The 1,119,905-nt window shown below is 46.7% G+C and overlaps 21 protein-coding genes and 5 long non-coding RNA genes across 47 annotated transcripts; 15 read left to right on the forward strand and 11 right to left on the reverse strand.

The window, feature by feature from the left end:
* Window positions 1-2,514: 2,514 nt before the first annotated feature.
* Window positions 2,515-61,853, forward strand: SLC44A5 (solute carrier family 44 member 5). Its single transcript, XM_052666098.1, has 22 exons — window positions 2,515-2,721; window positions 20,649-20,697; window positions 25,478-25,551; window positions 30,359-30,443; window positions 32,661-32,745; window positions 34,409-34,537; window positions 35,305-35,365; window positions 36,970-37,093; window positions 37,915-37,998; window positions 39,251-39,363; window positions 39,740-39,871; window positions 42,084-42,183; window positions 44,811-44,903; window positions 46,506-46,593; window positions 47,293-47,555; window positions 49,549-49,643; window positions 50,028-50,131; window positions 51,344-51,417; window positions 53,081-53,151; window positions 54,498-54,586; window positions 55,209-55,293; window positions 56,879-61,853. The coding sequence occupies exons 1-22, from the start codon at window positions 2,685-2,687 to the stop codon at window positions 56,989-56,991; spliced, it is 2,148 nt and encodes a 715-aa protein (XP_052522058.1). The 5' UTR covers window positions 2,515-2,684; the 3' UTR covers window positions 56,992-61,853.
* Window positions 61,854-71,847: 9,994 nt separating this feature from the next.
* Window positions 71,848-83,610, reverse strand: LHX8 (LIM homeobox 8). Of its 2 annotated transcripts, none has more exons than XM_052666910.1 (9): window positions 83,486-83,610; window positions 82,922-83,095; window positions 82,484-82,642; window positions 79,494-79,615; window positions 77,883-78,103; window positions 77,312-77,415; window positions 74,390-74,485; window positions 73,175-73,358; window positions 71,848-72,416 (listed from the first exon to the last, which is right to left on the reverse strand). In XM_052666910.1, the coding sequence occupies exons 2-9, from the start codon at window positions 83,000-83,002 to the stop codon at window positions 72,340-72,342; spliced, it is 1,044 nt and encodes a 347-aa protein (XP_052522870.1). In that variant the 5' UTR covers window positions 83,003-83,095; window positions 83,486-83,610; the 3' UTR covers window positions 71,848-72,339. The 2 variants fall into 2 exon arrangements, with proteins under 2 accessions (XP_052522870.1, XP_052522871.1); XM_052666911.1 differs by lacking the exon at window positions 83,486-83,610 and adding an exon at window positions 83,290-83,381.
* Window positions 83,611-86,234: 2,624 nt separating this feature from the next.
* On the reverse strand, window positions 86,235-87,481 carry LOC128072783 (uncharacterized). Of its 2 annotated transcripts, none has more exons than XR_008202436.1 (3): window positions 87,364-87,481; window positions 86,678-86,808; window positions 86,235-86,320 (listed from the first exon to the last, which is right to left on the reverse strand). It is a non-coding gene; the product is annotated as an uncharacterized LOC128072783 (long non-coding RNA). The 2 variants fall into 2 exon arrangements; XR_008202435.1 differs by having other exon boundaries at window positions 86,282-86,316.
* A 12-nt stretch (window positions 87,482-87,493) lies between these two features.
* Window positions 87,494-109,122, forward strand: LOC128072779 (uncharacterized). The gene is made up of 3 exons (XR_008202431.1): window positions 87,494-87,594; window positions 95,453-95,655; window positions 100,629-109,122. It is a non-coding gene; the product is annotated as an uncharacterized LOC128072779 (long non-coding RNA).
* Window positions 109,123-150,341: 41,219 nt separating this feature from the next.
* On the reverse strand, window positions 150,342-153,340 carry TYW3 (tRNA-yW synthesizing protein 3 homolog). Its single transcript, XM_052666918.1, has 5 exons — window positions 153,077-153,340; window positions 152,739-152,837; window positions 151,958-152,029; window positions 151,510-151,643; window positions 150,342-150,748 (listed from the first exon to the last, which is right to left on the reverse strand). The coding sequence occupies exons 1-5, from the start codon at window positions 153,323-153,325 to the stop codon at window positions 150,526-150,528; spliced, it is 777 nt and encodes a 258-aa protein (XP_052522878.1). The 5' UTR covers window positions 153,326-153,340; the 3' UTR covers window positions 150,342-150,525.
* A 189-nt stretch (window positions 153,341-153,529) lies between these two features.
* Window positions 153,530-159,372, forward strand: CRYZ (crystallin zeta). 4 transcript variants are annotated; one of them, XM_052666916.1, is made up of 9 exons: window positions 153,530-153,655; window positions 153,848-153,972; window positions 154,286-154,438; window positions 155,006-155,169; window positions 155,802-155,853; window positions 157,328-157,477; window positions 157,784-157,885; window positions 157,973-158,068; window positions 158,331-159,372. In XM_052666916.1, exons 2-9 carry the CDS (start codon window positions 153,856-153,858, stop codon window positions 158,490-158,492), a joined length of 996 nt encoding a protein of 331 aa, XP_052522876.1. In that variant the 5' UTR covers window positions 153,530-153,655; window positions 153,848-153,855; the 3' UTR covers window positions 158,493-159,372. The 4 variants fall into 4 exon arrangements, with proteins under 4 accessions (XP_052522876.1, XP_052522874.1, XP_052522877.1 ...); XM_052666914.1 differs by having other exon boundaries at window positions 153,544-153,679; XM_052666917.1 differs by having other exon boundaries at window positions 153,549-153,650.
* Window positions 159,373-159,494: 122 nt separating this feature from the next.
* Window positions 159,495-184,247, forward strand: ERICH3 (glutamate rich 3). Its single transcript, XM_052666827.1, is given in 20 exon segments — window positions 159,495-160,222; window positions 160,225-160,286; window positions 164,643-164,736; window positions 165,558-165,683; window positions 166,120-166,155; window positions 166,680-166,751; window positions 168,485-168,613; window positions 169,232-169,315; window positions 169,753-169,911; window positions 170,365-170,583; window positions 170,985-171,165; window positions 172,504-172,690; window positions 174,287-174,576; window positions 177,066-177,284; window positions 179,402-179,905; window positions 180,672-180,809; window positions 180,935-181,003; window positions 181,984-183,458; window positions 183,461-183,484; window positions 183,900-184,247. Coding segments are annotated over 20 exon segments (4,449 nt in total). The 5' UTR covers window positions 159,495-159,898; the 3' UTR covers window positions 183,957-184,247.
* Window positions 184,248-185,165: 918 nt separating this feature from the next.
* On the reverse strand, window positions 185,166-232,230 carry TNNI3K (TNNI3 interacting kinase). Of its 3 annotated transcripts, XM_052666857.1 has the most exons (25): window positions 232,066-232,229; window positions 231,357-231,465; window positions 229,920-230,005; window positions 228,353-228,450; window positions 227,750-227,860; window positions 226,352-226,450; window positions 224,758-224,896; window positions 222,256-222,400; window positions 222,073-222,177; window positions 220,955-221,049; window positions 220,160-220,309; window positions 218,549-218,635; window positions 217,288-217,344; window positions 216,207-216,299; window positions 216,064-216,121; window positions 215,752-215,946; window positions 215,307-215,411; window positions 199,754-199,806; window positions 199,053-199,105; window positions 198,563-198,695; window positions 196,905-197,014; window positions 192,419-192,478; window positions 190,699-190,868; window positions 187,851-187,930; window positions 185,166-185,744 (listed from the first exon to the last, which is right to left on the reverse strand). In XM_052666857.1, exons 1-25 carry the CDS (start codon window positions 232,103-232,105, stop codon window positions 185,674-185,676), a joined length of 2,502 nt encoding a protein of 833 aa, XP_052522817.1. In that variant the 5' UTR covers window positions 232,106-232,229; the 3' UTR covers window positions 185,166-185,673. The 3 variants fall into 3 exon arrangements, 2 of the variants coding, with proteins under 2 accessions (XP_052522817.1, XP_052522818.1); XR_008202426.1 differs by lacking the exons at window positions 185,166-185,744; window positions 187,851-187,930 and having other exon boundaries at window positions 190,811-190,868; window positions 196,905-197,066; window positions 232,066-232,230; XM_052666858.1 differs by lacking the exons at window positions 185,166-185,744; window positions 187,851-187,930; window positions 190,699-190,868 and having other exon boundaries at window positions 192,357-192,478; window positions 196,905-197,066; window positions 232,066-232,230.
* A 4,111-nt stretch (window positions 232,231-236,341) lies between these two features.
* On the reverse strand, window positions 236,342-240,946 carry FPGT (fucose-1-phosphate guanylyltransferase). The gene is made up of 4 exons (XM_052666636.1): window positions 240,865-240,946; window positions 240,570-240,737; window positions 239,158-239,250; window positions 236,342-238,297 (listed from the first exon to the last, which is right to left on the reverse strand). Exons 1-4 carry the CDS (start codon window positions 240,944-240,946, stop codon window positions 236,847-236,849), a joined length of 1,794 nt encoding a protein of 597 aa, XP_052522596.1. The 3' UTR covers window positions 236,342-236,846.
* A 4,672-nt stretch (window positions 240,947-245,618) lies between these two features.
* Window positions 245,619-655,404, forward strand: LOC128072782 (uncharacterized). The gene is made up of 2 exons (XR_008202434.1): window positions 245,619-245,841; window positions 650,047-655,404. It is a non-coding gene; the product is annotated as an uncharacterized LOC128072782 (long non-coding RNA).
* Window positions 282,240-285,891, reverse strand: LOC128072776 (uncharacterized). The gene is made up of 2 exons (XR_008202428.1): window positions 285,652-285,891; window positions 282,240-284,831 (listed from the first exon to the last, which is right to left on the reverse strand). It is a non-coding gene; the product is annotated as an uncharacterized LOC128072776 (long non-coding RNA).
* LOC128072785 (uncharacterized) lies at window positions 437,816-457,760 on the forward strand. The gene is made up of 2 exons (XR_008202438.1): window positions 437,816-437,884; window positions 456,314-457,760. It is a non-coding gene; the product is annotated as an uncharacterized LOC128072785 (long non-coding RNA).
* Window positions 467,068-655,404, forward strand: NEGR1 (neuronal growth regulator 1). Of its 2 annotated transcripts, XM_052666906.1 has the most exons (8): window positions 467,068-467,284; window positions 548,175-548,407; window positions 569,356-569,481; window positions 580,788-580,919; window positions 597,204-597,324; window positions 600,911-601,062; window positions 616,098-616,139; window positions 635,717-655,404. In XM_052666906.1, the coding sequence occupies exons 1-8, from the start codon at window positions 467,115-467,117 to the stop codon at window positions 635,839-635,841; spliced, it is 1,101 nt and encodes a 366-aa protein (XP_052522866.1). In that variant the 5' UTR covers window positions 467,068-467,114; the 3' UTR covers window positions 635,842-655,404. The 2 variants fall into 2 exon arrangements, with proteins under 2 accessions (XP_052522866.1, XP_052522867.1); XM_052666907.1 differs by lacking the exon at window positions 616,098-616,139 and having other exon boundaries at window positions 467,070-467,284.
* A 24,244-nt stretch (window positions 655,405-679,648) lies between these two features.
* On the forward strand, window positions 679,649-692,024 carry ZRANB2 (zinc finger RANBP2-type containing 2). 2 transcript variants are annotated; one of them, XM_052666912.1, is made up of 10 exons: window positions 679,649-679,788; window positions 680,009-680,061; window positions 680,160-680,268; window positions 682,695-682,777; window positions 683,892-683,968; window positions 684,526-684,663; window positions 685,072-685,244; window positions 687,604-687,690; window positions 689,535-689,699; window positions 690,242-692,024. In XM_052666912.1, the coding sequence occupies exons 1-10, from the start codon at window positions 679,733-679,735 to the stop codon at window positions 690,303-690,305; spliced, it is 1,005 nt and encodes a 334-aa protein (XP_052522872.1). In that variant the 5' UTR covers window positions 679,649-679,732; the 3' UTR covers window positions 690,306-692,024. The 2 variants fall into 2 exon arrangements, with proteins under 2 accessions (XP_052522872.1, XP_052522873.1); XM_052666913.1 differs by lacking the exon at window positions 680,009-680,061 and having other exon boundaries at window positions 679,674-679,788.
* Window positions 692,025-692,958: 934 nt separating this feature from the next.
* PTGER3 (prostaglandin E receptor 3) lies at window positions 692,959-703,503 on the forward strand. The gene is made up of 2 exons (XM_052666905.1): window positions 692,959-693,851; window positions 700,423-703,503. The coding sequence occupies exons 1-2, from the start codon at window positions 693,027-693,029 to the stop codon at window positions 700,708-700,710; spliced, it is 1,113 nt and encodes a 370-aa protein (XP_052522865.1). The 5' UTR covers window positions 692,959-693,026; the 3' UTR covers window positions 700,711-703,503.
* A 29,262-nt stretch (window positions 703,504-732,765) lies between these two features.
* CTH (cystathionine gamma-lyase) lies at window positions 732,766-748,575 on the reverse strand. Its single transcript, XM_052666904.1, has 12 exons — window positions 748,367-748,575; window positions 745,315-745,396; window positions 744,733-744,828; window positions 742,629-742,738; window positions 741,040-741,171; window positions 739,315-739,372; window positions 738,327-738,404; window positions 737,485-737,637; window positions 737,130-737,251; window positions 736,048-736,100; window positions 734,082-734,220; window positions 732,766-733,476 (listed from the first exon to the last, which is right to left on the reverse strand). The coding sequence occupies exons 1-12, from the start codon at window positions 748,514-748,516 to the stop codon at window positions 733,450-733,452; spliced, it is 1,200 nt and encodes a 399-aa protein (XP_052522864.1). The 5' UTR covers window positions 748,517-748,575; the 3' UTR covers window positions 732,766-733,449.
* Window positions 748,576-752,863: 4,288 nt separating this feature from the next.
* ANKRD13C (ankyrin repeat domain 13C) lies at window positions 752,864-776,767 on the forward strand. The gene is made up of 13 exons (XM_052666888.1): window positions 752,864-753,418; window positions 759,339-759,380; window positions 762,238-762,342; window positions 762,670-762,755; window positions 763,640-763,685; window positions 764,783-764,849; window positions 766,328-766,472; window positions 767,209-767,340; window positions 768,266-768,427; window positions 769,121-769,200; window positions 770,573-770,671; window positions 771,284-771,384; window positions 772,639-776,767. Exons 1-13 carry the CDS (start codon window positions 753,058-753,060, stop codon window positions 772,767-772,769), a joined length of 1,557 nt encoding a protein of 518 aa, XP_052522848.1. The 5' UTR covers window positions 752,864-753,057; the 3' UTR covers window positions 772,770-776,767.
* Window positions 776,768-778,763: 1,996 nt separating this feature from the next.
* SRSF11 (serine and arginine rich splicing factor 11) lies at window positions 778,764-796,748 on the reverse strand. 2 transcript variants are annotated; one of them, XM_052666903.1, is made up of 13 exons: window positions 796,397-796,748; window positions 796,116-796,253; window positions 791,535-791,668; window positions 787,504-787,613; window positions 786,567-786,659; window positions 785,317-785,366; window positions 784,597-784,724; window positions 783,834-783,915; window positions 782,712-782,843; window positions 782,127-782,216; window positions 781,709-781,804; window positions 780,988-781,126; window positions 778,764-780,881 (listed from the first exon to the last, which is right to left on the reverse strand). In XM_052666903.1, exons 2-13 carry the CDS (start codon window positions 796,241-796,243, stop codon window positions 780,684-780,686), a joined length of 1,380 nt encoding a protein of 459 aa, XP_052522863.1. In that variant the 5' UTR covers window positions 796,244-796,253; window positions 796,397-796,748; the 3' UTR covers window positions 778,764-780,683. The 2 variants fall into 2 exon arrangements, with proteins under 2 accessions (XP_052522863.1, XP_052522862.1); XM_052666902.1 differs by having other exon boundaries at window positions 778,764-780,878; window positions 796,397-796,488.
* A 1,626-nt stretch (window positions 796,749-798,374) lies between these two features.
* On the forward strand, window positions 798,375-814,395 carry LRRC40 (leucine rich repeat containing 40). The gene is made up of 15 exons (XM_052666884.1): window positions 798,375-798,540; window positions 798,924-799,105; window positions 799,666-799,739; window positions 800,604-800,733; window positions 801,118-801,241; window positions 802,061-802,203; window positions 802,943-803,115; window positions 803,389-803,479; window positions 804,994-805,039; window positions 807,558-807,666; window positions 808,522-808,629; window positions 810,212-810,322; window positions 811,226-811,303; window positions 811,913-812,098; window positions 813,703-814,395. Exons 1-15 carry the CDS (start codon window positions 798,390-798,392, stop codon window positions 813,806-813,808), a joined length of 1,812 nt encoding a protein of 603 aa, XP_052522844.1. The 5' UTR covers window positions 798,375-798,389; the 3' UTR covers window positions 813,809-814,395.
* A 6,852-nt stretch (window positions 814,396-821,247) lies between these two features.
* LRRC7 (leucine rich repeat containing 7) lies at window positions 821,248-1,006,525 on the reverse strand. 10 transcript variants are annotated; one of them, XM_052666838.1, is made up of 28 exons: window positions 945,397-945,494; window positions 913,926-913,997; window positions 905,788-905,983; window positions 893,702-893,904; window positions 890,039-890,156; window positions 889,140-889,218; window positions 888,355-888,444; window positions 885,705-885,761; window positions 866,402-866,465; window positions 865,714-865,788; window positions 864,538-864,682; window positions 862,694-862,766; window positions 859,926-860,055; window positions 859,429-859,544; window positions 851,212-851,281; window positions 849,530-849,629; window positions 848,712-848,836; window positions 844,381-844,581; window positions 839,533-839,631; window positions 837,574-837,685; window positions 837,167-837,347; window positions 834,509-836,189; window positions 832,880-833,029; window positions 829,259-829,378; window positions 825,307-825,525; window positions 824,071-824,163; window positions 822,155-822,229; window positions 821,248-821,793 (listed from the first exon to the last, which is right to left on the reverse strand). In XM_052666838.1, coding segments are annotated over exons 3-28 (4,485 nt in total). In that variant the 5' UTR covers window positions 905,789-905,983; window positions 913,926-913,997; window positions 945,397-945,494; the 3' UTR covers window positions 821,248-821,685. The 10 variants fall into 10 exon arrangements, with proteins under 10 accessions (XP_052522798.1, XP_052522789.1, XP_052522790.1 ...); XM_052666829.1 differs by lacking the exons at window positions 832,880-833,029; window positions 945,397-945,494 and adding an exon at window positions 1,006,444-1,006,525; XM_052666830.1 differs by lacking the exons at window positions 832,880-833,029; window positions 945,397-945,494 and adding an exon at window positions 955,245-955,266.
* A 3,210-nt stretch (window positions 1,006,526-1,009,735) lies between these two features.
* Window positions 1,009,736-1,020,958, forward strand: DEPDC1 (DEP domain containing 1). The gene is made up of 12 exons (XM_052666859.1): window positions 1,009,736-1,009,866; window positions 1,010,092-1,010,357; window positions 1,011,087-1,011,231; window positions 1,012,410-1,012,528; window positions 1,012,953-1,013,083; window positions 1,013,391-1,013,438; window positions 1,014,253-1,014,393; window positions 1,014,855-1,015,718; window positions 1,016,334-1,016,506; window positions 1,017,462-1,017,638; window positions 1,017,909-1,018,094; window positions 1,020,070-1,020,958. Exons 1-12 carry the CDS (start codon window positions 1,009,819-1,009,821, stop codon window positions 1,020,208-1,020,210), a joined length of 2,439 nt encoding a protein of 812 aa, XP_052522819.1. The 5' UTR covers window positions 1,009,736-1,009,818; the 3' UTR covers window positions 1,020,211-1,020,958.
* A 1,722-nt stretch (window positions 1,020,959-1,022,680) lies between these two features.
* RPE65 (retinoid isomerohydrolase RPE65) lies at window positions 1,022,681-1,028,782 on the forward strand. Its single transcript, XM_052666901.1, has 14 exons — window positions 1,022,681-1,022,718; window positions 1,023,211-1,023,293; window positions 1,023,993-1,024,143; window positions 1,024,664-1,024,771; window positions 1,024,847-1,024,988; window positions 1,025,094-1,025,241; window positions 1,025,700-1,025,781; window positions 1,026,064-1,026,196; window positions 1,026,289-1,026,428; window positions 1,026,739-1,026,868; window positions 1,027,400-1,027,514; window positions 1,027,605-1,027,699; window positions 1,027,800-1,027,911; window positions 1,028,507-1,028,782. The coding sequence occupies exons 1-14, from the start codon at window positions 1,022,708-1,022,710 to the stop codon at window positions 1,028,656-1,028,658; spliced, it is 1,602 nt and encodes a 533-aa protein (XP_052522861.1). The 5' UTR covers window positions 1,022,681-1,022,707; the 3' UTR covers window positions 1,028,659-1,028,782.
* A 761-nt stretch (window positions 1,028,783-1,029,543) lies between these two features.
* On the reverse strand, window positions 1,029,544-1,042,345 carry LOC128072747 (biotin-dependent 3-methylcrotonyl-coenzyme A carboxylase beta1 subunit-like). 2 transcript variants are annotated; one of them, XM_052666881.1, is made up of 13 exons: window positions 1,042,246-1,042,345; window positions 1,040,862-1,041,173; window positions 1,039,128-1,039,324; window positions 1,038,127-1,038,305; window positions 1,037,128-1,037,208; window positions 1,036,537-1,036,715; window positions 1,035,944-1,036,136; window positions 1,034,838-1,034,929; window positions 1,033,795-1,033,951; window positions 1,032,917-1,033,039; window positions 1,031,787-1,031,932; window positions 1,031,254-1,031,335; window positions 1,029,544-1,029,751 (listed from the first exon to the last, which is right to left on the reverse strand). In XM_052666881.1, exons 2-13 carry the CDS (start codon window positions 1,041,167-1,041,169, stop codon window positions 1,029,668-1,029,670), a joined length of 1,821 nt encoding a protein of 606 aa, XP_052522841.1. In that variant the 5' UTR covers window positions 1,041,170-1,041,173; window positions 1,042,246-1,042,345; the 3' UTR covers window positions 1,029,544-1,029,667. The 2 variants fall into 2 exon arrangements, with proteins under 2 accessions (XP_052522841.1, XP_052522842.1); XM_052666882.1 differs by having other exon boundaries at window positions 1,040,862-1,041,266; window positions 1,042,246-1,042,291.
* A 16,660-nt stretch (window positions 1,042,346-1,059,005) lies between these two features.
* WLS (Wnt ligand secretion mediator) lies at window positions 1,059,006-1,082,990 on the forward strand. Its single transcript, XM_052666887.1, has 12 exons — window positions 1,059,006-1,059,185; window positions 1,067,496-1,067,768; window positions 1,073,892-1,074,016; window positions 1,075,105-1,075,266; window positions 1,075,704-1,075,840; window positions 1,076,195-1,076,363; window positions 1,076,527-1,076,624; window positions 1,076,978-1,077,041; window positions 1,077,420-1,077,563; window positions 1,079,142-1,079,225; window positions 1,080,726-1,080,879; window positions 1,081,484-1,082,990. Exons 1-12 carry the CDS (start codon window positions 1,059,080-1,059,082, stop codon window positions 1,081,591-1,081,593), a joined length of 1,626 nt encoding a protein of 541 aa, XP_052522847.1. The 5' UTR covers window positions 1,059,006-1,059,079; the 3' UTR covers window positions 1,081,594-1,082,990.
* A 10,087-nt stretch (window positions 1,082,991-1,093,077) lies between these two features.
* On the forward strand, window positions 1,093,078-1,111,525 carry GNG12 (G protein subunit gamma 12). 2 transcript variants are annotated; one of them, XM_052666930.1, is made up of 5 exons: window positions 1,093,078-1,093,172; window positions 1,099,468-1,099,526; window positions 1,100,160-1,100,278; window positions 1,108,834-1,108,950; window positions 1,109,593-1,111,525. In XM_052666930.1, exons 4-5 carry the CDS (start codon window positions 1,108,855-1,108,857, stop codon window positions 1,109,716-1,109,718), a joined length of 222 nt encoding a protein of 73 aa, XP_052522890.1. In that variant the 5' UTR covers window positions 1,093,078-1,093,172; window positions 1,099,468-1,099,526; window positions 1,100,160-1,100,278; window positions 1,108,834-1,108,854; the 3' UTR covers window positions 1,109,719-1,111,525. The 2 variants fall into 2 exon arrangements, with proteins under 2 accessions (XP_052522890.1, XP_052522889.1); XM_052666929.1 differs by having other exon boundaries at window positions 1,100,160-1,100,259.
* A 1,929-nt stretch (window positions 1,111,526-1,113,454) lies between these two features.
* GADD45A (growth arrest and DNA damage inducible alpha) lies at window positions 1,113,455-1,115,054 on the reverse strand. The gene is made up of 4 exons (XM_052666923.1): window positions 1,114,890-1,115,054; window positions 1,114,695-1,114,796; window positions 1,114,390-1,114,603; window positions 1,113,455-1,114,235 (listed from the first exon to the last, which is right to left on the reverse strand). The coding sequence occupies exons 1-4, from the start codon at window positions 1,114,931-1,114,933 to the stop codon at window positions 1,114,122-1,114,124; spliced, it is 474 nt and encodes a 157-aa protein (XP_052522883.1). The 5' UTR covers window positions 1,114,934-1,115,054; the 3' UTR covers window positions 1,113,455-1,114,121.
* Between the last annotated feature and the right edge of the window lie 4,851 nt (window positions 1,115,055-1,119,905).

Raw genomic sequence — 1,119,905 nt, forward strand, 5'->3', positions numbered from 1 at the left:
CCACCTCCCTGGGCAGCTCATTCCAGAGGCCTGACCACTCTTTCAGAGAAATTTTTCTTAACATCCAACCTATATAAGATGATGTCACAGTTAGCATGCGCTGTCTTAGGTAACTCCAGCTGACTGACTGAGCTACCTGAACACCCATAAAGAAATTACACTAAATATGTTTACTAACTACAGGAAAGGATTTACATTCTACAGTGCTAAGAATTGAGACATTATTTGTAGGTGCTTTCTAGACTAGGATCCGTAATCCTTCATTAAGTAAATAAGCTCCTTATTAGCACTGGAGTTAAAAGACAACTTGGAGTGGTGTTGGAGATATACCTAAGTCTGAGAGACTGAATAAATCAGTGCTCCAAGGGAATGGTTTGGTTTGGAAGGAACCTTAAAGATCATCCAGATCCAGCCTTTGGTATGGTAGAGACGCCTCCCCTAGATCAGGCTGCCCAGGGCCCCATCCAGCACAGCCTTGAGCACTGCCAGGGATGGGGCACCCACAGCTTCTTGAACAACCTCTTCCAGTGCCTCACCATCCTCGTGGTGTTCTCATACCTAACTAAACCTCCCCTTTTTTAGTTACAAACAGTTGCCATTGTCCTGTCACTACACTCCCTGATAAAAGGTCCCTCCCCATCATTTTTATAGGCCTCCTTTAAATACTGGAAGGCCATTTATAAGGTCTCCTCAGAGACTTCTCTAGGCTTAAGAACTCAAACTTTCTCAGCCTTTCTTTGCAGGTGATTCTTTCATAAAGCCTTCTTCGGAAAATAGTGCAGACCAATGATGCTGAATTTGTAGGGTAAAACGGTTGGATCCAAGACCTACTAAGCATTTGGGTGGGTTTTTGCTTTGAGTTACACTGAATATCCCTAGTGAAGGGCTGGAGAACCTCAGGTGCATTCCTAGATCATGTCTTCCAGTTAGTTTAATCCAAAATTCAGTTAATGTGCCTTCAAATCTGTCTGTAAATCAAAGCATAGTTAGAGGAGGCAGGGGCATGCCTGGGAGATTCACCTCAAAACTGCCCTCATCAGAACCAAACCGTTCATGTTGACGCAGTCTGAGGCAGTAGCTGACTGAAATCAGCCAAGTGAGGAAACTGGGACAGGAATACGTGTTACAATTTGCTGCTGAGAGTTTAACTCAGGCTAGAAGCATCTCTGAAGTGAAATTCACTACTTGCCCCTCAAGACGTGTGTCCATGTACTTTCTGGAAGCAAGCTTCTGTACTGAACAGTTTCAACTATCTTTGACCTCCTGCAGTGTTGCACTGGTTAGAGCACTTGCTTAGTATGTAGAGATTAGGCCTTAATCTGACTGATGGTGATTCTTATTCATCAATAAACTCACAGATATAACTTTTTTTCTCATTCGAGAGATAAATGAACCATGACTCCAGCAAGTGGATTGATGAAGTCTCTGCTGGACCAAAGATTTAATCAGCTGGGCAAAACATGAAGTTAAAGTGTGAATATGAACAGATCAGAAGAAACGGAAGCAGGGACCAAGGCGGTTACTAATAGAAATAGGAGTAAGCGTTAGAGGAAGTAAATTGGATTGGGAGACAACAAGAATGGCTGGTAAGAACTTTTGTAGAGTAGAAAAGGGAAGGGAAGAGTGCATGGAGCCAACACTGAAAAAGAATCTGAGCAAACAGATTACTTGCTCTTGATCATTGCTCTGTTAAAACAACAAGAAGTGGGTGGAAACTAAAGGAAAGTTAATGGCCGGTAGTCTATATTTGTCAGGACCGAATGGAGTTTATGATCACAGCTCAGTTTTTGGACAGAATTACGAAAACAGCCTCGCTCAAAACCGAAGTGCGAAAATTCCTCTCGGTCAGGATGCTGAAAATCCAGATCTCTGCGCGTACATCCACGCGTCACAGCGCGTCGGTTCTCAGCAGTCGCTGCGAGCTCCCTGCCTTTCCTCGCAGGAGCCGGAGGCCGCTCAGCACGGACGCCCGGACAGCTCCGCCGAGGGCCGAGGGCGGCAAGCGCCCCCCGCAGCTGCTCGTGAGGCCGGGGGGGCCGAGGTCGGAGCAGAGAGCGGCTCCGGGACCGCGCAGTTCTGCCGTGACAAGACTCCAGCCTCAGGGCACGGGTTGGGCACAGGGGAGCCTCATCCCCCTTCACGGCGGCGCGATCGCTTACCGGCCCGCGAGAGTCGAGCCGAGCCGAGCCGAGCCTGCCGCCGCCCATCCCGTCCCGTCCCTTGCCGTGCCGTCCCGTGCCGCGGGGCGCAACGCTCCTCCCGGCAGCGTCGGCGTCGGGCGACAGCGCGGAGCCCCCGCGCCGCGGGTTTGGCCGGCACCGCGCTCGCTCAGTGGCTGCGGAGCGTCGCCGAGACCGGACGCGGGCGGAGTCAGAGCGGAGCGGCCGAGCCGGGGGTGGCGGGCGGCTGCGGGCCGTGCTGCCGGCCGTCCTGCGGCCCTGCGCCCGCCCTCGGCGCCCCCTCTGCCCGCCGCCCCCCCACGGCTCGGGCACCGCCCCCACGAGCTCGGCGCAGGCGTCGGCCGCGGAGCCGGCGGGACAGGAGGGTCGGCGCGGGGTGCGGGCGGCGTTCCCGGCGACGGAGCCGAGCGGGGCTGCGCGGCCGCCGCCTCCTCTCATGCCTTCACGGCAACAAAGAGCGCGCTGAGCGGCGGGCTGCCGGAGCACGGAGGGCGCCGGGGGACGATGGCGAGGAAAGGAGAAACCTCCGCGTCTCCCTACGGTAGGCACCGGGCCGGGAGCGAGGCGGAGCGGGCTGTGGCGTTAGCGCACGGACGCGGCCTGAGCCCCCCCGGCCTGGTTACGGCGCGGGTCCGGCGGCGCGAGGCGGCGGCTGGAGTTCGCTTCCCCGAGCGAATGCCATGAGCGGAGCGGGCGCCCCGATCCCGGGGCCGGCGGGAGCCCCGGGGCGCTGCCCGGCCGGAGGAAGGCGGGACGGAGCGGGGAAGGGGAACCGGCGGCCGCGGAGACGGGAGCGAGCGGGCGAGAACCTCCGCCCGCTTTCCTGGAGCGGGCGTTCCGCACGCGCTTTGTCTGCGCCCGGCGGGAAGGCGGGCGGCGGGCGGCGGGATGCGGTCCGCGCGCTCCGGTGGCGGCAGGTGCACCGCTGGGCAGGGCCGCGCCGCGCCGCTCCGGTTCCGTTGCAGGGTTCGGGCCGCCGGGCCTCGCGGGCGGTGGGAGCGCGAGGCTCGGCTGGGCCGGGCGGGCCTCGGCGTCTCCCAGGCGCGCGGGAGCGGTTTTGCGGGACTGGGGGCTGCGGCGCCGCGTGGGGCTGCGGGAGCCCGCCGTGCCGGTGGCAGCGCTGGGTTCTGGGCTCTGTTGTTTGGGGCGTACGGACCGGGAGCTCCGCGGCCAGGAGGGGTACGGGGACAGAACGAGCGCTGCTCTGCCTGAATCCTGCCAGCCGGAGGGTAGAAGGTCACCGGGGGCAGCACTTCATCCCCGTGCTTGAGCGCTGCTTCGGTTGTTCCTTGGAAACTTCTGCATTTATGATGAAGGAGAAAGGCTTTGCGAAGCTGCTTAGGCTATCTGAAGGCGTTGCTACAAAACAGATTTTAGTTTTCCAAATATATGTGAGATTTCCGTGGCCTAAAATAAAATAAAAAATCTGCAGAATGAGCAAACCCCTCAGAAACAAGGTTCCTTCTCCATGAGTCCAACAAGCTGCTGCTAACTGCTTAAGATGTACAAATGGGCAGCAATGGCTTGGTGAAACAGTCTTTGCCTTGACATCATAGGTGTTGCTGACACGTTTACAACTCAGGAAACCCAATTTCACGATTCACTTCTGTGGTCTGAACTGTGATCTGGCCAAAAGGAAAACTCTTGGTTTGGCTTTTCTCATGCTTACGACCTGGTGAAAAAGCTACTTTACCTTCGTTTGTGAAAACATGGAGTGTATGTAAGGAAAATGTGAATCCTTCCCTTACTGTAGTTATGTTTGTTTGTTTTATTAATCAGTGTCAATCTGAAGAGACAGTCTAGCCCACAGTTAACAGCTGGTGTTAGTCTTTGTGAATAGCTTCAGTACCTCAGACTTCTCTTTGAAGTAACAAGTTTGCTATTAGATGAGCTCACTGGAATCTCGTAATACAAGACAGCACGGTTGTCCTGTTAGTCTGGGTATGGCTTGGTAGAGGCTTTTGATAAGCATTCTGAAGCCTACTGCTGTTATTTCTCTAGATGCACGTGTGAGTTCAACTTTGAAAACAAACTTTGCAGTTGTTACTTAAGTTTAGCCTTCCTCACAACAGCTGTAAGCTGGTTCCAGGAGTTGCAGCAATATTTAACCATAATGTGAGTTAAATACAACAGATTTCTCATGAACAATGATGCTGACTTTATGAAGGGCTCTCTCCAGGAGAGGACTCCGATTAAGAAAAAAGAAAGTTCTTCCATGGCAGGAAGATTGCCATTGATGCAAAGAACAGAAATTATTCATTACTTTCTTTTCTCACTAGAGCAGATTTGTGAGATTATGGGTTATTTATTTTGTAATCTAGGTGGTATTTGCTTTTTTTTAACTGCAGTATTAATTGTTGTTGTGAGATTGTTGAAATCAGTGGTCATGTCACGTTTCTTTAACTAAAAATACTACGTTAAATTCCCAATTGAGGAAGGTTCTTCTGTTTCCATTGGAAAGCCTGTTGGTGAACTGAGAAGGTTTTTATCAGTACATGTTACATCTTGTGGTCTGGCCTGCATTTTTAGTTTCTTAATTTCATCCAGCTACACATACAAACCTTGCAGGTTGAAGGACGTCTTCAGTCTAAGGAGAATGACCTGTATTTAGCCACAGTGTCACATAGTGGAAGATTTGGGCTGTGACACCGCTACAGATAAAGTCTCTGTAGCCACTGCTGATAAATTGTTGTATATCGTCATATGTAACTAATTTTGCTGTCTGACATTCAAATTTCATATGAATGGATGACATTTGTATTAAAGCTGAAGCTTGATATTGAACACTTGATTCGGATTTCAGCCTGACCTAGTGGGGGGCATCGCTGCTCATGGCAGGGGGTTGATCTAAAGGATCTTTAAGGTCTCTTTCAACTCAAACCATTCTATGATTATATGACTCTGTGGCTCTACGACTTGAATATACTCAGAAGCGTTTATACTCAGAAACTTGATTTCAGATGAATCAAACCTTTCTTTCTCTGATGAAAACACGGTCTCACAGAATCACAGAATCACAGAATTGTAGGGGTTGGAAGGGACCTCCAGAGATCATCGAGTCCAACCCCCCTGCCAAAGCAGGTTCCCTTATAGCAGGTCGCACAGGTCGGCATCCTTTATCTAGACCTTGCAGCGCATGTTTTGGGTGAGGTAAATCACTTCTTGAAGCATGTGCGTTTGAGCTGATGGCGCGGAACTTCAGCACATTTGCTAATACAGTAGTTGTAGATAAAACAATTCACAGTGAGAGAAAAATTTAGAAGAATGGGGAGAAAAAGATACAGTTTCAGGAGGAGCGCGTTGCAGCATGTTTCTTGTTTTTCATAACAGAGAGGTCTCCTTCAGTTAGAACTTTCTCAGCATGCAACTTTATCTCTTTTTTTGGTCCTATGATAGCATGTTGATCTTGCAAATATTGAAGTTTTATTTCTTATGGCCATTGAAATGAATTTTGGCATTTAGACTTCACTGCAGAAGATACGCACGATTGGAGATACGCATGAATATGGAGGGGTCATCTTTTTTTTAAAGTGTTGCCTCCTTTCTGTTAAAAGAAAAATGGGTGAGAAACTACATACACACCTAAACACTAGCTGTAACTAAGGTGATGTGGTCGTTGTGCTTCATTTCCTGAGATAGTTACGTCACTGGAAAAATCTGAGAAGAAAACCCTCTAGCTCCAATGCAGTGCTGGAAAACTGGCATTTCTTTACTCTCACTGCTTGTACCAGGCATGGCAAATCAAACACGCCCTCTTGGAGTTCAAGTGTTACCTTTAAACAATAAAGACAATACATTTGCATATGAATTCATTCTTCTCCAAGAACTCATTAATATATGCTTATGTCCCTCTGGGCAAGCATAAAAGATAGCTTTGGGAGTCATCTCTCTCTTTACTTCATCTTCATCTTCATTTTTTCCCATCATCAGCTTCTTCCCAGTGTCCTTGGCTGACTTTTTAGCTATTTTCCCCCAGTTTAGGAAATTTCTTTTGCTTATTATGCCACAATGAACACCTTTCTATCTTGGTAACTATCACAGAATCGTAGAATGGAATCATAGAATGGCTTGGGCTGGAAGGGACCCAAGGATCATCAAGTTCCCATCCCCTTGCCACAAGAAGGGCCACCGATCTCCAGATCTGATACCAGCCAAGGTTGCCCAGGGCCCCATCCAACCTGGCCTTGAACACTTCCAAGAACAGAGCATCCACAGCCTCTGGGCAGACTGTTCCAGCACCTCACTACTCGTTCTGTAAAGAACCTCCCCCCGACATCCAATCTAAAGCTTCCCTTCTTGAACTTGAACCCGTTCCCCCTCGTCCTATCATTGTCTACCTTTTTAGATGTTGATTCCCCTCCTTTCTATGATCTCTTTTTAAATACTTCAGGGCTGCAATGCGGTCTCCTCACAGCCTTCTCTTCTCCAGGTTGAACAGCTCCCTCAGCCTGTCCTCGCAGGGGAGGTATTCCAGCGCTGTGAGCATCGTTGTGGCCCTCCTCTGGATCCTATTCAACAGCTCCACATCTTTCCTATACTGGGGGCCCCAGACCTGGGCTCAGTACGGCAGTTGGGGTCTCACAAGGGCAGAGTAGAGGGACAATCCCCGCCCTGTCTCTGCTGGCTGCTCCTGTTCTGATGGAGCCTAGGATACCATCGGCCTTCCACACTGCTGGCTCCTGGTCAGTTTTTCATCTACCAGGACCCCCAGGTCCTTCTCCACAGAGCTTTTCTCACGGAGTTCTTTCCCCAGTCTGTATCTGGGATTATTTCAACTCAAGTGCAAAACCTTGCACTTTGCTGTGTTGATCCTCGTTAGCTTCACATCGACCCACCTTTTGAGTTTGCTGAGGTCCCTCTGGATGGCATCGCCTCCTTCTAACACGTCAGCTGCACCACTCAGCTCGCTGCTGTCGGCAAACTTGCTGAGAGTGCAGTCGGGCTCGTAATTGATGAAGATGTTGAAGGCACCGTCCCAAGGCAGACCCCTGCGGGACATCACTCATCACCGTCCTCCACTGGACGCAGTGCCATTCGCCACAACCCCCTTTGTGCAGCCTCCCAACCAATTCCTTATCCACCGAATAGTCCGCCCCTCAAATCTGTATCTCTCCAATTTAGAGATAAGGATGTGACGAGTGACCCTGTCAAAGGCCTCCACAAATGCAGGTAGACGACACTGATGGCCTTCCCTTTGTCCACCAATGTTGTCATTCCATCATAGAAGGCTTGGTCAGGCACAACCTCCCTTGGTAAAGCCATGCTGGCTGTCTTGGATCACCTGCTCATCCCTCATGTGCCTTGTCTTCTGGGAGAATCTGTTCCATGACCTTCCAGGCACAGATGTGGGTCTCACTGGCCTGTAATTCCCTGGGTCCTCCTTCCTCCCCTTTTTGAAAACATGACATAACGTTTCCTTTTTCTCCAGACTAAACAATTCCAGTTCCCTTAATCTCTCCCCGTGAGATTTCTGCTGCAGACTCCTCTCTAGCTTTGTTGCCCTTCTCTGAACGCTCTCCAGAGCTTCAACCACTGTAACTCACAACAATTTATGTGAAACTCCATAAAAAGTCCTTGCACCTGGTGGATGCAAAGATATGAGTAGTCTATTGTGACTACAGTGCTTCAGTGAGCCAGGGATGGTTCAGAAAAACAAGACTGTTGACATACCAAGCAAAGCTAAACTGGAGAGTGTTAGAACTGGCACACATGAATTCCTTTTGCTAAACTAATATACTGGTCCTCAAGCTATTGACACCTATTGCTTAACCAACCTATACCACTTACAGGAGCTTTTAAAGTTAATTGCTGATCAAATCTGTTTGAAATATTATTCTTGCTCTCTGAATGCCTACAGTATAATCAGTGCTTTATTTTCAAAGCGTGATCTTCCTTGTCCAAAACAAATGAACTGTTCTTCGTAAGTCCCTAAAGAATGAAATACTGTTACAGCAGAAGATACTGGATTTTTTGGACTCTGATAAAACTTCTGACAAAACAGACCAGGTGTGCTTCTGTCTTGGGCCTTTGCTAACAGCACAAAGACCTGTTAGTAGCAATGCCAGTGCTGTAATCTGAGATTCACTATGCAAATAGAGCCTTCTGGTCATTCAGTTGAATCAGAAACATAGTGCGTCTACATGGAAGAGTAGAAGAGAAAAAGAAAGGCATTTGTGGAATAATGAATAGTAACCTTTATCACAAACCTCCTATGTGGATACACTTTTTCGAAGTAAGATGTTATTCCAACCAGTATAATACTCTGCAGAATAGGAGTGCATGCAGGCGGTCGGTCTGAAGCACTGTGTGTGGCCGCATGGAGCTGCTGAGTCACGGCCTGAACCCCTGGTTGAGCACCTGAGGCGAGCCAGGAGGCAGCCAGAGGAGCACAGGGAGGGCAGTGCAGCTGTGCTGCTGGAAGGGGTGCAGCCAGGCCCCAGCCCTCCTAGAGCTGTTTAAGAGCTGGCTGCCAGTGGGGAAGGATCTCTGCTGGAGGTCCCCTCTTCTGGTGTTTTTTGTAGGTGAGCCCAGCATAAGGGTAAGCCTTCCATTTATTCTCTCCTATTATCGTAGTCTACTTTGCCTAACTCTCTTGTTCTTTTTGTGATTATAACATCTTAATATCCGTTGATTATACATCTTAATATCCATTGATTTTACAATTATACATCTTAATATCCATTGATTATACAATGGTATTGCATTGCAATTCATATCTTACATTACTATGAACTAACTCTTTTGATTAGGCCAGGCTTTTGAGATACTGTTTCCAATGCTTCCTTTTTGTAGAATAGAGTGATGTGGCAGGGCCATGAATCCCACTGATTCACTGGTGGGTTGATCGTAGTACTGGTGTTACTGCAACAGGAAGTACTGCCAGTGTAACTGAAATAGCAAAACGTAATTTATAATCTATCTTCAGCATAATAAGAGCAGACCTCCAAGAGTAGAAGACTTAGGGAAAAGTGCTTGTTGTAAAAGTAAAATGGTAAAAATTTGACAGTCTGAAAGTAAGAAGTCTTCTGCAGTGAGCTTCCATTCTAGAAGGAAACTTCCGCCTACTTGTACAAGAGGGCCACTGTATGCCTGCTTCTCTGGGAATCTTTTCAAGACATAAATTTCAAGGACATTTAGAGACAATACTTATCACCATGTTGGAAAAAGGAAGATGAGCCCATTCTCAGGACGTGGCCAGGAGCTGCACTGACAGGCTGGCTTTTTTCTTTCTGAGATGGGAAAGCTCTCGAATTACTCAAAGTGTACCTTAGTGTAAGAGCAATTGGAAACAAAGCAATAAACAGTGTCACCGAAGTAACAGAATCCACTGACAACACTGAAAACCAAACAGATTCAATGTCTGTTACACGTAGACATCTGGGGCCCAGCAGTCAGCGCTTAGTGATAACTGGTGATAATTTATAGAACTGTGTTCTGTGAGCGTATCTGAGAGCACTCAGTTTGATAAAGGCTTATTCTACCTTCCGAAACACAAAACCATTTTTTTTCTGCTGGTCTGAGATTTCCTGTTACACCTCTGTCCAGCAGTGAAGCAGGCTGGACGGACGACTGGGTGTCTTCTGTGTCAGTGGAAGACTCAGCAGGCGGTGGGCGCCGGGCTGGCACAGGTAGATGTCACTGATTACTTGTTTGGTAATTGATTGTTACTTGAATGTGAACACATTTTTTCCCCACCTACTCCTGGTGTGCAAAAGCATGTAGCATTCATGATTGCTTAGCTGTATTTACTGTTTTTTGCTGTAGTACCTGTGTCAGAGGCAGTCATGTTTACAAAATCTGCCTGTGTAAATAATGGAATGGCTTTTTCTGCAGCATCTGCATATTGTGACAAGAAGGCAGTAGTGTGTTTGTATTAGCTATTGTATTAGCTTAATGCAGCAGTGCAGAGACATCTGGTGGGATAATGGAAATTGACTGAGAATTGTCAAAGAACGTAAGATCTTATCTGCAAGGTTAGGGAAGCAGCGTATGGTGGCGTATGAGACTCTGCTTTGTTCAGTCCTCTAAGGATGCCCATGTTTTCTGTTTCTTTTACAGTGAAAGCTGAGCAGAATATAGTGGCTGTGCTTTGTACAAGATATAATCAAGCTTGGACAGTAAGGTTTTTGCATTTGGCCTTTTCCTGCTAAATTGTAATGGTCCGTTTGGGACTTTGAAGATGTTTCAGTCAGAGGTTGAAGAAGCAGCAGTACCCAAAAAAAGAAGAAGACAAAGGATAGCCCTTCAAAGTTCGTATCAGCTCTGTTTTTTGTGGTCGCTTACTTGAGTGGTGGTCCAAGAGAGAGCCAGAACTCAGAAAGTGTTTCTGTGGGATGTTACCCTAGGGAGAGTTTGTAGCAGCTCCTGATAAAGTCACTGGAGGCTGCGTTCAGCCCTGAGGGGAAGCTGCTTAAAAATTCATTCCTTATTTTCTCTTGGATGGAGAAAGTTAGTAGTCAAGCCAGGAGGGGAAATAGTTGTCCTCAGTACTAGGTGGAATATGGTGACCTGAAGGTGCAAACGAGATCCCATTCAAGGCAGTGTCATGCAAATGGTATAAACTCCACGAGGCTGGGAAAGCACTGATGAGCCTCATAAGTACTTACTGAGAAGAAGCAGATTTATTATAGGTCAGTGTTTTACTTTTGTTAGTATTACAGGAAATAAATGCCTGGCGGCCGTTTGAATTAGGTGGAGTTCTGTCTTGGGTGTTCAGGTCATCTTTGGCAACAAGCCCCCAAAGTATCTCAGGGAGCGTGATGTAAAGGAGTTGTCCCCTAAAAAGAACCAATGACTGGAGCTTTCAAAAGCATTTTGGTGGGTTACCTCTCCAGCAGAAAGAGGTACATGCTTGTACCTGTTTCTTAAATTAGAAGCTAGACAATAATGTTAAAGTACACGACTGGTATGTGCTTCTGACGTGGAAAAGATGGGGACTTGTTCTGGCTGATGAACATGTCAGCAGAAAGAAGAGCCCTAACGCATGAGCTGGCCAGAATTCTCCTTACTTGTTTATTTGCACAGTGACCAATATCTGGAAGAAAGCAACTATCTTTTTCAGGTTAGCAGATTCCTGCTGGGTCAACTGCGTGCAGAGCATCTACACTTGTACAAGCTGATGTACTGTGAAATGTGATAGAATTGGTGTTTGTCATAATTGTTATCCTTTGAAATAAGTGGATATGCTGAATAGTAGCTCTGATTCTTGTTCTCCAATGTTACTTGTACTGGATGCTACAGTGAAGCTAATTGTTTCTTCATCACTTGTATTTTTCTATGCGAAAATTCCTCGGACGTGATAGGGTTGCTAAAAAGCAGCTGATTAACTGCATAGAAAAACACAGTTCCTCCTCTTCCCCCCCCCAGGAGAATGATAAATAGCTCCAGCGCGATGGCTTTGTAGCTGAAAAAAGGCACTGAGCTGTATCCATGAATACCCCTTTCTGTTGCTTCCAGTACAATACAATATCTGTGCTAGCATCCAGACAACTGCTACAAGCAGTAAAAATGGCAATGAGCACCATGTCCTTGTGACCAGTGCTCTTGAACCATCACATTATTTATCCCCTTAAGTAACTGAAATGTTTGAGGGAGATTTGTGTGGCAATAAAATGTTTATACATGTTAAATTGTTTAGGAAAATATGTAGATAATACATGTACATTTCCTCGTTCACACTTTTCTGGCATCTGTCTAGGTTCTGGGAAATTGAAAACTAAAATGAGACAAAACATCAGTAACAGAATTGGTGTAGGCATGAGCACAGTTTCCTTTGGAAAGCAAGTAGTGGAGCATTTGCATACGTTGTATTTCTGTACTGTAAGACCAGCCCAGATTTTGCCACAACTCAAGGCAGGCCCCAGTGTAAGAGCTGCGGGCTGAAGGAGAGCTTGCAGCTGAGCGCAGTCTTGAAGCAGAAGTCGTGAAGTTTAATGCATATGAGAAAAGTTTTCTTGAGAAAGCTTAAAAACAGAACAAAATGAACAAAAGCAAGCTGACAAACAAAAAAGCCCTGCTAAAACCACCAGAAGCCCCTACTTATAAAACAAGAACAAATCAAAAACAAGCTGAGCTACTAAAAAGTGCTGGATTTACTTTTTATCCGCTGTTAATGAAGGGTTTCCCATGCAGGGAAGGAATATTTTTTTTTAAAGTGTAGGTAGTGGAGCCATACCCTGGGGTAGTAAAGAAGCAGGAATCGATGAAACTTTCTTAAAAAACAAATATTAGTCCACAAAAAGTAAATCTTGTTTGCACTTTTCTTGTGTAGCAAACAAATGAAATCCCTAGAATGATCCAGGAAGTTACATGTTATACCTAGAAATGGGGCTTTGCAAGTGAAAGGAATGAAAGCATGCAGCTGCCAAGAGCTCTTTTCCTAGACTTCTTCCCAGCATGGCTATTGTAAGCAAGGCCAGGAGAAGGGTGATGAGAAAACCTGTCTTGCTTGAGTGATACCAAGGGCAAAGCTCTCAATTCGCTGCAGATTTAGCAACACTGTAAAAACTGTGCCAACATTGTAAAAACCACGTTCCAGTACAGATCAAAAAGAGGAGTAATTTCGCAAGTAAACAGCTGCTTCATGTTGTGATTCTGTTCTGGTAAAGATGGTAGTGAAATACCAGCTGCCTCTTAGTTACTTTATTCTCATACCTGTTTCTGTCTTCAGAAGACATTGCCAAGCTTTTCCTAGTCTGTACATTGCCTTCCTGACTCTGAATACTTTCCTGTGGTTTAGGAAAGCAATACTACAGACTACTCCGAGATTATCATCTTTCCTATGTAGATATATAACATTTTCAGATAGTTCCTACTGCATTAGAAACTTAATCAGAACTTAGAACTGAATCAACAGGTTGTTGCTAGCTTCCAGCAAATTGAGAAATTCAAAACACGGAGCTTCTGTGTGAAGAATTTTTTGTCCTAGCAGCTTACTGATCTCCCAGGGAGATGCTGATATAATAAAACAAAAAGTCAATGCAGTAACTTAATTGTGCAGTACTGCTGTCAAAAGAAGAGCACATCTCTGTGCTCAGAAGTGATGAACCCCAGAGCGTTAGTCCAGCTTCCTTTTTTTAAAATGTTCTGCAGAATCAGAGGTATCACAGCAGTTGTGTCAATATAGCAATCGATTCTTTGGGTGATGCGTCTATGAAGGGGGAATTGAGCTCAAGACGAATACTTTTTTTTCACCAATTTATGATTGAGCTGTTAGTAATGATCTGCAGCCTGCTTATAACCACTCTCTAAATCATATATTCACTACAACTGTGTTGCAAATAGCAGTGAAATTAAAGCTGCAGACCCAAACACTCAAAACGTGTTCACTTGTTTAGGTAGCGAATTATGTGCAATAGCTTGGCAGGGCTGAGGCCATTGCTCCTGCTGTACTAATACAATGCATATGATAATCCTAGGTTTTTCTAATAACAGCTGGTACGACGTCAGGTTTTCTTTACACTCTAACAGGATTTTAGTGATTTAGGTTTGTTTCGGGTTCATTGCAAAACAAAATTCCAGTACTGGAGCAGAAAACACATGAGCAGCTGAACACAGGCACTGTCTTATGGAAGTGGTCTTGTGCTTCCATCAATTCAAACTGAACAAAAAAATATCTTTCGTTAATACTGACCGCTCACTGCATTGAGACTGAAAGGTGGCATGGCACTGTAAATGTCTCATCTCACGTTACTTCAAAATGCACAGGGAAAATCAAGGGCAGTGGAAGTACAGTTATGTAAGACAGAGAAGTATAGAGTCACCAAAGTGCAATGAGAACTAAACTACGAGAAGGAATGGCTTTTGAAGCAGTGTTCTGATAACACCTCTTCAGTTTGCAACTATTAGAAAACAACATCTGCAACTTGAAGTTTCTGAATTCCAGCCAGTGTCTCAAACCCTCTTAAAGCTCTCCTTAAAAGCCCGCAAAACTGAAAATGGACTTCTTAGATTTGACACTTCTGAGAATGTTATTTCAGGCAAGATGAAGAAGCAGATTGCCTACAGTGTGCCACAGATAAATAACTTCTCTATGCTTGTCATTGTAGATTTAGCAAATATAGCTGATACTTCTATATTGTGTAATAAGTGAAACTATAGGAGAAAATTGTTTCTTATTCTGCAAGCTCTTCAGTCTGATTGGAACACTGGAGGAAAAGATAAGACTAATCTATGTAGCTGTACTTTTTTGTGCTGTTTTGAGCATGTTGGTATTGCTGTGTCTGCCCACCTGCTCGTATAAATCTGATAAGGACTTGCAGGCCCTTAGGACAGCTGGGCAGTATCTTCAGACACGTTTTCCTCATGTTAGTGCAGTTTAACTTGGATATCAGAGATTGTTAGTATAATAAAGGGCAAAGTCAAATACCTCTGTGCTTCCCCTCACTCACAGTACAGCTTTGCAGTATTGTATTTTACATGATTGCTCCATAGAGTGCATTGGTTTGTTTTCGTCTTTGTCCTGATCTTTCCTTTTTGTAACAGATGAAAGCTGAGTGCTTACATGATTAGGAGATGAAGTAACTCGCAGTTTTGTGCGCTGCTGTGCACTTGTGTGTGTTGTCTTTCTCAGCTTCGTTAGCTGCGTTGCACTGTGATTACCTACAGCTTCCTGCCCATCATTTGAGCTGAAAACTTTCAATCACGTGCTGGTTATGTTAGGAGTATACACGTTTTTAAGTAATCATGAGTTTGTGCTGCTGCATTCGATAAATGTTTATGTGAAATATTATTATAGACGGCAAGCTCCTGTACTGTAGCAGTTGTCATTTACAAATATCAATTTTTGCTTAATTTGCAGCCGCTATGCACCTTGAATCAGAAGTGTTTGCTCAGTCTTTTATTCTTTTCTGTCTCTCTATGTTCTATATCTTCTTGCTACAAAGAATTATTTTGCTTTGAAGATCAGCTGTAATTCATTGCCTGCTCTTTTACTGTTTCTTCCCTTGTAGAGGAATTTTGTACGTTTTCCTACCGACCCTTGCTGTAGTGGTTTCAACATCACAGATAAGGGTGAATGCAAGAATAAAGTATTTCTATCAGCATGACTTTGCCCTTGATTTCTAGCTGTTAATTCTCTACAATGCACATTTGTTTCCCCGTAGGGAAAGCCGCCATTTACTTTTGGCAGAACTGCTGACAGACATGGACGAGCGAGTCGTTAGAGGTGATTTTGTTCACTTGTGTGCGGAAGGCACATTCAGCTGTACAGAAAACCTGCTCCAGTGTTATTGCGAATCTCATCCGCAACTCGTGACGGATGCTGCGTGCGTGAAACCAAGCGCTCAGTGCGGAGGCGATCTTCCCGCGCCGCCGCTCAGTGGCGCGGTCCCCGGCTGCCGGCGCTCCCAGCTGCGCTGCTTCTCGTGGCGCTTGGCCCGGTCAGGCCGCCAGGTGCCCGCCTGCAGCTCTGCCGCCTCCCTCAGCTCATGCAGAGGCACCGGGAGCTGCTGCAGGCTGAGGCGAGCGGAGAAATCGCTGGTCGGTTACAGTCACGGACAGAACGAAGTCGGCTTTGGGGAAGATCGGTTTATTGGCAGTTAATAATGGTCAGGCAGTCAGAGCCAAAAGCAAACAAAACCCGCCTTCCTCTCCGTTATCCTTCGACCACCTACGTGAGTGGTGCGAGGTGATGGGAATGCCGTCAGTCCGCGATGCTTTGTTTCTGCTGCTCCTTCATCCTCATTCTTCCCCTGCTCCACACGAGTTCCTCCTGTTGATGCCATCTTTACCAAACTGATCCCACGTGGGCTCCTGCAGAGGCACCGGGCAGCTCCTCAGCCTCCTAATGCACGGCGCTCGGTGTCTGCAGGGTAGTTTGTCCCGCTGATACTGCTCGACGGCGTGCTTTTTGGTTTTTTTCCCTTTCTTTTAAATATCTTATCCTGGAGGCACAGCCAACAAAGTCTCTGCGGTTCCATCTGGAGCTGGCTCTTACCTAACACACCTACCTGCCTGGGCTCTTGCCAAATTCACCCCTGCAGCCCTCCTGCTGCCAAAACCTCACCACATAAAGCCAGTGCAGTTAAAGATCAGGAAACATTTAATAGATCAAGGACGTCTTTTGTTTTCTTTCAGTTAGTTTTTAGTGAGTTGTATGTTGCTAACACTGAAAAACTTACAGAAAGTATAAGAAGAAGATCACACTTCAGGAGATAAACGTGACCATTTTTCCAATAAGTCTGTTGAAAAAGTAATACAGCCAAAGTAACTGTAAATGCAGCTGTGTGTATGCAGCCATCTCCGACAAAATAGCAGAGGTATCCCACAGAGTCCCAGTACTTCGTGGTCAGAACTCTTTGTGGGAGGCACTTCATTGCTGGTGATGAGCTGTGGAAGACAATCAAAACGGCTCCAACAGTGGGAGTATAAGTAGGATGGAATGTGAACTCTGGACCAGATTTTTGCTTAAATTCTCTAGAGAGTGGGAAATACTTAAGGGAGAAAAATCTGGGCAAAGAAATAATGAAAAAGCTTTTCTTTCTGTCATTCTTTTGTTGTTTTTTTTGTTTTTTTTTTTAATTCCTTTCTCCTCCCCCTCTTAAATCTGAATGCTGTCTTTTATTCTAATTGTGAGAACACAGAATTACTTTGGTGTTCCATCACTAGCTGGATAGTGATTAAAACAGGGCTTAGCAGGGTAGAGATTCAAATCATAGTGAGGAAAACAGATTGTTTAAATAATTTTGTCTGTTACGTAACGGGAATAGAAATGACTGTGACTTTGGTAATGTATTTCTTTTCTTCAGGGAGGCTGGTTATTGCATTTCTTGAGGCATTCACGTACATAGGTTGCTGTGAAAGTAATGCCTCCTGGTTATTTTCATGGAAACTACAACAGGGGGTCTGTAGGGGTCTCCAGAGACAGAAACATCAGTAGTGACAGTTGCCCTCTTTTGTTTAAGGGCACGTTTTTTTAAACTCAAGCTTTTGATTGAAGAGGGATTTTTTTAAAGACAAAATAGAGAATGCAGTTGAAGTGTGTTCTGTATTAATAAGAAGAAAAAGCTCAGAGCAGAGGGTCACTTCTGACTGCTTTCGGTCAACTGCAAGTAATTTATTTGTTTAAATAAACTCTTAAATTAAATCTGCCTCTGTTATCATTTTGTGAATGCCTTCGTTGTTCCGGACGCAGAGCCGTTGCTGGCAGAGCACGTCTGACAGTAAATAGCAGCAGTGTCAGAGCTGAAGGTAGAAGCACTGAAAATACGAGTCTCCATTGAAGCACTGGGCCTAATTAGCATCATGTTACAAACTCCATTTGTAACCGTGCATCTAATGGTTCAAAAACAGCCATGGGAGCTGCTGCTCCTTTCATCGTGCTATAGACTAGCTACATTCAAATAAGCAGGCGTTCATCATCATCTTATGTATGGCGTTATACAAATCATATAGACAAATTTTAGTCTCTAGTAAAGCAACAATAGCCACAAGTCACCAGATCTCTATTTGAATGGCTTTCTTTATATAATTTTTTACGGTTTCTGGTTGTTCGGTGTTTTCTCTTTTGTTGTTGGTTTTTTTTTGCTTTAAGAATGCTGCTACAGGGTGTTTGTTTCCATACAGAGAATAGCACATGAATTAGCACAAGGCTTTTTAATTTCAATGTTGTTTTCTAGACAGATCTGTTTTTGCCTAACATTGTAATCAGTCTAAAGCATAACCAGATATTTTGGTATTAAAATATCATGCCAGATACTAGTAATCAAATACAAAAAATCCTATCTTACTTAATGAGTAAACATGTTTGAAAAAGATGTTTAACAAATCGTTGACATGGAAGATCCTTATATCATAGGGTCACCAAGGTTGTAAAAGACCTCCAAGACCATCCAGTCCAACCATCCACCTCCCACCAGCGTTTCCCCACGAAGCCGCGTCCCTTAGTATCACATCTGAATGTTCCTTGAGCACCTGCAGGGACACCACCTCCCTGGGCAGCCCTTTCCAGTGCCTAACTGCTCTTTTGGAGAAGAAACTTTTCCTCATGTCCAACCTGAATCTCCCCTGGTGCAGCTGGAGGCCATTCCTCCAGCCTCAGCACAGCACAGTGACAGGAAGCCTCATCCCAGGGGGTAGCTGGGTGTACAACTGATGGCTCATATTCTAGAGATGATCCGTATTTTGTATTACTGACACTGATTATGCTACGTATCTCAAAAAAGTAGACGTTGGAGGACACTGATTTTCTGTAATAGCAAAGTGAGTTGTATGTTTGTATGACATGCATTATTTGTGAGTTATAATATTCGATTGTAATATATGTATTTTTTGTCACTGTGTAGTGAAGGGTTTACTTAGAAATTTTCTTTGTTATTCCAGCATGTAGTTTAGTTTTTAAAATTTGCCATAGGAATGCCTATGTATGTCTCATTACAGAATTCTGTAATAGGTTTCGTAATCATACTGCTCAGGAAATGAAAGTTTCATGCTGGTGAAGATCAGCACATGGGCATTCTGTGTGTCTGTAGATGAAAGGAGAGATGTCTGGTTTATTAAGAAAAAAAGGCTTCAGCGTTTTGGTTTTGCACAGTAAATGCAATGCTTGTATTTCCTTTCAGTACTTAGGCATTATTCTGTCTGAAGCAGCAATGCAAAGACTTTTTGGCTCTGACGCATCTGCGCTCTGTGCTATGCAGAAAGCTGAAATGTACATTTTATTGAGAAAATAATTTAGTAAATGATGACATCTTCACAGGTAAATGTCCCATTAGACAAGAATGAAAAATCAGTATACAGCAGATAGTTTATATTTCAGACTGAGACTTGGCAGAGGAAATCTTATTTAACATCTTTGCATAACTTGTACTGTGGGAGAGCTATAGAGGAAGAAAGATTTGCCAGCTGTGAAATGTAAGGACAGCTAATGGTCAAACAGCACAGGCTGTGGAAGTGCTGGCAGTGTAACGGCTTACTGTGAGCAAACCATCCTGCATGGCACGGGAGGCGCTGGTGCGAGACATTTTATTCCACGTCGAGTTGGAAAAGCTGAATTCTGTCTGAGAGCTACCAATGTAATGCTTCACAAACACTAGACTGAAGCATGCACTGCTGCAGTGTTCAGCTGTCTAACTAGGCTGTTTGCTGCAATAACACGGACTCTTTACTTTGTAGGAGTTGCCACAGAAAAGGGGGTTCATTTTGCTCTATTTAGTTGGATGTAGTAGACACAAATGCTAGTTCATAAATCGTCAGAGCAGTGTCTGTGTTCAGTAAACAATGCCCACGACTTTTTGTGTTTTCTCTGTGTTTCTGTATCTTTTAAAAATGTACATAATAAAAGTTTTTTCCTCCCTAACGGGAAAGGCAGATCCTGTCTGTTACAGAAAGCAGTTCCACATCATTTCTTTTGAGACTGTGCTTTACGGGTGCCTCGGGAAGGTTGTGGTTGTTTTAATGGAAGCTCCTGGAATTGCAAGTATCGGGTGCTGGGTGGCACGCTTTTGTAAACAACACCAGAGAAGCTGAAAGTGACTTTGAATTTTCCCTGACTTTGTGTTTGTCACAATTAGTGTTTTTCTTCTATCTTCATTATGTTCAAAAAACAAACTGGAAATATTATTCTTTTGCAATTTAGCTTTTTACATATGAAGGCAGTTCGTCCTACCCGCTTTTCCATATCACACTTGTTGGAAGTGCTCCAGAAATGCCTGTTAGAAACACTCGCAGCACACTGCTGTGGGATGTTGAGGCAATTCAGTACTCTGCTTTTAAAGAAAAGCAGAAAAAAGGATTTAATTGCCCGAATCTAAACACTTTGAGAATACTTAAAACTACTACAGTATCGTGTTTGATATGATTAAAGTATCGCGTATATTTATCCAAAAATATGCATCAAAACTAGCTGACCTGTGCTCTCCATATCAGGAAAACGCAGAGTTTACACAGTATTGTCTGACTAGTAAACTCCACGCATTTTCAGGAGTGCATCTCTTAAAATATTGTTTTCATTCCACTGACAGTCTGTGGGAAAGCTTTGTACACCTGATTTTCACCAGTTATAAATGAAGGGGAAAATGGCGTCGTTGTTCTAGAATACAGAGCGATTCTTGATAGAAGAATCAGACCAGAAGGGTTTAGCTTGCAGCTCCACACAGGTACTTCACTCACGTGTTGCTGCCAAACAAGAAGTTTCTTAGCGTGTGTCTGTGAGATACAGTTGTTGGCTCTCGAGTATCAGCAACTTTGTGTTGTCAACACTGTGGATAGATGCAGTGTCAGGATGCATGTTACCTTCATCACATGGTAAAAGGGGCACCCTCCAATTTCTTAAGCTTGAGGGAAAACAACTTTGATCCTGACTACCGAAACCAGGTAGTTGTTTTGGTGAGTTACTGCTAATGCCTGCACAGAATTGAGTAAATGGGGGTGTATGGAAGATGTTCTTTAAAGATTGTTGTTAACAACCCTCATGTATAGATTTTATTTTTAATAAGGACATGATTTTATGTTGTTTCATTTTAAATGCAGGTGAACCAAGGAAATTTGACCCAAAGTTCAGAGGACCTATTCATAACAGGTAAATATCTTAAGTCATTCTGTTTTATTCTGTTAGTTTTGCAGTGAGCAAGGGAAAAAAAATTGATTGATAAAACATATGAATTTGATACTGAAGGTCTCTAATCCAAAAGGCTACCCTTCCCACACTTAAGTGCGTGCTTTTAAGTTCTTTCAATGTGAATGCCAGTTTTGTGAACTTTACATCGTTTGTATCGAATCATCCAACCATAGAATGGCTTAGATTGGGCTAGTCCTTAAAGATCATCTAGTTCCAAACCCCCTGACATGGACAGATTTGCCAGTCACCAGCTCAGGCTGCCCAGAGTCCCATCCATGGCTTTGAGCACGTGGGATGGAGCACCCACAGCTCTGGGCAGCCGTACCAGTGCCCCATCAGCGCTGGGTTAAGAGCTTCCTCCTCATAAATGGCGTAAGTCTCCCTTCTTTAAGTTTAGAGCCATTCCCCCTTGTCCTATTGCTATGAGACCAAGTAAAAGTCACTTCCCTCATGTTTATAAACTCCCTTGGAGTTTATAATGTATTGGAAGTTTATAAAGTTTGTAAAGTACTGGAAGGCTGCACTGAGGTCTCCCCAGATCCACCTCTTCTCCAGACTGAACACTTCCAACTCTCTGACTGTGTCCATGGGAGAGGTACCGCAGCCTCCGAGCATCCCATGGCCTCCTCAGGACCTGCTCCCATAGCCCCATCTTGTGCTGGGGGCCCCAGATCTGAACACAGTACTCCAGATGGAGCCTTGCAGGGGCAGAGTTGAGAGGGTGTATCTGTGGCACAGGGCTCAGAAGTGGTTGATCTTTAGAGGTCCCAAACCATTCTGTGCTGTGGCTTGCTGTTAGTAATGCACAGTTGCTGGGATGATGACTGCACTTTCAGGTATGTATGTGCTGTTTTAATTGTACATTCTACATTCTACACCAGCTTCTTAAGAGCAAAGTAAAGTAAAAACTGACCCGTAACTGGTATACAACATATGTTAAGTGCATTTTTAATGTCTGGTGAGACAGTGTTCTTGGAAACAGTTCACTAAACACTGAAGGTGTTGCTCCACTGTACAGTATGCCATCTGGCACCGATTCCTAAAATGTTGCTTAGAGAGCTTTCTTTGCAGTAAGGTGCACCTGGGTTCAGATTCAACTTATTGCTGCTGCAAGATCCCCACATGACTTGTCTAACCATGTGGAGTCATCAGTGCACTCAGTGCAGTACATGAACCCCTGAAGCAGTTTCAGACTTTTTTAAGACAATTAATGTTTCTTTTTTACTTTCCTTTTCCCAATTAAGTAAAACAAAGTAAATAAGGATGTATGGGAACTGCTGAGTCACGGCCTGAAGCTCTGATTGATCACCTGAGGCGAGCCATGAGCCAGCCAGAGGAGCACAGGTGAAGGCAATTCAGCTGTGCTGCTGGAAGGGGTGGAGCCTGGCTCCCCCCCCCTCCTAGACCTATTTAAGAGCTGGCTGCCAGTGGGGAAGGATCTTGTCTGGAGATCCCTCCTTCTGGTGTTTTGTGGTGAGCCCAGCATAAGGGTAAGCCTTCCATTTATTCTCTTTTGTTATCATAGTTCACTTTGCCAAACTCTCTTGTTTATTTTGTGATTGTAACATCTTGATATCCATCAATTATACATAAGGATTAGCTAGTTTTGATGAGTAAAATGCTTTCTCAGAATATATTCCCAAGAGTTGAAGAGGAGAAAAATCATCTTCTGCGCTGAATTTGCTTCTGACTTTGAGATTTCTGTAGGAGGAGAGGCATTACAGTGTTTAACCCCCAGACAGCTTGGCACCACACAACAGCTCGCTCACTTCCCACAGCAAGGCAGAAGAGAGAATCTGACAGCTAGAAGTTGAGAACTTGTGGTTTGAGATGAAAACAGTTTGTGAAGTACTGCAAAAGCTGCATGCGCACACAAAACAAAGGCATTGGTAACATCCTCTTCTGCTTCCTCCCCCTTTTTCACTGCATCAAACTGTGTAGGGTGTCCCTTTCATCAGTTGGGGTCAGTGGCCCCTGCTCATTTCTTGTGTGCCTCCAGCCTCATCTGTAGCAGACCATGAGAAGCTGAGATGTTTTTGATTCTTTAAGCACTACTCATCAGCAGCCAAAGCATCTATGTGCTCTCATTGCAATTTTTCACCAGAAATCTGAAACACAGCATCATACAGACCTCTATGGCTTAAATATCCCAGCCAAATCCAGGACAACTAGGTGTGTATGGTGTGGGTGTGGGTAAACCTATCTTTGCTTTCAGCTGATAAAATAAACTGAGCTGCTCTTAACCTCACTGTCAATTTTCTGTAATCAGGGACTAAGTTTCTCTTCAGTTTTGAAAATGAAGAGAGATATCAGGAGGGGTAGGCTGCAAGCTGTGTATGTCAGCGATGGGAGGTGCATAGAGAACAGTTACATCCTATCCTAGTGGCTGCTGAAGTTAATGCACTTTTCAAGGTACAGTGGAGTATAAATGTTCACAATTTGTTGAGCACCGAATGATCCTCCAAACCACTAAAGATCTGAAAGCCTGAGGAACTGAAAGCGAAGTCTTACTCTGCAAGGAGAAGCATTTATATGGACTTCACTGATTTTTCTTTCTGAAGAGAACAGAGCTGTTGCCAGTGGTTGAAGTACTGAGCAATGGGGTTAATAGGAGTGTTCAGTGAGGCAATAGGTATGGTACATTGCTAGTGCTGTAATTCTGAAGGGTTTGTGCGTGGAGTTTGGTTGTATTTCATGTAAACATCTTATTAAAATGGAATAAATGCAGTGGCTGTGAGGGAGGCAACTGTCTCCCTCTACTCTGCCCTCACGAGGCCCCATTTGGAGCACTATGTCAGATTCCAGATCTGGGGCCCCCAGCACATTTAAGACATGCTGGGAACTATACAAGAGTTTGTGTCCTATAAATGTTCTGTGAAGAACAGAACGTCCTGCATTCTGGTTGTTTATGGATACTTGTTCCTGATGGGTCTGCAAAACTTCAAAGTAAGATCCAGCACAAACAAATGTAACTGTTAATTGTGTTTAGTTATCGTAAAACGAGACCTCTGAGAGATACACTTGAAGAGATTTTTGAGACAATATAAGTTGTAATTAGAATATTTATGGTGGCTCATTTCTCCTGAGATTTCTTCTATTAAATCTTCGGTCTCTTAAAAATTTCTCTTATGGGGTGAGAGCCAAGCTTCAACAGAGTGTCTGAACAAGAAGTTCATGAAGTTGTCCTTCATTAGGTAACTGTTATACTGACCCAGAATCTGTGCCGGCTTTGCCTTACTGCACGTTTATTTCAGTGAGATGGTGAAACTATCTCCCTACAGATACAGGATTTTTCATTTATTTTCCGCACCTGAAAACACTTCCAAAGTTCTGCAGTTGTTTCAAATGTCAGCTCCTTTATACTACAGAATAATGGTTATTTATAAGAGGAGAAAGTAGATTGGAAAATGGAAAGAACGATAGACACTAAAAATTACTGTTTTTCATTGGAGACTGCATTATGAGATTTCTTTTCATGCTCAGGCTTCAGCTTGCATTCACTTGGCTCCTTGCATAGACTTGCAAGGAGAGCTGAACACTGCTGTGTTTATGAAGGCAATCCTTTACTTTCACTTTATAATGAAGCACGCGTTACACTTTCTGGAGTGACTGTTGCTCAGTCTTATATCATGGAAAACTGGAATACGCTTTGATCAGGTCAGTACAGAAGCCATTTATTATTACCAGGGGAGAACGGAGAGCAGCAGCCTCTGCAGACAGAACTTGCCCAGGCAGGGTAGCTGCCAAGTTTGCATACCTTTAGGCTATCCACAATGCTTGTCACCAAAACTGTGCCAAGCAGTAAGTTGTCAGTAACAGAGATCGAGGTATTTTAGATGAGGGAGATGAAGATAGTGTATCCTTCTGTGAATAATGTGCTTCTTTGCTAATGGAATAATGCAGACTCATGAGACAGAAATTGCGAATACTTCTTAATGAGTGAGACCTGCAGAGTCTTATGAGAAATGAACTGGAATGCTGCTGCATGTTTCAGAAGCAAGGGCTTGTGATGTTAGCTTCTGAAGGAGAAAATTGCTCACCAGAACCTGTTGTCTCCGTAAATGCATGCTTGCCTTTCTCCTACCCTCTTAGGAGTTTGTGTTTCCTATTAATTACATTGTTGGAATGCCTCTAATCAAGGTCCAACACTGGAGAAAAATGTGTGTTAGTCCACATCTCTGTTTCTCTGCCTGCACAAGCTGAATAGATAGGCAATAAAGAGAAGACATTGAGTTGGATACTCGCGTCTTAGTTTTCAGTTCACAGAATGCTGTTCTTTGCTTGTCTGCAAATGGAAATACGCCTCTCCACAAGTCTTTTTTTCTCCTTCTGTAGAGCTTACTTTGATTGCACTAGGTGAGGTCAAGCAGCTGGATAAGAATTTTCTGCACAGATTGGGTAGTTGCAGATGGGCTGTATTTCTTAGTTTCACTGTTGTTTTTCGGTTCATAACCTGCTTATAATACAGGTAAGCTGTATTGAGTCATCATCTGAAGGCATTGTTTCTATAACTTGATACCAGTTTTAAAGGACACACTGAGGATGTTTGTAAGCGTCTTGCAGTGAAAGCAGGACCTTAGCATCTCAAATGTGACTTAGTGGAAGACTTCAGAAAACAGTAAGTGCAGATGCAGCTATGTTTATGTGGTATATTCAGATGTGGGAAGAGCGTGACGTTCAATGTTTTCAAAGGATTGTATTAGACCCCTTATTTTTAAACAGTGTTCCTTTCTGTTCCTAGGCATTGTACAGATGTTATTTGCTGTGTAATCTTCATAGTTGTCATTCTGGGTTACATTGCATTAGGAATTGTAGGTAAGTACACACAGGTATAGTATACAGTAGTGCATTCTCATGCCAATGATGAGCAACTGAATACTTTTAACTGGCATGTCGTTCTGCTTATACCTACATAAAGCTTTCAGATCAATAAGCACTGCCTTGCCTAGAATCAAGTTGTGAATTAACATTCAGTGTCTGCTGTAATTAGAGAGAAGTTCAAAAAGATGTGTTTACTGATGAAATGTTTGAAATCTTGAAATGAAATGTGTCCAAAAACAAAGGTGATTTGATAATTTTACAATCATAGTAACTGTTGTGGAAAAAATCCTTTCATTTGTCATTAATCTGACAACAAAAGTTAGAACTGAATACTTTGATATTTAAGAAGGTTTTTGTTCTGAAGATTACCAAAGGAACGTATATGAGCAGTGAGTAGTGGTAACTTCATTTAGTTTGGGATCCAGAGTTACTTGCGCATCAGAACATTTATTAATCCATAATAATCCTTTTATTTTGTGTGAGAGAATTGCATAACTGCATGTGTGCCTAAACTTTTTCAGTTTACTTGTAAAACATCATTTTAGCTCTGCCTTAGATTTAAGAAAAGCTGTTAGTTTTCTTCACTATTCTGTATTATCATTTTCTGTTCAGTACAGAGAAGAGGTTGCACAGTCTTAATTCTTGGGGACATTGAAAGCTGTTTGGAAATGGTCCTAGGCAACCTGTTCTAGGTGTCTGTGCTGTTGTCCTCTTTCTGTCTGATTGGTTCTTCATTGATGTTCTGCTCTGCCCTTCTGTCAGGATTCAAACACAAAGCCAAAACTGAAGGGGCTGGACTCAGATCAGAGGAACATTTGTTGTTTTCTTGAAGGTACAAATGCTTTAGTGGCTGATGGCCTGCTTTTGTGCAGACAGGCGATGTTCTGGAGTGCTTGTATCTGGGCAAACAGAAAGGAGACGCTGGAGGTCTCTAGCTGAATCGTGTTCTTGTGCTTTGAAGTGTTGGCTTCCTTTCTGGTGCCATATGAACCTCTAATTCTTTGGCTAGAACCTTGTCAACTTCACGTGTGCTGATTCCAAGGAATCCCATATACTGTATGTTGAAGAACAGAACGGATGACTGGCCGATTTCCTGCATGTGAATTAGTCGTTTTCTCTGCGCTGCACATGTAGGAGTTTCCTACTAGACACAAAACATCTGAACAACCTTCTTCTGCAAACCTCATGAAATATTGGTTAGAAATAGAACCTATTCCCTGGACAGATACCAAATTTGTAGCTGGTGACTTTTTCTTCATTTCTTACAGAGAGGATTCAAATTCTCAATCTAGAAACGTGCATCTCTGCTCCAAATCCAGATCCACACAGTGCCTGCTTTTTAAATTTTGTAATACATTGCTTCAGCTATTCTTTTTACACTGATTTATTTTGAAGTAAAAGGTGTAATCAGCTTTGGCTCAGCTCCAGGTATCAGCCCTGTGCAGAATGCATGCATGTAAATAAATTTTACATTAAGAAAAAATTGATTATAGATCAGTCCTTAGTCATGAATTATGCCTTATGGCTTAACGTAGGGACGATAGAAAGTACTTTTCTGCAATTTCTTGAATGTACATCAGTAATGATCTGGATCCCTGCCCAATCTGTTTGAAGAAACGTGCTATAAAGGTAGATTTATCACTCTGCCACTGAGTTGAGAATCTGAATCAAACAGTGCCCGCAGTGTTGTACGTGTACTCGCATAGGCCTGAGCTCAGTATGAGCTTCATATGCTCAGGATGAAGACTACCCTTTTGAAAATACATGCTAGAGGGAATGAGGCAGATAATAAAAACAGATTTGCAGCTAATTTTTAAATACCAAAGGCTCTGCTGATTTTCTCCTTGGCATTCGCAACCAACAGCACAGTTCTAGAGCATAAAAAACCAGGATGTTTGTGATATATACAGGCAACAGCTCTTTCTCATACTGTCCACACATCTGAGCTCTTCAGTAGGAGGACTGCGAGAGCTGCAGCTCTACTGAAAATGAAGTTGTGGTGTCATAATTGCTGCTCTGAGGGTCAACTCAATTGTACAGTATGGTTCTGCTATTCTTTCATTTGCTGTTTTCATCTTTTTGTTTGTGCCGACACTCAAACTGCAGCCTTATGGGCATTAGAACATGCTTGAAAATAAAAGTCCTGTATGACCAACTCTGATTCGTTCAGTGTTTGTGGTGAGTTGTCAGCAGTGCAGCACAGCACACAAAGCGCGGTGCTGCTCTGTCAGGCTAGCTCTTGCCATAGCCTTCTTCCCCCTGTTGAATTAGATATTTACTTTTCACTACCTAGCCCAGGAAAAAACAACTGTGTTTATCACATGGATCCTTTTGCTGTCGTTGTTCTCAGTTTGCAAAGAAAGTGTCAGAGGAGTAAGTTTATTAATCTTGATGGCTAAGCCTTGAGACAGGCAATTAACGAAGCTGCATATTTTCTCTTCTGCTGTAATTTTCCCTCTCTTTCTACTGTAGAGTTAATCAAATGCTGAATGTTTATGTTCTATAGCAGTTGGTTTTTTTAGCTCTGCTCTGGAATTTAGCTTACAGGCAGCTACGTCCACCTGGCAGCTGATCGCAGTGGTGTAATTTCACATAGAAAAGTGTGCTAAATTACTGCTTTAAAATCAAATCATTTTAGATATTGTTTGATTAAAAACAAGACAGATGCCTCGTGCACACAGGACAGGTACTGCCAGGCAAGAGAAGTTTTAGGCAGTTTGGCAGTGGCCAAGCAGTCTAAATAGAAATTCTGTTGAGAAATAACTTTGGCTCTGATGTGGTGAGGTTTATCTCCACTGGTTTCTGCTTAGAGAGTGTTTTAAAAAAAAAAAAAAAGTGATCAAATGGAAAAATAATGTGCCAAGCAAAAATTGGCTAAAAATAAAAAGTTTGGGGCTAGAAAAACACTGGTGTAGAAGAATTGTTTAACAGCAGACAACTAAAACCCAAAAGGCTTTTTGGATCTGTGTAGGAGCTTGGTCCATTTGTCAGCAGACTTTTAAGTGTATGAAAAACAAAGTCGTATCATAGTAGAAGGAAAACTCCCTATTGCCCAAGTCACAACTGAAGAAAATCTACTCAAGGCAATAATCAGAGAGCTGACTGCTTTCTCATGTCATACACTTACGTGTAACTGAGTTATCCGATACCTCCTGAATGTTCCATTAGCCAGGGCGAATGAAATAAGTGAGATTTAATGAGAATTGCCATGGAGTTTAACATCAGTGAAGCACTTCAGCTTTCTGTGAGCATCAGAATGCCAGTTAATCTGAAATGCATTCAGTCTGGATGTTCAGAAATTAATTGATACCAAGCAGCAAATTAATTTACAAACTCCAAAACATGGGCAAACTAATATGTGTTAAAATGAACTGGAGTATTCATTCTGGTAACCTAAAACCATTCAAGGTGAAAGGTAGCATTACAGATTCTCTCTTGGTAGACAATCTTGTAACTATTTGCAAGTCACCCAAGATGTGTTGTGTATCCATCCCAAACATTCCAATGAATTTGCACTCTGCTCTCTGAGATCTTGTCCAGGTAGTCTCTACTGCACATACAATGAGTGATAGTGTAAGCACAGTTATTCTCACCAAAATGTCCTTGAGGAAAATTACAGCTTCCTAATGGGCTAAATTTAATACTGCGAAGTGGAGAAAAAATGGGATAACTACAGAGAAGCAAATTTAAGACGGTGTGCATAGGTCAAAGCCTGAAGTTCATGCTATGGGAGCTCCTCACTTTCAGTACGTTCTGCAAGAGCGGGAAGGTAGGGACCAAAATCTTTGTAATGCTTGCAATATTTTGCACATAATGCAGTCTCAAGAGAAAGGGTGGAAGATGATCAGTGGCTTCTTTTTACACTTCTTCAGCAATCTGATTTTAGAAGGTTAGCTCAGGGTGTTGATACGGAAGTATGTTCTACATATTTCACTTCCAGATGATACTTCAAAAATTGAAGTTTCTGTTACTTAAACTGCAGATCAGCAGTTAGTAGTCAGTAATTCAAAGACCAATCATTGGCCAGTCATAAAAGGAATTTAGTCAGATCTGCAGACTGTAGCTTAGAAATGATGACACTAGTGCATGGTGTGCACTTCATTCTCAGCAGAAAATAACAACGCGCGTGAAAATGGCTTGAAAAAGAAGGCTTGTTTTAAATTGGAGGAAGGAAGTTCAAGATAAATTTCGTTTCCCATTCAGGCCCATGGTGTATATTAGCTATGTATATGTGTAAGTTGCCAGATACGGACCTGATAACTGAAAAATGGGATAATTACCAAGTGAGAGAACAGGAAATGTTTTGATTTAAATAGTGTGTTTTTGTTTACATTCCTACTGTGAGTGGAGTCCGTTGGATTCAGTCACAGCCGGTGTGTTCCTGTCATACTTGGGTAATCCCATGGATTCCAGTACCACTGCAGTTGTTTGTGAACACTCTAATCTCTCTGCTTAGTCAACTCCCTGTTTCTCTGTGGCTGTAAGCCAACAGAACTTTTGCAGCATCTCCTCTTTCACCTTTTGAAAACTATTGTTTTTTAAAGTCTGTTACTTCAGATTTTGGATCCAACTCAGATATGTTTGCCCTGAAGATAAAAAGTGAACTGACTTCCTTTGTTACTGATTTATCTGTATTGTAGTTGTTTGTTTTGTGTCGTTGCTTTTCATTAGGAAATATACAAACCAGTGTCCTTCAGTAGCCATCAACAAAAATTGAAACTGTTTGTGAGAGGTGAATTTCAACTATTACCATTACTGCTGTTTCCTTGACTATAATGTTAAAATATATGTATATTTGCAGCTTGGGTACATGGCGATCCCAGGAAAGTGATTTATCCAACTGACAGCTATGGGCAGTTCTGTGGTCAGAAGGACACCTTCAATGAGTGAGTACTAAACCTGAACACCTGTCTCTATGACTCGTGCACTATGAATAAAAAATGAGGTTTCACATCCTCTGTCTGCAAGTGGTTCTTGAGCAAGGTTGAAGAGATGTCAACACTTGACGTCCTCTTACTGCATGCATTCCAAATAAAGTTCAGAACTAGATTAGTTGCTCAGAGGAAATCTAAACACAGATTATTACTGTAGAGCAGTTGTTGTCATCATTCAGAGAACATTTTTAGTTAAGTATAAATGTAATTAAGATTGCATCACTGATAGCACTGAAGTGACTGGCTGGCACATCTTCTAACAGCAAAGTCTAGAGAAGCTCTTCTATCCATCTTGGGGCAAGAGTAGTCTCTAGAGCATTGCAGTTTCTTGGTTTCCCTCTGTACGAAACAAATGCCATAAAAGAAAACGTAGTAAAGCTCCTATTTTCTTCTGCCACTGCGGATGCATTTTGGCATTCATTTGCCATTGAGGAGGTTTTTTTTACAAAAAAATTTAGTCAAAAGGTACATAATAAAATTCACTGTACAGGCAGAATTGTTCATGGCAACATTAGCATTAGGGCCTGCCAGAAGGCACCTCTAAACAAATCCCTCTGGTCGGAAAAAGTGGAGGTATGGAATGTGCTTGTATGTCCTAAATGGGTACCGTGTACAGTGAGAAAGGCTAACTCACAGTGATGATTTTCCAGAGTCCCTGGAGACTTAATGTGATTATGTTGTCATGAAAATCACTTGTAGTTCACTTTGTGCCTCCCTGTAAACCATCCATTAATCTCCATGTAATCTCTAAGCCTGTTTGCCTTCTACAGGACATACTTGTAATCATGGAATACGATACAGTTTCTCTATAAAGGACACAGATTTATTCTTGTGTTACCTACATGTGTGACCTTTATTTTCTACTCTAATATCAGCAAGTGAGTGTGCTAAGATATGAGAAAAAAAAATATTGGGAATCTACCTGTTGAAGAAAGATGACATTTAAGTCCAAAATTTTATTCTTTTTATTTGAAGAAATAGCAGTTAATGAATTGTATTTGCCAGTATGAGTTTTTTGTAAAGCAGCACGTAGTAGAACGTACCCCAGTGAAAAGAAATGTGCATTCTAAAATATCAGGCAGTTGAGCTTGAAAATGAATATATGAAAATGAGATGTAATTGTTATATATACAGGGGAGTGTAATGGTCTTGAAGATCTAGCCAGACTAAGCAGCTGGTGGAATCCCAGTGCTAATCAGAGAACATGTCCTACACTGGGATGCTCGAGAACTACAACAGTAGCAGCCTGGCTACTCCAAGAGTACTTTGGTTTTGGCTTAAGCATCCTCCTCCCAAGGCAGAACTCACTTGTGTTGCTGCAGTGTGTCAGTGGTGTGCCAGCTGCACCAGCTCAGGGCTGCTGTGCTGTGTTCTCTTGTGCAGCCCAGGCCGTGGGATACGTGCTCTGTTGTGTCCTGGGGGCACCGAGCAGTCCTGGCATGGCTGGCTGACTTTGAAGTTATATAGATAGGGCAGGACTTCTGGTGTGCCATCCTCCCTGGAGGTAGTTGATAACTATTTTGAGATAGAAGATTTTACCGGCACATTTTGATCATTTTGAACAGTAGGTGTTTAAATCCAAAGGGCCATTTGGAGTCATCAGTTTTCAAGAAATCCAAATAGAGGAGGCCCCCGGTCGGGACCTTAGGGCCCCGATTTCCAGGAGCTGTGGGATGTTGGCACAAAGCCCTTAGGCTGCTCTTTATCGATACCATGGGAGAGCTGGGGGCATCTTTGTAAGATGGCATGATCATGCTGCTTCCTGGCTCGCTGCTTTCAGTTTCCATCCATGAAAAGCTTATGATTTTGGTGCCACCTTCTGATCAGCAAAATAATCAGATTTTACAATGTACAGTTTGTTGACAGTAATTTTGTATGCAGTACTCAGCATGTTCAGTGCAAGCAAAGGGGCTGCAGTGTTTTGCTGATGTTTTACTGGATAGCTTTGCATTTCTTAGGGGCACAGTTGAGACACCATGTAACAGTGCCGAGGATTTAAACCCTTGCTGTGGAAGAACTGCTCAGAGTTAGTATTCTTTAGAACAAAAACTGGTTTAAAACTTTAAAATAATAGAATTAAAATACCAATGCACGCTGTGAATTTTGATGTGGTAGGATATGCAAGCACCTATACTTATAACATTAATTATCTTATGTCCACTCCCCTAGGAATAAGAGCATTTTGTTTTACTTTAACATTCTGAAATGTGCCAGTCCGGTAGTGTTAATTAACCTGCAGTGCCCTACAACACAGGTGAGTGAAATACAGAGATATTTTCCCTGCCTTGTAGATGTAGTGCTTAAGAACTGGACGTGCATTTGTTTGGATTTTAAAAGTACTGTTCATCTCCAGCTAAATACCATACAGTTGTTCTATAGATTACATACACAGCATAAAGTATCTGCGTTCCGTTATGATCAGAGAAAATAAATGGAAACGTATCAGATTGTGTATTTTAGATCAGAGTTGAAAAGAAAGTCTAGTTTAACACAGCAGTTTGTTACTCATTGATTTTTTGCAGGCAGGTGTCCAGTACTAATAAGTGTATACAAACAATCATTTTAATTGACAGCTAGGGTTTTCCAAACTGGGCATGTATGTGGCAATGTGTGTATCCCGTATATCCCCAGTGACTGCAGTTTCTGGGTGTGGTTGGATTTTATGGCACTTTCAAAATTGAAGAAAGCTTGTTTCAGACCAATGCCAAAATCTGTGATCTCCCTTATCTGTGCTGCAACTGATTGTGAAACTGTGCAGTAACTCCAGTTCTGAACTCATGTGGATTAAAGTTACCCTTCTGATCTTCTGTACGTGAGGCCGTTTTATTGTCTGGTTTGCTGAGCAGTTGTGCAAACAGTGATGTCAGTTCATCTTGGAAAGCAACAGATTATGGCCTGAGGTGGGTCAGAGGAGTTTGGGCAGGACTGCTCTGATCCACCCTTGCTACCAGAGTATTTGTTCTGTGTAAATAAACAGATGATAGTTTGGTCTCAGTCGTCTTGAGAATGTTTGGTGAAATATAGTCTTACTTTGGATGAGAGCTGCTTTTTGGTGACCAGATTACTGATTCCAGATGTCAACTGTCCATTTATTTCACTGTCTTTGAAAAGTGGTTCCCATTCCAACTTGTGCTTTCTCCCAATTCCTATTCTTGCCAGATCTGTCTCACCTATTTGCTGTGACTGCACAGATTATTTGACACAGCTGATGTGATGAAAATCTCTGGGAAGGGAGAGCAGGAGTCTTAACTCTATTCAGTTGCTGATAGAATGGAAACTTCATAATCAGCAGATTTGTTTCTGGAATTTCCACCCACTCACACTCAAGACGCAGAAACTGTTGCCCTGCAGTCCTTGGACTTTTTTATTGCAACAGTTCAGCCTGCTCACAAATACTGAGATCATTGTGAGGGATTTCACTGGTACTGTGTTCAAGCTGGCAGCGGTCGTGGATCGAGAAAGATGAAACACTTCGTTGAACCAGAGTTTGGGGGAGGGTGGGTAGTTATTTATTTCAGACATCTCCAAAACTGAGTACGTTCTTAAATCCTGTTTGCTGCTGCAGAGGTTTAATTCCCTGTTTTTTGTTTGTTTGTTTGTAAAAATGCTGAATAGACTTTAGTTTGACAGAGCCTCTTTTAAACTGCAAATAAGATCTTTAATTCCTGCTCCTTTCATGTCAAATTAGTTCAAGAGTGAAAAACAAGAACCACCATGTAAAGAGGCTCAGTTTTAAAGTAAGTCTGTGGATTTACAAACTTGCATTGCAGTTCACTGGGATCCACAGATAACACCGCTCTCAGACATGGTTTAGGTTTTGCGTGGTGCTGTTTGGAGCTAGGAATTGGACTCAGTGATCCCTGGGGATCCCTTCCAACTTGAGATATTCTATGTATGTATTTTTCTTTTTTTTGCAGCTTTGTGTCTCAAAGTGCCCAGACAGGTTTGCAACCTACATTGATGTTCAAGCTTCCTACAGATATAGGCCAGAGCAGTGGAATTACTTCAGGCAGTACTGCAAACCTGGTTTTAACAATCCTCGCAAGGTGTGTATGCATCGAAAGGTGATGGGATGCATTCATTCTTCAGGCAATGTGCCTGATTTTACTGAACTCTATTAGAGCTTTGGCTTATTCCAGTATCACTGTATTAGGAGCATTTCCACGTATAAGGTTGGGCACTGGTTTACTCATGGCTTAGATCTTTTGTGCACACCGAGTTCCCTCTTTCAGTGATTGCTGTTTGCTTACAAAGATACCTGCAGCTACCCGTGTGCATGCAGGACTGTGGCAGGCAGTGCTCTCCTGTATTTAGATGCACCACAGCAGTAAAGCAGAGTGTCTCAACCAAGTTCTTAATGCTGCTTAGTCTATTTTGTAGCTAGAAAAATTGATCTGTCTTTAACAAAATTTATTTTGCACTGAATGGTACTGTAGATGTTTCTCTCATCTTTAAAACACTTTGCAAATCAACTCAGTTAATTGTGTTAAATTCTTACTCCTCCTGAAGAGAAAAAAGCAAGAGGAGTTAAGGAACGATTTGTCAGTCACCCCTGACCCAGATGCAGACCCAACGTGAGAAGGTTTTTCATTTTTTAATTTTTTAATAGAAAAAGCAGTAAGAATGGTCTTTTCCAAAATCACATTGACAGTACGGATTCTCACAACATTAATAATTCTTGTAGCTCCACCAGTCAAATTCAGGGAGGAGGCTACAAATCCCATTTTGGGACATTTTTTCAGACTGGGTGAGAAATTGGAGGCATTTTGTTATTCTGCTGTGTATTCAGCATTCCTATTTTTCCCCTTTTTAGTCTGTTGCTCAAGTCCTACGTGATGAAGATTGTCCTTCGATGATCATTCCAAGCAGGCCTTGTGAGTGGTTCTACTTCTTACACGTATCTTAGATGATTTTTAGTATTCACAGTAAAGCACAGCTCCGATCTGAAGAATGTTTTGTGGCAAGGTCTCTAGGAGCTGTTACCTGTTAGTGACTGTCAATCATTTGTAAAGTCTAAAAGTATAAAGATGTTTTTTTCTAACTGCTGTCTGTGCTCCAGTCAAGCTGAGCATTTTCTTCCTCATGAATCACCACTAATACTGAAAAAACTTACAATTCAAGTTAAGCACATGGGCAAGCAGCCCCACTGGCTCCAAGAAAACGCCGTGAATGCACAAAGGATCATGTGGACAGCTGTTAAAGTTCAGAGGGTACTTGAGCCTGATTACAGTGCAGCTCAATTTTCACTTGTAATGCTGGCTCTGTAAGGAATAGAGATCAGTAATAGAGGCATGAAGACATTTTTGTCTCTATGGCTAGCAGGTATTTCTGATAGACCTCAGAGTTGGTCTCAGCTGCAGGAGTGGAGTACCAAGAGCATCTGCCACTGCATGAAAATGAGAAACTGCTGTTTGCTTTTTCATGTAGACGTTGTGCGAACCAGGGCCAGGTGTAAAAAAAAAAAAAAAAAAAAAAAAAAAAAAAAAAACCCACCACAGATTCACTTAGGAAAAGGTTAAGAATTCTTACAAAATTGAAATAGTGACCCAAAAGTCAGAAAAGTGATTTGCAGAGCTAGTGTCTATCAAACTACGTTATGCAGCAGAGATTCCAGAGAGAGGAAGAGGGACTTACTGATTATACTCTCAGAATATTTGGTAGGACAGATATTCTAGACTGAATGTTGAGCCCTGGTCTCATTCTGTGTTGGAACCAGATAAGGATAGCACAGAATTGTTATGTAAAAAACAGCTGTGTAGGAGGAGTGATCTGCTCTCCTTTTCCAAATGAAAATCTGAACATTTTGCAGGAAAAAGCCGGGCAACAAAGCAGAGCCTGTGCCTATCTCTCCTTTTTATTCTTATTTACAACTCACCCCTCCTTTCATCTAACCAATTGTTTCTGTATTTATTTTCCATTGCCTCTTCTCCCAGAATATCTAGTGACAGTAACTGCTGTTGCAGTTTCCATATGAGGCACTGATGCTTGCAGTTATGTTTTGGTTTGGGTCTCAATACCATTAGTGACCAGTTCTGTTGAATCTGTCCCCGCAGACTGGTTTGATTATTGCCACGTCAGTGACATATTTCAGACACTGCAGTTTTTGTAAGCTGCTGAGATACTGGCAGAGTAATTCTGCATTTTTTACAGAATTTGCAACTACTACAAATACTACTATTGTTTTTGATAGAAAAACACCTAAAATCTCCCGTTGAAAGCAATACTTCCGTTATGCCTGAACATGTGCAAACATAGGACAAGATGTCCCAGAGTAGAAAAAATATCATACTGTATATACTGACTCTTCCAGAATCTTTCAAAGCCAACATATCAATAGATCATCAAGTGAAAAACAACGGACATAATAAAATTGAAACAATTTAAATATGATAGAATTTGTTGCATCTGCTTTTAGAGGATGAAAGTGAAGCTTGTCATGAAATGTGATGTGTTTGCTTTGTTTTGGTATTTTGAACAGTTCTCAAGAGATGCTTCCCAGACTTCTCCACAAAGAATGGTGTCTTAACTGTGGCAAACCAGACTACATTCAAAGATGGAAGAGGGAAAACAAGAAATGTAACTGATCTCAGGGAAGCTGCAAAGTAGGTTCTACCATTCTTTACTGCTCATTTGTTGCATTCTGAGATTGTGAAATAATTTAGGCTGAAGATGACCGGGCAAGATTTGCTAACAGATGGTCTCTTTGTGCCTGAGCAACTGCACAGTTCCAGCAAGGGAAACTGACACCATGGAATACAGAAATGAGCAGGGAAGTAAAAGTTCTAGTTTGATTGTCTCGAAGTAATTGTCAGCTTTTAAATAGTTGTTATGTTTTGGTTTGTTTGTTTGTTTTTCCCTAGCAAAAGAAATAAAGAAAAGCAGTAAAGAAAGTTGAAGAAGGCTAAAAATGAAACCCTAATGTGCTGTGCTATTTCCTGTGCTTAGCCTTTCTGCTGACATGCACTGTCCTGGCACTGTAGGCATTTCATCTCACAAGAGTGCTCCTGTTTTTAATATGTGCCTAATCGTCAAAAAGTGATGTATGATAACACTGCAGGTAGACTCTCCTGGAGTCACAAGTGATGTCTTTTAGTACATGCTTAACAATACATGATTTTCTTGTGACATAATAAGCAATTATGACTAGTAATAATTAGCACTTACTGAGCTTTTAAAACAAAGCTGTATCACGAGATGTGTAGACTTTTTTCTGAATTTTTTGAAGGTTTTTTTTAAGCTTAGAATCTTCTTTGACGTACCTGAGATTGATGTTGGCTTGCTTACGGAACTGAAGCTGAGCAATAGTCATGTAGTCATATGATTAGCAATGGTATTTCAGATTCGTTTGCTGGAGACGATCCGCTGTTTGAATCAATTCTGCTTGTCTGCCTAAAGCAACCTTTTCTTGGTTTGTCTTTCTCAGCGGTATCAACAATGTCCTGGATGCAAGATCAGTTGGAATGAAAATTTTTGAAGACTATGCCATTTCTTGGTATTGGATATTAATGTAAGATTTTAATGAGTGATTGTAAATTTTCCAAAGCCACATCGGAGTGTGAAGAAAGGAAAGAATAGATCATGGATGTGTTTGTTGCCAATTCTACATTTAAACTCAAGGAGCAGCTGTAACTTCTTTCATCTCATTATAGCAATGTGATGATTTGGGACATGAGGGAAGGACAGCGCGCAGCACATGTGCACAGGATGTCAGTTGATTTGGAATCAGCTTTTGTTACCCTACCAGGAAAAACAGGGGGGACATCTTGTGTTGCAAGAACTATCTGTGTGGTAATTCCGAAACTGAAACTCTTAAAGATTTTCAAAACAATTATGCTTGCTAAGTGTCAATATGAGAGAGAGAGAAAGAACTATTTGTGAGTTCTTGCTCACAGTATATGGCCACGTCTATTATAAATCTGCTAGTGCCTATGCAACAGTGCAGCAAAACCAAGAACAAAAAGTATTGAACAGCATTAGCTTTATCTTGCAATTCATACTCACTAATCAATAAAAATAGCACCGAAACAAAAGTGGGTGTTTTGCCTGAAGCAAAAGTGTCAGTAAATGTGCATTCTTAGCCTGTTTATGCTATTTTTGAAGGACTTGGGTCCGTCAAAACAAGAGCTAAATTTTTTCCCTAAGTAAGAGCCTATAACATGCACATATTAAGCACATATTACTCAAACCTAAATGAAAATCCTTTCATAAAACAATAAATACATAAACTTTGGCTAATGAACTGCACGTGAAGAACAATTGAGAAACATAAATTATCAGCTTTTAAAGATTTTTTGCCACTGGTGGGAGGACAGCTTTTCATTGTCTTATTTTGTGCTCGCTCGCAATTATCAGTGGCAAGAAAATCACACGGATATTCAGCAAGCTCACTTCTACCTAAATCTGGTATTGAAATCAGATCTATGGTGCGTGTTCTTTCATAGGATATGTCATAGGTAGGCTGGAGAGGGAAATGACTGGTTTTGGACAGAAATTATACATTCTGAAAGCTAGTTTCCACATTTCAAATATGATGCTTATATAATGCAATTTTAAAGTAGTTGCATTCAGTTATCGAACGGTTTGGGTTGGGGGGGATCTTTTAAGATCATTGCCTCCCATTAGACCAGGTTGCTCCAAGTCCCATCCAGCCTGGGACTTTTGTTTGTCTGAAGTGACCTTTGTTTGGCATCACAGATGTGTGTGATAGAGAAGATTCTCACGCTTGTCTCACTTTTTGTTTCTGTCTCTTATCTCTGCAGCGGGCTGTTCATTGCAATGGTAGTGAGCCTGCTCTTCCTTGTGCTGTTGAGGTTCACAGCTGGGGTTCTCTTCTGGATTTTCATATTTGGTGTGATTGGAATTATAGGCTATGGTAAGTGTAATCTAGCTTGTGAGGCTGCTTTTCCTTACGCTTGGGCAAGGAAAGTCAGTAATTATATAAATTTTACAGCAGGGAGAAGTAATGTATGGTTTTGGACATGGTTCATAGCGAAGGGCTTAAATGGCAGCAAAACATAGTAAAAATTCAGCTCTGCTGTCACAACAGCAGACATATTTACATGAATTATCTACCCGTGGTGCACTTTCTATTCATTTGTACTGATATTTCTTTTTATGATGTTATTTCATAGTTTACTGGTCTCACAGTAATGCATTTACAACACTTGGCTTGTAGAAGGTTATTTAAAAAAAACCTTGTCTTTGCAGTCTTCAGAAATACACGTTTTATATCGATTGCTTTTTAAAAGGCATCTGGCACTGCTACTGGGAGTATGATCATCTCAAAGGCATACCTGGATCTGACCTCACTGTTTACGACATTGGATTCCAGACAGACTTCCGTGTGTACTTACAACTGAGGCAAACGTGGCTAGCATTTAGTAAGTGCCCTTTAAAACTGGTATCATTTAGTGGATATTCAGGAAAATGAATCAGTGTCTTGTTACAGTGTCTGCCTTCTAAACACGTCACTCAGAGAGGTAAGAATTCTTTTTCTTTGTATTGTATAAAATATCTGGTTTTTGCAAGGAAGATAGTATATTTGGAAAAAAAGATGATGCAATTACGCTGCTGATGGCAGTGAAAAACATACTTGTGTATTACGCTTCCCGTATGTTCTGTCTTCATAGTGAGCAAGAAGAAGTTAGTCCTGATGAAGTTGCAAACGGGCATTTTTCTCTCCCAATCCACTTATTCTCTCTGAGAGCCCCAGAGATAAGATTAATAACAGCACGTCTTTGTAGAACTCCTTATGATCGGGTCATTGAAGAACTGGGTAGAACTCATTATGATCAGGTTTTTTTGGAGTCTGCTTTAAGGCTGTGGAATGACCCTTCACAAATTAGATTGGCTTTGTTTTCAGGAGTGCTTTGTTGCCTTCTCTTACAGGGGCATGTGCACATATATTTAGAACAAAATTCTACTGGAATAAGAGCTTGCAGCATGCACATCCCCCCGGGGAAGAAGGGACAGAAGAAGAACAAATGCGTGGAAGATATAAATTCCACTGCTGTTACTGCTCTACTAACAGGCATGCAGATTCTTTAGCTGGAATGATGAATGGAATACAGTCTGGATAAAACTCTTCTTCTCCCTATGAGTGCTGAACTAATAGAATGGCAGTGTCGAGGTTAATCTCCTCTCTCTGTTTTGTGGATTGTCAAGATCGTGAGGCATCTTTTTATGCACTGTTGAGGCAAATACTTGTAGTATGCAATCTCTGGAGGATCTTATGTCATTATGTCTCCAACCTCTTGTAGTTCTCCTATCTCATCTCCTGCCTGACTCTTAGCAGCCAGTATGGAATCTATCTGGAGCTCAGTGTCACTTCCAGATGAGTGAACTGAGGTGGTCAGGAATTAAATTATTTCACCCAGCAAAGCAGTTTAAATATCCTTGAAGAAAATGTGGGCCCTCTCAGTCCTAGTCTAGAACTCATCATGTATTAACATTGCTTTCTTTTTTGTTTTACAATGGGACAAGTCTCGTTAACTTAAAAGAACTGAAATGAAATGAGAAGTGAAACCTGATAATCTTTTATTTCATGAGAACCTGTATTGAAATAGATACTGAAATACACGTAACAAAAACTTTGCTCAGAGCACAAATAATCACCACAGTGATTATTTGCCAACTGCAGTTCTGACAGCCACAGGGCTGGTTTAGATGTCCTCTAGCTGTTTAAAGCACCCAAACTTACGGATGTGTCTCAGAGTCAGAGGAGATGTTTCAGGACCCAGACTACCCAACATGCTGTCCAGATTTATTTTTTTTCTTTTTACTGTAAAAGTAGGTTTTGAACTGGCATAAATAGAAATCAGACTGAAGCAGACTCTTTGAATCAGGTCTGGTTAATGACTCAAACACTGCTAACAGAAGAAACGTTCTGGGACATGCCACTCTGCTTTCAGAACTCAGAGGCAGTTTGTAAGATTCCAGCAGCATGACTGGAAGCTGCAAATAATTTGCCCAAGTGTTCTATCCTAGCCTCTTTTTTTTATTTTATTTTATTTTTTTTTCTAGTGTGAAATTAAAGAAGCTCCTACCAAGTTAATGCACAAACAAAACGAATAATTTAAATGCATTTAAATGTTAGGACAATATGCGTCACAGAAACACACTCTTCAAGAAAAAATTAACTCCTCTTTTTATTTATTTTATTGCATCTAGATGCTGCAAACTAGTAGCAGTAAAGCATTAACTTGGAAAATGCTTGTTTATGGAAAATATAATTTGCTAAGGATAAACAGTTTTTAAGGTTAAATGTTGCAGTCATATTGAAGTGGATGATGATCTTTGCCTTGGGATGCTACCTTCCATTTTTCCTCTAAAACTAGAAATGCTAATGGGTGCTACGTTCTGACTGATTCCCTGCATGTTGAATTGCCCTGTGCTGCCACACAGAAAGCTGTGACATGAAATTGGCAATTAGCAGCAGTGACACGAAAGGAGATCTGCTTTAGCAGAGCAGCTCTTGGAATTCATGAACAGTAGTGTAAAATAGAAGACGAGATGAAAAAAGCAATTTACAAAGACATTGTGTTCGTTTGATTCTTGACAAATTTGATCTTTTTTTGTTGTTGTCACCTACAGTGATATTACTTTGTGTTGTTGAGATCATAATCATATTGATGCTGATCTTCCTAAGAAATAGGATCCGGATTGCTATTGCACTGTTAAAGGAAGGTAGTAGGTATGTTTGTCTGACTTTAAAATCTTTTAAAACTTATTAAAATGATCTCTAGGGTATAATCTTCTTAAGCTTCATCTTGTATTACAATGTTGGGAGTGAATGTGCAATACTGGGTTTGTTGAGAATAATGGATAGTATATGGAACGTTCATTCTCTGTTGATGAGATTTTGCTTTCTGTTTTGCAATAGGACGTTTCTTATATCTCAGTTCCTTGCCTTAGGAGTTCATACATGGTGGCACTATGTGTTCTCAGTGTAAAAGGTTGCATCGGTTGAAATGCTGAGTGTGGTACAGTATTAATAGGAGCCTGGGAACCTATATTTGCCAACCTTGCTCTGTCACTGATTGTCTCCAAAGTGCCATACTGGTGGTGGAGCGTTACAGTGGCTGTTATTCTGGAAAGACTGGATTCTTCTGGCTTCAGTGGAACTTCTGAGTGGACAAGAATGAATCTGAAGAGACTTCTGCCACCAGACATTGTAAAATGGCTCAGCCCAAGACACTTCTTTTCAACTCTGAGCAAAGGGGAAAGCAGAGCAGGATGTATTAGCTGAAGGGCTGGCAGATTTCATTTTGTGTTTCCTGAAATCTGCATAGACTTTGTTTGCAATGGTTCCTGTTTTATACAGTGCCTAGGCTTAGTTCTTTTAAAACTGGTTATATAACAAAGGGGAAAAGGGCTTGAAAAATCAGACCCTTGGATTTCATTGCAGGTAGGCCTACGCTCTGACTGACAACTGCTGAAAACATCTTCCTTGGCAGCAGAGCTCTGTTACTAGAGCTCATAAACTTAGCTCTGAGTGTATCTGTGTGCGTTTTCTGCCCCCCCATTGGCACTATGGTCCTCAGGAATCAGAATTTGGGGTTTTTGTGATTAAGAAATGCTGAAGCTTTGCATTCAGTCATGTGCTCATTTCTTTCTTATGTCACTGTACAAGTAGGGCATAGCAGTTAAAATGGGCAGAACTAAATTATACTCTTTAATTTCTCAGGAATGCTTTTAACTGTCTATAACAATTTCTTCATAGCCACGACAGTTACAAGGATTTCAGAAATGTTATAAACTTTCTGCTGAGAAGTAGCACCATTCTACACTTTTTCAGCAGCGTGGTCACTGGAGGGCAGTGGTTTTGCTCTCTTGCAGAACACAAGGTGCACTCTGTAATTACTGTAACTGACCATGCAGTTTATTCAGGAAGAAAAAGAATATATTTTTTAATGACTGGAAATCAAATTATGTTTTTCAATACCTTTTAACTATTCTCTTAAAAGTATAACGGTTATAATACTAATAATTGACTTGAAATCCAAAGTAGGAGACAGCAGTTTTTTTGCATAAGTCTGTGGTTTTAATAGTAACTAACAGAGCTGCCATTAACTACTGAACAATACAGCACTGAACTTCTGCTAATACCTAGTGATTATTTCTCAGACAGCATAAAGCAATGTCCTCCTTTGTGACTCTTAATGTACTTCTGTATTTAAAGACTCAGACCTTGGCATGTACCTCTTGAGTGCATGAGACAGCTCCATTGCATTCCCCCACAGCATTTTCTGATTTGGCAGCAAAAGCTGAGTAAATTTGTCACCTTTTATGTTCCAAAAACTGCTTCCTCTAGAGCAAATGGGTCTGAAGTACCACCTGTCATACAAGCAAAATGACCGGCTGTGGGGACTAATAGGCTTGTGATAAGCTTATGGAGTCAGTGAAAGAAAATTTGAAGGAGTGGAAATAGGTGTGTGAGTGTGAAGTTACCAGTGTGTAAAGTTACCAGTGTGTAAAGTTACCAGTGTGTAAAGTTACCAGTGTGTAAAGTTACCAGTGTGTAAAGTTACCAGTGTGTAAAGTTACCAGTGTGTAAGCTTAAGTGAACAAAAAATGTCTTCTGCAGTATCGCATCCAGTGTCTCATGCCCAGCTGAAGGCATTTGTCTGTGGAACACCACAGTACCCAGAGGGGCTGTATCCATTAACTGCCAGAAAAGCAATAGCATCTGCTGTGCTCATTCTAGCCTCAGGAAGTGTTGGTAGATTACTAGTCTCTAACAGGCCTGATGTAAAAAGGGGCTCAAGGGCTCAACAGTGCAAGGCTTACTATTCTTCAGCAAACTTCAGCTCTCCTATGGCACATGCACAGGAAGGTGTCAGAATGTCCTGGAATTCTGAAGACAAGCTGAATGCCTACCCAAACAAGCTAATACTTAAGCCAGGAAAGGGGCTGTGAACAAAGTCCTCAAATACAAAGTAGTAAGGAGTGATTTCAGTCTATGCTGGGTCTGAAGAGAAAGCATAGGATCTGAGCAGCGTGGGATGTGGCAGTAGAGGGCAATGTCTTCAGATGTCTGCAGCCCAGAAAGGGCAGGATCTGTGAAGCAGAAGTGGAGAAAGAGCAGGTAGAAGACAGGCTTGAACGTGGCAAATAGATGACTTCAGCTATACTGGTGCCAATGAAGTGAAGTGGTAGAAATACTGAAGTAAAGAACTGCGGAGTTCTGAGGTCCTAGCTCCAGATTATTCTACCACCATCAACAAGTAGCTCAAACTAAAAAGGGTTATATTAGGAGCTGATAAAAAGCGTGTTTCTTAAATTGTTGTAACTTACTGATGTATTTTCTTTCTTTTACAGGGCTATTGGCTATATAATGTCTACATTGTTCTACCCAATTGTCACCTTCATACTCATTGCAATTTGCATTTCCTACTGGGCTGTGACAGCTGTGTATCCTTCTGCCTGTATACCTCTGTGGATGTTTTTCTGCTCTAAAAGAGAAGATCATGCTCTGTGATATCACCGAACCAAGCCAGTATCAAGAAGCCTATTTAGTTACCTGTCAGTTGCTGCATTGATGCAAGATTGTTTCTCACTGCATAGTTGGATGCAATGTATAGTTTGGACAGTGGACTTAATTTCTGCCAAGGCAGTAAGGATCATGTAAGGCCTTGTGTACTACTTAAGGTTGACTTTAATAGTTGAAAAAAACTCCTCAGCAAAGAAGGAATATGGCATTTAATGTGCTGCTTGCTCTACAGGCCCGGGGTCTCTTAGCTGGGGAATTTCCAAGTGGTCTTTATTCAGAGAAGCGTAGGAGAGGAATGAGAACTTACAGTGCATGGAGTTCTCTCAGCCACCACTGTTTGTTCCTGGAAAAGCAGGGATTTGACAAGATATTGGAAACAGGAGCATTGCTTTTTGAAAACAAAGTTTTCTTCTTTCGCATTCCACAATGTTCAGATGTGGTTGTTCAGGACAATGTGAATTTATCATTGTGCTCTGTGTCTACTTTCATCAAAGCAGAGTAGTCAAAGAACCACTGCATAAACGGCCTTGCCATAGTAGGCATGCAGGAGAGACTGAGGCTACCTTCAAGGTCATTGCAGAATCGCACTCATAGAATTGCAGGGGTTGGAAGGAACCTCAAGAGATCATTGAGTCCAACCACTGAGTCCAACCCCCTGCTAAACAGATACTTTACAGTAGGTCGCACAGGTGGGCGTCCAGATGGGTACTGAACATCTCCTGAGAAGGGGACTCCACTGCCTCTCTGGGCAGCCTCTTCCAGTGCTCCCTCATCCTTACTGAAAAGAATTTCTTCTGCATGTTAGTATGGAACTCCCTGTGTTGAAGTTTTAGGCCATTACTCCTTGTCCTATCCCTATGCACCACCAAGAAGAGCCTGGCCTCGTCCATTTGCTTCCCACCTCTCTTTAGGTAGTTACAAACATGTCAGATCCCCCTCTTAGTCTTCTTTTCCCCAGGCTGAACAGACCCGCGTCACCCAGCCTTTCCTTGTGGGGGAGATGCTCCAGACCCTGTCTCATCTTTGTGGCCCTCTGCTGAATCCCTTTTAGGAGATCCTTGTCTTTTTTGAACTGGGGAGCCCAGATCTGTACTTAGTGTTCCAAATGTGGCCTCACCAGGGCAGAGTAGAGGGGGAGAATCACCTCCCTTGACTTGCTGGCCACGCTCTTTTTAATGCGCTCCAGGATACCGTTGGCTTTCTTGGCCAAAGCGGCTCTCTGCTGGCTCATGGCCAACCTGTTGCCCCCCAGGAGGCCAAGCTCCTCTCCAGCACGTCAGCCCCTACACTTCCTCTTGCCCATTCTGGTCAGGCTTTATAGTTCAGAGATAGAGGTTGACTTAGTTCTCTGAGTAATGAGAATGCTCTGTCATGTCTTTCAGACCCTTGTGTACATACCTGCATAGCAAAAATAATGTTCCTATTATCTACACAGGCTCTTTAATACCAGTTGTTCCCCACTGCAGAGTCTTAAGTTGTTCAAAGCCTAGTTCTGTGATTCCTCCTTAAAACATTTCATTAAGTTTTCTAGCTACATCAGGAGAACCTGTGTATAAAGTAATGGCTAATCAAACACTGTGCAAGTATGCAAACCTGACTTGTGACCCAGAGGTAAGTGTAACTAGTGTTTACCTTTAGTAAAAATTACACTAATTGCATTTCTTAATTGCTATTAAATGCAATGCTAGGAAACATGCATATTTTAAAATAATTATTCTTTATGTTAAATCTGCAACTAGTATACTTCAGATAACACTCCTTTGTTCAGAGCAGTTTACAAACAAACTAATTTTTCTTCTAAACTGTGCTATAAGGCAGGTGGATGTTAGTGGCTCTATTTTACAGGGTGAGAAAGAAAGAAAAATACAGATTTATTTGGAAAGTTGTTTTTGAATTTGTAAAGTTTCTATTTCATTGTCTTTGCTTCAGTTCAGTTCAAATGAGTGATTTACCCAAGGTGCTGATTTGGTCTACTGTTTTCAAACAAATAGTATATACCTGGGTGTGTTTTCCTTAATGAAACCATAGCAATGTATGTATCTTAAAAGGATACTCCTGAAATTCAAATTCCATTCATTTTTGTTTCAGGCAAGTGATCAACAGCCCTTTTTGCTAACTACATTAAAGTCAAGCTTTTGCATAAGACATTAGCATAAATCCTGAAGTGTGTAAAAAGCTCATGTACTATTGGAATGCAGTGCTGGATAAGTTAAGGAAACATCAAGCAGAATTATACGATGCTGTATTGCCACTGACCTAGAGATACTCTATACAGAATTCACTGTGTTGTTTCTTTTTCTTTCTATGCAGACATTTAATACAACCAATGTAACAAAATTATGCCCAGGTGCTCAATGTACATTTGCTTTTTATGGAGGAGAAAGCCTGTACCATAAGTACATCTTCATCTTTCAGTTAGCCAATGCCTTTGTCTTTCTGTGGCTGGTAAACTTTGCAATTGCACTGGGTCAGTGTACCCTTGCTGGTGCCTTTGCCTCTTACTACTGGGCTTCTCGAAAACCAGCTGACATTCCACTGTGGCCGCTCTTCTCTTCATTTGGACGGGCAATACGGTAAGACTGAGAAGCTTTGTGTGAGCCTTGTAACTTATTCAACAAGTGCTCTTTTTAAAGTTAAGGAAGCCAGATGGAGAATATAAACTGAAAATGATTAGCCCGGAAGTGTATTCTTTAGGGGGATCATGAATCCAGTAGCCCAGCAGGGCAAGGCAGCTGTATCTTGATGCTGCGAGGTCCAGCCTTGCAAAAGCTGAGCAGCTATTCCCAGTAGGCACACACACCCAAATGCATGTATGCAGCACACACATACACAGCTGCCATGCAGGTTGACCTGCACACGCACAGAGTACTTGCACGAACACCAGCAGCCCTAGTGGCATCAGCCTGTTCCCCTCTACAGAGTCCCTTACTGATCAGTTTGAAGGTCTGCTGGTGTATGTAGCTCCCATCATCCCCTACATTTTTATCCAATTTTATGAATATATAATCGTACATGCACACAGATGTTTAGGGCGCATGTCCCGCCAGTAGCCTTAGACTCTTGTTAGTGCAGTAGCTGGTGCTTGGATCCCCAAACGCCCCAGTTACTCGCAGCTGGATGTACGAATCCCTGAGGCTCACAGCCCTGCTCCAGTTGTTCCTACACAGTCCTTTCCTCACTGACAGGCAGACAGACGAACTCACGCGCTTGTACGCACACATACCTCTCAGTAACCCTTGACATCTGTCTCTGGCAGTTTTCAGAACCCCTGGTTCCTCCAGCAGCCTCTTTCTCCAGGTGCCTTGCTCCTGGAGGCAAATACACAAAAAGGTCTCAGCCGATCCGCAGCTCCTACAATCTCTCCAGCGACTGACCAGGACCCTCAGGTCCCCCTAGTAGCCAGCTCATCCTGTAGTTTCAGCTTTAGGGAAATATGCACATACTTGGCTCCCAAGCTGCCTACGCTACTCACCAGCTAATTAACCTTAATATCTGCTGGCAGTCACACTCACATACTCTCATTTGCTCCAATTACTGGCACCACAGTTGCTCAGGCACTCTAACCTGTGGTCTTAGTTGAGCTTCTGGCATGCAGGTCCCTCACTAAGAAAAATAGCTGGAGGTGGAATTTAATAAGATAGGTCAGACTGTACTGATCAAATGCAGTGCATGGCCGGGAACTTTGCTGACCTGTAGCTATTTATATGCAGCCTTTTTGTACCTACCCTTATCCCTCATTTTTAACCATGCTTGTTCCTCAAGCTTGATTCCTCCCTTCACTTGCCTTTCATTCCTCCTCTAAGCATCTCATAATTCTCTTCCCTTGCAACCCAGAATGTGTCCAGTACCCCAAGTCATTAACACTCTCCAGTCTGAAAGGTGCTCAAGAAGTCAATTCTTGTTGACTTACCTTGATGGGCTTTACATCTGAGCCAAGGGACTGATGGCTCTCTTGGGGTTGGCTGTCCTTTCCTCTGAGTGCCTCATTTGGGATCCCCCTGAAGTTGTGCCTCTGTGCTTGCAGAGGTGAGCTTTTGGTAGGACAATCCTTCTGCTGTTACGAGTGTGGGTGAAGCAAGACAGAGCATTGTTCAGGATGTGCACCCCACTATTTTTGCTCTGTGTTGTGTCCTGTGCCCTAACTGCTGTCATTATAGGCTTAGCTCTTCTCATTAAAAGCATGATGCTTCCTGTCAACTCAGAGGATGCACTGAGTCAATAAGCGCATAGCTGACTAATAGAAAGTAAGGAATAGGCGCATTTTAAAAACCTGGGTATAGGATTAGTGAGCTCATAATAATCTTTTGATACTCAAAGCCTCTCTTGACTTGATGAGATAACTGGCTGACAGTTCAGCTTACAGCTAGGTTGCAGTGATTACATCTCCCATGCATACTCTGCCCAGACTAGGGCTGACTTTATTGTGAAAGTTACGTCTTTTCCAGCACTGCTCAAAGGGTTGTGCTGACAGGGAATGCGTGTTCAGTGCCACTGTGATTAAGATAAAGTTTTGACTGAACTAACTAATGTGAATGCAACCATCAAATAGCATTTATTTTGTTTTAGATACCATACTGGTTCACTGGCATTTGGAGCCTTAATTCTTGCAATTGTCCAGCTGATCAGAGTAATACTGGAGTACTTGGATCACAAACTGAAAGGTGGGATTTACGAATCGGCACTGGGTTATTAAAAGCTCCTTTGGTAAATTATTTCCTTCCTTTCTCCAGATGATTTTTCAGAAATGAAAAGAGATGACTTCCACATTAGCACTAGCCGTTGCAGTTCTATTTGACAGCCATGGAATTTGTGATGATTTGCTGAAATTGAGTGAGTTGGATCTTCAATGTGGAGTTCACGTGGGGCATGAATCTCATCTAGCTGAAAGCTTTTGAGCTAAATTTGGTTAGGAAGCAGAGTCTGTACCCAGGAGAAAAGAACATTTCTGCTTTCGCCACAGTTTTAAGATTTTCTTCTCAACGTGTTTCTGTTTTCTGGAGACTGTTCCTAAGTTCTGTCTATGATGTGCTTTCTCCTTTTTTCAGGTACACAGAACTCCTTCACTAGATTTCTACTCTGCTGCCTCAAATGCTGTTTCTGGTGTTTGGAAAGATTCTTAAAATTTATAAACAGAAATGCCTACATCATGGTATGTGCTGTCTTTGCATGTGGTCTGCCCTGTCTGGGACACTAAAATACCCTAGCAGTTACTAGTTGGTAAACAGCCAGCAGTACTAGAATCTGCTGAATGAATAAAGTGATTTGTGGGAGTTTTCAGGAAGTGCATGTGGTGCTACAATGGAAAAGTAAGGGGTTTTTTTTCTTCGAAGTTCTTTCCTTTTCTTGCCTGTCCTTGTCCTTTCTCCCTTCCCTACAAAGGAAGTGGAAGGGAATGGCAGCACTGGTTAATTTCCTCCCTCTGATTCAGCAGCAGGAGTCCTACTTCAACAGGAACGCAGACTTGTTTTTTACTGCGTGTTGATGCGACACTTCTGCTTGGAGGCAGCGTTTGAATAAGGATGTCAGAAGGCGTGTGGTGTCTGTATTTGTCCAGGAAGGCAAAAGCACGAATTCTATTAGCAGCAGCAGTGATATTACTCTAAAATAAATCCTGTTATTTTGGCTTCTGAAAGAGAAATCCCAGGTTGTCATTAAATAAATAGATTACGTTTTTCACCTGAGGATGTTCTGACTTGAAATAATGTAAGTGATTGAATGCTAGTCGCAGGCATTATCTCAAAGTAAGTGGGACTAACGGGTCCATTTTGACCCATGCTGTTGTTTTTGAACATCCTGTTTACAGCTGGCAAACTGACTGCACTCCAGAAGAGCTTTCTAAACACTGCCCGCTTTGTAGACGTTATTCCAGAAAGATGAAATGGTTTTGTTCCTCTGTCACTTCAGTGGCCATACTTCGTGCTGACGTAAATCCACTGACTTTGATACTGATATTGCTGATTTCTTCTTGAGACAGTCAGGTCCAAGTCTTTATCTAAATGGCTCAACTCACTTCTGCTCTTCAAGCACCTGTTCCTCTTCCACTGGGTATGAATCTCACGTGGGTAGCTAGCAAGGAGAAGAATCCCTCAGTAAGAAGCATTTTTTGCTCTCTTTGGAAAGCTAAGTTGTGCCCTTTCAGACCTGTAGGGGTAGCACGCTCAGAGTCAGGTGATTGGAAGAGAGATGAACGGTGCTGTGCCGCAGAGTGGCGGGAAGCGCCGTGAGGGGCCTGGGAGAAGCGCTGTGTTCGCGGAGCGTTCCCGGGCCGTGCGCTAGGGGGAGCTGTGCGCTAGGGAGCGTGATCCTCAGTGCCGGGCGCGCCCTGATCTTTCGAGTCCTTACCAGCGCTGTTATTTTGCAGATTGCCATATATGGTAAAAACTTCTGCACCTCGGCAAAGGAGGCGTTCTTTCTGCTCATGAGAAACGTGGTGAGGTAAGGGGCCGCCTGCTGTCCTTGGAAACGTCGGTGTTTGCTGCTGTTGCTCTGCAAAGACACACTTCCTTCCTCTTCCACCTCTGCTCCAACCATTACTGGTTCTGTCTAGAGACATGGCCATCACTTCTAGTAGCCAGTTTGTAAAAGGGAGCTGTCTGGCATAGTAACCTATGCAAACTTGATCTAATGTAACTGTTCCGTTTAGGTTGCTCTTTTAGAATCCTAAGCACATACTAGATTGTAATTCTGCCTGTAAGTAACTGATGGAAGCCCTATGTGAGAAGATCTGTGCGTAAAAAGCAATGGGATGATCATGGAATCATAGAATGACTGGGGTTGGGAGGGACCTTAAAGCCCATCCAGTGCATATCAACCTGTTACTGTACTGGAAGGCCACAGTGAGATCTCCCCAGAGCCGCCTTGTCTCCAGGCTGAAGCATGCCTGTCTCCTCAGCTTGTCTCCGGGAGAGGTGCTCCAGCCTTCTGAGCACCCTCGTGTCCCCGCTTTGGACCTGCTCAAACAGCTCGGAAAGTAGTTTATGTTATTTAGTGAAGGGCTGGGAGGAAGAGAGGAATTGAAGGGGATGTTGAAAGAGACCAAAATGGAACCAGTGCTTAAAATAGAGGAGGAAAGGACTGGATGGGGGAAAATGGAATACATCCACTCTGTTACCCTGCATTAATATCAGAACAGAGGTGCTGTGTCTGTATCAGGTACTGCCTCTGCAGGAGGAAAAAGAAGGTGCCTTTGATTCCTCTCAGAACTACCACCTCACTGTCCTTTGTGTTTCTGCTCTTAATAGGAGTAATAGCTAAAATGCAGACATACAGTTTTATTGTTTTGTTTATTTTGTGTGTTTTCAGTTCTTGATCTCCCATGGGCTAATAATGATTTATTCTCTTTAATATTTGTTAATGCTCATCCATCATGGCAGTCAGTACGGTATATTACCCTATGCACAGCTGTCACTGCTGGCATGAGGCTGATGATGCGAAGCTCGTTTTCCATACCATTATTTACCTGCAATTTCTGATAAGACAGGCTGGCAGGATTTCAAGCAGAAGGCGGCAGCTGTTGCTTTCAGTGAAGTCTGCAGGCTTACTGTTTTTCTGTCTGGCTTCCTTCATTCGTTCATCAGTGGCTGTCCCCCTGCTTTGAGAGCTCCTACCTTCAGTGTAACCATGTATCTTAAAATAGCGATGTGGATTTGGCATGAAGTCACAAAATGTGGCCAGATGGGACCAAGAGAGAAGAGGACCTGCCAACAGTCTGCATAAACTTTGCTTTTTGTTGTGGTGTTTATTTTGCCTCTTTTGGGCTAGCTTGTCTGTGACCCTAGCGGGAAGTTTGAAACAAGGATATTTTGACACTTTTTAATTTTTTTTTAATTTTTGTTTTTTTTACCAAGGGCAATAGGCAGTCTGCAGGCCTAATTCACTGGGCCTGCCTTGTTAAGGCCTAATTCAGCAAGATGCTCGGGTTGTTTGGGTTGTTTTTTGCCTCGTTGGATTAGGCTGTAATGAAGTTCTTCTCAATGCTGCTTTTGTTACATTGTCAGTCTGTGAAACCAGCTTTTGTCAGTTATCCATAGATGTAATGAAGAAGAACACAAATTGAAGGTTTGTGGTAACTATGTATCCTTTGTCCTTTGCTGAACAGAGTTGCAGTTCTGGACAAAGTCACAGACTTTCTTTTATTCCTGGGGAAAATTCTGGTAGCTGGTGGTGTAGGTAAGATGACTGATTTTTTTCCAAATTCCTATTTACTGTTACCTACAAGTGTGCCTCCCGTGTTCATGTATGCTTACTTAGCAGTTAAGAGGTTCTCTTTGGTCTGACTATTGAATTATTATGTTTTTTCTTTTTCCTCCTCTTTATTCCCTGTGTGGTTGTACAGCATCTTTTCTGTAATTGCTTTTGTTAGGCTGGCAGGTGTTGCTAACATTCTGGACTTCTGCAGCCAAAGCACTGCAGCTGGATCAAACCAAATTCATACCCCACAGATCAGCCATGATCCGTTCTCTCTCCACGAGAGCGGAGCAGAGGAGCTCCTTGCGTTCACCTGGAGCAGGCAGCACACACGAGGGAGGTGGTGCAGGTCTGCAGGGGTGGGCATGAAGTCGTGCCATATTCAGTCCCATTCAGAAAAATCTCCAACCAAAAGTAAAGAAATAAGATGTTTATAATATCCACGCAGTTCTTCTTTGCTGTCAGTAAATATAAAAAAATATTTTTTGATATTTCATGGCTTGAATTGATCTTTTAAAAATGAAACACTTGGAGAAATTCAGGTTGGTAGTATTTCTTTACAGCTTATCTATGTTGTGACAGCAGTTTCAAAACGTTGTTTTACTAATAATGTAATTTGTATTTTGTATACTTTAAAAGATTACTGGTGAACAATATTGTGAGTAGAAATTGAAAATTATTATCAAGACCAGATCTAAATTTTTCTGTCATTACTGCAGAAGGCCTTGCAAGCTGGGGCACAAAATTGATTTGAAATATTTTTGAAATGTAAGCCATGAAGTACTGAAACTCATTCGTGCCTTCTTTCTCTTCAAAAATAAGTTCTTTTGACTACTTCCATTTTAAATGAGCTGTTCTGTTCTAAATCTACTGTTGTGTACTTCACTAGCACTGCTATTTCTTTTTATTTTATTATGAAATAGTTAAGAATTTCTTCAAGCAATGGAATCTAAAGCTGGATTTTGCTGACTGCTTTTATTTTAGGAAAAAAAATCCACCCACTCATCTTTGTTATTATCCCACATTATTGTCATCTTCATTATTATTCATCATCATTTTGAAATTAAATCCAGCAAAGTGGTGAAATAAAGCAACTGTTTGAAGTCTTCCTGGACCTATGAATACCATTATGGTAACTGATTCATGTACATCTCTCTTCTGTTCAGAATACAGATCCAGGAGATAATTAGGGTGGAGAAATGTATCGTTCACAGACTCTTGTATAAACCAACCTTGGGCCTACTGTATGTTGCTCTTGTCACATCCCTCCTTTAGGTGTTCAGAAATCAGGTACCCCAGGAATTGCTAATCTTTTGTGCTTCTTGCAGGTGTTCTCGCGTTCTTCTTCTTCACACAGAGAATACCAGTCTTTGCCCAGGAAGCACCAGCACTAAACTACTACTGGGTACCATTGTTGGTAAGGCAACTGTCTAACCCCCTGAACACAGAAGGCAGTTTGAGGTGTTCAGATTAGTCAGGGTGTGCTCTGCTAACAGCTGCTGTCGTGCTCTTCAGTGAGGAGCTCTGTTATATTCCGCTCCTCTGGGTTGCTCAGACAGAAGTCGCACTGCAGTAACTCTGCACCTTCTGGGAAAAAAGGTTTCAGGTTTTCTTTGCTCAGGCTTCCCAAACAGCAAAGGCTGATGGTGAAGCACCAGTGACACTGTGGCTTCTAATGGAAAAAGTCTGTGTTGTCCCTTTTCTTGCTACAGAGCAGCCCATGGGGACTGTGGAACAACTCTAGGATGAGTGATTCTTTAGATTACTGTCTTTTGAAGGAGCTCAGAATGTGCTTACAGATATTCTCCATGGAGGTTGAAATGGCTTCAGTTTGACAGCTGAAAAACTGGTGGCTACTGCATGCAGTGTCTTGAATGTCTAATCCCTTTCCACAGCATCAGTAGCATCTAACAAAATTAAGGAGATGCAATTAAATCTTCCAAAGTTTGCTTAGCAGAGTAGGCATCTGACTTGTGTTAACATCGCCACATTGGTGTCGAGCTAACATTTGGGGTTTTATTGTGGTTTGTCTTTTGTAGACTGTCATTATTGGCTCCTACCTAGTGGCACACGGGTTCTTCAGTGTCTATGCAATGTGTGTTGATACACTTTTCCTCTGCTTTTGTAAGTACTGAGTTTTCTTTCATTAATACCTGTGAGTCACAGGAGGAGTACAAAAGCACCTGTTCTGTTCCTTACAGAATTCTGTTTACGTGCTTGGAGATTGAGTGAGGAAAAGTATTACTTTGCTTTTTAGACTCACTCTTCGATGCATGCTTGTGTGCAGAAGTGTGTCTCAGTCTTAAAGTAAGAGAAGGGAGTTGCAGCTCACATGGATATCTGGCTTTTCTTCTTCAGATGTTCTTTAACTGTTACTAACTTCACTGAGTGAAGGCTGAAATAAAATGAGCAGCGCTCTGTGCAGCCCTGTCATTCTGAGGCCATACCACTGGTTCTTCTCAGCATGTATTGCAGAGTGTTTTATGCAAAAGACAAAATATACTAGGAATTTCCTTCTTTTCTCATGACTGATTATCCCTGTACATTTGAAAGATCTGTTTTATGTGTGAGATAATACCAGGCTAGTGTAAAACAATAGGGGGTTCTTAAAAGAGCTTATGGACACGCATTTGGTATGCCCTAAGACATTTTGTCAGCGCTAGAGGCACGAGCAGATATCCACCTAACACTACTAATAATCATCCAGTAAATAAGTTAAAATGAAAACAAATAAGCACATAAATGGTTACTCAAGTTAAGAATATTAACTTGAGTTATAGTTAAGAAGTTGAGAATAAAATGCAAATTAATCAAACTGATAAAGTTTAGGAAGTTGGTTGGCACACTCAAAACTATCAGATCTTCATTTTAGTTTACCCCAGAGGCCTACAGTTAATCTATACGTGCAGTACATGCTGTCATGTCACGACATGCTGTCGTGAAGATTGGCGTTCTCTGACATCTGTGGCCGTTCCATGCAACTAGTGCTTTCTGTTTGGCTTGTCAGAAGCAGCTGCCTGCCTTTGCAAGGCTGCAGTTGCAGTAACCCTTCTCCACTGCACGCTCTTTCCAGACTGCCCCTCAGTGTGAAGTTGTTCACCTGTCTGTGTGAGGCATTAACGCTGGGCTGAACCCAGACCAGTGATGTACACACAACCTTCTGTAGGAAAACAAGGAATACAACCATCTCGTTACTTTAAATCCATGTTCTGTTTTGCTTCCCGTGCTTCCATTTGCTGTCATACAATAGGAAATACTGTAGGATGTTGTGCACTGGCAGCACTAGGTTTTTTGGAGAGCTTCATCTCAAGCAGTGAAAAAGGTCCAGTTGAAAAAAATGCTTAAACCCAAAGCTACCTCTGGTCAAAATGTGGGCTGCTTTAGAAAAAACGTGGCCACCAGCATTGTGGAGGCATTGTGAGTTCCTGACAACCTCACTTACAGCTCCAGAGCAAAGGAATGGAGAACAAAAGGGATGCGTGGCTGTCACTTTAAAATAATTAGGTGTGTGCCTCTGCTTTATGTAAAACAATGTCTGACTTGTGAAAAAAAGTTTTGTGGTGTCCTTCAGCATTTTAACGATTCAGAACTTTCCCTGAGAGTTTTTAAAATATTGATTCTTTTGCTCTCTCCGTTCCTCAACTCTCTCTCTTTCTCTCATGCGTGTGTTTGGTGTGCTGCTGTTTGCTGCTTTGCTGTGTAAATTCAGGTGAAGACCTGGAAAGAAATGATGGATCTACAGCAAAACCCTACTTCATGTCAGCTAGCCTCCACCGAATTCTAGGGAAGAAGGAGCTAAGCCCTAAGAAGGCAATAGGATAACATGCAATAAACCTCAGCATCAAAACAGTGTCACTTTTAAGCAAAATGTGTGTAAATTAGGCACAAGTAAATACTGTAAATGATGCTTCTGGTTAATGGGTGATTCTTTTTTCCTCTTGCTTACATCTTTAAAAAATCAGCAGCATTGATAATGTTTTATTAGTTTAAAAGCTTAAGCTAACAGCTGTGAAACAAGGCCACATTTTAGTCTATAGAGTGCCTATGGAAAGAAAAAATGTAAATTTGAAGCTTTTGTAAGTCTATAATAATGTTTTAATAACTTTTTTAACACAAGTTGCTGCCTTAAATGACAGCAGTTTTGATAACATTTCTTTTTATAAGTGTATATTTGTAAAAGATATTCAGGCAATTTTTTGAAAGCACTAAATGTAACCTAATTAGCCATAAAAAAGATAGTTTGGGAGTCTCTAGTTAACCAGAGATGCTACTAAATCTGTAAATATGGTGCTATGATTGTATTTTTTGTACATGCTGGTTGTCAGCTATTTAAACTGTGATTATACATGCATTAATGGTTCCCTACACTGAAATGTAATAAGGTTTTAATCCCGTTGACAAGTGTGTGTTCTAAGAAATGATGGTACGTGTAGTCCTGAAGAAAGCAATCTGAGAAGACTGCTCTCTCTGTTGGTGCTGCTTAAAGTGAAGTTTTCTTTGAGCTGTGCTTGAAAGATGATATAATTGAGACAGGATCCCATGGTGCTTCAAAGAGAGATCTGTGGTTCACGCAGACGAAGTTCTGTCTGATCCACGTTGGCAAAGGTATCATTTCCTAGCTGATGTGTAAAAGACAGATGCTTGTGTTAATATCCCGTCTTCAGTGAGTCTTTGTATTCTACATTATGAGGAAGTTGAGCTGCGCTGAGAGGAAAATGGAACGCGATATTTTGTTTTCCTTGCAAGGAAGTTTTGGCTGTATGTGCACACAGGACCTCCGCTGCATCTGCCTAGTTCAGAAAGGCTTCTCAGTAGGTACTGCAATGGCAGCATGGGTTCTGAGATCCAAGGCGTGCACTTCCTGCAGTCTCTGGTCTCTCAGTGGCTTATACAGTAAGATACGAAAATAAGATATTGGACTGGAGTCTCCTCATGGTGCAGCATTAATTGGCTACTGGAAGAAACTCCAAAAGATTTGGTGTCCTCTTTGAGACTCGTTAAGATCGTTGGTTGTTAGAATTTTTTATTTTTTTTTTTAGGAAAAGCATATTAACATTCTGTTCAGGCCTATGAACCTCCCTTTAGTAGAACTGTCGCTGGGTCAAGTTACAGCTCTGCTCATAAAAAGTATCTTATACTCTGTCTACAGAGTCCATTACTGCCATGAGCTGAACTAAAAAGGTTCTGAGGCGTGCTACTAGTTTTCACGTATTCCACAGTACTAAATGAGGTATTCCATTGCCACTTTCAGGAGCTGGCATGTGACATACCTCTTCTAAATCCATGGCAGGAATTTGGCTGCTGGAAATACTTTGCTAGCCCAAAGAGTCTCTTGCTATCACAAAGAGAAAGGCAAATTCTTTTCCAAATGATCTGAATTCTTATTTCTGGGGAAAATTTACTGACAATACATATTCCAAAATGATTTTTGCTCTTTGACTTACGGCTTCAGTTTGTGATCACTTGAATCCCAACAAGGACAGACAGGCTATCCTTTATGCAGTAGGCCTGGGGTGATGCTAATGCACGAGTGTTGTCACCCACCTGCTTGGAGTCATGGGCATGATGGGGTCATGGAGTCCTGTGAGTGGAGGTACGAGTAGCAGGGTGCTGGTGTGAGTTCTGTGATCCAGCAGGCACCGTAGCTCTTCCCCCCGAAGCACAAATGAGTGGTTCTCGTTTGGACTTAGATAATGTAAAATAAAGGCATACCGTTTCCAACTGAACTGGTGACTGGGCACCTTCGGTTTTTGAGAACCTCACTTGAGATACTGTAAACTTGACTTACAGAAAGGGCTGAGAAATATAGCTTCTGAAAACTGACTTATGGTTTCTGTCCTCATCATCTTTCTATTCTCATCACACGTGTGGCAGTGAATATTGAAACCCCTATTACTCGGATGTTGTCCGAGAGAATTAAGCCAGTAACATCATGGGCACATGTCACTGTTAGTAGAAATCTCACTTGTCTGCGAGATTTGAGCTTACGGTCCGTGGTCTGCTTATTACCATCTTTTAACCACCATGCAATTAGTTTGCAGCTAAAGGAACTGCATTAGGTAATCTGTATGTCGCTACTGGACCCCAGGCTCTTTCTGGGACCTCAACTGAAAAAGCTCATTTCTGAATACGGTGTGCTTTTTTTATCATATGAATGTAACCGTAGGGATTATTAAGAATGAAGTGTAACAGAGTAGTATACAGTTATTTGATTAGAGGACTTTTGTAACAAACCTATGCATTTACTAAAGGAATTTCTAAAAGTGAAAATTTTAAATTGCATTATTATTTATATACAGTAAATATATATAAATGTTATAAATCACTCCACTCACTATTTTGTGAAAATAAATTATTTAGAATGTAAGCGATCATCATTTCTGAGAAGAAAATTTAAAAGCCATTTTCTTTATGATATAACTAAGAGAACTGTGAAAATAAAAGCAATACCATATTAATTTTGTCATCAATAAACTGAATAAATAAGTAATAATGATTTAATAGTAAAATTGGCTTAAAAAAATAAACTACTGTTAATGAAATAAGTAGAAATTATTGCAAGTATTTACTTGGAAAACACTCACTTAGAAGTTTTTAGGCTGGTAGGATGGCCCGGTTAGTCCTGGGGAGCCGTGTCCGGAGATTTGCCCCACAGCTTCCAGTGCCAGCGTCTGTGGATCTGGGCATCTGCCTTGTTGCTCGAGTTAGAACCAAATTTGAAGTTCCGTTCTTTGCTGTGGAGTGGAATGTGCGGCTGAGTGTAAGGCAGTGGAAGGTTACGTTTTCCTTGATCCTGAGCCAGCCAGAGTCGGTGATGAAATTTCCAGTATTTCATGAGGGCAGGGCAGCCCTGCGCGGCGCCGTGCGGTGGGGGGCTGTGCTGCAGGCAGTCAGGGACGGCTGGGGACCTGGAAGCCCAGGAGCCCTGGTGCTGCTGCTGTGTGCGAGGCACCCGGCGGTGCTGGGGGGATTTCTGCTGTCCTGCCCAGCCCCGGGCTGCGCGTTTTTCTGGCCAGTGGAAGAGCTGGAGAAGTGGGATGGCTGTGAAGAAAGGCCCTGTTAAGTGCATCAGACTTCTTTGGAGTTCTTGAACAAGCAGAATGTAGAAGCTATGAGATACTAGAAAATAGCCAGTATCATATCCATGCAATAAGCTTGCTTTAGTTCTGGTTTAATTCATTGTGTCTCCCTGTGATATATTAATGGATGGCTTTTATTTGCATGTCTTATACCAAAGTTTTAATGTCAAGCCTTCAAATTTTGTAAAGAAAAAAAAAACAAAAAAAGGAACCTCCTCCCTCCAAGTCCCCCTTCACTCCCCCCCACAAAAAAAAAAAAAAAAAAAAAAAAAGTGAAATGAGATTATTTTCCTGACTGAGGCTTTTTTCCAAGTAGTATCCAGCGGTTGGTTATGGTGGGTCGGGTGCTGTAAGGATGCTGAGTAGTCCTGCAAACGTCAGTATTTACACGTATGAAATGTTTCGCTGTTGCACATCCTGCAGTAGGCCGGTGCGGTGATCTGGCAGCCATAATGTCAGGCTTATCCTGTGGGAGGTCAGTAAGTGTTCTGAAATCGGTTGCCATGGCAGTCACTGTAGAAGACTGTCCTCTGTAACGGAACGTCCCTCCGACCGGTCGCTTGTTGCTCAGCCTGGACGCCTGTGCCCTCTGACGAAGTGCCTTACCTGGCTGTTGTTTTACCTGGCTTATATCCTGAAGTTGATTCGCGTCACATAAATGACTCAACAGAAAAGGCTAGCTAGGAGAAGCAGTACTCTATTTGAAATTAACTGGTACAGAGCTTAATTGTAGGAAAAAAGTCAGATGTATTTGAATTGCATAATGCAACATGCACAATTTTTCTGTTGCTGTTGTCAGAGCATGCCGTTTGGCCCAGGAGAAAACACGTGGCAATTGTGCTGTTGCAAACAGTTAAATAAAAATGATGTCAGAGCATTCAATTTTCAGCGGTAGACTTCTTTATACCTTCGATTTATGGATAGTGGACTTCCACGTGCGGCCAATTCTGCCTCCGGTGACAGCGTCCGCGAGCACCGCGCCCCATGGCTGCGGGGAGCATTGGGGCACAGCTGGAGTGAAAGCAGCTGGGAAATGCACGTGGTTCTGCCGCAGCGTGTTGGTCGCTCACGAGCGTAAAGTCATTTCCATTTTAAGACTGATGGTTTGCTATTCTGGAGGTGTTTTATAAACTATTCTAGATTTTTTATCTTTTGATACAGGTGATGATTTTTTGAGGTAATAAGTAATTTGTACTGCGCTGTAATCAAGTGGGAAATACAACTGTTTCTTCATGTTTAATTAATACTACTAGCACTAACACTGCAGCTGTCTGTTATGTGACGTTACAGAAAGCCCACAGGCATTTGTCCCCTAGAACAAGGTGTAAGATCACAGAAGGGCTTTGCAAGGACTGAGAAATGGAAATTGCTGTCTGTTTCAATAATTATGTGATTGGTAAAGGTGTGTTATTATCGTGCCAAAACCAAGTTAACAAGAGCGCACGGCAGCTTGAGCTCTAAAACCTGTTCGCTTCTGCTATGCAGAAATAGGAACGTATTGTTTAAACACCTTTGGTAACTGAAGCGTTTAATATTTAATTCTGTTGTTGCTCACTGTTTTACAGCTCTTGGGGATTGTTCTAATAAAGATTTAGATACAAAGCAGAGTGCGTGTGCTCGTGCAGCGCTGTGCGCGGCCCCGGGCCGGGATGGAGGGCGGGGGGGGCGGCCGCTGTGAGGGGAACGCGGGAGGGCGGGGCGCGGCTGCTCCTTAACGGCCGGGAGCTGCCGGTGCTGTGGTGGCGGCCCGGGCGCTGGCGGTGCCGTTGTGTTTCTTCGACCGCGTAGGGAACAAGCGCGGCTTTTTAGTCGGACCTGTTCAGAAACCTTTTTGCCGGACGACTTTGTACCAGCCGCAGTCCTGCCCTGTGATTTGGTTTCCGCAGACTCGGCCAAAGCCGTGCTTTCCTCCTGCCCCGTGTTGGCGGGTCGCCGGGCGCTCGGCGCGTGCAGGAGGTGCTGAGGGCTGCAGCTGCGCGGGCGCGTGCCGCGTTCCGTCTCGGCCTTTGGTGTAAGGGGAGGAAGAGGAACAGCACTGCTGCCTGCAGTGCAATGTTTCCAGGTTGACGGGAGAAATTAAGTTAAAATAATAATAATTTCTTTGAAAAAGTGCTAACGTGTTTCAGAGGTGAGGACGAATTTCAGCAGAGGCGGCTCAGCAGCGCTGGAGCTGCTGTGCGGACAAAGGCAGAATTCCAGCGGGGTGCCGACAGCCGCAGCGGGCTGCTGTGTGCCGCCGTGCAGCCGAGGGCGCTCTGGCCTCGAGCTCTCGCTGCGATGAAACCACGCAGCAGAGTTTCTGAGTTAACACAAAAACGAGGCGATGCTTGCAGGCATCTGGGCATTGCTGGCACCTTGCAGAGCGGGGCTGTGCTGGCAGGAGGCGTTCGTCTTTCTCTGCAAGTGAGCGAGAACATGGCGACTGGGCAGCAGATTCATGGGTACATAGGAGTTCCTCTCATAGTTGCAGCTTATGTCATTTAAAGCTACGCGTTCGGTGCATAAGGGTTCGCAGCAAGAGATACGGTTGCTTGGAGAGGTAACTGCTGTCAGTTCCAATGGGGCCGTCAGTGGGTCGGTGTTGCGCAGTCCTTGCCGGCCAGAGCCTGTGGTGGGTGAGCAGCGGTGCTGGTATGGCACAGCATGCAGCAGTTCCACCCTGCTCTGCTCTGCGACTCTCGGAGGGAAAGAGTGAAATGAAGGTGGTCACAAGGCAAATGCTTATGGAGAAGAGAGTGAGTCTGCCCCACGAGTTTGGATGTGCTCAAGTTCAGTTCCAGCTATACAGTAGAAGATGAACTCTAAAAGTCATCCCCTAAAGGACACTGGCTTTTCCTGACCCCAGTTTAGCAGCTGAGCCGACATGGGCAGAGAAGTGAGCCCTGCAGAAATGGATGACTTCCCTGCTGCTGAGAAGAGGAAAGGACACTGTTGCTTTGCAGTAAGTCTACAGTAAGGAAAATGTGCTTATTTTTGGTTAATATTATATCAGATGCAATTTAGTCTGTTAAAGCCACGCTACCATTATCTGAGTTCAGGTGATGATGTATAGCCCTGCAGAACCTGTCAGTGTACTCAGCTGCCAAAAGATGCACTTGTGATATACACATTATTTTAAGGGAATGTTGGAGAAGGGAGGACTTTTACTATGTGTCTCATATGTACATAGTTACTTTAATTAAATTTGCTTTAACTACATCAGTATCTCCTTTTAACACACATCATCTGTTGGAACACTATTTGTAGTTCTTCAGAAAATGTCAGGCTTACTAACAAAATTGTCTTTTGCCTCCTTGAAAGCGTGCTTTCAGACTGACATGTTTTACATCTCACAGACTTTCTTTTCATTCCTGTTACCTTTAAATCTACCAACGGCTGCAGGCCATAGAAACTTTAACCTCCATCCAGATGAGTTCAAAATGCAGCCTGGTTTTCTGAAGTGTACCAGGATTCCACTCTTTACAGGGATCCTATTTTGCAAAGCTCGTGGTTATTCTTTCCAGCTGCTGCCTCTCAAGGTTGGCCTCATACAATGTAGGCTTGGGGTGCCAGCCAGTAACCCAGGTTGCCACTGGGTGGGACACAGCGTGGCTTCTTGGTTTCAGGCAGTACTGTTCTGCTGGGGGAAGTGCAGAGCTCTGCTCAGGGCACTTCTGCAATGGCTGCTGCACTGGGAAATGGGAGGAGAAGGCTCCTGGCTGCCCTCCTTGCTGTGGGTGTGGTGCATCCTAACTGTGCTGCAATTGCACTGAGCAGAGTGGTGATGCAGCCAGGAGGAGTGGCTCAAACTGACTGAAATTTCTACTGAAGAAGGAAATGATGCCATAATTGACTTACTGTAGCGAAACAGACTCTGGCCATAAACATGGGATCGAAATTTTTCTGCCCTTTGTCTTGGCCAGTGTTTGATGTATACCATCTGTGATGCCTTTGCAATTTGACTTTGCAGATGAACACTGCTCTTAGAGTGTTTTCTTGTAAGACCTGGCATGCTGCTGCAAATCCACACAGCTGCAGATGGCTTGGAAAGGAAGGGACTGTTTTATACAGTGCTTCATAAAGTAGTTTCTGGTTGCCATCATTTTCAACGCATCTGACCAACTCAATTTCCTGTGTCGAATCAACTTTCATTTCATCGAGTCCCAAACTCTCATTTTTCTTGCTTTGGCTATGCTCTGTGGGTGATCTATTTTAATTCTGCAGTCTTAAGAGCCCAGGCTTGCTATCTGGAAAATAATCCAAGTAGTCTCAGGAGAAAGTTGTGCATTTGATGTGCTTCAAATGATAATTAAAAAAAAAACATATTGCAGTTTGTTTTTGTTTTACTTCTTTCTTTTTAAACCTCATGAGCTTCATAGTTCGCGCTGGTGTGTTTCACAAATCTTTTGTTTTGTGAGAATGCTAACAGTGGTCCAAAACAGTTAAACAGCTTGTGATGTAATTCCCAACTGTATAGGTTCTGGGTCATAGGAGCTTAGAAAAGTAGATGTTTGTATGTTTATTATTACTGGTTTGTGGCATCCAGAGGTGGCAGTGCTTCATGCACTAATGACAAGAAACCAATAACTGCGTGTCGCATGGAGTAAGTCTCACTATTGCAGTTCTCAGCCGAGAAGGCTATGCAGCTTCCTGCAGAAGACTTACAGAAGATCAAAGTGTATGCTGGAAAGTAAGGTTTCTACAGATTTGATTATACATATCATACATCCACTTCTTTTTTTCTTCCTTAAAATCACATTTTGGGAGAGATTAATGAACTTTTCATTAAAATATAAGGAAGATAAATTAGCCCCATGAAATAAAATGCTATTGGAAACCTCACGGTTTTGTTTCCATCACATGGAAACACATTGCAATGTGAGGAGCAGTTTTGTGCTGGAGTTGTGCGTATTCTTGACATGCAAAAAGCTGGGGTCTGACCCTCATGACTCCATTTAAATGTGTCTGAGTTTTTGCATTGCACATCTCTGCTTTCACAGACCTTTAAAGTAAAATGTGGACAGGGATCTGTCTCTGAGTTCCTCAGGTGGCCTTTGCAGAACCTACTCTGCAGGAGCTCTCTTGCAAGGTGATACAGTTTAATCCCAGTTTTAAGATAAAGGAAGTGTGTCTGCTTTTGTCCTACCCTGTTTTCCATACTATCTCTGCTGCAGTTTCGGTGTGTGAACATATGTGCTGGAGTCAGGGAGACTCACCAGTAAGAGTAGGGAGAGACTGAAATTCTCCAGAAAGGGGTGGTTTGCAGCTTTGTGGACTCGTGTTTGGAATCACACAGCATTTAACGTATGAGTTCAAAGTCTGTGTGGTCCACTGCCTGCGGATGTGTAGTCTCCAGTGTCTCTGAGTCCTTGTCTGGTGCTGCTTCAACATCACATAATGTGTATTTCCAAACAGAGTTTATTTAAATAAGAGGTTTCTTTTGTCTGTGATCACATGAAGTTAGAGCGAATTTGTTCTAATCTGTAAGTTCTTACTCAGAAACATTTAACTGGAGAAGCATGTGTCTGACTAAGTACTGCTGTGCCTTTTCTTACAGCTGCTTACCGCATCACATTCTGAGTGTGCTCATGTCATACAAATGCTAGCATTTCTCCTTCTTATTTCTGACAATAGTTCAAAAATTCACTGTTGTTTTTTCCTGTATTCAGCACATTATTTTATATCCTACTGAAATAGCATCTATCATTGGTGTTGAAGATAGATGCAAAGAAGTTATTAAATGCCCCTGTCTGTGTCCCTGTTTGTAAGAGAACCATTTTCATCAAGTAACGAACCAGTGTTCTCTCTGGTCCTCCTTTTGATGTCAGGATATTTTTGAAAAGCTCCTTATTGTCCCTCAAAATTGTATTATTTTGGCCACTCGTAAGTTGAGATGAAATTTACTAGGAAATGATAAATAAGAGCAGTGACAACATGCTCAGCCAGTACCTGAGCAGTGGCTACCCCCTCTGGTCATATCCTCACAGGTCTATAGTTTGTGCATGATGTCATGTGATGGCAATGCTAACTCATGGCTTGAAGCAATGATGGAGCACCTGGTGGGAAGACAGGGCCAGCCCAGGGGAGCTCAGGTGCGTGCAATGCAATGCAATGTACCTGAATGGTGGAAGGGGTGGAGCCAGGATCCATCCCTTCCCAGACCTCATTTAAGGGTTGGCAGTGGAGGTGAGGGTCTCTTGTTAGAGATCCCTGCCTACCTGAGGCCTTCCAAGAGTGAGTAGCTTTTTTCCTTTGCTTCTGTCTGCAACTTCTGCACTTGTACTTGTCCTCACTTTGCCACGCAGCTATTCCTGCTGTGCTTTCCATCACCCTGTTGTGTTACATGTCATATGGCTTGGAATGTGCCTTGAGCCATTTCAGTCCTTGCTCTTGGTTCCACCCAGTCCCCTCACTGGCAAGACAGTACGAGAAGCTGAAACATCATTGGCTCTGCACATCACTGCTAAGCAACAATTATAACGTTGGCGTGTTATCAGCAGTGTTTTTCTCCTAAAGCCAAAACGTTGCATTGTACCAGACACTGCGAGGAAAACCAACTGTCCCAGCTTCAACCAGGACAGGAATGCTTCCTTGCTTCTTCTTAAAGGTTTATTGGCAAAGGTAAAAGTGAAGGAGAACATGCTGTGGGAAAAGATGCACAGTTGAAACAGACAAATTTGGTGCATCCCAGGAAGATTTTATGCATCCAACAGGCTCCTCTGCTAAGACATTCTGTGGGGGTTCTTGTTGTTAGTTTGCTTCTTCCTGGCATTGCTTTCAGAAGAAATCACATTTAAAGCTATCCAATTCTGAGAGTTTAAGCTTGCCTGAATCAGGATAAAGAGTAGAAAACAAAATCACCATTCCTAAAGAGGGCGAGAAAGACTACATGTTGATGAGGGATCAGGGAGAGATGATGATGGATGCCAGAACACAGGTGAATGCAGATGAGAACTGAGAACTACATTTCTCTTAGAGGACATTTGTGGTGAGCTGTTTATTTAAAATAAAACATTTGAGAGGGGTCACTTTAGCATATGTGGAAGAACTAAGAATGACTCCTTAAGTCTTTAATTTCAGTTTGTACAGCATATCAGCCTATAAAGAATGCTTTTCCCCACGTGAGCTGAGAAATAGCTATCATACGTTTGTATTGCAGTTATTACTACCAGACTTACTAGAAAAAAGTCTGTGGACAGTCTTAAAGTAATGGGTGGTCTTATAACAAACGTGCACTTCCAGGGTTTGAAGTTATGCTGTTCTAAGTGAAATAATCCTAAGCATACCTGCTTTTTCAATTGTAAGAGGCTGAAGAAAACACAAGTATTCCTGTATTGTTCAGACCGTGGATAGAGAGGCTGCTGAATGTTACTGCCAGGTACCTTTGCTCAACCAGAGCGCGTTCTGGGCTCAGCATTTCCTAATGGGGAGAGAGCATTGGTTAAAACCTAGCTTGTAACTGAGAAGGCATCCTCTTTAACATGAAGGGAAAAGCTGCTCTGCTTGAAGTAAGGGTAGCTACAGAAAGCAACACGAGTTTGCCTGACGGATGAATGGGAACAATGGATGTTGCAGTCCTAGACTTCGGTGAGGCCTTCGATGCTGTCCTTAAGATCCTCCTGATGACACCATTGGAAGTATGGCCTGGATGAGCAGATATTGAGGTGCATCAGAAACTGAACGGCCAGACCCAGAGGATGTGGTCAGTGGTGCAGCAGGCAGTGTGTAGCTAGTGATGAGTGAAGTGCCATAATGGACGGCATCTTCGTTAGCATCCACGTGAGAGGCAGTTCACAGATCAGGATGTTGTGAGTAAATGTTAGTTGTATTTTGCCAACAAACGCAAGATCTCTGGAATCTTTCTATCTAAATGGTTTATGGGTAGCCTGGATCTGCTACAGTTTGTCCTGGAACCACTGAGCTAAACAGAGATCTTCATAAATTATGAGTTCTTATTTTTGAGAGACTCAGTGTCTACAGCTCGGGAATGAGCAGAAGAAAGCCGAAAATTCAACAATGCAATTTAATTCTGGTCTGATTATTTTATTTGAGAATTTTAGAATATTAATGAGATTGGTGATAACAAGAATAGAAACAAGACTGTCAAAGCAGCCCAACTTCCTTTCAGGGTAACAAGGGTGGCAGCTGCGTGGGTGGTCAAGATGCTGCGCGTGTCTCTTTCTGACAAAAGCAAGATAAGGAAATAACCTAGGATAGAAAATTTGGAAAGTAAGCACTGGCAAGCAGTTCAGATGATTCCTTCTCCTATTAAAAAAAATGGAATTACAGAAGAATAGGTTCTAGTCAGTATTTTAGTTCATTACCTGAATGTCGGCATAAAGAGAGGCTCCCTGCATTTCTGACAACAGAGAGCAGACGACAGTGGGGAGTTCAGAACTGCGATTCAGAATGAGTGACAGCTTTGAGAAGCAGTGAGAAAAAAGCAAGGTGAAATTCAGCGTGTTAAAATATAAGCTGCTCACCTAGGCTGCAGTCATCTCTGGGAGCAAGGCAGCAGTCAGAAATGAAACTTGGAGTGTGGTGCTGCTGGAAGAAAAGCAGTCATCAGCGCAGCGCACACAGCCACGAGCAGCTTACGTGCTCTCTGCTCTTCCAGGTCAGCATCATGGAGGGCTTTGCTGAGTTTTGTGCTTTGAGATGGTGGGCAAAGAAAAAAGCACAGAAAGAATCGGACACCTCACAAATACATGGTGTGAAAAAACCCGGAACCTCAGTGAATCAGTTTGGTTCGGCAGAGAGAAGAAATTCCTTGTTTTGGTGTTGGGGTTGTTTTGTGTGGAGGGGAAGGAGGAAGGGAAGAGAGCATCAGATTTCCTGAGGATTATGCAAAAATATCTACTGTTGGAGACATTTAAGACATTTCAGGACAGTTTAGTCAAGTATCTGTATCAGTAGTACCTTGGGATGAGAAGTAGACTAGAAAATGCCCATGTAATCACCTGATGCATCTACATATATAGATATAGATATATATACACATAAACCTGTACCTCCACTGAGCAGGTGGAGTTTCAAAATATCTCTATTGCAGTATTTAACTGCACTTTGAAATACTTCTGATGGATCTTGAATATTCTAGAGTAGATATTTCTGTACCCTGCAAACTGAACTACTACTACTTGCTTCTAATAACAGACTTCCCATGTTGTGAGATTCACACAGTGAAAGTTTTCTATCCAGATTTTTCCCCCTTTCTGTAAGAGACCATATAGTGCATTTTAAGTCATATTTTGCAGTGTAGTTATACTCACCTGTCCTACCATACAATAATACAGGAGCCAACCCCAGCTTGCTGGCTGGACCTGAGGGGGAGAAGACTGAAAGTCGATAGCCGGTCTTCTCACAGTACATTCAAGACAGATGTGTGTTTATTTTGTTAGTGGTATTTCTTCCCTTGAGAACTTCTTGATACAAAGTATGTTTTATATAATTACAGCTCAATTTTCAATTTCTTCACTAATAGTATCAATGCCACATGTACAAAGTGCCCTCAGAATAAAAAAAATTAAGGGTCAGAGGGACAAATGCAGTTCTCTGCAGAATTATCCAAAGAAGTAGAACACTAAGCATAGATCTGTACCATTTTCTGTTCAAGACAGACTACTTTTAAGTGACATGTTAAAACCAATCTGTTATCTACACAACATTGCTTTTCAGCTTTGAAAATCAAACCTACGTCATCTAGAAGGCTCAGCATGCTATTTTGTATTCCCACTGTAGCACCAGTGGCATTCTGTTCCTTGAATTTTCTGAGCACAATGCCTGTTAGTGCTTCCTGCTTTAAAGAAATACAACAGTGGAGCCAGGTCAGAAGAACTCAGCAGCGCGTTGTCAAAAATGCAAGTGCACAACAAGTAGAAAAAGATCAGCCTTCAAGTCTAAAGTCAAGCTACAGCAACAGCTTCAGTTGAGAGCATCGGAATAAAACTCCTGGCCTTCCATACATTTGGTCAGCTGCACACAGCCTGGCAACTGAGGGTAGGCCAGTAGAGCAACTTTTACATGCTGCAAGGCGATGCTCACAGCCCAGATCCACTACTGGGACTCCCTATTTTTAACTCCACATTTCCCTCCTCACTCTGCAAATAGCTGCTCAAGCATTCACAGTAGCCAAAGATAATTTCCTCCCGATTCCTTTTTTCATAAGGAAGCAGTAACGCCACTCATTTTCTTTAATCCTGCTCTGTTTGTGGAACTGGACAGAAGGTTTCATAAGTAGGTCTGCCTTGCTTTCTCTCGAGGAACCGGAAGCTGCTCAGTTCTTCAAATTAGAGTGAACAAGTAGTTTTGTTCTTTTTCAGAGGGACTCAATGCAAGTCAAGTTGCACTTTAGAACAGGACAGTTGAGTACTAGTTTACATTACCAAATTATGTCTAATTTACCAGCACTCATGGTGCTTAACTTTAAAACTTCAGCAGTAAGATTCTCCTACTTGCACATCAGGTCTTACAAAACAACAAGAATTGGTTTGTCTACTATTATGCATGCAGTTTTGTATCATGCAGCCACAGGGGGTATTTCAGGTACAGAAAAACGATGTGTTTAATTCAGCATTTCACCCAGCTATTTCAGCATGATGCACGTTAAAATAAAAATGTAAAGTTCCATTCAAGTTCCATAACAGCCTGTGTCCTCAGCATTATTTGTGGCAGGGTGTATCAGCCTAGACAAAGCAGTGTGCTTTTGCTACTCAGTTGCTTGGGCAACTGAGTTTAATTTATGGAACATGAATAATTCAGAAGTTGCCATTGAAGTGATGGCTTTGGAGACCATAATCTTTCTGTGGTGGCAAACCAAACTGAAATGATTTGACCAGAACAGATAAGAGCTTTCACACACTAGAGACACTGAATCCATTGGGAGATGAAAAAAAAGGACTCACACACACCTTCAGAGATTTCCTTCAGATGCAAGTAAAGCTTAGGTGTGCAGATAGGATCTACCAGTCTTAAATCCTTAAAGGAAACCAGTCCGTGAAGACAAAGACCAGTTCAGTTGATAGTATGCACTAGCCTACTGGAGCGCCCTGCTTTCTAATTCCAGCTTAACAGTTCTAATTCACTTTAACAATTAGATGCAGCCTGGTCTTGAGCATCTGAATGGACTGCAGTTTCTATTTGTATGCAGTGTGATACAGGTCAGTCAAAACATGGAACTGAAATGCAGACTATTTAGACATGCATTGCTCATCCTCCTGCTAAACAAAATCAAAGGTAAAAACATTGAAAAAAGCAGAAGCTGAAGCAGTATACAACAAAATATGAAAGCAGATCTCCACTCACTGACTTAAATCACAGTCAAGTCTATCTTGTGCATCCCAACCTCACTCTGAAGAAAACTGCTGTTTTGTGAATATTTACTTTAAAGCAGGCACCTATTTCTTGTGCTTCAAGACCAATCAAAACCCATTAGAAACATTTTCCAGATCAATTGAGACAGGTGAACACTCCTGAAAAAGTCCAGTGCAGCAAACCAGGTGTAACCTGGAGTTTTAAAGTTGAGGATTTCAGTTAAGCACTTCACAAATGCTCACAGTTCAACCATAGACACAGCAACGCTTTTGCTTAGCATGCTACAGCAGAAACTTTATTTAGTTCCTTTCGAAAATATTTGCAACCAAAATTTATTTTTGCAAATTCACAGAAATAAGCTTTAACATATAGGCTGTATACAACTCAAATACAAGTAATACTTTCAGCAATAACTTACTAATACAAACTAATGATAAGCTACAAACTCACAAAGAATTGTAAACATTTTGCACAACTGTCAGTCCTTTCTTTTAGGCAAAGTGCTCTTTTGATGACAAATAAATTAACAAATACATAACTAGAGTGATCTACTTCCAGACAATACAAAAAGATGTTTAATAAGGCTTGTAAACAATGTAATATGTAATTAAGCAGAATCCATAAAAGTGTCTTGCAGGCTAAATGTATACTTACATACCTGGGCAGCAAAAACGTTCTTGAAAATGTTTTAGTTGTTAACTAAAAAGTTAACATTAGTAGCTTTCCAACGGTAACTTTCATACACAGTAAGTGACTTCAGCTTACATCCTTAGTAGCTTACATCCCTGACAGAAAGAAATTAGGTATGACTTATTGGCAGTTGTGTCATTGAGTGGGGTAGCAAAGGCTGGAGTCCAAGAGCTGTAGGTGAATGAGCTACAAAAACAGAAAGATTTACTTGTCAGCTTCATCAGAAGTAGAAAAATATAAGCTAGTAAAATCTCACTGGTCCCAACCACTGAACCAAGCACTGTTCTCTAAACAAGTCTGACGCCAGGAGGCACGGGTGGCATCACAAGTGCTTCCACCAGCCCCATACTTCAGGCCCAGAGCTCACTTGCCTCCAACCACAGCCCACCTCACGCCACTCTGGAGAAGAACGAGCTCTGGCCACACATGCAGCTGAGAGTCCAGGCCTCCCAGATCTTTCAGACACTCCAAATCATGAGTTTGAGCCCAATTTGTTGACACATCAGGACAAATAACACACAATAACATTTTTTAAAGCAAAGCTGCCCCCATTATTTGTTAGTGCGAAGGAAGCTCAAGTTTTCAGTACACCTACAGTTTGTGTGGCAAGGGTCCAGGAGTCAACAGTTTTCACTAAAATTAGATACTGTAGAAAATACAGCATGAATGCTGCAAAAACAATGGTTTGAATTCTTTCTACTAATACTCATGGTTTGGAGGGAGCACAGGAAGTAGTCTTCACACCCAGACCTTCAGCTATGCTACTGCAGTGAGTGCTCCTGATACAAGTGCCTTCTTCACAAGGCACAGAGAGCCAATACTGTATTAAGATATTCTATAAGGCATAAAACAAGAACTCTGGTAAGCTTCTTTAATGGGAGCCTGGTAAACTGCTCTTGCCACAGTCAAAATGATTTTACTTGGATGTGCAAAGTTGTACCTACCATCCATGTAACTGTGCAGGGCAGTTAACATAGTCCCATCTGGGGGTACATATGCTGAATATGCCATTTCTTCTAGCATGGGTGGAGACAGCCTGGAGGGCTGAACTGCTGTGACTGGAGCAGCAGATGAATGGTTAGGACTAACGTGTTTCTTATGGCGCGCTCTGCAGTTCTGAAACCACACCTGAAAGAAAAAAAAAGGAAAAGATTTGCATCACGCAGATCAATCGCATTCTGTTTTGACATTAACTTGATATAAACCTCAGAGCTCAGGTAGTTAATTGGGCCTCAAATGTAGCACCGACAGTCCAAAAGAAGAAATACCTACTTTGAAGACGCATGGTGCCTTAAGCACACATATGAGCAAGTCAGGAAAGCTTCTGTAGCAACAGGTAGCCCACAGGCACTGCGAGGGAGCGCGTGGCTGCTGGGGCAGGCGCCTGGCTGGGCACCCACAGCTGCTGCATGCAGGGGCATGGCAGGGGTGCAGGCACCTCCTGCGCCTCGACGCTGCTGGCAGTAGCAGATCGTTCAGGGGACACCGATTTTTCTTCTCCATGTGAAGTGCGTGAGCTTCAACTTTTCAAAAGCTTGACCACAGTTTCCAGCTACCTAATTCCTGTGTATCTGTCAAATCTCCTGGGCTAGGAGGAGATGAGGGAACAGCAAGCTTCTTTCTAATTATATAAATTTATAAATCAATATAACAAATACATTTATATAGAAAAAGAGCATGAATGTGATGGCTGCCAAGAGGACTCTTCAGGCAAAGTAAGAACCATAAGAACCTAAGTTTGTGTTTCTCAGTTTTAAAAGGCTTGGGCATATATTTTACCTCTACTCTCTAAAACAGATCGCTAGGTAATCGGTCCTAATGTCTGCGTTGTCTATCACAAATCATCTTCAGAAAGCACAGCTCTTTAAGAATGTGCTACTGAATTCATGAATTTATGTTTATGAGAAGCTCAGTGCCAATTACCTGCTCTTCAGGCAGTAAAGTTTCTTCCTTGACAACTTCTAATCCTCCATACAGAGCGCAATACTGCAAATTGTTCACAGTGACATTTTGGTTCTAGACCTACTCCTAGCTAAGAACAGTTTTACTAAGCCACCACATTAGATCTTTCTCCACCGCACAATAACTACACTAATTGTTAAACTGCCCCTGAGCATTTCCAACAGATGAGTGGCAGATTTGTAACGTAGAGCAGTCACCTGTATAACGCGCCTGCTCAGGCCTGTTCTTTCTGCCAGTTTCTGAAGCGTTTGTGCATCTGGATTGTTGTCCTGAGCAAACTGTGCTTGCATAACCTGAAAAGATAAGAGTTGGATTTTTTTTGTGTGCAGTCCCAAGGGTGGCAGCAGAGACTTCTCTCAGACTGTGATCCTTTTCCTTCTCTGTTCTAAGGGAACTGTTGTAATCTCTAGTCCCCAGACAGTCCCCAATAAAAGGGAGAAAAACATATTTTAAATAACCCACTAAATTCACACCCAAAATAGAAGCCCCTTATACTGCTTAACTGAACCGAGACTTTTATGAAAAATGAATTACGCTTGGAAACAGTCAGAAATGGAAGCAGCATTCAGTTGTGATTGTACTAAAGGGGCTGTGTGAGAAAACACAATGTGAAGCAATTCAGGCACACTTGATGAAGAGAATGGTTACAGCAGCAGACCACGGCAAACAGCATCAGGAGGAATTGAGCTTTGGTTGGGTTCTTTGAGTTTGTCAATTGCTGCCTGCCTCTCGCACCGTACGGAGCAACTTGATGCTCTTTCCAGCTACGTGGAGAACGGAGGCAACTTGGAAGCTCCTCGTACCACATTTACTTCCCAGGGCTGCGAGGGGCACTCAGGCTGCACCCTGACAGACCTGCACTATGCAGCTCTTTGGTTGGACCCATCTTTTACAAACCATCACATTATCACCTGAATTACAATTCTTGAGGAAGTAGATGTTAACTTGACCTGCATCCTGAACAGCTCTGGAACATGTAAGATTTTACCTTAATTAAGAAGTAAGACTTCACAGATTTCTGCAGGACTTCTTCAGCAATTTAGTAAACTGCAGTTTCTCATTTCTGGATTTTGTTCCTTGATGGTCTGCAAATTTTGCCTTGCTTCATCTCTGAGGACATCAGACAACTACTCTTCAAATTCAGAATGTTTAAACTATTTATTTTTCCTACTGAGTTCCATAAAAGAACATTAAAAACACAGACATCCTTCTACATCCTTAGGCACACTACTGGAGGTCTTATGTCAAGAGCAGGTGCCAAGATGCACAGATGCACTGAGCAGACAGCAAGCGTCTGAAAAGATCTCGTATCTGCTGAGGTAGGTTACAATCCAGTAAAACGGAAAAAGCAAACACGGAAGTTTAACTGATGTCAAAACAGAAGAAGGCCTGAATCCATTTCCTACTCCGAGAGCTGGACCTGATGTTCATTCAGCTCGTGTTGGGAAAGTGTCCTTCCTGCAGAAATTCACACCTGATATCCAGAGCCTTTGCACCTTACACCCCTTCCAGGTTGTGCTCTTGTTTTAGATTAACAGCACCTTGACTTCAGTCATGGATCAAACAGCAAATCAAGCATCATACAACCACGTGCCACGTTAAACCAAGTGCATAATATACCAGTGCATAACTAGACGTGACCGCTTTTACCACAGACAAGGGCACGTGGCAGAGCAGAACAGTAGAAGATGAGCACTGCAGTAACAGTGTGCATCCAGGAACTCACAAGGGAATATAAACTGAACATGAAAGACACATAGCTAGGGAGAAAGCTGCTGCTTCCTTTCCACTGCAGATTCAGAAGTGTCAACCTGGTCTCGCTGTTGCCCTCCTCACAGTGAGCTGGCACTGATGGAGCTGTTTTTCCCTGACAGGCTCACTTGGTGAAGTGGTGATCCGGAGGCAGAAATTAGTCATATTTGAGGCAATCCAGAGTCAACTCTTGTCAAGACAGCAACAAGACAAGAAGCTCTGAGAGCAAAGCAGATGCAGGCAGCTCCCACCCCCACGGGGCAGGCATAGCCCTACCAGGAGTTTTGATTTCATACTTCCAGAATTCCAAGGCTCTCACTTCCCTTTTGTCCTGACACTGGAAAGGAACATAACTAGTGGTTGAGCTCATATAACAGGATATTGAGAAAACATGTTTTGATAATGCATGATCAAGAACAAATTGGACAGTAAAAAAACTGCTGCCAAGAACATCAAATGCACTTCTCCTCTATTTCACTCCACTCAGCTCCATGAAAGAGCTGCCAGCTCCCCTCACTCTCAAACATGCAGCATTGCATACTGAAGCTGGGCTCTTGAAACATGACACCAAGTCTACAGAATGCCGTATGTTTAAACAGGCAGCAGCAAAGCTCAGAGATACTTTGAGATGGAGCATGCTTGTGGAGCACTTTGGGAGGGATGAGAGAAAGGGAAGAAAAGAGGGAATGAGAGCAGACATGAGTTCCTACTAAGAGCCTGCCTTCCGGTGCATATCAGTATAGCCAAGACATGATCTAAAAGACAAGCATGTAGGAAAAATGACGACGAGATATAAACATGCGATTATTCCCCTTCCTCTCTATAAAACAGAGAAACAACACATTACTTGACAGGAGCTGAGCTGTATTCATGTGAACATGAACAGGAACCCACAACGCTTACCTGTTGTTCTGAGAACACAAACTTGTGCAGTCCTTCCCCGAGCACTGCAATAAAAATCGAAGCTTCCTGCCTGCTAAAGTCTTGAAGTCATATCCAGTACCCATCTCTAGTGCAACTCCTCATATTACGTAACTCTAAAAATATTCTTTATTATGTGCAGTGATGTAAATGTCTGCTGAAATAGATTTCATCGAGCAATCAAAGTAGATCAACCTTTTTTGTTTCCACTCTGCAGAATTACTGGCTGCCCCCAGGGAAATAAAAAGCTCGAAGGGTAACTATTTCATATGAAACCGCTGGAGCTAACAAACTATTCCAGAAACATGCCGTGTCTTGATAGTTTTTGAAAAAGTATAAAGCATACAAGCTTATTCTTCCCCCACATATGCATCTGATTTCCTATCAGTTCAGAAGTTACATCCTGCATAAACCTGAAGTACTCGAGTTCTTAGCATTGCCTCTACCTGGAGTTGATCTGCTGTGAAGCTGGTCCGAGCTCTTTTTGCTGGCTTTGGATGATTAACATCTTGTTCTGTTAGCAGTGCTCCTTCCACACTAACCCCATTACCTGAAGCATTAAAAAGAAGACACTCTGCTAAGCATTCAAAACGATGTTATTCATAAATCAGACGGTCGTCTAACAACTCACAGTGGCTGGCCAGCTGAATTTCACGTGCAGAAAAGCCATGTTTTGTTCAAAGTTAAATTGACCTGATGCCACCACCCATCCTCCCCAACTGACTCCCTTGCAGATTGGCGGAAGAAAGAGAAGCAGCATGACATTTTATCAACTAGATAAGCTTTGCTTTCCTTAGGATAGGAAACAAGTTACACAAACTCTCTCTCTCTCTCTCTCTCTCTCTCTATATATATATATATGAAAACATTAAGTAATTTGCACATTATTTTAATTCAAGAACCTGTGCTTCCAGCCTTAGTAAAGCTGGATAATTAGCTCTTTTAAGACAGAAGATGAAGCAAAACCCAGCAGTTTAATTAAAACTAACCACAAAGAGTTCTTAAAAGCAGCGTTACCGTTTTCAACTTCTCTTTTCAGGTTGTCCAACATGCAGTCATAATGTACTCTACAAAGGACTTTCTCTTCAACCAAAGCAAACTCCTCTCCGGTAGAAAGCTGTCTTTTGCAGGAGAAGCAGGCGAAACACGCCAAGTGGTACACATTTCCCTTAGCCCTTCGGACCCAGTCTGTGGAATGAATGTGCCTCCCACAGCGGGAGCAGCGCGTGCCGTACCGCCTGCAAACAACGAAGGCCAACAGAAGGCTGGAGTCAGATGCTAACCAACCCAGGCGCAATGGTTGCTCCAGCAAGGCTGGTAGAAAGTGGATGTGGAAGCACAGCTGAGATCCACAGCAAGAAGACTGACCACACAGAGCCAGAGGACCACGTAACCGTGCTTCTACAGCAATAAAATCAGCAAGGTCGCGTCTGATAACTCAAGGCAAGATCTCCACTGACCTATAAAAGTTAATAATTTACTTAAGGCAAAGAGCAACATTAAAGCATTTAAACTGCTACGTGAACTCACAAATCTCGCCTTTCCTTTTATGAAAGTCATCTCTGTAAAGTTGTGGGTGGGAGATCGGAACAGCTGGCTTCGTGCTCAAAATTCCCCCGGTTATTCAAACACGTTTCACTATACAGGCAGCCCAGGTTACTTAGCTACAGCAGCCTTCACTGTTCATTGTCCCCTTCTGCTGAAGGGGAGAGAGCCTGCACCTCCTTTTTTTCCTTAGTTATCATCACATTTATGATTTTATCATCTTCAATAGAAGTTCAAAGACAGGCAAATATTTACACTGTTACTGTATAACGTTCTTCTTTCGAGAGGAAACTGACAGCCAGGTTATGTTGGATTACATAAATGAGCATAACTTTGTTTTCCCTCCCCCGAAGTTCACCATCCTCAGCCTCAGCTGACAATAATCCACTCTCTGTACAGATGTGAATCCCATAAATATTTTGCCTGAGGAAAGTACTAGTGGTCACAGCAAATTTTCTTCCTGCTTTCTGCACTGAAGATTCTCTTATCTTGAGCACTGAGGCCATAAGTGTCTTTCTATGCCACTCAGAATTAATAATATTCTCCTTTATGCAATTAGATCCTAATATTAAGAATGCCTCATGTTCTAAATCAAAGTGATCCTAGAAAGGTGTAGCTGCTGAAATCCTTTTTAAAGGTTAAAAGACTGACTTGCAGTTAATAACAGCATGTGGTATCCTAAGTCTCATACCCAAGTGCAGTCTGAGCAGAAAATCATCTCAGCTTGGCCTGGTCAGCATTACACTAAGAATGATTCTTTGCACATAAGCTAAATTTACTGTTATTTTGATAGACTTTGACTAACACCCACCCCCCCTTCGTGTCCATAGAGGTGAGTGACTCTAGAAATTCAGTAGCTGGCACAGATTAAGTAAAAGGTTTGTTATGTAGTTGCATCAGACGGGTGCGGGGCTTCCAGGTCCCTCTGCCATAAAGATCCATTTAATTGCTTACAAAGTGATAAACTATATGCATGTAAATAAGCGAGCGGTGAGAACCTAAGCACCCATTTTATTTACAGACTAAGCAAAACAAGCAAGCGTGAAGTTCTGTTAAATGAAGTGCTACTGCTGCACGGCATACCTGAAATAATCAAGTTTGCAGAAGATATCCTTATCTTTGATGTAGCAGCTGGTGTGCCTGCCGAGGGACGTTCTGCAAACACTGCACGAGAGACAGCGAACGTGCCAGCAGAGGTCGTTCACCTGCAAGAACACCGAAAGAAAAGAGAAGTACTCCTCAGAGCTTGCGCTGCCTGCATGCATTCTTTGTACTTACAAAAACTATCTATTTTTTTTCATGCAACCAGAAAAAGGCAGAAATGACGTGTGCCACGATTCACGGAAAATAAATCCTGAAGGCAAATCTGCCTATAGAACCGCGTGTGTTAGGGGCTAATGAATGTGACAAAAGTCTTCAAAATAAGCTTTCCTGGCTTTGTAATTCAAAGCACAGGAAGAGGAAGCAGGAGATCCAAGTCCCACGTGGATATTTGGTGCCTGGCTCTGTCCTCACATTATTGGGTTAACAGAGCAAGTTCTGGCATCACCTTACTGCTAACTTGCACTCTGATTTCCCAACCTGCAAAATCTGTCTACAGTGAACAAAATCTGCAAAGTGGTTTGAAGTTTTACAGTGCAAACACTGAAGAAAAAAAGCAAAACAGTCAAGTAGAAACACAACAGGAGCTGCATCTTACCAGACGGCTGGTAAGCACAGCTGGTGAACGGAGTGGGAGCTCTGAAACATCAGCGGTTGTTTTACAGCTAATTCAAAAATTGTTTAATATCCATAGTGAAATTACAGCTTGGAAAGCAGCAGCAAATCAGGGGCTTTGAGAAGCCATGGGTAAATTTTGGGCAAATAAGTTACCCAGAATTTTCATTTCTCCATTCTTATAAAGATAATTCTTCATTGTGCAGACATTCTGCACCACCCATCAGACAAATCATTTCATTTGAAAATCCAGTACTCCCAATGACCAAAAAAATTAAGTGATAACCCTGTGGATAATTCTGTATCATACAGGAGAACTTCTGCGATCCAAACAATGTCAACGGGAAAACTTACGTGAACCAAACAATAAACAAGTTTGCATATGTACTATTTCCTTTAAAAACTTCCACAGCGATTTTCCATCCCATAGGGAACAGCAGGTTTGCCAGCCCTTACATGAGGAATGGCAAAGCAGGGATCTGCGTGAGCCGGGATGTGCCTCTGCGCTGCCAGACCAGGCACAGAGAAAGCGCCATGCTGGCTGCCGGGTCAGGCTGAGGCAGACCATTGCAGCCATCCTTCCTGTAATACTGCAGCTCGCTGCCCGGTGCTCTCCCAAGATCTGTCCTCGTTGGCAGCCATACTTTCACACACTGACAAATTTGCACCACAGTATAACGTGAAATCGTTGACAACAGCTGTCACCAAATCGATCCTCTCAACTATTTTGTTAGATGGGCACAGTGCAGGCGAAAAGGACGGCAGCACCAGGGCTGGTTGAGCACGTCCACAGCAGGGCTGCCATGGGATCAGCTCCCCCGGCCCAGCGGGCAGCCGCACACCGCTCTGCACGGAGCCCCACGCACGGGCCGCTCGGCACAGGCTCCTCCACAGAGCTTTGTCACACGGCTGGCGTGATGTCACCCACCTGCCTTTATCATTGCACGGGGCTGAATTTAGGAGACGTAACTGCTGCACGTCAGTAAGACGTCTCCCGGTTGTCTTTCCCTATCTATACAGGAAGGAATGATGTTTAAGTTGAAGTCAAAATAGTCATTTGGGGATCTTTTTTTCTGAGCTGCATTTACACAACTTCTCAAAGAGCAGACAGCAACATTCAGGAGATGAGCAAGCAGGATGCCGCTGGAGTTCACAGAACCAGAAGCAATTTTCTGTCATCCCTGCTCTGTTATCCTGCTCCGAGTGCAAACGCACATACAAAGGTGCCTGGGGTTTAACGGAACAAAAGGCATGCGGAAGCTCTCCACGACCTGCACATACCCTGCTTTAAATGAGTGCCGACCTGGCATACGCATTCCTTTGACCTCCTCGTTACAACTGGACTCTAAAGAAAATCACCTAAAAAAAAAGAACTTTCACATTTTCGGTGATGCTACAGACTTCCACTTTGCAGGATATATTATGAATTCAGTCTGCATCTGTTGGAATCGAGCGACCTAAAGCACAACTTTCTAATCTCACTTCTGAAAGGACAGAAGGCAGGACTCTGACCCAGCATAACTTCAGTGGCTACAATCCAGATGGAAAATTGCCACCTTCAAACTGCCTTGACGTCTTATATTCAAAGCCACACTTTTGTTAAATAATCATGCTTAGTCCTGAATGCTAAAACTAGCAAAAACATTTTTCAATCGTGCCAACTTCTCAGAAATTACTAGAGCCCCTTTTTGAAGGAATACATAGTTTCCACCTTCTGAATAGGCGCTGCTTTCCTTTCAGATTCACAGCATCGCACGGAGTTTTTTTTAGCTAACAGAGAACGGGTCAGTGCTACCAACTGCTTTGTCAGGAGCGTACAGCACAACCAACACGTTACCCACACCAGCGTTCCTTCTCACTCTCTTATGAAACACGAGAAGGATACACAGCCCTAAAGCAGGAGAGCGTCCTCACAACACAGGTATCGCTTCAGATCTCCTGTGAGGCCCGATCTCACAGATGCACGCTTCAGAGCTTTGAAAACGTTCGATTCTGCAGTAATTCTACTAATCTCTGCAAATCGAAGAACAGGCTCAGATGTTACGGATGCCGACTGCGCAGCAACGGCGATGAAGGAAAGCGGACGAGAAGCATGCGAGAGAAAGGGCAGGACTGCTCAGAGCTCGGCCGTCTGCCCGCAGCGCCATCGCGTTTTACCACCGCACTCAAATCGGCCGTCAGAAGCGCAGGACGCCGCACGGCTGCGAGACGCCGGAGCCCCGCGGCCCGGCTCTCCCCTCCCCGCACGTCGCGGTGCCCGCCGCGGCGCTCCGCCCTCCCCGCGCGGTTCTCGGGGTGCGGGACCGATACGGCCGCCTCGGCGGTGGAGAGGCGCGGGGCCGTCGGGACGCGCTTACCTTCAGCAGGTACTTGTCCACGATCTCCAGGCCGCAGCTGCTGCACACGCACTTGCTGGGGGCGCAGCCGGAGCCAGAGGCCATGGACCGCGGCGAGGAGGAGGGCGACAGGGCGGCGGAGGAAGAGCAGGAGTCCTCGTCGGCCGCCGCGGGGCTCTCCTGCGGGGAGCGCACGGAGAGCTCTATGAGCGCGATCCGCCGCCGGCCTCGCGCAGAAGCGGGGAACGCCGCGGGGAGCCCAGCCCGGCCCGACCCGTTCGACCGCGAGCACCTGCGGGGCCGCGCCGAAGCCCCGCGGGTGGGTCACGGCGGGAGCCGGAGCTCGTCCGCCGAGCGGAGGCCGAGGAACCCGAGCGGGGAGAGGCGGAACCGCCGGCGGCCGCGGAGCACACAGCCCGGGTCCCGTCCCGCACTGGGCAGCGGCGCGCGTCCGCTCACCTTCTCCGAGGGGCCGCCGAGCGCGGGCAGGTCCTTATCCTCCAGCCTGCACACGAACATCGGGTCGCTCTTCCAATACATGGCCCGGCCCTACCGCATACCAGCTCCGCGAAGGGCGGCGGAGCGCCACGAGGCTGCTCCGGGAACCTCGCTCTGAGCCTCTGCCCTCGGCGCCTGCCAGAAAAAAGTTTTGTGTGTGAGGGGGTGGGCCGTGCCGCGCGAGGACGGCCTTCCGCGCCTGCCTGCTCTGCCCTCCCGCGCAGAACCCGCCTCCGAGCGCTGCCGCGGCAGCGAACCCGCACCGGAGCTGTTAGACAGCAAAGAGCACCGTCAAGGAAAAAAGAAAAAACCCAAAGGACACCACATACTCCTCCTCTTTCCCCCCTCCTTCCCTCCCCGTTTATCTTCGTCGTTTGTCACAGCTTCTCCGCCTCCAGCCCCCCGAGACTAAACAAAAATTCGAGCTGCATCTCCCTCCACATCAGCGAAGGAACGCAGCGGTGCGGGTGCGCGGGAGGGGTTTTCCGAGCCCCGCAGCTGAGCACAGCTCTGCGGCTCACGCACTCCAAGCGCCGTCTGCGCCGTGTTCACGCGTGCCTACGCCGCCCGGATTCCATTATGAAACCTTTCTCGTTAAGCTAAAGAAGGAACACCTGAGGTGACCAAAGGCCGTAGTTCTGAACTCAGCCTGTTGCTAATTATCACCGGTGTGTTCGTCTGCGCTGCATTTGGAGGCTGCTCAGGGCCGCCCGCCCGCAGCACTCCCACAAACCCAGCCGCGTCCCCTAACGGAGGGACTCCCTGTGTTACTTGCGCGTTTTTACTACGATTACAAACGCTCCTCCCAGAGTTTCCCCGACTACTGCCGCGCTCGGGACGGTGCAGAACGAGCAGCCCACCCGCAGCAGGTGGCGGCGATAGACGCGGACTGCTGCTCCGCGCGTGCTGAGCAGGTGACGCTAATTAAACCTGCCGTTACATCCCCAACCTGTGCACCTCTCTTTGCGAGCCTACTCTGATGACAGATGGTGGATTTTCTACAAGGTGATCGGAGAGAGCTGCCGCTATGCGGTATTGCTCTGAGTTTGAGAAAAGGGAATTCAGTTTTTGAGGTGCTGTAAGAAAGGATGAACCCCATACTCCTCACTCCCCTTTCGCCTTTCTTTCGGGTTTGGGGTCCGAGACTGGGACGGAGCCCCACGTACCGCTACACCCCGCTCGCTTGCGCGGCGTTCTAACCACTCGGCCCGGAAAGAATCTCACTTAAATCACCCTTAGGACCCCAACAGCTGCCGCCCAGTAACGTAGCCGGGACGCTGGGGGACGTGGTGCTTCGCTCTAAGCGCAGCGAAGTTCGGGACGGTGCGGTGGAAGCCGTCCGGCCGCGGTGGGCAGCGGGAGCGCTGCGTCCCGCCGTGCCCCCCTTCCCCCCCCCCTCCGTGCTCCCCGCCCCAGGGGAACTCTGCGCCCCGACGGGCGGGGCGGTCCGGAGCGCCTCCGATCCCCGAGCGGTCCCGCGGCCCTCCGCGCACACCTAGGAGCGGCTTTCGGGCGTCTCCCCGCCCGGGTACCTGCACGCCCACGGCGCCGAGCGGATCGCGGAGGGGAGGGAACGGCTACGGCCCCCGTCGTCGAAACGCGGCCGGGAGTGCCGCTGCAGGAGGCGAGCGGCGGAGAATCTCTCTCCGTTCGTCCTGACCGCCTGACCTTCCCCGTCAGATAAATCCCGAGGCACGGCACGACAGCTATCGCCTGTTCCAGATGGCACCGCGGAAAAGCGGCACCTGCCCTGGGGGTCGCCAGAGAGATGCGACGTGGAGAAACCAGAGGCAGAGAGCCGTGGAGGAGGCCGGGGGCCCCTGCAGCGCCCTTCGTTGCGCCTTCGATGCTTTCCCCTCGGTACTAACGAGTTTACTGCACAGTGTTGGTGTGCGCTTCACGAAAGGCTGCGTTTTGGATTTCTGTGAAGCAGCGCCTTCCTGCACGCGCACCTTTAATCTCTGATAAACACAGCGTCAGGAGCCAACAAAATCCTTTCGCGCGTTGTTCCCCGCAGCGATAGCAAAACGCGCAGCAGTCATTCATAAGATGTGTGCTGGAGGAAGGAAAAAAAAACGCACGGCAGATTTATCGGTGTTTCTTCTCGTTCTCGGTGCACGCGGCCGCGACTGCACCGCGCCCCTCGGCCCGTCCCGCGCGGCTCCCCGCGGCCCCACCCGCGCTCTGCTCCGTTCCCGCGGCCGCGTCGGTCCCGCGCGGCGCTCTGGGTCCGGCCGGGGCCGATCCCGCGGCCAGGAGATCGGCGGCCCCGGGGACGCGAAGCCACCGAGGGACGCGAAGACGACGCGCCTCGGGACCTCAGGCGGAGACAGTGAAGCTCGGCTATTTCCTCAAAGTCCTGTCTAAACTTCTTCGCTTCGGTTACCCGCTCTCGGAATATTAGTAAGTATCGCTAGCGTAGCATCGTTTTTGAGGAGGTGAATGCAGGCGGCCGCACAGAACTTAGCGGCAGGGAGCAGCGGGCCGAGGGGAGCGGAGCTGCCGGGGGCGGTCTGGGGGGGGCCCGTGCTCGGCCTCGTCCCGTCGGGACTGAGAGCGCTGCGGAGAACCTGGGTGGGAGCGCGGAGTTCCGTGCGCGGAGGACCCTCCGATGGGGGACCTCATCTGTTCCTCTGAGAAGTAATGCAAGGACAGATGGAGGAAATGCTAATCATCTGCGCGCAGGTGAGATCTTTTAAATATGTGACGGCAGGGCACGGGGCTGAGCGCGGACAGCAAGAGTTGTAACGAGAGGGTGTTGGCATTGGGCTTCTCGAGCAAAAAAAGCACCGCGGAGCACTGCGCGCGGCGGGACGCCTGTCTCTGAAGGGAGCTCCGGCAAAACGTATTCACAGCGAAAACGAACGGGCTGCTGAGAAATTAAACGTGGCACCGCGGTCTGTTTGCAAAAAGCTGACACCGACACCAAACTGTGGACAATCTGAGCTGCCGCTTCCGATTGCCCTGCCGGGCTCGGCCCGCTGTCGTCGCCCACCGCTCTGGGTGTCCCCGGAACAACGGCCGAAGGCTCTGGCCCACCCGCGCCTCCACCACAGCCGGACCCGGGGAGGTGCGGCGGGTTTGGGCTGAGCGCGGGGCTGCGGAGGCGAGCGGCGCTCCGCTCGCGGTGTTTCACATCGCTGCCGAGGGGAACGCGGTCCGCCCTGCGGGATGGAAATGAGCTTCCTCTGCGCAGCCCCGTCTCGCACCCTCATCTCCCCTCTCGTTTATGTCCCGCGGGGGTCCCCGCGCCCCCCGAGGGCAAGGCGAGGACCGCCAGCAGACGCTGCCGTGACTCCGTGCGGTCCGCTCTTTGTGCAGCCCAGGTCCACGCGGTCCCTTTCTTGGCCAGCAAGCTGTCTGGAAAGGAGAGATGGGTTAAAATGCGGAGCTGATAACTGTGGGGACAACATTGACTTCCATGCACGTTGCCTTTCCTGTCTCAGGCATTCTCTTTCTCATGCTTTAACATTTGCCCACCTATGGGTATCTGGAGGCTTTTCATCTCTAGGTCTCAGCATCCTGATCTCGGGGGGATGGGGGTGTGGGGATGGATTGGCGGCGGCTCTGTGGCGGAAGTCAGGCAACGAAGTGAAGCCAGCACACTTGGGCTTTCTCTTTGTGAGTTCTCACTCCCCCTGGCTCCAGCCTCTGGTGAAAGCTGCAGAGAAGTAAACCAATCGAGTCAGTCTCTTACCCGTAACTTGTTTTCCATACCTGTGTAACGCACTTTCCTTGGGCAGGGCCGTTTGTCTCCAGCTCTTGGGTCCAGCATTTTCTCTATCTTTTGCTCATGACTATTCCAGCGTGGAGCTCTGTGTCTCTTGGTTGGGAATGGCCAGATGGGTCTGAGGGAAAAGTTTCTGTGTCCGACTTGGATGTGTGAGACAGCGGCTCCCTCACCAAAGTTCAGAACCTCACACAGTGTACGTTTTTATTCTTTACTTTGCAGGAGGTGTAAGGGCAGAGGAGGCAAAGGACAAGTAGAGTGTTAGTGGGGTACAGCCCTGCATTTTTTAAGGGCAGTGGCCCTTGCACTGCAGGAGGAAGTGCAGAGTCATTTCAGCGCCCTAGAGAATAAGGGCAGTAATTTTGCCCTTTTTACTCTTTGTTGCACTTCTTGGTCCCTGCACGGTGAACAAGTATGTGAAACTTGTGCATGTTCGAGTGGAGTGCTGTGTCTACGTGTTCCTGACGCTTTGGTGAAAACTTTACATAGAAGTTGACTTTTCGAGTTTGTAAACATCTGTGCTAGTTGTACCATACTGTCATGCAGACAGAGAAAGTGTTGTGGGCAGACGAAAATAAAGCAGCAGTCGAGTTATGAAAGAGCATTTCGCCCTTAGCAGAACCAAGACGGAAAGCATCGACGATGTTCAGAAATACACGGCTACAAAACTTACTGCCTGCTTTCCGTTGTAGGAACGTCCTCTTCTCTAAGAGTGCGGTAACTCCACGCTGAAGGGCCCGAAACGTTTCTCTGGGCTGTCGGATCTGCCCGCTTAATTCCTTTCACTTTTGTTTACGCACTGAATAAACACTGCTCTGTGGCAGCAGACCTGAGCCGTCAGATGGAATCGGGGGGCGGCGGGGGGCCGCCGCAGCGTCTCGCACAGCAGCTTCAGTCACCGCCGGTGAGGACAAAGCGCTTTTTTTTTTTTTCCGCTGGGCGCCTTTTGCCGGGCCGCGGAGGGGCGGCCGCGTCGTCCCTTCCCCGCCCCGGCCTCTGCGGAACGTCCGACGGAGGACGGGTTCGGTCCGCCGACCCGAGCCGCCGCTCAGCGCCGCAGGCGCGCGGTGACCGGCCGGAGGGGAGCGCGGGGCTCCGCGGCTGCGCTCCGTTCTTCGCCGTCGGGCTGCCCCGGCCCCGCGGGTCGCGCCGCGCTCTGCGTACGAGTTGGCAGCGGCCGCCGCGGGCGGAGGCTGGAGGGAAAGAGCGCTGAAACAATTGAGATGGCAAAGAAAAACATTTGGAGACGAGGCTGTTGAATTGAAACTTCCTGCTGGCTCCGAGATCGAGCCGTCGGGCGAGAGAGGGCGTGGGGAGGGCGGTGCGGGACGGTCCCGGGCTCCCCTGGCGCCTAGGACCGAGGTCGGTGCTTCCAGCCTCCGGGAGCTCCCAGGGCGGCGGGACCCGGACTGCGGCTTTCCGACAGGCGAACGCCCCCCCTGTAACAGCTCCCAGAAAGGAGAGGTCCTAGAGTGAGCACAGGGGCAAATACAAATTACGGGCAAGAGAATCGCGTCTGCGGGTCTCCTCGCGTGAGCTCGCTTGCAGAGCAGGCGCCTGCCTTTGTCTTTCACAGGACTTTCCTTCATCTGAGTCGTACCACCGAATGCCAAGCGCAACTCAGGGCAGGAATCGGAAGTTACTCGTTTCAACGAATGAAAGGTTCCCTCCCTTACACGCCAACAAATGCTTTTCAGAGAAAAGCTACATTTGCTGCCTCGGGATGACATCCCTTCCCTTTCCAACGTTGAAGGCCGTGCTTTGGCAAGCAGCATGCACGGTGTGATCCTTAGTCCCATCTTCTCACACGTACCATACTCTGAGCACAACAGAACTCTTGAAGTGTGCTTGCTTTTGCTTGACATTTAGTCAGGGATTTCTAAGTTGCTAATTATTCACAGATTTCATCTTTTATTTTTTTTTTTCCCTGGAGCTCAACTGCAGATGTTCGGGGGGCTTTGCCTCAAGTAGTGCTTGGCTTGGTAGAAAACAGGAATCAGGTAACAGTGTTACCTCTGAGGCTGAGAAAGGCTCTCAGACTTTGTGTTGGGACTTTCTGGTGAGGTGTCACTACAAGGAACTCTTCCTTGCCGTGTGAATTAAAGGACAGATTCACTTCTTTTCACAATGTAGGCTTTCATAATTTTCCCCGGCTAGTTTCTTACTTTGTAGACTGATAAAGTGCTCCCTGTATGCGAATTAAAATGAAAACGGCTGTCAAAAGAAGCACATTTGGGCATCCCTAGCTGGAGGTGTTCTGTTTTCTGAATTGTCAAGCTGGGAAGGAAGCTCATGGAAAAGGTGATTAATTTGTACCAGATCTGAAAACCACAGAGGATCTCCAGATCCCAGTTTCCTACCCACAGGTTACAGTTGCCAGAATATTTGCAAATATGTATGAACAAGAAATCAAGGCTCACACAAGATTTATAATTTTATGACCAGAACGTACAAAGTGCTACTGCAATGCTCTGAAATAAAGTTATTTTGAAAATGCAGCTGCAGGTGTTCAGTTGGTGTCATAAGCAGAAATAAGGGACCTCATTGCTCTTTTATCTAACCCTTGACTGACATGTGATAGGGGAAATGGGGGAAATTTTACTTAGTGCCAGTGTGATGTTGCTGTAGAGGAGAATTAAATGTGCAGATAGTGTTTCAGCCCAGACATTTACTTTTGTTGAATTCTGTGCTTGGTACTTCTGTGCAGAGGGCATGGTGTGGGAAATGTCAGCTAGGTTTAACACAGTCCTTTTGTCCACCTGCTTGTTTGTAGAAGTTTTCTGAGATCGAATATTCATTTACACAAAAGCACACTGCTCAGTGCCTTGTGCATCTGTGAGCACACTGCAGCTCTGACGTTGAGGGATCTGGATCCAGCCCTGTTCGTGATGTGACCAGCAGGACCTCTGGCTATTCTGCTACTGAAAGAAGAGTTTTACAGAGCATAAGTTATAGAAAAAGTTGCAGAACAGATTGATAACTTACAGTGCATTTTACTTTGCATGCATTACCTTAAGTTCATTGCTCACATACATGTTGTTGCAGGAGTTGTCCTCACTGCTCTGCACAGAACAGTCTGCTTTGCAGGGCCCAAGAGCCATCGCGCTCTCACGTTATGCTCTCATTATGCCTTGAGCCCCACAGGGAAAGTTTGACAAAAGATAGCGTTTTACTGATAACCTAATAGCCTTTTCATTACTTCCATTTGGGTTATGAGGAGAAGAGAGGGGAAGAGGGAATCACTGGAGATCTCAAAGGCAACTGTTTCAATCACTGCCAATAAACATTCAAAAATGAGTCAGCTCTGGCTGGTTACCTAGACAAGACTGTAACACAAAGCAGCACTTCACTGTCTCATGTTTTGCTGTTCTTTAATACCATCTGAATGTTGATGCTTGAGCAGAAGAACTATTTATCTAATTTTTGAGGAGAGAGGAAATTATGGGATGAAAGAAAACAGAACTGGTGGAGCGCTGACGTGCAGTTAGGGTTATACAGCTTGCAATATTGCTGCCATGCTGCTGCCGTGTTGCGCACACTCAGATACTTAGATTATCAGCAGATGGCCCCTGATAGCATTCAGTGGCAAGGTTACAAAATGGAAAACTCGGTGGGTCTGTGCTCAGCACACCATGCCAGAGGAACGTGGAACTGTGGACTTCGTATCGTCCTGCTCCTAACTGCTGGAGGGTCCCAGAATGTAGAGCCCAGCCAGGGCTGAAGTTCACGGTCAAGTGGAAAGATGAGTGCGTGAAAGCCGATCTGCCCTGCGCGGCTCACGCCAGCCGTGCTCTTGCCAAGGTCTATTTGCTTTTGCCTCCCACGTGGCTGTGAGCAGAGAGGGGAGATGTGGATCCTTTCTGTTCTATTTTACTGTTTATGCTCTGCAGTGGTTTTTGCTATGTATCCACTCCTGCTTTGCACTGTTATTTTGGGAGCCTGGGTTTCCTGGTAAGACAAGATCATGGTTCAGAAGTAGAAATTACATTTACCCCGTCTTTGCTGCATCCCATCTGGTGTATCTGCAGTTCACGCTGGGACTTGGGGGATTTTCATGAGGGTAACTGATCATACCCCAAATCATGTTTTCGTGTAGGAACAGGCCAGGGCATATGGTGCTCCTTTATGTCTCCGTGGCAATGTAAATTGTGGTATGCAGGATCCCATAGCAAGCATCTCAGCTCAATCTCTGCAGAGGCACAAAAGGAGAACATACGGATTCTATTCAGTGCTAGAAGTTACAGAGGTGTTGTTTGGCTATGGTAGCTATAAGTAGATGTTTTGTACAAGAAGAATGGTGTTTGGCCAGGCATCTCTTATACTGAGAGATGAACAAAGGTGAAATAATGAAGGACTCCTTCCCATGATAAATGAATAATGAAGTAGGTTTAGAATGACTGGTGCAGCAGATACATGAAATGATTGAACGTGTCGTGCCTCCTAACCACAAATACATCTCCTAGAACAGCTGGAGGCACCAGTTAGGACTCAACCTTCCAGCAAGATGCGACTGGTCCAGTCCATAGCAACACTTCTTGAGTGGCTACAGCTCACTGGTATGCTTGCCAAAATGACAAACAAGGTGCTGTGCTCTCTGCCTGCTGTCCTGCATATCGTTAGGAGCTCTCCCTGCAGTGCTTCTTGATTTATGCCATCATTGGCCATCTGAAGTGTGGAGGTTAATTTTGGCTGCTTCTCTGGTGCATCCCTGTGTAGCGGCCTTTGCTGTTTGGTGTTCAGCTATCAGACTGGCTGAAGATCAGTGGCTACGTGGCAGGTTGCCTTTCTCAGGTTTCCTCCCTTGCATGTGCACTGCATGCAGCTGCAGGCTCAGCTCTTGTTAGGCTGCAGGAGCAGCCATGCTGTGTGGGTTCACGTGTGCTTGCTCAGGGTGACAGGCTTATCATGCTGGCGAAGAAGCTGGGCACCACTCAGGAAAAGGCCAGGTGAGAGGAGAGACACATGAACCACACCTGGTGGTGCGAAGGCACCCGGACCATCCAGCAGACTCTCTGCTCCACGCTGCATTTCCCTTCTGCTCTGTAGCAGGGGCATGGCTTCCAGGCCAGGACTCGCACTGTGACTGGTGGCAGACATGTGGACGCGTGTAGGCAGTTACACCGCCCTGGATACGAGCGCAGGTGGGGCTAATCTCAAGTCTAACAAAGATTCGGAGCCTCCAACTTCTAGCTGTTGTGCACACATTTAATTGATCTCCGCTGGAGTTTGTGGGGACTCTGCTCTGCATCTTTCTCAGCTCATGGCAGAGAAAATGTCTTATCTGGATGTAGCAATTTTATCTGGATGTGGTTTTTTATCTGGATGTAGCAATTCGTGATTAGGATCTGAAGAGAGGACTTACAACAGCTTGGCTGAGTTTTACATACTTATTTTACACGGTCGGCAAAACAGATCAAAGTGGGATGAGCAGCTATAATTTTCTGTCACTAATTATCTGATTGAAACCTCAAACACAATAACATTTTTATTGGAGTTCAAAAACATGTACTTAGAAAGAGGTGTGTAGAAGAAACATAATTGATTCTCAGGATCATCCTTAAAAAGCAACATTCCATATATTCCTGGATCCTGCTTTTTCTGTACTTGGGGTCACTGGAGGTGTTCTGCTCAGTGAATCTAGCACTGCCTTTCTAGTGCTTCTTTCCTGCTGCCTTTCAGAGTTTGTAGAGATGTATTTTTTACTGAAAGTGACAACTAGAACAAAGGAAGTATGTTTTCAGTGATCTGACTTGGCAAACAGACTGTTTTTATCCCTTGTGTTTAAGTACCACCTGTGTTATGGTGATAAGAACAGTTAAGGAAGAACAGCTGCTCTGCAAGTGTACCTTCATGATTTTGCTGACCACAGAATCTCTCATTTTGCCACGGGGAATGTAGCAGGCAATTCCTTCCACATCACTTGCTGAGAACCACTATATATTGGCAACAGCAAATTAATCCTTTTAAAGATCAGTTGAGATAGATGCTCTCACAAAGTGCATTAGTCTTTAGGTAGGTTCAAGTAAGGATGTGCAAGAAGACTCCATTCGTCTTGGCCCAATAGAGGGGTGAGCTTTTATCATTTCCGTGATCATCTGAAGCACAGAATTCCTGCACTGAGAGACGGTGGGCCATACTGGTGCAAGATTTGTCTGTCTGCAAATCGCCTTCTGTTCTTTTAGAAGAGACGTGATATTCAGGCGGAAGCACAAGCTAATGGTTGTAAAGCAAAATGCTTCAAAGATGACCAAGAAGGAAGAAGAAAACAGAACTAGTCCAGCTTAGTGAACAGAAGTCATGCTTTACATATGTGCCGGCTTACATACGTGTGTGCTTCCTTCCATTTAAATTCCCACGTCAAAACAGATTCTTTAGGGAAGTGCTGGAAGAGCAGTGTATCCAGTTAAGGGGTGTAATATCTTCCTCTGCAAAAGGGCACTGGAGGAAGAGGTTATTTTAAGGTTATATGCATACAGTTTGCAGTGCTAACAAACATTCCTATGGATAGATTGTGTAAACACTCATGTATTTAAGGGCAGGCTTCATGTCAGCTTTTCATGGTGCATCCAGAGCTCTGCCTTGCAATCTGTAACCATGGATCCCATCAGCGGTGCCTTTGCTGCTCGTGTAGAAGTTCAACTATCCACAGTGTGCATCTGAAAGATGTAATTTAGGCCCAGGTTGGCCCTGTGTGAAGTTTATCCTGCTCTGGGTAAAGACAATGGATCTATTGACTTAAACGGGACGAGCCCGGGCCCGCTGCCTTTGGCATAGGACATTGTCTAGGCTAGCAGGTCCCTGTGTAAATAGCTTGCAGAACCTTTGATGGCTGCTTCTGATGCTCAGCCACTTGCCTCACATGTAGGCAAGTTATTCGGCGATGGGAGGTTTGGCGCAGTATCCAGTTCCAGAGTTCCGAATGGAAAACACGCTCTCATGCCCGAGGCGCCCTGCAGCCGGCTGTGCAGAGCTCCGCACCGCGCTGCCCTGCCTGCTGCTGGGGGTTCTGAGCAGGAGCTGCTGGGGGCTCTGTGCAGGAGCTGCTGGGGGCTCTGTGGGGCGGCAGCCCCTCCTGCAGCGCTGCCCGGCTGGGCGCCTGCAGAGCCCTGTGGCCATGGCGAGCCAAAGCCGGCTGCTGCCAGGGAACACTGCGCCACAGATCTTCACTTCTGCAGTTTTTACAGGGGGTGTAAAGCGCTGTTCTGCAGGAAAACGGTGCCTGTTTTACTTGGCGAGGCCAAGCTCGGGCTCGAGGACATTTTGAGGCTCTTTGACTCGCTCTGTACGGAGCAGACCGGTTTGGAGTTCAACTACACCTCCCGAATTGGAGTCACGGCCATTCAATTGACTGCGTTGTCAGATTGTTTATATTCCTCTTAGTATTAAATCTTTCATTCCTAAGAAAGGCCACCTTAGACAAATGGTTTATTTCACATAATGGGTTATTTACATTTTTGGATGCAAAAACTAGTTACGTATTTGGTGATGACAAGCGTGGATGTTCTGTGTTTAAAAACCAAAATTGCAGCGTTGTTCGTGTAACAAACCTCCTGTTCCACACTCTGTCAAAGTGCCCGCCGCCTTCAGCCTGAATAATGACTGCAAGATTTGGTCTTCTCTCTGAGGATTTTCAGTTTCTCATGGAAGTATGCTTGTACACAGATGAAATACATATGTTTGTTTGAAAATGAATGGCTACAATGATATTTTAGATATGCTGAGTGAAGCGGTATAATCCATAAATACGGGCGAACACTCCATGGTGCAGCAGTGCTTGCATTGTGTTTTTCATTCTGTAGTGAAGTTTATGACTTTGGCCTTTCATTCCAAAACAGACTTTTTTTTCTCCTACTTTTCCCATGAGCACAAATTCTTAAAAAAAGAAAGAAAAGGATGGAGCAGTCTGATTAACAGAACTAAAACTCTTTACTGAAAAGTTTCTCTTTTTTTGACAGCTTTATTTTGCAGTTTATTTTACAGTCTATTGAGCAACATTAGTTTCAAAAACTGAAAAAAGTATTTCCAAAGAGGCAGAAATAGAATGCTTTGTTTTAGCTGAAATGATTAATCACCATCTTTACTTTAAAACTAAAGTTTTTTCCAGGGTGTTGTGTGCTTGACAGGCTGTGTGCCGTGAGGCATGGTTGTCCATCAGAACATTTCCAGCTGACACCGGCATGAAGTCGCAACATTTTTTGTTTCGAGATAAAGCCCAGTTTGTCTTATCAATTGATTTCTGCTTGGGGTTCAAGCTCCATGCACGAGTCTCCCTGAACATGGGTGGGATCCAGCCGTGCTGTGGGGGATGGGGGGGGGGATGGCTTTGCTTAAGCAGGAGAGGAGCTGAGGCCAAGTGCTGTCCCTGTTGAGGGGGAGGTCAGGTCAGAGCTGTGGGCAGTTCTATCGGCTGTCCAAGTGGAGAAAACACACCAAATTGTATCTTAAATATTCAGGTTAACCTCTGCAGGAGGACTAGCAGGTTTAACACCAACCATACCAGATTTATGTGCATTCAGCTGTCGTACCGCTGACGTACAATAGAAGAGATCAGACTGCTTTTCTTCCGAAACCAAGGCCGTTTCTCTATGGAGGTGCATAGGCAAAGCTCTGCTGCTGTGCCAATGGCACAGCCCTGCTCACAGTGCCACCTCCTGCCCATGCCATGGGAGATGTGCTGCAGGCACAGGAAGGGTGGGAGAGCTGGGTGTTAAATCTGTGCACGCTTCAGGTGCCCTGCATGAAGAGCCGCTTATTTTTGGCAGACGATGCACCCTCTGGTGGGAGCCTGCTGGGGACTATTCCACCACTGCACACAGAGCACTTGGAAAGCCTCTGAATCAAAGCAGTACTGGTCTTGATGCAAAGCCAATGGAAATATCTACATTACATTTAATGGCCTCTGGAGCAAGCACTTACGGAAATGTGATGTCTTACTGGGCTGCTTGCTACAACCACACCGACGAAGGTGAGTTGTTCAAATGCCTCCAAAATACTGAAAGTATCAGCTTTAAACTTGATGTGCCAGCTTCTTTTCCTTTTTTTTTTTTTTTTTTTTTTTTTAATTTTTTTAATTTTCTCTTTGGAAGTACAGATCATTTTAGTCTGAAAAGTGAGAAGTTTGACTTTAGGAACTAAAATATGTAAAAAAAGGGAACCCCTGATAGCTTTCGGTCTGTGCCACAACAGATGCTCCCCCATTCAGACAGCTCAGGCTGTGGTCCTCCTTCCTGCAGAAAGAGAGCCCCTCATGATGTTCCCCTCAGACCTTAATGAGTTTAGTCTGCATTACTTCCTCTTCTGGTGACATTATCAGAAGAAATTACTGTGTACCATTACCTTTCGGCAATGAAGGCTGACAGGGCCTCCCTCCTCTCTCCTCTACCAAACTAAGTGCACTTCCCCAAGACAGGAAGGTATTGTCTAGCTTTGACCCTTTGAAGTTCCCCTCACCTCCACCTACAGCTTGCTGCAATTTCAGTCTGTGCTCCCCTGTCCTGTGTGCTCAGAGGTGGTGGATGCCCCTGTGACTGTTACAGCGGTGATGCCCAGGACAGAGGATGCTGCGCAGGGCTCCCCGTCACCCCTCCTGTCCAGTCCTGTTGGCTGGGCCTGCTGAGGAGGGGCATGAATCTGCAAGCTGAGAAGGCTGAGGGGGTGCAGTGTAATTATCTCTCAGGTGACTTCAAAACTGCTGGAAGAAAGAAAAACGCGCGCAGAAAAAAATGGCCTCTCCAGTGGTGAGAAGCGAACACCTCACCAAAGTTCAGCATTCATGGTTATTTCCACTGGTTTCTTGCTCAGCAGCAACCCCTTTGAATGGGCCTGGTGCTTGTCCTGGTGTTTGTCCTGTTACCAGGTTGCTCTTGATGGCCCTGGGCTGAGCCAATGGAGATGCACAGACTGTGGCAGGTTTGTGACACTGAACCCAGGGTTCTGGCCTATTTGAAGAGAAAAAAAATAAATCATAAAGCAGTCAAGTTTAATTATTCTTGGAATAACTGCATGTGATCTCCTTAAGTATTTTTTACAGCAGACAAAGCAGTGCTGTCTGGCTGCACAACACTCCGGGCTGTGGTGGGCATGCAGCACAAAGCCAGCCTTCCTGCTCCCCGTTGGTGCACTGCAGCAACAGAACTGGTGTGGAGATGTGGGAATGTGCTGCCTGCAGGGTGCAGCTTGGTGATCCCAGCACCGCTCACTCCCACTGCACCTCAGAGACAAGCATGACTGAATGTGTGCTAGCTTAGTTGGTGGTGACAAATTCTCATAACCATACCCTATGAATGCCAAATGAAGTCCTTGGTGAATGAGGGCTGCATTCGGAGGCAGCTAATTGTGTCTGTCCTGTGCTGTATATTCCATGTTTGTATACATGACTGTTCAATATCTTACAAATTTTCTCACGAAATCAAACAACACCCCTCTTAAGGGAGTGGTTTCCCAGCAGTTATGAAAAACAAGATGTTTTTCATCTGGAATACACAGAACTACAGCCAAACAACACTTTGTTACAGAGTCTTTTCCCCTTGATTTTACTTTTAAGCATTCATTGCGTGGCTGTATCATTCATCTTGAGCATTTCTGAGGAGTGTGTCTCAGGAGGGTTTTCTCTCCTTAGGACTCTGCTGGCCTCACTTTATGTCTTTTGGCTGTGTCTGCAGCCAGGCATTGTTTAGCCTGCATTATGTGAGTCAGAATGGTTTCAGTTTACATACACTTTATCATTCTGTATCTCCAATAAAATCACTATACCCAGATACTTAGACCTCTACACAGTTAGATAAAGAGCTGTAACTGTATGCATGAACTCCAAGGGCACTATAAATGCCTATAAATATCTATCTAGGAAAAACGAGGAGGCCTTGTTGCAAAAAGGAGTATCTCAATTCCTGTCTGGTAACTTTGAGTAACAAATGCACTGTTCTGTGGCATCAGCACTGGGAGGGTGAAAAAAGGCTCAGGAAAATGTTCCCATTTCAGAGCCTCTTGGCTTCAGTGCTGACTTCGTGGGTGCTCAGGAGAAGAATCTTCTCTCCTGACCGTGACTTCTTTGCTTCTTTCTTTCACCTCGTAGGGGAAATTCACTCTTCAGAGAAGGAGCCGATGCAGTTGTTAGCAGCAGTTAGTTCTGGTATTGCTTTCTTCCCTTTCTTCCGTCGCCCAAGATGCTGCATTGCAGGCAAATTCTGTGGCAGTGCTTGAAAGCAGCCCCCCCTCCGAGTGCCACGGACGGGAGCTAATGTGGCACGGTCCTGTGGCAGCACGGAGCAGCCAGGCTTCTCAGGGGGCGCTTGTGGCTGCGGCTGCTGTTTGCCAGGGGGAACAAAGGACTTCTCCTGTTCCCAGGTATGACTGCAAGTCTCAGACCCTGAGTGAGGTGTTGCTGAGGATCTGCATTCCCGTCACTCTTCCTAAAACTATAGCTTATATAAAATTTCATTAACCCAGTTTACTTGGTTCAGAACTTGGAGAATTAGTATACTTTCCTGTAACTGAAGATTTCATATAAAGCTTGATCTTGGTGTAATTCTCAGTCTCTTTTGTAATTTTATTGGGCCTCAAAGTTTTCTGTGGCCGGGGGAAATGCTCTGTGTAAAGCTCAGAGCTTCATCTGGTAGTGATTTGTCATTTACCATGTTTTGGGCTTGCTGCCAGGTCAGCTGTCACCAAATGAAAGGAAGACCAAGGAATAAAATGATTATCAGGAAAAGGCTTAGAAAGGTTGCAAATGAAATAAACGAAGAATAGCTTAAAACTGAGAGGAGGATATGTATAATCAATCACAGAAATCACAGGGCAGGCAGCAAGGGGGCTCGGGTTTCCCCTTGACTGGAGTCCTTTTCACACTCAAGGCCCTTTACTGTTATCCTTCAAAGATGTGTGATCGAGTGGACCACCAAGACAAAAATCCTAGTGAACCTGTAAAACCATGATTACCTCCACTTTGTGTCTCTTTATATGCAGTATCCGTTATTAGTGATATGGTGTCTGTTACGATTATGTGTTCTGCAGTGAGAGGGGAGGCTGAGACGCAGGCAAGGAGAGAACAAAGGGCTGCCCCCGCAGTGCTGCACAGGGCAGGGATCAGAGAGGGATGTCCTGAGGTGCACCTCTCACACCTGGAACCGCTGAGAGAAGGTCCTGGGAGTTAATGGGAGTTTTGGTTTGAAGGAGTAAGCAAGACAGAAGAAAAAAATTGTAATTCGTGCATCAACTTTCAGCGGTTTTATTTGGTTTACGTAAGGGGTTGTTTATTTATGTTTTGACTACTGGGTTTTGGATTAAATGCACACTTAGACAGGGACTGTGAGTTGGTGTTGTGGAAAAACAATAGGCCAAGAAGAAAAGGATGGTTCAACAGATACTTTATGCACACATTAGCCTCTCCTCAAGCCTGCGAACCTTTCTGGGGACAGTTCTGCAGCTCTGTCAGCAGCCAGCTGTGAAGGGAATTTCCCACAGCTTTTGATGTGTTCTTAGTTTAGTGGTTTTTGTTCTCAGCTATGTGAGGTCAGTCAGTAAAATTGAATAGCTGCAGAGGCAGACGGATGGCTGGCAGAGGTCTCACCGTGCCGCTGCGTGGCTGTGCTGTGCCCTGCTGCAGGGCTGCTGTGGCGTGGCGCAGTGCGCTGCCCTGCCTGCTCGGATCGCTGCACACTGTGTGAGCGCCCCTGTGCAGATGGCTGTGCTGAGCCCTGGGTCAGGAAGGCATGAATCCATCCTTCCATTTCTTGGTGGGGTTGCACTGAGAGAACGGGCATGCTGGTGCAGAAGCAGTTTCTTTTATTCACCCTTGTGCAGCGGTCAGAGGTGAGGGATGAAGTCTGGGCCCTCCGTAAGAGCAGGAGCACTGTAATCCTCCTGCACGTACCTGATGTGCAGGTGTAAGCTTCTCTACATGCGTGTCACCTCTTGGTACAACAGCGTTGCACAAAGAAGCAGTAATTCCACAGGATGAGAGACCACTTGCTGTCCAGTTAATGTATACTATCACTGCTATGGAAGAAGGGCTCAGCTGTCTCCTGGGCTTCTCCCAGTGTTGATGCTGTCCTTGGAAAAGCCAGTAGGGAAACGCCGTTCTGCCTTCTCCCAGCCCCAGAGGAGTTGCCTGAAGAAGATGATTGTTTGTGAGATTGGTATCCTGGGGCACCAGGGAGGAAAGGAGGGAAGGCTGAATGAATTTTTCAGCAACTTTCATTTAATCTCTCTGCGAAGGAGGATGAGCAGTGATGTTCCTATGCTGGTGGGACTGCAGCTCCTGCAGCCCTATTCACTCGAGCAGTAACAGCAAGCATGGGTATTTGTTGGGCCGGAGAGGAGCAACACTGGGGGCAGCATTCTATCACTGTAAGTCAGGTGCACCCCCTGGGCTGGCGAGTGAGCCTGGCTGGGCTCCTTCATAGTAGCACAGAGCCTGCAGAGCTGCATGGCCTTGGCACTGAGCTGGGGAGGAGCAGACTGAACTCTGATGCGATGTGTGAGGAGGCTGGGGTTCTGACCTGTGATCAGTGGGAAGAATAGAAATTTTCTTTTACTTGCATTGTTGAAAAAACTTCAGTCAGTGTATGCAGACAAGGTGACTTTCCCTTGCTACTTAGTTGATGTCCATCTAATAATGCAATCATGTCCTTAGCTTTTCTGTTATGGTGCTTTTTCTCCCCTTTTTTTTTTTTTTTTTAATTATTTTTTATTTTTTCTCCTCAAATCCACTTGCTTTTCCTTATTTGCAGTCCTTATTGTTGTTATCCTCCTCTGGTTACTAGTGCTACTTTCCTTTCCTACATTCCCTTCCAAATCCACTGGTGCTCTTCCTGCCTTTAATTTTCCCCCCGCTTTGAGATGCATATTGCCTTAGCTACCTTCCCCGCTGTGCCAAATTGGTCCTTGAGGAAGGCAGTGCCTTTCCTCATCACATAACATGCTGATTTTCCCTTGCAGAAAGCAGTGGCTGCTGTCAAGGGAGGACTGGCCTTGAAGACATGTGACTTGAAATCTGTGATGGTTGTAGTCTTCCAGTACACGAGCGAGTGAAATTTTCTTGTCTTGTCCTGTTCTGTGGTCTTTTTTTCCCCTCTTACTTTCTTTCTCAAAGGTGCACTGGTACACACAGAATAAGGAGCTTAAATTGAGCTGGTAGCAGTTTCCTTGTGATATCAGAACACTGCAATACAGCTCTGTTTTACTCAGGAGAGTAGAATGCTGCTGCTTTAGTGTCAGATGCACTCTATTGCGCCACTTGTTCTCTCCACCCAAAGACTTCATTGATGCTGAATACTTGAATATGCTGGTGAGCAAATGAGTCTGTACCTTTTGAAAATAGTTACAGAAACTTAAATAGTGAGCCAAATGGAGGACTATGATCAGGGAAACGTGTTTGGTTTTTTTCCAGACCTTTAGACTGACTTCCTTAGTAGTAATGAATACAGTGTTACATACAAACCTAACTTAGGAAATGTTAATTTGAACTGAATCTTGTGGGTACAGCATGCGCTAGAAGAAATATCAGTGTATTGTTCTTCAACTTTTAGTTAGTGAAGGTCAGGATCCACTTAGAAATAGAAGGAAAGGCTGCTGAGATAATTCAGAAATCCTGAGAAAGACTGCTGGAAAACACAGCAGTGATGACTTAGAAATGGATTTGTGTTCAGAATCACAGAATGGCCTGGGTTGGAAGGGACCTCAAAGATGATGAAGCTGCAACCCGCCCGCAGGCAGGGCCACCAACCTCCACATCTCACAGCAGCCCAGGCTGCCCAGGGCCCCATCCAACCTGGCCTTGAACACCTCCAGGGATGGACGGGGCATCACAGCCTCTCTGGGCAGCTGTTCCAGCACCTCACTGCTCTCACAGCAAAGAAATTCTGCATCTGTAGAGCAGTGACATATTTACTTTTTTATATTTGGGAAATGTGGAACTCTATGTCATGCTTTCCTAACTGTGAAAATATCTACGGCCATCACACTGACAACACAATAATTCAGCAGATCTGCAGAGGTCAGTCTTTGAAATGTGTTTTGGTGTGTCTCTGTGCATCATTTGAGTCTGTGTAAGAAGCAAATAAATTAGTGTGGTGCAATTCGGCCTGTTCCACACTGCAGTGTGTCATGTTGAAGAATCAGTGGGAAAAGTTGCCAGAAAAAGATGTGTAGCGTTCTGATCCCAAGCTGCCAGCTGCTCCTTGCTGAGAGCCTGCAGTGTTCTTGGATTCACACCCACAGCTTCACTCAAATACATCGGTTAGCAGCTAATACAGTTAATAACGAGAAGGTGCCTCTTTATTGCTGTTGTTACTGACATTCTGAATAAATGTAGGCTACAGGGGTTCATATGGCAGCTTTGTTGGAAACAAGCGAAGGTAAATGCTGTGGGGGTTGGCAGACTTCATCTGCTGCCATCCTTGGAGACACTGAAACCTGATCTATTGTCAGAGTTCCCTCACTTTGCGCAGGGGTTGCCAGATTGCCTTCCACGGTTTCTTCCAACCAAAATTATTTTATGATTCATGATAACAGCATTTTAGAAAAAAAAAAAGAAAAAGTTTGGCTTATTCATTTATCCTCTGCTACTGCTGCTTTTCTGTGAGAATGTCCCATTTTGAGAAACGGCTTCACAAGATTTCTGATTTTTTACTGATACATTTATGAGCAATTTGTGCTCCCTTTGTACAGGTGGTGAATTGGTCAAAATCCATGTGTTATACAAACAAACAAACAAACAAACAAATAAACATTTCCCTTGATTTTCTTAATCCAAGCTGCAGGATTTATCTAACACTTCTGTCTTCTTACAAACAATATGAATGCTGTTTCTAAGCTTTCCTTGGTAGAATAATAATAGTATCCTTTGAAAACAGGAAAAGTGAAAAGAAAATATTTACAATCCTAAATAAAACATCTATCCAGGCAGGCAACAGCTCTGACAAAGACAGGGGATGTCCTGAGGCCGACAGAAGTCAGTGTAGTCATGTGGGCAGTAAGAATGGCAGGGAAGGGTAAGAACTGTCACTTTGTCTCTGAATTGAAAGAATTTATCACAGCACTGTTAGTAGCTAACAGACTAAGTGCAAATTAAATATGCTTCCAGGAAGACTTTCTCAGCTCATTACAGTCTTTTTTTTTTTTTCCAAGCTTACAGATGACCTTACCACTATTTCCACAGAATCATAGCTAGGATTGCAGAATACCTGTGGCTGACTGGGACCTCTGCCAGATGTTGCCCAGCATAACCCTCCTGCTCAGGCAGGGGCAGAGAGAACAGGCTGCCCAGGACCACGTCCAGTTGAGTTGTATCTCCACAGATGGAGACTTCACAAGCTCTCTGGGTAACCTCTGTCAGTGTTCAACCACCCTCACAGCAAAAAATTGTTTCCTTATGTTCAGAAGGAGCCTCCCGTGTTTCAGTTTGTGCCTATTGCCTCTTGCGCTGTATTCATACACACAGTAAGCCTGTCCTGAACACTTTCTCCCCGAGACAGAAGAGCCCCATATCTCAAACTCTGCTTATTGCCCAGCCCAGGAAAGCAGCTCCCCAGGGCAGAAAGGTGCAACAAGCTTGTTCCTGCAAGATTTCCATCTTATCTCAGACTTGTCGCCTTGCTGAAACTCTGTGAAACACAGAGGAATTTCTCAGAGGGCTCAGTGTCCTCAGGAGCCACACTTGCTGCCTGCAGCCCTCCTGGCACGCTGTCCTTGGGACGCAGGAGGTGGAGGCTCTGGGCACAGCCCCGGCACGAGCCAGCAGCTCAGTGGGTCTCCTCTTGGAGGCTGCTTCTGGACAGTGCTCCCCTCAGAACTCCTGCCTGAACCAGCTTCTCCACTGCTGCCAGACAGGAGAAGCTCAGCTCAGCCCGGTTCAGCTGCTTTGGGCATATTTGGGACACGTCAGGTCAGAATGTTACGTTTTTGATAGGCACGGGTCAACTGTTCCAGACTGAAAGCAAGGGCGTGCTTCACTTGGTTTTTCAGTGCAGTGAGCAGTGAGAGCGGAGGGGTGAGATCGGTCAGAATACGGAGCATCCTGGACACATGGACAGTCTTATTATGTATAAAAACAGTTGAAACTTAAAACTGATTGGAAAAAAAGAAGTGACACAAAAATGAGATTCTTTTTGATGACAGGATTGACTTCCATTAAACCATCCACAGTTGAGAGCTTGCTGCCTTAAAGAGGCAAATGGCAATCTTGATTTAAAACAAACAAATAAATCTCCCCTTTTTCCTGTTTGCTTATGCCACTATTCCCACTATGTAATCTGAGCATAAAGGAAAGCATGCTGCTAAACTTTCTGAAGCCTTCATTTAGCATCTGCATGTAGAACTTTAAAAGAAAAAATACAAACAAGTTGAACGTACATATGGAGACTTGGAAGATTGTATCACAGATAAGGAAAACGCTTAGGATTTTCTTTTTGTATGTGTAATGCCTTTGCAACCTACTCGCAACGTTATTCCCTGCATGAGGGCCCCCTAATTATTTCATCATGCAGCAGGAAATTCTGGTAGGTCATATATAAACAGCCCGAGGCAGGGACCTCTTCATCAGATAGAGCGTGACATCTGACATCTGCGCAGCCTGCCGCTCGCATGCCACAATTAGCCAGGCAGCCCCAGCACTAATGCAAGAGCAACTGGGAGCGTGGGGCTAACCGGTGTGGCAAAGGTCTCCCCTAATCCCGACATAAACATAGGAAGTGTCCCTTCCTAGGTCCACGTCCACGCCGAGCTCAGCAGCGGCGCAGTGCCGCCTGCCCACACGCTGCGGGGCCCCAGCCCTCCTTCACAGCAAGCTCTGCCCACGCGTGGGGAGATGCACACAGCCCTCTGTAAGCTGCGTGCAGAGCCGGCTGTCTGCAGGAGCTGTGCTGCTGTGCCAAGGCAGCAGAGGAGCAGCGCAGTTACTGTGCCGTGCCTGGAGCATGCCCTGGCACTGGGGCACCGCTGGGGACGGCGTGGCTCCACCAGCTGAGAGGCAGAGATGTCACGGTGAGAAGCAGCTGGGAGCAGGAGACAGCTGACAAATCAGCTGACTGTGAGGAATCAGGGCTCTGTGTCACACACGATCCACAATTGCTAATTTTTCTTTTAACCGTACTTATATTTTTAGTTCCTCTGTAAAAAAAAAAAAAAAAAAAGCAAATTATTTTTCCTAAAATGAGTAATGGTCAGTGGTATTTCCTTGGCACAGAAAAATGGCTCCTGAGAGAAATTGTTGCAAGTAGCATTCCAGGGAGAACTTTGAAGTAAGTGCAAAAGTGCAGGAAAAGCGTGTGCCACCATGCTGCCCTCCAGCATTTTTACCTGCAATTCCCTGCTCTTCACCTCCCCTCCCTGTGCAGGCTTGCCCAGGTCCTGCCGTGAGCTCAGGAGGGCTGTTCAGCACTGCTGGCTCTGGCACTCGGTGAGCTCATGTGCCTTTCTTGGATGAAAGAGACCCCGGGAAAAACAAAGGAAAACTCCAATTGAAGGAATGCCTCAGGGAAAGAACAGTTCCATAAGGTGACGTGTTTCTTCCCTCTGGTGTGTATTTCCACAGCCTTCAAACATACCACTCTCCTTCATTCCTATTAATATTGCTGTTGTTGTTCAGACTATTGGTTTGTATTTTCATACACCATGGCTGCATTGAACTAAAACTTTTTTTTCCTGAATGCATTTTTTGTCTTCAGCCTTAAGTCCAGTCCTAGCAAAGCCTATGTTTAGCAGTTTTCTGCGGTCTTTCAAAATCTATTTACATAGGAAAATGTTCTTTTAATTAGTGTGCATTTAAAAACATGATGAATTCTACAAGATTGAAGAAATCGAAGGCAGCCTCTTAGGCTTGCTATAGGACTGCTGGGCACGAGCTCTGCTGAATCTCGCACTAAGGGTCTTCATACAAACAATTCATAATCGGTCTTTTGTCAACTTTCAGTCATTCAGTAATGCTTAGGATTTCCTGAAAAGTCAACTTTTTTCTCCCCCCAGGGTAGGTGACCGAATCAGGTTAAGTTTGTTTGCTGCAATCAGCCATTTTACAGTCAAAGTGTATTGCTACTGAAACACCTATTTTCCTCTGCTCTTCCCCAGCATACTGTCTGCATTAGCTGTATTTATAACAGCCAGTTCCTCGTTAACTTTTTTCCCAAGCTACCATTCCCTTATTAAATCACGACAAATTTGACTGTGAACTTTTACTTAGACAACTGTAGCACAGAGTATTTCTTTCTGCAATTTGTGGAAGTTTAAAATCTAATATCTGTGATGGATTTTCTGTAAGCTTTCTGCTTACAGCTTAAATAATTGTGTTCTTATCCTGTCTGCATTCCTGACCTTGGTGGTATTCCTCAACATCTCTTTTTCTGTACGTTTAATAAAGGGAAATATTCAACCTTAAAACTTTCAGATTTGCCTGTCAGTGAAAAAATAAAAAACCTACAACCTCTTTTACACAGCTCTTAAGGGGAAGTTCCCATTTACTTGTAGCTTTCTCTGCTGTATTTGCAGCCTAAGACCAGGACATTTAGCTGGAAGCGATGTCATTTTCATTTTTCTTTAATCCATAAGCAAGAACAGTGTCCTATGAATGTAAGGCTAATATTACCAACAGCAAATGATGGTGCACTGCCAAACTTCAAAGCATTCAGTTTATTGTCATCTTATTACAGAATAGATAACAGATCATTTCCCCCCTTCAATAAACATTGAAGCAGTAGTTGTCACAGGGGTGGGTTGGGAGGGAATCCTCTCAATCCATTTTTTAATTCACTTTTCTGTGCAGAAGGGAGCCAGCACGCTGGTCACAAACCGGTTTCCCCAGCAAGAATTATCTAATGGAAATTAATGGCGTTCAATTTGCTGTAAACGGAACAGTCCTGTAACTCTGGCAGTGAGCTTGTCACTTCGTGTGCTTTAAAAAACATTCACTTTTCCATTATATTTAGAAGATACACCAGAGTCATTGTTACGATTCTTTCTGTCTTGCACTGTTCTGCCTCTGACAGCTCCTGGCAGGTAACTGGGGAAGCTCTGCAAGAACTGCCCCTAGGCCTTGTGGCCATCGCTGTGGAGCCATGTCAGACGATTCCTTGACAGGAAGTGCAAAGTGGCTCCTTCACTGGAAGTGGGTCTTGATTTGCGGGTGTTACCCTTACAGCCCCTCTCACAAACCTGGCTATGATGCAGGTGGGGACACAATTCGAAATCTGCTTTAATAAGACTGAAACAAGTACAGTTTGCATAAATAAGAACCTCAGCTTAGGCTATGATCGCCGTTTTTGTTGCTTCTCCCTTTCACTGATTGATACACCTCAGACATGGTGCACCATGAACTATTATCATGACATGTGTGGGGTAAAATTAACTTCTTTCCAGAGTAATCCAGTGTGCAGTGTTTCTAGAAGAACTACAGTTATTCTGTTAATACTCCTCAAACAGTTTCTCTCTACTTTTCATCCATTTCCAAAATAATTTCCTTCTGTTGCTGGTTTCATTCTATGCTATGAAGCCTTCTGCTGAAGTCTCAGGAGTTCAAGCCATAGACTTTCCCCCAAGGAACTCATGTTCTCCTCAAGTAATTGCCTACTTGTATGTTGATCACTTCCAGAGAGCTCTCCTAAGTCTGCCCCAGAAACCTTAGTCTTGCTAGGAGAGGCTGAGCTGTTACTCTGATTCCAAGCCCTGATCCCCAAACCTTTGCACTGTAAAATCTCGGTGCCTTCCTCTGCAGGCACAAAGATTCCCAGGGGCCTTTTTCACAAGGTTCTTTTGTTGCTGGCCCTGGTCTTCCCTTAGTTTTTAGTGCAAAAGCAGAGGTCATGTTTGAGATCTGTAGCCTACCAGAACACAAAACTATGTAAATGACTTTTATCTGAGGCATGCAGGTAGAAACCTTGGGACTGTATAAGGGCTTTGGGGTTGATTTCTATGTAATGAGTTGGTTTCTTCTTCAGGCTTAATTTCACATTGAAAACAAAATGTAACTGCCCCATTATAGACATGAGCCAGGCACCCACTCCAAGGAGGCAGGGTACCAGGAGAGAGCTTTGCAGAAGGGGAGCAGGCTAGGGAAACACGGTCCTGACTCAGCAGAGCAGGATAGCAGCATTGCTAGATGCTGCTGCAGAGCCAGATACCCTTCCAGGTTGCTTGTTGTCTCCATGTGGTTGGGCAAGATGGCCTTTGGCAGTGCAGATAGCTGCATGCATTGTCCAGGTAGAAAACACGGGGAAGCAGCATTACTGTCAGCACAGGAGAGAGGCCAATACTCAGCCAAATGTGAGCTCTAACAGGCCATGATGGCCCTGACCTGCCTTGTTTAGGGCTCACAACCACCCTCCTGCCCATGGGACCAGGAGTCCCACTTAAACTCGGGCCCTGTTCTTCAGTCTTTGCCTGAATGATATTGCACTGGTGCTTTTCTGCTGGGTAGACCTTCAGGCCGTGCTGCAGGTAGCTTGTTACCTGATCAGATCTCAAATGTAAACTGAAGCTTATCTCCAATCCAGTCTTTGGCTCTGTCTCCTGGGCAGGCTTGAACTCACATGGTACGCTTGTTTCCAGTCCTGTCTCTGGGTCCGTCTCCTTTTGATCCTGATTGAATTCCCTTGCTGGATGTTGGACTTAATTAATCTCCATGCCTTGTCTGGGGCTGTCAGTAGATGCAGTTACCAGCCCCTGGCTCTCTTCGTGTGCCATGAGATTGCACCAGTATCACCCTCAGCTCATTCCTGGTATGTGATTGCTGCTCCCTGCAGCCCTGTCCCAGCACAGCTTTTCCTGATGCAGGGGCAGTGAGGGCTGCTGCGGCCAGATCTGAGGACAAAATACAAAGAGAACAAGTAACTATGGGAGACCTGGGCTTGGTGAGGCTGAACATGATGAGCTGTGTACTCTTCTGTACTCCTTGCTCTTATGTGCGGAGGAGAGGCTGAGCAGTGTGGAGTTCAAAGCTGCCATCTCAGGAAACAGCGCCAAGAATGACGCACCCTGTGGAAAATAACAAAGCCAAAGGCAACGTCTGTCATCTGCAAACAGCTGCAGGTTATGTCTAGGCAGGACTGTGTAGGTGCTGAGGAGAGAGCATGGCACAGGTGGAGGGGATGAGAGAAGGAGCAGACAAGAAGACCGCTGAGCCGGAGGCGGTTGGTCCTGGTGTGGGCTGCAGGCTGCCACAGGCCTGGCTGTTTTTCCAGGTGCAGGAGGGCAGCTGCAGTGCAGCGCTGAGATCTCCTGTTCTGGCTCACAAAAAATGACATTTGTAACAGGTACCCGCTGCTGATTATGAGCTCAGTCCTTTGCATGGGATACATCCAGTGAAAAGGCAGCAGTTTCAGAATGCATCTTTCTGGCATGGAGCAGGACAGAGTCATGCTCCTTAAAGTTGCCTCAACCAAAGGCAGAGCCCACAGCTGAAGCAACTTTGCCTGATTGGATGTGGGTCAGCTGGTGATCAGAACTACAGGTGCTGTCTTGTGCCTCAGTTGGGTGCGTGTTTTCACCAATGCTTCTGTAATTTCTACCTCATTTGAACCTTCAAATACTGCAGGTAAGCTTTTTCTTTTTCTTTTTTTCTAAGCTTCCTCCATCAGTAGGATGCTGTTTGATAAGCTGATTCTATTAAGAGTTTAGGAGGTGGATTTTTATTCCTCTGCCAAAACCAACTGAAATTGGTGAGGGGTTACAAGGTGGTGAAGTGTGAAGTGAGAGATTGTAAAGATATGGATGCATGTAGCTGTGCTTAATGCTTGGTCTGTTTGTTTGTTTTGTGTTTGTTTGTTTGTCTGTCCATTCTTCTGTGCAACTTTGCAGAGGGAATGTTTTCCATTTCCTGTGGGAGACGCTGGAGAGAGATGGGTGATGATACAAAAAACGTTTTTCTCTCTATCTGGCATTTCAGGTCCTGCCAGAAGCTGTTAGAAAAACTGGTCACACGTTTGTGTGTGCTCAGTGGTTCCACTGGGAGGCAATTTCTACACATGGCTGTTTGTGATTGGCACCTGAGACATTTCCCCATAAAACAGAGAAGATTTTTGATGATGTTGAGAAAGAACCAGAGCTCAGGCTAAAGCTGAACAAATAACAGGCAGTTCTGCGTGAGTGAAATTGCAGACCTGGGGTAGATATGAGCAGAGTCTGAAAGAGTGAGCTTGTTGCTGATGTATGGTGTCAGTGAAAGAGACACTGAGGGGCACAATGAAAACTACAGAATGCTGTTGTCTCTGGTCTAGCTGCTGTGAGAACCACTGTGTGAAGCACTCCTTACTCAGTGAAGTGCTTGAGAAGCTGCTGGAGTGTGCTACTGTGTCTGAATTAGTTGTAGTCTTAGTGCTAAGTGAAAGTGCCCAAGAGTGTTGCCACAGCCAGCACAGATGTCTTTGACTGTGCTGCAGTGAGAAGCGTACTTGTGCAGCAGTGGTTCTTGTAACTCTGCTCTTTGTTTTAATTTTTAGGTAGATCATATGTTCTTGAAATTCTGTCATGATGAATGGTTGTTAACTGTTTTAATTCTTAATTATCAATTAAGTTATCGATTTTTCTAGGAAATGCTGGCATAGAAAACTAGTGTGAATTAACTAATAACTTTTTTTTTTTTGCTCGTGGTAGGCTCTCTAAACTATTTAGAACTGAAACACTGAATGTAAGAGTCTTCTGGCTTATGAGTTGATTACTTGAGCAGCTGTATTAAACCTGTCAGTCTCTGCAGATGGTTACAGCTATTAGGTATGAAGCATGCTGTTTGGTGCAGAGAACTGGCAGGGGTGGGTGGTGACGGAGAGGCACGATCCTGGAAAACCTGTCCCTGTGCTCTGAAGCTCTGGTGACCTCCATACAAACTGGTCCCACCTGGAGAGGCAGAAGGACTTTGCATTCTGAGAAGGGATTTCTTATGCATGAGGAGCTGGTTGTGAACTGCCCAGGAGATCAGAATCCATGTGCTGTGGTGTGGGTCTGTTTGCATGGGCTACTAGAAGAAAGGAAAAAAAAAAAAGGGAAGAACTATTTTAAACTCAATCCTTTACCAGTTTTGAACCTGATCTATTTGTTCAAAAAAGAACGAAATCCTATGTATGCAGTGCTTGTTTCCCTCTTCTGGTGTCAGTTCTGGAAGTTCCAGTGCCGATGCATCTTTCAGTATGCTGGTCTGAACAAAGGTGACTGTTAGTTTAAAAAAACTGATTTGGCTGCGTTTGGAGCTGGTGTCCTTTTTAACAGTGCCAAATAGTTGTGGTGCTTAAGAAGACCTTGAACAATTTTCCAGCTGCTTTGCCAATTCCTCTCTGGAGCTGCGTTGCTCAGTGCCTGGGACCCAGCTGTGCAGGAGAGCTGGCTGATCAGTGGAAGGTCAGGCTGTGAACTTCCTTGATTCTCAGCTGCTTGAGTAATGGGCTTGTAAGCAAGTTGGTGTCACTGCACCTCCAGAAGCTGTTGCTTTGTTTGCCTAGATCGCTGATTTGGCTTGTATCAACAACAGTAACTGAGTTCTGAGATAATTATGTTTCAGAAAGCATGGATCTGTGAGAGTCACCAAACACCTTGTTCCAGATCAGCTGAGCAAACAGGTTGCAACCAATTCCTACCTTTATTGCTCCTTTACTCCATAGCTGCTCGGTGGGAATGGCACAGGTGCTGCCTGCTGTTATGCTATCTCATAGTTCCTTTCTAGAGACAGGATGCTGGAAATCTGATGAGACTGAGGCAGGTTTGTCTAGGTCAATAGACATGATGCTTTCTGATTCAAGTTCATAAAGGCTCTTGCATGCATCCAGCAGTTAAATGGAAACTGCTGGGATTTGAGCACCCATTACATCCTGGCCTGATTGCTACTTGAGCTCAGTGCATGCTTGGGGTATTTTAGAGCTGGCAATTGGACCATGTGTTTGACAGGTGATTATATTTGGCTTTCTTGATATGCTTTCTGCTTTGGGGCTTCTGCATATTACATGCTAGGTTCATAGAGACTTGCCTCCACGAAACTTTAATTAAGCTTCACTGGTTCTGTAAAGCTTATAGGTAATTAGCTATATCTGGGGGAAAAAGGGAACAAATCTGGCAAGTAGTGCTGAGCTTCTGTAGAAAACAAAGATGTTCCTGTCAGATATTTCACTAGGAGGTTCTACTGCAAACTTGTGACCTCAGCAACAAGCAGATCTGTGCTGTCCTTCTCAAAGAAGGACTTCTTCCCCCAACCTTTCTCCTGCCCTTTTTTTTTCCCCACATCCCCTGGTATGCAGATTGGCTTCTGAGATCAGCTGTGTAAGGCTCTTAAATTGATTTCCTGCAAGTTGTGGAAGTTCTAGGCAGGGGCAGCGTGATCTCCTTGATTCTCTGTAATGGCAGACGTGTTTGACTGTGTGAGTGAAACATTTGGCTTAAAATAAGTGTTTCTTCATGTCATTGCATCTATGGCTGATGAGGTTTTGAGTAGCGATACGACAACGGAAGAGTATGGGTAATCGTCCCCCTGTCTCTATGGCCCTGTTAAATGCAGCATCTTGTGAAATCCATGATCCCTGCAAGGAAACACTTCAGGCTTCAGCAGTGAGAATGGGAACAGGGTATTTTCCAGTATCTGTAGGAAACCTACTGTAAATGCAGAAAGCAAACTGTGGAATGGATGGAAGTGAAATTGGTGTCAAGGTGGCCCTGTTGAAGAGCTCAGTCTGGACTTGACTCTACTTACCTGTGTCTTTAAAAATCCTTCACTAACAAGTTGAAATTTAGTCGTTAGCAATTATGTCATCAGCACCATCTGTTGGAAATAGTTGAGACTCAAAATGCTGAAGCTTATTGAGTAATTCACTTGCACCAGCAACTGCATGCAATGAATACCCCCTGCAGTTGTCTTCCTGAGAGAAGATAAAGATCTGTATTTCTCTCTCTGCACGAGAGTCTTATAATAACTGTTGAAGAAGACTGAGAAATATCTAATCTTTATTAGGCATTACGTAAATGTATGTATAGTGTGAAATATTATTGGAGGTGGTAATGGTGGAGTACCGTATTCCTACTTAAAAAGACTAAAGATGCATGTGTTGAATGTAAAACCTCGAAAATAAAAATCCTCTGAAAATAAAAATCCTTGATGTGGATGGGAATTTCATGAATGACTTTCTCTTCCTTTTTACCTCTTTAATGAAGAATATAGGTAAAATTGCAGATTCAAAGACTTTTGAGTACTGGGGCAGGCAGGGGGTTGATTAGAGTTCTCTAATTATAACTAATGATAGAAATAACATAGGCTCCTGTTTTGCCTAGATGATGTATGAATCGAGCCACCTCACCTACATACGGTACGCTTCCCTTTTTCCTATGGCATATCGTACAAAACCAACTCAGAAAGCTGTGCTGCTGTTTTGGATTAAGAACTGGACACCTCAGTCTGTCTCAGCACTTGGAACTCTTTACACTCCCGATGATGAGAGGTGCTATCCTGCAGTGGTGTAACAGCAGGTACTGGAGATTAAAGCTGTTTTGAGTGTGCTTGCTCCCTGCAGCCCGTTACAGGGGAGGCTGGTGCCCTGCTCAGGGCTCTGTGTGACTCTGAGCTGGGTGTGCTGTGTGCGCTGTGTGAGCAGTTACCTGCAGGCAGGCTTCCTCTGACTAGAAATGGCTATGCTGCTTCTGGAGTGCTACCCTGAGACTCCTTGTCTGTACTTTAATGCTTACACAAACTTTGATCCGTGTACAGCCCCCTAGGCAGCACAGGGCAGGAAGAATGCTTTTGATTCAGGCATAGAACGGGATATTGACAGAAGTGTTTATTACCTTTCTCCTACCCTGACAAGTGCTCTCCTTGAGTCCTATTTGATGAAAGGAGGTCAGGGCTCCCTGCGCAGAAGGCAGAGGTGCCGGGGAGCAGGGATTCAGACTCTCCCTGTGCAGATGTCTTATTCCTTGCAGTTGACTTCTTACGCGTAGCTATCTGCACAGGGTGGAGGACTACTTTTAGGTAAGGACTGCTTAGAAACATCTTCTAATCCTGTTTGTTTTGTTCACTAATGAACACTTTCACTGAAACAGGCACCTTATTTCATGAATTGAAGTCCTAGTGCCTGTGGGAACAAAAATGACAAGTATCTTTATTATTTATTGCTCTCTGTCAATATCTGTGTAGCTGAGCTTCCTAGATAGCTGTGGGAGTATTAACAGGAGAGAGGAAGAATCCTTGAACCTATAGCTGACTCTAAATTAAACAATGCATTTGTATCAAACTAAATGCATGCATTTGTAGCAAACTAAAGAGCAGGATGAAATGGAGAGCAGTTAAACACAGCATCTTTCACAGGTGGACTGAGCACAGCTCCAGCTCTTTGTCTCAGTAGCTGTACCTGAATAGACTGCAGCATGGTTACCAACCCCCTTCCTGGTGGGAAGGGGCTGTCTGAGCACACGTCACTGCTTTTGCTCTGGGTCTCTGCCTGTCCTTTCCCTGCCCCGTGGCCATGAGGCCTAAGTGTGGAGCAGCCAGGGCACAGGGTGCCTGCCGTGGCTGACCGTGCTGCTGGCGCTGCAGCCAGTTTAATCAGCACAGGTACAGGGCAGGGCTGTGCCACCTCCCCCTGCTGTGCCCTCAGATCTCCTGAGCAGGGTGTGGGGAGTTGTCAGGAAACCCAGTAGGACGTGGCTGCCCCTGAGCAGACCTTGGTGTGTTTGCCTGGGTTACCCTGGTGGCTGCTGCCCTGAAGGGATTTGTTCAGGTCAGCTGGAGCCACGGCACTACAGATGCAGGGAGCTGCAAGAGGAGATGCACGTTCATCTTGGTGACCATTGCAAGAGCAGTGGGACGCAGGAGTGCTGAGAAAGAAAACCAACAATCTGGCATGCAGGCTGCAACAACCGATCTGGTATTTTTTCCTTTTTAATTTCCCCAAGGAGTTGCATGCATTTATTAAAATGTTAAAATCTATTGTCTCACGCTTCCCCCAGGCTAATCCCAGAATTTGCTAAATAAATAAATAAATAAATAAATCCCTTTTTGTAGAGAATACATAGTAAATCCTGTTCTGCTTTATTAGGATTCATTGCAGAACTCAGTGCAGTTCATCACTTAAGCTTTGCAGTTGCAGATCTATATGAACAGCATGGCTTTGCTCGCAGTGAGAGATTCCATGCAGACAAGGGGCAGAGTTCCTTAAATCTCAGGAGAAAATGAATATGTGCAATACATGTGGTGAAGTGTAACTATGGAAGTAGCCCAAAAAACTGTTCTTCATGAAACCTGAATTTCTTTTTTTTTTTTTTTTTTTACTCCAAGAAGCAGAGTCAGTGTTTCCATTTGAGGTGGCGTGCAAAATAGGAATCACTTTGCGATGCTGCAGAAGAACAATTAGAAACTTTTCACAAGAATTAAATATGTGCTGTGTAAGTGCCTTTCATGGTCTGGGCGCCTGAATGTTATCACCAGCCCAACCTTCCCCTGTTCTGGAGCCCTGGGCTGCTTGGCGTTGCTGGAGCACAGCAGGGCGCTGGCAGCAGTGCTCCTGGGGCTGGGCAGCCAGCTCTGGGGCAGGAACGCAGCTGGCTCACAGGCAGCGATGCTCCTGTGGGGCAGCAAATCTGTTGCCTGCAGGGCCAGGCTCTTGGCTCTATTAAAACCAGAATAGAAGGAAAATCGGGGGTGGGAAATCCCCGAAATACGATCTTTCAGAAGTTTCCACCTATTTCCTTACTTTCTTGTTGCTCACAGGCTGAGTTAGAGCTGGTTACTGTGCCGGAGTTGAGGGATAGCTCTTAAAATGGCTGTGTTGAAAGAAGCAGATGTGAACTACCGGTGCTGTATCAGATGTATGACATACAGACATACTTTTTTTTAAGATGAGGTCCCCTGCTTAGATTCTCAATATAGGATAAATGGCATTTTTGCTTCGGTGGTCAGAGGAATTTCAGAGTTGTACTTTCATTAAAGTTACACATTAGTTAAGTTTCTGTCATATACACACTGTGGTGCCTTTTGGCCTCACTGCAATAGAAGACTGCTGATGGTTATGCTAGACTTCCTGTGCCTTCTCCTAGAAACCCTGTGCCTGTTTAGCTGTTGACATGTTGCCAAAGGAGAAATGCTTTACGTTTAAGCATTTAACTTCCAGTTACACCAGCTAAACAGTCACAGAAGACTGCAGGTAATCTATCCCCTGAAAGACTCTATGATAGCCTGTAAGGGTTATCATAATACTTAATAGTTTGGAAATATTTTTTTATTCATCATATTTATGAGTAGTTCATGAAATAGAACTTTTGTATGAAATCTGGTTTAATTCCCTGGTAAATACTTGAATCTCATGTTTAATGGGAGCTGATATAGTGTAGAAATAATTGCAGGACAGTAAAAATAACAGCAGCGTAAATTAAAAGCATAAAATTCTGGAATAGAGCAATTGCCAGAGAACCACGGTATAGCTGGAGTGCAAAGCTGGGATTTGACAGACGTTGCAGTTCTTAGACTACTGTGTGCTACAGTGTAGAAAGTGGGATATAAAAATTGAGGTGCAGCTTAACTGAGTCTGTACTGCATATGTACAAAGGCCTTTGACTCTTTCAGGTGCTAATTGTAACAGACAACTCCTTTTGTGTTTGTTTCTGTTTTGAACCATATTAGACTTCTGGGAGGAGCAACCAGGTGTTTTCTCAAGGGTTTGCTGTTACTCTGTTCAACTAACAGGCAGTGAGTCCAAGCAGAGCAGTGGTCTAAAACTGGTTGAAGAGTAGTAAGAGTTCTGCTAACTGGAACGACTCACCTGTTTAAAGCTGCCCATTTGTAAGACCTTGCTCTCTTACTTGCTGCCAAGTAAATTTACTGGACTGATTTTTGAGTGTCTCATTTGTAAGGTAAGGGATTAATTCTGTCGAGCTGTGGGCCATCTCCTGCTTTCCTTCTGCATGGAGAACTCTCTTGCTTCTGTGCATGTCAGCCCGTGCTGTGCTGCTCTGCTATGCAGCTCCAGAGAGCGCAGCCTGACTTCTTGTGGGACCAGCTTCAAATCCACAGCTTGCTGTTAAGGAGCTGCAGAGCAAGGTGACACCAGTCCCTTCATTTTCAGCTGAATGCAGCAATGCAAGAGATTTCTGCACTGTCAGAGCAGAATTATTCCTGTGTTTCCAAATGCTCTATAGCAGAGGATGGCTCTTTTGACTCTATATCATTCTCAGAGTCACTCAAACATAGGATTATTATTTCTGAGACTTGTGGTTGGTGCCATTAAAGATTAAAAAAAAAAAAAAAGTCCTAAGGCTTATTGCACTATGCACTTCAATGACGATGTATTTTATATATATACATATATATATACATATATATATATACAATTCCTTGTTCCAAAGCCTTACTGTGCATAGCAAGAGAGACCGTGAGGGAGTTCTTGAAACTATCTTTTCCTCTTTTCCTAAAAGAGCTCAGTTTTCTATGTCTGACTTTCCTTTTGGCTTTATGATGCAGTGCCCTACAAATGCCCTCTGCACTTGTTAGTATTTTATGTTTCTGGTAGGGCTGAGAAGGGATTCCGAGTCGCTAATAATGAAGTGAATATCAGTTGCTAGTGCAATATGCTATTGCTTCAAGCTCTCTCTCTGACTTCCCTTTGTGTTGGAAGTGATCTTTATTTGTATGTGTTGTGGTTGCTGGAGGCCCTGGCAGGCAGTTCTGAGATGACTCACCAGAGGAGCAGAAGAAACAGAGAAAGCAGATGAGAGGTAGATGACTTTTTAATATTTTTTTAAAGGATTTCATGAGAAATGACTCTGTTCTGGGGCTGGGAAGGAAAGCAATGGTTGGAATTGTATCCAATGGCTGACATCAGTATCAGCCTGTAGGCGAGTTATAAGGACAGGATTTGGTTTGAAGCACAAAGAGCCTTCCCATCCAGATGAGCTTTGTTAGCTTCAGCAAGCACTGGGGGTGTGAGGGTTTCTTGAGAGCTCTTCCACACAATGTCACACCTTCAGTGTTTAAAGAAGGCATAAAGCTCAGTGTTTGTAAAATTCTGCGTGACTGTTTCCTTTAAGCAAAGGAGGTAGTGATCAAGATGTCCTGCCTGCAGTACCACTGGAGGTCTTCAGTACTTGTGAGGACCTGTCTACAACGTACCCTGGAATGGGCAGAGTATTGGCATCCAGCACCCCGTGCTTAGCTGTTGAGGACAGCTTTCTGGTTGTGATTTGCATACGGAAGCTTCTTTCCTTAGCCCTGTTTTCTGCCTTTCCCTAGGCATATAAAAAAAATTTTCAGTCACTGAAAACTCATACATCCTTTTGGGCAAAATTTTCTGTCATATGTCTGCTGTGAAAGCAAAGAATTACATATAATTACAAGTAAAATATACGTCAGTGGTGCTAGGAATGTGATCCGTTTCACTACTGGTGGAACCCCTGCTTAAATGAAAGTTGTAACAGTTGCATCTGGTCCAAAATACTTTTATTTGCAGACAAAGGAGCAATGCGTTGCTGTGGTGCTGTCACTGTCAGTATTTTCTTCCATTTGCATGTTATGACTTTGCATTTTGCGACTACTGAGTGTCTGCATGCATTTCAGTACAATGAAGTCTTTCCTTACTAGGAGAACTTTGTAAATAGAAACAGCCCAGCTGGGAAACAGCTTCGTGATATTGGCGAGATCTCAGTCCTACTTATGTGTCACATAAATGTTGGCCTTGAGTTTTACCAAGTCATGCTATTGCCAGAACTGCTGCTGCAGTGCAAGCTGTTGGGAAGCATCAACTGGACCAGAGAGACAGCTCCAGTATTGAAGTTACTGGATTTCTGTGGTCAGACAGAAATAAATGTATGAGGAATGACTCCAGACCTATAAATGCCTTGAAAGGTTGCTATGAACAATTAAAGAACATACAGTGAAAAGAAATCCAACACAAAATGTTGTGCCTTAAAGAGAAGTAATCTTCACTTTGCTTTGCTGTTCCAAAGGCAATGTGTGTGATGTTTTTATTTTGGAATTTCTCATATTTCAAACTAAATATGCATGGAGGCTGGGGGGAAAAAAAAAAAAAAAAGTATTTTAAAATGCAATGTATCCTGAAAATAAGCTAGTGCTTTGTCCAGCTTCCCATCAATGTGATTTCAGCACCATGAGTGATGCTAGATGGCTAATGAGTCAAGGGAGTAGAGAAAAGGACCTGAATTAGAGACAGTCTGTGCTGGATTAACCTAAGCTGACAACTGAGCATCCTGCAGCCTCTTGCTTGCTGCTTCCCACTCCCAGTGATCACCTTCTCTCCCAGAGAAGGTGATCAGGAGGGTGAGGGTGGGAAAAATGAATGGTTGGATATAAAGACAGTTTAGTAAGTGAAGGAAAACAGAACCAACTAATCAACCATCCAAGGGATGCAAAGGCAATTGCTCACCACCTCTCAGCTTACAGGTCTGCATGCAGACAGGCTCTGAGCAGTGGCAGCCTTGGAAGGATCTTTATTGATGTGATCAGTCACCTAATTGCTCTGTTATTGGTGCTGGCAAAAACCAGAAATGTGCTGGAAAATCTGGAGACGGTACCAAAACAGAGAAGGGTGGCGATGTCATGCAGGGAAAAAAGCAATTTTTCTGGAGTGGAGTGATGAGAATTTTTGCAACTTCTCATTGCACAGATTCCTGTATTTCTGGACTGTTGTTCTGTGGTACGTGGGGAGTTCAGCAATCGGAAGCAGTGAAAATGATGAGAAACGTGGCTGACCATAAGCCACTCGTGAGCTGCAGCGAGAAGCACGGTGTGTGGGGTGAGGTCATTTCTGGGACAGCAGATGCTAAGGCTGTTGTCACCAGTGCTGATCTGCTCAAGGAGTGGCCTGTTCTGACTAGCCTGATGTGCTGAAGCAGTGCTGGAATCAAACCGCCGGTACTAATAGGGTAACAGGGAGGCCAGAACCATCCGGTGCGTTCAGCTTGGCAACCAGGAAAATGCTGTGAGAAACACAGCTCAGGCTGACTGTGCTCTGTATGTGCCAGTGGAGAAAGAACCGTTCAGGCTGTAAGAAAGTACTGCTACCAGAACTGTCGCAGTGTGTGAGAGGGTCAGAACGGCCAAGGAAGGCTTAGGCCACAGAACTGTCTGCAAGGAGACTGAGAAGGAGTGCGCCCAGACTAAGGGAGCGAGATGGCCGCTAAGCTGCACGTGTTGACCTTGGTGGCCTCTTCCACAGGTGGTTGTTCTCCAGGAGACCTCCAGGAAATGCAGAGCTGCAGTGGTATTGTGTAACCAGGAAGGGGCAGCCAGCATCCTGCAGGCTGACTCCAGGTTATCACCTGTGTTGGTGATCTTCCAGCGCAGAGGTCGGTTCACACGAGTGCTTGCTGTCCCAGGGATTTTTGGTGACTGAGCTGATAGCCCTGGAGCAACTGAGTGAACACCAGGCTGCTGTGTTAGTTTGTCTTAGCTGTGCTTGTGGTGTGTGGCATCCATGGCCCTTTCTAGATTCCAAGTCGTGCTGGGCAACTCTGAGTTCGTATCTCATTGTGTACCTGAGCACTTTTATGAAAGCAGAGCAAAAAAGTTGTTATGCTGTTTGGAGTTATTTCTTTGAAGTTGTTGCTTCTGGGGGATGCCTAGGAACAACTTTCTTTAATTTCTCTATTTTTCCTCTGCTAAAGAATATGTTTTCAGAGGGAATAACCACTTATTGTTGAGTTCTGGGTGTCTGTGGGAGCGTTATTTGTAAGTGGAAAATAATTTCTAAATAGACAGAATGCCTTTTCTTTGAGTATTTTCTTTGAGTATTTCAGAGTAAACCCAGAAACCAAGGAAAAATATTGGAAGAAAACTCACTTGTCATTTGTTCCTGTTTTTCCCAGGAGCTGGAGGCAATCTTAGCTGGCCATAGGACTCAGCTGCTGCCTGCTCTGCCACAGCACTGCCACGCTCTTCCCAGAAGCACTGCCTTGAGTGGTAGTTACAGGAATGTCCAAAACCAGATGGTTGCATTGAAGCCTAAATGATTCAAAAACTGAAATGCTTTAGTCTTAAATTCCTCCCTGATGTTGCTCCATCAGAGCCAATTGATTTGGCCTCCTGTACCAGCATCCTCCTAAACTCTGCCAAACCTCTTTGAGCTTGCTGCAGTTGCTCGCCAATGGTTTTATAATCAGTCAGTGCCCTCCCAAGGAGCACTCAGAGCAGCAGGACAAAGACCTCCTATAAGGAAGAGAGCTACTCCTGCCTAGGAGGTAGTATGCAGCTAGAAGATGCTTTCTACTGTGTTTTAACTGTGGCTCTGAGAAAGCTGGGTGGCTTGTAGAGACAAATACCTGAATTTTGCCTGTTTTAATGTGCTGCTCTAACTGCGTCAGAATGTCAGCTGTTATGAATGCTCTCTTCCCCAGAGAAGGGAGAGTTACTATAGTGAGAAGATTAAACCAATGCTTTGAGAAAGCTGCACATTACTATTTTTTAAAGGGAAATTAGCTGCTAAAACATTTCCCTTTTCAGTGCTTTAAAAAAATTAAAGATTGCACTCATTGAAATCTGTAAGCATTTGGCAGCAAAACTGCTCATGTTAAGAAGCAATAGATGGCTCAGCAAGTGATAACCTGACAAGATCCATTTTTTCTGGGTCACCAGTTCAGATCCAGATGGATAACGACCAGCTGTTCTTTGGAGAAATGGAGTGTAGCTGCCCAACCTGAGCCCAGTGCTACAGGAGGGTATGTTGGCCTCCTGTTTGCAGCTCCTCTGCCGCTGAACTCATCTTCAGTCTCAAAGGCAGGTGTATGGGTGGGAAAATCGTGGTGGGATTAGAAGAGTGTCGGAGTGGGGGTGGCAGGCTCTCCCTGCCGGTATAACACCTTCAATTTATTATTTATATTGAAGATATTTTGGTTAGCATCAGTATCCCACTAAGAGTGTGCTGTTTAAATTTCCTTTACGGGAAGGGAGAGAAATGGAGAAGTTGATTTCCTTCCCATTTTGCAGCATCCCCAGACGTAACTCCGGTGAATTTTCTGGATTAACTCTGGTTTAAAAATCAGAGAAACTGAGAGAGATTCGGCATATGCAGTTCTTCAAAAAGGCATTTCTTGGAACTCGCCTCGTAGTGCCACGTAAATAATTACCTATTGCAGTCTAAACACGATATTTATCAGAAATGTCCCAGGAAGGAACACAGAACTACAGCACCAGTGCTGACAGAGCAGTGACCTGCAGTGCCTGGGCAGGGAGTTCTTCCACCCAAGGGCTCTCGGTGGGGGGTCGGGGCTCTGCTGCTCGTGGTGCCGCTGTGCCTATCTGTAATGCAATGCTGCATTTCCCTTCTAGAGGGGGTGAATTACATCTGGTAATGATGTTATTCTTATTGCATTCGTGTGTTGTACGGACCTTGAAAATACATATCCAGCCATCTGATACAGCTTTTTTTCACTATACGCGTTCACTTGCTCTTCAGCTCTGAGGCATATTGACTTAATTCTCTCTTTTCTAATGCTGTGTGTGGTTTAATCACATACTCAGGAAGAGGTGTAATTATTAAACCACAGGAAAGTTAATGATGGCTATTTGGTCTTCAGCATAGCTAACTTTGGTGTCCAGAATTTGGCATGCCATTCAATGGGGAAACCAGCTTGGGGATGTAATCCTCAAACCACATACGGTTTTCCAGTGACTTATGCATCTTTTTTTCCCCATATCAGGTGGAAGCTTGCTGATTGTTTTAGAAACGTGTTTTTACAATCCAACTGCATGGTGTTCACTGTGGGGCAGAACATGGTGCCCTCTGAAAACGATTCCCTGGAATTATCTCCTATGTGGGGGATGGGTGCTTTGCCATATGCAAAGTAGATGCTACATAAAATTTGCATATCTGTGTAAACGTTGCCTGCAGTACTTGTCATTACACAAATGCATAATTCAGGGTGTTCGGTTAATTCTAAAGCTCCTAGTATACTTTGCTTATTATGTATAAAATCCTTAGGAAATTGGCTAATAATTGCTCAATGTTTTCTTTACTGAAGGGATTTCCTGGTAGCCTTGCCAATGGCAAATGCTCGTTTGTAGCTCTCTTTTTTGAGTTCTACTTAATTACAGATATGCTAAACTACATAAAATTTTGTATCCGTTGAAATGAAAGGAACAGAATCCATTAAAATGCAATGTTTCTGCTTTTGGTTGGTGTTCTATTTAGCAAATGGTGTTCTGGAGTCAGCGCCCTGCTTCCTGTCTATGAGGTTGCTTAATAGTAATACAAGTTTAGAAGCAGGACCAGTATAATCACCTTTGCATGAAGTTTGGAAAACCAAAGAAATGTGGTTTTACAATGGGATTACCTGAGGAGCTCCTGCATTGGTCTCATCACTGCTTGCATTTGTCTTTGCTCCATTATCTGTTCAAACAAATGAATCGAATGCTGGAGAGAGAATTTATGTGCAGAAGATTAGGGAATAGTGAAGGAGATTTGTGCCAGGGGCTGTGCTTTGTTTATGGTGTATGAAGCCCTGAGGTGAAGGGAAGGCTTATCAGTAACGGATGGACGGTTAGATCAAGAGCAATTGTATGAAAGTGGGGAAAATATCCATGGATTAAGGTGCTATTTGGTGTGAGTAAAGGCACCAGGACTGCAATGAGCAAACTTGGACACCCCCCCCCCCATCTGTTTAAAGAAATTTAGAAATTGCTGTGAAAATAGAGGCCTTGCAATGTTCTCAGGGTGAGATGGGCATGGCGTGCTTTCTGTTGCTTCGAATGGAATAAACTAGAATTCAATTAACAAGTTCTTCAGTTGTGTTCTGACAGTTCTATGCTTCAATGTTTGTGGTGCTTCTACTATGACAGGGTGTACAATTAACTCCCTCTAATTAGGGCATTTAGGCTGAGCTTTCTGCGGGATGGGACTGCTATTAGAAATTACAGAAACACTGAAGGGCTGGATCTGGGCTCACATACCGACTTTACACCAGTGATGTTCTATTGCATTCGCTGGGAAGCTTTTCTGATTTCATATATTTCAGTTCAAGAATGCCAGGATTCCTGTTTTAAAACAGTCCTTACGGTGTTGCTTAGGATTTTCTGGCCCTTTGTGCATCAGAGGGGACAGAAAGCTTTCCCACAATAAGGCGGAGACTGGAGGAGTGGAAGTCTCACCTGCTCTGGGCACTGCTGAACCACGGTTCGGGTCAGGAATTCATCCTCCCTCAGTCTGGACACCTCATCTGCGTCCTCGCCCTGGCAGCAGCAGGACAGGTGTGGTGCCCTCAGCACTGACGATGCTTCTGCGCCCTTCGCATACAGGTGAGTTGCACCGCTGATCCTCAAGGGAAGCATTTGTTTCCCACCTCCTGTTTGAGAGTTTTCTGGGAGCCAGGAGGACCACGCTCCTGGGAAACTGGCTGCGTGCTGCCAGAGGTGCGTGTCTGTGCCACCACCTCGCTTCAAGGAAGTCAGGTGATCTGAAAAACGAACGTGTGTGTGGCACTGGAGTTGTTCTCATGTTTTATGTGAGGTGAAATCCAGGAATGTGCTTTTGTTTTCATACGTTTGGGGATCTCAAAATAACAGAATGTCATTGTGGAGCAGGGAAACCGTGGTTCGGTTGGAAAGTTTGGAAGTTGTTTTCGAAGCAAGAGAGTATTTTTTTTTTTCTTTTTTCTACCCCAGCCCCCCCCAACTCTATAAATAACTCTTGGCAGGCAGAAACAACCTTGATTGCATGAGATGAAGTAGAGCAACCAGCAGGCTCTACAGCAGAATAAATGGCACTGTGCCAAGAGCTTCATCAAATGAATAATAGCTTCCACTTGACAATCAGTAAAGTGCCTCTTCTCCTGTGGATTTAGTTTTAATGATGATTAGAGAGGATGGGCCCCTAAAATTTCTCTGGTAGAAATGACCTCCTATTAATTTCTGTTACTTGAAATGCTGAATTTCAAAGCTATTTTACAGCTGCAAAACCAAAGGCACTGACATAAAGGATCTATTATCTTTGTAATTGTAGCAACAAGTACTAAATTTGTTATTGATTAGCAGAGACTTCTTTAACTTTATGATCCTTCTGCTGGCTCTGTCCCTTATATAATGTTCTGTGATTTCCAGATTGCCGTATTTAAAGAGTAAAATGTTTGTTAGAGTGTGAAAGTCTATCCTGTGGACTAGAACCCCTTTCTGCACTACTGCCTTTTTCTAATTTAATTCCTCACGTTTGGTTCTGATCACTCTGGATAGCAAAGTACGTGTTTCAGTGTGTGTGGTACAGAAGAGCCTTCCCCAGCCGTGTGCATTGAGGGCAGGTCGGGGTGCGCTGTCAGTTGATGCCAGAACGGCCAGAACACAGAAATCCTTCTTGCTGTTGTTCTTCTGAGCAGAGGGTCTTCCCGGCTCAGCTGAGTAAAGAAACGTGGGGATTTTAATGACAAAGGGGTTTAATTACCGTGAAAACATGGGTGTGCAAACATATCCACTTATCCCATACCTCATTTCTTTGGTGTGGTGTTTTGTTAGCTTGATTTATAAAAGCAAGGCAGTAGAAAGAAAGTTTGGAGAATGCTCTTGGAGCCTCTTCGAGAGGGGGAGTTACGAGAGCGACTGATTACGTCTCGCCTCTTGATTAAAATAGAGGCAAATTGCGGTCTGTTTGGGCTTCTGTCCTTGGGCTGCCACTGCTGGTGCGCAGGGATAACACGCTTCGTGGCGTTTAATAACACAGTGTAACTTTACAAAGATGTCAAACACGTCGCACAGCCGCCCCAGTGTTCGAAACATCCCGAAGGAACCTGTTTCACTGTCAGCACGGGGCCAGAAGCGCCCGGTTCCATGCGAGTGTCTGCACTGGAGGGGAGAGCAGCCCTGCCCTGCCTGTACGGCAGGGGAGAGGAGCCGAGCCCTGAGGGCAGCGGGCTGCGGTCCTCCGATGGGGCTGGGCGTCGTGAGTGGGCTGAAGGGGGGGGTGATGGGGTCACCGGAGTCTGAACTGTGCAAAGCAGGAAGGCTTTGATGGCTGCTGATGGTACCTAGAAGAATGCTGGAAGGAGCAAATGTGATGAGTCACCTGGGCAGGAGGAGGCACTTTGGTCATGCTGGTCAGAATAGTTGAAGGAAACATGTGAAAAGCAACAGGGGCAGAGAGATGGAACAGAGTGAGGTGGTCAGTTGTAAGCATTTGCTAAAGATATCTTAAAATATTTTGTTCTGAATTTGTTTTGCTTTCTTTTTTTTTTTCTTTTTTTTTTTTTTTCCAGTATTCACATAGTGAAAACCAATAACAAAACAAAACAAAAAAATGTTTTGAACCACAAATAGGAATTTTTCATTTAGAATATTGAAAATGGATGGTTTCAGTTTGTCATAACTGACCTTTTCCCTCCACACAGAAAACCCAGTGTTGATGAATCAGCATATTTATTAAATAAACATTTCTCTAAATGTCTTGGCAGGCAGTGTAAGTAAACATAGCGGAGCAAGCAAGCAGAGATGGTCATTTGTTCCTGGAACTGGTCATTCTATACACGTATGGTGGGACTTGGGATTTTCTTCCATTTTGTCATGTTTGAAAATTGTTTTGCAAATCTCTTCTGTAGATATTTATTTTGGCTGCCTTTGTGTATTGCATGCTATTGTGGTTTTGCCAAGTCAACAGAAACTCAAACTGGAATTCTGGATTAAGAGCTTTGCATCTGCAAGTTCGGGTGTCGGGCGGCTTGTGAACCTTGCCTAGTGTTTGCATTGAACTGCTGTGGCTGTGGTGACTGCTGCTGTGAAGTCGCCTGGCATTTGTACAGGCAGTGAACTGCAGAGGTGCCACATGAGGCAGAGCAAGGAACTACAGGATGTGGGGGCTCAGGTCTCCCTGGGAGCTGTGGGCCACCTGAACCTGGTGGCAAAGGGCCGCGCTGGTGCTGTGGGAGCTGGGGGTAGGGCTGTGCCTAGCTCATCTTGCCGAGGTTGGTGTGGGACTTGCACAGAGCAGGGCATGATGCATGTGTTTGTTGTGAGGATGTTGTAGTATTTCATCTGCTAAAGATCGGTCTTGGATTTGGTTGCCTGTTACAGGCACTTCTGCGAGCAGATTTATGGCGTTTGCTGTCTGCAGCACCAGGATGTAACGCGGAGGTGCTCAGAATAGTAGTGGCTGTGTTTGCAGTGATGGGATGTGGTCTCAGGTGGTCAGTGCATCATCCAGGCAGCAACTCTGCTCACTGGTCTGTGGGTTACCTCCGCCCTGTCTTTGCAATGGCATCACAGTCTGTTTTTTCTTCTACAACTGCTGGGATCTGTATTGTACCCTAACACATTCATGTTTTTATGGTTACTGGCAGAAGTTTGCTTTCATTTAGCATGGAGTGCCCTATCACTTAATCTCAAGTTCTCTCATAGATGATATGTTATCAGTTAACAACATAAAAATTAGGTTTCTAACCCTTCAGACATGTACTCCAGGAAATTTTCACTGAAGCTATTGGAACTCTTATCAAAGTCTGGAGAATACAATGGAGTATCCAGTGCTGGCAACACTGAATGTCTTTCATGAGATATCCCACCACTTCAAAACTCATTTCCTGCTTGCAGTTTGTGGGAGTTTTCCACTACCTTGGACACTGCTGTGCAGTAACCATTAATAAATGCTTCTTTCACTGCAGCTGTGTGCAACTGACACAACGCTACGCGGTGCCAAGGCAGTCATGTAACCTCCGTCTGCTGTTGAAGAGCTGAGAAGGTGAGCAAATGCAAAGAAGTGCTGAGAAAATCACATGAATGTGGTGGCGAGGATTTGTTTCTTTTCTCAAGGTGCAGATGCTCTGTAACAGAAATTGTAGATCTGCAAAGCTCACACGTAGATGAGACAGCAGTAAAAAACCTGCTTTTGCAGAGTTCTCCTACATATAAATGTTCTTTGCATACCGCTGCATCTTCAAAAAAAAAAAATAAAAATAAAAAATAAAAAAATCCATCACTGTGCCTAGAAACGCATGGCCCTTCTCTCCTTTCTTTTTGCACCTTCCTTCATCACAGAATAACTTTCCATCATTTCAGCTGGAGCTTCAGTGTAAGTGCTGACCCTCTCAGGACATGCTTGATAAGGTTAGTGTTGGTCTTTCGTATGGAGTCAAGTATTTCTAGGCTATGCAAAGATGCTAGCACTGCTTGTGGAGCTGTGAAAGCCCACAAGGCTGTAGGGAATATCCTATCAGTGATGCTGCCAGCATTCTGAGTTAAATTTGACCCAAATGTATCGAAGTTTGAGTTTGTTTTCAGTTGCTGAGTATGGCTTTAACTCAAGACAAGAGAAGAAACCAGGTTATGTGGCTTTAAACCACACAAGTGTGATTTCCCTTGCAATTGTTTTCATTTTTCTTCCCGTTGATGTTCAGTTGAGTAAAGTCATCAAGGCACTCTGTAGGAATGAGAAACTTGTAAAGTATTTTATCCCAGCAGAGAGGTTCTGATAACTTGTGACAATCCAGAACACAGAAAGTTGTCAAAAGTACTAATTGTAAATATTAGGAATCAAAATTACCTTTAGAAACCAGTCCCTTGAAAAATGCTTGTGATTTCAACTTGCAGAAATCAACCAGGCTTATTTGGAAAGCTTTGTCACAAACGTAGGTGTGTTCTGTATTTTCTTAAATTTTGGAGATGGTTCATAATTTTCCACAAGAAGCCTACCTCTGTATTCTTAGTTTTTTTGTGGTGATAAAAATTACGATTATATTCATCGAAAGTCCTTCACCCTTCCAGTTTTCATTCTCTAGCTACCTTAAAGAAAAAGAAGCAGTCAATTGGTTCGACAGATTGTGAAGTTACAGAGATCAAGAATCTTCCTTCCATAACAACCTCCTAACAGTTTCTTCAGCTGGAGCTCAGAGGTTTTGTACTGCTGCGAGTTGTGAGCTGCTGCTCGTGTTGCAAAATAGAACTGCAGTCTTGAGGTTCCTTCTTTTCAGAACTGAAGTTAATTTTCCTTTTATGGGACAGGTTCTTCTCAAACAGGTGGTTGGAGTCCTGTTCTATCACTGGAGGTCAGGCTTTGGAAATGTCAGGAAATCTGAATGCAGCTGTAATCATATCATACCTTATTGTGTTGGATTTAGCCTATGAAATCACTGTGAATGGACATTCAGCTAAGTAGAATTCAAGGCAAAAATGAAGAACGGAAGGCCAGATCTTCAGATGCTGTTAATTAGCTTATTTTATTGATTCTGGTATGGATTTTGAGCCAAGGGAGGTGAACTTGATGATCCTTATGAGTGCCTTCCAACTGAGGATAGTTTGTGATTTAATGAACTCTAGGCTATCTGCAAGCCATGCTGCCTATGTCTGCCAGTGAATTAGGATTGTCTTCACTGAAATGAAAGCCAACTTTTGTTTTGGCATGACGTTCATGTATCACTGTTCCAGAAGCATTTAAGATGCGCACTGTATCTGTGGACTTAGTGCAGTGTCCTTCCTCTGCATGGCTGAAGCTGAACTGTCCTCCCTTATTGCTGAACAGGTGGCAAAGCTTTGGCTCCATTGAATAAATGGCAGTGAAGTCTGCAGCAAAGTTGTCTTCAGCAGGCTTATATTGCTAATGTAAAAGCTTTTTGTATTTTATTTTCGTATTATGCAAACCAGACTGCTTATGAATCCTGATTTTATTTTCCAACGTGGTGTTCCTCATAAAAGTACATTAAAAAAGCTTAGACCTCAGTGAGGATGAAGTTTAATCCTTGCTGTTCACATTGAATTACCTTCTGCCATGAGACAGTTGGCTAAAATAGCCTAATAGTTTTTTGAAGTCAGTATGCATTTGTCTTGAACTGGTAAGCTCTGAAGCTGAAAGTGGGATGTAGCCATGCTTATTGCAGTATTCCCAAGGAGCCCTGCATAACAAATGAACGTATTTGGAACTCTGCATTGTTAATGTGGGAGTAATAATATATTCATTCCAAAATATAACATGGAAACTTGCATCCCTTGCTCTTTTTGTGGTGATCAATATAACTGTATTTCTCCAGTATCGTGATAGTGATCTTCCAAAGTGTGAACGCCGTGCATGATGCAGCTCAGTGACTCACCCAAAAGAGAACAAAGCTCAATTATCTTTTTTTAATATGCATTTTTTTCAGGAAATTTAAGCCCCAGAACAGCGGTGTGGAGGCAATCCAGTGTTTATCAGTGAGCAAAGCCTTTTGTGGGAACGTATTTGCAACAATGTATGGGGAGGGGCTGGATGTTTCCTCACCATCAGTGTCTGTGGGGAGGGGTCCCTGGAGTGTGCTGAGGCCCTGGCCCGCTCCCGGTGTGAGGAATTAATTCAGGGACTCCATATCTTTGTCCATGACTTGGCTCAGCATCTTGCAGCAAAGAGAGCACTGACCAGTAAGAAAACCCTGCTCACAATAGAGGGCTGCCAACACATGAAAACCTGCCAAAATCCAGGCTAATTAGGTGCAAATTAATTAGGTGGTAGAGGTGCATGTGAGGAGAGAAGGCATGTCAAGGACCCCCACTGGCACCAGGGCTTAAGGAGCTCAGTGTGATGAGCCGGGTGCTCTGTGCAAGGCCACTGCAAGACTGACCTGTCGCTGTGGCCTTGGGTGGCCTGGGTGTCTGTGAAGTCCTCTGCCCTTCGCTCAGTCACGTACAAGTTTTGGTAGCAGCGTTAGCTTCTTTTTGCTGCAGATAAAGCTGATGTGTCTCACTCACCGAACACAGGTGTCTTCTCTTGCTCCTGGTGCTTCCCTTTGCCTCTCTCTGTGTGCTCCCATCCCCTCATTAGGCAAGTTTCTTGCTGAGTAAAAACTGCAGAAAAACATAGAAAAAACAGAGGTGTTTTTTTTGGTTTGTTTGTGGGTTTTTTTTTCAGTCCCAATGTTCAAGCAGTGTGCAGTCCTTGTCCCAGGGTATTTCTGAGCTCTCCTCCAGGCCTCCTGGGCCTCTGGAATCTGTGCCAAACAAAGCACTGGTGTTATGCCCACGATGCCAGGCAGCCAGCCGCTGTGTGCAGGCTGTGTGAGGGAGGGAGGGCTGGCAGCACCACGAGTCTCAGATCGCAGTCGGTCTCCTTGCTTTGGCAGTGATTCTCAAGCCAGAGCGTATGCTTCCCTCTTGCTTCAGTGAGACTTAAGCATATGGGTAAGGCTAGGCATGTGCCTGTGGCACTGAGAATAGATATAGCAACTTGTGTAAGGGTGAGCAAACTAAAAGGACGGCTGGCGTGGCAACAGCTAAAGAAAAAAACCCTCAGTGCAAAAAAGCTGGCGTGCCGGGAGGGGCAGAATGCTTCCTCCCAACTTCCTTGTCCACTGGGAGGCTTCAGGCACGCTCAGCCAGCTTGCTCCATGCTGGTTAGTGAGTTCCACAAGTGAGTTTATTGGAGTGCCTTTTTTTTTGTTTGTCGCTTTTGCTCATCCCAGTATTACATTTGTTATGTCCGTGTGTACAGAGTTTGGCTTTCACTCGGGAATATTTTTTTTTGGTGTTATTAGTCCTGAATTTTAAGTTAATCCTTAGTGTTCGATCACAACTTTGTCTCTAGTAGTAGAAAGATCCCATGCAACTCCAGCAGGTTCTTAAAAAGATCACTGTATGTCCTTCTAAATCCAAAGGTGTGCATTTTTAAAATAGTTTTAAGGGATAATTTCAACAAAATTGTATTACTGAAGGTGTTGATTTTGATGGAAGACTATAACCCGGAAAACTCAGAAGATCACTTCAGCAAGCCATTGCCTAAACACAACTTCATTAGAATCTTAAGAACCAGAGTCAGATAAAGAAACCTCTTTAATGTACTTTGCGTGCTCAAAATGAGCCATTTATCAGCTTCACTTACAGAGAAATTGTAAAGATGATGGGTGGGGAGCCAAGTTTTCTTTAAATACTGAGCCTCTGAGTTAGCATTATTGTCTTGGCTGTGTTCCTCTCCGAATGATATGATGCAGTCTCCAGATAATCTTAGAAAAGAAATTGCTCTCCTGTGAGTGAGTCTGAACAGAGCCAAGAAAAGGAGGAAATTCCCATGAAGACGCTGTGTTACTCTTGCTCAAGGGTACCTTGCTTTTTCAGGAGTACAGTCAAAAAAAGCCGTGTACTTGTGTACACATCAGTAGAATGTTTCTTGCATGGGTTGAGGTGTCATCTTCTAAGCACCATGTGCCAGATCTCTGGGATCTCTGTAGTCTCAGACAGAAAAGGCTGACAGGATAGTCCTCTGATTGCTGAGTCCTCATCTCTGCAGGGCTCAGGTGTGAATAGCTCCTTTTAAAGGCAGATTTTGTAATGTGTGAGTATTAAACATCGAACCACACAAAGTCAGTTTCTTTCCTACTGCTAATTCTGCTACTCTTCATAGAGTCCTATAGCAAAACCAAGCATTTATGTTTGCACTGAGAAATAGATACATGTATAAAAATCTGTTACAGATGTAATAACTAATAAAATACTCTATTTTGATGTTTAAAGTATCAAGTATGCAATGTTCTGTGTTGGTATGTAGGCAGCTATTCGATAGATAGGGTGGCAGTGCTCAGGAGTTTATAGCCCAATTCCTGGGTTTCAGATCCAGTAGAAATGATTTGTGGTGATTGCAGGTGACTACTTTTGTTGAGCTGTTCATGCTTTTAACAGTGAAATGCAAGCAGGGACCTGGCAGCCAAGAACTTTGAGTAAATTGAATTTTACGGAGAATGCCATGACTAACACTGCTATCGTGACCTTGCTGTTTATTGGGATGGCTTTGCAATACTACAGTGTTTAGAAAAAATCATTTCCATATGAGCACTGGTGTGAGATTTTACTTTCTGAACATATCCTCCTCAGTTTGCAGGACGTTCACCGCTGTGGAGCTAGGAGGAGTAGGAACCTATCTGTTTTCAATTGATTGTCAGAGGACTCACATGCTTAGGCTGTGTGGTTCACAATTGATTTATTTTGTGGATGTGAAGTTGCAGTTATAACATTTTATTGAACAGTCATCATTGGTAAAGAGAAAGTTCAGGCACGCTGCAAAGAGATTAAATACCTCTGAACCCAGGGGCTTTGGTCTGAGTGGTGAAACAGAGAGCTGTCTTCTGTTATCTGAGAGAGAGGGGCCTGGGATGCTCCACTGTCAACCTGCTATGAGAACTTGGTTTCATAGTGAGTACTGTGGTGTGGGTGATAATCAGTCTTCTGGACTATTCTGACTATGGGCAGAATTCCTCTTTGCTTTCCTCTCAGTCTTTCCTTAGAAGAAGCTCTGTTTTTTGGCTAGGACAAAGCCAAGCTGTGTGTCAGAGTAATCTGAGCTGATGCACTGATGGTTACAGCTAAGGGTCTTTTAATCACTTCTGCGCCTCTGCTTTCTGCTGTTTCTTGCTGGACTGTACATACCTTTGAACACACATTAGATGTGGAAAATGTGTTTGTAGAACAAGCCGAAGACTCTGCACATCAGTGTTCAACTTCCCACTGTGATGTGGCGTCCTTTGTGCCCCAGGTAAATCATTCAGACCCCCACTATGCCTCGATTAACATTCTGCAAAGTGGGGTGCAATGTTACCTCTTCAGGGTTTTAGCAGGAAAGATGTACGAAATACAGCGAGCTGCACAGCCTCGATGGCAGCGCGAAGTACTGCCTGAGCCTTGGGGTCACAAGTGCACCTCTAGCACCAGGTGCTGGGCACTTTGCTTTGGCTAATGATGATGGGAGCTCAGTCACAGAGGGTGGATGAAAGGTTCAGGTTAACGACTGTGTTTTGTTGCTTCTTTTTGATACAGCTAAAAGGTTACTGGAGGGTTGTTCACATCACTGTGACTGCTGGGACTCTGGGATTTTGGTGACAGCTCCTTTCACTGTTTATTTCTCTTCCATTTATTTGGAAGAGTGCGTATTTTTTAGTTTGTTCAAAGGAGTCCCCTTTGTGTTTTTTTTCTCTCTCAAAGAAACAAAACTGGAAAGAGCAGAGTCTTGACAGTATTTTGGCTCAGACCTTTGGCAGGTATTGAGTGAAAATATGGCGTGAAAAGTGTAAGCTCACACTATTTATGTCTACACTGAACAGCTAGTAATACTGGATTGCACTGTTAGGTTTGTTACCTTTGAGTATCAGTCACTCTTTGCAGCTCAAAGGATGCCATTTACCATTGTCTGACTGCCAGGTCTTTCCTGGTTAGATTTATCTGTGAAAGCACAGATAACTACAGTTACATTTTTTTCAGAAATGTCCTTAACTCCTGCTGGTATTTTCTGGGACAGGTAGCAGAAGCCTCAGGCCATTCCCTGCTTCCTATCAGTTTCAGCAGGTGCTTGGTGCTGCTGGTGCAAAGGTGGTGCCACATGTTGTAGAGACCAAACACCTATAGGGGGATGAAACCACCCCATCTTCTCCTGGGTGGCCATGGGCTGCCCCATCTGATGCCCACTCCAGCCACTAACACAGTGCCCCGTGGCTCAGGCTGGCACACAGCCTTTCATCTTCTCTTCCCTGTACTCCCTTGGGGCTGAGGAGGTGATTTTCCCCATCCATTCCCCACCAGGATCCCCTTTTGACACCCAGTTTTTCAGGGCAGGACCATGGCAACATTGCCTGCTCTTTCTGAGTCTGCTGGTGACCTTCTTTGAAGAAGCGTGCACCAGGAAAGCTGGTGTGGACCTGGATCTGGCTGCCCTGTAGGGTGACAGCAGGAGGGACCGTATGACCACTCGGTGCAGACACATGTGGAGCTTACTTATGGCAGCATCCCTTCTGCAATGCCCTCTGACACCAGCCACCCTTTCTTGTATGCTCTCCTTTGAGTTCACTTGTGTAACCCCTTTGGGGCAGGCTACGTCCCTGTCTGAGCCTGGCCTTCTCACATCAGCTTCCAAAAAGGAAACCTTCCCAAAGCCAGAGGTGAAATCATGCATTTCCACGCTTTACCACCTCCTGACTTTTCCTCTCCTTCCATCTTCAATAACTTCTCTTTTCTAAGCCTGTAACAAGCGTCTAAATTATTTGTTCCCTGTGAGGGGCTCAGTGAAATGTAAGCTCAGTCTCTCACTGTCACCCGTTTGAGACTTTTGTGACCCGTGCAGTCTGGATGGCAGTCACTGTGGGCGATGGTTACTTCTCACTTGCAAGCAGGATAGAACCAAGGCTGCAGCTAAGGCTTTGTAAGCAGTCCTTTCAGGGTATTGCATCTCCCTGGACATGTCTTACATTGCTCCCCAAGGCAGCATCGTTTCGATGAAGAAATAAATCTGCTTCTATTCTCTCTTTCTGAGAGGAAGCTCTGCTTGTGCTCTTCTGATCCTCTCTGTGCATTTCTCATTTAATTTCTGCTATCTCCTGTCATCCTCACTGACAATAGCAATGATAATGCCAAATAATAATTATGATAGTAAGACCCACCAGTGCCTTCTGGCAGTTGTAGGAAGAATGGGGCATATCTGATAGTCAAATTTCACTAAAAATTCTCTCTATATATAGAAAATTAACAATAATAAAATAAGTTGGCTTTAGATTCAGCTTTTTGAGCAAGAAACAATATTCAATTTTTTGTAATTCTGATTTTTTTTTTTAACACACTTATAGTTTTTTTAATGAACTTGTGGGGAAAAAAATATATAAAATGATTTTTTTCTCCCATCCTTACCACTTCAGTTCTGCTGTTTAATGCTGTGAGGGACTGGCTTTTCACCTGCATGTTGCAGACCCTGGCAGTGCTGCCAGTGGAGGGCCAGAGGAGGAGGTCTGAGTTGGCAGAGGACGGGCATTTTGTTATTCTTATTTCACTCCATCCCAGAGGAACTGTGAGGTTTCCTGTCGTTCTGTTTGCTCCCTTACCGGGCAGTGGAGGACTGAGGTGCATTCACTTCAAATGGGAGAAAGGTGAAAACTCATTACACCATTTCACCAATGAGGTCCTTGATTGGATCTTCCTTCATTCAGGACGCTGAAGTGGGAGTACATTGATCTTCAGGCTGTGATGAAAGCCCCATTCCATTTAAACAGCATTGAATAGCAGAACTTTTGGTAGTGTTTTGATCAGGTCACAGTTTCTGCTGGTTCCTGTGACGTGGCACAGACGGCTGGCACGAAGGCGGAGGCCCTGATGGAAGGGCATTGCTGCTGCTGCTGCTGCTCAGTGCAGAGGAGTTCTGCCTTCTGGAGGCGCAGCCCTGTGCTGCTGCCACGGCCGCTGGTACCCTTGACATCAGTTCTACACCAGACTGTTGATATCTCACTTCTTGTTTAAAGCTGGCAGCATTCTCAGTGTACTCTGGGGCTTGCATCTCAGAATTGCAGTGTCAGCAGCCTCAGCTGCTTTGCTTCTGTGGAAGGAATTATAGTTAACGGAACCCAAATTACGCTTTGCTTTTGTTCGGATTTCTCCTGTGATACCTTTCTTGACAATTAATCCAACTTGGTTGTTCCATGTTTCCTGTGAGCCCATTTCTGAAGTCACTGTGGACATAGATGTATGAACTTGGGATGCTCGCGCAGCTTCTTTGCCCTTTAATTAAAACCAAATAACACAGGCTGCAGGGCAAATAACAATATTCACCAATCTATTTTTCTTTCTTCCCAACAATTTATTTATGTTGGAACTAAGCAGTTGAGGTTTGAGCTGAGGTCCCTTTGCTTTGCTGTGGCAGAACTGACTGCTGTGTTTAAGTGGCACGCTGTTATCTTTTTTTACTCAGCTTTGGCCATGCATTTTATACCTCTGTGCTCTCCTTTGATTTATGTCTATCATTTGTCTTCTGATTTTCTTTATTTTAATGTTTCCACCTTTCTACTTACTGATCATAGCAAACATGCATGCTAGAGTGTTTGACAGCTCAGAACAAATATTCTCCATTAAAAAAAAAAAAATAGGTTTTACTATGTGCCCTGAAAATCAAGAAAGCAGGTTTCCCATCAGTCACTTATAGAAGATAGCTCCAGAGTTGAGGGCCTAAAAGCTCTATCTTCTTTTCTGGGATGGTTAGATTCAAAGGCAATGAACAATGAGATGATATGGATATCCCAAAACCTTTCAATGCCTGCACTGTACCAGACCTCAATTAAACTTAAAATTCAGCAAAGGAGAAGTGTTCAGGAGAAATAGTCCACCTATTCATCTACTTGCTTGTACTCTTTAAATTAAATTCAATGGATGATAACCTTAGCTGAGATATATATATATATGTAGATGGACAAGAACAGATTGCCTGAAATTTTTACCCTGAGGTTTTTTTAATTGGTTCCAGCTCTAAAACAGTGCAAGCCACTTATATACATGTCTGAATGCTCTTGATATGAAGTAGCTATACATCCTATTCCTAAACAACTCTGCGTGAAAAAGATTTTAGTCAACTCTGCAAAGAGCTGAAGAACTCAGCAATGATATGTTACAGACCCTTCAAAATTATCTAAAGTGGAAAAACAGGGTCAATGCAACAGTAAATCACATTCAAGATGAATGAGCTGGAAAAGAAAAATTGAAATTATTGAATGAGATTTTATTACTATCTGCTGTGAGTGCTGTGGGATTAAAGAAAAAGGCCAGATTTCCTGTGGTATGCTAGTATAATCACTGTGATTTTATCACAGCTATGTCAATTTAGTGCAAAGGAAAATGTGACCCTATAAATGTTTGTGATGAGAGGTTAGCAGCACAAAGAAAACAAGCAAATTGTGTAGCTTTCTATGGCACAGAGCTGATGAAGTCAGCAATTAAAACCTGTATGTTGCTCCACAGGCAGCTTCTGTGGATAGAGATGCCAGAGAGCAGCAGGCAATGGTGAGATGGCACTCAGCAATGTCTGCGCCCTTGCCAACCAGGAGCTGGGGAGCAAGGTGCAAGCCTGGGTTGAGATCAGGCTAGAGAAGCTCTGTGCAGGTATGTCCCCCTTCCCCAGCACGCCTGCAGGGATTGGACAGCCTGGCGCCCTGCTGGAGGACTGGCTGGTTCAGATTTGCACTGCAGAGTTGTGGGACCAGGGACAGGTCTGGCTGCCGTATGGCCCTTGCACCAGGCTCTCTGCACAACATCTCCCAGCAATGGCAAAAGCTGGCCTTAGCCAGCAAGCGCTGACCTCGTCAGCTGAGCTCCTGTGAGGGAGATGTGATGCACTGATGGGCCGTGGAGATGGTGAGAGTGGAAAGTGCAGCTGCAGCTTGTCGGCCTCACAGCTGCTCTGGGCCACCTGCAGCAGCGCCTTGCCCAGCTGACTTTGAGTATCTTGGAGGATGGGGGGCCCACAAGCCCTTTGACACCCAGGCTAGTGCTTGATAGCACTCGAGTGGGGAAAAAAATAAAGAAGGAAGTTAACTATTTGATTTAAATGGAATATCCAGTGCTTTAGTTTTTTTTTTCTTGTCCTGTCCCTAGGTGGCACTGAGTGCAGCCTGCCCTCCTTTTCTTTAGTTTCCCTACCAGGTATTCAAACACGCTCCTAAGGTTCCCCTGGTGCCTTCTCTCTTTGATACAAAACATCCCTGGTTCACTCGACCACTACTCCTGTGGAAGGTGCTCACCTTGTGGCCCTGCGCCTGTCTTGCTCTGATATGTTCACAGCTTTCCTGGATGGGGAGCCCAGAGCTGGAAATGGCTCTCCAAGTATATCCCCCAGTGCTGAGTAGAGAAGGGATAATTTCCTGTTGGCAGAGCCCTTCCTGTCGGCACTAAGGGTGCTTTTGGACTTCTTTCCTATGAGGGTGTGTTGTACAGAGAGAGGCCCAGGGTTGCTACACAGTGGGGAGAGGGAATGGGCTCTTAGTCCTTTGAAGGAGCAGTCGGCAGTGCAGGGGCAGCCCTGGTGTCTGTCCCTGAGCCCCGTACTGCTCCAGTCTGCTGCGCAGCACAGTGTGTAAGAGTCGCCTTACAGCCAGGCTGATGATGCAACGATGTTTTTGTTTATTTTTTCCTTTGGGCAGTGCCTAGAAGGTAGAGCTTGCAGTCCCTTGCTTGCAGTTATCTTGGGCTAGGTCCAGGAAATCGTGCTAGCAATATATTGTTTGTTAAAGAAGGCTTGCGCTCTGTTCCAATGACAAAATTATATGTGTGAGTCATTCTGCCAGAAATAGTGCAATGAGTCTTTGGTAGTTTGGGATCTATGTCAGAAATAAAGCTTGGACAGAAAACAGAGATTTTTTGGCTTCAGGTAAGCAAAGCGAACCCCTCGTGGGGGGAAAAAAAGTTGCAATTTCATGTGGAAAATGTCAGATGAGGGAAGAACGTACAAAGAGTGCCAAGAAACAGAGTTGCTCCTCTGGCATAGAACAGAGGGCAGCCTTTCCAGTTGGCGGTGGGGCACCCAGGAGCAGTGTGGTGGTCACAAGCTGGCAAAAACGTGCTGGTTTTTCCCTCTGGTCTGTTACTTTCAAGTAGGCTTTGTGAGGAGCAGTAAGGAAACGTATATTATGTTCCTTCAACTACAAATGCTGGTGCTTCTGTAAGTATGCTACCTAATGTAAGTGCAAACACCAGGCAAGAAAGGGAGCTGCTTTTCATAGCTTGGGAAATCATACACCGAGATAAATGCGATGAACTGTTTCATCCAGTTGTTAGTGTTGAGAACCAGTCTTGGATAAAGAAATGCCTTTGGTCTGGGATAACCAAAATGTCAGCATAGCAATAATAATGAAGACAGGCAGAGATTGGCTTCCTCCCGCAGTCCAGGTTCATTGATTTCATCACGGTGAAATAGAAATTCGTATTTCTTACAGTACTTTGTATCTCTCTCCGTTTTTATTTTATTTTTTAATTTAATCATTTCCAACTTCTAGTAGCCTCTAAAAGCTGGTGAAGAATTAAGGCTGTAAGTAGCCAACCTTTGTCGTAGTGTTAAGTGTCAGGGGCATTAAAGCAGTTTAATGTATTTATGGTGGGAATTAGATGTCAGACATTGTTCAGCACGGCTTCAGGCTGAGCTCTGCAATCCGCAGATGTTTATCCTGTGGAAGGGACAGAAAATCTCAACTTTTGAGCGCTTTGTTTTAGGGTTCTCTTCAGTTTCTCAGCTTCAACTATGGCAGACGTCCTCTCACAAACACTGTCTAAAATTCTTCCACTCACATTTTTATTGACAAATTTAGGTCTTGAAACGTATCGATCATCTCTCTGGAGTTCCTTTGTGAAGGACTAGAAATAAATTACCCTAGGTCAAGTTCTGTTTATGCAGTGGGTTGTTCCTGCAGCATTACCTTCTTGACTTAATAGCTTCCTTTTGGATGACATTTCTCCAAGAAAGAAGACAAATTGTCTGAGGTCAGCCTGCAGATCAGCTCAGAGCGTAGGAGGAAATTGCAGCTGATCAGCTAAATGCAGGGCTGTGCCCGCAGCGCAGGCAGCACGCCGCTGCTCCGCAGCACGCACCGTGGGAGCGCTGACCCTGCCCTGCCGTGCACTGCTTTCAGCTGTCTTTTTTCCTTTTCTTCTCCCCACGCTTGGTCCAGCTCAGACCTTTCTCAAGTCCGACAGACGTAAAGTGGCCTGGTGACAGTGAATGTTGTCAGCAGAGCTGTCCTTCCTGCACAATGCTGAAACGTTCAGTGCTCCACAGTCTCCTTCTATTAACCCAGCGATCACCTGGCCGTGTCCAAAGCTCTCAGCTCTCTCTGCAGGCGTTGCACAGTTGAATTTTCCCTCTCTTTGCCTCCTGCAGCCTTCTTTGTAAGTGAATACGAAGTGCTGGGTGCTGAAAGCTTGCAGCCCACTCTGCTCTTGCAGCTGCACAGCGGCTGTGCTCTGGGGGTTGTTTCCTGCTGGTGGCTCAGGACTGGGGGAAAAGATTCAAGGGCTGCTGCTGGTCCCACAGTTCTGCTTTTGGTGAACTTGATGCTGGTTCACAAATGTGTACATGGGTTTCTTGCTCTGAAAGTAATGCCTTCCATTTATTTCCACAAAAGGCACAGCAGATACAAAGAGCACAACAACACTATTGGATAGAGCAAATCCTCAGCTACAAAACACTCTTTTTCAACACAGTCTCCACTGTGAAATGTGCATTTTTTTCTAGTGCCAAACAAGAGCCTGCTTGCCATGCTCTTTAATGTCTACACCAAAGGACTTGATGTCCTGTTGCCACTGCCGCCTCTCTGTGCTCAACATCCACTCTTTGGTGTCCATCAACTTTCAGCACACATCGATGAATGTCAGTGGGTTCCAAATGTTTCTGCATGAAGGAATCCAGTGGCACACCTTTGCTTCAGATGCCATTTGGTCAGACTGCCCCTCTGCTGCTATCTGTCATGCAGCAAAAAAATGTAACAGGATGTTGGCACAAAGGTTCAACCTCTGCTACCATACTGCCAACATCCATCTCTGATGTTGAGGGCCATTGTAATAGGAGGCGTTACTTTCAGAGCAGCCCTGGCACGTAACAAGTAAATATGATTGATTGAGAGTACATTTGCTGAAGCTGATGGCTTTTAGTAGTATGAAATTCACTGTGAGGGAGCAGCCAGACCTGCAGGCACTGGCTGGAGCGGCACCAAACCTGTGCGTTTTGAAGCCATGCTTAAAGAGCCAAGCTGAAACTTGGCTCTGTGTCTTTCTCGCTGCACACTGTGCCTGTTGGGGCAGGACCCGGCCTGTTTCCCTCTGCACTGCTTCTTAGTTATGGCTATGGCTCTATTTTAACGTGCACCTCCCAAGCACAGCCAGCCTGTATTTGAGGTGCTGGAGTTACCTTTTCCCTTTGCGAATTCTTCTGTTTATTCTGTGCTCTACAGGAGAAGAAAAATAAAAGTCTCCCTTTAATTAAGCTCTTTACCCTTTGAAGTTGTTTTGGATTTTTTTTCCATTGATGATGTAATTTATGTAAATAATCATCTATCTATGAAAGGAGCGCGTCTGTCAAAAGCTCAAATAAAAAACATCCGTCATTTTGAAGTGATTAACATTCTCCAGATGTTTAAATCATCGGATTTCAGGAGTTTCCCTTTGTTGTGATAATGATATAGTATCCAGAACAAGAATGTTTACTTTTTTGCATGGGTCAAACGCAGATTTTTCACAATCCCATTAAAGCGTGCTGTCTGCTGTAACCGAGTGTGCAGGTGAAAGAATATGCAGTTATTATTATTCCCCTTAATTGTAAACTGCTGCTGGTAATTGTACTGTAAAACTGAGACAAAAGGAGCAGACTTGGAGGGACCACCCCTGCCCACTGATGTAATCGATGTGCGGAGGTCGGTTTGCACAGAGATGTTATCTGCTCTGCCACCCTGCAGTGCTGCCCTGCTGCTGGGGCTGGCTGTGGGCTTTGGGCGCAGCGCAGATGTAGCTGATAACACTCAGTGACAGCTCCGAGCTCTCGCCGTCGCATGCACTCAGCTTGGGACTTCAGGGAGGAAATAAGACGTGCATTCCTCTGTAACATGGGGGAGCTCGTGGCTGATCAAGGGAGCCTTGCCCAGGCTCTGCCTGTGGTGGTAACTGGAGCCAAAGGGCCCTGTGGAAGTCAGGGGGGTTCTACTCGAGGAAAATGGCTTCACGTGTATGAAATGGATCGTTTCCCTTCTACAACCCCTGCACGGCACGTCCTGCGATGGTTAGGATTATCTGACAACAAGGGAAATGTGTGGATCCCGATGTCCTGGTGTTGCTGGCCAGGCAGAGCTCTCTGGGCACTCCTGGGCAAAGCGCCGAGCGGCCGAGCCGCCTGTCAGTGCTGAAGCTCTCCTGAGATGCGCCTTCTTTTAGAAGTATCCAGAACAATTGTAGATGATGGTACCGGATAAGTAACCACAGCTTCTTCCAACATCTCACTTGAGCTGAAATGTCAACCACATGATTGCTCAAAATTTAACGTTTTCCACTTCTTCACTTTCCAATGTAATGTGCCACGTTTTGGGATGTGAAGCGAGCGGTGTGACTGTGCCCTGCTCTGCCCCGCCGCCTTCCCTGCACGGCTTCTGCAGCACTGCTCTCCTCTCGGCTGCTTCAAGCTGACTTTTTAAGAACAGCAACACAAACCTGGTTTTCCCTTCCACCCAGAACTCACATCTCTCTAAAACTGCACTCACATGAGGTCCGCAAGGGGGAAGCTCAGCCTTGTGCCAATTCCCAGTGCATGCTATAGAACTTGTGCCTCTTCCCAGCCATTATCTCATCCCCCCTCGGTGGCCTTTGCACCACTGGAAAAAAGAAGGTAAGTGAAAGTTACATTCTGAGGAAGAGGAAAACCCTTACGACACAACACACGATTGGGTCTTTTTTTTTTTTTTCTTTCCATTTTCTTTTTCTGTCTGGCTTTTTGGACCTGAACTTGCCCCTGGCAGTAAGAAAGAGAAACCTCACCTCAGCACATCTTTCAAAGGTCTAAGTTACCTGAAGTAAGGTTACTGCAACATGTGGCCTTTGCAGGGTCAGTTACTTGTCAGTGTACTTCCTTGACATGGCCAAAATAACTCATTAATGACTTTAAGAGTTACTTGCAAATGAAATAGATTTGCTCTGCAGCCAAAGAGAACAGCCAGCCAGGCAGCTGGGAGGTAAGTGAGCAGCCAAGGTCCCCAGTGCTCACACCACAGCCACCTGGGTCTGTGAGCTGGGGGCTTCTTCCCCTCCAGGCCTCTGCTTCTGGATCACAGTTGCTTTGTTCCTGTGATGCTAAACTTGCATCTTTAATTAGCTTAGATGGTACAGATGGACGAAGGGCAGTTTTTCTAGGTTGTGTTCTGCTTTATTTTTTATCTTTGTTTTTCTCTATTTGCATGGCCCCGATTGTAATGGATGCAATAGCACAGCTGATAACACTGCTAATAGTGGGTAGAGCTCTCTGTCGATTTCCCAAGCCTTTACCACAGTGAAGAATGGGCTCCAGCCTCCCTGGACGCTCTGCAGCAGCTCCTCACCCCGCTGTCTGTGTGGGATGAGGCTCTCCCCCCTGGGGCTGGCATGCAGCTCGGCTCTCTGCCACCTGGGGCTCAGGGCCCTCAGATGTGGGCATGCAGTAGAGTCGGTATCTCGGCATTAGCTGGGATGGATTTGATTTCTTGAGAGTGCCTGGTATGATGCAATGTTTTTGGTTCTAGGAGAAAAGCAGTGTTGATAACACATTGGTTTTTGTTGTTCCAACCCACATGACGAACCCAGTGGCTGCTCCAAGCCCTGCAATGGTCTTGCAGTTGCTCTAGCCTCTGGGACAGACCCTGTGGTTACTCTGAGCCTCCCAAAGAGCCTGGAAGGTGTCACAACCCTCACAACCAGCCCTGTGATCACTCCAGTCCCCATGACAAGCCCTGCAGCTCAACCAGAGAACCAACCAGTGCCAGTGTCATTTGCTTCCATAAGAAAAAATTTGTTCTGCTTCCCTTGTCCCCTCCCGGCATCCACCTCACCGTACATCTCTGGAGCAAAGCTGAGAGCAGCCAGGAAGCACAGTGAGCCACTGAAATGGATGCCTCCCGGGGGGGGGAAGGAAAAAAAAAAAGAAAAAAGGAGATATAAATGCAGTTCTTGGCCAGAGACTGGCTTTCAATTGAACAAAATTCTACAGCACCTGGGTGGGCAGCTGTTCCACCCATGTGTTTAGTTGACATCTGTCGTAGGAACCTGTCACACTTCTCCATTTCTCACAGAATCACAAAATGGCCAGGGTTGGAAGGGACCTCAAGGATCACGGATCTCCAACCCCCCACATAACTGCTGGTTTGTTATGTGTCTTGGAGTCCAGCTGATGCCCAGTTAGCTTCAGCTGTCTTCGTTCAACTTCATACTTTGAATTAAAATTCACACATTTTATATATATATATAAATAAATATATATATATTTAAGAAAGAATGACTTGGAAGAGAAAAGAAAGGCGTGGAAGGGGAAAAGGCAAACACAAACTGCTACTCGCTTAAAAATATCACTGCTTGATGGAGGCTAAAAGGTGGCAGCTGTGCCAAAGTAGTGGACCCTAAATAGCTGTGCAAAAAAGAGCATGGAAAGCTCTGATTGCTGCAAGTACAGTAGTGAATGTGTGCTCTCAGCCTCAAATCAAGCGAGCTTAAAAAAAAAAAAAAAAAAAAAAAAAGACCCAATCAAGGCAATAATGGCCTCCACTTCACAATCAGAGAAGTGCTTCTACTTCAGAAATCCTGCCATTTATGGCTGATTGCTAACCCTGGCCTCATTTCTAATCTAAAGGGTGAGCAATAATTTGGAAAAGGAATTATAACAACTTCCCAACCATTTGGTAAATCGTTATTATTTTGAAGGGGTGTTGGGAAGCTGTTGCTGTTTGTCAGGTTTTTTTCCCACTGCCGCTCTACCATTTCTACCACAGCGATTCTCACTGATGTCACACCAGAAGAAGAGTAATGTGCAGTGGAAATACATAAGAAAAGCTGGGAGCGGTGTCAGATCCCAGGGCTGCGGGAAGGGAACACGAAGGGAAGGGGAAGGCTCCCTCCCGTGGTCCCGCAGTGCTGCCCCGCATGGGGCCAGGGCTCTTAGGAGTGTTTTCTAGGAAAAATCCAGAGTCGGAGGGTTGAGCTCGTGCATCTCCCAGCCCTCAGCCCCAGGAGTGCCCCGATTGCCCCCTGGCCAGAGCACAGGATCGCGTCCGATGCCTTCTGTTCTAAGGGTCAAAGCGCTGAAAAACAGATGTCACAGAACAGAAAGACGGGGACGTGTGTGTGGTGTCACCTGCATCGGTTCGTGCTGATGAAATCATGGTAGTGTTTTGGTAATAACAGGCATTTGTGAGCAAAACACCTCTTATTTTAGTGAGTTGAGGGCAAAATGGAATGTCATCATCTCTCCGGATGAATGAGCTGCACGAAATGATGTGAGATGTTTTGTGACAAGGACAATTGCTATTTCCTGAAGGATGGCAAAATTTCATTCAGCGGCTCAGGAGATAAACACGGGCACGGTCTGACTGCGGCTCTGTGCCCCGGTCCCTGGCTGTGCAGTAGAGGCATCTGACGCCGTTGTTATCTGTCTGTATTTTACATGATTTGAGGAGAAACCGATTCGAAAATTTCCAATGACCCGGTGAAATCCGAGCTACTTATTGCAGGACAGAAATATACAGCTCCAATCAAAATAACAACTTGGAATGTGTTTTATTAAATAGAGTTCATTTAATATTACCCTGGAGTGCTGTGGATTTGAAAGCGCATTCTTGAATTTGAACATTCATATCTTAGGCAATAAGAATGAGAGGAGAACGGCCGTTTGTGAGATTGAGCCATCCGGAGCACATTCTGATCCCCTGCAGAACCAACCACGGCACTCCCCAGGCGACTCCCCAGCGTGGTGTGTCCTTGGGTCCTTTGTCATTCTGCGGTGAAGGAGGTGCGGGGAAAACACACAGATCCTGCACGGCACTCTGCCCGTTTTGCTGCCCCTGCTTTGCCTTCGCTGCTCTACGTCTGCAGTATTTGAAGCGAGTTTACCTGCAGCGAGAAAACAGAGCCTCGTTCAGCCTCAGTGGAGCTGAGGTCTGAAAGAATAGGAAAAAAAAAAAAAGAGAGAAAAGATTATAGATTGTGTGCTTAAACTCCACGAGCATTTCGCTTGTAAATATTCCTAGATTTTCCTCAGCGGTGTTATGCAAATATATTTAAGTCAGCAGATGATAGAGGAGCATTGCTGTCAGCGCGCACCGATGCAGAACTGCTCGGGGACAGCAGAGCTCGGCGCAGAGCTGCGCCGTTTGCCCCTCGCTGAGCCCCGCGTGGCAGCAGCGCGTTTCAGGGACTCGCAGTGCCGGCATGCGCAGCACAAAGCTCAGGAAACGGCTTTTCTGAGGTGGTGGTGAGGTAAAAAATACTCCGCAGTACGGCGTGGGGCGACAGGGCGGCCCCGCCACTGAAACGACGTGTGAAATATCGCATCCTTTGTTATTCATGGGAAACTCTAAATGAAAATGTAATAACGTTTATTTGCTTTGAGACCTTACAGCCCCCGTAAGTTGAGAGGCACTTCTTTCCCCGGCCGTTAGCGCGGCGCGCCGGACTGCGGTCGGGGCTGTCCGGGATGCGGTGGGAGCGCGGATCCCTCGTTCATAGCGAACGTTGGGAATAAAGAAAAAAAGAAATACGCCGAGTAGAAACATCGTCTGTTCTTTTAGATGTTAGCGAGCTACGGCTGCGGAGAGCCTCAGCTTAGAGTTCTCGTGTCATTTATAACACTAATGGCGAACCAGACCGCATACATTTCTAGTATCAAAATTACAGGCTCCATAAGCACGATGCGTTATCTTTCCTAGAGCTGTCTGTGCCTTAATGAAGGACGGAAAGTCGCGTGTTCAGCCTTAGCGAGAAAATAAACAGAAGCCCCGAACTCTGAGCGTCCTGGGAGGGGGCTCGGCCTCCGACAGCAAAGCGGCCGCGGGCTCCAGGCGGCGGCGGGCGGGGGGCTGCGCAGGGCCGGGAACCGCTGGGCGGCTCCCGAGCGCGGCTCCGTGCTGAGCGCGGCCCTGCGGCCCTACGGCTCCTGCTATCGGAAATCCGCCGCTGGGCGGCCGAGGAACGTCGGCATGCAGGGATCGTGTTCGGACTTCTCCGACACGCGCGGATGCTGCGCTGCAGCGCGCCGTGCAGAGCGACAGCTCGCGGGCCCGCAGCCCTCGGGGAGCCCCTCGCCCAGCGCAGCCCAGCGGTGCCCTGAAAAGCTCCCGGAGAACAAAGTAGCGAAACGGACACCTGTCAGATCCGCTGAATAGATGCTGAGTGACTCACACCGTGTTAAAATACTGCGAAATTATACGTGAAAGGTGCCGAATTAGAGAGAAGGAGAAGCCCGTCCTGTCACACGGACGGACGGCTCCGTCTGTGAATGGCGCGCGGCTCTCGTTCGGCGCCGCCCGGCGCCTTTCGGCTGCTCGGGACGAGGCGCTCCCCAGCCGGGATCGTCCGCGATGGGAGCGCTGCGGAGGTGTCGGTGCGGGGCACGGCGGTGTCACAGCGGAACCGCCACGGGGCGGGTTTGGAGGACCGGTCCCCGAAGTACCTCGTTTTGTAACTGCGGAATGCGCTGAAAGGAACCTTTTCTGTTCTATAAAGGTTCCGCTGTAATTGAGAGAGATGTGCTTTTATTTGTCATGGTGCTATGCAGAAAATGAAAACAAAGAAAGATTTTTTTTCGGTGTAAGACTGATAAAGTATTGTACTTGCTTGGTTACTCTAAATGCACTGCACCCAGAGAAAAGAACAAACGCTTATGTCTAATTTCTGTGTGGAATTCGGATATTACTCTGTTTTAAAACGGAGCCCAGGACGATTTGGTTCCGATGTCCCCAGGCTGTCCCTGCTCACACCGCTGCCGCAGTCGGGCAGCACTCCTAGAGGGCTTTGCTTGCGCTGGTGCGAACAAATTAAGCGGGCAGTTGAGAGGAATTGTGATTATTGCATTATTATCTGTTTTCTGAAAACTCAGAAATTCCCTTTCAGAGCTTTTAGTTGTTGCTGTTACTGTTAACGCACCGTACGCTGCAGCGTTACTGTGTGCATTGTGTTCAGCTGACGGCAGAGCGGAGTTAAACCTCCTCCTTAGTACCACGTTTTGTCAAATCCAATTGCCGGGATATCGTGAAGCCGTTGTGTATTTCCAGAAAATGAAAGCGCTGATGTCCTGCTCAGTTCCAGAGCACGGTGTACTTACTAGAACAAGTTATTATAATATTTTTCTAAGGGACTACCGCGTTTGTAGCCGCATGTCGTTAAGCTTACAGCACGGGGCAGCTCCAAGCAGAGCTCACGGGAGCAGCGCCCAAGAGCCAAACGGTGCGGTGCCGCAGCGCGGGGTTTCACCGCACATCGCCCCCCGCGGCACGGCGCCCGGGGCTGCGTGAGGAATGGGGCGAAGGAACGCCTCTGCTGGCCCAGAAACAGTGCAACGCGAGGCAAATGACATCGTCCTTAGGAACGTTCGGGTGTTTTGAGAAGTAAACGAGGAACTTGGGCGGAAGATGCCTTTTCGTTAGCAGAGAGGCCTCGCGCACTCTTACACGCGGCAAGGATTTGCCGACGGTTGGAACCTCTTTGCCTATCGGTGATTCCATCCCTACACGCGCGGGCGGTGCGGTTGGTGCCGCTCTTTGGGTGCCCGCTCCCCGGGCTGGCCGCGCGGTGCCGCTGAGCGCTGCGTTACACCGCAACGGGGCGGAGTGCGGGCGCGGGGAGCTCCGGGCCGGAGGGATCGCGGCGCTGCGAGGGGCGGGGATGCGGGCGGCACTGCGGGCCGGAGCGCGTCTGGGGCAGGCCGGCAGTCAGAAAAGCCTTGTGCACATCGGTCAAAGCTTCAGGCGTTTAAAACGATTCCCCGCTCTACTCAGATTCACGCGACTGTTCGGTTTCGTTGTTGTAGGGCCTTGGATTACCGATTTGCTTAGTTATTTCATGAAGTTCCTAACAGCGTCCAATAACCGGCGCTAATAATTAACAGCAGTAATTAAGGCGCACTTTCTCTGTTAAGAGACCCTACCGCCCTCTGGACTCGGGACGGCTTCAGGGGGAATGCGGGACGGCACCGAACACCGCTCCGGACTCCACCGCGTCTCCGAGCTCCGGCCCCGCGCCCGCAGCGGTGCCGCGCGACGAGCAGCGGCGGTGTCCCATCCGTGCGGTTCTGTGCCCCGCAGAGCGCCCAGAGCTCGCTCAGATTTTTCAACGCGCTTTTCGAGAACGCGGCACATCAGAACGCTGGGAACAGTTCGCGTTCGTTAACCGACGCTTAGCATCGGATCCGCTCCGGGGGCTCCGCGCGAACTCCCCCGCAGAGATGCCCGCCCTGCGCCGCTCTGCGCAAACGTGGCCCTGCGGGGCCGGGCCGAACTGCGCCGTGCCTCGCCTCGCCTCGCCGGGCCGTACCGCGGCGGCTGCTCAGACCTTCCAGCCTCGCCGAGCTCCGGTATCAGGCCGTCGCGTGCACGCTGTCTGACGGGAACGCGCAGCAGCCCCGGCCCCGGCGTGGAGGGGCTCCCGCGGTACGTCAACACCTCACAGGCTTGGCAGCTGACCGAGCCGACATCCACTCGTTTCTTCGGTTTCATCATCCCCGCAGGACAGCGGCGCTTCGTCCCCTCGGCACCGAACACAAGCCGTACCAAGGCCCCGGCTGCCATCGCTCATCTGCGTGCAGCCGACAGCCGCGGGCAGCACCTCCGCCTGTGCCGCTGCCCGAGGTGCAGCCCGCGGTCGGAGCCCCGCCGCTCCACGACCGCCAGCGCGGCCCCTGAGCGCGGAGCGGCACCGCGCGGCACACGGCCGTTGGTTCTGGCAAGCCGCTGCTGCACGCAGCGCTTTGAGGATCTGTTCAAAGCCCTCAATTACTTTTCCCTTCTGCTCCTACATATTACACCAACTTTTTACAGTGGAATTAAAATGTTCCCAACTTACAGGTTTATGTAATAGAAACAAGTACGTGACCCACCTTGTGAGCTACAAATCACTGCACCAAACGCTGCTTCCTCCCTCCCAGCGCTGCAAGCCATACAGCTCCTAACTCTGCTGCTGAGATTTACAAGTTCCTCATTTTTTTTCTGCACAATAAACTGCTGTATTATGCACTGACTTCTCCAGTGCTACAATACAGGACTATACAAACTACAGCACCTTCTGAAGCCCATTAGTGTCATCTGGGTGACCTTCTGCTCCCAGCTGGGACTGGAGCTGTGCCCAGCCCCCAGAAACACCTCTGTGACGTATGGCTTGTCTGCAGGCCTCACCCCAGCAATGAAAGGGGAACGCTTCACAGAGAATGTGGCCAAAGACTGCAGCAAAGCAGTGGCCTCTATGATAGCTGACCTACGCAGTAAGACTGCTAATGCAACAGCGCAGTTAGAAACAAAGAAAACAACCTGAAACATTGAGGTTCTCTTCTCTGTGCTTCTGTGGCCTTAAGCCTGTTCACAATTCTGTTCAATTACCTTGCATTCTTTTTTATTTTTTTTTTCCTCCTGGTAGCGACCAGCAGTGTTACTACTTAGAACAGAGCAATATTTGTATCTCTTATAAAGAGCACCATGCACATTGTCCAGTTTGCCATTTGCCTTTCAGCGGCAGAGCCTACAGCGTGATTTCAGCAAAAATATCAAGGCTGCCTTCTGGGTCAACCCCAGGCTCCAACTCCTCGTTATGACCCTCTGCAGAGGGGAGCACATCCTGCACTCTGGCAGTCCTCCTCTTCCTTCTGCGGACATAGACAGTGTGAGCCTGCCCTGTGCCTGTGGAGGGCGAGCTGCTCACACCGCCCGCTGCTTCCAGGGCTGCCTCCAAGCGCTTGTAGAACCTAGGAAAGAGCCGTGCAGTTATTTTTGTTCTTGCTCAGGATCTGAAAAACTACTCTGAGAAATGAATGCTTCTGTGATACAATCAAAACATATTAAGAAAACCATGACTAATGTTGCAACAGTCTAGTCAGTTCAGGAAGAAAACTAGAAATAGGTATAAACGTGTCCTTGTGTACATGCCACTTCTCTTGGTAATGCTTGTGGATTAGAAGTCAAACAGTTGATAGATATACTCGTATCCCATTGAGACTCAGCTAATCTCACATTTGCACAATGGCACTGGTGATCAGGGGCAAGTTGGTCTTGGAACCTTCTGTGCTCTTTGGCTTTTCTGCCTATTTTGTTCCTTGCCTGAAAAGAACCACAAAGACTCCTGGAATGTATAACCTTCCACATTATAGTACTTTTACAGTTTCCACACTAATATTTCACTTTGGGAAACTACACAAAGCATGCAGTGGATTGAAGCATGCACTGCCATCTGAATACTGAAACGGTTCCTGAATTAGATCAGCAAATGCTGCTGTTATCATCAGATAAATTCTACTCAGCAGCAAACACAGCCTGCAAACTCATGTTGGTTACAGGTTTCTGCTTCAATAGTTTATAGCCTTCTGAATTAAAAAAATTAATTGAAATCGTAATTTGGACTTCTGGGGTTTGTTCTTTTAATTTATTTTTCTTTTTACGTAACATTTACTATGCATTTTTCACTTTCAGATTTAGATGTCACGGATAGGATTGGTGTTAGCTAACAAACCTGTCAATCCTCCTTGCATTTTCTTCCATTTTCTCATTAGCCACATGCACCAGAAATTCAATATATTCTTCAGAGACCATCAGTTTCCCCATGTGGCTCAATGGAACTTCCAAGCAATGAGCGCTCCGGACAGCCTAAAATAACACAAAGATTTCCCTAAAATAAGTTAAAAAAAAAAAAATGATTATTGTTATTTTAAATCTTCTGAAGGTTATTTAGGTAATACGAGCAATTCACTGGAGGGAGAAAACAAACAAATAAAATGAAGTGACACCCACACAATTGCTTGGCTGGCTGACATCTGAAGCAGAACATTACTCCTCTGCATTGCATGCCTCATGACAGCTGTGTTTCACATTACAATTCAGACTGGTGCTCTTAAATATTTGAGGCTAACAGGAATGAAGCGTTCTTTTACATTCCTTACAGGTAAGTGACAAGTATTTACCATCATAATTTTTCCTCCTCTGCCAACTGTAATGCCAGAGTTCTTGAACCCAGACTCAATAGCCACGGAATGCTGCAAAACAAATAAATGTCATTAACAAGCTGCGTACACTTTCATAGCAAGAAGTAATTTCCCCTAATACATGCAGTAAAAGTTCAACCATTTAAATGGTTTTGAGGACAAACCCACATCGTATCACAAATTTTGGTTGGTTTTCAAAGAACCGCAGTTGACGGCCTGTCTGATCCCAACCCGTCAGTCCAGACAGGACACTCCTGTCTCTCCTGGCACTGCCTGACTGTGATGGGCTGGCAGTCACAGGGACAGTCACACAACACTTTAATAGGTAGAACTTCAGCAGTGCTGCAAGAGCAGCCAACCAACTCTCTTCTCCATGAATGCAGGGAGAAAACAATCATGCATTGCTCTCCAGCGTCATTCTGAAACAGCAGAAGGCAGAGACACTGCTCCATGAGTTGAAATGCTGGAGCCATACCAGCAGCAACGTCTGAAAACCCATCTCTGAGCCACCGGGAGCAAACCCAGACTCACCAGCTAAAAGCCTGCTTCAATGAGAAGGCTACACTGAAGGCTGTTCTCTAAAAAGTATATCAAAGAAGTACATAATGTAAATTTAACACCGTGTTTGCTCCATCAGCTCTTACTGCCTCAGCCATTAAACACATCTGGGGCAGCTTTCAAGTGCTGGAGCTGCTGCAGGAGCCAGAACTCCTACATGTCACAGAACAACCAGGTCAGGTGGTGCTTGCTGTGATTTTACCAGCAGCTGTGCGTCCTGCAGCTCCTGGCACAGCACATGGAGAACAAATGGCTCAAACTTGAACACGACATTGCCGGTGGCGTTTTCCAGTGCTGCCATCTGAAAAACATACAGTGTTTCAGTTAACATTGAAAATTAGTACTGTTAGTACCAAAGCTGTAAAAAGATCATTAGAAATGCAGCAAGCGTGATCCAAGTGAAATTGTTCTTCCAGCCGCTTTCAATTTTTCATTGCTCATAACACACAAACAGCTCCCTTCCGGCCCGTCGTGCCATTCGTTCCGCACGAGGCTCGGGAAGCGCAGCCCGACCCGCACGCCGCCCCGCGCCCTCCTCACCACATCTGCGCGGCCGCACGGCTCGTGCGCCACCAGCAGCCATCGGCAGCGCCGCTTCGGGATCCCGGCGCTCAGCGCGGCGCCGCCCTCCGCCAGCACGAGGCGCCCCGAGCAGGAGCTGGTGGTGCAGAACGGCGCGCACTCGTTCAGCAGCCGCACCACGCCCGCCGCGCGCTCGTCCAGCGCGCCCCGCCGGCTGCAGTCCTGGCGCGCTGAGCGCTGCGCCTTCCAGCGCCCGAACGCCGCCATCGGGTGGCGCCCAACCCCGCGCCTACGGCGGCCGCGGCGCCGCTCCGACGGGCGCCCGAGAGGGACAAACCTCTGCGCGCGAAGGGCTCGGCGTGCCGCCGAATCCCGCCCCGCGCTGATCCCGCCCCCGGCCGCGGGTCGCGAGGTGCGGGGTTGGCCGCGACGCGCTTCCGCTGGTTTTCTGACTGTTGCTTTAAGAGTGAGCGGAAGCGGGGCGTCACGGGATTTCGTTACCGCTCGGCGGTGCGTGGCCGCGCTCAGAGTCCGTTTGGTAGCGCCGCGCACGCCATTCTCGCAGCGCCTCTGCTCGTACCGCATCAACCTTGTGAGGTTCTCGGAGTCAGGGGAATCTTGGTTCGTTTTGGGGTGCGTGGTTTTTTTTTTTTTTTTTGTGTGTGTGTACGGGAGCGGGGCTGAGTTCAATCTTCTGCTTGAGAAGAGGTGGTTTAATTTCTTTCCTTTGACGGTGTGAAATAAAGTATGAAGTCGATGCATCCTTGTTACATTTTCGTTTATTTCCAGGTGTTCCGATGGCCGCGGCGGCCGCAAGGGGCGCGATGAGGGCGGTCCGGGTGTTTGAGTTCGGGGGTCCCGAGGTGCTGAGGCTGCAGGCTGATGTTCCCATCCCCGCCCCGAAGGACATGCAGGTCGGTGAGCTCTGAGCCCGGGCAGCCCTGCGGCCGCAGCCACGTGCGAGGCAGCTCTGCCCCTCCCGGCTCAGCAGCTGCCGTCCGCCCGCTTACCAGGACGTGGCCTTTAACACACGTGTGGGTTTTTGCGCTGTTGCGTTGGCTGCACGTTGCGCGTGAAGGATTCCGTGACGGCTGGAGTGCAGCACCGGTTGTTTATCTCAGCACTTGAGCGCTGCTTTGCTGCTCAGTTGAAACGCCGTGATGCCGTGCTGTTAATTCTAAATTTAAACCTTTTAAAATGCTACTTAACAAATGTAATTTTTTTCAGGTGTTAATTAAGGTCCACGCCTGTGGGGTAAACCCTGTGGAGACTTACATCCGCTCTGGGAACTACGCTAGACTACCGGCTTTGCCTTACACCCCCGGCTCCGATGTGGCTGGAGTGGTCGAGAGCGTTGGGGAAGGCGTGACTACGTTCAAGGTGCTTGACGGGGCTTTAACTCCTTGTAGTTTGCAGAGCCGTGCATTGAGCTGGGCGCTGCCGTTGTGTGAGCGGGGCTGGCTGTGTGCCTGGGCTCCCAGCAGGGCGAGGTGTGCTTGCTCAGCGCCGCTGCGTCCTCTGCCCTGTGATCGCCGTTGAAGAACAGATACGGTGCTTGGTTAGCTCAGGGTATAGTAAGAGCGTGGCTTTTTTCCACACTAAACAAAAATGATTTTTTGGTTTTGTTGTGTTTGGAATCTGGGTGGCGTTCTCTGATGTTGAGATTTGTTGAGGTTAATACTAATGGGGCAGTAGGGTTGTGTGTCACACTGTAAGGAGGAGGCTGTGTGCTCATAACTTGAATCTGAGTATGTGAAATCCTATGGTTTGTGTTGGTGGCATTGATCGCATAACACAAAAGACAGTGGCAAAGTGTCTGTGGCAAAGACAGTCTTTGGTTTTTAATAGGAAAGCTTCTGGGAAGAATCCAAACTTGTTCTTGATGTATATTAAGGAAGGAAGTAAGGGAAATTATTAATGTCTCTGTTTTATTTCCCTGCTTTCTAGAGAGGTGACAGGGTTTTTGCCTCTGCTACGCTCTCTGGAGGATATGCAGAGTATGCAGTTGCTGAAGCCAATACAGTCTTTCCTTTGTCGGATAAGTTGAATTTCAGTCAAGGAGCAGCGATTGCAATACCCTACTTCACTGCTTACCGTGCTCTTTTCCTGAAGTAAGCTGCCAAATTCAAGCTTGTGCATTTTGCTATTGAACTTTTAAAATACTAAAGCCAATGTTTTCATTGTCCTGTTAAATGAGGGAATGTGGAGGCATCACTGTGTGGAGAGAATTCAGCTACATGTACTGTGCTGCTAGAACCTGTAAGCTACTGACAGCATTTACCTGGAAAGGGAAATATTAAGAGAACAGACCTCAAAGGCTTCCTTAGTACACATCATGTAATAAATGCTGCAGCACTGTACAAGGAGTAAGAGCCAGTTGTGTATCAGCTGGAGGAGATGGAAGATGTGGAAGTCTGGTCTCGCTTGGTGGAGGAGATGGTTAAAACTAGTGTAGTTTATTATAAACAAGACCTGTTTTGTTACAGGAGGAGACCTTGCATTGAGGTGAATACCAGGATGTTGACTTGCTGCTTGTTGCGTGTTGATGTAACTGTGCGTTACCTAAGTTCATAAATGATGTGGTTTGTTTTGTGTTCCTGTTTTCCCAAAGAGAATGATTGTACTTACTTAGCCGTAACATGAATTGGGAATAATACTGCGTAAGATAAGATTTGGTGCAGTGCTACGTAGTGGCCATGTGTTGTAATCATCATGCCAATGTTGTATGTCTTTTTTTGTTCAGAGGGCATGCCAAAGCAGGGGAAAGTGTACTGATTCATGGTGCAAGTGGAGGTGTAAGTATTCTGAAAAGGCAAGTCATTAAAAATTGGGTTTTCTGTTCTTGTATCTGTCTTCCCCTCTGTTCTGTGATTTCTGCTTACATCCATACCAATAAATTGATTAACAAAAAAATAAGTCTTTCTTCGAACACCTTGTTTTCCTAAAGCAGAAATCTTGTTATCCCAAGTAACCCTGAAACTGCATGAGGGATCCAGTAAGGCCCCTCGTGCAGAGGGTTCTGTGATAAATACTTTGCTGCAGTTGGAAGATGAGCCAGAAGCTGTATGTTAAAGGTGATAGCAAAAAGCTGTGGTTTTTGATTATGTGCAAGATGTTCTCAGTTCTCTGAAAAGCAATCACTGGTAGGTAGGAACTTTGCGTTGCTGGGGTATTATTGCCTAACAGCTAGCTTTTCAAGGACAGATACTGGAGTATATCAGCTGATGGCTGAACGCTCCTTGAAGTTGCACACCTGGTTTGCTTTGGTGTTACGTGGCGAAACTTCAGATCTCTGTCAGATGAAGTTCAAATTTCTCATCTCTTGTCCTCTGCATCTTCAACTTCTACTGATGCACAAACAGCTGCCATCAACTGGCAAACTTTTATGAACTGTTTGTCAGACAGTTGATGATGACAGTCTCATGTGGGAAACCGTCCTCATTCTAAGATGCTATAATACTGAATATCAATTTAGTAACTTTTTTTTTTTTTCCCCATGGGATAAACATAGTGTTTCTGCAGTTGCTTAGTTTATGTGCCTCTTGAAAAGATGTACTGGCTTTGGTTTGCTGAAGAAAATACTGCAAATCTGTTTTTCGACGTGTTGTGACCTTTGTTGTGGGAATATTTACAGAAGCAGTGAGATAGGTGCGCAGGGATGAAGCACTTGCTGCAGCCAAAAGATCTTTGTTGTATCTTTTCTTCTAAGTCATGCTGTTTTCCAGAATTATTCTTAAAAACGTGTGTTCTTTTGAATATTTATCTGAAGATCAGTCTGGCTGTGAAGTATTTCTGTTACGTTTCATAGACTCCAAAGCCAGCTTTTTCTGAAGGCATCCTTTACCTCCAAACAGGGCAAAGCTGATATAAGATCCTGAGAATTCTGTGTCTAAAGACACCGATAGGTCTGTGAGAGGTGCAGAAGTAGTGCTGGTAAGATTGTGCCCGCAGGTTTTCTTTGCAGCTTACAGTGCTGGTATGAGGAGCTGGTCATTCTGTGGAGAGTTTTTTGTCTGTATGCCAAGTGTTATTTGGACTGGTTTTAACAGATGAGCCACTTTATATGTGGATTCAAAGCAAATGCTGAGGGCTGTTAAACGAGCATACAGACAACACAACAAGACACAGAGCTTCACTACGCCTGTGGAAACATCTTTTCCTTTTTTAAATACTATTGGGGTATCTTTAAGTTCCAACTGGTAAATGTGTCAAATTTAAAATGCAGAGAGTTGTTTTTGTTGTTTTGATTTCCTCCTCTTTCCCACCCAGGTGGGAATAGCAGCATGTCAGATTGCCAGAGCTTATGGCTTGAAGGTTTTGGGCACGGCAGGAACTGAGGAGGGTATGAACATTATTCTGAGAAACGGTGCTCACCAAGCATTTAATCACAGAGAAGCTAATTATCTTGACAAAATTAAGGTAAGTACGTGCTGGGTCTAGCTCATGCAGCATCTCTCTATTAACTTTAAAGAAAAAAAAAATAGTGAACACTTGTTTGTGGAAAATTTTAAGAACAAATTTATGCAGTGGCATTTCGGAAAATCCCAGTATGACAGTTTTCCTAATTCAGCACCTGTACATCTGCTATTGGCCATCAGCCTTGGCACAAAGTCTGTATATAAAAAGCAATCAGCTGCCAAAGGTGTGCTTTTGGTAGTATATGAAATGTACAGCAGCACCAAAACACTAAGTGTAGTAACTTTCTGTGTATTCTATTCTGGGTAGGAATATACCAAGATGCAAGGAGTTAATATAATAGTAGAAATGCTCTCCAACGTCAATCTGGCTGCTGACTTACATCTGCTGTCCCAGGCAGGAAGGGTGATGGTACGTATTTTCTGTTCCTTGGGTTTGCATGTTTAACTGTGCAATCTGACAGTGAGAACTTACTCTCTTTTAACGTGGCTCTAACAGGTTGTGGGCTGCAGAGGTTCCATTGAGATAAACCCCAGAGACACCATGAACAAAGAGTCCAGCATCATTGGCGTTGGTCGGTTTCTTGAAACTGAGGTATGAAAATAACTTTTTTTTAGAGATTTCTTCAGTGATCTTTTCCTGTGGAAACAGTTGTCTGTGTTAAAAACAGGAGTGAAAGCATAATTTGACTACGAGGACTCTGTGTGTGAGTTCCTTTATGTTTTGATTTAATCTTAAGAACACCATAACATGGTTTTGGGTTGAAGGCATCGATTTGACGCTGGCAGAAGCAGTTGGTACTTTTCTAAAATGCAGAGACCTCGTGGTGGTAAATGCTGCCTCTTATTTTCTGTAGGAGGAGAGGCTTGAATGTGCGAGGGCAGTCCTTGATGGCGTGGAGTCTGGCTGGCTGAAGCCAGTGGTGGGCCCCGAGTACCCCCTGCAGGAAGCAGCTAAGGCTCATGAGGACATTATTCACAGCAGTGGTGCTCGAGGAAAGATGGTACTCCTGCCATAAAGTATTTCTCCATCTACTTTATAGCTGTTCTAACTGCACCTTTGCTTACGTGATTCATTGAACATTTCTTTAAATAAAATGCATTTTTAATCAGGTTTCAGAAGAACAGGAACAAGTGCTAGCTTACATTAGTTATGCTGATTCATTAGCAGTGTTTCCTTTTTGAATAAGCGATGTTGGGCAAAATTTATGGTAATTTGTGTAGCTTTTTTTGGTTGATGTGGAAATAATAACTGCACTGGTTTGACACTGTGATGGGAAATTGGGAATCTCAGCTGGAGTCTGATACAAAGCACTACTTGAAATGAAGGCATTGGGAAGCTGTAAGCAGTGCAGAATGAAGCCTGCTTTGTGAGCAGATTGACAAAGGTATGAAACCAATGACACGCGTGTAACTAGGGCTGTAAATTCATTAGCCACAAAACTTGTTTCATTCATCTTTTGTCACAGAATTTGCTTGGAATCAAAGCTCTTTTTGTCAGGATAGTTCAGTTTCTAGCTCAAAAAATGGCCAAAGAATCTCTCAAATATGAATTACTTGAAAGCAGAAGCAGTTCTGTTTTGCTGTGCCTGACTTAGAGCCTAGCTGACAGCACCCCAGTTAATGCCAAGAGTAGCTGGAGCTGCGTGCGTGCAGCATACTTGCTGCTTTGCAACCAATCATGCTGGCAGAAGCAGTTGATTTCTTGATGGTACGTGGCTCTTGGAGCAATTGCAGGTCTTCCTGTGACCCATATTAATTTTAAAGTCACATGAAGCCCTGCCTGTAATGAGGAGAAACGGGTCTGTGCTGCTTTCATGGGTAACTGAAATCAGTGTTATTTCATGACTGGATCTGTATGTATTGTTGGCTTGTTCCAAATACAGCAATCCAAACCCAGTTTCTTTGAAGCGTTGCCAGTTCTTGCATTCAGAATGCAGCATGGTGTTACGGTTCGTTTTACCTTTCAGTGGAATGATTCTCTAATGAGAATAGCCCTCATCTTTAAGGATGGGCTCTTCTGCTTCTCTGAGGAGAAATGACCCTGTCCTGAGCAGAGCCTTGTTTGCCCATGAAGGTTACCTGCTTTGTGGCATTTGGCTTGGACTCTTTTGGTGTCATTGCAGCACACAGCGGTGCAGTTCTCTGTGCAGGGTGACACCATTTTCTGAGCTGTGATTTCTCTGAACGGGCACTCATTTCTACTGCTATTTGTTTAATCTAAACTGAGAAAGTAGTTGGCAAAATCTTTTGGAGTGTCTGGTCGCATCTGCGCTCTGTTACTGAAGAAGTGTTAAGGCAGGAGAGGACCCCACGTCTGTGTCTTTAAGACTCCTGCTCAGATCGTAACGCTTTGTTTTAGTCTCAGTGGGAAGCTGGTGGGAGGCCACGCAGATACGGAGGTGCCAATGAACGCAGGTATTGTATGAACTTCGGGTCAACGCCTACCAGCAACAACCCGAAAGGAGCGCTGGGCAGGGCGTATCTGCGGCGTGGGTTTGGAGGGGCTGAGCGCAGCCCCTGGGGAAGGCGCAGAGAAAAGGAGCGCCTTCCTCGGGCTGCCGAGGCGCGGACAGCCGCCCGCTGCGAGAAACGGCTGCCAGAAACGGGAGGCCGCGCCGTGCCGGCCGCACGGGGGCGCTGTGGGGGGCGGCGCTGCTCCGCCGTTTGCCCCGCCCCGCAATCCCGTGTCCTGGCAACGGCGTGGGACGCGAGCGGCGGCGTCGGGCAGCACCGGGCAGCACCGGGCAGCACCGAGCAGCACCGAGCGCTGCCCCCGGAGCCGGCGCGGCCATGAGCGGCCCTCAGCCGGGGTGAGTGGGGCGGCGCGGGGCTGGACGCGGCAGGCGGTGTCCCGTCTCCTAGTCCGGCACGGCGCGGACGGAGGCGGGCTCCGTTCCTCCGCTCTCGTCGCTGCGGAGCTCTGCGCGGCGCCGCCCGCACGGCGGGGTCCGGGGGCGTTCGGTACGGCAGAGAACGGAGTGAGGATGCGATAAGGGAGCAGCGCGGGCTGCACGTCGGCACGGCGTTTGCAGGTCTGGCTGTGTTCCAGGCGCAGCATCTCTTCCGTGAGGAAGCACACGGAGCTCCGAATTGAAACACCGAGCGCCTTATCCCGGAGGGTTTTTCTGCGCTGCTTGCCGCAAAGGGCAGTCGTGCATTGCGGGCAGCGTCTGCTGTCGGTTCGGTTGCTGGGAAATGAGCACATTGCGTGCTCATAGCGCTCCCAGGGTCGCTGTCTGCACCCGCGGGCACTCGGTGCGGCGCTGGGGCCGATAGCAGCTCTCCCTGGCATGTGAAGCGTCTCTTCCTGCTGTGCTGCACCCTTCCAGCAGCTCCGCATCACAGCTGCACGCTGTGGGCTGGGGACAGAACCAGAAGTGAGAGCTCTTAGGCCGAGGAGCAGCTCCTGCTGCCCCCAGCTCTGTGCAGCACTGCTGTGCACCAGCTGAGCCGTCGGTGCGCTGTCTGATTACTCCTATTTCAGCCCGTGTCGTCTCTCTCCCTGCCGCTATGCGTGGCTGCACAGAACCTGGCTCCTCTCCGCCATCTTCCGCTGGCTGTTGAGGTCCCCAAAATACGAGAAAGACATCGAGGTTCTGGAGTGCATTGGAGGACAGTGAAGCTGTGAAGGAGCTGGAGCACAGAACTTTGGGGAGCAGCTGAGGGAACTGGGGTCATTCAGCTTGAAGCAGAGGAGGCTCAGGGGGCGCCTCGTTGCTCCCCACAGCTCCTGCAGGAGGTCAGGGCGAGATGGAGGTCAGCCTCTGCTCCCAGAGAACAACGACAGGATGGGAGGTGATGGCCTCACACTGTGCCAGAGGTCCTCCCTCTTGCTGCACTGAGCTATCAGCTGAATAAAACTGCACGCTTGCGATTTTGTGGCCTTGAAATAAAGCAATTAATTATTGTTAGAATCCAAAGCACCATCAGAACATCAAGTTATCTGCTGACCTCAGTAAGTTCTGGTTCAGCAGTTGTACTCTTGAATGGTTTCTCATAATTGAATGAGTAGTAGCTGATGTAAATGAATGCAGCAGCCCCATCTGTGCCTGGCGCTGCAGTTAGAAGGCTTTGTGCCCATAAGGTCGGTTGGTGACTGCTTGGGTGTGCGGCTTCCCTCTTGAAGGAGGGCTCCCAAGCATATTAATAACTGTTTACATGCATTAATAGTGATAGGACAAGGGGAATGGTTTTAAAGTGTGACAAGGGAGGTTTAGGTTGAATATTAGGAGGAAGTTTTTCCCCCAGAGGGTGGTGAGGCACTGGAACAGGTTGCCCAAGCAGGCTGTGGATGCCCCATCCCTGCAGGCATTCAAGGCCAGGCTGGATGTGGCTCTGGGCAGCCTGGGCTGCTGGTTGGCGACTTGCACACAGCAGGGGTTGGAGTGAGATGATCATTGTGGTCTTTTGCAACCCAGGCCATTCTGTGACTATGGTGATTGCAGGTGGTATGACCTGCATCCTAGCAAGGCACAGACCTCCTTGTGTGGAGGCGGAGGATTTTATTGGCTTTTCATCACCTTTTTGAAAGAGAGGAATCCAAACACATCCCAGTTACCTTTGGCATTCCCTTCACTTAGCTTAAGCCTGGGGGCACCAAAGCAAGGCATTCATGTAGGAAGCAGCAGTTTGTGTTCTGGATGTCTGTATGGCTTGCAGCTGGCAGAACTGTTCCTTGAGATGAGCTTGTACTCTTTAGTGACAGTCAGACCAGTCCCAGTGAGGATTCACAAAGTCCTCCCAGGACTTAATGCTCTCTGCAAAGCTGACGGCCTGTTTTGGGACTAGGAGGGAAGGCAGGCAGGCTGGGTGCTGAGGCAATCATCTCCCATACAAACCCTCTCCCTGTGCTGTGGGACACTGAACTTGCTGCTTGTGGCTGGCAGCCTGTGCTTCTGCATTGTGGATTTGTCTGTCTGAAAGTTTTTCTGTCTATATCCTCAACAGAAACCGTGTGCAGTGCAGTAGTTTATTAAAGTTAGGAATGCATCTCCATCAGAGTGAGAACTGCTGGTTGGACTGGAGAGGCAGTGAGCTGCAGCTGTAACATACAGCACAGGAGCTGTCTATGACTCTACCAATCAATAACTAAAGCTTTGATGCCACTTTAGATTATTTCTTTGGTAAGCAGCCACTAACTTACTTGCACTGTAAATAATTAACCCTGAATTTTTGCTACCTAAGTCCAGTGCAGGAGGCCTACTGAGATTTTGTCCTGCTGTCCCTGAATGGCCATCAAAGTCACTGTGCCGCACAGCAGTGGCTCTGAACACGGTGCATGGGGCTATGTAAGCTGATAAAAAACAGGTGCTGTTAATCAAACAACGGTGGCAGTGACAAAGCAAATCCTGTAGGTATAGGATTCTGAGCAGACGGGGCCTTGATCTGGGGAGCTGCAATGATCCATTGCGTGTTCTGTTTTGTGCTCTGTGGGTCTGCACAGCTGTGTGCTGCAGTGAACCCTCTGGGCAGGTTCAACTGCTGTGTGTTGGACTTTGGCACCTCAGTACATTTTTTAAATGGCAAAATAAACCTTGGTTCTTCTGGTGTCTGTGGCTCTGTTCTGCCAGTTAATTGGGATATTTGTTCTTGCCTTAAGGACACGTTGCTTTCATTAATGGGGAAAAAAGAATTGGCTCCAGTGACAGCAATTTATATCTCTGACTGAGTTGTGGAGGTGCTGCCAAGGCAGTGTCAGTGACATGGGCCCACGAGGGGCGCAGCCGAGGTGCTGCCAGTCCCCACTGGCCAGCAGTAAAGCTGCCTTGTGGCACAGACCAGGAGGGGCTGTGCAATGCATGCTGCTTCCATCGCGGCTCCTCCAGGGCCTCTGGGCACCCGCGGATAGCGTGTCTCCGTGTCTCTTCTGGTGGGCTGTCAGCCCAGGAAGGGGATCAGGGCTGGCCTCTGCAGGGGGAGAGCAGGGCTGTGCTCACTGAGCGCCAGGCTTTGCTCTGGGTTGGTCCAGTGACCTCCGAAGGTGCCTGCCAACTCTTCCCCTCTCCTTGAGGAAGCAGGAAGTTTTTTGTGTGTTAAGTTTTTGCTTTAGAAAGTTTGTTGTGGTCAGAGGGGAAGTGCCTTTTCACTGTCATGCAGCCTGTGAAACGTTAGATGGAAGGAACCAGGTGGATTGGGAAGGAGCGGGACTGGGGTTTCTCCTCAGCCTCCATATGCTGTCTGCAGGCGATGCCACAGGCAAACACTTGGTGACACTGGTGTGATCTGCAGTTCTGAATGCAAATGCAAGCAGTGAATGAAGAGAGTGATGCAGGACCCCTGCTACAGCACCGGTGTTTAGTCAGCATGCATAGAGGGGCACAGCACTGTTGGTATGAAGTTCAGCGTATTGTTGGTAGGCTGTTGGTGAGGTGAATGCCCTGTAAATCCATCATCTCCCTCAGACTGTTCTCTTGTTGCTGTTTCCTTTCTTGTGAATATTTCTGTGCATGGTAACGCAGCCTGGTGGTGGACATTTATTTATATTATCCCATTGAAATATAAGTACTAGAGGTACGGGGGCATTTAAATTTAAAGCCAAAAAAAGCTTGTTGTGTAATTAAAACAGTATTTCATCTGTGTACACAGATAACAAGTCAGTATAAATGCATTATATACATCTGATGTATAAATTTTATCAACGTAAATGGAGTTAGAATATTAAAAAAATGAAGCCTGCTGCCACACTGTTATTTGTCTTGCTTTGCAGGGGCTGAAATGAGGGAAGGTTGCGCTAAGAGCTATTTAAAAGCAGGCTAATTATGGAGCCTTCCATTTTTGCGTTCAACTCTCCTACATCAGGTTCACTTCTTAGAAGCTCTGATCTTTGCATTTAGTGCCACGTACCAGAATAAGGGCGGGGAGCTGGCTGATGTGCTTGGAGGAGGCAGCTGATGTGGGATTGTTGCTGGGGAGGCCTTCAGACGTGGGCTGTCTGAAACCTGTGCCTCAGTGCTGGCGCCCTGCTGGGCACCCAGCTGCTGTGTCCTACAGAAGCCCATTCCTGGTGTGTTCTTGGGGCACGAGGCGTTGCTTCTACGTAACCTAATGGGCTGTCTGACAGCACAGTGGGCATGAATCATCAGGCAGCATTTTGTTGGGTAATTGTAACCAGCAAAAAGTGACTCTGTCAAGGGGATTTCATGGCATCCGTGTTGATTTCATTTCAGGTTCCTCGCAACCTACAACAGCCTGACAGACAAACACCTGGCTGGGTATTTCAGCAATGCCCGGATAAGGAGGCATCTTCAGAGATCAAGACTGGTGAGACTGAAAAGTTTCCTTTTCTGTGAAAGAAAATAATTACGTTGTTAATTTTAATGTTGCAGCAGTCAAAATACTGATGTTCTCTTATTTACTTCTTAGAAGGATGAGTTGTCCTTGGAAAGAATTTGACCTGTGCCAAGCAGCCACAATGATGCTGTGCCAGATTGAAGCCCTGTGATTGTGCTTTGTCTCGGGCAGGATTGTTTAACTCAGGCATTTCCCACTGCACTGTTACCCAGTGTTGGTCAGCAGGATCCACAGGGTCGTGACTGGGGCTGTGGCGTATAGGGCTGAAAACAGAACGGCAAGGATCTGGGCGTAGCTGAGCTATGTGCTGAGCCCCATGTGCCGAAAGGTTGAAAGGCACTGGAAATGCTTGGACTCTCCTTGTTTAAATAGTATCAGAACTGTTCTTCAAGCGTTCAGGGGAAAACTGTAAGGTTTGGTAACTTTTAAACAATGTTTAAAAATCCTTGAGTGGATTTTTGTGCAGAGGCAGATGCAACCCTTACACAGTAGGAAGGCAAGTATTTAATCCCTCACTGCTGAGTTATGGGGGATAGCCCATGAAGAGTAAGGCTGAGCCTCAGCTGTTAGGAACTGTGACTACTTCTCTCCTGCTCTCTTCATTTGGCTGATTGGGTCCATGGTGAAACTGCAGTCCTGTGCTGGGAAGGTGAGCCCCAGCACCATGGCAGAAACAAGAGGTGATGGCTAATGGGTGAGAAAGTTGTGCTCCTGGGAAGCTGCACTCTGTTTAGAAAAGTTCATTTTGTCCTCCTCTTCTTTTTAGTTATGTTTTACATTTTTTATGGCAGATCTCAAAAAGTGGACGAATAATACCAGAGAAAGAATACCGACTGAATGCTCTGAGGAGGGATCACCAGAGATACGTTCAGGAGTGCCTGAGGAGGGCCGTATTTCTGAAGGTCCTTGACATGGAGGTATGCATTCACTGCTGGTGGGCAAGCCTTCTCAGGCACTTTTTACTGGCACTGGTGGCTGTTAACTCGTACTGGATTGTTTTCTGTAGCTGTGCCCTCACACTCCCATGAAAGGCTCTCCTTTGCTTGGAAAAAGGGCAGTTATTGTGCTTGGCATACCTCACGTGAAACCTCCGTTGGCCTTTAGTTCTTATGCTGTGCACTGCCTCAGCCTTGCTGCATTGGCTCACTGCTTTAACACCCTGTGGTGTTAAATAGGTGCAGGGTGTCTGAGATGGCTCTGTTTAATGTGGGGGATGAGCAATCTGTAGGAGAAAGTACTGTGCTGCTGCTGTAATCCAGGAGCACTTCCCTCTGGGAGTAAAGGATGGTGAGAAAGCAGCTGGAGCTCTCAGAGTAACTCAGGCCCTTATCTACTCATCTCCTTTTCCTACAAAGACGTAGGCACACGGTGACCACACAACACACCCTGGTAAGTGACTTCTCCAAAGAGCTCCTGCCATTTTGAGTGGAGATGAACAGAGATGCCATGTAACAAACACAAAGGCTGGAGCTGGAGAAGCGTGGAAAAGATAGCTTTAGTGATACACCTGAATCCTCCTATTTCTTCCTGTATGCAATGACAAAACTAGTTAAAATTAATAGATTATAAGATAATATCTACAGGACGAGTTTGTCTGATTTTTTTTTTCCAAGTCATAATAATTTAAATATAGTTATTTGTCTTATCTGAGTATGAAATTTGAGCACATCCCTGCTCTGTATCATGGACACAACTGATCCCTGCAGCTTTAAAATGCTCATTTGTTCCCTTACCAGTGTTAAGATACAGAGGTGCAATGCAAATGTACTGAATCACCAGTGGTTTAATAATAGGGTTCAGCAAGGGTAATGATGAGGGAGAGGGCAAGTGATAAGCAGAACAGAAACAAGTGTTCTTGTGTTGACACCTCATTATGTCTCTTAATGAGATTCCTCTTTCTCTTACATTGATAGCGTCATCATCAGCTGGAAATAAGAAGGAAACTTGAAAGTTCTGTAAGGAAGGAGAGGGTGCAGAAAACCAAGGTAAGACTTGAGTGCTACTGAATGCTGGTGGAATGTGACAGTTTTGCTGCGTTAAATAACAGCCATAATGAGTCAGGCCAGAGATTTATTGAAACAGGTGTCCTGCCTCTGTTGCTTATGGAATAAGTAAACAGGCAAGCAGGGGGTGATCCGGGTTACATCTTCTGCTCTGCAATTCAGAAACTTCCATGCTTGTGTCTGATTTCTTCTGAGTGTACTTCTGCAAAATTCTTGGTTGAGCAATTTAACAAACTGTGTGAAATAGTACTTCTTCCTTTGCATTTCTGCACAGTAACTCATTTACCTATTGTCTGATTATTCTATCCAATGCTTCACTGTTTGCAGTATGACAAAGTTAACAACTGCTCCCCTTTTCCAAGACATGGCTTTGCATGCCTTTCTAATATTCCTTCTCAGCGTTCCAAGCTGAAGAGCCTCAGTCTATTGAGTCTTTCACACACGAGGCTTCTTATTACTGTTAACATTTTTTTTAACCTTTTCTAGTTCTTTGTTTCTGTTTTGAAATGGCAAACCAGAACTGGATGAATAATTTAGGATAAGTGATGCAGCTCTTCCCTCTTAGTAATCCTAGACTCTGTCTACATTTGATTGCTGCTGAGCACTGAGCTCATGTTATCAGCTGTTGGCCTCTCCACGTGATGTTTACCAGAACCAGCGTGTAAGTAATGAAGAAAGGTTTGAGGTCTTCCCTTTGGTGTCATGTAGGTAAAGCTTGATTCTGTGGTTGTGACTGCCAGGCAAGTCCCACAGAAGTCAATGGTTCTTCTTTGCATGAAGTCACCTGGGTGCATATGGGAATATTTTTTTTCTCATTTTGGCTGAAATATCCTCAACATCTTATTTCTTTATAAGGAGCCTGCATACATTGAGAGGAATATATTGGGAAGATAGCTGTTTCTTTGAGCAGTGGAAAAATGATGTCAAATCTCTTAGAATTAAAGTAGTGCATTTATGAGTAATTAAGAAAAAAAAAAGGAAATTTACTTGAAAAATACTCATTATTCTGGTAACTGCAAAAACATAATTTACTGCCTGAACTGCTGCTAGAGAAATGGAAGCTGCATAATTCTACTGGGGAAAGAGTGTGATGAAAACATCCTGTTAAGGGATTCTGGATTGGAGTAAATTTGGAACATAAATGAAAGCTACTTTCAGTGAGCAATGTAAGGGAAATGCCTGTGGGTAAATGCTCTGCCGTGGTGCTACACTGGTATGCAAGGACCTGGTAGGAGTTAGCAGTAATTCAATTCTTACCTCAACTGGAATTGCCTGAGTAACCAGTCTGAAAGGAAAGGAATGGCAGATGCCAGAGAAAGGGAGACTGAGAGACACAGCTCTCTATTTCCAGAAGGGTGGTCAACCCGATGTGGTGCTTTGGAGAAGTAAAGGCAGGGAGGGGCAGTGGGGCAAGGAAGTAGTGGAAGCACTCAAAAGAGATCTTCAACCAAGCCGAGGCTGGGAGAGAAACATAAGGCTGGTGAATTGAATTTGGTTGTAGAGCCAATACAGAGAAATGAAATAGAGATGGGAACAAATCTTTTCCCTTATTCTCTCGCTCTCCCCTTCTCTTTATTTTATTTCTTTCCTTAGCAGATCTTCCACTGGGCCTAGGCAAGCCGACTGCCATCACCGTCCAGTGAAAGACAGACAGAAGCGAGCTCAAACGTGGCTGTTGGTTAGTACCTCAGACACATGCACTGTTGTTCTTCTAGATGGAGCGGCCCAGAAGGCCAGTGGAAGATGCTAACCCTGTGCACTCCCCACACCCACCGCTTGGCTCCAGAAATCCTTACGGACGCCATCCTTTAATGGCTGGAGAACCAGCTGCTCGTTCACAATTGGTGAGTTCCACCAAATACTTCATATGCTGCAATGCGAGCACACACAAACCAGTGTGCACATATACCTGTAACTTCTTTGCTTAATCTATGCCATCGACTGCCCTGATGGTTGCACACAAGATCCTCATCCTTCATTTGTGGCCGACTTCATGTTACATTACAGAGAAGTCTAGAGAAGCTGATGTTGCAGGAATGGCACATTAAAACATGTAAAAATATGTTTGCTTTGTGATAAATCTGTTTTAATCTTTCCTTTTTATCTGCCATGTTGCCCAAAGTTAAATATGTAAATATGTACATTAAATATCATCATCACATGGCTGTAGGCAAAGTCTACGTATGTTGTAAAGCCCTGACATCAGTGGAGGCCCTTTAGAAAAAGAAGCTGAAGAGGTGGAATAAGAGAACGCTCTTCCAGAAGGCTGCGCTTTGGAGCTCCGCTCAGAATCTCCCTACTCTGTTAACAGGCAAAGAAGAAATGTTAGTGCACTAAGGAAGTGCAATGATCCCAGAATCTAAGATCAAAGGCCAGATATACACTCCAGTTCTTACTGCTTTCAATAATGATATTTGGTGATATGTAGAACTGAATGACCTTCTCCTCCCCATCCCATACAGAGAGCTCCTGAGCCTATAGTTGATTATAGAGGTGGACATCCTTCTAATCAGCACAGATCCAAGGAGTTGGCCTTTTTAAAGACGGTAAGTGAATTTTTAATATGTTTTCTTAGATGTCAACATTTTACTTGATATTCTGGATGAAAGAAAAAACGCAAGAGAAATGCTGAGAATTGAACAAGGATGAGCATGCTTTCATTGTGCGTTTTCTCAGCGTTCATGCGTTCAAGTCACCAAAGCAGAGCATATTGCTGCAGCTCCTGTGAGTTCACTGCCTTTGTTTCAAGGCTGTACTGTGAATGAACAGGAACGGTTTTTGGACTCTTACTTAGAGATTCCTAAAGGGTTCTGGCTCTATAAGACCGAGAGGTACTAGAAAATTAAATTTCCTGAAGGTATCTGAGCACCACTCTTTGATGCTGATTACCTTCATTGGCACTGTATCTTTCTCCTGTATGGTGCTGTTCTGTATGGAAGCTATGCCCTGAGATATTCTAGCTGTTTTCTTTTTCCTCTTCTAGGCTTCTTCCCATCGACCAAATACAGCTCCAGGAAATATGCAGTACCCACTTCGACTTCAGCCGCTCCACAGCTGCGCTGCAGCAGGGGCTGTTCCAAGGAGTTCAGGCTCTAAACAAAAGTGCCACACACTTGAAAATTACCAGCAGTTTGCTAGTGGGGTGAGACCCTATTTCATTTGGAAAACAATACCTGTTAGGCACGGCTTTGTAGTACTGCCCAGTACTGTAGTTCCCAGAGCTGTACACTTACTGCTGGTGACGTGCCTGCCAAACAGTTAACAACAGCCTTGACTCAAACTCTCCTTTTTCACCCCCCCTCCCCAATAGTCAGGTTGTGCAGAGTTCTTTCTACTTGTGCTCAGGACATTTATCTGTGTGTGATGTTTTCAAGCAACTCACCTTGGTTTCTCCATTTGTGCCTGTTGCTTTTCAAATGGAAAAAGAAGGCGTTTGGCACAGAAAGGTTCTCACAGAACTTCTTGATGCTTGAAATTCTAAAAGTATGTATGTTACTAAATGCAAAGAGCAGTCAAACCACGGTTGGTTCAATTATGCTCAGTAGCTATTTTTGCATGGCCTTTTTAGCAGTTACATTTTTTGTTGTTGTTGTAGAGAGAGAGAAGTGGGCTAAGATTTATGAACTCAATGGAATATGCATCTGGGAAATCCCCATACCGACTCCCTGTCATTAACAACTATCTGATACCAGTGCCACCTCCTGCCCTGCAAAAAGGAGACAGGAGTGTAAAGGCAGTGAGAAATGGGACTTCCAGAAGGAGACGATTTCGTCCCACCACTGCACCAAATGGCTTAGAGCAACTTGTAGCCAAGGTAGGTTATTTCAGTCTACTTTTGTGTTCATGGGCAAGTATATTACCTTCCTAGCTGACATACTCAGAGCTTAAGCAAAATTTAGGAGTGTATGAAAGTTTCATATTTTACATTGGATCTTCAGCCAGCTTTGGCTCCTGGAAGTAAAGCTGTGGGAATACAGGATTGGATCATTAAATTTGGTTCCTTCAATCTCACACAATTCAATACAAAGGATTTTCAGTCCAAAATCTTTTATTGCCTTTCTGCAATAGAACTGTAAAACACTTTTCATCTTGAGCAGCTCAAGGCCTGTCTTAAAAAGCTGAAAGTCTCAGATGCAGGTGGCATGCACGTGATCTTTGTGTTCACCTTTATTATAGTTGAAAACTGAGTACATTTTTGTGTATTTTCTGCTGCAGAATTCTGGAGAACTCCCTAAGCCCTCATTACACAGCAATGCATTTGTTACCATGATCTTTCTGGGAAAAAGTGTGCATTTGTCTCACGATGATTCTGATTATAGAGATGAAATCAAAGTCTATCAGCAGCATTGTGGAGGAGAAAACCTTTGTGTCTACAAAGGCAAGCTGTTGGAAGGAGGTAAGGATAAAGATGGGAGGAGTTCATTTTGATACTGGCAACATCTTCTTTTTGGCTAAAACAATGATGTGATATTGAAGTGATTTCAGCTGAGCTCAGTCTTGATATGTGTGCATCCAGGGACTGTGCTCTGTACGCCTCTGAACTAAAACTGGATCTTCTGCTTCTCAGTTGAAGATGAGGTTACAATTCCTTTTTCAAATTGTCTTAGAATTATGATGTAAAGAGTTTAAAGAGCTAATTTAGCAAAATGCTGTAGCTTAGATTAATTTTGTATGGAGATGTATAGTTAATAAAATAGTTGTAGCAGTAAACAGTCCTTAAATCCAGGTTATCTTTTTCTGACTTGCTGCAATACATCAGTACATGTTTATTCCAGAAGGAAAACTAACTAGAAAGAGCCCAGTTCCCATCTCTTCTATGTGAATGCAACTCCATCAGTTTCTTTACAGTTGCTCATACTGGTCAATCTCATCAATATTCTGTTCTGGGAAGTTAGGAAGAGGGAATGACTGGGAGACTTTCACTGGTGAAGTAGAGAGTTATGTGCCTCATTCTAGCTCATGGAACTGGCCATGTCTGGATTTGTCTTTTCACTGAATAGGGGAACATTGTGCAGAGATCCGTGCACTTCAGCCTGTTCACTGGGGTTGTGGATACACAGCAGTGTGTCCATAGATCTGGCCCAAAGATATTTGTTGCAGCTTTGTCCCAGCCATACAAAAGGTGTCTTTTGTATGTGCTTTCATGGCTCTGAGACACATTTGCACCTCTTGGGGAACCTGACAGAGCAGTGTGACTTCCTCCCTACTGAGGTGTGCTCAGTTTGCTTTGAAAGGATGCTATGAGCTGTGGTTAAAGGCAGTACAGCCCAATCTCTCCTGGCATGCAACTGAGCAGCAGCATCAGTGCCCCTACCATTTAGATGCCTAGCAGTACCCTTACTGAGTGGACTGAAAAGACTGCAGAAATGATATCTTTCAGCTGCTTAGTGTTGCTTATCAGTAAGACCATGTTACTATAGGCCTGGAGCCACTAACATTGCAGTGGTACTGACCTAGAACCTGGACTGCACTCTGCAAGGAGCTACACTGCGATGAAGTTTTAGCTTGTTATGTTTGTGTCCATCTTCATAGTTCTGAGTTGGAAAGAGATAAGACTGCTGTGTTCAGAGGAGGGTAGGGTTTTACCAATTAATTTATAAAGCTGGGAATGAAAGAACTTGACCTGGAACAGCTGGTTGCTCTGGCAACGATGCAGATGGAGCCCAACAAATGCAGTGGGCTGACAGTAAAGCACAAACTTATTCTTTGACCTCTCTCCTTTCCATGGTTTCAGAGACATTTCAGTTCGTCTCCAAGAGGCACCGTGGTTTCCCATTCAGTCTCACCTTTTTTCTCAATGGGATGCAAGTGGACAGGTTGAGCTCTTGCTGCGAGTACAGACATCAGAAGCGTTCCAGGCTTGGAGGCAGACATGGATACTTTGGATTTCTCAATGTGGAGGGAGCATCTCCTTGCTATAGGTGCGGAGACAAATGTCCTTTTTCATAAAGTGTTACAAGCTCAGTTTTTAGAGTGTTGTTTCCTTGTTATTAATCTTCCTGGTGTACCACAGCTCTGTAGAGCCTGGTTGGTTTCTGAACACCTCTAGGAAAGTGCATAACTGAGCTTTTACCCTTCAAAGGCCTATATTCAAGGATTTTGTAGTGGAAATGATAAGTCATGGCCTGAAATGATAATTGAGCACCTGGTGGGAAGGCAGGGCCAACCCAGGGGGGCTCAGGTGCACGTAGTGCAATGCAATGCACCTGAGTGACTGGAAGGGCTGGAGCCAGGATCCACCTCTTCCCAGACCTCATTTAAGGGTTGGCAGTGGAGGTGAGGGTATCTTGCTGGAGATCCCTGCCTACCTGAGGCCTTCCAATGGTAAGCAGCTTTTTTCTTTTGTTTCTGTATCCATGGCTGCTTTTGAGCTTGTTCTCATTTGCTGCAGCCTAGGATTGTGCTGCTCTGCTATTATTGCTGTATTTTCTATCACATTATAGTATTAGAGTTGTCATCCAAATCTGCTGATTTTCTGCTGCCTCTTCAAATACACTGTGAAGTATTCATGGCAGTGGGCGATGTTTGCATCGTAGCACTCATCTATCAGCTTGCCAGGGGGCCATCAGTGATTCACCAGGAGGAGCAGTGGCGGTGCAATATAAGTGTGCTACCTGTGTGTTTCTGATAGTATCTGTGGGGAATAATCTAGCACTGTTTAGTAAACTGTAGTTTTCGGGATTTTCTTTGTGATAGTGGAAAAAATGTATGTTTCATTTTTAAACAACGCTGCCTCTAAGGTGGGATTCTGCTGAAATACTACTGGCTGCTGAATATAAGAGTATTGAATATGAATTTTGATTATTTTCATGAGCCTCCTAACCATAAAATAGAGGGTCTGCCATTCATTTTCTTTATGCTAGAAGAGCAGTCTTAATGTGTTGCTCCAAGTGCTTTGTGTTCTAGCAGTTTGGGTTTCTGTTAGACAGGAAAAACAGAACAGATATTTAAAATAATCTAGATTGGGTCTCCTTCGCCTACAATTATTTTAATTTGTCTGCAGAGTGAAAAGTGTCATCACTGTAGAAGCCAGGTTATCATGTTATTTGGTGTTAAAGCAGAATCTGGATCCAACACACTTGGAGCTTCTCTCCGGTCTCAGTAATTATATCTGTGCAGATCATGCTTGGTGCAACTTGAATTAATCAAGAATGGCCAGGGTTGGAAAAGACCTTAAACATCACATAATTTCAACATCCCTGCAGCGGGCAGGGTTGCCAACTGCTAGACTGATGTTCACTTCTGATAATCTTGATTTGTTTATAATTCAATTGCGGGGATGGCCTTACTGTCCTTGAAGGCAGACCTGTGTCTGTGGAGCATGTGAGGATTTCAGAGTGTTCCTCAGAGCTGTCTGTATCCTTGTCTGAGAGGTGAAGTGGAGGCAGATATGTACCTGATTTCACATCTAGTAATGAGATGAATAGCCCACTGTCTGCTCTTTTTGCACTGTGCACTGACAGAATGTCACATTTCCCAATACTCCTTGTATTGATTTTTGTTGTTTGTTTTTGTAGATGCATTGTTGCAATGGGTCTGGACAAAAAGCCGTTCCCTCCCAAGAGGGAGATGGAGGAGGACTGTGAGGGAAAGCAAGTGGGTTCCTGGAAAGATGGAGTTCACAGTGAGCCAAGTGGTAGCAGCACTGATCAGAAATCAAGCAAAGAGTCGGTGCTAGTCATCTTACCAAGTCACGAAGCAGATGTGGAAACCGTTGAGGACAAAATGGAGACTGGACAGGATTACGAAAGAGAAGAAGGGACAAAACTACCCAATTGTGAGGCTGAAGATAGTCAGGAAGATACTGGTAAAAATGGTACAGTATTCCAAAACACAAGTGTGAGATGAAATCTAGAAGAGGCTGATTCTGGAGAAAGTATAGGATTGTGGGCTCCCAGCTTCACCTGAAGAGCATACCTCACATGTGAGGAATGTGCTGGGGGTGGGTCAGTGGGCAATAACTGTATGTGGGCAATAAACTAAGCAGGGGTCCTTTCATCCAAGTAATGGAATGAGAGGCTTTTGCAAGAGCCAAGGAAGCAAGTCAGGCAATTCAGCAAGGCTGAAACAAGAGCCTGAGGTAGATGGGAAAAGAGCAGGAGGGCGAGGGACAGTGAAGGGACAGCAGTGGAGACAGAATGGCAGCAGGTGGAGAAGAGCAGGAAGAAGAAATGAGGCTGTGTGGGAGTAGGGATCCAGTGGGTCTGAAACAGGACATCAGCGTGAGATGAATGCAGAGATGGTGACAGCTGGGGTGGGAGGTGGAGGACTGCCTGCCTCCTGATGCTACGTGGTGGGGAGGGAGGTGGGAGAGATGTGCAGCAGCAAAATGTCAGCAAGATTGAGAACCTGGTGAAATACTTTGGTCTGCTCTCTTACCTGTTGCCAGTGGCAGTGAGATGCTTTGTTCACCTCTTTGTTCACCTTTCCAGTCTCTTCTCCACTACGCTTCCCCAGGGCAGTGGGCATGTAGCCTAGATGTTGGAGCTCAGAGAGTGTTTGGGCACTGCTCCCAGGTGTAGGCTTTGGATTCTGTGTGGTGCTGTGTGGAGCCAGGAATTGGGCTTGATGATCTTTGTGGGTCCCTGCCAACTTGGGTTGCTCTGTGATTCTGTGCCTGCGCCAGCTCACTTTCTGGCTGTCTGTGATACTGGGACGGTTGTCCTTTCCCGAGTGCTCCCACCACCAGATGTGGCTGCCTGATTGTGCCCCTTTTGTTCGAGTCCCACTTGGTTTCTGTTGATTGGAATTTAAAAGAAAGGAGCAGAGAGCATCTGCTCTTGCTGTAATTCTCCCTAAGGGCCGTTTCATATGTCAGGCGAAGATGACATCTGCAATATGAAAATGACTTCATACTGAGAACAAACCAGTGCCACTACGCAGTCTGCTTTGTCTTTGGTTGGCATACACCAGCGGTGTACCCAGCTGCCTCGGAAGGAAGGGACAGATATCTCCACCTGTTCTTTCACTACACCTCAGTATAAAGCCTTTTTTTGGAGTATGTCTTACTTGGAGAGAGGCTTTCATTCCTACTTCCTATTCCTTTTTTGCTTTCATGATTTTTGCACAGCATCCTCATTATTCCCGGTGGATGTTTTTGTGGTTAATCAGGCTGTTTCCTTTTGTTAGGCACATTCCTGAGATACCAAAGGCCTTACTTCTAGCAATGCTGTTGGAATCTGTCAATTTTACAGTACAGAAAATAAATCTACCTATTCCCTTAATCCTCTTTGTCCGGATAATTGTTTATTTGCTTAATTGCTTTTGCATCAGATATTCTTCACCTCTGTCTTTGGTATCCAGTCACTTCAGGACTTTAAAAGTACTGGTGAAAAGAGAAAGTGGTGAGCAGTTATGGTGAAAGGTGAGAAATGATGGCCTGAGGGGCAGCTGGTGTGTCAGCAGTGGCTGCTGTTCTACACAATGCAGATGTGTTGCCTCTGCTGTGCCGTGAGCTGGTGCTGGCAGCAAACCTGCTGAGTTGTCAGTGGTAATCCTGGCTTTGCTGTGCATTCCAGTGCCTGGGATGTTAAATAGTGCAGCCTTGTCTGGAAAGGAAAGCGTGCTCTAATGTATATGCATAAAGAGAATTCTTGCCTATAGATCTGAACAGAGTTATCTGTCACATGTTACAAGTTGTTGGGCCAGCAGGCTGGGATGAAGGCCAGACCCTGTTGATATAAAAATGGCAATTCTGCTGTAAGCTTCATTTTTCACCAAGATTTTCACCTGGGAACTGAATGAACATATTGGAGAAGTGTGAAAATAGAATGTTCTTCTGCAGCACCCTTTAGCTGGGTTTGATTAATTCACTTTGTAAGTCACTTCTCTGTTAATTAGCCATGTCAATCCACGTTTATCTTATTTCCCAATTACTGTATATCACCTTTCTGTGCTTTTCTCTGCTACTTCTATATTTTTTTCATTGCAACAAGGTTTTCTCCTGTAATAAGAGACTGTCTTGCATTTTATTTCTGAGTTTGCCTAACTCTTCTAGTCTCCTCAGTGGCTAATGTTTTTTTAATTTGTTTTTAGTGTATTGATTATACTTGTTACATCATTCTGTAGCTTTATTGCATTTTTACTACTCTACCTATGAAGAACTTGATGCTTTTCTATGATATTGTACTCTTGCAATTCCTGTCTATGGTCTTAGATTATCTCATGTTTTCTAAAAGGAGTGAGTAAGCACAAAGGGAAAAGAAAATGAATGTAGTTAACCTCCATCTGCTGAAAAAGAACTTCAAGAGTTGTGAATTCCATCTGCAGTTTCATAGTGTGGCTCTTTTATTTTAGAGTGTGATGAAGATTTTGAAGCAGATGAAGTTAATGAAGAAGGACAGACTGGTGATCAAAGGAATGGAATGTCAAAGTCATCCGCAGATGATGAAAAACATGATTTAGACTATGAAGAGGAGAGTAAAGACGCGTCACAGAAGGCACTGCAGGCCTCTGACAGTGAGAAAGATGAGAGTGATGGGCGTTCTGACAGTACCTCAGAGAATGGCAAACCAGGTCAGCTTTTTATGTAATGAGGCTCACAGGCGTTGACCTGTGCTTGTTTTACATGTTGTGTACGTTCAGCAGTGTGTATTGAATCTGTGTGGAAAGATTATGTAACTGAGTTGGTGCTGAACTGGTAGAAGATGGCTGTCTTGTCTGTTCTTATTGATTCTACCATCTGTCACTGAACCGCAGCCAAATCTGTGGGGCGCTGTGAGTGTGTGCAGCTCACTGCAGACACTGCTGAAATGTTTAGTGAGGGAAGTGGAGGTGGTGCCAGTCAACAGATTAGCCCTAAATGCTGTGGGCAAACACGTAGTGATCGCAGGCATCCCTGAAGCCGTGACCATTACACCTTCTAAGATGAAAAGTGCACGTTTTCAAAAGTCACCTGGACGCCTGAAATAACGCCTTTTAGATTTGAGAACTGCTCTCTTCAATGACTGAATAATTGGAACCTCGGCTTTATACCCTGCTACATCATTGCCACTATCCTGCTTTGGAGAGGGAAACGCCATCACCTCTGCTTTCTGTGCTGCAGGCAGAGCTTAGGCTCTGTGTGTTTGAGGGTTATAGAATGGCAGCATGGTGGGGGTGGAAGGACTCTCACGGCCCCCCCGGCTCACCCCTGCCATGGGCTGGGTGCTGTCACCAGCTCAGGCTGCCCAGGGCCCATCCATGGCCTCAGGTACCTCCAGAGCACTCTAGTTCAAGTCTGGCAGTGGCTAAGAGCGAGTCGGTGTGATGTGCTGTGGTTCTTGATCCAGGTGTAGGCACAGAGGTGTGCAGTGAGGTGTTCTAGACATTATTATTACTAATTCAGAAAGACTAAGTTATCCCAGAATATATAGTTAGCGTATATATATCTACATTAGCAAATATTTTATATTTTATTTATATATCTTAGCATATATATATATTAGCATACATATGTAAATAGCATTTTCTATTATTCAGTTTTTTTAATCAGCCCCTGTGAAGTCTGATGTTTTACCTGTCTGCCTTCATCTTTCCTGGCCGCGCATCTTCACAGAGAAGCAAAACTCTCTGGCAGTTTCTCATTTGTTAGACAAACAGTACAAGAATTCCATTCACCACATGGTGAATAAGCAAAAGTGAACTTTCTCTTCCTTGTGGCATGGCAGTTTATTTCTCTCAATTTCTCCTCTATGGCTTCGTGTGATCCTGAGCTGATCTATGTGCCTCTAGCTTGTCATGGTGTGCTATGACTTCTCCATTTACTGCTTTTTTAAAACAGTAATTCATTTATATTCCTTTCATTTGCCAGTCCTAATGTGCGAGCTCTTTTCTCAAGTTAAATGTAAATATCACTTTTGTGTTTTTGAGATGAAATAAAAATGATGCAGATGCTCGTGGAAGATATTGCAGGTTGGAGACAAATCCAGTCTTTTTGTATGAAGTTTAATACCCGACGTAAACTCAGATGCTTAAAGGAGTAAGAAATGAACAAGAATTCGGTGCTGCTTCCCCAGTGGATTTTCCTACCACTGCAAATAACTGGTCTGTTTTGCTTAGTGAGCCTAAGAGGCTTTTTCTTCTTTGAGTTTGACTAATTGCTTCTTGAATCTGTGTGAACTTTGGACGCTGGCAATGCCCAACAGAGCAACAAGCTCTACTGTACAGCTAAATGTTAATGGGTAATTAGCAGTGTTTGTTTTCCTGAACAATTACATCTATGAATTTCACATGGTGTCCATGTGTATTAGGGGATGCAGTGATCCTCATTTCCAGTTCTACTTGAGTGCTGTATGTGACTGCACTGAAGGACCGTTGCAATTGTTGAAACCTTTTATCAAACTGCACTCAAGAAACTTTTCTAAAATCTTTTGAAATTGTACTTACAGGGGTTTTTGGAAGTGTATTTCCGTGTGGTTGATGTTGCTACCTATGTTCATTTCCATTATCAGAAAGAGAGCGATGTAGCATGGCTTTGATTTTAACACTAATACATTTGGACAGTGCTCTTCTATTACTGTTACTGGAATTTTGTCTGTATATCCTGAGATGGCTTAATTCAGAGGTTCACATCAGACACTCGTCAGTCTGTGCCCAGTGAATGCAAGTGGTCTTTAGTAACAAATACTAAATTTGTGTTTTGCTATTTCTAGACAGGAGCTCTGCACCCTCTCTGTCATCCACCAGCACTCAGTATAGCAGTGAAGATGAGTCTGATACTGAGAAGATGAAGGAAAATGTTACAGGCAAAGAGGAGCGTGATATCAAAGAAGCATCTGATGACACAGCATGTGCACAATATGGAAATGAGAGTGGGGAAAATAAACTGTTCAGAACAGAGGACAGTCAGAAAACTTTCTCTTTGGAAGAGGAAGGAATGGATGAAGCAGAAACGACAAAAACAGAAGCTCTGACATCACGGGAAAATACTGAAGCTTTTCATGAAAACATACTGGAGATACAGCATCAAAGTCCTGATGTTACTGGGGAAATGAAACAGGCTGGGTCAGTGGAAAGTAGCATAAGGGGAGAAGAGGAGAAGAAAGCAAACAACAGAAGGGACAGTGGGGAGAAAAATGTTTCAGTGCCTGTGGAAAAAAATGTGATGGAAGTGAAGGATGGAAATGAAGAGTGTCCTCAGAGTGATGAAGGAGGTGGTGAGTACAGTCCCTGTGCAGAACTGTGTTGTGATCAGTGCATGCGAGTGTTGCTGTATTTGCCTGTGTGTCATGCTCAAGCACTGTCATAGTCAGCATGGAGGATCAGTTGCTGGACTGTTTTCCAGCTGCTACAACACTGTATTTCTGTGTGATAAACAACCAGAAGGTACCCTTGTATCCCTTCACAGCTTCCTTGCCTCTCTTTGGGCACCATCCAGGGCCTTTACATCTCCCTTGCAGTGAAGGGCTGACTGTGAAGCATCACATCCACTGCAAGTATAGGGCAGAGGGTAACTTCCCAACCTACCTGTAGATAAGTAGAGGACTTGAGTCACATGTCTTAGTTTGAGGAAGTGAGGAATCATCAGAAATGTAGTTGGCAGCTTAAAATAGAGAAGCACATTTTTTAAAGAAAAGCAGTTATGGAACAACTACAATTTTGTGTCCCTTAGTCAGTGTTGTTGCTTGTTTTGAATCCCTCCACCCTCACAGAAGCATCCTGCAGGTCTGTGAATGTGCTGTGGAAGATGGCTGATTAACGTCTCAGTAGGTGCTCCTGCATGAATTTGTCCCCCTGCTCTCAACCCCTCCCTTTTTTCTAATGGTTGTTTCTGTTTGATGTTAATCTAAAAAGAAGATCCTGGTGCCAGTCACTCTGCAGTAACCCCGCATACCTCCAGTCAGGCTGCAAGAACTGAAGGACTTTGTCCTTCCTGCTTTCTGATGGTTTTTCTTCCTTGCTTCTTCTGTGATTTTGTGCTAGTTTCTGAAGATGATAGATCAGCACAGGAGGAGATAACAGAGGCAATGGGAAATGACCATCATGTGAATTTTGACCATGAATGTAGTGATTCTCGTGTGGATGAGGAAGTAGAGAATGCAGAGAGTGATCCCAGTGAAGGTGAGGCTGCAGGTCAGGGGCATGGATGGAATCTTATTAAGCTGAAGTCTTTCTATAGACGTGTTGGCCTTTTCACTTTGCTTTCTGGGCTTTCAAGTCCTCCTTTGTGCTCTTTTCTTTTTCAGCTTGCGTGACCGGCCGGCTCCAGCAGCCACGTGTAACTGATGTGCTCTCAGCAGTTACAGTGACCCAGGGTAAGGAATCCAGGCCATGTAAACACCACGTGAAAACAGCTGAGGGGGGACAGGGATCACTTAGTGAGTTTCCCTTCCTTCCTACTGGTATGGGTCCTTCTGGAGAAGGCAGGTGTCAAGGCAGGTGGCATAGGGCTGCTTACATGGGTTGTGAACAACAGAATAGGAATGAGACTGAACTCCAGACCTGACCTCATGAGACCAAGATGGGATTCTGTGGCATGTGCAATTGCCCGAGCAGAAAGCAATTGTGGAGTGCAGCAGTAGTGCAGGAAAGTGAAGTGAGTCTGACAGGGAGAAATGATGTGGGACAAGACAGCCTTTTCCTGGTTTGAGGAAGGGTGGCACAGGAGAGGCAGAGCTCCTGCTCCCTTCAGTGGCACAAAACATTCAGTTCTTTAAAGAACCAGAGCATGCTGTGTTTGTGCAAAGCATGGCTGTGACACAGCTGGGTGTATCACTCAGGGATGGGTCCTGGAACCACTGAAATGAGGGAGCACTGCTTTAGATTCCCAGAGATGAGTGAAGGCCCTTGGTTATCCCCAGTGTAATTAGGGAGTCTGTGGGAAGCAGTTACCCATTGCACACAAGCACCTGAGTATTTTCCTTCATATTTATGCACATTTTACATGAACAATTAACTGCCTGTTTGTGAATTTCTGAATGTTACTGTCATGCTTGTAGGTATGTTGTGTACATCCCTGCAGACAGCGACTGGGGAGAGAGGCAGGAAGGGCAGAACAGGCAGAGCAGGACATGATGCATCAGTGTTTCTGCTTACGTTGATTGTGCCCAATGCCTGCATGGCAGCACCAGCAGCCTGGTCACAGCGCAGGTGCAGGAGGAGAAACAGCATCTCAGCCTCCTTGGCACTGTGCTGCTGCCCCCTCACTGCTTGTTAGAAATCAGTCTCTGAGAGTAAACCTGTAAAACAGCCTCGCCATTGACAGCTCACAATGAAAAAACGCTCTGTCTTTCAGCAGCAGCTGGTGGAGCTGACCTGGCAGACAAAACAGGAGCACCCAGCACGCAGTCAGAAGCAGTGGAAGTGGCACATGTGGGGAAAGACCATGGGGAGGATGGAGGGCATGCTGGCACTGACTGTGGTGGGCACACAGCAGCACGGGCAGGAGAGCTGCAGCCTGAGGAAGAGGAAGCAGCCGTAGCCCCTGAGAGGCATTTGCTTGTGGATGAGTTGGCACCTGCCAGGGGTGCAATGACAGAAGGTGATGCTGAGGAGAGGGAACCAGGGAAGGGGACAGAGCCAGGTGCGGAGGTTGAGGATCAGGATGCTCCCACAGGTGCAGGGGAGAATATGGGGCCATGGAGGGACCTAGCAGGTGAGGAAGAGGAGCAGGTGGGCATGGGGGCAATGTTGGGTGTGGGAGGGTCCAGGGGGACCACTGGAGAAGAGAGGGCTGTGGATGAGGCCTCTGAGGAGCAGAGGGTGGGGGGAACAGCAGTGCCTGTTTTGGGGGGAATGATGCCTGAGGGACAGGGGGCTGCAGGGGATGCAGACCTGGCAGAAGGGATTCCTGAGGTGGGTGACCTTGCAGCAGTGTGGGCCACAGAAAAAGCTGCTTTTGAAGGGCAGAAGACTGTGGAAGAAGCTGGGGCTCTCCCAGGAACATCAGAGAATACAGAATTTTGCACTGGAAAGGAAGAGATCCTAAAGCCAAATGAGTTTTCTCAGCTGCAAGTCTCAGAGGAAGAGCAGGTGGAAATGGATGCCCTTGGGACAGCAACATTTGAGCCTGACAGACCTCCAGAGGAGGAAAGCAGCTCTCAATCAAGGGCAGAGGACATGGAGGAGCCCAAGGACTCAGGCAGAGACCCTGCATTACACACTGTACCTGGGCGAGAAGTTGGGGAGGATGCTGGAAGGGACTCTGCCAGTGGAGGGTCAACTCCATTGGAGCAGACAGCAACAGCAGGAGATGAGGAGGGCTCAGCAATAGTGCTTTTGAGTGGAAGCCTCCCTTTGGGCAGTGCTGCAAAGACAGACAGAGCAATGGAAAAAAAATCTGATGGGGTGGTGATGGGAGTGTCTGGAGAGAGAGCCAGAGCTGAGTCAGAAGATGAAGAGGTGAGAGGGGGAGCAGCAGGGCCACAAGAGCAAGTGGCCATGGGGCAGGGACTGCTGGAGTGTGGTACAGGTGGGGAGCAGGCAGTGCTGGGAGAGGGGAGGCCTCCAGGCCAGGGTGTGATGGGGTGCGAGGCCCTGGAGGCAGCACAGGGAACCCAGGGCAGAGGCTGCCTGGGACTGTGGGGGCAGCAGCCTGCAGTGCCTGCATCGGGGGCAGCACCGGAGGACACAGTGCCAGCAGGAGTGCAGATTGAAGGGAAGCTGCCAGAGCTGGGCCTTGGAGAAAGTACCCAGAGGAAAGAGATGGAGGCTGTGTTGGAAGGAACTGTGGGCTGCTCTGATGCACAGGAACAGAGGATTGGGAGTCCTGAACAAGGGAGCATGGCCACAGTGAGGTGAGTGCTGCCTGGGCCCTGCTGGTACCTTCCTTGTGGGGCTGGTGGGAGCAGAATGTCATGCTGTGCTGCTGCCCTGTTTGCTGTGCTCCCCTTAAGTACCTGCCCGTGGTAGCTGGGGCGTGGGGGTGAGAGATGCTTCTGCATAGCAGCTTCTGCATGCTGGTGCCCAGGGCACACTCTGCCTGGTGCTGCTGGGGCTCGTGTCTGCCTGTCCCCTCACACTCTGGCAGCTCTGTTCTGCCCCGTGCTGCTATAGAGCAGAGCCATCCCTGTGAGCCCCATGCTGTGGGTCAGCATGCAAACTGCTTCCCAGGTCACTCTGGCAGCTAATGGGAGGGAATGTGAGACAGCAGTGTACTCGTTCATCAGTGTAAGGCATTTTCAGTGAAGCCAAACATCATTTTGTTGCTAGGATGTAAATCTGGATGCTGTTGTCATACCCCAGGACAAGGAAGAAACTATCCTCTGAGCCTTTTCTTCAGTCCCTCAGTGCTCCTTCCCACAGCGTTCACACCGACCATTGATCTGTGCCCTGTGGATGTTCTATATTACTCACAGTACCTCGGCCATCGCTCACACACCACAGCAGCTCTGCAGTGTGTAAGTCCATAACTACCAGCACTGTGCCGCAGTTGCCACTCTTGGATTCTCTGAAGCATGGAGCAGTATTGCACTGAGTGTCCCCTCCTGCCTGCCCCCTGTGCTACTGCAGGCCTGTGGATGTGTGTTTGACAGTACACGTGCTTGGCTTTATCTCCTCTCTGTGCGTTTGTCTGTCTGTTATTTGGCTTTTTAAACTACAAGCGCCTCACTGTGAAGTGGGGCTGTGACCTCACTGGTGTGTGCACACATGCAGAAATGTTTCCAGTGCTCATGCAATGAGCTGGGTTTCACGGGTTGGGATTTTCAGTGATTTGTGTGCACAGTTGCACAAAGGGAGCATCGTGGCTGCTCTGCTGCCTGCAGCCCCCCTTGGCTCACACCCTTGGCCCCAGATCTGCCTGCTGTGCTGGGGCTCCAGCAGGACAGGCCAGGTGTGGGTACCAGGCTGAGTGCTGGTGGGAGGTATGGCTCACCTGCTGGGGTGATGGTTTGTTTTGCTGTAGATCATCTATTCCTGGTATGTATGTCTCAATGTAACAATCTGAAATATCACTGTGGTTGCAGGCACTGCTGTTCTTAAAAGTAGGAAAAGAAACCTCACTGTCATGTTCTGTATGAGAATTTCAACATGTTTCTTTGACTTCTCAGGGAATGGCACGAATGAATTCCATTCCTGCAAATGACTTTTAGGGTGTGTTATGACATGACAAGGGGCAATGGATGCAAACTGGACCATAGGAGGGTCCACGTAAATGTGAGAAAAAACTTCTTCACAGTGAGAATAACACAACTCTGGATTGGGCTGCGCACAAAGGTTGGGGGGGACATTCAAAACCTGCCTGGGTGCATTCGTGTGTGACCTGATCTAGCTGGTCCTGCTCTCCCAGAGGGCTGGGACTGGGTGATCATTTCAGGACCCTTCTATTCTTTGACAGTCTGTGATTCTGTGTGGTTTTGTTCAGTAATTTACATTTTGCAGAGTTCTCATTTGTATTGGTAAATGATCACTGCTCTACAACATGCTTTCCTCTGAAACCCTGTGCATCTTTCGGAGAGACCAATTAACAAAAACCACTTTCTTCAAGGAGCCAGCTATTTTAATTACCATTAAAGATGTTTACAAGCACTTGGCCAGGTAAAGACTTTTCTGCCCATAAAAGCTTTTCCTGTCATTTTCAAGTGTCTGCTGTTGATGTATTACCAGGAGATGGTACAAAGCAGCCATAAGTGGGTGCATGTTGGTATGGATGTAAGTACAGTCCGCTTCCCTGCTCTGTATTCTGTTTCTTAACCTGGCTTCATTTCAGGTTTTCCTTCTGGTTAAAGGTTTGTTTTGGAGTGCCTGTTTTAGTCTTTTTGTTACTGAAAGACTGAAGCATGTGATTTTAGTAAAAGCTTTGTTAAAATCAGATACACACCACCGAAAGAAGCTGCCTCCTCCATGTCAGCAGCAGCAGGTGATGGCACAAAGCTCATCATGGGGATGCTCACCACCAGCAGATGAAGTGGTTCAGTTCTGGGCTGCCCAGTCTGACTCTTGCTGCTCAGGTCCTGGCAGCCCTCTGCAGGAAGTCATTGTGCTGTCAGCTGCTCTCCTCGAAGCTGCTGCTGCAGGAGTGAAACCTCATGGTGCTCATGGGGTCTGACACATAACCTGCAAGGTGCAGAGCAAAGCTCAGTGCATGCTCACATGGGGGAGAAGTGCTACTTCTGCCTTCCTCTGCAGTGACAGTGACAACAAAATGATGTGCATGCTATTTTGGGATGTGGGCACAGACCTTCTAGCTGTCTGCAAATCTCCAACCTCATCTACAGAGGAAAAATCTAAATGGGAAGTAAGCAGACTGATCAGTCAGGGGAAGAGGTCGTGATAGGCACAAAGAAGCTTTGGTGAGTGGCACAAAACCATGAATCTCATTGTTCTAATAGCACAGGGGGAATCTGACATTGAAAATACCTAATTTTTTCCCTTTCAATTAGGGTTTCAGAGAGCTCAGAACCTGCATTCTGGCAGCTGCTTTTAAATTTGGTCCTGATGCTGCAACATGGACAGCAGCTGCTCTTAAGAGAGCTGTATTTCCAATGTGCTTTTCCACCTGACATGCCATGGAGAAATTGTCAGCCAGAGAGAACCTTGATTTATCTTCTAATCAGGGCATGCTGTACTTTGAGGGCTGGGCGATGAAGCATTGCTTAAAGGAGATTTCACTCACATCCTCAATATTCCTCACAGGTCTGTGCTATCCTTCACTGTCCAGCTCTGCTCCTCAGCACTGATGTTGCTGCCATACTCCACCATCAGCTCACGACTCCTACCATTTTTGTTTGTCTCCTTTGCCCACTACAGAGATGGCTGATGCAGGCAGTGCTGAAGCCTCAGTCTTTAACTGATCTGTGGCTCTTTGGTAAGAGTATATTGGAGTTTTGCTTCACATCAAGTGAGGCTGTGCATACTGGCACCACTGCCAACCATGAGCGATCATGTCAGAAAATACCTTCCTGCTATGCTAAGCAGGGTTTCCTGGCATGTCATGCCTGGCTGGGGGGCTGGGAAGAGCAAGACTGTCTGGGAAGTTCTGGGCAAACACAGGAAGCACCATCTGTGGTGCTGTCACGAGGTGAAGGTAACTGCACCGTGCTGTGCTCAGCTCTGCTCACTGAATGCTGCGTTCACAGGGGATGAGCTCTGGCTGTGTCATCACATAAACAGGGAAGTGACATCCTGTCACCGTGTCCCTGAAGCACCTTAGGACGTTCAGGCAAACAGATCAGCTCGTGCTGGTGGAATGAGCAGCACTGTGAGATGGCAGCTGGAGCCTTTCCAAAATCATGTTCTCAATAGATATGCCCACTTCTACAGTGCTGGGCAGGAAGTTACTGAGCAGGGATTTACTGTTGCTTCACAGCTAAGCACAAACCCTGCACTGCCTGACAGCTTGCACACAGCCAAAGCTGCTTTTAACCACAGGAGGTGTTTCTTGGATGCTCAGCTGAGCCTCAGGTGCATGAAGATCTCATGAAGGTGAAATTAACATTCAAATTCTAGATTCTACACCAAGAAACAAAGATTTACGCAGGGTCTGCATCCCTTCTGCCATCTGCATGTTCATATGCCCTTTAAAGGTTGCACACATTTTAACTGCAGAGAAGCAGCTGCTGACTTCACAAGGAGTCAAGAAGCAGACTTCCAAATTGCTGCTTGCAAACTGAGACCTGAACAATGGCTATCTAGCACAAGTTTTACAGGGACTAGGATGCACCAGAAAGCTGCATTGATGGTGCATAAAAATATGCTCAAGTGTGATGGAAAGCCAAGATGACAAAAGGAAGGAGCTGCCAGAACTTCTGCTCCCGTGGGAGCAGAACGATGGGATTTTTTCTGAGAGGAGTGAGAATGTTGAGAAGGAAAGGTTGTGCTGCTTCCTGCTGCTGTGATACTTTAGAAGTAGGATGGTCCAGGTGCTTTGGTTTCTTTTGTTTATGGCTTTTTTTTTTTTTTTTTTTAATAGAAGAGCAGCCTTGAGGATACAATGCCACATTCTTTCCTTATTCACAGACCCACATGCACAGGGAGACCATCTCCAAAAGCCTAGGGTGCAGGGGAAAGGGGGCCAGGATCTGCAGGAGAATGGGGTGAGACCTCTCTGTAACTAGCAGTGTGCACTGAAGATCAGCTTTCTTATCAGGCTGCCAGAAAACTGCAGCTCTGCATTGTTTAACCATACTGAGATACTAGGAGGAATATTCTGCAGTAACTCACCGTTTTTGTCTATTGGAGGGTACTGGAAGTTCCTCCTCATGTCATCCAAAGACAGACCCTGAGAAGGGTGCTGCCCCGTGCTGCAAATCAGATAGAAGCTGTCAGTTTACATAAGATTAAACGAGTCACAGAGTTTTTCCTGTAGATGCAGAAGGAATGGGCACCATGTGATATACCCCAGCTACTTAAAAAAGAGACCATTAATCATTGTCAGACACTGTTGTCAGGCTCTGTGGGAATACTGAAGATGGAAAGAAGTGAAACATCAACATTAAGCATCTAATAGTGAGATGAGTTGACATTAAGCTGCCCTGTCAGACAATTAAAACACATTGCTATTACATCCAACTCGTCACGAGGCTGCAGCAGCCCACCTCTCATTATTTTGCACATAGCAACAGTTACCATGCAGGAGGGAGGTTTGTGTTTGCTCAGCACAGCCAAAGTTACAAGGCAGGAAACAGGGCTGTTCCAACCCATGGTACACAGAGCTTCCATCAGAAGTGTTTCTGTGGTGAAGTGGAGCTACGAAAAAAACCCAGAACGTGGCCCAATCCTGCTGAAAACAATCATAATTCCAAAGCAAGGAAAGGAAGAAGCAACCCTAAGGAACAAATGCAATCAGAAAGCGAGGTTGTTAATCGATCACATCAGTGTAACACATAATTGAAAAACTGAAAAAACCATTCCTTTTGTGCTGAGTGCTGTGCCCCTGGGTAAGCCTTCCTTCCTGGGTGCTATTTGTTGTTAGTTGGTATGGCAGGACGTGCAACAAAAGCTCCCAACTTTAAGTAACTGCTGGCACCACAGAAAATCTCCTTTTGGTGTGCTAACAAACCTCAGCATGTTATGGAGAGCACTGAGTTACATACAAGGCTCCCCGTTTCCCTCTGATGCAGCTACACTCAAACCTAAATGCATCACTCTCTTATTCTTTCCCTGGACATCCGTGACTCCCAGCAGTGCCATCTGCCCCTTCACAGAAAATAAAAGGCTGCTCACATTTCCTCCATCCTGACTCAGCCCCCACTGCCACGTCCTGTCTGTACAGCAAAGCAATTCCAGGGACCTCATGTCACCAGATGAACTTTTTGTGTGTCATTTGTTTTTCTAAGTGGAAGATCTCAGTGACTGCCTGCACGTGTTTGCCTTCTGCCTCTCCCTCTGAGCCCCCAAACTGCAAAAGCCCGATCTGCCCCACTCCTCCAACACAGCTCCTCATTTCAGCTGCCCATATTTCTCATTTCCCATGTTAACTGCAATGAGGGCTCTGCTATTACAATTTGTGACTGCTAAGTGGTGCTAAAGGGTAAAGTTTAAACTAAGAGCACAGCTCTTCTGACAGAGATTGAGAGCACAGTTCCGTTTTCACATTACTCTCAGTCTGCATGGGACAGAGAAAGCAGATTGCTACATTTGCCCTCAGATCCAGGCAGTGGGGTACTTGCCTCAGACGTTAACTTCAGTGTTACAGTAACACATAGAACCCACATGTTGCTTTGCCATGAAAATATTGAGAGCTGTCACCGTTTGATGATGGCTTTTCATCAGTATATATCATAACATCATGTCCTGTGCTGGCAGTTAAAGAGTTAATGCTGCAGTCCCGTGGATTGCTGATAGTTCTGGCATCTTAGGCTCAGGAAGAATGAACTACAGCTCCCAGAAGACTTCATTTCTCTGCTTCTAATTTTCGTTTGGAGGGAAAGACAAAGCAGAGCTGGGGTCTCCAGGCTGCCTCTGTGCCCTCAGTGCTCCCTGCCTGCTTCACCTACAGCATTACAGTAAGAGAGTTTCTGAACCCCAACTCCTCTCATTTTATTTATTGGCTTTGTTTCCAATCATATTGTATTACGTTGTGGTATCTCACATTCTGCTATCATATTTAGTAAAAAGGTTTTTCTTTGATTCTCCTTAGCTCATTGCTGCCATTATCCTTCATCTAGCCCATCTCCCCTCCTTTCCCCCACTGTCCCAGGGCAGGGGTCCATGCACCCCTTTGCCTCCTTGTCACAGAACCTAGCCTGAACTCTTATCCTCCTGGGGGCATATATTGACCAAAACGTAACTTTTAGGATGTGTCCCAGGATCCCAGGGAACATCAGCAGCAATGCTTGGTGAGGCTGAGTTCCCTTTGCTCCCCTAAAGGAGAAGAAACTTTGCATTTGTGTTTACTGCCCTGTGTCTGCTGGGACAGCCCAGCTGCTGTCTGTCTTCTCCTCAGTCTGGACACTTTCACCTACAGCCCAGACTGTGGCCTTTTCCAACCTTAATCATGCAATCAGGGAACCACAGAGGTTAGAAAAGAATTTCAAGCTCATCAGTCCAACCTGCCCACCATCACTATTTCCCACTAACACACATCCCTCAGTACAACACCTAAATGGTTCATGAACACCTCCCTGGGCAGCCCCTTCCAGCACCTGGCCATCCTTCCAGGAAATAAATTGTTCCCAACATCTGACCTGAATTTCCACTTGCACAACTTGAAGCCATTCCTTCTCACCCTTGATTTTCTACTAATTTGGTGTGAAAAATGCAAACGCTTAGATGTTGTTTTGACAGCAGAACAGCTTCCTCGGCATTCAGATAACCCAGAGCACAGTGCTATAGCAGCTACAGGAGAAGACAACTGCAAAAACACTCTTCCAGTCAGACCTGGAAGGGGATCTGCTGTGTGATGCATAACCCAGGGTGTTTCTGCTTCCTGCACGGCCTTACCTGGCAGTGAGGGGCAATCCCTGCTATAGGGAACTCTCATTTAAGGCAGGCGAGCCACGCAGCCCTGGGAAGAGCTATGGCTGTTTAGGAGCAAGAGCCCTCTTTTCCTGCAATGGCAGGTATGTACCTCTGTGACCAGACAGCGTAAGCTCTTGCATTCAAAGCGTATTCCAACTCAAAGCGACTGCGCAGTGCTGCGACGTGACTGCGGCCAGGTCCTCCGCGTGCAACGAGACAGTCTGAGGATGAAGAGGGAGACAGAGAGCCACTGCTGTTGCTGGAAGCTGGAGAGATCAACTGCATTTAAACAAAAACATAACAGGCACTGTTAATGCACACAGCGTATTACTTTTTTCCTCCGCTCTTGCAAGTTGTGCGTCCCGTATTGCCTTTATATTTCGGCTGAAAAGAACAGTGCCTCTTGACTTTCAGCAGCTGAGGACATCGGATGCTGTCTGCCAAACCAAGCGGTTGGTTCATTACCACCTGGGGTTTTCAAGCTGGGGTTGTAGGATTTCAGGAAGACCCACTTTAGCCCAGCCGTGAGTGATGTGGCTCGTGAGTATTTCCTATGCAGCCAGGGGGCATTGCAGCATCCCCTATGGAGCCACTGCCTGGGACTCCGCCTTCTGTGCTGAATGGCGGCAGTGCTGCGCGGTGGGAGGACTCCGAGTGCCTGGGGGTCAGTGAAAGAGAGAGCTAGCATGTGAACATAAGGGTATTAAGTATAAATGCACACAGCAGCACGGACGCAGCCTCACTGGAGCAAGATGTCCTCACCACACCTGGATTCAGAGAGATTTAAAAGAGAAGAAGTGATTTGCTGAGCAAGGAGAAGAAAAAGAAGAGGAATTAGAAAGCAAGTTCTCATCCTTCATTGGCTGCAGCATTTAACTTACTATAGATATTGTTCCTTAGAACTCCCCTCAGAAAAGGCTTTACCCTGGACACAACAGAGCTGAAATCTCACTCTCCAGCTTAAAAACAAACAAACAAAAAACTTCCCCCCCCTTCTTTTTCTGCCTAAGCTCTTGGCCCCAGATTTCTTCCCGCATACACTGCTGCCTATGTGTCACAGAAGCCAGCTGCCCCATGAGATGGAACACTTTCTCATGATTCAGTGCTTATGTGGTTTTTTTTTGACACATAAAAGCTTCCACCTTCACATAGAGCAAACACCTTCCAGCTGCAGCCAGAGCATGGAGGAATGTAATGGTGTACAAGTGCCTTTTCTAACTGTTAAAATCAAGAGTAGTGCCATGTTTCAGGAGGAATGAATTTTTTTTCCTCATCTAGCTCTTTTAGATGTATACAAGCACACAGAAAATATGTTTTCAGAAACAGCAGCCCTGAATCAAGTTTGGTTTTTGCTTGGTCACTTCTATTTCACAAAGCTGAATGCTGACACATCTGCCTCTGCCACAGCTGCTGCGCAGAACAGGAATTTGCCTCTGTGTTCATCCTTATTATGTTTTCTCTTTCTACTTTTCTCCCAGAGGTCTCAGCCAGTTTTACTTTTCTACTTTTTTAAACGAAGCAGACCTGGGTTTGCTGGATGTGGAGCACAAGCCTGCTGAGGCCTGCAGTGCAGTGCCCTGCTGCTCGTGTGTTCTTCAGCATTCCTCCCTCTGAGCAGCTGCTGACGCAGCAATATGTGGTTCCCACAGCCTCCCTCTGGCACCCATGAACCCAGAATTGAAAACATGCCTTAAAAATGTGATGTTCTGGCTTGCAACAGGATGGAGCAGCTTGCAGACTCCAAAGCCACTGCTTACCTCATTACCTGCTCGTACCCCTGAGCACACATCATAGACATGGAGGCTCCACAGAAGAAATGAAGCTCTTACCTCAATGTTGCACAGACATTCTTCCAACTTTGTGACCACTTCCGAGAATTCTGGTCTACCCTGCGAACATAACAGACAAAACAGAGCTGCGTTAAGTAGAAGGAGCAACTTCTATACTTAAACAGACTCACAGACAGATGAGTAACAAATCCCCTCCGTGTCCCTCCTTTGAATTTCACCACACTGCTTTCAGTTTGCTTGAGAATCTGATGGGAACTGCATGTTCAGTGCTAAGCTCTGAAGTGAAGAGGTGTGTGTTTAATGTTGTCTACATTATTATTATTTTTCCGAAACAATCAGATTTGAACTAATAACAGGCCATAAGATTTCTGTAAAAGTAATAGTAGATGATTGACTATGCTTATATATATGCTTATATATGAGGAGGAAGCTTTTTGCCTGTAAATAAGGTTTTTAACAGCAACAGCTGTGAAGATCAGCGGATGAACTCCTGAGAAATACTTGCACTTACAGAAACCCTTATCTTCCCCTTTCTGTGTGCTTGCATGGTTCCTGCTGGAGAATTCTGACCAGTGAACACCCACTGAGCCCTGAAGTTCACCATTTAGTTCACCATTTTCCCTTACCAGGTGACTCCACTCACATAAAAGCAGAGACGGAAAATATCTTTGCACCTTCAGTGCAATGCTGGACAAAGAATGCTGTTGGACAAAGAATAGTAAGGCGATGCTTTTCACTGCTTAGTTACATTGTTTGTTCTGCTTGCTATGATGATTAATTAGCAGCACAGGGTCTCTCCCCTTGTGAGGAATGACATCCCTGCATCAGAGATTATAATGCATGCTAGATACATACATGGTGTAACTGAGACACTTTGAAACAAGTGCTTTTTATTCTGTGCAGTGAATCCACAGCAGCATTTGGGATTTGTACTGACAGTTTCAGGACAGGCACTGTCTGCATGGACTAAAGGCTCCTGTTGTTCAGTCCCTGGACCTCCTGGAACTTTCCTGAGGCCTTCAGACATAATTCAAAGTCTTTGTAACTGAGTGTAAAGCCATTTCATGTAGGAAAAGGCCTTTAAAAGAATCCATTTCACTAAGTTTTTTTTCCCCCCACATTTTGTGCAGAATTTGAGTCACCCACTGGCTGATTGAGCTATCAATTGCCTTCCAATTCTGCCGTGCAGCTCTCAAGCATTAGGAAGATTAAGCGATGTTGGAGTGATGCTGATGAGCAGCAAAGTGCATTAAAATTCCAAAAGGGTGTTTTATTTTTATTGGTGCTCAGTGAACTGCTAACAAGTTATAGTGACTCTATCTGTCACATACTGCTCACTTAAGTCAACAATTTAATATAACATCTTATTAATAACTGTAAGAAGAGTGGGAGCTACTTGCTGATGGTTATTAGCAGCTGCTTTATAGTTACATGGAATAAAACAAACAAACTGCCCCCTCATCTGTAATGGAACATTAGTTCATAAAATGGGAGACAAGTGTATTCAAGTATCCAGGAAACAGTAATAGCACCAAAATAAAACAGCTAACCATACCCTCCATAGCAAACACGTTCTATCTGCAGTTTTCAAGCTGAAACATAAGCTTACAGCATGGACTACAGTAAGGGGACAAAGCACTCCAGAGTTATTTGGGAGCCCAGAGTCACACTGACCTCCCTCTGCACTGTCCTGCTGCAGCACCTACACATGTGCTTTACTTAAGAGAGCTTTCAGGTATCCAGAGCAAGGACAGGTTCAGGCACATGATTACCTGCCTTTCTTAGATGGACTAACTGAAAGAGGGGCTCTAGGGCTCTGCTTCCAGGGTGAAAGTCCCTGGTTCAGTAATGTGAAGCAGCAGATGCTACAAGGCTTCTGTAACACCAGAAAATTACACAAGCTCCAAAATCTCTTCCCATTAACATGTGTTGGAACTCCCACTGTTAAGTGAGGTCCCTGTATGCCAACACAGCACCAGCAGAGCAAACATATAGAACAGTGATAACAAATCCTAAGCCCTCTCCTGCAGTGTGTTTCCTAGTGCAGCTAACCCGCTCTAGAGCAGGTTTGTTGCCTCTCCAGACAGCTGAGGGCCACGTGCCAAACTGTGCATGCAGCTGCAGCATGTGCAGAGATGGCCCTATGGAGCCCACAGGGTCACTTGCCTGGCAAAAAATCCTCTGTGAGAAGAACTACATGGAGATAACCTCAGCTGATGCACACCATCCTCCATTGCTGAGTGACACTGCCGGACTCAGATGCTGTGAACAAACCCATCATTCTGATGCTCAACAAATGCCAGAGCAGTACCATCAGTAAGGCAGCCCTGATGGGTCTGTGCCAGCAGGCACCCACGCTCCCACAGTTGCAATTTCATGTGCAAATACACAGAGCTGTGCATGAACCACCCAGTTAGGAAATACGGGTGGGATGCAGAACAGGAAGAGTTCTTGGTATCAATCTGCTTTGGAAGATTTGATGCTCACTATAAGGACGGCGATCTAAAGGCTGTTCAGTAAATGTATTTGGATGGTCTTAGCATCACGAAATCCTGCAGTGGCTCTGATGGCCCCGCCAGTCTGGGGATGGTATTTTTACAGCTTTGGTTTAGTTGGTTTTCCCTTTAGTGCAGAAATAGCAACAGTTTGCAAAAGCTAATATAAAACTGTCTTTCTTCAACCCTCATTTCTGAATCTCAGAGGGGAAGAACAGTCACATTCTATTTTCTTTATTGCTGGTGCTATTGAGTTAATTGGGATAATCAGCTGAATCTCCATTTAAAAAGCTGTTCTGACTGTGGCATGAGAAAGATGCAGCAATAACTTTCTTTCTTCAATACCACAAACTCTCCCTGTGTTCCTGAAAGTTGTTAGCATTATTGCAGTGAGAATTTTCAGCAACTCACAAGCCATAAAGAAGCGTTTGATTAAATCATCAGAAAAAAAAAAGAAAAGTAATTCAGCTGAGGACATTTTACTCAGTTAATTGAATAACACTATTGGTGATGGGAAGAATCAGACAGCAAACATCCTGTACTGCTAGAGACAAACAGAACAACTCAGCATATAATTGAAAGAAAGATAAGACAGGAAGGTTAACTGGCCAGAACAGAGAGTGGTGTTTATGACCTCTAACACACAGCATGAGATTAATTTAACGTGAGAAATCATACTTACAGTGCTCAAAACCACGTCTGCTCTCTTTAACATGCAAGTTGCTGTACTTGAAGCATTACTGTGCTTGACTTCCTGACGTTCACTTTGACACAAGCTTAAACTTTTAAAACTATTGCTATCTTAAATTTAGGCAGCACACTAAGATTTATGGCTCTCTTCCTTTATAGAGCATCCATACCCATTATGATGCTGAGGACTGCCCAGTCTCCAGGACATTGTCTCCCTGTCTCCCTTGCACTCCCTGCCCAGCGGGCTGCACTGAAGGCCTCTGGCTGCAGATCTTAGAACTCACTGCATGCTCTCATAGCAAGGACTGGTGTTGGACCCAAAGGTTTTACCTGTCAGTTCTGAACAGATCCAAAATGTTCCTAATTCAACTTCAAAATGTGCAAATCTGTCTTAGTTTCAGCTGGGACAGTTTTGCTTTTCTCCACAGCGTCTGATACAATGCAATGCTTTGGTGTTAAGAGAAAAGCACTGTTGGCAACACACTGATGTTTTAATTGTTGCTGAGCAGTGCTGCACAGACCAAGGAGGTAGAGATTCTCATAGTGCCCTGCCAGGAAGGGGCTATGGAGCAAAGGAGCTGGGAGGGACAGAACCAGGACAGGGACTGAGAGCATATCACTAAGCCATAACCTGCTGGGATCAGCATCTTGGACTAGGCAACGTATCCTCATTAATTTCATCTAACCTCCATTTGAGAGAAGGAAAGTAGAATCCAGAGTTATTCCTAATAGCAATTGAAGAAAAAGAACACAAAAGAATCAGAAGTTCTGCAGATTATGTGCTGAGAGCGACTGCCATGAAGAAAGCAGCCCTGGAAAGAGGAGAGATTGCAACCTGTGCTCGTGTCCTGCCCATAACTGCTCCAGGAGCCGGGATGGTGCTCAGGAGGGCCCTGCTGGCCCTCTTGTCTTATGCTCAGCTCTTGTGCTGATATCTTTTCAGTGCATCAGAGAACGGCTTTAGAACACGGTAGAAAAATAGGTTTACACTTTTTAGTGTAACTTTTAGGGCAACTATTTTGATGATACAGATTTCATTTTTCACGTGGAAAAATATCAACATTCACTGAAAACATCTACAGAAGTCTGAGAGCAAAAAGTACTTTTCTGTTCATCACAAGTCAAAACTGAACTTTTGCACCACAGTCGCTCGAGTTTCCAACGAACAGCTGCCGATCAGCTGCTTTCCCCTCAGCCTCCAACTGCTCTGCGCCTTCAGCCCGTGCCACCGCCTGTCCCACTGCATTCTGCATCAGAACTCATCTCAGTGAGCTTCTGGGGCGTGTGGACCTGCACCCAGACCTGAGCCCGCGGCTGGGGCTGCACGGGACAGCACTCACCTCCGGGCAGGCGTTCCAGCCCCGCATCAGCAGCGCGCAGATGGGTTTGGGGATGGAGTATCCGATGGGCGGGCGGATGTGGTGGTACGCCATGTCTGCCGCCGCCGCCGCTGCGGGAACAGCCCGGCACAAAGACGTGAGCATCCAGGAGGTGCGGAGCCCCTAGGAAAGCACAGCCTATCTGCTGGCACACAGCCGGGGCGCCAGGCGCGTAACCACCGGGCCCGTGGCCCCTCGTAGCTTAGAGAGGCTCCAAATCCAAACTGTTTCTACAGACAGCTAAGGCACCCTGCGACACTGAATGGAACGACACCGCGGTTGTGGCTGAGTGGGGATGTAGACAATCTAATTGTGGTTAAGCCCTAAGAAAATAACCTGTGGTCAGAGTATGTGGGATATGCACTCCAATTGTAAGATAGCAACAATACTGTAATTTTTTTAATTATATCCCACTATTGTCACAGCCTTTGCCATAAGAATAATTTCAGCCACGGTTCATTCTTACTGCAGTTCTTGGCTGCACACTTGCTTCAGAATGCCAATAGCATATAAATCCTGTGATACTGTGACTAAACACGGACAGAAGAGGCAAACGCAGCTTGCCTAATGTTGGCTGCACTCTGGTGAGTGTACTTTTGGAATCATGCTTTGCCGAGCAGGCACTATGCAAAAAGAGAAGGCAAATGCAAAGTACATTAAGATTGCAGTGAGGAACACTCCCTCTTTCCACCAAAGGTACTGCAATGTACCACCTGATGGCAAGTCTTCTTGTGCCAAATTAACAATTTCTGCCATCAGTTTCACAGGATTAGAAAAAGAGAAGGGGAAAACACAGGTGTGTTATCACTGTGTACACACCTATCATACTTGACAAAGTTAATTTGCCACTTTTTTTTGTCTCCTTTCTCTATTAGCAGGACTTTTCTTTCAGCTAATAAGCATATCAGTTAGGAGTACTTCAGAGAGACTGCACTAAAGAACACGTTGGATTTCATTTAGTATTCGGGTACTTTGTAAAGGAATTGACCAGATCAGGGAATAGCACAATGATAGGCTGCTGAGGAACAGAATTAGACATACAGATGCACATGGAAAAATAGATGAGTGAGCACCGATATATTTATGCAATATTAACACCATTTGTATTCTGCTTGGGCACAGCCATTTGTACAAGCTGAAAGAAAGCCACCTTCATCAAGATCAAAATGCTGTCTCCAAACATATAACGCTGTCTCCAAATAAAAGAAAAATTTATCTGACAGCCATCTGAGAAATCTTGCACATCTCTGCCCCCAGCAGCTCTATTCTGTACCTCAAACCCACTTAAGAACAAAACAAGAATCCCACAATTTTTCACAAGTTTTCACACTGGAGTGAAATGCATCTGTGCAGTTCCACCAAGCTGCCTCCTGAGCACAGAGTGCTGCACAAAGATGCAGACACAGGAGGACAAAGTGCAAAGGCTGCTCTCAGTGGCACGGGAGGTTGAAAACCTCTACTGTAACAAAAATAAATAGTAGATGGCATTACAGTGGGGTAGATCTGTGCCTTTCACCAAGTCTTGCCACCTAATAACGATGCTTAGTAAAATAGTAATTAATGCTTTTCTGTGCAACTGGTTCAGAGCCCCTTAAGCATTAATTCACTGCGTATCTTACCTGGCTTTAGGTGAGCAAATGGAATTTCGCCCGTTAGCAGCTCCCAGAGACACAGAGCGTAGCTGAACACATCAGCTTTGATGGTGTACCTCGTGCACTGGGTGAACACCTCGGGAGCCATCCAGCGCAGGTTCTGCATGCAAAGAACATCAAATATGTATTAACAGAGTTTATTTCCTCCTGTGTTTTTTCCTTTAGTTACACTGTTGTTCTTTCTTTGTTTCCTTACCTCCATTGCTCTGTAAGATGACAGATAAGTCTACAGAAGGAAGAGCTGTATAAAAGTTATTTTCTACTGCAGATTAATTTTTTTTTAATTCACAGATCTCTGCTAGTAAAAGAAGGCTAAAGGAAGGAAAAATACTGAAACAGCTCCCACACTATTCCAGTTCACCAACCCCATCAAACCTACTTTTAAGGTTATTTTCTCCTAACCTGGATTTGCCCTTAAGCTTTACATTAACTACATGGAACAAAAGAAAAAACAAACCCCAGGCTGTTTTGTCATGTTGTCTTCATCCAGGGATTGCAAAAATCTCGATTCTGAAACACACAGAACAGAGCTGGTTTTACTGTCGAGTCACTGCAGGCACCTGCCTTGTAAAAAAGTCCTTGTAAAAGGTATTTCTTAATAACACCAGGGTCTGGAAAATCCAGACAACCTGCAACGGCTGCTATTCAACAAGAGTGCACACAGGCAGCAAGACTTCTCAAGCCTGGGTGCCAAATGCTGCACCAGTATAAATCTACACACGTCTGCCAACATCAGCAGCAGCTCATAGAGCTGAGGATCTCAGCCGAGGAGTTTGACTGAGGCACCCTGTGACAGTGCACAAGCTGCACGTTTTAAGGAGTACAGCCTGGCCTACTGTTGAACAGAAAGAGTAAGAAAGGTCCATAAATGAAATAAAGAACTTCATTCTGCCCTTTAAGCTAAAAGGAAAGAAGCCTGTCCTGTCACCCCACAATTTGACTGTTCTCACTGTCATCTGGGCTTTCTCCTCATGCATATTACAGAGTGGCCGCAGCATGAGACAACTTAGAGACAGAAATAGAGGTATTCTCATCCTTAAGAGTCTTTTTCCACTCCTCTCATAATAAAGTGAAGAACTTTCTTAGTATTTCCTCAATAAACACGTTCAGTTTTAAACAGTTTTAGGTTAGTTTATAGATCTATCATAAAATCATTACCTCCAAAATCAGCAACAACTGCATGCCCATCCTCATACAGCAGAATATTGTGACTAGAAAAAAATTAAAGATGATTGTTTAATTTTGTCTTACAAGTGGTGACGATTTTACAATTCTTGCTTCGCAGAAGAAGACTCGACAACTTCAAAGCCCCTGCCTAAGAAAATGAACATCTTAAAATGTCTCCATCTGCTGATGAAGAGAAGGCACATCATGCATCCTGCAGCCTTCCTCAGCATCTAGGAAGGAACTCATTCCTGCTTACACTAATGGAGATTGGTAAGATTTCAGCCCTGCCCTCCATTCATGTTCCTTTTCTGTTTTGATTTGGAGATCTAACAGAGCACAGCTGGTAATGTACATTCAAGCCAACGTCCAGCAAAAATTGGACACTGTCTGCTCACTGTATGTGGTTCTGTGTTCAGCTATCATGATGGCTGCAGTTCAGACAGCAAAACAGGTGAGGGCAGCTGATCAATGACAATAATTTGAGATTCCAGATTAACAAAGATCACTACACAAACAAAAAAAGCTTTTTGTTTTTACCTGCTTCTTGGGGAAACCCTGGACATAACAATCAAGGTCTGTAGGTTCAAAGAAAAACATTCTCTTTGTAAGATGCCTGCTCTGACATCACCCTGCTGTTACCAACACGTTATCCTTGAACTTCATCTACTCCTATCACTCCCGGCAGCACTATGCTCAAAAGAGGTTTACCACCTGTCCACCAGCCTCAGAAAAGCAACCCAGACTTGTGAAGTATGAGAACATTTTGCAGTGCACAATGAAAATCGTTAACCTGGATGACTACAGAAGCACAGCCCTAAGCATGCTGGGAGCATTCCAGGGGTTAAATAAACTCAGGTAATTAGCTGTAATTTTTAACCTCAACTCATCATTCGAGACATTGGTTTGCAAACATCTGCTTGATGTGGAATCACATAAATAACTGGGACCCAGAAGCTGTTCTTCAGCAGATTAATGGTAACCACTTGTGCTCTGATGCAGAAGACAGAAACCCACAGGAGAGTCAAGGTCACACACCCGAATTTACGTGCTTATTTATCAGTAAAACTCACATTTTCATAACTGACAGTGCATTTCGACTGTGGAGGTGGGACCTTCGTTGGCATACCCTTCCAAAGCTCCCTGGAGAGCTGTTCCATATAAAAGTTAGGTTCCATGGAGGGTGCAGCTACAAATGGCAGCATGGGAGGATTTGAGGTAACATCTGGCATCTCATGGAAGGTGCTCACTGGTCAGAGCTGTGGTTTGGCCAAGCAGAATTCCGTAGACAAAAATACCATATAAAATTCATGCACTGAGCCCAATGCTTCCTGAAAACAAGTTACTGTGTATGGAATGCACAGTTAACCTCATTCTGCCCCTGCACCTCTTTGCTCTGTCTCCATGTGCCACAACCAGGGCTGCCTGCACACTGCAGGATTTCAGGTGTAGTCTGGGTGAAGCTGACATCCCTCAGTAAAGCAAACTGCAGACAGAGAGAAATTCCAGCAAAATATGACACTTGTGTTAGACGTATATGCTAAGTTTTTATTCTATGCAGGTTCTTAATCTTTGCCCCAGTTCTTGAAGTAGGAAGGAGGTAATAAACGCAGGAAGACTCATTCAGTCAGCAGTTGTATGGGGCAACCTGTCAGGACACCTGAGATCAAAGAAATCATTTACCCAAGAGAATTGCTTGCACTGACTCTGAGAGGTGCTTTAATTTTAGTGAAGTCTTCAAAACCATGGGAACTACAAGGCTCAGTGAATGTAAAGAGCTGGGTAACCAGCACTCTGCCTAGGACTGTTGGCAGGGATATATTTGGAGGCTTAAAGATAAATCCCTGGATTTGTCCTAAAACTAAACTAAGCCTAAACCAGGGCTGAAGATATAAATCAGGAGATGCATGGTGGCTTAAATCCATCTGTTGATGTTGAAGAAAATTCAGCTCTTATTTGCATGTTATTCGTTCAAATACAGTGATGATGTGGATAATATCTGGAAGGAACACATATTATATACAGCCTATCAATTAGAGGATTTCCAGAAAGAAGCTTACAACTATGAAAAAAACAGCTACAAAAAGATTTCTACAAAAGTCTATGAATATTTAACGGTTTTGCACAGATGTGATTTCGTGAGCAGCCAGGCAGGACAGCTGCAAACCAGATCCAAGTAAAAGAGCAACTCGAACACTGAAACTGTGAAAAGAGAGGTACTCCAATTATGTAGAACCAAATGGACATTTTCTATACCTTTACACCTTGCTAGCTTAAAATAAGAGGAAGAAAAGGAACATTACAATTGGAAATGAATGAATTCTCTTTTTTTCTATTCAATGCAAGTTCTTAGATAAAATGCCCCAAAAAAAGATTAGAAAACACAGATGGGAGAAGCAGATTTTTTTTCTTTTTTTTTTTAAAATGAGTGATATTGTCCATGTTAGCTATTTCATAGGGAATCTGCTAATTCTCATTTCCGTGCTACCTAAAGGCATTCATCTTCAGTTCGGTGAAGGAGGTCAGTATCAAAGGATGATGAAGGGCTGGTGGACTGCAAAGATGCAAATAACCAGGAGTGAGATCGTATTGTTTGGAGTATGTCTCCATTTTAGATTTATTAGATGTGCAGCCTGCACTTGTCATGTGGATCTTAATTGCCCATGGCAAACATGAATTCAAACAAAGATTGAGGCTACCTTTTGTTTCAGCTTCTCAGCTTTGTCTGGAAATACCAGATCTGGTACACAGCAGATGCTGCATGAAGCATCCTACTTGTTGAGTAATTTGTCGAAAGACAAAATCCAGTAGCAGTTTCAGCACATTACTAACCTTGCTCATGTGTTAGCTTATGGTTTGAAACCAAGGTCAGCACTAGAGCTGTTTGAGCTATTTCCTCTTCCCAGCTAATTGAACTAAGCAGGGAATGCTCAGTGAGTGAGTGGGATGGAAGGGAAGGCTGCTTGTAAGCGGCCTCATTGCAACTGAGGCATCATAGCACTTGCAAATTTTAGGGCAATTTCAGGGTTGAAAACTCTTGGGATGATAAAAAGCAGCTGAGAAGTGAGCTATGACTTATCTGGAACAAGTTTTTAGAGTGCATCAACACATCGCACTTCCACAGCTCTCTGCTCCTTGGATTCTCAAGGACACATGGCATGAATGGCTGTATGATCAATGGATATCAAGATGTTACAATCACAATATAATCAAGAGAGTTAGGCAAAGTGGACAGTGATAACAAAAGAGAATAAAACGGAAGGCTTACACTTCAGCTGGGCTCACCACAAAACACCAATAGAGGCGATCTCCAGAAGAGATCCTTCCCCCCTTGGCAGCCAGCTCTTAAATAGGTCTAGGAGGGGGGGGAGCCAGGCTCCATCCCTTCTGGCAGCACAGCTGAATTGCCTTCACCTGTGCTCCTCTGGCTGGCTCATGGCTCGCCTCAGGTGATCAATCAGGGGTTCAGGCCGTGACTCAGCAGTTCCCATACAATGGCAGAAGCATGGAAGGGCCACCCAGAGCCAAGGACAGCTGCTGCACAGCTCTGTAAAGAGCCCAGCGCCAGGCAGAAGTCACAGCCTTGTAAGCAGCACTTCTGCACTGAGAGCTGCTCTGCCTGCACTCATCAGCCTTCCCTAGAGGCAGGGGTACCTTGCCTCCATGCACTAACATGACAAATACCAGTGCTGCTTTCAGCTCAGGATTGGCATTTGCAAGGAGCACAAGTACGTCTATGTGGCTGCACCTGCCCACCTGCGTCAGGAATTCTTAACAAGGAGCTGCACTGATGAAGAAATTCTGACTCTGTAGGAACTTACAGTGGAAAAAAATTCACCCATATGTATCTGGCACTTCCACTGCAACTGTACTTGATTATACTGGGGAATTTGGAATCAGTCTGTTTTCTGTCTGTCATCACACATTGACAATTGGAGGACATCAGCAGACAGAGCTGTGACTCTAAGCCGTACAGTGGGAAATTGGATAAGCAAGCTGTGCTTCCAGGTGGCTGGCATTAAAACAAGTAACCAACCTGGTACAAGTACCTGTCCTCTCTATGAGGAGAGGAGAATTTCAACCTCAGAGAAACACATAGAGCTTGAAACAATGGCTCCTCTAATTATTACATCTTGATTGAAACTCCTGGCTTAAAAGCCCTACCTCTCCAGCATCCTCTGGCTGTTGGATGGCCTTTGCTGGTGGCAAATCCTCCACCAAAGCTGTTCTAATGCTCAGTTTAGTGGTTGGCATCCCTGCTCACAGCAAGGGTGATCTTTAAGGTCTCTTCCGATCCAAACCATTCTATGATTCTGCAAGAGGTGTTCTGGTTTCAAATCCTCTGTCAAGGGAAGGAGGCAGGAGGAAAAGTCTGGAAGAAGGACAAAGCAGGAGTAAGCATGCCAACAGGCAGTACAAACTGCAGCTCCATCAGAGGAGGAAAATCAAAGCCTGAATTCTATCCTCATTAAGAGGCTGAGCTGTGTTTAAGTTGCAGTGTTGTAAAGATGCCCATACATATGGTCCACACATACAATGGGGACACTACTTTATTTTCTGCCTGTCCAGCTCTCTGTTCTCCCAGAATTTCACCCCCTTTTCTTTTGATCATGATGGTGTCTAACCTTAAAAGAAGGACTGCATTTCTCCCTGCAGCTATCAACACTCATTTCCTTCAGTATCTGTATTTCCAGGCTCTCGGTTGTGTATTCCAGTGAATATTGTAAAGGAAAAGGTTTAGGACTACAGGGCAACTTGAGCTTACTTCCATCCAGAAAGCATAAGGTAAAATTCCTGCTGTGAGTTGTTTCATTCCTTAATTATTACCAAAAAAAAAAAAAAAAAAAAAAAAAAAAAAAGTAATAAAAAAGGAAAAAATATATATATAAAGAACTTGAATAGCTGTAACCTCCCATTTCTACCATACGCACAGTTTAAGAGCTAACAAATAGTTATTGAATAAAGCACATATTGATTTAAAATAAGTTAAACTTGCCATCTAACTCTGCCTCAGCTCTTAGCTATCATTTTGCTATTTCCTTTACAACAACAACTCCCTACACCCCCCCCAAAAAAAAAAACAGAAGCAGAAATGAGACTTTAACATAACGATTCTCTACAGCTGTGTAACAGAACAGATGGCACACTGCTCCTTGCTGCACCTTTTAAAATCACATGTATAGGAAAAGGGGACTCAGTTCTGCTCTCCAGGCACCAATGAGGTCTGGAAGCAAGGCCTTGCCTTTGAGCAAAGCAGTGCTGCACCCCAGCTGAGTGCCTGTCAGCTTAGGGAGCATTATCACCTCTGAGGGTCAGAATGGGGCAGGATAACTCCTGCCAACGTTCCTGCTTATTCTTGAGCTCAGAACTAACAGGGAAATTGCAGTCCATTAACTGCTCTCCCAAATGAGCCTTAAGGGTCTTTTCTGCTACAGCCTGGTTCTCTGGCAAAACAGTTTGATGTAGCACACAACAGCTAAAGCTTCACTTTATTTGGAAGCCTCAGATAACTCTTTTAGAACTGAAAGAAACTAAGAGACATTTACCTCATTGGTAACTATTTCAGTTGGTTGTAGCTCTGAAACAAATTCAGATCTGGGCTGAGCTGTGATTTGCTGACAACCATCCACAAACAACAGAAACTGGAAAAAAAACCCCTACAACTTCTGATTTCCCCACCTGCTGATCAGATCAATGGCACATCAGTGTTGCTAAATAACTTCAGAGCAACAGAAATGCAGATCTTTTCAATTAATCACATGCAACTAGCATATTATTTACTCAGATGCAAGATGTTTTGCAGAACAAACTCCTCAAGAGAAACAACAGAAGCTAATTTACAGTGTAACATTTAAAACAGGGCTGAAGGAGGATTTAGGAAAACAGAACAGCCCTGCAATAGCTACTAATATCTGGATTTACAACTTAAAGCCTTTAGGCACCGCTACAACCTGCCACAGAACGCTGAACATTCAGCTCCCCTGAACTGATAAGCTTAAGTAGTGTGGCTGAACATCCGCTTTGGATGCATCCTTGCTGGTGAGACAGGCTCTCTGACAGCCAAAAGGCAGCGAGCACAGCACAGCCTTCAGTGTGATTATAGCACAGACGACATTGCTGAAGCACAGACCTTGCTGGAAGGCTGTTAGCCTGCTCCGTTACACGTGCCTCACACATGCATTGAGTTTGTAACTCATAGTGAGCCACAGAACAATTCCTGCAGGAAACTGATAGTGGGCAGAGGCCAGGTTCACGTCCCAGGGAGAACTAAGGCTCGAGGTCTTGAAAAGAAATTCATTTACGTGGGCAGCTGGGAAAACAAAGACAGATAGGATGGGAATATTTCAAGATTTTGGCATTTGGTTTTGTTCTGAGTCAGGATGGAAAGAAATGCCTGCTTTATGTGTGTGCGTGAGAAATGCAATTTCCTGCCCCCCCCCCATAAACAGCTAAATAATCAGATTGAAGTATTCCAGTCCAAATTTGTTCTTTGCTGGTCCATGTAATAAATTACAGTAAGTCCTAGAAGCCTGCATTCTTTAGCTATCAAAAGGGAAAAAACTAGCCATTCCCAGGTGTAGTTTCAATAAACTTGGTGCATTAGTGAAAATAAAGAAGATATTTTCAACTTCTTGAAAGAAAGAAGCTCAGAGGGAGTTAGGACGGCCAGACCGAGGTTTGTGTGCAGAGCGGTCACTAGAGGGAGATGCAGGGCACCATTTGCAGGCACATCTCTGCCTCTGAATTTCCTTTCCTTGTGCATCTCCGTGTATGGACCAAGTACAGCCTTTGTTAATACCTATTTTAGCTTAGATGTACAGAGAATTCAAATTATGTTGTCTTTGTCTACAGTAAGAAGCACTGGGTAGAGAGAAAGTGCAGTACTGTTTCAGATATTCTACATAAGAAAACCACAATTATGGAATAATAAGAGACAACTGCATGCTCAAGACTGCACTACTTTCACATTGCCCTCCACCTGGACTACAGAACTTCCATTGGGAAAACCGGTTTGACTCATGCCAGCCATGTCTGATGGAGTTGCTTATGATTTGGAAAGTGAAACGCAAGATTCACACCCAGACTTTGAGGTGACTATGGAGTTTGGAACATCAGTTACAGTCACCACACCATTTAACTTCAAACAGAAATCAGAGTTCATAGTGGCTAAAAAGACACTAGGAGGAAAAAGGAAAAGCTCATCAAAAAGACACAGAACATTAAATAACCTTTTTGGAAAGCACCTTCTTCTAACATGAAGTATAAAAGCCCTGTGGTTATCCAGGGGAAGAGGTCAGCTGATAGACGTAGGGCACTTACAGATTTAAGCAAAGGTAAGCTATGAAAAGACTGATTACCTGTTCCTCAAAGTCTAGAATATACAGTGATATTCCAGGTGAAATACAGGCATTGCTCAACCAAACTTACAGCCTACATTATACATACTCGAACACTATAGCAGCCATGGATAAAGAGAGAAGGAAAAAGAAGCTCCTTACCCTCAGAAAGCCTCAGGTACACAAAGATCTCCAGTTGGATACCCTCACCTCCACTGCCAGTCCTTAAATGAGGTCTGGGCAGGGGTGGATCCTGGCTCCAGCCCTTCTGGTCACTCAGCTGCATTGCATTGCATTGCATTGCATTGCATTGCATTACACACACCTGAGCTTCCCTGGGCTGGCCCTGCCTTCCCACCAGGTGCTCCATCATTTCTTCAGGCCATGACTTAGCATCTCTGCTGGATAGGGTGTTTCACAATACCTCCCAGCTGAGAAAAACAATTCCTTTCACTCCCGTGTTTGAATCAGTTTTTTTTTTCCAGGCTTCAGGATTATTTCAGATTCATGTCTTGTTCAATATGACACTCTCAATTGAGGGTCTTTTAGAAAAGAAATTGGACTGTGAGATACAATAGTTTGGGAAGCCATAATCTGAGGTCAATACACTGTGAAAAATAAGGGATAACCACTGGTATCCAGGTTGACTAAAAGGTGATCTGATTCACTTCTCTGTATTTACAGCTTCTAAGATCTTTTACTCTTATCCTCAAAGTGGATCACTGTAATATGAGTGTGAAGTTATAAATGGGCATATCCTGCCATAGGCATTGATTTCAGAGGATATTGCTCTGTACAGTCATCTGATGTGAGCCATATACATATTGATTTCATCAGGGACCAAATTACTTTTCTTGTAATATTGACTTTTTCAGTGCAAAAGCACATACACAGGAGCAAAACTGCCTTCACAGTAGCGAGTCAAGGCTTTCAAAACAATTAAAGACATTTCTCTGCTGCCTTCCTATTTCCTGAACAATGTTTCTGAATTACATGCTGCCAGCCTGTATGCAGAAGAGAAAGCTGGCCAAATAAAACATAGGTGCCAGCAGCAGGAGTTCCAATGAGTTCCCTGCAAATTGAGGTTTCAGTGCCTCTCGGAGGTGTGATGTATGCTCAGGTGTAGAAATACAAACTGAAGAGTTCAAATCCTTGCCATGATACCCTGCTGCCTCTGCCATTTTTAGAAACTTTGTAGCCCCATAAGACTGGTGTGCCAATGGCAGAACGATGCCTTGAGATTTGGGATTTCCATCCAGCTTTGAAAAGAAGCCGTATGGATCCCAGCTTTCTGTGAGAGGCTTTGTGATGTGCACACAGAACAGAAAGCAGAAGGCAAACTTGTGAAGAACAAATGGAGGAATTGCTGAAACCAAAGCTCCGATTGTTGCTCTGTTTGTTTCTACTCCTGATCAAGACAAAGAGCTGCCAGCAGCCCAGTGAAGAAGGAACTCACTGCATGTCCCAAACAAAACACTACGCTCATCTCAATTTGGAAAGATCAACTCAAGAATGTCATGATGTTGCAGAACCAAAAACACCGAGGTAGTTGTTTCATATGTGGCATGAATTATGGCTATTGAGAAGGTGTTTGTGACATTCTCATCAGCAGGGAAGGGTTCTTAGGCCCAAGGGGAACTGAAATGTCATTACATGTGGGGGTTTAGGAGAGAGCCATAGATGCAACCAAGCCCTGCACACAGCCGTGAGCTGGGTCAGCCTGCACAGGGAGGACTCACACTCTGCAGAACTGCACCAGTCCCATCCTGATGGGTCTGCAGCTTTGGGAGCAGCTGCCCTTTTACAGGTAGCTCAGAAATAGGCTGAAATTTGGTCAAGATCACTTTTTTTATAGCAGAAAAACAAAATCCTAAACATTCACTTGTTTTTCAGACAACTTCAATACTGTCAGAGAACACAAATGCATGTTGCAGCAGGGACAAGCGCTGTCATAAATGTTAGCAATCTGAGAAGAGGTGGAATAACATTTTGCTTGTACCCCTGTGCTTTTTTTCCTTTTTTTTTTCTTTTTTTTTTCTTTCTAAATAAGAAAAGGAGATTGTGCTTTGTACAGACACGTGATGAGAGAGGAAGCCTTCGAGATCAACAGGGAAAGTGAATGATGGCCATGCTCACAAATCCATTTGATCTCAAGAGAATCTGAAGGGAATGAAGGAAAGGGGCAAAACACAATCCTTGCCAAATAAATGTTTGCTAATTAAGTATTTGCTAACAAAGGGCATACACTCTCATACTTAGAAGTGGTATGATAATGTGGATCATGACTGTGAAGGCAAAATATCCTTTGCCTTTGGTAGCATGTTACTTAGTGAGAAAAATGTATATAGAATCTATTGAAAATTGACTTACTGTGAGGGAAGCTGTTCCAATTGATTTAATTTTCAGCAAAGAACACATAAAGAAGCAGAACAACAATTGCTGTCAGTAAGGAGCGAGGCTTTAAGAACTAGCATTGCAAACACAGATCTTCAAAGAACTGAGAATGTGGGGAAAGATTCACAGAGTGCTTTAGCTCCCAGTAACTCTGAGGATCAAGATCTTCATACAGCAGCCACTGTATGGTGCTTTTTTATATTTATATATTTTTTATATTGCAAATTGCAATGTAAAAGCAAGTGAATGTAGACACAACAGTGTTGACATGATATTTATCAAAACATTGGCTGATTCAAGTAAATTCAAGAGAGTGAAAAGCCTATGAAAAAAAGAAATGAAAAGGTTGGCAAGAGCATACATGCTGAAGGGAAAATGAAAGTAGTATTGATGGTCCCAACAAAAAAGCACAAATTCCTCATGTTAGAGATGTAAATATGAGCAAGAACAATCAAGTGAAGAATACAAATTTCAGCATGTTACAGTTTTTAGGGCAGATAAAATTTAAGCTCTCCCAGGCAGGACTTCCACAAATTCCTGTCTACGAATCCAAGCTTCACCTGAACCCAAACTGCAGGAAAATAAGTGCAATCATAAAAATGTAATGGGTTCATATAACGTAGGCACAACTCTCTGTTTATCTTGATTTTAGGTCTCATATATATATATATATATATATATATTTTTTCCATTGAAATATTTAAGTGATTTGAGTACGACACGTTGCTTTAAGATCCCCCCAAGAGGGCATCAATCACACGTACGGCTGACCTGAGGCTGTCGAATGCAGACACGTGAATCACACACAACTGCTGACTTTTATGTGGCTGCAGTTCAAATTTGGCTTCTGTCAGTAGCAACAAAAATTATCACAGTTTCTCAGTGGGAAGAAGACGTGCTGAGCCCTGGCCTCGACTTCCATTTGCTCAAGGCTTGTATAGGCCTTGAATACATGCAGCCCTCATAAGCTTAGTCAGAACCTAGGAGTCAGTTTTTGTGGAGAAGCCCAATGAAGGAATAAACAGCCCTCCCCCCTTTCCAGACATGGCTCACGTAAGTGCTTCCAACAGAAAGTGCTGAACAGCCCACCTCAGTGCTGAGAGCATGAACGTACCTGGAAGCAGGAGGCACCTCAGGCTCAGTTTTGTCAATCTCTTACCTTCAATGTGCACTACACTTACTAATTTTTGTAATGTAAGCAAATATATATTCTATACCCTCAGTGTATAGAAGATACAACTCACAAATGCCGTTATTACCTCAATGGCACTTGGAAATTTGAAAACCACAGATGGTGAGAAAGAGACTAAACCTCTGTTGTGAGAAATAGGGGAAGATAAATCTGGTCTGAGCTGACAGAAGGTTAATAATGATCTCAGCAGAATCAGAAATTAATTGTCCTCTGTTGAGGCTGCACACAGTTAGAAATGGTGAGACCAAGCATCAATCTCTTCATGAAACAGTGGAAGGAAAGAAAGATGAAAGAATCAAAGTGTGTAATCGCCCCAACGCTGCAAAAGCGAGCAGTGCTGCAGCCTGGCAGACACAACGATTCCCTGCTTTCGAGGCAAAAGATAGAGAAAGCCTATTCAGTGCATGCTCCTTTCCCAAAGAACACAGCCATGAAAAGACCCTTCTACCTTTAATACACTGTTGGTATAATGAAAGGCAACTGCTATTTTAAGATTTTAAGGGGGCTTTATAACAAAGAGCAGCTGCAGACACCATCCCCATTACCGCCAGGCCTCCGTCCGCGCTTTCATCTCCCTCACTAAGCCATCTCAGAAACTTTCACAGAGTTGCAGCCATCAAATGAGGGTTAGTCGCTCAAAGGCTGGGCCCAACCGTGTTCTGTTCTGATGCCTTAAATTAAATTGATACTAAAATAGTCTCTTTCTTTGTTAAAGTGCTATAATCATTGTGACTACAATCCCTCACCACTGTAAGACTCGATATAAGGAGTAATAAGCTGATACGTGCCACCATTGCTGATAGCTGTCAGAACTTTTTCCAGGCTTGGAAAGCAAAATAGAGCTCCCAATTATTCTCAGAACGGCAGGATAACCCCTTTCCCAGGGTAGAGACATGAAAGATTCATTTTCTTCTCTGTTCCGTCAAGACATGCTGCAGATTCATTTAATGCATTATGTGCACTGCATTAGATTTCAGAACTCACAAAGAAGGTCATAACCTTAAATCTAAGGTTAAAAAAAAAATACAACTCCTGTGAAGCTACTGGCAGAACTTAACACAAGAGGGTCAGGATTTAATTCTCAGTCTTTCTCTGCCATTACGATGAAGATTTTCATACAGTAATTGTGTCTGTGGGCTGACTGGGACTCATGCTGAAAACACGGCTTTTGCTCTCATACTAAAAAGTTAAGCTACTATCAGCACTACACGTCAACCACGCTGATGTCCTTGCAGCAAATTTATTTTCTGACCCTCGCTAATGTGATCTGACATAAGTTCTGTGAGGCAGTGATACACTTTTTGGCTCTTTAGTGAGACTCCTTTTTGGGTGTGGAAAATGTTATTTAAAAATCCTTCGTTGAAGAACTATTTGGGCAACAGCAGTGACAAGGCACCAAGATGAGCCATATGGTTTGGATCTTCGCTGTCCTTGCACAGCTACCCAGACTGCAGCGTTTGGGTGTGGGGCTTTTGGCCTGAGCCCTGACAGAGAAAAGAGCTCCAGCTCCAAAATAAAAGCATTTGGGCCTGAAAGTAAGTGGTGGAGGGGTGTGGGTCTATGGAGGAGACACAGTGGGAAAGTTTGAGATGTGTGAAGTCGGAGATGGCGGGGGGAGGAAAGGGGGATCTTCAGTGTCAGGAGGAGGACAACATTAATGATGTGCAGTGCACAATCCAGGTTTATTGTGTTACATAGGTATATAAGAAAACTAAAATGGGGTAGCAAGTAGCCATTCTTGCTGGTCATTTTTGCAGGTTGATGGACAGGTTGTTCTGTGCACAGCAAATTCTAGTGAATCCATCTTTTGCTTTAAAAACTGGACACTCAGTGGTGCCTAAACCAGCTTTCCCCCAACATTTTCATGTATTTAGGATTAGTGATGTCATGCTGCTGTTAACAGCTATACATATGTATGTATTAAAAAAAATACGTATATATATACGTATCTTCTGAGAAGGAAAGGTTAAGGTAGAAAAATCTCTGTCCAGTGCCAAGTTCTTCCTCACTGAACAGGTTTTCAGTAACAGCAGTTTCTGTCTGCTCTTAATGCAGACCCAGTACTGCGAGATGGGCTAAGAGTCATTGCCAAAAGGATGCACGTTAGAAGCTGCCAGCATTCCTGACTTGGGCTGGAATTGAAGAACTGAATGCCCACCTTAAAGCTCACGACTTACACGGGAGGCCTTGTAAAAGCAAAATGATAATAATCAAAGGCAGAAAGTTCAAACAGTGTTCAAACAGCCTACAGCTGATCTGTGTAACAGCAAAGCCCTAAAATTCCCATGCAGAATTTCTGATTTAAAGACCTACAGAACTAGGAAGTATGTTTTATCTTCACCAAGAGGCTGTACTTGTATGTAAGACCCTCATGACTTGATACTGTCAGGTATTTCACTAATCTTCCCTGGAACATGCACAGCATGAGACTATTTTCAATAAGATGTAGAACAGATTTTTTCTGTATACACCAAGAACTCAGGTATCAGCCACTGTCTGGATCTTGGCTCTTAGAAATGCAAAAAACACAAAACCATTAAAGGAAGGGAAAATAGGTTATTAAAGGACAAAATGTTATTTTGAAATTACAGTGCTAAGCTGCAAATAAACCGAGAATCTCTCAACTAACAAATTAAAATGAAACACCAAAATAAACAAACTGATTTAAAGGAGTATTTGCATCCATCTTTCCAGAACAGCAGAATAAAACATATTTGTCTATGTGGGAAATCTAATGGACCAGAAAAGAAACCAATGAATTGCGTGCAGGACTCCACTATTAAGAACAAGTCTCCAAAATGACAAGCTGCAAATGGCAATGTTCTCCTCTGCATTGAGGAGAAGCAGTGAGATGGGGAGACAGGAACTGAAGGAGCAACAGTTGGTGTCATCAAAAGGCTGAACGCTGATAGATGGGCTTTGGCTTGCACTTCTGTGACTGTTCTTACACAGAATTTACCCATCTCACTGCTCACTACTCACTGTATATTAAGCTTCAAATCTCAAGAAAGCTTTCATTTGTACAGGACAGATGTTACATTTGAAACCCCTTAACTTACAGGTGTCCCTTGTAGTGCTGTCATTGTACTGGAAGCAAGAAAGGGAACTCTGCCACACTGTTCTCCTGAAGATGCCAATGTCCAGAAAATGGATTTCTTACTCTTTTTTTTTTTTCTACACAACTTGATACCAGAACCCTGAACTAGGCACAGCCTCACCATTAATTTACTTCTTCACTCAGCAAGGGGAAAAAATCATCTCCTTTTCCCAAAAGGATGAGTGTTTCACAGGTAATCCTTCAATGCAGCTGTCAGTATCACTAGGAAATGGAAACTTGGAGCAAAGATGTGGGGAAGTTCTTTATTTTATCATCACCACTCTGCAGGACTGGTCACTTGAGATATAAACAAGACAAACACTTGTGACATGTTGTTTAAAACAAGTAGTAAAACTAAAGGGCAATGAAGATGTTTGTCTGACACTGAAGAAAACACACTTTGTAACTCAGCCTGCTTTTAAAAGTTCTTTCAGTAGAGGCTTTCTTGTCACAGCGATCACATGCATATGTGAAGGAGCTGATTCCAAGCAATCCAGCATGGCTAAAATGTGCAACAGCAGATCAGCTCTAGCTCTCTTTGTCTGGTTGCTTTCCTCTGTATATACCTGTAGGTTAGTCTACTACCAAAGCAGAATTTAGCATAGAATGGCTCGCTGCAGTGATTTCTGATTTAGACCTGACACAAAAAATCCTCTGAGTAAAGACGTTTCCTGTTTCTAACGAGCATTAAACATCAGTGTGCCAAATGTAAGAAAACACCATTTTCTACCATTTTCGTCCTTCACTGAAAATTACTGTTCACCAAGTGTGACTGAGGAAGTTCCCACACAAGTTATTTTTCAATTCAGTTTCAGTTCCAGAGGGAAGTGTGGATAACTGGCTCCATAGAGATTCTCTCCTCCTTGTCAGTGACACTGTTAGCTGATTCTTGGGCTGAGATCTACCTGATGTGTGACTACGATAAGCGTTCAGCAGTTAATCAAACCAGCTGGTGCTCCCTCCTGGGACAAGTGCAGGCTCATCTGATGTCTCTCCTCTTTCAGGACAGGCAGGTAAGACAAATGGGAGGGGAGTCTGTTATTGACCTTACGGGGTCAAGTGGCTATTTTAAAGGTCCCTAATTTTCAGAGGAACAGAAGCTGGTGAAAATAATTAATTAATGCCTTGGATTTAAAAAACTCTACTGGGGGGATACAGTGCATTGCATATATTGTTTATCTTGTGGGATTAATATATGCAGGATCAATACATGCAAATAGGGTGTAAATATTTTGCAAGCTCCCGATAAGAAATCTGTCAGTGACACGAATAAACAAATAAATAAAGAGAAGTTGCACAGGATCACAGAAGTTGATAACTGTTTGTCATTCAATTTCAGTCTATTCAAGCCTCCAGCAAATGTGGAACTATCATGCCCAACTATCAAGTCCAACTGATGTGAGCAGACCTTCCTTCCTTCGAACTCCTCCATCTCAGTGAGGCACCACTCAGGTGAGGCTGCAGACCACTGCTGTTGTGTTGAGGTTTCACATTCCCTGACTTTTCAGAATAAAGAAAGACATTTACCTGTTCAAATCACGGTGTATGATAGGCTGTGTGAGGTTGTGGAGGTACTCCATTCCTTTGGCAACGTCTACAGCAATTATCAACTTAGATTGCAGATCGAGAGTTCTATATGTTAAGAAAAAATACGGTATTACTCAAAGTTAATGAACAGACAAAAGCTAAATGCAAATCATTCTTATCTCGAAATTATGAAACTCTGCCAACATTTTAAACACAAAATAATGGTACATAATGTATTGTAAATGCATATAATAGACTAAATCAAATTTCTTGATGACTTATTAATTTCCCTTGTTCACCCAATACTCTGAATCAGTGCCTTTTTTTTTTTCCAGTTGTGTTCCTTTTACTATTACTTTCATCCAAAATGAAAAGGATTAATGTCAGTTCACATGTATTTGTCTTCCAAACTCCGTACAAGTCCCTGTAAGAACAGGCAGAATACCTCTTTTGTTCATGCAGCAGGGAGAAGAGCGATCCTCCAGAAATGTACTGAGTGACAATGGCAAACTGACTCGGGTCATCCAAACACGCCCCAACAAACTGGATGACACATGGATGGTTCAGCCGACAGAGAATGGAAACTTCACGGCAAAACATGTCCACGTCAGACTTGGAGCAGTAGGTGTTGGCTCGGTAGCTTAGAATTGACATGAAGGAAGTCGGTAAGACAAGAATATCATAAAACCTTATTATTATTATTTAATATTTCAGGCAATATAATTAGCCAAACAGAAAGGAAGTCTGGTAAGCTTACCGTTTAATTGCTACGATTTTATTTCTGCATCGCCCCTTGTATACTTTTCCAAAAGACCCTGAAATGTTTTAAGATAAATGAGCGTAAAGATGCTCCTTCTGAACGTGAAACATTCAGAATGGAGGCTTTCTTATTCCTGGTACCTGAGCCAATGATCTCATGGAACTCTATTTCAGAGAGCTGAAGATGGAAGTGTGATGGCAAACCAGCACGGAGGAGGAGCACATCTGCCTTTTCTGCAAAAGAAAGCACTCGGCCTATTGGTAAAACGCAGAGTTACAGTGCAGAATATCAGCATTTAACTTCACAAAGCCGTTGCACAGTAAATGCTGCCCTTCCTCCTGCAAATTGGTTGGCAGGTAATCCTGTCCCCTTTTCTTCCAGTAACCACAGTAAACCCCAGTAACAAAGAAATGACTGCAACTTTACGGCTGCCTTGTTCCTTGTGTTTAAATCTTACCACCAATGAGCACTGTCCCATGAGCATATTCTGCCCATGTTGGATAAGGATTGCATAAAATCCTTTACATGGAGAGCAATTTCCTCTCCCTCTGTATTTAATGCTCATCACCAATGCAGTGTATGTTATTCCACATCTACTTCTTAGTGACGTTTGGAATCTGAATTTTGCAATGTTAACAAACATCTCTGTTAAGGCAATTTGCTTTATTGCTATATAATTCATCAGAATATTTCTCAGTGGAGCATGTAAAATGCTGCTATGTAAAGGATATAAGGTTTTGATTAGATACAGAGTGAATATTTGAAAAATTGGAAGGACCATAGGAAGTGATATATTTTGAAGTATGAATATTCATCTGAACATTTTAACTTGATTTGTTTCAGAATAACACAATATATTTTGGAAGTAACTTTTCTTGTAAAGATCAACCAGGCATTTTACAGGGGATTTCAGCAGCATCCTTTCCTCCAAAACAAAGTAAATGAACCAATTAAAAGGTAACATGTATTTATTAAGCTAAAACGAGATAAACACAGGAATTGTGCTGTGGAGAACCTCGTCAGACAATGAGAAGAAAACATCTGAACAAACTGTTTCCTAAAGCTGTCCCAGGGAAATGCAGCTGCTGCCACGCAGTGTCACATTTGTGAAGAAAAAGAAACCCAGGAATTGTGAGCCTGGCCTGGCATGTTTAGGCTGAGCAGCACCTTGGGTAAAAGAATACAAAGCTCTGAGTTTTGCCCATTGGTCATTGAGAATACCTTTGGTCATGCTTTTAATCTTTCCCAGGGGGGACGGAACTGACACATAGGAACCATCTGAAATAAAAGAACAGCATTAGTTGTGTGGAATTCAAAGCATACTGACAAATACACTGATAGATTCACAAGCAGGTGACTGCTTAGAGAAAAGCCACAGCAAAAACACCAGATGGGAACATATACAAACACACACGCGTAGGACTGTGACTTGTTACACTGCTGAACTCTTGAAAGCAATTTGTCTGTAGCTTTACTGAACATTGAACAATACCACCTTTTGCTAATGTAAAGAAGACCTAGCACAAAAATTGTGGTCTTTTGCATCAGCCAGGCTTTGTAAAGGCACTCAGATCAGATAAGGAATTCTGATAATTGGGCTGCCAGCAAATGGCTCTGCTCAGTTCCCTGACTTGATTTTTCAGAAGACCTCAGATCTGTCTGTGTACCAAACCCATCACTTCTTGTTCTTCTACTTACATGGAAGCTGAATTATTTCTATCAATCAGCATTAAAAATTCAGCTGTGCTAACACCCAAATGGATTTCCAATGCATGCATAAACTCAGTTTCCTGTAGACTTACATGCATTCCAGGTACCCTAAACCTAAACCTGGAAGAGGTGATACAGCTCTGCAGAGCTGGACATGTAGGAAGGAGACAGAGCCTGCTGTTGGCTGTAGGGCTTTTCCCATTTCCATGGTAGGAAGAAGCAATGACCTGGACAACACACAGTGTGTAACATATTTATCTTCTCTGCAGACAGCATTCTCAATTCACTGTAAAATGTTTTGTTTATCTACTTGTGTTATTGGCATTTAAAAGCCAATAAAAATGAGTAACTTTGTAGCAAGCAGGATAATAAATTCTTCCCAAGGGAGACTTAGATATTCAAATATATAAAAATATGAAGGGGACCAAGTATGGAGATACAGTAGTATTGGCAATGAAAAAACTATCAGAGGCTAAACTAAGTATTAGGGATGTAGAAAGGTGTAAGTAGTTGCTGGGGAATTACCACCTGTCAGCTTCTAGCTTCTCTTTCTACTGAGCAATACAAAGTGATAATTTTATTTAAGGGTAAAGGGAGAATTTGGGCAGAAATAGACAATGTGTAAGATGGGAAATGGTGATTTGCATGACACTGATCTGATTTGTGCCAGACAGAACCGATCCAAAGCTCCCTGACATCAGCGGAGCACCCCAGGGATTCATCTTTGGATGGGAGCACTCAGTTGGGATTAAAGCCACCTCTCAGACCATACCTCCTCCAGGCTGGGAGTATTCGTTACAGGGTGATTCATCCTGAGGCCTTTTGTAGTGCTTCAGAAGGGTCACAATGGCATCGTGACCTGGGAAAGGAGGTACGAGGACTTGCAGGTAAGCCTAATTGTCACTAAAATACTCAAACATTTATACAAAATCCATGGATTTTACATATAAAAACAGAACTATGTGTATCTATGTAAATGAAGATAAAACAGTGCTCATCTACAACCTAACGTAGTAATTAATTAAAGAAATACAGGAAAATATCAGCCAATAAAAGCAAAAAAGTTATTTTCATAAGTCTGCCTAACAGTGACATGACATGTGGCAATAGAAAAACCACCTGCTTCAGAAATCCTTAAACGGAGGTGGATCACAGCTTTCAATAAGCCATGCAAGGGAAACCAGTGCCTGAAAGCATTCCAGTGTTACATCCCAAACTGCACAGGATGTGCACTATGTACTGCTGCAGACAGTTGCTGTGCTTATGATGCCTGGGGAGGAGCAGAGCTGTGTGAGCACAGTGCTCCATCTTCTGAATGCCCGATGTGCCAGGTTCTGCTTGGTAATGCTCAAAAGTCTCTTCTAACCATTTCAAAGCTGAATTTTCCCTCAGTATGTTTTGAGCAGAATATTTCACCAATGTGATGTTTTTAAAAGGGCCCTGAAGTCTGTTTTACTAATTACAGTCATTCTTATGACAGAATCGCAGTGCCTTGGAAGGTAGAAATTGAACTTGCACTTTTCCCCACTGCTGCTATGCAAGTTTTTATTCTTCCCTCATTCTGCTCCCAAAGAGGTGCACCCAGCATTGCTCACAGCTGAGCTCCATAGCAATGGGTTCCCTCAGGAGCAGCAGGAACTGGCTCTGCTTCAACATGGGCAGGTCATAGAATCACAGCTTGGCCTGGGGTGCAAAGGAGCACAACGCTCATGAGTTCCAACCTCCTGCTGTGTGCAGGTCGCCAACCAGCAGCCCAGGCTGCCCAGAGCCACATCCAGCCTGGCCTTGAATGCCTCCAGGGGCACCTACAGCCTCCTTGGGCAACCTGTTCCAGTGCCTCACCACCCTCTGGCTGAAAAACTTCCTCCTAATATCCAACCTAAACCTCCCCTGCCTCAGTTTAAAACCATTCACCTTCAAGTCCTGGGCTCTTACACAGACTCCCCTCCTGCAGCTGGTCCTGCTGCCAGAACCCAATGTGCAGCTAACGTGTGGCACAGCTTAACAGCAAGGGGAGATTCCCTGCTCCGACCTTACAAGAAATGAAGATTGCTGGCCCTGATGCATTGTTCCTTGTAATGCCTCCTTCAGCAATAATATTAAAACTCCTCAAGCACATCCCACAGGCCTTTTCTGAACAGGCTCTATGATTGCTGTTTTAGCAGCACATAAATACCGCTGCCCTTGAGTTTGTGTTGAATTAAACTGATGTACAACTGATATATGAGAAGATAAACACAAGGGCTTGTTGTTACAACCCTTCATGCCAGGAAGCGGAAAACAGTTGCTGAGCGCTCAGCCAATGGGGCCTGAGGGGTAATTCTGTACTCCTATCCCCTGCCCATACTGTTCCTCTGTAGAGTTCCATAGAAAACAGAAATACCTTTCTCATAAGCCCACATCAAGCAGGTCTGCTCATCCTTTTCTCCACTGGACCTGCTGGGATCACAGGCGACCAGATTCATATCAGCTCCATTATCCAGCAAAAACTGCACCAGACGAATATGGCCATGGTAGCAAGCACAGTGCAGTCCTAGAACATCAGAGACGTGTGGGAAGCACAGCTGTCAGAACAGATCTTAGAACTTGTGTCAACACGGATGGAGCACAGACCGATTTACCTGATAAAGGAATATATTATCAAACAAACACCCGAGGCAACAGCTGAAAACAAGTTTGCACTGCAAGAATCGATCCATTGCCTGCTACACAACGTGACAGCGTTTACTCTCCCACCTGCAAATCACACTGAACAGCTCTGTATGCAAGGAGAGCTAGAAGAAACAAAGAAGCCACTCTTTTTGTCTTCATCTGCTGTCTGGATGTGAGGGGGGCAGCCCTTCAGACACAGCACCCCACATTCCCTAGCAGAATAACACTGAGGACCAATTCTTGAGGCTGCTTAGAAGCCCAGCTGCAGGGCAACACTTTACATCAGGTTTTACCATTCATATACAGGCTAATGAGCTCCACTCGTTCTCACTGAGCTGTTAGCATTTTTCTGTGCCTTTTAGCTGAATCAATTGGAAAAAAAAAAGAAATTGAGATCTCTTTCAGTGGTAACTGGATTCTGATCACTGACTTACTGTGTTAATTACCTTGAAAATCCTGACTGTGTATAGGTTCCAATTTTTGTGGTGCTGGTGTATGATTCACACAATAAGGGTGATGATGTTACCTGTATGTCCATCTCTTCCCTGGTGATTGATGCTTATGACATTCTGGTCGAGAAGGAATTTTACAAGTTCTATGTTCTTTCCATAGGTGCAAGCACTGCAAAAAATAGAAGGAAAAATGAACGTTGCAGCACAGGAATGTAAGTACTTTGTGTAGCCAAAGACTTCAGGAGAGTGACAGAGAGATTGCAGTAGAGGACTTTTAGAGATGTGTAAATGCATGATTAATCCACAAAAGCAAATATGTTCATTTCTCTTGCCTCATAAGCATTCCAATTATTCTTGTATAAATTAATTTTGCACAGTATACAAAATTAATACACTGCCTTACAGCATGTGCCTTAACCAGCACTTTGCAGCCTCACAGTGCTGTGATCAAACTGTTCCGTCTCCTCATTTCCAGGTCAGAATGTCTGGAATCCAGGAGGTTTCTGGGCAGAACTCCAACACCAGGTTCAATAGCAGGCAGCAGGAGAAGCCATTACCCAAAGAGGTGCTGATGAACCTGATGCCCCTTCCTACATTTCTTTCTCTCTCTCCTCACTCTCGTCCTCTCCCATATATTAAGGTGTGAACTTCCTATCCATGCTGAGCTCCTTGCTTTATCCCTCACTCATCTGGTTGTTGCAGAGACATTTGGTTCTTGAACATTTGGTTCTTTGAAGAAATGTTGATGGATCTGGACTTGTTTAGCTTGGAAAAGAGAAGGCTCCAGGAAGACTTCATTGTGGCCTTCCAGTGCTTGAAGGGAGCGGATAAACAGGAGGGGAATGGTTGTTTGTGAGGGTGGATGGTGATGGGACAAGGGGAATGGTTTTAAGCTGAGACAGGGGAGGTTTAGGTTGGATATGAGGAGGAAGTTTTTCAGACAAAGGTGGTGAGGCACTGGCACAGGTTGCCCAAGGAGGCTGTGGATGCCCCATCCCTGCAGGCATTCAAGGCCAGGCTGGATGTGGCTCTGGGCAGCCTGGGCTGCTGGTTGGCGACCTGCACACAGCAGGGGTTGGAACTGATGAGCGTTGTGCTCCTCTGCAACCCAGGCCATGCTGTGATTCTCAGTCATTGCATTGCACGCACCTTCACGTCATTCTGCTGCTAATGGCGGTTTTAAGCCCCTCACCTGTGGAAAGCCGTTTCACTGAAGATGTTCTCCTTAGTGAGACTTTCTGTTCCTGAGAGTTGAATCATTTCCTTGACCACGTCAAACTTCCCACTGTAACAAGCACTGGAGATAAAGGGTTGTTAACGGTGCCAACTTTTCAGTTAGGCCCTATCAGTGAGAACGGAGCTCCCCACAACTCACAGGTGTAACGGTGTGTCCCCATAGATGTTAACCACGTGGGGCTGAACTTCAAAGCTGCTATGCAGTAAGAACTTGACAATCTCGTGGTGCCCAAATCGACAGCAGAAGTGCAGAGGAACGTGGTCCTCGTTGTCCTGAGCATTCACTGTCATTGCACCCGGAAAGAGAGCAAAGAAGTATTTTATATTTAGCATAAGCTGTTTTGAGTATTTAATAAAGCTTTATGTATGTTGCAGCTATATTGTGAAACCTCTCAAAGTAATGGTTCTTTTTCTTTAAAACTGAAATTTCTGTGAGCTGCTACACATCAGAATAGCACTATTTAGGGTCCTCTGCAGTGCATCATCCAGACAATTTTCTGGGCTTAGTGTACATAACTGCTTTATTCCAGGATGGAATGTTTTCATGCAGACTTTCAGGAGTGGAACAAGACTTACTGTCCCCTTTAGAAAGCTGTCAGTGTGGTACAGTGCTAAGCAAACTCAGGATATGTGTACAAATGTAATTGTTTTTAAGCACTATATTATCTTCTTAGAATATCAACAGCTGAATAAAATCAGCTACGCAGTGAGAAAATGCATTTAAACAAAGGCAGGAGACACAGTAGGATATATTTTTCATGGATGCTATTAAAATATAAATGCATAAAACATAAAAAGTAAAAGAGGAAAGGGAGAATTTAATGAAATTTCTGGAATTCCAGAGTTTCCATTCTGTTCAACATTTATTTTCCCCTCTGAGGATGATTATACGCGTGCTTAACATTCCTCACGGCGTATTTCAGAGGATGGGAGTGTTCTTTTAAACAGCATGGAATTATATGTTAGAATGGGCAAAATTAGAGACACAGAATATTACAGTTAGCAGAGCTGTACTTATCCCTATTTGTTGAACGTACTTTCTGCGATTGTTAGTACTTTTTTCTCTATATTTAGGTAAAGAACAGCATAACTGATTGATGTCATAATTGAAAGAGCTAACAAATCCAGTCCACTTTGTCTGACATTTTGCTCTCAATTCAAAAACCTTTGATTTTAATAGACTACTGAGGAGTAATATGCCCATTAGGAGAGTCCAGACTTGCAATATGCAGGTTTTTAACAACTGCTAGGTACAAATATTTCCCATAGCTGACTTTCCCTGGACAAAGGGCACACTGCATGCGTTCTGAGGTTCTTTCTTGCCATGATTTTCTGTGACGAAAAGGAAAAATGAATCTTAGAATAAAAGGCTGTCATAAACTTTTCTGAAGTATCGCTGGATGCTCACAGAAACGGGCAGTCCTTTAAGCTGAACTGAACTTACGACTTCCCAATGTCTTCTGACAGAGAATTCCAAAGATGAATTATGCTCCAGACTAAAAAAAATTGACCACATAAACAAACAAAAAAGCCTACCAAGCTCATGGTCTGCAAATTTCATTAACTGCCTTCACCAACCTTTCTAGCAGCCTTATGTACAAGGGAGTGAAAAAAGGAAATTGTGTTATTTTGCTATCCTAAGATTATTTTTCACTTTATGGATTGATGTGACATGTTAGGCTTTCTTTTTTTATTGTGATGTGGTGCCAGACAGATTCATTCTGAAGTGCAATAAATAAGAAGGAAATAAATGTCAAAGCTTTGTAATAATAAATGTCAGTGCTTTACAGCGTGTACCCAGAGAATGGCCTGAAGGACACGAGGGGTGTCAGGGTCACGAGCTTCTACAGCACAACAAGGTGTAAGAGGGGCAGAGGAAGGAATTGTGCATCTTCTCCTTCACTTTGCAGTTAGAAATGGTGTCAGGTTCTTGTAATTATATATCCTACAAGAGGTGAAGAAAACACCTTCAACATCGGGTGATGGATTTTGTTTTAATTGCTACCTAACGTTCATAGAACACATAAATAAACAAGAGGACTTTTGTCACAGTTCAGCTCACTGTGCATCTCTCACATACTTTCTCTTATTGTAAGTAAGAATTCCACAATGAAGGATATGAAGCTTGTGTAGCACAATGAAAGGTGAGCTGAAAAGATTCAGTTTCTGTTCCTATTTTGTTTGTGAACCATTTGCAATGTCTTATCTGAATTATTTTAAGTCAACTGCTCTGAAGATTTGATTTAAAATCCTTCATCTGTATCCCATTCACTGGAAGTTTAGCTACATTTAAGTTACTTGATTGGAGATACATATTACACAGCCAAGTCTTTCCTGAGGTACTGTCTCAGCAATGTTGCCTTGTATGTAAATCTTAATTTTGTTTTCTGCTGTTGTTGGTCACCTATGAGTTATTCATGGAAACAGAATGCAATGAGATGGCAGCTCAAACCAAGCACACATAATAAGTGAAGAAAAGCTCCTCAATTGCTTTTTTTCCTTTCTTTTGTTTCAGTTGTCCAGAGACAACAGAAGAACAAATACACACAGACTGTTAGGAAGAGAAACTCAATATTGAAGACCTGACTCTGTCTATTAGAATACAGTGATAAAGTTGATTTTTTAAAATGATTTTTCTTACCATCAGCTTTGCTTCCTTCCTCCATCAGGAGCTTTGTGATATTGAGAAAGCCTTTGGCAGAAGCTAAATGAAGAGGCCTGTCTCCAACTTCCCCACTTGCATTCACATCAGCTCCAAACTTCAGCAGGAGATGAGTTACCTAAGCAGTTCATCACGCTGATTAGAATATCACATGAAAATCAGTCTTTTGGCACAATCAGAACAATGCACTGGGTAATACTTTATGTGCACACCTCTTTAAAGTTGGAATGGGGAGAGGAGGTCCAATAGAAAACTTACGTTTGAGTTACACGTCTACGGAAATGCTAAAATGCTCACAAAAATATTTCTTATCTAAGATGGGATGTGTGGTGAACAGCTGCACACCAGGCCTGCATTTGTTTAAACGACCACCCAGATATTAAAGTAAAAGCCCTCGAAGTCCACACCCGGGTCAGAAGCTTCTCAAGCTTCTTTTATGACCACAAAAGCACCAGATGCTCTCCTCACATCACCTCACAGGACAGCAATGGTTCGTTCTGAGTGCTTTATGGCAGATAAGGAAACTAATCTCTCGGTCCAACATACAAGGTGCTTCCTAATGTGCCTGGGTGGTGAGGTGCTTGTATATGAAAGAAGGATCTCAGGAACACTTCTTTGGTTCCCAGCCTTGCTGTCACTTGATCACAGGAGTGCAGTCCTTTCCATCATCTCTCTATCTGAACTCTGTTCTTTTGAAAGCTTTTCCTCCAAGTCCCAATGCACTCCAAGAAACATGACACTGAACTGAAAAATACATTCTATCCAGAGTTCATCCTTTGATACATGAAAACTGGCCAGAATACATTATTTTAGCTAAAGAGAGGTGTAGAGAATTACTTACGTAAGCCAGAACAGACTCATTATTATATTCTACAAAAAAGGACTGTTCAGGGCAACTGAAAGGATTGCTAATTAACTATATGCATAATTTTTCTATTAAAAAAAAAAAAAAAAAAAAAAAAAAGAATTAGAAGATTCAATGCCTGCTTGGGTCAGGGTTTGAGATTATGTTTCAGTGAATTTGTGACCTGTGTGAATGAAACAAATGCACCTGGACTTGTTGTATGCACAGCATTCTCAAGGAAAATCCTGCTCTCCAAATCATATTTTTTTCTGTGAACATAAAAGTGGCCACAACTTAATTTGTGAATCCCAATGAAAACGGCAGAAATTACATTTAATTATTACTGGCATGTGATGTGCACCTCCTTGCAGAGCCTTAAGGCAGTTTACTCCCAATGCAGTCTCTGGAATATGGGATAAAAAAAGCAACAAAAAAGTAAATCTCTTAGTCGTAGCCTGTTTGCAAATAATCAGTTCTGGCTAGAAAATTACTTGTTTCAAGAGGCCTAGAAGGGAAGACACCAATTCTAGGGTCCAGCATAGAGGATTGAGTGCAGATATTTCCTGTTAAAATTCAGAATCAAGGGCAACCAGAGACTGACTTAAGTGTATGAAAGCTTTTCACAGTGATCCCCCTGAATTGCAATGCAAATGTGTAAGAATAGACCTACAGTTGCCTGGACTGCTCCACCTTCTATCTTACTGAAATCTCCCCCCTGCCCCATGTTACCTGTTCATGGCCATAATAAGCAGCAATGTGCAATGGGGTGAAGAAAACCGCATCCTGAACGTTCACATAAGCTCCATGCTGCAAAAGAATATCGACAGCCTAGAAGAATACAAGGAGAAATTCCTATTAGAAGCAGCACACAAATGGAGTCAGGCAGTAAAACAGGATTTCGAGATATCGCCAGTTTAAAAGAAACAAAAAGCCCTAAGCCCACACAGGGGAAGAGCTGAGTGCAACATGTAAGAGTGACAAACTCAAATTAACTGAATACTGAATGTCAGTGATGCTTTACAAATCAGGCTGAAGACGTGTTTGCAAGTAAAAAGCCTGATTTACAAAATAGGAGGCGTAGAAATGAGTCCGTCCTTTTATTTTCTTTTAATCATCCTGAATGAGGAGCCATAAACTCATCAGAGTTTTCAGAAGTAAATAAAACAAAATACAAAATCCTTTTAAATTAGGCCAGTCCTCATTGTGTACAAATGTCTTCTAGGAGTTGATAGGCCTGTGGCATGGATAAATGAAGCTAAGTGTTTCTTTCCAATCAGCAGTTGGTTTTGGACTTCCAGGAGGCCATTGCTGTCATTAACAGCCAGTAACCACCAAACATGGGCTATCTGAATAACTTGCAGAATGCAAGCCCGAATGAAGCTGCTTTGGATTATTTTCTAAGCCTGCAGAACTGCTAATCTTTTTTTGTTTCTTTGAAGCACAAAGGAGCCCATGCACGCTCAGTGCTGGCAACTGGGTTACGTGGGCAGTTCTGCACTTCGTTCTGATGAAACTTCCTGAAGTTTTCTAATGATGATGAAAAGCTTTGGGCTGTGAGTCACCTGCAGGGAAGCAGTTCCTGGCAATCTGTAGAAGTCACAGAGAAGGGGAAACAGCCATCTTGGTGCTGTGCTCTGCACTCCGTACCTCCCACTGAGATTTCCCCCGGTGACGCCAATTAATCCCAGCTATGATGATGCACAGTTCTCTCAACTGCTGTCTAACTTAAGGCTATTGATTCATTTCGTACCTGCAGCAATTCAACCAGTCAGTTAAATCCATGTCATTCACCAGAACTCAGGCAGCTAGAGCCTGTTACTAAGCAACATTAGTGTTGAGGGATTATTTCTTTACACAGTTTAAATCGAAATACATTTCTTCCCTTGTGACTGCCAATACATACACGCTATTGTGTAAGGCATGAGGACAGATGTGAGACCACAATAAGCTTTTGTATCTTCCTTAGCTGGTCCATTCAGTTAAGCAGGCCACTGATGAAACACGTAAGGAAAGATTCAGGTAGCGACCTCTTGAAACATAATGATCTCCCCAGGGTTGCTTCTGCTACAGGTAGTCAGAGATGCTGCACTCACAGATCATTTCCCACAGAGAAAAGGGGGAACTCACCTGGTGATGCCCAGCTATGGTGGCAATGTGAAGGGCTGTCAGAGCTCCATATCCAACCTGCTGAACGTCAGCTCCGCCATGCAGCAGTGCTGTTATGAGTTCTGTGTTGTCCTATGGAGTGTGCACATAAAGCATCTTATTTCTGCAGTAGCAAACAAAGCTGGCCCTTCCATATATTGAAAATAAATACGAGACTGTCTTTCCTCCTACATTCAGACAGAATTCCAAATGCTGCTGCTCACATCTTTCTTTCCATTCCTAAAGCTCTTGGCAGTATGTAAGACATTGCTGCATTGGGAATTCAGAGCCTTCTTTGCACCAATAACAGCAATAGCAATAAGAAAGAATGCTCCTCTATCCTAAGATGCAGTGCAGAATTTAATCAACGTTTCTAAAGCAACACGATATCCTCATGATGACAATGCAAAAGCATATGTTGATTTCCCATGCATGTGCTCTCTGTAGGTAACTTTCCTGCACTCTGTAAATGTAAAATTGATATTTGCTCTAGAAGTAGCACCTAGAGAGTTCAGCTGAAGAGGGCAGACAACTAAAGCTAATCCCTCCTGATTCCCTGTCATCACTTCATGCAAAATAATTTACCTTATAGGCTGCCAAGTGCAGAGCAGTAAATCCATTTCTTGTTAATCTGGATGGGCGCAGTCCTTTTAGCATAAGAGTTCTTATATGTGATTTGTTACCTTTAAAAGGAAAGTTGGAAAGCAGAGTCATTTACTCACACACCACAACAAAAAGCCACGCGTAGGAATAAATGTCAGCGTGAGTTTGACAACAGAGAGAAACAGGTTCATGAAATATTGCACCCTCAGAATCAAATTAGGTGCCATTTCCTTGCCCACTGACAGCAGCAGACCTGGCCACACGCAGCCTTACTGTTCATAATTCAACAAGGGTTGGTTAAGGAAGGTCCAACTTCTAAAGAAGCAGAATTCTCTCTTAGCATCCAGACTACACTGCAAAGAACTGCATAAATTCACAGATGCTTCCTGGAGCACTGGCTTCTCAGCCACAGAGTTCTTCTGTCCTTTCAGAAACGCAGCCCTGCTCTCCCTCTGCCTACGAATTACATCAGGATAGCAGTTTTGAGGGATGCTGGTGGCCATCAGCATAGGCAACTAACTTCATTCCTATCTTTCTGATGTAGCGATGGTCTCAAAAACAAACCTCCTTCTGAATAATCATGGCAATGTTTGAGGGCAGTGCTGAGTCTAATAACTTCTCTTCAACCCTGAGGTGTTCACATATTGCACCTAATTAATCAATATTATGTATTTTCCTTAACTTCCTGTCACTAACTCCATCGATTGCTGTTATGTTACCAAATGCTGATGTTGTCTTTAAGATGAACCTGCACGCTCTGAAATCAAGTTTAAAGATCCTTTTTCTGTTCAGCAATGCAAGATCAGGTCCTCCTTGATCTAAGGCTGACCAAATCATATCTGTATATTGTTGTTGCGTACTTTGTGGGGCTGAAACCTTATGGCAAAATTCTCTTTGTCTCTCTTAGCAAGTGGAACAGATGCCACATGTGTGTATGAACTAATGACTGGCCAAGCAGCAGCGTGGATCAGAGTGGAAAACTGCACCACTTGTGTGTTTTTATGAACGTTCCAGAAGTCACCCTGCAGTCTTTTCTTGCATACTATGATTCGTTGTCTGCAAAAGTTCTATCAACCCGTATTTTCTGACTGACACTTGAATTACTCTTCTAACTACTGTGATATACAATGCAGGTGTTTCCACTGTACTAGAAAAATGCAGGCTTTGTGGATGGCAAATACACTCAAACCAGCTCCATATCCTGAAATCTATAGCAAGTACACAATACACAATTGTATAAAAGTACTACACAATGAGTAAAGAGTAATGAACCAATGCACATAACAATTAAGATGAATTAATTGAACATTTGTAATAAAGACACGACAAATTATCATCCACAACTTCTCTTGGACCAATGGATCAGTCGTAATGTGGTTCAGCGTAAGCTGCTTCGGTCTTGTTGGCAAACAGGGTTGAAGGTAATGCTTACAGGTAATTATCCAAGTGCCAGTGAGGACAAACCCAAGAAATTGAAAATATAATAATCCTCATGACAGTCATTAGAGACAAATACCAACCGTGTAAATAAGATGCTTAAAATACCTACCCTCACATATGCAGCATAAGTGAAGAAGAGAGAGCCCATTATCTGTGCGGTAATTTAAATTGACTTTGCAGAAGGCTTCATCAGAGCTGAAGAAAGATTTTTCAGAGGATTACTGTTTTCATCCTTTGGTAGAATTTATTGCATTTGGAAAACGTTTAAAAGAGAAATCTCAATTGAAGCTTTTGCAGACACAGGGCTAAATTTAGATTCCGTTTGCACTCTGTAAACCTAGAAATGCTTTACTGACAACAAGTGGGGATCCAGATTTATCTTTCAGCAAATTAAACCTGAGCCTAACTTGAATTGCTTCCTGAACACCCTGCTACCAGTACCGTCCTGCTAATCAGTGCATTCCCTCTAAACCCTGATAAAATAGAGGAAAAGAAAGAGCAGAAAGCTCTCCTTATAGATAAGACTCTTTTTATAATTAATGAAAAAAAAGAGGACAGTTTGTTCATTGATTTAAAAATAAAGATTAAAAAATACAAAGAAGTATTCACTCTACACTGATGAACAGGACATAAGCACAGAACTGGTGGCAATTAAGGTAAGTCAAAAGAACACCTGAGAGGCCTTCAGAAAGAACATCTGTGTTCCTGAAAACATGCAAAGAAACACAACAAAATCATCACGTTGGTGCACGGACGTGGGAACTCGACAGAAGCACAAACACTGCTGGTCGCTGCCTTTTTAAGCCTTACATGTGTAGCTGTAACTTCCTTAAGGACTGTATGTTGCCTTTGACAGTTTAGCATTGAATGTATTGTCATTTCAGGTTGTGAATTCATGGTTTATTTTGAGAAGCACTCTTTTCTTTTCTTTTCTTTCTTTTTTTTTAAGTGGCTTTGATGCCTGACATTATTTAACTGCTCGTTTCCCTAGAGTTAGGTCAGTACGCTTGGGCTGTGGTTGGACTTGATGATCTTTAAGGTCTTTTCCAACCTGAGCAATGCTATGATTCTATGAGCTTTTTGGATGGTGATGATGTGAGAGAGCCACTCTGCTGAGGAGCACTGCTGTCAGTGTGTCAGTGTTCCTGCTGTCCTAGAAGGTGGCTGCAGGCAGGGATTTGAGTTTCACTTTCAAAGATGACCGTTTGTGTGTTCCTTCAAACCGTATTACTTCAGAAAAAATCCTGTCTAAAGCAGCACACAGCAAAACTTAAGCATGTTATAAACTCAGATGTACCTTTAAAGATAATTTGCTTGCAAAAGAATATAGTCGTTTGCTCTAAAATATTGGCATTAGTAATTAATAGCCACTAATGTTGGCACTGTGTGACTCTTACCCACGTATCCCCAAAAATAGACATTACAGAACAGGCATCCCGTAGGTGTGAAATTCCTTCTGTAAGAAAACAATTGAAACTGAAAATGCTGCTCAATAGCAAATACTCCTTCAGTAGGAATTCACGAGCAGATTTCCTGAGTATTTTACCTAAAAACGTGCTTCAGTTCTGCCAGCTCCTTGTCTTTGATTTGCAGGTCATCTTCTAATCGCTCTATGATTATAGCATACGATTCACTGACTTTCTTCTTCCATTCATCTGTCAGCAACAAAACAGAAACACTTCAAAACATACAGAAGGCAGGGACTCAGACTGCGGTGTCCCACCAACAGAGCACTGCACTTCTAAACACAGTTACACGCCATTCCTGTGCTGCTCTACCGAAGCTTGAAAGCTTAATTAAAACGTTACAGCCATTAATCCCTTCTTGCTGCAGCCAACACAGACACATATGGACTGATTTCATAGATTGCTATTACATCCGAATCCTTGTCAGGAGTATTTTTAATCTGAACAAGACAAAACTTCAACCACAGGTTTCATTTGTTAGTTCTTATTTCCTAAATCTTTGCATACATCCACAGCACAGACAGATTAAAGTTTTAAGGCTTTTCTAATGAAGTATGAGCTAACACAATAATGTAAACTAATACGACCTTGCACGACAGTGCAGCAGATTTAGTTTACTTTGTTTTGTCTTTAACAGACAGATACGGACTAAGCTGCTATTCCTGTCAGCTAAGAACAATACAATACCTTACCCTTGAACTCAAGGGTAAATTTGCGATGATATTCCACCATTTGCAGATGGAGGTAAGGCACACTACAGCTTAACAAAATCACAGCAGTGTTAATTACCAGTGCAAGTTTGGGTTGGTCTAGATTTGTAATTTCCCATTTGTTCAGTGTATCTTCTTTGTTTCAGCAGAGTTCTTGCAGTGATACGATTCCTCGCTCAAGAGCAGCGACCGTCCTGCTGAAAAACACCCTGATGGTCTCTGGCTAAAAATAAACCCTGTGCCAATGGAATGTCATGCAACAATGGCACGGAGCACAGCAGCACGTGCTGCCAAGTGTGACAAAATAGCACAGGTACCTCATCAGCCTCTTTAAAAATCCACTGCCCGTTTCGGTAGAAATGTTTGCTCTCGTCTGTTGCATACAGAAAACTGGAGGAGAGGAGGCAATTTGGTGGCTGGTTACCAATTTGGTACAGAGAAAGGCGTTAATGAGGTTGAATCCCAAAGAGTCTTTTGGGATCCCCGAGGAGCGCTGAGGGTCCTTGGTTTGAAGACGACAGAGAAGATCTCAACTGGTAACGTTAACAGCAGCTGTGGCAGGCAGGATGGCTTTGGAGAACCTGAGTATTTTAATTGTAACGTATACGTTGTATCATACCAGGGAACACTGACTTCTTCCCCTTTGGTAACATTTGCACACGTTGCTACATTTTGAGGACATCCCTCCAAGTAAAACCGGAGCTGAGTTTGCTGTCAGGAATTCAGTACGCTGACTTTGCATTTTTCTGTCCTTAGGCAGAGAACCACCGCAAAGCTGCCCCTTCACAGCCACACAGCTGCAGCTCCACAGGCCAGCATGTCTGTCAGGCTGCAAACGAAGGACACGACCTGGAGAAAGCAGGCCTATCAGCCATGCAGACTGACTGCTAAGGAGGGAGGCTCTTTGCTGTGCTCTGGCCCTGCTCCCGCTGGAGTTTTCCCCAAAACAGAGGATGTTTGAGCTGCTTTGCTCGCATTCCAAGCAGACTGTGCACTAATCAGCAAAGGGCCAGGACCTGTATGGATATGTATCATGCTGACCTCCTTGTTAGCATTTTAGTCAGCACCCAGCATCATAGAAATGCATTAAAAAAATCCATGGTCCAGGTAGACTGGGCTTCGTGCTTACATATACAAGCAAAGAAACCATGTCATAATAAACTGATGCTGTGTGCACAGATGATTCCTCTAAGAGCTTCTGCTTAAGAGCCATGCAAGAAAGTTGGTCAACAGCAAAATAGTGCTGCTTTCCACTCACATAATCCAAACCTCCTTTAATCTGGTTAGCACAGATCTGCTCGTCTACTGACTGCACCTTTCACGTCCATTTCCCTTCAAACAGGAAGACTTCAAACTCATTTTCTCATCCCATTTTGCGATTTCTGCTCTTTTCTGTATCTCCTTCTTCTTTGACTGCTTTTTAAAATTTACTTTATATTTGTATCCTGATACATACACACACACAAATATATTTAAAGCCTGCTGATTGACCTTGACAGTTGTTCTGTTTAGTCTTCTCAGTTGAGGATTTCAGGCAAGAGGATATGTAAATATAGTACACACACATCAAATCTCTAGCAAGCTGCATCCCACCACAAACAAACTCGAACTCCCATGATAGCTCCTGGCACACCGTGAGCTCATCCTTGTATTTGCACTGATTTACACATAAAACCAAGGACGTATTTTGGAAGACAAGATGCCCTGTGATACGCGACCAAATATTTGCAAAGCGCACCAGCCTCTGAACTGATCTCCACATCCAGTTGCCAAGCAACGAGGAGGGCTGTAAAAACAGCACCCTATGGTTACCTGCTCTGCCACTGCTTCTGTTACCTCTCCTGAGGGCAGCCGTGGCTGTGCAGCCCAGGAACAAACTTCTGGCCACCCCCCAGCCCACGAGCCTGCAGGATGCTCGGCCAGGTGCCTCCCACCACTGCCTGGGCTAGGAACTTGGTGACACACGGAGCTTTCTGAGCATTCTGTGATCCGTCCCTTCAGGTTCTTCCCTTTGGCTGTTAAAAAAAGGCAGATCTGCCTGTTCTTTATCACCTGTGCTCTCAGAACAGCTCTGGAAGAGCTTGGAGGCTGGCCCGGGGCTGTGTGAGGATACCTGAATCCAGGGCAATAATTAATAACAGCTGAGCCTGTTTACAAACAAACACCAGAGGGAGAACTACACCGACATCAGGGTTAGCCTATTCCTAATTAACATACGTCCAAGCAGCAGTGAAATGTCGAGAGCAATGTTTTCTCAGTGAGTATTCAGATGTAATTGCAGATGTAATACCAAGCTGTGCAATTTTTGGTAACACTCAGGTACGTCACGTGAGCAGGGCGTTCAAATACATCGTTACAGAACTACAGCAGGAGGGAGCCGACAGCCCACGTAACAAAGCAGGCGCTCACACCTCCCGGGGGGCAGCGGACTGGAGGGGTGCAGAAGCACAGCGCTGCTATTTTGGTGACGGCAGCACTGCGGTGGCATTTGCACAGGGATTAACCTTGCACATGCGCAGAGGGGAAAAAAGGAATCTGTCGCATCAGATTTAGGAACATGAGATGGAAATGCTGAGCAGAACAAACCCCTTATCCAAGCCCAGGCGATGCAAAAGATGGAACTTTCTTACCTTGGTTCCCCAAATCCTTCTGGCACAGGTATCTCTTAGCTCCTCCTCCTTTTTTTTTCTTCTTTCCCTTAAACTAATTTCAGCTGCCTCACCCTGTGTTCTTTTCTAAGCGCCCAATTGCTCACATTTCAATTTCCTGCCCCAAACATTACTGAACTAATTCTCTTCTCCCAAATTCCATAATGCAATACGTACAGTATGGCTAAATCTCTGTCCATTATTACATGCTCTCAAGGCAGCCTGTGAAATCCTTAAGATCATGTTCATTATGAGCCCCAGTATTACACAACAGAGCAAAACTAATTAAATAATGAAAGCCAACATGAATAAAATCATTCAACACTCATTTTTCTCGAGACCACATCTGTCCCAGGATGTCACATCTGCACTTCAGGATGGATGGAGATAGGCAGGATCCAAAGGCCCACACAGATTCTGCATCCACCTGGGAACTCAGTGAGTCCAAATCAAAACCAAGCTCCAAGTTTCAACAGATGCCTCCTGCTCTTAGGAAGTCCTATCTGACACTTTCTGCACTGCACCTTCATTGCTCAGACCACAGGATGATCACAAGCAAAGTGCCACAGTCGTCTTGTTCTCAGAATCCGATAGTGGAAGCCACAAACACCAAAACTGCAATTACCTTACTGTTAAATGTTACTATGTGGCCTTGGATAAGCCTCTCAATTGCTTGGGACAATTCCAGCTGGTTGAATGAGAGCAATGCTTTAGATGCTAGAGAGTGAACACAGTTCACTTGCTTTAGCAGTTAAACTGTGAGAAAGAAGCTGAACTTTGTAAAATGCCATCTAAGTAAAATAGTCTGTACATCAAACTTTGACTATTAGTGCCTGAAACTGCCCAGTTTGAATTCCTTTAATAAGATGTCATTACATTATAAGACAGCCCTTCCTTAAGGACAAGAATTTGTTACAGCTAGAAACACGCACGCTCATTAAGCAGCTCTAACACATAAAGCAAACAATTATCTCCTGCCTAAAGAAATGCACTAGATAATTTTTCAGATGTGTCATGAAGGATTGACAGAGACACTGGCTTGTCTGTTATCTCCTCTCAACACAAATACTGATTAACTCAAAAATGACATCACATCCTTGGTAGGCTGAACACCCTTTTGTGCTCTGCAGCTCCCATGCTTTCTCTGCCTGCGGAGCTGCTCAGCCAGTGCCCAACAAAATCAACAAGCTGCAGAATTGGCCTGCAGAAGGTCTGACTGGTGAACGCAGAGCTCTGCCTCTTACTGTCAGGGTATGTCAGGAGAGCCCTATCCCGCACTGCCATTCTCATGGCATGGTCCACTTTCTCTATTTGTTAGAACATTTCCACTACTGTCTGCAAATTACCACTGTTTTATCGGTAGTAAGAAAAGGTTATGGGTACATCAGACAATTAATGGGAACACACGCAGTTTCTGTGGCTCACTGGAGACGAGTGGAAGCTTACACATAGAAGTGCTTATGAATAAGTGCAGAATCCAAGACTGAAATTACAGAACATGTATGTGAACATGGACACATATAAAAACATAAATTTATTGACAGGGCTCTGTATCAAAATGTTGATTTTAAGGTTTTCCACATATGTTGCATGAACCCTGATTTTAAAAATGACAGACAACACAAATCCAGATATTTTGATATCTGTGGAATAAATTCATTCAGACTGCTGACATTGCTGATGGCTAACATTGATCAAAACCCGATCTCTAGAACTCCAGACAAGAATATTTATTGTAGAAAGGAAACATGGAGTAGCATAAAAACTTAAAGCAGTTTAATGTTTCTTACCCAGTAAATCAAACTTACACCCCCTCTGTTATGAGAATAACGGTGAGCACATGTCAGAGGCACACCTGGTGCAGGAGTGTGAGCAGAAGCAGCCACCTCTTACCTGTCCAGCCTGCAGTTGGTCCAGCACACCTGAGCAGGACAGCATCGCTCCACAGAAGGAATTCTGAGAGAGAAATACACTAATACATTTTTACTTCCTTGCATGCTGGTTGGAGCACTGGCCTGCTGACCCACGTGCCAGACATGGCAGTCTAAGACTTTGACCAGGGCTCCACTCCTTTTTATGCTTTTGCTTAGAAGGAACACTGAGAAGATCCCTTGTACATTTTGCTTACAATCACTGCTTACAACTGGCAAGTAAATCATCCACAAATTGCAGACAAATTAAAGACAGGACATTTGTTCAAGCACCAGTCCTTCTACAAATCAGATTTATCTTTTTGCCTTTTTAGACAAATTTCATCACGAATTTCATTTCTAAATTTCAGCATGTCTTCTACATCTTTGTAGGCAAGCATTTCTTGAACAGACAGGAGCTTAAAGCCATTCAGTGTAAAAGCTGACACACGCTGCACAGAATTTAACATGTTCAGTGACATCCTAACCGACTCACTTAAACTAGAACAAACAGGAAAAATCCTGGCAGTCCACAACCCAAACTGTGAGTTCTCACCAGAGAAGAGCTGCTCTGAAACCTGCACACCCCAGAGCTCCAAGCATTCTCGTAGGCTGACTCCAAAAAACCGTAGTGAGTTTGTATCCGACAGCAACTCCACATTCTTTTTCAGGTCATCTTCTACACTAAACACCATACTTACATACTTCACCTGATCATCAATTTTTACGCTTAATGAACTCAGAAAACAGTTGGAAGGTATGTCTACTTCCAAATTGATGCAGGATCCACTAACGATGCAGTTCTTCCCTACCAACACTCCAGGTCCAATCCTGGAGTATTCAATAATGGATCCAGGTCCTACAAAACACCCAGGCTCAAGTATGCTTTGAATGATACTTGCTGATCCACCCAAGGTCTCAGCTTTGTCAGAAGAGATGCTAAAAGCCTCAGGCAGTAAGTTAAGCTCAAATTTCAGTTTGCTATCAGATGTAAAATGAAACAAATACTCTTGAGTAGTTCCAATGTGATAGAACTTAGAGTTGTTTAAGACTATGACATTAAGTGAAGTTCCTTTCAGAAGAGAACAGAGCTTCTGCCGTACTTCTGCTAACTGTGATTCCTCTTTTGTGGCTTTACTTGTATTTTTTGTGTGATCTTGAGTGGTTCCACGTCCCAGGGCCTGCAGGAAGTCACCATACGCATCTATTTCACAGCACAGAGTATCAATTTGCTTATAGAATGCCAGCAATTGTTTTGCAGTGCCGTGATCAATGTAAAATATACTGTCTGTATACACGCACTCCGAGTCCACTTCCGAGTCACTGCGGTCTGCAAAGGAATCCAGCTGAGAAGAATTCCTTCTTACACAGACTGCACCGCACCGGCGCATGGTCTGCACATCTGGTTTGTGCAGGAAACGATGGCAAGATGTGTACTCAAGTCCTCCTTCTCCTGAGAGACTGGATGGATCTAAAACAAACACTCCATGAGTGGTCCCAACTGCCAAATCTGAAGGGTGAGCTAAAGCAGTAAATCCAGGCTTATCAAACGCGATTGTTTCTGTAGGGCCGGTGCTGTAAAGCTCTATGTCATCTGAACAAGTAATGAGAATTCCTGGTTTCATGTGACGAGGGAAATCGATGTACATGGCAAGCTTCAGCTCCAGCATTTGGTAGACAGGATCGCCGAAAGGCAAGGCTGTGAAAATCTTGCCCAGTGCACTTGCATTCGGTAAACGCTGGCTGTAACCACCTGCAGAAAAAGACAGAGGACACTTCCTTGGAGACCACAGGCTGTGCAGTTGGTCCTATGCCAAGCACTCCTCAAAAAAGTCCGATTTTAAAAAGTTATCATACGCCTTCAAATATTTCCTGAGACAGATCTGACCTAACGTCCAAAATTCAGTGTGCCTCAAACAGCTTTTATTAAATCTGTGGTTGATTTCGTTACCTTTAGTTTTGATTCAGGGCTGGAGTACAAACCACTCGTCTATAAATACAGAAAGTAAATGACTCCAGCTGTTCGCTTGAAAACTAAAGGAGAAAGAAAAAGCATCCCAAAACAATTTTAAGTGAGAGAGGAGTCAAACAAGCAACAGTTTGGTAAGGAGGCCTCTTATTTAGTGGATGGCAACCCTGCCCACAGCAGAGTGGAACTGGATGATCTGTAAGGTCTCTTCCAACCCAAGACATTCTAGGATTCTTTGACCTGGTTTCTTTCTTCTCTGCTAAGTGGATACAGTTTTCCACCTAACACATCTTGAAAGGGTTTTGACAAATCGGGTTAGGCAGCAAACATTTGTTCTGTATTTACAAGACCTCTAGGTCCCTATGCAACCTGCAGGGAGGAAGAGACTGCTTAAGTGGGCATTTCAAGGCAGTAGCTTAATTCTGATATTCTGACTGACCAAAGAACCAAAGTGCTGAAATGCTGAAGTGACAGTAACAACTCCAGAAGTTCCAGTGGAAATTCAAATGACCACTTCAGCTACACTTGAGGTTACTTTTCTAAGAGAACTGTATTTCCAATTCTTTATCTATCAACATCAGCTTTTTGTTTGTTTGTTTTTCAAAGCTGACATTGTAAAGCGTGGAATGTAAAACAGAACTTACCAGAATGAATTAGTAGCACGATAAAAGAAGTCCATTTATCACCGTAGAGATTTTCCAGGCACTGAAGAACATGAAGTGTTGATCCACCATTTCCTAAAGAAAAAAGCATTTTATTATAAAGATCACCAATAATACATGCACTGAAACGTGAAGCATGCAAAGACCTGGTGATGTTTATTAAATGTGTTTTTTTTCTGTGTAAAAAATGAGCTTGTTTTTAACAGGTAAAAAACAAGTCACTTCTTTTTAACAGGTAAAAAATATTTATTTATTTATTTGAACAGACTGCCCACAGATGCACTGACGTCTATCTGACATTTCCTCAATCAGTTCTGACAGAACAGCCTTCCTAGAGCGCTGCAGCTGAGTCACGCAGTGAGGATGCACAATCAAAGCAAAGGACACCTTGGCTGGGCAAGGATATTCTTATGTGCTTCTAAAACAGCAAGATTTCTGAAAGTAATCTGTGCCTATTATTTTATACTGCAGATAGACTGCTGAGATTGGCTACCTTCTACATCCAAGTAAACAGCTATAATGAGCTTAGGATGGTATGGCAGACAACTTTCTTCCAGGTTATTGTTGCACATTGTTGAACGTATTGAAATACATCAGTGTAAACTACCAGCTCAAAGCGAGCAGAACGAATTTACGAAACAACCATGGGTCAGTTGTATTCCACACTGGGAATACAGAAGACAGCCACACTGTATGAGCAGTGTGCACCCACAGACCACCGGGATGGTGTCCTACAGAATCACAGAAAGGCTTGGGTTGGAAGGGACCTCAAGGATCATGAAGCTCCAACCTCCCACTGCAGGCAGGGCCACCAACCTCCACATTTCATAGCAGCCCAGCTGCCCAGGGCCCCATCCAACCTGGCCTTGAACACCTCCAGGGATGGACGGGGCATCACAGCCTCTCTGGACAGCTGTTCCAGCATCTCACCACTCTCTCTGTAAAGAACTTCCCCCTGACATCCAACCTAAGTCTTCCCTCCTGCAACAACATCGTCCCAGTTATCATAATGGAAATTTTCTCTGCAAAAATTACCTTACATGAAGTCTGAGAAGCACAAACCTGCCATGCTGTGGCAGGAACGACAGTAACATGCTACCAACAGCATTAGAGCCTACATCTGTGCTGCAAAGGACATTTTTTGAGCAGGATTTTGAAGCCTCTCCATTGCAAGAGAGCAGCTGCAGTGGTCACACAAAGCTGAGCTCGGCGTGACTCAACACGAGTACGATCATACGGGTGCACTACGTGAGCACAGATCCCCGAAGGACCAGACGAGGCCCCAGATGAGGGTAACATCACAGCGGCTGCAGAGCAGCCCTACAGCCCGCAGTCTGACGCCCTCCGTCGCGCACGGATCCGGCCGCTCCGCAGCCGCCAGGCGGGGCACGCACCGATTTTGTGTCCCGGGGGATCCACGAAGACGTGGTACCGCACGCCCAGCGGCAGCTCCCCGCCCCGCAGCTTGGCGGCCAGCTGCAGACGGAACGCCCGCTCCTGCTCCGCGTCGGCGGCGGTGATGGCGACCAGGTCCCAGAACTCGCCGTGCCTCGCGACTCTGCCTGTCCGGCGGGGCGGAACGCGGTCAGCGCCGGGCCCGGGCCGCGCTCCCCGCGGGGCCGCGGATCCACGGCAGCGCCCCGCGCCCGCCCCGCGCCCCGCCGGCCTGCCCCGCGCCCGCCGCCCCACCTCGGAGCGCGGCGAACCGCTCCAGCCGCCGCCTCGTGGCCGCCCGCCGCGCCGCGCTCCGCCCGCCCGCCGCCGCCGCCATCGCCCCGCGCTCCGCCGAGCGCCGACGGGCGCCGCCTACCCGGAAGCGCCGGGCCGGGCGGGGGCGGAACGCCGTGCGCAGCTGCTGGAGCGGAGCTGAACACGGGCTGCGCTGCCGGGCGCGATCCGCCGCGGTGCTCCGCCCCGAGTTGCTTTTTGTAGCCGTGGGCCTCGGCCTCTTGCGGAGTGTGCGGGCCTCAGAATCGGGGGGAGAGGCAGCATTTGTCTGCGCCTAAATCCTACGGCACAAGTGGCTGGAAAGCACTATAGGGAAAAAAAAAAAAAAAAAAGAAAAGTAAGAAGCAGCTACCGGAAATAATTTAGGAACTTTAAAAAAGTTACCAAAATTCCATCGTTTTCCATGTCTGTAAACAGAAGACGACAGGCAGGATGCTGTGTGCTCCTGCTGCTCTGTGGGGTGGGCTGTCACTGCGGCACGGCCCCCCAGGGCAGGGTGGCTGCAGTCCGTCTGAGCCCGGCTCACGCTCTCGGCTCTCTCTACATTGAGCACCACGCATCCTCGTGAAACCATATCTCCTATATTCAGTGCGGAGGTCGGTGGCCCTGCCTGCAGCAGGGGAGGGGAGGGGGGGGCGATTGGAGATTCGTGATCCTTAAGATCCCTCCCAACCCGGGCCATTCTGTGATTCTGTTCACTGACTTAATTAGCATCAGTGAATGACGTTTCCAGCTGCACCTCAGCCCTATGCAGCTGTTGCTGTTGTGCCAAGGCCAGTAGCTCCCCAGGGCAGCCCTGCGCTCATGCCGGGCAGTGCTGTGCAAGCTGTGCACTGCTGTAGCTGGGCACAGGGCAACAGCAGTTACCTGGTGATTCAATGGGCAATGAAAAGGGTTTGACTTAAGAGCTGTAGTTCAAAATAATTTTTTTTTCAGTATTTTGCGCATGTTTGAATTGTTGTCAATAGACAACAGGAAGGTCGGTGTGACAGCAGCTGTGCTGTGAGCTGGCCGTGGCTTCTTGCCTCTCCTGTGGAGGAGCCTCTCTGCAACCTGCTGCCCTGCCCTGCCCCCCCCGGCCTCATCCTGCAGATGTTTCTGAAGTACATGTTTTCAGTTCTCAGATTTAAGCAGTGATTAATCTACTATTTAATCTTTGGAACAAGAACTGAACTGAGCTGTAGGTGTGCTAAGGAGAGAATGCAGCAGAATGGACCAGGAGGAATGCTGCTGTGACTGCTTTCTGTGCTGCCCTGTTGCTCACATCCTGAATTGCATTATGGTTGCACCTGTCACTGAGTTGTTTGAGCTGTGTCCTCTAGGTTTGAAATTTACCTCTTAATTAATGAGAATGAGACCTGAAAGAGTTAGTTCTCACATATTCCCAGCTAATGCCCCCTCTGCACCGTTAGATCGTTCAGCTTTTGAAGAAGATGCATCTTCTTTATCTCAGCTCACTCCCCTTCAGCTCCTTATTCTTCAGGCTAAGCAGAATAAAACCCAGCAGTGGTGTTGCAGAAGATAGACAGGTGACACAGAGCCATGTGAACTGTCTGGGTGTAACTATTTGTCCCAGAGACAGGAGGACCTGTGTGACCCCTGTGAGGGATTCACCCTGTGTCTGCCAGCTGGTGTGACAGACATATGTGGAGAATAAATAAAGAGCAATTATTTAACAGCCAGTGTAATTGGCCGTTGGAACAGCCCACTTAGAGATCCGGTCGATCACTTGGAGTCACTAAATCAAATTGGATGTCTCTGCTCTATTCAGCCAGAAATTATGGGCTTCAGATAGGAATACTGAATGAAGATGAGCTGTCTTATCTGGAAGGGCAGACTAGATAATGACAATGTCTCTGTCTAGCTGTACATCAGTAAATACTTACTGCTGTGCTGAATGCCAATGGGTCTGATTCTGAGCATACTGCATTACAGCCCCAAAGGGCAATTCCTTTGGTCAGTTTCTCCCAGCCTTCCCTCTCAACACGCCTCACTTCACCAGCTCCTGCACTAAGGTGTAATGTTAAAACAAGCACATGCATCTCTGAGCACGGTTGTTTCACTTAATCATAATAAACCTAGATCCTATCAAAATATGTTTTCCTTCCAGGAACAGCACACTCACACGCTTCCAACAGAAGACGTGTAATCACACTGTTGCCTCAAATAAAACGTTCGAGCTGTGAGTATTTATGGCAATGCTGAAATTCGGTGTCATTTCATAATTTGAACTGAGCTCTCGTATAGACTTAATTGCCAAGATGTAATATTCCTTAAAAGCACTCATTCTTAGAATTTATAAAACACTGAGAGAATCAGCAGTGCAGATCTGAGCCACAAAGGGCAGAATTCTGCCTTGCTGGAGGAGCTCCCACCTGCAGCTCTCCTCGCACATCTTCTGCCTTGATTTCAGCCGCTCTCTGTTTCGGTTCATTCTGCTCCTGGTTTACTTTCAGTGCATTCTTTGTGCGTCTGTGCAGCTGTGGGAATACACTTGTGTGCAGAAATCCTCCTTCAGGCCCGGATCAGATCATAGAACAACTAACAGTGTGTGTGTTAGGATTAACACCACTGCGCTATTAGAAATACACAGCTGATGACATTTGTCTGCAAAGAGCCTTCCCCCCTCCCCGCCCCAATTAGTTTTTCTGCGCAGAATCAATTAATTTGTTAATCATACCTAATTTAGTGAGAAAAAGCTTCTGCAAAAATAGACATAAATTATTTTATTAAAGCCATATGCAAGGCAAACGTTAAATATTTTACAGGCGCATCAGCTGTACTTGAAACTTCTTTGCTGTTTTTAGTTACCATTTGAAGCTAATATCTGTAATCTATTGGACAAAAAGCAATTGAAACACTCAGCTTAAGATAAATGATCTTTTTAGCTGGAGTATAGAGTCCATAATTACAGCGTGAACAGATTAGGGAAAATAACATTCCGTCATGTCTCTTGTTCAGCATTTACAGAAATTCTGCCTGCTTATTTAATATCCAAATGGCCCATCTCCAGCAGTGCTCTCACTGTTTGATGTGATCCGGCCGTTCTCTGACGCCTCCCGCCCTTCATACAGACTGCTGGCCTCTAAAATTCTGTCTTTTTCATCCACGGAGTGTTTTTAGCCACGTGCTCTGTTAAACTGCTCACACTCCCATAGCTAAAATGCTGACATTAAACATACATTATCACCTATTGAAAAAAGAAGAAGAAGGTGTCTCGCTATACGTAAACACACGGCTGAACCACACTGCTAATTGGCTCGGGGCTGAAAGCAGGGCTGGCTCTGATGTTTCTGATGTTTCCCAGGACCACATCCAGGCAGGACCCTGACTGGGCCCTGCGCTTTGCCAGCTGGCAGCTTCTTGCTTGTGGCAGTTTTCTTGGTCTTATTTTTCCATGCATTGCTCAGGCAACAGTTTGTTTTCCTCCTGGTAAAACAAGCTGCGTGGTAACAACACTTTAAGGCTATGTCATGCCTAATTTGTTCTAGCAGTCCAGTGTTACAAAAATTAACTCTCTTCTGAAGGGGCATCAGGACAAGAGACTGCAAAGATCCTGCCTCTCTCAGTCCATGCTCTGCCTGTTGCTATTCCTCAGTACAAGTGGATTTGCTGGCCCTGAACTTCCCTTGCTGCTGGTCCTCATCTTTGTGCTGAGCTGAGCATGGCACAGCAGCAGCTCCTGTTTGCTGGGCACTGCAGGACATTGTTTGCTGAGTGTTACATGCTGGTGTTTCATGCTGGTGTCTCATGCTGGGTATTTCATGCTGGGTGTCTCATGCTGGGTGTTACGTGCTGGGTGTTTGTTACATGCTGAGTGCAGTTTGCTGGTCACTGTGTGCCCCTTCTGCCACCCCGTTGATCTCTGTGCCTAACGCTCCTAGATGCCTTCACAGCATGGATATTTCACTCTGTAAGCAATAAGCTGTGGTTACCCAGCAATTAACCCTTATGTGAAGGACTTCATTTACTTTGTACCATAGCACTTTATATCATAGTACTTCATCCTCCACCATCTCCTTCCCGAGTGTATTTAGCAGATATCATTATATTTCTTCCCTGGTTCTGTCCTTGAACAGATATTGAATGTAAAATGAATTTGTAGGAGGTTCTTGCTTCTATTGACTGCTTCTTACTAGCAAAATTCTTGCATTTTTAAAACGTGGTTATTGGCTTATTGCCATGTTTAACTGTCCTTCTCTAGGTCTAATAAAACCTATTCTCTCTGTGTTACTGTGGCCCCATGTTTTGATATGTGTGGCATTGCAGGCCAGCCCTCCCTCCCTGCCCTCCAGCACAGGGGCAGCCAGGCTGTCCCTGGGCCCTCAGGGACACCCTTGCTGTCCCCAGAGCAACAGAATCTGAGAGGCTCCCACCTGGCATGGGAGCACACTGGCAGCTGCAGCCTCTCCTAATCTGAAAGAAAGTACTGAGGAGCAGCGTAATTTGCTTACTGGCTTCTATGAAACAGTTACAAACTGGCAAAGGTGCAAGAGGAGCTACTACTCTGCCTTGTACCCCTGCTGCAAGAGCAAATCCTTAAGGAGTATTAGGATTTTTGTTTTCCTACCTTTTCTGCTTATTTCTTACTGCTTAGCACCTAGTCTTTCTATAGATGTTCAGTGCCAATCAACAAAATTAGTCCTTCACAATTAAGCAGAGCAACTGCAGGGAAGTGAAGCACATCCCGTCTTTTCTGTGGGAATACCATAGAATGGCCTGGGTTGCACAGGAGCACAACGCTCATCAGTTCCAACCCCTGCTGTGTGCAGGTCGCCAACCAGCAGCCCAGGCTGCCCAGAGCCACATCCAGCCTGGCCTTGAATGCCTGCAGGGATGGGGCATCCACAGCCTCCTTGGGCAACCTGTTCCAGTGCCTCACCACCCTCTGGCTGAAAAACTTCCTCCTCAAATCCAACCTAAACCTCCCCTGTCTCAGTTTAAAACCATCCCCCTTGTCCCATCACCATCCACCCTCACAAACAGCTGTTCCCCTCCTGTTTATCCGCTCCCTTCAAGTGCTGGAAGGCACAATGAGGTCTTCTTGCAGCCTTCTCTTTTCCAAGCTAAACAAGCCCAGATCCCTCAACCTTTCCTTATAAAAAAGCTTGTAAAATGTTTCCATTTTGCTGAAGCTCTCCTTCCAGCAGATGGCAGCATGAATTCAGGCTTTCTAAAGAGTTTAGATGTTTTTTTTTAAAGAAGGAAGGAAATGCTTAGGAGGCTCAAAATGCCCTCTTATAATGTTGTTTACAAGAATCACTTTTTGATAGAATCGGGAAGGATTTGATAACTATTGATCTTAATGCTAATAAATACCTTTAAGGTATTCCTGTGTGAGAGTCAGAGCTCAGCGGAGAAAGATCGGGGAGGAGCTGGAAGGAGCTCCGCTCTGACTGCAGGGCGAATGGGAAAAGCAGTGCTGGGCTGCCCCCCAACCCCATGCAATGAAGGTCGGTGCCTCGCATCCCTTGGGTATGCTCAGCAAAAAGCAGTGCTAATGGGACACACAAATGATTATTTTGTACCACTCTTGGCCGCATTTTCAATATTACTATTCTCTTTCCAGGCAGTGTCAGGACAGTGGAGCCAGTGAGTGCAGCAGGCCTCGTGGGAAAAGGGCTTTTACATCCAGCTGTGTGTGACTGTCTGCTGGGGAAACCACCTCCTCCCCTGCATTGGCCGGGCTGCAGGCAGGGAGGCTGCCAGCAAAGCACCCTTGGTTCTTCACTCACTGCTTTGAAATACCTCCCACATCTCGGCCTTGGGGATGCGGCTGTAGGACAGATGAGCTTTCTCAGATTTTGATGATGGAGAAACAAGGCAGGGACTAATGTCTGTGCTAGCAAGATGTAATGGTTAGGGCTGATATACCATGGCTGGCTCATACCTGGTCTGGGGAGCTAGAGGCAGCTTGTGTCCTTATTGTTTGCTTTTATTTTACAGCTGCTGGCAGATACCAAGAGAGCTAGATGAGTACATCTTTCTTATTCTGTTACCAAAAAAAAAAAAAAAAAGCAGAGTTTCAGAGTTTTATTTCTGTGGGATCACCATGTTCTTATGTGAACCAGGAAAGTAGGAAAGTAGGTAAGTGTAGGCAATTGTCAGCCTCACCCCAATGACATCCAGAGGCGGTGGTGTCTGTGGGCAGGTAACATCACGCAGGATGAAAAGGGCTGGCTGTGAGCTCTTCATGTCCCCTGTTCCTTCTGCTCCAGATTCCAGCACACACGTGGAGCAGAGTGCCAGTGGATGCTACCACAGACCAACCAATGGATTTAACATTTTTGCTCCTTGGCCACCCTCCTCTGCCAAAGGGCAGAGTACAGCTCTGGGCAGGATGGTTCATATGAATAAAGCAGGTATGTACACACACCAACACAAACGTGTAGTATGTATCTGTAACACATAGGTATGTATAGCTGTGTGGGTGTGTACATCCCCAATGCGCTGCCTTTCCCTCCAGCCTGAGGTCCTCCTGCTTGGGTCCTGGTGGCTCTGCACTTGGAAGGAGCCCAGAGTGCTGTGCTCTGACCCCGCACTGCTGCATGAGCGGCCCGTTACAGTGCTAAAGGAATGATGCACCGTGCCCACAGCCAGTGTGGATGCAGAGACGTGTGGCCTGGCTCCTGATAAGCAACGCTGCCTTTCATTACCCCTTACAATGGTGAGCAGCGTGGAGCCGTTCTCCTGGGGCAGATGGTGTGCAGCGTGATGCTCTTGCTCTTCTCAATCTCTGTTTTTCCCAAGGGCCTCCTGTAGATAAAGCTATGCAGTGTATCCCGCACACCTGTCTGCAGGGCTGCTGACCTCCTGCTGGCAGCTGGTGTTGGTCCCAGCCTGCTCAGCTGCTGCAGCCCGCGGAGCCGACGTGCAGCGCCCTGTGAGCGGCAGATAAGGCAGGATCTTGCTGAACTCTTCTTGGGCAATTTCTCTAATGTATTAGGCATAAACAATCTTTCTTTCAGAGTCAGGCATGTGTGTCTCATTCTAATTATTTTTTCCTCTTTAGCCCATTTCAGTTCAAGTTGTTGCCACAAGCGATGGTGATAATGTTCTCTTTCCATTGTTACTATAGAGAGGGGATCGACTATAATTATTTCTTAAATTGAGGTTTTCTTTCATTGAAAGTGTTAAAATATCTGGGTGAATGATAATGGATTCATACATCTCCCAGAGGATTCATTTTCAGGCTGGGCAGAACCACTCCTTCCATCTCGGTCAGGACAAGACCTGTGTGCAGGGCTGCGGGGGACAGGAGCACAGGAGAGTGCTGATGCACCATGGCAGCATGCAGTGCTGTGTCCCTGTGTGCACACAGAGCTGCAGAGCTTGCTGTCCCTGTGGCCTTATTCCCCAGGGCAGAAGTTGGCAAGCAGCACTGGCTGATCTCCCACATCTGTTCAGAAGCATCGTGCTCTAAAACATCTGAGGAAACACTGTTCCTGCAGCACCATCTGCTTGTGGTTGAACCATCACCTGGCTGAAGATGTGCTGATGTAGTGCTATGCAGTGCAATGTGATTTCAGCTCTGCTGGCTACTTACCATCAAACCAGCACCCCACAGTTCTGTCATGATGCCTCACAGAGCCATAACTGAGTTGATGTATGTGAGGTGTGGTCACCACAGACCTGATCTGAGCACTCCATTATGCTATCGAGTGCTATCAGCTCTCAGATGTGGTTTAATCTCCAATATAATGACCTTTACAACTTCCCTGCCATCTGAGCAGACTCCATGCCAGCTTGTAGCACAGTTATGAGTGTGAGCAGGAGATGGATGAAGATGAGTTGCAGTAGAGATGCTCGTGCTGGTAAGTCAATGGAACTGCAGCTTTGTTGAGGCTGCAGTCTTTTTCTCTTAGTACTGATGATGTTGAGATCTCTCCTTGGAAACTGAAGCATTGCCACCAAAATTGCTGTGGAGCAGTAGAAGAACCTCTCCTCCACTGCCATCACCCAGTTGGAGAGTGGCACTACTGCAGGCTTTCCATGGTCTCTATAGGATCCCCAAGGTGCTCTGTCACATCTGAAGCACGTGGCTGGAAGGTGCTGTGCTCTGCCCACACATCTTGGCAGACGATGAACCTGCTGATATGGGACTTGCTGGGGTGTGGTCTGAGTCCTGCTGAGCTCAGCAGCCTGCTTGGCACAGGAGTGCACTTCATTAAGTGCCTAGAATGTAGGAGATGAAGCCCCCCACCCTCCAAAAAAAAGTATTAATGGTGCTCTATTTCCCGAGCCCTGTCTTCAATAAAAGTCTAATGAAACTATGTCAAAAAGGGTAAGTAACTGTTAGATGTATAATTAAACCTTCCTATTTAATATGGGGCACTGCAAGATCAAATGAATCGAGATTTCCCCTCTGGATATATTACCTTACTGAAAGCTGTCAATACTTTTAACTGGAAAGTCAGTAAAGATGTTTTCTTCAAAGAATGGGAATGTAAGTCACCTTGCTATTGAATATTAGTTTTAGGAGAAAAAAGCAAAGACTATACAGAAACATTGTTGACTGCTCTGGGGAGAGCAGGCAGTGCCTCCAGCTCTGGGTACTCAGTGTTTGGTGGTGTTGTTCTCAGCCTTTTGTTTACAGGTTCGTCGCCAGCATTCCATCCTGCAACCATCTGTGGTTAATAAAAAGATGGAGAACGTTACTGATGGCTCTTCCTATGAAAACGGTGGATGCTCGATTTCATCCTTCTTATCACATTCTTAAGGAAAGAAGAAACAGGTACGGGGAGCCCTGCACAGCTGGGGAAGGAAGGAGCCCCCGGAATGCTTCTGAGTGCTGCTCCGAACAGATTCCAGACACTGCAAAAGAGCAAAGCAGCTTTTAAAGTGCTGGGAAAAATAAACATTTTTAAAGGATTTCAGCATAGTTAACATAAAACATCTTGAATTATAAGAGTCTAATTATTACAATCATTAAAAGGCCGTGATTATCATTAAAAGGCTATTATCAGAAATGAAATGCTAAAAACAAATGTTATATATAAAATAAGATCATACATATTTCATAGAACATATTATACTGCAAAATAAGTTGTCACGTCGCCATGGCAATGACTTTTAAGTTACCCTTTTTGATGCCTTAATGCACTGCTCTGCATGTTGCAGCGCCAAGACTGAATGTGCCCAATGCTCACAAGTTCCAACTGAGAACAAACGTAACAGGGCAATTATACACCTAGCTGGCCACTTGCATACATAAACACTGTTTACAGCACAGGACACATCCTGCAGCGCTGTTGGTGTTCAAACTGAAGCTGGCAGGTGGTGAAGGTCTGCCTCTGCCTCTCCATCCTGCAGGATGGGGCTGTCCCTGCTCATTCCACTCCCCACCACCCTGCAGGGCCTGGTGGAACAGGGCACTGCTGACATAGCAGCAATAACAGATCATCTCCTTGATGTCTGCTGGTTAGCATTCAGTGATTTGGTGCCTAAGTTTAACTTTCAATATTGGGTTTTCTGTACCGTTCCCAGTACAAAGCACTCAAGCTTCAAAGGTACGTGCCTGGATCTCACAAACCACAGGCGTGTTTATCTGAGACCTTGGTTGCTTGTACTTCTAGGTATCCCTTAATGAAGGAAACCTTCAGAATGTAATTAAGGCAATATTAGTCTTCTCATCGTAATTAGATTTGAAGCTAGGATAGGTAGAAATAGTTTTATTGTAGGCTATGGATCTCCTCCAGATTGCGTTTCTGAGAGCGATGTTTGGCTGCAACAGTTCTAGAAAAAGAAACGGGGACTTCTGAGTGATGTTTGTGCACTTAAATCTCATATCTTTATAGACATTCTCTTCCTTATTCGTGTCTGAGTATTGCCCAATATTTGTACCAAAGAGCTGATAAGTCTGATAAGATCCAAGTGGGATTAAAATAAATTCCGTTTTGTGTCGGAGAAGAGATTTTATGTATGCGACCTCAGGAAAGCAGAAGGCATCTGTGTGGTGGGTGCTGAAGTCTCATGCATTCTCTCATTGCCTGGAATGGAAGCAAACACTCAGCCCTCAGGTTGCAGAGGGCACATACCCTTCCCTGAAGTTCCAGCACCTCACTGCTCTCATAGCAAAGAACTTCCCCCCTAAAATCCAACCTCAATCTTCCCTTCCTCAACTTCAAACCATTTCCCCTTGTCCTGCTATTATCTACCCTTTCAAAGAGTTGACTCCTCTCCTGTTTGTAGGCTCTCTTTAGGTACTGGAAGGAGATGCAGTTATCCAGGTGAATTTCTTCCTGGTGACGTGGAAGTCCTGGTAAACATCCTCTCCTCTGTCACACTTTACTCTCTGGCCTTTCCTCCTTTCCCTCCCTGCTGTGCTCTGGCCCCTCCATCAGCCTGCACAGCCTGATAGGTCATTGCTGAGAGGTCCACACATAAACCAACATCATTCCCTGACACCTGGAGAAGAGGCCCTGGCAGAAATTGCTGCCTGGAACAACACACACTGCAAAATGCCCAGCATCCTGCCTCAGAAAACAGCCTTAGAAATGGAGACCTGTCTGCACCAAGCAGGAAATCGGTCTCTCCCTTTCTCTCCCACTATTTCTAGTGAAGCAACATAAGCTTTTCCTTTTGTGTCATTTTGTTTTTTCTTTTAATTTTTTATAGTTTTTTTTTTCCATGCTCTTTTTCTGTGCTTCCTTATTTTATTTTTTTTTTAAAGTTGGCTTTGTAGGGCAGCATGCCAGATCCATGAGTAGCTGAAAGGTGAAGGCACACTTAGCACACACAGGGCTTGTCCTACATCCTCACCCACTGATGGATCACAGAGCGGCCGTCCAAGGCACATTCCTGCAGACCCTTGATCCTGCAAGGCTAGAGAAAAGGGGCTGGAAAAAGACAGAAGATGTGAGGAGCAGGAAAAGATCTGTGGCTGCAAATAGCAGAAGGAAAGGAGCTGGGGAAGATTTTCAGGGGAGCTCTGAACGCTCCAGGAATACGAGCAACATTTTGCACTTCACAGGTACTTTTCTTTTGTGGATTGGTGCAAGTTTTACTGCTTCAAGACAAGAAATAGGAATCCTTTACATTTAATGGGATTATCCTATGTCTAACATGATTAATACCTGATTAGATATTGATTATTGAGCTGAGAAACTGGGGGAGAGGAGATAACTGCTAAGTGCAGCTCTTTATGTTAATCCATTAATACATTCAGCGAGAAAGGTAGCACTTATTTCCTGATGATCCTTGAGCATCTTCTTTCTTGCTGCCCTTACTGTACCAAATCCTCCAATTTCCCAATTAAAAAACAATTCATCAAATTACAGAAAATAAAAATAAAAACATCTGGATTCACAGTTTGTTATTTCATTCCTCTGTGGACTGCAGGCATCTGCCCAGGATTAGCACATCTAAAAGGCAGAGAACGGAGAAGAATATTTCTGTGTGAGTGCAGGTAAAGGATGAATTCAGGTGGGAGTTGAGCTGAGGGAGAAGGGAGTTATTTCAGTTCATTCTTGCCATGTTATCTTCTCCCTGGTTGCAGGCTTTTGTATAAGTAGTGTAATGTCCCTGGAAGCAGCTATAGCTGCAGTACACCCAAACAGCACACCTCATAGATGGGGCAACACTGCAAACATGTCATTTCCACAATTTGGGTGCCTTCAGCAAGCTTCAAGGTGACACTGCAGTCACTCAGAAATTACACAGCTGTGTTAGTGACATTCATGTCATCCTGACACAATGGTGACATTAGCATCTAATTATCTTGTAGTCAATTTAACATCAGTCACATCTTGTATATCATGTATTGTACAGCCTTGACTAACTGAACCTCCTGGGGCATTAGATAAGTTCAGATCACCAAGAACTCTGGTGACTGAGAAAATTTGCAATAAATTTAGTAGGTGTTGCAGGGCTGAACTCTGTTTTGAATGATGGGATGCAACGCCTGGATGACTGGGATGTTCATAATGGGGAGAATGAATGGAAAGAAAGAGACTGGATTCAAATTGGCACACCTGAATGACCATCTGACTTCCAGAAGCTTCCCATCATGCCCAGACATAGTGTCTGCATAACGCAGCAGCAGCCCAGACTGTGCAGCATGGAAAAGGGTGTGGGGATACAGAATGGAAACTGAAAGTAGGAGAGCCCTCATGATCAGCCCAGCACAATTACAGCTAACTGACTTCAAAGTCTTCAGCTTTCTCTTCTGCTTAGGGCATCACTAATTTCTCATCAGCAGCAGCTGAATACAGGGTAGTCACACCATTTGTAGCACCTGGGCAGCTCAGCACAATGGGGAAAGGTGCTTCACCAGAGCGCGGTGATGGAAGGACAAGCACAGTAGAGAGGTGCCATAAGGGAAGAAGTTCGCTTATCCCAATCAGAAGATTCCAGGTTTGCAGAGCAAAGCTCCACCAAGGAGGGATCCCCAAAAGAGATCCTTCCCTGGTGGCAGACAGCCCTTAAATGGGATCTAGGAGAGGAGCAGCCAGGTTCCACCCCTCCCACCCCCATCAGTGAGCTGCCTTCACCTGTGCTCCCAGGGCTGAGCGGATCCTTTCCACAGGTGATCAGTGCTTCAGGCTGTGACTCAGCAGTTCCCATACAGCGTATTGCACAGGATGGTGAAGCTTAGTTACATGAGCAGAGGATAAGGTGACCTTTCTAATGTTGCTGAAGGTGGATCTCTTTGTTGAGGCACCGGAGATCCCATCGAGGCTGGTCAGGCAGCAGGAGCAAATGGCCATTAATGAACGCCACAGAAAAAATCCAGCCCTGATGTGGGGTAGATAAATGATCTGCACTAAGTGGACAGTTATGCAGTCCTCAAGACTTTAAATTCTGCATCTCTGAGATGTTTTTTGTCTCTGGGTGAATTTTATTGAATGATGTTGAGTTCTCCGTAAAAGCATGCACGTTTAAAAGATACTGCTGTTATTAATAATAAATGCTCCTGAAGAACAACTGATTTTCAAGGTTCTTGAAGGCAAGCACCAGAATGCTTTCCTTTATTTAATTAGATAGCAGTTGATGTTTCTCTCAAGAACTGTTTGTTGTAAATGTCAAGTTTTCTGCTTCTCAATATACCCCTTTATTTTTTTCCACAAACCATTTCTGATTCTGATTGATCTTCACTTGCTATTAATGTCTTTGTTGTTTTACTCAAAACTATTATAAATTGATGTCTGAGTCTAATGATACTCGTGCAAGAGCTCATAACAGAAAACAAAGCACAAATACTGCTTTACATCTCACTACTGTTGAGATGAATATCTATTTTTATTTTTTTCTTCTAATGAGTGACCTGTTCTGGGAGCAGCTTTATGCTGGTGTAGGTAATCACACCGAAATGCCATCACCTTTCTTACTGCTTGCAGTCACTTATGGTAATTGCAGAACCTGGTTTTAATGGCATGGTTAGTAACAAATTGCACTGGCTACTCAGAGCAGTTGTCCTGATGTTATAAGTCAGCTGCCTCTATAGTCACAGGGGAAATCTTATCGTTATTCACAGAGACAGAGAAACAAACATTAAATTTAATTGCACCACCGAGCACCACTGTCATAATCTTTATATGACAGTTAATGCTTTCATTACTTATCAATTCACTGATTACGTTACTCTTTCAAACAGCTAAGCATCTAGGAAATTGGAGTAGATCTTTCTCTTCTACATATGTAAAGATGGATAAATGGCAGAATATGATTGAATAAGCATACTGAATAATTTTATTTTATATGAATAGTTTTACTAACTCCTGATGTCATCTTTATATACTTGATTAAATACACTTTCTTTTCAAATTTTAAAAGAAGTTTTCATCCATCTCACACAGGACTTATTTCAACAAAGCTTGCAGCGCCTCGTTAGAGTTTAGCAGATGCTAAAGCAGGTCTTTTTCAGAAGCATTCTTGGCACATGCCTGGTCTGTACAGCTGGGTTTCAGTGTATTAATTCCTACTGGAGCGATCAACGTGTACACGAGTGATCCCATATCTGTCAGCCGTGTCTACGAGTTGAAAATTAGTTGTGTCCTTCAGTACTTCCCTGATTTCCCACACTGTTCTCCTGGAGAAATTGGCTGCTCGTGGCTTGGGCAGGCGCACAGTTTGCTGGCTGAAGAGCTGCTGGGCTCTGAGTCACAGTGAGTGCAGTGGAAGTCCTGCTGCTGGCTGCTCACCAGAGGTGTCCCCCAGGGCTGAGCACTGGGGCCAGTTTTATTGGACCTTTCTATCAGTGAGCTGGATGAAGGGATCGAGTGCACCCTCAGTAAGTCTGCAGATGATACCAGCTTAGGTGGGGACTGTCAGACTGCTTGAGGATAGAAAGGCTTTGCAGAGGGATCTGATTAGACTGGATCAGTGAGCTGAGGCAACTGCATGAAGCTGAGCAAGTGTAAGTGCTGCTTTGCACTTGGGCCATAAGAACCTCATGCAACAGTACAGGCCTGGGGAAGAGTGGCTGAATATGTCTCATCCCTGCAGGCATTCAAGGCCAGGCTGGATGTGGCTCTGGGCAGCCTGGGCTGCTGGTTGGCGACCTGCACACAGCAGGGGTTGGGACTGATGAGCGTTGTGCTCCTTTGCAACCCAGGCCATGCTGTGGTTCTGTGATTCTTTGATATGTGCCTGGCAGGCAAAGACCTGAGGGTGCTGGACATGAGCCAGCAGTGTGCCCACGTGGCCCAGAAGACCAGTGGTATCCTGGCCTGCATGGGAACTGTGCAGCCAGGAGGAGGGGGCAATGACAGTGTATGCCTTTGTGTATGGCAGTGTGGGACTGCACCTCGAGTGCTGTGCTCTGAAGAATCAGATCAGTCAGGGAATCAAACAGCAAAAAAGTCACATAATTGTATTTAAATTTTGATTTTACTTTAATGAGTTTCATGAAGATCTTTTGCGAAGCTGTTTTATATAGAACCAAAATGTAGTGGTCATTCCAAACCTATCCTGATATATAATTTCTTTAATTATCAGACTATATCTGATAATAAAAACGTAAGCATGGGTTGTTCAGTCTGCACAGGCACCCAGCAGTGAAGCCTGCTATGTGGTATTGCCTACGGTTGTGCTTTGCTGCAGAGCAGTTGACTTTCACATAGTCTAGTTCTTGCTGAGTAAATAACTCAAAGAGTGTGTGAAAATTTCTGTCTGACATCTGGAGAGAACTTAGTTTTGGTCCTATTTTCTACTAGCCTTGCAGATATGCATGGTTGATAGTGGCAGAAGAAAAAAAAAAGATACTACTAATTTGTCTGCTCGGTGTAGGGAACGCAGGTAACTGCTGAACCTCTCTGTTTCATGCTGGCATCAGACAAGCTATATCCATAATTTTGCCTTTAATTAAAATGGGGGATTGTTTTCTTTGTTCCCAGCAATGATATCAGTAATGTATCCAACAGCAGGCACAGTATGTGCCAGCTTTCTTCTGACTCAGTAATATTTGCTATGCACCTAGAATTAAGCTCTAAAACCAAAACTCTTCAGCAATCTAAGGCTTCAGCGTATTTCTGAATGATTATACTGTTGGTAATAAAGCTTTCACACGGAGTGAGAAGGAGATGAACATTAAAATAGTCAGGTTAAGTGGCACAATAATTGAACCTGCTAACAAATTGGGGAAGAACCCTTTTTGTAATAATTTATTTGCTTTGCATAATACTCGAGACTAAAGCAAACTTTCTTCAGTGTGCTGTTGATGTGTGTATACTTGATATGCCACGTTAATAAAGCACATAAAAATTGAATAATCTGCAGGTTGTCTTCTTAATGCGCAGCCTTGCCGTTACCCAGGGTGTGCATAGAAAACGAAGAGCTCAATAATTCATGCACTGTGCTTTGTACTTGGCAGAATTCAGGAAGCCAGGGTAATCCTGCCTTGTAATGAAAGATCTCCCTGAAGTAAACCCTTCAGCAGGAACAAACCCTACTAAATGAGAGGAGCCTGGAGCACCAATCTTTGCTGTTTCGAACCGATGGCTCCCTGGTGTCACACTGCGGCTCCCTGGCCATCGCAGTCACCATCACCCCTCAGGGTCTGCAGACTGTTGGTGATTTTGCCCAGACTCCTGGCTCTGCTGCGCCTTGCAGGTGCTGAGCTGTCAGTTCCTGACCCTAAGTGAGCCCGCTGCAGATGGTGTTTCCCGAAGCAGATCTGATAGTTACACGTGTTGTCCCTTAGCCCAAGGCCAGCAGTAGCACTGCCTTGTCACAGCACAGAACTGCCTGCAGGGCAATAGCACTCGTGGGCTGCAGCTGCACAGCCAACCCCACACCACAGTTATGCTGTTATCTGGCAGTGATAGTAGTGATAATAATCTAGCAGCTCTCAGCACCTCCGTGTTGCCTCTTCTACCCTCTCCATCACTACCTTCAGCGCAAACGACCTGATGAAATCACCACACTTTGGGTCCAGGATCCAACGTGCTTTTGTCACTTTTAATGCAGCATCCAACTCGCCACCTTCAGCACAGTTATGAAGCAATAAACCAATAGCAGATTGCCACCTTCATTTATTTTGTCGCGTAGTTTGATCTGTGGCTATCCAGTGATGGTGGTTGCAAGGCTGGCTCCTCTGTCTCACTTTTTGTTTCAGAAGCAGCAGACACTGCCAGCTTGGAACTTCAGCACTTCCCAGGGAAATGCAGTGCAGTGGGGAGCGATGCTGGGATGGTTTGGGTGAACCACCCCTGGCTGAAGGCGCTGCCTGTGGGCTGTGGGGGTCCCACTGTGAGGGTTGGCCATGGGCACGACCTGGCTGGGATGGCAGCTGCTGGCGGCCCCGGGCCTGAGGGGCATCACTGAGATCTTTGCCAACCTTAATGATTCTGTATTTACATTATTCTTTAAACTGTTAGCACAACTGTGACAACTGCAGTGGCAGAGATGGCGTGTGTTTTTTCCTACCAAAACTGTGCTCAGTACAGCTACGACAGAATGACTTATCAGTGCTATACTTCGTGTATTGACTTCTAAACTACAGGGCTTAAATGTGCCTCTTAATTGTACATGAGATTTATGAACGTCGTATTAAATTGCTTGTCTGGGAGTTTTTCTTTTAAATAACAAAATGTAAATTGCAAAGCTTTTCTGAAGTTCACAAAGTATTTGTCTATAGGTCTATCAGTTCCCTATGAAGAGCCAGCCAGCGCTGTGTTACCAGTGGCTTGCCTGGGGGGATACTGACAAAACTTAGTCCAAATTAACACTAGCATAGATTACTCAGTGCACAAGCTTGCGGAGGCAGAATTAGTTTGGCTTTTCCCCCACTTTTTCTGTCCCTGTTTCAGGGAGCCCTGGGGTTCGCTTGCACACCAGGGCCTGGAGCAGAGCAGCAGGTTGGCAGCTCTGTGGAGGTCTGCAGTGCCCCAGAGAGTTCTGCACCTCCATGGGTCACAGGGAGGCTGAGAGCTGCTGTTTTAATAGAATGTGGAATGCATCAGAAAAAAGTCACCTGTCTTATTTTTAAGTCGTGGTTTTTTTTCTGTTTGTTTGCTTTTTTTTTAACAAGGGTTACGATTGGATTCTTCAGCAATGTGCCCTTCCAGGCTTAACCAGATTTGGAACCTGGCCATGATTTAAGTCTAGCTTATAAGTGACACGACAGGTTACGTGGTTAAATGGTTGCCACATCCTGTATGTGGCCAATGATAATTGAGACTGTAACAGAAAAATGCTAGCAGCACCTGCATGAATTAGCAAAAGGATTTGCTCTGCCTGTGCTAACATGGATTTTGATTTTTCCTTCCCCTTTTGCAATTTCTGGCTAATGAACTTCTTGGCAAGAGTACTTGCCAAAAAAAAGCAAATTTGGTCAAATGTTGTAAAATTTTGCTGGCATACAAAATGAGGGTTTAGATTCCAGAATATACTTGCTAGAACCCATTTCAAATGTTTATCTTGCCAAGGGAAATATGAAACATAATCTGACTTGCTTGCAAACAGGCAGTAGACAATAATTTCTGGGACATATTAGTGCTTGTCTAAAAAATAAATACTACTTAAAAGCAAATTGTGGTCTCTCAGGCAAAGGCTTTTGAATAGTTAATTTCTATCTTCTGTCTACGTGACTTGCAGTGCACACTGTGACTTCCTAGAACTTCACAGCTGAACACAACTCAGGAGCTCATTCAGTGTTGGTGTCAGCGCTCATGGCTGAGTGATCAGAAGGCACTGAGACCAGTGTGTGTGCAGCAGGGACGTGTGGGCTATCTGCTCACCCATACGTCTGCTCCCTCCCTGAAGGGTGCTGGCAATAGTCACTGCAACTCCCACTGCTCCAAGGCTGTGAGCAGCATTGTTCCTTTCTGCCCATTTGTCCAGCCCTTCCCAACAGTACCTCTCAAAGCACAGTACAAAGAAGGCCAGCAGTGTCACCCATCATTTCCAGATGGGAAAATCACAGCAGCAGAGCACTCATCTAGAGGCATGCATGTCCAGGGTCTGGATGAACCTCTGCTGCATTTGATGTCATCAGAGTTATTTTAATTCTAAGCTAATTTTTTATATTGTCAGACTCAATATCATCAGTGTCGCTACCACGCCTATCTGCAGCAAGGCCATCGCTGCTCTGACACCGTGGTCGTGGGTGTCACTGCTGATAATTTAAGCTTGACATTTGAAAGATTAATTTACCATGAAAATGACCCTCAGGAGACTAGTTCAGACACAGGATGACTCATACGTGAAAAATTGGATGTCTCATTGTTTCAGAAGTTCTAATTAACTTTGTTTAGTCGTCAGAAGTAGTGGCTACAGATACATCATGGCTTCCCATTTCATTTCACTGGGATGGCCACAGGGATCACATCCCTGGTTCCCATTCTGGGGTGGGTGGGTTGGTTTCTGTGTTGTGATGGAGCTGAGTTGGTCCATTTGCATCTCCTGCGTTTTCATTGAGAAGGCCAAAAAGTATCTGTTGGAAATTGGAGAAGTTGTTTCAAACACATATTTTTCTGGATAACTTAATCAAATATTATTGCAAACGTTTTTAAGCTCTTTGTGAGCTGTGCTGGAGGTGAGGTGGTACACATCCTTGCACATGAAAGAGGTAGGAAGAGGAGGGGGATTCAGCACAACCAACAGCATGAACCAGTCTAGCAGTGTGCTAGCAGTAGATGAAAAGAAAATAATTTCTTTGTTTTCATTTTCTTGGTTCCTCTTCGTTAAGTGAGGCCACGCAAAGGCTCCAACACTCCGTGCTTTACATATTTTGAGTCTGACAGTCTGTGCTCGGAGTTAGCAGTCATCCAGGGCTTGGTCTTCTTTTGGCTAATCACTATCTAAACGTTCATAATGAATCTTCAGTAAGCTATTCAGAGTGCTGATGTGTTGTTTTGTTTTCTTTTTTAAATAATTGAATTTTCTCTGCGTTCTCTCAGGAACCAAAAGTATGAGCTCAGCTTGCTGTAATTACAGTACCAGTCCAATGGTGGGTTTAGCACAGGTGCCTAGGGGCCTCTGAATTGCCTTGTTTGTTGGGGTAAGACAACATCTCTTCTGCAATGAAATGAAGCTCTGAGTTTGCTCTCACCAGAACTGCCCTCCTCTGCTTCACCGTGGCCCTGCTGCATGGCTGCTGTTTGTGCTTTAGGCTCCTGCCCTTCCTCACCTCTGTACTCATCAGGTACCCCTGATGGCAGAGCTGTTGGCTCTACCTACAGACTTGCCTCTCCCTATCGATCCTGGGGCATTGGTTTTTTTTCCCCCTTCATTCCATATGTAACAGCTCTGTCTGGAATTGGTTGAATGCTTCCCAATGGCTCTTGCTTGGAATCTTGGCACTGGTGGAGTTGGAGGACAGACAACTCATGCATTACATTTCATAGAACAGATTTCTTTTTTGAAGAAAAAAGCACCCAAAAAATCTGTATTCACAAAAAGCATTTTGTAGCACGTGTAAAATCCATCTGCACAAGTAAAACACGGAAGGGAGGTAAAAACTGTTATTAAAATGGAAATGCAAAAATTCTATAATAGATAGGGGGCTCAGATGACCCTGCTTTGGCTGCTGCCAACCCTACGATTCCCAGTGCATGGGTCTATGCACACAATAAATACATCTCCATCAGCACAGGGGAGCTCCGGCTGACATCTGTGAGCCACTTTGTGCACAGTGCTGGGGCTACTTGCAGCCACTGCTCCCAGGCCAGGCTGTGGGCTGGCAGCCAGGGCTCTACAGTCACCTCCCAAGTTTGTTTGCTTGTGTTCACTAAAGTAACTAAATTCTGAGTGCAACGCTTCCTTGAACCATCTCCTGTGGGATTTTATCTGAGCTGGTGTATGGGCGTGTTAAGTGAAGGCAGAGATTTCTAGTCACTGAAAGCCATTATTTAAAAGATTTGTGCCTGTAAAGAAGCAGCTAGATGCCTACTGGGATATTCTAAAGACTGAATTATTTTGGAAATATGCTTAATTCTTAGTAATGTCAGTATTTTTGTCAAACAAAATTTAAGCTCTCCTTTTTAGGCTCTCTCTTCCCTCTCCTATGAGGTCTCTATCCTGGAGCAGAAGAGGCTGAGGGGACCTTATGAATGCCTAAATCCCTTCACAGAAGTGCAAGGGGACAGAGACAAGCTGTGCTCAGCAGTGCTGGTGCCTCAGAGGCACTGGGTGCAAACTGAAGCCCAAGAGCCACCCCTGCTCACAGGCAGTGTGCTGTGCTATGGAGAGATGGAGCACCAGCACAGGGATCAGCAAGGTGCTGGAATCTCATTCATAGAGATCCTGTAAAGCCCCCTGATGTGGTGCTGGGCACCCTGCTCCGCTGGGGCAAAGGCTGGAGCAGAGGGACCCAGCATGGCCCTACCAACCTCAGCCATTCTGTGATCCTGCATCTCCAGATAGTTGGAAAATTGGAGCGGTTAAGAGCATGTTTTATATCTAAAGGCCATCAGGAGGTTGGCGTCTGAATGCCACCATGGCAAATCACAATGGCAAGCTCCCAAGTGGACATTTTATCTCACTGTGTCCTTTCCTCCTCGGCCGGCTACAGGTCTAACTGCACACTATGTTCAGAGCTGGGACGTGTGGTCAGGATGCAGTGGTGGAAATCTGAGAGCCCCAGGTGAAGGAGGAAGCTGCTGTGTGCCTGGTGAGACGTTCCTCCTGCGCTGGGAAATGCCATTAGTGCAGCTACATGCTGGAACCAGGAGCTGTTGCAGTGCCCTTTAAAATTTCTTACCGTCAGAACAGCGTCTGTCTGTGGGGAGTTCAGGAAATCAGTGCTGTGCGGTGAGAGTAATGTGAGCACTCGGAGCAAAGACATTAGTGGACAATGTAATAAGCAAGCGAGCAAATGAATACCTGGAGCCGTTTATCATGACTGGGAGATGCAGGCAGAGCACTCTGCAGTTCTGTTACGGGGAGAAGCAGCTCCATGACAGCTTGTCTATCAGTGTCAAGGAGACTCTCTAATTTACTGATATCTGGAGATGGCTGCCTCTGGGGGAAATGAAGACCATGGTTATTCACTCAGTCACCAGCCAATGCGTGGAATATGCTGTGTGCTGCGTGGAATGGTGCTGGTAGCACTGTGCCAGAGCAAGAGCCCTGCCTGGTACGTGCAGTGCTGAACTTACCTTTCTTGAGAACAACTCTGGAGATCTGCCCAGACGGTGCACTACATCCGTATCTCCAATGTACCAATTAGCATCTGAGCAGGCAGTGTGGATGGTTACCAGCACTTTCTCTGTGGACCTGGTATTGGGATTTTAGTACTTCCCATAAAAAAAAATAAAAAGAAGTCCTGGCTGCAGCCTGCTAGCTGGCAAGTGCAAAACCCTGCACCTGTGTGCTAGGTCCTGCCTGGGCAGTGAGCAGCACGCCTGCCGCCTCGGTGCCTGCCGGGCCATCTGCACCGTGTCACATGTGATTTGCACTGGAGTGGGAAGGATCACCTGGAAAAAGGAGCACAGCAGCAGTGCTTCTGCAGAGTCGTCTCCTGCCCTTGCATCTTTTATGCTCCACACCGCCATGTCCCTCTGGCTGCGATGAAGGATGATGTGCTCAGCACTGGCAAACACACCCCCACTGCAGAAGCAGGCAGGAAGGTGCAGCTCTGTTGGTCGTGGCACATGGTGCGGGTGGGCTCTGTGCCCGGTGAGTGGGAGAGTGAACCTGCACCACTGGGGAGGAGAGTACTTCGGTTTGCATCCTCCCTCTGTAAGAAGGTTATCGAGAAGATGCTGTAAGAGGATGGGAATTCACTCCAAAGCCATTTTGGATTGACAAGTTATAATGGCATCAGCCGCAATAGGAACTCCATTTTGTTTGCTGTTAATTTTGAGTCATTCCAGTAAATGTTAGCTGGGAACTGTTTTAACTTGTTTAACTTCTCTCTGTGTAACGGGAAGCAGATACACTCCTAAACTGCAGAGTGCACAGAAGGGTTTTGAGGAGTGCAGTGCTACCCACATACATGCACAGCAACATACGGACCGATGGAGAGAAAAGGAGGCCATGAATTCAGGCTGTGGTGGTGCCAGTGTATCATGTTTCCCTGTTTAAACTGTGTTTAAATACAGTGACAGTATGAAATTATTACTGGGATGAGGTGGGCCATTGACCGGTTTTCCATCCATCCACAATTCAGCTTCAGTTCCTCTACATGAGAAAGCAATGCATCATTGTTTCTTTTGTCTCCCATACAGGTGTGATTCATGGCTCTTGCTCAGGCTGGGATAAATCTGTTGGTAGGAAATGTGCATCATTTCTGGGAGGGAGGATGACACAATCCGTGTCCTAGAAGTCATTCAATCAAAAGCTGTGATATGGGAGCACCGTCATGCAAAGACATGCTGGTAAGCCTCAATTATCAGCCCAATTCCTGGGGAATTTTACTACCTGGTCCTTCTCAGTGCTTCTGTGTTCTTATTTTTGTGTTTCACTGAACAAGTTTTGGCAAGCACCATGAACGCTTTTGTCCTTTGCAGTGAAATAATGGAAGTTTTTTCCATTGCACTATTTTATGGCAGCATAAAATTTCATGACATTTATGAAACTTTGTGTCGTGGAGCAGGTGGCTTGTTAACTTTTATTTTATTTTACTGGTCTCATTTGTACACATATGATATTCAATCTGTGTCACAAATTGGTGAATTATGCTAAGATATTATCCGATACTGCTATCTGAGGAACGTGATGGTGACGAAGCAAGCAGGTGTATTTCTCTCGTCTGGGTCTTGGTGTTGCATTGAAGCGCTCCCTCCTACAATGGGTGTTGGGAAAGGAGAGCAGCCAGGAGGCTGGGGGAAGGTCAGCTGCTCATGGTTTGTGTGTAACTTCAGCTGCCCGCTGAGCTGCTCTGCCCCTGTTCTACCTAATTAAAGGCACTCTGCAAGCCTGAGCTAACTGGGCTTAATATTTCTGGGGGATCTCCAGAATACTGTGGCAGACTGGCGGCTGTTGTGGTAGAAACACGGAGAAATAGGGAAGAGAAATACAAGCAGCTGTAGTAGGCAAAGCCTGGATTGCCATCTGATGCAGAAGCTGCCCCAGTGTGCTGCTGAGTGCTGGCTCTGCAGCGGTACGGCTGGGCTGTGCTGCAGCATCCAGCATCCTCCATGTATCCACGTGGCTACAAAGGCACATGTAAAGATGCCCCACTTCCACCAGCTGCAGGGATCCCTACAGCGCTGGGATGAAGGCTCCTGGCTTTCTGCAGAGGCAGCTGTCAGGGTGGTGTTTTGTATGATGAGGGGGTTATTGAGTGTCCTGGTGGAAGCTGTGTTTAAGGCCCCCGTAGTTGTAGCTACCTGCTGCTGGTGGCCACCAGTGTCCCTATGCACAGGGGTACAGCAGCATCACATGTGTGGAAATTGCTTTCATGCTGACCTTTGGGCCCATTGCAGTGGTTACAGAGGTTTCTTTTTTTTCCCTTTACTTTTGGTGGGAGTGGTTCCCTACGGTGGTCATTATTGGCACTTTTTGCTGTAATCCCTTAATGGCATCCCTGGCTGTGCTCCCACCAGAGCCCTCCCTGCAGTGACAATCTGTCATTCCCAAGGCGTGGATCCAAGCCCTCCTGTAGGTGTTCCCTGCTCCACTGCAGGTCCAGCATATGTGCTGAACTTTTCTCTTGGCATCTTATCTAGCACAACTGATTCACTTTTACTTTCTGCCATCTATCCTCACCGTGCAGCTCGCAAGCTGAATATTATTTTCTGCCGTTGTTCATGAGCCCAGGCAGAAGAAGCTGTTTTGCCTGCATGTTATAAGACAAAAGCCTGGAGCTGTGCTGGGAAGGGCCCAGCAGGGCATTGAAGTGCACACTGAATGATCATGGAGGGCTAAGATCAAACATGGGACTGGAATCTGCTTTGTGCAGGTGACAAGCTGCTCCAGATGGAGCTGGGATCCTCAGGTGCAGGAGCCCAGCCTGTCCTGCAGCCTGTAGCATTTGTCACAGCATTTTCACCCCGTCTGCAGTGCTGGGTTAGGAGCTGTCACTCTGCTGCTGTCTGAGGGCAGGAGCTCTGCACACACTGAAACAGACCCCTGCTCAGGACTCCCCTCTGCCACCCATGGCACACCAGGCTGCAAATTAAACAGAGGTTTAACAGAGCTTGGGAGCACAGCCAGAGTGTTCTGCGAGGCTGCTAGGAAGCAAGAATCCCCTCCGTGCTGCCTGGATGTGTGAGATTGGCTTTAGCTGTCTTAATGAGACCTTGGGAAGCTCAGAGCGAGGACAACCAGGGTCAGCTTTCTGCTGAGCTGCTTTGGGGATGAGGGAAACATGGGCTTAGCTTTTTATTTCACACCAAGACTATAATTACATGTTCAAAGAGCTACAAAACTTCTATTTGTCTATAAAACATGCATTATTAATTGGGCCAAAGAGAAACTGACTCTGCAGCCCGCAGCACTACAACTCGGCCTGCTTGGGTCATGCATCTCAGGCCCCATCACCTCACCATGTCACCTTGCCCTGTCACCCTCCTCCACATCCCTTCCTCAGATGCTCCATGGCAGAGGGGGACATGGAACGGAGTCCTGCACCCAGGGTGGGTGCAGCACAGCTGCAGTGACCACCACTCATCACTGATGAGTGCTCAGCCAGGTGCCTGGCTTCCTCTGTGCTGTGACAGTGACAGCAGCTGCCAAGAATCTCACTCTTCGGGCACTTTCAAGGAAATGTATACTAAACTTGAAAAGGAAGACCCCACTGATGATAGATTTATTTACACCAGCAGGATTGCATTGCATTTTGTGGTCATTTTCACCAGTCACAGATTGGAGATCTTGACCAGAGAGATCAGCAGTGCTGCCACATTGCCTGATATGTCACTTTCCCCACTGCTGCTCATCCATGCTCTCCGGCCAGATGCTAACTGTGATGAGCTCGGTGGGCGCGAGTCAGGAACAAATCCTCAGCATGAAGTTAAGTGTGTGGATATCCTCAGGCCCGGGCAGCATGGCCGTGTAATTGGGAATGGTGGAGGCATGGTTGCTCAGCAATAGGTGTAGCATGGCCACAGCGGCAAGCCCATGCAGCAGGATCTGGGTCTGTCACCACCTACAATGCACCTCAGGCTTTGCAATAGGTTGGGTCTTGGTTCGCTGGTGGAACTTCAGGCAGCAAAACACCCAGTCTGGACATTAACTCAAATGCTTCAGCTGATTGCTGTTAAAGCACTTAGGCACCACTAACGCAACAGGAGGAAGGCTGAGATCGACGTGTAAGTCTTCCTTAGGGCCTCCATTTATCTCATAAATGCTCATAGTGAGCAATGTTTATGACTTTCGTTTCAGTTTTAAGATGTGGGCCCTCTCTCCAGCTATACCACAAGTCAGCTGTTTGTCACATTAAAATCTACGACTCCTCCCTGCAAACCTTGCCTCCCTTCAGCTCCTTTCACCAGGATGACTGCTGTGCAGCACAGCTGGGGCTGCTGGTGGTGCACGTGTGGTGTGCTGAGCTCTGCAGCTGTGACCTGGATGCAGAGCTCCTGACTGTCCTCACAACTTCACTGTGTCTGGGATTGCAGTTTGCTCCCCATGTATCTGGCTGTAACACTGCTGCTTGTGCTCGGCAGGAGCGCTGCTTTCACACAGAACATGGCCAAATGTTTTCAGAAGGAAACAAGCAAACAAACAGAGAACTCAGACCAATAACATTGTAAGCTGACCACACAGAGCTGTCAGTGATTCCTGGAAACCTTGACCAGCAACGTTTTGTTGTCTTAGAACATCTCAGTTCACTCAATATCGATAGTGCCTCCAGAATCCGATGAGTGCTGTGATCACAGAGAATTCAGTCAATAGGTGAAATGGGAGGAAAAAACAGCCCTTACAGCAACCACAAAGAAGTGCTGATTTATTTATTTGTATAGCCACTGAGAGGACACAATTATATTTGAAGTATTAAATAGACTGCAGCTGAGAATTACGTTTAAGGCAGATGAGAAGTTTTTCTGTTTAAAAAAGTAAAATAAAGCAAAGGAAAGAAGCTGTGGGAAAAGGAGCCACGGGAAAGCAGTAAATGTACAAAACAGAAGGGTGAAGCACACTGCCCCACACATCTCATTTGAGAATTACCATGAAAGATGGTTAAGTGCTAATGAAACAAGCACTCAGTCTTTAGCTGTCCTCACTTGAATTTAATGGTTCTCACCGGGCTGCAGGATGAGACCTTAATGAACTGAGCATGCCGTTAAAAATTCGTGTCAGTAATCTATTCTGAATCCTCTCTGGGATGTAGGCTTGGCAGGAACGTTGTGGCACGGCCTTGTGATGGGCCTGCTTCAGGCAGATCCAGCTGTGAGGCCAAGCACAGAATGCAGATTCTGTAATGAGGACGCTGGCAGAGCCGCAAACAAGGAGTTACAGTAATCCCATCTAGATGTTATTAAATCATGTGCAACTGCTTCCAGAACCACAAGGCAAGATTCAATCCAGGCAGTGCTTATAGGATAGCAAGAGGCCGTTTTGGCTGCATTTTAGTGTGCTAGGCTCTCACATCTCCTTTGACAAGCATAACTCCTCGACTTCTTGCAGATGTGCAACATGGGTATGAGAGACTCTCTGGAAATGTGTTTTGAGTAAATAATTATTTTAAAGGATAAGAGAATGGATTTTGATTTAGCCAGTTAAAGCTCTTTTCACCCCAAACATCATAAACAATCTTTTCTGATCCAGAAGGCCCTGCCAAGAGATAGACACAAGGACGCAGAGTTAAAGTGGAATGCTGCACACTGACTGTCCCTCAGGGTGGTCTCACAAAGAGCTGCTACTGACGCACTGAGCGCTTATTGAAAGGTTCCTTGGCAATTTTACATCAACACCTACGATCATAAGAGTGGAAAAGAGACCAACAAGGATCGATTTCTTCCGCAGATTTTGAGTCTCCTTGTGCTGAGTGCTCATTGCTGTGAGGGTTCTCTGTTTCTTTGCTTCTGTGTAAGACCACTGCTGTCCCTTACGTGTGTCGGATGTCCTCATCCAATGGGCCGGCATCTATCACAGGGCTAAGTGTGCAGATGAGAGCATTGGTGGTTTGGAGCCCGAGTTAGAATTCCCTCTTTTTAATTTTTTTGAGAGAAAATAGATCTGTGGGGAAGATGAAAATACCCTTTTTAGTAGAGAAATGGTGACATTTCTATTTCTCTAAATGACGACAAACGATGAGAAAAGGTGAAAAGACCTGGGACAATGTGCTTGCAAAGTTCCTTACCGAAAGGTACCAAAGTTGGTTGTTCTGCGAGGAGGCTGTGGGCCAAGAATGTACTGCAATAGTCAGCACTCCAGAGGAAGAGAAAGAGCTCACTGGACCTCATCCTGCCCGACCCTTCAGACCAAAGTATACATCTGCTTTGAGAACTCTTATGTAAGAATAGCACTGAAGAGGCAGCTCACTCCTGCTGCAGGTCTGGGAGTCGGCAGCACTCGGTCTCCTATCTCATGACATCCCCAGCCCTGGGCATGCGGATGAAGGCTGCTGGAAAGCTCTGCGGCAGTGCCTTTGCCTGCAGGAAGAGTCCTTGGGTCTGGAGGAGGATGCTGTGAAAGCTCTGCATGGCCATCCTATTTTTGCCAGTTTATCTTGTCAGCGCCAGCCTATTTTGTGGGCAGCTTGTGCTCGTCTCAAGGTATTTGGGTTTGATAATCTGATCAGTGCCAGTCCATTCTTGGCTTCTGTACCCACCTGCTGACTCCCTCGTGTTACTCTTCTGGTGCTCCATCCATCTGTTAAGAATTTACTTACAAAATGCATTAAAATAAGACAGTATGATTTTATGTATTTAGGAATGCTGTTTCCAAAACTTCAAAAATCTGAATAAATAACTGTGTCTCACAAAGTCTTGTATTTTATCGTTAGTGATTTACAGGGAGTGCCACGATGCTCAGAAAACAGCCCCTTAGCATCCAAATTTACTGGTATTCAGAATTCATTTCATACTTTCTTTCTGAGTAGGCTTTCAGAGCATGTGTGCATGTGCGTATGCTGAACACTATCATCAAAGAACAGTATTCAGATACAGAGTGCAACAACAGCTCTCATCACATTGTTTTTTGACTGGGAAGACCACAGCTGAGACTTAGGCAATGGGTACACTACAGATCGAGCAGATTTCAGGCTCAGGGCTATGGTTTTTTCCATGCACGTTGGTGATTCAGGATGGTCCTGGGGGGACAGAAGACAGCTTCCTTGCACTGCCGAAGCCGATGCGTGTGCTGTTAGCAGTGATGCTGCCATGCTGGGGTACCTGGAAGGGCTGATGCTCACAGCTCACACTGCAGGGCTCAGATTTCCACTCCCACCCTCAGCAGAGCTTCTTGAGCTGCAGGAGCAGCTCCAGATGGAATGGGCCCTGGAGATGCAGCTCCTCTGTGTTCAAAGCATTGAATGTACAGGCAAGGAGGCACACAGACACCTGTCAGCCACAGGCGGTGTCAAGGAGCTGCCGATGGGTGCAGGGAGGTTTTGCAGTGGCAGGCTCTGCTCTGCTCGTGCCCCTGGCAGCACTGGGCAGGGATGGCTCATGGGGCCCAGCAGAGATGTGCGGTGTCATCTCCCTCAGGCAGACGCCAAGGATCTCCCAGCTGCTCCCAGAGATGTAGCAGTGAGGGGGCTGCTGGATACAGCACAGCTGATACCTCTTTATCTTCTTGTCGAATGTCTGCAAGCTGCACTTTGTTTAAATGAAGCCTTCATCTGCAACATCTCAGTAAATGCCATAATGTTATAGGAAAAGAAGTCTGGCATGGCTGATGTGGGGATTAAAATCTTTTAGTGTTGTGTCTCATATAGTGAGTAACGTGATATTGAAGGATTCTAATGCATACAGCAGAGCCAGACTCAGCAAGACCTGAACAAACCCCGCAGGACACCGGAGAACCAGGCTATAATATAGGTCAATGTTTCCATGTGCGGTGTAAGTTCCTTTTGTCTAATTAATCCGTATCTACCAGTATGTTAATGAGAGGGAGACAGAGAAAGCTCATTGCCACCGAAAGGTCCCCAAGGCTGAAAGAAAACAATCCCAGCTTGTGGCTAATTATTTTTTGCTTAAAATTTATTACTCTGAAAGAGAAGCAAACACGGTGTTTATTTGACCTGTGCCCCTTGTACCAGACTCTCTTTCCAAATGCTGTTCTTTAAAACAGCAATTAAAGGGACAGAAAAGGAAAGGAAGAAGCTGCTGAAAGCAGCACAGCAAAGGGGAAGGGATGGTCACAGCCTGGGATTCCAGCAGTGCCCATCAGGTGCTCACCCGCACTCGGCCATTCCCGACCTGAGCTGTGTTCCTCTCCTTTGTGGCTCCCTTTGCAGGTCCCCTGATGCCTGTTTTCTCCCTGTGGCTCCAGGGGGGAGATGTTGGGCTGATCTCAGGCTTGCATGGGTGCCCACGGCCCAAGGAACATGGGGTGCTGGTGCACCCTGGGCGGGACGGTGCTGGCTGCTATCCTGGGAAGGGCCCGGAGCACTGCGGGTGCTGCCTGCTGCCTCCTCCACCTTGGGAGATCTGATTCATGCAGGAGTCTGTAATAAACATATGACAGCTATTTCTGTAGCTAATGGGAATGTAAAAATTCGGATAACGTGTGTTAATCCCGATAAGAAGTATCTCTGATTAGAGCAACCTCCTTACTGCTACGTAGGAAAGCTCACTGTGACCACAGCAAATCTGCTCCTCGCTGCCAGTGTGAAACTTTCCTGACAGCTGAAATTGTGACACAGAAGTGGACCATGAAGACCTAAAGAATCCATCACCTGTTGCACACCTTGAGCTCCCAAAACAAATAGGTTGGTTGTGCCTGAGTACGGTCACTTCAGTCAACCTCAGGTGATGCAAAATAGGGGGCCTTTCTGATTTGCATGGTACTGCACCTCCGTGAAAGGAATTCAGTGATGGGCAGCTCTCAGCAATAGCAGTGTTGGCTGCTGCACACAGCTGCTGCTCCAGCAAGCGACTGACGCGCGGCGGTTGCATGGAGGCTCTGTGCATTTGGTGGTGCTTCTGAAACGCAGTTTTTCTCCTTCTTTATGGCTTCGTATATCCTCTCCTCTGAGTGAGGTTAAGATACAGCTGAGTGTGCCACTAAGTAGCTTGTTTTGTTTTGTTCTGGTCGACTTGAAAGAAAGTATCACTAACCTGTATCAGAAGAGGTTTGTGTGGCATAGGATGGAGGATACACACTCCCGTGTGGGTGTTGTTAAGAGCAAACCTTCAGAATGTATCATAGCCATATCCAGACCTCTTAAACACACACTAAATTTAACTTTAAAGTAATGCTAGTTCAGGAGAGGAAAAGAAAAAAACAAAACAGCAAGCATCATCTGTCGTCAATTTGATAGTCTGTGATATGTGTAACCAATTGTTCTTATTTACATTAATTTGCATTGTGAAAAGCAATTTTACAGTTTCAGTCAGACTTAATAGGCAATTTGCAGCTCACTGCCTAATGGCATAGTTACTTACGCCTGCCCCCAGGGTGCTTTCTAGACCTGGTATGAGACTCAACCTTTCAAATGTTCAATTGAACATCTTTAAAAGTCAAAAAGCCATTAGTTATTAGACCCAGTTCATACTCACCTTGTCATATTCGATATTATTGCTAAGATGCCCTTTGATTCAGATATGTTTTGCCTTAGACTGTGTAAATGGTGATTTGACTCTACAAAGCATCACAGCATGAGTGATTTCCCCCACCCTGGGGGCACTTTTCTGAAGCAGGAAGGTGAAGGTACAGGGTGTCCTGGTGAGCCCTGCACCGTGCTCTTTGTGGTTCACTCGTATTTAAGGGCCAAGTTTTTACCAAGGTGTCTCAAACCTTAATGACATATTTCCTCATGTATGGATGCACGAGCATCTCCTGTAGGTGTGAAAAGAGGAACCTCTTTGGAAACAAAATTGAACAAAAGCCCCTAATTCACAATAATTCAACTTGAGGTATTGCAGATAAACAGAGAAATAATGTACATTTGGGTGATGCTGCAGAGGCTATTGTGATTTCTGTCAATCTTGAGGCACTAAGAAAGGTTCTTAGCTGTACTGAGTAAACATCAAGAGCTTGTTGTTCCTCAGACAGCATATTTGATCACTGAAGAGGCACTGAGAGCACCTATCAGCAGTCCTGCAGGGAAGGTCGCTGGTTCCGAGTGGTGCAAAGATCTCTGCAGCGGAGTCCCATTCCTTAATTCCTTAAATGTGCTCTGGTTACATGCCAAAAGTGAAGGGCAGAGTGTTTTAAGTTAAATCTCATGAGATGAATGCAACGGATGCTGGAGTGAAGCAGGTCAGGGATGGTGGATGGGTTGAGCAGTGGCCGTGGCTGGGCTTTGTATCAATGTGCCACATGGAGGCACCAAGTGGGAGTGTGCTCTGTGAGAATTGCACAAAATACATTTTGTTGTTCTGTTATCCTTATGCAATGATTAATGAAGACAATAGAGAGTTGGGATACTCATTTACATGAAGATACAGGCATGTCTGACATCAAGATGAATCAAGGTCTGTGTTACTGCTGTAGCTTGACAGCAATCTTTTTTCACATGCACAAGTGTTCATTTCCAACTCTCTTCCCAGTGCTGAAATATCTGTCTAACCCATGCTGATATCACATGTATATATATACATTTTGCAACAAATTATGAAAGTGTGTGAATGTTATTTGATTTCTGTGTTCTCTAATATGATAAAGCAAATACAAAGTTTGCAAAATGCCTTTTTCTAGAAAAGAGTAAGTACTGTGCCATGCTGAAGCAATGTAATACCACCATTCTTCTGCTATAGGAGCCTGCTTTGTTTCTGCATGAGGGTTGCACTTCAAAAGGTGTGGCAATTCACTTCACAGTAGTATAGAAGAGATTCCTTTGTGGCCTTGTGCTTCTTGGCTATGTTGCATTTGAAGCAGCGAGTGGAAAGACAGACTAGGAAAGTTACGTATCACCCCATATCACAATGCAAGAAGTCCCTTGCCTACAATGAGTATCTGAGGTTGTGAATATCCCTGCCACTTTAGCAATAATTTGCTAACAATAAATTAAGCTTTTACAGAGTTTTTCAGGCAGTTATGTGTCCAGTTTGAAGTCAGAGGAGCACTGTGATGCATGGAGGTGGTGTAAGTAGCCCAGGCAATCTGGTTCCCTCTATATTTATGCCTCAGAGCATCAGTGATCCAACCCATTTTTTTTTAAACTTTTTTTTTTTTTAAGATGGCCTTTGCTGTTTTCTCCCTGCTATGCAATTAAAAAGCACAAAAGCTCAGAAACCAAAGTACAAGAGGTAGAAGACAGCCTTTTAGTATGCAGACTATCGGACATTTTTATAGCACTAGCACGAATCTTTACTACTTTTCTGAGCTTCACTTGTAATGTGGTTTGTATTTTTAGCTTCATATGACAGAGAACCACAGCTATGGCTGCACACAACGTGCCTTCCGTGGAGGAGTGCAGTGTCAGCCCCAGAGCATGAGGAGGGCTGAGCTCTGCCCTGGGCTGTGCTGGTGGATATCTGGGCTCTCATGGAGGATGTTGCTGCTGCCCTCTCCCAGCAGCTCTTACAGCCTCCCTGCAGGGGTTGCCACAAAAACCAATGGGGAAATACCTTCTTCCTCTGAGCTGACCAAGAGATCCACACCACATGGTAAAGGCCAGGGGTCTGAAACAGCCAGCCCTGTCTGTGGCTTGGTTTGCTCCCCGTCCCAGGGCATTCACTCGAAATCCAAAGGGTGCTGAACACATTCACTGCTGTTGACCACATTTTGGGTCTGTCCTGCAATGTTTGTTCTACATCCATCCCTGGCTCCTCTGTAAGTCAGCTGGGTTTTGGTCCATGTTCTCTAGAATGGAGACCTAACGTTTAAGAAATGTATCATAGTAATGGAGAATTTTGGATGATTCAAGTTCTTTTTCCTTTAAATTAATGACTGTAAAGGACAACTTCTAGATCGCTGCAGTGCAGTTCAGATATGAAGTTGGTTTTTGTTTATTAAAAAACAGCAACCTGTAGATATGAAACTGGTTTATTAGCCAGTATTACTATGCTGCTCGGAAGACGATGCGCTGCATCTAACACTCCTGGTAATGGACATTGGTCCTTTCATTTTTCATTGATTTTTGCAAGATAGGTTTTCTAAGCTGAGCTGCATGCCCTCTAGGCTGATGCCGAACACCAAGCATATTCATTAAAGCGTAGAGAAGAACTCAGCGAAGATATTAATCCATTAATCAAAGGCACACATAATGACCTTCATGCCCTATCGCAGCCAGCCATTTCAGCAGCACCAAAGTGTGCTGATTCCCAGGTACCAAGCAAGACAACACACCCTGTGAGGCTGTCTGCAGAATGAGAGGAGCCCTGGGAGCAGCAGCAGCATGCAAACAGGTCCCCCCAGCTGGATGCACCGAGGCAGAGCCGTGGCATGGGGTCAGCACAGCACTCCTGGCTGCTGTGTGTCCATGGGGACAGGGCTGGGCTGCCATGCAGGGCTGAGCTGTTCAGCCCAGGAGAAACTGTCATAGGTAGCCACAGAGACAGAGGAATCAAGTGTTTTGAGAGACTGAAATTAACTCTTAGGCAGATTGCTCACAGCTCATCTGCATGGGCTGCTTTGTGCCTGGAGTCCTTTTCAGTGGCACGGAATGATCGTCAAGGCAAACTGCAACTCGAATGAACAGACGTGTTGTGCTTTAAATCGTTATGCCAGCATTTTAAACTGTGATTGCAGCATGGAATATGGCAGAACATATTTCTTTAAAAGGAATAATGCACAAAAGCATGAAACCTTTTCTGCAGCTATTCTGATAACAGAGTGCAAAGACTGTCTGAAAATACAAGACAACTCCAGATGACTCCAGTGTCTGATTTGCCTACACTTTGTTTTCTTCTACTGAAACTCTGCTAAGCTTTGAGAACAGAAAAAAAAAAAAAAAGTACAATAAGGAAAGAAGGGGAAAAGAAAATGACTATCAGCTTTATTTGCATGTTTCCAGTGACTGTCTTCAGAACAGCTGCATTCAGGCGACTTGCCTGTAGATTTTAGTTAACTGCTGGGGAAGCTGCTCCATGACAAACATATGATTAATGATCGCTTTTGCATGTCTCTTAAAAATTAGATGTTCTGTCACTAAATAAATGCGTAAATAAATAGGCTGGGTGTAAAAGAACATGTTTTTCACCAAAAATGACATCTTTAGTTGTAAATTTTAACAGATGTCATGAAACCGAAGATACTATAATCTATTACAAAAAGCTTTTGAAGTTCTATTTTAATTAGCTTACAAAGACACCAGGACTCTCGGAGAGCAAATGATACATAAAGTGCGTCTGAGGAATCACCTGATTGTGGTCACCAGGATGCAAAGAGTGTGGCTCAAGAGCAGCAGAACAGAAGAGAAACCAGGAGCAGTCAGTACTGCAGTAGCACGTGCAGCTCTGCTCTTGGAGGCTCTGCTCTTCTGGGAACCTCTGGCTGAATGGATGGAGATTGAGACCACAGGGGATTTGTCTCTGAACGTGTTCCACTGGCTATAGATGGAGCTCCTTGCTTTATAGAACCGCTCTCTTTATGACTGAAGGTAACCATATGCTGTGCTTCCATAGCATGTGTTCCAATGAGGTTCCCAAACCAGAGCAGATGGGCCTGCTCCAGCATGGCAGTGCTGTGTCTCTGTAGCGTCGCTAGGAGTCCTGGTGTGTAACCACAAAATAGGTGGCACTTTGCATTTGTGCGTGGTGAGCATGGGTTAAATAGGTCTGTGATTCCCCTAATTGATATCAATTGTAATTAATCCCTCTTCTGAAGTCACATTTGCGTGCTCACTGTTCTCTGGTTTTCCAGTTCCATGTTGTCACTCCTTGGCTTTCCAATGCCATCTTCTTCTCCTTTGTGCTGCTGCACCATGGAGCTGTGCTCCCCTGTGCTGTGTTGCAGACCTGTTGTGTGCTGGGTTGTTCCAGCGATGCAGGGAGGCCGTGCTGACCACCTCCTGCTCCAGGTGGCCCTGGGATGGCAGTGGCCAAGCAAATGGCTTGTTCTGCTCCTTTCTGAAGTGACTCAGGGGGTGTACGTGGCAGAAATAACTGAGCACACAAATTCGGGTTATGAATAAATGAATGACTGGCAGATTTGAGCTTTAAATGCAAAAAAAACCCCAATATCATCAAGTTATATCTGTCACTGATGTGTGATTCCAAAAGTCCTGTTCAGAGATTTGTGCAAAGAGCACAGGTTTGGTTATGTCTGCTGCATGCTGTCTGACCCCCATTGTGCAGTTTTGAGGAAAAACATTCTCCTTTTAGGATGCAAGGGAGAGCTGCTTGGGCCGTTGGTGTGAGGGAGGTGGGCAGCACTTCCTTTTGCCACTGCTTGGAGGTGGGCTGGCAGCAGATCACCCAGCTGCTCGGGGTCAGATGGGGGCATGGCTCCAGAGCAGTCGGTGCCTCTGAATTTATGTTGGTTCAGCCAAGATAAGAATCAGACTCCACATTTCCAGCCTCTGAAAGCAGCTGATAAATTTAGTAGGAATAATTTTTTGTTAAAAAGTCTTTTGATGGTGTAGCAGAAGCCAGAAGATTTAAGTGTGAGCAGGAAAACTCCAAGACCTGTTTTCTCAGTTGGTGTAAATCGGCCTCGTTACACTGAAGCAAATGGAAGTGCTCTTAATTTACACCACCGGCGCATTGGCAGACTCCCATTTGTTGGACACTAGAATGATGAGGTGCTTCATGAGCCTCAGACAGGTTCAGGTAGTACAAACCTTTCTTTCCAATTTCCTGCCTGCCTCCCTGGGATGTGGGACAGCAACCGGGGCATTATTTTACTGTAGTTGTTTTAAAAACTAACTCGTAATGCACTTCAGTCAGCCCTGCCTGCAATATGACAACCTTTCTTTCTTTTTAGATCACATTTTGATTTTCAGATGGACGTCCTCATCGTAATGCATCTTCGTTTTGGTTTCCACTCAATGTTAAACTGAGACTACTCAGGATTTTTAATGGTACATTTCTCAAGTTTCTGTTGCTATCCTTCAGGAACCCAGACAAGAATGCATTTATTTGAGCCCATAATTTCTTGGTGTGATGGCTGGGAGTCTAAGGAACTGAGTACAACTAGCACTAAGCCCTTTTGATCTCTCTTTAAAAAGTCTCCTGTTTTTAAGATAACTCACTATACACTACATCCGGCAGATATAATTCGGGTCTCAGTTCACCTACAGTTTAGGTCAAAAGGAGCAACAGCAAAATTAAAAGGGTTTGACCAGCAAGAAATAATTGTGGGTTTCTTACAAGGTGGATGAAAGAAAACAAGAGCTACAGCTGTGGAGTCAGACCGTGGAGCCTTTAAGGGACTTTGGAAACTGTGAACCTCACGTGTTCAAAGCCTGCTGGGCCAACCGGGGGAAGCCCCGCATCATTCCTGCAGGCTTGCCATGTGTGAGGAGCACTCATGCCCATCCCTTTGATTTCTAGGGCCGTCCAAGTTCTCCCTCCCACTCAATGCCTACTGGCAAACCCAATTCTCATTTTGAACTCTGCTGTCCTCACTGTTTGCACAGAGCAGTGGCAGTAAAACAATGTGGCAGGGCTGTGGGCATTGGATGGCACTGCTGAGGATGGAGCCCTGAGCCCAGTTTTCTGCAGACACCCCAGAGCTGCACTGGCATTTGTTACCAACACCACCAGCACCACCGGTGTGGGAGGAGAGGGAGTGAGAGGCACAGGACTGGAAGCTCAGAACCCTCACACCTCTGGGTCTCCCCACGGCTTTGTGTTTCAGCATTTGTGTTACTTGTGAAGTGCTCCCGTCTAACTGGAAATTTTATAAATGGGCTTGTGAATAAATTTTACTTTCAGTGTTTTCTTCATACTGCTGGGATGTCTGCTGTTTACTGATGATTACATTTTCTGTGTGAGTGCATTTGCTTCTCAGCCTTTAAGTGAAATGCTTGGAAAAATGTGTTCCTATAGCCTTCAAGAGAAATAACAGAGAAGTTCCTCCCCTCCAGCTCAAGGCAGCTCTCAAAAAACAGCAAGGCTTTAGCACTGGGTTTATCTTAACAATGCATGGTCATTCAAAGCTTCCTCATTGTACTTATGAGTAATGTTTCCAATGCAGCTGTAAAGCACATAAATATATCTAGCCTGGCAGATGGATTGAAGAAAACCTATTTAGTTCAATCATTAGGTCAAGCCAAATAAATTTCTACCTTCTTCAGAGAAAATTACTAATGAATGTCTAGGCTGAAGTGATTTTACCTTCCTTGACACGGAAGATTCAGTTACATCAAACTATAATGAACAGCTGAAAGATGTAATTTTGGTTATAAAAGCAGTGCAACACCTACGCATTCAAAGACAAAATCTTGCTATTGAATGCACCGCAATATCTAAATACTTCTGGCATTAAATATTAGTAAGACTTATTTTCAGAGGAGCTGATGGCTCTGAAGTGCAATCTGCACTTGGTCTGTACAGACCTTGGTCTGTAAGGACCTTCAGAGGAAGAGCAGCTTTGGTTGTGCTCTGCACTGCATTACAGATTAGGAAATGGCAGCAAATGGAGCTCTGGCAATGGGAAGGTTGCTGCCAGGACTTTGGGAGAGAAAGAGCTGTTCTATATCTTATTTGGAGACTTCTCTTTATTTATGGGTGCTTGCTATCCTGTGACCTGGGTAACTGGCATCAGAAGAAAGTACTGTTTAAGTAAAATAGCTGTGATTTGTGTTGGAAATAAGTAAAACAGCAGCTCTGTGAACCAAAGGCTGTGTTCTCGGGCATCTGAAACGCATCTACTAAACGCAAAGCGATTTCTTCTAATTCCCAATCTCAGTTTGTGAAGGCCCCGAGTCATCCTCCACAGCTTATCACAATAGTCTCTTGGCAGCTGCAAATGCTTATCTTGAAAGATTTATTTTTTGCAACAGATTGAATTCTCAGAAAAGATCATAAAGATGTTAGGAACCAAAGTGAGAATCCAAAAGGGCTTCCAGGTTTGACTTGGTTAAGCACCCAAATGTTTGGATATTGATTTGAAACTTAGTCAAGCTGCTTAAATCTGAAAATTGGTAATAGGCTTTATCTTCTCCCTCTGTGATGGAAAGTCTTGGCACATGCAGTCCCAAATCCCACTGACCTTTTTCGCTGCCAAATTCTATTGCATTTTCATTTCTAATTTACTGTCCAACCCAGCCCCAAGGTCTCAAGCTTTTACTACCTTTCTGGGTTTCCATTTCCTATTTAGAATGTGCTTTCCTCTCTTGCTTAATAGTTTTCATTTATTTCCAGTTGAGCCCCACCTTTTTCTAAAATCTCAGAGACCGATACATGAGATCAGATCAGTGATCCATCTGTGCTGATATTCTTTTTTCTGCACTTCACCATGTTCCGATGCTTCAGAAGGAATGGGAAAAACACCAGAATTGAAAATTAAGGAAGGCTTTGTCCATAGGAAACATAAATCGTGCCTTCCTGTGCTGAAGTAAAAGGGTTTACATCCTCTCCCTTAACATCCCATTGAAATGACAGCATTTTGTCTCAGCACCCACATGCATCTCATACTTCTCTGCATTCTGTTGTGTTTTCAGTCCCAGTAGTATCAGTTGGTAATGAGTGTCACAGGTTTATTATGAAGTTATTTTGGATATTTCTGCCTACGCTCACGTTTCCCCTGATGATACCACAAGGTATGCCACCTTTCTGCTGGTTTGCTAATTTTTCAAGATAATACGGCCTGTGATTGTCATTAATATGCTAAATATCTCCTCCCTTAGAGCAACAAGAAGGCATTGTATAAAATGAATTACAATAACCATCTTCCCTCCAGTTTTGAAGGTGCATTGCTGAAAAAGGCTGAAATCTGCGGTTGGAATTACTGACCTTTGTCTTAGTGGTAGTTCTTTTGTATTGCCACCTTCTGGCAAGCAGCTGCCTGGTAAAGGGAAGGCATCTCTGCACGCCTCTCTCTGATACTCCTCTGAATATTCCTGATGCCATTTCCTCAGTTGACGGTTCCTGGCGACTGCAGCACTTATCTGAAAGCAGCAGGTAAAATAAATGATGGTCCAAGTCTCACGCAAGGTCAGACCCATGTGTGCCCCTCACCCGGCACTGCCCCCTTCCCTGGGCTCACCGTTTCCCTTTGGAGCCCACAGCTCCCTGCTCCCTGTCTTCCTGGCAGTGCTTCCCATCTTCTACTCAGCATTCTTTCTCCATATTGGATGCTTTTGATCCGTACTTAGGATTTATTGCTTTAATCAATGTAATCTCCGCAGTGTCATTCCACTAACTGAAATAATTCCTAGCAATGTTTTGTTGATCCCTGGGATTGCTGAATGAGAGTGAAGCTCCGTGGCAGCCTATGGTGATATTTCTTATCTGTGATGCCTGAGTTGAGCATTTCGGAGCTTTTTTCCTCCGTTTTCTTTTAATCAGAGTTGTCTGCTTAGAGATCAGGCCATTTTGGTGTGTTTTCTCTTTGATAAAACTATGCTTCTAGATGTTCTGTAAAATCCTATTTTATTCCCATAGACTTCTGCAGAAACAAACTTGATTTACAAAATTACAAGGCATTGCTATTGTGTAGTGCCCAGAAACACTCTCTGTTTGTTGAAGAACAAAAATTGGTGTTAGTTTAAACTGGTTGCAGAGAGAACAATGCTTTTACAATAAGTATACGACTAGATTAAGGCCAGACTATTCCCAGTGGTGGCAATAGCGTGGTTCCAAGCCTCATGTGGTTATACCCACAGTAATGTCATATTGGAATGCTTCTTTATGGACGTCCTGTGATCACACTGAGAGTTGTTATAATAATCCTGTCTGCTAAGGACAAGCTGAAGCATTTTGGATTCCAGTGCCTAGTATTTATGGAAGGTTTTTATAGTACAGACTCAGCAGTTTACACACTTCGCTCAATTCATTTAGAGTAATTAGTGTAACACCAGGCTGGATTTGCAAATCTGTTTAAGCCTTTCTCCTTCAAGTGTATCAAACATAAACATCTAAAATATAAGCACTGGTGCTGGTTGTGTTATTTAAATCATTTTCCATCTTTATTGGGGTCACCTTGAGTAACTCACTGCATCGCTGCGGGGCAGGAGGCAGAGCCCTGCCTGCCCCACCGCCCGTCTGCATGGCACTGCTGCCAAGGGGCAGGGAGGGCAGGCAGCACCCAGCTCTGCAGGCTCCTTCCTTCCCATTTCACTTCTTGTTCACTGTAAAACAGAGAATTGGTATTTTTAATGCACTTTTTTCTTTTTTTCTCCAGGAACGGGCCAATTTTATTCTGCATATCTCCTTTGGGATGTGCAGAAGGCCCTACAATGCTATCTGGAGACATTGTGTGCCAGAAATTGCCTCGAGAGAGTTCTCTTTTATGCTGCATCCCAAACTGCTTACATGGCTCTTCAGCACTCTCCCAGCAATTACTAAAGGAAGCACACGCTCACGCGGTGTCCTGTGGATGTGACGTGATGAACAGACCTGTTGGAAAATGTGTTGGGGTAAAGCAGATTGCTGCTCTATCATCCAGGCAGTGTGGGAGTGCCATTCTGCTTTGTTTTCCATAGGAAAACTGTAGTTGCTCAGATGTAAATTAACCCTGCGATTCCGGCCTTCCCTTTTAATACTTTATTCATTTGAGATCATAAACATCCCAAGGCTTTGGTGTTTTTGGTTTGGTTTATTTTTTGCAGCTTGTGGTCTAGCAGTACCTGGTCCTGCTGGACAGTGCCTGTTTTGGGGCCAGCAGTGTTGGCTGTGGGCTGAGAGGTGCTGGAAATGGCACATGGTGGGTGGCTTGGTGGCTCCAATTTGCAGAGCTGGTGCTGGTACGTCATGCTAATGGGATGCTTAGTGCTGCTGAGGGGTTGCATGTTGCTGGAGACCATCACAGTGGTGTCATCTGCACTTATTAACTACCCTGGCTTTCACAGTGCCCAAAGGATGGCTATGAAGATGGTGAAGGGTCTGGACAGGAAGGTATGTGGTGAGAAACTGAGGTCTCTTGGTTTGTTCAGCCGGGAGAAGAGGCGACTGAGGGGAGATCTCATCACAGCCTATGGCTCCACACAGTGTGGAGTGCAGTGGAGGGGCAGTGCTGAGCTCTGACAGGAGATGTGAGGGGCCAGGATGCGTGGGGCTGGCAGGAGAGGCTGCGACCTGCAGGCACTGCGATGGAATGGGTCCTGCAGGCCCAGCCAGAGCTGGGAGAGCAGAGCAGAGCTGAGCCACAGGGCTTGTTAGCACATCAGAACAGCTGATGCGAGACTTGTCTGATGAGTAATTAGGAAATGTATTCTAATTAGTGTCAATCACCTTGTGGGTGTGGAAAATAGGACCACTAGATAACGTTGACATTTTGTAACGAGATGACAAACACAGCAGAGGAGGAAAGCAGTCTGCAAGGCACCCACTGATAGCAGTGGGACTTGGCTCTGAGCAAGGGAGTGCACAAGGCCTTGGGGAACAGAGGGCCAGCAGCCAGGCAGCAAGGCTGGAAGCAGACAATCTCAGCAGTGAGGGGTAGGATGTGCTCCAGTCTCAATATGAACACAGGGAGCAGAACTTTGGAAACAGAGAGGTTTTCAAAGTAGGCAGGGATAAAGGAGATCCAAAGCTGGAAAGTGAGATAAATAAGAGTTTTAAGCACAGAAGGAGTACTCCAGTGACGAGAACATCCTACCAAAGACTCCTCATTGCCAAAATGTCTTACTGGGCACTGGGCACTGGCTCTCTGTAGGGGCTGCTCTAGCTCAAAAGAAATCCATCCTGGAAAGTTTCTGTGTTCAAAGCACAACGGATGCTCACAACAGCCCTTTCTGGCACAGGTCCACAATTACTTGCTCCAATTAATTCCATGGGAGCAGGATGAGGACAGCAAACACTACTGTGCTCTGCGGCTGTAGTTCATCAGTTGAAGTGGCTTTAATTTTGAGAAGTCTTATGGACTCCTATAAGGATCAGTAATCATTAAAATTAACCACACACTGATTTAATCAACATATAGCTTTGTTAATTACTAGCTCTTTCTTCATGTCCATCTGTTTTAAAGGTTTTTGTGAACCTGCAGCAGATGTTCATGTAAATATAATAAGCTGGTTGCCGTGCAAATACAAAATTTTTGGGAGCGTTTTTTGTTGCAGACTTCTAATTCATTTGTGCTGTTGTCAGTATCATGTCTTCAGTGGCTTAAACAGAAAACTGATAACTTTGTTAAAATCCTGTTAGAGATGATTTTTCCTTCCCCTCTCCCCGTTTTGCTCTCAGCAGGCTGGACCCTGAAGAAGGGCCACAGTTTTTGTAGTGCCATCCTGGGAACTGCCACACAAAAATGGAATAGGGCCCTTCTATTTGTGCTCCTTTCACAAGTGTAAAAAAATAATTCCATGCTCACAGCAAATACAGTTCACTCACGTGAGCAGTGTGTGTGTAGGAAGCAGTTTGGCAGCGCAGCCACCTTCCTGCTAAGTACTGTGCTGCTGGCAGCTGGGGAACGGAGCAGAGCTGGGGCAGCCTGAGCTCAGAGCACACAGCCGTGTGGGTCTGGATGTGCAGGACAGAAAGCTGGAGGGCATTTCTGTGCTTTTTAGAAATGAATACACTGTGGTATAAATGGAGGTATATAGCATGCCCCCCTGCTTAGGGTGTCCAAACTCTGTCTTGAATTATTCCTGGAAACTTCAACAGAGCCTCACAGAACCCAGTGCAGCTCTGAGGTCTGCCCAGCTCCAGCACCTGCCCCCAGCAGACAGAATGAGATGGCCCCTTGCTGGCTGCCTAGCAGTCATTGCAGCATTCCTGGCCCACATGGGGCTGGCACCACACAAGTACCAGTGGGACATGCTCCCTGTGCTTTGCAAAGCCTCTTTGCAATGGATTTTGAAGTCAATTAGAAATGACTGCTTACTAATGTCACATGATGACATAATGGGAAAACCAACAAAATGCATATTCATAAGTGTTTTAAGTTTCCCATCTGCCTTCTTTAGCAAATAGTTCATCCAATAAATAACAGAACCCAGCTTCAGCTGATGCTGCTCCCCAGTCCTTTGCATGTGCTGTTGCTGACCAGAGCTGCAAGCCATGGAGCTGGGATGGAACCCAGTGAGGTTCCAGACGTGCAACCTGTCACTCATTTCTTCCATCCTGCACAAAATTACCTTTGCAGAGCTTTAGCTGGCAGCTGATGCTGAACTCTCATTGGGATGACGTGAAAAACAAAGCATATGTTTTGGTGCTGGTTGGTGTAGTAGAGGGATTGATGGATCATAACACAAAGATTCTTGCAGACAGCTGAAACCCGAGTTATCTTTCATTTCTGCCAGCACTTGAAAGAGCTCTGATTTCTTCTCAGATTTTGTCTTCTGGGGGCTTGAGCATTCATTTAGCTGTGTATTGACAATGGTTTCAGTTGTCCTTCAGTGAGGAAGGTGAACACGAAGGCAACCCAGTGAATTCCTCTCCTCTTCATCCCTATGCTCAGATGGCTGCTGCTGGCACCAAGTTCCAAGTGCTAAAGACTCCCTGTTTTACAAGGAAGGGAGCACAAAGAATCTGAAGCCAAGAGCACAGAGTCCCAATACAGAGGTCCAAAAGTTAATTTAGAATTGGTAGCAAATAGTCAGCAATAGTGAGTTCATTTAAGGCAAACCTCATAACATTATTAACATAAAGAAGAATTCTACAGTTTCTGGTAATATTTGTACAATACTTGCTAGGATTTATATTGATTTAAAAGTGTGCACTTCTTGACTGAACACAGCAAACAGCAGAGAAGCTTCCAATTCCCACCACAATTGAATTTTACTACACCAGATCCTTAGATTTCAGATGACAGTAGAAATTAATAGCAGGAATAAAATCTTGTAATTGAAACTGAAATGAAACAGTGTTACAGATGGAACATGAGCTTCAACTTTGCTCCAAGAGCGTGAGGAATCACTGAGCATTTTTTAGTTCTTTGACTCCTTTCCACAAATATTTTGATATGCTCAGAAATTTATCTTCATTATTAAGGCTGCTCAATTACCACATCCCAATGAGTCCTAAGTCAAGATGTATTTCTGAATAAATGGCAACTGAGTAAAGACTAGTATATTTCTCACTGAATACCCAGGATATAGGCTATAGAATTACTGTGGGACATGATGAAGCAGAAATCCCCCTGTTCTCCCCTCTTTTATAATACACATTTCTATAATATCCCTTAATTTCCTCTAAGCACTGTTATGCAATGGAAATTGCAACAAGACAGCAGAGATGTAAGACCTCAGGCTGCAGCAAGTAAGAATCCTCTCAGACACAAAAGCAGTGGGTGCAAAAATAAGGAAAAGAAACTGCTTACCTTCAGAATCCCTCCAAGATCTTCATGTTAGCAGGGACATCCTGATGAAATAGATTCTCATCCACTGCCAGCCCTTAAATGAGGTCTGGGCAGGGGTGGATCCTGGCTCCAGCCCTTCCATCACTCAGGTACATTGCATGCACCTGAGCTCCTCTGTGCTGGCCCTGCCTTCCACCAGGTGCTCCATCACTGCTTCAAGCCATGACTTAGCATTGCCACTACACTCCTTAAATGTCTGTGAAAAGGAAAAGTTTAGATCCTCTCTGTGCTGTTTACCCTTGAGCTGTGAAAGTCTGCTTCCAGCACAGACCCTGCAGCCTCTTCTCCAGCAGCTGCACCCATGGGGCTGGATCCTATTGTTTTTTCAATGCTCTGTGCTGTGCCGATGGTGGAAGGGCAAACAGCACTTTTACTTTATAATTTCCCTTCTGCATGACAGTGCAGCAGCTCCGTTCTCCTGAGGCCTTTCCTCTGTTTGATCCATTCCAGTTTTGTGCAATGTTGGTGCTGCCATGTTCACTGCAGATGTCATGGAGCACAGGCTTCGAGGTGAGCAGTGCAGAAGGACATCCCTTCAGGTCTGAGCAGAGAGTGGGGCCATCTGTCACCTCACCTCACCTGTGGCTGCGTGACTGACCACAGAATCAATGCCTTTTGATTTTTGCTTTTGAAAGCACCTTGAAGATCACCTAGCTTGAAGGTCCATAGACAGGGTTGCCAGCCATTAAACCCAGCCCCAGCTTGGGCTGCCAGGGGTCCATCCAGCCTGGCCTTGAGCACTTCCAGGAATCAGGCACCCACAGTTCTGTGGGTGAATATTGCCTCCCCTTGGTTGGACCTCTTGAATCACAGCAGATCTAAAATTAAACCTGTAAATCTTCCCCGAAGCCCTTTTCCTTGTGACTGAGTAAGGGCATATTGTCTAGAAAAAAAAATCCATTTTGGCTTATTCAGAATTGTATAATTTCTGTGCAGACTGTTTTGTGTGCCAGGTTGGAGCCCTCTGCCATCACCTTCAGTGTGTTTTGGGCCACTGCAAGCTGCTGAGCTCCCTGGTGCCATGCAGCAGGGAGCCTTCAAGATGCAGGTTCTTCTTGGAGATCTCTGTGCAGCTTTGAGAGTTTCGGTGTGATTCCAACCCCTTTCTAACAGCAGTGTTCAGTATCTCACTGCCTCTCTCACAATGGAGGTGGGTGAAGTTTTTCCACCTGCATTTCTTCTGCTTTAAAAGTTAAACTCAAATAACTGTGTGCTTTGTCAAACTGTCCATCAAGTGTGCCATTCACAAATCAAGACAACCTCACAACTTTTCTTCCAGCACTGTTGTTTTTCAGGCGTCGTCTCCAGAAGTTTCCCACAATTTAAATTGTAGGAACTGTACCTTCTATTGTTTTTACTTTAGTGGCAACACTGAGTTCTTTTGTTTCAAATCAACCTCACACATTTTAAAACATAGTTTCTGATCCAGCCAGATAATTTGATCTCCTGAAAATCAGTTTTTATGAACCTCATTTTTTATCTTCCTTTCTCTTGATTTGGGAGTCTATGATATGTCTCCATGTCTAAACCTTATATGTTTATATAGAATGGATGTCAGGAGGAGGGAAGTTAAAAAATGATTTTCCACGATATTGCAAATTATGTTTCTGAAGAATGTCAAGCCAATGAACGATGAAAAATGAGATAAAGGAGTTTCAAATTGTATTTGAGTGGCTATTCAGTATTTGTATCTATTAATGCTGCAATTCAGTACACATTTTCAGAAGAACCAAGTTTACCAGCTTTATTCCTTCATTTAAATAATTGCTGTCAGTAAGTGCCTCAACAAACCCTCATTTACAAGGCAATTCTCATAAAAGCCAACAGCCACGTCCTGTGCCATGACACCCACACACAGCACTGGGTGCAGCTGGTGCCCACACTGCCCTCCCTGCAGCTGTGGCCCTGTGAGCAGTGCGGCCCTGGAGTGCAGTGCTCTGTGTCCTGTGCACACCAGCAACTTGCTGCAGTGCTGAACGGGGCTCAGAGGGGCTTCACAGTGTGGTGCTGGCTGGAGGTACATGTGGAGCATGGATTTCATAGAACCACAGCATGGCTGTGTTGGAAAGGACTTCACTGCCCCCCATTTCCACCCCTGCCGTGGGCTGGGTGTCCCCACCCCCAGCTCCATCTGCCCAGGGCCCATCCATGGCCTCGAGCACCTCCAGGGATGGGGTACCCACAGCTCTGGACAGCATTGCTGGGGTCTCACCACCTCTGGGTGAATTTCTTCCTTGCCTCTGACCTAAATCTCCCTTCTTGCAGCTTTAAGCTGTTCCCTTTGTCCTACCATCATCTCCTGTGTAAAGTCACTCTCCCTCCTGTTTATCAGCTCCCCTCAAGAATCACAGTGAGGTCTCCTCACAGCCTTTCTCCTCTCCAACAGCTGTTTTACAGCAGCTGATGCTGTTGGTGCTTCTCAGCATCTCCCATTGGCACTGGGAAGTGTGGTCCTTCCACAGGCTGCCTGCATTGGAAGGGTCCCACACCGTGCTGGAGCAATGCCACCCCATGGGAACACTGCCCACCACCAACAGCTCTGTTTGCAGAACTGATCCTAGGGCATGGGGACACAGTTTGTGGCCATTAGAGCCCCAGTGAGCACACTGTGGAAACACAAACCCTAAGTGAGCGTCCTGCTGTGGAGAACGAACCTGGGGAAACAAAGCAGTCATCGCAACGATCTTTGGTTTGCTAAATAAATTTGGCTGGATTTGCTTTTTGAGAAGCTTACACTATGGAATGAACATAACCAGATTCTTCCTCATTAGTTAAAAAAAATAAATAGCAACAGAGTGTTTTCTTGCTTGCAGGCAAATTCATGACACATTTCTTTACAATGGGACCACAGAAACCCCATTCCTTTTTTTTTTCCCCGAGTTAAAGACATGAAAGATTTTTATCTCCAGATGCTTCCCATGAAGGAATTTTCATAACAAGAGTCTATTAAGAGATGTCTACAGACTTCCAGGCCACCCGAGAGGTTACAGGAAAAAAACAGCTGAAAATGGTGCCACATTGTAAAGACTGCAGGGAGAATGACCGTTGCTATAGCAAATGAAGGAGCATAACTAACCTCTAACACAGCCTGCTTTGAAATTTGTGTGGTTTGTTAAGGCTTTTTGTTCCCAGCAATTCATTCTCTCCATTTCTGCTGCTGTTTGGTAAACTGCTCCCATGTTATTGGAATTTATAGTACAGAAATGGTGATACGTGTAAAACCTTAATGATGAGTAAAAATGATGAATAAATCTTCCATGTCATCCTTGCCGGCACGTTAGCACATGAATGCAGTATTTGTAGAGAAAGTTGCAATGTTGTATTTTATTTATTTCATTATATTTTTGGAGTGGGTCAAATCTAAAGAAGAGAACATCTGGGTCATCCAGTCTGGATCACCCAGCCTGGACTCATTCAGCTTCTGGCTCACAGCAATTTGGTGAGGCTGCTGCCTGGTTCGAGCTCCTGTGGGCTGCAGTGCAGCACTGCCTCCTTCCTGGATGCTTCCTCCTTCCTTCTGCCCTGCAGCACACACTGCTTCTGCTCCTCCTGCACATGATGTCCCAAAGGCTGTAGCTCTGCCTTCCCCAAGCCCTGACCTCCTTGGCATGGTCAGGTGGTGGGCAGGGAGAGAAGAGCTGCAGGTTTCCCTACAAATACAAATACAAGCAAACACTCGGTTTTCAGAAGTGATTGCTGTTAACTTCACAGGGAGAAAATCTGTTCCAAACACTGAAGAATGCAGCCCGCTGTTGGCTCTGGGACCCTGCGGCTCACATGGACTGAGGGTCACTCAGCTGAGGCCAGCAGTGGGCACTGAGGTCATATTCCATCCTGGCATTTTCAGGGGGAAAAATAAACAACAAAATACTCAGCGTTTCACTGCAGCCCAAGCAGAATTTGCGCTGCTCCTAAAGATGAAGAACGGCAGTCACTCCAGCGCAGGGAAAGCTCTTAAGAGTTAATCATTTGGGAAATAAACCTACAAGTCAGGCTAACCAGCAATGAACCGGTCGGTGAGGTGCAGGCTGCAGCACTCCATTTCTCTGTAAGCAGGCTGATGATAGCTGGGATCACAGGGCATCCAGGCACAGCTGACTGAGCACACAGTTGCTGCTAGATGCTGCAGATCCAGCCCACACTGTGCTCCCTGTGCAATGGGCACGGGACAGGGAGGGGGCAGGGGGTGGGATGCCCACAGCACCGGAGCTGAGCCGCCTGCCCAGGCACCTGCGTGGGCACCTCCTGTCCTGTCCCATCACCTCACCGCAATGCTTCCGGCTTTTCAGAGAGTTGCTCACTTCTTTGGTGGTGTTTTGGCCCGCCGAAGGAATAAGATCTTCATGAATATGCAGCAGATTGTGTGCTGCTGAATCCCAGTGGAATTAGCGTGGAGGACAGGCTTTTCTTTTTCGTGTTTTCAGATTGTGACAGGTGCGTATAACAAAGAAAATGAAGAAATGTGTACACATCTCTCAGTGTGCAAATACTATAATGATATCTTGAATGCGAGTGAACCCCAAACCTCCAAATCCTGAGCTTCAGCAGTCTGCAATCAGATCCTTTGAAATTACAAATCTAAAAATCTATAAACCCAAAGAGTACATCTGGAGAACGAGCATTTGAAGTCTGAAAGTATTGTGCCCACAGGACTAATTATGCTTTTGCAAACTTTATCAAAACATTATTGTTTATTTAAAGTTAGAAGCCAAAGCAGACCATCATAATGGATGGTGACTACTGTGACTCTTTACACAAACATCTATTTTCGGGAGAAAGTGACAATTAAGAGACTGTAATGGATTTTGGTTATTTTTGTCTCTGCCAAGACAGTGCAGAATGGGAGAAGCTGTGACACACGGGATGCTGAGGACCTGTCCCCTGGCCAAACAGGGCAGCTCTCCACTTCCCACGAAGCACATGTGGAGGATTTTCTCACCATGAAGCTCGTTGCTAACGCTGGCACTGGGAAGCTAACAGTGCCCAAGTGGAATCCTTCTGGGCCCCTAGGCCCACAGGGGGATGTCCCCAGGGCAGAAGGGGGTTCTGGAGCCTCTCCCAGCAGCACATGCAGGTGTGGAGCTTGGGTTGCTCACAGCCGAAGCATCACAGTGTGGGATGAGCTCTGCAGTCAGCACAGCACTCTTCGTAAGGACAGCAAAGCCTGGAGCTCATTTTCTGCCTTACTGAGGATAAAGCCGTGACAACCTTTTGCTGTCTGCTTTCCTGCATCTAATCTCAACAAGTGAAATGCCTGTTCTTACGAGTCTAAATCCTAGTTAAATATGAATTATCTGGGTTAAATATTTCTCTTGTAATTTCAGGGGTTCGGAGGTAAGACTGGGATGCTTCTTCTTCCCTTCTTGCTCCCACCTCATTGTTGTTGCATACTGGGGGCTCTCCGCATGGCTGCACAAAGAGTCTCACTGAGAACAGCTGACCTGGGACCTGTGTGTCTCCTTCAGCATAGGCATAACTGCTGGCATTCAGACGGATGCCACAGATTCCAGCCTATGAAGCTGATTGCATTACATTGGTCTGCCAATACAGACAGATAGGAGCTCCGTTGCAGTTTATCTGCACAATTAATTTTGTGATGAATGCACTCAGTGTACTCAGCCAGAGCAGTGAGAGCTGTCGGTGCCTGGTGCAGGGATTTACACGCTGGAGCACAGCACTGCCTGCTGCTTTGGGCTGTGCGGCTGCAGTAATTTACAGTGCAAGTCAGAGATATCTGCAAGTTAAAAGAGGCTCTCCTGAGAGGAGGATGTGACAAAGTTTAAGTAAAAAGCTGATCCCCTCTGCAGGAATTCAGAGATGCATCTTGATGCTGTAAGGCCCTCCAGGATGTGGCTTTTGGCCTTATGCTTTCAAAATGGTATTCTGGCACTGAAACTAGGTTGGTGTCACTTAAAGTGCATTTCTTTTTTGCACTGTCTTGCTTGTTTAATTATTGAGCTCAGCTCTACAATGCTTTGACTTTTTTTGATGCGCACCAGCTGCTCTGTTGGCAGGGCTGTATTCAAAGATCGGGCAGAGGAAAATGCTTCTGGGAAATGGATGAAATATCCACTATTTCCCACAGACAAGAAGAGGGGTGCTGTGAGTGCTGTGCGGGCCATGGCACCATAGCTGCAGTGCACTGTCCCAGAGCCCTGGCTTGGGGCTGCCGAAAGGGAACCACAGCTCTTCTGCCTCCCGATCTGCACTGCATGGAGCACACCGAGATGTGGCTCCGGCAGCCACGGGGGCAATAAGCAGGGAGCAGGGAACACGAGGCTGTGTGAGCTGGTGCTGCCTCTGGCACTGTGGAAGGGATGGACACATGCCTGTGGTATAGGGAAGAAGGAGGACATGTTTCTCTTCATTGATGCTGAGGCTTATAGTTAAAACCACATACAAATAGTCTGCTGTGCATAGCACTTGGAGATCTCAGCCTGAGAAGAGTACTGAGCCAGTGCATAAAGATACAACACAGTTCCTATGCAGCAGTGACTCAGTCAGACACAGGGCCCCATCCAAATTCTGCTGCAGCTAATTGAAAAGCTCCTGTTTATTTCGATAGGCTTTGGATTGGGTCCTTAGAAAGCAATTTGGGAAGTGAGGTGAGAAATACAGGATGAGCGGCGTATCCGTAACACTGGGCACTGAGTTCTGCTCTTGTCGCTTCTGTTCACAAAATGAATTCCAGCCCAAATGCCAAGCAGCTATCTGCCCAGTGCTGCCAAGGCAGATGTAGATAGGAAAGGTACATTTGTAAATGGGTCTTTTTAATGCATCTCTTCAGTGTTTTACCCCAGCCAAAGGTCTGGCTCTCAGCTCATGCCCTGGGGCTGCACTCCAGCTGTCAGACCTGCACAGATGGGTGCTGCTGAGCATTCAGCCCTGCTGCCCCAGCCCTGTGTTTCTGGGAGAAGCCAGCGCAGAACCTCGGCTTTGTGGCGGTGGGTTCATGCGAGGCACCTGCACCCTCTGTTCCTTTCACTGTTGCTCTCCAAACTCAGTGCCCATGGGGACATCTTGCTTGGAATCGTGGTACCTCCTCAAGGAAGGCACTCGTGTTGCCCAGGACATGGGCAGCTGCATGCTCCACATCTGGGTGGCACATAATTCCTAGGAACTGCTGATCATGTAAAATGAGATTCTGGGCAAAATCACCAAAGTTGGTGTTCAGCACTGCCCTGAAGGAGAAAACAGAGGGGAGGATTCTCTGCATTCTTCTGCTCAGAGCACGTGGAGGTCTGCTTCTGCATCTGGGTACATATGCAGGAATTATGTGAGGATTCATATCACCAAACTGCTCAGAGTAATTGCCTCAGTCTCTGTGTCACGGGGAGGGATAGAAGGAGAAAAGGCTGCACTCTTTGTGCCCACGGGAAGCTGGGGTCAGCTCTGGGTCCCATCAGCCATTACTGCATGGCTTCATTGCCATCTGCCATCCTGAAATATGTCCATTGCTTTGCCTATGCTCAGTCCTGTAAGAAAACCTTGGTCTAGTCACTGCCTTGTGGCAGGTGGATGGGTGTGAGTGCTGGGAGAGGCCAAAGAAGATCATAAATATCAGCTATAGAAAGAGATGTTACTGGGCTCCTGTGGCAATTTCCTATGGCAATAAGCATGCAGGAGGATATTAGAAGTGTCATTTGGGCTATAAAAGTAATAATAATAATTGAAATATGTTCTGGCATTTTCCATAATTACAGAGCTAACAACAACGAGTATGGATATTTTAGAAGAAAACAAAGACAGTAAGAAATTAGCTAATTGGATCTGCAATATGCTGATGCTACTGGAATTAACCCGAAAAACACAAGTGTAGCAGCATTGGTGCATCCTTCCATCTGACTGGTGGTGATGGCACACAGCAGGGACAGCTCAGAGGGCTCAGTGAGTCCACGAACTGCATGGTGAACAGATCCCACCCGCACGTGATGACCCTAAATGCTCATGGGCAATGCTTTTGCAAAAAAAATTCACACCCAAAACACCAAAAATCATATTCAAGCCTCGAGTGTTGTCAATATTACTCCTGTGAGGGAGAAGAGGTATGTAAATATCCATTGCACTCTTCTGAACGCTCTGTCACGTCTGGCACACACACACACACACACACACACATGACTCATTGGTGTTTCTCTGACTTATTTCATGTAACCACTGGAGCTTCTGCCATGAGTCTTGGCTCAGGAAGGCCCTCCCTGTTCCTCCCTGCAAAACAATGTGAGCACAGAGCTGTGTTTGTGCTCAGCCTGGTGCTACAATTCCCGATGTGTTGAGGGCCCTCTTGGTGCAGTGGGGAGGAGGACTGGGGCCAAGGGGGCACTTCCTCCAGCCCTGCAGCCCTGGGCAGAACCACTGCTCTGTGCTGGACATGAAGGGGTGACAGGGCTGGGGGTTCCATGCTGCTGTTGCCCTCCTGCACCCAACCTCGGGGACAGGTGGCTCGGAGCTGCTGCTCAAAGAGCATTTTTTTCTGTTATCTTTGCCCTTGCAAATGTAAAACGCTGACCTCCCTCCTCTCACGAGCAGGAATTGTTTCTTCATTTAAGTGCTGGTGTGCAGGCTGCCTGCACTTGAAATACAGCACAAAGGCTACTATAGCAGCTTTCAGCCTCACAGGCCTTCTTGTCTGCTCTGTTCTTTGCTGCAGCTGGGATGTACAAGCCGTGAACCAAGGCTCAGCTGTGCTTTTCCCCACTGCATTTCCATTTTCTTCTGTACTTCATCCCATCGGTCAGATGTGAATTGCATACAGACACGTACGTCTGTTTCTCAGCACACATCTGTGTGTGGCTGTTACTCAGAGCACCCCATGTGCCAATGGTCAGGGTGCAGCCCCAGTGCAGGGACAGGCAGGGGCAGCACCAGGAATGCAGCACAGGGACCACAGAGACTGAACAGGTGTTTATTATCGCAGTGCACTTACAGGAAAATTTCCTTTTTTAAAGAAAAAAAGTGCAAGGTTTATTATTTCATGACTGAAGAAGATTCACGTGTGCTTTATTCCCACCCTGCAGACCGTAGCAGCAGGAGCAGGTAGGAGCCTGCCTTGCCATGAGCCTATCTCCTGCACCATCAGCAGGAGTGCAGAGCTCTGGGGGCAGGTTGGTCACATCCATTGTGTGTTGTCTTAACTTTAAAATGGATACAAATACTTTGACATTGACTGCTGTTTGTATTGTTTCTCCACTTTCCCCTTTAATGAAACAGAAATATTTCTGAGCGTTGGCCATGAAGGTTAACCTTGGTTCATGTTCCTGCAGAGGGACTCTGAAGCTGTTCTGCATTGCCAGGATGGGCCAACTGAGGCAGTCAAAGGGAAGGTCAGGTTTTTTGTGTCCCCACTTGCCTTTTTCCCTTATTACATAAAATACCACAGACTGTCAGCACCGAGCTCAACAGCAGAGCTTGCCATTGAGCACCGTGCCCCTCCTTGCCCCTTTTGTGATCATTCAGCACCAGCATGCCTGTCTCACAGGGCAGTTTTACCTTTTACCCCTTGTTCCAGTGTGCTTTCAGTCCTGCCCATTCTCACAAAATGTTCACTATAACACAAACACAGCCCCAGTCTGAATCGCTGCATTCCGGCTCCACTCCTCAGGCATTTGGCCTCGCTGTGTGCTGCTGTTCTTTCTCTTCACACAAATTATAAAATACATCAAAGACATTTTTTGGTTGTAAGTCTGAAGACATAACCATTACTTCTGACTGCTGCTCAAAGCAAACAAAATTTCTTTATTACAACTCATCGGGCCACTCTACTTGTCAATTTTATGAGATTTTAAAATAACATTCAATGTTAACTTGGCAATGAATCTATCTTAAGACACAGTACCCACTCACATTTTATTTCCTCTATTAAGAGAAATAATGTATAAACACAAAGAGAAAGCGTGGATCAAACTTTTTAGTATCACATGTAGAACAAAGAGCTCCAAGTACGAGGAGCTGAGGGGCAGGGGAGAAGCTGACAGCTATTTTGTCTTGATCCAGCTGCACAATGAATGCCAATATCCTGTTATGGCAGACTTTATTTTTGTCTTCCCTGTGCTCATAGACATAGAGTATTGCTTGCTATAAAAAGTACGTTGAGGTCAGATGGTGGCACTTTCGTGTTTATTTTGTTTCTGAAGCACTGCCAGAGCCTAATTCATGGATGACCTGTATGCACAAAATTCAACTTAGGGCATATAAATAATGCTATTGATTTGAATTTTAACACTGATAATAGGGGTAGGAGAAAGCAAATGTGAGTAAAAGTAATATACAGCATGTCTCCATCGTTCCCAGTAACACAGCAATGGAGCTGCAGTCATTTCTCTTTGGAAGAACAGCAGACTTTTTTTTTTATGAGTCACATTTTTTCTTGAATACACAGAAATTCATTGATTTCTGTTTTGTGTCAACTTACCAATCCTCTCAATATACACGTATATTTTTTGCATTTCTGGAGTTAAGAATGTTGTTAATTCTCTCCTAAAACAAAATCCAAGGAGTGGGTGAAACACCCACTTCCGATGACTTCACTGTCATTCACACAAACCATGTGCATTTGACTTCTTACTTCAGAACTGCATCTTTTGTAACACAAAGACTGATCAGTTGTGTCACAAACTGTGTTATCCACACAGTTCAGTGCTTTGTGAGTTAGTCCATGCTGGGAGGATGCTGTGAGCCCTTGGGGTGGGTACAGGGAGTGGTGAGCTCAGCGCTGGGCAGGCAATGCAGGCTGCTGTATGTGCCTGTCCCCATCCTGTGGTGATGGCACCAATGCACAGGAACTTGCTCTGCAGCCCTTGGGTGGCAATGCCACCAGCAGCCATCCCATGCTTCCACTCCTCTTTCCATGCAGGGATTTCTGCACCAAATGCTCCTATTTGTGAGCTGCAGGAACCGTAGCAGGCCTTTTTCTTCAGCCTCAGATTATATTTGCAAGGTTTCCATGCATGAATGTTGGGAGAAAGCGAACACAAAAGCAGTGTAAACACAGCTGAAGCAAATTCATCAAACATTAAAGCAAATATTTGCAGAGATTTTGGTTTGCAGCCCTTCCACATTTCCAGAATCACAGTGATGGAGCACAGGCATGCAGTCAGCTGGCAGCAGCGAGCTGAGAGAGGTGTGGGGCACCGGGTTTAACTGCAGCCACGTGGTTCTGCTCCTTTGGTTATGGAGAAAGGATCTGGGAGGAATATGGCCTTTCTGAAAAATACCATTATTCCAAAGTCTGGGCAGAGGGCCACAATCCATGTTGGTGGTAAGCAATGGAGAAAAACACAGAAGGGGATGGAGATGGCAATGGTAACGGGGAGGTGTGGGAGACACCCACCTGGCCCTGCCTGCAGTGGCTGGAGGAGGAGAGGAGAGGAGAGGAGAGGAGAGGAGAGGAGAGGAGAGGAGAGAGGGCTGCAGCAGTGGAAGGAGAATGCTGACCTGAGGGGTGTGCAGCCGAGTGGAGAGGCTGTGTGGGAAGCTCAGCACTGCTGCTCTGGTGGATGCAAGACTGGGGTGAGATGACACGGCAGAAGTGCCAGCGTGGATGTATTCAGGCTGCTTTGTGCTGATACCTCTGTGCTCTGTCGCTTCTTGCTCCCTTTGTGCTGGGGCACACGTGGTGTTTTGGCTCTGAGATGAGCACTGACCGTCTCCATCAGCTGTGGGTCTCTGGTTTTGTTTGCTGGCCTTTCTTATATGCAGAAGTGTAATCCTCTGATAACTCAGACTTCTAAATTTTAGACTGTTACCATAACAGAGGATCAGTCCTTTTCTATTCTAGTCAATCTTCTAAGAACAAAGAAGAATGAAATTACAGAGTAGCAGTAATCTTATTTCAGTTAATGATCTCATCTAATAGCTTGCTTGTGACAAAACTCATCTTTTTCTCCTGAACGCTGTTCTGCCACTAAACTGTGGGATCAGGATCAATTTCAGAAATAGGAAAGAACATGTTCTTGTTTGTTTCATTTGAATTTCTCTTTTAATGTGTGGGTAATATCTGCAGTGCCCACTGCTGATGTAATATAGATCTAATTCGCAGCTCATTTAGTTGCTGCCTTGATAGGAAAACAATGCCTGGTGGGAGTGATGATTAGAAAGCAACAGCACAGATACGAAGCATGGATAAATGAAATAAATTACAGAAAAAGTTAGTAATGACGTGATCTCTGTCCACATCAGTCAAGTGGTATTCTGATGCGCTAAATTGCTTTTTCTTGTTTCATTCTTTCTTTCTTTTTATTTATTTATATATGTATTTATTTGTTGAATGTTAGCCACGTTATGAAGCAATGATGGAAAAGAAAGCAAGAAAGAATGCACAACGCGCCCTCTTGTCCCGACCCCGCTGTCATGGGAGCATCGAGTGTGGAGGAGACAGCCATAAAAATGAATTGCATGGAGCATGCCTCTCAAGCTGTTATCTCCTATTTATGAAGAATTAAAATGAGTTAGTTATTTCATATGTGCCAGAAAAATGGGTTCATCGTTATTGTGCTGAAATGCATAATGACTTACCGATTCCTGATTTCATAGCTGTTGCACTTATTTGAAAACATATTTATATGCTTTGTATCAGCTGCTAACCATTGAATTTTTATTGTACATTACAGAGAAAAATCTTCTGTTTCAATTTGCATCTCACTAGATTCATTGACATATAACACATAATTCCAGTCTTGTGTGATTTACTTTGAGATGTCTGGCCGCAGGCTCTGAGGACATCCCTCCTTAGAGCAGGTCTGGCTGCCCCTAGAGCCAGACCCACAGTGCAGAAGGGGTGCGTCGCTGTCTGCCCCTAACAAAGCCAGCCGCTCAGAGATGACTCTGTACATGCAACTGGACAGGATCTCCATGTTAGCACCCAGGTGACAGACAATGCTCAGACCCCATAGCAGGCACTGAGGGCCTGCAGGGAGCTGTTTGGGGAGCAGCTGGGTGCTTGGTGTGGCGGCAGAGGCAGCAGGCAGCACCTGGTTGGGCATGCAGTGCGGGGCCGGTGCCCTGTCGTGGTGCTTCAAGGCTGCTGTCAGCACGGCTGGGTTTGGATGGGCTAAAATCATGGAACAGCAAAGTATCCCAAGTTGGTAGGGATGTCCAAACTCTGGCACAACTCCGCCACAAGGAGCTGTAGAGTCGCCGTGAGGAGCTGTAGGGCTGCCGTGAAGCCTCCCTTCAGACTCCTTTTCTCTCAGCTGGGCCAGGAGATCTATGACAGTGTCCTCACTAAGTTTTAAGTTGATTGAAAGCTGGGAAAGCTGTTTCCTTTCTATCCCACTGAAAGTTAAGATGTATTTTTTTAAAATACGTAATTCTTGATTTTTAATGACGTACAGGCAGGCAGCATTTTAGATGGCAGCTGTCAGGGCTTGATCTGGACTTCAGGCTGTTGTTACTGAGAGGAACACATGTGCTTTCCAAAGCCATGAGTCGAGGCTTTGAGGATTTGTGTTTCTTCTGATGATTGTCAATAATACTGCCTCGTGTTGGGTTTCCTACTGTTTGAAATCCCAATAAACTCTGGGGATGAGGTAAACAGGAGATCCGGTCAGTTTATATCTACATTACTTTAAAGATCAGGTATGCAAGACTCGAGAGGCCTCTTTGGTTCTGACTGAGGTGCCCGATCATGAGGATTTGATTTCACCTGACTGTACCCTTCAAGAATGATTTGATGATCCTTATGACTCACCTGGGAACTGCCACGTTAGAATTAATCAGAAGGACCAAATCCTCCTGCAGTGGTGAGGGAAATCAGCTGCGCTGGATACAGGCTGAGATGCAAATTTTAAGATCTAAAGCAGTTTCAAGTACAGCTGACTATACCAGCTATAATCAGTACAACTAGCTCAGCTCACTGCCAGCTAGGAATTCAGTGGCTAACTTTAGTTTCATATCTCACATCACACAGGGAAATAAGATGCAGAAAATCCTAATATGTATCACAATTGCAGGGACTTGAATAAGCCATGCTTTCATCAGTGTGCAGTGCTTCCATCAATTGTATGATATTGCTTTTCTCCTTAGGGAATGTGCAATGTTCTTGAAATAAATTTTTTTTGGAAAAACAGATGAGAAATGCTTTTATATTAACCATTTCCATAATAGAAGACAAAATACACTTAAAAGGAAGTTAACATTCAAGGTATTCTGCTATACTTGCTTCTTGTTGAAGTATTCAGCTTACTTTCTCCAACATCTTACCATTTTAACCCTTTGCTCTCTTCTGAAGCAGCTGCACTCCACATCAGTATATTGAAAGCTATGTAGTATTCAGATAGACCAATTCTCTGCTCTGTTAACCTGCTTTTACACCAGAGAAATGCCTCTGAAATCAACTGCCTGAAAAATCAAACATGATATCTACTGCCCCTGGACACATAAAGAAACTAATGGTCCAGATCCATCCATTGATTTACGCTGTGGTTGACTTTGGTTTCAGAGGTATAACGACTTGTACTGGCAAATGTAATGACCCCAAAAATCAGATGGAAGGGAAGTTTCCACCTCCACTTTAGTTAGGGTAGCAGCCACAAAGATTCAAGATGGGGTTGATCACCAGTTTAAATTTCATGACTGAGAAGGTAACCTACTTAAAACCATCCCTGCTTCACTTCAAGAATTAATAGTCATTGAGCTTAATGCTGAAAGCTGTCATTTGAGTCGTGGTCTGCAGCCAATATTACTAATAATTAGCATTGCTGTGGAAAATACAGAAAATATTTAATATTGAATTCTATAACCTAGAAGCTTCAGAGAAGAATAATTGCATGACAGCAGCTTTGTTGAGTGACTTGTATTTGTTAACTATCAGCTTAGAAGTTTTATCATTTTCCTTGGAAAACCTCTGATGTTGGCCTTCTGAGCTGTAGCATTGGACTTGCTCATACATTCTGATGGTCCTATAGAGATAAACTCACCAAAAACAGCATGATTAGGTTGCAAAAAAAAAAAAAAAGATTCTCCATTTGCTTCGCAGTGTGACGTAAATGCCTTTAAAATTCATTTCAGGGTGGGCTCAGAATGGGAAAATGCACTTTATAGATTCCCATTATTTTAATGTAATTCTCTAACTTCATATGTAGCATCTTCTGGGCCTAATATCTCACGTTAAATAACGTGAGGAGAAATCAACATAATAGCTAACAGGATTGGTGTATCAGGGCCTTGCCAATGGAAGTAATTGCATTTCTTCCACTTTCACTGGAGTCAGATGAGGCAAAGGTCACCTGGTATTGGCAGGATCCTCTGCAGACAGTAAGATCTGGGTGTTACTGCAAAGGTCACATATTATGAGGAATACAATTCAGCGCTGTGATCATTCTACATTATCCTCAGTACTACATTTAGTAAAAAATCTGGGAGAAATAATTTCGCTTAGAGACCCTGAACAGGTTGAATTAATGTAGCAATAGAAACCCATTTGTGATACAGGGCACTTTACAAGGATGCAGCTTTCAAGCGTCCTGTGAAATGCCTGTGCCTGCAGATGCTCAGCAAGGGCAGTGTGCTTTGTCAAGCCTTGCCATCTCTATCAGATTTCCTGCAAGCTATAAATGATACAGGGAAATCCAGTCCTTCTGAATCAAATCACAAGCAGGCAGCCAGTCTAGGTGAGCAACAGGTGCCAAATCCACGGTGTGCGATTCCACAAGGTTTTGTTGCACATTAAGGCAAGGACAGAGCAGAGCTGTGCTCTGATTCACCTGGACAGACCGCTGCTCCCATCAGTTCTGATTGCAGCCAAATTGGGGGACTGCGAGTTTGGCCGATAGGACAAAGTGTTGAGTCCCATCACCTCGTGTGACTGCAGATTAATACAAAATCACCAGCAGAGTGCTCTGCATTTTCCTCATGCCAGTCAACACTCAGCGCTTGGATTTCAGATCCAGCACTGAAGGAACGTGGCTGGGCCATGGCAGCAAGGAGGGCTGCTGGCTTCCCCTGTACTGCTGTGCTTCCCTTGTACTGCTGTGCTTCCCTTGTACTGCTGTGCTTCCCCTGTATTGCTGTGCTTCCCTTGTACTGCTGTGCTTCCCCTGTACTGCTGTGCTTCCCTTGTACTGCTGTGCTTCCCCTGTATTGCTGTGCTGTGCAGCTCTGCACGGAACGACACTGAACGGAATGTCCCCATCTGCAGGAGTGCTCACTTTGCCAAGGGAAACCACACACTGCACAGTGCTGAGTTAAATTAACACTGCAACTTTGCCATGAAGAACATGAGGCCATTACAGAACATGTGCCCAGAACTCACACAAAGCACTGAATCAATCCTAACATCGGCATTAGGTGATTGCTGTGAAAAAGTGCTATTATTTTCACAGCTATGGTAGACATGCATGGGATATGATTATGGCTCTGGTAGATTCCAGGGCTGTGTGAAGTGCTTTCCAAGGTGATGGAAGTGGTCAGGGTGTTAATCTGCCTTTTTTCCTCATGCTGTAGCTAAGTGTTAGCTCTGGTGGAACAAATACATGATGCTCTATGTTACCCCCAAATCTCAACTTTTGAACTGCAAAACCCCTCCGTTTTGTTTATTTGTAGACTTGTAGCTATGAAATCCTCAGCACAGTAGTATATCTTGATAAGCTTAAAGAGTGTACAGCTCGGAGCCTGTAAGTCTATGAATTCAATTTTTGTGTGAATTCAGCAGCGGTGTACGATAAATCTGACCTGAATGTGACAGAAAGTAAGAGAATTCTATATTAATGCTTTATAATGGGTTTATAGTTAAATAAATTTTATGAAAGCATTGGGGTCTCATTGTTACTGAGCCAGCATTCCCCATAGCAATATTTTCACATGATTAAGTTAGAGATCAGATAACCACCTTACGCAGTATATACCCAATAGCAATTTAAAAAATTCAATATCAGCTGTATTATTCTAAAGACTCATTCCATTTTCAATGCAAAATGAGTACAAAATAAAGAGATAAACTAAATATAAAATGTAAAACATGGAAAAATTTATCACTTGCAAACATAAAAGCAAGAAGGGTACAAAAAGAGAACAAAAGCAAATGGAGGCTATAAAAGAATGCAGGAAAAAAGATAAATCTACAATGTTACCCTTTCCATATGCAGTTTAGCTATGTTTTTTTTTTTTATTAAGGTGCACACACTTTAGTACAGGAATATAATCATCTCTGTAACACACTTTACTACTGCAGGCTAAATTAATTCATGCCGTGCTGAAAATTGTCAGCCCCACTTGATACAAAGAAAAGGGTGTGCTGGCTGAACCACCGAACGTCTGCAGAGCAGCTGATCTGGCGTACAAAGATAGAAGAAGAAAAATGTGTGAGAGCTGAGCACTGGTGAGCAAAGTGTGCTGGGGGAGAGGTGCAGCCAGGACGGGGCTGGTGCTGCATCCCAACCCTCGGCCCCTCGGGGTGTGCAGCAGCCACGGCCGTGCCTCGCTGGTGTCGCTGCTGCTGAGGTCGTGCCAGTGATTCCATTATGAACTTGTTTTCGGGAGTTATAATTACTATATATTATCTGTGAAAAGTTGCCCTGAGCTGACATTTTGCATGCGTGGTTTACACCCAGGCATAAATTGTATTCCTTTTGTTCCTTGGCTAAATTGCTACCCGTGTCACAAAATGTGGCCGGTTGTAGAGTTCGTAAACATAGCAGCAGATTGTTCAGTGGGAGCTCTGGGTTCACACAGCCTGTTTCTCAGGAAATAAAAAAAACCAAAACCTTTCAGAGAGAAGCTGGAATCATGGCCACATTGTATGCATTATCCAGTGACCCTCATCATAATTCCAGTCCCAGAGTTACCCATTTGCTACTCACTTTTGCTCTGGAGAATTAGCTATGTCAGAAACGAAGAGCTATGAAACTGAGGCAATAAGGAGAACTGTTTACCCTAAAAATAAATTCTGCAGCATTTAAAGTCCTGTGGTTGAGCAACAGATGGCATGCACTCTGCCTGTTGAGCCTTCCCCCTGCTGACGCAGAGCATGTCCAGGCAGTTGGCTGAGGTTGACATCAACCTGCAGCTGCGCTCTGCATGCAGGCATTGCAGGACTATGTTTCCCATCCCGTGCCTTCTCTGTGCCACCCCTTCCCATGCCATGCCATCCCATCTCATCTCATTCCATCCTGTCCTCTCCCATCCCATCCTATTCCGTCTCATCCCATTTTATCCCATCCCATTCAGCCCTGTCCTGTCCCATTCCATCCCATCTCATCTATCCTGGGCTGCTCCAGCACAGCCCAGTGTGGAGCACAGAGCACGGCTTTGCTGCATGGTGCTGGGGATGGCACTGCCACTGCTGGCACCATGTTGGGGTTCTGCTGTCACTGCCGCCCTCACTGTCTGCACACGTGAGGATTCTCCCTGCTGAAGTAAGGGAAGGAAATCAGAATTTGCTTTTTCTTAAGCAGTTATGTTTGATGTCAGCCTCACAGGACAGGGCATGAACACCATCCAGCGAGGCTGGATTTATACTGAATGTGACTCTTCTGAGACCATTGGACTTGTCGGCCCATCTTTCCTCGCAGGGCCCTGACACGCACATTGCACGCAGGCAGGCAGGTGTCTTCATGCTGCTCTGGAACTGGACAGGGCTGCAGCTGCCAGATGCCACCTCCACTTTCACAGCTGGCCACCACTTGGCTGTCAGCTGGCCTCCTCCTCTGCGACAAGCAAAGAAAACATCCACACTGTCGTGTGTTTTTAAAAGCCACTTTCTGATAGGAACAGCTTTACAGGAGGGCTGAGAAACTCCTGCAGAGTTTTTCTTGCAGCCGCTATGCCTCAAGAGCTCCCTAAGTACTTCAGCATGTGAGGAGCAAAAAAGTGTAGCCACAGTGGAAACCCAAGAAAGAAAATCTTTGGCCAAGGGTCGGTGTTTCTTGTTCTTTTTCTCTGGTCCTTGCCAATAGTTCTCTCTGTGAACCTCCAGGCCTGGGGGGATCTGGAGGTAGAACTGCTGAGGGATTGCTGTGACTGCGTTATCTCGGAGGTGACCTCCTGGTTTGTTTTTTGGTGGATGCTAATGGACCAGCACTGGGTTCTATGAGGAACCATCCAAAGAGAGACAGTGTTCAGCCTGGACTCCGCAGCCTTCTCCTGAATGTGCTGGGTCCCCAGGGGACAGGCAGGGGCTGGAGCTGGGTCTGGTTCCCTTGGGTGGCCGTGGGGCTTCCTGTGCTCTGCAAAGCACTCCATTCTGACGATGCCCCTGGAACTTGGCCACTGAGACAGCAGGTGGGGATGAGCAATGAAAGTAATACACAGGCATGTAAAGCTCTGCCTCCAACAGCATCAGTTGTTGTAAAATTTACGTAATGCTAAATGGTATCTTTCTCCCATACCCTGGCTTTGTTGTCTTGGATACCAGTACATACCTTGTTGTCTCAGTGAGGTCTATCAAATATGTGCATTTTGATGCTCGGTGTATTTGCTTGAATGTTACAAGCACATTTTTTGTGCTGGTAAATAATATTAAGCAACTGTGTCATTTATGCTGGAAGATCAAACATGCTTAACCTCTGTATTTCAACACCTTTTTCTCCTCCCTTGAAATTTCACGTGCAAAACACCCCACCCAAATTCTAATCGAATTGAGACTGAGCATGGCTTGCTAGAAGCAATGCTCTTCCTGTAGGATTTTACTGTGAAGTACCTTTGTATGTGCCAACGCTGTCCAACCCATGAATAAAAGCAGAAATCAGAAGCCTTGTTTTCAAGCAGGAGCTTACTCCTTTCAAGATAATGTTTCAAAAGATGCTCTGAGCCTAAAAAATTAGCAGATGTTCAGTTTCTGTGTGTCATAGCAGCTCCAGATTCTCAGCGGAGACATTGCAGACTATGAATACTGCAGGCAAAGGTAGGAATAGATTCCCCATCTCTGCCTTCTTGAAAACTTGATGTCCCAGGCGAAGGTAACGTGCAGCTGGAGCAGAAGGTTTATGTCCCAGCAATTGCACAAAATCCAAACTCATCACGTTCCTTCTGCTTCATACCTATTCATCAGTCTGCAGGAACCTTCATGGCACTTTAGTGCTTGACAACAGGAAACAAAACATCTCATTAACAGTGAATAATAAGATTTCTTTATTTGCTTACAGAGACAGGGCTCGATTTATTACACAGATAAAATTACAGTACTGACGACTTCATATCCTGCGGCTGGAGGTGGCTAAAAAATTATGGCTGAGACCTTAGTCTCAGTCTACTGAGTCAGCAGCTAAGTTCTAAACATCTTTGTTGTCTGGTTGGTTAATTTATACCAGTGAACACAGTTTAAGTAGCTCAGGCAAGCTAATGGGCTTGCTGTTACGGTTTACAACATTAGTTCAATTAAGTTTCATTTATCAGCATCAGAGAAAGAAGACATTGAAATAATGACAAGAGAATGATAATATTGCTAGAAAAGGAGCCAAATTTGTCATGATTAAAGAACAAAACTGCAATAGAACCAACTGCCTCATCTGCAATTTATGAAGTCAAGAGATTATCAAATAAACATGGGATAAATATTTGAGATATGCATGCACAAACCGTACCTCTGAGAGGAAAAACGTTTTCCTTAATATTAATGATTCACTGCATGCTTCAGAATTGCTTTTAAATCACACCTGAGGCCTAGACACTGAATGTGTTTACTTCTCTTACAAACAGCTAGGATAAAGGTATGGTACACAAAATGAAATTGGAAAGCCTTAAATGACATGGGATAACCAAAGAGGCTTGTTAAATAAGGGCTAGCTTTTGAGGAAGATGGTATGAAAGGCAGAATACACACAAATCTCTCAGTACAACGAGATTTTGTAGTTCTCTTTTATCTCACAGAGTGGCAGAAATGCCAACCATGCAGAAGAAGCAGGAATAATGGAAACCATGATATTTCCAAATGAAGAAATCTGCCAGGAGGTCCCCAGTCCCACACATGCTGCACCCCAGCATGTTTGTCCCCTATCCTGACCCATCCCATTCTAACCCATCCCATCCTATTCTGCCCTGTCATCTCTTGTCCCATCCCATCCCATCCCATCCCATCCCATCCCTGTAGCTGCCCCTGCTTGTGCTCCTGAAGCAGGGGATTTTTGCCCAGGTAGCAGCTGCATGGCACAGGTGCAAAAAGTTCACGCACTTGCAGTCTCACTGCCGCAGCCAGGCAGCTCTAGGATTAAGAGGCAGAAGTGGATAATTCTCAGTGCATTTTATTGGCTTTTTGAGAAATTGATTGGCTTGACTTTGCATCATAGCTTTGAAACTGAACAAAAAGCAATCTTAACAATCCTTGGCAGAAACAAGAGACACTAAATGCAAAAATACATGTGTAAGTCCAGACTGGCCACACACAGCAAAGGAAGACCAAAGCAAGCTAATAGTCAGTCTTTCCTGGCTGATACCTTGGAGAACTCTGAGCACAGCAGAGGCTTATCCTGAGAGCACTGCTGTGTGTGAGAGCATCTGATCAGCAAAGCCAGCACAGGCACTAACAGGGCATGCAGAGCCTGTGGTTATTCCAGAAAGCAGCGTGTGTCAGTGCTGCTTATTGGGCGAGAGGCTGGCTGGGTGCAGCGCAGTCAGTCATCCTAACAGCAAAGCGTTCCGAGTCAGTGAGCTCTCCTCCAGCATCTGCGCAGGGCAGAGCAAAGCCCTGCACACCCCTCACTGGTGCACGGGGGCGCTCAGGTGTGGCTGCAGGCGGTGAGATCGGCACGGCCAAGCAAGGCACTGCGCTGTGTGGGTGAGAGGGCCATAGAGCACTTCAGGCACATCTGCTCCTTTCACAAGGTTCTTAATTAGCACATTTCAAAGAGGGACCAAAACCGAAGTGAAACCCAAGCATTTCAGAGGTGTCACTTCTCTCCTTCACACAGAAACGGGCACCACCTCCACCTCTGCACAAACGAAGTAATGAAATGGGAAATGTAATTCTCTTCTCTCTCATGAGGAAATTAGTTTCAAAGGCAATTTTACAGTAATTATTACCATCTCCAATGGATTCGATTTTCAGAAATATTCCATCTGACGTCGTGATGAGGACTATCACATAATGATGTTTTATTTGATGTTCCGGCAATTTAAGGGTTCCAATAATTTGTGTGCATGACCAGATTAGAACAAAAACACATTTACAACTTATAAGCTTTGTGGCACCAAAAATTTTATGGTGAAGAGATTTTGACCTTTGGAGGATATGAAAAATTCAGAGGTCACATGATCCTTATCTTCCCAGCATGGCATGTTGATATAGTCTGTCATTTTGGCTCACATCCCCTAATAATGAGTGTGTTTGATCTTTTATTTCTCATAATTCTCTAAGTGTCTCATAGTTGTAAATTTATTTGGTAATCTCTCTACATTACTGATACAAGACCTCACTGAACAGTCACACATCTGCCACCGACTTCATCAAGAGTTAGACTGAAAAGCTTTCTTGTCCATAGAATTTCATGTAAATGAAGTTCAGGGAGATCTGGGGGAAGTTTGGGGAAATTCTGCATGGAAAATACCTACTGCTCTGTGCAGCCATCACTCGGTTACTCAGTGTTTGTTTTGGATGGCTTTTCTGGTCAGCTAACTGTGCCACTTCGCAAGCACACTGCCAGTGTGAGGATATTTCTGAAATATCATGTTAGAAATTCTATCTAGCTTTAACAGTTTATTGTTTCCATACCCACCTCCCGGCTTAATTTTGGTGTCCATTGAGAAGACAGAATTTTCAACTGGCCTTTCTGGTTGTGCTGTTCTGAAGCTGCTGCCTCCCTGCAGCTGCCTGAACACCTCTGGGTGGTGGGAAAAGGCACTTTGAGACACTGCTGTCCTTTCCCTGCCTCTGTCCGTGGCATTTGCTCTGAGCCACCTCTCTCCCAGCTGGTGAGTACCTGCAGAGTGGTTGTGTTGGTACTGCCAGCCATTGCTTTGGTTTTCCCTGGGACATTGTCTGCCACGACACGTTGCTGAGTGGTTCTGGCACATCAAATCCGTGTTTAATAAAGCCAGCACTTCAATAGCACTTAGGGTAGGGTCAGCAGTTGCCTGATGCAATTAGTCATTTATTTAGTGAGGAAATTAAGAAACTGGAGAGCAATAGAAAACAACAGAAGCAAGAGGACGGCTATTTACTCAGAATGGGAAGCAGCCATTATATAATGGATGGCTGCTTATGTCCGATGCCCCCCAAAGTCTTCCAGGATAATCTTGCAGGCAGAACCCAAACAGACCACAAAGATAAATCCTGAGGCACAGTGTGCCATCTCCTGTGTCACTGCCCATTCTCCTCCTGTTTGGAACAGAATTGCCAGGATCCAGTGACAGTTTTCTGGCCCTTGGTGGTGCCACAGGAGGTGAAGGCATTTTCTGCAAATTTGCCACCTAGCCTGGGCTACAAGCTGCCCTCAGCACAGCCACGGGTGGTGCAGGCAGCTCAGGGCCTGGGCCAGAACTGCAGCAGCTCTGCATGTGAGCAGTGGAATCCTTCCTCCTCGCCGATGCTCACTGCACGCCTGCAGTGTGACGCGGTGCCACTGCTGCCAGGGGGTGGCTGCATCAAAGGCTGTGCAGATGCTTGAGCTGCAGATGCTATCAGAACAGAAAGACTTCCTTCACTCATGAGTGGCTTCATTTAGAACATGGTGACAGCACGCATTACAAGTTTTGCTCTGAGATGCTCCACTCAGCACATACCAAAGAGAAGCAACAGCAGCCAGAGCTGCTCAGAGGGGCAGACGCTCCCACTGCGGTGGAGTGCTGTGGCCATCCCAGGAGTGCCTCCATTTACATGCATCTGGTAACTCTGTGAAGGGAAAATGGGAACGTGCTGGCAGGTGGCCTTTCGAATGAAAGGGCACACGGTAAACTCTCTGCTTGCTGCCTTCTCACACTGGAATACTAAAGATGTCGCACAGCATAGATATGCCTTTCCATTTCCCCTCTATTTTGTCTTTTTTTTTTCTGTTCACATTCCAAAAACTAAATAGAATGTTAAAACCCAGAGATGAGTAAGATGCTCTTGGGTTTGTTCATTGAGCTTGCAGTATGCAAGTTCTGCTGTTTATCCTAATGGTCCGTGTCAAACACAATGAGGATTACAGCATTAGGCTTCATGCCTTTGTAGAACACACAAATTAGAGTGAGCCTTTATTCTGTAAGCAAGACGTGAAAACAAAATTAGTGTTACTTTGTGAAGCAATTGCATCAAGGTAGCGTCTCTTCTAACAGCCAAATGTGGATGACAAACATCATTTCCTTTACATTTCAGCACAGCCGCTGATATTCAAGCAGAAATACCTTGACAGGAAAAACCACCAGGCACAACCAAGAATATTTCAAACAATTAATTAAGAAGTTCTTTATGTTGACAGAGTGATGCTATCACACTGACACTCAGTTCCTGCATTCCTAAGGCTTACCTCTGCGCTGTGGAAAACCCATGACACAAACCTAAACTCCTCACTGGGTTTGCACTGTATTAACCTCACAAACAAACAGCCCTCATGATGGCATTAAGTGCTGCTCCTCATTCCTATCCTCTGCCCAGACTTCTGAGGACCTTGTTGAAACCAGTCGGGTTGTTTGGTACTATAGTGACATCAGGAAGATGTGGATTGAGCACCAGAGCTTTTGCTGTCTGCAGTAATTCCTGAGCACTGTGGTCAGCCAGAGGCTCCAAGCTCCATCCAGCACTGCTCCACGCTGCACCAAGGCACTGAACACAGCTGTGCACAGTCCCTGATGTTTGTTGGCTGATGTGTTTGCCTGCAAAACCATGACACCTGATTTGATTTGCTGTGGTACTTTTTGCATTACTGGTGATGGGATTCAGCTCAGCAGCCGGGAGGACCTCTTACTGAATTGAGCTGATGCAATATTTATACGGTCTGCAGCCCAGCCTCCTCTGAAACTCTGAGTTCAGCTCTCTCCTGGGTACCACTTGTCTGGTCTGGTGAGAATGAGAAGAGCGGACAGGCAGAAAGTTTAAGAAAATGACCTAGAGGAAAAAACAAGAAAATAAAAACATTAGAAGGTATTTTCATTTCTGGAAGAATATTTATATAGTCCACAGCAGAGATTTCTCTCCCGATGCTGTCATTTTATCCAAAAGACATTCAGATTTCTGCACACAGAAGCTGCATGAGCTTAATTAAAGTCAATTCTATACAAGGACAAAAAGGAGGACATGAATGGAGAAATGCATCTCCTCTGTCAGAGCTCAGTGCCCAGCTGCCAGCCCTGCCCTCTTGTGCTGGATTTGTCCTGAGGCCCCCAGGTGCTGCCCACAGCCCTGCAGTGTGGGGTCTGCAGGGGGTCTCCCAGGCACGGCATCCCCATCCCGGCCACTGCCTGTGTGCCCACCTCCCCGAGGGGACAGCAGGGGCTGCTGGCTGCTACGTGCTGGGTTCTGGTTGCTGGGTGCTGGGCAGACTGGATCACGGTGCTCATGCTGTGCTTACAGGGAGCATCTCAGGTTTAACATCATCTCTATAGGAGTGTTGTGGTTGAGACGCTTCATTCATCCTCAGCTCTGATTTCCTCATCCTGAGCCACAGGCACCAAATGAGACAACAGCAGAGCTGCGTCTGCCTGCTCAGTACTGCCTACTAGTGCATTTTACCAGGGATTATTCTTGGGTTTGTGACTGCATGCATCCTGAGGTCCTCTCACCATGCAAACGCACTCCCACACGCGTTGTGTGTGGGTGAACTCTTCCAGCGATTGCTGCAGTGCAGCCAAGGCTGTGTTTCACAGGACTGCTTGGAATCCTGCTGCTGGCTTTGTGTACTTTGTGAGCATTTCTGCCAGTGTAATGCTGTGAGAGGTGACCGTTATTTGTCATAAACAGTTGAGAATTCTGGCATTTAGTCATGAATATATAACGGGTAATCAGAGGTGCTTTTAGGGTTGGTCATTTGCTGGTAACTTCTTTGTAAGGGTCTGACCCAGAGCCCATTAAAACTAATGGAAAAACCCTCAGTGACTGCAGTGGACCACATGAATAATTTGTCCAGCACACTCACAGTCCAGAGACGTGGAGCAAGATGATGATGCAGTGCTGCAGCCAGCGGAGGCCTGAGTGCTGTGCTCTGCCTGCAGCCCAGCGACTTCTCATGGTGATGCTGAGCACCACAGTCAGGACTGCTGCAGGCTGCCTGCCCTTGGAAGCCAATGCAAAGATAATTACAGGTGATTCCCAAACCACAGCTCAAAAACAGGGCAGCACTGTGGGACGTGGTTGGGATTTCCAGGTTGCTCACATTTCTCAGAGAACAAAGTATTCAGTAATAGTAGAATTACACAAGAAAAAAGAATATAAGAGAAGACTACTGTCTATTCTTGTGCAGTCATTATGAAGATGCTGAAAGCTCCCTGAGACCTGGAGACTGCATTGTAGGAGGAATCCTAGTGCGTGGCTGTTCACTTGTTAATATAGCCTGTAGATTAATATAAGATAGCCTGTAGATTAATATAGCCTTTTTGCTATTTTGTCTTCTTTAGCAGCATTAATATCATGAAAGAACACATATCTACCCAGCACATTTAAGATAAAGGAACAATCAAGAAGTGGACAAATGTTTTAGTATTTGGATATTTTGATTCCTGCCAATAGGGTACTATGCCCCTATACCTTGTGAGTGTAATTACACATTAACACACACGGGAGAACTGCAGATTTGTTTGACAGTCAGTCAGGGGGCAACACTTAAAATGAGCAGAGAATTCCTTCATTCCATGGAGGAAGACCCTGGTCCATTTTAAAATACACTTGCACATGGTTCCCTGCCCTCTGTCTCTGAAGACCTGTTTCCCAAGGCAATGATAAGGGCAGTATTCTGACTGCTTATCTCTAAGGACAGAGAAAGGGTAAAATGCCACTGAGCCCTAGCAAGACAAAGAGCAGTCATCCACCAGGTGGATGATGCCCCTCTGAGGCACAGGCACCCTGTGACACCTCTCACACCATCGCATGCTGTGTGCTGTCTAAATATATTCCCAGAGATGATAGGTTGCACACGGCATGGTTGTAGCTGGGAGTTTGCAAAGAGAGCCCAAAATAGCTTTTTGTTTGCAGTGGCCTTGACAGCACAAATTTTCAGGGTCTTTGACAACGCATTAAGGAAGAATAGCAATAGCCATGAACCCATGTTAACTAGCATGGTTTTTACAACCAGATCATTTAAACATATCCTGAGCAAAACGATGATGTGAGAATGTTGTTAGCAAGCTTATTAGTCCTCTGGAACTGCCAAGCTAAACCCATTAATGGTAAGAATCTGACACGATTAACGGTTGTGGAGACATTCTTTTGAGGACTTGGGAAATGTGAATCATAGAATTGCAGAACGGCTGAGGTTGGGAGGGACCACCTGTGATCATCCCATCCAACGCCAGCTTCACAGGGTCACCTGGATCCCATTGCCCACAGTCATATCAGCTGGGTTTGAGTATCTCCAGAGGAGACCCCTCTGCCTCTCTGGACAGCCTGTGCCAGGGCTCTGCCACCCTTACAGTGAAGAGCTCTTTTCTCATCGCATACGGAACTCCCTGGGTTCCAGTTTGTGCCCGATCCCTTTATAGTGTTTCCAGGCACCACAGAACAGAGCCTGGCCCCGTCCTCTTGGCGCTTTCCCTTAAGATATTTGAAGAGAGTGGCCAGATCTCCCTCAGCCTTCTCCTCTCCAGACTGAACAGCCCCAGTGCTCTCAGCCTGTTGTCGTAGGCTCTTCCCTGGACTCTCTCTGGGAGTGAACAATCTGATGGGTTCAGTTACATCAGCTGGCTTTAAAATGCCCATGGCCAGGTGTGCCCTGGCCATATCCCCATGTGGTTTTTGCTGGATGAGAGCCTCGCTGTTTTGGAACTTCTCTGTGTGTCTCTTTCAGGAGGTGTGCAGTAAAGGAGAAGCTCGAAAAATTATTAAAATTATTTTATGGGCAATATGATAATAAGATCATACCAGCATTGAAGTCCAAGATGCAGGAAAATAGTCACTCCTATTAATTTTGTAGCAAGGTCGACATTTCCTCTTTCAGTGGCACAGAATTCACATTCCTCAGCCCAAATTCTGCTTTTCATTCTTTTCTTTCCTTTTTTTTTTTTTTTTTTTTCTTATTTTTCAACCAGGAAAACTACACTCTGCTGCCTCTGCTACAGTAATGCAGAGAATTTCCATGAATAATGGCCCACATTTCACCACTGACTGACAAGCAATTTCATTTGCCAACGTCTATTTGTCAATGAGGAATGGGAACTGTAAGTATAGGCACAGAAAATCACTCCAGCTCCTTGCTGCTGCTGCAATCTGTGGTGTCGCTGCGCTGCAGTACACACCAGCTCAACTTTGCATAACAAGAAATCATCGCATTATGTTCTCTATAGTACCATGCATGGAGTCTGTGTTTGTTTTAAGGATGGAGAGGGTGTGTAATAGCAGCTCCAGGCCGATAGCACGCTGTCAGGTCACACCAGGCAAGTAGCATAAGTTAAGGCATAAAACTTTAAAACCACGAGTTTGTGACACGTCGTTCCATAGACCCCAAACTGGAGAGCAGTGGCAGATTCTACTGTAAGCCATTGTTTGTGTTTCTGTACACAGGCACAAACTCTTAGCACAGCTACTCACCAGCCAAAGGGTTTTGACATTGGCTTTTCAAACTTAGAAGCACTGAAATGCTGGAAGGAAAACAAATGCTGTGCTGAAAAATATGATAAAAATACGCCTGTATGCGTACTCCAGCTTTGGTAGATGTTAAATAAGTGCTGACTCAGAGAAACATTCGGGTCTGGTTTCCTATCAAGTGTCAGAGCAATAAAAGGTGGTGGGTGCTCTGCCTTGTGGAAGAGCTGCAGCGCTGCTTTATTATGCAGATTTGATACCTGGATTGATTAGGCCATAGCTGTCAGTTGTGCCTGGCACCAGCTGCTGTGCTTGCTGCACAGTGCTGCTACAAGGCAGCCCTTCAGGATGCTGCCAGGCTGGTGCAGAGGCACAGCACAGGCCCAGGTGTGAGCTGCATCCTGCTGCAGCCGCAGCTCCTGCTGGGCATTTGGCTGTCCCTCGTGCCATGCTGTGTGTGCATTCCACACCCTACTCGTAGGAGTACAACAAAACAGATGTAAAGTCGTTGCTGAGTGTTACAGAAATTATAGAGTACAGAAAGATAAGATGAAAAAAATAAAATCCAGAAAAAAAAAAAAAAGTTGGGTTGTAGTGTTAACGTTTTCAGAAGCAAGGAATGGCTCTGTATGTATCCATCCTGCAGTTGGTTCCTTTGCTCCGGAATGAAGGAGGCCAGCTTCCAGTGCCCTTTGCGTGGTGCATTCCTCCACTGCTGCTGTACTCAGACACCTCTCTGGAGCTCAGCTTTCACCCCAGGCCAAATGAGGAGACTGTGAGATTTGCTCTTGAAATTATCAGCACTCAGGCAGAGCTGTGAATTGTGCTAAGCTCCCCAGCCTCATAGCATTATCATAAAGTAATCTTCATGCAGAATCCAGCTGCCTCAGCAGTTCCTGTAAGATGCCATACTTGAAGTATCGGGCGGTTATTTTTATTTGTAATCACTTTTTCTTACAATCATGCAAATTTGGGTCATTTTTTGCCTGCTGGGTTCAGCCAGTGATGGGTGCTCCCCAAGCTGCACTGCTCTCAGACTTTCCCCACCACACCATGAGCTGACTCAGCAGCTGGGCACAGCCCAGACCCCACCAGGCACCCTGTGAGGAGGGCCAGGGCACCCTGACAGTAACGTGCAAGGCGCAGAGGGTAAAGCCAAGCATCCTAGCAAGTCATATTTGATTCAAACAAAAAGGCGTTCAGCTACGAGCAAGGTGAAAAGCTGCATCCCAAAGTGCCACTGTTTAATTCTCTGCCCTCTTGCAAAGAGGGATGTAGCACGTAACCACCAGATCCTGGTCACCAGCAGCACCAGGGTGGCAGAGCCTGCTGGGAGGGGTTGGCCCCTGCTGCCCCGTGCCAGGCTTGGTGCCACACTGCTGAGCTCACCAACAGCGATTTTATGCGTTTGGCTGTATGTATATCAATGTCTTTAGATGTCAGTGTGGTGCCTTTCTCTTTGCTTTCTGCGTAGCTGCAACTTAAAGGATCTTTAAGGAAGAGAAGCAAAGAGAATTTGACAGGAAGGCACAGATTTGATCATGGGGGTGTTTTGTTTTTGAAGAGAAGTTTTGGAGAAGCCAGCCAACTCTAGAACCACCAGCAGGAAGGAAGCAGGCCTCCCCCCATTACATGCTGGGTAGCTGGAAGATTTATTCCAGTGCCCTTTACAGCCATTCCTGCAGCGGGCATGGTTCTCTGCGCCCTCACCTTTACATTTTGCTTTGGTTAATATTTTATATATGGTTTTTACTGCCACAGAAGCAAACAGTGCATATGAGAGGCGCATACTGGATCTAAGACATCTGTTTTGGGAATATCTAGGCAATTAGCTGGGATTTACTCACCGACAGCCAGGTGCATATGTGTATGATTTATGGAATTTGCATACGCTTGATATGATTTGTATTTCTGATGAACACAACAGTATTATTTCCATTCAGCTGGCTGCCTACAGGCCCATCCCTGCAGCCCGTGCTCCAGGCGCCTCTCCGTGCTGCACAGCGGCTCCAGCACTGCGGCTCAGTGGGTGATGGGGTGAAAAGCTCAGGGGGTTCAGGCAGAGCTCTGGAGCAAACCTCTCACCCTAATTTCTTTAACACAACTGACTGCTCTGGTTAATTTGCTACTGCACAGTTTTATCTTTATTTTAGAAAAATTAGTGGCTACAGCCTTGCTGTGTGTCTCTGTTATTTTTTTTTTAATATATGTTTTAAATACAGAAATTTCAGCAATCTTCACTCCACCTCATCTGTGCTTTACTACTGTAGCTCTCTTATTATTTATTCATGTAGCACATGATAAAATAAACAAGACATCTGTTTATGAATACAGCATGGCTAACACTCCAGAAGGCTTCAGGCTTCATTTTTGCTTATCACTAAGCTGGGTGGTGAAGGGCATCCAGATTTTATTTTCCTGTTGCTACACTGTGAAGCTGCTAGCTGCTGACAGCGAGGCCCTGCTCTACAAGCTGGCTGTGCTGAGGCAGTGCTGCTGCACTCAGTACCAGCAGGACCAGCAGCAAGGCTCTGGTTTAGCATCAAAGGTTTTCCTTCTTTTCCTGAGGCAGGAGCATGAAGGACTCTTACCACCAATACTGAGACCATGAGGCTGCTCACTGGCACACAGCGAGGGATCAGGGGAAAGCTCCAGATGTCAGTGCTGAAGTCAGTGTGAGTGCAAAACCCAAAATCAGTGTGCTGTCAACTGGAGAGACTGAAACATCCAAAACTTCGGGAGCTGAAAGTTACTTTCAAAGGGAGTTCATCTGCAAAATCTGCTAGAAATATGAGCTATGTTCTGTTAGAACTTCGGACTGTTAGTCTGTGCTGTGATTTCACTTGGAATGAAGAACAGCATTGCGATGGGCATCCAGCTCAGAAGCACTGCAATCCATGCTGAAGGAGACTGGCAGCTCTTCAGCCTCGAGGCTGGGCTCCTTCCTGCTGCTGTTGTGAGCCATCTAAAACTAAGTGACGTAAATATTCCAGGGATGTTTTCAATACTTCTGTTAGCATCCTCTTCTTCTTTAAATTGCTCCTGTATGCTAATTACTTCACTTTGAAAAGAGTAAAGAGTTGTAAGGCTACCCCAAAATTTTTTTAGCTATCTCATGTACTGCTGGGACTCCTTGGCTTTGATAAAATACTCTATCTGATGGAAACTGTTTCATCAAAGATGTTCCAAGAAACAGTTCCATAAGAGGAACTTGTGCTTTTTTTCCCTGTAATCATTGCTCTACTTTTCTTAACTATTACCAGCAGCACTTTGAGAGCCTGCAGCCCAGAAATGGTGCTGCCAGTGGAAAGGGAGAGCCTGGATACAGGGAGGCCCATGATGGCCGGTCAGACCCAGTGGCTCTGCAGGTCTGTGGGTCGAGGCACTGTGGGCACAACACAGCACCATGTAACAGCAGTGTGTGGGGCCAGCCCAGCACACCTTCGTTTGGGCCACTCCACATCATTTAAGAGCTGAGAAATCATGAGTATAACGAATGTTGAATTTTCACAGTGCAAAGCTAGCAGGAATGCTTCTGTAACTGATAAAGTGGGAAACTCCACAGCACTGAATGACCCTCAGGTTCACACTTCCACATGTGTCACAGTCTGGCATTAATGCACTCTGAGCAATGTCATAAAACATGTACAAGTGCTGGTTGGTTGGGCAGGAAACCTGCTGGTTCTCTCGTGCTGTCTGTGCCTGTTGCTGCTTACTGTGGGTTCTCAGCTTGCTGACAGCACTCGCAGCAGGGCAGGAGCTGCCCAGCACCCATAGAGCAGTTGGATAATGCAGTTGGATAATGTTCCTCTGCAAGGAACACCCTTCATCAGGTGTGCGCTGTGACGTGTTCGTAGAGCTTGCAAAAACCCTGATGTTTCCCTTTGTTCAGTGCAGCATGAAAGAAACCCCCTTGATTTACAGGTTTGTGTGGATCGTGAGCTTTGCCCAGCTATCAGCCCAAGTAGGTCCTGTTCTCTTCCGCATTTTTTGCATAAATGCCATGTAGAAACTGTTGGAAATTTCTCCTGATTGGAGAAAGTATTTGACATCAGAGGAGCATAGGCAGCAGAAAAAGGCGACTGTGAAAATACACAATGTTCTATAATGAAATGCAACACTACGGTGCCCCTGAATGGAAAATGTGTCTTAAGTCTTTCCATGAAGAAAAAAATGCAGAGAAGGAAGCTGTGTGACAAGACTACAGAAGCTGCAGTACAACAGTAGTGAAAAATATTCTGGTAACTGTAGGGAAAATCTTCGTGTAAATAATGCTGTTTCACCGTAATTGCAATACGGTGAGGAAACTGTAAACATGGAAGCCCTAAAAAGTTTGAATGAAGGATGGCTTTTATCCAAAAATATCTATGCAAGCAGAGAAGAGAGAGATACAGTCATACAGGAAAGGGAGAACATGAGACATAAATAGAAATGGAAAGGAAAATAGAAACGTAAATCCACTCCAGTAACAGCTCGAGGTGGTCCCAGGTCACACTGCGTTCACACCAGAAGCCACCCTGCTGCTCTCGGGGCCAACCCTGCACTGTGGGGAGCTCCCTGCATGTGAGCCATGCCACTGCCATGTGGCTCCTGCCTGCTGACAGCCTGAGTTCAGCCTCACTGATTAAACCAGGTAAAACTCATTCTGAGGGGTGTGATAACACAGCATCCATGCAGTAAAGAATTCACCTCAGGAGAGGCCGTCCATGCACACAGAAGGTGTCCCTGTCTCTGTCCCGTCCCAGCAGCACCCGTACTCCAGCTGCAGATGGGTTTCTGCACTGCAGTGATGTGCAGAATTGATGGGTATTTGGAGTGGGGACCATCAAATATAAGTCGGGGTGAACAATCATCTTTTTCCATAGAAAAGCCAATGTTTTTTCAAACAGGCTGAAAAATGGCAGAATGCCTTTTAAAGGAAAATATTCCAGAGATGTGTTGTAGTGCTTTAAAAAACATGGACAAATATACCAGGACTGAGTAACTGGAAATAAGGCAGATCCAGTAGAAATGAAGAAAGATATGAACTACACTCACAGCTGACTCAAAAATCAGTGAGATATTGATGTCCTCTTTAGGATCTATCTTCAGCAAGAAAAGTGGATATGTGTGAAGAATTTTGAAAGTTACCCAAAAAGAGCAGCACTTTGTGACGGAAATATATGGAAAACATTATTTAGTTTTGCCTAATATTCATGCTAAGTTGCTATGGGAGGCAGTAAATTAAGTTTCGGGGCCTTATGATAGCAGATTTTGAAAACCTGTTTGAAGCAGTCTTGAAGCCAGCAATATAGCGAAAAACGGATGTAAAACTAATATTGAGGGAGTAAAGGAAGGCTGCGAGGCACAGGCTTCCCCAGCAGGGAGCAGGGAGAGTGGGAGAAGGTGGTCCTGGAGCCCTGCTCAGCTGTGGGGCCCATGGGGACATCCCTGCCATGTCCATTGCAAAGCCCATTGCAAAGCTGATCGCAGGCACAGGGCAGAGCCCAGCCACACCGGGGTGTCCCTGGAAAATAAATATTAATGAGGAGAAGCTGTGAATTGCCGAGTCTTCCTGCAAATTATAAGATGACTGCAACAGACTGTGGAGGGAAAAGATATTTTCTGAAAAGAACTTTTGAGCACAATGCTTCATTCTCTGCAATACTCATCTTCAAAAAGCAAAATGGGGAAGGATTAATGGTCTAGGAGCCCGAGCATTCACACTTTCTGGAACAAAGAACAAAGATGCTAAGCCTGTCTTCAAATGTCCCTGTTTTCTACAAAGGAATATAATTTTGCTTCCGTCATCATTTCAAGAAATACTTTCTCCACAATGATTTCTTCTTCGAAGTCAAAGAGCTGAAATCTTGCACAAAAAAAAAAAAGAGAAGAAAAAACGCTCATATTTTCTGAAAAGAAAAAAGGGCGACACAGACTCTTACTTTCCTGACAGAGGCAGAGCCCATTTGGAACAAGAAGAAAGAAGAAGCCGGATGCTGTTCAATTAGGAGCCGTGATGGGTTTGTCCAGGCCATGGCAGCAGGGCCGTGCCTGCAGGGAGGCACACGTGGAGGTCGCGTGGCTCACGCCGTGCCCGGCCCCCAAAGCCTTCACCTCAGCTGGGAGGGAAGCCATGCCTTAGGTCTGCGTTTGGACATCGTCTCCCAGTGCCTCTTGCCCAGCCACGGTGAGGACTGTAGAAGAGCCGTGGAGCTCCTCAGCTGCCCCAAAGCCTGTCTGCCCCGCTGCCACTGCTGTGCCAGAGCCCTGGAGGGGCAGAAGCTGGGCTCTCCCTGGTGCATCACCTTCATCCACACCGACATGTCAGCCTTAACTCCCTGAGTGAAGCATGGGCAAAGCAAGACCTCCCAGCCAGGCACAGCCCCTGCTGGTTGCTCAGCGTGCTTTCAGGTCACACAAACCATGCAGAGCATTGGGGCTGAAAGGAAATCTGGAAAGCCACCTGAATGCATGTGAGAAATGAATCAAAATCACACTCGCTTCTCCTGCTGAGAGTCAGCAAAATGTAAGGGAGATGCACCGGCTGCATCGTGCACTTGATGGTCACCAGAGACCTTGCTTTCAGGAGTTCCTCTTAATGGCCAGGCATGCATTGTGAGCATATAAATAATATCTCATCTGAATCAGCCTTTCTCAAGCTGTAATATTATTATGCAGAAAAAAACATTATCAAGGTAAGAACCTGACTAGTGGAATAGCTGGCGATGCTCAGAACAGTCCCGAGCAGCCTGATGAGCTCGTGTATTTATTGTGATTGAAGAAATGAGCCTGGCTGCTCTGAGATAGCAAGGTACTCCTGCCCACACCGAGCACCAGTGTCTTACAGGGGGTGACCTGCCTGACTTCCAAGTGCTGCTGCTGTGAGCATTGCCATGCAGGAGACGCCATGTTAATTTATCATCTTGGACAGTGATACTTTCAGGAATGACACCGTTACAGTATCATAAAACACTAATTAGCTGTCACTGTCACAGCATGCTTAAAGTTGTCATTTCGTGGAGGTGGCACCGGGAAGACGTGAGGTGTCAGCAGTCAGAGACCCTTGTTCTCAGGAAAGTGTGGGTCGATGCTGTTCAGAAACGCCTGAGAAGGCATCAGATCCAGAGAAACACCTCACTTCTGCCTTTTTACCATGGAAATATTTGGCTGCTCTGGAAGAGAGATGAAAAGCTCTGCGGCTTACTCCTGTATGACTGCCTTCCTCCCCACCATGCTTCCTCACTTACAGATAGTGTCATGTTAGCCTGGTTTGGATTACGAGCCCGGATGTCACATTTTCTTCATGAACCACAGTGTCTGTGTGATGAGCAAGTAGCAAGTGGCTGCAGTGACCGACAGCTGGAGAGTGACCTCCTGGTTTGCTCATGGAGGGCTGCTTTGGGAGGTGTGCCTGGCTGGAAGTTGCCTCTTGCATGTGTTTCAAGGCTCGTTCTTGCGGCTTTGAGATGATAGTGAGCTTATGGTCAACTTCCAGGTAAGGAAATCAAGGCATTTTTAGAGATTTTGGTTTGGATCTCTTGGTTCCTGAAATCTCTCCAACATTTAATGGAACTGTGACCTATTCAGACACATGGCAGCTTGCTCACAACAAGTGCCAGGATCAGAGGCAATAGGGGACACACAGGGTTACTCCCACGTGGCTGGGAACAGAGTGCTGCCAGCTCTGCATTACTAACGTTAGCTTTATGGATTTCTTTCAGTGCCAGGTTTTAACATGAGTGCACAGTTCCTCCTCTAATTTCCTATTTCTGTTTCCTAAAACACTGGAATTACTTCTTGATCTTTATGTATCCCTCTCTGTTTTGTACCATACAAATATTATCTCTTTGAATCCCAGTGGAAGGATTTTTAAAACATACTATCAGGCTCAAAGAAAGAAGAGGCTTTACATGTTCTCTGGCAACCTTGCCTAAGTGGGCCAGTACCTATCTCCTTCTTGTATCCTGCAGTAATTTCTTTTATACTTTTCTCAGCCACTTTGTGGTGCATTTATTGTCTTTTTGTGAGGATCCTTTTCTCTGTTTTCATCAAAATACCCGATGAAAGAGCAAAGAGACCCTCTTCCTCTTCTTCCTCAAGCTTCTCCTCCATGTGGTTTAATTTCAATAGTGGCAATTTCTCATCTCTTTCTTCTGCTCCTGTTCTGACGCAGTCAGTCAAGCCAGCAGACCCTGGGCTGGTGATGGTTCATCAGCCTGGTACTTCCTCACCACTGGCAGCCCCTGTTCCTGTGCATCCGAGGAGATGCTCCTTGCAGCAGCCAACCCTCCTGTCGCTGCTGGCATCTCTCATGGACTGCACATTTACCAGCGTGGAGTGCTGGCAGGACTGAAAACTCCAGGTGAGTCCCCATCGTTATTTACACTGGTCACAAACATTTACTTCATTACTGGAAAGGCTGATATTCATACATGGGGTCAAATCCAAAGCAGACACAGTGTTCTGTATTTTTCTCAGCTCACAGTCAGCAGATTGCTTTCTTGTTTGTGGCCTTTGTCCTGTTCTTGTCACCCAGGCCCTACACTGCCAGTTTGTTTATTGTACTGGCACAACTGGGCATGACCCTCTCTGGTTGCCACCATTCTTGTTCATGGCAATGGAAGACCATGGATGGCATGGAAGACCGATTTTCTTTTGCTCCATCCCTATCCTACTGCAGTTATATGAGCTTCTTCACACATGTTCTGAGGAAAAGCAGAGTGACCAGACATTTTGCCATCTTCTCAAGAACACTTTTCCCTATGGCAACTCACCGTGTTGGATTCAGCTCCCAGCTCTGTAGTAGAAGGACAGCTTCTTAATAACCTCTCTCCCTTTCTCTCTCTTGCTTATTGTATTTTGGTTGCTGATTTTTTTTACTATTATTATTTTTTTTAACGCCAACTCAAACTCCTTCTTTGTACACATATTTTCTCTATAATAAGTCTTGTGGAGGTAGCATCTTCAAGTGTTTAGTGTAATGATGGGAGCACCGAGGCAGCTATGTGGATAATTTATTTGATTTAAAAATGCTGCCACATTTACTCATGAAAAACTTTAAAGAAAATTAAACTCATTAAAAAAACCCACATAAATTGTTTTTGCAACAAAGCAATTAAGAAATCTCAGCTCTCCAGCACGGTGGGCAACATTCTAAATAAAATAAAGCCCAAATTACCTTTTGCTGGAAACAAAGCAAGAGCTATCTCTTGTGACTTAATAAGAAATTGAGGTTTTTAGAATTAATACAAAGATGTAGCAGCTCCCTTCTATGTGTGTTGCTAAGCATTTTGCTGAAATTGCCTCAGTAAGAAAAGCAAACAATTCAAAAGGATCACATCTATGAGAGAATTTCTTTTTTGTCAACTAAATTACTCCGCTTTACAGGATGCAGAAAGGAGTCAAGGATTTTATTTTCTTCCCCCACTGCACAGATACACGAAGGTTTGATGGGTTTCGCTTTGTTTCATTCCCTTCGTCTTTAGCTTTGCGCTTCTCCTCAAAACCCCCGCGTTTCTATGGGAACAAAGCGAAAACCGAGTCAACCGATGGCAAAGTGTGGGGCCTGCCCTAGAGATCCTACAGAGGAATGGGCTCCATTTACACCCACAGCCCTGCCAAACACGGACACAGTCCCAGCCAGCGAGCCACGGCGGCAGAAATCCACGCGGCAAGAGCCAGCGTGCCGTGAGCGCCGCGCGCACCGAAGCCGGGCTGGTGGGCAGCGCACAGCCCTCACCCTGCAGGGGCTGCTGAGCACAGCCGTGAGCAGCGAGCGGCAGGCAGGCCGTGCAGCCCGGCTCTGCGAGGCGCTGGAAGGCGGCCAGCTCCACAGGGCCCTCCCGAGTCTGCTTAATTGCGTGAAATAAGATGAAAAGACAGGCTAATGAGATACCCCATCTGCCAGCCAGCTAAAATTAAGTCTGCCTTCTTTAGCAAAATGTGCTCAGATATCTGTGTCCTTTTAATATCCCTTCGTATGGCCGAGCAGCTTTCAGGCGTGTGTTGGTGCCTCCCGGCTCCGCTTTTTCCTATAGTACCCCCGGTGTGTCCCTGAACAGCAGGGTAAGTGGAAGAATTTGGCTGAAGGATTCTCTTTCATCATGAACTTATACAAGAGAGCATCAGCTAATAAACACAGGAGCCCGACCTGCTCATTATTACATTATACTACATGATTCATTGACTCATGATAACAAATTGGTTACGAATGTGACATAGCAGGTGGTCTTGTGGTGCTTCTGAACTTCTGAAGAGAAACAAGGACACAAGTACAAGGAAAGAGAATTCACATCCCTAAGGGTATTTAAATAGGGGAAGTATATTTAAGGACAGGTTTTGTATTTTAGCCAGTCTACCCTCTCTTCCCACACAACTTTTGTGTCCTGAAATTGTTGATCTTAGTTTGCTTTAGCCATTGTTCTACTGATGTTCAGAGAAACGTACCTCATGTTGCCAGTTACCCAACCAAGCTCCCATGCTCTGAAGGCTTCACTATGAGGATGCAGTCAGGTAGCAGTAATCTGCATGCAAACTGTGCTCCTTACCTGCTGCAGTGCACTAATGAAAAGCAGCACCAAAATGCTGTGTATGGGCCTAGGAACTTTGGCATACAATTTCTAAGAAGGATTCAAAGCAGTATGGCAAAGCCTGGCACGTGCCAGGACTTGCTGCCTATGCGGCTGAATGCTGAACTAAGCTGCAGCCGTTATTACGTGTGCATCATTTCTACTTCTTTAGAGACAAACCCAGCTGATGAATTGAGTGGCATCTTAATTTTCCTTTCACCGTCCATTGCTGTGAATCAGGAATCACTTCAGTAAGTTGGCAAAAGTTACAGCAGTGTAAAGTCATGGACGTAAAAGAGGAATCTATGAAAGCTTAGAAACAATTACCAAACAACTCACACAATTTGAAGATTACATGAGTACAAATTCTTAAGGCAAACTGCACACATCTTTGCAAAGCACGTATCGATTTTTACCATGCCCATTGAGAAATAAGTGTTTAATAACTTTTCCATGGATTAAGTCTGATGGATAACGTATATTTTTTTCTCTCCGGAAACTATTGTTCAAAGAAAGTAATATATGTTAATCAATCTTGTGATAATAGCTTCCAGGATAACTGCTTTATTAGAATTCATCTTTGTTTTTCTTTTTTTTTTTCAAATAATTTTTCCACAGAGCAATGAAAAATGAGTCAGGTACAACAAGAATGATATTTTGCTGATTATTTTTAAACTTCATTTACTTTAGGACGGCATTTTTGGGGGGTTTTGGTGTTTCTTTTCAGTACAAACATTCTGAACACCGGAAAGGTTTCCTTTGCAACTGGTTAAGCTCAATTACTACCTGCACACCTTTGGTCAAAAGGTTTACAAGCTCTGGTGAGCAACTGAAACGAGGAACAAATGTGTGTGAGTACAGCCCACGACACATCCACCTGCCAGCAGCACCCATTTATTTCCCTTTCTGATGGCCCTGTAGCAGGCTCAGAATGCAGCAGCAATTTTAACCCGAGCTGGGACTGTTAAGTGGCTTGGAGCAGGGCTGCCCCTCGCCCAGGAGAGCTCCATGCTGTGACTCCATGAGGCTGCCATGTCAACAGAGGAGCAGCGCGTGCCCAGCACCAGGCTTGGCCTTGCCCTGCAAACAGAGGCAAATGCTGAACAAGATCCGCTTGAAAATTAACTCTGAGATTAATGTGAAGAATGCTGCTATAGCTGAAGAGGTCTGTACAGTATGATAAGAGTGGGTTTTAAACGAGTTCACATTCTTGTGAAAATTAGTTGGGGATCCTCATCAGTGCATTCAGGAGAAAAAGTATTACTCTAATGTCGACAGAATGGAGATAAAAAGGAGATCTGCTGAAGGAGAAATAATGAATTTACACTTTTAACATTCATTTGGAGGTGCAGAAGATACATTACTCTGCATTATGCCTATATTAGACTTAAATAAAATTCATTATGAAAACAAGATTAGGCGATGCAATTTGAAAACATGCAGGACTTCTGTGACAGCTTAAAACAAAGAGATCTCAGGGTGGTAATAAGCAGCAATACATTTGGATAAATGTATTTTAAAAATATATTAAAAGGATGTAAAGTGGCAGCACTAAAGATGCAACAGCATGAGGATGCAGGGCTGTCAAACTCCTGCTGTTCACAGTTCTGTTGTGCTCCATCAGAATCCCTGGGGTTTGGGCACTGCAGGAGCCCTGAGTTGGAGGACTGACTGCAAAAACAACTTCCAAGCTGATGTTGAACTTGTGTGGGATTTGCTGCTCCAGCTAGACGTGCACAGATAGCCTATGGAGCCTGGTGGAATTCATCCCAAGGTACAGAAAGAACTGGCTGATGTCACTGTGAAACTCCTCTCCATCATTTGTCAAAGGTCTTGGGAATCTGGAGAGGTCACAGTCAACTGGAAGCTGGAGAATATTGTCTTAGTTTTCAAGAAGGATAAGAAAGAAGACCTTGATAGCTACAGGCCTATCAACGCCTGGCAAAATTATTAGAGAAAATTACTCTGGGTGCTACTGAAAAATAGCTGAAAGACAATGCAGCCACTGGCTGGGCAATCATCAAGCAGATGAAGATTAATAAAAGCAAGTGCCGGATTCTGCACCTGGAATGGGACAGCTCTGGATCCATGTTCAGACTGGGGGATGAGAGGCTGCAGGGCAGCTCTGCATGAAGTGGGCTGGGGGCTCTGGTGACAGCAGAGGAATCCGAAGGAGGGCTGTGGAGATGGGACAGGGCCTGAACAAATTCCCCAGGGCTGTGGGAGCACAGCCTGATCTGCCAGAGTTCAAGGAGTGTCTGGAAAATATTTCTTAGAGCTACAAGATGGAGTTGATAATAGATAATACAGATAATTTCATAATATGGATACACCTGCCATTTTCTTCTCCCAGAATGTGTGGCTTTGCAAAGTTAATTTGGATTCTTACTATGTGAAACCACTTGGTATCAGTGTTGCAAAAAGCTGGTTCCTTGTTGGTTGAGATCCTTGCTTATTAAAAACATTTGGAACCATGGGGCAAAATGCCTCCTCTAGGAAGAGGTTTTTAGAAGTGTACTGATAACTTTGAAGCTAATTTTTAGTAGCAGCATTATGCAAATTTTGCACTTAAGTATAGTTGAAAGAATACCTCCCTAATTATTGAAAGTCTGCTTCTGGAGTGATACAGATCTTGGAGAAGTGTTGGAATGGGCTCTCAGCCATGAGCTCAACACCAGGAAAGGGGAAGAGAAGAAGCATAGAGGGAGCAAGAAGGACTCAGTGATCATTGGGCAGCTACATTCCATTTAATTAAATGCATATTCTTAGTTCCTCAAATTTGATTCCAGGAAGTCCTTATTTGCAGGCAAATTTAATACTTCAAAGAAACAGCAGGACAAAAATTAGGAAGAAGAATTGAAAAAAAACCAAACAGCTTCAGAGAAAGTAGGCAAGCTGCTCTTTCAGCAAGATACGAAGGGAGCTGAGACTATGCATCAGCACTGAGATGTCACGGGACCACAATGGAGACTAATCCTGCATCAAGCAGAAAGCAGGCACGCTTCAAAAGGACACATTCCTCTCTTCTTTTGTATCACTTCTGAATCTCAGCTGTTCATTAAAAGTTCATAAATGTAGATTTATTCATCACTCCAAATTTTTCAAGATGGAAAGATTCAAAATATGTTTCTGCTTTGTTAACACTTCTACTCATTCTTCCTTGGCTTCTCCTGTGCGGGGCTGATGAGTAGGAGGGGCACACCGCAGTGCTGGAGTAAAATGCTAGTGCAATATTGTCAGAGTTCATCTGGCTCACGAGTTTAAAGCTGATTAAAGCCTTTACTAATAAAGTTCTTGGGACAATATGCAGCAAAAACTGCAAGCTGAGACCTGGGCATTGGGCAAGTCCAGCGGCCCTCCAGCAGCACGTGGGGTTCTGTGGGTGGTGCTGCAGGAGGAGGGAGCACCTGGGGCTCTATGACCTACTTATGGCTCTGCTCGTGTGACGCCTGCTGAGCCAGCTGTGACACACCAGAGAGCAAGATTACATGACAGCCGTAGGTCTTCAGCTCTCACTGAATAACTTCACTACCAAAACACGAAATCAATCCTCTGCTCCTGGAATCGACAGCAAAGAGCGCGAGCGGAACTAGAGAGGGGTGAGGAATAACCCAGGTTTGAGAAAAGACAAATTGCTGCTTGAAAAGTTTGCAGTTCTGCAGCACGGTCCCTTTAATAGTTTATTTAGGCTTCCAGAATATTTCGGTCATCACTCGTTCACTGATATTCTCAAATCAAGAGAATTTCAAATATAACTTTTAAAACAATTTTGGCTACACCACATTAAGCATTTCATGTTGATTGCCAGCTTCAAAGATTGGCACGAGAGGCAACAAACACAGTGCTGGGTGCAGCGTTATCAGACGTGGGAGGTCAGGACGCAGTGAAGCATTGCTGTTAGAAGCAAGTAACAGAACTGAAAATGAATTTCTGTGTTTCAGGAGCCAAAAGCAGTCAGCTCCCTCCTTCCTTTCACACACCACAAGGAATGTGTGCACCTCTATACATGTGAAGGTATAACGACAAGAATTTGTCTTGAGGCAATACATCAAAGAAATTAACAGAATGTTTTTCTTGCCTTTCCACAGGTAGCTTTCTATAAGAGCAAACCACATTGAGTGTAAGACACTGTAGGGCCACTGCGATTTCTTAAGGCTGAATCGAGGTCTCACATTTTTGCTGGTGGGGTCCTTAGGCAGCCAGGAGAAGCATGGGCGAGCAGTCATGGAAATCTTACAAGAAATTCTGTTAACTTCATGCAAAATGCTTATGATCAGCTTATCATCCCAAAAGTACTCACAAATTATCTTCATGCCACAACTAACAAATGCAGAAGATTGTAAAAATTAACAGAACTTCTAAAACTTGTGCAATTCCCAAGCAAATGAAAGATTCGGCTGCAGTAACGACTTCAGTTGGCTCTGATAAGGGCACAGGCTGCAGCAAGTAGAAAATTATCATAAACATTGACAACTACTTATTTCTTTCTTTTTGCTATGGACAAAGCTTACCTATCATTCTTGGCTGACATCAGCAGTCAAGCCTCGAAGTCTTGCAGTGTGAAGCTGCAAATCACAGTGGCCAGCTCTATTTATTACTGCCAGCAGTTAATAAATCACCTGCTTGAGACTGTGCAGTGCTGTATTCGTGGGCACTGAATCTGGATTGACCAGGCTGTAATTCCCCTGATCCTTCTTCTTACAGATAAGCACTGTTCCTCCTTCCTCATCCTCTGGGACACCCAGGAGCTCTTGAACATAATCATCGATGTCAGTGATTGCTGCCGCCAGTTCCCACGTTCGCCTGGGTAAATGTCACCAGCCTTCCTGCCTTTGATTAACATCTCATTTAATTTAAATATTTATTGATCTTCACCTCCTGTTTTTGACAAGGGACCTTGCTGCCTTGTTGAAAAGAGTATTTTCTCAAGTGAGGGGCCATGATCTGCCCGTTTCTGCTGTGAATGCAGATTGCTGGGTTCAGTGCTGAGGCCCTTTGCAGGGCTCTGTGCCTTCAGTGCAGTTCTCAGCATCCAAAAACATTCTCTCATCATTTCTAGAATGTATTCTTTTGCATGACAAATGGATGCTGTGATTTTTCTGAGGAGAGATTAGGTCATTGATATCATATTGGTTAAGCTTAATTACATTTCTGATTCTATGAATGCAATAAATATCTTTTCTATCTATCTTATTTCAACAACTCTTTAATTAAAGATAAAATACATTTTAGGTAGTACTTTCCAAACATTCAGAGTTGACTATTATATCCTTCCACTGTTCCATCCGTGGGTGACACAGAATTCATGTCCTCCAACGTCTCCAGGATAAGTTTCTAAGCATTGTTCTCCCTCTCATTGCACATAAGCTGGGAAGTTACTGGCGTGCAGCTGTACATGGCTCCATTTTACCTCCTTTTAGAAAAGCAAGTGACTTTATAGACTTCAGTGTTTATGCAAAGATTATCTAACAAGCAAAAGGATTCATTTTTCTGTAGGCTTTCAGCTATGACTCTTAGACAGCTTAATGGGAAGTGTGCCATCAGGTAGAAAGCTGAGTGAATAATTGGATGTAGACCTTCTGCCTCGGTGACTTTGCCCTCTTTTAGTTGAAGAAACATCTTCCAACTACAGCTTTTGTACTCTGAGTGTGAGGGAGCAGATGCCATGCACACAGCTGGCACTGACTGCTGGAACAGGTGGGAGTCACCTAGCAGCCCAGATGTCACTGGTTTGCTCCTCCTGTAGTCTGCAGGTGCTCCTTCACCTTTAGGCAGTCCTAGAAAGGTGTCGTGGCCAAATCCCGATTATTGCTTGTACAGCTTTGAACAGTGGAATTTCTCAGCCAGCATTCACTGAAATGTACAGACATTTCAATCAGTGAGGACCGAGAAGTGATGCAAAGAGTCCCTTCAGAACTGGGAAATATCAAGGTACAACATTATTTCCTTGCCAATGGGCAACGCGTTGTGCAGGCAACGCTATTTTCCGTTGCTGCTAGGAAGAAACAGCTCTTTGCCAGATGTATTAAACATGGCAAATGGTGCAGCTCCACCAGGGTCTGGATATCATGGGGTTAAAATTACAGGTGAGGATTAAAGATTGAATTTATAACACGACCATTGTCAATATTTTTATTCAGTCTTTGTGCATGGAGCTTTGATAGGTATATGTTTGAGTGCAATCATCTGATTTTTTATTCTTTTATGTTTGTGAATTCTGAGAGATGCAAATTCTTCCCATTATTCAGTTCACATTGCTCTACAAATACAGCAAGTATTGGTGCTACACTGCTATCTCTTTACACATACAGGGGTTTTGAAACTCAGAATACATGATCTGTACATTATATACATCATATGAAGCATCCAGTGTTGTCTTACCCCACAGTGAGTGTACAATTAGGGCACAACACCACGTCCTTTTGCTGTCTGAAGGCATCATTCTGACCCATCAATGATGCCTTTCTCCCCCCCTGGAGCAGAGGGCCTAGCTCAGGCAGCCTTGCCCTGTATCTCAGTGCCCCATCCTGCTGAGCTCTGCCATGTTATAAAGTCCTCTTTCTTCTCAGCATGTAGGGTTTTGTCAAATGAAGCCTTGGCTTTTTCTTCCCCCCTCCTTCCCCAGTGAAATGTGAATTTATAAACAGTTTTCATTATGATGACAGGAAACATATGATGCTTTATTCAGGGTGCAGTGCAAGCATATTTGTAGTGTGATACTTGCCCTCCCTACATCATCCTAGGTCTGCACACAGGATTACCTGCTCAGCTGAAGCTCCTTGCTGCATTCCTAACTCAGAGCTGTGTGCCTCCTCCCCGTGCTCCCTCTCTTCAGCCCACTGCAATCATGAGTGCTGCTTTGTGATCTTCTGCCCCAGAACTGAGAGGCACAGCATCCAAACCAGCTGAGGGAAATGGGGCAGAGCTCTCCTGTTCACACAGACTGAGCAACTCATCCTCCACAGACGGATACTGGGGGTTCCAATGCTGGGAAGGAATGGGAGGACCCCCAGCACCCCGCTGCCCTGCTATGTGACCCCCCAGCTCCCATCTCTGGGTCCATGGCAGTGGGCACACTGCTAGGCAAGGACATTCCAGGGCTTCCTCAATTCTAAAGAGCATTTCCCAAGCCTAGGAAAGTATGGCAATATCAAGGGTGGAAAGAACAACCCATGAGTGCTAGTGGACATGACTGACCACTGACAGCATGGGGTGATGCACCTCGGCTTCCTGTTGTTCTTATTTTCACTCTTACAGCACTCTGACCACTACGCCTCCTTAGCAGCTACCGTTTCAAGAGATGCAACTCTGAAGTCCTGGAGGAATTATTACATGTACAACTTAATTAGTATTTAGATGGGTACCATATGTCTTATTGATTTGGTAGTGTAGTTGTTTCCAATAGATCGGGTAAAAAATAAGGCAATAAATGTCAATAGCTGCTAGTAGGAGTTCCGGCAGGAAGAAAAGAGCCTTAAAAGCGCCTGGTTCAAGAACCCGAGCAAATCTGAGCTGGAAATGGAGTGGGAGCACAGTGTAATTTTAGTGCTCCTTTTAACGCTGCAACGGCAACAGGCAGCGATTAGTTTTGGCATTTTCCTGCATAATGATGTGTTGATGGTGAAGCATTGAAGTAAATATCTTACGAGATATTTTTTTTAATTACTTTCTTGGCAGAGATTGCTAAAACACCAAGGAACTTTTACAGATTTTTCCCTTAATGGGACAAATAAGTGATAGAACACGTCTTTTAATCACAAAGTGTATTTTTTGCTTCTTTGATTAGTACAAAACCAAGATCCTGTGCAGAAATCTCAGTTTCAGTGGCACACAAAGAACAGTTTTGAAAATAGGCCACACATAATAACATGAATTTAAAAATCTGCCACTAAAAAAAATAAGAATCATTATCCACGCACTCTAACCAAGAAGGCAAGCAGGTACCTTAATGACTAGCATGCAGTATGGAGCTTTATGGCAGCTAGCAGTTACCATTTTGCCCTGTCAGATTTGCTATCCATTGCACAGCTATTCTTTACTTAATTCTGGTGTCCAAAACTCCCTTGACTTTGCCGAAGTTAATCACAGCATACATTCCTATATCTGAAGAGCAACTAAATTGTAGATACAGCTTATTATTGAAGACAGAACAGGATCTTTTGAGATGAAAGATGATGAATAGTCAACACATATAATATTTACTCTGTATTCAAACCAGAAGTCTGTCTGGGAGCTATTCCCATTCCAGTCAAACAGAGGGAGAACACAGTGCCATTCTTGCACCTCCCAGTTCCAAAAAGCAGCTGCCTGGGCAAAGCATCACTACTGACTTTTGTTTGAAAAGGGAACAAATGAGCCAAATAATTCAGAAAATAATTTCAAAATAATTCCAAGAGGAGTGACCCTGCACAACACAGTGAGCAAAAGGAGGTGAAAGTAATCGATTACAGCATTCTCCCCCAGTTGCCACATGATATATGATGGTAATAAATAACTTTTTAAGATGTAAAGAGGATGATAAACGTTTTCCAGTTGGCTTTTCCTTATGATATAGCCTGCAGTCCTGCAGCAGGGCAGGTTTCTGCGCTCAGCTTTGATGTATGATGCTTTACACATCATCTGACGCTGAGCACTGGAGATTTGATAGAGTGCTACAGATTTCTCCCGGTGTATAATCAACTGTTATTATTGCAGTTCTAGCCTTTATTGGATTAATTTGATGGCCTTGTGCTGATATTTTCTGTGGATTTCTCATACATACTTGATGTTGAATATACACACTTCTTCCAAACAGAATGTCGGAAAGGGAAAGCAGGAACATAGATCTCTGCTAGCAATTTTCCTAAGCTTTGCTTGAAACAGCCAAGTATAGCAACATAAATTTACTTAGGTGTTGTGCTCAGCAGTGAAATTCCAAGCGTGGCCGAAAGCGACTGGGGCATGACTTGCTTTTCTGCATCATTCCAGGAGAGGCAGAGGATGCAAAGTAAGCTGTGTTAGTTTGGTGTGCCTCAAACAGTTCATTCTTTCTGCTAGCCAGCAAGAAGATTAAATAACACCTCAGAAAACCATTTAAATGTGCACAGTGAGATATTTTAAAACATCCATCAAAACACGAGTCGTTTGCTGAGAACATCACCCGCTGTCTGTGGAACTGGCACAGCTCAGACCCCTCCACCCCATGGTAGAGCAGGATAGGCCCCAGCCCCTGCTGTGCTCCAGCCCAGCTCAGCGGTGCCCACGGAGCCCCCAGCTCTGCCCCTGCTCAGCTCAGCTCACAGTGCATCACACGGTGCAGGTGTGAGTGCTGACACTTCTCCACCTGGGCAGGAATGGTTTCTTGCTCAGGCCAATGGAATGAGTTCTATTCATTTGCAGCCTGTGATTGCAAAAGTCACTGGCACATAAAGCAGAGGTGGGGGAAAATGTTCTCACACCGAAAAAAAGCTATGTAAGTGAGCTTCTTGCAGCATGTCTGCTTCCTTTTATTAGAGTATTTACCATTAACTTTATCCCCCAGTGGCCAATTACTGTCCTTTTTATTTCTTTTTATTGTGAGACTCAGAGGATGCTGTGAACAAACCCTTTCTGATATTCCTCAGCAATTACTGCTGAGGAATCTCTCTCTTCTCTGCTCCGAGTACCAGCACAGACCCACAGAAGCTGTCTGCACCCCTCCATCCCAGCATTAACCCCACCTCACCCTGCCCTCCCTTCGGCTGTGTTTGAGCCAACAAAACTCTTGCTCCAGCTTCTGCTGCACCTACTCACACCAGCCTCAATACCATAAAAATGTGCTCCAGAGGGCACTGCTGGGGAGAAGCTTCACCCAGCATTGATGTCAATCCACAGGGATCACGATGCCTCATTCCCAGCAGATCACCCTGTGAACCTGTTCTGGCTGTAGCACAGTAACTCACTGCAGCTGGGGCAGCCTGGTCACCACCCCATAAATGGGTTTGTAGCAGCTCTCTGTCTTGATATGGCTTGGGGGGTGCAGCACTGCTCTGCAGCTGTGCAGGAATCTTCACTGTGTGTTGAATGGTGCTGTGGAGAAAGGAAAAATCTGTAAGGCTTTTACAAACACACCTGACATGTAGTAAACAGATGAAGGGAGCATACTAGTTCTTCAACCTCGTGCTGGCTTGACCTTTCTGCTTGGCTAGGTGGCTGTGTAGTGCATCTCCAATTTGTCATTCTTGTATATTCCTGGATGAGTCTGGAATAACCCAAGTACCTTCATCTGCCCTGAGCTTGCAGAGCCCTCAGGCAGAGGCTGGTCTGCAGGGAGTGCAGGATTTTGGGAGGGGAAGAAGAACTAAGTGCGATATCAGAGTAGATAGATACCAGGCATTTGTGTTTGGTAAAGAAGTGGTGTGTGATATTAGCAAATGTATTAAATCCCCACAAATATTTTCTTTATTGCTTTTCATTTTGCTGATTCACACTGACTATTGCTGTGGCCCTGAGCTCCTTCATCCCGCCCCTGAGGGTTGGTGACAGTGGGATGGGTGCCACTGCCCTCAGTATGTGTCAAAACCCTGATAGATGTGCTCAGTAATATGGCTCAGCCTGCTGAAATAGTTTCATTCCCTTGATCTATCTGATTGCACCCGTGTTCAGGAAACCATCTTCAAGAACCACAGAGATGTGGCGTGGAGTTGTGACGGAGCTGTGACACGGTCAGGTGGCATGGTGAGATGGGCTGGGGTTGGCCCCGGTGATCCTGGAGGTCTTTTTTGACCTTACTGATTCTATGATCTTGCAGGAACTTGTTGCAGTTTCACTTTTCCACAGAGGATGTGTGGAAGGGATGCGTTCTGGATGCTTTCTTAGGTGACGCTGCCAGTTGGGTGTTCATTGATCATCACTGCTGTCAGTGTTATTGTAGGGATGGCTCTTCAGCAATTCAGCCAGTCCAACACACGAGGACTGCATGAGAAAGGAATCGCGCAGGGCTGTGAGATGCATGTGACAGAACACTTATCTGAGCCTCGCGTTCCTGTGAAAAGCTAAACTGCATTACACAGGAGAGCAGCAGGAGGCCACCTCGCTTTAAGTGATACGGCTTAAATACAGAAATCAGAAATAAGTGCATTCAAAAGCTGGTCTGCCAAATCCACTCTAACCTCACTCCACTCTATATTCATGTATATATTCTTTTTAATTCAAATTTTGACCTTGGCTACAGTGTTTCCTGCATAAATACAATGTAAAGACATGCATATACATAAAGAAAAACAGAAAGCGCTGCAGCTAGCTGTTGCTCTGCTTTAGCTTCTGCTGTGGTGTTTATTAACTTTCCACTTTTTTTATTTATTTTCTTAGGAAAAAAAATAATTGTTATTAGTCAGGACTCCAAAACAGATAAAGAAGACTGTGCCCAACCTAAGGAAGCTTTGCATATCACCATAGTTACCAGACAAGAAGATCATGTGCTCAGTAAGTCTTCCTGTTGCTGATGAGGGAGTGACTCTGCGCAGTGAAGTGCCCTGAGTTCTCAACACGTACTACAAACTATTCATGTTCAAAACAAAACATGTGAAGAATGATAAAAAAAAAAAGAAAGAGAGACTTTGTAGACATGAAAGCTTTTTCTATTATGATGTATTCAGCTTTTAAGAAGTGTGTCTGTAATTTCGTGTGTTCACAGATGGCAGGAGGTCTATTATTTATATAGCAAATGGAATTTTAAAAATGTACGAGGAGAAAATATGTCCTTTGCAGTCTATTGTTTTAAATGATCAATCACTGAACCGCATCTCAAATTTGTTTATTTCATTGTTATCTTTAAATCTCTTGAAGATGGACCAGGGAAACAACATGTAAACTTGTGCTGTACTCTCCGGGAAGCTCTTCCAGAGTGCAGAACAAGTCCCTTAAGGCAGCTAAACCCCTCTAAGCTGTCATTACTTAGCACAGTTAATCTTCATTGCATTTCTTTGTAAATGGGGAAAGCCAGCAGCAAACTCGGTTGTGCCTTCAGAGGCTCCCACCTGAGCGGTGCGGGAGGCAGCCCCTGCCCTGGGGATGTGGGCAGTGCGTGATGCTGTGCTGGCTGCCATTGGTGCCTCGTGCCCCAGTGCTCCTGTGTGCTGGGATGCAGCTGCCCGTGCTGACACCTGCCTGAGGATTCTCCTCTGGTTAACCCACCTCCCCATTCTCGTCTCCGCCACAGTCAATTCAAAGAGACTTTCCGCAATAATGTTAAAACCCTGGCAGATAGGACAAGGGAAAATGGCTTCAAGCTAAAAGAAGGGAGATTTGGGTCAGATATGAATGTGGAGTTCTTTCCCCAGAGGCAGCGAGGCCCCGGCACAGCTCTGCAGAGCTGCAGGTGCCCCATCCCTGGAGGTGGCGAGGCTGTGGATGGGCTTTGAGCAGCTGGTGGGGTCACCCATCCCACAGAACACTGGAAGGAATGTATGGGCCCTTCTAACAAAACTGTTCTGTGGTTCTGAGATTCTACCATAATGGTGCTAAGTGCATGGTACAGCTGGTTGAGCGCTACATCCACATCTGAGCTTGCCTTCTTTGGACATTTCTGTATGAATTGGTTTGAAGCTCAGCTTTGAAGTGCTGCCGCATAACAGCACAGTGTTCTTATTTGTATTTCACAAGCCTTTTGCAAAACTGAGGCCTTATCATTGTTCCACGAAAACGTAAACAACAGCCAGCCAACAAATCTGGAACAAAGCTGAGCTCTCTTAAGCTGAATCCAAGATCTGAGCGCTGGGGTAGGCTGGGGTAGGTATATAACAAGTGGAGAAGGACTTCCAAAAATGGGCAGAACAAAAGTTCACTTTTGGGTAAATCATCCTGCGGGGTGTAACTCATCTTCCCCCGGGAGACAGTGCTTGCTGGGACTGCCACCCAGTTCATGGTGATGTGGGCCCTTCACTCCCACTTCCCAACACAGGGCTGTGGTGGAGGGCACACGTAGCAGACAGTTCTGGCAATAAAAAAATAACACTCTCATCAGAGCTCTTTAAACTGGGAAATCCTTAAAAGGATTTGGAAACCAGTGAAGCTTTTCCATGGTTTCCCTTCTCATGTTGATGCTGAAAATCTGGCAAACCTTTAAGAATAGTGGGATATTTTAGCAAAGCCGATATCTGTTGCTAGTTGGAACTACTGAAAAACAAGTGTCCATTAAAGAGTTTTAATTATATTCTGGGAAATGTATATATTTTTAACAGTGAAAGAGAAGCTTTCATGGCTCAAACACTGGCTTTAACCTTTTCCCTTGTTTTACTTGAGCAGAAGTACTGTAGCTGTTGGTGCCATAAACGCCCCATACATTGAAGGATGAGTTAGCAAATCTGCCACCGATCAATGCTCTTACTGGAACAGGAGCCTTCAAAGCATACAATTCAAAGAGCTAAAACCAGTCCTTTAAACTGATAGAAGAAACCTCTGTTCCCGATCTCACAGGTTCCAGTTCCTATGTTCTGATGATGATCCATCACCTCTGGGAAGCTCCTCTGGGGCAGAGCAAGATGTTCTTCCGACACACACCAACCTGCCCAGCAGAAGCACCAGGTTCCCTGTGCTTCCAGCCTCCTGGGACAGCAGCAACAACGTTCCTGGTGTTACCCAAACATTAATGGGATTTTTACAAATAAATTTACAGTGGGTGAAAAAGTCTGGAAGCTAAGCTTCGCTTCATGGTTTATTCACTATTTAAAACAAACATGCTGAGGACTGTTAGTAGGTTTCATTAAATATCTGCGCCTCATGTAGATGTGAGCTGTGGCACTGTGCATTCGCTGAAGGAATGGGAATGAGGTGCGGAGGCACACGGATAATTTTGCAATCAGCTCTCTGCCTGCCGTGTGCCACTGTGCCTAATGTTTTCCCCTGACTTCCTTCTATCACCGACATGGGCGATGCTGGATCACTTCCACCGCTCCACCTTCCCCCTTTTTATTCTCCACACTCTCTGCCCTCTCCAAAACCATACACAATTTCATGCTCAACAACTCCTGCTGTCAGAAGAGGTTTGTGACGGGATGTGCATGCATATGAGCTGCTCTCGGGGCGCTGCCTGAGGCCGCTTCCCATCTCCTCTCACCCTCCCACATGCAGGTGGCAGTGCTCTGTCTCCTGCAGGGCTGCTGGGCACAGCTGTCCTGGTGCCGGGCAGCAGGGGCACTGCCTTGTGCAGGAGCAGCGGGATCAGTGCTGCTTTTTAACACAGATTGGGGTTGCAGCAGCGCTGACCTGACCTCCAACAGCACCTGGCTCGGTGCGGCAGCTTCCAGGCTTGCTTGAGCACAGCCTGCAGTGGGCGCTGTCTTCTCTCTGGGGGGCCCTTTGGGGTGACCAAAGCTTGGCACCTCTCCTGCTGCCTTCCTGCCCACGTGTGCTGCTCCTACCGTCCCAGCAGCTGCTCAGACGAGTATGACTGTGGTGCACAGCTCCTCTCTGTTTTTCATCCCAATGTCAATGTTGAGGATTACACCTAAATCGGAATTTGAGCTGATTTCTATCTCAGATGGTTTGAACAGATTATTCCACCTCTGTTATGGAAACCATGTATGTACTTCAAGACTATTATTCCCCTTTTCTTTCTGTGATTAAACTGATCTGCTAAATATTTCTTAAAGGACATTCTTCTTCACCTACTGTCCTAGTTCCCAGCTCCTTCTGCCCCCCAGCACCTCACTGGCAGGGCGGCAGTGTTTCTCTTGCTCTCTGAGTGTTTCATGTTACAATTTGCTCACAATGAAATGCATTTCAACCATTTCTAAGTGTGTCATCTGATCACTGTTAGTAGCTTCTAGCACCCCAGCCTGACAATTCCTGCACATCAGTAGCCTCCAGCACACACATCTTAGACAAAAATAGCGAATTGCAATTGATGCAGGGTGCTCAGCTGCAAAGTTCTGCCCTTCTGCTCTTCTGTTTGGATAATGACCACAGTTTTTCACTGTTCTCCAAAACCCCTCTCATCTCTTGTATATGAGCTTCATCAGGGTGGTGTCTGCCTTGCTTGGTTTTGAAGATGCCCTGTGAAACAGCAGGAGAGCCCTGCCAAAGTCAAAGTGCTCCTCAGCATCAGGTCCAATGCTGCACCTCAGAAAACATGTTGAACTGACATGAGGTGCTCCTGGGAAATCAATGTTGACTTCTCCCTTTGTTTCCTGGTGAGGGCTTACAGTGTCCTCACTTGTTCATTTCATTATTTTTCTGGAAATAGTTCAGTGTCTACAGGCCACACGCTTTCCATTGGCCTTTTGCCTGTGCAGGACGTCCTTTCTGCAGAAGGTCAGAGATGGGAGGCAGATCTCAGCATGAACTGGGCTCCGTCATCTCCCTCACTTGCTGCTTTATTGACTGAAAAGCATAGAGTGTAAGAAGAAAAAATTTCCATTTCAAATTTCCTACTCATACTAAAAATTTGGTGAAGTCAAATGATTTTTGACATAAAACACTGGGTGAAGACGCATCAGAATTATTGACTTCAGGTAAATGGAGATGTGAAGGAAATCTAAAAATGATCTGTTCTCAATTTGGTTTGTGAACAGAGTTCAGCAGCGGTGTATTTCCACAAGACAAGCAACACCAAAGGGAGCTGAGAAATGTGCTGCTGTGCTGTTACAGTTCAGTGCTCTGAGCAGCCTAGGAAGCTGGGCTGGCAGGGGGAGGAGAGAGGCGTGGGTTTTAATGCAAATCCCTGCAACTCCAAGGTCAAGTTCAGTCTGTATTCAAACCTCCAATTTGCCTTCTATTTGAATACACCCAAACAGGAGAATTTAAAGATATTTTCTGCTACCACAACAAATCCTGGTGATGCTGTTCCTGCCCAGCTGGGTGTCAGCCAGTGGCCTCCCTGCGGTGCTGGGTGCCCACTGCATCCACTGTGAATGGATGCGGTGCCCACAGAGAGCAGCACAGCATTTAGCAGCTGGGGATGGGAAACGCAGAGGTCTGAGTGCACAGCTATCACCGCAATACGCAAAGAGGAGCTCAGCTCAGCAGTGCCCAGCATCACCCTGGGCTGTGGGACACCCCAAAAATGCATCCATTTCTGTCACTGCGTTTAATGAGACTTTGACAAAGCAAAGTGGGGAGATGCTCATTGCAAATCTGCTGGAGGCAAACCTGAAATGTGCAACTCTGTGGGGCAAAATGTGAGAGTGAGAGGCATGCAAGCTGTGGACTGTCTCAGCTGTAAGATACCCTGAAGTCAGCTGCTTGGGTGGCTTCAGCATATTCACATCTATTGCAGGGCCTTGTTTCTCAGGCTGGCTGGGCTGCGGGTTTCTATGGAGAGCTTCGGTCAGCTCCTCTCCCATTTGACTCCCACTGCCACCAGAATCCTCACTGCTCTGCTGCCTGCAGCAGTGTTACAAGAGAGAGATATGGCAGCCATACGCAAATGTTTGTAAAAGCATCACACATAAGCAAATTCATGTCATTAATCAATTGCATCAACATTCATGTCAGCAAATGAAGTGGAAGATATGCAAAACCCATGGTTGCGGATTGACTTCTCCACAATTAGAAGTGCAGAAAAATGTGTAATAAGTACCAAATCTGTTTCCAAACAATTAAGGAGAGAATGGAACTTCAGTATACTCTCAACAGTTTTATAAAAAATGTTTCAGTGTTATGAATGTTAAAAACTATGCATGCATCCATTTGCATAAATCCATACATGCAATTATCCGTATTAATATGGGCAATAAACAGACTGTGATCTTCTGCACAGCACAATCAGATAGCTGATGCTCGATCCCTAAAGCTTCTCTTGATGTTTACTTCTCTCTGTCCCTCGTTTGTGCACAGATGCAGTTTGCTGCTCCCTCTTGAAACTCAGATGTGCTGGGAACAAGGTTAGCTGGTGCATTTGTGCGTCTGCATCCAAGCTTTCCTGAGCAATTGAAATCCCACGTTGGCTGGGTGCCTTGTGAGAGGAAAAGCACCGCTGTCATGCACGAGATGGCTGTGACTAATTGTCCATAGCTGCTCTGCTCTGCAGTCCTTTCCTCTTCCTAACAACAGCAGCCCATTTGGGAGTCTCAAAGAGTCTTAACATCTTTTACGAGAAGCTATGCAGAAGAGTACTGCTATAACAGAACTGCAACCAACTATGCTGAATTTTGGGTTGTGGGAAATATCTCTTAGCTTTTGAGTTCAGGCTTTGTTAGTTGGACCCAAGGAAAAGATACATCTTTGATGGAAAGAAACTTTATCAAGAAGGTGTACGAATACATTCCATGGCTAAAGCCAGACACACATCAGCTACATCACCATTCACAAGTGGTTGGTGGCGAATGGTGCTTGGGATCCTGGGCACGGAACTTCCAAAGACACTTCTGATGCTTGTACTCCTTGCAGCTCAGTGTTTGCTGCCCAGATCTTTGGCAGTAGCTGCGATGCTCTGGGTACAGAGGAAGGTGACTTTCCTAGGAAAATGTAATGTCTTGGCCAGGAAAATACAGACCAATATTTAGGAAGAGATGAAGGTTTCATTCACACGGCTATTTACTGGAAGTTTATTGCCTTTGGGGCAGAGAGCAGCTTGCTCCACCTATTTATGGCTCAGAACCCAGAGGTGAGCCCTGTGTCCCCATGCTCAGCAAGACCCCACTATACAGCTTGTGGGCCCTCCAGGATAAACACGTCTGTCTGAGGGCTGAGACTGCATCTTCAGTGAATTCTTGGGTGTGTGGTTTGGAAATCTGCTCGCTGTTAATATTTTCACAGCAAGAGTTGACCTGTAGATCACAAGAAGAAGAAACAAAAGGAATGCAAATATGGCCTCGCCTATTTACAAATTTTAATTAATTATCTGCAAGCAAATTTTGTTGTCGCAGATCTTATTTTGGTTTCTCCCCAGACAGACTGAGCCTTTTTGTGTTCACACTGGCACAGGCAGGAACCCTCCAGTTGGATGACATGTGTCACTTAAGCCCACCCCAGATTTGGGTTTGATGCATGTCAACACATTTAAACTCACAAAATTTAAAAGGATTTTCTCTGCCTTCTCCACACAAGCCCTATGAGGAGCAGCTGAGGGAGCTGGGATTGTTTAGTATGAAGAGCGGGCTCAGGGGAGACTTTATTGCTATCTACATCTACCTGAAGTGTGGCTGTGGTCAGGTAGGGATCAGCCACCTCAAGTTGTGCCAGGGGAGATTCAAGTTGTACATTAAGAAATACATCTCCAAGAGAGTGGTCAGGCATTGTAACGGGCTGCCCAGGGAGGTGGTGGAGTCACCAGTCCTGGAGGTGTTCAAGAACCATTTAGATTCGTACTGAGGGACATGGTTGAGTGGGAAATATTGGTGGTAGGTGGATGATTGGGCTAGCTGATCTTGGAGATCTTTTCCGGCCTTGGTCGTTCTATGATTCTATGCCTGCTCCTGAGTTGCAGGGGGAATGCAAAGAGTGCAGTCCAACTTCTACCACCAAACCCAAACCCCACTGGTTGCTCCATACGGCGCAAACAAACCCATGTGTGTACCCACAGTTCAGCAGAGCCATGCTGGAGCCAAGCAGCTGCCTTGGGACATGATGAGAGCAGTGCTGTAGGCCCATCTTCCTGCTGCCTTTCAGTTCATGACATCACATTTAGACATCAAACCAAATCCTTGGCAATCTGTCACTAAGATCAGAAGAGGGATGGACTACTGGAAGAGGGCAAGCCTGAAGCTTTGCTCAGAGCAATATGGATATGAGACTTCTGGCTGAGGTACCCCATAGCATCTGGTGCTGCTCACCATGGATGGCACAGACTGGCCATGATACAGCTGCATTGACTACAGTACAGCATTTGGCCTCAATATAGCTGCATTTGGTTATGATACAACTGTGTTTGGCCACAACACAGATGTGCTTGGTCGAGATACAGCTGTGTTTGACCATGATACATCTGTGTCTGGCCACAGTACAGCTATGTTTGGTCATGACACAGCTGCATTTGCTATGATACAGCTGCATTTGGTTGTGATAAAGCTGCATTTGGCCATGATACAGCTGCATTTGGTAACTGCAGCCTCATCACTGTTTTATTTTCAGTTCAGTACAAGTAAACAGAGCATCTCGCACGTAACAAGCATCATAACCAAAAGCTATTTCGGGGAATTAATCTCTTAGGTTAGATTAAAGTAATAGGGATATTAAAACTTTGAGCCAGCCCTCACCTCTTCATCTGCTGCTGATGGCACAGGACAGAACTGTACCGACCGCACCGCCAGCTGTAACATTTGGACAGCACAGAATTTCACATTCATTACCACTGCGATGGCTAACCAGGAACTTCTCAGTTAAAATCCAGCTTCAGCTGCCTTTTGCCACGCAGATCTGATGTGTGGGTGCTGGATGACAAAGAGCACTGGGCTGTGGTGGAGCACGGTCCTGGGCAGGGCGGGTGGCACTGCGGCATGGTGTGTGCAGGTTCCCAGCTAACAGGAGGCTGTTGTCACTGTTTTCAGGTGTTCCTCGTAAAATATGAAATAGATTAAAATGAAAGTAGGAAAAAAAGGTTTTTCCATAACCGCAAACTGACTCTGCAGGTGTTCTTCAGAGCACGGCTGTTTGCTGAGCCCCAGGTTCCCTCAGCAGCTGCAGAGCTCTGCACCTCACTCCAGAGGAGGAGCTTCTGCACTCCAGGAGCTACCAGCAGGGCATGAAGGAATGCCATGTTACTGTGAGGTGACACCTGGCTCCTACCACACAGTTCACCTTGCGCATGCTTTTACTTTGATTTCAACACACATTTTATATGGAGAATCATGAAAACGAAACGAAGAAGAAAAAGACATCAGTGCTACATTACAGCTGCGATTTTACACACATAAAAACCCCTAAGTGGAGCTGTGCAAACCCATTGGTCTCACTTTGCAGGGGCTGTTGCAGAGATGTGCTCTGGCTTTTGATCCACCCCAGCCTGCTCTCTCCCTGTGGCCCCGCAGCTGAGCTCACTCCTTGACTCAGAGCAAATTTAATCAAAGTTCACTTTGGCACTGCCCCGTCAGCCCTGAAGCTGCCCCTCTCACGGATTTCCTGTGCAAAGTTGCTTTTCATAGAAGACTTTAAGGACCTGAATGAATAATGTAGGATTCTGAATTCATAGCAAAAGATAAAGGACATTTGCATTATGCTATTGCTAATGTTCCACTCTGCCGTGAGCACAGATCGGTCATGGAGAGGCTTGCAGTAAGTAGCAAATGCTTCCCTGCGTGTCAGCAGACATCTTGCAGTTGCTGGCTGGGGATGTACAGAGCCTGAGGCCGAGCCCACATTGGTGCATAGTGGCAGCTCCTGGAAACAGTGCTTTCTTCAGATCCTGCCTTCATCTTGCTGCTGACACTGCTGTGAGGCAGCTCTCTGTGAGCACGCAGGCAGTGCTCAGCTGGCCTTTGACCTTGTTTCGCTCCTTGTAAGTCTGCAGCTGAGTTAGGAGCTGTGTTTCCCCTAAGGAAAGAGAGAAAACCCCACTTTGTGGCCATGGTGAAGGCACCGAATCCACTGAACCCACCGTAGCACTGAGCACCATGGCCATGGTTACTGCCTACCCCCACAGCTTTGGTATTGTCTTTGGATTTGCTGTAATGTTTTGATTTTCATGGGTTGCTGCCTGTTGCAATGAAAAGTTATTTTTCCTCTGATGATTAAAAGTGCTCAACCCCAAGCCTATGGATTAATGATCATTAGTAATTTAAATGGTGAATATTACCTGAAGGTTGGATTTCATTTCATGTTATATAGACAATGGTTAGATAACACAGGCAGGGAAAATGCACTGAATTAGCAGCATGCTTTGCACGTAGTTGAAGGGATATATATATTTATAGATCGATAGTTAGATAGACAGATAGCTGTAGATATGACAGTGCTCATGCTTTTATCTGCAATTATTTGTTCAGCCTGAAATAAATTTGTGCTGGAATCACCAGAGAGCACCTCCTCTTCCACACAGAAAGAGCTGAAAGCTGAAGATCAGAAGAGCAAAAGGTTCACCCGAGGACATGCTTCCAGCCATGAAAAAACAGCACTCTCCTTTCTAGAGCAAGCACCAATGCACAGATCTCTGCCTTCACAACAAAAACATCCAGTAGAGCCCACACAGGGAATCTGGGCCAAAGTCTCTCTAAAAGGAGTCCAACAAGATCGATTTTGATGCCGTCCCCCAGTAACCACACAGGACAGCCCCAGGAAGCAGGCAGCCCTGCGGGGTCCGCAGTGCTCTGCAGCCCCTGGGGGCGGCGCTGGCTGCTGCCCCACGTACCACCACTGTGGTTGCATCCCATGTACTCTCAAACAAAGTGTCTTTTGTTTGTTTAAAGTTTTCACTCATTTAAATATTGAAAATATTATTCCGAATTTTTTTCCAAGCCAGATTTCTTTTGACAATTATATCAAGAGGATTTGGACGGTGCCAAGTTTTGGGTTTTTGTACGCTAATTCACAATTGTGCTCTGTAGGCACTGGTTTGCTGACAACCATCTGTTTCAACCTAACTTTTTTCTTTAAAGTCTGCCCAAGAGAAATTAAAATATCAAAAGAAAGAAGTTTAGAGGGTGCGAGAAGGAAGTGAAGGAGGAGGAAGTGAAGGAGATGTACACTGAGCACAGCTCTGGGATTCGGGAAGAGTGGGTGTATGCTGCTGCCCCCCGTGTGCAGATGAGCCCACCACCGTGGGCACAAGCAAGGCTTGCAGCAGTGCTGCTGGGGTCTCCCCAGGGTCACCCAATGGAGGTTTGCTGCTTTTCCCAAGTCTCAATTTGCCGTAGCCTCTTCCCTCACAGGGAGTCTCGTAGAGCAAAATGCCACAGGAAATGACAGCAGCAACGCCTGTAGGAAACGTGGAGCTCTGGCCAGCTCCTCGCTGTATGATCGGCTTACCCCACAAGCAAATTAACCATTTGTAATTAAAATGGTACTAAAAAGCAGATGGAACATGTTAATTAAATGTCACGGCTGGCTTCCCGTAGCCTTTTGGTGTGGGGTGCTGTGCCAAGCGCTCAGCAAGCACAAGGGCAGCAATGGGTGTGCAGGAGCCATCGGGGCTGCCTGTGTGGGCAGTGGGGACAGCCCCAGGCACAGCTCAGCACCTTCAGCACAGCCCAAGAGCCCCTGGCTGCCCCTGCTGCCTGTGGCCCCGGGGCATGAGCTGGTATGGCTGTGAGCTTTGCTAGGGGAAAGCCAGAGGTGGGAACAATGGGATTCATTCACAAAGTATAATTTTATCACAGCTGCTGTCTTTCTCTTTGAAATAATTTTGTGAAAGACAGAATTATTGTCATTTGTGTCAAAGCATAATTTCCTCTGTTAAAACAAGTCACATTATGCCCCATCTTTATGGAACAACACAACAGAATTAAAGGTTTTTTCTTATATATGCATACATGAATCTGCTGGTTGTTGCTGTCTCTGGAGTAGCAGCAGCCCAGCAGAAACAGAGAGCAGCCCAATGCCCCGGCCCTGACAGACCCATGAAGGAGATGCTGAGGGCCTCATACTTTAAAAGGGTGGATAGTTTTAATGAATGCTGAATGGTTTTAAACTGAGACAGGGGAGGTTTAGGTTGGATATGAGGAGGAAGTTTTTCAGCCAGAGGGTGGTGAGGCACTGGCACAGGTTGCCCAAGGAGGCTGTGGATGCCCCATCCCTGCAGGCATTCAAGGCCAGGCTGGATGTGGCTCTGGGCAGCCTGGGCTGTTGGTTGGTGACCTGCACACAGCAGGAGCTGGAACTGATGAGCGTTGTGCTCCTTTACAACCCAGGCCATGCTTTGATATGATTCTATGATATGCACACATCATGCACGGCCAAACACACTGATGTGTGTGGAGCTGGGTGCACCATACAGCAGGAGACCCCAGGTGTGCCCCTTGCACTCAGCTCTGCAAGTTGGTGCTCTTTGCATTCCCTAACGCAACCCTATTCCCACAGACCGAATTTTCCACACAAACAAAGTATCAGTATATAGCAGTAGTAGCAAATAGTAGCAAACAATAGCGAAAGAAAAGCAAAGTGAACCATAAGGCCCACGCTTCACACAGGGCAAAGCTCAGTGATGGTGGAACTCAGAGTCACAGAGATGAGCTATGCAGAGAAAGGCTGGGACACATCAGTGAGGGTGTGAATGGAGGTATCCCCACATATACTGAGAAACCCCCATCAGAGAGCTCAGCCCGACTGCAAAGAGCACAACGCTACAGGGAGAAACAAAACGTGGCTGGATGAATGGCTCTGCCACTAATCAGTGTGAAACTGTTAATTTTAATTAAATTATAGCAAACTTCAAGTAAAACAGATAAGTCCTAATCCCGTAATGCTTTAATTTTCTTTTCTAATATTTTTCTAATATTCTCAAATGCCACGTTACTTACACCGCTTAATCAATTTCATGTTGAATTTCCAAAACTCTGGTGGCATACTGTTGTTTTTACACAAAGGAGCAGGTTGCAATTTCCAAAGGTTACCAGGAGCACAGCAGCGAGGAAGCTGGGTGCAGGAGGCATGGTGATGAAAGCCCTTATGCCCAACTGCTCCTGCTAACAGCGGATGGAATCAGGCAGGTTCCTCATTTGGTGTGAGTTCTGCTTTTGGAATGGGGGATCTCAAATCTTCAGAGGTGCAAAGGAACGAGTGTGAGCTGCGGTGTCTGTATGGAGGTAACACAGAGCGTGTGGGAGAGGCGCCTCTGGCCCCTCTGACCTTTGTTCCTCATGGGATGTGTATACCAAACAGATGAATGAAAAGGGAAAAATCATGAGACAAAAGAAGACTCAATCAAATCCCTCCCTCCCAATTCATAATGCCGTGACAAAGATAAAAACAAGGGAGCGCAGTGCAACCAGAGCTGTGTGCAGAGCACTGCTGTGTGCCCCTCAGGGGGAGCAGCAATGTGCGGGAGCGGCAGAGCTCCTGCCCAGGGAGCCATCTCTGCGAGAGCTTTTCCAATAACTCAAACAAGATAAAACACAAATTCCTGCAACAGGCATTGGGATTTTTCTAATGAGTTTGCTCTATGAACCGTTCATAATCCATGTTTATTCCGTCTGCTAAAATTAGGTTTATCTGAACAAAGTTCAGACAAATACGTTCTTAAGACCTGTTTAGAGGCAGTTAGGCAAAGGGAAGGCTTTGTGTCAGATCGTAAGCTCATGCTCTGCAATCACAAGGAGAGATGTCTGTGGTTTGGAGGGAGCCCTTCTGTAGAGGGGGGCTCTGGCCTGTGGGCGCCTGGCTGGGCTGTGGGCAGCGGTCACTGCAGGTCCCCAGGCACACACATAGCTTGCACACACCGTCACACAGCACGTTGGCACACACACTGCCAGGCACAGAGACACGAGCACACACGTACAGGTGGGGGTTGGCCTCTGCTCTTGTGTCATCAGTGATAGGACCAGAGGGAATGGTTTCAAGCTACGTCAGGGGAGATTCAGGCTGGACATGAGGAAGTATTACTGCTCAGAAAGGGTGGTCAGGCACTGCAATGGATGCCCAGGGAGGTGGTGGAGTCACCGAGCCTGGGGGTGTTCAAGGAAAGGCTGGATGTCGTGTTGAGGGACGTGGTTTAGTGGGAGCTATTGGTAATGGGTGAATGGTTGGACTGGATGATCTTTTAGGTCTTTTCCAACCTTGGTGATTCTATGATTCTAGGTGCAGACATCGGCACACTCACAAGGCACACATTTGCACACCCACAGAGGTTTGGCCTTTGCTGCTTCCTGCATTCCTGAGCACTTCGCAGAACTGTGTCTCTGTGCTTTGTCACTTTCCCTGTTACAATTATTCCCTTAGAACTGGAATGAAGGAGACACTCTTACGTTCCTCGTTGCCTGGGTGAGGAAATAAATGCATGCATGCATGCAGGTACTGTTCTTCAACAGTGCATGCATAGATACAAATAAAGGAAGAGAAATGGAGAGGAGTAATTGCCAACTCCAGATCTCCTTGCCCAGCTCTCCAAAGGCAGCACAGCGGGCACCACTCCTTGCTAAGGCTGCAGAACTGTGGGCAGTTCCCAATACTTCTTTCTGAAGTGTTTGTATGAGGAGTGCCCTCATACCTCTTTCAGGGGGAAGTGAGCTCTGTCACTTAGCTGAGCAGTATTCATTTTGGCTGTTCACAACCAAGCCAACGACTGAATATTTTGAGAAGACTTTCTGAATACATTTGTGCACGGGATAAATATCAGGGAATGCACGTCTCCTTCCAAAAGGCCTCCACAGAACAAGATGCTAAATTTAGTGACTAAATTATTCATCATTTGATATTCTCTCGATCTCAATCTTGGACTCTCTGTGCCAGGCAGCAGGGCGTACTGTGAAGACAAACATTTCTCGTGGCTGTTATCCACCACACACCAACACCAGGAGAGCACAGTCTGTGGGATGAGACCCATCCGTGCAGACAGGGGGATGGAGTTCATTTCTCCCTCTGCATGCATTGGATTAACACTGCACTGTAATCCCAAAGCTGCTGCCTGCAGGGCACTTGACTTCAGGCTGGGCTCAGGTCTGCACCCAGCATGTGCAGCACCTCCCAGCTGCTCTCAGCTCTCATTGCCTCCTGCAGCTGTGTTGGTCTCTGTGCGGTGCTGCCAGCACCAGGCCCCCTCCAGCTGCAGGCAGCACAGTGCACAGAGCCTTGGGAACTGGGCCATGGCTTTTCCCATCCATTTCCAGGTAAATGCTCAGTGTCCCATCCCTCTTTTTGTGTCTTTTGTACTCATGACAAGAAGGGAGTGTTGCGTGGAATGAAATTTGCGGTACCAAGCTTTAAGATTTTAGGTGGCACGTTTCGTAATAAATGAACGATGGAAAAAGGAATTCCCCTCTATAGCACTTCTGAGCGGTGCTGAGAAAGCGCTGCTGGAGAGCCTTTTCTGCAGCCTGGCAGCAGCAGCAGCAGAGCTCCGTCCCCAGCACAGCCTCCCTCCCCTCGGACTCCCCCTCTTGGTGCAGGCGCTGACCTGGCATTGCAGGTTTGAAGCCGGCAGCCAGCCACCCCTGCGCGCAGCAGCACAAAGCCTGCAGCTAGCAGCTATGGGCATCTTAAAGAACACATTCAGGCATATCTCCTTAGAAATTAGCTTGTGCTGGGAAAGACCAGAACAGATCTGTTCAGGATCTGTCATGGGTTTTGCTTTTCTGACAGCTTGGAGAAGTTCATCACTGACAAGCTGGCTACCTGCACACGGGGAGGGTTCGTTTTATGCAACATGGTGAGAGAGAGGGGCATGCACTCGGAACATGAGCTTCCAAGCAGCAGACAATCCCGCCTCACCTGGCTCAGCTCACCTCCTGCCCAGATGCAGCCCCAGGATCTGTCTCCTCCTGCCTGTCTGTCCCTGCTGTTAACTCACAGCCTCCTCTGTCGGGTTTTGAGTGTTTGCTTATTTTTGTGCTAAAGGCTTTGGAAGAAGTTTGAGGAACATCCACACACTCCAGTTATACTATTGTCTAATGATTTAGGATGTGGCACAACTTATCTAGCAATATGGAAATCCTGTCGCGTTTGTGAAATTACAGCTTTAGTTGTGTGAGTCAACAGATATAATTTCTTGGGCAATGAATGGAATGATTTCTGACTCATCCCTTCTTGCCTTAGAAGGTGTGTGGGCACTGCAGGGGTGGGCAGGAGGGGCTGGAGGAATTTCCTGTGGCTCAGGAACACATCCACCCTTTGGGACAGCATGCTGTGCCATGGGCTTACGTGTGCTCTGCTTGTTCTTCGCAGCAGAAGGTGCTGCACGTGGTTCTGCACACAGAAGGGAGACAAATGTGGCAGACAAGTGGCATTTTTAAATCCTACCACCATATCTTGAGCTGTTCTTCCTTTTCCTGTCCTTTGGTCTGCTTTTCCCCCCCCCTCTATTTCCTACCTGCCTGAGTGCAGGGCTGGTTTGGGTGAAGCCAGCGGCAATGAGAGAGAGGGGCTGGCACCGACATTGCAGCCTAACCAGCACAAGGGCCAGTGCTCGATGCGTGCATGTTATCCCTCCAATATGCGACCGATGCAGCCAGAAGAAAAACACCTCCATGGACATGTGAACTGAGTTTGAACAGAAAACCCCGATCCTGAGGCATATCTGGCCTCCATCTGCACCCAGCAAAGAGCCGTCACCTTGCAGGGGCTGACCCCAGTCAGAAACTTCCCATCTCAAGGTTCATTCAGCTGATAAGACTGCAACGGCATTACAGGCACATTTATCATCCCGTGTTCTCTCCCACCTGCACAGATAAGGCAACGCAGCCGGGAGTTATTTACGGTCAGTGTGACCATTCTCTGCGTGTGTGCGCGCAACGTGGAGTTTCCGTAATAAGATATAAATCCTTTCAATTATTCATCTTTGCTATATTTTCAGCAGCAACATTTTTTTAGTTATTCAACTTATTCATCTCTGCTACGTTTTTGGCGGTGGCATTTTTTAATACTGTGACTCCTTCCCCTACAGAGGCAGCCATGGATCTCTGTCGGCAGAGATGGAATTCTGTGGGAAGCGATGAGAACAGCTCTCTGCAGCTACTCAACACAGAGATCTTTATGCAAGGAGCTCCCCAAAGCAGATAATGAAGAAATATGTGCCTGCTTATGTATGCGGCTACACCAGCACTGATGACTCACCCTTTGATCAAGAGTCATTTGAAGTAAGGAGCCGCCTTTAAATGAAGCAAAGTATCAATGTAAATTAAAACAGCAAAAGAAGCATGACATGTCGGTCCCAGACCTACCGTTGACTCCACTAAGAACAAGATAAGACTCATTATGTACCCAATTAACCAGGCCTAGCAGCAGACACCCAGCGGGCGTGGGATGGGCTCAGCCCAGGCTGGCTGCCACTGTCCCCAGGGCAGGATTGCTGGGACTGGAGGAGCACAGCCTTTGGGCACAGGATTAACTCAGCTGTAGCTCATGCCAACATGATGCCCTATGAAGAGAGCTGTGAGGGAGCTCTTCACAGCAATGGAAACAGAGCAAAGGAAAAGGTGAAGCTAAGGCAAGCTGGGGGTATGGAGAAGCTGAAGGTTATTCGGGCAAGAAGGATCAAAAGGAAGAAGTTGGGTGCGCAGACAGACCAACACTGTTTCAGGGTTTTGCTATTATTTTCTTGAATGCTTACTCTTTCTCCTATGAGAAGATCCTCTTTGCTTTACCTACCCTTGGCTCACGTTATTCTGTCTTGACTGAGACTTTGCTGATGAGACACATTTCCAAGAAACAATAATTACAGAGCTGTTCTGTATGGATCACATCCAGCATGACAACTCCCTGCATCAGAGGATTTCTGTGGCTGGCCCACCTACGGTGGATTTGCTTTTTTTGATTTCCAAATAGCACAGAAACATAACAGTGGTCTCAAATAATCACTTCCAAGGTTAACTTTAGCAGTAAAATGTTGATGGAGTTATTTCTTAGAGAAGAATTGCACCAAACTCTTCCACAGTCCAGCAGATGGATGGGAACTGGCTCCTCGACAGCAATGGTGCTCCAAACCTGGGCTGCAGCGCCACGAGCCGATGCCAGCACCAGGGCTGGAGAAGTGCCTGCAATCATCCTCACTTTTCTGCTCCATTTTATCATTCCTAATGAGCTCTGAAAGCTTGGGGAGAACAGAGTTATGTAACTGCAGAGGCAGTTTATAAGCAAATGCATTTGAAACTCCTGGGGGGAAAAGGGAGCACACTGTGTGCTGGCCCGATCTCCAGCTTTCCAAAGTAATTCTGTGTTTTTCCTCTGACTTTAATTAGCTATGAATCAAAAAAGGAACTCTCCAGAATAAGCCTCAGTATTAAGGGATTTAACTTATTTGTATAAATCTGAGCACTAAATGCCCTATCCGTGATGTGGGGTGCACTGAGGTGTGCAGCTGAGCGCAGCCACATGGCCGGCAGGGGAGGCAGCTGCGATGCTGATCCTAATGTATGATACACACTGAGGAAACACTACAAAAATACCTGCTGAGGAGACAGCGTTGTGGTACCTGGGAATGCTGAGGGCAACAGATGCTCAGGCAGGAAGGAGCTCTGCAAAGAGTGCAGTACGCAAATAGAAGAATTCACCTGATGAAAAAAGATGGAAAGTATTCCTTAGTATAGAAACTCACGGATCCATCAGTTCTAAATCAGAAGCACTGCAAGTATTCAGGAACGTCAAACAGAATGAAAGGTGAAAAAAGAAGAATTTAGGAACTCTGCTGTGCCACTGAGTACCAGCAGGTACCTGCATTCTGCTGAGGCACTCGAGAGCTTCAAGGACAAGTTCGGGTTGAGTTTGTGAGGTTTTGTTTTGAATTTAATCTCATTAATTATTTGAATAATTAAAAATGTTCTGCTAAAGCAGGTTGTAATTAACTAATTATTTGCTCTGTTTATGTTTCCTGCTTACTTGTGCATTTTTATTATTTTGCTAAATTTGAAGAGAAGCTTTTCAGAAGAGCCGGTGTTCCCACTTCTGGCTCTGCTCTTCCATGCAGCTTCTCTCCCTCCATCCCTCCCTCTCTCCCATCTGGAGAGCTGGGCACTGCTGTGCCGAAGGAGAGGAGCAGAGGAATGATGGTTACATGGCTCTTTTCTCAACTGCCTTCCTGCTGATGCTCTTCTGCAGCACCTGTCACTGCTGTGTCTGTGCACGGGAGGAGATGTGTCACACTGAGTAGGTGCATCACGTGGGGCAGCTCTCAGGTCTTTAATGTGAACAGGTATTGGACATGCAGCAGGTGTGTCATGTGGGACGCATGTCCCATCCCTGGAGGTGCTCAGGGACAGGCTGGACAGGTCCTGGGCCTGCTGGAGTGGTCAGCAACCTTGCCCATGGCACGGGGCTGGAATTAGATGGCCTTTGAGTCCCTTCCAACCCAGGCTTTTCTGTGAGGACTGCTCACAGGACCTTGCCCCGTGCTGGCTTTGGGCTCAGCTGTTCAGGTCCACAGAAAGCTCCATTCTATACACAGAGCCATCAGAAAGGAGCAGCTCACCAGGCCTCATCCTTCCATCCTGGTGTAGGGTTCACATAAAGGCTGAGGCATGGGGAAGTGGCACCTCACTGCCCATGCTCACTCCTAGGGAACCACTGGGTGAAGGTGAGGGTCCCAGCAGAGCTCACCCACTGCCTTTAGCAGAGTGCACAGAGGAGCTGAGAAGGGGACGTGGATGAATGTCAGGAGAAAACAACATGAAATAACGAGGAGAAATGTACCCACGTACAGAAAGGTTTAGGACATTCATTACTAATGTGTAACAAAGACAGTTAAACATAGATAGATGGAAGCTTTGATGAGCCTTTATTGCATAGCTCTTTGTGCCTCATTAACCGTGAGGAATAAAAGAAGAGTGCAGGACTCCAAAGACCAACCTACACAAACTGCTGATGAGTGATGGACCGGAGGAGAAAGGACACGGTGATGCCAGAGGCTGTGGGGCAGTGCAGCAGTGCAACACCTGGGGGAGCCCCTGCCCTGCCCTGCCCTGCCTTGCTGCCACCCCAACCTGCACCCGGCACAGGGGACCATCCCCATCACTGCCACAGCAGAACATTTCCCTGCACACACAGCTCCGTGGTTAGACCTGAAGGTTTTAATTTGAATGTGAGAGGTTTTTATTTTTTAATTTATTTTTTTTGCATCTGGAGTTCATTTGTTTATTTGCTTGAGAAGATTAGAAATGTCTCAGGAGAGCGCGTGTTCTTACTTATCCCCATTTCCTACCTGGAATTACATTACCGACACTTCCTGGAGCCTTCCTGGGGTTTAGAATTAGGCCATGAATATTGATACTGATCTCCTTGGTGAACCAGGGGCCGGGAGGAGGAGGGTGGGTGCAGGGGTGGCAGGGCAGGGCTGCTCAGGGCTGTGCTTCCAGCAGTGCTCTGGGTGGAACAGTGGAACAGGTCACTTGTAGGCTTAAAAGCACACCAGCAAACCGGAAAGTTGGCAGCAGGGACAGCTGATGCTGTGCTTGCGATGTGTATCTGAATAGCTGCAACAGTGTTTCTGGGAATCGCTTTGGCAGCGAATTGTATCAGGCCCTGTTCCTGAACTGAGGAAATAAGCCAGAAGTTCCAAACAGGTGCTTTCCCCTTTACCTCTATGTTTGCCTTCTTCCAGCTGCCTGGTGGGCTCCCACCTCTCCTTCCTCGCTCCTCCTCCTTGTTCTGCTATCCTGTTTGATTTGCTCATTCTTCTGATAACGCAGTGAAGTCCTCACTGTGAGGGAGGGAAGACAGGAGCTTCTGGTTTTCCATAGCCTACCTAGGGACTCTAAACCCACTGAGATTAGCTCTGCTTGCTGTGGCTCTGCTGTTACTCAGAGAGCAGCAGGACAAGGAGCAGCCTCACCCCCAGGCTGCCCAGAGGCTGAGGAGGACAGCTTGCTGTAAAGGCCAGACGTGGAAATACTCCGTTTTTTTAGCAGACAGACTAGCTGTCAACTTTCCACTTCACATGAGTCAAACATCCGTACTGGCTTTCTGTTTCAGCCATTTCCTCTTTCTTTGCCTCCACTTCATTTTCTCCTTTGTGTCTTTTCCATGTGTACAGTGCAGCACCTTTTTCCTGTCACCTCTGCAAGGCTGGTGCCTATGGTGCCACAGCAAGGCTCTGCCGTGCTGCCATCCCACTGCCTGCTGTGCTACTCAGTAGCCTCCTCCATCAGTGCATCACTCCCTGCCAAACCCCTCCTTGGAAGGAACCACCTGCACAGCAGAGCACTGTGTACTTCTTGGAGAGTTCAGCCATACCGGTGCCCACCCGAAGTTTCCGTGCATTTCCCATCTCACAAATGAGCAGCCAGCATGCCGGTATTAAAGCAGAATGGCCACATTTTATTTGTCCTGTCTGCTTTCTGGAAGGAGAATAAAAGGGAGAAGAAACGTGGGAAGTGAAATCTCTGCTGAGTTCGTAAAAGGAAATGTAGAGCATCTCTGGTCAGGGAGCTGTTCTCCATGTCCCAGCCATTGAGATGCTGTAAGCATATGCTACATCATGTGGAGCACACCCACCCTTTTGCTGCCTGAATTATGTATGGATGTAGAGACACAGTGAAAGCTCCCCATGAGCTGGGGAAGCTGGTAAAGGCTGGAAGAGCCCAAGCACTCATTAAAGAAAAGTGATGTGAGCAGTACCCTTCTCCTCTGAGGGATGCCACTCAGCACAGACTGGGCTCACTGCACACACACATAGCGCACACGTACCAGATTGCTGCTTTGTCTGCACTCAGGTTTGTGGTATAACCACATTTTGGTGCTCCTGCACATGAGCACCATCACTGCCCTCACCCTTCCTCCCACCTGGGGGGCAGAGAGCCCACAGGCAGCACAGCTTCATGATCAGTCACAGGCTCCTTCGTTTTGCTGACATTAAGGCTTAAGCAATAAACTCCAATTCTGTATTCTGTCAGTAACTAACAACTGCTGAATTATCTCCTTCCCGAGGCATACATCATTGGGACCCATTTAAAGTGCCTAATGATGTATTAATGGAGCACGATTTCCTAGTACAGCTTCTGAACTCCAGCCACTAGCATCAGGGCCAGCGCTGCCAATCAAACAAGTGTGTAAATAAAGGTTACTTGGAGATGTAGGATGACAGAGCCGGGACATCGGGTTTGTTCCCACCTGAAGGATGCCCCATCCCTGCAGGCATTCAAGGCCAGGCTGGATGTGGCTCTGGGCAGCCTGGTGGGGTGGTTGGAGACCCTGCACACAGCAGGGGGTTGGAACTGGATGAGCCATTCTGTGATTCTGTGACTCTGTGAAGCCCAGCTTCAGCCCCCGCTGCCCGACAGACACAGCACTGAGCACACCCTCACGTGGTCTTAGAGAAGTTCACAGAACCCCTGGAAAGCTCTGGCTGGTTGGGCCCTGAAGTGGTGGGGATCCCAGATTCTCAACTCCTGCCACATCTCCAGGAGCCCCCTGAGAACACGCAGTCTAACAGTGCAGCTCCGTGTCTGCATGAAGCGCTGTGCCGTTTTGCAGGAGCGAGGGCTGCATCTCAGTGCATGGGGGATGTTATTACAGAAAAAGTCCACCCTGTTTTTCTAAATTCATTAATGTACCTTAAGTGCCTCTTTTCCTTCAGAGACTCTCGTTCAGACTCCCGGCTTTTGTTTAGTCTTTCGCTGCTAATTAACCCTCCTGAGCCATTTGCTCCCCGTTCTGCTCCGAAGGCCTGACCTTTCATTGGAGACATCTGATATTTTCAAGCTCTGATTAAAATATTTCCATTAAGTGCTTTTTCAATGAACAAAGGGCTTTTGACATGACAAAAAATGCATTAGCTGAAATATTTGGGTTTGCTAAAAACGTATCAATTCCATACAAAATTGCATTAATTACGCAGGCAAAAAAATATCCTCAATTAAAAAAACTGTAACTCCACCAGGAAAGGGTTTTAGGCTTTTTTTCTTATTTATATGTTTTTCTAAAGTGACAGCATGGCTGAGGCTGGGACGCCCCAGGTTCCCGTGTGCCCAGAGTTGTGTCCAACCTCACACCCCCTCAGGTTGGAGAGCCCCATAGTGGAGTCCTCAGGTTTTATCTGCATGCTCTGGCACTGCCCAGCCCAGCAGTGCTGCTTCATGCTCACATCTAATGGCAATGACTGCAATTCAGAAAATGCAACTGAAATCAACCTCCCCATGGAATAAAACATTGGTTTTGTGTGTTGTTGTTTTGGCCCAACATCCAAAAGGAATCACCACAACAAGGCAGACCTGCAGGGAGAATGGGGACTTAGATATTAGGAGGAAGTTTTTCCCTCAGAGGGTGGTGAGACTCTGTTCACAGGCTGCCCAAGGAGGCTGTGGATGCCCCATCCCTGCAGGCATTCAAGGCCAGGCTGGATGTGGCTCTGGGCAGCCTGGGCTGCTGGTTGGTGACCTGCACACAGCAGGGGTTGGAGCTGATGAGCGTTGTGCTCCTTTGCAACCCAGGCTGTTCTGTCATTCTATGATATATTATATGAGTTAGGGAAACCACCTGGGTTCTTGCCCTTAGCTCTGGGTGTGGGTGTGTGAATGCAGAGCTGAGCCCATGGGTCTGTGCATGGTGATGCTCAGTGCTTAACAGTGCCTCCAGCAGCCCCTCTCTTTTCCTCTTTCAGGCATGCATGTGCAGGGCTGCTCTGCAAATCTAACAAGCTAATTTACAGGAAAAGGAAGCCCTTGAAAAATGATTGGTTGGCACTAAAACATCTCCAGCTTTATAGTATCATAGTGTGATATCATTAACCAAAATGAGCAAAAGTCTGGGAACAGAGCAAAAACAAAGGGACGACTCCAGTTACAAAGGGAAGAGAGACAATGAAGGCACTGCTGCTGGTTTGTAACACAATGCTGACACGGGCTGCTATTGTGTGCTAATGCCATACCATCAGTATGTCTCATTGTCAGTGCTTGTATTGCGACAAACACAGTGCTCATCAATCTGCAGGCCCATGGCCATTTGAGAGGAACTCAGGAGTCTCCCATCCATTTTTAATGGAAGGTGTAACTTATCCCACGTTTTCCATTCCGCATCTACATCTATGGCCTTGCTTCCTTTTACCCTTTTTGCCTCCTTTCTTCTGGGTTGGGCTGCACATTCGGGTGAATTCGTAGCCATTTAGAGACATGGACAAAATCTGAGTTTTGGGCACAGTAGAAAAGCATGCGTGGACTTAAGGCTTCTCCAAAACTTGAGGAGAAGGCGAGCTCCAGCTGGGCAACAGGGCAGTGTGTGGGGCTGCACCTCTGGCTGTCTGTAATGCTGCATTAAAATCAGCTGCATCCCTTTACATTGTGCTTACAGAAGCACTGCAGCTTTTAAAATACTTGTATTGATGGTAATAACAGCAGTTTCCTCGCAGGTGAGGATTGTGAGGTGTCCTGCTTATGGATGTAACTGCATTTTGATGCTTTCTCATGCTTTAAAATATGTATTGTTCGTTAAAGACATTGCTGAAAGCCCCCTCGGGCATGAACTTCTTCCCTTCTCCTTTTGCAATATTTCCCCATCCATGTCTGAGTAAGAGAAACCTGGCAGAACTCTGTCTTGTTTTCGGTTCTCTGTTTACCCACAGGAAAAGTCAGATCTTGTTTAGCTGTAAGAGATGCTGTGATATGAAAGCCCAGAAGAAGAGAGCACACAGCAGTCTGGTGTTGGGGCAGGGCTGGGATGGGTGCAGGGAGCTCCCTGCTCTCTGTGTGCATAATTAACAGGCTAATTGTCTTCTGCTGGAGCCACTTTCCCACCTCCCTCACTGACTTCAGGGCTCTTCTTGGGAGTGCATCTCAATATAATCGCAGTCTCTGGCGCTCCCTCCTTTAAATTTATTTACCTGGCACTCCCAAAGCAATAGGATTTCCCTTACATATTTCAAAATCTGTTCTAAATAAAAGCAGGTGGGTTTAATCTCTTTAGATACCTGTTTTTTCAGCACGTGGTAACATGAAGGACAGATAAAGAGGTCAAACTCTTCACGGATTTTCATATTATCCAAGTCATCCTATTCCAGTGAAAATAAATCACAGCCAACACAGTGTCATCTATTCCTCAACCATCATTTCATGATCATAATGATATCATTCTAAACATGCTTCAAGTGTATTTCTATCAGCTCAGGGATTGTCATCCACAGCAAATTCCTACCTGGGATGTGCTCAGATACAGCAATCTGCTCTTCCGGATCATATTAGAGCAGGGAATGCTCACAATTCCTTGGAGTTACATTTCTATAAGGAAAGATTAGCCTTGTATAACATATGTTGCACTTTGTTGTTCTCAGCTACACTAAATGTAAATCAGTCTCCCAACAATAATTCAAACAGAAAATGCAAAAGAAAAGACATAAATATATTATTAAAAAAAATAGGATATATAGGAACACAGTGCTTTTGAAATCTGGCTTGAAAGTTAAATACTGTTACACACAATGCTCTGAAACTATTCAGTTACCCAAAGAATTTCTTTGAAATACTTTCATATGCACACCTTAATGAACAGCACAGCTGTTACTCAGCTATAGTAACTCAGTGCCACTGCAGAAGCAACCCTTGACAGAGGTGCTTCCTTACAGCTACACTCTGATGGCAATAAGGGCATCAAGGAGCTCATGTAGGTCTGCTCAAGAGAAAGAGCCAAAGAAAGTACTTCTAAAATACAACTTACATCTCAAAGCAAGCGTGGCTACTCTGTGTTTAAAAAGGACTCATAATAAAACTGAATTACAATCGTTACGGTTGGAAAAGACCTCCAAGATCATCAAGTCCAACTACTGACCCATCACCATCATGCCCACTAAACAGAGTATCTAAATCAAAACTGAATTGAAACAGAACTAGAATGGCTGGATTGCTTTGCAGGCTTTTAATCTGAAGCACTGAGGCAAGTCCTTCCAAACAAAGGATGCTTTCTCCAGCCCAAGAGCACACCAGTACAGTGACAACCTGAGCCCTGTACCTGCCCTTACACATCCAGGGAGCAGCCAGCTGGCCCCACAGCCTGCAGACAGAACACAACCAGCACAGGAGGGCAGTGACAGGCAGCAGCCCCCCCCCCCCCCCCCCTCCTGGGGGCACTCCCAGCTGCTCCCAGTGAGCACAGTGCAGGGCACCTGGTGTGAGCAGCTGTGCAACATCAACTGCTGCTCTCCAGGAGGCCAAAAAAAGGCTGGGGGGTGGCTGTTGGAGCAGATAGTTGTCTTGTGTGGTGGTACAGGGAGATTTGGTATGGAGGGGTGGCAGGCTGGGGCCTGAAGGGCTCAGTGGAAGCTGGGAGGATGTGAAGATGCCCCATGGGAAGGCTTCTCTGGGGTTTATTGCCAGGTCCTTCTCAGCTATGCTGTGTCTCTTTTTAGATTTCTTCTTTGGGGTTAAACTCAAATCAAACGGGGAACAGCCTTAGATCAAGCTTGAGTTAAGGTGGATCTTGGAGATTTTTTTGGACCTATGTGTGTGCTTGAAATACTCTGAAGGTGTTATAAATTCAGCCTATGAGGTTCTTGCTGAGTTTCTTTTTGTACTTCTGCTACGCATCCCAAGTAGTTCTATTGTATGCTGTGTTTTGTGCTGTGACCTATGGAGCACTTGGCAAAATAACCTGCTGGAGCTTCAGCAGGTGTTAATTCTCAGAAGCTCGGTAACTGTGCTCCCAGTGGTGATGCTCCCAGCACAGCGTGGGAAGGAGGGGAAGAGCAGGTCCCAGCAGCTCTCCCAAACTGGAATTCTGACCCCATCCTGCACTGCAGTGGTGCAGAGGTGGCCCATCCAGGCTCTGCCCGTCCACTGGCAGCTGGGAGAGGGCTGCTGCAGCAGTGCTGCCCCCCCGGTCTGCGTCTGTCGCTTCCACCTTTTCTTAGCGCAGATCCTCTGCTACATAGAAGTAATACAAAATGAGAGCACAAAGGTCTGGAGAGGGTCAGTGGGGCTGCTGAGGGAGACTTACGGCGAGAGGAGAGACAGCTCCAGCTCTTACCCTGATGAAAGGCCAAATCCTGCTTTTTCCTTATAGCACAAATTAATCCCCAGTGAGACACAACCCGGGTTAGTAAGAGCACTAACCGAATCTCCTGTGTACCGAGCAAATCAGCCTTTCCTTCTGCAAACAGCACTTTGTACAGATGTGTAAATAGAAAATGTTGTTTTGCTTCTCGAGGGATCTATTGTTTGGTGGAACAATAATAATAGTTTCCAAATGTATTTCAGCATTAAAGCATGTGTATTTCTGCGGAGATTGGCTTTGCTTACAGGAACACAACCTCTCCGTAATTACCAGGAAAGCTGACTCACTCTTCAAGGCTCGTCTGTGAGAGCCAAGATGGAGTGCTGCAAATCTTGGGCTGAGGAAGCAGCTCTGATGCTGCAGCCTCACTGCTTGTGGGGCTTTCTAGATTCCTGAAATCATCTTTATTTTATCCCTCAACATTTCATGGCATTCATGTGAGTTTTGCTGACAGAAGTGTGTCCCTGGGACTTACAGTGAGAGGAATAGTGGGATAGGCCAGCAAAACAGAGTGATACACAGATGTTTCTGTGCACCCAGGAGAATAAATGAGAGGTGGAATTGCTTGATGAGAAGAACGTGATACTGGAGGAATGGGGTGTTTTTCATGTTGTCAAAACTAATCTTGTCTTTGCTTGAACAAAAGCTAATATCCTATAGTTTGCATGCAAACACGCTGATAGCATTCTTGCTTCCACTGTTGCAGCTGGCATGGCTTGGGACAGTCAGGACGGGTGTGCTGTGAGCATGCCTGCTGAGGCTGCAGGGAGGGAAGGGGAATGCAAAACCTGATGCAACTTCTGGTTGGGAAACTACGAAAAAAGAAAGGAAACTGTATCCGAGATGTTAAGCTGGTATCTTTTCCCTTCTTTTGAGGAGAAACAAAGTGCCTAATTCTAAACAACAAAGTATATCAAACCAGGAAATAGTTCAAGAGGCTTTTTTGGATGAGGTATGGCTGAGTGGATCACAGAATCATGCTGCAGCAATACCCACTGTCCTGTGCTCCCTGCTGCCCTTGCAGTGAGTGGGGCCCGGTGGTGCTGCTGTGGGATGGCCAAGGCTGGAACATCCATGCTGTGCTGCACAGCTGCTTCATGGCAGCCACCCCTCCCTCTGCTGCTGTCTTCTGCATTTCTATGAAACTGCTGCATGTACAGGCTCTCTACTGTGTCATTTTGCTCATGCTTGTCATAGGCAGTAATGCCCATCGCTACAGCATCAGTTCTTTCATGGACTGGTTTCTAATGGGGCTGAGAATGCTCTTCCCAAGGGATGATTGCCACACAGGGTCAGGCATGAGGAAGGAAGTGCTCAGTTTATCCTGTGTGCCTGACCCTGTTCACCCATCTGGTTCTGGAACAAAGAGCCAGGACTCGTCCCATCTCCACACGGTCAGGTGCCTGGTGTGAGAGTCTGCAATGCGGAGGGCAAACCTTCTTGCACCAGGTCAGTGTGGCTCCAGGCCTCTTCCATAAGAGTGGCTGATCTACTTGAGCAGGATTGGAAACATCCATTTCTTTGGCTTTGAAAGAATCTGGAACTGTAGTAGTTGGAAGAGACCTTGAGAGGTCATGGAGCCCAAGCCCCTGCTGAGGTGGGTTCCTACAGCAGGCTGACAGAATCACAGAAAGGAGACAGTTGTTGCCCTACAACTTGAAACAAGGGCATGGAGCAGTGCCCCACACCTGCAGACCTGACAGAGCAATGGGAAAGGCAGTACCACTCTCCTCTGAAGGGAACTGAAGGGATGAGCAGCAAGAGGCTGTCTGCAGAGCAGATCCTGCACAGGGCTCCAGGTGGGGGCAAGTCAAAGAGCCGCAGCAGGACCACAAGTGGGGATTTAATTCTACACTTCTCGTGCTTCCTGAGACTGGGTTATACTGGCAAGGAATTTTTTGGTTTTTTTGTTGTTGGTTTTTTTTTTTTTTTTCTGAAGGAAATGAAAAGCTGATAACTGGTGAGATATTACTGTAAAAATCTGCATATAATGAGTCCTGCATCGAACAAACTGCTCCATTAATAGAAATGATGTCTGAGCCAACATAATGAAATTTGTATGTCTTGAGTGTTTTCTCAGCAATAATTTATCCCTTAAGGAAGACAGCACAGAACAAGAGTGGTCAGACTGTGACCACCCTCTCCTTTTGCTTATTAACAGAAGATGAGCCTGGTGGGAGGTGATCAGGAGTTGCCAGGCCAAGTGTGCTGGAGGACATTAGGAGCCTTGTGCTCCACCTCCATGCAGTGACACGAGATGGAGGTGGTGACACATCCAGGCTGCTGAGTGCTTTGTGTGCCTGAGCTCCAGTCGCTCATAACCTGCCCAGTCCATGCTGTGGGGAGCTGTGCAGCTGTGAAAACTTGTGCCAAGAATGTAGTGAGAGGTGTTGGAGTTCTCAGAGTTTAGGAAGTGTTTGTCAGATGTGTGTTCTGGTGTTTGGCAGACGGAGTGGGACTGATGGAGGTGGCTTATTGGGGTTAAGGAGTTCTGGGTGCTCCTGAAAACAGCAGCAGGCAACTCCATTGGCTGCGGTGCTTTCACAGTGGTGGAGAGATGGGCACCCCCACGAGCAGAGCCTGGCCAAGTCAGCCTGATTCATTAGTAGGCAGTACAAAGAGAATAAATGATACTGGATACACCTTCATACCAGCTAGCTCGTGAGCTCATTGGGAAACTGAAGAGAAAGATCTGTGTTAATTCTTTCATGAGTATCAGAGAAAAACTTAGGAAAGCTTGCAAAAACTCAGAGCAATGCCTTTCAGTGAGCTTGGCCAAGCATGAAGACTTCTATCTCTAAATTCTCTTTTATTGTAAAGACCAAAGCAAGTCACAATTTATGCTCAGGATGCACAGGAAATTCAGCTTGCTGAGAAAATGTGCAAGGAGGCTTTTATAATGCACCCAATAAAAACATTCATATGAAAAGTGAGATAAACATAAACTTGGATCTAAGGTTACAGGAGTATTTTTACTTCCACTTTTGAAGGTGGTCCAAGTATACTCCAGCAGAAGATAATGCTTTCCTATCTGCACCATGTCTATCCACGCTTGGCTAATGTAAAAAGCAAGCCAGTTGCAGGAATCCAGTAACAGCTGTTGTCAGGGGAAAACAGGCAGGCACAGTTCTGAGCTGCTAATGTAACGTGAAACAGCAGTGGGTTGTGAACAGCGCTGTTGTGATAACAGCCACATGAAACCCTGCATCATCGTCTGCAGGGATGCAGAATGGAGTCCGTCTCTCAGCCCCAGGGGAGCGGGGATGCAAGGTGAGACAACCCAAACAGCCACGGCCATGGGAGACGAGCTCTGTGTCACGGGGCTTTCATAAGCACATGTCCCTCCTGGCCTGGAACCCTCAGTGCTGCATCAACCTGCAGGCAACAGCCTTGGTTTTGTTTGTCTGGTCGGCAGACAAATTTTCGGTAGCTGTGATTTCTGAGGCCAGGAGGTGGAATTCACCTTTATGACTGACAACAAACACTGATTTCTGGGGGGAAAAGGCTCAGGTGAAAGTGGATGGTAGTTAATGCCAGTCATGGAGATGGTTCTTAATGACGCTAACCACTAGTATTCAGGGAGGAGGAAATAATGCTTAAGAGTGCTTTAAAAGGGATGCCTTGGGTCAGCCTGTTTTAGAGCAGCCCTTTGCTCCTAAGAAAGCGCTGCTGGGGTTTGCAGCTGAGCAGGCTCTGAGCATCGTGCAGGGGAGCTGGTGGTGGAAGCTCAGAGCAGAGCTGTGCTTGCTGCAGGGCTCCTGCTCCCCCTGGCTCCCACCAGCGCTGGTTGCTGGTTGTTAATGGGGAGGCGTCAAACCCGGAGAGGTCAGCGGGCAGCCTGGGTAATAACCCCCCCACCTCTATCACAGCCGGGGCTGAAAGCTGGTTTATGGCTCTTATTTGCAAAGCTCCTCATGAAAAGCAATTTCATAATATTATAAAGTATACGCAGTTTCTTTTTTTATCCAGACAGAATATCAAATGTAATCAGGACTGTTTAACCTGCAAAGCAGTGCTGATCTGTATGAAGCATATTTTTGCCTTTGGAGCGCTTGGAATGTAATTGCGTGGCAGCTTTGCGTGCACCGTCCTGCCCTGCTGAGAAGTGATGCGGGTCACTTAGCTGGGCCCTTGGAAGTGCTGCTGGGGTCCTGGTGTTCTCGCATCATGGGAATCTGCCTGGCACACTAAATGTTGATATATGCAATATATATGTGTGCACACAAAACAAAGGTCTGTGCTCTGCCTTTAGAGGTGTGGAATTTGCAGTATCGGGACCTGATCCGCCTTCAAAGCCCTCCCAGGAATTTCTGCAGTGACATTGGATGCTTTTCTTGCTGTTTATTTTCCCATTTCTAGTTCAAGTTCAAGGTGACATTTTATTGCATTCCTTCCAGTTGAAAGTTTTCTTTCCTGATTGTGGATTTTTTTTTTCTGGGTCTTTAATGAAGTAATTTTAAAATAATTTGCTTCTTGTGTCTGTTCCCACCACTGTGATTCAACTTCTCCTCCCTTTAAGAAATAATGCCTTGATGGGTCTGTACAGGTATTTATTTGCTAATTAGAGCTGCTCTGTCTGCCTGCACGGAAAGCATGATGTCAGGCAAAGGTTCCTAGGCAACAACCAATAATCACAATAGTCATTACTTCACCTGTATCATCACTGCCACCAGGTCCAAACTTTTTCCTCCAGGTTTCCTCATTATATTTAAAGAATAATGATACTTCATCACTGAATGGAGCACAGCAGTACTTCCCTTCCCCCGGTGCAAGAGGCTCTCTGGGTGTGAAATGTGACCGTGTCCAGGGGGGATCCTCATGGCAGCTGCTTGTGTGGACTTTATTCCTTAACTGAGAATAGATATAAAAGCTCCATGCAGAATCACAGAGGCCAGAAGGGACCTCAGAAGATCATCTCCCCTGCTAAAGCAGGCACCCTTCAGCAGGTTGCATGGGAAACAGCCAGGTGGGTTTGAGTATCACCGACTCCATTTGGAGCTTCAATTTAGGGAGGGTGTTAGGAAGGCACTCCTGGACTACAAAGCTCATAACTCCTGGGGACTGATGAATGATTAAACAGCCTTATCAGAAACCAGAGGGGTTTCTAATAACGGGTACCCAGCGAGTGGTAAGTCAAGATATTACGAAAGAACCCACCTTTTTTCCTCTTATAGGCAGTAAGTGAATGTAACCTGGCATTTCAGGGGAGCAGAGCAGCAGTAACAGTACAGGTAATACAGATTTGCTGCTGTGCACTGCGTTGGTCTCACAGCCTATGGCTGTGATCAGAGCTCCTGCGTGCCCCCCCGTCCCTCCAGCCATGTGTGCTTCATTAGATTAAATCCACTGGGGAAGCTGAGAATTTCTGTTGTTGTTTACTCCCTGTTAACATTTATTCTCCAAATGTTTTGAAGTGAAGGTGAAAACCAGCAAGTCATCTTCTGAAGCACAATCTGTTCCTCGATGTTTTAGGTTACATCTGCTGAATCAGCAAAACCCCCACTTTCCCTATGGGGCTTACTGTTCTTTTCAGCCTGCAGAGCAGGGGGTGGATTCTCCTTTATGTGCAGAGCCCCCCTGGGCTCAGTCTCACTCCAATTCATACAGAAAACTCGCACTTATTTCCAAATGGCTGCAAGTTCCCATTACGGAGCTGGCTCTCATCCACACTCAATCATCGCCTCAAGCCCTGGCAGCACTTAAACCTTGAAGTTCAGCTCTTGGTTTGACCAGAGGGCAGAAAAACATCGCCCACGTTTTGAGCCCAGGTTCAATATTTATGTTTGCGATGAGCAAAAGAGCCTCGAAATGCTATTGGAAAATTGCTGACCTCCAACAGCCACTTCATGCCTTGCATCTGCATTTAGAATGGATTTCCCGAGTGTAATTGCAGGTTCAACCAAATGCTGGTTCCTGCTGGGGTGCTGGTCTTGAGAACAAGACCTTGGTCCTTTAAGGGGTGATAGGAAAAATAACTTCATATATAGTTTTTGAAAGAACTGTGTAACGTGCTCTTTAATCTGCCAATTTCCATTTTCATAAGTCTTTTCTCCACAGTTATTAAACATCTTTAAAATATAATTTAAAAAATGTAATAACCTTTGTCATCTGTTCTACAGCTTGCCTTCAGCCACTGCACTACTTGTGAGTACAGAATTTCAAATTAAATTTACTAATCTCTCGGAGAAAGGACACTTTAGAAAATATTGCATTCACAGTTTATACTGCTGGAGCAAGCTAAGAACAACTAATTCTATCGAGTAACAAAATAAATTATGCATTCTCTCTTCTGCTTGAGCTAGAATATTTCACAAAATCATTCAGAAAGCTCCTCATGTAAAACCAAAGGAAAATACCAATTAACCACAGGTTCCAGCTATGGGTGAAGAGGGGCTGGTTGTGCTTATTTCTAAATAGCAGGACAGAGGTTAATTATTTCTGAGAAGGGGCTGTTGAGAGGGACAGGAGCAGATCTTCCACTCCTCAATGCACGTTCCAGCTGGGTCTGCGTGGTCTGTGCACAGCCCCGTCCATGGATCTTGATGCAAACACATAAGAAATGGAGGCATCAGCATTTATATATGCCTTCACTCGTGTTAAGTTGAAAGAAGGGATACACCACAAGCAGGTGTAATTTTAAGACGTTGCAGTTGAAATGTACCGTGAGCAAAAGAACCGATTCCCCACATTCAAATTTTACTTAATTCAAATGGCTCTGAAAGCAAGGTGCCAATCCAGAGGAGCTGAGCTCCTCAAATCACAGTTCTTGTGATTTCTTTTCCTGTTGCACGGATTCACTGTGTGGAATGTGAAGAAATGTGTAAGCCTGCTGTGAAGCCCTGCTCTGCATGGGTCCCTCTGGCACTTTGCGGGGCTGGGGGCATGCTGGCTGTGGTAGCCACCCTGAGCCTGTGCCCCTCATTGTGGGGCCCTGGGGATGTGCCCTCCATCCCAAGTACTTGCTGTCAAGGTCAGGGTGCTTTCCTGGGGACATCCCCAGACCTCCCCTTAACCTCAGAAACGTTCCCAAATGTTACAGAAGGATGCTCGTGAGGCTATGGCTCCTGGTGCAGACAGGATAGGATTTGCTAGCAGTGAAATTCTGACGAGTGGTGGCCAAAACGTTTAAAACATCTGCAGCCATAGAGAAAAGTGCAGGAAATGGGTTTGAGACCATAAGTGACATCTCCCTTTGTCCTTGCTTTTGTCTCCACGCACCAGTGTCACTTTGCCTCTCAGAGTTAATGCTCGTAACCCATGGGGTCCTGCTGACCCAGGGCGCTCAGCTCCCAGTGCACCCTTTCCAAGTCAGGTTCTCAAGCTGGGATGGTGCTTTGAGATGACATCAAATCCACACAGGAATACACTGGAGGCATTTATTTTTGCCGTGATATCATTTAATAAAAATCAAAATCATACGTTTACATCTTTTCCATGTGACAGAAAGAAAAAAAATGAAGCCCCCACTGCTTTGAAGAGCTTTTTAGAAGAATGAAGTCAGAGAACACAACCCAGCACGGCAAGTCTTCCCTGATGTTGTTCTCACAACTCTGTTTTGATGTGGTTGTCTTTCTGTCCATGCTCTGAGTGGGGGGCTTGGAAACCAGGCAGAAATAAACGGGTAGGAATCAGCACGCTGCAAACAGCACTTTGCTTTGTCTTCCCATCCAGCCTCCACCTGTCTGGCCTCTGGAGGTGACCTTTACTTAATTGGGACAAGGCTGGAAGGATCATTAGAAAGCATTAGGCTCCCTTGTCTCTTCCCTGTGCCTATCTTGAAGAAAGCAGTGTCCATCTGCAGGGCACATCCCTATTTTGGCCCGGTGGCTGCTGCCTCCCGCCAAGGCTCTGACTGATGCTTCAGAAGAAGGGGAAATAAAATTCTCACACACCCAGAAAATTGAGCAGTGTTGCTCACCGAGGTGGCATTTGGAAGTGTAATCTTCAGGTACTCTATTTTGAAGGAAGAGATTTGTGAGAGGCAATTTCCTCACTCACAGCCCTGTCCTGCAAGCGCACCGCACTGAGCTGGGAGAGGCAGAGCTTATTAATGGAAGGAGGGGAGGCTGTACATCAAACGGGTGCTAAGTGCAAGTGAGCAGCTTTTGGGACAACAGTGCATTGCTGGGTATAAAGGTAGCTCTCATTTGTGTGCCAGTGATGATGCACAGTGAGCGTATGCACAGGTGTGTGTGCTTCACGCCGTCAGGGCACAGGAGGAGGGCAGCTTTTCACAATCAGCCTCCTTTATGTTCCCCTATGGCGGCCTCAGATCTCACAGAATAGGGTTTTTTGCAGAAAAGGTGCTTGAAAAAATACTCCTTAATGAAATGCTTTGGGGTACGTAATCAGAATTTTTTTAATGATTCATGTCATAAGTGCAAAGAATTTTGGCTAAAGTGAAAGGTAAGATTTTTTTAATCATCAACATGCTCATTATTCACTTCCCACTCTAAGCCAAGACAAGAAAAACAGCAGCTTTCTGATGAAAAGGAGAGAGATCCATCAGGTCCCACTCACTTTTCATGAACTAAGAACTGATGTCAGTGACTGTCAGATTCAAGTGATTTTCTCCATAAATCTCCTCTTTACTTGCAAAAAGGAATCATTGTTCCCTAACACTGCACAAGCTTTTTGTTCAGGTTTGCTGTGTATAAAATTTAATGAGAACAGGCACAGAACACATCAAGAGCCGAGCATGTGTCAGTTAGGAAATGTGTGTGTTTGAAAACCTTTTCCTATAATTATCTACATTTCCACTTACCTACTCAGGGCTGATGAGGGAAAGGGGGCTGGGCATCTCCTGGAAACAATGGAAATGACAGCACGAAGAGCCTGGCTGCAGGAACTGTCAGCGCATGGGGAAAATGAGAGGAACTGGAAGGAGCTGAGACAGCTCCTAAATCAATTGTCCCCACGGCAATGTTATTTTTTTGGTCTGCAGTTTTGGGGTACTGCTTCTCGACTGACTGCTGCTGCTGACTGCACTAATTGTGATCATCAATTTTGCTGCCTGTTTGCTGTGCCCATCTGTTGTACCTGCCTGCACTCTGACCCCATCCCAGGGACACTGCAGTCTGTCTTCCTGTCACTGTGTGTGATGCCAGTGTGGTGGGTGGACGTGTGGGTTGGGACAGTGGGCTGGGATGCCTGGCATAATGCTGGATTGGGATGCTGGGCTGGGATGTTAGGCTGGGACACTGGGCTGGGATGCTGCTGTCTAGAATGTTGGGCTGGGATATTGGGCTGGGTGTAAAAGAAAAGAGCTGTACCAGGCAAGGGGTGGCTGAGCAGCTGGGAGCACAGTGAAAGGTTAGCTGGCGAATGCTCACACGGGAGTTCTTGAAGGCCTGGTGTTCTTGCTGTATGGATTGTACAGGTGTAAAGTTCAGCTTTTGTTATGCTGTGATTCATCATCCTTACTTTTATTTGTGAATGTTCTTACAAAAACATCAAGATTCCTCTGCCTTCTTAAAAGACAGAAAGCAATCAGAAAGCAAAGGGTACGAGCAAAAGGAGGTGCTGTAATTTTAAAATGACGTTTGAAGCAATTGGAAGTTCTTGTAGCTTCTTGATTCTACATGAACCTTTTCCAAGGAAGTCATTGGGAACAAAACGTCACCTGTCGGCTGCTTTCTTGATCTCCACAGCTGCCCATTTGTTGTTCACCTTGAGCTGGCTTTTGAAATGTACACCAGTATTGTGTTTTAAGCACAGCAGTGAATTAATAAAACGAGAAAGAGGTCGTGCCCATAATCTGTGTTTGGCATTAGAGAACTTGCAGCTTGTCAATAGCACTTGAAATATTTCTTTCCAATCTATTAAGGTATTTAATTTAATGTTAACCTTAAACAGTTAGGGTTGGTAGTCGCCACCAACAGTAAATTAATACTGCTGTTTTGCGACTCATTAATTGCTGTGGCTGAATTGAAACAGTAGCTCGATAAAGTCAAATTCTGATTTTCACATTTCCCAGGCAGGTTACGAAGCCGCGTGAAATCCTTTGCAATTAGAACAGAGTGAACTTGATGAAGCGCCCCGCGCTATGCAGAGCACAACGGGCCTTGTTCTCAGGTCTCTGATTTACCAGACTTCATTTATCGAAGTGTGTACATCAGAGCAGAGGTAATTTCCCATAACACGAACAGGGTGTGAGTACCATGAAGCCTAGATGGTAAATAATTGCAACCTTTTTGAGCTGCTTTTGTGCAGTGACGTTTTATTGATGTTTCTTCATCATCACTCTCAGCCAAGTACAAGGAAAATAAAAGAGGTGACCAAACGCCTGGGAAACCGTTTCAGAAAGATTATCTGAGCATTTCTGCCTTCCATACATTTGACAGAGTGGCAAATGTGTGAGGGATTTCTGCTTCCAAAGGGAAGGCATCGTAGTAAATGATGCAAATTGGCAGGATTACAGAATATAATGAATCCAAAGAAGATTTTAAAATATAATTGGAAAGGGTGTCAAAGAAAAAAAAAACTTGTTAGTCTGTTTTATCTGTTAGTGGGACTTGAGCTTACATCCTATTAAGAATTTTAGCCGTGCCAGAGAAAAAGAAATGAAATGTAGCGCCGACACTTGTGAGCACTATTACTGAACAATAAACTGTGCAGGGGTGACTGCAGAAGATTTGTCACGGGTTTTTCATTGTTCTTTAACTCCTAAGGGAAGAGAAAATCTGTTTCTTAGAATTTTTTTCCTCTGCATTTTGACTTCTGCATTTCCTTATGCTAATCAGACTTGTGTGATGTGAAGTATGATTATGGAGAGTGAATTACTGCTTTAAGCTGCTCCGTCTCTCGCCTGCAAGAAGCAGTGCTAACTAGCAGCACCGCACGGCCTGGCAATGAAAGTGGCACAGCCTGCAGCCCCTGCCCCACTGCTCCATGCTCACCCACACAAAGTGCCCCTTCCCTCTGCAATCTTCCTTCTTGCGTCACCAGAAAAGTGCACCGTCATTCCCTCTCCTCTTCCCTTTTCCCAGCACCCACCCTAAACCTGTACAGAAAACCTGTCCAGAAAACAAGCGGCGCCTCCCAGGAATGTGAATAAAGACATGGGGAGCCCCAGGCTGAAGCTCTGTGTGCAGCAGAGGTGGACCCGTGCCCTGAGAGCACACCAACGGTGTCACCGTGTCACTGTGATCGGGGTGACAAGGCGTGATTTCTTCGTGCCAATGCGGCCATTTGGGGCAAAGAAACTGAGGGTGAGGGTGGGCTTCAAAAACATTGCTTGAAATGTTGCTGTGCTCTCAGCTTTGGACAAACAGGGGTGGTGTGCTGCAGGCAGGCTCTGCAGCGTCCTGCTACAGCCAGGGCTGTGCTGAGCGCCTGGAAGGCTGCGAGTCGCTCTGCTGAAATCAGGAGGCATCGTGGAAAAGGGCGACTTCAGTGGGAGTACTGAAGGTGCTTAAATAATAACATGAAAATGAAGGTGAAAAAACGTGTCTTGGAGAATCGTGTACTGAATCATTCACGCAGTGAGTGCTGCTTCTTGCAGCACAGAGCATTTTAACTGGTTAACATGCTCCAGAGATTCCTTTAAAGCAGTTATTCTTTAGCTCAGGCCAGGCCTGGGATCTTGTCAGAGAAGACAAACATTCAATTTTTTATGGTCAGTATTATTATAGAGTCTGTTATGACAGAGCAGCAAAGCTGGATGGTAACTCACACAGGGCTCAGTGTACACCTGTTGATGCTAGCAGGTGCTCTGAACACAAAGCTGGAAGCCCTTTTCCCAGCATCTTTGGAAATAGGGTTTGCAGTCTGTAAGAACAGGTTAGTTGGCTCCTGTCATGTCCACTGTTTCTCCCAGCACAGTCCCAATAACAAGGGAAAGGTCAGTATGGTTGCACTGTTCCCTCCTTGGCCTCGGAGGAGCTGCCTGAAGCTGCTTTCTGATGCTCATGGGAAAATACAACTCTGAAAAGGAAAAGTGAGACCTTTGTCATCAGACCAAACTATTTCATAAGACTTGAATCTATTGTCACTGTTTTTTGCCAGGGGCAGCAACATTGCCCACGGACCTGGGGCTGCTGCTATGTGACAGCTGTGCCAGGCACCTCATGGGCATCAGGAAAAGGCCAGGTGAGACCAGCATGTTTTTCATTGGGAATAAAAATGAAAATGAGATGAAACTTTGAAACAGTTCGAAGCGAGAGGAAACCATGGTCAGTGAGCTGGCAGAAGCTTTGACCTGTAGGGATCTTCACCCCAGTCATCTGCAATAGTTGAAATGGTGAGTGTGAATTAGTTTGTAGGCTTGCAAAAATTAACCGTCTCAGAAAATAAAAATGCCATGTACTTAATAGAGAAAACTCTGAACAGGGAGATGATGCTGCTGTGATGCTGCCTTAGCAGTAGCTGATGCCATTGCCATCCAGTGTTATTGGGCTGCTGCGCCTGTTTAATGAATGGATGTATTAGTTCCCCACCAGACTATTTTAGAAATATTCTAGAGATAATTCCTAACAGAATTCCCATCATTATTGCCTTTGTCGTGCGTTTGTTTGTTTGTAATTCTGCTCACTGAATGTAATTCCGGTTCCTTTCCTGCACAAATCATGGAAAGAGTGGAAAGAGAGAACACAGGACGTTGGGCACCTCTCTGCAGCATTTCTGTCATGTTATGTGGGGAGAAGCAAAAACGGGCACAGGAAGAAGGAAGATCTGGATGATGTTCATCAGCTCTGGGCAACATCAAACCATTCAATGAGCACAGGTCTCCAAATGGCGTAGAGTAAGAAACAAGCGTTTGGTCCATGTAAATAAATTGACGTCACAAAAATCCTAGTGAAGAAACGAGGGTGAGAGAAGTGTAGAAAGAGGTGGGACTGGCTGAGGGTGGTGATGGTGAATGTGAATGTAGCGGGAGGAAAGCAGCTCTCAAGGCAGTGGCAGCAGTGTTTGTGGGGCTGGGGATGGTGAATCACGGTGGGATGATGAAGAATCTCCCAATCGGCGCCGCAATGCAGTCTGCACCCTGGGGCAGGGGAGCACAGGGAAAACTTGGGCTTCATGGGGGCAAATTGTTCCCTTGCGTTGAACCCTTAATTCCAACAAGAAAACACATGTGCTGTAATACCAAAAGAAACTCGTATCAAATTATTTCACTTTTTCTTAAATGGTTGGGTTGCAAATAGGCCCAGGCCTATTATTCCTGCTGAAGAGGTTGGAAAAATTAATGCCTTAAAGCCAACTTTAACTTCAGTGCATAATACGCAAAAGCCATATGTAAATGAGTATGTAAATTGCTTAAGTGAAAAAGGTAACAATATGAAGTTAAATCCGACCTGGCTGTCATTTGTTACGAGTGACGGGTAACGTTATTAATACACCATCAAATTTGAACGGTAGTAATATTTATTCATTGTGTCTTTACTTCTGAACCACCTACTGCACCAGGTCTTTAGCTCTGAATTATCTAAGACTGTAATCATTTCTACAGAGCATGGTAAACCACTCGGACTGTAATTAGTGTTGTAACTGCTGCCTTGGAAAAGTGACAGCGATAAGCACTGTTGCTGTTTTTAAAACAGATCGGGAAAAATGATCTGATCTACTGCAATCAGTTCTGCTCTCAGTGATTTCTGAGTACCTTATGAATCAGAAGAGAATTCCGAGTGTGCTGTCACGTCTTCTGCTGTAGGGCTTGTTAGCCACAGTGAGCTCCTGGTGCTGTCCCACATGGGGCTCAGCCAGGGCAGCAGGTTGGCTTTGGGTTCAAACCGATCGCTCACTGCCGACTGCCTTCTCCCTCCCCTCCTGCACAGCAGCAAGGCTCGGCAAGCTAAAGTGGATGTAAGCATGCTGTTTATGCACAGGACAATGAGCAGCAGATGCCCATTGATAATGGTGGTGTTGATGCAGAGGCTGCGTTGGAAATGTTTCTCGAGTTGCTGAAGATGCAGAAAAACGTGTATTTCTTATTTGAATGAGTTTTACCTTTTTATCTAGAGACGGTGTAGAGCTGAGGAGTCTCTCAAAAATGCCAGGAGCCCGAGCAGCACCACAAATAGAATCCTGAATCAAATGTAAATTAAGCTTTCTGCTGCAGTTCTGCAATAATCCATCCAAAGAGGAGCAGAAGCTAAAAACTATAATAACAATGGGATAAATTATACAGTCCCACAATTTTCCTAGCGCTGCTGTTAGCATAACACTAGATTGATGTTGTACCTATTTTTATTTTTTTGCTGCTGGAACAGTCTTTGTCAAAGCAAGGAGGCATATGGTTTTTAGTATCTAATGTATTTTGTGCAGTATGTGGAATGCTGCATTCATCTGACCTTTTCAGAATTTTTCATTTCCTTGGGCTGGTCACCCTGGGCCTTTGCAACAGGTTGGACTCCTCTTTTAATAGGAAAAGGAGGAGAGCAATGGTCAACCACTCAAAATACTGAATATTAAAAAGGTCAACAGAGTGTGGCACAGCAATGCAAAAATGAGACAATGCAATGCCAGATACCTCACTGCAGTAACAAAAATTGTTGCAAGAAGGGAAAATGTCACAACATGAATCTGTTTCTGGGGAGGGATGGGGCCTGCTGTTGTGTGCATCTGTGCTCACGGCGCAGTTACGGCCACGTTTGTGCAGGCTGCACAAAATCTTGGGCAAAATGAGGTTGCATGTGTGCCAGTCAAAGGTACTTCCTTGTGATCAAGTTAGAGTTGTGCCAATTATGCTGGGAAACATGGGAAATATACAAATTCAGGATTGTTTTGCATTTCTTTTTCTCTGCGCACTGTCTTGGGGATGACTTTTTCCCGGTGCTCAGAGGCAAACCTGTTTAATGGCTGGTCCTGTTCCTGCTTTCAGGAATATGCCCACCACAAGCAGCTCCATGGAGTCCTAGTTCTGGTCCTGCCTTCTGAACAGGAGGCCATGGAGCCCATTGATGGAGGAGGTGACCACCTGCTCCGGAATGATCTGGGCAATGTACCTTCTTGACCACACCTGATGGACATGTGGTATTCTTTGGCAGGCTGCCTTCCTTGATTGGAACTGATTTTTTCTGCATTAATATTCACCAGGTTTTCATTTTCCATTCACAACATTTGAGAACCAAGATGGCGTTTATAAAAATCCACTTGTAAATTTTGTCAAGCTGATTGTAAATGCAGAAACAGAGTTTTTTGTGTTTCCAGAGAGAAGTGCTATGGTAACTATTTATTTTGCCTCAGAAGGATAAGTCAGTATGTGATAAACATAAATCTGAGGTGCCTGTCTGGCTGCACCCTCACTTGCAAATGGAAGCCCATGGCTACAAGGGATTGCTGTTTTGAAAATCCAAGCCCCAGAATTAACATAAATAAGTTACAATTGAAAATGGGATTTCTTCCCACCTGAGGCAGGAAGAATTAACTTGCAGGAATCCTATCTGGCAACAAAGGCACTTCTCCTTTGTGTTCTCAGAGAAAGAAACAGCATCACAAATAAGTTAGACGGAGACGTCCCAGCCATGTGGTTTTATTACAGCGTAATGGGATTGTGCTGTAGGGCTGTGACAGACCCAGCACTTCTTTCAGTCTACTTTAAGCTTGGCTGCTTATATTTTCATTCGGGCAGTTATAGCTTCCAGCCATCCTTGATGGAGGTCATATCTTGTCATCATTTGCATGCAGAACCCCTACCATCACCACTGAGGCCTGAGTAAAATGCAATGGCACGGGCAGCCCCAAATTTGGCCTAACAACTTGGCAAACTGGCGTAATCACAGCTCAGTTCATGCTTCTGAGCAAGTGCCATATGCAGCTGCCTCTTAAAAGCAAACAAAAAATCCCAGCAGCACGAGGTGCCTCCTGTTCCCACCTCTGGAGCAAACCTGCTGGCGTGAGCCCAGCCCGAGCAGTAAGTGGTGCTAACAGCATGCTTTGGTAATGCTGGGCACACGGAGTGACTTGGCAGGTGGTAAAATCAAAATCATCAGCAGAAGAGCTGCTAAAAGCATCCCAGCTGCCCAAGGCCACTCTTATTGGGAACCGTGACAGAGCTGCACTGGATGTTGTATGAAAGTCGGATGTGAAGCACTCTTCCTCGTGACTTCAAGAAGTAGAACTGGAACCAGGTGGTCAGGAAAAGACCTGATTAAGTTTGAAATGTGCCTGCCCTCACTTGTGTGGAAGACATCCTGCACCAGGCCCATATGCCCTGCCTCTGGGGCTGAAGGACCGCATGGCACTGGTGGAGACCAACCAGAGCTGGTGGAGCTCAGGGTCAGTGCTGTGGGATGTTTTGAGAACAGCACTCCCCAAACTGCTGAGTGCAGCAGCATTAATTCTCCTTCTTATTCTAGCCTGCATTAGTGGGTCTTTAGGTGCTTTTACATTGAGTGCACTTAGCAGTGGCTGTAGGTTCTCCAGCACAGCACTGATAAGAGCCGTACAATCCCCAAAGCGTTACAACAGCAATCAAAAAGGAGTGTGCAGCTTTCACAGAGCACAGCCAACACTTCAGGGCCCACGTGCAAACTGACGATCAGAGCATGCACGCCCTGAGCTCTTCCTGCACTGCACTGAGCCCTCTGCTGACCCAAACCTGGAGGGTAAAGGCACAGGTGCTTCTAAAACATAGCTGTAGGAATCCAAAACAGTGCAGTTTACACCACCTCAAAAAGTTTAACTATATAGATCCAAGCACAAAAGAGCACAAATGGCTTCTGATATGATCACTGGCTTACCGTTACTACAGCAGAGAGGGAAATGAGAAGATGGATGCGTGCTGGATGGCAGGACACAGGCACAGGGCTGCTCCTGGGGTCTCTGCACATCAGCCCGCAGACAGACCAGGACACGTGCAGCAGGAGCTGGCTGCTGTCCCCGAGGCACAGCCTGCTGCCTTGCACCATGAGGTGCTGCATCTCCAGGGTTCTCCTTTATTTCCTGTACATCTCCCACAGCCCCAGCTACTTGTTCATCCCCTTTTGATCCCATTTTCCAGACTCCAGGCTAATACTAAGCAAGTGCTCTTATTTTAAGAACATCGTTGCGCTGAATGACGCATCCTTCATTTCCTGTCCTAATAATTTCTAATAAGCTTTTTCCATTATAAAAGTTACGTGGGCTTTTCCCTTTTTGCTCAAGGTATTTCTGGTTGCTTATTATAGCCGGGAGATGGACCAGGCAGAGGTTCAGGGAGTGAGACTGTGCCCAGCACCATGGGTTGACTCCAGTGTTTGGCCCTTCCCCACTCCCACCTCTTGCCTTACGCTGTGCTCTGCTGGGCACAGTAGAGGTGCACCTCTCACCCAGCCCGGTGCCTCCTGGCAGAGCTGCTGACCATGTTGGCTTCCACAGCATTTTGCAGAGACCTTACTGCTCCTGCTTTTCAAATGCAGGAGGACAGTAAGGAGCTTTTCACAGGGTTTGATCTGCTCCAAAGCCAAAAGGCAAGCAGAAGCTTACTAGCCCCTTGGGAGGACTTTGGATTGAGCCTTTCTAAACTTTTCTCTTCCTTCCCTGCTGGATGTTAATTATGACAGCTTGCAAGTGAAGAATTTTGTTCTCAGTCACATCCCAGATTCATCCTCAGTATAGATGAATGGCAAATTATTCATTCCCTCTCATCACAGTGGGGTTAGGATCTTTGGTATGCAAGTGATAATATTAATTGCCTTGCGTGTGGTCTTCTGAAGAACAGAAGTTAGAAAGAGTGAACCCACACCCAAAGTCATTAGAACAGAGCAATTCATTATCCGCGTGTGATTATTCCTAACGGCACAGTAATAGACTCCATACTAACAACAAATACTTTTTACAAGCTGGGTGTTTTCCTCCATCACCCTTTTCCCTCGCAAGAGCTCCATGCCATCCCAGCATAGGCGCCTTGGTGCCCCTCGAGCTGCGTGGCCACGGCTCAGAGCTGCGGTGGCCAATCGCACCGCCCAGCTGCTTGCAGTTCTTGTAACTGCAAATGCTCGTTCTGCCTTAAAAATCCGGAGTGTCGCTGATTAATTATAGCGTGGCTGTGGCATTTGCAGCTCGCCCTGCTTCCAGCCGCCCCGTGGTGCTGATGCGTCCCGCGGGAGCGCTGCTGCCCGGCGGTGCGGTGGGAGCGTGGAGCGCTGCGGGGCGGCTGCACCTGAGCGGGGAGGTTCTGTTCTTTCTGGAGAGTGTGCGCACGGAGACTGGAGGGGGCAGCGCTCCCGTGGTGAATACAATGAGTTCTTCAAACAGCTCATAAATCAAGAGTCACTTGGAGAGGGAGGCACTGCATCTCCTCTTCCCCCTGGGCTGCCAGCTGAGGCTTACAGGAACGTGCTGCCAAGAGGAGGCTTTTTCTTTTCTTTTTCTTTTTTTTCTTTTCCTTTTATTTTTTTTTTCTTTTAATTTTTCTTTCTTCCTTTCTTCTTCTACTCTTTCTTTTCTTCTTCTACTTTTTCTTTTTTTTTTTTTTTTTTCTCCTTTTTTTTCCAAATGACCAACTTCTTGCTCTTAGAATAAACACGTTTCTATTGCTAAGGGGGACGAGGACATAGGGGAATGGCTTTGAACTAAAAGAGGAGAGATTTAGGTCAGATGTGAGGAGGAAACTCTTCACCCAGAGGCTGTGGGTGCCTCATCTTGGAGGTGCCTGAGGTCATAGGTGGGTGCTGGGCTGCCAGGGCTGGGGAGGGCACCAGTTCACTGTGAAACCCCAGAACTCACCCACAGCTTTGCATCCTTGTCTTTAACAGGAGAGGAAGAGGGCCAGAAATACTGCTAAAATCAGGGAAAGGGTTAGAGCTACCTTATTTCTGTTGGCCAACTGGCAATGAATTCATGTCTGTCCCTTCTGACCTCTCCAGAAGTGTTGAATGAGGAAAACCCTCAGCTGCTGTTCTGTCACCAGGCTCCTCGCTGCAGAGCAGTCCCCATCTCACCACCACACATGTTGGAGAGGAGCACACTACTGCACTCAGTGTCTCTGGTGGGGGAATCTGCTCTTGGAAAGAAACATCTGGGGGTATTTCAGCACAGTGGTCCTTTCTGTACTTTAGGGGCACTGAGACAATTACGGTGTCACAGTGGAATACAAAATGATTCATTAATGCCAGGAAAATCCGCACCCTTGAATATATCCCAAAGCTGGTTTGAAGGTATTGTGGCAGGGTCATTACTGTCTGCTCTATTAGCAGGACCTGGAAATAGATATTTTAACTTTAATTGAATTTCATATAAGTTGGAACCTGGCCTTTAAGAGAGGTTCCATTTTAATTTATCGCAGACCCAGACACTTGCTTTAGGCTCACTGATTTAGCCCTCAGTGCTGCTGAAGACTTTTTACCCCAATTGCATTCTAGCATTGAATACAGAAACCTTAACTAGAAAATCAGCATGTTTTTGCTTTGGTGCTTTCTAATTTAGATGCGTCTGTGCCCAGTGGGAACCAGGTGTCTGACTTCTATTGCCTGAAGTCGTTCAAACCATCTAGCAGCTGACTGGGTTAAATTGGCTGTTCAGTGTGGAACAGAAGTGTGTGTCCTTGTGAGTGCACAGTGCAGTGCCTCCACACGACTGGGAGCCACATTTCTGGGATGACCTCCAGTCCACCACCAGAGGCTCTGTGGATGCCTCCCATTCCCCATGTTCGTGTTTTGGGGAAGGCTGTTGTAGGAGCCCCTGGTACCACAGAGTTTCAGATGTGGAGAAGAGCAGGAGATTGACATTGGCAGGAACTGAATAAATGGTTTTATTGGAATATTTTAGCAGTTTAAAATTAGTTTTTTCTTTATGGAAAAGGGAAGCACGAGGTTTGGGTTTCTGGATGAAAACTAGCAAAGTTTGGCAGACCATCCCTTTCAGTCTGCAGGAACGGTGGGGAGGTGAGGGCTCAGAAGAGCCTTCCGAGCTGCAGGGGGCTCACAGCTCTGCCACCTGACTTCCCTGGGCTCGTGTGCCTCTGGCTGAGCAGGATGGGAACCCTCTCCTTCCTCCTGCCTGAGGCTGATTTAGGGCCTCTGTCTTTGGTCAGCGTAAATAATAGGATGATTGTTTTTGCATGACAGTGCTGACTTCCGGAGATTTCCCTTCCCTTTACAGAGGTCTTCCTGCTATGGACAGCCAAGGTCATGCCGGAGAACATCTGAGTCCTGTTCATTTCAGTGGCACGTTCTCCAGCACTGAGCGGTGATGTTAATTTTGGCTTATTCACACAGCAGTTCTTCAGCTGTAACACGACAGCATCCTGGATGCTCAGCGTTCTTCCAGCTTTCCTTACGTTTCTCAGCTGGTAAAGGGGGCTTCAGGTGAGATCAGGAAAGAAACAGGTGAGGTTCCAAGGAAACCTGTCAGTGCACCTGCAGCTTCACAGCGAGCTCGCAGGGCACTCTGTTTGTGGAAGGCTCACAGCAGCAAAGAGCAGCAAGGATGCATTGCTACTGTCTATGCACACACGTGCAGCGGCATCCAGCCCTCTCCCCACCAGCTAATGTGGCTGTGCAGAAGAGCAGAGCAGCCAGAGGGGGCTGTGCCATGGGGAGCAGCCCTACAGCACCCAGCTCACGGCGCATCACAGCACAGCAGGCTTAGGGATGCTGATGATGCCGTGCAGCCTCTGGGCATGTGAGATGTACGTGTTAAATTATGCCCCAGAAAAGCAAGTTAACGTATTAAACATACTGGAACTGTTTTTAACTTGTTTGTTTAGAAAACAAATATCTATTCCATATTACATTACATCGCTGAATTATTTATTTACAGCTCAAAATACCTGTGTTATTTGTGCCGGCTGCTATTACAAACACCAAATTAATGTTCATTTATTTCTCCACTTACGCCGTGGAGATTGCATTATGACTTTATCAATTGGCTTTTCTTTTTTCAAAGAAACTTATTTCAATCCAATTTCTAATGTCATGTTACAGACAAATGAAAGCAAAGGCCCCCCATATTGTACGTGAAATCTGTAATGCCGTGGCTCTGGAGTAATGCCTTAAACAATCGAGCTAAATATGTCAAGGGACTTTTTAATGCGCCGCGCTGATGAAGCAAGAGTATTAAATTTATTCAACCATGAAGAAGACTTTGATTATCATACACCTCAGCTCTGCTGTTATGTGTTGACCACGAGGAAAAAAATAATAGAAAATGGAATGTGATTAGTTCCTGATGGGCTGAAATGCCTTTAATACACCTAACATGGAGGGAATTCATATTAAGGGCTTCCATCAAGATTTTTTTTCCATATCTATCCCGCAACACAATGAATCAGTGTCTCCAAAGTGTGATAACGTTCTTATCAATATCTGAATGGAAACATATGGGATGCTGCAATCACTGTGATTTTACTGTTTGCTCTGTTAAGTGAGATGAGCTCCCAAGCCCTGTAAATACCCACACCGATATTTATTTTGGAAAACAAAAGTTTTCAGTGATTTCTTGGTTCTTTTTATTTATTTATTTATTTATTTATTGGTCAATAGATTTGATTGCACAGATTTGGAAAACTGATAAAGTCACAAGATATTAAAAATTATTTTTGAGCTGCAGCTTAACAAAAGCCTGTTTTTAAGAGCTTAGCAGAAAAATGTCTGTTGGGCATTTGAGTGAGACACGATTATGAAACTCACGAACCGTTGTCAGCAGAGGGAAAAACTACGAGAAAGTTTCAAAGGGTAACTATGAGCCACCTGGTTTAGCAGCACTGTTATTGGTTTCTGTTTCCCAGGCAGGTGCAGAGCCAGAGAGCTTTGGAATTACTGCTAATGAAGGCCCCAGTGCCTGTCTGCACTTGCATGGGGATGGCTGCAGCTGCCATCCTGGTTTGCTTCCTTACCACCTCAGTGACTCCTTCAAGTGCAGATGTGAGGGACGAAGCACAGAAATTCCACACAACTCATGAAGAAGTGTGAAATCGAGTTTAAAAAGTTGAACAGTGTTAATTTGTGTGCATTGTTTGTAGAGGCAGCAGAGGTCGGATTGCAAAAGCAATGGGAAACCAGAGGAGGAAACAAAATCCTGTGCTCAGGGCTCAGAGCCAGGCTCTGCCAGGGGTGGGGAGGCCCAGGGGGAAGATGGGGTCAGGATGGCTTCCCACAGGTGTGGGGCATAGGGTAGAGCTGCCGTGTCCTGCAGCCGTGGGGCTCCGGATGGGGGTGGTGGGTCTTTGGGAACTGGCTGGGTGCCCACTGAGTCTCACGTATGACCGATGGGAGAGCACCAGGATTTGTGTATTCTAATGGCATTTGTGCTGAAGATGATAAATGCAGTTTTCATCTCACAACTCCCAGGTTTGCTTTTTTTTTTTTTTTTTTTTTTTATGTGAGACATGCTTCTGGTTAAAAACACTTGCAACATTAATAACACCTTGCTGTAAGGAAGATTGATATACGCAGTATAGATACTCACGCGGTGTACATTGCCTCTGGTAGACATGCAATATTGCTTTTGCCTTCAATATTTGGGCTGAAGATTGGAGTTCAGGGCGTTCTTTCCCTTTCCCTTCTCAGAAGAGAAGTGGTTTCCTTGTGCTTTGCTGCTGCCTGCACAGATCCCGTGCGGCCCTTCTCCACAGCAAGATCCTGCAGCTTCACATACTTCAGGGGCAAAGTCATGGCCCAAAAACCTCTTTGCAGCCTTGAACTCATGGGAAAGCTGTGGGGCTGGGTTCTAGCCAGCAGTGATCCCACCTGCAAGTGCCCTCTGCAAATGAGCGGCACAGCATGGCATGGTTCAGCAGCACGCAGAGGAGAGAGGCAAGTTGTGCAAGATTGGTGTTGGTACTTTATTCTCTGATGACAAGAAAAGCTTCCTTCCCTGTCTGTGACAAAGTCCCTTTGAGATTAATGAGGCTGCTGCCCCAGCGTGCAGCCCTTACTTAGCAGGGGAAACCAGCAGTGCTGCTGCTCGCAGTGTCCCGTGCCACGTCTGTGTGGTGTTGGTGTGCTGCTGCGGTGCTTCGCTGTGAGGCTGAGCCCTGAGCAGCCCCTGTGCTGAAGAGCAGAGCCTGTGAGCCCCTATGGGATCAAGGCACAGAGAAACACCCCGTTCACCCACTCCTCTGAGAAAGGCACCAGGCTCTTTGAACAGTTTGATGGCTAGAATCATGGAACCGTTAAGGCTGGAAAAGACCTCTGAGGTCACCAAGTCCAACCCCAGCCCATCTGCACTGTGCCCACTGATCACGTCCCACAGATAGAAGTTAGGGCTATGCTGGGGCATCCGGGGCGTGCCTCGCACCGGGGCCAGTGCTGTGAGCCAGGAGCCTGCTGAATATTGCAACAGGGCTCAAGACAAAAGGAGAGATAAAAAAAGGACAAATCCACAGCTCACGGAATAATATTTGCTGATTGAGAGGCATGCGGCGTTTTTAAAAAAATATGGGGAGCATCATTTGCAACTTGTTCTTGTGAAGAGAGAAGTCCCATGACAGATTTCAAATATTTGGCACAGCTTTGTAACTTTATCAAAGAAATGCTTCAAAGTGAGAACTCAGTTCTGAACAAAAAAAAAAAGGAAAAATAGAAACCACAACAAAATCTGAGATCAGGATAATCATGTTGTACCATCAAAAAGGTACAGTTTTTGTGCTTTTTGTGATATTTTCTGTGTGACAGTTTGGTCTCAATGGCACAGTGAAAATAACTTTCTTGTGCTATGATTGACAGGAAATTTAAATGCCAGCAAGTAAATGCCAATAGGGAAAAACCTCGCGGCTCACATATTGCACACCTTCATGTTAATGCCATATTGGATCCAACAGGTTTCCTTGTGAGTTGATGGGTAATTGGACCCATATGGCACCCAAAAAGTGCAATTTTGGGTTTTCAGCATGAGAAGTTACCTGGGAAACTGTCTCAGTTTGGATAGTTACCAGTATTCAGTACTGCTGCCAAAAAGGAGAAAGGAGTAAGCCAGAACTTGAGAACCATGGGCAGCAGGGACCAGTAGTGCACGGAGAGATTCTGGTGCTGGCCTGGCGCTGTAATGGCAGATGTCAGCTGCTTTCTGCTGCAGCAGCACTGGGAGCACCGAACCCAGCTCGGACCACAGTTAATGCCACTGTCTTTTTCAGTCTATTCTTTCCATATTTGATTTAAGGATTTAGAAGTTGTTATTTCTCTGACCATCTCTCCATAACGTGCCCAGGTGCAGGCAGGCTGCACACACTGGGCACAACGGCTCGGAACAGCACAGAGGAGGGCTGGATGGCACAGGAGACACAGAGGAGCAGAAATATCTGCAAGGAAACCCAGGCCTCATTACAGGCTGCTGACTTCTGGGCTTCCACTGGGACATCTACAGTTTTGTCATAGAGGCCAGTGCTCCTTGCTATTGCAGCAGTGGGACGAGCCCCGTGCTGGGCGCTGTGCTGGAGTAATGATGTGCCAGCTCTGAGTGCCACATCTGGGGAGCAGACTTTGGAATGAGAGAAGAAAAATTGCTTTCCATGTGTGAGTTTCAGTGTGCTGGCACAGCGTGCTCATTAGTCTGCGAGCAGCGCGCAGGCAAACATCCCTGCTTTTGGTTTGTTTTGTCTATAAAACAATAAAACAACTTTAATCACAAGAAAGGAAGGGCCTACAGCCTACTTTTGTGATATGGACTTTTTTTTATTAGGTCTGAGGCTGAGAATTGCTCTTGTTAAGAAATATTGGTTTATTGCAGAGAGCCCGGAGATGAGATAAAGGTGAAATACCAAATGTGCACACATGGCTATGGAATATGTGAGAAACTGGAGTGATAAGGTCCTGGGAGCAGGTTCCTGTTAAGGTGATGGAGATGCCACAGTGTATCATATTCTCTGGTGATGTTGAAGGAAATTGTGGGATAATCAATTAAAATCGGTGCTGCTGTACCCAGACTCAGTTGTCTGAAAGCAAAGTGTAATAAATAACATTCCCCTTTGCTTTCTGCCAGCACGGTGCAACTGTGCACACAGCGTTTGGGGGAAGTGGTGCTGATGGGCTGCTCTGGCCCCACAGGGGCACCTGCGTGTCAGGAGGTGATGGTCCCACATAGCAGTAACTCCGAAATGTGCACATCCTCCTGATGAGCTGAAGTTTTGGCCTGGGCATGAGCTTCCCACCCTGTCCCAACCGCCTTCCCAGGGGCCATTCCGAGGACATGGACAGGCTTGGGCAGTGGGCCCAGGAGGAGCTCATGAGGATCAACAAGGCTAAGTGTGAGGGCTTGCATCCTGGTCATGGCATCCCCTGCTATCAATACATACTGGAGGACAAAAGCATAGAGCTGCCGAAAGAACCTGGCAGTACTTGTGGATGGCAGCTGGACAAGAGCCAGAAATGTGCCCAGAAAGGCAACCGGATCCTGAGCTGCACCAAGAACAGCACAGCCAGCGGGGTGAAAGAGGGGATCTGCCCCTCTGCTCTGCACTCTGAGACCTCATCTGGAGCACTGCATTCAGATGTCGGGTCCTCAGTATGGGAGAGACACGTGGAGCTGTTAGATTGTGTCCTGAGGAGGGCCATAAAAATGCTCCCAGGGATGGAACATCTCTGCTATGAGGACAGACTGAGAGCTGGGGCTGTGCAGCTGGAGAAAAGAAGGCTCCACGGAGAGCTGAGAGTGGACTGTCTGTATCTAAAGTGGCTGTAAAAAGGAAAGGGACAAGCTTTTGAGCAAGGTCTGTGGTGATGGGATGAAGAGATGGTTTCAAACTGAAAGAAGGGAGATTTAGATTGGATATGAGGAAGAAGCTTTTTGTGATCAGAGTAGTGAGGAACCGGCACAGTGTGCCCATTGATACAGTGGTGCCCCATCCCTTCAGACACCTGAGGTCAGGAATGGGGCTCTGAGCACCTGGTGGAGCTGCGGGTGTCCCTGTTCACTGTGGGGAGTGGGAGCAGATGGTCTTCAAGGGCTTTTTCCAACCCAAACCATTCTGTGACTTGCTGACCTACCCCACTGCTCCCACCTGATGGGGCTGCAGGCAGTGTGTGCCCAGAGCCCGCTGGTGCTATGGGTGTGCAGCTGGAGCAGGGCAGGATGCAGGCACGGAGCAGCGGCGTCGGACATGCTGTGGCTGCGCTCCGAGGACGTGTCCCCATGTGCTGAGGGAGAGCCGCTGTGTTTGTCCTCAGCCCCCACGAGCACCGTTGCTGCAGCGGGCAGCTTTTGTGGCGAGATGAATCGGGCACTTTAGTTAATGCTCCCATTATGCCCACACAAAATGCTGAACAAAGCCTCCCCCGTCCCTGGTGCTGCACTAATGTTATTTCTCAATTACTTTTTGTTAAGCAAATATGTAGTGTGCTTTAAGTGCTGCATCCAATAATTATGTTGAACTCTTCAGTTCTGCGTGATGGCTTTCTTACAAACCCCTTCATTATACCTGTCATATGAACTTTAAACACTTGGCAAGGCAGTAAGATTAGGTTTGAAAAACAGAGATTATTTTTACGCACACCACCTGCTTGGGAACATTTGGGAGCGCAAAACTCAATGGAATGGAGGCATCCCACGTGGAGAAGATAGTACTCAGAGTGTCTGCGGTAAACAGCTTTGTATTTCTTATAAAAAGAGACAGAAGTGGAAATGTTTAATACCTGTACACACGTAGGTTGTCTGGGAGGCTTTGCTGTTTGCACCCAGCTGCCATTTATGTGCCAGGAGCTACTGGTGTTACAAAAATCGTATCTCGGTTCTCCTTATGTCGAGGCACAATTTTAGACACAATTCCAACAAATAATGCCATTTCTCATTCTCATTAGTTTCAGCAAATAATTTTAGGGATGACTGAGTTCTTTCAATAGGATGGAGCCACTATACAGTGCGACTAATTAAGAAAGTTAGCATTTAAAAAGTATTAAGGTTCTTTATAAGACTAACTTTAAGAGTGTGACCAACTCCATGGAGAATTTCCTTCTGTTTTGCAGACACATCTCACTCAAGATCAGCTCTTCTTCAGGATGCTGATCTACCACAGCCAGGAAAAAGGACAAACACAGAATGGTGGGGACGCAGCACTTCCAAAGAGCACAGCTTGCATTGCTGCTGTAATGACAGGAGAGGAGCTCCATCAGCTCCATCTTTCTGCCCGGTTCCCTCTGCCCATTGGAACAGCCCAGCTCAAAAGGAGGACACTGCCTGGTTCCCTCTGTGCACCCAGAGGTCCCCTGAAGCACCGATAGGCGCACAGCTCTTTGTATGGCTCAGCTGTGGATTCAGACACTTCAAAGCTGCAATCTGATTATTTCCTGTATGTTAGTTACGTTTCAAAGCCAAATTATTTTTCAGTGAAAAATCCTATTGTCATTTTAATGGCGTTCATTTTAAAACATCAAATAAAGTTCAAAAAATTTTGTGGTTGAAACACTGGAATCAAGTATTTCACTGGAGTTGACACGTTTCATTTCAGCGTTTGTAATGGAACACTTTTGATCTTTAATTTCCAAAGAGCTTGTCCAAATAAAGTCATTAGTGCCTGTACTCAAAAAAAAAAAAAAAAAAAGCACAACTTTTAAAGATTAACATTCTGACAACATTTCCATTACATGAAAGCAAAATATTGTTGTTCACTCTAAAGGACCCTAAAATGCACTACAGATTTCAATTTTACTTTAATTCGGATTTGAAGGAGGAAGATAGTTTTGTTGAAATGGAAAGCACGGGTCCTGCATGGATGCTTGGGAACGACAGGCAGCCAGGCCAGGGGCAACAGCACCTCACTGCCCTTCCTGCTGTGCTGCCGGGTCCCATGGGTGCTGTTCTCCAGAGGGAGCCTGCAGGTCAGCTCCCAGGGCAGAGGGATGGAGCAGCTCAATTCCCTGTGGTCCGTGTGCAGCTGCCCCTTACCACGAGGACAGCGTTGCACACACAAGAGGAGGGAGCTGGAACTGCAGCTGGAATTGCAGCCGGAACTGCAGCACTTGCTGCTTGCAACAACAGCTCGCTGGTGGAATTAACAGAGGGTGAAGAAGTTCGGGGTGAATGAAGTCCTGCCCTCAATCTGCGGATGCTGATCCAAAAGCAGAGCCCTCCTCCCTGCAGGTCGCTGCCTGCACTGCGCTCTCCCTGCTCAGCGTCGACTGAGCGAGCGGCTCCCTGTGCAGAGCTCTGCATTGCAGTCTGCAAACTTAATTTAAACAAGTGTTTCCAAGAAATTTCATAGCAGAAAGGGACGTTCCTCTGACTAAAGTGATTACATTGGCAAAGTCTGAAATCAATTAAGTGTTGCTTTGGGTCTTTATTGACCCAATCCACCATAAATCCGGGCCATTATGCAGGCAAATGCTGCGCAGCGAAGAGGTGGGAATGGCCAGTAGTGCCCAATAGCACTGCTCAGATGGGGGCTAAACTGAACATTTGAAGAGGAGCCCCGTCAGCCTCAGGAGATGCATCTGGCAGCAGAGCAGAGCCAGCACAGCACACATGTCGTCCTAGCACAGAAGGTATTCGCAGCAATGAGTTAATTCAGGGATCTGACAAGCACAGCGTGCCTCCTCCTTGGTCTTCAAAATCTCACAGCTCCTTAAATCATAAAAATTTACCTTAAAACATTGTCTGATATCTCTAAATAGGGGTCGCTAGTATAAGCTCCTGCAGGGTTTGGTCTGTGGCCTTCGCTGCCGCAGTGATGTGTGAGGTTGGTTGATGAAGATTGGTGGCAACATTTCCATTGGGAGCTGTTTTATGAGGAACTGAGTCTTCTATAAGAAACAATACGCTGCTCATTCATCTGAAATCCTTCTAAAATGTACTTCTGTATGAAAAGAAAGCCAACGGGAGTTGTTTTCTGTTACATTTTCTAGGGGAAATGCTGATAATTGTACTTCCTTCTGTTTTTCAGCCACTCCTCCCCCACATGAGGAACATCCTCTTTTAAAATATATGCCGTGTTCCTGTTAAATACATTTTAGGAATGTGTGTGCATGGAAACATTCCTCTGCACTGATCTATGTGACTGTATGATGGAAAGGAAAGAGCCTCCTGAGCACCAGAGGTGGCTGTGCACCCAGCACACTGATGGAGCACTGCTTGCGTCGCTCCCGGCAGAATTACCCAGCGGAGTCAGGCTGGGGCTGGAAATTGATCCCCAGCTCTCCACTGCGGCATTCGTGCCATTATGTAGCTTCCTAACTTAATTAATGGCTTGAACTTTGAGTTCTCAGCACCTCATTGATTTGGAGCAAATGCGCTCTATCAGTTTACAGAATACAAATCACACCTGGCAACAGTTTTTATTAGATGTCTGCAGCCTGGAAGCCTACCTCGTGCCATGCCAGAAATGGGAGCAGTATGCACTCGTCTGGCTGGGGAGAAGGAAAAGAGAAATTTGGCCAGCGGAGCTGGAGGTTAACCTTTGTTATAGACCTGCTGGTTGGGCAGGTTGTGGTGCCCTGCAGTGAGCAGGTTTGGAGGGATGTCAGCAAAGTGGGCCTCCTTGCCAGCAGTGGTCCGTAGTGAGACTTCAGTCCCAGCTGCTTTGAAAATAATAATTGTTATACAAAACTCATGAAGGAAGATCATGTCCTGAAAAATACTTCAGAAAATGACATCTGTCTGACTGCCAGGAAGCCTGAAATAAAGATGTGCAGCCTACACCTACTCATCTCAGCATATGTATATGGCACCTGGCAGGTCTGGAGATATGGGAGTCCACCAATGCTGGCACAGACAGTGGAGCCAGTCACATTTCTGAGACAATGATAGAATCGTGGAGTCACTGAGATGAAAGGGACCTTTGAAGGCCGTCTGCTCCCACTCCCCGCAATGAACAGGGACACCCACAGCTCCACCAGGTGCTCAGAGCCCCACTCCTGACCTCAGGTGTCTGCAGGGATGGGGAATCACTGCCTCTCTGGGCACCTTGTGCCAATGCCTTGTCACCCTTGCCATAAACAACTCTTTCCTTGTATCCAATCTAAGTCCCTCTTCTTTTTGTTTGAAACCACTTCCCTTTGTCCTGTCATCACAGACCCTGCTCAAAAGCCTGTCCCTTTCCTTCTTTCAGCTCCTTTTGGTACAAACAGTCCAATCTCAGCTCTCCCTGGAACCTTCTCTTCTCCAGCTGCACAGCCCCAGCTCTCAACCTGTCCTCATAGGGAGGTGTTGAATCCCTGGGAGCATTTTTATGACCCTCCTCTGATGTGCTCTGTGTCTCCTGTGCCAAGGATTCCACATCTGGATAAAGTACATCAGGTGAGGCCTGAAAGACCTTGCACTTGGATTTAGTGGCTCTCATGAGGTTCTCCTGGGCCCATTGCTTGAACCCATAGAAGGCAGATCCTGATGACACAGCCCGGACATCTGGGTTTGCTGCAAGCAGCAGCCAGCAGCAGACCAGGTGGGAGTGCAGTGTGGGGCAGGGCTGTGTCCCTGTGCCCTTGGTGCTGGGCTGTGCAGCAGCCACCTGCCCTTGGGCCAACCCAGTCCTGAGCCCTACGTGCCAGAGCTGCCAGCTGCCAGGGAGGGAGAGAAAAGTCAATTATCCAAGCGAGCGTTGAAATAATCAAATTATTTTTCACTTAATTACAGCTATTCTGGAAAACTATCAAATGATTGCCCTACTTTAAAAATCTTTGACAGTACTCTTTTATGAGGAAATTCATGTATATTAATGCCATTAACGGGAATGATCAGTTAGATAAGGACACATTAATTATATCACCATGAGCGTCAGGCTGACCAAGAGGAGAGCACATTTTCGTCTCACAGGGATGGGAATGGGGCCACGTGGGACCTCGGGATCCAGGCAGGGTCACAGCTCTGCCTCTGCAGGGCTGGGACACTGGGGTACCTGAGAGCTGAGGCACTTCAGCTCAGTGAAGGAGAATGTTTAAAATACAAATCATATGCGCTTCACACATAAATGTTTTTTGGAAAGATGCCCTAATGGCAGTTAACCACAGGGCATCACCATTCTGGATCAGCTTGGAAGAACTAGCACTGAAGCAGAAAATCATCAATGGGTCTGGAGACTGGAATTAATGAACCAACATGCCTTGGGGAGCTTGTGATGGGAACAAAAAGTTCAACACTCAGACAAAATACAACCAGCAGCATTCATTTCAGATCCTGGGCACCTTGCCGTCCCCTAACCACCATCCAAGGAAGCTCCTTCCTGCCTTTTGCTGTTGATGGCAGCCTTGTGCTCTGCATGCTGCTTGTGTGTGCAGCAGAGCTAGGATCCCCAGGTGTGCAGCTAGAAGTGCAGCCAGGCTGGGCCTGGGGATGAGGCTGCACTGGGTTGGGTGCTTGATGCCAGGTGCTGGGCACTGTGTTCTAGGCAGTGGGGGCTGATCAGCGTATGCTAAGCACTGGGAGCTGGGTTGCTGGGCACTTGGTGCTGGGAGCTGGGTGAGTGCCCCACACTGTGGATGCTCAGCACAAGGCAGCACAGCAAGAACAGCGGCTTCCTTCAAATCATGCGTTAGTCACCATGACTTCGTTATCCACACATGCTCCTGCTCCCGAGTAATTCAATTTGATCCGGCGTTAAGGATAGGAAATAGGCTGATGTGCGAGCTTTAGTGCCTGCATGGTGCGGAGATTGGGCTCTGCAGTGTTTCCACAGGCTGCTTGCTTTCTTCTATGTGAGCGTGGGGAAAAATAATGGAATTTGCTGCTGCATTTACTGCCCTCTGTTTTTAAATATAATCTCTTAGACTCCATTTGTGATATTTGGCTGGAGCTCAATAGCCCAGGCAATTCTAGGAGCGAACCAGACCTCCAACCCCTTCCTGCAACATGCTGCCTGTGTGCCTGGGCCACAGCTCTGCCACTTCCCACCACCGACCTGCAGCCCCACAGCTCTCACCCTCGGCTGCCATCAGCTGCCTTCCTTTCCTCATGCTGGGGATGTTCTATGTCTGTAAGCCCATCACTGCCCCTATCCCCATGGATCCCACCACAGAGGATCTCCAGAGTAAGACAAGAGGTCGCATTGGAGGTGAAAATTCCTCAGGACCAGAGGTCAGCAACACGCAGATGTCCCTTGCAAGGCTCTGATGTCTGGGCTTCCCTGCGTCCCTCTGCTGCAGGCACCATGGGGGACAGCTGGCCTGAAAGCATCCTCTCCATTAACTTCACCCCATTACTCCTACTTATTTCTCTCTTCTACCACTGTAAACAAATCTTTCACATCCGTTCTGTTTATGCCCTCCCAATATATTAGTTGGCTGCTCTGCCCCTGGAGCATATTTTTCAAGTCAGTGCAATGTCCAAGTTTTCATGGTTAAGTAAAAAATGAACGATGAGTGAGAGCAAAGCCTTCTGTTAGGAAGTAGACCAAACCATGTGTTAATTGCTGCACATAGGCATTGGGCAGGAGGTGAGGTGAAGTGATGTGGACATGCTCTGCTGTGCCCTGGCAGCGTGAAGCCCATGCTCCCAGCAGGGATGGGCAGAGGAGTGTGCAATGGGTGCTGTGCAGGGCTAGAGCAGGGCTGCATGGCCCAAAGAGAGGATGAGTATCAATGGCAGGCAGCAGGATGTGTGCTTCAGGTGCCAGGGGCCAGCACAGTAAGCAGTGATAAAATCACGCCTTTGGGAAAACTGCACCGTGTGGGGAATTATATCACTGCTTCTCCAATAGAAAATCTGGGATGCAGAGTGTGCTCCTGGCTCTGGGCTGCTGACGTCTGCAGCATCTGCCCCAACTGCAGCTGCGGCGCTCAGTGGGTTCCCCTGCAGCATCTCTTGCCCCACTCCCAGCCCCACTGCATGCCAATGGAATCCCATCCTGATAAACTTGGATTATTTGGGAGAAGCTTTCCACGCAGCATAGGAGGGCCCCTCTCTGCCAGGACAACGCACGCATGTGGGGCTTCAGGACCAGCTCTGGGTGCTCACTGAGTGCTGATTGCTCCGTAGCGTTCTTGTTTCCCTCAAACACCTGAGGCTGTTGCCATGGGGTAATTCCTCCCTTATCCTTTAAATCCTTCTGCCTACAGCAAGTGGCAGCTGCTGATGAAGTGACAACAGAAGCCAACCGGTGGCAGCTGCAGGTTGTCAACTGGGGTGACGGAGGGGCTTAGAAACTTGAATTTCAATTTGAAATTATTTCATATGGAGAAAGCATGAGTGATGGGGTTATAACAGCAGTTGACAAATACGACCACATCACTTCACGTTTGTTTCCCGTTAACTAACTCTGTCTTTCTCCCTTCTAATGCCACATACGATTTTGGAGTCATGTTTCAGCTAAAATCTTTAAACTTCCTGGGGAAGAGGTACTTCCAGTGTTTTGTTTCTGCACGGCAACAAACACAGAGGGTCAGCAGCTGACACCGCTATCTGCAAACTGTAATTCACTGCTTTGATTTAATCTCAGGAAAAATGGGTAAGCGTGATTGCACATGACATGCAGCTTCCCTCTGTTGTCAGGAGCATCCAGAACACATCTGAGTTATCAGATGGATAGAAGTGCAGTGGGCTGCTCAGCATAGCCATCCACTCTGTGGTCTCCAGAGTTTTGCAAAGGGCCCTCTCGTGGGGTCCCATTCAGAGGCCCAATGTGAGACACCTTTCTGGGTTTGCTGCTAACATGGAAATTTGTATTTTTCATTTGAAAGTTCAGTACAGCCTAAACAAAACATTGCCAGATTTAAGTATTTCTTGTTTCTGCTCTGGTACGTCTCACTTCCGCTCCTCGTCTGCAGTTTTTGATTTCACTACCTAGAAATCTGAACTCTGGAGGCTTCAGAAATGAGCAGCATTTGGGCACTCACATTCCCCTGTTGCTGAGTGCCCACCCCTGTATGGGCAAACATTTAGTTAATATGACACTAACTATAATTAGAAAATGGTGGAGCCCACAAGCGGTGACACCGTTCTGTCTTCACAACGAAGCAAATATTTCTGATGAGATGGCTCTCATAGTTCATTACTGAGCAACTTTCAGAGCAGTATTTGTGTTGAGAGGCTCTTTTCCTTTGCTCCAGGTAGTCAATAGACAGCAGTTCACTGTCACAAGCTGTGTTTTTAAAAGGGGAGGCTCCTCCTCCAGATGAGTGTTGCAGACAGGGAGATTTGCTATTAAAAAGTAATTGGTGATAGTTGTGATAGATAACCACAATAATCTGCTCTCCAGAGGGTAAGAAATCAGCAGGCCTGTATTTTGCTGCAGGACTGCTGCCATTCCCCACAGGTGGCAAGGCAGCACGCTGTGTGCTTGTGAACCTGATCTTATTGGTGATGTGTCAGAGGGGGAGGACTCTCCAATGGAGTGCTGCAATATTGCCATGCTTTACAATCTGCAAGGTAAAGCGCACTTTGCTTGTAGTAAGATGCTTATTCATGCCTTGTCCTTATTTTGTTCAGAAGTCCCTGTAATCCTCTGGAGGTTACAATTCCTGACCTCCATCTGGTCCATGGCTGTTTATCTCCACAACGGTGGAATCGTAGCACCATAGAATTACTCAGGTTGGAAAAAACCTTAAAGATCATCATGTCCAACCACAACGCAACCACCCTACCCTAACTGTCAACAAAATCACGCCCCTGAGCAACAACAACCAAACAGTTTTTGAACACATCCAGGGGTGGTGACTCAACCACCTCCCTGGGGAGACTATTCCAGTGCTTAACAACCCTTTCTGTACAGAAATTTTTCCTGAAATCCAACCTGAGCCTCCCCTGATGCAACTCGAGTCTGAATGAGACTAGTCCTGCAATTAGAGCAGAAGTCTGTGCAGGTGAACCCATCTGAAGCCAACGCACTGTCACCTTCCATTGCTTTTCAGTGCAAACACTCCTCAAAATGGAAAAATCAGAAATTATTTTTTGTCAATGCAACAAGAGAAGCAGCTCATTAAGAATCAAATAATATCTGTTTAACATTCCAATTAGAAGACATTTTGACTTAAAACAACTCTCTAGTTTACCCCGGGATGACAAAACATGAATCCAGAATTAATTATGCTTCTCTGCCACATTTTGCGTCATCGCAAATCGTGGAAAATCTGATAAGAGCTGCATTTTTATTCATGCCCACCTTTGGCATTGCCTCCCATCTTTCCTGTGGAGGTGCCCAGCCAGCAGTTGCTGCTCATACGACTTCTCTCTGCTCATTCTGAGCGCGGAGCAGTGCCTGTGTTAGCTCACGCTCCCGGGCTGCTCTGTGACACCACGGCTGGGCAGTGCATGGCAAGCAAGGAGCTGCTGGGAAGCTCTTCCCTCTGTGAAATGAACGGCCCGCCTTGTAAGTCCTCCTTCTGGAGGCTGCGCAAATGCAATTGAAGTGATAATCTTCAAAATTCAAATACCACAGAGGAACAGTAACTAAATTATCAAATTATAAGTTAAGATCAGTTATTCCGCTTCAACCTTTATAGTGAAAATTATTTCTTGTTAAAAAAAACAACACAAAGAGCCATTACTATTTTCCTGGTTTTTTAAAGAAGTAATGAGCAGTAAACTCAGGCAATTATTCGCACGCAGTTATTAAATGTCACTGTTAAACAACGGCGTGCTATGAAGAAACATCAATTCATGGCGAAAACTCGGGGCTGCCTTCATACTCGGTGAGCTCTCATTCCTCTGTGTGATGCCTGAATAATTTTATGCACAGCATTTCAAATAAAGGCAGGATTTTTGTGCTATCTGTTTGACAATGAGTTTAATTGAACTTCTTCTTGCACCATCTCATGCTCTAATTCAACCAGCAAAGCCCCCCGTGCGCTCCTAAATGATACGAAATTAGATACTCTGTCACATGTTAAACTTGATATATAATGACACTAAAGAATTTATATTGCTTTTACCAATTCACTACCTCGGAGTTTTCAGTTTGCTTTCCCACAACAGCAATTACTCCAGCAAGAGCAGTTCTAATGAAATGTCACTCTTAAGCACCAAGGAAGAAGGTCAGGTGTCCAAGGAGAACCTGCCCAGATCCGCAGAGGGGGAGGAGGACGGATGACCAGAAAGTTTTCTGCAAATGCTTTTCCCTGATGGTACCTAACGGGTAATCAGAGTGATGACAAAAATCATTACTGCATTTATTTCCTGCTTAAGCTCTGATGGCAACTGCGCAGTGCACAAGAAGAAGATTGGTTTCGAAGAGCAGGTGATGACTACACAGAATTCATAAGAAAATGTCAGCTCAAAACAGGGAAATGCTTTTAAAAAGAAAGTGCTGAAATCTGCAGGTGTGTTTGGTTGTTTGGATGGGAGGACTGAGAGCCATGGGTGCATGGAGGGAGGCAGCAGAAGCAGGAGCCATCGGCCCTCCCTTGGTGCAAGAAGAGGGAAGAGAGCAAGAGCCTGGCATGGTTGCTTTTGGAAGTCACTAACTGAGCTTAAAAATGAGCTGAGACACCGCCGATACCAAACCACAACGAGAACTTGAGTGTCTTGTGCTGAGTACTCTGCGTTATTATGAAGAGCTCCAATCTGAGGGACTTCACTGGGAAATCTGATGCTGGTACAATTCTGGACATCTCCAATACCCCTAAGGTAGAAGAGAGTGTTTTCCAGTTCATCCACGGCAATCTGCATCAGTCCACATTACCACTAGGGTGGTCAAACAGTGCAAGAGGTTTGTAGCCAAGTGGGTGATGGCCCATAACTGCCAGTGTTGGACAGGCTTTGGATAATGCCTTCCATGACATGCATTAATTTTTGGTTAGCACTGACATAGTCAGGCAGTTGGACTCGAGGATCCTTGTTGGACGCTTCCAACTGGACTGTCCTGTCCTATCCTATTCTATTCCACTCTGTTCTATTTTGTTCTGTTCTATTTTGTATCAGTTAAAGAGTAATTTATAACCAAGCCAAATAAATGATGGTAGCTTGGATTCCAGTGATCACAGCCTGTTTACAATAACAAACATTATGGAAATGAAGTTCAGATTTCATAATGTAAACAAATCATTAACATTCTGAAGCCAGCTATGATCCTTTAAATAAACACATCCCAAAGTACTTCAAAAGGTCACTATGGTGACACAATTATCCGGGAGGAAGGCTACTCTACCTAAAAGATACCTGAACCAAAGCAGTCTCAACTGACCATAGGAAAACTGCAGATAGAAACAAATGGAATAAATGGAGTTGCCTATTTTCTGCTCAGAATAATTCCAGCTTTGGAATTATCATATTTTGAGATGGAAATGGAAACCTTTTCAAGTGGAAACGGAAGAGTAACTATGGCAGTCCACCAACCCAGCCAGCCAGCCATGCTGCAGGAGGATGCAGCACTTCTCATTCTGATATCAAGTCAAGATACAGATTAAAAGACATTTCCAAGGTTGCTCTTCAAGAAGCCTGACCATCCCAGTCCATCAAAATATCTCAAGGATCTGAGCTTCCTGGGAGGTGTGGGGCACCGGTGCTGGCCATGCTGAGCTGTGCTGCAGAATAACAGCACTGCTGATAAGGGCCTGTGCTCACGGACTGATGGAGGGTGGTATAAATAATGCCAATTAAGTAGTGTGCACATGTAACACATCCTGTCAGACCAGGCTGACGTCTTCTTTTAATAAGATTATGAACTTGGTTGATAAAGGCAGTGGCGTTGGATGTCTGCACGGCATTTGAATTGGTACCAGATAACATTTTAATTAAGAAACTAGAATAACATAAAGTGCACCTAATAAATATGCAGTTCATTAGCAACTCATCTACTGGTGGCTCTCAACCTGCAGTTGTGTGCTTTCCAACCAAGGTGTTCTCATTCAGGGCACTATGGCTGGCTCAGCCCAACCAGCCACGTTCCTGAACGCAGCCCCTCCCAGTCTTCTGATCTCTATGTCACACTATTAGGAAAAGATTTTAGGACTTCAATTATTTGGGGAAACTGTTTAGAGAGGGCTGTGATCTTTCTTTCTCAGATGTCGTTCTCGCACAGATACTTCATATGAGGAGGTTCACGGATGGTTGCTCAGGTAGCAGTGCCAGTGTGGGTTCAGCTGCCAGGGCTTTTGTACCTTTGGTAGCAGTGGCATCCCGTCCCACAGGAAGGGATTACTGCTGACCACCAGAATGTGTGCATGAAAGCAACAAGTCTGGGACTGCACTCATCATTCGTCCAGGGTGGTGGGGTAGAAATGAGTGCTGAAGAGAACAGGACTCTGCTGGCTGCTGAGGAGTACAGGCAAAGGGGTGTTGTGTTCCTTCCCTTGCTGGAGAAGCCCAGCATAGAACACAAAAGGAATGCAGAGGAGCAATGTGTGAGAGATGACGACGTGGCTAATTTTCCTCCATTTGTTTTGTTGTGTTTTAGGCAGTGACCCATATCATGCAAATATTACACTAACCATGAAAGATATTGAATGCAAACTGCTCTTACACAGTTATTTTGATATTGTACAATATGCTTAATAACAGATTCATTTAGAATTTGATTGATGCAAAATCGTTTCATCTTCTTGCTGGTTGTTTCCAGATGATGAGTGTGAGTCTGAATCTATTATTATGGCAATCCATTAGACACACCCCAGCCTTCATTTCTCCCTTTCTGAAGGTTTGTCTGTACATCCAGCTACATGCACACATACTGACATGGATGCTCCGCACCTCAGTAGCCCTGTGGACTTTTAAAGCAATACATAAGGAGTGGGGTTTGGTAGCTGCAGAGGTTTTGTCTCTTAGTTCAATACGACGATTAGAAGGATTTATGGGATGTCTCTTGAATATTTGAGGGTTTTTTTTTTTTTTTTCATTTTAAATACAGTATATGAGACTATGATTAAAAAAGACCGTGCTGTCACTTAATCTGGTACTACAAAGAGTGGCTATGAGCCTGGCAGCACGTTGCTTTAAAAGGCATTAAATCGCTTGCTCTTTTTGCACAGATGCGCAGTAGCTTGCTGCAGTAAAACAGCCCAGGATTGCTAAGGGATGAGTAACACTTGCCCCAGAACCCAGCACCCAGCACTCAGCCCCCAGCACCCAGCCCAGACCGCCCTGTGGTGCTGCTTGGCACGGACACTCAGGGAATCTGAGGTCATTCCAAAGGCTCTGTAGGCTTGGCTCTGTAGGAGCTGCCCTTCAGGATAGTGGCAACAATGAAGGTCTGATTTTCAGCGTGACAGCATAAATCATAACCGGAGGCAGTTGCTTAATTAAAGCCGTGCAAATAAATGTCCTTGGTATTCTGGCAGTTCCAAGACATCCAGGAGTCATCTCAAGCCAGATGAAGTGGTTCCTTTAACCCTTTGATACTTTTTGGTGTATTCTGTGACAGTTTTAGGCATCCCTTAAGCACTGAACCAGCATGAGTGTGGCTCTGCAGTATGGAACAGAGCAGGAACTGGGCAGATTGTCATGGAAGAAAGGAACAGATGGGGAAGCTATATTTAGAAAATAAACAAAAAGGGCTGGGCAACGAGGTGCTTATGTGTGAGAGATCTGTGCGATGTTGAGCCCAGCATATCTTCTCATTCCCAGGTAAATAGAATGGCCACCCCATATCAGTCACCTCCACCACAGAGATGGTCCAGGGCTGGGTGGTGAACCCTGTGTGTCCAGAGATGGTGCTGGCACTACTTAGAGAGACTGGGGTGGGCAGCAAGCATGTGACCCTCTGATGCTTTCTGATAAAAGTGCTGCTTTCCTGTGGTTACCCTGCCAGACTCAGCTGAACATTTTGCAGTCTCTTGACTTCCTAATGTGCAGGAGGTGGCTCGTGTGGTCACCTGTCATCGCCCTGTGTCACCACATATTGTCAGCCCATGCCACTGTGTGCCATCACTTGTCATTACGTGTCATTTTCACAGGTCATTGTCACATTATCATCATGTGTTGTTACCGTGTATCATCACGCTTTGTCGTATGTTGTGTTGTCACGTGCCATTGTTATGTGTCCCCATCAAAGATCATCACATGTCATTGCCGTGTGTTGTCACGTTATTGTCACGTGTCATATTTCATCCCATGTGTCATCACATGTTGTTAAGTTTCGTCATTTCGTGTCATCACGCGTTGTCGCATCGCCACATGCCAGAGTCACGAGTCATCACACGTTGTTGCATGTCATACTGTGTGATGTCACATGTCATCATGCGTGTCCCCATGTATGCTGTCATGTGTGGCCACTTCTCAGGGCACAGCAGAACATTTTACTGTCTGTTGACTCCCTGATGCGTGGAAGGAGCAGAGGAATTCCCCAGTAACACCATGCATTCCTCCCAGCGCTGTGTCCACGTGCTGCTGCAGGCAGGCTTCCCCACCCATGCTGAGGGCAGACCTGTGCCCTGTGCTTCCCATGAGATGGCTTGGAAGAAGCGGCACTGCTATATTTATCCCTCGCCGCCTCTCAGCATCGTCTTCACACATGAAAGCACAGTGCAATTTGAAGCAAAGTGTTTTCATTTTAAACAGTTTTGGAATCAGAGTTACCAAAATGTGCTGTCATTTGACGCTCGCATCGGCGACTCTGAGCCCACTGCTCCTGCTGGCCCTTGCTGAGCCAGTCCTTGTCTCCCAGTGTGACACGGCTGGGGCGAGGGGCTCATAGCAGGCTGTTGCACTGATGAGGGGCAGGGCAGGGAGAAAAGCAGCACTTAGGAAAACAAGGAGTGCTCCAGCTGCAGAGAAGCTGCCATCCAGTATTGGGGTTCTGCTGAGTACTGTGACTGCTTAATATTTTTCTGATTGGTGATGCTATGTGATGGAGCTTGCTCCTGGGCTCCTGTGCCCTGGGACTGCAAGAGATGAATGGCACAAGCATTTGTAGTATGAATTTAAAAGTGATTCTTCTCGCCCATACTCCATGCATGTGCTTGTTTGGATGGTGCTACATCTTGTCATGAATTCTTTTCCAAAGCACACATTCACTTCCATATAGTGGACTTCAGTTTAACCTGCTGCATCTTAAAAGGTTTAATTTGGGAAAATTAAGGAGCTGAAAGGAAGTCATGTGAAAGACAACCACAGAGCGTGTGAATTCTTGTGGGCCATCTCCCACATCCAACTCACAGCTTCCTTTATCTCCTCAATTCGTAACACGTGTTTGACCTCAATTAAACTCAATCAATCCTATTACACTTCACCTCTGCATTTGGCTCTTTGTTTTACAGTGCACACTGATATATTACAAAGAATAATTCCAATTATTCTTTGTGTGTGCTGATGGATTAGAGATGACACATGGCCCAGAGGAGGGTGTTTGGAGAAAAGGGGGCAGATATGGGAATGTGGCAAACTCTCTCCCATAGTTAAGAACCGCTATCTCTGCCAAGTTCCAGAGCCTGAGCGAGCTGCTCTGACTTTAAATTAGGGAAGCAACTGCTGTAAACTCAACTGTGCTCTTAAAGACAAAACTGAGACATTCATTCCAATGGCCCAGTGCTGCAGGAGCACGCTGTGTGTGCTCCCACCAGCACCAAACCCAGCAGAACACAACCGTGAGGGCACAGCTGGAAAAGTTTCTTCACAATAACATTTAAGTTTCAATAGTGAACTTTTGCAATGATTTCCTTATTAGTTCTTCAGAAATACAGTGGCTCCGATGCTGCCCTCTCTGGCTTAAGATAAAGAAAACACAAATAATAGTGCTTTCTTTTTTATGGTGCAGGCGAGTACAGATTCACCGGTGGAATCACCGTGATTTATGCCAGCTGTAGTTCTCACCCACAACATTTAGCAGCTTTTATTACATGTTTAATCATCCCTTTGAATATTTCCCCTGATCACTGCCGTTCTCTCCTGGGATGGATTCCCGGGCAGCCAGCACTGACACTTCTTGCACAAGAATATCAAATGTTTATAGCCATTTTTATATGAGTCGGTCTGGAGGCACTTAATGCATTGGAAAGGATTCGTCACCTGGCTGTTGCAACAGAGTGTGTCCTCTGTTCGGATCTGCAAGCATCATTTAGCACCAGTTTGCCACACACAGCTACAAACACAGCGGAAATTTAGGCAGAGCCCAAAGGACATCACTCCTGCTGGAGGCGGACCTGGAGAGCTGCATTCACTCAGCCCTCCCCCAGGGTGCCCCACTGTGTGCACACTGCGCCGTCAGAGCTGCTGGCTGTGTCTCAGTGTGAAGATGGGCTGTACTCACATTGTGGGATGGGCTCGGCCTAAGATCCCACCATTTTGGGATGGACTCAGCCTGAGCCTAAGTGGAGCAGCATGCTCATGCGTGATTATCCTCACCCTTCTTCTCCTGCAATTTGCTACTTTGGGTTAACTAAGTGAGAAGCTTTATTTTTCAAAGACATAAGCCAGTGTCATGCAATTAAGAAGAGAAATATTTCCCTGCATTGCAGCGTGTGTGTAAGCACAAACGGAGCTGGCTATTTCCAAGGCTTTAATAGACTTATTTCATGGTCTTTCTGGCTATTGAGGGAACGCAGCCTAATAACCCAAGGCAAACAGCAGAATGTGTTTCTGATAATGGCTTGGTTTGGAAGCTGTGATGCCAGCAAGCAGCCCTGCATATGCTGTTCATCCAATAGACATACATCGAGGGATTTCCTCATGTGAAAATAGTCATTAATTCCTGGCTTGTTTTAGCTAGCTCTACTTTGTCATAGTATCCTGACATCTCCGGGAGTTTCTAAGGAACTGAAATGCATTTTGCCACCTGGAAGTATGTCCTCATGTTTTCTTTCAACAATCAAAATAGTTGTTGATTTTCATATACACAATATGCGTTTATACACTGGGAGTACTGAGAAGAAATCGCTCTGTTTTTTTCAGCGGGGACTTCTGGGCAGAGCACTCTGTGTGGATCCTTCTGAATGAACATCTGGGATTCTGTCTGAATGTTCCACCTCTGAGGTGTGCTGGCTTGAGGCTGCGGGGGCCGCTGGGAGCCAGCAGTGCTGCAGGGCAGCTTCAGGAATGCAAAGCAAAATGTGGTGCCAAAGAGAACTGCAGCCATCGCGATGCTATTTTGTGACATGCCTTTGCCAGGTTTATAATAATAAATGATCTATACAGAGCTGTTCTGTTCTAAGAGAACATTCGCTGAATGACATAAAATTTGGAGCCTGCACTCCATCCTGTGCGCACACATCATGCAGCTCTCAGAGCAAATCAGGCAGCAAAAATGCAGTTCAGTCAAGGACCTGTTCTTGTGTTTTAACACCTCTCATTTCCCCGATTCCCATCCTCTCCTCATGTTCTCTCTAATCTTTTTCCCATCTCACACCTTTCACTTTCAGGAAGGGCCAATTTAGCTCAGCAACACTCCTGCAAAGTGAGTGGAAAGGAGAAATGAAAAAGCCAGTCATAAAGATGGAGTTACATACATTCAATATGTAATGACTGTACTTAAGATGTACTTAAAGACAATGGGCAGCACCTTCATTACTGGGTTATTGCTCTTTATGGCAAAGTTGCCCTATTGCCAGGAAATAAATCCCAGAATCTCATTGTAAAATGACTGTGATTTTTCTTTCACGAATATCACAAAAATACTCTCAAAAAAAAAAAAAAAAAAGATGAAAAATTTTAAGCAGAACTGAGAACAGTAAAGAATTTCTGCGTTCAAAATTGGCAGCTTTTCACTCTTGGAAATATCAAGAGATGTCATGGGATCTCACTCAGCACGAGAGCATTTGTGGCAGGGCAGGGAAGCGGAGCTGGAGCGGCACTTTACGGACCGGCTGCTTTCATCCTTTCCAACTCGCCCCCCATCTCCTATTTCAGCTTCTCGTTCATTTTTAATTTAAATGTGTGCTTGACAGAAGTGTTAAAAATGTCATGGAAATAAATTGTCACTGATACATTTTAAATTTATGTTTGCTTTAGGAGGGCTGTTGGCAGGCTCTGAGACACTGTGATGCTCGTCTCTCTTCCGAAGTGAATCAGTGCTGGCAGGGCAGTGCTGGGACTTTCGGTTCAGCCCCACTCTGTCCTGCTGGGGGAGCAGCCATGGCCTGTGGGGCAGGGGTCAGCACGGAAAGGAGACCATTTTCATTGTAAATGTTGGGACATATAGGAGATAACTGGAGAACTTTTAAGCGGAGATTTCAGCTGCATCTCACCATAGCGCTCAGTGTAGCCAAAATGCCGACAAATGAAAAATAGCACTGCTTCTCACAACTGCAAGGTCACCAGCAATTGACAGCATGAATATATTTACATGCCTGCCTCTTTCCCTGTGAAGAGAACGTCTCCATGTGGAGGTGATTTGTTGCGAAGATGTGATGGTTGCTGCCCCTAGAGGGAAATGAGGTGTGGGCAGTGACATGCCAGTGGCCGGGGGACCGGGGGGATGGTGTCATGAAAGCAGAGCACACCTCGGTCACAGGCACCTGCACGGCCTGCACAGTGCAGGCAGATGCAGGAAGGCTGGGATGAGCTGTGAGAAGGGCCTGGGACAGGCTGTGTGCCAGAGCTGTCCCTGCAGCCCTGCAGAACCCTACTCCAGTGTGCGCTGTGCGGTGCCAGCGGGGGCTCGCCATCCTGTGCCATGCAAAGCTGCTCCATCACTGCCTGCATGAGACTCATCTTTAAGGGTCACACGTAAGAATCTCCTGAAGGTGCAAAAAGGCACAAACGGATACTTAGAAAGGAAGCTGGAATAAGAATATTGAAAGCATCCCTATGTCTGAGCTCACAAAGTGCCATGGGAAATTGCTGCCACAGTCTCTGTCTGCTGTTCAGAGCAAATCATAATGAAATACAAAAAAAAAAGGAAATTAGAAAATGTGAGGGGTAGAATTTGCCTTTTGCTTTGTAGCTTATACCTATAAAAGTGGTTAGCACAATTTTGTGTGTTACCCGGAGAATGTGAGCGTGCATGTGCTTTACCTGGTTATTATTATTTCTAGCAGAAGGCAGCCGTGCCACACTGCAACCCACGACTCCCAAACGATCATTATTAGCAGATGAAATCCCAGCCCATGAGGAGCATATTAACACCACAATTTGCTGGTATGTCTCTAATAACACTGACAGACAGTGCAGTGCACAGAGCAATACAGTACTGCTGCTAATGCCCCAATAAACTGCTTCCCAAGTTGTCTTATGGAATATTCATTACTGTGCAAACGATACAGCTCTCAAAGTTTTGTACCCACCTTTTCCTTTTGACCTTCTCCAGACAAGGGGTTTTGTTCAGACTGGATCTCAGGGCCCCCCTGCTGACCACAGACTGGCTGACAAGATTTGGCAATGCACAGTCTGTCTCCAGGATATAATGCACCTCAGTTTTAACTGAACGCCTGAACGCCATGCTCTGGGCCACCTTCCCTGCCATCCTGCCCCTTCTACCATTTCCATCTCCATCCCCATCACCGTCTCCATCCCCATTCCTTCTCATTCCCATTCCATTCCATCCCCATCCCACTCAGCTGCAGCGTCCCACGGCAGTGGCACAAAGAGGGGTGGCTCCTTCTCCACGCTCTGTGTCTGCCAATCTCTCTCATTTCCAATTCCTTCTCTCTGCAGGGTACTGTGTGAATGCAGATTTCCTTTCCAGCTAGTAAAGCCCACACAGAGCCATGAGACATCCTCGAGCTGTCATACCTTTCTTGTCAGCGCAGATTGGTGTCCTCACAGCTTTCCTACACACATCACCAAACCGTGCACTGTGCCTGGCCACTAGGCTGAGTGTGGGACCTCAGACACAGGCAGCAATGCATTGTGCTGCTTATTTTCCCTGCCTTGAATTTCACCCCCTGCAAAAGTTCGATTTCCTGCCATCCCTCCCACTGCCGGAGCTTTATGCCTCAGGTGAACAAGCACTGGCAGCAGTGACCATCGGCTCTGCCTGAGCCCAGGCATGGCAGCAGGGCCTGGGGGTGCCCACTTCTCATCCTGCCTGCAGAGGGAGCGGTGCTGGCATTGCTGCGTGCTGCTGCCGGGCAAGTCTGTGATCTGTGCAAAGGAAGAACAGGATGAAACCACCAAATTCCTTCTCATTCACAGCCCAGATCAAGACCTGAGCCCCACTCCTTGCAGACAAAGGGCAACTGTCCGTAATCACTGTGTTGCCCAGCCTCTGCCACTTGGTAATTCATAGTCTTCCAATGGCTTCTTGGTATTTTACAGTAGATTATGTGTCAGCAGTTCAAATCTGGTTACTCACTATTGTGCCATTCCGCTCAACACACACCAACGAAGAGTTCACAGAGCCAGCAGGAAGGCTGACTGACTGCTGCCCATTGCAAGTGTCCATGAACTCCATAATTTATCCAATGCAGTCAATATCTCAACCCAGAGTTCTTGTCTAGTGTGTTCTGGAGTTCATGGATGAATTATATATGAAAGGTCTTTATTCTAAATATGCTACCTTTGTATGTCTATGAGAATAGCTCTCTAAAGGCATGAAAAGCAGAACTGAAATCGTCCTAATACTGAAGTTTATGAGAAGTTTGATTTTCTCTGAAGAACTGGCACGTCACTATTGCAGCTGAGGTTCTCTGGCCTACAACTCCTTGTTTTCATTAAACTGTAACTGAAAAACAATGCTTTGGTGGGAATCAAAGTCTTTTCTCCAGCTGAATGAATGTCTGAAGCACCCTCTTATTAAACAGGATCGAGTGGTTGTTCCCAGTGTTGTAAAATGGTTCGTAAAGCTTGAGCATTTTTATCAGGGTGTGCAGTACTTTGGGTATTGTTAACCATCACGGAATGCCCAACAGATGTTAGCCATCATTTTGGGTGCCAGATGCAGGATGGGTGCTCCCACAGCTGGGTTTTCACCTTCCCATTCTCACTGATTTGAAGCTGTATCTATGGGCATGCCAATGGGAGCGCTTCCCTTGACTTGCTGAACAAAAATCTACCTTGACAGGAAATCTTGTGTGAAAGGAAAGCATTCTGAAACCCAAGAAGTATTAAAACAGAAGAACTTTGAATTGTCTGTTTTGTTTCTTCTCCATGCAGTGAGAAACATTTGAATGGCAAATGTTTGAGTTCAGCACGGAATGCAAAATCTACATGTTAAAAGAAAGTTCCCTTTCTTCCCAAAACCCGTAGGTAGAATATTTCACTTGTTGTGCACATCATTAGATGACACATGTTGAAGTCAAGAGGCATTATACAATATATATTGTCATTTATTTATACATAGACAAGACAGTTTTAAATTTCATAGAAAGTTTCATGTAAATTCCTGGCCGTGACTTCAGTTAAACAGCCGAGGGGCAGCTCTGCAGGTGCTGCAGTGGGAACCACGTGGTGCAGTGCAGGGCTGCAGGGGATGATGCCTGCAAATGCTATCTGACCTTCGTGCCAGGGCAGAGCAGCACTCCCTGGTGATCGCTGGGCCAGTAACTCAGCTCCACACTGCTTGGGCCGCTCGTTATCCCACGGCGCAGATCGTAACACTGGCGATCTGAATGCTTGTCCAGTCCTTGCCATTATATAAATTATTTTCCAATATTATCCCAGGCAGAAATATAGCGGCATATAAGGAAACGCGGTAAGAGAGGGTCATGATAGATAAAAATGATAATGGGCACTGTAGTGCCATAATCAAAGTCTAATTGTCTCATTAATTAAGAGCAATATTCGGTTATGTATTGGGTCCTAGAGTGATTATGACTCAAATGCCTACTCAAATGTGTGAATTTATCTTCTGGCTCACGGTTTTCAGCCAGGCAAAGCATTTGGTAGAGGTCAAAAAGTTCAATTGCTGCTTTAAAATGAAGTTGAACTTTAGGCATGAATAATCACGGATCTGCTGTTCAGCTGCATGGGCTCGAATGCCTCTGCAGTGCGGGGGAGTCACCAGCACAGCTCTCAGCCCGCCCTGGGAAGGAGCTTTGCTCTCTTCCATGCATGGCTGTGGTGTGGTGTGGACCCCTTCCTCACACAGGGCTTTACCATGTATGCGCCCTGAGCCCTCCAGCAATAGCTGTCACCTCTCTCCTCCTGTGTCATTGCTTGGGGTTCTGCTCTGACACCTGGCTCTCACTTGGGTCCCATCTGACACCTGGCTCTCACTTACTGAAACACAAGGCTGCCAAAAACTGGGCTGCAGGCAAACTATGGATGGGACCCAGACCACTCGCCACCCCACTTCTCCATGTCTGCACCACAATTGCACAGACAAATTTCAGTGCAAACACCTGAAAGTTCTGCCTCCACCCCGATTTTCTGACACTGACCAAGCTAATTTTCAGAAGTTCCCTGCCAAATATGAAAAGCTTGTCGCATGAGATGTGCAGAGGTAATTAGATCAAGATTCAAGCAATTTGCTGTAGGGCCTGAACTCAGATCATCCTTCATGTGTCTCTTTGCTGGATCTGTCTTTAAATTAGATTGTAATGAGCTTGGAAGCACTATTAATAATACAGCAAGTCGTGGTAGATCAGCGTATTATTTCATTGGTATAATGTGCACCAGCATGCTGCTTTTGCTTATATGAAGTTGGCAACCGCCTCAAGTTTATACCTTTTTTTAATCATAAAAATCAAATAGACAAGTTTCTAAAAATTAAAAACACCTGAGCTCATTTAAAGTAATAAAATGGGCTTAATACACAAGGTTTGATGAATTATTCTGAAGCAGCATGACTTCTGCTTAGATATCAGCAGGGTGCTGTCCCGGGAGGTCAATTTATTTAAGGAGTGAAGCTCCTGGTTTTGATGAATGTGGTGGAAGAAAAGAAGTTCTGATGCTGCCCCTGTGCTTCCCAGAGCCACCCGGAGCGCTGTGGTGTGGCAGCAGGGCTGGGTTGTCCTGTGACTCAGTGACTACTGCAATGTTTTACTTTAATGCCAGTGAGGAGAGCGGAGGTTTTGCGTATGGACAGGTGGAGGCCGTGCTGTGGGGCTGTGCTATGGGGCTGAGGGGGGCCACAGTGAGGGGTCAGCAGTTTTGTGGTGTGAGCACAGGAATCGGGCAAGAGAGCTACCCATGTTCTGTAATGAGGCCGGTTTAAAGTTTGATTAATGACCAGGGCACAGAAGGAAGGAGTTTGCTGATGAAACTTGCTGATGACACAAAATTGAGAGGAATTGTCAATACAGGGGAGGGCTGAACTACTATACAGAACAAACAGGATGACCTTAAGCACTGTAGTAATTTAATTGGGATGAAACTTAATGGCATGCAATGAAGGAGTGTGCACCAGGGGTCTGGCCAGCAGTGGAGGGAACAGAGCCTGAGCACACCAACCAGCTGTGCAGTGCTCGGCGTCCTCCCCTCCCACAGGATGGCACTGCTCTCCCCCAGCCCATCTCCTACAGCTTCTGGAGTCTCAGGGGCACCTGCTGGGCCGAGAGGAAGGGCAGCAGACACCAAATCTGCAACTTGTGGTGCAGCCATCACTAGCAATGGTGACTTGACCAGCAGGACGAGGTAAAGCACTTGTGATCAGCTGCACACCTGTAACCAATTCTGATTTACATCGTATTTCTAGTTTTGCCTATTATTTTCTGTAAAAAGAGAACCATAATCGATGTTGATTCTTCTCTTTTCTTTTAATCAAAAAATTAAGCAGGGCTGAAGTTGCTTTAAATTGAAGCTTCCTGGAGCAGCGGAGAGCATGGTGTCCTTCCGCAGGGTGGTTCCCTCCCACTTCCCACTCCCTTTAGAAAATGACCATTTCTCATTGCTTTCCTCCTAATAAAAATGTCAAAAAGAGAAATAGACCATAAACAAAAATGCTCTTGGTTTTACCGCTCTGTAAAGAGGAAATAATTCAAAATCAAGTGTTTGCATGTCACGGAAGATGGAGATCACAACATGCTCTCTGTCTGTGCCAAGAGATAGGGCTGGGATGATGGTTTTCACTTGGTGTGTGTCTGCTGGAGAGATCAGGCAGAGCACGGCCAGAGCTGGGTCTGAACATGGCTCAGCAGCTGAAGAAGGGCTGATGATGGAGCCCTGGTAGCTTTGTGCTCGCAGTCATTGCCAGGGAGGGTCACAAGAAGGGCTCCATCAGCTGCCTGAGCAAATCCTTATGCTTTGCATACATCACCAGCACAAACTTACTCCCGAGGATTTCGAGTGACATAAACACCAGCATAAGTGATCTTGCTGTTTCCTTTTTCTCACATACGGGAATAAATATAGATTCAGGGAGGGTGAGAGACAGTAAATTAAAATTGGTAAAAGAAAATGTTTCTTCACAAATCGTGCCACTCATTGCTGAGAGAAAACATTAGGAGCATCCAACAGCAAAGAGAAAATGGTGGCCCTGGCAGATATGGGGCAGGTCAGGAGCCATGGCTATCAGCAAAGAAGAAAACCTCACACCTCAGACACGATTCCGGGCCAGCAGAGAGCCCTGCCTGTGGGACAAGCAGTGCAGAGGGCTGTGGGGCAGCCTGTGGGTGCAGCCTGCCTTGCTGAGCACTCAGATGAGGACTTGTCCCCATGCACACCCTGCAGCCTTCAGCTCTGTCCCCGCTCTGCTTTTATCTTAGCTTTCATCGTAGAGCCGGTAAAAGATAACTCAGGCTTTCACAGTTTGACCTGAATTTGCAAGACTGGCAGAAGCACGCATCTTCTGATCTCCACTCCAAACAATTTGATATGCAGCTCTCAGGGAGTCTAAAAAAAGAATCCTTTCATCTCAGTTTCCTGAGGTCGGGTTTTTTTTATCATATTCTAAATTCATAGATAAAACTCCAGACGATTTTATTGGATTAAGAGTGACCACAAACAACTCGGAGTGCCTCCCTATGACGTTAATATGCTCATAAATGATAAATTTGTTCGGTATTTCTCTCATTACACGGAGATCACTGCACTTAATCTTGTGCAGTCTATCTCTCTGCATTTCCCTACACACACGTGTGTGCAGGTATGTTTGTCCCCAGTAGCAAAATTGAGCAGAACAGTGAATTATTCTTTTGACCAGCAGATGAGTCCACCCACAGTGCTGTGCTCTTCCATTGCTCGTGGATGTGAGACATGGCCCAGTCCCCAGGCACTAATTCAACTTTGGTTCCTAATTTAACTTTGTCAGGCAAGGGGAGGTTCTTGTTTTCACTTTAAATAGATTATGGCTCCAGCTTTTATTCTGCTATTTAAGAGCAAGAATAATTACTGCAGTAACCTCGCAACCTGAGGGCACTCTGCCTGCAGGAGGAATCAACCCCGCAATTAGACGTGGGGCAGAATAAGGAACATCTTCTTCCAAGTAAGAGTGTCAGTATTTTGTTCGGTAGGAAGATTATGATCCCTACTTCAGGGAAGAAAAACTGGGAAGAAAGCTTTGGTTTTTAATCAGTGACATTATCTAGCAGGGTATAAAAAGGAGCTTTTAAAAACACATTATTTCTGAGTCGCTTTGACACGACCCAACCTAATGGCACGCACATCTCAGCCATAAAGTGTAACACTGTGAAATAAAACTTACCCTTCGTAGGGCTGGTCCCTCCTTCCTGAGCTCCTGCCAGCACAAAAAAGCATTGTACAGATGTCTGCAGACAGGAACATCACAACCTCCTGGGTTATCAGCATTATGCAAACACGTTACATGATACAGAGATCTGAGAAGAATGAAGGAGATCTTCCTCCAGAACACAGGCAGGTCTGATTCACACCCATACGCCTCATGAGCAGCTGCTCTGTCTCCAGGCTGACAGGATGGCCAACTCTCCTCCCATGGCAAACCTTGGTGAAAGTTTGGATGCAGTTTCTCAGGGTGGGTGGAAGCTGTTGTGTTGACTGGGGAGTTCTGGTTCACTTCTTTCTCTCTCTGAGGAGGGAACAGTGTATGATTTGCCCCCACGGGCTTCCGCTCCTTGTCATCTGTAGAAAGAAAGGCAAGGAGTTTCCTTCTGACACTGGTGGCAATTAATCACAACTGTGAAAATTTGTTCGCCAGCAACCCTGAGCAGTGATTGCAAACGATCACCTAGAGATAGGTCTGGGATTGCTTTATTTTTCTTTACTCCGCAGTGGTGTTCCTGGCTGACTCTGCCAGGTGCAATTACATTTGTCCTGAGCATCTTGCATCTTCACAGCACTGGAAGATGAAGAAAATTAAAGGACAGTGAGTTTTGCCTAATTTCACTCCACTAAGAGTTTCCAATTAGAAAAGCATAAATTGATCCTCTTTGCTTTAATACCTTGTTGGGCTTTATGCTATTTTTTTTCCCCCCGGATACAGATAACAGCTGCATTTTAATTCATTTTAATTCTATTATCAAACATAACCATCGTGCACTGTGGTAAGTATCTCTCCCGTACACAAATGCCTTTGAGAACCAACCATCAAGTACTTATTTAACCTCACTGCCAATTGAAATAATAGCATTTACTGTATGTGTTTATTTTGTCTCATTTCTGCAGCAAATTAACTTTTTCACACAAACACACCACTGTTTCTTTTCCCTTTGACGTGCTTCCCAGCAAGGCTCCACTCTCTGCTCTCATTCCCCCAAGGATTTTGACGTCTCCATTAGCGTCCCACTCCACTCCTGTTACCATATTTTTATTTTCAGTATTATTATTAAATATCATTAAAATGTGACGGAAAGTTTTACTGAGCTGAATGGGATCGGATGCCTACAAGAAGAACAATGTGTTTAAATGAAGATGTGGGAGAAAATTCTATCTTTTAGAAAATAAAAGCCAAGTTTTTACATAGAAACATGTGTGCTGCATTATAGATGCTATATAACGCTAAAAAGAATAAAAGATTGTTATTCTCATTTTCCAGCTCCAAGTGACAGATTCTTTTTGAGTTTGGCTGTAAAGCCCTCCAAGTTAAACCAAAGTATAATAAAGAATCTTCCAATACCAAAACTGCCTCTCCACCCCCATTGCCCTCAATGACTTTTCTTGGTGAAGCGGCTCCTGCAAGTCCCAGCCGGTTCCTCCCAGCCGGGCAGTGGAGCTTCCTGGCTCCCCGTGGAAAGGAGGAGCCCTTCAGAAGAGAGCCTTATTTCTGTAAATTCCTCTTACATCCAGCAAAGTTCACGTCTGCTTTCAGGAGATCATCACCGATCTTTGCGATTAATAACTTGCAATCACAGCAATAGCCTTTTCCAGCTGCCGAAGGAGCTGATGACAGCAAATTAGTTAATTACCGATCTAATTAAAGTATTAATATCTTCCATGTTGGGAGGGGATGCACTTGTGCTCTGCCTCCGCGCTTACTGCCCCCAGGCTGTGCACGGCCCACGTGCTCCCGCAGCAGCAGCAGCAGATGGCCCTGCTGGCACTGCAGGGGCTCACGTCCTGCTCCCAGGGCCAGCATGGGGCTGAGCACCAACGTCCTGGGTGTGCAGAACTCCTTTGTGCCTTCTGGGAAAGAGCACTTTCCCACAGAGCTGGAATTTGTGGCTTGGGTGGTGAAACAGAAAGTGCATCTCCATTCCCCTCTAGGAGGAGAAAAGTCATACCAATCAAAGTAGGTCCTACTTCTACCCAGAATAATAAATATCATTCCTGACACACAGCTGAGAAAGGTAGCATGAATGCAAATACTCAAAGCAGGTACTGACCCACCCAATGGGGAACAGAATGTGATTTCTGCATGTGAAGACACTGAGCTGCTCCCAGTTCACATTTTCTTGGCGATGTAACATATTCTCTGTTTTTTTTTTTTGTTTTTTGTTTTTTGTTTTTGCTGTATTATCACCAAGGGAAGATATTCCTTACAGTAAGGATGAGATACTTTATGGTTGGGTGATGGAGCACTGGAACAGGTTGCTCTGAGAGGTGGTGGAGTGGCCTTCTATGGAGATATTCAGTACCCACCTGGACACCAGCCTTTGTGACCTATTGTAAGGAACCTACTTTAGCAGGGGTTTGGACTCAATGATCTCCTGTAGCCCCTTCCATCCCCTGCAATTGTGTCATTCTGTGAAGTGTAACACAGATAAGAATGAAGCTCTGCATCCTCAGGGGGCTCAGGGCTGAGGGTGGGGATCCTGCAGGCACCGTCCCTGTGGTGGTGGCCAGGGGAATTGGCCATCCCCAGCCCAGCCCTGCACCCACTGACGCCCAGCAGAGGACACGGCTCTCATCACAGCAAAGTTCTCCTCTTCAGTTTCCCTATTGCCCTCCTTGTCTTCTGGAAGAGGTTTTTTTTTTTTCCTCTTTCCATTTAAAATGTAAAAGTTTGCAAAGTTTTCCTGCAAATTACTAAACATGTTCATGCATTCCTGGGTCTTCACCTCTTGTCACAGAAAATAACGAAATGGAAAATATAACCATATGGAGGAGGCAGTAATAACGGGATAAAACACAGCTGACCTCTTATCGCTTTCACTGGAAATTAGCATTTATTTTTTTCCTCGTTTGATGCACTGTCATTACAGAGTATGTGTGTGTTTTAGTATTTTTATTAATAAACATGGTAATTCAGCAGCCAGGTTAATGGCAGTTTTAATGAGAAAGAATATTAATTGGAGATGCTGGGGGATCTTTGGCGGTGTGGCTTTCTCCTTAGCATCTCCCTCACCCCGTCCTCGGAAATCCACAGCATATGTGCCAGGGGCTGGGGGTTTGTTTCAGTGTTGACAGTTAATGCACACAGCTTGTACTATTTTGTTTCATTTTACAGAGCCTTTTGCACAAATACGGATTGGTGCCACCCCAGCCATGGGATTTACAGACTGCTAAATCTTAAAAGGTTTGCATAAACAGGCGTCTTGCTATTGATAAGACAGACAATGTGACCATCTGTCTTTCTTCTGCAGCCAAATGGAAATGACACAGAGTATGGGTCTTGTCATTTAGAGACGAGTGATTTCCCAGCTCCCGTTAGCACTGACTTCAGCTCTGCTGCACAGCGCATCGCTCCCATTTCCCCGCTGCTGTGGGCTGCCCATCCTGCCTCATGTGCCCTACTCCTACCACAGGCCCTGGCAGCCCACACCACCCCACAGACATCCACCTTCCAAAGGCAAATAAAGCCAACAGAGCAGATCTGTGGAGCTGCTGGTGCTTAGGAGAGGCTGAGTGCACGGCAGCAGGTCAGATGTGCTGTGGAGATGCACTGTTGAGCAGCAGGTTTTCTCCAACTCAACAGGAAATCAGAAGTGCTTTAACCGGAATGCAACGCGAGCAGATTTATGGTGATTGTGTGATAACAATCTACACTGTACAGCCCTTCTGACAATATTGCCTTAATGCTGCCATCAGAACATTGCAGACAATAATGGTGCTTTCAGGCTCTCCGTAAATCTCACCTGGCTAATAAAATGAAGCTGAGAATGCAGCACACAGCAGCTCCCAGCTCGCCTCCTAATTGGTGACGCTGTTTTACGATCCCAGCATTGCTGTGCACACAGAATGCTGCATTCCACCTTCGGACCGCTGCTGGCATCGCACCCACAGCTCCACTGTGCTCCCAGCCTGGCAGCCCTCGGGCACACTGTCAGCTCCACCACTGCTATTTCTCTTGTCAGGTCCAAAGTCAATCTCATTTTCCTATTTATAATGGCGATTTAACTTGTTTGCATGCTCCATTCTGCCAATAGCTTCTAGGCCAGAGTTCCTTTACGCTGAAGATCTGCAGTATGACAGCTCTACAAAGGTGCAAGCAGTTCGTGGGCGGTTACATCTTTGGGTCAGTGGAGTGCATAGATTGCTACACATATAGCAAAATACATAAACAATCAGGAAGAGACCTCAATACGTACATATATAAAGAAGTAAGGAAATGGAGAAGCTTTGAGTAAGAAAGAAATTGTTCAGAAATGCAATAGATGCTCCCAGATGAGCAGGCTGAAGGCTCAGCCCTGTCCACGCTCTCCAGCAGTCCCTGCAGTGCGAAGCTCACCCGGGCAGAGCAGGGCTGCAGCACAGTCCCATTTACAGCCCAAGCACTTCCCAGAGCAGCAACACCACCTTCCTCTCCTTTGCAAGGCTGCAGACCTTCAGTGTGCTGATGGATAAAGGCTGGACTTTCTATCCAAGTCTTTCTGACACCCACCTCCAGGGATTAATCAAGCAGCATTACACGTTTCCTTTAGCAGATTTTTGAAGTAATAAATGACTTTAATTGCCTAACTGGTTCCAAATCAAGCTTACTAGAGCTTTTTTTTAAATCTCCCATTTCTAAACTGCTCTGTTCCCTCTTGTGAAGGTAAACTTCAGGAATAAGGGTGGGGGGGAACAATCCTGCTGCTCTGTTACCCAATGTCGTGCACAGCAACACCTCAGTGGGAGTTCCTCACCTCAAAGCTCTGCAGGTGCCAAAAGGCAGAACCGTGCTGACTTTCCAGCACCAACAAGCTCTGATGTGCAGAGAACTGGGGCACTGCCCAGCAGCTCAGGCAGGCTCTGCTTGGTTTAGGACAGGATGATGGGCTGTGCCTGCTTACTGCTGCACCTCCTCAGCCCCCACAGTGCACGGTGCACCCCAACCCTGCACAGCGCTGTGGGGAATGCCTGGCTGCAGCTGCTCACCTGGTTTTACATCGCAGGTCAGCGGGTTTTTTTTCATCTCACAAGGTTTTTGCTGACTTTTAGCTGTGAATTAAAGCAAGGCAAAATGATTAAATCAAGCAGAAAATGGCATGAAATCTTTTTCATTTCTCCAAAGTGAAGCGGATCTATTTCGCCTCAACCTAGAGCAAGTTTTTGTTCAGCTGCAGAGATGAAAAATTGTTATTTGCTCAAAACTATTTTAAATCTTTCTCTGTTTCCCACCTCTGCTGACGACTGCCTCCGTAGCACAGCTTATCTCCCAGGCAACCCAGCATCCCTGCAGGAACCACAGAATCACTGAGTTGGGAAAAGCCCTCTCAGCCTTATGCCCAGCCCGGCCCACCATGCCCACTGATCACCTCCCTCAGTGTCACACCTTCACCTTGAGGTGCCCAAACCAGGGACTGCACCACTGCCCTGGGCAGCGTTCCTGACCTGAACCAAACAACTTGAATTCTGGAGAGAAGATCTTCCTCCTCCCAGGTCTGTCCCTCGGAGGCTGTCCTGAGCTCAGCACGCTGCCCGCTCTCTGCAATTCAGGCTCAGAGAGAAGCTGGGCTTCATTTCTGTCTGTTCAAACAGGACTTTCACAGATATCTGCACTGTAATCCAACAGAGGACCCCCTTCAGAACCAGCTTTTTCTTGAGCCGTGATACCAAAGCAAGCTCACAATCCCAGCTGAACAGACGCCAAAAGAGAAGCTTCAAGTGAAATGCCCAGAAAATTAGATTAATCAGAGTTGATAAGAATCAAGCCAGACAATTCTGCAGCATGAATATGACTGAAAATTGTAAGATAACAGATAAAGCATTCCAACGACAGTATCTGATTAAAATAAACAAGTTATTATTCTCACAATAATTTGTTTAGCAGTGTCACACTGCGCTCTGAGCAAGAACCGACAAAAGCATCTTTGTGATTGAATCACTTTTTAAAATCCTATTAACATAATTTGATCTAACTGTTTTTGAGGTGTCCCTGTTCAGGGCATTCATCCCTATGACAACAGGACTGTTTTTAAATGTTTCAATTATTTTTGGATAGAGCATCCTTAGAGGGAAATGCTTTGTATGATATGCAAAAAATTTCAAGAACCATTTCAGAGAAAAAAAAAAACGTTCAGATAATCCTATCCATAATAAAAATGGCTTTGGGCTGACAAATGTGAAAACAGCCTTCAGGTCTCACTTGCAAAACATGAGAGCCAGAGGTTCCCCAGAAGCAGGGCTGAGTTGGAAGTGAGGTCTGGGCAGCACCCAAGACTCCTATGTGGGACAGCATTTTCTCCCATGTGTCTGCAATGGAAGATGCCCAACGTTTCCCATCCTTCGTACTTCCCACAGAAGGCTTCTGTAGAGATACTTCCTTGCAAACCTGAAATACGTTGGTTCAGCACTCGGTTTCTGAGGTAGGGATTTCTAAAGGGGACGTTCAATTTCTTGCCAAAGATCAATCATGTCAGTTCTTCTTTGCAGAAAGACAAAACAAAAGACAAAAGTGACAAAGTGAACTTTGCAGCCCTTCAAGTACAAATCTTAAGTTCCTCAGCTGAAAAAATGTACAACATACTATGGAATTAAAGTATAATTTACTATGGAATTCAATTAAGCTAAACTAGACGAAGACTACTAGCGTACTGAAGGCTCCGCAAATTGTTTAATGACAGCTCATTAGCATTAAGAGGTAATTTGAACTATATTTTTCCGTCTATTTCTGTATGGATCAAATTTGAAGAGCACATCAAGCTCATGTGGGTGTTTCCTGGAGAGCCGATCCCCTCCAGACGTTGCCACGTGCCTTTCTCCCATTGCTGTATGCGTCCCGCCTGTTTGGCAGCCGCGTTGGCTTTCTCTGAGCTGCACTGGGCCCCAAGGCAGCAGCACAGCAGCACTGGGGCTGCTTGGACATTGGTCTGGAAGCTCCGCACCTGGATGTGACCAGGCCTTTCCCAGCCTTCCAGCATTTATCCAATGTCTGAGAGTCTTGTTTAGCTTCACACATGGAGCCTGGAGCTGCATGTGGGCTGTGCCTTTCTTCTTGTGAGCTTTTCCACAGATCAGCTCTCATTAATTCCTCTGAGCTATGATGAGGTGCAGTCATTAACTGCCACATGTAGGATAGCACCGTGTATTCCTGATCTGCTGTTTTACACCTGACCACAGAGGGCAGATTTCCCATCTGCACAGGCAGAAATGTCAAGCTGTAAGTTATCCTTGGATTAGCATTTAGATCTGGGCACTGTGTCCATATGAGTTAAGCAAATTGCTTTGTTTGTTCTTCAAAGAAGAGAAAGACTGGTGACAAGCAGCATAAAGTGAACCAGGAAGGTGCCTATAAAATGATCAGTGAAGTACCAGAAAGCATTGAGTGAAATTCATGGACAAAAAGTTTATGTTCATAATAACCCAAGGTCCCAGGGCTGCACTGTGGGATGGCAGCTTCACAGCCCTGTGGGCTGAGGGACAGATGGGAAGCCAGCATCCCACCAGCGGCCATCCCACCCCTCTGCCATCACTGTGAGCATCCCAAGAGCTGCTGGCTCACAGTGGGGCTGGGGGAACATCGGATCGCATCCCTGTGAATGTTTAAGGACCAGCATTATGTATTCACTTCTGCTGGATTAAGCTGATTTACAGTGTGCTTTAATGAAGCGTGTTGCTATGGTGAGACTACTTTCAAGGGCATCTGTTAAAAAAAAACAGCAGAAGAGTAAAGTGTCCAAATCAGATCAATGGGAAACCAATTCCTGCAGCGTTGTGCTCGATTTTGGCCAGCTCTGGCTTATCTGGGCCCAGGCTGGGAGGGCAGACAGAGCCCTTCACTGCTGCCCAGGGTTTTGGTGACAAGGAGAGGTCAGACGGGGTGGGATGTGTGGCCGGCAGCCACTGAGCCATAAGGAACACATGGTCCTGGCCAGGTTCTGAGGCTGAGAGCAGCCCAGGGTGCTGCAGGTTCAGCCATTTCCTTTATCTTCCTCTCCAAGGCTTCTTAATTAACTTTTCCATTATGTACCTTGATTAGATTACTTCTCTGCCTCTAGGCTACTTTTCCCACTTTATCACCTCCTTAAAATGCAGTTGCGTAGCTTTCTAAATCATATAGCATAATAAACATTAGTTTTAACTATTTCTCTCAAGATTCTTAACACCTCTGTTGCTAAACACAATGCACACAGAGGAAAAACAGCTGCTTGTCCTCCCCACACCCACTGCTCTCACCCCACTCTGCTGCACAGCTCTCCTTCAGGGGCATTTATCTGTCAGCATCCAGAAAGGGGCTTAAGGAAGCAATGGGGATGCCTGCAGTTAAGCAGAGCATCAGCCCAGTGACACGGGAAGCTGTAGCACGGCTGCCAGTTCAGGACCAGAAGACCTTAATGGAAGAGGTGGAAGCTGCCTTGTCCCAGACCCAAACACACCCCTCCTCTCCAGATTTCTTGTTCAACTTTTTCAAGCCAGTAAAAAAAGTATCCCACTAAATGGGGCAAAAAAAAAAAAAGTACTCTTGAATACTATTTGTAGAAGAGAAGGAGGAAGCAGAGGTGGAGGAAGGCTGTAGCCCATGGCATCCTGCAGTGCCACGATCCATCCAAAGGACCCCACCTGAGCAAGGGCCATCCCAGCTGATGTCACAGCTGAAGGAAGCGTAGCAGTGAAACGCAGAGCGCAGAGGAGCCTGGCCGCCCCCTACTAAGGACCAGTTTAGTTCAGCCTTTCCTTTTTTTTAACCTTATCTGCTTTCAGTTATTTAGAAGCTCCTGAAAGGCTCTCAGGCTGAAAACTGCTGCTGTCGGTGTGGGCAGTGGAGCACCTGAGTAGAGCAGACAGACGACTCCCACAGGCCCTCCTCCTTGCTGCCCCAAAAGGTGCTGGTTGGCCCTTCTGGAGCAGTCAGTTCAGCATAAATCACCCAAACAAGGTCAGGTCCCGAGCTCTGCACCGTTGTTTGGAGGCTGAGAACATTCTTTGGGTGTTAGAAAGAACACAGGCACTTCAAAGAGGAGGAAAAATGTGAGTGTAATGCTGAAACAGAGCTGCAAAACAAAACAGCCATTTGGGCAACAGGGCTCTGCATCACCACCCGCTGGCTCAGTGGGTGCTGGGAAGTGCAGCTGTTGGGTTTCGGGTGCTGCTGTGCAGTCCTGCTCCCTTTCCAATACATGCCTGCTTTTTTTCAGCAGCTATTTACGTGACTTTCTGATTCATCTCTCAAATCACAGAATCACAGAATCACAGAATGGCCAGGGTTGGAAGGGACCTCAAGGATCATGAATCTCCAACCCCCCTGCCACATGCAGGGCCACCAATTTCCATGTTTAATGCTAAACCAGGCTGCCCAGGGCCCCATCCAACCTGGCCTTGAAAACCTCCAAGGACGGGGCATCCACAACCTCTCTGGGCAGCTGTTCCAGCACCTCACCGCTCTCTGGGTAAAGAATTTCCCCCTGATGTCCGACCTAAATCTCCCCTCCCTCAGCTTCAATGCATTTCCCCTTGTCCTGCTGTTATCAACCCTTTCAAAGAGTTGACTCCCCTCCTCTCTGTAGGCTCCCTTCAGGTATTGAAAGGCTGCAATGAGGTCACCCTGCAGCCTTCTTTTCTCCAGGCTGAACAAGCCCAGCTCCCTCAGCCTGTCCTCAATTTCCAGCAGAACTTTGTTACATGATCAAAGTAATTAGAAAGGTCGAGGTACCTACAACACAAAAGAGCAAATATGAAGGTTCTCTCCTTGCTGTCATGGGGGGGTCACAGCTGTGCCACGCAAGTGATGAGACCTCAGTGAAGGAGTGACGTGATGGCGGTGGGTACAGCTGCAAAAAGGCACCTTCCTCTGTGCTCACAGGAAAAAAAGAGAGAGAAACAAGTCCCCAACCCCCTTAATAGTATCCCTGATGGCCTTGGCTGTGCTGCAGACCTTACTCAGCACTTCATTACAACCCGCTGAACCTGTGCAGGGAGCGGTACCAGTCACCGCTTCGGGGTATTTCTGTTATTAACGCTCACTCCTCTTGCTGCCATTGAGACTTCAGTAATAGCCATATCCTTGACCAACTAATTTGGAAAGGTCAAGCCCAAACTCAGAAATGGTCATTAAGATTTTATTGGCTATAGGCTCAGAGCAAAGAGTGGGGCAGAGCCAAGTGTTCCTTCTCAATGTGGGCGCTGTGCGCTCCGGCTCAGCCCGCCCCACTCCTGCAGGTGTTCGTTCTCTCCTGGCAACGTGTGCTATTTCTCTAGGTAAAATTGAAAATCCCACTGATGCATTTGCTACCTTGACAATATAATTTCTCACTGTTTGACCACAAATTCCATTGAACTCATTCTGGTTTCAGGATGACATGTAGCACTCCATAATGAGGGCTATTTCCAAAGGTGCCCTGAACTCTTTTCCCCTTGCCTCACTGCAGAGCTCAGAAGAGCTGTTACATATTCCCTCTCATGCTCTCTCTTCCATAGCAAAACCGGCCCAGAGGATCCATCCCTACCACCTTCTCCTGTCGGTGTGGGGCCCAGAGCTCTGTGCAGAGAGGCCTGAGGGCTGGCACTGCTGTGTGCAGCACAGCGGGGCACCGAGGCACTGCGGGTATTGCACACACAGGTGATGAATACCTCGAGGTTAATTTTAAGAAATATTATGGATTGGTAGGGATAAATGGATATAAAGATCAGAGACATCCAATGAGAAATAACTCAGACTCCGAGGATAAATTAAACACATTATTTGAAATATATTACCCACTCTTAAATGATACATGATTTAGTTGGCTGGTGCCGGTACGCTGTCTTTCGCAGCCCTATTTTTCACTCAGCTCCTACTGGTTCCTCCGCCCCCCAAGCACCACAGCTTTGCTCCAGCAGCTCTGCCCCATCCCTAGCAGTGGCACAGCCACACAGAGCAGGTCCTAGAGGGGCTTGGGGCAAGAGGAGACTGGGCCTCATAGCAAAGCAGTTGGGAGAAGGTCAGGAAAGCAAGCACATAGGGCTCCTCTCACTTCTCCCTGTTTATCTCTGTCATTTCCAGGGCTGGAGGTCCCTGGTTTTTTTGCATCTCCTATGACTGCTGTCTAGCACAAACGGACACCTCTATGCCCTGAAGATGTGAAATACTGAGGGCACATGTTGGATGAGTGTAAAATGCAGTGTGCCACGAGCAATAAGGTGAACCCAACACGGGAATAACAATAAAGAAAAAAGAAAAAAAAAAAAAGGAAAAAAAAAAACAACCCTAAAACTGTTACTATTTATTAGGAATAAGCAAATAAAAGCTACTAAATGAAGGCATTCAGGGTCCGCAGTTAGAAGTGGTGCTGCTTTAGAAAACCGGTCTTGGATATCAAGCTGCTGCAATGAAAATCTGCTGCAGATCTTGGGAAGTACATCTCAAATTCAGCAGGAGATGTGGGTTTCCTATAAAGTGCTATAATTCCTCCACTTAGGGATAATAATCTGCATTGTTCTCTGAAAGGAAGATGTCAGCAGCATAAACCAAATAAGTAATAGGCACTTCTTAGGAGTCACAAGGATAATGGCCCACAAGACAAAATGAGGTGGGTTATTTTTCATCATGAAATACTCTTGAGAGTTAGACAGTCGCTTGGGTTTTCATCCAGACATTGCAGACCCAAAGGAATTTTGTTTGAGTGTGACAGGGAGTGAGAAAGGTTTCTATCTCATGAAAATTCATTGGAAATTACATTAGTGTTGCTGGGAAGGCAATAGCATCCAGCTAGAGTGGATGCACTGCCTAATTCATCTATTCCCCATTTTACTGCAGTCTATACTATACTAATCACCCTACCCAAAAGACCACGGTACACTGAAGGGTGATTACACCACCTGTGTACCTTTGGCTTTGTCATAAGTGAAGCAGCAGGTACTCATGTGTACATCCTCTTCTGACAGGAGAAATGAGGACTTGTTTTCTCCTAGGAAAACCCTTTAAGGGCTGCAAAGACTGAGACACTTCCCCCTAAGTAGGGTCTTGGAGTCAAATGGGTCAGGATGGGATGAGATGTGGTGTGATGGAATGGGGTGGGATAGGATGGGGTTGGATGGGATGGGATGTGATAGGATGGAGTGTGATGCAATGGGTTGGGATGCAATGGGATAGAGTTGGATAGGGTGGCATGGCATGGCATGGCATGGATGCAGTGTGATGGGGCTGGATGGGAAGTCAGCCAATACTGCACAGCCTGGGGCTCCCAGCATCTTCAGGCTGTCAGATTTCCACCCTATCTGCTTTGTCCTTCTGGTGTTAGCTTCAACAGAGAGCATTTTAATCCATACAGACTTGTAAATATTAGCATAGAGTGATAGCAAAAAGCCTTGGAAAGCATACAATATCAGTAAATTAATATTTGAAAAATAGCTTGCACATTCTCAACTCTTTTAGTAGAGCAAGAACACTCATTTTTAAAATGCATGTAGTTTCAGATTTTCTGTACATTTAGGAGAACATTGGGGAGGGTGGGAGCCTTCCAGAGCTCTGGAGCCTTCAGAATACAGCGTTCCTCAGCTGCTCTGCCCTAGCTGAATGGCTGTGTGCTCCCTGTGCTCTGCCTCCCTCTGTGCCCTCTTTGGCACAAGCTTCCAGCCCTCCCTTTGGCACACACACCCCAGGCACCCCAGCAGCCTCCCACAGTGTGCTTCTATCCATCACTTCAAACCCTCACAGCTCTCACGGGAGAGAAAAGAGAACCCTTCTCAGTGTGTGTGTCCTGGTGTGCCACTGTTCGGGTCAGCATCCTTTCAAGCCACTCACCCTTCTTTTATCCCATCCCTTCTGATCCCACTGGCATTGCAGAGGTGAAAAGCTCCCCTTCATTGCAAAGGGGAGCCGCAGCCCTAACCTACAGACATGACTCAAGCTGCAATTTCTGGACCATGATGGAGTTGATTCCGAACTGAGATGAAGAATTCAAATGACCCTTTTTTGTCTTTATTTCTTCACAAAAAAGCCTGTTCATACCAGACCTTGTGTAGCTGTGCCTGGCTGTCGCCTGCCCAGGCGCCAGGGCATCCCAGTGCTCCCTGCATGCTGACCACATGGGTGGTGACACCAACAAGCAGGAGGTTCGAGGGACTTCTTGCAGCTAATGGGCAGCTGTTCACTTGATAAAGACACCCCTTCATCCCCCAAGACCATCCATTTGACACCTGTTGTGCCTACACAGAGCGTCTTCCTTTGCTGCTGCTATAAAGAGCAGCTTTATAATTGACTTCAGCAGGAGACAGACCACCCCACATCTACACACACGAATAAAAGACTGAAAAGACAAGTGATGACCTCAATCTATTCTCCAAACTTTCATCATTGCTCTCTGCAGCTTGAGTCCTCCTCTTTCAAAGCTCACCCAGTATTTAAAATTCACAGCATGTGTACACACGCGCACGTACAAAAGCAAAGCCTCAAATGGCACAAATCAACAAATATGGTGATGCATTATCAAATTAAAGATTAGAAATAGAAATGTTTCTTGCAAAGTATAATCCTTGCCTTGATCCGTGCATTCAAAAAAATCAATAAAATAATGTGCAACAACCATGCAAGGCTTCTTTTAATGACTTGTGTCTTAATAAATACCATATTCATTACAAGCCTTCATCAAAATATATTATCTACACTTGCCCATGCTACTTTTCCTTGATTAGAAAGCTTCACCTTGCTAAAGCATGAAAAATGGATAAGAAAGGAATGGAATACAAAGGGGCTGCTTCTTATTTGTCAGCCGGCAGGTTTGCCCTTTTAAAGCAGATATCAAAATTTTAAATGTGATCTTAGAATAGTAGCAAGTTTCTGCTGGAGCCACCTGTGACAGATGCGGGGGAACTGCAGAGTGTTTGGACATTCTCCTATTAATATCAGGAACGTCACGTCTTCCTGCGCTCAGCAGTGACTGCATTTCTGCCTCAGGGAAGGCAGAAGAGCACCTTGCACTGGAGCTGAAGCCAAGAGGGAGTCTTTAATGCTTTGCTCCAGATCTGCAAAGCTGTGGGCAAAGTAGAAACTGCGGACTTGTGTTTGGAGCACCCTGGGCGTGAGGCGCTGCCACCGCTCTGCTGTGCCCACAGCACTTCTCACTGCAGCCAGAACCTGCAAGGATGTGTACCTGTGGGCTTGGGGCAGGTTTGTTTGCCTTCAGGTAGTGCTCTATCCACTGTGAGACTGAATGAACTCTGTGTTTGCTTACCTGAGAGACGCCTGACTCCGTCTTCCCTCTGTGATCCATGAGCACAAGCACCAGGAGACCTAATTTCTTCAAGATATTTACCAGAAGATTTAATAATGATTGAATTGGCTTTATTGAAGAGAGACAGCATTTTTTATCTTAAACAGTACCTGAGAACCTTCACCCCAGCTGCTTAAACCAATTGATCTGATAATAAATTCTACAAAATGAGCAAACAGCCAATATCAAGCTAAGCAAAAAAGCACATTGCCCTCCTGAAATGTTGTTATCTAATTAAGATCAAACATTATTGCCACCCACCAATCTTTTCTGCCTTTCTAAGTGGGACCTTTTGGATCTGTTTTGCTCGGAGAGCCGCTCTGTTCCTGCCTAGGGATGGAGACCCCAGGCTTTCTGCTATGGAAGGAGCCCCCCGTCCTTGGGATGGGGATGGGGCTGTCCTGGTGGTGTGTGGATGGGACTGTCCCTTCACCACGCCTCCTCATCAGAGCTCTGTTCACAGAGGTGAATAGAAATGAACAACCAAGCTGAATATTGCAGTGAAAGCTCGCAGCTTTCCTTTTGAAGGGAGATAGGTGATATTTCCATGCAAAACGCAGTTTTGCCTCCAGTTCACCGTGAGCAGATTTCCCCTTTGGCAGCCTGACCCAATGGAAGGGATGCAGCACTGTGAGGTCCAACCAGCTTCCTGCACATGTTCCAGCCTCCAGCTCACACTTTTGCTGGGGTGATTCTGATGAGCATGAGAGAGTTACCAAAAAAGAAAGTGAAAATCAAGTTTTGTTGTAAAATAAAGCCAGAGAATGGGATTAGTGCAAGTCACACCCCCTCTTCCCATATTTGTATTTGGAGTCCTGATGGCACTTGACTCTGAAATCATTCCAGTAAAGCGGAAAATTAATATTCTAATATGCCTACTTCTCCAGCAACAAGAAATAAATAAAGTGAAAGTAGTAGAGAAGAAAATGTTTCAGTATTACAATGTATATGAATATTTATTGTAACTTGCCTTCAGACATCTGCCTACCAGGGTGCCTGTTCACTCCTGTGTACTGACAGCTCCGTGGGATCCACAGCAACAATTATTTCCATATTATATAGAAAAGTGGAAGACAATTAATTTTCCAGTCCTCTGGCCGATGTTTCCCAGCAGGGTTTGCCTGAGTACTGGTGCACCCACACATCGCACTGTGGGGTCAGGAGCACGGCAGGGCAGGAGCTGGGAGCCCTGAGCCACAGCCCAACGGAGCAGTGGGCAGAGCTGGATGCAGGGGTGGCACCCATGGGCTGCAGTCCCCAAGGCACAGCCCTGGGGGTAGGTGCAGAGTAGGTGACAGCTGGAGGGGTAAGGATTGTCATGGGAAAAGCCACAGGGATGGAAAAGGAGGTAAGGCAGCAATGGAGACAGCTACTGGCACTGCCATGGGGCAGTCACAGGTCACACAGACAGCCTTGGGGACAGCAGTGGTCATCTTGCCCAGGGTATGAGCTGCCCAGCATGTTGTGCACCCAGAGATAGGCACAGTCCCATGGCATCCAGCAGCACCATGTTCTCTTGGTTCTTTCATAGAATCATAGAAATGTGGAATCATTCAGGTTGGAAAAGTCTTCAGAGACTCCCAAACTACCCCCTGGCCACCCCCCAGTGTTCACTGCCCACATCCCTCAGTGCCACATCCACACAGCTCTGGAACACCCTCATAGATGGCGAAGCCCAAACCTCTGGGCAGCCTTTGCCAGAGCCTGAACCCTTTGAAAAATAGTTTGTTAGGTGGAAACATACATTTCTTTGGGGTACACACGTAATCTCACTTTTCAGTGTAAAAGTCAGGTGTTTACAAATGTGTTTATTAATAGTAATGCCTACATTTAGATTTCCATTGGTATTGATAAAGACATTTGATTAGGGCCTACTGCTTTCTATACCCCCCTGGATTTGGCTGCACTCACAGGCATTGGGTGGAAGGAGTTCCACCAGGGCTGGTACCGGTGATGCTGTGTGCTGCCATTCTGCGCTGCCTGCGGTGCAGCACCTCTGGGGCCCACGTGCCTGCAGGGATGGAATGAGACACTTCCTCCTGCTCCTGCTTCTCACACCCCACTCTCTGTGGCTCCCAGCAGGAAGCATTTCATTGCACAGATTCCTCCCCAGCAGCAGGAAACCCTCACACACCCCTCCACGCTGTGCTTTTTTTGGGAGTACGCAGGCTCCCTTATAAACCCAAGGCACAGCACTCACTCTGTAAGGTACATTATAATTAAAATACAATCTAAAAATTCTAATCTTATCACGCCACTAAATAATTATGGCTTATTCACATTTTCTCCATATTTTAGTGTCTGCACTTTGTGATGACTGAATATACAGTAGGAGTGAATCACTCATTTCCAAGTATAAAACTTGCATATCGTAAGGCTGAATTATTCATATTATTCTTGTTCGTCCCTATTTCTATTTACATTCTCGATACTGAAAAATATTCTTCAAAGATGAATTTCAGCAATTAAAATTTAAAGACAGAATTGGACAATGTGCATTATTAAATCATCACAGAGCAGTAACAGTGCTGGCACTGCCCGGTGGCAGCTGGCAGTGATGCCAGGAGGTGGTTCCAGGGAGGTCACTGTTTTCCAAAGCAGACTTAACAAGAGTTTTGCTACTTTCTTTTATGACACACGAGAGCTGCACGCTGTGCCCTCCCCTGTGATGCTGGGGGCTGCTGCTTCTGCCCCAGTGCTCTCCTTGCGGGGCTGTTTGCTTGTTGCTTTCCTGCCCGTGCAGAGAGGGACCAGTGCAATAAATCCCAGTGCAAGTGCGAAACGATGCTAGCAAGCGGGGTGCAATCTCTATCTGCTGTGTTTGTAAACAGAAAGAAAATATCTGACATAACAAAGCCATTCCTGGTTACGTGTGCGTTACAGTGTAGGTGTAGATTGACTTAAAGGACATAAAGCATTGAAGTCAGGAAGCTGGGGGTGCAGCATGGCCGAGGGGGGGGCCATGAGCAGCCCTGCTGCACTGGTGGCTGTGTGAGAGCACACTGACACGTGGGGTGGTGCAGGGGGGTTTCCCAAGGAATGCCAGCCCCCATTGCATGCAGAACACCGCTACCAGCAAAGCCGAGCACTTCTCCATGAACAGCTTGTGGCAGAATGAAGCTTGCCATGATCCTTAGTCAGCAGCAGGTCCACGCTTGCAGAGCGGGGTTCTACATGTTTTATGCATGCTTTTGCCTTATGCACACCCCCAGTGAGCACATGAGCACCGTGATGTGCTGGACATTATTCATCAGCTGTTGCTGAGACCCTGCTTTTCTGGAGCTCTCCTCAGTGCTCGCTGCACCTCTGCCCTCTGCCCCCTGGGACACCTCCAGCTCCTGAACCAGCTGCAGCTCATGGATGTGAGCAGGGATACGGGTACATGGGCTCGTAACACACGTTGGGCTCATTTTGCTTCTCTTCCAAAATTAAGCCAACATCACAGCCAACTTTATTGAACTTCTTGGTGATATCTGTGTATTTCCACTGGAATGAATCCTAAGGGTGAGCGCAGCTGGGATTTTGGCAGCTGGGAGCCCAAAGCTCACAGTGTGCCCCAGTGGGATGTGACACTGCTGTCCCCGGGGCTTCTGGTCCCTCCTTTTCCCACCCAGAGAGGCTGTCCCACATCTCCACTGATCGTTAGCAGAGATATTTCCTTCTATTGCTTTACTATCTCCATAATAATGTTAAGAAATACCGAAATCTCTATATTTAAATTGTTCTGGTAAAATATAATACATTAATCATAAATAATTTATACCAATCTGTCCTTTCTTTTAACAAATGGAGACGCTGCACCTCTCAGCAGTGTCATAGTAACATTCTTTCCATGCAGTGTTTCTTTGTATTCCCTTGTAAAAGAAAAGGAGGAAAAAAAAAAAAAAGAAAGAGAAGAGAGAGAGAGAAGGAAGAGGAGCTGAGCATTTCTCTTCTCCTCGCTCTCCGGCAGGAACAATCCCCAGCAGATTTCCTCAAGCCCAGCTTTTAATTTTACGTCGCCCTGGCAGGTGAAGCACAGCCTGCTGCCGGCGGCTCCAGCTCCTGTCAAAAGCACTGCCATTAGTGGATCTTGTTTTATGCTGCTCAGCTTACAAGAGTAATGACAGCAAATGCACTCCTGCTTTCAAGAGCGGAGTTGTATCATACACAGCATTCTACTCCATTTCATGGAAGTGGCTGGGTGTAATTTTAATTCATTTTCTTCCATTATATCTTTTTCCTGGATTGTTTATAATTCGCTGCTCCTCTACCCCCATCTAACTCCTTGTGCAGAGGAGGCCCTGCTGCTGGCACACCAGCCCTCAGGACCACACTTGGTCAAGCAACAGAAGAATGCTATCGACATTAATGATGATTTTTTCACTATCCAAACAGCTGTTTTCATGACATGTGTTAAATCACTTGCATCAGTGTGATTCTGCTTTATCCTCCAGCCCTGCGAGGTGGAGGCACTGACTGACTGTAAGCAGCACATGCCAGCAGGCAGCAGGCTGAGGCAGCAGGCAGTGGGCAGCAGCACTCCTGAGCAAACTGCTTCCCTCTGTCTGGGGCTCAAGGTTGGGGTGCTCCGGGAGGAGGGGGCACAGCACATCCAGCTCTTGTTCAGCTGAACCACCCACTGGAACAGGAGGAAGCAATTGTACAAATTGCACAGAAACGCAGCTGAAGTCAAGCGAGCGGCTCCTCTTGCTCCCTGGGAGATGCTCCCTATCCTGCAAAAAAGGGCTTCTTTATAACCCACACATCCATGATGATAAAACAACACAAAAGAAGTTCCTTTTCCCTCAAACACCGTCAAAGGTTTTATTTTGGCATGGGACATTTTAATGGAGTGAGAATATTTCTGAGAGCCTGGCCTTCCTTCAGAGAAAAAGCATCCCGTTTTTGGCAAACTGTAATTGCAAAGCATCCGCTGCCTTTATTCCACAAAACCTTTGGTGACTGCGAGCCCCTGTGGGGAAGACAGGGATGGAAATTTCCAGCAGAGCTGGGGAAGAGCAGAGTTTTCTGTACTGTAACTTTCAGAGACACTTTGACAGACCCTAAGCTGGAAAGCTAAACTTTGTTTTCCTTTTCATGCTCCCCACATTAAAAAACAAACAAAAAAAAACCCCTGTCCTCAAATCCTGGGAGCTTGTTTTCACCAGCAGTGGTAGGAGTTGCACACTGATGTGAAGAATAAAGCATGATCTTACAGTACATTTAAATAGCTTCTGAAACATAAGCAACCCTAATTAACATTCTTATGGTACTGGAATTACGACAAGAAAAGCAATTTAATCTGTGAAACTCTATTTGCCACAATGACAATGACTAACAGAGGAAGAAAACGTTCAGAGGAGAAGAGAAGAGGGAAGGGTAGAGGAGAGACATGTCTAGCATTATACCGTTACGTGGGAGATAAAAATGTTTTGGAGAATGCTGGAGGCAAAGCGAGGCAATTGGGGAACTCCTTCCTCAAGTATTTCATTCCATGAGTTCTGTCATTTCGGCTCTCTGCTTTCTCTTAATCTTTACTAAAATTGGAACGGATAAGAAAAGAATAATGCTGCAATACAAATAAAGCCAATTCTTTAAATTTCTGCCTCACCTAAATTAATTATCGCCTTTATATGTGCTTACAAAGTGGCAGAGTTCAAGGCGAAGATTTTATTCATCATTTCTGAGCAGTTTCCAGGGCGCTAACGATACTCAAGAACTAGGAAATGTATCCAAGTGGTGATCATTTCTGCACACCTCCACCAAGTCTGGCTGCAGTCAGAAGGGCCGGGGAGGGAGGTGCCGAGCAGTGGGCTGCAGTGATCAAAGCAGCAATCTGAGGGAAGCACAAGTAATTGGAGATCAATTTTCCAACCCCAAGGGGCAGGGATTATGCTATTAAAAAGCAGTTCTCTTCTTTTTTTCCCCCCCGAGCATGATTTCAATTATTTTTTGCTTTCAAGCTTCTCTGCCCTGGACTTTTCTCACCCAGTGCTTGGTCCCCAAAAGAAAAGTCAGGGATTCTTATGCAGATTTTGGAACATTCCTTTTGAGCCCAGCTGTAAAAATGCACTGAAATAAACCAGAGCTTTGAAAGATAGATATGCTAGCAGCTGTAGGAAGGCTGGCAGCTATCACACATTTTTCCTTCAGGGGTTCCAAATGAAGTTGGCGTGTGTACCTGAAATTGGGGTGGCTCGTGTTACGGTTGGCTGATTGTACGGCTCCACAAGCTGGAAAACTATGCCCAAAAGTTACAGTTTCTACTGTGCCACTTCTGTCAGTGGCCAAAACTATTACTGAATTTGGGTACAGCCCCCCAAATCCTGGACAGAGGAGAGAAGCAGCAGACAAGGGCCCACAGCATCCCAACCTTCCTGCACTGCTCGCGGGTTCTGCGCTCGCTGCCGCCTGTCTTCATTTGTTGCCTGCGGTTGGCCCATCTGATGGAGACCCACAGATTGAAGTGTCCCAATGGTCATTTTTAAAGTTAATTCTCCACAGGATTTCTCATTAACGGGAACACCTGGCCATGGAGGCATTGCTCATTCTTCTGAAATACAGATTGATGATGGTCGCGCTGCTTCGCAGATGCCGCTGCGATATTTATTCAAGTCTCCATGCGCCTTGCGTCATCTCCAGCTAGAAAACTGCATTACTCTTTAATAAATACTTTGCCAAAGTATTTATCTCACACCAAAATGTGTTGGTGTGAGAAGATTTGTGCTCTGATCCCCTCTCTGGGTGATTTGTTTGAGAACCACTTGCATGCAGAGCCGTGCAGAGCTGCACGTGAGGAGCAGCGCAGGGTTGCTCCTGATGACCCCCAGTCGCCCCCCGCTGGATTTCTGTTACCTGTGTGCTCAGCCCATGGCTTCTGCACTTTCTGCTTGTTGATTTTACTGATTCAGAAGCTTGTTTACTCTCCAGAAACTTCACAAACCATGGAGGAGGGGTTTAGGCTGAATAATGAGAGGGGAATTTGTCCTGGAAAGCGAGCCCCACAGTGCAGGCAGACCATGCCTGTTCTTGCCTTGTGTGGTGACCTGTTGATTTTCTAAAGGCATGTGACATTCACTGATGAAATGGCAGCCTTTAAATGCTGAATTAAATTGAGTAAGCTGAATTATTTAACCATTAAAGAAAATTTCTAACATTCTGCTTGCTATATACTGGTTTCTGCATTGTTGTTTTTTTTGTTTTTTTCAGTAACAGAGGAGATATTGTATTTCCAATGTTGGATATAATTCAATAGCAAACACTACATTTTGTCAGGGAATATTAAGGCAGAAATAAAGTTACGACACCTATGAAATGTGAAAGAATTTATTACTGATACTTCTAAATGTACTGTCATATTTACACAATCTTTTCCATCCCAGCTAATGAACCCTCAGGGTGCTCAAGAAACATTTAGATTTTGTACTGAGAGACACGGTTTAGTGGGAAATACTGGCGGTAGGAGGGTGGTTGGACTGGATGATCTCTTTCCAGCCTTGGTGATTCTGTGACTGCCTGACAAATGCTGCATTTCAGCAAATAGAAGGAATCTCTGTATCAGCCCAGCAGTTATCTGCACTGATGGTCTTTGTGAGGCCCAGGAGCCTGGGACAGCGGGACCAGCACAGCATGCAGGATGCCCTGGGGAGACAGAACCTGCCGGAGCCTGAACAGGGGAATCCCAACAGCTGGCAGCCCGCACTCTTTGGGGTGCAATGGGCCTGTTCCCATCAGCAGGAGCCGGGGGGCAGCAAGGATTGGTGCTGCACGGTTGCAGCCAGGATGGCCGCGCTGCTGCAGGTGGGCCGCAGCTTGCAGCCCATGGTGCTGCTATGGATCAGCTGCACGAAGCTGGTTCTGTTCCCCTGCTGCTGTGTGCTTGTAGCCAAACGCAGCCATGGATGGCACACAGAAAGCCGTCGTCTATTGCTGTAAAAACACAGCAAAAATCGTAGTGTTCACTGCTAAAAGGAAACTTTTATTTCAAAGAGCTAGAAAGTGGTTTGATGTTTATGTCGTGAGATGTGTTGGGAGCTTTGTGAGTTAATTAGAGCTTCAGGTTTCGTTCAGTGGCCAGCGATTTTTCTTTTTAATCTACAGATACGGAATAGTATTTGTCAATGTAAAGTTGAAACAACAATGAAAAATCAGGAATATTTGTAGTTTGGCCAGCAACCAGGTACTCACTGCAGGGATGGTGAGGGCTTTAAACGTGCCAGCAATCCCCAGTTAATGATCTCATCCCACCTTTGGGTTCATGGCAGGACAGATAGCAGGGCACATCTGGCAGAGCTGTCGCGGCTGATGTAGCAGAGGAGTTACAGAGCTGGCACAAAATGAAATATCTCACAGGGACACTTGAAAGCAGAACTTCCCTCTTGGTTTGTTTTTCCATTCTATATGTTTTAATGTAGATTAGGCACCCTAGTAGATTTTTATATTATTTATTGTTTTGTAGGATGGAAATCAATTCACACAAATTACTGCAAGGAAGTCCCCATTGGTAAAGCTCTTGCTTGGAAAAGGTTATTTGTAATGACCAAATTCGTCACTGTTTGGAATCTCATAAAGGTCACAATAGAAGGTTTTCACTTGTTTTAAATAAAATTCTGTATTTTAAGAAGAAATGTGCTTAACTTTCATTTCATAGAAATATCAAACCTGTTTGCACTGTAATTTACTTTTTGAGCTCTTGACATTTACCCAGCTGCCTGTCTTTGGAGAACAATCTCTTGATTTGGCTGGGAAGCTCTCACAAGAGAACTGTCAATTACAAATTACAGCACGACGCTGTGCAAAGAGCCCATCTGCACCGAGGCACCCTCCAGCCTGGGCTGGCTTCATCCATGGGGAGCAGCTCAGCCCATGGGGAGCAGCTTGATCCGTGGTGTGCTGCCAGCTGAGGCTGCTGGGCACAGTTTGTGTCTGGTAAACACGAGGTCCTCCTGGTAGGCTACGCCTTGCTACTAATTAAATGTTGCTCAGAGTAACAGAGTGAATGGGGCGATCTGTTAATTTGCATGGTCATCCTATTTGCCATACGAGGAAGGCAGAAAATAGGAAAAATGCTTTGTAGATGGGTGAGCAGGCTGGAAAACCCTGCATTGCACTTCATCCAGAGAAGAGCAGCTCCTGAAGTCCTCTTTGTGAAGGAAAGACTTGGCAGGGATGCGAGTACTGCTGCCCAGAGAGCCATCAGCCCATTGCAGAGGTGTTTGTTTGCATGGCAGACGCACGGTGCAGGTATTTCACATCTTGCACAGACAAAATCCAGTCCTCTGAAAACCACAGGTGCAGCGATGGGGATCACAGAACTGCAGGATGGTGCCAGCATCCCTGGGGCAGGGGATCAGCAACCCCCACAAGGCCGGAGCCACAGCACCACGTTGCTGCTAGAGGAGGTGCCTTCAGCAGCTGAATTATTTTCCCAGCGACCTGAGCCCTTAAGTAATAGCCTTTCAAATTGCATATCAGAGTATTGGAGGTGTATGCATCAGGGCTTAAGTCACATTATCAATATAGGGATGTGCCCAGGGAGCAGAGTTACTCACACTGAAGTCATTGCTGCATTAGGAATAACAGTATTTAAAAGTCTAGTGCTGGATTAAGAAAATGACTGAGTTAATAGGAGGCTTATTTAAACCAGGCAAGCCAACTGAGAGAACAGGATCGTTCCAATTAGCTCCAGAAATACATCTGTGTAATGTTTCCATCAGCTCACAAAGGAGAAGATAAAACCATTCTGTCAATGCCATGCACGCTGAGTACCTAAATAACAGTTATTTTCTCAGGATAAGTATTAGAGGGTAACTATCAGCAGCTGCTAATTAACCCCCTCACGTGCCTACACACCCAACTTGCTCCCTTCCTATTTGTGCTGCTCCCCCAAGACGCAACCTGCACTGCTGGCCAGGCCCCTGCCCTTCCTCTTCTTCCTCCTCAAAGGACTGAGAGAAAGAGCTATCACTACACCATTGCACCACCTAAAAGAAGCTGGCCATCTCAGCCACTTGCCCTCCAACTTGCTCCTCAATCACAGCCTCCCTGCTCAGCTCCTTGCCCCTTTCTTGCAGCAGGTGCCTCTTGCAGCAGGGAACGCCCCTGGGCCAGGTGCAGCACATCAGCATTAGGGCCAGGCCTGCAGCTGGGGGGGAGCAGTGCTGGGCTGGATTTATCTGCGGGCTGTGCTGCTGGGGGAAGGTGTGTGTTTGTGCTGGAGAAAGCGTGGTGTGGAAAAGAAGGCTGTAACGAAACTTACTCCAAATATCCCAAGGGTAAGTGCTGTACATGTTTCTATTATTTCCTGTGCTGGCTGGACTGGTCTAAAGACTCAGTAAAATTGTAAGTAATGAGTAATGTTAAAGTTACCTTTTCCTTGCTTGAAGGAAGATTTTACCAGTGTTTTTGTGAATGGAAGATATAAGAGAAATGAAAACCATTGCTTCTTATTTAAAGGAAAAAGGCAAGATTGAGGTTGGTTTGGAACAAAACTGCATTTCATAAACAAGGAGGGTCTTACACGCTGGCTGAAGCACTTTTTATGTTTGTAGGAAGACTGGAGGAGCACTGGTGTGCTCTCCTGATTTAATGTAGTGGTGTTCTTGAGGATATATTGGTTTGAATTTAGGTGATGTATGGTACAAGAATCACGTAAGCGTATGCTATAACCTCAGTGTAGTCACTGCTATGTGCACATCATAAAGGATAAATAACTGATGTCAAGTGCTTATGTTCAGAATTGATTTGGAATTGGGCACAAGCAGATTCTTGGTCTTTTATTCACAGTTGCTGTTGGATTTTAGTACAAAACAGGACGGTGCTGGGTTGAAATGTTGTGCACTCTAATTTTTTCCTTCTGCTGCCTCGTGTGACGTTTTTCGTAGCTACAACAGAGCCGGGGGATTTGCTGGGCCGGTGTGTGGGGCTTCCCGGACCCCCAGCAGGCACTAATGAGGGGTCAAGGAAGGCGTGCCAGCGCTTTGCCCCTAACAAAAGCGTTTGTTATCTCTGATCACCACCGGGTAGGTCTTTCTGCCTTGGTGCTCGGTGCTTGCGGTCCTCTTCCTTTTTATAATGGAAACAAATGGCGAACAGCTTCTGCTTTGCCCTTCCCTGTGAGCGTGCTTCCTATTCAAACTGGTATTTGCAAGCTCTGTGCGGAGATATTTTTCTTAGCTGAGTCTAATCCTCCCCACTTGACTTTTTGAAATGCCAGGCATCTCGGTGATTGAAGACAAAGGAGCTGAAGGTGCCACAAGTGCCTCTAACGACTGCGCTTTGCCAGGCAGCGGCGGCTGCGGCGCGTGCTGGAGATGCGGGGCCCGCAGTCACCGTGCCGGGTCCCGCTTCCTTCGGTGCTTAAAGCTGCATTGCTGGGTTGGGTGGAGTGCCACGTATCTCTCTGCGATGCAAATTGCCCTACTTATCAACCACAAGACTTCATGAATATAGCTATAAAAATAATAACAAAAATGTCAGGAACTTGTTCCTCAGCGAGCTGGCTGAACAAACGAGCAATCTGTTTTCCACCTGGGAGATATCATCTACATCTAAAGAGAGCTCGCAAAAACGTTTTGTACGTATATCTAATTAGCTTATTCTTTCCTCCAGAATGCTCCCATTTGGGATGGGAGTGATAAGCTTTGACAACTCATTTGCTGTAAGTTAAGTCTGTGCGTTATCTACCTCTGGCAGATGGTGAAAGAGCGCTAAGGGCAAACGGTGCTGCCCAGGCTGGGGGGTCCCTGGGCAGAGGCCCGTGGTGTGGGAAGGTCTGTGTGGGCTCTCTGCCTGGAGGCTGTGATGGCATCGGGGCTCTGGAGGCCGGCAGCCCCACATCCCCGTGTATTCCTGTCAGCGCTGCTCGTGGCTGTGTGTCACGGGGTAGATAGAGGAGGAGGGGTGAGAATCCTTGGCTAAACTGGTTGCTTTCAGATGTTTCTCCTTAAGCTTTCACTTGCTGACAAATGCACGCTATTGTTTGTTACAAAGGCTGTGAGATGCTAGAATAGCGTGGAATCTGCTCTGAGTGGGAGAAAACGTTGCTTGTCCCAGGTGTAGGTGTGCAGCGAGCTGATTGTCCCGGTGTGTGCATGCTCCTTGGTTGCTGGCATCCAAAGATTTCTCTTCAGGGCCCATGGGATAGCTGCAGAGCGATGGTCAGTGCTGCTACTTCGTCTTTGTGAAGATTTGCCACAGCTCTGAAACAAAGCCCACGGGGATGAGAAGCAGCAGCTCTGCTCTCCCGGTGATGCTTTGCACACTGTGGTCCCTGCACCTCCGACGCTCGAGCTTGGTGTAAAGCACAGGCAGTTGGTGGGGGTCACTCCTGAAGTGGGCACAGTTCAGTGGGCACAGCTTATTCAGTTTACAGATAGAAAGGGCAGCCGTTCTTAGCCAAAGCTCTAATTGAATAATAAAAGGATGATGCTGTGCAAGGGGAACTTTGCTCTGGTGGAAGTTCAAGCCCACAACAGCCCGAAAGCATTTATCTGCAGCATGTGGTGGTTGCAGATAAACGTTTTACTTTAATTTTTTCCCTAGTTTCTCTCCTGTCTCTCTGGAGCATTGTTTTAATGGTAGCTGGGAAGGGGGGCAGGGCACAGCTGTGGCTTTGGTGTCAGCCCAGTGCACACCGGAGACCCCTTAATAATTGCTTCCAACCAAAGGAAAACTGTTTCAGAAAAGGTGAATCTGCTACTTTACAGCAAATGTATCCTGTGCTCAACTTGTTACTTACAGAAACAAAACCAAAGGCAAGTTAGCTGCTAGCAGAGGAGATGAGCCCTTGCTTTCTGTAGCCATTAGGCAGTGGGGTGTTCCAGGAGCACAGTGCGTCACGAACCCGTGGGTCAAATTCTCAGTTCCAATGTAGAGCTGTCAAATGCCACGTGCGTTTTTTCCTTTCTGAATGGATTCAAAAATCTGCTCTGTTTATCGCCACCGAATCGCATCTATGAGAGACCCTGGTAAACTACTTCTTAATGACCTGCTTAATCTAATAACTGTGGGAGCAAAGCCAACAAAAAGAACCCTTTGTTTTGAACAATGGGAATCTAATATAGTGGTCCGAGCTTAATGACAGAAGTAATTTAGGTGTAAATCGCCATTCTGAGGAGACCTCGGTGCATCACAAGGAGTGCTTCCAGGACCTCAGGCAGGGCCCCAGGGGACTCCTGCTCTGCAATGCTGATGCAGAACATGGCCTTCCTCAAACGTGGGGTGCCGCTGCTCTTTGGGCTTTCGCCTGATGCCGTTCATAGGCTACCTTGCTTAATTTTCCTAATTAGCATGAAATACATGGAGATTGATATATTTATGATAAAATGAATGCGACATGCCGCTGTATTCTTGGCTCACTCTTACTTTTAAGTGGCACAACAGAAAATTCCAGTGAGTATTAGTGCCCAAGAACTTTCTTGTCTCCTTTGCAGCAGAGCTTATTGGTGAGGCATGTGGAGAAAAGTCCATTTTTCTCCTACACAACTAAACAATGATGAGCTCAAGGTCAATGTTCTGCACATAACGACTACAGGCTGGCATGCAGCTTGCACAGGGATGTGGCCTGAAGGCTCTGTGGGCAGCAGTGCCACTTGGCTTCCTGCAGCTTCAAGTCATCAGCTTTCAAACAACATAGGATGCCTGTGTTTGGATATCAGCCTTATTTGAGCAGCCTAGAACTGAGGCTTGATGCTGGTCACTGGTGGGGAGCAGCTGTGAGCCTGTGAATTCCCACTCGTGTCCCCCCAATTCCATGGGAGACCTGCACCGTGGCTGGGAGCCCTGCTATCCCTTCTGCCTAGCCAGCAGCTTTTTCATCTCGTTATTTTGGAGTGGGAAGTTGAGAACAAATTACATGCTAATTATAGCACTGCTTAGCATCTACCTCTTCAGACTGTTGCGCTCAGGAATGAGGCTGTCAAAGTGATGTTAACAAATGAGGATGTCTCGCAGGAGAGGAGCTCTTCCTTGTACACATCTTGTATGAAATCTATATCTTCTAAAGTATTATTTTGGCTAAGAAAATTATTCCTTTAGTTTACCCTGAGGAAAAACATGTAAACGTTTATAGTAGAAGCCTACAACAAAGCATCTGGATGCCAGGGTGAGGTGCGTGGTTCTGTTAAGCACAACTTGCTGCTGTGTGAGCACTGTCATAACGTCCCTGTGCAGAGTGACTCTGGAAAGAGTGCTGTGAATACATTGTGTTAGCAGTTCAGCGGGTCAGGCTGAGTTCGTGGTCAGTACTGCATTGTTTTTCTGGGTAGTGTGGTCATAATTACAGGGTCAAGGAAGACTCATTTGTTTTTCTTCAGTGTAAGGCTTTTTTCCTTCCATTCAGTTAATTGGTTTTAAATTACACATGAGTCTAGCAAAAGAATTAGGTATGTGTGGAAAGGATGAGATATCTTCAGGTCGAGTTAAGCCTTTGTCCAAGCACTTGGAGGCTGCTGTGAAGTGCAGAACTGAGGAAGGGCTGCTGGGTGCTCACAGCTCCTCGGGGTTATGGCTGGTACTGCTGCGATGGGAGAACAGTGCAGCTGCAGGGCAGTGCTGTGAGTGCTGGCTGTGCCTCAAGGAGGTGTGCTGCAGCCTGGAGCAGCAGTGTGTACGTGTTGTGTGGGCATGGAGTTCTGGGCACAAGTGGGCATGATGTGTTTGCTCGTGCAGGATGAGAAGCCTTTGTTTCCTCACACGCAGTGAGGAAATCGCTGCATGAACTAGTTATGCCTTTGCAAATGTTTTTCAGTTCTGAATGATGGCACGCAAGGAAAAATGAGCGGTGTTACATAAAAGCTCTTGACTGGGAGGTTTGCTATCAGTTCACACAGAGGCATTTCCCGTTACAAAAACACAGCAAGGTGGAGCCTTGTACCTATTAAACATGGCAGTGGGAAAGCTGTTTGCTAGCAGACTTGAAGACAGATGTGAGAAGCGTGGCTGCTGCAGGCCAGCTGGGCCCGAATTGCTCTCTGAACTGCAATACAGGCTTTGGATAAAGGCTTCATTTCTATGGGCTCTGATCCTGGTTGAGGGGACTGCGATTAAAAAGTAATAAAAAACAGAAAGGTGAGATGTACTGAGTATGTCTGCTTCCAGGCTCTCAGAGCTAAGAACTAATATGAAGATGGGAGTTTGTCAATTGCCATGAACTATAACAGTTCACTTTTCCTCTTTTTTTTTAAGGAGAAGGTAGGGGGGGAAGGGGAAACCTCATTGTGGCCTTCCAGTGCTTGAAAGGAGCCTATAAACAGGAGGGGGGATGCTGTTAATGAGGGTGGATGGTGATAGGGCAAGGGGGAATGGTTTTAAACTGAGACAGGGGAGGTTTAGATGAGATATTAGAAGGAAGTTTTTCACCCAGAGGGTGGTGAGGCACTGGCACAGGCTGCCCAAGGAGGCTGTGGATGCTCCATCCCTGCAGGCATTCAAGGCCAGGCTGGATGTGGCTCTGGGCAGCCTGGGCTGCTGGTTGGCGACCTGCACACAGCAGGGGTTGGAACTGATGAGCCCAGGCCATTCTACCATATACAATTCTTCCATTTGCAAATTGAATATTTGACCAAGAATGAGCTGGGGCTTCTAAACTTCTGTTTGTTTTTTTTTCCCCGAGATAAAGTAAGTGCTGCAAAAGGCTTTCATGGCTCAAACCTTGGCTCAGTAAGTTCATAGTGGGCTTGCTCCATTAGCTTACAAGCTGCACGTAGTGAGTGAGCTCTGGAGACAGAAGTGACAGGTGCAGCGTTAGGATGGCTGGGAGTGAGCACGAGCTGAAACATTTTCTGGCAGGCTGCCCCAAAAGTGCAGAGCTCCAGAGGGAGGGCTGGGGGCACAGAGCTGAACACCTTGGGTCTGCAGGAGTCCTGCAAAGTGAAGGGAGGGAGGAGATTCTGAGCAAAGCTGCATTGCCTCTTTCTGTGCCAAGTTAAAAGCAGATTGCTATCGGTTCGAATGCATCTGATGAAAACAAACTTATTCAAGCGAGTTCCATGGAATTATTGCAGCAATCATTGCTCACTTTGTAAGGCAGTGCTTTGCCACACTCTGAACTTCAGGCGTTTAGAGACAGATGAAGCTGGCTCTCATGCAAACACCTTGCAGCTGTCAGAAGGGTGTTAGGAAGAAAACATGCCCTTAATTCAGTGAGTTCTTTGCTGCCAGCTGTTACCACAGAGTGGGGCTGGGCATGAGGCTGCTGCTCACCAGCATTGAGCTACCAGGAGAAATGTGCCTGTGTCAGGGCAGGGAGCAAAGGCTTTTTCCTTGCAAAGCAAGCCTCTGTGCTCCTGCATTTTCAGACCTGACGTGCACTCAGAGCATGCCATGGTCTGTTTCATTCGCTGAAATTTCACTGCCTGTTTGTTAGGCTGCAGTATTCTTCAAATGCAGGGCAGAGAAAGCTAATGTGCTGTTGGCTTTCTTCCCAAGAGGTGTTAAAGTGCCTTTTGGGTGCCCTAGAACTGCTCTGTGCTCTCACTTTTGCTCAGTACCGGTCCCAGCTTGACCCTGTGCTGCTCAGCTCCCAAGTTTGACACTTGTAAAGCATTTTTCCAACCAGGAATTTGTGCTTGTTGGTAATTGTGCTTGGTACACCTGTGTGCATGCAGGCTGAGCATCGCTCCCAATGCCTCTCTGCCTGATCCTTTTCTGTCTGCAGCTCTGCAGCTGCAACCCAGAGTTGCAGGAAAGCTAAAAACATAGCTGAGCATCCAGCAAATGACAAAGCACACAAATGAAACCTTAGGAAAACTATCGTGCTAAAGCTGTTCACCCAGTTCCACAGGCTTTGTTCGCAGATGGTTTTATTTAGATCTGTGAGCTGGTGTAAAGTGATGAAAGCAAAACACTTGTTGGATAAATCACAGCACCAGAGCTGGGATTGTGTGAACTCTCCAATTAAAGTTGACAACTCCTTAAAAAATTGAATCCCACAGACACAATATGACAATTCCCAAAGTGCAGAACAAACGTGGCATGCTGGATTCAGCTGTTTCCTTGCAGGACTGTTGAGTCAGCATCATGCTTAACTAGTAGAAGGTGGAGGAAAAGCAGTTAGCATGTTGACACCATATGTGCAAGTCTGTGTGTCACTAGGGTGCAGATTGGAGTAATTTGGAACTTAAATGTTTACCAGTGGGCTTTCTGCCTTGTAACTGATAAGGGCAGCCTCAGCAAGGTTAAGAAAGCTTACAGTAACTGACAGCTTCTCCATTTAATGGATAATTTCAAGGGAAAAACGAAGCCGGGAGGTCAGTTCTGACCTGCTACTGGACATCTGTCCTTGTGCTTCAAATACCTCTCCATTTAGATCAAGTGTTTAAATTAAACTTTCCAGAAGCTGTGGTTTGATTTCTCCCCAGGTATCTGAGGCGTTCCACGCTGTGGTGAGTTGGGCAGGCAGGTTTCTTATATTTGGAGAGCTTATGAAAAGGGAAGTGAGAAATGAATCGCACCAGAGGGGCTCAGTCTATTTTTATTAGCAGAGCAGGATGTGAATACGAAGATCTATAAGAACCATGGAGCCATTAAGGCTGGAAAAGCCCTCTGAGATTGCTGAGCTCAGCCCTGTGCCCACTGCCCACATCCCTGCAGCTCTGGAACACCCCAGGAGTGACACCTCTCCCCACCCCTGGGCAGCTGTGCTTTGGAGAGGTTTTCCCCCAGCAGCCAATCTGACCCTGCCCTGGCACAGCGTGAAGCCATCACCTCCTGTCCTATTTGCTGTTCTCTGGGAGCAGAACAGACCCCTTCTTGCCCCTCTTCTTGGGAGTGAGGGACCCAGAGCTGAATGCAGCCCTGAGCTGCAGCCCCGGCAGTGCGGAGGGATGCTCACCTGCTGCTCTGCTGGTTGGAGAGCAGGCTCTGTGCTGTGTCCCTGTGCCTCCTGTCCCCATGCTGCCCCCAGCCCCATCCTGCACATAGCCCTGGGCAGCTCTAGGGAGATGGAAGCAGAGAGGGAGCAAAACATGTTCAATGTAACTTCCTGTATCTAAGCATTATGAATTGGAGGGAATTAGTGTCCTTAGCAGGCTCTGCCAGGTGTCTGGAGCAGGACACGTTTATTTTATAGGAGTCAATGTGCTTCTGTGCTGAAACAGAGCAATATCGAGGGCTGGAGAATGGACCCTGGTTTGCTTTTCATTCATTTATTTCTAAATAGTCAAACCTCATAATCTGAAATGTGATGATGAATGACTCCAGAAACGTGCTCTGTGGGCAGAAACCCCTCGGTTTTCTTTGCTTGGGTTAACTTGTAAGGATACATTTGCTGCAGACTTGCAACTACGTGACAAAATAAGACACAGAGCAACTGTTACAGTTCCTTCCCTGTCCTTCCCTGTCCCTGTCCTGTTTTCTGAAGCAGCCGTTGCCCCATAAAGAGAATGTGTGCGATGGGGAGGATGAATTTGCTCATCTGCCTCTGTGCAGAGCGGGGATCGATGCAGCAATGCCTTCTGTAGCTGAGCTCAGTGGCTGGGGAGGGGATGTGATGGGGTGGGGGCCCAGCTGGGGCTGCCTATGGCTGGGGATGGGACCACAAAGTCGTAATGGCACTGCCAGTCTGAAAATGCTCTCAAATGTTATGTGCTTACTAGATTAAAAAAAAAAAGAAAAAAAAGAAAGCACTCTTGCAATTGAAAGTTCATTATTTATTGGCTTGCCAACTACTTCAAATAACAGCAACTAGAGCACTGTTTTCACTGGAGTTAGGCACAGATGCTGTTTTAGTTGGGGTTTGACGTTGTGATGAAGATGTCTGGAATTTCACTTTATTCCTTTCCTCACGTTGGTAGCAGTGCAGGGACAGGAGGCTGTCCCCTAGCTGGTGAAGTAATGTTTTTCTGTACCTGATGAATAGTTTGGTGCAAATCATAGTGAAAAAGAGGAGAAAATGCAGTGTATTAAAGCGGGAATCACTGCAGGTCTGACCTCCTCACATGGCTGTGCTTGCAGCCTCCAGGTGTGCAGCTGAGTGCTGTGTTGGGCACAGGGCTGGGGTGGGCAGCAGGGGGCACCTGCAGGGCATCCTTTGCTGCGAGTCCTCAGGCCCTGCAGGGAAGGACTGAGTCTGACACAGCTGGTGTGCTCAGGTGGCTGGCACCTACCCCAGCTGGTGGCAAGGATCCTGCTTGCACAGTTTATATCTTTCCCATGCTTACTGCACTTGCTGGGATGTGATGTTGATGTTGGAATGGGATCATAGAATTGTTAGTGCTGGAAAAGAGCTTTAGGATCCCTAAGGTCAACCTGAACCCATACCTCCATGCCCACTGATCATGTCCCTCAGTGCCACGTCTCCACAGCTCTGGACTTTGTCACACGCAGTTCAGTGCCTGCAGCACGCTGTAGGTCAGGCTGGCACTGCAGGAGTGGGACATCTGTGTCTCTGCTCCATGTGATTAATGGCTGTAACCCTGCACTTTCAAAATGCAAAAGCAATTAAATAAATCTTTTTATGTACGCTCCTTTTCATAGGAATCAATAGACTCTGAAGTGTCTCTAAAGCCGTGTTTATCTTGTATTAAATCAACCGTAATTGTGAAACCTTCCTGCAGTACTTGCTCTCAATTCGCTGCTGTCCTTTGGTGGCAGCTCAAAGTGGGTCCCCTGCCCTGCTGTCAACCCACCTCTGCTGGGCTGTGTATGTTGCTGGTGTCCTGGCTAATGGTGGAACCTGAAAATGCACATTCCCGGGGGATTTGTTTGGAGCACTGAGCTTCCAGCTTCTCCCTCACTGACCGTCCAGGCTGTGGACTCAGCTGGAATATCTGCATGCGATGCAGAGCAACCTGCTCTGATGGGAGGAGGGCTCCTGGGTCAGGAACAGTGCCCTGGGTGTGGTGGAAGATGGGAGTGTTGTCTCCTCCCTCCTGAGCTGCCTGGCCCTGCGCATCACAGTGCTCCATTACCAGCTCAGGGCTCACTGAGTGCCTGTTGGAGAGATGCCTGAAATAATGGAATACTTCTGAAATCGCCTCCTTTATAAAACAGCCAATGTGGATTTCTTTTTTCTTTTGAATGCTATTTCAGTGTGAACTGGCAATCGCGTTCAAATGAATGTTTAGTCTGTGAGCCATTGAGAAAATCAATACCGAAGCTAACAGGATCTCCTTTATTTTTCATCCAGCTCTCTCTTTGGAGAGAGGGCTGGAGCTCCAGAAACAAACACCATTGGAGCCCTTCTCTGAATTCTGCTGACAGCTCTGTGTTGCACATTGGAACTTGTGGTGCTCAGTTTCCACGTCGGTCAGTACAGCCAGGCTCTGGCTTCCATGAGTGCCATCCCCACCCCTTTCCCTGCAGACACTTTTGCCCTTTGTTCAGCCCTCTGGGACTTTCGAGCTCTCCTCAATTCATAGAATCATGGAATGGCCTGGGATCCAAAGGAGCACAACGCTCATCCAGCTCCAACCCCCTGCTGTGTGCAGGTTGCCAACCAGCAGCCCAGGCTGCCCAGAGCCACATCCTTGGCCTTGAATGCCTGCAGGGATGAAGTGTTCATGAACTACCTGGGCAAAACTACTTGCTTCCTTACAACATGCTTAGGGTTAATTTCATTAGGCTCCAAAAAGTGCTTCATATCTTTCAAACCTGTTTATTTCCCGAATTTGGCATTGGGACTGAACCTCTGCTGTTACAAGTAATTGTTATGCATCTGGTCCTGACCCACAGTTTTTCTATGGCAAGTTATGTTAAAACAAAGAAAAGAGCCCTCTGCTCTGACCCCCTCTGGGCCCCCATCCAGGGGGCAGCAGATCTGTGCTTCCCTTCATCCTTCTCATCCCCTTCCTCAGCAGTGGGGCTCTGGTGTTGGAAGCAGTGCATGCAGTGCTCATCCCACGTGCCTTTGTTGCTTAGGGTGAATGTGTTGCTATTTAGCAGAGTGTCTGCTTCAGGAAAAAGAGAATACACAGCACTGCCTTGCCTTAGCAAGTGATTGACTTCTTCATGGGATGCCTACAAATTGCAGTGAGCTCTTTGCAGCCCCGTGCTTGGTTTTGTGCTGGCTCTGGTCACAGCAGCAGGGCTCACTGGGGGCAGCTCACTGTTCTGTGGGTCTGTGCCATGGGGCAGAGGCTTTGAACTCATCTCCTGCTCTGCCCACAGGGAAAAATGACACGGGGCCTTGGTTGTTGTTGTTTTAAATGAGAAATGCTATGCTACAGAATGCTGTTGCTTGGCTTTGTTTTTTAAGAACTGCTTCTGTGTTTATTTCTCTTCACATGGTGACAGCTTTGTGCTGATCTGAGTTCTGGCACCCAAAACAACTCCAGGACATGGGAGCCTTCACATGATTTCCATTATGTGCTTTTGGCATTGTGTGTGACGTGCTTATTGGTTGTGTTGGTTGTTTTTTTTTTTTGTTTGTTTTAAAGCAATTCATCTTCAGCTCTGTTCAGAAACTGTTTTTATATAGAGATAATGTTGATAACACCAAATGCATTTCTGTACTCTCAGAATATGAATGCACATCTCGCTTCCATGCTTTTCCTGACACTCCTCTTTGAATGGCTGGAGGCTCATAGGAAGCTCATGGCATCCCCCCAACCTATATGAGCTGACTCTTCGGGTGTCTGGTTCACTGACTCCGTAACACACATGGTTTTCATGAAAGCGTGAAGCAGCAGCTCAGCCCAGAGCCTGGGGAGGTTGGAGCAGCCATCTCACACAGCTGGGGATGGGGCTGCCAGAGCCGTGCTGCATTGGGGAGCACACAGCAAACGCTGCCATTACGGTCCCATGGAACGCCCTCCTCTGAAGGAGAACTGCATGCAGGGTGCTTTGAAATAGCTCTTCTGTGCTGCTATTGCATTGCTTTGATAAATAATTCTTTGTTTTTAGGAAATGCTCTGATAGCTCTGTATGTCCAGCCTTTAAAGGTTGGATTTATACCCAGCGGAGTGGGCTGTGGATTCCAGGGTTTGTTAGTAGAGGGGTTAAAGCAACAAAGCCAGCTGAGAACTTATGTCTAAGAATGGGTGGGCTCACTCTGTGGTGGGAAAGCTGCGATACAGCTTCTTCAGGGCCACACAGAGCAACAGACTGAGGTGCAGCAGTCGGAGTGTCTCACTTTCTCCACGTCCAATTTGCATGAAGGTGTGACAGGACCCAAGTGCTTCAGACATGACTTCTCAACATGTACTTCATGTAATCTAGTTCATGAATTCAGCAGGACAACCTGGGAGGTGTTGGTTTCTTTGCGGTCTGAACTCTTAGAAACTTCTGCTTTGCATTACTGCATGCTTTTGTGTACTGGAGGCTGCTGAGTCTGTACTCCCAAAATACGGCTGAAATCCTACAAGTCTGAAATTGGAACAGATAGAAATATCAGTGGCTTAAAAAACCTGCTTGTACATCCGTACTTGTCTTCCTGGGTAATTAGCAGACCCCTGGTAGCAGGGGAGGAATACGTGAAGATTGTGTCCATATGTTGCTGTAATGAAGCAGCTCTGCAGCCCAAGAAGTCCTTGGGCTCCCTGCTTCTCATCTGCACCCACCAGGCCTGCACTGAGTTTAGGTTTCCCCACTCACCAGGGGCTCCCTGCAGCAGCTCAGCTCCCAGCCTGGGGGGATGAGGCTCTCCCCACAGTTGCAATGTTCAGTCTGCAGGTTCATCTGCACCAATGGTCTAATCATGTTGACTTGCTCTAACAGCTCATGCAAATGTGACAAGATTCAAGTTGTTGACTTAAAGTAAGCAGTGCAGTCTTACTGCTTTTCCCTGACTGCACATCACAAACTGCTCTTTTGGAGTGTTTATGTTGACAGTTATAATCCAAGAGATATCAGTCCTTCCTGTGTTGTTCAGAATTCCCATTTCTTCTTTGGATGTGTTGGAGAGAAAGGATCTTGCCTTACTTAACTGCTTAGAACATGTTCAGTTGCCTTCTGTAAACCAGTTAAAATCTTTTCTTTTCCAACCAGTTCTGAGAAATAAGTGATGCTTCTTCATTAATGGAAACTTACATTTTTATACCAAAGTGTGCTTTAGATGTTTGCCTCAGATGGGAGTTCTGCAGAATGCTCAGCTGACTTTACTGGAGTTGTCTGAAACACTCTGGTTGCTTTCTCACTTTTAATAACATTAAAGGCACTTACAAGTTAATGTTGCTGTGAAGGGAAAGCGTTCCGCATTTTGTTGGAATGATGTGCAAGTCCCAAAGCTGTGTCAGCAGACAACAGCACACACGTTTGTGGAACTGATTGTTTCTGGTTCCATTGGCTCTGAGTGTACAAGATCTTGGATGTCTTCTCTGGCCATACTCCTGATGTTCTGAGTTAATATGTTGCATGTGTTTGCACAGATGTGTACAGACAGCACATACATTCTTGCTGAAGAACAATTGCTTTTGGAGTGTGGACTGCAGAAAAGAACTGCTGGAATTCAGCCTCGGTGCAAGTTGCAGTCACACAGGCTGACTTCTCCTCACCCCAACCTCCTGTCAGGAGCCGTAGGGAGCCACGAGGTCTCTGCTGAGCCTCCTCTGCCCCACATGAATGCTGCAGCTCCCTCAGCTGCTCCCCACAGTTCTGTGCTCCAGACCCCGCACAGCATTGCTGCCCTTCCCTGGGCAAAGTCCCTCTGAGACTGCAGCAGATCCCACCCCCAAACCTTAGGCCCTCCCTGCTGCTGCTTTCTCCTCGGCTCTCACATTCCACAATCTGACTTTTCTGCTCCTTTACTGGATCCTCCAGCCCCAAGCTGGACTCCATGCCTGCTGCCTTCCCCCTGCTCTCTCCGTGCCCACCACTGCCCTGCAGGGCTGCCATCAGCAGCATGGCCATGGGAACATGGGAGCAGTGAGATTCCACTAAAGCAGGTAGCTGGCATTGAGCAGGCCCTCTTTTGGATTGCCAGAAAGCAGACATGGGACTGTGCTTCCTTACGTAAATACAGACCATTTGCCTTTATACTAATGCTGTTCTTAATGGACGTGGGAGGGACTCTGAGAAGAACTGGGAAAAGCAAACAAAAACAGAAAGCCATGGCAGTAAATCAGGAAGTAAATAATTCACTCTTCTCAGAAATAGATCTTAAAAATTGCATTTGTTTTTTTTTTCAATAAGAGAGATGGATGCTATTAGGCTTAGACACCTGTTACTCAAAATCTAGACTGGGAGAGAGCCAATCCTGGACTTGCATGTGGTCTATATGATACTCCTGCTGCTGCCAACAATGAAAACAAATTACAGTCTCAACCAGCTGCAGGAATTTACTGAGGAATACAAGTTTCCATGCTCTCTATGCGTTCTCTGAGATTTGTTTTAAACAGAAAGCAAAACAACAGTAAGCCAGCTCTATTTCCTCCTGCCAACCCTCGCTTAATGTGAGTCACACTTGCTTTCCTTCTCCTGGTCTGGTATAAAATCACAGTTACTTTTTTTACCTCTCAGGTTTCCGTGATGATTGCAGAGGGCAGCATCTAAACCTTGGAAATGAGTAGTAACTGAATGATGCCAACTACAGTTACTGTTCTATTTCAGTGGTGTAGAAAAGTGGGATGTCTCCACAGAAGACCATTCAAAACTTGTGTATTTTACTGTTTTTATTTTTCATATTGAACGTGTTAGCTTTGTGTGGCCAAGGACACAACAGAATGTGCTGTGGGCCTTCACTTGGTCCCCTTCTTGGTCGTTTTAGGGCAGCACCCACAGGCAGTATCTGTTGGAGCTAGCTGGCCTTTTGAAAGCTCATGTTGTAGAAGGGCATTCTCAGGCCTGTGGCTCAGCATGGCGCCGATTCCTGTCTTATAAAGAGGAGCTAACAGGGTACAGCTCATGTGAGACTGTCCCTGGGGGCTGTGGGTTGGTGGCAGCCCTGCAGCTGTGGCAGTGGGGCAGTAGGATGGCGCTGGTTGAGCTCAGCAGCTGCTCATCGTGTCTGCTTTGGCACACAGAGATGGTGAGAGATGCAGCATTTCTGTTCAAAGAGATTTGGGTTCTTTCCTACCCTAATTATAATAATTAAATGATATTCAATTACAAGACTTCAAGTGAATGTTTGTTCCATCTCATTAACTGATGAGATGAATTAATGGCCGAGGGTTGGAGCTAGGTGATCTTTAGGGCCTCTTCCAATCCCCATCGTTCTACGGTTTGTTCTAGGACTCTGTTCTGTTTGGAGCATCGTTCCCATTGTGCACACTGTCGTGGATGGAAGCATTCTGGGCTCCTGGATTTGGGTGTTGCTCTGTGCACCTCAAAACTGCTGAGCAAACAGCAGCTTGCTGCTACATGCAGCTGTGAATGGCGTTTCCCAGTGTTCGTTATGCAGCCTGTCATGTGCAACTTCTCATGTTTTGTACCTTTTGCATTTGTGCCTGAGCTATATTCAATAATTTTACAAGTGTCTGCAGTTCTAAACATTATTTTGAGTTTTATATTCAAATATATTTAAGCATATGAATGCCCTTGTCTTCTATTGCGTGCTGCAAAACAGCATCGATTTTTCTCTCCTTAGAGTCCTGGTGGCTCGCAGGCTCTAGTGCTGAAGGCAGGGTCCTTCCATAGAAGCCCACCTCTGGCCCAGTCCCTCTGCCTGCAGCATCCTGCAGTGTGTGGGGAGGGTGAGCCTCAGCCATCCCTTGCTGGAGATCAGCCTGCCTGCAGCCCCCACTTAGATGAACATCACCAGAGTCCATTGAAGGCGCCAGTGCACAGACAAAGCCGCACAGGAGCGAGGTCATCCTCCAGGACCCCAGTCTCCTCCTCTTAAGGCCATATTTGCTAATGAAATATGCTTGGTGCCTCTCCTCTGGGCTCTGTGTCCTATGGTCCTGACATTCCTCCTGCTTCCTTCTGCTGTGGCCATTAGGTTGATCCTCAGCATCCTTTGTGAGAGGTGTGTGCTGTGCGCCATCCCCTCTGCGTGTGGCTTCTTGAGGATGGAAGCAACACCTAAGAGGGCAAGAGCTGCTGTGCATGTGAGCGTGGGTTTGTTTTTCACCTCCCACTCGAAGGATGAGGGTTTTCTTTGGGGAGATAAGGCTGAAGTGCCTCTTAGAGGCTGGGGAGAAACTGAGGACTTGTGCTAATGCTTCTAGGATTAAGAATAGATTGAATGAGGGAATCGAGGGCATAGATGGGAACAGTTTTCCATCTAACCTTCTCAAAGCCATACGTGGGCAGTTTCAGTCTTTCGTCTCCCTTCTCCATTGACTGCCCTTAAGAATTTACAGCACAGTTAATATAACATGTTTGCTACTGAGGACCTGCAAGTTCAGAGAGCTGGATTCCTACTTTGAGTGCTGCCCCTCCAGTACTGTGCAGCTGCTCTTGGGGCACCTCTGTATCTGAGCTGCTGCGTGGTACAAGTGGTGAACTGTGCCTTCCTGTGTGCATATGTGTGCTATCAGTATCTGTACTCCCTCAGCTCTCCCACTATCAAATCTGAAGGCAGAGCCCAGCTAGCTGGTGTTGAGGCCAGTGCCACTGTGTGCCAGCCTGGGGATGGGGCTCTGTCCTGACTGCACACAGCTGTGGAGGGGGATGTGTGTGAGCTGTGTGCAGTCTCTCTTCTGTACAAGAAATGTCCAGGAATCTCCTTCTGTATCTTCAAGAGGAATGTTAAATCTCTCCCTGTATTCATATATATGTGTGTGTGAATATATATATATGAACAAGTGAAAACCAGGATATCAAAGTTCAGAAAACTGTTGCATATGGATAATGAATGAAAACAGCGGATCAGAACAGACGCTTCTGCAAAGTCTGGTTTTGAGTAGCATTCCTAAAAGTGGGAAGGAGCTAAAAGAGAAATGTAGTAGGAAAAGCATAACTGCCATCAGGGTTTCAGATGATCAAAGCCTTCCCTTGAAAAGTCTGTTGCTGATGCTGTGTCGCATCTCTTTGTGCTGTTCCTGAAGTAAAACCAAAATATCGTTGATTTTGGGGACGTGAACAAAATTTTGCTTTGCTTTGAGTGAATCTAGAAGGTAGAAATGTTGCTGCTTATTAGTTTTCCCCCTAAAATATGTATCTTAATTGTCGAGATGCAGTGTTCGTTACTGCGGGCGAAATGAAATCTGCACACACTGAATTGCCTCTGGCTAGCAGATACATTTCTAGGGTACACAATATTTTAAGCAGGTAGCACAGAACAAGTCTCCAGGCCAATCTGTTTGCAACTAATGAAGTATTCACAGAATGCTTCCAGCAATAGAATTGTAACAGAAGTCACCTGCCACTCACTGAGAAGCACGCAGGTAAATTATAAACCATCATTTCTATGGCAAGATATTTGGAATGCAAGCACAGAAACTCAAACTGAGCTATTGCAGGGATCTCTGGACTGAAAAGTCCATCAGTTGAGTATACTTTTTAATAAGGTGATAGATTTGATGTCTGAGAACCATGGTTTGTAAAGAACCTGAGTTTCAGATGGCCTCAACTCTGAGCTCGGTCAAGGTAAGACGTCAGTTTCATTTCTCTCTCTGTAGTGTGGGATTGGTGAGAAACGCTTCTTTTCTGTGAAGAGCTTGAAGATTTTTCACAGGAGTGTTAACAAATGCTCCTGAGTTGGAGGGCCCTGCCTTCAATAATGGCTTCTTTCACACCGCCCAAGGACTTCCTTTGAAATCTGTGGCACAATACCAAACAACAGAGACCAATCTTGCTCTAGTGTGTGGTCCCTATAAAGTGCAGGTCTTCCTCCATTGTTACAGGCCTATTTTTAGCTGTGTCTCAGTGTTGCTCTGCACCAGAAAGGTGGCTCAAAGTCCCGGTGGCTTCAGAAAAGCCTCTTCTGTTTTTCTTGCTTGTGATGCCAGCCTGACTAGATCACATCTAACTATTATTGGTAAGAGCGGCCCCAATAAATAGGAGAGAGATTTCTTAGCTCATAAAGGTTAGAAGATTAAGTTGGAGAAAAGAGAGTGAATGACCTCACTTGATTTGTTCTCCAGCTGCTGCTGATCAGATTCATTGCTGCAATTCGTGTTGTAATGGCCGCTGGGCACAACCTGGAGGAAGCCACTGATGACTTCAGACTGAGTGAGAGTGTGTGTGAATGTCCAGACTGAGCGCTCCAGTGGCAGAGGAGTTCTGTCCTCTGTCAGATCTCACTGATGGGGGCATTAAAATTCAGAATATGGAATCATGGATGCTGAAACTCAGCTCTTCTGATTCCTCCCTGCCCCTTTTGATCCCCTTTCTTTTACCTTCCCCTTTGTTCCAGACCCAAAGCGGAGGTTATTAGGGAACCCAGCTGCAGATGTACCTCTGTGATTTGCTCTCTTTGAAGAGGAGCTCAGTGCTCTCCTGCAATGCAATCCTGAGTGATCGCCTCGGCTGCACGAACGGCAGCCCAGCCCTGAGAGTGTGTGCTGAACACTCTGAGGCACTCAAAAAACCCAGGGAGAAGTTAGCAACAGAGATTTTCCTCCAGTGTTCATGATTATGACAACTAAGATTATGCAAAATACCTTTTGGGGTTTGAAATAAGGCACCATTATTACCATCAGTTATCCAGCTGTATGAAGACAGCTGAAAAAAGTACGCACTTCTGTTCATTTTAATAAAAATATTAAAACACTCAGAGGAGATGTGCCTCTAACCTGAAACGCTGCAGGAAGCCATGCAGATAGCTTGTTTTTAAATTTAAATTGATGTGGCTTCAGTATTAGGATGGCTTGGCATTAATGGCATCTATAATTATTAATGTTTCTATAAATACACAGGCTTTTTTGCTTTTATCCATGCAGACACCTAATGTGAAGGCAATCGGTTTCCTAATGCTCTCTTCACCTCATCTGCCAGTACTCTGTTAAGTACCGATAGCATCAGAGCAGGTAATGAACTCGGCTTTGGAGAGATAATGGTGTTTATCACACTGACAAATGCGAGGGCCTTAAGGATAGGTCCACGTGTTGCTGCACAGTGGCACAGGCATCTTGGGGCAGAGCTCCTGGATTCTCGGCCTGACACCCAGAGCAGATGAGTACTGGGGCAATGGGCTGACAGGGCTGCAGTGCTTTGGAAGAGATGGAAGTGCAGAATGGCAGCAGCATGGAAACAACGCATTCCAAATGACAGCAGAAGACAGAATGAGAGCTGAGAATACGGCTGCTCTGCGCCTCTTCAGAGCCTGTGAGCTCCTGAGAGGTCAGCCAAAACCTGTCCAAGTGTTACTGCAGTCCGGTGATCTGTGTGTGGCCCTGAGGCAAGTTGCAGTGCGTTGTGCTGGAGCTGTCAGCGCTCCTCAGTGCCCAAACACGGCTGTGGGATGCTATTGCCGAGCAGTCCTATGGCCCTTTGGTGGTGACCTTCCTATTCAGATGAACTCAGCTGCTGAAGTGTTGCTAATTGCGATTTAAAGACCTTATTGCCGGCATCAACCTGGCTGTTATGTAGGCGGCCTCTTGCCAGGAGATGATTATCTCCTTTCTCTCCCTGCGCCCCGAGCGTAGATAAGGAGATCTGCTTGTTGCCTGTCTGAAGGATGGCGCTGCTGACGGGAAGCCGATTGTGCAATGCTCCACCTAACACTGAGCTGCTGGTCAATAAAAGGCAACAAATCAGATTGGAGTTTTATGGGATTAATCTCTAGCAGCTACCACTAACGGCCCTACCAGATCGTGTTCCACTTTGATTGTTCCAGCAGCATCCGAGCTGCTGCTGTGGCCAGCAGTCTGTCACAGCGTTGTGCAGTCATCTTACCTCACCTACCTGCTTGCGATGGTGGGAGTTTCTCTGTCCTTGTCTGCATTGCTCTCCCCTGTCCTGCTGCAGAACTTGCTCCTGTTGCTCATATGGTTTCTGCAGTGATGCCCTTCGTGCTTCACAAAGTGCTGTGACGACTGCAGTGATTCTCAGAGGGGCTGCCTGGTAGTGAGGATCACACTACTGGTATTTTGAGTATTATTTTCATCAGCCTCGGTGCCGTGGTGGAAAGGGATGCTCAGGGTTCCCGATCCTGCCTGGCAGTGCAGCATGGGCAGAGCCATGGGAAGCACAAAAACCTGCTCTGTTCTCATTAGGGATCTTTATCAGGGCTCACCTCCCCGCAGCTGCACCCAACCTGCCCACACCTTGAGGACTCTGTGTGCCTGGTGCTGAGCTGAGGGTGTGAATGTGGGCAAGGGCTTGCAAACCTGTTCAGAAGTGACTCTCAAACTTCAAAAATAAATTAACAAAGAATAGAATCCTGTATTGATTGCTTTCGCTTTATCTATTGCATGTCCCTGCAAAGAAAATATCATCAATCAAAATGCTGAGACGAATGTAGTTTTGGGTTAAATTCCTGTGTTTTTGGTTTCACCTCATTGAGGTGTTTCCAGAGTGAGGCGATTCTTCTCATTGCTGAGAACTGCTGATTCTTTCTTAGCTCTTAAAGCAATAATCAAAGCCACTGGATCAGAATCTTTATTACAAACACTGTTTTGTAAAATGCTATTCCTGGGTAAGTCCTTCAGCACAAGAAAGGAATTGACTCGTCACAGAGCTTATTAAATGATGGATATTTTCAAAATGGATTTTGCCACTTATTCGTGTTTGAAATACATACTGATGCCAAAGATGAAAATCTTTCTGAAATCTGAGGAGGAAAAAATCAATTTGGAAATTCACCTGTCAGGCACTTGTGCTCTGTGGCATCCCAAAGACTAACAGAATGTCACTGGCTGTTAACCCAAAGGGGAGCAGGGGGAGTCTGGGGCCTTCAGGCACCTCCTCTTCTGGATGGGGACAGCTGGGGGTTTTGGCTGCAGTGCCCTGCATCTCAATCTTGACATCCAGTGGGTTATGCAAAATGATATTAGTATGCTTGTGTTTCGGGCAGAAACACAAATGACCTGTTCAGGAACAGTATAACATTTTTCTCAGTGTCAATTCCTAATTAATGAAAGTGAGAAGACAATTATAACAAGTTTTTTCCAGAGGAAGAAGTGGAGGGTTTTGTTGTTTGTAAACCTCTGGCTCAGATCTGCTACACAAAGAGTAGTAAGATGATGGTGTAAAACCAACAGCAGATACAGCTGACAGTGGGATAGAAGAGCCAATTCACAGGTTCATGATACAGCTTGCTTAATTAGATTACGTACAAAGTACTGTTTAGGATCTGAATAAACATAAATATATCCATATTGGAGCTGTGAATTCAGAGCATGTTAGATTGGACGATGCAAATCATATGGCATAGAGCACTGCCAGCCCATCGTGTGCCACCTCAGCTGTGCAGCGCTGGTGATGCGTGGTGCAATGTGTGCAGGCTGTGCTGTATAACCAACACAGTGTAACAACTCTCCACAACATTTTTACTTAAAATCATGGCATTTTTCCTACAGATGCCAATAAAGTTTTGATTTTTATTTATTTATTTATTTAAATCAAATGCCTCTTTTTGTTGAAAATCAATGTCTGTAAAATTGCGAGCCAGCTCTACTTGTGGGACCCGCCTCTTGTTTCAGTCAGGTCTTCCCACTGAATCACTCTGTGCAGCCTTTGGAAAAGGAGTTTTATATTTCTGTCTCTTTGCAGCACTGGCTGTTGATGGTTGTTGCTGACTTTAATATTTCATAAATACATTGCAGTGGCTATCTTGTGCTCAGGTCATCTACATGGTCACAAACAGTAGATTTAAATGTTTCCTATCAAATATGCTTTGGATTTATTCAACTGAAATGTTAACCAAACTCGAGCATTTAACTGGAGTGATGAGAAAGGTGAGAGGCCTGGGTTTTCTCTGCCTATGAAAACCTCGATTAGAACTCTTTCTTTTTTTTTCTCATTGCTTTGCTGCAGTATTTACATTTGCTTTTTTTAAGTAGTACAACACGCTAATTTAAGGGCTGACAACCTAATTGTATGTGATTGATAAGCTCATTTTGGGTGAGCTACCAGAATTCACACTGGAAAGCTGTTCTTTTTGGTGTGTGGAAGCAGCTCCTGCAGTAGAGCAGTGCAGGATGTGGTGCTCCTGCAGCAGAGCTGTCAGTAAGCAGCACTAAAGCCATATCCAGCAGCAGGAGGGATGCTGCCTCAGAGAAGGGCTGCAGCTGGAGGTTTTGAAAGGTCCCATGTAACAGATACAGAGCTTTCTCAGCTTTGCTGCTTTACGTGATAAATGGTGTCAAGGAGGTTCCTAATATCTGGTTGCTTAAGCCCCAATTATGTCTTCTTTTAAGCCCGTCTGTGATGCTGCTTGGTGGCAGCAGCACAGATGAGGCAGACTCGCACAGTTTGGGTGCCCAGCTCGCTGCAGATGTGTCACTGCTCATCCATCCCATCTCACACGTAGGACAAGATTTGTGACACGGCTTTGTCTTCTCAGAGAGCAGCCAGCACTGGCACGCTGGGCACGGCTCCTCCTGCTGAGGGAAGCAGCCCGTGAAAATGAAGGAACTGTCTCAAAAAATAGTCAAGGCTTGCTGCTCCAAGGCCTTGCAGAAGGCCTGGAAGGTGCTTTGTTACCCTGCATGACCTTCCTTCTGGCTGTCACAAACTAAGGAATGAAATACCAAACTTTTTTTTGTGAGAAGCTGGGGCAGCGTTGCTGTGTTCCTCACTATAGCTGTGCATTGGCACGCAGAGCCGGCCCAGCCCATCGCCTCCCCTGGCCTCCCTGCTCTTTGCTGTACTCACGTGAATTTCTCTTCTCCACTGGTGTGAATGCTATCTGGGTTTCCTAATGTTATACCACCTTCGATTTAAATTTCACAAATAAACACCCCTGTACTTCCGTGCTGATAATTTAGGGACCACGTGCTGATTATTGTATTTCTGCCATGCCTTAACTTCTGGAAATCGAGTGTAAATGACACAGCATTACTTTTGCAGCAGAGGTGTTATTTCAAGCCACTTGACTAATCATTAACAAATGATGGAAATTAGAATATCATTTCCCAGATTTTGCTCTGGGCAAACCTGCTTCCCCCAACCCTTCAGTGTTTGATTTCCTGGAGGTGTTCAGATGCTGCTGGCAGTCATGGCAGCTGCTCACTCTTCTATGTTTCCACACATAGGCAGGAGCCGTGACCAGGACTTCTAGGATTTCAGCTAAGCCTTGAAATTAAGTCTCAGATTTCTTACAGTTCTACATGCTACATTGTTTAGGTTGGTTCTTCTCTTGCTGATCTGTCAGTCTCTACCATCAGAATATGTCTATGTGCCAAGTAATCATGCTACTGCATGCAGTTTGCTTTGTCTCTGCTTTACTCTTGGCTAGGTTTAGCTCACCTATGCATTAGAGATAACTCTTTATGCTATAAATTCATTTGTGATGCTTTCCAAAAGCACCACTCATGAAGACCAGTAGTTCTTTCTTCAAGCCAACTGGGTTGACTGAATGCTGAGTTTGAATATACCTTCTAAATTGAGTTTGTGTGTCTATGGAGAAAAAGTTACTGCTGGTTTTGTATCTGAAGACATCTGTTCTTTGAATACACAGAGAGAAATCCAAAGTACAAGGAGGAGATGGAGCAGCATTGGGGCTGCTGCTATAGCACAGATTGCTGCACCATGTCGTGGGTCTCTGTACTTCAAAATAGATACAAGAAATTTGGAAAGGCTCCGGGAAAACTAAGGCTATAATGATCTGAGGTCTGAAAAACGTGTCTGTGAGAGCAAGAATGAAAAGTTGATCGTTGCTACCAAGCAGTTGTGTGGGAAAGGCTTCTGATGCCATTGAGGTTCCTTTGCTGAAGGCAGACCCAGAGCTAATACAAGAAGCCAAGCTTCTTCAGAAAAATGCTGGAAGTGTTTGATGTTTCCAGTAGGAGTGACCTACCCGGAAGCACCTTGGATTCTCAGACGTATACTTTTTGTTTATCTTTAATTAATATTTAATTTGGTTTTGAGCTAGCCTAGTTTCCTATTATTTTGCATTTCAGATTGAATTTTGGTGTCTGAGAAAGCATATGCTCATGTTGCAGGTTATTTCTCCAGAGGAGCACTAATAAGATTTGGGTTACTTAACGTTATGACATCACTGGAAACATTCTGCCACGTAGACCTTTGTCTTCACATCAAATGCAATTGAAGTCACAAACCATTTCTGAAGGTGTTTGTGGTAGAGGCACGTGAAGATATGAACGTATCTGGTGACATAAGCTTACAAACAAAATGAAACAACCACGATAAATAAAAAAGAAAAACAGAAATGTGTTGAGGCTGTAAAGGTTTACACTTGATACGAAGCACTTTGTGGTGCTGTGGTCAGGTAAAATGATTATGCTGATATTTCAGATTGAACACAGCACTTTTAAACCTCCTCGGTAGGTCAACAGAGATGTTCATTTTAGGGTAATAATGTCTGTCTCGATCTTCTAAAGTTCCTGTGCTTGTTACTTCAGATTTATTGTTCAAGAATCTGCACAGGAGTGCTTTGTTGGCAGGTGTTACAGCAGCGACCGGGTTATTTGGAACAATTCAAAACATTTAAATGATGTTGAAAAGCTTTTCCTCACACCGTAGCCTTGCAAACAGATTGATTTATCTACATCACCCTCAGTAGCAGACCCCAGTAAAATTTGCTAGAGTATTTCTTCCGACTGGCTCTGCACGAAGCGTATGTTTGTGTGCGTAAGCGCGCACAGGCAGATGAGTTATGCACCAGAAATAAAAAGTGTGTGCGTTGGCAAGATGCACTTTTTTGATGCGTGAAGCTTATTTTGTAAGCCAACCGTACACGAGCAGATTGTGGTTCATTTCTCGCGGTTATTTCAGTTTATTTGACAGATATTGTATCTTTTTAAAGTGCCACACTGAGGATGGACTGTGAGTATTGGGGATAGGAGCCGTGCAGTTGGCCTGAGATGGGTCAGATAAGCCATGCTTTGTGCTGGGCATTCTGCGGCATTGTTTGTTCTGCTGTTAAATCTCATACAAATTCCTTGTTGTTCAGAAGGATAATTGGTCTCTGATAAGATGCCCGTGAAATTCCATTTCCTCCCTTGGCCATAAGCATGGCCAGAGTTGGATTCATTTTCATTGTGTAATTTGTGTGCATTTCCTAGTGATGTCAGAACTCTGTTCTTATTATTGAGTACAAATGGAGCAGGTGAATTTTTGGTTAATGGCGCCATGAGGAGCAGACCTCGATTCCCCAGGGAAGTGACCAACATCCCTGATGGCTGATCTGCATCCACCACAGCCCCTCCTCAGTGGCTCCGAAACCCCCGTTGTTAGTCGAAAAAAAGTGACTGATATGCAAATATTGTTTCCTCCGGACTCCAGCAGTGCTGTGATTTGAGCATCAGTGATGGAAGTGCTATAAGGCACTTCTTTGTAACAGCACTTGGAGATTTACAAAGTCACTATCTGGAGGTTCCTTGGGCTTTTAATCCTAATACCTGGGGAGAAAACATGCAATCCACACAGACTTCCCATCTGATATTTTATTAATGAGATTAAATGGGTAAGCTAAATTATACATGTAAATCAAATAGAGAACAGAGAGGGCTGATACGAGGCAGCACGTTAATCAGGTTATCAAGTTGGGTTATGTGATACTCTGTGATCAGTGGCCTCAGTCTTATTGCTCAGAACAGGGGGTAGGAGCCCTTGCAGAGGGGATTACTGCGGTACTGGGGGAGGGTTGTGCCCTGCCACCAGCCCCACAGCAGGGGCTGTAGCATCAGGCAAAGTGTCCCAACACCCTGACCCCTCCCTCTCTGCATTGCAGCCTGTCTGCCCATCCCACGAGGTGCGGGAGCTGCTCTCCCAGGGCTGAAACGTCTGTGTGAGTGTCAGAGGTTATTTAGACAAAATGCTCCCTGGTGAGCAACGAGATCTGAACACAGAAGTGCGGTCAGGGCTGTTGAGCACAGATTCACAGGTTGTCCGCACTCGTTAAGCTGTGACGCTTAGCACATCCCGTCTGCTCCAAGTTGTAAACTCGGGCTGTGATGTGAGGGAGCTCAGTGCAAGCTGCTGCAAAGCGTGGATCTCTCGCTCAGGGAGCGTGGTTTAGATCTGATAGTTTCAGCAATGACTCTTGTGCACATCTCCTGTCTGAAAGATATCCAAGGAACAACTGTTGTCTGTTTGTAAGTTTGGAATATGTCACATATAAAACAGTATTCATTTTGTAAGCTGACCTTCTGTTAGTAGCAAGGATGCTTACCACGGTAACAACTTTGCACTTCCCTGATGCCCCCAGTGCATTTGTTGGTAAGCACTGCATCGTGCTGCTCGTGTACCTGCCTTGAGCTGGCAGAGCTGCACGCTCCTGCAGGGTGCACCACACGAGGTGCTGCCAGGGGGCTGTGTGCCAGCTGCTTAGCTTCAGTTTATGTCAAGCGACCTCTTTGCGTGGTGGTTCGCTGTGATCCAAAGGGTTCCGAGCAGTTAAACCATGTCCGTGCTTTTCTACTTTCTGCAGAGTTCTTCTCTATGAAGCTCCTTGTGGGTATTTTCAAACTGCACTTACTTGTATGTCTTAAAAATAGGAAAATGTAGGCTGATCACAAGTTGACAGTATTATCTATGTATTTGGCATCAATATTAGTGAGCTTCTGTCATCTGGCAATTATTTCTATAGTATACCATATGGCGAAGAAAATGTTTTCATTCACCCACATACGACTGCAGTTATTGATAACCCTGTGCTGCACACAGCCCTGTCCCACAGCACTGCCTCAGCCAGCTGGGCACCGGGAGCCCATGTCCTCTGCCAGGGGGGAGCACCCAAGGCTCAACATCCAAGGCTCAGCACCCAAGGCTCAGCGCAGCACCCCGAGTTCTGGGGGTCTCCTGGGATCTCCGTGCCTCCTTGAGCTGATCTGCAGGGCCCTGGGCCACTGCTGCTCTTCCTGCTGCCTCGCTAAATGCTGACAAAGAAATTGTTCCACCTCTTTCCTTTACCTTCCCCTGTGCTGCTGTGTGTCCCTGCTCGACTGATGGACACCCAATGAAGATGACTTGCACCTCGTGGCCTCAGCATGCAGCACCATGCACATAGAATCATAGGATGGCCTGGGTTGCAAAGGACCACAAAGATCATCTCATTCCAACCCCCTGCTGTGTGCAGACCAGGCTGCCCAGAGCCACGTCCAGCCTGGCCTTGAATGCCTGCAGGGATGCATTCTGAGTATTTTACTGAGCACTTGTGGACATGGTCACAGTCTGGACTACGCAGAAAATGGAAAATGCACTTTATGGAAATTTCAGCATTTGCTTTCAACCGTGTCAGCAAGAAACACCCACCTGAGTACCATGGCTTCTGAAATTATCTGTGGGAGAGATACTTATTTAAAAAGACATCTCTGTTATTTCAGTACTTGGCAAAACCATTAGTTCCATTTTTCACATGAGATTTAAATATAAAAGGTAGATGTTTGAAAATAGACATACAGATATCTTTTGTTTGAAGACGTGCAAGTGGCGTCTGCGTTTTCTCAGGCCGATCCCTTTCTCAGCTCTCACTTCTCCCACCCCTCAGATGGGATTCCCAGAGGCTGCATTCTGTGAAGCCTTCTCCCCATTGGGACTCGTGGCCCCAGAACCCAACGCAGGGAGAGCTCTCATGTAGCACTGCACAGAAACATCACAAAGGGCTCTTTGGAATCGAAAGCTGACAGATTATTTGTTGCCTTCTGTTGTTTGTTCCAATTTTAGGCAACTTGAGCCACGTGTGAAGGATGCTGAGCAGTCTCTGGGTGCTTCTTGGGAGGCTTTGCACTGTGGTTCTGATTTGTGTGCTGTGTTCGTGGCAGGAGAGAGAGGCAAAAAGCAGAAATATTGGGGAAGGTTACTGGAGAAGGTTCGTACAGCAGCCTCGAAGCTTTTCAATTAAAATTTGAGAACAAGGATTACCTTTGGGAAGGCTTTATTCATTACCTGTCAGTTTCTAAAGTTCTCTGGCCGTTGTAAACCTTCCAAGGAATTTGTGAATTTAGACACGGAATCTGACTGAGAATACAGAGCAGAGTGGGGAGGGGATGGCTTGTTTGTTTCATGCTGTTGGTTGGAATCGTTCGTTTTCTGAGGTGTTTCCCAAAGTTCCCAAGCTGTCTGCCATCTGCTCAGGAAGCAGAAGAGCAGGGCTTTGCTTAGCAGCGATGGTGCCAGGGCAGCCCTCAGCTGGGCAGTGAGCTCCTGAGGATGGTGCTGGACGAGACAGCCAGCAATGAGGTGGGAATATGGGAATAATTCCCAACAGGTATCTCAAAAGGAAATGTACACACGGCATTGGTCTGTCTGATTGTCCCAGAGCTCTGTGAAAACACCATGACGGGCTGTTAGCAAAGCTGCCCTGCTGCAGCACAGCTCCCAGGCCAGGCATGCCATGAGAGCACTGCTGCCACGGATGCTGCTGGGAACCTTCACCAGAGCAGAGCAGAGCAGTGCTGACTCCCCCAGAGCCCCCAGTGTGGCTGCAGTTGGCAGCCAGCTGTTGTGTGTGAGGAACTCCAAAGAATGAAAGCAACCCAGACTCATGCAGCACCGCTGCTGTACTGGGAGTGCTGTCCTCCCCCATGGAGCCACTTTTCAATCTATGCCCACATCTGCTGCCTGTTTTCTACTGCCCTCCTGGGCCTGGGGGCAGGTGGGGATGCTCAGGTGAGGGAATTCAGCTGCTGTTGCCTTCCTGGGCTGCTCTGATGGTTGTCGATCAACAACCAGTGAGAAAGCCAGGGCACAGGAATCCGAAAGAGAACAAAATAATACAAAAATTAATCTGGGCTATTGTTGATAGAGATTTATGTGGTCTTTTGTGAAGTTAACAGAATGTTATTCTAGACGTGGCTTTTGCCTTTATTCGAAGAGGAACAAATGATTTGTTTGTTCATTAAGGTCGAGCAAAGATGACATCCAATGACTCCCCAAAGATTACAGAGCTCTCCCTAAAATCAGCTCTGGACTATCATACCGAGCCTCGTGTGGGTGACCCAAGCAGGGTATGGCTGTGGCTGGCTGTATGTGAGCTCCGTGGCCCCGCAGCTCTGCCTCCTCCTGCCAGCAGCCCCACATACTTGCAAAGCTCATCGTACCTTGGGAAGATCTTTTCCCCAAAGCCTGAGAAATATCACTGAGGATCACAAACGCGTTTCAAAGTGCTCTGCCATAAATACTTGGAAGAAATCCTCAAAGACGAGCGAATGTTAGAGCGGCTGCAGGGAGATACTTTGCATGTCTGTCCCAGCAGGTGTTGCATTTTGGGCTGCGTTCGACGGATCCCAACTCCGGCCGTTCCGTCGTCGTTACAAAATGCCGGCTTTATTCGGGTGAGCCCCGGGGCGAGGCGGGCTCTGGGGGCAGCGCGGCGCCCGCAGCCGAGCCGTGCCGAGCCGAGCCGAACGGCTCCGAGCCGATGCGGGCCGGCGCGCGCTCCCGCCGCCGCCAGGACGGTTGCCAGGCAACGGCTGCGTGGCAACGGGCTGCCAGCCCGGGGGCCGCCCGCCGCCGCGGCGCGCAGAGCGCAGAGAGGGCGCGCTGCCCGCCCGGTAGATGGTGCGGCGGCCGCCCGGGAGCAGCCACGCGCCGCGCTCGGCCGCCGACCGCGGGCAGCCCACGGGCAGCGCTCGGCCGCCGCCGGGCCCAAGGGCAGCGCGGAGCGGCTCGGAGATGGTGCCGCTGGTGCGGGGCGCCGGGGGCTCCCACCAGTGGCTGGCGGCCGTGCTGCTCGGCCTCTGCTGCCTGCTGCCCGCCGGGCGGCTCGCCGCGCCGGGAGGGGACTTCCCCGGGGCTGCCGCGGACAGCCTGGTGGTGCGGAAGGGGGACACGGCCGTGCTCAGGTAGGAGCGGGCGGGGGGTCGGGGCTTCGGGCCGGGGGGTGCTGAGCGCGGGCCGTCCCGAGCCGCCCCGGAGCCGCCGCTGCGTTCCGTCCTCGCGTCGTTGTGCCGCCCGGCGCCGCTCAGCCCTGCTCCGCTCCGCGGCCGCTGCGGAGTTCCCGCTCTGCCCGAGTCCCCGTGCGAATGCCGGCTTCGCCCTGCCCTCGTTGCTTTCCCGTTCTAACTCTCTGCCTGTACTTTTGTCGCCGTTCCGTCGCCGCGCGCGGCTTCTCGTTAATCTCGGCGCGATCGCCGTGCCGCTGTGCGGAGCTGCCCGAGCCGCGCTCCGCCCGCGTGTCCCTCGGCCAGCCGGGCTGCGGAGCCTTTGAACGGCTCTAAACCCGCTGCACCGGGCCGCGGGGCATCTACGGAATTCGGGATCGCTGTCCTGTCTGCCGTTGCTGCAGCGGCTCCCGAAAATCCAGCCGCTGTCCGCGTAGGGCTGCGGGCAGCGCTCTGCACGCGTGCCCCGCTCGCGCTCCGTGCCCGAGCCGAGAGCTGGCCGTGTCTGCGCGCAGTGCGGGGAACGAAGGCAGCGCGGAGCTGCGGGCGCTGCGCGCTCAGCCGGCGCTCGATGCTGTTAGCGCGCATTGAATCGCCTTGAGAAGCACCTCGGTGCCGAATCGACCGGTGCTCTAAAGGTTCTCTGGCGGAGCTCGTCAGCCGGAATCGGTGCGGAATTCTAGGCCTGCGTTTGTTGGAAACTCAGTGTTTGTGCAGCTGGGTGGATTACATAAATGGGATCGGGCTCTGGGGATCGGAACATCGCTGCTGTCTCATGGGTGAACGTCTGCTCGGTAGCGAGCTGCTGCTGAACGGAGCGCAGTCACTGCTCGACTCCGGAACAAAGCAGATAGATGGGAAACAACGTGGCGTTGTGTCTGTGGGTTCTCATCCTCCTTGCACTAAGATTAATTTCTTTCATTTCCTGTGCTTTCCGTGGGCTTGCTCTCAAGTAGGAGTTTGGTTTGTTTTCAGCTGCTAATGCAGCTTGAAAGCCACTTGTTTTCAGGTGTATCACTAGAACAGATCACTACACTGTAAATTGCTGAGAGTACAGGGCAGCAAGCGTGAATCGCTCCAGGGAAGTGCTTTCCGAAGAGCATTCAGGAGATGTGTGGGGTTGGGCAGGGCTGTGTGCCTGGAATCTCTGGGTGCACGCCGTTGTGCTCCTCAGAACTGTTCCTCATTGCACATCTGTACCATGGATGTGTATGAGAAGCAGTGCTGCCGATTCCCGGAGCGCTGGACGCTGGCAGCTGATGAAGGTGCAGGCTTGGTGCAAGGCAAAGCAGTGCAGGGGCTGAAAGAAGAGCGTTTCTTTGCAGCTCCCAGCCCAGCTCCTCTTGGTTTCTCCAGCTGGGGGATGGCAGCGCCCCGTCCTACGGCACAGCTGGGTTCCCAGCACCGGGCTGCTTTGCTCCCTTCCTCCCCATGCTGTGGGAATGAGGGCTGCAGGGAGGCACCTCTGGCCCACACACAGGCAGCTCTGCACTGAGAGTGTCTGCCGATTGTTTTTTAATAATTAATGATGGAATATGGGAGTCCTTCACTTGGCTTGGAGTCAGCGCTTTCCTGGTTGAGGGAAGGTGGCAGTGGTTTATGGGATGCCTGTTTGGCCCCGATGGGCTGTGGATGAGCAGTGACAGCCTGTGGGATGGAGGGGCTGCTGCTCCTGTGGGTCAGAGCACAGAGGGAAGCACGCAGAGTGTGGCAGGAGTGCTGTGAGAGGCTGAGGGCAGCACCCCTGCTCCAGCCCTCGTCCCTGTGTTCACTTTCCATCATCTTTACCAGAAGTGAGGGATGAAACATCCTTCAAGTGCTGAGGCTTTCAGATAGAAGCCTCCAAGTGCTAACGTGAGGTAAAGCAAGTTGTGCGGATCCTTGATTGATCTGTGCTGTCCCACTGCTGTTTGTTTCACTGCTGATTGAGGTCTTAAGGAATTCTGGCTGTGATGCAGCTGTTTGGTACAACAAACTAATTTGAGGAAGCCACTTGTTTTCAGGTGTATCACCAGAAAAACAGATCGCTACACTGTAAATTGCTGAGAGTACAGGGCAGCAATCTGTGTTCTATGACCAGTGTTTCTCTGGTGTCTCTTTTAAACACCTCCCTGTGCAGGGAGGGATGCAGCCCTGGGTGTGCAGTGACCCTGTGGCACTGACAGCACTGTTGGTGCTTCAGGAAGAGGTGACCAGCCCAGAGGAGCTGGGTGAGGCCCCATCCCCTCCATAATTTGTAAACAAAAGTTGCTTGAAGTATCTGAAACGCAGAGCTGAAAATGATCAAAATGGTTTTCTCAAGCAAGCAGGTTTTTTTCCTGCATTTTGCTTTTTTTTACAGCTCACAAACGATTAAAGCAGGTTTACCTGAGAGCCCTTTCGTAGTGTGCAATCACAGAAAATTAAGCTTTAGAACTTGACATCTTTTAAAAACAAAAGATACGTTGCTGCTGTCTGAGCATAGAATAATTTATTAAGTATGTACTCTAGGATACTTGAAATGATGCAGCTTTTTCCCTGTAAGCGTTTAAGTCCCAACGCTCCTTAGTGGGATGGATGTTCCCAAAGCATTGGATGAGAAGCTGGGTGCTGGAGGCTGGCAGACCCTCCTGCAGCCCCACGAGGAGAGATGCAGAGCCCCATGCCCAGGAGGAGCAGCCCAGCACCTGGACGTGCTGGAGGCACCCAGCTGGGAAATGGCTTCCAGAAGAGCAACCAGGAGTCCAGGTGTACCAGCAGTGCCAGCAGGTCTGAGGTGATCCTGCCCTCTGCTCAGCACCTGGAGCACTGGGCCAAGTGCTGGGCCACCAGTGCAATAGAGACCTGGAGCTGCAGAGAGCCTCAGAGATGCTGCAGGGCCTGGAGGAGGAAGAGGGGCTGAGAACTGGAGCTGCTCAGCCTGGGGCAGAGGTGGTTCAGGAGGATCCCACCCACAGCCATCAGTTCCTGCAGGGAGGTGTAAGGAGATGGAGCCAGGCTCTGCTCAGCGGTGCCACTGACGGGCGAGAAGCACTGGGCACAACCTGGGCCCAGGAGGTTCCCCTGAATGCCAGCACTGAGCACAGGGTCAGATGTTGGCAAGGGATCTGGGGAGGTTTTGGGGTGTCCTCTGTGAGCCTGGGTGATGCTGGGCTCAAGATGCTGGAGGCTCTGCTGGAGCATGGGGAAAGGTGGGCACAGGGGTCCTTGCCGACCTCATCCTTGTTCTTTGAATGCTGTGTAGGAGCATGCTATGTAGGCAGTGTAATGAGTTGACAAACATGCACAGCGTTTCACTGTGTCTTACAGCAGCAAGCAGAGGCAGAAGTGTCCCCACTCTGATATTGATGAGTGTAGCTGTAATTCTGCAGAAGAGGCCCACTGAGCAAGATCCTCGGGGAGCCGCAAAGGTCGTCATGCAGCCAACAGACCTTGCAGGCAGCCTGTTTGGTGTGGGGAGGCAGGAGCAGTGCTTCTCACTCCCGGCTCCTCCATGTGTTGTGGTTTCTCCATTTTCTCTACAACTGGTCTCTTGTTGGCATTAAGAGCACAGATGTGTAGCAGGCAGCCCATCTGAAACACTGCCCATCTCTTTCAGTGGCTGCTTCCCAACATGTTCTAAAAGAGATCCCTTTGGTGCAAAAGAGAGCTCTTCACATTAGGTGGTGCCTAAGGTACCTGAAAGCTGATGTGACCAAATATTTGGAGTGAATCCTGTTTTCTCATGGTTCAGGTCAGAGATTCAGCTTTGTTTTCCTATATTTTGCTGATGTTTTTCTCTTGGATGTACAGTGCCTTTGGTGAAGAGTGAGTTCCCTGGGTGCAGGGTATTCTCTGACAAATCAGTGAGAAATTATACATGGGCAGAAGTGTGGAAATGCGTATGAAGAAGTCATCAAAGAAAATGAAATAAATTCTAGCAAAGAAAATGAATTCATGTAAGTCCCTCCCAAGCTTGCGTCCAGATGTGAAGTGTCACAGCATTTTACAGCATCGGCTTTACAAAACAAGGGGTTTGCAATTTTCTGTCCTGTAAAATACGCTTTGAGGCGTGTTAATGGCTGTCAGGCTCACTGATTTCTTTATCACCATTTGAGTGGTGCAGGCACTTGCTAGCAGAACACGTGCTCTGTGTTTTCTGCTCTCCTGCTTGCCCTCTGGATGCGCCTCATGGCAGTGTCTGACCCGCTCTGAAGTCACTCTGGCATAGGGATGGATTCTGCCCTGGCCAAGGAAAGTTGGCAGCAGCAGCGTCTCAGCCCATGCCTCCAGTTCCTCTGGCTTCCCACACATCCTGGTTTTTAGACCCCATATCTAAGTGGCTGGGCTGGGGCTGGTGACTTCTGGGCCTTGGGGCTTCATGGCACTTCTCTTCTGACAAGAGCTGCCCTTTATAGCAAACGGTCTTTGCAAAAGAGCCACAGTGGTCATGGAAAGCTAGCAACAAGTCTATAAAGTGTAATTCATCTGCCACCACTCAGACTCCTGAGAAATGGGCGTTTGGAATGCTGGGCCTGCAGTTGAGTAGCAGGAGCATATAAAGGGTATATGGTGTGTTTAAATATTAAGAGACTACATATTTTAACACTATAGTCCCTCAAATTCACATCCACGCACCAATGTTGAATACAGTTGTCTGCATGCATGTAGAAGTTCAGATTTAAAGGGGCAGGTAATGCAATAAATATGAAAGATTTCCTCTCTCCTTTATGATTTCAGATGGTCTGTTTCTGACTTCCGTGCTCTTTTGGTATTCTTGTGCATCTCAGGATCATGAATTATTTGGCCGTGTGAAGCTTTGTTCCATCTCTCTGAAATATAGCTGTGTTACGTGGAGATCCACAGGCACACACAAACATCCCTCTAAAAGGAGGCTGTTCTTTGGGGACGTTCTACAGCCCTACCCGTTATTAAACAAGCATGTGTTGGCACTTGCCTCTTGTCTGTGCAGTTAAAATAAATGCATTCAGAGTCAATTGAAATAATTATTTTAAACCATTGTGAATGTTTCAGATGTTATGCAGAGGAACTAACAAAAAAAAGGAACGAGTAAAGAGCGAAAAACAGCTTGTTCTGAAGAATTTTCTGAGAAACAAAACGCAGATGTGACCTGCTTCTTTTAGCCATAGACAGCTGATCTGGTCCCACACTGTGTGGTGCAGGCAGGTTGAGCTGGCTGCAGGCCTTCAGGTTGCAATGGGCACAGCAGGGCTGAGCCTTCAGGTTGCAATGGGCACAGTGGGGCTGAGCCTTCAGGTTGCAATGGGCACAGTGGGGCTGAGCCTTCAGGTTGCAATGGGCACAGTGGGGCTGAGCCTTCAGGTTGCAATGGGCACAGCAGGGCTGAGCCTTCAGGTTGCAATGGGCACAGCAGGGCTGAGCCTTCAGGTTGCAATGGGCACAGCAGGGCTGAGCCTTCAGGTTGCAATGGGCACGGCAGGGCTGAGCCTTCAGGTTGCAATGGGCACGGCAGGGCTGAGCCTTCAGGTTGCAATGGGCACGGCAGGGCTGAGCCTTCAGGTTGCAATGGGCACGGCAGGGCTGAGCCTTCAGGTTGCAATGGGCACGGCAGGGCTGAGCCTTCAGGTTGCAATGGGCACGGCAGGGCTGAGCCTTCAGGTTGCAATGGGCACGGCAGGGCTGAGCCTTCAGGTTGCAATGGGCACGGCAGGGCTGAGCCTTCAGGTTGCAATGGGCACAGCAGGGCTGAGCCTTCAGGTTGCAATGGGCACAGCAGGGCTGAGCCTTCAGGTTGCAATGGGCACGGCAGGGCAGCGCTGGCTGCAGACATTCAGCTTGAGGGAGGTTCAGCCAGCAGTGAGCAGGAGCAGGGCAGGTTGCTCTGGCTGGCTGCAGCTCTGGACAATGTGTGTGCTCTTGCAGGTGATGGTGGCAGCCCGGCCATGGTGACCTGCCATCTCACAGCTCAGGAAGGCAGCTGGTGTTCACGCAGGCTGTTCTTGGGGCTGCATCTCCCTGCCTCATCGCCTGCGAAGATAAGGCTGTGAAAGAGCAACCTTTGTCTCCCTGTGAGAGCGCTGTTCCTCATGAGGAATGGGGAATTTCTGTTAAATAACGCTCTGTTAAGGCTCTGCGTGTTGGCAGGGTGGGGGTGGGCTGCGGAGCCCTCTCAGTTCTGGCTGTCTTTCAGCCTTTGAGAAGAGACGATCAGTACGAAATCCACGTCCTTGTGGGAACAGAAAGGTCCCACTTAGAAGCACAGGAAGCGGCTCTACGAATCTGTAAATTTTCCATTTTCCCCAACTCAACCCAGACATCAATTCAAGGTTCGTTCTAACACAGTGTTGTGCTTGTTTAAGTTATTTCAGTTTGGAGGCAATCAGTCCCTTCTTTGCACTGATCACGCTCATGGTATTGCTGGGTGTGTGGGGTGGGTGTGCAGGGACATCCATCGCATTGCTGGGTGTGGGGTGTGTGTACGGGGGCAGCAGCGTGGCAGAGGCTGCACAAGCTCCTGTAGTTGCTGTGCTCTGGAGCCTGTTCTGCTCCCACCCCAGGATCTACCAGGCTACCCACCATTTTTCAACTCTGCAGAAAGAGCCTTTCCTCCTCCAACCGGATGCATGTTGTTGTTTTCCTGAGATCAGAGCCACCAGCACAGGCTGGGTTCATTAGCACACTGCACGCTCCTGTAGATGAAGATGGAAAATAGGCCCAGTGAAACATTCAGCCCTCCCAGCAGTGTCTCGTGGTGCTCCTTCAGTATATTTTCTTATACACAACTGTGGGGGCCTCAGTAGGTGTCTGCAGTAACTCTGGCTTTGCATGGTGCATTACTTGCAAAGCCAGTAGAGATTTGGTGGTGACTTCATCGTGAGTGTGGTCCAGCACAGAGTTCAGCCTGAAATGAGGCTGCCTCAGCTGCTAGCGGTGATTCTGCAGTTTTTGAGCATCTTCAGGCTCAGTGCTGTCTCTGTCTGTGGGTGGCTGTGGGCATACGTGCCAGGGTTGAAGTCTCATGTCATTGTGAACAGCCAAAGTTTGAGTTTTTATATCCACTGAACTCTCTCAAAAATATGAGTTGAACTAGAACTCGCTCTGTTTTATAACAGAAAACCCGTCAATCTGTTTTAAAAGATTTTCCCTTGGCAACAGCAGACAATCTGGTGGTCAGACAGCCAAACAGCTATCATTAGTCATGCATAATTAAAACAAAGAGAGTATCCAACTGTTAGCAGTATCAGTTTTGTCTCGAAAAAATCTAATTAGCATACAATGCATGCAGAAATCTCCTGCAATTTTTCTTATGCAAATATCAATGTAAATGAAGGAAATTCTATATATTCATGTACAATAGGCTGGGTTTTTTTCTCTGCTTATTTAAATATACAGGAATAAGATATCTGTCCAGCTTAGTACAGCATCTCTGGTACGCCTGCTACATTTACATAATGCGGTTCTGTCAGAAGGATGCAGGAACTTCATTCCCCCTACAAAACACAGGCGTACATAATTTACTGTACAGTTGTATGCCTTTGATACTTCACTGGGCTCACGTTAGAAATGTTTTTAAGCTGAATATAATTTATCCTTATCAATCAGTGCTTGAGGACGAAGCCCTCCTTCTCTGCCCCACCGATTCCCATTGGGCGCGGACGCGGCTGTGGGTTTGTTCCTGATGTGAAGAAGTGCTGCAAACCCCTGGCTGTTGGCTTTTGAGGAAGAGCTGCAGTCTCCATCCCAGCCTGGTGCCGCACTGCTGGCTGGGAGCCGCGTTTCCTGGGGGCACGGCCTGCCCAGGAGGTTGTGCAGAGCTGGGAGGTGCTGGGATGGCTGCAGGCGGGTTGGCGATGGGAGCTGGTGGGAGCAACCTCACCCACATGTTGTAACAGCAGCTGAGGAGCAAAGCAGCGCTCCGACACGGCGCTGCTATTTCTCGCTAATTGGAGATGGTACCGTCTATAAACCGCAGGTCTAGAGGCACGCTGAGGCTTTGCTGCTAGCTACAGGCTTGGTGTACTTAATTAAGCATGAGTGACATAAGGCAGTTCTCTCCAAGGAAAACACAACTGAAGAAGGGAGGGAGAAGCTTCAAACAAAGTTCTGGTTGATTTAATGTGTATAAGGTGTATGTGTGGCTGTGCAGAAGGCAGCAGCAGCATCCCTGCAGGAGGCTGGGCTGGCATTGGGCTGCAGGACATGCCCTGGTGGGCTGGGCTGAGAACAGGGTGCTCAGCCTGCTGGTGTCAGCTGTGCAGTTTCTGCTGTCACAGAATCACAGAATGGCCATGGTTGGAAGGGACCTCAAGGATCATGAATCTCCAACCCCCTGCCACATGCAGGGCCACCGATCTCCACATTTAACACCAGAGCAGCTGCGTTGTGGAATAGGTTCTACGTTCATGCACCTGGTAGCTATGTCATACAGGAAAGCCCTTACCTATTCTTCAGTAAAATAGTTTCATTTCTGACTAAGATAATGGATATATATGTAGGCATGCACTGGAATTGTTCATAGACGCAGTGCTGGGTTTTTCTATGAAAGCTGTTAATTTCATGTAGCAGTTGATAATTTCTCTGATCGTGTTTCTCTCCCTGGGCTGTGGTGAGGGTGGGTGCCACGTGCAGGCGGGAGGGATTGCTCTGTGCTGCTGTGGAACACCAGTGCTGCTAGAGGAAATGAAGCAGTATCACTTAAACCAGTTCTTTCTCTTTCTTTCCCCTGTTTGCTGTGCCCAGCTGTGCTGGTTGTCCAGAGCTTTCTTTTACAGTCACAGAATCATAGAATGGCCTGGGTTGCAAAGGACCACAATGCTCATCCAGTTTCAACCCCCTGCTATGTGCAGGGTCACCAACCAGCAACCCAGGCTGCCCAGAGCCACATCCAGCCTGGCCTTGAATGCCTGTTGTAGAGGGCAGCCTACATTCCAGCAGGTTCTGTGTGGGGCAGAGTAAGGCTTATGGAACAGTGCAGTGCACCTGCAGTCTGAGCAGGCAGGCTGGTGTGATCCTTGTGGGAAAACTTCCACAACTTTTCCAGCATGCTTGAATAACCAGCTATAGTGCTGAGATATCCACAGATGAGTTTTTGCCTCCATTTTTGTGAGTTCGGGGCTTCAAGTAAGAGCAGTGACAGTTTGCAGGGACAATACAGTGGAGCGTCGTTTGGATGTCCTGGGGCAGAAGGCATCCCTGGGAGACATGGAGGTGTGCCCAGCCCCTGCCATGCACATCCAATGCATCCAGCTGGGAGCACAGCATGGGGATATGGCACTGCTGGGCCAGCAGGGTGCTGTGAGCTGGGCTCCAGGGATCACAGAAAACACGGTGGGGGAGGAGGCAGCTCCACACGTGGCGTTTGGCACTGTGTGGCCGTGGTGCTGCTCACTCAAAATGTTCAGCCTGACACAGGAGCTCCAGACGTAACCCCGGCTTTTGATAAACTGTGGTGTCACTTAATTTTAGAACAGAGCTGCGAATGCGTGATGGGAAAATGAAAATGTTAAATATCAAAGTCAATATTTTAAGTAAGTGGTACATCGCAGTTGGAATAAGCACGTTTTTATGTTGTGTGACATGGTCAAAATAAAGTGCATTTCATCACTGATGGAGTTCAGTAGCAGATGAGACCATCCGCACGGCACAGCGCAGAGCTGCTTCTGGCTGCGAGGGCTGCGTGCTGCCCAGATGTGCACATTGGCTGAGTGAAGGTCAGGAATTCTTTCTGATGCCAGAGAAGAGGAGAAGAACTCCCTGCTGTTGCTGCTGTGTGATGGAGAACAGCAGAAGTCTGAGTGCCTCGGGTGAAGCACTGAAGGATGCTCATTTTCTATAGTGGCTTTTCTGCCTGTTCCAGGAAACCCAGAACCAAGTGCAGAGGGGATGACAGCAGGCAGTGGCAGGGCTGCATTCCAGCTGTGAGGCTGCACCACGCAGTGTGAGCTGTAGCACGGGGTGCTGCCTTCCTGCTCCTAGCCCAGGGTGCTGCTGCAAGCACACATGGGGCTTGGCCAAAGATGGCTACATAGCCAAGAACGAACCCCAAGTGACTCTGCTTGCAGAGAGCTTGTTGGCTTCGTTTTGTTCTCAGAGTTGTGCTGACTTACCTTTGAGTTGGCACAAGAATTTTCTGCTGTTTGGCTTTGTGCATGGGTGTGGGGGTGAGCTGAAGGAGCAGGAGCAACAAGACTTGCTCTAACATGTTAGTTTGATAAGGAACTCTTTTAGCTTAATTGTAAGAGAAATTGGGAAATGTCCTAAAGGAGTTTGAACAGTGCCAGCTCACTTTGAGGCGAATTACAGGCGAGGTTATCCTGGGGTGTGACTGCCTGACATCTGTAGTTGCTGACTGCTGCTCAGTAAAACCCCCAAATAACGTGATTTCCTGGGCTGAAGCAATAAGCAGTTTTCAGAGGCAGAGGGAAGGACGGATGTCTTGGCAAAATGAAGCAGATAAATAAAAGTGCTGTCTTTTTTCTTTGTTTACTGTGTCACAGAATCGGAAAGGCTGAGTTCTTCTGTGAGATAAATGAGTTCAGCCTTATTTAAAGCCTGGTTTAAAATCGGTAACTCTGTCAGGTCTACAAGCAATTATTTTGGTTTTTCTGTTCCTAACCATGATAGAGTAGCAGCTTTTAATGAGGGATTTGGATCAGATGAACTAAATTAGTTAAAAATGAGCACAGCTGTATATGAAGGTCTCGGAAAGGTCTTACATTATTAAATTGACTTATTTTGGAATCTATTCTGATGAAGTATTGAGTTATGTATTAAAGTGCATAGTTAAGCTGGGATGAAAAATGCCATGCTGGTGACTGTTATAATTGCAAGGTTTTTTTTGAGGATGTGGTGGTGTTTACAGAACAAAACACCACGTTATAAGATAGCATTAAGACACTGATGTGTACAACGTTTGTTCTGATTTTCTTACACAAACTTGATACGGTCATATAATATTTAAAATATCGGTAGTGCTAAAAAGCAGTTATGCACTTATTTAGATGTGTCATGTCATAATTATCTTGGATATTATGCGTTTATAGCAATTAAATCAGTAAGCTGACAACACTGCGTACTTTTCGTATTTGTTGTATTTATAGAAATGCACAGAATCACATCATAGAATCCTAGAATGGCCTGGGTTGCAAAGGAGCACAACGCTCATCAGTTCCAACCCCCTGCTGTGTGCAGGTCGCCAACCAGCAGCCCAGGCTGCCCAGAGCCACATCCAGCCTGGCCTTGAATGCCTGCAGGGATGGGGCATCCACAGCCTCCTTGGGCAACCTGTGCCACTGCCTCACCACCCTCTGGGTGAAAAACTTCCTCCTAATACCCAACCTAAACCTCCCATCTCAGTTTAAAACCATCCCCCTTGTCCCATCACCATCCACCCTCACAAACAGCTGTTCCCCCTCCTGTTTATAGGCTCCCTTCAAGCACTGGAAGGCTACAATGAGGTCTTCTCAGAGCCTTCTCTTCTGCAAGCTAAACAAGCCCAGTTCCCTCAACCTTTCTTCATCAGAGAGATTCTCCAGCCCTCTGATCATTTTAATGGCCCTCCTTTGGACCCACTTCAAGAGCTCTGCATCTTTCTTGTGCCAGGGGATCCCAGGCCTGGATGCAGCACTCCAGATGGGGCCTCAATATATAGAATAGTGCTTCACTGTCTGGCTGTTACTTTGGGTCATCTTCACACAAGTGGAGCTGCGCTGCAGCAATGAAGACATTCTGTAGGGTTGGACTCACCAGCCCACTGCTGACTCCTATCGCACCCAAACACCAGCAGTGCTATATTGTTAAAATTCACATTTGAAAGAGTTATTAAGAAAACCTACAATGAAATATTAGAAATGTCATTGAAACGCTCATGCAAACAGTCAAAAAATCTTTGGTTGGCGGTATTTCAGGTATTGAGGGTCTCTCTAAGACTGTTGTTGTTGTATGAGGTGTAATGGGATTTTGGGTAGTGTGGGCAGTGATAGGAGGAAGTTGTTCCAATCCCTAAATCCTGTGAGTATGGTTCATAACAGCATGAGAGCCACCTCTGCTGCAGAAATGAGGGTCGGATTCCTTTTCAGAAAAAGAATTCTGTCCTTTCCTGTTCAAGCTGATTTAATTGTTTGGGATTTTTAGTAAGGATTTTTAGTAAGAATTTTTATGTTCTGAAGTTGATTCTCACAATTCTCACAATGGCTTGAGAGTTGTAGCTCACAGGATCCAAAGAATTTGGAAAAGCCCTTCAGAAGATGTTGGTGTGTAGTATTGCACCATATCCCATTAACTGCAAACATCCTTGAGGGTGATTCTGGAGAAGAGGGAGCATGAAGCAAACTGTTGATCAGACATTTCAGCTGGAAATGAAATGATGGGCGTCCTGTTCCAATTCCTACGTGCCTCTGCCTCCTGGGATTTTGGAAACCCACATGTAACAAACTGAACCCCATCTACTACTGAGATGTTTGCTGGCACTCGTGCGGGCTCTCATGCAGAGGGCCCTCTGCTTTTTTCTGTTCTTTAACCTCGCGTTGCTGCTTTTTCAACCTGCCTGCCCTCCCCGGGTTAGAGGAGCAGCAGGGCACACTCCCATTGCTTCTCTCAGCCTTGCACCATTGGCCTCAACCCCAGAGCGGTCACTGGGCATGCGGGCCATTCCCAGACTGAGAAAAGCAAATGACCCTCTGCATCTGCCCCACAGCTGCAGAGCATCGTGTACAGCCTGGGCCCACGGTGAGGGCTGGGGAAGGGCCATCAGCACGGGGCTGTGGAGGACTGCTGGGATGGGGCTGTGGAGGACTGGTGGGATGGGGCTGTGGAGGACTGGTGGGAAGGGGCTGTGGAGGAATGGTGGGATGGGGCTGTGGAGGAATGGTGGGATGGGGCTGTGGAGGACTGGTGGGATGGGGCTGTGGAGGACTGGTGGGATGGGGCTGTGGAGGACTGGTGGGATGGGGCTGTGGAGGACTGGTGGGAAGGGGCTGTGGAGGAATGGTGGGATGGGGCTGTGGAGGACTGGTGGGATGGGGCTGTGGAGGACTGGTGGGATGGGGCTGTGGAGGAATGGTGGGATGGGGCTGTGGAGGACTGGTGGGATGGGGCTGTGGAGGACTGGTGGGATGGGGCTGTGGAGGACTGGTGGGATGGGGCTGTGGAGGAATGGTGGGATGGGGCTGTGGAGGACTGCTGGGATGGGGCTGCGGCCACAGGTGCGGTCAGTTGCAGGAGCCTGGCTGCTGAGCAGATATGTTATGAAAGAGGCCTAATTATGATGAGCAATTTTCCCCCTGGCTGGAACAATTGGACTAGAAAATTGTACTAGACTTTTCATTCTGAGACTATTAAATAGCAGAAGAAGAGAGAGGAGATATATTTTTGTCACAGTTACCTTTCTTTTTTTTTAGGGTAGAATTTAATTTGCAACAAATTTAATTATCGGGTTCAATTTGTGACTTTTCCCCTTCACGCTGTTTCCAGGGGCAGCAGGTGCTGCAAAGGAAGTGGAACGTGGGGATCTCAGAGGTCTTTCCAACCACAGTGATCCTGCGATCCATTCACGCTGATCTGTCCTTAGGCAGTGGTTTGAGATGGGTTCTGGCTTTGGAAGTGTGCAGAACACTCTCTGTCATATTCATCAAGTGCAGTAGTTTTGTTTAATTATTTCAAGTTAATGTGCTTTCTTTGATAAATATCAACAATACTGAAGTGGTAATATAAATAATGAATACTTTAGTTTAGTTTGCTTGGTATTTCTCAGTACAGCCACACCAGTGTGGCTTTGCTGCCTGGCATTTATTGTCTCCCTGTAGCACCAGCCTCCTGTCCCCAGCAGCAGCTCACCTTTCCCTCCCACCATCTATTTTACCATTAATGTTTGCAGCAATGGAGCTCTTCATGCCCAGAGAACACATTATTCTGTTTATGAAAATAGTAATAACCCAGAGCGCTGCACATATATCAGGGACTTAATTCAAATAACTCTTGAAGCATTGCTCTTCCAATGGATTATGCTGATTCCTGCTTTTTTTTTTCTTTATTATTATTATTATTATTAGCTAGGTAAAGTGAACAGCAAAGGAGATGATTTTATAGAGCAAAATTTATTCCTAAATCACTCCTAGAATTACTGTCCTGGAAGGCACACTTTTTAATATTTTAGAGACATCTGAATGCATTTTCTTTTTACAAGATTAACCAAGTGAAGGATCACAGGGAATCATAGAACCACAGAATGGCCTGGGTTGCAAAGCAGCATAGTGCTCATCTCATTCCAACCCCCTGCTGTGTGCAGGGTCGCCAACCAGCAGCCCAGGCCAACCAGAGCCACATCCAGCCTGGCCTTGAAGCACTCAGGAGGTAATGATGGCATGGAGCACTGCAGAGTGAAGGTCCGGTGGGCAGCACATGGGCAGCAGTGAGCTCCTGCTGCTGCTTGGGAAGGGCTGAGCACTGGTGCTGAGCCCCAGGTGAACAGGGGCCCAGGACACCAACCAGGCTCTGGTGTCATTTGTGGGTAGTTAATGTGTGCAGCAGAGCTGCTGCAGATCGCAGAGGGAACTGCTGTCTCAATAAGATACGTGTCAAATGTTTTTGGGGTGCGGTGCTCAATAACTTTGAGTATGTAGAGCAGGAGCAGCCACCTAACAAACGTAGGCATGGGGCTTCTGGTGTTGGGTGAATGTGGCCGTGTTTGGAAGTGCTGTGCTGCCCTGTGGGCTTTGGCAGAGCTCTGGATTCTGAGATGGAAGGAAATGCACCATAATAGCTCAAAGCAATATTGTTTTGTATAGTGGCAAACGATGTGCGATATTTACGGTTCATCAAAGTTTATGTTACTTGGAATGCAATTTCTGTATAAATGTTTGCTGTCTTTGGAGGGAACTCGACGTGTTATTCATAAGCTCGAAGTGGGGAAATGACAGTATCCAAAGCACATCTGCCAGCAAAAAGTTTGTGCACAGGAGATCAGTACAAATATATTCACAGCAGAATAAAAGACTCGTTTTTGTTTAAGAGCATTAAATTGACTACATATGTGTGCTGCTTAATAATGCACTTCTATACCTCTGTGCTGGCAGAGCCAAGAATGCTCTTTCCTGTATCTAGCTGGATAAGAGTTGGTGATCTTCACCTGTAACACAGCAGGAGTTTTCTGGGCAGGCTGTTGAAGGTGCCAACCCATTTGTTAAGTCACAGCACCTTATGCTTCCATTAGGATAACTGGTTGATGATAATGATTCATGGAGTCATAGAATGGCCTGGGTTGAAAAGGACCACAATGATCATCTAGCTTCAAATCCACAAGCAGGGCCACCAACCACCAGACCAGGCTAAACTTCTTCAAGCTAAACAAGCCCAGTTCCCTCAACCTTTCTTCATAGGAGAGGTGCTCCAGCCCTCTGATCATCTTAGTTAATAAGAACGCCTCAATTACTAACAGACACCTTGAGCAGCACTGTGTCGTTGGGGCCATCCTCGGTGAGAGATGCCTTTGTGGGGTTGGGGACGCTCATCAGAAAGAAGAAGGGCTAGGAGGGAGCTTTGTCTGCAGGGTTGGGGCTGTGCTGAGGTTCTGCATGCCAGGAGGAGGGCACACGTGCCCACAGGTGCCGTGTGTGTGTGCAGATGCGCACGCTGCCCCTTCTGCTTTGGCACTGGTTTGGTTCTACCAGCAGAAGTACAAAGTTTGCAGTACAAAGCTTGTCTGCAAAGCACTGCTGCTCAGCCCAGCAGGCTGATGGGGAGAGCCCCATCCAGAAAGCTCGGTGATTCTGGGATGGTGGGCACGGTGTTGGGCTGGGGCAGCCACGCTGCTCAGCATCCATCCATTCTCTAACCAAAGTAGGTGGCTGCACCTATGGCTCTGGAACATTTCCACCAGCACAGGTGTTCTTTAGGTAGCACTGGCTGAGTCAAGCTCTGAATTTCTGTGGCAGCTTGATGAAGTGTAACCTGGTCCCACACTTAGTTTACTTTGAAATTGTCGAACGTTTTCATTCCATCCCATTTGTTTTACATTAGTAGACCAATCCAATTAGATTATTTAAGGGAAAAGGTAATTTTTATCATCTTCATTGGTGTAAACTCAAATTCATACTTGGAGTAGTTATAAATGACAAAGCTGTTTGTGTCAGGATGAGAATCTACGGTACTTGTTAGAGTGATGCATCATGGAGTGAAGAATTGGATCTGTTAACGATCATCTTTAGCAAAAGTCTTGTTGCAAACTTCCTGACTGCATGGTTTCAGGGAGAAAGGAACCAGAAAAGATAGCATGTGTGTGCTTTACACAGCTCTCTGGGAGGAATCCATCCTCAACAAAGGGGGATTTCAGCTGCAGAAAGTGCTTTAGAATTGGTTCTCAACTTTGTGAGAGATTGCAAGCAAGCTTTCTTTTAAACACTTGATGCTGAGCTGCTCTGGGGTTTTTCTCTTCTGACTTACTGGTGGTTCAGACCAACCCTAGTGAACGTTTCAGAGTTCTTTAAGCACTGCTGTGCTGGGCATGGCTCACTCCGTGTCAGTGCAGTGCTGGCGGAGCAGCACCAAGGTTTGTGTCCCGGGCATCAAGAGGTCAGCAGGGGTCGGCAAGTTCTTTGAAGCTAAATGAGAACACAGTGTAACAATGTTTTGTGAAGTCCCGGTTGAAAAGTTGCTTCTTCAGGAGGTTGTTGCAGTGAGTTTGTTGGGGAAGTCGGCCCCAGCAGTTTATTTTCCATCACAGCAGAGGTGGGAGCATCCCTGTGGTACCATGTTCTGCAGTGACAGAGCTGGGCAAGAGCTTTTCTGAGTCACATCCAGACTCATCTCATTAGTTTCTCCTGGAGCAAGGCAGCTGAAGGGGTGCTTCAGGTTTGGTGTCAGAACGGACCTGCTGGCTGGGGTTATCTACCCCTGTTCCAAATGGGTGTTTCTTTGGGGTACATCTGCGGATCTTTCCAAAGTAAGGACTATATTAGACTTCATCAGATATATTCTGATCACTGCCTAGAGCACCGTTATCATCAGTGTCTCATCACAGGAACAGATAACAAGTGTTTGTTATGAATTATACCTTTGCTGCATCAGAAACAACGCAGAAGCACCAGTTTGCATTACGGCTATGGATTTATGGGCAGTGCTAAGTTACTCTTTATTTCTTTTCTTAGACCTATACTGTAGCTGCTTCGATGATTCACTGACTATGCTTATTAATTTTAAAAGCTTCTCTTAAATTGTCTTTTAATAATATCTTGAAAAGAATCTAAGTGACGTGGGAGCCTGCAGCCTATTTTCTGGAGTAGTTTTGGCAATTAGCAGCCTGGGCGGTTGCGAATCTCCTGTGGCTGAGTCACTGCTGATGCTGAGAGCAGTTCTGTGCACAGGGCCGTGGGGTGTGTGGGGCTGAGGCCAGGCAGCAGACGTGGCTGGGGATGTGGTTGCTCTATGTCCACCTCCATCCAGCTCCTGCAGGTAACCACAGCCATTCGGTTCCCAGCATTTTTCCTAAAAGCCTTTGTAAATCGATGTCCAAACGCCCCTGGGGTCATTCATTTTCCAAAGCAGCTAAAAGTTCTTGTGCTGTTCTTGAAGGTGGAAATGATTATAGATTGGTCAGCATACCTGGATATGCCAAGTGTTGATTATTGCGTTCTGTGCATAGCAATTTTCTGTCAGAAATAGCAAAAGAAAAAAAAAAAGGCAACAAACTGTAAGGGCCAGAAACATGAAATATGATTTACGTTCACTCTAATATGTTGTAAGAGATACCTGATTGTAAGAGAGATCTGATCTGATCCCTGAATGTGTTTAATAACCGTTTGGATGTGGTGCTGAGGTGCATGATTTAACAGAAGGCTGTTAAAGTTAGGGCTGTGTGGTTGGGTTGTGGTTGGACTCGATGATCTTTAAGGTCTTTTCTGACCTGAGCAGTTCTATGACTCCATGATTCTAGGGTGGGTTCACCTATGTTCACTGATGGAGATGAACTTTAATTCACTGCATTAACTGCGCAAATAAAGGGAGAAACAGTTCCAGAGGGCAAGCTAGGTCCTGGAATTGGATGTCTTGGGATGCATGGAAACAACTACATTCTTAAAGTAATTCGTAACCGAGGAAAGGCTGTTAATTTATGGCCTGTGGGATTGGCAGTGTAAACACGATGAACCAGCCCGAAATGCACCCAAATACTCTGCAGTCATTTCCCACCCTGTGGCACATGGGGACGTCAGATCCGCCGAGTGCGGTGTGGGCAGAGCTCAGTTTGTCCCATAGGAGCGCCTGCACTGCGTGTGCAGGGGGAAGGAAGGAGATGCAGCCAGTTTGCATTTTGTGTGATCTGTCACCCAGCTCCAGCATCACCAGCTGCGCTCACCTCAAGCACTTCTCAACTTGTAGATCTCAGTCCTCTTTTGGGTCGTGTTCTCCCCCTCGAATACATCTTGTTTCCTCTGGCTCCAGCGCCTTCATCTCAGCCTGGGTAACCTATTTGTCTTAACGCTCAGGTCATCAGGTAGCAATAACCAGCCATGAAAATGAATGCTTTAATTTGCCCACTGTAACAGTGACAGAGCCCTGCTGTGCCTGCATGGCCCCTCGGGCCTTCACTTACAGCTCTGCTGCCACGTTTGCAATTATGGAGAGGAAAACAACAAAGAGAGAAAGGAGAATGTTTCACCATTTTAATGAAGGCTGAGACACGTGGCACTCCTCATATTTCGAAGAGATAATTTATTCCCTAAGTTCCCAAAATATTCCCAAAATATTCCCTAAGTATTCCCAAAAGGGAAAGTTCCCTTTTGAAGGTGAGTAGTAGTTGTGGATGAAAAATGCTTTCATCTGATCTGGAGGTGAATGAGCACTGGGAAAGGTGCTGTGGGCGTGCTGGTAAATATGCATTTGTGGTGGGTGTGCCCACGTGAGACCTTCAGTAAAGTTGAATCCAGCTCATGCTGCCATTTATAAATTCCAAATGTATGAATTTATGTTTGAATGGCCAGAGTCAGACTGTGCTTTGAGTGCCAGGAGCTGAAGGTCATGCCGTATTTCACTGGAAAGCTAATTTTCCTGATGTATATAATAAGGTTTCACATTTGATTTCAAAGTAGTGATTACTGTGGCATTTCAACAGTCTATTATTGTGTAAATAAATGCAAGTATGTAAATATTTTTCTTGCACTCGATGAAGCAAGCGCTGTTTCTGTTACATAACAGAGAGCAGAAGGTGTAGGTGAGCCCAACAGCATTCAGCTCAGTGACTCCTTAACCCCAGGACAGGCTTACAGCAGGATGAAGCGCAAGCTGGTGGTCCTTACCCAGGTGGGTGCCTGGGCTGGAAGCCCTGCCTGGGGCACTGCCCCATCGGGGTCCTTCCATTCCCATGCACCACGTAAAGCAGCTCAGTGAAGAATCCGATAGATGGAAGTAATCAGCAAAAGCAATGGATTCTTTGTATACTTTTATGAGGAAAGAGCTGTTCCAAATCTGTGGCAGTTCCTTCAGATGTGTCTGGCTGGCTGCACACAGTAAACACTGCCTGTTGCTGCTCTTTGCTTTAGTACTATAAAAATCATTGGTTTTTCCTTAAAAAAACAAACCAACAAAGTAGGTCAGGTTGCAGTATCAGTAGGGCTGTGTTGAGTGGATTAAGGTCATCTGAGAAAAATCATCAGTGTGGGATCAATACTGAGTCTGGCAGGAAAAGGTATTTCCATCGCTGCCCATGGAGTCCACCTGGTAAATAAAAGCGTTCAGGTGCTTTTTCTCCCCCACAGCTGTTTATTCACGTGTCCTCTGTTTGCAAGCCCACAAATCCTTTCTATAAATAAACAGTTCAATTTATCTTTAATCACCGATTTTGTCTTTATGCTGGGGAAGGGAGTACTTTTTAGGGCTGGTAACAGAGGCAATGGCTCAGCATGGCAGTGCCAGGCTCTGCTGCCCTGCTCCATGATGCAGCATGGCTGGGTGCTGCACTGATGGACTCCTGGCCTGGGCACACATCTGAATGCTGCGAGTATGGCAAAAAATGCCTGGAGCAGTCACTGTTGCTCTGTTTTCATGTTCTTCTGAGCTCTTCCTTAGCTAGACTTTCACTTTGTCACCGACCTGGATAATGAATGCTAGGAGAGCCGTTAGCCAAGCAGGCTAATTGGAGAGGACTGCATTGGTGGCAATTAGGGAAGAACAGTGGAGCAGATCGATATCCTCGAGAGCAGGCCTGCTGTCCTCTGGGGATCTGCCACAACAGGGCTGCTGTGTCACAGAGATTTGGGCATGGCCCATTGCTGGTAGTGATTTATTGCTCTAGCTTATATACTTAGCTTATACACCTGCTGGCTATCAGATGTATATTTTGTACAGTACAGTGCATTAGATATCCAAGTACCAAATCTTGACTGATAACCTTCCAGCAGTTTCAAAATGCTGCAGTGGTTGTATGTGTATGCTGTATTGTTTTCCTCTGTAAGAATGCAGCACATACGTGCGTGATGGGGTGTTGCAGTCGTTAGGAAGGGTGCTTACACCTTGGTTTGGAGGCTGAGCTGCATGATGCCGTGGGACAGGACCTTCCTGGTCCTGAGGGCACTGCAGGGATTGGGCAGGGACACTTGGGGACGCTTTGAAGCATCTCTGCAGAGTACTGTGATGGTTCCAGTGCTTCTGAGACTGCTGGGTGCTTGGGAGTGCTGCTCTCACAAAGCTGTTCTCTGTACTGGCCAGGTGAGAGATGGGTTCCCTGCCTGCTGTCTGCATGGTGCAGCTGAGAGATGGGTTCTCTGGCTGCTGCTGGTGTGGCTGTGCCTGCACAGCCCTTCCTGGCATTACCCAGGGTTAATGAAGATATCCCATAATCCTGAGGATCCAATTTACTAGCTGTCACCATTAATGTAATCTCTACAGAAGTAAAACTCTGGGTTTGACATTAATGTGGATGTAGAGAGAACCCATTTCAGGTGAGAGTAACAGTTCAGTCTGTGAGGTACCTGTGGCTGTCACAGGTGAAAGTAGTTGCTAATGAAGTGTGTATTAGTCTGGGGCAGGTAGAGAACTCCCCAAGTCTCTTAGTTTGTTGAATAATTCATTAGCTACCACTCGTCACCCACTGACTGTCATAGGTAAATCCCAGACTGGAGCTGCTAATTAAAGCTGCAAGATGAAGGGAAGCTACTAACAAGATGCTAGGTAAGTACTCCAATAACTCAGAGGTTCAGTTTTAAGCATATGAAGTTTTATCCTTGGTTTTCAAACCGGAGTAAGGGAATGCTGATGAATTTACCCTCGTTATGAGAACTAATTAGCAGCTGTGGCTGCTGATGGCGCTGCAGTGAGATGCTGTGCAGAGCAGCCCCCAGATCTCAGCCATCTCATGGCTGGGTGTCACCTGGATGGCTTCTCAATGAGGGAAAAGCACTGAATTGTGGGTTTTATTGGCCAGTTTTTATGAGTGCACAGCCATAGAGTTGTGTCTGCCCAAGAACACTTTTTCCCATGGGATGGGACATACGCTGTTTTCAAGTGAATCTATGGAGTGTGCCTATGTAATGAAAACACAGACATGTAGCACTGGGTAGTAGGAATTGGTTCTTGTTGTTTCTCCTGCAAAGTGCTGCTGTTTGGCAGCAAGGACAGCTCAATGGCCCCTGCCGTTCCTTCTGCCCCATGCAGCTCGCACAGCCTGCTGTGGGTTGGGCACAGGGCTGGCTTTAGGGAATGGGCAGTGAAGGGCAACACCTCAGCCATCCTTCCTGGCCTCGCTGTGCTGCTGATGTGATGCACAGCCCCCAGGTGAGGGGGGCTGGAAGGCAGCAGTGGGTGCTGAGGTTATGGAAAAGGGCTCTGTAGCTGGCAAAGCAAACAGAACTGTAAAGTGCTTCGGCTTTCCAACCCCAGCAAACCCTCAGCTCGGGAAAAACAAAGAGATGTACACTACCATATAACCACGCTTGGATCATAGGCCCTATCAAGTAAATCTTTTGATAAATTCTCTACGATTCAGCGTGTTCTCAGTTTCCTGAAGGGATTCGAGTTAATTCTGTTTTCGGCTCCCGATTGAGTGTGCGTGTGCCTTGTGTGCTATCCCAAACAATTACAGCTGATGAACAACACCGTGCTGCGGTGCTCAGTCATCATGCAGAGCAGCTGGCCAGCTGTCAGCCCCTCCAGATCCCAATGAAACCGTGAGTTTGGAGGAGTTGAGCGCATAATGGTTCATCATTTTCTTTGAGATATCAGCAAATGCAGAACAATCAGCGAGGTGACGCTAGGCAGGCTTCCATCGGAGGCTCTCTGCTAATTGCTGTCCTGACTGATTTACAAGTTGGCCCAGGAAAGCTGTGTGTTAGCAAGCAGCACTCTGATGTGTGAGCAGACACTTGCTGAAGGTCTAACCCAGCAGTGTGCTTAATTCCTGACTGCATTCATTCAGCAGGTGACTTAGCACTGACTGAAAGCCATCTAACCAAAGCCTCGTTATGATTCGTTTCTTGTTGGTGTTGAAGTAGGATCTATTTTTACGTTGCATGAGGAGCAGGTTGGCTGCAGGCTGTCTGTGTGCTCTCAGAGTTTCCAGCTGCAGGTTGTCGAGGTGGAGCAGCACCACACATACCCATATATACACATATATAAACAAGGTGCTACCAATTCCCTGTGTATGGGAACTGTTGAGTCACGGCCTGAATCACTGATTGAGCACCTGGGGAAGGGACCCAGTCAGCCCTGGGGGCACAGGTGAAGGCAATTCACTGCTGTGACTGGAAGGGGTGCAGCCTGGCTGCGCCTCTCCTGGAGCTCAGTGAAGGGCTGACGGCCACTGGGAAAGGATCCCTGGTTGGAGATCCCTCCCTTGTGGAGCTTTCCCTCCACACCTGGAATCTTCTGATACAGGTGAGCAATCTTCTTTCCTTCCTTCCTTCATAGCATCTTCCTATTGTGCTGGCCCTTCCATCATCCCTCCTTTGTTGTAGCTCCTTTCCCATTGTGTTGCTCTGCCCAATTGCAACACTGTGCGTCAGAAGAATCAGCAACACATCCAAGAAGGTGAACAAACAGTCGTGCCTGCTAAAAAGAGACATCAGTGGATCAGGAGTTTGGCTGTATAGGGGAAGTTGCTTGACTGTTTCACTGCTTGTGTGAGGAATTTAAGGATGAGTTTGTTTTCTGCTGCAATTCTTGTGGCAGGAGTTCAGAAAGTTGGAGGGAAAGTGAGCAATGGTTGCATGCAGGATGGGATCAGCAGTGCATGATGTTGTTGTTGTCTTGGTCTGTGCTGTCAGGAAGCCAAGCATCCTTTCAGCTCCTGTTTTCAATACAGAAAACATAAAAACCAACCAAACAACTCTTGCTATTAACAAAGAATGTGCAAGATCCAATTGTTTTAATTGTGATAAAGCTGAAGGAGCTGAAAGCAGTGAGCTGCAAATTTTCTTCTGGTTCTGAGTTTCAAACCGTTGTTTCATGGGGTGTTCTAATAGGAAAAGAAAAGAAACTTCAGTGCTGTATATTTATGCCTGTAAAGAACCTTAGAAAGTTACGAAGTGCATTTTTAATTGTGAAATGTTCTCAAAAAGCTGAGGGAGCCTGATATTCCCTGCTCTGCACAGATGCTTACTGTGCAAAGTCCTGCCATCAGGTTGAATGCAGAGCCCTCATTTTGCAGCAGTTTCCATGCCTAAGACATAAAGATACAAGCCTCTTGCAGAACCCCTTTGTTGTCCCCGTGACTCTGCTCGCCCTGCAGCAGAGATGTGTTGTAGAAATGTTTAAATCATGGGACAGATGCAGCTTGCTCTTTGGGACTTCTATGGCTTTCATGGATCTCCTGAAAGGTGCAGAGATGTTTTCTTTTACTTTGATCTGATGAGTTTTCTCTCAATAATGAAGAGATTGATAAAGTCCTGATGTGTTCCAACGCCATGGAGATGTGGCACTGGGGGATGTGGACTGGGGGTGGATTGGGGATCTCAGAAGTTTTCTCCAACCCGAATGATTCTGTGATTCTCCAGATGTAGGGACTCACTGTATCTCAAGCTTTGTTCTAATTCCTCTGGATCACTGATTTTCCAAAAGCAATGAAGGCACATCAGCTCACGCTCACCCTGCACCCCTGCTTTCCATGGAAGCAATGTCTCATCTACCAAGCCCCGCTGTTCAAGTCTTGTTCCTTCAGTTGGAGAAGTTGAAATGAGTGCTGAGCAGTGCTGGTGGTGTGCTCTGCTGCCACAAAGCGACCCATGCAGGTGGCTCTCATTGTGAGCCAATGCCCAAGGGGTGGCCGTGCTGCCCCACGGCAGGCAGGGCATTCCTTGCTGTGGTGCAAGTGGTTATTTGTGTGCAATGAGAAAATGTTACCATTGTGCCTTTGTGAGAAAGTACATTGAATTGTAAATGAAACGCATGTAGATGTGATTTAAAATGCAAGCAGCTCTCAGAAATCAATACTAGCTATATGAAATGATTTCCAAGTGATAATAAGAAATAATCCTTCAGAGAAATACTCGTGGCAGTCACGATATGCTGATTTCTGCTAGTTGAAGCCTGATTGCATTTACAGTTACACTTGTAGTGCTCTCGATAAACCCGCAGTTGGAAGATGGCACAACGATTTGAGCCAAGTACCCCTTTGAAACAGCCTTAAGACAGTGCAATGCAGGGCAAAGCCCACACCCCCAGGGCAGGGACGAGGGATGAGGGTCCCTCTGCCATCAGAGCATCGTCCATCAGCAGTGCCTGGTGATGGATGATGCTGTGGGGCAGGAGATGGAAGCAGGGCCTCTGCCTTAGTGCTCCGCATGGGGCCGCCCAGAAGAGCTTTGCAGTCCATGCTGTTGTTCTCCAGCCTGGCTCTTGCCCTGCTCTCCAGAGCAAGATATCTGTGCGTGTGCATCCAGGCCCTGTGCTTTGTAGAACACTAAACACACCCTCATTATTCAAAGCCCTGCATTCAAATGGAGTTTGGCTTGCCTGAATGCGTTACAAGTAGCAGATCCACGTGCCTCTGTTCTGTTCTAACTCTACTAGGTTTTGAGAAGACTGAATGCTTGGGTGTCTATACTGCGAACATTTAGGTTGCCACATCTGCTCCATTTATTTGTTTAGTTCTTCTGGCAGCACAGCATCAGGTGATTCCTTCTCACCTTGTTTCACGTTGAATCCAGAGACTTGAACTCTTCTTTGTGGAAGCTCCTCTCCACCCAAGGGCCCATCTCTGCCCAGCAGCACACAAATAGGCAGAGTTTTTTTCATTTCAAGATTACATTTGAAGCACAGAATAGATTTTAAACATCGTTCTTTGTCAGTAGCAACCAAATGGTGTTTGGAAAAGGAATTAAATAACTGCGGAAACCTTGGAGGAGTGTGAAAATTTGCAGATGTTTTCACATGAGAGCTTCTTTTCATACGATAACACATTATTAAATTTACACAGCAACCCTAAGTGATTTCTGAAGTGAAGCTTCACTGCAGAGCAGATGCCTGCTCCAGTTCCCCCACAAAATCCAACCTCTTGTGAATATTTGTATCTCATCCTCTTTTCACCACGTCCTTCTGGGTTCTCGTCGCTTACATCTTCCCCATCTGTACTGACCAGCTTCCATGCTTGTGTTTCTGTGGTGGGGCATTTGGTGCTGCTCTCCAGATTGATGGGTGCCTCCCAAGGGCTGCGGTGCTCTGGTGACCCCAAGGGCTTCAGTTTGCCAGCAGTTCCTTCTTCAGGGCACTGCAGCCAGGCACGGTGGAGAGGAGCTTCCACAGGCTGCTGCTGCTGGAGATGAACTTGGTATCTTCTCCTTCTTTCTTCCATTCTTCTTCTTAATATGAGGATTTTTATTTTGTTGATTCATAGGTTATCTAAATATGAATAGGCTCACATCAATCAGCTCTGCCAGTACTGCAAAATGAATATAAATATTGTGTTCGGTACTTTGCGAGAAGAATGAGCGTGTGTCTGAAATGTAAATCCACGTTCTGCAGCCTTTGCTCATGAATCCTGAAGCTGAATTCTTTAGGGTTGCTTTTTTTTCTTTTTTTCTCTTTAAACACTTATCAATTATTTTGCTGTGGGGTTCTAAATTGGTTTGCTAGAATTTGTTATCTCTGCCTTTATGTTAATTTCTGGAGGATGGCAACAATCAACTGTTGCACAAAGTACAAAAGTTGGAAATGGGAAATCTTTGCTCGTTCCCTGGGAAGGTTTGCAATGTGTGTGGTCTGCTCACCTCTCCTGGTATTCAGTGACCAAGTCCTACATCACACAAGCAGTGACATGCTGAGGTGTGTGGGGCAATGGGGGAGGTGGCAGTGCACCCTTCATACTGCAGGCAGGGCAAGGGAGGCGAGGTGCAGGAGGGGCTGCACCATGCAGAGGTGCTGGGATGGAGAACATGCAGAGCCATACAGATGCACGCAGGGCTTACACAGAACAGACGTGCTGCTTTGTAGTGGCTGCCATTGCCATTAATTAGAGGTTTCAAAGCTGTAATTAACAGCTTCCCGCAATTCCTATTTGTGAGAGCAGAAAAAGATAACTCCTTAAACCTAAAAACTCCCTCTACAAAATGGAACCTGTTCATTGCAGAAGGCTGGGAATGGAAGAGGCCCTTTGCTCCAGCTGGGCACGGGGTTCCTCAGCACTGCAGTGCTGCTCCTGCTGCCCCCGGCTGGGCGTCCTGCAGGGTCTCACTTCCATGGTGCAGCATCTCTGCAATGCTCCTGTTTAATTTTTCCCATTAGGACTAATGGCAAACAACACGCGTAAGAAATCATTAGCAGAAAATACGGCTGTTGTGCCTCACATTTGAAATGATTGAAGTTGGTGTTCTCGACAAATAAGGCGGCTGACCTGTTACTAATGGAGATGATTGGTGTTAGTAATTAAAAGAAGATATGAAACATAATACATCCTCAAAGTACCCCTGCTTAATTTCTCTTCCCTCATTTGAAAACCTTTCTCGCTTGCTCAGATAGTAAGAATTTTAGCAGAAATATTTTACTGCTTTTTGAACTGAAAAATAATTTCCTAACCTTAACCATAAAAGCTCTTGGAGATATATGGGCTTCTTTACGGCGTGAGAAATCCACTTTACTGCTGAACCTTTGTCATTTAAAAATTCCTTGGTGTTGGAAAGAAAAATGATCATAGATGGTGCTCTACAAATACCAGAGCTGCCACACTCAGCTTCTACCTCTGTGCCACACCATAAGAAAGGGGATTTCCATTGGTCTGGGCACGAGGTCTGCCCCTTCCCAGCCGTGCTGTGTGCGTGGAGGGGTTGCTGCAGGATCCCTGCAGAGAAGAGGACCCTGTGGCCAAGCAGGCTGCATGCAGCACGAGGCCAGGAGCTGCCGAGCTGATCGTGTAACGTCGGTGCTGTGTGCTAATTATGTGCTGTTAATTGGGTCAGCAGTCTGGAGTGTTTTGACTTCCAAAAATGGAACATCAGGATGATGATTTTCTTTTTACAATATTTACCTTTTGCAACATATTTGAACTTATTTTTCCTGTAATTTAAATTGCTATGGGTAAAAGAAAGTATCAGCGATGCGCTCTTGTTTTACCAGTGCATGATCTGTAACATAGCCCTTCTCAGGTGGTTCTTATGCTGCAAACCAAGTACACTTACAGTGTGTTTGCATGTATGGATTAATTCCTTTCGATCTGCAGCTCATGGCAGTGTGATAAAAATGGTGTTCTGTAATCAGGCTTCTCCCTTTCTGACCCTTTCCATTCCCAGGCTGAGCTCCAGCCACAGCTCCAGCTCTTAGGGCTCTTCATCTGCTCCATCCTTCCTGCACAGAGGCTGATTCCCAGCGTTGTGCTCCAGGCCCTCCTTTCTGCCTCCACTTTTACATATAAATAACTGTAGTTGCTGTAAGCCTTGGTTTAGTCTGTGAGAGGGAAGTTGCACCAGGTGACCTGAGCAGCTCCCATTATCCAATGGCACTATTCTATACAGCTTTCTCTTCCAGAAGACTCATATTTTAAAGGATTCGTGTGTTTTTTTCATGTAGTAGATGTTTATTGAAGTGTTGGAAGCAGGAATTCATATTCCACTGTTATGCTAATGTCAATGTGAGTTTGTGGTTGCTCGCAGCGTTTGTGCCGTGTTTATCAGCTGAGATGACAAGTCACCACCACCCTTGGAGAAGCATCAAATTCTAAGTGCTGTTTCCCAGCAGATTCCCCAAGGCTTTGCTGGGCTATGGTGGAAGAGGCTGGGGCAGAAAGGTGGGCAGCTCTTGTTAGCAGTGCCAATAGGGTGGTGAGAGCAGGGAGAAAAAGCATTTGGAGAATCACAGCGGGGTGGGGAGAGGTGGGGGGGAAGCCCTGAGGTTGCTGTCTGGTCCCTACGGGCAGTGAGAGCTGTGCAGCTCAGCACTGTGCAGCGGTTGGCTTTGGTTTCGGATAGGAGAGCTGATCTCTGAGTGCCCTCCTGCAGTATTTTTGGCGATTTTTTTACTCTGCATTAATAGAAAAACTATGTACGTTGAGTGCCCTGCGTTGTGAGAGATCAGTCCATACAGCCTTGGGCACTCAGCTGCCCAGGCATCAGTCCTGTGTTGGTTGTCCTCTCTGTCAGCCCTCCTAGCAGAGCAGCCGCCAGAGCTTGCATTTCAGAGCCTTGAGCATGAAGACAGATGGCTGTTTGTCTCTGTAAGGATCGTCTGAGCAGCACAGCTTCCATTTGTTTCGGTGGGGATTGAATCTTGCTGAGGAGCCGCTTCCTAAATTTGGCTTTTGTCTTCAGGCGCTTTAGGTGTCTTGTTTAACCTTGCTGCTAATGCACCCTATGCAGCAAAAACTGTCAGCAGTGGAATGGGCTTTTCTCTTACTTAAAGCTCACTGAAATTTCCTTACCACCTGAATTTTCCATTCCTTCATACAAGTCATCACAGTGATTTCTGTAATATAACTGAAAGTTTCGACTTGTGTCACAGTAGAGAAGATGCAACCAATCTTTATGATCCAAAGTCAAAAGTGGATTCTCTTGGTATTGTGTTGCACTTAATTTAACATTTGAATTTATGTTTTCTTGGATTATTTCTGTAAGTAATACTGGAACACCCAGAGAACATCATGCTGTGGGTTGGGCTGAGTATCTCAAATGCACCACTGCAGACCCACCAGTATGTTCTATGGTAGATTTTTCAATGCTGCCATTTGGAACACGCTTGCATTTTTAAACCTCATCTTCTGCACATCAGTCCAGGGATTGTGGCTGATTTGAAGGGTCCTCTGTCATGTTCACAAGCCTGAAAAGTAGCAGTCTTTCTGTTTCCTGGCCATATGTGTAACATACATGTGAAAGCAAGAAATCTATGTGCTTGTTCAGCTTCAATGGGGGTGAAGTTCCATTTGGAGATATTATCGTGGTTTCTGAGGGAACACAGCACCAGTCTGGTTTGCCAGGGCTGGAAATCAAATTATTTCTCCCATGATATGAGCAGAGTTGTGCTTTTCCTCCTGTTCTTCCAAAGCTACATGTGATGTGGGAAAAGCATCGTGCAGTTTGGATTTTCACATCTGGCATTGTTTGTGGCAGTTAGGAGCTGGGTTTGCTGATTGAAGCTTGCACCTAAGCCTCCTCTTGCACACTTAATGAGAGCAGCACTCACTTGGCTGTGGTGTTATATAGCCAAGTGCACCCTTAAGTCATAAAAGTGCCTTTAGTTGTGGCCTGCCCTGCACAAGGCCCATCAAAACTTTTCTTTGGGTCCTCTGTGGCTGTGCCAGGCCAGCTGCACTTCCTGCAGTGCATTTGGGCTGTGGTTCTGTGCTGGTGCAGATGGGCTGCGTGTCTGGCACAGCGTGGGCTATGGGCTGCAGGGCAGGTTCTGAAGGCTGCATCCCGAGTGCCCTGTCTTCAGGCAGTTCTGAACCCATTCTTACACTTAACTGTGACTTTTATTAAGTAAGAGAACGTAGTGGGACAGCTCCAGGATGTGGGACGTGGTGGGGACAGCCAGCAGGGCTGTGGGTCACAGTGCTCCTCATGGGAGACATGTGCTGCACCAGCAGGAGGGCCAGGAGGGCAGCAGCCACCCCAGTGGCTTTTTTTCTTTCATTGCTTAAAGAAGTCATAGGCTGCAAAAATGAAATGCACGAGTCTATCTTCACTTCCACTGCGGTCAGTGTAATTGCAGCAGTTTAAAAGAGTGAATCTTACTTATGCAAAGCACAAAAACATGTATTATACATGACTCCAGGGCAGACCATTCTTTTTCTGGGCAGAAATCTAGGCAGCTTTCACCAATTTCATCTGCTTCAGAACTTGGAAGGGAAAGATCCAGCAGGACTGACATCTGTGCGGGAGGTGCTGCAGGGAACCAGGTGTAACCCTGCTGAATGAAGGCTGCTTCTGGCTGCAGGAAATGAATGGTCCTTCTCCTTCCTCCATCTTAGCTCTTTGCCTTCTGTGACTTTTGTCCTTTCCCATCGCAAAGTGTTTGCAGTGAGTCTGAATTCAGCCAGCCAAGCACGCTGTGAGCCAGCAGCAGTGCTGCTCCTTCCTGCTAGCTGGAAGAGGAGCTTGCTCACAGAAATACTTGCCTTAAGAGCGAGCTTCAACAGTATTGTTTGTGTGTTCAGAGAATCTTCATCCATCTGAGCCCCTCCACTCAGAGGCAGCTGCTGGCCCTTGCTGTCAGCAGGGCAACACTGGGTGCTGTGGGGGGGGGGGGGGAGGGTTGGAGATGATGTGCAGAACAGCAGCAGGAGCTGGGGCAGCTGGGTCTGGTGAGAGGGAGCGTGTCAGTGCAGTATGCAGTGCCCTGTGACAGTGCAGTGGGTGCTGAGGGCTCCAGAAGTGTCCACGGAGCTGCAGCTACAGCTTCTCCTTCTCCCAGCACCATTAATAGATTCTCCACAGCCTGTCAGATCGTTAGCGTTGCATGGATCGGTTTTCCTTTTCTGACTGCCAGTCTTATTCTCTCCTACCTCCTACTTCGATCTGGATTTTCACTTACGGCCTAATCATCATTAAGAGAAGACAACTAAAATGCCTTGTGTTATCTTCTTTCAGTGCGAGCTCTCATTTGCTTTGAAGTATTTTATCAAAACCTACAAATTTGTAATCGGGCATCTTTACTTCCTGTAAGGCTTTTTTTTTTGAGCAGCTTTGCTCAGTGTTTTTGCTGCTCGCTCCTGCCAGGCTGTGCAGGGCAGAGGGATGGCGAGCAGGAGGCTGTGGGTTCACTCAGCACAGAGCTGGGCTGCACTCTGTGACCCTCTGGGCAGCAGCGCAGGGTTTGACTGGGAGATGTCCGAAGGTCCCATCCGACTGAGGTTGATGTTCCTTTGGGTGAAACCTTGCTGCTTTTCAGCTGCTTCCTCATGTTAATTCAGACGGCTTTCATTGAGAAGTTCACTTATTTTATTCCTGCACCATTATAAAATGGAACAATGGTGCTAGCTAAATAGAGCCAGGAAAAAATAAGGTGTGGGGAATTGGCTGTGATTGCACAGTGGCGGAAGAAAACTGTATTTTATTGGAAAAATAATAAGTATGGATTGGTTCTGCTGCATGGAACAGGCTGGCCTTATTAAAGCAATCTAACTACGTATATTAAAAAAAAAAAGAGCAAGTATTTGTAGAAAAGCTGCAAGGAGGAACTGGGCTTGTACTGTCCATCACTGGCAAAATGCAATTTTTATGCCTAATCCTAATTCTCCTTCTGTGCCTGAAAGTTGCTCAGTGTTTGTTGGGAGCCTCAGTGCTGTGCTCAGAGCTGAGATCTGCCAGGCTGTTTTCACCAGTGCTGGTCTGGGGGTGAGCAAAATCAGGGGCGGTGCTCAGCAGAGCAAGAAGCTTTTTGTGAGCAGGGAATTTTGGGGTCTGCCACATTGATTCGTGCTTTTTCTTTTTCCAGCACAGCTTTGGGCTGCTTGCTTCTAATGTTGTGCCACAGCTGGTGCTGCCCTGTGCAACTCCTGCCTTTGGCCCCTGTGCTCCCCCCACCCCAGCACCAACCCCCATGGTGCATCCATCCGGGCCCTTTGCCTGGCCTGGCCCCCTCCCTGCAAACACGAGTTGTACAAGCTAGCATAGCTGCCAGATGTTAATTATTGAAAATAAAACGGAACTGCCTTTGGATTATTGGCTTAGCAACTAATTGCTAATTGAGCTGTTGTTGAAACAATGTCCTTTAAATAAGTGCTGGTTTGGTTGTATTCAATGAATTATTGTCCTTTCCTGAGAGGTGTTATTAATCTCAAATCACCGTTTGAATGCCTGGATTTGCAGTGAGCTGTTCCCAATACTCTGGATATTATTCACGTTGTTAGATGTTAAAGCAGGGTTTCTGTTGTGGACACCTGCTGTGTGTATCTATCAGCGCATCTATTAGCACTTGGCACCAAAGAACAGACACTTCTGGCTGCGTATCCTCCATGTATCCTTCACAAATCCATGGCCACGTTTTCTCCAAGTTAACCTGGAGAGAAATAGAGAGCACGGACCAAACGTCAGCACTGAGAGCACTGTGCTTCGGGAAGCTCTGAAAGCACAAGTCTGACAGAGAGGATTCCCATTGATTAGGCAGATAGTAAAATAAATTAAGAAATCCTTCTTGGCACAGGGGAGTGTCTGCAGAGTGAAACAGTTTATTGGACATAAATACCAAATCTATTGGGTATTGATGATGGAGTTAAGGTACTGTGCTTCTGTAAGTGAGAGCACAGCTGCAGATGAACCCAGATACCTGCAAGCTCAGCATACCAGTCCAGGCTTCCTCTAAATCCTCTCTAAATTGTATCCAGTGTTTAGATTTGTCTTAATACAGTGTAATTTGCCCTTTTAACCTCTTGTGAGGAATGCAGGCCTCTTCTGCCCTTCCTGTGTTGTTTGTCCAGTTCTTGGCTGTGGCAGGAAATGAGTAACTTACTCCCTCTGCCTGCACTGTAGCACTGGGATTGATGCACAGCTGCTGACACAGCCCTCTCTCCCACTTCCACCTGGTACTGCACTGGCAGAAATGAGGAAGGATCTGGCACATGGTGGTTGAAGAATGGCACTGCCTGTAGAGGAGCTGCTGTGTGGTTTCTGTGAGGAATGCTGCTGTTTTCAGCAGAGGAACTGATGTGCTGCTTTGGGGGATTTGGCCCTTCATAACTGTGTGTCACTGAGATTGTGGGAACTAAAAGATCGTAGCTTCTCATAATCATAGAATGGCTTGAGTTGAAGGGACCCCAAAGATCATCAAGCTCCAACCCCCTGCTGCATGCAGAGCCACCGACCTTCATATCTAATACCAGACCAGGCTGCCCAGAGCCCCATTCAACCTGGATTCTTCCTTTAACATAACAGATTAAAGAGAATAAAAACTGCAGTAACCCCCTTTCCAGCACGTGTTGCTCCATGTTAAGTAACTCATCAATGTGTTGTTGTGCTATGTGTGTTTAATTCTTGGATTCCTGGACTGGAAGTGAAGTCCTGATGGCTGTGGTGCTGCACAGTGCCAGCCCATGCTCCCTCCGTACCTCAGCCACAGTTGTGCTGTCCTTCCTGGCACGGGCTCTGATGGCAGTGAATTGGGAACTGCTCAACACTTAGATGGCTTCCAGAGGCGTGCCAAAGTTCTCCTGTGGGACTGAAGTACAATGTATGGCTTTTGAAGTATTGTAGTTAATGCCATAAAAAGAAATTCTGAGCTGGGAAATTGGTGATGATCAAGCAGCTTGCTCAAAGGAGACCTGAAATTTTCCTAATGCTCTCAGAAAATTCTGTCCTTTTAATCCAGCTCCCTTTCTTTGCAATTGCTTTTAAACATGGCTTTTGCAAAGGTTTTTCTGTTCCAATCACTTAAAGCCCCATCTCTAACGGAGAGCTCAGCCAGGATCCTTTTTTCATTATGCATTCCTCTAAAAAAAAAAATAATGAATTGCTTTTCTACCCAAGTCAACGTGTGTCAGTTACAAATTCATGGTATCTCTGGGTTGAAAGTCTTGTTCCTTGTGACAGGTGTCAGATCTCCGGTGATGCAAATTAATATTAAAGAACAATAAATGAATGGCAGAGGAGAGCTTCAAAATCTTCTTGCCTATGACGCTCAGCCGTGGACCTTTGATGCCTATAAAATATGAATTGCAGCTAGGCAAATTATGGAAGGATTGAGGGCTGTGGTATGTGAGCAGCAGGAGGTCCAGCTGACAGGCACTGAGAAACTGACCCAGGCATTTCAGCTGCCACCTGGATGTGCCAACAGCCTCCATGCAGGAGTGGTACCCTGTAACTCAGTGCGAGAGCCGAAATCACTGTTGTTGTTGTTGCTCAGCTCTTATTTACTACTCTAAATTGTGGTACTGCTCTTAATTCTGTTACTCTTAATGCCACTATTCTCCTCTAGGGAACCTGCTCTAAGGGGATGATGCCCAGCGGTCCCTTCTGCACAGCTGCACTGTGCTTCTGTGGAAGTCAGGGCTGCATCCTTTTGCAAGTGTGCGTCTCCAAACACTGCTGTTAGAAAAGACAGCTTTTATAGTAAAAAACATAGAGGTGTAATGAGGACTGGAAGAGAAAACAGCACTTGTTATCATGATGAGCCCAGCATCTTGAGCAGGAGTCCACTTCCCAGGTCTTCACTGCTGTTATTTCTGATATGTAGCACAGGTGTTGGCATCTCTGTTGGTGCAGGCCATTGCTGTGGTCTTTGGGTTGATTCATCCTTTTTTATTGGCATTTCATGGTCCCATTTGCCCATTTGCAGGTTATAACTATTTTTAGTTATTCCCTCAGTGTCAGTGGGAAAATCTGTCACTGTGTGAGTACTGGTGACAAAGATAAGTTGGACGTTAGGAGGAGGTTTTTTTACACAGAGGGTGGTGATGCACTGTTCACAGGCTGCCCAAGGAGGCTGTGGTTGCCCCATCCCTGCAGGCATTCAAGGCCAGGCTGGATGTGGCTCTGGGCAGCCTGGGCTGCTGGTTGGTGACCTGCACACAGCAGGGGTTGGAACTGGATGAGTACTGTGGGCCTTTTCAACTCAAGCCATTTTATGAGCCTTGCTTCTGTTGGAGCCTCTCCAAGCTCTGTGCTGTGCATGCTGCACTGTGAGGTAGTGGAGGTCTGGCTGAGTAGCAGTTTGGGGTTGGTGAGTGCTGGCATGGCTGTGTGCAGGGCTCTCAGGGCTGTGCCACATCCATCACCTGCACAGCGCTGCAGGCACACACACAGGGCTTCTCAGCTCCACTCTCCATGTCGAACTGCTCTTGCCCATGGAAAACACTTTTACTGACACCTCGCTCTGCATCTCTAGCAGCCCTTCTCTGGGCATGCACTTTGCCATATGCTGACTGGAGGATACCGAGGGTAGCAAGCTGAAGCTCTCAGCACCTGGCACGTCCTGAGGTCTGCGGTCAGCGTGCCTGCAGATCTCCATTTGACTCACAATCTGTGGGAGCACAGCAGGGATGGTCCTGCACTGCTGGCACACGGCGTGGCTGGCAGTGCTTCCCACAGCCAGGTTCCTGGATGCCAGTTACACACAGCATACCTCTGAGCATTCTGTTTAGCTTCTCCTTATATATTTTTAATGGCATAACTTCTGCATTGCTTCTGGTCAATAACCCCTTTACATTGTTGGTCATCTTTTATATATGATGCAATGAATTAAACATGGAGGAAAAAATCTTTTGAAATATAGTTTCTATATGTGCTTCTCAAACGTAGATCTGTTTAGTGAAACAAAATAAGATGAAGTAAAATAAAATACGAAATGAAATCTCCCTGAGGGGACTACATTGTATCGCAGAAGTTCAGCATGAATGTGTATGTAACTAAGCCCAGATGTCAAGGGAAAGAAAAGGAAAAATAGCTACTGCTCACCAAAGTCCTAATTCTACTTTATTTGCAATATCAGCTTTATTCTATCTCATAACTGTTTGATTAAATAGCAGTTAATGGTCAGAAATGAAGTCTCTTCAGCAAGAACTCAGCTGTACTGGCTGGGCTGTGTTTTGCTCTGGCAGTAGTAAAGGCTGTGCTGGTGCAGGAAGTTTGGGTGTTAGGAAAAATCTCTTCTCCAAAGAGTGGTCAGGCAGTGGCACAGGGCTGGGGGTCACCGTCCCTGGGGGTGATCAGAGCCATGGGGACGTGGCACCGAGGGATGTAGGGAGGTGGGCTTGGGGAGCTCAGAGGTCTTTTCCAACCTGAATGATTCCATAGTTCTAGGGGCCGCTGCTGTTGGGTTTTCTTCTCATTCTGCTTTTGTGCTGCTGGCTGTGCGTTACGGAGCTGGTGTTTGGGGCGCACAGGGCAGCGTTTGGTTGGTACAGAAAGTCTCCCGGGTGTCTCGGTCCTGCCTCCTGGTGCAAAACTGAGTTATTTTGTCATCCATCTCTATTCCTTATATTTAATAAGCTTGAGGTCTGTGTGGGGAGATGTGGGAGCTGGGACGTGCCTCCCCAGGGCATCTGCATGGCTGCTGTGCTCCCAGCTGAGGCAGGGCTGGGCTCCCACTGCTCACTGCTTGTATTCTGGTGCTCATCTGAGCACTGCGTGACCTTCAGACCTGGGAATGTTGTGCCCCGTGTCCATCCCCCTTCTGCATGGCAGACCCTTCTGTCACTGCAATTCTTACAGCCGTGATGGCCTCATCTTTGGTTCTGTATGCAAATTAGGCAATTACTTCACACTGCGCAACTGCACGCGCATTTTTTGCATGGGCAGCTCCAAAACTTCTGCCTCAGGTGTTAAATGCTAATCTTCTCCCACATGTGCCACTGAGGTATTTATTTTAATGCACTTTCTCACATACGTGTCTGCGGATGCCTTGACATAAGCAAAAAATCACATCCCTTGAAAATCCAGCTCCGCTTTGGAAGATAATTGCAGTTTCCCGTAGGAGCAAAGAATAGTTCTTCTTATTTTTATTTCTGATCCTCAGCTTGCTTTGTAATGGGGATAAGCTCTTTTTAGAATATTTGCAATAAAAACCTTTGAGATTGATGAAATGCCTTGGGGTCCTCCTGGCCATTAATCAATCTTGGCAGCCCCTTATTGCTTTGAACAGCGTAAGGCAGGAGTGATAATCCTTTAAATATAATAAGTCTCTTCAATATAATGAAGCATAAATACTGGCATGGTGATGTAGAAGTTAAGTCTTTTAATGATGGCATAATAATAATATATTACTCATAACCGATGCGCCATTTCTAAACTTCTGACAAGCACAGATGCTTTATCACTTATGTGCAAACAGTATTTACTCAGAAACTCTTTACCATTTAGTGCTAGTTAGGAAAGAAAAAGAAGAGAGAGAAAGAGAAGGAATTGGAGAAAGGAAGGAGGAACAAACACGCAGCCCCACTGTGGTGCGGTTGTGCAGCCCAGTGATGCTCCATGAGGACCTGGCTTTGCTTTATCCCAGCTGTGCTGGACACCTCACACCCAGAGTTCTGCTGATTTTTATCTCCATCATTTCTAATTATCTGCTTACCTTGATTTGTTCTTCTATCGATTGTTTTTCGTTCTTCCACTCCAAATAGCACATAAAAAATACAGAATTCAGCCCTTCCTCAAGCATCCTTTGACGTACAGGCACCGCAGATCTCTGAGGACGGTGCATCCTTTTATTCACTTCATTACAGAGGCACAACCCCATGTGTGGGACGTTGCTTCCCCCCACAGCAGAGCACAGTGCTCCCTCTGCTGCGCCACTGGCCCGAGTGCAAGCTGCAAGGCAGACAAGAAGGAAGATGCTGGACTCCATTTTACTTCACTTCAGTTACAGAGTTCATGTCTGATTTCTTGCACTGGTCAGCAGTGGCAGCACAAAGTGGCTGCCAGGGAGATCCGCTGCTCTGCTGGCAGTGCTGCTGGCTGGCCTCTTGTCATGGGGTTCTGGCCTTCAGCGGCCGGGCTGCTCACAGCACACAGTGCCTGGTGTGAGCACACTTCTTGTACGCTCAGAAGCTGAGATCTGAGGGAGAGATGCTATCTCAAAGGCAAGCAGCTCCCTCAGTTCAGCCTAGTGAGGCTATTCCTGGGAAACACCAGGGCTTAAACATTCCAGCTGAGAAACTGGAATGAAAAGGCAAAGAAACGCTCCCATCTAGTTCCTGCTGTGCAAACAGTGCTCTTGGGATGGATGAAGGAGGTGCTGGCTCAGCTCGCCTATTCTGCCCCAACCTGTGACCCCACAGCCCAGCTGGCTGGATCTCTGTGGCCCCTCAGCCCCTGCCAGGCTGCTCACCCCCAGCCTCACGTTGCTGCTCTGCAGCTCACTGCGAGTTCAGCCTTTTGGGGACGGTGCAAAACTGTAATGCAGTGTTCAGAAAGATAATCTGCACTAGCAGAGGGATAATTCCCCATTAACTGCCTCCATCTTTGCCATCAGCAGGGAATTCCCTGACAACTTCTGCTTTCACCCCTGGGTTCAGCCTAGCAGCAACAAAAAGGCCATATCAATGGACTCCTTTTTCAGTGACTTGTGTGTCTATTTCACGTCTTGCTGCCCTCTGAGCTGCAAATCGTGCATCCCTCTGCTGTACCTCATGGGATGCTGGCCTGCCTTAAATGCTCATAACATTCCCAATGAAGTCACATATGGGTAGTAATGACTGGAACAGTACTAATTGCAGTGCTTTGTTGTGGGTAGAATTACCTGTATTCAGCTAAACTGGGCAAGCCAGATATTTCTTTGCAGCTGTTTATTGATAGTGGTTGAAATACTGGATAAAGCTGTGCTTGTTGCCGTTTAGTTTCTCATATGGCGGTTTGTGTTCTGTGCTGAAAATTGTTAAACCCAAGGAGTTATTTGTCTCAGGAATTGAAACCCTAATTCTGCCACCCGGAATGGGCCATATTTGCCCTATCTCTCCAGTTTTATTTCACAGCTGCAGTGTAAGCTTTTGCTTCCTTATAAATTTATTATTTACCTGTGTTGCCAGAGCCCTCGTCTCACGTTGTTTATCATATACAGCATCTATGATTATATTTCAACTTCACATTATTACTGGCAGATACGTCTGTTTGTTGTCACCTCCCTTTATTACACTTTGTACCAGGCAATTCATTTTTCCTGATCAAGTCAGGGTGTCAGCCGTGCAGGTTCTGTGATTTATTACTGGCCTTCAGTACTTTTTGTCTCGAGCCTCCAGCTGTTCTCCAGCTGTTATTTTAGCACACGCCTTTTGGAGGCTTTTAACTGTGCTGTAAGGCCTCTAATGTAACCCATCTCCATAATCCAGTGAGATTATGTTATGTACTGTGAACATTCCTGGTGATCTTTCTGCTCTGCTTTCTTTGTTTTGAACATTTCTGCACCCTGGAGCAAATTTCTAGTAGTTCCTGCTTTGCTTAGTGGAAACACCAAAAGAAACTGATTTTAATTCAGGTGGTTCAGAGGTCAGACAAAACAGCGACTACTGCTGCGTTATTATGGTATGCCATACAAGTAAATATTAAGCAGTGAGCTTATCTGCCACCAGAGGAGCTTATGGCAGCTTCTTGCATAGCGCCGAAGCCTGCAGCAGCTCGACAGCACTTGTGTAAGGACACATCAGTTGTTACAAACGTTACAGATGCATTTCCTTAAGCAGTAGTGCTGGGCTTGGGATGCACTCAGATACCACAGCCTTCTCTCTTTCCCAGAGGTGGCCCGGCTGTCAAACCCCTGTGTGGGGCAGCCCACAGCCCTGCTCTGCCAGCACCTCCCTGCTGCAATATGCTGAGCCTCAGGTGGGGCTGCACAGGGTCAGTGTGTGCCTGCCCTTGGTCAGGGGTGTTGATGCCCAGGAGCCGGCTGCAAACACCTTAGGGAGCGTTCTGGAGAAAGGAAGTGTTGTCTAAGGCTGTTCTGTTGTGCTGCTTCTCAGCAAGCTGTTCCTGGCACGCTTTGTGAAGTAAACACAAATGTACCCAAACTTCGTTTTGTCTGCTTGTGATTTCAGCATTTGGGTTGCATGGCTGGGTGCAGTAAGAAGGGATTTCTGTAAAGCCATCTATTCATTTCTGTAGCTTTTATTGTTCATAGCAGGAATGCAAATTGTTTTTAACTGAGCAGTCGTTAAGGAGCAGGAGTGACACTTGGCAGGTCGGTTTTGGACCCCTGAGTTCCAGGAGCGCAGGGCCAGCTGGGTGCAGGCAGAGCTGTGCTCGTGGTGCTGCGCCTGCAGCGCTGTCCTGCACAAACCAGGGCAGAAGTGGATTCCACACAGTTTCTGCCAGGCAGTAAATGGTTACCGTGTCCCTTTGTGCGTATCAATACTTCGTGTGATACTTTGTATTCGACAGAGGTGTTCTCTACGGACTGTTGTGAGGTTCCTGCTGCTGGTTGCAATATTCCCTTTGGAGCAGCTCCCGCTGAAGGGTTTGTTCTGCACCGGCACCCAGCCAGGTTCCCGTGGGTCACCAGCAGTGAATGAAGGCATCCTCACACTCGGATCCCATCGCTCCCACCAGCGCTGGGCAGCTCAGCCTCAGGGCAACCTGAGAGCTGCAGCTCAGCAGAGGATTTTGGTGCCCGTTCACTGAAACGCTACTGTAAGGTTCATCTCCCCATCTGCCAGCCAGGGAAAATCTCGTGTTTGCAAAGAAGAAATTCATTACATTGAACGTCTTAAATTAGTGGGCGGGCCAGCCTGTAGTCTGATGCTAATTAATGATTTGGTGCTGTGACACATAACAGCAGCTCTGGATATTGCCCAATATTTCATGCTAGTTTTTTTTCTTTACCTCTAAGTATAAGGAAATATGCTCTGTGGAAACAATTCTGTTTTACCAGATTGGAATTGACTTGTGTATTAAACTTAGAAGGGAATCTTTCTCGTGTTTTAATTATACAAAGGCAGGATGTCTGCAGCGCTGTCACATTGCGTTCTCCACAATGGTTCATCTGCATCCTGTTTTACTAAATGGGAAGTAATTGAGCAGGGATTATCCACAGCACTGCAAACATAGCCGTTCCTTTGCTAAGCCATCTCCACAAAACCTTTTGGTGAATGAGCATAAAGTTTTGTAAAAGGACTGGGACTAAAATCCACAGCTTCTCTGCCAAGTGCTTAAAGCACATAGCTCTGCTTGTGCCTGCAAAGGCCTCGCCTGTGCAAACCGGGTCCTGAGGGATCGTTCTCTATAGATGAAGGTTTCTGTAGATTCTCCAGCTCTGGGGTTTCCTGTTTGCCAGCACTCTGAGAGCATTGTATTCTAAATGAGAACAGCTTGCCGAGCGCCTTGGTTTCGCGTTGGCTGAAAACAAATGAAGCCAACACGTTATGATAAATGTGCACTGAAATGTATGAGAGGCTGCTTTCCCATGGAATGCATCTGCAAAGGAATCTGATGTTTAGTGATGAGTTCCACACTGCACTGAAGCGAGCTGTAAATGTGTTTTGGTGAGATTCTGTGCAGCGACTTATGGACATAGAATGAATCACAGAGCTGCTGGGGTTGCAAAGGAGCACAACGCTCGTCCAGTTCCAACCCCCTGCTGTGTGCAGGGTCACCAACCAGCAGCCCAGGCTGCCCAGAGCCACATCCAGCCTGGGGACATCTTAGAAGGCATATTGGAATGTTTGCCCAGGAATGAGTGGCAGCTTCAGGACGTTATTAACAAAGTGTGCCTGCGTTCGTAATAGCCAGCCAGTTCGTATGGTTTGAGGAAGGTCACATAAAATCCATATAATTACAACATTCTGTACATCCCTGTGCTGGGACTGGCTGGGTTATGGTGGAGGTGTCTGCAGAGATCCAGGGCTGCAGATCGTGAGTTGCTCCTGGGGGATGGCACGTCCCTTGTGCAATGCTCTGCTCTGGTTTGACAGCGCTAGCGTGTCCTGAAAAGCCTTCCAAACTTCTTTTAAAGGATATCAGGGGGAATTTGCAAGAAAAACTGTATAAAATTTAGGTAACGTGCTGCCTATGGGATAAATCTACGAGACTTGTGTTGGTTTGCTAAGCTGAGAACTTCACATAAGGCACACAAGGAAACAAACTGCAGCCCATAAAGGAAGTTCTCTGTAACAGGTAACTGTTTCCTTTCAGAATTAGTTCAGTTCTGCCTTCTGCAACCCCCTGGGAAGGGGATGGCCTGGCCACTGAGCTGCCTGGGGACAAGGAAGGGGCTGCCTGCACCTCACACTGAAAAATGCAGCACCAACCTGTATTCATATTTATAATGGCTATTAATTGCCTGGCTTATAACCCAATTTTCAAATCTCACCGGAGTGACCAGCTTAATTAATCAGGTTATAACTGCTCTGTGCTGAGAAAGATTAAGTAGGGGGGAAGTAACTAAACTGAGCAGCAGGACAGGTCTCTGGTGCTGCAGCGTTTGTGGCCGTGGTGGTGTGCAGTGCTGGGGCTCAGGAGGATGCTCAGAGGCACGATGGGATCTCGATACAAAGCCTCCAGAAATGGGCAGGCTTCCTGCAGGATTCTCCTTCCCTGTGAGAAAGGGGGCAGTCATATCTGTACAATAAAATAATCAAATTCAAGTATCTGGGGTAAAGCAGTGCCTCTCCCTTTGCCTCTGAGTATTCAAAAATTAGGGTACGATTTGCTCTTACGAAAGCGCTTTTCCAATGCGTGTGATTCAGTTTCATTGAACTGCACTCTGTACCCGAGAGCTGTGCTGTCTTCTTACATCAGGCTGCTGGTTTCCTCCGTCTGAGATACTTTTGTGTGCTGGTAGAAACAAGCTATTAGGTTTATCATTGGCTTTTTGCCATAATTTTAAAAGTGACACATCTAATAGTAGGAAATGTGTCTCTTGGAAGTGCTATTTAATTCCAACCACTCTGTTCCGACTCCTGCACAATGCACAGATGGTTATTCTTTGCTGTGCTACACCAGAACAGGGCTTTCCATAGGCTGCCCACCCAGAGTACCAGGGCAGCCCTTGGCACAAAGCACAGCACGTTTAAGAGCCTCGTTGCATTTAGATGCTGAGGCCTAAGGTAATAAACCTCAGTGCCTGTAGGGTTTCTTGTACATATTGTGGCTTCTGACCCCAAATGGCCTTTCTCCTTTCTGCTTTACCCCAAATTTAATACACCAGAGAGGCCGTGCATTTCAAGGAGGGTTCCAAGCCGTGAGTTTGGCAGGTCTGTTATGCACGGTGCCAACCCCCAGCGAGCACCTCCAGGGCACTGAGCAGCGTCAGCAGGCTGATGGACGCCTCTCTGATGGCCACCGGGATGTGTGAGGAGCACTGCTGGTGCTATAGCGTGCTGCTGGGGTGTCCTCAGTTGTCCTCATGTGGGATGAGGTGAAATAACCAGATAGGGAGAGCCATGTGTGGGATACAATGACGAAACTGTAGAGGAGTTAAGAGAATTACCACGGTGTGCGCTTTCAAATTGGCTATGGGTTCTGACAGCTCCCTTTGGAGCATTGCTAACCAGCTCTGTTACTGCCCGGCTCTGTCCCTCCCAGAGGCTGCCGCCAGCTCCCTCCTGCCGTGTGCCTCCCTCAGGGCAGGCAATGCCATCTACTCAACTTCTGCCAGGCTCTCAAAGGACGTGATTCAGGTAGAACACAGTGCCACACTGCAGTGTTTGCATTTCAGTATTCATAGGAGGACTCGGAGAACTTGTTTCCTGTTGTGAACTATGAAATATCCCTGCAGAGGGATAATAATAATATACAGTTGCTGAAATATCCCTGCAGTGCCTCCTTAGGTTTTACTGTGGAAATTGCAGTTAAAAAAACAACGACGACGACAAAAAAAAAAAAGCAGAAACAGAATGAATCAGCCAGCAAAGACATTTCTGCGACGCCAACATGGAACGTTTCCCATTTTCATTCTATTAGCAGAAGAATGTAAAAATGTGATATTACACATAAAAAAAAATAGAGATCACTTCCTGACTGTGCCGTGTGACAGTGGTTGGTGGCAGCGCACAGCCTGTGGGGCTGGGCTGGCAGCTCTGGGCAGGCAGTGCTCACATTTCATCAGGAAATCTTCCTCAACCCCTCATTTTTGTCTCTTAGGCACTGTTTTCCACGCTCGCAGGCTGAGCTGCGGGGGCTGCAGCCACCTGTGGGATGCTATGGAGTTGTGCTGAGACCACAAGTGCAGGAGCTCCTCAGAAGCAACTTAAGTGGAGCATCATGAGCTGTGGTTTTCTCACGTGTGTACAAACTGTGAAGAAAGTGGGATGGAACAACGAAATTCAATGACAGCAAAGTCAGACAAGTTTATTGTATCCGTTGCTCCCATAGCAAAGCTTTGCTTATGTAAAAGCAATACATTTGGGACATAAATAGCATGCTCTGACGGGGATATGGTGCCTATACAAATGTGGAGTGCATTCGATTACAGCAAAATTTGTTAGTCTGCATCTTACAGCGTCCCTGCACACGTGCAGAAGTGATACAGAACTGGTTTCAAATCCTGCAGAAAGGCAGCTCTGCTCCAGAGGAAGGGAGGAGGGACTGCGCAAAGAAAGGGGGAGAAGGCAGTGAGAGAGGCTGAGTGTGGGGCAGGCTCCTTGGGGCTGGAACCTTCCAGCACCCATTGCCCTCCTGCTGCCTGCTCAGCCTCACTGTCCTGGTGTTGTCTCGTGGCTGTTTTTGGAGGGAATGTTGTTAAAACTCCCCTGTGTGGGTGACGGTGACCATCGGTATTTGCTTCGGAAGGGAAGATTCCCATGAAAATGAGAAAAATGTCTTCAGCGTGCCATATCCTAAAGCTTTTTGAGGAGAAAAATCCCATTTTTATGATGGTTTAATTGTTCACAAACTGGCTGTTTGTGAAAAGGTAATTCAGCATCAGGAATGACTAATGGGAGTGAATTGCCGTGCTGAGCACAGAGCAGTTATTTTCCATGGTTACACGGGGAGATGCAGAAAGGTGTAATTATTCTGAGAGGTGCTGCAGACCCTGTTTACTTTTCATTCTTATCGTCTTTCAAATGTGCTTTTTCCATCTTCATACAAACAAAGAACAATTAAGGCTATTTATCCAATTTTGGTGACTGTGTGTGGAATGAAAGGCCTGGGCTGGCGGCTGGGCTGTGCTGTGCTGGGGGGGCAGCTGGATGGATGGAGTGCTGGGAGAGCTCAGAGCCTCAGTGGTGGTGGTGGGGGGGTGAGCATCTGGGGTGTTTGGCTGAGACAGGCATCAGGAGGGAAAGCATCTCAGTGCATCTGAGCACACCGATACAAACACAGCGAATTAGCTCCTAATTGCTGTTGCAAATGATGACAAGGTGTTTTGTTTTTTTTTTTCTTGGGTGCTTTCACAAGTTATTCTGAGGGTTATGGACCACCAGCTTGGGTCCTGGTATGCGTTCAGGGTCCCTTCTGGTGTCCAGGTCTTCTATAAGGAGGCTTTGTGCCTCCTGCTGTTCCTCACAGCTCCAGCTCGGGACAAAGCAGCAGCTCAGCATTCCTGCTCTCCCCTGCCTCCCTACCCTCCCCTTCTCCTGTTCTACCATCCCTGAGTGCATGGCCAGGCTGCTGGGGAAGGCCTTGCACCCATGAGGTACCTCACGGCTCTGACCAGTCTCACTGAACTACAGAAACAAAGGGATATTTTAGGTTTGATTGGTCCCAGTAAATAAACAGAAACCAAAGGATGCTTTTTTTTTTTCCTGAAAGAATTCATTTCATGCTGTAGTAGCGGGTTAGGTAACACTTCAAAGGAGTGCTCTCTTGGGTGCCCCTTCTCGCCTGCATTGAGCCTGTGGCAGTGAGCAGAAGGGAGAAAAGGAGGAGGAATTTGTCACAAAAACACAAGCTCTTCGTCGCCGACTTCTCTGCAGCCGACAGGGAGGTGATGGCCAACACAGTCAGTACTTTGCTTTTCCACAGGCGCCAAGGCCATTCCTGTTACAAAATGTTTGGAGACAGAATTAAGTAAAATAATGGAATGGTTTGTGGCTTTTGCCTCTCTTTCATCTTTAAGAGGTTTTGTTTTAATATTTAACACTATTTTAATATTTAATACTAGTAGAGTTTTTACACAAGCTTGTTATTCTGGACCCTTGGGTGTGATGCCAGGGAACTGCCTAGCTATAGGATTATTAAAACACTTGATAAATGGTTCTCTGGCTAGTCAATAGCGTGCCTGGCTGTGAACAAAGCAAGTCAGACAATCGGATATCTGCTGTTGCTTTGCAGACAGTGACCGATTGGCCGGGTATTATATGCACACATCGGCGCTGCTCTGCTCCTGCTCTTCAAAAGCCAGCAACAAAACACGCTTCCCTCTAAGAGCTGTAGGTGTGTGTGGCTATTGTCTGCCTGCAAGCTTATGGGAACTTGTTCTCCCAAAGGTTTTCTGATCTTCCCGAGCAGAACTCAGACCTGCACGTGGTTTTACCAGTTGTTCGTTGGCTTAAAAAACAAATTCATTATCAAACACCTCCCCCCCCCCCAGCAACCAAATTTGAGTGACAAGACTAAATGAATCATTAGCAGCTATTGCTGTGTTACTCTGAGTATTCACTGAAGCCGTGAGAAATGGTTCTTTGGGACTAAACTTTGCTCAGCTGAGGAGATGCTGCAGTTATTCTGTGGTGGTAAAATTACAGATGAAAGCAAACTGCGCATTCAAGAAATGGAATTCAAAGTCGCCTTGGCTTTACCTGAGCAATGGTTTATTTCAGGTTAACTTTGGAGCAATGGGCATGATTTGGGGTTTGTGGATTTAGTGGAGATTTTTGTAAGGCAGGAATGAACGCCCCTGCTGCCCATTTTCTCCTTGCTGATGATGACATTGCAGTTTGTAAACTTGTGCAGAACGCGGAGAAAGGGAATTTATCACATAAAAGCCAAAAACAAAACTCAACCCAGACAATGTCAAGGTTCGACGCGTTCCACAGATAGTCACACTTTCTCGTTTCACTGCTTGTATTTGGGTCACTGAGATGCTGAATATACACAGACCGTTTGTTTGAAAGACAACACGTGGGCAGGCTGTAGGTTTCAGCATCCATATTCTCTCTTCTCCTATCACCAATAACGTAAGGCAAGAAAAATTCTGACTCTCCTTCAGCCACATCAGCAGCAGCAGATGGCACAAGGTGTTCTGCTCACCCAGCGCTCAGGGCTGTCCCTGGCTCTTTTCCCACACAGGAGCTCCACGAGCTGCTGTCGTAGCTTCTCCACCAACTTCCTCTTTCCCTTTTTTCTATTTCATTTCCAGACGTGTCAGGAAGAAGTGAGCGATTGCTCCTTCTGAGGGATGCTTTCTGAAAATCTGCCATTCAGGACGTGGAATACGTTTGTTGATTTTATTATTTCATGTTTGGTGAAACCAGCCAAGAGCCAATGTGGGCTCATCACAGCTTCCCCTCGTAACATGCCTCATCCATGGAGTGGCATTTCCATAATGGATGTGCATGATGCTTGCAGACTCGAGCACGTTTCTGCTCATTTCTGTGGTAGAACACAGCATTTGAAAACATGTGATATCAAACTCATCGTAGAATCATAGACTTGGTTGGGTTGGACAAGACCTTAAAGATCATCCTGTCCAACCACAACCCGACCATCCTGCCCTAACTCTAACAACCCTCCGCTAAATCACGTCCCCAAGCACCACATCCAAATGGTTTTTAAACTCATCCAGGGATGGTGACTCAACCTCCTCCCTGGGCAGCCCATTGCAGTGCTTAACAACCCTTTCTGTACAGAAGTTTTTCCTGATATCCAATCTAACCCTCCCTTGGTACAACATGAGCCCATTTCCCCTCGTCCAGCCACCACTTTGCAGCACATGAAAGATGCTTTTTTCTCCCATGCTGGACCGTCTTTGGGTTTTTTTTGTGGCCATCCTGGTGTTATTGCTTTTCACATTAAGTAATAGCTTGTCTTGTGCTAATTGAATTCATTGCATGTGGTTGTGTTGCTCCATATGCTGCCCCTCATTTAGCATAGGAAAGCCCTGATCCATTTGACTGTAGTTTGCTAAGAGAAACCCCAGGACTCAACTGCAGCCAACATTTTTAGCCTCAACTCATTCTGTAGCTCAAGCATATATTCTCTGTGAGTCCTTCCAATGTTGTTAGAATTCCTCTTGGTGTCTGTTCCTGGTCTTAATTTTGGTAAGTTCTTCTTTGTGAGAATGGCAGTTGTTAATGATTCTCCTGAAAGTTTTTGGCACCAGGTAGAAGCTGATAACAGCTGCTCCCCATAGCTTTCATAAGCCATTGCGTGTTTTCCTTGCCTCTCTTCTCCCAAATACAACACAGTTTTCCCACTTCTCCTGTAAAACACTGTTCCTAAATCACGCTTCCAGTCAATTAAATTCATTAATTAAAGAAAGATAAAGATCAGTGAGTAAAGACTGAGCTAATATATGCTTAATGCATTGTTATATCATGCTTTGTCAAACATACTGGTAATTGCTCATTTAATTTATTCATTTCAGCATTACTGATTTAAGCGTCTTTCTGGACTTTTTGGAGTCAGCTGTCACTTCTTCATGTCTGCTGGCTGCATATCAAAATGTCAGTTTATTATGCACAATACATTATCTATGACTTCAGTCTCCTTAAAACCTCTAATTGATATGACAGTTTTCACAAGAATTTAGTCGTAATCTGAGAATTATTTCAATTCTGATACGAAAAGGCAGCTCGGTTTGCCTGGAGCTTTTATTTTTATGTCACCTTTGCATAATTGCAATGTCACGGGGACCGTTCCCCTCTCAGCTCCTTCACTTCTCAAAGCAGTGCTGGAGAGAGTCACAGCTTCTATGTACGAGGTCGAGTTGTGCAGTCCTTCACACAACTTCTCCTGGCACGCCACATCAAGTCACTTGCTTCCTCTGCTTGTTATCTGTGTGTGGAGAAACGTGAATTGTCACCCTGCACAAGAACCCAGTAGTCTTCAGCAGCTCCCACCGACTCCAAAGAAGCCGTTAGTCTCAGTGGCTCTGGTTGTGGGGCTGTGGGGGGGAGAAGGAGAACGTTGTGGAAAGGATTGGAACCCTCACAAGTAAACCGAACTGCACTGGCAACTGTTGAATAGCAACGACTTGAAAAACGTAATTAAAATACATAATTTGGGGAAATATTTGCCTGGTGCTCAAGGAAGGTGTCCTGCTGAGCACAATGAGCTCAAATGCCAAATCGGATCCCGTCTTGGGAAAATATCTGACAAAAGCCTCATCCTCAATGAAAGACTATTCTTAAAATGTTAAAACAATTATTCTTTCAGAAGAGAAAACAAAACGGATGAAGTATTTGGTAAAATGTCAATTTCTTAAAGGTCTTGAGACAAATCAATCATTGGAGAGCAGTGAGTGCAGGCTTTGGAGCCAACGATGAGATTTGGAAAGCAAGTTTGTAGCACAGTGTGCTCAGTGATGTGTTTGTAAGGTTTCTGAAAGGATTTCTTTCTCAGTGTTTAGCAGTAGTTTATGGTTCCTGTGTGTGTGCATATACATGTGGCTATACCTATATAGACATCAATACAAGTATTATTTTACAGCTGCTCATAGAGGCCTTTTATATAACGAGAGCTCAGATTGTCATACGGTCTTTGACTTTGGAGCTTTTTACCAACAAGTTTAGGCTTTTTAAACAAAGAAAACAGTGGGAATGGTGCAACTGGTACCAATGAGAGCAGTGTCTTAGCTCAGAAAAACACACAGGATGGAAATAGGAGATCAGCATCAGTGAAAGACGGAGGGACCGCTCCCTCAGCTCAGCGCATCTGCCTGAGGTGAGCACCATTGAGGTGGTACAGCTCTGCTGCCAAGGTCCTGCTGTTCACTCTGAGTGTTGGGCTGTGAGTTGTATCTCACTGAAATGCCACTTGGACTGAGGGCTGGAAGCTGCAATGGCACACTGTCCTCCTGGAGCTGTCAGAGGGTTCTGCAAACTGGGACAGGCTGCCCAAGGAGGCTGTGGATGCCCCATCCCTGCAGGCGTTCAAGGCCAGGCTGGATGTGGCTCTGGGCAGCCTGGCTGGGACCCTGCACACAGCAGAGGGTTGGAACAAAATGAGCATTCTGGTCCTTTTCAATCCAGGCCATTCTGTGATTATGTGAAATTCTGCAACTGTTTTGATCCACCTCCGCCAGGTTTGCATAGTTTGTTTGATCATGGAAAGGATGGACATGGTACCTCTCAACCTTTATTTTCATGGTGGATTACTCTGAGGGCTGCCTCAGCACTGAAGGCTCCAATTTGAGGGTATTTTCCTTTTCTACCTCTGACCCTTTTATTTTTTTTCTATTCATCCCAAGCATCATTATTCGATTGCTGCTTTTAAGAATAGATATTGAACTCCCCCTGGAAATGTAAGAGCATTCAAAAATCGTCTTAGAAATGTGCATACTTTGTTCTCTCATCTGCAAACACAATGTGTTATTTTGTTCTAATTCTCACTTCACTCCTACTAGGGAGCAACTGAAGTACAACAGCTCTGCGTTGCTATCAGTTTCACCCACACTGGGTGCAAAGCCTTGCAGGAGCTGTTGTAGCAGACAGAGGGGCTGCAGGAGCTGTGTGCATCCTCTGTGCAGTTCTTGGTCGCAGCACAGCCTGCAGAGACCAGTGCCTGCTGTTGAGTGGCCTTTCTGTTGTCACACAAAGCAATTCTATACAAGTGAGACTGCCTATACTGTTCCAATAAACTTGTTTTTTAAACAATGGTTTTGAAAGTTTTCAGAACTTCAGGCTGGATTTCCTCAGCCATGAGCCTTATAGCAAACCTATTTATCTTTCAGATAGGTTCATATTTTGTGCTGAGGGAAAAATAGTATAAACCTTACTGAAGTAAATTATTAAAGCCACTCGTTTTAGAAATAATGTAAAATTGTAGAGACCCCTTCATTTGAGCTAATCTAGTGACAATAATATGTGGAGTAATTAATCATGAAGGATATTAAGAGCTTTGTTAGCAGTAGTGATGGTACAGCTAAGATAACTCAGGTATTTTGAGTTTCATTTTAGGCTGTTTATCTCCAAACTCCAAAAATGACAGAAAAAACCAGCCTCCTTTTTCCTGGAGTTGGAGTCCGAGCAATGCTTTTTCAAATGCATCAGTATTCTAATGGCTGAGTGGGGCAAGGGCAAGCAGAACAAAGCAAAATACGGTAGTGAAATTTCACACAGCGCTGGGGCTGGGCTAAAAGTAATGAGAGATGTTCTGACTTGCGTGATTGGATGCTTGCACACTTCTTACCTACTTTGGGTTTTTGTGGCCTCTGTGGGAATCAGGAAGGCTGCAGCCATTCATTTGGTGGCCCCTCCATCTGCTTGCAGGAGCGTGTCCTGGTCTGCATCCATGCAGCGCCGCTGGTGCTGGTACACGGAACGCACAACACCGGTCTGACAGCCCTGGCTCTGACTTTTATCCACAGCCATGAGCCCTTTGCTTCCATCCCTTACAGCAGAGAAATTTCAGGTTTGTAATCCGCACGCAGAGCCCCAGAAGGAGACATCTTCAGGCAGAGCAGTCGTGTTGCTGCAGAGGTGTGGCAAAGCCTGGCCCATTAGTATGGCACTGCAGCAGCCTGAGACGCTCCGCTAACCTGCCCCAATTGTCGGTAATTACTGCTCTTCTGATTCATTTACTGATATTGGATTTATAAGACAGTTTGTCTATGGTTCCTATAATGAATTGTAAAGCGATGCCAATGCCTTTTGAAAAAGATGTGAGGTTACTAATTATGTTTAGCCAGCGAATTGAAATTGCTAGTGTGTGTGTTTGGGAGCATTCTGGCAAGTTGCTTATTTGTGAGTAACAAGAAATGTGTATTACTGGATTATTATTATTATTTTTTTTAATTACTTCATTACAAAGAGAAGTTGTTATAGGATGAAGTTGTAGTTAGGTCGGAAAGAAATGAACACGACAGCCTCGCTGCAAGCACGGCGATAGGTATAGATTAGAGGAAATGAAAAATGATAGGATGCAGAGTAGCAATTCAACTTTTGACAGTTTTTATAATAAAAAAACAGCTCATCTTACATTGAAAATCTCTGGTAAAATTTTTATAAGGTCTGGAGGGAAACCGAGCGGCATCCTGAAAAAGAACGGGAGGTTCCAGCTGTTGTGGATGAGTGCAGCCATGCCCTGAGGGCTGGGTGCAGGGCCTGCATGCCCTGCCGTGCTGGCAATCTTGCAGTGAGCAGAGTGCTGGAAGTGGTGCCCTGGGTGAGGATGGATGGGACGGGGCTCAGCCTGCAGAGATGCACGCAGAGAGCTGCTCTTGGGGCTGCTGTCGCTCTCCCTGAAATTAATACTGGGACCACAGACATGGGGACTGTGAGCATTGTGCCTGCAGGCAGTGAGAGCCCAGGCACAGCACTCCCAAGCAGCAGTGCTGCGTTGTAGATTGACTTCCATAGGTAATTTCCAAGGTGTGTTTGGATGAAGCTGTTCAGCGCTGATCAAAGAGAACCTGGTAGAATTTTGCTGCTGTGGATGGGGTGGTAAGTCCATCTTACGTGCTACATGGAACAGTTCTCCTGCAGACCATGGGATTCAGCCATCAGCATCACAGAGCAGAATAGCTTGCACCTCTTTGAACCTTGCAGTTAGCTTTGGTTCACTCGTAACCTGAAAGTGATTGAGGAGTGCGTTGTGTGGTTTGAAATATTTGCTGAGTTATCCGCATGGTGACATTATGATCAAAGCATAATGGGGAAGTGAAGAGTTAATCCAAATATACAAAATCACATACACTTGGCTAGATTGTGTTGTGCGTCGTTAGGTAATAACCTTCAGTATTACAGCTATTAGATGCTGCCCAAAGTGTTTACTACCACCGCCTTGTAAAAGAATTGCTGCTGATTGAAAGCACGTCAGCTTTGTGTTACCTGGGAACAACAGAAAGCTGCACAGCAGAGAGCAGGGTTTGGGCCCAGCACAGCTCTTCCTTCTGGAGCTCAGCTCCACAGCCCTGTGCTCACCGTGCTGCCCTGCAGGCTCCCAGGGCTGTAACAGAAGCTCATTTCTTACACCTTTAAAATGAATCGAAATCCTTTCATCTCTGCACTGCCCTTAGATAGATCTGATAGTTCAAAAATACCTGAAATTATTCTCATTCTTACAAAGGCACAAGAATTTTAGGTTTGTTTTGTTCTTCTGTGGCTCCTTTAGCAGTGTCCTTCTCTCCTTCGAGTGGTGCAGTGAATGGCACCTTCCAAAGTAAAGGTCTGATTGGAAACATGAGCTCGCCATAAACTTGCTCAAGGCTTTGCAAAAGGAAAAGTCTGATTTAATTCTGTGCCCAACCATCAGTCTGCAAACTGGAAACACATGGATTGCTGGGGGGCAGAACCTGATGTGCTTTCTGAGGGATAGAGGTGATGGCAGAGGGCTGTGGTGGGACCTGCGTGCCCCCCTGCTCTGTGGGTGTGGGTGGGTGCCCTATGGGTGACAGGTAACAGGCACACAGCAGGACATGGTGCTCAGGGCTGCACTCAGTGGCATGGCTGTTCCATTCAGAAGGCTGAGCCCCAAACCCTGCCAGCATCCGCCTGCAGTTCATTAGCAGCCATGTAAATGTAACTTGATTGCTTTTGGTGAGTTTCGGTGCCAGAACATGCTTAGAGCTGGCCCAAGCACGGGGCCATTATGCTAATAACATACATTAGAAACTAATTTAAAAAACAAATAATATATTATTGACCGTCCCATGGCACTTAAGCCTGGATTTGATCTCTTCCTTATCTTGCTGAGGGACTGATGAGGCTGTTTGCTCTGGGCCACACAAACGTTTGCTTTCTCTGTTCTGGGGACTGCAGGAGACGATCCGCTCATGTGTGGCTGTGTGCAGAGCTGGCTCATGTCTCAGTGCCTGCATGCCAGCACTCCTCATACTGCACATCTCCTTCATTGGAATAATGTTTATGTTAAATTAGAGAATAATAAATTAGCCTTCATACTTGATCTCAAGAGTGAGGATCAGCCAATTAGTGGACAGGATTGTCAGCGTAATCCTCCCAGAGCCACTGTGTCTGTAGTTCCAAGTGAGTGAGCTCTGAAGGTCTGTCCCTGCTGCACTGTATTGTTTATTGCATTTCTTTTTGTGGTGAATAATTGTTAGTATTTATCGTAGCTATTTACTTGTACTGTGTAGGGCTGTGCAGGCATTCACTCATCCCTTCCACTGGGCAGCACTGCCTGTGTTTGGAGTACAGCCAAGCACTGCCTACGTCTGGAGCACAGCCAAGCATCCCCCATTCCTGTCATGGTGGCCAGAAGGAATTCCAAGCAGTTTCTTTCTCAGGTATTTCTTGAAATGTGAGTTCACAGCTTTCTCACATCTGTCCTGTTTTGCAGAAGCTGATGCCCTGCAAAGCAGGGCCCTGCAGTGGGGCTTTGCACTGCTTGCTGTTGCTCCAGCCTCATGACACCAAGGGAGGAAGTTTTGGAGCCTGGTGCACAGCACTGCTGCTAAAGACAGGAGCTCAGGGCTTCTGCTTGTCTGCATGTTAATACAAGGAGAAGACAGGCTGTCGAAGGGAAGAATTAAAAACAACTGTTGATGATCTTTGTTAGCAAGCGAAGCGTGTGGCTTTCTGTCAGATCTCCTTGTTCTGCAGACTTCCAGGGATGCGTTGGATCGCTGGGACAGCAAACAGGAAGGCGGTGAGGGCTGCAGGCAGCAGTGTGGCCCTGTGCTGCCTCCACTGCTCTCCTTGTGTTTACAGGATGGAATCCAGAAGGGCTGATGCTTTGGGCAGTGAGGATTTGTGTTTTGTGTGGGCACAGATGCGGATTCTTAAAACACGGAACCATAAAATCATAGAATTATTCAGGTTGAAAAAGCCCTCTGAGCTCCCCAGTTCCTCCCAATGTGCCCAGTGCCCACATCCCTCATTGCCACCGAGGGCTGCTGACCCCATCACTCCCTGAGCAGCTGAGCAGTGCTGGCTGCTCTTTGGAGCCTTACTTGTGGTTCTTGCTCAATAGCATAACTGCAGCTTGTGATTAAAATGTTGGGTCCGTGCTGTCAGAAAATCCTTTCCAGTCACTACAAGATATAAAATAGTCACTGCTGTTTTTTATCTGTAAAAATTCTTCATTTTATTTTTTTCCAGGAACAGGACCAAATGAATACTCTTTGCACAGGACATTTGCTTGTATGTTGGCACGTTTTTGCTGGTACAGTATTTGCTAAATGTTTCCAAAGAGCCAGCTGTAGTTGTTCTGGCAATGTGTTAATCTCTTTAGCAAATCAATTTATTTTATTATAATGAAATTACTTAACTCTGAGCCTTGCAGGCCTTGCAGTGTTACTCTGTGGTAACTGACTGGTGATGAATGCAACCTGGTGGCCCTGGGCTGGATGTGGTGCTGCCTGCACTGCGCACAGTGTTGGCATCTCATATTTGTTTCTTACCAGCATTACATGAGTGTTAGCAAAGAACTGTCTGAAAGTTCTATGCCTTGGAAGTAATTTACGAATAGAACCAGTATCACTGTTTAGAAAATCAAAGGTGTAACACTGTGAGAAGAAAAAACAAACAAATCAGAAGTATGAAGTTGTGCTTAATGGAAATCGTTGGCGCATTTTGGAGCGATGGGCTTCCTCTTGCCTTTTGCTTTTCCCTACAAGCCCAGAACAGCGTGAGGCATTTGTGTTCCACAGCTCTGCAGGTGACAAACCTGAGCGGTGCCCACAGCTCACCATTGGAGCAAAGCCCATCTGCTGTGACACTTTTGCATGGGTGTGGGTGAGCAGGCAGCACATCGCTTGTGTCACGTCTTCACTCTTTAGCTTAGCACATTTCTCAAGTCATATCCTGCTGCTGGGATTTATAACTTAAGAAGGTTCAATGGAACCTGTGTTTAAATAGAAAATACACAGCTAACAGCTGCTGGAACTGTAACCTTTCTTCTCCTGTGCTGCTCCTTTTCGCCTTTTGTTTTGAGATGCTCCCATTCAGAATGGTTTGCATTCAGTCTCCTCCCCTTGCTCTAACAGTGTCAGTAACCTGGGCTGATACGCGCTGTCCTTTTCCTCCTGTTTAGATTCCAAACTACAAGAAAAACACTTTTCAATTCAGTATGATGTCTTACATCTTGCAGAGTAACCCTGGCTGCAGATTTTTGGGCAGTGAGGACACATGAGCATGGTATGAGTTAGTGGTGCTCAGCCTTTAGCAGGGTGCAGGGAGGGCTGGCGGTTCTGTTCATCCCCAGGCAGGGACAGCCCTGTGCTTCCGAAATGCACCACTGCTGGTAGCTCCAGCCATTACCTGCACACGAGTGATTAATCATTAGGTCCATGGGGCCTCAGTGGAGGCTTGTTCTGTGCCTCTTCATATCACCTTGTGCTCATTGTACCTTGCTGCAGCCAGGCATGCTGCAGGGCTGGTGTTGAGCGTTGTGTTGTGCATCCTTGGCTTTGTGTTTAGCAGGCTTTGATGGACTTCTCTTCCATTAATTTGTCTAATTGCCTTTCCAATCCATTTGTGTGTTTGGCTTCCCCAGCATCCTGTGGTAATGTGTTCCACGGTTTAATTATATACGATGTGAAAAACACTTTCTTTTGTGTGCTTTGCACCTACTATCTAATTCTTTTCTGACAGCCCTTTGTTCCTGGGCTCTGAGGAGCAACAAATAGCTGTTCACCACTCCTCACTTCTGCTGGAACACGTGGTTTCCTGCACACCTTCTCCAGGCTGAAGCGTGCTGCGTTTCCCCTTCCTCTGAGCAGAACGCTTCCAGGCAGTTCACCATCCTTAATGCAGCTCTCATACCTTCCTGGGTCTCCTAAATCCCATGCTGTCATCCCCAACGGTGCTGTGCAGTGGTGTGGGGTGGTTTGGAGCAGCTCCTGCCCAGCTCTGTGCTGCCCTGTGCCCACTAAGCTCTGCCCTGATGCATGGAGCTGCAGCTGCACATAGGCAAAAGGACTGCTCTCTTTGTCATGAGGAGTACAAGGAATGCCATTAGTTAAGCAGAAATTGATCACTTCAGATGGCAAAGAAATTCAGATCAGGGTTTCTGCAAGGATTGGATGTTACCCTTTGCATGCAGCAGCTGTAGACTATTAAGCATCCCAGCATGGAGGTGCTGTGCACCTTGCAGACCCTTAGGTGCAGAGAGGAGGGGCACACTTACAGCTGACAGATACCACAGGAAGATCACAGGGAGCCCCGGTGGCTCCTGCTTCCCTGCACGGCTCTGCAACCCTGGGCAGCTGGCTGGGGTGGTGCAGGAGCAGAACCCTCATGTCTCCTCAGTGTCCAGGAAAGGCTTTCAGCACAGTGACATCCAGCTGTTTTCTGAGAGGTGCCAACGTTTCTGTATGCTCCTTTCACTTGATGAACTTTCTGCGTAACGGTAATTCTGAGTTTGGCTGAAAACTCTCATCAGGTTAATGACTCACTGAGAGCTGCATGTTTACCTGCAATTCGTTATTTCAACTCGAGTGCCTTTTAGCTCATTTCTTCTTTTACTTTCTTCCTTTCACTCATCTCATGCATCTGCAGATGTTCTCCGTTCCCCTCCCTGTCCCAGCCCATCCCCACCATGCCCACTGAGCCATGTGCCACATCTCCATGTTTTCCTACTTACAGGCTTAGGATTTTCCTGCTTAAAATATAGGAGATGCTTCCTTGCTCTGTTCCCACAGAGGGACAGAGTGTCCTTCTGCACTGCTCTTAATCTCTATTTTAATCCTTGGTTACAGCATGATCCTAATGAGATCAGAGACTTGAGATGGTTTTACGCTACATTATTTAACATACAAGGCAACTTCTGTAACCATGGTTTCCTCTTGGTGCCTTTTTCACCGGAGCGGGAGCTGTTTCGATAGGGATAAATACATTTGTCAGGACATTCTGATAAAGTCTGAATCCGATCTTACTTATATTGGTGCAAAAGCAGCCAATTTCTATTAAAAAAGCCCACAGGATGTCTGCACCCCGGTGCCATTTGCAGCAGTCGGGTCCACAATGAGGGCATGGGCACTGCAGCCCCACGCTTTGTGCTTCTGCCCCAGGCTGCTCCTTCTCTGGGGACTGTGCTCTGCATCTTCCCCCTGCTGCTTAATGCACCTGCCAGCTTCACATTTAGTGCAGGTTTTTGCAATCATGAACTGTAGTTTTGCAGCCACTTCTGGGCAATACAGAATCACCTTGTTTTGCTTTGCTATGGCAGAGAAGAAAAGCACTTCAACATCTTCCATTCCAAATTTGAGATAAAGACATACTGAAGAGTACTTTATATGGGGTTTAAATGTTTGCATACAGTTTGTATGGCATAACACAGTGCCTGATTTCAGAGAGATCTGCAGTGCATCTTCAGCTAGAGAAAGAAACACTGGTGAAAATGATGACACCAAAAGCAACTGCCCACCCACCAAATGAATCATAGAATGGAATCATGGAATGGTTTGGGTTGGAAAGGACCTTTAAAATCATCCATTCTCAATTCTCTGCTGTAGGCAGGGACACCTTCCTCTAAACCAGGTTGCTCACAGACCCGTCCAGCCTGGCCTTGAATGATTCCAAAGGATGCATCCACAACTGCTCTGTCTGTAAGCAGGAGCTGGGAAACCAACACAGGCAGGAGGGTCGTGTGCTGCCCTTTGGGTTTCCACAGATAGCATTGGTGCCTTGGAAAGTTCTAAAAGCTTTGTGAGACCATCCTCAAACTTTACTTCTTTCATGTCATTCCTTCTGTAGAAAGCAAAAAGCACAGTTTCTCTTGGCTAAGATACACTGGCCGTAGGCAATTGTCCTGCTGTCGCTGGGTATCGCTTTGTTTTGGTTATTGCTTCACTTCAGAAGGCTTTTTAAATTGTTGTGGGTCTCCAGCAATTGCACCAAAAACCTCCCAAGGCCCCTTGAGATTTTGGGGCTGCTGTTGGCCTGCAGCTCTCCATGTGAGAGCTCCATGTAATTTCTTTGTAGTTCAGCACTGTTTAGGAAAAGCAACAGATTCTGGGATAGTTACAGCAGATATTTTCTGAAGATGAAAATGTCTGACAGAGACTGATGGTCCACATGTCTGATAGCTTTCTATTCCTAAAGTTTGAAGAAGAGAACATGGCAGGTTCTGGCTGGGTCTGCCAGATGCTGTACTGTTTGCTAATGGCTTTCCCATCCCAGACCCACCAGCCCAGTACTGGGCCATGTTCCTAAACTCACATCCCATGTGCAGCCTGGGGCTCCCCATTGCATTTCTTCCACCCTACCTGGGGCTGCCCCATCCCCTTTCCCTGTCATGCCAAAATGTGCTTGGAAATCTCCATCACTGGATCTCTGTTGTGGTGGTTTCCTTGCAAAGCCACCTTTCCTCACGTGCTCGTGGGTACTTTTTCAGGTCATCACGTTCTGTCGGCCCATTCTCATGACAGATTCAGTAAAGCCCAACACATCCATTTCAGATAGCAAATGGGAGGAGTGCTTTTATCAGTGTGATGTCACCTTTTCTTGGTAGCCCATCCAAATACACTTAACAACTTTGTTACCACAACATGTTTTGTTACTCTGCTCATGAAAAGAAAGAAGAAACACAGATCACCTGGAAAAGAGGTTGAGATAGGACAAAAACATTATGAATGATAAGCTGGAGGACTTCAGGTGCTCAACTTGAGCAAAGCAAACCAAACTGCAGAGAGGAGTGCATGGCACACGCTGAGCTCTGTAGGAGCCAGTGGGCAGCGGTGGGTTCTGCCTGCAGGGAGGTTTCCATTGGTCTGGGTGTGTGGGAGCTGTGCTTGTGCTGCTGGAGGTGGTTCGGTTCCCTCACCTTGTTGCAGTGTCTGTGTTACTACCTGATTTCTGTTATTCTGTTAGCATCTGAAGAAGCGCTTACACATGCATAAATCAAAACTGATCTTCAAGCAGACAAAGCCAGCAACTATTTTTTTCCTGGTGATCAGAGCCAATTAAAGTTTGTTGCGTGTATTGCTGCGCTTCCATACAAAGAAGAAAAGCTCACTGTCTCAGTAAGCAGCCACACACCCCGGGCAGCTTTGCAGAGGCCCTGAACCCCCCAGCCCCACCTCAACATCTCCTTTCCCTCCACCCCACTGCGTGGTGCATTGCTGGCTCTGCTGCACAGCTTTGCACTGGGTCCTGTGCTGGTTGGGAGTTCAGATAACAGCTGTAGTGGCAGCTCCTGCATTTCCTGCAACCTGCAGGATCCTGCTTTAGTGGGGGTTGGACTCGATGTGCTCCATGTGTCCCTTCCAACTGCTATGACTGTGACTGAATTCCTCAGGGCCGTGATTTAGCAGAGGTTTGTTAGAGGTAGGGTAGTTTGATTAGGTTGCAGTTGGGCTCAATGGTCTTTAAGGACTTTTCCAACCTGAGCAATTCTTTGATTCTATGATTCCTTTCTTTCCCACTTGTCACAGCAGGTTGCTCTGCTGTGGGGGTTTACCCTGCACTGCCTGGGTGCACCACATACAGGAGGAGCCATCCCAGGGCAGTCCTGTTTTAAAGCAGCCTCACTCCTTTGTCACTTCTGATTACACGAGCGTATAAACGAGTACCAGCGCTGCTTTAGACACATGTATTGCCTTAGGTTGCAGTGCAGGAAATAATTTAATTCCAACAGTGGCATCAATTTGATCAGTGCTCTAAATGGACATTCAATTTAGTGTCTTTTCTGACATGGAATAATTATGCTAGCCATTAGAGAAGAGATGCCAGCGTGTGTTTGCACCAAACTGGCAGCCTGGGGCACAGCGTGGGGGTGCTGCCATCCCCCTGGCTGTACCAACCCCCACCTCCTCCCAGGACCACCCCCTTATCATTGCCAGACCCCAGTCAGTGCTGAGTCATGAGGGCTTTCCATTTGTATCGATGTCAGGAAGTTCTTCTGTTCTGAAGGAGTGAGAATGCTATTACATCCTGAATGTTCTCTGGTCCTGTAATAAGGTGTTTAGAAGCAAATGAGTGGTGGCAGCAGCAATGATGTAAATTGTATTGTGCAATTCCAGCTGTGTCCTGCCTCTGAGTGTGTCCTGTTCTCCTCAGAACTGCTAAACACTGAGTTCTTTTTGACTTTGGCCTTCCTGCTTAGTGATGGATGTATCATTTTAGGCTAATTTTGTTAGCTAGCCTATTCCTTCTTTTCTGTAGTTCAATGCTCGGAAATTAGGCATTCCATTTTTGCAGAAAGGAATTCATTAAACCAAAAAAGAGAGATCAGAATCCTGACTGTCTGAATTGGACATACCTCCATGGCTGTCATTTCTGTATTTGTAGCTGTGAGGCTATGGCAGTGTCTGTGAAAGGCCTTGGATTTTCGGGTTTGAAGAAGCTGAGGTTGTGTAGTTCTCACTGAAAGTAAAAATTTGTGGAGACAACTTTTGGTTATTTTGCTGTGTTTTGGGTCAGTGTTGTTGAGCAAGTCTGGCTGACTTCACCTGCTGCTGAGGAGTTCAGGAGGTGCATGGGAGCAGTCAGTGGCTGCCTTTGCAGCTCGATGGCTTGGAGTGCTGCTTGCCTCTCTATAGCTTGATATTCCTTCTTAAAGAACAGGGGCTTTTCCAAGATCTGCGAATACCAATGTAATTTTATTATTGTGCCTAATGTTCACCTGATCTGAACATTAGAGTGGAGCGAAGGATATTTGCTTAACGTGACTACAGCAGAAAGGCAGCGGCTGCAGTGCCAAGGGCAGCACTGCCAGACAAGGCTCAGCCCTCACCCCAACCTCCTGCCAGAAGCTGTGGGGAGCCATGAGGTCTCCCCTGAGCCTCCCCTGCCCCAGATGAACACAGCAGGTCTCTCAGCCTCTCCCCACAGCTCTGTACTCCAGAGCCCTTGCAGCATCGCTGCCACTCTCTGGACATTCCAGGGCCTCGCTGTCTTTCTGGTAGTAAATAGCAGAGCGGGATTGAGTTGTTTTAATACATCTCTCAAATGGCAAATTGCTTCAGCATCTCCGTGAGCAGCCCCACTCTCAGTCTGGCTGCCCCACAGGCAGAGCAATTAATGACGCCAGTGTGCTGATGTGCACGGAGATGTGGGCTCGCTGCTCGGGTATCGGAGTGCATCGCTCTGTTAGAGCAGCAAGGTCCACGTGGTCAGACCTTGCGTTAACACTGATGGGTGACAGCTCAGTAATTGTCATATTTAACGAGCAAGCAGTGTCCGTGTGTTCCTGCTGGGAATGGAGCATTCCACGCGCCTTAGCACTGCGCTGTGTCCAGTTGGTCCAGTTGTGCATCGTTCCCGGTAACCCAGGAAATGCTGCCTGGAAAGCTGCTCATTAGAAACTCGGTACGGAGACATCTGGCTCGCCTTGCTAATAAAACGTTCCAGTAAATATGTGCTTTAACCTCGGGTGCGTATTTTATAGCTTAAAGTCTTTAATAGCTTTGCGGCACCGCTTGCTGAGAGGTGTTAGTTTATGTCACAGCGCTCAGGTCAGAGGGATTCACTCCTAAGACTGAGCAAAGAAATACGAGCACACCACTGGCGAGAATTCACTTCAATTGACAGTTTTATTTAGAATGAAACTGATCGCTGCCATTTAATACTGTGTTCAGGTGCTTAAAGTCTTGGTGTTGGGGAACATATTGCTCAGCTGTTGGTGTGGCTGTGCCCGTGGGAGGAGCCATCCTGGCTCTGCTTTTTGTTGCTGTTATTTTTCCTTCCGGATTTTGTTTTCTTTTTTTTCCTCTTACCTCTCATCAAACCCCCCACTTTTATAAAGCTTTTCCCCAGACTTTTTTGTTATTTTCTCCTCCGGTGCATTAAGATGCAATTATGTACTTTGCCTAATTGCTAGTTACTTAATGTCAAAATGCATAATGTGTCTGAAATGTCCTCGGTTTTTCTCTGTCAAAATCATCTGTAGCTCAGGAAGAAGAGGCGGCGATTAAGGTTATGTCTTGTCAAGAATTTACCTGAAAAGCTGTTTTCTTCCCAGTGGAGCACGGATCACGTTTTTGGTTATGGTGCTGTGATTACAAGCATCCAAGTGCATAACCTGCTTCTATCACATATCCAGAGCTCTTGGGGGACATTACGTGTAGGATTTATTTACTCAGAATTATAAATTCCTATTTGGTTTGGCACATTTTTATGGGCTGATAGAGCTGGAATCGTTTAGCGGCTAATGTGACTGGACAGAGGCAAGTGCCAGATAGCATTAGGAAAATGGAAATGTGCTCTGCTCACAGCTGAACGTACCCTTTCGTAGACACTGAATGTGTTTGCATATTTTATTTCAAATCTGTGTGTGGTAAGGGGAAAACGGTTAAAATTAATAAATGGCATAATTAATGGCAGAAATAATAGCGGCACACCTGGTTGCCGACTGGAAATATGTTTTCTTCTAAAATTGAGCTTTGTGCAGCTCAGCCTGAGGGCTGTTGTGTTTTTGTGTAGGAGCTGTTAAGGCACTCCATGTGTAGCTCATAAACAATGAAGTGAGCGCTGGGCAAGAAGTGGGGTTGGCAGTGGGGATGGGGCCCAGGATGAGCGGCCCTGCATTTTGTAGTGTGCCTCAATTATGCAAGAACAGAGATGCTCTTTATAGCGATCAGTGCACGCGCTCAGGCAGGAGCTAGTGAAAACAACCAAACCAGAAATATCTTGATCTCTTCAGCCCTGCTGCCCCCCGTGCCCCCTCCCCGTGCTGCAGCTCTCTGCTTGCCTTTCCCCTCTGGCACTTGATCCTCCCTCCTTGCCCTGTTCTCCTTTCCACACCCTTCCCAACTGTCCCCATCCTTTCCCATTAAACATGCCCCATTGCTCTCCATTCTGACCGGGCATGTGCAGCCAGCGGGGCGCATTTCACTGTGCTGTGTTTTGTCAACTTGCAGCACAAAAATATTGATGTTTACAGAGCTTGTTCTGAGAATCAATACTGCACGAGGCAGAGCAGAGCAGCTCTGTGTTGTGAAGCCAGCGCTGCCAGCCTGAGGGCTGATGGAGTATTGCTCAATGGGGGAGCAAACAAGCTCCAGGCAGTCCCATCCCCACTGTGCTCCGTCCCTGGCGGCTCATCCGTGTCCCTCCAGGATGCAGGTGATGAGAGCCCAGTGTGAGAGCACTGCCATACCACGGTGCTGCCTCTTCTCTTGCTTGCAGAGATGGAGAAAGCCCTTCTCCACCTTTGGCCAATGCTTTGAGATGTATTGCCCCCAGTTCAATCTTCCTCTGTACGTACTCTCGGGATATTGGCTGTCTGGTAACACATGCAGGAGGAAACAGGGAAGGGAATGAGCTCACGGGTGATGCTGATGGCTGCTGCCTCTTTGCTTGGGAGCATGAGGTCTTCCAATGCTCCTGGCTGGAAGGCACAGCAACCCATGGGGTCTGCCCATGGCCAGGGCACAGCAGGCGTTACCTTCACCAGCAGTGTGCTGGCCAAGCTGCTGCAATTAGCCACCAGAATGAAATACAGCAGTGAGACCGAGCTCGTTTCATAATTACCACGTTTCATAATTATCATGTATGAAATAGTTTCAGAATGAATCTTTCGGGGATCTTTCTTGAATCTTAGCAGCATTTTTAAAGCCATTTCTAATTTAAAGACTCTGCTTTCAAAAACAGTCTTTGTACATGCCAGAGGGAAAAAGCCAGCAATAAAAAAACTGAGTTGATACCAATGCAAATTCCCCATGAATTTCACAGCTTTGTGAACCTCTAAGCTCTTAAATGCCTTTGGAACCTCTTGATCCTGGTTTCTTGGCAAATTGTAGTCAATATCTTGTGAATTTCTGTTCCCCTAAGCTCTGGCTTGCCATCCATAAGCACGGTGGCACCAACATACTTTCCTTTGGAACTGGAATATTTTATCACTTCTGTTCCTTGAAAATGTTTTGACGCTTTCAGTAGAATGTGAGGTTTGGTCCTTAAGCCAAACTTTGGTCAAAGCAATAAATTTATATATGTATTTCTTCCACTGAGAGTGGCAGTGCAGCCAGTACCAGCCGCAGGGACACAGCAGGGTCCCGCTGAGGTTGGAACTCCATTTCTGACTTCGGTGATGCCTTTTTTTGCTCATTTATTTTAAGCAAGGGCTTCATGACGGAAGCTAAGAATCCACATGCACAATGATTCATTCATTTTTTTATCCATATGGGAAAAGGTTAACAGTTGATGAAATGTGCTTTTTTTTTTTTTTTTTGTTCTATCACATCTTTGAATTTAGAAGGGGAGGAATAGCCTGGCCTCTGAGCAAGCCATTAATAACTGCTAGTATCACAGTATATGTAAAATTCAACTGTGATAATTTGCTAAGTAAGTCCATATTTCTCCACTTGAAGCAGCCTTAGGGAAGCTATAACTAAGACATCATTTTTTTTCCTAATTTCTCTCAGAAGTCTATATTCAGGGCTAGGTACTTCTTGCTCATTCAAGACACTTTACAGAAATTGGATGAAAGTGCTCTAGCCACGCTTTTCAGTCTACGCTATGAAAACATGATTTATATAAAACCCTTCCCTTAAGAATTGAGCCTTGAAGTAAGGGCAATGTATGCATCCTGCCTTTCTTCGTGGGCTGGATGCTGTTAACACAGGAGTGCAGGGATGTGGGCATTGCCCTCAGCCCCACAGCTGCTCTTGTCAATGCAGGTTACAGGAGGATCCTCGGCGTGCTCCTGAGCAGCACTGCGGAGCGCGCAATTTGAGGAATAATTACGGATTAAATGTCACGAAGGAAAGCATCTAAAATGCAGGGAGCAGTTAAGCACTATAAAACGCTGCTGTACGTTTGGAAATGGCTTCTCTGGTTTGTTTAAATTTTCTCCTTTTGGATCTGTTCCGCGCTTCTCTGTTCTGCTCCACTCTACGCTGCTCCACTCCATTCTTGTGTGTTTGTTTGTTCTGATAAATGGCTGCAGTGGATGCGATGGAGAGAGCTTCTAACTCTTGTAAGTGTTATTTGCATCTTTCCCTGTCACTGGTCATTCACTGCTGCTGATGAAGGATGACTGAGATTGTTGCACTTGCTGGGAATATTTGCTTTGAGTTCATAGAGTTGCAGTCCCGTAGCAGTAAGGGGTACAGGTTGGATATGAGAGAGCATAATATGGTACAGACAGAGCAGTGTGAGAGGTTGTGGTTTGTTTTCTTTATTTTCCCTTTTCCTCTGCTGATCTTTGGGTCCTGACGGAGAAGAGAAAGCGATGGAAATGTGTCTCAGTGTGAGACATGGCTAACATGGCTTTACCCACGGGTCATGCTATGCCTTGATGCGTCCTGATGTCATCCTTGGACGTTGTGGAAGAATCCAGAAGCATCACGTGAGAGTGGAAGGACATTCCAACAACCAGGTCTTCTTTCTCAGAAGACATTTGCTTACCCTGCCTTCTGTGTGCTGTTGGTGCGGCTGCCCCAGGCAGATGCCCACACCAAGCAGAGCTTGCTTGGCCCTGCAGAACTCTGTGCTCTGCCCCTGGCCTTCCCACAGCAGCACCTCTGGGGCCAGAGAGCTGCCCAGCGTGAGCAGCCAGCAGGGCAGGATCCGTGTGGGAACTGCTGCATGGTGAGCTGAGATGGGTCTGGCAGGGTGCAGTGCAGCTGCCCTGGGAGGGGAGAATCCATGGCTTCCTTTGGCTTGAAAGGGTTTTTAATCTAAGAGGCAGGCAGGCAAGACTGCTGTCTTAGTGGGAACAGCGGCAGGAGTAAATAAAGTTTTGTGACATTTTAGGTAAGGAAGTTTGACATTTGTACAATTTTATGCAGAGCAAAGTTTTTGATGTGCCAGTGGTATTTGAGAAATAGTTGAATTGCCTTTTTAATTATTTGTCAAGGGCACCTAGAGTCTTGGAAATGTATTATTTCATGTTTTATAGGTTGGAATCTAAACAAATAAATGTTGTTGAGAGCTCAAATGACTGCGTGCACAGTGTGCAACAGCAGTTAAAATGCTTTGGTGTATTAAAAGTATGGAATGTATTACAGCAGCACGTTGAACAATGGCACAGCTCATCTGGACCCACGCAGCCAATTTTGTTTGCCTACCCTAAGCTATAATTAAGATTGACAAGGTTATCCAGAGCAGGAGGATAAATATTACAGAAATTTTTGATATGTTGACACATGACTGAAGTACTGTAAAAATGAAATTTCTGGACAAGTGCAAACACAGCTATGACAAGGTTACTGCTGGAACCTTGGGATACCAGTGAAGGAGTTCTGGTGGGCTGCAGGGCTGCTTTCTGCCCTGGGCTGCTGGGGCTTCAGTTGTGGTTCTCACCTGTGAAGAACAATTTTAGGTTAAAAATGCCCATGTGATGAGCATTACTGCTGTGTGTAGCTTGGTTGGCAGCTGCCTCAGTGCCCACAGAACAGTGCACTTGTGGTGTGGCTACACCTGCACCGTGTGTGTGGGGCTCACTGCATGGGACTGGGCATGATTTGGCTGCTGCTCCCTTTGTAAGCAAAGCTGCTCTCCCCCCCTGCTCCCACCTGTCTCCAGCTTCACTGCTGCTTCACTTTTTCTGACCATAGGCAGCATCACACACCACGTACTTCATTCCTCTTTCCCCAGGGGCTAACCACCTACATCCTATTTTAAGATCTATTTTCAGCTCGCTCTAGCAATTAACATGCAGTATTGGAATAAGTCTGGCCAGCAAAATTATTGGGTCATTCCACTGAAATGCCCATTATAGATAAACATGCAATCAGGCATCTGTGGCCGTGCACAAAGTCAGCCCTCCATTATCCCCCCATACACGGATAGCCATAAACACGCTTCTGTACACACAAACAGAATTTGTATTAAAAATACTGGAAATAATTAAGTCTCACTCATCCCTGGGTATAAACACGGAGTTTCACTGCAGTTAATTGGAGCTGAGTATGTGTAACAGTTGAAAGCTAGGTCATTATTTTTTACAATCGTCTGCAAATTTGTAATTTATGTGCAATTATGTAGGTAAATTCTCTGTCTTCTACTAACAGAAACAAGAAACAAAGGCCAAGCATGCTTACTTTTGAAAACTGAAGGTTCCCCTTCCCTGCTCCCTTGGCGGTGGTTCCATCCCTCGGAGCCATGGGCAGCGGTCTCTGTGATCAGACCCAGCACTGTTATTCCCACGATGTATCTGAGCTCATCGTCGCTGTGCTGGTGCCCATCAACACGACAGGATGTGGCCCTGGGTGTCACCTGGGGGCTTCAGTGCTTCTCCATGCCTGCCAGCTCCTGCAGCAGCACGGCCAGCTCTCCGTCACCCCGCGCCTCATCCAACTCAAGGGCAGAACACAGCAGCTTCTGAAATTTGATGATTCTGTCAATATTCTGAGTTTCGTATCTAGAGTGCCTTCCACTCCTTCATGAGTTTGCTTAGAAAGCCCTCGCTGTGATGGGGCCAGGCTGTGGGGCAGTGGCATTGCTGATGTGGTGGTTGGAGAAGTCAAGCAAGCTCTGCCATTTGCAGACTGCAATCTCTTTGATAGTAGGATTTCATGTAAGATGTATTACTTTAACAAAAAGTAGAACATATTGCCTCACATCTACCTCACAGCAGAGAGAGGAATAATGGTGTTGGTATCCGAAAAATACCAACTGTCACTAAAATTTATACAGTTAATGAAAATAAATAGCATTTATTGCAGTAAGAGGTGGGTTTGATCCATTTCTTGGTGTTTTCTGTTCCTTGTAGGCAAAGAAACAAACAAGGAAACATGGGGTTTGCATGGAGGTACCTCGGGGTTTTGCACAGCAGGAGCTGTGAGCTGGGTGCAGGGATGGCCTGGCTTTGGATTCGTCCTGTGCCCAGCCCCTAGACAGCCTCTGTTCATACATTCTTAATGGATCAGCAAAATCCTGTTAATTACCTTTCCTGTGTTATAAATCAGACTAAATTATTGATGTTTGCCTAGTTGTTGTAAAAAAAAAAAAAAAAAAGGACAAAAAAGCCAACAAACCAGCAATACTTTAACACCTTATGCTGAGGATATGACTGGGCAAAAAGGAGGTAATGCCTATGCGTGTTCTTTAGAAAGTGTTTTCCTGCGTTATTCCGGAGTTGCAGATAGTGTTTATGAGAGACAAGTCGATTAATCTCAGATATCTGTTGCTCTCCAAGATTAATAACCTCATTCTGAGCCGTGCTATTTGTGGTGCAAATGTGTGTTTTAAAAAATACTGAGAAGAAGTAGAGCCAACATCCTGCAGCCATCCCAGCTCACCGCCCCAGGCTGACCGTGTTCCTCCCGTTGCTGCAGCACATTCTTAAGCCCATGCAGCTGGTTCCTCTTGCAGCCTGCAGCAGGACTTGCAGCACCACATACAGCTGTGATTCCGCCTGTGGGGATCAGCCTTTTTTCCCTGCTTCCTTGGTGAGTTGCTAGAGAAAGGTCTTTGACCCTCATTCTCATATGAAGATGTGTTTGGGAGGTCGCTTTCATTGGGGTGAACTCTCTGGTCCCATCCAGCACTTGCTGAGGCCGAGCAGCCGAGGGCTCCCCTGGAGGAGGAGTTGCTCTGTGGCTGATGCCAGAGCTGCGACTTGGTGCACAGCTGAGGGCAGCGCTGCTCACTGCTCCGCGGCTCTCTGAGCATTCTCATGGTCTGTGAGCGGGGCTGCTGCATTAATAACCCAGCACATAAAGGAAGCCCAGGAATCTAAAAATGGCACGGAGTGGGCGGGCGGCTGGAGCCGTTCTGGAGAGCAGCATTCGCTGTGTTTGTCTGGGCAGGAGCAGGAAAGGTGGATCAGCAATCAGTGGCAATGTAGCTGTTTCTAATGAAGTCAGACTTCACAAATGTCATGGTGAGGTCCCACGTGGACTTTCAATTATTTCTGCCCAGGACACAGCCAGGTTTTCTGCTTGTTTGGGTGGTGTTGTTTTATTTTTTCTCTTTTCCCAGCAGTCTGAATTCAGTTCAGTTCCTTCCAGAGATACTTAATCAAAACCCACGTGGCTGTTCTTCATGCTGAAAGGCTGCCAGGCTCCGTGGGGCCGTCACCCACTGCCATGCCTCGTTCCCACTCTGCTCAGGGTGAGAGGGGCTGTGCCTGCTCAATGGTTCTCGTGGGGCTCAGGGAGTTATAGAACGAAACATATTTCATCCATTAATTTAAATAAACATATATAAATACATGTGTAGATGCACGTGTGGGATGAATTTCAAACGAGATAGGGCTGCTGCATAGCTCTTTCCAGTGAAGTGTTCCCATTTCTACTCAGGGACACTCGAAGACCAAGGGAGAGAGACCAGAATTGGGTTGGTGGCTGGGCAGCCACTGCAGGGACACAGCAGCTGGCTGCACAGCTGGCACGGCTGCTTTGCTGGCATGGCTAGGTGGAGCACTGCTTTCTGTGGGACTCCTCGTGCTGCTCAGTAGTGCTTCCCACCATGTGCAGCATGTTGCCCTGCTGTGTTTGTGCTTGGCCATGACTGATTTCAACTTCGACTTAGGCAGCCTCCTGAGAAGGTGTAGGAATCATTGTTGTTATATGATGACCACGTAGCAATGCATATATAGAGCAACGTAGTTAGCAATTCAGTTATCATGTGATGTGTACATGGATGTGCGTAACGGTCTGGTTATGTACACTGGATGGTCATGCAGTGCTCTATGCAGTTCTGTGCTGTGCAGTGTGGAACCCAATTGCTTGAGGTAGAGAAGAGCAAAATTCCATTCACTGGTCTGGTTGTTCACTGGGTGATTTTTGGTGCCACCTGTGCTGGCGGGACGGGGATGTGCCAAGTGTGGTTGCTAATACTTCTAATTCTAGTTCTTCAACACAGCTGCTCTCTGACCATTACGAGTCAAAACCATGCAGTAAGGCATCATTTAATGTCAAAACACACAGAGATTTGTTTGCAGCTGTTCTATAGAAATGTGATTTTTAATGCACCGTGTATGCTTTGCAGCGTGTTACCTCACCTGTTAATACACTCTACATTTTAATATACCACATACAGAGTTTATCAATAATTGATTCAGTTTTGAAAAGTCTATTTGTTCCGTGACACTGGAGATGTGAAATGGTTAGCTTTCAAACAACGTGGTTCTGTCATTCCGCCTCTTTTACAAGTAAAATATCAGCTAACATATTTTGAACATGAATAAGACGGCTGGATATTTTTTCAAAGGGAAAATATAAAGTGAAAAGAAAAAAGGAATTCCCACTAGTTATTACTTAAAAGCCTGTTTATGGGTAATGTGCTAAAGGAAACTACGCAGGAACGTTTCATTCCTACACAAAGGTTATGCAAATGTTGTCAGGTTGCATCAAACTTTGCCTGGGAGCCCTCGTGCAAGCTGCAGTCATCTCAGAGCAGATTCAAATGACACAAAGGATTTATCAGGACTTACACAAATATTTGCATGTAGGTGCTCACTGGATCACTGGATGGCTTTGGGGAGAGTTTGTTCATCCTTCTTCTGTGTACTCTAGTTAGTTATTTAGTTCTCCAGAAAAGAAGACCTGTAGCGAGAAATGCCTTTTTTAGCATCCCCAATGAGTGCATTTAATTTCCATGACTTTTCATGACTTGTAAGATCACTGCCTGACCCGAGCCATGGCTGTGTTGCACAATAGGTGTCAGCCTAAGGGCCTGATTCTGCGCAGGGACGTCAGGCAGGCATCAGACATTGCATGCATCGCTGTGCGCAGTGCATGGCTTGCTTCTGAGCTCTGCAGAATCCATGCTGAGCAACTGGTCAAGGACAGTTGTCCGTGCTGTCATAGGTTGGGGTGAGGTCTTGTCCATGCTGAGCTCAACCAGGAGCATAGAAAAAAGGCTGCCATGTTTGCAATCCATCGCCACATCATGGCTGCATCATGGCCACTAAGTTAAAGACAGGAAAACTGAGTTTCAGTTTACCCGTGTAGCTTTTTACTTCCATAAAAGCTACAAGGCCAAGCACTAGGTGAAAACAGAATTTGTCCAGATTTATTTTCTTCCAGCGATTTCAAAGCCTTTTTTCGCTATAATTTGCCATGCTAAAAGCAAACACTTTTCTGAATCTTATCCATTATCGTAGAAGACAAATGATTTGTTTAAATTTTAAATGTGAATGATAGGGAAGACTTGGATATGGGATATATCTTGTAAGATGAGAATTCAAACACACCTGAGCCCACCTGAGCTTGGGGCTCTCTGGGGCACTGCAATGCATGAGCCTCACCAGCCTCACCTCCCTCTGAGCACAGAGCTCATCCTCCCCTCCCGAGAGCTCCACCACAACGCAGGGTTGCAGCACAATTGGATTTCCCTGGTTTTTATTTATTACTAAGACTCCAAACAGCAGTACATCAGCTCACTGCATGTTCCTAGAGGGAAGCACAGATGGAACCGTGTACCGGCCCTGACAGCAGTCACGTGAATTACTCGGTTACTATTTTGGGTGGAAAATTCTATTTTATGGAAGCCTCTGAGATTTTAAATTTTAGTTTCCTTTTGCGGTGGGATGGAAATAACTTCTCAGGTACTTCTACTGAAGTGGAAGTGGTGGAATGGCCTCTTCTGCTCCCTGCCCTTCCCCAGCAATGCAGGAGGTGTCTGTGAGTGCTGCATCCCCACAGGCGCCGGTGTCCAGAGTGAGTGCTGTGCTGAGGACACATTTTCTGCACACAGCACACAAACCACGTGCGTGCCCAGGGATGTGAGAGTTTGCTTTGCTCCCGTGTGCTATGAGCAGCTCTGCGGTGCCAGTGTGACAGCAGTGAGGCCATGCATGCATGCTATGCTGGCTACTTGTTTCCCAACTTCTGTCTCTGCTATAAAAAGATTTGCAATACCCCAATAATAAATGCATTCATCACCACATCTTCTGTAATCACTGCAGTTCCTGAGCCGCTATTTGGCACTCATTAGCTGAAACTCCCATTCACCTGTAATTTATGAGAAGCATACAATTATGTGTTATCACTACTTCAAGTGATTACTACACTGTATGTTTTTAAGATAATGGCACGAAGCACTCCGAGATGAATTGAACCTCTCCAGGTAGCTTTGCTTCTGTCATTAACTCTATTATTTTACTTAAACCGCCCTGGAGAGACCCATCCTGCAGGGCTGCTGGAAGGAGCCCTGGGCCAGCACTGATCTGATGAGGGACACAACACGGTACACGATTACCTCCTGTCTCGTGTGTCCTAGTTATCTGTACAGTAGATGTTATTATAAGAAAACCCTAAAACCCAGCTTGCTTTCACTCAGTGCGAATGTTGGTTTTTATGAAGTCTGAAGTGAAACATCGCTTATCTGAGAGAAAGATGTGGAATGTAAAAGCTGGACATTCAGAGATCAGCTGGCAGGGCAGCAGTCCTGTGGTGTTACCCATTTCACAGCATCATGTTCTCTGTGGGAGAAATTTCTCCTGCAAGAGCAGTGTGCCCCAGATCCAGGGGTCACCACAGAGGCATCCACTGCTCCCACACCAACAGCAGGGCTCCCCGCTTCTGACACTCCTCTCCCATAAGGAGCAGCACAAAATACTGAAGACAAAGCCATGCAGCGAATGGTTTGCTGACTGTTCCGCACGGTAGAACTCTTCTGTGTCGTTTACAGAAGTTGTTTTTCCTTTGTCACAAAAGGAGTTAATCAATCCATAGCGGAGGTGGCAGCAGTGGGCAGTGCTGGGAGCACCAAATCACACCGCTGAGCCGGGGCTGTTAGCGGCAGCGCGTCGTGCTGCGGGCAGGGCAGGGTGTGTGCAAGGCGTGCTGCTCCCTGCAGCTTTGTGCTGAACCCATCGGGCAATGAGGGCTGGGGCAGGAGAGGCTTTGCTCAACTCCCTGCGCTCCGCCTGCCGGCTGTGTGCGGGGATGGGCCAGGGAACCGCGGCGCCCAACGGCGGTGTGGGCTGAGTGCAGCCCTGGTGGCACTGCAGAGCACATTGCTGCCATCCCGAGCTCACCCTTCGAGTCCTACAGTCCGAAGGGATTTCATTTAATCCTTTAATTAATCCTTCATTAGCCGTTTAATTAATAATTAATTAACCGCCCTTTTTTGTCCTAAGATCAGTTCCGTGATGCAGATAGAGATGAGCGCAGAATTAGAACAGCGTCTGCTTAAATTAATGCCAACGTTCTGACCCGTGTTGGGGAAAATATTTTGAAAGTAGAATTAAAATATTTTCACAGGAAAAAAAAACCAAAGCAAACCACTTCTAGTTAAACAAGTCACACCGCGCTGTGCAGGACTGATCCTCTACTGGTTTTCCATCAAAGTGTTCACATGTGGAGGCTGATCCGCCCCTGCCCTGAGAGTGGTGTGGTGCTGAGCAGGCTGCCCAGAGAGGTGTGGGTGCCCCATCCCTGCAGGAGCTCAGGGTCGGGTGGGATGGGGCTCTGGGCAGCCTGAGCCAGGACTTCATCTGGTGGTTGGCAGGAGCTTGGTGCTCCCTGAGGTTCTTTCCAACCCCATTCTGTGGAGATGTGGGGATGTGGGACATGGTGATGTGGTGGCGATATGGTGGCCTGGCAGAGGGGGTCAAGCCTGAGCAGCATGGGTAACCAAAGCAGTTCTTGCATGTCTGCAGGGTCTTGAAGTAAAATGCTGCAAAGTTCATAAATGTTTGTTGGGAGCTGCTGGTTGTAGAGAGAAGCTGAAGTCTCCATCCATTAGATCAACTTTGCTTTATTCCTGGCTCACCCAGTGCTGCTGCAGACACGTAGCACATACATTTGCAATGGATTTTTCTGCTTGCTGCGAGTCAACAGGGGGCAGGCAGCTCAGCACACAGAGTGAGCTGTGCAGGAAGGAGCACTCATACAAAGCAGCCGAGTGCACCCCAGCTGAGTGCTGCTGGTGTTGTTAAGCAGAAAGCACTTTTAGAGGTAACTCTGAGGCACTGCCCGTACAACGGGATGCTGTTTGCTGCCACTGGGTCTGCTCTGCTGCTGCAGGACGGGGCTCTGAGGTGGGATCTCAACCCCAGCACTTCTGAGCTCCTGCCCTGCACAGCTCCTGCCCTGCACAGCTCCTGACTGCCAGTCCCCCAACATTTCCTGCTCATCTCTTTGCATCTTTGCCCATCTGTGGCACAGCAGGCTCCCTCTGCAGGCCGTGTTCACCTCTGCATATTTCCTAAGGATTGAATGTTGTTTTGGGGGAAAAAAAATATTAATCTTGCTAGGATTTAGATTTAAAAGTCCCTTCCAATTCTCAGGATTCTATGATTCTGTGACTAAAATGCTATTGGTATTTCTTGTTGTTAAACTCTTGTATGAACACGACAAAGACCTGGGGACAGCAGAACAGACCTGCGTGGGTCTGAGACTGCTCTGTAAGAACTGCAAAGCTGTAGGAGACATGGGGAGGTCTAATCACAACTGAACTGGGAAAAGAGAGCCTGTAATAACAGAATTATAGAATATCCCGAGTTGGAAGGAATCCATAAGGTTCATTGAGCCCAACTCAGTCCACCTGAGCTGTCTGTTCAGGAGTTCCTCCATCAGGCAGATGTTGAGATGTTCCTCAGAGCAGCCCATGGAGAACTCAGAGCAGCCGCTCAGCAGCTCATGGAAGGAGGCTCTGCAGAAGCTCTCGGCACGTCTCTGCGCCATTCCTAGGTCTGCAGCTTAGCTGCACCAATCTCACCTTCTGCTGTGCTCCTGAGCTGAACCCTGACCCACTCCCTTCCTCTGTGTTGCTCAGTTCAAAGCCAATCCCTTTTTAAAGCAGAGGAATTTTGACAATGCTGTTTTTTGCAAAGGTTTTCCTTGAATCCAAAGCATCTATAGCCCAGTCCTAAACCAGTTTCAAGGGAGATGCATCAGTCAGTGTACTTCCAGCCTGTGCCCCCCTGCCCTGCCATGGGGCAACTCACACACTGCAGGATGCTGCAGGGGGAGGTTTAGCTCCGCTCTTTCAGCACCCACAGCTCTGCCTACACCCAGCCATGAGGGCTCTTCAAGCCAAGTTCTTCTTGCTCTTCAGGGAACAGGCTGGATTCCAGGGCTTCTGGTGATTGGCATAGAAGTGTTCACAGCAGGGCTGCGGGTTTCAGAGAGGCAGCCTACACCAAGGTGTGGCCTGCTGTGATCCTGAGTGTTCCTCACTGATGGGGGCTGGACTCTGTGAAGGAGCATCTCTGCGGTGCCCCCGGCACTGTCTCTGCACTGATCCTTCTGCTGCCCAGGCCCTGGGGCTGAGGGGTTGGGGGGAGCCCTGCGTGGGGACACTGGGGGCAGGGGGTGATGTGGTGACACACTGATGTGGTGATGTGCTGACATCTGAAAGGGCTGCATGGGTTGAATTCAACTCCAGATGTATGAGCCGGTATTTAATGCACTTATCCCTGCAGCTTTGCAATTCAGGTCAAGTCAGTAATTGCACAAGAGCTGAGGATAATGGTAGCTTTCGGCCTTAATTTAATGAAGATTGTTTTGTAATTTTTAAGTACTGACAAGTGCTATCCAGATGCAGCCCTCAAAGCGTGTATTTGAGACTGCTGGAGACAAGCTGGTGTCCAGCACACCGAGATGGGGGTTTGTGTGCAGTCCCAGTGGAGCATCAGGAAGAGCTGTGTGCATGGAGATGAATGGCTCTGGGCGTTAATTACTGGGAAACGTGGCTTGAGAGCTGGGGAAGGGGGAGGCGTCACAACATAGGATGAAAAACCTTGTGCAATTGGGGCGAGAGTGTGCTTCTGCATACTTACAAATTACAGAAGATCGGCCCCATTAATAATGATTAGAAAAATACTAAAGTAGTAAAATACTTTCATCCATGTGACAGCTAGCATTAAAATCTAGTTCTTGTGCTTCCTGAGTAGAGAACTCCTGATTACAATCATCAGTTAGAAAATGAGTAGGTTTTATCCAATCTTCTAAGTATAAAAATAGGAGAAATATCTTCTGAGTGCAGCTATAAATTAATCAATCCTTTTCCAAGCAACGCAAAGGCAAAAAGAGCAAAGAGCTCCTTTGCTTAAGGATTGTGGCATTTTCCTTAGTTGTGCTACGCCACTCATATTAACTTGCAGGAATAGTTGGTGCTGTGCACGGATTGATGAATGGCACTGCAGAGTGTTGAGCACAGAAGGGGCAGGAGGGTGCTGGGCTGTGTGGCACAGCTGTGGGGCAGCTGCATGTGAGAGCAAGCTCTGCTCACACTCATCACAGCGTTCTCAGGTTCGCTGAGCACTCTTTGAACTCTTTGAAAGGGGAGATAACAGCAGGACAAGGTTTTAATTTGAAGGAGGGAAGATTGAGGTTGGATGTCAGGGGGAAGTTCTTTGCTATGAGAGTGGTGAGGTGCTGGAACAGCTGCCCAGAGAGGCTGTGATGCCCCGTCCATCCCTGGAGGTGTTCAAGGCCAGGTTGGATGGGGCCCTGGGCAGCCTGGGCTGCTGTGAAATGTGGAGGTTGGTGTCCCTGCGAGTGGCAGGGGGTTGGAGCTTCATGATCCTTGGGGTCCCTTCCAACGTGGGCCACTCTGTGACTGTGAGCACTCGCACTTGTCTGAAAGGCTCCCAAGGGCAAATATTCCACAGTGCAAACCCAAGTCGTCATTTCGTAACGCTCACCTTGGCGGCTCTGGCTGTAGGCTGTGCATGCAGGGCAGCAGCTCTGCAGCAGTGCCTGCTCAGTGTGTGGGGATGTGCAGCCCTGCTGCCTACCAGCTGCTCCAGAGTTGTGCGTGCATTTGAGAAAGAAGTGAGCGGAGCACAGAAAGAGGCGCAGTTGGTTGCATTAGAAACCATTTCTGAGGTGTATCACTGGATTGCTTCTTCCATGGAGTCAGTACACGCTTCATTCTTCACACACGGTGCTTGTACCAGGCTATGTAATGTAAAGGCTATCCTCTGCAAATGGTTTCAGCCACATTCTGCAACGTGTTCAAATCACTTCTTGCACAGCGAGGGAATTCGAGTGGGTTCTGACATAGAGAAGGGGTTGCTTTGGGCACTGAAGGATTGTACGAGGAAGAACCTGCTCCCAAATTACACCATTTGAATCCCATCTCTGGTTGGATCCAGTGTGCTTACACACCTGACCTGCTCAGTGCATTTGTAGAGATTCCTTTGAGGGAATTTTTCTTCAAATGTGAAAATGTTCCTCAACAGCTGGAAATCAGCTCTGTCTGTTGCTTGGCTTTCACGTTTCACACAGCAATTGTGTGCGGTGTTCTTTTTGTTAATTAGTACTACACAGAGCTTTAGCAGGTGTTTGTGTCTATCTGTGACACCTGTTCCCTGCAGGAGCACAGGCGTTAACGGACGATGCTCCTCAGTTGTTTTAGAAGGCTGTTGGAGCAGGTTGGAATCCCACTGCCATCTCCATCAGCACCGCAACCATCAATGCCTGCAGCCCTTTAAGGCAGGGCATGTTGCTCCCACAGCTGGGGGGGCTGCCCTCTGCGGGGGGAGAGGGGGGGGATCACACATTCAGTGCATTTGTGGCTGTGTGTTTGTGCACCAGCGAGGCAGCAACTTGGAGCCATCCCTCCAGGAGCACTGATGTAGAAGTGATGCTCCCAGCTGCTGCAGAAACACAATGCAGAGGTTCCAGGGAGCACCTGAGCTCCCCAGCTTCCCCTGGCCTGCTGCTCACTGTGATCCGTTTGGCACAGAGCAGCTCCTGGCGCTCTGAGCACATCCAGATCCCTCAGATCCCTGCTGGGATTCACAGCCTTCCGCGGAGCCCTCCGCCCTCAGAGGGACGCTTCCTCTGCCACCCCCATTCATGTCTTACACATCACACACGGCTTCCATCTGAGCTGCCTGTCTATTCAGATGCCACGATGAGACCCTTAATTAAATGACTGAATAGTTATTTTTGCGATCATTTGTGAAGAATTTCAGCCCGACGCTTCTGGTTTCTTATTTCTAATGCGAATGTCACTTTTCCCATTAAACAATGCTGCCATATGCGTAAGCTACTAAATCACCATTTTCCCCTACCTAACAGTTTCCATAGTTGCACTATTTAAATGCTTTATCAAAGAGATTTACCGCATTATCTCCTTCTGTTGGATTTCCTTCATGTGAAAAATCTCTTTATCAAATAAAAATGTCCCATTAGTCTATTGCACTTTGAATTATGTTCCTTAAACTTTTAAAGTCATTTTAAAGCCTTAAGTTCTATTGTGCTCCCAGTGGTTAGCCTAAAATTTGCCTGATTCGCTTTCCTCATTTCCTTAAGTACAGATAATACAGTTATTATTTTCCAGCCACAAAGTACTGCTTTCTCTTTTTCTCCTCCACCAAACCCCCCACGCTGCTGGATTTGTGGCTTTTCACTCTCAGACCATTCCAGCTCTCTCTGCTGTCGTCTCCCTTTTCTGCTCTGCCTTTTCTGTATGTTTGATGTCACCTGTATGGAAAATGGGGAGCAGATCTCATCTAGGATTTGAGCTGCTCCTCCCAGCCTTGTGTTCCCTACCTGAGCTGTTGCTGTTCTCTTCTGCTCAGGTCTCATCTCCTTTCTCCTGTCCTCTTCTTAAGACCAACGTTTCCGTGGCCAGGAACTGTTCTTGTGTGTGTTTTCCTTCCTGTGTGAAGCATCTTTGAACATCATACAGCCATGCTGTGCTGGTGTTCCCCAGTTTTCTTCTCATTGTTGTGTTTGGTTTCTCACCTGCTACTCCTTCAGGATTTCAGTTGCTGCTCACAGAAGTCATCCTTCTGGCTGAAGGTCAGGAATGCATCTCTAGTTTAGAAGATTTTCACTGATCCCTTGTTGCTGCCACACGGAACATAGGTTGTATGCCAGGATCTCAGGCTGGATATTAGGGGAAATTTCTTGTCCCTAAGAGCACTCAGCACCAACACAGCTTTCCAGGGGGTGGGGATCACCGTCCCTGGGGTGTTCCAGAACCACGGGGATGTGGCATGGAGGGATGTGGGCAGTGGGCATGGGGGGAGCGCTGGAGTGGGGTCAGGGTTTTGAGAGGGCTTCTCCAACCTCAGTAATTCTGTGATTCTATGATAGTGACTCTGTCCAAGCAGTGGATAAGCAACAGCCATAATGTGCATGGGGCTGAGGAATAGCCATCAGTGCCCTTCTTGTCCCCTGCTCTCCCACCTGTCCCTGAGATCCCTAATTACAAACAGAAGAGCCCAAAACTGTTGGGCTCCATATCACTGCACTGCCACAGCTCGCAGCAGCACACCTCAGCCCTACGCCCAGGGAATGGTGTGAGCTTTCCTTCCTGCATCCTTGGGCTCAGTGGTTGTACTCAGGTGCTGGGACCTGCTGCCACAGTTCTTCAGTGGCTCCTTCCTGCACAGAGCCAAAGGAGCTGCCAGATTGCGGCGCTGCCCTTGGGACTGGTCAGTGACATTCAGGGGCATCTCTGAAAGAGCATTTCTGCTCACCCAGGTGTGCAGGTGAGCGATGTGAGATGGTAGGAGGTATGATCTGTTTTGGAGAAAATTACAAACATTTTCTAAGGCGGAGCACAAAATACTGATAACAGCAGTGCCTAATTGCTTTGGTGGAAGGTTATGCTGCTGTTACACCCAGCTTGTTGGGTTGGTGGATTTTCTTGCTTGCGTATCTATAGAAAAGATTTTCAATTAATACTGACCTTTAATACTCCAACTGGTTTTTGATTCTGGAGATGGTAGTGCAGACTGCAGATGAGGTTTCCCAGCACACCTCGTTCTCTATGTTTTCCAGCCGATTGCTTTTGGGCAGCTGGCTGTACCTGTGCCAGTGCTGTGTTCAAACCCCAGTGTATTGGGCAGGAGTGCTGCCTCACTCCTCAGGCAGGTGTATTTTCTGTCTCTGGCTGCACTTTTTACTCACTGGGAAAAAAAGTCCTTATGGAGGAATGTTCATCAACTATAATTTAGAAAGAGAGGAATCTGTCTGGGGTGCATGTGGTTGTAGGGCGCTGGTATCGCTGGCCCTGATCAGAGGGACTTTGCCCTGAAAAGCAGCCTTGGTGGTAACTATTCTTATGAGTGATTATTGCACAAAACCCCAGGTAAGGCACTGTAAACAAATCACACCTACTTGTGCCAGTACCACACCACTAAAGTTCTAAATAGATTTCATGGAACTGTGCTCTGTTTTCACGTGCTCGTGGTTTTACATCGGTTTGTGAATCAACGAATGCCCCGTATGTTTTGAGGTTCAACTCTAAGACGGTGCAGCTGTTTTCAATCTAAAAATCGATAGCAGACTAATGGTATTCAGGAAGTCTGAGTTTTCACACCTACGGTTTCCCTTTTCCCCCCAGGTGTTACTTGGAAGATGGAGCTTCCAAAGGCGCGTGGCTGAACCGCTCGAGCATTATTTTTGCTGGCAGTGACAAATGGTCGGTGGACCCTCGAGTTTCCATCGCGACAGCAAACAGGAGAGAGTACAGCCTGCAGATCCAGGACGTGGACGTGACAGATGACGGTCCCTACACCTGTTCTGTGCAAACCCAGCACACTCCCAGAACGATGCAGGTGCACCTAACTGTGCAAGGTACGTGTTTAAGCTAATTGCAAGTTGGCGCTGGGGGCGTGCTGTAAAAGCAGCGCAGTTCAGTAACGAACACCAAACTGAAGAAGTAAAGACAAAGGGAGGCTGATCTTGCTGTACCAATCCGTAGCTTTCGTCTCATCCACACCACAGCTTCCTCATGGAAGTACTGCCTGTCGTTAATTAGAAAAGTCCATTTATTTTCACGAGATGGTTTTCTGTTTCGAGCTGGGCTGCCAGCTTTACGCGTGGAGGTAATATTGATTGTGTTGTTCTGGGGAGAGCAATCCTTCGTTCTGATTGTCTGCATGATAGTTAATGCCCTCGCACGAGGGGCTAAGAAAATAGTTGGAAATTAATTGCATTTATAAAACATATAAACAGGAGCTTAAAATTAATTAGGCTAACTGCAGGAATATAGAGAAATAATAACTCAATAGTTAAAATATGCATAATTATTAAGCGATTGCATTTATATCTTCAGAAATGCAAAGTATAACCTAAGGCTTTAATTTATTAGTCTTTGGTGTAATCATCATTAACATTTTCTTTTGCATTTTTATGAGTGATAAAGCAATGAATATAAAACAGAGGAATTGGAATGGCAATCTCTATTAATCCATATGGCACACACACAAATGATGGGTACCTAATGCTTCTCTAACTAATTGCTCTTAACTGCCGGACCTCCGGAGCGGGGTGCTGTGTGTGTCGGCTGGACTTTGTTGGCTCTGAGGGCATTTGGTGCATGAAAAATCTCAGTGCCACCAGAAAGCCATCGCTGTGTGGTCCCCACAGAGCTCCCCAGAGACTTCTGAGTGTGCAGAGCTGTGTGTGCGCTGCTCCTGGGGGCTGGGGGGCACTGGCACACAGCTGGGCTGGGAGGCTGAAGGGAAGAAGCAGCGACAGCATCAGTTATTGTTTTGGTTGTATATATACTGCATTTCTCCAAGATTATTTCTGTTTTCTGTGATCATTCGGGCTACTTTTTTCTATCTCAGCTCCTATTTTGAGGTACCAAACAGTATGAACAGTTATCAGCTGTGCAGGGAGAGTCTTGCTGTGCACACCTGGCAGGTGGGCGCCATTGCCTGCCCCACATGGGAAGGATCCCTCTGTGGGTCATCACAGGCTGAGCATGGGGCTGCCCAGCTCCGAGCCCTTCCCCTCTTGCTGCTCTATGCCCATGCCTCACCGCCATGTGCCGGGCTTGGAGGGTACAAGTGGAGGATTTATGCATCCTGAGAGAATGGAGACAGAGCTGCCTGAAAGTAACAGGCTGTAAAGGGAACATCAGCTAATTGGCACTGCAGCTTGCACGTGCTTTCTTGCAGCATAGGGTTCACGGGGATGACATCATAACATTTCGTGGAGGTGGTTTTGTGTTTCCTTTTAATACCGTTCATGAGTTTGTATTGAAAGATTAGAAGTGACTTCTGCTATTGGGGAAAAATAAATGAAGGGCAAAGCAGATCTTTAGCCAAAGTGGAATCATTCCATCAAAGGGCTGGGTTCCCATCTGTGCTGAGAATGAGTGATCGGCAGCAGCTCGGGAGCAGCAGATGAAATAGAACGAGAGAAGGAAAATGTAAAGGCAGCAGCACAGCCCTTTATCACTCCCCTGCCCTACAGACTGCGTTCCATCGAATAACACTGAAAGAAGACCCTTTCCTGCTGAAAGCAACAGCAGTGGAGGAGCCAGGGGTCGTAAATTGAATGGACGATACTTAGGTCTGATCATAAGCTCTCAAATAGGTTAAACTGCAGACTATAAAATTGTTTGCTGTGAAACCCTCACTTCAAAAGCTGTGTCCATCCAACTCAGTCTCTCTCTCTCTTTTTGTTCCGTTAGATCTTTACGTGCACAGATGCAGTAGGTTTCATTTTGAATATCCTTTGCTCTGCTCCTTGGGCTGACAATTTCCAGTCCCATGCATCCGAGTGTTTCAGAGAACCAATGCATTTTAGTGGGCAATCCAAAGTGCCCTGATTTCCATTAGTAAAACACAGAAAGGCAAAGAGGTCCAAGCTGCAAAATGGCCAGAACCTGGCTAAGTGTGGGCACGGCTCCTGTTTTGTCATTGGCCCCAGAGTTCAACAAGTTCATCATGCCTCCATTACTTGCCTTCTGATTTGATCTATTTTCTGGCTCATGACAGGAGCATCCCCAGGCACAGCTTTGGCTGTGTTACCCCAAATGCTGTGCACTCACAGATTAAACCACAGATCTCTTACACACAATGCTGTGTCCTGGGATGTGCTCAATGGCTGTGGGCTGCAGGGAAGCAGCTGCTGTCCCATGCCTGCCCAGTGGGACAGGTGAGAGCGGAGCCTGATGGGGAATTCCACCTCTCCAGCCCCTGCTCAGGGCCCTAAGGAAACACTAAGTCAAGCTGTAGTCACTGTTACTGAGTGCTTGGGCAAAGTATTTTGCACCAAGAAAACAAACTGAGGTAACTGATAATAAAAGAAAAGTCCTAACGTGTCTTTAGCCCCCATTTACATCGGAGAAAGGAAACCCAGATGAAAGGGAGGAAGATAATCCAGTTTCCTTTACTTCAGTGATCTTGTTAAATAGAAGTGAGAATTACAAAGTAATTAAATTAGAAGTTCAGAAGGTAGGAGTTTGCAATCAGCATAATCTACATCAGAGCCAGGTGCTTGATCTGCAGAGCCGTGAGCTGCGGATCACAGAATCACAGAATGGCCACCTCAAGGATCACGAATCTCCAGCCCCCCCGCCACATGCAGGGCTGATGTCACTCTCAGCTGTTTGCCGAATTGAAGTCAAAAAATGAAATACCTCTCACCCTTAAATATTAATTATTTAGCTACTCTGCCTGTGCACAGAGCTGACCTTTGGGGGAGGCAATGCATGGTTCACAGTGCAGCCACCAGGAGGGCTCAGGTGGGTGGGAGATGCAAGGTGAGCCCCAGCCAGGCGCTGCTCCTGGCACCTTATGCCACCTGTGGGTATTGCCCACCATGCCCACTGCACACACCGGGCGTGCAGATGTCTCAGCTGTCTCCCTGAGCACCATTTACAGATTTGGTTGGAAACCACAACCTATATTTTAAATTTATGAGTGTGTAATATTTCCAAAGTAATACTCAAGGCCTTTTTTCCTGCTTAATAAACCTCTTTAATGTCCCCTAAATATTAATGTATTGATTTAGTCTTTGCAATGTTTGCAAAGTCTAATTTGTTTCTTCAGTGGGGCCAAGAGGGACTTGCATTTGGAGTTAACGAGATAAATCTTACCCAAATTTATTTAAAGTGGGACAAAATAAATATGCAAAAGACTTCTAAACTCACATAGCAACCACTCTCCAGCTATAACTGACAACACGTTACTCTTTGAAATTGCCAGCACTCGAGCAGGATGTCAGCTCTTGGTATAAGATTAACTCACGACTGCCAACCACTGTTCATGGCTCGTCCCTGCCCAGCACACAGAGCAGAGGGGCTGGGAGAGTGGGATGGGAGAGCTGGCCCCACGTGGAGCCGAGGTCCCATGTCCCCTTGCAGGGCTGATGGCACCAAGAAGTGCAGGATGCTCCCTTTAGGGCTTGTCCTCCTCTTCCATTCACTGGATTGCTTCCACACCGATAGCTGCAGGGCCTCGTTCTCTGGAAGATGTCTGTGTATGGCTTTCTGCCCTCTTTAAAAGCCTTAAATCATGGCAAGTGTTTGCACTAGCAGGTGATCTCATTTACTGGGATGTAAGTCTGGAATATTTCATCTGAAATAGAACGGGGCTCTGCCGGTCTGCAACTCGTAATTCCACATGCTGGAGCTGCTTTATGGTCACGGCTGCAGCTGAATTTCCATTATGAGCCTGAAATTTCCATCTTCTGAAATCTGCAAGCAAAGGGTAATCAACACAAAGTAATCATTTGCTCTCTGGTCCAAAGTATATTAGTTCTGATACATTTGAATTAAGCTGAATGAGCTTTTTTGTGACCTGTGAGAGTCCTGTGGAAGAGCCCGAGGTGACTTTCAGCAGGTCCTTGCAGCGTGACGCAGTGCCACAAGCAGAATGGATGGAGGGAAAGTAAGGGGGGAATGGGGCAAGGATGAGGAAAGAATGAAGCCTCTCTTAGTGCTGCCCAAAGCTTCGGCCCGGTGAGCTCCCACCCCACAAACATGAGATAACAAATGCAGCCAGCTGGCAGAGCTGTGCGGCACTCCAGGTGTCAAAAGAGTGATGAATCCTTCTGAAAGAAAGCTTTAAAAAGGGGGTTTTGGAAAGAAGGCAAATTCAGAACGAGAATGTATCAAAGGTGGCTGTGGCAGCTCTCCTCATTGGGTGTCCTCTGGGGTTTAGCAGCATTACAGCAAACAGTGGGCAGATCCATGGCTTTGCATAAGGACATCTGAAGTGGATGATGAGAATAAAAGCTGCCTGGAAAGCTGTTTTGTGACTGGATTGCAGAGTATCCCAACCTGGAAGGGACCCACAAGGGCCGTGCAGTTCAACCTCTGACCCCACGCAGCAGCACCCACAGCCCAAACCTGGCTGAGAACACTTCCAAGGGCTTGGTTCCCTCTAAGCATGTGTGTCTGATGGCCATTCCTACAGCTCTGCCACCCCTTGTCCAAATGCAGCCCCGTTATTACAACTAAAGGCAGTGGCTGCCCTTGCACAACTGAGCTGCTAATTATTTTGTTACTCATTACCATCACTGCAGCATCGCAAGCAGTTTTGGTAGTCTGTACCCTGAGTAAACAGTGTAATATTTTATTGAGCTCTCTGCTGCCTGTCACTGTGATCACTGTGATTACTCTGATTTACCTGATCCTTTCTTCATTGCATTTCCCGTTATTTCTGCTTCTGTAATTTCAGACTGTCACTTATCAGGAGAAAATAACGTGTCCCAAGCTTTAAACTTAAATTTTTCCTTGGAGCATTGTTAACAAAGACAGAAAGTTGAACAGATGTGGAAATTATCCCACCTGATGGAGGTTACAACTAGAATTATTTGGTTTTGTCTTGCAAAAAGCGTTTCACATGAATACTTAGTGAAGTGCAGCCTGGCACTTGTTTTCCTTAGGTGAGTCCAGACAGTTTAGAAAATCCTTATCTTCTGCTCTGCTGAGATTGAGATGGGGTCTTCTGCCCATTGGAGTCCACTCTGCTTTAGCAAAGCTGACATCCTCGAGGTGTTGCCAGAGTATTTCTTAAAGCTGCCTAAGTGATCCGTAGTAGAAATGTCCTTCCTCCCATCGCCATGAAAGGGTAGAAAGATCTCATGAGGAAAAGCCATGGGCTGCACTGGAAAACCTGCAGCTGCTGCCTGGAATTCATAGGGCCCTCAATGCATACGCAGCCCCAGAGTGCAAAGTAAGGATGAGAAACTTCTCCCGTTAATTACGTAGGCCGTATCTCCGGGTATTTGGATTGTAGTTGCAAAAGCTTGGTCCTGAAAAAGTGCATGTATTCACCCTCCTGGTCTTGGTGCGTTCATATCAGGCTGCTTGGTCTATTCCAAGTCATAACAAAGCTCATTAGGATTAAGAAAATTGCCATCCCTCCTGGGCAGCACAGAGGACTGCCCCTGGCTGCGTGTGTGTTGGTGCACCTCCCAATGAGCCATGGCAGGAGCTCCCTGCATTGTGCGATGGTCTGGTTAAACTGAAAACAGGAGTTGGGAATGAGGTCTTCAGTTCCCACCTCCAGTTGGCGCAGGTGTGATTCTTCCCTTTGAGTTTCCTTGGTGAGCATCTCTGCGTGCTTTTGTGAGCTCAGAACTCAAGGGGAAGGAATATTTTGTGCTGGGAGTTTGTTGGATTCGTGGCCATGAGAGAATTACTGGGAATGAACAAGCATGGGGAGGGATTTGTAAAAGCACATCCTTCTGATACGGTGCTTTCCTTTTTGTATCCTCTGCAGCTTAGTTTGGGTTTTGTAGCTTAGCGAGGGAAAGAGGATGATGACGATAGCTGATGTTCTCAAGCAGCAAAATCCACCACTTGGAAGGAGCAAAATCGAATGCGTGTCTTTAAAAAGAGCTCGTGGTGTGGGTTTAGGAAACGTTCTGGGTAGGGCTGGAAAGAGCTGAAAGCAGAATCACAGGATCCTGCTGTAATACGGAATAGTAAATGTGAAAGAAAGCTCTCAGGGACAGAGCTTGAACGTTTCCTGCTTGGAAAATCTTTGTTTGAAAAAGTTTGTCTTTCATTGTATGGCTTTCATAAGGATGTAAAGAAAACTTGGCAGCTTTCATGTGTCTGAGAGCTGTGGGCCAGCAGGAGCAGAGGTGATGTGACCTGAGATGCAGCACATCTCAGCCTTCGGGCAACAAAGGAGCCCTCAGGTGCAGACTCACGGCCAGAAGACCCCGTTCCTAACAACCCACTGTAATCAAGTCACTGCATGGCTCATCTGGAAAGTGCCTGCATGTGGTGTATGAAGCCATAACTATACTATCATTAACGAGATGCAAAAAACAGCTCAGCAGCTACTGAAAGCAGGGTCTAATCTGGAATCTCTTAGCAAAAAGTTTTGAGTGTGTTTGTTAGCACCTCAGTTGGTTGTCCCATCCAGCACTCACTCGTGAGCTGAACCCACCCCACGATGGCTGGGCAGCTGCTGCTCCTCTCCAGGCAGATTCAGCAGCATCACCCAGCTGGGGCCAGCAGCCCACGCTGTCTGTCCTGCTGAGCACCCCGTGTCTCTGTGCTGGGGGCTGCAGGGTGCAGTGCTGCGGGGGGCTGGGGGCAGAGCAGAGGGGGGTGGTGCCCTCCCCGCCCCACTGGCTGGTTTGCTGATGTGGTTATGCCAACGACCAGCATGCCCAGGTGCAAGGCAGCAATCATGTCCCGAAAAAGGGCAGGGAGAATTGCAGGAGAATGGCTCAATGAGCCCCAAATATTGCCATAATCCAATGCAGCTGCCTGCCCACAAGGATAAGCTAAATTAGAACACAGTTTGCAGCAAACAGTAAATTGAATCCCTCCTTGAGGCAATTAGCAAAATCAGAGCCTCCTCCGAAGCAAACAGGCATGAAAATGCCGTTCTTGCAGTAATTTCTCAATTGCTTGATTTTTCAACTTCCTGGAGCATCGCACAGTGCATCTGGAGGGCAGCAGAGCCCCCTGTCCACGCAGCAGTGAGTTTCACAGCATCACCACGGATGGGAAAGACCTCCAAGGTCATTCAGTCCACTTGCCAGCAGTACTTCCCCACTACACCGTGTCCCATCACCCCTCTCCACCATGAGTTTGGTGAGTGGCTTTTTATTCACCTGGATAGATAAGGGTGTTCTCAGTAAAAGGAGCGATGGAGGAGCCACTGAAATAAGCCCCACTTTGGGATGAGGTACCAGGTGGACTTCCATCTCACATCTGCTGGGCAGTGACACCGTGGGGATGGGGAAGGTGCCTATAGAGCAAAGAGGGAAAGAGAGGGGAGGTAACCGCGGCCCCATCTGGAAGAATGAAGTGTGTTGCTCTCTTTCTGCAATGTTTAATTTCATTCAATACATCCAACAATGGTTACAAAGCCAACATTCATACTGTGCCCTGCAGTTGTGGTTCACATCTCCATCCTTCAGCACTTGAGTAAAACTCTTTAATTTTTAAAGGGTGTTATGTTGGCATTGAGGCTTCCATCAGATAATGCCTGAGGATTGTATCTCCTTTATCCTGCGTGACTAAGTGGTGTGTTCCCTTCAAAGAACATGTCGTATGGCACTAACTGCTCATTTACAGGAACAAATCCTTCATGGAAATGTTCTGAGGAGTTTCCTTAAAGAAACCGTGTAATGGAAACTGTATGACTGAAATTACTGGGGCTGTACTTCTTGTACGTTATAATTTATGATCAAGTAACAGTGATAATGAACGGTACAAGATGTATTACAGCACCACATAAGAAGGTGCAATGAAAACTGCAAAACTTTGATTCTTAACACAGTCCCATAGTGTGACTCTGGCTCCTGTCCTGCTCCTTATAGAATCACAGAATCAGCCCTTCCAGGACCTTTACTCCAACTGTTGTTCAGACCAAGGCTTTGGGGGTTTGCAAACAGAATAGCCTCACCCCATGAGGAAATGCTGACCCCTGTGCTTCAGGAGATGCACGTATGAAATCTGTTCACTTCCTGCCAATTTCTGGCATACGTGTGATGTTTTGAACAGTTATGCCTTTGGTTTAAGGTGTCCACTGAAAAGAAAAAAGGGAAAAACAAAACCTCAGAGCAGAGATGTGGGCTTGAATTTGAGTTTGGAATGAATTATAGAGCACTTTAGGAATTGGTGCATTGATAATCCTGTGATTTTCAGGCCTACTTCAGGCACTGCTGAAGACATTGCAGAGAGACAAAATAAATAGTTAAATGTTGGCTTACCTCTGATGCTTTGCTGTACTAAGGGCTGGACACAGAAAGGTAATGAGTTACTGCATTGTCCCTGGCAGATCACTGGTTTGTGGTCTTTGGGATTCAGAAATGTTCTTATTTTACTTAGGCTGAAATTTTAATGACCTCCACTTTGCATTTTAAATATAATATTAATTCCCTTTCTGTCATCTGCTAGGGAAAATGGGAAAAATTCCTTAAAAGTTGGCACATTTCCTTTGTATTTAAAATAGACCCAAGGAGGGGGGGGGGAGGAAGAGAGGATTAAAAAGATTTTAAAAAGGAGGAAAGAAAAAGATAATTAATGCAATAGTTCCATGATACAATAAAGGAGTTGTTTCTTTGCAGCCACGAGTTCAGCGTGTGAAAGCATTTTGGCCATAGGTAATCCAAAATCTATGATTGATAGCAGCCGTAGCTTGGGCTGCTGCCTCTCCACTCATGCACACTGCTCTTCGTAGGGCTGCTGGTTGCAGGTCACTGGTGGCTGTAGGACTTGCTTACACAGAAGTGCTTTTTTGTCACTGGGACTGAAAAAGCAGAAATGATTTTGAAATATTACATTTCTGTATCTAATAGATTGCAGGAAATGTTGGTGAAACAAATACGGATGTCTGATGGCCTGAATTAGAGAGAAGGAAAGTAAGAACCAAGTGGGGCATCACTCGAGGATGGTGAAGCCAGAACGGTTCACCCACAGACCTTTTTGTGCAGACCTTTTTGCCAGGGGTAATGCAGCTCTAAAGCAGCTGATAAAATCCAGACCCAATTCAAATCAGTGTTAAAATTTAAATACCATCATCTCAGCAGGATCATGTTTGTCACTTACTTAGCATAAGGTCTGTGGGTCTTTCAGGGATGGTGTCCCCTGAATTGCATAGAATCATAGAATCCCAGCATGGCCTGGGTTGCAAAGGAGCACAACGCTCATCAGTTCCAACCCCTGCTGTGTGCAGGTCACCAACCAGCAGCCCAGGCTGCGCAGAGCCACATCCAGCCTGGCCTTGGATGCCTGCAGGGATGGGGCATCCACAGCCTCCTTGGCAACCTGTTCCAGTGCCTCACCACCCTCTGGCTGAAAAACTTCCTCCTAATATCCAACCTAAACCTCCCCTGTCTCACTTTAAAGCCATTCCCCTTGTCCCATCACCATCCACCCTCACAAACAGTTGTACCCCCTCTGGTTTATACATGTGAGAACTGACAATGGGAATAGCTCTGTAGAAATGAGTGTCTTGTGCCTTCAGCTTTCAGCTTGTCCTTTCCAAAACAACTTTCACTGAGCTACTGATGGGGATGGGGGGTCACATCTCTAGAGGTGTTCAGAGCCGTGGAGATGCGGCATTGGGGATTTGGGGGTGGGGGGGAGCCGAGGGGGCTGGGAATCTCAGAGGGCTTTTCCAGCCTGAATGATTGTGTGGTTCTGGAATAATTAGAGAGATACCTTCCTCACAGCGATGTATGGGGATGGTGATGAGCTGACACAGAATGCAATGGAAATGCAAGCAAAATGGGGATGCTTTGTCCCTACAATAGGGCAGTTTGCAGTTCCTGCCCTCCCCTCTTCTTCCATGGCCCAGGATATTAGGAAACACTTGCCTGCATTGCTGGCATCCTTGGGATGTTGTGGGGACCATCACTGTTTCTGACATCTATATCTTTTGCTTTAGCCATGATCCCATAGTCTTTTCTAAATGATTAAAAAGCTTAAATCCCAAGTAAAAAAATCCCTAATTCACAATTCTGTAAAGTTATCATCATGGCTGCTCTGCAGTCGTACAGCCACGCAGGCCTCAACTGGTGATGTGGTTCTGCTCTGTGTGTCTTTAATCTATTTCCAGCATGGAGAAATTCATTAAATGGAGTCCCAAAACTAATATTTTACAGGATGTTCTTAATAACCTCCACTGCTGAGCAGTGGAATGAACAAAAACAGCGCAGAGCAAATCCTCCAGCCTTGCAGTGCAAACACCCAGCTCACCCTGGCAGAAACACCCACTGATGGCAGCGCGCTGCCATGGGGCTCCCGTATCACAAAGTGCCTTCTGGCAGCTGGAAGAATCTCGTTGAAGATCATTGTTAATTAAAACTGAAAGTGATGGTGGCGACCCCCAGCCTTGGAACACCCCAATGCACAGCGCTCCATCACATGTGAGCATCACTGTGCCCATGGATGGGCAGCATGTGGCTGGGAGCAGCAGGGCTGTGCCTGCTTCGTGCCCCTTCTCTGCTCCTCTTGAAGGAAGGTGGGTGGCACAGATGTGGGCAGGTGGAGCTGCATGCCCCTGCTCTGCACATGCCCAGCGTTTCCCTTGGAAATAGCACAAAGCTGGGCGCCTTCCAGGCTCTGCAGGACGTTGGGGGGCATTTTCTGGTGGCGCAGCACTGTGTGTGATGGCTGCAGCCCCCCTTTGCTCCCAGACATGCTCAGGGCTGGCCCACCCTGCCTCAGCTCCATGCAGGGAATGCAGAACGTGCACACGGCCGTTCCTGGGGTGTTTGCACTGTTCGATGCCAGTGTATTTATATTGGAATATTTGTGCTGTTCCACCCATTGCTCCTTTCTTCTCCAAACAGTGACCATTCCCCAAGAGCTGGCATGCAGCACTGATGCTGGGGCAGTCTGTTTTTGAACTAGGCTAACCGCTGCAAAATTTTTCACCTTTGATTCTTTTCAGACTTAATTGTGTTTCTCCTTTTGGTGTTCCTATTTTCCGTAGTGATACACCATTAAAACCACATTATCATCCAGGTACGGATGTACTGCATGTCTGAGTTCACTACACTGGAAAGGATCTTCAGGAATAACCTTGTGTCTAATCTATGTTTGAGTCAGGTACAGCAGCACCAAACTCCAGCACTGCCCGCAGCACACTGCAGGTCCTGGCTGATGGCCTCACATCCGTGGGTCACAGCACCAGGCAGAGCGTGGGGAGCAAGGAGACCCTCCCAGAGTCAGAATGGAAAGGAAATTGGGTGTCAATGGAAAGGAAATTGGGTGTCATTTGCCTGTGAAATCATTAAATGCATCATTTACTTACTGATGCGTGGAAAGGATCCCTGATTTCTCAGAGTACTTTTGTATCAGTGTGTGCTAATTTAGCTTAAACAAAGCAGCTAAAATGGAGTGTTGTTTGCAGCTCAGACCTTTTGCTTGGCTCGCAATCAGTCACCAGCTGGGAAACTTTCAGTTTTAGCCATGGATTATTGCTTTTTTTCTCTTTTTGCTGCTTTTCATGCATCCTCTTGGAGCCCCCAGCAGCAGTACAAGGTCAGAGCAGCAGGGGAGGAATTCCCCAAATTATCCCTTTTCTCTCCACACTCTGATAGAACCTATTTCACATGTGCAGGGCAGCACAGAGCCCCCACCTGCGCCACCCCAGGCACACAGTGGGACAGTGATCCTTCCAGGAACCACCGGTTTACAGACATGTGGTTTTCTCTTTTCCCATCATTTGGGTTCCCCATGCAGCTTCCAGTTGCTCTGCTCCATGCATGCAACAGCATATGGAGCCATCGGAACCTGGCACTGGGCTGCATGTAAACCCACCTGCTGGCCTCAGCCCCATGCTCAGCATGCAGACCTGCCACCAACAGGGGACTCAGTGCCCCAGTGCCCCACAGCCTGCAGCATTCTTCTGCCAGGGGAGAGAGGTGCAGAGCTGCGAAGGAAAAAGAAAAGGTCGTGGGATTTTTGGTGCGGTCAGGTTTTTCTGATTTGAAGCTACGTTTTTGCAAATCAATTAACAGAAATAGCTACTTTATTTTCTACATTTCTTCTGCTTTACAAAGCATCGAACCGCTGATAACAAATCCATCTCAAGGCAAAGAATATAGCTTTTCTATTTCTGTATTTTCTCAGTGATAAATTGAGTACAGTAATGAAAAAATGTAGGAGAGTGATGAAAGGGCTGCAGAGAGAACAAGCGCTGTCCTTTCCCTTCTCTCCACATTTACCGAGAGAACAATATGAGTCACCAAAAATAGGGAAAATCTATGGCATCAGAAATTGAAGAATGATTATCTGCAGAGAGCCTGCTTCTTCATTGATGGAAAAATGGTTGCATGACAAAATAACTGCGGGTAAGAGATGAAGATCCTTCGATTTACCTGGAAAAAAGAGAGCTGTCACGCTCGGCGCTCAGAGCGCTCTCAGCATTGGAACTGCCAAAGGCCGTCAGCGGGTGCCAAGGTGAGGCTGGGGCTGCCCCCCACCCCACTGCCCATGGAGCTGGGTGCTGGGTGCTGGGGGTGGAAGAGGCACTGGTGTCCTTGATCACCTCAGGGTCCCATTTGGGCCCAGTCTGTGTGTACGGCAGCATCGGTGAGAGTTTCTTGGAAGCCTTTTACTCTCCAGCCTTGAAGAACATAGGTGGATGTTGAGCTTTAAAAGCTTTGAGAAGTGCTACGTTCGTGATGTTTTCCTCACACTTCTGCGTTGACCTCAGATGAAAATTCTTGATGAATTGAGAAATTGCTGTTTTTCTCCCCTGCCCACCAAAATCAGTTCCATCAGAGCCGGTGGCCGTGCTGCATCCGCACCCACGGCAAAGCGAGCTCAGTAAGGGGAGGTGGGGAGCTGTGTGCGGCTCCTCAATCAGCCACTGCTGGGATCTAATCACATCAGTGCCCACAGAAAGGATATTCTTCCTCTTCCCAGTTGGTGACTGATTGCTCCATAAGCAAAGGTCTGCGCCATGCCAGAACAGGCTCCTATCTGCTTCTTACACTATTTGGTCTGCAGGTTAAATATCCGTGTTAATCATACTCTTAAAGTCATCCGTTGGGGGGCTCTGTAAACTTCCAGACATGGGGCTCAATGCATGGCCTTGTTCTGTCCTCCTCTGTGGCAGGAAAAACAATCTCATGCCTTGGGGTGGGGAGTGTCTGCATTCCAGTTTTTTGTCTGTGGCAAAGTTGAGCAGAGCACAATAATATTTCTTGAGTGGCAATTCCAGTGTGTGTTCTGAACAAAGCGTGTGGGAAAGTGGAGCTTTGTTTTACATATTAACATGTAAATGATTTCAAACTGCAAAAAGCACAACTACCTTTACTTATGGTAGAGACTATGGCACAATATGTTCAACCACAGCAAAGGCATTGTAGAGGAGGGCTTTGTTGTTGTTGTTGTTGTTCAAATATGGTATTTTAGAGATGGCAGTTGGAGGTGTTTAGAGGATGGTACAAATTGTGTTGGCAGGTCTGAGGATGCAAACTGCACACGTGTTCACTGGAGAGACAGAGGGTATGTGTGGACTCAAGTATCTGCAGATGCTGATTAAGGGCATGCTCAATTAATGGCATGTTTGGGCAGCAAAATGAATTGAAATATTGAAATACTCGAAACAACCTGACCCATGAGAACGTACATGTGGTGTGGGAACGCTGTGACCTCCTTCACTTCCACTTTTGCTTTCGCTTTCACTTCTATTTTCCCACACAGCTGTGTGCTATGGCTGTGCTTTGTCATTCCGTCCCACGTTGCTTCGTCCTTTCTATCATGGAAAGAACGGGAGAGGGAAAGAATGGGAAATGGTGGCTGTCTTACAAGAAGTCTTCATGCAGATGCCTGGGCTACAATTTTTGGAAGGCAGAGCCATTTGTCAATGAGGGGTGTTCCAGATGCTGCTGATCTGCTGCCTGCAAAGTGAAGAGTCGTATAGATTCTCAATTAGTGGCAAATGGAGTTCATCGCTGGTTTTAATAACCCTCATAAGCACATTTTAATTTTTCTTTATATTTGTCATGCAAACGAATTATTGTGTCCAAGCCATAAAACAATAATCTATTTCTTGTGTCATGCTGGTGATTTCTAGATACTACGCAAGATAATGAAATCAATATGCAGATTAGGAAAGCAAAGCAATAAATCACTCTGTCTGCAGAGAGAAATCAATTCTCGTGTTTTGCAGCATCTCCATCAGTGAGCTCTGTGCAGGTCAGCCCAACGTGTGCTCCTGCAGGGTGAGCCCAGGCCTGGAGCAGTGTGTGGAGGCTCTGTGCAGCACAGCCATCCCACGCCCCAGCACTGCCCGTAGCCTCTGCCACAGATCAAAAGCTTTTTATCATGAATATTTTGGAAATTTTAGAGTTTTTTCAAATGGCAGAAGTGCAGAAAATATTAGAAAATCTCAGTAAACCAGCACACATGGGGGGAAAAGTCAGATATTGAAAGGCAGGCTCTGGGAAAACGTGGAGCTGCCAAAGTGAAGGGGTGTGGGTGCTGAGTGGGAAGGGAGCTCCTGCTGCCCCGTGCTGTGCCATGCAGAGCCATGTTCTGTAATACTGTGCCATGCTGTACCATGCTGTGTCACACTGAGCCTTACTGTGTCATACTGAGCCATGCTGTGCTATACTATGCTGTGCTGTGCCATACTGAGCCATTCTGAGCCATGCTGTGTCATGCTGTGTCATGCTGTGCCATGCAGGCAACAGGAAGAGGGGAAATGGCCTTAAGCTGCACCAGGGAAGGTTTAGGTTGGGTATCAGGAAGAACTTCATTACAGAAAGGATTGTGGAACAGGCTCCCCCGGGGAGGCGGTGGAGTCACCATCCCTGGATGTGTGTAAGAACTGTCTGGATGTGGTGCTCATGAACAGGATTTAGTGGTGGGCTCTTAGAGTAGCATGGTTAGGTTACAGTTGGGATTTATGACCTTTAAGGTCTTTTCCAACCTGAGCAATTCTATGATTCTATGATTCTATAGCACGCCATGCCGTGCCGTGCGCAGGCAGCACATCTCGCTCATAGGGAACCTCTTGAGCTCCCAGTCGGGTCTTCAGGTGCTGCAGTGAGGTGTTCATCCCCTGCTCTGTCACGGTTTGCTCCAGCCCTGTGCCCCTACTGGGTGCTGAAGACTGGAGCTGGTTGCAGGGGTGAAAGATAAAGATGCTCATAGATCAGTGCTAAAAGGCCTGATGGGACGCACGCGTGCAAAATGAGTGTGTTCGTTAGGTCTGCGTTGTGATTATGTATATTTATGCTCTGGTCATAAAAAATTCTACAGATTTTAGTGATCTGGATGTAATGGTCCCTAAGAGCCAGTAAATAGCAGGAAACCGAGCAGCACACCAACATACCACGGAGCATTATTTGTCACTGAAGGTCCAGAAATACTTCAAAGAGAAGCCAATTCTTGCCATGGGAAAGACATTCTTTCCAGGAAACGATGGATGAAAGTAGAATCTGTAGTTTTTCACAGGCATCAGATCATAGTGAATAATTTCTGTAATTTTACAGAGGTTCATTGCAGAGCAGGGCTGCACTGGAACGTTTACTTGTCTGTTGTTTTGGTTTGTGCATTGCTGGTGTTCATTTATTTTCCAGTTCTATTTTGGAAATGAGTAAATTGTGCAACCTGTTTCATTGCAATGAGACTTTCAGATATCTTCTGCGAGATTTTATTTAATTTCCCCATTATAGAGCCCAGATTAAAGAAGAACCCAAGCAATTAGAAAACAAACAAAGCATGTAAGTGAGAAAAATCCACTTAATCTGCACTCCCTGAGCCTAGAGAACTCTTCATCCTGTGCTGTGTCACAGCTGAAATCTTCCCTCAGAATTCTCACTCTGTGCTGCTCCGTTGCTGTGCCTCTGCATTGGTGCTGAGCCCCCTGCATTGGTGCTGAGCCCCCTGCATTGGTGCTGTGCCCCTGCATGGATGCTGTGCTCCTGCACTGGTGCTGTGCCCCTGCATTTTTGCTGTGCTCCTGCATTTGTGCCTTACCCCTGCACTTCTTGGTGCTGCTATGCCCCTGCATTTGTGCTGCTTCCCTCCTGCAGCTCTGCTCACAGGCAGCATTGCTGCCCTCCAGCACAGTGCTGCAGAGTGTGGCACGGGACAACCCGGAATGCAGTGAGTGGAGGTTTTGCACACCCCTGTGCCACTGCTGGTTGCCTGCCCACAGCCATCAGTGTTTGCACAGGTGGAGCAGCCAATGAATTAATTTCGGCCACTGAGCTGCTGAGGGCAGCATCTTCCCTCCCCCTGCTGACTTATTGTTAAATTATGAATTTATAACCAGCAAAAATGGTCACTACAGATAGAGAGGCCAGGTGTGCTGCCCAGCGTTTGGCTGAAGGACTTTGGGGTACTGGGGATTGCGGGGACTCCTCAAATTCTGGTGGCAAAATTCCTCTTCCCAACTCCCACATGTGACATTTCTGTGCTTATAGCCAAATTCTTCTCATAGTTTTTATACATTCCACTGGAACTGTCAATATTCTGTATATGAGAGGAATTACTACATTATAATCTCAACATGGAGTTGGCGGCCTTAATTTTAGCAAACATCACTAAACCAATGTATGCTAGGGCTTGCCATCACCCTTCCCAGGGTTGCTTCCCAAAGCAACAAGGCTCCCAGCTGGGTGCAGCTGCAGTCCCATGCAGACATGCAGGCACTGGGAGCTGGCAGGACGTTCCAGCAGAGAGCAGCATGGCAGCACACGCTGCAGCAGAGAGGCTGGATGCACTGCTTTGACTCCAGGTTATTTGCCTCATGACTCTAAATTGTGATGGAAATAAGTCATCCTCTCCCACGTTCATCTACAGGAGCAGTTCAGTCCTGCAGTCATTCCCGTGACAGCAGTAAGCTTTATTACTCGGCATCGTTTATGTGCACTTGAATGTAACTGAGAATATAATTCCAGTCCTTGAAAATGAGAAATGAGGCACAGTGAAGTACAGATTCGCTGTCAGTCCCCTGCACAATAATGGCTCGTATAACTCTGGGCTCTGGGGAGAACTATGAGCTCAAACATGCTTGTAGCTCCTGGCCGGAGAGCCCCCTCTGCCTGCTGCTGCTCCAGGCACCCCACGTGTCTGCATGGTGTGCGGGGAGCAGAGAGATTCCTATGGCAGTGATCAGGAGGGAGGAACTGATGTGCAATGCGGCCTGCAGGAGCCTCGGGATACTTCATCGTTCCCAAGGAATTTGGAAATTTGTAAATAATGTAGGAATAATAATTCAATGCTTGTGTCTAAGTGATGTTTTTAACAACGCAAGAGAGTGCAATAAGACCCCACATCCAGCAAAGCCACCTGCATCCCCATAGACCTGCCGTTCCTCACCAGCGCTGCCAAGGGCCAGAGCTGGAGGGTGACGGGGGTGGCAGTGGTGATAGGGATGGTAGGGGTGGCAGGGATAATAGCCTGGATGGTGGGGATGGTAGGGAAGGCAGGGATGATGGAGGTAGTAGGGACAGTAACCTGGATGGTGAGGGTAGTAGGGATGATGGAGATGGTAGGGGTGATAGGGATGGTAGGATGATGGAGATGTGAGGGATGGCAAGGACAATAGCCCAGATGGTGGGGATGGTAGGCGTGATAGGGGTGGTAAGGATGATGGAGATAGCAGGGATGGCAGGGACAATAGCCTGTATGATGGGGATGGAAGGAATGGTAGCTTGGACGAGGACAGCAGCACTGAGAAAGAGGAGTAGAGCTGAGATAACACAGTGTGCTTCTGCACGCAGCACTGGTAAGGCTCTCAATAGACTGTTACGCTGTGTTCCACTGTTCACGTGTCAACGATGATTCAGACAGTCCTCAAAAGAGAGAAACAAATATTATCTATCAAGCCTAACGAAAATTAAGCTTGTACTGCTTAAATCATCTGCAGAGAAAAATGAAGAGGTGATTTATCATGTTTTATGGGTCCTTAGTCATAGAAAAGATACTTGATAGTAAGGGGAATGTTCAGTCTTGCAGACAAAAACATAATAAGATCTGATTTCTGAAAGCTGAATTTAGTGAAATGCAATTTTGAAGAAAGATGCTATTTCCCAGCAGTGAGGGGTATTTAATTGCTGGAAGCGCTTCCCCAGAGTGGCTGTGTGAGCATCACCTGGAACTGCCAGGATAAGCACAGCCAGAGTTCTGCAGCACAGCCTTCCGGCCAACTCCTGGGAAGCTGCTGGTGCTGGGAATGGCTGAGCTGAGGCCAATGGTCCCGAGCTGCCCCTCCGGCCAGGTGCTCCCCAAACCTGCAGCATTTCAGTCCCAGCACACACACGTGCTCCATAACCACAGCTTGCACGTCACACTGACGGGTAAAGTTTTTCTGATTATTGGCCATTGGAACACATGGTTTTATCAAAATTAAAGCACTTCACAAAACGGTGTAGATTTGGGATTTGAACAAAGCACCAAAGCCTACAAGAAAGAAGGCAACAGCGGCGCTCAGCCATGGCTGCCCCCAGATAACAGGGCTGTGTTCTGTGCTTCATGTGAGCACAGACGGGAGGCAGTGGATGAGAAAGAGCGCTCAGAGCCTCGTGCGAGGGCAGGGGCAGAGGAGGGCAGTGCTTGGATGAGGCAGCGGTGGAAAGAGCAGAGCGTGCTGATCTTTGTCTTGGAAAGGAGATGCTCATCAGTGCGAGCTGAACGAAGCCCTGTTGTTTCAATGCAAGGTTCCTGCCTATGGCAGTGCTGTCAGTGTGTTCTCTTTGGAAACCTGTCCTTTTGGAGATTTGACTGAGTGCTGATATGAGCCAGCTCTTCTGCCTCATCCTTATGCAGAAGGACTGCAATTGAGCACACCTGAAATTCACATTGCTGTCCTTCTAAGAGGTTTTTACCCGTCAGCCTCAGCCCATGCACTTAGCAGTGAGTGGGAGGCTCATGCATCCACCTCTGGCAACAGACATGGGGTCTGCTCTGACCCTGAGCCTGACGTAGGCTGAGCTCCAGGGGCACACAGGTGCCACGGGGGCAGCAGGGCACGTTCCAGCCAGGGCCCCTCTGTGTGGTGACCATTTACAGCAAACAACTTTCTGGGGTAAATAGCACCGTGTAGCAGCTGGGTGCAAACCCACTCACAGCACTGCATAACAGTGCTGAAGCAGGTGCCAATCCCTATTTTTCTACCATCAAGGGTGCAGAACCTGGAATAAGAAACTGTTGGAAGTCTTAGGCTGTGATATCTGTTGTATCTGGAAGACATTCCCACAGTTCTAGATAGACACCAATTGTAAGTATTTATTTGTGAGAAGGGCTGTGCTGAGTTACTGAATTCCTTCACTTAACTTCCCACAAGTATGTTTTTTTTCTGGAGGAATAAGAAATACGTGGCTCAGGCTTAGGAGGATATTTTCCAAATGCTGTAGGCTGGATAAAGCCGCGGTGTTTGCTGCACTGCTTGTGATATTCTTCTCTCCAAAGGATTTCTGCGTCTCAGCCGGGATGAGGCTCAGGGCAGCTGGGCAGCAGCTCCATCCCTCCTGCTGTGTGCTCAGCACTCAGAGCTGCTGCTCAGGGCAGGGGCTGCTCAGAGCACAGAGCTGTGTGCCCCGGCCCTGCAGCACCAGGCTGTGCAGAGCGGGGTTGGGCAGCGGCTCCCTGTGGGTTGAACTCTGATCAATGAGTTGTCAGTGCCTGGAGGCAACTCTGACTGTGTGGTTCAGCTCCTGCAAATGCTGTGTAAGGACTGCGTGCTTTCCCTGGGCACCAAGTGGACAGGAGGAAGGGACTGCTGCCTCTGTGAGTGAGCTGCTGAGATCAGGCGGCTTCTGCTGTTTCAGTGGCTGTGTGTAGATCTGTTTGAACTTCAAAGGATAGCAGCACCGACCTTCACTCTCATAGGAAGTTGGAAAGGCCTTTCCCAGACCTTTGGACTCCCCGTGGACAACGTTTCTTTGCTAATTAACCATACGCTGCAAAGACTTTTAATTTTCTTTGCTCACAAATGCGTAGCCATGGGCAAGCACAGGGAATTTCCACCTTCCTTGAAGTTTTCTGACCCTGACTCATTCTGATGCACTAACTTCAATGGACCCATGGAAGGGTTGGAGAACGTCTGCAGGTGGGGATCCCAAAGCACAGAACATAGACACATAAAAACATAGAGCCATGGAATTACTGAGGTTGAGAAAGCCCTGCAAGATCCCCAACAGCCCCCCCATGCCCCCTGCTCACATCCCTCAGTGCCACATCCCCACAGCTCTGGAACACTTATTTCTTTCCTTATTTCTCCGGAACTGCAGGCTCCCTACAACTCTGCTATTTTTGCTCCGTGTGGGGCTCTGCCTTATGAGCAGATGGACGAACAGTGGGGTTTAGGGAAGAAATCTTTCTTTATCAAATACTGCAGACCTGAAAGGAACACAATAGAAACAAATGTGTTTGTTTTGGTCTCCTTGTTGAACAGATACAACTCCCTCTGTATACATGGATGTAAACACCATTCTTTCTTAAAGTACAAGAAAAATTTAATTACATTTTCTTTCCAAGCTGTCACGAGTAAGCTCAGCCTTCTCACAAATGGAAGCATCCATCCATCAGCAGCACTTTACTGGGGTCTCATAGCAATCCCTGTTCTGTACAAAACAGAGGAAACTGCTGCTTTCCTATTTGCAATATTTCAAGTCCCCAGGCTGTGCTGCAGACGTGATTGAAATGGCTGTGGTCACACCTTCACAACGCTGCTGTTGTTTCTTTCTGCACTGTGACCTCCCAGCTGGTTTGTGTGGTTCTGTGGCCATGGCAATGCACAGACACAGCCTGCTCAGCCTCTGCTCTGATGGCAGCACCGTCTCAGTAGCACTGACTCGATGGCATTCCCTTACAACCTCTCCTCGTTTCCTTTCAGTTTCTCCGAAGATATTTCGTATTTCGAGTGACATCGTTGTGAACGAAGGCAGCAATGTTACTCTCGTGTGTTTGGCCACCGGGAAACCAGAGCCCTCCATTTCCTGGAGACACATCTCTCCATCTGGTAAGTGCCCGGAGCTGTGACTGGGAGCTTCCTGCTGAGTCCCAGCAGTAACAGCTTTCAGAGGTGGGACAGCACTGCTTTTGCATGCTGGCCAGGATGTGTGTCTGACCAGAGGCATAGAGAAGGAAAGCATCATCAGATTTAAGCTCACAGGAGTGAAAGCCATACTGCAGCTGTAACATGGGAAGGGGCAAAAAAAGGCACCTGTAAGAGGGAATGCTTTTCCTTGGGGCATGGGTGGCTCCCCAGGGATATAGGATAAGGTAGTGGCTGTCTCAGCCTGAAGAGCCAAAGCTCATTTGAGCAAGAGTCCTTTTCAACAGGCTGCAGGGGCAGTGAGTGTTTATAAAGGTGAATAGTGATAAGACAAGGGGGAATGGTTTTAAACTGAGACAGGGGAGGTTTAGGTTGGATATTAGGAGGAAGTTTTTCAGCCAGAGGGTGGTGAGGCAGTGGCACAGGCTGCCCAAGGAGGCTGTGGATGCCCCATCCCTGCAGGCATCCGAGGCCAGGCTGGATGTGGCTCTGGGCAGCCTGGGCTGCTGGTTGGGGACCTGCACACAGCAGGGGGTTGGAACTGATGAGCGTTGTGCTCCTTTGCAACCCAGGCCATGCTGTGATTCTATGATATGATCAGCTCACACTAAAGCCAATCCAAGGGCTCTCTAGAAGTGAAAGCTGAAACATATCATGGCACAGATTTGAGGAGATTTCCCTCCCATTCAGCCTTACAATCTGCAGCCCATCCTGGGGGATCCCCACTGCTGTGCCAGTTTTTGTGGAGCAGCTCTGTATTGAGGGGCCCGTGTGCTGCAGGGAAGGCCGGCTCCATGGGCTGCTGCTTTCTGCGGGCTGTCGTCATCCAACAGCAGTTTCCTTTTTGAAGTGAGAGTCAGAAAAAAACCTAACTTTTGACCTTTAAGACAATGACAGTGAGTTCTGCTGGAAGTATCCATTGGGGGACAGGGGGAAAATCAGCTGCAGCAAAAAATGGATTTTAACTAAATGTCAAATAAAATTTTATTGGAAACTGCAGTGATACTTTAGAGTAATAGCATAAAGCATTAGGGTTTTTACAGAAAGGAGCTGCTAAAATTGTCCTATAGAGGAAAATAGCAGAAGAGGAGAATGAGTCCACGCAGACTGATGAGCAGAACTCCCCCACCTTGAGTCCTGGCAGAGCTGGTGCTTGGAGAACAGAGCTCTCAGTGAGCCCTGTGTTCACGTGTTGGCCCAAGGGCAGGGGAGGAGAGGAGGGCTGTGAGCTGTGGGCTGTGCTGTGCTGATGGCACTGCCCTAAGGGCAGGAGCACAATGGTGGTGTGTGTGGGCACCTCTCTCCAGGATGGCATCGAGGCCGTATTAGGTTTGCTGCTCACTCGTACAGCCTTGCTCCCCTCTGCTCTGCAGCTGCACATCAGCCCATGGCTTCCAGTGTGCTGCTGGGAGCAGGCGTGCAGTGAGCAGAGTGCAGTCCGTGCTGCAAGTGTTTCAGTCACATCATGCTGTTCCTGCGCTCAGCTGCACGCCCTGCTGTACTGACAGCCACACAGCCCTGAAATCCAATTAAATGCAGGAGCTGAGAACACCAGGTTGCCGTATGGGCTGGTATTATGCCTGCAGCAAATTACCTTTATCTACACGTGAGCTTCATCTGCACTTTGTAATTTCTATCAGTTTCCCCCCCGTAATTCCCGGTGGCGCTAATGAGGATTACACACAAGTGTCGCATCTAGAACACAGTGCTAAATTATATTAAAGAATTGCATTTGTAATATTCTGAAATTGTTTGTCAGAGCTGCTGCTGGAAGATAAGAAATGGAAAACTCAGAATACAAATGATTCAATGTAGACTAATGCCAAAATATTATCGTGATTTGCATCGATGCAGCCTTTACTCGGGTTGGGTCAGATTCCATTTTTCCGAACAAGAGATAAAATGAACTTTTTGGAGGAATAAAAATAAAACGTATTTAGAGGTGATTTTTAACTTAGTACATAAATTATTGCCCTGTAATCTTTACAGTGCGTGTTTAACTTGCAGTCATTATGGAAATGCATTCATTATATAAATATTCATTATGCAAAGCCATTATGTAAATCCACCAAATCTACACATTCAGCACAGCACCGTAAGGAACACGTCGCCGCGGTTTGTAATCTGAAAATCTGGTATTGTTGAAATGTCATCGGAATAAATTGCAGGTATTACTTATTTTGTTCTGACATTTAGGAGCAAAGTGCAGCATCAATAGTTTAAGAACGAAACCAGAATTTTAAAGAATTAAGGTCTGCTAGAAACGTAATTCCAGTTCTTCACACTTGTTTGCGCAGCACGCTGCTACAGTTCCATTTCTGAGAAGCAACTTCTGCAAACACTGCCACCAGCAGTAGCAACAAAAGCCATTCGGAAGACTCGAGGTGTTAGTGCTGTGCAGAACCCTGGTGCCATACGCATGGAAGCTTCCTCCCATCTCACTCTTGGCCAGACCTTCCACGAGGAGGTTCCCGACGCAGCTCAGGGCCGCGCAGGCTGCACCCTGCACTCCAGCACTGCACCGCCGCTTTGTGGCTGCTGAGGAGAAGGGGGAGCCCAGGGTTTGTCTAGATGCAAAGCAGGTTACATGCTTTAGAGAAGCAGAGCTCAGCCGGTGCTGAGCTGCATTGCGCAGGGCCTCGGGCACACTGCACTGTGTACGCACACAGAGAGCAGCAGCCACAACTGCAGGAGCAGCTTCACCTTCGGCTTTGCTTGGAGTGCTCAGCTTCACAGTCTTACTTCCAACAAGCGGCTTTAGATGAAGCTGCACACATCTCACACAAACACCGGCTGGTTTGTGTGTGAGCCACAGCGCTGCCAGCACTGATAAGCAGGGTTGGCTGTGCACAGCACTGCAGGACCCCAACAACCCCAGCACTGTGCTGCCCAACGGCCACCCCTGCGTGCAGCACAGGGACAGAGCAGCAGCTCAGTGCAAATGGATGTGGCAGTGTATGTTTTGCTAGTGAGTTGCAGAGCTGCAGGAAAAAGTAGTGACTGAGTAGAGGAACCTCCTTCTTCTGTGTAGTTCTATGGCAGCGTGGTAGTGTTGACTACCCCTTCTTGATCATATGCAACAGTCTCTTCTGGCTTCCCACTGCAGCATGCAGCCCATCCCCTACCTTGTCCCACCCCCTACAAGGCAGGTTATAGCAGGATCAACTGCAGAACTTGTAGAACACTGAAGAAATATGAATTCTGAGACACTGGGACTTATGTATCCTTCTTCATCTCTTTCATCTCTTTCCTCCTTCCTTCTGGGTTTATGTTCAGTGTTCCTCAGTTGTCCTAACATCCTTCAAATACATCCTAGTAAGGAGAAATGATTTTAATTTGAAGGAGGGAAGATTTTGGTTGGATATCAGGGGAAGTTCTTTGCTATGAGAGTGGTGAGCTGCTGGAACAGCTGCCCAGAGAGGCTGTGATGCCCCCTCCAACCCTGGAGGTGTTCAAGACCAGGTTGGATGGGGTCCTGGGCAGCCTGGGCTGGTGTTAAATGGGGAGATTGGTGGCCCTGCCTGTGGTGGGTGGAGAGGGGGGGTTGGAGCTTCATGATCCTTGAGGTCCCTTCCAACCCGGGCCATTCTGTGATTCTGTGGCTGTAGTTGGTCTCAGACAATCTAGTGGCAGGGAGATGCAGTGAGTAATTACGTTCTCCTCATTGATGTAGATGTTACCTCCCTTGGTTGATTCTTCCTTTGTCCTAGTGTGGTGGCCAGTGGCACCAGTTCACATTGCTATCCCAGTGGGAGAGCAGTCACCACTCAGGTGCTATTAAGAGACATTTTTACTGGGCATGGTGGTGATGGGTTGATGGTTGGACTTGATCTTGGGGATCTAATCCAGCCTTTATGGTTCTCAGTCTATGGTCTCTGGTGACTTCCAGTTTCACCCATTCTAAACCTTCCCTACTGTCTGTCCTTTCCCAACGTTTTGTTACCATCACTTCTAGTCCAGTTTCCATTTTTTTTCCTGAAATACGAGGATCAACATTTCATACACACACACATGTTTGGGAGTGTAGGTTTGAGTACCCTGTTCGTCCAGTCTCATTCCCAGAGAAAGGTGGCACTGAAGTGTTTCCCAAAAACAACCACCCAACCAAAGGAAGAACTGTTGAGCACACACAGAATAACAGGTTTTTTTCATGAATATTGAGGAGATCTGCACTTTCCTAGTAACTACTCTGATGTTAGGTTGGAATGTATTCATGCCTGCCTCCTTCTGCTTCACACACATATTTCCCTTGCCCTTGAGGTGTGTGCATGAGTGTGATAGGACTGAGTGGAGCCTAACGCCAGTCCTATCATTCCTGGACAGCCCCAAAGCCACAGAGATGTACTGCATTAATGTATCATCATAGCTCTGTCGTTCTGATGAGGTATTAGTGTAATACATCTTCGGTGCACTCACATGATAGGGCTGTCTGGGAGGAAGAGGTCTGAGAGCTGGTTCAATTCAATTACAGGACAAAGGCAGCGCCAGCCCTGAGCAGGCAGTGCTATTCCTGGGGGATGCAGACTGCAATACAGGGCTGAGATTTGAAGGGGGTGAAAAAAGCAAAAAGGCTTTTTTTAAACTTCTAGCTAAATCCTAAGAAACAAACAGAAGCTTGATATGAGCTCGGCTAATGTCAAATATTTTGTTCCATTTGCACTTCTGCTAGAGAAACACTATTTTTCAGATGTTATCCACACATCTGCACGTGACAGAAATAAGAAGTGTTTTGTTGATGTGCGAGTGCTCTGAGCCGGGATTTGCAGGCTGATAATACCTAACTGACATGAATTACCAGGGCTTTGCGAAAGTACAGAGTGCAAACTTGTCTTTCTCAGTGTTCCTTTACTGATTCAAAATGGTTTTAATACTAAAGGTTTCAGAAAAAGAAGAAGAAAAAAAAAGGGGGGGGGAGGGGGTTCTGGCTTGCGTCTTTTGCCCTGCTAAGCCCTGAGAGGCAGTGCTGCTGGTGGAGGTTATCTCAAACCAACACTGCTTCCCTCTGACGTGTTCAATAAGTGCATGGTAGCATTGCTGGTGGGCATGGAGCTGCTTGTACTCCTGCAGGGTGCCACGAGCTCCTGCCCCACTGGAGGTGCGGGTGGCCCTGGCTCACCACCCTCACTGCTGGCAGATGGATGGCCACAGCACACCGAAGGCGCAGCTCCTTCCCTCCAGGTGTCCAAGCAGCAGAATGCAAAATAATTCAGTACTCTAATCTGATAAGCAGCGACAGTGATGTGCCTCCCTTATGCCATCATCACTCATCTCGCCAGCAACAGCTTCATTACGCTGAGCTCCTCGTTCAGGTGAAGCATTACTGGGCTGAGCCGAAACATCTGCTCCTCGCAGCTGGGTGGGAGGGCTGGGAGAGCAGCCAGCAGCCCCCAGACCTGCTGGGGGTGTTGGGCTGAGGCCAGGCAGGGGGCCCAGGCCCTGTGTGTGCGTTGGTCCCTGCACGGGGCTGGCTGTGGGGACAGGGGCAGGCTGTCGGCTCTCAGCCGTGAATGCACTGCACAAATGCAACTCTGCTTTGGAAGCACGGCACCAGCTGGAGCCAGAAACAATGCTTCCCTTTGTGCTGACACAGGCAATGCCAAATGAGGCTCAATGCCTTTGGGCTCTACAGGGCCTTCATTTGCTGGCCTTGGCTGGGTTTGTGGTTCAGAGCCTTTCTCCTTCAGCCCTGACCTGATCTCTCCTACACCACTCCAGGAAGCTCTTGGTTCTCAGTGCCGCAGTGCTTTGCACAGCCCCTTGCTCTGCATGTTTATGGAACAACACAGCACTTTGCAATGGTGACTGCGGGACAGGAAAGCAGCTTGAGGCAGCCACTTAGCCACTGGGAGCCAGGACTCCTCTCTCCTGGTGGCCCTGTGCCTTTCTGTGGGGGCTGGAGCCCCAACAGGCCCTGCTGCTGTGACACGCATCACGTGAAGCTCATTCTTCATCAAACAGCCCAACTGGAGCCCCAGCACCACATCACCCCCCAGGCTCCTCTTCTGCTCCAGATGTGCTGTGTGCCCTGCAGTGGGGCCGTGCCACGCTCCTCTGCCCACCATGGTGAGGGTGTGAATGGGACAGCAGCCCATGGGGAGCCCCTGCTCTTACACAGATAGATCTGACTGCGCTGCAGCCACGTGGGGATTGAGAGTTCTGTGATTAATGTTTCATACGGATTTAATGGCCCGGCTGGTGATTCTGAAGCTGAGTGTTCCGTTGCAAAGGCATCACGTGCCGTTCCATCAGCGCTTCCTTCATATTAAACATGCTCCTGGCAGCATCCCAAGGACTCGAGAGGAAATGGTGTGGAGCTCAACGCGGAGTAAATGAGGGGATTAATTAGCAGTTTAAAGACAGCAGTGCAAATATTAGCGCTTAATATAAATGGTTTGTTGCAATTCTTTCCTTTGCCTTTGGATACCGGGAAAATAATGATCCTCCAAAGCCACACCTCTCCCATGCGAAATACCATGTCTTCCGATTTCAGGCCATGGGCCTTCTGGCCTTTCTTTTCCTTAATGATGCTCCTAACATCATTGCTGGGGGATACGCGGAGCATTAGGATCCAATTAAGTGACATCCAGTACACGATCTGTCGCGCCAGGCCAAGTGACATTACACTGGCTGCGATTAGTGGGCTTCTGAGCAAGAATTCTTAGAAAAATGTCATAATTATCGAGAGCGGTCCTGAACTTTGAGCATCCCTTCAGGAACAATTAAAGATGTTCCTAGAAATCCTCAAGCCTTCTTAAAATCTTTAAACAGACTATAAAAACCCTCTTGTTAGATTGCGGTTGTCAGGAGATGAGTGCTTGCGCTGTGATGGTCCAATAATTGGGTCTTTGTGAAGGAACTGAGGATTGAGAGTAAGATTCCAATCTCAGTGAGTTAGAGATGGGAAAACGAAAAGCAGACAAAAGCGTCGTGCAGAAATAATAATGAATTTTTGACAATTTTATAACGAGAGGAATGTATTTCTCACTTTTCAATAAAAGCAGATGAACTCATTAATAACTCATAAAATGCCATGAAAATTAAAGTTTTAAAACAGGCTTAGTTTATTCCCTCAGATATTAGTTCATTTTTATTTGAGAAACACTGCATTTGTGAGTGAGCGATTTATGAATCATTAAAGATATTTCAGTGAGACCAAGCCTCTAGCGCTGAAAACCAAGCCAAGCAAGTGCAGATTTCCTTCTCTCCCCTTCCTTTGGTGTAGCATCTTTCATTACTGCTGTGGAGATGCTCATCTTGGAGCAGAGCATGCCAGTGCTGGGGCGTGCACAGATTTTTGGAGAAGGTATTTCCAAAATCCAGAAGATGCCTCTGTTTTCCATTTAACATTTCAATTTCTCTTTTATTTTTAACATTCCTTTATGCTTATTGTTACTCTTTCTCCCTCCCCCCAGCTGGGCACAGGCTGCAGATAGAAATGGAGGCTGGGCACACCAGTGATGCTCAGGAGGGAATAGCAGGTGACCCGCAGGCACCACAGATCCACAGAATCACAGCATGGCCTGGGTTGCAAAGGAGCACAACGCTCATCAGTTCCAACCCCCTGCTGTGTGCAGGTCGCCAACCAGCAGCCCAGGCTGCCCAGAGCCACATCCAGCCTGGCCTTGAATGCCTGCAGGGATGGGGCATCCGCAGCCTCTTTGGGCAGCCTGTGCCAGTGCCTCACCACCCTCTGGCTGAAAAACTTCCTCCTCATATCCAACCTAATCATTAAGACTGGAAAAGACGTCACCACATCTAACCATCGACCCCTCACCTCCATACCCATTAAAGCCTGTCCCTAAACCAGGCCTTCACATTTCTGGAGCCTGCAGTGCTTCCCTTTATTTCCCAGAATCATCTCTTTTGGCCATGTTTATGAATAAATCCTATTTCAAACATATCAAGAATTATTTTAAAAGCCACATGCTTTATAAAAGCCGTTAATATCTTTTGAGGGATAAGAAGAAACATGAAATGAAAAATACAGTCATCAATGATTCATTTATCTTCAGCAGCGTCTCCAGTTTCAACAAACTACAGACAGAAAACGAATGTGCAAAGGGAGGGACCTGCAGATGTGCTTGAGTCGAAGAGTTCTCTCCAAACAGCTCACAGGGCACCTGCTGCCTGCAGAGCATCATTCTGAGAGCAGGAGGGCTCCTGCAGGGGCACTGCGTGTTGCTGTGGGCTGAGCTGCCCTCCCCAGCCCTGCTCATGCTCACATACAGCTCCCTGGGTAAGAGGATCTCTTCCAACACCCTCCTGCCCAGAGGAGCTTCACATGGTACAGCATGTTGCCTTCTCTCCGGCTGTGTGTGGGACCTTGGGCCAACGGGAAAGCTGGCGCTGCTGGCAAGCTGCACTTACTGTGCTGAAGTAGTCATTCTTGGAGAGATCAAAAGAGATCAAAGGATACACATGAATCTGTAAATATCCAGGTGACACAGCGTGCAGATCCCTAAGAACACTACTATCTGCAGTGGGTGTGTGTTCTGCTCTTATAGCAGTTGATTTTCTTCTCTGTGAGCATCAGCGTGGAGCTGGCTCTCCTGAACACCAGTCCTCAGTTGCTCAAGCAGGAAAGTCAGAATGTATTCTGGGTGTGCTCCCTGGTGTGTCTGCAACAGAAAACATTCAAAATTGCTCCAAATACTGTAACTTAATAACGTAATGTGTCTCAGATAGGTAGCGCAGTGTGGGAGCATTCTGTGCAGACAGAAACAAATGTAACTTCAGGGAATGCAAACAAGGAGATGTGCCTCCACCTCCTGCAGGAGCAGCCTCTGCTCTGCTCAGCCTGGGAAGCTCAGAGGAAGCAGTGGAAAATGAAAGATCTACATGTGGTTTCTAAGTTGCCCAAGGAAGTTGTGGATGCCCCATTGCTGGAGGCATTCAAGGCCAGGCTGGATGTGGCTCTGGGCAGCTGGTTGGCGACCTGCACACAGCAGGAGTTGGAACCAGATGAGCACTGTGGGCCTTTGCAACCCAAGCTATTCTATGATTCTATGATTCTATGTTATTTCCCCTCTGCAGTTACTATGTAGTGACAAAACTAAGGAAAAAAAATGATTGCACTGTCACACAGTTTGGTGGGGACCCATCCATGTGACATGCAGCAGCTCCCAGTAGCTGGCTGAGATGTGCACTGCCCATGCAGCTCCCAGTGCTCCGTACCTATATATCACAGGTACAGATCTGACCTTGTTTGTCTCCACCTCTGAAACTTTCTGCTTTGTCAGCCTCTGTTCGCAGCCTTTCTTTTATCAGCACGCCTTCCTCACCAAACTGCTTTTCTTGTTTCATCTCTTCAGCAGGGAGATCTCCTTCAGCCCTCAATTTATCTGCCACTTTCAGACATTTTTTCTTTACATTTTATCTGATTTTTCTTTACAAATGTGGAGTGTGGCATCGCTAAAGCTAAATGGCCTTACGCTGACAATGTTTAAATGGTGCCTAATGTGGTAGGCACATTCTCCTAACAGACAGCAAGCTGTTCTGCTAACCCACAGCCCCTAGGAGAGGAGCACATCCTGTACAATTACAGCATCTGATGTCGTTTGAAACCCTGAATGCATGGCAAGTAGGAGGAGCAGCTTCAGATTATTGTCCTGGTTGAATCCAATTGCTTAGGCTGTTCTCAGCATCCTGTGACAACTCCTCTGCAGGAAAGAAGAAAGGTGCCTCTGTGATCCCAGCTTATAAGACCTGATGGGCCGTGGGTGCTTACAGCACAGCCAGCATTCAGATGGCATCCTGATGACATTGCCACTGGGGAGCTGACCTGCTCATAGAATCAATCATAGAATCATAGAATCATAGAATCATGGAATCACAGCATGGCCTGGGTTGCACAGGAGCACAACGCTCATCAGTTCCAACCCCTGCTGTGTGCAGGTCACCAACCAACAGCCCAGGCTGCCCAGAGCCACATCCAGCCTGGCCTTGAATGCCTGCAGGGATGGGGCATCCACAGCCTCCTTGGGCAACCTGTTCCAATGCCTCACCACCCTCTGAGTGAAATTAGGATTCCTCCTACTATCCAACCTAAACCTCCCATCTCAGTTAAGTGGTTGCTCACACAGAATCCATATGAGGCAGCATACATGCGGGTGAGCCCATGCTGGGGCTTTCAGGCTGCATGGGGATGCTCCCCAGGCTGTGATCTGCAGCCACGATACAGCACACCTGTACAGCTCAGCCTCCTGCTTGTAGTCCCAGACCATGCTGGGCTCCTTGTGCTGACACCGGCTCAATTGGAGCACCACGGAGCTGGGCTGGTCCCACTGCCCAGTGGGACCTGGGGTGCCTGACCTGGGGCTGCATTGTGGTTAAATATCCCAGGAAATGTAGAAAACAAGCAAACAGACAGCAAAACAGCCTTGGCTCAAATTAAGTCCTCAGAGTTTTTCAGAGCCCCCCTGGACTTGCACCAGATCTTTCCTCTTACTGACTTATGTTTAGCGACAGGAGAGGAAGATGCAACCTTTGTAAAACCCATCCATCCACGCCTTGGAAAAGCTGTCCATATGGCGAGGTGTGCTCACGCTCCTCCTGACGCCAGGGACCATATGGGAAACACGATTCTTGTTGTGCTCTCTCCCAGGAGCTACACGTGTGCTGCTTTGTTGGGCACTGTGACACCATGCAGCGGCTGGACCTGGGCATTCCAGCTCAGCTTCACAGCTGCTTCCCTCCCATGCTGGAGAACCCTCTCCTATAGCCCAACATATCCCCAGCAGATAATTACATATCATTACCCATTTCAGCATGTCTAGTTTTAGCTTGGAGAAGAGAAGGCTCCAAGTAAAACTCATTGTGGCCTTCCAGTACTTGAAAGGAACGTATAGACAGGAGGGGGAACGGCTGTTTACAAGGGTGGATAGAGACAGGACAAGGGGGAATGGTTTTAAACTGAGGCAGGGTGCCAGGGTGCACTGCACAGCAGCCCAGGGGTGGGGGTCAGCAACCCTGGGGCTGTTCGGAGCCATGGGGATGTGTGTGCCACTGAGTGATGTGGGCAGTGGGCATGGGGAGTGGGCTGGGGGTGGATTGGGATCTTTTCCAACTGGAATGATTCTGTGGTTCTGTCTTTAGGTAAGGTCCCAGCAGCTCTGCTCAGCACTGCTCCCATATTCTGTGCAGCCCATCCCAGGGGTGGGGGCTCTGCAGTGCCCAGCAGCTCTCCCATTCAGCCCTGCAGACCTCAGTGACCCTTCGGGTGCTCTGTGCTCATCCTCACCTAATTGCTTTCTCTGATCATTTTATTTCAGCAAAACCATTTGAGAGCGGGCAGTACCTGGACATCTATGGAATTACAAGAGATCAGGCTGGGGAGTATGAATGCAGCGCAGAAAACGACGTCTCAGTCCCAGACGTGAAAAAAGTAAAAGTCACAGTAAACTGTAAGTCACGTTGGTTTCTAATCACTAAATCCAATGGAGGAGAGGGGCTCTGCTGGGAAGAAAAATGTAACACAGTGAACTGCTGCTCGTGATGAAAATGTAGATCTGTTTTTTGGTGCAACAGTAGCGAAAAGCCTGCGGTGTCTGAGGTTGAGTGGTTCTGAGCAGAGGTCGGTAGGAGAGGACCAGGTTCAAACCTGACTGCTGTGCTGGCAGCAGTGTTGGGCCAGCATGTGGCCTGGGCTGGGCTCTGCTGCAGGCTCTGGGCTTGGTGGTTATTCACTGAGTAATGTCTGTGATTGCTGGTCTGAAACGTTTCTGGTTTAACTTGTGGTTGTGCAACGGGACAGGGAGATGAGAAGTGATATGGCACTCTGTGTGGGTGTGAGAGTGGATCCCAGCACAGGCAGCGAGTGCAGGCACTGTTGGCACAGGAGCTGTGCTCTGCCTCTCCTCCAGTGCTGTGGGCACTGCTGTGGGTGCCAGTATGGCCTCTGGTGGGGCTGCAGCCCACAGTTCTGCCCTCCTCGGGTGTCAGCAGAAGTGAGATGCTTTCTGGTTTGGGGTCGGATTTGATTTGACATTCAGTACAACACGAAATGTTCAAAATGGTGTTCTTTTCCCTTCCAAAAAATGTTTAAAAAAGGGAAAGAAAATGGGAATAATTACACTAATCCACTCTGGCTGTGAATTTTCTTAGGTTAAGTGCAATTACGCAGCTTGTGATTTGCAGCAGTTCCTACTCTGAAAATCACTGTGGCATCGTTACTGATTTACAAATGCTGGAGGCCCTGGATTTGTCGTCCCCCCCCACAACCCACAGGCTGAGTCCATCACAGTTCTCTGTAAAACCTGTGGGCTGAAAACCACAGTGCTGGTGGAACAAGTGACCGCTGGGCTGTGTGCAGGTTGTTGTTACTGGAAGACTGTCAGGAAGAGGCGTTGTGCAGAGATATGTGCATGGATGGAGCATTTTGGTCAGGCTCTGGCACAGCTGCCCAGGGGTGGGGGGGGTCAACTCCCTGGGGGTGTTCCAGAACCATTGGGATGTGGCACTGAGGGTGGGCAGTGAGCACGGGGAGCTGGGCAGGGTTTGGATTGGGGTTCTTGGAGGGCTTTTCCAACCTCAATGGTTCTGTGATTCTATAAATGTGAGGGGGTGTTGGGGAGTGATGCCCTTCACACCCCAGAATGTGCTGTGTGGTTTAAGTGATGCCTGGTGGTAGAGTCCAGAAGGGGCAGCGAGCTCTGCTTGTTTTATCAAAACAAAAACTGCCTCTGAAGACTTTTAAGTCATGGGAGCCTTAAGAAGGGTGATCCTAAAAAGGGAGAAGACGACAGCCCTGCTTAGCATATTTCATTTGAAAAAAGAAAAGAGGAGTGTTAAAAAATCATGAAATCAGCCATTCTCCCTCATCTTCCGAGCCAAGATAAAAACTTGCACAAATCCTTATTTAGATAAATCATCATGTTCATGTGTGTTTGGATAAATCATCATGTTCATGCTCTGGCCAAAGCCAGAGCTCTACATTAATTGAGCAGTTTGTGTAGCATACTTGTGCCCTGTCAAACTGCAATTGCTTCTGGGATCAGTTCCCCTGTTTCTAGGGGCAGTTATGGTTTGTCACTGTGTATGGGAAAGATCAGCCTTGTGGCACTGCTGACAGCACGGGGGACAGTGGGACCTCCCCGTGCCCCATGGCCAGAAGCATTGGCTGTCAGGCAGCTGAACTGCAAGGGTTGGGATTTGACCTTCCTCATCACCAAGCCAGGGGGGCTGTGATGACGGAGGCGTGTGATCGTCAGTGCCAGCCACAAGCAGGGCAGCTCGGGTCTGACAGCAGGGCACTTCCAGTCATGGCAGGGGGAAGTTATCAGGAAGTGTCCTTGGCTGTAGCGTGGGTGCACCTGGCGCTGGGTTTCTGTGCCAGATTCAAACTGCTAGGTCTGCACTGGGACATGCAGAGTAGTTTTTCTTAGTCTCTTGCAAGTAAAGAAGAAAAAATCAGAAGCGATGCAAAACTAGGATCTGTCTGCAGCTTAAAACTGTTTGTATATGTGAAAGATTTGTCACAGTCAGCAAACTGCACATGCACTTCAGTGTGCTGAGTGTGCTGTCCTCACACTCAGCTCTGCAGCCCCTGCAGGGCACATCTGGTGCCGGAGCCCCGAGCTGCACCTCATTGCTGTGAGCTGTGCTCTCCTCTGCCACTCACCATCACCCCTGTCTCCCCAGCAGCACATCAACAAACCCTGAGCAGTTCCAGTGAACATAAGCATAATTCTGAGTATGGTATTCATTCAATATGGCAGCTGTTCAGTCGTCTCAGCAAAGGAAATGGCCAGGCCTAACTTACTTCTAAACTTCAAGTTTGGTGGCTGTGCAGCCCTTCATCCCCAGGTAGACATAAGCACTTTGCTGGCCACCATGCTGCATACGCTCTGCAGCTCATAGTGACTCTGCTTTGGGACTTTGGGTTTGTCCTTTGTGCCATTTCATGTCATATAATCCACATTTTGTATGTAACTTATGTGTGTCCGCATGGTTTCCCTTTTTAAAGAGGTGGTCCGAGAGGCTGTGGTGTTTGTTTGTGTTTGCATTCTGAGGAGGAGAATCATTGGTGGGGTCTCAACATTAGGTGGTGGGAGGGGGATGGTTCCTGAGAGAGGACAACTATTCCCAATCATGTTGAAATCAATAAAATAGAATATGATTTCACTTCAAAGCAAAACTTACTAGCATTTTCTACTGCAATTTATAAAGCAAATGCTGATGCACAGATGCTGAATTCGGAGCCCCTGTGAACAAACCACTGCCTGCTTAACAGGAGCTCAGCAGCAGCTGTGAGCAGCCCCGTGCCCCACACCAGTCCCTGCAGCCCCACTCACGCTCTGGTTTATGGTGACACACTTAGAAAGATTAAATGCAACCATCTCCAGAAGCACTGCAGCCATGCTGAGATGATGAAGAATGAGGTGTGTGCATCACGAAGCCGGCGTTTGTCTTAATTTAGATAAAATTTTCAATTACCCAAACAAATAGTCAACGTGGGCTGTATTGCAGCGTTCCTTCTTTTCAGATGCCACATAACCAGTCTCAAACAGCTCTGTTATAGCTGGATCTTGTGGACTGTACCGAATTAAGTTCAGCTGCTTTTGGAGAGGAAAGAGAAGCCATTCATCTCAAATTAAGAGGCAGTGATTTAATTTCAGCCTTGATGAACCCCATCACGTGGCAGATTGAAGGCCAGGTGTGCTGGGGCTTGCTGGGGAGGTGAAAATTGCAGTCGTGGTGCTGAGGATATGCGGCTGCAACAGAGGAGGAAACTGCTCTGCAAATTCAGTGGGCAGCTGACAGGGCAACAGGGAGGTAACCCAAACTGCTCCCAGTACAGAATGGACCACTGCCTGCTTGCAAAACCATATCCTTGCACAAAGATCCATTTGATCAGGAAATAATAAGGAGGAAAGAAAACAGGCATGAGTAGATGACCTGTACCCAGCCACACTTTGCCCTTGTTTCGGTGTCACCATGGGACACTGCCTGGTCACCCTGCAAAGCATCCCCAGCTTTGGGGGGGGTGTGGACATTAAGCAGCACACAGGCAGCACATGCTGCTAATGCCAACCTGTTTGCTGTGCTCAGCCCATGGGTTGCCCCAAAGCACTGAGCCTGGCCCTACTGCAGCCAGAGCTGATGGCCCAGCACACCCTGCTGACAAACCTGCTGGCAATCACATTGTGTCGTGGCATCTTCCAGGTGCTTTCACCTTTGATTACCTGAATGGCATCATTATGGGGAGTGAGGACAAATGGTCTGGTTTATAATTCCCTGGCACCTGCCTGTGGTTCAGGAATGCTGTAGTTTTCGCATTGGCATCGTCCAGGCCTTGGTGGCACCCACGTCTGGTGGCTGCTGCCCAGCCCTGAGTGGAGCGAGCAGCACAGGGCTGGAAGCTCAGCAGGCACCAAGCGCTGCTGCAGGTGGCTGTGTGTAATTCTGCACTGCTCCCTTCCTGCTCCTCTCTTTCCTGCTGCAGTGGTTTGATAAGACATCCTATGCTGTGTTTTTAGTGGAGTTTTTGTTGTTGTTGTTGTTTTTTATTTTCTTCTAGAGGAACGTGTGATTTTCTTGTATGAATTTTAAGTGCTGTGTTTGTTTTTGCTTGGCCAGGTTAGGGTTTTGCAGAACAGCTTAACTCATTAGCATTTCTTAGAAGTCTGCCTTACTGTTGCTATGACATTTGCATAATATTATGCACTGTGCTCTGATTTTACTTTGAAATCAGACATACTGTACAAGCCACTCTAACCTAATTACATCAGTAACCTGAGACCTACCAGGAAACTCAAGATGGGACTCAGGTGTGTGCTGGGGCTCCCAGTGCCTGGACACAGGGCTGGGACTTTGTGCTCCCAGAGAGTGCCTTGCTGCCAGCCAAAGGAAAACATTTCCTGGGCAAGGTTCTTTATGTACAGTCAGCAAAGAGATTTTCCTTCCATCAAGGTGAATATGCTACGAAATAAAAAGGCGGTAGTCCCTTCCAAGCCGTGCCATTCTGTGTCAACTCTTCAACCAGAATCACACCCAAATTGGATGAACAGATATGCTCACATGTGGCTGTGGCACAGAAGGTCCCTACGTTGAGGTGGCAATGGCCGATGCTGTCCCTGTTGCATCACACTGCTCCTTAATGATGAGGGCCTGCAGCACTGTAACAGCACACAGCAGTTTGCAGCCCCAGTTCCCTCTGACCATTCCGAGAGGCACATGTGCATGGTGCCTCAGAGGATTTAGCTCCAGAATACTGTTTTGAAGTATCTAAATTACACTTTAAAAGTTAAAAGCACTCCGGAGTGTCAGTTTAATTGACTTCCTGTGAAACACGTTTCTCTCAATTCTCTGGTTACCTTTCAAAAATGGGATTTTTGGCTTCCAAGTCACACTGGGGACTCGTCAAAAACTCTGGCTGCTGGTGAATATTTGATTCTGCTCACAGATCCGTGGAGCTCAGTGAGATTTTTCTTGGAAGCACTGCTCTGTGCACATCCTCTGGGTGCTGGTGTGCAGGCAATGCCAACGCAGCCATGTCTGTAAGTCAGTCTATGGGCACAGCAGAGAACGTGGCCAGGCACGAGCTGCAACCATTGCATGGCTACAGGTCTCCTCATTTGTCACAAATCTTCTGGTTTCTCTGGGATGAAGTCTGAGAGTGTTGGTCTGCTTTCATTTTGCCCTACCAGCATTGCTGGGAGTATGCAGTGTCCTCCCTCTGCTCCACTTTTTTCTGTTTCTGTTCTGGAAAGCTGTGCTGAAAGCATCGGGGGAACCTTGAGTGGTGGAATGGGGCTGCCCCATGGTGTGCTGCCATGGGCCGGGGCTGGCTGGGCAAATGGGCAGCATCATGGCTGTGGGGATTCCTGTGTCCTGACCCGTGCATTCTGTCAGTGTTAAAAGTTAACCTAATCCTAATGATCAGATTCTCTGTGCTGTCCAGCTGGCCTGGTTCAGTAGCTGTATCACTTAGAGCTGCTATTGTAGTAAGAAGGAGGTGGGAAGATCCGTAGTGGAAGGATGGAGGAGGCACCTTCCTGCAGCACTGCATGCACAGCTGAAGGCAGAGGGGTGATGGTGTGATCTGCTTCTGTACCTGTGGGCCAGCTCTGGAGGATGGGCAGCCACCTGCCCCAGCTAAAGGTGAGGCAGCAGCTGATGCAAAATCACAGGTTATCATTGAAGTTGGCGATAGAGCTTCCCTTCAGGTCCAGCCCCCAGAAGAGGAGCTGCCTGCAAAATATTTTACATGAAACCTGTAAATACAAATAGTTCTTTTGACCTAAGGTAAAGATCTTTGAAGAAATTTATGCTATTCTTTAAATAGAATTTTTGGTCGTGCATAATGTAATCAGAGTCAGGGCTCTCTAACTTCTGTGGCTTTGTTGGGTTTTTGGTCTGCATTAGGGCTAAACTCTGACTTGCTTAAGCTGCAAATTGCCCTTATCTCTGATCTCACATGTATGAGATATATGACATACCATCCCACAGTAACACCTAATGAAAAGCAGCTTTTACCAATTCAGATCAATAAAACTGGTCATGTATTTAAATCCATCTCAATTAGAGTCGGGAGGAGAATAGAGCTGATACAAAGAAAATGGTTTTCTCCTCATAGGTGGGGAAAGGAGCGTCTTCTGAAGGTAATGTTTGTCATTTTTTGTCCTTCAGGTATTTTTATTAGCATTTCAGAAGTCAGATTAGAACAATATAGCTCAGGTTACTGACTCGAGAGCGATTTGGCTTTGGAATTAACATTGATTTCTTTCTATAATAGTTTAGTGTTGGGTTCTGCAAACTGCTGTGCGGGCGCTGCTTATCCTAGAAAGTGCTGCTCATATCGAAGCGTGACAGAAGTGGTTATAAGATTCCTTCATGTAGATGGCATTCCGTTGCCACAGCACACAGTTAGGGGCTCTGGCATTGTGAATCGAGGCACTGTGTTTGGAGGAGTTGGAGTGTTGGTGCTTCACGTGGCCTTAAGGCTGCCGGGGAGTGCATCTCGTGGTCTGTGCTCCTCTGGGCAGCCCTTGGCCTGTTTGGCAAACCAGCCTGGCTGCGTGATGGGATGGAAGAGGTGCCCAGTGTAATGGCAGCACCACTGCAGCACCAGTTGTGGCTCCAGTGGGAAGCAGTGTGTCCAGCACAAAGCTGGGAACCTCGCTGGGAGTCACTGTGCTGCTCAGCTGTGTTCCAGCACATCTTTGCAAGTCTTCTTTCCTTTGGAAGCAGCATTTCCAACTTAGCCATTAACAGATTCTTTCTGCAGCTCCAAACTGGAGCTGGCTGTTTCAGAGGCACATGGGCGCTGGTAATTTGTCATTGCTGCAGTTCTTATACTGGGGACGGCCATGAAAACCCATCTGAGAGTAATCTGTTCCCCATCCCCAGGAAAACCCCCAGGGCCATGGAATAAAAACAGCTGCGCTCATTTGCACCTATCTGTGCTCTGCCAGTAGTTACAGGTCCACATCTTGTGTCATTATGGTGTGCCATAATGCTATAAATGCTATACAGCATGTTTATGCATCTCTGGGAAACTGTGTTGCAGCAAATAATAGAACACCCACAGCAGTGCTTGAAAAACATCACCAGCAGGGTGCTGTAAGGGCACGACACAAATGCTTCAGGCCACTGCTGGGAGAACCTCTGGGCAGGAGAATGAGTGGCCAGAAACAAATGAAGGGATTGTTTTTTCAATAACTGTTTAACAGTAACAGATTTTGTAACTATTGTGCCACCATTTCAAAGACAAAATAGGGTTGCAGAAAGGTTGTGGGCTCTGTCTCTCTCTGCATCCTCTTCTCACATCTCCTGGAGGCTGCAGCAGAGGACAGCACCGAAGGCAGTGAGAGCAATGCCACCAGCAATGACAGCACTGACAGCAGTGGCTGCAGCAGCTCTGCTCAGGGCTGCTGCTCCGAGCCTGCTTGGTCCCAAGGGCTCTGCTTGCAGCCCACCATCATCCCCAGAGACATTAAGGTCCCCATTCACAGGCTGGAGGGGCTCCTGGCAGCTGGTGGGATGCAGAGTGAGGGAGGGATGGCAGTGGCAGAGGAGCAGCCCTGTGGGCAGCCATGCTGCTGGAGTGAACGCTTTCTCCCAGCTCTGTGCCACCGCGCGCTCCTCAGCCTCCAGGTGATCCCACTCCAAACACTAGCTGAAATACAGTTCATGAAAATTAAAGTATTAATAGGAGATGACTCATCTGTAAAGAGCTTATGCATTTCAAGAAGCAATTTAAAGTATACAGCAGGCTCTGTAATACTCCAGACTAGAACCAAAATTAATGGAGAGCTCTTCAGCTCCCAGGAGTGTTCACTTGCCCAGATTGCTCTTCAGCAAAAACAATTACTTAAAATATTTCTTGTAATAGTCTGTACATTGCACAGCAGTATTTCTCCTGGTGGCTGCAGTGCTCTGTGCTGCTGCAGGCTGTGTTCCCTGGCTCTGCAAAGTGGGAGCTGGGAGGTGTTCGGGTGCATCTGGTGATGCCAACTGGACCGTGCAGGAGGAGCCAAGCCAGATCTTCCAGTCCCTCAATAGTTTTATCTTTTCCTGCAGCCGTGGCTGCCCTGAGCTGGTAGAGATGCAGTGTGCACACTATTAGAAACTGCACACAAACAGTGTGCATGGCATGGCTGTGGTGCCACGGTACCCTGCACAGTGCTCCATTGAGGCACCCGGTCCTGGTAAGGCTGTATGGACATTAATACAACCTGCTCATCCTCAGCCAGGTTGCTAAATTAGCTTTTAACAACTTCTGCCATTTGGCTGGTGTTAGCAAGTGTGCGTGGCACAGGTATGCAGAGGCACTGGATCTCAGCTGGAGGAGCTTTGAGAAGCAATATTTCTGTTTTTATGACTTAGAACAAAGTGGTGATATTGACACGAGAGAAAGGGAAAACTGCCAGTGTTGTTCTTTAGCTGTTATAATTCATAAAGCTTTTGTCTGCTTCTTCTCTTGCTTTCCAACCCTCCTCAAATAGAAAGGAACTATGCTGAGGTTCATTTGGATGTTGGAGCTGCAGAGCTGACACCAACACTTGCAGTGAAGCTCTGACAGCCAGCAGCAAGGCTGTGCTCAGGGTCTGAGGATGGGGTACAGTTATGGACTGAACTGCTTCAGTGCTTCAGCAGCCCTGACAGTGGCTGCATGCCATGCAGTAAGATCGCGTTCACCATGCAATAAGACCAGGAGTTCAGTTCAGAACGCGCTGTCTGCAGTGTATTTTGAGCAAAAGTAGGATTAATATCAAACTCAGCATTCAGGTTCTCACTGCTTCTGCACCTGGTACCGTTAATGGCAAAAGAGCATCTCAGGAATTATCTTTCAGTGCAGCAATTGGATGTGCAAGTGGAAAATCCCACTGCTCCAGACCTCTGGGGAAAGAGGTCTGCATCTCACTGCACCCACAGTTGACTTGAGAGATGTCTGCTGTTAAGAAGCATGCAGATGTTCCTTAACAACGAGCAATTCTAACACAGCCACCAAATGTTCATCAGGAACAACCTGTACAGCCCTGTGAATGTCCACGCAAGGCTCTCTGGTTTCAGCATTGGGCTTGCTCAGAGCTGTGTGTGCTTCGCTTTAGGGTTAGGGCATCCATTGCACTCAGTCCTTTGGCTGTTATCTATTGAAATGACACAAAACTGAGGATGAAGGAATATTGTTATATGGACAATCTTATAAGAAAATGCAGAGAGAGGCTCCTGAGGTGCTCTTGCTTCCACAAAAGGCCCCTTCAGAGCAGCAGCTGGGCTTGGTGCCCACAGGTGGCACACTGGGGGAGGCTCTGGGCTGCTGCAGAAGGAATGGTTCCATCCCTTGGCTGAGATAAGCCAGCAATCCCTGCCCCACACTACCCAGCATTGCCCCGGCCCAGCTTCACTCCTGCCCTTGCTTTGGTCCAGCGTGGATTTGCAACACCCAGTGCTTCGGTGACTTTGCTGCTTAGAGTCAGAGAATCGACTTTGAGCCTGACCAGATCCTGTCTGTGTGTTTGCTCTTTGCCTCTCTGCATGGATTGCCCTGGTTTGGGAATCTTACTGCTGCTGCAAACTGCTGAGGGGGAAAACCTTTCTGTAAACTTCATTTCTTTTTAATACAGAGCAATAGCTCCTGGACCCTTTATGGCTCTCCCTCATTCTCCATGAGATACATATGTATATCAGCTCTAGCACGCTGTCAGCGAACAGTGGTTTTCAATCAAAAAGACTGTCAGTAAAGCTGATTCACTAACAAGAAAGCTGTCAAGCTGTGACAGCTGCTGTCTTTGCAACCCCAAACAATCTGTTCGGTGCTAACTCTGACTTATGCTTCCATTTATTATACAGTAGTAATGAGTACTGTCCTTAGAAATATCATTTTGGAGAGTACACCTAGCTGCTTTGTTATGTATGTAGAATACATCAAATTGGATCCAAGCTGCACAAGTTTTTGACAAAAAAGTGGTCCTTGTCATCTGAATCACTTTTTTTTTCCCTCAATTCTAAATGTTGTTTCAGCATTTACGTCATTTTTGTAGTTAAGCCTCAGACTGAAAATTGTATTACTATTAGAAACTGAGACAAATATAATTTCTGCTTTTCCCATCATGTTGGAAAATGGCACCTAACCCTGAGCACAGCGTTCATACCTACAGAACTGGGTAAAGAAGGGTTGTTGTGATGCTCCTGGGGGGGGATCACACCTCCCAGCCCACGGGGAGCACTGATGCCATTGCTGCTTATGCTGCTGTCCAAGCGCAGTGCTGGCAGCCAAATGCTTGTTAATGCTTCCTTTTGTTTTCTTTTTAATTAAATAAGAGCACATTGGCAGTCTCCTTCAGCAAACTCTTCCAGCAATAACTTCTAGCTCTGCAAACCTAGATCTCTCTTGTTTCAGTTACCACCGCTTGTCCTGCCCCTCAGTGAGAGAGGGAAGAGCTGATCCCATTGCAGTTCTGTGTACACCTCCCTACTAAGTCAGCCTCTCAGCTCGGCTGATCCCAGCTCTCTCCGCTTTGCAGCCTTGGTCCCTCAGCCCAGCTCAGCTCCCTCTGGTCCCGTCCGACCCGCACTGTGCACACGCTGTGATTCCCACCTCCCAATGCCTTCCACCTGCGTTTGTGCTTCCTGAGCATGCAGGGCTTGGGCAGCTTCCCACCCACACTGTGTGCTGTGGTTTTGTTCCAGACGCTCTTTCCTTGAAATCCTCCCAGCCAGCTTTAATTCACTTTCTCCTCAGCTGTGCTGCCAAGAGGCCTACTTAGCAATTCCTGGAATTTGTTGAAGTCCATTGCTTTCATCTCCCTTAGAGGGAGAGAAGCGGCACAGTGAGAGCACTCATGTTTGTTCTCACCCTGGCATGCGGCCAATCCCTCCTTCTGGGTTGGCACCGACGTTGCTAATCGTACCCCAACTCCCTGCAGGACTGCAGCATGCTGATGCTCACCACCCCACTGCTCATGGGCACCAGGTCTGAGTGCTGCAGGCAGAGCAGCAGCACTGTGCTCACAGCCATGTGCACTGGGTGCAGAGTGGATCCTCTGCAGGTAGGTCTCTTTGGGGCCAGCACTCCCTCTTGGGTCCATCAATAGGGTTCCATCAGAACTACGCTTTATGTTTGGAGGCAAACAGGTTCATTCTATTGTCTCAGGTGAATGCAGACCCTCCCATGGTCTTTGTTGATGGGAAAGCGTCACTGACAACAGTTCCCTCAGATTGCAGTGGTAAGAGCAGCGATACAAAGAACAGTTTTGTTGCCATCGTGCTTTTTGCCTTTGTTTGTTTTGAAGACTGTGAAATTCCTTTTCATTGCCGATCTTACCAGGCCTCATCCACAGCCCCTCTGAAATCAACATAAAGATTTTGACATCAGTTTAATTTGAATGAAACTTCAACAGCCAATGGAAGATGAAACCCTGCCCTGGTGTACCAAGCAGTGCCAAGCAGTGAGCACATTGCCCTGGTCGTGTTTGGTGCATCTGCTTCCTCCAAATGGCCAGCAGCCCTGCATGGGTTGGCTCCTTGCCCACCCCCACCCAATAGCATCAGCAGGGCCACGTACACAGATGGGACACAGCTGGGACTCAGCCCTGCTCCCTGGTGCTGGGGAACAGAAGGGTTGGGTGAGCGAGCAGCTAGACAAAGCCTGATGGGCAGGAAGCAGAGCAGCCCCTGCCACTGTGCCCACCTGCTGGGCTCTGGGGGTGGCTGTTGGCTTTGTCAGGTCTTGGAGGTAGGGTTGCTCCTTGTCGTTCCTGTCACTCAAGCACCTGTAAAACGCATCATTAAGCATTTCTTTCTGCTGCCTGTTATTCACCCTATGTAATTTTGTGTGGCTTCTTTTCCCCCATGAAACAATTACTTCCTGGATTTTAAGCTCTCCTCTCATCTTAGCACCAGGAGGTTTTAAATTCAGGAGGCACAAGCGGCACCACAACCTGTGATTCTGTGATCTGCCATAATGCAATAATCCATCGGGCAGAGCTGCAGGAGAGCCTGGGGAGCCCTGCAGTGCCTGCACTGTGTGGGATGGGGCTGCAAGCTGCTCAGGATCTGCTCCTTCCCTGCAGCTCCAGGTGCTCCCATGGCTCTTCAGTTAATCCACGTTCAGAGCACACCTTCTGGGGTTGTTATCCTGAATAGGAAGGAGAGAAGCAAAAAAAGAGACGCTGGGCCGCATCTGGAAAAATACAGGCTGCACTTAACTCTTAACGCGTGTTGTGTGTTTGCATGTAGCACTTAGGCAGATGTGCACATCAAGACCCTGCTGAATTCAGTATGTTTTGGTAACCTTTCCAGAAAAGATGGGAAAAAAATAAGGTTTTCAGCTGTTTGGCAAAGGGATTGCTGCACCAGTGTTTGCCTGAAATGCTGCCCCAGCCCAGAGGTGTTTCTGCTGGAAGGAGAGCTTTGTGAAACCATTGAGTTGGGAACAGAACAGAGGGGCTGCTGCTAGCCAGAGAAAGAAAGTCTGTGGGCTGCTGGAAGAGCACCTCCATTATCGACGGTGTAATATTGCTTGGCTTGGAAGATTTGTTGCTTTATTGAGAAGGTGCAGTACGTCTACACAAAGTGAATACATCAATAGTGCTCGTGTCTGGCTTTCTGCAAACTGAAGGAGATCTTAGGAAACCTGTTCTCTTACCTGAAAGGCTCCCTCTTAACACACCAGAGAGCAATTTTGCTAATAAAAGAACGCATTAGGATGCCAAATTAAAGGCTGATGGAAATAAATAAAAGACTTTTTTTTGACATTTACAATTAATGCCACAAAAATGTTGGTTTAATCAGACAATATGGTTAATCACAAAGGTGAAATTGAAAGTTGCCAGCCCTGAATGCTAGTGTAAAAGTTAATAAATTCAGCTCTTAATCATTATGCACATGCTAGTTATAATAATTTACTGCCCATACCAAATCTTTATAAGCATTGTAATTAAATATAAAATGCACATTAGAATTATAATGAGTAATTAGGGCAACATAACTAATATGCATAAAAGTCCCGAAGCTCATTAAAATGTTAAAAGATGGAACCTGTTGTAGCGGAGCGCTCTGCGTATCCGCTGTGCCTGCCCGAATGCCAGCGTGTTTCACGCATTGTTTTTGCTGTTCCTTCAGACATTTGAAAGCAAAGAGAAAATATTTGGGTAGGAAACCAGACTGTGCAGAGCACTGCATCATTTCTGGCTGGAGCATAAGTTGCAGAGTTGGGTTTCGCAGCCCAAAGGCTGACTCATGCACACGTGCTGGTGGCAGCAGCCGAGCGGAGCGGTCGTAGCAGAGGGAGTGGAGGTGATGGCTGCTCACAAAGGCGCTGGGAGGGAGCTGGAGCACCAGGGGCACCCAGCACTGCTGTGTCAGGCTTTAACGTGAGAGCTTTGCACAGCTTGGGTTGTTTCACTGAGACAAAAGAGGATGTGCCACAGCCCGGGTGTGTGGGGGCACTCACTGCCACATTGGTGACCCTGACATCACCCTGAAATGCAGACACTCCACGCTGTGCTCCTGCCCTGCCCAGGCTTCCTGCTGCTGCTCCTGAGCAGGAAGGAAAAATGAATGCCAACCACATAATCCCATGGGCACTTCTACATGGTTCCCCAACTCAGAGCAGCTTCCCTCACAGAGGCACTCTGCCCCAGGACACCTGTGTGCTCGCCTGTGTGCTTATCGTCATTCAGCGCTCCCGAAGTGTGCCTGCGCTGTATAGTTTGTTCTAGAAGAAGGAAAACAACCTGACAGTGAAAAATACGGTAGAATGGTGATTCTAAGCCTTCTGCCTGTTCACATCAGCATTAGCCAGGGATTTCCCAGAGCAAACACTACCAGCAGTTACTTTCCCTTCTCCTGACCTCCCAGCAAGCAGAGGCCGGGCTCCTCTGGGAGGGCAGCAGGGCCATGGGGTCCCACCTGGCAGCTCATGGCTGCTGGCAGAGCTCACAGGCATGAGAGTGTTTTCAGTGCACACACAGAAATGTGAGCTGAGATTTTCTGCTGGGATCCCATCCAGCTGCTGACTGTGGTAGATTTGGATAGTTTGTGATTGAAATGGCTGAGCTGTCAGCAGCCCAAACCACACTTTTGGTTTAGGAGAGCCTTCCGGATGTACTGACTCAGTGCCCTGCCCTGCTTCATCTCCCAGGATTTCTCCCTGGTACCTAGGCTGGAGGTGTCTGCATTGAGCAGGGTGACCCTGGATTGCTCATGGGGCACCAGGCTTCTGCCACAGAAAGCACAGAATCGCAGAGCTGTGGGGGCTGGAAGGAACCTCTAGAGCTCCCCCAGCCCAGCCCCCCACAGCACATCCATACAGCAGATGCACACAAAGCATCCAGGTGGGTTTGGATCTCTGCAGAGGAAACCAACCCCCCCACACACACACACCTCTCTATGCCAGAGCTCTGTGCCAGGGCTCTGCTACCCACACAGTGACGTTTTTCCTCATGTCCAGATGGAACTTCCTGGGCACCATGGAACAGAGCCCTGGACTCCACCCTTCAGATATCAATCAGCACTGATCAGATCCCCCTCAACCTTCTCCTCCACAGACAAACAGCCCCAGGGCTCTCAGCCTGTCCCCATCAGGAGGTGCTCCTGTCCCCCACTAGCTCTGCACCCTCCACTGGGCTCTCCAGCAGTTTCCCATCTGCCTGGCACTGGGGAGCCCTGCACTGGGCACAGTGCTCCAGTTGTGCAAAGCAGAAGGGGAGCACCTCCTTTCCCTGCTGGCTGTGCTCCATGCGATGCACCTCAGGGTCTTACTGGACTTTTTGGCCACCAGGGCACAGTGCTGGCTGGCGGTCACCCTATTTGCCACTGGTTCCTCCTTATTGCTCCTTTCCTGCAGCTCAGCCCTGTACCTGTATGTCCTCAAGGGTAACGTGGGTAGAAGTACTGTGGCAAGGCAGGAAGGCAGGACGTCCCCAAAAAGGCCACATGCAGACTGCCCAGGGCAATCTCTGCCCCACTTGGCGGAGACCCTCATCACCTGTCTCTGTGTGTGTGTGCTGTGCTGGGTACTGCAGGATGCTGCCATGGGGTGGTGGGCACAGCTGTGTGGCAGCCAACGTTCTGCACCTACATACACGCCTCACAGCAACATCTGCAAAATTGCTTGGGAAAAAAACCAACAGATTTTTATTTATAAGTTCCGTGTTTGGGTTTTTATAGCGTTTTATGATGCGCATAAATTGTTGTTTAAAAACAGAAAATGTAAGCAAAATTCCAGGGGGAAGGCAATTGTTGTTCAGCCCTAACTTTGATAATCTCCTTCCTGAGGAGTTCTCTGTCTTCTGTTTTCAGCTGGCGGTTGCCTTTTGCTGGCAACTGAGAGAGGCAGCTATGGCTTTTTGGCTTTATTTATATCTGCAGTTCTGTGCTTGAAATATTTATTCCCCTTTACTGTGTTCACTGTTTAAGAAGACAGAATGTACTTAAAGAAGCAAGCCTGTACTGGTGTAGTGGTGGGGCAGCCCTGCTGTGCTGTGTGGCTGGGTCCTGGCTGCAGGGTATGTGTGCCTTTGGTGCCCAAAGCAGCTCCAGTGCCCCAAGCCCTGTGCTGCTGCGAGGACCCAAAGCAGAGCAGTGCTCATGGTGGTCCCCACTTTGGGGCCGTAGAATCACAGGATGGCATGGTTAGAAGGGACCTCAAGGATCATGAAGCTCCAACCCCCTGCCACACGCAGGGCCACCAATCTCCACATTTCATAGCAGCCCAGGCTGCCCAGGGCCCCATCCAACCTGGCCTTGAACACCTCCAGGGATGGACGGGGCATCACAGCCTCTCTGGGCAGCTGTTCCAGCACCTCATCACTCTCATGGCAAAGAATTTCCCCCTGACATCCAACCAAAATCTTCCCTCCTTCAACTTAAAGCCATTTCCCCTTGTCCTGCTGTTATCTACCCTTTCAAAGAGTTGAGGCCATGCCTTGCCTGAACCCAACAGCCGTCACTGTGCTTTGTATTGAGTAACTGAGCAGAACGGATTGAAAAAACAGACTGTTTGCTGTGGGATTAATATTCTCCATGTCTCAGTTATGCTTCTGCACCAGATACACAGATCTGTGTCAGAATCTGCTGTGTGGGATCATTTTTGCAGTGCCGGAAGAAAACACGTTTGAATGTGACTCAAGCTGGAAAACACGCGCCAGGCTGAGTAACGTAGAGAGCACTGAGGAGAAGCAGAGTTCGGCCGTCTTCGGATTTGTATGCAAATGTCTATTTTACAATTTTTTTTTCAGTTGCTCCCACAATTCAGGAACTTAAGTCCAGCGGAGTGATGCTCGGAGGGAACGGCCTCATCCGGTGCGAAGGCGCGGGCGTTCCTGCCCCGGTCTTTGAGTGGTACAGAGGAGAGAGGAAGTAAGTACCTGCCTGCACTGCGAGCTGCAGAGCTGCCCAGGGGGAGTCGTGGAGTTTTCTTTCAGCTTTTGTTTCTGTGCCGGTAGATGAGGCATAATAGGACTGTCCGCAGCTGGGCTGTGATGGTGATAATTGCCATAATGAGCCTAGGGTTTAAAAATGCTTTAGTAATTACAGCCTTTGAAGTACAGCAGCCAGAAATCGTCCACTGGAAAAGTCTAATAAAAAGAGATTTTTTTTAAGAATATGGGTTTTTTAAGCCATCTCCGTAGGTTTCCTGCCGCGGGTTTCAGGGGTGGCTCATGGAGGCGCCTTGCAGTGCAGCTCGGTGCCCGCAGCCCTTGCACAGCAGCAGCACCTCCCTGCAGGAGCTCCCAGACTGAGTCCAGCAACCTCAGTGTGCGCCCCGGTGTTTGCATCCAGCTTTGCTTCTGCGTCGGTAGTGCTTGGTAAAGGTCAGATATCTCTGCAGGATTGGCTTCTAATAGGAGGTTTTGCTTTGCACTCTCACCTCATCGAAGATCTTGAATCTTCACGGAATGTGAAGTTTAAACATTGGTGCAGGATAAAATCCTGGTAGAAGCTGTGCAGGTACATCTTCTAGCTGCTGGAATGTCCTGGCTTCTGAACACTGGGTTTCTCATCAGCTCTAAGATCCCATTACACGTGGGAACTGACACGAGAATATTAATGACCATATTTCATAGGGAACCATCTGTCAGCTCATTTCTCGCTGGCCAGCTGCTCTCCTTAGGAGCGCTGCTCTCCCTCCTTCCTGACTTCCCACAGCAGCCGCAGCCATCTCACTCTGACCATAGATCAAAGCATTCTGGAAAACACCATAATCAACCTTTACTACATGTAACAGCACAGACTTTCCCTCTGTTGGAGAAATTCATCTGCATCCTATTTCCAAGGGTGCACGTCATATTGTACATATGTCGGGGAGGAGTTGTAGCAGAAAAAAAACTGTTGGAGCACAGGTTTTAATATAGACCATGGCACTCTGGATTCAATTAGCCATTTCCAGCGTGATAATCACCTCTCTATTTATAAAAGTCACCAATTCCCTTCTTCTTGAGTGCATTCAGTGTCACAAGAGCAGCGGGAAAGGATAAGCAGAGCATTTCAGGACACGGAAGTTGTGCCTTCTGTTTTCCATTTCAGTTGCTGTATCACCTGAGGCTTGCTATAATCAGCAAGACAAGCACTGTCCTGTTGTGTCTCACTGCTCAAATATTCTGTTAAATCTAATGGTACATCACTGTTTGTCCAAGAGCTGCTAGCAGACTCACAAAACACACGTGGCCACAGAGGGACTGGGAGCCTCCAAAGCACCACTCGCAGGACAGGGAGGGCTGCACACGCACTGTTCATTCCTACTCCCAGGATCATCTCATCATAAAAAAAAAGTCAGTAAAACTAAAAATAAGACCAGCTAAAGCCTATGTCCAGCTCCACCTATGAGGTGTTTGCAGGACTGCTCCTCTCTCTCCTCACCGGGCTTGCAGCAGTCACTGCTCATCAATTCTCCATGCATTCCTGCCATGCTTTGGGAACACCGAGCTCAGGGCTGAGAACTGCTTGGGGAAAGGAGGGGAGGAACCCAGAGCACTGCCTGCCATCCCATGGGCGTGCAGACCACACAGCCCTGGAGAGCCCACATGGACTGAGGATCAACCGAGGGAATGGGCTGCTTCAGTATGGAGAAAAGGATGCTCCAAGGGGACCTTATGGGTCTCTACAGCTCCTGGCAGGAGGTTGTAGAGACGGGGTTCAGCTCCCAGGAAACAGCGACAGGATGGGAGGTGCTGTGCCAGGGCAGGGCAGGCTGGGTATGAAGAGAAATCTCTTCTCCAAAGAGCAGTCACAGGGCTGCTGTGGTGGCACCCAGGAAAGGAGCTGGAGAAGGAGCCAGTGTAGGGACTGCCCTTGAGGGCTTTAAATTCTGAGCAGGAACCAAAGCGCTGAAATGCATCACATTAAAAAGGGACTGGGTGAAAAGTTAGTAAAAGCTTCTTAAAATTATGATAGCATTTGGCTTCTAAAGCTGCAGAGGGATTCCCTGTGGAGGGGAGGAGGCTTTGCTGTTCTGAGTCTGGTATCTGAAACTCACAACTGCTCAAGTATGCTGTGTTACAGGGCTGTGAAGAACTGCATCTCAGAAATTGAACAGCCACAGGGAAAAAGCCCAAAAGCCACTCATCTAAAAATATTAATTCTCTTCTACTTGATAAAGCAAACAAGACCTATATTTGAAATAACAAAACTTGTTATAATGGCTTAATATACTGCAATAATGTGAAGTCATTCAAATATGAAACTAAAGGTAGATATCCCCTGGGACTGGCACAGACACACGGTGTTCTCCTCATGCATTGGCATAGTCTCCAAAATAAAAATGAGATTCCATTTCCATGTTCAGCTCATGGCAGGGAGCAGTGGAGTAAGGAGATGTGTAGGGTGGCTGCACATGAGTGGAGATGCTGTGTTCCGAAATGGAGCTGCACACAGGTAGCAAATGCCGTGTGCAGTCAGTGAGCTGGGCAGCGATGTGGTTGTTGACTCAGAAGTGAAAGCATCAGGTTCCTACAGCAGCAAAATCAGGTTTCTACAGCAGCAAATGGAGATCCTGCAGGTGCTGTGTTCATGGAGACCAAAGCTGACCACAGACTCTGGCAGCCACGTGGCTCTGTGCTGTGTCCCCAGCGTGGCACCATGTCATGGGAAACGTGAGGAATCCACTGTGAGCAATCAGCTGTAGCTGGCACTTTAATAACATGGGTGCCCATCTGACAAGATGTGGTCTGCATACAACAACAGAATTTGAACTGATTGTCTTCCTCTGTGCCAGAGCAGCGGTGTTTCTGACACGGCCTGGAAGCAGTGCTGTAAGCTGCACGGTTCGTATGGGGCAGGGCCATGGAAGGCTCAGCTCAGGGAAAAGGGAGCCCAGTGAAAACAGTTGTGTTTGAGCTCCTCCTGCATTCTGTTACCTGATTTCTGTTCAAGTTGCAGTCTCAGGATGCAGTGCTGCGGTAGCGCATCCTTCCTAATTGCAACAGCAGTTTGTTGCTATAGAGGTCTGTAAAATAAATTGTGGTCTCCATCCTAATTAATCTCCTTCTTGGCTACGTAATCCCAATCTACCATCAGTTGGAGGTGCACAGGGTTGCGAACAGCCACCAGATTGTGAAAAACACCCTCTGAAGGATTTACTGTAACAGTGAGAAGTGGCGCAGTGTCTTTAGGGCAGCACTCTGTCTCCATGCTCCGTCCTACTGCCCACCCACAGCCCGCCCTGCCCCTGCTGCAGCACTATGGGTGCTGGGCACAGCAGTACGGATACATGCAGGCGGGCACTGGGGTGCTGCTTCCAGGCCAGCCGTGGGCCAAACTGCCCGAGGCTGCTCCCCTCACACCTCCAGTGCTGCCTCCCAAAGCAGCCCCACTGATAAGTTCGTTCAGCAGGGTCACGTGCAGACTGATTACTGTGCTATCAGCTGTATCTGTTAAAAAAAACGAAATCAAAAAGGCTTTTGCTTATGGTATATAAGTTATAGACTTTTTTTTTCTTACTTTCTAGACTGATCAGTGGTCAACAAGGAATTACTATTAAAAATTATAGCACGAGATCACTTCTTACTGTTACCAATGTGACAGAAGAGCACTTTGGCAACTATACCTGTGTTGCTGCCAACAAGCTTGGGATGACCAATGCCAGCCTGCCTCTCAACCGTAAGTAACGTAGATGTGTGACAAGTGTTCGTGCTCGTTTGTTTCCACATGCCTGGGTTCAAAAGCAGAAAGATGTCAGCGTGCTTTTTCTTTCCCTCATTTTTATCACAAGGCACACAAGTACCGTTACATTCCTCAGCAGTGGGAAATAACTCAGCTGGTTTTTTCTTCTGTGCTGCAGAAGGGCTTCTGTTTTGGAAGCAATGCCACATTTTGGGGGCAGCAACAAGTTGCGGATGTACAAAAAGACACGAGTGCTCAGCCTGCTTTGTGGCACGGACACTTAGCATGTCACAACCTTTCTGTACTGGCCGGCCAAGGCAGCACTCACCATTCAGAACTCCTTGGGAGGTCTCCAAGGGGCACTATGAGCCCAGCACTGCATGCCTTTGGCTGCACACACCGGGGGTAGGGTGAGCAGAGGGGACAAGCCATGGAGTCCTTTGATGAAGACAGCAGCCACTGGGATAGGCAAAGCAGAGCGCTGAGATACTCTTTACATGAAGCTTACATAAAATGGGTCTCAAATGTCCTACTTGAAAGATATTTATAGCCGTGACTTCATAGTATTTCACATTTTTTGACTCTCCAGCCATCTGTTAGTGGCATCCAAAGATGTTCATAGCTGAACTTCCGTGGTAATCTGTCCTGTTTTCATAACGATAATACTGAAAGACATGCATGAAGATATTCCTTGGTGGAAATCGGACTGCAGATTTTCATCTCCTTAAATCCTAGGGTTATTACCTTGCAACCACTAAGCTTTGTTCTTGCTGTGCTTTCCCTGTGTCGGTGTTATCGGGATATTTAACCCACCACCACAGAAATGCAATGAGCAGAAGGCAGTGTGAGGTCTTTCCTTCTGTTCCATATCAGATTTGAGCAATCATTAACAAAGTGAACACAATGCAGCACATCCTTTAAGCAGAAAACACAAAAAGTGAGAATGGAAGAATTTCATAGCAGAAGCAAGTGGTATTTGGTGAGTTTGCAGTTCAGAGAAAGTAAGGCGAAGGTTTGGGTTATTTTGAACAAAGCAGTTCTGTTGCTGCCAGGGTTCTATCAGCTTTCTTTGCTTTTCTTTTGCAACGTGCCCACTGTTACAGTGCAGAGTGCAGAGGGTGAACACCTCAGGCAGTGCCAAGGTGGAAACAGCAACAGCAGGCATTCTCTGTGGTGAGAGGGTGGGATGTGGGAAGTGAGAGGAAGTGCTGAAATGGGGGTCTGATTCTGACCACTCCATTGAGATGTGGGGGAGCTGCTGAGGTGTGTCTGAAAGGCTGAGATGGAGGGATTTGTTTTCTGCCCCCATCTGTTTGATTCTAATCAAAACAGGGAGGGGTTCCCAAAGGGCAGTCTGGATTTCAATTGGGAATTAAGAGCATTCGACTTGGGAGTGGGCATTCATCCTTCTTCAGAGTTTGCATTAATATCATCTGGAAAGAGTTCCTCTTTTTTTAATATAAAAGAGAAAAAAAAGTCTCCTGGGGTAACAACCTATTAAACATGGATTCCCTGATACTACAGAGGGGATTTTCTCTCGTGAAACACTGCTTGCATCTTATTTTGTTAGCAGCTGTAAAATGGACAGACTGAGCTGTGTGGGAAAAACACGGAGCAGCAGTGGCTCCGATCAAGGAACGAATGGCAGTGTGGCAGTTACTCATGTCCCAGTCCTTCCTATCACCCAGATGTGGGGGGTTCTGGCACCGCTCCTGTCCTGTAGCTGTGTACGTGTGCAGGATCCCCAGCAGCTGTGTTGGACGGTCCCATCCTGCCATCTATGGGCCTAATTCATCACATGCGTAGTGCTGCCCATCTTGGCTTTTCCCAGAATATTTGGTACTTAAGAAGATATTCTTTTCCTGTAAGTAAGGCAGAGACCTGCTGATTCATGAAATCCAATTTCTGCAGAAAACGCATTATGGTACGGACTCAGGGTATGAGGTTTCATTTACCAATGGAGAATGGAGTAATAATTAAGCAGCTCTTGCTTTTAAGTTGGTGCAATTTTAATTCAAGGCAAAAGGCAATTTCCTGCGGATGAATTTGCAAGGCCACCATGAGGGGAGTGAGCCATCATTAGCTGTTGACAGTGAGATGGGCTCGTTCAGCCATCACTCTGAGAATAGCTAGAGGTGAGGTGGTGGTCAGTGCTGCTGCTGGAGCAGCAACGTCCCCAGGGGAACATGCCCTGTCCCCATGCAGCCTCTCCATGTCCCAGTATGTGGTGTCAGGGCTGGAGTGCTGGTCTTCATCAAAGCTGTGTCACGCTGGGAGGTTGTCTGCTCTGCCTGAACGCTGGTTGTATCACAGGACACTGAGTGGCTGCTGAAATCCCGCGTTTTCAATCTGAATGTAGATTTAATCTATACATCTGTAGGAACTGTAAATCTGCTTAGAAAGAGGCTGTTCACAGGGGCATAAAATTCCCAGCAACGTGTGATCTCTGTGTCTCTACAAGATAAGACACCTCAAAAGTCTGGATTGAAGCAAGCCATCACCTCACAGAAGATAGATAAATATAATCATTGCGTCTCAAGCAGATAGTTATCTATCATTATCATAGGCATTATTTTGTTTGTATTTTAAAAGCACATCTCCTAGGCACTCCTGAGTGTTTTTTATGAGTGCTATAAACAGCTCACCTGGGAAGCGATACCTTCCCTTGCAATAAAGGAGCCCACCACTGGCAGCTGCCCTGGGGATGATGCCCTTCAGTGGCTGCCTTTGTGCCCCACAGGTGCTGCTGAGCTCTGGGACAATGTGGCTCATATAGAAATCAGACGTATTGTCAGTAGTTGTTCTAAAATGTAAATAGCCATGAAGGGCTGCAGCAAAGGTCAGCAGCGACGTCAGGAAGGAGAAGGAGAGCACAGTGAGGCATGTGAGGGATGTGGCAGTATTTTCTGTGCTAATGTAATTGCTGCAGCTAAACAGAACTACCTTATTGCATAAGCATCCAACTGTGAGCTTACTGGTAGTGCAACATGGTTATGATCTTGTCTCAAAGAGTTTGCATGCCAGGAAGCACCAGACCGTGCCTCCATTTACGTGTGTTCGTTGCATTGTGGGCTGGTTCCTACAGAAAGATTCCTAATCAAACTGCTGTGCCAACATTTTAATTGAGTTTCATGTCTGAAGTGCAAAAAAATTAATATTCTTTCAAAATTTTAAGTTAACTCTTTGTAAACAGCACATTGCATGTAACAACATATGCATTCCTCAGGATAGTTGGTGTAGCATTGAGTGTGTCTACTGGGGCACTGAAGATCCAGGAGCATTGAGGGCACCTGCAGAGCTGTGCAGTGGTCTTGCTATGCCATGTCTGCTAAACAAAATTAATATTGAGACAGAAACCACTTTCTCTGGTAATTTCCTAGCAGCCTGACTCATGGATCTGCAAACCTTCCCTCTCCTGCTGCCCCAAGCCATAACAGTGAGGGACAGCAGGGATTTATAGGATCTGGGGGTTCTCACAGTCATTTCACTGAGAGCACGGCTGTAGCCACAATGCCATTTTCCACTGCTGGCAGCTTTGGGTCCTGCTTCCCACTGCCCAGAGTGGTCCTCCCCCATCACAGTCAGGATGTGGCCCTGCTTCTTTCCTGTATTTGCAACTTTTCCTTCATATTTACACCAAGCATTTTCTTACTGCAGATGAAGGCTACTTCCACTTCTCTTCTCCTTCCCACTGTGGGAAGAGATCGGTGCTCTCAGAACCAAGAAGGAAATTGGGGCGGACGGAGGGAAGGGCAGTGTTGGGTCAAAACATCTGTCTCCAGGTGCATAAAAGCCTCTCCTGGAACGAGAAAGGGAATGATCTGAAATGAGTGACTTTATGTACTGCTGAACATATTGCACTACTGCTGGCAATAACAGTGGTGACGGGTTAGCCTAGGGCTTGCTGCACAGACAGCATCTTGCCGTGACTGTGTTGCAAAGGCGGTTCATAGAATCACAGAATGGCCTGGGTTGTAAAGGAGCACAATGCTCATCAGTTCCAACCCCTGCTCTGTGCAGGGTTGCCAACCAGCAGCCCAGGCTGCCCAGAGCCACATCCAGCCTGGACTTGAGTGCCTCCAGGGATGGGGATTTGACATGCTCTGATGTCTGAGCAGCGGTCACCTTCCTGAAGGGGCTCTTCTTGCTGCCACGGGGATGGAGCTGGGCCTGGCAGCAGCAGTTGTTTGAGTGGCTATTGGAGATCATGCAAAGACTGCTTGAGACTTGTGTTCACACTATTTGGTGCCATCATTAAACGCAGCCATTGCTTTCTGTTGACTGAGAATTTGCGTATTTGCCCACATGAAGGGGTCTCTGCTAAGTTTTAGCTCAGCGGCTTTGGCTGGCCTTCCAAATTTGACATTTCAGAAAGAAATTTACTCTCCAGGGAAATTCCCTTTGTGTTGGTAGTTTCAGCTTTCTCCAATTACCTAAGAAATATTTTACTATTTTACCTCTCAAACGCTGGTCCTTAGAACAAATCACAATTAAATTGGTGTTGTTCTGTGTTATGTCTCAGCCAAACGGGTGACACACATAAAATTATACAGATATATTCATGTAACTATAGAATGTAAGTGAAAACTCCTGTACTCATTAGAAGCTGATTCAAAGACTGCTGCAGTAAATCAAAAGACGTTTCTTGATTTAATTATGTTTGGCTGAAGCCCAAAGTCTCCTGTAGAAGTCGCAGTGCAGAGGGCTGATGCCATACACCAATGTTTTCATTGGAGGTGTCTGGTCCTGCCCCTGCCGTGCAGTCAGTGCCCCGAACACTCACCCAGCTCTTGCTGAACGCACGGCCCCAACTTCCCTGGTGCGTGGCTGGACAGAGAGCAGATGGAAAATGCCTTCAGGGGCAGTAAAACAAAACATAAAGGGATGTCTGAGCCAGCATGCTTTCTTGTGGTCTCTGTAAGGGGCATCCAGGTCCATGCCCACAGGGTTTTGTGGTATATCCATTATAAAACCAAGTCAGACCTTTTCATAGTGTGTTGTCCGATCTGGAAACTCGTGTCTGTGCTACACCTCCCCTGTTATAGACCAAAGGAGATTTTGTTTTAGTTCTCTGTATGCTCTGTCTTTGCTGATGGGGCTTCTCACTGAAGCCCTTGCTTTGTTCTCCATGTCTAAGCTGGCCGAAGAAGCCTGGCTGCTACGGGAGAGGTGACCCACCAAGATGGAGCCCGAGATGGCCACCCAGCTCCTGATCAGCATGTGTGAATTTGGGGAGCTGGAGGAGTGGGGTTACAGGTCTGGGGGTCAGATCCTTGGGAGCCTCTCTCAAAGATGAGGGTACTCGTCCAGGGCACATTGATGGAGTGACTGCATTCCCAATGGAAAACAACTATCTGAGAACTTCCAACCATCTCCAGTGTTATTTATAGGCAAGGTAAAAGCCTCTTTTCTCTCCCCTTTCTCACACAGGGTAAGACCAACGTGAGATGCAGTTGAACAGCATTTAAGCAAAACCGAGTGCTTTCTTTACATCACAAATACGCCTGAGGAGCCAGTGTCAGAAAGCAGTGCTGAGACAGGGAGTCCAGCAGAGCTAGAGACAGCACCTTGAATTCATATACTCACACAGAGTAAGATAAATGGCCAAATCTCCCATTAATGTTAGTCATAACAATTCTGTTAGACGCTGAGCATGAGACCCTTCCATAAGGATGCTGACTGCTGCTCCAGGTAGCAATTACTGAGAGCTGAGGAGAAGTGTTCCAAGTATCTGTTCTCCAGGTTGAGCTTCATCTGAATGATATGACAATAAGTGACTGAGATGGCACAAGATGGGAATAGCTGCTCTGAGAAAGATCAGCAGCATATGTTTCTCCTTGACATTTAGAAGCCAAAGAACATGTTTGTGTCTGAGGGGGTGCAATTTATGTTAATCTTTATTATGGTTCCTTACAGCAGTTGCCTTTTGTGTTAGTTTTTGTGAAGTTTGTGTTCGTATTCTTAAATTGTGTAGTTGTAACCATATGTTTTAGATACATATTTCTACTGCAATATGATGATCTGGAGAGGCTGAAGCATGTCTACGAGCATGTCTAGCAGCACATCTAAGCTTTCTTTCTGTGTATCAGCTAATTATGGTGATTAAAGCATTTGTAGTCACCTATGGACATTCCCTACAATGCGCCCTGATGAGGGTGAGGAGCAGAGGAGGTCAGGGCTCCTTCTGGACCGGTGTTTCTTTTCGTGATGCAGAAGGGGTAGGAAATCTTGAGGTAAATTAACATACGAGAAAAAGTGAAAAATCTAAAGTGGAACATGCGTAACAAATGGGGTGAAAATGAGAAGTGTTATAAATACTGACATAAATACATTTTGTGACTCAATCTGGTATGCAGGCTGCAGGCTTGGTCTCGGGATGGTGGGGGAGGTTTGTGAAGCGCTGGTGGGAGACAAAGGAGGAAAAATTCCCATGTCAGGAGAAAGAAAATGAGTGCTTCTTCATTAAAATATACTGCTAAATGGAGAGCCACTTTATGTAACGGGTTTCCCAGGCCAAAAATGTGGGACTTTGAAAAAGAATCAAGGATATCAAGAATTTTCATGAAAATCATAGAATGGATTTTAAACTCCAGACGTCAGCGCTGTGTGCTTGCTGCTCTTTGGGTGAAAGCCCAAATCCTGCTTGCAGTACCTGATGAGAGCTTCTGTCTTCATTTTGTGTTACTTTTTGTCAACAGCGCCAAAACAGCCTTGGTTTGACAGAAGGATGATTTGCCTACTGAATTCTGGTTTATTGAACAGCAGTTAGTTGAAACCAGTGTTTATCTGAAAAAAAAATTGTTTGCATCTATCATGCCATGTGTTCTCTAATAAGATTACTAAAAATAATAGACACAGATAATCTCCACCACATTTATTTACATTTCCTGAAAGCTGCTACACAGTCCCAGGCATCCAAACAGTTTGTGGAATGAAGAAAATCAGAAGGAAATATCTTTTTTTTTTTTCTTTTTTCCTTTCTGAGGTTTAAACCCCTCTTGGTGAGCCCACACCACGAACAACAGCCGCCCCTTGTGGTCTGCCCGCTACAAAATCAAATGCTGAGGTGTCCCAATAAGCCTCTAAAAGTGAAGGCGAAAATTCCAAATCTTGTGAAGTAATTTCACCTTAAAGTAAAACACACCACAGATCAGACATGATCACAGAATCACAGAATGGCCTGGGTTGCAAAGGAGCACAATGCTCATCCAGTTCCAAACCCCTGCCGTGTGCAGGGTCACCATGGCAGAGCCCAGAGCCACATCCAGTCTGGCCTTGAATGCCTGCAGGGATGGGGCATCCATCCTTCCAACCTCCTTGGGCAACCTGTTCCAGTGCCTCACCACCCTCTGGGTGAACAGTGTATAGCTTTTATTTATTTAGCCAATGAAAAGTATGGGGGTACCAGTCCCTTCTCTGTCCTGGTGCTGCTGTGGGGCTTTCTTTAGTGCTGACCATCTGTGGGCAAATGCTCTTCAGAGTGGAGAAGCTGTGGGGTGGGGATCCAACAGAGTTTTCTCTAAATCAATTGATAATTCAATGCTTTTATAAAGATCTTTTCCAGCGTTGGTGATTCCATGATTCTAAGATTCAGTGCTTTTAAAACTATGATTTTACAGCTAAAGACAGTTGTGTGCAGGTTGTCGTCTCCATTTTTGCTTCAAGGAAATACACTGTTCTTCTCAACCTGGAGCTGAGCTTGAAAAGTAGGTTCGTAGAATCATAGACTCAGCAAGGTTGGAAAAGACCTGCAGGATCACCCAGTCCAACTGCCCACCTACCACCAGTTTTTCCCACTGAACCATATCCCTCAGCACAACATCTACATGTTTCTGGATACCTCCTGGGCTGGTGACTCCACCACCTCCCTGGGCAGCCTGTGCCAGCACCCAAACGCTCTTTTGGTGGTTCCTGGTAACAGCATGGCAGCATCACACGCAGAGTATGGTCCTTCTGAAATAGGGCTTAAATGTGAATGCCTGAACGGGTGACATATGGAAGCAAAAAGCCCTCTGTGCAAAACAACCACACACTGTCCCTGGCTGTTTATACGGGGGGGGGAAATGACTGTTTACAAGGGTGAATAGTGATAGGACAAGGGGAATGGTTTTAAACTGAGACAGGGGAGGTTAAGTTGGATATGAGGAGGAAGTTTTTCAGCCAGAGGGTGGTGAGGCACTGGCACAGGCTGCCCAAGGAGGCTGTGGATGCCCCATCCCTGCAGGCATTCAAGGCCAGGCTGGATGTGGCTCTGGGCAGCCTGGGCTGCTGGTTGGCGACCTGCACACAGCAGGGGGTTGGAACTGATGAGCGTTGTGCTCCTCTGCAATCCAGGCCATTCTGTCATTCTATGATTCATTCCATGACTGCACTGGCATGTCTGCGTTAGGATGCCTCATGAGGACGGCTCCAGCCCCGAGCAGATCCACACCTCCAGGGCATGAAGTGGCCATGTGAGTGAGAAACTCCAGGAGGTCTTTATGGTCTTTGTAAAAAATGCCCTACTAAATGCATTGCTCTGAAGTCATCAATCCCCCATTGTACAAAGATTTTCCCAAAGCACCTGGGAGTTTCCTGGATGCAGTGGAACTCCTGCACACTGGGAAGAGGTGAGGAGAGCAGTGCTGCAGGGGTGACCAAGCTGCTTGTTATTCATCATTTCTGCTCAGAGCTCAGCTTGTCCAGGGCTTTGGAAGCAGAACCTGGCTGTGCTGCTGCGCGTGACAGCAGAGCACGGGGAAATTGCCCTTGTATAAATATTTGAGCAATAGCAGCTGAGCAGAGCAAACCTGGGAGTGCATTGCTTCTGCATGTAAATCAATGCAATAAAGCATTGTGAGAAGGCCGTTTAGGCCAAGGGATGAGGCCGGTCCAGAAATGAATGGACGCGATCTTGTCACCAATAAATCCTGTCTGAGCTGGGTTCTGCGGCACTCCGCTGCAGCGAGCAGCAGGGCAGGCAGCCGGAATTATTTCTACAAGGAAGCTTAGTGAGTTTGTCAGACAGATTTGCCCTCAGTGCTAAAGAAATGAACCTAAGGTCTCAGGTCTGCTGCACAGCAAACAAAGGCCTCGTTGCAGTGCAGCTGCAGGGCAGCTCCATGCCAGCACTGTGCAGGGGCACCCACACTCCTCCTGCACCCCAAAGGCATGTGGGTGGCAGTGCTGGGATGTGACCTTGGCTGATTCACCTGCAACTTTGCAAAGCATTTGTTGCTGTCTGCATTCACTCCTTGGGGTGTGTGCTTGGATCCTCTGTTCCCCTATATGGTGTTTGCAGACTTCTGCTCCTCGATCTCAGGTTCTAAGAGCTCCCTGGGCAATGAAAGTATTTCATCCCGCTGTGTGTCTGCAGGACAACTTGTCCTAGCAAGCAGCAAGGCACCGGCTGTCCTGGTCCTACCTGTTTTCCAATACATATTTGTACCAAGTGGAAAACTTCTCTGTGAGTGGGGTTGGATGTCAGGGGGAAGTTCTTTGCCATGAGAGTGGTGAGGTGCTGGAACAGCTGCCCAGAGAGGCTGTGATGCCCCGTCCATCCCTGGAGGTGTTCAAGGCCAGATTGGATGGGGCCCTGGGCAGCCTGGGCTGCTGTGAAATGTGGAGGTTGGTGGCCCTGCGTGTGGCAGGGGGTTGGAGCTTCATCATCCTTGAGGTCCCTTCCAACCATGGCCATTCAGTGACTTGCTAATAACTGCAAGAACCCACACCAGTGTTCACCACTGCACTCCCCTCCCTTTCTCGGTGGCTGATGCAGAGCATCACATGGTACTGTGTGGCTCTGTTTTCCTTGGAGAGGTTCTCTTTCTCCAACCCTGGCTGGAGATGTGCAACTGTAACACTGGCTTAATTAAGTTTCCTTCTCCAGAAATTACAGACAGTTGTGAATTTCATCATGGCACTGGCACACACCACCATGTAATTTATATAGATTTGTAATGATTCATTTGATAGGCATTGTCTGTGGATTTCAGTTCATCAGGGATCAGTAGAACTCTAATTACATAGTAATTATTAAATAACTTATTCACAAATTGCCGTGCCAGTGAGAGCAGACAGCGGAGCAGCCAAGCAGCTCCGATCAGGGCAGCCTCTGAGCACAGTATGCAGAGCCAGAGAGAGACTATGGCAGTGACAGAGCATTGCTAGGGGGGGAGGGCCACCTGTGCCCCTGTTCCTGAGGCAGGGCAGGACTTCCACCTTCCCAGAGATGGCTTTCATAGAATCACAGCATGGCCTGGGTTGCACAGGAGCACAACGCTCATCAGTTCCAACCCCCTGCTGTGTGCAGGTCACCAACCAGCAGCCCAGGCTGCCCAGAGCCACATCCAGCCTGGCCTTGAATGCCTGCAGGGAGGCTTCAGGAGCACATTCTGTAGTGAGGTTCTGTATCCCACAGAGCATCCAGGCTGCCAGCATCGCAGCTCTGCGCGAGAACAAACCTCCTATCTTGGCCAGGCTTTGTTCAATTACGTATTTCCTGCTTCCTGCTTATTACCATAGACCTGGCAATGCCATTCCTTCAGAGGTGTTATCAGCAGCAGGCAAGCTGCCGTGAGCGCAGGGAGAGGGTAGCTCTGTGGCATGCACCGTGCTGCATCTCCAAAGTCTATTTTGCCTTATTTACTTCCAGAAATACAGCGACAGTTGTGTGAATTTAAAGAATGACCTCTGAGAACAAGAGTATAATTGTTGCAGTGAGCGCAATGCTAATCGTGTGTTTCTGAACAGCAAAACTGCTAACAGATTTCTGTGCCTGCATTATTCATCAGGTGCTGGTGCATACATATGAATGAAGGACTGAGTTCAAAGGATGCCAAATACTTTGTCACCTTTTCTTCATTTAGTTGCTGTAAAATCGTTAAAGCATTCTCTGGAAAAAAAAAATCTGAAACAGGACATAAGGAATAATATGTATTGTCCTCTACGATAGTATAACTGGAACATGTAAATAAGAATATTTCCTGTAACTTTCACAATGTAGGTGTAATTAAGGTGTCGATAGGAATGAGAAATTAGAGAGATTTCTCTGTTTTCTTCACCCGGTTTATTGCTGAAATCACAGGCAGGTGACCCAGCACCAGGCAGGAGCAGACTCATTAGCAGCCTCATTAGACCTCTGACATCAGAAGAAGTTCATATTCATTGTAGCAGTCCTGGCAGTGAGGCTGTGTGCCTGTTTGAGCTTTTGCTCTCTCTGCACAGTGGTCTTGCAGCTCTCTTCTATGAACTTGGTTAGAAAAGAACGGACTTAAGGAATCCTAGAATGGCTTGGATTGGAAGGGGCCTCAAGGATCATGAAGCTCCAACCCCCCTGCTGCAGGCAGGGCAGCCAACCCCCACTTTTAATACTGGATCAGGCTGCCCAAGGATGCGTTTATAAATGGCTTTGTACTCCATCATGAGTAGAACCATTCCTGCACCTTCATTCGTTTTAATTAAAAACACACGAGTTACTTGGAGGCTTTTTCTTTTGATAAGTGGCCCTGATGGGTTCTGCTGGGACAGCCAAAGCTGCCTTACGTGCTGTGACTGCTGAAGCAGCAGCTGAGGCTTTCCTCATTGGTGAGAGCTGCTGTCAGGGCTCTGTGTCCCCACTTACGGAGTTGGAGGTGCAGAGCTGTTGTCACAATGGGGACTGAATCAGAATCCTTCTGTTGGCAAGAACATGAACTGTGTGGGCTCTTTTAAATAGTGTTTTGAAAGTTTACAATGGAAATATAACTTCCCTTTATGTGTGATTCTCCCATCTCCTGGATATATTTTTTTGTGCTATAAAGTATTTCATCCTATGCAAAATACGATCATTCATTATGGGACTTAGTAAAATTAAAAAGAGGAAAAAAATGTCTTCTGCAGCAGAAGGGCTAATGCCTAACCCAGACCTAAAGAGTGATGGTGCAAAGGCAGGCCAGCCCAGGCTCACGTGCATGCAGTGCTGTGCAATGCAATGCAATGCAGAGTACCTGAGTGACTGGAAGGGCTGGAGCCAAGATCCATCCCTTCCCAGCCCCCATTTAAGGGTTGGCAGTGGAAGCGAGGGTTTCTCACTGGATCTCCCTGCATACATGAAGTCTTACAAGGGTGTGCAGATTCTTTCCTTTATTTCTGTGCTTATAGCTGTTGTATTTGAGCCAACCCTCGCTTGCTGCAGCCTGGGCCCTCGCTGCTCTGCTCTCATTGCTGTGCTTTCTGTCCTGTTACAACTCCATAGATAAAAAATGTGGTGTTGTGGTGGCAGTGGGTAGAGTGTAGAGGGGACACTACACTGAGTCAACTGCTCAGCAACTGCAGGTTTCAGATTTAAGGTGATGTTTTCTCTACGTGTCTCCTGGGCACTGAGCTATTAAATACTTGTCATCCCATAATAAGGGAACAAACGGCTTAAATAAAATAAACCATCGCTTGGCAATTAAGGTGCAATAACTCAAACCTCTAAAAGAGCTCAAATTGTAATTGCAGGATATTAATGGTGAGTAAAAGACACAGAATAAATTAAGGGCATGTCTCTCCCCAGCCCGCTTGCACTTTCCATCCAAAAGATTTATTATTAAAGAAGTTTTTCTATTTTCCATTTAGTGTTGTTCTCAAACAGACCTTGGCTTACCCAGGCTTAAGGAGATTTATTTCAAAATAAATCATTAATCTTTAGCATAGCTGACATAGCCCAGGGGAGATGAGATTAAATAAGCCTGCTTAATTATCAAAGGCCATAGAGGAAAATAGTTATGAGGGTTTTTTTCCAATTAATACATGTGTTAGTATTAGATTGCGAGTGGTATTTTGGACCAGTTATTGATTTCTCCAATACGTGAAAAGTCTAAATATTATTATATCGAAATCTAATGCTTTTACTGACGCAGACTGAAACAAACAAAAAAAAGCCTTTTTTATTCCCCTGCTGCAAAATGTTCTCTGTGGCTTCTGGAAGTTCTCGCCTGGTAGCGGTGTGTTGTGGCACTGCTTCAGAGTTAGAAACTGCACTCTCATTAGAAGAGATGCTCTGAGCAAGCAGCTCTCTGACCAGCCATCCTGTAGTAAAACATAACACCAAGTTGGAAAGTTCTCATACAGCATGTGTAAAAGCCAGTGCATTGCAAACAGGAATGTGTGTGCTCCTTTGGTGCACCTCATCCAGCTGCAGCCTAATCAGCGTTTGCTGGGCTGTCTGTGTTGCCTCATTTCCTTTCTCCCCCCACAGTGGGAGACCTCTCAGCTTCTTCCCACCTTCCCCCTCCTAGTCCCAGCACTCAGCAAGGCTGTCTCCATCCCAAGAGGCTCCTGCTGGCTGGGGTATCTTGCATGGCCATGGGATTGTTAAGGTTGGAACAGACACTAAGATCACCCAAGTCCAACCCTGATGGTGTGGCAGCATGCTGGGTTCAGTCTATTTGGTCCCAGCTTGTATAGATATTCTGTTTTAGAATAGCAAGGTGCTGCTGTGAATGTTTGTGTTGGCCTCCAGCAGTGAGGAGCTGCCCAGCCTTTGGATTCCTTGCAGTGCTGAGAGGTACCAGGAGATCTGCAGTCACTGCTGCTGCTCGTGCCCTCTGCCTCCTGCAGCTCTGCAGCACTGAGAACCTTGGAGCGAGGCCTTTGGGTTCTTCCTGGGTCCTAAACCTCATCTTGTGCCAAAACATGTTTTGAGCATTCATCTATAATTCATCTATATAATATACAGTGAGGAACAAAAAGCAAGACAGTTTGCTACCGATAAGACAGAACTGGGATTAGGCAGATCGGCTCGAACCTGCAGACAGGGCTGCACAGCCTCCTCTCTGTGCCAAGTAACAGAGCCCTTGGGTTTGTGTGGAAAATGAGACATTGCTGTAATCAGCTGAGCTTGTCAGGCATCACTGTGCATCCTTATTCCTGCAGCCCTGTGTGATTCCGTTTGGTACCTATGCAATATCTTATTTCACAATTAGAGTGTATCGGCAGCACTGATCAAGGTCAAGGAGGCAAATAAATATTTTTAAGATTGGAAGCATTTGTCTGTATGAGCAGAATTGTTGGCGTTGGTAATTTGGTCAGGAAACTGAGCAACTTTTTTGGGAAGGCATCCATCAGTTATTGCACTTAGAAGTGTTTGGGCATCGTATTAAGCCAGAAAGCAATTGCTTGGGGCAGGGGGGAGGGAAGGCAAAAGTGGATGAGCATGGAGATCGTGCTCAGCGACTGCTGTTACCTGCCCCTCCCATGGGGCTGGCTGGCTTTTGGTTCCATCAGTTCCCTGTTTCTGTCAAGATACGGTCAACGATCTTTGGAGCTCGGTAATTTCATTAAATCTTTTTCATTACGGTTATTGAATTGCTGCATTGAAATGTTAGCTTGCTTCTGCGCAAGATTGATTGGGACTGGTATTTCATTTTGCATAACACTGTACATAGCTAATAAAAGGGCACGGAATAATGAATTTTAAGGTACAATTATAACAGAATCCACAGACGATTGTTTCATTAAGCTGAATGCTGGAGAGATTTGGCCCCTTGCTAACTTTTCCCATTGTCTGTCATGGTAGAAGTAATCATCTCCAAAATGCTCTGGGTGTTTCTGGTAAATGTTTTCTTGTGGAAGGATTTCAATAATTAAGAAGAGGAGCATTTTTAAGAATTCACTAAAGCATGAAACTATTCCTTAAAAACAGTCTTAGTTCAACATTGTTAACTATGCTTATATTCCTCGTAAGAAATTATCTTCAAGAGATGGAGCAGAAAAAAGACCCTTTTTCCAGGCAGGTTTCAGTATTTCCCGGGATAAATGTGTCTGAGCAGGAAAGCTCCAAGGGCCGCTGTGCCAAGGGGCCAAGCAGACACGTGCACATCTGGAGCCCTCACAGCACACACAGCTGGCACGGGAAGGAAGTGCTGGGCAGGCGACACGGCCTGCATGCTGCCATGGCCGCCGGCTCCGTGAATAAGTCGTCGTTGGTGTCTGTTGCATGACTGTTTGCTGTCTCACTCTGTATTTGTCTTCCATGTGTGATTAACGCCCAAATGTTCTTTTTTTTTTTCCTTTTTCCCTTTTTGTAGAAATAATTGAGCCTACTACCTCTAGTCCTGTCTCAAGCCCAGGTCAGTATCCACATACATTCACAGAGTATGTTTGGGTACTTTTTCTCCAGGAAGCGGGACCGATGCATTGCCGTTTCAATAGCAGGGATTGACAACGGGCAGTTCTGTTGTGGTAGCGCCGGGCTGTCTCCTTTCTGTCTCTGTGCATCCATCGATCTGTCTTTCCTCCAGACTTTTGTTCTGTTCTTATGTTTCCCCTGTTGAGAAACCTTTTCCTCTTTGCATCCCTGCACTTCTCTCCCATTCCTTCTCTGCCCCAGGGCCGTGCAGTAGATGTGCACAGGGCAATGCAGATGTCATTATTGTGGTGTTCTCGTTGTGATAACCTGGCTGTTCTTTCTGTGATTGTGCACGTTTGTTTGAGGCTTGTATGTTTCTTGTATTGCCACTGAACGGCTCACAGGATGGCTCTAGATCACTGCTGTGAGGCCCTCTCTCGCTATAGGGTGCCAGAAGGTGTTCTCAATGAGTTGCAAATCCTGCCCTTGTGCTTGGCCAACAGCAAGAGGTCCTGACTGTGCGTGGGAGCTCCTTGTGTTCTCAGGGCTTCCATTTCCCCTGGCAGCACGTGGGCAGTGCTGCTCAGCCCAGCGCAGGGGATCAGACAGGGGCTACCCAGAGCTCCCTAACTGCTGGAAGAGTATTGCCAACCATTTCCCAAAGGTTCTGGGCTGGGTAAGTCATGAGGCTCACATGCCCTGCACTGGTTACCATTCCTCTGCATTAAACGTCTTCCCAGAATGTGACTGCAGCATCAGACCAGTCAGGGGAATGTGATTTCCCTGTGCACAATGGGGTAAGGTGTGCAGTGCTCAGGCACTGGGGAGCAGAATGGAGATGGGGGGCGAAAATTAATATCATCCTCTTCTCTCAATCACACACTCTCATAATACAGTCAGGGATTGACACAAATGTATTTGAAGTACACTGTGAAACTGAGAATGTGAAATCCTCTGAATGCAATGGGGGAGAACTGAAGAAGAAGGTAGGGCTGTGATGGGACAGAGCTACTTGAGCTGATCTGCCTTGAAAAGGCTGAGGGAAGGACTCTGAGGTCCATGTGCAGATGAAAAACATCTGTTCTCCTGAAAGACACCAGCAAGAGGTGAAAGAGAAGCTCCCAAACAGGATAAAAATTAGGGCTGAGTATTTCTCTGTGCTCCCAGAGATCAGCACGGTGTCAATGGTGGCACTGCCATTGGGCTGTGCTGCTTGCTTTATGAAATGAAAGGTTGCTGTGATATTCCCTCTACCTATTTTAAGCCTGTTAAATATCCAGATAGTGCCATCACTGTTGCTACAAAGCTCTACAGCTGCAGAGGCAAGTAAAGAGTTTCCAGTGTCAGAAAGAGAGCCTGTGTGTTATGCAGAATGGCAGAGGATGCGGTGGGGGGTGGATAGTGGCACAGAACACTGTGTGTGATGATGGCAGTGAGACAAGAGGTGTAACTTCTTAACATGAGAATCATTTAGCAGTATTTCAGATACATTCCTTCCCATATTCCATCTGGCAGAACTGGAAGATGGTATCAGTAATGCCATTATTCTGGAGTAATACTTTTCTTTGAGCTGGCTGAGAGGGCTGCAGCATGTCGGCAATGGAAGCGCCGCAGACCTTTCTTCCAGCTAGTTTTCCTTCTCATATTCCATGTAGTTATTCTGAGTAACAACTACCACTGTCAAAAATTACTTCCGAGATATGCATACGAAATCCTGTCACAGAAGTTTTGTGACATTTTCCAGCTGTTCGTAAGCCATGTGACAGCAGCCTCAAAACGTCTTTCAACAGTTGCCCATCAAAACCACTGTGTTTAAAGAGAAATCCCTGAAGATTCCCTTCTACCCAGAGAATAAGCTTCAAACTGTTCCACACGTGTGTAACAAATGCAAAACCGAGGCTGTGTTTGGGAGCCATGGTTACGCACTGTGCCTTCCACCTCTGGGACGTCGGGGAGTTTCCTTTTTCCTTCCTGAGATGCACACTGAATTAGCTGCAAAAGTTAAAAGATTGGGGCCACAGTTGTTATTGCTTTTGTCAGCCAGGAGCTGCGGTTCGTCACAGATCCCCCATCCTTTAGTGTAATTAGTTCACAGGTGGTGTCTGGAGAAGCTTTTGAAGATGCTGCTGAATTCTTAACGCCGACTAAATAAGTAACGGTGACAGGTCAGAGAGAATAATTGAGAAATCTCCTTTGATTAATGATTTCACACGTTATGAGGTGCTCTTATAAAAATTGGACTTGGGGAGAGAGGGCTGTGGGTTATTTAATATTCTCAAGAACAAAAGCTGTGTTTAAATGAGCACTCTGGGCAGGTTGGATGGCTCCTTGAACTTGGGTTACTTCTCCCTGATCTGCCTCCCCACATATCTGATGCGTTTTAATATGCCAGAAACCAAAATACTACCTGCTTTCAAGCATGCTCTGTTTTTTAATAGGTAACATGTCAGCTCTCCTATTTTTTTTCTATTCTCATGAAGTTGCAGTTCCTGCTTTAATCAATAAATGATTTGCATATGGAAGATCTATAGAGTCAGACTCTGAATCTCAGCCTTCATGGCACCATTTCTCACTGTCGGCTGTATCTTTGTGATGGAAGCACTGTGCACATTGACTAGAGAGTTCTGCATGAGGGCAGATGGCTGGAGCTGCTGTTCCTCATCTGCAGAATTTCTCCCAAAAACTCAGCAAGTACGGAAGCATCACAAGGTTCTGGGATAACAAAGAGATAACAGATCCCAGCTCGTTGCAAATTTAACTTCTATATTAGAAACAGATGCGTGCTTGTTCAAAAGCTTTTCTGCCCCATAAATAACCCCACACTGGAAGGAGGAAGGCTGAGCAGTGCCCTTCTGAGGGGGTAGATGCAGAACACCGTTCTGTAATTCCGCTTTAGGGACGGAGAAAGAAGTGTAGGATTACTGAGACTTGTAGTGAGAGGGTTGACATCAAAAAAATAAACAACCTCTATGGAAAAAAGTTCAGTACATTGATCTTATTTGCTAACTGTTGGATAGTTTCATGTTTGTAGTGTTGTCCACAGTTGCGTCACACTCCAGAACAGTGGGCAGAGGGGGAATTCCAACAGGGTTTTCTCTGCTGGATAGAATCCATGTGTGTGCTCGCCCCGTGTTGTGCAGCCCTGTGCTGCTGCAGGAGTGTGCAGCAGAGCAGTGCTCTGTTCAGCCAGGAACACTTTGCATTACACACTGGGAAATTGCTGCCTTACCAGTACTGCATTTACTGCTGTTACAAACAGGTGGACTCACATCTCAGAAATGTGCTGTGAAAGCTGCATTCTCACAACCTGTGGAGTTAGGGAAGCATTTCTGTTTAAGTAAAATACATGTTTCGGGTTACTCACAGCGTGCTCTCCATAGCATTCTCCTGTATTCTAAGTCAGCATCGTTGCAGAAGAAGCACATTACTCGCTGCTTGCTGAGTAGATGTATCATTTCATAGCAGAAGGGCTGCTTTCTATCAGCTGAGAAATAGGATTGGAAATAGGTCATTGTTAGTCCATTGATTCCTCACTTACTAAACCTGAATGTAAAATGTAAGAGTATTTCTTCTGACATTACACCTTCTGCTGCCTTCTGTGGGGGGATTTCGGCATTAAACAGCTCTCCCACAAAGCAGCAGCACCCGCAGCAGTGGTGGAGCAGCTGTGATGCTCAGTGGGGCTTCATGCAGTGGTGGGAATGCTCGAGTACTGTGGTGTGGGATACGTTGAGCCTTTTACTGAAACATCCCATTTTAACCAAGCAGCGCTCTGTGAAGTGCCAGGAGAGTCGTGCAGGGACATCTTTGAAGTGATGCCTGCAGAATGTGAAAGGGTCAGGGGGTGTGCAGAGCAAGCAGGGGCCCACAGCTTTCTCCATCCACGTTGCCCAGGAGGTGCTGGGAAGGCAGATGTGTGCACGCCTGGCGGGGGGCACACCAGGGCCACCTGTGTTCAGTGGCTCTCAGGTCTGGTCTGCGATTTCATTCTCACAGCATCACCCATCTGCTGGGCTGCACCAGCTCTGGAAAGGCACTGCAGTGCAAGTACAGGTCTCCCAGGTCGAGCTGTGACACTGCAAGGCAGTAATGCTGCTCCAGAAGAACCCGCATACACAGACACATTGTGAACAGGCAAAGAGAAGCGGGGGATTCCAGAATGTGATTCATTAGCACAAAGAGAGCAGTCTTTGTTTTTATTTATCACACAGGATATGTTTTATGAGAAGGTTTATCAGCCGGAATTGGCTGGCTACAGTAATTCACAAAGGAATAAATATGCATATATCCATCTAGATTAGATGTGTAGCCATGTGCAGAACTTCAAAATGTACATATTACTGCATATATATAGCTTCAGGGATGGTCCCAACTCTGCCCAGAATATCAAAGAGGCTCCAGCTGGCTGGGAAGGGGCTGACAGCTCTGGGCTGTTGCAGGAGGGAGGCCAGGGGGGGCAGGGGACTTGTCAGAAAGTACTCGTTTGAAAACCACGAATATGTCAGTTTTACAGAAATTCAAATGCAGGACTATTGAGTTTCAAGTGGGGAAAAAAGATCCTGGCTTCCTTCCAGCCTCATCCCAGGCTGCGCTTCTCTTCTTGTCTTCTCCCTGTCTGAAATTCTCCAAATGGAAACTCCAGTTTCTTGGCAGCTGCATTTGGAGCATCTATGCAACATGGACGTTTTGATGCAGTTGCCAGCAAGATCTCCAGTTATGCTGGATGAAAACCGGTACCCAGAGATAATACAGGATCGGCCACTTCCTTACTCTGAACCCATGATTAAAGTCATCACTGCTGCTTTATCTTTCCTTGCTGTGCACCAGCCACAAGACCCACTCTACCAAACTGATCTTCGAATAGTTGGGTCCTTCTCTAAACTTTCCAGGTGAAATCTTAAGCAGCCAATCAGGCATCCTAAGAAAGATGATATGATGCGATTTTTCTTCCAATAGCATCTTCTGTGTTAAAGAAAAGAGAAGAAAAAATCACAGGGAAAAACAAACATGGTATTTGGGCCATCCCGTGTCCTTCAAGGAGCGAGGCCGTAGAAGGCTTACACAGAGCTCTGAATAGTGGAACAAATACTGGATTATCACGAGTTGTCCCTGCTCTCGGAGTGGTGCCATCCTGGCTTTAGCCTTGGCTTTTGTGCAGAACTTCACAACAGGTGATGACCTTCCTCCAGTGGGACGCAGGCTGGGCAGCCCAGGCACATTGAGGTGCCTCTGGTGGAGGCAGACCGGGTGACCCACTGGTGGAGCTGCGTGCTGAATGAAAGGCAGACTGTGCTCAGAGCTGCCTAGGACTCAGCACCTCACCTGCAGAGGTCATATTGTGTATACAAACCACTTGCATGCTGCCCTGCAGCACTGTGACCTTTGCTTCCTTCCAGGCCTGGCTGCTAATGAGAGCTTATGATGTGAATACTGAAAAAGGAACGATCTCCTTCCACAGGTACAGGGCAGCGCTCAGTGTGACCGCTGTAGGAGCAGGAGTTTGTGCCTTTGAGCAGCAGGCCTTCATAGGAACCCTGCATCCGTTTAGGAACTCCTGTAGAAGTGCAAGGAAACTCATTATGATCTCATGCCCAATTTATCGTGTGCTACTCCGCCGAGCCAGTAAGGTTCGAAAGGAAAATCCACCTTGTAGTTGTTCCTATGGTTTGTATGATCTGTTCCTGCATGTGAGTCCCTCTCATTGTCAGGGTCTGTCTCTCAGCTCTCTGTCATATTCCAAATAATAAGGGTGCATCTCTTGAAAAAACTATTGATAGAATTCATCCTTCTTAATATCTCTGATCGCAGCTGCAGTGATTGCCTACCATTCAGCCTCCTTATTCAACAGGCACGGTGTATAGGACCACACTGAATGAGTTTTCATGCCAAACTGAGGCAATTCAGAGAACAACTCCGTTTTGAAAGATCAAGAGCTTGTTCACTTGAATGAGCAGGGTATGGATTTTATAATAGGAAAACAGCACATAATTTGAATAGTCTGCAGTAAATTGTTATAGCAAAGCACTCGAGTTACAGAGATGTTTTGGGAATAGGCAGCACCTGCAATGCTGTTTGTTAGGTTTCCATACCTGTGGCCTCCTGTGATAGTGTTTCATTGTAAATGAAGGAGGAGGTGCATTTGACAAAGAGGTAGAAACCCTCCGTCTGCTAAATGCAGATTATTGCTACTCAGGTCTCATTGAGTAACGGGGAAAGTTCATCTCACAGAAACGTGAAGAGTTTTTGCAGCTTAAGGGTTATGTGCAGTACAACCCGGAGGAATAATGAGTTCTTGGTGGAGCGTGTGTCTCCGTAATATCAGAGGCGGTTTTAAATGTCTGCGGGCCCACCTCTGCTCCCTGAAAGCTCTTTGGAAAGGCACGACTCAGGCTGTGTGCACACAGCCGTGGCTCTGAAGGAACGCTTATTTCCCAGCGAGGTCGTGGGGATTGAAATGTGGAACGCTTTCATCACTGCCTTCCAGCCTTTGCTACCTCCTGGAGAGCGGCATACCTCATTTCTCCGTTTATTTTTTTCTGAATATGACATCCATAACTCTTTGGAAGGTTGCTAGCATTCCTGCCCGATGCCACGTGCCGTCTTTTGCCTTTTGAAATCCTGACTTAGTGCCAAAATCAATGGCAGAGGGAAAGTGCCTGTTGGCAGCCTGTGCTGCTTTCCCATGAACCAAAGGACACACACAGCATCGGGTTACTCTGCTTGGTACCTGAAAACGCCCCACTACGCAAGGAGCTGAGCTGCAGCTCACCTACGACGTGGGGATGTTAAAGAACCTTTTCAGTCCTTTATTCTTCTGCTTCAAAGTGCAGCTGCAGTTGAGGGGCACTTTGCAATGCAGGCTCACAGTGCAGGGAGAGGTGGCTGAGCATCATTGCTGGCAATTGACCCCTGCCTTCCCGCATGCATTGCTGCATTTAACTCTTTGCCTTCTTCAGTGGGAGGCCTCCTCTTCCCCGTGCCAGCAATGCATGCAGACAGGTGTCCACCCAGGGTCACCTGCAGAAGCCTGCGTGGTTTCAGACCCAGCTGCCTCCATGCCACCATTAGTATTTCACTGACAATTCTGCTTCCAGAAAAGCGTATCTGTAGATCAGGATCCATCACAGTGCAGACCTTCGTTAATTCCCCACAAGCTTACACATTAATTGGCCGGGGACCACTGACGGGGGGTGAGGATCATGCAGTGGTGTTGAGGCTGTGCACAGCTGTGATGCAGAGCAGGGCTATGGGATGATGCCAGGAGTGGAAGGGACTGCCAGAGGCACAACCCTGTCCCACACATTATGCTAACGGGCAGAGATTTTCAAAGCTTTCAGCCTTAACAGGAGTTTTATTCCTAAAGCTCCCAGACAGCTTTGAAAATTCTCAACTGTTTTTTTTTTTTTTTTTTCCCTCTCTTTTCTGCATAATAACACATGCAGAGCTGAGCCATAATGTCTCCAAAATCCTCTGGATTAAGCTGAGCAGCAGGTGGGGAAGGCGGGTACCTGGAAAGCCTCCGGTTGCCAAATCCTCTTCTGGCAGCAAAACTGCAGCCTGGGATGCAGCAGCACGTGGAGGTCAGGGCCTGCGGGGTCCCATCAGTGGGGCCGAGGGCTGCGGGGTCCTGGCAGTGAGAGCCTAGGCTATCTCCAGCATCCCCAGGCTATTTCCAGCATCCCCAAGCTGTCCCCCACACCCCCAGGCTGTCCCAGGCTGTGGCTGCAGTCACTCTGCTCAGTCCCAGCCTGCTGACCCAGGCGTGGGCTCCAGCAGCTCTTCCTCTTCTCTCACCGTGCTTATGCTAACATCAGCAAATGTTCTTGCCATCTCCCACTGTATTAATGCATTGCTGTGTAGTTAGAAAAAGGCAATAATAAGTACAGAGTGAATGTGGTTGTGTCCGTGACCTGCTAGCATGCTGTTTTCAAGAGATACTCTTCTTATCACGGGATTCACATTAATGAAAAGTAGCAAAATTTGACTCTGCAATAAGCAGCCCCTGCCTTTTTTTGCGGCTGGACATTATGTGGTGTTTTCTAAGTCCTCAGCTCACAGATGGTGGACCCCCGAATTAAAGCAGCAGCTTTAAATAAAGGAATTAAAGCGGCAGCTTTAAAGCAACAGCTTGTGTCCCTGCACAAACAAGAGGTTGTCTGCCTCGAAGGATTAAATCTTATCACAGAGAGAGGGGGGTGTGCATGAAATTCATATGCTTACAGCAGTGCTGTGTAACACGCACACGCTGAAGGCAGCTCAAATTAATTGAAACCAAGATTCCGTATCCAGTCGCACTGACAGCAGGGTGAGTTATCAGTCACAGAGAAACAATTAAAATAAATCTGGAGTCAGCCAGCAGATTTCCACTCCTAGAAGCAGCATCCCGTGGGTAGGGGTTCCTAGCTACAGGGATACCTGGGCAGCTTAGTAAAAATAAGTACAGGTGTGATTTATGCATGAAAAAAGAGAAAGCGTGCTGTCAGAAGGAACTCTGCAAAGTGCTTTGCTACGTGGTGCAGCAGGCTTGGCAGTATGCAGAGTTCAGTGTATGCTAAAGACAGAAGGAGAAGATTTGGGTTTGTATGGTAGGAGGCTCACAGGCTGCTCCCACGGCCCGCGTGCTGCACAGCAGCAAATTGTCTTGATGGGGGTGAGGCGACAGGGGAGACGAATGCCTTCCCCTTGAGTCATTCTCTGATAAAGACACATCGCTTGGCTAGGAGATGACAAACTGTATGTTCAAAGTGACAAATCATTTAATTAAAATTTACAAGCGGTTAAATACTGTTTGACCCAAATGGAGGCAGTTATCATGAATCAATTTCGGAGGAGGAACCAGGCTTTCCAGCAGATCGATAGCTCGCAGCTGCGGTACCTGGACAGTCCCTGCATTTCTCATGCAGTGCGAGTCCTTTCGCTGGCTGCTGTGTAGTCTAGTTCAGAAAAGACCTCAATCAAGTTGAAAAGTAGAAACAATTTTACTTAGGCAGTGTTTGAACACTCAACTTTCATGAATAGTTAATGTGGTGTCAAGTGTTTGAGAAAAATGGTCTTCTATCTTAAGAGCAAATAGCTCAACTTTTGATGAGTTATGGTTCTTTATTGCATATACAGACCAGTGGAAATTGCAATCATCTTTCATGAAAAGGCTCAGCAGTTTTTATTGTAGGAAAGTACGGGTGGCCATTGCATTTACTAACTAATGTAGTGAATGTGAAATTGCCAGGATAACACGTTCTTTTATTTATGCTGCCAAGCACATAATGTGCCGGTAGTTCCATAAAAATATGTATTAGAGGAATTTCACATGCCAGCAAGCTGTAGATCTCTTTTATGTATATGACTTATCCAGTGTCCTTCTACTTAAGACATCCTGCATTACAAAGAAGAAGATTAAGCATTATTGACAGACAGCACGCGCTCAGGAGATAATGCTGGTCTGGTCAGTCATCACTGGAGGTAACGCTGTGTTTAGACTCCTCTGGAATTAGAGTTTAAACGCTTTGACTTTACCAATTCTTTTATCCATCACGTTATTTGAGGTCCCTTGCAACGCCTGTGGATCTGTGAGAGCAGTATTGGTGATGAATTGAGCAACAATCGCTGTGCTTCAGCAGGCTGCCGTGAGCTCGACTGTTTTTTAACATGCCTGTAAGACCAGGGCGATGCACACACAGCGAGGAAAGGTGGCCAGGAGAAATGCTAGGGAAGCTCTTGAGAAACTCAGCAGGGCAGCTGAATAAAGAATAAACATTGGGAAGCCATCAGACAACTTCCCCAGTGGAGGGTCTGTTCACAGCTTGTCAGCTCCTCCAGCAAAAAAAAAGTTCCTTTCTCATACGCAGCCACCAAAAAGGCAAGAAATCATGTACTAACCTGTTAACTTAATATCCTTTGTCAAGAGCAGAAGAATAATGTTCAAATGGTCCAGAAACTGTAAAGTTCAATGTAAAAAAATTATAATTCACAATGCTATATGACATAGCTGAATGTAGCAGAACCACCAGAGTCCTCGTGATATATGAGGACTATCAAAGGTTGCCATCAAATACGTAGATTTAATATGCTGCTTAATTCAAGATCTTATTTACAGTGTCTCGCTTCATTTTGAGGAAAGCAATGCTGACAACCAATCATTTGAAATGCACGAAGAATGTTCCACAAAAGGTCAGAAGTACAAATATTTTACATATTATCTACTAATAAATTCATCTCCTCCAAAAGAAAGTTAGAAGGATCAGCAGAAGTCTTCAGAGCTATTTACAATACTTCAGCGTAAGACTCAGCCTCTAATTACCAATATAAGTCATAAATAATTGTCAAGTATGCAGATGAGCCAAAAAAATCTATCAAATTAAAGTAATTAGCTCCCATGCCAAGTTTTTCTGTCGCATTAAAATGCTTTTACTTTTCTTAAATGTGACACTTACAAATGAAGGGAACATTGTCAGGGAAGCAGTTATTGTAGGCTGTCAGAATTCCAAGTGTAAGTACCAGGTAGCAGCACACCATAGGTATTATTTTTGGGACAACCTGTGCATCTGTATCTTGGCTTTGTAACCCCATAGCTGCTGCTAGAACATCACTCTTCTGAGCTGAGCCAATTCTTCAAACTCAAGCTCTGGCAGCAGACCCAGGAGTCACCCACCTGGTGTGGAGATGTGAGCCTGGTTATCTGGTATGGGCAGCAGTGGCTCTTGGCCAGGCTTCCCTGGAGAGCTTCCCAATCCTAGTGTGGATGGGAGCTGGGTCCCCACATCAGGGCCCATAGTGCAGGCATGGAGATGGGCACAGGCAGCTGATGTGTTTGTCCCAGTGCTTTCTCCAGTGCTTTTCTGGTTGTTGTCTCAGTGTAAACTTCAAAGCTGCATTTGACATATTCAGTGGGAGATCGTGACTCAATCTCCTCCATTTGATTTTGGATTTCCATGCAGAACCCTCCATCAGCCTGCTCTAGACATGAGGTCTATACCCTCAGTGCATTCTTTACTTTTTCATGGAATCGTATCATAGAATCACAGCATGGCCTGGGTTGCACAGGAGCACAACGCTCACCAGTTCCAACCCCCTGCCGTGTGCAGGTCACAACAGCAGCCCAGGCTGCCCAGAGCCACATCCAGCCTGGCCTTGGATGCCTGCAGGGATGGGGCATCTTAAGCTGATGTGATGATTGCTTTCACTGGTTGTTGTCGCTGCAGGTGATAAAGTCGAGGCCAGTTGTGTGCTGCAGACATGTGGCTGGCAGAGCAGGCCCATCCTGACACACTGAAACCAGCAGCATGCTGTGTAACAGCAGGAAATTGTGGTTAATTTGTTCCCTTAGAATGATCCATTTCTATTGGAATCCCACTCTTCTTCTACAGTTGTTGCTATTCCACATCTTCCATTTGAAACAAAAGGGGCTGGACTCAAAAATACTTTTTTTTTTACCATGGCTGTGCCACAGGTCACACAGGGACACGCACTTCCAGCATAGCTGATGGCAAACCAGAGCCTCATGCCATCATGGAATAAATGAAGGGGAAACTTTGAAACAGAAAGATAAAAAAATAATCTATGTGCTTCAGAGGCAGCACGTACTTTGTGCCGCAGGCAAACAAAAAGTTATCTTTCTATAAGTAAAATTTGGGAAAGAATGTGACATCCATATTTAGTCACCGAGCTCCAGGGTTACACAGCCACGTTCGTCACACGGCTGACAGTAAATGGCGCCTATAATTGCCCGGTGTCTTAAGATTTCACATAAATAGGAATGGAATTAGTTCTGGTATCGGTTACAAGGAAGGATTTACAATTAACGGAGGGCTTTAGTAGGTGGCTCATTTACAGAACTGATCTAAAACTGACTTCACCCTTCTCAACAGTAGCACTGCTTTTTGCTTTCCTCAAAATTTGAGGTCTTGTATACATAAGCTCAGCAAGCAATGTCTTTCTCCCCAAATCTGGGGCAAGAAGGACATTTTGGGAATTGCACATCTGTCTTTTGGATGACAGCTGAAAATACACTGTAATTAAAAATCAACCCAGTTCAACCATCTTTCTTGTAAGCAGAGGCAAACCCAGGCTGTGTTCGGTGGCTTTGCTAAGCACAGTGATGCTACTCAAATATTTTTCTGCTGCTAGGAACCAGATTGCAGTATGTTGTGCTATTCAGTTTACACAAATCTAGATCAAGGCATCACCTTTGTTTTATACAGCAGCAGAAATTCCAAACTGATCAGTCCAATTCTCAATTTGAGGAGTTCTGCTTTTTTAGCCAGGAAATTCAGCTGGCTTCAGGCATCCACAGGAATGCCTTGATAGTGAAGCCAGTATTTCTCCCCATGATGTCACCTTTTTCCTTTCCCTCTCCCACTGCTGTGAGGCCAAGCACCCTGGGGTGCTGGTGACCCAGAGCAGCCCAGCACTGATCTGAGGGCATTGCCAGCCTGCATCACCCATCAGCCTGCTCACACTGATCTCATTCTTATTTCAGTACAGTGCAGTTGCAATGCACAGCATTAGTGGGAACACCTGGAACTAGGCTCAGCTTGGTTGAGATTGGGGTTTTCAGCAGGAAGGGATTTTGGTTAGGGCCGGTTTTCACCTCGAGGTGCTTGCAGATAAGCTATGCACGTGAGACAGCCTTGTGCCATGCCTTCATCCCAGGCTGTGGTGTGCTAGCCCTGATTCCTGCTTGAATGCGGAGATGGAATTGTCACTGTTTGATGGGCTATTTTTATTAAACAGGCCTTATGTCACTGTAGCAGAAATACGAGGTCATGGCTTGAAGCAGTGATTGAGCACCTGGTGGGAAGGGAGGGTCAACCCAGGGGAAGCTCAGGTGTATGAAATGCAATGCAATGCAATGTACCTGAGTGACTGGAAGGGCTGGAGCCAGGATCCATCCCTTTCCAGCCCTCATTTAAGGGTTGGCAGTGGAGGTGAGGCTTTCCAAAGGTGAGCAACCTCTTTTCATTATTTCTGTTCCCCCTGCTATTGTATTTGAGTGAATCATCTCTTGCTGCAGTTTGGGACCTTGCTGCTCTGCTGTTGCTACACTTTCCATCACGTTACATATTGCTAATAAAATCCTAGCCAGTCTTTCCAGCTCATTAATATGCAGTAGCAGGTCATATGAAAATGATTATCAAGCTGTATTAGACTTGTATTTATTCAACTTTTCTCATATATGCTCCGAAGAGGCAGAGTGGATCTGATTCCAGAAAGCGTTTTCCACTTGGCCCTTGGGGGAAGCAATAACTTTTATTTGAAGGCAAAGTTATTTGAGTCACTGATGATAACCTTACCAAAGAGACTATTGCTGAAATAGAACAGGAAATAATACTAAAATATATATATATATATATATGTGAAACTTTCTTTTTTATGACACCTTGGGTAAATTATTTTTAGCACTTCTAAAGAAGGAGAGGAAAGCCTGGCAGACTCAAAGGAAGTGGAAGCTGGGGTTTATTTCAAATCGTAGAAACAATAGAGCCCTTTGACATATTCTTAGCTCCAGTGTGGGAACATTGCTGATAATTATAGCCCTTCAAAATCCCATCCCACCAAGAAATGGGTTAGAACTGCAAGTTAATGTCAAGTGTTTGAATCTGTTGTTGTTCCTGCTCTGTAAAGAGAGAGAGAGGGGAAGGAGGAAGATAGTTGGGAATGATGGCAGCCCCAGGAATTCAGCCCCTGAGGAGGGCTGCGGGGGGCAGGCAGGATCAGGCAGCCCCAGCTGAACGCACCCAGGAATACAGGGCTCCTTCCTGAGGGGGAAACCTTCTGCTCTTTGCTCCCAGTGGAAGGGAAGGAACCACTTGTAAGACATCTGGAAGAATTGATGAGGGACATCTCAGGATACGTGTGGTAGCGGGGCTGGATGCGATAAGCCGAGAGGTGAATTGCAGATTCTACAGCAGTGTTCATTTTTCTGTGAGAATTAAAGACTTGTTTTAAGTGTCCTGCATGTTTTGCATGGCACAGGCATGTCCTCAAGGCATAGGGAAGAACTTGGAAGCAGTTCCTGGGCAGGGAAGGGGAGCTCCATGCACAGGCCGGCTGCTGCCCTGTGCTGCGCTGCCTGCCATCCCCTGCTCTGCCTGTCCTCCTGTTGTGTTGTATCTCAGGTTCTACAAAACCTGAGTGTTTCAGTCGTGTCTAATCGTGATGCATTCCTGGACCTTTAAAAAAAAATAATGCCTAGAAGGCTCTCTTCCCATTTCCAAGAGAAGTTGCATACACAGCATCATTTTTGATCCTCACTGTTCTTAAAAGCCTGCAGTGATCTGTACCCCTCACCCTCCATGCAACCCAGCACTGTTTTCCTCCATCCCTCCTCCCAGTCTCCCCAGCAGCCCAGTCCTGCTGCCCTCATCCTGCCACAGTCCAGGGAATGTGACTGCCTTACCTTCTCCAGGGCAATCCTTATCCAATAGCACTCTGTCTGCTCCTTGGGCTTTAAGCTGGCCTGCTGCTTGGCCTTCCTCGTGGCTGAGTGGTTCTCAGTGTCCTCAGGCTGCTGTCTGTATGTCCGTGAAGGCAGCCATCTCGCTGCATGCTGCCCTGGAGCAGAGCAGCAGCCCCGCAGCACACCTACACTTGTATGTACACATCCCAGGGAATAGTTGTCCTTTTGTAGCAACACAGCACTGATGATTCACTGCAATCACAGATGCTTTCCTGAGGACTTGTCACAGAGTCAACTCTTGTTCTCCTAGCAAGCATGAAGATGGCTATTTTTGTTAAAAGAGCCGTTTTGAGAGGCCTTATTAAATTGGTTGTTTTTTGGTCAGGTTACTTTTGCTGGTTGAGTTTGACCTGAATTCTAGCCATGCCCTCCACCGTGCTTGAAGCTCCTTCTCATGCAGCTGTTGCATTCAGATTCCAGGTTGGCTCAACGTGGGACAGACCTGGTGCCCATGCTGGAGGACATAGGGCATGGGATTTAGGATTTGCTGTTCCTGCTTCTGAGCCATGCAGTCAGCCTCGAGACATCAGCTCAGTGCTACCGACTGCGGTTGGACTAGATGATCTTAGAGATCTCTTCCAGACTTAATGATTCTATGGCTCCAAGCCCTGCTGTACCCTTTAGACAAAGCATTGGCTGTCTTCTTCTGTCCCCATTACTGGTGGCACCTGGAGATCACGAGGGGGTGGGGTGGCATGGGCTCATCCCTGTGCTGCTGCTGCTGTTTCCTCTGTGCCAAAAGCAGTCTCTGACCTTCGAGGCTGATATACATCAGGAATTCTCAGGTTTTAAAAGACATTTTCTTTGTTCCAATATGACTGCACATTTCTTCTGCAGAAAGAAATCTGAGATAACTTGAGTATAAAGGATGATATATAAAGCCAAGTTTTATTCTATCCAGTCTCAGTAATTTTCCTCATAAATACTTCTCGGTATTATGAAATATTGCTTGCAGCAGAAATTGGGTATGTTGGGGCTGTACTATTTTATCTTGCTAAACACCGAGGCAGTCTGTGTTCAGAGCCTGCTGCATTTATCCTATTAATGTATTAGCAGGACTCCTTTGCTTTGTGTTATTTAATAGAAGGCTTTTATTTGATATGATCAAATCCATCTGTGTCTAAATGGAACTCCCTTAAAGATATACTGTGCAACAGTGCATCAGGGTGTAAAAACGCTTTTGTTTTTGAAGTTACACCAAAAGCACGCCAGTAATATCTGCAGGATTTGCATGAGCCTGCTTTGTCTGTGCCCCGCAGTTCTGATGGCGTGATACCCAAAGACATTTGCTTGAAGAAACAGCTGTGCAGCCAGCAGTATGGGGGGATCTGTTATTTGCACTGATTACCAACAACGCAGGCTCAGGCTCACCAGCAACAGCCCCTCCCCTGCCCCATTTTTTCCCAAGTTAGCAGAGTCCACTGTAAACATGTAGAGGTTGAATAACCAAAGGGACGTGTGCCTGGCCCACTGGGAGGCCCACACTGACAGCCAGAGCACATCCCCAGCACTGCAGGGCCACGCACCGTGCCCTCAGCTGTCACACGGCTGGGGTCTGCCTGCCATCCCAGCAGGACGCTGACACAGCCCTGCTTACAGCCTTGGCAGGGCACAGACATGCAATGGGAAAATAGTACTGCAGTCATGCAAAAGCTTTGACTTAACCCAAAAACCTCTTAGGAAATTTTTTTTTTTGGCTGATTTTGGGAATGCTTTTGTTCCCAAAATTTGAGGGTTATTTGTGAGCAGGGATCAGGACAATCAGAAGCCTTCTGCAGGCACTTTGCAGCCTCCCCCAGCCATGGTTCTGCATTCTGGGCCTTTAACAGCATGCAGATGCTGAGTGCTCACCTACCACTTCTGGTCCTGACAACTGCAAAGCATGTCAGGCACGCTCCATTGCATGAACACAGAGACAAAAGCCATCTGACTTACAATCTACATTGCTGTGTATATTACTGAGCTGTGTTTAGATCAGTGCATTGCTGCTGACAACATTTAGTGTGAATTACCTGCAGGTTGTGGGTAGGAGGATGGGGAATGGCTCTGCACACACTGGGGGGTGCCTGGATGGTGGAGCAGTTCTGGTGCAGGAGGCTGAGCTGAGTGCCCTGTGGCTTTACCCCTATAGACACATGTATCTGAACACAGTCTGAACCAGTATCACCTGCCAGTTCAAAATCAGATACAGAGCATGGCACAAATGGGGTCTTTATGGCTGAGCAAGGAATAATTTGTTTCTATTTTCAGTGCATAAACTAAGATACGTGCAAACACACACAGGGCAGTGTTCCTCTTCAGCGTCGCTGATGGCATATTTATCTCTAGTATTCACCATGCTAAGCTTTAATATTTTAATGCAACAAATAATTGCTTTCTACTTCCACAGAGCAATTATCTTAGATCCTCTGTATTCCTATTTACAACCTCGAAAGATTCAGATTTATCAATTTAACTGAACGAGTGAATTTTGCACCGTGGTTGGTCTCCTGCCTTGACAGTGACTGCAGAGGGCCGTGCAGTGGGTGTCCTGCTGGGTCTGTGGCTGCATGTGGGCCAGGGCCAGGCTGTCCCGTCCCAGGGCTGGGCTCCTCATGGCCACAGGGTCTCCCCACCCTCAATCCATTGCGTTCTCATGCAACCTTTGTAGCTGGTTTCTCCACAGCCATCCATCCTCTGCTGCCTTCAGGTATCAGTGTGCTTTGAGATGCTATCGTGGGACTCTGGTGAGCCCTCAAGGGCTGTTCTCTCTCCAGCTTCTCCTGTAACAGACAGTTCTGACAGCCAAGTCTTCATCTTCTTACTGCTTTGACCTTGAGTTAGTTTATCCCTTCCTTCTCTGCGTGTTCTAAATCTTGCATACAAACTATTAAGGCTTTCCTACAATAAATCATTAACCTGAATATAGTTAACTGAAATGCTTATTAACGTCTCTCTGCATAATCCATTTAACAGAATTACTCTTGCTTATTCAGGCAACCTAAAGAGGTCCGTGCTTTTGTCTACCAGCTTCAGCATTAGAGCTTGTAATTATTTCTGGTTAATGCAGCCCTGGGTGTTAGCAAATGTTGGTTTATGCATTTCAGCATAGTACTTTTCCTAATCTCTTGTATTAATTAGAGATAGCGATATAGCATTACTTTGCTCCTTTATATTCACTACCAGGAGAGATGTCTGAATATAATCCCATCTGCGTCGAGAGCGCGCTCACTTTCACAACTGCTAAGTGTGACAAACCTTAGGATTACGAGGAAGTAATCGCTGCGTTAAGGAAAGTGGTGCACGTGGGCAGAGGTGGTGTGGGGCTGGGGAGGTGGCACAGGGCTCCCTGGGGCACCATCAGTGGGTTGGAGTCCTTCCCTATTCTCACATCTGGGCCTCCCCCTCCTTCAGGATTCTTTCACATCATGCCCCATCCCTGCAGACTCCCGAGCTCAGGGATGGGGCTCTGGGCACGCGGTGGAGCTGTGGGTGTCCCTGTTCATTGCTGCAAGTGGGACCATGTGGCCTTCAGTGGTCCCCTCCAGCTCAAACGATTCTGTGCTCCTATGACTGGTCAGCCAGCTTTGGGAGCCACAGCTCTTCCTGTTGCTGACACAGTAGATGTATCTTTCCCCATTAATTCACCTAGCACCTTCATGCTGAAACAATGCAGCTATGATTTAATAAGCTTTACAAACACAGTGATGGTTCGTAGCAGCAAATCAGATTTACATAATTTTCCACTGGCTTTTAAAGCCACTGAAATTCAAATTATCTTTACTTGGGGAAACTCTTTTAATATGCTAAAACGAAATACCACCTACATTATGCTTGGGTTTGCTAGCTTGCCTTTTCCAACGCATTAAATGTTGATTTGTCATGGCGGTTTATCACAGAAAGTTCCCTTTTAATGAGAAGGGAGGGGAGTGCCCTGTAGTTAGTCATGGCTGGAAGCCGTTGAAGGAACAAAAGGGGAAGCTTTAACATCTAGAATGAATTTGGTCATATTGTGTTGTTGCTTTGCGTACTGCTGGGATGGGCACCACCTTGGCTCTCTCTTGCTGCAGCTCAGCACCCACAGGCAATTCCCCATCCTTGTCCCAGGCAGGCTGTGGGTCATTTTTAACTCCATGCAATAAATAAGGCCCAGAATCCTTCCGTGGTGTTCTCAGCTCCTCCACCTCGGGATATTTCATGCTTTTGTGATTCTGAGAAGGAGGTGCAGAGCTGATGAATCAACAGATTTTGCAGCTCGGATCTGAGTTTCACCTATACAGCCAACATCTGCTTGTGCAGGTGGCACTGGGTGTAAGGCTCACACAGCTTTTGTGTTTTGGAATAGGCAGAAGCAGTGCAGTATCAAAAGCAAACACTCTTACCAGCATTCAGCGCTGTGGCGGCAGTGGATGCTGGGGCCTCATGGACCCCATTTCTCCCCTCACCTCCACTGCATACCTCCAGTGCTCACCTTGTGTCCAACCCCACCTCACTGATGTCGGTACTCCCAGCTGGGTGTTGGGTTCCCCATCATTCCCCTGGGATTTTACAGGAGCAAAAGCAATGGTTCCTGCTTAAGCCTCCTCCTGTGGGCCAGCAGCCGGCTGCTCACCGTCATCTCACAGCTCAACACATTTCTTGACTCTGTGTGCATGCATTCGCTGCAATATTTAATTAGGGATTTGAGAGAGCCTTCCTATTAAAGCAAGTAAATACAATCTCTTCAAACGGATTGACAATAAATACGCATCTCTATGGCTCAGCACAGCGTTCAAGCTTTGGCTCCGAAAGTTAAGCAGAAAACATGTTGTTGTCCAACAGAGCTAAATATATTCCCCTCCCGTTGGTATTAGTGGAGATTTTGATGCTCAGTAACTTAAAAACAGATGCATCATTCAGATGTTTAAACACAAAGCACCCATCTGATGTTGTGCTGGCCTTTTGGAGTGCTGGATCATGGGCTGCGCTCTGTGTCACGGCCAGCAGCAGCACTGCTGCCGGAGGGCTTGGCGACCTCCGCCTCGTCTCTCCTGTTTTCAGATTAACACTTTTGCTGCTCTGATGTTATCGTAGAAGAATGAACTGTAAGCGTTTGGGACGTGAGGGTAGGAGGGGCCCCTAACCCTTTTCTCTTCTCTCCGCAGCTCCCAGTACGGCCCAGTATGGGATCACCGGGGACGCCGAGGTCCTGTTCTCCTGCTGGTACCTTGTGTTGACACTGTCCTCCCTCACCAGCATATTCTACCTGAAGAACATCATTCTGCACTGAGTGTAAAGAACCCTAAAAGGCTTTTAAGGATTCTCTGAAAGTGCTGATGACTGGATCTGATCTGGTAGAGTTTGTTAAAAGCAGCGTGGGATATAATCAGCAGTGCTTGCGTGGGGATGATCGCCTTCTGTAGAATTGCTCATTATGTAAATACCTTAATTCTACTCCTTTTTTGATTAGCTGCATTACCTTGTGAAGCAGTACACATTGTCCTTTTTTAAGACGTGAAAGCTCTGAAGTTACTTTTAGAGGGTATTAATTGTGATTTCATGTTTGTAATCTACAAGTTTTCAAAAGCATTCAGTCATGGTCTGCTGAACTGCAGACCGTAGTTTACAAAAAGAAAAAAAGGAGAATATTGCAGTAAAATGGGCTTCTTTAAGGCTGCAATACAACATTCAGTTCCCTTCTTAAATAACATTCTCTCCACATGTACACAGGAACTTTTTTTTTTTTAATTAAAAAAAAAATCAAATAATCTTGCCTTCAAAATATTTCTTCGGAATACTACACATATCTAGATTTTCTTCCAGCATGATATTCAGGTTTCAAAAATGAGCCTTGTATTATAACTGCATTGTGCAGTACTGCTTTTTGATTTCTTCCTTTTTCCTGCAAATTCAGCATGGGTGTGCCTTCATAAAACACTATTTTCCTCTTCCTTTCCAACAAATCCGGAATGTGCTTTGGGAAATGCTACAGCATCCTTTTGAGCATAACCGATCTCTGAGGACGAAGGTGCTATTGATAGGCAGAAGGCCTCCTCTCCCATCTCCAGTGGGTAATGGGACTGCTTCAGTACATTTTTAGGCAATCAGACAAGGACAGCACCGGTCCCTTTTCATTTCCCCCCTACTAAGCGGTGGACGATGTGCATTAAGAACGAGTTTCCCCACTACAAAAGAGAATGCAAATTATTTTGAGACATCTTTTGAATGTAAGAAGGTTTCCCGTAGTCATTCTAAATCAGAATTCCTAAGTGGCTGTAAATGTGAGGAGCTGAATCATCCCTTTTGTATTACTGGCAAAAATATGATGTGAATTGGTATTTTTCTTGCACTTGATTTTGTACTGGTTTGGCTAATTTAGCAATGATAAAGGATGCTTTTAAGTATTAGATATCTGAAAATACATAAAGTATCAAGCAGAATTTTATATATATACATATATATATATAAAATACAGATATATATTAAAATGAGGTTGCTCCAATAACCGTACTGAAGTGCATGCTGCCGTCAGTGACGCATCTACAGACAGGACTTCATTCCTGATGTACACACACTGTGCAGATAGCTTAACACAGCAGTTTAGTCATCATACACCATCTCCTAGGACTGCAGTCTATCAAGATAAGACTCATTAAACTCAATGAAGGATCAAGTTTCAAAAGAGCATCTAGAATCACTATTTTTTTCTAAGCAGCCCCATACTACATCAGTGCAAAACATTGCTGCAGTTTACAGCTGAGTTTAGAAATGCCATCCTTGTAAGTTGCTGGGATGTGACTGTGTCCAATAGCCTTAGAACACAACGTCTCCTATTGACCCAGTAGATGCTGATGTGCTTAAAGAAACAACAGCTGACGACACGAATAACAAAGCCATTATATAAGTACTGCATTCCCCCTCCTAACGATAAGGTTTGTGGTTAGCAATACCAGATGAGTGCTGTGCATACGCAGCAGTTCCAAATCCCCCCGTGTCTGAAAAGGCAAATTGTGAGTTGGGTTGGACTCACTGTGCACTGTCCCATGCTGAAGCACAGGCACAGTGTGCGGTGAAGCTGTTGCAGTTACTGATGAGCCCAGATGCACGGAGTGAAATGCATCGAGTCCAAAATACGGCAATAAAGCGTCCTAGGTCTGCCTGTGCTCAGTGACAGGCTGTGCCATTTCTGTCACGTCGTTTGCAGCTGCGTGCTGAGCAGTGGCCATCTTCAGAAGCGTGGCATTTCTGTAAAACCTTGAATAACATGACCAAACTCGTTGTTGAAGGAAACGGTTTAAAGCCAACTCAAATACACAGTAGCCCTTATATTCTTCTCTCCCTTGTATTGCAGCTTTAAAGTGCCATATTTTAGAATCTGTTCATTGGAAAGAGTGGTGCTGCAGAAAACATCACGTCAGGGCAGACTTGTGAAGAAAGTACAGGGGTGTGTGTAACCCAGCCCACCTGCTGCTCCTCGTGTGAATGTGAGACGGGCTGTGCTGGGGCTGGGTCCAATTGGGCATTTCCATTATGATTTTATTTTGGTGATTCCTGACATCTGAAACAACCCCAGCAACAGAATGGAATGAACGGCAGCTTAATTAAACTTGAAGAAAAGGAAGGATTGGCTGATGGCAGATGTGGAACCACTGGGTTATGTGGACAAAGCTTTCAGCCCCATTAATTCTCCGTTAAATTTGTGGGTACATTGTTGTTGTCACTTCCAAAAAGGAAAAGAGCCCACGAATGTTTCTGGGTGCCAGTAGCAGTTTGTCAGACAGAGGAGGTGTCTGAGCACTGAGCAGAGCCGTGTGCTTGGGGTGCATGGGCTCACAACCCCGTGTGCCCCAGTGCCAGCAGAGCTGCCCCTCGCTGTGCAGCCAACACAGGGCACGGGTGCTTGGCTTTGTGCTCCTGCCTTGAAAGATATGATATGTGGAGTTAAACAAGCTCAGGTTCTGGCAGGATCAGAGCCCTAGGAGGCATTGATCCCATAAAGAACCTCAGCTCTGTGGTTAATCTGTTCTGCATGGTAAAGGTAGTCGTGCAGTTTGGGATTTGCTGGGACGTCCTTCCAGCACGGGCTGTGCAGGCTGCTGCAAGCTGAAGGCTGCAGCACTGGGCAGAGCCCATTCTCTCTTTAGTTTGTGGGGTGTGTTTGCTTTAGGCAGCCATCGGACGGAACGTTCTGTGCTTCTTGGAATGGTTGACCCGTACTGTTCATCTCTGTTGATCAAATCGCATTCTATTTATTCCCACCTTTAAAAAGTAAAAAATAAACAGCTCAGCTCCAAGCAGTATAACTGAATACGTATATGAAGATCACTGTCTGCATGGGAAACCCCAAGGTCTGTAATGCTGTAAGTTCCCACTCGTGCGATAACTCAGGGCTGCTAATCACCGTTGCATCGGTGACGTGAGCAGCAGCAGCAATGCTCAAAGAGAGGCATTGCTGATCAGGATATTATTCTATTACGGAATTAAACTCGTAACTTCTTGAACGGATGCCATTTCTCAAGGTTTATAACGTGGCAGGAAGTGTATCCATCACTGCTAGACAGCTTTTTTTAAACTTTTCAATATATATATTTTTGTTAGAAACTGTGCTGTTTTTTAAGATACAGGGGTGTTAAACACCGTCGCCAGGAAAAGCTGCTTCTTTGCACATTTTCAAAGTTAGCATTCTAGACCAACTATGGTAAATGTTACACTTACCAAAATCTCTTCTTATTCCACATAAGTGTGTTGTAAAGAATGTGTATACCAAAATACGTATTTACATGGATGAACAATATGCCTTAAAGACTCAGTGTGCGTTTACTTCTGAGACTGGACAAGATTTGTGCCCAGTCTGGAGGTAAATAATCCATACTTCATAGCCTGCCATGGGAGATTTCATTTCTTCAAAAAATAATAATAATAAAAGAAAAAGAAAAAGGAAAATTTGGTTTCTTTTCAAAGAATCTTAATGAATTTTGAAATTCTGGCATGATCTGGCATATGTGAGGAAGTGTAGGAAAGGGGTGAAGCTTTATCTCTGGCTCCAGTAGTGAGCAGCCTGTTTGCAGTGTTGTGCCAGCATCAGGCACTGCCATAGAGACCTCGTTCCTGTGCCAAGGCCACAGGCAGCCTGTCCCTGTTCTCATCCCTGATCCTGTCCCTGTTCTCATCCCTGGTTCTGTCCCCAGCCCAGTCATGGCCAAGCCATCACGTCAGCACTGCCTGTCCTCCTTCTTGCCCCTACTGGGGACCAGCAACCCATAGCCTCCACGTGTGCCACAGCACACAGAATTCTTTGACACCATAAACTGTTTTAAAAATAAAGAAATAAAATAATCATAAGTGAGAAACATAAATTCTTCATTCAGCCTTAACAGGGAGTAGATCGATAGTTGGAAGGAGGAATTTGCTCTGCCTGTGTTGATGCACTGGACACACTTAGGCAGGGTTGGCTCCAATTTTTGGCTGTGCCTGGTGTTTCCTCACTGAGCACAGAGCGAAGGCAGGGCGCTCACTGCGGTCAAGGACACCCGTAGCACATCTGGACGCAGCCCAGACTGCTGCAGGAGGGGCTCAGGACAGCAGGAGTGGATTCTCAGGGACTGCTGCTCTGAAATAGTCCCTCAGCAAAGGCAGGCAGACCTCACCTTCAGCACTGAGCCAACACACATTTGCTCCTACAGCTTTCCGCCTAATTCCTGGAGAGCTCAGAGGTTCCTTTATATTAGAAAATCCTTATGTTAAGAACTGTACACATGGCCATGTTTTCACATCCCATAGCCTTAGTTTCCAGCCCTCTGTCTTTTAAAGAACACGGAGCTTTCCCGTCAGCATGTGGGGTTGAGTCTGGACAAGCTGCAGGGCTGATCTGTCAAGCTCTGTGTGCTGTCCTGCCTCCTGCTGAGGTTACGGGGTCATCGGGCTGCCATGCCATCAAGTCATCAGGCTATGGAGCCTTTGGGTAATCAGGCCTTGTGGCAACAGACCTCCATCCCTCAGGCCTCCAGCCATCGGGACATTGAAGGCCATTGGGTGACGAGCCATCGTGGCGCTGGGACAGCAGCTCACCATCAGGCTGTAAGGCCAGCAGATGAGCAGAGCAGCAGCCAAGGGACGTGCCAACTGCTGGCCCTGCACTGCGGTCCTGGTGGCCGCTTAGTGGTCCTGCAGGGCTCCCTCTAAGCATGCCAGCCCCTGTCCCTGGGACAGGAGAGGTGCAGCAAGGACCTTCCCTGAGGGCACTCAGCAATCCAGTGCGAGCACCTCTAAACCAAACTGCAAGCAGTAATGCAAAGTAACACAGCTGAAAGTCATTTTACTTGTGGTCACTTTGATCACCTGGGAGCTCCTCATGTAGCCTCCGTGGCTGCTGTGCCATCAGGTAAACCTGAGCCCCATTAGAAGAGTAAATTACATGGGTGCAGCAAGCCAGAGCCAAGTGAGGAGGGGAGGTGAGCAGGAGCCAGTGTTGTGCTGCAGACACAGGAATTTCCCCTCCTATCCTCCAAATATAAAAGTATTCATTATTCCTCCAAACCTTTTTTTTTTTAATGCTGCCAGATACAAAATGCCTGTAATGATGATATATATCATATTTGGTATCTAGAGGGTGAAATTTCTCCTCTCCGAGCACACATCCATCCTTCTCTTTATTATTTTTCAGCCAAAACCAAAACACAATTCGCACATTACATGATGCAATTTATGTGCAATAACACCAGCTTTTCCACTTATCAAAACCATTATAGTCATAAGCACATAACTCCCATTAACCTCAGTGACAGCGACTTAAATGTGAACCACAAGTGAGAATAAACCTTAAAGATGTCATTTAACAGCAGCAGCCTTGTTTTCTGGTATGTGTCTACTGGTGAGATGGAGGCTCATTTCTTCCCCCTGAACCTTTCTGGTATTTCCTCCTGCTGCAAAGTGCCCTTTCCCTACCTGCAGTGCGGTCAGGTCAGAGGTGTGGTGGTGGGATGTGCTTTGTGCTCATGGAGCATCACCTCGGGCAGCAGCACCCAGCAGTGCCCAGGGAGCCCACGCCGTGCTAACGAGGCAGCTCTGCGCTGCAATTCCAGCTCTGTAGCAGCTCTGGGAGATAGCACAGTTCATTAGGCTACAACAGCTTAAAGATGTTAAAAAGGCTGGTTTTCCTCTCTCGTTTAAGTGCGTTGGGTTGCTCTTCCGTGGAACTTTGAATTCACTGTTTTCTTCATTAACTTTGACCTTTTTACATCTATTACAATAAGAAAAAGATAGAGTTAACTTTAGAGCAAGCTACTGCAAATTCACTTTGCCTGGGCTTCTACAAAGCCTGGTGCAAGAAAGCCACTTTCCTACACTAAAAGGATTTAAGGTTAGGGATACTAAGCTGCTCTGAGTCGTTCCTCACCCACTCTCAGCTGGGCACAGGCCCCTTTCACCCAGTGCCTGTGGGCAGCAGAGCACAGCAGGGCACACATCAGGCTGCCAGGGCAGCTGCCATTTGTGGTGGGATATTTGTGTAAATCTGAAACAGTTGAGGACACAGCCATAGGCTTTGGCCATAGGTATACAACAAGCCCAGCTAAAGAGAGCGCTGGTCCCAGTCCTGCCTCCTCTAGATATTCCCAGGCAGTCTTTAGCAACCAAGCATGGCTTAGTTCTATGGGCTGTGACAATAACTGGGAGTTTTGCTTTCCAGCCCAGTCCAGCCCCACTGTGCTGCTGGGACGCTCAGCTCTTCCCAAGTGTTGTCTTTCTCTCTTTTTTGGCGCAAACAAGCAATGTGCTGCTCTGCTGCCCGTGCATCCCATTTCATAGGGGTTTGTTTCCCTTGTTACCTGAGCAGGGCCATTGCTAGGGGGTGCAGCTTCACCTCCCCGGCTGCGAAATACCTGGTGGAAGCGCACCTGAGCTTCAGCACTAAGTCCCTTTTGCAGTGGGAGCCCGGATTGGTGTCTCAGGCTTTGTGTCAGTGCCTTACACAGCTCCTGCAGGGCAGTGCGGGTGCTGCGTCCCACTGCTCCCGGGGAGATGCAGGGAGAGCGCCGCGTTCATCCTTGGCCGTTTCAGTGTGTTCATTTTGCTGACTGACTGTGATCTTGAGATCATTGTTCCTCGCTTCTTCATCACGCGGAAGGTTGTGAGCAGTAATTATTTTAGCATATGGCGAGATGTGCAATTATTACCGCTAGGCTCTTCATCGTAGACAATCTGCTTTAGCACGGCTCTCCCGTGAGCGCCAGCAGCACGGGGCTCGGCCAATTCCAGCACAGAAAGCAGCAGCCACCCCCAGACAAGTTCCTAATTTCCAATTCCTCCCAGAAGCCGTGACACTGCTGTTAATGGCAAGTAATAACGGCCACGGGATGGAGCCTTAAAATGAATCACAATAGTTGGATGTCATGGGCTATTAATTGAATAATTGCTTTAAGTCACTGTATTCATGATTTTGGTTATGAAGGCATTTTATCTGTAGTTAATGCTCACGCTCTTAGCAAACCTGTGACTTGTGGAAAGCACCTTAACGTCCCAGTAAATCATGGTTTCCATGGCAGGATCTCCTGGCGCCTTGCAGGCAGCAAAGTGGGTCCCTGCAGCATGGCAGGGAGGGCAAGAGGCACAAATCGGGCAGTAGGGAGCAGCCACCACGGGCTGTGTTTGCATCAAGGCAGGCAGACAACATGCTCAAAGAAAATCCAGGCTGTGTGCAGCTCCCAGAGCAGCCCTGCCCTTTCTGCTGCCCAGCAGCAGCCCCATGTGCCAACCTGAGCTCACAGGAGGCATCCGCACCCCTGCCCACCTCCACGGTGGATGTGTGTGCCCTGGGGAGGGCTGGTGCTCCCCACGCACAGCTCGTGGCTTTAAGGCAGCAGCAGATATGCAAATGCACTCAGCAGAGCACTCCTGCAGATGTTCTTATTTAAAACAACCTGAACCCACCTAAAGTAATAACCTCAAAACCGCCTCACTGCTCCCATACGTTCTGAGTCACTGCTGCAGAATACCACAGGAATATTATTTTTATAAGAGAGAACCATTTACTAAGTAAGCCACCTGTTAAATAAACACACCCTCTCTCCAAATATTGCTGTTTTGTTTTCCAGACTATGCACAATCTGGATTTATTTTAGATGAGAAAAGATAATCACTAAAGAAAAAAACCTGTATTTTGACTATTTGAAACCATCCATCTTGAGCACACATCTGCTCCTCCACAAGCTGGCAGAGCGTTTACATTAACGAGAATCATCGTTCCTTATTCAGCCGGGAGCTAATGAACTTCTATCATCAGACCATGGCAGTCGTCATTTATTTTAACTTCTCCAAGCTTTCCATTGTTTCCTTCCAGCGTGGCTTGCCAAGAGAGGCGTCCTCTCATGGGGACAGAGGGCAGCTCCGGTCTCACTGTGCCATCACCTTTTCCATGCTTCTAAAGCCACACTGAGCATCACCCCATCTTTGGCAGCGTGGCTGTTGCTGCAGAGTTCCCCTCCCCATGGCCACCTGCACTCAGCACCAGCTGCAGGGAATTCATGTGGGAGAGATTCAGTGTTTTCTGGGTTTGGGGTCCGTCAGCTCCCAGGGCACTGTGATGTTCTTCCCATCCCAGAGGTGGGAGAGCAATGCTTGCAGACTGGCTGCAAGGAGCTCCTTGCATCCCACGTGCATGCAGACATTAGTGGGGATTTCGACGGCTTTGGCAGATCGTGCATGCTCGGGTCTGCAACTGATAGCTTGTTGCAAGTAATTATACAGCACAGACAGAGGCTTGCAGGTGGGCTGTGAGCCCTCACCCATGGTGAGCAGTGCCAGAACAACGTCCTGCTGCTGAGAGCACTGCTGCACGCTGCTCTCCAGCAAACTGGTGGGCACGGCCTCACTGCTGCTGGCAGCACAAGCAGGTAGGGATCACCTGGGGGCATAAGTATAGCCAGAAGGATGCACTGCCAGTGTGAGCTCATACCCAACTGCAGGCACAGAGTGGGACAAAACTGTTTCTAAATCAGCCCCTGTTCTCTTCCCTTTGTGATAATGAAGCCTCTGCCATTTTGCATGGCCACGTGTGTTTCCCTGCTCTTTGGCACTCAGCACCTTGGCACAGGCACCTTTAGCTGGTGCTTTTCCCACACATCTGAATAACACAGCAGCAAAACCCTCATTGCACAGCCCGCACCTTCCAGCCAGCAGCCTTCTCCTCGGGGCTGAGCTCAGCAGCCGTGGGCTCACAGATGTCTGTCCAACACAGCATCACCGAGTCACTCTGTGACTTTCTCCCAAGCACTTTCACGCATCTTTACTCTAATGCAAAACCTTAGGAGATTTCATAAAGCCTATTCTACTCTTTTCCCTTTAAGTGCAGCCCACAAATTAATGGCGCCTGTTAATTAGGCAGCTAAACCCGAAGGAAAAAAAAACCCTAAGGAGAAAAAAAAGTAATGCTTCTCATTTGAAGGTACTGCGCTGCAAAACACATTAAAGACTTGAGCCAGCTTTTAATAACTGAGAGACGCTTTAATTAGAGTTGACATATGAACCAAGCATGTGTGCCATGCCCAGGGTGGGCTCACATACATGTGTGCCCTACATAGGGGTGTGTGTAGGTTACACACACACGGGTGAGCCAAGCAGAGGACCCCAAAGAGGCTGCTGGCTTTTGAACCTCTGTGCTCTTTGATGATTAACAGAGGGAAGAAAAAATATTTTGCATACCTGAGTCTCCATTACACTAGTGCAAAAACAAGTTAATTTGGAACTATTGCAGCCACCGTTAGGAAAAAGTTGTATCCATGTAGGACAGACCCTTCCCTTCCCTCATCTCATCTCATCCTGGTCCACATAGAAATCCAGGACTTGTTGCTCTCAAAGAACAGACTTCAAATTTCTATACTCACGTCAGGGCAGCATTAAATATTGAAGTGAGATATTAAAATTTCAGAGAGCCTAAATTAAACCTGAGGTATTCAAAAATAAGTGTTCCTGCATATTTAATACCAGAGATCTCGTAATTAACATTAGAAATCTCTCATATTAAGAAAATGAGGAGCTGCCTAAAAACCAATGACCACAGCTGTGACCTTCCGGGCACACATTGGGTCTGCTATGGAGGAGGCATAGATTTGTTAGCAGGCTGGAAGCAAAGTAAGCCAGGGAGGATGGGGTTTGTATGTCCCTGGAAGGTCTTCACTGCCCACAGAGTGACCAGCAGGGTAAGCCCAGTGCTTGGCAGGCTGCTTGCCCAGCTGAGCGGGTGCCCCTGCACAGGGCACTGGGGTGTTTTTGCTTCTTCACCTGAGTTCCCAGGGCTGTAGAATAGCTCTGGTTATCACACGGCTCCTCGAGATTTAAAGCCTTTATTTAAGCACCTGAATTTATTATTCTAAGTGTTTTTGTCCCTCATGCACTGCTATAAGTGGGAAGTTAAATCAATAGTATGCCACATTTTTAGGTCTGTCTGAGGATTTGAGAATAGCAAACAAGGCCACAAGTCCTGCAGGTACCAGCAGCAGCCAGCTCCTACACCGTGCTGAGCCGAGTGGTTGTGCTTAGAACTGCACAACTAATAGAACTCAGCCAGCAGAGACTGTGCCCCAGCTTATGAACACTGGGCTCTGCTCATCCTGCTTCCACAGATACAGATGATCTTATCATCACAGCCTTTTGTGTCTGTGGAAATCAAGTGGAGATCACCAAATGCCCTCCCACAGAAGAACATAGCTCTGTGACAACGGGCAGGATCAAGGTTACGGACACTGGTTTAACATTGACAATTTGTCCAGTCAAAGTAAATATGCTTTTCATGTGTCTTACAAAAGCTGCTCCACTACTATGGCAAAAGGAGTCATCAGCTTTGTCAATGGCAACACCAAATGGCTGCCCCATGTCCCACAGCACTGGCACACAGCTGTGCAGGCAGGGTGGGCAGTGAGGCAGCACCCCAACAGCGTGCCCTGGTGCAGGGCTCCCAGCAGCACCCTGAGGACCCAGGCAGAGCCCGCAGTGCAGCACAGCTGTGGGCTGTGATTTGTTAGGATGGCTGCTAACTTGCAGTGCTCGATTTCAGAGGGTCACTCGGTACAATGGCAAACCACTCATTCCCAGCAAAATGTCAGATTATGGATGGAGGGCAAGAGAAGGGGCACAGAGAGATAAAACCATATACTGACAAAACAATAAAGGAAAAATCAATCTTTATGACAGATGAGAAAGGAGATTTACAGTGTAATCAGAAAGCACAAAGAGATTCATGGCTTGCCAGAGTGGTATCCAGGCAGCATTATTCTATAGATGGCAACACAATCACACCGCCAGATCTGTTTGTGTTCCCGAGCAAATCTTCTGTGCGTCCTGTTGGAGTGGGCACTACAAGCACAGATCTCAGCACTCCATCTGCACGCTGTGCCTCTCCATGCACGGCTCTGCAATCCTTGGGCTGTTCTGATGCAATCAGCTGCACGGAGCGTGCATTGCAGCAATGGCAGGAGATAAGAGCTGCCTGGAGGGGGAGAGGCAGTGCCACGTGGCTCCTCCTCACACAGCCAGAGCAGCAATTAGCGTGGAAAGCAAGGCAGCCCTCCTCTGCTAATGAGCTTCTGGCTATCAAGCCATTGTCTTAATTTCTAGGCGTTCGGATAAGATATCTTTTAGATAGGATCAAAATGGCCGCTCAGCTTGAATGCAAAGAAATCCTGATCTATGAGTTTAATACCATGTAAAGCTTAACGTATACCTCAGCCTGAACCGGTTCGGATTGCCTGGCATTTCTTATCTAAAAAGCAAGAATCACACAGTGAGTCCCCGAGGTGATTTAATCATCAGTTGCAGCAATGGAAAAACAAACCCTTTTTTTTTTTCTCTCTCTGCAAAACCTCTCCTGCCCTGTGACGACCACCCAGGCCCCCAGACTCCGTCTCCTCCTCTCTGGCAAAGCAGGGGTTCTGGACTATGGGCTGTGCCCCCCAGGATGGACCTGTCGTGCCAGCCCCCACCCGAGGCCAGCAGCAGAAGCAGCCACTCAGGCTGGGAGCTGTCAGCAATGCAGCAGAGCCTGCAGCCTGCCAGGCCATGGTCTGTTTGGTGCAGCTCGCTCCCCTGCTTGGTGTGGCATTCAAGCTCCATTGGGCCACCTGCAGCCACTGCACTGTTCCTTACATCTCAGTGCTGATTGATAAGCTCACAGTCAGCTCAGGGCTCGTGGTAGCAACATCGAGAACAAAATCAGCAGTGAGATAGGCAGCCAAACTCAGACCCAGCCAGGAAAACCATGATGCTGAGTCTTTTCTTCCCAGCATCTCTCGAAACATCTCAGAGGAAGGTGCCAAGTGCAGACCCACAGGGAATCTGCAAACCCTGGCAATGTGCAATTGCAAAACAAGGCATGCACAGGGGTTAAACACACAGACCAGTCTGTGGCACGGATGTAGGTTTGTAGACACTCTCACCCTGTCAATTATTTAAAGAACAGACCACAGCAGAACAAGTTGGAGCAGAGACCCGGCAGTCTGGTGATGAGTCTTCCCAACCATTCCCACCAATAGCATCACCAGAGAGCCCCGTTTCATACAGTACTCTGCATGGCACACAGGACAGAAACAACTACGATACCAGTTATGCTGTTTTCATGTGGTGAGGAATTAATTCATCCTCCATGAAGCTCTGCATCACAGTAGCAATAAATCAGTTGACTGATAAGGGCAGCAGCACTGAAAATTATGTGATCTGTTGGCCTATTGCCTCAGCCAGGAAAATCACAGAGATTGGAAACCACATCACACTCCTCCTTGGTCACTTTCCCCTTTGCCCCGTTGAAGCCTTGGTTTGCTCCTGCTGTCTGTTATGTTTAGAAAGTCAGGAGCAGAAAAATAAGCAGGAGAAAACCCTGAAGGCATCAGGTTGATGCCACGCTGCTGCGAGTTACAGTCGAATTACTGTAATCCTTAATTTTCCCAAGATAGTTTCAAAACAATGAACTTATCATTTTCAAGCCAAGCCATTTATGTATGTCCTTTTCTCCTTCGTTCTCAGACAGTGGGCAACCAGAATTTTATTTTGCATGAAGTTCTTTGGCAGCATTCATCCATAATCATCAACAAAATAAGTTAATATATGTAGGCGACTATAATGACAGTAAATGCAGTGTAGGAGGGATAATATGTGCTTCATTGTCAATGCTCACATGCTGAATTAAATACTCTATTCTGGTCAAATGCTAATACACTCCATGAGCACTTTTCCATAAACACGTTTTTTAAATGTAAGATACAGAAGTGATATGAATAATATATTGGAATGATCTGATATAAGTGAGCTTAAGAAGGGGTGTTTTTCTGCAGCACGTCGCCTGGTCCCAGCACTGGCATTAGCTGCATGAAGAAAGTCTTCATGATGGTATCAATTCAGCCATGAGGACCTCATCTGTAAAGGACGCGCTCTTTTCGCACTGGTTTTGGCCACAGCTGGCCAAATGATGGGGACCACCTCAGTTTTGAGCGCCAGTAACTATCAATGATTCCTCCTTTCTGATATATTTAAGATTTTCTCTCTTGTGGTTTGCATTGCAGCCATGGATGGGGAGGGAAGCCAAGGGCTGTGATGCTGTATTGATGCCTTGAGCATAACGGCCGCAGGCCCTGCGCATCTGGCTGATGCTTTGATTAGTCTGCTAACACAGGGAGGACTTTAAAGAGCAGTAAACAGCAGCACCCTGAATTAACGCCCTGCTTCTCTGCTGCCTGTTCTTCACAAAGATATTTTCCTTAGTGATCCAGAGCAAAAGGCTTAGTATGGTATCATAAGGCAACTCAAAAGAATAAATAAATTGAGCAGCACAAAGCTCAATATTAAACAGACAATGTGGGAACAGTATCTAAATGGTACCACCTATTTTGGAGCTAAAAATAGGCTCAGAAAATCAAATTCAACATTGACATTGGAATAAAGAAAAGACATTAGTTGCTCCCCAGCCCCACAATATCCCCAGCACCAACTGCAGGCCCCCTGTTGGGGCAGCAGCCCCAGCCTGGGGGTCCCAGCAATGAGGAACAGAGGTGGGGATATCACTGGGGGGTGAAATGATTGATCAGAGCCCTCTGAAACGTGACGTGGGTGATATTTTCAGCACTGGGGGAACAGACTTCTTTTTTCATCCATCTTTTCGCATAGTTCTCTGCCTTCTAGGCAGACCCGTTGGTGATCGGCAGCTGTCAATGAGATGCTCCATGCTGCATAAAGACTGGGACAAAGTATAATATATTTCAAAAAAATCATCACTCATCGAATCACAGCATGGCCTGGGTTGCAAAGGAGCACAGCGCTCATCAGTTCCAACCCCCTGCTGTGTGCAGGTCACCAACCAGCAGCCCAGGCTGCCCAGAGCCACATCCAGCCTGGCCTTGAATGCCTGCAGGGATGGGGCATCCACAGCCTCCTTGGGCAGCCTGTGAACAGTGCCTCACCACCTTTGGCTGAAAAACTTCCTCCTCATATCCAACCCAAACCTCCCCTTTCTCAGTTTAAAACCATTCCCCCTTGTCCTATCAGTGGCCCAAAATCACACAATGTCCAATCAAAATCACACGACCAGTTCCAACCTGCTGGTGGATTTCCATGGACTAATGACCAATTAATTCTGACTGTTTCAAGGGTGCTTACTCTTAATTATAAACTCCTGCTTATACTTACAAACTATGTCACCTGTAATTGCATATCTTTCCAATATCTCTTGGTTCAAAAAACAGAATAAGCATTAATGTTTAAGACCTAAAGCTGACAGCTAGATGCTTCTCTAGCAGAGTTTGGGAATACAAAGCAATGGCAGCTCAGATGTGTGGAATGGTTTGGAATGCAGGGATGGGGAGCTGAGGTGCAGTGCTGCCCACAGCCCCGGGTGCCATGGGAGCCAGCAAGCACTGCCAGCCACAGACAGCCCTGCATTGTCTCATTTGTTTCAGAATTAGCTGTCTTTTCAATCTAATGTCAGTACTTATTGTTTGAACTCCGATGGGCTGGTTTTGCCAATTATCATCAGTGTCTTTTGTGAAGCAGCTTGCCCAGGCTTTTAAAGCACAATTACCAGCCTGGTGCAGCAGATAGGATGCCTGTGACATTTTCACATGCTGAAAATAAATACGTAAAATATAACAAAACAAGACTTTTATTAGTAACATACTTCTAGGAAGGAATATAAAGTAGCCATTAGGAATCCCGCTAACATCATTGGTCATTATGACAAGAAGGAAAATAGCTTTCTTAGGGCTTTGATTTCTCTTTTCTTCTTAATGGGTACTCCCTTTTCACCATCACCAGCAGATGATCTTGTCTATTAGCATTTACTCAGCACTTACCACTTTTATATTTCTTCATAACCTCTGCAATTCAAGTAACATCGCAGCTCCGCTCTGAACCTTTACTTTGGTACATATGGATAACGATGCAGCACCAAAGATGCCCCCCATCCTCACTGCCATTGCAGAAGCCGCCAGGTGGGGTCATTTGGCTGAGTCAATCCTGTCACCATAAACTACATTTATACCTCATCCAAAAGGGTTTTGCAGAACAGTTGTTGCTCAGTTTTAGTCCTATGTAATCCATCGTTCCGAGGAGCTCAGATGCGTGCAGTGTCTGCACGAGGCAGCTCCTTCCAGCAGCAGCACCGCTCCATTCTGAGGGCAGAGCCAGACAGAGGGCTTGGATGTGTCCTCTTCATACCCCTGCACTGCATTTAATTGAGACTCTGTGCACAGTGCAAAATCAATTATAATGCAGCACCAGATTTAAATGCGATGTCAGTGCGACTGCACGGTTTGGTTTGCCCTCTGTGAAGCAGGGTTAGGCTCTGTTAGACAGGAGCCAAGCAAGAACCAGCCCAGACTTTTCCAATTAAAACTGGAATGACAAATTATTTAAAGGAGTCTGCACCATTTCTAATGGTGAAAAACAGATGGTAGGTAGGATGAGTTCCATAAGAGCCCAGAGCTGATCTCTAGGACAAGAGGAGTGAATCATGAAAGCCCGTGGATTCAACACAGCTACCATCATCCACTTTGCTCTTCTTTCCTGCAGAGCAGGTCTAGCGCAGCACAACACTTGGTGCTTCCCCCTGGCCCACAGTGCTGCACATCTGTTAAACTCTGCATAAAGGATTAGGGTGTGAAACTCAGATTCAAAGCAGAATCCTTCTGTTACTGTTTTAGAAGTTTTACAGAGATAACCCAATCTTAGCCATGGAGCACCAGCTCTTGGTTACATGGCTCTGGAATAAAATTTATAGTACCATAGAACTGTTCCATTTAGCAGGGACCTTCAAAGGCCATCCGGTCCCACACCCCACAATGACCAGGGACACCCACAGTTCCATAGGTGCTCAGACTCCATCCCTGACCTTGGGTGTCTGCAGGGATGGGGCACCACTGCCTCTCTGGGCACTGTTGGAAAGCTCCAAGTAAACTGATAAGCGAAGTTCCTACCTGTTGTTCGTGCCTCTCTTTCAAATAATTAATGCAGTCAGTATGGGAACTGAGTCAGATTACAAAGCCAAACCCTGTTTCAAGCCATGTGCAGCAGCTTCATCATTTAAATACGTTCTTGTGCAGTGTATCCATGACAAATGGTTTTGCTTCCCATGGCAAGTCTCAGTTTTTAGGCTAATGAACAGATATCTCACACTCCCTGATTCAGGCCTTCCATCTCCCTAGCCCCACGAGTACAGCCTTTGTTCTGGCAGGTTTGATGCATTTGCCCTTTACACCACTGGTGTTTGCTGCTTAATTACCAGGCGGGGCTACAAAATGGAAGCATGCAGCAGTACAGGCTGCGTGCAGCGAGATCTGGAAGTGCTGCACAGCAGGATTCCTCTTGCATTTGTGAAATCACTCAGCAGAATTACAGCTTTTGCTGGCAAAGCTACTTAAAAGCAAATAAGGTCAAAAAAGCATTAAGGAGCCTGAAGGGAAAGCCCGGCATTATTCATCCGTTCAGAACATAAAGCTTCTGTGTCAACCACGAGCAGTTAGAGTAAACATTTGTACAGCACTTCACCTCCATAGATGGGGTGAGCAGAGGGGAATTATTTCTGGTTGGTAATGTGATGGTTTCCCTGCAAACAACAAACGATGGGAGCGGGTAGGAGGCCGTAGCTCCTCGTGGCACAGCCCTGCTGCAGCCACGTGCCACGTCCTGCTTATGGAACCTTCGTGATTTAAGCGACGTGAGCGATAAATGCGTGTAACCAAACGAAAATCAGCCTATGAACAGAGCTTGAATCTCATCTGGGGACACAGAAAAAGAGACGAGCTAATACGAAGCTATTAGAAAATGTTTCCCACGGTTGACCTTATTGAAGTACTTCTTAGTAGCCCAAAGGTAGGAAGCATGCACAGCACGCTCGTGGGTTTTAAAAAACGCAGATAGGATTGTATGTATGGCAGCAATCCCATAAACACACCTTAGCTATAAAAGAAGTCACCGTTTTTTTACCTAGTGCCCAAAACTCAGTTCAGTTTAGACTGGGAAAATTTGTACTGGCAGTATTCAAGATCAGACCAAACAAAATCAGCCATGACAACACGCTCTTAATGAATTTCAGAAGAGCAAACACTGAGCTAGCTAATGTCAGCAAGTGATGCTGCACTTTATTCCAGAACAAATACGATGTCTTAGCGACAAAAGAAAAAACTCCAGGCCTTATTTGTGCACGGGCAGCTTTCCTGCAAATAAACTTGCGTAAATGACAGTGAATCAAAGAGTAACACTGAGCGCAATGTGGGAACACTGCTGTACGAAGTGCCACTCACACCGTGTCGGACTCAGATTCACATTATGGATGATACCCATCACACCTTTATCTGTCTTCTGCTGATGAAATTTGCGCTGTGAGTCAATGTACAGCATCCGTGTCAAAAGATCAGATATTGTATTTGTTTGTTTTCTAGCTTGCTTGTAGCTGATAACAGCATAAGCCGAGCGAATCCAAGGAAAAATAATTCATCACAGTGCTCTGTTCCCCCCTGCACTGCCGCAGAGATATCCCCATCACAAGTGTGAGTCCGACTGCATCAAATTCCGCTTAAGCATCATCCATCAGCTGCACAGAGAGCACTTTCCTAAGGCTCCTGTAGGGCTGACGGAGCTGAGCACATTGGTCGGAGCCCAGCCAGGTCAGCATTGCCCCGACACCCACCTCTGCACTCCCACCCTGCACCAGGCCCTGTGCTGCAGGGACGTCCCTGCCCTGTGCACCGGGGTCACTGCAGCCCCAGCTGCCACCCATGGATAAAGCCATCCCCACAGAGACCCCACAGACAGCTCCAGGGGTTGGGTCACCTCTCCCTGTGCTCAGACCCCTTCTGTTAAGGATTGTATCTCACTCTAGAATCAGGTTATGGATTGTACACGATTAGAAAGCGATATGCATAGATATATAAATACTAACCTTTTTTAGTCATTTCTAAATAATTCATCTCCAATACTACAGGATAGGGTGAGGGGTTTTGTTTTTAACAAGCGCTTTACAGCCACTGAATTGAACGGATGCCTTATTTGTGAGGGTGGGAGGGATTTGGAGGAGCAGCCCCTGCTGCACAGGCTGCCACAGAGCCCTGCAGGATGGACAGCCCAGGCAGCAGGGCTGGAAGGCAGCACAGGGTTGTGCTCCTGGGCCGGGCACTGTGCAACGTGAGCCAAGCAGGAGCACTGCAATGCTGCAGCACGTGGGGATCTGCCTGCACCACCAGGTGCATCCCACAAGGAATGAAAGAGCCTCTGCAGAACAGGTGGAAAAGCTTTCCTCCAAAGCCACTCAGTAACTGCCTTGTAACCTCACTTCTGTACGATGGGTAGGAATGGAATCACTTCCATTAAGCATTGGTTAGGTAAACTTCTCCCAGGATTAAAATATAGCAACGTTTTTCTTTTCTGTTGTTTTCAAAGAGTTTAACCTGAGGTCAACAGAGTCCCTAACTCTTTCCAAAACTCAGCAACAGCCCATAGGGATGAGCATACTTATTTCCTGCATCTGTTCTCCAAATTAAATCAGAAACTGCTTATAAAGGAACATTCCTGGCAGTCCCCAGGGGAGCTCTGATGGAGACCTGCCGTGACGGCGATGCTCACTGCTGAGATCTCCATGCTGCAGCACGGCTGGAACCTTTCCTCACTTCTTTTTCATTTGATACTGTACTAATTGTAAGGGAAATATAACACCACCACAGGGATAAAATCTGGAGCACTGGCGAGACACCGGTTGGGTTCAATGGATCAAGAGATACGTTTTAGATGTTGCTGTGCCATGAGAGCAGCGAGCAGCCATGCCCTCACACTGCAGCACCATTTGTGTTTGCTCTGGCACGAGGAACGTGGTGTGAGGGCGTTTTAGTGGCACATGTGAACACGAAGGCAGAGCCCATGTGCCATTAACACAGTGCTGCTCTTTGGCACTCGTGATAATGTACCTTGTTTAACTACGACCAAATCCAACCAGCCCAAACTTCAGCACTGCACAGCATCTTGTGACACACACAGTGTTTTCGGTAGCAACAGACTATGGGATGTGGGGGCTGCAGCCTGGTAGGACATACCCGTGTTTCTCGCTTCTATGTACTATTTTGTATGGGTTAGAGAAGATGGCCTCTGTTGTGCATTGTTTGTGAAATGTTTCTTATCCCAGAGAGGTGTACGATGTAAAATACGTCAGTGAAAAGTGTATATTTTATGTGAGAGGAAAATACATTTTAATAAAGGTAAAGCTTTGTTAGCTGTAAAAATGGCAACTGTTCAAGTGTACAGTAACTTCTTACTAATGTACGAAAATCTGTGATATTTTTGATTTGATTGTATTTGTATTGCCCAAATAAAACATTTTGGCTGTATTGTTCTTAAGCGTTACTTCTTTAAAAGGGGGAAACTTGTGCTTGTATCTCAAAAAATGTTCTTCATTCGGGAAAAAAAAGAGCCATGTCCAAATTTCTGGATGGCACTCATATGGAGTGCACCCTGAGTGAAAGCCCATCTGGTGAGGTGCACAACCATTGCCCACATGGGCATCTCTGCAGATCTCTCTAAGGGTAGGAAGGAAATCTCTCTTCTCCAGGAGCTCCCAGCACAGGACTGGGGTGGGGTGAGGCTGAGAGCCCTCCTTCAACAAGAGGGCCCCCTGAGGGACCCACAGCAGTACAGCTAAGGGTGAGATGCAGCATACAGAGGACATAACAGTGATGGTGACATCTATGCCATCACAGCCTTCTTACTTTTTATCTTCAAGGGGAGTTAAACTAGAAAGGTTTGACTGGCAGCCCAGACAACACAAGTCAGCAAAATCCAAATGTAAAAAGCAAAGCAAAGAAGAACGAGACACCATTATCTTATTAGCATAGATGACCACTAAGCTCCTTTCAGAAACATTAGCCATGACCCCACCTACCTAGAGCATCTGTTTGGGCACAGCCCTACTGATGAGGTCCTATTGGTCCACCTGCAGCCCCGCACACCTGAGCAGGGCAAGGGCATGAACAAAATGAGCTGTGCCAATTAGATTTGGAGATAGAACAATAACATAACAGGCAAACCTGACAGCCTATGGCAGCTCTGGGCCAGCAGTGCCCTACCAACAGCACTTGGGCTCCCTCTGTGCGCAGAGCATCCCTGCCTCCACAGCACCAGCTGGTGCTGCTGTGTGCTACAGTCAGTGAAGCACTGCTGCTACGTGCTGGGGAAAGGAACAGCATTGAGCACCAAACCATCCAGCAGTCCCACCAACAGAACCAGGTGAGCTCCCCCTCCAACCTCAGCCATTCTGTATTGGCACAACAGCAGTATCAAGAATTCACCTCTTTGTGTCCAGGCGTAAAAAACAAAACTACAGGCTCTCCGGCAACACCAACAGCATTTATCTCAACCCCATGTTTCCACACGTCACGTTTGGTTTTTTGCACAGCTGACATGCAGAGCTCCTTCCTTCACTGCAAAGCACAGGCCTTATTTATCCAGATCTGACGTCCTCCTTTAACTCCGCTTGTTTTTCCCAGGGAGCCTTCGCCCTCACCTGCTGAATGGCGCTCCTCAGCTGCGCAACGGGAAAACAAATTGAATTCTAATCAAAGGGTTTCTATTCTCATCACTGCCGGTCTACTTTCACTTTATAGTTACCAATAAAATGTTAAAGAGTATCACCGGTGGATTCGTTTTGATTGATGGCATCTGCCCACTCCCTTGCATTTTAAGGCGCCTCATTATCGCACATTCAAGAATTGCATTTCTTAGCATGCTTAATAGCTCTTAAACTTGAGGCAGCTAATTGGTTCAGCTGGTGTTTCTGTGCCTTGGCTGCAAAGCTAATAAAAGGAAGCACAAAAATGAAGAATATTAATGGTTCCTCCTTTGTAAAGATAAGCTTAGTGGCCAGTTTATGCTTCAATTAATGCACAGCAAAGAGTGCCTTTAGAAATGGAAAGATTACCATCGAGAAAAGACTGCCATGTAATATTTTTTCCTTTTTTTCCCTTGGTATCTTTATGGGAACTGTTGAGTCCCAGCCTGCTCCACTGATTGATCACCTGAGGCAAGGACGGTCAGGCTGGGGAACACAGGTGAAGGCAGTTCACTGATGTGACTGGAGGGGATGGAGCCTGGCTGCACCTCTCCTAGACCCATTTAAGGGCTGACAGCCCCTGGGGAAGGATCACTTTCTGGAGATCACTCTTTTTTGGAGTTTTCCACCGTGAGCCTAGGTCCTCAGATACAGGTAAGCATTTCTTCTTTTTCACTATGGTAATCTTTCTGACTATAACACCTGTAAAGATACTCTTCCAACAGTACAGTATCCCATATACACGTTTAGGTATTTGAGTCCCTTGTAGATTTTTCACCTGTATCCTTTCAGGTTATGAGGAAACAATTCCTATGTTAAGTCCTGTACCAGCAAAACATGCACACAACTCTTCAAACACTTCCTTTTACTGCAGTATCTTCTCTAAGAATCATCCTTACTAGAAGGAAACTGCATCATCCAACCTCCTTCCTGGGGGTGCCTGCAAGCAGCAGGGAGCAGAGCAGAAGCAAGATGTGTTCTGAGTTCTGGGTGGGAATAGCTGAAATGTTGTTGTTTGAATCCCTCAGTCTGCAGTAGGTTAAGTGATGGGAATATATTTTGGTGGTATAATAGAGAACGTTTGCTGCAAGAAACTTTTAAGTGCTTTTTTGCTGTGTGTGTCTGGTAATCCTGATGAGTCCCTGACCTGCAGGCAGCAAACTGCTCCTGCAGCTTCCCCATGTGCTGGGATGAACTCTGTGGTTCAGAGAGTGACTCTGTGGGTCACCCCCAAACGAGTCTGTCTGCAGAGCATGCCTTCACACCTTTCCTCCCTGCACGTGCAGCTCAGACTTTCCCCCATTGGATGTTTGATTGCTGGAACAAATGCAGGCTTTGTTGGTTGTTGTTCTTCTGTAGTGAGAGGCAGTGGCAAATCCCATGCTCAACTTCTACAGCTGTGTCAGATACACGCTGCTCACAGCAGTGAGCGGTGCTCTGTGCTCTTCCAAAAAAGAACTATTTGCTGTTGCCTTCTGCTTCCTCTGATCTTCTCTTTATTGGGAGAAAAGCTCGTTTTTCCAATACCTGAGCTGAACAGATATTATTTTCCTATGCATTTAAAAAAAGGAATGAAAACAAACTGTCTTTGTTAGCTGACTTGTTTCTGAAGGCTCCATAATGACAGCCTGTTTGTAATGCCCGTGTAGCCCAGAATTCCTGCTATCAACACAACGGAGACAAGGCGATGTTTGGTGGTGGCTGCAGATCATTATACCATTATTCCTCTGCAGGGTGGAAGTTACTGATGATTTCTGTCTGTCACCCAATGCCAGACATCACCTTTTCAGGGTGTATTTTTTTCCTCTAGTGCTTTGCAATTTTATGGACTGACACACAGCAGGAAAGAGACTGATGAAAAAGCTGTGGCATCGCTTCCCAGTGAGGAAACCTGTGCTTTCCCCCTTCTTGCTATGGAATCACAGCATGGCCTGGGTTGCAAAGGAGCACAACGCTCATCCGTTCTGAACCCCTGCTGTGTGCAGGTCGCCAACCAGCAGCCCAGGCTGCCCAGAGCCACATCCAGCCTGGCCTTGAATGCCTGCAGGGATGGGGCATCCACAGCCTCCTTGGGCAGAGAGGTCTGTTACAAGTGTGACTTCACTATATTGAGCTGATAAGAGGAGAATGACTGAATTCCTTATTTATTAAAAATTGACTTCTGGGTCTGTTTTGCAAAGAACATGATTTTTTTTCAGTACCTTTTACATCACCCTCCAGCACACCAGGCAGACAAAACTTGGCCAAGAAGTGCCAAGTTCCAGGTGAGTCCAAGCTCCCTTCTGCAGAGCCGGGGCTGCAGGTGACTCATGGCACAGGCAGCCCCCCAGGTGGAAGGAAGACCCCTCTGCAGCCTCCTGGGGTGTTGGTAATCTGGAGTTTTGCACTAAATCACCACAGCCTTTATGAGAGCATCAGTGTCTGCTGTCACCACAACTTCCATCTCATCACAGCTCCGTGGCTGGCAGGTCCTCAGCCTCTCACAATTAAGAATGCACATTTTCTGTTTGCTACATAATTTTGGGGCACTATTTTAACACAGATGTGCAGGTTTTTTCTTTATGTATTTTTCTTCCCTTTTTAATCACTGTATTTTGCCTTAGCAACCCAACGTTCCTATTTTTAGCTCTAAAGAAAGAAAACAATCTTTCAGAGACATGCTGGATCCTGAGCACAACTGATAAACCACAGAAATTCAGTGATAACAGTGAAATTTGCCTTATGCTGCTCTGCTCTTCCTCTGCTCAGTCTGAAATGCAAATGGTGAGAACCTGTGCATCACTCCAAGATAAGCACATATTGTTCCAGCTCCTGGATGGCTGCAGGGATTCCCAGTGCAGCTGTGCCCCTCCAGCTGAAGCCACGTGAGAGGGGAGCAGAAAGCAGTGCAGGTGGTGATGGTTAATTCCTGCTGCAATGGATGGCTCCTGCCCCACAGTGCCTGGGTCACAGCCTTTGGCTCCTGCTACTTTGTGCCTTCATACAACAGGGAGATCAGAAGAGCCAAATTAGAACTGCTTTGCCTCTGTTCTGGGACAGAAGTCCCCTCTGCCATGACTTGAGTCTCTGTAGGAGTCGGGGTGTTTCTGGGTGATGTGCCTGATCACAGAATGGCCTGGGTTGAAGAGGACGAATGCTCATCAGTTCCAACCCTTGGCTGTGTGCAGGGTCACCAACCAGCAGCCCAGGCTGCCCAGAGCCACATCCAGCCTGGCCTTGGATGCCTGCAGGGATGGGGCATCCACAGCCTCCTTTGGCAGCCTGTGAACAGTGCCTCACCACCCTCTGGGTGGTCCTGCAGCCTTTGGCTGGTGTTGCTGCGAGGTCCCTTTGATGGGGTTTTTCAAAATGCATGGGCTGTGGGTGTGCATTCTGCATTTGCAGAGCGTTAATAGGACAGGTCAGGGACAATTGGGCACATCAGACTGCTGTGTCTAAACAGACACTTGATGCCTATTGAGCTCGCTTTCCTATTCTTTGTGTTATACTTAGCTGTGACCTTGAACGTTGCTGTCTTTTGTTCATTTGTTTGTTGCAGAGAAGGTTTTTTTCTCTCTCCCTATCTCGACAAAGATGATAAATGGATTTTTCTTTTTACATTTGTACATGAGCACCGTACATCTCTTTGAGCGGGCAGCAGCAGCTGCATCATCACTGCGCTCCCAGCGGTCTCACGCCAGCTTAGGGCAGTGCTGTGTCCTGCAGGTGCCTGCTCCTGGGCACAGCTCTGTGCTGTGCAGAGCTCCCTGCAAAGTGATGCCCAGCACCTGACCTCCTGCACGCCTGGGCTGTAATGTGTGTAAAATATCCATGCCCATCCCTCTGTTCCGCAGCCACTCAGCAGCAGCTCTGGCCTCCCGTACCTTGCTGCGTGCAGGGAGGCACGTCCTGACACCGCAGCCTGAACGTTTCAATAAACATCACTGTGATGGCATGCATATACAACACCGGGCTTTCGTTCTGAAGTTTGAGGGTGTGATGGTCTGCTTACTCCAAAGGAAGCTTTCCATGTCTGATGGCAGACTGTTTTCATCACTGGACTTCCCACCAGCCTTAACAGCACCTTTGCCCTTTCTCTCACAGGCAGCCTGTGAGCCTGCTTTGGCCCTACAGAAGAAGCCAAAGGCTGCTGTCCTGCACTGTGGGCCCCAGCTGTGCCAGATGGGAGCTGGGGGTACCCCATGCTGACAGCTGGGTTGTGAGGCACTGCACACATGGACAGACCTTCAACAGAAAAAAAATGCCAGCCCAACGCCAGGATTCGTTCTAAACTATGCTGATGGAAAGGTCAGAAGATGTGGTGTTTGCTTCTATCAGACTGCTGTTTCTTTTTGGAGATGTAATGGCTGCATCTTTGAGCTTTCCCACCCCTATCTGATTTCATTTTCTTTCATAATGTGCATAAACTTATGTTCAATACAAGCAAATGCAATTGTCTCTGTAAGCCTATGAGGTGCTGCTGTTTAGAAATACCAAGAAAGGGACTGTAAAAGAATGAAGCCTATGACACAATGCTGCTTTTAGGACTGCAATCACTCTGCTGTAATGGGATCACACTCATTTCTCTTGAACAGAACTTCACAGTAAATAGTAAGTGCATAAAAGCAGCAGCAAGAGATAGCATGGATGAAAGATTGTTCCTCTGAATATTACAAGGGTGTACCTCTGATAAATGATTGTTCCCTGGTATTGCTTGGCCCAGATGACAGTATCCCAAAGCCAGACTTTTCTTATCCAAGCCTTCCCTCCAGCCCACAGCTCCATGCAGGCGCTCACTACTGTGTTTCTCTGTATGCTGTTTAGACTGCAGGATATGGACGCTTTGGTGCCTGCTGTTTTAAGATCCCTCACTGGAAAGCATGAGGAAACCTTAGTGCCAATGGGCATGTAGTGCAGGGAGCTGCAGCACCGCCCTACTGCCACCCATGGGCTCCTTGTGCAGCGTTGGCAGGATCAGACCGATGACCCCCAGCACTCCCTCATCTCACCCGTTTGGTGACTCTGGGATGAGATGGGACAGTGAGGTGAGCCATACAAGCATTCAGGCTGGAAGAGACCTTTGAGATCCTCAACCCCCACCAATCCCTACCCCCATGTGCCCACTGCCCATGTCCCTCAGTGCCACCCCAAGGATGGTGACCCCCCCCACCCCTGGACAGCTGTGCAGTGCTGACTGCTCTTTGGAGAAGGAATTTCTCCTAATACCCAGCCTGCCTCCATCTCCCCGCCCCCCAGCATAACGCAAAGCCATCGTCTCCCATCCTATCGCTGTTCCCTGGGAGCAGAGGCTGACATCCACCTCGCCCCAACTTCCTACCAGGAGTGGTGGGGAGTGATGAGGTCTCCCCTGAGATTCCTTTGCTCCAGACTGATGCCAGCTGTGACACAAGGGTATGGCATCACACATCTGGGCTAACCAGCATGAACAGGGATGTGCTGCCATCCTCTGAACACAGGAGGGGACCTTCATCCCAATCCACATCAGCCTCTGAGGGGTTGTTTTCTCACATCTCACATCAGCAGGGTTTCAAGCTGCAGGTTGGTTTTGTTTTCTGAGCATCATTGACTCAGTTGTAACTGAAGAGAGCTGGAGGAGAACTGGATGAAGAATGCCCGCAGCCCTCTGGCACCCAAAGATCTGACAGAGCACCATCGATGAATCTGCAAAAAGGATCATTTGTCTTCTGTTCCTATAGCAACCAATAATTTTGATCCTTGTGTATTCACATATGTGTTGGTGCCTTGTTTCCATGGCAAGACACAGAATCCTGCAGCAAGGATGGCCCTGAAGCAAAGATGTTTCTGCAGGTAGGACAGCCCCACGGGAAGGATGGCCCCATAGGAAGGATAGCCCTGCAGGTAGGGTGGCCCCAAGGGAAGGATGGTCCTACCCCCATCCCACTGCTGTGCACAGTGCTGTGGGCTCCGGGCTGCTCCCTTCCTCTGCCCAATCCTGGCCCCACAGCACCCTGACATTGCACTGACCTTCCTGGTGTGGTGCAAAAGAGGTGTAAATATCACTGGAAAGTCAAGATGCTTCATCAGTGCAAACACAAATCCAGGGGAAAACAAGGTGCATAAACCTCAGGATAACAAAAAAATATATCAAAGAGATCGGACATTTCCTCCTGCCTCTTTCTTGTATTTTCTTGCTCCATAAATCATCTTATTTATGTAATGGAGAACAGTAAAGCAAGGCAGATTTAAAAAACATTTTTTTCTGTCCTAGAGTAAAATGATTGATGCTGTGCAAAAACAGCGCCTGAGTAAAAAAAGCTCTCAGCAGTGATTTAAGGAAACGCACAGAAAGTTGGGTTTGGATGCTGAAAGACACCAAAAGCGCCAAATTAATTAAATATCTTGAACAGCTGAAACTCAACAGAAGGAAAAAAATGGCACAAGGCTGCCTTCAAATCAGACCCACTCTCTGTGTCATACATAGGAATGACTTCAGGATAGCAAAGCGACCTGAGTGGCTGAGGACAGAGCGGAAGTCTTCGGTTCCAACTGAGGTTCAGCTCTGCCTCTCCTGCACAGCAGCAGGAGCTCCCAGCGAGCCCTTGGCCAGCAGGAGCAGAGGTGGGAGATGTGGGACATTGCCATGCCATAAACATGGGGTTCACTGTCGTTATCAAACCTTGGAGCATCTTCTGGGAGTCCAAACCTCACTGAAGTCCCTTATGTGGTTCTGAGAGTTCTGTCAGAAAGTGAGCAAAGGTGGAAAGCAAGAGCTGAAGTTCAAAGGGGACCGAGAGCAGATTATTGCTCACCATGTGTATGCAAATGCAAGCTGCAAACTGCCCCTAATGACAGTTAATGAACCAGGCTGTGAGAGGTAATGCAAACACTAAGCGATGCTGTACAGCCATTTAGAAATGCCTTTTAGTCAACATCAAAAGCAGCTTTTTGTTGATAACGTTAATACGCAGTGAGATGGATGATGAATTCACATTTTAGTTAGTTTGCAGCTGAGGAAGCATCTCCCGAGGATCACTTTGGGCATTCCAGATCAGCATCCCTCAAAAAATGTTTGTTCCATCCTACATTTGTCACAGTTTGCTGTTTTAACTGGAAAGTGCTGCAGCGCAGCCCTGGGCGATCACAAACATCCAGCCTCAAAACCCATTGATTGTATGCTGCAGGTGACTCTGCTCCATCTCCCCAAGCCTGCACAATACAGCACGAAGCTGCAGAGTCGCAGTGTGGGTCCTTTATGGGGAACGAGCAGAGCTGGAAGGTGCTACGTTGGGAGCAGGAGGGCAAAGGACTTCAGCCCATCTTTCTCTTCCCCACCTGCACACGGGCAGCTAAGTGCCCATTAGCAATGAGATGAGCCTGCTCCTCAGAGCCCCGCTGGGTAGGGTCTGCATACAAGATGCAGGCTGGGGGATGTGGACGTAGCAGCTGAGCAGGAGCTGCCATGCAGGAGGAGGTCACTTAGTGGTCCCAGCCCAGCAGTGCTGCAGCAGCAGGTCCATGGGCTGCCCATCAGGTACGTGTCCCCAACACTCCTTGTCACTCCATTCACCTTGCACTGCAAAATTATTTTCCTTAGCTTTAGAAAAAGGTGATGTGCTGTTTTCCCACAAGATTTATACACAATCCCTATCTCTTCTAGGTAAAAAGAAATGGCTTCTCTTTACCTGCATTAGTCTGATGTGGATATTAATCTCTAGAAATATCCACACAGACTCTATCACCCCCAGGTATCTGCCTTTAATATACAGAGCACTGAATCATAAGCTCCAAAAATCAAAACACGCTAAAAATAATCTCTTTTCCCACTCTCCTCCTTCCCCCTCTTCCCCAGGCTCCGCAGCGCATTACGGATGGCGTCTTTGAGGAGGACTTTTTGTTTCTTACTTGTCTCCAACTTTGAGATCAGTATCAGCTGACTTCTGTGAGAACAAAGCTTAAAACATAAGGGATTCACAGAGGGAGGAGGGTTTGGGGGCTTGTTTGGGGTTATTTTTTGCTTTAACCAAGCCTCAAATAATAATAATACCTTCCTCTTCTTGGGGATAAACGAGCGTCAACTTAAATAATTGGTCAAACTGCATGTGAAGAACATACAAATATCTTCCAGAAAATGATTCTAATGGCAACTGCCACCCCCAGCAGAAGTCTTTGGGTTCCATTGAAATGCGTTCATTTTTCCTGGCCGCAGATGCTCGTCAGCTGTATGCGAACACATCAGTGGTTGAACCAACAATCATTCTGCTGGGAGAATAAACCAAAGGAGCTAATCCTGCAACAAAGGATATGCAGATGACTAATATTTTAATTTAAAAAAAACATATACTGCTAAAACACAACAATGCAAATCTAATGCATAGCGAAGGAAATTAATGAACGTTTAAAGATGTCCAGGAGTCCAGAGCAGAGCAGTGCCTGGGAAAGGGTGGATGGCTGTGACGGCTGCTTGCAGAGCTGCCTGACCTGGCCTGGCCCAGCACAGAGGTCCAAACCTCAGCCTTCAGCTGCAGCTGTACCCGTGAGTGCATCAATGGAAGGAGAGCTTGGATTTAAAGTATCACACTCGGCTCAAGGAGGCAAGCTGGAGGGTTCTGCTTGTGGGAACAAGGAGGGTCTGAGGACAACCAACGTGCTAAGTCCTAAAAAACAGAGACTTGGATATGAAGGTGGCAATACGGCTCTGTCTGCTCTCTGCACACACACAAACACACACCACTATTTCTCATCCTGCACTGTTTCTCAGACAAACAGCTCATTTATTTGTCAGTTCCCACCACACTTAGGAACGTCTGGAAGCAACGTTTATTCTCATTTGCTATTAATCTGTGAGCAATATCGTGCTTCCCATCATTAACACTAGCAGCAGCAACTGCAAATGCTGACGCATGGGCAAAGTTCAGCCCACCTGATTTTGGCATCTTCTGCTTGTCAGGATCCAGCCTGCTGCTGCCCCAACCACGGTTGGTAATGAACGGATCAGCAGTGCAGCAGCAGCCAATTATTGGGACAGGAATATTTCCCTGTTTTGAAATATCACAGATTACAGTGAAAGTGGAGAAATATGCATGCTTTTAAATCAAGGCTTTAATTATTATCCCATTTGAAAGTGTGACTAATTATTAGGATGCATTAGTATGTGTATAAATAGTTAATTATGCTGTATGTATCTGTGTAGCTTCTGTCACATCAAGGCAGCGCACCTTCACCACCTCACAGCACTCTGCTGCTGTAATCAAATGATCTTTGGGAACGACTGCAGATAATGCTGTGGTGCATCTTTTCTGCAATAGCACTGTATCATTTTCTGCATTCTCTTTTTAGCAAGACTGATATTTTCCCAGCTCTGTTCCAGCCGTACCAGAACCACCTCTGTGATCCACTCCATGTATGTGGTGCCTCACTCCCAACAGCCCTCTGCTCACAACTGAGGCATTTCTTCTGCACAAACAGCAGTGAGCTGGCAGCAATTATTGCTTCATTACTGATATGTGCCACGTCGTTTCCTTAAACATGCCAGAAAACACAGAGCTCCCTGGGGGGCAGAAGAGGAATGGATTTTCATTATTGACAAAAAGTGACTGTAACACAATAGGAATGCAAGTCACCTTCCCCCTGGTAAAGCCGAAGGAGAACATAAACAACAGTGAGTTCATCCATAAACTATGGCTGTGCTCTGTGTTTGCCCACATCAGTGCAACGAGACACCACAAGCCCAAAATCTGTATGGGACAAAAGGCTCTGCTTTGCTGCAGTGCTCACTGCAGCTCTGTAAGGAGGTGCATTCATGAATCACAGAATCACGGAATCACGGAATTGTAGGGGTTGGAAGGGACCTCCAGAGATCACTGAGTCCAACCCCCTGCCAAAGCAGGTTCCCTACAGCAGGTACAGATGAGAACATCTCTGAGGCAGCTGGTGCACGCTGCCATCGGTGAATCCCTCCAAAACTGCTGTTCCTGGAGCATCTCTCCTGGGGTGCAACAGGCAGTACGTTTGAGGCAAAGCCTGAGACAAGGCAAGTGGCCTCAACCCTTATTCTGAATAAGCAATTCCATGCACTCTTATCAAGCCAGAGTGTTCTTGTGATAGGACGCAAGATTATAAGCTTTCTAATTAACTTCTGTTAACTTCAGTTGGATAACAAGGTTTAATCAAGTGTATCATTGCTTTGTGTGGGCCTTCACAAGCACGACTGATTGATCGATTCGCCCTTTTCTCATTTGGCTAAAGAAGGAAATGGGGACAGCTGCAGTAATGAGGGGTAGGGGGCTGTCCTGGCAGAGCTGCCCAACTCGGTGAGCCTCCTTTCTTTTGATCAAACTTTTGATCAAAGCACGTTTGTTAATAAAATCTGAGCCATCACATAATGAAGGAGGGGAAGATCCGGTCAGCAAGCAAGTTTCTGAGAGAAGTCGAGGCATCCATTGACTTCATGGTGATTGTATCAGATCTGTAAAATGCAAATGAATATAAATATTGTTTACTGCAAGTGTACAACATGAGAATCTGTATTTTTTAAATAAATTGTGTTTTTAAAATTAAAAAAAAACAACAACACATGCAAAGCTACAGATGGAGTTTTTGTGTCGTTTGCTCAGCAGACAGAGCATTGAATCCTTCACCCATTAAACGTGTCCTCGCCACAGATTTGCTGCACCTGCTGCTTTACATGTCAGTGCAGCCTCTCTGAATGCTGATGGCTCACTGGTGGGAACCATCACAGCATGGCCATGACACCTGCTGAGAGCAGCAGCCAGCAATGGGCCTCTGCTGGAGGCAGTGCCATGCAATGGGTATGAAGGTGCCAGGCCTGGTACTGAGCAATTCCTTGGCTCACAACCCAGGAATTTGGATGTTGCGCCAAGCTGAGGACTCCATGCACCTGTGGGCCCATGCACTAGTGGGAATAGATGGGATCCCTCAGGCCTGGAGCTGTGCCATGGGCTGGCACGGTGGCTGCGGGGACACCTGCAGATGGGCCAAGGGTGGCCATCAGTCTTTGAATTTGATGATGGCTTTCTGTCATTAAAAAGCGGTGTTGAAAGAATAGGAGAAGAATAATGGAAGAGAATAACAAAAGGAAAGAATAATGGCACTGTTGGAGATCCATCCTGTGACGTCTGTGAGCACGAGTAGCTCAAAGCCTCTGGTGCTCACACAGCACATTTTGGTCTGCGGAGGCTGCTGAAGCTGTGTCCATAAGGAGGGGTCCCCCAGACTGCTCCGATAGGAGCGTGCACCTCATCCCTCACCATGGGGAGGGCAGGGGTGGCTCCTGCACAGCACTGCTCCTGCTGAGTGCTACCCAGCCTTCCTGCCTGAGGAGCGAGCTGCAGAAGGGCTGCACTGCACTTCTGTCCTTGTTTTCCCAAAGACCCTTCCAAGCAGAAAGCAAAGATGACTCACAGCTCATGTGCCTGCACAGGAAGTCAGCACCAGAGCTCTTTGCAGCAGCACCATCAGTCCACCTCCAGAGGAGCTGCTCCTCGTGCCTCCCAGAAGCACAGGGTGGGCTGGTCCTGCTCTGGCACACAGCTGGGACTGATGTGCTGAGTTCTCCACTTCACAGGAATTATTTGAGGAGCTGTTCTCCACCAACTAAAACGACCCTGAGCAAAAAGAAGTTGAAAGTTGAAAAAACAGCTTGAAAAAGGAATCATCAAGATGTCAAAGCAGAGAAGGAGATGGTCAGGAGCAGAGCAGAGGGAGAGGCAGTGGGAATGGAAATGCATGATTTATACAGCGGAATCCTTGAGAAATTCAGAACTTGGTAACTTTTTCCATTGCCAGTAGATTTATTCCTTTTACTCAGAAGACTTTAATCTTAAACAAACAAAAAAATCTTATTCTACCTCAGAAATAAATCCAAAGACTTTCAAAGCCATATGGATGGTTTATTTTTGTCTTGAGTGTGTTGCCATGCAACTTGGAGAGGCATCGGCTCCCTTGCAGTGATTGCCATGAAACTTCCATCCAATTCACTTCATTGTGTTACTTGATACGAGTTTGGGATGACCTCACATCCATCTGCCCATATTCTATTTAGTTCTCTTCCTTCTAAACACGCAAACCAGAACATCTTGACCTTTCTTTTAGAGTCGCTTCTCCTTGGCAGTGCTATTGAAGGCAGTGAAGCTAGACTACTGCTTATGATGACTATTAAATCTCAAGAGTACTCTTGATTCTTATTTTATTGACGTTACAGCACCCTGCTCCAGAAACCAAAGAGATTGACAGGATCTTTGGGAATAAAAATTGGTTTTCTGAGGTATTTGGATCCAGCAAACAAAGAATAAAGGTCCGGTACCTTGAAAATAAATGACAGTACACAATCCTTAAAAAAAAACAAATATTGAAACGGAGGAGCAGGAGATGGCTTGTTCTCCATCCAGAGAGGCCTCCAAATCAGAACTGTGTGTCTCTCACAAATAAGTGCACCCCTGAAGAAAGTGTTTGAAAGGAATGCAGAAGTCTGTGGGTGTCAGTTGGAACAGCCTGGGCCAGAAACAAGGCTGGGGAAGAGTGCTAGCAGGAGACACTGATTAGGAACAGTCACCAATAAAATCAAACCTATTCAGCATCCAGGAGAAGACAGGCTGCTGAAGTTTGCATGAGAAGAATGTTTGCCAGAAAAATCATTCTTACAGGAAACAAATATCACAGAAAAGCGAAGTGAACTCTCTGGTAAATCCTTTTTGAAATGATCTGGGACCAAAGGGCAAACTGCAGTGCATTTAGCTCTGCTGTTCAGTGCCATCACATGGATCTGCACCACACCAGCAGCAGCAGCAGAAAGAGAAGCAGTTACCAATCTATTAATTGGCACTTTAAGTGGACAGGTTCAAGCACAGTGTGCCTTGTTTCACAGAGCATTCATTGGGGAACTGCTATCGTAATCCATGGTTTGTGGTTCCAGGCAGAATATGTAATGTGCATGAAGGTGGTCCCTGTAAGAAGGTACACCCAGCAGCTCTAATGAACCTGGAGAGGGAAGGGCAGCTTCCATCTTCTGGAGACATCGGGGAAAGCTGCAGCTCTGCTAAAGGCTGAGAGCAGATCCATAGCATCACAGCAGCAAATACTCCTAGGTCGTGCATCACCTCTTGGCGCTGCTACTGCCAGTGCTCCATTTCCTAGCTTTGTCGCAGAGCTTTTCCCCAGTACATCCAGGTAGTTTTTCCTTCTTCAGTTGTGTCCTGGAAGAGCATGGTGTTATGCTTAATAATCAGATGCTCCCGAGCTACAAAAAGCATCCTGAATATACAGTGAAGCTGCTAACTACAGTGACTTGGTTCTGATGCACGGCTTCTTTCCGTGGGGAGAGCTCACAGAACGCACTGCTGATGCTGCTGCTTGGGTCTATTGCTAGGAAAGGAGGCACCCAAACAATGCCACCTCCTGGAGCCTTTCCTTTTTCTTCTTTTAATTCAGTATATTTTAATATGAGATACAAGTCAGGCTTAACTGTCTCTCCAAAATGTTTGTTCGAGAGCAACATCACAGAACAGGTTTAGGGACAGCGGGCAGCCAAGCAGAGCTGCATACAAGGCTGCGTGTCAGCAAGGGGAGGCGTACAGGAGAATGAGTCTCTGGTTGTCATTTATTATAAATTCCAGTGAAAACAGAGAGCAGAATTTTGATTTCTCCTTTCGGAGCTTATGTAGAATTTTAACCGGGGCTTTTTATTAAAAAGCAGCCTGAGTTATGAATCATTCATGGCAAACGAGTGACTCCCACGCCTTGGCACGACGACCCGCGCTTGGCTCGTTCACCGGCAACAAATAAAGCGGCACTTAACGAACCCAGACAGGTTATCCTGATGGCTCTGAGGAAGCAAAATCAGGTGCATTTTAGGATTCAGAAAAGATACGTATTTTGTCAGGATCTCATTGGTTTGTTGTTTTTTTTGTTTTTTGTTTTTTTTTGTTTTTTTCTTTTTCTGAATAAATGAATGGAGTTGTTTTAACGTAGTGTTAATGCTGGGAGTGCTGGGTGAAGGAATTCAATTGAAAGCCTGTCATTGGGTGCTCTTGTTTCACTGACAAGAGTTGTCATGTTCCTGGGACACCTGACATGCGGAGCACCAACTGATAAATAGCTTAAAGATGAAACTGTCAGTCACCATTACTTCGCACCAGCAATTATGGGAGTGCTGCCCTGGGGAGCCTGCAGAAGACCCCGTGCCCCTGCTGCTCCAGGAGCAGCCCCCTCACCCTGGAGCCGTTCACAGCCCGTGCGTGGGCTCTGCTGAAGGCTTGCTGGCTCATATTCTGGAAATATTTCTTCTGTGCTTACAGCCCAGAAGGGGCCAGATAAGGTTATGACGTTCAGAGTAGGAGCTGATGAAGGAGAGGGGAGAGGGAAGAGAAGACAGGTATAGCTTCAGCTTGGCGGGGGAAAAAAGAGCTGCACGCACTTAGTCCCAAAGTTTTAGGTTGGATTTCTCCCGGGAGATAATTTAAATCGAAGATTCCAGCTGCAGATGAATTTTATATTACTCAGAAGGAAGGTGATGCCAATAACCTAGTTTGCCACCCTCACTCTCCAGCTGACAGCAGGGAACATCTGAAAGGCAGAGCTGCTTGGAGAGGATGCTGATCGACTTTCATACCATCCCTTGGATTTGTCTCATTTCTGGCTACTTCTGGAGACTCCGAGAATGGCTGTGCTATAACCATAGCAACAGAGTTTTTGCACAGCATTCAAAATCTCCGCAGTTAAGAAAAAAGCAGAGGTGCTAACTCAATAAGGACAAAGTGAGTTTCTACCAGCGTGAAGTGGAAGCAGCTGGGTTGCGCAGCCCCGTTTTGTTTCTGCTGAAGCTGGGGCTGGAGCTGCAGGCAGCACAGCAGTGAGGCCGGGGTGGGAGCTGCTGGGCAGCAGTGCAGCTTTTGCCTCATCTGCAAAAGCACTAAAAAGCACGACAGCACCTCCAGAGCCCCCTTCTGTGTACGTATAAATATATATTTCAGAGCATTGGAGTTACACCTTCGCTCCATTTCATCACCCACTGATAGGAAGTTTGCTTTGAATTCAGTACCTGGTCCAACCTGATAGAAAGGTGGGATCAATACATCTCAGAAAGCTTTTGGAAGAAGAAACTCTTCTTGCTTGCAGAGGTGCAGAGCAACCTGTGCACCAAACAATCGATTTGTTTGGCAGTCAGCACATGGAAGTGCCCAGCTTCTGACAGGACACCCAGCATCTCACAGGTGTGAGCTCTGAGTTTGCATTCATTTGGCTTGGATTGGTTTGATTGGAAGCATGATGTGAACTGGAAATGCCCTTTTAACTCCCTATTCTATTTGTAATTGAAATTTAAGGACAAACCAAGTTTATTCAGGAGTTTTCTTCTCCAGTGAAGGGAAGGAGGGAAAAAAAAAAAGAATTCCTCTACTCTGTGGCTATTCATTTCTCTTTAAAAAGGACACTTGTCAGAATGATTTTCCGTGTCTTATGTTACTGTAATTGAGTGTTCTGGAAAAGGAAGGAGACTGCCTTCACTGAAATGTGCAAATTTGTGGCAGAATTGACTGTAAAAATGAGGACACCAAAATGCTTTTTCATTTGGCTGGTAAGCAAAGATATATGAGCAGTCATTAATTGTCTGATAGCAAAGGGAGAACCGCGATTCTCCTTGGGCATGGTGAGGATCAGGTTGTGTGAATGTGCCTCTCAGAAATGAGCTGCAAATGCTGGAGGGCGCTGCTGCCCATTCCCTGGGTGTGGGTTCAGACCCTGGCCTGAGCCAGGTTCAATTCTTTCTTGTTTTCTTTTGTGAAAACAAAATCTGGAGAAGGAGCCAAGTATTTCATTTCAGTGTGAAGCAAAAGCAAAACCATAGAAAAGAACTGCAGCTGTAAGAGTACTATTCTGAAACTGCAGGAGGGATTGGAATCCTAATTCTGACTTTTCAGAACTCTAAACTGGTGTAATTCAGTGTCCATTAACATAGGTACAGTTGAGAACAGCAGTACTGTAACTTAGTAGCAAAACTTTGAGGTTCATTCTTCTGTTACTGATCCTTTAAATATACTACTGACATGTTTCCACCAAGTGACACGTGTCAATGGATTGGATTCTCTGCATGGCTGGGAGTGGCTGCAAACCTCTGCACCCCCAAGCACTGAGATGTATTGCTCCTTCAGAGCAACAAAATTCAGCTGAACGTCCGCAGCACTGAGCTCCATGGCACCCTAATTAGTGATGATGCTGCGCAGCACAAGCAGAGTAGAGCAGGATGATCATGGCAAAGGTTAATCACGCCTTATTTGCTTGACAGTGACTCCTTCAAGGATGAACCTGGCTTTAAAAAAATACGTATTAGATCTTCCTTATGTATGCCTCACCTTTCGTTCCGAGTCGACTGCACTTGCCCATTAAATGCTTTCACTCGTATTGAGAATAAGCTTTCATGAACCACGGTAATTATAGCTGTCAGTGTGAATAAGGGGCGTTACTTATTCTGCATCTCACCTACACGGTGCTCAAATATACCTTTTGAGCATGATAAGGATTGGCTTATTTACGTACATGCTTCTCAAACATCACCTTCAGTAGGCAATGGGTGCTGAGGATGCATGCCCTGCTCCTCTTGCTGGGAGCCTGATGTTCCTTCATGGACACACAGCACAGACCTGCCCACAGCATCCCTCTGACCACCACACATCACTGCACCCCAAGGGAGGGTTGAGCCCTGCAGCGTTTCCTGCTCCCTCCCAATCTCACCACCATGATGCACCAGGCACAGCTCCCTCTCTCCAGCAAGTCCTTTCTTGAACCAAAACAACCTTTCCGTAAGCGTCCCAAATTCCATCTTAAATTATTTAGAATCTCTTTCCCCAGATTTTAATTGAAAAACTGTAACAGACCTTTATTTCTTGGATGGCTAGATGCCTTTTTCTAATTTCTATCAAAAAGTACTCATAGAATCATAGAATCATAGAATCGCAAGGTTGGAAACGACCTGCAAGATCATCCAGTCCAACCACCCTCCCATTCCTATTAATACCACAAGCTACCAAGCCATATCTCGTAGCTCCTCATCCAGGCACCTCTTGAACAATTCATAACTATTTGATCCTGTCATTTGTCCTCTAACTCAGAGAATCCTTCTCCTTCATTTATATTTACCATCTCTGAATGGTAATAAGGAATCACCACTGCTTTTCTCATCTTGGCTAGGGCATGGCAGGTTCTTTTCATCTCCACCCATCAACATTTAATTTCCCCTATCTATTGGCTTCACTGGACCTTTCAGCAATTAATATTCACCTTTATCATATTTGCTCTTAGAGGCAGCTTTTTCTTTCCCCTGCTCCTCAAAATGTCCCTCTTAGAACTGCCCAGCTCCCTCACGTTGTCTGATGGGGCATCCCATGGCCACGTCCTGCTGCATCACATCTGGCTCACGTCCTTTGCCATCTGCCATCTGACCTTCCTCTCACTGCCAAGCTGAGCTTCTACATCGAGATCATCCACCCTTTCAGTGGGGCTGGTTAGCTCCCCAGCAGAGGAGAAAGGCCTCACCAGTGGTGTCTGACTCGTGTGATGAGCTCTTGCCTTCAGCCAGCAGGGAGCTGGTTCTGTTCAAACAGCCCCAGCGTGGATCTGTGAGGATCACTGTCTGGAAATACATGGCCAATCTCCATCCTGGCTTTCAATCTCTTCGTGAACTGCTCCAAAAAATGTATACATTGAATACATATGCAAATATGCATATTACGTTCTGGTTCCACAGATCCTTTGCATCCACCACCAATGTGTAGTTTAGAAATAACAGCGGAGTTTTAATAGATAGACTGGGACAATGAAAATGGACTGTGTGCTATGGTTGCACTTTCATCCCCAAACACTGCCTGGTGCTCTTCCAAACTGGGTCCAATTAAAAAAAAAAAAAAAAAAAAATTGGGAAAATTGCATGAATTTTAAATTAAAGAACATTTCTCTGAGTTGTTCTGAAGGAATAAAAATAATGTACTCCATAGCCCCAATTATGTCAGCTCTGACGTCAACTTGCCAGATCTAGCCAACTATTCAGAATATTCAGCTGCTGTTCTACAAAGTCTTCCAACACTTGGAGATACAGCATCAGGACCAGTGCAGCTCATGGCCCTGTAATCTCCCCTTCCACGCAGGAGGAAATGCAGCTTTGCTGGATAGCTTACTTCTCCTAAATGATATGGTAAGATCATACTTTATTTTAAATCTGCTTTGGAGATTAAGTTTAAAAACTCAACTATGTCTCCTGTGGCTCTAAAAAAGCCCTTAAACTGTATTGCAAATGTCAACACAATTGTGGGCAAATATATGTTTGGATTTTCCTGTCAAAAGAGTGACGTGCATCATGAGTCCCTATTTATTTCTGAGAAGGAGCTCTGGAACTAAAACAACTGTCTGACAGGTAAAATCTGCTGGAGGAAATAACGCATCTGTATCACAGCTCTGAGTGCAGGGAAGGATGCTGTCAACGCCACCGAGAGCTCAGTTACAGGATATATTGTTATTGTGTTTGAATAAAAATGTAATGATGAAATATGATCCATTTTCATAATCCCTGCACATCTGTCCATTGACACTCCACATTACTGCAGAATTACAAGCTGGTGGTGGATGTGGAGGCTCAGAGCAGCCAGAGCACAACATGCAAGGTGTCAGGCAATGGCCATGCACAATCTTCCTTTTAAACCTGAGGTGGTTTCACACCCTGTTTTGGCAAAATATTCCCATTTTTGCTTTAGCAATGACATGTATTAATATGTAATATGTCACAATGGCAAATAACACACCTAGTTCCAAAGAGGATACAAGGTTTCACAATATGGGGATATGATCACGTTAAACTTATTTCATTCCATTCAGCTTCTCCACCACACAGGAGGAAAATATCCAGCTATGATCTACGTGCACCTGAGGAGCGTCTGTGACCACCTCTACATGACATCCATGTGCACCCGTCAAGGAAATGCAGTCCAGCTTCAATCAAACAGCAAGCCAAAAGAAATCTGAAGGACAACACAGGTATTCAGAGTTACCTTCATATTTGGAGAGTCGATCTCAAATTAATAAAAATGAAATTTAACTCAGACCAGGTGCAAAGTATTAGACTTGAAAGGGAGAAATCAAATACGCAAGCCTTAACCTGGAACAACATGTAGAGCACTGCAGAAAACACTGATCTGCACTGAGTCATAAACAAAGCACAAATTCATGATGTGATGATTCTCCTGGAAGAAATTACCTCCGTGTAACCTGCACAAGGAGGAGCACTGCAGGGCAGCAAAATGGATTGGAGCAGCGTCAGCACGGTGCCAGCAGCAGTGAGGCAGGCAGACCCTGCTGTGGGGGAGTTGTATGGGGGATCTGGGAGCGCAGAATGAAGATCTGGGTAACACAGCCTACCAGGAAGGTTTAAAAGTATGTTATTTAAGTATGTAAAAGAGGAAGGGTTCCTTTCCAGACACATGAGAATATCAATAAAAGAGAACAGAAATCAGGGAGATGGATGCAACAGCTGATGGAAAGGAAAAAAGAGGAAACATTTGGGGCTACTACTCGCTGCTTGGCTGCAAATGAGAGGCTGGGAGGCAGGGCAGCCCACGGAGCACGGCTGGGGAACCTCGGGCTGTGGGTTGAGCTGAGAGCTGCCAGAGCAGTGCCTGCAATCAGCAGAACCTCCAGCAGCAGCAGTGGGCGAAGGGGCCTCTCCAAGTCCCCAGTAATCACACCCTTGTGTGTGTGAACGAGCATTGGCCAACTTCACTCTCAGCGGAACAAACACCTCAAGTATTGCTTGTAACATTCATACTGTGATTTTACATACTCCTGGTGAGCTCGATATACTCTTTAATTATTAAGTTATTAAATGACAAGCAATGTTTTACCCTCAGTAAAGGTCACATTTGAAGAAAATCTTTCCTCCAGCAGCACGTCAGTTGAGTGCCATGACAGCACCCATCATCTGCTTGAAAAATTCTATTACAAAATGTCCGTCAGTTATGAAGATTGAAACAAACTTTGGAAAGCAAACTCTCCAAATGCTTGGCATGTCCTAAAACTGCTTTCCAGCACAGCAATCTTTGTATTGCATTGTACATCACAGACCTGCGAGTGTCTTGAAGAGAGGACAGCATTTGTGCTTTTCAATACAGGGACTGCATTTTCACTGCCTCCTGCTAAACAATATCTGTCAAGTTATGATGTTCTCTAAAAAAGAAACAGTCAAGCGCTATTTCGTGTACATTTTTGTTTATGTCCAACTACATCAACACAAATAGATTTTCACAATTGTTGGATTTGACCTGATGGAAGCACATCGCTCGCATTTAACTCATAAATTTGAAATTGTTATTACTGCTACGTCTTGGAGAGCATCAATAACTATTGAGTGCTTTAAAGTGATGCTTAAAATCCTAGGTGCCCCATACTGCTTAATAAAGTGTGGCACGCAGACACTGTACTTGGAGGCCACAAAAACAGAGTGAAAGAGCAATGAAGCACGGGCAACCTTCCTTTAATTACCTGGCTTTGATCTCAGCTGGCCTTCGTATCATTTAGTTTTTCTTCAAGAAAACTGATATTCCCTGCTGGTTGGCGGGAATCTGCTGTTTAGAGACAGGCCAATTAAATAGTTTTCTATACATTTTTTCATGCTCAACTGTTCAGTTTCATTATGTTAAACTGAAGGGCAATGTATTTCTCATTTACTTCGTTATTATCAGTCCTTATGTATACTTGAAGCCAAAATGCATTATGACAGAAACAGGAATGTAATACAAATGTCCACAAAGTGTCTTGAAATGAGAAGTAGATATTTTAATGGAGCTTCGCATAAGAAACATAGGAAAAGAAGATGAGCATATCAAAAAACTTCAAGCAAAGCTAACTGGTTTATTAAGAAAAGGGGGTATCCTACATAGTCACTGAGCTGAGCTGGCTGCCTGGTCACAGTGCCCTCCAGGACTTCAGATCTGGTTCACTTGGGTCTTGCTCCATAAATTAATTAAGATATTCATGAATTAAATAAATTTATTCATCAATTAAAAAATAAGCCGTGTGTTTTTTCAGTCCCCAGTTGGCTTTTCAGTTTTTAATAGAAGCTTTGAAGTAAATGGGCAGGACAAACAGAAGTTATGGCAATATTCCCTCTGCATATTCAGGCAAAGGTCTGATTTCCAGAATGTGGCTGACTGCATCCCACCTCTGCCTGGCCAAAGGCTTCTCTGGGGAACTTCCTTCAGAAGAAGGCAAATACCACTGAAATATTCTTCTCATTATTTTTGGGGGAAGTTTTAAAACATTTAAGCCTCAAATTATTACCAGGTGAGTTGCGATTTTGCCCATGCTTATTTTTAAAACAGAAAGTGCCTCTTCTGATTCATTTCTTGATGTAAAATTCAAGATTTACGTGTCTTGATTTCCCTTAAGAGAAATCCAGGGATACGGAACAAACTCCTGCCCCTGAAGTCATCCACAGGGGGCTTTTTTAATGACCTGAACAGCACGAGGATTTTGCTGCTCAAGTTAGAGCTGTATTCTCTGTTCTCATGTTAAATTTTGTTGGCCAGAAGTTGATCCCCGCTTGGCCCAGGAGCCACACAAAGGGGATGAGCCCTGAGCAGGTTCTGCCTTCACTCCTTCAGGGCTTCAGGGAGACCCCAAACCTGCTCTGCAATGGACCCATGAGCAGCGACCTCAATGGGAAACCAGGATTCCAGAGCGGCATCTTTCCTAAGCACGTTGAACTTCAGTCCAGTTCTTCTCTAGGCCAAGATGCTGATTTTCTTCTAACATATTAGCGTTGCACAGCCTCTGCTTTTGGCTTTTCCCCGTCCTGCAGAGGCAGGAACGGTGCCCTGCCTGCAGGAGGTCTGGGTGAACGCACACGCTGTGAGATCAGGGCACACCCTGACAGCTTCACCTCCTGCACCATGTGCAAGGCAAAGATAGTCCTGCATTCAATTCCCAGCACCGATCACACAGGATGACAGCGATGCTGTTTGTTTTTGTTTGTTTGTTCTTTTCGGGGGTAGGAAATAGCTCTATCAATATATTAATATTTAAATTCTCTGCCTTCGAAGTCACAACAAAGCAGATCTCTCTTTTTCAATAGCAGCGCCTGGGAAAACGATCCGCGTTACCAAAGTGCCACCTGCTGTACAGCATCCGATGGCGGCAGTGCATCTCCCTCCCCAGGCACTCAGGGCAGTAACCGGATTCTCCAGATCTTTTATTTACTTTCATTTACTGTTTCACTTTTATTTACTTCGTTTTAAGGATCTGCGCTGACGAAGCGACCACAGAAGACGTGTTGCCACCTGTGTCGCAGCGCTACGACCGATCCTCCTTTTCAGCTCGGACTGACGCGTGCAGTGAAGGCCTGCGGATCAGACCGAAGATGGTGAATGTGGGTTAGTTTTTTTCCTGCTATGTGTGCAGGAAGGCGATGCTCCACGGACCGTCCTGTGCCGTGCATCCAGCTGCCGCTGAGAGCAACGGGCGGGCAGCGCAACGGCCGGAGGGATCGCATGGCCCCAGCCAGCAGCTCTGGGGTGCTTGTTAAAGGTTTATTGCAAAGAAGGAGGGGAAAATAAATAAATAAATAAATAAATAAAAATAAGCAAAAGCATTTATTTGGAGTTTTAGCACTGCGTTCACGCACTCGCAGCTCAAACCGTCCCGGCGTTCTCGTGGGACGTCGTTACGTTGCTCACAGCAACCGCCGCTCCCGGCACGAACGAGACCGCAGCCGTTCGCCCCGCGGAAGCACACGGGCACCGGGCGTCTACCTGCACCTCTACCTGCCCCTCTACCAGCCCCGCTATCAGCCCCGATATCCACCCCGATATCCGCCCCGCCCCGCGCCGCTCCGCTGCTCCCGCTGACGGCACCCCCCTCGGCCTCGCGCGCACGGCGGAAGTTGCAGGCAGTCCTCCGCTCCGCTGGGGGCGCCCCGTCCTCCGCGTCCTCCCGGCTGAGGCGGCCGAGGCGCTGCCTGACCGGAATCCCGCCCGGCGCGGGCACGGCTCGCTGAGGCCGTGGGGCGCAGGCGCGGCGGGCGGCCCGGCCGGCTCAGGACCCCGGTCCTCTTCCTCCTGCGCGGCGGCGGTGGCGGCGCTCGGCGGGGCTGTGCGGGTCCGAGATGTCGACCAAGAATTTCCGCGTGAGCGACGGGGACTGGATCTGCCCCGACAAGAAGTGAGCGCCGGGGGGCGGGCGGCACAGGCCGGGCCGGGGCTCGGGGCTTGGGGTGGGCCCGGCCCGGTCGGAGGCCGTTGCTGACGTGTGTCCGTGTGTCCGTGTGTCCGTGTGTCCGTGTGTCCGTGTGTCCGTGTGTCCGTGTGTCCGTGTGTCCGTGTGTCCGTGTGTCCGTGTGTCCGTGTGTCCGTGTGTCCGTGTGTCCGTATCCTTGCCGCAGGTGTGGGAACGTGAACTTCGCCAGGAGGACCAGCTGCAACCGATGTGGGAGAGGTGAGCTCGGCCTGGCCCGCGCCGTTCCCTCCTAAGAGAAAAACGTTGGAAGTTTGTAATCGGCCGTAAACGTGAGCTGTCGGTGTGTTTGCTTCCAGAGAAAACGACCGAAGCCAAAATGATGAAAGCCGGAGGGACGGAGATAGGGAAGACCCTGGCAGAGAAGAGCCGCGGCCTCTTCAGCGCCAACGACTGGCAGTGCAAAACGTACGGAGCGGAATGGCAGCGCCTGCAGGGCAGCGTCCAGCTTGTGGGGATGTGATCTAAGGGTGCTTATAGGGGCTGCTTCTATTTAACACCTTCATTAACCGTCTTGGTGAGGGCATTGAGTGCACCCTCAGTAAGTTAGCAAGTGACACCAAGTTGGGAGGGAATGTTGGTCTGCCTGAGAGGAGAAAGGCACTGCAGAGGGACCTGGATAGAATGGATTGATGGGCCAAGGGAAACTGTGAGAGATTCATTAGTGTCAGGTCCTGCATTTTTGTCACAGCAACCCCAGGCAGCCCTACAGGCTTGGGGAGGAGTGGCTGGAAAGCTGCCTGACGGAAAGAGAGCTTTGTGTGCTGATGGACAGTTGGCTGAATGTGAGCCAGCAGTGTGCCCAGGTGGCCAAGAAGGCCAATGGCATCCTGGCTTGGGTCAGGAATGGTGAGCAGGACTGGGGAAGTCATCTTGCCCTGTACTCGGCACTGGTGAGGCCTCACCTCAAGTACTGTGTTCAGTTTTGGGCACCTCAGTACAGAAAGGACATGGAGGTGCTGGAGCAGGTCCAAAGAAGGGCAACAGGGCTGGGGAAGGGCTTGGAGAATGTGGCCTATGAGGAGAGACTGAAGGAACTGGGGCTGTTTAGTCTGGGGAAGAGGAGGCTGAGAGGAGACCTGATTGCTCTCTGCCAATAGCTGAAAGGTGATTGCAGCAGAGTGGGGCTGGTCTCTTCTCACTGGTGACAGAATGAGAGGAAATGGCTTCAAGTTGCATCAGGGTAAATTTAGGTTGGATATCAGGAAGAACTTCTCTACTGAAAAGGTTGTTAAGCACTGCAATGGGCTGCCCAGGGAGGTGGTTGAGTCACCATCCCTGGATGTGTTTAAAAGCCAATTGGATGTGGTGCTGGGGGACATGATTTAGCGGAGGGTTGTTAGGGTGGTGTGGTCATGGTTGGACTCGATGATCTTTAAGGTCTTCTCCAACCTGAGTGAGTCATGCAGGCTGGTAGTGAAGGACAAGGGAAGGGCTTTAGTGAAAAGATGGGAGGTGTAGGTCAGAGGTGAGGGGAAGGCCTTTACTTGGAGGCAGTGAGGTCATGGCGCTGCTGCCCACAGCTGTGGGTGCTCCAGTGCTGGAGGTGCCAAGGCTGTGGGTGGGCCCTGGGCAGCCTGACGTAGTGGTTTGCAACCCTGCTTGTGGCAAGGGGTTGGAATGAGGTGACTCTTAAGGTCTTTTCTAGCCTAAGCCATTCTATGGTTGTGAGAGTTGATACTGATGGGAAAACAGTGCTAAAACACCCAGGTATTTCACACCAGTGAAACCTGGCTGTGCTTTTTCCTGGCTTGCATATGCTGTGACCCAAACAAAATACCTACTCAGTAAAACAAAGTACCAGCAGCAAGCACATCCATTTACACGTACTGTTGCAGCAGACTTTCTGATAGTGAGAAAATATGAGAGGCGAACGTCTGTGTGTCCGTATGGCAGCCTTGGGAGAGCTGAGCGTTTAGGAGGCACCTCTTCACAGCGCATCCTGTGCATGCAGGCAGGGTAACAGGGAAGGCAGCAGCTGCCTCAGGTCAGGCCCAGCTTTGCTCAGTGCTGAGGGCAGCAGTGTGTGTGAAGGAATCCTCTCAATTGCGTGTTCATGGCTGCACCGGGTCCTGCAGACCACCTGCTCTGCTCTTTGGGATTGAGCAGCATCCTGATGGTAGTTTTAAGGGTAGGGTAAATGTGAGTGGCATTTTGGGATACAGCAGGACAGGAAATGCAGAAACTGTAGCTGTGCAGCAGAGGATGACAAGGCTTGCTGAGCAACAGCATTCTCCTTGTATCACCTTCATTAACTCCCCAGAACAGTGAATGCCACTAGTGAGAAGTAATGAGAAATTCGTATTATTTCATTTTTCAGTGAGTGGTAAACCAGGACTGTGGTGTCTCGCCATGTAGCTACACGAGCACTTGCCTTCTTTCCCTTTTTTTTCCTTTTAGTGGCAATGGTATCTGTTTCATCTTTTTCCTTGCGTATCTGATAGCACCAGTGGTTCCTTTAGCAGTCGTATCCATAAAGGATGCTTGCAACTGCTTTGCCTTTAGCTGCTTCAGAATCATTTTGTTTAAATATCTCAGCTAAAATATAATTGTATGCTAATGCATTTTGGGCAGTCTTCTGTTATTTCTTTTCCCTTGGTTTGCTTAGTGTGGTCCACATCCCATCATCTTCATGCTGTCGGTGTACTCACAGACTCCTTGGTGTCTTGGTGGCCATCTGCCTTGGTCTTAATTATGCCATGTTAGTGACTGCAAACCACTGCTGCAGCTTGTCACTTTTGCAACTTCTTAGTGTCACCTTGACACTAAAACTGTGAAATTTGAAATAAATTGTTTCTTATTTATACTTTTTTTTTTGTTTCCCCCCTCTGAAGATGTGGTAATGTGAACTGGGCCAGAAGGTCAGAATGTAATATGTGTAATACTCCGAAGTATGCTAAGTTGGAGGAGCGGACAGGTGAGTTGTGGATGGCCTTAAAATACTGCAGTTGTTGCAAGAGACTTCATTTTATAATTCAGGATGATCTGATTTTTTTTCTCCACAGTAGAACTGCTTTTTTTCTGTGAGTAGATCTTGCACTTCTTATACTTTCGGTACACAGAAAGTAAAGCATGTGGTGGTTGAATGTGGAAAATCATCACGTTTGACTTAAGCCACAATATTTGATTTTTATATTGAAAAGCTTGGAAGGAGCAATGCTACATTTTCTTCATCTCCATGAACCCTAGTATATACAGTGCCCATTTCTTAGTGAAGATTTGGTCAGTGATGCATTTTAGGTTCCTCCTGCTCTAACAGCACAGCCCAGCCGTAACTAGAACAACGGATATCCTTACAGTGTGGGCATAACTCGGATTCATTTAAGAAATAGAAAGCAGGCAGAGAAGAGCACAGCTTATTATTCAAGAAGAAAGGGAGTATTTCTGAACTCCTTACAAGTTCAGGTGTCCTTCAGAGTAAATTTGCAGCTGCACGTGGGGCACAGCACGCTGCACGCAGCTGTGGGAAGTTACAGAGTTAGCTGGCATCCAAATCAGTTTGAGTTCTCTGCTCACATTATGAAGAACAGAAAGGTTCTTGGCACCTGTGCCATTTAATTCAACTACAGCACGGTCTTGTTTGTGTTTGCCTCCTGAGGGTCTGTACGATTTAATGCCACAGAACAGTTGCAATATGGGAGCAGACTGCTGTGCCCAGGAGCCACAGTGGGGGTTTGGTGCATGTGGGGGCTGGACGTGGCAGAGGGGCTTCAGAAACAGCAGCAGGGGAGCAGTTATGGAGCGCTGCCTTCCCTGCCGTGTCCACCGACTGCTTCCCTGAAGTGGCTGCTCTGTTGTCTGTGTCATTTGTGTTCTAATCACTTCTCTCAATTAGATAGCTGAGGGGCTATTTTTAATGAACGTGTAGGGATAACCTGTGATCTTCTTGAGCTCGTACTGCATTCTTGTGGCGTGAATTTGTGTTGCCACTGAAGACTTCTAGAAACTGAAAGCTTGTTGTAAAGTTTGTGCTTAACGTAGATGAATTTGGTACATCCCAAAAGATTGTTTTATTTTACCACTTTTTAAAGGGTATGGAGGAGGATTTAATGAACGAGAGAATGTTGAATATATAGAACGTGAAGAATCAGATGGGGAGTATGATGAGGTAAGATGAGATCATGTATTGCTTGGGAGAGACGTATTGTGTGACCTGTGCTTGGGATTCCTGTATTTGTTATATTTAGTTCCCTGATGGGGAAAAGTGCTAATGAGTAACACCTCGTGGTGCAGCGCTGTCAGATGCTCAAGTGCAAAAGCTTTGAGCTGAAAGTAAAAGCATCTGTATTATATTTTGAGGGCTGAAAACTTCAAATTAAACAGTTGCGAGCTGTGTTTTTCAACGTGCTTAATTGGTTTCAAGAGAAGGCATGTTTTCAGACATGTTTAACATTGTTATGTAAATATACTCCATAGGCACAAATGCAACAATATTCTTTTATTAAATTTGGGTTCCCAATGATTTTGTCTGAAAGCAGTAATTTTATCTGACAAACATCTCCCTGAGAAGTCTCCTAACTGACATTTCCTTGTGCATCTCCCTCAATTTGAACAATACCTTATTTAAATCGGTGCATATTTATTTTCTCAAAGAAATCTGAGGAAGGAGGTGGCACTGGGAATGACTTTCCATAAATCACATACTAATGCAATGCAATTTCTTAGTTTGGTCGCAAAAAGAAAAAGTACAGAGGAAAACCAGTTGGGCCGGCATCTATCCTGAAGGAAGTAGAAGATAAGGAATCTGAGGGGGAAGATGAGGAGGATGAGGATGGAGATCTTTCCAAATACAAATTGGATGAGGTACTGTGTTTCATTTTGTGGATTGGTTGGGTTTTTTTGTTTGGTTACTGTAGAGTAGTTTAGTAGTGGGCGACGTTTGGTTGATATTTATACACAATCATGAGGTTGTGTAGAGGAGTAGCTATCAGAATAACGCCTGCAGCTTCTGGGAAGTATCTGCATGTGAGATCTGTGCTGTTCTGATGGCTGCAATCGAGGCTGGGTAATTTTCTTTAAACGAGAAAAAGCACTGAAGTTTGTCTGAGATCAGAATTCAAGAGTTTGAGGTTTCAATTGGAGCTTTTCAGTCTGGCAGCCTTACAGAGGGGATGTTCCTTCACTTGGAGGCTGTCAGAATTACCTCAGGTTTAGCTATGAAGTGGAACACCATCAAATAAAGGAACTGAGTTTTGTATCGGCATTTTCCAGGATGAGGATGAAGACGATGCTGACCTCTCAAAATATAATCTTGATGCCAGTGAAGAGGAGGACACTAATAAGAAAAAGAAACCCAATAGGCGCAGCCGGTCCAAGTCTCGATCTTCCCACTCACGATCTTCATCACGCTCATCCTCTCACTCAAGCTCAAGGTCTAGGTCCAGGTAAACGGGTACAGGTCAAGGGTAACGCCAGGCAAAATGTCAGTATCTAACTTCTTTATTTACTTATTTTCTTGATTGCCTTACAGTTTTAGTTTAATAATGTTGACAATTTTATGTACAGAATTTGCACAGGTAGATGATGTTCTGTTCTGGCCTTCCGTGGTTTCTCAGTAGGAAGGCCCTGTATGTCTTGCTGCTTGCTTAAGTGAAGTTAATATTTCAATTGAAATCTTCAAATAAATGACTGAAAAAAGCTTATCTTCCAGTTTATTTTAGACTCGTTAGCCATAAGCGATTCAATGAATGTGCTTTTTCTGATGATGCTGAGTTTTTGAACAGAGAAATAGAAGAGTGAGATTGTTAAAGGAGGCAGAAGGGGGCAGTGATGCAGTCCAGACAGATTCAGTAGATGGACAGAATAGAAGCTATCCTGGAAATAAAAACAAGAAACTTGAACTTTCAGTACAGTGGTAGTGCAGTCAGAATAATACTAAAGATTTATGAGGAGGATTTTATTTCTTTTTATGATGCAGCTGGCAAGGCAATAGAGCAGGTTTCCCAAAGAAGCTGCAGATGCCCCATCCCTGGAGGCAGTCAGTGCTGGGTTGGATGGGCTCTGGGCAGCCTGCTGTGCTGGAAGGTGGCTCTGCCCCAGCAGGAGGTTGGACTGGAGCATCTTGAAAGGTTGCATCCAACCTGAGCCATTCTGCAGTTCTGTGATGTTGATGGTGCAGTCGTGAACCGGTGTCTGCTGGGTAGATTTAGGAGCTCACTTTATTATTTCAATTTAATAACGTACAAAGAACTCAATGAATGTTTGGTAATCACATTGTGATCAATCTCAGCTGCCTTGTAATTAATACAACGATAATACTGATAGATTGGAAACCTGAAATTGCTGCCAACTCATGGAACCATATATAAACATTTTATACATGAAGTTCAAGTTTCTTCTAATCTTTGTAGCTTTGTAACTGCACCTCTCTGTTCTAACCACTCTGATCACTGCCCGAGTTCTTCATCCCCTCACACTAACCAGATATGAGCCATTCTCTCTGTTTTGTCCTTCTCCCTGCTGTTATCATGCTTTTTTTTTTTCATGCTGCCTCTTCTATGAGAAATGTTTTTGTGGAAAAAAGAAAAACCTGTTCTCAGCCTCCTGGCTCCCTCAAATGCCTTCTTGACTAATTGCCATATGGCTGCAAGGAGCAGCACTTTGAGTAACACTGACTGAGCTGAATGCCTGTCAGCTATTTTGGTAAACGAAGTGAGCTGTGTAGGAAGTTCCCATCACTTCTTTGAGGAAGTGGCTGCATTGCCCCTATGTGGGGAAGTTGCATTATGCTGCTGGTGTGGGCTGCACTCAAGTGCAGTCCTTTGGTTTAGGTGGGAAGATCAAAGGAGGCAGAAGTGTTCCATCTGGCTGTAATCTTCATAATTTGCAAATGTTAGCAGTGAGGTAAAAAGTAGTTTCACTGAATTAAATTTGTTAGCAGTCCATCAACACTTGTAGTTACCAATAATTTATTGGCAGTGGGTTGGTAGGTTTTCTTCTTACGGTTGTTTTAAGGTTGAAATGTATATTTTCAGTAGTTTAAAAGGAAATTTTCACGGTGCTTTTGTTTGGCAAAGCAAAATGAAAAAGGCATGGTAACAGTACAAACTGGGAGATGGACAGCATGTGTCTTCTGTCTGAAAAGATGATGAGGATTTGATTGCAAAGCCTTCTTTTCACAACTGTTACTGCAAGTGGGCTGCCATTTTTGCGTCTCTCTTGTTATTTGTGCTTCAAAGAAACTCCATCAACATGGCAAACTTGAGAAGCTATCTGAGCAGTTACAAGTAGTGTCAGCCCTGTCTGCATTTCAGCCCAGAATGAAATACTGCTGAGTTTTTAAATCATGGAGAAATTAGTGCAAAAACTGAGAACTGTTTACAAACTGCCTGTGAGAGCAGAGTTGGGCAGTTTGAGTCCTAGTACTCTTACCTCATTTGCTTCTCACAGAAAATGGTTTCCAGCTAAGGCACAAATTAAAACCTCAGGCGCTGATGTCATGAAATCATGGTTGTGCAGTTGCTTGACTCATTCTGCAAAAGAGCTGCAACCCTGTGTAATTCCTGTGCCTTGTTGCAGGAAACGTAATGAAAAGCTGGGCTGTGAGTTACTGAACGCACCGTGTGAGCACGTTAAAGGTGCTCTTGGCAAATGCAGCCTGCAGATATTGGGAGGAGGGGGAAGCTGTCAGCATCTCATGAATCTAATCCAGTTGTCTTGACGCATCATTGTCTCTGCTGTGTACAGCAGCAGTTCTGCTGAGTGCAAGGCAAATACTGGAAAAAATCTTCCATGTTGTTTCAGGTCCCACTCAAGAAGTTCTTCCAGTTCCAGATCAAGATCTCGTTCCAGTTCCAGAGAACACTCTAGATCTCGTGGGTCGAAATCAAGGTGAATGAGGTAGCACCCTCTCCTGCAGAGAGGAAAAAAGGGCGGAAGAACCACTTGTTTATTGCACCGTAAAATTATTCCGGTCAAAAGCATGAACTCGTTTTTATCTGGGAAATCAGAATTCCTGGGGTCTCTGCACAAGAGTGCTGCCACTACCGATGTATTTCTTGAGATGTGAGGTTTTGTTGGAAGAGTTTAATTCTGATCTAAGCTAGACGAGTGGACGCCACGCATCTGCACTTTGGAATAAGAAGAATCTGAGGGCACGTTCTCTTGCTTCAGCACTTTTTGCTGCTTCCACTTCGGCTACTTGTTGTGGAAGAACAGCAGAAAGTGTGCTTTGCTATTTCTGTGTTTAGAGATAATGTAATTTCCACTAGATAGCGCTGCCACCACCTTCACAGTGTGTGGGGACTGTTTAAAACTCATGTGCAGTAAATGGTGGAGACTCTTAAAACCCTAAAATAAGGAAAGACAGCTGGAGCTGAGAAGACATGTCCTGAATGGTGCCACTGCTCTGTGGTGGCAGTAACGTTCTGTGGTGCCCATGTGAGGTTCAGAGATGGCAGCCGTGCTGCTAGGAAGCAAAAAAGCCATGTGTGGCTGCAGCAGGTGCTGAAGGGCTTCTCAGCTGAGCAGGTTATTGCCCTGTGCTGCACACATCTGCTGAGGGCCCCATGTAGTAGCTTGCTTGGGACAGGACTGCTTAATTATTGGCAGTGAGAACCCTGGGAGCACTTTACCAGCAGTGTGCACTGTGGTTTTCTTTGAAAACGTTTTATTCAGCTCACTGAAAAAAAAAAAGCCTTGTTAGGTGCTCTCACATCATTCTGGACTGGTGTAGGACTTCCCAGTGCTGTTACACTTTCCAGAGGTGCATTTATTTATTTTTTTACATGATGAGATTTTTAAGTGCTTGTAAGTGAAGCTGGATGTCTTTGTTTGTTTGTTTTTTTAAGAAATGCCACATGAACTGATATTCTAAGATATTGTATCAACTCTTTGAAAGGGTAGATAACAGCAAAGGGAAATGGCTTTAAGTCAAAGGAGGGCAGATTGAGGTTGGATGTCAGGGGAAGTTCTTTGCTATGAGAGTGTTGAGGTGCTGGAACAGCTGCCCAGAGAGGCTGTGATGCCCCGTCCATCCCTGGAGGTGTTCAAGGCCAGGTTGGATGGGGCCCTGGGCAGCCTGGGCTGCTATGAAATGTGGAGGTTGGTGGCCCTGCATGTGGCAGGGAGTTGGAGCTTCATGATCTTTGGGGTCCCTTCCAACCCAAGCCATTCTGTGATATTTCTGTTATTATTGTTTCAGTTTCAGAAGGTCTTGCAATCTGCCCAGGTATATTTTGGCACTTGTAAATACCCCTCCAGGGGTTTTTCCTGTTCTAATAAGATGAGGAATACATTGCACTTGAAGTTTCAGCACAAAGTATCCCTTACTATGAAGTGAAACATTGTTAAATTGGTATTACAGCTGTAGTTTCTGAGCTCTTTTGCTTTGTGAACTTAACTACGGGGGGGTCTTCATATGGCACCCTGCTGTCCCAGTGTCCAATGCTTTTTGTCCAGTCACCTAGCACTGGTGAAGGCTGGAGAGAGGTTTCCAAACCACTGGTGGCCTGCATATCTGGAAACTCAATTTAGCGAAATGTATAGAGAGAGCTTCTATTGCAGTCTGTACTGTCAGTTAACTCAAGAGTAAGTATTAAAGGCTCCTCAGTCCTCTGCTAGAACACGTACCTCGTAGAGTAGGAGTGCTGACAAGAACTGTCTCGTTTTGTTCTTTCTTGGCTCTTTCTCTATGATCCCAGGATTAAATCTCATTTATTTCTTAATCGATAAAGATCCAGCTCCAGGTCCTACAGGGGGTCTTCAACCCCAAGGAAAAGATCTTACTCCAGCTCTCGTTCGTCCTCGTCCCCCGAGAGGAGCAAGAAGCGGAGTCGCTCTAGATCTTCTTCATCTGGTGATCGCAAAAAAAGACGATCGAGATCACGGTCACCCGAAAGGTTTGGGTTTATGTAGAATAAGAATGGCTGTATTGAAACGTGTGATTATGTTTGTTTTTTTTCTCCTCGAAGGACAGAGGTTCGCTAGGAAGCAGTTGAATTCTGATGCTAGCAGTAGTTTTCTCACTTCCCCCGTTTTGTTCCTATTAAAACCTCTTTATTTGTTTTGGGTTTTGTTTGGTTTTTTTTCCTCCTCCAATGAAGCTCCCTCCTGCTAGGAGCATGTTCCATAGAAACACTTGGGTCACCGTTCTTGCAGTGTGCAAAGCTGTTAATTAATGTGTGCATTATTAATTTGTTTTCATAAGCGAATACTGCATTTAGAAGTTACATTCTATTTTCAGTATTAAACCTAATGTGAATTTAATTCTAGAAATCCGCATTTGTTATCTTAAAGTGGTCTGAAGTCTTTTATATTCTCATAAGGCCCCTATCAGATATACTTGGCTTCCAGCTATTATAGGATGCAGACTACTCAAAGTGGATGCTAAAATTGATTTCAACTTATTTGTTTGCATGCTTTCTCCCTTTATATCTTGCAGACGCCGCAGATCATCATCTGGATCTTCCCATTCTGGTTCCCGTACAAGTTCTAAAAAGAAATAATGTCTTAAAGCTCACACATAGGGGAAAAAAAAAAAAAAAAAGAAAAAGAAAAAATTTCCAGTCAGTGCATGAGACATTTTTAAGAAGTTGGTGTCTTACTTGGTCAGAAGTGCTAAATCTGCTAGTAGAGGTGCATGTCTGTCCTTGCTTTCTGGAAAACTGCAGCTTTGTTCATTCATGAAACAAAAAGTGAGATAGCATTTTAAGCCATAAACCCCTCAGACGAGGTGCGAGGGTTTTTTGTTTTGTTTCTTTGAGTAAGAGGGGATTTTTTGGTTTGTTTTTTTGTTTTTATTTTGGAAAGACTCAGTTACTCAGCTCCTGGCTTTCCTGCGTATGAGCAGACACGGGTTGGATGCGCTCATACACCACCCTGCTCTTCACGTGGCAATGGCACAAAAAAGCACCTGAGGATGTCGGAGGAGCCCACGAGCTTTCTGCACCTCGGGAGCTTGTTTCACGTAGCTCTTGTGGGACCACAAAGATTAGTGTAGCTGTAGGGCTGTTGTTGCTCACTGGATCAAAGTCGTGAGTTCCTGGGTCTTTATTTTTCTGTGCTGTAGTGTAGATGCTTGCCTCCTTCTCTCTCTTTAACTACGCCCAGAGCAGAAATGCTGCTAAGTCTGGAGCCCACAGTATGGTCCTGCAGAGAGCATCTAGGGATGTCTGAGACGTGGGCAATGCCCTCTCCATTGCTCCAGCCTTGTAGCTGTGGAAAGTGCACTTTCTGCAGTTGGTGCTGGGTTAAGTATTTTCACGTGGGGGATCCTGGGCTTTGCAGTCCTTTCTTTGGGAAGGATCGCTTGGGAGCTACTCTTGAGGTGGAGAAGTGATGGAAATGGCTTCTTGGAATGAAGGGAAGTTTCTGCAGCCCATCTGTAAAATTCATTTTCGGCAGACAAATTTTCCAGGTATCTGAATTTTATTTATGTTTAAAAACCAAAATAAACCGTAGAAAGTCCTAGCATCACAAATGTGTTCTTCATCATTCTTTTTTTTTTCCCCCAAACGTATAATTTATGGCTTAAAATGCTTTACAGAACTTATTTCGCTAGTAATATCACACTGAAACTTGGTCTCTCTTGAGCTCCGTTTGGTTAAGAAAGATTTAAGTGTCTTCGGTGCCATCACAAGGTAAGTATGTTGAGGAAAAGTCTTTGTAAGCAAACAGGCAGCAATTCTCTGCAGTTATCTCCGCTGTACAATTTCAAACCCATAGTCCACAGCTGATTTTTCAGATGATCTCACCAAAACAAATGGAGCAAAACAAAAAACTACATTGTTTTCCTTTCCAAGACACTTCTTTCAGACTGTTCTGTAAGCAAAATTGTTTTGGTGTAGAAATATTTCTGTTAATCTTTTAGCAGGGAAAAAAAAACGACCTGCAGTTTCTTCTTCAATGCTTTCTTTCCATCTGATTTTCGTGCTGAGTGTGTGTAGGTTACACAAGAGCAGGTTAGTCTCATAACTGTGCCTCTGGCGCCTTCCAAGTCCAACTACTGCAGTGTAAAGAGCAGATCTGATAGCCGCTATGTGTTACCTTCGGTTCTTTGACCTGTGCTCTGTATTCCAATTGTTGCTGTACTTACCCAGATGAGAGTTTTTACATTTAGCGAGTGGTGGCCTACAGACAAAAGAAAATTATGGTTTTGTTTGGCTTAGATAAAATGTAAGGCAAAATGAATCTGTAGACGAGTGTAAATAAAAGCTGTGAGTCAACTGCGTGCTGAGTGCTTTCTGTCCAACACAGACACGTCCTGACAGCCACTGGGAGCTGTGCTACTGCAGTGCAGGAAGGGCAGCGTGTGCTCTGTGTCCTCAGCTTGTGGTTACTAAGTAGTGGGAAAAACCTTATAACCATAGTGCTGGTTAAATACAAGTCATTTTTTTTCTACTACTTCAAGATAGATTGCACACCTTCCCTGACTTTGGAAGGGCTTTCAGAGGAAGCAATGTCTGAGCTGTTTGCATGGCTGCTTTGTAGTAAGGTGCTGGAACAGCTGCCCGGAGAGGCTGTGATGCCCCGTCCATCCCTGGAGGTGTTCAAGGCCAGGTTGGATGGGGCCCTGGGCAGCCTGGGCTGCTGTGAAATGGGGAGGTTGGTGGCCCTGCATGTGGGGGGGCCGGCGGGGGTTGGGACTTGATGCTCCTTGGGGTCCCTTCCAACCCTGGCCATTCTGTGGTTCTGTGCCAGGCGCTGCACCGCGGCATCCTTCGCAGCGCCTGTCCAGCCTGCTGTAGCAGCGGAGCGATGCGGGACGGTTCGGCGCGGCCGTGCGGCGCAGCGCTGCTGCCTCAACGCGGTGCTGCAGGCGTTTGTGGAACTTTTCTACATCTGCACAGTGCCGTTAGAGGCGTCGGGCTACAAGCGCAGCCGGCTGGTTTTCAGCAGCAGCGGTGCGTTATTGCACACAGCCGGTAGCTTTCAGCCAGGAGCGCGAGGGGTGCGAAGGGCGGGTGCCAGCGGGCGGCGCGTGGGGGCGAACCGCAGATGCCGCTCCGCCGCGAGGGGAGCCGCGCCGTGCTGGTGCCGTGCCGTGCAGTGCCCGTGCTGCGCAGTGCCGGTGCCCTACCGTGCCGTGCCCCTTGCCTTGCCGCGCCGTGCCCCGTGCCTCTTGTCCCCTCCCCGGGGGCGGTCCGCCTCTTAGCGGCGGAGCCTCATAGCGGCGGCTCTCCGCTGCTCGGTGCTGCCATGGGCCGGGGCCGCTCCGCTCCGCCGCCATGAGCCGCCGCCCGCTGTGCCAGCCCGGCGCCAACGGCACCGAGCCCATGCGGCCGCGGGGCAACGGCACGGGCCGGCCGGCGGAGGGCTGCGGCGCCGTGTCGGTGGCGTTCCCGCTGACCATGATGATCACGGGCATCGTGGGCAACGCGCTGGCCATGCTGCTGGTGTCCCGCAGCTACCGCGCCAAGGAGAACCGGCGCAGGCGCTCCTTCCTGCTGTGCATCGGCTCGTTGGCGCTCACCGACCTGACCGGGCAGCTGCTCACCAGCCCCATCGTCATCGCCGTGTATCTGTCCGACCGCGCCTGGGCCAACGTCGACCCCTCGGGCCGCCTCTGCGCCTTCTTCGGCTTCAGCATGACCGTCTTCGGCCTCTGCCCGCTCTTCATCGCCAGCGCCATGGCCGCGGAGCGGACGCTGGCCATCCGCGCCCCGCACTGCTACGCCAGCCACATGAAGACGCGGGTCACCAAGGCCGTGCTGCTGGGCATCTGGCTGGCCGTGCCCGCCTTCGCCCTGATGCCGCTGGCCGGGCTGGGCCGCTACGCGCTGCAGTGGCCCGGCACGTGGTGCTTCATCAGCGTCGAAGGGCAGCGCCCCGGCAGCGCGCTCTTCGCCTCCGCCTTCGCGGGGCTGGGGCTCTTCTCGCTGCTGCTGACCGTGGTGTGCAACCTGGCCACCATCGAGGCTCTGGTGTCCCGCTGCCGGAGCAAGGCCGCCGCCTCGCGATCCAGCAAGCGGTGGGGACGGATCGCCACCGAGACGCTGATCCAGCTGCTGGGGATCACGTGCGTCCTGTCGGCGTGCTGGTCGCCGCTGCTGGTGGGTGCCGTCGGGGGGTCCGAGGGGAGGCCGTGCGGGTGGGACGGCGCGGTGAGGGAGCGGCGGTCTCAGAGGGCAGAGCGTTTGGAAAGAGACGACCGAAACCTGTGATGGAAAGGAAGGATGAGGAGGAGAAGGGGGGGGGGGGGTTGTAAAGAAAGGGCTGAATGTGAGGAGACGAGGCTGGGATCGGCTGTGCGGGAGATGGACGGGTGTGCGGGGGGCCGGGGGGAGGCGGCGCCCTGTGCAGCCCGGCGGGTGTGCCGAGGGGCAGCAGAGCGGGGGCCGAAGGCACAGCGATAAGGGAGGCAGAACCTCCCTGCTCCGTGGGGCCCTGCGTGCCCTGTGGGGTGGGAAGGAGTCGTTCTGTACTTTTTATTTGCACTCTTTGTAGCGAAACTGACCTCCGTGCTCTGTGAGAAAAGGTACCGCGTGTGACTTTGCAAGCGCCCTCTGGTTTTCAGCAGGTTGCTCTCTCTGCTTATTTAGTGTCGTTTTCCTTGTTTTTAAGAGCCCTTATCTTGCACTCCCTCTCTCGTGCCCCGTTTTGGCGCAGACCCCTCACCGTGCTGTAGTAGAAGGGACTGCGTCCACATCTGCTGCTTCTGTATGGGACGAGGGAGCACCCGAGAGTCCAGAGCCCTTCATTGTGCCATCGGAGGGCAATGTGGTTTGGGAACAGTTTGTACTGTTTGGAATCCTTCAGCAGGAGAGGGGCAAAGCTCGCTTCCGTGATGGGTGCTGGATGGCACAGGGAGGATTTTTCTCCCTTCTGTGCACAGAGAGCTCGAGCCCTGTGATGGAAAGGCTGGCAGAGCTGGCAGTTCACATGGCCGAGGTAAAAAATAGAAAGTAAATTAATTTATGAATATTATCCTTGTAAAATTCCATCAAATCTCCCAAACAGCCCTGCCCCGAAAAGGAACTCAGAGGCATCAAGTTTAGAGATGATTAATAGCTTGTGATGGAAGTAAAATGTGATCTCTGCTGTAAGTTGAGTGAGAACTCGAGCTCATCCTACTTCTGGAAGTCAGGGGGTCAGAGCTGGTAATGCTGGCAGAGCTGTGCTGCTCTTCCTGTGCTGCAGCCCCAGCAGCATTTCAGTCTTCTACAGGAGTTAGCTGCTGCGTACTCATCTGTAATTAAAAGGATAAAAAAAAATGAAAAGAGAGTTATTAAAGGCAGGAAATGCATTTCCCTCTCAGTTCTTGTTCTCATATTCTTCCCATCCGGATGTGGGTGCTGCTCTGCGCTCCCCCAGCTTGCAGGAGAGCTGCTGCACATAGGCTGGTAGAGCAGAGGTGCCTGAGCTGGGGGGTATCTGTTGTCCTCCTTTGGGATGTGGATGCTCAGCAAATTGATGACAGTGCAGGGATTCCTCGTGGTGCTTTGCCTCCTGCACTGCTCAGAAAGCTGAAGCACAGAACCGTGGGGGCTGGAAGGGGCCTTTGGAGCTCCCTCAGTCCAACCCCTAAAAGCAGTTTTCCACTGCAGGTGCTCCAGCACCTCTCTGCGCTCTGTGCAGGGCTCTGCTGCCCTCCGTGTCTCTGATTTATGCCATGTTTAGAGGAAGAGAGGAACTGTGTTCGTAGTGCAGGCACCAGGTCTTTTGGTGTGCAGTCAAGACCGTGCCTTCAGCACGGAGAACCTGAAAAATGCTCCACTTCCATAAGGCACTGCTTTAGTGTAAATGGCTTCCAGTGTGCGCTGCCCTGGTGCTTGTTTGGTGCTCGGCTGCTGAACAGAACCACTGAGGGAAACGAGCAGCAGACCAGGGCACTCCTGGGGTGACGGAGACGTCATTCCTTGTTTGCTCACAAGCACAGCTGCACCCAGACTCTCATTCTCACAGTCATGCTTTAGCAGCTCCAGGGTGCAAACTTACTCACTGCCGTGGTACTTTCAAGGCTATTCAAGCTGAAACACTCAGATATTTTGCTGCTTTTCCTTTCAAATGTGCAGAACAGTTCCAGAAAGCACCTTTACTGAGAGAAGGGAGGCAGCAATGTCACTGCTGAGGCACTCATCCTGTATGGAGCAGCACCGCGTCCTGCAGCATTGGAGGCTGCCCGCTTCCATGCCCTGCACACAGGGTGCTGCAGCAGGGAAGGCCCAGAGAGGCTGTGATGCCCCATCCGTCCCTGGAGGTGTTCAAGGCAGGTTGGATGGGGCCCTGGGCAGCCTGGGCTGGTATTGAATGTGGAGGTTGGTGGCCCTGCCTGCAGCACGGGTTTGGAGCTTTGTGATCCTTGAGGTCCCTTCCAACCCAAGCCATTCTGTGATTCTAGGATTCCACAACCTCCTGCAGCCAGGGCACTGGATTTTACTGCACTAAATTTGTCCTACATAAGAGCACATCTGGATGGTAAAAATGAGACCATGTGCTTACTGCACGTGTGTGATTCCCTGTGTTGCCGCTCTCCTGCTAACGTGCTCACCTCGTTAAAATCCTCAGCCTTCCCTGTCAGTCTCCAGGTGGACTGCAGGTGATTTCGGCCACGTTTCACAGAAACAGAGGGATTTCCTTCTGGTCCCCTGCATTACAGGAGCTGAGGACTGCAGAGTGCACAAGAGGTGTGCAGTTCTGCTTTGCATGCTGGCTGCAGGTGCTTTACTGGAGCAAAATGACAATTCCAACTCCAAGATAAGGTGGTACACGACTGTAAGTATTAATAGATGCTATCAGGAAAAATCATATCCTGGCTTCGTTGTGGTTCACCCACCACAGCCGCTCTTTATTTCATCTGGAGAGTCCTGTATTCCTTCTGCAGCTCTCCTTGCTTTGTGGGAGAGAATTATTGAGGCAGCGGATTAGGGCTAATGGGGGAGGAGAAGCGGTGTAAACAGATAAATCTTCCCGTCTTCACAATGCGCAGAAAACACGTTTGGATTTTTGGAAGCTATCTGATGAGAAGATTCCGCAGTTCGGACCAGGAATTTCACATCTGATTCTTGCCCCGCATTCCAGAGCAGCCACTCAGCCTTCGCGTGGCCTAAAAATACACACCTCTGAGCACAGCAGCTATTTGCTGTCCATCTTGGACTGCGGATAGCAGCAGCGTGGCCACGCAGAGACCAGAAGATGCTCCCTGAGTGAGGCGGTGTGGATGGGCTGCTGTGAGCAGATAAGAACACGCCGTAACCCCGAGTGCTGCCTTGCAGGGTGCTGCAGGAGGGACTTCTGTACAGCAGAGAATTTCTGATGGTCTGTTATCCAAAACTGGTTCCTTCCACCCATGTGAAACAGAGCACGGTGCCTGCTGGGAACCCACACAACTACCCCGAAATTCGCTTGTGAACTACAGTCAGACTTCACAGAACGTCCGCTTGTTGGCTGCGAATCACAGAATCACAGAATCACAGAATCATAGGGGTTGGAAGGGACCTCCAGAGATCATCGAGTCCAACCCCCCTGCCAAAGCAGGTTCCCTACAGCAGGTCGCACAGGTCGGCATCCAGGCAGGTCTTGAACATCTCCAGAGAAGGAGACTCCACCACCTCCCTGGGCAGCCTGTTCCAGTGCTCCGCAGCAGTGGAGGCTCAGTGCTACTGCACAGCTGCACTCAGTGATAGCTATAGACTGCTATCTAATTAATTGATTAACTTGCCCATTATATTGCTCTCGGTGTTCTGAGCCCAAGGTTTGTTGGCATGGATTGTGCGGTTCTTCTGACTTTGCTCCACCTGACGCTGTGCCTCTTCTTTTTGCATTCTCTCTCCTAATTAATGTAGAAGACCAGTACAGGCCACGATAAACAGTCCCCAAGGACACCAGAAAAAATTTCCAGTGAGGCAACCGATGCTCCAACAACTGTTCCATTATGTAATGAAGACCAAAATAAGCAGCAGTTGCCTGCTTGAGAAACGTATTTTATTAGTCTAATATTTTTGTAGCTCCATGGATTCACTCGCGAAAGAACAAAACGATGAGGTCTGCAAAGCTCGTATAGGGCTCCCAGAAGACGGCCCTGAAGAGCGGATGGAGGGACAGCAGTGCTGGGAGTGATGGGCACGGCTTGGTTCCCACCGGCTGCAGCCGGGGCGCTGCGGCACACAGACAGGAGCTGCTCGATGGGCACTCAGGCAGCAGGATGGTGCCAGGGCCCTCGCTCAGCTGGGGAGGCAATGTGCAGAGCCAGGGTCGTGTGGGCACAGTGTGCCTTGGGCCATTTGGGGCGCTTGGGATCTGTACCCACGTTCTACAACCTCTGTCTGACTGCGGTTGCTTTTCATTTTTGAGTGAGTTGAATGTAGCGGATGGAATCCTCAACTGCTGCTATTTAAAGAAACAAAAACAATTCTACTTTGCTGTCGGAGCTGCCCTGCTGTCTGGACTGCCATGTGGAAGTCCCATGCGAACGTGGGGCGGAACATGTTGATTTTGAGGTTGGCAGAGCCCTGGCACAGAGCCCACAGAGGTGGGGGAGCCCCCTCCAGGGAGATTCAGAACCCACCTGAGTGCTTTCCTGTGCAGCTGCTGTAGAGGTTGGACTGGGGGATCTCCAGAGGTCCCTTCCAACCCCTACAAGTCTGTGATTCTGTGCACTCTTCCAAGCCTTTCCCAAGGCCACAGTCATTGATCTGGCACCCAGAAGACCCCTTCAAGCAGAACACCCTGCAGGCAGTCCTGGACCCTGCTTAGGGCAGCCATTCCCTGCAGCCCAGCCATTGCCTGGCCATGCAGTGCTGCTTGAAAGCAGCACTGTGCAGAGCCCCGGCTTGGGGGGCCCCTTCCAGAGGCTGGTGCAGAGAGCTTTCGTAGGGCTGTCAGTAAGTGGCCAGGCCTCGTCCCCCAGCTGCTCCTGCCTGCTCATGCTGGGTGCTGCTCAGTGCCCAGTGCCACTGACCATCACTGACGTGGTGAGCCCTCCGTACAGATTAGAAGTGGCGTGAGAAAGCTGTAGGATTGGATATAGAGCTGGGCAGATCCTGGAGGTTTGAAGCCACGTTGTGGTGATAATTTCTCTGCATCTTGGCTTATATGGGTGGGTGAGTGAGTGAGAAGTTGGGTAGGGTAAGTACAGTGCTTAGTGCAAAGGACGTGCTGCACTGCTTGCTGGCATCCACACCACGATTGGCAGACCTGCTGCATTCAGTTCCACTGAATTTCCAGACAGCCAAGGCCTTTAAGTCATGCCTGGAAGGGATTTGCATGCAAAAAATGACTCGTCCAGGAAAAGTCACGCATTCAGCTGCCCGGTCCTCCGGGCACCCATCCCTAGTGTTGGGTGCCTCCCTGCTGCCACGGTGCAGGGACCAAGCCTGCAAACACACACAGCTGTCCCTGAGCTCTCTCCAGCTCTGGCTTCCCCTCTGCCACCGCACTGTGGACCATCGGGAGCCGTGCTGCACACACAGCCAGGTGCAGGAGCACAGCACCCTGCCCATCACGCGGCCGACACGCGTCATTTGGCAGCGAGCTGCAGCCCTGGGGCTGCTCAGAACAGGTTTGGATCCCCTTGCTTATAGGCCTCTGGAGAAGGCTGCAGCACAAAGTGTGACGTAGCTTATCTGCAGAGAAGCGAAACGCCTCCAAAGTAATGCATTTAAAACAACTGTAGTTGATACAGAAAGGTCAGGGGAAAACTTGAGACATACCAACCAACCACCATGGAAAATCAAATATGTCTGAGAACTTTCAAAACATGATTCACGTTTCTCCTGGTTACACATTGGTATATGAGCATCCCAGCACCCACTGCAGGACCTGATGGGGACAGGCTGGCAGCCCCAGCACTGCTCACTGGAGAAGAGAAGGCTGAGAGAAATCTGACAAGTGCTGATGGATATCAGAAGGGCAGGGAGAGGGGCTCTGTGCAGTGATGGCCAACCTAAAGCAGTTCCCTACAGCTGTTGCACAGGAAAGAATCCTGGTGGGATTCAGCTGTTCCTTGTAATTGAGATAATATGAAAATGAGAAGATGAATCCCTTTAAGGCAGTGTTGCAAGGTCAGTGCTTTCCCTTTGCAGTCCAGGACTGGATCTGGGACAGGGAATCAGCACATGCTTCCTTGTGTTGGCATAAGACCTGTGACTGTTTGCCTGGCAGCAGGAACGCAGCGGTGTGTCTGCCGTGGTCCTTAGACACAAATGCACAGATTGAGCTGCCTGCCCAGAGCTTGTGCGTAGTTTCTATGGTCATGGTTCGAGTTGGACAAGAGGAGGAAGAAATCCTTTGGAGAATCATAAAACCATAGAAGCATTGTGGTTGGAAAAGGCCTCTGAGCTCTCCAAGTCCACCCCCAGCCCACCCCGTGCCCACTGCCCACGTCCCTCAGTGCCACCTCCCCACAGCTCTGAACACCCCCAGGGATGCTGACCCCCCACCCCTGGGCGGCTGTGCGGTGCTGAGCGCTCTTTGGAGCAGAGATGTCCCCCAGCACCCAGCCTGCCCTGCCCTGCACAGCGTGAGCCGTCACCTCTCATCCCATCGCTGTAATCCAGGAGCAGAGGCTGACCCCCCCACCTCTGCCATACTCTCTGTCAGGATTTTGTCTCTGGGGGTATTTGTGCATAGAGATGCAGAGATGGTCTCTTAACTGTGCCATTTTTCCCTTCCAATTCTCCGTAGGTAATGATGCTGAGGATGATCTTCAGCCGCACATCTTTTGAATCATGCAAGGGCTTCTCTGCAGAAACCCAAAGCTCAGAACTCTACAAAGAGTGCAATTTCTTCTTGACAGCTGTGCGCTTGGCCTCCCTGAACCAGATCCTGGACCCGTGGGTTTATCTGCTGTTCCGAAAGATCCTGCTCCAGAAGTTCTGCCAGGCGGCCAGCGCTGTCTCCAAGTGCTCCAACAACGAGTGGAAGGAGAGAACCATTGCGTTGTCAGATGAAATCCGACGGACGGCGGCGTGACGGAGCGCGGATCCGCTTGCATGGAGACTGCTTTGGCCAACACGTGGCTTCGTGTCTTACTGTGAATTGGGCATCTGTCACATGTTCACATCTGCGTAAACAGCGGAAAGCGGCAGGGCTGAGCAGCCTTAGAGTGCCAAATAAGTATTTATCCAATGTGCCAGACAGAGGGATTGGTTTTCATAGAATCATAGAACCATAGAATGGCCCGGGTTGAAAAGGACCACAGTGCTCATCCTGTTCCAACTCCCCCTGCTATGTGCAGGATTGCCAACCACCAAACCAGGCTGCCCAGAGCCACATCCAGCCTGGATGTTGCTGAATTCTGTTGTTACTGCGATTCCCAATGGAGCTGCAGAATACGACTTGTTGTCTGCCCAAGTGGAGCTTGGAGGGGCTTTTTGGTCTGGTGTTAAGGTCGGAAAAAGTGATTTTCCCATCAGGGGACACTTGGAACAGATTCAACAGATTAATTATGGAAGAGACCCGCTCCTATGTGTAACCTTCATGCTTAAGATCATTTGCTTCAGAGAGTCTTTCGTCCTTGTTTTTTTCTGCATGGACAAGGAGAAAAAATGGCAGACAATACATTAAGATAAAACGAGGAGTTTTTATTTGAATTTGCATGGCTTTGAACAGAAGGTTGAGTTGTAGCAGTGATGGTGGATCATCTTTTGAGGATGAAGGAAGCCTGCATCTGGTGACATGCACTGTCCTGCTGGATGCTCATTCTGTGTGGATGCTGGGCTCAGCTCACTGCAGGGCAGGGTGCAGTGCTGGGCAGCAGTGGGAAAGCTGCACTGCTTTGCTTTCTTTTTTATAGCAGCCTGTGAAGCACCCATATGTCACACAGGTTGCTGATAGCAGAGCCCTCTATAAAACTACTTTGCACAGATGGAGAGAGTGATAAACAGGTTGTAAGAGGCAGAAAGCATTCATCTTCCTGTAGATTAGGGCAGAGGTTTACAAAGGCAAAAAGACAGCTTTTGTATGGGTGATTTTATTTGGAAATTTGCACATCCAGGAACAAAATGAATGTCAAACGAGTCTGAAGCCTCTACATTATCGAAATGCCCTACAGAGTGTACAGGAGAGCAGCTCTCTTCGTTCTTTCTCTCTTCTTTCCTTCATAAAGATAAATGTTAAGGATATGGCAGCTTTGGGAATTTTTAAAAACAAAGCAGACTGGAAGAGATGGGGAGAAGAACATGCGTTTATCGTGCCTTTCCTCCAGCTATTGTTCAGATTTTATTAGAAAACGGAATCCTCACCCTTTGTTAGAACATCTGAGGCTTATTTTCACAAGCACTACATTTCTCCCCACAAGAACTACATTTCTCCCCATTTTCTTTGCCTTTGTTGTAGATGATGGTCCATAATGTCTCCTACTTAATGGCCTCTTAGGCGAAACTACATGCAATTACAGTATATCAGGTAGTTGTCCACCGTGTGCTACGTGCCATGTAATACTGAGTCCAGGGGCCTTAGTGGCAAGTGTAATCCTGCATCTGCTGGGAATCTCCGATACAGAGCCTTGATTTTTGCTTTTCTGCCTTTGCTTATAAGAGTACACAAAAGAGAGACCACTTTTCCTGCTCCGCTGCGATATTGTCCAGCTGCTATCGCCACAATCAGGCACCAGTATCTCATCTGAGGGCAGAACCACCAACTACAGAAGTCTGCTGTTGTCTGGACAGGCATTGGAGTGTGGCTGGAAGCTGAAGCCCTGCTTTCTCCAGGAGCCAGCATAGAGCTGTGCTGGGCACCTGTGGGCAGGAGGATGCTCAGTGCTGCTCAGTGCTGCTCAGTGATGGTCACTGCTGTTCAGTGCTGGTGGTGCCCACATGCTCCCTGCAGCTGGGAGCATGGCACGGGGTGCAACTGGAAGCAGCAGCTGCCCTGGGGTTCTGGGAGGTGCCTCACAGCAATCACATGTTTTTAAGAGTTATGTTGTAATCTACAAGCCTGATCTTCTGTCCAGAGGATTGCTGTTGCTCAGGCTGCATGCACAACGTGCCCAGTGCCTGCACAGTGTGTCAGGACGACCTCAGGAATGGGGCTGAACCACTGGTGAGCTGCAGGGCCGGAGTGTGGGCCTGCTGGGGCTGCACGTGGTTGGCAGAAGGGTGACTCACAGCCTCCTCTGTCAGCCCCTCTGCAGCCACAACAGGAAAATGCTGTTCTTTCCTTTGATAGAGTGCAAAGTGTGGGGCAGTGGTCAAATGCATGTGGACTTGTTATTCATAAGCAAGTCGTGGATGGTTTCACCTTTCCCTTAACGTAGCTCTGTTGCTCCATGCTTTTCCATAGTAAGCAGGACACCTCTGGGTGTGGGAAAAGGCCATTTTCTTGGTCTCTGTGTCTGCAAACACGAAGAAGCTACTTTAAATATCAGAAAATGGAGGAGAATGTCTGCTTGCTTTGTTTGCAGCCGAGGAGTGGGAGCACCATTTGCCAGCCATGCTGGCCACAACACGGCGTGGTGGGGGAACGCACTTCAGGAGATGGATTCAAAAGGCTTGAGCAGAAATTGAAGCTTTTCTTTCCCGTCACTTGTTTGAGTGGGAAGATGTATTTTTGTTGCATTTCTTTAAAGATGCCTTTCTATGTGATGTATTTAAATTCCTCTGTGGATGCATTCCTAGTGCCAATTTCAATACGTTGTACTTCTGTCAGATCTTATGGAAGGAAGTGAATGGGAAAGCTATTTTGAGATCATTTGCCTTAAAAACAAGCTTGTTTGTGTGCCGACTCAATGTGCATCGTATCTGTCAGAATAAAAGTGCAGTAGAATACCTGGTCCTGAGCCTGGTTCCTTTTGGAGCCCAGAGGAGGCCATGGGCTTCTTGGAGTGCGGCCACTTCGCCATCCATGGGTTCTTCCCATACAATTTCCTGCCCCAGGAAAAGAATCAGAATAAGGCAAACGTTGCCTTATTAAAATAGAGGGACTACATTATTTGCATTATTTCTTCTTATTCTGTCACGTGTTGTAACTTCAGCTCAGGCCTCTGGAGTTTCTGAAACAGTTTTGTGCAGGAGAGCAGCACAAAGCCATGTGCTCTGTGGAAGTCCTGCTGGCACACAGCACCCAAATCCTGCTCTGGTGAGTCACCACAAGGCCGCCGTGCAGGAGGCAGCCTTCAGAAGAGACACGGCAACTAATTACAAGCAATTTTCCCTAATTTCCAACATCCTGCCTGTTTCCTTTGATGCTCCGTAGCTCTGCAGGGATTGCCATGTGGCATCCCCACATCACGGCTCTGAGCATGCCTGGCGGCCCTTAGAAAGCATAATGCACCCAGCAACACTCACTTTTCCCCATAGTTTGTTCCCACCATCCGTCCTGGCCACTATTTGGAGATCCTCCCGAGGAAGCAGCCCTGCAGTGGGGCACAGGGAGCTGGGGAGCAGTGGTGAATGTCCAGCTGCAGGGAGCACAGAAGGGAGGCACAGGCACTGCACACAGAGTGACAGCGAGAGGAGCTGCGTGGGGCAGGAGGAAGCTGGGTGGTGATCAGCAGCAAGATGTGAATCCTAGACGAATAGCAAGAGTGAGAGGTCAGAGAACAGAGCAGTTCCGCTATGGGGGCAGGATAAGGGGTTGGGGGTTATCTCACTGTGGCCATCAGTACCTGAGGGGAACTTAAAAACAGAAGGAGAGTCTGATGGCAAGGTCTGATAGCAGCAGAACGTGGGGGAATGGCTTTCAGCTAAAAGGGGAGACTTGGGTCAGATGGAAGTTGTTCACCGGGAGGCGGTGAGGCCCCAGCACTGCTGTCAGAGCTGGAGGTGCCGAGGCCACGGATGGGCCCTGGTCAGCCCTGGGAGCTGGAAGGTCCTTGTAGCCCTTCCAGCTTGTGACGCTGCTTCTGCAAAATGCTGTATTCTGTTTCTTCTGTTCACTTGAATGAGCAATGCTTTTAGATAAGATAATATTAATTTAGAATAAACACTTGAAAGTACTCTGGGGACCAGTGAAGACGATGACAGCTGGCAGACGGCACCAGAGCAATAAAAGCCCAACATTTTGGATATGCCTGTGTGAATGCAGCCCCAGACCCATCCCCACGAGCACCATCGGCACAGCCCAGCTGTCAGCAGCCTTGAGCCCACACTTCAGCAGCCCCGGGGCTGTTTTGGGGACAGTAGAATCACAGAATCCCAGCATGGTTGGGTTGGAAGGGAGCAGGAATCAGCAGGGCCCCGGGCTGCTCTGTTCCCCATCTGAACCCTTCAGATTCTTTGGATCTCTTCTGAAGAATGCTGGAAGAGCTCCGGCACCAGAAAGGTATTTACTGCAAAAGCCCTGAGGGTGGTGGCTGCTTTATGAGGACAGCATTTGTGGAGCTGCTCTCTGTGGTTCATGTTCCAAGGACCGGTGCCTGGAGGTGCCTGGAGGTGGGAAGCTCAGCCCTGCTCCTTGTGACGCTCCTCATGCATTCCCAACCTGCTGCCGCCCCATCCAGAACTGTGGTTATAAATTAACAGATGCTGCTTTTATTTCTCACCACATTTCTCCCCCAGGAAGCGTGGGAGCCTCATGAGCCACTGAACACATTTGGTGGTTTCACTAACACAACCGGAGCCTTGTGGCTCTGTGGCACTGCCACCCCTGGCTGCCTAAACCAGCTGCCAGGTGCTCGAGGGAGCCCAAATTCACCCAATGCAGCATCAATCTAAAACTCTGCGTGGTGCTGGGCCTGCTCCCAGGCTGCTCACAGCACTGACATCGTGCTTCTGCTCCTGCTGGAAGGTGCAGGCATCCGGTGTGCACCACTGGGTTTGCTCTGAGCCCCTCACCCTCCCCACTGCATGGCCCAGTGAAACCATGGCAGCACGCTGGGCACTGGCCCCAACGCTCACAGCGATGCACAGGGATTCAGCCCTCATTTCGCTCCACTGCAGAAGATAAAAGGGCCACTTTGAGTATAAATATGTTAGATATGTTCAAAAGCATTTTATTAAAGACAATGTATTTATACTTGGGGCAGCTTTGTTTTGATAATAAGTTGTAGCAGAGGATAGGAGCCCCGGTTATTATGACTTTCTCTAAACACAGCCATCTCACAGCCCTTGCCTGCCCTTCAGCACGCCGCTGTTTGCACTGAGCGGAGCCGCAGTCACCACACACACAAATAAATCCAGTGCTTATAAAGGCTCGTGGCCCTGCGGATGAAAGGAAATACACACCCCATCTCAGAGGGACTTTATAGTGTGAAGCATCAATTCCCAGCAGTTTTGCAATTTATATGCTGCCGGGTTGAAGCCAGCTGGAGTTTTGCCCCATGTGTTTGCAATTCACTGGCTCTGGATGTGAAGAGGCTTTAAAGAACAGAGACAAAAACTCACCCAGGAACCCTTTGTCCCCTTTTGGGCATCATTTTTTCCCATCCTGACAAGTGAGGAGAAGGTCACTGCTTGCTCTGCCTCATCCCATTGCCCTGCTCCATCCCATTGCCCTGCTCCATCCCATTCCCTGCTCCATCCCACTGCCCTGCTCCATCCCATTGCCCTGCTCCATCCCACTGCCCTGCTCCATCCCACTGCCCTGCTCCATCCCATTCCCTGCTCCATCCCATTGCCCTGCTCCATCCCACTGCCCTGCTCCATCCCACTGCCCTGCTCCATCCCATTGCCCTGCTCCATCCCATTCCCTGCTCCATCCCACTGCCCTGCTCCATCCCATTGCCCTGCTCCATCCCATTGCCCTGCTCCATCCCACTGCCCTGCTCCATCCCATTCCCTGCTCCATCCCACTGCTCCACCCCATCCCATTGCTCTGCTCCAACCCCAGCTTGCCAGGCTGTGTATTCATGCAGAGCTGCATCTCTTAGCTCAGATGTCAGTCTAAATCTTTACCAAAATTTAAACTCTTTACACTACAAGGAGTCTCTGAACTCCTGGTGTCTTGTATGTTTTTGTACCACAGAAGTGAGGAGATGCAGCTGTCTGCAGGGCGCCTCGCTGAACCCAGTGAGTCGCAGTGGCTCAATGCTGATGCCTGGCAGTGTCTGATTACAGTTAATGTGCTGGGTGCTTGAAGCAGTAAATACAGCCTTAAACAAACCCACACGACACAGAGGAGTCTCCATCTCTTGGCATTATCCAGTTGTGGCCCAGCTCCTTGTCAGGTCACACCAGGGAAGCTGGAACTCTGCTGCTGGATTTGCTTGCCCAGCCCTGGCACCCCTCCTCCCAGCAGCCCTTTGTGGGCTCCAAAATGCTTCAGATTTTATCTTCAGTGAGCGTTACTGCTGTGCACCTATGGCTGGGGGCACAGCTGGCCATTTACAGGAACAACCCATGGCCAACAGTCCGGAAGCAAAAGCTTTAGCATAGCACAATTGGGGCTCATCCTTTCCCAGCCCTTCATGCCACTGCTCTGAACTGCCCCAACAGGTCACTGTGCTGGGAGCAGCACTGCCCACTGCCCTGCCTGGTGCTCTGCACAACAGTCCCCAATGGGCACTGTGCTGGGAGTGCTGCTGGGAGTGGTGGGACCCAGTGGGACGAGAAGGGCAGCATAGGGCTGGCTGGGCAGGGCAGGGGCTGCTGGGCAAGGACTGCACAGGGCAAGGACACGTTTCCTTCATGCATTCCTCAAGGAGATGTTCCTAACTGTTAATGAAAAAGATCAACCCAAACTCAAGTTATTCCCATTCACTTAACTCAAGTGTCTCCTGCAGAGGGGATGGGAATGTTCCAGCCACGCTTCCCCAGGCCCAGGGGCTCCATCCTGGGGTCACCCAGCAGAACTCTCATCCACAAGGAGGTCTCACTCTGCAGCAAAATGTATTTCTAATTCAAAAGCAGCCATTCCACAGCTTCATAAACTGTCCAGAGATTGAGAAGAGATAACATTGTAGTCACCTTAAGGAAGTTCAATAAACTGAGTGCTATTGATTATCTTTCTTATTAAATAAATGCACAGTCCTACCCTATCTCTTGCTGATATGGATAATTAAAGCAAGCGTTTGGTGTCTGACAATGCCAATATATTCCAGTGGCTCAGCCCATGGCAGTGTCCTTTTGCCACCAGCAATGGGCATAAGGGGTAGGGGATAAGCTGCTGCCAAATCCATCCCCAGAATCTGTACCCAGTGTCTGAAGAGCTCAACCCAAGCTGTATCTCCCAGGTCATAATTGCTCAAGGAAATGGCCTAAATATTGCCCCTGCTACCCATGTGCTTGCTGTGGGTTGCAGGGGTGTCTGTGCCACCTGGTTGCAGGACATCACTTGTGCAGCCAGGCACATGTCTGTCTGGGGACAGCAGAACCCACAGCGCGGTCCGTGCCAGTGGCTGGGCACAACCAATTCTCTCCTTTTCTCCTCTCGTGCTTTTCAAACCCACCTGCAAAGCCACCACAGGCAGGTCTGGCCCTGCTCCCCCCACCTGTTCATTTATTGACCCAGCAGCTTTATCTAATGTCCTGGAAATGAATTAGTATTGCGGCAATGTCAATAAATTAGCTTGATTACAGTAACAATGCAAAAGTTAATAATTTAGCTGATATTTTACTGGACCCATTTGCAGCTATCGATTGGCTTTATGTGAACATTACTTGCAAGCAAAGCACGTGCATGGCTGTGACCACCCGGTGCCCACAGAGCTCAGGAGAAATGACCCACAGCCATCACAAGGCCCTTGATGTTTTATGACGATTGCTGACGAGCCCACCAAGGCATAAGTTCCTCCTGCAGCCCTGCTCTGTGCAGCCAGGTGGATCGGCAGCTTTTTGAATCACAGAACCATAGAGCCATTGAGGTTGGAAAAGCCTTTTAGGATCCCCAGCCCACCCCAGCCCACCTCCCCATGCCCGCTGCTCATATAACTCAGTGCCAAATCTTCACAGCTCTGAAGACCCCCCAGGGATGGTGACCCCCACCCCTGTGCAGCTCTTTCAAAGGAGAAATGTTTCCTAATGTCCAACCCAAACATCCTGGCACAACAAAAGGCCATTGCTGTCGCTTTGCCCACATGCCGGCACACAGCCCAATGCCCAGCAGCATGGGGACAGTCACTGGTGTGTCTGGGACTTGTCATAGCCCAGAGCCCACCTGCACCAGCAGCCTTAGGGTGGTTGCACAGCCCCTGGAAGCGAGCCGATGTCTGCTGGCAAAGCACCCAGACACCCTGGGCATCCCATTGTCCTCTTTGTTCCTGAAATCCCTGGGGTGAGTGATGTCTCAGGGAATGAGGGCTGTTTGCCAGAGCAGGATGGTCACCACCACACAGCCTGGGACCCACTATCCCTCGGCCCCCTGCCCAAGGGCTGCTCAGCTCAGCTCCCTGTGCTGGCAAAGGGCGTCAGAGGGATGGCAGCGGTGTGCCAGGCACAGCCCACCAGCACACTTGGCACCAGCCCCGCATCACAGCATCCAGAGAGCACTTGTAACACACCTGGAAACCTTATCGGTGGCCCTGGGCACTTTCAGATGCCCTACAAGCTGTTTTTGCAGGCCGGTCGGGTGGTACAGGTGACACAGGAGAAGGTCTGGATGCGTCTGTAAGGTCAGGAAGGGCAGACAAATTGCAGTCAGAAGAACAGTCTCTGCACGTCTTCCACTCTTGTCTCCTGGCCACTGGGGGAGCTTGCTTCTAACTTCACTTGTTTGTCAGCAATCTTTTCCCTTTGGAACACAATGTTACTTTGGCAATGCTCCTCAGAGGGATCTCTGCTGAAACACTGAAAACATTTCACAATGGGGCCTGGCGAGCTCCGCCAAATTCCAGTTGTGTAATGAGAAGGGCGATTATTAATTACCATCCATGCAAGATCTGTGGGAGGGATCAGCAGGCTCTGCTCCTCTGTAAGTGGTGGCACATGGCTTTAGGAGTGAGGGGCAAGGCAAGATGAGCCTGGATGTCCAGCAGCACAATGCCATCCCCTGCTTCCCCATCACCTCCCCACCACATCCTCACCATGTCTCCATCACATCCCCACCATGACCCTACTGTGTGCCTAGCACTGTCCCCACCATGTCCCCCTGCTCCTGTGCCCAGAGCAGTGAGCTCAGCCAGGCAGTGGGAACCTTGCTATAAAACAGCAGGTGTGACTCAGTGATGCCTTTTTTTTCCATTATGAAGATCTCTGCTTCCTAGAAACCAGTGCTTTATGGTAGAAGGGAAAATAAAGCAATGACAGAAGTACAAACAGGAAAAGAACTTTCAGAATGTCTGGAGAGCTGTTGCAGAGCATGTAATAAAATCTGTGTGGCCAGTCCCAGGTACACTAAATGGAAATGGATGGCTATTTGCTTTCCCCCAGCCAACACTGCAATACCACTGTGTGGGCTCTGCAGTGCCATTAGGGCTGCACAGCCCTCAGCAGACACACAGCCCCTGGCTGGGCTTCAGCAGCTCCTCATCAGCAGCACCTTGGCAGTGGTGGGGATAAAGCAGAGAGGCAGAAACCAAAGGAAGGCCGCGTGCATGAGAACAGCACAAACTGATGATGACCACAGCATTTTGGTAAGGACATGGACAAGAGCCATGGGAATGTGGCACTGGTCAGTGGGCAGAGTGGGTTGGGGTTGGACTTATGGATCTAAGGTCTTTTCCAACCATAACGCTGCTATGGTGCTATGGCTGCCAGTTTTTTGCAGAACTGCAGTGATCTTGGAGCTCCAGCTTCTCTCTCCTCGTTTCCCCATCTGTCTGTAACCACACAGCTCCTCCCCACCTCCTCCTGGGGTGTAAGTGCTTCCCAAACCACCTTAGTAGCTGGCAAACACCATGGGCCATGCACAACCCCATCAGTGACCATTACAGTAATGATGCTGATATGGCAGCAGAGCCATTGCAGAATTGTGTCACCTCCAGGCACTGAAGATGGGTCCTGAACCAGGCTCTGCTTGTTCTGTCAGAGGTCACTGGTTATCGATTTCTTCCTCATGAGCTGCACCTCCTGAGCTGCCCCTCATCAGGTGGGACCCTTGAGAAGGACCCAAGTGTCTGTCTGATAGGGCAGCTACACCATATGCCAACAGGCAGCATCTTCCACCTTCATTTCTTTGCTCGTTCCTAAAGTCTCCACACACTGACGTCCCTATGGCCTTCCTGATCCTAGCCATTTCAGACTTGACTTCTTTCCAGTTTTCTGCTTGATTTTCTATATTCTACAGTGGTCTGCCATAGAACATATGGTCCTTTCAAGCACCTTCTTCCTCCCTTTGGCACTGCAGCTGTGCTGTCACAGCACAGGACAGGACTAGCTGTGAAGGGTGCATCTCAGAAGCCTGACAGCACCATAAATCCAGCACAACAGCAATGATTTGTTCCTTTTCTGGGAAGCTTCATACAAGGAATTTGTTATCTCCACATCTCTGCTGCTCACCTTCCAGAAAAATCCCTCCCCTGCAAATGCACAGAGCTGTGTGCAGGAAGACCACGCTGCAAGCAGCCTCCTAGCTCTGGCATGGGGATGGCAGCTGCTGCAGCCCTCAGATCCACAAGCTGCCAAGGGCTGGGCAAACCCAAAGGGACGTGGAACAACAGCAAGCACCGGGGGAAACTCCTGAAACATCCAGCTATAGAGCTGCCATGCAGCATTGTGCAAGCCTGGCAAGGCTTGGTGAGATTTTGTAGGATCATAGAGGTTGGAAAAGCCCTCAGAGATCTCCAAGCAAACCTCCTCTGCACCCACAGCCACCTCTTCCACTGCTGGCCCAGCGCTCACCTCCTGCGCACCCACAGTCACCTCCTCCCACCTCACAGAGCCTGGGTGCAGTGCTAACGCAGCACCCCTCGCTCTGCCTTACCCAGGGGGGCTGCAGGGGGCTGCTTTCACAGCAGAGCAGCCCACGTTTACTGAGTGACCAAATGCATTTAGGGGGAAATTCAAAAGACGTAGCTGCACTGAATTATTCTATCAGGCAATTTCTGCAGCTTAGGCGACACGGTTACCCTTCTGCTTGTTTAAAGCTACTGGTAATTCCAAAGAAAGCAAGCTAAAAGCTGCTCTTGCTGTTTATTTGAAGGCTGAAATTAAAGCTCTCTCGAATGCACCAAAGAAAGATTAAAAAAATATTTTCTTTTAATTTTCATTTTCAGACAAAGCGTTACAGTAAATATTAGCTGAAGTGAGGTGGGCTTTACTGAAACCATTGATTCATTCCCTGTGCGGTACAGAAAGGAACGTCCTTTGTATATACAAAGATGAAGTCCAAATATCAGGGCAAGAGCGGACCGGCTCCCAGATTCCCTTTCTCTCACTATTTCTGTGAGCACACTCTCAGTCTCATATCTCATATCACATTGGAGCATGTGCAGTCATTTGGGACCACACTGCACTACAGACATTCACAGCAGCTGAACCCCTTCTGGAAGTGCAAAAATCATGTCAAAAGATGAAAGCAAAGCTCATTTCTTCCTTTGGTCATTTGCAGTGTGCAGCAGGAGGGGTCTGGCAGCCCTGCTGGCATGAAACATGTGAGTGAACGCCATCCATCCTTTCTGCAGCTCTGGAGGTGGCTCTGAGGCAACACTGGGCAGCAGAGCCGCTCGGCTCCTGCAGCTATTTCATAACTCTGCTCTGCTCATCCCGGGTGAGCGATGCTCCTGGTGCAAGCAGAATACTTGCACAGAGAAGGAGCACTTGTAATGAGATGGCCGACAGCCAGTGGCCCTTAATGAGCACATCCATCTCCCTGCAGCGCACCCAACGCTTGCCAATGGACCAAAGGCACACTGCCCATCACCACCCCATGGGCTGGAGCTGGGGCTCGTTTCTTAGAACTGAACCATGAAGATATAAATAGGAGAGCAAATCTGGCCCATTAGCCTCTGAAGAACGAACAGGGGAGTATAGTGAAAGCAGTGCTTGGTTTGGAGAGCAGGATAAGGAAAAACGCTGGGGTACGGCATCATGTAATAACTGGAATGAAATGGTGAGTCCTAAGTGAGTCACATAAAACGAAGCATCCCTCAAAAATCACACCAACGTTCTGTAAGGAGTTGACCAGGGCAGACAAAAGCCCCCAGCTTCAGCCCAGGCTTCACCACACACCACATGGAGTTTGGCTGAATTTTTCCACTCTTTCCTCAGCACACTGAGGGACACTGGGGGGAGGAGAGAGCAATGCAGGTTTGCAGTGATGAGAAAACCCTGATTTGGAGACAGACAGTGAATCAGTGCCAAAGACACACGGCAGTGGCACTGCCCAGCATGTCTGAAGGTAGGGGTCATTGCTGGGGGCCCAGCAGTGATGTGCACAGCAGTGGTAGTCCCAGCACAGGGCTACAGAGAGGTTGAGATCCCTGCCCAGGGAAGGAACCTGGGCATCACCAGGCACTGCAGTGAGCATTTCTGAAGACACAGCTAACGTGGCACTTAGTTATTTCCATATGCTAGAGATACATGGAGAACACACTGAAAATTTATGCTGCTTGCACAGAAGACCAAGGAACATGCTGACCTGGGCTGCTAACATGGTATTCCAAAGGGACAAACATGAAAGGGTCCGGAAATAAGCACCGAGATGATTAATGGGATGGAGGGCTCCGGAGACACGAGGAATGGAGGAATGTCTCCTCGGGATTACCCTGCCTTTTTAAGGAACACCAAGACTCAGGCACGGGGCCGAGCCTGAGCAGTGCACTACATCCATCAGCAAAGGTAGGGGATGCTCTGCCACTAAAAAATGCCACCCAGGGATAATTTTGTGAATGCCTGACAGGACTTTTAGGGAATAGTTGCACATTTCTATTCCCACAGAGCCCGGACTGCCTCAGCCCTGTGCTATTGCTGCAGAATTCAACCGTGGGCTCATAAAACTTCCAGACGAGTCTCCTGAAGTTAATGAGTGACCGTAGCATACATGGAAAACAAAGAATCCAAATACTGCTACTGCTAAATACTGGGTTGATTGCACTTCAGTCCTCTCCTGTTTTTCCACTCCTTTCACATCTCTGGTTCCAGATCTCTCTCCCAAGAGTTAAACCCTATGGCTGAGAGCAGCGTCCCAGCGCGCCCTGAGCTCAGCAGCTCAGGGCTGTCCCACTGCCCTGGGAGCAGTGCTGGGTCCTTCTGCACTCAGCGCTGCCCCTCTGCTACCTGTGAGGGGCTGTAGAGCCATGAGGGGCTGTAGGGTCACCGTGAGGAGATGCACGGCTGCTATGACGGGCTGCATCACCTCCACCAGGCCACCCCTCAGCCTCCTCTCTGAGCCAAACGAATGAGGGCCCTCAGCTGCTCCTCACACCTGCTGCCCTGCAGACCCTTCTCCATCCCCACAGCCTTCAGACCTCGACTGACAGCCTCCCATCCTCCTAGCATGGTGGCACCCAACCCACACCCTGTGCTGGAGGTGCACAGGACAACCTGTCCCCCCATCCGGCACCCAGGGCACACACTGCTGCCCCGCAGCAAGCTGTCACAGTAATTAGGCGTACTGAGCCTTATGCAGTTTTATTTCTCTCTTTGCACCCAAGCACTGAAGTCTTAAAAGATAGCTTGAGCAGAGGCACGTTGCCCACATCTCTACTATGCACACAGAGGTATCGATTATTTGGCAGTTACCCAGTTGCTATGACACCAACCATCACCGGTCCACCAGTAAACAAGTGCTCTCCCCCATAGATCATAAATACTAATTAGAGGAGAGCGGCTCAAAATTTTCCATTCAGAAAACGTCTTCTAGTTTCTCCCCCATAGACACAGTCTCTCCCTATACGACAGTCTTTGCTTTTTACAACTTCCCTTTTCACCTGCGCCCACACTGGGGCTGGGCTGCAGCGTTCAGTGAGCTGCCTCATCCCAGGGCTGCCCTCAGCCTGGGATAAAGGAGCTGGCTGGGGCTGGAAGCACTTAACAGCATCTAGACAGAGCAAAACCCCCAGAACTAACAGCGCTGGTGCTTGGGGTAAGGCGCTGCTGCTGCAAATGGTACCAAAGTGGCTACACCCTCTGGTTTAGAGCTTCCCACAGGCTGTACCATCAGCTTTGAGTTAATAAACAAACACCAAAAAAAAAAAAGACTCAAGATTTGAATTCGAATTAGAGGTGGATGTGAAATTCAAGTGACTTCTGCATTGTTTTTAAGTTAAGAGGAAAGCAGGGAAAAGGCCGTTCCTAGCAGCCCAAAAAGCAGGGCTGGGAGCCTGAAAGCCTCATCGACAGACAGAGCTGGAGGGATGAGGGCAGGACATGGGTTTGGGGGCTGATGCACAGCTCACAGCACACACAGGGCAGCATGCTTCTCCTGAATGGTGAGCTCAGACCTGTCAGCACAGACATCAGTTGCAGCATCTGGTGAAGATTAAGTCAGCCCTACATCTTGCACCCTCTGATGGCTGCATCTGTATTTTCCTCAGTTTCTGGTCAAAGCTGAATGTTGGATGACCTTAACTGGCATCTGGATCAAGCAGAGGATGGGCAGAGAGTCAAATAAAGAAACAAGCAAACAAATAAAAGCCAAGCACAGGTGCGGCTCCATCCCCATCTCCATTTCACCTCCCCTGAGGCCATCTCAGGGCTTTGGCTCTGACTCCATTTGCAGCAGAAGCTGCTCACTGTGCAGCACACACAGCGCAGCCCAGGCAGTCCTCAGGGACAGAAAGCTGCAGGCATGGAAATGTAAGGCTGCCATTCCAGATCACCCAGCCATATGGAAACGGCAAGCTGGTGCACGTGTCCTGCCTTTGTACTGAAGACTGAAAAACCATCACGTGAAAAACCACATCAGCACTGACCTGCAACAGTGTCCCACAGAAGGACTTCCATACAGCTTTTGACCCGCAGCCTCTAACAAATGATATAACTTAAACTCAGTAACAGAAGATATTCTTTAGAGTTTATTCGGGCAGAGGGAGTCAACACGCCTCTCAGTCCAGACTGGAAGAGCATTGCTTCTAATTTTACAAGGTACAGGATGGAGGAGGGGAAGTGAGGACTCTGTTGACATAAGAATTGTTTTAAAGATACTCCAGAGCTGTGTTCTGCTGAGGTTCAACCTCTTTTTTTTAAGCACTAGTAGATTGTTTTCATCAAGTTACGAAACAGCAGCACAGTATTTGGTGCACCAAGATCTGTGTACAGTACTGCTGATGGAAACCAGTGGAGAAATTTGTTTAAAAAAAGTAATCTCATGCTTCTTTTTTTTTTTTTCTTTTTTTTTGTTCATACTGGTAGCAAGCCAGGTTGTGTTCTCTCAAGTATCCTCCAAGATATACAATATATGATAGTCTTAGCTTCCAGAAATTCAGGAGACACGGCCATCTGCAGCTCTGCTGTGGCCTGAGCACATCACCGAGCTCATGAGATGCTCAGGACCTGCACGGACTTGATGGTGACCCACACCTGCAGGTGCCCTCTCAGCTCAGATACCACGGCCAGCTGAGGAGGAAAGCAAAGGGATCACAGCCACATTTCTCCTTTCAGCTTGTTTGCTTAGCTCTGCAAACACTGCTGCAGTTGCCCAGCTCACAGACAAGAAGCAGAGCTCCCGGTATTCCCTCATCCACCACCAGTGTCCACAGACAGGGTTTCCCCACTTTGTGCTTCATCACCTTGCGTATACTGCTGGGGCTCCAGCAGGACTGTCCTGTGCTGCACGGTGAGCACTGCTGGGTTGGCAGCCCTGGAGAACAGGCTCAGAGCAAACTGCAAACTGATGCTCCTGCAAGCATGCATGACACAAGCAGGGCAGCTGAGAGCAAACATCCCACAGGTCACTCCCTCCCCAGGGACCAGCAACCAGCCCAGAGAAAGCATCTGTCCCAGCATTGTAGCACATGGAACAGCTAAGTCAGATATTCCCACACTTCTTAGTTTCCCGATTTCCCATTCCCAAGACAAATATTTGCTTTATCTGGAGAGGACGAGGAGCTCAAGCTGCCCTGGTGGGCAACGCAGGCTCTGCAAGGACACAGCAAGGCCCATTGGTGACACAACGCTCCCCATTAGCTGCTGCTCCAAACTCACCCTAGCATTTCAGAAACACTTAGGCAAACCAGCACAACCTTCCTTTGGCTTTGAAATCAGACACTTGTTGTGACAGTGGGAGTGCAGAGAGGAGCTCAGAACCAGGGCTCACCACTGAGGAAAGGGGTATGTGTACTTATCAGAAGAAACAGCAGAGGCACACAAACCCTCTCAGTTCTGTTAAGCTCAGTGAGGTCAGCCCGGAGTCCAGATGCCCATTTTCTTTGAAGGTGCCAATTTTTCCACTTGCTCACAGCTCTTCCCAACTTCTGCAGCAGGCAGAGGTCAGCTCAGTTTGGGCTAACCAGGGCTGAGAGAAATCTACAAGTATACCAGATGAGCTATGCTGACCCTCCTGACATAAGCTGGGAAGTGAGAGCCAAGCAGCAGGACAAGTCCTGGCCCCAGAGAGCCCAGCAGGAGCATCCTGGGCCATTGCTGGAGGTAAAGCTGCACTACTGCATGGGCACAGCAGGTGCTGGCAATTGGCCTCAGGCCCTGGGGCAGCATCTGTGCACCTGTGGGTGGCTGCCAGGTGAGGTTCATCAGCTCGTCCTGCTGAGACCTCACCCGGATGCCAACAGCTGAGCTCTAGGCATGTTCTGCTGAAACCATCTCCAATACTCTCTGTGCAGTGCATGTTTCAGAGCACTATCAGCACGAGCACTTGCTTAAACACACAGTAAATCTGAGCAAAATGTTGTTCCTATTGAGACAAGTTGAGAACAACCATAAACTCCGAGAGGCGACACGTGAGATTGCACAGAGGGACCAGACCCTCATATTTCATCAGCCCCAGCCTCCCCACCACAGCTGCCAAGCAAAACTACAAACACCCCGACGTGCTCAGCCGCAGGGCCTTGGAACTCCATGGGGTGCCAAGTGTTGTGCATGGACAGCTGGGCACAATGAACTGTGGTTTTTTTTGTAGAGGAGGAGAAAAAGTACAGCTTGAAAAAGAGCAATGAGGGAGAATAGCGTTCCCCTTCAGTGATCAAACTGAGGTCAAGCTTTGCACAAGCACTGCAGCTTCTGTGTGCTGTGATGTTGCAGGATGTGCCCGGCTCTGTGGGGCTGCACCCCAAGCACCCCTTTTGCCCCCATTTAATACAACTCCAGCTTGCAGCTTGCAGGAGGAGCTGCAGGAGTCTAAGGCAAGCAGTCGCCTGCTCTCTTTGCATGGACTTTCTCCCTATAAACCTTAACAAGAACTTTGGGTGTGGATCTGCATTGGGGCTTCTGAACGCCCATGCAGGAGGAAGGCAGCAGCACGGTGTTCAACCTGGGATCGAAGTCACATCCTCCTAAATAGAATTCTGGTGAAAGTGTTTAAAAATCAGCCATGCGTGGAATAAATATCGACTTTGGCACTTGCTGTCTCCCAGCACTGTTTGCCAAGCTAACAGAAGTGTGACAAATTCCTACTTACATGTTTGCAACTTGGTAGCCCCAAATCCAATTGGTGAGTTATCAGGCTGCAAAATAACGAGGCGAAGGCGAGGGCTGTCAGCAGCTTCCTGCACCTGGCCAAGAGGAACTTTAAGGTTTGCAAAAGCAAAATCAATCCCTGCCTGAGCAGAAGGCATTGCACAGCAGCAGGAGGGCGGACATAGGGGCAGATCAGGCCAAGCAAGTTCTGCTGCTTTGCTGTGATTTTGCCTTCAGAATCAAACAACAAAGACTGAAAATAGCTGTAAGGTATTTTACATGTGCTTAAGGGCATTCTGTACATGAACACATCCATCTTTACGAGCCAATATTGATTTCTGTGGGTCTGTCAGCATGGCGTGCCGGCGTTGCCAGTATGCATTTGATGCTTAATGTCAATCAATACAGTTTTACAAAGCTTTTAAGATAGGCTTCTGGGGAGAAAGAAGTCACGCAAGGAGGTGGGTAGGAATGGGCACGAGACACGGCGTGAGCACGGCCTGCACCCCATCTTCTGCTCAGCTGCTGCCCATGCCCAGCTACACGCAGCGCCTGCCCATGCCCCCTGCCTGCCTGCAGCAGCACCCACACAGCCCTGCAGCTCTGCTGCCACCAGGAGAGCACAAAGATTCCTGTAATTTCCTCACTTCACAAAGCACCGGTAAGGTGAAGGAAAAAAGCACCTACCCAGCCTGGACAAGAATTATTTGTGTGCATGAGTTTTCCGGGTAGGAAGAATGGTGGAATTTGGTGATGCGACACTTGATGCATATGGTGTTCGCAGCAGAAAATTTTCAAAACAACTTTGACTTTTATGAGAGGACGAAAGTTGTGAACATTTCTTATTTTTTAAACAAATCATCTGTTCCTCTTCCAGTCCGAGTCCTTAGATGCAATCTATAAGTACTGTCAGAGGACCTGGGGAGCTGAGAACTGAGGGTCCATTCGAGATGCGCATTTCAGACCCGTGGGGCAACCAGTCAGTGCTTCAGGCTGGAGAAGTTGACTGTCCATGCAGCCGCTCCTCTGCACAGTGCTGTTTGGGAGGACGTCTTCAGGCACTTGAGAAGTGCTCTGGTGAGTGCTGAGCAGGAGGCTGGGCTGGAGCCCTGAGGCACAGGAAGCGCTTCCCGGACAGCAGGGAGGCAGAGGCGTGCTGCTGCGTGCTGTTGCGCTGTTCGGAAGCACTCATTTTTCTAAACAGCACCTTGACTAAAACCATACGAAGTTAGCTTTGCTCTTATTTCATGCCAAATATAAGGTTCCAGCTTTTTACTGTGGATCATTTGACCAGTGCGCCTTATCCCACATCCTCACCCACGGTTCGGGCCGAGCTGTTTCTGTGCTGGGATAGCAGCTCTCAGCACTGAGCTCACTCACATCATGCTGCTGCGTAGCTTTATTCTCTCCTTCCACAAGCTCAGCTTTCCTGGTTCAGTTGCATGCCAGATATCTGCCCCGTCCTGTTCGTGCTCCCTGAAGCAACTCAGCCCACCAGGAGCCTGCGGACCGGCACCCAGCGCAGAAGCAGCCAGAGGAAGGCTGGAGTGATGGAGGGCAGCGCAGACAGCCCCGGGTTTTCTGAGCTCTCTGCAGACAGCCTGGGGCAAAGGCTTTACCAAAAGGTTCATATCACAAGCAGTCTTAGCCCTGGCCTCGTGCCCTGCTTTCCCGAAAACACAGCCCATGGGTCCTGAGTGGCCGTGCTCTTTATTCTCCACTTGGCACCGGCACGCAGCTCCAACATGGTCATTGCACTGATGTGTGTGTGGCCATGAGCTGAGAGCTGGAGGGCTCGCACCCGCCTGCTTCCCACAGCTGGCAGCTCGCACCCTGCCTGCAGAAACACGGCTGCCTCCCAGCACGAGTGAGGCTTATTGCATTACATCTCTAACAGCTCAGTCCAGATGCCCAGCACTGAAAAAAAAAAAAAAAAAAGAACAAACAACAGAGAAGAAGACAAACAGCCCTGCTCAGTGCTCCATGGAGCTGCAGAGCCACGCTGCCCAGCGCTGCTGCATCCTGCTGGAGCTGCAGGGCTGCACTGTGCAGCCAGGCTGCTGAGCCAGGCTACTCCACGGCTCCAGCTGAAGAGGAGCCAATAGCTGCTCGGGACTGATAGAGTAAACATTTTAAAGCAGAAAGTACTTCTGCTATTACGTTATGAAGACGTTCCTCCCAAAACACTGGTCACTGGAGGTGGGCTGTGGGCTCTCTGTGGCTGCAGATTTCAGTGGCTTTGCAGCAGCGCTCTTCTGTTAGAGCCATGGGAACAAACAGCCCCTTGGAGAAGTGCAAATTAAAGGGAAAATTTGTAATAAAAAAGAACAATTTTTCTGTCAGAGGGAAGTGGTAGTCAGGAATCAGCACAGGCAAGGGAAAGCACTGTGTAAAATACAACCAAACTCATCAATGCATCAGTGTCCCCCAGCACTGCTCCAGCATCTCATGCTGTCTCATCCCACTGTTGAGCACTGCCCTCGTGTGCCACTTCCAGAATGCCCCAGGCCCACAGCCCCAGCCTGGCACAGCCCCACGAGCCCACCTGTGTGCCAGCAGAACCAGGCAGGCTGGTGGCTGAACGCTCTCTGATCTGCCTTTTGGCCTGAGTTACGTGTGATATACAGGCATGTTAGAAAAACTGCTGTGCTCCCAAAGCCACAGCAAAAGCAGTGAATTCATCAGTGCATTCCCCTGGCTTTGGTGCGCAAGCCATACCAAATTTAACTAAGATGCCTGCACTCGATGTGTGAGGCCAGTCAGGAGGGCAGTAAATACAGATCAGTGCTTAAAAGCTGTGATAAATGTCTCTGGGATTACATGGATGGCTGTTGACAAAAGCGAGCATCCAGCCCATCTGAAGCTTAGGGTATTTATCTCGTGCGTGTGAAGAATGCCTCGCTCTCTGTTCTGTTTCATCCTTCTCCCTTCACGCTGTAAGAAGACGATTTAGAGTCACATGGGCAGCAGGATGCTGGCTGCAGGACACCAGCCGATGGGCACTGGCTGCAGGACATGGGCAGCAGGACATGGGCAGCAGGACATGGGCTGTAGGGCACGGCTCACATCCTGCAGCTGGAAAACCTCCTGGCCAACATCCCTGGGAGAAAACCTAGAAGCCATAGCGACAGGGCAGGAGAAACAGCCTGACCTCTCCTGGAAGGCAGCTGAGCTTCCCATTCAGCTCTGGAGAAGCAGAGAGAGGAAAGTAATGTTAAGGCACAGCTCATCATAGGAAATCTTCAGTGCTGTGCTCTGTATTAAGAGATGGTGACACAGAATAAGAAGTGGTCATTGGTTGTGGTCATCCATGTTTGTTTGTGGGATTAAATTTCTCTACTCAACCAACAGAACTCAACCGAATCTCAAAAAAACACTCAAAAACAGTTTTCCATGTGAAATGAAGAGCTTGGTTTCCTTCTGAAAAGCGCCAGTGGCTTCATAAACTCCACAAAAAGCCCACCTCTGCTGGAAATGGGACCGGCAGCACTGTAAAATCATAAAAATAGATCAGTCGTGGTGAGCAGGATGGGAGGAGAACTCGATGTGCCTTTGGCCTCCGATATTACACAGCTGCAACCAACAGCCACAGGCTGTCATAGAGTCACCATGGAATCATTCAGGTTGGAAAGGCTCTCCGAGATCCCACCCCAGCCCACCCCCACCCCCACTGCCCACCTCCCTCAGTGCCACATCCCCACAGCTCTGCACAGCCCCAGGGATGCTGACCCCTCACCCCTGGGCAGCTGTGAGGTGCTGGGCGCTCTTTGGAGCAGAGATTTCTGCTGATATCCAAGCTGACCCTGCCTTGGCACGATGTATGGCCATTACCTCTCACCCTGTTGTGCCTTTAGACTCCAGCTCCGTGCTGGATGTGCTGCTGTTACCCTGCTGCTGAGCTGCTGAGTACGTTGTGTCACAGCCACCCTGGCACTGTGGGGCTGATGGATGTGAGCACATGGCTGCTGGCTGTGCCTCCTTTGTGCAACCCATCGCAGGCTGGATGTGTGGCACTACGGTGCTGAGCATGCAGTGAGCAGAGGTCACAGCAGCAGCCCTCACCCTGCTTACAGGCAGCTCCATCTCACAGCCTGTGGGCGAGGGACCGGCAGAGCTTAACGTTGTTTTCTGGTCTGTTTACTGTTAATGGAGGAGGAAAGCTCCACCGCTACCTTCTTCCTCATTTATTACAGGCATTAAGTTAAACATCGCTTCCTCTTCAATTCAATCTAATCAAATTAATATCAATAATGCACCGACCCAGGCTAATCTAATTACTGTCAATATTTAATATATTTTCTGCAAGTTGTGCTGGGAATGAACTTCTTCCCTTCCATCATGAAGTCTGGAAAGAAGGAATGATATTTTCTTCCAGTTGAGGAATCTATACCACATAATTGCAACAAGGAGCCTGGTGAACCCAGTATTTGCTGTATTGGCCCCTCTGCTCCTGTCTGTCTACATTAGAAACACTCTGCGAGCCACAGAGATCTGTCTGCCCAGGCTTTGGGGTGGTTTTCTTGGAAAATGACAGGAAAACAAAACCAGGGTGCTGGACTGGGTGATCTGAAAGGCCTCCTCCGGCTCAAACTGTACCGTGATGCTGTGAGTCTGTGGTAACCACATCATTTGCACACAATCAGGAACAAAATATTCACTTCAACAACCTGGTGTGGTGGGATGGGATGGAATGGGATGGGATGGGATGGGATGGGATGGGATGGGATGCAATGATGTAATGGTGGATCTATCCTGAGTAGATCTAGAGAACTCATACAAATGTGACCCTGCCACTGCACCAGGTTTGCTTTGAGGTGTCCTTTCCTCCTTGGAGACTCAAGGCTCCTTGAGAACTCTCAAGGGTGCCCAAACCCAGCAGCACTGGCTCTGCCCATGTAGCACTGGGGAAGACCCAGCATCTGGGATGCAGAAAAGCTTCAGAGCTGCATCTCCTTGCAATTCATTTCCTGGGCATTAAATACTCATTTGGAAAGTGGATGCAATTTTCAGTCAGTGGCAAACAGGTATGGTTAACAACAAAAGTGTTCCTGAACTCCCCAGTCCCCGGGCAATGAATTCTCATGCAGTCTTATTTCATTAGTGCTTTAAAGCCATAGGGGAGAAAGAAATTTCTGCAAGTGATCACCTTTATGCAGCACATCTTCCTTCCTACAAGTGCCAGCAGCCATCTCCAGTCCCATGGCTGAGCATTGGACGCAGCAGGAAAAGCAAGCAGGGCAGACAGCTGTGCAAATCGGTGCAAATCACAGGCATCCTGAACACCCTCTGCTCCAGCAGGGAGGCTGGGAGCAGTCCTGTGAGCTGCCTAATCAGCAAGGCAGGAAGTGTGGGCTTCTCTTCTGTCAGTGCTATGGAGAGCAAAGCAAGGTGCAGGAGTTACTGCGCACAACAGAGTAAATAAATACACCAAGTTTCCCAAATGTGCACAGTGAGCACATGAAGAGCTATGTAAGGAGTTGCACCCCTGATTACTGGGTAGAGCTGTGGTCCTTACTGCAGCAGCTGTCTAAGGGATAAAGCCTATTTGCGGTGCAGACTTTTGGGAACACTCTCAGTTAACGATTTCCTACCACACTCCTAAAATAGCTGTTATTTCATACCAAATCTCCCCAACTTCTAGGCAGAAGGGGGGCAGCTCTGCTTTCCCTCCCCCCATGACATGCAGCCCTTGCCTCTCTCCCAGGCGCTGCTGGGCTCTGGAAGAAGGGCTGAGCCCACAGAGCCTCCTGGCACCCGGCGCAGCGACCTGGGGAAGTTCTGCAGCTGCATAAATATTTTTCCTGCACAGTCAAACACAGACACTTTATCCTTCCTCGGCTCGGTGATAAAAAGCATGTTTTAAATAAACACAGCTTCGGATGGATGGGCTGTGTTTGCATGCTTCACGCCTCCCTTCATTCACTGGAGCACCGCAGGTGAGATCCCCCCCCCTGCTCAGCTCATCGTACACATGTGGAAAAACACACTGCACCATCCCAGACCCTTTTATGCAGTTACCTTTTGTTTTAAAAACTTGCTGCTTATTAGAAGACAACCTAGAAGACAACTCTGGCTCTGCATTTTCCTCATCCCTGGTGCTGCAGGCTTCTGCTCCCACCGGCTGGAAGTGCTGCAGCCCGATATGAGCAGACACGCTCCAATTACAAACAACAAATTGGTTACTTGAGGAAACAGGCTTTTTCCACATTAAGGAGATATTCACAAACTGCTGCACATTTCAGAAAGTCTATTTATTTTCAGTCAGCAGCTGCAAAGTGATTTGCAAACAAATTTCAGCCTCATGTATGCTTGCAAACTGTTAAGTGCCAGTTCACACCAGGCGTTGTCCAGCAGCACTGTGCCAGCTCCGGTCACAGGCTCAGATCTTTGCACATCACTGCCATCAGGTATTAATGTAGATCTTTATACGCTTGTTTGGCAAAGAAAGCCTCCAGCTTGCTCATGTGCCAAGATGAACACATGCCAGCTCCAACAAAGCAGGGAAGCTAGCATTAGCACTGAGCAGTGAAGCACATGGCTGCGATAGGGGTGAAGATGTGGGTTTGCATCTTGAGACAGTCCTGCACACATTTGCACCGCATCTCTGAGGGCAGAGGAGGTGTAGCCTCATGTGGAAACTTTAATCATAGAATCACAGCATGACCTGGGTTGCAAAGGAGCACAGTGCTCATCAGTCCCAACCCTCTGCTATGCGCAGGGTCGCCAACCAGCAGACCAGGCTGCCCAGAGCCACATCCAGCCTGGCCTGGAATGCCTGCAAGGATCACAAACCTCCTTGGGCAAAGGATGCTGCAGAGCTGAAGGAGGTTTGGCTGGAGAGCTGAAGAGCCCCTGCACAGCTGATGAGTCAAGGGCAGTTAAAAAACAGCTGTTACAGCAGTCCTTACTGTGTTATTAGGGCATGAATAGCCCTGGATAGAAGACTGGGTAATAACGAGCACTGAAGATCTTAAACATGCTGTTTGAATATTTCTGTCTGAAACTACATCTGTTTTAAAACCTATGTTGAAATATATCAGTTTAAGTGCTACAAATGACGTTATGAGGATGGGGCATCCACATCCAGACGTGCCACAGACATCCCCAGACCATCAGGCTGGGCAGTGCACGCAGAGCTGGGCTGCAGCCCTGGAGAGCCCAGCGGGACTTTGAGGAGCATTTCCATTGCCCTGAAATAGAAGAGAATCACCGTGGGCTCCCTTGGTCTGCTGACACCGATCGTCTCATCTCGAGTGCTGCAGACCAAGGACAGCTGCCCAGAACAAACAACTCCTGTTCCAATAGATTTGAAGATGAATCATCCGCATTATTTTTAGCAGATCATTAAGGGCTGACAGCAGAATTTGCAAACTGTGGGTTTCTTTATTCATCTTAGCATAACCTTTTAAAGAAAACACTAACTGGGATTTAGTACAAAGGAAATCCAAGGACTGGAAATAGCACTTCTGAGTTTTAAAATGGCAGTGAGATTTGACAGAAGACTCCTCGTGCCAATCTCCTGCTCACCACTCCCACTTAGCTCATAGCTGACCCAATGCAGATGAGAGGCTTTATGCAAAAAGCACCAGGGGTGGGATTCTTCTTGGTGCCATCAATGTTCACTCGTCTTGTGCAGGGAAGCTGCACCAGGTGGGAGATTCCCAAAATGAGTTTTACAAAGACCCAATAAGCTGCTTATTGAATAATTCAGCCCAGAGAAGAGGACGGTGAGGGGAGGCTTCATGGCAGCGCTACAGATCTTTGCAGCCTTACAGATCCTCATGGCCCTACAGCCTCACAGGGAGTGCAGGGGCAGCGCTGAGCTCTGCTCTGTGTGACAGCAGCAGGGCCTGAGGGCACAGTGTGGATCTGTGTCAGAGGAGGGTCAGGTGGGGGTGAGGGTGCTGGGCACGGCCCCGAGCTGCTGGAGCTCAGGGATCACTGAGCCGTGGGGTTTGGGTTTTGGGAAGCTGTGCACGGAGCTGGGCTTTGGACTCGATGTGCATCCCTTCCAAGCCAGGATGTTCTTTGGTTCTGTAATTCCTGGAGTCTAATCATCTCTCAGCAGCCACTTCTCTTTCACCACAACTCGGCGCTGTGAATGCTGTTCTCAGAACAAAACCCAGCAGAACATCTGGTGAATTGTCTGAAAGCTGAGCAGGGCTGGCGCAGTCCCAGGCCCCTTCCAACTGCCCCACCACCCCACCACTGAGCTGCTGCCCCGTTCCCTGCTTCTCAGCCTCCCAACGGAGCACACCATACCCTTCACTAATGGGACCACTGCAACTCGCTTCTCACTGGATAATTAACAGACTGCCTGCCCACAGCAATGCTGACAATTGATGAAAATCCACACCTGTCATCCCCTCTGCGTCCCCGTATTTCATTATCAGGATCCCAGCACAAACACATCCATACATGGATGCAAACAGCACTCTCTGGACAATGATGGAGTGGATGGCACTGCTCCTGATGGGGTGGTGACACTCCTTACAAGAAGCAGACACGGCCACACAGCACTGCTGGGACAGGGCTGTGCTGCTGCCATGGATGGACACACACCTTTGTGCTGTGGGTGGGATGTGGGAGCTGCACGGCACTGCGCCCTCCTCTGCTCCAAGTCTTGTGATGGCTTTGGGGTTTTTTGGCCTCGAAGGATGGATTTAACGTGGAGTAAATTGAGTGCATCCTTTGCTGCAAATGCAAGCATTTGTTTGTTTGAGCCCTAGGGATTTTTCACAAATTGTATTGGGCCCAGTGATCCAGCTGGCATGGAGTTTGCTCAAGATAAAAGAAAGCCAAACATAGACTTCAGAATGGTTTTCATTAAAAATAGAAAAAAAAAAATCATGATTAGGGATGAGGAGTGACTTTTCCCTTCTGAAAATGATGGGTCACCTGCTGAGAGCAGTGTGGGATGCACTGCCACAGGGACGTGGGAGCAGGACAGCAGTGCCTGCCTGGGGGTGGGCTCCCCACGCCCCCAGACTTGGCCAAGAACACCAACAAGCACCAAAGGCTGCAGCCTTCCTGCTGCAATGAGGGCTGAGCACTGGGAAATCTGAGCTGGATGGAGAGAATGGAGGTGGATGGAGGGACCGTTCTGCTCATGAGAGCTGCGGCTGTTGCTTGCAAAGATGTCACTTCACCAGGAAATTCAGCAAATTGCTTTTGGTGTGGAAGCCCTCATGTAGGATTTGATATGAAGAACTGAACCTATATCAAAACAAGCCTTTGGAAAAGGCAGCACCATCAGCTAACAGCCATGGCTGAAGGAGGACAGCATCAGAGATCTCTGGGTACGGGCAGCCCTGGATGAAAGGCAGGGAGGAACAGAGAAAAGGAGGCAGCTTTGCCTGAGGGTTTCAGCATCCCAGGTTAACTTTTGTGTCCCTTTAAACAATAATGGATTTCTTTGGGGAAGGCAGTTCTTAAGGGTGTAAATCAGTTTCTGTGGAAGCAAACAGGTGAGCTCAAGGTGCTAAGCAGAAGCAATAAGCAGAGGGAACACCCACAGAGCACGCATGGCACCTTCAGCTGCTGAAAGAAAGATGCAGCTGCTTTGTGTTTGGCATAAGGGAGGCTCAGCAGCTTAGAACAGACATTTAATAATAACACAAAGTGCATTTCAGAGATGAAAGAATAAAAGGGATTTAACGGAGCTAAGTCACAAAGCTCTGTAGCTTCATTTTTCATGCGAGGTTGCGGCATGTGAGACATGGGTGACACAGAGGCTGCAGCAGGAAGCAGAGAGAGGCAGCTGTGGAGCCAGGCCAGGCAGAACGCCTTGCACTGATCATCGTTCAGCTGCTATGTCACGAGAGCAGTGGGCAGATACAGACTCCAAGCTGAACCTGCAGAAGACCTCAGCTGCCTCAGAACCTGAAGCTGTGGGGTGACACAGTGAGTCTGAGGGGAGCAGCTCCCATCTGAAAGGCAGCACGCTAAAGTTCAGTGAGCAGAATACTGGGAATCTGCGAAAGCTTTTAAGATTTGGGATGTTTGATTGTTTTTGCGTGTCCTTAGGTCATTCTCTAACTTGCTTCCATCCGTAATCATCCTCTTTTCTATTTTGCTTACAAGCAGAAGCATCCCAACTTGACTTCCTAAGATAGTTCACACTTCAGGCAAATGTTTGTTTTCATATCTCAAACCTTCTGAATTTTATATTTAAGCTTCCCATTTCCAGTCTTGACACATCGCTGAGACGAGCTGTGCATTTGCTGCTGGCTGAAATCACTCTCCAGAAGTAAGCACACAAATCCTGACATGGAGCCTGGGAACAGACAGCACTGCTGTGCCTCCGGCGGGTCTGTTTCTGCTCTTCTCCATGGATCCGAGTGGAAGAATTCCTTTTACGTTCATCTGTCCTCATGGAAGCTCAAAAGAGGAGAAGAGAGAAATGATTAATATAATCTAAATATAAAGATTTTCTTCATTCTCAGAGCCTGTGACACGCTCTCTTGGGAAATGCTCCCATGTGAAATGGAATTTTGTTCCATTCTTTGGAAATCCAGTATTCTTTTTGTGAAACGTGTGAAGTTTTCAAAGCCAACTTCAAGCAGTAATTACTGTGTCACTCGTGGTGCCATGGTGAGAACTCAGCAGATGCCTTGGAAATACGGGCAGACACGCAAACATCACAAACATTATGCAGCTTCCCAGCCAGCAAGGAGGGAAGCTCTCCAGCCCAAATGCGCTCCCATTCCTTGGGGCTGGGCTGCAAAGAGATGCTTTGCCTGCATATCACAAGGAAACCTTGCCAACCTCACACAATGTCCAGAAACAAGAACAGTGTGATGAGACTCTGCTGAGGTTGTGTGGTACCTGCTCATTAAATGAGGCTTTTAATCAGACCAGGGGGCTGTGAGCAGTGGGCATGTTCCTATTCCTTATACGGGAGCCATGAGGATCCTTTCCAGCTCCTCTGCCAAAGATGAATCTGCAGTGAGTTTACTGGTGCAGCACAAAGGCCTCAACTGCACAGAGCAGGCTGCAGCAGCACTGTTTTACTGGGTGAGAGTTGTGCAAACCCAAATAAATTGATTGTGGGCAGTTACATGAAGCAGTTCACAGCAAAGTACGTCTGAGAGACAGGCAGGATTTGGTCCTTGCTGCAGACAACAGTCTGAACATTGTGCTGCTGGCACTTGAATAAATGTTGCCAAAAGCACATTACATTTATTAATAGGTAGAATGCAGGTCCAACCTGGATTTACGGCCTGGCATAGGGAGCAAAGGTGCCCCATTTCTCAGAGAACCTTTCATCTGCATTTTCTTGTGCTCCTTAGAAAATTACAGACTTGGGATCCAACGAAGAGTTCAGAAATACACTTTAAAATTTTTCCATAGTTTTAATAACTCCAGTCTTCTTAAATCATGAGAAAGATGTAGATTTTCCCATTCAGGAGGTCTGGTAATTTACAAACCAGCTCAATGCTGACACGAGCCAAGGAGCTGCAGTGCTGCGGGGACACAGCCCAGAAGAAACCCAACCTGAGCCTCAGCTTTTTCTCTTCAGCTTCTTCAGTAATTCTAGATAGCGAAGTAGACGCACCACTGTAAATTTGTTAAGAGCAGCTTGCTCACCGCTCCACATTCACCCTACATTTCTGTATTTCTGTTGGCCCAACCTATGAAAAGAATGAGAGGAAATGGCAGAATCCTCTCTGATTTCTGAAGGCTATAAATGTCCCTGCTCATCGCTTCATAGAATGGCCTGGGTTGCAAAGGAGCACAACGCTCATCAGTTCCAATCCTCTGCTGTGTGCAGGGTCCCAGCCAGCAGACCAGGCTGCCCAGAGCCACATCCAGCCTGGCCTGGAATGCCTGCAGGGATGAGGCATCCACAGCCTCCTTGGGCAGCCTGTTGCATTTCCAGTTCATTCATATTCACTCTCTCAAGGACCACACACACTTCTGCAGGCAAACGAATGCTCATTGCTGATAGATCAGGTACTCTATCCCTCACACTTGACTTCCTTCCACTCTGAAGCACTGCCACAGCATTGCAGGGTTCCACGCAATGGGATGGGGACAAAGCTCCAATCCCAAGCTCACCCCGCGCAGCACCTGGGCCCACTGACCTCAGGGTCCCTCAGCTGGTGCCTGTGGTGTGGGTTTGCTGAGCTGTGGCTGAGCAACAGCCTCCTGCTGCCATCCTATGCTGCACAACCTTTGGGCAGGACATGGGAGGATGTTTACCCAAAGGGAGCTGACAGAAAGAAGTGAACATGGCACTGGCAAGTCAGCTGCCATGCATGACAGAGGGTAAAATAATTATGAAGTGCTTCTCGGCCTCATACTCGTTCTAGGGCTCCCCGAAGGCAGGGCTGCAGCGGTGAGCAAGCTGTGCTAACACAGGACTGCCCTCGCCTTGCTGGAGCAGACGCCCATGGCAGCAGTGAGCAGTGAGCACGCAGGATGCTGCACGGCAGCCCTGTGCTGCCTTGAGCTGCAGCACCGCATGCAGGGGGTCCGTGGGGCTGCCAGGGCCTGCGCTCACTGAGCATCATCATGGAGATGGAAAGTATGCACTTGACGTTTCCTACATATATTAGTTTACATAATTATGACAAATAGCAGATTTCAATTACGGCAACTTTCCTGTAAGTAAAAGCTTGCAGTTTCTAAGAACTGTTCTGAGTAATGTGCTGCGGCTCTTGGCTGCGCTGCGACTGGAAAACAAAAGAGCCCTCCATCAAAACACTGCAAATGTGACAGCGGCCAAAAAGCACCAAAAAGAGGTCAAGTTTGGGGAATCCAGGGTTGGGAGGGAGTGCAGGAGCTGTGGGCTCCTCTCACGGCCCCGGCACTGAATGCTGTGCAGGAGCACAGGCAGCAGGGCAGGACAGGTCCCCCATTTCGTTCCTAATGCCATTAGGCCACTCTGCAGCACTCGTCTCCTCTGCCCAGATGCTCTCTAATTGTCCTTGTTCTTAGGGCCAAGCTCTATACAATCATTTTCTGGGGAGCAAATGCAATTTCTCTTCAATAGGAGTGCAATCTGGGACCCAACATAAAAGAAGAACTTTCCCTTGAAGTGTAATGCAATCTGAAGCCACATGTCCAAAATCTAATCAGAGGATGAAAGTCTCCCTTTTACCTTCAGAGAGAATGTTCTGTGAAACACTGGACAGATCACGATTCACCCACTGAACTCCAGCTCTGCTGGAGTATTTGTCAGACACCCTCACTTATTTTGCCTATTTCAAAGCATTCTCATTTGCTGTCAGTATCCCACCTTTATCACATTTATCACTTAGCTGGTCTCACCACTTGCACCAGGTTCTGTGTCATTTACGGCGTCACGGAATGATTTATTCTGAGACAAATCCATTGCAGAAATGTTCATGGTGAAACACACGTGATGGTTTCCTCAGTCCTCACCTCGGTGGCCTCAGAACTGGCAGGTGGGAAGCTCATTATGTTCTCCAGTTTAAGCAGATTAGAAGAGGTGAGGACTCTATGATGGAGGCATTTGCAGGAGAGCTCAGAAAGGCCCTGGCTGGCCAGCAGCATCGCCAGATTGCAGCCATGAGAATGCTGGCACACAGAGCACAGCCAATACATCTGCTGCCCTTTGCCAGGCTCCACCTGGGGCACCTCAGCACTTCTTTTTTTAAATACATATGAAAGACAGCCAAAGAAACTTTATTGTCTCCAGATACGATCACTTCTTAAAAAGCAAAAACCACTTCTGTGCAAGCCAGCCTCATGTCTTTCCCAGTTATGAAGTTATGAAAAGAAACAAAGAAGGGGAGTGCTTGTCCTCCTCTTGTCATTGCCAGAACACAATATAGAGCAGAAGGAAGAGCGAATAACCCACCACAGCTGTATCTTCTGTCTTCCAGGTAGCAAAGCGGATCAATACTTACAAAACTGTACCCATAGTTACATATAAAAAGAATTATTTGCTGATGTCCTTCCCTTGAAATCAATGTCATAATGTCAAATGATGCTTTTATGCTTAGGGTCAAATATATGTATATCCTGACAGCTCAGTAGCCATGTTTATCCTGCTCAAGTCAATGGACAGCTATCTGCGATGTCTCACCCACCTTCCAGACAGGTTAGCTGAGAATGAATCATAATTAACACTTCTAGGGCTAAGATGCAAATGAATGTGTTTCATCTAAACTTCTCGCTTTTGAACAGCTGATGAGAGAGAAGTCATCATGCAGCATTTCCTATCAGTTCCCATTAGGAAAATGAAAGAGAAGAAGAAGCACAGCCCAGGCCTGGCTGAGAAAGCTGGCTCAGAAAGCTGGTGGGCCTGAGCCCGGCGTGGATGCTGCCAAAGGCCACAGCAGCAGCTCTGTGCAGCACAGCCCTCATCTGCAAATAGGTGCCCTTCTGTGAGTCACTCTCCTGCCTGAGGGAAAGCCTTGCCTGCCTGAACACTGCAGTTAGCATGGTAAGCTGTTACACATCAGAATTCCTGTTTCTCGACAGAAGGAGCACAACGCTCATCATCCCCAACACCCTGCTGTGTGCAGGGTCACCAACCAGCAGACCAGAGCCCAGAGCCACATCCAGCCTGGCCTTCAGGGATGGGGCATCCACAGCCTCCTTGGGCAGCCTGTTCCAGTGTCTATCAATGATGTCATTTTCCTATACCAGAATTTAAACAGATTGAGGGTCACTTTATCAATTGATCCAGAATGCAAGCAGCATACCCAAATACCACAACAAGAATATATCAGAGAGATCCAAAGTGTATTTTAATCAACAATCCTAATTCTAAAAGCCAAATATTAGCACTATTATTATTATTATTTAAGTCAGAGAATCATCTTTATAAAGTTACCACTATTTACCAGGTATTTAATTTTGCTTCAGTATTTCACACAATCTCATGAGGTGAAAAAATACTAAACCAGATTTCAGAAGCTCATTTACAAAAAAAATCTAAATGTTATCAGCAATATTGAGATTAAACTCTTGGATTAGAAGAGATGAGAAGAACATAATTTTGCATCCCAAAGAGCAGAAACAAACCCTACTGAGCTAACACCCCTAAAGCATTAGTAAGGCAAATGAGAAACATCCATCTCCCTGGAGAGGAAATCATGACAATATTCCTGAGTGTGTCTCACAGCTGCTCTCAAACACAGGTTACTGACCCACCAGTTCCAAAGACAGAGGATTACAGCACAGCAGAAACAGACACAGAGAACAGCACAGGATTCCTATCAAGGTGCAAAGCAATGTACAACCAGAATAGCATGGTACCACAAAGTGACAACTCCCCAGAAATCCAGAGTTTGATTGAATAGATTTCAGTTCTCAAAGGTATAGCAAAGAAAAATGTTAGCAATTTAATTTTCTGCATCATCTTCTTTAGATGTCTCAACGTCTAACTTCCAACTTCAGGTTTCAGTTGTCATTTCAGAGCTTTAGGGTCTGGGAGCTGCAATGAGGAGAAATGTGAGATAATTAGGCTGTGCACCTACACTGACCAGGTACTTTTTTTTTTTCTTTTGTGTAAATAGGACACATTTAAGCACTAGATTTTCTTCATCAGCTGTGCTGGCATATAGAAACATACGTAGTTTCTGATGCCGATTGCTACAGGCATTCCACACCACCAACTAGAGAAAAACAATACCTTCCTGTCTGTACATACATCAAACTGCTATACATCTGCTACAACTGCTGCAGAATTCACATTCACTTTTACTCCAATTTTACCACAATGCCACCATGCTCTCTGACACACATGACAAACTGGAAGTGCAAGCACTCCTGCCAAGCACTTGGATGACTAATGAGTCTCCATTCAGGCTGACTCAAGCTGCTGCAAAGGTTTACATGCACTCCATAAAGTACATTTCTGAGTAACTTAAAAGTTAAGTGAAGCAAGAGTTATGAGGAGACAGTTGCTGCACCACTTCATTACTTATTCCTGAGATTCGGGATAGATGATGAGAGTCCACATGTGATTAGTGACAAGGGCAGAGGATTAGAGAGCAAATCCTTTTTAGAGTGGTGGCACTAAGTTCACAAGCAACTTACTGCAGCCTTCAGAGCTTGATCTAGGTCTTCCAGTAAATCTTCTTCATCTTCCAAACCAATCGACAGGCGAATCAATGTATCACTGATTCCAAGAGCTTCTCTCTCTTCTTTAGGCACTGAAGCATGAGTCATGACAGCCCTGCAAGAAAAAGAAAAAAAGCAGATTTGTTTCTAAGATATGTTATTTTTACTGGAAAAAATCAAGGAAACTGATCACCTGCCAGCATTCCCTGTACTTCCAGGAAGACTTTACACTCTTACTTGCCACCTGCTGGATAACCACAGACCAAAAGATTTTGTCGTAAGTTGACCTTATGTCAACCGTGGTGAAGCCAGTGGCCTCCATCTCCCAGACTGTCAGGGCAGTATTTGCAAAGAACAGTGACTAAGAAGTGGAGACTTAATAATCTGGAACTGAAATTGAGAAAAACTTTATCACTTCCTTCCAGACGTATGTTAAAATTTCTGGTAAGCAGTATCTAAAAGCTCTACCTTAAGCACGTGGAGAAAGGTTTACATGTACCACCTCCAGCATGAAATCCCCTGACGTGTGTTTTTCACTTCTGGTTCCTCAGATCACCTGTCACACTGTGCCGTGAAAGTGGAAGGCTACTCTCCCCAGCTATGAAGGAAGCTAAGAAGCTGCTTTTCTACGTGCTCAGCTACTGATACCCACTACTTAGCAATTACATTTTGACTGCTTAAGTGTTTAAAGATGCACTCTTATTCTAAAATGAGAAACTGAAATTATTTAACAGATCTTTAGTCCTAACTTCCCATGCATTTTTTTGACTAGCAAATCAGATTTCAGTAAAACAGTCCAATTACAGAAGAATCCTACTAGTAACCTTTAACCTAGACAGTGGTGCCTAGGTACTACTAAAATCCCCTCCAATTCTGCTTGGCATGCAGACAGGCTCTGCTCAGTGCAGCGTACTGAACGTGCCCTCTTGTGTAAGCAGCTGGAATGGCAGTGTAGACAAATCCACTCAATTCTACTTGCTCTAAATCACCCTGACTCCTTGGAATTGTTACCATAATATCAAATGGCAGCTAAGTCTCCCAACTAAAACACAAAGTGAGGGAAGTATCAGCAGTAGTATTGCTGAAAGCAGTGTAGAGGTGTTGCTAAAACGCACAGTGCTTCTGGAATGATTTGCTCAGCAGAGCCAAGAGCTAGTAGGAAATTCCAGCCATGGCCAGTGGCACCTTAGAGTGGTTTTGAGGAAACGGAAAAGCAAGTGTTGATGAATATGCTTGGATATTTATTTAAAATGCAGGTCCAGCTAGAGCCAGGAGAGCCAGTCAAGTAGACAGATCAAGCACAGCACTTGGAGCCATCTCTGCAGTCACTGCATCTCCACAGCACTGCCTTGGGGCAGCTCCCATGGGCTGCTCCCACTCCTTCTCTCTCCACAGTGCACTCAGGAGAGCCTACGGAATGCAAGTGGGCAGTGCCAGTTTGCATAGGTGCAGAGACCACAAGTGCAGAACAGTTTAGCTTTGACAGGACAGAGACATGTACACTATTTAAACCACATGCACTTTTTCCTCCCCTTTTGACACGTTTGCTGTTGAGATTTTTGTAACAGGTGATTGTGGAAGAATCTCAAAGCAGAAAAGAGCTGCAGCTGCACCCAACAGATGGGTGACCAACATCCAGAGCCTGGGCAGGGAGGTGGAACCTTCCAGGCTTCAACCCCATTGCAGCAACAAAGACATCTGCACTGCCACAGGCCTGCACACCCTGCTCACACCAGTCTATGTTCCTATTTTCACAGAAGTCATTCATTTCTGGAGAAGTCACTGTCTTTTGTGTTACACAACACGCTATTCCTGGATGACAACTGTATGCAATCTATCTTAGCTTTGTATACGAGAACGTCTTAGAACTCCCACAAAAATAGTTCAGGAATTTTGTTACTCTGCAGCTTTTGTAGGATTGTTAAGATGAAGAATGACTTACGGAAGCTCTGCTAAGCTTTCATATCCTCCCAGGCTCTCAGCCAGCGTGAACACCTACAGGGAAACAGTAAACAGAAGTTAACACAAAAAGCTTGAGTTTATGATTGCTTAGAAATAGACAGTGAAAGTAAAAGGAACTTCCATTTTTAGTACTTGTCATTTTTCCCTAGGGGTTTCGACAGTAACTTCTGTATTTTAAGAAGTATTAGGTATAAAAAGGAGAAAATTACTCTTAGTAGTTAAGACCCATTAAGGTTTGAAACAGACTTCACTTTGAAACAGCTCTGAAGAACTGCAGATGCAAAACTGAAATATGCCCATGCTGAGTAAACGTAACTCAGGATTAGTCTCTGTGTGGCACAGCACAGCCAGCAGAGCAGGAGAGAAAATAAACAGCATTAGGGCACAGAGCCTGCCTGGGCACCAGGAGCTTTCATTCTGTTCTGAGGAAGGACAGAGCAGGCTGCCTCAACAAAGCCAAAATCGCATCCAAAAAACTTCAGTTAAGGTTTAAGTGATGATAACCTCACTTACATATTCTTCCACCACCAGCATCACACATTTATTTCACATATAACACCTAGGCTTTCCAAGCTGCCAGAAGGCAAATTTGATGGTGGGGAGCAGGGATGGAAATTAAGATTCTTCCCATAAGGCTGCACTGTTTTTTCTACTCATTCCTTGTGTCTGAAGGTTCATTGAGCATTTTGAAAAACAGCCTGACAAGTGCTTTGAAATATAACAGTAGTATTGCACCAGCCACTCTGCCTTCAAACACTGGAGCCAATTAGAAAAGGCCAGCTCTTGGTTAGAAGCAGTGCCTGGGCTAACCTGGAGATGTTACACCACGTTGTGTAAACAGACACCTCAAATGAGCTGAAATATCCTTTTCTTCCCTCTCATTAGTGTCTCGTTTATGCGCAATCTATTATTTAGAGATGGTTACACCCAAAATAAATTAGGAGCTTTAAAAGTACAGAGGAAGACTCTCCCTGCCTCAAGAAAAAACCCTTGCTTCCGTCATCACACTCAGAAGGACAGGTTCAGCTCACTTTAAGGCAGAGAGTATTTGCCATCATTTACCTTTATGCTCTTCAGAAAGATGGTAGCATGTTTGAGATTCCCTTTAATGTAAAACGACAGCATCCCAGGGCAGCCAGTGCACTGCCGCTTGACCAGCTCGTGCTGAGGGTGGGAAGGCAACCCTGAAATACGAAGGAGCTGCCGTCAGTTAATTACCATCACATCAAAGAGTACAGCAGCTCACCCTGAACTGCATCAAATATCCTTCTGATGGGAAGGAATGTGAAGCCCATTGCCAAGACACCTAACCACGAGTCATCAGACGCGAAGGCTGCACAAGTGGCACGTAGCAGTGCAGCACCCAAACCCTGCCTCGCTCCAGGGCACAACCTGCTCTGCAGTCCTGCCAACCTACCAGGGTAAATGACTTTCTCCACTCGGGGATTGGACTCAAGGAATCGACCCACAGCCAAAGCGTTGCTGAAGTGTTGCTTCATCCGCAGCTGCAGAGTCTTCAAACCCCGGTTGCACAGGTAGCAGTCAAAGGGAGATGGAATGGCTCCAAGAGCTGTGGGAATTGAAACACAAAACCACACATGAAACAAAGAAGGGTTTTGCTGTTGTTTTTCCATTTGTTTGTTTGTTTGAGTGAAACTACACTCCACATTTCCCACAGTTCCTAAGTACCAATAAGACATGGGTAAAGACATCTGATGTGATCTGTTCCATGGCTTCCACATGGGAAGCCAATTAGTGAGATAAAATAACATAACAACAATAACAATAACAAAGTGAGATAAAATTGAAGACTTGTGCATGGAATTTATTAGGTACAATGCACCTTTACTCCTTCTGTTGTAGAGAGGACACTGCACAGAAATTTGTTTGTTACAATTAAGAGGCAGTAAAATCATTAAAACTCACATCAGAGGATAGTTTTTAAAAAAATCAAATACAGTTAGCACGAATTAGATAAACTTAATTAAATATGTGAAGGTTTGCAAAACTTTCTGTGAGTGAAGTCAGGTAAATGTAGGAAAAGTTTATGCTCTTTCTGCCACAGGCTTAGGCCAAACCTGAAGTGAGACCTGGCAGAGCCATGCCCCATGTAACTGCAGGCACTGCACATTTAAGCTGCTCTGCATCTGATGCTTTCTGGATGTGCCACACACTTGTGTGCACACATATGCTTCGTAGCATGAGCTGGCACATCAGAATACAATATATTTAAAGTTATTTCCTATATTTACTACTTACAGCCTTGTAAGAATTTGAGCCTTTCGTACAGGTCATCACAGTTTACTGAAACGAGCCCCATTACAACATCGCTGTGCCCTACAAATGCAAGAACAGAAGGAAAAAGTTAGCCACTTTATCTACCCTGGGGGTCTCCACAAACCCTCTCTTTTCTCAGTCTTGGTGCTAAGATAGTCCCATTTTGGCAATACACTGGATTCCTTCGCACTACAGCTGCTCTTGCGGTGCTGTCACATGGAACAGAAGCAGATTTACACGTGATCTGAAGTGAGGGTCAGCAACACGCTCTGATGCACACCCTGCTCGTACCCCAGCTCCCACCACGTGCTGCAGTGAGCTGCCAAGAAGCAGGACTTCGTTCAGCCACCAGCGAGCTCCCACAGAGCAGCAGCCAAGCAGAAAACTTCCACTTCAATCTGCACCACAAGCAGACGTGTTCACAGCACAGCTGTTACAGCTGGGCTACCTCTTAGTCTGGATCGTTTGGGAAACAAGACAGCAAATGTGCTTCTGAACAGGCTCCAGCACTGACACATAAAACCTGCCTTAACCTTTGGTATCATTTCCAGCAGCTATCTCATACTGAAGGCTCACTTGTGGTTTTATGGCTCAGTGCGTGTGCATGGTGCATTTCCAAAGGCCACTTTTGGCTTCTCCTTGCTCAAGAGTGTTCCGTTTGGGACACTGTAAGACCAGCTGAGCTGGGCAAGAGCCCAAGTTCAAAAAAGACTCTGATCTTGTGGACTTGTTCTTCGCATTAAAGCAAACCATCTGGACTCCATCACTGTGCAAACCGTGTTTGCACAACGTGGCTTGTTGGTGCTAATAGCAGCAGCTACTACCTGTGGATTTATCCATGGCAAGGGGGAGTTTAAAAGCATCCTTGAGACATGGAAGTGGTTCAAGAGGTGAGAGCAGAAAGGCTCTCAGGTAACGTTTAAATGGCTTTTATGTAACAGCCTGGGCTGTGTTGAACCCAAGCACTCACCATTCATGTACTTGGTTGCAGAATACATACAGATGTCAGCTCCCAGGGACAAAGGACGCTAACAAGAAATGAGACAAATCTGAATGAAACAAGTGTGTCTTACATACTCCACAAGTTCATACTTACGAAAGAAAAAACCAGTTATGTTGCTTAGCTGAGGCAGGGCTAAGTAATGCTGCCTTAAGCCTATCTCCTTAGAAAAGGAAGACCTCCACACTAAGCGGAGATATTCTCAGTTCTCCAGAAACCCACATTGCTGCTGCTGCACTGCAAGGACTGCTGAATACCTGAGGAAAGCACAAAAGGAAAGCACCTTCCCTGGTGTGCTCAGCTTCCTGCCCAGGAGCCTCGTTCAGGCGAGAGGCAAACCAAGGGCAAGAAGTTATGAACTTTTTTTTTCCATTAGTGCCTAAGTAAAGGACTTTATGTGTATAACATAAACAGATTATAAAGACTGGAGAGTACTAATACATTACAAGGTGACAAAGCAAGCAGATTTAGAATAAAAGAGTGCTGCTGTCAGCTGAAGCACGTAAGTCTACGGCAGGAACATGGATAATGTGCATTCCCATTGCACAGCCAAGAGAACAGTAGCATAAACACCAGTGCCTCTTATACTCAATATTACTGTATAAATCACTCTAAAATTATGATTTTCTTAGTACACTCAGGAGTCTGGAGGAGTTTAAGGACGTTACCTATTATGCTTAGTGGGCTTAATCATTACTGACTCTCTCTGAGGACCAATCCAATAAAATATACATTAACTAGCTTACATACACAGATGCTGACTTTTCTCCTTTCATGCAAATCTTTCAACAGTAAAATAAATAAAAGGAAAAGAAAATCTTTGGTATATGCAAGACAAGCTCAAGAGCTGCTCTAGCTAAGCATTAACACTTTCTGTAGAGCTCTCTTAATTTATAATGACCTCAGTGTCCTTAGTAAAAAATAAAGACACCGTCCTTACTTGCACTCAAAAAGTTCTCTGTAGACCTAAAACATGAGGGATTTCTTTGATCTCCAGGGAAATACATGGAGATACTTCTAGCCCACGTTGAGATGAACAAGACTTTGAAGTCATTATTTAGAAGCAGTTTCAGAGTTTTAAAATTGCCTTTACTTCCTGTATTCTAGTTGTAAAAGCAGAAAAGTTGTACCAGTTGTCCAAGGTTAAAAAAAAAACACAAACCTAAGCCATCTGTTCATCAGAATATTGATGAAAAAGTCAACTTTAACACCTGAAAGACAGTTAAAATCTTCTGCTTCATTTAACCCTTATCTCCACTTCCTTTTTGGAACATCAAATGGTTCAAAACAGATCCCAAGCAGCATGTGCAAAAGAATTGGTAGAAAAAAGGCAAAGATGGAAAACAGTCCATTTTTCAATAGGCCTATTAGGGTTCCCATCAGTTAGATCCACAAAACACAAGACATATGGATGACAGAGAAGCCTTCCTCCCAATGGCTCAACTTACTTCCTGGATTGCATAAGCACAATTACTCAATCTGTGAGCTATGTTGCTTCTGTTGGTGTCATACTGGTATATAGCTAGCTATAAAATATTCTGCATGCCATCTCTGCTAAATTATAAATAACTGGTACATTGCTTGTATTTAGAGGCAATTTTACAGTAGACATGTCAAAACCACAGTTTCCATTCAAAAAGGCATCTTTGAAGACACTGAAATGCTGGGGAAACTACAAAGAAAGCGAGCACTTACCTGGAAATATGCAGACATAAAACTGTTGTCTACTGCCAGCAGAATGTCTTTGTGCTTATGGACCACATCAGCACAGCTCTGAATATCAATGACCTTCATCATGGGGTTTGTGGGCGTTTCAATCCAAACAAGCTGTAGTAACACAACAATACCACACATCATGTACAGTGCTGGTGACAAGGCATGCACTGCACAGTGCCAAAACCTTTCCCATCTTCTATGTATTTTTAAAGGTACCCGTCTAAAAACCTACCAAAGCAGGAGTATCCAGGCTTCTCTCTTCACAAATAAACACAAGGTACTGTTACCACCATTTAACATCACCATCTGTATCATTTGGGACAATTTTACTACTATCAGTTCCACCATCACAAATACTAGGTATTTACTGTAAGAAGCAATTCAGAAGTTGTAAGTAAGTGCTTTTACAGGTTATCTTGCGGAGTGTCAGCTCCTGATGCAGGTTTGCACAGTGAAAATCAGGTGTGATTACTAAAGATGACTTAATGACTTAAATGATTTAGTGAGGGTTGTTAGAGTTGGGGTAGCATGGTTAGGTTGCGGTTGGACTTGATGATCTTGATGATCCTTTCGATGATTCTAAGAAAGGTGGGACTTCTTGGAAGAGACAGCATTCTCCCCAGGGATAACTGACACGTGAGCATCAAACTGTTTGGAAATGTAAGTGCTTTGCATCTGAAGAATGCCTGACACAACTAGAAGAAAACCTTTCAGCCCAAGAGAAACTGTTACTGTTCCAAAGCACTGCTTATCCATTTTCATATCATGCTTACAATGTCATTAACTACTCCTCCCTCCCCTCAAAGAAGAAAAAAGGCTAGATTTTGAACAGTAATACAGGTATCAGAAAAGGCTTCTTTTTCTTCCTCGATAGAAGGCAACACATTTCTCTGAACAAACCCTTATTGCTAAGGGATGTTCTCCTATTTCTAATCTTAAAGCACTTTGGACAAGAAATTGGACAAGAAATTGTCCAATTTTTCAATGCTTCCTGGAGACTTCAGAAAGTAAAAGTCCAGGCACTGCATTTGTTTTATTTTATACAGTAAATAAAAGCCCATCATAGGTCTGGTTACAATCCCTGCACTGTCAGCCTAGGAAACAGGCAGACACTCAAGGCTCAAATGAGAATGCTCTTGGGTCACAGACAGGAGGCCAACCACCAACTGCTATCATAGGCAACTTGAGGAAATCTAGTTTAAGTTATTGCCAATTAAACAACTTTCCTCCCCACTGTCCAAAGGGCAATTTCTCTCCTTTGTGTGATGGAGCACCTGCTCCACCTATTCCAGCCTCCTTCTCAGATCTTGGTGCTCCCTCTGTTGTTTCCTACTCTTTTTCCCCTCCTCTCTCCCCCCAGGGCCTTTGCTCTCAGAGGCACCTCTGACCTCAGTGCCAGGCTCAGCTTTGCACTGTGGTGGTCCCATTGCAGCTGTGCCCTGACCCCTTCCCACAGAGACCACTCCTGAGCCTTTCCAACACAAAACCTTTCCACGTACACCCCATCCAGCAGTAGCATCAATGAAGTTATTCAAGGACATTAAGCAGGTGAGCTCTCTCTCTCCTACCTTTGTCTCAGGTGTAATTGCAGCTTCCAGGCATTTCAATTTTGTACAGTCCACAAAAATTACTTTTAAACCCATTTTCATGGCTATTCGCTGGAAGTATCTGTTTGTACCTTTAGAAAAGGAGAAGACAGAGACACAGAGTGAAACAGCATTATCAAGTTTCCTTCACTGATCTCCAGCCTCTTCTTTGCACCCATGGAAGTCAAGACTTCACACTTCCATGCTGTACACTACAAATGACAGATCAGTACACTGTTACTTCTAAGAATTCTGAAGATTGCTGTGTTTTTAAACACCATGGAAAAGTAATAATGGGAAGGTGGAACTACACAAATCAAGAAGTACTTTCATTTAACAGCTGCTCTTTTTTTCAGTTGGAAAATGAAACAAACGAAGCGCTTTGGCTGCAGCCCAAAACATGCACCCATGGTCAGCCCTGAGCCTCCTGCCTCCTCCCACTGAAACTCACTCCCCTGGAACACACTGTATGCAGTATCTCTGCCTTTTGCTCCTCTTCTGCTGTGTCAAACAATGGATCTGCATGCATAGTTTAATCACAGAAACATACAGCAGACAACTGTGACCTACAGCCCCATTTTGTTTGCCCGCCTCTCACTTTTCTCCCAGCACTTTGCTACTCACTGTTCCAGTCTTTATATCACCTTTCCTCCACTCCAGTTACAGTAACTTTGCACTTTCAAAGTTTTCCTTCTATTTAACAAGCCTAATCAAAAACCTGGGAGAAGAATCAAGAGGAAGATGCGAGTTGCTGTTTTCTCGTATTTCCATTAAATAATAATGTATTAAGGAACAGAATACAGAGATTCCTCCTTCTTGTCTTCGAAGCCTTTCAGCGAAGAGCTTAAGGCAGGAAAAAGCACCAACTACCCATCACAGAACCATTCTGGTTGGAAAAGCCCTCTGAGCTCCCCAGTCCACCCCCAGCCCACCCCACATGCCCACATCCCTCAGTTCCACATCCCACAGCTCCGAACACCCCAGGGATGCTGACCCCACACCCCCACCCCCTGGGCAGACTGGATGGTGTTACAGCTCAGACACTGCCCTCAGCCTGCCCACATCCCTCTGTATGACATTCCCACCTCAGGCAGACAATTAAACAATAGGCATACAACATATTGACTGCTTGGGTTAAAAATTAATTCACTGGCTCTGCCAAGATCATTTAACCTTTATTCACTTATGACAAGACAGCAGCTGCCCTCTTGTCGTAACAGCACAGGAATTACAGGATTTGATTTTATACAAACACTGCATGTGTGATATTGTTTTTCCAGAAAGTACTTGTATTTCTACAATGAACTATACACCATATTCTCTCATACTGTTGGAGGCTTATTCAAGCATAGGAAATTGTCACACAGGCTGCAAATTCCACAAATACAACCCACAGAGAAGTTGCCTTGCAGCAGTCTTACACGCTCTTAATAACAGTGCACCATATAAACCCTTTGATATATACATATTTTTAGCATTTTTCTTGCAACCCTGATTACTACAAGCTCAGCTGATCTAGCACACACAGAACCTCTATCCTAATCAAGAAGGATTCTTACAAAACTCAGGCCCAAACTACAGCCACAACATTAAGAAAAGCTAGCAGAGAAGGCATCTGGAGCAAAAAGCTTATGCAAGTTCACAGCCTAATAGTGGACTGCATTGAGAAGACACAGCCAGAGTAGATACAAAACTGGGTGTTCAGGGAAGACAACAGTACAGTTTTCTCAAACAGTCCAGCCTGAACACTGGTTGGTAAAGGGTCAAGCCCAGGAAAGGAATGGCACAAAAAAGCAAGCTGGAAAGCTGTGCAATGTTGGACTGCCAATAAGTCTGTGCAAAGCTAGGATATCACTATTTTCCCCTCACTGCAGCATACATTACTAGCCAGTGAAGCATTCACATTGTGCAGCAGCCTTTCAACGTCTGAATTTCTAACACCAAACTCGGGGAGGAGTATTCTGTCTTCTCATGAAGTGAAAGGGTTTTGAAGAAAAGTAATTTAAATCCAGAAAGTTCACAAGAAATGCCAATAGATACATTTAATTGGGAGTGACGATCAAAAACACACTTGCATCTTACTTACCTCCATAGACATCATCCATACAGATAATTGTATCTCCTGCCTTTAATAGGTGAATAATATTCATAGTAGCTGCTAAGCCAGAAGCATAGGCCAAAGCTAAAAAAGAAAAGAGGGGCAAAGAGATCATATTTTAATAAGATGCAAACCTGTCAAACTTGCCTTTGCTTTCTTTACTTTGCTTCTGAAGCGAACCTGTTGTATCACCCTCACCTATGCTGTCTCCCTCTCTAAGCAGCTTCACTAGAAGTATACAAGGTGTGACCCTCCATGAGCATTGCAGCAGCTGCTGCCCAGCTCATCCTCACATCACCAAATTCAGTGCTGCAATACAAGGATGAGTTCATAACAGGAGATGTGTTAGGCACTACACAAAATAAGAAGCAAAGGCTTTGTACAAGGACTGGAGGTCGAGCTGGGCTGCCCTGGGGGAGAAGTGCAGAGCAGCTCTGCCCATTGCTAGCCATCACTGGCCACTGCTGGTGGCAGCCCACTGTCCTCATCTCTCCAGATTACACCTACTGCAACCATCATCACAAGATGCACATGCTGCCAACCTGCTCAAGAAAAGCACAAATTGCTTACAGTATTTCGCTCCATCCAGCACAGCCACAGCCTTCTCCAGGCAGGTTCGGGTAGGGTTTCCACACCGGCTGTAATCATAACCCTGTCATGAAGGGAAGAAACAAATTTAACATCAGAGGAAGCAGTGAGAATGCTCTGGATGATGACAGTAACACTTCTGGGTTTCTTAACAGGCCGTCACTCTTGGCACTGAGGTCACACACTCACCTTTTCCAGTGACAGTGGGCTGCCTTTCTGGCTGCACCAAGCTGTTCACCCACCATCCACTGGGATCCATCCTTCCTACTTTGTGAGTTTCTACTTGCTGTTAAACCCCCACAAGCCATGACAAGACATTTACTTGAGCTTTACCTGAATTTAGACAGTGCAGACTTTCACAGAATCATAGCACCACAGAACTGTTTGAGTTGGAACAACCCATTTAAAAGCCATCTGGTCCCACTCCCTGCAATGAACGGGGACACCCACAGCTCCATGGGTGCTCAGATTCCATCCCCTGACCTTGGGTGTCTGCAAGGATGGGCACCACTGCCTTTCTGGGTATCCTGCGCCAGTGTCTCCTGCCCTTAGAGTAAAGAACTTCTTCCTTATATCCAACCTAAATCTCTTCTAGTGTGACACCACTTCCCCTTGTCCTGACAAAACAGACCCTGCTCACCAGACTGTCCCCCTCCCCTTCCAGCTGCTTCCTTGCCCCAGGAGATACTGAAAAGATACTGACACAGTTTGTGCTAAGTGACCCTGGAGCAAAAAGTTCACAGTGCTTTACAGCTCAGAGCTGTGAGACCACAGCACGTTTAAGTGTTGGACAACTTAAACTAAAGCTTTAATTCATTAAAATTTAGGCCGCTGCTGATTGGCTAAAACACAGCCTGTATCCCAAGGAGTAAAGAACAAATTCCCTATTCTTTGAAGAACCTTTGATCTAGACAGCAACACTGCTCTCTGATTAACTGCCTTGTTGTAGCAATTATCCAAGCAGATGCTAATTACATTGTTTTGAGTTAATGAACCTGAAAGCAAATTATTCACCCCAAACTGCACTGGGACGCCTAGGGCCCAGCCCAATGCAAGGACAAGCACCCTCCACTCCGGTGACTCCACAGGAAGCAGCCTGTGTCTGTCAGACCCAAAATTGTGTAGTCTGAGCTTGACCACATACCCATGAAATAACACTGCAACGACAACTCGTGATCACCTGAGTGGCTGCCAGAAATGCTTGTGTACTCAAGACCAGGAATGAAATGACTCCAAAGGGTGTTCCAAGCCTGTTGATGGACATCCCTCACCTGAGGATGGTTCCTAGAAGAACACCAAGGGAGGACCCATGCCTATCCACGTTCTCCTGTTTTTCATAGATTCCCACCTCTGGCCACTTCTGGAGAGAAGGCCCTGCTGGGACACAGTTCCTACCAGAGTGGCACATCTTATCACCACAATGCTCTGCTGGAAGGGTGCAACAGGGCGCCAACAAGTGCCTACCTGCACCAGATACAAAGTTCTTAGAAGCTCAAATGTTTCCCTGGCACGCGACCATGCCAAGCTCTACCTTTCTGCACAACAGCTTTATACGAATAATGGCCAAAAAAATCAACAACAACAAGAACGTGCACATGTGCTGCAATGTCCCAAGAATCTGGAGGGCCATCTTGGTATTTGCATGTGTACAGGAATTCTGTTTAATGACAATCTCATCACGTTCAGGAATCTTGCTGAGCTTCCTGCACGACCACTGTGGCATCGATACGCAGCACTGCATGACTTCTCCGTGACCTTCAGCACCTACTCTTAATTACCCAAAGTGTTGGTCTGCCTGAGTGATTCCACACAGCATCACAGATCACAAGACAAATTCCAACTGCCCGAGCAGCAAAGTGTGACATCCTGCCCTGAGATCTGGAACAAGCACTGCTTTGTGGGCTGCACATCGGTGTTACTTCCCTCACACACGCATGTGGCCATCAGAAACCTCACAACAGAATCACAGAATGGCCATGGTTGGAAGGGACCTCAAGGATCATGAAGCTCCAACTCCCTGCCACATGCAGGACCACCAACCTGCACATTTCATAGCAGCCCAGGCTGCCCAGGGCCCCATCCAACCTGGCCTTGAACACCTCCAGGGATGGACGGGGCATCACAGCCTCTCTGGGCAGCTGTTCCAGCACCTCAACACTCTCTCTGTAAAGAACTTCCCCCTGACATCCAATCTCAATCTTCCATCCCTCAACTTCAAACCATTTCCCCTTGTCCTGCTGTTATCAACCCTTTCAAAGAGTTGATTCCCCTCCTGTCTGTAGGTTCCCTTTAGGTACTGAAAGGCTGCAATGAGGTCACCTCACAGCCTTCTCTTCTCCAGGCTGAACAAGCCCAGCTCCCTCAGCCTCTCTTCACAAAGGAGCTGCTCCAGCCCCCTGACCACCTTTGTGCTCTCCTCTGGACCCTCTCCAACAGCTCCCTGTCTTTGCTGTACTGAGGCTCCAGACCTGGACACAGTACTGCAGAAAGTTCAGTCGTTCAGTGTAAACGCTGCCGGTGCTTCATAAAATGCAATGGAATATTTACTTGATCTGGAAGGTCAACGGAAGTGGCCTCTTACAAAATCTGGGCAAACGAGCAAGTACTGCCCGGGTCTAACGGCAAAGTTGAATGTGGTATCACAGAGCTCAAGAGAGCTGCACAAAGCATCCACGAGATGTGAGAAAAGCACGTGGCACGGCACGGCACGATGCAGAACACGGCACCTTTTATCTCAGCGGCTCCCTCGGTGACACATGGGCTAAGCCAGGATGTCCCACACGCCGCGAGACCTACAGGCTGCGCACGGCGGCCGCACGCTGACTGCGCGCAGCGGATCCCCGCTCCCGGCTCCCGCCCCGCAGCTTGCGGCGCCGAGCCCGGCAGGGGGCGGCCGGACCGTCCCGGCACGGCTGATGAAATCGCCCTCTCCGAGCCCAGCGCGGCGCTCACCGCCCGCAGATCCCTCCGGGGAGCGCGGTTCGGATCAACCCGGCGCCGCATTCCGGCCCCGCGCGGCCCCGCCCGCACTCACCGCGTGCTCGCCGGGCGCCTGCTGCTTGAACGTGGTGGAGAGCGAGACCGGCGGCACCAAGGCGCCCGAACGCCACTGCTCGGGCTCCTGCCCGGCGTGGATGGCCTGCGTGCCGAAGTGCGCGAAGGGCTGCAGGTAACCTCGCTCCATGACCGCGATCCGACCGCCGCTGCTCCGGCCCCGCGCAGCCTCCCAGTCCTTCACGGCCGCGGCTCCGCCCGGGGGCACGGCGCGGGAGGGGCGTCGCCGCCCCCCGCCATTGGCTCCGAGCCGCCGGGCAGCGCCCTCGCCGCGGGGCGGGGCAGCGGAGTTGGGCCGGGCTCGGGTCGGGGCTGGGCGCCGTGCGGCGGGGCTGGGAGGAGCGGGTGCGGAGAGCTGCGGCTGTAGAGGATGCGCGCTTAAAACGCAGAACGAGCTGCGCTTTTCCTCAGCGCCTCTTCTGTTTCCAGCGCGGTTTGCGCCGGACCGGGAGGAACAAGTGCTGGAACTGCTCCGTGTGCTGCGCTGGGCACGTGGCGGGGCCACATAGCAGCACCCAGCTCCTGCACGGCCTCGTGTGCACAGCATGACAGTCCCCCAAAAAGCCATTTCAGAAGTGCTGCCATAAAATATGACTGCTCTGTGGGCCCAATACAGCAGCTTGCATCTTGAGTACTGTGTCCAGGTCTGGAGCCCCAGTATAGCAAAGACAGGGAGCTGTTGGAGAGGGTCCAGAGGAGAGCACAAAGATGGTCAGGGGGCTGGAGCAGCTCCTTTGTGAAGAGAGGCTGAGGGAGCTGGGCTTATTCAGCCTGGTGAAGAGAAGGCTGCAGGGTGACCTCATTGCAGCCTTTCAGTATCTAAAGGGAACCTACAGACAGGAGGGGAATCAATTCTTTGAAAGGGTTGATAACAGCAGGACAAGGGGAAATGGTTTGAAGTTGAAGGAGGGAAGATTGAGGTTGGATGCCAGGGGGAAGTTCTTTACAGAGAGAGTGTTGAGGTGCTGGAACAGCTGCCCAGAGAGGCTGTGATGCCCCGTCCATCCCTGGAGGTGTTCAAGGCCAGGTTGGATGGGGCCCTGGGCAGCCTGGGCTGGTACAAAATGGGGAGGTTGGTGGCCCTGCAGGGTGGCAGGGAGTTGGAGCTTCATGATCTTTGGGGTCCCTTCCAACCCTGGCCATTCTGTGATTGAGGATGGAAAATGACAGGCATGTAGGTGAAAGCATTGCCCACATTCCTCCCATAGCACTGTGTGCAATAGGGGACAGCTGCTGAGGGGCCCGGTGACCACCGGGGAATGGCAGCACTGCACCGCCCCAGCGCATCGGCTGATGTGCCCAGCTGAACTCACACAGCCCAGAACTCAGTGCTTCTGGTTGCAGACGGCTTCTCTTACACTCCAACCTGGACTTTATTTATTTTTATATAAATTGAGGCAAATTGAGTCTTTTGTGGCTGTTGTTGGAGCATGCTGTGCTGCTGACGTACAGCTCTTTGGGTGTTCTTGCTTTCACAGACCCTCATCCTCCTATCCCCCATCGCAGGCTGAAGCACTCTGCTGAGTAAATATATAAAGGAACTCTGCGGATGGCTCAGTCCCATGGATTGGCGTGGGAAACATGAGAAAACTGCTCATGCTTTTCTTTCTTTTTAGCAGGAAGATGCAGGCAGTTCCGAGGTGCTTCAGGACAGCACCGGCCCAACAGCAAAGAGAATTACTCCTTCATTGAGATAGTCACGGAGGCTACAATGTCTTAAAATTCCTTACCTGCTTTTTCCTGTGAAGTTTCGTTTTATTCAGTGGCCTTTGTCACTTTGAAAGATGTCTTTCTCTCTAGCACATCTCTCAAGTCAGTCATTCCGAGTGCCTCAGAAAAGCAGGTTAATTTCACTGAGCTGGCAAATTTCATTCACTGCCCACCTGGACCTCATTTGTTTTTGTGTTGCCACTGGAAATAAGGAAAAAACACATCAGGAGAGATCATTCCTCGGTGCTTTCAGTATTCTGTTCAGCGCTCTTTACAAGTTCAAGTGTTACTATTGGACTTACAGCTAGAAGAAATGCATGCGGACACCTATGGTATGTCATTGTCATTTGCTGCCTACCTTTGTGTTTTGAAAAAATGTTGCCTTAGCTTTTTACACCTCCCTATTTTTTGACCAGTTTCTTTATATACTGCACAAGCTGGCATTGCTCCTAGAGGAACATAGCCATAAGAAATTACATCTCTGTTATTTATATCCTGCTTGAGGATTTCCATAAGTGAAGGTTCCATAGGCTCACAGTGTAGAAAATGCAGTTCTGCATCTGATCTGATCCTACTACTTTTATCTAGCTTGCTTGGGAGAGAGCAAATGAAGTGATTTGGGAAGATAGAGAATATAAACAAGGCAAAGTCAAGTTGTTAAACAAACAAACATTCTCAAGGGTTTCTAAGTACATTCCCAGTGAGGGAGGACATCTGGATTCACTACCAACTCCATTTTCCACAGAGCAGTTTCCATCAGTAATGAATTCATTGTTTTTCTGGACTGAATAAGGGACTCCATAATAAGCTGGTAAACAGTGACTTCATGCCTCTGCCTACCCTTAGCTGGCCTTCAGTAATTAGAAGTGCAACCCGAAGCTTCCAACCCTCGGGAAGCACCAGCCAAAAGCTGAGCTAGCACACCTCCCCCACGAGAACAACTGTATGTGCAAACAGTCCCTTGTGTTGCACTGGAGAATAGAGGAGAGACGTCAGAATTGCCGACAGCAATCACGTAACATCACCAACAGCACCAGCCTCTCAAATCCTGTCTGTAAGCGGATTTTAATTTCCTCTAAGAGTAAGGAAAGCCAGACAAATCTCAAGGAAAGAACAATGGACCATAGAATGAAGTGATATGTTTACTTATGTAAAATTCCTTGTTAGAATTATAAATAGCCATGCCAGAAGCAGCTGTGCTGTCACAGACGACAAGGCACAGAAATCACATTTCATAGTTCTTATCTCCTTCCAGAATTATTCTGAGTCACTTAATATGATGCAAACTGAGTAAAGAAAGAGGGCATCCAGAAAGGTGGGCTGTTTATCGCTGCAGATCTAACCTTTCAGACAACTTGCAAGTTGTCTTCCCTGGAATCACTGGTAAAAATTGCAGTCTTCCTGGAATTCGACACATCATCATTTTCAAAATGATTCATTGCACTGTTGTAAGTGCTTGCAGAACTGATGCTGGAGTAGCAGCTTGTGGGAAACGCCAATCCGGTGTGATGCAGTTGCTTTATAAAACAATAATGCATCTGCAAGTACTGAGGGACAGGACAACTGCTTTGTCTCCCATCACTCTGTGTGCTTTTAAGGGTGACAATTTGTCCACCATGCAAGAATGGTGATTTGAGGAGATGGTGTTGAACAAAGCCAGTTGACCTTTTGTAACCAGTAGTCACCCCGTGCTCTTTACAGGGGAGGTGAATGGACTCCTCGGGTTTATTGCAGCATTGCGTGGTTTGTGTACACACCTGGCATGCAGCAAGGGTGGACATTGTTGTCCAGAGTTGAGTAACTAAAGCTCTAACCAAGCCATTACGGAGCCAGCTTGCCTCCTCACAACCGGACCTGAAAGGAATCAGTTTGTAGCTGAGGGAACTGGGCTTATTTAGCTTGAAGAGAAGGCTGCAGAGGAAGCTCATTGCTGCCTTCAGCACTTGAGGGAAGCTGATAAACAGGAGAACAGCTTTGTATGTGAGTAGATAGGACAGGGGGGAATGGCTTTAAGCTGAAAAAGAGGAGGCTTGGGTCAGATGTGAGGGAGAAGTTGTTCACCCAGAGGCGGTGAGGCCCCAGCACTGCTGACCAGAGCCATGGGTCTCCATCCCTGGAGGTGCTGAGGCCATGGATGGGCCCTGGGGGGCAGGAAAGCTCAGAGCAGAGGTGGGATGGGGAGTCTGGGGCTTCCCTCTAACCCAATCGTTCTGTGATTCTATGTTCAGAGAAAACATTTGCCACGGGCTGAGAATCTGGGCCCCCTCCTCTTGCTGCGATGGCACTACAGGCTGTGGTTTTCTCCTCGGCAAACCCGCGTGCCTTTCTTCCTTTGGAACTGCAGCACTTCGGACAGCTGGGACGGGGGGTTTGCAGGTTTGCAGGCAGGCGCTGCTGGTGGTCAGGCACCGACTGTCACGGGCTGCCCGTCCCCGGAGATGCTCCATGGCCGTGGAACTAGGGGACTAGTATGGCACCAGGGGACACGGCCGGTGGGCATGGTGAGGGCTCTGACTGGACTTGGTGAGCTTAGAGGGCTTTTCCAACCGCGACGACTCTGATCCCTCACCCGTCAGGTAACCCCACTAAGAAGGCCAGCAGCCCCGCCCAGCTCTGCCCGCTGCGGGGCGCCCTCTCGCCCGCCCGCGCTGACACGGCGCTCAGGGGCGGTGTCCCGCCGCCGTCTCGCGGTGCCGCCAAGTCTCGCCCCGCGCCGCGCCTCTCGCGGGAGTAGCCGGCCAAGATGGCGGCGGCGCCGGGCCGTTGAGCGGGCCCCCGCGGGCGGGAGGCGTCAGACGGAGGCGGGCGGGCGTCGGGCTCCTCAGCGCCGCGGCCGTTTGAGGCGGGGGATGCCGACGGGACGGGACTCGCCGCCGCGGCTCTGAGCGCCTCGTCCCTCCGGCCGCGGCCAGTCTCCCGGCGGGGTCCCCCCCCTCCCCGCCCGCGGGGCCGCCGCCGGCGATGACCGGCGAGAAGCTGCGCTCGCTGCGCAGGGACCACAAACCCAGCAAGGAGGACGGGGACCTGCTGGGGCACGGCGAGGAGGAGGCGGCCGCCGCGCCCGGAGCCATCTTCACCGGAGGGCGCGGGAGCGGCGGCAAAGGCGGCCGGGCCGGGGGGCACCGCATCTTCAGCAACCACCACCACCACCAGCAGCGGCTGCCGCCGAAGGGCGGCCTGGCGGGCGGCGGGACGGGCCCGGCCGCGGAGCCCGAGCGGAGCCCCGCGCACTTCCCCGTGCACGAGTGCGTCTTCAAGGGGGACGTGAGGCGGCTGTCGGCGCTCATCCGCACGCAGGGCATCGGCCAGAAGGACAGCCACGGTGAGCGGCGGGCGAGGCCGTGCTCGGGGCTGCTGGGGGCGGACGGTGCTCCCTGCCTGCCTGCTTTCCTGCCTGCCTTCCTGCCTTCCCCCCTGGGGAGCTGCCTCAGCAGCCCGGGCCGGACCCGCAGGGCACACCGGGCCAAGCAGCACCGCTTGATGCATACAGTGTCCGTTCTGCTTTGTGTGAGCTGCTTTTTCCTTCTTCTGTCATGTTTTTGGAGAGTTTCATCACCCTCGCTGTCTCATTTCTGCTCAGCTCAAGCTCTCATCTCTTCCTTCTACAGAAGGTTGTGAGGCACAGGCTGTGGTGCTGCGCTGCACAGCGGTGGGGGTCACAGCCTGGGGGTGTTCGGAGCCCTGGGATGTGGCACTGAGGGACGTGGGCATAGGGGGGTGGATTGGGGAGCTCAGAGGGCTTTTCCAACCACGATGGTTCTGTTTTTAATTGTTTTTATCTTATTGTTTTAAGTGCATTTATCTTCCCTGAGGTTTAGTAGTTAGCTGTGCTGGGAGTTGCAGTGAGCTCTGCACAGCAGTGTGGCTGTGCCTCCTATCGCCAGGGTGTCCTGGAATTTCACTAATAGGAATGAGTGCATCGCTGCTGTTTGTGTTGTCCTGGAAGAACTTCCTCTTAAGAAGTCTTGCTTCAGACCTGAAGATGCATTTTTGCAAGAATGCCTTTTATTTTTCTTATTTTCTTTTTTGAAGTGTGTGAACTGTCACCTTTTAGGGATGATGGGGCGTAGGGGACACTTGGGAGTGGCTTCTTTGGCTGAAGGTGGGATTATCTTTAGGTTTTCCCCTGCTTAAACAAAAATTATATATATATATATATATATGTATGGAGAGAGAGATAGATAGCTGTGTGTGTGTATATATGTATATATATAGTTTTGGGATTTGAAAGAGGCAAAAGGTTGTCATCTGCTTCTCCTACTTGCTTTGGACAGAGAAGCAATAGTAACAGAGGTAGAAAAACGCGCCTTGTGTTACTTTAAAATGTGCAGCCATTCAAAGCCTTGATAGGGCATTTTAAAATGATATGTTTAATTTGGGGAATGTTGTACATTGTAAAATAAGTTAGCCTGTCAAGTCAGCTGAAGTTTCACGGTTAGCTTTCGTCTGTGTGTTTCCTGCCTTTTTCCAGAGTAAGATGATACGTTTCTGCAGGAGGGTGTAAGTCATCCTGCATGTGGTGTCTGGGCAAGTTCTGATTAAAGGGTAGAGTTACTCTCTTTTTCTGATGATGAGATAAGTGTTCCCTTTGTTTTACTTAATTGTGTTGTGTAAAATAAAACCAAACAGTAATATAGGGCAGTCTTAGGATTGATACGATGGGAAAAATAGCATAATTAGAAATTTAAAACTGTCTCCGTGATAATAGAAAGCACTCTGAAATACAAACTGGTGTATGCTGGAGTAGCTCACGGCTCAGTTTCCTCAACTGAGATAGGAAGGAGCATTTCTTACAACTGTCATAACATTTTTCTAAGTAGCCTGCTATAAATATTGCTACAGATATATTTATCCTGTCATCTTCATTCCAAGAGTTGCAGCAAAGTCTGGTAGAATGAAAGCAACAGGCCTGGAAAGAAACCTTCTCCCTGTGTGCCTTCTGCTGCCTTCTTCCCTACGTCTCTTCCAGTTCCTATCAAATGACTCATTGCTGTAGCTTTGTGTCCGTACTTTGAAGGCACTTCATGACCCATCTTTGCTGAACTGCTGTCTTCAGTGTCCATCACAAGTGTTGATACTGTGTTTTTATGTATGTTTATATACTCTTAATAGTATATATGTATTCTTTTAATGAACTTTTCTTCATTTTCACTGCTGGTTGCAATAGGAACAGTGTGGATTTCTGTTCCGTCTTCTTCCAAAGTTTTACTTTCACTGTTCTTTTGTCCTTAAATTAAAACAAAACAAAACACCAAACCAACCAAAAACCAACAAAAAAACTCAAACCAATCCAAAACAAAACCAGAAACCAACAACAAAACCAAACCCTTGGTGCCTTGACATACCGAAGGCCTGACTGTTACTTCCTTGTTGTTGTTTTCTTCCTGCCTGAGTCCATCTTGTTTACATATTTGAATTGTGAGTTATTTGGGGTAGATAACTTCAGCTTACAACTATACTCAGAAGTAAGCCTGACGAATCCTAGAGCATGATATGGAAGTGACAGAAGAGGGACAACTTCTAGTAACAGTTACTATTTATAATTCAGTTCCATTTTTAGTGAGCGATTAAGTAGAAAAGCCACGTCCCATAGAACATTAAACTTGTGGTGTTCTGATAAAACAAATGCTGACTGTAGCAATAGAGAGCTGGCTAGGCTGCACTCTGAATTAACCTTGAATAAAGCATTTCTTGTAGGTGAGACCAGCATCATTATTCCGAAAGGTAGGAGCTTGTATATGTTTTTAGATTACTTTTATTTTTGCTGTAACACACATTTAAAAGCTTAAACATATTTTCAGAAGAAAATAGTTGTTTCTGAAATAGATAAATCTTGCTGAATTACTATCAGAAAACACTCAGCTGCCTCACAGGCATGCCAGATATCTACGTGAGTGTGTTTAACTTCTAACCTTTCATAAGGGCAGTGCAGATGATTTGGGATGCACGGCCTGGCTGGAGACCTGCAGGACTTCAGGCACTGCTGTATCACTGCTATCTCAGGTTAAGGCCCTGCAGCCTAAACGTGGGCAGGGAAATGTAAAAGTTGGTTTCTGAAGCTATGGACACTGAAGAAACCTTCTGTAGATGGAAGGGCTAAGTGAGCTTTGTTTCTAAGGTGAATCAAGCTGTTACCAGCAAAGAAACCTAAAGGAGAAGAAATTTGGTTGTGGCTTTTCACATGTATCCACGTGCACACACATATCCACGTGTAGTAGGCCTGGAAACAATCGCATCAAGTATCTGTGACACTGCAGTGAAGTCATCCCACGTGTACGTCAGCCTCTTAATAGGAAGAGTGCTGTAAATAATTGCAGCTCTGTCACATAGGTAAACATCACAGTGAAGCTGCACCCTCTTTTGTCTTACCAGAAGCTGTCCTTTGCAGAGCCACGTGTGCTGGCACTTGCTGTTGTGATTATGCTGCAGTTCACTGAACACCTCGAGCTGTTACAGCTGGCCTTGCAGCTGTAAGAAGTGGAACTCCCTTCTCCTCCCCTTGTGCTTGTTCTGGCAGAAGCCAAGCTTAAGCAACTAAACATGATTTGTGGTTTATGTTCAAGGGTTGATGGAGCTGAAGGTTGTAGCATTATAGAATTCCAGTGAGACAATTCCACTTGAGTCCTGTAGATGCTGGTGCTACTTAATTCATGAGCCTTGAGTGCTAGAGGGAGTGTAATTGTGTGGCCCTGCCCTCACAGCTGCTGGGGCCGTATTTACACTTCCCAGCTTTCCTGAAGGAGGAGCAGTGAGATGTGTGGTGTGCCTGCTGGCCAGCCAGGCTTCTGAGACGAGATCTCTGGGAAGGTTTTGGCCGGTTCTGAGCCCGATCAGCACTGCTGCCTCTGCTTGAGGATGCTGAGAGACAGTGGCTGGATGGCCCCGTCTGGACACATCTGTCCCAAGACCTTTGCCTTCCCTCAGTTTTCCCATACAGAATGAATGCACTTAAGACTGTGGTCAGACAGATGAGGATCCTTTCTCTTTGGACAGCTCTTCTCCTCCCTCCTCTTGGAGCAGAGATGCTGAAGGTTGCACAGAGGCATTCTGTGTACCGAGTAATTCCTCAGTATAATTTCTTTGTTACGTGGCATCTAACCTGGAATAGTTTGAATGGCTTATTTGGTAACTCTGACTTAACTTTGCTACTGGGAAAACTCATTTTGTTTGGCTCAAAGACAGTCAACAGCTCTACAGATTTATCAGATGTTAAGAAGGATGATGAGTGATGGAACAGCAAGATGCTGCTCTGTGTTTGTTTTTTGATTGTGCCAAAGCTGGCTTTGTTTATCAGTTCCTGCTGAGATGGTGACCGTTTGGGGAGAGGATCTGGGAGTGAGACAGTGCTCTGTTACCAGGCCGAGGCCCACAAGCATATTTGGGTGCCTGACCTCCATGGGAGCTGTTTGTGAAGCAGCAATGGCTTTGTGGCTGTTCTGCATCCAGTGGTGTCTGACAAGGACTTGTCGTGGGCAGTGATAAAAGGCTGGAGCGATGCAGAGTGCCATAGGAATGGCAATGTTTCCAGGTGCTGCAACGCCCCTCTCCTTTGTGCTTGCCTTGCATTTCCTTCTCCTCCCTTCCTTGAGGCTTTACCTCTCCCTGTGTGCTGCAGCAAACCTCTTGTTTTATCTGGTAGATGTCAGAAAAACCTTACACTCCTCTTTGCTAGAGTCCCACTGGTTAGAGACCAGCAAGAATCCTTGTCATCTCCTTCACAAACTGCTTGTTGTTTCATTCTGGAATTGATAGATTCTAATGTCTGTGCTTTCTCAATTGTTGTAATGACTGTTGCTCTGTGTCCTTTTCCTACCCCACCTTGTCTGTCAGTTTCCTGTTCAGTTTTTGGATTGCATACTTTTTGGTGTGAAGATGGAGTATCAAAGTAAAATCTGTGCTGGAAGAGCATTTTGGAGGTGATGTAGCGCAGCATCCTGCACAAAACAGCATCAAAGTTGGTTCAGGTTGCTCAGAACCTTGTCCAGAGGGGTTTTGAAATGCTGTGATATTGCACAACTGCATTTCCCACTTATCAGCTGAAACGTTCACCACATCTCTCAGGAAGGCTGCCAAACACTTGGTTAACTCTCATTTTGTTGTTTCTTCTCAATATGCCAAGCTCTTGTAGGTACTGGAGCTGTCTGGCTCTTCTTATGCAGTGTTTGAAAAGGAGTGGTTTGTTTTGCTGTTGTTTTTTGTTGTTAGTTTCTTTTTTTGGAAAGCTAATTGAAAACCACTTACAAACTCTGACTTTGACTGCTTGCCTATCTTGATCAGAGATTCCACTGATCAGAGATACTGCGGTGTGTTGGTGATTGCTTCATACAGCAATCTATGAATGTTTTGGGTTGCATGGTTGAGATGTGCATCATCGTTGGCATGCAGCAAGTGCTTATTGCTAACGTGATGCTGTAAAATACTTCTAAGATCAACTATGTTTGATATAATTGCAAAAGAAACTTGTTTACAAGTAATTAACTTTGCAAGAAAACACTTGAATGTACAAAGTGTTACACTGAAATGGAAGGATCCTATATCCTTGAGCTCCCAAAATGAAATATATCAGAATTCTGGTAGCTGCACTAATGGAGAAAAACAGCTCTCTGTACCTTTACTGTGCATATCTAAGAGCAGGATCTAAACTGGGTCACCTATAGCCAGGAAAATACTCACGTTTTTAATATCTGCTAGTAGTCTTGGGAGCTTCCTTTGGAAACGTGGCATTGAAGTAACCAGAAGGTGGTGGTGGATGGTTGGGTTTTCTTTAGGGAAATGATTTTTATTCTGCAATGTGTCTGTTGCTGTATTAGTAAAATTTTCATGCTCAGTCTTTGAAAAATTAATACAATTTGCTCCTAAAACTTTAATAAGTGTCGTATCTTTGAGTAGCTTTTACCCTAGATATGTCATTCTGTGTAAAATATCATATTTCTCAGACCATGAGTACAGAGGTTTGGGTTATTGCCTTCTTAAAGATATACTTGTGCCACTTTGGCAGGTTTCAAGGTATAATTAAGAAGCCCTGCTGGCCCATGAAATGTTTCAGCTATATTTTAACAGGCATAATAAAAAATCTGTATGTTGGACTTGCTTAGAAACTGCTGTGTTGTATGTGTACCTGCTCCTTCCTTAGGCTGTGTGGTTTCTTAATAACAGTGTGGGAGCTGTGTGTCCAGACTCCTGAAGGAGTTGCAATGAATTCTGTTATGTTGGATCTAATCTCTTTTTCTTTTTTCTTTTAGGAAACACTCCTTTGCATCTTGCTGTGATGTTGGGACATAAAGGTTGGTAAAACCTTTGGTTTTGTAACTTGAGTTGTCCTGAGAATTTAGAGGCAATACTGTTCAATTTTTCTGAACGTGATCTTGCGTTTCAAACCTGTTGCAAGTTAAGGTTTTCTGCAAAGTAGAGGCTGCCCAGACGTGAAAGAGAAAAGTCTGTAAGAAAGTTAGGGCTGCCTGTTAGGCCAAAATCAGGGAGCCAGGCAGGCAGAGGGCTGGATTGGAAGGAGAGAATGGCAGAGAAGGAGTTCTGACTGCTGGACTCCTTTGTGAGCCTGGAACAAGAGCTAGCTTCTGTCTTGTTGCAGAGTTAGAAGGACTTGGAATATCATAGAAGATTGAGAAACAAGGAACAGCTTTCAGCAGTGGAGGCAAGCACATTTGTGCCTGTGTCCTCGTGGTGTCCAAACGGGTGGGACACGCTCAGTCTGGGTAGGCAGGAGTCTTCATCCAGGCAGATCTCTGTTTTAATGCTATTAACAGAAGGCTTATTGATTCCTATTTGTGTGATGGTGCCCTTTTTCTTCATTGCTTTCTTGGTTAATAGTTTTGCTGTGGTTGTTACTGATCTGCTCATTAGAGGTCTTGAATGACCCCTGTTAGCCTTTTCTGTTATGAACAAAAATGTCTTCTGGAATAAAGTGACTCTGTGAGTGGAATCGTAATCAATCCCTGCCTTTTGCATATTCCTTTCCTCCCCTGATTCAGATCTCTGCCCACTGCCTGCCTGCTTCTTTGTGGTCCAGGACAGCCTACCAGGCTGTGCTGCCTGTTGATCCGTGATGGCTGTCACCTTTTCAGATATCCTTGGGGGACTTTTTTTCTTATTATTTTTTTTTTACAGCAGCATTTCAAGGCAAAGGATTCACATTTCTATTTGAAACAGAAAGCGTCGGAGTAGGCATATTTCAGGACTGGGGAAAAAAACAACAACTTGGAATATGATTAAGTCTCCATGACAGTATTCTCCAGAATTCTTTTTCTCTACTGTAACAAGAGAAAGAATGCCTTGCTTTTGTCAAGCTGTGAGAGTCCTGCACCTGGTGTGTGGTGAGCCCAGCTCTGTGGCTGGGCTGTTAACTGCAGCAATGTCATGTCACTGGAGTACAAATGATTTTGATCAAAGATGCTTCTTTTGATACCAAGTGAGAGAAAAGAATTTATCACCCTTAATTCAGTACGCTTGAGAACTTTTTCTCTTGAACTGTGGTTATTTTATGTTTCAGCTCTAGGATGAAAAGCCCTTGCTGTTCAGTGCTGTCAGATTGCTTGATTATCGTGGCACATAGCATAGCAAGGAGAGGAGAAGCAGTTCTTCCCCTTACTCCTTTTTTCTTTGGCTGCGTATTTGAGATCTCGCTTTGTAGTTTGCTCTTGGCTTCTTTGTCAGCCATCCCATGAGTAAAGCCCTTAATTACTTGGGATATTTATGGTAAGCCTTTATGTAGCTTGGCTGGAGCAGGACTATTGGTGTATGATATCAAGAGCAATACCTGGTTTTACTGTTTTGGCTTTTATTCCTGCTTGGTCTTTGATTCTCTGAGACTCCCAGGCCCTTTGCTGCCATGTCAGCCAGTCTGACTGATGCTGAGGGGCAGCTTTTCTGGGATGATGCATGTGGGCTGCTTGGGTGCATGTAGCAGCATTGCAGCCAGACTTTGGTGAATTGCAGGGTGAACCCGACATCCTGTTTGTTTAACTGAAAATGGGGTCTGGCTGGTAAATGCCTGTTCCACATCAGTGTTGTCATTGCTTTAGGCACTGTTTGAGCCTGCAGAAAATATGTCTGCATGTTTCTGGACAGGGTATGTAGGGCTTTTGTTTGTTTACCACAGAGGATGGGGTGTTCACCAGTAAAGCAGCTCTTCCTTTCCTAACGCCACGTTTTCCAGTGACTCATGATTTTTGCATCTTGAGTGACTGGTGAGGTTTCCTGTAACACCTGTAGGCGAAGGATCAGGAAGGCCCTCTATCTGCAGTTCCTGCCCATCCCATTCATAATGAGAGTTTCTTTAGCCTGCAGCTCCCACTCCATGCTGCTGTATCATTGCGGGTGGGTCGGGTTGATTTTAATGAGTTGTGGTGAGGAAGCTTTCCATAGTTAGAAATGGAAGGACCATTTAAAACGAGGCCAGCTTATTCAAAACACAGAAATACAGAACCATTTCTTCCCTTCTGAATTTCAAGGGCAGCTCCTATCATCAGCTTTTATCCTTAGATAGAGAAAGCAATGCAAGTTGAGCTGAGACTACGCTAGGAACTGGTGTGGTGTTTATGGGATGTTGGTGTGCTCTGATAGCGCAGCACACACATGCCAAGAGGCCAGGAGAGCATCAAGGCCTGCTTTGATGCGTGGGCAAACAATGCAGTGCGTGGCAAGTGGAGCTCTGTGCTGTTGTGCTTTATGGAGGCACTCTGCTAATCCTAGGGTAACTTGCTGCACAGCATGTTATGCACATGTTCTAACATTTCAGAGGTAGACATTACACACACAGAGGTGATTAAACAAGCATTTTAAAGTATTTTTTACATAGGTGAGTGAGTGTGTATTCACAACAGTACATCTTTATAAAAAGCACACGGAAATGTCTTTCAGTGGTAGTGCAATTGGTTGTTGATTTCCAATGATGTTTTCAGTGCTCATATTTAGTAGGAAAATGCAATAAATAATCTCATGAATGTTTTCAAAAATTATTTATAGCTTGAGTTCATAATTTAGATATGTGTTCTGATGGTGCTTAGTATACTGAATATCTACTAGGTGTTTTATTCTTGTTTCCGTTAGTTTCCTCTGTCATGAATTATGTAATTGCAATACCCATTGTGTTTACTGACAGTAATTACTGCTGCTTTGTTACAGAATGTGCCCACTTGCTTTTAGCCCACAATGCTCCAGTAAAGGTGAAAAATGCTCAGGGATGGAGCCCTCTTGCAGAAGCCATCAGCTATGGAGACAGACAAATGAGTAAGATCATTGCTGAAGAACCTTCTGCATCCCATTCAGCAATATACACACATACCATGTGTCTTTTTACACGTGTATACATGTGTTAGTAAATATCTTGACATAATCAAATGCTTTATGTCATAAGCAGTTTCTGAAGCTGTTCTTCCTACTGTGATCACATTGAATTGTTTATAATTACTGTAACCTGAAGTGCATTACTCCAAAGTGATGAAATGCTTTATTAACAGCAATTATTTCTCATTTTTAAAAAATCTGTTGCATGACAGCACTAAGCTGCAGTTTGCCAAGCAGCACAGCTTTACCTTGTGTTTAACCTCTGTTCAGTTACAGCACTCCTAAGGAAGCTTAAACAGCAGTCCAGGGAAAGTGTTGAAGAAAAGCGACCTCGATTATTAAAAGCCCTGAAAGAGGTAGGTAAATTGAAGGCAGCTTTGTTGGCAAAAACCAGATTGTGATAGAAACTGGTAGCTTTTGTTCGTATAGTAAGGATGCTTTAGCAAACTGATAAAAGAAAAAAAGCTTTTTGTCCATGCCAAGGGCTCACAGAACGGTGTGCATTCCTAAGATGCTCCCCCCTCAAATTCTAAAGTTCAGGCAGAAGAAAGCCTTGGATGAGAGAGCCCTTTCTGCCATCTTTTCAACCTGAAAGTCAAAGGATGTGTTTTTAATCTGTGCTTATTTCATTGGCTTTCTAAGGCTTCCTTAAATCTCAGCCTGGCAAAGAAGTTGCTGTTGCATCCTGTCACCAATCACCAATGATGGTTTTTTTGTTTGTTTAATGCTTGGTAAAGAAAGGGAGTTTTTTTCGAAGCTTAGTTCTCCCTCTGCATGTAGCAGCCAGTTTTTCTTGAGCACAGTCAAACAATTGTCAGTACTGATGATTGGAAGTGTATTTCTAGAGTATAAGTTGGAGGTTGTGTACGTGGATACTGGTAGGTGAAACCTCATGCATTGATTCAGAGAATGCAGTTAGATGTGGTCAGTCAGAGCAAACATAGAGCTCTGTAGGCTTTTAAAGTTGGGATTTACAATTTATTTTGTTCACAGCTTAATAGCTGTGTAACTTTGTTCCAGAAAAAATCATTAAAGATTAGTAGCTTAAATGAAGCACACGTTTAGCATTACTGATTCTGCTGTTGGTGAAGCTTCAGAAATGGTGAATTTCAATTGAAGTTCAATTACTTGCATCAGAGGGGGGAAAAGGTATTTTTTTTTTTGGCAAAACACAAACTTTGCTTAACTTCCAGCACGTTTCACAGTTGACCAAAATGTCAATGTATTCTTTTCATCTCAGCTAGGTGACTTCTATCTAGAGCTTCACTGGGATTTTCAAAGTTGGGGTAAGTGACTGCATATCCCTTTTCATTGGGAGATAATATTATCAGGCCTCCACACACTGTTCTCTCAAGCTGCAGTTTGTTTCCAGTTTGTATTTTGGAAAACTCATAATCGTGTTGTAAATGTTGAAGTGCAAGTAAAGGACAGACACTTTTTTTTTCTGAATTATTTCTAATGACTTTTTCTAGTTCAATTCTGTAATCTAGGCACACGATATGAGATGGGGAGGGGAGCAAGCTGTTAAAGAATATGGTTGTGAGAACAAAATGTTATAATGCCTTAATCTGGTCATCTGGTGTCACTGCAGAGCAGTGGTCTGTGCAGTTCTGCTGAGTGACAGGACTCGTGGCATTCAATTGCTTGGCACCAGCTTGCAGTGGTCGTCTTCTCCAGCAGTGTCACCATGCAGGGGGCATTCCTCTGCCTGCATCATTCCCGTGTTTGGGTACTGAGGGGAGAAAGGCCCTGAGCTGTGTGTTGGTGCTGACCATTGGTGCTCTGAGCGAGCTCAGTTCTGCAGGTGGTCTCAGTTCTTCGTGGTGCCGTTTGAAGAAGGTGCTGAAAAGCCATTATTTGATCTTATTGCAGTAAATCTTGCTTTTTAAAATAAGCACAGCTGTGGGCTCACGTGTCTGGCTTGTAACACTGGGCTGGCTCTCAGTTCCTCTTGTAATTTCAACGTTTCCTTAGGTTTTAAACCTTAGTGCTTTGGATTTGTTTTCTGCTTGTCTGTGTTCTGTTCAATTGTGGCTGGGCTTTCAGCTGGCATAATATTCAAATAAAATATCCAACTGCAGAGTTAAAACTCCAGGCAGTTAGAAGACAAGTTATTAGAACTCACAAATGGTTTAGTTCATTTAAAATGAGGAGGCTTCAAGTTTTGTTTTGCTGGAGATATTCTGTACAAGGGTCTATCAGTCCTGCAGTTAGTTAATAGACAAGCATGACGTTAGTGTGCTTGTGCTGAGATGATGATGGAAAATGGATATGCTGTGTTTTTATATTACAACACATTGAAATTCAAGGTGGGGTTTTACTCAAAGTACCTTGCAGAGAAACCTCGTTGTTCTAATTGTCCAATCTCTCTACCTACTTCTAGTGCCTTTACTCTCCCGAATTCTGCCTTCTGATGCATGTAAAATACACAAACAAGGTATCAATATCAGGTAAGCACTGATCTGCCACTTGAGTTTACTAAGTCACAGATGTCTGCATGTTGATGGGAACGCTGGTTTCAGTGTGGTCTGGAAGTGAATGCTTGCAAATGCTTGTGAAACACCAGTGTGTTGGTACATAGGTGCTTGGAGGCAGGAGGTGCTTTCATCTACAGTCTTTTTCCACCATTAGTTTGAAGTTAGCTTTAATTCTCGAGTCACTTCACATAAACCAAACCCAGTTCTGGCTGGTAGATAGAGGCTTTCGTGCAGTTTGGCAATGATTTGATGGAAAAACAGGAATTTGATATCTGAAAATTCGCGTTACAAGTGTAAGTGAGCTTTCAGTATTTTGTGGAGAAATCTTGCTGCTCCAGGAGGTGTAGTAAGAAGAGTGATACAGTTTCTCTGTTTAAAATGCTGGCTGTGAAGGATTCACAGATTCCTGGACATCTGCTGAGCCTGGCTGTTCAGCTGCCCTCGGTTGTGATTTTGGGCTCAGGTGTCTGTTTTGGTTCCTAAACTTTAACGAGGGAAAATACAGTTATGATTCAGAAGATCATGGACGTTTTGTTCTCATACTGCAGCTTTTTGGCATAGATATGTGAACTTAGCTTAGACTTGAGTCCATTGAGACCATTTATTTTCCTTCTCATTTCTCCTGCTTGCACAGAGGGGAGCTGTGAGGCTGACACTCCAAGGATGTAACTGCAGATTCTTTCATGAATTTAGAGGCCAATACATGATGAGTATTAAGCAACCACCCTTTAGAAGTGAGGTGGCTACTGAATTCAGGCTCTTTAACCAACTTCACAAAGAAGGAAATATTCTAGCAATAATACCTGTTAGTTGCTAGAGAGATCTTTGTTCTTGGCTCCAGCTCTTGATTTCCAGCTCAGCGGGAGCATTTCTTTTCTGTTGGTGAGAGAAAAGAAGAACAACAGTAACTGAGATGTTTCAAATGGGGATGCAGGCCGTTTCTTAGTCCTCTTTGTAACTGCAGCCACATCTTACCAGGGCTGCTCAGCTGTTTGTTGCAGGGAGTAGTTACGTTTCTCATTGTGTAGCACACACTGGCTACATAATTTCTGTAACTTCCTTCTGCTGTTTTTCTTTAGAAAGCATGGGGTTATGTAGTGGATGCTAAAAATACGATAGGAAGGTATAGGTGGCACTTCTATGAAGATGGCATAAAAATAGGCCATGTTCTCATAGAATCCTTAGAGGCCTCTGAGGGCCATCCAGTCCAGCTCCCCATCCAGCTCCATGGTAAGAGTAATGTGACACCTATTGAGTGTTTCTTACCCAATTTTTATTTCTATATCCAGGCTTAAATAACGGCATATTCTATGAAGACTTGAACCTTAACTTGTTTGTGCCAATACATAAATAATAATAGTAATCAAAGGCTTCTTGAAAGCAGAGCTTACAGTCAACACGTGTGAGTGCTTATGGGTAACCTCTTTTAATGTTCTGGTGTTTTTTCACAGGCTGGACACAACTCTGATAGATTTTACTGACATGAAGTGCCAACGAGGGGATTTAAGCTTCATTTTTAATGGTGATGCAGCACCCTCTGAATCTTTTGTAGTTTTAGACAATGAGCAAAAAGTTTACCAGCGAATACATCACGAGGTAAGGATCTGTGCAACACCTCAACCCTTTACTTCCCATCAGCAGACTGAATTTACTGAACAAGGTGTGCCTTTCAGAAAGACCCAAACTCCAAAGAAATGCAAACTACAGTTTTGTTCAGCTGATACAAGCTTATAAGCTTTTATTTTGAAAAACTGCTTGTTAATGCGAGCTAAGAAATCGGAGAGAAATAGAATTCAAATCTGCTGGAAAATACAGTGTCATCCTGGGCAGATGAATATATTTCAGAGTTTGAAGCATTCTGCTTATAGTATTTCCTGTGGGCATAATTCAGGGCTTCCTCAAGTGGAATTTTCAAACTTGCCTGCCATTGCTTTGCCCCCATTAGTTACTCTGTGGCCAGTTTGGTTGTTAACAGCGCAAGGGTCTTAGTGGGAGGGCCTGCTGTGTCTGGTCAGGCTTGTGTTTATAGCTCTGTCTACCAGTCACTTCAGCAGGTGGGTTTATATGAAGGGTTTGGCTGGTGGTGAGCCTCTGGGTAAATCACACTTGGACACTTTGTTTGCATTAAGATTTAAGCTGAAACGATTTGGTGAGCAGCTGGTATCAGAGCTTCCACAAAGCAGTTTGGAAGTTCAAGTAGTGCTGGTTGTGGGGAAAGTGCCAAAGGAATATGTTTATTGATTTTCATTTTCTTAAAATTATTTGTTTAAAAAAAAAAAAGACTGGTCATGATCATTAAATTCTGTGCCGTGCTTGGTAATCTTCCTTCCAGGAATCTGAGATGGAAACAGAGGAAGAGGTTGACATTTTGATGAGCAGTGATATTTACTCAGCAACGTTATCAACCAAATCGATCACCTTCACACGTGCCCAAACGGGGTGGCTTTTTCGGGAAGACAAAACAGTAAGTAAGGCAAAGGAAGTTGTCAGGCTGGCATTGCTGAAGGCAAAATGGGGCAGGCAGCCGTGTCATAATGTGGTTGGGAAGAAAGGAGGAGTGAAAGGATCAGGTGTTCGGGGTGGAGTAGAAAAGTGGCCTCCCCTGTCCCCACAGTTGTCACTAGTTTGACACAGCGTGTCTTGTGGGCTGCCTGCATCAGAGAATGGTGGCTTGGAAAAAAATAGCCAACTACAGCTGAAGTGTGTGTGGAGAAACACTGCTGGAAATGGCACTACGTAGAGAATGGAAAGTCATCCCAGGATTTATGTAAGAATTCTGTATGTCCCTGTGTCTGTGGAGGGCAGGAGGATGAAAGCATTCTGGCCACAGTTTGCTTTGCCCATTCCTTCCAGTGTTGCCAGTCTGAGGCACAAGCTCTCAGGGGTGAGAACACTGAAACATCTGCCTTGTCATATAGGAAGTTGCTTTTTTGAGATAGCTCTGAAGGGTTCTGTATTGACTTGGATGTCAGGTAGTGCCATTTACCACAGCTTTTCTGCTGAGCTGGTTTTTCGGAGCTCTTTCCTTTTGTGAAATCAGAAATCTATATTCTAAGTGTGTAAAATACCATGGGTGTAAGTTACCATTTAGCACAACTTAGTGGAGGGGCTTTTAGTGGGATTTCCCTTGGCCACTCTCAGATTCTGAAGCAGTCTTTTCTCCTTTAGTTTCCATTGATGTAAAATACCAATTACTGGGGGAATTACTCTGTACTGTATGTAGGTTGGGGGGAGTGTATGATGAGAGTTCACATGGGGAGATGTGTAAGTTTACATTGAAACATTTCAATCCTGGACTCACCATACTGCAATTAATTGTACATAGAAGACTTTTAAGTGGTTTTATTTAATCTTCTATGATTCTCTAATGTCCAATTCCTTTCTTCTAGGAAAGGGTAGGGAACTTTTTGGCAGATTTCTACCTGGTGAATGGACTTGTATTAGAATCAAGAAAAAGAAGAGAACATCTCAGTGAGGAGGATATTCTTCGAAATAAAGCTATCATGGAGAGCCTGAGTAAAGGTGGCAACTTAATGGAACAAAACTTTGAGGTATATTTACATCATTCTTCTCACTGTGTGAATTGTTGTCAGGATAAATGCAGCAAGATTAATAAATAATATCCTTGTTCCATTCTGAGTGTCATAATTTTAAAATGATATGACCTTTAATGCATTCCTGCTCATCTGTTTGTGTACTGTGCTGATTAGTGCATGTACTGAGACATTTCTTTTCTTGAATACTTCAGTCTTAATTTGTCTGTTAATACAGGGGATGCTTTTAGCTGTGGCAAATCACTTCAATTTCATTAGACCAAATATTTATTGTCTCGAATGCCCTTCCTGGTTCATCTTTCAATTACGTTCTCATTTAGCTTCATTAAAACGGATTAAGCCTGTTATTATCACCATGAAGTTGAGAGCTATTCAGAATGAGCCAGGCATCATCTGGGAACACGCAGACGAGCCTTTTAAGAAGGGCTGATTTATTTCTGTATGAGCTCGTGCTCTATTACTTGCCATTCAGGCACTTGAATTAACTGATGAGCTGATGTGCCGCGCCAGCCAGCGTCTGCATGCAGTGCTGTCTGAGGCCTGGTAGCTAAATGGAGTCTGTGCAAGGAGGAGAAAGAGATAGAAAAGCCACGTGAAGTTTCAGCTGCAAACTGAGTGCATCCTTTGAATAGTAAAACTGTAAGAGAACGTCAGGAAAGATCAACTGCTAAGATGTGTTTCTCTGAACAGCCGGTCAGACGACAATCCCTTACTCCACCATCACCCAATACCATTACATGGGAGGAGTACATATCTGCTGAAAATGGAAAGTAAGTAGTTTGTTTTATTTCCATGGACAGCCTGATTGGCACCCACTGCTTCGTGGGTTCTTTGTGGTTTGTAGTTGTCAAGGAGCAGGGGGATCTTGCTCTTCATTGCTGAGATACTTGGTGTTCTTCTGTAGACTGGAGAAACTGACAGCAGCTCACGTAAGCAAGGTTATTCCATCGGCTGCAGATGAAAATGTGCATGTAGGCACGTGCCTGCATCTTGGAATTCCAACTTATTGTGAATACAGACCTTTCAGTGATGTTTTTAAGGGAAGATTTCCTGTCAGACTCATTTCTGTAACTTGCTGATCTTTTCTTAACGATGGCAATAATCCTCCATATTTAAAGGAACAGCTTAGGACTTAATGAGAGTCAGTGTGCAAAAATGCTTGCTTCTGGAATGCAGTGGCATATAGAGCTCCTTGTACCAGCCAGGTTTGTGCAAGGTGCTCTCCTCTGGGTGTGCAGCAGGCAGTTACATTTTCATTTCAGTTATAGCAGCTTGGTTTGTAATAGATCCAAGCAGTTGAGTTTACTGCCAAGACTTGAATGTTATCCAGCTCTGCTGCATATGGAAGGACCCAAAAGGAAATGGTAGAAGCTGGGCTCCACAGATGCTATAGGTTCTCCTGTAGTCAGATGTTACCAGGGAAGATACTATTACAGTACAGGCTTACTATAAGGGCACTTGGATTCTTTTTGCTGGTTTTCTACTTTATGTATTTGAAATAGAATAAATGTTCAAGCACAGTAAGTAGGTTATGCTGGAACAGCACAGGAGGACGTGTGTGTCTATGTTAATAAAAATCCAGTCATCAATTACCAGAAGGGAGTTCAGTGGAAAATGTAGGTTTCTATATTGGAGGACAGTAAGATTTGTTACCTTCTGCCTGTTCTATTCCAGAATTGTTTTCTGTTCTGTGTTTGCCATTATTGTCCTCTGGGGACAGAAGGGTAACTTCTCTGCTTCCTCAGAGATTGCTTCCAGCTTAAACTGTGAAACAAACTTAGTGCTTTCCAGTTCAGTTTGATACTTTGCTCACACACAGGCTATTTTAATTAATGCCTGCAACCAACTGGTTTGTGTATTTCAGGTAATGGTCAGGTCTTTCTGTAGTGATTGTTAATAAAATGTTCACATGGAGTAACTTGAAGATTATTTTCTTTTCCCTGATTCTGGCTTGTCTCCATGGTTAGCAGAACTCACAGTGATCTCAATTCAGATGGCTTCCAACTTTACTATGCACAGCCTCTGTTTTGTTGCAGAGGTTCCTTACTGAGGTTTTCAAAACCGAGTCTTAATTCTTTTCTTTAAAGCTGAAGTAATGAGGGGGGGGAACCTGACTTTGTCCTCCTCCCTTCCCCTTTGCAGAGCTCCTCATCTGGGTAGAGAACTGGTCTGCAAAGAAAGCAAGAAAACCTTTAAAGCAACAATAGCGATGAGCCAGGAATTTCCGCTAGGGATCGAATCGTAAGTGTGACTCGTTGGCTCTGGGTGCTCCTTCATGTATCAGGTGTGGCAGCCTGCCTGCGAGCTGCAGAGTTCTGCCAGTGCTCAGATTTGGGATGTCAGCAGTTTGGAAACAGCGACCAAGTCGTGTCGTTAGGGAGGTGAGCTGTGGCCGTTAGAGCTCGCTGTGTGCCTGCTCTTGGCGAGGCAGAGCAGCTGTCCCGTGTGACGAGACCTGAGCTGTGAGCAGCTGTGTCGTTAACTTGGACAGCACTCGTGTCTGATTCTGCACAATACTAAAGCCTTTTTGCCCCTGACAAGTTTCAGCACAACTCTATGTTCTCTAAATCCATGCACAACCATGTCAAAATCCTTATCTTCGGAGGAGAGGCTGTGGGGCTTCGTGCTTCAGTGTCTTTTGTGGAATGAGGACAAGAGACCCATAGCTGGGGGTTCATTTGCTCTCATACAGCAACGCAGTGTGGGTCTCCACTGTCTGAAAGTGGCAGTGCTGACATTGGAGCTCTAGGGGCACACAGCAGACACGGTGTAGTTTTTCAGATCCCTTTACTCACTTTGCTCTCTGGGTTATTTTGTGAAATGATTTGTGATGATGTTCATTCTCCCTTTCAGATTATTGAATGTTTTAGAAGTAATTGCACCCTTCAAGCACTTTAACAAACTTAGAGAATTTGTTCAAATGAAGCTTCCACCAGGCTTTCCTGTAAAATTAGGTAAGGTTGCGCTCACAACACTTATGGCTTTGTTTTCCAAAAATGCCTGTGCTCATTCATGCAGTGTGCTCAGGAGTCCTGCTGAGTTCTGGAGAAGAACTCTTACATAACAGAGCTTGTTGCTGTACGTGTCAGGGGAATGTGGTTATGTTCCTGCAAGGAATGTTTGGTTTGAAAGAGACAATCTGAAGCTCAGAGGAGATCAGTGCCAGCAGGAGTCCAGCTCTGTGACTTACATTTTCCTGATGCTGGAAGGGCTTCATTCTTAGAAGAGCAGATAAGCTGAAGTTTCCTTGCACTAAAGGATGGTCTTAGCCATGAGATAGGAACTTGATAGCATTTATTATTTTGTTTTCCTCAAGTATTATTGGTGATGTACTGGAGGTGAATGGAAGCCAAGCCATTACCTTTGCTACCAAATGGAAGCATATAAAACAAGTTACTCGTGGGTGTCGATGATTATGATTATTATCCTAGGATAATCTATCAAAAAGTAACAGTACATTTTGTGAGTGTTACAGGACTTCTTGCCTGCCAGTAAGCTGTGTAAGCTTGGATATTCTGAGCAGATGACGTTCCACATCCTATTGCAATAGCACAGTTCTGTTTAGAGACCGAGCTTTGAATTTTGCTTTCAGTTGCTTCAAGGGTAATCCCATCCTAGTAAGGGTAATTCTTAAATATTCGACCTCAGTGTAACGTTTGCTCTAAAGTGGCCTTTTTCATTTTAAAATGCTCACTTGCACAGGTGGGTTTGCTCAACTTTCACGTTATCTCAACCCAGGAGTTCCTGCACTTGTCTGTCCCATTTCCTCCCCTCTGGCTGCAGTGGCAGTGAGCAGACAGCTGTGCTCAGTTGTGTGCCAGGTTACACAGCAACGGCACTGCAAGGTTATCTTACCTGGCATCACCTGTACCCTCACAGATCAGTCTGTGTGCTTGCAGCACCTTCATTTCCACGTTGTGATTCTGCAGTGTGAAAGGAAAGCCCTTGAATTGATTGCATTACCCAACTCAATGAAAACCTGTTGACGTTTCCCTGCTCAGGGTATTTGAGCATCTTCTGCAATAACGTTCTTCTGAAGTACCTCTTTGGTGTTTCTTTTTTAAGGAGCTTAGAATTGCCATTGTGTAAAATTTAAACTTCTACATGATAAGCAGGCCTGAACTTAAAAACCATTAAATCACTGTTGGTAATCACTGGAAAGCCTTTATTTCTCTGATCTGCACTGTGCCGTTGTGCTTCCTATCCAGATATTCCTGTGTTTCCCACCATCACAGCCACTGTGACTTTTCAGGAGTTCCGTTACGACGAATTTGATGAATCCATCTTCACGATTCCTGATGACTACAAGGAGGACCCCAGCCGCTTCCCTGATCTCTAATTAAACTGGAAGGTTAATGGTGAATAACAGAGTAACAATACCAGCGTACCACAGCGAAAGCAAATGGATGCAAATAGCCCACGGATAGAGACAGAGAAGTGGGTGACAAGGGAAAGGGATGAACTCACTAATCCAGAAGAAAAGGGAATGTGCATCAAATGACTGATCTACTGACACTGTCGTGGGCATCTAATCTAGTTCCTGATGACAGCAAGTCTCCTGATGTGTCCTTCACACGTTTATGCATCCAGTGCTGCAGGCGAGGTCGTCTGCCGCCTCGGTGGCCCTGAGGATGCTCAACAGCTGTGAGGACTGTCATTTGTTTTTAAATTTTTTTACATTTCTTGTTGATACAGAAAGCACTCTTGGACCATAGCGTAAAGGTTGGAATGTCTTAGCTGCATATTCGTCCTTTCCAACGTCCCACCCTACTTAAAGATGACCATATTATATTCTTTCAAGCTTTGTTTTCAAGAAGTGTAAACTATGTATCATTCTGTATACTTCAGTACTCTGAATGTTAGCTGAGCGTAAGTTAGGAGGAACGCGTTTTCTGTAGCCGAATGAACCAAATGGTAACCATTAAACGATTGCATTTTCCTACTGCAATATACTTCAGAAACAGCATTTGCTCTGCAGGGAACGAGGTGCCTCCCGCAGCCCCTCAGTGCAGCCCCTCGGCGCAGCCATCCTGGTGCTACCCGTGTGTCTCCGAAGCGTTCATTTTCTCACAGGGCTGGTTGTTCATTTTCCTTCCGTTGGCTCTGCACACCAGTTCCCTGTGACTGGCTTGGCCGTCCTCTCCGTGTCCATGATGCTGTGCTGATTAGCGTGCGTGGAAGTTCAGAGCTAGCAAGTATCCCCTTCTTTCTGCTCCTTTCCCACTCACCGAGGAGGCTTGCTCCATGATGGGCCGACGTCAGCAGGCGCTGGAAAGCAGGGCTGCGTGCGAGGAGCTCTGAGAACGAGAGGCTCAAGCATCAAGTCTTGTATGAGAAAAGGCTTTCCTTGAAGTTAGTTGAATTGTGGTGCACACTGAATAGGGCTCAGTGGAGGATTTTGTTGGCAAATGCTTACAATGTTTCTAAATTAATTTCTTCCTCTTAGTGGTTTTAATAGATGGGAGTTCCAGTGCTCTGCCTTCTCGAGCTTATTCTCATTCCAAGTGGTTCCAGTCTCCTAATTTGACAGTAATCCAGCTTTCGGTTTGTTAGAAAGAATCTGTGCAAAAGGCTAATGGTGCTATTTGTTTGTATTAAGAGATTTAGATTAAAGTGCTGTGGTGTAATTGTACAAAAATGTAAATATTTTGAAGATTATATTCTTTGTGCACTGTAGTTAAAACTTTTTCTGGAAGTCAATAGAGGTAAGTTTCAAAACTTAGTACAAAAAGCCCCACGGCTGCTTAGCGGAGGTGCCGACCCGGCTCACCGTGCAGGTGGTGAATGGCTTCTCTCCCCACAAGGCAATAACAGCTCGTCAGGCACAGCCGTGGGCCTGGAGCTGCGTGTGGAGGAGGCTTCCGAGCTGCTGGCATCCGTACCAAGGCAGCGGTGCTCCAGGAGGGGCAGAGCCTGCTGGCATGGAGCCTGGGCGAAGCGCTGTCAGCAGCACACGGGGCAGCTGGAAACAGGGAGCAGGGCTGACCCTCGTCCCGTCGCTGTGAGCCCTCAGCTCTGCCAGCTGGGTGCTGCTCACGGAACGACTGAGGCGCCGCAGCGGTTCGGTATCCAAGGGAAAAGAGGGGAAAAGGGAGATGGATGACGGTCACCTTTCAGTACTGTATCTGTAGCAGATGTTGGACGTTCAGTGGGAATGATATTACTTGTACTTCCAAGTAATGATGAATTCCTTGCAGTGTTTTACATCTGTGGTACAAACCAACAGCAAACTGAGCTGAGATCCACGCAGCTGAACGCATGGAGGGGCCGATGCTGCAGCCTGTGCAGGAGGGCTGTGTGTCAGTGGGGCCACGCGCTGCGTTCCCCCATTGCTGTGGCCTCCAGGTGCCCGACACCAAGCAGGTTGCTGGGGGAGGTGCTGCTGGTCAGGATTGGGGCAGGTGTGGAGCCGGGGTGGCTGTGGGTGCTGCACAGCAATGAGTTGCTGAGAAATTTCAGCAGATGCAGAAAAATGTTACTGCGTAAAAAGTGAATGTCAGAATCTTTTTTTTTCTCTCTGCAGTATCACAGGGCAGGAGCTGTGTGTTCTGTGTTATTTGTGTCTCCAGATATTCCAGAGTAGTGCAGAGCTCGCTGGCACAGGAAGGGGCCCACAGAACCAGGGTTGGGTGTTTGAGGAGATACAGCAGCTGCAGCAGCAGCAGATTCAAGATGTGAACAAAACCAAATACTTTCAGAGTAGCCTTGTGTGGGAAGGCAGGTCCTGGGCATCCCTGTGCATAGAAGAGGCAGCGCTGACTGCTCATGGTGGTGAGGTTTGGGCAGCGTCAGTGCTTTCCTGAGCTCTGGCTTCAGATCTGCTAGCTCTGGTTTCCTAACCTTTGTGGTTATACAGTATCTTAAGGTTCTCTGAAGCTGTTTGTAGTGGTGGCTGTGTTAGGGTTTGCCCCGATGTGGGTTGGACACAGATTTTGTTGAGGGAAGTCCCTGTGTGTCACTGCAGTGAATGCACCTGGCTGCTTTTCTTAGCCTGAAGCTGAGGGAGCTGACTCCATCTGCTTCTCTTCTCCACCTGTGACTGCCCTTAGATTCCTGTGTCATCCTCGTGAAGTAAGAACTGCTGAACTGTTTCTCGGTGCATTTCCTCCCAGCACTTAGTGATGTGTTTTCTACCCAAGACATTCCTGGCCATGAGTGGCAGAGCGCAGTGAGCTTTATGGGCGCTGCTCCATCCCAGCAGTGAGGCACAGCCCCGTGCCGCGGCTGCGGCTGTGCTGGGGCGCTTCTCCAGCAGGGGCTGCACCCGCACTCATTGCAACGTTTGATCTAATCGGTGTTTTGCTCGGGAGGCCTCTGGCACTGACGCAGTGAGTGGCATTGCAGTGAGTGGCATTGCAGAGCTCTGCTCCGCTGGGCCGGCGCTGCTGGGGGTGAAACAGTTGTGGTCTGCACAGAGCCTGCAGCTGTGCTGTGGGCAGTGGTGCCCTGCTTGTGATCTCCTGTTTGGAATTCTGGAAAATTACCTTTTGTAGCAGGATGGATCCAGCAGAGCTTCATTTGTTTCCCTCCACTTTAAGGCCCAGTTGGGCATTAAGGAAGCTGTGGTCCCCTTTAGAATGAATGCATATCATGGTGGTCTCGCAGCACGCAGCCCAGCACTGTGCTGCACCCAGGTCCTCAGCAGAGCACGGCGCTGAGCAGCGTGCAGCCGAGTGCTGGGCAGAGGAGGGAAGGCTGTGCAGCCCTGCTGTGGGCTCCACCTCGCCGTGCTCCTCTCTGATCTCAACGCTGCTTTTTTACGATGGCTGTGAGATGTTTTTATGATCATCTTCAAAGGCGGCCACTGATTTTGGTAAACTGAAACAAGAAATCGTGGCAGACGAATTCTAGGGGGTTGTTTCTTAACCAAACCGTTCCGCTGGTCTTCCAAAACACTGCTTTACTTTGTGGCAAAGGGAACGGGGCGTTTTCTTTTCCCTTCGGAGGAGCTGCTGTTCCAATCTCTGCACTCACTTCGCTGTGGTTCTTGGTTTATGTGTTGAAATGATTTGTTACAGAACCCTCTGGACGTATTTGTGCTGGAAACCCACGTGGTTGATATTCAAAGCAACCGTCCATCTTTTTACACGTGTTTGTTCTTTGGTTTGTAATTCACGCCAGGATAACTGCGTTACTTCATCTGTATTAACAAATTTCCTGTAATGCTGCAGTTTCACATTTATTTTCCTTACAATTTGTAATTACCATGGAACCAATGTCACGTTTTTGCTTTTTACTAGCCGTCGGGTCCATGTTTTTAACTTCCCTTCACTAATAGTACTTTTTTGTTGTATCATTTGTTAGAATAAAGACCAAAACATGCTGTTTGATTCTGAACTGCTCTACACGTGGACGTGGCCTTTAACTCTCCCCTCGTGGCGCTGTGCGGGCCGGGCAGTTTGGAGCAACGAGGCGATGTGAGGAGGAATTTTGCCCCGTCCTGGTTGGATTTTAAATAAAATCCTCCATTTTTCATCTAGGATTGTTTGTCACCATTTGAGCTTTGAAATGTTACTGACGGCCTTGTGCACGGTGCAGGAGCAGCGGTGGTGGAACCTGGAGCAAAGCTTGCAGCATTCCTGGGGGCGAAGGAGCCGGCAGAGGGGACCTTTCAGCTTCACTGGTTGGTGTTCAATAATGATGTGAGTTTTATCTCCCAACTCCAGAGCTGCACCCACAGTGAGATGTGACAGCAGCTCTCCTGGGGCCCGCGGTTCTGAGACAGCTGACTCCAACCCTCCATTTACCAGAGGTAAATCTCTCATGTTTAGAGAACCACCAAAGTGCTTCCAACAGTAAAATCGTAGATTTGGGTCAGCTGTGCATATGTAGGCTTAGCAGTTGTGTTGTAGCAACAAAAGCTGTGTTGTACCTACAAGCCTGACTTCAGCTACAGCCACATAGCCAAGCACATTCAGGCTAAAGTGGATGTGGCAGCACGTGCTGTTCTGCCAGGCCTGGCCCTTCAGGTAGAGGGTTGGTGACAGTGAACGTAGGGCAGAGCAACACCTTCAGCCCTTGTGTGGAAAAGACATGGAAGCAGAATGTCTGGCCTCAGGAGACAGGAGGGGTCTAAAGCAGGACAAAACTTTCTCCATCTAAATTTCAGTACGTAGCACAACTCACTAATTCCAAACCGAACAGCACTCAGGAACCGTGTCAGCATGCAGCCCAACTGCAACAAAATGATGACTTCTGTTTTGTTTCGTTTTAGGGGAAAAGCTGTCAGTCAGAACACAGACCTCCTCTAGGCCATCCTGGTGATGGCATGCAAGCAGAACAGCCAGGCTGCTAGGAATGGGTGAAGGCTGATGAAATTCTGCAATAGCCAGTGTAAGTCTGCTGCATAAACATCAGTGAATCCCATTTGGTGCTAAAATATCTATTTCTGCCACTGGCGTTCTTACAATAAAAGCTACTTAAATATTTAATATAGTGCAGGATTTAACAACTGCAACCACGACCAGCCACCACAGGTACTTTGGTTCCCAGCTGTTGTTTTCTAAGCACGTTCAGTTTGCCCTAAATGAAGCTTTTCTCTGCAAACAGAAATGGGAGAAAAGCAAGGAGGGGCTTTCGCTCACCCTTCAGCTCATAATTAGTGCCCTTGGTACCCAGTTCTTTTATCTGTGTCTGAGCCAACAGCTATGAGCAGCTGCCTCCACGTGCACACATTGCTGTGCAGTTCTCTGTGCAATTTTAAGTGGTAAAAAAAACAGTGCTGCAAGTTCCTACTGTGAGTTAAAGCCACCTCGAGGAATGCCAGGGCAGCAGAAGCCGCTACTCAGTAAGGGTTGAACTAATTAAGTAATGCAGAGCCTATCAGAGCACCCGGAAACCTCATCTCTAGAGGCAGGAGATCTTATTTTCAGCGATAATTATTCCACTTAAATCACTAAAATGAAATTACTCGGCGCTGTGTGAGAGCTGGCACTCGGCTGCAGGGCACAGAAGGGCAGCAGAGGCCCAAGCACTGCAGGAGCTGGCAGCATTGGACTCTGAGAGGGGAGCACTGCCCCAAGCTGCCCCTGCAGCACCTGGCATCCCATCTCAGCCCCGTGCCACTCAAAGCCAGGCAGCCGCCCCACTTCCATGGGAGGCAGTGAAACATCTCAGCCTCAGCAAACAGCCCTGGGTTCTCCAGCTGGTGCCCTGGGATCTCAGGCAGCCTGAGGATGCAGCACAGAGGAGACACTTTGCTATAGGCTGAGCTGCAAGCCGTGAGACCGTTAAACACAAGCTGGTGCTGCACTTCCCACCTTCACTCAGAGCCCTGTGAAGGATCCGGCTCGTTAACGCACGGCACGTTAATGACTTCCACAACACCAACGGCTAAGGATCAAGGAGGTTTACTTTATTACTATAAATTGTTTCATGTTCTTAGACTTCACATATAAATATCCTGATGACAACTAAAAAGGCACATCTATGAAGACATCATGCACCTCATCTGTGTCCGTATTTTATTACAAGAACTATCATGTTCTCTGCACGGTCAGAAATAAAAGGCTAGAACTGGTTTTATGACATATACCTCTCTGTATTGACAAAATACTCAAAACAGTTGGTAAAAATTTACATTTCTACAAAGTCTAAAAAATGACACTGCATCTGTAAATGGCAAATTCACTTCTCCTATGGCCAAAGGGCAGATTAAAAAGCAGGCGGTCAGAGCCAGGGGATTCAAGAAGTTCAAGTGCCACTCACAGCTTCCTTCCCAGACTCGCTGTATGCACACAAAGCACTCGCTGCTTCCTGCTGCTGCGCCTTCCGTTCGCATCCTGAAGATAAAAGATCAATGGAAATACAAAAGGATTTACAAAGCCACGTTTCTTTTAAAAAGCATTTGCCCCTTCCTGCCATTCAGGCCCGTTCCCTCCGCTCGCAGCCACTCAGAGCTCCCTGCGGCAGAGCAGCTTTGTCACTGCGCTCGCAGCTCTTACCACAAGGGGGAGCTCTGACGGACTTTTTGCAGTAGGTGAGTGAAGAAAACAACGAGGTCAAGTCTCACACACTCAGCAGTGTAAATAAATACCAGTACAGTTTTATAGGAACAGGAGTATAAGTTTAAGGGTTTTATTATCAAAGTTCTGTAAAACAATTTCAGAAACTGTACATCAACATGGCACAGACTGTAGCCTACTTTTGTCTTTTTACCTGCACAAAAGTAAAAGCTGTTGAACTTCTGTAACTAAGAAAACTGCTTGCCTAACTACCTTGCATATAACGTGGAATCACTGTGTGCATAAGATTACTACTGCAGTGACAGCAACACAAATCAGTTTATACAACTTGAGATCAAGTAGAAAGTACATTATCAAGTAGACTTGCTTTTAAAAGCATACAAAGGTCAATTTTAAAATGCACTACCTTGTACCCACGGGTTCAGCTCACGAGCAGATAGAACAACCTGATTGGGAGAACTGCAATTACTACTGACTTGTAATCACCGGGCACTGATCAAGCAGGGATTCTCACTTCCCAAGCTGAAGCACAGAAGCTCAGAACCATTTACAGCTCGTCACTTCTTGCTGCCTGGGGTGGATGGGAACCAAGGGGTGAAAGACTGGAACCCACAGGTGGAAGTCAGCCCTCCAGAAGGTCAGTGCATTTTAACTTTGTCAAAGCCAGAACAAAACCCAGGGGGGAAAAAAACAAGGAAACAAAAACCAAAGACAAAACAAAAACCCCAAAAACAGAAGCCCAGCCACGTGGCTTAGAACAAAACAAACCCTACCTATGTCAGAATGCTTCTTTTCAGATGAACTGTCAATTTGTTTTTCTGTGTAGTCACACTTAAGACCCTTAAGGAGATCCACTGTATGTTGTAGGATTTTAGAACATTTAGGATGTTTCTGCCACAATCAACATGCAGTCAGTGCATTCCCTAAACTGCTCTATTACTGCAATGAATCAAAGTCTAGAAACACTATCATAAGTGAGCTGATTTACTACAGGAGATCATACAACAAACAGTCCATGCCTGCTGTAGATGCATGCAGCTTTTTACTTTTGCTTGAAGCATCACCAAGTTAGTAAAAATTGCTTGGCTACGCAATCCCTTTCGGCCATAACAAGGATGGTTACCTTTCTAGAAAGCTTTTGATGTGAGTTAGTATCAGGAGCCTTACAAACCATGTATAGCTTGGAGCTGTATACATCTAGATTTAGGATTAACAAGTACAGCATAAAAGAATCACACAGGAATGACACTGATGCACGTCTGCAGCCGTGTTCACTGCCAAGGCAAAATTCAGTCACTCATATCCATGTCCTCCTCGTGGTGATCATCCCCATTTACTTTGGACTCCCTTGCTGATTCGCCGCTTCCTTTCTCAGCCGCAGACTCCTTTACTTTCGGAGAAGAGGAATCTGCCATTTTCTTTTCTTCCTTTTTCTCCTTCTCGCTGTCATATCCCTGTTCCTCTTCATCATAATCCCTTGTGACCTGCTTTGCCGAGATAAGAAAACAAATTAAAACTTGCTTTCACAGCCCCTGAAGCACAAGGCCAGCTCTGCAGCAGAGGCGGGGAAGATAAACAGGTCCTTAAACATACTTTCACATCCTTATCGCTCTCAGATTTCCGTTCCCGATCCTTCTCTTTGTCTTTGCTTTTTTTTTTCTTGCTGGTTGACCGTTCCCTCTCATCTCTACTTCTCTCTTTGTCTTTATCCTTCTTTTTTTCCTTTTTATGCCTACAGTGATAAAATACGGAATGAAAACCACAATCACACCATTGCATGGACAGAACCCAAATTACGCCCAGACCGTCACCCGCAGTGCCTAAAAAATCCAAAGGCAGAACGAACTACGGGCAACGCAGTGCCACCTGCTTTCAGAAAACAACCAAACATCCCCACTCCTCAGCTCTGATCAAACACAGCCACCACAGAGCGACAGCTGCGCTTCTGCTAACAAAGCCAAACTCAGTGCTTCACTAAGGAACCGCCTGCTGGAGGGGAGACGATCAGGTGTCCAGCAGAAGTCAGCTGAGCAGCAGTGCACAGAGCCAAAGGTGCCGGCTGCCTGCTGCTCCTCCGCCCTGAACAGCCCTGGTGTGGAGCTCCTGGGTGCTGCTGTACAGAAGCTCCATTCCTGAAGCTCATTAAGTTATGCTAAAGGAGGCAGCGGATCCACTCCTCTCAAGGAGGCAGCTGACAGGGAGAAGAGACAAGCCGTGTTCGTGCCACCTGCAGTCCAACCCCACGGCGCTCTGTGCTTCCGTTCACGTTAGGAGTTTTGCCCTGGATGCATTTTTCAGCCAAGAGCTCACTGACCTTCTGGGAGATGGGGACCGTGACATTTTCCTTTTAGGTGACCTGGGCTTTTTAGGTGACCGTGTTCCACTCCTGCTTCTTCTGCGCCGTCTTTCTCTGCAGGAAAGAATCATTAAAGCCTTTGTTTGTTTTTAAGCTCCAAATACATCCGTGGCTCCAGAATGAGCTCTAGAGGTAGTAAATATGCAATATAAGTGGAAGCTGGTACCTACTGCCAGCAGTACTGCAAAGCCCACGCAGCTGCTATCAGCAGAGTGAGCCACTTGCTATTACACCACCACCTTAACGAAGAAACCGCTGCCCCATGTATCCCATCCCTGATTATCTCCACCCTACTAATTACAAGACTTATTTCCACTGATGTGGACCAGGTATGCTGGAAATAGAGAACCATCAGGTTTCCCACAAGTCTCCATACCTGCTTGTGCTTCTGGATCTCCTCGTTGTGCTGTAGCTCTTGGGGGGAGTCTTAGAACGTTTCTTTTCTTTCTCTTCTTTCTTTTTATCCCTGTCAGTAAAACAGACATTTATGTTAAGTCATTTGCAGGCTATTCAAGCAGCATTCGCTACTTCTGCTATACAGAAAAATGAATGAAGACACGACAGTTTCATTGCATAGCATATATTTTATCTTTTTTTTTCTAGTCACATCGATTTCGATAGACAAGAAACCCAAAAGACAATTGCCTATTAAGAAATATAAGAACAGTTTTGTTATGAAAACTACTGTGTGCAAACAGCACAAGATCTGTAAGCCTGGATGCCCACATTCCCTGTTTCCCAGAGGCAGCCCATGCAGAACCACAGCTAAGCCCAGTGCCTGGCAGCTCTGTGGAAAAGCACAGCCTGCACAGTGCACACAGCTGGCTGCACACACACAGGGCAAGATCTACAAGGACATAACAAGAGACTGCTGTTACTACAAAGCCACAGGTCCCTCTTTTAAATTAAACACCTGAATTTTACAACTCAATCACTAGCAAATAGACTACTGAAGGATTACCTGGTTTTGGATGTGCTCCTTGATCTTCTACTTCTCTCTCTGGAATGAGATCTCCTTCGCCTGGGACTTTTAGATCGCCTCCTGCTTCTTGATTTTGAATGGGACCTTCTCCTTGATCTGCTTCTTGACCGTCTACCAAAAGTGAGAGTTGAATACATGAAATGCTGATCAGATTCATGCTAACTGCGTTGCAGTGGAGGAAACAAAAAAAAAGAGTACAGAAAACCAAGCAACCAAACGAGTGGATTTTCAGCCAGCTCTCCTAACGCCCTGCTTGCAGGAAAATAGCAGACCTACTGGAGAGGAAAAGTGGCAAGTACTATTGAGGTGTGAAGAAATGTTTAGAACACCAAACCCAAATACTGACCTGATGGGCAAACAGCAAAGAAGTGCAAAGAGCAGGTCAGTTATAACAGCTTCACAAAGGCTGCTGGCACACGCTGTCTGACTGGGAGTTGACAAGCTGACATTACAAATAAGCCAACAGTACTTCTGCTTAGGCAGGTCAGCATTAACATCCTAGTCAGGATATGTGAGCAGATCAAACAGAATGTGCTGCACATACAAGAAACAAGCAGCCCACAGATTCTGAGCACAAATACCGGTGCTCACACAAGTCTCCCAGTGCTTGGTTTTAAGACAAGCTGTCATTTCCACATGAGCATGTTGGAAAGATATTGAAAAAAGAGGAGAGGTTTAAGGAAACGTCGTAAAACTGACTGCCTGCAACTGAAATGGTTGGCAGCAGTAAGAGCCGTGCAAAATCAAGGCTTGTGCTAAGCTGCTGCTTTTCTGAAATAAGTAGCCTGGTTTTTTAAACCAGCCCAAACTCACATAGGCAAGGAAGCCACATCAGCAGACGTGCTGCTCAGCTGCTCCTGAAGTTCTTGCTGCTGTAGTTTAAAGGATTTTTGAAGGCATTTTTGCAAGCATTGCTCTCCAACCCTTCCTACAGAAACAGGAGCAGGCCTTCATCCCACACTGCCGTTCAGGCAAACCACTCACAGCTTTCCTCACAACTCTCCCATGCCTCCAAGTGTCAGCTCCAAAGAAGTGATGCTGAACACATCGTTCCAGCAGTGCTGTTTTTGTTTTGCTTTTAGAAGCACATCCAGTAACTACCTGTGTCTGGATGAAGAAGGTGTCCTCCTCCTCCTCGAGCGCGATCTTGACCTTGAATGCCTTCTTTTTTCATCTTTTTTGTCTGGAGTTAAAAAGAAGAAGTTTCTTTTTTTAGTTTTATTTTAGTACCCAAGAACATTTTATAAAGAAAACCAAGTTGGACTTCACACTGTAGATGTAATGCAACAAAGAAGTTGAACTGCAGCTCTCCTTTTTCTCAGAAGAACAGATGACAAAGACAGGCATGAAATAAAAATCCACAAATTCAGGTGCAAAACTGAAGTCAAAATCCAGGAAATTTTTAATTTAAGCCACTTAGAGAATAGCAGCTGGAAGGCAATGAGGAGCTCTGTTAAAATCCCTTCTGCTAGCTTATGAGGGCTAAGGCACCTCTCAGATTGCTTTCAATTTGATCCAAGTTACTTCTCATTCCTACTGGGCACATCTGTGAACAAACTGCTGCAACACTCCTACACCTCATCACTGCAGAACTGAATCACACACACACAAAAAAAAGGAAAAGAAAGCATTGTCCACAGATCAGGAATTAAAAGAAAGGAAATCATTGCCAAGAGCAAACATAATCTGAGGTTAAGTCTCCCTGCATCTCCAGGACAGCTGCAGCACAGTGCAGCAATGAATGTGTTCACACCAGTGAATTAGAAATTCAGCCACCACAGAAGACAAAGGCATGAAACCAGTAGTGAACAGACATGATGTCCAACCACCTCCACGAATGAAGGATGCTACAATGGAAAATCACCTGGCTCTATAGCAGCAGAAATTAACGACTGTGCTTCTCGTACTCTTTTCATAGCTTCTTCTATTTCTTTACTGGAGGTATCTGATTTCAGACTTGGTGAAACAAGACCTGCAGCTACATGGTTCAACCTGGAGAACAAAAGCAGCAATTCAGGCATTCAGTATATTTATATATCCAAAACACACAAGCCCACAGCCCACACTGCCAGTTTGCAGCCTACCATTCAGGTAACAGAGAAATAAGCCTGTGATGGAGACAGCCGTACAAAACAGCAGCAAACATGGCTCTCAGTAAGCCATCAATAACAATAAATAAGGACTGTTATGCAGTCATTTACAGTTGCTGCTCATCTTGGCTCGTTCTCAGCCATATTGCTCTCCAGGGCTCTGTCTGCAAGCTGCACCATTACATCACAGGCACAAGAGCGACCAAAATTGCATACAGGAAACTTTTTGTCTCTAGCAAAATGAAATGGCAGAGACTGACTGGGTATTCTATATCTACAATAATTATTATTTCATTGACCCAAAGCAGAATAATCTTAGTTTAATGTCCTCTTCTCCCCACCAGAGCAGACAGAATCAGCAATGACCTCACAGCACGAGGTTTCTCCAACCTTAATTAGATCCAGTAGCACAGAGGTGGGGCTCTGAATCACAGGCATCATCCCAAAAGAAAGCGTTTCCCCAAGTACAACTGCTTGTAAGTAACAAAACTTACTTTGGATCCACTGTGCTCATCAGTTTGAGGAGTTGATCTGCTGCAAGAGACTGTGGGGGGGAACAAGTTAAAATCACGTTGGAAGAAGCACGTGCTGAAGATGCCAGTGTTCCACCAGCAGTGACCAAAGCAGCCTCTGCAAGCGAGCAGCCCCCCAACAAGTTACAGACAGACAGATGCACCGCTCTGTTTCAGAGCTTGGGGGGGATGAGCGGCTGCCTGCTGCATTTTGAGGACACTTTTTGTTCCCCAAAGAGCCAAGCAGCCTTTCCCAGACAGAATCAAAGCACTTCCAGATGAAAATGAACACTTATTCTATGCACAGGTTAGCTCACTGTTACTTCAAGAACACAGACTTAATTAGACACATGCCCAGCAGAAGCTCTCAGTGTCAACTTAAAAAACAAGCAGTTCCTCCACTCCAAGAATGGCATTAAGTTCTTTCTGCAGCACTTCAGTAAATGCAGGCATTACCACCTCTGCCACTTCCTGAACCAACAGTACGTTAACAAAGCAAAGCCTTTTGTTTCCAGCAGCCTCAACACAGAGAGGCAGCCACTGCAGAACCCAGTCTTGCAGTCCAACTGGCTTAATGGACAAAGGAAATAATCATTCCAAATGTATATTTTTCTAAAAAGCATTTTAAAATGCTTATTTTTTCCTTCTTTCATTTCCATGTTGGTATTATTTGCATTTGTTGGCAAACGAGGCTTGCATAAATAGAATGCTAGATGAGGAATTTCCTCAGCACTGCAATTAATAAATGCTTCTTTCATCTGTAGGTTATGCTCTCCATGCAGTGCCTGGTTCTCACACCTCAGACATTAACTCAGTGTTCTACTCACTGTTTCTTAGTACTCACAATCTTTTTTCTTTTCCCCAGTTACAAAGCCACAATCTAACCAAGTCTTGGTGTTTCCTACCAGTACAGAATGAAGGAGCCAACCATCATTTTTTACTGCTGATCTGTCACAAGACAGACTCACAGGATGGTAATGATGCATCCGAAGCATTCCACTGTTCATCTCAAACTATTCATAGGTTCTTGTAGCACTGAATGTAAAAGTACTGCAGATACCATTTCTTCTAAAGAGGAAAATCAATCATGGGGTTTTCAGACAGTGGCTGCTGAACTGATGTAACTGAAAATTGCTTTTCATTGGAGAAGAGGGCAGCAAAAAAAGCCAAATTCCAGATCTTGAGCTTGTTATTTAATACAGTGGTGACACCTAAGAGAACGTGCGACACACCTGAGAGTTTAAGTTTGCTCCAGGAAGCCCGAGAGCAGCAAGGGCAGGATCGAGAGCAGGAGCTCCGAGAGCAGCTAAAGGAACAGCACCAATCTGTAACAAAGGCAGCAATTAGAGCAACGTTCAACCGATACAAACCCTTAAAAGTCTCCACACGATCCATAAATATCCTAACGTGAAGCTGTCAGGGGTTACCAGGGAAATTCACTCGAAGTTTCTGAGCCAGTGACCTCATTCTTCCGTAACTTTGCCCAGGATTCAAAGCCCAGCTCTGAGCTCCTGAACAACTCAGTGCGAGTTCATCTTTCACAGTCACAAATGAGAGAAGTCACACGCAGGAGCGCAAAAAGCACAAGCTGAAGAAGATCTGAAAAACGCAGAGCTAATGAAGCCTTCTACCCTTACAGATCTGCCTCCTGCACTTTGCTTCTGTGCTCTAATAAGATGTGTTGGACTTTTTATTCTGTAATATACATGTGTTTTTTTATTGTTCATCTTCCACATGATTTCTGTGTATTTAAAGAGCAAACGCACGCTGTGACTTTCTCCTCCCTCAGCTGAATGTTACTGGAAGTTATTTCTCCACAGCACAACGCTCTCTTGAAATGCAGGAATTTCAGCTCCACCCATAAGGTCTCTGCTCCTCTCAGGTCTGTCAGTAAGCGAACAGTGGAGAGAAAAGAGAGCTGAGGTGCAGACGGAGCTGTGAGACTCCTGCACGGCACACAGGGAAGGGAAGCACTCCTAGCAGCTCATCAACATGCTGACAGAAACCGTATCGGAGCGCTGCAACAACGCCCTCCATAAGGAGCCCAAGCTCAGACACTCCGTGCCTCGGCATCGGCACGACAGTGGCTCTGACTGGAAACCAACAGCTGGCAAGAAGCAAGCGAGCGGCCAGGTGGGTTCCCTTCATCCGACCAACCAGAAAGCCTACCTGAGAAAGTGGGTTGGGAGTAGGCAGGAGTCCACCTCCAGGCAGCAGACCTGCCACAGCATTGGCTGGTGCCAAGAGAGACAAAGCCTTAGTCTCATCAGGAATGACTCCTGCAGAGAAATAGCCGGGCATTAGAATGCATCCTTTTTCTAAAGCAGAAAATACACAAATACACCCAAGAAAATGTCTCCCTGATACACCACCTGAGTTTGTTGAAAGTACTTATGTTTGCTAAAATACAAAGCTTGATGGCTATTAATATTTATCATTAATTTTTTTTTTTTGTCAGAATGAAACTTCAATGCGTGAAAATCTGACTGTTCCTTTTTCTCTACAAATGGTTAAGTATCTAGAGCAAAAAAAAAATAGCACAATACACACTACTTTTTTGTTAACACTGCCAAGATTTCATCACCTGTACTCGATTTTTAAGTCATGAACCAAACGTAAGCAAGCACAGTCGGTTCTCCAGGGGTGTGCTCTCAACTTTCAAAAGCTGTTTTATGAACAACGACTCGTGTCGGCTGCTTCACTACAAAGCACACAGAAAAATCAAGATACACAAGACAAAAAAAGTTTGATTTAGGGGTTAATAATATGGTACAGTTCACTATGTTTTCTTTTACACCTACCACATCAAATTTGTCAAACTTAAAGAGAAGGTACGGCAATATCTTTTGCTGAATCAAGCGTAGGGCTTTTGCTGACTTGTCAAATAAAAAGGACAGGCCCTGCAGATCTTCCCATACGGGCTGTGTGTGAGTGTCTGCGGGTGCATACGTACAGTACGTCGTGGCACATTCCTTACCTGTGCAGTAAAATGCTTATGTTCCAATATGTGCCATGCTTATTGTACCAACAATGCTGCTACGGAAGAAACTTCTGGCCCCAAATCTTGCAGCCAACTAAGACAAGCGTCTTACTGCACTGCCTGCTCTGCACGGATAATTTGAAGGCTCCTACCACGAAACAAGTACTTATGCAGGTGCTTTACATTCTATCCAACAGCAAAAGCCCTATACAGATGGATTAATTTGTTAATGTGCCCAAGCCCCCAAAATGAGAGTTCAATAAAACAATTTTACTAAATATTTGCAAATACCAGTAGTGTTTCTGTAATACATATTAAGAAACTGCATCTCATCATAAAACATACAATATGTACAGGGCACTTAAGAGAAACTGGATAAGCTGCAGAAGAAAACTGTTGGGTGGTATTTTCAGCAGGGCCTGGTATATAGTTCAGGCTGAACCAGGGAAAAGAACTGTAAAACACAACAACAAAAAAGAAAAACCACTGTTAAATAAAGGTAATGGTTCCTCCCACCTATACTGAGAAGTGCCGATAATACAAACAAATGTACAACACACAGCACTGTTATCTGGCTCGTGTCATTGAGCTGCCATCAATTTAGATACCAAAAGTTACGGAGGGAGAGGAGGGGAAAAAGGTCACTTAGATAAAGGGCATTAAGGCATAAATATATTAACATACCTACAGAGAGATTATGGGGTAATTTCGCATGCAAAATTATGTCTCAGAGGATATTTATCAATTACAGCTAAACATTTCAAGTTAGTGCAGCTACAACATTTCCGGCAGCTAGACACAAATCCTCACTCATCTCCAGACACCTCAGAGAAGATCTGCATTCATTAAAAAAAAATCATGCATCTGATCCTCTACTCGTTTCTTAAAAAAGTATTTAGAAATAAATAAACTACAATTTTAAAAAAGCAATGAGGCCCCTCACCAGTTAATTTTCATGCTTCAAGAGCTTTTTTTACTGCTGCTTTGTTAGAACCATGAAATACTGTATGAATATGTAGAAATGAAAGAAAAAGAAACAGACAAAAGAAACAAACATTAACCAAAGAACCTAGATACCCCCCCAGCCATCTTTAATCTTAGAGTTCCTTCCAAATCTAGGAATATCACAGTGAAAATTACAATGAAGACTAAACCTTACCGTAGACTTTGTGTATAGCTCTACAACACAAAGCAACAGCCAACACCAAAATGTCTGTGTGTGCTAAAACTGGAGTGCGCTTGTGATGTATGGGATAATTATTGCACTAGACAGATAATAAACATTTACTTTAGCGACAGGCAATATTAAAACAGAATTATCACAGCAGAAAATAGGAGGCGTGAGGGCCCGGTTCAGCACAGCAGTTGAGATCTGCCTGACTTTCAGCACATGAGCAATTTCACCGTGCTTTGAAGGATCTCTTAAGTAACGCGTTGAACTGGGAGCCGGCAGCACGCAGCCAGAGCGCAGCCTTGCTCCCGTGCAGGGGCAGAAGCCCGTGGTTACCAAACGAGGGCAGAGCCTTACTGGCTGAGCACGCGGCTGCGATGTGCCACATCCTCGTGACAGAACTGCTCACACTCCGAATCTCTGCAGTACCATAAGGAACAGCCCATGAGGAACTCTGTGACTTAAAGAGGCCCGTTAAAATGCAACTTTAAACAAGACTGAAACTACTGGGCAGAGTTTTTGACGTGCCAGCTTTACCCACGTGCAGCACAATGGACGAGTCAGACTGACAGAGGTATCGTTTTTATCCTTGCTGGAAAAGCTAAATGCTGACATCTGCCAGCACGGGCCTTGCAGAACGTTTTGGTACGGACTGATGGACTGTTACTAGGTCATGCTTTCATACAAAGAGGAGACCGAGATGCCTCTCCACTACACTGTAATACCTGGAGCAGGGAAAGCAGAAGCAGTAACTCCACAGCAATTTCTGAATGTGCTCTGCACTCCCCAAAGCAGCATGTCTCAACCAAAGGTCACGCTGCAGATTCCTACGTTCCAGAAATTGAGTTTCCATCTCTCTTACATTGCAGGAATACAAAGACAAGACGGTTCCCCGGGCCTCCAAAGACATCCTCATAGCATTACAGTGTCGTGATAAAAGGTCTGAACACAGACCGTACACCACATTTATTACTGTAGCATGACTTAATCTGCAGAGGTGGTATTTAATTCAAGCCATTTGGGAAAACCCATTATTTCAGAAGTAAATCAGTACAAGAAAACAGTACAATGGAAATCAATTACTTCTAAAGCAAGTCTAGAAGAGTTTAATAAGACTTCTGCAAGAAGAGGTGTCTTCTCAGCACAGTTTTTAAGTTCCAAAAACCCTGCTCATTGCCTTTCAAATTACTGTAACACCCTAAAATGTAAAAATAAAAAGAAGAAGAGAAAATGTAGTTAACAAGTGGTTACACCAGGAAAACACTTGGGGACTTGAGTGCTTGCTGGCCTTTAGTTAATGTCTAGAATCCCCTGTAGCTGCAGAGGACCCACTGTTTTTCAGTCATCTGGAAGGGCTTTGCATTTGCCTTCTCCACTACAAAAATCACACACACAAATAACAGAGAGAAGAGTTTATTATTTAGTGAAATTCTATTAAAATATAGCATGGCTGAACAAGAAAACTTGGAATAAAAACTATTACCAGTGCCCATGTGGCACCTGTCGGAAGATCTCACTTTCAAATTCAATCCTGACTACTGAAACCCTTGGTATACTGGAGTTCACAATGAGAGTGAATGAATGGCTTTTCAGGGAAGCTCCCCACCGGGTGCAAGGCAGCTCATGCCAAAGAGGTGTTGGCTGCTCTCCCGTGGACTCTCGGGGAGGGAGAAACATTCTCGTGAAGAGATTCACCCACAGGTGAATAAGGCAAAATCTCCCTTGAGCGTTGGCCTGTTTGCAGAACTCCATTGAGGAAAATGTCTCACTGACATCAATAAAGAGCACAATTTGCAAGCAATTCTGCCTAAACTGTTCATATTCTAATCTTAAGACACACAAAACCAGTCAGAGGCAAGCTTCCCGTTTTCATTCAGCACCGCTAAATAAAAGCGGTTTGTAGCCCAGGAGCCCATTGCAATATACCAAGGGTTTTTAAACGTTAATGGCCGTACGTCTGGCATTTTCCTAACGCTCATTTTTGCCAACTACACTGGAACAAAATGTCATCATATGCTGGCTTCATAGACCAGTAAACAATTCACAAACCTTCTGCATACGGAACGACTATCAGCGCTCTGTCGACGAACACCGTGTTCGTCAGGTGCTGGGCCACAACCGCCGAGTCGGGATCGTGGAACTTTACAAAGCACACACGGGATGACACGGGCAAAGGAGAGTCACTGGAAAACAAGGAGAGAAAGCAATGAGATGAAACCAAGTCGGTCGTGAGGAGACATCATGCTACCTGCTCTTGCCTGTCACTGAACCGGAAAGTCAGATGGGTTTATAGAAGAAATCACACGGAGTGAAGACGCTCTCTTATGAAATTACAGAAATAATCCCACTGCCTTGTTTGTAACTGAAAATGAATTCCATTGTGCAGGGTATATCTATGGCAGTCACCTACGGGCAAATTAGTTCTCATTACTTATCTGTAAGAAAGGAAGGAGACAAATAAATGACAAATAAATGTCAACAAGGTCTCTAGGGAGCTGAACAGGAGGGGAACAGCTGTTTGTGAGGGTGGATGGTGACAGGACAAGGGGGAATGGTTTGAAGTGAGACAAGGGAGCTTTAGGTTGGGTATTAGGAGGAAGTTTTTCACCCAGAGGGTGGTGAGGCACTGGAACAGGCTGCCCAAGGAGGCTGTGGATGCCCCATTCCTGTAGGCATTCAAGGCCAGGCTGGATGTGGCTCTGGGCAGCCTGGGCTGCTGGTTGGTGACCTGCACACAGCAGGGGTTGGAACTGATGAGCGTTGTGCTCCTTTGCAACCCAGGCTGTTCTGTGATTCTATGAAATACTTTACTCAAGGACAACAGAGCTATCTTACATATATACTGCAGAAGCCCTCAGAAATGGGAGCTGTGTACTCTCTGCTTTAGCACCCAGATTAGATTTTTGAAGTAAACTATAAAGAAGGCAGTGATTAAAATACAATTATTTTACTTCTTAACACTGTTTCATGAATGCTTCTAGCCCAAACTTCACTGTGCTTCTCCGTGTTGCCAAACACACGCACAGAACCCACCCATCTCCCTTCAGAGGGAGGCACGCTGCTCAGAACATGCCTGTTATTCAACAGTAACAGAACAAAACCAAACAGGACTGTCACGTAGGCAGTGCTATAGATGAAATCACACAAAAGGGCAAAGAGCTCCTGGACAGCCAACCTGTAACCATAAGCCTCTTGGCAAGACGGGCCCTGCCTACTGCACAGCTCAGAGTGAGCGCCTCAACAGGGCTGTGCAAAAATCCCAGGTATGGAAAATCCAAAAGAGAACGTGGAAAATTTGAGTCCATTTAAAGACTAGGAAGATCTCCTTCTTACAAGAGTAAGAAAGCACGGCAGGCTGTGCAAGCCCCGGGGGAAAACAACGACAACAGAAAGAATGAAGGCAAAATCAACTCAGTAAAGTTCCAAAATAGATTTCCAAAAGTCCACACTGTATGAAAACTGCAAATTTTCCTTTAGTCACTGATTCAAATTACATGACAGGAAAAGAAAATGTTATGCAGACAGAACTGCACAGCAGGTGAGGTAAGAGCTGCCTACAGAAGATTCACAGCAGGCACAGGAAGCAGCATCAAGTCCCTAATGCTGTGCTTCCCAACCAGGGCCAGGCTGCTCCCAGCTCTCAGGCAGCAACCAGCAGAGGAGCCAGCTGTCAAGAACACTCCCCGAGTCTTCATCACACTGACCTGCCTTTGCCAACCAGCACCCAGAGACAATTAACAGGACAGTTTTGAAAATGCATCCCACTGCCAGACTGTTCTATCTGGAAAACTGACCAAGTCTTTCATCACTTAAAACAGGGATTATCACAATTCAGGAGAAAGAAGAATGATATGAAGTACAAAATGACACCTTTTTCCTTCCATCAGTGCCAATGCCAACAACTAGCTAACCTTCATCACCACCAAGCAAAGGAATCACAGAATCACAGAATTGTAGGGGTTGGAAGGGAACTCCAGAGATCATCGAGTCCAACCCCCCTGCTGAGACACACAATGATTTCCTGTGTCTCAACAACGTCTCAGTTCTGACCCACATCAGGACAGCTGGGCATTCCAGCCCTCACCTCCCAAACCCCCACATACTTCCTTCCAAGTTCCCCCACATCACAGTCTGCTTTTCAAATACATCATATTTCTGAAGGCATTTTCCTGCTGCTTACACCAACACTGCTGCTGCTCTAACATTCAGGCTGCAATGAATAGTGGGCAAGTAGGAGATGTCTTTCAGCATCACCATATTCATAGTAGGGTGGGAAGAACCAGAGTAGCAACACCCACCCATGCTCCTCACTTTGCAACAGGAGTTGTCATCCTTTTCCCAGCACAGCAACTATGCAGCACTGAGAACCAAGCAAAGCTGCTCTTCTGAGGAGAGTTGTTGCCTTACTGTCACTTGCAATTATTACAGAGAAGGCAAAAGATTTTGCCAATTACCACCACATCCAAATTACAAAGTCAAAATATACACTCCTAATTTTATCATTCTCTCACTCTGTAGATTAGATTTTCCAGCAAATACGTTTTCCTCTTGATAAATTTCTCTGTTTGCTGCACTGGATCACTCATCCACCAACAGGACCAGAATCCACACTGATTTCTGCATCCACATTTCAGAGCAGAAATGTACGTTCTGATAGAAGGACAGCCTCCACATGGTAAACAAGACATGCTGAGATCATCTTCTAAACATGTGTGCAGAAATGTTTTTAAAATATTCCTATGTGGATGCATACAATATAATTTAATTTTCTATATTATATATCCTGTACGATTTTGTTACACATGGTACACACGTACATTTTGTAAGCTCTGCCAGAAGCCCATTCCCTCCACTTCTGCCCATCTCAGAGTCAGGATCTCAAGTTTATAGGAGAAGGAACAGCAGAGCCTCCAGCGCAGAGGAAAGAACCCACAGTGTGGGCAAATACTCTTCTCCCCTGGGCTTCCAACGAAACCAGACACCCCAAGCACCCCTCCCACCATCCATCACCCAGTGTGGCCACACCTCCCGGCACAGCGCGGCGCACAGCGCGGCACCTCCGCACCGACAGAGGCACAAAGGGAGCAACAGGAAAAATCCTCACCACCACCAAGTTAAAAAAGCAATCCCAGCCTGAAAAAAAGCCTTTTCCAACTTCAACTGCACAACCTTACCTCATTTAAACAGCATACAGAGTTTTTAAGTAAAGCCAGTTTTCCATTAAGATACAACACAGTTCACTCCAACAGCTATTCAGTTATCTTCTGCATCTCCTGTGCCAGACCCATTTTGTTACACTACATTTCCTGTTCTCTATTGACCACCTCAGTGGTTTTTCTACAACTTCCAACACAAAGGGCTAAGATCTTCACAGCAACCCTAAGGGATGATGCTGCATTATCCTCTTTCATTTAGAGATCTGAAACACAAAAGAAATATAGGCCAAACGTTCTCAGTGACCTTTAATGCTTTGAGACATCTGGGATCTCAGGTTATTCACACCACTTTGCCTCCTCCTCCGCCAGCACAGAGCCCTCCCTGACACAGCTGTGAGAGCCACAATACCAGTGCCACAACAAAGGAGGCAGAAGTGAGCTGGGAAGAGCAGGAGCTCAGCGTGCAGAAACATCCTTACACTAGGATGTGCCAAAAGGATGCCTTGAAGATACTAGCTATCTCCCAGCGTCCAACGCATCCAACAGACAAGAGGATACAATTCAAAGCTCTCCAAAGCCACCTTATCTCTCCTGTAACCCAGTCCTCGGGTACATGCATGGCAGACTTCAACGCAATCCAGGGCAGATCCACCAGCTGCACTGAGCAAGGTCCTACAGGGCCAGCAATTCACACGTTTGTGCAACAGAGCCAAGTCAAGCACAGCTGGCTGCCTCAGCTACGGTAACAAAGTTGCTGGGCTGAGCTTTGTTCCCTTCTGAAACAGCAGAAGTGATTCTTTAACGTATGAAGTTAATATGTAGCTAAACCAGCACAAAGCTTCGGGAACAGACTTTACCAACAATAACCTCTCCTGAAAAACCAGCCAACACCTGCAAATGCCAAGCAGCACACTCAGTGATCGCATCTGTTTAAATGCAGTTGGCTGTGCTGAGCACCACGGGCTCTGCCATCACACACAGCTACCCGGCTGCTAACAAAGCAGCGCTCGTACCCGCCGCTGCCTCTGCTTCAGTCACACACTGCCCTTCCTTCCACGTTCTCTTCTCCAGCACTGACTTTCCAGCAGCCGACCCAACCCGCACAGCACCCACAGTCTGCACAGCAGGACATGTAGACCTGCTTGCAGGGATCGAAGACCAAACGACGAAAAACGAGGCCGCCTCGCAGCAGGCTGTCCCACTACGGTTAAACACCGTAGCACCGGCCGCCGGTTTTGCAGTGAACTTTTAGCAAGGATCGAGTGGAAAACACTCGTTTTAAGGCTCGCCCTCAGCTCCGAAACTCAGTCCCACAACGAGGGGAGCCCGCAGAACCGCGGCCCGGCAGGCTCCGAGGCCGGCAGCGCTTCCAGGAGGGCGGCGGAGCAGGGCGGGAGCGGCCGCCGGGCCGCGGGCACGGAGGCGGGCGCAGGGAGGGGGGCGGAGGCAGACGGGCCTAGGGCGGCGGACTCACTCCGGGGGGAAGAGGCGCAGCTCCTCGATCTTTCCGAGGAAACCGAAGAGCGTCCGCATCTGCTCGGAGCTGGCGCTGGGGGAGACGTTGGTGACCTGGATCACGTCGGTGCCGCTGCTCGAGGCCATCGCGCCGGAGCTACAAACACACCGCGGGGGGAGAGAAGGGAGAAGAGCGCGTCAAGGCCCGAGCGGCCCCCGGCTGCGCCCTCCGGGCCGGGCGGGCCTCCCGCGGACCGCGGCCTGGCGCAGAAGCTCCGCCGCGCAGCGCGGCCGCCTCACCAGCCTGCCTGGGCCGCAGTATCCCACAATCCCCCGCCGCCGCCCCCGCGCAGGCGCAGCGCGCGCGCCCCGCCGACCCACGCAGCCTCGCGGCGCGGAGCGCAGGCGACCGCGCATGCGCACGCGCGCGTCCCTTGCCCCGCCCGGGAAGGCACGGGAACGGCGCCTGCGCAGCCGTGTGGAGAGCGTCGCTCCGCCTCCGCGCACGCGTACTGGGTGCTCAGGGGCGCGCGGGACGCATCGCACACGCGCGGAGCGGGGATGGGGCCGGCGGCTGCGAGGCGTTTGGCGTCGTGTTCGTGCGTCGGGACGGCTCTGAAGGCTTCGGCGGTGCCGCTGAGTCCCACGCGTCCTCTGTGCGACCTCCGCGCTCTGCTCCGTCCCTAACGGAGCGGGCGGGCGGGCGGGCCCTGTGCTATCCGTGCTGAACGAGCAGCCGCCGAGGCGCTGCCGTGGGAGCGGCCCTGCTCGCTGCCGGCCGCCTGCGGGCTGTCCCACAGGGGTGGGCGGCTCTGCTGTGTGCACACACTGCCGTCAGTGCGCTGAGTGCTGCGGAGCAATGGCTGATACTCAGCTACACGGCGAGCGGTTGCGCGTTTCCCAGTTATTTCCCAAAGTGCGTAAAGGTGCTCCTTTAGTAGTGATCGCTAGTAATTCGGGAAGTTGGCCGTTCCCATTTGTTGTCACGATGGCAGAGCTGGCCGGCTCCAGCTTTGCTCCTGCCCACAGATTTTCCTCTCACAGGGACAAACTAAACGTAACTCGGACACTCGGTGCTTTGGGAAATACGCAGTGGGAAAGCTCAGTGTTTCCCTGTGCAATATTGCCCAGGGAAGCCAATGAACTAAGGAGCAGTGGTTAAAAATGAGAAAGACCAAGCCTGCTATCAGAAGCAAGTGCCTGACAGGCGGTGGGCTCTCAGGCCATGTGCTCACTGACCCACGCTGGTGTTTAGCACCAAACACTGCTCACAAGTCCAATGGAACTTACCAGAAAAAGCTTTTTTTTCCCCCAACGGTTTGTGTTTGAAAACTTGGAACTGAAGGTTACATCCTTTGTGGCCAGGAAGCATGGCTATTCTCACTTCCCTCAAGGCACTGCTGATAGCACCGGGCACAGAGAATCACAGAATGGTTTGGATTGGAAGGGACCTTTAAGATCCTCCAGTTCCAATCCCCTGCTGCAGGCAGGGACACCTTCTTCTAAACCAGGCTGCTCACAGCCCCAGCCAGCCTGGCCTTCAGTGCTTCCAAGGGGCATCCACAGGCAATCTGTTCCCGTGACTGATGGCACTGTCTCCTCAGCTAACTGCCAGGGCTGGAATGCAGAATTTTTTCAAACTCTGGGCTAAAGGGAAGAGGAAAAATAAATAGCAAGTTTAAGTAAAAGTGCCTTTTTATTTGGAATCCTTTATGCATATGTTTAAATTGTTTTTCTTGAGCTCAGTGAGGGAAGGTTTAGATTGGATGTCGGGGGAAGTTCTTTGCTGTGAGAGTGGTGAGGTGCTGGAACAGCTGCCCAGAGAGGCTGTGATGCCCCGTCCATCCCTGGAGGTGTTCAAGGCCAGGTTGGATGGGGCCCTGGGCAGCCTGGGCTGCTGTAAAATGTGGAGATTGATGGCCCTGCATGTGGCAGGGGGTTGGAGCTTCATCATCCTTGAGGCCCCTTCCAACTCAAGCCATTCTATCACTCTTTGATTTCATGATTTTTCTGGATTCGCTCCTTGCAGGGAGTTGTAGAGAGCGATGAGGTCCCCCAGCCTCCCGCTCTGCAGCCTGCACAGCCGCAGCTTCCACAGCCCGGCTTTGCTCCGCGGCTCGACCCTCCTCACCCGCCACCGTGACACCATTTCGGCGCGGCCGCTCCGGCCGGGAAATGGCGGCAGCGGGCGGGCTGTGCCCCACGCGGAGCGCCGCCAGCCCGCCGCCCCTCCGAGGAGCTCCGCCCGCTCTGCCCGCGGCGGGGCGGTGCCGGCCGGGCGCAGCGCTGCGGGATGGCGGCGGCGCGGAGGGCGCGGGCGGGGGATCCTCGCGCCGGCTTCAGGCGGGCGGCGGACGAGCGGAGCCCCGCCGTGCCGCAGGGACTGATCCGGGCCGCCCGGAAGAGCGGGCAGCTCAACCTGGCGGGCCGCGGCCTCGGCGAGGGTGAGCGTGTGGAGGCGGCGTGCTGCGGGCGGGGCTGGGGAGCCGGGGAGCCGGGCTCAGCCCGTGTCTGGCTGCCCTACGTGCCGGGCTGCTCTCTGTGCCCCGGCTGCGGGCGCTCGGCGGGCCGGCTGCTTCCTGCCTTCTTTGATAAACAAAAAAAAGAAAGCGATGAATATTCCCTGCCCGCTTTCTTTTTGCTGTCGCTGGCCGATCGCTACCTTGTAATCGCTGTTTAGGAGCGCTTAGGACTGCCAGCTTCGGGAAAGCGGCTCTGTAAAAGCCGCCGTGTGTGTGTATTCTGAGAAACCGTGTATATGTCTGAGAAAACGGGCGTTTGAGCGCTGTGTGGAGCGTCCGGCTGAGCCCTGTGTTTTGGCTCGCAGTGCCCCAGCACGTGTGGCGGATCAACCTGGACACCCCCGAGGAAGCCCACCAGAACCTCTCCTTCGGTGCTGCGGACCGCTGGTGGGAGCAGACGGACCTGACCAAGCTGATCCTGGCCTCCAACCAGCTGCAGTGCCTGTCTGAGGACGTCAGGCTGCTGCCCGCGCTCACTGTTCTTGATGTACGTATTGGGATCCTGTATCAATGAGATCGTGGTCTCGCTGTATGGTATGGGACAACATAGCTTTAGATCCTTGTTTTCCATTTCCTGCAGTGGTGGATGTGTAGAAGCAGCACCAGTATATTCTCAGGACAAGGGGCTGCTCCCTGTCTCCCATTGGTACATTGCTTTACACACAGGCAGTGGGTAATGCTGTGCAGAGAGGTCCAAGAGTCCCATTGTGAACACTGAAAGAGCTGTTGCTGCATAATGTGCTTCTGCAGATTTCATATCAAATAATTTGAACACTCAAATGGAAACCTACAAGATTGGCAGTTAAAGTGCTGCTGTTGGTAACTGTGCAGAGGAACAGACGTACACAGGTGTTGGTGGTGGACTGAATGGTACAGAGCAGTGTACACAGGTGTTGAGAATGGACTGAATTGTACTGAAGCACATACTCAGGTGTTGCTAATGCACAGAATAATTTTGAGCATTAGTTCAACTTGGTTTGTTGCCGAATGGGTGGAAGAAAACCTACAAAGTGCAACTCAGTAAGTATTCCAAAACTTGTTTTCCAGGTACATGATAACCAGCTGACATCTCTGCCTTCTGCTTTAGGACAATTAGAAAATCTTCAGAAACTTGATGTCAGGTACTTGTCACAAACTTAGAGCATTGATTTTCAAGGTGTGAATGAGAGATTAGTAAAACTAATTTCATTTTCAGAAAAGTTAATATCTGTTGTTTGTTTGTTTTTAATAGAGAACATGAATGCATTGAAAATTATATGTTTTAGATTAAAACTGGTGGTCTGAGGTTTGTTAAGATAATTTTGACTATTACTCAAAAGTCACAGTGTTATTTGGAAGCTGAATACTGATGCTTTGAATACTCACACAAAAGCTGTATCAGCATTCATTTGCTTCAGTACAGAAGTTGTGTTTTAAAGGAATAAAAATGCTTTTTTCATGAATAATATACATTGGAAATAGCTGAAGATATCATTCAGGCTGTAACTTTCATATTGTTCTGTAAGTTTGTACATGAGGGGGGAGTACATTTCTTTTTTGTCTGTGAACTGCACCATAAACAAGCACTGAATGCAGCTGGAATATTGTAGATTCAGATGTGGTTGAAAAGTATTCTTTAACAAAGAAATTTATTTTCTCTTAGGGAACTAATCCACTGTAAAGGGCTGTAATAATTGTAAGAAGGAGATTTTCTTAAGGGCAATGGTGTCCTGTGCAGCACGCCTACATGCAGGCTGCGAGGTGGAAATGTTTCACAGCTGTTCTGAACAGTTGGTCTGTGCCAACAGCAGAGCATCAGATGCATCTAATGCTGGCTGTGCTTCCTACTTGCTCTGTGGTCTGAAGAGTTTGCATCTCCAATGGTGTGCGTGATGCAACCCTAGTTGGGGCAGCATGGTGTGTGGCAGAAGATTCTATATGTGGTTGTATTCTCAAAACTTTTTAACAAGTGTTAATTGGCTTTGTTTTCCATGTTGGAATGCCAGCCACAACAAGCTGAAGAGCATCCCAGAAGAGCTGCTGCAGTTGTCACATTTGAAGAGCCTTCTTCTTCAGCACAATGAGCTGAGCCACCTCCCAGATGGATTTGGGCAGCTCGTCAGTTTAGAAGAATTGGTAAATTGCAACTTCTTGAAAAACACTGATTTGTTCAGAAACATCAACCTATCTATGTTTTACTGCTAATTAAATGAAAAAGTCTGAGAACCTTATTCAGTAATTCATGGAGCTTATCAGCTATTTTGTGTATGTGCTTGCAACCAGGTTTCGATTTGGATTTTCCAGATATTTTAAGAAAAATCAAGTTCCTGGTGATCTGTCCATCATGGGAGACTTCTCTCTTCCATTCACATCTCTACCAGGGAAATCCTGGAGACGTCAGCAATCTAGTTTGAACATTCTGCCAGTAATTAACTTTGCAACAACAGTACCCATGGGATATTTTAAACATCTCTATTTATAACCTCTTTCTCTCTCTTTTCTTTTTTTTTTACTCTTCAGGATCTGTCCAACAATCATCTTACAGACATTCCAACAAGTTTTGCTTTGCTCATTAACTTGGTGCGACTCAATCTGGCTTGTAATCAACTCAGAAACCTGCCTGCAGATATCAGTGCAATGAGAAGTAAGTTAGTTTCCTTGGATTGTTAAATGTCAGGCAGCCAGTTCTGTAGTTATGTTCAGAAGTACATTACACAATATTCCAGGTTATGAAAGTAGGTTCTGAAGGATTTAAAGTATTCTCAAGAGGACTAGCTTAGAATTATTTAAAAAAAGAAGAAAGCTGCTACAGCTCCCATGTATCAAACTTACATCCTCCTGTAGTTCGTATTACTTGACAGATGCTCAGAGGACTGTTAGGAAAGTGTCAGGATTCCTGCTCTGCTGTGAAGTTATTAGCCTTAGAACTGTGACGAGTGTTTAGTGCATGTTTTGAGTGGAAAGTAAAGCATAAATAAGAGCTAGTTGAATTCACTGGTAAAGACAGGACAGCAAGAACTGGTCAGCAATAGGAGTTAACTTTTGTGATGGTGATACCAATCTTACTGGTGTTGATGCTGACATCAATTTCAACGAGTTCTAATAGCTGTGGCAGATCTGTAGGAGCAGGTCATAGACTGCCAGCTTTTGTCAGTGCTACAGAAATTACCTGCAGATCTTTCTGAGGTGGCCTATGACATTAGACCTAACCTGCATGTTGCCTGCAGTCCTTTACTCCAAACAAGAGCTAGTATTTGGCAGTGTCACTGAAGGCATTCCAGAATGTCTTGTGAGGGAAAAATGAAAAGCAAATATGTTGCTTTCAGCAGTGCTGACGCTGACCAATTTGATTTCTTCTGAAGTTTGGATGTGACAATATGTTTTTATGCTTACCTTAACAAAAAAAATAGGGTATCAATACTTCTGCAGAAAACTATTTCTATTTTCTTTTGTCATTCTGTAGGCCTAAGACAACTGGATTGTACAAAAAACTACCTGGAAACTGTACCTTGTGAACTGGCCAGTATGGCATCTTTGGAGCAGCTGTATCTGAGGAAAAACAAACTGCGTTCCTTGCCAGAACTTCCTTCGTGCAAATTACTGAAGGCAAGGTTTGAATTGCTGGGTGCTGTAAATGCCTTTGCAGTGATTTAGCTCCCACACAAGTTATTGTGAATTGCTGTGATCAGAAGTTAATAAATCTGTGCATAGAACTCTTTTTAATACATATCCATGTGTGTTTAGTCTTACTGCCCATCTTGATCTGTCTGAACAGCATTTGGAGGACAAACAGAAATATTCAGATTTGGAAAATAAAAAAAAGTATTTAAGGAGAAGAATGACTTAAATATTAAGTGTGATGTTGCCTGCAACAGCTGCGTTTTATCTCCATTTTATGGGAACATTTTATGAATCAATCTACACTTACTTTGTTCACTCCTGTTTTTTCTTGTAACTGCCAAGAAAGTGTGCATTCAAAAGAGCCACAGCCTTCAAATGTTGTGACCTTAACTTTCCTTCTGTTTATAATTGCAATTTGCCTGTCTTAGAATATCAAGTGTGCTACTCATCAGACAGCGATGTGATCAGGTCAATTGAGTGTTAATGTCCCCAGGTATATAATTGATAACCAAATCCATCACAGGATGTAGATACATAGATAGATATGTAGATAGTTCAGCATAACTCCAAACTCTGCACTTAAAGTTCCAAGCTTTTCCAGCATTTTCTAGCACAATTCTTGCTGGTATGTGAGGTTGTGTATTTGTATAGCACATCCAGCAGCAAATGTCTCTTCTGGGTTTAAAGAACCATTTGGAACTGTGAGCGATCTTTGTCTCCATAGGAATTACATGCTGGTGAAAATCAGATTGAAATACTAAATGCAGAAGACCTGAAGCACCTGAATTCCCTGTCTGTGTTGGAACTTCGGGACAACAAGATAAAATTGGTTCCTGATGAAATCACTCTGCTCCAGAAGTTGGAGCGACTTGACCTCGCCAACAATGACATCAGTAGGTAATAAAAAAATGCACGTCTGTGATGAGGCCTTCCTTGGGGCATCTGAGGGTGGCTGATTCTATGGGTGATTTATTTCAGTAATTAAAAAAGGTCTGGACTGTAAAACAAAGGCTCCGTTTCTTAGTTTTGTCAGTGTTGCAGTCGTGCTGTGCCTGTCTTAAATGTGATGTGTTGAGTATCTTGTTGATAGAATCCAAGCTTCAGAATACCAGGTCTTCTTCAGACAATTGCCAGCAGCTCTTATCTGAAATGGATTGTTTCTGTTTGCAGATTGCCTTACACACTGGGGAACCTTTCTCAGTTGAAATTCCTCGCATTAGAAGGAAATCCTTTGAGAGCCATTCGAAGAGACCTTCTGCAAGTAAGCCCATTTAGAAAGTACATGAAAGCTGGTGATGTTGCAGACATCCGTTCTGCACATGGTGCAGGCACAGCGTGATAAAAGGCCCCTCCATCTGAAGTAGCTTCAGCTTCTTCATCGCTGCTGTTTGTGTGATTTTGTTGCTGTTCCCAGGGGCTCTGATGCGATGCGTAACGTGATGAGAACTGTGGGATAAAGCAGTCATTGCTTCACAGGACCTGTTCCTGATTTGCTGTAGATGTTGTAATATATATTACAAATGAAGCAGCAGGTATCTGGGGAAAGGATAGAGCAGCTGTCTGCTGCCTAATCCTACTGCAAGTCACAGCTCATTGCAGTGCTAGGCAAGTATTTGATGTGAAGGCTTTCCAAGATGAGCATGGATTTTTTTTCTCCTTTCCTACTTGCCTGAATTAAAGACCTTGCATTCAATTTCCAAGGAGTATTTGCTGGCAGATGTGTTTTGAGCAATGACAGTATCATGTACAGTGCTTAGTTATGGATGACCTATGAAGTGAAGGTGGGAATTACGCATCAGGAACAAGTACATGGGCAGCAGGGAGGCTGGCTCACAGGCACCACTGCTGCTATAGAATTCTTTCTCATTTCTATCCCAGCAAACCCTTCTCATTGGTGCTATAGATTACTTCTTTCTTTTGCCACTGCTATAAAATAAATGTTTACAAATTCTCTAAAATATTCTCTAGAAATAAATAGCATTGAATGTCCCCTACTGAAATGGAATTCAGTAATGTATGTTGGAAATAAGGCAGAAAATGTGATCTGGTCAAGTGAACATTGTATGCAAATTCTCTGTGAATGTTCCTTCCCTTCCATCCTCCATGTTTTCTTCATCCCCTCTGCATTCAGATCAGTCTTCATATAGTATAAATGTCAGCTAGAATGAGAAAAGTTCATATTTGCTGCTTCAGTTCTTATTCTAAAACATCAAAGAGAAACATGCAGTGTTGTAAGGAAGTGCTAGTTTTGTCCTAAAACAAACGGGCTGGATGAGATGATGGGTAATGACTTGGAGATCTTGCAGTTACTGTGTCTGACCAGTAGAAGTTGCTGTGAGAGGATTGCCAATAAAATTTTAGGAGAATCCAGAATCCAGATCTATTTCCACGTCAAATAGTGAATTTCTTCTTCAAGAGTAATCATGCTACAGCTCTTTAGAGAAGGCTGAGTTCATTTGAAGGGTTCTTCCTTGCTCTTGGAGCTGGTCAGAGAACTTCAGATGAAGAGCTAAGAACGTGGAGCCCAAGGTAGTAACGTGGGGCTGGGAATTTTCAGCTGGAGTAAATACACAAAACTCTAAATAAGGACATGAGCTGTTGCAAATAGAGTTTTTCTACAGGAATTGTTGGGTAGCTTTTATAACCAGCTGTGCTATGAGCTCCATTATGTGACCAAAATCGTTGGTCTTCATTGTCAGAACAGCGGTGTAAATGCTGGCTGGTAAATGCTTATTGACCTTCTGCTCTTTCTTTGCTGTTTTTTTTTTTTTAAAGAAAGGCACCCAGGAACTTCTGAAATACCTGAGAAGCAGAATCCAAGGTATGTTGTTTTATTGAGTTGCATCTTACAGAGAATCTCTCTAAGAAATTAAAAGTGCTGCCAGTTTCCTGCAATTACCCTGCAATAAGTTTCTTTACTCAATGGTTTGCTCTGTATTTCTCTGCTGTTCTTTTTCTTACTCTATTGAATAATGCAACATTCTTTATGGAGTGTCATCACTTAGAAAAGCAACACTAAGTGTTTTTCCCTGGTCCCTTTATGTGTTTTGAATGAAGAATTCAAGTTGTTTCTTGTCTGTTTGTTTGTTTTTCCTTTGGACATCATGGGAAATTTCCACAACGGATTCTTCATTTTCAGCTTGCTGTCTGCCTGCTGGCTTTGTCACAGGGTAGAAGTGTAGGTGATTTTGCAAAGCTAATACGTGTCACTCATTCATGTTGTAGTATGGGCAGCACAATCCTGCGGTTCCCAGCAATTAAGCATGAGAAAGGCAGCCTCAGGGCCACGGTGGTGCCACAAACTCCACCATGTAGCTGACTATAAAAAATCCTGGGGGAGAAAGTAAGAGGTTCTTTTAAACAGAATTCAAATCCCGGCCCGTTCGTCCCTCAGTGATACAAGCCTTGACCCCACCATTCCCTCTGGAAATAATTAAGAAGTCACAAAGCACAAATTCAGATGAAATATCTCAAGATTGATTCTCTGAACCAAACTGCTGCACATCTCTGCAGAATCCCCTTTTGGGTTCTGAGATTTAAAAAGCAGCTAGCTGGTGATATCAGTTTCTGGAAGTGATGCAGGACTTCTGGATCCGTTTTACTAAAAGGGTTCAAAGGTTGCCGGTGTGCAGCTTTCCAGACCATTCCTTGGTCCTCTCATTCAGTGAGATCATTTGTTACTCGGTTAATTTTCTGTGGTTTGGGGTGGGTTTTTTTTTGTGTTTGTTTCTCTTTTGTTGTTTTTCACTTCATTCCATATTTTCTGAAGTATTGCAGATGACACCATTTTTTGGTTATATAAGAAACTGGCTGTCAAAGTCTAAGCAACTTGCAGGTGGAGGAGAGCAAATCTTTTCAAAACAGGATTTTCTTTTACCTTTAGAAATCTTTCTTTTTTTTAGATTTTAAGACATGAAATAGGAAAGATGACTGAGTTCACTGGGCATGTTAAATATATGGCATGGAACTAATTATGCTGCACTTAAATGCAAAAAAATGCTTAACCTTTTAATTTGGAGGTCTTGATGATACATGTAGGAAAATTGAGTTGAGAATGGTATGTGTGACTTGTGAGTGGGCTTTCTCTCCATCTGCCAGAGGATGGCAGCATTAATTGGATTACTGCAGTGTGTAAAATTGCTCTGAAGTGCCCATGCAAATCTGACGTATTATTAACTTTGCAAAAATGAGTTGGGTGCTTGAGCACATGCTTTAGTGCTCATCTGCTGACCTGTTACAGGTTTTATATTTGGGGGTGACAAAACAAGCTAAGGTCTTGCATGGCTCTTAGTGTTTGTGGTTTTATTGTGCCTTTTTGAGCATTTAAGGGGAGCTGAACCAGGAGCAGCAACAGACCTACGTGTGCAGAGGCTGAAGTTGAACAAGTGCCACTAACCTTGTTGACCTTAATGAAAGAATTCCTAGTTGGGCATGGGGGCAAGTCGGTAGGCTTTAGTTCATGAATGATGCTGAATTTCTTGTAGCATTCTTCTTTTAGTGGCAGTTGGATTTATCATATGTTTGGGCTTCTAGCTAAGCTTCACCCAGGGAGGTGGTGGAGTCGCCATCCCTGGCAATGTTCAAGAGGTGCCTGGATGAGGAGCTACGAGATGTGGTTTAGTAGCTTGTGGTACTAATAGGAATGGGAGGGTGGTTGGACTGGATGATCTTGCAGGTCGTTTCCAACCTTGCAATTCTGTGATTCTGTGATTCACCATTCTGAAGTGCCCATGAGCTCCTAGGGGACAGTGCCACAGCCTGGCTGTGCACAACAAGGTTTTTCATGTCTGAGCTCTTCAGAGCAGCCGCCGAGTTTTCCATGTGCATTGGAGGGAGTAATCAGAAGGAGCTCTGTGGAGGGGGGCATTATGAAGGGTTTTATAAATGTTAATGATTTAACTATAGTTGTGGTCAGCTTAGCTGTTCTGGAAGTAGTTGAATAGAAAAGTTGACGTGGATCACTTCTTGTCCATCGCTGTCTCTAGCTCCCTGCCCCTTGAGGTGACTGCCTGACGTAACAGCCAGCACGACAGCTGTGTTGGTGTGTGACCTATTTTTTTCACAATCCAAGTCAGCTCTTCCCTCTGCCTCCATAAACAAACAAACAAAAAAGAACCAGCCCACAAACAACCCAAATCTGGAAACTGAACTACAAAAGCCCCTTGCTAGAAAGACCTTGACATAATATTAATCTGATTATACGCAATCAATGTAGAAGGCAGGAAGAGTCAAAACGAGCAAGCACAGGTAACGAGGGACACTATAGCTCTCCTCCTAGGCTGTTCAGGGCACGTCTGACTGCAGGCTGCAGTTGTGTGACTGCTACGTGTTCCTTCCAGATGACACAACCAGCCCCAGCGAGGAGCCTCCTGTGACAGCCATGACTCTCCCAAGCGAGTCCAGGATTAACATGCATGCCATAACTACCCTCAAATTACTGGAATTTAGGTATGTGGTTTGAAATCTTGCCTGTTTCAAAGGCTGGAATAAAGCTTTCCTGTGTTTTTTTTGTATTAGCTTAACGATAGATACCAGACTGTCTGCAGATTCTGATGTACTTAGGCATTTTGCATTTCAAATTCTGGGTGTTCAGGAGTAGGCAGATTTGAATTACAGCTCATCTCTTTTTTTCAATACAACTTTTCATGGTGCCATTCCTTTTAATTCACTGAAATCCTTAATCCTTTCAGGTGCTTTTTTTTTTACATTTCCTTAGTAACAGTAAGTCTCAAAACATCCCACAGGAGGTACATTATCAGTTTGTTCTTATATTAACTGACAGTTTAACTTCTTAGGTTAGGAAAGGGTGAGAAAACCACACTTGCTGAGAACTGCCAGATAAAATGCAAGTCCTGCAAAGAGCTGGGATGCAGAAAGGACATGACTGCAGTGAAAGGGTTGGGATGGCTTTAGTCGCTGTAAACGTTCCGAAGGTCGAAATCCAGTGCTTACATGAGCTGCACATCACTGTGGGGGAATGTTTTCTGAACTGAGGAGGAAACCTGTTGAACACCTGTCTGCTGCATGCCTGACCCAAGATACAGCATATGTGCTGAGGCAGTGACCTAATTCAGCTCTTAATGAATGCTCTTAAGCCAGGTAGCAGATGAGTTGTCAGGGTGGAATGATGTTACTGCCTCGGTGACGTGGGGCAGTGATCAGCTTTCTCATTAACAGTCCTGTGAGGACTGTTTGTAGATACATATGTATCTATTCTGCTGCTCATCATTTCCTCAAAGATGTCCTGTTAGTAAATAAGAGATGATTAACTTGTTGCTGAGCTCAGTGCTTTTCGCTGTGCAGTGAGAAGCAGGTGGCTGTGATCCCTGATGACGTGTTCAACGCGGTCGGAAGCAATCCTGTCACCAGTGTCAACTTCAGCAAGAATCAGCTGACTGCCATTCCTCCAAGGTACTTCTGTAGAGATCATTCTTTACATGCTGCTCTTTTTCTGTTTTGTTCCTCAGCATCTTGTGTTGGTTTTAGTAAGTTTGTTTTCCCAGTTGAGGATGTTTACACTTTTCTTCTGTATGTCTGCAAACACGCACAGAGGACATAGCAGGGATGCTGAATAATGCTGGCATTTCTAGTGTGAGTGACACACAGGAGGGTCCATTCCTCTGCATGAGGATCTCGGTACAGTGAGGCTTGGCTATATGCAGCAGTGCTTTCATTGTACATTGTTGTTTGTACTGCACTATTAAGCATTATCTAAATGAGTAAGGGCAGACTGCAGTGTGACTTCTCATCATAATCAAGTGGTGTATTTAACTGCAGTCTAGTATTGTTTTCTCTCCAAAGTGGTCCTCTTGTTTGAAGATAATACATGTGTAAACTATGAGATGATAGCATTGTGCTAGAGAAGAGGTCCTTCTAGGAGTCACTTTCTTCAGATAGCTTTTCTTTTCTTTTTTTTTTTTAAGGAAGCCTGAACAATTTCCATGCTCTTTTGCTTGATAGGCATTGTCCCATCACATAGCACTGGACATTTTTGCACTTGTTGCTTTATCTCAAGGAAGAGCTTTCTGTTGACAGCAAAGGTAACAAATGCTGGTGCTGTGCAGGGAGGAGGCTCACTGCATTCAGTAACCTAAGAGCATCATGAGCACTCATTTTTAAAAATGCCACTGTATTTGTGGGGGTGACATTTTAATTCTGGGACACAAACGTGCTGAACAATTAGCCTTTAGCACGTAGAACTTGGCGAGGTGCTGTCTCATAGAAGAAAGTCTCTTGTTGGTACAGTTTAGTGAAGGAATGTTGGGCCTTCCATGCTTGTTTGTTCTGTTAGAGGCTCCTCTGCACAGCAGGGAGGAAGGTGTAGGTATGGTGTGCTGCTGGGTGCCAAGGAGTGCAGTAATAGTCCAGATGGGAGAGGTGGATATTTAGTTTGTTTGAGTGCCTTTTGCTTCTAGTGTTACAACAGAGGTTCTTTTACAGAGATTCAGCAACTAACTTTTTGAGCTTTTAAATACTTTACATCAAAGCATCTTGATACAGTATTCCTTTCACAGGATGCAGTGAGGGCTGTGTTTCCTGCAATTTGTAATAGCAGGAGTGTGGAACAGAAACAAAAGATGGTACAAAAGGAGCAGTCTCTTTCTGTTCGACTGCATGAAGAAGATGGATAGTGTTTTTGTTGAGACATTCACAGGAGGTGGCAGTGATGGTCATTCGTGCCATAATTTCTGAAATCTTTCTTAACTGCATTTAAGAAAGTAGGTCTTTGTAGCAAAACTTACTCTCCTAATCTATGAGAGGAAATTTACCCTTCTACGAGTAAAGTGATTCTGAGCTGTTTTTACATCAAGTGCAAGACTCCAGGACAGGCAGTTTTCACAGGTGAAGTTTCCACTCTCAAAATGGCCTCTGAATGCCAAGAGCAGTAGGAGGTTCCTTGATCTGTAGACTTCTAGAATAAAACAGATTTTTTAGTAACTTGGAATGCAAACCTGGGCTTCCGTAGTAAAAGTATATTCATGTTGGGTTTCAGGATCGTGGAGCTGAAAGACTCAGTTTGTGATGTCAGCTTTGGCTTCAATAAAATCTCTTCTGTTTCCTTGGAGCTGTGCACGCTTCATAAATTGACACATTTGGATATCAGGTTAGTGATGAGTGTTGGACTTCCTTTCCCAGTGACTCGTTTTCATGCCTCTTTAAACCAGCCATCTGTTGCAGTGGAATAGCAGTACTGAAATAATGTTTCATTTCCCAAAAGGGCTCCCTGCCAGCTGAATGACCGGCAGATCTGAAATAGCAAGTGGCCTCAATTTAGTCATGGGTTAAAGAGAAACACACAAAAAAGAGGGCAAGCTCTAAGGCTTGCTGTGGTGAAAGGTCTTGTGTCAGTCATTAAAAACTTCTCAGAGATGTTAAAAGGATATTTAGAAACAAAACAGAAAGCAATTCTGGGAATACATCTGGGAAGAGTTACAGTGAAGGTATCAACTCTGGTATTCTACCTGGAGCTGGAGCATCTTTCAATGAATGATTTTCCTGTAATGACTCTTTATGTAGCACTCAAGGGGTGCCTCATTTGTCCTTACAAACCCACCTTCTTTCTATGTAAGAAGCTTCTGAATGGCTTCCTGTTGTGGAAAGTGCTGCAGTAACAGTGGCCATAAATGAGTTTGTTGGAGCCAATGGATTTCAGACTCAATGAATTTTCAAGAGGTGTGGAGTTATCTCAGCAATTGACCTTGGCACCAACGTGGGATATTTCCTGAACTTCCCTCTGGGACCCAAGTAGCTGAACTGCCAAGCATGTTTCTGGAATTGTTTGGTGCTTAGAAGTGTTTGGGAATCCTTAGAGAACAGGCTTTATGTTTCCTTACTGGTAAACATGGGAGTACAAACTTGGTTTGCCATCTTGATCCATTTATGAAGTAAATGAGTGGTCTGAAAGAACTTGTTAGCACCACTAAACCTGGGTGTTCTTTTTCTGTGAACTCGTAACTAAAACTTCTTAGAAGTTGGTCATTATTCTTTGTCTTAATTTGATACACAGAAATAATGTTTTGACGTCTTTACCTGAAGAAATGGAGGCACTGACGAGACTACAAGTAATAAATCTATCCTTTAATAGGTGAGCAGCTATTCCAGTTTTTTTAAATAACAGTAAAAAGAATTTTATGTCATTTTAATGTGAGGTAAAATGCGAAAGGGCTTCAGCTAGCTGTGAGCTTAGAACAGTTGAAGGGAATGTGCATCTTTACACAGTGGTGGTATATTTTTGGAGTTTTCTGTCACACGTTTTGGAGAGAGACAGTAGAAGCTGGTTTAAAAAGGATTAAACAGACCTGTGAGCAGTGTAACAGAAGTGGATGGCAGCAGGAGCGCCCTGTTGCACCCATAACACATCAGTTCCAGACGATGGGAAAAGCAGCAGGGCAGTGGTGTCCCTGAGCAGTCCTGCAGTTACTCACACTGCTCTCTTCTTCGCACTGCAGTCACTTTCTGTGTGACACGAGCTGTCATTCACAGCTGTAAAATGGGTGGTCTTGGCTGCAGTTCTGTTGCAGGTGCTGAGCTGTCAAGGTGCAGATTCCACCCAGCTTTTTGGCTTTGTGCAAAATAATCAGGTTAAACAGCAGCACATGTAAATATTTACTTCCATAAACAGTGCTGAAGCACTGTCCCATTTTAAAGGTTTATCGATCGCCCTATTGCTGACTTTTCTCTCTTCCTTCTGAAGATTTAAAGTGTTTCCCAGTGTCCTTTACCGCATCCCCACACTGGAGACCATCCTGCTCAGTAACAACCAGGTGGGGGCTGTAGACCCTCTGCAGCTGAAGAAGATGGAGCAGCTCGGGACGCTGGACCTCCAGAATAATGACCTTCTCCAGGTGCCACCAGAACTTGGGAACTGTGAAACTCTGAGGTGTGTATTTTAAGTGAGGACTTGTTATGTAAAAACATATTCTGCCTGGTTTCTTCAAGGCGTGTTTTGTCAGAGGGTAAGGCAGTGATTTTCTTGGAAGTGCACAAAATGGTCTCTCTTACCATCTGTAAAACAGTGCAGATCCTTCCATCGTTTCTCAGGACTGTAGAAAATTGGAGGAGTTGTTTCAGGATTTAAAACTAAAATGACAGAGTAATACGGAAACGTACCTGGAAAACCAGATGCCCAGAAATTTGTTTCAGTGTTTCTGAAAATGGAATTCAACTGTAAGGATCAACATTTGGTAGAGTCCAGCTTTAGTTCTGTATTTTCTGAAAGTTATGTGTTCCTGGCTCGCTCCTTAGATGGCTGGTTGCTCTTTGCAGTAAGAGCTGTCTTGGCATTAGGACCGCCCCTCCTGTGGGCATTTTTCTGCTCTCTGCCATAACTGATTTGCTAGAAGGTTAGCAACTTCAGTCACTAAAATTATTTCAGATTTTACCCTTAAAGTGTCCATTTTAAGGCCCAGCAGAAAATAAAGAACAGAAGTGGTAATATTTGAGGAGGAGATTGCTTTCATTAATGAAGACACGAAAAGTCATCAGGGATCTTGAAATATAACATAAATTCAGGCATATTTATTAGCAGAACTTGATGCACACTATGTAATATCTTGTGACAGTCTGCATTTGGAGAATATACCAAACACCTAGTGCTAATTGCTGAGTTCTCTGCAGCTTTGACCACTCGGCTCTCCAGGTAGGAACATCAGCTCTGTACGTTCACTGCTTACTGGCTATGGATGAGAAAGCAGAAGAATGAAGGAAAATGCTAGGATTTCTAAAAGAAGCATGCAGAATGAAATGGGCAGGTTGTGTTGGTGTAGTTTAATGTTAAAGCCGAGGACAATTCTGGTGGCTGTGTGTATTACACACTGCAGAACCTGCTGGCCAGCTGGGTGAGCCACAGCCCTGGGTGCCAGTAAGTATGTTTGGCTCCTTACCTGTGTACAGCTGCTATAAAAGAGCAAATAGTTATGCTTGTTAAAGAGCCATGGCTGTGAGTATTCTTACGTGACATACCTCAAAGACAGCTAAGCTTAACTAGTTCTGTCATGTCAGAAATAACAAATCATGTGGTAGTGTGGTTTTCCCCTGTAAAGTATATTTTCTTGCTGGTCTTTAAATATGCAGAATAAAACAGCCCCCCCTGAACACACACAGGCAAAAAGCCTCCACAGCAATTTGGAGTGCAGAGTGAGCTAGCAGCCAAGCTAGAACGTAGAGGCTGCAGTCTAACTGTTCTTCACTCTTACTGTGCAATTCATGTATTTCAGCAGCTCTTTTTCTCACTCTGTATTTCGGCAAAGACTTGCTTAAGAAGAGGGGGGGATGTGTGCCACCAATAGTCAATTAGCATAAATTAGAATTCAGCTGTCTCTAAAGAAGGTACGTTAGCATGAATTAAGGTAATTAAAATTGTTCTGGAAGAACAAAAGAGGACTTAAGAATTTCACAAGATTCTTACCCCTGTATGCAGTGTGTGAATGTGCTGCAAGAGGGAAAAGCCTGTGTACAAATAACTGCACATCTCTGTCTTTCCAGGACACTTCTTTTAGAAGGAAATCCATTCCGCACTCCCCGGGCAGCCATTCTGGCAAAAGGAACGGCTGCAGTGCTGGAGTACCTGAGAAGCAGGATCCCTACTTGATGGGCTGTTTCCCTGTACGCTTCTGAATGGAAAGCGGAGTATCAGCCTGTCTGATGCATTGCATCCCTTCCTCGTTGTTTGTAAGCTGTTGGTCTGGCCTGGGCCATAAAGCACTCATAATACTATCCTTAGTTTGCACGTTAAGAAATGATTCAGCAACAAAATATTTCCCACTCAAGGCTGCATGTCTCAGGAGTGCATTTCGAAACACCACAATCTATGTTTACACTTTTTGTACGAAAGAATGCAGCTGAAAGCTGTGTTTGGTAATAGAGACAGTGTTTTTCTACAGTTAAGCCATTTTTTTTTAAAGGATTGTAATCACCAAAGTAATTGAACAAACGGGGGAAATAAGCTTTTTGATTCTTGTATGCCTGTTTTACAATCTTCTGCAGGGTGTTTGATCTCTCTTCACCGCTGCCTCAAACCACTGGTTGCTGGTCTGTACCTGGAAAATGCCCGAACCTTTAAGCATGATGAATACGGTGTGCAATGTTCTGCAGACTGTGTGCATGTCCTGCGTGAACGTGAGCAGAACGTGGCTGGTGTTGGTGGCTGCACTGAAACAATAAATGTTTGCTGTTGGATAGATGTTTTGTTTCTAAATCTTTGTGCTGTCATTGAAGTTTTTTAGCCAGTAACAATACAGACATTCAGCTTTTTTATTTAAATGCACTTCAACATCATGAAAATGATCTCAATTAAAAGAGTAACGCAGGGTGGACATTAACAATATGAAAGGAAGAGTTACTTGATGTTACTCTGTGACTATGATTCGTTGCTTCTCACAGGCCTATGGACATGGAATGGAAGCAGATACCACATGGATTTCCACTGCTAAGATTTTTTTGTTTGTTGGCTTCTTTTACACTGCACCGAGTGCTTTTGTTGTGTGGGTACTGTGTAGGTGCTGCAGGTGGGGTCTCTGTGAATGAGAACTAATTGCAAACCCTTCACTTTGCAATCGGAAATGAAATTTAGAAAAAAAAAAAGCATTAAACTAACAGACATCTTTGCATCTAGGAACAGAACTGTACCTCATTCTTCCATTCCGTGTATGAAAGCAAGCTGACACAAAATAGGTGTGCTGTGTGTTTTTCATCAAGTAAAACGTATGGAATGATAGCATTTTCATTTCCTCTGCCTGTTCTTGCTGTAACGCAGAGAAGTGTAATATGGCTTAGAGTTGAACACCACTGGTTTTGTGTGTGACCAGAATTAACATAAAACCACTCTTCCTTATCCTCAGGGTCTTCAAGCTTAGCGAGCACCTTTCAGCAAAAGCGACGGCGTCTGGTGCACCTCACACAGCAGCACAGGGCTGTGACCTGCTAGAAAAGAAGCGTCTGGGGGGACCCGGTGGTGGTATGTAGGGTGAGAGAGCGACTGGTGCCAGGAGGGGCAGAGGGAAGGGAATGGGAGAGTGGCCTTTCTGCTAAAATGCACGGCAGCGTATTTGTGCAGAAAGGTGAGTGTGGCCCAAGTCGTTCTTGAGCTGAACAAAGCGAGAGCTGTTCTGTGCTGACACGGATGGCTGAGCTGCTGCTGCTGTCAGTCCCGTGAGCCTCGGTTTGGCTCCTTCTGCTGTGTGAGGCAGCTGTCGAAGTCCACAAACAGCAGCACGTGCTGGGCTGCTCCTCATCCACACGCAGTCGCTCCGTGGCCGTGTGGTGTCCCAGCAGCAGAGATGTACAGACAAGTGCGGTCACTCGCTTTTCAGGTCTTTCTCTGATGTATCCTGCAGTTAAAGGGCCTCTTTCCCTGACACAGCCCTGAAACACTACTGCGTTTGCTGGCAGCTCCAGCTGAAGCTGTAGTGAACATCACTGAGGCTAGAGGTGGAGGGGAGCTCTGGAGCACTTACAGAGATGCAGAGGTAACAGCCGTCTCGTTTCCCATCGCTTACAGAACAGTGATTTGGAAAGCTCGGGTCCTTTCCAATAGTAAAAGATGACAAAAGTTAATTACAATAAGGTGACATTTTTATTATTTATACAATAAAGAGACTTTTTTTTAATGTTATTCAAAACACTTCTTTAAATACTGAAAAAGTTGGGTACACCAAAGCCGAAAAATGGCTCTGCTATACACTGCACAGCATTGTTTTAGTCCCTGTATTTGTTTTATGTACAGAAGCATCTGCAAAATGCATTCTAAACACAATATGCACCTTACGGGTAAGTGTCATACATGAAAGAAAACTGGAAGGATACAACCTGCGTGTGCAAATTAACTGACAATATAATTGATTGCACTGAATCAATAGATTTAAAATATAATTTTGAAGTACCTTTTTGCACATAAAATGAAGCAGCTTTCAAGTTCAGTAAGTCTTTATACTGCAAAAAACATTAAGTACATTCACAATCTATGTTAATAAAGTAGTAAATATTTCTTCATTCAGCTTTATTTACATTAATACTGTAATTAAACTGAAAAGTACAGTTAGTCATTTGTAATATAGCAATCTTTTAACACATACAAAAATGACCATTTTCTGTATATAATTTAAGCTCAAAATCACAATTATCTCAAAATATTAATTACAATACAGCCATCTCCATCATAATTAAACATGTCTCTTATAAAATGGTAAAATTTTTAATAAAGTAAGCTGTTGGTTTTGAACTGGATACAGTACTCACAAGTAGAAAACTTAACCGATAAGTGTTTGTTCTGAGCAGGGTTTCAGGGTGAAGCCACATATGCTAGCAAAGAGACAAAGAAGGCCCCAATTGACAAAGATGAAGCCTCTTGTGCTGCAGGGCTGTGGCTCGGTTGGTGCTGCTGTAGGAGAAGCCTTACAAGGGCCGTGTAAATTCTGGCTGCAATGCAGTGATGTCATTCACTTGTAGCACATTTGTGTGAATTGTCCCCTAGGAGGATTTGCAAGGGCTTTTTTTTTTCCCTAAGAGAAACTACTGAAGTTCTAGGAGAAACAAATGGTGTCTGTAGAAATTGGCTTTTACAGAGAAGATTCACATTGGCTGCCCCCAGCTCCTCCCCCCCCGAGGAGCACGGATCTCCTTGCCTGGCCTCTGCTGTCACTGCTGTGCTGCACTGCACACGTGGCCAGAGCTACTGCTCCAGCATACCCAAACCAAACTTGTTCAAAACAAAATCAAACCACCAGTTAATTCATATCCTATCCAAACTACTGGCCTGAAAGTTGTATCGTTACTTTGTATTCCACTCATACTAGCAAGACTAACAAATGAAATAAGTCCTTAAATCTGATTAGCCGAAAATAACATTGTAAATCTTTGTGCACTAATTAAATGAAAATTCTGAAGGCAGAAGAGCTGGGAGGCTGAGGCAGGATGGAGAGCATGGTACCACAGCTCGTGGGTAAGGGGCTCAGGCTGTAGCTAAGGGTTTGTTCTTCATTGGAATTCTAAATGCAAAATCTGGTAAGGTAGGTAGTGACCCCGCTGAGTGTTATGACCTCCTGTGTTTATGATTTGGGCAAATTGGTCTTAGTGTTCTATTCTATTTCTGTTTGATGTGGCTTGCCTGGCTGTGTAGGACAAGGGAACCCGGATCCCCGTGTGCTGAACTCCCACCCAAGGCAGTGCACAGCCTCCAGCCCATGGCCTGCTGCTGGCTGGCTCCTCAGGAACAGCCCCTGTGCCACCCTGGGCCCAGCACCAGTGCCTGCGTCCTTGCTGGAGACCAGACCCTGCATGTGAACAGGTCCAAAGGTTTGTCATTTAGGGTTGTCTTTGCATTTCCTGTTGCATATATCTCTATCAGATATATACATATATACACATATTTATAAATATGCAGACTTCCCATTGCATAAGGTAATCAAATGCTATATTACAAGCAAGAGAGGATTCACCATGGGAGAGTCTTTACATTCAAAGTGCTTACTAACAACAGCAAACCAATTTCGTGAACACTTTGTCCTGTAATTTTTAATTGAACCTCCAGGTCATGGAAATCAGTGGTGTTCTACAGCACTGGTGATTTAACTTCTAGCTATTCATCTATCAGCTAAAAATATATGGCTGTTAGAGCTATGTTTCAAAGGTCTTTTCATTCATGTTCAGAAAAAGGCCCCTTGTATCAGCATCAGTAGCCTTTCAGGCAGAACGTTCCCAATGAATAAATGCCTGGAAACGTGTCTGTGGCCCCATGGATGCCTGGCATGCAGCCTGAGGGCTCTGCTCTCACCCTGCTCTTAGCTCTGCAAAGCATCACAACAGATCTGAATTCTGCTATTTAGAACAACTGGCTTGTAAATATCAAAGCTGATCAACACAACGCTCAGTGACCAAATTGTTAGGACCAGAAGGCCCCACGGGCTTCCTGTGATCTTTTCTTAGAAATGTTTCTCAAAATAAGAAAAGCATTTTGTGAGCAGCTTTCTTTTCTTTAATTTTTCCTTTTTTTTTTGTTTTTGTCTTAATAGCCAACTGGCAACAGGGCTGCAGAACAGCTGGGCCCTGGGATTTGGACACATCTGGCCCTATCAGGAGCCACCGGCAGCACAGGGCCATCAGCCCCAGTACTGACCATGAGTTCCTTAAGACTAGCTGCAAAATGAGGGTAAGAGAACCCCAGTGCAGATTTCCTTCCGTAATCCAGCCCTTCCCTGAGGATCATTTGTTGTTTATTGCAAGAAAAATGTAAAAAAGAACCCAGCACAGTTCCACTGAGATTAATGCTTCCACTAGGAGCTTAAAAAACAGGGCATTGAGTGCCTGTATTGTTGACAAGGGAGAACATATGGTGTGCCCAGGAGTGCTGTGCAGCCCAAAGAAAGGAAACCATCTGCAGCTCTGAGCCTGCACTTGCCTTGTCAGAATTCTCTCACACACACGCAAGTGAACCCACACATGGAGCTCACCTCTGGGCAAGCTGTCCTCTACCCACCAGACTTGCTGTAGAGCTGTATTTATACTTATGGGCTTTTCATGTGCAAAGCCTGCATGTAGCTGGGTACCCTGCTTGCAAACCTGGCCGTGCACAATGGTGCAACGTGAGGTTCTGGGAAAGAAAAAGCTGCAGGTTGTTTGAGTGGATTAATGTGGAAACCCTGAGCAGTCCCACTGAAGACGAGTTGCTCCTATCTAAACACCACTTCTATCACTTTGAATAAAAACAATGCTAAGAAGAAACTGCTGGGGGCATTTGGACAGTGGTGGCTGCTATTACAGCTTACCTATTGCACGTTTCAGCTGGGAGGCCAAACTCGTCCCAGATCCCTCCTGGAGTCGGGGAGTTGTGGCTGAGGTTTTTCTTCAATTTTATTGTAATTTCCTTTTCATTACAATCCACTGATGAAAGCTCTCAGCAATCTTGACATACAGTTGTGCACACAGCCTCGATTTATGCTGCCACTGTGCTTTAGTCTCATAAACTCAGCGTGCAGAAACCCACCAAAGCAAACAACGTAGCATTAACAAGCACGCAGCCACGCAACTCTGAAGTCAGAGTTCAGCCATCCTCACCTGTCTCCACTGCCTTGGCAATGGGCCTCCTTAGCTCTGCAACTCCCTGCTACATTTGGATGCTATCAAAGCACTCTGTGCATTGCAGCTGCTGTGTGCTGAAGTGCTGAGGGAAGGAGGGATGTGTGCTGTGCGTTCTGCACGCCCGCGCTGCACAGTGTTACAGTAGGATGCAGAATTGCAGAAGTAATGCACTCCACTTACCTACTGGAAGCAGAAATGACAGGGAAGCTCTGAGCATGGGGCTGCCATAAGATGCCTGTGGGCTGCACAGCTGCGGCTGTACACGTGTGCTCTGCACACTGTGTGCCCACATCCATGACAGTGATTTTTCTGCGTGAAAAAAGTAGCTCCAAAGAGGCCTTAGGTGCATAAGTACCTATTAACATACCTGATTTCCATTCAGCGTAGCTACAGACTACAAAGGTACAATTTTCTGAACATGATGATGAGTAAAACTTGATATTTTCTCTTGAAGGGCAAAGGACTTAAAGTGGGGACGTTGGCCTCTGATGTGCCAACTCAGGGGGGAGCTTCAAATGGGTTCTGCAGAGCCTGTGTGGTTTTTGTTTTGAAATTACAGCTGTGTGGCAGAAATGGAAAACTGAAAAGAGGGAAACAACCCCAGCCTGGATCAGCTTCAGCTTGTAATATCAAGCGGATCTGGGAGCGTGGTGCCACCCAGGGGTCACAGGAGCTCTTCCACTAAGAGCACTTGCACGGGTAAAGGAAAAGTTAGTATTATGTCAGTTAGGAAATTATGGTTCGTTATTATTTGTACTAATAAACTCAATAACTCTTGTTGTTTGAAGAGAAAAGGAAAGATGCAAACAACCATGGAATATAGAATTTACATGCCGACATAAAAGCCTCACACTCCCAAGCCCCTCCAGTGCTTCCCAGCAGCCTAAAATGATAAGGAAGAGTGCAAACAATTAAAGGCCTGGTGCTTCGTGACACCCAGGGGGCCGTTCCTACTCTTACCTATTTGTGGGGTGCTTCTCTGTGGCAGGCACCTGGCCCATGCACAGAGCACACAGAAGGGGCACCACTACCTCTTGACATCGTGTCAGTTTAACTGAAAGTCTTAATCACTTCAGTCAGCGTGTGCTTGAGGGGAAGAGACGGAAGGTTTGAGGGTTAGCAGTCAGGAGATGCCTGTGGGCAGCACCCTGTGAGCAGCTCCTGGCTCTGCCTGCAGCCCAGCACCAGACTGTGGGCAGCAGCACAAGTGGCAGCACCTCGTGGGAGCGTTCCTTGTGTTTCACCTCCTTGCTGTCAGCACGGCGTACCCCTGAATTACTGAGGCAGCAGCAGTTTGGCAGAATTTGGTGCTGTCTCTGTTGAAAACAGCGCGAGGATTTTTACCTTAAGGGTTTTCAGATTCGGTACTTCGGTGGGAAAGCTCCCCATGCTCTGTCAGCGCCACTCTTCCACGATTTCTCAGGTATGCTGAGTCAATCCCCATTCGTTTGAGAGACTATCGTTCAAATAAAGGGTTCTGTAAAGGCTGAAGCCATACTGGTCATGGACACAGCGAGCCCGGGCCAGAGCAAAAAGACAGAACACCGCAACACAGGGGAAATGGGCAACACAGGTGAGGGGCCGTCACTTCAAATGGAAAAGATAGAATAATGAAGTTAGCAGCAACAAAAGAAGTTTGACTGCCGCCCATCGCAAACTCCTCCCGCTAGGAAGCGGAGCTGCCTGCACTCACTGCTCGTCCTCGTGGTGCGTTCACATGCAGCAACTGAAAGCGCCCACCAGGAGGACGGGCGCCCACCTCCTGCCGTTGGCGGCACTACGCGGGCTGTGCAGAGCTCACCCTGTGCAGCGACAGTTTCACTCGTTAGTACGGAGCAGGCTATACACACTGCATATGTACAGGTATTTTCATAAGGCATATAATATCTTTGCATTGAAAATAAATGAACGTTATTAAATTTAATTTAATATATACTTTCTTTGAGGTGTTTATGAAAATATCTTTTCTCTATATTTTCGTATGTGACATGATAGAAATATCTCATGGGAAGTACAGGTTAATATATTTCATCTTTATAAAGGCATATACAACTTTGAGGCAGTGTTTCTGATGGACAGCAGAATTCCTAACGAACTGGTATGTGCTTCTGTGTTTTGAAATCATATGAAATTGACCTTAAGAAGAAACTCGATTAAAAAAACGCACCAATGCACAGCCGGAGGCTGACGGGTAGAACTGATACGTAGCCACATGAACCAGAGATCTGTCGGTCGTGTATTTCTGTCGAGATGATTGGTACTGACATAGAGTATTATACATTTGGCACTACTGTTTGCCATTGGTCCAGCAATTGGCAAAAATTGGTTTCCTATGTATAAATCTGTTTGAACGTTAGATCTGGCTAGACATATTTACTATTTATAAAAAAATATTTAGACGGTAAGCTCACGTTGAATAACTAGGTCTACTGTGTTCTGGAAACTCTTCAGTAGTAATACAGCTTTCTCGTGTTCCATATGTACAAAACTGTGTCCGTTTGCCTGCAATGCAGAAACAAGAAGGGAAATCACATGAGATTCTCTGTAATAGCTTCATTTCGGGGGAAGGGATAATACAGAAGGGACAAAAAGCCAAAAACGAGCAGCAGTCACACAGTGATCTCCTGCAACCAGGAGTTCGGAGGGACCACTGCTGCCACAGCTGCTCTGTGGCCTCTTTTCCACATACACTTTTGGTTTCAAACAGCTTTATTCCTTCTGAGACCAGATTTCAAGACTACTGCGAGTAACACTGTTAGAAATCAACACTAAAGTGCCAAGAATTGTACTGAAAACAACGTTAGTGTGAGATGCAAAGGCATGCCTTACATCTCAGCTAGGTTACAAAGCAGTAAATCCCTACCTGGAGGATCTTGTCGCCAGGCTGGAGCAGGCTGGATGCTGGTCCGTCAGGCTGAACCCTAGTAACAAAGATACCCTATAAGTCAGAAGTAACAGAGGTTAGGATGCTATTACCAAGAACTAGTTCCCAAAATACAGGTGTTTCCCTAACTGCTGGGCTGGGGATCTGTGCTCTCTGGCAATGCTCTCAACACCAAACCCCTGTTTTAATCTGCAAGGAGCCAAGCAGCAGCTTGTAGCAGCGCTCGTGAGCTGCAGCTTGTTAGCTCCTGGCACCACGAAACTCAGGGGCATCTGAAGCAAGATTCCACTTCACAAATAACATGCAATTGGAAGAGCTTCTGGAAACAGGAGAAACAGGACTAGCAGGAGTTAATTAATTAAAGCAGAGCAATGGTCTCTAGAATCTTCTCTGGATCCATTGCCTGCAGAGTGTATTACTTTGAAAGCGGATAAACTATTAAATAATGAAGAATATTTTTAGATTTGTGTTTAGAATTTCTGTAAGACATGTTAATAAGCCCCCCAGGTTAGGGATGGAGCTCCTGAGTGATGAGTGCAATATTTCCACACAGCTCATGAGGTCCTGGACCTCTGCACCCACAGCCTCACCTCCCCACTGCCCCACACGGCACTGAGGGAGCACCTCACACCGGCCCACAGCTGAGCACAGGCTGCATTTCACCAGGCACACTGCTCTGAGGCACCAGGGACATTCCCTGCTCCTTGCTGTCATGTAAATCCTGTGTCCCCCTCAGGGGACTCCTCAGCCTTCTGGAGCAGGGTTCTGCCCAGTGTTTCTGCTGCCCTTCCAGAAACCTGAGCTCCTGCAGAGCGGAGGGATGGAACCTATGGTGCTTACATCTCCCCCACGTGTTTGAAACATCTGCCATTCAGAACGACTGCTCTGTGCTGCTTCCCCCCATCCCAGCCCCATCAGTATGTGACGGCAGGGGCACACCGCTGCTCAGAGCACTGCTCCCTGCCATCACTGCTGCTCCCATCTCGGGGGCAGAGCAGTGCCATGTGCGTGTGCCTCAGAGGTCTGCAGGCAGCAGGCAGTTGCTGAGGACAACATTGGGAAGCAATTGAAAAAGCCCCAACATTTTAAACTGTTCCTTCCTTCAATATAACCATTCTAGCACTCCTCTACACTCAATTGTGAATTGTTTTCATTAGTAGCATTCTATCTACAGCTGTTGCTGCACTGCACGTGTAACTAGCTCATGCAGGTACATTCCTAGTGGGACACAGGTTCTCCTTTAAGGATTTCAGACAAGTGACAGACAGTGGAAGCAACTTAATTCTGACCTCATACATCAAACTGAAAAAGAGGACACAATGTTCCGAATTGCAGTACCAATGGTCACCCAACATGAACAACCAGAACTAATACTGGCTGTCCTTGGCCACGATGCACCACAGTGGCCAAGCCTTTAATTAGCATTACAAACCAGGAGATTGCTTGCCGTGGTGTTCCTAAGCTATGGCTCATGTCCAGAGCAGTTTGTGGACCAGGACTGCTTTATGTTATGCCCCTGCTACAGACTGCTCTTTCAGTTACCTGGTGATGGTTACTCCTGCCTCAGCAGTCACTCTAATGATGCTAGGTGACAAATTAATTGGGGCCTATACTGATTCTCAGAAGGAGAAAGTGAGAGAGTTGATGCTGTGCACCACAGTCTGACAATTTATCTGTGTGAACCATAAACCAGACACCCATGTGACTTCTGTTTTAAGTCTCTCATCTTCATTAACCAACCAAGCAAACATTTCTCCCATAGCAGAACAAGGCCACGTGTGGGAAAACTTCCATTTATTGTAACAGAAGTTCATAAAGATGACATTCATTGTATCTGTGTCTCCACTACAGGCACTCTAAAATAAAGCCCATTTAGTGAGAAACGCACGACTTACCTTATCGGAAGGTTTGAATGGATTGCCTTGTCCACTTATTCCACCACTGATACTAAAACCAAGGCCAGGATTCTTCTCTATCCTCACACAAAACTAGGTTAAAAAGATACAGCAAGGTAAGTGACTGCCAGCACCAAAGCCTGACCAAACAATGGCATCTTCTCGTACAGCGGAGCTCACATCAACAAGATGAGTTCACCCTCTCAAGAGCCGTATTGCACAATGCAGTAAAAGCCATTCAAATGTTTTTAAAATGAAAGATTTTCATGGTTTCAACACGCTACAGTGATACTACGATACTCACAGAGCTCTGCCTCTTTTTGCATATGTTTAAATTTTTATTTTCAAGGAGAAAAATAAAAGACACTTGTGAAAAGGCAGTTTGTGTCAGCCCAGTCTTTCCCTCTCACTGGAACCTCGGGTAATTATGTCAGTAAGAACAGAATCTGCCCCTACAGTCCATGCTGTGCACTTCCATTGCTCCAGCTGTCACACCCCTGGGTGCTGTGCAGGTGACAAACAGCTGCAAGCAATGGGGAGCTCAGAGATCTTCAGCATCTTGCCAGTATCAGCCCCAGTAGCTCTGAGCACCAATGGTTTTACAAGGGCTCTCTTCCAAGAAATAGTGCTGAACCTTATCTGTCGGTCAGGGTGGATTTCAATGGCATTGGCTAATTTAGCGTAAAATAAAAATGACATCTGTGCAGCTTAATGGCCACTCATCAAGGCGCAAGGAATGGCTGCTGAATCTCAGTGCTCGGCCCAGGGACTTTAACCAGGCAGCTGCTGGCATGGACTGCCAGCACTTCACACAGGAGAGAGTTTTGGTGTTAGATCTGAGCCTTGTTCCTCGAGTCAGGTGCCTCCAACAGTCACTGACATCGGTAAGGCCAAACAGATCCGGGACAGGAGCACCCAGGGAAGCTCACAGCACCCACCAGGGGAAGGTGCAGCATCTGCCACGCATGCACTGTCAGCACTGAGCCAGGATGCTGCGAACTGGGAGGAACTGCGGACAAATTCAGCATGACCACTGATGTCAGGAACCTCAGTGGCAGCATTCCCTGGTCAAGCCAAGGAAATCAGTGCCATTCCCTGGTGCTGGGCAGCACAGCCCACCTCCCTGCCCTGCGTGGCACATGGCAGTGCTGCCCCGGGCCCCCTCATACGGCTGTGTGGAAGAGGGGGATAAAGGAGCATCTTTCACAGCATTACTTTCTGCAGACACGCTCCCACCTGCTCCTGGTAGGCGTCCGTACTCCTCTGCCCCTTGGTCTGGATGAGGCATCGCCCCGTCTGCGGCGCTCGGGAGCTCTGCGAGGAGGGGATCTGGATGGGCAGCGGGGGCTGGTACTGCTGGATGGTCACCTTGTTCATGTTCCCCTCGTACTGCTGCTCACGGCTGCGGTGCTGCAGGCTTTGCGACCCCATCAAGGTCTGGATGTGGCTACCTGCCTGTGGGTAATGCAGCCCGTTAGGCCAGAAAGTCAGGAAGCTGAAAAGAAGCAATTATTACAACTTACAGAGTCAACCTCTTAAATCCCATCAGAGGTTTGTCTTCTGAGCACCGTCAGGAACAGCTGTGATTAAAAGCAGTGAGGATACGCTCATTTAGCGACCCAGAAAGGCTTAAGGGAAATCAGCCAGATGCAGTACGTTTCATAAACAGAAAGTTGTTTTTTCCTCGTGTCACGATGAATACATGCTTCAGCTCAGAATATATTAAAAAATACACTGAACTGGAGTGGATTATTCATCACAGCATACTCATCACAGCACACATCACAGCATACATTGAGAAGCATCCTCCATCACTCCACTGCACTGCTTTCAGATTACAGCCACCCACCAAGGACGAGCATTTGAGCACTGTATTTGAAGACCATGAACAAGAAGGAGCATTAGAACTGCACAGCTCAGTATCTGCCAGCTTCTGTGGACAAAGTGAGAACAACAGTGGCACAATCCCTTGCCGTTATGCAGCTCTGATCTTCATTAGTACTGACCCCTTCTGACTCTGCTGAGAGTCAGCACTGGAGAGATGGTATTTCAGAGATGATCAACATTAACACAGCCAAAGATCAGAATGTTTTGTACCTGTCAGCCATTCATCTGACCTTGCAAGTGATAACAACCAAGGCATTGGAACTAACTGCTTGCTGCCACTGCTAAAATGCACTGGGATGAATTTTCAAGAATTGCCTGCTGAATACATCATTAATTTTGATGCCGTTGGAGCGACTCAAGGTACTGAATGCAGCAAGATGCACAATGACTGCAAGCAAAACTGCTCTGCCTTGGTGTTCTGCTGATTGCATCTGAACAGAAGGACCAGCTAGCACAGCCAGAATACGTCTGGCAGGTCTGTGTCTGAGTACCTGAGATGGGTAGCCTCATGAAAAACAGCACAGAACTCTGCTACTGTTGTACCCTGCTCTTTAGTGCCCAAACTCTTCTTAAAGAGCATGTGGACATGACAGTGTTAATGGGCACTGACCAAATTGCTCCTGGAAGAGCCTGGGGAAGTCCGTTTGCACTGATTATTCTGCTTTACGGGTCAGGAAGATCTGCAGTTCCTCCAAGATCAGAAGGGAATTGCCCAGGACAGACTTGGAGTAATTCATCAGCTCCCAGCACATCAAACCACGCGCCCATGTCACCCTGAGCTATGCAGGTCCTGTGCTTCATGTGCTTGGCACTCATTGCTGAAGTATCCAAAAAGAGAGGAATCTCATAAATCCCACTGTTTGACTCAGATATGATGCAGCTCATCCACCACAGCATCTGCATCAGGCGCAACGTCCACCTCAAAGGAAGACACCAATTTCGGACACAAACAACACCGTGCTTCTTCACTGAAAATCTTCAGATCTTCACATCAGCCTAAAAGAGCTCCAGACTGAGCAGCAGACACTGGAAATAAAACAGAAGGACCCTCCAGTTCCCCAGTTCTGGCTAACAGATCAACCTCTACGTCAAAAGAGGAAACGGAGACTCAGCCATGTTAGTGCGTCCTATTTCCAGGCAGCTGCCTTGCTCCAGTTCCTTGCACAGCTGCTGAGCCCCATACAGCCCACGCAGGGCTCTCCAAGAGTTTGTGTAGCCTCAGCTGTTGTGTGTTTCACCCACAGCCGCTGCAGCAGCCAACCTGCCCCTAGGCTGCTGGACTTAGCGGCCATTCATCTTCCATCTTCATTTTCACTCTTCAGCCACTCATTTCCATCAGCAGTGACTCCAGGCTGCCTTTGGGTGCTCCTCTCCCACACCTCAACTCCTTCCTTCTTACAGAAAAGCAGGTTGTTCAGAAAGAAGCTGACATGACATAAAAGCACAAGCTCTGCAGTTCTCTAATAAGGCAGTGGTTACTTGATTTAAAGGTTAGTAAACTTAAAACTTATCCATACGATATCTTGTACATACCATAACTTATCCATAAAACTTATCCGTACAATAAATATACCACGGAGTATGAGCTGATCACTTAAATGATGATACTTAGATGAAAACAAAGCTGTTGTTTAATCTGTAGCGTGAGCAGTGAAGAGGTCAGAAGTTAACCCTCACGTCCCATACATTACACAGTTATATGTGTAGTATTCCCACCCCCCAACGAACTGAAGTACCATCACGACACAAACTGCAGCCCTCTGGGTGCAGCTGGTTTAGCAGCAGGCACTGTGATGGCGACATTCTCCACCATCCTGAGCACAGCCTGTGGGTGGCACTTCCTCTCAGAAGAGCACATCCCAGCTTTCTCCCAGCCACGTCCCAAGGGCAGCTCTGCCCCAGGCTGACTTCTCTGCGGGGGCCCTTTCCCACCGTGACTACAGGTACTGTGCTACAGGTAAACAACAACAGCTTCCACAAAGTGTATTACATCATGTCATTGCTCCTTATGGTGTACTTCCTTTCTATAAGGAGACTTTTGGAATCCAAGGCCCTGCAGGTGACTTACATTGGAAATGAGATGAGCATTGTCAAAACAACACACTGCAAAGCACCTCCTGAGGATGGGTAAACAGTTTTCAGAATTCATTTCTCATTCCTGTTAATAGACTTTGTTTGAAGAGATGATCACCACTGCTTGTGCACTCATGCTGTGGCTCCTGCTGGAGGTGGGTAAGCTGAAAACAAACCCTGTTCTCAGAAAGGGCGATTATTTGTTCTTCAGAAAAAGGTCTCCATCATGCCCACTGCCTCCCCTGATCTCATTGCTATTCTGTACTTCATTCAGCATCACCCTAAATGGTAATTATTGTTAGCTCAGTGCCCGATGCTTACAGCATAGCTGAAGCAGTGGGTGCAACAAAGGGTTGCTCCCTGGAGTGCAGCAGATTTCAGTACAGTTATGCAACATTTGTGCTTACTGCTTTGGAGCACTGAGACGCTCCAATATTCAGAATGAACCAGAATCTGCAGTTCCTTACTACAGTGACACTGATGATGCGAGACATAAACGGGTATCCAGTCATGGTGGTGGGTAAGTGCAGGTTTTACCCCCAAATGCTTGTGAAGTTAAGGATAACTTAGGATACAAAGCGTAACTCCTCATAAGTGCAAACTGCCTTGTCTCTACCTTCTTGAAAGGGTTGCTGCTGTCTTGGAGAAACAGATGTGAAGCCAGTCGGGGAATATTTATCTCATCAGTGCTGACGGTTAATTACACTGCTGAAGTTTTCAATAGGCACACTGTAACTCATAAGACTTCATCCAGGAGCAGGACTTGTCTCCACACAGACAGCAATGGGTGCCACTGTCGCTGCTACAGGCACAGCTCCCCTTGTGAAGCTGGAGGTGCTCGGGGTGTCCCGGCAGTGGCAGCTCATGAGCTGCTCCCCACCTCAGCACGTTTCCTTTTGGTCATGAACCGACGGATGTGATTGAAATGAGGAATGTGAGTGAAGGATTTTGAGGACAGGAGGGGCTGTTGGCTGCCCACCATGTGCAGGAATACATCTACGGACACACGGTGCCCAGTTCTCACACTGCAGCATTGGAATAAACACAACGATGGGGACAGCATCAAAACAAGGCCCTTCGTTCCTAGTGACCGCTGCTTAAAACACTGAGACCAAACCAGAGGACCTTTAAAAGCCCCTTCCAACACCAGCAACTCCACAATTCCACAAAAACAAGCATCTCCCAGGCCCACCCCAGGGCCCCCCTGCTCCCCGGCCGCGCTGCTCACCTTCTTGCTGACGGTGTCGGGGGGCACGTCCCGCCGCCCCAGCGGGTAGGGGTTCCACTGGCCGCTCCCCGGCCCCTCGTCCTGCCCGTTGTCCAGGATGCTGCTCTGCTGCGACGGGGTCTGTTCACAAACGGTAGGGCAGCCTTTAGTCACCAGCAACAACTCTGCTCCAACCTTATTTCAGTAATCAACACTAGTGCTAAAATGGAAATCTCTTAAATATCTACAGCATTTCGTTAACGCACAGTCGTACGCCAGTGGGACTCTGCAAGTTATAGATCTTAAATACACAGGAGAAATAACGAGCATGATGAATGATGAGAGAAAAGAGCAAACTCATTTACCCTTGATCCTTGTTTTCAGAACAACAAATTTTGGCAAAGTCGCGTATTTAAATGGGCATTAGTTGTTTGAATGAAAGCTTTCCTACTGGCCACCAAAAGCATTTCATTGAATGCTGAGCAAGGCCAGACGACTCCCCTCCCTTTGCTCAGACAGACATTCCCTGCAGTGGCACTGCGGCCATGGGGCGCTCAGCACACAGCTCTCCTGGTTCCAAGGCAGCCAGGCACCGTAAGCACATTAACCACAAGGTAATTGCTTTCCTGAGTACAAACGGACATCACACATGCATCATTTCCTAAATAAGTCTGGCACTTTTTCGGGTACTTTGTCTCTGCTTTTCTCTCCTTTCAGACACGACTCAGGTCACTTCCTCACCCCACAGTTCTCGGTGCCCTTCAGGCCACCTGCACCTTCCTGCCTCCTCCAGCTTTTCTCCTCTTGCTGTGTTTCTTTATCACAGCTGAAATGACACTGACATGGATACGGCACTCTGTGCCAGGCCCCCGAAGCTCTCCAGCACTGCCCTCCTGCGGGAAGCAGCTCCTCCTTCAGCTTTGGTTGGTGCAGTGCTTTTTCTCTCCATCCCCCAACCAATTCTTTTTTCCATTTAGGTTTGAAACAATTGCAAAACACTTCTTCAGATGACTGAAGAACACATGGGACTGCAGCTTTGAAACATTAGAGCCAATTAGTGGCCAATTAGGAACTTTTCCTCTACAGTGCAGGCTTAGCAATCCTTTAAGAATAAATACAGTAAAACTTTTAAAAGCTGCACTCCTCAGAGGTGAGTAAAGGAAATTCATCCTTAATTATTTCAAATCCAAGGAAACTGTCACCATTCTCTCATCATTCAAGAAGTCTTCCAGAAGAATCAGGAAAGCTGTGATTTCCTCTCATGAAACTGACAGCCGGGAGTTCCCCCATTCCTGCGGGCAGAATGCAGGTCCTGCTATGGGGATCAGCCCCTTTTCTGCCTCCACACCTCCGTGCCCCCACCAGGAGCAGCAAACTGCTTCTGCAACAAAAGTGCTCTGCGCAAAACGCCGAGCTCTGAGGAGCAGCAGGAAATTATGGAGCAGAAAGGGCTCCGTGGACGCAGTGCTGCCAGGCAGGAGCTCGCTGCTGCAGCTTTGCCTGCTGAGCAACACACGTCCATATGCTGATGCCTGGCAGGGCTGCTGCACACTTCTGCGCCTGCTGCAACCCAAAGCACAGCTATGAGAAGCAGTGTGGTGCAGACACTGACCATTCAGAGCCTCACCGCTGCCTTCTTCGTGAGCACCCAACTGATGTGCGGTGCTGAGTTCACACTCAACGAGGAAAAAAAATCAGAGGGTGCTTTTTGAAGAGAAAGAAAGATTCTGTGATAAAAGTTCCTCTTTCCATTTTCTGCAGCAAAACAGATCCCCCTCCTTGGCATGTTACTCGTTCACAGAGCTTGGATGGACTGTAAACCAGCAAAAACCACTTATCCACTATGTCAGGGAGAACTGGGGGCAGCAGTTCATACATGGAGAGGGCTCAGTAGTTAACCTCATCAGAATACATAATTGCTAAATACGGTTTCCTGATCTTCCACTGGACAAGCAGACCCCACTCGTTACTCTCCTGAATCCGGCCACAGCACAGAGGGAGGAGAAAAGGAGAGGATGGAGCTGCCATGGCCTGGATTCACTGAGAAGCGCAAAATGTTTTACAATGCATGAAAGAACAAAATCAAACAATAATAAACATCAATTATTCTTTGTCCAACAACAGTCTTACCCCCTTCCCAAATGGTACAGTGAGAGAACGCACCCCTCGTGCCTTTCAGCATCACATGTCACTTGGATATGTAGCAATGAAATGCCAGTGGGATATAAAGCAAAATAATTCACACGCCCCAAACACATCACCCTGAGCGGTTCCTCTGATGTCCAGGTTTTCATTTCCAAATTCACCTACACCTCAAAACTGTGGAAGTGATATTACTCTGAACTTTGTGTACAAAACCTCTCCGCCTGACCACAGCTGCTGTCGGATGGATGGGTGTCTGTGAAGGACTGCTGACAAGAGGAACCACACACCCGAACAGACAGACAAACTCTCGGACGGGAAAAACAGCACGAGCAACACCGGACAGCTGTCCATGTCCCAGCACACACAGCCACAGCCGAGACCTGAGCTGGACAACGAGGAGGCAGATGCCCACACTGGGATTCGCCCAAACCTGGGACAGCTGAATGGTGGTGGTGGTATGGAGAGTCACAGCAGGGGAACCTGACAGCCATCTGTGCGTGCTGTGCGTGCTGTTAGGCTATCACAGCTTTGCTTGAGAACCCCGCTGTGTGCTGGCGTTAGCCAGGAGCCCTTTGGCCAGCACAGCCTGCTCACGCTGCTGCCCTCGGTTCTCTGGCACGCGGGGTTGGATGTCAGCCCTACCCCAGCAGCCCAGCCCTCCCTGGCGCTGCACCAGCTGGCTGCAGCCACGTGCCCGCGGCAGGTCAGCAATTAACAGGGCAGATGATGGCGTTCCAGTGCCTGGCTCTGCGCTCTGCTACCATTTAATTACTCGCAGAGATGCAGCTCATTTGCACCACCAGCTACTGCTGTAATGAGGTGCGGCACACAACGATGCTCGCCCTTCTGGCCCCACACGTGGCCTGCAGCAGGGCTCAGCATCTCCCTGGCACCCAGTGATGGGTCAGCAGTGGCCCTCATTATTCTCCTCACCCAACATCTGCACATGTAGAGCAGTGTATGTATGCACTTATAAACAATATATCATTAACAGTTGCAAAATATTCAGCAAAAATAGGAAAAATGCTATTTCTAAGGGCGTTACTAAAACAGTTGAACGTTACGTTAGGTGTGCAAGCCACTTATCATGGCACATATCAGCTATTACAGAGTGCCCCGCTGATGTTCAAATGTTACAAATCCTGTCTCTTGGAGCCTATTCAACTGCATGTCAAACATCTTTACGTTAATTTTTTAAGATTAAACAGTCGCAAAACAAAGCATGTTCTTCATTTCTATGCACACATCAAGTCGTTTAGAAAACATAATGATCGCATCATCTAACACAAGAGCAGAAAGCAGTAATGACAGCCATGTGAGCTCCTTCATCCAAAAAGCAAGATCATCGAGTAGGAAAACACCGTTACCATCATCTTTGCTTTTTGGATTGTGTACAATATAAGCATGAACAGTAGGCAAAAGCTAAACCAAGAGAAAGCAAGGATTATTATTAATTTATTTGGTAATGCTGGTATATGCTGGCTATCCCATACTTACTTTCGGTAGAGGTAGCTCTTGAAGCATTTGGTTTTCAAATTTAGATTTAGTCTGCAAGTTTAAAGTCATGCTTCTGCCGGCATGCATTGCTGAAAACCCTCCAGAGTGCAGCATGCCAAGGCTAACTGTGTTGTGTTTGTAAGCAGCGGTCTGAGTAGAGGAAACAACCACGTGACAGGATATGAACACACATGCTCCTTCAATTAAGTATCACACATATATGGTTAATTTCACAAAGTTTTAGTTTAAGCAAACAAACAGTACCAAGAAGTAAATAGCTTTTTGATGCATGCACTGAGTCACACGGAAGCAAATACATCGCTAGTTGTACATAAAATGGGTACCATAAAAGACTTCAACGCTGACAGCAGATGAAATATGTTCTTATCTATATTCTGAGAACTGCGGTATATAATGTGGCACACATCTTTACTTTAAAAATACGGCCAAATTTTGGCACGTCTGCACCACCCCAGCTGGGCCAGAAAACACATCTGGCATAATGGTGGGAAGTCCTCCACGGGATGAGCCTGCAGGCATGCATCCCTGCGGGCAGCCCGCCCCGAGCTGCTGGGTGCTGCAGACAGCTGGAGGCCAGCTCTGCCTCTGCAGCGTCGCTGGGAGCGGGGCATAACTGTGTGACATCACCAATGTCAGCTTTCCGCCAATCAGAGCATTTCTTAAGCACATACTCCTTGTAAGCTACTAGTAAAGATGCTTCTAAAGCACCTGGGAAGTGTTTACTGCTACCAGAACCTTCTCTACCTGGCTGCTGTACTGTGCCTGGGGTGGGCGCTTTCCAACTTGTTTCATGCAGCACAGGGAACCTAGCTGAAGGAAGGAAAGAGCTTCAGCCTTTGAGCCAGGTCAGAAAGGTTACCCACTTAACCCTTGGTGGTATTTTAGCATGTGTCACGTCTGTGCAATTGGGAGGGACAATAAACATATCCACACCAAACTCGTGGATATCTAGCATGAAATACGTAGGCAGACACATTTTGCTACTAACCTATGCGTCAGAGCACAGCAGCTTTTCACAATCACTGTAGGCTATGAAGTAAACCCAGATTCATAAAGTAGGCCGTTAAATAGTCAACATCGTTATAAGAAATCATGCACTGTCCTAATCGTGTTACGTTTCGGATAGAAGATAAATGGGCAAAAGCTCCTATTGCTAAGAGGAGTAACGATCATATTCCACGTTAAAAGCAGTGGCAGCGTATTTCCAGTAATGCTTTTCAATGCTAAGAGAGAGCTTTAAGATGCCTCTGCTAACAGCAATCTGAAAACTAAAATTACGATGATTATTTTTTCTTTTTTTTTTTTTGGTTGATATTTTTCCTCGTTTTGTTTTACCGCAAAGACGCATCCGGCCTCTTCCCACGCTCTCGAATCGTTACGGGAGCGGCGGCCTTCGGCAGCGCCCACAGCTGCGGCCAGCAGGGGATGCCCCTGTTGGGCAGGCAGCAGCAGGGCTCCTCCCTGCCGCTCTGCACACAAAGACCCCCGCAGCGCCAACGCGGGATTTCATTACTGGGAGCTCTGGCGGTCACCACTGCACGTGCAAATAGTTTGAAATACCGAAACACACGACTAAAGGCATTAATTGCAGAGAAGTGCCAAACATACCCTGTCTAACCTTCTAGCTTCTATATGTCTAAGTAGCTGTTGTCTCCAGTCAGCGGGCATTTTAGCACAGCTCTCATTTCCCTTCACAGGGGTGGGCCTTGTCTTTATATCACTGCTATCGGAAGGCTTGTCGCCATAGTTACCCAAGTTATAGTCTGACGGTATCTTTTCCAGCAGAGCCGCCATGGTGGGCCTCGCTGAGACCGGCCTGGTTTGAGAGGTGCCATAACTTTCTGTACTGTAGCTTCTTGCAGACAAGGGCCTCCTTTGGGTGAGGTTTTTAACGGGAAAGCTGCCGGTCTGGGCTTTCACTTCTTGGTAAGAAGGATGCTCGTCCTCGTACCTGCCGTTCCTCTTGAGGAACTGGGACTCGGAGACCGAGATGCTGCCCTGGCGCTCCATGGCCCCGCGGTACGGAGCCCGGCCGTATCTGTCGCCGGGCGGCAGCTCGTGGGGCTCGCTCACCCTGCGGAACATGGACATCTCGGTGGAGCTGGCCAGAGAATCCGCCCTCCTCAAGAAGCCCGGCCTGGAGCCCTGGCTCGTGAAGGGCGTGCTGACAGAATCCTCATTCACCGACGGCTGGGAGAAGGAGAACATGTGCTCCACGGGCGGGTAGCCGCGGTACGCCCTGGGGCTGACCAGCTCCTGGGGCAGGTTCTTGCTCTGCGGGGCGATGTACTCGGGGTTGAGCTGGAAAGGCGGCGGTAGCCTCTTCTCGGCCGTGACCTCCACTGCTCCCTGCGGGTTGAAGCTTTGGTCAAACTGGTAGACCTTCTTCGTCACGGATGACTTCTGCTGCGGCTGCACCTTGACGCTGCCGTAGGTCAGCAGCTCGTCGTCCAGCATGGGGACCGACTGGCTGCGGGACATGCTCAGCATGCCGTGCTCCGGGCCCAGCAGCTTGTCCACCCTCTCGTGGGCTCCTACAGTATCGTTACCAGATGCATAGTTTTCTAAAGGAATATTATAAACCTTGTAGGTACCGATGTCTATCTCGTCGATACTTTGCGATTTCTTAAATTTGTTAGTTTTTAAATCCCTCATCATCGGAGAAAGCCTTTCCGTACTCTTGCTGATGGAAATAACGCTTTTAGAAGGGTCTGGGCGACAGTGGATATGTGAAAAGACATTTGTGAGGCTTCTGTTAGCATTTGAATCGTGATATTCCCATGCTATTCCGGGAGCGAAAGTGCTAGTTATCTCAGGAGACTCTTTGACAAGATCTTTCCGCTCGGGCAAAGGGCTGGTGGTGGGGGTGTTTTCCAGTTTGGAAGGAAAAGCTGTCCTGTCTTCAAAAGGACTAGGGGTTCTGGTCCAATTTTGCCAAGGGTTGGGAGGAGGCACTTCAGATTCGTGTGTGTTTCTGAGCGTCGGCTGCTCCAGCTCCAGAGGAATGCCAACTATCCTGTCCTGCCTAATCAGCGGCCTGCGCCCATGCGCAGATGTGCTTCTAGATTTCGTGCTTAGCAGAGGGTTAGCGCTGGGGTTCTCCACCACACTCTCCTCCGCCACGAAGCCGGTGTTGTCGTAGTGTGAGCTGTCATTCCAGCTGTCGGTGAAGGTCTCACTCAGAGGACGCCGGTCGGTGCGCGGCGGCACGTTCCCTGCCGGAGCAGATTCCCGTTGGCTCAGTAATGGCTTTGTTTCGAGGGGCTGTGGAAACGATTGCACCAGCCTGCTGAAATAAAACAAAGCAAACCAAGGTAAAATGCCCTCCATTGGAGCACAGAAGCAGTCAGCAGAAAGACACACTCGTAACGCGATGTAATATTCTCCCATCTGTACTCGGGCTTTGGGATCATATCATGAGATGTGCACCTTATGTCACTGATCTGGCACGTGCCCGCAGCAGTATGTTGCACTGGAGCACAGATGCTGGAGGTATGCACACTGAGAAAACAAGAAGCAAGTCAGAATTCCTGGACGGCTCAAAGCCAAACTCACACATAAATCCAGCTGAGCATATTTTCCTGCTTCAGAAACAACCTTCTGTGAGTACAGGGGAAATGTTTTACACTTGCAACTTTTTTTTTTTTTTTTAAACAAAGCTACCAGATGGAGTCGTGCATCTTCTCACCACCAAGACGCTACACATCTCCAGCAAGCAGACTCCCTGTGTAATGCAAAGGGCCTGTGGATTTCATAAGATGAAGGTACATTTGGGTGACCGGAGGCAGGAACAGACAGAGCACAGTGTTCCTTGAATGCAACAAGAGCCCTTTCCAGCTGCTGACGGCCGGTGTGAATTACAAATTCCAATCATCTGCATTGCAATTGGAGTTCTGGGGCAGAGTGAGGCTCAGGACAGCATGAATGAGAGACACATGCACTCTGTTAACACTAAACTACAGCCAGCTGCAGCTTAGGACCCCACAGAGCGGAGTAATTACAGCTCAATTATGAGGTGCTTTTAGGGCATGGCTGTTGTACGTGGTTGGAAAAGCAGCCGCAGAATTATCGACATTTACAGAGCAGGAAGGAATGGCCAACACTCTGCAGCCTGGGCTCGTATTGCCACGTACACCCTGAGAAACCTGGGGTAAAGCGTTACTGTTTTGATTTGAATGTGTTAACAGCTAGCACACGATCAGTGCACATGGTGTGACAAGGTAAGACAAAAGGCGATCAGAAGCTGTGTTAAAAAGAGGCTCACACCTGTTCCCCCACAAAGAGTTATTCACTGCTTCTTTAGCCGATGTCTGCAAGGACCCCATTTTAATGTGCGCGTTGGAGGACCCTGAGGAAGCCTGGGAAGGGGAATAGTCTGAGTAAGTGCCTGAGGAAACGCTGTTATTCAGACAGTGGATCTTATCTGCTTCAGACTCATCTGTCGACTCTGAAACAAAACACAGCAAACATTTTCAGGAGGTGACGTTTGGAAACTAAGCTCCAGAAAAAACATTTTCAAATGCATACTATGGATATATATATATATGTGTGTGTTTGTGTGCATAAATACGTACAAAATACATTTTATAATCAGTGAAGTATAGAATATGCTAGATTCTGTCTATGCAGATTATGTGTGCACCCGTCTAAAAGGCTGTAAGTCAAGTTAGTACCTTTCTTGTCTTTACCCAGAAGAACAAGTTTGGGTGGGTACAACGGAGTCTCTGGCAGGGAAGGACGAAGTTCCCCTATCCTCATCTCACTGGCAGGATGTCCAAAGGCATCCTGAGGAATACAATAATGTAGAGTAAACATAGGAAACAGTGTCAACAGACGTTTTAAAGCCTTCTTTTCATGAATGTGACAACACACCGACACCCCACCAGACAGAAATAATCTAATCACAATGATTTGTCAGCTGAAAATTCCAATCAGTCCTGGAAATACTTCTAAAATGATGGTGATGCATTCATTTTGAAAATGTGGACAAAACAGATGGAACTTGTAGGATACATCAAGGACGTGTAAACATTTTTGATGGAGCAGAAGTCACAAAAATGCAAGCTGCCAGTAGAAATAAATAAAAAAATAATATTGATATCTACTTCTAACTTCAGGAGTAAGTGTTCCTCATTCGTTTGTGGCATTAGTCCTTCCATAGATTCAGGTCATGATGTTGCTACACTTCATTAAATTAAATAATTTGGGTTTCAAAAACTCCTCAGGAGTTCAGCAGAGTTCCTTCTGCAGACTTTCTAAGATTCCCCTGCACAACATTCTGCAGTTCCAGACAGCAATAGGATACATACTGCAAATAACGTACGTTAAAAAGTGGAAAGAAAATGAGATGGGGTTTTAGTAAGAAGTATTTTAAACAAGTGCTTTTAAATTAGGCTCACGGGACAGCCAGAAGCAGGAAATTAAGACGAAAACAAGCAATTTGGGGGCATTTTTTTATGTCACCACCAGGAAAAGTTTAGAAATAAGAAAGGTGCTATTCCCAAAGATGGGTGACCTGGGGAGACGGGGTAGGAGAGGATGCTAAGCGGAGGGATGGCAGAGGTAACCCTGCGCTGAGGAGGAAGACAAACAATACGGGAAACCCACATTGGGCATCAGTGTGTGGGATCAGGGGAACATCATGGGGAGAGAACTGATGGGGATGGGTACAGCAAGACTGTGCTAACTAACAGCAGGGAAGATCCCTGTGGGAAGGAGTAAGAGAAACATGCATCGGCTTGGAAGTGGGAGGATGAGCCGTGATTTTGTTGAGGATGGAGGCTGGGGAAGGAAAATATCCAGTGAGAAAGAAGACATTTTAGAGAGCTACCAGGAGAAAATGAAAAATTAGTAAAGAAAACGAGGAAGGAAACAGAAGAAACATAAGTGGGAGGGAACTTTCTCTTGTGGAGACACGATGGGGGTCCTGTGCCCGGACCTTAGCTGTAAAGGTACTCCAGTGATCACGGGTCACACAGTTTTAGAGAGGAGTCAGTAAAGGTAGGAGATGTAACATTTAGAGAATTTAAAACGGAGTACCAAAAACAAAAATGCATCACTGAAATGTAAATATATTTTTTTAATTTTACTTGATTTTAACCCAAAAGAAAACCTCGAGGAAACTGAGCTCCATTAACTACTTTGTAACAGCAGTGGAAACGAAGATTTGTAGAAGCATTTGCTGAGTGATTTATTCTTGATGAATGTGATTAGATTTAAAAAACAGGTATGTTAATCCTTCTGCTTTTGTGTACTATTAGAGACAGTGCCATACCAACATAGAAAAGAGCAGGCATCCTCACAACCCATTAACTTAACCCCATCAGTGCTAACGTTTATGCAAATACAGCTTCACACTGCATGCTGGGATACTGCAGGATTTTACTGCCTTGATGTACAGAGCTCCCTTGTGGTGCGTGTGATTTCTCACCTAACAGTACCAGTGTGCACACAGCTCAAAGCTAGCAATAGTGAACAGCCTTTTTCCAGTGCAGAACAATCATTTCTACTGCAGTGTAACAAACTAATCATGCAAAATGATTTTTGAAAAGTAACAAAGTGCACACATTCAGGGAGAGAGATTTTCCACTTTTGAAGCATGGTGCATGCTTCAAACTTATTTCTTGTTGTACCTCTGAGCTTTTTGTACGCTCTTCTTTCTCCTTCCTGTCCAGAGTCGATTTATGAGTGTTGTCTGTATCAGACAGGTGACTCTTATGGAATTCTTGCACCTAGAATCCCAATATTGTGCCATGAAACTTTCAAAAGTTAAAAGCTCAAAATAAAACTACTTGCTGTAAGGCAGGATGAACCAGCAGTTCCATTTTTGACATAAAGATGAACACACATTTTATTTTAGGTGTATGACTTTATGAAGTTTTCTATGCCATATTCTTTCTTTTCTATCATTTTAGCCTCCACTCTGGCAGTTCCAACAAAAATCAGTACATTTTGGAAAGAATTAGTCTGGCATTTGTGAACATGCCATGGAAGTGAAAGATGTAAGAAACCCCAACCATATTCCATTTGCTACTACTTGGCTTAAAAGGACAAAAAGGGCACTAATGGAAAATAAAAGGTATTATTGGATAGATCAGTTGTGAGGACAAAGGAAGGAGATGAATGTACTTGTGCTTTATTCCCCAGGCCTAAACACAGGAGGATATATGCTGAGAATAGAAAAATATGGCGAGCTGTTTCCCAAGAGAAAGCACACAGCAGAAACCAGCAGAATAATCGGGAAAGAGAAATACTGTCTGACAACATAAAAACATCACATCAAAATCTGGAGAGCTGTGATTTTCGAAATAACCTCATTCTTAGGGTCTGCTTGCAAAGAACAGAAAGACTCTGAGCAGAGCAGCCTGGGGCTCGGTGCAGGAGCAGCACACACAAGGCAGAGGTGATGGTGCAGGGCTGTTAGCCTGCACTGGACCAGAGGAATGAGGGCAGAGGAACAACCTGCTGAAAGCTGGGGCAATCGGAAAGATGCCACGCCAGCCATACAGAAATCGAGAAGCAAATGCAACAAATAACCAGATCCAGGCCAAGGGTACTTGGTCCAGGTTGTACTAAGGTTTTAATGAAAGAATAAAGACGAATCCCCTTCCATAGAAGTGAGGCCAATTCAGGCGCAGGCCCAGCTGTGTGTGTGTAGGACAAAGCCTTGCTGTGCCCCTCACCCAGGGCACCCCTCTGCAGGTCTGGGCTCCCTTGAGAGCTACAAAGCCTGGCTAACAAGTCCTCTCCTGGCAAGACCACAAAATGCAACCTGCCTGAAGCTGTGTGAAAACCAATCATAGTATTTTGCTGATAGCAATTACCAGACTGACCAAAATAAAATGCAGCCAATCAATCTAGAAACGTAGAGAGTCCCCAGAATGTGGGATTACCCCACAGGAATGCAGAGCAGAGGATCTGCCATCTGTTCCCTAATCTGAGCCACTCTCCTGCCACAGCAGCAGCTCCCAGGAGGGCCATTTCAGTGACCACAGACCTGAGGGCTGTCCCACGCAGAGTGTAATGATGAGATGCAAGTCCCTCTAAGGGACAGAACTGGTGAAAGGAAAACTGAATGCAGAACTGGGATCAGAAGGTGGGGAATGAAGGAACCCTCAAGCACATCTCAGCTGGTCCAGCAGCCAGCACACCACCAGCCATGTCCAGCAGGCATTCCCATGCAGCAGAGCTCTATAAGAAGACACGAGCTTGCTGATTTGGTGACATAAGTACACGAGGAGCAGACTGGGACAAGGAGTTTTGGGGGCACTATGCAGTGAGACATAACAGGTCCTGAAAAACAACTGCCATGGGCAGGTAGGGCTGTTTCTGCTCTATGTTTCTGCTTTGCAGCCCCATGGACTGGCCAGCAGCTGGAGGAACACACACACCAACCCAGACTGCTCCAGTGATCAGAAGTGCAGCATCCAAGCAGTGACCAGAACTCCCTACAGCCAAAGATGCCAAAGTCTGTAATGATCTTTTCATTGTGAAAATGTTTTACTTCAAAAGGCCAGGCCTGTTTGCCAACATGGCCGGAATTGTGGAAAGAAAACCTGCAGATGCTAACCAGCCAGTGCTTAGTCATGAACTGCAGAGGATGACAGACATAGCAGCATCTTGCTAAGTTATAAACCATGGGCCTGTTCTGTTCTGTACGTGGTCTTCAGTGTGAGGACAGAAGGCCTAGTGCTGCCCTGAGTTACAGGACCTCAGGCTCTGAATTGCACTCCCTGTGTTCTCCCATCTCAGGAGGAAACCAGCTCTCAGTCCACACGGATACGCACCCGAGGGCAGACATATCACTGCGGGTGCTGCCAACAAAGAGAGTCTCGAGTCTCTTGGAAAAAAGTCCGTGTGTGGTCCACGAGGCAAAGACCAGGCCCACGGGATGGCACAGCGTGCCACGACACAGCGCTGCACCTCCTGAATCCTCGTGCAGGACCCACGCCTCAAGACTGAATTTCTGGAAGGAAGGCTTTACCTTGGAGACAGTCCTGAATGATGCCTCTAACATCCAGACTCTTAGACAAGGTCAGGCAGGAGTCAAAGTAACTCAGAATTAACTTTAAGACGTTTGACACCCTATTTGGAGAAAGCTCTCTTGCAAGTCAGACCTCCAGAACAGAACACCATCACCTTCCTTCTGTGACTGGAAGCCACCAAGGTCATAACCTCAATAAAGATGCTCTGTGCTATGGAGAAGTCATATGGCAAAACTCGATAACGAAGATATTTCTGGCTCCTTGTTAAATATAGGTCATTTTGTTGCAAAGTGCCCATCAAGGCACGGCCTAAAAGCAGACACAAACTGAAAACCTTCAGGACAAATTGCCCTCCCAGTCAGATTGTCATTGTGCATCTCAGGGGAAAACAGCTCCCATGACGGATACATCAATGAATGAACTGAAGCCAGGCAGCCCAGGGGAAATAAAAGCATGCAAAGTCCTTCTGGAACGGCAGGATGAGTTTTAGAGACTCTCTAGAAGATCTGACTGAGCACAAAACAGAAAGAACAGCCTTCTCTCTCTCACTCCCATCCCGCTAAAACAACGCAAAGCTGAGCAAGTAAAGAAGAAGGAAGTTAAAAGGATTGAGGTCTTGTTTTGACTGAAGAGAGATGAAGGTCTCAGCAGACCCAGCACAGCATCTGCAGCAGATTACTCGGAAGAAAACCATCTCTTCTTTCTACTCAGTGCTAATAAACCTGCTAGGAATTAACACAAGGGATGGAATGCTGCACTCTGGGTTAGAAAAGAGATTTTTTTAAAAAACAGAAACCTGGGAGTCATGCAGATCTCTTTGCAATGATTTTCTCAGTCCATTCGTACCAAGAATATTAACTGTAAAGATCGTAGTTGCCCATTTTTGGTATTCCTCACTGTTGCTCATGGAAGGGGTACACGGTGTTATCCCAACCTTCTTTTTGGCTACAAGGCACATCTTTCACAATGAAACACAGGACAATGAACAGGCTTATTTTAAGTGATGATTAAGAAATTGCTTATTATCACTGAAGGTGGAAGGTGATGCAGGGGGTTTGAAATGTACTTTGTTATTCATTTCAGATGCTCCCTTTAATTATTTAGAAACAATTCTGTGAAGACACACGTGTAAATTAATTGCAAGAAAACCCAAGAGAGATCAGAAAAGAAACCAGCTGATCTGGCTTCAGAGGATGAAAAGTGAGCATTGCACCTGAAATTAAATTACCTTGTTATAAGATACTGTCTTCAGTCTAAATCTATCAGAACACACCTGCATTTTCAAACTGTATTTTAACTTGAGGCTTGAGATCCTGTCTCCTAATTATCTGCAAAGCAAATGGAGCTTAATTATGTTTTATTTAATATGTTACAACTGAAATCATGCCAATATTATTCACAAAATCATTCACACATTTTCTACACCCCTTCTTCATCTTTACACGGGATGCCAAAGAGAATAACACAGATACACCATCTTGCTTTCCTGCCATGAAAGCTTCCCAGTGATGCTATCTGTCTGAATGACAAGAACACTATTTTTTTCCTGTAGCTGAGCTATTTTGCTGCTGGCCCTTTTAAAGTATTAGGGAAACCAACATCTAGGCAAGGTCTACCATCTCCAGTACTGCAGTAAAGGAGGATGAAAAACACGTCTACGTTGATAGGATGGAAATAGTTCATGTGTTCTGTGTTAGATACAGTTTGTAGACCTGTCCAAGCACCTTAAAACCTATCAGTAAATACTGCCAGAGTGAGAAATTCCCCCTACGTGTAAGTCGTACCTACGTAAAGTAAGCTGTCAATATGAAGGCATCAATAAGCAGATGTCCTCTCAGATCAAACTGCAGCTGCTTACGTCAGCTTTGCACAAGTCTGTGCAGTATTTTGGAATTACCTTTCATGAAATACAGTTAGGTCAGAATAGAGAACTCTCACTATGTGTGCCGTCCCACTTCTGGCCAACACACATGGCTGGGTGGTGCAACACACTGGAAGTCACCGGGCAGCACTGATCTATGGCTCCCTGCGGTTAGGAGGCGCCTCTGTTGGCTTCATTAACTTTTGACAAGGCTCTGTACTACACACAATGGGATTGTAAGAAGCAGAACCTTATGGTGTAGCACTGTCAACAGAACAAACTGATTTTTCATTTACATATTGTTGCAGAGAAACATTTAAGTCTGAGGCGTAACTCACAGTCAGTTCCATTTTCTCACCAATAGGCAAGTTGGCCATGTGGTAACATTTAGGAGAGAGCTGATACATATCAAGACAAAAATTCAGATCCAGCTAGATTTAAAATCAAAGCTTCAATCTGAAAATGTTAGTAGTATTGAGGAAAGAGCAACTCAGTATAAAACCAGGTTTACTTTGCAGAATTAAACTAGAAGCATTAGGCAAGAAGCTCACAGCAGACGCAGCACAGCATTTGAGGGAGTTATACTAAAACCCCGTCTTGAACTCTTGAGAGGAACAACGATCCTTTTACATTACCTCCACTGAAATCTCCTTTGGTGCCATGGGCCACTTGTGCTCATACTTGTCTTTCACAGTTTGTTCAGTGTTGGCGGTTGGTGCTGAGTTCTCAGGCCGTACTCCATGGCTTGTTTTGCCCACCAGATTTTGAACTGATTTTACCATATTCTTTAAATCCTCCGGGTATGGAGTGGGATAACGTTTTAGATTTATTTCAACCTGAACATTCATAAAAAGAATTAAAGCACAAATACAAAATGAAAACAGCATGCAAACTAAAACCATGGTTACAGTACTATGGCTAAGTGCAAATTCCTCAAATTGTTATTAGCCTATTTGAGGTAGCCTGTTACACACAGCTAGCCCTCACGGATTCTTCAGTTCTTGGACCAAACTTGGCAATCGGTTACACTGTGGCAACTTATGATGGAATTCCAGTGACATAAAATAATGGATGGGCATGCTTCCCTGCAAGCCTACCTTTCACCCTGGGAGAGTATAGCATTTTAATTCTGCACTTGGCCTGAGAGTACTAACGTATTAAATCACACTTCTCCAAAATGATACTGATGCAAATGCAGAACTAATTGAGCTATGCTCAGCATACAGAATTAATCAGAATTATCTATAATAGCTGAGGACGGAATCTGATCTACTGGGATCTATTTGCTCTTTGAGATGTGTAACGTACATACATGCACTCAAGTACGTGAATTCTGCTCCAGTATACAGAAATACAGGAAAACAGACTTAAACCACTACAGAAAAGTCAACCCGTGTCACACTGAACAGTACTTTGACTGACAGACCTACAGATTCCCTACAACAATCAACACTTTGAGCTTTTTGTTTTTATCACTCAGAAGTAAAGAAATATTGCAGTCATCCAAGTCCAAATCAATCACAGCTTGAAGACAGCACTACAAAATCTCAGGATTGAGCAACAGGAGAAGAGGGGCATGACACAGCACTGTCAGCAAACTGCTCAGAGTGGACAGGGAGGCAGGTTACCAGGCCAGGAGCGATCCAAGCAGGGAAGGAGACCTACTACCTGGTGCTGGCCTCTCCTTATAGCTCCCCATCGTGTCACAGACCTCTTTTGTCTGCTGTACGTCACATCCCGGCACGAGGAGAGATGCTGAGGAATCAAACAAAGCCTGACCTCAGCACGCTGCCCGTGATGGAGGCTTCCCACCGCTGCTCTGCCCTTCCATAGGCAGGAGCTCTGGCCCCAGGCACAGCCCCTGGGATGCAGCAGGTGCTGGCTCTACCTGCCATTCTCCTAGGGCTGAACTTGGGGTGGGAACGCAGCAACTTTGAATTGAATTTCCTTCAGCGAAGAACAGTGGCAGCTCCCAGAGCAAGCTGAGTGTGTCAGGATAACTGAGCTTGTTTGTGAGGCTGTGAAATTTGAAATTAGTCTGTCTTTGCTGTGTGATAAGTAAGCAGAAGCCTTTACAGCAAAGTTTTACCCAATTGCATACATGAGGTGAACAAAGGGAGCTTGCTTTTAATAGGTCACCATACAGTCATTGGATTTTACACATGTGACAGGTGGGAAAAGGGCAATTTTGGATTCAGATGATGATGGTCTGTCAGTGGGAATATTTTGGAAGCAAAATCACGATCGATTTGAAAATAAAGCTATATGAAATACTAGCGTATAATTCTGAGCCACAGTAGAATAAACATTACATATAATAGATTCTGACATGACTTTAACATAAAACGTTAAAATGTATGGCTATGATGTCATATGTTAATAAAGAACTTCAACAGAAAAAAAGAAATTAAGTCTGTAAAGCATTACTAAGGCTGTGGTTGATTTACGGTTGAAAGAAATCATTTTCAGATGTGGCCTAATGAGGCAATCGCTTTTTCAGAAAATCCGAGCCATGATTTCAATGCAAAAGCTACAGACAAGCATAGAACTGCAGTCACAGAGCAAATCCTCAGTAAGCACTAGCCAAAGAGAAATTAACTAAAGGACTTCCATGTGATAGGCAAGTCAGACAGGGATTTCAGTAAGAGCCTGATATCGCTGGGCGTATTACACCATAAAATACTGGCAGCTGTGGTGGGTGCTATGCACTAGAAAGCAGATATTTTCATTGCTGACTTAGAAATATTGCTGCAGAGAAAACTGTCAATGCGACACCAAAATAGAGCGACTCTGAAAAGAGAATTATCAAAGTTCAAAATTCTTTAAAGAAGAATTTGTTGAATAACGTTGATCTTCAAATCGGTGTTATGTAGCGTGGATGGGAAGTCAGTTTTAAATATGAAATACATAAAATGAAAACCACGTGTGCTTTTATAAAATGCAAACAATGTTTGTGGTAACCACCCCTTGCTAATTTGGGATAACCTTCAAATTCATCCCATAAGGTCCCTGGTAGTGATGGGTATCTGGTGTACACACAGAGATAGAAAAGAGGAGAAACGCTCTCTTCAGGATGCACCGATGGAAGGACGTACCTGATCAGCTCCTAACTCCTTGCTTAGCTTTCTGTTTAATAACTCTTCTTTAAGCAGTGACTAAGGTGTCAACTCCAAAAGGTAAAGTTTTGTTCTGATGAAGAGATACCGGGATCATCATGGAGGAGAGCACCGGGTTGGAGCACCTGCCCTGCAGAGAAGGGCTGAGGGAGGGGGGCTGAAAGGAGAACGCTCCAGGCAGACCCCACTGCAGCCTGCCAGGGCCTCTGAGGCTGCAGGAAAGCTGGGGGTCTCTCATCAGAGAATTTTAGCTAAAGACAGGGGGTAATGGCTTTTAACTGGAAGAGAGGAGATTTGGAGGAAATTCTTCCCCACGAGGGCAGGGAGGCCCCAGCACTGCCGCCCAGAGCTGTGGGTGCCCCATCGTGGAGGTGCCCGAGGCTGGGGGTGGCCCTGGGCAGCTGAGCTGGTGGGAAATGTTCCCTACTTGGAGCTTGGTGGTCTGCAAGGTCCTTTCCAACCAAACCATTCTATAATTTTATGGCTCTATGATTATATATGGAAATCGAGGAATCTTGTGCAGAAATAAGACTCGCGCTGATCATTGGTTTACATTCTCTCCACAGGTGGGAGTGAAAACAGGTAAATAAGAACTCCAGAAAATATATTTTAGCGTTGGGCTCTTCCCCTACAGTGGCCCAAAGGGTAAATGCCACCTTGGCTTCAGCTGCCAAGCCAAACATCGGGGACAGAGCAGCCCTGCAGGCCACGGCTCACCCACGTGGCAAAGCCCCTCATCCCAGCAGGAAGGACAGGACAGGGCAGGCTGTCCTCAGCTCATCCCCAGGCATAGGGTGGGTTGTGTGTCCAGGGCTGCTTCTGGGACACCCCAAGATGCGGCACTGGGCTCAGCAGCATTTGCCTCCCCAGTTCCCACACAGCAGATGGCAGCACTCAAACTCGACTATAGGAACAGCATTAGCTGAATGAAGGATTTTGTTTGTCTACAGAAATAGCTTACTCAAAGGAAGCATTGGTTTCAGTCATCCATAGAGTTCTGAAATATATTAAAACCAAAATGGCTACGCAATGTATTTCTTATATTACATTTCAATACCAAAAACAATGCTCGCAAATAAAAGGTAAGCAATCAATCCATCTACAATCTTAAAATTATCTATTTCTCTGTGAACATTTTTGCACACCTGGACATGTTACTCACAGTCAAAGTTTTAACAAGAAGTAGTGGAACAATGTGAAACTCCCAGGAACTCTGCTTTCCACACATAGGCTATAAATCTGAAGTTCATGTGGGGTAAAACTTCAGTTTCATCTATTTATTGTGAGTCAGATTGCTTTTTTAATTCATTTTCTGTTTTGCTAAAGTATTAAAGCAGTAGCGTAGATAACAATTATATTTGGTTGCAAGAGTTAAGTGAAAACTCCTGATTAGGAAAAATATTTAAACAAAAAATCAATTTTCCCAGCAAGATCTAAATGGGATATTAGATATTTATTATTAACAGCTCTCATCAGCTTTCACCTGGAGAGGAATACGGAATCCCCACAGCACCTAAATATTTCTAAAGAATGATGTGGCTGGAGAGTAATCCCAAGTCCCCAGCATTCTGTGTGCATTTTGTCTTAGTGATGAAATGGGTGCCCCATTAGGTGCCCAACGCTCAGCCTGTGGGTTTGGACTGATTTCTGCTATCCCAGTCATTCTGTGTGGAAAATAACCGCAAAATTCCAGTTCTGTGCACCTCAGAGAAAACAGGGATGCTTATGAAATGCGGCCAAGTATTTTCTCATTATTCAGAACAGAGAAATAGTTCAATTCAGCATCTGTATTTTGGACTCTGTCTCTAATATGTGAATGCAAAACAAACAAACAAAAAAAAACCCCATACCTTAACTTTCCCTGGATTTTCCTCCTCTTCCTTTTTTTCTTCAAATTCAAAGGCAACAGTCATACGTTGCTGTCTCTGCTCCTCCCACAAAGTAGGGTTGAAGCTATCACTGTCTGACTGGAAATCTACAGTTAAATTGCAAGCGGCAATGCAACAGAACAAGAGATTAATGCCCTCAGCAAAGACTGGAAATCACCTAAAAAGAGAAGCTCTTGGGTGATCCTGAAACGTTGGATCATTGTCTCAAAACTGTTGAGGGGGCAATGGAAGTCATAACGAAAAACACCATTAAAAATAAACGTGAATGCTCAGATCACAGAGAGAATGGTGGAGAGCAAGAGGGCTTTGGGGCACAGCTGGAGGAGGAGCATGGAGGCTCTCTACCGGGATGCAGGGGCTTCAGAGCCAAGGCCTGGTTTTGTCAGGCTCACAGCTCTGCTCCCTGTGACCCTTTGTCTGTGTCCAACTTGCTGTGTTACACTTTTCTTACCCCTTTTTCTTTTTTTTAATAAACATTAACAGTAGTGGATATTTTATAGGCAGCCCAAGGCAATTCCTGTTCTCTCTGTGCAGCCCAGGCAGGCCAACAAGTCGGACGCCCTTGGGGCTCCAGGAGGTGCCCCCACTCCTCTCTGAGAGCAATGGGCTGGAAGCAGGAGCCTTTGGTGCATGGCAGCACATGGGCTGCTCTGTGCACACCGCTGGCTTCAGGAGGCACAGCTGGAGGAGGCACAGACACTGCTGCACAGAGCCACCGCTGAGCCCCCAGGCCCCACAGCCTGCTGCTGCCTCAGGGGGGAAGGCTGATGGTGTTTTACCTTCATCGCTGCGGGGTTGCTGGGGAAACATGTAGTTAGTCAAAACTCTCTGCTTCGTTTCCGGGTGAGCCTCAGTTTGCAGGGGGATGAGAGCCTTGGACTGCGTGGGAAAGGCAAAACAAAGAGCTGGTCACTGAGAGCACGTCTGTTAGCCAGGACAGAGTTTTAGCAGGCAACAAGCAGAAAACACAGGAATAACCAAAATTCTGAATGGAAAGAACCCTCTCCATGGGCCAAGCCAACGGTGTTTGGTGGCACTTCTACCTCTCCCATTCCTCAGTCTGCCTGTAACTCCAGGATCACCATATGATCTCTAACACCAGAAATACCGGCTGCATGCTTTAAGCCAGGATGCCCAAGGAGTGGGTCCTGCAACTGTGAGGTGCTCCTGGTGCCAGCTGCATGGAGGCAACACTGAGTTCTACTCAGCTGGCTGTCATTATTGATGTGCTGTAATGCAGCACCCAGGAGGGACTGTCACAGTTCATGGATTAGAAGGTGATCTAAACCTGATCACTAATGTCAAAATGCTGAAAAAGCATTGCCTGCTTAGTTGGAAGTGTGTGTTTGGTGGATGCGTAGGGGCATTTTTTATGGAAATAAGAGAAATTAGAATCCTAATTTAGTGCTTGAAAATTTGTTCATCTTTGTATATTAATCCTCCCAGACTGTCTCCCCTCCCTTCAGCTTGAAGCCTTTTTCTTAGCCATACAAGCAAAAACTAAATTGAAGGGGAAATGCAACAAAGCACTGATGCAGCTGTCCCTTTGCTTTGCCTCAGTGGATGGCATGCTGCAGGCAGCACAGCACAGCCCAGCTCCTGTGGCTGCCTCATACAGATACAGGAGGGACTCATTCCCAGCAGCATCAGTATGCTCCTCAGCTTCAGTTAAGGAGATGTAATGGTTGATGCTGGGCTTTATTGTAGGGTGGGAAAGATGACACTATGAGAACTTACTGCAATTATTAAAACCTGCTAGGTATGTTGAACTTGTCTAAAGCTGTACAAATTGAATTTGTCTCCACTTAATCACATTCTGGAACTGCAAAATTATCCTATCCACCAATATTGCAAGGACTGATGGGGACTTATTCTAGTGCTCAGATGCTGGGTAGCTGTTACCTAAGGAATTAATGGTAATGCCACATGAACTGAGCTCCCTGGAACTAAGGAAGGCATATCTAAAATTAAGAGGAACTTAAATGAGAATATTCTCTAAAACAAGACTGAGAGTTGTTGTGCATCTTCTGTACATTTAAACTCTCACTGGCTTCACTGGAGTCAGAAATATGCAGGAAGGGAAGCATGGACAGGAAAAGGCAGAAGACAAAAATGGAGGGGTAGGGACGAATAAGGAATGGGACAAACTAAGAGCAAGGCTGAGAACAAAGCCTTGCCTCTTGGATTTCTGTTTACAGAACATTCTCTTGATAATTCTGATCACTGTCTATTACTTTTATCAGGGCACAGAAGGCTAGTTAGCAGCAAGCAATAAGCCCAGCAATGGCAAGTTTACCCAGATAAAGAATGCCAGCCAGGACTGCCTACAGCTTGGTAGGAAAGTAGCACCTGGGCTGGGACAGACCTCTTCTAAAGCTCTGCTGCAGTGATGTATGGCTACAGACCTCATTCATGGCCCCTGTACCTTACTAAAGAAATTATGAACGCTGGAAGCCATTACCTGGTTGTCAGAAAGCCACAAAGCTGCAAGTTCTTTGAGTTTAGTAAAAGTGAATGGCAAGTTCTTCAGCCTGTAAATGAGAAGGGAACAGCGTGAGTCCCTCACTGCTACATAAATTCCTTCGATACACAGCATGATTGGCTTGATCAGACTAAAAGTGCTATCATTTCTTATCTTTATTTTCTCTCAGATTTTGTTAAAATACAGCATTTTACTAAGGAGATTCCCCTTTAAGTACTTCCACATTAAGGGAGATATTTACACCCTATAACACAGAAAAGATTTGGTCCCAGCAGGACGTATAGCAAAGTCCTACCAGCTTTCAGCACAGGTGACATAGGGAACCTTTGACTTACCAGTTACAGTTTGGAACACAAATTACTCGAGGATAATGGGAAATTCATTTCTGCAGAAATGCCAGGTATAAAATCAAAATAAGACAAATTCACAGTGAACCTAAACGGCAAAATCAAACAAAACAGTAAAAAAAAAAAAAAAAAGCCTTTTCATGATATATGTGAATACCTTGCCTCAAACAATCTGCACGTGGGAGCAGGGAAGAGGTGATGAGGTGGCTGTGGAAGCTCCAGCCATGCTTTCACAGGAAGCACCCTGTTCTGAACACGGTATTTTCTCTTTGCAGCCCATCTCAAAGCACAGAGCAGCCCTGGTCACACGCTGCTGCTGCCCCGCTCCGCCTTACAGAGGGCTGCCAAAAGAAGCAGACCGCCAAAAGGAAGGACTGCAGAACATTTACTGTGATCTAACCACAAAAAGGAGGTGTAAATCCCTTCCCTGAGGGGCAGGCGAACTGATAGCACAGGGAGAAAGAGTGACAAACCTCCAGCAAAGACAAGCAGCTGCCAGCAGAACCCTCTGCCCCTCTACCAACAAATAGCCAGAAATATCCCTACGGTCATGAAGACTGTGATTTCAATAAGAATACCTTATCCTAAAGGTGATGTCCCTGTACAAGTGAAATAAATTGACATGAAGGTGTATATACTCAGTGTGCTATGAAATACCTGCATAGATCAGGGTGCTTTTACAAGTGCTTGCATGTTTAAACCTATAATTAACACCAGGAGAGTCTCTGAACCTCCTGAGATTTGGTTTTCAATGCTATCTTAAAATGCATACATCATCTCTGGAGCAGCGCAGATGGAGATGTTCTTTATGCACAGAGGTGACAAGCAGGCTCTCACAGCACAACGGTTTGGTTCTTCAATCGTGGTTATCTGGACATTTTACTCAGATCTTTTTTTTCTGTATAAAGAGACAAGAAGTGGCTTCTCAAGTGACACCTTTACTGCTCTGCCTTTGGGACGCAGCCTCTGCAGAGGTTGCTGCTGCTGCTCCCAGCTCACTCCAGTTGAGTGAGGGGTATCAGAGGGAGAACACACCTGGTAAGCAGAAATGATGTGTGGCAAGGGAATCCCCGGGCTGGTTTTACATTTCCAGCCAAACCAAACACAGAGTTCTTCATCTGTAATGGTCAGAAGCCCCAACACCTTGCTTTAAGTGTCTGAAGAGGATTGATTCTGAGGTGCCGTTAAGGAGAAAAGATGTCAAATCAGAGATCAGTGAATGGAGGCACCCAAAATCAGCGCTGATTTTTGACAATCTGCCATCAAAATGAAACCCAGCCTCTTTTTCTGACTGCAACTTTTTTTTCCACACTGAAATTCATGACTGCTTTTCAACTGTGTGAAGTTCATCAACATTTCCCCCCTATCTGCAGTAACAACACAGCTGCATCTCTCTGACTTTCATGAACAACAGAATTACCAAGAGAGGTTTTGCATTTTGCACACTTCAGAACAGGGCCTGCTGTACTTGCTGCTTACACTGGATTAGTTTGACCACCAAAGGTAAATACATAACTGTTCATCAGCCAAAATGAGGTCGTACCACTGTTACAAAGCGCCTCCAATGTTATGCATAGATGCAGCTTCATCTACTTTACATTTACTTATGTTTACTTTCCAGACTGTGGGCCAGATCCTATTTGGCCTGCATCAGCATAATTCCACTGGTTCCAAAGAACTAAGTCACAAACCTGGATTAAAGATTTGGCTTTCTCCTCTGCCTTTCAGCAGCACAGACAACGTGATTGGTTTGCTCTGCTTCCATGCACCTAACATGTGGCTGCAATCAGATAGTAGTACAAAGACATGGAAAGTTTATGACTGTGCTGCTCAACAAAGAGCTTTTCTTTTATACTAAATACTGAAAGATCTCACTAGAGAGCATGGAAAGCTACATGCATAATCAGTTTTATAAGACTAAGAAAATATATCCACAATTCTAGATTAAACTTTAATGGGTGCATAGATAATTCATTGAGAAGATGGTCAAATTAATTAACTTACAAGTAAGGGGCAAATTACACTGTACCAAAAGAACCTTTTCTTATTACGGAGCAAACAACGCCCTGCTGGAAGCTGCTGCTGGCCTGGGGCAGAGCAACCACCGTGCAGCAGCCTGGGCTGGGGGCAGCCTGGGCTGGGGGCAGCCTGGGGGCACCCAGGGGCTGCAGGCAGGGACCCCTCCAGCCCTCTGGAACACAGACACTGGGTCTAACACTCCACTGCACACACTTTCTTCCACAAACAAGTTTCATTTCTCTGCCATTTTTAAATCACTATTAACTTCAGTTTGGAATCTTTTAAACTGAGTTGTACGAAGAGCTAGATGTGATCATAAAATAATCTCTCAGTGTTACAGATATTTTCTGTATTTGTATTAGGTTGAAGTACATATGAAACCATGCTAAAGCTTAAAGGTTATTAGCAGAAATATTTCTCATAAGTTGAGCTCTGAAGCACCAACTGATTTTTCAGCAAAACACCTCTGACCTCCAGCAGCCACTACAGCACGAGATGCACGCGTCCTTCTCACACGGTTTAATTTTCACAAAGGTAACGTTTTCTTATAAGAAAAGAAAATTTTTCCTTTGACGTCCTCGAGGTGAGTGAAAACAAACTAAAGCAAAATGGCACTTTTTAAAGGGACATCCCTGAGCACCAAGCTATTGGCACCCTGTGACCCCCAGCCTCAAGGAAGTGCTGTATCAGTGCGTTATGATGTGCTGGAATGAAGACACCGGGGTAATTCAGAGTAGCCCAGCCAGGGACAGCTCTCCATGGTCATGCTCAGCAAATGGATGATAACAGGGTTTTCAGAGCGTGAAAGTTCAAAAGAACATAATTCATATTAACTCTTTCATTTACTGCTCACAAAAACACTGGAGGATGTTAATGGCCAGAAGCAATTACCTCTTTGTCAATAAGCAATGCTGTACAAATAACTGAACAGGAAAAGATACACCAAGGAACAGTCCTACATTTTGGAACGCAACGCGATCTTATGCTTGTTTCATCCAACTTCTGTTCCTGATACTCAGTGTAGCAGTCAAGCTGTGACCCCGGGACAGAATCACAAGCAATGCAAATACAGAAAGGTGATGACTGGTTAAGCTCTTCTGTAAGAACAATCTAAAACTAGAAGAAAGGTTACTTACCAGTAACCGATGCTCTTTGAGAAGTGTAGCCCAAATGTACATTCTAACAATTCTACCTCTCAATCACAGGACTCAGACCTGGAAGGACTCTGAGGAGAGAGGAGAAGCAGATGGAAGACAAATGTATCTGTGGACTACACACTGTGAAGAACACCGGTTACTGGTAAGACATCTTTTTTTCTTTGAACGAATCCCACGTGCACTCTTAGCAGTGAGCGAATCCAAGCAGCTCCCCCCAGGGACTCGCTACACGGTGGAAGTCTCTGCATCTTTCATGCATCAGTAACTGCACAACTACATTATCAGATGTGCATTGGCTCTTGAAGCACCAGAGATGCCTGGCAAAGGCAAGGATGAATCCCCAGGTAGTTGCACTGCAGGTAACTGGAATCAAAACTCTCCTGAATGCACAGGAAGGTGTGTGAAGCCACCTATGCTCCGGTCAGATGCACACTAACCCTCATTAGACTCCACTTAGCAATGTGATGGCAAGTTGGGGTTCAGTCCACCACTGCCTTTTATTACGTAGTAACAACAAAATGCTGCGTTTCCTGGGGATGAAGAGTCTGTGAAAGGGATGAAAAGGTTTGGACCTGTAAAGATAAAAGGACAGAGGGCTCCCAGCTACAGAGATGAGAAGGATAGATACAGTCTTAGTGCGTAAGGCATGGGAAAGAAAAGCTGGAGTGTAATTATCTGGTTGAAGTTGAGTTATGATATGAATACCTGTAGAAAATCCTGAAACTAAAAGGTAGCTTCTGGTCAATTCAAATGAACAAGGTCCATCTTAAATCACTGAGGGCCTTCAGAAGACAAAACAAGAGTGAAAACCTGTAGTAGCTGAAACCGTAGTATTGAAAAGGCTAGGGAGGGACTCCAAACACTGACCCACCTTCGAGCAAAATATGTCAGCTCACAAAAAAATTAAGATTCATTTTAGCCTGAGTGTATTGTTTGTCATGTTTGCCTCTTTTCTGAAAGATATCCAATGAGAACTTAATGGAAAATCCTGCACATGAAAAACGTAGGTATTTTATATTCATAAGCAGACGAGCTCCAGGCAGTGCAAAGGATGGGGCTTTTCCTCATCACGTGCTACTTCACAGCTAAGTTGTCCATCATACCTTGTATGCACGACCATTTGGAGAGCAGACTGACAACGTTCCAAGCACTTTGGCAAGTTCAAAGCCACCAGTACCTCTGCACTCTGCGTGCCTGGAGCCAGACTGCACTCCCCACGTCATGAAGAACGTATCCAGATAGAACACTTTTTGTGGAAAAATGGCATCTCACAAGAAACACTCAAGTAGCCCAGCTACCAGCAGAGAAACTCACTGGGATAAAGACAATGACCTAAGGGGCTACTGGACATGCCAGTTCAGCCACTGCTGTAGACACTGTAGGTAAAATTTGGCATGTGACAAAATAGAAGGAGATGGCTCTGATCTAAGTTATTCACTAGGAGGAACCTGCAGTGGGCAGATCCCCAGTGAAAGACTGCAACCCCTTTGTAAAACTATATATCCATGACAATCCTCAAACATCCAGCACGGGCTGACAGTCACAGCAGCAGAGTCTGCTCCCTCTGAAATTAACATGCAAAGCTGCACGAGCAGCCTAACAGGACGGACATGAAATCCTCTCCAGAGTCAGGAGCAAAAAAGTCACACAGAATGGACAGACAAATTCTAAAGGAAATCTATGATCATATGCACAGTCCATCCCCATTTGTTGTTAGTGCAAGGAGTGACTGCCAATCCTCAGAAGGTTTGGGTAAAAATTGGAGGTCTCATGCAAAAGATTCTGTCAGAGCAGTATGTAGTGTGAATGGGTCTTCCTTAGCAGCAGAGCCTGCAGAGTCCAGGGCTCAGCAGGTCTCAGAACAGGCTGCCAGGGAGAAGCCTGACCCCTGACCCAGGAGCTCCACGCCATAGTACAAAGCAAGTGCAGAGGCACCTTGGATCTAGAATTGTCTTTCTGCTCTGCCTGCACATCTGTGTATCTTCTTCCAATGGCCCAAAGGGAAAGAGCTGATGTGCTCTACCTTCTCTGTCATATCTGAAGAAGGAAGAGCAGAAGGGCAAAAGTATTATGATAACCTGGAAAAGTTCCTAACCACAAGCAGAGCCCGAGTACAGTCCTTATTAGCATGTATACGTGGACTCATTCAAAGAAGAAACGGATATTGCCTTACTGCTAACATACATATGAAAATGGAGAAGACCAAATGAATAAATAAGGATCCGGCATTAAGACTGCATCTGAGCTCTGTGCAAACTCTTCGGCGCTGAAACTTTGGAACATCCGTTTCACTAAGGTAGGAAGTTCCACAAAAAAAAAGAAATCAGCATGGTCACAGTGTGTCAGCAACAACCAACCTCAGGTGGAACTGATGCCAACAAAGCAGGAAAAAATTCCCCCAGGCCCCTCAGGAGAAGGGAATCTCTGTGAGATAATTCAACTGTTCCTACCTCTTCTAGTTCAGACCACTCTCCAGCTAGCTTTCTGATGGCTGCAACTCACTGCACAGCTTTTCAGGTTGAGTTGAGAGAACAGCTTCCCACCCCAGTGAGGAAAGGCTGCCTTCTCCTGCCCTCCCCTCCTTCCTGCCTTGGTGCACAGCCACCGTGTACCTTCAACTGCCTTTGGTGTTTGCTAGACGCCACTGGGAGCAAACTGAATATGTGGGGAAAGTTAGAATGTGACCACAACAACAAGATAGATCACTCCTAGAAGTTTTAGGGAGTCAGGCCATCCCAGCCACTTCTCTGAGTAGCCCTGAGAAAGCACAAGGAGATGTAGGGCTATTAGCCAGCAAGAAAGGGGAGCGGGAAGGACAGTGATCTCCACGCCCCAGCCTAAGGAACACCCCGAGATGCCAGTCTCAGTGTTTACTCCACAATGGAAATCCCACTGCTTTGTTATCTCTGGGCAGCCAGAGAAAAAGGCAGCTGGGCAGGAGTGCTGCTTTCATGGCAGCCAGCTGTCAGGTCAGCTTGCTCAGGAGACCTGGCATACTCCTACACCTCTGCTGCCTTCTCCCAGCAGCAAGCCACCCCCTCCCTGTCACCCCAGTAACAGGGCTCAGAAAGCAGTAATTACAGATGTAGTCATAGGCTGAAATCTGCAGCTGACTCAGCAAAAAGAAAGAAAGAAAGAAGCGAAGAAAGAAAAGAAAAGAAAAGAAAAAAAAGAAAAAAAAAAAAGAGAGAGTAGTTTTCTTCTTCCTCAACGCACATTCATGGCCTAATAACAGGTCCAAGCGATCCAGCTTAGAGTGGTTTGATGTGCCAGGGGAGGTACGACAGCTGCAGCTCCCTGGCATCTCCAAAGCACACTGAGGTGCTCTGACAGCCCTGCTGCCCCTCCAGCTGGCTGTGTGCATTAAGGTGGGGCTGCCACTGGAAGCACCCATCTGAAAACTCAACACGTGTCTGACAGGCTGCTTTCACCTGCATCCCTATGCATTCAGGACCCCCAGCTGTCTGGACAAAACTGAGCGAGGACAGGACAGGGCAGGTGGATGCAGAGCAGTGTGGGGAAGCTGACTGCTGTGCTGGGGAGAATGCTGGAAAAGAAAGAACTCAAAATGTGCCTGAAACACAGCTTCAGGCTGCAGGAGCACAGGTAGGAGCACAAACCCCCAGCACTGCGGTGTGCTGATGGGACAGAGCACCCACGTCCCTGGAAAGCACTGGGACCTGAAACCCAAGGTCAAGATCTAAGATCTGATTCTGGGACTCAGGCGGTTTCCACAAACCTGGAGTTCAGTTTAGCTTTACATACCAGTCTGTACATAATGTATTTTATGATACACAATTGCAGCGAGGAAAATGATCTAATGGAATTAAGTGAACCATTATGAATAGATGCATTACAAGGGTTTCAACATTACTTGATTTTATACTTTCTGGTCAGCCTCAATTTCACAAGACTGCTGACAGTAAATTGGACCAGGTACACAAAGTGCTTCCCCAGATATTTACTGGATACGAGTGATAAGTAGTTGAAACAGAAGAGTGTTCACACACTATGAACACGTTCTTGGAGCACGTTGATCTGGAAATTCCATGGAAAAGTCATTTCTGATGGCAGTCGGAGCACAGGATGCAGACCAAGAAAGCCTCACAGTAAGCACTGCATTTCTCAGAACAGCCATGTGCATGAGAACAGAACCTGGTGGGGTTCTGTTGGTTTTTGGCAGGACCTTCGCCCCCCTGAAGGGAGCAGAACATTTTCTTTTGATTTCGGTGGAGATGGGGTGGTATTTCACATGCTGGCATGTAATGATCTCATACAGCAGCTTGTCACAATTTCCTTATCAGGGCGCACAACACTGAATTATAAAACTGCATCCAGTTTTAAAGCCAAATATCTCACTTTCACGTGGAAACAGCAGCAGACAAAGTAAACAAGCAGCATTTCATCTCTGATAGAGCACTGAGAGTCAGATCCTTGTCCCGTTCCAACTTTGCTTTGGATGCCAGTAGAATTAAAACCAAACCATGAAGATTAATCAGGATATTTTTCCCTATAGTTTAAAAATTTCAAGTATTTATAAATACAATTTTATACGCTTTGGATGCATCTACATATATTATAGAAATATAATTTAACAAATGCCTAAAAAGAAATAGCTATTTTTTTAAAACATATTCTCACAACGCGAGTTAGGAACACGATCTGAACCATACCTGTTATCACTCAGGTTTAACACTCTCAGCTTCTGCATCTGACCTATTTCATCTGGAAGAAATTCCAGTTTGTTGGAGCGCAGGGACATCACCGTTACGTTTTTGCAACTTCCAATCTGTGAGAATGAGAAAAAAAAAAAAGCAAAGATATAATAACACTCACTCTGAAAAACATTATCATCATTCACTCCACATCAGAAGGTGGCCAAATTATCTTTTTTTTTTTCCCCATATAAATGACAAAGAATACAAAACAGAGTCAGAAAACACTGTCTTTTGACAGAAACATCAGGGAAATGCACTTTGCTACCTGCACTGCTGCTTCCCAGCAATAAAAATCAATATGCTTTTGCATAAAAATCAAATCGTTAATTTGATTTTTACCACTTTACTGCTTTTGCAGTAAATTAGTTGCTTTTACGGCCTTAACAGGGATGAAATCTGAGGCCTATCACAAAACACTCTGACGTAATTTGGAAACAGAATCAGCTTCTCACTTCTCTGGGCAGCTCAGGAAGGAAATTCTCATCCACAGCCAACGTCCTCAGGTTGTGAAGGTAACCGATGGTAGAAGGTAACGACTCCAACTCATTGCAACTGCAGTCAAATTCTTCTAATAAAGATAAACTGAAATTGTAAACGCACTTGTTAGATGCTGTGTGGGAATTAAGTAACAAAAATTTGCCATCTAAAACCTTTGGAAGTTTCGAATCATCACAATTCTGCAGCCATTGTGCCGCGACGATGGATTTATTACAGATTTCCCAAGAAGTTTACAGTAACAACATTAATTGTGCTGCTCATTCAAACCATGGAATAAAAGTTTTGGGACTCATGGAGAATACCACCATTCCCCACTTCTACTGCCCTTTTTTGCTCCATGCGTACTGTGGCTTTTCTCTCAGGTGCTCATACCAAATATGTGCATGAAAGAGGGAAGTCCAACTCGAAAGCTTGTTCAATTAAAGATGCATGCGATGATAACGGAACCAGAAAAGCTCAAGAATTGAAAAACTAATGTTGGACAACTGCTTCTAATGGAAACTGGAAGCTCTCATCCACTGAACTGTAATGGTCAAGAGTGACTTGACTTTATTTGAAAGATATTGTCTGGCATGGATGTTCTCAGCTTCTGTTCTTCCTGGTGACTTCATCAGTAAACAAATGAAGATGGCCACAACAAAAGCAACAAAGTCCTCATGAAAGTGTGCTGTATCTGTAACCACCATTGCAAAGCATTTAGTTCAGAAAGTGATTTACCATTCACCACGGCTTGTGGATGAACGCTGTGTTGAGAATAACTGCTATAATTCCAATCATGCTGATTTATCTGAAATTTCATTAGCTGTAATGTATTAACTTTAATGTCTTCTTGGGCTTGAAATCTATAGAAGAATGATCTGAATTTAGAAGAACAGACAAAAATCAGTTGCATGGGCTGCAACCTTTATACCCAGAAAGCAGAAGCAGGGGCGCTCAATCAGGTCCTGTGGATACAGGCTCCTGCCCCGGGTCCAATTCCTAAAGCCCTTTATGTAAATCCTCTGATGCTATCAAACAAGGGAAAGATAAATATATGCTTAAGTGTTTTACTAAGCTGAGTCTGCTGAGCATAGCATCTTGCAGGTCCAACTCCAAATGCCATTTGCAGGCTTGTGCTCCAAACACGCCTGCCAAAAATGAGGGTGGCAGTTCACTGCTAACAACACTGACTCAGGCAGCGCTGAAATGCTCCGTGGCTCATCAGGAAATTGGTCTCTGGAGGGAGAATTCCCTCCTCCACATTGCTAATCTTTGTGTGAGAATAATACACTCTGCAGTGGGTACCGTGCCTATCATTATGGAGAAAGAGGCCCAGTAGGAAACTATCCAAGTGGATGAGTCAGAGAAAGGAAGTTCATTTTGATGTGGGAGACACCGTCCTCATTAAGTGAGGGAAAGTGCTACATTTAAAAATAACGTGGTAATATTGGGTGATCAACCTGCTGTTCTGCAGTCACACCTTTCTGAGCAGCAGCACACATCTCTTACAACACAACTGTGGATCCTCAACAAATAGTACTGAACAGATACCAAGCAAGAAAAAAAAAGATGGAATTCCCTTCAACCTGAACAATGCAATCCGTAAGAAAATACTGACATGACAGCTTTTAAAGAATGACTCCCAGAATTGCTAAAGGTGACGTTGGACACAACATCAACTTTCCTGCAGTGTCCAACACAGCTTTGAGCCTCGTCAGCTCTCACTGTCAGAAGCGATTGCTGCACAACCAGATTTCCATTTTATCACCCATGCAGCCAACTTTTAATGCACCCCATTAATATCACATCAATATAAAGCACTACAAGAAGTGCATTGCAGGAAGCCAAACCTCGGGTTTCAGTTGCTGCAGTTTTCACTGTCCACTATTTTCTCTGATGCCATGTAAACAACAAAATTATCACTGAGACTATTACTATAGAATGGGCTCAGGAGTGGGACAGCGCTGGCTATGGAGGTTAGAGATTATTTCTACTCTGGAGATCTCACTGTGCAATTCTCTGCTGGAAGGGATGTGTGCCATGCGAAGCTATAAATCGAATCAAAGACCTTCTTCCAGGAATGGCAGAATAATCACACTCCAAAGCAAGGCAGCTGGTTCTTTGTATTGCTTTGGGGAAAGGCCTGGACCTGCTTTGAGTTTTACAGCAAGCTGTGGCTTTCAGGCAGGCAACTCACCAAGGCAGCAGAGGAAAGCTCTGTGCGCAGCAGCACCACGTGGTATTTTGCACCAAAGATCATGCAGTATCTGATCAAACTTCAGCAAATCAGTGCTTTTATGGTATTTTCACTGTTTTTATGCATACACCCACAAAATTGGCATGGCTTTTTCATTTATGCTCCTGCAATATTTTAAGGCACCTTAATATGTATGTGGTATACAGCCATCTTCCTTCCAACATCAGTCCCGGCTGTTGCTATGGAAACTGCCATCCCCCCAGTTCTTATCTTTCTTCTACTTTTGTTGCTCTAATCATCCAAACTGCAAGTGATTCACACCAAAAACACCGCTTCATCCTTTGTCTTGAACAACATGGTACATTTCACCTTCCCATCGCTTACGCCACTGTAAGTCCAGAGAAGCTGCTCCACGTGTCGGCGTGACGAGCTGTGTGCCAGGGGCACGTTTGGGGATGATTTTGTAATTCAGGGCATCTTCTTTGTCTTACTTTTGATGTCAGAAAAAAAGCAAGTTGAAGGGAAAAGATTTCCCTTGATACTCACTTTCCAATCGCGTTGGGCAAAATTGTGAGCTGATTGTCATCCACTTTTAACGTGGTGAGCCTTTTCAGCAGCCCTGCAGAACAGGAAAGGAAGGAGGGAAGAAAAGTATTCCACGTTCATCTTAACTTTCTGCAATCTCCAGTATTCTCAGTTAAACAATAAACAAACACATTCCTGCCCCATTGAAAATATTCCCCATTACAATGCAGCGCAGATTAAACGTTGAGCCAAAATGCAACAAGTACAATATTAAGTGCATTCTGAAGTGCTGAAAAACGTGGAGAGGAATAAAAAGGAATAGTACCCTGTGGCCTGATTAAAAGGTGCTCAGGTCCCAGAAGGTCCCCAGCAAAACTATCTGAAGTAAATGCTGCACTGTGAGTGCTTCACAATATGTAGGAACAGACAACCAGAATCAGTCCTGAAGGCACTTGTGCATGCAGCTAATTCTTTTTGTTAAGAGAACTGCTAGATATTGAAGTGTCAGCAGATGCATTACTAGGTAACGTTTATCCAGGGAATGACACTTCTGCTTTGCACTGTGAAACAGGGAGATCGATACAATGGTAAAGACAGAAAGGATAGGAAAATCATTGCATCACAGTGGCTGAAACTGAGCTTGATACAGTCAGAAAATAAGATTCCCACCTTCTGGAAGTTGCTGACATTTCAAAGTCTGCTTTTGCTCTGAAGGAGTTCTGGAAACTCCAAAATAGCTTTACAAACATTTGTAATCAGCATTGGTTATAGTATAAATTAACTGTTTACATACAGCTAATTATTAAGTGGAATGCACCACAGTATGAAAGCTGAAGCAGATGAAAAGTACACTTCAAAGGGATAGCAGAAGCATTACTCACTTCCATCATAGTACATTTCTGTTGAAAAGCCAACATGTTCCAACAAACACCCAGGCTTCAACAGCACTGTCTTTTAAGAGGAAAAATTTCTACCAAACAGAACTGCAGCAAGCTGTCACCTGAAAATGCAGTACTGAAATGACTCTTTCTGCTTTGCTTCAGTTACACCTATTGTGATTCAGTAATAGGAATTTGGAAATGAGCACTGAGTGCACAATTCACAATGTCAGCATCCTTCTGTACCAGAGTTATGTAACCTTGAAAAATCAATCTGCATATGCACATCAGAAAACTGCATCGAGAATCAACTGCCAGGCTGATGGTGACATATCGCATCAGAGCAGAATGGGAAACAGCTGTAACAGCAGCTCAGTAACGTTCATGTAGTAGAGTTTTGTTGGCCAGCTATACAGTCTGCAGGCTTGACTTTGATAATTGAAACAGGGGAGGGCCCACAGTGCCACCATGCTGTGTATCTGGGGGCTCATCTGCTGGAAGCAACAGAAGAGAGCAGGGACCCACAGTGTTCCTGAAGCAAACCTGAGGGATGTCCAGAGCCACGTACCTACAGACACCTTCCAGAAATCCTGCGTTCCGAATAATTCAGGAATTCTATAGGTGCAGTATAGTCGAAACAGAAAAGGAATAGGTTGAACTATTTCTTCTTTTGATGCCGTCACTGGAATTGCACTACTGTAACTAGTTTTCTTCAGGAGTTTAATACTGTTAATATAACCACTTTTATATTCCCATCCTAATTCAGACCAGATCGATAGTACCTTTATTTAGTTTCTTGAAAAATACAACTCAGAATAACCTACAGCCCCTAACTATGGATTATTTTTTTGTTTTCTGACGTTCAAAGCAGTCTTTATGGACTGCCCCAGTACCAGATGTATGAGTGCACAATTAATTCCTTTAGAGTTTAATGGCATTTCTTGTTCCAGCTTTATCACAAAGTGTAAAAACAGGAGCTTTTCTCACCTATGGAGTCTGGCAGTTGCTGCAACATATTTGATGACAACAGGAGGTCTTCAAGTCCTTCACATCCCGATATGTCCAAATCAACAGTTTCTATCCTGTTTTTTGACATATCCAGGTACACGAGCTGTTTTAACTTCCCTATAGACTTAATAGCACGTTACAGAGCGTTACTTCAACAGATAGACATGGCATGCCAATTTCCAAGTTTAAAGACCAACAACTGCAATACAGACTTCTCCTGGTTATCACAGCATGCTTTTCTATCTGTCTCACTGAATCAGTATTGGGATTTCTTCAGAAAGCTGCAGAAGGAAAGGCACGGGGCAGAGCTGAAAACCAGTTGCTCTGTGAGCCCAGGTGATAATTCTAAGCCCTATTAAAATGCTGCCCATTGCCATTAAACCAGCCTACAATCCTGCACCAAAATAAACAATGAACTCCAAACTGATTCGGGTGCTCTGGATTCATTAAATCTGGAGGGAATTTGAGTTCTCAGTGCCACATTGCTTTATTACTTTCTTTGGTCGGACCTGGATCCCAGGGACACAACTCAGCTCACCCACCCACAGCAGCACTGGGGTCTCATATGGCAGCAGTGCATTTCTGTGTCATATCGACTGCCTACATTTTGTGAAGTCTAAAATCAGGTTTCAGATATTCATAGTTCAGTTATGAGAGGTTAATCCCAACAGCTATAACATCAGGGAGCAGCTAGAGAAAAAATTCTCAGACTTCTTTGAACATCTGTTGGCATGCGGAGTCTGAAGCCAACAGAAGCAATCTGCTTCTTGGTCCATTATCACAGGATGGTCACTTTGTTCTAGACATGACATTTCACCAAGAAAATCAACAAAATTGATGCTCTTGCTTTCCTTACACTGAAATGTACCAACGGTGTCTGAGAAGACAGTGGAAAACAACTTCCCTTGCAATGCAAATTGCACAAGGCTCAGATAAAACAGGTACACTCCAATTTAATTACTATCACATAACAGCACAACATTTGGAAGGTCTTCATATGCATGGCTATTTTGAGCCTTTTATTTCCTGGTAATGATATGAGAATTAACTGAAAATATGCACCTATTCAGGAAATGCACATGCAGTCATTTGCTGCACGGTGAACTGTTCATCATTAGTGCCATAGATTAGATTACATAAAGTAAGTGTTCATACCCCAGGTAGTATTTGCAGAGAATTATTGTCCATCCACAATTCCTTCAGATTCTGTATTTGTTCGAGAACCTCGGGCTGAGGAAAAGAACAGATCATGTTATGGACACTTCCATCAAATGTGTCAGTTCAGCATCTCAGCACCTGAAGAGAGACATCTAAATATCTCCTGTAACCTAAATTCCTTGGAATATTGCAACTCCCATAAGAAGTTGTCTTCCACATGGTGCATTGGGCAGGAAGGAACCCACCCACCCACAGCTCAGTGCCTCCATTCTATGTGCAGTCACATAACGTGTTTCTATTAAAAAACAATTAGTCAATAATTGGAAGGTAATTGATTTTGCCTGAGCTAATTCTATTGAATTTTCTTTTTCTTCTTTGATGGTTAAAATAACTACTAATTTCCAGGTTAAGTTAATTAGTGGTCATTTTGTGCTATTTGTTCCTGTGATGATTAACGACTCTCTTTTCCTCCGGTGTTCACTCAAGTTAATATAGATGATCATAATTCCTCCCCTCAACCTTAATTTTCTTCTCAATTCCTCTTATTAGACAGACACTTTCCCAAAGGCAGCAGGCTGCTCCTATTGCTGCACGTGGCCACAATGCCTTCATGACTTTCAAGTCCGATGGCCAAGCCCAGAGCACAAAATGCCACAGGTGTCTGTGGAAAAGGGGCACCTCTTACCAGTTCAGAAAACTCATTATTGCCCAGATCAAGTCTCTCCAGCTGAGTCAGCTTGTGCATCGACCTGCAACAGAGAAGGAAATATCTAAGGTGGAATTTTTCCTTGGAAACAGTTGGTTACCTTTTCCTTAGATAAGACTAAGGCTCAAGTGATACTGCTGTTGTAAAAAGAGTTAGACCAGATGGAAACTGCAAATGAGAACAACGCACTTCGTTTGGACATCAGCTAAAGTTCCGGAACCAGAAAACTAGCAACAATTACACCAATATCACAATAAAATCTTGGTACACTTCTGCATGGTTTCTCAAGGAAAATGACTCATTTGCAAGCAACTGAAAACTATATCAATTGTGATAACTAAATTAGCTAACAAATTTATGATTGGTTTCTTTATGAGCTTCTAAAAAGCTTTTTGCAGCAGAAATGGAAAGGGTGGCTGTTACCTCCCCAAAGCTGGAAGAGCATTGACCAGGTGTTGGAAAGGGATGGAAAGCAGCACACAGGTTTCAAACTCAGGGATCAGTTTGAGACCCGAGCCCCTGGGCTGCAGGGCACAGCTGGGCTGGAGAGGTGCAATGCAATGCCAGCCCCAGCAGCTCATCCTCCTGCCCAGCATTATCAGAGAGAGTGGGATAGGAAGGCAGCATATGAAAGCAAACAGAAAGTTAATTTCAAACATGCATTATGCAGTAAAGGGCTTTAAATGGGGAATCATCTGGATTTATGTCTGCAATGATCACCATGGAGGTAACGGCTAAAAGGGCACTTTTGTTGCTTGGGCACAGGTAACTCAAACAGTGAAATAAAAGTGAAAAACGACTGGGTGAGATTCTTGATTTAAGGAAGTGAGTGGGATAAATCTCCCTGGTTTATCTCCAAATCTAAGCTGTGAGGAAAAAATGCTTCTCTCAATCACACGTGAGAATCACACGTGGCATCCATGCTCACCAACTGCAATAAGCACTTAGAATCCATCAGTATGAATACAGGCAAACTTCTAAGAACACACAGATGTTTAAAAAGCAATGCTCAGAACACAGCACAGGCATCGACCCAAAGGAGTAATCCCAAAACAGCAAAGATAATTTCAAAACGGGAAGAGAACTGCTGAGCAACTCTGTAACACCAGCTGAAGGATGGAAGGGATTGTGATTCTCTTACTGGGAAGGTTCTTCTGCTCTCATATGGCACACAGCACTGCTCATATCCCTGCTAGATGCAGACTACTGCCACTTCACACGCTCTACAGTGTCAGAATCTACAGTGTGCAAAGCCAAGGCTGGGAAGTTGTATTCAAAATTACGACGACACTTGAGTTTAAATAGCATCTTCATTTGAATATATTGATCTCCATGGTTTATGATGAGTGACTTGATGTTAGTAAGTGATTTTGAATAGCACAGTCAATACTTTATAAAAGAGGTTATTAAATTTAAACCAAACAGCATTATAAATATTTCATAAAGATTGTAATCATTTTGAAAAACTGGAATAATAATGCTCATATTCCTCCAGTGCTGCACTAAACAAGGCATGTGGGACAGGGCAAGTGCTGTGCAGGGGTGCAACGTGCCACAGTGTGCTGCTGCCATCAGCCTTCCCTCCTGCCAGTGTCCCTCACCCAGCTTTGGCTCTGCCAGCACTTCCTGGCATTATCTGGAGGTCAGCCTGGGCCAGGATCATAGAATCACAGAACCATTCAGGTTGGAAAAGAGCTCTAAGACCCCCCAGCCCCAACCCATCCCCACCATGCCCACTGGCCATGTCTGTAAAACTGACCCCTCCCAAAAGGCACAAAACACAGCTGTCCTGTTATGGATAAACTTCAAATGCAATAAATCCAACCCTGCCTTTGTTTCCATGGACATGACACTGCTGCTGCAGAACTTCTTGCTCAATCCTGGTAGACCAATATGCTCTGAACACAGCACTACATTATGGTGGTGATAAATAAAAAAACAGAAAGAAATAAAAGGATACAAATAATGAAAGAATTTAGTACGAACTAGAACTACTCTACTACTTAGAGGCCCTCTGAAGTACTCAGAGTTGATCCTAATCCAAAAATGATCACAGTCTCTACTGATGGGACCGCTGCTATTGACCATTTTATCTCTGTATGCAATATCAGAAGTAAAGCCAATCATTAAGGATGCTACAATTAAGCAGTGAAGATTTGCATTGACATTTCAATTAGAGAAAAATGATGTGATAGGGTTGGATAGAGAACACTGGGCATATTTATTATGAGAAAACTTCATGTTTTGTTTCCTAAAATACTTTAAAAAAAAATCATTTGACAAAAATGCAAATATCCTTCAGTAGAAGGCCTTTTCTGCTAAGCATATGCTATTGAAATGAAAAATCATGTAGATAAACAAATACTTGGCTCTTACGCTTCAGAAATCATGTATTTTATTATTTTCTTTAGGCAAACAGCCTCCACAACTGACCTCCTGCATTCCTCCATCTTTCAGCTCAACTCAAGGAATGAACATTAGGGTCACAAAGGAAGACCAAGCATTGGAGGAGCTTCTGTGCTTTAGAGAAATTAATGTTCTGCAGGGAAGAGTTGTTAGAATACATCTGGGCCTCTTTGGTGGAAAAGTGGAAAATTTGTGGAAGACAAGGTGCAAACCACGACGATGTAGTTCAAAACTAAAGCACGGAGTGGTTAAATCTGAAACAATACTTATCAGTATAACTATGATTAGTCAAGACTGAGTGCACATGATTAAACAGAAAGTGGCTTTTTATACACTATACTGTGACCCCCCCCTTCTAAGCCAGTAATAGAACTCTTGATTGATTCTCTCCAATTCCCAGCCTACTTCTTACTCCATTTTTGTTCCTATAGTATTCATTTACTTTGAAATATTATTGCTATAAAACCGAACGTGATGATGAAAATATTTTATCTTTCAGTAGCATCTCTTCAGTACGCAAGAGCATCTGGAAGACTGGGAGCCATTCACAAAGCAGTAAGTGCTTCAGTGGCACAACACACAAAGGCAGTGAAGGATAATGAAGTCACCTGCAAGCACGAAGATTTTCCACTCATTTCCCCAAAGGGTTCTGTTTGATATTATGCTCTCCATTAAAATCTTAGCTAACGATGTCTTTAACCCCTCTGGTCCTCTAACTCCACCGTAATTCTCTTTGGAAATATCATGCAAGAGCTGACTGTAATTTTCCAAACCCAGACAAAAGCATTTTTTGAACAAAGCCGTAACGTGCTGAAGTCAGATCAGCTACACTCAGTATCTCATTAAATAACTTCTAAGTCACTGAAAATGTTTAAATCTGGTCTCGCTTGCCGCATTGGAAACTTTCACCATTGTGCCTTAATTATTATTAGTCCAGTTTGCATTTCTGACGCTCAGGTACAAGATGCAAATATTGAATACAAATGTTTTTTAATTAAGTCATCTCAATGGAGAAAGCAGTTCCACTAGTAATTGCAAACACCTTTTGACGACAGACTGCCTCACTGCCACTAAGATTCTCATTAACTTTATGAGGATCCTTTCCATGAATGCACGTTTCTCTTGCAGCACACATGCAGGACAAATGACTGCAATTACTCAACCACCATTGGCCGGTTGCTGCTTTGGAGAGAGCACCTCAGCACGTGAGCATTGCAATTTCATCATTGCCTACACCCGCAATACTAAAGGTTTTCCCATCAGAGCACTGGCTGTATGCACACTCACAAGTGTTTCACTCTCATTTCCATGTTTCATGTTTGTATTCTATCTATCTGAACGTAACATTTACTTTAAAAGTTCTGTTTTACAGCACTGTAAATTGATTATAGAAAATAACTTTTAACTACAACTTTAAAACACCATGGCACAGTTTCTCATGACACACAGACAAATAGTTTCAGAAACAGCAGCATTTGCATGGAGGCAAATGAATTTCAGCTATTTGCTATGGGACTCTGCCAGAAGACAAAGCACACTGCAAAGGTACCCACAGGGACGAACATCCCACCCCATCTCCCATTGCTCTGTGATATTTTTGTCTCTTTCATACAACTGCTTGTATTTTTCTTCCAAAAAGATCCATTACACTTCTTTATGTGTGTGGTCATTTTGTGACGGAGGAGCGGGGAAGGTGCAATTATGAGTAATGCTCAGTTAAATATTCACTGCTTCAATGACGTAATGTAATTTAATTAATGCGATAATAAAACTTGCAGCCAAATTTTTCACATAAATCTTAATCCAGATCACATTTGGATCCATTCCTCCATCTATAGCAACTGCGGGAGTTACATGGAGGAGATTGCAGAGCTCACAGAGGGGTGTGCTGTGCAGTGTAAGAAGCTCATGAGAAAATACAAGTGCAAAAACCAGCATAAAGAGAAACATTACTGAATATTTGGTGAAAAACCAGCACTACTCGCACCAGTTTGAATAACATTCACAGTACATAAGATGTAACAAACTACAGAATTCAGTGGCATCAGTTAGAAGACATTGTGATTACATACATTGCCTAACGTGTGTTCTTGCATGTTCGCTTTCGTTACCTTCTTTTACTTACCTGCATGCTGTAAATACATTAAATCACCAGGAAAATGCCTTTCTTCAACTACCACAATCATGGCATCGTTACCAAAACCCCACTCGGCGTCATGGCAGGCATGAAGTGGTGATGAAGGTTTATTCAAAACCTTGATTACAAACTTCTGCTCACACCTTCATTTATCCCCGCATAAAGAAGCGTGCATGTAGCTAACAGAGGTATCTCCTAAAGGTTAAAATCCATGAGTGCAAAGCAGCTGTGACAGAGGCAGAAACACAACCAAAGATGTGACACAACACAAATGCACACCTCTTGTGCCCCAACGACAGGACTGGCGGAGTGATTACAGTCACACACTGCATTTCCTTGAGCAGCAGCTTGCAGTTATGTTTGTATGAGTTTGTGATAAACAGATACGAGTCTTCCCCAAAGAATAAAAAGCAACTAACAGCAAACATGCTCCCACTAATGGAGCAACTGCTGTATTCATCTCAATGTTTCCCCGCACTTTTATTGTATGCAGTAATTTTTATGTTGAAGTTATTAAAAATATCACATTCAGAAGACTCTTCCATTTCCAGTACCTTAAACCTTACAATATAACTTTATTAATTAACCAGTTCAGGAGTTGCATTGTAAAAACATAATGTTAGTCACCTATGTTAAGTCTTGCAGAACAGTTAAATTTTAAACAGGGATGAAGTATCACATCGCATCACCTGTTTCCTTATGCTACACTTCATGGGCTACATGGAAATCTCAGCATTGAGCCAGGCTGGATGTGGCTCTGGGCAGCCTGGTCTGGTGGTCGGCAGCCCTGCACACAGCAGGGGGTTGAAATTAGAAGAGCACTGTGGTCCTTTTCAACCCAGGCCACTCTGTGATTCTATGACTTTCAGTGAATCTCAGGACAACGCACTCCATGCCCAGAATGTAAAATATTCTAGGTATTGGAAAGCAGAGAACCATGTGTATAAATTAATCCGTCATAATCAAATCTACCTAGGCTTCAAAATGACAGAATATGTGTAATGAAAAACTGGTTCTGAGGATACTAAAAATTGTTATATGTAGAGTGAAATATATGCATATATGTGAAATAACTACCAAAACAGCATTTATTTCAACTTCAGTTATATTTAAGAACGTCTATATTGCTACTTTAAATATCAACTCACAAATCAGAGAATATAGCAAAGATCATGGGATGATGCCTAAACTAACTCTGTGTTGCTTTGCTGTTTCTCTATGGCCTAATCATTACTACAGCCAGCAGCAGGCAGCCCACCTGGAACACCACTGCAAAATGCAGCCAGACTGCTAATCTGGACCAAACCTACTGGAGTAGGAGGCAGGCTCCAGTACCCCTGTGCATAGCAGCGTGGTTTGGTTCCACAGCACAGTTTGGGAAAACCACCTCAACACAGCCAACTCAGGCCGATGCTCCTGACGCTGCCATTTCTGGCACCCAAAGATCTGCAGCCTCCACCTCCAGTGCTGCTTGTGCCACTGAACACGCTCAGCTGATGGTGAGGGCACACTCTCCGTCTTCCAGCGCTAAGGTTAGAAAAACCAATCTCAATGACCAAAAGATGGAACTGCTGGTTCAGAAGATGTCTGAACACAGCCATTGACCTACGGCACTGAAGGCTCGGGAGACTTTACCTAATCCCATGCCAAGGGTTTAAAATAAAAAGCACCACTAAGAAAGGCGTCCTCCACACAGAAATTGGAAACAGAGCTGTTCCAGGACTCAGTCAGAACAAAACCACGCAGGTCATTCTGCAAAAAACCTCTGTGTGCTAAACATAAGGATGCTAAAAGCACGTCACTGAGCTAAAGCAAGGCTTTCTGCACAGGGACCTAAATCCCACCCGTTTTTGTTTGTGGTGGAAACGGATCAGGTCTCCAAATGAACCTCTTGGCTCAGGATCTGGCAATGAATCACAGTGCAGCTGGCAAGGTTTGCACAACTGATCACAGAGAAAGGCGAAATCATCACTGCTTTGACCCTTGATGGCACACCAACTTCTTTCCCAACATGGCTTCCTAAGGCATTGGGAGCCACACAAGGCTGAAAATACCTCTTTGTCCCCGACCTTCCATTTGCCGGATAGCAGGGAGAAGACCCAAGCTAAATATCAACTTGGTCACAATATCAGCCAGGATGAACCAAATCCAGTGGGCATTAATGAATCCCGAGGAGTAAAATTATCTGAACAATCTAACCTGAAAGCAAGAACCAAAGAATGTTGCCCTCAACACATTTCATACTTAGCAGACAGTCTGATTCCAGATTCTACTCAAAAGCGGCCCGAAGATATCACCAGCATGTAGAAAAAATAGGAACATTCCTGCAGCTAAAGCCACAGAAATGAAATGAAGATGAGCTAGGAAAAGACAAGGATGAATCTGAGATGAAAAGTGATGTGACTGACAAACAATCTTTGTACTAATTGAGGAAGAGGGAGGGAAGTAATTACAATATAAAAATAAAGACCACTGCAAACCATTCACATATACGTGTTCTACAGTTTTTCAGAAGTCAATCATATCTCATAAGTGTCAGAACATAAGCAGCCGAGAGCCTTCGAGTTTTGCACCATATTTCTGATTTCTCAGGTTACATAAATAAGACATCTCACAGTGCAGAGGATTCCCCAATGCTAGAGGGAAGGGGTGCCAAAGGCAACCTTCTGCACTACAGACCAGAGATTGGGCTGGGCGCTGCCTGGCTGGCGGCCTTCAGGGGATGACTGATGTGTGTGGGTCAGGCCGTCCCTGCAGACACATACGAGGTACAGCTTCTGCATCTTGATGCAGCAACAAATACAAGTGTCTCTAAACTCCCCTTGCGGTTTTAACTGCATGCAGGAGTTTTCACTCTGCAGATGTTTTTTAGTCAGGCAGAATTAAAAGAATACCAACTTTTGGTGCTCTGAGCATACTGAGCAATTTCCTTGCGTACCATAACACAGCCATACTCAAGAAAGCTGAGCACGCTAATTAGATCTCATTAATAACAGTCAGAGAGAACTCTTTGTGTCTTTAGCTCCACAGTGCTCTGGGAGGAGCTCAGGGTTCCGGTATAATTAAGAACAAAATGAGTGGAAGGTGAACCAGAGTGATTCCTCATGGTTGCACCTGCCCTCCCCACCCACCGCTCTGCACTGTGAAGACTCTATCTGGAATTCAACCCTGCTAGCCAAGTATAAAACAGGAATCAAATTTGGATCTGCTAAAGGGAAGTTTTGCACAGAATCACAGAATGGCCTGGGTGGAAAAAGAGCTGCTAACCATGGTTCCCAGGCTGAACTGTGGTCAGGGTTACCCTGGGTGGCAGAAGAAGTGCCAGCACTCCTTCAGAGGGCTACAAGCGTGGCTGTGTCACCTCCCCATGGGACAAGTGGCGAAAAATGGCCACTGCTCCCTCTAGGCACCAAGAATTAGGGACACTCTTGTGGCCCACAGCGACGGTCACACACTGCCCTACAACAGGAAAGCCACACAAAGCATTTTTACGCACCTTCCCTCAGCAGCAAGCTCTTTTAGCTAAAAACAGCCTAACAGAAAGATATGTGGTAGTAGTGCCTTATTAAAACACTGGCAATGGTTTAATAATGTATTGCCAGAGTGCTAACTCTTTTGGAATGTGATTTATTAAACTCAGCCAGGGTTACTATTTAAAGAAAACAGGCCATGATGAAAGATGAAAACATTTGTAATCTCGAAGTGCAAGAAACAGTTTACATCTTTATAATAAACTAGGCAAAAAGTGGAGCAGCCTTTCAGAAATAGCAGTCTGAAGCAAAGCTTTTAAGCCTATATTTAGATGTTCCTGGACATGTTCTCAGCTGATATAAATTCAGTTCCGTTGACTTCAACACACTTCACACAACCTGTGGTTTTGCAAATCGTTTTCCTAAAACAGCAGCTTGGAGGTGGCGAGGATTTCAGCATCATAAATATTATTGAAATGAATGGGACTGATGTTCTTAAGTCACAAGAATGATTTGTATAATTTCATTTTCAGGATTAATGGAAATAATAATTATCAGATCTACAAAGAACGTTTAATAGCTGAAAAGTCTGAATGGATTTTGCTACGTTTTGGATATCTGAATATCTTTCTGAATCTTTTATTGGCTCACCGCTGCTGAGATGGAACCACAGAAACAAGTGAGACCATATCTGCAGCCCTACAACATCAAAAAGACAAATGTTTGTACTTATCTTAAAGGCAAAGCAGAGCAATACTGAAATAGGGAACAAGAATAAAATGTCTTTATCTGACAGCGTCTCAAACAATGCTTTGAATTGCCAAGATGCTCCTCAGTGATACATGCCATTTGCTGTACTAAAATGGTACTTACAGAGGAATGCCAGTATTCAATGCATACAATGTTTAAACTACTTTTTTTTTTTGTTTCTTTTATTATTTTTTTCAATTCAAATGAAGTTTAGCTAGATGAAAGTATAAGATCTTTAGTTCTCTATTGGTAGATACTTCCAATTTGCAAACCTAACTTCTGTGAAATACCTGCTGTTAATTTTGATGTGTTCTGCCAAAGCTGGATCTAGTCTACGTGACTTTACATTGCTTCAAAAACAAGTTGCTACACATTTCTTGTATATCTGAATTTTTAAGAACTACTTTTGCAGCTTTTCAATGTACAGAATTATTGCTTAATCCAAAGAGGGGCAGCCGAAACACAAAGATTCTAATAACAACTTTAGATATTTAGTAAAGAAAAACAAAACAAGATTACCAACATTATTGCCTACAGTAAATAATTCCAAAGAGTCATTTCACAGCATTTTTGGCAGAAAACATGCACATCAGCCTCCATTCTCACAAATAAGACTATGTGTCTAAAACACATTGCCAGTATACAGTTATGTTTTATTCTACTCCATACAGTTATATTTTATTCTAGTCAAAACCTGAAACTGCAATCAAGACTAAAAACCTCAGCTTACATTTTGAGACTGAAAAGGCACGAGCACAAAAAGGCTCATCTTAACACCAGGAAGGAACCACCTTCACCATATCCATTGGTCGTGCCACTCCTGCCTCGAGCTGATAGGTAAGAAGTGTACACAGATTGCACGAAAACTGAGGAGACAGAGAGATTTAGAAAACAAATCTTTCAGAGATGTTCTTAAGTTTCTGTTTTAACTCAGCACAACAGAATAAAGAACGTTGACTTCGTCAAATGCACCTCAAACTGCTAATCAACACAAAGAGCCTCGCAACATATGTGGGTCACTGGTGATAAAACCTCACCCCTTTTGGTTGATTTCAGCCAGCACAGGGAATAATCCCCAGGATTGACTTCACATAGGAAACAGACTTCATGTAGCAGCACACCAACGAGTTCGAACCATCAGGACCAAACCAGCAACACACGCCATCTGATTCAAGCTTTCCACAGTTTTCTTGTGGAAAGTGAGTTTGTGATGAGAGGTGATGGCCTTAAGTTATGCCAGGAGAGATTCAGGTTGAGTATTATGGAAAATCTCTGCTCCAAAGAGCGCTCAGCACCGCACAGCTGCCCAGGGGTGGGGGTCAGCATCCCTGGGGGCGTTCAGAGCTGTGGGGAGGAGGTGGCACTGAGGGATGTGGGCAGTGGGCATGGGGAGCCCAGAGGGCTTCTCCAACCTTAATGCTTCCTGTGATAGAACCATAGAATAACCTGTCCTATTTGTTCCTCTGCCAGCCATGCACACTTGTGTCCCCATCCCTGCAGGAGTTCTCTCCCAAGCTGCCCACCCTGGCTGTGTGTGCAGAGACAAACACCAACTTATCCCCCAGCAGCTTCTGTTTCCTTAGTGTAAGCAACACGGCATCTTTAGAGCCTTCTCATATGGGAATGCCACATATGTCCTGCATGCATCCTTTTTCCTTTTTTTCTATTATACCTTTAGCTTTCCCTGAGCCTGGCTTCATTTTGAACTTTTTCAAATGAGGTCTCATTTCTTATACAATATCACAAACATTTCTTTATCTCTAGTGGAAATACTTTGACAAAGAACATCTAGCTTTGTCAGGGCTCTCTTAGATAGATGACTCAGACATCTCACATCCTAACAAGACACTCATGCTTTTTTCCCTCTAACACAATTGCTGACCAAAGAACCCCTCACTTACAGCATAATTCCTCATCAGTCCCTCAGAACATGAAATGCACCCTGCATTCTTAAGTTTAACCCAGTTTTAATTTCTCATATTCAGAATTCCATATTTCTTCCTATTCTTCAAACTTCCTGAGAAGTCCCATTTTTTCCAAACACCACCTGCTAAGGGTCCCCTCTCGGTAACGTCTCCATTGTACATTATTTGCTAAAAGCAAGGCAGTGCAAAAAAGACATAATTCCCAAATGAAGAGCTCTAACACCTACTGTCAAGAAAATCAAAGAAGAGATGAGAAGCCACAGCTTCATGTGGGAGCAGTGAGTCACACGGATGAGTACAAAAAGCACCAGTATTTTCTCGTCCCTTACCAGCACCTACTGTTTCTCAGACACTGGTGACTCACCATTTACAAATGCAGTTCCTACAATTTTTCAATTTCATCCATTTCTACCGAAAGAAATCCCACAAAACTCTGAGAAGGTGTTTTCCTCATCTCAAACAGCTCTAAAAGCAAGGATCACACTAATTACTTCAATTTACTCAAAGACATTTAAAAAAAAATACAGGCAAATTGCCTGGCTGCTTTCTGTAAGCAACAGCACAGATACAGCCTTCAGGCTCTTTGTGAGGACAGGAAGCACCTTTGGCTCCCCCAGGAATCCAAAAGGATATAAACATCCCAAAGCATCCAGTTTAGGAGTAACATGTCTGCTAAAGAATCATAAAGGCTGGAAAAGATCCTCCAGCTCAAGTCCAACCACCAACCCATCACCACCAGGCCTGTTAAACAAGTCCCTAAATGCCACTTCTACACCAGGTGGCACTTGAGTTGTCACTGTTCTCCCACTGGGATGACAGTGTGAATTGGTGCCACTGGCCAACACACTTGCACAAAGAAGAGTCAACAAGAGTGGTAACATCTACATCAATGAGGAGAACTTAATTACTCACTGCATCTCACTGCCACTGGACTGTCTGAGACCAGCTATAGGATGTATTTGAGTAACATTAGCCACTGAACATAAACCAAGAAAGGAGGAAGAGAGAGACAGAGGGGTATACAGAAGTCCCTATGAAGTGCAAATGAATATTTATGGCAGAGCTTCAATAGACTATTGGATAACTTAAAATGTTTTTGTTGCTACAGAAATGTGCTCGGAATGTTCCTCTCCAGCTAAGCTGTAAATTCAGGTAGTAGCTGAAGAATGGATGGAGCTTTACTTCAATTAGTGCAAGAACTGCACTGCCCTGACACAACCAAACAGAGTGATGAACCCTGGGGCAAGGAACCATCTCTGAGCTTGGTTACATGCCAGTGTTCCTAAACATTTCCCTCAAAAAGAGGGAAAAAGAAAAAAAAAAAAGAAAAAAAAAAGAAAAGAAAAAAAAAGAAAAAAAAAAAAGAAGGAAAATAGGTATTTAGACTTGGGGTTGGGTCAACTGTGGGCTAGCCAGGTGAGGCTAGAGCATTTCTAAAGTGCAGAGAGTGAGAGTGCAGCTTGCCTAAGGCAGGTCAGGCATGGCATTTGGATACCAGGAAACCCATCAGTTACAGGGTATATGCAACTCTTCAGACCTTTCTACTCAGAGTGCTGAGGCACTGGAATAGAAGAAGTTGTGGATGCCCCATCCTTGTAGGTGTTTAAGGCCAAGTTGGATGCGACTTTGGGCAGCCTGAGCTGCTGGGAGGCAACCAGTCCATGGCAGGATGGCTGGAAAAACACTGATAACATTAAAGGTTCATTCCAACCTACGCAGTTCTATGATTCTAAACCTCAACCTTCATGCCACCCTCACCTCCTCCTTCCCTACTGACACTGCACTTTCACCATCTTCTCTTCTGCTCCAGCCCTAACACAGTACCACTGCTGCTCCTTCTTGGTTAGTTTTTGCCAGCTTAGCTCTCAGATGACCATATGACAAGTGAGACAGCACATACATGTATGTGCATATAGCATAAATGAGATATATGTGTATTTGTACATACATGCATACTTAGATAAAATACACATGTGGATATAGCTATATAAATGCATGCACACACACCAAATGCACAGTTGCACACAACCTCTACATAACACTGCTTCCTACAATGCTGGTGTAATGATATTACAGGGGTTTTTAGGCTTTACTAATTTCATTTTCTGTTCTACGAGAGGTTTTAATTGGCCTGAATGTACCGGTTCCTTTCAGCACCAACACAACTGACTGGTTCTTGGTTCAAGGTATATACAACAGCCCTTATTAATAATACATAATTCAAGCAATAATCAAACTCTTGGGGAAAAAAAAGTCAGCATGGACATAAAAATTGTCTATGCTATTGTAAAGTCAGTCTAACATATCTATCTTATACTTACAAGAAAAAAAGAACTGTGAAAGTAATCACAGGATAAGCAGGTGCCCACTGGTAGCACTTGGTTACCACCGATATTCTGGATTCACATTCATTTTGAACATAGAAGTCTGTGATTTTCCATCTTTCAGGTAGAATATCAGCCTGTGTTTGGAAGGTTTCCCCCTTAATGGAACATTTATTGAAACTAAACAGCCAGAAAATAGGCACCAGGCCTCAAACTGCCATCAGCACTGAAGCAGTCCAGCTCCAAGCAGTGCAGATCAGCTCCTGCTGCACGACTTAGGGCTGACTCACCTAACACTGAGGTTGCTCCCTGCAGCGTAGGCAGCACAGCCATGACTTCTGCACTGTGAATTTTCATTCAAATCATTTTCTATAACTTCCTACAAACAACCAATTGGTAAGAAGAGGTACTTTGTGTAACGATGCACATTAGCAAACAGAAGTGCTCAGCATTTATCAACATATCCCACATAGCAGGACTGTACGTCCAAAGGAAATTATCGAGTACTGGGCACTGGAGGTGCTGGGTTAACCCCACAGCTGGGAGTCACTGCCAGCCCACCGAGGGGCTCAGCTGGAGTGTCTGCACTCAGAGCCCTCCGTGCAGGACAGCCCCATAATGCAGCACAGGGGTCACAATCCCAACACAACATTTATTTGGTAAATGGTTTCCAAACACCAACACAGACACCGCTGGCCTGATAATTAAGCACTAGGTACAAAAGGCCTCATTGTGCATTCATACAGGAAAACAGCACTTCAATTTGTACAGGTGAGACAAAGCCACACAGGCTGGAGATGCAATTAAGAGTGGGAAACGGATAAAAGGTTAGAGTGGTGTGAAAGCTGTATCTGCACCAAAGTGGGAGTGCTGAGACAATACTGTGAGCACCTATTGCACAGTCATCGCATCAGGAACACACACTGCACAGCACTAATCAGGAGAATTGTTAACTCCTGGTTCACTGCTGTGCTTTTAAAGCAGAAAACTATGCTTCACAATCTGCTACCTCCCAGCAACAGCCTCCTCCGTGCTGCTATGCGTCAGGTTGGGGACAGCAGCATCTCCACCTCAGTGCCACCACAGACACAGCCTGCAGGGACGGGGCTGAGGCTGTATCCCCTCACCAACCACTCATGGTCACATATGCACGTGTGTGCATGTATTTATATGAGTATATATGCAGCTATATATGCTCTAACATAGAACAGAGTTGTGCAAGTAACTTAAATGTATTATTTATTGCAAATTCAAGAGAAATTAAGTGGGGTGTTTTCTGTTCCACTAGATGCAATTGATAAAAGGGCAAATGTACTCACAGGTGTTTATAGCATCGAACCCAGAGCTGCTGCCACATCCATTGACAGCTGCTGAAAATCCCTAGACGGACTGCACAGAACAAAGCACCTACCTGGGTAACACTGAACAGCTGACAAGCACACAGACTATGCACACTGAGGAGCAGGAAGGAAAGGTGGAGGTGCTCACTGCGTGCACCCACCTTCCTCATAGTGGGTATCCACCTTCCCCACATCTCTAGGATGCATCTCTAGGATGAGGCCTCACATTGCAGAAGGGAAGGTTCAGACTGGATACTGGGAGAAATTTCTCTTCCTAAAGAGAGCAGTCAGGTGCTGGCACAGCTGCCCAGGGGTGGAGGGGTGGGGAGGTCACTGTCCCTGGGGGTGTTCCTGGGTTTGTGGGGTTGTGGCACTGAGGGCTGGGAGCAATGGAAGCTCACTGTGCTTTTCCAACTGTAATGGTTCTCTGGTTCTATGATCCATTCCGGTGCATCCACCTTCCTCAATTCGCATTTAGGACAATTTATCTTTGGTGCAAATTTGCCACGTGCCATCCCACTGTGCACACACATCCAAATAAGGAAAACAGAGCAGAATGGTTAGCTATAAAAGGACAGAAAACATCTTCAGAAATGTTTGAAAAAAGGCATGAAAAGTAATAACACATCTTTATTCAAGCACCTCGGGAGCAGGAAACCTGCCAGACTCTATGGAAAGGATATAAAAGGAACGCTCCGAAAGAAAGGTCACAGCAGAAAATCTAAATTAATTTGCATTCAGAGTTTGGGCCAGCTCCCATGCTGCAGTGCTCACCCACAGAGTCAGCTGGAGGGTTTGTCTTAAGCAGAAATCAGAATAAAGGAAAAGGAAAGGAAAAAAAAGGAACAGAGCAGAACTGCTGATGGAACTCGGGTTACAAGCTCAGACAGCGTGCATGTATCACACATGGCACCTCAGTGCTGGGTGATGGGAAGCCTGTAAGCAATGTCACAATAACTTCTGCATCATTGCAGGACACACTGAGGAGACCATGTATCAGTGACTGCCATCTGTACCAGGCAAATTAACAGAAGCTCTTCTAACGTGAAGGGATACTCGAAGAAATATGACACATTAGGGGAATTCAGCAACGTTTTTGTGATGAGAAAGGATGACTCAAACTCCTGGAGCCTATCAAAAGAGTACAAGAGATCTGGACAGTGAAGTCTACCAAAAGCTCGTGTGGAGGTCCATCACTGGGACTTCTTAACATAGCACCTGTGTGAAGAGAGAGGGTCTTCACATGCATAAATTGGAAGAAACAGGATTTTTACATGAGTGGGAGGAGCTGCCAACAGCTCCAGGCTCCTGCTGCTGACTTGGTGAGTGATTCAGAAAAGGATGCTGACCTACAGGAGGTTTTCAAAACAAAGCCATTTGGGCCTTTCCAGGAGCTGTTATCACTGCCACAAGCAGGGCTGAGGGCAAGGGAGGGGACCTGTGGGACCCAAATCACCAACAGCAGCACACCAACGGTTCTCTCCTCCCTTGACAGCCTCCTGCCTTTCCTTGTCTTTCCATTCAGGCTAGAGTACAGTGCTACCCTGCAGGACAGAAGCTGGGAATTGCAGCCCTCCACTCTGAGAAATAACTCAAACACAGAATAATTAAACACTGAAGCACAAATTGCCTCATTCAAAACCCACTGAAGCTAGTCAAAATCTCTGCACTGAACTTAATTGCTTCAGTTTGGGTGCAAAATGCCTGAAAACATCAGTGGCAATTGGAAAGCCTCACCTTCAGCTTCACATACATATTCAGCAGGGTAGCATTTACAGAGCAGAATGCTACAGAGCTATTGGGAGCTGTGCTCTATTAAGCATTGCCCTGAGCCATTACACAGTGATATTACATGTCATTACAGCAAGAAAAGATCACCTCTACCAAACAGAATAATACGAATTATCCTGGTTGGGTCTTTGGGCCATGGATAGCACCTGCAGAGGTGTTACATTGCTCAAACCTCAGAACCTCGGTCAGAAGCTTGCAAATGCTCCAGAAATTTTAACAGGAATTGAAGGAAAAACAAAACCAACCAGATTGTTTCCTGATTTTGTTGCAAAAGTTACTGCTTTGATAAGATATTCCAAAATATTTGCAATATTAGCCAGAGATTTCCAGATATTTCCTAATGCCCTAAAGCTCTTGGAAGCACATATGTTTAATAACCGTGTAAGAGAGAAAAGAAATAATTGTTTTTAGAAAGCAGTTTTGTGAAGAGCTGTACAGTCAACATACAAATATTTTCAGCATTTAAGAAGTAGCAGCAAAGTCTTCTGAAGAGAAAGTACTGCTGATGGAGAACAGGAACACCCTGCATTGCACTCCTGCACATCAGGGCACTCCTCCAGCCCACCACAACCCAGCACAACAGCAGAACTGCAATGTTTGCTACGTCTGTCCCAGAGAAAACTCTCTGCACTGCATCAATTTCCCACCACAAAGTATCAGGGAATACACTGATATGTTTGGACTTGTTTTACATGCAGAAAAATTATGACAAACTCAGGCAACGGAGAGCTCTTGTTGTGTAATGCAAGGCCTATTAAGGTGGTGAGGCACTGTTCACAGGCTGCCCAAGGAGGCTGTGGATGCCCCATCCCTGCAGGCATTCAAGGCCAGGCTGGATGTGGCTCTGGGCAGCCTGGGCTGCTGGTTGGTGACCTGCACACAGCAGGGGTTGGAACTGATGAGCGTTGTGCTCCTCTGCAACCCAGGCCATTCTACAATTAAAGAACACCACTTTGGAGATCCCTGCTCTGGTGAGGGAGCTTCCTTCCAACCAGCAGTTATTAGTATTTACTTTGATGATTTTGTAACTAAATTTGGACACTTGGCACTTGGTTACCATGGATACGTTTTACAACAACCTTGACTTGTTGACTGAGTGGCAAAAATAGAGCTACAGTAAACACAAAGCACATTTAATTGCTGTTTATGCCAAGATGCTAAATGCTTCCCTTAGAAAGTCTTCATGCACACACAGCTGACAGCACAGCACAGAGGACAGACTGACGTCTGCTTTTTGGTAACTTTTCATTGCACGTGATTTAAGTTGCATTTGACATGGTAACAGCACTGAGCAGATGCTACTTCCAAAGGTCTGATGGAACACTTCCAGGCTAGTTAAGAGCAGAAGCACAACATTAAAATGAGGCATTCACCTTCGTTTTCACTTTTCTTCGCACAGCAGAAGCACCAAACAAACTACCAACCATCAGTAGGCTCCCCTGTTCACAGTGCACCAAACAAACAGCAGGTTAAGAAGGAAAGCTCTGCAGTACACATCTGCAGACCTGCCCCATCTGCCCCAACACCAGGCTGTAAAACCCCTCCGGCTTATAGGGCCGCATGCATTTCCTGACTGAGGTTGGACACAGACCAGCACTGCACTCGGGGCGATTCTTTCTCCCCTCTCTCTATTTCATACCACAGCTGTGCCTCCTTACCACCATTCTGAAGGGCAGCGTTTGCACAAGCAGAAGCCCTTCTTTCCAGTCTGCCTCAGCAGAGCACAGCAGAGCCTCCTGCTGCAGCAGAGATGAGACCGACCGCCCACAAGGAACGTCTCCCTTGGTTACAGCACTCAGAGCCTCCATCCTGCCAGAGCCATCAGCAGGAAGTCGCTGAGCTCAGCCACGGCCAGCTCAGTGCTGCTGCACCCAGGAGGGGCCTGCAGACACTGCAGGGGTGGCACCTGGACACCAGGGATGGCACCTGTGCTGCTGAAGTAAAGGAGATTTGCCTTCTTAGTAAGGCTGACACAGCTCCTGCCCCGCTGCCATAAGCCTCAGTGCACGCACAGCCTGCAGACAGGAATGACCCCAAAGCCACAGCCCTGCTCTCCTGGCACATCAGTGAGGACTGAAGGGCCTGCTTTGTTTCTCAAAAAATGCACGCTGAATTCAGAGCAGAGAAAATAGGATGTCTGCACACAAAATAAGTGTTTCCCACTGGTATCAGAAATACATCCTTTAACATAAAACATGACTTATCTCTGAAAAGGGTCGTTCTGGGCCTTTAGGGAAATACCCAACGGAGCAGTGAAAGCATCACGTCCCACATAGGGAAAATTCCTGCATATCAGCTTTTAGTGAATGCGAGATTGCTAAGCAGAGTGCTAAATAGCACACAATGCAGTGTTAGAAGTGTCCTAAGTGGAGTCTTCCATCACCTCTGTAAGTCTCATCTACAGTGAGGACGTACAGCCTCCATTTGGATTGATTCCCAGAGCCGTGGGTATTTTTTCATTGGCACAGATCCTTGCGTAGAAAGCACACAATGCTGGTTGGAATTCAGAAGTGTATTCCTTGCTTTCCACGGGGGAACTCCCTGCATGCAGCATGGGAAGTGTAGATGTTCACCTCTCATTCACCACTTCATTTTCAAAATACCACTTAAATGTTGGTCAAATGATGGCAGTACCAAGATAAATACCATTGTTTGAAATAAATGGTAAGATGGCCATTTCTCAACATTCTGATGACACGAGTTTCCAAACAGTATCATAAACAAGCAAACGCACTTTGCTTCCTCACAAACCCTACTGGGAGGTTGTTCTGATGAGGTCACACTGCACACATTTCCAATGACTCACAGCAGTTCTTCATGAGAACAGACTGTCACTGAATCAATGACCCGGCTTTTCGTATTTTGTTTCCCAATTCTGTTTACATTTCATACTTTGAATGTTACAGGATGTTACACTACAGATTCGGGGTACTGAGCTGTGGTCAGTTAGTTTACAAGCACCCATCTTCCATTCAACATTTGCTTTTTGCTAAAAATCTTTGCTACGTTGTCTGCGAACAGGAGAAAAAAAAAAATAGATCTGAACAGAAATAACATCATCAAAATGCTACCAGTAACATTATTTTGCACTGCAGGAAATGCCAGGTCAAAGAGCGTTACATAAATAGTCGTCACTTACTTTGGTAGAGTTTTCAAGTGATTTTCCCTTAACTCCAATATTCTCAATTTGACAAGTCTAGGAATACAAGAGAAAATAATTAGTGCATCTTATGAATCAGTTCAGAAACCCACTGGAATGGTTTGAAGCTGCTCACTGCAGTAAGGCGAGTTTGTGTACTACAAAATAACAAGACCTCCAGCAACTGTGGGATTGAACTTCACATACAATGCATTCAGAACCAAATAGCTCTGTATTTACTCCATCTTCTTTTCAAGTCCTTATCCAAACTCATCTGAAAACTTCTGACACACCTCAGTTTTCTCGAATAATGATAAACTACTTTTATTGACAATTCCAACAAGGCAGACAAAGGAAAAGCTAATTTCTCTCAAATATTTCTGGATCTGTGAAAACATGAAAAGCAGCCGCTGCACAGTTTGCAATTCTCTCTTCCATTTGTAGCCTTATATTCTGCAGCTCCACATCAACAGACCAGCATTACAGAACAAACCTCCATTTCATTTTCTGTATTTTATGCAGAAGTTGGACATGTGTGCTGGCACAAATTAGAACCTCTATACGGCAGCACTTCACCATTCCCCAGCACTGCAACTCTAACCAGCAACGTTACTCAGGCCATGTGAAATGGGGTGATTCTGCATCACTCACTCATAACTGCTATTTCTAAACAGAGCTGCTACATCAGAGCCACACTGTGTAAGATTTTAGGTGGACAGCACTGTTCTTAAACGTTCAGAAAGTTTATTGGTGAACTTTATGATGAGTTCCAACAACTCCACTAATATTGCCTTTTGATATTACTCTACAGTGAAGGCCCATTAGTGCCCTAAGTGTAAGCATGTGTCCGTGAGAAAAGCTGAAGCCATACAGCAAAGCTGTGAATACTTCTGTCCAATGCAATATCCATTTTGTTTCACAGAATCTCAGACTTCCCAGCTATTCTAGAAGCCCATGACTTTCCCTTTTTCCTACAAAAAAAAAAAAAAAAAGGAAAAAAAAAACATTGTAAATCCTACACTTGCACTTCAGCCAGGACTAAAAGCAACACCTCTAAGTGAAAAGTGCAAAGATGTCTACATGATGCTCCTGTAGGCTCCATTCCCCACTGTGATCAGATGGCTAAATGAGACTGTAACAGATTAACTGAACATGACTGCAGCAGAAGAGACAAAGCAAGCACTAAAATCTGGAGCAGGGCAATAAGAGTCACAGCTACAGAGCTCGTGTGCTCAGTGATAAACAGTGCGATTCCTGTACGCTGATGTTGGAAGCTTCGGAGACAAGACAAGGATTTGTAAGTGCAGGATACCAAAGGGATGACAGGAGCAGCACAGTAATGACAGAACAACAACCACTGCTGGAACCAATGTCATTTCATCTAGATAAAATCTGCATTTGTAGATTGAAAAAAAAAAGTGAGTGCTTTCTGTTAAGAGATGTAGAATGCTGGAGATGTTCTTAAGAGCCAAAGATCAGTAGATGAGTGCAAGCAGAGCTTCAGAAGAGCATAATGAATATAATTGTTCCATGGACAGAAAAACTACACATCTGATAAACTGCAGGGGTATTTCATGCCTTTGTCTTTCCTTATCACTTGTACATGCTGTCTGAATTCTGAACTGCAAAAGCAATCTTCAGATTTATTCTGACATTCCAAACACTCAACAACAGCAAGCAATGACAAGTTCTCCTTTTCTCAACTGGGCATTTTCTAAAAGTTACTGCAGTACAGCACATAGAGTTCAGGGTCAGCGACAGTTTCAGCAAGCAAATGCCAACAAATTTGTACTTCCTATTTCTCAGTGCCTGAGTACCATCACCTCCAACACCAGTTATGCCACACCAGTGTTGCTGTGCTGAGGTGATATTCCCAACGGAACTGTGACACGCACTTACAAGTAGCTAGATAGACCAGGAAAGAAACGAATACTGGGTGAATTCTGTAACATCACCTTTTCCTCCTTTAGTCCTCTGTCTTCTGAGCTATTAGTCCCACTGGGCAATCAGAAGGCAGAAGAGCTGCACAACCTTTCTGCTGGCAGCACAGCAGAGATGTGAATGTTGTGGTGCATTCTTCAATGGCCACATCAAATTGTCTTTGGTTTTCTGCCTTTGACTCATGCTTACGTAACACGCTTTAGCTCAGCTTCTACTGCCTTTATCTGTACTGCCACACAACATCCTTTCTGCTCTGCTGTCTTTTGAACCTTCTCTCTTCTCCTTGCTTTTCTATTCTTGCTTTTGTTGCTCCACCACACTCAGCCCTTCCTTATCTTTCTTTCCGACTCACGACACGTTTTTCTTTCTGTTCAGTCCTCAATAGCATACACTACACCACACTGTCATTTTCTGCACTTGCCACAACTTAATAACACATTTGACTAAGACAGGCCTCTTTTCTCCAATTCTTATTCCTGTCCACCTGTTCCCTAAACCAGCAAAGTGCTTCACTTCATCATAGAATTCTTGCTGACATAAGATTCTCTCTAACAGTAACAATTCATCAAAATAGGGCTGAAGAGACAAAAATCTGTACTTTTTGTTGTTGCTGTTTAAAAAAAAAATAAATTACAGTTTTTAAATGGTCCTTTAAAACCTGAAGTGGGTTCATATGAAAGAGCAACGCGCTTTGATGACTAATTCTTACCTTCCAAAGTTAGCTGGGAGAAACTCCAAAAAGGCATCATTTAGATAGAGCTGGGTCAAATTTAGAAGTTGTGTGAAGCCATCTGGCAGCCTAAAAAACAGTTAAAAGCTTAATGCTCACACTGAAGTTGCTATGGAAATAATAACAATATATATTTAGAAAGAGAAAGATGACTTTCTTTCTCACCCTCTTTTTCTACCCAAATTATCAAGAAGAATTTACTGAGCAGCTTTTTATGGATATTTTTGACTGCTCTCATCTTTTCCACAGTGCTATAACCACATGCAATTCAACTCCCTGGCACATCCCAGTCGCGTCGGCCTTTTCTCCCTTTCAAGTTGAAGCTTTTAAGCCAAAGGTATATTGCTCCTTCCCCTCCCCTCTGAGATACTGAAGTTTCATTCCTTCACTTCCTTCACTTTATTTCATATATCACAGGATTACAAAGACATTCGGTGACTGCAGGTTTTTGGCAGGAGTAAGCATTTCTGAAGTCCCAGCCTGGAGATTATGGCACTGGAGATGCAGCACAGCTTACTCCCAAATACATCCATTACCAGCCTGCAGGCTGCACCAACACATTCCTTATCACAGGGACACACGCCGTGCTCCCACCCAGAGCAGACATCTCTGCAGAGATGCATCCATCTTGGATTTCAAACAGTTGAAAAACAATTTTCGTTAATTCCATAAATAAACTTGACATTGGGCCTCCAGATTTCAGTTAACTTTGCATACATTCTCTGCACTAACAATAATACAAACACAAGGCTCCTGATACTCACTTCGATACTGGATTGACACTGGCTTCAATAATTGTTAAGCATTTACAGCACTTAATATTCTCTGGGAAGTCTTGAATTCCTGAAAACATTGATAGTAGTGTTATGCACATGTGAAAACTGTTCAACCTGTTTTGATCCTGAATGAGTTCAGATCTAACAGTGATAAACATACTTCAGTATTACACTCCAGAAAGTACTTTAGCAGTAAATAAATAGACCACAACAGGCAATGTGGCCTGCAGTACAAATTCTGCATTCTAGAGTTAGAGTGACACAATTTGTACTGATATTTGTACCGATATTTGTGCCTTTCGTTTCTTTCCCAAATGCCCACCCTTTTCTTCTTTGCCCATCTCTAGACTTACACTGATAATTTTTTCAAGAGAGCCTAAGCCTAATTTTCAAAACAAATACACAGGTTCAGATACGCAAAGTTTTTTACACACATAGATAAGTATTTTGGAAATGCACATCAGCAAATTCATTGCTGGCTACATCAATCCTGGCAGCTGCTGATCTGCAGCCTTATATCCTTAAATACATTAAAAACCTGATCCACAAGAGCCAACCACTAAGTACTGAGCCACTTTGGAAAGGGGAATGCTTCATAAGTGCAATAAAACAGGCCCTGCTCCTCCGCTTGTAACGCTTATCGGTCACAACTTATCATGGGGAATTATGCTAGAGAAGCCTCTGTTTTATTTATTCACTTCATTAGGAGAAAAGCAAGTGAGGTGGATATCCACCCACACCTGTTGAAAGCATCAGGTAAGAAAACAGAGCACAATGTAGAAAAAAAAGAGTATGTTTTCTAGAATATAGTTGCTAGAATTTAAGCTTCCTTGTTGTTCGTTTACTCATCACAATTCTGTAAGATACTTGTCCTTTTGATCTCTTACCATTTTTACTGATATCAAGTTCTCTGAGATTAACTAAGCTAGCAATGGTGGTTGGCAGACTGGAGAGGTCATTGTCTGGTATGCTCAGCTTGCGTAGCGCCTGGCAGTTGAACAGTTGCTGTAACATAAAAAGATACTTCAGAGTGTTTCAGGAAAAATCAGTTTGGAATCATCTTTATAAATAGAAGCAACAAATATTACAAAACTACAGAAGAATTCAAAGTGCAGAAGTATTTTGAAAGGCCAGAATTTGGGAAGCTGTTCTTAAAGACAGCTCAGCACATCGGCACAGCTTACATGTGGATGAAAGGAACGACCAGAGCAGCTGGTGAGTGGCAGAAATGCCCAAACACCATGGAACTCCCTGCTAAAAGTGCATACTCACTTTAAAAAGAACGAAACCTGCTGTTCCTTCAAGTGAATCTCTTCTCAGAAGACCAAGAGATGATCACGTGAGGGAGGCATGAATAATGCCTGCTCACAAAGCTGAGCCTGAGCTGCAGCCACCAGCCCTGGCACCAGACCTGAAGGGCCTTCTCAATGAGAAACACCCCTCAGAACACTTTGCGTTGGCAGTTTTGCTCTGCACAGCTCCTCTCACAAGGAATGCATTTGTTCATTTTTAGGACCTCTTCTTAAAGCACAGCATTTTGGACAGGACTGAAAAGTAAGGGGACTACCACGCTCCAGGGTTGTTTGCTTTTGTGATTTCCAGCCCCACTGCTGCAGCCCACAGCAATGTGCAGCACAGAGGCCTGGCAGAGCTTTGGCGTGCATACAAACCAAACCATTCCATGCTGTTAGAGCTGCAAAATGCAACCCCAGCACCTTCTCCCAGCTGTTGCACTGAAGCATTACCATAAAAGACAAAGGAAGCATGGAGCTTCCAGCTTGCCCTGCAATACGCTGAGCCGCCTCACCTTGAGCACTGTGTGCAGTTTTGGGTGCCACAGCATACAAAGGACACAGAACTATTAAGGAGTGTCCGAAGGAAGGCTACAAAGAAGAGGTCTAGAGGGGAAGATGTGCTGGGAGCAGCTGAGGCCCCTTGGTTTGCTCAACCCAGAGAAGAGGAGGCTGAGGAGAGGCCCCACGGCAGCCCTGCCACCCCATCGTGGCAGCCTCCAGCTCTCACAGGCCATCCATCACCCTGCACCCACGTACCGCTTCTGCTTCCCTCCCACTCGTGCTGACAGTGCCAAGGTGTGAGGGACAACAACAGGCATTATTCTGCATGTCCCCACTTCCCATGAGGCGATGAAATGCTGTAGGCTATAACTAAGAACTCCTCATACCCATTTTACCAATGCATTAGATTTATCTTTATTAATGTCTCCCAGTACAAGTTAAAACAGATCTTAGTTTATTATTATTTATAGATGACAGTTACTGGGAGGAGTTTTCGTCTCATCTGGGCTTTTCTGATTGGCAGGGATTCCACCTACACCAAAATCAATTCTCTTTTTCATGTCATTGATTCACTTGACTCATGCAAATAGGGTCGTATTTGCAGTGGCAGCTCGTGATAATGAGGGCAAAGGCAAGGAAAAGTCTGGTCTAAAGTCAGGGGGAAATAGAGACTAAGAATTGCAGAATTATACCATAAATCCTGAAAAGAAAAAGAAATATGCTGCACAAAGTTCAAAAATACAACAGGCAGAATGAGTTTGATTTATCTGTGTAAGGCTAAGAAGTGTATTGGTTGCTAGAGAAACAGGTAACACTGGTACATAAGGATGTAACGGAATCTCCATCTGTGCTTTTCTTCATGAGGCTGTAAGATATGGTAAAAGCGTTCTGATGGCAGTAAGCTTTAATGCACCACTGAGTCACTGCGGTACGTAATATTGGTCAATAATAAAAATAGAACACTGACGAAACAGATTTCTTTTTGGAAACAATTATTGGGCTTCACATCTCCAGAGGAAGGAAAGTCCTGCTCACAGGAGCTCGCAGCATGTAATACAAATTAGTGTGAGGAAACACATTGCCATTTTAAGGAGAAATGACTTTATGTCACCTACAGCTAAATTTAAGGAGAGGACAGAGCTCGACACGTGGCAAAAATTATTTGGAGCAGAAAATTAGAGGAAGAAATTATTTGGACTGTTTCCACTTACGGCAATGATTAATAAACTCTTTGGACAAAGAGGTGTAGATGGTATTAAAAAAGCCAACCAATGCTGCCATTTTTCTTCCCATAACTGCGCAAGACCAAGACTGTGTTACATGATGCATTTACCCACACTCAAGGCTGATCATAAGGACCTTTTCAGTACGTTGTATTTGCTTCAAATTATTACTTATGGACAAAGAAATGAAGCAAGAGGTGCAAAAATGGAGCCCTACTCACTTAAATTGCCCCAAAGTATGTATTTATCTGCTGTTTCATTTCACAAATACCATGTATGAATAGATGATACCACAACACAGTGCAGTGCACACCTCAGCTCTGACTGACACTGTCACCTTCATTTGACTTTCATTATTTTGGACCCTTTACCCTCGGCCTTCACATTACGTCCCGATACATTTGCCTTGTACTCAGCACTGCCACTTCTCTAAATACCATGGTGATGCCTACTTTCATGAGGCCAAAGACAAATATATTAATAATTGGTGGCTAATTTAAAACCTATACTTTTTTTTCAGTGTGACTTTTCATACTGAAAAAAGTAGCAAAGTAGCATCATTTAAATATACAAAGTTAACCATATATTTTTATTAAAATAGATGCAGTCCTGAAGGTACTTGCATTCATAGTGAAATGATCTACACCCAAACCCCTTCATATTCATGGGGACAAAAAAATCTCCGGTTCTCCGCTGTCCTTTTTAGGAGGAGAGATAAGGCAGTTCTCTATATCATTTTTTCCATGACACTTGAAGATTGTAGCTACCCTGCCTTATCATCTGTAAATAGCTTCTTGATTGAGTGAGTAATCTTCAGCAACGAGCCTTCATATCTGAATATGGGAACTCCATGTAATGAAACAAGCACGTTTTCTACATTGGGAAATAGAAGTCTCTGTGTTTTGTAAGTCAGGAACATATTGGGAGATGATGAAAAATGGATTACAGTGGAACAATGTTTAATTAAAAGACTTGTAAGCATCTTTCATTATTGTTGAGAAAAATTCAATTAAGGGACGGATTACATTACTTCATGCTTCATTATGTAGCTAGCACCTATTATTAATTGCTTTTTTCCACTACCTTGCCCTCTTTTGTTTCCAGAACATTCAAGTTACACTAACTTTTAATTTCTTACAGTAAATATTAATCAACAGAAGACAAAAGGATCTGTAAAAGAAGTTTTACACAGGAAGGATCACTACAGAAATTGGTTTCAGGGCCTCATTTATGGCTGTACAAATGTCACCCAGCCAGCGCCAGCCTTTCTCCCACAAGGATCAACAGCTCATCCTTACCAAGGGTTTTTTGGTGTTTTTTTTTGTTTTGCTTTGTTTTTTGTGCAACTGATGATCCAAATGCAAGACCTCCTGCCCCACGTGGCCGTGTACTCGCAGTCTCTCAAAGCACCATGCCATATTTATCATTTACCAGCCCACGAGCAAGCCACGTTTCAGAGTTGCAGCACATCTTCAGCGCACATTCAAGAACACGGCTTTGCCAACTGTAACACACACAGAGCACAGGTTACCTTGGGTAGCTCTTCGATTTGATTGGCATCCAGATAAAGCTCCTCTAACGTGCGCTCGAAGTTGAAGACCTCCTTTGGCACCTGCTGCAGGCCGCAGTGAGAGTAATCCAGGACGGAAACGATCTCCTCCTCACCGCGAAAACAGCGGCAGGGCACCAAGCGGCCAATAATCTTCCTTTTGGTTGTCATCTCCAAGCAGGGCACTGAAAGAAATGCGAGACAGTTTTCTGAAAATATCCATGTTTGGGCCTATTTCTTCAGAATCATTACAAATACAGCAGGCCATTCGAGATGTATGTTCTTCTGACAGGTATTGTAATCTGATTCTCCAGATCTTAGCCTGCTCTGCAACAAAGCACTGCTTGCCAGAATGATCACAAAAAGCAATCTCAGCGTCCTGTCTGTTCCCCTACGTGGTGACAGAACAAAACACACCAAGGCCATCCTCCGTTCCTGCTTTCTGAAACAATGAAAACCTGCTATACAAATCCTGCAGGTAGAAAGGAACACATTTTCCAGCTAAAGTGCACTCCATGCTTTCACCCCCTGCTCGGTTCGGGCTGTGAGACAGTGAAGTGAACCAGTCACAGCCGCTTGGACTCCAGTTCTCCCTGGCAAACATGTAGATCCATCACATCTGATTTCCCTGAAACCAACAAACCTCTTCAGCTTTCCACAGTTTTTGTTGGGTGCCCTCATTGTCTTTTTGAGCGCACAAATGAAGAAAAGAACGCATAAACCACCTGATAAGAAAACAACAGAAAGCCATCAGTTTGTTTACCTGTCCTTCCAGCTTCACTTGTGTTATCTCAGGCTGTGGGAACTCAGATAAGGGACTTAGCAGAAATCCCATTAGTTGTACTGCAGCAGAATAAGCTACTGGGAAATCTCCCCATTGCCTGTTCCCCAACTTCTAGACCAGACATTGGTTCTGCTGACCTTCCTTGCACACATCACCCACACACACCTCTCCCTCATGTGAGGGATAATTCACACAAGTCTGTTTTAATATTTTTTAGCAAGATAAGAATGTTTTAAACAACTACTTTTGAAATGAACAAACAGCAAGCAGATTTTATATCTGTCAAGCAGTCTATGTCTCAAAGAGATACCGACATTGTGAAGTTATACTAACCAGGTTATAGATAAATCAGGCTGTTCTGAAATGTATTACCATAAAGCCAACATGAACAAAATCTTTGCCTCCTATTTTGTAAAGCACTTACCAAGTTTTATAACATTTATGGAAAGAATGCACTTAATTAGACCAAGTAAAGCAAAGCACATCAGGAGCCTCTTTCACAGTGAAAAAGCAACCATACATTCATGCAAAATGTCAGTGGAGAGAGAGAGAGTGAGGTTCTGCAAAATATCTTCCAAAAATAGCATGAGCTGTAGAATTTGGTGTCAATCCGTGCTTTCCTTTGTCTTCTCACCCATTTAAAGAAGCTTCCCAAATACAAGAAGCCCAGTAACTGAAGAGAAACAAGTTTCCTCTTGGGCGGCTCCCCACGCGGAGCTGAGAGGATCTGCCTACGAGTGAATATAGATCATTCATGATGCTTCAGGCATTGTTTGTGTGAAAAGTAACATAAGAAAGAAAAAAGGATTTCCTTGGTCTGATAATGCCCTGTGCACAGCTCTCCAGAACTTTTTGTGCTGTTTGTATCATTGATATCCGGGAGGTAAACAAGACTCAAACGTTCTACTGGCACTCAGCAATACCAAGGAGACAGACACACAAATGCTGTCAGAACAAATGCTGGTTGCCATGGTCTCGAGATGCTGAGAGGAGCACAGGGGCAGTGCCCCAGCTGCCCATTGGCTGGCTCTGACTTAAGGGTAGCTTAAAACAGAGACAAAAGTAGTCTTGTAATTTAGTTTGAGCAGATGCCAAAGTTGGAGATCTAACACTGAAGCTGTCTTAATTACAGGCAGCTAATGCAACGAAAGCACTTGCATAACAAAGTCTACATAAAATAGAAGACAGAGATATGGAAATAGATTCATTTTCAAACTAATTTATAACTGAAACTTCGATTTTTATTTAACTTCTAATCCTGTGCTTCCCCTTTTCCCAGTTCTACCTCAGCTGAGTCTTTGCCCATTCCTGCATGATCCAAGCCTTCTCACTCCCCAGCACAATCCATGCACTCAGCCCATTTGGCCGCATGAAGTCTGTATTTCCTCCCAGAAACCATCCCATGAGCTCACGTGAGAACACAAGATCAGAGCAGCTGATGGATGTAAAAGCACTGCTCATGGAATAAGCTTTTCACAAGAAAAATGAAATCAGCTACCAAGATGCACTGCCGCTTTGTATTCAAGCAGAGGAAGCAACATTTGCAACTGCATATTTCAGAGCATGACACAATACAAATAGATGCCCTTGGAATATCAAATTATTTGTAGCTTTTGAAGGCATTTGAAGGTAATGAACAATTGAGCAGTGACATGTACTTCAAAAACTACTCGGAAAAACATCCTTCCCATAGGCATTACAAAGCACTTAGCTTTGCATTATTCTCCTCCACTGTAGGCACATGCATAAAACAAACCTCACATTCCATTTTAATAGAAAGCCAGAACAATCACAGCAGAACAGCTAGAAAATGTACAAATAGAGAGCAGTGAGAGAACAGCACTAAAAATAGCAATTACAACAGCAAAAGCACTGTTAAAGATAGGGGGGATGCTTGTACAAAAGTTCTTCCATTGTCACAGTCCATAAAATGCTCCATAATTTCTTATTCAATAAAAGATTGGTTTTAAAAATTAGAAAGGAAAATTGGGAAGGATAAACAAAAGTAATTTAATTACGCTGTCTTCCCCAAAGGCAGTGATAAGATACAGTTGTCAAGATCACTAAAGTCAATTGTTGAGATTATTTGGTTATTACTTGGATCTGCCCTCTTCAGACACAAACAAACAAACAAACAGAACACTGCTTGGGTAGATCAGCCATCTCTACTCAAGAACAGATGAATGCAGCAGTAAGGAAGGAACTTGACCCTGAACTTAGGCGTGCTGCTAGGGAGGATCAGTGTGCAGTAACACCACTACAGAAACACCTCCTTGCTCCACTTCTGGCAGCACGGCCATGGGAGAGCACGGAGCTGAACATCTTTCAGTGAGAGGGCGTTTTGCACGTGTCTGTGGACTGCTCCTCTATTTACCCTCTGTAATTAAAACTGAAATGAGCAATCATGCTGGAAAAGCCTGCTACACATCCCCTGGGGTTCATACTGTTCTTCGCAATCCATTCAGAAAGCACCAGTAAGGAATTAAAGGACCTGTGATATGATTGAAAGAAGTAAAATTTCATGCCCTGTGGACTAATGGTAATTAAACCATTCATTAATTTGAGTATTATTAATTCCTTCCCTGAACTAATCCCAGTTTTGGTAATTACACTTTTCTTACCTACATTTTATTCCTTCAGATTTCTCACGAAGCCTCCCTTCTGTTCTGAGTTACTTACAGGGAGAGGGCTGCTCCTCGAGAGGGCAAGGAGGGCCGACGGGCTGCCAGCCTGGGGCTGTCAGAGTGCCACTGCTGCTCCAGCACATCGTTGGCACCCGAAGCAATAAGGTCTGTCTTCTTCCTGACGGAGCACCCACGCCTACTGCCCACCCCCACTGAAAGCAGTGAAAGCAGCGTGCTTCTCTTTAGCAGAGCATTAGAGGTCACTGCTGAGAGCAAGCTGTGTGCTACACAGCGAGTACCACGTGCTCCGACAGAGCCCAGTGACACTCAGAAATCAAGAAATGCCACTGAGGCTGTCTGCTCAGTCTCACTGAATTTAGTGGAAGAGGACTAAATTGTCAACAGAATTCACAGCAACCTGGGAAGCCATGACACGTTTGTTCTGCAAGGTGCCAGGAGCACGTGGCCGTTTTCACATGCAAAAGCACTGGGAAGAAATGTAGGTCTTGGGAGCTTCTCTGCAATTCTGATTAAGGAAATGCTTTGACTTTGTAACTAACAATCAAACAACTTCTTTCATAGAATCACAGCATGGCCTGGGTTGCAGAGGAGCACAACGCTCATCAGTTCCAACCCCTGCTGTGCGCAGGTCGCCAACCAGCAGCCCAGGCTGCCCAGAGCCACATCCAGCCTGGCCTTGGATGCCTGCAGGGATGGGGCATCCACAGCCTCCAAAATGTGATGTACAATTACTCAACTCTTCAGAACAATAAAATGAAAAACAAATACTTTCCCCACAAAAGCTCAAAAATGTTATGACCTCCTTCGTAAAAGCTTTTAAAAATACATATCCTCTCTTGAATTAGGTTTAAGAAACTTGGAAAGAGGCACAAACGTAACTGCTACTTATCAGCTCCATGCAAACATCACATTATCATTATCTACAGTTTATTCTCTTTCAAAGCAAATCCCTAAAATAAGAAAAACAGTAGCTTTACGAAAATAATTGGGATAAAAATCTAATCTCTTTCCAGTTAATGTATCTTTTGTGCCATAAAAACATTAATATTGTTACTCAATAATCATGGGAGTTTTCCTCACCTATCCAGAAGACAGAAGTAAATTGCTGCGTGGCCACAGAGCTTTGACTTAAAGATGGAAAATGTGAGTTGACCAACGTGAGGTCTGAGAAGAGCAGAGGCAGCAGTTTGTTCAGAAGACAAATACCTACAGGTTGTTGTTCACCTCGGGAGCCCTTTGCACTGCACTGGGTGCACACACCATCACACAGAGCCAGTTGGCTTTTTGCCCCTCAGAAAACAACTCAAAATTTACTTCAGAATATGGGGAAGAAAAAGTCATCTCTCTCTGAGAACATTTTACCCAACTGGTTTTTCTGCACAAGGTGCAAAATGATACCTTCAATGGGTTTTACTTTTTGTTGATGCTGTTAATGAAAACTAGGAAGCTCTCACTTACTGGGGAAGCAATATGGAGTTATTAAAACCAGCTTCAAATTGCTGCTGCAGAGCCCCTGCCCCATGCACAGGAAAGCCTTTGAAGTCCCCATTAAGAACATACAGTTGTTTGCTTCTGCAAATTAAAACAGCTTTTCATTATTGTTTTCAAAAGCATTGAGGAGATATGAGAAAAAAGAGGCAGCCAAAATGTAAAGAACTCCAGAATTATCCCCTACTACACGAGGATCACCTTGTAGATCTTTCCCAACCTTGGTGTTTCTGTGATTCTGAGTTGTTGGTTTTTTTCCTCAATACAGATTAATGATGAATTTATTTGACTACCATCAAGTTTTTGCTGTAATCCCGTGATGTATTCCTGACCCAGGGAGGCTCAGTGCCCCACACTGTGCAGTCTGAGCCCAAATCCAAACAGAAAGAACAGGCAATGTGTGCTGGAGGACCCATGCTATGTGACATGGCATCAGCCTCGGGGTTACCTGTACGGCTGGCACTTCATTCAGAAAAGCCTGCAAGAAACTGCACAGTCTGATCGATGTGCCAGTGCCAAAGATTTGCTGAGAGACCCCGAGAATAAAGGACAGAAGTGTGAATGCGAGCATTACAAGGCTGAAATCAGCTATAATGGTAACATTTGCCAGAGGGCTCAGAAAATATTAATTATATTCAAAGCTGCAGACAGCTCGCTTCACTGAGCATTTTGTAATACATCCCAGATAAGTGATGATTTTTTGTTCCTTTTCTTTCCCTTATTATCAGCATAATCAACAACATTAATATGCTAATATGTTGGGTCTTTGCAACGAGCCATAATACCAACCTCAGTACTCACAGACACAACTCCTCCACCACCCCCTCGAGCTCCCATAGGGCCAACACACCCAGAGGGCTCCATGGCAGCCCCCAGCGCCATCCCACCCAGGCCCCCCCAGCAGAGGCAGAGCCAGCAGCTCCCCAGCGGGATCCATCTCTAAGTTCATCTCATGACCAGGCTGCAGATTGGGCCCCTCAGCTCCTCTTTCTTTGCCTGATCTCACGTTCTTTTTTAAACCACACCTTGCTGATGGTGGCACCACGTCTCCTTTAAATCCCATAGAGCAACTAGAAGCATTTAGTGTACTTTGTGATTCTAGAGCTGCCAGAGGTGCAGACTGTACTCCTTTGCTGACCTCGGGGAGATGCTGGGGAATTTGGAGTTGGACTCAATGATCATTATGGCTCCCTTCCAACTTCAGATATTCTATGATTCTATTTCCCATTCATTTCCACAGGTCAAAATTTCACGTGACAGTTTCTCTGCAGAAATGGATTTGTTACTGGGACTACGAAGTGGAACAAAGATGAGCATACGGTTGGAACTGAAAAAGAACCCACCCTCATATTTCCTTCAGGCAAAAAACCTTTTCCTTACTAATATTCTCCTAACACTGAACAAACATCCACTCCTATTTTCTCTCCTCTCCTTTAATTAAGTGCTCTGTGTAGGTGATTTACATGGCGTCCATTTTCAATCTGGTTCATTGAAATAATTACGGAACTTCAAAGCACTCCAAGTCCCCTTAATTTCAGTACAACTTTTCATTTATAATAACAGCACTGTGAATAAGTTGGATACCTCAAGCACTGCAGAAAGTTTGTATCTGCACACACAAGCCGTGCTTTCTTCTTCTGGCTTCCAGTGCTTACATACACCGCTCACCTGTCACAGGCAGCCCTGTGGGCACATCCCCACTCTCAAGACTTTGTCCATAACATCATGAGCAGGCAGTTCAGCAAAAGCAAAAACAGTTGGTTTTTGTAGCCTATCCTGTAGTCTGCTCCCCCGAAAAACAGTTTTTGTGTAACTGTACGGAAAACTCCAGTTTTATTCTGTTTGTTTTTATACAAGAACCAACAGAACGTCAGTAATTGCACATTAGTAGCAAGTGTTGAAAATAAATAATTATGCTTTTAGTTGCGAGAAGTTGCAGTCAGCTTGACGGCCCACAGCACAGATCTTTATGGAGGAGAGAATCCCAACAAACTCAGATGAGACCCAGCCGCCCTTAGAAAATGTGCTTTCTTGAACCTGGAAAATTTCCTTTTAAGCTGAGATCTTTGATGTGCTTCAGCTTTATTCTGAAGCAATCCTTTAGCTTAAAGATGATCCGGTGTGAAATTTATTATGAACTGTGCTTTATTTCTTGCCTTATGGAGTAATAAATTTTGCTGCCCATATGAAGGCCAGAACTGCGATCCAAAGGAACAGCACAGAAAACATAATTTACCTGCTAAATACATTAACTAAACAAATGACTATTCAAATATGAGCTGTATAACTTTCATTAAGTTTGGCTTTCTTCCTCACGGAGGAAAGGATCGCACAGAATACCCAATGACTTCCCAGCAGTTTACATCCCAATCCGTCTGCATTATTCGTGACATATTAATCTGCTTAGCAGGAGCTTACTGCAGGAAAACTGTACGCGTTTTGCTGAGCTTGCAGGATGAAAGTTCCAGAGATAATAACCTGCAACTCCAAACTGCAGTTAGAGAAAAAAGTTTTAATTAACAGGGACAGCTCTGGCTCACAGTGAAAGCTGACCTGAGAACCCACACAGAGGGGTGCTGGGCAGGGGCCTCTGCTCCTCCCACAGCACACGGAGGTACCAGCACGGGTCAGCAGACACTGCTGACACCCAACACAGGAGGTTATGTTGATTTTCCATACGCCACAAATGGATGTTATGACGCGTTTCTGAGTTCTACCAACTTTGTCCACCACTGAAGCTCCACCTTCTGTCCCTTGTCACTGCCCAGGAATGCTCCTGCTGTTCCTTACATTCTCATAGGTTTGGTCTCACCTGCAGCCTGTGACCTTGAGGACACGGACCATGCCCAGCTCTGCACCACAATGAAACCTGCTTTTGCACCACCATCCATACTCTTGCCATCCGCAGCCCATGCAGGGCTGGTTGGGTCCCCACCACGCTCACCTTGTACAGGCAGTGTTTGGACTTCACCTCACCATCACTCAGTTCATCTCCTCCACTTTCCAAGTGACTCAGTGCCATAAATGCTGCTTTTTTCTCTCATCTTGCTGCTCTCTCTTCTAGAAACACTTTCTATATTTTACATTAGCAGTTCCCCAAGCTTATTTAGATCTTTAGCCTTTTTTTTCCAGCAGCAGTAACTTCTCACATGCCCATTCTCCCCTTCTGATCTCAGTATGGTTCTTGGCTCCCTCTTCCTCCAAAATCTCAAGCACAGGTCTGACCTCTGAACCCATCCTGGCCTGCATCCCCCAGCTTCTCCTCCCAGTGCCCCAGATCCCTCTATAAGCTCTACCCTAAGGTGCATAACCAGCATTTCCAGCAATCACACTTCCTTTATTGCACAGTTATTCTCTTTTCTAGGAGTTCCTACATAAATGTTCAAATTCTCCAACTTAACTGCACAAACATAAACTGGTTCCCAAACACCGTTCTACCACTGCTCGTTGCAAATAAATGCTCTCCCCCTTCCTTGCTCTCTTCTTTCTACACATCTTAAATTGTGCCACCAAGAAAATGAAACCTTTCATTGCCCATCAGTTCAAGTGTCATTCTTCTATCCTCCTTCGCAGTCGCGGATTCAGATTTTCTTAATTGCTCCCCATTTGTCTCACCATAATCAGTAATGCTGCACATCTGTGCTGTAATATGCTTGCGTGTATGTTCACAAATCGGATTACCAGAACGCAAAAGCTGCCATGCCAAAATGACAGCACAAATGCAATCAAAAAAACCTAATTCTCACAAGTACCCATGAAAATCGGTTACTTGAGTACGAGAATACAATGTGCCATCCGCACAGACATTCGTCTCCCTAAATACCTCGCTGCCTACAAACACCCAACCACATCTCTTCTGGTTTCCAGTGCACAGTAGCTGCCACAGTTCTCACTTGAGTATTTTTAGGCAGAATCAACTAATTAAATCTGCACTGTGCCCTCTCCCCTCAGCATCAATTGCTCCCAGCATTACCCTGGAGCTGTGACGTGGTGAACAAAAATATCCTCAATTAAATACCTGCAGAACTCAGGGCGGTCGCTTAGTCCACCTTCATAGTTTAAAATACATCTGTACTCTAAAAAAAGCTGTTTGTTTCAGGCAGGACTGCGTTACTTAACAGCAGATCTATGGCTCCTTGAGGTGGATTCACAGGATGTATCTGCACAGAGCACTCTGTCCAACCTTGCAGTGTCCAAATCCCAGGGAGGAAGGACACAGAAGTGAGGATACTAAAGGGAGGCGTAACAAGAAGCGTTGCAGAGAAGAAAAGCTGCCAATGCAAAAAAGGTACAGGGCTCCTGCAAGAAGTTAACTACGCCATGGCAAACGTGCATACTTATTTACTGATATTTCACAGGTTATTGAGCACACAGAAAGAATGCTGAAGAAAGGCCACCGCAAGTAAATGGAATTAATCATTCCCTGTTGGTGTTTACTTACTATTTGCTTTCACTTCCCCAAGGAAGATGGTGGGTGGTGTATTCTCCCTTTCAACAGGCCAGGTTTTTACACTTAAATGCGTGTTGTAGTTTTCTGCACTCGTTGTTTAAGTGTTTTGCAGCTCTCAGCTGCCCCACCATCCTGAGCTGAGCTCAGAGAAGCCCCCCAGCCACTCCAAACTGATCTCTCCTGTTATGCGAAGGGAAACCCTTCCCCTACAGTGACCCTCAGAGCAACAGAATCCCTCTCAGCCTAAAACAGTCCCTCTTGAGATGCTGCCAACAAAGCTCAGATTCCTATTTTAGGCACCAGACCACCTGGAAATTCTGGTTGGCCATACAGCTGGGGAAAGGGCCAGTCCACAAAGAGCAATCAGGCACTGGGGTCCCCAGCCCTGGGGTTGTTCCAGAGCCGTGGGGATGTGGGCACAGGGGGGTGGGCTTGGAGGGCTTCTCCAACCTCAGTGGTTCTAGGGTTCTGCGATTCTGCATTTAGGGTTATGCTGGAAAACAAAGATGCCTGGTTTGTTCCATGCTCCTGTAGTACAACCACCACAGTCACTTCAGGCAGTAGGGCAGGCTGTGCTGCGAAAGGTTCCTGTGTAACCACAACAACATTGTGAAACCAAGCTGGAATATTCAGAGGCAGCTATAGACTGTTAGCTACAGACTATTCATTCAATTTCCAGCTTGAGTCTATTCTCTCTACTCTTCCAACAGATGAGTCAATAGCACTCAGCCATTTTTTGGTAATTTTCTTGAAGAACGTCATCACAGCCACTGCTGACTTTGACATCCTGGCAAACCCACATGCTAGCACTATGCCAGGAGGCACAGCTGCTGGCACAAAGAAGCTGTCATCTTGCCCCATCTTCAGCCAGGAGGAAATCCAGGCTCGGGAGGAATCAAGTCCTCCAGGCTCCCCTCCTGGGCAGTGCCAGAGGGAACCCACCTTTGTGTGCAATGTATTTCACCCCAACGCGTGGGAATAACAACCCAGGCTGTTCAAAGCAGGGTATTGGGATAATCCTGCATTTCTGAGGGCTTCCATCAGCAGAGGGCTCTAGAACTACACTCCTTTAGGTATCGTATACCCTCCCATGATTAATCTGTCCCAGTTTTTTTTTAGTCAATTAACATGCTGTTCTTATGCTACAAATGTTCTCTAAAAAAATTCTCACAGCTGAGCTGTCAAACTCTGAAATTCAGTACATTGGAATGTCAGGTTTTTACAAACTCCAGGACTTTGTTAAAGTATAATCAGAACTTTAATACCCAATTATGCAACCTTAGCAATAACATTCTGAAGAGAATTTCATTACTTTGACCGTGATCTGGGAGCATCAACCAGACCTGTACCAAGTTGTTCCACTCAAAAATACACGGGCTTCATTCTTAATGGAGGGGTTCATCAGATTTCATCTAAAATTGCAGGTTTGAACATATCAACGCTGGAAGATTCAAGCATTTGGGCACATTTCAGCAACAATGAACGTCTTTGTTTTTCGCTTAGCTTCTCCCCTTGTTTTGTCTGGTGGTCACAGCTCAGTTGCTAACTGCTCACTTACAAAACACAAGGTCCTCTCTGCCTCAGCTCAGTTAGGTTAGCAGTGTTCTTTGAGGGCTAAGATATCATCCCTGAGCAGGCACAGGGAATGCGAGAAGTCCAAAGACATTTCTCATAGCCTGAAACAAGAGTTTAAGGAAAAAAACCAACACTGACGAAGCACTAAGCAAAATGTTGGCATCCACCCACCTCCCAAAGTAAGTCTTAGCTGTACAAGAAGCGATAGCCTTTTGACAGTAATTTATAAACAGGCACACAGCCCCCATTGTACAATCTGCTCCAGCGACAGTAAATCTAGAAAGGAGCAGAAACATGACCTAGAGGCAAGACGTTGTAAGATAAAGAGAAGCGAAACATGGAATTTGTCATCCCCAATTGAATTAGCAACACTAAGATATTTTAATAGGCATGCCTCCAACTATCAGAATCGTTTGGACAACCACAACCTGTGACAAAAAGCCCTCTGAAGCAGGTACTATGCTAACACCAATCAGAACTGAAACATCCCCAGATCAGACTGAACAACAGCTATGCCATGAAGTTCATACCACTACTTGTAGGCCTGTTAAAGCACACTCCTTTCCCACGTTCAGTCTCTATGTGGCTTACCTTCAAGTGACTCAGAAAGCAATGGAAAAGGGCTGCTGGACATGGATACCCACATAGAAAAAAAATCTCTACTAAGCATACACAGAACGATGCACCTCATAGACCTCAGTGTTGGTTGATCACCAAACACCACCACACATAAAGAAATTGAAGATCACACGTTCACTAATTTACTAAATGTACTCTTTAACTCAGAGGCGATTCTGCTAAGATCAATCAAGTACATTTGCACATTTTTTCACTGAATTCCATAATGCTAAAATAAAAAACATTCATCCCCTCAATAGCCTTAGAAAAAAAAAAAAAAGGCAAAATTCATCTTCTTGAGGCTCGGCTTCAAAGAAACAAAGCAATTTTCATAATAATCCAGGTATCTGTTCCTATCTATTGACTGGTAAGCAAAGTTATCTTTTAACTACTGCCACAAGACATAGGGGAACACCAACAGAGCTGGTATTGTTTGTGGGTTGAGTGGCTGTGCCCGCAAAGAACAGCATTTAAATGTAATTGCTGCAAGGTCTTTCAGTATACTCACTGTTTTCCAACTCTCAGCTGTACTGGTTATGACAGTTTCACACAGTGTTGTCATGCAAGAGAGGGACTTGCAGAAAGCTCTTCTGCAGCAGACATGGCACAAGCCAGCAAAAAATACTGAGGAGCACTTCCCAGGCTTCAGCTTCAGCGCCAGCTTCTCAGCCTCTCGAGAGGTTCACCGATGTGATGGCGTGTAACTGCAGGGAGAAAGCATGGAGCAAGAATATAAATCTGCTGAAATTGACAGGTGCTAGTTGTAAAAAAATGGTACATGGAGTTGAAAATGAGGACAGACAGTTGAAAAAGATCCAGACAGTGCCCATTATTTTAGTGCAAGAGAAAGTAAGAGAGTTTGGAGTGGGACATGAGAGCGTCTGGACACTTGTGAACAATCAGCAGCAGTCAAGATGATTAGAGAGAGGAGAGGCAGGAACCGCTAATGGCAGTAGGGAGCAGGAACAGAAGCTGAGCGTGTGGCTGAGGGAAAGGATTGAGTCAACACAGCAGAAAGAGCAAATTGTAAATTGCAAAGGGATGCAGTGATGGCTTCGCTGACAAACCACGGCGCTTTGAACTCATAGCAAGTGCCACGGACCTTTCTGTCTCTATAGAGGTGATTACAGTTTTGCTGGGTCAAGTGACATATGGATCAGGACTGCCCACAGTACAGTGCTGTAAGTGCCACTGAACCGCATCAGAAACTGAACATGAACATCTGAATCTCAGCCTGAATGAGGGAAAAAAACATTTGGAACAGCTTGGAATGCATCCCATTTCTCCCTCCCACCAAGGAAAACAGATGGTATCAGAAAGATGAACAACATCCTAACAATCTCTATGCTCCTGTTCCTAAAGAATAAAAACAGAGAGGCTGAGGAGCCCAGGATGGGAAGCAGCAGTGCTGGTGCACTGTGACCCCCTGCTCTGGATTAAAACCACATCTTTAATTTCTTACCCAAACTCTTCTTCCCAAACTCCAGTCAGCAGGTTTCTCCCTTCTAGCAAATCCTACTAAAGCATTCTGCAAAATACAAATAACCTTTTCTAAGATTCAGACTACTGTTAATAACTGTAACTATAACTTAAAAATTATTCAAAGGCTGTTTATGCCAACTCATTCTTTTGCCAAGATGCTCTTTGTAGGTATGAACTTGTTAGAATAGACACAGGACATTCAGAAGAAGCAACAGAAGCTGATAAAGACATTGAAAACATTCATCCCTGTGGCATCTTTTCTCGATATCTGTCTATCTGAGGTATAAATTCAATATTCTAAAACACAGTTATTCACACAATTTTTCTTTTGCCTTAATAAAAACATAAATACAGCTATAAAGAAAGCGATGCACGAAATGGCTTCTCTATCACCAAAATGCAGTTGTATATCTCATAGGAGCAGTGTGGTCTAGTGGGAGGTGTCCCTGTCTATAGCAGGGGGCTGGAACTGGATGATCTCAGCCCAGACAATTCTATGATTCTGTGATCCGAGGGCTCACCTGGCCTAGGACATGTGCTTATGGTGTCCTGTAGAATACTAAATATACACACAATATTCCTAAGTGTGCCTGTTGCCTGTTCAATGCCAGAAAACTCCCCATATTTAACATCTATAAAATTCAGTCCCTCCTTACATTCTGCAATTCCCTGCTTTGTTATGCACGACTTCCAGCCTGCTCACTGACTGTGTAAGATGGCAGCATTTTGGAATTCAGACTGTTAGCTACTGGCAGCTGCCAAAATCCAGCCAGAGCTGCTTTTAATTTAAAACTTCTTCGATGTTAAAAATCTGAACACATAAAATATTCTCGTTAAGAAGGTTGATATTCTACAGTTTAAGAAGTTTCATTAAGAACATATGAGGCTGAGATCTGTGCCTCCTCAACATACTCAATAACATCCTCAGCACCAAATTACTTCATCTTCCCTGAATGTACTCAGATGTACTTCTGCTCTGTTCTCAGCATAGCCATTTATGTTTATCAGTTGAGAGATGTTTTGATGACAGCTATTAAGTTAGCCCTGTTTAAATAACCTGAAAAGTTGTCAGAATCTTCTAATTAAAGTCCTGCTCCCTTTTGCTCAAAGTAATCTCTAACACACTTAATCCATTTGTTTCACTCTTATCAAATCAGACACAGATCACTAACTAGTTCTGTTTCCAGGCTGAAACCAAGTCCTGCGACGAAGCAGGGGACCAATGATAACAGCAAGTCTCTCTTATTCTCTCTCTCTCATATATTGATCACATCCAGCTCTCAGCATTCAGTGCATCAAAGCACCAGCTCCAATTAAGTCCCGTAGGTTACTTCAAATTGGCATGCATAAATGAAAGAGCAAGTATAACTGCGTTCAGTAAATTCTACCAAAGAGACGTTTCTGTTCATACACTGGGCTGATTTCTTTATCGTAAAATATTAGAAGGTCTTTTTTTAGCTAGAGATATCTATAAAACTAACAGAAGTGACAGGAGAGTGCTTGCACCTGTGACTTCAATCTGTGATAAAAATGGAGACAAGGAAATGGCGGCGTCCCTCGCCCCGCGTCCCCATGCTCAAACGCTGCAGAAAGCAGCGCACCTGCCCTGCCCCTCGTGGGACACTGAGCTCTCACACAAATGGAGCCAGTCAAAAACCATGGAGCTCTGTCCCTGTCCCAAAAGCATTGCAATCTCATTTCGTGGCACAAGCAAGCAAAGAGACAAAACCCAAATAGCAGGGCTGGGGACACGAGGTTACACACGGGTACGCCTTCTTCCATTAGCTGAAGTCTACAGCCCAGTCTCTATCCACTTAGATAGATATTATCACTTAGTAATTTTAACCAGAAAAGTACCATGTGATTTACTATTTACTGTATTACTGAAAGGGGTTTTATGGAAACAGGATGTTATGAAAACAGTCTTATAGCCCAACACGTAGATCACGTTCTGCGTACCACAGGTGACTCTACATCAGTGAAGGCCAGGGAATGCCCTGAAGGAGATCTTCTGTGCACGCACACGTCAGAGAGGTCTGCAGAGCTTGAACGCTCCCCGGGACCAGGCTGCAAGGTGCTGACCTCACCTTTTGTGAACATTCATTTCTTACACACCAAACCACAACAACGCGATTTCATTTTGTCACTTTCTATGACAGAAAAAAGATATTCTTTAGCAGACAAAGAACCTGCCTTCTAGATCTAGAAGATGATTATCACAGATGTCAGTCCAATGGAAAAGGAAGCCCGTGCTGCTTTAGAACAAGCTGTTGCTTGAAATTTTCTCCAGTTACATTTTTCCTGTCAGGGAATTTTCCTAAAAAGAACCATCAGCTTACAGATGCATCTGAAATTCAGAAGCTTGTTGAGAGATCTTCTGAAACATGGTGTAAGGAATGTGCTATGGCTCCCAAATTTCTCATGAAGAAAACAATTCCCAGTATTGGAGCCATTCTTTGAGCCTTATGGGCCCCCTCCAACTTGGGACACTCTATTATTTTAACCATTCTACACACGTTGACAGCAGCTAAATTTGAACCTACAGTGCTGGGATCTTCTAAGCCTGCTGCATTTCTTCCCAAGCGGCCCATCCGCATGCAAAGTGTTACGAGTGGAGCTGAATCTAGAAGGAATGCACCAGTCTGGCACCGAGTGTCACCCCAGAAGTTCACGATGTTAAACAAAGATAACAGAGGAGGCAAACAGAGGATGTTCACTTCCTCCTCTCCTCCACTCCCAAAACATTCCATCAGTCAATAAAACATTTAAATCAGCCAAACTCCTCCACCTAAGTGTACAGTATTGCCCTTTCCAAACAGAAATGTCAGACTCCGCAATGACTAAAGATGACTCACAACCAAAATCTCAGCTCTTAACACTCAGATGAAATCAAGGTTTGGATTTTGCAAGTAAACATTTCCCCTCAGAAGTACATAAACACATACTTTTGACTGTACTTCACTGTAAATCACGGGGGTCCAACCTGTTGGCTCACCTGGGCCGCGTTCAGTGAAGTGGAATTGTGTTGGGCTGCATATAAAGTGCATTATATTGTTTACATACAGAAGTGACAGGCAAATTCCCGGTGTAAAGACGCACAGAAACTCCCTTGTCTTCAAAGAAACACGAGAGACAAGCTGCACAAAACCCAAGTGTTTCTTTCATAAGGAAAGAGTCAAAGACAAAGCTGCCCACCACTGCTTTCTGGTTAAACACGATTGATCTTTTACTGCTATGATAGAACAAAAAGCAAGTCTGAAATTAATTCCAGCACTGGTGTTAAGGATGCTCAGCACATTACAGGAAATGTTGGCGTTCAGGTATCTGCATTCCCATACAGAACAAAAGTAATGCATATGACATTGTGCTCAAAAAATTCAGAGATAGCATTAATTAACATCTCTGATGCCATTAATCTTCACAGTCAGCACGCAGAACATTAGATTTATTCCCATTCAAAACCTCTTGTTCGACTTCGTGAAGACATTGTGCGAGGCCACTGCTGCAAAATGGATTTCCAAAGTTCCAACTTGAGAACCAAATCCTTGTATGAAAATGCCTTCAGCACATTCCATGTGACTTCCTGCTGTATCCACCGTAACGGTGCGCCTTATCATTATCAGTCATGTAGAAAAATGAAATACTCAGTGAACTAATTAGAGGAGCAGCTGTTTTCAACACCCATGTGTTAGACTGCGATAACATTTCTAGAGGACTGAAAATAGCTGCTCCTCCATTCACTCACAAGGTCTCCAATATTTCCTGATGCAAACCGCCGAGATGTTTCATTGCAACACAAACAGAAGAAATCTGGACCAAGGAAATGAGGCACGTGGTATTGATTTGTAGTGGATTAAAGTTAAAATAAAGTGAAACAAAGACAATATTTTGACTTTCGTGTACATAAACATCCATATGTTGCGTCAAATAATCTCAAATGACAGCAAATGTTATTTTGAACTTTCAGTGACAAGAAATCAAGTAATTGAAGCAGAAATTAAAGCATCTCAAAGCTTTTTTTTTTAATTAAATTCTGACATTTTGTGAATCATTTAGGTGAAATGCTCGCACTTGAGAATTCGCTGCTCAACTGCAAGTTTTGACAGCTCCAGGAATTTTCTCAAAAGCGTGCGTGTAACTCTGCTCCCCTGGTGAGGAGGGATGGAAGCACTGCCAGCAGCTCGAGTGGCTCTGATTAATTCACTCTCACGTGGTGGAAATGCTCTCCCTAATGCTTCAGGAGATGGAGTTGGGGCACGTTGATCTAAAGGCAGAGCACTGACATCAGTTTTTCCAGAAACACACACGAGTATTTTTAAACAGTCCCGACTGACAGCCTTCATAACCCTGAGCATCTGCACATTAATTCCTGCGATGACAAATCCTTCTCCTAGCAAGACTCTCCCGTGTCTCTACGACAGCAAAATGAAGCAGCTGGAACCTACCAGATCTCCTTAGCAGAACTGAGAAACTCAGCACGACGTACCCAAGGATGAGGTCCTCTGCCCTTACTGCTTAATTTGTTACTTCACTATGGGGACGAACAACGCAAATGGTTTGGTGATAATGGCACGTTCACTATGGATTTCCCCAACAGTGATTACCCAGACTGCTAGCAGTGCTAAAAGCCACTGCTGAAACACAATTCCAAATACTCCAGCTTTGAGAAAAGCAACGAATACCAACTTTCCAGCTCTCCAGCACAGATAGTACAGTTCTGTGATGTTGGCCTCTTCATGTGTCGCACGAGATGCAGGCAGTGCTCCTTGGAGAGAGTGGCTTGTGCAGAAAACATCCCAAAATCACCTAGCCAGATAATGCCATTATTTAAAAGGCATTACTAATATCATGGAGACAGATAATCTACATGAATCCACATGAGAGATATAATTGGAATCCCTGACCAGTCGCCTACAACTTAAATAACACAGATCTATTTTCTAAAGGAACACTGCCCTGTGTTTTTGGATGCTCAGAGAAGTGACAGTTAGATACAGTGAATGGAGAGGACTGCCTTAAAAAATGGCATCAACTCTGCAATACCTTTAGAACATCTTTCAAGCAGATAGAAGCCATCTGATTTAAATTACCACTGGCACCTTTTGCAAAAAATCTCTTATTCCTCAGCAGTTTCATGCCTCCTCATTATAGGTTTCTTTCCTGTGCATTTTTAACCCAGGAAAGTTAAATTTGTAGCCAAACTGAAAAGAGAGAAAAGCTGACAGGCATCGGAGCCAGTGAACAGATGTGGTTGGAGGGACCTCTGGTCCAAATCCCTGCCAAGGCCGTGCCCTGTTGTTTGAGCAGCTCCAAAAAGAAACTTTACAGCCTAGAGCCTCACAGTAGAAGTGCTTTCCTATGTTCAGGTGAAATTCCACTTGTTTCCATTGGTGGCTACACAATGAGAGCGACCGAGCTCTCAGCTGGCCTAAATTGACATTGCTATATTTGTTTTTTGGGAATCTAGTTCTCTTCAGATAATGGCTCCACAATTTAACTGTAGGAGGATAACCAATAGAAGCATGGCAGGAGCAAACCAAAACACATCCTCAATAAGGCTTATACTATTCAAGCAGCATTATCAAAGCTGAGTAAGAGCTAGTTGAAGATCTCAAGTGTCAGTCCCCATTCCACATAACTATAACACAAGATTTTGTAGTAGGGAACCCTAATGGCTCAGAGACAGCTATTTTGTAGCTTACAATATATTTTTTCCCATTTGTCTTTTCCAAGTTTTAAATGAGTTAATTGAAATCAAGCAAAATATATTCTGCAACCATACAGAAAGTAAACATGGATATGTATTAAACATTTAATAGACTGTAATGTGATGAAAAGCACAGCATGGCAGCACAGTAGCAAAGTCCTGGGTTGCAGCGAGTGCTCAAATGCAGCAGCTGTGGACGCAGAAACAAAAGAAAGAATCCACTTACCCTTGAAAGGCCTCAGGTATGCAGGGATCTCCAGTGAGACCCCCCCACCTCCACTGCCAACCCTTGAATGAGGGCTGGGAAGGGATGGCTCTGGCTCCAGACCTTCCAGTCATTCAGGTGCATTGCATTGCACTGCATTGCATTACATTGCATGCACCTGAGCCTGGGCTGGTCTGCCTTCCCACCAGGTGCTCTATCACTGCTTTAAGTCCTGACTTAGCATTTCAGCTACATATGCTATTGCAATTTGGCTTTGTTTTCAATTACAGTATATATATAGTACATAGCATATATTTCTAACAAACTGTGTACATCATGTAATCATTTCTATCAAAACTCCTAGAAGCTAGAGCAACTTTGCAGATGTACTGATACCACAATAGCATTTGGATAAAGCATGACTCAGTAGAGACCTTTATTCTGCCCCAGAGCAAAGTATTTGTTTGGAACAGCTTTGAACTTTTTGCAAACAATCACCTTTTTCACTGATACAATCCCAGCATATATAATATAGAGGTTGTTCCAATAGAGCTGCTTGTTGCTCACTCTTCCTTTTGTACTTATTCACTTCTATTTGAGTGCCTGCCTTGCAAACAATCTCTTTTCCTTCTGTTCAAAATGCCATTAGCAACAAAATACAGCAAACCCTTTGGAAACATCGATATTGCTATCATTGTTTGCTTTTATTTTAATTAATTGCAATATAACCTTTTCAAGTGGATTTACAGCTTATTAAATGAGACAAAACCTTCAATTCCAAGATGGAAACAATTCACTGATAGGTAAGATTGCACTGACATTTTGCAGCTGCTCCAGTACACTTCTGACTGTAAGACTCTTGAATTTCTGTCTCGTGAAGGGAGCAAATCCCAACCCCCGAGCCCTCAGATGGCTGTGGAGCTGGGAGCTGCCTTCAGCTGCTCTCGTGTACATCTGTACCAGCACCATTTGTTTCAGCAGATTTCAGCTGAAATAACTAAAAGCAACACTTGTTTTAAAATGAATGGGGGAGTGTCAAAGAACTTGCAATTTAGCTCTCTCCACACTGTATTGTCAGTTAATCCATTCAAATGATTCTTTTCCCCCTTTTTGTTCAGGCACTGGGATGAAAATCTAGTGCCTGCTGCTTGGCACCCTTTCAGAATCAGTCCATGCATGTGCATCCATTAAACAACTCTGATTACAAGAACATTAATATTTATCAAGGAGAAGAAACCAAGCATCTACTTACTTGTCACTCGTCGCTGCAGACTTCTAGGTGGTGACCATTTTGATTCACATCAGTTTTTCACGTTGCGGGTTCCTTAAATGGGAAAAGAAAGAGTGAACTTTAATTAAGTATGGTCAACGAGGGCCCAGTGTAAAGCAAGTAGGTCAGCGCTTCCTTTGAGAGCACTGCTTTGAATGAAGTCATTACAGCAGTGCTTATGCTCCAAGCTGCCTATCTTTTAATTTACACTTTCTACACTTAATACAAGCCCAGCTTAAGCAGTTCACTTCAAAATGCATGAAGTGAAATGAAAGTGACTGAAAAATGAAAGGAAGAAGGGCAAAGTCGTGCCTCCAATGTGGGAGCTTCCAGCTGCCCATCAGCTAACACTGCCACAGCCCTTCTATGAAATCAAATTTATCCTTACACAAGGCCTGCTCTGATATCTTGAAACTTACCATGGGTCACAATGAATAGAAGTTATTACAATAGATATTTGACCCTGAAAGGTAAATTGTATTGACATCCTTCTAGTAATGCAAGAGAAATAGAAAAATAACAGAAAACCACTATAAACAAATGAGCCTAGAAGACAATTCAGAACAAAACTGCCTGTCTCAGGAAGGGGACCAGGAGGCATTCTGCATCTTACGCAAAGCTCTCCAGAATTAACTTTCAGGAACCCCAAATAGACTTTTCATTACTATTTAATACCAGAGCCAGCAGGATACAAAAGAATTGCCAAACTCTGTGTCACTCCTCCTCACTCCACGCTGTAAGCAGATCAGAAGCTCAAGGAAAAACAAAATCTCTCTTACCCCAGGTCCACCTTGAGCTCAATAGAGTTTGGAAAAGCCCTTTAAGATCCCCAAGGCCAACCCAACCCACAGCACCGTGCCCACTGACCACATCCCTCAGTGCCACTTCCATACTTTTCTGATGCTGAAGAAAGAGGAAAGAAGCACAGCCGTGCTGCTCAGCTGAACAAATGATGGGCAAGAATTAAAAACACACTGGGCTGGCTCAGTCATGAAGGAGGAACCACAAGTTTGTCATACAAACCTGTTCTTACAAGATATTCCTTCTCCAAGTTGTGAAAGTGTTTTGATAAACTAAAGAAGATTCAACTGAAACTTCCTATCAAAATAACTTTTCTCTTAAACCTTCTATATCCCCTAACAAACTCAAAGGCAAACATTTGGATTATATCAGAATGAAACGGCTCAACTGACCATTTCTCAAAGGTCCACTTCTCACTCAAAGAATCCAGTGATTCTGGAAGCAATTCCACAGTCTTTGTTCCAAAGAAAATTTCCTCCAGAACTGAAATTCCCCATTTGCCCAGCTGCAGTTTCCAGGCAACCAAACCTCCAGGCAGGAGGATGCCAGAGGCAGGCTGTGGCTCCAGCACAGCTCCCCAGAGAGTTGCAGGGTGCTCAGCACACAGCTTGGAGAAAAAAGGATGCATGTGGGAAAGAGAAGGTGCCCTAAGCAGGCACAAACCAAGTCCAGACAACCTGATACTGAAAATGCAGATGGATTTTCTCTAATGAGAAAAATACAGAAACCTCCCCATGAATGGAGCTACTCACTAAATAATGAAGCCTGTTCATTTACAGACTAGCACAATTTAATCTCAACCCTTGGCAGCTGCATGGCACACAGATAGCCAGTACCAGCCACCCACATCCACAGCTAGGCGTGATCCAGGACAAGAAGATATCTCAGAGGGGAAGAAAAGGACACATCAGAAATGTTCTCATTCAGTATTTTTAGAATAAAGACATTAAGGAAAGTACCAATATCTAAAAGCCTTGTATTAAGGACATTCTACTACAGAACACTGTTGCTTTGTACAGCACCCCTAGGGGAAAACTGTCTTCTAAAAGGCTTTTAAACAATATTTATAGGCCCAGTAACAATAATACTTGCAAGCCTTTGAAAACCAGCCTATTGCTCTTGGCTAGCCTCCTTCGTTATTTCCCCATTGTGTGCAGCACAATGGCCTTCTATCAGGTCCCCTGCAAAAAAACTGTTTAAAAATAAGCTGGAAAATCATATACTTTGAAGACAAGAAATGCCTGAAATAGTTGGCCTTACCACCTTAATTTCACTTGTTTTCCATGCATATAAAATGATCAGTCTCTAATTGTATGATATTGCTCTCTCTGAAGCAGAAGCCCTGTGACAACCAGAGCAATGTGTAAGGAAGCATGCTGGAGCTACCAAGTGTGCAGGAGCTCCACAGGCCACGCAGTCATTAATTGCTTTCCATGAGCACGGCAAGAAAATTGCTCATTTCAGAGTCACTGCCAAAGTTCCACATTCTGTACAAGATTGCCAAAGCGTCAGAATGTTCCAAACTATCATAGTAATGTTCAGCCACAGAATCATCGAATCACCATGGTTGGAGAAGACCTCAGAAATCACGCAGTCCAGCTGCCCACAGCCCACCAGTATTTCCCCACTAGGAATCACTGAGCTCTGAGATCACCAAGTCCAACCACCAGCCCAGCGCCATTTACCATAGGCAAGCGACTTTTCATTGACCTTCAGATGTTGCCCTGATAGTTATGAAACAAATTAAAAGACAAAAAAAAAAAACTACAAATAAGTATCAGGTAAGTGCCTGCCTAGCCCACATCTCCAGCTAGCACTGCACAGCTAACCTGGGAACCTCTAGCATCCTTCCTTACACGTACTGATGCTGTTCTGCCTATCAGCCAGAGAGCAACAGGTCTACCCACGGAAATTCAGTCTCCAAAAAAGCAAACACGCTGTACACAGCTAATGAACAAAGTCATTCTCTTTTAAATTTTACTTTTCATTACATTTTAATAAAGAAAAGGATTAAGCAGGAAACAAGAAACAGTAAGAGTCTAATACGTGTATTTGCTGAAGTGGTACAGTGAGATGAACGACTGAGAACTCGTTCCTGTGAGTGGCAACGATACTTCAGCAGGTATCTGTACCCTCATCTGTACCTGAGACACACAGGATTCCTTCCCACACACAGCTCCCATTGCTCCTGCCCAGCAGAGCCTGCTTCTGGCTGACACCTCACCGCCTTTCATTCAAAACCTTCAGGAAGAGCTGAGGGATCCTCTGGAAATCATAAACGTAAATGTGGAGAAAATCATCCCAGTGTTCTCTTCCCCTCTTCAGAACGCACCGTTCCTGGAGGCAGGTTCCACCTGGGAGCACGGTGCCCAGCAATCAGGTTCTCACGAAAACAGGTACCTCCTACAGCAAGCTGCTCCAAAGGGCCGCTTAAAGCCATTCTGTCTCCAGAATGAACTGTTTGCTTTCTAATGCCTCGCATTGATTTACAGCCCTTAGAATGAAAAGTGAACCAGGCTGTGAGACGTATTTCCCTGTGACGCTGCACCCTTCCCAGTCAGGATGTAAGGGCAGCTTGTTCACACACCGCTGCTGCAAGCACAACGGTTTCCAATGCACAGACAACTTGTTTTGTACCATAAAAACGTCTCTTATGGATTAAGTGATAAATATAGATGGTTACCACTGGAGAGCATCATAAATTGGATCAGCTTTGTCAATGTGGCAGGGCCTCATTCTTACACACTCAACTACTTACAACATGTAAGTGGATTACTAATGATCATGAAAGACTTCTATCCATTGCTGGATACAGTTTGTTCACAACTTGCAAATCCCAGAGCAGTGGCACAAAGCAGGGGAAGCTGACAGAGCTGCCCTCGTTCTTATCAACACACTGCACTGGTTACAGGCAGCGCACTCGCAGAAAGCCATTTGTCTTACATTGCAGAAAGTAAGAAAGTTTGAATAGGGCTTTAGGAAGCAGCAAAGCCCTTTTTCATTCTTTCACTGCTGTTTTAGGAACAGAACTTTCCCAAGGACAGCCAAGCTCATTAGAGAACGGCACTTCCTGTAAGCACCAGCAATGAATGCTCTATTTTAGGTATTGCGACTTTTCAACGGGCGACAGAGCATTGTGTGTGATGTCATGCAATGGGGATGGAAAACCAGCACAGCGCTGCGAGCCTCTGCCTTCCTAGTAACCAAATACAAGCTGTTGGGAAGTCATTATCAAAATTAATGTGTCACACTTTCAGATATCAAAATGTGAGGAACTGAAGCAGAGCATCTCAGACGATCATAGAAACAACACAGCATGAAGCACTACCAAACTCTGCAATCTGGTGTACAAGAGAAAATATTTGTTTAATATACCATCTAATATAATTTAAAAATAAAAAATAAAAATAACAATACATCTATAAGGAAGAGCCTAATGAGGATTTAAACCTCAGAGAAAAATCTAGCTTAGCCCTTAAAAGCAGAAGCTGCTGCCTTCTGTTAGCAGAAAGTTCACCTGCAGTGTTTTACACAATGAGTTTGGAAATTAAGTACATCACACACAGAATGGAATTTATCTGAAAACAATCGAGGAACTGCAGTTGAGCAGAACCAATCCTTTTCTTTCAGATGAACAGTTTTCATTGTCACATGAAAAAAAGAAAAAGAGAAGTCTTAAAATAGCCGTTCTTTTCTAAGGTTTCAAGTAGAAGCTGCTAAACAAAATAAAACTGTAAATTGAGCAAATGAAACCATGCTCCTCGTTTTGTCCCACTCTTCACTGGGTTAAGATTCAGAAAATAAGTATCGAGGCTCAGCGGTAGCAAAGCCTGCTCAGCTATGGAAACATACTTCCTGTTGAATGTCCTGCTGGTCAACAGAAGCTTTTTCTGCAGTAGGGATGCTTATACAGTCACTCTGCTTTGAGGTCCTCTCCTGTATTTCTCTACTTTGCAACTCTTGTCTTTAGTGGCACGGTGAGGCCACTGAAGAGCTTTCTTTCCTTCTGTCCCCACATGTGATCCCAAGGTCCCAGCAGAGAGCTTGGGGGCTCCAGGCCCTTCTGACCACTTGGCCTTACCTGGAGGCACTGAAATGCCTGCCAACAGCTGGCTGAGCTGGAACCTCCTGGGAGCCTGCAGAGCAGTCAGCCCACAACTGGAGTGGATCGCAGGAACCTCCAGCACAATCTCATCTTCCTGAGGCTAATTCATGGCAGTTAGCAGTGGGAAATCAGAATCACCCTAAGTAATCCATCCACACGTACATTTCATACGAATCATACCAGCATGAGTTTATTGTCAGCGGATGCAAACAGGCCCAACGTAAGCATAAAGGGAGGATGGGAAGCCGGCTCCTCTCCCCAGCCCCAGAAGGAACTGAGCTGGCACCTCCTGCATCACAAAAGCACAGAAGCACTTATTCTCCTGCTCTTACACCTCTTGCCATGTCACGCTTTTGATAGATTTTCTTATGCAATAAGTATGGTTATTAAAAAAAGAAACCAACAACCCACAAAACCCAGAAAGGTAAAATTCCATAAAACTTGAGCTCCTTCTTAATTAAGACAAATAACAGGCAATGGTGCACTGATACACATGAGCACCAACAAAGTTAGAGCAACCACAAGCATTTGTAATGGCACGATGGTCTAAAATGTCAGAGCATGATTCTAAATTACTTTTCACACATGTCTGAATTACACAAGGACATGAAAACATCCATCATCTTCTGAAGCCATAGAAGGTGGTTTTGTAAAAAAAGAAGAAGAAAGAATGTAACCAATGATCTATGCATGATTCTGGGCTATATTCTGTCATCCACGACGTGGTAAATCATTCGCAGAGCTGGCTCAACAGGCCCTTGCAGCCTTTCTTCTCGGTAGGAAAATCCTCCAGGGCACACTTTTCCTGTAGCCATACACGTTCCATTTTTTCAGCTGGCTTCCAAAACAGCTCTGTGGTGACAAAAAGGAATTTCACAAAGGGCTTTCTCAAGTGTAGGAGTTGCTGTCCTTAATGGAGGCTGAGCTTAGGACCACCAGTTGGGTGAACGTGGTGACACCTTCAGACACTGGGGATGCTGCCAACAGCACGAGGAATTGGAGATATTGTTCACCCCCAGGCTGAAATATACTTTAGAGGAAAACAAAGCTTCTGCTGTCCTCTCTGTTGGTCACAGAAACTGCAGGGAATGTGTGGGATAATTGAAAACTGGCTGTTTCATAGGCCACTATGCCTGGCTTCATCCACTGGATGTATTTCTGCAACTTGAGACAATATAGTGAAGCTGCTTTTATCCAGACAGATCCTTCACAAGTGTCAGGTCAGTGCCAGTTTTATGTGCAATCTGTGCACAGAACAGTGCTGCCACTGTTCAGGCAAAACTTCCACACCTTCGAAGGCTCATCATACCATTGCTTGAAATTAATGAATGAAGATTGAACATGGATCGGTTTTATCGATATGTCCAGCGGATTCATATTGCCATGAGCTATCAAGAAACCAGAGAATCACGCAATCATAGAACATCTCGATTTGGAAGGGACCCACCGAGGATGATCGAGTCCAGTCATGCTGCTCTCAAGTCCCCAGGAGAGACACAGCCCATTGTGCCAGCCCTGGAATCACTCCCATTCACCCCAAATCCACACACATCTTTCATGAGCAGATCAGTAAACGGGGAGGTTGTACCAGTGATGTTTCCAGCAATTCACATCATCCAATTCTGATTCTGAGAGCGTAAAAGCAGCTCATAATTTCTGCAGAAATAAAAGATGTCTCAGCTGGAACATGCCCATCGAATGCTAGACAGGTCCGTGTGCCAGTGGATAAAACAGGGTCAGCTCTGCGGGTCAGCGATTTGCTTGGCTCCTTTCCTGGTTGGAAAGTGTATTTGTTAAGGATTTTTCATTTTGTTGTTTTTAAGGCAAACAAGTCATTTCAGTCTCTATTGAGCAAGCAAATAATTCTCTGGAATGAAGCCTGTAAACTTTCCTTCTATTTCTGTGCAGAAAATACTGTTTTCACTTGGGAAAGGGTGATTAAATTTTTAATTACCCAACTTGCTCATAAAAGTGTCTCTCAGTAGAGGTAAATGTGTGTTTTATAGATAGAGGTTAACGTCCAGTTTGAAGATATGGCCTTTGGTGTCTACTCAGGAACTACCAAGCTGCTAAGAAGGTGGGAAGGGCACACAGAGCTCAGATGCCGAGCAGTGAGACGTGGCACAGCAGCGCGGGGAGAGCAGAGCGCTCTGTGTGCAAAGGACAGAACAGAACAGGGCTGCAGAGTCACAGCATGGCTGGCCAAAATCTGCACAAGGTAACACCCTGACTGTACCCTGTGCACGAGGCCAGCACGAAAGAGAAATCAAGAGGAGTGATTTTTCCTTAGAGCCTTGTAACAAAGCGGTATGCGAGGCAAAGTATCAATGGGCTTATGAAATCACTGAGACGTGTAAGGGAAAGAAGTCAACCAAGAGCAAACAACGCAGATAATGTTTGGTCCTCAATGTTACAGCTAAATAATAATAATAATAATAATAAGTATAAAATACAAAGATGATTCCTACAAGTGAGAGTAGAAAAATAAATGTTAAGAGCTATGTTTAAATGGAACTATGCTAGAAGATTTGTTTGTGGCATTGATGGGGCAAAAGAAGGTCAAATGAAGTTTGAGGAAGAAAAATCATGCCTGAGTCAGCACAGGCATGAACAGGGAGTACATGCAAGTGTCTAATGTCAAAAGCAAATGACCGGGGACACTGAATCCAAGCAGAAATGGGAGGAAATACTTCCCAAATGCATACGACGATAAAAAAAGACAGAAGGTCTTAAGAAACAACGCTATGAAGGACAGAAAAATAGCCAACAACAGGACAACTGCCCTCCATACAGATGAAAGTAACAGCAGATGGATCAGTGCCTGGGGAGCAGAGAGAAGCTACATCACAATCCATTCTTTGCTTTGGGCATGGATGGCAGCCCTTGCTGCTGCCCCAGGAGCAGCGCATTATGGAGACTGCAGCTACGAGCAGCCCAGGAGAAATAAAGCTCTTGCAGAGGACACTGCAGGCCCAGCTCTGTGCACACATCTTTACTGCCAGGGAGAGATTCCTGCTGTTTGAAACTGCGCAAAGCTCTCCACTGTTTCACTTCCCATCAGCTCACAGGGAGGAGGAAATGGCAGCAGCAGAACTTGACCTGAAAAGAGTTGGGAATCGCTCACGGAAAACATTGAAGAAAGAATGAAAGGGACTCAAGAAACGGGAAAAGTGGAACATTGCATTTTTCTTCAGCAGTCAGGAGGGAAATGAAGAAAAAAAAGCTTCCTCCAAATATCAGCAGCTAAGCTAATTCTCAACTCACGTGAGAGAAAATTACTGCAAAAAGTGGAGATGGAGGAGATCCTATCCAGTTCTGATTCGCTTCACCCAGAGGGTGGTGAGGCAGTGGCACAGGCTGCCCAAGGAGGCTGTGGATGCCCCATCCCTGCAGGCATCCAAGGCCAGGCTGGATGTGGCTCTGGGCAGCCTGGGCTGCTGGTTGGTGACCTGCACACAGCAGGGGTTGGAACTGATGAGCGCTGTGCTCCTGTGCAACCCAGGCCATGCTGTGATTCACATTGAAATGATAGAGGAGAAATGATGAGAAAAAAAGTGCCTGTATCTCTAGGAGAGCTAATGGAAAAGTAGAGGAATGAGAGAAAAGTGGATAGAGAGAAATGAGTTAGCATTTTCTCTAGGTGAGAGATGACTGCTTAACAGTCGGATAAGAAAGGCATGGGAAAGGAAAGAAGTGTGGATGAAAGGCACATCCAGGCTGCAGATCTGAGCAGTGGCTCAAGGCAGGGCATGGGAGCCAGGAAAATACATTCCACATTATTGACAAAAAGATTTTTAAAGCCATTTTGCCACTTTTATGGCATCATAACTTTCATCAGTAAATTTTAGAACATGTGGGAAATCAAACAAAGTTATACTGGGATATTTCCTGAAAAGCAGACACCGTGGAAATGGAATCTTTTACATGAGAGCCGATGATGTGTAAGGATGGCGATGTAAAACCAAAGAAATGATGACTGGTTATTTCAAAGGGTAAGAGGTGCCCCAAATAAAGCTTCTGTGGCAACGGTGAATACGTCAAAGTTAACCTGAAAAACTGCCTGCTCCTATAATAAAACAGCACTCGGCTTGCCTTGCATTTCTTTTCCAAAGTTCTGCTGAAGAAATGAGGGTCAGCAGCCAGCACTGTGACACAGGTAAGACCTCCCAGAAGGCCCACAGAGCTTCCCAAACCCACTCCCAATTAACAGAGGAGATCCCAGCACGACCAGCAGCAGCGAGCCGCCGCTTCACCTCCACGTGTCACGCATCTTCCTCAGGCTTTAGGTTTTACTCTGACAAGTTCTGCCCCAAAGCATTGCTAACATCCACTTCCCAACAACAAACATCCACGTCCCTAATTGCATCACCTCCCCACATTAGTGATCTTTAGATCACTGAAGGGATCAGCGCCATCAGAAGCATCGAGACTCGAGCACGGCCAGGCCTTGACACAGGGCACAGCTGAGCTTTTCCAACATCTGTTACCCAGCATTTGGTTCCAGCTTTGTGCTTCACAATGTTCAGATTAATAACAGCACATCTGGGGAGTTGTTTTCCCATTTCTTTAATTCTAAAGTAAAATAAATTACAGTTCTGATTGCTGCAGCAAGGTATAAAGGTAACTGAGTTGGTAGTATTATGGCATGGGAGTGCACTTTATCCTACGCTTTTTTTAATTAAGAAAAAAAAAAAGAACAGATAAAGAAAAGGAAGTAATAGGAAAACGAAAGGAACTGATGACTAAATGGGTTTGGAACCATAATTAAGTTCCTCTGAAGCTCATGGAAACATACAGGGAAACTGCAGATAAACACTTGGCAGCCTGCTAGCAGGAATTCTGCCTACTCCTATATTTACTGTACTAACAACAGAGCCACAAAGGAATTCTCAGGTTTTAGCAGCAGATAGAACACGTCAGCCATGACTTTGGCTTTCGTGCTCTACTCAGGAATCCAAGAACTTACTCTACTCAGGATGCTCTCTGGTCCAGGAGTGCTGCCCAACCACAACCCCTGCAGCACACAGGCTGGGAGCAGCAGTGGGGCAGGGGAGCAGCAATGGGGCAGGGGAGCAGCTGGCCTCGTTATTCCCCACCCAGGCAGGATTTTACTTCACACAGGGAGGAAATAAAAAGAGAAAGCACGTACAGTGCTATAAGAACCCCAAGTCGCTGTAGTACGTGCGTTTTAGGTATTTCCTGTTGGCCTATCAGCTGTTGTTGGCTGTTTAGTATGCCGCATTTTGTTTTCACCTCCAGATGCTCCCAGGAGTTTATTCTATGGTGGGATCCTTCATTAGAAATTGTACTGTCTGTAGAAAACCGTAGCAACAAACACCACCGAGGTGAAAGAAAGGGGAAAATGCAGAGCTCAAGCCACAGCTAGACAATTACTCCTTTACCCTTTTTTCTGCTCTTTTGTTGTTGCTGTTGTTTGCTAGAAAGCAACCAAGTGTTAACAGCTAAAGCACCTCTGGCTGAGGGCAGCCTGCTCACTGCTCCCAGGCCAGCAGCTCTCCACGATGCTCAGCTCAGGCCAGCAGCCACAAGCAGCACACAGCAGGCAGCGCTCATCCCCGTGCCAAAGGCTGGGGCTCCCACTGGAATTCTGGGCTATCGCTCATGTTTTGGTCTCCTAATTTCACTTCATTAGCTCCCATTTCCAAAGTGCATACATTTTTTTCCTCCCGTTGTGCAGATGTTCCTTCTGACACAGGCAATCTATCACTCCAAGATTAACAGCGCTCCATTGCTTCTGCTAGCAAGCCCTCCTATGTGCTATTGAAACCATATGAAACCACCCGTGTATGGAGCTAGAGCTAACAGCTCAGGTTTAAAAAGCATAGAGATAAATCTATGATAAAAGATATTTAATAAGATCTTCCTTTCTTGGGTACTCCAAAGATGAAGGTAACTATCCTGAACAGGGCTGAGAAACCAGCCGTGCTTAGGGTACATGAAATCACTTGACTCCTGTTTTAACCCAAAATTTTGTATCGTGCTGCCCAGAGAAACAATGAATAAATGGCACTTTTGTGACTTCCTAATGACAGCTCTGGAATGTGTTTGCACTTCTATTCCACTGGCCCTGTCTGTAGCATGATGCAAACATGGATCTGCACCTCAGGGCCTCCCCTATGGGGACGACCTGTGGACTCGTGCAGGAAGGGGCCAACTCAGCCCCAGGCCCAGGGCCTCCCTGCCTACAGCAGCACTGTCCTTCTGATGCACCGCAGCCTCTTTCTCTCCTCAAACACAGCAAACTAGAACAAAAACGGACACAGAAGCAGACACGTTCAGGCAGCCATATTCACACATTCACATAATCCCTATGGGAACCTGTACTGGAAGCAAACCAAGCACAGATTTATTCCTCCAGTTCAGCCCATTAGATTTTGACTCCAATATTGGCTGCCCCAGAAATGCCAGCGTCCCTCCCTGCTGGCTTCACTCAATAGTAAATGCAGCGACTCCACGAGCATCCCGCACAGAACAGCCTCATGCACAGCACCCCCATCCCAAGGCCACCGCAGATGCAGCGTTTATAGGATTGCACACGGTATCTGAGCACACTCTGGTCAGAGATAAGGAAAGGGATTGGAGCAGCCACCTCTGTATGGCTAATTCACACAAGGCCTTCCTCCAGCCGCCCACCCTCAGCCATCCCAAGACCAGCGCGGTCCCCTGGGGGCTTGACTTGCGACAGCTGCTGCAGCATGTCAGAAGGTCACAGATCAGGAACATACAGTTAATTTGCAGTGCACAGCTGTCAGATCACATTTTTGCTGTGGAATGACTAAAACAATCTGTCCGTAGTTTCACTTTCATCAGAGGCTCTCAAGTAGAATGCATCTTTAGCAGAATAATCAGCCACCTAACTCTGTGATCACACAATAGCCTTACCTTTTTTTTTACTCCGTGTATAGAATTATCCTTGTGCCCTGTTCATCTCTGGCACATTGACAAAATATCAATCCTTTCACATTAGGGGGTTATTTATTGAAGCAAAGCACACCTGAACACCTTAAATCAGAGCAGGAGGGAAATGCTACCTCACAGCTAAGGCACGTGGCTGAGACCTGGAGACTTGCCCTCATTCCTGGCCCTGCAGCACATGGCAGTGTGCAGCAGGTGCTCCCCAGCACCCACATCTCCATCACTCACAGAGGTTCCCCCACCAGCAGGTACTGCTCTGTGCTGTAGGACTGTCAGACCACAGAGAGACAAATGAAAACAACGCGGCTCCCATCCCGGAGCCTTTAGCTGACATCAGGGAAACACTGTGAGCACACAGCCAGCTCCATCCCTGATTGAATTTCTCTATTGAAATTGTTCCACTAATTAATTAAACCGGTATTTATTTCAAAGTGGGCATGATGTGTGGCACTTGGAAGCACGCTGGTTTGTCCCATGCTGGTGTTCAGTGCTGTAACGGCACCAGGGCAGCCAGTGCCCCGCTCAGCCCCATCCCTGCAGGCAGAGGGCCGCTGTGCTCCCATGCTGCATGAAGAGGACGCACACAGCAGGCTGACACCACCTATACATTCCCAGTGCAGACACCTCTCCTGCCTGACCAGGGCCTACCGGCTCCAGCAGCGCTGCTCGGGCAGCACGGTTCGCTGCACTGCTGTGCCTCAGCCACAGGTTGCTGAGCAGACCTGCCTCGCTGCGGGTTTCCAGCCTGATGGAGTGGATTTCCTTCACTGAAACCACTCGAGCAGTGCCCACAGACACCCAGAACAACCCCACATTCCTGATAAACCAACCAAGGTGCTGAGGGAGAAATTCGGGGAGCCCAGAGATGCCACAGACACCCCTGATGGACTGCCAGCACCAACCCAAGGGCCCCTCCTGCTGAGTGGGGAGCACTTGGCAAACCCCCCCCCGACACTTTCCCTCTACCCCTGACATTGATTTCTGATGTTAATAGTTTTTCATCAAACCGCTGATTAACGATTGTCAGAATTTATATTCAGCTTTCATTTCACTAAAAGACAGAGTAAAACTGACTTGTAATTCAGTGCGTGCTCCTCGCTAACAGCCAGGGCCATCAGTATGGCTAGAACATTGCCACATCACATGGAGTCATTTAGGTTGGAAAAGCCCCCTGAGACCCCACAGCCCTCATTGCCACACACCACGGTTCCACAACACCCCAGGGATGCGACCCCACCATCGTACAAAATCTCTGTGTTTGGATTTATACTTATGTATTACTCACACTGTACATATTTATTACTCCTTGTTATATTTATATGCTAAGGTATTCATATTTTTATACAAACATTTGTCCCATTGTAACTGGAGAGACATTGGAGAAAACAAAAATCATTTTTGTAGCAATATCCGTTGCTTAAGAATTAAAAGCCATCAATAACTTCATATTCATTTTGACATTAACAACATCCAAGTTCTTGATTTTTCCCCTGTGCAATGTCTATGCAGAACTCCAGGTGACAGTAATGGGAATGACAGAACAGAACAGGGGGAACCTTGTAGCTCTCAAGCCTTTGGGCTGACTTGGTGGGTTTCAGCCCTGGGAGAGCAGCTCTCCCACTGAAGGAGATCTGCGTTTCCAGAAAGCAGGGCGACAGAGGTCAGTGCTGAAGGTCCCCCAGCAGTGATGTACGTGGGGAGGTGGGTGCAGCTGAGGGCCGTGCTGAGCCCCAGCACCGCGCTGTGCCAGCCCCGCTCAATGCAAAGGGAACGATGCGGCTCAACGGGGCTGCAAGGGATCACACAAAGGACTTCTGTAAACCACCGTGGCTTTTTCCTGTCACACAGGAAACCTCAGAGAGACACCACAGAGCCACTCCAATACGCAATTTACTTGTCATCAATTTAAACTATATTACAAACCTACGTCGTGATCAACAGCCATAAGCACAGACTCACAGTGCTGCAGCACGTCCCCAGCTCTCCCGTCAGCTGCCAGCTCCTATTTTCTCCTCCAGCACAAGCAGCAGAGATGTGATGCATCCTGTGTCACACTCCAAATTTCTAAAGGAAATTACTGACTATTCTATCACTTGGCACAGTCCATCTTTATCCACTGATGCAAAACCCCCACCGAACATCAGCAGCTGCCTTTGGCTATGCATGTCTGCACGGCTGCTCCGCTCAGCAGCCTCCCCCAGCGCAGAGCAGCAGTGCACAGCTTCTGAGAGCGCAGCTCCTGGGCTGCCCTGCTCCGCTCCCAGCCCTGCCATCCTGCCCAAATCCGAAAAGCTGCAAACATCTCAACTCTCCCACAAAAGCGCCAGCCAGCCTTCTCCAGCTGGCAGTAAAAAAGAAGTCATTTCTCTTTTTTTCCATTCCAATTCACAGTCAAAAAAAAAAAAAAAAAAAAGATCAAGTTCTATGTTAAATATTAATGATCCATTTTGTTTCCATCACAGGCCGGCAAAAAGCAGCCATTCACAAGTGTTTCAGAGCCCTCCATAACTCTGAGCACTTTGGGGCTGTGGATGTGCACGTGTGTCTGTCACCAGCCATTTGCTGCAACCCATTGACATTCTCCTCACACACATCACAAGGCACTGACTAGAAGTTCTGGGTCAGATCCAAAAGGAGAATTACTTCACCACTTGGATTTCTGCGCTGTCTCAGATGCTTTCTAATGTTATTTAACATTCACGGCTGCCAGCAATAATTGAATGCTAGCTGGACCTGTAAAGGATGCTCCTGTTTCCAATCAAGGAGGACAGGGCACAAACAAGAGAGAAAGGCAGAGGTGACCCGCCGACGGCTGCCCGTCCTCAGGCAGGCTGAAGGACTTCTAGGAAAGCTCTCAGCCAGGCCGCCCGCCTCCAGCATGGTTCCTAGAGAGCTGCCCGCAGCCACAGGGCTGCCGTACATCAGTGCCAGAGCACCAGACGGCCCTGCAGAGTCGTGCCTCCAAACCAGCACTGCCTGGCACTGCGGAGCTGCACTGCCATGCCAGCACTGCCCAGCCCAACACTGCGCCCTGGGGCAGCCAGCACAGTGCTGCCCACACACACAGACCTGAGGCGGCTGCAAAGCATCCCGGCCGCTGCGCAACTTCAGGCTCCCTCTCTCTGTTGTGCACTGACAGTCCCACGCTGTATTTGTTTAATACATATGTGCTCACTGTGAGCTAACTCATGCTATCCAGTACCCGTGCAGTGCAGACAAGGATGGCGTGGGACCTCTGACGTCTGTGGTTTGTGCTCCACCTGGCAGAAATGAAACAGGCTGCAAGCCAGAAAGGAACCCGGTGCAGTCAGAGCTGTTCTTGGGGAGGAACCAGCACTCAGGGAAAGCAAAATGCAGGCATGACAGGGGTGAAGAATCCTGCTCCTCTCCTCCCATTCTCCTCAAATTTCAGAGGTACTACAAGCTGAGAACAGAAATCTGATCTTTTAAATGAATGCTATCACGTGGATACAGCAATTCCTTTTTTTTTTTTTTTAGTAAAACAAAAAAACAAAAATCAACTTCTGTGAGAGTTTGAGGCTCCCATCAGAGCACACCAGGAAGGCCCTTAGCACCTCCCAGCACGGGCAGTGCCTGGCATGGAGGCAGGATGGGAGTAGCCTGGGCTTGGCTGGTTAACCAGAGTGCCACTTTAAACCGACTTCACACCAACACTTGACCAACGCTTAAACAAAGCTGAAGAGCAAAGCTTGAAACAAAGGATAAAAAGATAAAAATAAAGCAGACAAACCACGCATGTAGATTCCATGTAGCCAAAATATTTATCATTAATTATTCCAATTAATCTCTGGGGATCCGGAAACCAAAGGCCCAGCGCTTACCCAGGGGCATTGTCCTGAGGTTACTCTTCCCTTTGGACACAGGAGAAGATAAAATGAATTCTTCCCTTTCTCTCTTACTTGGCTTCCTGTAGGAATCTCTTCCCTCTTTATCTCATAGAAATGCCAGCAATGAACTTTCTTTTGCAAAGACGATGGCAGTAACAGACAAAATGCCTGAGAATGAATTTCCTTCCCACTCCTCTTGTTCTCAGCAGCTCGGTTACAAAATGAAAAGGTAAAAAGGACACATTTCCCTTTCCCTGGAGCTGCTCTGGGATTATGTTTCTATCATATTTCTTAATTAGCAGAGCTTTCTGTCTCTGGAACGGCGCTCTCGCTCTGCTCAGCACGGCGAGGCTCAGAGCACTGCAGAAACACGTGGAGAGCCCAGGCGCAGGGCAATGCGTTTCCAGTGTCTCCTCCTCTGGGACGATGGGCAGACGACAGCTCTGCAATTCAGAGCCATTTCTGTGCAACACGTTCCCCACACTATGGCAATGTCAAAAAAGGGCAGCTGCTGTAGGAGAGGAGCCCAGCATTGCGTTATTCCAGTGAACTAACCCAGAGCTTTGGCTTCACATCAATTTCCTTCTCACTTTCACCAGACACTGGGGAAACGTGGAAAACGGTGCCCTGTGACCAAAGCACACCTCAGCACAGCCCAGCAGGAGCTGCACAGTATTTTCAGTCACTGAGCAGCCGGGAGGGTTTCTCCTTCTTTCTTACAACAGCATTTTCTTGCTCTGCAGACCCAGCACTCAGCACACAGCGGCAGGGGGAGCAGCACAGCGCGGCTCCCTGCAGAGCTGCTGGCTGCCCAGAGCCGGCTCCGAGGCGCTCAGCCACCGGCTGTCCTGGTGCTCACTGCTGCTGGTTGGAACAAATGTAGAAGTTAAAGAAACTGATGGTTTATCGGAGCAAGGAATAGATTGCTGCCTCTGTAGGCCAGTCCAACGTCGGCTTAATTTACAGGAACCTGAGGGTTTATTTCAGAAAGACCTATCAGGAAAGCACAGGCCATCCTCCTCTGTGCATTTCTCCTCCTTCTCAAAAGGCAACGTCTTCAAAGATTGTCTGCACACTTCAGGAGTCTTTGACACCAGTCCTCATGCTCCAGACCAGCTGGTTACAGACAAAACTACGATAACCTGTCATGCGACATACATCAGGTCCTTGGTGAGAATCAGAATGGACCGAGCAGCTGCTGAACCCAGTGAGTAATAGAGAAAAAAGCAGCTACAGGCTGTCAGCCTGACACCGATCCTGCACGGCACGATGCAGTAAGCAGTGGGCAACATTATTTATGAAGGATTACAGAGGCTTAACAAAGTAAGCGCCAGTACACGCGTGAATTAAAAACACTGCATTGAGTTAGCCAGGCAAATTTCTTCTGCTGGGATTACAGGTACAGGGATAACAGTGCCTGTGGTAATGCAACGCAACCAGCAGGCGCTGGATTTGCTGCCGGAAGGCCTTTGAAAGAGAAAGAGGAGCGTTACAAAATCAGGACATTACAGCAAGTGGACTTGAAACTGACAACAGAAAACTTTAGAACAGGAGCCCAGCTGTCAATGGAGAGCCAGCACAGGAGTGTGGTTTGAATCCAAGCCCCAGACTTCGACCTTTTGTTACTTCACCTCTTCTCCAATGACATAAGGCATGAAATCGTTATGTGCAAGGGAATTAAAAATAGCTGAGCTGAAAATAACAAAGGGAGCAAGCGCCTGTCCTTGGTTGGACAAGAAGGAACAAGCAAAGAGCACACGTTACACTGCGCCCAAGCACTGCCCTGTCGGTGCACAAGAAGCACAAGCATTGCAAGCAGAGCCGGGGCAGCAGAGGAATCTGGCACAGAAAGCAGCGAGCTTCACCAGACAGGGGTTACAGAAATCACAGTGCAATCATGTGGTGCAATGAACTCCTGCAGCCCTTGGAAATGTAAATAAGGCAACACTGTATTGGAATAGAGAGGTTCTATTAACTCCGGGCTTCGTGCCCACAATTAAAGAAAAGCATGGAAAAAGATGGATGAAGTTCAGGGAAAGGACAGGAGACCAATCAAGCACCAGAAAGGAACTTTCTAGTAGGAAAGGCTGTTCATCTCAGCAGCAAGAAATCTTTGCAGAGACTCAAAGTTTGTATGCAATAAAAACAGAGAAAAGGTGATCAATGGTGAAAGACTCTCCAGAGTCTTTATAGACTGAAATTGTGCAATGAAGTACGCTACAGAAATTGGGATTTAGAGGTGGAAGTTGTGATCCCAGAGATCTGTGGAACCTGAAGTGTCCACAGACAGATCAGCATTCTCTCTCTGCCACATTCGGAACAGCTCAGGTGTGTATCAGAGGCAATAAAGCTACATGAAAGGGCTGCAATCTGCACAGAACTGCTCTGTACACTTAAGAACAGTGAGGGAACCACGCGGTGCAGGGGAAGGAGAGGAGTCCCTGCTGCTGCCTGGGCACGGTGCTGCAGAACGATTCTGGGGCAGCAGACAGCAACATTTGTTTGGGGTATTATAGCGTTTGGAATAAAAATAGATGATGAAAATCAGAATGAAGCCGTCAGCCCGCTCTGTCTGCACGCCCTGCAGCTGATAGATGTCCTGCAGGAGGAGGCTCTGGCCATCCAGGCTGCGCAGGGTTGATTAATGAAAGCCACGTCTCCAAGCATGAGCCGCAACAGCGCTCTCTCAAATTAGGATCAGATCCAAATCTCTGTTCTGCTCGGCTCAGATCTCATGGAAGCTCATTTCTTCCTAATAAAGCTTCAAGAGGTTCAACGTCAAACGTGAGATGTTAGCAGAAAAAGAACCGTTCAAAGGGCGGGGACTAAAGGAACCCATCCAAGTGCAGCGTGTCACGCTGGATGCTGGGTAAGTCAATTAAAGCCGTGAGAAACGCTCAGATGTGCTGAACTGGGCTGTAGGCCTTTCATTAATCATGACTTAGGGCAGATCAGATGCATCATCCATTTGGCTCGAGAGGAAAGCGAACAGGAATAGTGGAAGAATCCCGAATCCCATCCCTGGGCTGAGCAGCACAGTGCTGGAGTGCCCTTCATCCTCTTGGCCCAGAGGGATGAAGCCAGAAGTTAGCCAGAAGGACACTGAGCGACGCCCTCTCATCTGTAACTCCTCTTAACTCTATGTGTGTCAGCTTCACAGAGCCACAGACGCTACTGACACATCTCCAGCCTCTTCGACAGACAGCCATCAGCTACAATAAATCCCGTACATGAGTGGGATGTGCCATTGTCTTGCAAGGCTGCAATTAACAAGTGCAATGAGTGAAATGAATACTCAGAGGACTTCATAACATGGCTTTTATGGCAATCTCACTCTTCCTAGGAGAAAGTTTCCTTCCACCAAAACTGGGAAGAATATTTTTAAAAGCAGTTGAATTAGAAGTATGATTGTAAACTGTTAAAATCAATAAAGCCTTGCTGAGACAATTACAGTGGCTGGGGATCACTTCTAAAGTTGTTTAAATGCTTTAACAGATTGTTAAGTTCAGAAGAAGTCCATTATGAAGAACGCTGTAGGTATCTTTACTCCAATAGTAATTAATTATATTTTAAAAAATTATATAATAATTATATTGGTCCACCAAATGACATTTAAAGTGTGCTTAAATATTAAATACCACACCGTTAATTTCGGTTCCCTTCCCCCCCTCCCTCATCCATTGAGTCCAAAGGCACCGAGTTCAGCTTTCATGAGAATCTCGTCGGGGTAAAACGTCCCTTGAGTAAAATCTTCAAGATTAGAAGCAATTATTTTTAATGGCAGAGAGCAGGAAAAGGACAAAGCTGCTGCTTCACGGGGAGCACCTGGCAGGGCATGGAGAGCAGTGGCTCAGCTGGATGCAGCTCGTGTCCCACCTGTGCCATCCATGCGGCGCTCAGGGCACCGCACTGCTCCCCCAGGGCTGGCAGGGCTGCTGGGGTACAGCTGTCATTTTCGAGTGGAAGGGCTCAGAATATGTAAAAAACACTCATTCAGCCACCAAGCCCAACGTAACATACCCTCAACTTACAGCAAAGGTCATTCTGATCAAACCCAAAGGGTCCAACTGCTGGATCCCAGATATTTTTAGATATCAGTGTCTCCTGACTGCAGTTTACATTCAAAGCAAAAAAACTGGTGCTGAAGACACGTGGCTTCAGACTGCTAAAATATTCAGTCGTCGTGTTCGAGCCTTGGAATACACTCTGGCTGACACAGGAGCTGGACCACGCTGCTGGCAGAGCCTCAGTGCTCCCCTGCACTGTCAGTGGAGAGGAGTGCCAGTCTGAGGCAAGTAATGCACCGAGCGTCAGGACAGAGAACGGCGGAACGCAGCCCTGAATTGCTCATCAAGAAATGAACGTGGCATTAAAAATACTGAAAAGATCCAGCCATCATCTATTTAAAAGTACTGGCAGAGCTTCAAGGGTTTCCTACAACTGTTAGGTTTCTCGTGGCTCAAAGCGCTTTCCTGCTGCTGAAGGTAGGGAGAATAAGTCAGGCGAATGGACACAGAGGCGCAGGCGAGGAGACAACCAAGCCACCACAGCTCCATGCCGTGAGAGCTGACAGCTCAGGCCAGCTCCTCGTTGCTCTTTTCTGCACTCCCTGCTCATCAGAGATGCTGCCAGCCCCATCCCCAGCACCAAGCAGCCTCCAAGGGTCATCTCACAGCACCCTTCACACCCACGTAAGGGAGCTCACGGCTCCTGCTTTTCCAACCTGAATGGGGCTATGATTCCATAAGCTACCCATCAGCTCTGCAGTAAGCTCCCAAGGCCCTGGGAGCCAGGCTCGGGTTGGGCCAAGCGCTGTCCCAGTGCAAAGAGGCTGCAAATAGGAGCAGCGTGAAACTGGGCTGCCTGCGAGCTGTCACTGTGCCTGGAGGGGCCTGGCACAAGCAGCCAGCGAACAATCTGGTTCATAATTGGTGTTAAAAGGGAAACCAGGAGGAAAGAGGTCACCTTATGCAGAAAGGCTTACAGCCACCAGGCCAGAAGTGCTGTCTCATGCCGAGGACCTGCGCTCATCACCCAAAGGGATGAGCAGCATTCATCTGCGTTAAGCTGTGCTGTGGAGCAGAGCCTTGTTTTCCAGGCAGATTTCCTCACCTCTTCAGACAATGTGCTCTTTTCTCCCCTTTACTCTCATTTTTGCTGAAGATCAACATAATCCAGCTGAACTTGATTTAAGGAGACACCATTTCCTTCTCCATACACCAGTGCCAAGCAACACTGGGTTTTACAGGCACTGAGTCCTAACTGATGCTTCCAAACAAAACTGTGGGGCAAAACCTGGAATATTATCAGGAGAAAGCAGGCATGACTATGTGCAGAATAGTTATTTGGAACTGTCAAATGCATCTCTGAATGGTTTCTTGTTTTATGTTTCCATCACGCTGTAACACAACCTCACGTACAAACACAGGTTTTGTTAAAAAGCTGCATTTGGCTCTGTCCAGAATACAGCTTCTGATAGAGCTGTGCTAAATAAGCAGGCGCTGGCAGCCTGATTCAAACCCCATGCAAGTCAGTGCAGGTGCCAGTGACCTCGCTGAACTTTTGGGTCGGGTTCCAGTTTGTTGGTGATTCAGAAAGCATGAAGGGACTCATAACTCTCTGTCTTCACCTCAGAGGTTTTAGGAGAATGAAGGTATTTGGGACTTCCCTTACAAGTGCCACGATTTGAGACATCACACACACTTGCACAAACAAGCCATCCCCCAGACAAACGGCGGTAATGAAACGAAAGGCCTTATTTCTCTCTCATTAACATACTGCACAGGGCGAGCAAAAACACAGCGGAGGAATCAGCCATGGAAAGCCACCTGGGCATTCTGTACACGTATCTCAGTGGCATCAATGCCTGTTGGGGCTCTGCATGCACCGTGCCAGCTGCACCAGCCCAGGTAGGTCGTGCCCTGGGTGCTGGGTCACTGCTGTGCCCAAAAGCAGCCCCAAGGGTCTGTGCAGCGCTCCTGGGCTGCCTGCGGGCTGCTGTGATTCCATGCACCCCTGTGTGCCACGAGGGAGGCAGCAACTCCCAAGAAATAACTGGATTTACGCTGCTGAAAAGGAAAAGTAAATGAGTGAGACAGCAGGCCCTAGATGCAATGAATCCAGCAACACTCAGCATGATAAAAATAAGATATATCCAGCAGTATGCCCACACAGAGGCTGCAGAAGCAATTCCAGCAACTTCACTGAGCCTCCTATGCAACACCATCGACGCTGTGCTGCATGGACCACAGCAGAAGCAGGCTTTCTATCTGCAGCATTCTGCAATCTGCACTGAGTCCTGCAATCCTTGCTGTGGCAGACTCTTAAAATGATTACAAATAAATATGGCTTTCGCTCTTCTTGGTGACAAACACAACGTCACAAGTATGAAGGATGCTAAAATATCACAAAGCCATAAAACTGCTCCAGGACATCAATTACAAACCACTGCTGATACTGTAAAGTCATCACAGCTGTAAAATAAAAATTAAATGGGCAGGGATGGCACATCCACAGGAATCTGCAAGAAGAAAAGACGCAAAATAAAGCCAGGTTTGCCACGGGGCAGCAGCAGCAGAAGGACAGCATGGCTCCCATGCAGAGCAATGCAGGCCCTCGTGTGCGTGCCGACCCAATGCTGGGTTGCCATGGAAATCTGTCATTTGTCCTAGCACAGCGTGGAAAAATAAGCAAGAAGAGCAAAAACCAGAGAGACAAAATGTGGGGGAATTATCTCAAATTGTGTTTAGCTGCAGACTACTTTTGCTTTCAAAGTAGCCTCAATAATGAACCACGCTCATCTCCAGAACAGCATCATGATGAAGCCTGCTAACAAGCTTTTTTCACTCGCTAAATAATAATAAGCATTCCTGTTATATCTCCAGTTAAACAGTGTCAGTAGGCACCACTCCGTATTTTAATTCCATTTCAATTCAAAATTCCTGTTTCAGCCACTTCCATCAGCTCATGAGCAGCTGTTCCAGCAGAGACATTGGAAGCGTTGGTAAGAGGAGCTGTTGGGGCTGTGCCCCTCACTGCCAGCAAGGCACTGAGCGCCAAGTAAGGCAGCGACTCTGAGGGCTCTGAAGCACAGCGCTGTGGGGCTGCAGTTCATCTGGGGCAGAGGAGGGAACCTCATCACTGCCTACAGCTCCTGATAGGAGGTGGGGGTGGGTCGGTCTCTGCTGCCCAGGGGTGGGGGGTCAGCATCCCTGGGGACGCTCAGAGCTGTGGGGATGTGGCACTGAGGGACATGGGCAGGGGGCACAGGGTGGGCTGGAGGATCTTGGAGGGCTTTTCCAGCCTCAGTGACTCTGTGACTGACACACACGGGCAGATGGCCTTCTCAGGCAGGTTCACTCATGTGCGCCCACCTTCACTCCCGTATGGCTCTGATACCGCGTGAGTTTACTTTCATTCATATCTCTGCAGCTCTGCTGACTTCAGCAAAATGATGAACCACAGAGAATTGCAGGGGTTGGAAGGAACCTCAAGAGATCATCGAGTCCGACCCCCCCAGGGGGACTGAGGATAAGAAACAAGCAGGATTTGACCTTCTCGGTAAATGCAGAGGGCAAAACAAGCTCCATGATATCTCGGAGCCACATCTCGTGCATCTGGTCATGAACTCCTTCTTAAAATGAATTAAATTAGCCTGTGTAATGGACATCAGAGCAAAAAGCTTAATGTGTTTTGATGCTGAGATGAGCTCTGCACAATTTATTAGGAAACAAGTAATCATACTAAATCACAGTTCACGTCTGAAAACAAGGGAAATTGCCCCAACATCCACAGCTTTTCCCAGCACACGGCTTCCAAGCACCTCAGGGGCAGCACTGTGGGCTCCCACAGCCCCAAAGGCCCCTCTGTGCCCAGCACCAGGATGCAGCACCTGCGTGAGCACTGCTGGCTCTCAGCTACGAACACACAGCAGGGGGAGGCATGGGAGCCAGAGCAAAGGGAAAGCACAGAGCTCTCAGCTTCCTCGTCCTTGTTCAAGGGACGTGTTAATGTTCATATTCTGAGCCAGCCAGACCCCTGTAGGGCTCTCTGTGCTCCTCTAGAACCCTCATGCTGTAACCATACTGTCCCAAGCCTGTCCCTCACCCACCCCTATCCGTGTCCATGGGGTTCCCCCTGGCTGCACCCTTTCACACATCTCAGTCAAATGCATCTGGATTTTCAGGAGGGTGGGAGAAAGCTCGAGCCTGATGGGATGGCCACACCATGACGGTTTCAAAATGGGAGAGCAGCAGACACGAGTGCCTCAGGCAGAGAACTGCTCCTTCCCACCTTGTCCTAACAGTCTCCAGAAGAGAATAGTTATCAAGGAGTAATTGCTATCCAGAAAAAATCTGCTGAAGACCCGACGTTTGGCGGATGTGCCGCCTTCTCCATGAGACCAGAGAAGCAAAGAGCAGGAAAAGACCCGAGAAGGTCTGCTTTTGTGCATTTGTGCTAGCTGGTCTGAGAAAAAACGTCCTCCCTGCCTCCAGCACCGTACTCCTTCTAAAAAAATGATGCAGATAATGCAGAAATTGTGACTAAACCGGTTAGAAAGCGAGCAACTCATCACCACCGCGCAGCCTTCCAAAGAGCCACACGCGCTGCTTCAAGTCTCCTTTGAAGCGACGAGGAGCTCCGACGCCCCGCCGCCCCGCCGCGCTCCGCTCCCTTTGCTGCGCCGTTCGCCCACACCGCCCCGCGGCGGCACGGACTCGGCGCACCGCCTGCAGCCCGAGGTGGTTGAGCGCACAGAACCGCGAGCTGCGAGCTGCCCGCCCCTCCCGGCTCCGTCCGTTCCAGCGCGCTGCCGTCAGAGGGAACCGACACCCAGAGGAGGGGCAAACGGAGCCCCGGCGCTGCCACGTGCTGCAAGGCAGCGGCGAGAACGACAGCTCCTCGCTGCTCCGCTTCTGCTCGCTGCTTAAAGGAGCGCAGGTGCTACTGTGGGAGCGGAAGATAATCGCGGAGCGACCTCTACAACCGAGGTGAATTCAAACGTTTCTGGATATACTCTATATTTACATACGTGTGTGCATTTATACGCGGGCTGTGTGCTGGAGACAAGGGCCGAGCACAGCTTTTGTGCTCGGTGCTGAGGCGTTTTTCCTGCACCCCAACAAAAGGCGGCAGCAAGTTCCCTGCTGGAAGGCAGAGGGAGAAAAGCTGGGGCGGCTCCTTGAGATGATTTAACATTCAGACTTATCAGCTCATTAGAAAGACAATGATTCCTCTTTTTACTTTCTTGTCAGCTACCAACTTCCCTCTCAAAGGGCACCACACCTCAGGTGTGCCTTTCTTACCAAGAACAAACTCAACATATTCCCTTAATCTGATATTTCTATTAATACCAGCTATGTTTTTTTCATGCCGCTCGCCCCATGCTGACAAAGTCGGAACATTCAGACTAATGGACCAGAAATTTGCAGAATATTTCAGCAAGGGCACACTTTATTTCTCTTTCAGGCTTCCCAGAGCTATTCTAAAGTTATAAAAATGATCCCCTCATTGAAGTAAAAGGAAAGGACACACTAGATAAGGAAAATGCTCAAAATAGGGCTAAAAGGCGAGAGCCTCACTTCCAAGCAAGGAGCAGCTAAATGGGTCACAGCAGAGGAAGGGAACGCGGCACAGAGCTACCAAAGCCGCAGGGCAGGGGTGAGGCTCACAGCTCACACAGAAGGTGCAAGGCCTGCACGGCTCCTGCCCCTGCTCACACCATTCCCCAGGTAAAGCAGCTCTGGGCAGCGCCAGGCTGGCAGTGGTGGGGAGAAGGACGGCCACAGAGGAGCCCTCCTGCTAACAGACAGTCTGCAGTACCAAAAGCGGTCAAAACACAACAGCACCACAACAGAACCTACCCAAACATCACCACATAAGGCAACAAAGAAACCCCAGGAGCACGCTAACTCGCCATACTCTGAGCGAGGCATCGGCGTTCCTAAAGACAGCGGTGGAGCAGAGCCAAGCCTGGCTCCAAGCAGTGCAATCCCATTTGGCTCCATGTGCTGCAGATGGGCCGTAAATTCAGCAGCGCCTTGAGTTACCGCATGGCGCAGGCTGCACAGGCAGGGCAGGCTCTCACCTGTGCTGGAAGCCCTTTCTTTGCTGTTTGCAGTTAAACTGGGGGACCGGGGAGGGAGCAGAGTGGAAGCAAAGGAGGAATCCAAGCATTTTTCCATTCTTCCATGGATAATTAATCAAGAAATACAAAGAGAGACTCTCCACAACTAAGATGTCTCACATGAAGGCTAAGTGGGACGCGACACTTTGCACTGCACCTCTTTGTGCTAACTCTGCCCACTGAAAAATAGCAGCAGTGACCGAGGAATGCCAGCAGCCCTTTGCTGCAATGGCACTTCCACTGCCTCAATCCTTGTCAAAGTTACATATCTTTGCTATTATAAATGGAAATGATCACTCAGCAGCAGAGTGTTAATGACATGCCATTACAAAGAGTGCCTTTCCCAGGCAGGATGAAGGCTCTCACACCAGTCAGCCCTGCGGAGTGCACAGAAATACCCACTGTGAATGGGTTTCTGTGCATGGACTTGTGAGCTGACGTGCAGGTAGGCATCTCAGTGCTCATTTCTTAGCATGCCTTTCACACCCACTTCTACAGGAATCCTGAAATGTGCCTTTCCTAGACAAAAAAATTCTCCAGCACTTTGAAAAATACTGCAGCAGCTTCTGCAGCCCTGGAATAATGAATAAAGGAAACCACGTTTCAAGGCACTAAGGGAACTTCTTGCAAATACGTGCATGTTTGGAGAGCAGCAGGGATGGGAAAGCGGACAGGAGCTGCACGTTGGAGCTCACTGCTCTCAGCTCCACGGCTCCCAGCAGGGCACTGCACCCAGTGAGCCCTGCCCCGGCTCAGCCCACGGCCCGCTGTGGCTGTCGCTTCATCCTCCAAGGAGAATACGAGCAGACGTTGTGCACTGGGTTCACAGAGCACAGCCCCAGCCCTTAGCTCACCCCATCACTGTGCGGCTGCAAATACAACGTATCTATTTGCTTGCACCTCTCCTACAAATTGTTACTCTGTTAAGTATCACAGAATCGCTCGGGTTGGAAAAGACCTTAAAGATCGTGGACATCAGCCACAACCCAACCCTTCTACCCTCACAGCCCTCCACTACATCAGGCCCTGAGCACCACATCCAAACGGTTTTTGAATGCACCCAGGCATGGTGACTCAAGCACCCCCTGGGCAGCCCGCAGCAGCACAAGTGGGAGAAACAGTTGTGTGAAAACATCAGCATTAAGTTCCACCTCAAAATTCCCAGCTCCTTCCCATCTGAAGGCAGGAGGAGGACCTGCAGCTGTCACACCAACGAGGTACCAGGAATTGCAGACTGATGGCATCCCCAACCCACTCGTTTTGATACACAAAGCCCATCCCCAACGCAAAGCATCTGCCTGTGTTGCTGAGCCATTTGCTCTGGTGAAGCTCTGTCAAGAAACCGCTAAACCTTGGAACGTTGTTAATATTGACCCTGACTACCTCTGCTGCAACGAGTGTGCACAGCACCACAACTCTGATCTATGAGACAACAAATGCATCCATCCATCCATCCATCCATCCATCCATCCATCCATCACCCATGGCACGTCTGTGGCACCCAGACCCACAGAACCGACCTTTGGGGCTGGCCCCACGCACTGTCTGTAGGGCACTGTGAGGACGCGGAGCTGCAGACCCCCATGTGGGCCATGCCCTTCCTTCTCACCCAGCCCCAGCTCCCCCTGCAGCCAGCAGGGCAGAAGCCAACTCCTCCCTGTAGCCACAGCCACAGCCACAGCCACACCATTACTTCGAAAAACGTTTTGGGGGATGTTTCACCACCGGGTAGGAATGCAGAAAGCAAAAATATGTTTTTCCCCCCAAAATCCCTTTGAAGATAACTCTGTTCTTCCACCTTCCTGAAGAACTCATCATCCCTTCTTTTTTTGCTTGAGTTTGTCATCATTCTGCCTGCAGCATCCATGCAGAACATCCCATGGCACTCAGATAGCCGCTGATATTACAGACACAAGGCCACAGACCCCCTGGCACACCCTAGATGTGCATCACTGTGCTGCCACACCGACATCCCAGCACCAGGAAGGGCACGGTGGGGCACACAGTGCCAGGTGAACACGTGCTGCACCCTTCCGCCCTTCTCTGTTGGCCAGGAAGCACCAACCATCCCCAACAACACTTTCTGTGTGGGCTGTAAGACCACAGAGCAGGTTACACCATGGGAACAATGGACCGCCCCATCCCTGGAGGTGTCCAAAACCAGGCTGGATGGGGCTCTGGGCAGCCCAATGCCCGAGGCAGCTTGTTGGAACTGAACAACCTTTGAGGCCTCATCAGACCCAGGCCATTGGTGGTTCTGTGAAGAAGGACGGGGCACTCGGTATCTTGAATTCACCAGCAGCACCCAGCCTGCACAGCACTGAGGACAGAACTGCGTTGCTGTTGCAGAAGGCATTGATGGGCTTAGAAAAAAATCCCTCGCCATATAAGGGCTGTGAACATTTTCCCACTTAAGACAACGTGTGGGATCATATTCACAGACACAGAAATATGTTCTGTTCCCTCACACCCACAAGTCCTAGAACACCAGGTTGAAGTGCTGGCAAGAATAAGAACCATTTGTTAAGCATGAAAAATGTCTCACATAATTAGAGAACTGCTGAAAGCTACCAATTTAGTACTCAGGCTTTGAAATTTCGGAATTTTTATTGTAACAACAGCTAAGGCTTTCGTGTGCCAGGAGGTGGGGATGCCTGACACACGCACCATGGATCAGCAGAGCTCACAGCCAAGGCAAAGCTAAGCTGAGGGCACAAGAGCTGGTCACCACACAGAGAGGAGGAGGAGGCACCAAGGGGAAGGTGCTGGGCTGCACCTGTGTGCCTGGCCAAAAGCCCGTGGGGATGGAGGGCAGCCCCTGGAGGTACCACACAGAGATCAGCAATGGGAAGATGGCAGCTTGGTGCTGGGAACAAAACAGATGGCGTCAGAATGGGGTTTTTATATTTGAGGACAAAGTGACATGGGAGGAGCAAGAAGGAGGGACTGAGATCTGAGGGATCCTGCAGCCTGTGTGAAAAGGGGGGGAAGGAAAAGGGGAGGAAGGGAGGAAGGAAAAGGGGAGGAAGGGAGGAAGGAAAAGGGGAGGAAGAACCTGCAACCTATTGCCACTGACTGCTCTATTTATAGAGCATTCTGCATCTCACCAGCATCCAACTTCAGCAATAAGTATGAAAGGTTTCAGGAGCACATCTTTGCATCCCAAGCACATCACTGAAGGAGCAGCCAGACAGTGCACCTGAATAACCTGCACCTCATCCAGCTAACAGTGCGGTTCTTCCTGCCCATCACCCCATCTCCTGTGCTGTTCAAGCAACAAATTCACATTCTTGGATTTCTTTGCACCAGTTCTCATTTCCATTTCTTCTCCCCCAGCAAAACATTGGAAGAAAACAGCATTTCATTCCATTCAGCCAGAGCTCCCATAGCTGAATATTGCTTTCGATCTGCTCCAAGGCAGGTATCATGAAGATGCACAGCAGAACATGCAGGATTTATCTGCTATCAACAAATTGCTGCATTCCCAGGGAAAAAGAAAAAAATAAAATAAATAAAAGCCAGCTCTGACAAGAAGCTCACAGTTCTGAAGGACTTGTGCTAGGATTTGATGCAATCTGCCGTGCCGGCAAATTAAAGCCTACGGAAACCATGCTAAAATTAGAGAGAGCTGAGATGAAAACCAAAGACACACGGTGGCTCTTGCAAATCCTTAAATAGGGCTTGGTACAGCAGTTGGGTGCTCGGCTCACATCTCCCATGGCCACCGATGATGCTGCACATGGGACAGTCCCCACTGCGCTGCTGTTGCTGTGGATGCCCGGATGGGGCTGATGCAGCCCTGCGCCTCATTGCTGGGTGCTTTGCCACCCCCTGCTGCCCCACAGCTCTGGGGCTGCCCCACACAGCAATGCCCTCACCCTCCATTCTCTGGGTTTGTGAGGAAGTCACCTCCTGTGCTGCATGGTGCATCGCTGGTACGTCTGAGAGCAGTGCAGCTCTGCACAGATGCAAATACTTCGGGGCACTCATTGCTCATTAATCTGAAGCTTTGTGACTTTAACAGCATGAAATTTCCCAGGGACGACCTAATCATGGAATCATTGAGGTTGGAAAAGCCCACAAAGATCCCCAAGCCCCTTCCAGCCCACCCCTACATCCCTCTGTGCCACAGCTCTGAACACCCCCGGGGATGTGACCCCCATCCTTGGGAGCTGTGCGGTGCCGAGCGCTCTTTGGAGAAGAGATTTCTCATATATCCAAGCTGACCCACACCTGGCACAGCATGAGGCAGCCAACCTTCCATTCAAACCCTGCTATAAGCAACTACCACCACTAACCATTTCTGAATTCAGAGGTTGAGGAACATGTCTAAGATCCCACAGGACCGAGGGTCCAGGCCTTTGCCCAGGAGCTCCCACAGTCCCTCCCTGGGGCATCCACCTGCAATGCCACACAAGCACCCACAGCCAGCACAGCAGCCACACAGCAGCCCTAGCTGTGACCGTTTGGACACCTCTGCCCCAAGGAGCTGCAGGAGCTGGCTTCACACACAGCCACTGTTCTTTGTAGTGTTCATTAAGACAAGAAAAAGAAAAAAAAAAAAGAAAGAAAAAAAAAAAAGAAGAAGTCAGGAAAGCATCTCTAAAAAGAAACAATACTGAAAACCAGAAGGACGCATCAATCACCTGCACAGGTTCAGGTTCATGGAGACATCAAGCCAGCATTAACGCAGTTTTTAAAGTACAAACTGCTGGAAAATGAGGAAAGCTTTGGTCACTGGGACTGCGTGAATAGATAAATGCCAGCACGGAGCGCACAGCTCAGAACCGAAGCAGCAGCAGCGCTCCTTGCAGCAGGCCGTGCCTAACAGCCCCGCTCCGGAGCGATGCGCGGGTTGCCATGGCGAGCATCCCTGCACGCCCCGAGCGCGGCGAAGGCGCCGGGGAGGGAAACGCTTCGTTTCTCACCCAGTCCTAACCGTGGTCTTTACTCACAGCAGCTGGGGTTAAACGAAGGGCGCACGTGGCTGGGGTTTAGCCGAAATTCGCAGGTGCATGGAAGCAAAACGAAGGGGTTTGGACGGAGCCAGAGCGTTCTGAAACGCCCGGACACCCATCATCTTGATTTCCCCGCAATCGAGAACTTCCAGCAGCGCTTCCACCACCGCCATCACCTTTTCCCAGTCCGGCGCTGCCCGGAGCACGCCGTGCCCGCAGCCGTGCGCCCGCAGGGTCCCCGAAACCCGCGGGAGCGGCTCCGAGCTCGTTCCCGTTGTCCCGAGGTCCCCGCTGGAACTTCCAGCACCGCCGTCCTCCCACCAACAGCGGGATCGCGCAGGGGAACAGACGGTCGCGTCGGAGCCACGCGGGAATAGGAAACGCTTTCTGGAACGGTACCGAAAGGTGCCTCGGAGGCACCGCTGCGCCTCGCCACGTCCCCCCGACGCTTCGGGAGCGAGGTGCGGCAACTGCCAAGGGCACGGAATTTTCCAGGAGCCGTGCCAAGCTCGCTGCCGGCAGCTCTGGGGGACGGCTACGAAACCCGCACCGCAAAGCAATGGGGTCCGAGAGGCGGCGGGGCCGTGCCCACCGCCCACCGCCCACCGCCCCCCGCGGGACTCCGCCGCGCGCTCCCGTTCCCGCCCGCATCCCCTCCGCTCCTCGCCCCGATACTCACAGCCGCAGCCGGGAGCGCGCGTTCCACGCCGCGGTCCGGGGGCGCGGAGCCTGCGGGGGCGCCGCCGAGGGCTGCCCGCGCCCGGGGCTCGCCGCCCGCCGGCCCCGCCGCGCAGGATCCGCCTCCTCCGTGGGGCGGCGCCGGGCACAAAGGCGGCGGCGCTGGGGCGGGTCCCGGTGCGCGACCGCGCTGCGCTCCGCGGTGGCGGCGCAAGGGGCGGAGCGGCTTCTGGCGGCGGGGGCGTGCGCGGCCGCGCCCACCCCGCGGAGCGGTGCGGAGATGCGGAGCGGCGCGGCGACGTAGCTCGGCATCGCCCCGCCGGACTGCGCCGTGACGGGCTAAAATAGCGGGGGTGATGTAAAGACCGTGCGTGTGCGCCCTGCCGCAGGTCGGGGCCGTCCGCCGCCCCCGGGAGCAGCCAAGTCCCCGCGGGAGCGCAGCACGACGCGCGCGTGTCGGAGCCGCGCGTCGCTGCCGGCCCGCTGGGGTGGGTCGGAACGCTGCTCCATCAGACATGAGCTGCCTGCAGATCCTCAGGTGTTCCAACAAGCAGTCCTTCAAACGCGCTGAATTCTCCCAAGCAGAGGCGGCACCCGGTGCATCGCGCTCCAGCCGCCTCTCCCCATCCCCTAAGAACCACAGAATCATCATGGTTGGAAAAGAGCTCGATTCCAACCCATCCCACCGTGCTCGCTAACCACATCCTACAGTGCCGCACCCCCACGGCTCTGAACACCCCAGGGACGGTGACCCCAACCCCCTCGGGCAGCTGCTCAGTGCTGGCTGCTCTTTGGAAGAGATTTCCTCTGATATCCAACTTGAACCTCCGCTGGTTCTGTGCTGGGCCAGGCGGGTGCTGCAGGACTCCCTCCTGGGCAGCAAAGGGTCTCCTCACTCTGTGCCCCCCAGCACTGCCGCATCCCCTTGCAGAGTTCAGCAGGAGCAGTTTGAGGACCACAGGGGTCATCCCAGCACCGAGTGCCCCACGTCCTTCAGAGGGGACGACCTGACACCCATGCTGCTCCGTAACCACCACGGTGGGATCTGATCTGGGAAAGCTCTGCCTGCCTGCACCTCTTCCTTTTAGCAGTAGGTGTGGAATGGTTTGACTTCAGCAGGGATCTGGGAGGAGCCTCCACTGTTAGCATCTCCCCATCCAGCACTGCTGGCCAGAAGGCACCAGCCAGAGCCCTGCCTGCAGCACCCTGGGGCTGAGCAGGAAGGTGGGATAAAACATTCCTTCCATGGAAGTATATCAAAGAAGAGAAGCAGCCTTTGATGTTTCTTTTCATTCATATTCTGGCAAATACAAGTGTTAAAATTGCATTCCTTCAGCAAATTTAACAAGAAATGGGTATGTGCTCCTTGTGCAGATCCTGCAGACCTGGGTTTACCAGTGTCACTACTGTGGGCTTAAGGCTGATAACGCTGAAATAAGATTATTTCTTCTCGTTTCTAAAGAGCCTGAAATATATAGAGAAGCAGCAGTTACTCAGGACACAATTGCTTACATTTAATAAATGACAGCACTGCATAGCTTTGCAAACCTTCCCTACAGAATTCCCAATCTACTTTTCCCTCTGGCTGTGCCAAGTTCCCTTGAGCATCCTTTTCCACGCTCCCTGAATCATCTCCTTTTCTAGAGGCTTTAATTTTAAGACTGAGAAGAGCAGGTGAGTTGTATGCCACGGTGGTGTGGATTGAGGCTGAATTTTAGGTAACCCTAGAAGCAAAGCAAGGCTGGCAGAGGCCAGCGGGCTACGGGAGGAGATTGTGGTGCTGCCAAGGTGGCAGAGACCTGGCAGAGGGTGGTTTCTGGCACCAACAGCTGCTGCCACAGGAGTTGTCCTCAGCAGAGATCCTGGGGAGTCTTGGGGAAACAGCAGAGCTGGGAGTGTGGCAAGGCAGCAGTGGCCCTGCCTGGGCCAGAGATCAACGTGTCACCGCCACCATCACCGCCACTGCCATCAACACCACTGATCCCACCACTGCCATCATCACCATTATCACCATCGCCAACATTACCATCATGCCCCCATCCCCACGTCCCTCATCACGTCAGTGCAGGAGTGCACCCAGCAGGCAGACGGGGCTTATCTGCTTTTGGACAGTTTGAAGGAAAAGTCTGAGACGTCTGAGGTCTCTTAGTCCTTGGAAAATGACACTGGGCAAAGCGACAGAGGGGTGAGGGGTGCCGAGGGACCAAGCCCTGGTTGGCTGTTGGGCTGGGGTGATGTTGGGTGTCTGCACCCCTGTGCCACGCTGCAGGGCTGATTTGCAACAAAATAGGTCAAATTGCAGCAAAATAGGTCAATAAGAGAGTTGGACTAGCTGGACTTTTTAAAGTCCTTTCCAAATCAAACAACTGTATGATAAATAAATAAAAACTACAAATTACATTGTAACAGGTAAGGTAGAAAGCAAACTTGTGCTGCATGTCGAATGAATGGGGCTGGGTCACAGACAAGCAGATGTGAGCCGTCCCCTCCCCACGCTTCCCGTGCCTGTGCTGGTATCCTGGCCGTGCCCATCTGCCCTGCTTTAATCCCACCTGGAGAGAGCTGAGCTCTACAGGTAGATCCAGTACAAAATCTTCAAACATTTCCCTCAAACCTCGTTCCAGCTGACTTTTCGATCCACCCTTTCATCCAATTTGACCACAATTCAGGCATGACCTTCCCTGCCAGATCCACCCGTGTGAGGAGCAGACGAAGGTCGCCCCCAGCTCCCTGCTAATGCAGGGAATGCAGCACAGCGGCGCCGCCAAGGCTCCCACCTGCAGGCCGCGGCCACGGCAGCTGAGGCCGCCCCATCCCCGCTGTGCCTCCACCGGAGCACACGGAGCAGAGAAGTGAGCCTGGCTCCTCCTGTGCTGCAGCAGCTGCTTCCTGCAGCACTGTGTGTCAGAGCGCTGCAGCACCGGCACGCAGTCATCACTTGTGCCCTGCCTCGTGCCCTCCAGCCCCTCCGGAACCTTGCACCCCAAATTAGTGATTAAAACCACGCTGCCCTGCTCTGATGCTGCCTTACTGGAGCCCTCCTGCAGTAGCAGCGAAGCTCACAAACAAGCAGAGCGGCTTTGCAGTTACCAAACCCCTCAGCCTTGCTTTGGTATGTAACCAACCATTGATCTGTTGCACGTATTCAATACCATGAGCCCCATCCCTTGTACAAATGAGGAGAATACACAGATACACCGTGATTACTACAAGCACAACAACAGGTGATGATAGCAAAGGTCCTTAGAGACTTGTTAGCAGAAACCCAGCTGTTCAGCAGCCCTGGGATCTCGCTGGCCCTGCACATCCGCGTCCCCTAAAGATGTCAGTGAGTTGCAAGTGAGAAAAGAAAGCCAAACCGTGCCACCCGTTTGTGTCAGTGCTGTGAGCTCTCAGAGATGGGGGCACAGCTTTTGATGATTTTTTATTGATTTCTGCCCCAACTCAGCCCCTGTTCAGTGACTGTGGGGCAGTCACAGCTCAGCACCTGCATCTCACAGTGTTTAATGCCAGCAAGGCTGGAGATGGAGGGAACTTTCAGCACATTCTTTTTTTTTTTTTTTTCTAATACCCTCTTAGCATTTAAAAATAGAGCTGTTACTAAGCAATAGCAGTAAGTAGAAAGCAAAGCCTACTGAGAATCGGTTCTGTGAACAGGTATTTTTCCCACCCTAAGCACTGTAAACACCGTGGGCTGACAAATTATGAATCAGAGCTCCCCATCCCCACCACAGCTGCCCCTGTTCCCATTATCCCCACGGAACAATGGCAGCAGCCATCAGGAGATGGTTATTTAAGCTCTGGCTTTGAACACCTTGCTTCGCAGGTCAGATTCTCAGGGCCTTCCACACAGCTTAACATCTTCAAAAAAGAAGTGGGATGTTACGCTTATGTGCCCTCACAGCCCAGAAAGCCAACTGTGTTCTGGGCTGCACCAGAAGCAAGAGTGGTCAGCAGGGGGAGGGAGGTGATCCTGTCCCTATGCTCTGCTCTGTGAGACCTCACGTGGAGCACTGCGTCTGGATGTGGAGTCCTCAGTACCAGAGAGACACGGTGCTGTTGGAGCACATCCAGAGGACAAAAATGTTCCCAGGGATGGAACACCTCTCCTGTGAAGACAAGCTGAGAGCTGGGGCTGTGCAGTTGGAGAAGAGAAGGCTCCAGAGAGAGCTGAGAGTGGCCAGAGAGTATCTAAAGGGGCTGTAAGAATGATTGGGACAGGCTCTTGAGCAGGACAAGGGGAAGTGGTGGGTGCCCCATCCCTGCAGACACCCAGGGTCAGAGGACAGGGCTCTGAGCACCTGGTGGAGCTGTGGGTGTCCCTGTTCATTGCAGGTGAGCGGCACCAGATGGCCTCCAAAGGTTCCTTCCAACTCAAACAAGTCTGTGATTCTACTGCAGAGACTCTGGGGTCATAGCAGGTGGGAGCGGGAATCACAGAAAGACTGGTTGGAAGGGACATTAAAGCCCATTCAGTTCCAGGCCCCTGCTTTGAGCAGGGCTGCCACTTCACCAGACCAGGGTAGGATATTCACCATACCCACATTTACACTGGTTGTAACACAGCCTCCCCCCAAAAAACTCTCCCAAAGAGAATGGCAGAGCACACAGCCCAGGCCCCAGCATCACTACCTACCGAGTGCTCTCACCCCATTTAACTGACGTTTCCACAGCCAGTAGCAGCACGGAGTTTTGTGCTGCTGAAGGCGAGGAGCAGCCCCACCATGCAGCACCCTCTGTGTCCCCACGTCAGGGACAAGCCTGGACCAGGCCCCAAGACACCATTCAGCAGGGGAAGAGTCAGATGTCCCTTGGTTGATGTCTCAACCACCCCAGGGAGAGACCAGGACAGTGCCTGAGAAACAGTCAGCCACAGGAGGGGCCGCTGCCACCTCTTCAGTTTGGCTGCTGCCGGTGTCTCAGCCGGTCCTGGGACTGGAACCAACTACAGCTCCAAAAAGAGGCTGAGGGGGAACCGTCCCTTCCCCTTTCCCTGTGATACTGCAAGTAAGTGCTGAGGGGAGTCGGTGCTGCACCCCACGGGGCTGAGGACGGCTCCGGCTGTGGAGCAGAAGCCCTGCATTGGATGGGATGGGTGACGGCACAGGCAGGGCTCGCTGTGCTCACAGTGCTGAAGGAAGCACTGGCAGCTCACTGAGATGTCCAGGATCCAACACACTGTTTACAGTTACATTATTTTCTTACAGAGGGGAAAACTTGTAAGATTCATTACTGCATGCACTAATTACTTCAGTTAAGTGTCAAAACTGCACAATTTAATGCTGTGTTTTCATATATTAAAGACATTAATTGCCAGGAAACAGTGTGCCATGACTAATTTTTTATTTTTTTTTAAGAGAAATAAATATTAAGTATTTTTACTATTTGGAGCTGAAACAGCACCACGTATTCAAAGTGAATGTTTCCCTACTGAGCTGTGCAGCTTACAGCTTAGTGGCTGCACTGCTGCTACCAGCCCTTATTGGCCCCGTGGATCATGGCACATGAGTTAGTGCAGCAATAACATGTGGGGCCCCGGGGGGTGTGGGGCCAACGGAGAGCAACACAAAGGGAAGAAAAGCCACACACTTTGTTCTTCACCGTAGTCTGCATGTTCATAGAGTCACAGAATCGCTGAGGTTGGAAAAGCCCTCCAAGGTCCCCAAGCCCCCCACTGCCCCCATCCCTCAGTGCCACATCCACACAGCTCTGACACCTCCAGGGACAGCCAGGCTGCCACTGGCCATTTGCCCACCCAGACACACCACCGGCCCCTGGTCAGAGGCTGCTGGCTAATACCTCTAGATGCTTTTCCATAGTTCTATCCACTGCTCTGGGCAGAACAATAAAATAAGGGTCATTTTTGTGCCTGGTCACTTTGGGACTTTGCATATTCAGAGCATGGGGGTGAATTTCCAAATAATGCAAGTAAAAAAGGATGGGAAGAAAATGAGGGTCTGCTCTACAAAGCACACCCAGCTGTATGGAACAGCAACTGTAAGGACAGGCAAGGGCTGGTAGGCAGAACTGTGCAGTGAACAGCTTCACAGTAAACTATCACCCAGGGCTGTACCTCTTTGTAGCATTGGAGATCCAGGTTGCACTGAGATGGTGACCCCACGCCAACCCCCAGTTGTGCTAGGCTCCTTCCCTGCTCTCTCCGTGTCACAAAGGTGACACCAATAGTCATATAGCAGTTACAATAATATAACATTGACAATAATATAACCATCATAGAAGAGGTAAGATGTATGCAGTGATAAAGGTATGTGCGCAGCCAGGCTGTGCTGCAGGGACAACCTGCACAATGCTCAGCCCCTCAGCCACGTCTCCAACACCATTTCCATCTCCCACTATGCTCTCTGTACTCACAGCCTGCCCCAGCCAGCTGCCAGGCAGAGAAACCAGGCAGGGGATGGAGCTCAGCTCCTGCTCTGCAGCTCCTGGCCTCACCGCTCTGCCTGCAGATCAGGGCTGGCTCTCACACCTGGGGTTGAATTTCAGACAACACTGAATATTGTGCTTCTGTGCCAGCATTGGGCAGTGCTTCACTTGGAGGTTCTCCATCCCAGGACCCACGTGCAGCACCAATCCCAGCCTGGCTGCTGCCAGCTCCCCCTGCTTACTTCCCCTCCTTGCTCATTTTTCTTTGTGCACTCTTTGCAAGTCAGATTGGAAAGGGCAGTCAGACAAAGGTAAGCAAAAGCACGTATAAAAATACGTGAATGTTATCTTGTGCCTTGTCACTACCTCTGGTGATGAACAGACAGCAGGCTTGGGCAGGACACACAGTGAGTTATGCCTGAAGACAGGGAAAAGGAACGACACCAGGGTGGAGGTTTCCTCCTTTGACAAGAGCTGTCACTCTCCAGGCCAGCCTGGTTTGCGGGTCCTTGCTCAAATCCAATTGCCTGTTTTCTTCTGCCTTAATTTTCTGCTTCTGAATGAAGTGAACATTGCCTAAAAGCCTGGAAATGGTATTGAGCATCTTATGCTCCCAGGGAGCTCTGCATTCTCCCAACCCAGCCATGGGAACAGAGCTCCAGGACAAAGGCAGTGCCAGTAGAGATGGGGAATGCATGGAACTGAAAACAAGATCCAGAGAGACTGGGGAAACATCTGTGCTTTTCCCACTAAGTATCATGTGTGAGATGAAGCTTAAGCCCTGAACCCTCAACTGATTTATGGCAGCTGATACTGTTGCTCCATGTCCCAAGGGCCAAGTTTATGCCCAAGTCCCTCCTCACAGCAGTCACTGACACAGACAACATCAGAGGAAAGAGAAGATATCACCCAGCACAAGAACTGACACTTTCAATGAACCAAGACCTCACAGAGGAATTTCTATTCAAGTAGAAAATGGAGCAATGAAAGAATCTGAAAACCCAAAGCACGAGATGCTCCCAAACCTCTGGACGATGCAGGTGGATCAGCTGCAGCCAGCACTGCCCAGCAGCAGGTTGGGATTTTCCTCATTTTCCCCTGTGTGTCTGTTACTTTCCAATCCAGTGCTGAGGCTGACTGCTGTCACAATGCTGCGACACAGGTGGGCAGGGACAGCCTCCTTCTGCTGGACCTTCCCATGGGAAAACCCAACAGCTGCCTGGGACAGCAGAGCTGTGCTGTTGGGATGTCCTAATGCTGTGTGGCACAGGGCTAAAAGGCAGCTTTCGGGCTGAGGAAATCATCAGCTGGTTAGAGACAAACAAATTTCAGTATTTCTTAAAGGAACTGCAAGAGCTGTGGTTAACCTGGGAGATGAAACACACTGCTGTCAGGCAGAGATCCCTAAGAGCTGGCAACATGAGAGTGAGCTGAGTGCGACACGTTTCGACATCGCACCACACGTTGCTCCAACACCCCAAGGCATCAAAGCATCACAGTCTCAGAATCACAGCGTGGCTGGGTTAGGAAGGACCTTAAAGCCCTCTTGGCCCCAACCCTTGGCACAGGGACACCTCCCACAGCCCAGGGCTCCATCCACGGCCTTGAGCCCCTCCAGGAGCGGGGCACCCCCCTGTTCAGGGCAGCAGTTCCAGCACCTCGCCTCCGGGTAACAAATTATTCAGGAATTCTGTGCTTGGTTTCTGAGTAACTTCATGGGCACCGGCGCAATGCTTAGAATATGCTCAGAAATAAGACATTCTTTTTGGTTTAATTATTTCTGCTGGACTTCTCTTCATGAGACTTCTCGAGTTTCCTTGCCTTCAACAGGGGAGGCATTCCTGCATTATTCACAGATAACCTTTCTCATCCATGATCTAGGACAGACCGCGAAAAACTGGACTTAAAAAATTTATTTTCTCTCAGGAAAAATAGCAAGTGAATACGAGAAGAGACCTCCACACACATTAGCTGCTCCACGTTTGCAGCTCTGGGCACTGGGGACAGCAGCTCACGTGTGCCAGCCAGAGGCCCATTGGAGGGAGCCTCTTTCTCCCCCAGCTGTGCCCACGCTCGGCTCCTCACCACGAGGAGCCCCTGCAGGAGCCCCAGCAGCTCTCCTCTCACAGCAGCACTAGGGCTGATGGGACAAACCCATCCCAGAAGGAGATGTTGCTGCTGGGCTGCCATCTGTGGCTAGAATCAGCCCGTGGCAATCGTGCACACTGTGCTCTGATAGGAAGGCAATACAAGATTCTACTCTGAGGGCTTTGTGAAGACCACATGCAAGCAGAGCGAGCAGCAAGGCTTGGCCAGAACCAATGTACACAGTGCACCCTCTGACCTGAGATGAGCTAGGTGCACCAGCTAGCAAGGTGTTTTGCTGTACTGTCTCACTTTCTCCTTACAGCTCTCTTGCTGGTATCTGTAAGGTGAAACTTCATCTGCCACTTTGAGACAAATGGGGGCTTTCTTGTTACACCACCACAGAGCTGCATTAACCAGGCGCCTTCTGCTGCTCGGACCTGGATGAGCAGCAGCACAGTGAAAGCACTCTGCATGGAGAGTGAAACCAATGCAGGATAATGGCAGGAAATGTCAGATCGTGAGGGACTGTATTTATGGCACTAATGTGGACTGCATCTGATACTGCAAAATACCCACACTGTCAGTGGTGCACAACCAGCACCACTGAAGAGCAGCTGTGATGCTCTGGGTGCTGCCAGCCCCTTCCCTTGCATCTCATGTGGGATGCAACAGCGTGAGAGTGACCAAACCCACGAAGGTTGGAAGAAGGCAGTGCTGGGCAGCACACTGTTACTCCCTGCTCTCTGCTTTTTGCCTCTTTGATCACAGCAAGCTTTCTGAAGCACCATGCATCATCTGTTTTCAAGCTAGGTTTGTACTAGCTTCTTGTATTTCTGAGCAAGAAAGGGAGGTTTTAAAAATATGCCAGTCGGGCAGATCTCAATCTGTTTGCTTCTGGCTTTACTTCAGAGCCTCTGGGGAGGCAGATGTTTTCGCAAGCTCCGTGTCATTCACTAGGAAGCAACACAGCACAGGGCTGCAGGAGGAGCAGGGGCAGTGCCGACCTCCAAGCACCGACATCACCACCGTTCAGACCTTGGGAGAATTCCCGGCGCTGCCAAGCAACCCCAAAACGAAGCCCCGAAAGCCCGCCCAGCACAGCTCCTGCACCGCTTTCCGCCCTCCCACCCCAGGCAGTACCGTGCCGTGGCACCTGTCCCCCCCGCCAGCCTTTCTGCCAGCTCTGAGACGGTTTGGGGTTGAGAAGATGGTCCCAGCCCCCAAAACGCGCTCTGCACCCATTCTACCAAAGCGGGGCGAGGAGCCACCCGCTCCTCCCACTTCTCACATCCCCAGCCTCCACACACCTGGGTGACAACCACAGCACAGCAAGGGCACCGCAAAACTGCGCCCACCGAGGCCCCATCGCTGTCTTACCGCAGGCGGCAGCGCATCCCCATGCCAGCAAAGCCCTGCTCGCCTCCAGCCTCAGCAGAAGCCCCTCGGTGCCACCCGGCCGGGCATCCCGGGGCAGCAGCCCGGAACGCTGCGGGAGCGCTGCGAAAGCCCGGTGCCGCTCCTGCCCTCCGCCGGGAGCGCGTGGCAGATCCTAACACGAGCCAGCGTACAGGAACGAGCAGCTGACAACACCCCCGAGAGCTCCAGTCTCTGTTCATTACCATTAGAAAGGTAAAATCCAGTAGATAGGGCTCACGCTTGATTTAAAATTAACATAAAAACGCAAAGAACAAAGGAAAACGCTACCTCAGATTGCTACGTGGGGCGATTTATTCGCAGCTTTTCCCGGATTTGCTGTGGTTTTGTGCCAGCAGTGGTCCTGCTCCTGCTCCCCCCGCACTAGCTGATGGTTCTGCCATACCACGGGGCTTCCCAGCAGCGTTTTGACCCCTCGGCAGCCCAGGATTTGTGGGGCTGGATGCTGGGGCTCCCCTGGGGCAACCCAGCTGGGGGCAGCGGTACCCAGAGCACGGTTGCTGTGGAATCTCCTTCACCCAGGTGGTGTGGGAGGGACATAGGGACACAGCAGGACGGACAGGTGGGCACAAAGGGCTGATACACAAAGCCAAAATCTTGTGCCCGTGGCTCGCAGCGCCCTGTGGCCCCACGGCACCCATTGCCAAGCACCAGCACCAGCCCCTGGCAGCCCCTGCCCTTCACCTGCAAGGACACAGCAACCTGAGCCCCTCTGCCCCACAGCCCCCAGTCTTGGGCAGTGTGACCATTGTGGGACCGGAGCGGGGATCCTCGCAGGCCGACACCAGCCTCAGTGCTGCGTCCCAAGGGCTATGAGCACAGAGATGTGACAAGGCAGGGCATATTGCCCTCACCTCCACCTACATTCGTCTGCAAGTTCGAAAAGCTCCAAGCGTCCCCAGCTGATGGTTAATTTGTTATTTTTATGTACAAGCTTGGCAAATCTCCCTCTGAGTCTCCCACCACTCAGAGGCTGCTCACGCTCAGGACTCCGAGCTTCAGCTGCTGAAGGTAACACCACAAAGCCCAGCTGCTACCTACTGGGCATCGCTGCAAAGCAGGAGATGCGAGCTTGGATTCGAGGTGCAGCAAGAGTGCTCCTGGGAAACATCACAGCCAGAGACACCATCGTGCTTCGAAACTTCCTGCCCTCCAGGCACCACAGCATTCCCCATCGCATTCCAAGAGCATTTTTACATCTTCAGAGCTGAACATGTAAAGGGTTTCTTGACATCAGTGGGGTATTCTTGTGTGCATGAACATTTAAATAAATGTGTGTAAAACCAAAAGCATACAAAACATTTTTTGAACAAGTTTTCCACATTCAACCCATCATTTCTCAAGAGTTTTGGGTGTCGCTCCAAATTCAGGAGGATGCTGATGGAGCAGGGAACCTCGAGAAGGAGCCTCCCAGCGCTTCTTCCCAAGCTGCCGAGCTCAGCAGTGAGACTTTGCTGTCCCATGGAAAAGAAAGGCATAGGCAGCAGAAAGGCACGAGGGCAGCAAGGCCTCAGCCCCCTGCACAGCAGTGACACCCAAGGCAGGCAGAGGAACAGGGTAAGGAGCCAGCATTGCTACAGACGCCTCACACCGCCCTAAATATAAGCCCTGGGATGATCCGGCATGCTGAGCAGGCTTTGCTTCCTCCTCACACTTAGTCATACCATTCCTCCACTGGCATCAGCTCTGCAAGGAGCACGCCGGAGCCGCTGCCTGGCGGTGCCGCTGCTCGGAGGCGTGCAGCGCCGCTCGGTTGCCATGGCAAGGCTTCTCCTGGCTCTGGATGCGGAGCGAGGCGCTTGCCGCTCCTCCATCCCACGCCGCCACGCATCGCGGGACCGGAGCGCCGCAGGCGGGGGGGAGCAGCCCCACGTGTGTGACTTTGGCCCGGCCTCAGCGATGTTTGTGGTGGCTGTCGCAAAGCACGACCTGTCCCTTCTGCACAGCCATCAGATTTTAAGACACGTGTGGCAAATGCAGTAGCTATCTCCCTTACCTATGCATTCTTAACTGTCCTTGTTTGCCACCTATTAATCCAAATCTGGTACTTGCTCTACAGAACTGATACCTCAGTGATGGCTCTGGAGTTGGATCCTGCCATAAGTCACAATTAATTACTCACAGAGAGGTTGCACACTTAAACAAAATAATGTCCTGGGAAAGCCTGTGCTGCAAGCTGGATTTACAGCGTGCATCTGCTCAATAACTGGGAGACGTTGCCAGGGCAGGAAAGCCAGGACTGTGGCACATTAATTTTTGATAGGGAGAAATTCCACAGATCAATTTAACATTAATATGAAGCTTGCCATGAATAAACATTTCATCAAAACAGATCTTAATTTTTCATGTGAGCACATCTATTTACTTTTCTGCTAGTCTGCCCTAACACAAACACAAGATGCCATTCACCAGTGAGCGACAGGTCTGCACTAAAATCCCCCCAGATCCCATTCCTGTTGCCCAGAGGTTGCCCCGCAGAACGGCTGGGTTGGGAAGGATGTTAAAGATCATGCAGTTCCAACCCCTGCCACGTGCTGGGTGCCCCCCAGAGCTCAGGCTGCCCAGGGCCCAACTTGGGCATCTCCAGGGATGGGGCACCCACAGCTCTGGGCAGCAGCGCCAGGGCCACAGCACCCCAGAAGCACTAAGGTCAGACTGGACTTCCCCACCTCACACCCCACTGCACACCCTAAGGTCTCATTCTTACAGTCAGTTTTGAAGCTATAAGATCTGCAAAGCGTTCTGAGAACGGCACAGTTCCACAGTCACCTATTCCTTACACCTAGTGAGCAAACACCTAACTCTGCCTTGTTCAGTATTCTGCATTTCGGCTTAGTCACCTCAGTCAGAATTTCTTATTTTCTGCACAGGGCCAAGGAGGAGCCGGGGCTCAGTGTGGCTGTGCTGCCCCGCGTCACGGCCCCTTCCCCAAACATCCCACGCCCGACACTCAGCCAAGCCCCCAGCTCTGTCCCTGCTGCTCCCTGGGGATGGAGACACCGTGGCCTCTGCCCCCCCAGCTCCTCCCTGTCTCCACACATAGCTCTGTGTACAGCTCTCAGCTCCACAGCTTCCGCAGCAGTGCATTTCTGTCTGTTACATCACATTTCAATCCTTGTCCCTGCTATTTCACACCACCGACATTTTCCTCAACCTCTGCCATTCCTGATGCTTTTTCAAAGGAAAGATTTTGTTCCCGCCTCATCTGCACAAGCAAACATTTGCTTGTTTGGAGTGCTTGACCTCATTGATACATTAATTTTGTATAAGCATTCCAAAGGACTTCCGACCCCCATCTTGCTACTCTTGCTTTTCTTTGATTTTTGGAGGGATTTATACACGAGCCCAAGCCTTGTTGCCTGCTACAGGATTATTTTAAGCTACTCCCAGCACTACCTGTGACCCAAGCCCCCTTTCACATGAGTATAGCCCCTCCACTCACTGCATGCCCTTCTCTGGGTCCCAGTCCTGAGCTCTGCTTCACCCATCCCCAAGATTCAGGCAACTTTCATGCACTCAAAATTCATTCCTATACCTGTATGACCAATTCCAAGCAAGGCTGATGCATACCTTCTCAGAATCATCGAACCCTTTAGGTTGAAAAGCCCATCAAGCTCCCCAGGCCCATTCCAGCCCACATCTTGCTGGCAGTGCCCACGGCTGTGCAGGTATTCAGTAGCTGCCCTGAAGGTCCCAAGCACAACTGTTGTGTTGCTTTTCCACTTGCACAAAGAGGAGCTCAGTGGGCACAGCTCCCAGGCCACATTACCAGACAGTTTGGAAATCCTTTGGGAGAGCATTCGTAGAAGGTAAAGTTGCTTTATTATAGCACCCTGCACTGCACTTTATCTCTGCTATTTTTTTTTTTAAACTTGATTGCAATTCCCAGAACAGCACCAGGACTCCTAAATGTCACCGTATTTCTCTCACATCAGCCTTTATCACCAGTCTCTGCTACTCTCCTCCTGTCTCCCCTTCCATCGCTGGCCCAGGCTGCCCTGCTGCCTGGAGATGCTCTGTACCTTTCCCTGCTCCCCCATGGCTGCACTTGGGAGCATCCCCCAGCACTGCCCACCTGCATCAGGCAGGGAGGGAGAAGAGGCAGGGATTTTGCAAGGATGCTGCAAAACAGCACACGTGAGGGATGAAGCACATAGAGCACGTGTGCTGAGCCAAAAGGCAAGCAGCCCTCTTGCCTCTGAAGCCCTGTACCGGAGCAGGTCCTGTTCCACTGTCGCACAGCTGCCGCTCACACCAGGGATAAACGCGGCGCTAAATGGGATGCTGTGACCTACATTTTATGTATATTATGTCTCCAGTGCTGATAATGAGCGGAGAAACCTTGATATATTATCACTTACCAGGCAGTATTTTTCCCTGCCTCCATCTTTAGGATGTTATATGGCATTTCTAAACCAAGCTGTATTTTCCTTAATTTATGTGAAATGCTGAACCTTCTGCAAACATTGCCATTTAAAAAACTACCAAGGAGCACTCTGTGATGTTTGGTTTTTTTTTTCCCCAGTTTGAAAGGGCTCATGAATTTGCAAACAGAAATGCAAATTAGAAACGCAGCCACGGAGCCACACTGACCACAGCACAGCAGCTCCAGCCCAGCACCAGAGCTGGGATGTCTCAGCTCTCTGCTCTGGACGTCCTGTGCTCACCCTGGCTGCCCATCCGCTCGCCTGGCAGCGCCCACATCCACACCCATGCTACACAGTAAGAAATGCCTCAAGGTGAGCTATGATTGTGGTGAACACCAGACCATGCAACAATTTATTTTCCTCTCCCAGAGAGCGCTCTGCACTGCGTGCCTGCCCAGCGGGGGGGTCAGCACCCCTGGGGGTGTCCAGAGCTGTGGGGATGTGGCACTGAGGGATGTGGGCAGCGGGCATGTGGGGTGGGCTGGGGATCTTGGAGGGCTTCTCCAACCTCGGTGGAACTGTGATTCTGTGATTCTAACCAGAACTCGGAGCTGTGCTAGCTTGGGCATTTTTCCTTCTTCAACTGTAGGACCACCAACAAGAGCTGGCCGTTGCTATTTTACACAGCACTGGTCTAAGAATAAAACAGCAATACATTCATTCCAGAACACACAATCATTCCAAAGACAACAGTACAACTGCCGAAGGGCAATGGCAGGAGACCAAAAGAGACCAGATATTGCAGGAGAATAAGTTTGAGAATCAGTGCTGAGAGCCCTCAAAGGGTCCCTAAGCAGGTGCTGTTACGGTGTGAGTAAATCACACACAGCAGGATTAAGAAAGGAATTTTATGCAGTAATCACTGGATTCCACTCGTGGAAAGGCAGCTCCCCAATCCCAGTACTACTGCTGATTGGCCACCACCAACGCCAGGACAGCACAGGAGCACCAGCACCGCCTGCTCCATCCGTCACACAGAGCTCAGGGCAGCACACATCCCTCCTGCCCAGCTGCTGGCCCCTGTGCTACCAGCCTGCTACCTACGTGGCCAACCAGTTTGATCACGAGTCAATTTCCCCCCTTTACTTTTTTTGAAGTGAGCGTTTATCAAGATTTATGTAATTATAATCTCTTTATTCTCAAGTCTTTTTTTTTTTTCTTCCTAATTATTCATGGCCTTCTTAAACTAACTCACAGTTCCTTGAGGTGCTGTGCCATCAGATAGAGGATGCCAAGATGTCTCAGCAGAATCAGACGCTTTGCTTGTTACTTATCCAGATTCAATTAAAGTGTAAAATAGGTGTAAGGATGACATCAAAATAAGTGGGGGTTTGTGTTTTTTCTTTTGTGTTGTGTTTGGTTTTTTTTTCCCCTTTAGGACTCTGAAGTGATGTTCAGTGGTTGCTAAATCTTCCCAGTATGTTCTCACTTCATTTTCTTGAAGGTGCTAAACATCAATGAGGAGTACTTCTCCAAGGCTCCTCTCCATCGTGGGCTTAATCCAAGAGCAAGACAAGAAAAGAAGATTTGGGTCAAGCCCTGTAAGCACTGTGCTCATTCAATCAGAGCACAGAAATCAGCATGGTGATACAGCACAACCAATTCACCCTTAATGAAAGCAGGAAATTCAGGAAAATTTAGCATCAGATACATAACCCATACACAGTCAGTCCATGAAGGAAACACAGGACTCCAAGCCTCACTCAGCCTAATTGAACCAATTCAAGCAGCAAACACAGCTGAGCTCATCTTTTTCCATTTCACAGAGGAGCCCAGATTGGGCAAAGAATCCACATTTTGTGCACAAACTCCCGCTGCGGTTCCCAGTCCCAGAGCAGCCCAGGGGCTGGGCCACCATCGTGCCCACAGCCACCCGTGCAGCACAGGGCTCAGCCGGGCACAGCTCAGCACGATGCTGCCCAGTCTCTTACACACTATCTCCAGATATTGATTCTTCATGGAAACGCTCGTGTGTCTGAACGCAGAAAGTCTTGGAGAATTCTAAATCCAGGGATTAGCTGCCTGCAACCTCTCTTTCTGCCTCCTCTCTGTGATGTGTGTTCAGCAACACCGAGCCCCATTATGCCACCATCACCGATCCATCCCAGCACCAGCTGTTAGTGAGAGCAGAGCACTCACTGCTGCCCAAGGTGGATTTTGGAGCTGGGTTGGGGTCCGCATGCCTGCGGCTGCTCCCACCACAGGGCTGGGGCTGATTGGTGTCTCAGGGATGAAACAACAAACAGGTTGCAGCAGAAGTGAAGCCACTTATTGTGATTTCATTCCTTATCGGCTTGCGACATCATGGAACAACCCTGGGCAAACAGAGGATCAGACCAGTCCGAGCAAATAAACGAGAAGCAACATCTTAGAGCCTTTTGAGCAGAGCCTGTAAAGTCAACGTGCAATTAATCCTAAGCTGAGCCAGGCAGACATTGAACCCAATCGAGTCCAAGTGCTTTGGCTGTGACGCCGATGCCTGCACTGCTGCCAGGCTCTGCCCTGAGCTCTCAGCTTCCCCTGCTTTCAGGGGAGTCACACCTCCTGTTCCTGCCTCGTCCTGCAGTGCAATGCTCTGCTCCTACGCACTACTCCGTGTCGTTCCCTGCTCTCATGCTTTCAGTATTTCCTATTGCTTCTAGTGGGCTCTCCTGGCCCGCTAGTGCTCTGCTGCACTGGTGTTTACCATCACTGGGAGAGACAGAAAAAGTGAGGGAAGCAATTTTCACTTCCTAATGACTTTTCCCTGTTGTGGACACAAGCCTCCAGTGCTTTGAAGACCACAGGGCGAATTATCAGTTGTCATAAGATCACAAACCTCAACGGCCATCAGAGACGTTGCAGCAATTCGCACTGGCTGGAAATATGCCTGGAAGTCTTTGCAGCTAATTCAGTTCAAAGCAAGTGAGAAATGGCAGATGCTGCAGAGCAGATTTCTCTGCGCCCTTTAATGAACTTGGTCACCAACTCACAGACTGCTGCTTCAGGTCCCCACGTGCTGCAGGAACACCTTCCAGCGGTGCCTGGGATGCGTAAGCATCAAAGCCGCAAAAAGAAACATAGCAAAGATGCAGTAAAACCAAAGAGGGATTTGGTGTAGATCTCCTTCATTTATGATGCAGTAACTGCTGGAGGACATGGTTAACAAACATCGGGCTGCTGCCCTAATTCATGGAATCATAAAGCCATAGAACTATTCAGGCCGGAAAAGCCCTCCGAGATGCCCAAGCCCACCCCGTGCCCACTGCCCATGTCCCTCAGGGTTACATCCCCATGGCTCTGGAACACCCCCAGGGACAGTGACCCCTCCACTTCCTTGAGTTACAGGGCTTCGTTGTGCTGGGTTCATCACGATTTGCTCAAGGTTTATCTGCTTTGGGGGAATTTCATAGTGACTGCAATGCATGCCCTCCCTCCCAATCTCCTGAGGTAAGGAAAGCCGTGCTCTGCTTATTATACCTTGCTAACAGTAATTTCTAAGATGACTTAGAAAATCTGCACCCCCATACACAGGCACCCATAAAAGCTCACGGTGATCTTTTTTGCTCCATAGCAAGGAGATGAGAAAAGGAGGATAAGGGGAGCACAAGGTTCTCTCTCCTCCTGCTCTCAGACCCAGTGGTCCTGGGGCGATGGAGCCGCAGCCAAGTGCCCGAGTGCATGCTGCCAGAATAAAGGCGAAGTTCCTTCACTCTGTTTTTCTGAGTCACAATCAATAAGTCTATTATTATCCAGCCAAGGGGAAAGCAGACAAATCAGCCTTAGAAACATTGACGTCTGTGCTTCAAAACAAGGGAACTGCCAATTTGACCCCATGGAAATATTGATGCTTGCAAAAAGAAGAAAAAAAAAAAGCACCTATTTATTCTGTCTCATTTTGTAAAAACGTAATTACTGGGAGATGATGGCACTGGGCTGGCAGACCTCCTGCACCAACTCAGCAATCTCCAACCCACTGCCCAGCAGCCAGCACTCAGCCTCCGCAGGGGGGAAATGAAGTGCTGCCATGCTGTCGCTGTGGCTTTGGCCTTGTCTAATACCTTAATCTGCTTTTCTGGAGCCCAGCTCCTAATGTTTAATTAAGGCTCCACTCGGTGCCCTGATTTCCTCTGCCCGCGCTTAGTGGTGCCTCTCTGCAGCCTCCCCGCTGGGCCCAGCCAACAGAGCGACCCGCGGCATCACCATCTCTGTGCGCAGGGCAGGCAGGGGGAAGGAAGAGCTGGAAGGACCCATTGGTGGCACAGCAGGAGAGCAGCAGATCCCACGTAGCCACATGTGCACACAAAGCACCCAGCACCTCCTGTCCCACTGCCGACGCTTTCCCCAGGGCTGCATGAGGCCTTTGAGCTCAGATTAGCAACAATGAAAAACCAATATTTTTTTCTTTTTTTTTTTTTTTTAACTTCCAGAGTATACAGCATATTTCTGTCCCTCTATAGAACAGATGAAGTATTTGATGACAAATTCACCAATTACGCGGGAGCAATTCAATTGATTTCAGTGGAGTTTCACCAACTCACTCCTGCTAATCCTATTAAGCAGACCTTACATGACATCTATACAGACATTTCTGTCTCCCTCCCCTGTCTGAATACAGAAGCAGCCACAAGAAGCCCGTGGATCCTGGCAGCCTGTAAATGTGGCTGCATGTCAGGGACTTGGTAGCCACATTTCAGAAAGATCACTGAACAACAGAATCATACCAACTTTGAGCTAACACTCTAAAAATAAAGAAAAAAGGAGAACGCAGCTATTGCATTTTAAAGCAGACCTCATTTCTAAATGCTTGCACAAGACCTGGGAGAGGACTGCTGCACCTCCAGCACACGCAGCCTGTTCCTGGGCACGGCCCCACCTCAGCTGATGGATGCTTTCTGTCCATCCTGCCATCTGCTTTCCAGCTTTATGGATATCACTCTGTCCTCCCTTCCATCGCTTACTTTCCTGCAGGTGCTCTGCAAGTTCTGGTTCATAACCCGCAGTCTGCTTGGCAGATCCCAGCACCCCAGCTGCGTTTTCACAATAAATTCCACAGTAGAATAAAAGGACCTTCTAGCTTGGAAAAGAGAAGGCTGCAGGGAGAATCCCTGTGGTCTTCCAATACTGAAGGGAGCATATTGGAGGAGGAACGGCTGCTTACGAGGGTGGATAGTGATAGGACAAGGGGGAATGGTTTTAAACTGAAGCAGGGGAGGTTTGGGTTGGATATGAGGAGGAAGTTTTTCAGACAAAGGTGGTGAGGCACTGGCACAGGCTGCCCAAGGAGGCTGTGGATGCCCCATCCCTGCAGGCATCCAAGGCCAGGCTGGATGTGGCTCTGGGCAGCCTGGGCTGCTGGTTGGTGACCTGCACACAGCAGGGGGTTGGAACTGATGAGTGTTGTGCTCCTTTGCAACCCAGGCCATGCTGTGATTTTACTAACTTGCAGCAAGACTTTCTAACATCATTATGTGGAAACCAAATTTTGCAGTTTTCACCTGAAATCAAATGGAATGTATGAGACTGCAGTAAAAAACATGACAGATCCATCTTAAAAACTGCATTATTCCTAAAAACTACAATGAGGTATCTCTAAACACATCAATGACCTGAACTAAAACACACCTTAGATCCCTCATCCCCAGCTGGGCAATGGGCACTGCTCTGCAGGTCACTCCCACCCACCGAGATCACAGTGGGAGTGTGGAATGCAAAGGGGTTCCCACCAACCTGAAGGGGGCCACTGCTTTAGGCAGAAGCAAAGCTTCTCCCCTCCCAGCAGCTGGATGTAAGGCCCGTCACAGCTGGGTGCTGCTGCCTGCTTATGACTGTGCTCACAGTGGCTCCTCTGGGCATCTTGAGCAGGGATGGCAGAAGGGCAAACATCAAGGTAAAATCAAACTAATAAGTAAATAAATTAAAAACTGGTGTCTGTGGGGGTGAGCATCCTGCTGCTTCCATCTGCAGCATTTCAAGTAGTTGCTCTTATTTCCACGCATACGGCTGCAGACTGTGCAGAGGGATAGCGGCGTGCCCTGAAACCATCACAAGCTCAACAGAACCAACCCTTGAGTGTCAATTCGCTCAGCAAATGCACTTCCAGAGCCTCCAAGGATCTTGAAATCGAGCACAGTAAATTATTAGCAATACTGCTAATCGCTTCAACTGGGAATTTAATTCCATACAGAGCAGAGACAATTGCATTTTCACCACACAGCTCTGGCCACACTTGTTACCAGTTTCTGTTTGGAAACAGTTTCCTGCTCTGCTGTGTGCTGGCAGCTATGAGGCAGGGCACCACGGAGTGGAAACGTGATTCAGAAACTTAAACAGATGCAGAAATTGGGACTGATGAGGTGCAAGCTTAAAAGAGGAGAGTGCAGCCATTGGTGCCATTGGGAAAGAAGGTGAACCAGCAGCTCTGGGCTGCGTTTAGGACAGTGCTGCCCCCGAGCTGCAGCAATGGTGTGGGCAGGAGCGAACCCCCCCCATCCCCACAGCCACCCAGCAGGGCTGCAGCCCCACTCCGCACAGAATTCCTGACTCTCACAGGATGGTGGCATCTACACAGCAGTTCGACAGGAAACCAGCAAGATTTGCTCACTGGAGAGCTACCAGCTCTGCAATGGCACTGAGGGCTGCGGGAGCACGCAAAGCCACACAGCACCTTTGGGACACAGCTGCTTATGCAGCAACATATGCTCTGCTGCATGGTATTTTATTAGCCAAATTAACCAACTCAAATCCACTCACGAGAAACGTTGCAAATAACAACGTTTTGAAGAGGTGAGCTGGCTATAGAGCAGCCATTCTGAATATGCAGCATCACAAAGACTTCACCACCACAGCAAAGCCTCCTGTAAACCTTGGAATACCTTGAGGAAGAAAGTACTTTAAGGACAAAAATGCTGAAAAATGCATTTTGGGGTCTGGGTGTGAGGGGCAGGACAGGAAGGCAAGGGCTGAGTCTGAGCTCCCAGACTCCTCCTACCACACAACACAGGTGCTGGAGCTGGCAGCAAGCTCACTGCTGGGCCATCCTGCCCTGAGAACTTGCAAATCTAAGCTTAAAATCCAGCTGGAAACACTCAGCAGCTCCAATATGCCAGATGTGGAGGATGTTTGTCACACACCGAACTTCTCTGCATGTTGGCCCCCTGGCACAGTTCCACCAGCAGACAGAATGCCACGTTTGGGGGCAGGAGTCTGCAATCCTCATAGCACTGCTACGCCCTGGGACCAGGGCCCACCGCAGCCTCTGCCCAGTCCGGTTGCTGATGCTTTGTATTTTCAGGTACTGGTCAATATTTCAATGACACTGAGGGTCCAGCAGGCAGCTCGCCAGCCCAGGTCTCTGGTGAAATTTGTCCATGCTGTGCAAACTTTTTTGCAGCAGGATGAGCCTTTCCTCTCCAAAGTGCCACCACTTGTGTTAATTAAATTTGAAGAGTTTGTTAGGGAAATGGTAATTGCAATAACATGCTTTGATGACATGATGAAAAAATAAAACCTGCTTGCAGCAAAGCCACTTATCTCCTTCCCAGGTAACCTTCAAAGAGCCATGTCAAGATAAAGAACAGAAAACATTTCTGAAACGCTGTCTTTCCAGGCAAACCACTGCTCCTGTGTTTCACTTTCACTCCACCATTCCCCAACCAGCTCCCCTCCTTCCTCCCAAGGGCTGCCACTTGTTGTCATCATCACCGGCTTTCATGCAGCCACAGTCACTAGCAGCAAACCCAGCCCTCCCCCCCACAACGCTGCCATGGTGCTGATGCCAGCCAGCTTGGATTCATCTTGCTGATAAGAATTATGGGGGGAAGGGGGAAAATACAAAAGGTGTAAATCAGCAGTGCAGAAGGTTGGCTGGTTCCAGACCCCACGTCAGCAGAGATCTCTTGCTGGTGCACAGCCTCACCCACTGAGCACGTTTTCCAGTCTCACAACACCACAGCTGCAGTGAAGATGTTTATTTGCACTGCAGTGGCACTACAAACTCCAGGTCTGTGCTGGGAACCAATTATGTCAAGTGCTTGCTGATCTAACAAGGCAGTGTGAAGGCGGGGGCAAGCCAGCAGCTGCAGGTCCCCAGGCCCCCCTCCAGCATCCTGCTCCTCACCTCCTAGGACTTCTTGGAGCTGCTGCTGGGGATGGATCACACCCAGAGGAAAATCCCCTTCCTGCAACACTCACATCTGCAAAGGGCAGGAACGCTCATTGGGATGTCCCTGCCAGCAGCCTTCTTGCTCCAAACGCTACAGCTCAGCACTGGCTCTGTTAGGCTGAGTTCCTCACACCACTGGGTTTCAGTCCCTTCTGGCTGCTGTCAACACCCAAAGGGAGACCACACCAGCTACAGTGAATCAGGATTAGTACAAATGCACAACACCTGGGCACGTGGTGCCTTTGGGTGCAGCTCAGCACAGATGCTGGCAGGTGCAGGAGCCCCGGCAGTGTCCAGAGGCAGCAGACACACTTGAAGGCATAAGAGCAACTATTAACACAAAGATTAGGAATATCAGTTTTAGATGCAAAAGACAAAGGATGGGACAAGTTAAAAGAAAAACAGCGGGGGTGAAAAGATGTCTTCAAAACAAAAGTACTGTGAATAAAGACTTTACAAAGCACTGAGCATGGCCACCTTGCTTTCCACAATTATTTGTAAGCTGAGAGCTCCACTTTCATACCGGGAGCTCAGCTCTCCTTCAGTGCTTAATGACATAATTCTAAGCTCCAAAAACTGGCAGAAAGTATTAATGACTTTTCTGCTCTTCGGTTCACAAATACTCACAGAGGCAGAAAGTTGGCTTTATAGCTGCTGTTCTGTTGTTTCCCATTCCAAATGGCCACGCACCCATGTTAACTTAGAACCAGAGGCACACCATGGCTGGTACTAAGTACTGTTGTAAGTGCTAAGGAGCATGGCTGGGCTGTGCAGCACTCAGCCCTGTGCTGTTGTCTGCAATGGCATCACCACAAGCTGGGACAAAGTACAGATGGAGGAAGAAAGACTGTGAGATTGGATTAACCTCTGCTGCACAAGCAGTGCAGTGCAGGGTCTGTTGTGATAAGAGAAGGGAAATGGTTTCAAACTAAAAGAGGGGAGATTGAGATTGGATATAAGGAAAAAGTTGTTCATGCTAAGGGTAGCGAAGCATTGGCACAGGGTGCCCAGAGAGGCAGCGGTGCCCCATCCCTGCAGACACCCAAGGTCAGGGATGGAGCTCTGAGCACCTGGTGGAGCTGTAGGCGTCCCTGTTCATTGCAGGGAGTGGGACCAGATGGCCTCCAAAGGATCCCTCCAACTCGAATGACTCTATGATGCTGTGATCCTAAAAGGCGGAAGGTGAGACAGCTGGTCATGGTGGGCAAGGACCCCACGAGGACAGTGTGCTGGAGGTGCTTTCCCCTGCACAACCTCCTGCAACATTGACTTTTCCTATTAAGAGCCACGACGCACAGTGGTGAGGCTGCTCCCGGGAGGCTTTCAGCTATTCTGGGCTGAGCGGAAGGAACAGCGCTGTCAGAGCACAGAACGAGGGATAAAGGAGCTAAAAAGAGAACGGCGCTGACTTCAGCCTCGTCTGCTGAATGTGTTACCGCTCCTCTTACAGAAGCGTTTGTTTTCCTTTCGTGACGGTCATTAAGTCTGACTTTCAAAGTTAGTGCCTCGGAGAGATAAGTATAAGAAGAATGAAATCAAATTCAACCTAATCAAATACCTGGAATTCGGGCAAATGGTATTTCAGCAAAGGCAGATGAAATCCATGGTTATTGGATTTTACAGGCTTGACACATGCAGAAGTTTGAAACCCTCGGCACACCCGGACATGGCCTTGTGCAGCGCCCAGCAGCGGCGCAGGCTGGGCAGGGCTGTGACAGCAGTGCTTGTCCCCACCCACATCCCAACCTTCCACTCTGTGTTCCCCCACCCCAGTGCTGCCTGCGACCTCCAGGTCACAGCCCTGGGGTGTAAGTTGCCAAAAGTGGAGACAGTGTGTCAAGTATCAAGATTCAGCAGAGGGTTGTTAGGGTAGCACGGTCAGGCGTGGTTGGACTCAATGACTTTTAACATCTTTTCCAACCTGAGCAATTCTATGATTCTAAGGAAATCCTTTACAGGAGGAATTTGGGATCAGAGTCTGTTCAGCTAAATGAAAGAACAATTATTTTTTAACAGCCTGAGGACCTGCTGCACCGAGCCCCCTCTGAACAGCAAACACTCACGTAGCCAAAGCCCATCCCTGCTAAAACAGCCTGTCAGTAGCTGGCTGCGGTGATGCCAGAGCCCTGAGATGCACACAGGGACAGGTCCAGCAGCACCGCCACAGCCCCATGCAGGATGCAGAGGCATCCACGCTGCAGAGAGACAGCAGCAGGCTGGGTCGGCACCTTTCTTGCAGGCTGGGTTGCTGGCAACATCTATAGCCTTGTGTAGGAGGAACCCACTCAGCAGACTGCACTGCTGCAGAGATGTCCCAGTGCTGCCCGGGGACAAGCAGCAGCCACCAGGCAACTTGGTGCCCTGGTACAGCCCCAAGCAAGTCTCCCACTCACCTCAGGAGGGTGAACCCCTACCACACAGCCATCTGCTCAGCATGAGCTTTTAAGAGCCATCTCCTTCCTGTTGCATCCTACCCATTTTCCCCTATTTTATGTAAATCAGACAAAGGAAAAGACTTCAGCTGAAGATGGTGGGTTTGCCACCACCAGAACAGCCCTCTTTCCCTCAAGCCCTCGTGGTTACCTCTGTGCAGACAACTACACAGGGACTGGGGGCTGCCCAAATGCACACTGCATTTGCACCCCAAAGCCATGGAGCAAGGCAGTCAAATCCCAGCCAGGAACCTCCTCCAAGCCTTGAGAACATCCAACTGCTGTAACCAGCTTTGCAGAACATCTCTCTCATAGCAGAACTCAAGTTTTGTTTCCATGCCATGTTACCTGCACGGTACTTGCCACGGTTTGGGGGCAGAAATGCAGGTAGGAATCCCCACACCTCTCTGCTAAGCTGGGTTGGCAAAGCACACACTGGGGGCAACCAAGAATCCCCCTTAGGCACTTCTCACTATGCTCTTGCTCACACTTCTCAGTGCCCCATGAGGAGAAGGGGGGCACACCTGGAAACACTTGTGTTCATAGGAATTTAAACATGGTTTTTCTCCTAGTGCAAATGCAACTTGATACGTTCAGAAACACATTAACTGGTCACTCTGGGGAACTGCTAACATCTTCAAACCTAATCTATTTTTCCCATCTAGACATACCAGATGTGTCCAGCCTCTAATTTTTTGCAGTTATTTTATGCTATTCAGACAACTCAGTGATGTTCTACAGCACTTGTTACAAGCTACCATGTACACGTCAGTGGAATTCTGAGGTCTCTGCATGATTTCTGGATATCAGCAAGAGGAAAGTGGGTACAAGGGCACCTTTCCAGTGTTCTCCCCAACCAAACCCTCCCCAGTCAGGTGCCCAGAGCTCTCCTTTACACCAGGCTGTGCCTTGGGACAAAAGACCAGGAAAAAGAATCATGGATGTGCTACCTGACTGTTCCTTTGAGAATCCTTCATATATTTATATATTTATATATAAAAAACAAAACAAATCCCACCAGAATAAATGTTACTCTTATATGAAGATGAGCAGAACAAACAGCAGACAGCCTGTAAGTCACAGAATGGAGAGACAGGAATACGTGCATCACCAAAACACAAGGTAGATCAAAATTGTCATGTCATCAGAAACAAGGAAACACAGACGCTGCAGGCTGGTTTGCTAACATCATATTCTCATACTCCAATGCAGTATATAAGCAGGCAGGCACTTCCCCAGATAAATTATATTCAATTACAGATGGTGAAATCCAACTGAAGCAGGATGCAGACCACAACACGACTCCTGCTTTGCAGGCTGAGACCTCATTTTCCTCTTTCTGTAATTACAAATAAATCCCTCCTCAAATGCTGCCAGCTTGGGGTTTGCTCTCCATTTTTAATCATCTTCCTAATCTTCCCAAGCACCTCAGAGCCTCCCCAGTGCAGGCTGCCCAAGCTGCTCCTTGCATGGCATACATTCAGTGCTCAGAGGGCAGATGTGACCCAGAGGTGGGAAATCAGGTTGGAACCAGATGATCTCTAGAATCCCTTCTGACCCAAACCATCCTGGGATTCCATGAAGGCAAAGACCTACAAGGACTTGCTGCACTAACAGACCAGCAGCACCGTCCTCACAGCAAGGCAAGAACAAGACAGGAGGTGGCGGAGCCAAAGAACCTGCACCAGAGCACCAGTGTATAAATAGGATGCATTCTCCCCAGCTCCCCCAAAAAGCCATTGAGAGTCAGGACAAAAATGCTCCTGCTGGCTTTCCTCCTGCTGCTGCTATAACCCAGAGCAGGCCGTAGCGAGCAGCTGTTGGAGGTAGTGTGGTGTAAGAGGCACCAGTGCATCCATCAGAGCTCCCTCTAGGTACAAAGCAGGGAGCTTCCTGATATGTGACCAAGTAGGAAGGCAGCCAAAATCGTAGAATCCTTCAGGTTGGAAAAGACGACTAAAATTATCAAATCCAAATGTCAAATGACAACAGGCTGCAAAGCCTCAGTGGGGCAGCAGGAGCTGACAGAGACCTGCAGGGACAAAAAGGACATTCCATAGCAGGCACACAGGTCTCGTGGGGCTCTGCCAGTGCCTGGACCTGACCACTGCAAAGCAGTTCTCCCCTGCTCAAGGAGGGAAGACGTTTCTCAAGCTTACCAGTAAAACCTCTATGAGTTGCAAGCCAGATCTGCTTGGGTTACCATGCTGAGCACTGACGCTTCAGGACTGTACAGATTTAGCAAAACATTTCCCAGGAGACTGTCAGATCCTCTTTTCTTTGGGCTTCCAAAAACAAAATTCAATTTGCTTATAAATTTGTGATGCAATGGAATTACAAAACAGTCAGCTACAGGAGTGGGAGATACTGTCTGATGTCTTCCCTCTTAACATAACCACACCATGACTCAATGCCATGCTGCTCCATGCAAAGGCAGCTCACACAGAGGGTCGTGGTCAGTGGCTGCATGTCCAGGTGGAAGCTGGTGACGAGCCGTGTCCCTTAGGAGCCTGCTTTGAGACTGGGACTCTTTATCAGTGACACAGGCAGTAGGATGCAGCGTACCCTCAGCAGCCTGCAGATGACACCAAGCAGAGTGGTGCAGCTGACACAAGGGAAGGAAGGGGTGCCATGCAGGGGAACCCTGACAAACTCAGAAGTTGTGCCCGTGTAAACTCAGCAAAGCCAAGTGCAAGGCGTTGCAGCTGGATCTGTGCAATCCCAACTACGTGTACAGAATGGGAGAAGAACTCCTTCAGAGCTGCCCCATGGTGAACAAAACGCTGGAGATGAGCCAGCAGTGTGTGGAAGGCCAACTGCAGCCTGGGCATGGATCGTTACTGCCAGCAAGCCAGAAACCCACATACTTGTAATCTTATAAACCTGCAGGGGAATTACAAGTTTCTACACAACTGCAAGAAATCTCAAATACAGACGACACTTCCATCCGGTCTAAGGGACAAGAAGGGCCCAGGAGCTTTGCTATGGCAGCAGTTCTGAGCGCTCTCTGGGTGGGCATAATCTGAAGGGGGCAATAAAACAATTTCTGGAATTATCATCCGCATCCTCTCCAACGCCCCCTGCAAAAAGCAGATGTCAGGACTTAGTTATGACACAAGAATAATTATGCTGACAGCAGTTGGAGAATAGGGAGCAATTTTGACATCCAGAAAGCTTCTGAATGAAGTGCGTTGTCTGAGAGCCATCAGCTTCAGCTGTACTGAGTGTGCAAGATGCGGTTTCTTTCAGCTCCCAAAAATGCTAGGAAACAATGTGCTGGGTGCTACAACAGCCTGAGGGCTGGGGCTGTGCAGACAAGGCTCTGTGGAGACATGAGATTTAGACTGGATATAAGGAAGAAGTTGTTTGTGATAAGGGTGGAGAGGCATTGGCACAGGGTGCCCAGAGAGGCAGTGGTGCCCCATCCCTGCAGACACCCAAGGTCAGGGGAGGGAGTCTGAGCACCTGGTGGAGCTGTGGGTGTCCCTGCTCATTGCAGGGAGTGGGACCGGATGGCCGCCAAAGGATCCCTCCAACTCAAACCATTTTATCGTTCTATAATCCTGAGCCTGACAGAGGTAAAGACTTCATAGAGTCACTTAACAGCTCTGCTGCAGGACCTCACCCATAGCAGGGCTCAAACCTTCAGCACACCCAGAGGAGCATGAGAAAAACAAAAGCATAAAGCTTCCAAATATTTCATACTTGTACATGACAACTTTCAATTCAAAACATTTTTCTAGTCATCAAATGAAGGAATCCATCAAAAAGTCAAGAGTTTCCTCCCTGCCTGCCACCTTCCATGGAACTGGAAGAACATTGCCCCAGATCCCTAACTGCCCTTGGGTATGTCTTTCAGCAGCAAAAATTTTTCCTCCACAACCGATGATCTGGGGTCTGGAGGTGACCAACACACATGGGACATGAGAGCAAGGCGCAGCATCTCTTCCCCAGCATCCACAGCCTGATCCAAATGCAAGGCACTTCGTTAGCACCCAGCTCTCCTCCCACACCAGCTCCCTGCCAGGACCTACGAGGAGAGGAGCGCCGAGAGCCAGCCCTGTTCGAGGCACTTGGGGAAGGAGCCACCATCCAACCTGGTCACACATCACACACTGACAAGGACAGAGTCGCTTTGCCACTTCAGATCAACAAAGGATCCTGTTAGGGTGCCATTGGGAATGTCTCTTTTTGATTAGAGGCGGGGTTGCTGCACTTAAACTAAACAAGATGACTTCCTTCTTCCTGGAGATGCTTTGCTGAAAGGAAGCCTTGGCTGCAGCACCCAGAACACATCCTTGCTACCCCAGCACTGAGCTCAGCATTTCCGTAAATGTGCAACACTGACAGTTTGTCACTTGGCACATTTTATATGAAAACACAGGAGAAAAGACACAAAATACAGAGGAGAACATTGCGCCTTCGTGCAGGTACATTGTACCAATAAGCCTGGTGCCACTGCCAGGTTTTATTAAAAAGCTTCTGAAAGAAAGGCTTTGATTATAGCTGCCTGTTCCCTTACAGGTGTGGGGTGAGGGACCAAATCACCCTCAGGCACCAAGCTGCGCCTCAGACCTTGTTTTTCTGAGCCCAGCTGAGCAGCACTCTATCAGAGGATGCTGTTGAAAGCTTCTACAAGTGCTGCACTGGAAAGAGAGCAGAGAAAAAAGACATTTTTCTACAGGGAAATGCACTGCAGTCCCCACAGGGAGCAGCTGCTGCTGTCACCCTTGGGTTTCTCAATGCCAATAGTGAAGGTTTTCAGTTTGCAGCAATGAAAGAAGTCTCTGCCACGTATCACAGGGGGACAAAAGAATACAGAGTGTCCCAAATGCAGAGCTGCATCTGAAGGCATCGCACAGCAGCAGCTCGCTGTATTATTTTAAGCAAGACCAAAACCTGCTCAATGCCACCCACTCAGTGAAACTCAGGCTCCTGGGCGCTGCTTCCCAAAGCCAGCACGGTCTGCCTGAAAAATCCTCCTGGGAAGAGGCCTCCTAATTTACCTCAGTGACAGCCAAAGTGCCAGGCAACACATAAGGAAGAAGCTCTGCTGCAACTTGCCCCAGGGCTCAGCCTGAACAGAGCAGAGCGCATTGGACTTCCATGATTCCCCAGCATCATCCGCAGCACACACACAAGGTCTGGCTCACAGGACTCAGGCTGCACCCAGCACAGCACCAGCACCACTGGGACTCACTCCTTCCACACCGCTTCAATCTCTGGTTTATCAGATCCATTTTCACTTCACTATCAAGAGGAGCCACAAGTTGAACTCGGTGATCCTTACGGATCCCTTCCAACTTAGGATATTCTGTGATTCTAATGCAAGAGAGAAAAACATATATATTGCTTTTACATTACCAATTCCCCAATTCTGGACTGCTATGGAGGAAAAGTTTTTGAGTGGTCCTGCTAAAGCAGTACTCCATAACTTATAGTGTTCTCCTCTGATGCACTGCAGAAGTAAGGTGATGTCTTTCTGACCCAGCCACTCACCAGCCCTGCACACATCCTCGGACCCGGCTGCAAACCCTACAAAGCCAGCACAAACCCCTGAGCCTGTGCTGCCCCCAAAGGTCCCAATGCACGCCGTGTTGTCACCCTGTCACCCATCATCTCACTGCCTGCACACCCCGACTGCAGCCTCACAGAGCTGAACTGTTCTGAGCCAGCAGGAAGAGGAACCCAGGGTCAGCAGGGAGGGAGCACACAGCCGTGCTGCAGCGTGGTCAACTCTTCAGATGGAGTTGCTCAGAAAAGTTAAGCACAATATTTTTTTACTCTAAAAACAATGCAACTATGAAGACTTGATAAACTCTCTCTTTGGTACATTTTACTTGCCTTCTGGAGTCTCTCGACCATCTAATGGGTCATCTTCACTGAGGTGCACATAATTCATTTTAGGACTTTCTCCAAAATTGTACCAAGCTGTTTTCATCCACTCTCTCTTGCCCATAAAGCAGGACTATTTCTGGCCACAAGCACTGTGAGACTGCCAAAAGCACTGATCTAAATCACCTCCATACCTTCCAACTGCAAGCCATCGTAAATATTTTGTTTATTCATACAGAATTATTCATTCATTTGATTTTGCAATTCAAAGCTCAGCAAACTTCTCCCCTTCTCTCCCCTGCAGCACCCAGATTTTGGCAGTAGGAAGCACCAAGACTGGGAGTGCAATAGGCCAGAACACTACTGCAATGGGCACAAGCACTCAGCTGCAGCTAAAATACTCCAGTTAGGACACCTACAAAAGAAAATTTAAAAAAAAAAAAAAAAACCACCAAGCAATTTTTTTTCCCTCTAGGAAACGTCCAGGGAAGGAGAGCTTTTCCCTGCGCTAAGGTGCTTCCTGCAAGTTCAAGCCAGTATTGCCCCGTGGTAACTAGAGATGGGATGAGAGGTGATGGCCTCACACTGTGCCAGGAGAGAGTCAGGAGAAATCTCATCTCCAAAGAGTCAGCACAGCTGCCCAGGGTGTGGGGGGCCGTCACCCCTGGGGCTGTTCCAGAACCACGGGGACACGGCACTGAGGGACGCAGGCAGTGGGATCTGCAGAGCCAACACCACGCTGCTCCTCTCCTGCCTTCACAAGATGGCAGACGCTGACTTCCAGCATGAGGCTGGCTACTGAATATAAGGGCAAATAAAATACCTACATTTTTCACGGCCAGCTTAAAATGCAGGAAATAAGATGCTGGAAGAAATATACTTTACCTTGCACAACAGGCAGATTGGATGCAAAAATCACTGGCTGAATGATTACAGGACCCTGAGGTGTCACCTCTACTGTCACTTCTTTACTGCTGCCTCAGTCGGATGCTGGCATGAATTCTACGGACAGGAGCTGGATCTTTAGGCTTGCCCCAGCTCCCAAGACATTCCCAGCTGGGTCCCTTCGGAGTGCAGCAGCAGACACCCAGGTGCTGGAGCAGGACTTGAGGAACCTATGTGAAGCACACTGCCAGCCTGGCACTAATTACCATGCTCCATGCTTAAATCATCAGCTTTTCTCATTTGGCTTTCAGCACAAAAATATTGTTATTTTAATAGGAACAGAAAGTACTCAGCATATTTCTGCATAAATCGCAGCCTGAAAGCGGCACTGAGGCAGAGGGACAGCACAGCCCCAACCAGCACCAGGGCACCCAAAGCCCCCCCAACAGTGGGATCTGTGGGTTCATGGCAGCAGCTGGGTTCCAACAGCAGGAACCAGCACAGTTCTCCCCAGCTGGACGACCTGCCAGGGGACTGTGCATCATCTCAGCTGCAACATCTCAGCAGACAAGCAGCTTTCCTAGCAAAAACAGCTTTTTATTTTCTCCAAGAGGTTAAAAATACTAGGACACAAGTTTTGGGCGTTTCCATGAATAAACCACACTTTTTCCCCTCCGGTTCCTCAGTCTGTCTCCATAGTTACCAAGACTGGCTGGGCTGCCTCTGCCAGCTAATTGATTTTCAGGAGGAACTGATTAACAAAGCGAAGCAGTCGCCCAGTTTTGCAGGACAGCTCTCTGCAGCACTCTGTGCCTTTTGCTTTGGTTGGCACGCTGGGGATGGGGTGGCAGTTGGACTCCATGATCCTACAGCTCTTGTCCAACCTTAACGATTCTGTGATGCCACAATTTTCCCCAGAGCTGGGCCTACAGCATGGGAGCTGTGGCACAGCACAAATCCAGCTGGGAGCGACAAAATAAATGTGCACCCTTAACTGGGGATGGCTACTGCATTTTATCAGAGAATCATGTACTGTAGAAAAAATGGACTGGTGCCAGATGCTTTCCATTAAGCTGGCACACTCTCCTCTTTGAGCTGAACTGCATTCCTGGAAAGCAGACACCTGGGTGGCACAGCAGCCAGCAGGGAGGAAGCTGCTCACTCAAGCTGCTCACCAGGAGCTCAGGGACAGGGACAGAGACATGCCCATGTTTTGTCCTTAAGAGCAGGCTACTGGGTAATGCCAGGCACCAGCCTGGAGGCAAAGATTGCACTGCAACACCACTGCAATGGTGGAAACGTGATTTTCTACATTTGGTTGTTGTGCAACATGTGAGAACCAGCAGCAAAAGGAGCTCTCAGGGTAAGAATAATGACAAGCAAGAGCTGACTGCTGTACATGGGATGCTGCAGAGCCCCTGCATGCATCTCTTGCTTGCAATGGCTCCTTCCTTAAGTTTGCTTTTCCTGCTGCACCCTCAGTGGTTGGGCTCGCTGGAGCTGCAATCCCTGTACCCAGCAGGACGGGGCAGCAGCCATGGCTGCTCTACCTGTGCCCAGGATCCTGGGAAGCAGTACTCCAAGGCATACCTCAACTTCATGGGTGAGCAGAGGGCATGGGAAAAGGAAAATAAAGCAAATAGGAAGCAAACTGAAAGAGTGGCAAAGCACCAGCCCACAGTGCTTTCAAGGATGTATTTCCAGAACTCCACGCAGGGATTTTCTGCACGAGCACAGAGTAAACCCCAACCCATGCAATGCCAGGGCTGTGCTGGCTCATAGCCCACTGCAGGAGCACTGCATCATGCCCATATTTTGCTGACCATGGCATGGAAGAGGCCAAATCCCAGAGCTCATTCATCTGCTGAGGACGTTGAGAGTAACCAACAAGGAGCTGAAAGCACTCTGCAGGCAGAAGGCATCTCACAAGCACACGCCCATGCAGCTGCTCCACAAACAGTGAAGCGATTCTTTCCTCAGCTTAAAGCAGGACAGCTGTACCAAGCAGCCAGTGTGGAGGTGAGCAGTGCTGCTGGAGGCACTGGGCATCTATCTGGCTGTGCAAGGTGACTATTGTCCATGTGTTGGTGACTACCAGTAGTGTTTGTTAACACATGGAAAACACTTATGTTTGGTTTCCTTCCCAAATTGCTTTAACGTTACTGGGTAACAAGATTCAGATCAATCAGAATAAAAGATGAAGGAACTCTGTCTTGCTGCAGTGTGCACAGCTGAGAAGAGAGCAGCTAGCTTGAAGAAACAGACACAGCATTATTTATGACACATCCTCAGTGCTATTTCAGTGATTAAATAATTGGGAAGAGAGATTGAAAAATCGCTCTAAATGAGCTGAATTCTTAAACACTCTCTTCTCCCCTACCTTAGGGTAGCATGGCGACAGCCTTAAAAAGAGAAGAACATATCAATTGTGCCTGGCCTCATCCACAAAAGCAAGGGGGGTTATTCCCCTCTCTCTGGTCTTTCACTTGCTGTTTCTACATCATATTTCATCTAGGAGCAATAGCTGCCAAGTGACACGCTTGCATGGAGATCTATCAAATTGCCACTGCCCATTGAGTCAAACAGGTAAAAAGTCCCTGTGGGGTTGCCTTGACACAGCCCGTGCTATTTGCTAACGAATTTCCTCTTACTCAGAAGAGACTTAGTGAACAAATTGCTTTAAATGGCTGCAATAGGGTAGCAGGGAATTTGTGGGGGATGAGAATGGGGAAGCAGCTGTGAAAATAGAAATGTTAGATGGGCCAGAGCTAAAGGAAGGTAAAAGCACTGGCTCGTAAATGAGACCATTGCTGCCATAAGGCACGCTGCAGAGCATTAGTGCACCTTGGTCAGAACAGATGCTGCTTTGAGTTTGAGAAACAGTGTTAAGCTTTTCTAAGTGTTTATACTAGAGGTCAACCTCACTACAGGACAAAGCTGGATGTGCTAGAGAAGTTCCAGAGCACATCTGAGTGATGGCCCTGCACAGGTGCCTGCCTGCGGTCAGTCTGCAGACAGCGGTATAAACAGTCACAGAATCACTGAGGTTGAAAAAGACCTCTAAGCTGCCCAAGCCCAGCCCCCTGCCCCATCTCATGCTCATCCCTCAGTTCCTGAGCACCTCCAAGGACGGTGACCCCACCGCCCCCCCGGGCAGCCCGTCCCAGTGCCACTCTTCCAGAGAAGGCAATGCCTGCAGCGCCCAGCTTGCCCCGCCACAGCGTGAGGCCATGGCCTCTCACCCAAACCCCTTCCCAGGAGCAGTGGCCGGCCCTCTCCCCCACCCCCAGCCTCCCATCATGAGCTGTAAGGAGTGATGAGGTCTCCCCTGAGCCTCCTCTGCTAGAGCATAAAATAACCATACAAAGCAAAACAGCCATAGGGTGACACAGCCATTCTCTGCCCCTTTCTCCTAACGCCAAACAAGTTTAGTAGTAAAACTCCATGGATACAGCAGAGAGGTGCAATCCAGAGGCAAATCCATTTAAAAAGTGAATAAAATAGTTTAAAGCACCCAGCCCTATGAGTGAGGACAGGCTGGTAGCACAGAGCTGGGCCTTGTCAAAAATCAAGACAGCTGCTTTCATTGCACCCTCCTCTTCAAGTTTTTTGCACATGCACATATTTTCCCACTTTAGGTCCCATCGTTTTGTGTTTTTACCTGTTTCAGCTGACAAAGTGCTGAGAGCTGCACTGGGACCAGCATCCTTCTATGCAATATGGTCTTAAAAATGAGTGCCTTTTGTCCCCCTCTCTTAAACACACCGGTTTTCGAGGTTTGTAAGGCAGCAGCAATTTCCTGCTCAGTGGCTAATTCCGTGCCAACTGCCGTGATTCATCAAACGGCGAGTGGCTGCGGCTGGCAGAGGAGCTGTTCCCCACAGCAAACTTGGAATTTTAAAAAGCAAACTTCCCCATTTCTTGAACACTCTCTGCTACTTCAACATTCCATTAAGTTTGTTGTTTTGTTTTGTTTTTAATGCCAGTTACCCAAAATCCCAGAACATCTCATAGCGACAGACAGAACAGCAGGTTTCCAGTGGAAATTGCTGACTTCCAACACCCATCAGAGAGATGGGGCTTCTGAAGGGGTTTGGGGCTTCCAGAACATGTTGTTGGCCAACTATACTGGACTGCAACCAAGCACTCCCCAGATCATCACTGTACAGCATGCCCCATCCCCTGAGCCACACCACTGCTCTCGCACCACACAGTACAAATCCACAGTTCCAATAGGTCGCCCTGAACAAGACCTTTTGAGCCTCATCCAAACATCACTTTTTGCCATACCTGTTCAAATTGAGATCAGAAAAGGGAATATGGGAAGGAATTCTCTCCTAACTGTAGTTGTTTTTGCTCATGTTTCTCATGCAAGCACATAAGGGCAATAGTTAATGCTCCAAAAGCTTTATGGCATTCACTATTTCCACTGAACTGCAGGACATGGAGTCAATGCACGCAGTGCTGCCTCAACTGTAGGGTGAAGCTTCTCTCCATGCCCCACCTCTGGCAGCTCATTGCACTTGCTCTGCCATAAGCACATGGGAGCTGAGTGATGGTTTCCTGGTCATACTTGAGGTAAAGGTGAAAACAGTGCTTTGAGCAGAATATATCCATCTTCCTGATCATTTCCAGACACAACAGGGACGTTATTTGCCACACAGTGACTTCTACATATGCCTTCATCCCCAGAAGCCAGACGGTTCACTTTGCTATATCATTTCCAGCTGACTTGTAGCAGATCTACCCACTACACTGGCAACACTTCACCTCTTGCCCACACCTCAGGAACACTAAGCACCCATCAGCCTCAGGGTACAGCATTCATGCATTTCTGCTTTGTCCTACTCAGAAAAGGAGATCTACAGCTGATCTCTTCTTGCTAAATTTAAGGCAGATTCCCACATTCTCACAGCACCTCCATCTCTGAGGCACACAGAGCAGCACACAATGGGGAGCCCCCTGCCTACAGAGGTTGCACTGCTCTGCTGCTCTCTTCACCACAAGAGCAAAAAAAGCCTACTGACAGAAAAGCTTGGCTTACAGAAGATCTCTCAAAGTAAAAAGGCAATTAATGCTACCATGGAACCGAGCACTGGGGGAGGGGCAGAGGAGATGGGGGTGCATGGAACAGGATGCTATGGGGATGGGGTACGTGGTGTGATGGCCAAAGGGGATGTTAGGTAGCAGTGCTTCCAGGCAAGAGATGTGCAAAGGTGTCTTGTAGAAAAAAAATAACCTGAAACTCACTATTTTCCATGCAAAGCAATGAGACCAAGAAAGCCTAATTCTTATTTCACAGAAGATAAATACTGCTATCACAGAACTGTGATTTATTAGGCATACTTCAGGTCCCAAGCATCCCTACACACAAGCAAACCTAATGCCTAGAACAGCATCATTACTACAAGGTAAACCTATATTTGTGATGTGATAGCATCTGCTCGGCTATAGATTTAAATTAAAAGGTTGGCATGGCAACAGATGCTCCCACGCTGCTGTGTCTGCCTCGTGCTGCCATTTTGCTCAGGATCCCTGGTGGGTTTAGGATTAACCGCCCACAGTATTTCACTTTGACTAACAAAGCTGGTTTGGGCTGAAGCACCAAACAAACAGCTGACACATCGCAGGGACCTTCTTGTCACCTGGCTTCTTTGCCTCTTCAAACCCTGCCGTCCTTCTGAATCCACACTGCTTTGGGTGTGCCAGGCTCTCCCTCAAGGTGCTGCCAAGCACCAGTCCCAGCACATGGCCCTGGAGCCCCCACGTTTGAGGTAAGATACTAGGAAATATTTATTCCCCAAGAGAGCAATCAGACACTGCCCAGAAGGTGTGGGGGGTCACCATCCCTGTAGGTGCTCCAGAGCCGTGGGGACGTGGCACTGAGGGACATGGGCAGTGGGATCTGAGGGGGCTTTTCCAATCTTCATGATACCAGGTTGGCCCAGCACACAGGGCCGTCCACATCAGCGTAGGAGCAAGCAGCACCCTGCCACTGCCCATCTGCAAGCAGATCTTCAGGACTCTTACAGCATTTTCTCCATTTGAGGAGCATACAATGACATTTCACAACATAATTTCTCCAACTCCAGCAGTGGACCAGCTGAGCAAGGTAAACCAGCTCAGGTTATCCTGCATGCAGCCTCTGCCCAGCTCACTCGTAATTTCCAAAGCAAAAGCTCTACTGACTTTTTTTTTTTTTTTTTCCAAAGCAAAAAGAAAACTGTCTGAGGATGCAGGTTGTATCTCCTGGTTTCTTAGGGTTGCTTCATACAAATTTGCAGCACTTCCCACAGCTCAAGATTTTGGGTTCCAATTCACTGTTTTTTCCTGAGAAAGCATGGGACACTTCCAGTCATTTCTGGGCATAACATACACATGGGGCTCACGTGACTCCTGAGGATGATCAGCCAACTCATAAGCATAGACGGAGTAAGCAGCCCTCAATAACTGTAATCTCTGTGGTCCTTCCATAAATTAAACATGCTTTTTTTTTTTCCAGCACAATACAGGTTGTCAGCACAAATGAGCCCTGGAGGGAGACTCTCCCCAGGACACAAAAGGAGGAATGAAGAGGTTAAAAGATGAGATCACTTCATGGTCTGACCTGTTCCTGAGACACTTCCCAGCATCACAGATCTGTTGACAGCCCCCCAATACCAGCACTTGCAGCTTGGCCCACCAGTTCCATACAGATGCTGCACTGCTGGGCTTGGACTCCTTATCAAAAAGTCTTCAACATTGAGCTGTGGTATCAGCTGTGAACCACTGGCTGCAATGCTGGAAGTTATAGAAGAGCTGAAGCAGAAACAAAACTTCAATAAGATGCCTCCAAATGCATCAATAAAATCAGGAAACAAAAAATCTAAAATTATATGGCTAATTAGGAAAATAAAATCCTCATTTATAAAACACTGCTGTCTTGTAAGGAGCAGAATTAGCAAAGAGATGCGTTACACAGAAAAAGACTGAATCACAGAGACTGCTTACAGAAAGTTCATTTTCCAGACACAGCACTGCTCAGGGCCCAAGCTATCTTCAAAGCACCACGTAAGCACCAGTTCAGCTTCATTCTTAGATTTAGCTTGTTTCAAAACCCTGCGTGCAGCACAGCTCATCCCAGAGCTCAGCCCCCTCAGGTTCTTTATCTCCCTGTAATTACCATTGTATGTGTTTCACTCTCACCCAACCTGAGCTGGCAGCCCCAGCTGAGCCAGGGGCTGTGCGCTCACCTCCTGCCTTCTACCAATGAGCCAAGCAGGGCACAAAGGCTCAATCTCAAGCTGCAGTTGAAAGCCCTAGATTCTTTCATTTAAAGAAAAAAAAGAAAAAAAAAGAAAAGAAAAAGAAAATTAGAACCATTGAATCATTAAGGTTGGAAGACCTGTAGGATCCCCCACAAGTCCAACCCCAGCCCACCCCTACACACATCCCTCAGGGCCACATCCCCACAGCTCTGGAACATCCCCAGGGCTGCTGACACCCCCTGACCTCCCCAACCCTGAGTAGGCAGTGCAGGTGCTGACCTCTCTTTGGAGAGATTTCTCCTAATATCCAATCTGAAAAAAGTCCTTTTTGCATGCAGCTGAGCATCCTAAGAAGAGCTCCTCATTCTGTGCACAACTGGTCCTACATGTATCGGTCTGTGTCACCCAGACATCTCCAGACAGTAAGAGCCACCCTGAACAAATCACAGCTCTCACACCTGCAGCAGCTTTCAGGACCAGCAGGTGCAACAGGCTCTATGGTGAGGAATCTCCACATCCCTGGAGATGCCTTTACAGTAAGCCATTGCTCAAAGGCAAGCATTTGCCATGGCTTAATTTCTTCTGAACGTTCTTTGGCTGAAAACACTGCAGACCCTGGGGCTGCTCCATGGGCACAGAGCCCAGGGGCCAGCAGTGAGCCTGGCTGGAGCTCAGCAGCTCACTGACACAAAGAGACATACTGCTCCCCTACCTCAATCCATGGTTATAAGCTCCTACATTTATCTACGTTAAACTTCACTAGCTATAAAAACCAGCTGCCAGAGTTTAAATTTCAACTTTAAACTTAGTAGGTTTGTTTTTCGGGTTTTGGTTTTTTTAAACCATAGAACCATTTGAGTTGGAAGGGTCCCTTCTAACCCCACCGTGCTGTGATTCCAGGAAAAGCCTCAAAGGCATCAAGTAGTTCTGCTGTGAATCTTGTATGTGCTTAAAGTGCTTTTCCTTAATTAGATATTTCTTCTGCTCAGAAGACACCGGGGGACCATTACGATCTCTGCTACAATGCAAGAAAACAAAGCTTGCAGCTCCATGCTTACATCTGAAAAATATAAATGGTCTGGTTTACAAAGCCCCAGTTTACTAAACACAGCCCATGCAGCCTGTGATGGCAGGCTGGATGTACAGCCAGAAGTGCTGTTGGCATTCTCACATCAAACCAGTTTCAGGTGCTGCAGAACCCCATGGAAATGCCATTGAGTGCAAGCACCCAAGCAGCGGCTTCATGGGTGCTGCTGTCCTGTGCACTCAGTGAGAAACCACGGAAACACACCTGCAAGCACCAGCACAGCAAAGCCACCACAACCTGGAGGAGCAGCACACTGCCTTCACCTGGAGTAAAAGCACACAGAGAGGAAATTCTTGAGGTGACTGCTATTCAAACCTCATTTATTCTGTTTCTTCGCACCGGCCTCGCTGCATTGCTAAGCAACCCTGCTTCCAGCACAGCCTCAGCTCCCAGCGCTGCATGCTCGCCTGCTGCACCCCAGCACCTCAGGTTCCCCCATTTTCTCCTCACTGCAGCATTTTGTGGAGCCTGCTCAGGCCAAGAAGGATTGACATGTATTGAAGAGGACCCTGCAGGTACAGAGCAAAATGTGAAGCGGCTCACAGTGCTGCAGATCAGCCCAGGATCCCCTGCATACCAAGGAGGGCACAGCACAGTCGCTCCTTGGGCTGTGCTTCTTCCAGGGAACTGCGCACTCCCGCAGTGCCATAAGCACTATTTGATCTGGACACCCTTCATCCCATCTCTCTGCCATCTTTCACCTGAACCTGTTCTGAAATTTCTTTGATACCAAACCCACAAACAGCCAATTCCCAGCCAGATGACCCCGCAATCTCCCCAAGCCGAGTGTTTTGGTAAGTGGCTGGAGTGCCTTACAACTGCAGCTTCATAAACTTCACCTTTCCTTATCAGCTTCTCACTCACTACCCTCTAAATTCATCCACAGGAAAGTGGATAAAACCCACACACACAGTTAGTAGCACGCATTTCTCACATAACATACAAAAAGGGCTTCTGTCGATTAATGCAGCGCTCTGTATGGCAGCAGGTCTCCCGTGTGCAGAAACCCATCCAAGACCACTCCAGGTCTTGCTACATTGCCTCTAATCATGCTGAGAGTCCTGTTATTTCATGTATCTATATATAGATACATCATTTTACTGCATATTTTCTTCCAGTTGAATCTCACACCGAGGTTTGGATCTTCATGGAACTCACATCTCATCAAAAAGCATTTTTCTCTCTGAAAAGTGGTTTTGCAGAAAGGCTCCACCTGACTCAGCAGGTCAGCTCCCCACGTGCATTCACAGTGCTGGCTGCTGGCATTAGGGACAGAAATAAGTTCCGACTTTAATTCCACAAATTCTACAGTCTGTGCACAGCCAAAGCTGAAATGAGGTCTGCTGTACCCCCACGGGTCACCACTCAGTGCTCACTCCTGAAATTCGGAGCTGCCTCAGAGTTTATTAACAGCTGGAGTTGCTCTGGGGGCTCAGACTGTATCTTCAGACACAGCAGTCAGGAAAACACCACCCAAGCCTCACTTTTGCTATCACAAAGCAATTTCTTAGTCCGGAATTGCACTTCAGAGCCGCTCTTCTTATCAGCACTGCTAGCCCTCGGTGTTGCCCAGCGCTGCCCGCCAAGTGTAATTTCCCTCTTCTTTCCTCTCAGGCTCTTATTCATGCCAGGCATCAGTAAGTGTAATATTGCTCCCACTTCCTCTCTTAAATGCTAATAAAAATGTCACATCACTATGGTAGCAGTATCAGTTCTCTTTCAGAGTGACGTGATGGCACAGACAGGCTTCCCCACCTGGCCCTAATGCAGAGGTCTCTGCAGTTATCATCCAGCCTCAGCCCACGGATCACAAAACACTCCCAGGGCTGGGCTGCAGCTCAGCAGTTTCCTGCAGGATTCACAGCATCTGCAGCACAGCAGCTCACTTGGAAGTCGCAGGATCACAGAACCATGTGAGATGGAAGGACCCTTTAAAAGCCATCTGGTCCCACCCCCTCTCAACAAACAGGAACACCCACAGCTCCATAGGTGCTCAGATTCCATTTCCTGACCTCGGGTGTCTGCAGGGATGGGGCACCAGTGCCTTTCTGGGCATTCTGTGCCCAGTGCCTCACCTGCCTTAGCGTAAAGAGCTTCTTCCTTATACCTGATCTAAATCTTCCCTCTTAATTTGAAACCATTTCTTCGTGTCCTGTCACAAGGGATCACTCTGTGGCCCTGATACAGCTCTGGTAGCACCATCCTTCCTTACGCTTAAGCAACTGTTTGCCTCATTCTTACACATATGCAGCAAGGCACAATCTATTTTGAGCTCCCACATATCCATTCAAGCAACAGCTTTGCAAGTGGAGCCCCACTTCAAGTACAGCAAGCATCAACTATAAAACACAACGCTCATAGCTATGCAATATTGCATGTTTTTAGTGGAAAATCATAACTGATTTAATTCAAAAAAGGGCTATGTGTATAAAAACCACATTTTATTAAATAATCGATTTAAATTCAAAGTTGATTAAATAAGTTTTATTCAGAATCTTCGGGAGAAGCTCAAAATAACATCTGCCTCCCTCTGCTCGATGAAAACAGCAGCACAGCCTCCCAACACAAATGGCATAGAGCAGAGCACAGCCCTGTTTGGGAAGTTCTCTCACTCTGCTTGATGGCTGTCACAAGGCAGACCTCAGACCCTGCTGCACCATGGCAATCAGCACTCACTGTCTCACAGGCTGGGAAATGACTCCAGATTCAGCAGTCATCTTAGAAAGAAACCAGTCCTACAGCAAATATTACAGGTGGCTCAACTTTAGCCATGTTAATAAGCAACTGTCTACTCTCTATTGCTACAAAATTAAGGAAGTTTGAATTTCTGATAGCAATCCCAGGAGCCCATGCGTTACTAAGCTGCAGCCTTTCAGTAACACCCCTCCTGGGGTTTCACCATTTTCCTTGGAATAACTGCTTGCAACAGTGAAGCCCATTAAAATTTGGGCTCAGGTTGACAGCAAAGACAACACCACCATCCTTGGGGTAATTACAATTCAATTATTTCGATTTTTTTAATTTAAAAAATGCCTTTTATTTCATGATTGTTCTCTGACAAAACAAACTCAAACCTCTATCATCCATGCCCACCCCGACACCTCGCCCAGAGCTGCCTCCAGGAGCACAGCAGGAAGCAGGGCCCCAACCACTGCCAGGGCTCCAACTCCCAGCTGCTGGGACCTGGAGAAGAAGCAGAGAGAAGCCTCTGCTGGGTGCATCTGCCCTGTTTGGGGCACTGGCCCAGCACCCATGCCTGGCACTGGGGACACCAACAGCCCTGAGCTGAGGCCAGAGCTGCTGCTAGCCAGCCTATTTGGTGCTGAGGAACAACAGCTGGGCACATTTTGCATGAACAAAGGTACACTTGATACCTTATGCTTCATATGCCTGCTTCTCAAGAGCAAGGAAGCCAGCTCTCTGTTTCAAGGCAATACCACAGTGCTGCAAATCTGTTTGCACACACCTCTGGAAACACTGCCTGTGGGAAAGCAAATATTGCTTGAATTAGCAGCACGTCACATCAAGTTTAAAAAAAATCCAATTTCTCACCTCCCTGAAAACCCCCAGCTCTAAGGACAGGATCACCAACAGGCACCACCTGCACTACTCCGATCAAATCAGAAAAGCAATTCCACCAGTAAAAGAAGGCTGTACTTCACCTGCTAGTTCTTACCCAGACACCCAGCTAAGCCCTCGAGATTTATTCCTTGCCCAAAAAGCAAAAGCAACACCAAGTGTACAATCCCAAGCAACAGACCTGTCCTTTACATTTAATCTGCCCAGTTGGACTCTCCAGAAGCCAGCCCTCAGGTCTTTACAGCTCATCCAATTCCTCCAGCACAATGCACAGTGCCATTCCAGACAAACGATGGGGCTCTTAATGGATGCTTAATATGTCAAAGGCACGTATTTTTAATTAACAGCATATAGTTTGACATCACGGGTGATTCGCTACCCACACATCTGACTAATACACTGTCTCCAGACCAGCTGAAGAGATAAAACAACAATAATAAAAGCAGCTTTTATAAATCCAAGCACAAAAGAGCTTAGGACCAAAGCTGGACATAAGCACATATTATTGTCATTCCCTACAGTGGCTTTTCTCATCACCGAGGTGGCCTTTTCCCATCACATACTACAGAATAAAGAGATTTACAAAATCAAGAGCATCAGAGAGCTGTTAGGCAGGGAAATCTCCAACTTCCTGCTTATCTCAGTACCTTACCAGCATGCGCGCTGTGTAAAATATGATGTTGACATTCTGCCAGTAAAACTGTGAGAACTCAGCCATCGCTTTGTTTTCTCTTCTCACACGTGCTGGGCTTTCTGAACAAGCATTTAAAGCAGTAGGTTCGGTAGGGATACTTCCCACTGGAAACCAGAGCTGCACAGTTGTCCTCTCTCATTCGGGAGGTGCAAGAGCCGTGCTCAGAACTGGTGTGCTGTGAGGTCAGCTGTGCTGGAGCTTGGGCCATCCTCTCTGAAAGTCCCTAGAGAGGGTTTGGTTTGCAGACATTCTGATTAACATTCATCCTTTGTGAGATCAGAGACAGATGTGGGTTTCTGGCTGGGCCATAGGGAGGTTGGAGGCAAAAGCACCTCAAACAAGCACATGGTGGACAGAGGTCTGCAGCAGGCTCAGACCCAGCTGGAAGGGGGCAAGAAAAGCAACAGAGGAGGTATCAGAGTCTTTACACTGAGAATGCAATTAAAAGGAGCCCGATAATCCATTTACCTCAATTAAATCAAGGAGGTGGGCTGGGCACCCATAAACCAGCAAGTTTCCAGACTGCCAGGCTCATATTCACTTAACCCATGAAATACAATCTTTGTTGTGTTTACACCATAATATACAGTGCTGAAAGGATGTTTCAGATAGCAATACGATACTGAAAAGGACATAAAAGTCAGGAACGATGGCCTACATGCGCAAGCAAAAATATATCCTAGTCCAGCAGGAAAGAGAAACACATGGTCTTCAAATAATAAGTCTTCATTATTCACATTCTTTTAAGTGTTATGAAGTGATCTTAAGCATTCAAGTAAGCCTCAAACAACCTATGAATGCAGAATTAATACACATAATTAAGAGGCAGCATGATATGTTTATGGATGAGCTGCAGCACAGCGGAAGCAGTAAGGACAAAGCCAAGCACAGAGATGTATGGTGCAAGAGGTCTGAGGAAGCACAGGAACGTGGCTGCCCCACCATCTCCCCCATGCACTGCAGAAATCCTGCAAGGCATCCACTGCTGGAAGCGATCATATAATCATTAAGGTCGGGAAAGAGCCCTAAGGTCATGAAGTCCTACCAGCCAACCATCCCCACCATGCTCACTAACCGCGGCCCTAAGCACCACATCATCAATGAGTAGCATTAATTACTTCAGTGTTAGAATGAGCATTAGAGAGAATTGGACCTAAAAAACTGGATTACCTCCAGTAAACTGCAGTAGCATTGATACTCCCAGCTAAAAGCACACTAAGTCCCAGACACCTGTAGTAAATAAGAGGAGAAAAGCCCCACTTTCCAGTGATACACAAAGCAGGCTGCTGCTCTCTACAACTTGTGCTGTAAGACAAGCGACATTCTTTCAGTTTAATGGTCTGCAGAGCTCAACCAAAAGCATGGTAACTTCAACAAGGTGACATGGGTCTGTTTTCACAGCCTCCACACTGAAATCTTTGTAGAAACTCGAGGCAAAAAGCCCCACCAGAACTTTCAGCACACAGGCAGCAGGAAGCATTTGGCTGTGACCCACAGCTCCCCCTTGATGAGGCAGAAAACTGAGACAGATGGAGCAAGAGAACAAAAGCAAAGGAGAAACATAGCATGAAAGGGGCAGAACAGTTGAAATCCAGAGTATTTCAACTAAATGAGGGCAGCATATTAGGAGCAACCCTCAAGCTCAGCGCTGCTTTCAGAAGCGCAGCCATAATCTACAAAGAGCCAAAGGATTCCTGGCTTTGCCTTGGCCCTAGGACTGGATTAGTTAGGAAAAATCAAAACAAAAACACAAAGACCACAGCTGAGTTCTCACGGCTAAGCCAGTGTACACAGCATTGTATTCAAAGTCCTTTACGGCTCAGTGACTTCCACCCAGCAACCATGCTTGCCATAATCCTCATCTGCACAGCCTCTCAGCTCTGCCCGGAGGAGGAAGCTGCCTTGTCACAGACAGGCCTGTCCCTGGGCACAGAGGGACGAGCAGCACTGAACTTCAGCAGGGCCAAAATAAAAAGGGTTTGCCCTTCAGAGAAAGATGGCAAAATTATGGCAAGAAGTCTTTGTAAATAAAGCTGTAAGCCAGAAATGGAGGTCCAAAACCAACAGACCTCATGATTTGGAGGTAGCTAGGAAACCATACAGCCTAAAGAGGCAGAGAGCGCTCAGAAAAAAGCCAAAACATCCCACATCCAAGATTATGATCCTCAATATTCCAATCACAGCCACCTCCCAGAAGAATGGATTTTCTTTTCTTCCACAGGTTGGAGAAACATTGTTTTGCCATAACCAAGGCCGAGTAATGCTACAACAGTTACAGGAACAGAGCAGTGCCCACAGCTGTGAATTTGGGCTCCTGCAACCATTTTCCCCAGGGAGGATGAAGCAAGAGCACAAAGTACAGCACTGAAGAGGAAAGCAACTCCAGAAGATGGAAACCCAGAGCACTTATTGATGACAGTGCTGTCACAAACACAATTTAGCGTCACGTCAGAAGTGTACAAACAGCTGACATATTAACATACAGCAGAAGCTTTGACAAAGCATTAAGGGTGAAATACCTTATTAGAAAAAACATTCTGCAAATAACTGGTGATAAATGACTTCTGAGAAGTTTCACATAAATAAGCCTGAAGTTGCAATTTTTCTGCAGTGCTGTCAGTCTCACATCAGAGAAGGTCAATGAGTATTGTGTTCATGTTCTGAAAGCTTCTGCATTTGGGGCTTTGTTGTAGCAGTAAGACATGATGGAGAAAGAAGTCGTTGTTGGATTGTATTTCTCACCCTAACAAGAACTATTCTTACTAAAAAAGAAAAAATGAGAGCACTGTATCAATGTATTAACATTCATAATTACTCCTTTTTGTGTCACACTGGTGGGACAAAGATGGATAAGTTGTCTAATAAAATTTCACATAACCAAACTGAGCGTAAAGGTAATCTGCAGAACAAAAGTCTGGCTCGTTTCTGTACTGAAACGTTCACCTGCTTTTATGCATTTCATTCTCCCACACACCAACATGGGTTGCAGCAGTTAGCTGCAGCTAGCAGAAACCAGCAGTGCCACAGCCCACTGAGCAGCTGCAGTCAGGCAACAGACTGCAGTACGTGCTGAGTGATGCTGTGCAGTGCACTGGAGGAGCAGCAGGATTGCTGATCTGTTCTGGGCAAACTGAAAACCACAGACACAAGAGCACATAACCCAGGCATCAAAAGCATTGTAGCTCCGGTTGTTGATCTGCTTGTCCAACTACTCTGTTCAGTCAGCCTGTTACACTGGCTCCAGGAAGCACAAAGCTTCTTTTGACAGCTCATTTTGCAGGACAAATCTCTGATATAGGAGCTTGTCATGAAGCGTTCCCAACCAGACTGCTCCAATCCTGACCCCCATTTCCTTGCCTCCTCTTTCTCTTCCAGACCCGTGCTCTCCCATGTCAGCATTGCCCTGTGCTGGGCTCTGTCAGAGGGACCCAGGAAAAACGAGGTTCAGAGGGTTGAAATAAAACTGCTAGGAGTTGATGTACCGAAAAAAAGAAAGGAACTAATTTTAGCTACTACCAATAGTACACTAACTTGGCTCAACGTCAAAGTGGAAATAAGTCTAAAAGTATCTTAAGGGACCGAACACCCAGGATGCATTATTCAGAAAAACACGGGAAGAGCAGTGCAACTCACATGAAAGATGAGCTGCCAAGTATTTAAAAAAAAGCTTGTGTGAATTTTGCTTGTGAATGGCCTTGTAAGACTGCCTGCAATGGCTTTGCTGCGTTTGCTCTTTGTTTCGTCTTTAAAATATTAGGAATGCCAATATTAGCCTATTTTTCTACAGATTTCCTGGAGATCCCAAGGACACACTTTTAAGCCAAGCCTTAAGCAGAAATACTGGATTTTTAGCAAAACCTTCCTTTCTCTGAAATGTTAATTAGCCACTGAAGTGGAAAATTTTAGGGGAAAAAAGCAAAAATTCACAATATTTTCCTCTCAACCTTTCCTTTTTAAGCACAGTTTTGACATCCTTTCTTGCTGAAGCTATCCTCATTTATTTTTTCAGGGTTTTTTTTTTTTTTTTTTTTTTTTTTTTTTTTTAAGATCAAACACCTAAGAAGTTTAAAACACCCTTCAGCCTCTTAAAGGCTTTTTCCAGCCAGCAACTCCTGGTTTCTGTCTGGCTTATTAAGGGAGCCAGCAGAGCCCTATCTGCCAGGCGTTTACAGGCTATAAGAACATGAGAAGAGTTGCAAGTCCTCCACAAATTGTCACTATAAATACCCCTTCTCAAAGCACATTACTCACATTGCAAATGTATCGCCGGCTCTTGACAAACAATGTTACCAGACAAACTGTGAGCTTGTCCTTTTTATTACAAGGCAATTGGGTACAAATTACCAAGTTACCACGTTACCCAGCTGATCGGACACTCGCGGTGGGTCTTTCCCCTCACAGCTTTCCAGCTCTCCCTTTTTAGGGAACCTGAACAAAAACACCACCTTGCGAAGAACAGATGAAAGGAAACCAAGGGCTTCTGATGGCCCTTTCATCATCTGCAGCTCTTCAAAACCCCAGCAGGGCTCCTGCCTCTACCCACAGCGCTGAGCACACAGACTGTGCTGTGAACACACAGGAGCACAGAGCTCCAGGCACCACAGACTGGATTTGGGCTCCAGGAGCTCCCAATCACAGAATCACTCGAGCAGTACAGGTCCTTTAAGGGCCATCTCGTCTCACCTCCCTGCAGTGAACACAGATACCCACGGTGTCCATCACGTGCTCAGAGCCCCATCCAGCCTAACTTTGAGTGTCTGCAGGGAGGGAGGCACCCACCACCTCCCTGGGCAGCCTATGCCTGCACCTCACTATCATTATTATTAAAAATACACATAAATAAAACACCCTTCTTCCTTATATCAAGATACGAGATGCATGATGTAGAGATGCTGCACCACTCTCAAAATTTCTTAAGGAAAGCATTCTGAAAAGCTGACATCTCAAGCATGATTTATTTTCAAGAGAAGGTGGTAACTCTAGCACAGCCAGGTTCTGCTAGTGGAGCTCACAGCACAGAATTGCAGTCTGGTTGAGTTTGGAAGGGACCATCCAGCCTCCCTGCCTGGGGAGCATTGCAGCTACGCCTCAACCTGGCTGCATCATGTCTGATGCACTGCTCATGCAGTGCCAGGCAATGCTTCAGCAGCAGGGTGTATGCAGCTGGCTGCAGGGGAGTGCATGGGCAGCAGGAGCAGTGTTGAGTGGAGGCACAACCCAGCACCACATCCACTCTGTATCTCCCAGAACATCCCAAGACAGAAGGGACCCACAGAGATCATCAAGTCCGACCCCCAGCTACACACAGCATCATCCAAAAGTCAAAACTGTATTTCCACTTGCAACTTCTTACAGCAGACACTGAAACCAGCCCCCTTTGTCACCTCCAAAGCGTGCAGCAGGTGAATCATTCTCTCCTTGGCGCAGCACATCCAACTCCCTCCCTTTTGGAGATGCACATCCTGAGAGAAGTGCTTTCCCTGCAGCCAGTCAGTCCAAGTCCAGCAGCCACAGTATCTGCTTTGCTCACATGGCACTGCTTCCGTATCTGTGGTCCTAATCCCACAGTAAATAGGTTTTATTTTTTGCAAATAAACCCACTGCCAAGTAGTATACTATCTGGCACAGCTTTGTTTAACTGAATAATTTGCTAGGACCCAATTACTATCGCCTGTATTAAATGTTGAGATTATCGAACATGTGCTTGTTCTGAATTAATATTTTATTGCTCCCAGGCCCTGTGTGGGCTGGCTGTTCTCCTGGAGTGCTTTAGCACCATGGAAACGTTGGGAGATATTTTCTCTTAATTGCATGAATGGTTGACAGATAACAGTACAGCACCGTGGAATTAAACCTTGGATGCTGATGAATTCTGATGAGCTGCTACGTTGTTCCTGTTGTTTTAGTTTTATTTCTAAACCTGGCAACATCTGTCTTTGTCCATTATGATTTCTGAGAACTTCAATATCGGTGGGCAGCGCATCTGTGTGACACATGGGATGTAATCACCACAGCCACAATTCAGAAGGGAACTCCTGAATCTTGAGAGAATTTCAGTTAAGGAAAAGGAAGATCTCTCGACTGAATAAAAACCTCACAGATTGTTTGTTTTCCTTTTAATCTACATGTTTGTGGCATGGCTAATTCTCTAAATAGTCTCTTGGTTCTAAAGCAGTCAACAAAACACCAGTTAAACACCATTACTCACTATTACTGACAGTAAATATAGATAGCTAGTTATAAATTGACTTTTTGTGTTTCTCACATTAGAATTGTTCAATAACTTGTAGGACAAAGCCCCAGAAATCTCTGAGCATTATCATAAGTGGGCAGTTCTGCAGACTACTCTTTAAAATATAATTTGTGCTGCATGATTCACCATTGTGTAATTGTTCAGGATGAATACCACCTTTGAGATATTTCATTGCCCATGTAAGCTTTGGACACACACCTTTCTCGCATCACTCGCCCTGCTTTGTGGGCACTGCTGAGGTGCTCCACGTGCATTTACTCAACGTCACACAACTGCTTGCTGGATAGCAAACCACAGAATTATCCCTACTGCTACAAAACAACAACAGCATACAAATGAGATGAGACAAGGTACCAAACCCAGGCACAGCAATGACCTGTTGGGATGGGACAGGACAGCACTGCTGGCCCAGCTCTGTGCGCCTGCAGGTGGGGACAGCACACTGCCCACACACCTCTGCTCAGACACAGCAGCACCTTCACTGTAACCTGCAGTAGGGGGCTGGGCTGGATGCTCTCCAGAGGTCCCTTCCAGGCCCTACAGTTCCACGATTCTTTGACAAGGAAGTCTGTGTGCTTCAGCCCTTTGCAGCTGAGCTGGGGGCTGGAGTTCAGCCCAGGATTGCTTGGACAAGTCTACAGCACAAGCAGAACAAGAAGGAGCAGTTGGGTTTGCTTTTTTTTTATTTTTTAATTCAACGAAATCTTGCATAACCTACAAATTATATCCCTGAAGACAAGAGAGATCAAGCAACAAATTTAGCTACAGTTTTTGCCCTTGTGTAAGAGCAGAATATTAAGCTACATGGCTGAAGCTGTGGCTGAGCACCACCCCCACTAACATCCATGCTCTGGAAACAACCTGAACCCCAATGCTACACCAAGGATCCACTGCTCCTCAAAACTTTTCTATATGCACTCTAAACTTACAAAGTACTTTCAAAATTCTTTCCTGGCTTTAACGAGAGCACATCACATACAGAGAAACTGAACTTTGCTGTAGGTGACAGACTGACAGCCTGGCAGGGATCCACAGGTTTTAACCCACCCGGTGCACACAGCAGCAGGGAAGCAGAGCACAGGTGGCACAGGGCAGGTCTGAGAGCCAGGGATCACACTGCGCCATTGCCCACCTGCTCTGCTGCCTGTGAGAGCTCCCAAGGAAGCCCTGCTTAAGGAAGTTGTACTGAAGCCATTTGTCTTCATTAAGAGAATATGCCATTAGAAACTTCTGGTAAAACCCTTAGTTTGGAGATGTCTTAAACAAAACGGATCCGAGCCAAATTCCAGATTCCAAATGAGACATCTATGAAAAGTTGTACAATTCCAGTTCAGTGCTTGGATCTGGATCTGATTTTGTCACTATGCCCTTTTCAAATATGCAGCAGTGAAGGTTAGAATTAACAGAGATCCTCGCTCTGAGGTGTTCCAAATCCAGGTCTGAGCTATCTGCTCTGCTCTCAGCTGTGCTACCAGGGAGGGATGGCATTTCATGAAGCCCAAAAGGCTGTGTTTCCATGGACCTTCACAAGCACAAACAGGTGAACACACATCAGCTCTTTCATTCTTGAGGAAGAAGGACCAAGCACAGCTTGGCTGCTGCCGGACCAAAGCTCTGCAGCCTGAGGTGTGCGTTGGTCTTCCCACACTTGGTTCCTTCACACTTCCCTTTGAAAATACCAGGACAACAATTATGCTTGAAAAGTCTAAATTTAGGAAAGCTGGAGCTAAATGAGGCCATGATCATCTCAGAGCACATCTGTTTATCTCAACAGCTGTTAAGAAAAAGAGACCGTTATCTAGATTTTAAAACACACTCAACTACTTTTAAAATGCTCACCTGTGAAGAAAAATCTCATTTTCCATGAGTTATGGTCCAAACAGAAGAGCTGTTTGTTTGTTTTTTTAAATCACCAATGTAAGCCACAATCATTTCTCCTGCGTGTACAGGGCTGTGGGTGAAAACATCCAGGAGTTGTCACTTTTCAGTGGTTGAAGTCTCTGTAGAAAATAAGTTTCCTATTTTCTTGAAACTTCACCTATGAGAGCAGAGTCCTAATCTAAAGGCTTCAGAAGCCGAACCACCCAAACTTGACACTTACAGAGCACTCATAGTACTGCACTGAAATCAAGAGTAGCTGTGGAGCAAAAGCTTCACCATCGCTTTGGAAGCGGAGAAATGAATGTAAGGACTGCACGCCTTCACCCTGAGCACAAACCTGAATTCACTCCCTGCGTGGCTTCTAATCAGCCTGAATTCAGATGACAGCCTTAAGGAACGCCTGCTAACCCGTGTGCACGATGTTAACAGCACTATTTGCAGGATATTAACATTACTGACAAATTCATGGACAAACGGGAGCAGACCCTATGGGTGAAAAGCAGAGCTCAGTGCAGTGACTAACCCACGTGTGTGGGTAAGCAGATAGCTGTTCTGCACACAGAAAGCTGGAAATGTAACATGCAATGCAAAGCATGACTCCTTCAGTTTGCTCTTTGGCTGCAGATACGTGGGTAGCCTGGCACGTTCCCATCAGCATCATTCAACATGAAATCAAGACAATCTTCAGCACATTACTACAACACTTTTGGCATTGCTGAATGTGCCTGTGTATCTAGTCTAAAATTAGAGTTGTTGAAAATGTGTTATCAGGGGAAAAACAGGCTGAAAAGAATAATGAACTAATTGTGGATGGGATTGGTTGCTTCCGGTTACCGAGACTGCTCAAGACTTAAGACTGCATTTCCATAGCAGAGCTCATATTAAAAAAAACTCACTCTATTTTCTTACTGTTTCCACCCACTTCAGGTTAAAAAAAAAAAAAAAAAGATTATTGATAGTTTTTAAAATGCAAGACCAGAGGGAAGAAAACCCACTTTCCAAAAGCAGCGTTGAAACTGGAGCGGAGGCACCCTTGGGATAGAGATGCCAACTCCCAGGTGGAGATTAAGTCCTTGGTCCATCTACCACAACCTCCATGGCACCATCTATCCTGCACAGGATGAAGGGCATTCCTGTCAGACAGCTCTACTGCGCATAAATATTCATCACAAGTAGCTGAAAAGAAGCTAGGGCATGAATACCTCAGACTGGCTGCACAAAGATGGGAACAGCTGGATTTTGAAGGGAAGATGAATCTGAGGTATGCCTAAGGTGAGAGGAGCCAGACTTCAGAACCGGACACAAAGGTTTCTGTCCATTAGGACACACCATCAGACAGAGACCAACATGAAACAAAACTACTAGAAGTCCCCAGCTTTATCATGTTGGTTCCTTCACGAATCTGGCCTTCTCTTTCCAGCCTTTCTGGGTCCAATAGTCATTCACGAGGTTCTTTCTAACCAAGCACCACAGAGAGGATCGAGTCTTTCTTCTCAACCGCTCCAACAGCTGCCACCAAACCTAGAGAAGTTCTGGCATTTCTTCAGGTTCAAATTTCTCCCCTCAGTTAACAGCCCAACAATTCTTTTGGTCTATCAAAATCTACCCTGCTGAAATGAAAAACTTATTTTTAGCCTTCTATTTAAACAAAATAACCTACTACTGCATGAAGGTCATTTTTAACAACAAGCTCTAACAATTTTAGAATAGTACCTTGTCTCTGAGTCAGAGAATATTTGTTTTTTTTAAAAAACAGTTGGCTGGAAATTGAATAGTTGTAATCTGCTATACAGGATGCCAGTTGATAATAGTGCACTGTGACCCAGAAAAATATTCAAGAGATGGACATTTTTGTCCACAGCTTACAAATCAGGTACAGAAATTTGAGAAAACCTTTAACTCTGTACAACTCAAATCCTACTCACTACAGATTGTACTGCAGTATTACTGTAAGCCTATTGCAGGTATGCAAGAGTTGTGCTGACTGAATGCTCTTGATGTTCTGTCAGTGCGCCGTACTGCCAGAGCTGCAAGTGAGGGTAACAACATCCCTGACCTCAGTTACAAAGGTGCCTTCTTTCTCCAACTATACTCAACTGAAACAGTAGTATCCACATCAAGCAGCACTTCAGCTGCTCAATGCATTTCATCCTTACAGGAGCCAGCGCCCAAGTGATGCTCTGATGTGCATAGCATATGTAATTAAAACTAAAGTGTATGGCTTCCTTAGGGTGCAACAGGGAGAAGACAACAAGAACTTCAGCAGAGGCCCTATCCCACCAGAAGCAGCAGTTAATGTTAACTGAGAGAATTCTCACCAAGCCTCTCCCCTCCTCAGTTCCTCCTGTCCCTGTTTCACATGGTCAATTTGTTCCTCTGTCTTCCATCCAGGATTTTTCTTCAAGTGTTGTTTCTAATCAAACCATGGTGATTTTCAAGTGGTTTCCCTTCTACTTGAAAAATTTCCTTTTTTTTTTTCCTCCCCTGAATCAGTCCTCTGAGAAAAATGCTTGCATAAAGAAGGCCCATCTTCTAAACGTTTTCTGCATACACATCACCCACAGATTAGGAAGAATAACAGAAATAAGATTAAAAAAAAAAAAAAAAATCACACAGAAGGAGATGGAATAAGCTGGTTGCAGCAGAATAGAAACTTTGTGTTGTCCTTTGCTCCTGCCAGCACTGCCAGCCCAGACAGCTACTGACATGGATGCTCCAGGGCTCCTTCCTCATGGTCCAGACCTGCCCAGCCTTTGCCAGAAGGCTCAGTAATGAGGGAGGGGACAAAGAGAAGCAAAGGCTTGCTCTGAGCCTACTGCTTCCACAGATTCATCCTTTTGTCTGAGGAAATCCTCTGTCTGCAATTAGGGCAAAACCAGAGGACCAGTTCTAGTTTCAGTGTCCACTAGAAAGATAAGCATCAGTTGCCTGTACCACCAGGCTACAGCACACAAGGAAAGTTCAGAGCAAGACTAACAAGGGATGAATGGAAGAGGGCCACAGCACTTTCATACTTCCTTCAGTGACTATAATCAAGCTTATTTGAACTCCTACTTGAGCTCCTGCCCCAAATTCCAGCCTGCAGACAGCCAGGTAGAGACTGCTGGATACACACACCTTTTCAATTACCTTTCTGTACCATCTCACCAAGCTGCTTCCCAGGCTTTCATATCCTTACAGATCCAGTAAAATACCTGGTCAAGGAGACCTGATCACATCAGCCCACTGCAGGAGCTCACACATGCACATGCTGCTGCTTCTGCTGCTGAGCAACAGCACACCAGTCATTGTCCCTGAGCAAGATGGCTCCCAGGCTGACAAGCAGGGTATCTGCAGATTTCAGATGTGTTACTACAGACTGGAACTAATATATTCCCATAACACAACACCTAAATCACACTTCTACAAAGAAAGCTTATATAAACTCATGTTTAATGACTCAAAATAAATTGTCTGCAGGTTATTTGAAAAAAGTTCTTTCCTCCAACAGAACAAAGCTGTCATAGATCACCAAGAGCAATGAAAAATATTAAGTGCAGAGGAAGCTGGCAATAGCAGCCTTGCCACAGCACAACAGATCTGTTGTACAAAGCTGACATAGCCCTGTAACACACTGCTTGCGAAAGCAGCATGAGAATCGCACGAAACCTTTACTAAATCAACCTGCTGTTATTAAGTTGCATTAAACAAATAAAGCAGCTGATCCTAGAAGCAACTTTTCAGGGTTAGAAAAAAGCACTACCACCACCATGCGGCAGAAATCGATCACGCCAAGGAAGGACAGGAATCCCGAAAAGCAAGGGCTCGCTCCATCTCCTTTGGAAGCAGTCAGGCTCCCGAGCCCGCCGATAGAAGCTCTCAGAGGCACTCGGGGCGTACTTCTGGTTCTATTGCTCGCTGCAGTGCAGGACATCGTGCTTTGAACTCTGAGCCAGGGATCACTTGTCTGCTCTGACTTTCTAGTAGAGTCACCCCAGTGCCCAGTGGATTTTTCAGGCATTAATAGACACAAGATGATGGATGTCATAGAAAGTATGCCTGCACCCTTAGACTTTCAGACCCTCGGGTCTGACACATCCACCAAGCAGCCACGCACAAGTCTTCAAGTTTCTTCATCATCTCTGCAAAATGTGTAGCATTTAAGAAGACTACAGACAAGTCCCAATGAAAAAAACCTGCTTTGTGTTTTAATACATTCTTCACTTTTTTTCAAGCTGTTTGGATCTTCCAATTCACTTTAACTGTTCAAGAGACAGCCGTGCTCCAAATTGGGAATTACAGCAGTGCAGCCTCAGCTGGTGAAGGCAGCAGGGCTAACACTGCCACCAGCCCCCGCGACACCGCGTGCACACAAACGCCACTCGCTTTGCTGGAGAGTCCTGCAGACGCTCCAGAAGATCTAAGAAAATCGTGGCGCTATTTCTAGCTTCAGGACGCTCCTTCCCGGCTCCTCCCAGCATCTCCCTTCTGCTGCCGTGCCTGCCGGCTGCCCCCCCAGCAACACCGGCCCTTCAGAGGCTCGTGGAGAGCGAGGAAGCACCAGGACCCGCTGGGACGGATGCCTGCAAGCAGGCACAGCACCCACGCCTACTGCCTCCCGGCTGCTCCCAGACAATGGCAAGATGAGAAATGGTAAATGCTCCAATCTGAGCATTTCCCCTTTTGGACGCGAGCCTGTGCCTCTCACCAGCAGCCAGGAGGCGTGAACGTGCTCAATAAGAGAGCAATAAGAGAGCCGTACCCTCCGTAGGATCCTATCCTTTCATCTTTCCAGCAACTGCTTTCGAACTGCAGCACAAGCAGCATTTTAATGCACACTTTGTATGGATGGTTACAAGCAAATGAATGATTTAGTAACAAAGTGTTTGGAGTAAACCAATCGCGTAAAACTGCAGAGGGCACCTGCAATCAGGCTGGATTTGAGCAACAGCTGCTACGCATTTGCAGAATAATAGACCTGATGAACTACTTTGTGAAGAACTGGGCACAGCTGCAGTGCAGTTCACAAATGAAAGCAACAAATAAGCAACCACATAAAGGATTGTTTTCCAGACCAACCTCACCAAATCTACACGTCTGGTTTTTGTCAGGTTTTGCTTCAGTTATTTGGTAGCTGAGGGAACTAGGAGGCAATATGCCCATATCTGAAGCATCTGCTACTTACAGGTCTGCAGCAGTCAGGTAATCACTCTTCTTCCCCAGCACAAGGGCCATCAATGTTCAGTAAAACCACACACACAGACATCACTGAAGGAAGGTCTGCTTTTTGTCCAGAACACCACAGAAGCAAACTCCTAGCATACAAAGTGAAAACACTGAATTACCAGATGAACTTTTCTTTCACTCTTACCAGAAGGAAGCTGTCATCTGCACCTTCTCTTCTAGAAATGACTTCGACAGGATGTCACACACCTCAGGAGCTGCACAAAGCCATTATGGAAGCACACACTGATGGCTTATTTTAGATTCAGTGACAAACTATGCTATTCTGCTGATAACTCTTAAAAAGATCAGAGCAAAAAGAGCAGTTTAATCACTTGGAGCTGCATTTAAACCGAAGATGGCCGAAGAGAAATGCACGTAACATTGGGTTAATAGAAATCACACCATCAGTTCAAAAAAGGCACCACAAGAAGTGCCCTTACTGGATGGAAACAGCACCAGTCATTGCCCCACAGTGTAACCCCTCACTGCAGATTGCTGCACAAACAAGGCCCAAAACAAAGTACAGAATTCCAGCCATTGTCCCCAAGTGCCAAGCAGAAGCAATTAGCCACACACCTTGATTCTCTGCTCATCCATATTCTCTCCCAGGAATAAAAGAAAAACATCTAGTTAGGTGGTTTCACTGTTTCCATCAGAGGGAGGCGCTCCAAAAGCAGGAGGACATCCAGCCCTCACAGGAGCCGATAGCTGATTTGCTGCACTGCTCGTGTTTCATTTCACAAAGAACCTTCAAGGAATTCAGAGATCAGCATAAGCAAGAAGAGCAAAAGATGCTGACACTTCCATCAAACAGCCAAGTTCTATAGACTTTATTATTTTTATTGTAGCAGTAACGTAAATGATTGGAGAAATGCTTTTCAGGGTAAAAGAGTAACTGCTCAGATACAAAATCCATCACAACAACCAGAAGCATCACCTTACCTTTGTACATCTGCTAGCAAGCTGTAGGCAGAGCAATAACGCTCTACAGGACGGAGATAACGTTATAATTTATTCTTAGAACATACTTCAGCAGAATTACTTCACTAATAACCTGCTGCAGCACACAGTAACACAGCAGCCCACACAGTACAGCTGACAGCAGGAAAAAGAATGATTTTGCACAAGAAAAGCTATCGATTTCACATATTACAGCAGAGGTAGCCTGCTCCCAAGGATCTCTCCTTTTTCCTCTGCCTGTTTATCCTCCCCAAGGTTTCATTCTGCATTTTGTTGGTGCAGAAACTGTAGCTCTCAGCAAGTCATAGGAGGATTTTCAATAGCCTCAAGCTATCCAAATCTCACTATGAGAAACTGAACTGAAGAGCAACTGCTCAGTCCATCGGGCATGCCATCACATCAGGCAGGACCAGCATGCCTCTTACTCTGAGTCTTCCTGTGCTGCAGTTACCTAACAGATCTCTCACATCCCCTCCACAGGAAAAGTAACCACGTCAGTGCAGGCAGCTCAAGATTTTATAGGCTCACAAGGAAAACTGTACCAAGGAGGGATGTGCACCTAGAGATCCTTCCCCAGTGGCAGTCAGCCCTAGGAGAGGAGCAGCCAGGCTCCCCCCTCCCACCCCCATCAGTGAGCTGCCTTCACCTGTGCTCCCAGGGCTGAGCAGATCCTTTCCACAGGTGATCAGTGCTTCAGGCTGTGACTCAGCAGTTCCCATCCTCAAGCAGATTCTGATAATGAAACAATGTAGAACAGCTTTTATCCTTAAAAAGTGTATTTAGTTCATCTTTTCAAGCCAGCAGATACAGAGGAGTTAGATTCCACAATGCCTTTGGGATCTACGTAGCAAGCCACAAGCACTACACACACCAAAAAGAAAAACACAAAATCCAGCTCTTCTACCCCAGATGGCTGAGAATTTTAAAGCCTCTCCACACATCTCACTACTTCTGGAAAACTTGGTTTGTGGATTGCATAAACCAAAGAACATTTAAGAGATCAAAACTGATTTTTTTTTAATTATTTTTTGCATTTAAATGTTACGAAAAGAAAAGAGAACACTGCAGGGTAGGAAAATCAACAAATCTGCACATTAGTTTGAAATGCCTGCAACCACACCTGGCCACGATCACTCTTATCCCAGCTGAGAAGCCCAAGGGGAAAACGCGCATGCCTGCCTTGCACACAGGCATCAGGTGCACGAGGCACTGAGCCCCGCGGGGAGGAACCCCAGGCAGCCACCAGCACCTCAGGGAGCTCCAGCTGGAGACATCAGCATCCACCTACGGCCCTTTTCTCTGTAATTTCTGCTCCCCATACAGGCTGTATTTTCCCCAGGACCATACAGGCCTGCAGTGGGCACCTGATATTTAGGTACTTCTGTGCCTCAGCAAGGCAGGCTGGAACCCAGAGCCCTGCAGAGCAAAGCAAGCAAGCAGCTCTGCGCTCCTCCTGTGGAGCTGAGCTAACAAGAAGCACACCCAGCTGCCTTCACCAGCACCATTTAATTAAGCCTTCAGCCAAACAACTAGGGAAAAAGCACATGAGTTGATTAATATATCATGATCCAGTATATACAGAACCTTTGGCAGGAGGTTATATAAATGATATATGAAAGGCAAAGCGAGAGAGTCCTCATTTAGGATTACTTCAAAAATACCTCAGGCCTTAAACAATCTGTATTAATCGCTTGAACCCAAAGCATTTCATGCCTACACTTGCAAAGACTTTATTTACAACTAGAACTTCAGATGCACACAGTATCAGTGCTTAATCATCTCAAGCATAGTAACTGAAATAGATAGCAATGTCACTTTTGTACTTGGTACCTCTGAAGCCTATTAAAAATAAAATAGGTTTTCACTAAGCTCGCAGCCTTCCCCTAAGATGGTTACAAGCACCAGCTGTTAATTATAGATTAAACATTTCCACAAGACTTTGAAATCATACTTGGAACTAACCCCAGTAAGCTGAGCTCTGAGCTCAGTGGAGCTGGAAATCCAAAGATCACACAGCTTCATGCCCTCTGCAGTTGTTTGCATATATTTGGTACAACACGAAGGACCTCTTGCAAAAAGACTCTCAGCACACAGCACCCTAGCATTTGTTTCATGACTACTTGTGGTACAGATGCTCACAAGTTAAGCACAATTCTCCCATCCACTTGAAAGATTCTTTTGTCTTTTGTAGCAATTAATGTTAATATTAATAAGGAAGTGCTCCTCGATTGTTGCTTCAGCTCCTAAAGTGCATCAAGAGCATTTTGTTAACAACTTCATTTGAGCCAGCATTAAGAGTTTACATCTTTAAAACACAAAAGAAACAAAACTCCTACAAGCTAAGAGATTGCATAACCATAAAAACAAACGTTATTGAAGACTTCATGACTCCTCTCTACAGCTTCCACAGAACATTGCTGTATTTTTATAATTCAGAACAGAACAGCTACTTAAAGCACATCCAGGAGAAAAAGCACCCAGATAAGAGAAGGAACCAAGCAATGTTCATCCTACCTGGTTGAAGAGAAGGTTTACAGCCACGGTGGTTAATGCCCTCCAATGGACATCACGTGCTGCAATGACTCCAGCAACTACCAGCAAGAACCAGGAATAGGAGCAGCTGCTAAGCTGTGTGGTCTTTATTACTTCTGCTGACCAACACACCTGGGAGTGACCCCAGCCTCATCACAGAGAACACGCTGCAGCTGGGACCCAAGTCACGTACAGAGGACAGCTGAGCAACTTGGGGAGCACGCATCTCTCAAGCATGAAGCATCTTTGTGCTTTTTGTTTCATTTCACTAAGCCTTAGGCAGGTTTGTTTTGCACACTGTAAGCACAGAAACCATCCCCTTAAACTCAAAATTTGAACAGACATGCATGAAAACCCAGAACCCAGAGGCAGGATTTATTCTGGCCACTCCCTCCCAGCCCCCTGCAGAGCAGAAGCAGCCCCTCAGGCCTTCCTTTCCTTGCTCCACTCTTCTACTGAGCCCCCACCTACAGCAGCCCATTCTGACAGATCTTGGAAAGCTGTACCTATCTGTAACCCAAGAATTTAACTTGAGTTAAAAAAGAACATTCATAGATAATACGAGAGGTCTTCATCATTCTCAGTACTGTGCTACCTATGTGCATATGTCCATCGTTGAGGACTCTTTTGCTCAGCATGTAGCAGAATAGCTGGTACAGCACTGAATGTGCAGGGACTCAGGTAAGGAATGACAGAAAGGAGTTCAGCACGCTCTGAAAACTCACCCAACACAGTGATTCAATTTAGTCTGGAGTAACTGAGTACTGTCTTTGTCATTCAGCACACTGGATGAGAGCGTAGAAAAGAGAAATAGAAGTGAATGAAGGCATGGGAAAAACTGTATGGAGAAAAAGGTTCAGTCTAGCTTACTTTGCATGACTTACAATGACAAAGCAGAAGTGACAAAAGTGGAGTAGGCAGCAAATGCTTTGGAGAAATCAGATCTCTGCTGCACGTCTCACAAGACATGAAAAAAACTTCAGTTCAGTTGAGTGGGTTGAAAATGCCCTTTTTTTTCCATACCATGTAGCTCTACTGTGTAACCCCTCACTTTAGGAACAAATCATCTAACGCTCTTGTAAAAGGACCAGACAATGACATATGAGAAGCTGAGACAGTGGGTTTGCTCAGTATGAAGACATTGTGCTACTGTCTGCAGCCATCTCATGGGAGCCAGCTCTTGTCAGAGTGCACAGTGGAAGGCCAAGCAGCATCAGTTCTGACGCTACATGAACACCTTTCCCAGGAGGGCAGACAAACAGAAGCAGGAGCCCAGAATGTTTGTGGGACCTCCATCCCTGGGATATTCAAAACTGGACTGGCCAAGGTCCTCATCAATTCACTGAGTGAAAGTCCAGACTGGGTGACTTTTGGAAGGTGTCATCTCCACACTACACAATTCTGTGATTCTACCTAAAACTGCATGCATACATAAGCATTTATACAAAATGAAACATACACACACCCGGTGTCTGTTTCCAAATTGAATAAAAGCAAATGCTTTGAGGGAAGGAAGGGAAAACCAAGGGTAATATATTTTCTTCTGGAGCATCTTGTTCTAAGTAACAGTTAAAGATAGGCTTGGTCAAGTAAATACACACACCGTTCACTGACAGTTTAGGCACTGCTATGGGCTTTTCAGGCTCTACTGCTTCTACACATGATAACAAAAGCAATTAAATGGGGGCTAGCCTTTGCAGTTAGAAGGCGCTGTTAGTGGAGGGGCAGAGATGCAAATTAAAACTTGACATTGGATCTACTTACTGCCTTGTCCCCACATGTATTATGTATCTGTACTCCTTAGACACAAATGCTGAAAGCTTTCTTTACCACCAGCAGTCTCCACCATCTATTCCTTCATGCTTTAACATCACCTTCTATTTGAACTCGTGGGCAGGGACGTTAATCCAGCTGCACTAAACATCAGCAGATCGATAAGTTTCTAATTAGCTTCATTCCTATGTTTAAAACCAGAAAAAGGAAGACTTAGAGCACAGACCTCTTTGTGCAGTAACACACCGTACCAGTGAGCCGGAGGGACAGCCGCGACCTTGACGTTTTAAATGAACTCCACTCATTTCTGTTCTGCTTTCTACCATAACCAGTGGCAGACAACACCAACATCAGTTATGAAGGAGGCTGAGGGGAAAGGGAACAGCGCTCTCTGTTCCCATGTCTTTACCTCATGCTTTGCAGAGCTTCACGTGCGGAGTTGCCCCGATGCCCTCCTGCAGCTCGGCTGGGCCGGTATTTGTATGCCTCTCCAATGAGAAAAAGAGATAAAGACAACTGGAACGTAAGGAAACCTCACTGTGAACTCGTAAAACTGGCTTTAGGAATATCTGTAGTGACCCAGAAGTACTGTTTCATCATTCTAAAAGGCTGCTTGTATTTCCCAGCAAGCTCCTCGCCTTCAGACCGCGCAGTGACAGAAACACAGCAGATCTGCCTCTGCGCAGACATTTTTCTCCAAGCAGGGAAACCTACAGGCAACAGCAGGCTTGAAACTGAACTGTAAAAGCAGGAAGGACTGCAGTTTTCATCTCCGAGGGAATTACGCACAGCACAGCCCTGCTCACAGCTGTGAAGGACCCAGTGTCTCCCAGCCATCCCTCTCGCTGTACTTTCCAGAGGTGAATCCCAAGCCTCTTTACTCGATCTACGTTTCACAAAAAGCATTGAATGCATATGTATCAAGCACGGTATGTTTCAAAATGGGCTAAAAGAGGGAATATGGGAGCGATCAGCGTCGGAAGGGCCGCGCTCGCCGCTTCCTGCAGGGTTTACTCATGGAGGTTTCCCCGAGACGCTCAGAGCATTGGTTCGTGCGCTCGAGCAGCTTTACAGCCCGGGCCACTGCAAAAAGCGACGCCACTTTCTGCCTGGGCGGCCGCTCATCAGCTGATTTTGTTGGACGAGCAGGCGGTCGGTCGTTGAAGCACGGGAATGGTGGCAAGCGCCTCTACAGGCGGCTGCGTGCAATCGCTCGGTCCGCGCGTTGAAAGCTGCGCAGTTGCGGCGCTTGCTGGTTCAGAACTTTGTCTTCCTTCAGCTTCCCGTCACACTCGCTGAGATGCCGCCCTGCGAGGGCGGACGGGGGAGTTCCGATACCACTGGGCTGCCCGAACCGCCGCCCCACGAACCACAAGCAGCGACCCACGCCGCCCGGCTGCGCGCACAGCTCCTCCACCCGCCGCGCCGCCCTGAGGGGAGGTGCCGCTCCCGCCTCCTCCTGGAGGCGGCGCTGCAGCCCGCCCTCGGCGCGCGCCCGCCCCGCTCGCCCAATCAGTGGCCGCGCAGCAAATTCAAACCGTGCGGCGGTTGGGCCGGGTCCGGGCGGGCGCCCCGGGGTCAGCGATGGAGCGCCGCCCGGCAGCGCCGGGACCCTACCGTGCCACCGAGCTGGTGAGGACGGCGGCACCGGGAGGGGGCGGCCGGCTGGGCTCCGGGCCGCCGATGGGCCTCGTGGGCCTCTGTCACGGCTGTGGGGAGGGACGTGCCGCGTTGGCGGCGACGCATTAACCTCATTTTGCTCCTGTGGTTGTTCCTGCCGCTTTGTCTTATTGCCGTTTATTGCTATCAGCTTTCAGCTTTAACCTTCTGTCCCCCGTCGCTTTGTCTCCTGTGCAGTGGAATGAAATCACCAGGTACTTCCGAGCCGGCGTGCCGCTGAGGACGCACAGGCAGCACTTGAGAAAGCACGGCAGCTGTTTCACCGCCTCCGAAGCTGCAGATTGGCTGCACGAAGCGCTGAGGAACAACAGCAACTTCGGGCCTGAAGTGAGCAGGCAGCAGACTGTCCAGCTGCTAAGGAAGTTCCTCAAGAATCACGTAATTGAAGATATTAAAGGAAGGTGGGGGTCAGAAAGCCTCGAAGACAATGGTGCGCTATACAGGTACTGCACTGAGAACCGGCGGAACGGCAGAATGGCCTGGGGTGCAAAGGAGCACAACGCTCATCAGTTCCAACCCCCTGCTGTGTGCAGGTCGCCAACCAGCAGCCCAGGCTGCCCAGAGCCACATCCAGCCTGGCCTTGAATGCCTGCAGGGATGGGGCATCCACAGCCTCCTTGGGAAAGAATTTTATTCCATGTTCAGAATTATTTTAAAAAGCAAAAACAAAAACACCCCACTTCAGGATGAAAGTTGCGTCAAAAGCAATTATTAACAGAATTTTCCTCAACTGTCTTGTTGAGTATATACCCTGCTTACTGAAAGCTGTGCTCGTGCTTCTGTCTGTCCAGTTTTTTCCTTGACGTGGGTGCTCCATGGGAGGGCTTCAGAGGGAACCCAAAGCAAATTTATTTGAGTAGCCCCCTGCTGCAGTGCTGATGGCCATCACTTCTCTGAGTCTGATCTTAGCGCTGTGTAAGCAGCTCAGCCATCTCCAACTTGACTTTGGAATTAAGAATAGGCCAGAGTATACTTTATAAAATGATTATGTTAATCAGTGTTATAAGGGGAAAAGAAAAATTTAATTTAATTTTAATTCAGCAATTTTAATTCCCTGAATCTTCTGAGAAACGTATCAAATCGTGCTGGTAAGGTATGGCTTCAGGTAAACCACTGCTTATATTTTTTTAATGTATTCTAAATGCACTTAATATCTTTCCTATTAATTCCAGGTTTCCTTCAACCTCTCCAGTTAAACCTCTACCAGCTTCATGTCGCCAAAATGAAAACTTAGGAACCTTCCCTAGAGACAGACTTCTTAAGCTGCCACATTTATCAAGGAGAACTCCGAAAAAACACGAATTGCTGAGAGCTCTGGTAGTAGCACGTTTCTCACCTAACCTTAGCTACCACACATTTCCTTTGTCTTTTAAAAACAAACCAAAAAAGCTTCACAGCTGGTAGCAGTCATCCTCTAGGGACACGGTTGTGTCTCATTCCCATGTAAGTGCAGCAGTAAGTTGGTAGGTTCTTCTGGTCAGCAGTACAGAGCGTTCATATAGGTTTGACAGGAAGATGCAGTTCTGTTTGGTAATGAAGTGATGTGATGAAGCTATTCTTGTGTGTACGAAAAGGTTGTGTTAAACAATCAGTAAATATTCAAGTGAAATTCCTGTATGTAAAACATGCAGGAATGTAAGGTATGTGCAGCAGGCACAACTGCAGTGCAGCATTTCTGAAATGCAGGATTGTGCTTCTGGCAGAAGAACTTTAAGTACTCCTCACATGAAGCTGTGTTTTCCTCAATTTAATGGCAACAGGTTTGTTGGCAGGAAAATGTGAGGAGGGTGTTCTTAACGCTGGCATGTAATCCAAGTGCAGAGAAAGATGACTTGCCCTCCACCCCGCAAGTCAAAGTCTTGGAACTGCTTCTGAATGATCTGGCATGAAGTGGAGTTTTAATTGAGTTTACGTTCCAGCACTCGAGCATCTAATCCCATCAATATGGGAAACTTTGCTTTCTTATTGATTCTTCATTTTGGCTTGTTCAGTGCAGAATTATCCCTGCTTGTAATATTTCAAAGCATTGGGAATGCTGGAATGTGGAGCTCTAGAAATGAGCAGCGCAATATGTTCTCGGTGAAACTTTAGATTTGTTCTTTTCATTTAGGACCAATAAAAGGCACAAATTTGCTAACTATTCTGCTGGCTTTTTTAGGAAACTTTGAATGTGCTTGGCCATTTTTTGTTTTTCAGGTTATTTAGTGCACATACTTTGTGGTCCTAAACACAGGCTCTTTGCTGACTAATATACTTAAATTTCATGTGTTTCTATCCTTTAAGTTACTGTCTCCTGAAGGGCTTGCACACAAGGTCTTTATGCACAGTGTTGATTTTGGCTTTCCAAGTGCATATACTTACATTTCAATGCTGACATGATTAAGGTCGTTTGCTGAATCATATTTTGGAATTTAATTCTTCACAAAGCGAGGTGTTTATTTCTCTTAGGGGCTCCCTTTCTTTCAGTATAACATGCAGAAACCACTCACTTTCAGGAAAATGTGGAGAAAACAAAGCTGGATAAAACAGCAGAAAACGAAGAGGAGGCACAGTGCAGGAAGGAAGTAAGCCAGGAATGCGTGCAAGAAACTTGGAGAAATATCATTCTAATACAGTAAGTAAGGAATGCAAAAAGTGCCTTCCCTTCCTGTTGTGTGCATGCTCTTTGTCATGGCCCAGTGAAGGGTTTCACTTACAAACTCTTGAACTTCTAAGGAATAAAGGTGAATATTTACTATTATTTATATATGCTTTCCAATGTATTTTCTAACATCTTCTTTTGTACTTAAGAACCTTATTGTTTGAATTATATTTTAACCCAACAGCTGTTCTTTCTGCTCCCTGTTCATTGTTTTTTGGTGCTTGTCTCAACAACAAGTGTGCCCTCAAACTCTTCTGTATGAGAGATTCTACCAAACTGCAAATCAACTTACCAAACAGCTCTTGTTTGAATAGATGCTAAGATCTTGTTTGGTTTGGTTTGTTTGTTTTTTTATAACAGGCTTCTTAAACAGCATCTGTTTTCTTTCTCTCTACAGTTTGCAAACCATTTTAGGCCTCCCATCCTTGGAAGCAGTTCTGCAGCCAGCACAGATAGTTCCTGAGCACGTCATATACAATATGACACACACAAGCAAACACGGTGTTGTAATTTTGCAGAACAAATCAGGTAAGATTCTCCTAGCTTTGCTTAAAGTTTCTGGGTTATACAGTTACAGCAAGGTAGGAATTGACTATGGTAATATATTTCATAGTGAGGCTTTTACATCTCCTTCTCTAAATTAGAATGCATTTCAGTTTGCTCGTCTAGAAAATGTTGTAGGTGAGTTACATTACTTTGTAAGTAAGTATGCATAGTAATATTTGTAAGTAGACTCACTTTCAAACTAACGTGGTTACAGTATTTAAAGCCTGCATGTTACTGTTTGCATCAGGTCTTCAGTATTTTGTATAACAAATGCACTTATTTATTTTAGAAGACCTCCCTCACTGGGTGCTGTCAGCCATGAAGTGCCTCGCCTACTGTGAGTAATGGCAGAGCTTTTGAGCTCCAGAAACTTATCGTGGGAGTTGAAAGTGAAATATTCCAGCGTGTTAAGATCAATTGTGAATTTCATTTTCAAACTCTGTGGGAAGATCAGCATTATTGTAGTTCAGAGATGAAGGGAAACGTTCAGTGTATGTGACTGTTTGGATGAGGACTGTGTAAAGGGGTGAGTTTTCACTCAGCGCAGTGGGGCAGAACAGCCTGTGGAAAGTGAGCAGAACTCGGTGGATACAGAAAGTATTTGATGCTACTTCTGCTTGCAGATGATGTAGTGCTGAACTAAACAATTCACGTGCATATTGCTGGCATGATTCAGCCTGGAGAAGAGGAGGCTCAGGGGAGACCTCATTGCTCTCTATAACTTCCTGAAGGGAGATTGCAGTGAGCTGGGGGTCGGCCTCTTCTCTCGTGTCATCAGTGATAGGACCAGGGGGAATGGCTTCAAGCTACGGCAGGGGAGATTCAGGCTGGGCATAAGGAAGTATTACTGCTCAGAAAGGGTGGTCAGGCACTGCAATGGATGCCCAGGGAGGTGGTGGAGGCACCGAGCCTGGGGGTGTTCAAGGAAAGACTGGATGTTGTGTTGAGGGACGTGGTTTAGTGGGAGCTATTGGGAATAGGTGAACGGTTGGACTGGATGATCTCTTAGGTCTTTTCCAACCTTGGTGATTCTATGATTCTTCTCTTGTGACACAGTTATTCCTATAGGAACAAGCTTTCACAATTCTATTTACACTGTGTTTTGGTTTTTTTTAATAAATACTGAATTTCCTTTCTTCACCTCTCTTTAGGGCCCAGAAATAATGATATGAGCCAGCCAACTTACAGTGGGTTTGAACGGGATGTCTTCAGAACAGTTGCTGATTATTTTCTCAATCTTCCTGAACCATTGCTTACTTTTGAATACTATGAACTTTTTGTTAAAATTTTGGGTATGTATGAATTTAGAAATAGCAGGGCAAGCTATAAGTTTATATCTAGTGGGGGGAAGAACATATCTGTAACTCAAAGTGAACCGTGAGCCCAGTAGTCTGTATGGCAGCTGGAATCTGGGGCTTGTCTTCAATGCTGTCATTCTGTATTGCATCATTAACAGGAATGCAATTGTATCTCATTCTGTGCAAATCTCCATCTGAGAGAACTTTCTAAATGTTCAGTAACCATTTAAAAACACATGCTCATCTTTGTCCCTCGCTTTTGCAGTCTGTTGGCATTCTTTATTCTTGCATGTTGGTTGCAATTGACTGCTTGGGGATTGAGCTCATTTTTTCCTTATTTTACTAACTACTTAGTGTCTTATTTGTTGTCCTCTGTTCAGTTAGCGACTACATTTCTTTCTGAATGTTTGCTTTCATACCACTTGCATCTTAATTTATATTTCATTTTCTGATAGTTATGTGTGGCTTCATCACAATTCCAAATAAATGCAATGGAAAACATTCAGTCCGAGATGAGACCTGTGACCCACAGCCTTCAAAAATTCTTCACTTGAACTCCTTCAAGTCAACTGAATGTCTTCTTCTAAGCCTACTTCGCAAGGAGCCAAAGGGAAAGAAGGAGGAGTATGAAGCTTCCTGGAAGTCCTCTTCAGAAGAGTTGGCTGTTCAGACACAACGTGCAAGGAAATTGCAGCAGTGTGAGCTGACAAGTAAACGAGGCAGTGCTGGCATTCTCATAGGAGGAAGTTGTCAGAATCTTTCAGGTTTCAGGAATGAACAAGATCTGTCTCTAAATCTGAAGACGAGATGTTACTCTTTGGAAAGAATTGGAAACGCTGCCTCAAGAGTACATCATAAAGGAGAATCGGATTCCCTCGGGGAAGCTAATGTCTCGAGCACAAGAAATAAGGAGCACTGGCTGCCATGTGTGGCTAAGACTGAGTCTGTGTTGGAGTTTGGTTGTGAAAACGCATGCCAAAAACAAAGTGATGGCTCAAAGAGAGCGTCTGCCTCAATGCTTCAGGATAGAGAGCTATTTAAGGAAAATCTTAAATCAAAGCAAATATGCAGGTCTCAGAGTTTACTTGGGAGCAGGAACTCCAGAAGTTGCACCAGCATCAATGCCCCCGTTGCTGAAATCACAGTAAAGCCGAGGTCTCAATTCTGTGGGCAAAGAAGACCAAATACCTCAGCGGCTGCTTCAGTGGGCATCGGGACTGAGGTTCCTGATGTAACCATCAGTCAGAGGCTCTGCAGAAGTACCACAGCACTTTCAGAATGCTCTTTCGCTCACTCTTATGTGTTGACTGGCACGCAAAGTAAGATGGCTTTACAAGCATGTTGTATTGGCTTATTGTGTTGACTAACTAATCTCTGCTTCCTTACTATCTTCGAGACGGTTACTAGTGTTTTTTTGTATCTGTATAACATGAGGGTTTGAAAGAGTTGTGAAGTTGTAGCGTTTAAAACTATTTTCATAGCTCTGTTACCAAATGGTAGTGTTACCTTTGGCTTCTCAAATTGGATCTGCCAGAACCTTCCTGTCCAGGTAAGCAGTGATGCTTCTGACCTCAACGTCATCTGGAGGAGAACTCGCACAGATCTGCCCTTTGGAGACATCTTTTTAGAGCCTTTGAAACGTGCTTTCTGGGGATGCTCTCAGAAATAGCATTAGGTTATTACCTCAATTGTACTATGGCACTAATTGCACAAGCAGTTTATAACAATGAAGTGATCTGGGGACCCCCACGCACTAAAAACAACCACGTAACTGATCTACAGCGTCACAGCTGATTGATTGCTGTGAAAATGAAACACGGATCATGAAACAAACGCAGATTGTCTTCATTAGAGGGGGGAAGTTATTTTACTGAATAACAATCTGAGAAGTTTGTTCAGGTCTTCATGACATCTGTACTACGATCACCTTGTAGGTCTCCTTCAGCCTCACTTAGAAAGGATTGCTGTTGAGGCCCTGCAGATCTGCTGCTTGCTGCTTCCACCACCAAACCGCAGGAAGATGCAGCTCCTGGTGAGGATGATGGCTCGCATCAGTGAGAACGTGGACATGCCGCGGCTGCACGACGCCATGGGCACACGGTCCTTGGTGAGAGGAGTGAGACTGCTGTGTGTCTGTGTGCTGAAAACGCTGCTGGACGAGTGCTGAGGATACCAGCAGTAATCAGGACTTCAGCGTCGCTGGCTTGTAATTAAACAGTGGTTAATGGACAGATCTTTGATCTCTAAAGCATTTACAGAAATCTAACTTGAGGCAAGCGTTTCCTTGTCCCATACTAATATGTTGCAAATACTGATGTTGTTTTCCCTTCTTCTGGGAGAAGGGAAGGAACTCCTCAGAAAACCAAAGGGTGTGATTGTTCAGTCTGCTTTCTCAATCCGCTGTCATCTCAGATTAAAAACTGTTGGCAGCAGTGCTTGTGGATGACCTTTCTTGGGCTAAATATTTGTGTAGCTGAAGTTATGACATAATCCATTCCAGAGAGAAAGGAAGACTTTGCCTAGCGAGCTCATAGGCCAGCTTCTGGGTCTGAAAGTAAGCCTTTACTGGGGCGATTCAAGTTGTTAGTAATGCTTGTACCAAGTAAGATTAAAGAACATTATCTGCACATGCTACATAAAGCTACTGGAGGCAAGGAAACAAGGAAACTGTAAAAATGTTTTTAAAAGTTATTTCAAACTGATTGTTGATATTCACTACTTCTTGAACGCCTTTAGAGCCAGCCTAACCTGCCATCCCAGTGGCTCGAGACAGCTAATAGGATACATTTTTCAATTGGAGGGAAGACTTATTACCATCTTCAAAAGGCATTTCTTAAAAATATGACTGTAGGACTTGTACTCTTCTGTATTGAACAGTGTTTGGAGGGGGGGTTTCTTGTTTCCTCATCTGAAATAATCAGTTTTCCTCCTCTCTTGACCAGTCAGCATAGGCGAGAGAGACTGCAGTGAAAGCTGCCATTGGCGAATTTGTTGTGCCACTGTGTGGAATGGAGGGCAGATCCCTCAGCTGCTCATACTAACCATCTGCTACGTGCTTGTAGATGATACAGACTTTCTCTCGCTGTGTGTTGTGCTGTGCAGAAGAAGTGGATCTTGACGAGCTGCTTTCTACACGATTAGTTTCATTTCTCATGGACCATCAGCAGGAAATATTTAAAGTACCAACTTACCTGCAGGCTGCAGTGCAAGATCACATAGAACACATGAAGATGGCTCAGGTTGGTGGCATAGCAGAAAGCAAAGGTACTTAAACGTCTGCAGAGTATTTGTTACTTCTGTGGGGTGGATGAGAACTGCAGATAAAGCTACAGCATAATAAAAGCAAACTTGTATTAAGCTGTTGGTGCAATCATAGACATCAGCTACTTTATAATCCCTTGCAACTTGTGGCTGTAAGTCTATGTGCTTGGATGTTAAATATGGTAGTTTCTTACCAGAGCGGGACGTTGTTTGACTTTAGAAGCCCCTTTCTTTGGTTTTTATTTCAGTGCAAACATCCAGGGGAAGAAATCTGTGCCATATTACCAACCTATTCGTACTGTGAACAAATAACCCCTCAGGAGTTTGAAGAACAAAAGGTTTCTACTTCTCAAGCTGCTGTGGCAGAGCTGTTGGAGAACATCATCAAAGATAAGAACTTATCTGTGAAAGAGAAAAAGAAAAAGTTAAAGCAGGTGAGGAACTTAGTGGATATTTCAGCAATTCTGAAAATGCTTTGTGTGAAACAAGAGCTCAGTCATGAAATACTGCTATCAGAGCATGAGCAGACTATTGAGAAAGTGCCTGTTTTACAGGGAGCACTAAGTGCTGTTTAGTGGTTTTTTGGGCTGTATGGGATGACTCTATTTTAAGAACAATGTCTAAAATAGCATTTGAATCTGTCTAGCAACAGTGATGTTCAGCGATTCAAAGCAGCACAAAACTTTAAGATGCTCTTTATTAAATAAGATGTGTTACTGACTACACAGATGGTCATTAAAATGGTGTAAATGGACATAAAGAGGAGACAAATGGTGGCTTTTTTCTTCCCTTGAAAGGTCAAACTCAATCTATTCACAACTCTGAAGCATTCTTTTCTGTGGCATTAGCTTTGTTTTGTAACGTGTATGTTGCTCAAGATTATCTGGCATTTCTGTGGCCTACCAGCATGTTGCCTAATACTAAAGCTGCAGTGCAGCAGTTCTGGCAGGATTTAACACTGGAGTTTGTTTCTTTTTGAGAAAACCTTTGGCAAGTGTTTCTGACCAACTGAACAGTATTGTAGTATTGTACTTGTCCTAGAATCTCTTAAGCAAATCTCGTGACTCAAATTTGAAAAAGCAGCTTTCCAAAGCAAGCATGTTTGTTCTGATGCCCTTTCCACCACCAGCCTCTGCAGCAGGGACTCCCACATGTGTTCTGGGAGCTTCATTTTCCCAGGACTGAACTTGAGAAGCCTGGCCTGTTGTTCAAGTTCATGGGAACTTCCTGCATGTAAAGAAGAGTAGTTAATTACAGCTGACTTAAACCTCAACTTCTGAGTAAGCAAGCAGTAAGAAGTGATGCACAGCAGCACGTGGAGCAAGTGAAGCAGGAAGGAAATAAACTACAACAGTCTAATGTAAAACTTGAAGTATATGCTTACATTTCTGTGAGCTCCCACCAAAATCCAGAAGCAGCTTGTACTGCATGGGCCATGTATTAGCAGGGTTTGTCAAACTGTAGGAGAGCTGTCTTGAGGTCATGCTAGCTGTGCTGGGATAGTGAGCAGTGTGATCAATCTCATCTCTCTGCAATGATTATACAGTTCTGGTGCTTTGAATTAGGAGAAGCCAAATGCATGCTGCTTCCGAGGGGGTTACAGCCAGCTTACATCAACATCAAAATTACAAATGATGTGGTAATTTTCAGTAGGCTGTGAATTCTACTTAAGACTCCTAATCAAGGAAAGCAAAGGATAACCAGAATATCTCTAAAGCCAGAGATTTCTGTCCATCCCTGTCTCTGCAGGAACTGAAAAATAACTCCTCTGGTGAAGTAGTTATCTCTGAGAGAATGCCTGCAGAAATCTTTGCATCCTAACTTCTTTTTAGTAAAACATGCTCATCATTGTGGTTTTTTTCTTTGAAAGACACTTGTCCAAGCATAAGCCAAGTACATACCCATGCTGACAGCATGTCTTCAAATGGTGACCACTAAGTCTTACTTATAGGGTAAAAACTGGTCACGGTGTTCAGGATGAAATGGCTGGGGGCAGAGCTGTGTTCGCTTTTATTCAGTTGTTCAACAGCATTGCAAGCAGCTGCCGTTTCAAATGGAGATGAGGGCAGGCGGTCGCAGGTTGGAGATGGAGTGGCGTGGGTCTGTTGGAAGGGCTGTGCTGGTTACTGCAGCTGAGAACCACGTGGATCAAATGACTGCTCTCACTTCAACAGCAGATGAAGGGCTGACAGAACTTCTCATTCGTCGTTTATCAGTCGAGCTCAGGAGCGCAAAGGGCTGCAGCTTTGGTCGAGTGTCACAGCAGAGGTGTGACACAGCCTGATGCCTTGCCCTTCCTGCTGATGTATCTGTATGCAGTCATTCCTGCTTGTGTCCTGCATCGCTGGCTTGCATGTGTTTCTGTTGCCTTTCTTTGTCTGATTTAATGCTTTCTTGTGTACCTTCTAGTTCCAGAAGGAATATCCTCTGATATACCAGAACAGATTTCCAACCACAGAAAATGAAGCCGTGCTGTTTGAGAACAAACCTACCATCAAACAACCCATGCTGAGCCTAAGGAAACCCAAATTTCGCAGCCTGAGATATTAATGTCTGCTGCACGTTGCCTGGGGGTGTGCCTGACCAAGGGGAGCTTGCAATGGAAGGCAGTCTGCAGTGGCTGTGCACACAGAAGGAAGGAATGTTTACATGAACACTATGCTGAGAAGTGCCAAATAACTTGGGTTTTTTTGTTTCTTGGTTTTTTTTGGAAGTTACTTATATTTATTGTTTTCCTAGAAGTTATTTAACTGTTTACAAATTAATCGATATATTGTGCCAAGCAAAATAAGCGTGGAAATGAAGCTACTAATTACCAAAAATTTGTATATGGTTTTTATATGGGAAACTAATGATGTGCATATTGTAATGTCTGTAATGTTTATTCAGGAGCTGGTGCCATGAGTTATAGTTTGTGTGCACTCCTGATTGTTTGCTGGGTGTGAATAAGTGCCTGCCTTGTTTTGTTTAAAGACAAACATTTTGAGAAAGCAAAGTTCAGTTTGGAACTAAATTAAAACTTGTTTTTGTTATTTCTAAGGGGGCCAGAAATTCACCAGAAAGGGATTATCTGGCTCCTTGAAATTCTTGTTTCCTCTCATCCGAAACAGTTCTTAAAATATTTATTTATATTAAAGCATTCTGTGTATTTCTGCTGTTTCCCTGAATGCGTATTTTGGGTGTAATGAGACCCTTCTCAAACAGCACTGGGTGACAGCAGATGGGACAGTGAACAGAATCCTGATGCACTGAGCTTCCCTGTTTTGTTCCCAGAAGTAAGCAGTGGATCTGTGTCAGTGCTTCTGTGAGAGAGCAGCTTAAAGTGTTTCCATAATAAGGTTCCTACTTAGCATTTGTATTTATACATTTATATGTGTATATACACACACATACTTTAGTGTTATTCATAAGGCTCTCAGCTCAAGATTGTCACTTCTCCATTGTACATCATTCCTATGTGGTTTTGCCCTTTGGGTGTTCCTGGCTTAGAGTGTTCACCCTTAATTTCAGCCAGTACTGCTCCCACTTCACTGTCCTGTGGTACCCCGGTGTTCACACAGCTGCTGGGCAAACCATTTCTAATGCCTGTGCACAGCTAAGCATCCTGCACCTGCAGAAACTTGCTTCTGCTCCTTGGACTGTTGGGTGTTTCATAAATGCATTAGTTGTGTTCTAATTAAGCAACTTATTAGGCTCACGTTTCTCAGGACTTGCCTTTCAGCAGCTTGCCCTCGTTGCTCGGTCCTTGATCCACGTTATTTAATGTCATTTAATTATTTAATGTTCCCTTCTGAGCTTTTAACAAACTTAAGAAAAACTTAAATAATAAACAGAAGCTGACCAGCAGTGGGAAGTTTCCACAGATGGAAATAGCTAAGAAGGGCTTACACTAAAAATTAATCATTTTGCCTCCAGTGAGCTTTTAACCACTCTTTCCTTTTGCATATCTGTAATTCTGTTTGGGGAGCAGCTCATCAGGCACGAAATGGCAGGCTGTAACCTGTCAATGAGGTGTAAAAGGATGATCTGTTGCTTGGAGCATAGCTTTGCTCTAAGAGCAGTGATAGGAGGAAGGATTCATGGTTGCCTTCCATTCACTGGGGAAGAGAAAATGTTTTGGTGTGGCTGTACTGGCACAAACACTGCGAGTGAGGGCTCAGTGCTGCACAGCTGAGCAAAGGTTTGGTTCTGCTTTGCTCCCCTTTGCTCTGAGAGGGGAGGCTGGTGCGAGCAAAGGGCTCAGGGCTGCTTCTCAGGTTCCACTCCACACTTAGAAAAGTCCACGTGTTCCTGTATCCGCACTGTGGCTTTTTAATTTGCTTTCATGTGAGAATTAAACTCCTATAAGCGTGTTTAGCCTGCTTTTTTTTAAAGCCCTCGACTGGGTTTGAGTGTCGTGGTGCGTTTGGAGAAGATTTATTTGAAAAACACGTTAAGTTGTGGCTTCCAACAAGGGTTAGATCTCATGGATAGCTTGGGATGGGTATTTGGAGATGCTTTTTCTCCAAAGAGTGCTCAGCACTGCACGACTGCCTGGGGTGGAGGTCAGCATCCTGGGGGCGTCCCAGAGCTGTGGGGGTGGCACTGGGGGTGGCTGGGGAGCTTGCAGAGCTTTTCCAACCTCAGTGATTCTGTGGTTGTAGGAGAGAGGAGCCAGCAGTGTCTGGTGATGCTGGCAGTGACGCCTCTCCCCTGCCATCACTGGTGTCACCTGGTTTCTCAGCACGGCGCAGGATGGGGACTCGGTGACTGCAGCGCAGAGCTGAGATGAAGTGCAGCTCCAGTTCCTCTTTTTCATTGTTGTTTTTTTTTTCTTTGTAATCTCTTCTGCTCGGGAAGAATTTAGGTCTCTGAAAAAACCCTCAAAGCTGCTTTTTGTGCGAACAGCAAGACAAAGCCCCGCAAGGCATCGGGAGGATTTTGGCCTGAAAGCCACCTCTGTTCCAGCACTGAGCCCGTTGGCTGCACGCAGCTCCCAGCACTCCTTCCTGCACACCCATAAAAACCCCCATGTGGCTCCAGGAGCCTCAAATCCTGCAGCGAGACAATGTACAGCCAGTGAGTGCTGCCGGGGCTCCTTACGTGGGCTGGGGGGTTGTTGCTCCTTGGGGCGGAGAGGTTGGGATCGTGTGGGGTTTGGGGGCACCGAGGTGCTGGTCCGTGTTGGAGGCAAGGACCAAGTGCCATGCAAACTGTGTGCTTTGCTATAGGTAGGAATTGGAGCTTAGCAAATAATTTTCAGCTGTGTACTGCAAAACACTTTGCTTAAAAATGTTAGGAATTATTCAAGGCTTGAGAGAGGTAAGGTGGATGTTTGTTACTGAAAGGTGTCCTGCTTCCTGCCTCAAATGTCCTCGGTTTGTCCCTTGTGCCTGCAATAGACCACTTGTATGATGAGCTGCCTGCTGTCCTGCTGCTGGTTCCCCCTCTGTACCCCCAAGACCTCCTCTGTTGTTTCTCCCTGTTCTCCTCATTGGTTTTTGCAAGCGACAGCTTTGTCCTCCCAGCACCACTCGGAAGCTGCAAACAAGGGTCTGGTGTCCCTTGCAGGGTGGAGCATCCCGCAGGAGGCTACAAGAAGCTCTTTGAGACAGTGGAGGAGCTGTCCTCCCCCGTCACTGCCCACGTCACAGGTTTGTGTGCCCTCACCACCTCCTGCCCTGGGAGCCCCATGCTGTTCTTGGTCAGGTCTGGGGGACTCGCAGGTCCTGGGACACAGGTATAAATGAGATCAAGGAAGTTCACACATTTGGGACGTGGCTGAGTTGATGTGCTGGGAGCAGAGGAAGGACAGAGCAGTTGAGTGATCTTTGGCTTCCAAGGATCCCTGTTGTATGGCTCTGTGGGGTAAGAAGAAACCATAGTCCTAAAGGCTCATCAGGGGCTTCTCTCTGGAGGACAGAAGGCTCAAGGGAGACCTCATTGCTCCTCACAGCTCCCGGCAGGAGGTTGGGGTGAGAGGGGATCAGCCTCTGCTCCCAGGGAGCAGCAATGGGATGAGAGGAGACGGCTCACGCTGTGCAGGGCAGGGCAGGCTGGGTGCTGGGGGACATCTCTGCTCCAAAGAGCGCTCAGCACCGCACAGCCGCCCAGGGGTGGGGGGTCAGCATCCCTGGGGGTGTTCAGAGCTGTGGGGAGGTGGCACTGAGGGACGTGGGCAGTAGTTGGGCTTAGGGTTCTTAGAGGGCTTTTCCAACCTGAATGATTCTGAGATTCCACAAAAGCATCCATGATCTCGTCCTTAAATAATAACAACTTTTAAAATTGAATAAACACAGGATAAAAAAAATAGAAGACAAAATATTTTGACTATTCTTCTACATCTGCTGCAGGCAGGATTCCCACCTGGCTCAGGGGCAGCCTCCTGCGATGCGGGCCTGGCCTCTTTGAGGTCGGGGCAGAGCCATTTTACCACCTCTTCGATGGCCAGGCACTGCTGCACAAGTTTGACTTCAAGGAGGGACACGTCACCTACCACCGCAGGTGTGGGACGCAGCCAAGGACTGCTGTTCTTCTGGGGTCTGTGCTCACTGGAGGAGCTCCAGCAGGGAGCTGTGCCCAAGTGAGGCACTGGGGCAGAAAAGTGGGGGTGCCCCGTCCCCAGAGGTGCCGAGGCCAGGCTGGATGGAATCTTGAGCTGCCCATGGCACAGGGTTGGAACTGGACAGGATGGAAGGTCCTTCTAACCCAGCCATTCTACAGTTCTGTCAACAACAGCACATGGCAAAAAATGCAGCCTTTTTACAGTTTGGAAATGTTCTGTGAAGATGAGGGCAGCAGGGGCTGCCTGCAGCTGCACTGACACCGTGCTCCTGGGGGTTGCAGCTGCCCTCCATGTCCAGGGCTCCAGCACTTCACATGCTGCAACACAACCCTGGTCACTGCCAGGGGCTGGACTGAGCTCTCATGAGCCTCATCACAAAAAGTATTTGTGTTTATTTTAATTGAATTGCCTTGCTTTTTGCCTTGGTGTGACTGCCTGTAATGTGCTTCACCTCCTTAGGTTTGTTAGGACAGATGCTTATGTGCGAGCCATGACAGAGAAGAGGATCGTGATAACTGAATTTGGTACCTATGCCTACCCAGACCCGTGCAAGAACATTTTCTCCAGGTATCGAGGCTCTGCCAAGCACTGCAGCTTCGTGCCACGGGGCCTCTGCTGACCCTGCTGCCTTCCTCCACACAGGTTTTTCTCCTACTTTAAAGGGGTGGAGGTCACAGATAATGCCCTCGTTAATGTCTACCCCGTTGGCGAGGACTACTACGCCTGTACAGAGACCAACTTTATCACCAAAATTAACCCAGACACTCTAGAGACAATTAAGCAGGTAGGTTTTGGCCATCAGCTCCCAACACAGGGCAGCCTCACCTCTCTTCCCACATCGCTCACCCTCATCCCAGACAGACAATGCCTCCCCACGCTCCGTCCCCAGGTGGATCTCTGCAAATACGTCTCTGTCAATGGGGCCACAGCTCACCCCCACGTGGAGAACGATGGCACCGTTTACAACATTGGCAATTGCTTTGGGAAAAATTTCTCACTGGCCTACAACATCATACGGATTCCTCCACTCCAAGCAGGTCAGTTCAACACACCTCCAAACGAGCTCGTGAAAATCTTGTTCTATAAATTACTTCTTATTACTCAAATGCATTTTGTCATCAGATTTCTTCGTTTGGCCTTCCTTCTTTTTTTCAGCAGTAGAAATGTTATCTTTAACACAGTTATTTACGTGATGCTAGACGATGAGTGTGCAACCTTTTGGCCTGCATGGGCCAAACTGAGCAAAGAGGAACTGTCGTGGGCCACATATAAATCATAAGATAGTTAATGTATGTAAATAACAAAACTTTTTTCTTTCTATTAAAGCATTAAAAGAAAAGAAGACACCAAAACCATAAAACTAGCAAGCTGGATACATGCCCTAGCTCACAAGCTTCCTTTGTGCTAGAGGCAGAGGCCTTGCAGGGCAAGCACTGCTAATGCAGGCAGCGTGTGGCTGGAAGCTCTCCTGTAACCATGTGGCTGTCCTTTGCAGACAAGGAGGACCCGATGAACAAATCAGAGGTGGTGGTGCAGTTCCCTTGCAGTGACAGATTTAAGCCCTCCTACGTGCACAGGTAACTCCTGCCAGGCTCAGCTGGCTGACTGCAGACTCACTGCGCTCTGGTTCCTTGTTGCATGCAGCATGCTCACCGTTTCAAACCAGCTGCTTTGGCAAATGAGTCTTCCCTGACAGAGCTCCCTTCTAGAAGTGGCAGCAGGACTTGGTTTTGCTTGTAATGAGCAACAACAGCAAGAGCTGGTACCGACGTCGGGGTGCCTGCATGGCTGTAGCATTAAGCTCCGTACTGCGTCCCGTGCTGCACTGTGCTCCACGTGCTCTGTGTGTGTTCCCACAGCTTTGGCCTGACCCCAAATTACATCGTATTTGTCGAAACCCCGGTGAAGATCAACCTCCTCAAGTTCCTCTCCTCCTGGAGCCTCTGGGGAGCCAACTACATGGACTGCTTTGAGTCCAACGAGACCATGGGGGTAAGTCCAACGAGACCATGGGTCACATAGGGCCTGTGCCCACCACACCATGCCCACTCACCAGTGAGACTGACCTGCTGCTTGCCTTTCAGGTCTGGCTTCACGTGGCAGAGAAAAAGAAAGGACGGCTCCTCAACATCAAGTACCGGACCTCAGCCTTCAACCTCTTCCATCACATCAACACCTTCGAGGATAACGGGTTCCTCATTGTCGACCTCTGCACGTGGAAGGGGTGGGTGCCAACACTGCCTTCATAGAATCACTCCTCTGAGACCCCCAGCCTGCCCCCATGCCCACTGCCCACGTCCCTCAGTACCACATCGCCACGGTTCTGGACATCCCCTGGGCAGCGTGTGCCAATGCTTCCATATCAAGGCCCCACATCAAGATGGAAACGGCTCATCTGGTCTGGCCCTGTGACTTTCAGTGGATCAGAACAGGGCTCGTGTCTCTTAATTGAATTCTAGGGGAAAAAAATAGCTGTTTTGGAACTCGTTCCTGGCAATGACTTCTTTGCTGTCTCTGATCCCATTTCTGTGCAGATTTGAGTTTGTTTACAATTACCTCTACTTAGCCAACCTCCGAGCAAACTGGGATGAGGTAAAGAAGCAGGCAGAGAAAGCCCCCCAGCCCGAAGCCCGCAGATACGTGCTGCCCCTCCGCATCGACAAGGTACTGCCCAGCCCTGCCACCAGCACTGCTGTCTGCACAGCTCCTGCACTCTGTGGCCAAGTACTCCCAGTGCTTTTCCTGGTCAGGCTTAATTCAAACTTTTCCTTCCCATTACAACGTTTACCCCTTAGAGCAGCAGTCAGCTTGGTGCAGAGCTGTGTGATTTCCAGCTCCCCCTGCTGTGGTCCCCCTCCTCACTGGATGAGTCTATCTGAGCTGTATTCTCGCACTGCTGCTCAAGCAAACCATGCAGACCATAACAAGCCTCCAACTGTCCTGTCGAGGGGGAAAAGTTACATGTGTGTTCACCTAATAAGCATGCTGAGAGCAGAAATACAGGCTGGATTTAGCCTGATTGATAGGCATTCTTATTACACTAAAAGCTGACTAAGAAAACAAAAGAATCAACCATTCCTGCGCATGTTTCTATTCTGCAGCTTCACGAGGCTTTGCTGCACATCGCTAGCTTCCATGCAGGTACACTCAGAACTTTGTTTCTCCATTTGTCTTGGGTGTTGTTCTTTGTCCCAGGCCGACACAGGCAAGAACCTGGTCACCCTGCCCTACACGACAGCCACTGCGACGCTGCGCAGCGATGAGACCATCTGGCTGGAGCCAGAAGTTATTTTCTCAGGGCCACGCCATGGTAAGATGACAGCTCTGAGCCACAGAGCAGCACAGGTCCCATCAGCCATCCATGTCCTGCTAATCCTCATGCATATACTTATTTTTGCAGCCTTTGAGTTTCCACAGATCAATTACAAGAAATATGGTGGGAAACCATATACGTACACATATGGGCTTGGACTGAATCACTTTGTTCCAGACAGGGTAACTATCAGGGAAGGGGTGAGGCACATCTTTTTGGTGAGCTTTTGCTTAATGGCAAGTTAGGGCGTTTTTGAGATGTGGTTTTATTTTCTCCACTTAGCTTTGCAAGCTGAATGTTAAAACAAAGGAGACCTGGGTGTGGCAGGAGCCAGATTCGTACCCATCAGAGCCAATCTTCGTTTCCCATCCAGATGCTCTGGAGGAGGATGATGGTAAGCAATGATTTTTGCCTTGTTAACTGGAGTTGATTGCAGTCTGTGTCCACTGGCCCCAGGTGTGCTGGTGCTCAGACCTACTTCCATGGTGCACCAGGGGCATGCAGGAGCCAGGGGACCTGCAGGCTGCTCCTGGGTGAGATGTGCCCTGCTCTAACGCTGCAGGAGAGTTTCTGAGAGCATGGAAAAATCAGAATTGAATGAAAACATAGGAAAAAATCTGTAGGTTCAGATCATCTGTTCTCATTTCCCAGCCTTTTTCCATCAGGAACCACACTACTAAAAGAATTCCAGATGGCCAAGCTTTGTGAAATTTAACCTGTGTTAAACCAAGGATGTTTTTACTTCTAAAGCCCTCCTCCCTGTGTAGAAGGGGGACAAATTCAGGCTTTGGATGTGGAGGACACAGAGCTGCGTTCATGCCAAGCACTGCACACATTCATTCACACACTGCCAGCCCTGTACCTACTTCTGAAGGTGGCAGCACTAGGTTTAAATCTATTCATTCCCCGAATTCCTCATCCCTGAGCAGGAATATTGAAGCCAGGAGAGCCCTTGGCTGTGCTGAGTGCCTGTGTTTGTCACCTCCCAGGGGTGGTGCTGAGCATTGTGATCAGCCCCGGCTCAGGGCCAAAGCCTGCCTACCTCCTGATCCTGAACGCCAAGGACATGAGCGAAGTGGCCAGGGCTGAAGTGGAGGTGAACATCCCTGTGACTTTCCATGGACTCTTCAAAAGAGCGTGAGTGCTGCCTGCAACACGCCGTGTGAGGCTTCTTCCAGCTTCAAAAAGATGCAGTCTCCATTTGCAAGCACACAGAAAGTGACACTGAAGGAATTTAGGACATTTATTTGTGAGTACTTGGTTCACAGAACTATGGAATGGCTTCGGTTGGAAGGGACATTACAGCCCTTCCAGTTCCAAACCCCTGCCTCAGGTACCCACAGGTGCCTCACTGCCCTAATTGAGACTGAACATTTCAGTTTGGTTGCTTATTTCTCAGAATACTCACCCAGACATTTCTCAAATGTACTCCACGGCCTAATTTCAAGATGTACAATGCAATACAATAAACCACATGGTTTCTTTTACAAAATTAAATGTTGTAGATGCAACAGAGAGAAAGATGCAGGAAATAGCACAGTGCAACCTCAGTGCCTCTACACATGGTAACATGTAGAAGACAGTGTGCTGTTGCATCCTTTGAGAAGAGGTAATTTTTATCCTATGGGGGTGTTTTGGATTGAACTCACCTCCTGGTCACTGCACCAGCATCCTCAGAGCAAGCTGAGGGGAGCCTTTCCACGGTGCTCTGGCAATCTCACTTTGCAGGCAGCATGCTGTGCTTTGCTAAATCTTACAGGCATTACTCTCGTCTAGTTTTCAGCCACGTGTGTCCTCTCTTTCTCATTTCTTTGCTCAAAGTGCTGTTTGAGTTCTGCATATTCTTAATATGAAAAAAAATAAAAACAAAAAAATCAAGCAATCGTTACAGCTTAGGGTGAATTTGCTTTGTTAGAGTGCTACAGAATCAAAACTTAATCCCTTCTTTCCACAAAATGACTGTGTAGTACTAACAGACTATGTCCCAAAATACAAACTTCTTTGTAAACAGACTTGGAATCCAGGATTGTTTGTTTGCAGTGGTTTAATGTTTTTATTCATGGTATCAAAGAATTAGAAAATCATTTACATTAAAGCTTTCCAATATAAGGTGCTATCTTCAAAGGGTGATTACTTGAGGAGGGCTGCATTTACATTCTCATCACAGGATACTGGTAAGGAGGTGGCACCTGGTACTTCTGCTGCTCTATGATCTGCAAGCACTGTGCAATTACCTGATTAAAACAAAAAAGCAACCACAAACAAGATAAGCAATGAGCCTCTGAAACAGAAGTCAGGAAAGGTTACCAGTTAAGCAGTTATTCAATAATACATCTGTTCTTATTTCTGCAAATCAGTGTGCATTTAAAATGTACAGCTGCAGTTTGCAGAAACAGACAGCAGTGTGATGTGACACTGGGTCAGGAAATGCAAAGAGAAAAGATGCCTGAACGTTTCTTTTAGTTATTTCATAGCTACATGCCTAAGATTTCCAATATCAAGATGTTCTGCTCTTCTCTTTAAGTGTCCATCTTCTAATAGGTGATATTTCTTGGTGCCTCGTGAGAACAGGGAAAGAATACACAGAACTGGTTTTGGGCTTTGAACAAAATCTCGGAGCAGTTTAACTTTTACCTCCTGGCTTTGCCAAAATCTTTTCTCTGGAAAAGCTTTTTGCTGAAAATTTCAGAGTTGGGATAAGGATTCTCTCAATTTCAGTGTGTGTGCATTTGACTGCTGGCACAGCAGCACGCGTTGTCCTGAAAAAATTATTGTTTTTTAAAGGCATGCTAAATCCAGGCACGTGCTGTCAGTTCAGACAAAGCTACACTGAACCTCCATCTAGGAGCAAGAGCCAGGATAAAATAGCAAAACCACAGTGTTAAATAAATGACTGAACAACTAAATATGTGAACGTGAATTGTGGTGTGCTGGTGAAACCTGTACTGCCTGAAGAGAATCACAGCAACTCAGTCCAACTGCCACACTTTTCTTCACTCAAGTGGTTCCCAGAGAAAGGCAGGGTCTCAAGCACTAGAAAACGCTTCTCAGGCCAATCCCATTATCAAAGTCCCTATATACACTCCAGAAAATACTGAACATGGGTTGCACCATAAATATGTGCCCTAGTTAGAAATATGAATTGGTATCAGGGTGTATTTGTGATCGTTTGGGGTTGGTTTTTGTTTTGTTTTGTTTTTTAAAGAAAGCCTTCAGAAGTGCAAAAAACACCTCCACACTGCTAACAAACAGTGCAACACTGCAAAACAGCAGTGGTGGCTTTTAGAAAGAACATCTTGGAGAAGGTGCCTACCAACTGAGAAAACATCCTGTAACAAAAGAACAAAAACAATGCAGTGAAGAGGAAACTTAAGAGTGCAAACATGGGTCATGTGCAAGACCATAAAAAGGAAGGAGTGGGAGACTGAACCAAACTGGAAAGTCAGTTGAGATTCACTGAGGAAATCCTGTAGTCAGAATGCACCCAGAGTTCAACAGAAAATGTTTAGAAGAACAAATAGGTCTATATCTTCAGATAGGGTAGAGAACAGATGAGAATCCAAAGCTAAATACCAGGAAAAGCAGAGTAAGAACTCAGAGACCTGGTTCTGGAAATCAGCACGCCAGCTGACCGCAAGTGAACGAACCAGAGGCTTGCACACTCATCACAAGGTGAGATCTGGGGATGAAAATGTATTACAGAACATACACTGGGAAAAAAAACAAAGCCAGCTACCTTCCTGGTATCCTGGGGGAGAACTACACCATCATCCCAGAGTCTGGCAGAAGAGTAAAACGCACTGCTCTCTTCCTCAAGCCTGGAGAAGAGAGAACATGAAACACGCTTAGAAGCAGAAAAGTTTAACCAAAAAAGCAGCAGGCTGGTAAAACAAAGCTGAAGATAACAAAGGCATACGTTTCTATTTCAAGTGAACGTGCTGTTCTAGTGTTAAAATCCACTAGGATCCAGCAAATACATAACAGATCCGATCCTTCTGTAGCTCAAAGATGATCCTCTGCATTCAGAAGATCACTACAGGTTAATTCACAGCACTGACTTGTTTTGTGATTGCAGGATTTTCTAAGTAAAAGTTTTGCATTTCTCTGGCAAGATCCTAAGAGTACACATGGAATTATACAGAATTCTAAAATAGTTTTCATCAAATCCAGGTTTGTTTCAGTTGTTTGGGATGTGTTGACCTGAAATATGAGCATAGGTAGGTATAAATGTCAGCATAACTGCAGGATTTTACTGCTTAATGTCCTTACTTTTGTTTCAAACGTTTTAGCTCAGATTCATCTGTACAATCGCTGTCTTCAGCTTGTGGGACCATGGACAAATGCCTTGAATCCACAAGAGCAACTCTTGCATTAGGCCATAAGAACAGAAAGTTTGGACTGAACGATCTCCCACACTGCAAAAATAAAACAGTAAAAAAAATACAGTAGAAATTCACTGAATTTAATCACAAAAAAACAAAAAAAAAAAAAAAAAAAAAAGGGCCTACAGTGCCACTATCAAGTTAGAGACAAAATGTAACAGTTACATTTCTAAAGCAATAGGGATGCAGATCCTTTCCCATTACAGCTCCAGATCACAGAACGCTAGAATCCTTAGAGCTGGAAGGGACCTCTGAGGGCCATCAAGTCCAACTGCCCTGCAGTGCACAGGCACACCACAGCTGGGTCAGGATGCCCAGGGCCTGATCCAGCCTGGCCTTGAAAGCCTTCCAGGAACAGGGCATTAATCACATCTCTGGCAGCCTGTTCCAGTGCCTCACCGCCTCACTGAAAAAGATTTTTTCCTTATATCTAACCTAAATCCAACCTCCCTGAGCCTGAAGCCATTTCCCCTTGTCCCGTCGCCACAGACCCCACCATCAGTTTGTCCCCTCCTTTCCTGTAGCTCCCCTTTAGATACTGACAGGCCACCATCAGGTCACCTCACAGCCTTCTCTTCTCCAGATCCCCTGCAGAAGTAACCACCACATCCCACTGCTTTCAATACTGGTGTTTATTTCACCCCGTCTAATCCCAAGTGAGCAAAGAGCCCAGTGCACCTCCTAGCGGCGTGAGTAGCACACACAGCAACACAACTGAAAAAGATGCAGCCCTCGACCCCTGAAAACAGGCGTGTGCAGAGCAAACAGCAGTGCTGAATCCTCAGTACTGACATTTTCAGACAATCTGACTTTCAGAACCCGCTCCAGGTCCATTGCAGATCAAATCTGCTGTAATCACGCCTTGTGCCGCAGTTCTTATTTACAATTAATTAGGATCGCCAATCAAGTTAAATGTCTGCACAGCAGCTGACAACGCTGAAAAGATGAAAGCGCCACGAGTGCTGGGCAAAGCGTTAAGTCGAGTGCCAACCCCCCTGAGCTCTGTGCCATCCTTACCATCGCATAACTTTCGCTCCCAAAACAGCCACCAATCACTATGGTGATTTTGGGAACAGCTGCACAAGCGACAGCAGCCATCATGGAGGCCTGGGCTTTCAACCTGTTGGCCTGAGCCTCTGCCTGAAATGAAAAGAAGCATTTTAGTGCTGCGCTTTTTTAGATTCCTTCCACTTCCCCCAAACTTGCAACCCACTTCTAAAACAATTCTTTCTTCATGATGCCATGTGATCGTTTCTTCCAAAACAGCAAGGTGGGATCAATGAGCTAACCACCAGGACCCACAGTGCTACTTATTTTACAGTGTAAATCAGCAGAACTGTTACAACCAGTGTGCAGAAACCTGCGATACAGAGCAACTCGGGGTCTCCCAGGCATCAGCAGAGCTCAGATACAACAGAATTGCAGCAGGCTTTGTTTTAAGTGCTGGTGACAGCCGGGGGAATGGAGCTGCAAAAGTCTCTTAACATAGGCTCTACAAGGAGGCTTTCCAAAGCCCAGGACACAGCATGCTGTACTTCAATGCCTTCACTTTAGAAAAGGGAAATATTTATTTTTTGTGGATCACAGTGGTAGCAGAAGAACCAACAGGCTCAAGAACAAACCATCACAAAGGGAAGAGCACCACAAATTCTGAATGTCACAGCCTGCACTACCAGCCTGGCTGCAGGCCTGCATAAAGGCCTGCCTAAAATCAAAATGAAGCGAGAAAGCAAAGGGAAGATTTAAGAAAGTTAATTATGAAACTTCTTGATTTGACCACCAAAAGTGGATTAAAAATTAGTTTTCCTAGTAATTAATAGTTTTCAAAATGCGTGTTAGTTAAAACAAGAGCCAGGTATTGCCTGAATGAAGCAGGGCAGATTAACACGCCATACCTGAGAGATGCTGGTTGGCTCTGCTGCACGCGGAGCAGTATTTTGGAAAAAGAGGATGGGAATGCCCCGGTGACTGCACAGCTGCACGAAATGGCTGCCCTTGAGAGCAGCATCATGAGAAAGCTCCCCATTGTTAGCCACCACTCCCACCAAGTGCCTACAAAACAGACACACGAATGTTTTCCCCAGGAATGAAGAAAAGATGGCATGCAGCATCCTGAGGGGTGGAAACATAAACGGATGGCGTGGATCTGCCCTTTTGCAAAGATCCAGACTCTGAAAGGATGCCATCACATGCACCATTTCATTCATGGAACCTTCTACCCCTAACAAACGAGACATTTTATAGCACTCCCTATGTACAAAGCACAGAAGCATTAACACTCACAAGAAGGCAGCTAAGGGTACAGGTGATCTGCCACAGCTCACACTGCAAGATGGCAAACTAGGTGCCAGGATTCTGGGTGCCCTCCGTTTCCTCTAACATATATCACAACAGTCAAGATGAAAAGTTTATATTTTTTGCCAAAAAACTCTCTAAAGGACATTTTACTACTTTTTTTTTTTTTTAATTAAATTTTTGGCTGGAATGTTGTATGTTTTATGAGTGTGCTGTAAGACTGAGTCTGCCCTGAACTATGCTAGGCTCTACGGTACGGATACTGTTCCACTATTCCATCTCCATCCTGCAGGAGATGGGATGACTTTGGACTCAGCCTGGGAAGGAACACCTACAGATGCTGTTTCTTACTTCTCAGAGAATCTGCTGAAATTTCAAAGTTCCAATTGTCCAGTGACTTAAGTGCCCAAATAAATAATTTCACAAAGTCATGAAACGATTCATTTGTAATCAGCCTGAGACACAACGAATGTGGGGCCCAAAGATAAAGGATGAGGCTTCCTGGAAGTACTTATCATCAATTCCTCATTGAGTCAGAACTCCTTAAATACTGTTCTGGGAATACTGTAGATCCTGATAGTGGTACAAAAGCTATTTGGACATACACATCCATGCATAGTGATGGTGATTCCCATAGCCTTACCCTTCCACGTGGCCAAATCCTGTTACTAATGTTGTTCCATAGTCAGCCTTGAACTCCTGGAACCTGCTTCCATCCAGCAGGCGGCTCAGAACCTGCAAAGAAATACACAGCCTTGCCTATAGAAATCTAGGTGAAAACAGACCAGTCCTGGTGAAAGATATGCTCTGTTCAAGCAGTGGAGAGACCTCTATCACACAAATAGTCAAACGAAATGATCACAGCGCTCCTTTCATGTCTCATGCTCCAATAAATACTCCATATGCACAAAGCCTCAAATCTGTGTTTTTGTTTGATTACCAACCATATCTCCTGAGACACAGTTCAACCCCACAATTATTTCAAAGTTACAGACCACAGCTGCTCCTGTGCATAAAAGCCTTGCTAAAACAGCAGCACATAATACAGTTGCAGTTTGCCTGCCTGAGGACACCCAGCAGCATAGTGCTCACACTTCTTCTGAATGCAGATTTAAGAGCTGCTAGTCAAAGCTACAAAGCTACACTGCTGATTACAGCCAATCCCCTTAACTCCAGGAGCTTACCACTGGTAAAGATAAGGGGCTCACATCCTCAGAGAAGACCAAGCCTCACCTAGAATCACACAATAACCATACTGCTGTGCAGTTCTGCAAGTCTCTGCAGAGGTGGTTACCCCAACCTCAAACAAATCTAGCTTCAATTTCTTTGTTTTTGCATTTTTCATTAGGCATTTGATTTACACATAGAGCCTAGACCCCTTAAAAAAAACCAACAACACAGAGATGGGAGACAGGACTCAACAGGACACAAGAACCTTTCTAAAGGGATGCATGTTCTAAAGCAGCCAACAGAGCACAGAAACAGATGGGTATCAGCTGGTGTGATCTGTAATTATCTTGTCTCTAGCAGGCTTTCTGTTTAAACATTTTCAACAACTCTACAGAATCAGTGCTATTCTATTTTGCAGCAAACTCAAGACTGGGTGGCAACTGATTAGGCAACTATATGAAATCTCTCAGGTACTTTGTGATTTCCCTATGGGGGAAGAACTCCTCATTGCCTATCAGTCTGAAGATAACAGCTAGAGCAGACCAAAAGAATGAAGGAACACGGGATCTGCCAGCCTACCAATTTTACAGGAAGAGTACAGCCATAATCTCGTGGTGCCAGCCCCAAGAGCTCATCAGAGCTATAGACAGGATGGTCATGCTCCACGAGCTCTTCTGGCACGGGCTCATAATTCAACGTTGAGATGATATTTCGAACACACTCATAGGCTTCCTTTTCTGAAGATGCAAAATGGTCACTGCAGCCACTGACTCTAAGAGAGAAAGCAACATTAATTAGTAGTAATGAAATCTGAATTCTGGTAGAAAACCCAAACTAAAGGAAGAACCTTCATCTCTACGTGAATATTTGACATCTCTGACAACATCGTGCTTTTTTGCTCCTGTATGAATGAGCTCAAAACATTACAGTCAGTGGGATTTCCGTGCAAACCAATCCAAAAATCAAGTTACTCTCCCACATATACAACTGAATATCACTAACTTTTGTCATAATTCACCTATCATTTCTAACATCTTTTTCAAGTCCTTGAGAACCACAGCAAGTTCAGTCACTGGAGACAGCTTCAGTCATGTCAATTTGGGATGGAATGGTACTTCCTTAAAGCTTAGCGTGCTCAGCTCTCTGCAGTTTGCATGAATTGTTTTGCATACCTGGAGTGAAGGGTAGCTCCTCCTAGGTCCTCTGGAGACACATATTCTCCAGTAGCAGCTCTGACCAGAGGTGGGCCAGCAAGGAACAGAGTTCCAATTTTATCTACAATCACCGCTTCTTCTGCCATGGTTGGGACATAGGCACCTCCTGCTACACAGGAGCCACACACCACTGCCACCTGGGGGATACAGAACCAAGACCAAACCAACATGCTAAAGAGAGCAGAGTGGAAGGCCAAGTCATTACCTTTACTTCAGAAATGTTCAAGAGACTAAACCACAGCCTGCAAAGCCATGAACTAAAGGTACAAATACCAGCATGGACGTGGCTGCTCTTGGCAACACAGAGCTCAATGTTTACTCTGAAACCACCTGATGATTTGATGCTTCCCATGCAAATCAGTCAGTAAGCACTCAGAACATTCTTAATGCTGAAGTCTTCTATTATGTGAGATGCTATTTGCATCACTCTGCCCCGCAAATAGAAAAGGTGAGCTTTCAACAATGTATTGCACGTTTTAGAGCTGCTCCTAGAAGCTGTATTAGAAGAGAATTTTACTACACATACTTGCATTCAAAATGACACCATACCTGAGGGATTTTCATAGCAGATATTATTGCTTCATTGTAAAAAATTCTTCCACCATGCAGCTTGTCAGGGAACAGCTCTGACTGACGTTAGAGACAAGAGACACAGTGAATTTCAGTATCAGCTACAGAAGACAACACTTCCTCTTCATTCATTCACAAAAGCATTGCAACAATTGTGAGGCGGCCACCACTAACAGTCACACCTGAAAGTTTCATGCACAGCATTCTCTGCTGCATTTGTTGTCCTTACATGTCGTGCAGTTTCACAAAAATACCCTGGCCTCTGTGTTTCAAAAGAACAGGAAAGTTTCTTGTGTTTTGTGAAACCAATTTATTCCACAAAAGCTTCAACTGTAACCATGGGGAAGGGTAAGCTCATGTTCACACTTAAGCTGTGAAATGACTTCAGGAGAGTTTCCCTTTTTGCATAGTTCTTGGTTCAGTTCAGATAAAACCTTTTTCTACCCATTTGCTTTCAGTCTGGAGAGGGAACAACCAGCCTGTGATAACATGACCTCTGTGCATGGGAAAGCAACCTGTTCAAGTCTTCAAGGCCACTATAGCAAGAATTCTAAAAATCCTATTTTCGGAAGCTATGGAGGTCTGCACATTACTATCACAGACTTTGTAACAGAACACAGTAACTTCAAAGATTCTGAAGTTGAAAATAGGTATTTCAAACAACGTTTCTGAGTTATTAAGGGCATCAAAGCATTTTGGTGCACTGAGAAGCAGCCATGCTGCCTGCTTGGTCACCAATTCCTCCCAACACTGATATTAAAGCTGCCACATTTTGACACTAGATGCGAAATTAGCCAAAGCCATCACTGCTGTTATGTATCTTGAAATCACCTCCTGGACTCAGATTCTCAGACAAAGCTCAACACAGTGCAAGCCAGCCCACCAAGAAAACACAACAGAAATCTCAGATTTCTACAGAATCAATATGATGGAGACAAGAAGTGAGAATACTCCTTTGCAAAGTGGTTCTGGAATTACCTGCAGTGGTAGGAACGCTCCCCCGCTGTCAACAAGGTACACAGACACCAGTCTGTTCTGCATGGCTATTTCCTGAGCTCTCAGCTGTTTCTTCACTCCTATTGGATAAATAGTTCCTCCTTTTACAGTTGCATCATTCGCTATGAAGACACACCAAATCCCACAGATCTTTCCAATTCCTACAAGAGGCAACACAGAAATGTATCAGACTCTGAGACACCGTAAATGAAACGAGGAGGCCAAGTTATAACTAGGGCATTCTTTTCTTAACACTGTTTCAGGAAGCTGCAAATTAACTTGCAAATACCAAACGTAGAAGGAATCTATAGCTCTTCTCTGGAATAAGAAACGGAGGGATAATGACACACAGACAACAAACAAACAAATACATCTAAATTACACAAGACAGAACTTAAAATACAGCTTACACCTGGTGACAGTATAAGAGGAAAAAAAAACAGGTGACTTCCAGCTCTTGGAGTGAGTTAACAGGGAAGGGAATTAAAAACTACTGATACAAAACTGAAGAACATAAGGCTGTGGTTAAGGAAAGGCAGCATTTCACAATCCATTCTTCTGGTCGCTTTGTAAAGTGGAACTGCTCCTCAAAGAGCAATGAACTTGAGAAATTCTGTGATTTGAAAAACATTACAAAACAAATGGCTCAGGGGCTGTGCCATGCAGTAACTTGGTCACCTCTCATTGCACAGACATCAGGGTATGTGACACACCATTCTAAACCTTTTAGACGACTTTTCAGCCTGCAGACTGCAACCACTGCACGCTGCCTACAGCCACTGACAACACATTCAAACATCACCTCTCAAATTACTTGGGTTCAAAACCCTCCTCCTTCCCAAGCTGCATCTCCAGCATGGGCTCATCCCAACAATACCCTCACCCCACGTGCATCTCGAGATCTAATACGAAACGTAATTAAAGATTAGAACAATTAAGCAAATGAACTTCATGAATTTCCCGTTACATTTCCTAGCAATTACCAGTGAGGCATCCAGCAGCAGGGACGTCACCATATGGCAGACTGAGGCCTGCAAGGGGGGACAGCTCGAGGAAAGACTCCTCATCCAGAAGCAGCTTCAGGCGCTCCCGAACAAACAGCTTCTTGTTTCTCTGGGTGTGACGCAGGACGGCGTTCTCTCCCCCTCCTTTACTGACCACCTGCAGCAACTCTGAGTATCTGGTTTGAAAAGAAAGTTCCAGTGAATGAAACCTTCCCTTACACCTTAGCCTTCCATAGGTTTTGCACAGTACTTCAATGTATTGCACAGGTTTCATCCCAGTGACGTGGGAACAAAGATGAACTCACACAGCCTGGTAACGACAGAGAAGAACTGGCCCACAGGCCACACCATTCATAGCTATATATATTCACTAGATATAACAAAAAGCAGAGATATGTTATTTCAAGCAAATAGTTCAGTTTCATTCTTCAGAAGCCACCTCTCCAAGCCTAGCAGCAACCCACCCCAAAAAAGTGGAGTAATACAAATGTTCTATTTGGAGCTTATGATCAGCTAGTAGACATCATTAAGTCCACTCCCATCCCAGCAGTTGCCTTGTGCCTCCAACACATTACTTCACAATATATGGGACCATACTCGGCTCCCATCAGCAAACCTGTGAACGGAGCACAGCGAAGGGTCTGACAGCAGCCACCAAAGCACACTTTGAGAGATGCTGCCTTACAGCAGCAACCAGAGCCCCTAAGCTTGCAGATAGGAGTAAAGCTACCACAGTGTGCCAGTCCTAATTCAGCACAGACATCGACCCCAGGTTCCAAGTGCTCCAGGGCAGAATCCAGCTGAGGGTTTCCTCTGCTGCTCCCCCTCAGCAAGTGCTGAAAGTTTACCTGGCAGGCCTAATGAGCAGCACAGAGGATGTACTTTAATAACACTGAATATTGCACTGTCACTAGGATCATCAAATAGAGAAACTCATTAACATTCATTACTGGAGAACATAAATTGCAGAACAGAATAAAACTGGAAACAAACGTGGTACTTCAAATAACTTTGATCTGAAACAAACCAGGTTGTGTATTTGTTTTAAGTAAAACATTCTTTTTCACCAAGACGCATCATCTGTAAACAAAAACACCTCCTGACACAACTACTTACCAACCACTCTGTGTATGACTCCAGCACCTTACCAAGGGTTCCTGCAGACTGCAGAGGTTGAAAAACCTCAGGAAAAAAAAGGGCAAGGGTTTTTAGCAATATTGCAAACGCCACCACAGAAGGGCACAGTGTGTTTTCCATAGCCGTGCTTCCAGCTCAAGCACCATCCCTCTGAACAAAGGCCTTTGAATTCTGCCACCAGATCCACAAGAATATACATTTTCCTGTTTTGCTAACAAATCACGATTCTTCAAATGATTAAGTTTTCACTCCAAATTAACTGTGAAACTTACCTCATGAAGGCCCAGAAAATAATTCTTGGCAATACATGCAGAACAGTGTCATAGGATAACATTGAGATACAATGTGAACCCAGATTTGGGCACTGCAGTCAAGAGGAACTGCTCAGGAAGCAGCAGAAAGGGAAACAGCCAGGGCTTCAAAGCAGGCAGGAGAAAAAACAACCAACAGGTTGTTTGCAGCTTCAGTTTTTAATTAGCAGTCTAGGTTAAAAGCTCCTAAAAGCACCCGTGCGTAACTCTCCCATCACCTCACAGGTACCAACCATGCTGAAAACATCACAAAAGCTACCAGTACCTTTTAATGACAGCCTCACTGTTCCTGACGTTCTCCTCAAACACGTGTCGGTGCACAGGCAGGACGCGTCCATCCAGCAGTGGGTACATCTGAGCACAACGCCTGCGCTTGGCTTTGCTGCCTCCCAAGCAGCCGGGCAGCGCGCCGCGTGTCCCATTCTGTGCTATCCGTGCCCACTGCCTGTCGCTGCTGGAGCCCAAGCACGTCCTTTTGAAGGCATGAGTTAGGGGTGGGAGTCTCGGCAGCAGTAATGATGCTGGGTAAGGCGAGTGCTTGCAAACAGAGCACAGGGCGACCTTGTTCCACATGACCCTGGGAATCGAAGCGCAATGAAAGGGTGCTCACTTCCAGCACGACCATTCAGATCCCCCATGTGGGAATGGAACGTTGTTTCTGCATTTGATACTGAAAAGAGCAACTGGTTTGAAGAAGTAGAACATAATGCATTTGTATTCTGTAACTTATCCTTAGAAACAGTTGATCTAAGAAGTAAAAGTACTGCATATGTTAGCAGCATGTTTTAAAAACATTATTACTGAATTATGTGATTAATTCTTCCTTTTAATGTTCCAAACAATGCGAGTATAGGGTTTAGGGATTAGAAAACATATTGTAGGGTTGTTCTGTTAGGATAAGAAAATCCCAGCAAAAGAAAAACAGATTTAGCAAACATCAAAGCAGCCAGGGCCTCTACACAAGGCCGAACTGCCTCACTCTGTGAGAAGGTTGGGACTGACAGGCAGGCACCAAGATACTCCCCTGTCTTTCTCCCAAGCTTATCTGTGTGGAAAGGACAAACAGATATCGGCAAAGTAGTGATCAAGTGTGGAATAAGTTAATTAATTAACTACTGATTTGTGCTTAGGCAGCAAAAATTTGTATTTGTCCAGTGTTTGCATGTTTAGCGAAGTGTCGAGAAGGTTGTGAACTTGCAGTACTCAGCCAGTGAGGAAGCAGGGGAGAAAGAGATCAGCGTCAGGCGATAGGGAATCAAGGGTGTAACGCCGTTTTCTGGGCGCTCTCCTGCTTGGATGGAGGCCCGCCATCGCAACTGCGAATAAAATCTGCTTGATCAGAGATACCGTCCTAGAAAATTATTTGGGTATTTCCACCCGAACTCCGTGCACGCAACAGAGGCCCCAGGTTCGCTGTAACCCGGCATCGCCCCGCGGGCGGGCAGGGCGGGAGGGCCGGCAGGGACAGCAGCGCGGCCTTCCGCCCAGCCGCGGCAGGGCCCAGGGTACCGGGGGTACCGAGGGTTCCTGGGGGCGAGTGGGGCCCGCCCGGCCCGGCGCCGCGCTGCGGGTCGCGGATCGGCCCGGGCCCTGCACGCCCTGCGCGCCCGCCTCCTCCCGCCTCAACCCCGCGCCCCGCCGAGCCTTACTGGCAGCCAACGCCGCGCCGACCGCTCCGGGCCCGCCCCGAGGGCGGCTCCGCCTCCCGAGGCCTCTGCCCGGGCCCGCCTCCGCTGCAGGCCTCGCACCGCCCGAAGGCCCCTCCGGCCCGCGGCCCTGTCCGACCCCGGCTTCCCCTCCTCGGTCCCTCGCGGCCCCGCACGCCGCCCCCCTGAAGGCCCGGCTCTCCGAGTGCGAACGTCGCGGCGGCGCGGCACATGGCTGCACACGCACTGCACTGCACGTATTTGGTGTTTCACGGCGCAGCCCCAGGAGCACCGCGCTATAGAGCCTCACCCGCCGTTAAGCACGCAAAGCTGCCGTTTCAGGGCCGCAATCCACCGTGTCCGCTCGCTCCATCGCTGGGTGCTGCAGCGCTTGGCCCGGAGGTGCCGGCGCTCCCTGTGCTCTGTGTCACAGAAATACCCCGGGAATTTGCTTCCCTTCCACGCCCCGCGCTGTCCCCGGGCTCTGACAGCCCCTCTGCCGTCCTTAGTCCTGACGTCGCCTGGAGCTTGCAGCTCCTTGCTGTCGGCAGCCTTGTTAACACGTGCCGGAGCTCCTCCGCCATCCTTTTTAATTAGGCTCCGCAGAGGTAATTAAGCAATGACTAATACAGCAGTGAACGCAAGTATCCAGCATAAGCATGAGAGAGATTTTGCAGGTAGATACATTGGATATGTAATTAAAAAATCTTGGCGATAATAATCAAGACTGGATGCGCTATAGTGGTGTAAAACGTTCTATTTTTTTCTCTTATGCACAAAACAGGTAGGATCACCTTCGATGTTCTTTCCCTTTGTGCTGAGAATGGGGTTGCTGGAAGCAGCATCCCGCTGCCCTGAGGAGCTGCAGCTCAGCAGGCAGGGTTTGGGAGGATCCATCCAGTGGGGTGCCCTCTGCAGCCTGGAATGGCCGCATGGGACTGCCAGGGGCTGTGTGGGGCTGCAGGCACTTGTGGGCACTACACAGCAAGAAGAGGTGGTGCCTGAACTGGGAATGCAGCCCTTGTTTGCACGTTCCTAAAATTCTCAGTAATTCTGGACCAGACAAACTGATGTGAGCAGTGGGTGTATGTGACTGATGCTCATGGAATCATCCAGGAAGGATCCCCAACCCAGCCCCAGCCCACCCCCCTGTTCCCACTGCCCGCGTCCTTCAGTGCCACATCCCCACAGCTCTGAACACCCCCAGGGACGGTGACCCCCTCGCTCCCTGGGCAGCTGTGCCAATGAAACTGGTGAATGAATAATCCCACTCAGAAAGTGTGCCACAATCACTGGTGCAGCCACAGAGGGGTTCCTGGCACAGCCCATGAGGAACATCAGCAACCTGTTACACCATCCAGGCCAATACGGGGCATTCCTTGTTCTGGGGTTTAGAATTGGAAATGGAATTGATTATTCCAGTTCATTCAGTCTCTACTTTTGTGGTGCAATCTCTCCCACTGATTTGAGCAACTTGTAGAGAGCTGAAGATGGGAGGCACAAGGCACTCGGCAGCTTTCTGTGGATCATTTTTATGTCCTGGGGCACTTTCTGCTGGAGCTCTCTGTGGAGCAGGTGGAGACAGGGAAAGAAAGTGGTGACAGAAATGTGTGTAAAGCAGGAAATACAGCAGAGGTCAGAGCTGCTGAGATGTGTGGATGGCAGTGATGGTGCTCAGCTTTTTGAAGAAGGGAGTGCTGATGAAATGCAGTGAAATGCTCAAATATGCATTTAATGTGAGATTTAGGGTTCTTTTTTTTCTTGAGTTGACCCATATATAATTTCCCTGCGTATTTTCAGTATTCTGTTCTGTGAATGCATTAGAGAGACAACTATTCAATTATAATCTTCTTGCTTCTTATTTCATTTTCCATAGCTGTTAGACTTTCGTGAGATCCCTTATCTCTGAAATGCCAGCGATTTCATTTTAATTTGGGGATATATATATATAGTTTTTAGGAATGCCTTTTGCAGTTGTAATGAGTTATCTTGTGATACAGATTTCCCAGCATCTGTGTTCACAGTCAGAAGATGCTGTATGTAATATGGGTTGCTTTACTCAGGTATGGGAGGGACTAAGCATTCTCACGCAGGCTGAACGCTGCTTGACAAAGCAAACCTTTCTCTTTGTTGCATTTGAGCCTTGGTGTGTGCTTGTGTGTAAGTTTATCAGGAAGATTCAGCACTTTTTGTCGCGAGAGGCAGCCTGGTGTGATGGCAAATCCTGTAATGAGATGCTAATTTATCTTTGGTAGTCCTCACGTGGAGCATCCTGTGTTTAATGGTCACCGAAGGTAAATGGAGTGAGGTGGTTAAAATAGCTGTTCTGGATGGGTGCAGCCTTGTGCAAGTGTTTGCAGTCGTTACTTTAAGCGCTTATTTTGGAGACTTTTGAGTGCTGAGAATTCAGAATATATAGGGCAGCATTTAGGAAAAATGTTAGCGTGGTTGCCTGCTTTAACGTGAACTGCAGCTGTGCCAAGGAAGGAACGTGCCATTTAAGGAACACTAAAGATCTGAGTGAAGTTTTTGCTCCACTTTATTTAGAAACTTGCTGGAGTGCACCGGATGCTGGGGGAAACCAGAACACACTTCTTAGATTGTCAGACCAAAGGCAGGAAGGTTCCCACAGGGCCCTGCTCCTGATGCAGCTTCTGTTTCTTATTTAGGTTTTGTTTCTTAATACCAAAAAGCTTGTAGTGGCATTCTGACAGCTGTGGCCTGGAAATTTGTCTAAATTAAAGCGGGTCTTGTTTATTTACTTAAAACTACTGACAGACAGCATTTTTTAGGGGTTGCATAATCCTGAAATAGGTTCAGTTGATTCAAAACAAATATGAAAAAAAGTCTTTTTCTTTGGCCACTCGAAGTATTTGTATGTACACAAGTGGGACGTCTATGAAGTTGTAGGTATGCTGGGCGTAGAGTCTGGAATCGGTAGGAGATGCGATGGGCCTCACTTTGGTTGCTGGAAGAGAAGCAAGAACAGAAATTAAATGAACTGAAGGTAGAGAAGTTAGGAGACAGCTCCCCAGGTAGGACAGGCTGTCGCTCTGGTTCCACAGGACACATCAGGTAGATATGTGGCTGCTCCCATCCTATTTAGCTTCTTGTTCTTGGTCCTTTAAACCCCACATCTGCTGTTACTGGAATGTCCGGTGGCAAAGTGTTAAATCTGTTGGAGGAGGAAGATAGAAGGTTCAGCAAATGAGAGATTTTGGGACTTCATCATTTATCTTTCGAGCTAAAGGACATCAGGTAGGCCTACATATGTATTGCAAATACAGTAAAAGAGAAACGCCTGAAAGAATGAAGTCCTGTGCAACTCAGTTCATGCCTGGAAGCTCCTCTGCCTCAGTCTCTGCTCCCTCTGGGAGACTGAACTGCAGGGGGAGATTCCTGGGATGAGGAGGAGATGTGACAGTGGCAATCAGTTCCACAGCAGTTGGAACTGTGATCCAACACAGATCCAACTGTGATCCAAAGATCGTGTGTTTGTTTCTTACCACAGAGAACTTACAAAACCGTGAATAATGACATAATAATTATAATTATGGAAATGTAACTCATATAGAAATGACCAGGAGAGTGTACACTTGCCATGTTGCTGTGAGATGTTAGACATTGATTTGTCTGATTCTCATACAATGCAGAGAATTAAAGGAGTAGAATTATACCCCTAGCGGTGGGTACAGTTCCCAGCTGCAAGGTCACAGTTTGTCCTGAGCTGCACCAACACAAACTGGTGAGGAAAGGATTCTGTTCTGAGGCTCCAGGTAGCTGGTGTGACAGCCAAAGCAGGGGAAGAACAAATGCCTCTTTCGTGGCTTGGGTTGGAATGGCAGAGCTGGCAAAACACATCTAAAATCACGGGGTGGCTCCTGAAAAACTGTCTGATAGATTCAGCATACAGCACCTATGAGAAGGTCTGCTGCTTCTCCCATTTAAATGGTGGAACCAGGAGTCTTCTGAAGTCATCTGAAAGCTCTTTATTGTTTGGAGGAGATGTCAGTTCCAAGCAGCTGGGTTTGTTGCTGGGCCTATATTCTAGGAAATCGCTGATGGATTTATTTTGCCGTGAGTGTTTGCTGCTGAGTGGTGACACCAAAGCCTCAGACCGTGCTGGATGTTTACTGTCCCCTGAAGGCAGTTTGTAAGGCTGTAATAGCTAGTAATCAGAGACTGGATGTGGTCAGGGGAGTTAGATCAACATGCAGAGGAAGAAGATGAATCACGAAGTAAATCCGGTATTGATGCTGTAGGAACAGCTGATGTACAAAATGTTTGTGGCAGATGTGGAAACCTCCTTAATGACTTCTTTGACTTCTATGGCCCTACGGTTCAGGTTGCAGCCAGCTCATCTTTGTGCTCCCGAGACCAGCTGCACATTCTGTGTATTTTCCCATCCTTGGACTGATGAGCACTCCCAGCTGGGTGAGCCACAGTGTGCTTTGCAGATCACCAGCCCAGCTGCAGTTTTTCCCCGTGCCCATAGCGTGCAGAGAGCAGAACAGCAGCCGTGGGCACAGCAGAGCAGTTTCCCTGCCCATTACATCACTTTGGTGCTGCATGCTGGTTATTTGCTCTCTATATCACTGCACCCCAGGAGGCCCAAAGAAATCAGCAAATCTCCCCCAGCAGAGCCACGAATACCTCTCACAATTCATTCAGGCGCAGCAGGAAGGCCGGGGATTAATCCGAGGGGGAATGCTGTGAATTCCAGCACGCTCTTTCTTCCCCTGGCACAGCTGGTGGTGGGGATCTTGCCACATGAAAGCCATGCTGTCACTATCCATCATCGTTACTTGGGCGGCCGCATTCCAGGGCATGAATTGGCCTCATTTGGTAACTCTGGTGCTGTTTCCTTCTGCCAGATGATACGCAGGAGGAATCCAAATTCGAGTACACATCTATGTTCCAGTCCTCCATCTATTTTTAGGGGTTTCCAGATTCCCTAAGACAAATTAGAATGGATGTGTTTCTGAAGATTGGAGCGCAGCATCGCAGGGGCTGGAGGTGGGGCGGTTTGTTCACAGCCCATTTGCTCAGCACCACAGAGGTATTCTCTTTCTGCTCTTAAATTCCCTAAATGAGGTTCCTGTGATGTAACAGGAAAGCTATTCTTAAGGAGCTTTTTATGGGAAATTGTTTTCTATAGGATGTCATTGTTTGGCTGCAACTTATTGTCGTAGCTTTTCATTGTGGTAAAATACCAACGGATAAAGCTGATTTTTTCCTTTTCTTTCTTCATAGAATCCCACTATATGTACTAATCTTTTTCTTTTCTCCAGCCCCACCATCTTGCCCACTATTACTTAGCTGTGCTGCCATCACGTACGGAAGACACTGGGTAGAACCCATGCTGCTAGGAGATTTTTATGGTGGCATATTTGTCACAAAAGTGCTCTACTGAAATCCAAGGGTGAACAGTGCTCAGAAATGAATGCAGAACAGCAGGAGAAGAGGCAATGCCCAGCAGCCTCCCTGCTACAGCTCCTGGCTGGGCTCTGCAGCAGTGCTGCCTCTGATCCTTCCATGTTTCAGGCACAGCAGTGCACAAGTCATCTCCTGCTGTCTGCCCACATCAGAGCTGTTCTGGGCCAGCAGCAGCATCTCAGGGACAGTAGTGATCCTCCACGGGGAGCAGTGAGGCAGGGGGCTGCTGGGAAACATCACTGCCAAGAAGTGTGATGAAAAGGCTGTGGATGCCCCATCCCTGGAGGCATTCAAGGCCAGACTGGATGTGGCTCTGGGCAGCCTGGGCTGCTGGTTGGCAACCTGCACATAGCAGGGGGTTGGAACTGGATGAGCACTGTGGGCAGTGGGCTCTGAGGGTGGGCTGGAGTGGGCTTGGTGGTCTTGGAGGTCATTTCCAGCCTTACTGCTCCTATGGTGAGCCTTTGTACAGCTGCTGGTCCACAAGTGCAGCAGCTGGTGGGATGGCACAGTGCATGGCCCAGGAGTGGATGTGGGCTGGCTGCATCCTGAAGAACACAGCTGAGAGCCCTGCAGTCCTGGATCCAGGTGCATGTGCCCATCCGTGTGCCTTCCTGCTGGAACCTCCGTGTCCTCAGGCCTCTGACCTTTGGGTGCAATGAACTCTTTGCTATTCAGTGGCTTTTCTTGCTTTTCTGTGATTCTCTGCATACACTTCTCTCATAGGCACAGGAATAAAGACCTCTCCTTCCAGTGACTGTTCTCCTTTCTGATGCGATGCCTGCTCTGCTGCCAGTCGTGCTGCTGGAGGTGGAGGAGCAGTGCTGAGGCCCTGCTGGAGCTCCTCAACCCGCCCTGCCAAAGAGAAATGATAGCTAATCATTCCTGGTGTTTTCAGAACTCCTGATTCTGACAGGGAAAGCAACTCGTGTGGCTTAACTGTGATTAACTGTGATCAACTCTTTCCTCCCCTTGATTTGAGTCATACCACCTTATTTTATCCCCGTTCTTCGAAATAACTCTCCAAAAGGTTAATCTTAGTTTAGCAATTGGGGTTTTTGGAATTAGTGGGAATGACCTCGATCCAAATAATACACTGGGAGAACGTGTCATGTCAGGAAGAAAAAATAACTCCCCTCTCGTCTCCTTCCCCCTGCCGTCCCTGCGGGGGCTGCCGCAGCCGCGGGTCTCTGCGTGGCACCGGGAGCAGCACCCGATGCCTCCCAGCCCCAGCTGGGGATAACGGCTTCCTGCAGGTACAGACCGGCAACGCATGCGAACGCCCCCAAGAGTCTGGAAGGAACGGAGGAGCAGTGAGTCACAAGTGAGTCATGGAGCCTGCCCGGATCTATCCCGGGACAGGGACGGCGTGCGCCGCGCCTTCATCTGCTCCGTCTCGAAAGGACGGGCCAACAGCCCCGACTATAATTGTGGAAAAATAAATGTTAGCGGCAACCATCCCTTGGCAGCAGCAGACTGCTCTGTTTTGTAAGATCTTCCCTGCGCTCATCACTATTATTCTGATAAGAAACGGGGAAAAGTGCAGGGCGGGATGCAGGCAGAGGGGTTTTGCTGCAGCGGTGTGCAGTGGCCCTGCTGTCACCCTGGGCACGAGCTCTGGGAGCTGTGCTCCTTTCCCCTCCGTGTCTGACTGCACAGAGCATTGCTGCTGCCTGGCACCGGGTTTGGGCTGTGCCTCGACCTCCCACCCAGCTCCGTGCCGTTCTGTGGCCATCACACAGCAGCAGCACCCCCAGGAATGCACTGCTGGAGGAAGGAGCGGCGCCTCCCCTTGAGGTACCATCAGCTCACATCTCCCATAACTTCACCCTGAACTTCCCACCGTGTGCCTCACTGGAAGAGTCGGCTGGTTGGTGACGAGGGAACAGGCTGCCAGAGCCAGAGGCTGGGCATGGAGAGAATCTCAGCTGCTGATGCCAGGAGAGTTTTCTTTCTTCCCTAACAGCTCTCTCTTGGCTTGTTCTGTGTATTTCCTTGTTTAGGTCCATGAATAATATCACAGAACCATAGAATCCTCAGTCAGAAGGGCCCTTTGGGGGCAATCTGGTCCCACTCCCTGCAATGAACGGGGACACCCACAGCTCCACCGGGTGCTCAGAGCCCCATCCAGCCCAACTTTGGGTATCTGCAGGGATGGGGCACCACTGCCTCTCTGGGCACTCTATGTCCTCAGCACCCTTACTGTATATATTTCCTTATATCCAGCCTAAATCTCCCCTCTTTAATTCTGAAACAATTTGCCCTCATTCTAGCACCACAGAGTCTGCTAAATAATCTTTCCCCTTCTTTCTTCCAGCTCCCCTTTAAAAGCTGAAATATGTCGTGCATTCATTCAATTTCAGGGATTTTGGCAGAGCTCCTTCAGAGCAGCAGCTCAGCTTTAAAGATGATGAATATCTACCGTAAAAATTCCATTTCATCATTGCCTTTGGCTGAGATAGGAGTTGATAACAGCCTCAGAAGAGAAAGCCTTCAGTCCCTAAATGGTCAGAAATATGAGAAATCACCGAATCTCAGGGGCTGGAGGGGACCTCAAGAGGTTATTGAGCCCAACCCCCCTGGTAAAGCAGTTCCCTACAGCAGGCCACCTCTATTTCTTTCCCATTTCTACATTCCTATTTCTTTTGCACACATAAAATGATGGCATACAATGATGGGCTAAAAGTGAGCGCTAAGTTTGATGTGAGCAGAGGGGATGAGCTCAGCACAGCAGGCACGCTGGGCCGCACAGCATCAGCAAAGCACACACATCTGGATGGGAGGGCAACTTTCACGAGAGGCAGCCCTGCAGAAGGACTCCATTTCTGCCACGTTTTCAGCTCGGTGTCAGAAGGAGCAAATCCAGAATAAGCTGCCACACCTACAAACCCAGGCAGACTTTCAGATCATGACACATGTCCCATGAGACCAGCAGTCATTATCTGCGGGAGGGTCCCACTGCGGAGTGCTGTGCCATGGGAGCGCGTCCTGTGCTCCCATCGTTCTGCAAAGTTCCCGCTGGATCTCCTTTCCAAACAGAGGAGACGTGAAGTCACTGAACTCGGCGAGGAGCAGCAGCAGCACAGAAGCTCCCAACCCGCGGATCGCACGGTGGTGTCCTTCACTCACTCGAAGGAAATGACCTTTAACTCCGCTTTTGCCTTATGAAGCAATTTTCATTCCAAGAGCACTTGCGTTTATGCAGCTGTAAATCAGCAGATTAGAAACAGGGAAAACTGCGTGCGTACGTGTTGCACAAAACGTGCGGCTTGCGCAGCGATAACAGCTGCGGAGCTCCGGTACGCGGTGTCGGGTCCGGGTCCGCCTGCCGTGCTGCCCCCTGCTGCCCGCACAACCCGCTGCGGGATCCGGGCGCAGCGCGGGCTGGTTGGGCAACGGGAGGATGGGGAGAGATGGGGGAACAGCAGCGGGATGAGAGGAGACGGCTCACGCTGTGCAGGGCAGGGCAGGCTGGGTGCTGGGGGACATCTCTGCTCCAAAGAGCGCTCAGCACCGCACAGCCGCCCAGGGGTGGGGGGTCAGCATCCCTGGGGGTGTTCAGAGCTGTGGGGAGGTGGCACTGAGGGACGTGGGCAGTGGGCACGGAGTGGGCTTGGAGATCTCAGAGGGCCTTTCCGACCTAAACGATTCTGTGGTTCCACGTCGTGGCTGCTGCAGCACCAGAGGAGGAACTTGGGCTATGAAAGCGCTTGGCACCGGCTTTGGATGAGGAGCAGCAATTCTCATTCCATTCTTCTGCCCCCCCAGCATCAGCCAGCAGAGACCCCCGGAGGCGGCTCAAGTCCCGGCGGATCACACGCAGCGCCGTGGCTGAGCGCTGAGCGCCGTCGGCTGGCGGCGTCCCCTGGGAAAAAGAGCTGCGGGACTTCCAGGAGCCGCCCGGTTAGGAAAGCACCCAGAATGGACAAGCGGCTCTGCAGGGTGCGACGTGCGGCTGGTTCTGCAGCCGGGGCCGCGCAGGACGGGCGCTGCCTTGGAGCGGGGACGGGGAGGCAGCCCTGCGGCTCTTGCTCGTGTCACGCTGCAGTGCTGGTTGTGTCGCTGCGCTGCGAATTAGGTTGGAAGCACTGAAACATCACAGCTCGTCCTCCCCTTCTTTGTCTGTAACGCGGATGGATTCCTCACCCTGTTCACCCCACGAAACGTTCGTGCAGGAATTGGCGCAGCCTCTGGCTGAACCAGATGGGAAAGCAAAACAGCTGCAAAAACACATCTACACCCCCATCCCGACACAAAGACCAGCCTGCGGCCGGATCAGCTCCTCGGCCGTCCCACGCGGAGCCGAAGGAGAAGCTGCGCACCGACAGGGCGAAGGGAGAGCCGCACTGCCACAGCCCGGCCAAATGAATATGGAACAGCCCGGGGCCACACCTGGCAGCAATTTTCTCTCCCCCTCGATTTTTTGATTTCTTCCTTTCTCTGCAGCGACCTTTAGGCTCGGTGTGGCTGCGGGGTGCTCTGCCCGTGGGAGCAGGGTTGTGTGAGCACGGCTGGGAGCGCAGGGGCTGCCTGAGCCAAAACCCTGCCAGCTGGAGTGCCTTTGGACACAGGGAGGTGGGCAGGTACGGTCTTTCTTTCTCCCTACTCCAAACAGTGCCTTTTTGTTATTTTCCAAATATTTATGTCTCTGCAAAAGGCATAAACATTTCAACAGTGGCCTCTCTAGCGCTTTGTTCCAGCACTTAATGCAAAGTTGCTGTGAGGTTCCGTGGCCTTAAACCTCCCTAAATAGCACGGACTTACACAGGGGAACTTGCCTGGCCGTCCCGAGGCACGCAGCCCCATGGTGTGAGACACACTTGGAGAAGCAGTGGGGAGAGGTGGCACTGAGCTGCTGTGCCTGTGTGCATCTGCCCTTGGTGTTCTCATCTTCCACAGAATCCCAGCATGGATGTGTTGGAAGGGACCCATAGACCCGGCCCCAGCTGGGTGCCCAGCACCTCTGGAGCTTAGTGGGGAGCACACACATGGCAGGTAACAGCTAAACAGTGCACCCCAACAAGTTTCCTTAATATGCATGGATCTTTCTGGAACTCTTTTCTGAGGTTTCTATGCAGGGCAGTGATTTCAGGTTTCTTTTTTGCCTTAAGGGGAAATGTGGCCCAGAGTAACATGTCACACCTGATTTGGGTTGTTCTTCAGTTACAGACATCCTGAAAATACACTGCCTTTATAGGTAGACTGGAGCAGAATGTGTTCTTTCAGCTCTCTCCATGCACTTCCATTCTTGACACGGCTGTTACTGCAGCAGAGGTCTCTCCATGAGTTCATTCATTCTCTAAACTCATGAGCAACACTGGAGTTAAGGAACTGAGTTATTTTCTCACCTTTCATCTCTTTCTTTTCCCCCACTTGAATGGGTAAATGCACACCGACAGAACTGTGCACTGGCAGCAATACAATCTATAACCAAATGGGTCTTTTCCACGTGAAGTGAGTGCATGAGAGGTCAATATTAAGAAGTATCTGGGTCATCACATCTTGCAACTGGAGCGGAGAGCTTCAGGAATGCTGACAGGCAGCCCCAGCTGCTCTGTGTGCTGCACTGTAACACACTGCGGCCTTACAGCTGACCTGGGGGGGTTGCAGCAGTCCCAAACCTGAGCTGTGCCCCTACAGCTGACCTGTTGGGTTGCAGCAGTCCCGACACCGACGCTGCCATTCTGCTGCCCTGGTGTCTGGGAGCAGAATGCAGAGCAGGCATTGGGCTGGCTGGTAATTCACAGTGCTGTGTATGGATGTGAACCCCTGCATGATGACCGGAGACCACAGAGCTATAATTTTTTTCCTTGTCAGCTCTGTCTTTCATCACCTGTTTTAGAGTCTGTGTAAAATAAGGATAGCGAGGTCCAGCCCTGCGACCCTTTTTCCTATAGGCACAGCAAATGTTTTGTTTCTTAGCTGAGCTGAATGCTGGTGGAGCAGTTGGTGGCACAGACCACAATCTACAGCTCCAGGTACAAGGCAGTTCAGTGCCCTGGGACACAGAGGCAATTGAAGGTGGATTAACTGTGCCAACAAGGCAGCTGGCACTGCTGGCTGCTGCGTGCCCTGTGCCAGGCTCCCCTCCTTGGTGTTCCCTACCAGCTCCAGCTGCAGTTTGGTGTGCTGGTATGGAGGGCAGTGGGTGAGAGGTGCTGCCAGGCCCTGAGGGGCTGCAGAGCAGGAGGGGATGTGGAGCAGATGTGTGTCTGCGGGGCAATGCTGCAGGAGCACAGCCAGCAGCACTGCTGCAGCCGCCTCTGCCCATCTCTGTGCACAGCCTGCGCCTCGCATGGAAAGTGAAATTAGAAAGAGAACTGTTCTTCTTTCTAAGCATTTCCCTCTGTAACGGACACACACTTGTATTTTAAGGGAACAAACCCTCTCTTACTCAAAGGCCGTCCCTCGTCTGGAGCAGCTTGCCTTGATTACATCGTACTAAATTACTCATCTTGGATATATGATTCTCTTTCTTTTCTCTGCCAAGAGCAAAAATATGAGATTATTTGGCAAGAGGAATGTGTATCTAAAACGTCAAATTACAGCTCATAACTATTACGGGATGGTTCTGGCGATGGCCCTTTGTGGTGCTTCCAAAACAGATGTCTCTTTCTAGGAGATCTCCAGAACCAACCCGTGCCTTGTCTTTGCTTTCAAAGGGTGCTTTAAGAACGCCTCACCAGCACACAGCTGGCTGAATGTACTGCTTTAATATAACTTCCCAGCTTCTCAGGACTTCCGTCTGTTCCAATTGCATTAACTCTGCACAGAATGCAGTCAGGCAGACGTTGGGAATCTGCATGTTTGTTTTCCCAATAACTGATACAGGCGAGCTCCATCGCTTGCTTAGCAGAGGAATGGAGCAGTAAAGCTAATCCATGTTTGTCACTGTTTTCAGTCAGCATTACAGAGCTGTTACCAACCAGAATTTGATTTGTTCCAGTAGATCTCTCCTGATTCCATCTTGCTAATTAACAAATGCCATCAGCTTCTACTGGCACTGAATAGGAGTGTGATCCTTGGTGCTGTGTCTCCAAAGCAGGTACTGCAACACGTCCCCATGTGGGCACATTTCACTTCTCATGGGGCTAGGAAAGCTGGCTTCAGTTTTTACGTTATCTGCTCATCTTGTCTTCTCCACTGAATGGAATGGATTGGATGTTTGGAACATAAGGGTTTAACAGGGAAATGGCGAGAGGAGGTTGGAAAAACCTCTGCAATGTGTTCTTTGTGTTCTGGTGGAAGTGATGGCAGCATGAAGACTTGAGTATGAACAACTGTGTGGTTCAGCTGGTAGAAGGAATTGGATGACATTAAGCTTATTGTCCTATAATAACAAACTGAGCATCACTCTGTCATACTCAAGTGTCCATATCTGGTACACAAATAACATTCTTTGCTTGCTTTTGAGGAGGACACAAACCCGGAAAGGCCCCCTGGTCTGGCAGCACATCTGCAGCCCTTCTGACATCTGCCTGCCCTGCACCTGGGCTGCCACCTCCTCGAGGCTGCTGCTGCTGCCCTGCACCTGCTTTGGTCATACATCAGCGATGCCCATTGCTGGGCAGAAAGGAAACACGGGCACCTACACAGAGAAGTGCCAGGCTGCAGTAGTTGTGAAGGAAGGTGAAACATGTAGTCTGACAGCTGGTTTTCATAGAAGCATAGAATCATTCAGGCTGGAAAAGCTCTCTGAGGCCCCCAAGCCCACCCCATGCCACCGCACCGTGCTCACTGCCCGCGTCCCTCAGCACCACATCCCTGTGGCTCTTAACGTGTCAGTACAGTACACAGTAATTAATAAAGCAGATCTGACAGGGGCTGTCTGCTCTGTGCACTGGTAGACCAAGTGAGCAGGGGAGAAAGCAAAGCGTGCACATCTGGCTTGCAGAAGTCTTGCTGCGGTCTTGATTCTCTGTAACCCTGTAAGGGTGGCAGTGTGGAGACAGGGAAGCTCAGGGCTGCTTTGCATGAGTTAAACCTAGGGAGCCTCTGCATCATCACTCAAGCAGACAGAAGGGTTTGAGCAGAGCCACGCTTGCTGCCAGATGAGCTCAAGGTCAGGGGAGAGGTTTGGAAGGAGGAACTTGGAAAAGCAGTGATGGATCTGCCCCAGCCTTGCTCACAGGTCCTGCTGCAGCAGCTCTGCTGATTGGAATGATGCTCAAAAGAGTTGGTTTGGCAGGCACAGAAAAATGCTGAAAATATGGGCTTTCTGCAGTTTTGCTTTTGATGGCTTGCGCCTTCTAACCACACAGTAATGGTAAAGACTATAAATAAAATTTAAATATCCAGTTTAAGCAGTCTTTAATAAAATATAATTTATTTTAATACTCTGTTATTGGCTCCTCCTTCGGGGTATCACAAGTCTGCATTTTCGGCCTGACAAACCAAGATGTGCTCTCTATCAAATAGTGAGCTCCATTTTGTCTTCTCTGCAGACTGGAAACCTCACTGTCCCTACTGGAGCTCCATCCTGGTGCATTTCAGGCACTCTGTGATGCAGGGAAGGCTTTGAGAGCATATCAGAGAAAGGCCATCAGGACAGTGATCTCAGACACTGCCTTCTGAGCAGTTCCCGAGTTCACACCATGAGTGGGTTCACACCCATGGCTCTGCTTGTGCAGCTGCTCATGGGGACAGGAGGGCAGGTGAGGGCATGCAGGGCAGAGATGCTGAGCAGTGAGAGCTGTCGTGGGGATGCTGCCAGTGCCCACTGCTGCCCATGCAGTGCCCTACATCTGTTCTCAAGCAGCTGTGGTTGCTTGCGGGTTGTAGCCATGGAGGGGAGGTGATTCCTTTCCTAAGGTTGTGTTCTGTTCAATTTTTGCTCTGTTGGCATCAGAGCAGCTGCACTAGGAGCCCATGCCTGGTGCTCATGTACAGGAATTAATTAACCAGCAGCATTCCTCCTGCTCAGCTGACACAAGGGCTGCCAGCAGGGAGTTTGTGCAAACCTGGGGTGCGAGTCAGAGAACCATGGAATCACTGAGGTTGGAAAAGCCCTCTGAGCTCCCCAACCCACTGCCTGCCCACCACCCGCGTCCCTCAGTGCCACATCCCTCGGCTCTGAACACCCCCAGGGATGCTGACCCCCCACCCCTGCTCACTCTGTGCCGGTGTTCTTTGCAAGAAGGATTTTCCCCTGAAATCCAACCTGACCCTCCCTGGCTCTGTGAGGCCATCACCTCTCGCTGTTCCTGAGATGCTGATTGCTGTTCCTACAAGCGGGTGCACGCTTAGCACAGACCTACCCTGTGGGTTGGGAATTCTGCTGGATATTTGCAGCCCAGGCAGGGCTTGGATGGAGTGGTGCACAGCTGTTGGTTTGCCTCGATCCCTGAGCTGTGGGCAGTCGCAGGCCGTGGATCTCTGCCAGCTCGTTGGTATGAGCCCTCCCTACCAACACTTCCTTTTTAGATGGGTGCTGCGTTACCAGCCATAAAATAGGGTTTTCTTACAAAGATAACATTTCCCTTCCCATCCGTGAACTGGAAATAACACAAAACGCCCTTTTCCCGTTCTTTGAGAAAATGTTTCATGCTACTACTTAAAGAGACCAGGAACACATCACCCACAGGAGCAGTTATGAGAAGCAAGGCCGTTGCCTTGGCCAATATCCACTGACAGCCTTTGGTCCTGAAAGCACATCTGTGTCAACGATCCCACTGCCTTTATAACGGGCACAAAGCACGTGTGCATTAAGAGCTATTTTTAAACAGTGAAGTCATAACTGTAATGTAAAAGTAAAGCCAAAACAAAGCTGAAACAGTTGAACTTGTGGTGATTGAGAAGATTGAACCACTGTCACAGGATGCCTGCACCCGGATGGGATCATAAGCACCATGGAGGGGGAGAAGAACTGGTCAGCCCTGCAAAACAGAAAGAGATTGCAGAAGTAGAAAGCAGCAGCAGCAGCACAATGGCATTTGGTGGTCTGAGGTCAACAGCAGGAGCCAGAGCCATGGTGCTGGAAAACCAGCATAGCCATGGGGGATGGTTTCTGCTGTCCTCTTCAATTGGATTTTGGGCTTGGCAGTGTCAATTCCGTGACATCACCCAAAATGCTGCACTGCTGTTGGCCTCCAGCAGTGCATCCATGCGGTGGTTGGGCAAGGGTCAGGCACTGGTTGCTGCAGCCTTTCCTTTCGAGGCAGAGCTTGCACTTTGCTTCTCTACCATGCAACTCTATGACCAGAAGTGTTTGCTGTCACTGTGCCCTGCCTCTTGTGGTGCACAGAGCTGCCGTGGTGCTGTGCAGTGCAGATGAGCACCCAGAGGTCTGCATTCCACATGTGGGCATGGTGCTGGGAGCCCGGGGTTGGGTGGGCAGCAGCTGCATTGCACCGCCAGCGCTGCACCTTTCCTGCCTGGGAGGATCGTTGGTTTGGGGTTTTTTTTTGTGTTTCTTCTAGTTTTTTTTTCTTGTTATTGACTGTTTGCTTCAGGTTATTTGTTGTACCCCCTAAATATTTGACCTGTCCTTCATTTGATGTGTAGGTGGGGCACTGAGGCACACGGTCAGTGGGCAGGATGGGTTGGGGATCTCAGAGCTTCTCCAGCCTAAATGGTTCTATGATTCCTGCCCATTGTTTGTCAGTGATTGCATCCCTTTGTGGCATAGTTGTCCTCGAGGAGTGTTTTCAGCCACTCCCCATTGGACCCGTCCTACACAGAGCCACAGGACTCTTTGGAAAGGACCCACAAGCGCCATCCTGGCTCCACGTGGGACCACCTAAAATGCAAACGCTCTGTCTGAGCCAATGTTCTTCATCCTAAGTCCGACAGCAGCGTGGCGCGGACCTTCGCGGTGCCCCATCAGTAGCCGCAAGGCGCAAACGCTGCAAAGCAGATGAGGGCTGAGGAACGAGCTCGTTCTTACGGGGCACGCACGGGGACGCGCCCGGCCTGGGGGCAGAGCGGCACCCACATCCCCGCGTGTCCGCAGCCCCGCTCTGAGCTTCGGAGGGCAGCGGGACTGGGAGGGACTGCCGGTGCGAGGAGGACAAAGCAGCACGGGAACACCGGAGAGAGACCGGGACGCGTGACCGGGACGCAGGGGGTGCGGTGACCGCGTCCGGCCCGCGAGGGTTACGCGCCCCAGCACGGTGCCGCGTTTCAGAGCGTCGCGGAACCGCTCGGGTCGGCGGGGCCCTCCGGAGGCCACGCGGTCCTCGGCCGCCCCGGGGCCGCCGCACCCCCAGCGCCCGCAGCTCGAGCGGCGCGGGGCCGGGCCGGGCGGGGCGGCGGTGCGGGGCCGGGGAGGGGCGGGGGGGCGGCGCCACGTGATGCGCTTCCCCGCTCCTTAAAGCCGCCCGCCGCGCCCGCCCCGCCACAATCACGGCCGCACGGCCCCGCCGGCAATCAGTGCCGCGCCCGGCCCGGCCCCGCCGCCACCATGGCCGGGGCCATCATCGAGAACATGAGCACCCGAAAGCTGTGCATCGTCGGCGGGATCCTGCTGGTGTTCCAAGTGATCGCCTTTCTGGTGGGAGGTCTGATCGGTGAGTGCCGCCGGGGCAAACTTTCTCCCCCCGCCGCGGTGCCGGTGCTCGTTCCGGTGTCAGCGCCGCGCCTCCATGAGCTCATTAGCGCGGCATTGTCGTTAAGCAAACAGAGCTCCGCGGGCCCCTTTGTGCGTGCCGGGCTGGAGAAGGGGCAGAGAAAAGTTTGCCCGGCCTGCTCGCGGCGTGCCTGAAGAAAGGCAGGGGAGCCGTCAGCATGGCGACCGGTGCCGCGGGGCCCTGGAGCTGAACGTACCATCGAACCTTTCTTTATTTTTATTTTTTTTTTTTTCCCTCTTTATTTTTTTTCACCTTTTTTTTTTTTTTTTTTCAAATTGTTAATTCTGCTTTCCCTCGTTCCTTACCGCCTCCCCATCTCCGGGCCGCGGGAGGAGGGAGCCTTCCTGCCTGCGGCAGCACTCGCCAGGTGTAGAGCGATGCTAGCAGTCATAAGGAAACCGGGGAGGGGGGATGGAGAGGGGGCCGCCTGTCCCGGGGCTGTGCACCGAACCCGGAGCGCGCAGCGCGACGTCGGATAGCGCTGGGGAATGGAGGGAGAAAGATGGAGGAGGGCGGGCGGGGGGCAGAGCCGGGACTGGCGGTGGTACTGGAAGGCACAGCGGCGGGGATGGGATGGGATGGGGTGGCTCGGCTCCGGGCGGGGATGGCGCCGCCCCCCGCGGTTCGCTCTCGGGGTTCCCTCGGCCCGGCTCCCCCCAGCGCTGCGGCCCGCGGGGTCCAGCAGCTCGGCCGCGTCCCCTGGCCGCCTCTGCGCTCCGCGGCTGAGACGCGTCGCCCTTTTTGTTGAGGGGAGCGTGGCTGGAACGTTCTTGCAGCGATCTTCATTTCAGAGGCGCTGAAGAAAGAGCTGCAGCCGGCGTTCCGAGGGCAGGTCCATTGTTCTGCGTTCCTATCCCTGCGAACTGCTGCTCTGTGGGAGCTGAAGAAATTCTGCTAAGTGTAATGCGCAAAACTTTGCTTTCATCCTTCTGGTGCTCGATCACAAAGCAGCCCCTTGCAACATCGGGTTGAAACCTGAGTTTTCTGCTCCTGTAGGCCCAAACCCGCTCAACGCCAGGACTGGGTTTTCTGCCCGGTTTCTTCTGAAGGTGCTGGTTTGGATGGAGCTGGTTCAGATGCAGGTTACTGAACCCGATGCTGATTCACTGGATGCGTTTTCTTGCCCCATGTTGTGCAGAGAAGCTGTGCTCCATGGTCATAAGGATGTCTTTGTTCCTAGAAGGGTTTTGCAGCAGAGCTCTCCAAGTTCATAAAGCTGTGTGTACAGAGCAAACCTATTGAAGGATCTGTTTCTGTCTTCACCTGGGAACAGGTGTGATAAACAGATGTATCTGTGTTTAGGATTGCATGGGCTACACAGGCCTCTTTCTTTCATCTTGAAATTCCTTTGAACCCGAATGGAGCTTGGATCTGCCATACATACACCATACACGCCTCCTGCATTAGGGCCCATCCCAGTGCTGGGCTCTGGGACCTGCAGGCAGTGTGGCAGTGGCTCAGGGCTCAATGCCTCTTTTAGACCTAGGGTGACGTTTGTTGATCATACAGGGACGCCTTCTGCCTGCTGGCAGGTCCTAGGGGGGTGTTATGGGCAGACCTTCCATGGCTGGAAAACCCCGCTTTGAGTCTTCAGGCAGATCAAACTGCGTTATTGCCTCACCCAGACTGGGTCGGTGGCTGTTCTGCAAAGTGCCGAGCCCTCCAGGATGGTGCTGGGACAGCTGCTGGTAGCCTCAGGGCAGGGCTGTGAGTAATGCTGCTCCTGTAGTGCATGGGGGGATGAGAGCTGAGGTGCCACTGAAATAGTGACCCGGTCTGGTTTGATCCAGCACGCCAAACAGACAACAAGAATCCGGTTATTTTAGTTTGTTCAGGTCTAGACAAACCAAAATATGTACACAACGGGAGTGCAGCTACAAAGCGAGCTCTGCCGTTCCTCTAGCAGGGAGTCAGGTCATGTTTCAAAACAATGACTAAGTGCTCTATTTTAACAGATTATTTTGCAAGTAAAAAAATACACAAATGCAACACATTCGTACCTGATACGGCCAGAAAGCTTCGTTCCTCTGGAACTGTGTTTTCTGCCAGTGCTGGTCCTTGATGGAGTTTGTGAACAACAAACTATTTATGCGAGCTTTATTAAACTCGAACGTATTTCTGCTGGCACTTTTGTCCAGGTGCAGAGCTTCAATCAGCATCCCTGTGGGCTTTGGTTAGAAATGTGCATTGGCAAAACATGGGATGAAGGCATACAGGAGTCAGAGCTTGCAGAGCAGAGCTCCATCAGCATCTACGCTCAGTGAAGCTGAGGCATGAGAAGTGCCGTAAGGAGTGATTTTATAGGGCTGTTTCTTTGCTGCTCTCTGGGGAAGAAGCTGCCCCCAAAGCCCTCCTGGAGCAGCTGCTCAATAACACGCTTGGAGGCGCTTCAGATGGCCTCAGGATGGACAGGATTCCCTCTGTCCTGCTCCAGAGCTGGCTTTGTGTACCAGCACTCAGTAGTGGATACAGCAGCTGACCATACATTCTGCACACGTAACTGGTTGGAGAAGTGAAGGCGTTTATTTCCTCGCTGGGATGAAGGCATGCATTTGGGAGCGAGCGGCTCTGCCGCTTCCTTCTCTTGCTTTAAGACCGAGGGGGGGGAAAAAAACGGAGTTGTTTTGACTGGAGCCAATAAAACTGCTGCTCGTGTGTCTTGCCCAGAGAGATAATGAGTCATGAGTGCAAATGGCTGAGCAGCTATCAACAATCCCGGCTCATTATCTACATGTCGGGTTTGGCTCCCAAGCAGTGCCTTTCCAGGATTTAATTTCCTTTCCTGGGATTTCATTACCTTCCTTGGGCTGAGGTGGGGGCAGGAGGCAGCAGGGCCCACCAGGCCTACCATAGTAGGGAGCGTATGAACAGGAGGGGAATGGCTGCTTATAAGGGAGGATAGTGACAGGACAAGGGGGAATGGTTTTAAAGTGAGACAGGGGAGGTTTAGGTTGGATATGAGGAGGAAGTTTTTCAGACAAAGGCACTGGCACAGGCTGCCCAAGGAGGCTGTGGATGCCCCATCCCTGCAGGCATCCAAGGCCAGGCTGGATGTGGCTCTGGGCAGCCTGGGCTGCTGGTTGGTGACCTGCACACAGCAGGGGTTGGAACTGATGAGCGTTGTGCTCCTTTGCAACCCAGGCCATTCTGTGGTTCTATGGCAGCTTCCAGTGTCCCCTTCAGCGCCCCCCCCTCAATCCTCCAGCACAGTGCTGCTCTATGGCCATCAGTGCCAATGCTGTGCCCTGTGCAGTGCATTCCCTGCGCTGCGGCCTTGGCAGAGCTCTGGGAGCGGCAGAGAGCGGACGTGAAAGGTCATCGCTGCCGGATTCCTCTTTGTAAGAGCTGCAACTGTAACAGAATGGGCAAATGTGCTTGGAATTGGCAGCTCCCAGGCAGAGGGCCATGCTGAGGCTGGGAGGAGCGGGCCGTCAGGGCTGTAAATCCTTTGGGGTGATCTTTTTCTTTATACTTTCTTCCCCCTCTCTTCTCACAGTTGCATCACTTTCAAACTAGAGCTCTCTGGGGAGAGCTGTGTCAGAGAAATGCTGTCCCTCACAGCTGATGTACAGCAGGAGCTGCTCCTGCACCTCTGTTTGGTGCTGCCTGCGCTTGGCTTTATCAGATGTGGGCAGGCTGCCCTGCAGGGAGAACTGCTCAGCAGGAAGTGTGCTGTGCAGCAGGTAACAGCCCCGGCCTCTGAAGTCGATGCACCAGTCTTGCAGGGTGCCTGGGAAGGAGGAAGGGGTGTCACAGCACTTCTGTGCCAGCTCCAGCCCTCGGGTGTCACCATGGGGATTGTGTGTCTGACGCCGATGGCACTCATGGCATCTGGGTGGCTGCAGCTCTGTGACAATCAGCTCATGGCTCCTCCTGCTCCAAAGGGGCACCCACAGCTTCTGACTGCAGGGAAGTGCAGAAATCCTGGATGCAGGGTGCAGATGTGGGTTGGGAATCACACAGACAGGCCGTGTGTGCTTGGACAGGTTCATTCCTACTGCCCAGCAGTGAGAGATGTGCTGGGGAAGGCAGAGCCAGCAGTGCTCATCTGCCCCAGCAGCTCCACTGGAACCACGTGCAGAGCTGGCGCCCTTCTGCAAACGCCCCTCTCCCTGTTGACCAGGAGTGGAATGGATTTTCCTATTGTGAGCCTTACCTGTACTGCATTGGACAGAAAAAGCAGTTACAGCTCCAGGAGAAGTGGAGTAAAAGGTGATGAAATATCACAAAATATTTGCTTTTCACAAGGGCAAGGGGCTTCTTGGATAGCATGGTAGCTTAATGGATGCTGAGAAGCAGTAGTGAATTAGGAACTCAAATCAGTGGGGAACTAAGAACCCAATTTTGGGACAGCAGTACTGAGATTTCCTTTGTTTTAGAGATCCATTCGATATTTAAATGGACAGCAATTCTGTGTGCAAAATCTGCCGTCAGTCTTAAGAAAAATAGCTTTTATGTAGGCTTATAAAAACAGTAGCTAGCATTAAACGAGAGGAAAGGAAGGATTTCTGTGGTGGGCAGTCATTAACACCGGATTGGTAGCAGTAAGGTTAGCGAAGAGGGAGGCAGAAAACTTTTGTGCTGTAATAAACATGTATTTATAAGTAAATATAACGTTATTCAGGTTCTCACCGCTCTCGCTGGAAAACCTCAGTCTGTTGGATGATAAATTAGCTTGTTTATTCCTATCCTGCTGTTGGTTAGTGTAATGAAGCAGAAGCCCATTGTGTGTGCTCATTGGGTAGTGATGGCTCTGCACAGAAGGGGGTAATTGAGTAGAAAAGCAGAATGCTCCCGGTGCATGGGAGAAGTTAACACTGCATGAGGTCAGTGGGATTCAAGCTTTAATCAATGTAGACACAATGCAATTGAGATTTTGTAAAGGGTTTGTTTATGGTGCGAGAGCAAGGGTCAGTAGTTAATTGGAAATGCTGTAGGTGTTCTAGATGAGAAGGTGCAAAATATATATCCCAGAGGTAAGGACATGCGTGGGAGAAGAGGATGCTGCTGTGGTGCGTGGGCTGAGCGCCCTGTTTGCAGGGCTAGGGAGGAAGGAAAGATTTGTTTGAGAATTCATTGCATTCATCTTTAACAGACTGGCCGAGGAAGCACAGTTCTGTAACGTGAAGCTTTGGTAACTACATTTGTATACAAAAAAACCTGAGAATTGTGGGTAGGATTTTGTCATTAATTGTGCTCCTGTTGGCTGGGGAATGGGCACTCGCCTTTTTAAGTAGCCGAGCTGGGATGGCTGTCTGTGAACTAAAATGTCTGAAAAATAGATGAAAAAGAGCTGTTTGTTTCACTGAATCTGCCCCTGGCTGAGCAGCTCGAGGCACCTGCAGCCCACCTGCCCCTGTCCTGCTGGGGAAATGGCTGTCACTGCTCCCCTGGGTGCGTGGCATGGGATGCTCCGTTCCTGCAGAGCTTGGCCAGGCGGTGTGGGGGTGGAAGCAGAAGGCAGGGCTGGATGCAGGGCTGGTGAGCTGAGAGGTCCCAGCTGTGCGATGGGTGCTCCCTCCTGCTCTGTGTAGTCTACAGGAAGTGGAAGAATTTTGATTCCACTTGAGATGGAGGAGAAAAATCCTCACTGTTTGGCAGTGGGACGGCTGCCAGCGCTGATGAAACGCTGTGCTGAATCAGCTTGCAGGATCTCTGGCTTCTCTGACCACTGCTGTCAGTAGATGTGAAGTCTGCTGAGATGCCTCCTTCAGCTCCTCTACTTTGGAGCATTTGTGTAACCTTGCCATCTTCTGAGTCTCAGATGAATCACAGCTCATGATTCAACACGAGGCTGAGCAGATTGGGATCATTCAAAGCTGAAAGCAATTCGGCTTCTGATTTCCCGTGTCCTTTCTAGGGGCCGCTTTGTCCTGCAGACAGAGTTACACCAGCTTGAGCATACAAACTTTCTCATAGGCAATGGCTTGGAGGGTTTCTCAGCACCCATGGAGTGGCCCCAGCCCTGGGAGCCGGGATGTCCTTGGGGCTCCTGTGGGTCCCAGCAGCCCCACAGGGCGGAGGCTGCCTCCAGCCCTGCGGCTGGGGAAGGGCCTGACTTCTCATCCCAGCCAGCACAGCAGGAGCACGGCTGGGGCTTATCTGCTGTTGAGCAAAAAGTGCCATGGCACTATTTCTGGCAGGCATATATCGCATAATACGTCAGTCAGAGCCACCCCACCTCGCAGCCCACGGATGGAGCAGGCGGAAGGCAGCCTGCTTGGCACCGCTGCCGGCTGCAATCCCTTGATGCTCGCTTTGTTTTGCATAGCACTTTGTAATGCTGTTAGTTGACTTGGCTGCAGTTTCCCAAAGTGTTTTTTTTTTTTTCCACTGGGTTCAACACTTGCTTGAATGTAATGGGAATGGAGCCAGACAAGTAACCCAAGCCAAGTGCCGACGTTGTTTGGTGCGTGGCTCCCGACAAGAAGAATGTATAGGAATTGTCTCTTGCTCCTCAAAGCTGTAGCTTTGGCAGGGAGATACTTATGTTAACATGCCAGGGCTTTAAAATCGTAATCAGCCCGTGATGAAAACGTGTATTTATGGCTGTAATGAGCTGCATCAAAGCGGGAAACGTGAGCCTTTCCTGCAGAAGTAACTGTATCTCTTAATTCAGAAATGCCTACTTCTAAATCACAAAGATCTTACGAGGCTAAGAAGCTCTGAGAGGGCTTGGCCTGACTGTCTGGCTGATTTCTCAGACCATTCTCCATTCTTGCTCACAGCTGCAGTTTTAGACACTGCTGTCGGGTTCTGCATCGAGTCATGGTAGAAGAACATTGCACCGTATGACTTTTGTGTTTAATGCACTGTTGGTCCACATTGAGTACATTCTGTAACCCTGGGCTTGCAGTGAAGCTATTTTTTATTTTATTTTTTTTTTTTTGTGAATGCTCCATATATTTTCTTTTACTGCTTCATTCTGGCATCTGAGGGGTGCTGGTGCATTGGCTTGTTCCATTTGTCTCATTGAAGGGCTTGAGTTGGTCCATTGGGTGCCAATTACCTGATGGGGAGTGTTTTTGGTGGGCTGGAATCTGCACAGAAGTCCTGGGCTGTGTGTCAGAGGGATGATGGTCACAGCATGGAAGTAGTTTTGTAGGAGCCCATGGGCTGGCTGGCTGATTTCAGACCATTCCTGGCCTTCTTGGCTCCCTTCTTCCCTGCAGGTGTTGACATCCAGTTATCTGTTGCACTGCGTGCTCCTCCTGCTTTAATTCACGGTGTAGAAATGTTTCAGTGCTCCTCGCTCTTCATTGGAGCACTCTCACATTGTTGAATTTGCACTTAACTTTCTAACTTCTCTCTGTTTTCCTTTAAAAAGGGATGGAACAGGTTTGGTCGGACTCAGAAGTTCAAAGAAATAAATACAATTCTTTAAACAGCTTAAGAAGAGCTTACCTGTTCTTTCTGCTTTCCAAATCCTGTGAACCTGGAAGAAGTTAGTGAGAGCATGTGATGATGCTTCATGAATAATACTTTGGAAAATAAGACAGCCCTGTTTCAGTGGCAGCAGAATGCATTGCTTTGTGTTGCCTCTTGTGACCAAGGGCTGTGAGGGGCAGGAGAACTGTCACTGAGCTCTGACTGCTGGCACCCCCAAGTCACGTTGGCTGCAGTCAGAGTTCACCAGTTCTGCAGTGCATGCAGGTAGCACTGAAATGCTGATTTACCAAAGGGCGACAGAAGCAAGGCTGAACTGCCTTCACATAAAGGCTTTGAGGGGCAGAACTGTGTTAGAAAAGCAAAAGCCTTTTCTTAGGGAGATGTGAAGGTGTGAAGATGTGAATTCAGTAGTGGAGGCCTGGTTGATGGCTGAATGCATTTCTCTTCTGCTTTTATCCCTGTTTGCGTTCTGCATTTCCAACCATTTCCTCCTGGATGTAAAGCCAGAGCAGGGTGATTGCTCACAGTTTAGCTATCTGATGTGAGGTGTTGGACATCTCCCTGATACAAGGTGGATGGGTGCCTGCACCCCTGCTGGTGGGGCAGGGCAGCTCTAGGAGCAGTCTCAGAGGATTCCCAGTGCTTGGGCTAAATTCTGTTTTGATAACACTGCAGAGTCAGTAATACATCTGCAGGCATAATAAGGCTAACTAACTGTGGGATCAAGGAGCTGTGAAGGAGGATCACTGGATGCATTTGTTTTGAGTTGCCTTCAAATAGCTGAAAAGGGAGCTGCGTGTTTTGATGGGGAAACCACTGCACGAGATGCTGATTCTAAAAGCACGATTCTTTCACTTGCAGCTCCCAGCCCCACTACAGCTGTTCCTTACATGTCAGTGAAGTGCATTGACATAAGAAAAAACCACCACAAGACCAAGTGGCTGATGCCCTGGGGATCCAACCCCTGCGAGAAGCTCAAGGACTTTGATGAGGCGGTCAGCAGGCAGATCGAGGCCAATGACATCGTATTTGCTGTGCACATCCCTCTCCCCAACAAGGAGATGAGCCCTTGGTTCCAGTTCATGCTCTTCATCATGCAGCTGGACATCGCCTTCAAGATGGACAATGACCTGAGTAAGTTGCACCCTGCCCTTTATTACTCACTGTGCATAGGCTTTGCAGCATCAGTTTCATGTTGCCTTTATGCAGTACCATATGCTAATTGCTGAGTGCCCAAACGCAGGGAGATGATGCAGAAAGGTGGATGTTAGCAATGAGATGTTACAGTGTGGGCCCTTCCATAACCCAGGTGTTCAGGGCCCCATCCATGGCTTGGGTACCTCCAGGGATGGGGCACCCACAGCTCTGGGCAGCAGTACTGGGGCCTCACCGCCTTCTGAGGGAAGAACTTTCCAGTAATATCTAACACAACCCCCTTCTTTTAGTTTAAAACCATTCCCCCTTACCTTATTGCTCTCAGACCGTGTAAAGTTAAGACCTACCCTGGTTTAAATTCAGCAATTTGCTTTCATAGTGTGCACTCTTGTGTATACATATATATATATATATTTCTTTTATTATTATTATTTTTTGCAGTTTTCCCAGGTAGTTCAAGTTGTGGAGTGCCCAGCTTGCAGTAGATCAAGTCCCTGTGAGGGCAGTTTTTGCCTCCAGTCATATAGTGATAGGATCACTGAGGTTGGAAAAGACCTCTGAGGTCATCCACTCCAACCATCCACCTCCCACCAGTATTTCCCACTGAGCCATGGCCCTTTGTACAACTTCTGAGTGTTTCATGAACACAAGACAGGTTCTGTCAGGTGCTGAGATGCATTTGTGCTTGGGTTGGATTTGAGAAATGTGGATGCCAAGTAGTTCACCTTGAAGCTGCAGTGGTCAAAATGAAATGGCCAAACCACACCAGTATGGGAACCGTGGAAGAAGCTGACTTACTGGGATTTACCCTGTGCCTGGGAGAAGGTGAAGTGTAACACACACACACACACACACACACACAGTCTGCTCTGCCCCTTACCAAAAGACAGCTGTAGGTGTGTCTGTGTGTTCTGAAGTTGTGGAAAATCCCTCTCTTAACAATTACAGCCCGACAGCAATCAAACAATTTGCCTCTCAAACTGGGCTGAACTGGGGCGTGGGCAGCTGTTTTGCTGGAGAAGCCATGTACCTGATGGTCACCAAGAGAAGTTAAAAACTGGGCTTTCTAAAGCTTGCAGATGCTCTTAACCCTATAATCATCTCTAACATATAGAGAAGCTTTGTGCCTTCCTCACTTCCCAGGCTTCACCGGGCTGCTGCACAGAGCCATCACTGTTCTCAGGCTGGAAGCACTGAGCTGGAATAAGCACCTGGCCAGCACCTGGGGCAGGCTCTTAAAATGCTAAACGAGCTTTTTGACAGTCATTTCTCTTGCAATTGCAGAGCCTTTCCTTCCTCTTCTTACTTAAGCAGCTCGGTGACCGACTCCTTCAAGGCTGGAACTGAAAGATCGAAAGCAGAGCAGGTGGTCTGGTCTTGTTTTGGGGGTGGGCCGTCCCAGTCCCCATCACTGGGGGCTCAGTTGGGGCTGCTGGTGCTCCCAGGTTGTGAGAAGTGTTTGGAGAGAGGCATGCCAATACTGTGCATTGTGTGAGCTTACTGGCACATCCTGAAGGTTTCCTTTCATTGGCTGAAGAAAGCTTAGAAATGCTGCTTTCCTCCCCTTTTTGTCTAGCTGAAGTTAGATGCAAATGAAGTGTGAAGTCTACAAAACAAGCGAATAACGCTTCTTGCTTGCTAAATCGTGTTGTAACAGATTTAAAAAAAGAAAAAAGCAAGAGGACTTCTTCACCTGAAATAATTATGTGTGTCTGAATCTTGCTGCTAACTTAGCTTCCAGAGCTTCATTTAATGTACGTAGGAACTGGCTCTGCAGAGCAGGAGGGATCACCTAACCTCCTCTTTCCCAGTGACACAGAATGGTGCTCCTGTGCACATGGGAGATCTTCGACTCACTTTCTGACCTGCACTGCCACAGGTTTGGGCTGTTTGCACTTAATGGGATGCACCAGCCCTGCTCAGAGCTGGGTATCAGCTACAGGCACCTGTATTTGTCAGAGGGCAGAACAGTATGGTATGTCTCAAGTTTTCTGTCTCCAGAAGAATGTTTGCCTCTCTTTTTATATCCAGTGAATTTAAAATATTAATAAGTGAGAGACTTCTGGCTGCTTTGCTTTAGAAAGAAATTGTGCACAGCTGCACGTTCCTCTTCAAATCTGTGTGTTTTGGGTCTGTGGTAGGTTTTGTAGTTTTTGAGTTAGTGAAGTGTGGAAGCATATGCAAATGATAGTGAAGTTTCTTCTGTTTGCTTACATGAGCTTCTTCCCAGATAGCTGGATTAGCACGCAGCTGGCACACAGCTGTCTCCCAAACAAATTCTGTCTTTTTGGACTATTGTAATGGGAGGGAAGATGCCTGTGCTACTGTGCTAGAGTGAATCCTGGGGGAGTTTTGGGTACTGCAGAGTCAGCAGTAAAATGCACCAAAACTCTGGCAGTGCTGAGAGCACGAGAGGCACAAAGCAGCCCTGTGCCTGCGTACAGAACCAGGCACACCTCAAAGATGCCCAGTCCACCCCCCCACGTCCCTCAATGCCACATCCCCACAGCTCTGCAGCACCCCCAGGGACGGTGATTCCCCTCACAGCTGGGTAGCTGTGCAGTGCTGAGCATTCATTGGAGAAGAGCTGTTTCCTAACAGTCCTGTGATGGGGGTGTCAGATGTCCGGGCTGGGAGCCCCAGCAGGATGGCATCTTCTCATGGTTGGCCATCCGTGGAACACACAGATAGCCAGGCCAACCAAACACATCACAAAATGAACACAGGCAAGCTTGGAAGTGTTTTCAGATAAACCCGTGATGCTGGTGAGGGTGTCACTGCTTCCAACCCCAGAGCTGGTTTGCCAGGCTGTGGATGACCCAGGCACTATCTCCATGCTCTGTGCTGGCCAGGATTGCTGAGGCTTTGCCGTGCACAGCTCTGGCTTCTGGTGCTGGATAAGCAGATCTCTGTCTGCATATTCATACCTTTTGTTTTGGGAATTTCTGGAGGATCTTGTTTGGCATGCATGGAGGAACCAAGCAATGACTTTCCTTGAGTGCCTTAGCATCTGAAAGGCGGAGTGTAGGTGCCTGCCAGCTTGTCCTCCTCCTTCCTTCCGCGGTTCTCCCCCTCCTGCTGTGCCTCAGCCTTGAATAATTAAAACACTGCGCTCTGTCCCTGCTTTTCTGAGTCTGTTCTCAGCCTGAATTCACTTTTTTTTTCCTTTTTCTTTTTCTTTTTTTTTTTTAAAGCAAAATAACAAATTGTTTGCTTATCTGTCGGCAAGGTGGCAATACTCACCCTGTACCACTGGCCAGAGATCTCTTGGGATGTGGCTGCTCTCACGCTTTCTGGTCCCAGAACTGTCCCATATGAGTTTGTGTGATGAGGTTCAAGATGCCAGAGGTGCCTGGAGGTGGACACCTCCATGGAACAGTGGAGTACAGCAATAGGAACTCTTCCTCATTCAGTTTCAGCCGAACAGCAAGTCATGGTCCTTGGTTGTTCCCCTACAGAGATGTATGTATTGATCCCCAGGGAGGGTATTCACACCAAACTCTAATCTAAGGGGAGATGTTACCCTGATGTAGAGAAAGATGGAAGTTCAGGCATGGATGATAATCTATCATTTCACAAACATACGCTGGTATATATTTTCTGCTGTCTGGTTTTCATCCTCAGTGGCAGCAGCAACACTTGGATTACAGAGATGAAATAACGAAAGCTGTTTTTGTTGGATTTAGTCCCAAGCATTCCAGTTGGTTTTATGGCTTCTGAAATGGAGTTTGCAGTTCTTTCTAATTGGGCCAAGTTCAACCTTATGTTCCCATTTATCTGTTTGCACTGGTCTTCTAAATAGCGGATCTGAGATGGCAACTGCTTGTTTCATGGAAACCTAATCAGTGCCTGTGGGAAGGAGCTCGATATCAGTCAAGATGGTATAGATCACATGTATGCAAAAAAATGCTCAGAAGAATCGAGTTGCATCCACATTAAGACCTAACAGAACCACCTCCAAACGCTACACAAATAGCAAGCTGAAACCGCCGATCCCATCCACGGCCCTTCCCATCCTTTTGGATGGGCATGCCACCACGTGGTCCCCACACAAATGGCTGAAGAAGTTGACAAATATATGGGGTGTGCATATCCCATACACACAGTCCTTTGTGGACGTGCAAGGTTCCCCTGCAGCATTATGAAGGCCAGATTCTTTTGGAGCAGCAGAGCGTTCTGTGCTGCACTTCAAAGCTCACCAAGCGCTCGTGTTTCGTTGCAGCCCATGCCTGCGCACAGCCCTTACTCAGGAAGCTCTGGTTGGTGCCCACAGCTTTGCACACCTCCTCATCTCCCTGCACAGGGCAGTGGGACGTGTGTGTGTGTGTGTGTGTGTGTGTGTGTGAGCTCACCCACAGGCTGCTGGCCTGGAGCCACAGGCACGCTGCTGCGTGTTTCCAGGGACCTGTGAGTGTGAGCAATCAGCAGCAGTGAAAGCGTGAGCAGCTTGCAGCAGGAGCAGCGTGTGGGCCCTGGCACAGCGAGCAGCAGGGCACGTGAAGCTCCAGCAGCTCTCTGAGGGGCTGCTGATGGATGGAAGCAGCTAGGTTGTAGCACGCACATGCTGCAGAACGCGTGCCTCTTTCAGAGCCTTCCCTTGGAGCCGTGCCTGGTAAAGAGGAGGATTTTACATCTGGTGGAGCTGGTACAGGCTTGCCTTGGGTTTTTAAGCTGTTTGTGTTGCTGCTTGGCAGACTTCAGCTGTAACTCTTTCAGTTTCATGAGCTGACTCGCTTGGAGTCCCTCAGTAAGTGTTCTAGCCTCATTTCTTCCTTACAGCAAGATCCTAGCAAGAGCATTTTTAAAGGCAGGTATGCCCCATATTCCCAATATTCTTTCTAGGAAGAGGTCCAGGGGAGACACGAAGCCCAGGAACCCTCCCCTCCTAATTCATTATTTGCCCCTCTAGTTTTCCCTCCAGGTAAGGGAGAGTATGAACATGCTGTGTGGTTCTGTAGCTGGATGCATCAGCTCTGCGTGTTTGATGTGCAAGCTGGTGCCTCTGTGCAGGAAGAAAGCAGTCAGTGCTGGGTTGGGGGGGACCTCAAAATCCTGATGTAGAAAGGCTTCACTTACATGGTATGTGTAGGAGTCATTTCTGAGGTTGCAGCCTTTCCTTTTTCCAGCAAGGACAACATAGCTATGTTGCAATTTTTCTCTTTTTTCCTTATTCTTTTTTTTAAGGTACTTGGGGTAATGTTTTCATATCACTCCAAGAACCCTGATTTACCTTCTGAGAGCAGTTATGGGCAGTTTTAAGTGATTTGTGCTTGTAGTGCATTGTGACTCTCCAGCAGTGTCTCCATGACCCCTTCCCCACCCGAGGATCAGTGCAACCCTTTTATTCTTCCATTTAAGATCTCTGGCAGAAAACTGCTGTGTTAAGGAGCGTATTGCAGGCCTTTTTATTTTGGGTGTTGGGCCTTAGTATTTATGGTAGGTGATCTACATCCAGCAGAAACCCAGCATTACGTTGATGGATGACAAGTGCTATCAGTCCAAATGAACAAGGGGTACCACTAGTTGCATAGCTTCTCCTTTACACAGTTCATCTAACTGTGTACAGCACGTGCAGTTGTGTGGTTCATCTTATTTTGTGGCTCTCTGTAAGCAAATGCTGCTTCACTGTCAACTGGAAGCAAATGCTGTGATGCAGTCTGCCACGTCCTGATGTGGAAGGGGCTGTTGTGTACCCTGTGCTGCCTGCAGCAGCAGTGTGTGCCAGCCTGTCCTTCTGTCCCCCTGCCAGCCCGCAGTGAGGGCTGCTGATGGCTGGCTGCCTGCCTGCCTCTCTGCAACTGTCTGGATTCCAGATTATTGCTCCTAATGCTGCATGAATAAGTAATGCTCTTCACCCACACCCATAGCACAGCTATGTCATGGTATGTCAGCAAGATGCCAGAGCTTCAGGTTCTTTCTTCTCTACCATAGAGGAGATAAATGTTTTGGTAAAGATCATTTGAACTGTGACATTTGGAATGCAAAAATTTCCATCCTTTGTAACTATGTGCCTCTCATGTCCTTTCAACGTGCTGGGGCTGTCCTACCTTTGTGGTGTTCTGTACCACTCCTAAGAATCTCCATGTTTCCTCTCTCTTACAGAAGAAAATGCAGAAATTACCCTGGATGTGTCCTTAGCGTATCGTGATGACATGTTTAATGATTGGGAAGAAATAGCACATGCAATAGAGATCAGGAAGCTGAAATGCACCTTTGGCTCCCCAAAAGTAAGGTGTTCTGGTGGTGCTGGAGGTGGGGAGGTGTGGGTGAGCAGTGGGAATTGTTCTCTTGCTTTTCTTTCTGGTGTTTCTTAGAATTGTTCACCTGTAGCTTTCAAGCTTGTTGCCATTCTTGGCTCCAAAGCTTTAAAAATCGAATGAGCTTCACATGCAATCTAGTTCTGTTTGGTGATGTAAGAGATGAAGTCAGACAGTAGGTAAGAGAGGTGTGAGGTCAGTGCATAGATCCAGCTGCAGGCAGAGTCGGAGGCTTTAGGATCTGTGTACCCCACACTGCTCTAAAGCAGTTAGACCTTTCTGTCTCCTGCTTCTGTGATGCACAAAAGCTTGTTATTCAGGAGTGGCAAAGAAGCATGCTGCAGCACTCACAGAATGTGGCAGGGTGGGAGTTTCTTAAAATAACTTCTTAATGCCTGAAGCTACAAAGCTTATAAGTAACGAGCACAACGAGCAGTGAGAACAGAGCATCTTGTTTGAATATGTATTTCTTTTCATGCTGCAGACTGTAATTCCTGTGCTGAAATCAATCTGGTGTCTTCAGCATGCTTTTCAGCCCTATGCCTTGTTCTCCTGTCTCGTAGTCTCTCTCAGAAGTTCACCTCTACCACCAGTAACCCCTTTGCTCTTCCATAGAGCCATACGTGCACAGTAAATGTGTATAAGGTGTGGAGGGGAGTGCTGCTGGTAAAACAGGACTGCAGACACTCCAAATTCAGTCATGTGGGAGAGGTTGCAGATTTGGCTCAAGCTATATTTGCTGGTGGAGGTATTTGGGTCCCAAAGTAATCTTCCATCTTGAAAGGCTGCACTTACTTGAAGTTGGGCTTAGGAGCCTGACATGTGAACCTGTTTGAGTTTGAATGCTATCGACTCAGTGACCCAAAGCAACAGAAAATTAAAGGAAAAAGATCCCTGCGTCCTCAAAGGCTGTGACCCGAGGCTCTCCCCAGGCCTTAGGATAGGATGGAATGAGCAGGTGATCTCAGCACCAGTGATGCTCGGTTTGCTGCTGGGGTTCGCGTGGCCGTGCGCTGTGCGGGGCGCAGCTGACTGTGCTGCCACCTCCCTTTCTTTAGACCCTGGAGTCTGAGGGCCGTCACTACGACTGCGACTTCCTTCCCTTCATGGAGATCGGCAGCGTGGCTCACAAGTACTACCTCATCAACATCCGCCTGCCCGTGAACGAGAGGAAGGGCATTAATGTGGGCATCGGGGAAATCAAGGACATCCGCCTGGTGGTGAGCCGGCCGCTGGTGGTGGCTGCAGACGGCGGTGGGAGGACTTGTGTCTGGAGAGCTGCATTAATTTGGCCTCTGCTTTTCCCACCCGTGGTGACTTAGCTGCATGAGTATCTTGTTACTTGTCTGAGAGCAGTTCTGTCCTTTTTTTTCCACGCTGTGTCAGAAGTGCCTCTCTGACCGCTTTCTGCCTCATGATGGAAGCTGTGGGTTTTGGCTTTTGTTTCCGGGACTTCTGAGGCCTCCTTGGATGGTCTGGGTGCTAAGCAGGCAGCTGCTCCCTTCCTGCCTTGGCCAGACCACGACTTTCAAAGGGTGCTTGCATCTACGTGTGCTTGTGCAGTAAATGCATGCCTCTCCTGCCAGCTCCCGTAAGCATGAACAGTCATGATACCAAAAGTCGTACAGATGTCACACTGCACATTGTTTCTCCTCAGGGTATCCACCAAAACGGTGGCTTTACGAAAGTGTGGTTTGCCATGAAGACCTTCCTCACCCCCAGCATTTTGATCATCATGGTCTGGTACTGGAGGCGGATCACGCTGATGACGCGCGCTCCTGTGCTGCTGGAGAAGTGAGTGAGGGCTCTGCGCTGGGAAGGGTGGCCCTGAGGCAAAGGAGATCCATGCTGAGCAGGTCCTGACCGTGCCAGTCAGTGAGCCAGGCAGGGCAAACAGCTGAGGATCGGGAACCGTCTCTTCTCCCTCCTGTCCACTCCAGTAGATGTCCACAGCATCTCTCTTCTGTTACATAAACCCCCCAGAAAAGGAATAGCTGCATTTACCCCAGAGGAGCTGAGTCCCTCCTTGAAAATCTGCTGCCGCTGCCCAGTGTGGGGTTTTCTTGTCCCTTGCTGGGAACAGCTCTGACTCTGGCTCCGGGTCTCCTCCTTGCAAACTGGACAGAGATGGTGTTTCTGTCTCTGCAGGGTCATCTTTGCTCTGGGAATTTCCATGACATTCATTAACATCCCAGTGGAGTGGTTTTCCATCGGATTTGACTGGACTTGGATGTTGCTCTTTGGAGACATTCGACAAGGCATTTTCTATGCCATGCTGCTGTCGTTTTGGATCATCTTCTGCGGAGAGCACATGATGGTGGGTATGACAGGATAGAAGGCGTCTCCCTGCCCCCTTGTAGCAATACCAGAATCCCTCGGTGGGCATTGCAAACGGTGCTCTGGGGACTTGTTCCAGGTGAGAGGACTGCAGGCTAACTTGTTCTTTCTCACGTCTTTTCTCCTCCCCATCCTTCCATTAGGACCAGAATGAGCGGAACCGCCTCTCGGGGTACTGGAAGCAGGTTGGACCCATAGCTGTTGGCTCCTTCTGCCTCTTCATCTTTGACATGTGTGAGAGGTAGGTGTCACTGCCCTCCAGCCACATGCCCCAGGAGCCTTCCCTGAGCAGTGGGCAGAGGTTGGTGTCTGACTTCAAGCACATAGGTTTACGGTGCCTTGGGAGCAAGGAGCTTGTGGGTGGATGTGCAGCCCTGTCTCATGAGGAGGGAGTAGACTCCTAGTGAAGATGCTGAGGCTTTTGGGCTCCTCACATCTGTGCATCTTGTCCTGTAGGACATGCCTCCCACCTCTGTGTCCTCCTCCCCCACAGGGACAAGCAGCAGGAGCAGCTGTCTGCAGACTGCAGAGCAGATGTGGAGTTCTCTGTAAGCCTCTTGGCTTCTGTGACAGCTCTGTGTCTTCTTTTTGCAGGGGAGTGCAGCTGAAAAATCCCTTCTACAGCATCTGGACCACCGAGGTTGGCACAGAGCTGGCTGTATCCTTCTATCCAGTCCAGGCCCAGCACACATTATTGGTGGCTGAGGGAGGTGGGCTTGCCCTGTGGGTATTGCTGCCTGATAGCTGCAGCCATAGGAGGCCTTTTTCCTCCTGGCTGGCCAGAGCCGGGCACTGCAGGGTCCCATGGTGGACAACGAAGCCGTAGTGGGAGGTTTGGTGCCAGATGTTGGGACTGGTGCTGTGCTTGGAGACATTGAAATCTGTGAGGCAGCACAGAGGGTCCAGGTCCTGCTGTTAATACAGACTTCCCACCAGGAGGTTAACAATGACTCTTGGGATCATGTTAGAAGAAGTGAATCACCCAAATAATCTTTTCTGTTATTTCATGCCATTTTCTTTTGACTCTGCCACTCAGATGGCCTTTATTATAGTCGCAGGAATCTGCTTGTGCCTCTATTTTCTTTTCCTGTGTTTTATGGTCTTCCAAGTGTTCAGAAACATCAGTGGAAAGCAGTCCAGCCTGCCAGCAATGAGCAAGGCCCGCCGCCTGCATTACGAGGTAGTCACTCCTTGCTGCATGGAGCCTTTTGTTTGTACAATGGCTTTTCACCTGAGGGCTCTACTGAAACCTTCACTGTTACTGCAGGCCTGAGCTGGGAGGTTTGATCCTCGTTGGTTTTCTTATCTGCTCAAATCTCCCAGCTGCCTTTTTGTTCCCTTTGACTGCCATGGCATCTTTTTCTTTCTGGGGGTCTCTGGCTGTGATCATTTTAATCTCTCAGGGTATGTAAACCAGCTCTTGGTTTTTCAGTGGTGGTTGTCTCCCAGCTTGCTGAACTCTGTTGGGGGATAGAATAAAATTGCCCATACCCCTATATAAAGTGATGAAAGTGCTCCCTGGTTTCTCCTTGTCTAACATTAATTATTATGTTTAATGGTAAATATTACCAACACCACCCTCTTTTTTTAATGACATGAATTCAGATTTATGGGGTTGTCTTTTCCTAACCAAAGTGCAGGAGGGAAACTGTCACACTAGGGTCAAAATCAGATGCATTCAGCTTATTTTCCCCCCTCTGTAGCCCCTGAGTCTTGTTTCTGTCCTAGCTCTTTACTTGCTGTGCAGCATGAGCAGCTCACTTCAGGTACTTGAGCTGAGAGAGCCTGTTGTTTTCACGGCTCTGTAAAATCTGTGACCAGCATCTTTCTGTACAGTATGGTCAGCTTTCAGCAGGCTGGTTATCACTCATCAGGAATGCATGTGAACAGTAGAAAATGGCACTTGAAAGAATTTTTCCATCTTTCCCTTTAGCAAAAGGCAGAGGATGTTAGCTTTTGTTGTAGAGCTGTTGTGGCCGTAGAGCCATCTGGCAAGCACGAGCCTGGTCTGGGAAAGTAAAACTAATGGTCATTTATTGTTACTCTATAGCCCAGTAATTGTGTATGCACAGATGTTACCATCAAAATTCCAGAAGTTGTTTAAAATGTACAAATATTTTTAAAGCAAAAACTTAACTGGCAAAAGCAAATGCAGAATACGGTAGGATTCCCAGCTGAGAGCCTTAAATAGTTGGTCTTGCTTTTTGCATTGCAGAAGAATGTAAATTGTAATTCTGGTGAGCGTTCAGCAGTGCTGCAGCTTCCTGCAGGCTCTGGGGTGGGAATTGGCCCAGCAGACCCCTGCCATCACAGCTCAGTGTCCTGTTGTCTTGCTAAAACCTGAATACTGCGCAGTGTTTGCTTAACAAAGACTGGGAGCCCTCAGGTAGGCTGTCCCATGGATGGAACCCGTAGCTCAGCCAGCCCTGCCTCCTCTCCCACATTAACGTTTCGTCAATCAGTCCCAAAAGCAGCTGTAATGGAAAGCAAGAGCTGTCAGGACACGCACGGCTGCTCGGAGCATTGGGGAGGAATGCAGACGTGTGGGGAGCGGAGAATATTGGCTGTCATGAATGCAGCGCAGAGGAGTGGGTGGAGGTTGTTTTGGTTTGGGGTTTCGTGGGTTGGACCCTTTTTTTCTTCTTTCTTTCTTTCTTCCTTCTTTTTTTTTTTATCCTTGCGTCCTTTACATGCTAAAAACAAGAACGTGTTTTTGTGGATTCTGTTAATGTGACCGGTGACATTTCTCTCCAAACAGGGGCTGATCTTTCGGTTCAAGTTCCTGATGCTCATCACCCTGGCCTGTGCAGCTATGACAGTCATTTTCTTCATCGTGAGCCAGGTGAGTGTGACAAAACCCAGCTGTGCTGGGGAATCTCACCCCCAGTTTCTCCAGTGGCTGATGAGATGGAGTCACTTGAGGCTCAGGGAGAGCAGGTGTGCATCTTATAGGCACCTTTGGTAATCAGTCGCTTTTCAAGAAATTGTTTTCATGTATTTGAAACACTGCCATGAAGTTGCTTCAGCTGAAAGTTCCCCCGAGGCCTTTGGCTCACAGGCTCTGTTGTTTTTTGAAATATCAGCCATTTCTGAGAACTCAGCAAGAGCAAAATCGTTCTGTTCACATTAAAAGAATCTGGTGGCTTTCTGTACCCACAAAGAAATGCCAGAATTCGGTCTTTCCGGGCTCTGACTTTACAACCCTGTTGTTTCTAGCAGGATATATACCTACTTATTCTGAGCTATGATGCAGTCTCTCTGCATCATGCATGAGCTTATATAGCTGTTTAAATATACTTTGATGGTTTACTTCAAGTAACAGTTTGTAGTTCAGATTGCATCTGTTTCAAAGCTGCCATTTATGGCTGTTCCTAAGCATAAGCAGCTTGCAGCTTCAGGAGAACAGTGGTGCACAGCCTTGCAAATCCAATCCAATGGAATTATCCCTGGAGGAGTAGGTTCTCTTTCGCTGCCCTGCTTATGCTGTGGGGTACATGGTGGGTCCCAGTGGCAAACACAGTAGCAAAGGATTTTGTTCTTAAAAGCCTGCTAGGCTGAAGCAGTCCTTAGCAATGCCAATTGGTGATTTGGTTCATCACTGAGTGTCGGTGACTTTAGATATAACACAAAGGCTCTTGTCCAGCAGCTCTTTTCAAGGAGAGCTTTTGTCTTCCCCTGAAGGCGAGGTTGTGCTGCCGTGGCTTCTCTTTGGAGCAGAATGTCCTGTCATTTTCATATCAGGAGAAGGCATGCTACTGTCACATGTCATTTTCATTAATGGAAAGACAGCATTTCAGTGCAAATGATCCATGTAATATTAGCATTGGTTGGGTAAATCCTGACAAATCCCTGTGTGTTGAGGGCTGCTGCAGGCAGCACGGGCCTTATAAGAGAGAGGCAGCAGGAAGGCACCCAGCACATCACTCTTGGCATTATTCATGCCACTTCCCCTTGTGTGGTAGGTCTATTTATAGAAGTCTCATGTTCTCAGATGCAAGTGGCTGTCTCTGAGGTACTGCTCTTTCTGTGGTGGCCTTTGCTGAACACATCAGCTGTGGCAGCCACGTATTGCAGAACGCGAGGGATTTGATCACGTGTAAGAATGATAAACTAAAGAAAGCCTGATGCAGTCCCATTGTAAGCAGTGTTTTTTCCTTGCAGACTGGGACTGAAGCAGAGAATTCCAGCCTAGCTGCACTGCTTTGTACCTAGAGCCCTGGTCTCTCGGAACTGACACTTCTCTCATTTCTCCAAGTTGGAGCTGTAGCATCACATCTGCATTCTAGCAGGCTGAATTCATAGCTCAGCTAACTCAGCTAACTGACTGCTTTCTGATGGGCAGGTGACAGAAGGCCACTGGAAGTGGGGGGACATCACGATACAGGTGAACAGTGCCTTCTTCACCGGCATCTACGGGATGTGGAACCTCTATGTCTTTGCACTCATGTTCCTGTATGCGCCGTCGCACAAGAACTACGGGGAGGATCAGTCGAATGGTAAGTGGCCCCGAGTGCTCTGTTTGCAAACGTTGCATTGGAAGAAAGATGTAAAGTGGGTGATGCTTTTTGTGCATCCTTATTGGCGAAGTTGCACGTCCAGCACACTGAAATGTTGTGCAAATGACGGCTCGTTTTTCAGAGCACTGTTGTCTTAGCAGACATCTAATTATTGACTAGGTTAGACAGGTTTAAGTATTCAGCCGTAGCTGTCTTAAAATCTCGTGGCTTGGTTTTTTGTACTTTTTGGTGTTGCCCAGTTGTAACCGCATAGCTCCAAAATGAAGGGAACAGAAACTTGGGCAAGTGGAGAGTGGCAGTGCTCTTGTTTGCCTTTCAGTGACCTACAGTAGCACTGAGATCTTCCTCTGCCCACACGCTGGCACTGTAATGGCCTCAGATAAAAATGTTCACACAAGCACAGAATGGGTTGGAAGGGCCCTCAAAAATCACCTAGTTCCAATCCCCTGACACAGCGTTCGTAGAATAGCCCGTGGCTCAGGTAATTCCTGAGAGCCCGGAGTGAGAAAAACAGATCTTTTGCCTTGGAACCGTGCAACGGTGCGTTGTGAGGACCATCTGATGGCATTGCTGTGTTTTGCAGGTGACCTGGGGGTGAGCAGCGGGGAGGAGCTCCAGCTCACCACCACCATCACCCACGTGGATGGCCCCACAGAGGTTTATAAGCTGGCTCGCAAGGAGGCTCAGGAGTGACACCCAGGGGTGCAGTGGCAGGCACAGGACGACGCAGTGCTCTCCTGCAGGGGCCATGTCTGATGTACCTTGCCTTTTAAGCACCACAGCTTGTGCATTGTCACAGAGCAGTGACACCGAGCAGAACATTTGTAAACTTTAATATGGTGTAGTTATTTCTGGGGGAGGGCTGTGTATATTGTGTTACTCTCAAGCACATAAATATCTGCTAGAAAAGCATTAATGTCGCAAAGTCGCACATTCAGATGTTAGGAGGTGGCAGACCTGACCTCAAGTTTTTGTTGGGCAGCACAAAGCTGGTGCTGATGGTGAGTGGATGAGCACTTCTGCTCTTCTCCTTGTGTGTGACTTCAAACAAGGGCTCGGGCTGGCCTCATTTTTCATAGAATCATTAAGGTTGGAAAACCTCATCAGGTCCAACCATTGACCCATCCCCACCCTGCCCAGTAAAACATTAAAAATAAAGAGGCTGCCTGTTTAAGTCCTAGAAGAAGAACTCCCGTGCTCCATCAGTGGGCTTCACACCTGTTTGTTGAATACAGGGGAATGTGAAAACCAGATTGCAGGAGCAGCGTGTGCTCCTGCCCCAGTCCTCGTTGACCCGAGCTGTGGGCGGTGTTGGGTGCCCCACTCCAGGTGAAGGCACTCATCTGCTGCTGTGTCTGAATGACTGAAATCACTGTAGCACAGACGTGCTGAATGCTACTTCCAGAAGTCCCTTTGGATGGGTTTGGATACTTGAACTGGAACACTGAGCGTTTTTGGTAAGTTTGTGTTTTTGTGAGGTGGGATGCTGGTGCTCCTGTACTGCTAGTGCAAGTGCTGGGGCCTTCAGCTCAGGTGGCAGAGTGAAGCTCGTGAGCCACGTGCTGAAGGAAACAAGTGCTAGGCAGAGCAGCAGGACGTATGGCAGCAGATCTGTCACACAAAGTGAGTTAAATGCACGCACGCAGCCCCAGCTCCTGCATTTCCCTCGGCTGAGCGCTCGACTTTGCAACTTTAATGTTCTTCTTAGGCTGGGTTCTTATGTGATATTTATGTTGTTCCCATAGATGCGTCCATGGTTTCTTTTACAGCGTAGTATAGCATTGCATTTTTGTAAAGGCTCTTTACAGATGGGGCATTGCAGCTTTCAAACCAAATTTTGTGTCAAACACTAACAACTTGTTTACGGGGCGTGTGTATGTGTGAGCTTTGTGTGTGTGTGTGTGTGTGTGTCTCCTTTTTTATTTCTTACTTCCTAAGCCCTACTCATATGTCTCAGAAATAGTTCCTGGATCTTATTAAAGTATATCCTTTTTTTGTTTAGGTTGAGTTCACTTTTTACAGAATGCTTTTAAGCAACCTGGAAAACATGTAGATTTGTTAATTTAAATAAAATATACAATATTGTGGTTTTTGCAGGCCTGGTCAATGGCTGCAGAGCTACAGCCTTCCCACTAGGGTTGCTCCTTGCATTTGGCTCTCACTGCAGGCAGCAGCTGTGCAGCGTGGTGCTGGGAAAACGTTTGGCCCTTCCAACCAAACCATTCTGTGATTCCATGACTCACTTAAATGATTCTCTTGCCTCATTTTTCAGATGCTTTGGGCTGCAATGCCAATGGCTTTTTGTCCTGCAGCTCTCTGCTTTAGGAGCAGTCATTGGCAGTGCTGATTCTCCCTGGTTTCTGTAGGGCCTGCCGAGTTCCAGCTGCAGTGGGTACAGCCCTGGGGATGAACAGCACGGGATGGAAGCACGTCTGCACCACTGTTTGGTTTTCCTTCAGGCTCCACCACAGCCTCAAGGTCTGCGTGCCCGCCTCCATTGCTGCTCTGTTCCATATTCCAGGTGCCTGCTGCTCAGGGCTGTGCCCTGCACCCAGGAAGGCTCCGGGCATGGGGTAAAATTCCAGCCCTTCTGGCAACAACTGAGTTTGGATGCTCAAAGTGGTGCCTTTTGGCTGGCTCCAGGTGCCTCCAGCAGGTGTGTGGTTGGTACAAGCAGCACAGCCTTCCCACAGGAGGCAAACTGCTCTCAGGACAGCCATGGAGCAGCTGAGGGATGCTGCGTTCACTAAATTACGTGACTGCTGCCTCCAAGATGGGGAAATAAAAGTTTCCCAGTGGTTCTGCTTGGGAAACAACGGAAAACTTGGTGAGAGCAGATTGAGTTCTAAATCAGAACCACTGCAGCAGGAGCTGCCCCGATAACACAGCGCCTTGCAGGGGAGCTCCCTGCTGAGCACTGCTCCGAGGCTCAGGGAGGAGCTGAAGGGAAGGCAGTGCTTCCAGGCCCTGCTGGATTGCAAAAGAGCAAATTCATGAATTTTAAATAACCGTGAAGCCTCCAGCAGCCTCCCACACCGCGGCTCCCTCCTCGCGCTTGGCATCGGGCTCCAGCCGGGGTCCTTTGCTGCCCTCTGCTGACAGCGCTGTGTTCATTGGTTTTAATGACGGGGGGGAGGAAAAAAAGCCCTAAAAATGTGGGGAATTTGTGTATTTGTAGAAGTTCTTTTTACCTGCAAGTGCTGCTCGGGTTCAGAGGTATCCCCAGAGCCTCGTCCTGTGCTGTTGGGCAGGGGCACAAGCACTGGGGAGGCACAGGGAGGGCATCTGGGGTGTTTGTGAGCAGCCATGCTGCTAGTGGAAGGAGCCAATCTGCAAGAGCTTTGTGCAAGCTGGGGGCTGCAAGTCTTGCAAAGCCAACACGTGGCCTCGGGCTGAAGGTTGGTTTGTACTGAATTTCCTCCAGCTCTGGGCCATCGGAGCAGTTCTTTGTGCTCAGCCTTTGCCAACCCCCTGAGGACTGAATGTGGGCACTTTGCTTTCTCTGCCTGCTGCCAACAGATTTACTTCTGGAAGGATTTTGCTCTTGTGTGTGAGAGGCTGCTTTCCTACTCAGCACCTGATGTTACTCTGCAGGAGGAGGTATCTTCTTGAGTGCTCACGTTTCAGAGACTAACTGCTATAGGAAATCAACAGGAACTTCAGGCTTCAGATCCAGAGTTTTAAATGAAGTAGTTTTAAATGAAGATTCTGTCTTGGCTGCAGTTGCAGTCTCCTCCTGCATCCCATCTGTGCCAACTGTGAAGACTGCTCAGGGCAAGCCTTCCTGACCCCCCACACCAGGAGTTTAAATACCATCTTCTCCACAGCCAGTTGGTGATCTCAAGTCAAGGAAACTCCATGAGCAGGCATCAGCGTTCTCCTCTGCTCTCTCCATCCTTGGAGAAGGGCTTTGCTCCACGCACAGCCCTGGCTCACGCAAGGGTGGGCGTTGGGGCTCCAGAACAGACGAGGCTCTGGAATGCTTTCTGCTGCAAAAAAGGGCTGGGATCCTCCTGGAGGTTTCCTGGTGCAGCGCTGCTCGGTGCCTCTCCCTGTGCCCTGCTTGCAGGAGGAGCTCTGGCAAACAGCTGGTTTCCATTTGGAATGGAAAATGTGGTTGCTGTCAGAGCTGGGGAGCCCAGGCAGGGCCAGCTGATTGGGATCAGATGAGGAGCAGCCACCCCAGATCACACTGCCCTGAGAAAGGGCTGTTTGAAAAGGGGATGTCTGCCTCTGAGCAGCAGTGCCTACAGCTGAAGGAGTGGGTAAGCTAGGAATTGCTAGTTAGTGTGTCCTTGAGGCTAATAAATACCTCATAAACACCAGGAACGGTGGTTGAGAATTCATCTCTGGAAGCCCCGTTAATGATGGGATTTGGGCAAAGAGGATTTGTGAGGGCTGTGAGATGATGCTCAGGTACCTGCAGCCAGCATCACACCTAATGAGAGCCAGAGCAGTTAGAAGACCTCCATCTGCTGAGTGGGCATGATGCAGACACGTCTGGGGGAGAGCTTAGGAAACCAGGGCTGGACTGACAGCAACCTGTAAATGTCATTTAAAAAGCTGTATCTCTGTTTCTGTGGGCATGTACAGCTTTTTAAGCTTTTCCAGGCCGTGCTTGGAAGAAATCACACATTACTGATGGAGCGTGTGCCTCAAAAATTGCATTCAGGAGTCTGAGCAGAGCGAATCCCTACAAAGCGAGGGAGCAGCACTGCCCGTGTCTGTGTCCAGGTGCTTACCTTTCTGGCTGCACGGCTGCTTGCCTCCCACACTCATTGTTTTTCACTGTAGAAGGTTAAGTTTTCCCCCGTGCCCTGCAGCTCATGAGACTTCTGCAGTGATTAGAGCCATGCCTGTGTGTTATCAGGCTTTTTCTGCCCCTTGCTACCACATCTTCATGCACACTGTGATACCAGTTTTGCTTTTGCCTTGCTCACGCTCTGTCCCTCAGTCCAGCACTGATCACCTACAGCACCTCCAGGTCTGAGTGGGAGGAGAGCAGACGTGCAGCCTGAGGAGCTCAGCTCTGCTCATGGCCTGGCCAGCAGGTGGGAAGAGGAAATTCATTTCTCCTTTCACACGTGAGCCTGAAGAACTGCAATAATGCCAGACGCTTCTAAAGCTCTCTTAAGCTGCACTTGTGAGAGGTCTGAAGATGAGCAAGTTCTGTCTTTGTACTTCTGGAGAGCAGCAAGTACAAGTGCAAGTACAGAGTGAGCCATCGTTCTGGGGAGCAATGGTACAGTTCTTGATGTAACACACACCTATAACTTCTGCAACCTGGGGACACCCTCCATATCAGGATGTTTCAGATCACTACAACTGGTGGTGTGGAGCTGGGCAGCACTGGTAGCTGCTGCCTCCCCACAGGAGTAGTGCAAAGCCAGCAGGTGCCTTTCCATCCAGAGCAAGTGGACTGCTCTGGGTTTTGCCTTTAAAACCAGGGTGGCAGCAGGGATGCTGGAAAACAACTGGTGTGATGTGATGCCCAAGTCCTGGGCTGTGCCTGCTGGGAGCTGGAGGTGACACAGGCAATGGAGCATTAATGTGGGCTTTCCTTAGAGGAGCAGCTCAGCATCTCGAGCTTGTTTAAAGCATACCTCAAATCTTGTTCTTAATCTCTGTGGGTTTTTTTTTTTTTCCTTTTTGTATACTAGAGTTCTTTCAATTCTCAGAAATGCTGACAGCAGCACTGCGGTTAATTGCTGAGGACCTGTTAAACAACACTCAGATTAGGAGGTGTCGAATCAGAAGTGTTTAATGGACAGAAAGAAGCCCTGCAGACTTCCCCTGCTGCTTTGCTAGAGGAAAAATGATTATGACAGCATTCCTCTTAGAGCTGCTGCATGGCTTCCTCCCTGCCACCCAGAAGCCTGAGTGCTGCTCAATCAGTGATGCTTATTATTTCCACGCAGCATTTGTTGCTGGCTTGGGGCTGCTTCCTTCCTGCATCTGGACCCGGCCCGTGAATCGATGCCAGGAGTACACGTGGGGCAGAGAATTGGACAGCCCTTCTGCAAGAGGAAAAGGGGGGGAGCACAGGAGTGCCCACCTGCACGTGTGTGGCAGCAACAAGCAGCCCGCTTAGCGAGGCGTCCTACTTCCCCTTCCCAGAGCCAAGCAGGAGCCCTATTAATGTAACAAACAGCTCTGGATAATAAGCAGTGTTGCTGTACGTGTGTGGGCTGTCGCTGCACGGTGCTCAGAGCGCTCCCCGAGAGTAAGAGCACATCTCTGCCTTCTGCCACTGTCTGTGCTTTGTAGTGCGAGTCGGCAAAGCGTGCCTGAAGCAGCGAGGAGCTAATGAAAATGCTGAAGACAGATGGAAATGAGTGGCAGCATAGCAACCTCCTGCTTAATGGGTATTGCTGGGCACTGGACTAGCACTGCTGCACCCCACCTTCTTATGATTTTACTTCTGAGGTTGCATCTCAATGAAGAGCAGGAGGAATGAGGAAAGGAGGGCAAAGCTACAGGCATCAGTGCTGCACTGCTATGGCCACTGCTCTCAGTCTGCTTTGTCCTGAGCCACCTGCTGGATTGAGGTTGGATATCAGGAGGAAGTTCTTTGCTATGAGAGTGTTGAGGTGCTGGAACAGCTGCCCAGAGAGGCTGTGATGCCCCGTCCATCCCTGGAGGTGTTCAAGGCCAGGTTGGATGGGGCCCTGGGCAGCCTGGGCTGCTGTGAAATGGGGAGGTTGGTGGCCCTGCATGTGGGGAGGGGTTGGAGATTCATCTGTGAGGTCCCCTCCAACACAGGCAATTCTATGATTCTGTTACCCCATTACCCCCATTACCCCATCCTTTTCTGAGCACCTTGGCTGTAGCAGGCCCTGGAGAGCAGACCCGAGCAGCAGTAACTGGCACAACCTCATGCCAGCTGTAACACAGAAAGAATTCATCCTGTTGTTCCGGGCTGCTCCTCCAGGCCAGGCAGATCTGTAGCTTTTCTGTGAGCTGCTTTGCTTTTGGAACAGCAGGTTTTGCTCCAGAAAAATCAGGAGGGAATGCTCATCCTTGTTGTCGGCACGGCTAACCTCACTGCTGGGGCACATCTGTACCTGGCGGGTGCGAGGCTTCCCCCCGACACCAGCAGGAAATGCAGCACCAGAAATGTGTGAGTAGAGGCAGTGCTCGGGAGCCCCAGGCATGGTGTTAACATGCTGCCCACGTTGCACTGATTTACAGTCCAGCCATGTTCCTCATTCCCTGCCTTCAGCTTTATGGGAGAGGGGAGGGAAAAACAACTTTCTTTTCTTGAATCCCCACCCAAGTGTGCTGTAGGAAAGAGAGGAACTGGTCAGAAAATTTATAATAATGCCAAAAGCAGCATTTAAAAATCTGTCTAAGTGCGTTTCTTAAGTCTGCCCAATGATTGCAGCTTTCAGGAGGAAAAAAACTCTCCCCTTTGCTGCACGGTGGCCTGGGGTCAGGAGGCGATGCTCCTGCAGAGGGTGTGCGTGTTCCCAGGCAGCCCCTGCTGTAGTGCCCACCACGCACTGCAGGGCTGTCCTGCACTAAAACTGTGTTGGTGTATGCTCAGAAACTGAAGGCTCAACTGAGCAATTTGGCATCACCTTATCTTTAACTGCTACATGCTTCATAAGGGATGAGAGGTAATGGATTTAAGCTGCAGCAGGGGAGTTTTGGATTGGGTATTAGGAGACGTTCCTTCTGTGCTCCCCAATCACCCTTCTTTCCTTTGGGTCTGTCTCCTTCAGTAGTCCATTCAGCATCCACCAGCACAGCCAAGATTTTGGCTCATTAATTCAGGTTGTGCAAATGCACGGAGCTCCGTGCCAGGGCCCTGGGGTAGAGCATGGGGGAGGAAGGCTGCTGCTCAGTTGGGATGGGGTGCTGGGTGAGGGGGCACATTGGGACCGCTGGAACAGCAGCAACCGCCGTCATGGGCTCTGCCAGCAGCAATGCCTCAGCCAGCGTGACTCAGAGCTGGGGGCAGACAGGGAACGAGGCCCAATTTTGGCAGCATCCTCTCTGGGAGGGTCTGTACCCCCAGCTGCTCCTCCCTGAGCTTGGGGGAACCCCTGAGAACGTGCTCAGCCCACATCACAGCAGCGATGAGCTGTCTGGCTGCTGCCAGCATAGTTTGGGTGCGTGGATGTGCGCACACTTATGGTGGGGATCTCCAGCACACTGCAGTGATGAGTGATGTCTGACCTACAAACTGTAGCAGACCGTCTCCTGCACCTCCACTTCTCCCTCCACAGATGCCTGTCAGAACTTGGTTGCTGCTCTGCTTGAGGGTAAACCTCGCTCTGCTGTGGCTGTGGGCATCATTCTCTGTTATTTCTAAACCACCTTTCTGTCAATATTAGTCCAGACTGCTCAGTGAACCAAACTCAGGCGTCTGAGGCTACGCCTTCCCAAAAGCAATCACAGGCACACACCTCTGTGTTCTGGCTGGGGGAAAGCCCCAGCCTGCTCCTGGCTGTTTGCAGATTGTTTTCCGTGTATTTACAGTTAAGCGTGAGTTGAGTGAAGTTGTCAAGTCAAAATCTCTGTTTTGCAGGGAAATAAAATAAGGGGGGGGAAAATGTTGGAGATTTCCTGGGAAGAAGAAAACCTAGGAAGTGTGAGCTTGCTGCTTCCTGCCCTGTCTCAGCTCCTGCCAGGGGAAGGGCAGCATCGTGTCCCCCTCCCTGCCAGGAGCTGAATTGTTCAGATGTGCACTCACTGCTCCCCACGCATCCTCCTGCCAACAGCAGCCCTGCTGATTGCTTTTAGGGAGCGATTGATGCAGCCGCTGCTGTTTCTCTTGTTCAGCTCATTGTGCACTGAGTGTTCTTCATACTGAGTGTGTGATTATTTTGCAAGGAAAGTGCCCTGGGGTGCTGGGAGCACCCTTTGTGCTCCTCATCTGTTGCACTGTGGCACCAGTTTGCAGCCCTTCCCCAGGCATGGGCTTTGCTGGGTCCCCCTGCCCCATGGCTGGGGGTTTGCTTCGGCCATGTGCTACAACAGAGCTGGAGCATCTCTTCATTCACTGCTGGAGCTGGCGAAAGTGTGGCTGACACAGCAGGAGGAGCTGCTGTTCAGGATGCACGGAAGAAATCTTGCTTTGCATCAGCGTGGCCGAAGCGTGCGCTGAGAGCAGATCTGTTCTCCAGGTTTGTTATTGCAGTCTGTCCCTTGGCTGAACTCTGAACGTTGTTACACACAGAATAATAAGAGCTCAGTGGAGATAAATGTGGTGGACAGGATTCCGCCCTGGGTGCTGCAGCAAATCCCACAGGCATGGGCTGCTGCAAAACCTCACATTCAAGGTGGTGTTTATGCACTTTGCTATGGTTTAAGGGCAGCAAAACAAAAGAATCAAATGAAAAAGAAGTCTTTGCAATAGCCAAGACTGAAACACAGGTGTCACATGGAGCAAGCAAGCTGCAACAGCAAACTGACACTTTGTAAGATTTTCCTCGTGTGCATTTGTGCTGGAAGGAAGCAGCTACAGGTATGTATGGAAGCAACATAGGGACAGAAGGACGAGGGGGTCGGGGCTGCTGCTCCACCAACCTCAGTGCAGCAGTGTGCTGTGCTGCACAGCTGCCACTCAGCCCATTGCTGAGCTAATGAGGCCCTGAGGAAGGCACTTCATCCTTACCCTGCCTCCCCCAGTCGTCCTGATGGGATTAAATGCAGAATACAGGCATGTTCTTCAAACGGGGACTGAGGGTATTTGACATTGTGCGGTCTTTGATTTAGGCTTCTGGTCCACGCTAACAAGAATAAACAGTTTAATAGATCAGTATTTGGAGGAGAAAGGAAGAACTGTGCTTGTGCCATTCTGAAGAACTCAGCCCAGTGCACTCGGAGTGACACAGGAGCAGTGTTAGGGTGGCTCTGGCACAGGAGTGTCCCCTTGTGCCACCTTTCCCTTCTGGCTGAAAAGCAACGCATGAGCTTAACAGAAGGTGCACAGCTCAGGTCTGCTGTGTGCTTTGCTGTGTGGCCTCACTCCATCCAGCTGCTGCCCACCACCAGGACCTCCTCATCCCAGAGATCCCAACCAGTGCCTACGAGGGAGGGGAGCACCCCAAAGCTGCTCTGGTGAGAATCAGGAGGTTGGGATGCTCACATTTCTGCACCCAGGTTATGAGTTCCCGCTGGCCCCATGCTGGCACCCTCATTTTTCAGACATACAGTCACTATTTGTCAGGCATTGCACAGGTTGCAAATAGCATAAAAATACCTTAAAAAAAAAAAAAAAAAGAATAAGTGAATAAAAGGAAATGAATCTCATTCATCACTGCGAGAACGGCTGGAACAGCAAATCCTGTTGTTTGTCAGAGGAATTGCTCAGCCAGACCAGAACCATCGTTTTGCTGCTAAAACCTCCATCATTCGTGCAGCTCCAGCGCAGCATATTTGGTGTTTCTCAAAGCCCAGGGAACAGCTGCTCCAAGGAGGTCTTTCCGTTTGCCTGACGGTGTAAAGTGGGCTCTGTTTCTTCCTCCTCTTCTCTTGCTGAGCCAGCCCGGGTGGGACGGGGCCAGGAAGCGTGGCAGCAGTGATTAATGAAGCTGATGACTATCAATGAATTCCAGGAGAGCTGCTGAGTTAGCCCACAAGAGGGCATTGCTTCCTGGGAGCCAGCGGCGGAGGCTGAGCAAAACCCCTCCTTTCTAAATAGAGATTCGCTAAGTTCCGTTCCTTAGATCTCCTGTGTCGTTTTCCCCCCTCTGGCTTTTTTACATCAAAATTCAAACAGCAATCCTCAAAAAATGGCTCACGTTGAACAAAAGCAGGCTCTTTTACACTACTTTGGGAAAAAAACTTGAAAAACCGGGTTTCTTGCCATTGTCGGAAGTCTGAAAAACTGGGGTGATAATGAGAAACACTGCTAGGAATGGACAGAAGGGGAACACGGGGCACGTATGAACCTCAGTTGTTTGTGTCCTCCTGAAACATCACAAAAATTGGCCTGGCATGGAACCAAACCGTAGCCAGATCTCACTGCAGGCTTCTGGGCTGCATTCAGATTGCAGGCAGCTCAGGGCCCGCAGCACCACACCCTGCGAGCTGCAGAAGGCCGGGCTGCTGGGATGCTGGGCAAGCCCTGACAGCCACCAGGCCTGCTGCACCCTGCCATGCTCATGCAAATCCCATGCAAAGCACTGTGCTGCCCTGGGACACTGGGTGAGCCGGAGACACCGGATCTGGTGGTGCAGCTGTGGAATGGAGGAGTGCTGCGGAGCTGGGCTGGTGATGGCATCATGGGGGAGCCATGGAGGAGCCAGGCATGGCTGTCTGCTGATGAGCTTCCACTGGAGTCCAAACGTTTCTTCCCATTCTGCTCTCATTGACTGTGGGCACTGAGTAATCACAGCATGGCCCAGGTTGGAAGGGACCTCAAGGATGGTGAGTCTCCAGCCCCCCCTCCACACGCAGGGCCACCAACCTCCCCATTTCACAGCAGCCCAGGCTGCCCAGGGCCCCATCCAACCTGGCCTTGAACACCTCCAGGGATGGACGGGGCATCACAGCCTCTCTGGGCAGCTGTTCCAGCACCTCATAGCAAAGAACTTCCTGACATCCAACCTCAATCTTCCCTCCCTCAACTTCAAACCATTTCCCCTTGTCCTGCTGTTATCTACCGTTTCAGAGTCGACTCCCCTCCTGCAGTTTAAAACCCCTGAGTAAGTTTATAACATTAAGCATTCGTCTTGCTCAGTGCTTCTCTAACCAGGATCATCTCCTTCTCTCTCTTACAAAACTCAAGTATCAGTTCCTGAAGTTTGAGCTGCACCACAGCATAACCATTCCGGTCGGAAAAGCCCCCTGAGCTCCCCAGTCTCCCCCAGCCCGCTCCCCCGTGCCCACATCCCTCAGTGCCACATCCCACGGCTCCGAACACCCGCACGGCTGTGACCCCCACCCCCGTGCGGCTGTACAGCGCTGGGCGCTCTTCAGGAGAAGCCATTTCTCCTCATACCCAACCTGCCCGCCCTCTGATACAGCGGCATTTCTGTCCCCAGGAACATCGACCTTCCTCCCGACAGCAACGCGACGGGAAAAAAAAAAAAGGCGGGGGGGGGGGGGGGAGGGGGGTGAGACGGGTTGTTTTCAACACGAAAGCTCTCCTTCCCACGAGGGACCGGCTGCAACCCGCAGCTCCGCGCCGCGCTCCGCGGGGGCCTCGGGGCAGCGCAGGGCCGGGCCGGGTCGGGGCCGGGCGGGGCGAGCGCGGGCGGAGGAGGGCGGAGCGCGGGGCGGTCGCCCCTGGAGACGGCAGCGGGCGGAGGACGGCGGCGGTGAGCGCGGGCCGGGGGCCGCGGGTGGGTCGGGCCGCGGCGGTGGTCGCAGCGCTCGGGGCCGAGTTTGGAGTCGTTTGGCCGTCGTTGGGTCGGGGTGGTTTTTTTTCTATTGTTATTTTTCCTCCCTTTCCTCCGGAGCGCCGTTCCGAGCGGCGGGGCCGCGGGGCGCATCGGGGCGGGACGGGCCGAGGGGCGGCGGGGCCTCCCCGGCAGCCGGATCGCTTCTTCGGCTTCTAAACTCCGCCGAGCCGCGGCTGCCCGCTCCCCGCGGAGGAGAAACAGAGCCGCTCCCTGCGGGCGGCGCCTCGCGGCCTGCGCGGGTGGTGCGGGGCGGCCCGGCACGTGGCGCTGCGGGACGCGGCCTCGGCCCGGCGCCGTGCGGTGCCCGGAGCGCGACGCGGGGCGGGGGGAGCGCGGCGCGGCGGCTGCGCGAGGCCGCGGAGGATCCTGCGCCGGGACGGCGGCACGAGGCGGGCTGGGCGCCTCTCCGGCCGGCGCTGAGCGCAAGGCGCTTCGCAGCCGGCATCTCCGCCGGTTGAGGGCTGCCGGGTGGTCGTGAGTTGCTTGTTGGCTTCTGTCTGGGTTGAGAATTCGTTTAGGAGTAAAATGAGGCGAGTAAGTAATGGGACGGCGCTAGGATGCTGTGCTGCTCCGGTAGCACCGCGCGCGATTAAGGGATTAGGATGCAGTTAATGACTTCCCGATCCCGTATTTCAGCCTTGCGTTGGATGTATGGCGGTAATTTAGGGGATCTTTAATCCAGTGCCAAAGTGGCGAATGAATTCCAATGGACAGCAGCTGGTGAGGCTGGAGTTGTGCCGTGGAGCCGGCTCGTGTCATGGCACAGCAACGCCTTTATGTGTGGTTGGTGACCCTGCACACAGCAGGGGGTTGGAACGAGATGATCATTGTGTCTTTTTCAACCCAGGCCATTCGATGATTCTATGATTTACCTGCTAACAAAGCCGTGGGTTAAGAGAGGAACCATCTCTCCACCTGTATGTAAAAGCGAGCACAGAGTTGTGTTGTTTCAGGTACTTTGTTTCAAATACGTGCCTCTGTGGCTATGTAGCAGCTTTACTTTCATGAGCACTGAAGGTGCATTTCTCAGTCTGTGTTCCTCACAGTGCTCGGAATATTTCAGCCCAGGTCATGAGAAGCTGCTCTGTAGAATGGAGCTGTGGGAAATGCAGGCCCACAATAGCTCTGGAAGCACTGAGCCCACCAGGGAGCTGCCCCACGCCGTAGCTCTTCCAAGTGGGAATGAGCTTCCTGCCCTGGTCCTGATGCAGCATCTTCTGATTAGGCTCCGTTACAAAAGCAAGCTCTAATTGCTCTGGAAGCACTTGGTGCAGCCCCAGAAATCATCACTGCCTGCCTTTTCAATTCATCCCTGAGCTGGAGCAAGGGTTATGGCACGAGCATCTTCTTGGGGCAGAAAAAAGAGGTACTTGCTAAACAGTATGTAATCAGCTTGCTGTGATAATATTGGTCAAATGATTTAGCTGCGTTCTTAGAAGGATTGTGTTTCTGCAAATTAAATGGTCATCTGTGCTTACCAACAATGCAGAAATGAGTGGGGCCCTTGGCTCTCCTGGCCTTGCATAGAAAAGCCCTTATCTTGCTGAGATAGGATCAGTAGTAAAGCTTTCATTGGCTTTAATGAAAGCAGAAAGCAAGTTCCCCCAGATCTGGAAAGTAGTTGCAGACTCGCCATTTCTTGGGAAATTGAAGCTGCAGATGTTTGATGGCTCTCGGGATTTGCTCCGAGTTAATCACTGCTGGAGTCATGCAGCTGTTTTCTGCATTTTGTCATGTTGCACAATGAGACCCAGTTTTTTCCAAACCTGAGGGTTTGTACTGCACTCAGCACTGCGGTCCCCTCTGGAATCCCCTTATTTCTATTCTCCACAATAAGCTGTTGAGGGCTATGGAAGGGAGGGAGAAGAGAAAATCCGAAAGTCGTGAAGGAGAAGTTTTCACTCCGTATGTTGTTTGAGAATACTGCAAAGAGCTGAGGTGATGGCAGAAGCCCTCGGAGCTCTGGTAGAACTCTCTATTTTCCCTCTGTCCGGAGACTCCAACAAATCCATATTTTTAGCTTTGTTTCTTTGAATGTTCAGTAAAGCAGGCGGGGTGTTTATGTTCGGCTTCCTGTGTCCGTGTCAGCATCTTGGCATGTGATGGAGTTTGAGCAAGAATCAGAGCGCCTGGATGTGCTGAATGATGGAGGGCAGGCTGTGTGCCTGTGGCTGCTGGGGTGTTGGTGGGTGGAACGGCCTTTTCTCCTTGCTGGGATGAGAACTGAGCCATTTACACCATCACAGTTCCAAAGGTGCTTTACCCATGCGTGGGAACTGAGCGTTAAGTGTCTTGGTATCAGTGGGGTGCTTGGAGAGTAGGGTCCATGTAGAATTGAGTATGGGGAAGAAATCAGTGGGTTTTGGTTGCTTCAGGATGAGGAGAACAAAACATCTCCTGGGATGGTTCGAGATGGTGTGGGGTGGGATGTGATGGGGTGGACAGGGTGCAATGAGGTGGGCAGTGTGGGACGGGGTTTTGCAGCAGGGTCCAGGCTGCTGCTCACCGTGGCCATGGGTGCAGCCCTGAGTAGGGGCTCACCAGGGTGGGCACACGTCAGCCTGAGAGTTCTTCTCATCAGGAACCAGTGGATATCACTGGAGAGGGAAGATGTGGGCTGAGGATCAGGGAAACCTGTTGTTGCGAGCCTGGCTTGCAGAGCAGGAATAGCTGCGGCAGCACTGCTGGGTGGGTGAGAGAGCCTCACAAGCAATGGATCTGCCCTGACAGAAGGGTGTAGAAGTGGATGCAGCATTGGCCATCTGTGTGATGTGCTTTGGGGCCATGCATGCTTCTGGCTTCTGCTTCTGGCATGTTTTGGTGCTGCCTTCCCTGGGCTTTCCTCCCTCCTGTGTCTTAGGACAGCACCAGCAGCCAGTTGGAGGTGGGCAGCACTGCCACACTTGGTTCCTCCGTCAGTAGTATCTGCATTATTGAGTACGGACTCTAGCTGTGAAAAAAGAAATCCTTTGGCCCACGGTCATCCCAAAAGCATCACTACTTCTGTGCTCTGTGTCCCAGCAGAGCTTACATAGCATCATTGCGCTTGTGTGTGACGAGCACGTGCTGATGTACAGATATATGTACGTATAACATGGGTGTATTTGGCAGAAACAGACGTTTTAATTGTTTATCAATGTGAGCTTCAACTTAAAAGCAATTATAGCGTAGGAAGTCTGTCTGCAGAAAGGCTTTTCCTGGGCAGTCTGTCCCTAATTGGACATGTTTGGATTTCTGTCCTGTTTTGTTAGGTCTTTCTGCCTATGTTTTCTCAGCAGTTGGTGCAGCCTACAGTTCTAAGATATGTGATGTGTCTGTGTATACCTTTTAAGTTAATAAAAGAGAAAAAGGTTCTTTGTGATGTCATTAATCATTGCAGGGAATGGCCAGAAGTGTTTCCAGAAGAAAGTTTCCTTTCTGTTTTCAAAAATGAAAGCGGGCAGATACAGAAGGCATTTACACTCACTGCCATCTTACAGCGGTGTGTGAGGAGTTCTGTCCCGGGGTGGCTGGCTCTAGTTTGCATTAGGAAAGTGAAGCCATGGAGAAAGGTGCTGTGTAGCTCTCCCTGTGCTGCCCAAGGCTGCTGCTGGCAAGGTGGGATGCTGCTGGCATGTCTGCCTCTGCTGGCTGTGGAGGGACAGAGAGCCAGTGCTTTGGGTATGGAACCTTGCCTGATCGGAGCTGTTGTTGCTACTCACATGAATAATTATTATTTGATAGGAAATGAGGAGTCAGACAGGACAGAGCTACCTGCTTCTCCTCTGCTTTACAACAGAGCATCAGCTTCAGACCAGCGTGGTTTAGACAGGCCGGTGCATCGCAGGAGTGGGAAAGATTTTGTTTGTGTGTAAATTCAGTTTATTACTGAGCTCGTAAAATCCTCGCTGGTATCTAGCAGCATGGGAATTAAACCTTAGAAGGAAGAAAAATGCACGTCCTGAAATGTCAGGCAGCAGCACATCGGTTCACGTAAAAACCACAGCGATTCTCTCCCTGCTCCCCTGAGCTGCAGGACGCTGTTCCTGCAGACAGAGCTGCATGGGAAGGCCTGGGGAGTGCAGGGCAGCGTGAGGGCTGGGTCTGCAGCCGTGCAGCGGTGGGGCAGGCGTCCAGGAGATGCTCATTTCCGAGTAGCAAAGCAAAGAATCTCCAGTTCAGTTTGTCAGGAGACGTGTGTGCCTCCCTGAGTGCAGCAGGGAGGTTTGCAGAGCCAAGAAGAAGTCGGGGCTTGGGCTGAGCAGGCTGGTGGGCTGCCTGGTCCTGCTGAGCCTGCCTTGTGCTGCTGCGAAACCCAGGGGCTCCATCCCCAGTAGTGCTGCTCCTGCAGGAGCGCTCCCAGAACTTCCTCCTTTCAGAGCAGCTTTTGGAGCGGAAAGAAGACTCCTCCTCTCTCTTCACTTTTTATATCCCAGCCTGTGGCTGCTGCTGAGCCCAGGGCCGTGTGGGCTCCCAGCACAGGGCTGCCCTTCCTCCCGACAGGAGCTTTTGTGGGCCTGAGAACTGACGCCTTGTGGCTCCATAGCAGAAAGTGGCCCATGATTTATGTGTCCTAATTATTTACAGGGTGCTTCTAGACCTTGATTTGTCCTCTCTCAGGAGGTGGAGGTGGGTAGATTACAACTTTCCTTACTTTTCTGTAATGGCTGTAGGACCAGAGCTGGCCATTGTGTAAGCAAGCAGAAGCTGGTTTTCATTAGCAACTCATTTTGCACGGTACGGCCGTCACAGGTATGTGCAGGAGGGTTGCATGCTGCTTGTTTCATTTCCTTGCTGTGTGTGAGAAGCACGAGTTCAGAGCAGGGATAAGCAGGGACTGCCTGCAGCTGGGCTGCGTCTGCTTTAATGTAACTCGTTCTTCCACTCTGCACAGGGGTTCTAACAGCAGCTATTGAGGTCTGGGTGCCGTTTCCAATGTGGCATTTATTGGCAGAGCCCACCTGTGTGTCCAGCTCAGCTGCTGCTGAGGCCGGCGCACTGAAGGGTGCCTGCCCTGCACCCAGCCACCCACTGCTCCATGCAGGGCTCTGGGCCAGGGCACCCTGCCACTGGCACACAGTGCTGGTTTCTCATCCAAAAAGTGTTAGCGGTGATCCTGGATCCTGCCGTGCCTTGGTTAATGAGTTATCGGTGTCCCAGCTGCTTCCACAGCTTAGTAATGCCCTTGCGTGTGGTCAGCGGTTTGCTGCGTACCTGCAAGGTGATGTCTCTGCAGAGATACAGTCGTAGAACTTTGCACTGTAAATGATAGGAAAGGTTAATACACCGAATACTAATGAGTATTAGATCAGTAACTGCTGGTTTTACGACTTACAGCATGTACTGCACACCCTAGAGTGTACCTCCTAGAGCGTACCTCTGGGTGTGTTGCACTGAGCCTGCACACCCGCAGGCTTCGTGTAGGTCAGATATTAGGAGAAATGTCTTCAAAGCGTGGCTGGGCACTGGCACGGGCTGCCCTGGGAGTGGTGGATGCTCCAGAGCTGTGGGGATGTGGCACTGAGGGATGTGGCGGTGGTGAGCTGGGGTTGGGCTCCAATCAGGGCTCTCAGGGTTGTTTCTCCTGCTGCTTAGCATGGCTGCTGGGATGTCAGTAGAGGCTCCAGGAGCACAGCTTTGCAGCGTGCCCAGGACTTTGCTGTTTCCTTCCCAGAAAGGGAGGGACGCGATTTGCCTGCAGCTGCAGTTGCAACACAGGTGAGAGGCAGCTGCCCCTGGCTGGGTGCTGCGCTGGGAGGCCGGGGGGGGGGGGGGGGGGGGGGGGGGCTTCTCCTACCCCTGGCTGCCCGACTCAGGTGGGTGCATGCCTGCTGCATAGAGGGCCCCCTGTGGGAAAAAATGACCAGCTGAGGTTCTTGTATTTATTTGACTCTAATGCCAAACGAGCTTCGTGGTATGTTGATCTCATTCTATTTCTTCCTGTTAACCCATATCAAAATCTGGTAGCCGTGTGTTGGTTCCTTGAATCGTACTGGAAGGGAGAATGGGGTGTGGGGAGGCTTCTGTTGGGGGGGGCAGTTGGAGAGCCAAGGCTGTGTCCTCAGGAAGGGAGTGAGCTGGGCAGAGGGCAGCCTGAGGCAGCATTCTGTGAAGCTGTACTCAAACTGAAATAGCCTTTGTGATCAGGATTAAACCACGAGTGGTCACCCCTTTTTGCTTTGACTTTCTTGCACTATGAAGTACTTAACGTTTTTATCTGACTTTGTTTCAGGGTCATTGCACAAATAAAAGCAAAGCAAGGCGGACGAGTTACGGCACTGCCCTATGTAGGTGAGTTTCCAGCACTGGGGGCAGAAATGCTGTTTGAAGGGAGTTGCCTCTCCCACATAAGTCAGGCTGTTCCTTGTTGCCTACATCAGTTAGCAAGAGGTACCGTGGAAGCCTCCATAAATGTCTGCATTTGCTGGGATATGTTTGTAATTACTGTCTGACTGTGACAGAGTGCAAATCCTTGTTCCTATATTCTCCCTTTTCTTGAAATAAATAATCTGATAAATTCTTGTAGCCACACCTGCATAGTCATAGAGCCGTACAGTCATTAAGGTTGGAAAAGCTCTCTCGGCTCCTCAAGCCCACTTCATGCCCATGTCCTTCAGTGCCACATCCCCACGGCTTTGGTGCACCCCCAGGGGTGACCCCTGGGCAGCTGTGCAGTGCTGAGTGCTCTGTGGAGAAAAGATTCTCCCCGTATCCATCTCTGATACAATGTGAGGCCGTTTCCTCTCATCCTATTGCTGAAACTGACCCCCACCTCACCACAACCTCCTTTCGGAGAGTTGCAGAGAGCAATAAGGTCCTGCCTGAGCCTCCTCAGCTTTGCAGCCCTGTAGTGGCTCTGACCCAGGAACCAGGGAGCTCTTAGCAGAGATTTCCTCCCAGCACTCACGATTTTATCTTTTTCAGACAAAGGAATTCGCTGAAGGCCACGGAACCTGAGGCCGAGCAACGTCTTGTGACTCCCAGTCTGGTGCTTTGATTGCTGACTGCTCCTGCTTTACATGCAGTAAGACCAACAGATTTTGGTACACCCTGAGTCTTTCTGTAGTTTGTGCCTTTTTCTCTTTTAAGCAAGCTGGGGAGTGCTGTGTAGAAGAGCAGGTCGCTTCCTGGGAGAAGAGGTACCCCAGGTTGGTAGGGCATGCAGATTGCCTTTATTGACAGTATCAACCTGAAGGTTTTAAAACAGCACTGCTCAGATGTTTTTCAAAGTAACCTTGATGTAGAAGTCAGCTTTTGGCTTTCATTTATACTAAAGATAGAAAAAGTCCAGTCAGTGAAAATACAGAGTAAAATGAAAGCAGGTTTTTCCGCTATTCATTTCCCTGCAAGTAAATTGGGTTTGACAGAATCATGTGTTTGGAGGCTGGCTTTGAAATGAAACATAGCTGTAGTGCAGGCTCAGCCAGCAGAGCTGTCCTGGTGAAACAGAGCTGGTGGTAAAGGAGCACATCCTTACCGGGGTGCCCAGAAGGACAGATTGGATTTTTGTTGGGGATTTTTATGCATTTCAGAAAGATGGGCTAATGAAGAGACTGGCAGTATTGTTTGCAGTTATAAAAAAATAAAGAACATTTTGAGGCTTTTCAGTTGAGAACAGTCTCAAGTATAGCTCCTGTGAAGAAGCGAGCACCAAAGCACTGTGTTCCCTGTTTTAGGGACCTCTCTGCTCTGTGTGTTCTGTGGCTCACATTTCAATAGGCACTTGTGCAGACTATACAAAAAGACAGCCTGCACAGAACAGAACCTTCTGTGCCCAGCAAGAAAAAAAAAAAGATGTTGGGTCTTCTGGGGCACTGCATTGCAATTTGTGGGGTAAATCCCCAGGAGTCGACATCTTCATGGGGAGCACTATGTGCTACGTGCTGCAGGTGGTTAATTTCTTACCTTTTCTTTGTACAAACTGTCTTCCTTTCTTTTAACAAAACCCAATTGTTTCTAGTCTATATCGAACGCTTGCACTGCGACTGTAGGGTGGAATTCAGGCATTTCCCTGCTTGCCAGATCTCATTTCCCACTGCGTTTAGCAGAAGGAAGGCACTCAGCCACGTGTTCCCTCGCCAGGCATCTCACCCTGCCTTCCACTGGGTGTCAGTGCGGCCCCGTGCAGCGCTGGCTGTCCGTCCGTGCAGCTGGGCCATTGCAGGCTGTGTGTGCTGCCTCCTTCTGCCCAGCAGGGCAGCCGGCTGGTGGGGGGGTGCTGGTTATATCCTTATTCGTCTGCTTCCTGATGAACGTTACCCTTAGGACAGAGAGGTCCCTATGGTAGAAATATCGCCACGGTTAGCTTTTGCAGCGCTTGCTTGGAAGGTTATTTCAGTGCCCAGCCACAGTGTTTAATTCTTGGCATGCACTCACGTTGCTTTGGGTTCTGCAAGTCGGAACAAACCCAGCGTGGAGCAGCCGTGACTTCCCACAGGAAAACCAACTGCAGCATTCAAGTCCCAGCCCAGCCTGCAGCTTCCTTGCTCCCACGCAGGTGCCTGGGCAAACCACACGTGCTGAAGCTCTCGCAGCACTCAGGGAGCCTGCAGAAACTGGTGAATCCTTGGCACTGCAAGGCAGGCAGCAGGGCATGCGGCAGTGCACGGCAGCTATCTCAGGTGTCACAGAGGAGTAAGCAAAATCGCTGCCCTCAGAGGTGGGAGAAAAGCCCTGGTGGGGTGAAAGGATGCTGCTGGTAGGGTCGCTGCAGAAAGGTCTTGAGGGCAAAGCTGGGGAGGAGCAGGGTTAGGGTGGTTTGCTTGGGCTGGTGGAGCCTTTGTGGTCGGTGGTGACGTGCAAGGAGGAACCAGCTTCAGGCTTTGTGAAATGCCTGGGGAGACTGCAGGACAGGGCATAGTTTCACTTGTAAGCCTGCAGTGTTTGCTGTGGAATCACCAAAAACATAAACAATGATCCCACCGTGCCACTTTGCAATCATTCTTGGAGCAGAAGTGCTGCCTTTGGCCAAGCACTTGTGATTGGCACGCTAGAGAACTGCGCCCACACCTGCTCCTAGACCTGTCTAATAGTTCCTCCATCCCAGTGAGTATAAAAGGAAAATGTTTCTGTGTTCCAGCTCCCAGCACATGGCCTCTATCAGCCCCACGCATGGCTTTTGTCGCTGTAAAAAGGAGACATGCTGGAAGCTTGCACGTGCAGATCAGCTTTAATGTCAGGTTCACACTGACCCCGGCTCTGGGCTGCTTTATTCACCTCCAGTTTTGAGATATTCAACTTAAAAGGTATCTTGTTTTGAAAGAAATACTAACAGGGCGCCAGGCTGAACCCTTTTGCAGCTGCTGTAGCCTAGAGCTGCCTTCGAATAACGCATGAAGCCCGAGCTGTGCAGAACAGAGCAGCTGTGCAGCACAGAGCTGCCATGCCCGGCCGAGCTCCAGCAGTGCTGCTTTAATTACATCTCACTCAGCAGGTGGCCCAGCGCTCCTAGATCCAAAAGAGTAAAGAAGATAGATTGGTCTTTAATTATCCCAGCTGGAGCCCAGCTGCAGTGCCTGCCACGTACCTGCTGAGGCCGTTGTTGTGAGCGCCTGCTGTATTTTAACCTCCTTCCTTGCAGCCTGTGGAAAGAAGTAGGGCAAAGTCTTAAAAACAGGTTCTTGTAGGGAATGGGGTCAGCTTTGCCTGGCTGTGGCTATTTCTGTTCTTATTTGTTAAAAACACGAGCATATGCTCTGTGTGACATGTGCTCTGGATGGTTCGTGTGTTTTTGTAGCTAAACCTTCCCACGGCCAAGAATGGCTGGTGAGCATCCTTGTTCTTTTTTCTTTTTTTTAAAAGGTCGTTATTTAAACAAACCAAAGTCCTCAGTTTTCCACGGAAAAAGGTGTTTTCCCCAAAAGATGAGCTAAGCCTTCCCACTGGCCTGTTTGGCTCCACTCGTTTGTTGACTCTGCTGCTAATGCAGGAGTCTTGGCCTGCGTGTGCTGCTGCGAGTGTCTGGAGAGGGCACGCAGCCTTCTCGTGCCTGCTGTCGTTTGCACCTTTCCCATAATAATTCTTTCCACTGCTGACAACCTTCAAACAAAACTATGTTTTTTTTACTACTGAAAGGAAGGGTTTATGTGACAAAGGGGGAGCAGCGGGTGCCGTTGGAAGCTGTGAGCTGCTGCCTGAGCCTGGTGAATCCCTCCTGCTGTGCTGGGCTTCCCCACGTCCCTGCTCGATCCTTCCCATTTCTGTACACGGAGTGCCTGGCCGTGCCCCTCTGGAGCAAGGCACGTACTGAAAAATGTTTTCCTGCAGCAGCTGATTTTACCCTTTCACAATGGAGGAGTGGAGAAGCGATAAAACCCAGAGCAAGGGTAGGGACAGCAGATGGACAGGGCACAAGGTGACCGTGAGCGCACGGCAGGGCATGCCATGCTGCTTGCTTTGGAGGTGGGCTCTGCCTGCCGGAGGCCGGGAGCCCTGCTGGTTCCTGCAAGTGGAAGCTGCTGCACCCTTCTGCTCCTGCAGGCCCTTTTATTACGAAGGGGAAAATCAAAGCTGTGTGGTGTGCTGGAGGCTGGAAGCAAAGAGAAGCTCGTCCCCATGGCGCAGTAAATGCTGTGCTGTGGTGAGCCCTGTGCAGAGGGCGAGCTGCAGGCAAACCTTCCCCAGCGGGTGGAGCACGGGCACGGGAGCTCACTTCTTTTATTAGAGCAGCCATAGCTGGAAAAAATAAACCCCATCTGTTTTCAGACATAGCAGTGCATGTTTTCAGAGCACTTCTGTGGAAATGCTTTGGTCTTGGGTAGCATTGCTGGGAAAAGGCTGTTGATGGGACTGATAATTTGGTCTCTTTTTAGCTTGTGAGTCAGACAGCGGGGAGTTGCACCGTGGCTTCAGTGCGGCAGGTTTCCCTCATCCCTAACCCTGGTCCTGCTGGGTCCTGGTTCTGCATGGCTGCTCATGGGCACTTTGGGGGACCAGGGCTGTCACCTCACGCACGTCCTTGCAGCAGCAAGCACAGTGGGTCCTCAGCCATGTCTGGGCACTGCCACGAGGCTGCAAGAGATGCCACCACGAGCACCTTGTGTCCTTGCTTGGGTGGTTGCAGAGCAGCCTGTGCTGCCCTTACTGCAATCTGTTACATGTACCTTCAGGCAAATGCACCCCAGAGGAGATCACCCAGTTTGAGCATGGATACAGACAGATGAGATGTTTGCAGCAGCTCGTTTATCAGGGTAGTTGCCAGGAACTCAGAGGGAAAACAGTGTTGGGAGATGACCTACTTGTATACGAAGCTCCGTGCAGAAGAGATTTGGTAATCTTAGGAGGACCATTAAAGTAATGCTGCTTCTGTTTGTTTGGAGATGAGGAAAGGTGGCAATTTAATTTTCTAATGTCATGTTTTTGTTTTTTAGGGATCTGATTTATTACCAAAGCAAGTCAATTGGGAAAATAAGCCCTGCAACTTCCCTAACGAGGTCACTGCTTGAGGACAGGACAGGGTTCTGGGGAGGCGCCACCCACTCCAGTGCCAAAAGGAGTCATGGCCATAGGAGACAAAGGCAGGGCAAAGCCAGCCTGCCCCCACTGCAACAAAATGAGGGGGGACGTATTCTATTTTAATTCCACAGTGATTGGTGTTTAATTTTGTGTGTGTGTGTGTTTAGAAAAGGAAATACTGAAATCAGAGCAATTGGCAGATGCTGAACTATCGTACTTCTCAGGGATGCACCCATTACTTTGGGAGAAAATCAAGGTCTTGCTTGCTTGTTTGCTTTTTCTTTCCACTCCGTGGTTTTTCAGGAGAAGAAAGGAAAACTGTCTTTGCAGACCCCCTGAAAAAGGGGTCTGAGTTAGGGCTCAGGTTGTAGTAGATCAGTGCTGTGTCTGTATCCATACAAAGCAGCACCTTTCTGTTCCAAAACGATGATGTTCCTGTGTTGACTTTGCAGTGTGCCAGCAGAGCTTGTCATCAGTGCAGCAGGTGTGCTGCTTATCAGATCCAGCAGCATGAATGAGAGGCCCTGCTGGAAGCTTCTTTTTTTTCTCTAAAATGTGAGTGTTGGGCAGCGGGCAGCGCTGAGCCACAGCCATCCTCTGCATGGCTATTCTGTAGCAGAAAAGCTGGGCTACTAACTGGCCCGCAGGCTGCACAACTTAGTTAGCCTGATGTAAAAGGAAACAGCTCTGGAGCAGAGGAAAAGAAAACTGGTGAGATGTTTCCAGAGAAGCCATGTGTGGGTGCGATGGAGTTCTGCTGCTGCTGCACATCCCAACCTGGCAGCACTGGAACCGAGTGGAGCAGTTGCTCGCTCTTGGGTCTGCCTGGTGGAGGTACAGTGATAGCTGTGCATGGTCTGGTTTAACCTGTTGTGTGATCCTGGCCTCCTGGGCCATCCCTGACAGATCCTGAAGGGCTGTTTTGACACGTTTGGTGTTGCGGGAGGCAGGGAGAGCTGGGTGGGGGCAGTGCTCTGCTCCTGCACTGTGCTTCCCTCCTGGAAATGGCACCTCCAGAAGGAGAAGGGTCTTCCGATTTCATGCTGTATTCTTTGCAGAGCAGGTTCCAAAGCAGCAGATGGTCTCAGATTTGTTACCTTTTCTTTGTGGTACTCTCTCTTTCCCAGCAATACAGCAAATGATCTGAATGTGAACCTTTGCAAACAGATGGTGACTATTTCCAGACAAATGTGCTTATGTCCGTCAGCTTTCCCACTTCTCTTGAGTAATTTGCAGGTTGAATCACCAACCACGCCATCAAAATGCACTTTAATATTTGAGTGACGCCAGTATCAGTGATGCAGGACGCTGTGGGGTACTGCATCTCTGTGATTAACAGCAACTTGTCTGCAATATGGTGTTACATGGAGCCTATCTGAATCGGTGACTGCATTTGTCGTGCTGTTTGTGCGCAGCGTTTTGGACTCCCATGCATCCCTCCTCACAACTGCAGCACACACACTTAGCTGCAGAGCTGATCCCGGGGCGCCGTGCCCGCCCTGCTGCCCAAGCTGACTCACCATCCAGCTCTGCCACCTGCTGCCTCCCTGCATGCCTTGGGTTCAGGCTGGAACAGGCTTGCAGTGCTGCAGGGCGAGTTGCTGTCGTGCAGAGCACCCTGCCTTCCCTCCTCCCCCAGCAGCTTTCAGCCTGCGTGCACTGCTGAGGAGAGGCTGGTTGTGATCTGTAGCCTCATGCAATTAACTGCAACTTTGCAGACACCAGGAGCAACTTTAACACTGCTGCATGGGATGCAGCCTCCTCCAGGAGCTGTGTTCCCACACCTTTGGGAGTTTTGCTTGGGGACTGGCAGCGTGGGCAGCAGGCACAGGTAGGGCTGCACAGCCCAGCTGCTGCCTCCCCTCCCTGCAGTCACCAAGGTGTCCTGTGCTCCAATTTCAGGAGCTTTGTTCCAGCTTTCATCCAGCTAACTGCACACAGGAACCTGGGATGGAAGTATTTAGAAGAGTGTGCGTGGTTTGTGCTGCAAATGCAGCAACCAAGAGCCCTGCATGCTGCCAAGCACTGCTTGGTGCTGCGATCTTTGCACTGGCACGAGTTTAAAGACTCTGAACTCAGAGACCTTCCACATTTACCCTGGATTGGGTCACTTGGAGCACAAGCAGCATTTGAACCAGTTCTGTCTCATGCCTGTCTCCTCCCAGCCACACACCTGCAAAGCAGGCTGGGGAGCCCAGGAGCTGCCTGCTCGGTGGCCACGTGGCTGTGTGCACATCAGAGAGATTCGTGACTATGTTTTCAATATCTCTTCCAGGAAGTCAGTTTCTAATGCTGCCCAGTACCAATTATTAGGTCCCTCCTACCTGCGTGCGAGCAGGAGGCATGGCTTGCCCATTTGCAGTAACAGGCTGCTGGATGGGACAGCCTCCTGCATCCTGCTGCTGCCTGCTCCCTGCCCAGCAAAGCAGTTTCTCAGCTGCTGGATGCTGCATGCAGCCCCAGCCTGTGGTCACTGGGCTTCGGGGGTTCAGCAGGGAGAACAGCAGCTCTCTCTGCTTGTGAGTCACCGCGGGGGGTTTTGAGGAGCAGCAGGAGTCAGCTGCAAGTGGCCAAGCACGAAATACCTGTTAGGACAGCACTCGCAGGGTTTCTCACCAGTAGATCATAAGATGCTTAAGAAAAAGTTAATCGCCTTAGCTTTGTTAATAATTTAAAGACGTTTTTAATGGATATGGGGTTGAAATTATATTTTCTCCAAGCCAGCCAATGTTGTCCCAGCTGCACTACAGACTCATTTTTCGCACATAAGTGATGCCCCGGGCAGTGTGCTGCCTGCCAGGACTGTTGGTGCAGGTTGCAGCCCCTCCTGCTTCAGAATGTTGGGTAGGAAGGGGCTCACTGAACTTCACTGAGGCAGCACCTCCTGTGGGAGTTCTTGGCTTTTTGCTGTGATTGAGGCAGGCAGGAGTGGGACCAAGTCCCACGTCCTCAGCACGCAGCTCACAGGCGTATTAGGGTAGGCAGGAGCATTGCTGCATGGTGCAGGGAGTTGTTAATAGGGGAAAATGCTGGAAGATGTTGGTGTGGAGGGTGCTGGGTGCTGGTGGCATCACATCCTCATTGGCAGAAAGCGCTGCTGTTAAGGGCAAGCTGGGCATTAACACAGCAGGGCCCCGCAGGAGGGACGGGAAGTTTGGAAATGTGGGCTGTGCCAAACCAGGGGCTCGGTGCACAGAAATGCTGTTCTCAGCACACAGAGCAGCGGGAGGAAAAACAGCACTGCTGCCCTGGCCAGCGTGTGGGTAACAGAGGCCTGCGAGGAGAGGCTGTGTGCGGCCCCAGGAAGGTCACATCCAGCTGCCTTCGACTCGAGCCCCTGTAGTGCTGTAAATGATTTAAGCACGGCACCACGGAGCCAATTATTCTGGAGGATCTGTATAAAACAAACACTGGAGTCTGTGCATTGCTAGTGCTCGCGTGCTGCTGCACAGACGGGTCTGACAGGGCAGCGCTGCCTGAAAGCAGCTCTGAGCTGCTGGCTGCCTGCTCCCAGCTGTACTTACAGGGGGCTCCGCGATACATTTTGGCCAGGACCTGGTTACCAGCGTTCCCCAAAACGCTGTCCCAGTCCCTCGGTGCAGCGTTGGGGGCAGGAAGGGCTGCACCACCCCCATTGAGCTCCTCTGCCGCAGAGTCTCAGCACTCCGTGGCCCTGCCTGGCTGGGCTCAAGCTGTGCAGGGCTGGCAGCTGGGAGCAGTGACAGCAGCAGCATCCTCCTGCCCTGCTGGATAGCAGCCAAACGCCGCCCGCAGCGGGGTCCCTGCTTTGCCTCCTTACCCAGAGCAGCCAAGTCCCGGGGCTGTGCTTTTTTTTTTTTCCTGCTATGCCTCCATATATGGCCATATGGGAGCAGACAGCAGCTGGGAGTATTTCTGTGAACTTTGGCTGTTGTTTTTTTTCCCTGGGATGTTGTAAAGCTGCCACAGACCTGGGGCGGCTGGGGAGGGGGGACGGCAGAAGCGCCGCGGTACGCTGGAGCTCAGTGCAGTTTTTCTGAGGGTGTTTGGTGCCGCTCAGACCTGTTGTGTAAAATAAGAAAAATACAATAACGCTTCTTGCAGCTTGTTGTGTCTTTGTAGAGAAGCAGCCTTTGGAAAAATAACAGGTTGTTTTTCCCAACAGAGCATCGCCGGCTCGCTGAAAATGTCGGGTAAAACAGCCAGCACCACCAACAGCATAGCTCAGGCCCGCAGGACTGTCCAGCAGCTGAGAATAGAAGCCTCAATAGAGAGAATAAAGGTGAGAGCACGGCCTTCCCCAGCCCCTCTTTCCTCCTGCTTTCCCCAGACAGGACATGTGCAGAGGGGACACGGGGCGGATTTTCCCTCATCTTGGAACTCGGTGTTTACATTTCAACCTGGAAAACCTGCATGGTAGTAAGTCGTTCTTAATTGCACACCCTGTGATGGGTGCCCCATCCCTGGAGGTGCCAGCAGTGCAAACTCAGGAACACACACAGCAAGGTACTCTTTCTTGGTGCAGGGTTATGCAAGGAAAGACCATATTTAGTGTTCTAGAAAGCGTTAAGTCATCTGAGGACACTTCTGTTTATTGTCCGCAGCGTTACAGACAATAAGTTCCTTATTACAAACCTGCTGCACGATTTTGAGCCCTTCCTGTTTGTTTTTGGTCTTCTGTAGAAGCCTCGTATAAGCAGAGCCATCCTATTGCCTCTGTCAGTGCCAGAGCAGCTGGAGGAGCTCCCCTGTGTGGACAGGGCTGGCCCCAGGGCGAGGCACAGGGCTCTGTCTCTTGCAGGAAACAGGGTGTGGGCCTATGAGGTGCTGATGGCCCAGCATCCCTCCCTTCACGCAGGGTCACATCCGCTCCTATTGCTGGTTATGGGGAAATAGTGGCCATGGTATCTTCTGTCTTCTGCAGGTGTCGAAGGCATCAGCAGACCTAATGCTCTATTGCGAAGAACACGCCAAGAAAGATCCATTGCTGATGGGCATTCCTGCTTCTGAAAACCCATTCAAGGACAAGAAGACATGCATTTTGTTATAGGGGCACAGCAGTGCCTCCGCAGCTCCCTGCAGGCAGATGTGTAGGCAAACAACCTGTAAGGTACCCGGTATTCACTGTCCTCTTCTCACGTGTAGAAACGATCTCTTAGGCTTTCTGAAGCATTTCTTCTGCTCCCAGTCTCCGGTAGGAAGCGAGATTTCACGCTCAATCACTTTTCCCTTGGCCAGAGGAGCGGGGTCCCTTTGCAGAGCCGTGGCTCTGATTGCGCTCCTGCTGCGGCCTCACACACACAGACCAAAGCTGCCCGGCTTTGCTGCAGAACACAGCCGGGCTAAGAGTTGGAATCCCCGTTATGAAACATCAGCGGTGTCACTCTTGTTGAAATCAAGTGCACGCAGAGCAGGGCCTCCCTCTGCAGCGTTCAGATGTGCATTTGTGCACGTGCACACTTAGAAGTGCATTATCGAGCAACAGCTACCTTGAGAAATGATGGTAGAGGCTGCTGGAGAGCTCCAGGCTCCTGCTGAGGCCCTCGGTGTGCTCATTCCTCTTGGCAGGGCATTTGTCATGTCAAACCTAATGTGTGGAGAGTCAGGTAGCCGAGGGTTTACTTCCTAGCCTTCAAGAGGAGTTGAAAAAGCAGCTTTCAGTTTGAATCCTGGTTTTCTCATTTCTCTCATCAAAAATCTGTGTTGTTATTACAAAAAAGAAAAGCTGTCCAAAGAATCAGAGGCGACAGGCTCATAGTTGCTGTCTTTGTGGTGGAGTTAGAGGTGTGGTTCTGCCACTCGAGGTCTCATTTGTGATTTGTGCAGGCACTCAGAATTTGGCTCTTTCCCAAATCCCCCTCTCGAAGGGGAAAAAACGCCAAACTGCATCCAGATTGTGGTTGTGCAGGTGTAACAGGGAGCCTTTCCATCAAGGAAGTCATTTGATATCTATACATCATAAAAAAGTCCTTGCGTGTGTGTATATAAATATATAAATATATAAACTTTAACAGGATATTTATACAAACATTGCGTATGAACAGCAAACTTCCAGGGGACTTGTAACGATTCTGCCTTTCTCTGTAGCTGTGGTCCAGGGCTGGAGTTGTGAGCGGCCATCGCTGCGCGTTCCTGCGAGGGTGCTTACAGGACTTATTAACCACTTGTAATTTACTGTCTTACGTTGCCTATTTGTCATTTCTATATTAAATTATATACGCACTGTTGATAATATATTGAGAAATTATATATTTGTTTAACGAGGCTCTTTAACAAACAGCTCAAAAATCTGAACGCGAGGCTGGCAATAAGAAAACTGTACTGCTTCCTCTGTGCTTACATTCAAATTATTTTTATAATTAGACTATTTTTCTAGCGATGATTTCCAAACAATATCGTAGATCCATGCTTACTTTTTCTTTTTTACTATCTTTGAGTCTCATTTTATAACACATTTAGTTAGACACTGTCAGTAGCCGAGCTGGGGAGGCCAGCAGGGGCATGCAGAGGCGCAGGGGCTCGTGCTGTAGCCCAAATATTGCTCCTTCCAGGAGCCATCAGTGCTGGTTAGAGCTCCTCGCTCCACCAGAGGTAGCCTGAGGTTCTGGTTTGAGAGCTGGACTGGTGGATGGAGGTCTTTTCCAACCAGAATGGTTCTGTGATGCAGGGTTGTATGTGCAGAGCCAGCCTGAGGTCCAGCTTTGTCCCTGTGCTGTTTGTGAGCCTGGACACGAGGTCCTGCTGCTCCTATAGGCTGGAGCTCTGCCGCCTCTCGTCCTTCCCACTCCCACTGCCATCCCCCCCAGCACACAGGATGCTTACCTTTGTACTTTCTAATAAAGAAGTCCTGGCACGGAGCTCCTGGCTGCTCACTTTCTGCTCGCGTGGAACTTCAGGCCCTCCCCCCGCGGCAGTGGGGCTGCGTGTGCCACGGGGTAAAGGGAAATCCTTTCCTTCAGACCTTCTCACTGCTGCGTCTGATTCTCTGCACACTGAGTGCATTTTTCCACATTCTCACGCAGTGCTGACATCCTCGAAGCACCGGGGCAAAGATTCACATCAGCATCTCCTTCACTGCCGCTTGTACTTCAAAGAGCAAAAGGGTTGTGTGTGGGCACAGTGTGCCTTTGTGTGATTGAAAACACCGAGCAGTTCTCTTCCCTTGTTTCTCAGCTCAGACAGAGCATCTGAGAGTGACAGTGAGATGCAGATGCTGGCGTCATCACACAGCTTTGCAGGTCAGCTGTGTGTTGCTACATGCAGTGTATAGGGTCATGTATGGGCTCCAGCAGCTACTTTTCTGTGTGCACCTTTGCTCTTTCACTATAAATGCAGCAGCAAAAGCACAGGACCTGTATTCTCAGTGGTACAGGAACGTGGTCTCTACAGAAGAATGAAAAAGGAGAAATGAAACCATGGGATCCTTGGGGGCAGGGTGGGAACTGCTTCGGTGCCCCCACCTGAGCCTGCTTCGTGGCTGGCACTGCTGCCGTGTGCGTTGGGTCTCCCTTCCCCACCATCCCAGGAACCAGCTTGGTGTGCAGCTCTGCTTCTCTGCAAGGGTGATTTTGCTGCTGCTTGATTCAAAGGGGAAAAAAAGAGTTTGGGTGTTCTGCAGACCCTTGGTGAAGCCATGGTTCTGTTGTGAGGGAGGAGGGGGAGTTTGTTCGATTTTTCCCTTTCCATTTTGCTGGTTTGCTTTGCCAAAATTGACTGCACTCGGACTCGTTGTTCTCATCTCGACATACTTTGGTTTTGAGTCAAAGGCCCCGTGTTGGTTCGCAGCCTGGGAAGGGAGGCTGTTCCCAAGCGAAAGGCTTTTAGCTTCACACGTACGAGTGCACCATCCGTACACGGAGATGGATGGGGTGCTGCAGGCTGCCCTCGCTGCGCGCTGGGCTTGTGGGAGCCAGGCCTAAAGCACGCTCTGCCGCAGCCCCTGGGTGAGCAGCAGCCTGTGGGGCCCATTGTGGGATGAAAGAAGCGAGCTGCGCTGGCACGTGTTTGGGGTCAGCTGCGCTCGAGCTTTGCTGGGTCCGTGACATCTGCGCTCCCAAAGCACCGTGCGCCAGAATGAGGCATTTTGAATGCAAAGGGAGGAGGCGGCACGGGATCAGCGCCGGGGCCGCGTTCGCTTTAGAAATGCTGACGCTGGCCACAGGCTGTAATCACAGAGCTAAAAATAACATGTTTGGGAAGCTCCCGCGTTGGGCAGCCCCGGGCTGGGCTGCAGCGGGGATGCAGAAATTGGGGGCACGGAGTGGGCGATGCTCACAGCTCCCCACAGCAGAAGCGGGGCCTGGAAGGGGGGGCTGCTCTTTGGGGGCAGGGGAGGGAATCGCTGCCCGCTTTGTGTGCAGCAACAACAACGCATGCAGCTGCTCGTGGGCCCTGCTGCTCCCCCCTGCCCGGCTCTGAGAGGCACAGGGAGCAAAGCCGGGGGGGGGGAAACGGCTGCGCGGTGCAGAGCTCAGGCACCGGGGCTGCAAAGGGAGCGTTGGGAAAGGGGTTCCTGCACAAAGCAGTGGGGTTTCCCCGACTTGGAACAAGCCCCGGGCTCCGTGGGAGCTGTTAGGGCAGCTGAAACGCTTCCTCGTGTTTGAACTACTCTGCAAAGCGGCGGCGCTCAAGAAAAATAAATCACATTTCCTGCAGCACGGCAGCTGCTGTTCCATTTGCTGGGTTGGGAGGGGCTGGGAGGGAGCCCAGGTGCCATTACAGGAGCAGCGCAACAGGAGCTGAGCCCGGGGAATGCGCGCGGCAAAGCAAAACCCAGCAGCGAGGAGCAGAGTCAAAACTTTATTTCAAAAAACAAACCCCAAAAAAACAAAGCGCCGTCCCATTTCCAACAATTACATCACCGTGGCTGCTTTCAGCAGCAGCTAAAAGACGTGCGGCTGTGGACCAACTGCTCGAGGGTAGTCCGGTTCTCAAACCTCAGAGTATAAATAATTTTTTTTCCATCAATATCATAAAATAACTTATTATATATCTTAGCATTAAAAACTTGAGAATCAACATCCCAAAAAATACAATAAAATCGTTTGCGAAGCGTTCCGATTCAACCTTTTTGGAGCTCCTTTTAAAGAGATTTCAACCAGAAACTGTGAAGTTGCACTTGAAAAAGAAAAACCAGCCCAAGGGCCGGTCGGCATCGCGGTGTCCCCACTCCGGGGATGGGGGTTGGCTCTTCCAGCTCCGCTTCCGTGCTCCTCTCCAACACCTCGGCGGTCAACGTGATAACAGCTTAATTATTATTAAATCCTTTGTTTGTTTGTTTGGTTTTTCTTCCCAAATTTTTTTGTTTGTTTTGTTTTTTTGTTGTTTTTTTTTTGTTTGTTTGTTTGTTTTGTTTCCCTCCCCTCCCTCCTGTTCTTCCTTTTATCGGGGTGGAGGTCGATCAATTCCTGAGCAACGGGTTGCAAAAATGATTTGGTGATGTTTGGGACGCGGTCACCGCTCGGGGAGGTTGATCACCGGCACCCACTGATCCATGTAGCGACTCTCCCGGCAGAAGCACATCAGCTGACTCAGCGCTGGATCCTTCCATTGGGAGGCGTGGGGATTCTGGATAAAAGGTGGGAAAAATGCTGGTTGAGCAAGAAATCCACTTAAATAACAGCAAATTTGGTCCCGGGGAGATTGCCGAGGCTTTTGCCGACGGCTCGGCCTCAGGAACCTCCCCGGGACGTTGGCATTGAGTCATCGCCGATGGACTCACCGTGACCAAGACGCAATGGAGATCAGTGGGTGGTTCAGGACCGCCGTCGGGAAGCAACAACTGGGCCAAGCGGGCCGGGTTGCTGACCCGCAGGATGTTGATGTCGTTCTCGCAGCAGAAAGCTTGGATTAAGGTGAAGTGGATTTGCAGCGCCGCGTCTCCTTCTTCTTCCTCGTCGGCGGCCAAGAGGCACAAAACCACGTTGTCGGGGTCACTGGGGGGGGAGGAGGCAGCGGAGTCAGCACTGGGGGGGATCGGAGGGGGACCGGGCACTGGGTGGGGGACACCGAGAGCGGTTCACTCACACGTTGAGCAGCTTGGCCGCCTCGTAGACACCCAGGGTGAGGCTCCGCTGGCTCAGCGCCTTGCTCAGCACCTCCTCCAGCGCGTCCCCCGCCTGCTCCATCCTGCACACGCACGCAGCTCATCAGCACCCGGGCGTTCGGCCGTCCCCTCTCCTCGCCACCCAAGTTGCTCGCAACCCCCCCCCCGCTCCCTACCTGCCGGCGGTGCGCTGGTCGCCAGGCAGCTCCTCCAAAGTCATAGTGCGGCCGCGCGGAAGAGGAGCGCTGCCACCGCACGGCCCGGCCCCGCTCCGCTCCGCTTCCCAGCCGCTCCCGGCCGCCGCCGCTCCGCTCCCTTCTCGCCGCCGCCTCTGCGGGACAAAGGCGCCCCCACCGTCGTTATCCGGCCCGCTCCCAGCCAACCCGCACTGCCTACATTTGCATACGCGCGTTCTATTGGTTCATGCAAATGAGCTCTCGGCTTCTCGCCGCCCGGCGCCGAACTCCGCCACCGGGCAGCGCTGCCACGGGAACCGGCGGGGCGGCGGCCGCTGATTGGCTGCCGGGGGAAACGAGAGGGCGTGGCTCGAGGAAAGGGGTGTGGTCTGCGTCTTAGGGGGCGTGGCCTGACGGAAAGGGGCGTGGCCGGCCGCCTCTCCTTTCCCCGCGCGGTGCTGCCCCGCGTGGCCGCGCAGCGTGCGCGGGGTCAATGATTGATGCGGGCGCTGAGTCACGGCGCGGGGACGGGAGAACTTCGCTCCCGGGTGGGAGGGAGCGGCCCCGGGCAATGCTCGCGGCCACGTGCGTGGGGGCCACGCGCTCCTTCGCGGTAAACCACGAGCGGGGGCTTCCTCGGGGACGGGTCCCGGTGCGCTCCGTGGGGCTGAATTGCGGGGACAGCGGCCGAAGGGCGCGCCGCTTCGTGGGCGGCTCCCGGCGCCCCGACCAGGGGACGCGGCCCAGCCCCGGGCATCGGCGAGGCCTCAGGTGGGCGGCAGATGGTGCGGCCCGGCACAACAGGTGGGCGCATTGTGCGCGGGTCCCAATTAACTTCGCCTCATTAGCAGCCGGAATCGCAGCCCCAGTGTAGGGATGGGATTACAGTTGGAGCCGGGGCTGCTCTGAGCTCCAATCATCTGGGCGTGCCTGCGAGCAGCAGGGCTGCCTTACTGACTGCGCCCTGGTAGCAGCCCCTCTGGCTCCTCGCTGGCAGCTTTAGGGCTTTATTTGTTGGGGCTTCGGGGCTCTTTCCCCATTTCCCACCCAGGAGCAGTTTGCCCTCACACAGAGCAGCAGTGCCTGCCGAGGGCGCGCGGTGCTGTGCAGAGCTGCAGGACGGAGTGCTGTCTGCGTGCAGAGCCGCGCTGGGTGCTGTGCTGGGACACGGTGCAGCTGGGAGCTCCTGCGTGGGACGTGCACGATGTGCCCGTGTTGGCCCCACTGGGGCTGTTGGGGCGAAGCCATTTTCAATCAGAAAATATTAATTGCTGAATTATTTTTGAATGCATTGTTAATGTCTCGGAACTGCATTTCAGTCCTTGCTGCCAACGTTTGTGGGGCTGATGCCCCAGTGATGCCAAATACCAGGGTGAGGAAATCAGGCTCGTTTGCTGCCAGTTCCTCATTGCTCACCCCCACGTTCACATTCCGGTTCCAGCATCCTCCTGCCCGGGTCCCACACCCCGTGTGCCCCCTGCAGCCCTGTCCCCAGCGAGCCCCGCTGCCCTCCTCATCCACCCGGCTGCAGAGGCAGTGGTTGCTCCCTGCGAAGCAAACAGCAACTCACACACTGCAGGCAGCCCCTTCATTTTCCTGCTGCAGCTCCCTGCAGGGATCAGCGAGTATGAGAGGGATTCCCCTATGCCTCCCCTGCTCCAAGATGAGCACGCAGCTCCCAGCATCCCTCGCCCCCACCCGGTGCTGGCAGCATGGCCCCAGGCTCAGCCCCGGTCCTAAGGGAAATGAGAGGGAACAGAACAAGCAGAAGAATGCAGCAGTGCGAGCTGCGTCCTGCCTGCCTCAGCCGGCAAAAATGTCCTGGGGGGCCCCCGGAGAATCCTGGGGGTGTGAGCATCCACAGAGCTGCGCAGGCTGAATCCTTGCACTCTGAATCCCTTGTCACCTTCTTTCCTTTCTTTTCAGGCTGCTATGCATTGCCCAGGCAGCACCCGGGTCAGGCCGTGGGCTCTGATTTTCAATGTGCCAGTTGCACATTGGGTCTGTCCCAGCTGGGTGATGGGACAGCGGTACGCCTGGGAGCTGCTGCCCGTGTGGAGATGTTTATAGAGATACCTTTATATATATAATATAAATTATATATACATGGAATATTTACACAGTCATAGAATTATAGCGTGGCTTGGGTTGGAGTGGACCTTAAAGATAATGCAGTTTCAACTGCCAATAATTATATACGGTGTATAACATTATGTTGTGAAGAAGAGGGAATACAAACGAATGTAAATACATCGATCGTACCGAATCCAGCTTCTCATTCTATGCATTATTTCTGATTCTCAGAGCAGCCAGAGGAAGGCAGAGGAAGGCATGGGATGCTCTGCACAGTCATGTCAGATTCCAGCAATGGGCCGGGGCTGTGCTGCACTGCTCGGGACAGGGCTGGGGAGAACAGGAGCGGGGGATGAGACAGGAACATGGACAGGGGAGAACAGCAGCACAAGAAAACCGCGGGAGCTGAACGTGCACCAAGAGCCGCAGGCTTTGCTTGTGCCGCACCGGTCAGGCAGCCCATGCTGCTCATTAGCAGAGAGCCGGGGCAGCTCCTCTGCCTGTAATCACCCTAATGAGCAGTTGCCACGCTGTCTGCAGCAGAGTGATGCCGTGACCTGCTTTCAGGCCGTTTGATCTCGCCTGCCCGCGTTCCCCTGCCGGCTGCTGCTGCCTGCGCACCCCAGCACACGTGGTCTGAGCACGCCTGCTGCCAGCACGTTCAGCACGCCGAGGTCTTCTGCAGCCCCAGCATCATCCAGGGACACAGCACCACCACGCTGCTCCATGAATGCACGGAGCCTGGCTGCGGGGTCGGCCTTGGAACGTGGGTCTGACAGTGGGGAAAATGTGCAAAGCACCCCAAAAGTCTCAGGGAGCAACACCGAGCCAGAGGGCTGATCCAGCTGAAAAGCCATGGCATGGGCCACAAAAATGAATGAATGAATTAAAAGGAGATGTGTTTGCTCTTTTGCAGCCAGCTGGGCCACAGATACATCTCCACAGGGTGTGGTGGCACAGAGCAGCACTGCTGGCAGCACTGCATGTACCTCACTCATCCCAGCCTTTGCAGCACCGCTGTTGTGCCCGCTCCCCCAGTCCTTCTGGGGGGAAAATGCTTTATTTCTTCTCTTTTCCTCTTTCCAGCAGAGCCCACTGAGAGCAGATGGATGCTGCAGAGGGGTTTGGTAAGGGCAGAGCTCAGGACCAACCGTCTGCTTCCCGAGGCTCTGGCGCTGCCTCTGTCAGCTGGAAATACCTGCTGTCCCACTGCTGGGAAGGAGCAGCACTCACCTTGCAAGTTGCTTGGGATTCAGGGGAAGAAGAAACAGGCAGGGCTCAATTAGCCTGAGTTAACTTGAGTTCCGTGGCTGCACGCTCTGCTTCACTTTTCTGTTGCACATCTCCTTGTGCAGAGCAGTGCTGTGCTTTTTTGCTTTCAATGCACGTACCTTCTGAGGAAGCAGTGCTGTTGCTCACGTGTTTACAGCCCTCCTGTTAACGGCACTGCAGGGTTTCCCGCTCTGGAAAACCCACGCTGAAATGAGCAGGGTAAGCAGGAGTCCTGCAGGACATCTGCCCACTGCTGCTGCCCCACTGCCAGCACTGCTCAGCTCCAGAACTGCTTCCCCTCAGGAGCCCACGCACCAGGAATGCTCAGTGCAAAGAGCTCAGCACAAAGCACACTGTGTTCTGGTCTGCTGCTGCTGCTGCATTCCCTGCATCTAATTGCAGCCCTGAGCACCATGCTCTGAGTGCTATCTCCAGGCAGCACATTGGGAATCCACTGAGAACAGCTGCCAGAAAGCTGAGCAGAAAGTTGCTGAAGATGCTTTGCAGTGTGCCATGACAAGGTGGAGCTTCTCTCGCTGCTCCAAAGCCATGGCTGTACTTCATTCAGAAGCAAATGTCGCATTCCATGTGCAAGAAGTCAGTGTGCTCTCAAAGAGCACCTGAGCAGCTGCCTCCCGGTGGGTCTGCTGCGTGCTCTAGCAGCGAGGTGGCACACACATCGGGAGAGAACCAGCACCGTGAGCTTCTTTAGTTAGAAATTAGGAAAAATACACCTGAGGAGTGGAGTGAGGACCTAAACCAACACCTCAAGCCTGCTATGTTTCCTCTTCTTGCTTAGTAAGCTGACAGCTGCTGGCAGCGCTCAGAAATCGCAGAGCTGTGTGTTGCAGGCATGCAGAGAGCAGCCATTTCAGCCCCATGGAGCAACAGCAAAAAGCTCCCAGCTGCTGGGGGTGATGCACAGCTGAGGAAGGGCTGCAGAGCAGAGCCGCCCTGCACACGTGAGCTCCTATGCGGGAGATCCATCGCTTCGAGGGAGGCTTCCCAGAGGCCTCTGCCAAGCACCGCTGCTGTGGAGCACTGCATGCAGCCCCGTGCTGTGTGGGTTCCACGAGCCGTGCATGCTCAGGAACTGGAAATAAATGACTTAAAATGATTTTCTGAAGCAATTGTTGAATTGTGGTCTAAGCTCTCAGGCTTAGGGCAAACATCAGAAATATCCTCACAATTACTGCTGTAATTACAGCAGCGTGTGCCAGGAGGGTCTGACTCGTATTTAGTGATATTTCAGGAAGAAATGTCAAATACGCGCCAGTGAAGTACGTTTTAATTCTCAGCACATTTATCATTTCCACTGGCTATCAGCAGGGCTAATGAGTACTGCAAATATTTGTGGCCCACTCGATATCGTCCTCTAAGGGTGTGTACGTGGTAATTATTTGAGTACGAGCCGTAATGGAAGTATTCCAGCTAGGAAGTATTCCGCCTCAGAGCTCGAGGTAACGGTGACTCCCACGGCACATCTCAGCCCCGCACGGCAGCGCTGAGGGGGATCGCGGCGGGATCACGGCTCCGCTTGGGCGCGCTGCTCTGAAGCGCCGTGTAGCCGAGCACAAGCTGTCGCAGCCAGCTCGATTGATTCCTTAACTCGGGTTTGTGGCTTGGAGCATTTTAAGGGCACAATGTTTCAGAGCGCCTGTGCGTTTACTC

This window comes from Tympanuchus pallidicinctus, unplaced genomic scaffold (genome assembly GCF_026119805.1).
Source record: "Tympanuchus pallidicinctus isolate F22 unplaced genomic scaffold, pur_lepc_1.0 scaffold7, whole genome shotgun sequence".
Lineage (NCBI taxonomy): Eukaryota > Metazoa > Chordata > Aves > Galliformes > Phasianidae > Tympanuchus > Tympanuchus pallidicinctus.

Coding starts and splice junctions, on each gene's coding strand:
- SLC44A5 (XM_052666098.1), top strand. CDS start 2,685: ATGGCGAGGAAAGGAGAAACCTCCGCGTCTCCCTACG. Junction 20,698..25,477: donor AGAGGACCTATTCATAACAG/GTAAATATCTTA, acceptor TTCTGTTCCTAG/GCATTGTACAGATGTTATTT. Junction 35,366..36,969: donor GATCATTCCAAGCAGGCCTT/GTGAGTGGTTCT, acceptor TATTTTGAACAG/TTCTCAAGAGATGCTTCCCA.
- LHX8 (XM_052666910.1), bottom strand. CDS start 83,002: ATGTATTGGAAGAGCGACCCGATGTTCGTGTGCAGGCTGGAGGATAAG. Junction 82,643..82,921: donor TCGGCGGCCCCTCGGAGAAG/GTGAGCGGACGC, acceptor CGCTCCCCGCAG/GAGAGCCCCGCGGCGGCCGA. Junction 73,359..74,389: donor TGAGCAGGCGCGTTATACAG/GTGACTGCTCTA, acceptor TTTTTCTTTCAG/GTGTGGTTTCAGAACTGCAG.
- TYW3 (XM_052666918.1), bottom strand. CDS start 153,325: ATGGCGGCGTTCGGGCGCTGGAAGGCGCAGCGCTCAGCGCGCCAGGAC. Junction 152,838..153,076: donor CGTGCGGCCGCGCAGATGTG/GTGAGGAGGGCG, acceptor TATGTTTTTCAG/ATGGCAGCACTGGAAAACGC. Junction 152,030..152,738: donor TGCAGGACGCACAGCTGCTG/GTAAAATCACAG, acceptor TTTGTTTTGCAG/CATTCCGTGGCTATTGAGTC.
- CRYZ (XM_052666916.1), top strand. CDS start 153,856: ATGGCCGCGGCGGCCGCAAGGGGCGCGATGAGGGCGGTCCGGGTGTTT. Junction 154,439..155,005: donor AAGGCGTGACTACGTTCAAG/GTGCTTGACGGG, acceptor CCTGCTTTCTAG/AGAGGTGACAGGGTTTTTGC. Junction 155,854..157,327: donor TTCATGGTGCAAGTGGAGGT/GTAAGTATTCTG, acceptor TTTCCCACCCAG/GTGGGAATAGCAGCATGTCA.
- TNNI3K (XM_052666857.1), bottom strand. CDS start 232,105: ATGGGAAATTACAAATCTAGACCAACCCAAACTTGCACTG. Junction 220,310..220,954: donor GGGAAGAGATGGACATACAG/GTAACATCATCA, acceptor CTGATGTTCTAG/GACTGCACTGTGCTTGCTAC. Junction 215,947..216,063: donor AAAATCGTAGCAATTAAACG/GTAAGCTTACCA, acceptor GTCAATTCTAAG/CTACCGAGCCAACACCTACT.
- FPGT (XM_052666636.1), bottom strand. CDS start 240,946: ATGGCGGCGGCGGCGGGCGGGCGGAGCGCGGCGCGGCGGGCGGCCACG. Junction 240,738..240,864: donor GCGGTTCGCCGCGCTCCGAG/GTGGGGCGGCGG, acceptor CCCGCCGGACAG/GCAGAGTCGCGAGGCACGGC. Junction 239,251..240,569: donor TCCCCCGGGACACAAAATCG/GTGCGTGCCCCG, acceptor TTTTTTCTTTAG/GAAATGGTGGATCAACACTT.
- NEGR1 (XM_052666906.1), top strand. CDS start 467,115: ATGGTGCCGCTGGTGCGGGGCGCCGGGGGCTCCCACCAGTGGCTGGCG. Junction 569,482..580,787: donor GAGACACATCTCTCCATCTG/GTAAGTGCCCGG, acceptor ATTTTATTTCAG/CAAAACCATTTGAGAGCGGG. Junction 597,325..600,910: donor TGGTACAGAGGAGAGAGGAA/GTAAGTACCTGC, acceptor CTTACTTTCTAG/ACTGATCAGTGGTCAACAAG.
- ZRANB2 (XM_052666912.1), top strand. CDS start 679,733: ATGTCGACCAAGAATTTCCGCGTGAGCGACGGGGACTGGATCTGCCCC. Junction 683,969..684,525: donor CAGATGGGGAGTATGATGAG/GTAAGATGAGAT, acceptor GCAATTTCTTAG/TTTGGTCGCAAAAAGAAAAA. Junction 687,691..689,534: donor TCTCGTGGGTCGAAATCAAG/GTGAATGAGGTA, acceptor TAATCGATAAAG/ATCCAGCTCCAGGTCCTACA.
- PTGER3 (XM_052666905.1), top strand. CDS start 693,027: ATGAGCCGCCGCCCGCTGTGCCAGCCCGGCGCCAACGGCACCGAGCCC. Junction 693,852..700,422: donor CGTGCTGGTCGCCGCTGCTG/GTGGGTGCCGTC, acceptor AATTCTCCGTAG/GTAATGATGCTGAGGATGAT.
- CTH (XM_052666904.1), bottom strand. CDS start 748,516: ATGGAGCGAGGTTACCTGCAGCCCTTCGCGCACTTCGGCACGCAGGCC. Junction 742,739..744,732: donor TATGGATGATGTCTATGGAG/GTAAGTAAGATG, acceptor CCTTTTCTAAAG/GTACAAACAGATACTTCCAG. Junction 739,373..741,039: donor TTATGTCTGCATATTTCCAG/GTAAGTGCTCGC, acceptor ATTTCTTGTTAG/CGTCCTTTGTCCCTGGGAGC.
- ANKRD13C (XM_052666888.1), top strand. CDS start 753,058: ATGACCGGCGAGAAGCTGCGCTCGCTGCGCAGGGACCACAAACCCAGC. Junction 766,473..767,208: donor ACCAGCGAATACATCACGAG/GTAAGGATCTGT, acceptor TCTTCCTTCCAG/GAATCTGAGATGGAAACAGA. Junction 771,385..772,638: donor AGGCTTTCCTGTAAAATTAG/GTAAGGTTGCGC, acceptor CTTCCTATCCAG/ATATTCCTGTGTTTCCCACC.
- SRSF11 (XM_052666903.1), bottom strand. CDS start 796,243: ATGGCCTCGAGCAGCGGCACCGACGTGATCCAGGTCACCAACGTCTCC. Junction 791,669..796,115: donor CTGCGCCTCTTCCCCCCGGA/GTGAGTCCGCCG, acceptor CTTGTTTTCCAG/TGACTCTCCTTTGCCCGTGT. Junction 784,725..785,316: donor ATGAGCACAGTGGATCCAAA/GTAAGTTTTGTT, acceptor TTTGTTCTCCAG/GTTGAACCATGTAGCTGCAG.
- LRRC40 (XM_052666884.1), top strand. CDS start 798,390: ATGGCGGCGGCGCGGAGGGCGCGGGCGGGGGATCCTCGCGCCGGCTTC. Junction 807,667..808,521: donor CTCAAATTACTGGAATTTAG/GTATGTGGTTTG, acceptor TTCGCTGTGCAG/TGAGAAGCAGGTGGCTGTGA. Junction 812,099..813,702: donor GGGAACTGTGAAACTCTGAG/GTGTGTATTTTA, acceptor CTGTCTTTCCAG/GACACTTCTTTTAGAAGGAA.
- LRRC7 (XM_052666838.1), bottom strand. Junction 837,348..837,573: donor TCTGGGTAAAGACAAGAAAG/GTACTAACTTGA, acceptor GTTTTGTTTCAG/AGTCGACAGATGAGTCTGAA. Junction 821,794..822,154: donor CTGGCGACAAGATCCTCCAG/GTAGGGATTTAC, acceptor TCTGCATTGCAG/GCAAACGGACACAGTTTTGT.
- DEPDC1 (XM_052666859.1), top strand. CDS start 1,009,819: ATGGAGCGCCGCCCGGCAGCGCCGGGACCCTACCGTGCCACCGAGCTG. Junction 1,013,084..1,013,390: donor AATTTTGCAGAACAAATCAG/GTAAGATTCTCC, acceptor TATTTATTTTAG/AAGACCTCCCTCACTGGGTG. Junction 1,015,719..1,016,333: donor TGTGTTGACTGGCACGCAAA/GTAAGATGGCTT, acceptor ATCACCTTGTAG/GTCTCCTTCAGCCTCACTTA.
- RPE65 (XM_052666901.1), top strand. Junction 1,024,772..1,024,846: donor TGCAAGAACATTTTCTCCAG/GTATCGAGGCTC, acceptor TCCTCCACACAG/GTTTTTCTCCTACTTTAAAG. Junction 1,026,869..1,027,399: donor TGCCCCTCCGCATCGACAAG/GTACTGCCCAGC, acceptor TCTTTGTCCCAG/GCCGACACAGGCAAGAACCT.
- LOC128072747 (XM_052666881.1), bottom strand. CDS start 1,041,169: ATGTGGAACAAGGTCGCCCTGTGCTCTGTTTGCAAGCACTCGCCTTAC. Junction 1,036,137..1,036,536: donor GGAGCTACCCTTCACTCCAG/GTATGCAAAACA, acceptor TTTCTCTCTTAG/AGTCAGTGGCTGCAGTGACC. Junction 1,031,933..1,032,916: donor GGAGCGAAAGTTATGCGATG/GTAAGGATGGCA, acceptor TTATTTTTGCAG/TGTGGGAGATCGTTCAGTCC.
- WLS (XM_052666887.1), top strand. CDS start 1,059,080: ATGGCCGGGGCCATCATCGAGAACATGAGCACCCGAAAGCTGTGCATC. Junction 1,077,042..1,077,419: donor AGGTTGGCACAGAGCTGGCT/GTATCCTTCTAT, acceptor TCTGCCACTCAG/ATGGCCTTTATTATAGTCGC. Junction 1,080,880..1,081,483: donor CGGGGAGGATCAGTCGAATG/GTAAGTGGCCCC, acceptor TGTGTTTTGCAG/GTGACCTGGGGGTGAGCAGC.
- GNG12 (XM_052666930.1), top strand. CDS start 1,108,855: ATGTCGGGTAAAACAGCCAGCACCACCAACAGCATAGCTCAGGCCCGC. Junction 1,108,951..1,109,592: donor CCTCAATAGAGAGAATAAAG/GTGAGAGCACGG, acceptor TGTCTTCTGCAG/GTGTCGAAGGCATCAGCAGA.
- GADD45A (XM_052666923.1), bottom strand. CDS start 1,114,933: ATGACTTTGGAGGAGCTGCCTGGCGACCAGCGCACCGCCGGCAG. Junction 1,114,604..1,114,694: donor GCGGCCAAGCTGCTCAACGT/GTGAGTGAACCG, acceptor CTCCCCCCCCAG/TGACCCCGACAACGTGGTTT. Junction 1,114,236..1,114,389: donor TCCATTGCGTCTTGGTCACG/GTGAGTCCATCG, acceptor CCTTTTATCCAG/AATCCCCACGCCTCCCAATG.